The sequence below is a fragment of the Hyla sarda genome, chromosome 11 (assembly GCF_029499605.1).
Source record: "Hyla sarda isolate aHylSar1 chromosome 11, aHylSar1.hap1, whole genome shotgun sequence".
Classification (NCBI taxonomy): Eukaryota; Metazoa; Chordata; class Amphibia; order Anura; family Hylidae; genus Hyla; species Hyla sarda.
Window position 1 is genome coordinate 34,046,436 of NC_079199.1, and position 1,034,400 is coordinate 35,080,835.

The 1,034,400-nt window shown below is 41.9% G+C and overlaps 6 protein-coding genes and 5 long non-coding RNA genes across 35 annotated transcripts in view; 6 read left to right on the plus strand and 5 right to left on the minus strand.

Moving 5' to 3' along the window:
- Positions 1-26,413: 26,413 nt before the first annotated feature.
- Positions 26,414-28,726, minus strand: SSTR1 (somatostatin receptor 1). Its single transcript, XM_056546797.1, has one exon. It carries the CDS (start codon positions 28,574-28,576, stop codon positions 27,470-27,472), a length of 1,107 nt encoding a protein of 368 aa, XP_056402772.1. The 5' UTR covers positions 28,577-28,726; the 3' UTR covers positions 26,414-27,469.
- A 55,320-nt stretch (positions 28,727-84,046) lies between these two features.
- Positions 84,047-251,887, minus strand: TTC6 (tetratricopeptide repeat domain 6). Of its 8 annotated transcripts, none has more exons than XR_008848967.1 (33): positions 235,140-235,181; positions 213,406-214,494; positions 210,915-211,010; positions 208,736-208,933; positions 207,131-207,246; positions 190,895-191,101; positions 183,741-183,900; positions 181,550-181,654; positions 175,850-175,954; positions 175,495-175,569; positions 172,458-172,849; positions 171,870-172,344; positions 169,179-169,308; positions 163,599-163,774; positions 163,385-163,521; positions 161,213-161,382; positions 158,569-158,689; positions 157,505-157,655; positions 156,490-156,572; positions 149,877-149,953; positions 144,907-145,058; positions 142,733-142,864; positions 140,309-140,458; positions 138,275-138,415; positions 136,325-136,438; positions 134,544-134,663; positions 133,984-134,057; positions 129,401-129,611; positions 123,658-123,810; positions 116,344-116,514; positions 115,676-115,901; positions 107,107-107,688; positions 84,047-84,267 (listed from the first exon to the last, which is right to left on the minus strand). XR_008848967.1 is itself a non-coding variant. In XM_056546769.1 (32 exons), the coding sequence occupies exons 1-32, from the start codon at positions 235,164-235,166 to the stop codon at positions 107,549-107,551; spliced, it is 5,874 nt and encodes a 1,957-aa protein (XP_056402744.1). In that variant the 5' UTR covers positions 235,167-235,181; the 3' UTR covers positions 107,009-107,548. The 8 variants fall into 8 exon arrangements, 1 of the variants encoding a protein (XP_056402744.1); XR_008848971.1 differs by lacking the exon at positions 235,140-235,181 and adding an exon at positions 251,789-251,887 and having other exon boundaries at positions 84,121-84,267; XR_008848972.1 differs by lacking the exon at positions 235,140-235,181 and adding an exon at positions 225,094-225,198 and having other exon boundaries at positions 84,121-84,267.
- Positions 241,440-244,079, plus strand: LOC130295740 (uncharacterized). The gene is made up of 3 exons (XR_008848976.1): positions 241,440-241,629; positions 242,024-242,086; positions 243,897-244,079. It is a non-coding gene; the product is annotated as an uncharacterized LOC130295740 (long non-coding RNA).
- FOXA1 (forkhead box A1) lies at positions 251,734-271,626 on the plus strand. Of its 4 annotated transcripts, none has more exons than XR_008848975.1 (2): positions 251,734-251,801; positions 259,038-259,793. XR_008848975.1 is itself a non-coding variant. In XM_056546796.1 (2 exons), the coding sequence occupies exons 1-2, from the start codon at positions 251,793-251,795 to the stop codon at positions 271,341-271,343; spliced, it is 1,215 nt and encodes a 404-aa protein (XP_056402771.1). In that variant the 5' UTR covers positions 251,754-251,792; the 3' UTR covers positions 271,344-271,626. The 4 variants fall into 4 exon arrangements, 3 of the variants coding, with proteins under 3 accessions (XP_056402771.1, XP_056402770.1, XP_056402769.1); XM_056546796.1 differs by lacking the exon at positions 259,038-259,793 and adding an exon at positions 270,138-271,626 and having other exon boundaries at positions 251,754-251,801; XM_056546795.1 differs by lacking the exons at positions 251,734-251,801; positions 259,038-259,793 and adding exons at positions 251,871-251,990; positions 270,138-271,626.
- Positions 271,627-291,711: 20,085 nt separating this feature from the next.
- On the plus strand, positions 291,712-298,128 carry LOC130295444 (uncharacterized). The gene is made up of 3 exons (XR_008848829.1): positions 291,712-291,930; positions 296,124-296,179; positions 298,001-298,128. It is a non-coding gene; the product is annotated as an uncharacterized LOC130295444 (long non-coding RNA).
- Positions 298,129-299,475: 1,347 nt separating this feature from the next.
- Positions 299,476-399,809, plus strand: LOC130295032 (uncharacterized). Its single transcript, XR_008848676.1, has 3 exons — positions 299,476-299,612; positions 321,355-321,504; positions 399,666-399,809. It is a non-coding gene; the product is annotated as an uncharacterized LOC130295032 (long non-coding RNA).
- MIPOL1 (mirror-image polydactyly 1) lies at positions 350,022-689,656 on the minus strand. Of its 5 annotated transcripts, none has more exons than XM_056545244.1 (13): positions 689,618-689,654; positions 683,300-683,372; positions 605,995-606,073; positions 586,415-586,569; positions 583,115-583,235; positions 567,811-567,916; positions 542,419-542,548; positions 536,118-536,151; positions 527,681-527,851; positions 466,294-466,392; positions 417,408-417,502; positions 382,212-382,442; positions 350,022-350,685 (listed from the first exon to the last, which is right to left on the minus strand). In XM_056545244.1, the coding sequence occupies exons 4-13, from the start codon at positions 586,543-586,545 to the stop codon at positions 350,619-350,621; spliced, it is 1,185 nt and encodes a 394-aa protein (XP_056401219.1). In that variant the 5' UTR covers positions 586,546-586,569; positions 605,995-606,073; positions 683,300-683,372; positions 689,618-689,654; the 3' UTR covers positions 350,022-350,618. The 5 variants fall into 5 exon arrangements, with proteins under 5 accessions (XP_056401219.1, XP_056401220.1, XP_056401223.1 ...); XM_056545245.1 differs by lacking the exon at positions 689,618-689,654 and adding an exon at positions 615,138-615,362 and having other exon boundaries at positions 683,300-683,371; XM_056545248.1 differs by lacking the exon at positions 466,294-466,392 and having other exon boundaries at positions 689,618-689,656.
- Positions 432,132-477,676, plus strand: LOC130295031 (uncharacterized). Of its 2 annotated transcripts, XR_008848675.1 has the most exons (4): positions 432,132-432,178; positions 433,473-433,552; positions 476,479-476,607; positions 477,620-477,676. It is a non-coding gene; the product is annotated as an uncharacterized LOC130295031 (long non-coding RNA). The 2 variants fall into 2 exon arrangements; XR_008848674.1 differs by lacking the exons at positions 432,132-432,178; positions 433,473-433,552 and adding an exon at positions 476,182-476,389.
- Positions 689,657-692,667: 3,011 nt separating the features above from the next.
- SLC25A21 (solute carrier family 25 member 21) lies at positions 692,668-973,431 on the plus strand. 9 transcript variants are annotated; one of them, XM_056546239.1, is made up of 11 exons: positions 692,668-692,895; positions 694,989-695,109; positions 837,022-837,070; positions 890,042-890,125; positions 908,290-908,356; positions 917,624-917,683; positions 918,785-918,892; positions 928,638-928,802; positions 965,489-965,670; positions 967,974-968,026; positions 973,188-973,431. In XM_056546239.1, exons 2-11 carry the CDS (start codon positions 695,040-695,042, stop codon positions 973,247-973,249), a joined length of 900 nt encoding a protein of 299 aa, XP_056402214.1. In that variant the 5' UTR covers positions 692,668-692,895; positions 694,989-695,039; the 3' UTR covers positions 973,250-973,431. The 9 variants fall into 9 exon arrangements, with proteins under 9 accessions (XP_056402214.1, XP_056402220.1, XP_056402215.1 ...); XM_056546245.1 differs by lacking the exons at positions 692,668-692,895; positions 694,989-695,109 and adding an exon at positions 898,782-898,914 and having other exon boundaries at positions 837,053-837,070; XM_056546240.1 differs by lacking the exons at positions 692,668-692,895; positions 694,989-695,109; positions 837,022-837,070 and adding exons at positions 859,070-859,359; positions 898,782-898,914 and having other exon boundaries at positions 967,974-968,084.
- Positions 808,769-858,803, minus strand: LOC130295457 (uncharacterized). 2 transcript variants are annotated; one of them, XR_008848836.1, is made up of 3 exons: positions 858,286-858,803; positions 852,148-852,274; positions 808,769-808,958 (listed from the first exon to the last, which is right to left on the minus strand). It is a non-coding gene; the product is annotated as an uncharacterized LOC130295457 (long non-coding RNA). The 2 variants fall into 2 exon arrangements; XR_008848834.1 differs by lacking the exon at positions 858,286-858,803 and adding an exon at positions 857,033-857,256.
- A 16,869-nt stretch (positions 973,432-990,300) lies between the features above and the next one.
- The window catches only part of PAX9 (paired box 9), an 89,902-nt gene continuing 45,802 nt past the window's right edge, over positions 990,301-1,034,400 (minus strand). The window contains exons 3-6 of the mRNA XM_056545802.1: positions 1,033,231-1,033,854; positions 1,023,565-1,023,701; positions 992,869-993,094; positions 990,301-991,150 (exon numbers count right to left, since the gene is read on the minus strand). Coding sequence (XP_056401777.1) covers positions 991,053-991,150; positions 992,869-993,094; positions 1,023,565-1,023,701; positions 1,033,231-1,033,854 — 1,085 coding nt within the window. The 3' untranslated portion in view covers positions 990,301-991,052. The remainder of the gene's footprint in view (positions 991,151-992,868; positions 993,095-1,023,564; positions 1,023,702-1,033,230; positions 1,033,855-1,034,400) is intronic.

The window sequence follows — 1,034,400 nt, forward strand, 5'->3', positions numbered from 1 at the left end:
CCTTTTTAAATGCATTTCGATTATAATTACCATACATATTGTGGGAACTACAGACCTATCTTGCTTATAAATAACGATACCAAAATCTGCTCGAAAATATTAGCAGATAGGCTGAGTAAAATTATACCTAAAGTGATAGACCTGGGCCAGGTGGGTTTTTTCACTGGAAGAGAAGCAAAAGATTATACATTACATATAATAGATTATACATTACATATAATACATTACATATAATAGATTATACATTACATACCCTCTCTGATTGCATATGTCCAACCTTTCCAAAATTTCCAACCTGTCTTTTAAAAAACCAACGACCTCCAGACCAGTGGACAGTAGGGCGCTGAGGGACCAGGCAACATGCCTGATAAAGCGCACTAGCGCGAAACGCGTTGCATGTTGGGAATAAAGCTGATTGCTTCAACTGTTGCCTGGTCCCTCAGCACCCTACTATCCACTGGTCTGGAGGTCGTTGGTTTTTTAATTGCTTTTATTGTGGAGAGGTAGCAGAGGGATCGGCTTCATGCTATCATCCAAGTTGTGCTGGCATTTGCACAACTTACATTGGTAAGCGCTCAATCATTATTAGCGTTCCCACATATGTTATTTATTGCACCATGGAGCGCTCCTTTTTGTCTTTTTTGTAGTACAACCTGTCTTTTGGCTGTCGATGCAAAGAAGGCCTTCGATAGGGTCCGGTGGGAATTCATACGAGCATCTTTGGCACAGATAGACTTGGGACCTATTTTCATCAATCGGATTATGGCCTTGTACTCAGTGCCGACTGGGCGAGTTAAAGTAAAGCCTTCGGTATCAGAAATGGTATGAGACAGGGATGTCCCCTGTCTCCCTTGTTATATATATATATTAACAATGGAGCACTTGGCAACAGCTATACGAAATAATTCAGATATCAATGGGATCAAGGTGGGACACACATCATAAACTCGCGTTAAATGCCGATGATCTATTGTTGTATTTAACTTCCCCTACGGTCTCTCTTCCATCTATTATCCGCAAATTAGAGAGCTTTGGGAGACTAAGCAACTTTAAAGCCAATCTTAAAAAAAACGGAAGGACTAAATATTACTCTGCCGGAACAAGATATAGAAGGTATTAAGAAGAGCTTCTCTTTTATATGGAAAGAGCAGAGTATAACATACTTAGGCATACAGATTCCCTCTCAACTAGAGAAGCTATTTTTCTTTAAATTATCTTCCCATACAGAAAATGACGGAAACAGATTTACAGGCTTTCCATAATAAATTCTTGTCAGGGTTTGGCCGGATAAATACTATTAAAATGGATATACTTCTGAGGTTTCTATACGTCTTTCAGACAGTACCTATTTTTCTTCCGGGGCATTATTTCAGGGAAGTACTGCGAGTGTTTTCATGTTTTATTTGGCACAATGGCAAACCAAGAATCAAGATGGTATCCCTTACTAAAAGGAAAGAATGGGGAGAAGTAGGGCTTCCAGACATTAAAAAATACCAAGAAGTCGCAATTTTATCATTAGGTGAGTGGGTTCATCAGGCCAAAAAAAGGGCAACCTTGTTTTCGAACTTATCCCCAGTTATATTGGGAGCACTGCCCTGGCTGAAGAGGGAAAAGAGGGACCTTTGGTAAATGGGCCTCTTTTGGTGATTGATGCATTACGGGTCTGGGATAGGTGGGTGGATAAATATGAACTATCGAAAAGAGCAGGAGGTATGACCCCCACTTTTTTGACAATCCAGCCTTCCCACCAGGTTTGGGAGATTCAAAATACCTTCAAAACGAGCATGTATTAAGGAGAGTAGGGTAAAGGATTTGCTTGTTACTAATCAAGTAATACCAGCAGAGAGATGGGCAGAATGTTTTCCAAATTCTAAAATAACATGGTTAGAATATTCACAAATTGGGTCAGTTATTAAAATCGAAAATATATTGAAAACTGGAAACCTTCTGATATAGATAGACTGTTCCTAAATCACGATGAATGTACAATGTTACTCTTGAAGGTATATCGGATACTATTAAAAGATAAGCAATGCAGGTTTTTCTCTAATTGGGAAGAGGAAATGGGGAGGGAGCTTAGTGAGGAGGAGGCTAACAGGTCATGTCTAAGATCTATGGAGATGTCCATATCAGCTAGTGTAAAACAGAAGAACTACAAAATTATATCCAGGTGGTATATGAGCCCCAAAACATTGCATAAAATGTACCCAGAGCAAACTGACTGGTGTTGGAGGTGCAATATGAAGGAAGGAACTTTACTACATATATCTGGTGGGGTTGTCAGAGGATTAGGATTTTCTGGGATAAAATATTTAAGATTTATTCATTGTTCACAGGTAAAAAAAAAAACTAGATAACTCACCCCTGATAGCACTATTAACACTTATTCCAGAAGTAGAGGGATCGTATAAGCTGGGGGTGTTGGGATTCTTTTTAGCTGCGGCAAGATTAGTCATCCCAAGATACTGGAGGAGGGAGACAATCCCCTCGCTATTGGATTGGTTTGTGGAGTTATCGGAAATCTGAACTAATCTATGCAGACTAAAGTCAGCAACTGCCAAGCCGAGAACTTTGTGACGAAATCGAATCACTGTAATTTTGCTCATCTCTAAACCTGACTATACCAGGCTATAGTAACTCCCATAAACTGTAAGATAAGAAGGAGATAAATTGGTTATAAAATAGAGGGTTAAAGGGGTACTCCGGCCTTCATAGAGGATAAGATGTCTGATCACCGCCGTCACGTCCCCTTACAGACCTCTACATGCTTTGTAAGTAGGAAAACCTGCAAAACCTGCAGTGTATCAAATACTTGTTCTCCCCAGTGTATTTGTATGTGGACAAATGTATACAGGAACACTCTATTTTAAAAAAAAATAGCATTTTGACTATAGTAGCAGAGTAATGACTTCACAAGGGCTGTAATAATATGGCTATTTCTTAGAAATAAAAACAGACTTGGCAGACTATGTGACTAATATAGGGCCCATGGAGAGAAGGGGCCCGCATCCTGTTTTGTCCCATTTCTTTTTCTATTGGTAAGAAACCGTGTAAAATTCGGTGGTGTCCCAGCACTAAAGGCTGTACTGTGGCTTCGGACTGCTTCAGGCAGACCTGCAGCATGGGTGTTGGGCCTACTGAGGGACTTATTTCTATATTAATTATGTTTCAGCACTTTACCAAGAGTTAATCTATTTTTTATAATTATCTTATGTATATTATAAATGTGTTATTGTACCTTTAAACAGAAAGCAGTGTACTCCCATGTGACCCTGCCTGCCAATGGGAAACCCTAAATTCTAGTTCATATAGTGTAGTGGGGGGAGGAGTTGCCCCAGTTTAGTCAGTGTGGTAAAGGTGTGTTGTGTGCTCTAAGGGAAGACCCAGATCAAATCTACTTTAGCCAGCCATTCTGCAATGATCACCCGCTTGATGGAAGTTCATGCCCTGGTGGAGGAAACTACAAGACCGTGACAGAACCCTAGCTACCAAGATCAATCTTCAAGTCTCTCATGTCAGTATCAATTTATTGGGTGAAAGCACCACAAGTCCCCGCAAGGCAACAGGGCTCCCAATGAGTTACACTGCATCCTCTCACTCTGCACCATGCTGCCTGCGTTTCCTGCACGTCTAACAGCCAATTGTAAGCATATTTAGATAATAGCTCTGGCTTGGTTAGTATATGTGTTTATATATCAGCGTTTATATACATACTAAATGTGGGCATATTGCCATTACAGCACCCGGTGGTCTCCTATACTAGTTTAGAATCCAGCAGACCGTGAGTACATATCCCTAGCCCCTGACATACATCGCTGTGGGTAAGTTACAATCGGTTGCTAAGAGAGATCTCTATTTGTGTTCTTATATTCACAGGTAGTGCCAAGGATCTATGGGCGATATACGGTGGAAACACTAACTATTCTTGAGACCCTGGTATCATCACGGTGGTTATAGGTTGGAACATTATTGAGCTCACTGTATCTGTGTCTCTATACAGAGATTTCTCATTTATCATTATAATATTTGCTTGCTGCTAATAGTGAATACAGATTTAAAGTTCCCTGATGAAGTGTGGGGAATAAGACTATTTATCAGATTCCCCCATGGAAACACGTTGGGACAAGGGACTCCAGTCTCTATGTAATTAGAACCACATATTCATTACATAGGAGCATTGGTCACGACATGGTGGCATTTTGACAACTATTGTTATAATCATCTTGACCGTGTTAATGCTTGTGTGTATGAGCGCCATCTACTAATTAGGTGTTTTTATACTGCACTATTTAGACACCTGTTCCTTTGTATTGAGAATTGAGATACCAACTCTTTTTTAATAGAAATAAGTAAAAGTTATATTTTAAAAAAGGCACCTCAGTCCTATATAGGGACAAGTTCTTTTTTCTTGAATGCTGCCAGTGTAACCTGACGTTGGTGTGTTCCCCTGTGTCTGGTCCAGGAGAAGCTGTCTCCAACCTCGGACAGTGTATAGGCTAATGATGCCCTTGCATCACAAAGTGATAAAGGTATTTCCCTACACCACCCATGGCACCACAATTCCTCCCTTCAGGGGTTGCATTGTCAGCAAATCATATAGGCACTGTCATTGAAAGTGAATATAAGAAGTTTTGTTATGCATCCTATTAGATAAAAATGCTTCATTCTCCTGATGTCAAATTAAAGTCTATAGAGGGGGAGGAGGGAGCTCCACCCACCAGCTCTGGGAGAACTACAAAATAGAGATGAAGTCTGCAGAACAGAAATCTGCTGAAAAATACCATAGACAAGTTATATAATGGTCAGAAATAGTGCTGCTCTTCGTGCACACACGGGACAGCTTATTCTTAAAGGAGCACTCTGGTGGAAAAACAATTGCTTTTAAAGCAACTGGTGCGAGAAAGTTAAACAGATCTGTAAATTACTTCTATGTAAAAATCTTAATCCTTACAATACTTAGCAGCTGCTGTATGCTCCAAAGGAAGTTCTTTTCTTTTTGAATTTATTTTCTGTCTGACCACATTGCTCTTTGCTGACACCTCTGTAAATGTCTGGAACTGTCCAGAGCAGTAGAGGTTTGCTACGGGGATTTGCTCCTGCTCTGGACAGTTCCTGACAGGGATAGGTGTCAGCAGAGTAAGACAGAAAATAAATTCAAAAAGAAATAACTCCCTCTGGAGCATACAGCAGCTCATAAGAACTGGAAGGATTAAGATTCTTAAATAGAAGTAATTTACAAATCTGTTTAACTTTCTTGCACCAGATGATTTAAAAAAATAAATAAATTCCACCCGGAGAATCCACTTAAGTGTGACCTGAAATGCAAGATGGGCTTTAATGCTGAGAAGTATTAAAGGAGTACTTTGCTGAAAACATCTTATCCTCTATTCAAAAGATAGGGGATAAGAGGTTAGATCACAGGGGTCCTGCTGCTGGGGACTTTTGCGATCTCTGCTGCAGCACCCCTGTCATTTGGGGCGGAGAGCGAACTCTGCTCCGTGCTCGATTACTGGCAATGACAGCCACTATGCCCCCCTCCATTCACGTCTATGGGAGAAGGTGTGACTGCTATGTACTAGCCATCACACCCCCTCCCAAATACATGAATGGGGGTCCACAGCGGTGGGAACCCTGCGATCTAACATCCTATCCCCTATCCTTTAGATAGGGGATAAGATGTTTTCAGTAGAGTACCCCTTTAACCAACGGGATATGGAAAGCTAAGGGAAAAACACCAGACCTATGCTTCTTACATAGGTTGGAGGCAGAAACTATCCACAAATGGAACCATTTTTCTTCCCCCAAGAAACAGTCAGCCCACAGAAAACAGCTTGTATATAAATGAAGGACCCTAGCTAAAAATTGTGTAATATAATTGGAGTATATTTGTTGGTGGCATTGTGCCAAATAAACTTTTTGCTGGTAATAACAGGCCATTGGATGCAAGGAGAACATTTTTAATTTGTATAAACATCTGTGGGAGTCCAGTGTTAGATAAAAGCTAGAGTGAACACACAGGGATTATTATACAATATGCTGCATCGAGTGGTAAATAACATAACTACTGCTCAAATGGCCAAAAGCAAAGCAATTTTGCCTGCGCACGGCTGACAAGTGAATGAGATGGCTTATCCATACAGCATTTCATTTACAGTGAATCACATGAAAAAACTTGATATTTTTATGAAAGACAAGTATAAATGGTTGCATTCAGATAACGGTAACACGGGTAGCGTATTAAGGGGTTTGTTGTTGATAATAGGCTACCTCTCATTGCTGGATCTTTCTTCACTTGAGTTTGCAGCATTAGTGTCTGTTGATTGAAGAATGGAAAAAAAAATCCACTCTGTTGCATCAAAGACTAGATCAAAGGTGGACAACCTGTGTCCCATAGGTCATAGAATTTTGCTACCATGTATGGTGGGCCACATCACATGTTGATTACCGTTAGAGATCAGCGAAGTTATGGTGGTTCGATTTGTCATGAACTTCTCGGCTCGGCATTTGCTGACTTTAGTTCAGCTTTCAGGTGCTCCGGTGGGCTGGAAAAAATGGATACAGTCCTAGGAGAGAGTCTCCAGCCCACCGGAGCACCTGAAAGCTGAACTAATTTATACAGGCTAAAGCTGAGCTGAGAAGTTGGTGACGAATCGAATCACCGTAACTTCGCTGATCTCTAACGGTAATCAACATGTGATGTGGCCCACCATGCATGGTAGCAAAATAAATAACTTCGCTCATCTCTAAATTAGCGTATGTCATATGTGACCTCATATGTGAGCTGGTTTTATTTAGTGAAAACAGCCGATTATCAAGAGTTAAGAGAAGCTTTTTTTTTTTTTTTTTTTGGTCTTGGTAAGACTGGGCACTTACTGGTGCTTCTAAACCAAAAATCTATTTGTGTAAAATATTTAACCATGCTTTGATCAGTCAGTAAGTAAGATGTTAGCGTAAATGCACATTGAGGGACATGATGCAGTTACAAACCTGAATCTTTTTTTTGTGTGCGTTTTTTTACTCTTTAACCTATGTTTTTACTCTTAACCTATTCTAGAAATAGGATTTGCATGTAGCACAGTGCCATCATAAGAGATAGCCTCTGTGCCCCCATTAAACAATCAGCCTCCTCAGACCTAAACCTCACCAAATCACATCACCTTCTTACATGGCCCTATAATTTTAGCATTTTTCCTATAACCTACAATAGTATTATAGCCTGCAAAAGTGCCCCCAAAATTTAACAATTTTGCACAGTAAAATCTATGCCACACAAATATCTTATAAAGTTTAAAATGGCTGATGCTTAAATGGGTACTGCAGTGGAAAGAAAATGTCCGACATTTATCATTGTTTTTAGACTTTTTTTGTGTCTAGAAAAGGTGCAAGCAGGGTTTATATGCACCTTTTTTGCGCTTTTTGATTCACACATTTCTGCTGATTTTGAGTTGCAATCCACTGATTTTGGCAATACACATCATATGGAAGGGTTTTATGAACTGCGCAAAGCCACTGAAAAGTCTCTAAAACTACACCAGCCCAGACTTAGCTTAGCTTTTTGGTGTATGTGAAGAGAGAAATTTCAGAAAATGTGACCTGCACATAATTTATCAAATGCTCTGCGACCATTTAATACATTTGGTGCTCCTACACATTACCAGCACACAAAAAAAAAAGGTGTAGTGAAAAATGCTTCTGTTACGCCGAGCGCTCCGGGTCCCCGCTCCTCCCCGGAGCGCTCGCTACACTCTCCTCACTGCAGCGCTCCGGTCAGATCCACTGACCCGGGGCGCTGCGATACTGCCTCCAGTCGGGATGCGATTCGCGATGCGGGTAGCGCCCGCTCGCGATGCGCACCCCGGCTCCCGTACCTGACTCGCTCTCCGTCGGTCCTGTCCCGGCGCGCGCGGCCCCGCTCCTTAGGGCGCGCGCGCGCCGGGTCTTTGCGATTTAAAGGGCCACTGCGCCGCTGATTGGCGCAGTGGTTCCAATTAGTCTGATCACCTGTGCACTTCCCTATATCACCTCACTTCCCTTGCACTTCCTTGCCGGATCTTGTTGCCATCGTGCCAGTGAAAGCGTTTCCTTGTGTGTTCCTAGCCTGTGTTCCAGACCTCCTGCCGTTGCCCCTGACTACGATCCTTGCTGCCTGCCCCGACCTTCTGCTACGTCCGACCTTGCTCTTGTCTACTCCCTTGTACCGCGCCTATCTTCAGCAGCCAGAGAGGTGAGCCGTTGCTAGTGGATACGACCTGGTCACTACCGCCGCAGCAAGACCATCCCGCTTTGCGGCGGGCTCTGGTGAAAACCAGTAGTGACTTAGAACCGATCCACTAGCACGGTCCACGCCAATCCCTCTCCGGCACAGAGGATCCACTACCTGCCAGCCGGCATCGTGACAGTAGATCCGGCCATGGATCCCGCTGAAGTTCCTCTGCCAGTTGTCGCTGACCTCACCACGGTGGTCGCCCAGCAGTCACAACAGATAGCGCAACAAGGCCAACAGCTGTCTCAACTGACCGTTATGCTACAGCAGTTACTACCACAGCTTCAGCAATCATCTCCTCCGCCAGCTCCTGCACCTCCTCCGCAGCGAGTGGCCGCTCCTGGTCTACGCCTATCCTTGCCGGATAAATTTGATGGGGACTCTAAGTTTTACCGTGGCTTTCTTTCCCAATGTTCCCTGCATCTGGAGATGATGTCGGACCAGTTTCCCACTGAAAGGTCTAAGGTGGCTTTCGTAGTCAGCCTTCTGTCTGGAAAAGCCCTGTCTTGGGCCACACCGCTCTGGGACCGCAATGACCCCGTCACTGCCTCTGTACACTCCTTCTTCTCGGAAATCCGAAGTGTCTTTGAGGAACCTGCCCGAGCCTCTTCTGCTGAGACTGCCCTGTTGAACCTGGTCCAGGGTAATTCTTCCGTTGGCGAGTATGCCGTACAATTCCGTACTCTTGCTTCAGAATTATCCTGGAATAATGAGGCCCTCTGCGCGACCTTTAAAAAAGGCCTATCCAGCAACATTAAAGATGTTCTGGCCGCACGAGAAATGCCTGCTAATCTTCATGAACTTATTCACCTAGCCACTCGCATTGACATGCGTTTTTCCGAAAGGCGTCAGGAGCTCCGCCAAGATATGGACTCTGTTCGCACGAGGCGTTTCTTCTCCTCGGCTCCTCTCTCCTCTGGTCCCCTGCAATCCGTTCCTGTGCCTCCCGCCGTGGAGGCTATGCAGGTCGACCGGTCTCGCCTGACACCTCAAGAGAGGACACGACGCCGCATGGAGAACCTCTGCCTGTACTGTGCTAGTACCGAACACTTCCTGAGGGATTGTCCTATCCGTCCTCCCCGCCTGGAAAGACGTACGCTGACTCCGCACAAAGGTGAGACAGTCCTTGATGTCTACTCTGCTTCTCCACGTCTTACTGTGCCTGTGCGGATGTCTGCCTCTGCCTTCTCCTTCTCTACTATGGCCTTCTTGGACTCTGGATCTGCAGGAAATTTTATTTTGGCCTCTCTCGTCAACAGGTTCAACATCCCAGTCACCAGTCTCGCCAGACCCCTTTACATCAATTGTGTAAACAATGAAAGATTGGACTGTACCATACGTTTCCGCACGGAGCCCCTTCTAATGAGCATCGGATCTCATCACGAGAGGATTGAACTTTTGGTCCTCCCCAATTGCACTTCTGAAATTCTCCTTGGACTTCCCTGGCTTCAACTTCATTCCCCAACCCTGGATTGGTCCACTGGGGAGATCAAGAGTTGGGGGCCCTCTTGTTCCAAGGACTGTCTAAAACCGGTTCCCAGTAACCCTTGCCGTGACTCTGTGGTTCCTCCAGTAACCGGTCTCCCTAAGGCCTATATGGACTTTGCGGATGTTTTTTGCAAAAAACAAGCTGAGACTCTACCTCCTCACAGGCCTTATGATTGTCCTATCGACCTCCTCCCGGGCACTACTCCACCCCGGGGCAGAATTTATCCTCTGTCCGCCCCAGAGACTCTTGCCATGTCTGAATACGTCCAGGAAAATTTGAAAAAGGGCTTTATCCGTAAATCCTCCTCTCCTGCCGGAGCCGGATTTTTCTTTGTGTCCAAAAAAGATGGCTCCCTACGTCCTTGCATTGACTACCGCGGTCTTAATAAAATCACGGTTAAGAACCGCTACCCCCTACCCCTCATCTCTGAACTCTTTGATCGCCTCCAAGGTGCCCACATCTTTACTAAACTGGACTTAAGAGGTGCTTATAATCTCATCCGCATCAGAGAGGGGGATGAATGGAAAACGGCATTTAACACCAGAGATGGACACTTTGAGTATCTGGTCATGCCCTTTGGCCTGTGCAACGCCCCTGCCGTCTTCCAAGACTTTGTTAATGAAATTTTTCGTGATCTTTTATACTCCTGTGTTGTTGTATATCTGGACGATATCCTGATTTTTTCTGCCAATCTAGAAGAACACCGCCAGCATGTCCGTATGGTTCTTCAGAGACTTCGTGACAATCAACTCTATGCCAAAATTGAGAAATGTCTGTTTGAATGCCAATCTCTTCCTTTTCTAGGATACTTGGTCTCTGGCCAGGGACTACAAATGGATCCAGACAAACTCTCTGCCGTCTTAGATTGGCCACGCCCCTCCGGACTCCGTGCTATCCAACGCTTTTTGGGGTTCGCCAATTATTACAGGCAATTTATTCCACATTTTTCTACCGTTGTGGCCCCTATCGTGGCTTTAACCAAAAAAAATGCCGATCCCAAGTCTTGGCCTCCTCAAGCGGAAGACGCCTTTAAACGACTCAAGTCTGCCTTTTCTTCGGCTCCCGTGCTCTCCAGACCTGACCCTTCTAAACCCTTCCTATTGGAGGTTGATGCCTCCTCAGTGGGAGCTGGAGCTGTTCTTCTACAAAAAAATTCTTCCGGGCATGCTGTCACTTGTGGGTTTTTTTCTAGGACCTTCTCTCCGGCGGAGAGGAACTACTCCATCGGGGATCGAGAGCTTCTAGCCATCAAATTAGCACTTGAGGAATGGAGGCATCTGCTGGAGGGATCAAGATTTCCAGTTATTATTTACACCGATCACAAGAACCTCTCCTACCTCCAGTCTGCCCAACGGCTGAATCCTCGCCAGGCCCGGTGGTCTCTGTTCTTTGCCCGATTCAATTTTGAAATTCACTTTCGGCCTGCCGATAAGAACATTAGGGCCGATGCTCTCTCTCGTTCCTCGGATGCTTCGGAAGTTGAACTCTCTCCGCAACACATCATTCCTCCTGACTGCCTGATTTCCACTTCTCCAGCCTCCATCAGGCAAACTCCTCCAGGAAAGACCTTTGTTTCTCCACGCCAACGCCTCGGAATCCTCAAATGGGGTCACTCCTCCCATCTCGCAGGTCATGTGGGCATCAAGAAATCTGTGCAACTCATCTCCCGCTTCTATTGGTGGCCGACTCTGGAGACGGATGTTGTGGACTTTGTGCGAGCCTGCACTATCTGTGCCCGGGATAAGACTCCTCGCCAGAAGCCCGCTGGTTTTCTTCATCCCCTGCCTGTCCCCGAACAGCCTTGGTCTCTGATTGGTATGGATTTTATTACTGATTTACCCCCTTCCCGTGGCAACACTGTTATTTGGGTGGTCGTTGATCGATTCTCCAAAATGGCACATTTCATCCCTCTTCCTGGTCTTCCTTCAGCGCCTCAGTTGGCTAAACAATTTTTTGTACACATTTTTCGTCTTCACGGGTTGCCTACGCAGATCGTCTCGGATAGAGGCGTCCAATTCGTGTCTAAATTCTGGAGGGCTCTCTGTAAACAACTCAAGATTAAATTAAATTTTTCTTCTGCATATCATCCCCAATCCAATGGACAAGTAGAAAGAATTAACCAGGTCTTGGGTGATTATTTACGACATTTTGTTTCCTCCCGCCAGGATGACTGGGCAGATCTCCTTCCATGGGCCGAATTCTCGTATAACTTCAGAGTCTCTGAATCTTCCTCCAAATCCCCATTTTTCGTGGTGTACGGCCGTCACCCTCTTCCCCCCCTCCCTACCCCCTTGCCCTCTGGTCTGCCCGCTGTGGATGAAATTTCTCGTGACCTTTCCATCATATGGAGAGAGACCCAAAATTCTCTCTTACAGGCTTCATCACGCATGAAGAAGTTCGCGGATAAGAAAAGAAGAGCTCCTCCCATTTTTTCCCCTGGAGACAAGGTATGGCTCTCCGCTAAATATGTCCGCTTCCGTGTCCCTAGCTACAAGTTGGGACCACGCTATCTTGGTCCTTTCAAAATTTTGTGCCAGATTAATCCTGTCTCTTACAAACTTCTTCTTCCTCCTTCTCTTCGTATTCCTAATGCCTTTCACGTTTCTCTTCTTAAACCACTCATCATCAACCGTTTCTCTCCCAAATCTGTTCCTCCCACTCCTGTTTCCGGCTCCTCAGACATCTTCTCCGTCAAAGAGATTCTGGCATCAAAAAAGGTCAGAGGGAAAACCTTTTTTTTAGTGGATTGGGAGGATTGTGGTCCAGAAGAGAGATCCTGGGAACCTGAGGACAATATCCTAGACAAAAGTCTGCTCCTCAGGTTCTCAGGCTCTAAGAAGAGGGGGAGACCCAAGGGGGGGGGGGTACTGTTACGCCGAGCGCTCCGGGTCCCCGCTCCTCCCCGGAGCGCTCGCTACACTCTCCTCACTGCAGCGCTCCGGTCAGATCCACTGACCCGGGGCGCTGCGATACTGCCTCCAGTCGGGATGCGATTCGCGATGCGGGTAGCGCCCGCTCGCGATGCGCACCCCGTCTCCCGTACCTGACTCGCTCTCCGTCGGTCCTGTCCCGGCGCGCGCGGCCCCGCTCCTTAGGGCGCGCGCGCGCCGGGTCTTTGCGATTTAAAGGGCCACTGCGCCGCTGATTGGCGCAGTGGTTCCAATTAGTCTGATCACCTGTGCACTTCCCTATATCACCTCACTTCCCTTGCACTTCCTTGCCGGATCTTGTTGCCATTGTGCCAGTGAAAGCGTTTCCTTGTGTGTTCCTAGCCTGTGTTCCAGACCTCCTGCCGTTGCCCCTGACTACGATCCTTGCTGCCTGCCCCGACCTTCTGCTACGTCCGACCTTGCTCTTGTCTACTCCCTTGTACCGCGCCTATCTTCAGCAGCCAGAGAGGTGAGCCGTTGCTAGTGGATACGACCTGGTCACTACCGCCGCAGCAAGACCATCCCGCTTTGCGGCGGGCTCTGGTGAAAACCAGTAGTGACTTAGAACCGATCCACTAGCACGGTCCACGCCAATCCCTCTCCGGCACAGAGGATCCACTACCTGCCAGCCGGCATCGTGACAGCTTCACTTACACCTACAATGATAAAAGCCGGCCACTGTTCTTAAATCATTTGGTGCAAGAAATTAAATGTTTTTAAATCAACTAGTGCCAGAAAGCTAAACAAATTTGTAAATTACTTCTATTTAAAAATCTTAAAGGGGTACTCCAGTGGAAAACTTTTCTTTTTAAATCAACTGGTGCCAGAAAATTAAACAGATTTCTAAAAGACTTCTATTAAAAAATCTTTACCCTTCCAGTACTTTTTAGCAGCTGTATGCTACAGAGGAAATTCTATACTTTTTGAATTTCCTTTTTGTCTTGTTCACAGTGCTCTCTGCTGACACCTCTGTCCGTATCAGGAACTGTCCAGAGCAGGAGAAAATCCCCATAGCAAACCTATGCTGCTCTGGACAGTTCCTGACACGGGCAGCAGGTGTCAACAGAGAGCCCTGTGGACAAGACAAAAAAGTAGTAGCATACAGCTGCTAAAAAGTACTGGAAGGGTAAAGATTTTTTAATAGAAATCATTTACAAATCTGTTAAACTTTCTGGCACCAGTTAATAAAAAAAATAAATAAAAAAAAGTTTTCCACCGGAGTAACCTTTTAATCCTTCCAGTACTTATCAGCTGCTTTATACTCAAGAGGAAGATGTGTAGTTCTTTCCAGTCTGACCACAGTGCTCTCTGCTGACACGTTTGTCCATGTCAGGAACAGTCCAGAGCAGGAGAGGTTTACTATGGGGTATTCTCCTACTCCGGACAGCTCCTGACATGGACATGGAGGTGTCAGCATAGACCACTCTGGTTAAAATGTAAAGAACTACACAACTTCCTCTGTAGTATACAGCAGCTGATAAGTACTGGAAGGATTAAGATTTTTAAATAGAAGTAATTTACAAATCTGTTTAACTTTCTGGCACCAGTTAATTTTAAAACATTAGTCTTTTTCACTGAAGTACCCCTTTCAATAAGTTTATTCTGCCATAGAATTATCGTCACTTGCAACATTTCAATAGTTTGAATTTTGGAGGGCTATAGAATGTTTAGGTGAAAAGGGATTATTCAAATTATATATATCTCAATGCCTAGAAGTGACCTCCTCTTCTTCTGTCAATGCAGAAGTATCTAGCCTATGTATGGTATACAGTAGATGTCAATGTCAGCACTGATTGTTTTACAGATGTATTATTGGCCCTCTCTGTTGTTTAATACTCCTAAAGTCTGCATTTGCCTATACTTTATTCCTTTAAAGGACAACTGTAGTGGTCAAAAATCCCTGCCCAAATGTTCCCCAAACAAAAGTTATACAATTCAGTCAATTAGTTCTATTTACCTATATGCAGCCGTTTCTGAGATATTAGAGTTGCCAGCATAGCCCAGTAGTCCTGCGTCCGTCCCCTATTCATTACATTGCAGCCGCCATCTTGGGGACGGAGATCTCTTCCTCCCAGCAGTGTTTGTGCTCCCCCTAGCCTCTGTCAGCTCCTCCCTGCTTATGCATATGCATGAGCGGGTGCTTTCTGAGGCAGCCATAGGCTCATCCTCAGAAACGCCCCTATCTGTAAGATTCAAGCAGGGGGAGAATGAGGACGTCCACAGCTCCTCCCCCCTCCCCTGCTCTGTCTACATAGGACCTCACTTATCACCGGGAGGATTCAAGTTATCATGGGGGAAACACAGAGCAAACCACAGAGCAGGGAGGGGAGGACGTGTGTGTGGAGGAGACATATTACACTGCACGGGCTGGTGGTGTATACAGGGAATAAATATCATACTGGAGATGAGATGGGGGGGAGGGGGACTACTGAATGACACATGCTGGGAGTTGTAGTCCCTGTTATGTGTGTGTGTATGCCAGTGTTTCCCAACCAGGGAATGCTGGGAGTAGTAGTTTTGCAACATCTGGAGGCACCCTGGTTGGGAAACACTGGTGTATGAACTACAACTCCCAGGAGATTACAGAGATACAATACAGGTGTTGGTGAACTACAACTCCCAGCCAGGAGACTACAGAGATACAATAGAGGTGTTGGTGAACTACAACTCCCAGGAGACTACAGAGATACAATATAGGTGTTGGTGAACTACAACTCCCAGCCAGGAGACTACAGAGATACAATAGAGGTGTTGGTGAACTACAACTCCCAGGAGACTACAGAGATACAATAGAGGTGTTGGTGAACTACAACTCCCAGGAGACTACAGAGATACAATAGAGGTGTTGGTGAACTACAACTCCCAGGAGACTCCTGATACAATACAGGTGTTGGTGAACTACAACACCCAGGAGACTACAGAGATACAAGAGAGGTGTTGGTGAACTACAACTCCCAGGAGACTACAGAGATACAATACAGGTGTTGGTGAACTACAACTCCCAGGAGACTACAGAGATACAATAGAGGTGTTGGTGAACTACAACTCCCAGGAGACTCCTGATACAATAGAGGTGTTGGTGAACTACAACTCCCAGGAGTCTCCTGATACAGTAGAGGTGTTGGTGAACTACAACTCCCAGGAGACTACAGAGATACAATAGAGGTGTTGGTGAACTACAACTCCCAGGAGACTACAGAGATACAATAGAGGTGTTGGTGAACTACAACTCCCAGGAGACTACAGAGATACAATAGAGGTGTTGGTGAACTACAACTCCCAGGAGACTCCTGATACAATAGAGGTGTTGGTGAACTACAACTCCCAGGAGTCTCCTGATACAGTAGAGGTGTTGGTGAACTACAACTCCCAGGAGTCTCCTGATACAGTAGAGGTGTTGGTGAACTACAACTCCCAGGAGACTACAGAGATACAATAGAGGTGTTGGTGAACTACAACTCCCAGGAGACTACAGAGATACAATAGAGGTGTTGGTGAACTACAACTCCCAGGAGACTCCTGATACAATAGAGGTGTTGGTGAACTACAACTCCCAGGAGACTACAGAGATACAATAGAGGTGTTGGTGAACTACAACTCCCAGGAGTCTCCTGATACAGTAGAGGTGTTGGTGAACTACAACTCCCAGGAGTCTCCTGATACAGTAGAGGTGTTGGTGAACTACAACTCCCAGGAGACTCCTGATACAATAGAGGTGTTGGTGAACTACAACACCCAGGAGACTACAGAGATACAATAGAGGTGTTGGTGAACTACAACTCCCAGGAGTCTCCTGATACAGTAGAGGTGTTGGTGAACTACAACTCCCAGGAGTCTCCTGATACAGTAGAGGTGTTGGTGAACTACAACTCCCAGGAGTCTCCTGATACAGTAGAGGTGTTGGTGAACTACAACTCCCAGGAGTCTCCTGATACAGTAGAGGTGTTGGTGAACTACAACTCCCAGGAGTCTCCTGATACAGTAGAGGTGTTGGTGAACTACAACTCCTTTATACACTCAAACAGCAGAAAGCTGACAGGGCATGCTGGGATTTGTAGTCTTGCAACAGCTGGAGGCACCACTGGAATTCCCAGCATGCCCGAACTGCATATAAAATAACTGGTCATGCTGGGAGTTGTAGTTGTGAAAAAGATGGAGGGACCAATATCAGGACAGTTTTATAGACAAACAATTATGGTTTTTTTTTTTACCATTTTTCCTTTCACTATCCACTCTCCAGTGCCCACACTACAGTGAGCACGGAGGCAGCTGCTTCATCACTGGACAGGAGCAGCATGGGGAGGGGGAGATGAGCAGAAGGGGAGGGTGTATGCATAGGGAAGGGAGATGTGGGCGTTACAATATAATAATTTGCTCGGGGAGATAGAACAGGGGGAGGGCAGTAGCTTACAGGAAGTAAGCACAAGGCATGATGGGAGATGTAGTTTTATTTTCACTTCTCCTCCGTAATTCGTGTGCTGATAACGGGAGAAAGACTGGGCCAATTTTGATGGGGGAGAAATCGTTGGAAAGGTCTTTCAAAGACCTATTAAATGAGGTAAAAAAAAAGTTTTTTTGCCCAGCACTGCAGATGTCCTTTAATATATTTTTTTGTTTGATAAAGTATGTCTGTTTCCATTAATCATACAGTAAATTGCTGTGTCCCTATATTTACTTGAGGGTCCGGTAACGATAATGGATTCAAAATGCAGAATACAACAGATCACGTCTGCAGTGCCATCTACAGGAATGAACCAGTATTCGCAATTTTTTTTATTTAAGCTTATTTTAACCCCCAAGCATTACACAAAGCTTGCGTTTCTATGTGAATTAGGTTGACAGTTTTGCAGTTTTCTTAACTAAGGTCTCTTTTACTGCTGTACTACTGTTCAGTCTTCCTGTATTACATTGGTCCTAAATGTAATCCAAAATGTGGATAATTTCTGTAAACTGGACTTAGAGAAAATGTTGGATCTTTTGGATGTTACAATACATGTGGATAGGGTTCTAAAAACGCCATACACTGGTAACAGGAAACCCCACACAAGTTGTGGAAATATTGGTAATTGTAGCCCCTTTAAATTACCTTGGTGAAATCTTTGGCCTACCCACAGCACAATCTGCATGTGTTACATCTTGCTATAGAATAGAATTACAGTAGATTTATGTCAGTTTTTGCAGTAGAAAAAGTCCATCAGTGTGGTCTTACCTTTATTGTGTCAGAGCCTGACCTAATGGGGGCATCCTCTAGTACACTGGTGTGCCAGTCCCATTTATCACATCAATGCCAATTGTGTACACAACCACCAACCATATAGGTGCTATTTCTACACCTATAGTAAAAAGAATCAAGAGGTCACTAATAGACTTGTTTAAAGAGAGAGAGAGCCTAAGTTTCTTCCATTGGCTAAAGCTGATCTTGCATTCTAATGCATGCACAGTGGATGCAGCATTTAATGGAAATGTCTTAATTTACTGATAATAAATAAGCTTGTCCGATGATAATACCTAGGTACAACTGCCTTATAAATGAACATATATTGGTAAATGTAGTTCATTAACTATGTTTCTTTTATGCTTATTTCTGCTTCTGAGGCATACTGTCTGCTTTGTTGTGTTTGTTAGCCCCACCACTTCTCTGGCCAGGACACTCTAGCTGGGGATTCAGCCAACTCTATCTCCCTTCCACTACACCTTCCTGACTATAACTCCTCCCACACAGGGTTGGCTCAATTCCTGGCTAGATCAAAAGATTATCCATCACCCATCAAATATTTATTGTGAAAGAAAAGATAATAGTTCAAACAGATAGTATCATTATACAGCTCTAGAAGGTGGCAAGTAGTTATTTACAGATCTGTCAATGCATGGTTTCATCTACTCTCTACTTGTAGGAAGAGTTGGGAGCAATCTAAGAAGTAGAATAATAGAATGTATGCTCTGACTCCCAAAAATATTGCTTGAGATTCTACACAATGTATCACAGTAGACAATCCAGTTATTCTAAGAAGTGAAATGATGCCGGTGGGGCTCAATGGATTGTGGTGTTCCTTGCCATCAATCCATTTACTTTTTTCTTTTTTGCATGATATCAAAAATGCTTTAAGTTATACATGTCACTACCAGTGCCTCAGGCTTTTCCTTGACATGTGCATCACATATCCGTGGCAATGTACAGGAAAATATGGGTCCTTACTGTGATATTTTTTCAGAGTAATAATTTAAGAAAGGAGGACCTGCCTCTGGTAAATAGCCTATTAGTAACACTAGATCTTAAAAGGAAACCTGTCATCCTTTTCATGATGCTGAAACAACAAGTCATCAGGATGGTCCCTGGTGGCTTAGGCCTGTCATGCCGGCCTTGATTGATATCTCTCTACCTGTTTGGGTATATGGAGAGATCTATCAAGACTGTCTGGGCAGGCAAAAGCAGCCGGGGGACACGGTGAGGACTCATGGTTTAGGCACAAATAACTGGCTCAGCTGGGTTTTTGTTTGTGCTAAACGGAGACAAGAGCAAAGCCACTGCCAGACTGCTCTAGAAAAAGATTCATAATATCCAACATTTTTCCTCTGATATCATCTGTTGAAGAGAGGCCTCCGTACATATTAGTCAGCCAATACTGCCAAAATCAGCAGGTTTAGCCAACGTTTCACTTATGTGTATGGGGGACTTTATACACCTGATGTCCTTATTGTTTCTGTAGGAAGAAGTAGCTTAGACATGTTGCGCTCACTCAGGAAAATGCTGCTCCACAGGTCCACAGGAATCTACTCCCTTATTGCTTTGCATAAAGGTTGCAGTTTTCTTTATAAAGTAAGCAAGAAATTAGCTGTGTTTTTCCATTCCTGGATAACCCCCTTAAGGCAACTTCCATTTAACACTGCTAATAAAACATCTTATTTTTCCCCTACCCTGTTCTAAGAGTCAGTACAGGGAATAATTGCTAATTTTCTACAAATAAAACTTTTAATATAGTGTTCCTCATGTAACTAGCAAACACTTTCCCATTCACTTACTTTTAAAATTATCAACATAAATATGTTTAAAATGTAATAGAAAAAATTGCCATTAGGTGGCTCTGTTCTTTACCCTGCCGCAGTTAATACAGTGAGTTTGGTTTCCTCCCAGCCTGGCAGGAGACCAAACTCAGGAAGTGTTTCTCTGCCCTGAGCTTGAATGACAGCTACACAGATCCTCACTGAAAGCTGCACAGACTGAAAGCTACACACAGAGCATCACTGAAAGCTTCACAGAGCCTGAGGTCTTCGATTCATCACAGCACTTCAGCGATGTGAGGGCGGAAGTGGTCCCCCAGCAGGCTTCAGTGGTGTCATGCCTGCTGGGAAATACCTACATTTTCCTGCTGGGAGCAAAAAGAACAGTAAGATACAGAATTTTTAAAGCTCCGAATTTTTTTTAAAGGGTGGGAGAGGTATTAGGAGCAATTAGGGAACATAGCCTGAGTTAGTTTAGAAAAGTTTATTTGGCGACAGTTACTCTTTAAATGACAAAGACCTTATCTGAGGGTTCAATGCACTATAAAGCTTTACGTAAATCTCTAGTTCTAGGTAGCAAACATCAACACAGGAGACAGACTGAAGATAATGGATTAACTATTAAATAATCCTAAAATGATTATACAGTTAGCTTAAAGAGTACCTGTCACTAAATAAACTTTTCTAATCTAACTCAGGCTATGTTTCCTAACTACACCTAACACCTCCCCTGCCCTTAAAAATGTTTTAAGCACTTTAAAAAGCTCTGTATTTTACCTCTCTTCTTTCTCACATAGTGTGAGCTGCTGGCAGGAGGATGTGGGCGTACACTTTATGGGGGTAAAATGGGAAAAAAGGACATTTTACATTTTTATTGGGGGAGGGGATTTTTCTAAAAAAAATTTGTTTTTACACTTTAATAGTCCCCATAGGGGACTATTTATAGCAATCTTTTGATTGCTAATACTGTTCAGTGCTATGCATAGCACTGATCAGTGTTATCGGTCATCTTCTGCTCTGGTCTGAGATTCAGCAGACCAGAGCAGAAGACCCATGGAAGGTGGCGGAGGCAGGTGAGGGGCCCTCTGTGTGCTGCTCTGGATGATCGGATCGCTGCGGCAGCACTGCAGGCGATCCGATCCTACATATTTCTGACTGCACTGCCGCGGCATCTGAGGGGCACCATAGCGGATGTCGGCCATTACCGGCGGGTCCCTGGCTGCAATCAGCAGCCAGGACCAGCCGCGCATGATCAGAGCACATGAACAAAATCTTCTGCGTAAACTGAGGGTCCTGTTCCAATTTTTGTTTTGTCCATTCTGCAGCACCTGAAACTACGGATACTGGAAGCCTGTGCTAGCATTTCTCCTGCGGTGTATATAGTAGTATATAGCAGTGTATACAGATACTGGAAGCCTGTGCTAGCATTTCTCCTGCGGTGTTGCTATCAGTGTGTGAAGAGTGGGAGAAGAGGGTTGCATTGACAATCCAACACAATGGGCAGCACATTGAACACATTTTATAAGTGGTCAGAAACTTGTAAATAATAGTGTTGAGCGGCATAGGCCATATTCGAATTCGCGAATATTCGCGAATATATGGACGAATATTCGTAATATTCTCGTTTTATTTTTGCATATGCGAATATTCGCGGGTGCGAAAATTAACATATGCGAAAATTTGCATATACAATAAATTAACATAAGCGAAAATTCGCATATGCGAAAATTTGCATATGCAAATTTTCGCATATATACGAAAATTCGCACGCCAGTTTCACACAGTAGTATTAGAGCCTTCTTACACCACATAAACTGGAAGCAGAGAGGGATGATCACTGTGATGTGTACTGTGAAAAAAAAAAAAAAAAAAACACGAATATTCGTAATTACGAATATATAGCGCTATATTCGCGAATTCGCGAATATGCGATATTCGCGAATAAAATTCGAATTGCGAATATTCGCGAGCAACACTAGTAAATAACTCATGAAAGAATACATTAAAGTTACATTAAAACCATTATGTATTATTCTCCAGAGCTGTACTCACTATTCTGCTGGTGAGGTCACTGTGTATATGCATTACATTACTTATCCTGTACTGATCCTGAGTTATATCCTGTATTATACTCCAGAGCCGCCATTCATATAACAGAACCTGAGGAGCCTCACAAAAGTCGAATCTCAAAGTTTCCTTAGGAGACTAGGTGAGTGACCTGCTGCTTCCACCATAAGTAATGTAACGTGACCCTTCATTTATCGCAATAGTTAGATTTTGTACAATGGGTACCACACATTGTATAAGATGTCACTATTGCGGTGAATGTAGGGTCACATTACATTACTTATGTACTGATTTATATCCTGTATTATACTCCAGAGCTGTACTCACTATTCATTAGACTGTCTGGGAATGCTGGGAGTTGTAGTTTTGGACCACCTGGAGAGACACTGTTTTGAAAAAACCTCCTTAGTCAGTATTTTCCAACCTGGGCTCTTCCAGCTGTTGCAAAACTACAACTCCTAGCATTACCCGGACAGTCTTTAGCTGTCCCAGCATGCTGGGAGTTTTAGTTCTGCAACAGCTGGAGGCACTCAGGTTTGGTAGGTAGGTCCTTAGTCCATTGTTTCCCAACCTGGGTGCCTCCAGCTGTTGCAAAACTACAACTCCCAGCATGCCCAAACAGCCAAAGCTTGTTTGGAAAACACTGGACTAAGGGCCTACCCTACCAAATGTTACATGGCTACCCACCTACTAACCAAACTTATACCTGTCTACCTACCTACCTACCTAACACCAAACCTTTTACCTGCCTTCGTACCAACTGAACTTACTAACTGCCTAAATATCTTGCAAATTTACTACTTGCCTACCTACTTAGAAAGTGTTCTACCTACCTAACTAGCAAATGTACTACTTGCAAACGTACTACCCGCTTACCTAGCAAACATATTACCTGGGGGGGGGGGGGGGGGGGGGGGCAGGCATATTCTTTGCACAGGGGCCCTCTGCTGTCTGTGTCCGCCCCTGCATGTGAACATACCCTTATAGTGCCAGATTCTTTTTAAGGTCTCGTCCACATTGCTGGATCTCCGCCTGAAGATATTCAGGGCTGAGATTCTGTCTAGAGGTGGGCACCGCACAGACATTGCCATCTCCATAAAGAGATAGTAGTGTGCACAGAGTAGCAGAATCCCACTGAAAGCAATAGGAGTCTGCTGCAAGGGGAATTTTATGCTGAATTTCAGCAGTGTGGACAAGGCCTAAGCCTGTTGATGCTCGACTTCAGCCCTTTCGCATCTTTCCTAGCAATGTGGTTGCAAGCATCTGTGTGACTACACATACAGTCATGGCCGTAAATGTTGGCACTCCTGAAATTTTTCAAGAAAATGAAGTATTTCTCACAGAAAAGGATTGCAGTAACACATGTTTATTGCCTGTGTGTGTATTGGAACTAAACCAAAAGGGAGGAAAAATAAGCAAATTGGACATAATGTCACACCAAACTCCAAAAATGGGCTGGACAAACTTATTGGCATCCTTAACTTAATATTTGGTTGCACACCCTTTGGAAAAAATAACTGAAACTATAACCATCAATAAGCTTCTTACACCTCTCAGCCGGAATGTTGGACCACTCTTCCTTTGCAAACTGCTCCAGGTCTCTCTTATTGGAAGGGCGCCTTTTCCCAACAGCAATTTTAAGATCTCTCCACAGGTGTTCAATGGGATTTAGATCTGGACTCATTGCTGCCACTTCAGAACTCTCCAGCACTTTGTTGCCATCCGTTTCTGGGTGCTTTTTGATGTATGTTTGGGGTCATTGTCCTGCTGGAAGACCAAAGATTTCGGATGCAAACCCAGCTTTCTGACACTGGGCTGTACAGTGCGACCCAAAATCCATTGGTAATCCTCAGATTTCATGATACCTTGTACACATTCAAGGCACCCAGTGCCAGAGGCAGCAAAGCAACCCCAAAACATCATTGAACCTCCACCATATTTCACTGTAGGTACTGTGTTCTTTTCTTTGTAGGCCTCATCCCATTTTCGGTAAATAGTAGAATGATGTGCTTTACCAAAAAGCTCTATCTTGGTCTCATCTGTCCACAAGACGTTTTCCCAGAACGATTTTGGCTTATTCAAGTTCATTTGGTAAAATTTAGTCTTGCTTTTTTATGTCTCTGTATCAGCAGTGGGGTCCTCCTGGGTCTCCTGCCATAACGTTTCATTTAATTTAAATGTTGACGGATAGTTTGCGCTGACACTGATGCTCCCTGAGCCTGCAGGACAGCTTGAATATCTTTGGAACTTGTTTGGGGCTGCTTATCCACCATCCAGGCTATCCTGTGTTGACACATTTTTCTCTTCCGTCCACACTCAGGGAGATTAGCTACAGTGCCATGGGTTGCAAACTTCTTAATAATGTTGCGCACTGTGGACAAAGGCAAATCTAGATCCCTGGAGATGGACTTGTAACCTTGAGATTGTTGATATTTTTCCACAAATGTGGTTCTCAAGTCCTCAGACAGTTCTCTTTTCCTCTTTCTGTTGTCCATGCTTAGTGTGGCACACACAGACACACAATGTAAAGACTAACTTCTTTCCTTTTTATCTGATTTCAGGTGTGATTTTTATATTGCCCACACCTGTTACTTGCCTCAGGTGAGTTTAAAGGTGCATCACATGCTTGAAATAATCTTATTTTTCCACCCTTTTGAAAGGGTGCCAATAATTTCGTCCAGCCCATTTTTGCAGTTTGGTGTGACATTATGTCTAATTTGCTTTTTTTCCTCCCTTTTTTGGTTTAGTTCCAATACACACAAAGCGAATAAAAGCATATATAGCAAAACATGTGTTGCTGCAATCCTTTTCTGTGAGAAATACTTCATTTTACTGAAAAATTTCAGGGTTGCCAACATTTATGGCCATGACTGAACATTTCTGCAAGTAGTGAGGACGAGCTTGGTCTGACCGCCTGTAAAAACCACCAATGTCACATACAGGGAGGTTAGAGGTAGAGAGAGGTATGTTAGAGGGGATTGTTGATGATAAAAAAAGGGTCTGTTTTTTTTTTCTCAAGAAACAGTGTTACTCTCCTCCATGTGCTGTATCTAGTATTGCCCTTAATCCCCATTCAACTCAATAGAACTGAGGTGCAATACCAGACATATCTCAATAATATATGTTACACAGCACTTATTATATTTCCTAGAAAATCCTTTAAACTGAACCTGTCAAATTGAAAAAAAAAAACTGCAGGCATCATGTTATAGAGCAGGAGTAGTTGAGCAGACTGATATATAGCTTTGTGGGAAAAGTTCTTGTATAACTTGTCATTCATGCAAATGTCTGCTCAATTTGGGCTAAGTAGTCATGTGGGTGGTCCTACTCAGTGACTCACTGAGTAGGCCCACCCACTTGACGACTTGGCTGAAAATGAGCAAAAGTTACATGAATTTACATGTTATCCTGTAACTATACTACAGTATATAACAGTTAGCTTAGCTTAACATGATGCCTGCAGACTGGGCAGCATTTATAAGCCCCTTCCTGCTACAGCATGTATGCATACGTCCTTGCAGCTGATATGTTCCTGAAACAGGATGTATGCATACGTCCTACACTCTCTCTGCGGCCCGGGACACTGCAAAGGATATCGTTGACAGGACCTGGCTGTCAATCACATCCCGCCGCAACTGCCGAGATCAAGATCGAACAGTTCTTGTCAAATATTAACCCTATAGATGCATTGGTCTGTACTGACCAGGGCATCTTAAGGATTGACAGAGGAGGAGGCGATGAGATTGCGGGGTCCTTCCTAAGGGTTTCCATGGGTACAGGAGGCTAACTGATAGCCTCCTGTCTGCCAAGTAGGTTGGATCTCACAAGCTGAATGTCAGTGTAATACGGATGCTATAGTATAACAGGTAAAAAGCAATAAGTATGGAAAGAAAATGCCCCCCCGTGATTTCCCATAAGGGGACCCGGCATTACTCACTGAGGTCGACCACCCCCCCTCCCCCCCCCAGACAGCTCTATGGGAGAGGCGGGGATGCACGAACGCTGTATCACCGCCTCTCCCATAGAGATAGGGGGGCATGTCCGCCGCAGCGTCATGCTGTGGCCGATATGCCTCCTACATGTGAGAGCCATGGCAGAGGCGGGACCTCGTACATAAGAGGGCTGTGAGGGCTCTGGCATATGTACGTTGCAAGCCACTGTCCCATCACTATTCGGGGTCCCAGCGTTCGGATCACCGGCGATCAGACATTTATCCCCTATCCTGCTGATAGACACTTATCCCCTATGGCTGCAGATCTCCTTTAGGGTCTATTCACACGTACAGTATTCTGCGCAGATTTGATGCGCAGGATTAGAAGCTGTGTCCAGTCATTTGGTTTACATTGAAATCTGCAGCATAAAATCCTGCGCATAAAATCTGCACAGGATACCGTACGTGTGAATACACCCTTAAGGGGTTAATATGACAGGTCCCCATTAAACCTTGTATCCAAAGTAGTCCACCAAAAGGCATCAAAACCTGGTGTATTAGGCATCCTGCAGGGCTAACTGTAGCATTAAAATCATTCACACTGTGCTGTATTATGAAATACATTCTGATATTCCTGGGGGAAAAAAACTTGCACTATGCCTCCCCAGACCAAATAACACCTATCTCAAAGCACTAGCCGATAACACATATTTATCCGAAAAGTCCAGTTGGAAAGACCTCACACGAAATAAAATGTTAATGAATGTGTTTTATTATTCTGTGGTTCCTGAAGAAGTTGCACTACAATCCAGTGAGAGAATTTATGGCAGGATTTTTGCATAAATAAGGTTTTTCATAAATAAGGTTCCACAAAACCTCTTATGGTACCATTGGTGCAAACACTAGTAAAACACAACCACTGGGGGTGGGGGGGGGTACTTGGTTTGGCACATTGTAAGAGGCACAATAGAATCACCAACAGTGACTTTACAGACAAATACATTTTCTTCATGTTCTATTGGAAAGCACCAAAAGAAAGCAAATTGCACAAATTTGCTCAAATAGCAGCAGAATTGAAGGATTGCAGAATTGTGCATGTCTAAGTCTCGGTTTTAGAAAACCTTTTTTGTTTTGTTTTTGTAAGTTTTTTTTTTTTACCAATGTTTTACAAAATAAAGGCAGAAAATTAGAGAATGAGACCAAAGGACATCCATGGGAGATTCCAATGAAAATTGTTTGAATTGCAGGAATGATCAAAACCCCCTTTTGACACATACATAATAGAACAAAAGCAATACGGATGTGCTAAAAATACACAGTGAATGTAACCAGGAGAAACAAGAAAGTGAAATAAAAGCATCAGTATACAGTGTAAGATGAGGTTGTCATTATCAAGATACAATGGAATATAGTAGAAACACATGACCAGTCATTGATAAAAGTCATACGTTCAGCTGAAGTCATTTGGTTGCCGTCTGGCTACATTGTAATCATCAAAGTACAATCGATTGAGTTCAATCCTGCAGTTCATTGTGATGCTGACAGAATAAGGATGGGTTATTATGCCACATGGTCAGGATACCAAACATACCCCTGTAGAGCCAATGGCTTGGGAACATAATTTACAATTTCATTGTACATGGGCTTTCGACAAAAAACAACATATTAAACTATTAGTACTTCCCCATCCAAGACCATTATTCAGAATGGTCAATGTCCCAAACATTGCACAAATCCAGAAATGTAAAATATTTAGAAGTGAACCAATCTACCAAACACACAAGTTAATTCTAGTGGGTCCGAGAGCTGCAAGTTCCATTTCGATAGGTGCTGCCTGTTGTCAACATGCCATTCTGTAGATCCTCAGCACTGTATGCCCTACTTTTTAATGCAGTTGCATAATAGTCTACCGGTTCCTCTGTGGCATTTTCCATCCAGCTAAGGCATAAGACCTTCTGGAAAGACCGTCTAAAATTGTCTGACAGAACACCGTACAAGAAAGGGTTGGCACAACTGTTGGCATAGCCAAGTGCAACAGAAAGTTGGCTGACTGTTGAATCCCCCCTGCTGGCAAAAACACCCACTAGTTGTACTACATAAAAAGGCATCCAACAAACCACAAAAACTGTCACCACTACAGTCACCATGAGAGTTAGTTTACGCTCTGATCTACGTCGCTGCTGCCAACCAGCTTTAAGCGCTACAACTCTCATTTTTGTAATGATGAGAATATAGCATAGGCAGATGGCAGCCATTGGCAGAAGAAAGCCCATCAGGAAGGTGTAGAGAACAAAGACCACAACCCACCGCTGTGAGGGCTCTGGCATATGTACGTTGCAAGCCACTGTCCCATCACTATTCGGTGCAGTGCTAGAGAATATTACAATAGGCAGGATGATGAGCATTGAGAAGAGCCAGACCCCAAGATTCACCATTTTTGCCACACTCGGTCGTCGGTAGCGGGCCGCACTGATGGGATGTACCACTGCCACGTATCGGTCCAAACTGAGAACAGCCAAACAGTAGACACTGGTAAACATGTTCATGGCATCCAAGCTGAGAACCAGTCTACAAAGCAGTGAGCCAAATGGCCAGTGACGTAGAAGGGTAGAGGTCACCAGAAAAGGCACACTCAGCATAAGAAGTTCATCTGCAATGGCCAAGTTTAAAATGTAGATATTAGTAGCAGTCTTCATCTTGGCATATCGCAAAATTACATAGATGACCATAGAGTTACCGCACAATCCTACAATGCAAACTATAGAGTACACAAAGGAAATGAAGATGGCAATGCCAGGTGAGTCTGTAGAGGTGTTATTCCTAGAGTTGTTCCCCCAAATTGATTCTGCGGTACTCTCAAGGAACCCCATCATCACAGATGTGTCATTTTGCAGCATCTCTGAAATTAGTTTGAAGACTAAGATTTGTCAAAAAAAAAAAACTAAAAACTCTGATTTAGTTTCTAAGATGTAATAAAGTTGCAGATGAACATAATCCAGGAGACTTTAACAGCTGGCATTGTGGCAGGTCAGTCACTTACAGTGCAGTAGGGTCAGCAGAGATGTTTAGGCTGTCATCCTGTTGCCTCCTCTGACTGCAGTCAGCAAGGTGAAGTCAGCTGAGAGGTTGTCTCTTGTGCTCCAGCAGGTCCTCTCAGGAATGTATAGTAATGACAGAGCTCCTGTCTTCTGCTGCCAGATGCTCACAATCTCTTCTCCATCTGCAGTAAAAGAAAATCCCTGGAGGTGCAATATCTGTTCTTTTCAGACGCTAAGGAGCGAGGACTGAAGGAGGAGCAGTTTCTGAGCAATTTACTGATCTGCAAGCATCACAACAGGAGCAAAAACTCAAGGAACATAGCTGAGGGGCTCCAGCTCTGCAGACTGAGAGGAGGCAGGGGTGTAACATGCTGAAGAAGGAACAGGGAGGTTCTAGCATTGCCTAGTTGGGAGGAGAGAAATGAATAGGTTGACATCTTCACTTCAGATTGGAATTTGCCTTCTCTATCTTTATAGCTTTCTCTTTTTTGTTTAACCCTTGTCCTGCTGGACATCCTACCAAGAGCAGTGTGTCACCCAGGAGATCAATGATCTGCCCCTACTATTTGACTCATGTTGCCTGCGTTCTATTCTGGTCTCGTCTGTTGCTCACTCTTTCTCTGCGTGACTTACAGAATCTTTTTGTCATTAACATTTAGGACTGTGGTTCAGATAGCACCTAGAGCAGGCACTACAAGAGGTGCAAGGTTAATAGAGCAGTATCGGTTCATATCTCAGCATGCGTTGCTGGCTCCACTCATAGTCAGAGAGGTTTCATACGGAAAATTGGTCCAGAGTACAATGGGATTTTTATCAGTTTAAATATCGTAACCACAGCATTTCAGAATAAATTAATTTAACCCTTTCTCTCCACACTTTACGCCTCCATTATCAACTTTGCTGATGCACAGAAAATAACTGTCCTGTTAAATTCTAGGACATGATCAATGGCTATATGTATTTGTATTAAACTAAATATTTATTGTAATTACCATGATCAAGCGTTTCATCAATTTGACAGAAGAGTGGACTCTCCTACAAATAAGTCAAACTGCATAAGACTTAAAGGGGTACTCCGGTGAAAACCTTTTTTTTTTTTTTTTTTTATCAACTGGTGCCAGAAAGTTAAACAGATTTATAAATTAGAACTTGATGGAGGAAAAGAAAAGCCGGCGACTCACTGTTCTTCCAACTTCAGCACATTTATTTGTACATACTCACAGCAATCAGTACATCATGGGGGGACGCATAGATGTTATCGGGGGGTACCACTGAGAGGCGACACCGATGTTTCGAAGCACCAAGCGGTGCGAAACATCGGTGTCGCCTCTCAGTGGTACCCCCCCCCCGATAACATCTATGCTCCAAAATAAGATACTTCAAAATAGCATCTCTTAGAAAACCCTGAAACAGTTTACACACAACGGAGGTTAAACTAACAGGTCTATAATTCCCAGGGTCAGCTTTTGATCCCTTTTTAAATATTGACACCACATTTGCTATGCGCCAGTCTTGGGGAACTTTCCCTGTCACTATAGAGTCCTTGAATATTAAAAATAAGGGTCTGTCTATTACATTAGTAGGCGGCACTGTACTTCTTCCTGGGTTAGACAGGTGACCTTGTAAGCTGTAAGAACTAATATATGAATGTGCATATTAAAGGGGTATTCCCCTGGAAAACAAATGTTTTCAAATCAACTGGTGCCAAAAAAGTTATTCAGATTTGTTATGTACTTCTATTTACAAATCTTAATCCTTCCAGTACTTATCAGCTGCTGTTTGTGCCAAAGGAAGTTGTGTAGCACTTTCCAGTCTGACCACAGTGCTCTCTGCTGTCACCCCTGTCCATGTCAGGAACTGTCTGGAGAGGAGAGGTTTGCTATGGTAATTTGCTCCTGCTCTGAAAGTTCCTGACATGGTCAGAGGTGGCAGCAGAGAGCACTGTGGTTAGGCTAATAAAGAACTACACAACTTCCTGTGCAGCATACAGCAGCTGATAAGTACTGTAAGGCTTAAGATTTTTCAATAGAAGTAATGTACATATCTGTATAACTTTCTATGACCAGTTTATTTTAAAACATTTTGTTCCCACTGGAGTACCCCTTTAATAGTTATAGAGGTGTTGCTGAGAGACAGCATGCACACCTCCTCCCCCACCCCTCTCTACCCTGCATTATTGATGTACAGTGTTTGGCCTCCAAATCATGGTTTTCGTGTAAGCTTAAAAGGGGTACTCTGGAGAAAAACAAATATTTTCAAATCAACTGTTGCCAAAAAGTTATTCAGATTTGTTATTTACTTCTATTTGAAAATCGTAATACTTCCAGTACTTATCAGCTGCTGTATGCTCCAGAGGGAGGGGGGAGATTCATCAAAGCCTGTGTAGAGGAAAAGAGGTGCAGCTGCCCGTAGCAACCAGATTGCTTCATTTATTTTTTAAAGAGGCCTCTGAAAAATGAAAGAGGCAAGCTAGATGGTTGCTATAGGTTAATAAATCTCCCCCTGAGTATTTTATAGCAATCATACAGGGAAGAGAGGGAAGGGGGAGGGAGGAGGCATACATGATAGCAGCTCAGGCCGGCCTCTTCAACTAAATGCAAGCTTATAAGAAAAAGAAAAAAAGAAGATTTTATAGCTTACCAAAATAGCCATCAACTAAGAGACGGGTATCAATTGTTTTAACTTTCTATCAGCTATCTGCAGCTCTAAACACAATATAGAACTGACAAATTTCCTGCAATTTTCTGACGTTTTCTTAAAATTTTATCCAAGGCGAAGCTTAAGTGAGTTTATGTGTACAATAAATTATTAGGAAATAAATGTCTCCAGTTACCAATTGATCGGACTATGCAACTAATGAGACAAGATGCCAGAGAATGGCCTGCTTAGATTACTTTCACATCACTCTTATTGATGCGGTTTTTCAAGCCTATGTCAGGTTATAAAAGGGAGATTCTACTTCTTTTGAATTTACTTTTTTTGTTTTGGCTTCAAAAATTGCAAAAGCCCCCTCACATATAACTATTTCATATATGCAGATTTCACTACAGACGCAATCGAGCTGCACACAGTTCATTTCAGGGACATACCGTATTTTTTGCCGTATAAGACGCACTTTTTCTTCCCCAAAACTGGGGGGGAAAAGTTGGTGCGTCTTATAAGGCGAATACACACCTATCGCGGCGGTTCCTGCGGCCATCAACGGCCGGGATCCCGCGGCTAATACAGGACATCACCGATCGCGGTGATGCCCTATATTAACCCTTCAGACACAGCGATCAAAGCTGACCGCTGCGTCTGAAGCAAAAATAACACTAATCCGGCTGTTCAGTCAGGCTGTTCGGGACCGCCACAGTGTCCCGAACAGCTTACAGGACACCGGAAGGGACCTTACCTGCCTCCTCGGTGTCTGCTCCGTGCCGGGATCCTCTGCATGGCCGACGCTCTCCTTCGTCGTCATCACGTCGTCGCACACGCCGTCCCGTCATCCAATAGGAGCGGCGTGCGTAGCGGCGTGCGTAGCGGCGTCATGGCGGCGGCGGAGAGCGAGGATACCGGGCAGCAGAGACGTTCCGGAGCGACGGGGACACCCCGGGGACGTGGCGACAGCGATGGAGAGCGACATCCAGGGCAGCGGTGAGGGGTCCGGAGCGGGGTGAGTATTACCTCCTATACCAGTGGTCTTCAACCTGCGGACCTCCAGATGTTGCAAAACTACAACTCCCAGCATGCCCGGACAGCCGTTGGCTGTCCGGGCATGCTGGGAGTTGTAGTTTTGCAACATCTGAAGGTCCGCAGGTTGAAGATCACTGTCCTATACTTTACATTGTATTTGGTTCAGAATCTTTATTTTCTAGATTTTTATCCTATAAAATTAGGTGCGTCTTATATGACGAAAAATACGGTACATCATATAACTTCTAGTGTACATTGGCTGCAGTCCTGATAATGAAAAAGGTCTGTCCACAGGGCCAGTAATACCATTCAGATGTCCAAAATGTTATTTTAGACTGGACTGCGTGGCTCACTGTGACCTGATCTGTGACGGGCATGTTGGCAAATGCCATCTGTGAATTGGAGCAGGCCTAATGAGATTGCAGCAGCGGATGACATGACTTATCATTGGGACACGGTTTAGCTTCACTCACTGCAGGGATTCAATAGACTCATGACTCGTGTCCGCCAGCTCAATATAGTTCATAAGACATTTTTTTTTATTATTATTATTATTTAACCCTTAAAGGACCACAGGTTTTTCAGTTTTTGCACTTTCATTTTTTCCTCATCACCTTCTAAAAAATCATAACGCTTTCAATTTTGCACCTACAGACTCATATGAGGGCTTATTTTTTTTGCGCCACCCATTGTACTTTGTAATGACATCAATTATTTCAGAATAAAATTTACGGCGAACCCAGAATAAAAATATTTGTGGGGCAAAATTGAAAATAAACACCATTTTGTAAATTTTAGGGGCTTCTGATTCTATGTAGCGCACTTTTCAGTAATAATGACATCATAAATTTATTCTGTAGGTCCATGTGGTTACAATGATACCCTATTTGTATAGGTTTTTCTTTATTTTACTACTTTAAAAAAATTATAACTACAAGCACCAAAATTGCTAGGTTTAAAATTGTCCTCTTCTGACCCCTATAACTTTTTTATTTTTCCTTATACAGGGTGGTATGAGGGCTAACTTTTTGCGCCATGATCTGAAGTTTTCATCTGTACCATTTTTGTTTTGATGGGACTTTTGGATAGGTTTTTATAAAAAAAATTTTAGAGTATACAAAGGGTTGCATTTTTATAGTTCGGACATTTACGCACAAGGGATAAGTTGTCAGCACGGTAGTATCCCTTTAAAGTCATATGGGCAGTCCTTGGCAGCTTGTTCCTATCCTGCTGGGCTTGTTAGATTTCTCCCTATACACCAACCAGGGTGCCTCCAGGTGTAGCAAAACTACAACTCCCAGCATCCCCGGACAGCCTTTGGCTGTCTGGCCATGCTGGGACTTGTAGTTTTGCTACACTGGTTGGCTTGGAAAACAGTACTTTACTCAAATACAGAATGATCTATCATTCAAGGCTTCCAGCAGGTATAAAGGACAAAAGAGTACATCACAGCTGGTTGTAATAAGGGAGCCTGTCATCTTCTCTGCACCAAAATGGCAGGTCCCCTTTAAAGTGGAATTCCAGGCCAAAACTTTTTTTTATATATCAACTGGCTCCGGAAAGTTAAACAGATTTGTAAATTACTTCTATTAAAAAATCTTAATCCTTCCAATAGTTATTAGCTTCTGAAGTTGAGTTGTTGTTTTCTGTCTAACTGCTCTCTGATGACTCACGTCCCGGGAGCTGTGCAGTTCCTATGGGGATATTCTCCCATCATGCACAGCTCCCGGGACGTGACATCATCATTGAGCAGTTAGACAGAAAACTTCAGAAGCTAATAACTATTGGAAGGATAAAGATTTTTTAATGGAAGTCATTTACAAATCTGTTTAACTTTCCGGAGCCAGTTGATATAAATAATAAAAGGTTTTGCCTGGAATACCCCTTTAAGCTATTCTATTCTAGAAGTATTGCTTCTTGCTTGCATCTACAGTCTTAAAAAAATCTATTTTCCTGATAGGCAGGGGTCTGACTCCTAAAAACCCTGGCCAAATAGCTGCTCGAGGGTACGTTCACACACACAGATTTTTTAGCGGTTTTTCCGCTGCGTATTTGAAAGTGGGCGGGCTCTTCTCGGCTGTCCGCAGCAGATTTTCAGCAGCGGAATGCACACTGCGGAAAATCCGCCGGAAGCCCCATTGAAGTCAGTAGGGGCTGTGGCGGATTTTCCGCAGCGTAAATTTCGCCGCGGGAAATCTGCTGCGGACAGCTGAGAAGAGCCCGCCCACTTTCAAATACGCAGCGGAAAACCCGCTAAAAAATCCACGCGTGTGAACGTACCCTGAAGTGGCCACAACACTTGATCTTCAATGTTTTCTGCTGCTTGACCTTTCCATCACCATACTTTCTGTAGCAGCGGTGCAAAGTGTAAAAGTCCAGATAACCCTTTAATATTTGTTTTTTCTTACAGCTGTGATGTTGCATCCAGTCTAGACAATGGAGATTTATCAAAATCTGTGCAGAGAAAAACTTGCCCAGTTGCCCATAGCAACCAATAAGCTCGCTTCTTTCATTTCTAACAAGGCCTCTGCAAAATGAAAGAAGCGATCTGATTGGTTGCTATGGGCAACTGGTCAACTTTTCCTCTGCACAGGTTTTCCTAAATCTCCCCAATCTTCTTCTGTAAAAGTGTTTATTAGTGCAGATAACAACTGTATTGCTAACTGTGGCAGTATTAGACTAAGTTCACACCACATCAGTCGGCATTCCGACAAAAACGGGATGCCATTGTATACTGTAATGAAGAGCCATTCATTTCAATAGCCAGAGCAGGGTCAATGGGGGTAATTTATCAAAACTTCAGAGGAAAAGTTGCTGAGTTGCCCATAGCAACCAGATTGCTTCTTTAATTTTTGTTTTAAAAGGCATCTGAAAAGTAAAATAAGCAATCTGATTGGTTACTATGAACAACTAGTCAACATTTCCTCTAGACAGGTTTTGATAAATCTCCCCCATGTTCCTGACATATTCACCATTTTTATTGGACTCAAAAGTGTGGCTTGCTGCACTAGCCAATCCGCTAATAATGGCGCATATGGCCTGAAAGGTGACTCTATTCAGGCCGTATAAATGAATAACATCCATTGCTCTCTATTACAGTATACATCTGAAAGGATTCACTAACGCATTGTGAACCTAGCCTTTAGGTACTCCGCCCCTAGACATCTTATACCCTATGCAAAGGATAGGGGGGAAAATGTCTGATCGTGGGGGTCCCGCCGCTGGGGACCCCCCTTGATCTCCCTGCTGCACCCAACGTTCGTTTAGACCGTCGGGTGCAGCGCCGGAGGCTTGTGACATCACGGCCACTCCCCCTCAATGCAAGGCTATGGGAGGGGGCGTGACACTCCCTCCCATAGACTTGCATTGAGGGGCATGACCGTGACGTCACAAGCCTCCGTCCCGCAACGCCAGTCATCCGGCGAAGTTTGCTCTGTGCACCGGATGCTTGGAGTGCCGCAGCCGAGATCGCGGGAGTCCTTTGGATGGGGGATAAGATGTCTAGGGGCGGAGTACCCCTTTAAGAACTGGTCCTAAAAGCAGGTACTGGAGCAGCTAAAAAGGTTCTTGGCAAAATGTTATGATTGTACATGAGTTTAAGCCGAGTTTTCACTGCACCGTGTTCACACACAGCAGGTATGCTGCAGAAATTTCTGCGAAAACAAGTCAGTTCCATTCATCTGAATAGGGATCTTACAGATGAATAGGTCAGTTACAAAAATGTCCACAACAAACCTACTGGGCGTGAATTTCTTATAAGCTACCAGCGATGTGTAATATACATCTAGAACACTAGGGGGCTGTGTAATGATCAGATGTAAGCATCTCAGCTGTGTCAGGCATGTTCACACTAGGGCTGCTTTTACGAATGTTCTTGTGAAAACAACGGATCATAAAAGGGTCCTATACATTTATATGGGTCCAACTGCAAGCAGCCAAAGTACATTTGCTTATAGCCATTAAAATACGCACTCCAAAATGAAGTTAAGATGCTTATACTGATTTTACAGCAAGATGGGACAGATTGTCAGATGCCAAAGGCGCATACAAAATTATGCAGAACAGTTTCCATATAAATAGTCAAACATTGTTTGCATCGTACATATTAACCGCCATTATGATCCATACAACACATCAGAACATCAGCCACATTTTTGGAGACTATAGTATATAATAGCACCAACCATAAATGTGGAAATTACCAGCCGTAGCGCTCAAATAATACAAGTAAACATAACAATTTTCTCATGGTCTCTATTTAAAATGGTTTAAAGCAGCAATAATCTGATCGCACAGCAGATTATAACCACAGGCAATTCACAATGTTTACACAATGTATCATAATACACTAAAACATTCATATAGCAGATAGTTGAGCAGCTTTGCTCCCATTTACTTACAACCTCATCCTGCTGGGCTCCTTTATCTTTATATATTGAAGTGTCACTCCTAGTGGAAGCTCAGCTGCTGTTTCCTGAGTTTGTTCAGTGCTGGCTCCTGTGCAGAGCAGCCATCATAGAATCCTATGAGGACAGGATCACCTGCAGCTCTGATACCCCGCAGCTGTGTGAGACAATAGTAGGACAGCCAGTGACTTCTATAAAGCCTGTGTTCCATGCTTCTCATCGACTATTACTGAAAACTGACACTGAGGGTGTTTGCACAATGGAATTTCCGTGTGAATGTCAGCATTAGAATTCCACACGGAGATTCCGCAGCAGCAGAGTCCCATTGATATAAATGGGATTCTGCTGCGCTGCGCACACAGATGTTTCTGCTGCAGAAATCCCAATCCTAAAGTCCGTGGAAAGAATAGACATGTCTATTCTTTCTGCGGAGTATGCGTGGAAATGCATTGCCATCTATGAGACGGCACATTTCTTATCGGTCCTAGCACTGGCATGTTCTGCCAGCTGTCGGGGCAATTTCCGCATGGAACTGTTCAGTGGGGACATTGCCTGTGTGAAGCCTAAGAGTATGTGAAACTTGCAAAACTTGCAAAAGGGGTTCACACTACGGTCTCTATTAGTCTTATCAGATGGCACTCTACCAAAAATGGTATTTCTATGGCCGAACATAGTCACGTAGGGGGAGATTTATCAAAGCCTGTGCAAAGGAAAAGTTGCCCATAGCAACCAATCAGATCTCTTCTTTCATTTTGCAAAGGCCTTGTTAAAAAGGAAAGAAGCGAGCTGATTGGTTGCTATGGGCAACTGGCCAACTTTTCCTCTGGACAGGTTTATAAAAATCTCAATCATAGTGACTCTGCTCGGAAAATATGTGCTATTTTGGCGGGCTCAAAAGAGCAGCAGTCCTCGCTTTTGAGTCTGCATACGTTTCCAACAAAGCCAATAGGTGACTTAACTCGGCCATAGAAATCAATGAGGTCCACTGCTCTTGTTGGAAGTACACAGAAGGATTCTGATGGATACAACTATTAGGAGCACTAAACCAGTATGAACCTAGCCTAAGGCTATTTTTACACCCCAGAATTCCGCATGGAAAATCTCTGTGCAGACATTCTGCAGACTGCGGGCATCGGCATGACAAGCCAGTGCTAGGACAACATGGGAATGCACCGTCTCATAGGCGGCAATGCATTCCGTGCTAAATCTGCAAAAAGAATGGACATGTCCATTCTTCTTGCAGACACTGGAATCAAACGTTTCTTGCTAGAAAATTCCGCCCTGTGCACAGTGAAATCAATGGGACTCTGCTGCTGCGGAATTCCAATTCGGAAATTCTGACATGTGAACATAGCCTTAAACCTAGCCTTACGCCACATTTTAAAAAGCTAGGCTTAGCATGGATGGTTTCCTCCATTGCAGGCAAAAACTTTTTTTATATAGATCAACTGGCTCCAGAAAGTTAAACAGATTTGTAAATTACTTCTATTAAAAAATCTTAATCCTTCCAATAGTTATTAGCTTCTGAAGTTTTCTGTCTAACTGCTCTATGATGATGTCACTTCCCCATAGGAACTGCACAGCTCCCGGGACGCGAGTCATCAGAAAGCAGTTAGACAGAAAACAGCAACTCAACTTCAGAAGCTAATAACTATTGGAAGGATTAAGATTTTTTAATAGAAGTAATTTACAAATCTGTTTAACTTTCTGGAGCCAGTTGATAAATAAAAAAAATGTTTTTGCCTGGAATACCCCTTTAAAGGGGTACTCCGGTGGAAAACTTGTGGTGCACAGACCAAGCCTGGACCTCCTGTATTTTACTTGCAGATCTCTACTAAATGTAAGGCTAGGTTTATATAGCAATGAGGGCTTATGTCACAGGTATTCTGTCAAAAATGGGATGCCGATACTGTGGCAGAGAGCAGTGGATGCCATTATTTTTAGTGACCTAAATAGGTTCACTATAGCCTGATTCGCTATTTTAAAGCGGACTCAAAAGCATGGTTTGGTGCACTGTCCAGTTCATTAAAAAAAACTGTGTATATGGCCCGAACAGGTGACTCCAATCAAGCCACTAAAAATAAATGTCATCCGTTGTGTTCCATTAACGTATAAGTCGTCATCCTGTTTAATTCAGCCCTACTGTAAGTCCTAAGGGTATCTGAGTACTAGAAACAACTGTTAAAGGGGTTCTCCACTGCCCTGCATTCTGGAGCTTCGCTCACAGGATCCGGAAGTTTATTACTCCAAACGCTGTGTGCGGGCTTCTGTGTTTGAGGTTTCCCCCTCGTGACGTCACGCCCGCCCCCTCAACGAAAGTCTATGGGAAGGGGGTGCGACCGCTGTCACGCCCCCTTCCCATAGACTTTCGTTGAGGGGGCGGGCGTGACGTCACGAGGGGGAAACCTCAAACACAGAAGCCCGCACACAGCGTTTGGAGTAATAAACTTCCGGACGCTGGAAGCGGAGCTCCGGAAGGCAGGGCAGTGGAGAACCCCTTTAACATGCAAAAAAGGTGAAGTCAAGTTCTGCAATCTTGTGACCAGTCGTCATTGTTACAGATGCATATCCTCACACAGAATATTTCCTGCCCCAAAAGAAAAAAAAAGAAAAAATAATTTAAGGCAGGAAGGTTATTAGGCTAAAAGCATAGCTAGCTTAGTCAACGGTTCTATACCTATCACAGCCACAAGCGACTGGAATACATTGAATTTGCAGTCCTGTCAAGATAGATTAGCGAAGAATTGTCTAGAGAGATGAAAGTTGAAGGTGTTGATATAACAAGTCATCTGGAAATGAAATGCACTGTGACGGGAACGTGATGGAATAATTAATCCTGCTAACTTTTGTCTATAACCTGCAATTTCTGTAACCCGTGATTTAATGTATTGTGTAAACGCAAATTATATTCTGTATTTAAAGCAACATTGTAACCAAGACTATTAACAGATCGATGAGTTAGAGACAATCGTGCCCCACTTTGGTGCACATACTACATCTCAATCTCCAATCCAAATCCCAATAATGGCAGCTGCAGGGGCTAGGGTGCCATGGGTCTTAGAAGGTGAGGCGGAAAAAAACATTAGCCATTAATCAAAATTTGCTGGGTCATGAAGAGGCTAAAGAGATCACCTCCTCCTTGACTAAGCATGGTGTAGTGTCCATTTGTACCCCCATGATGGCGGCCCTGCCTGGAATCTTGATGACTAGCCCTATTTAGCCACATGCTGACAGGTCCACTTTAACCCCTTCCCCACCCGTGACATACATGTATGTCATGGGTTGGGTGTTCGAAGGTGATGCAGGCCCAGTCCGCGTCGTAACCGGGAGATGCCTTCTGCTATCAGCAGCTGACATCTGCTGGCAATAATGGATATCAGAGATCGTTCCGGTGTCCATCATTTAACTGGTTAAATATCATTTAACTGGTTAAATACCATGATCTATACAGATCTGTCTCTGAGGAGGAAAAAAATGTGTAAAAAAAATAAATAAATAAATAAATAAAAGGATTTAAATAATAAAAATATTTTTTTTTTAATTCCTCCACTAAAAAAATGTAAATCACCCACCTTTTCAATAAAACACTGTAGAAAAAATACACATTTGGTATCATCACGTGCATAATTGTCTGAACTATTAAATTATTATTTTCCATGATCCCACACGGTTTACTACATAAATGCAAAAAAAAATCCAAAAGCCAAAATTGCTGATTTTATGTTACATCACATGCCAAAATGGAGTCAAAAAGCCAGAACTACACAAAAGTGGTACCATTTAAAACTAAAACTCATGCCACAAAAAATAAACCCTAACACAGCTATATAGGTAGAAAAATAAAAAAAGTTATGTGTGGTAATGAAGTTTTTTTTTTTCAGGTTTTCAATTTTTTTTAACCATAAAACAAAACAAAAAATTAATCAAGTTTGTCATCATTGGAATCATACTGACCCATGGAATAAAGATAGCATGTCAGTTTTAACATACTGTGAACTCCCATTTCCCATTTCGACCTACATTAAAAAATGTTCTGGCTTTGTAATACATTATATGATAAAATAAAATGTATCAATGGAAAGTACAACTTGTCCCGTAAAAGATAAGCCCTAATACAACTTATATAGAAATAAAATAAACTTATATAAAAATAAAAAAAACTTATGGACCCAGATTTATAAAATTGTGTGAGAGTAAAAGTGGAGAGATTTTTTTACAGCAACCAATCACAGCTCAGCTATCGAGCTCTGGTAAAGCGAAAGCTGAGCTCTGATTGGTTGCTATCGGGAAATCTCTCCACTTTTTCTCTCACACAGTTTGATAAATCTGGGCCATGGGTCTTAGAAGCTGAGGAGGAATAAAACATTAGCCAGAAATCAAAATTCACTGGGTCATGAAGAGGTTAAAGAGATCACCTCCTCCTTGACTGAGCATGGTGTAGTGTATATTTGTGAAGCTGTGCTGTATCCGATTCTGCTTTCCTGTGTACTGACCCTTGTCCATCTTCTGGTTTCTGTCTCTGCCTGATCCATCTTGATGCCAAACCAGACTGTTAACCTAGAACCTCATGTCCCACCTGCCTTGACCTTCTTACTGTTATTAACTCTGCCTCTGCTTGATCCATGTGTACCATGCTGGATTTCCAGTGATTGATCCAAACTGCTGACTCTGCCAACTTGCCCGACCTCCTGGTGCCATGGACCAATATCATCTGGTCCATTGAACCAACCAGGCATATTTAACCAAATATATAATAATATGGTAAATGCTAATCTGTCCAGAGCATTCACCCTAATGTTTAGTTCATAAAGTTACTTTGTTTTTAATGCAGACATTAAGGGTACGTACCCTTAGTAGGAAACTGTTTTGAAGATACTTATTTTGAGAAAAGTGTATATAATCAGGACACATTCTATATAGAATGACATTTTTCCAAATTATTTTAAATTGATATTTTATTGATAAACTACAGATAGAAGTGTTCGTGTCTTGCCTGTCTTTGCAGTTATGTCTCTATTGAAGGCTGAACAGTAGGGAAAGCTAGCTACTCCCTCCTTTAGGGTATGTTCACACGACCAGATTTTTTGACGATTTTTCCTCTGCGTATTTGAAAGGGGGCGGGCTTTTCTCGGCTGTCCGCAGCAGATTTTCCGCAGCGGAATTTACGGTGTGGAAAATCCACCGCAAGCCCCATTGAAGTCAGTAGGGACTGCGGCGGATTTTCCGCAGCGTAAATTCCACGGCGTAAATTCTGCTGCGGACAGCCGAGAAGAGCCCACCTACTTTCAAATACGAAGTGGAAAACCTGCAAAAAAATTTGCTCGTGTGAACGTACCCTAAAGGAGGGAGTAGCTAGCTTTTCCTACTGTTCAGCCTTCAATAGAGACATAACTGCAAAGACAGGCAAGACATGAACACTTCTATCTGTAGTTTATCAATAAAATATCAATTTAAAATAATTTGGAAAAATGTCATTCTATATAGAATGTGTCCTGATTATATACACTTTTCTCAAAATAAGTATCTTCAAAACAGTTTCCTACTAAGGGTAACACATTTGCCGATGCTAACCATAGGGATAAATAATTTTCTGCACTCTTAACCTGTCAATTACTGTGTTTAAAAAACAACATTTGATACATCTCCCGAGGCGAGAGAGACATTTTGTGGCAAACATTCAAGGTTCCTGCTGCGTTTGATGGATTTTCATTACATGCTCTCAGCAATGATTTGTCCAGTAGTTAAACCAATTTCCTGTCAGTGCAATGCAATAAAGCGTAGGGTATGGCAATGAACAATACAAAGATTGCTCCTCTCTATTAAAAGTCTTTTGTACCATGAAATTATTATAGATAATATACTTTATCTATCCTTACCTTTAATATCAGGAAGTGTGGATCTGAAATGCTCACTTATTAAATAATCACGAATGCAATTTGTGCCTTCAAGAATGTGAGCAAAATCCTAGAGTAAAGTATCCAATGTTGAACTGTACAAACACGCACTATAGAAATATAATTGTCTACAAAAACGAAGGCTGACGATTCTACACAAGAAACACAAATGCTCTCTCTACTTTGCTACATACTGACGCAATATACTGGATTTGCTTTATGTAGCCATCACTAAAATTACTGGAAGAGGGCGGCATTGCGCTACATTCCCCAACCGGCACTCTTTAAAAACACTGATCCTCACTGTATAATTTTAAAAACCCTGCCGAGAGCCGTGAATGGCCACTCGGTGGCGGCCATTACGGGCTTCTGTGTGTGGGGGGGACATGAATATGAAGTTCTGAGTTTAAAATATACATCACCAGCCGCCCGCTCCCCTGGTTTATAAGTTATGATTGCAGCGGATCTCAGAAGTGAGACTCGATGCAATCAATCCCTCAGACCCTGTACTACTACCCCAACATGAAACAGACTCTGTTCCATGATGAGAGTAGTAGTACAGGCGCTACTGTAGTCTTCCCAGCTGCCCGTAGACTCCCGCAGCCAGGGAAACTACTACTTCCATTATGAAAAAGGGTCTGTTATATGATAGGAGTAGTAGTAGTCTTGCAGCACTGCAAGAGTCCTGGGCGGCTGGGGAGTAAATTATAAAAAAAAAAATGACAGAACCTTGTGGCCATGGTTGACCACAGTTTTGTGCATGGGAAAAGAAAGCACAAAACCATACACATACAAAAACTTTCACAACCAGATACATCAAGTTGTGTAAGTTTTTGTATGGTAGGTCAATGTATATGGTTTTCTATACGGTTGCATACGGTTTTCAAATTGAATATGGCAACCGTATAGCAAAATCATGATGTGAATGCACTAATATTGACATCTATCAGTCTGGAAAGTCATTTCTAAAGCTTTGGGACTTCAGCCATTATGCACTAATGGAGAAAAGTATGAACAGTGGTGAACCTTCCCAAAAGTGGCTGGCCTACCAAGCAAAGCCAAGACACACCCAAGAGGTCACAAAAGAAGCCACAACATCATCTAGGCCTAATTTGCCTCAGTTAATGTCAGAATTTATTACTAAACCAAAAGAAAGGTACTGGACAAAAATGGCGTTGGTGGCAAAGTTCAAAGGCACAACCACTGCTGACCAAAAAGAACAGAAAGGCTTGTCTTTTCCACAAAACATCTTGATGATCCCCAAGAATTTTGAGAAAATATTCTGTGGACTGACAAGACATAAGGTTAACTTTTTGAAAGGTGTGCATCCTGTTACATCTGGTGTAAAAGTAACACAGCATTTCAGAAAAAAAGAACATTATCCCAACAGGTAATGTGATGGTCTCAGGCTGTTTTATTGCCTCAGGATCTTGATGACTTGCTGCAATTGGTGGACCCCAAAATCTGTTCTCTACAAAAAATCCTGAAGGAGAATGTCTGGCCATCAGTTCATGACCTCAAGCTGAAGCACATCTGGGTTCTGCAGCAGGACAATGACCCAAAACACCACCAAGTCCATCACTGAATGGCTTAAAAAAAATAATTAAGGTTTTGGAGTGAGTCCAGGGGTTATTCAGTATTATAAAAACAATGCTCCTTTTTTTTTTTCCAAAACAGCACCCCTCTTGTCCACAGGCTGTGTTTGGTATAAAAGCAGCACTGAAGGGACTGAGCTGCAGTACTACACACAACCTGTGGATAGGAGTGGTGCTGTTTTTGCATAAAAAGAAGCTTTCTTTTTTTAACACTTGACAAACCCTTTAACCCCTTAAGGTCATGCACTGTAAATGAGGGGTGCTGCGGTGACTATGGCACGGCTATGACGCGAGCACCGGAGCTGCGCTCACTTCATGTACGGCGGGTCCCAGCTGCTGTCAGCAGCCGCAGACCCGCTGGTAATGGCGGACCATCAGCGATTGCGCTGATGTCTGCCAATAACCCTTCAGATGCCGTGATCAATGCAGGTCAGATCAGTCAAAATGGCGGATGGAGGTCCCCTCACCTGCCTCTCCAGGGGTCTTCTGCTCTGATCTGCTTTCCAGCAGACCAGAGAAGAAGATCACCAATAATACTGATCGGTGCTGTGCCTATGCATAGCACTGAACAGTATTAGCAATCTGATGATTGCTATAAATCTGACGATTGCTATAAATAAGTGTAGAATAAATGTAAAAAAAAGTTTAACCATCTTAAGGGATAAGATGTCTGATCGCGGGGGTCCCGCCGCTGGGATCCCCACGATCTCTCCTGCAGCAACCCTTGATGATGGGTGATACAGGGGCCGGAGTATCGTGATGTCACGCCCTGCACCTTCGTGATGTCAACCCCCGCCCCCTCAATGCAAGTCTATGGGAGGGGGCATGACAACCCTCACATGGGTCTGTGGATGGAAATATAAAAGAGTTAGATTTAGAAGGCGAGGAGGAAAAAATTAAAATGCAAAAACAAAATTGGCTGAGTCCTTAAGGCCAAAATGGGCTGTGTCCTTAAGGGGTTAAAAAGGCAGTCTATGCTGAAAACCCTCCAATATGGCTAAAACAATTCTGCATAGAAGAGTGGCTACAATTCCTCCATAGCGATGAGGTAACACAAACATTAGACTGCAGTTGTTGCTGCTGAGGGTGGCATAACCAGTTATTAGGCTTAGGGGCAATTTTTCACATAGGGCCATGAAGGTTCGGATAAGTTTCTTCCCAATAACAAATGAAATGATCACTAAACCCCTTATGGACCAAGCCCATTTTGGGGTTAAAGGGGTACTCTGGCCCTAGACATCTTATCCCCAATCGAAAGGATGTCTGATCGCAGGGGTCCTGCCGCTGGGAACCCCCACGATCTCTCCTGCAGCACCCCGTGTCATCTGCTGCATGGAGCAAACTTCGCACCATGCCTGATCATGGGCGATACAGGGGCCAGAGTATTGTGATGTTAGGCCCCGCACCCTCATGACGTCAAGTACCGCCGCCTCAATACAAGTCTATGGGAGGGGGCGTGGTGGCAGTCAAGCTCACTCACATAGACTTGTATTGAGGGGGCGGGACGTGATGTCACGAGGGGGCGGGGGGAAAATCATAATGCTTTTAATTTTGCACCTACAGACCCATATAAGGGCTTTTTTTTTTGCATAATTTTCGAAAAAAAATTGTGGGGTGAAATAAAAAAATAAAAAAATGGCACCTCATCTTTCTGTAGGTCCATACGGTTACAAGGACACCCAATTTATATAGGTTTTATTTTAATTCAACTACATGCACCAAAATTAGTATGCTTAAAAAATATTTTTGTGCCGTGATCTGTAGTTTTTATCTGTATCATTTTTTGTTTTGATGGGACTTTTTGATCACCTTTTCTTAATTTTTTAATGGTATATGAAGTGACCAAAAATGCGCAATTCTGGACTTTTGGTATTTTTTTACGTGTACGCCATCAACCGTGCGGTTTAACTAACCTTTTGCTTTTATAGTTCTGACACTTATGCATGCGGTACCACATATGATTATGTTTATTTCTTATTACATAATTTTATTTACAAAATGGGAAAAGGGGGGGGGGGGTTCAAACTTTTATTACGGAAGGGGCTAATTCACTTTTATTAACTTTCTCTTTTTTTATTTTTTCTTTACACATTTTACTTTTTTTTTAGTCTCCATGAGGGGCTATACAATGCAATCTTGCAATTGGATACACTGTTCAATGCTGAGCTTTGGCTCCGCATTGATCAGTGTTTCACCGCAATGGTCCCGATCATCTCTGTTGAGCTGCTGGTATCGTTTTTTTTTTTACATTTCAGATGCCACGATCAACTTTAATTCTGGCATTAATGCCGATTGGCGATGCCCGCCATTAACCCTGGGTCCTGGCTGCTCATAGCAGACTAACCGAGTATAAAGCGTGCTCAGCTCGTGAGCATGATTTAAACCCTGGTAACCGGACCAGGGTGTACAGGTACGTCCCTGGTCCTTAAGTACCAGGACACATGGGCGTACATGTACGCCCTTTGTCCTTAACAGGTTAAAAACTGCATTAGGTGTAATAAAATGTGATTGATGATCTGAGACATTTAACGCAAATCTGACATCTTGTTTAACAAATAAACAGGATTTTAGTGCGGGTTAACCTGATTAAAAGAGGTATAACTCACCTGGAACTGTGGTCTGGTTTCAGAGATCAAGGCTGTATTCAGACACCACTGCTAATCTCCCCTGCGCAATGGAGACGGAAGGCAGTATACAGAGCTTCCCTGCCTCCATCCCCTTCTGCTCTTATATGCCTGACCACCTCAGCGTAGGAGCAGATGGGATATGGCATACAAGAGCAGAGAGGATGGAGGCAGAGAAGCTCTGTTTACTGGTTCCACTCTCCATTGATCATGGGGATGAGCAATGAAATCAGAAAGGGGCAAATACTTTTTCACAGGACTGTATCTATGTTGATAAAAAGATTTAAAAAAAAGTTACAGCTCTCGGAAGGTGATGATTAAAAAATAAAAAAAATAGCTTGGGCATAAAAGTATGTATATCGGGAGAAAAGGTTAAACTTGTGTAGAAGATTTGCTTTAGACAGAAAGTGAGGCTCTAACTTTTAAGTATATAATATATATATATATATATATATATATATATATATATATACCATTGCAAATGAAGTGTGTTGTGGGAGATGTTTTAACCATATGCGAAAATATCGTTATCAAAATCTAGGAAAGCAAATAGGTGTCACAGGTAAAGGTAATGAAATGATAAATGTGGACTAGGTATTTCAATAGGAAAGTTATAATGAGGTGAAGAACAATACAAGCACAATGTAGGAGAGTGTAGATTTGTACGTTAGCAGTTTGAAACAATGAAGTAAAAACCTTCTTGTGACTGATATCACATGAAGAAAACAATGTGGTGCACAATTTCAATGGCTATCTAGATCCATAGAAAACAAAGAATATTGCAGTATATTTTGAAACAAATGCACTATAAATACATATCATTCTGTTATTACTGTGGCAGTGAGAGATTTCAGGTAGCAAATCCTTTTAAAGTCAGTCATGTATAAATAATTTTACACATCCCCATGGAAACCTAATGCATATCAAAATAAAAGTAAAAACCACTGTTAAAGTGTCCAGTAGTTCGGATGGCGTTATTTTTTTCTGTTGTGCTGTTCCAATGAGAGAGCAGAACAATGGATTGGATAAGACAATCAATGCTGGTGTGAATCCCGTCCACTAGCCAATCATCCCTAAGGTTGCAATCCAATCCAAGAGTCCAATAATTCTCCGCACATAACGGACCTTGTCCTTCTCTTCTCAACAAGGCAACTGTATCCACAGCAGAACACCTTTTTTTTCTACATTTCTAACATACCCAAAGTTATTAAGGATCCAGGGGTATGAGGAAATTAGTAAACAAGGTTATGAACCTTTACACTTCTAAAGCTTCTGGAAACTTTATAAGGCATCTGACAAATCCGTCTTCAGAGCAAGTCATGGAATCAGAAGTTGCTGGGAAATTTCAAATAGAAATTCTTGCTGGGGCAGACATTAAAGGTACCCTTTGAGTATATTATTTTAAAATATATATATTACATGTTTTAAAAGTATAATTTACACCAGTTAAAAACCTTCACATTTCTATAAAAATACATCCAATTTCTGTTAATACAGTTTAAAAATACATATTAATAGCAGTTTTTGATCTAACAGTGCCAGTGCTAAAACAAAGAAGAGCAGCAAACACAGGCAAAAACTGTTAACACCAAGTCTGGCTACACTTTTGCCTGTATTTATATCTGTATCATACACCACAACGTCCTATGTAAATGTAAGGCTACAATAACCCACAATATGACACTGCACAAAACAGTGAACTGAAAAAGTTTAACAACATGTCCCAAGTTGCTAGACTGGTACTGGTTACTCAAGAAATGTTACCCATAGCAAGAAGCAGAGAAGCAGTGTAAAATGATATTTGTGGAAAGTTCTCCCTTAATGTAGAAGACCAGTATAAAAAAAACTTTCTGACTGCTCGGACCTCCCACGATCTCCTTTCCGGGGCCCAGTCTCTTTGCATGAATGAAGTGAGTCGACTACGGCATGAATCTGAGACCGACATGCCCCTCCATACATCTCTATGGGAGAGCCGGAGATACGCGAACGCTGTATCTCTGTCTCGCCCATAGCGATGCTTGGAGGGGACATGGCTTGGCGCGGTGTTTGCAGGATACATTTTTTTATACTGGATAATTCATTTAACATGAAGGACCGTACTAACATGTTGGTATAGAGCGGAACAAATGGATATGGTCAAAATATTATTCGCATGTCATGTAAGACTTCTGTATTCATTTTTTAAAAATAGTAAAATAAAACAAAACCTATATCAATTGGGTATCGTTGTAATCGTTTTGGCCTACAGAATAAACATAATAATAACATAAATTGTGCTCGGGCTACAAGCATTGCATCAGTATTATTAACAAACAGACCTTACATAGCGGTTGAAATGTGCCATAAGCAGACATTGGATACATACCTGTATTACTGATAGTTGACACTACTATAGCGGTTGAAGTCTGCTATAAACTGCTTCCGAAGGCACGCCTATAGAGGGCAAAAAATGCAAACCAAGAAGAAAGGGAAACAAATTTGATAAACAAATCGCCATATTAAAACAAAGACTGAAAGCATCAAACATGTCCTTCCATAAACCGTAACTATAACTAACAAGACAGCGCAAGAATGATCAATCTGAACTCTGACCACCTGAGCAGACACCTGGCATTATGGAGCTGAGGATGCCGCGCCTATTCAAGGAAAACCTGTCGCTGGGACCAGATCACGGATGACCTCCTAACTGACATATCAACATAATTAGACAAACTTACCAGTGACAAGCTCAGTAGAAGAGGAACCGAATGTCTGTTAGACACAGGCATAACATCATTGGTATTTTGCAATAAAGGGCAAAAAAAATTACAAATACTAGGGGAAATGCATAAGAACCTAAAAATGAAAACCTGTACATACAGGGTGGGCCATTTATATGGATACAACTTAATAAAATGGGAATGGTTGGTGATATTAACGTCCTGTCTGTGGCACATTAGTATCTGTGAGGGGGGAAACTATTCAAGATGGGTGGTGACCATGGAGGCCATTTTGAAGTCGGCCATTTTGAATCCAACTTTTGTTTTTTCAATAGGAAGAGGGTCATGTGACACATCAAACTTATTGGGAATTTCACAAGAAAAACAATGATGTGCTTAGTTTAATGTAACTTTATTCTTTCATGAGTTATTTACAAGTTTCTGACCACTTATAAAATGTGTTCAATGTGCTGCCCATTGTGTTGGATTGTCAATGCAACCCTCTTCTCCCACTCTTCACACACTGATAGCAACACCGCAGGAGAAATGCTAGCACAGGCTTCCAGTATCCGTAGTTTCAGGTGCTGCACAGCATAGACAATTGCCTTCAGATGACCCCAAAGATAAAAGTCTAAGGGGGTCAGATTGGGAGACCTTGGGGGCCATTCGACTGGCCCACGACGACCAATCCACTTTCCAGGAAACTATTCATCTAGGAATGCTCGGACCTGACACCCATAATGTGGTGGTGAACCATCTTGCTGGAAAAACTCAGGGAACGTGCCAGCTTCAGTGCATAAAGAGGGAAACACATCATCATGTAGCAATTTTGCATATCCAGTGGCCTTGAGGTTTCCATTGATGAAAAATGGCCCCACTATCTTTGTACCCCATATACCACACCATACCATCAATTTTTGTGTTCCAACAGTCTTGGAGGGATCTATCCAATGTGGATTAGTGTCAGACCAATAGCGGTGGTTTTATTTGTTAACTTCACCATTCACATAAAAGTTTGCCTCATCACTGAACAAAATCTTCTGCATAAACTGAGGGTCCTGTTCTAATTTTAGTTTTGCCCATTCTCCAAATTCAGTGCGCCGATCTGGGTCTTCCTCATTAAGAAGCTGCAGTAGCTGGAGTTTGTAAGGGTGACATTTGTGAGTAGCTAATTTCCCCCGAAGGGATGTATGACTAATGCCACTCTCCAGTGACATGTGGCGAGTGCTATGCTGTGGGCTCTTGCTGAATGAAGCTAGGACAGCCACTGATGTTTCTTCATTAGTGACAGATTTCATACGTCCATATTTTGGCAAATCCAACACTGAACCATTTTCACGAAACTTAGCAAGCAGTTTGCTAACTGTAGCATGGGAGATGGGTGGTCTCGTAGGGTGTCTTGCATTAAAATCTGCTGCAATGACCCGATTACTGCGTTCACCAGACATCAACACAATTTCTATCTGCTCCTCACGTGTTAACCTTGACGACATGTCAATGGCTGTAAACAAAGAGAAACTTGTAAATAACTCATGAAAGAATAAAGTTACGTTAAAACCAAGCACATCAGTATTTTTCTTGTGAAATCCCCAATAAGTTTGATGTGTCACATGACCCTCTTCCTATTGAAAAAACAAAAGTTGGATTCAAAATGGCCGACTTCAAAATGGCCGCCATGGTCACCACCTATTTTGAAAAGTTTCCCCCCTCACATATACTAATGTGCCACAAACAGGAAGTTAATATCACCAACCATTCCCATTTTATTAAGGTGTATCCATATAAATGGCCCACCCTGTGTATATATATATATATATATATATATATATATATAAACCCCCAACCACTATAAGCGCAGAAATTATGTTGATCTGACGATGCGCCAGAGTAAATATCAGAGACACACCGACCTAAAATGTAAAAGTTTAACATAAAGCAATCTCATCTTGTTCTCCAGAAGGACATGATACTCAGTGCACCCCCCCTGCAGACATGGCAGGTATGACTGGTAAACACTGCCTATGTGTCAAACGAAGTTATTGCCCTGAAATACGTGTCAGCAAACAATAACTGGAGTAGTGAATCCCCATGCAGACGTGGCAGGTATGATGGGTATACAACTACCTATGTGTCAGTGTTATTGCTCTGAAAGTGAAAACATGCCAGTAACAATAACTACACAGTGCACCCCCCCTGCAGGCATGGCAGGTATGACGGGTACACACTGCCTATGTGTCACAAGGTTATTGCTCTGAAAAACATGTCAGCAAACAATAACTGGAGTAGTCCATCCCCCTGCAGACCTATGTGTCATAAAGTTATTGCTCTGAAAGAGTGTCAGTAACAACAACAACTACGCAGTGCATCCCCCTGCAGACATGGCAGGTAGGATGGGTATACAACCACCTGTATGTCGTAATATGGCTGTTCTGAAAGCGTGTCAGTAACAGTAAAACAGCGTAGTGCTCCCATATATGTGTGTTTATGGTACAACTCTAATATGTTACCCAAATTACATGTTACCCAAATTGCTTGTGATATATGTATGGAACAAAACCTCTGTCGAGGTTACACGGCACCAATTAATGTAGTATTAACAAAACGTGTACAAGCGTGAAATAATGTATGGACGTAATGGACCACCGTAGCATATGTATGTCAAAAACGAATCGCACTGTATTCATGGTCCAACCATGGTAGTAACAGCTTAGTGTAAACTCTATAACCCTGAATACATGTAACAAAACGCTTAGCGTATGCATGAAGAGCGTGCTAAACCTGACACAAAGCTATGAATATATACTCTGAAGAAGTCATGAAGATCCTTATGCTATAAACCAAGAAAAAACATGCATAGTACGAAAATTACCACCATGATAAATGCTATAACTGCACATATATATATTGAAACTATAAATGTAAACCCAGACAAAAACGAAGTAAGCACAGTATGCTATGAAAACGCCTGAACAGTGCAATAGCTATAAATGTATACAGGGAAAAAATGCTATGAAAACATGTACACAGGATAATGCTCTGAACCTATTCGCATTACTAATACTATGACCATATACCCACTAAGAGCTATGAACATAGCCTATTATAAATGTAATGACTGAATATACTTTAAAAACTCTGAACATATACGCAAATAAATGCTCTGAACATACACACCTTAAAAATATACTACGAATGTATACAAATACTATGACCGTATACACATCATGAAGCTACTGAACGTATACACCTTATAATACTATAACTAAATACAAAACTATGAATATATATGCATAAAAAATGCTATGACCTTATACCCATAGTAAAAGCTATAAATGAAAACATGTGCAAATGCCTGGGGAGGCCCCCTCATGTCGGCGATCACCGTAAATCGCCAATCAATTCATATCAGCAATTTGCCGCAATTACGGGTCAATCGGGTCACCAGTGACCTGGTGACCTGGAAAAAAAGGGTGATTGGTGTAGCCCGAGTTGGCACCAATCACCCTTGCCTAGCAGGAGTGAGGTGGCACCGGTGCCATCTCACGATCAGCCTGATTAGTCGGCCGGACCGGCCAACCAATCACCAGTCCTGCTGTGCGGCATTGGCAGTGGAGGGAGGGGGTGATCGGTGGTGGGGGGTGTGGGGAGGCTTACCTGGGGTCCGGTGTGGCGGCGGTCCCCAGCGGCGGCAGTCCCGGCTATCTTTGGCGAAGGGATCCAACAGCAGGAGGTAAGCGCTGTTTGCCTCCTGCTGTTGCATAGCAACAACTCCCAGCATGCACAGCCAAAGGGAATGCTGGGAGTTGTAGTTTTGTAACAGCTGAAGGCTGGGCATGCTGGGAGTTGTAGTTATGTAGTTATCAAAAATTGTGCCTCCAGCTGTTGCATAACTACAACTCCCACCATGCATGGACAGCCAAAGGCATGCTGGGAGCTGTAGTAGTGTGCCTCCAGCTGTTCCAAAACTACAATGCTCAGCATGCCCTTTGGCTGGCAATGCATGCTGAGAGTTGCAGTTTTGCAACAGCTGAAGGCACACTGGTTGATAAACACAGAGTTTGTTACCTAACTCAGTGTTTTGCAACCAGTGTGCCTCAAGCTGTAGCAAAATTACAACTCCCAACATGCATTGACAGACCGTACGTGCTGGGAGTTGTAGCTTTGAACAACTGGAGGCACACTGGTTGCGAAACACTGAGTTAAGCAACAAACTCTCAGTGTTTTGCAACCAGTGTGCCTCCAGCTGTTACATAACTACAACCCCCAGCATGCGCGGACAGCAAAAGGGCATGCTGGGAGTTGTAGTTTTGCAACAGCTGGAGGTTTGCCCCCCCCCCCCCCCCATGTGAATGTCCAGGGTACATTCACACGGGCGAGGGGTTTAAAGTGAGTTTCTCATTGCAAGTTTGAGACGCAGCTAATTTTCCGCTCCAGCTAAAACTCCAAGCGGTAAACTTGCTGTGAACCCCCGCCTGTGTGAATATACTAGTGATGTCCTAGTACAGGACATGGTCCTGTACTACCCTTAGGCCCTGTCATGTTGAGTCCCTCAGTGACCTGTGGGCTCCCCTGCAAGGTCTCCCCTGTTGGTTTTATAATGGTGTGTGTGTCACTTTAATGCCTAGACAGAATCCCTATGTATAGGTAGTATAGAGGACCTGTGGGAGGCCTCAAGGACCTGTGTAAGTCTGTCACATGTTATGTTATGCAGTCACATGATTTGTTGTCATATATTCTCCCAGAGAGCACCAGCTTAACCTATGACCCGCAATGGGCTTTAGTCCAGCCCCCCACTATATAAAGGGGCGGCCATTACAATTTCTCTCAGAACAGATTCCATCTGCTACTGAGCACAGAAACCACCAGAGAGCTCAGTGCAAGTGATCAACGTCTGGAAGACCCCAAAAGCTACAGTCAATTCAGTAAGTCTCAAGTCTATGTCAGCAGTCACTTAAACTAGTCAAGTCCTGCGCATAGTCGAGTCAAGTCTAATTTCAAGTCAAGTTAACTACAAGTATATTGGTCCAGCAAGCTGCGAGGTCCTCTGGGTCCTCCTCTCTGGGAATTCTGGCCTTAGCTGTGAAGATAATTACACCTGTCTTCTACTCAGTAAAGCCTCTGTTTGACCATAACTGGTTGTGGACTCTCATTTCACTTCTAGCAATTGGGATAGCAAAGAATCCGGGTGTGTGGTGTTCCGGAACCCCAAAACAACACTGGTGTCACGAATACTAGGGGTTAATACCATCCAGCCCCCGGGGTTAATACAATCTGATCCCACCACTCACACCGCTACACCCGTGGTCCCGCCATTTCACCCGGTGGTCCACCACATACCCTAAAAACACTACACTAACACATAGTAAAAAGTAAAGACAGGCTTTTAGAAAATAACCGGCAGGGAACTAAAAATAACAAAAAGGCTAATTTTACAAAAGCATGCGGAGGAACGTGTTTTAAGGGACGGGACCCCCTCTTCGTCAGAACCTGACGAAGAGGGGGTCCCGCCCCTCGAAACGCGTTGTTCCTCTGCATGCTTTTGTAAAATAAATGGTTTGTTATTTTTAACAAGTCCGTTCCCTGCCGGTTATTTTCTAATAGCCTGTCCTTATTAAGAAGAGAGCGTCGCCGACTGCATTACATTTCCGGGAGATCTTCTCTTCCATACTTTGGATTCTACCAGACCGTCCTCCATCAGCTGGATACGGGACTAGTGCAGGCTGTACTCCTCAACATACCACTTACTGTGGAAACAAGCAATCTGTGGTGTTGTGCTCATAGTACAACACCAAAAGGTGAGCAAACCTTTACTTATTTTTCACTGCATTTTTTTCCTTAAAAAGATAATTGCGCTTAGATGCGCATTGGTCTCTGTTTTTGTTTATTTCAAATCGCTGATAATAAAAAGTAAAAAACACTACATATACACATACCCCTCCCTACACAGTCCCCTACCCCCTCCCCAATAAAAATGAAAACGTCTGGTATGGCACTGTTTCCAAAACGGAGCATCCAGCTGTTGTAAAACAACAACTCCCAGCATTGCCGGACAGCCATGGATTGTCCAGGCATGCTGGGAGTTTTGCAACAGCTGGAGGCACCCTATTTGGGAATAACTGGCGTAGAATACCCCTATGCAAATCCCTAATTAAGGCCTCAAATGCGCATGGCGCTCTCTCACTTCAGAGCCCTGTCGTATTTCAAGGAAACAGTTTAGGGCCACATATGGGGTATTTCCGTACTCAGAAGAAATTGCCTAAAAATTTTTTTCTCCTTTCACCCCTTATGAAAAGGTAACGTTGGAGGCTACACCAGCATGTTATTGTACATTTTTTTCATTTTTTACACTAACATGCTGGTTTTGTAACACAATTTGTAACACAATTTCTCCTGAGTACGGAAATACCCCATATGTGGATATAAAACACAATAAAGCTCAGGAGTGCCAAATACATTTGAGGTGATTTGCACAGGGGTGGCTGATCGTTACAGCGGTTCTGACATAAACGTGTCATTTCATTACTGTAAGGTGCGCTGTGTAAAAACCAAACCTGTCATAATTTGCAAAATGACATGTTTTTTTCCCAAATAACTACACAACTAATTTTTTTGTCATAGATTTTGTAGTAAAATGAATGATGCCATTACAAAGTACAATTGGTCCCACATAAAACAAGGTCTCAATTGGCTCTGTAATGGTAAACTAAGAATTATGGATATTAGAAGGCAAGAAGGAAAAAAACAAAAAACAAAAATGCTGAAAAAAATAACTGGCCCAGTCATTAAAGGGTAGTATATGACAGTCAGAAGGTGCTATAAACCTTAATCTTCTCAATGAATACTGAAGCTAAAGAGAAACAAAGAAAAGTTTTGCACAGCATACAGAAGACAAGGAGAAACTAACTGCTCTGCTACAACATAGAAGCACATGGCACATTTACTGTATTATACCTTGCCTGCTTAACCCCTTAAGGACTGAGCCCTTTTTCACCTTAAGGACTCGGCCATTTTTTGCAAATCTGACCACTGTCACTTTAAACATTAATAACTCTGGAATGCTTTTAGTTATCATTCTGATTCCGAGATTGTTTTTTCGTGACATATTCTACTTTAACGTAGTGGTAACATTTTTTGGTAACTTGCATCCTTTCTTGGTGAAAAATCCCAAAATTTGATGAAAAATTTGAAAATTTTGCATTTTTCTAACTTTGAAGCTCTCTGCTTGTAAGGAAAATTGATATTCCAAATAATTTTTTTTTTATTCACATATACAATATGTCTACTTTATATTTGCATAATAAAATTGATGAGTTTTTACTTTTGGAAGACACCAGAGGGCTTCAAAGTTCCGCAGCAATTTTCCAATTTTTCACAAAATTTTGAAACTTGCTTTTTTTCAGGGACCAGTTCAGGTTTGAAGTGGATTTGAAGGGTCTTCATATTAGAAATACCCCATAAATTACCCCATTATAAAAACTGCACCCCCGAAAGTATTCAAAATGACATTCAGTAAGCGTTTTAACCCTTTACGGGTTTCACAGGAATAGCAGCAAAGTGAAGGAGAAAATTCACAATCTTCATTTTTTACACTCGCATGTTCTTGTAGACCCAATTTTTGAATTTTTGCAAGGGGTAAAAAGGAGAAAATTTTTACTTGTATTTGAAACCCAATTTCTCTCGAGTAAGCACATACCTCATATGTCTATGTTAATTGTTCGGCGGGCGCAGTAGAGGGCTCAGAAGGGAAGGAGCGTCAAATGGTTTTTGGGGGGCATGTCACCTTTAGGAAGCCCCTATGGTGCCAGAACAGCAAAAAAAAAACACATGGCATACCATTTTGGAAACTAGACCCCTCGGGGAACGTAACAAGGGGTAATATGAACCTTAATACCCCACAGGTGATTCACGACTTTTGCATATGTAAAAAAAATATATTTTTTTTTTACCTAAAATGCTTGGTTTCTCTAAAGTTTTACATTTTTAAAAAGGGTAATAGCAGAAAATACCCCCCAAAATTTGAAGCCCAATTTCTCCCGATTCAGAAAACACCCCATATGGGGGTGAAAAGTGCTCTGCTGGCGCACTACAGGTCTCAGAAGAGAAGGAGTCACATTTGGCTTTTTTGAAGGAAATTTTGCCCTGGGGGCATGCCGCATTTAGGAAGCCCCTATGGTGCCAGGACAGCAAAAAAACCCCACATGGCATACCATTTTGGAAACTAGACCCCTCGGGGAACGTAACAAGGGGTAAAGTGAACCTTAATACCCTACAGGTGTTTCACGACTTTTGCATATGTAAAAAAAAATAAAAAAATGTACCTAAAATGCTTGGTTTCCCAAAAAATTTACATTTATACAAAGGGTTAAAGCAGAAAATACCCCCCAAAATTTGAAGCCCAATTTCTCCCGATTCAGAAAACACCCCATATGGGGGTGAAAAGTGCTCTGCTGGCGCACTACAGGTCTCAGAAGAGAAGGAGTCACATTTGGCTTTTTGAAAGCAAATTTTGCTCTGGGGGCATGCCGCATTTAGGAAGCCCCTATGGTGCCAGGACCGCAAAAAACCCCCACATGGCATACCATTTTGGAAACTAGAGCCCTCGGGGAATGTAACAAGGGGTTAAGTGAACCTTAATACCCTACAGGTGTTTCACGACTTTTGCATATGTAAAAAAAAATAAAAAAATTTACCTAAAATGCTTGGTTTCCCAAAAAATTTACATTTCTACAAAGGGTTAAAGCAGAAAATACCCCCCAAAATTTGAAGCCCAATTTCTCCCGAGTACGGCGATACCCCATATGTGACCCTTAACTGTTGCCTTGAAATACGACAGGGCTCCAAAGTGAGAGCGCCATGCGCATTTGAGGCCTAAATTAGGGATTGCATAGGGGTGGACATAGGAGTATTCTACGCCAGTGATTCCCAAACAGGGTGCCTCCAGCTGTTGCAAAACTCCCAGCATTCCTGGACAGTCAACGGCTGTCCGACAATACTGGGAGTTGTTGTTTTGCAACAGCTGGAGGCTCCGTTTTGGAAACCGTGGCGTACCAGACGTTTTTCATTTTTATTGGGGAGGGGAGGGGGGCTGTATAGAGGTATGTGTATATGTAGTGTTTTTTACTTTTTATTTTATTTTTTGTGTTAGTGTAGTGTAGTGTTTTTAGGGTACAGTCACACGGGCGGGGGTTCACAGTAGTTTCTCGCTGGCAGTTTGAGCTGTTGCAGAAAATTTGCTGCAGCTCAAACTTGCAGCCCGATACCTACTGTAATCCTCCGCCCATGTGAGTGTACCCTGTACATTCACATTGGGGGGGACATCCAGCTGTTGCATAACTACAACTCCCAGCATGCGCTGAGAGACTGTACATGCTGAGAGTTTTAGTTTTGCAACAGCTGTAGGCACACTGGTTATGTATCACGGAGTTTGTGACCTTACTCAGTGTTTCAAAACCAGTGTGCCTCCAGCTGTTGCAAAACTACAACTCCCAGCATGTACGGTGCATCGTGTAAGGTGACTGCTGGGAGTTGTAGTTTGCAACAGCTGGAGGCACACCGGTCGTGAAACAATGAGTTAGGTAAAAAAAAAAAAACTAAGTTTCACAACCAGTGTGCCTTCAGCTGTTGCAAAACTACAACTCTCAGCAGTAACCGACAGCCAACGGGCATGCTGGGAGTTGTAGTTATGCAACCAGCAGATGCACCACTACAACTCCCAGCATGCACTTTAGCTGTTTGTGCAAGCTGGGAGTTGTAGTTATACAACAGCTGAAGGTACACTTTTCCATAGAAAAAATGTGCCTCCAGCTGTTGCAAAACCATAAGTCCCAGCATGCCCATAAGGGAATGCTGGGAGTTGTGGTGGTCTGCCTCCTGCTGTTGCATAACTACAGCTCCCAGCATGCCCTTTTTGCATGCTGGGAGCTGTTGCTAAGCAACAGGAGGAGGCTGTAACTCACCTCCTGCTGCTGCTCCATCGCAGGCTGTCCCACGCCGCCGCCGTCGCTCCTGGGGCCCCGATCCCAACATTAACGCCGGGGATCGGGGTCCCCAGCACCCGGGGTCGTCTTCCCGCACCCGCTCACGCCCTCCGGAAGAGGGGCGGAGCGGGTGCGGGAGTGACACCCGCAGCAGGCGCCCTGATTGGTCGGCCGGTAATCCGGCCGACGAATCAGGGCGATCGTGAGGTGGCACCAGTGCCACCTCACCCCTGCAGGCTCTGGCTGTTCGGGGCAGTCAGAGACGGCCCCGAACAGCCAGTAATTCCGGGTCACCGGGTCACTGGAGACCCGATTGACCCGGAATCGCCGCAGATCGCTGGACTGAATTGTCCAGCGATCTGCGGCGATCGCCGACATGGGGGGGCATAATGACCCCCCTGGGCGATATGCCGGGATGCCTGCTGAAAGATTTCAGCAGGCATCCGGCTCCGGTCCCCAACCGGCTAGCGGTGGGGACCGGAATTCCCACGGGCGTATGGATACGCCCTGCGTCCTTAAGGACTCGGGATGCAGGGCGTATCCATACGCCCTGCGTCCTTAAGAGGTTAAAGAGTATCTGTCATGATCTTGTTAAATGTTATAATCCTCCCAGTTCACTGCCCCCCATTATCATAAACCACCCCCTGCCTTTATTTTTATTTTTTAGCTTTTTACCTTGATATTGCTCTGTATTTGCTGCTCAGTTTCAGTCAGATTCACAGACTGGGAAGGGGCGTTACCCAGCAAGCGTGACATCATCTGAAGCCATACAGGGGAGAACTTCCTCCCTCACTCTGCTGATTTTGGAGTTCTGCCTGGCCAGCAGGAGTCCAAAGTTTGTGCAAGAGATGGGGGTAATGTGCTCTGGACACATCTTGTGGCAGCTTTTCTAAACACAAATAAAACATAGAAAACTTATTTTTTTTCAAACAAAGTACATTAGAAAGATGTTTTATTTACCATAAGGAGTGCAATAGATAAAATTAGTTTTAATGACAGTGCCCATTTAAACATTTCTTCTGAAACTGCAGCTCCCAGACAATGCCAATTATGAAAGATCTGATTTTTTTGTTATCCTCTATTTGAGATCTTCATTTCCTGACACACAAACAGCAGTTTTTCCCCTTCAAAATAGATGATTCATTTTGCATTAATCTATTGCTTGGTTACACATTTCATGAACACATATTTGTTTAGCTTTTATTGACATTGTGTAGACTAGCTTTGCCAGGAATGGCATGGACGAAGGACATCAGCCTCTGGAACATGTAAGTGCCCATTAACCAGTGTTCTTGCCCTTGTTCTCCTCAGTAGGATACTTCTCTAGCACCTGATCAATTGTCATTTGTCAAATAGCTAAGATGCATTAACAGGTTGAAATGCCTACTTATACTTCACCTGCTTAGATTTCTACAAATGTATTTCTGAATCCCTCTGTAAGAACCAGTAAGAACTCCTATCTGACCAATGCTTCATTGTCTAATGACTTTGCTTCACTAGATCAGATGCAACAATACAAAACAACAGCATATACTGACAAGAATTATGTTACTACCATAAGGAAATGTTTACTTACCTTTTTTTATTTACTTATATAATTATTTTTTCAATTATTATTCATAGCTAATACACAATTCCAAGTTATTAAAATGTAATGTCCCAGTAGAGGACATGGTCCTGTACTACCCTTAGGCCCTAAGAACAATACGATCTGTTGTTTAATTTATTTATCAATGATATAGAGGATGGTGTTAACAGCTCTGTTTCTATCTTTGCAGATGACACCAAGCTTTGTAGCACAGTACAGTCTATAGAGGATGTGCATAAGTTACAAGATGACTTGGATAGACTAAGTGTCTGGGCATCCACTTGGCAAATGAGGTTCAATGTGGATAAATGTAAAGTTATGCATCTGGGTACTAATAACCTGCACGCATCGTATGTCTTAGGGGGGATTAAACTGTCAGAGTCACTGGTAGAGAAGGATCTGGGTGACTTGTAGATCACAGACTACAGAATAGCATGCAATGTCAGGCTGCTGCTTCCAAAGCCGGCAGGATATTGTCATGTATCAAAAGAGGCATGGACTCAAGGGACAGGGACATAATACTCCCCCTTTATAAAGCATTGGTACGGCCTCATCTGGAATATGCTGTTCAGTTTTGGGCACCTGTCTATAAAAGGGACACTGCGGAGTTGGAAAGGGTGCAGAGACGCGCGACTAAACTAATATGGGGCATGGAACATCTTAGCTATGAGGAGCGATTAAAGGAGTTACAATTGTTTAGTCTTGAGAAGAGACGTTTAAGGGGGGATATGATAAACATATATAAGTATATTAATGGCCCATACAAAAAATATGGAGAAAAACTGTTCCAGGTTAAACCCCCCCAAAGGACGAGGGGGCACTCCCTCCGTCTGGAGAAGAAAAAGTTTAGTCTCAAGGGGCGACACGCCTTCTTTGCCGTGAGGACTGTGAATTTATGGAACGGTCTACCTCAGGAACTGGTCACAGCAGGAACAATTAACAGCTTTAAAACAGGATTAGATACATTCCTGGAACAAAATAAGATTAATGCTTATGAAGAAATATAAAATCTCATCCCTTCCCCAATATCGCGCCACACCCCTACCCCTTAATTCCCTGGTTGAACTTGATGGACATATGTCTTTTTTCGACCGTACTAACTATGTAACTATGTAACTATGTAACTATGTCACAGGCCGGCATAGGTTTTAAACACAGGTATGCGATCCCTGCTTTATACAGTTAAATAGAGCGATCCTCACTGTAACGAGACTCTCCTAGCTAGCGTACAGCAGCCAGTATTAGGTTGTATATTACACGGCACAGATTACTGCCGTAGGTGTATATACATCATTGCACCTGCACGGAATAAGGTTTTTAACTGTGTAAGTTCTATAGATCTACGCTAATTGCGTAAACTATGTTTATGAATGCCGTAATGAACGTAACCTTTAAGGTTGCGTACAGAATGTATTTTAACCTCCCTTGTACATTATGTTCTATGCACTTTGTCAGACGAAGGGTCCAGTCCGGACCAGAAACGCGTTGCTTTTGTGCTATTAATAAATCCTTTTTAGACACTGAGAAGAGTCTACAGTGCTTCTTTTCCACCAGGACCAGCGCCAGCAGCGGCCCCTTTTCTGCTCTTTTTCTTATCCTACTCTTAGGCCCTGTCAGGTTGAGACCTTCAGTGACCTGGGGGCTCCCCTGCAAGGTCTCCCTCTTTAATTTCCAGAATGTTGTATGCATTGCTTTAATGCCTAGACAGTCTCCTAATGTATAGGTAGTACAAAGGACCTGTGGGAGGTCTAACGCACCTGTGTAACCCCTTAACGACGCAGGACGTATATTTACGTCCTGCGCCGGCTCCCGCGATATGAAGCGGGATCGCGCCGCGATCCCGCATCATATCGCGGCGGTCCCGGCGCTAATCAACGGCCGGGACCCGCGGCTAATACCACACATCGCCGATCGCGGCGATGTGCGGTATTAACCCTTTAGAAGCGGCGGTTAAAGCTGACCGCCGCTTCTAAAGTGAAACTGAAAGTATCCCGGCTGCTCAGTCGGGCTGTTCGGGACCGCCGCGGTGAAATTTCACCGCGGCGTCCCGAACAGCTGATCGGACACCGGGAGGGCTCTTACCTGCCTCCTCAGTGTCCGATCGACGAATGACTGCTCCGTGCCTGAGATCCAGGCAGGAGCAGTCAAGCGCCGATAATGCTGATCACAGGCGTGTTAATACACGCCTGTGATCAGGATGAGAGATCAGTGTGTGCAGTGTTATAGGTCCCTATGGGACCTATAACATTGCAAAAAAAAAAGGAAAAAAAAAGTGTTAATAAAGGTAATTTAACCCCTTCCCCAACAAAAGTTTGAATCACCCCCCTTTTCCCATAAAAAAAATAAAACAGTGTAAAAAAATAAAATAAATAAACATATGTGGTATCGCCGCGTGCGTAAATGTCCGAACTATAAAAATATATCATTAATTAAGCCGTACGGTCAATGGCGTACGCGCAAAAAAATTCCAAAGTCCAAAAAAGCGTATTTTGGTCACTTTTTATAACATTAAAAAATGAATAAAAAGTTATCAAAAAGTCAGATCAAAACAAAAATCATACCGATAAAAACTTCAGATCACGGCACAAAAAATGAGTCCTCATACCGCCCCGTACGTGGAAAAATAAAAAAGTTATAGGGGTCAGAAGATGACATTTTTAAACGTATAAATTTTCCTGCATGTAGTTATGATTTTTTCCAGAAGTGCGACAAAATCAAACCTATATAAGTAGGGTATCATTTTAATCGTATGGACCTACAGAATAATGATAAGGTGTCATTTTTACCAAAATATGCACTGCGTAGAAACGGAAGCCCCCAAAAGTTACAAAATGGCGTTTTTTTTTCGATTTTGTTGCACAATGATTTTTTTTTCCGTTTCGCCGTGCATTTTTGGGTAAAATGACTAATGTCACTGCAAAATAGAATTGGCGACGCAAAAAATAAGCCATAATATGGATTTTTAGGTGGAAAATTGAAAGGGTTATGATTTTTAAAAGGTAAGGAGGAAAAAACGAAAGTGCAAAAACGGAAAAACCCTGAGTCCTTAAGGGGGTAAGGACATGTTATGTTGTGCAGTCACATGATTTGTTGTCACATGTTCTCCCAGAGAGCATCAGCTTAACCTATGGCCTGCAGCTTGACCAATGGGCTTTAGTCTAGCCCCGCACTATATAAAGGGGTGACCTTTACTGAGAACCAGCCAGTACAGATCTCAGTGCAAGTGACCAACATCTGGAAGACTCCGAAAGCTACAGTCATTCCAGTAAGCCTCAAGTCTATGTCTCCTGTCACTGAAACCAGTCAAGTCCTGCACATAGCACCAAGAGAAAAATAGGCGTATATAGATCAACCAGTTGAATTTTATTAAACATAAATGCATCAAGGACATAACATTTAAAACCACTTACAAAATGTTAGGTACGTTGTAAACAGAGACTAGTCTGCCAGATGCAGAGCAGGAGGTCTACAAAACATATAATCACATAATATGTAGGCTGAACAAGACATGCAACAAGACCTGTGAAAAATATGCCCTAAAATACTGCAGATAAATAGGTTATTATTAATACATGAAGTACAGCGATAAGGGTATACACAAGTATCACCTAGTGGGAACACAGTAGGACTTCCAGCACCACCCAATGTTTCGCTTAGTTTGCTTCTTATTAATAATAACCTATTTATCTGCAGTATTTTAGGGCATATTTTTCACACGTCTTGTTGCATGTCTTGTTCAGCCTACATATTATGCAATATATATGTTTTGTAGACCTCCTGCTCTGCATCTGGCAGACTAGTCTCTGTTTACAACGTACCTGACATTTTTTAAGTGGTTTTAAATGTTATGTCTTCGATGCATTTATGTTTAATAAAATTCAACTGTTTGATCTATATATGCCTATTTTTCTCTTGTTGCTCTATGATAATTGCGTAGGATCCAATACATTGGGCATTTTTTGTTTACAAAGTCCTGCATTTAGTCAATTCAAGTCCAATCTCAAGTCAAGTTAATTACAAGTATATTGGTCCAGCAAGCTGCAAGGTCCTTCTGGGTCCTGGCCACCTCTCTGGGAAATCTGGCCTTAGCTGTGAAGATAATGCCATTTGTCTTATACTTCTGTCTTAAAACCACACTTGCATCACGAACACTAGGGGTTAACAACATCTTGCACCCGGGGTTAATACCATCTGATCCCATCACTCACACCGCTACACCCGTGGTCCCGCCATACACCCTTGGGTCACCACAATCTTGGCGTCACAAACAGGATTAACCACTCAGCCACCCAGTCAAATCAAGTCAGGCCACCCATCAACAGTATGTGGGTGTGTGCAAAGGCAAGTTGCCGCAAGTCCTACCCCCCAAGTCTGAACTGTGTCTAACTGAAAATTGCATGCCGTTGCAAAAAAGTGTGTGCCAGCAAAGTGTACAGGACTGTGTCATTGAAATGTGTTTCTGTACTGGCACTAAAGAAGTAGAGGGGGAGGTGAAAATTACAGTATTGTTGGTGGTGAAGAAATCTGCAAAAGTTAGATTTACAATGTGCAAGATTAGAACAGAAGCCATGTTGCGCGCCGACATGTCTATTGTACCAGCAAGCGTTAAAGATGTGCTGGAAAAGTGTGCCAAAGGTTCCCGCCAGAGCCAGCATCCTGCCCCTGGGTGTGGAAACTATGTCGTGGTGTCTAGCCTAAAATGGAACTTGAAAGATCTGCCCCTTGTTGACGGGGGGGGGGGGTTGGCGGATGAAGAGGATGCACCGCTGAGTCACTGCCGGTCCCAGGCCCCGCTGATGGGGAAGCGGAGCCCGACCTCTTCAGTCTACAGGAAGTGCTGGCAGTGAGCAGCAAGATGGCGGAGTCCGAGCGATCCACATGCACCGGGAGTCCCAAGATGGAGCCGGAGGATCGGGTGATTGCCGCGGCGGCGAAGATGTTCCATGGGTTACATCTCCAGCGGAGGAGACACCAGAAGATTCCAGAGAGCCGTCGCCCCCGTGAGATTGTCACCTCACCACCGCAGCTGGGGTTCCTGGGCTGAGATCCCGACAGAGGAGTCTGATAAGAGTACCCCGGCTGAGGCCGATTTTTCTACTCCCTCCTCTTCCAGCCCTGAGCCAGTACCGCAGGCCCCACAGCCCACAGTACACGCTCAGTCACCACCGCTCCCTAAGTGGCTGTTCGGCGATAAGCCAAGTCTCATCAAGTATATGCGGGAGCATCTACTTCCCTTGCCCGGGAAGCCCTTACCCCCAGTTCCTCCGGCCCAGTCCGAAAGGGCTAAGAGAGACATAGAGCTGGCCGCCATCATGGAGGAACTGCGGGCCCAAAAGTAACAGAGGTATGGGCCTAAGCCGTTGCCCTTTGAGGAAAGGCAACTATTGCAACAGGACACAAAACAGTTAGAGGCCCTGTACATCCGCCGAGAGAGTGAGCCACCTCTCAAGAGCCGACGCGCTACAATAGTTACATTTGAAAGTGTCCGGCGATTCGGCACCATCATGGACTGTCACCATGGAGGCATTCTCCTAGTCAACAGGAGAGCTGTACAGAGAGAGACTATCTCCCCCCAGAAAAACATTCTCTAAGGAGCAGGGAGATTGTTGAATACACTCCAGTATAGAGCTTACGAGGGGAATAGGCAGCTGCTGTCACCAGACCAGAACACCCTACTCAAATCCCGTTTGCCTATTTCCCCTCCGAAGATTGGGACGCAGATCCCTTTGGTCTCCTCCCTCCCAGTGTTAAAGGAGCAGTCGTCCAGGAGGAGTATCCTGATCCACCAGTGATGGATCCCAAGTACCAAAGTCACTCAAGTCAACGTTCCAGTACAGATGTGCCCAGGCCTACTCCTATGAGTGAGGAGGTTTGGCCTGACCATCGGGCACCAACTCATGTACCCAGGCCTACTCCCGCTGTAAAGGAGGTTTGGCCTAACCAACACGTAACCACAAAGTGCCTGGGCCTGCTCCTGCAGTGGCGGAGGTTTGGCTTGAAGAGCAGGCACCAACTATTGATCCCTCTGTGGCGCAAGCCGCTGCAGTGCAGGTGGTGGTAACTGTCAGTCCCACCATCACCAATTCCAGCCTGTCCCATGTGTCTTGGGATACTCATGTTGATCCATGCAAGGGGCCATGTCTCGCAACCCTAGGTTCATCTCACATACTAGGACCCCACCTGGTAGGCGAGACTGGGAAAGAAAGAAGGTTGCTTAAGTAACTTGTGTACAGTAAAATACCGGACTTGGTCGCAAGACTGACTGTCGTGCAGTAGCACACCTTGTTGTTTCAGGTTCTACAACGGTTCAAGATTTGTGCCTGACAAGACTTTGTCAAGAAAAGCTCTTCTGTTTGCAACTGACCTTAGTAAATAATGTGCCCGACTCCGGCCGAGAGACTCCTGGGGGTAGGGGATTCTATATAAGTACATACCAGTCTTCTCAGGCCCGTACCCTGAGCTGACTGACCCATGAACTTCTGTTGTACATGGACTACTGAGCAGTACATGAACTCTTGTGTGAATATCTAAAGTAGTATATTTTGTTCAGTAAAAATGGTTACTGAGGTACACCGAGTTGTTGTGGTCCTAATGTGATGGTCTTATATTGTGTTATCAATGTCAAATAAAATGTTATTGTACACTAAAAGTCAATGTGTACAGTAATTTTTGATGTCTGGTTATCTCCTTACAGGGGTTTATCCTGATACGGTCGGGAGGAGCACATGTCACCCCTTCACCAGCATCTTGTACATGTATAAAATAGTATGTATAGTACACTAAAGTACACATAGTCATGTATACAATAAATGTACACATAGTTATGTACACAAAAGTCAAGTATACCTCAATCACATAAAGTAGAGCTGTATCACTCACATTACACAGTCTACTAACAGTCATCTGTCAAATGTATATAATGTCATGTATCATTATGTTCGTGCACAGGATACTTTCCTGGCCAGAAAGTACTCCTGATACTCACCTAAATGCACGTAGTCAATACAAGGTAACGTGAATGTCAAAATGTTATCTGTGTCAGTTATCTAGCATAAAAATGTCTAGATTAAACTTAAAAATATTGTTCTGGGGAGATGTGTTTTAAATGCCAAGGGACACCAGTAGCCAAGGCATTGGGCAGGGAGCCTCAGGCAACCCAATCCGCCAATGTGTAATTCATAGTCATAAGTCAAGTCGTGTATACAATGTCTAGTGTATAGTCTAGTCATGTACATTATATCATATATGTAGTCAAAATGTCATGTTATGTCTAGTAAACTGTTATGTAAGTCAGTAAGTGCATAGTCAAAGGTCCTTACAAGTAAAGTAAACTTATTTGCAAAATTATATGTCATCCATATCCTGTTCAACCACAAATCAGAGCGTGTATGGACAATTTATACTATGACTCTAATGTTATTCGTTATTTCACTGAAATGGATGTTTGTGTACTAAATGCCTCAGGACTACATCTGGCCTCGCGGCCACTTCGTCCCTCAACTTTGACAGCACTTACATCGAGGAAGACTTATGTTAAGTAGGGGGGTTTGTAATGTCCCAGTACAGGACATGGTCCTGTACTACCCTTAGGCCCTGTCAGGTTGAGACCCTCAGTGACCTGGGGTCTCCCCTGCAAGGTTTCCCCCTGTTGTTTCCAGAATGTTGTGTGTATTGCTTTAATGCCTAGACCGTTTCCTAATGTATAGGTAATACAAAGGACCTGTGGGAGGTCTAAAGGACCTGTGTAAGTCTGTCACATGTTATGTTATGCAGTCACATGATTTGTTGTCACATGTTCTCCCAGAGAGCACCAGCTTAACCTATGACCCGCAGCTTGACCAATGGGCTTTAGTCTATCCCCCCACTATATAAAGGGGTGGCCATTACAATTCACTCTCTTCCTTTACTGAGAACCAGCCAGTACAGATCTCAGTGCAAGTGATCAGCATCTGGAAGACCCCAAAAGCTAAGCTACATTTATTCCAGTAAGTCTTAAGTCTATGTCTGCTGTCACTGAAACTAGTCAAGTCCTGCATATAGTCAAGTCCAATTTCGATTCAAGTTAATTACAAGTATATTGGTCCAGCAAGCTGCGAGGTCCTTCTGGGTCCTGGCCACCTCTCTGGGTGTAAAGCCTCCGTTTGACCATAACTGGTTGTGGACTCTCATTTCACTAATAGCAACTTGGATAGTGGGAAAATCCGGGCGTGTGGCGTTCCGGAACCCTAAAACCACACTGGCATCACGAACACTAGGTTAACAACATCTTGCCCCCGGGGTTAACACCATCTGATCCCACCACTCACACCGCTACACCCGTGGTCCCGCCAAACACTCGTTGGTCACCACAAGAACAATGTTTAATATCTGAACGTTCTAGCTTCACGAAGCATCCCTCAAACAAATTAAAGGAAATTAGTACTGGCAGATGTTTTTTCTAGATGAATTAGAAGGAAAAAAAAATCTGGAATCACTCAATGTTGGAAAAAATATGGATTCACCTTGTAATTAGCATTTTCAAAACAAATACTGGTACAAGACTATACAAGAAAATTAATCTCCACTTAAAAGGTAATGGCCCTGATTTAATAAGAGTGGAGTGGAGTTTTCTTGTGAGTTTTAATTCCCTACAATTTTTTTCTATGGTATTTACTAAGGTTTCCCTACATTTTGCACTTTTCCCTACATTTTTCTATTTTTACACAAGCTCTGATCTGTGGGGTTTTCCTCAGCTCAAATCCACCACATTTTCTGTGAAAACCTTAGTAAATATGTTCAGTTTTTGTATAAATGCCAGAGACACGCCCTTTTTTGTGACCATGCCCTTTCCCCTGATGGCCACGCCCCCTTTTCTGATTGTTTGTGTTTTTTTCAATTCTGGCGCAGACAAAATTCGTGGCGCACAACCCGACAGAACAGGTGGGGTTTACAATAGTAAAGCAGGGCCAATGTGTTTGTCACGATGCCGGCTGGCAGGAGGTGGATCCTCTGTGCCAGAGAGGGGTTGGCGTGGACCGTGCTAGTGGACCGGTTCTAAGTCACTACAGGTTTTCACCAGAGCCCGCCGCAAAGCGGGATGGTCTTGCTGCGGCGGTAGTGACCAGGTCGTATCCACTAGCAACGGCTCAACCTCTCTGACTGCTGAAGATAGGCGCGGTACAAGGGAGTAGACAGAAGCAAGGTCGGACGTAGCAGAAGGTCGGGGCAGGCAGCAATGATCGTAGTCAGGGGCAACGGCAGGAGGTCTGGAACACAGGCTAGGAACAAACAAGGGAACGCTTTCACTAGGCACAAGGGCAACAAGATCCGGCGAGGGAGTGCAGGGGAAGTGAGGTATATATAAGGAGTGCACAGGTGAACACACTAATTAGAACCACTGCGCCAATCAGCGGCGCAGTGGCCCTTTAAATCGCAGAGACCCGGCGCGCGCGCGCCCTAGGGAGCGGGGCCGCGCGCGCCGGGACAGGACCGACGGAGAGCGAGTCAGGTACGGGAGCCGGGGTGCGCATCGCGAGCGGGCGCCACCCGCATCGCGAATCGCATCCCGGCTGGAGGCGGTACCGCAGCGCACCCGGTCAGTGGATCTGACCGGGGCGCTGCAGCAACGAGGATGAGGCGAGCGCTCCGGGGAGGAACGGGGACCCGGAGCGCTCGGCGTAACAGTGTTTACAGACCACACCAAAATGTGGACTTGACTGTTAGAAAACATGGCCCTAAAAGAAAGTATTCTGTTTTGTCAATATAGAGGATTATAAAAGTATTTTTTAGATGAAAATCCATTAAGGAGTGTGGTTAAAGAGGATGGTTGCTCCCAGTCAACTGCATGTAAGAGGAAGGTAAAAGACAGGAAAACATGCAGGTAGACTAAGGAAGATATAAAAGTATAATGATGGGAATTTAACAGTAAAATTACCTGAAAATCAACAATGCACAACAAACCAAATAAAGTGGAAACAGGTTTTGACCAAGAACAGTAAATATCAAACAACTTATATAGTAAGCAATAAATATAATTGGGGACTTAAATATACTTTTCTTGGGCTGTAGGAATAAAAAACACCAGGGGCGTAGCTAGAAACCACAGGGCACCGATTTGAAAAATTGTCCTGGGCCCCCCAACCCCCTGGCGACCCGCTTCCCCAATACCTGATGACCCCCTTACTCGGCCGCACAAAGATCTCAGTGACTACAGCACTGATGGGACACAGTCAAGAGAATACACAGTGATTTAAGTGACTTACAGGCAGGGCTGGACTGGGACCAAAAATAGGCCCAGGCCATTTTTATGGTAGTGGTCAGACTGATGGGACCCCCACCAATCACCTTGGTTCAAGTGGCTCTCCAGCTGGTGCAAAGCTGCAACTCCCATCATGTCTGAAGAGCCTCAGGAATTTTGCCGTTATGAAACAGCTGGAGAGCCACAGAATGGGGTACAGTGTCACCCATCATTACTGCAGAATTTACAAGTGACTACAGCTGATGGGACAGTCAGGAGAAAACACAATGATATCAGTGACATGAGTGATGTCTTCTCTTTTGTCTTTCCTTTCCTTATTTATTTGGTTCACATACCAGGTCTTCTTCCAGCTACATCTTCTCTGCAGAGTCTGACGCCCGGACATCATTGGTTCCTTAATTTGTCAGAAGATCCTCATCCTCTGTATAAAAAAACAATATTCATTATAACACATTGTAATTCTGCCAAATACTGTACCACCTGAATATAATACCACCATGCACTGTACCCTCTAAATATATTAGTGTAACACACTGTACCCCCTAAATATAATACTGCCACAACCTGTACCCCTGAATATAATACTGCCACACACTGTACCCCCTAAATATAATGCTGTCACAACCTGTACCCCCTGAATATAATACTGCCACACACTGTACCCCCTAAATATAATGCTGTCACAACCTGTACCCGCTGAATATAAAACTGCCACACACTGTACCCTTTAAATATATTATTGCCACATACTGTACCTCCTTAATATAATACTGCCATACACTGTACCAACTGAATATAATACTGCCACGCACTGTACCCTCTAAATATATTATTGCCACATACCATACCCCCTGAATATAATACTGCCACACACAGTACCCCTGAATATAATACTGCCATACACTGTACCCCCTGAACATAATACTGCCACACATTGTACCCTCTGAATGTAATGCTGCCACACACTGTACTCCCTGAATATCATACTGCCACACACTGTACCCCCTGCATATAATACTGCCACACACCATACATCCTGAATATAATACTGCCACACACTGTACCCAATGAACATAATACTGCCATACATTGTACCCTCTGAATATAATGCTGCTACCCACTGTACCCCCTGCATATAATACTGCCACACACTGTACCCTCTGAATATAATACTGCCACACACTCTACCCTCTGATTATAATACTGCCCCACACTGTACCCCCTGAATATAATACTGCCATACACCACATACCCCTCACCCCATCCTCTGTCTTATACACCCCCCCACCCCATGCTTGGTCAGCTTATCACCCCAATGCCCCTCCCCTCCATCCTTGGTATTCTTATCACCCCATACACCCCACGCTCAGTCTCATCATCAAACCCCCCCCCATCCTTTGCTCTCCACCCCCACACTCCATATTATTCCCCCCCAATCCTCGGTCTCATCATTGCACCTCCCCCGCACCCCATCCTCAGACTCCTCCTCATCATCATTGCACCCCCTCTGTTGCACCCTCATCCCCCCGCACACACCCTCATCCTCATTGCCTCCCCCCCATCCTGGCTCTTCTCATCACCATCATTGCACCCCTCGCCCCCACCCCATCTTCAGTCTCTTCATCATTCCACACACCCCCGCTCCCAGCACCCCCCTCATCAACATCATTGCACACACCCCCATCCTCAGTCTCCTCATCACTGCACACCCCTCATCATCATCATCATCGCACTCGCAATCCCCACCCCCACCCTGTCCTCGTTCTTCTTCTCATTAATATTACACCACCCCCAACACCCGATCCTCGATCTCATTACCTTCCTGGAGATTGGTGCTGCTGCTGTGTGAGGATGCGGGGAAGGCTGCTGCTTGTGTCAATCCCACTGCAACGCGGGGTCAGAGGCTGTGACGCGTCAGGGGCTTGGAGCAGATGTGCGTGCCTACGCGGTGCATGTCTACTCCCATTAGCCCCTGTCCGTCAGGCCCGGAAATTATTTTTAAAGAGCCCACGTCGTTTACAGGTAATTTTAAAAAGGTGCTGGCAGTGGTGGGAAATTAAAGCAAGGTATAACTAAATTAAAACCAAAGGAAGGAAGCTATGTAATAGAGAATAAAGGGCTAGCCGACTGCCTTAATGAATTTTTGTTCAGTTTTTAGAGAAGAAATAGAAGGAAAAGGACCTTCATTAGGGAGGAAGACTAATGAATTGTTTGATGCATGTGTCTTTACAGAGGAAGAGGTTCTATGTTTGCTATCTAAAGTGAAGACATATAAGTCACAGGGGCCTGATGGGATACACCCAAAATTATTAAAAGAGCTTAGTGGTGAGCTAGCAAAACCGTTAACAGATTTATTTAACCAATCACTGGTAACAGGAGTCCTCCCAGAAGATTGGAAATTAGCAAATGTTGTGGCCATTCACAAGAAAGATAGTAGGGAGGAATCAAGCAACTATAGGCCAGTAAGTCTGACATCAACAGTGGGGAAATTAATAGAAACCCGACTAAAGGATAGGATTGTAGAACATCTAAAATCCCATGGATTTCCAGATGAAAAACAACATGGGTTTACTTCAGGGATATCATGTCAAACAAATCTTATAGATTGGGTGACTAAAATAATAGATGGCGGAGGGGCAGTAGACATCGCTTATCTAAATTTTAGTAAGGCTTTTGACACTGTCCTATATAGAAGACTTATCAATAAACTACAGTCCTTGAGCTTGGACTCCCATATTGTTGAGTGGATTAGGCAGTGGCTGAGTGACAGACAACAGAGGGTTGTAGTCAATGGAGAATATTCAGAGCAAGATCTTGTTACCAGTGGGGACCTCAGGGATCTGTACTGGGACCAATATTGTTTAATATCTTCATTAGGCGATATTGCAAAAGGTCTCGATGGTAAGGTATGTCTTTTTGCTGATGACACAAAGAAATGTAACAGGGTTGATGTTCCTGGAGGGATACGCCAAATGGAAAAGGATTTAGGAAAACTAGAAGAATGGTCAGAACTCTGGCAACTGAAATTTAAAGGGGTAGTCCAGTGGTGAAAAACTTATCCCCTGTCCTAAGGATAAGGGGATAAGTTTGAGATTGCGGGGGGTCCGACCTCTGGGGCCCCCTGCGATCTCTCTGTACGGGGGCCAGGCTCTCCAGCCAGATAGCGGGTGTTGACCACCGCACGAAGCAGCAGCCGACACGCCCCCTCTGCCATAGAGTTGTATTGAGGGGGCGTGTCGGCCGCTGCTTTGTGCGGAGGTCGACACGCCCCCTTCCCGCGGGCTGTCGGGCCCCGTACAGGAGATTGCGGGGGGCCCAGCGGTCGGACCCCCTGTGATCTGCAACTTATCCCCTATCCTTAAGATAGGGGATAAGTTGTTCACAACTGGACTACTCCTTTAATGTGGATAAGTGCAAGATAATGCACCTGGGGCGTAAAAACCCTCGGGCAGAATATAGAATATTTGACACAGTCCTGACCTCAGTATCTGAGGAAAGGGATTTAGGAGTAATTATTTCAGAAGACTTAAAGGTAGGAAGACAATGTAATAGAGCAGCAGGAAACACTAGCAGAATGCTTGGATGTATAGGGAGAGGTATAAGCAGTAGAAAGTGAGAAGTGCTTATGACGATGTATAGAACACTGGTGAGACCTCACTTGGAGTACTGTGCGCAGTACTGGAGGCCGGATCTCCAGAAGGATATAAATACTCTACAGAGAGTTCAGGGAAGAGCTACTTAACTAGTACATGGATTGCAGGATAAAACTTACCAGGAAAGGTTAAAGGACCTTAACATGTATAGCTTGGAAGAAAGAAGAGACAGAGGGGATATGATAGAGACTTTTAAATACATAAAGAGAATCAACACGGTAAAGGAGGAGAGCATATTTAAAAGAAGAAAAACTACCACAAGAAGACATAGTTTTAAATTAGAGGGGCAAAGGTTTCCGCAGTAATATCAGGAAGTATTACTTTACTGAGAGAGTAGTGGATGTATGGAATAGCCTTCCTGCAGAAGTGGTCGCTGCAAATACAGTGATGGAGTTTAAACATGCATGGATTAAGCATAAGGCTATCCTTCATATAAGATAGGGCCAGGGACTATTGATAGGCTTCAGATTATTGGGCAGACTAGATTGGCCTAATGGTTCTTATCTGCCGACACATTCTATGCTTCTATGTAATGCGGCGTGGCGTGGAAGCAATCAGCCTGTGGCACTGCTGAGGGGTTATGGAAGACCAGGATGCTTCAATAGCAGCCTTCACATCTTCTGCATTGTTTGGTCTCATGTCTCTCATCTTTTTCTTGGCAATGCCCCATAGATTCTCTATGGGGTTCAGGTCAGGCGATTTTGCTGGCCAATCAAGCACAGTAATCCCATGGTCATTGAACCAGGTTTTGGTGCTTTTGGCAGTGTCGGCAGGTGCCAAGTCCTGCTGAAAAATAAAGTCAGCATCCCCAAAAAGCTTGTCTGCGGAAGGAAGCATGAAGTGCCCCAAAATCTCCTGGTAGATGGATGCGTTGACCCTGGACTTAGTGAAGCACAGTGACCAACACCATCAGATGACATGGCTCTCAAAATCAACAAGGACTGTGGAAACTTCACACTGGATTTCAAGCATCTTGCAGTGTATGCCTCTCCAGTCTTCCTCCATACTCTGCAAAACTTGCTCTCATCAGAAAAGAAGACTTTGGACCACTGAACAACAGACCAGATCTGTTTTTCTTTAGCTCAGGTAAGATGCTTCTGACGTTGTTTGTTGTTCAGTAGCGTCTTGACAAGAGGAATAAGACATTTGAAGCCCATGTCCAGGATCCGTGTGTGTGGTGGCTCTTGATGCACTAACTCCAGCCTCAGTCCACTCCTTGTGAAAGTCCCCAACACTTTTGAATGTCCTTTTCCTGACAATTCTCTCCAGGCTGCGGTCATCTCTGCTGCTTGTGCACATTTTCCTTCCACACTTTTCACGTCCAGATAACTTCATTTGCAATTACCTTTAGAGGTTTTTCCTCCTTATGGAGGGTGCCAATGATGGATTTCTGCACAACTGTCAGCAGTCTTTCCCATGATTGTGATTGCCAATGAACCTGACTGGGAGGCCATTTACAGGCTCAGGAACCCTTTGCAGGGGTAATGGCTTAATTAACTGATTAGAGTGGGACACTTTGAGCCTGGAATATTGCACCTTTTAACATTATTCTAATTTTCTAAGATTGCGCATGTGGGGTTTTCATGAGCTGTAAGCCGTAATCTTCACAATTATGACAAATCACGGCTGGAACTATCTTGCTTTGCATGTATTGAGTCTCTCTCATATATTAGTTTCATCTTTTAAGATGCATTACTGAAATAAATTAACTTTTGCATGATATTCTAATATTTCAAGTATCACCTGTATGTGGCTAAATGAGTTATCCATGATAACAAAAATATAGCTGCTTCCTTGAAAAGAACATGCCACACCTGTCCTCTGTTTGTACAGTGTATGGTATTACAATTAGGCTCCTCTCACTTCAATGAAACTGAGTTGCAATACCTCTCACAAACTGAGGAAAACAGTGGTGCTGTTACTGGAACAAAGCAGTCATATTCTTTCTAATCCTAGGGAACACCCTAAATGTTAACCAAAGCAGTTGGAAAACTCTAAATATAGTGGTGTATGGTATTACAAAACAAATGAAAAAATAAATGGCTGGATACAGTTGTCAATGTTTGTGACAAAACTTTAGTGATGAATTACCAATCTGCATTAGACAAGGGGATGATGCTGGAACTTTTGTGCAGAACCATTCTAATAACAAATTTTCCTACAGATTTTTAACATATGGGTTGTATGTCTGGTCAAGGACCAGGGGAGATGGTGATCATTACTTAAAGGCGTACTCCGGCAGAAATTTTTTTTTTTTTAAATCAACTGGTGCCAGAAAGTTAAACGGATTTATAAATTACTTCTATTAAAAAATCTTAATCCTTCCAGTACTTATTAGCTGCTAAATACTACAGAGGAAATTATATTCTTTTTGGAACACAGTCCTCTCTGCTGACATCATGAGCACAGTGCTCTCTGCTGACATTTCTGTCCATTTTAGGAACTGTCCAGAGTAGAAGAAAATCCACATAGCAAAAATATGCTGCTCTGGACAGTTCTTAAAATGGACAGAGATGTCAGCAGAGAGCACTGTGCTCGTGATTCAGCAGAGAGCTCAGTTTTCCGCTTTCCAAAAAAAAAAGAATTTCCTCTGTAGTATTCAGCAGCTAATAAGTACTGGAAGGATTAAGATTTTTTAATAAAAGTAATTTACAAATCTGTTTAACTTTCTGGCACCAGTTTCTGGCACTGGAGTACCCCTTTAATAGCCAATGGACATTTAGCCATTTTCATGAAAAGAAAACACAGTAGGCTTGGATATGATGAAGTTAATAAACAATAACATGGTTCTGAAAAAATAAATTACTATGAGTAATCAAATAAATCAATGTAAATGTAATATCAGAGCGATGAGTAATTCCTTGGCGACTTGGTACAGTGATAGATCTTAGATTTATTAAAAGACCCAATGGAATGAAAGAAACATCAAAATGCCATGCAGGCTGAAACTGTACCCTTGGAGAAATCCATGAGAAATCAGGAAACAATAGGGCCAATCCGCATCCTGGTTTCCCTATGCAATTAATGTCTATTGTGCCTAAACGTAAATTATTATAGGCCAAAATGCATGACAAAAATTCTGCAGGAGCATGGCTCTAACTATTCAAGCCTGCTCTGCTTTTACATTCCTCTCCTTCCAGGCAGAGCAGATGAAAAGAAAAAAACATATATATTTGAACATAGCCTAATAAGTCCCAAATGGTATGTATTGTTCACTCTACATAATGTTTAATATATTGTTCTTGGTTGCCAACACAACGACTGCTTGCTAACTACAGTCATTTCTCTACTGCAATCAGAGCTAATAGCTCTTACACTAAGCACTCTATTAACACAATGGTGATGTTATATCTGCAGACTGTATTATCTATTAACACTCACAATGATTAAAATATTTCTAATGTCACCCCCACCCTTCTTTCTTATTAGTTATGTCACATACAGCTCACTAGGGTTCCTCACTATGTTTCTTTGTTATTGAGTAATCATCTTGGTTGATAATGATATTGCCGCTATTATCAGATAGTTTGCAAATGATGGGGGCAGTAGAACGATCTTAATCATTGTTAGTCTTGTGTTAACAGTTGATGTAGTCTGCAAATACATCATCAATGGTGTGTTGATAGTATACTTATAATTGTATTTATATGAAACATCCTTTATAGCAAGCAATAAATATTATTGAAGACTTATAAAAAATACTTTTATTGGACTCTAGGAATAAACAACACCTTGGCATGAACCCTAGATTCTTTAGGGTGATATTATGATAATAGATTTACATGGAACCCTATAGATACTGAATGTAGATTTATGAGCTCTTAATCCTCTGTGACATACAGGTCACTATTAGTATTGCTAAAGGGGTTATGTAGGATTAAAAAACAAAACAAAAAAAAATGTAGCTGCTTCCTTCCATAGCCTGTGCATCACCTTTCCCCAGGTTATGCAAAATATTACAATATGGCTCCTTTCACTTCAATAAAACTGAGCTGCAATGCTCACAAACTGAGGACAAGAGTGGTGCATATTCTGGAAAACAGTGGCTATGTTTTTTCTAAACCTGTGTAAGCCCTTTAGGTGTTTACCAAAGAAGTTGAAAAAGCCTAAATAAAGTGGTGTGTGTGGTCATAAAGTCAGCAAGGAACTGGACTCTGGGTCATTGGACTGGACCCCAGTAGCTTCTCCCTGCTCTGCCAATGCTATATGGTCAGCCTAAGCCTTTTCCTCTACTCCTGGCTCTGTCCCTTGGCTCAATTCCTGACTACGCTGTTGTCTTGTCCTTCATCTAGTTATACCTTGACTGCTCTCCTGGTGACAACCTAAGCTCTATTTATGACTGCTGAATCATTGCTACTGCTGTTAACCTTGACTCTATGGGGATTACAACCTGGGCATCTTCCTACGGCAAAACTCATACCAAAGCCCAGGGGATCTGTAAACTCTACACCCCAGTCTAGCCAGTGCCAAGCAGATTACAGCTTAGAAAATCCACATCTCTACTACATAACCACGTTAACAGTATACAGGTCCTTTTGTATAATGAAGCAACATATTGTTAGAAGTTAAACATTCCAGATAATCTTTTTATAAATAGTAAGTAAAATAATTGATGATGGTGTAGATTTCCTGCATTATAGTAGACCACTGAGTAGTGAACTGTAGCAACAGGACTGTCCATTAATCTCCTTATCACCATACAATGGTTACTGCTATCACATCACTATTCCTTCCCCACTGACTTACTTCCTACTGCTTTTTGTCAAGCTGGTAAGATTTACATTTTATATTCCCTAATCTGTCTCTGTTGATGATTTTCTTTGCTGATCAGTGCGTGTGGGGACATCGGCAAACTGGGTAAACACGGAGCACAGTACATCTTATCAGGTTTGTTGAGCTCAGCATTGTGCAGTTAGGCTAATGACTTCCTATTCTAGGTGATGGTACTTTGTGGACTCTCACATAACACCTGGAACTGCAGGGACAGTTCAGCTGTCCTAACACACATCATAATACACATCGTTCCATCGTGGCTTTTCTTATTTTCATTCTGAACCAGTGCAAAACACTTTGTTCCTTTTCTATCTGTATGAACAGGTTCAGTGCATACACAGTGTTATTGAAGTCATGCACATATTGCTAAACTTCCTCCACCAAAACATCTATATAAACAGTATGGAAGTAGTGCTTTGCTCTCTGATAATAAAAAACACCTCTTATGCAAGGGTTTAGCTATGTTTAACAAAAAATGTATATGTATTAGGCTAGTATGTCCAGGTTTTGCCATCATAATGTGTGGTTTATGTATGTCCAAACCACTGTGGCACTACTTTGCCCTCAACAAAGTGCCAGTTCTGCTAGAGCTGAAAAACAGAGCACTTAGACATTGACCTGCACATTGACCACATTAAAGCCTTAAAAACAATCTCTGTGACCTGGTACTTAAAGGGGTACTCTGCTGCTCAGCGTTTGAAACAAACTGTTCCGAACGCTGGAGCAGGTGCTGAGAGCTTGTGATGCCATAGCACTGCCCCCTCAATGCAAGTCTATGGGACGGCCGTCATGCCCCCTCCCATAGACTTGAATTGAGGGGGCGGGGTGTGACATCATGAGGGGTGAGGCTATGACTTCAAGAGCTCCCGGCATCGGCTCCAGCATTTAGAACAGTTTGTTCCAAACACTGAGCAGCGGAGTACCTCTTTAATGCCCCAGAACATACACTGACATCCTGAGATGCATTCTGTCTATGAAGCGAGCGCAGGAGCTTCTGTATTTACTTCAATTATCCCTACCCAAAATTTTATGTACATATACTCATAGGCCCATATCTGAATAATTGTCTCTTGTGAATTATATTTATGTAAAATGAGGGGCACCCTAATCGGATATCAGGCTTGCACATCATTTGGCTATTTTTATAGGCCAATTTCATTTTTTTAAAGTAAAACTGCATAGATCAAATGCAGTGACTGGTGTGTGACAGCCTACAGGTGAATCATGATTCTTTATTTGCTTAGGTCAAATTGTCACACATTGACCAAACGTTAATAGTTACATAATGCGACATGCATTTAACTTTTCCTGTGATAATTAATAAGAATAGGTTATTTCACTATATTTTGTATTGCTATATCACATAGGCTCTACCCAGTGAGGTAATAAAAGATAGAACCTAGTAGCAAGGGAAGTAGTATACAATTAAACATTATTTAAGCTGTGAAAATTTGGTATTGAGTTCTATATGGAGTATAGGATAGGAAATAAGTAGTCTAAAGCACAAGCAAGAAAAACAGAAAATGTGCAGCAAGTAACTAGTTGCCAAGGCCCCCCCTGGGACACATGGGACCAAGCTCAGTTTCTTTGGGAATCTTCAGTAACCACACAGTGTACATGTACAATCTTTGCCCTTGCCTGGGGGACCTCTTTTGTCCAAGGCCTTCAAGAGGAAGACCAGCGACACACTTTTACTAGTCTGAGAGGTTAACAATTTGTTAAGGAACCTTTGTGAAAATTTTGAATACATGGAAGCCCAACAATTTTTTTTTGTTGTTGCGTTGCTGTAGCCCTTTGTTCCCACCCAACCCTCAGCCTCATATTTACACACCTATGACTTTGACACACAACCCCTCAGCCTAGCATTCACATCCAATTTTTAAAGACAATTTTTACCCATTTCACCATTCAGGGAAGAGTGCACATAGTTAATCAAATAGTAAAATTCATAAAACTCTGAAAGAGGGGGACATCCAAGACCACACAGAGTAGTTAGACAGTAACAAACAGCCCATAACCCTTAGCTACAGCATGTATAATATGTATCCTGCGTAACATATTCTATGAATAATACAATACAGGAACATTTTAATGTCTTCCTAGATGTGATGCACCTTGGTAAATTAATTTGCTGTAATCATCTGCTGTTTATTAATACATGATTTCTCCTGATACCATCCTGCTGCCATCTCAGTTTGTTCTTCATTACACATTAATAAAATGCAGGCATACATTTTTAACCATAACTGTGAGAAGCTTATAACACCAGAGATAAGATCCACTGATTTACAAACTAGAGATGTGCCTAGGGCTGTGCATTTTTTTGTTTTTGAAATGGGGTTAGGATGAAGGATGCAGTATAGAAGCAGTAGCTGTTTTTTTCATCAGTATTATAAAAGGAGGATTGGGGCCTAATTACAGATTGGGGCCCAACAGCTTGAAGGGGTTTTCCAGGAACATATTTTTAGTGTTCATGCTGTTCTTAAAGGGGTATTCCAGGATTTTTCTATTTATTTGACTATGCTACAGGGGCTGTAAAGTTAGTGTAGTTCATAATATAGTGTCTGTACCTGTGTGTGATGGTGGTCTCGCAATTCTTATATGATTTTCGCCCCGATATTTATTTTTAACACAATACAAAATTACTCATGTCACAGGATTTCCCAGGTTGCAGTGCGTCAAGACGTGACATCACTAGTCAGTTCTGCAAAGGGAACCAGTCCTGCTTCAATAGATGGAGCGCCAGACTGATAATTTAGCAACAGCTGTAGACACCCTGATTCTAAAACACTGATCTTTTGAGCTTATTTGTGCTACAATGGGTGGGGTGGCTGATGTGAGAGAGAGGGAATGTAACTTCACAGCATGGAACTATGGGATGTGTAGTTTAAGAGACCAAACTACAACAGGAAACTAAAATCACCTTATGGTGGATAACCCCTGTGACACTGTGGCAAGGGAAGGGTGTATTTCCCTAGCTAACCCTGGAGGAACCTCCACCTGTGGCCTAATAAATTAGGTAGCAGAAAGGGGAAGTGTGTTTAAAAGGAAGTCAAACAGAGTAGTCTGGCCTCTCCCCAGAAGACAGCAAGGTGACTGTGGGGGGGGGAGGCAGGGGTCCCGGTGAGGAACACACAGCCCGAGCTGTGAGTGGCCCCAACAGTGAAGTGTGGACGAGACACACAGCAAGACGTTGCAAACGCTGTGTGTAAAGAGTGAGTAGAAGGTTGCAGGAGGCATAAGTTTAACTGGCCAAGAAAAGCCCACCAGTTGATAGACAGGGCATGCTGGATTGTGTAGTCAGTGACTGGACCATATAGGGTTTTGTTTGTTCCTGTGTTATGTTTTTATTTATCCTGCAACCTATCTAATAAAGCTGGCGAGGGTCCGGACTTGCATAAAGTACTGTTGTTTGCCTGCTGATTGAAGTGCAAACGTGTCCTGTATGGGCTAAAAAGGATACTTGAACTCTCATACAGGCCCTGTAAGTTGAAATTTAATTGCTCTGTCTTATTCTTGTAATGTTTTGTCTTGTGTTTCTTACCATATTCTATGTGTTGTTTTGATATTTTCTTACTTATTGTAAATTTTTATCTCTAAAACTGTTTGTATAGACTGCCAAGTCATTTGACAATTAATATTATACAGGTTTGTGTATTTTTCTTCCACTTGTTAGACCAAAATTATACGTACTATTTACATTTAATATTGTAATTCAGTGCATGTTAATTTATTCATTGACATTCTTAAAGCCACAAATGTAACACAGACCATGTGATATGTTGATGGACTGAGACCACCAGAACAAATCTGCTTTTACGTAAGGGGGTTATTCCCCATTTAAAACTTCCACTTGCCCCAAAATAGTATATGGACCAATACTCCTTGTATAATGATACAGTACTTTTCTCTAGATATAGCCATTTGAAGTACAAGGTAGCAGCACTCTTCACTCGCACGCTGCTGCCACGCACTTCACCCAGCTATATCTAGAGAACAGTGGGGATCTCGGCACTGAGTCCTCGACTAATCAAAACGTTTGACATGTCCCTGTAACATTTCAGCAGTTTGTAAAATGATAGTAACACTTTAAATAATTTATGTATTCCAAGGTATTACAACGAGGTTGTCACACAGTTCTTCTGATGAGATCTGTCACCATAAAAATAAGAATGTGCTAAATATATTAAATGTTTTTGTTTAATAACTGCAACTGTGTTTTATCTAGGCTTAAATATGAAAGGTTACCCTGTCAAACTGTTGCTAAGTCGGTTTATCTCGGTTGTTAGCCAGCTGGCTAAATGATTAACCCTTTCTCTCCTGGGTATTGTTTGCACAAGCTGTCAGAGCTTATATTCTACAAGTCATAAATATCTGGCTGCCGTGACAATCGGACATTAGGTGCTGATATCACCTTTGGTGCTCCAGCCTGTAAAAACAAACAAAATATAAATTAAATTTACAGGTTTATTGTGCTATTACTAAAAATTGGTTTACTTAGTGCTGCTTATATTTTCAGTAGCCCTGTACAGTAAATGCAGCTACTGCGTTTATACATTTAATCTGTTTATTTCATCTAAGATACAGGATCTTAGTGTATGAAGATAGAATTACACATGAGGCATCTACTGGTGTGTGTGGGTAAATAGACAGATAGAAGAAAAACTAAAAAGGTGCCTTCTTCAAAACACACTACCACAATTGCCTACAGGTTATGTCTGTGCCTCATTACAACTTAGCTCTATTCACTTAAATAGGGTTGACTATCAATACCAGTCACAGCCTGTGGACAGGTTTGGTGCTGTTTTTCCACAGAGAAAAGAGGTATTTCTAATCCTACACAACCCTTTGTTGACTGTATTTTTAAAAAAAAGGTTGTCGGTGCCCATACTCCCTTGTCGGTTGTCGGTGGGCCATCTCTCTTGATACACAGGAACGCTCTTGTACAATTGTTTATATGTTTTCCGTGGAGAGAGGGAAGATCCCATAAAGTGGAGAGAGGGGTGGTATATCTCCCTGCAAACAAAACGATTGGGCAACTATAATCTAACATGCATGATTCTTCTCTCTCTAGACATAATCTGTTGGGGGAGAATTGAATTCAGCAGCCTTGTGACAGTTCTCTAATGTGTATGGGGATCTTAAAGGACTAGTGCAGTGAAAAATAACTTATCCCCTATACAAAGGAAAAGATATCCTAAACGGGATACATGGAGGGGGCGTATTGGCCGAAGCTCCATGCTGGAGTCGGCATGCCCTCTTCCAGCAGACTTCCGGGGCCCAATTCAGGAGATTGCGGGGGTCCCAGTGGTCAGACAACCCGCAATCTATAACTTATCCCCTAAGCAAAAATTAACATATCCCCTATCCACAAGATAGGGTATAAGTAGCTGATTGCGTGGGGTTCGACCACTGGAACCACTTGCAATCTCCGGGATGGGACCTGGTGCTCAGTGAGGAATGAGTGCAGCAGACGGCATGCGCTCCAATCAATTCTATGGAAGCGCCGAAAAGATCTGAGTACAGCACTTGGGCATTATCGACGCTCCCATAGAAATAAATGGAGCACATGCTGTCTACTGGTAGATGACATGTGCTCCTCACTGAGAGAGCGGGAGTCCCTTCCCGGGTCAGCTACTTATCCCCTAGCTGATGAGTTAACTTTTGCTGGAGTTCTCCTTTAACAGTTCCACTGGAATTGCAATTTAATAAGGTTTAGTTGCAATGCCAGACACAGCCCATAGACTAGAGTTGTACTTTCTTTGGGCCAAAAAAAAGAAGGTCTGTTTAAACTGTTAAACTCCATTAACCAAATTCTTTTTTTTTCCTGTGATCTAGTCTCTTATGTTTTGCTGCATTGCTTTGCATATTATTTTCTAAGAAACCTGTATTCACCTGAAATAAAATACTTTAAGTATAGAAAAACTATTGAACAGTGTACTTCCAAGACAACTTTGTTTATAACTTTTAGTGTTTTTCATATCTTCTGTAACCATAAAATGTTCTAAAACCAATGTCAAAGTGGATCTCATGGATTTTGATGTGATTTTATTGTGCAAAAAGTAGTCTCAAAGGGGGAAATTTATCAATGTTGGTGTAGGTAGAAGTTTTTTGTAAATCATTTTGGTTGGTCTAAATTTGGTTCAATTGCACCAAATTTACCATACTTGTGCAAGGCACATGATAAATTTTGAGCAAAGTTCTAAATCAGTTCTATTTGTACACCTGAGCTGCACCTCACAGGAAAAGTGGACACAGGGATTTTGTTCTAATGCTTTGAGGCTCAGATTCCTTGAGGTTTTTTGTCCACCTGCAAAAACGCCAGAAAAACTGTCACAGCTTTTTTCTTCGTTTTGTCAGTTTTTCTTGCGTTTTTGCTGGTGTGTGGAAACAGTCATTTTTGTACCCTGTGGCAATTTTTTCACTGCCTTCAGGGTACCACTCCATGAGCCAGATGCAGAGCGCCCGGCCCACGGAATGTAAGGAGGTAAGGTGTGATGTATAGCATATACGTATACAGGGTGCAGAGCATCACTACTTACCTCCACTGGCTGTAGTTTACCCATGTATACTATACAGGAGCCCAGCAAGGAAAGTGTTAACCCACGCTGCTGCTGAGCAACTCTGGGTTAAGTCTTTGGGCGCTATCCTGTATATACAACCGTCTATAGATGACTTTATATACAGGATACAGTAGGCACACGTCAACAATTGGAATCTCCCTGTTTAGGAACACACTGCAGTATGGGTGCACTCCCCAGAAACGTGAATGAGGAGAACTACGTCAGATTCGGTGGATTGCGACGATGACCAGAGTTTTTTTTATGTCAATAATAGGATTATTGAGGCCTGTGGGGGAGTATTTTTTTTTTTATAAAATTGTTTTTTACAATGTGTTTTTTATAATTGAATTTTCAGGCTTAGAAGTGGAAGCCGCATTTATAGACGGAATCCATTACTATGCAAATGCTTAGCGCAAAAACAGCTAGCGCTTACCCCCAACTATTACCCCGGTACCCACTGTCACAGGGGTGCCGGGAAGAGCCGATACCAACAGGCCCAGAGTGTCAAAAATGGTGCTCCTGGGCCTATGCGGTAACAGGCTGGCGTTATTTAGTAACATAGTTCATAAGGTTGAAAAAAGTCCATCAAGAGTCCATCAAGTTCAACCTATAACCCTAATTAGTCCCAACTGAGTTGATCCAGGGGAATGCAAAAAAAAAAAAACAATTCTCGAGGTAAAAATGTATTCCCGACTCCAAATATGGCATCCGAATAGATCCCTGGATCAACCTTCTGTCCATATAGATCTAGAATCCATAACCTGTAATGTTATTATTCTCCAAAAATGTATCCAGACCTCTTTTAAATTATTTTACAGCGTTCACCATGACCACCTCCTCTGGCAGAGAATTTCACAGTCTCACTGCTCTTACAGTAAAGAACCCCCACGTCTGTGCTGGTGTAGAAACCTTCTTTCCTCAAGACGTAGAGAATGCCCCCTTGTTATAGATACAGTCCTGGGTATAAATAGATCATGGAAGAGATCTCTGTACTGTCTCCTGATATATTTATACATAGTTATTAGGTCGCCCCTAAGCCTTCTTTTTTCTAAACTAAATAACCCTAATTCTGATAATATTTCTGGGTACTGTAGTCCTCCCATTCCCTGTATTACCCTGGTTGCCCGTCTTTGAACCCTCTCCAGCTCCACTATATCTTTCTTGTACACTGGTGCCCAGTATGGTCTGTAGTGCCCAGTATGTGTGGTCTGACTAGTGATTTGTACAGCAGTAGAATTATTTCCTTGTCGTGGGCATCTATGCCTCTATTGATGCACCCCTGATTTTATTTGCCTTGGCAGCAGCTGCCCGACCCTGGTCACTACAGCTAAATTTACTGTTAACTAAGATTCCTAAGTCCTTTTCCACATCAGTCACCCCAAGTGTTCTCCCCTTTAATACATAATTCCAGCCCAGATTTTTCTACCCCATGTGCATTACCTTACATTTACAGTGGGGATCAAAAGTTTGGGCACCCCAGGTAAAAATTTGTATTAATGTGCATAAAGAAGCCAAGGAAAGATGGAAAAATCTCTAAAAGGCATCAAATTACAGATTAGACATTCTTATAATATGTCAACAAAAGTTAGATTTTATTTCCATCATTTACACTTTCACAATAACAGAAAGCAAAAAAATGGCGTCTGCAAAAGTTTGGGCACCCTGCAGACGCCGTCCAGGATGGGAGTTATAGTCCAGGGGCTGAGGGGTAGATCGCAGAGGGTCATTCTACATAGACCGGCTGCGATCCACATATATTGAGTTAAAATGCTGGCGGCTCCAGGCAGGGAATACTGTATACGCTGTCACATTTCATAATCCCCGCCGCCGGGACAGGGGAGCTCTGATTGGTCAAATGCTATTCACCAATCAGAGCTCCCGTCTCCCCGCAGCAGGGATTATGAAATGTGACAGCTGTATACAGGAGTCGGTGGGGAGCGCAGTGGAGCCGCATGTGCCACCCGCTTGTACAGTTAATAAATATAAATCGCAGCAGGTCTCTGGAGAATGACCTGCTGCGATCTGCCCTTCAGCCCCTGGACCATAACTCCCATCATGGACAGAGTCTATCCATGATGGGAGCAGTAGTGTTAATTGTACCAAAAGAGTCCCGCAGCCAGGGGATTGGCAAGAGTAGTTGTAGTACTGCAGCACTGAGGGACGGCACTTGCACATCCCCCAGCTGCGGGCCTCTTTTGGGACAATTAGGACTACTACTCCCATCATGGACAAACTCTGTACATGATAGGAGTTATGGTCCAGGGGCTGAAGGGCAGATCACTGCAGGTCATTCTCCAGAGACCCACTGTAATCTGCATTTTTTTAACTTAACGTGGGCACGTGCGGCTCCACTGTGCTCTCCGCCGGCTCCTGTATATCACATTTCATAATCCCTGCCACTGGGAGACAAGAGCTCTGATCAGAGCTCCCTTCGGCAGGGGAATATGAAATGCGTCCCTCTGCTAGGTGAATAGCTTTTCACCAATCAGAGCTCCTGTCTCCCGGTGGTGGGGAATGCTGTATATGCTGTCACAATTCATAATCCCTGCGGATCGCAGCAGGTCTCTGGAGAATGACCCGGTGCGATCTGCCCCTCAGTCCCTGTACTATAACTCCCATCATGGGCAGTCTGTTTATGACGGTAGTAGTCCTAACAGTGCCAAAATAGTCCCGCAGTTGGGGGATGTGCAAGTGCCGTCCCTCAGTGCTGCGGTACTACAACTACTCCCATCATGGGACAGACTCAGGCCCATGATGGGAGTAGTTGTAGTTTAGCAGTGTTGTGGGATGGCTCCTGCATCCCCCGGTAGAACACTTTCCCACGTGTCCTTTTGATGGTGTATTATTCCGTAAAAAAAACATTTGTGCATTTGTGCAAAAAAATGCATCTAAACAAAAAAAAACACACATGATAAATTAGTATCCACTGCAAAATGCATTCCACAATACACAAAAAATAGACTACTTGCTTTTTGCTCTTTCAAAAAAGACGCACAAATAAGACGCAAAATAATTCACTGCGCAAAAATTTTACTACATATAGAAAAGAAAAAGCTTCCACCACGGATGATAAATTCCCCAAAAAATCCATTTGCTGCCGCTCTATTATGAAATGTTGTTTTTGACACTAAAGCAGCATTTTTCCCATCATAACAAATAAAAATGTATTTTTGCAATTGCATTCTTAACTTGAAGTTAAAGGGTCTATGGACTAAAAATGAAACAATGGATATCACATGTTGCACTCATTTTGTTCATTATCCTCTTACATTGCTAATATGCAGATCAACTGTTCTCTGCAATAGTAAATAGGTTATGTTTAATCTTCATAATGTTAAGTATTATTTGTACAGACTCTATATTGTATCGCATTATAGCATACACCGAATGTCCACTTTAGAGAACACATCTGCTCTTTCACAATTTAGGCTCCCCTGTATAAAAATTTGACAAATAACCCTGGAGTGCAACATAAATCAAGTATACAAGTTTTCTATGTATCAGTTTTAGTTTAAATCCACATTGAATTTGGAAAATTAACTGATGTGGGCAACTTAATAAAAAGGCTTGGTCATCAATACTAGACTAACCAGGGCCAAGATTTCATATATCATCAATGCACTAGAAAGATACAGCAACCGACACTGTTTGGATACAGCTGCTTTACTTCTCCTGGTTACTGTCTAAACCAGAGGGAACCAGTAAATTGTGGTGCTCTGTAACAAGTAGCAAAGTCCAATGTGGAAATGTAGAAAATGAAGAGCACTCACCGACCGGTCATGCAATATATGATTCCATTATTCCATTTCACATATAATAAACAGTGATGGACAATCCTAAAAACTACAGACATTTCATATGATTAATCACGCTTCATCAGACCTTCTGTTGGTCACTTGTGGTCGCTGTCCAACCATTTATGCAAATTATACTTTTTTTTTTGCATCTGTTTGCTTTTGATGTGATACAGGCTTTTAAAGTGGTACTCCGGCCCCAAGACATCTTATCCCCTCCCATAGACTTGCATTGCGGGGGCGGGGTGTGATGTCACACATGGGCATAGTTGTGACGTCACGATACTCCGGCCCCTTACTCATGACCCGGCAGAGTCCGAGGCTGCAGCGCTGCGTGCAGCTCCCAGAGGTGGGTGCTACATGCAAGATAGTGGGGGTCCCTAGCGGCAGGACCCCCGCAATCAGACACTCTATCCCCTATCCTTTGGATAGGGGATAAGATGTCTAGGGGCGGAGAACCCCTTTAATGTGAATACTGTTGCTTACAATTTGCTGCCTTACTAGCCTTAAATATCACAGCTTTACTGACAACTTGGAGCCCCTGGGCCTCCATGCAAATTCTGTAACAGTGCCTCCCATCTACCTATAGTTATAAACAAGACATACGTCCTTTTGTCGTTTATATAATGTTTGCTCAGGAACTTTAATTTCCTCCCGATAGCTACTTCTATTTTTGTTCTTGAATTTTGATTGTATTTTGTTCAACAAACTAGTACGCATTTCAATGCTAATATAAAACTCTAAGAAAATTCTTTGAAAAGAAAAAAAAGACATATAGAGGAAAGACAGCTCACTCAAGGAGATATGGATGAGTCAAGGGGTGAAGGAAAAGCGTGCATGAAAAAAGAGAAAGACATCAAAGCATTGTCATCAAATATCTAGAGCACACATATGTTTCTTCTATAATAAGGTATATTCTCACAACTGATTAATAGGAGAGACAGATACAAAAAAAGAGCAAACACTCATAATAATGCCAAGTTAGACAAAGTAAAGGTTTTCATTGAAAAAGGTCAATAGAAAACTAAATAAAAATATAGTTTCATAAACCACCATAGAGGAAATTGCATTGTTGTATATCCAAATATACATAAAATATATCACATTTTATGTTTCTTTTACCTACAGTACTCTTTAACCCCTTAAGGACAGAGCTGTTTTTGGCCTTGAGGACACAGCAAATTTGCATTTTTGCTTTTTATTTCTGACCTTTTAAGAGCCATAACTCTTATTTTTCCATCCACAGATTTATATGAGAGCTTGTTGTTTGCGCGACCAATTGTACTTTGTCCACAATGTGAACAAGAAGAAAGACTCCGGGCACAGCTGCAGTAATCTAGCAGCTCCCTCTCCTAGTTCAATATTTGCCTAGCTATTCTACTTCAGTGGTGTAAAGAATTATATAGGCAAAGTCTCTGGTACAACATTCACTAGCAGAAGTAAAGAATATGGCACTCACCAATCTCTTAGTTATCTTTACCTTTTTATTTTACAAGGATAACGGGTGAAACCAAAGCTGGACAATGGGTGGTAAAACAAGAGGAAGTGCCCCTAGCGGCGTGAAACGTTTGTCGTCAGTGGGCATGCTTTGAACATACCTACACAACCCATTTTCCTGCTTTTGTTCTGCCCATTTGTGAAGTAAAAAGGTTAAGATAAATACCATATTGGTTAGTGCCACATTCTTTACTTCTACAACTGTACTTTGTAAAGACACCTTTCATTCTTTCATAAAATGAATGGCACAGTGAAAAAAATATTTGTGGGGATGTGAAATTAAAAACTCTGTTTTGCTAATTTTGGGGGGTTTATGCAGTTTATGGAAAAACTGACAGTAATTTTTTTATGTGGGTCAATATGATTATACCGATATCCATATTTTCATAGCTTTTCCATCTTTTTTGGAAGTTCCATCTTTTTTGCATGATACTGTACATGAGCAACGAGATGGAGTTGAGAAAAATCACAATGCAGTCAATTACGAAATGCAACAGAAATCTATAAACCTAGAATCTAAACTGCACTATATAGATGGTAGGTAATATCATTACTAGTCCTTTTGTACCTTTAGTTACCCACGCTGCCCTGGTCCAAACTAGTGTGCTGGAGCCTATAGTAAGATATATCACATGTGTTGGCCTAGTAAATGGATAGATAGTAAAGGAAATTGGGGTTGAGTAGTCAAGTGACCCTTAATTGCCATGGTACCTCCAGTACACAGGACTGTGTCAGGGATTATTTTTTTGAGTCATGATGTGTATTTTTTTTTTATATATTTTTGTGTATGTGACTTTTTGCTTATGTCACTTTTTTTTAATTTTTTTTAATTTTAAACTTTTTAAGTCCCCCTAGGATTTAGGCATTTGTTAGATTACTATCAGTCACTTATCAGTGATTTCAGGCAGCACAGAGGTGTGTAACAGATGTCCACCAGCCATTTTAACTCACTGACCCCCAACTCCAATGAGACCCCAAACCCACCAACAACTTCAGTTAGCCTTAAGTCAAAGAGGTGTTCACCAGCTACATCACTGCTGCGGTCTGGATCCCCTCACTGCACCGTCCCTCTTCCTACTCGAATTATATGCAGTGCCTGTCATGATCACCACAAGTGTACCACCCTTTGAATCAACAGTGCAGGTGGGAGACTGGGATGCAGGGCTCAGTGCAGAAGGACTAGCCATGCATATTAATTGGGGAGGGAAAGGGAGGGGGAGGGAGTGGTGAGGCATGCCAGACTGCGACACTGATGTGGCAGGTGAACACCTCCTTGACTCGTCATGACAAGCCGTTCTGCAACAGTATACTAAATGGCACATAGTAGATAAGGGAAAATTTTATAGAATTTCCATTGGGCCAGTAATGTTAAGCCCCTGGCATTGAGTACCACTGTAAGAGGGAAGTTAATCTATAGGCAATTAGTAACAATCTCACTCATCAATGAGAAATTAGTCCCCGCATGAGGTTGTAAAGGATGTCAGTGAGATGACTTGAGCTAAGTGTACATGGACCAGTCACATGAATGTAAAACTGAACTTTCGCCTTCGAGTTTCCTAATGTATGCTCAGATTATTGCTTAGCATTCATAGCAGGTCTCCAAATTTCTGTGTTTGTGTGAAACCAAGTGTCATTCAATAAGTAGATTTTAGGTCTTTTGATATATATTAACAGTTTTTTAATTGTATTTGGGGTTGGGGGCATAGTAAAGGACATTTTGAGTTCATTCTTCTGTTCTTTTTAAACAATGCTAGTCTGCACTGAAATTTAGAGATATTTTACAGAGAAAGGAAATAATTCTCAGCTATTCCACGTACTGGTGGTGCCCTTCTGATCGTCATTTACATACCATTATGATTGAATTAGTACAAAATTTATGCAGGTCAGAAATGTATTTGATCTGATCATTATGCAAATGTAATTATTGCTACAATGTATCCTTATTAACCAGAGTTCTCTCATCGTATATATCCACTGCAACTGAATTCACTGATGTGTCACAATGCCATCACTCATTACATCCCATAAATAGAGATCGCCCTCGCCATTCTTTTGTAAGAAAACTTAAAAATACAATATGGTAGCCCATACATCTAATACAGTACTTGTATCTACCTAGGATAACATTTCAAACCAATATTTGCATAGACAAATAGTAGAAAATGGAATATTCCACTTGCATGGCTCCCAATAATGATCATCAGCATTATCATCATTGTCAAAAACTAATTTATTGGAACAATAAGTTATATTATAGGTATGGGCAGCTTTAGTTGAGACTTTAGTTGAGGCAAAATAAGCAGTTTTGTAATTTAAAGCTTATTATTATGGTCTAATATAAATTTCCAGGATGTAGCAATTTTTTTAATTCTTTGTGTTTCAATTTTTCCTGTTCCCTTTTTAATAGCCATATCTCTTTCAATTATCCACTGACAGGGCAATGTAAGGACTTGTTTTTTGTGGGACCGGTAGTACTTTGTAATGACGTAACTCATTCGACCACAAAAACCAGCCCGAAACATATATTATATAAAAGCAGCTCATCACAACAACGTCACAGGTAGTATTGCCTGAACATCAGTTTTAGCTCCAGTTACGGAGTCTCAGAAGCCGATTGGCATTTAATAGCAAGCCAGAATTCTCCCCAGAAGGGAAGAGAACCCATCTGCAGCCAGCGCTGTTTTAGGGTTTTGTCCCTCGTCAGCACAGAGCAGGGTGTTCTGGCCTGGCTGGTGAGAGGCCGGTCGCCGAGGCAAAAAGTATAAGTATGTGTGTGTGAGTGGATGTATAGACATATATTATTTTTTCATTTATTTTTATATTTTTTTAATATATATTTGGGGGGGCGGGTCAACTTAAAAAAACAACCCACAAAACTGCAATTTTTGGGGAGTTTTGTTTCTACGCATTGCACTTTACTGTAAATTAATGTTAACCCCTTCCCGCTATAGGACGTATGCATACGTCCAATCATCTGACACGTTCGCGCAATTGGACGTATGCATACGTCATAGCAATCTCCGGCACTGCCGCGGGCAGCGCAGGAGTCGCGCTGCAGCTGTCGGGGGCCGCGATCCCAGTCCCGGCAGCATTAACCCCATAGATGCTGTGATCAATCCTGATCACGGCATCTATGGTGTTGACAAGGGGAACCGCTCTCCCCCTGTTGTCCAACGGCAGTGCCGCGATACATTCACGGGTTGCTGTTGGTTGCTATGGCAGTAGGAGGTCAGATCATGACCTCCTGTATGCCTGCTACGGAAGCCTGAGAGATCCAGCCAGAGGCTGGATCGCACAGGCTGTAGTGTCTGCAGCTCATCAGGTTATACTGTGCTGCAGTACAAATGTATTGCAGCATAGTATAACCTGTAAAAAGTGTAAAAAATAAAATAAAAAGTTCTTCAATAAAAGTATGAAGTGTAAAAAAAAAAAAAAAAATGCCCCTTTCCCAATAAAAGCCCTTTATTATCACCAAAAAAGATCAAAAACACAAATCATATACATAATAGATATTGCCACGTCCGTAATGACATGCACTATAAAACTTTAATGTAAATTATCCCGCACGGTGAACGCTGTAAAAAAAAAAAAAAACTTTTTTTGGTACAAATAGCGGAATAAAAAAGATCAAAAGGTATCCCGCGGCACAAAAATTATAACAATAAAAAGTACAGCTCACCACGCAAAAAATAAGCCCTTACTCAATGGCATCGGACGTAAAATAAAAAAGTTACGGCTGTTGGAAAATGAATGGCAGAAAAATAATTTTGTTCAGAAAAGGAAAAAGAACATAGAAAGCCATATAAAATGGGTATCGCCATAATCGTACTGACCCACAGAATAAATATAACATCACTTTTACCGCACAGTGTACACCATAAAAAAAACGCCTGAAATTTTCCAGTTTTTCACAATATTTTGAAGTTTTTCACAAAAAATGCTTCATGTGTCAACAAAAATGCACCAGTTATATAAAGTACAATATGTCACGAAAAAACTCTCTCAGAATCGCTCTGCTCAGAAAAAGCGTTCTAAAGTTATTACCATTTAAATAGATACATGTCAAATTTAAAAAAAAGATCCTGGTCATAGAGGTAAAAAATGGGTCGGTCCTTAAGTGGTTAACTTTATTCTGTAGGTCAGTACAAAGATACCTAATTCATATATCGGTAGGCTTTGCTTATTTTATGACTTTTCATATTTTTTTAGCTTTTTGTAAGAAAATAAGTTTGCTTAAAATTGTCCTATTCTGCCCCCTATAATTTTCATTTTATTTTTATCTGGGGCTATATAAGGGCTCATTTTATTGTGGTGTGAATTGCATGTTTTTATTTGTAAAATTTTTGTTTAGATGAGACTTTTTGATTGCATTTTATAAAAATTTTTGGTATATGAAGTAATCAAAATCCTGGCCTCTGCTTGTCCACAGTGTTCAGAGCCCTGCTTGTCCTCAGGGTACAGAGCGCTGCTTGTCCTCAGTGTACCAGCGCCGCTTGTCCTCAGTACACGGAGCCCTGCTTGTCCTCACTGTGCAGAGCCCTGTGGGGTATGCGAGTGAGCACAGCACTCTCACTTGTCTGATTGACAGGCGGGGGGGAGGGAGCTGCGTGGAGCTCGTCACGTGCTGAGCCATTGCTCTGCGATTATGGACTCACTGCCAGGCTGGCATGAGTCCGAAATCAATGCAAAAGCTTGCGGACAGGGACTCCTAGGGAGACCCCTAGTGGCCACATTTTCAAAATGAAAACACACCTAGAAAGTTGTTCTATATACAATCAGTTAAAACATATCATATTTTTTTTTGATGAAAGGTAATCTTTAAAGATCTAATTATGCAAATTAAGTAATTTGGTACACTTGGAGTGTTCACAGGCCATTAATGCACTCTTCTGCCTGCCCAGCAACTATCACATGATGATTGATCATAATCATCCCAGGTCTGCCACATTCTCTTCTATCCTGCACTGTTGAGCTCTGCCCTCACATATACTGGTCCTATGATTGTGACATCATCACAGGTCCTACACCTCCTGCATGTAGCATTTCTGCTCCTCAGTGACTGTCCAAGCAGGACCTGCTCTGTATCTGCTAGATGCAGGACATGTGGGGGCAGAGCTCAGCAGTGCAGGATAGAAGAGAATGTTGTTGCAAGACCTCTGAAGATGATTATTATTATGTGACAGGGGTAGGTGAAGCAGATCTAGAGTCACACGTTCCCTGTATAGAATGGACATCGGGTCCATTTAAGAAGGGCTGGGCAAGCCCCCAGTGCACCAAAGCAATTTATTTGCATGTTTAGATTTGTGGGCATAGGTCATGTAGGGGAAAAAGGTAAACAGCGTTGGATTCAGCATCATCCACACTATTATCCTGTACTAGCAGCTTAGTGTGGCGATGCTGGGGAGAGATTCCCTTTAAATAAAAACAGCATGTTAAAGGGAAGCCATCACATAAAAAATGCAGTCTGGTGAGCAGGCAGATTGTTTAGAGCAGTAGGAGCTGCATAGTCTGATATATAGTTTTGTAAGAAAAGTTCCAGAATAACGTGTCATTAATTCATGCAAATCTCACGCAAATGCAAAGCTAGGTAATAATATGGGCGGTGCTACTCTGAGTTTGACAACTATTTGTGTGTCTGAATGTGCATATAGAGAGCTGTCAATCACTGAGTAAGACTGCCCACTTGACTAACCCAGAATAGGCAAAATAGTCAAGTAGTCGGTCCTACTCATGAATACTAGTGATTGACAGGTCTCTATATATGCACACTTATACACACAGGCAGCTGACAGTCTCAGGGTAGGAACACTCATATGACTAGATAACACTGGATGAGCAGAGATTACATGGGTAAATTAAAAGTTCTTCTGAAACTTTTCCCACAAACTATATATCAATCCGCTCAGTTCCTCTGCTCTATAACATTATGTCTTCAAACTGGACTGTATTTTTAGTGACAGGTTCCCTTTAAACATGGGATGTTTTTCATCTGATTCTTCAATCGCGCACCCAAAGATAGGGTACATACAGCCGAAGGTTTTTGCCTTATAACCATCTAGAGCAAGGTGCAAAAATGTGCTCTGTGCATTCAATGAATGCAGGAGCACAGCCCCTTATTGGAACACTTCTCCCGGTATACTGGGATAACAGGGATAGTAAAACTGATGGGATTTAAAAAAAAAACATGCACAAACAATATCTGAGCCCTATCCCAAAGCAGCATATGATATTTACATATATAAATAAAATCTGTATTTCTGTTTACCATCTTCCACTATTTAGGATGGTTTCCATGGCACCCAAGAGCTTGATGCAGGCCCCAGGGCTGCCAACACTTAGTTCCTATTAGGCCCTGCATAATGCATTAATATTTTTTAAACGCAATGTGATGACCCAGTACGGATGATGTGGCCCTGTACTGTCCTCCTGCCCTGTCAGGCAGAGGCCCTGCATGTCCCCAGGGCTACCCTGCAGCATACCCCCATTATGTATATAGCTTTGACTTATGTACTGTTGCTTTAATGTTTGTACCACATGAATGTTACCCAGAGGGCTCCAGTGACCAGGTGACCCCCCAAGTGACCTATGGGCTCCTTGCACAGCCCCCCTATATAACCAGGGGAGGGGCTGCAATCTCTCTCTTCTGTTGCATGCTGAGGTCCAGTTCAGTTGTCTCAGTGTCTGAGTTCAGAGCATTGGAGGCCTCAAGCCTAAAGTCCTGCAGCCACAAGTCGGTCATCAGTAAGTCAAGTCATCTTATTGTCAGTCACCATCTCTATCAAGTCAAGTCCATCTGTAGTCACCATGGCCTGCACTAAAGTCAGTCTAACTACTGCAAGTCCCAGCAAGCCTGCAAGGTCCCTCCCTGGGATATTTGGAAAAGACTAGATCCCTTATTTTGCCTCAGTAAAGCTGTCGTCATCCTTAATCTGGCGTTGGTGTCTTCATTGCCCCTGCCTAACCCAGAATCAGCGGTATTACCATCGGTTGGTTAAGGCTAAACCAGACCCTGGCATCACGACAAGAAGGGGTTAATATCATCTGCCCCTTGGGCCATAACATCTACCCTGCACCTCACACCCCGACACCACAGCAAAAAATATACATATAAACAAAATACTGTGTATATGTTGTCAGAATTAAGCTAACAGCTTTAAAATACAATAGTAGCAATAAAGAGTTCTATACTTTTGCACAAGCATTGCATGTTAGAATGCAAAAACTGGTTTATTTTAGAGTTTACAGTTTACATTTTTCTATAAAATGAAGTATTTCTCACAGAAAAGGATTGCAGTAACACATGTTTTGCTATACACATGTTTATTCCCTTTGTGTGTATTGGAACTAAACCAAAAAAGGGAGGAAAAAAAGCAAATTGGACATAATGTCACCAAACTCCAAAAATGGGATGGGAAAAAATGAATGGCACCTATACAAAATTGTGGAAAAATAAGATTGTTTCAAGCATTTGATGCTCCTTTAAACTCACCTGGGGCAAGTGACAGGTGTGGGGAATATAAAAATCACACTTGAAGGCAGATAAAAATGAGAGAAGTTCACTTAGTCTTTGTGTGTCTGTGTGTGCCAAACTAAGCATGGACAACAGAAAGGGGAGAATAGAACGGTCTTAGGACTTGAGAACCAAAATTGTGGAAAAATATGAACAATCTTAAGGTTACAAGTCCATCTCCAGAGATCTAGATTTGCCTTTGTCCACAGTTTGCAACATTATCAAGAAGTTGACAACCCATGGCAGTGTAGCTAATCTCCCTGGGCATGGACGGAAGAGAAAATTGAAGAAAGGTGTCAACGCAGGATAGTCCGGATGGTAGATAAGTACCCTCAAACAAGTTCCAAAGATATTCAAGCTGTCCTGCAGGCTCAGGGAGCATCAGTGTCAACGTGAACCATCCATTAAAATTTTTATTAAATGAAACACTATGGAAGGAAACCAAGGAGGACCCCACTGCTGACACAGACATAAAAAAGCAAGACTACATTTTGCCAAAATGAACTTTAGTAAGCCAAAATCCTTCTGGGAAAAGGTCTTGTGGACAGATGAGACCAAGATAAGAGATTTTTTGGTAAAGCCATTCTACTGTTTACTGAAAACAGAATGAGGCCTGCAAAGAAAAGAACACAGTACCTACAATGAAATATGGTGGAGGTTCAATGATGTTTTGGGGTTGTTTTGCTGCTCAAGAGTTCTGAAGTGGCAGGAATGAGTCCAGATCTAAATCCCATTAAACACCTGTGAAAAGCTCTTAAAATTGCTGTTGGGAAAAGGCGCCTTCCAATAAGAAAGACAGTTTGCAAAGGAAGAGTGGTCCAACATTCCGGCTGAGAGGTGTAAGAAGCTTATTGATCGTTATAGGAAGACTAATTTCTGACTAATTTTAGTTATTTTTTCCAAAGGGTGTGCAACCAAATATTAAGTTAAGGGTGCCAATAATTTTATCCAGCCCATTTTTGGAGTTTGGTGTAACATTATGTCCAATTTGCGTTTTTTCCCTCCCTTTTTTGGTTTAGTTCCAATACACACAAAGAGAATAAACATGTGTATAGCAAAACATGTGTTACTGCAATCCTTTTCTGTGAGAAATACTTAATTTTCTAGAAAAAGTTCAGGGGTGCCAACATTTACAGCCATGACTGTACCAAGTCAGTAACCAACAGGAAATTTCTAGTAGGACAAACATCATCTGGGACACTGAGCACAATAGTTTATTACATGGAATTCTAGGACATCAATTGGAAATAAAGAAGATAAAAACAAGGGGAGAAAATATACCACAATATGTCTGACTTGTCTAATAAAGCAACCCATACACATTAGATTAAAGGAGTACCCCTAGAAATCATATCCCCTATATTTTGGATAAGAGATAAGATGTTTAGGGGCGGAGTATCCCTTTAAAGGGGTTCTCCGGTGCTTAAGGATAGGGGATAAGATGCCTGATCGCGGGAGTCCCGCGGCTGGGGACCCCGTGATCATGCACGCGGCACCCCGTTTGTAATCAGTCCCCGGAGCGTGTCTGCTCCGGGTCTGATTAAGGGTGACTACAGGGCAGGCGGCGCGTGACGTCACGACTGTGCCGGCGTGTGACGTCACGCTCCGCCCCGCAATGCAAGCCTACGGGAGGGGGCGTGATAGCTATCATGCCCCCTCCCATAGGCTTCCATTGAGGGGCGGAGCGTGACGTCACATGCCGGCGCAGGCGTGACGTCACACGCCGCCCGCCCTGTAGTCGCCGGTAATCAGTGCCGGAGCGAACACGCTCCGGGGACTGATTACAAACGGGGTGCCGCGTGCATGATCCCGGGGGTCCCCAGCAGCGGGACTCCCGCGATCAGGCATCTTATCCCCTATCCTTTGGATAGGGGATAAGATTTTTAAGCACCGGAGAACCCCTTTAAAGTATGCCAAACCCAACAATATAGTGGTGAAATCAACTGACCTTCTATTGAGTATGGGGCCCTCTCAAATTCAGATTTCAACATGTCTGAACAAATATGACAGTTTTTATAATATGAAGTAGATATGGAAAAGTAGGAACAGAAGAGACAATGGCTCTATTTAATTGCCATAAACAGTGGTCAGAACAGAGTATAACAAAAAAAAATATTTTAAATAAAATTAAAAGCAGAAATAGCAGCAATCAACACCGCTGGATGCTTATTGTATAAAACAGCGGTTAAAGGTCGAGGATGGTATCACACTCACCTACTTGTGTTGCGCTGCAGACGCAACACTGTTTTGCGCATGAATGGAGTGAATAAAATCTTTCTCCAAAAGGTCCTCTGGCTGCCTGGCATCCAAACCCAATCGTCAGCTGTGTCGGTGTAAGCAATGGAAGAGAGTGGTCCCGGAGGAAGCTGCTCCAGCAGTTTCCAGGGTATAAAAATATGGATGCTATCCATGGTGCCTTGAGGATATGTAGCAAGGAAACAAGTATCCTGATTTTTTTTGGGCTACTTGTTTATTCAAATAAAATGAACAATGATACAAAATAAGTAAAAATAAGATAAAATAAAATGAACATGAGGGAGCAACGTGTTTCGCGGGGTGACCCCCCACTTAGTCAGGGGTGACATTAGCCTGACCCCGCAAAACGCGTTGCTCCCTCATGTTCATTTTATTATATCTTGTTTTACTTATTTTGTACCATTGTTCATTTTATTTGAATAAACAAGTAGCCCAAAAAAAATTCAGGACACTTGTTTCCTTGCTACATATCCTCAAGGCACCATGGATATCATCCATAATTTTATACCCTGGGAACTGCTGGAGCAGCTTCCTCCGGGACCACTCTCCTCCAGTTTTTATAATATGACAGTTTCAGGAAATAACAACATAGAAATTGTAGTTGGGACTAGGTCTTCAGCAGACACTCGGGCACGTTAATCTTCCATTGATCCCCTTGTGGCTTCACTCAGTATCCATGAGAAAATACTTAGTCGGTTTCTTTGCAAGCTACATGGCATCTCCTAAGAAACTGAACCAAACGAAGGACACTTAAATATAAAGCTGACTAATTTGCCTGAGTCATTTTCTCCACTAAACAGTCTGTTTCCAATTCGAGAGGATAATTACCAGACGTAAATTAGTTTTAAGAACATTTTGGAGAAATCCAGTGTGTTCAAAATGAAATGAGACAGTGACTTAAATACCAGGATATCAGGAGAAGTTAACCAGATGTTACCGCTAATTTGTATATCATATTAGCATTTCCCCTGCAGTCCGGAACCAGGAAAGCGAAACAGATGGGAAGTTTGGGTACGGATTGGTTTTTAGCACAAGAGAAACCGCTGCTTCAACCTAACAATGTCATGACATAGACAAAAGCAAATATGTTAATTGATATTTGTGCAGACATCATGGAGACAGCCATGGCTTTATCTATATTGTCGATGGTGCAAGATCTTTTATGACATGTCTAATTGACTTGCTGTAAAAGTGTCTCTTTGTATGTATCTTTATTTGTTTAGAAGTTAATAGTCACATGTCATAACTTATAGCAGTAGTCCCAAAATGGTGGTTCAGGAGCCACATGTAGCTCATGACAACTGTGTGGCTCACATACTTGTGCACACTCGGCCCATTGTGCATGTATTCTACGGGAAGGGAAGTGTCCTTTTGCCCAGGTCCAGGCCCTGAAATATAAATTAAGAGACCGAGACCAAGTTCCCCAGAGCAGTCTATCACATCACTAGATGTTTAACTATTTCCTGGAAATCACACGACTGGGGCTATCCAAGAGGCCTGGCACTTTATGAACTTTTATAAAGATGCTTTGTGGCTTGTTAGGAAATGCCTGATTATAAAATTGGAGATGTCATACCAGGACGCCGCGGGCTAGTCTGCAGCCTTTTTAGAGACCATTTACTCATGGACAGTCCGGATATCAATGAAGAAGAGAACCTACCCCCCTACCCCAACCCTGCTGTGGGTATGACCTTTAAAAAAGGGTTGTAGTGCACAGTCATGATGTATTGTGTAGGATATGTGCCTTTGCTTTATGTTGTACTTCTGTGCCACTAAGTACATGTGTAATATTTATAATACTGAGCTCCAGTTTGTGCTGTGACTTCATATCCAATGTGTTTGTAATTTGACACCTGTTTGTAAATAAGGCTATTTTCAATTTTAAAAAATTCTACATAGTCTATATTCTGCAGTGCCTTGCTTAAATATTTACCCCCATTGGACTACATTTTATCATGGCATAATCACAGATTCTAATTTATTTGTGATTTTATGTATTGGACCAATACAACACCAACACAACAAATTTGAAAGTTAGTGAAATATTACATTGATTTCAATATTATTTACAAATAAAAATCTGAAAAGTGTTGCATTTGTATGTATTAACTGCCTTTACTGTGAAACCCCTAACAAAGATCTGTTGCGACAAATTGCCATCACAGGTCACATAATTAGTAAATAGGGTCACCCGATCCGCAGTTTATTCTTAGTACAAATATACCTGTTCTGTGAAGGCCTCAGAGAGAATTATTGAAAAAACAGCAGAATTAAAACCACAAAGCTCACCAAACAAGTCAGGGATAAAGTTGTGGTTAAGTAAAAAGCAGCGTTAGTTAATCAAAAAATATCCCAAGATTTAAACATCGCACAGAGAACCATAAAATACATTATCAGAAAATGGAAACAATATGGCAGAACCACAAACCTACCCAGACAAGGCCGTTCATCAAAACTGGTAAGTAAAGCAAGCAGAAAATTAATCAGAGGAAGAACCAAAGAGGCCCATGGTAACTCTAGAGGAGCTGAAAATATCAACAGCTGAGGTGGAAGAAATCATTAGTTATGTACTTCACGAATCTGGCCTTTATGAAGGAGTGTCAAGAAGAAAGCTTTTGTTGAAAGTGAGCCAAAAATCTTGTTCAGAGTTTGCCACAGCCTGGACAATCTACTTCATTGTATAGAAGACAAAAACACAGACAGAGCAGCATATAGGTTGACACTTGACACAAAACACCAAGCAGGTGCTCACCTTTTTCAGGTCACAACATACGTGCCTATAGGGTCAATTGTAAATCAAGACTGTCATCCAAGTGGGACTGTATTGTACAGTTAATGGTGTAGTGCTAGTTTTGGAAATGCTGTTTGCTATGTGTAACATGGAAGCAGAAAAATAGAAAGATGTACCGGATAGTTCACTCATACCAATAAACAGGGTCCGCAGACATGGCAGTAAAATAATAAACAGCATTCTGTTTATTTTTTGCCCGAAATAACACAATTCAGTGAATTTATCTCCTTTCTCAGAAAAGGGATAAAATCTGAGGAAAGGGGTAAATTCCATTGACCCAGTTCTGTGGTGTGAGCACACGCTCTGGTGCATCTTCCCATTCCTCTGTGTCCACATTTACTACTATGTCCTGCATGTAATAATATATACCGTGTATATTTTTTTAAACTAGTGCAAGCAAAATAAGAATAAGAATACAGAATCTTTTCGTAGGAAGACTATAAAATCAAAGCAGTGACCTGACTGGTAGCTACCATCACCTCCTACCCTTCACAACTTCAGTATTTCTGATGTGAATAATTGCTTAAATCCTTCAATTAAAAGTGCAACTGCTTCTCTATACTGAATCTCAAATGCCCCTGATTGTCATCCTATTTCCAAGATGATAGATAAAAAATTATGAAAAGCTATTAAAAATCTCTGTAGGAAAAAGTATCTTATTCTACAGTCAAGCCGAAGCTGCAGTTTCATTAACTTCAATCAAATTGAAAAAATGTTCCTGTCGCAAGCAGCGTTCCACAAATGTCCCCAGGTATTAAGAACTTCTAAATATATATATTTATATAGTTATTTTTCTTATACCTTGAAATGTCAACTTATCATCCTTAGAAGATTTGAAAAATCAGTCTAAGGCTGGGTCCACACTACGTTTTGTCCCATACGGGAGCGCATACGGCAGGGGGGAGCTAAAAGCTCGCGCTCCCGTATGTTACCGTATGCGCTCCCATATGTCATTCATTTCAATGAGCCGACCGGAGTGAAACGTTCGGTCCGGTCGGCTCATTTTTGCGCCGTATGCGCTTTTACAACCGGACCTAAAACTGTGGTCAACCACGGTTTTAGGTCCGGTTGTAAAAGCACATACGGCGCAAAAATGAGCCGACCGGACCGAACGTTTCACTCCGGTCGGCTCATTGAAATGAATGACATACGGGAGCGCATACGGTAACATACGGGAGCGCAAGCTTTTAGCTCCCCCCTGCCGTATGCGCTCCCGTATGGGACAAAACGTAGTGTGGACCCAGCCTAACAGAGGCAAAACTAATATTATAGCTTTTACTTCAATCAGGTTAAAATACACCAAATATGTGACCCTAGAAAATCATGTACAACTCAGTGCCAATTGTACCATGTTTATATACCTGCCCAACGTGTTGCCGCTTCCTCAGGGGAACACTGACAATAGTACGATCATGTATATAGTAGATTAATGTATAGATTCCCTTAAAATGCAAAAAAAATGCAAGACGATCAGTGTCTATAACGTAACTCTGGTAGGCATCCAATGGTATGGAACTACCTAACATATACTTCTCATTCATATATATAAAAACAGTAATTGTCACATTCATAAATTGGTTCATAAATAAAGATTAGATATTATGAACTCCAATATGAGGCAGTATGGATCAGAGATACAAGTATACAGGATCACTCGGTTTCCAGGAAGGCTCGAGCGCAACCTGCATTGGAAGGGAGCCAGACAAATGGCTACTTGTCGCCAATATGTGACAATCATTATGTTTTTATATATATGATTGAGGAGTATATGTTAGGTAGTTCCATACCATTGGACACCTACCAGAGCTGAGTTATAGACAATAATTTTCTTGCATTTTATGTGTATCTATACATTAATCTACTATATACATGATTGTACCATTGTCAGTGTCTCCCTGAGGAAGTTGCTATATGCAGCAGAAACACGTTGGTCAGGTACTTAAACATGGTACAATTGGCACTGAGTTATTTAACCTGATTGAAGTAAAAGTTATGTTTTAGACGCACCTCCCTAGATTTAATTTTTTGATTTAATATTGCTGGGAATAATCTTGTATACTCTTTTTGCCTACTGTCGGGCAGATACTATACCACAGACCCTGAACAAAACTAATATAAAAAAAAAATTCACTTCCCTTATTTTAAAAAAAAATGATGAACATATATAGAATAAAAATATAAAGTATATGATGGAGATGACAGAACACCAGAATATTATATACTTTGTATATGAACAAGTTATGATATTCTAGTTCATATATAAAGTATATGTTTTTTTAATCTTTTAGAAAAAGAAATGGAAACAGAGTACAAGAGAAAGAAACACAATAGGAGAGATGTTTCATTGTTGTGTTAAGAAAGTAATATTTAATGTAATTTATGATTGCTTTGGATTTGCTTTCGCGCAACATATTTTTCATAATTTCACAGGGGTGTTGATAAATTTGGGTCATGTGAGCAAAAAATTAAAAGTGGCAGTTGCGCTAAAATTTTTTGACTTTTTGAAAGTGCTTTCCAAAGGCAATTTTGTAAGCCAGGTCTTGGCTGGTACAGATTTGCAGTATTTTGGAAGGGAATGCGACTTTTTGTGCAACAAAGTAAAAACTGAAATTGACTTTTGAAAGGTTATTTCCAGGTGCACATGTGACATCTCAAGCGCCCAGTGTAGGCAAAAAAAAAAAAAAAAAAAAAAAGCTCTAAAGACAATGATAAATCTCCCCCATAAATACAAAAGTCTCTAAAATAATTGAACTAAGACTAAAACACTAAAGAATACAGATACGTACAGGTTAATACTTATCTGATTTTATTGTTAACTTTTGCTAAATAGGGTTTATATAAATTTTCAGGGACTTACCAAGTTTTTGGAACCAGAAACCAGCAATAAATATAAAAACTGAAATACACACAATTCTTCTTCTCTCCTTAGCATTTCAGTGCATTGACTGAGCTGTGTCTAAGCTGTGTCATAAGACATGATAGAACTGTCCAATGGATAAAAAGCCAGGATGATGTTTGACCAAAATATCACAAAGTCCAGTGACAGCCAGTGAACAAAGAATTTATGAAATGTCATCTTTATGGATGCAATGTACCTGCAGCTTAGTCCTCACGTCAGAGACTGGAGACTATTAGCATGAGAAGGATCACATGCGGGTTCATAAGCTTTTTAAAAGACCTCCTAATTATTAAACTGTAACTAAAGTTTATGGGTATACAAGGAACAGCTCAAGAGGAGTATGCTAAAATGATGCCCCAGTATACCAATAGTGTCGCCAATGCCTTTCATCTTTGGAGAGTCACTGATTCTGGGAAGACTGTTGCAGTATTGTTATAGCTTGCTCATAATCCTCAATGGCTTCCTTAGCCAGTCCCATTTTTCCTCTTATGTCTGCTCTCAGCTTGTACATCAAAGGATCTCCAGGTTGAAGAATCATAGCTGTAAAAAACATAGTGTAGTGAGATCCTCATGATTACATAACTAAAACGTTTGCGGAGATAGTAAAAAAATGTAATCTGCCCAACACCAAATTCTTTAAATATTTGCAACTCAGACATTTAGTTTCGTCTATCTCTCGTAGCTTTATTTCTAGTTCCCCTCTATTTAGAATTTTTTTTCCGAATTACCCATGAGGAAGGGAGTAGCTAAAATATATAAAACCTTAATCTCAGAGCGGTCTGTCTTGATATCCCGCATGAAATTGGAGCAGGAATTAGGAAAACACTTTACTAATGAGCAATGGGAAGATGTTTATACAAGTGTATTAAAAGTATCCCACTGCACTTCCCACTTCGAGGTTCACCGGAAACTGCTGTACCGATGGTACCTCACCCCCTATAGGATGGCGTGACAGTTTCCGGGTTACTCGAATTTGTGTTGGTGCTGTAAAAAAGAAGTGGGAACGCTGCTCCACTTATGGTGGGAATGCGAGTTAATTATCCCAATCTGGATTGGGGTTAATAAATTGCTCTCCCAGATTCTGGGTTACTCCCCACCTTGGGGCCCAGAGACCGTGCTGTTGTTTTTGAAGATAGACAACCTCCCAAATTCTGATAGAGCTATTATGATAAATTTTCTTACAGTGGTTCATTTGAGTATTGCAACTAAATGGAAATCCCAGGAGATTCCGAATTTGTCTGATTTAATAAACACAGTTAGTTTGAATTGCACGCTGGAGCATTCTATAGCAGCTACAACATTTTCATTAGTAACCTTCACTTCTAACTGGGCTAAGTGGCTTAAGTTTAACCCCTTAAGGACTGAGCCCTTTTTCACCTTAAGGACTCGGCCATTTTTTGCAAATCTGACCACTGTCACTTTAAACATTAATAACTCTGGAATGCTTTTAGTTATCAATCTGATTCCGAGATTGTTTTTTCGTGACATATTCTACTTTAACGTAGTGGTAAAATTTTTTGGTAACTTGCATCCTTTCTTGGTGAAAAATCCCAAAATTTGATGAAAAATTTGAAAATTTTGCATTTTTCTAACTTTGAAGCTCTCTGCTTGTAAGGAAAATGGATATTCAAAATAATTTTTTTTTTAATTCACATATACAATATGTCTACTTTATATTTGCATCATAAAATTGATGAGTTTTTACTTTTGGAAGACACCAGAGGGCTTCAAAGTTCCACAGCAATTTTCCAATTTTTCACAAAATTTTGAAACTCGCTTTTTTTCAGGGACCAGTTCAGGTTTGAAGTGGATTTGAAGGGTCTTCATATTAGAAATACCCCATAAATGACCCCATTATAAAAACTGCACCCCCGAAAGTATTCAAAATGACATTCAGTAAGCGTTTTAACCCTTTACGGGTTTCACAGGAATAGCAGCAAAGTGAAGGAGAAAATACACAATCTTCATTTTTTACACTCGCATGTTCTTGTAGACCCAATTTTTGAATTTTTGCAAGGGGTAAAAAGGAGAAAATTTTTACTTGTATTTGAAACCCAATTTCTCTCGAGTAAGCACATACCTCATATGTCTATGTTAATTGTTCGGCGGGCGCAGTAGAGGGCTCAGAAGGGAAGGAGCGTCAAATGGTTTTTGGGGGGCATGTCACCTTTAGGAAGCCCCTATGGTGCCAGAACTGCAAAAAACCCCACATGGCATACCATTTTGGAAACTAGGCCCCTCGGGGAACGTAACAAGGGGTAATGTGAACCTTAATACCCCACAGGTGATTCACGACTTTTGCATATGTAAAAAAAAAGAAATTTTTTTTTACCTAAAATGCTTGGTTTCCCTAAAGTTTTACATTTTTAAAAAGGGTAATAGCAGAAAATACCCCCCAAAATTTGAAGCCCAATTTCTCCCGATTCAGAAAACACCCCATATGGGGGTGAAAAGTGCTCTGCTGGCGCACTACAGGTCTCAGAAGAGAAGGAGTCACATTTGGCTTTTTTGAAGGAAATTTTGCTCTGGGGGCATGCCGCATTTAGGAAGCCCCTATGGTGCCAGGACAGCAAAAAAAAAACACATGGCATACCATTTTGGAAACTAGACCCCTCGGGGAACGTAACAAGGGGTAAAGTGAACCTTAATACCCCACAGGGGTTTCACGACTTTTGCATATGTAAAAAAAAATAAAAAAATGTACCTAAAATGCTTGGTTTCCCAAAAAATTTACATTTATACAAAGGGTTAAAGCAGAAAATACCCCCCAAAATTTGAAGCCCAATTTCTCCCGATTCAGAAAACACCCCATATGGGGGTGAAAAGTGCTCTGTTGGCGCACTACAGGTCTCAGAAGAGAAGGAGTCACATTTGGCTTTTTGAAAGCAAATTTTGCTCTGGGGGCATGCCGCATTTAGGAAGCCCCTATGGTGCCAGAACCGCAAAAAAAAAAACACATGGCATACCATTTTGGAAACTAGAGCCCTCGGGGAATGTAACAAGGGGTTAAGTGAACCTTAATACCCCACAGGCGTTTCACGACTATTGCATATGTAAAAAAAATAAAAAAAAATTTACCTAAATTGCTTCTTTTCCCAAAAACTTTACATTTTTAAAAAGGGTAAAAGCAGAAAATACCCCCCAAAATTTGAAGCCCAATTTCTCCCGAGTACGGCGATACCCCATATGTGACCCTTAACTGTTGCCTTGAAATACGACAGGGCTCCAAAGTGAGAGCGCCATGCGCATTTGAGGCCTAAATTAGGGATCGCATAGGGGTGGACATAGGGGTATTCTACGCCAGTGATTCCCAAACAGGGTGCCTCCAGCTGTTGCAAAACTCCCAGCATGCCTGGACAGTCAACGGCTGTCCGACAATACTGGGAGTTGTTGTTTTGCAACAGCTGGAGGCTCCGTTTTGGAAACCGTGGCGTACCAGACGTTTTTCATTTTTATTGGGGAGGGGAGGGGGGCTGTGTAGGGGTATGTGTATATGTAGTGTTTTTTACTTTTTATTTTATTTTTTGTGGTAGTGTAGTGTAGTGTTTTTAGGGTACAGTCGCACGGGCGGGGGTTCACAGTAGTTTCTCGCTGGCAGTTTGAGCTGTTGCAGAAAATTTGCTGCAGCTCAAACTTGCAGCCCGATACTTACTGTAAGCCTCCGCCCATGTGAGTGTACCCTGTACGTTCACATTGGGGGGGACATCCAGCTGTTGCATAACTACAACTCCCAGCATGCGCTGACAGACTGTACATGCTGAGTTTTAGTTTTGCAACAGCTGTAGGCACACTGGTTATGTATCACGGAGTTTGTGACCTTACTCAGTGTTTCAAAACCAGTGTGCCTCCAGCTGTTGCAAAACTACAACTCCCAGCATGTACGGTGCATGGTGTAAGGTGACTGCTGGGAGTTGTAGTTTGCAACAGCTGGAGGCACACCGGTCGTGAAACACTGAGTTAGGTAAAAAAAACTCTAAGTTTCACAACCAGTGTGCCTTCACCTGTTGCAAAACTACAACTCTCAGCAGTCACCGACAGCCAACGGGCATGCTGGGAGTTGTAGTTATGCAACCAGCAGATGCACCACTACAACTCCCAGCATGCACTTTAGCTGTTTGTGCAAGCTGGGAGTTGTAGTTATACAACAGCTGAAGGTACACTTTTCCATAGAAAAAATGTGCCTCCAGCTGTTGCAAAACCATAAGTCCCAGCATGCCCATAAGGGAATGCTGGGAGTTGTGGTGGTCTGCCTACTGCTGTTGCATAACTACAGCTCCCAGCATGCCCTTTTTGCATGCTGGGAGCTGTTGCTAAGCAACAGCAGGAGGCTGTAACTCACCTCCTGCTGCTGCTCCATCACAGGCTGTCCCTCGTCGTCTCCGTCGCTCCTGGGGCCCCGATCCCAACAGGGGCGCCGGGGATCGGGGTCCCCAGCACCGGGGGTCGTCTTCCCGCACCCGCTCACGTCCTCCGGAAGAGGGGCGGAGCGGGTGCGGGAGTGACGCCCGCAGCAGGCGCCCTGATTGGTCGGCCGGTAATCCGGCCGACGAATCAGGGCGATCGTGAGGTGGCACCAGTGCCACCTCACCCCTGCAGGCTCTGGCTGTTCGGGGCCGTCAGAGACGGCCCCGAACAGCCAGTAATTCCGGGTCACCGGGTCACTGGAGACCCGATTGACCCGGAATCGCCGCAGATCGCTGGACTGAATTGTCCAGCGATCTGCGGCGATCGCCGACATGGGGGGGCATAATGACCCCCCTGGGCGATATGCCAGGATGCCTGCTGAACGATTTCAGCAGGCATCCGGCTCCGGTCCCCAACCGGCTAGCGGTGGGGGCCGGAATTCCCACGGGCGTATGGATACGCCCTGCGTCCTTAAGGACTCGGGATGCAGGGCGTATCCATACGCCCTGCGTCCTTAAGAGGTTAAGCCTCTAACCCATTGATGTATCCTTAATACTCTTTATAGAAATAAATTTAGGTTTTACCGTTTTGGATTAGTTATACATTAGATACTTAAAGGACATCTGCAGCGCCGAACAAGTTAAGCTCAAATGTCATTAAATTAGAAGCTATACACATTACTAATTAGTTTCCATTACCTGGATTGTCCCATTTCGCTGCTATGCCGCCACCGGAAGTCGCTCCCTTGTCCCCTAATGCACGTAGCGTCTACCTATTATTCCCTATGGGGCCGCCATCTTGGTCGACGCTATGTCACTATTACCCATAATACCCTGCACTCCCCAGCCGCTCGTCACGCCTGCCCCTCTCCTCTCATACCTATTCATAAGCTCCTTATGCTCTCAGCCCTAATTGGCTGAGCGCACAGTAGGGGCGTTTCATGGCTGCAGCCTATCTGTATAGGCTGTGAGCGCCTGCACACAGTAAACCCCCTCTATGCTGCACTGTCAAATGACAGGCTGACTGCGCATTGTACTCCAGATCCCACTACATCCCAGGAGGCGCAGGGATCCCGCCGCCTGCGCTCAGCATCAGGTACCGACCTGTGCTGCTGTCAGTGAACCCTGTGTGTGCCAGCCGCTCATTTACAGGTTTGTCACTGTGCTGTGCGTACTACAGGGCCTCTCCACACTGCCCTCATAGAAGCGAAGTATCGCCGCCCAGCCAATATTGCCACTTCCCAATGCAACTCCCAGCATAACCGGACAGTACATTGCTGACAGGGCATGCTGGGAGTTATACTATAATTTCCTTGGGGGGGGGGGAGCAGGGGGAGAGCAGCAGCTTATAGGAAGCAGGCGCAGGGAGTCATGGGAAATGTAGTCTCTATGACATGGCTACTTACTGCTTCGGGTGGCATTTACCGGAGAACGGCTGGACCGATTTGGACAAATGAGGTATCGTTCGAAAGGTCTTTCAAAGCGCTATCAAATGAGGTAAACTTTTTTTTTTTTTTAGCACTAGCACTGCAGATGTCCTTTAATACCACCAAAATATAGTGGGGATTTTTTTTTTGGTTTTTCTTTTTCTCTTTATATTTTTCTGTTTTCTTTTAATATTGTTTATCAATCAATGTATAAATATGTACTGTTTGTCTATAAACCAATAAAAAAAAAAATAACTAAAAAGTTCAAGCGTACCTGTCACTAAATAAAACTTTTTAAAATAGTGTTCCTTGTGTAATTAGCAGAAGACACTTTCCCATTCACCTGCTTTTAAAATTATCAACATAAATATGTTTAAAATGTAATAGAAAAATCGGCCTCTAGGTGCCACTGTTCTGTTCCCTGCCACAATTAATACAGTGAGTTTGGTCTTCTCCCGGTCTGGCAGGAGGCCAAACTCCAGAAAAGCTTCTCTGCACTGAGCTTGATTGACAACTGCACAGAGCCTCACTGAAAGCTGCATAGAGCCTCATTGAAAGCTGTACAGAGCTTCACTGAAAGATGTACAGAGCCAGAGGTCTTCTATTCATCACAGCTCTACAACAATGTGAGGGCGGAATTGGTCCCCCAGCTTCAGTGATGTCATGCCTGCTGGGAAACGCCCACTTTCTCCTGCTGGGAGATTGCACTATGTGAGCAAGAATAAAGGTAAGATGCAAAGCTTATAAAAGCTCTGAAATTTTTTGTTTAAGGGTGGGAGGAGTGTTGGGAGTAGTTAATGAACATAGCCTGAGTTAGTTTAGAAAAGTTTATTTGGTGAAAGGTACTTTTTAAGTATAAAACAACAGCCTCATTCCTTAGTTACAGATGGCAACCAAACCTGTGTAGAAATGACCACCTAAACAGAAAGATATACAGGGGAGAACTATGCTACTCTCCACACTCTGTGTCTACAAGATCTCGCTAGCCTCCATCCAGGTCACACAACACAGTGCCGGGAAAGAACTTACATAGCGTCTACTTTTATTGGCTCGTTCTCATTATCAGTTGGGGCTTAAACACTCAGACCAATAAAAGCTTCTGATATGTTTCTATGACATTTCAAAAGGTTTTATAAATTACAGGTACCATTTAAGTAATCTGATCTACACACTATGTACTTAACTATGTATTAATAAAGTCCTGTTAGAGATGGGCTGGGTCTTTTGTGGAACTTAAAGGTAATCTGTTTAAAGCCCCATTGGGTTTGGACCCGCTGTGCCAGTTACCGGTTTGACTTTGGGACAAACTTGGGACCGGAGCCAAAGTATTCCCATGGTTTTCCCCTTTTATCCCTCTCCAGGAAGCGGAAGCTAGACTTCATCTGCAGGGGAGATACCAGGTTGTTACAACAAGAGTAGTCTGGTTAAGTGGCAGATGGCCAGGCAGAGAACACAGGCAGGTGGGGCAAGCCCATGCTGTAGATGGTAATAGCACAGCAAACAGAGTGCAATTTAGCATAGCTGAGTTGGTGTTTGGTAGCAGAACTGAGTAGCTCAGAGGCAGCCAGGTGGTGTAAGCTAACTAAGAATACAGAGGTAAGCAAGATACAGAAGGATCAGGCAGAGACAAAGTCAGAATACACAGGAACAGGTTTGGAAGCAGGAACACAGGCAGATGGCAGACAGACACCTTCGCTGAAGAAAACTGCAATGTTGCTCAGGCACCAAGGAAAAGGTGGAGCAGGGTGGTGTCTAACACATGCACATGGTGCACATGCACAGCCCTTATGGGCTGCACCAGGAACTGTAACCACCTGTTGCCAGAAGAAAGTTGGGAACACTGACGTTACAATCCGTTAGCTTTAGATCACGCTCAGAGCACACTGTCAAAGAGGCAGTGCTGAGCTGCAACATACAAGCCTATTTTCTCCCTCACCCCTCCCAGCCTTAACTGATTGATATAGAGTGCTTATCTTTCAGCACAGAGCCCTGCACATCAATCAGTAAAGGGCAGGGTGGTGTGGGAGAGGGAGGAGGCATGCATGTTGTGGCTTGGCACTGTCTCATTGACACTGAGCTCTGAGTGTCATCTAGAGCTGATAGATTCTCTTTAGTTCACTTAATTATATCTGGTTTGGAAGTTTACATCATAGGGCCATGCATGTACTCCAATTTTTGTTAATTTTTTATTAGATCCTTTCATGTGAAAATTTAGAAGAAATTACACTCTGCTGCAATGTAAAGAAAAGCGTGTACAGCCTATATAACAGTGTTCAATTTTGCTGTCCCCTCAAAACAAAATTGCAAAGGTTTAGACATTAATAGCTGTGTTGTGTTATGTTGAGAGGACACAACATTAAAAACTGTTATACAGGCTGTGCACTAATTACTTTACATTGTAGCCAAGGAGCATTTCTTCAGCCCTGTCACATGAAAAGATTTAACAAAATATTTACAAAAATGCAAGGGGTGGACTTATGTGAGATACTGTATATCTGCTGACAGGGAAGATGTGGGGAATTTGTATTCCTCACAGTTTCTCTTTTCCACAATTCCTGCTTGTAAAAGGAATCATTTCCAGTAAAAATAAGATAAAAATTGGAGAATTGTTTTTTTTTTGTTTGTTATACAGTTTTAGGTCTATGAAATTTTGGGAAATTGCTGTTTTTATTAGGGTAGGGCAGATGAGTATTGTACCTTGAGTTATGTCACTTTCAGCTTGCTGGTATTCTTGTAAAGTGTTATGTAAGGTAGCACGATTGAAAAATGCAGCAGAAGATACTGGACAAAGGTTTATGACCCTATGGAAATCCTCAAGTGCTTCTTGCACATCTTGTAAAAGCATATTTGTGATCCCACGGTTCAGGAAGGCTGATTCATTGTCAGGATCCAGTTCAATGGCTTGAGTGTAATATTCTTTAGCCTGTGTAGTATACAGATTAATATGTCAACAAAATTAACAATAAGCGATCAAGCACTTACACTGCAACAACTATATTATTCCAATGACTCAATGAAGTTAAACAAAACAGATGTGTGTGGGCAAAGTCAAAATTAAATACTGAATTCATGATTAAAAAAAAAATTACAATATTTTTTGGAATGGTGCCTGCTAATATAATGCATAACAGCAGAAATGTATTGTAAGGATGATTTGTGTGTTTACCAGCCAGAAAAGGCTTAACACTTATTGAAAACAACAAGAAATATTCAACTAAAGCATATTAATTTTTTAAATGAAAGGGGTAAATGTGGATATAAATTTGAGCTTACAGACTGCTGAAGTCCCATACTGAATGGTAACAATGAGTAACATTACCTGGTATCTACTGGGCAAAGGAAGCTACAGAATGTTTTCTAGTTACCTGTGAGAATTGCCGGTTATGGAGATACAGGTTTGCTGCATTGAAGTAAGCCAATGAATACTTGGAATTGGCTGCAATTGCAGACTGGTAATCTCGCATTGCATTGGGTAACTTCCCCATGAACTGGTGAATGACTCCCCGATTTGTCAGTAGGTGAGCTGTCACACCAAGCTGTAGGGATAAATAAGGGGAAGAGGCATAAGAAAGACACAATAGCATGTGCATGAGATGAAAAACAGGTGTTTTATGTCAGTTTGGCTCCTGGTTTTAGCACAAGTTCTGACAAAAGTACAAATTTATCATTGTCTGTGTAAACCAAGTTCTTTTTACCCCCATATTCCTGTGTGTAAGCTATGTGTACTTTCGTCCACATTTATTAAAAAGGTGCACATTCTTCATGAATAGCAATGTAGCTTAGTTGTAGATAAGTTTTTAAGTGTGGTCTGGGTTGGTATGACATTGCACATATATTTGCGACAATTAAAAAAAAAATTGATAAATCCCTGACCACTGCAACAACTAACCATGCCACACTACAATCAAGTTTTTTTCTTGAATGAGTCCAAATGTATTACGCAAAAATTACTACCACTGTGAAGTAAAAAAGACATAAAGGCAAAAATATTAAAGCAAGCCACTTTCTAAAGAATCACATAAGTTGAAAAGTTGCAAATTGTGCATGCAAGGAAGCTATTGAGACAATTGTACACCAAACACACTCTAAACTTAATGATAAATTATCCCCATGTTTTTATAATCCTGTATAACCCCTATAACCCATTATGGGTCCTACACATTAATTTATAATTTTTTTTAATCAACTGGTGCCAGAAAGTTAAACAGATTTGTAAATTACTTCTATAAAAAATATTTACCCTTCAGTACTTTTTAGCAGCTGTATGCTAGAGAAAATTCTTTTCTTTTTGAATGACTTTTTGGTCTTGTCCACTGTGCTGTCTGCTGACTGTATGCCTGTATCAGGAACTGTCCTGAGCAGGAGAATATCCCCATTGAAAACCTATGCTGCTCTGGACAGTTTCTGACACGGACAGAGGTGTCAGCAGAGAGCACTGTGGACAAGACAAAAAAGTAATTCAAAAAGAAAATAATTTCCTTTTAGACTTTTAATAGAAGTAATTTACAAATCTGTTTACCTTTCTGGCATCAGTTCATTAAAAAAAAAAATGTTTTCCACTGGCGTACCCCTTTAATATACTGTGGCAGTAAAATACATTAATTCCACATTAGAATTCTAATCAGTGAATTTAGTAAAGATACAACAAATTTGACCCTATAAGCAAAACTGCCAATTTATTCAGCTGGACCATATTTCAGCTTAGGTAAGAGGAAAAGTAATTTCCATGTCGTAGTTTGTTCTGTATAAATCTTAAACTGGGTTTAGAGGATTAGTATTTTATTCATGCATCTTTTGGCTGTCCCCCAAGCAGTTCACCTTGAAGGAAAATATTTTCGCTTCCAAATTACATTACCAAGAGTTTATTATAATTCATGCCCATATCACGTCTGTCACATTCCTCTGCAAGGGCAACCAAATGTGAAAGGGACTAGTCTGTGTAGGGTGCATATTGGTAAGGGAAACTCTGGACATTGCTGAAATAATTTTTAAAAGGAGTAATCCAGTCCTTTAAAACGAAAGTGTCTGATTGAGGGAGGGGGTAGGAGTCCAATCCTTGAGACTCCCTGCGATCTCCAGAATGTGGCCCCGTCTCTTTTTCTGCATGGAGCAAGCATTCGCCACAAGCTCCATACACTGGAGATACACAAGAGCTCTTCTTGGATATCTCTGGCTCTCCCAAAGACATTGCACGTTCTGCCGATAGGGAATACATTTTAAACTAGTGGTATACCCCTTTAAAAGCTACAAAACAAAGCTACAAAAAAAATGTTGTTTTTCAGGATTTTTAATATATAAAATAACTAGTCTTATTGCATGCTATAATAAAAGAAGAAGTTGTAAATCATATCCCATTACTAAAATAGGCTAAAACATCTGGTCCACAACTTTTCTTCTGCAATTATATTCTAGAGCAGTGATTCCCATCCCGCCCCGGCCTGCGCGCTTATGACTGGCGGTGCAGGGGGGAAGGGAAGCCTGCGTACGCACTGCGCACACTGCATCCCCCTCCCCCTTCTACCTTGCAAGCAGTGAGCCGAAAATTGGTCCATGGGGCGGAACGATCTTCACCTGCGCCGGACTCCCGTGCCTGCCGTGGACCTGCAAGCTGCGCGGACCGGCTTGCTTAAGGTACTGTACCCTTTCCACCCCTCTGTTACCCCTTCTCAACCCTGTCCAACCCCCCCCCATCATCACCCGGGTCCACCCTATACCACCCGTCACTCATGTCCACCCCCCCTTGTCACCCATGTCCGCCCCCCCCGTCACCCATGTCCGCCCCCCCGTCACCCATGTCCGCCCCCCCCGTCACCCATGTCCGCCCCCCCTGGCACCCAAGTCCGCCCCCCCCTGTCACCCAGTCCGCCCCCCCCTGTCACCCAGTCCGCCCCCCCTGCCACCCAGTCCGCCCCCCCTGTCACCCAGTCCGCCCCCCTCCGTCACCCAGTCCGCCCCCCCTGTCACCCAGTCAGCCCCCCCCCCCCCCGTCACCCAGTCAGCCCCCCCCGTCCCCCAGTCTGCCCCCCCGTCACCCAGTCTGCCCCCCCGTCACCCAGTCTGCCCCCCCTTGTCACCCAGTCTGCCCCCGCTTTGTCACACAGTCTTCCCCCCCTTGTCACACAGTCTGCCCCCCCCTGTCACCCATGTCCACCCCCCCTGTCCACCCTCCTGTCACCCATGTCACCCATGTTCACCCTCATCCACCCTCCTGTCACCCATGTTCACCCTCCTGTCACCCATGTTCACCAACCCCGTCACCACTGTCCACCTTCCTGTCACCCCTGTCCACCCTCCTGTCACCCATGTTCACCCTCCTGTCACCCATGTTCACCCTCCTGTCATCCCTTTCACTCCCGTCCACCCCCCCTGTCACCCCTGTCCACCCCCCTGTCACCCCTGTCCACCCTCCTGTCACCCATGTTCACACCCCTGTCCACCCTCCTGTCATCCCTGTCACCCATGTTCACCCCTCCTGTCACCCATGTTCACCCCTCCTGTCACCCATGTTCACCACCCCCGTCATCCATGTCCACCCCTCCTGTCACCCCTGTCCACCCTCCTGTCACCCCTGTTCACACCCATGTTCACCCTCCTGTCATCCCTTTCACTCCCGTCCACCCCCTCCTGTCACCCATGTTCACCCCCTCCTGTGACCCATGTTCACCTCTCCTGTCACCCATGTTCACCCCTCCTGTCATCCCTTTCACTCCCGTTCACCCCCCCCGTCACCCATGTTCACCCCCCCGTCACCCCTGTCCACCCTCCTGTCATCCCTGTCACCCCCGTCCACCCTCCTGTCATCCCTCTGTCACCCATGTTCACCCTCCTGTCGACCCATGTACACTCCTCTACACCCCTTTGTCCACTCCTCTTCACCCCTCTGTCACCCATGTCCACTCCTCTACACCCCTCTGTATGCTCCTCTACACCCCTGTCACCCATGTACGCTCCTCTACACCCCTCTGTACGCTCCTCTACACCCCTGTCACCCATGTACGCTCCTCTACACCCCTCTGTACGCTCCTCTACACCCCTGTCACCCATGTACGCTCCTCTACACCCCTCTGTACACTCCTCTACACCCCTGTCACCCATATACACTCCTCTACACCCCTCTGTACACTCCTCTAAACCCCTTTGTCACCCATGTCCACCCCTCTGTCACCCATGTCCACTCTTCTAAACCCCTCTGTCACCCATGTAAAAAAAAAAAAAAGTTCGGCGCCTAATAGATTTGTTTTGCAGGTTTAACGGTGAAGAATTGTGTGTGGAAGAAATCGTGATGATGGTCCGGACCAGATGGAGAAGAGAAGGCAACATTGCAAATTAGAGAAGATGTCTTTGGTGAGTTGCTGTATAAAGCAGCACTTTAAACTACACACCCACTGATATATAGATATAATGCATTGTGTTTTTTACCATTTTCCCTTTTTTATTTTATTTTTATTTTTTTTGCTCGTCAACCTCTGTAGCGGTGCCCCGCAGAATTTTTTTTTTTTCGAGGTGTGCCCCGACCCGAAAAAGGTTGGGAAACACTGTTCTAGAGTCACAATACAGCCCCTTTTAAGTTCCTTTGGCTGTGTACTGGTTCATCGTGTAGTGCCTGGCCAGAAGCATCATTGTGCAGGGGAAAAGGTGACAACACTGAGAAGAGGTAATAGCACTTAGCTAGCTATACAGTACAGGCAGGTGCACTGATCAGTTTGCAATTGTATATATAATTTATTATTATATTTTTTTTACTTAATAATTCTTTATTAGCAATTGTTTTTGCTAATTGTATATATATATTGATGATTTTCCATTGCTTACTATGATGGGGAATTCCAATCCATTGAAGAAATCATATTGGGAGATTATTTTTAAAACTGGCTTCTCAGATGCCAGTTTTAAAGGGAGTCTGTTATCTGCAATTCACATTTCAAACTGATCACTGGCAAATAGCAAGAAGACACTTGGGCCCAGATTTATCAAAAAATGTCTACCGTAGAGCTATTTTCCCACTTTTATATGGGTGGTGGGTTTGACTAGCGTGCATCTTATTTATCAAGAAGATGCAGCAGGATGATGAATTTTGTGCAGCTCTGCTGTGGTGGGAAAAGCTCTACCACATACACTTTTTCTAGACACTTGTGAGGGAGGGAAGTAGATACTTTCCCGGGTCCTGAATTTGGCAGCTTAGGTGTTTTTACTTACTTTCACAGAGCTGCTGGGACATTTTTACTTACAAATTTGATTGCGGTGTCTAAGGGGTTAAAGTCAGGCATCACTGTGATCAGTGATGTCTGGCATTAGAGTTGGGTCCTGGTGGCAGATAGCCACCAGGACCACCCAGCTATGACCCGTGCTCAGCTCCTGAGCGCGTCATAGAAGGGGAGTGGGACGCTGTCGTCCACAAGAGGTTAAAGGTTGAACTGTGGAAGATAGAAATTATTCTCTCACCTACTGGTAGGTGGTGTAGCTTTGCGCCTAAAAAAGTACCTTTGCACACAAAATAACAACTTTTGAGAAAAGTCACAAATGATAAATACGTGACCACTGCATGGTCAAAAAGAAAAAGTTCTACGGGTAGGAAAAAAGAGTGAAACTGTCTATATCAAAAGACGCATAAAAGTCTCAAAATATGCTGCTTGCGCCTGAACTGCGCCTAAACATAGGCCGGCATTTATCATTTAAGTGTAAGTGAAGCATTTTTTTACACCTTTTTTTTTGTGTGCTGATAATGTGTAGGAGCACCAAATGTATTAAATGGTCAAAGAGCATTTGATACATTTTGTGCAGGTCACATTTTCTGAAATTTCTCTCTTCACATTTACCAAAAAGCGACACCAAATCTGGGCTGGTGTAGTTTTAGAGACTTTTCAGTGGCTTTGCGCCTTTTTTGTTCCTTTTCACAATAAAGGCGCGGTTGATAAAACCCTTCTATATCATGTGTATTGCCAAAATCAGGGGATTGCAACTCAAAATAAGCAGAAATGTGTAAACAAAAAGGCGCAAAAAACCCTGCTTGCTCCTTTTTTTTTGCCCCTTTTTAGACACAAAAAACAGTCTAAAGACAATGATAAATGTGGGCCATAGACTAAAAAATCACCCCCATGGTATCTTTCTTATAGTTGTCTGTGCTTCCATAACATAGAAAAATATTTTCATTTACCACTGGTGCAAAGAGGTGCTTCCAAGCCCCTGAAGTGCTGCCAGCTGAAACATCTCCATTCTTCTTATTACTTGCTTGACAGCCAGATGCAAGCCAAGTCCTGCTTCCAGATCTTACACCTGCGCACAATTTGCATGCACAGTATAGGAACAAGATATTGAAACATGGCTTGGCTTCCAGCTGACTGTCAATCAAGCAGGGAAAAAGCAGGGGTAACATGGAGGAGTTCCCAAGCCCTCATCACTAGGGGCTTGGAAACGCCTCTTTGACTCTTGGTACCAGGGAATAAAAGCAATTTTCTATGTAATGGAAGCATCTAACAGAGCCAGTGGTTCGGAACTTAAATGGTAGCTAACAGCCCCTTTAAAGAACAGAAGGCTGGCTTTAGATGGGCCAGAGTTTTTTTATAGGCAAGCCTCCTTAACCCCTTAAGGACACAGCTAACTTTTCTGTGCATCTTTGTCTTTTCCTCCTCGCTGTCTAAAAATCTTAACTTTTTTTTATATTTCCACCCACAGACCCATATGAGGGCTTGTTTTTTGTGTGACCCATTGTACTTTTCTATTATTAAGCTGATTTTAAATAACCTATAACTTTATAATATTTCTGTATACAGGGCTGTATGAGGGCAATTTTTTTGCGCCATGATCTCTAGTTTTTATCAATACCACTTTTGCACATATTTGACTTTTTAACCATTTTATATTCAAAAATTTTTTTTTTAAACTTACGCAGTTCACCGTATGGGATCATTAACATTATATTTTGATAGTTCAGACATTTACGCACATGCCAATACCAAATTCGTTTATTAATTCTTTTTTTTTGCTTTCAGGGTAAAAATGGGGGGGGGGGAATATTTTTTTGGAGGAGGGGCTCTATCACTTTTTTTTTTCATTTTTTATCTATAGCAATCATTAGTTTGTTAATACTGTTCAGCGCTATGCATATGCATAGCACTGATCAGTATTGTCTGCGATATTCTTCTCTGGTCTGCTCAATATCTGAGGGGTTAATGGCGGAAATCAGCGTGATCGTTGATTTCTGCCATTACTGGCGGGTTCCTGACTGCTGATAGCAGCAGGGGCTTGCCGAGCATGATGCAAGCACTGCTCCGGTGCTCGCTTCATGTACAGGACGTAAATGTACATCCTTGTGCGGTAAGTACTAGGACACGCGGACGAACATTTACATCTAATGTCGTTAAGGGGATGTCCAGTGAAAGACAAATTATCCCTTATGCCCTTAGATGCTTTAGTACAGTGCTCAGGTCTCTTCAGTGCTCTCATAGAAATGAATGAAGCGTGTTCCTTCTGCAGCACACCTCTCAGACAGCCGGGGTCTTGTTCAGGTGATCCCAGCTGTCTGACCCCCATGCCATCAGACACTTATGCTCTATCCTGTGGACAGGGAATAAGTTGCCTATATTGTTTTTAGTGAAATTGATGCATGCTGGGATTCATACATGACATTGATGCATGTTAATAATACATATAGAATTGAGACATGCTATTAGGAAGGTCACCTTTAATGCAGCATTCATGTCCTGCAGAGCTGCAAATGTGTCCCCCATCTGCAGATTTACAATAGCACGTCCCTCAAATCCCAGCATGCTTCTTGCATCAATATCCAGGGCCACGGTAAATTGGTTCCAAGCTTGCTGAAGTAGTCCTTGGGCCTGCAGAAGACAAAAAGAGCTGATAAATGCATAATATACACCAATCAGCCATAACATTATACCGACTGACAGGTAAAGTAAAAGAATATTGATTATCTGGTGACAATGGCCCCTGTCACAGGGTGGGATATACAGTATTTGCTCGATTATAACAAAAGGGTTTTTTCATAGAGAAAACTCCTGAAAAAGCAAACTTGTTGTTTTAAATTCGGGTCTAAAGGGCAGCGCCAGTAAAATGTATTACATATTTACCATGCGGCGGTCGCCAGGTCCCAGCTCGTCTTCAGAGGCGGCTTGGCGCATTTCCCAGGAGTGTCTAGAGCTGGGTGGAAGTGACATCAAGGAAAAGACCATGTTCTCTTAGTGCTAGGCACTGCTGGGAGGTGTGCACCAGAGCTGCAGAAGACGAGTACAGCAGCTGAGCCGCATGGGAGGAACAATGCCGAGGCCAGCTATATATGGAATGAGGAAGATTAAAGTTCATTCTTCCCCATTTCATATCTAATCCCATCAATTTGATAGGGGACATGAAATAAAGGAGACATGGAGACCATGAAATGTACAAGAACAATAAGAAATGATTATTTGTGGAGGGAAATTTAAAAAACTAAACAGAATTTTGCTACTTTTGTTTGTATGCAGTGCACTTTATGGGAAAACTGGCATGTTCTTTTTATTCTTTGAGTCGATACATTTAAAATCATACCCATATTAGCTGTTTATCTGTTGCTATACTATTTAAAAAAAAAAGTTTATCTTTTGTAAGAAAATGAGTATGCTGTAACATAAGTTTAGTTCATAATATAGTGTCTGTACTAGTGCTGGCGCTATGACCAAAAATGAATATCACAGTATTTTTCTAAGTTACGGCGGTTTCACTGTATTTAATGGTATTTGGGGGGGGTCCTTAGTATAGTGTCAGGTGGTCGGAGGTCCTCACCATGGTACCCAGGGTCTCTGTCAGGCCGCCCGGTAACTCTCCTCCATGTCTCCCCAGTTCTGCTCGAGCTTCCTAGTGGTCGGGGGTCCTCACCATGTTACCCGGGGTCTTGGTCAGGCTGCCTTGTAACTCTCCTCCATGTCTCCGCAGTTCTGCTCGAGTTTCCTGCGCTCGCCCAGAAGTCATGTGCCAGCCTGGAATTGTAGTCCCCTCCCAGCTCCTCACAGTCAGTTCAGTGCGGCTCGGACTACACTCCCCAGAGACGCTGTGCCGCTGGATGTTTCTCCACGCCATCACGCGTTGGAGTTGGTTGCTATGGAAATGGTATTGCGGTATGTGGAAAATTCATATCGTAAAGAAAAAACACACTGGTATTCGGTATGAACCGGTATACCACCCAAGACTAGTCTGTTCCTGTCTTTGATGGCTGGTATGGCAATTCTTAAGTTATCTTTGCCCACATGTTTATTTATAGCAGCATACAAAATGAGTGTTGTCTGAGCTTTTCCCAGGTTGAAGTGCAGCCCAAGACATTACATCACTAGTCAAAGGGGGCCTGTCTGGTGTAGCAACCACTGGGTGGGAGTAAGATCATTCTCCAAAGGGCTGCAGTGAATTGTAGTTGACATCACAGCAAAGCATGCAATGGAGCTGCAATGGGTTGGGCGGTTGATGTGTGGAAGGAAGAAAAGTGACTCGTAGTTGGAGGGCAGGAACTCCAACAGAAAATAGCCATTTCTCTAAAAGAATGTAGCAGAGTTATAGTGGACTCACAACATAGCTATTTAGTCCCAAGACAAGCATAAATCCTTCCTATGCATGTCCATTACTGTCTGGTAGGTACGGTAAGTACTAAAATCACCTTATGGTGTATAACCCCTTTAAAAATGTCCTATTCTGACCCCTGTAAATTTCTTATTTTTCCATATACACTGCTGTATGTGCGCATCTTTGCGGCATGATCTGTAGTTTTGGTCGGTACCACTTTTACATATATATGAGACTTTTTTTTCTGGGATGTGATATGACCAAAAATCTACAATTTTTGACTTTGGTATTTTTTTTTTTACATTTACTCCGCTCACTGTACGGGAACATTAACATTATATTTTAATAGTTCAGACATTTCAGCATGTGGTGATACCAAATAAATGTATTTTATTGTTTACATTTTTTTTATTTGTAAGATCGTTAAAAAAGTGATTTAATTTTTTACTCAGTTAAGGGCTTATTCACATTAAATTAAAACTTTTTACTTTTAGATTTTTAAGTCTCCAAAGGGGTATATTTATAGCAATCTTATGATTGCTAATACTTTTCAGTGCTATCTATAGGCATAGCACTGATTAAAGCCATCTGCAATCTGATGTCGGACATTACCCTGGCTGATGACATAAGCTGGGACCCTCCATGCATGAAGCAAGCGTAGCTCCTGCGCTAGCTTCGTGTACAGAATGTAAATGTATTTTCTCGTGCGTTAAGTACCAGGGCACCAGGATGTACATTTATGCCCAATGTCCTTAAGGGGTTAATGGGGTCCTCTTATAATCAGGGTTATCTTATAATCAAGTAAATTAGATATTAGGCAGAAAGTGACCAGTCAGTTCTTGAAATTGATATGTTAAAAGCAGGAAAAATAGGCAAGCAAAAGGATCTGAGTAACTCTGACAAAGGTCAAAATGTACACCACCGGGTCAGAGCATCTCTCCAAAACTGCAATCAATGGGGTGTTCCTGGGATGCCATGGTTACTAACTACCAAAAGTGGTCAAAGGAAAAGAAACTATGCACTAGAACAAGGTCATCTTCATCCATGGCATATTGATATTTGTGGGGAGTAAATGCTAGCCCATCTGGTCCGATCTTCACTGTAGGGTGAACTGATGACATGAAGATAACCAAAAAAACTCTGATTTTCCATTTTATAAAGCTAATGGTCAGTGTAAATCACTTTATAAAATTCTTTTTTTCCCCGTTTGCCCTGTAGTAAAATACAATTTCCAATTCCCTTTTGTCAGTCATTTTAAAATGAAAAGGAGATTGTTTTAACGTTCTTCAAAGGGTTTGCTGACAGAAAACCCAGAATCAGTAATTTAGCATCAGTTTAACATGGACAATAATGATAAAAATGAGGGAACATTTTCTTTAAATCGGAAGGATAGTTTTTCTTTTAATAAATGACTTTCCAAGGATTGACGGACAATACATTACCCTGGCTAGTGAATGGCTTTTAAAGATATTTATTTACAATTTATGAAACATTAACAGCTGTAATATTGTATACTGTGCAAAGAAGGAAAGTAAATGGTCCTTATCTAAACTCATTCAGAGTTTCTATGAAAAGCGTGTCAACAATTGCTATGCATTGTAATGAAATCTTTGAAGCAAAAGGTGGTGTAAATGATGTGGAAATATAAACCTATTAAGAGAAAATACCCTGAAGCTATTCAACACCACAGAAGAAAGAGTCTGCTGTCTACTGTTCCTGATACTGAGTATTGAATCAAACCTTGGTCGTTGGTACTTTAATTCACAATGAACCATCTATATCAACTTGTGGACTTATTTTCACAACATTTTATATTTTAATCTGATAGGTAGGGCTATAAAATATGTATTACAGTATGTATTAGTGTCATCAGAACAAAAATTACTAACTACAGCAACACTAGAGTCACCAATTTGAGTAGGTGAGGTATAGGGTGAATGTGTCTATTGGTATGTAAATCATTCCATCAAATTGTACCTGTTTAAAGAGGTTGGACTATGAACATTTATCACCTATCCACATAAGTGGGATCCTCACCAATCAAGATAACATATTCCTGAGTCCCATGTCTCAATAGAGTGTAAGTTGCTTGCTGCCACGCCATTTAAAGGAGTAGTCTCATGGAATAAAACTTATTTTTAGATAAGTTTTAGATTGCGGAGGTCCGAGCGCTAATATCCCCCGCAATCTCCTGTATGGAGCATGGCTCTCCCCTGGAGCACCACGCCACCTCCACATATGTCTATAGGAGAGCAGTTCAGCTATCTTCCGGGGATCCTGAGAATAGGGGATAAGTTTTATTCCATGAAATCTCCTTTAAAGCCTATGGGACTGCTGAAGAAAAGTTGAGTACAAAGCAGAGCTATCATCATCAGTTCCATGGAGTGGATCACAACATCCTCACTCACTGCTCCATGCAATTGGGGGGGGGGGGGGGGTAGTTTAATTAAAGGGAGTCCACACAATCAGACTATACCCCAGTGATTATACATTTATCTTGAAGATAGGTGACACATGTTGTTTATGGATGAACGCTTAATGTGGAGCTGTAAAAAAAAGTCTGATAATTAAATCAAATATAAAATGAGAGTAAAACATTTGTGGTAGGCTCTGTTCACACAAACATCAGAGGCTACTTTTGAAATCTTTGCTTGTAGATCCATCAGATATGACAGAAAGATGAAGCACAGCATACTGAGCTATTGTTCCCATTAAAATGAAGGACACCGCTATGGAACTCGTTGGACCTCATTATAAGTTAATGGCGTCCATCAGGCACAGATGTCCATCATTCAACAGATCTGGCACATTCATCATGGTTTCCAATGAAACAGTATAAACAGAGCCTAGGAAACATGAGAAAGCTGATATCTCTATACATACATCTGCGGTTATAATAATAGTTTATATACATATAGAGATAGATATAAATATAGGCCTGTTTCCATAGTATAGGGGATAAGCGTCAGTTTGCACGGGAGGGAGGGGGTATTTGGGGTGTTCTGGCTGATTGGATCCCCCCCACAATCTCGAGAATAAAGACCTGAGTATTTGTTTTCTCAGAGATAGCAAAGTACAACTCTCAGCTATATGCAGCTCCTATAGAGAAAGAATAGAGCAACAGAACGCATTTTCGACATGCGGCTCCATTCAAAACACTTAGGTCCCCATTCTCAAAATCTTGGGGATCCCAGCAGTCGGATCCCTTGCAATCTGACACTATATCCTAAGAATAGGGGATAAGTAATTTAGATTGGAGAATGCCAAAGTACCACACAGGGAGAAAATGCAAACTAAATGCAGATGTTGCTTTTGGTTGGGTTTGAACCTGAACTGAAAGGCAGAAAAGCTACCTACTGAAACACCAAGATGCCTATGCAATTTTTAGTAGTCTAGTGTTGTTTAGGCCAATAAGGAACAATTCTAGTGCATGTGAATGGTTTGCTAGTTAAATGGTGTATCTCTGATGATCTGGAGTGTTAAATCGTTGTGTATCTATTAGAATGGCTAGAATATGTCTATAAATGTTTTTTAGTTATAGTATATTATTCAATGATTTGATAGAGGAATTCATTATCCAGTTCTGTGTTAAGCTGGGTTCACATCAGCTTTGAAGCTCCGCTCAGGGAGCTCCATTCGCAAATTCCATTCAAATGACAAGACATGAGAGGACAAAAAAATAATGCAGATCAAGGTTTTTTTTCTGCTCAACTTCTGCAAAACAACAGACGGATCCCACTCAAAGTCAATGGGACTCCTCGGGACCTGTTTGTGTCTGTTGTGCAATGGACCAGACCAGACTGTGAACTTAGCGGTATACAACATGTTTCTGCAGATGACAAAACAGGAAACCATAGGAATATACCGGTAGATATTTCTCACCTGTAAATTGTATCCCAAACAGATCCTTGCTGCAATGCTTGTGGGTTTTAAGTGAAGAGCCTTCATGAAGTCTGCCTGAGCACGCTTAGTGCCCTCTTTATGCCCATACTCCATGTATGCATTTCCACGACCAATGTAGCCCTCAGGAGTCAGAGAGTTTATTTGTAACACTTGGCTGAATGCCAACATTGCCTCCTTATACTGCTGTAATCTGAAAAAGGGGAAATTCATGAGTCATTTACACTTAAAGGGACATCTTATCCCCTATCCAAAGGAGGGGCGGAGCCGTGACGTAACGATGCTCCGGCCCCTGTATTGCGCGTCATTACATGCAGAGCGAACTCGCTCTGTGCTGTAATGATAGCGCAGTGCCGCAGCTGGGATCCCGGGGGTCCCCAGCAGTGGCATCGCGGCGATCTGACATCTTATCCCCTATCCTTTGGATAGGGGATAAGATGTCTAGGGGCAGAGTACCCCTTTAAACACATAGTAGGATTAAATATACTTAAAATCCACGGTATATATTTATGGAATATTGAGGGAAGAGTCTGGTAAGTGTCAGAAGGATAGATACAGGAAGAAATGGGAGCAAGATATTGGACAGCTAGAGAAATCTCAGTGGAATTACATTATAGAAAATATTACACTTCTTTCAATTAATGCAAACTTTAAATTGACACAATTTAAACTGATTCACAAATTGTATGTTTCCCCCAAATAGTTGTTTAAATTAGGGTATAGAGAACACTTCAAATGCCTCAGATGTCTTTTTTAAAAATTATATAATACATTTTTTTTTTTTAAATAGCATCCTTCCCAGGAGTACTGAGATTGCATTTGTTCAGGCCATATTGGGTGGTCAAGTTGGTAAGGGTCATGATCAAATATTGTCTTAATTTATTTGTGCTAAAATTCTTATATTGAAGGTCTGGCTCTCGGACAGGGTCCTCACATTCATAACCTGGTATAATTTGGTTAAAAAAGTAAAAAAGCATTTGACTGCAAAAAAAGCTCTTAACCGTGATAAAGCACTTGTTAAGCACCATAAAGTATGCTGGAAGTGGAAGTAGAGTCTCCTTATTAAATTTCATTTTTTTTCCCTCTTCCTTCCTCCTCCGATTTCAGGTTCTGGGTGGGTTTAGGTGAGGGGTTTATCTTTACTGTATGTATTTCTGGAGCTAAGATTATATATGAAATATTAAGAAAATCTTAATCAAAATAAATAAATATAAATGTTTAGCCCCTTCTTAAATTCTCTTTTAGGATCTGTCTTTACTAGGGTTTAGTCTGTGGAGAATCCTTTCCTATAGTTTCCATCAAGTTGCCTTTCTTGTACACAATATGGATGTCCACTGGCACCTTCGTACAATTCTTGAAATGAACAGGATATGTTCCAGTTATTTGCATTGATCACAGATACAATGAATAGCAACTTTATTTAACAGGGCACGACAAATCCCAGGCGCAAGGTTGCCATGGGGAATGAGAATTTCTCCCTGGTGCTTAGGTGTTTGTCAACCATGTGACCTGTGTGTTCACAGCTGCCCGAGAGCTAGGATGAAAGCTCGAACTGATGCCGCTGTCACTATGGACAACTTTACTCATCTAGTATTCCTCATCATGGGATTCCGTCAAACATGTACGTCAACCAGTGAAAAGGTTCAGAACTGTCCGTCGCCTTTCATTGGTTCTTCACGAAGTGAGGGACAGAGGCTGAAAGCGACAGAGGAATGTCAAATGATCAGAAGGCAACCGCCTTTTTCATGGTATTGATACGGAGTCTTTCAAATTGTTGGGATGATGGGCCTAAGCTCACTGAATAATACAAAAAACAATCTCCCGGAGGTTCCGGGGTTAATAGTGTAAACACAAACTGAGGAGGAAAACCCCCAGGATAATATCCCCAAACTAAGAACCCCCCCCCCCCACATTAATATTAAAAGTAGTCTTTATTGAACTCCGTAGAATATACAACCCAAAATATTGCAAACTTATTTAAAAACACAATGTGCTTCCGATATCGTGCTACTGCACTGATTGACACATTAGAGAATGCACTTCACTCCTTTTATACATATATGACACGCTGTGTTTATATCTGTGTTGTCACAATGGTCATAGAGGAGAGGGATATGCACTCAATTTTAAGCATATGCTCTGGTGTGTATTCGGTACAGCACACTGCTAGTTAAAATAGCATAATTAGCCTCCCCGACATTTCGCCGATTAGATCGACTTTGTCAAGGACACAGAGGCTTTGTTCCGTGATCTAATGTGTTCACGTGCATGTTTTCGTACTTAGAAGAAATTTCAAGCGCACTATTGTGCATGTTCCCGACATCCAGGAACTCATGTCAACTTCTAATGCGCATGCTGCCGGACTTAGAAAAAAAGGTTGGAGAACCTTTCCGCTCTTGGTGCCATATATCGGTACGAGGTTACCTGCTATTTCCGGACTTAGAGAAAATTCTAATCGATGTTAGTGCGCATGTTATTGGACTTAGGCAAATCATGGTAGAATTTGCTCTTTCATAACAGTCTCTGATCCCATATCAGCCTCTTCTTGTATGTTATGATTTGTACTTTAAATCTAGGTACTTGTCTTTGAGCTGGATAAGTTAGTCTCATATGATCTCCCTAATTTGTTACAAATTTTTATTCTGGATTTGGGAGGAGTTGATTATCATTGTTAGTGAGGCTTAGATATTATCAAGATATGAGGCCATGGCTGTATGTGTTTGATTATCTCACATAAATTAGAGCATTTATTTTCAGCTTCCTCAATATACTGTTATAGATTTTGAGTCTTCACTTATATATTTATAATTTACGGATAATGGTAAGTGTATCAAGTTCAGTTTTACTGTATCACTTTATTGTAGACTAACTGATGTCATTTTATTTCCCAATAGTTCCATCTGATACAAGAGCCTATATCTTCTGATAATGTGGTAAGTTTGTAAACCGATGTTACTATAATATATATCTTATAGTATAACATAGTACTCATGATTTTGCCAATAGTTTTAGTTTCATATAGGGGTTAGACGCAGAGTTACTGATTTTACAAGTTATTTTTACTGAGTTATTTGAACATATTATTGTGTTGAACCTGCAGATCTTTTTCATTTGGGTAGGTAATATATAGTTTATGACAGTGTTTATTCCAGGAATGCTGAAAAAGAGAAGCCTTCATTAAGTCCGTGTGGATTTCTGCTGTTAAGCCGGTAGATCCATTTGGCTTCCTCTTTGAGCTACATTTTATCTATGTTCCCTTTTCTTGGGCCATATGTCATTTGTTTGAGGCCTCAAAACTTCAGGCTCTCAATCTTATGCTGATGTTTCAATCTCACATGTTTCGCCAGGGGGACATCTATTCCGGTTCTGATAGTGCTAATGTGTTTGCTTATGCGTTTTCTAAGTTCTTGTACTGTTTTTCCTATATATATGAGTGGGCATGAACACATTGCCACATAGATTGAATTTTTACTACTGCAATTTATGAATTGCCTAATTTCATATTGTCTACCGTCTGATGGGTTGGTAAAGATTTTGGTCTTGGACATATATTTGCAGGAGGTACAATGTCCACATGGGTATCAACCATTTAGCGGTTTTGGTAGCCATGTGTTGCTTTGTGGAGCTTCATCTTTATGGTGACTATGCACTAATAGGTCATGAATGTTGGCCCCTCTTCTGTATGTAATGTTGGGACCCCTCCCTAGTACTTCCTGCAGATCTGGATCTGATTTTAGAACATGCCAATGTGTTCTTAAAATTTGTGTGACTTTTTGATCATATCCATCATATGTACCAATGCACCTTATGATTTTATTCGACGGATTGGATATGGATTGATTGGAACTTAGTAGTTCAGACCTATTAGAATTGGCTGTTCTAAAGAATGCTTTACGCATAGACAAGGCTGCATGAGCAGAAACACCAATCACCTCCCACCACCACGAGAGGGAAACGCCCCCTTCCCCTGAGAGAATTTCTAACACTGTGAGCTGATGAAAAGCAGTATATTTATAATAAATATAGGTGATAGAGACATAAAAATTAGATGTACCTGGCCAGGATTAGGTACTGAGTAACATATATTATTTATAATTATTTTATTGGATCTCAGAGGTAGTTTTGTCATGGAGCAGTCTATAAGGCTCGTGGCTAGCAATTTCTGTAATTGATCTATGCCCATACAAATAGCAATATAAAAGGAGGTGACAGGAGCAGAGATGTAATTTGTCATGTCCTCATCCATACCACATAATTCATTTCTGTTCTTTCCTGCACAATATGTAATCAATTGGTTTCTAGTGTGCTGTCCACTATTTATAGATTTCTTCCATCCTGTTACGTCAAGAAGTTCACTGCATCCAACAAGAATCTCCTTTAGGGATATTACAGCCCCACCGTTTCTGCATCGACATATTCTTAGACATGATGCCAATGTTACACAGCACTGCTCTCAGGAAAATCAATGTTAGAAATATTTACAGGTGTCTAGAAACTGGGTGTATTATGCCAACATAGATAGCAACATTTAACCATAGCTACATATGTAGTACAGAGACTGATACCTGTGATGACAGTTCCCTATAACCTGATGGATCTTCACATCATCAGGAGTTTTTATAGCCACAGCTTTAAAATCCTGTTAAAAAATAAATACATTAGCTGGTATGAGATTAGGTATCAAACATTACAATTTTAATAGCCTCATATGCACAGGGAAAGTTGGTGCATATTGGGTTACATGTAGGCCCAATGTTGAGCACATTAGATACAACTTATGTGTGAACAAGAGGCCTGCATGTATGCCTGATTTTGCAAAGGGGTTAATAAATAGTATTATATTCCTTTCCGGTTATTAAAATTTACTGGATATACACCAAATGCTCAGAATGTATGATAATTTGGTTGCTGTTTTGTATGTTGGTGTATTCCCAATAAAACTTGCAAATATGCAACACATATTCTTAGTTTAAATTCATTCATGTGTATGTGTATAATAAGTACAGTATACAGGGATTAATGTACATCTGACCCAAAAAGCCCTATACATGTCACTAATCTATGGTGAATATACAAGAGAATGATAGTTTCTTGTATGTTCAATGGCCGATGTATACTTTCATACCTCTAGTGCATTGGCATAGTCATGTAATTCAAGGTACAGTAATCCACGATTCACAAGAACCTTAACATCCACTTCCTTCCCCCCTCCAAGGAGAAGAACAATAGCGTAATCCTTCAGTGCCTGCAAAATTATACGAGGTAAAAGGTGGAACAAACATTACACTACTTCATAAGATACTATACAAACATAAAATGGCATAATGTCTTAAAGGGGTTCTCCGGTGGGAAACAATCGTTTTCAAGTCAACTGGTGTGCCAGAAAGTTATTCAGATTTGTAAATTGCTTCTATTTAAAAATCTTAATCCTTCCAGTACATTTTAGCTGCTGTACACTACAGAGAAAGTCGTGTATTCTTTCCAGTCTGACCACAGTGCTCCGTGTGAGGAACTGTTTAGAGTAGGAGCAAATCCCCATAGTAAACCTCTCCTGTTCTGGACAGTTCCTGACATGGACAGAGGTGTCAGCAGAGAAGACTGTGTAATAACTACACAACTCTCTGTAGTATACAGCAGCTGATAAGTACTGTAAGGATTAAGATTTTTAAATAGAAGTAATTTACAAATCTGTAACTTTCTTACACCAGTTCATTTAAAAACTATTGTTTTCCCCTTTAAAGGATCTTTCCTTATGAGTAACTATGGCAGCATTCCCTAACCTGTGGATCTTCAGCTGTTGCAAAACACTTTTTTTTTTTTTTTTTATTGACTGGTGCCAGAAAGTTATACAGCTTTGTAAATTACTTCTATTTCAAAATCTTAATCCTTCACGCCCCTGCCCCCGGGTGACGTCACGCTCCGCCCCTCAATGGAAGCCTACGGGAGGGGGCGCTCCGGGGACTGATTACTAACGGGGTGCCGCGTGCATGATCGTGGGCGTCCCCAGCTGCGGGACTCCCGCGATCAGGCATCTTATCCCCTATCCTTTGGATAGGGGATAAGATGTGTTAGCACCGGAGTACCCCTTTAAGTTACAATGGTCCATTATATGCTGAAACTATTGTATGTTGAGGCCATTGTAAGTTAAGGGATCACAGTAGTCTCTTAACTTGCAGCTAAATCAAATTTCCTCATCTGGGTGAGGAATAAAAGGTTAAAACCAAGGGGCCACTTTGAATTCGCTCTCAAGTCTGGCAGAAGTTAAAGGGGTATTCCAGGCCAAAACTTTTTTTATATATATCAACTGGCTCCAGAAAGTTAAACAGATTTGTAAATTACTTCTATTAAAAAATCTTAATCCTTCCAATAATTATTAGCTTCTGAAGTTGAGTTGTTGTTTTCTGTCTAACTGCTCTCTGATGACTGTGCAGTTCCTATGGCGATATTCTCCCATCATGCACAGCTCCCGGGACATGACATCATCATTGAGCAGTTAGACAGAAAACTTCAGAAGCTAATAACTATTGGAAGGATTAAGATTTTTTAATAGAAGTAATTTACAAATCTGTTTAACTTTCTGGAGCCAGTTGATATATATATATATATAAAAAAAGGTTTTGCCTGGAATACCCCTTTAAACCATCTGCTGAGAGTACCTGATATTATAAGACAATTTCTAGTCATATCATGTGAAGTTTGTGAAGTCTGTTTCTCATACATGCATTGGAGCTTCTACACCAGTATAAATGTCTGTTTTTGTTCTGACTGCAGCTGTAACTCAAACAACCATTTTCACAATGATCAGCAATACCCCCGAGGCTGCTGCTTTCCTTCAAATAAGCCTTCTTAAATACATTCCTTGCTTAACAGTTCTGTAATCCTAGCCTTTTATCCCACATTCCCTACCTCTTCGTACATCTTGATCTGATGGAAGCAAACTCCTCTGTTATAATACACAAGAGAACAAGATGGATCCAACTCTGTGGCTTTTGTTAAGTCTTGAATTGCCAACTTATACGCCTGGAATGAACAAAATATTGATTACATCTTGTGCAATGGTATACAAAAGAAAAGGAATCAGCTCACCACATGTTGTTGTGCCGACAGAGTGCACGAGTCCGGGAGCACGGATCCAGGGAAGCCGTTCTTCCCCGTGGCAGCAATGGAGAGGAGGTGAGGTGTAGTCCAACTCCCAGGTGAAGATGGTGGTTAAAACTAAACCTTTAATAGGTCCCTTAAAAAATGAATGCAAAAAATACAAAAATATGTGACATGTCACATTAAAATTGTGAGAGAACGCCGACGCGTTTCGAGACTTAGCTCTTAATCATGGCATGACATGATTAAGAGCTAAGTCTCAAAACGCGTCGGCGTTCTCTCACAATTTTAATGTGACATGTCACATATTTTTGTATTTTTTGCATTCATTTTTAATGGACCTATTAAAGGTTAAGTTTTAACCACCATCTTCACCTGAGAGCTGGACTACACCTCACCTCCTCTCCCTTGTGCAATGGTAGCCTGTCAACATAGATAAACATGTGGCACTTGTCAAAAATGTTGTTCTTTTTTTAATTTGAAAGATTTTTTGGTTTTATGCAAAAGGCCCATAATACTGTTTAGGGGAATACAGAGTAAACAGAGGTGGGTCCAGGATCTCCATGACACCCAGAGCCCAGTTTAAGCCAGGGTTCACCCAACATTAATTGCTTCCCATTAAAGTTATTTATAGACCAGAATCATATCACCATAGTGTAGGTCTAGTTGTCTCTGTTGTGATGATGACATAATAGTGTCTGTTCATAACAATAGTTTGCACTGCATAGTCACAGGCTAAGCAGAAAATGCCTAATCATTTGGATATGCCTATTTGGTATCAGTATACTTGAGAAAAACTTGTATTTAGGCTGGGTTCACACTGCATTTTGTGTTGAGATTTAAGGTTTATGGTTTTATACTCTTTAATAGAATAGGAGCGTATACATAAATGTAAACATTGATTCTAATGGAGTAATGCAGACAAACTGAATATTTGCCAGCAATATAATGCAACTAAACTACCTACATTTCATTAAAGGGGTATTCCAGGAAAAAACTTTCTTATATATATCAACTGGCTCCAGAAAGTTAAACAGATTTGTAAATTACTTCTATTAAAAAATCTTAATCCTTTCAGTACTTATGAGCTTCTGAAGTTAAGGTTGTTCTTTTTTGTCTAAGTGCACTCTGATGACACCTGTCTCTGGAAACACCCAGTTTAGAAGAGGTTTGCTATGGGGATTTGCTTCTAAACTGGGCGTTTCCCGAGACAGGTGTCATCAGAGAGGACTTAGACAGAAAAGAACAACCTTAACTTCAGAAGCTCATAAGTACTGAAAGGATTAAGATTTTTTAATAGAAGTAATTTACAAATCTGCTTAACTTTCTGGAGCCAGTTGATATATATATATATATATATATATATATATATAAGTTTTTTCCTGGAATACCCCTTTAATAAAAATACAGCCTGTTGACTTACTTTTTTTACACCATAACTGGACTCAGATAATGATTTCTTAAATAATATAGTCTATAGCAGTGGTCTTCAACCTGCGGACCTCCAGATGTTGCAAAACTACAACTCCCAGCATGCCCGGACAGCCAACGGCTGTCCGGGCATGCTGGGAGTTGTAGTTTTGCAACATCTGGAGGTCCGCAGGTTGAAGACCACTGGTCTATAGTATATGTACTAGCAAATTGTAAAAGAAGAAAAGAAAAAGAAATAAAAGCCCTTTCAGTAACAGTTACTTACTGCGACAAGCTTCAAGCCTTTTAGAGTAGTTAAAAGGACGTTCCCGAGATAGGGCATCTCACCTTAATGTAGTACTTTAATGCTCCTCTGTAGAGATAAGCTCTTACGCCGTGTGGCTGTACCCTGATTGCAGCATTGCAATTTGTGATGGCTTTAGAATATCTCTTTCTAAATCCATAGAAAGCTGCTCTGCACAAATAAGCCTGCATTAAATGAGAAAATTATCAGGGTAGGGAGTGCTGAGTGAATGGCAAGAGCTGAGACACTTATTGGGAGATGAGCATACAGTGCAGTAATCACATCCAGAATTAATAGTAAAAACATAACAAAATATCTATACAAAAAATACAGCATTTCCAATATTAAAATGGATATGCTTAAAGGGGTATACCGGGCAAAAACATCTTATCCCCTATCGAAAGGATAGGGATAAGATGTCTGATCGCCCCGTGCAATCTCCCTTCAGCAGCCCGCATTCTACGCGTAGCTGCGTCTGCATTTTCGGAAACCGCCGGGCTGCCCGCCATCAGACATCTTATCCCCTATCCTTTCGATAGGGGATAAGATGTTTTTGCCCGGAATACCCCTTTAATAGCTTAATGGATTCTAAACACAAATGCCTATAGCTAAAGCAAACATTCAGCTTAGATTTCTATGGTGGAGTTGCTACTCATAGCACCAATAAAATTACAGATACAACAGCAATAGTCATACACATCTTAGTCAATGCAAACTCAATAACCTGACCACTATCTATTACTATCTATGTCATTTACACCATAGATTGCGCAAAGAAGTTCCAAGCTTCTCTGACGCCTGGACTCAGGTGTGACCCCAACCTCTGCACTCAATTGCACCTCTCCGGATCATTCACACCACTATTAATCATACTACCTAAAAAAAATTCTTAAAGGGATTCTCTAAGATTTTTAGAAAATTGCATGAGAGCTAGAACACAGAGAATAAAAACCCACCCCTAAATCCTCCACTACTCAAGCTCCACTGCAGCCAATCACTAGCCTCAGCAGTCTGTGCTTGCACAACACCTAAATGTTGAGACTAGTGATTGGTGTCATATGGGCAATATACCTGACATTGTCACTGCAGGTTCAGAGGAGCATGCTATAGCCCTGGCAGAAGTGGCAGAGAATTATGGGTAAAAAATACATTTTCTCTGTTTTATACTAGTTCCTGCCCAAATGAGTTCAAAACCCCATAATGAGAATGTGAAAACAAAAATTTTAAAAATATTGACAATTTTTATAATATAAAAAAAAAAAAAAAAAAAAAAAAGGAAAAAACTCACATTTTGTGAGTATGTAGGGATTAAGAACCTTTTATATGACAAATGTAGCTCTTGGGTCTCCCATTTCTCTTACACAGTTACATAGTTACATAGTTAGTACGGTCGAAAAAAGACATATGTCCATCAAGTTCAACCAGGGAATTAAGGGGTAGGGGTGTGGCGCGATATTGGGGAAGGGATGGGATTTTATATTTCTTCATAAGCATTAATGTTATTTTGTTCCAGGAATGTATCTAATCCTGTTTTAAAGCTGTTAATTGTTCCTGCTGTGACCAGTTCCTGAGGTAGACCGTTCCATAAATTCACAGTCCTCACGGTAAAGAAGGCGTGTCGCCCCTTGAGACTAAACTTTTTCTTCTCCAGACGGAGGGAGTGCCCCCTCGTCCTTTGGGGGGGTTTAACCTGGAACAGTTTTTCTCCATATTTTTTGTATGGGCCATTAATATACTTATACACGTTTATCATATCCTCCCTTAAACGTCTCTTCTCAAGACTAAACAATTGTAACTCCTTTACCTCCTCTTGACCATCTTCCTACACCTTGACCATGTTCCTACGCCTTGATTGAAAGGTCCTAAGAGCACAATGACCAGCATAATTCTACGTTTGGAACAACCAGGACTCATCTGGCAATTCTACCAATCTAAGTAATTAGGGGAGAAGGGCCTTAGGAAGAGAAGTGACCAAGAACCCAATGGTCCCTTTGGCTGAGCTTTAAAGATCCTGTGTATAGATAGGAGAAACTTCAAGAAGGTTAACCATTCTTAGCTTGAATCAATATAATTTTTACCTGGAAATGTCTTGGGTTTATCTGAAGAGCTTTGTTAAAATCCTCCACACACTTTGACTGCTGAAGACGCATGCGACAGAGTCCACGCTGATAGTAAGCATCACAATAACCAGAGCGATTCTTCACTGCACTGGTCAGAGCCTCAAAAGCCTGGAAAATATAATTTTTATGTTCATCACAAAAGATTATCCACAGATATAATGGATTTGTATAAAACACTTTTACAACAAACACTATATGAGCACTGAGCATCAATAAATGAACCTCCACACTATTTCATTGAACTCTACATAATATGAGGACACTATGCAGCTATATTATGACTGCTTTCTGAAAATATTCTGGGTGGCTCTGTGGATTAGAGTATGCTGACTGGCATGTTGCACTATATTGTCCAGTAAAGTGCTGAGTACAGTGATAGAAATCTGTGGATTCCATTAAAATCAATGGAGCCTGTTGGGCCCTACTGGTGTCTTACATACATTGGAAACAGCAAATCCATGCTTTTCTTTCATTATTCTGCTCCTATAGTGGAATAGAACAATGGAAAAATGTGTACCTAGCCTAATCCTGTGTTGTTTGTAAAACAGTGTTTTCTAATGTGCCAAATATTGTTAGCCAAGGCCACCAGCAGTGCAATACCGCAGCCATCTGTCAATACATCCTTCATTATGAAGTAAAAATCAATACTGACCCTGGCCGAATGTGTAAAAAAGTGAAAAGGAAATGTCAGCCTATTGAGTGTGCACATGTGGCCATGTGGATTTTTATTTTAATGGATAGGTATAAAGAAATAAATTAATATAAAGTGATCTTCTAAAGATACAGATTCCTTTTAAATAGGTACTCCGGCCCCCTTCCTGGTGCCCTGGCCTGTTACATGACACTGCCACTCAGCATATCACTGGCCAGTGCCGGTGTAGCGATGATTAGCTCAGCGCAATGTTACATGTTGGGTCATGATTAAGAGCAGCTGTGCTCCTGTCGGCCTTGTTTTGTATCTATGACCTAACTGTACAATAAACAATATTGTTGGATACTAACAGGAGTGCCTTTTGTCCTGGGATTATTAGATCTACTTTCTATGGATTGAGCACTATGGGTGAGACAGCGAGTGGAGATCAATGGGTGTGTAGGCTGCAGTGCACACTACCTCCTGGTACGGATGCGGCAGTGCCGACTGTGAGTTTCTGTTTCTTTATGGACAATTTAATTGAGACCCCCACATATGAGCAGCATGAGCCAGTAAAAGAGCACGCTTAAAGGAAAACTCCAAAATGTACAAATTTTTCGTAAATTTGCCCAGAATGCCGGCATATAAAAAACAAATTAGATTTATCTCCCAATGCACCCCCTGTATCCCCTTTCTGGCCTCTGCAGTAATCCTCTTCCTTCTTCTTATGGCTTCTTCTGTCACAATGCGGCTCAGCTAATTGCCGGCCACAGCAGTGTGACTTAGATATTCAGCCCTGGCACCAGGAAGACCAATGCCTGGGCCGAGTAAGTCAGACTGCACCTCAGCCAATAACTGGCCAAGGAGGGACATTGATGCAGCCGGTAATCAGCTGAGACGCATTGTGACGTAGTGTAACAGATCAACTACAAATGGAAGAGGATTGCTGCGGAGGCCGGACACCAGAGGCACAAGAGGAGCATCGGGAGGTAAGTCAAGTTTGTTCATTTAAATATTCAGCGCAAGTTTAAAAAAAGGTTTATATCTTGGAGCTCTCCTTTAAAAGCTTTACTCTCAAGCTTGCAGCGGTCTCAGTCCAGCTACTCTGGACTTACAATAGCTTGCTTATATCAGATCATTCTGCTAATCAATGGGGGATCCAGTCAGGGAGAAGCATAACTAAAATACCCCAGAGGTCATATGCCTTTAATACTTGAGCTGACCATCCACATTAGATTCAAGTTGGTTAAATTTGGTGATTTCAATGGGATTTAACATGCTTGGGAGATAAGCTGGGGCCAGTGGGGTCTGGAAGTAGCTTTCTCCCCTTCCAATCAGGAAATGTGCATGCTCGGTCAAGTTGAGTGTGTATGTCTATCTTATGTAAAGACATATTTTATTTTACACATGTATTTTCAGCATTTTTTAATGATTACAGACAAAAACCATGTAAATTAAAAAATGGAGCCTCATTTTACACTGTGGAACAGACTTAGCCTAAAATTATTATTTACATACACATAAATCTCATCACATTCCATAATCTGCCTAAAAACTGACAGTGAAAATGTAAAAAATTTTGCATTGGTTTTTAACAACTCTTGTTTGCACTGTTGATGTGTTCCAAATTAAGAGTGAAGATATAAGTGTTATGCTTCACGGTAGAAGTGTGACTTGAGCAGTTATATAACCTCAGAATAGGCTTCTTTTACAAGGAAAATACACAAGCAGAGAGTGTTATACCCACTCACCTGAAGAAACTTAAACTGCTCCATGTAGCACAGGCCCAGTAGGTAAAAAACTTCAGCCTTGTCCGTAGACGGGGACCTCTCATCTAGCTGGTTCAGTAGGTCAAGTGCCTGTCTGAAGCTTTCACTTGCTTCCTATTAAATTGTGCAAATTTGTTTTACTTTCTCTATTGTTAAACCAGAAAAAAACTAACTGTATTTTATTTTCAGAAATTTTCATTTTTCCCAGAGGGTTTTCAACTCATTGTCAACCTTGTAAAAAAAATATGTTGTAATATTGTAAACATAATTTAAAAGTGTGCACATAACCACATTCAAAAATGAAGATGATTTTCAATAAAAATCCACTGTATGTGCAGCTTCTATGGAGGTGTCCATGGTTACAGACAATACCTACATAGTCTGATTCTGCAGTCACGGTCCCTGAAATCCATTCTCTACACAGGGTTTGTTTGTAGTCTGCAACCATGGAGACACACAGGTATGCATAGGAGATTTAGACACAATGGTAGGATGCTTTCAATGCATTCCCTTCACCAACCTCTGTATACAGTATATGTTTTATATGGCCCTTTCCTTCTCTTTTCTTTTCCAATTCTTTCCTAGCTTTCTTTTCTTCTTTCTTTGTTACGGCTAGGTATTTTGAATCCCTGGTTAGTAGCAGAATTAGACCAGGTCTTTGGATAACAAAGTTGCTATTAAGAGATCAGCATTTGACTTGTTATTAACGAACCATTGTTTCCCTCTTGGTTCCTTTCTTTATGCTTACCTTCATATTCCAATTTGTTGTATTGTCATTGCTTAACTGCTCAACATCTATTGTATCAACAACTAATACACAATCGCCCCGATTTACTATTGTAAACCCGACATGTTTTGTCGGGTTGTGCACCAGAAATTCTGTCTGCCCCAGAATTTGCGCCAGAATTTAAAAAACCCGACATACTCTCCATTTTACTTTGAAAACCCGCAAAAAAGGGTGCGGTCATCGGGAAAAGGGGCATGTCCCCTCCATTTTCACAAAAACCCATGTGTTAAAAAAGCAAAATGTAGGGAAAAGTGCAAAATGTAGGGAAACCTTAGTAAATACCATGGAAAAAATTGTAGGGAATTAAAACTCACAAATAAAAATACACTCCACTCTTAGTAAATCAGGGCCAATATTTTACAGGGCAAAAAAGTCAAACAAAATCTGTGTCTAAAGGAAGCCTAAATTCAGATATCTGTGGCGGTGGTCTGCAAGCCAGGGATGTCAATAAGTAACTGGATCATGGCACTTAAAAGAATGATTCATCATACACCTGTGAATGTGCAAGTTTGGCTCTTGCACTAGTTCACATAATGGGTTCTATATATGGCCATACAGAAGTATGAAAACTGTATGACTTTACAGCAACATGGCTGGTATTGTAGTAATCTGCTGTAATCCCAGTTCCAGCCTACAGACAAGAGTGGTGAAATTTTAAGAAGAAAGAAACTGTAACTGATATAGCCCCTACTCACACATACTATCCCAAATTCCCAAAGTGCGGCAACATTTAATCTCAGGTCAAACCAGCTTAAGTGTGCGTTCCCACAGGGTGTATACGCAGTGTATTTGACGCTGCGCAAAATTTACAGCAGCAGCGGGAAATACGCTGCGTATTCCTTGCTCACTATACACACAGGGCTTTCCGGCGGCAGCCCTATGTGTGCAGTGAGTTTTGGAGGCGGAGCCGCGCATCACAGACACGCCGGCACACGGCCCCGCCTCTAAAACTCACTACACACATAGGGCTGCCGCCAGAAAGCCTTGTGTGTATAGTGAGCAAGGAATACGCAGCATATTTCCCGCTGCTGCCATAAATTTTGGCAGCATCAAATACGCTGCGTATACGCCCTGTGAGAACACACCCTAAAAGCTACAAGCCTTTACACACAAAACCAAGGTTGCTAAAATTCTGTTTCTTGAAACCACTAGTTTCTTTAATTTTGCTCAGGTCTCTTTTTTTTACCCTAAAAAAAAAAAAAAATCATCAGGCTTTTTCAGATGGTTCTTTACAGTTAAGTATTTTTTATGACATTCAGTCTATCCTAAAATATAAACCAATTTTCAGTAAGATGGACAAATGTTTTCTTACAATATTTCTTAAATTTTTTGAACATTGTAGATGTTTTATTTTATTTCAGCCCAATACCTTGTTTTTCTTAGCTTTCATTTGAATTTTTCCTAAAAGTATTATCAGAGCTGAAGATGGCTTATCCTTTATGGCAGAAACCAGACAGTCTATGGCACTGTTGTTTTGATGGAGGAAAGACTGGACAAGGGCTTGCTGCACTGGCGAGGAACCTGGGCAGAACAAAAATCATTAGAAAGCATTATGACAAGAACTTACTTTTTTACATTTTTCACATTTTGTTGTTGCGTCCTTGTGCTGAAAAAAAAAAAGGTTTTCCCTCAATATTCTGCACTCAATTCTCTATAACGACAAAGTGGAAACAGAATGTTGGATATATTTTCTCATTTATTAAGGAGGATATACTAAAATAGTGCATTAATAAAGGTATTCAGATGCTTTTTTATTTTTATAATAGTTAAAGGGGTACTCCAGTGGAAAACTTTTTTTGTTTAAATCAACTGGTGCCACAAAGTTATACAGATTTGTAAATTACGTCTATTAAAAACTCTTAATACTTCCAGTACTTATTAGCTGCTGAATACTACAGAGGAAATGATTTCCTTTTTGGAACACAGTGCTCTTTGCTGAATCACGAGCACAGTGCTCTCTACTGACATCTCTGTCCATTTTAGGAACTGTCCAGAGCAGCATATCTTTGCTATGGAGATTTTCTCCTACTCTGGACAGTTCTTAAAATGGAGAGCAGAGAGCACTGTGGTCAGGATGTCAGCAGAGAGCACTGTGCTCGTGATGTCAGCAGAGAGCTCTGTGTTACAAAAAGAAAATAATTTCCTCTGTAGTATTCAGCAGCTAATAAGTACTGGAAGGATTAAGATGTTTTAATAGAAGTAATTTACAAATCTGTTTAACTTTCTGGCATCAGTTGATTAAAAAAATAAATAAATAAAGGTGTTCCACTGGAGTACCCCTTTAAAGCACCTTTGGCAGTGGCAGCCTCCAGTCTTTTTGGGATGATGATGTCACAAGGTTTTCACACCTGGATTTTGGATTTGTCTATCAATCTTCTCTGCAGATGCTCTCAAACTCTGTCAGGTTGGATGGGGACAGTAGGTGGAAGCTATTTTTAGGTCTCTCTAGAGAAGTTCAATTGGGTTCAAGTCAGGCTTCTGGCTGGGCCACTCAAGAACATTCACTCCTATGTTGTCTTTGCTGTCTGCTTAGGGTCACTGTCTTGTTAGAAGGTGAACCTTCGGCCCAGTCTGAGGTCCAGAGCACTCTGGATCAGGTTTTTATGAAAAAATATTGCTGTACTTTGCTCCATTCTGCTTTTCCTTAACCTAATCCAGTCTCTTTGTCCCAGCCACTGAAAAAGGATAGTACTAGTCAGGTTTTGCACAGTGCCTGGTTTCTTCCATACATGACTGTTAGAAGTAAGGCCAAACACTTCAATCTTGGTTTCATCAGACCTGAGAATCTCAAATTCTGCGAGTCATTTGGGTGCTTTTTCACAAACTCTATGTTGGCTTTCATGTGTCTTTTACTGAGAAGAGGATCCTTTCTGGCCATTCTGCCATAAAACCCAGATTGTAGAGCTCTGCAGTGATGGTTGACCTTCTGGAAGTTTCTCCCATCTGCACACAGGATCTTTTTTGCTCAGTCAAAGTGTCCATTCGGTTCTTGGTCACCTCACTTACCAAGACCCTTCTCCACCAATGACTTACTTTAGTGGGGTGGGAATCTTAAAGAATATTCCTGGTTGTTGAAAACTTTTTCCACTGAAAACTTACTTTCAGTGTAGCAGAAATATTTTTGTCTCCAGACCTGAGTTTCCACACAATCCTTTTTTTCTCCCTCATGGTTTAGTTTTTGCTATGATATGAATTGCCAGATTTGAGACCTCATGTATACAGGGTGTGTCTTTCCAAAGAGTTCACAGAAAAGATCCAGCCACACCTCCTAAAACGGCAAAGGACGATGCGTCGTCTTGGTAGGGAAGTAAGAGGCGGGGCGCTGATGGGACAACACTACACTGACAAAGAAAGGTTTACACTACTTCCTGTAAGAAATATCTTAATCAAAAACATGCTGGTGCCAGTAAAATTTGCAATAACACCTTATAAGTAACTTCTATGTCTTAAGGTAATAGTTTTATTTACACCAAATACAATTTTATGATAGCAGAATATTAACTTTTACTAAATACGTCCAGTATGTCTATGAGATGGAAATTCTTTACCTTTGTTTGGAGCATTGATGTCCCATTATTGTCTTTGATGTTAGCTAGTAACCAAAGAATGGCTGAGTGTTTATGTTTTTTAACAAAGTATCGGGTTTATTAAAACACAACATGCTCAAACAGCAGACACTGGATTCCTTGAGGACTGTCAAATACATATTAGATTGTGGGTAGCTCCTACTGACATGTGCTGACAGATATTTAATGCTTTGCCCACACATTAGATGACACTGCTACTGAAGAGATGTGCTCAACAAACATGTGCCCAAGTGCTCAACCATGATTTGCTGTTCTTTTATGATCTTCCCCGATGAAATCCTCTTCTCTTATGACCTATCTTGACCCAATTCTTTGATGTATTCCTTTGATCAGAGCCTGTTCTTCTATGACATCTCTTGATCCAATATTATTTTTATATGATCTATATTGATGCAATACAGTTCTTCCATGACCTCTCTTAGCCCAATCCTGTTCTTCCATGACCTCTCTTGATCAAATCATGTTCTTCCATGGCCCCCCCTTGATCCAATCTTCTTCTTCAATGACCTTCCTTTATCCAACTCTGTTCTCCCCAATCCTTCCTTCATCTAAACCTTTTATTCTATGAATTTCTTTGATCCAGCACTGTTTTATAACAATGTCACGTTCTTTTCAAATAAACAAAATCCAAAAGTACGTTTTGCAAGACGAAATATTGTACTTTGAGTTGATTTTAGCAGAAAACTTTTTGTAATTGCATGAGGCACTCACATTGTTTGTTAGAGAACTCTATGTCTGGTGAAGATGTCAGGTAAATTTTGCATGTACTGCTAAACAAAAGCTAGCAGGGGGCAGTTCCTTAGTGGATCCAGGTAGTTTTCTGCCTACACTTGAATACAGCCCTCATCCTAGACCTGTTGATTTTGTCACATTTCATTTCTGCTTTGTAGAAAAATGGTATATTAGAGAGGGGGATGCTGTGGACACATAAAAAGCGCAAGCTGGAGAGAGTCGCGCCTTTGTATTTAAGGAGATGCTGACTACATAATGACTCAGCTAAACCAAATAAAGCCCTTGTTCTTAATTACAGAGTTTATTTCCTAAACTGCTCCCATCTGAAATGCTGACAGCAAGGATGCTAAATATGCCAGTCACAGACTGTGTGGGAAATATAATTTAGCAGACATTGTTTTTAACCCCTCAAGGACCAAGCCCAATTTCACCTTAAAGGGGTACTCCGGTGGAAAACATTTTTTTTTTAAATCAAGTGGTGCAGGAAAGTTAAACAGATTTGTGAATTACTTCTATTTAAAAATCTTTACCCTTTCAGTACTTTTTAGTAGCTGTATGCTACAGAGATAATTATTTTCTTTTTTGTCTTGTTCACAGTACTCTCTGCTGACACCTGATGCCAGTATCAGGAACTGTCCAGAGCAGGAGAAAATCCCCATTGCAAACTTATGCTGCTCTGGACAGTTCCTGATATAGGCATCAGGTGTCAGTAGAGAGCACTGTGGACAAGACAAAAAAGACATTCAAAAGGAAATGAATTTCCTCTGTAGCATACAGCTGCTAAAAAGTACTGGAAGGGTAAAGATTTTTTAATAGAAGTAATTTACAAATCTGTAAAAATTTTTGGCACCAGTTGATTTAACAAACATTTTTTTCCACCAGATTACCTCTTTAAAGGGGTACTCTCCTGGAAAACATTTTTTTTAAATCAACTGGTGCCAGAAAGTTAAACAGATATGTAAATTACTTCTATTAAAAAATCTTAATCCTTCCTGTACTTATCAGCTGTTGTATGCTCCATAGGAAGTTATTTTCTTTTTGAATTTCCTTTCAGTATGACCACAGTGCTCTCTGCTGACACCTCTGTCCATTTTAGGAACTGTCCAGAGCAGGATAGGTTTCCTATGGGGATTTGCTTCTACTCTGGACAATTCCTAAAATGGACAGAGGTGTCAGCAGAGAGGACTGTGGTCAGGCAGAAAGGATATTCAAAAGAAAAGAACTTCCTGTGGAGCATACAGCAGCTGATAAATACTGGAAGGATTAAGATTTTTTAATAGAAGTCATTTACAAATCTGTTTAACTTTCTGGCACCAGTTCATTTAAAAAAAATGGTTTTCCAGGGGAATACCTGGAATACCCCTTTAACTACAAACTGTGGCTTGAGATAATATTAACTATTGCAGCGACACTGCAGTATGTGTTGTAAAGAATGAAAATGCACCTGTCATCACATGTCTTTGGAGATCATAAACTTGTTACAACATAGTGACAGTAAAAAGGGTTACTGTCACTTTAAAAAGACATTGAAATGTCACATGGCAATGTAAAAAGTTTTGACTGGTCAGGGGCTGGGTGTTCAAACCTGTCAATTGTTAGATACAGCCGGGAGAAGTGCATGGCTCATCGATTCATTCCCCTTCTCGCTTCACTCCCCAACACGCTGCAGAAGTTGGGCTTCTATAGACTTACAATCCTGCAACGTGACAGAAAAGGCAGCAATCTGGGGAGTAAAGTGGATAACCTCAAGCTTCCTGGCTTTATTTAACAATCGGTGGGGTCTGAACACCCAGACCCCGACCGATCCAAACTTTTAACTTAAGTTTGTTTTGCTAGTTTTTTTTTTTTTCTTAACAGGGACACTTTAAGTGAAAATGAAGGAATAAATAAACATAAAACTGAGGATAAACCTATCAATTTTTTTTTTTAGTAATTAACATTGGAGACCCAAAGTTACTGAAGTTTGCCTCAGCAAACTGTGCTTGCATTATGAGGCTACTGAAGACATACTGTTCCTTACCGTGAGTCATCTCAGCTGTATGGTGAATACAGAAGCTGGCGAGGTCATACCTCTTCATCTCATAGAGATACTGTCCCCTGCAGGAAACAGACAATGTAAATCACTAATGACCAACATGACCTTTATCAGTGAATGACAACAAAGTCATTATGAAGGGTGACCTTTAGGAATTGATTATATTAGTTGAACCCTGTGGCTCCCATTATAAGGAGATACATGTACACAACAACAATTATGTTTCACATCATGCATTGCAGAATATTTGTGATATAACAGTTCTCACTTCAGCCTCATGTCTATCAGAATATTTCAGCCTATATTTTAAAATATCCAATAAATTGCATACCCATGCTTATTTACAACCATCACATACCAAGGCAGTTATTAAAAGGACAACTGCAGCAGAAAACACTTATCCCCTATCCACAGGATAGGGGATAAGTGTTTGATCGCGGGGGGGGGGGGGGGGGGGGTCCGACTGCTTGGATCTCCTAAACGGGCCTCGGCATTAGCACTCAGTGTGAGCGTTAATGCACGCAGCGTCGACCTGAGAGGTCGACAGTTGCCCTGTCCCCATACAGTTCTATGGGAGAGGCGGGGAGGCAGCCTCCCCGCCTCTCCCATAGAGTTACATGGATGAGGCGTGTCGGCCGCCGCATCAGGCTGCGGCTGGCACGCCTCCTGCATGGAAGAACCGCGGCAGAGCCGTGGCCCCGTGCAGGAGATCGCGGGGGCACCCAGCATTCGGACCCCTCGCAATCAGACACTTATCCCCTATCCTGTGGATAGGGGATAAGTGGTTTTCGCTGCAGATGTCATTTAAAGGTAATGTGTCATCAGAAAATGTCCTATTGTTTAAAGTTTTTATGTTTAACATATTTTTTAAGAATTTTTGGTGATGTTATTCTTCATTGTTCATTAAAACAACAAAACAAAACATGAATTCTTCCAGTCTTTATTCTGGCCACTAGGGTCAATATTAAGTTGCACCTTCCTGTTCTGTACAGATCACTTTCCAGAAGTGCTCTCATCATAGACAGGATTACAGTGTAAGGTGACACTAGTGTATAGATAACACAGGAGCTTCCCAATAGCTGAAACTCAGAGATTTTCTTCCCCTCCTTCCTTGTGTTATGACCTCTGCATAGGTCACAGAGCGTGTCTCTAAGCCTTTCCCATTCATATGAATAGAGTCCGCTCCAGACTGTTGAGCCAATGTCCCTGGGGCTTGCTGTAAAACATATCTCTTAATGCTTATAAAAACAGCTCAGGCAAGGATCACACTCTAAAAATAGCAAAAAAATATAAAGATCAGCTCACTCACTATTTGATAAGTCCCGGCGTCCAGCACAACCTCTCCTCGTGGAAGCTCGTGAATGGCTCTGGGGCTGGATCCCCACGTGGTATGATAGGAAAGCAAAGGAAAAGGATATCCGGCTCCCAACTCTGATAAAATCCAAGGCTTTAATTCAGTTCATATTAAAATCCAAAACAGCATTCAAGCAAAAAAGGAGGATAAAAGAACACTAACGAAACGCACCAACGCGTTTCAACTTATTAATAAGTCTTAGTCATGGCCATGACTAAGACTTATTAATAAGTCGAAACGCGTCGGTGCGTTTCGTTAGTGTTCTTTTATCCTCCTTTTTTGCTTGTATGCTGTTTTGGATTTTAATATAAACTGAATTAAAGCCTTGGATTTTATCAGAGTTGGGAGCAGGATATCCTTTTCCTTTGCTTTCCTAAGGATCACACTATCCCTATTTCTACAAGTTATACCACTAGCTATGCAGCCAAACATCCATCTTGTTTCTCTATTGTTTCTCTACTGTCTGGCTACACTGTTGCCTCATTTTGAAGCTGTCAGAAATCACTGCCCTAAACCCTTCTCTTCTGAAGTCTTCACTAACACAGAACTGCAAATACTTCACTCAGAGTATAGAGCAGTGTTTCCAGACCAGGTGCCTCCAGCTGTTGCAAAACTACAACTCACAGCATGCCCGGACAGCCGACGGCTGTCCGGGCATGCTGGGAGTTGTAGTTTTGCAACATCTGAAGGCACCCTGGTTGGAAAACACTGGTATAGTGCATTATTTTACATTTAGAAACATTGAACAGCAGTTTCCATTGTTTTGACCACTTATCTAGTTAAGCTAAATCATTTTCCATGATACAGATACCCCCAAGGAACATCAACCCTACTGCACTCTCTATCGCAAAACAGGCAAACCTTGTTTACCAAACCTTCTTCTATATAATTGCAAACACATTAAAAGGAATAAGACCCGTAACAAACCCTTGTGGCTTTACTCAGAATACACACAATTATTAACACCCCTGATATGTATGCTTCAACCAACTGGAAGCCAAATGGATTAAAGTCGAGTTTTCACTAACTATCTTATATGGCTCATAGTGTGAGATAGCTTTCTATTATGTGCATATGTGGGAGTTGTACAGAAATAGAAAAACATGGGTCCTCATTTACTATTGCAAACCTGACATGTTTTGTCGAGTTGTGCGCCAGAAATTCTGTCTGCGCTAGATTTTGCGCCAGAATTTGCGCCAGAATCGAAAAAACCCCAACTAACTCTAATTTTGCTAAGAAAACCCGGAAAAGGGGTGTGGTCGCCATGAAAAAGGGGGCATGGTCTCCGAAAAGGGGCGTGTTCCTGACATTTTCACAAAAAACAACATATTTACTAAGGTTTCCACATAAAATGTGGTGGATTTGAGCTGATGAAAACCAGACAAATCAGAGCAAGTGTAAAAAAAAGCAAAGTGTAGGGAAAAGTGGAAAATGTAGGGAAACCTTAGTAAATACCGTGGAAAAGAAATTGTAGAGAATTAAAACCCACAAAGAAACCTACACAATACTAATAATAATAAGGGCCATTGTTGTTTTCTTCTGGAAACAGTACAAAAATTGGCCATGGGTTAGGTCTAATTTTGCAGCTCAGCAAAATCGAAGTAAAAACGGAATAGGCTGCAATAGAACAAACAACCTGAGGAGACACGTGTGGTGCTGATTAGAGAAATGAGCAGCCATGTTATTCTTATCCTGGACAATTTCTTTAACTAACTATGCACATCTTGATAAAGAGCTCTGTCCAAGCTAGAAACGCGTTGAAAGTTATACTACCCTTCTTTTTATGTGTATGACAATGAAATAAAGAATACCATTATATGGGAGAAGCGCCTGCATTGGAGAATTTTATTTATCACTGAATCTACTGCCATTTGCAGACCTCCTGGGAAGATGGGGTACTCCAAGGCTGCTGACCCGCTAAAGTGACATGCTGTTTTAGATGTTATGCTCTGAGCATAACCAACTCTGGTAAGCGTAACTGCTCTCCAGTTTCCTTTTTAATTGTCAACTATAATAATACACTAGGGTTGCACTCCTCTTTCTTTTTGTCTTTTCAGTTGTACTGATCTCTTTAACAGGGTGTTTGCAAAAGCATTACCCCTTTAAATCACTGAGATCATAGGTTTCTCCAGTCCTGGCTGTGCAAACTTGTGCAAGTCAATAAAAGCTGTTCTCCCATGCCTGATAATGTAAGAATGATTTCTGTACTCTTGTGGTGCACTAGGGGTCAACAACTAACTTCTGCAGCCATAGGGCATCACTTTATCATTTGGGGGGGGGGGGGGGGGGTCTGAGGATCAGTCTTCAGCATTATGAATTCTGAAAAGTCTCTCCCTGCACAGACTTTTCCTGCAACCTGCTGTTCTCGTGAATGAAGCTGCCTGCAGTTCCCTACAGTTGTGTGAAAAGAAGCACTGCTGTGAAGGAAAACACAGTGAAGGGGCGGCAGTGCTAAACCAGAGGTGCTGTGTCCCTTCACTTTTAGAATTAAAGGGGTATTCCAGGCAAAACCTTTTTTTATATATATATATCAACTGGCTCCGGAAAGTTAAACAGATTTGTAAATTACTTCTATTAAAAAATCTTAATCCTTCCAATAGTTATTAGCTTCTGAAGTTTTCTGTCTAACTGCTCAATGATGATGTCACGTCCCGGGAGCTGTGCATGATGGGAAAATATCCCCATAGGAGATGCACAGCTCCAGGGACGTGAGTCATCAGAGAGCAGTTAGACAGAAAACAACAACCCAACTTCAGAAGCTAATAACTATTGGAAAGATTAAGATTTTTTTAATAGAAGTAATTTACCAATCTGTTTAACTTTCCGGAGCCGGTTGATATATAAAAAAAAGTTTTGGGCTGGAATACCCCTTTAAAGGCAACTTAGAAGTCAGACCCCTGTGATCATAGTGATAGCATATTGCTAGGAGTTGAACATGCCTCTTTGTTTCAATATATTTTATTATTGTTATTTTCAGGATACAATTATCGCACATATACATAAATAAGACCCAAAACAACAAAACCTCTACTTAACAACATCCTACAATCTCTCCCTCTCTCTCACCCCTCTCACCTAACTATCCTCTATGAACATGCCTCTTTAACTGGACCACACCAGTTGTTCCTTTGTGTCTGGCCTACCAGTTACCACTGGAAACACTTCAGTTGAAGTTGATGACTCACAGAGCACGTCATAAAGACTGTGCATTTGTGTGCCCTTAGTATTATTATCTGCATAGGATAGGAGTATCCAATTACCGTAAGTCTCTGTTAACATCTATGCAATGATTTTCTACCAAAGCAGAATACAGAAATATCTTTCCAATGAACAATGACAGACTTTATGATGCAGGCTGCTAAAGAGCCTTACAACTAGTGGTTTTGTGGGAAGGAAACCTGTACATGTTAAGAACATTAAGCATATTGACTAAATGTTCCAGGAGGTCTCATTTCAGTGTTCTGCTCAATTATAGTCACTAGGGTGAATTTAATAGTTAGTGTATACTTACATTAGATAGTTTTATAAGCACTTGATTTATCACTGAACAGGGCCAGTGATCAGTGGACAAACATGGAAAAGAACATTTGTCAAGTGAGCGCTTGCTTATAACCGGCAAAATAAAAAAACATCACTCGTGGCCGCACATTACCCTGTGTAATAGGGGACATGCAACTGATGAATAATAGCAGCAAAGGACTGTGGTAACAATCCAGCAACCATTCATTTGGCCCTGCCTGCATGAATAAGCTCACTAAACGAATGCTGATCTTTGAGATGGGCCCATGTATGCATCAGTCCATGTAATTGGGCCCTAAATTTAAACCACCCGTTAGGTGATATAATTTGTGTGCCAAAAAGGCACCAAAATATTGGTGTAGTCACATGTGAGCCACATCCCCTTCTCCACCAAGCTACAACCCATTCTCAAAAACCATGCACCCAACCCCCCTTGCACCATGCACCAACACCAGCCATGCACCAACTCCACAAAAATGTCTGAAACATAAAATAAATGTAATGTCTAATGGTGCTGGGATTCTGCAACATTTGCAACATCTGCCCCACTGTGTCAACCTCCTATCAATCTTTTGGAAACTAGTTTTGACTGACACGTCATAGTGACATCATTGTCATAATATAACAGCTGCATATTGGTAGTACTCTTACTAAGATAACATGCTCAGACATAGGATTTAGAAATATGTGATGTATTTAGGACATTATTTCCCCAGCATTTAGTATAGGAATGGCTAATCCCTAGGCTAAAATCTCCAATAATCTTTAAATATATTCTAGATTATGAGTGAACACCAGCTCCATTCTAAGCAGAATAGCAGATAATGGTCTTCAGCCATTTGTAAGTATATAAGAAAGGTTATGTCTATGTACAGTACTGAACACATTTATTTTATTTTAACACTTTAATTTTTCTTTAATTAAAAAACTAGGCACTTACATTTAGAATAATGTTATCATGTAGAGATAGATAGATACAGAAACAAATAATTGGTTTATATTCATTAAATAATCCCAATATGGTAGAAATAGGGTTTTGTCACCACCCAGTGGCGATTTTGCAGACAGCAGACAAAACTTTACACTGACCTCATGTGTGTAATATACTAAAAATATGACTTGGGTCTTCTTTTTTTAAATTGTAAATTTTTATTAGGTTTTTATAATAGTAAAAGAACAACACAATCCAACAGTTGACAAGGGCGTGAGAGTCCCTTATATATAACTTGGGTCTTCTATCATTCCACATTCATTATCATGTTTAACCCTAACATCCCATAGTCTTCCCTGCAAATATGACAACTCTTTCTTGAGCTGTAATAACAGGGTTATCATTTGTAATAAAGAATTTCCAACAATGAGCTTTTGGGTTTAGTTGTTGGCACTGATATATACCATAAGTTCTTATCAGTGGAGTCTGAGTGCTTGGAACCTAATCAATAACTAAAATGAAAGCACCAAACATTCTGCTGAGCTCTGTGCCCATATATTTCTGATCTTCTCTGGCCAAAGAGTTCAGCTATTATTGTACAAATTCATAATAAGTCCTATAGATGCTCATCTCTCCAAGGAAAGCCAATCAGTCACAAAAGTGCTTACCTGAGCGTTTCCTTTTTTATTTTTTTATGTTTTATTTTTTTTTAGAGATAGGGGCCTCAGCACATCGATCAAAACGTCTGATGTCATTTTTTTAGAAATGATAGATAACCTTTCAAAAGTGCTCACCTGATTATATAGGGTTCAGGAGAGTCTGGGCGCAGATGAATGGCACGTGTTATATCCTTCAAAGCACTGTGTAGATCCTTCATCTGTAAGAAGTGGGACAGGAAAAGGTCACCAATGCACTGCCAAACTAATTCTACGGTGTTACTTGGTAAGAAGGAGAATGTTGGGTCTAGTAAGCCTATAGTAATGACAGGCTAAGATGACAACCCACTGGCACTACGCCCGCCGGTCACCATCCCTGTGCCATACATTATGGGATTGTGTGATAAGTACACCTTGCCCACACTGTAAACATAATATTATAGTTACAATTGTAACTTCCCTCTAATTACCACAAATTGCTTCAAAATCTATTGAACACTACTTCTACATCTATGTCTCTAAATATTAGGACCTTTGGTAGACATGCACTGCACCTGTAGATCAATGTGACATGCTGTCACATAAGAAAAGGATTGTCCAGCGCTAGGCTTGCGGATAAAAGCTTGTTCTTTATTGGAAAATTCAGAGATCACTCGACAGAGGACAATGTTTATGCTGTCACATAGTTACATATTCATTAGGTTGAAAAAAGACCACCAAGTTCAGCTTATATCTCTATTGTGTCCCTACTGGGATGTCCACAATTGGACTATTCAAAGTCTATGGACCTGATAAAAAGTGCTGTGCTTCGCTGTTTCCATTAGTGCCTTAGACTTTAAATGGAGAGGCAGAGTACATGCACCACTCCGCCTCAATATTCTTGCTTACAGTCAGAGGTTGAACCCCAGTACAGACTTAGCCTTGTTCACACATCTAAACATTTTTTACAGTTGTATCCAGATTAGGCAGCACAAATCTATTTCTCATTTGATTTTGTTGCCAGAAAATGAACACAAGATGACAACTCAACAGCACAAATTTCTTTTTTAGTTAAGGTGCAAATGCACTATAAGCAGCTGTAAATTTTATCCAGTAGGTTACATTACAATTATTGTATCTTAACCATTTCTTCCTAAAGTAAAAGACAATATACCTGTCGGTAGGCCTGTGCCCTGCAGAGGTAGGCTCGAATATAGAGGGGGTCAACTTTTATAGCGCCAGAGAAGTGGCGCACTGCTTGAGTATACTGGTTTCTGTGAAGCAGGCAAATCAGACCCAGATTCACGTGCGCCATAGGCACAGCCCTGTAGAAATAGTAAAACATTATAAGTGGGTTATATGTCTGGAATGTTGATGGCCTTTTTAGGACTTTAAATGTCCATTTGTATTTTGAATGAAGCTGTGTCTGCCTTTGAACATTATATCACAGTTTAAAAACAGAACAAATCTACGTAAAACTTTATGTAAATGTGGAAATACATTAGGGGAAATAAGCGAGACTGGCGTTTGGTACTCCGCTGTTAAGCAGAGGCCGGCAGAGTAAGATGCTCCAAATCTGTGACTGTCCGTGTGTCACAAAAAGAAATCCACAGCAATTCTTGTATCATTTTCTTTTTTTTTTCTTTGTGACGATAATTATTTTAATATGGCTAAAAAGAAACATTAGGTAACATATGATGAAAAAAAAAAACAATACCAACACAATGCCAATACATTTACATAATCATCCACCTGCTTGATTACAAAAAATTGTAAACATTATATCTGTATTGAAGTACATAACTGTTTTATTCACTTTTTCCTTACTAATGATATGTTGTAGATTGTTAGTAAATGGAACATTTTATTATGGTCATTCCTACGTTTGCCTTAATACTTCATGTGGCTCAAGGTACCTGTAAAATTTGGATGTGTCTATATAGCAGGGGAAAACCAAGTGTGATTAAAGGTCAAAGGCCCTTTTCTAGCCAACAATTAGTTTAGAATATTATTCAAGCATAATGTACAAAAACATTTAATTAATATACTGGAATTAATGTATGGATTACAAGACCAATGACTGCAGGAGGACCTGCAGGAGGATTTGTCAGCAGGGCATTGTGTGGATCTATACTGTCATCTACATACATTTTTAAATTCTTGTCATATATTTTGTGAACATCGATGCAGATGTATGATTCTTCTGGAAGTTTTAACAATGTTTTAAGTGAAACATACTTATCTAAGGCAAGGACATGTTCAAAGTCAAATGCTGCCTCATTCCACAGGCCTAGGTCTGTGTAGAGGACTCCACGATATAGAAAGGCATTGAGGTTCTCAAATTCATCATTAAGAAGCACTGGAGCATAAAAAACAAAAAAACAATAAATACAAACCAATAAATTCTATATACATACAGTATAAGTAAAATATTTGTATGAAAAAGAAGGTTCCCTACTTCTATTAAAGGAATTAAAAGGCTTATCCAGGAATAGAAAAACAGAGCTAATTTATTTCAAAAACTGCTCCCAGTTTGTCTCCAGTTTGTGGTTCTGCAGCTCAGTTCCCTTGAAGTGAATGAAGGTAAATTTAATACCCCACCCACACCAAGTTGTAATACCACACCAAACCTGGAGACAGACGGGGAGCGTTTTTGTTGTTGTTTTTTTTTTTAAAGAATATAGCTCTGTTTTTCTATGCCTGGATAGCTCCTTTAAGTTTCTTTTAATATAAATTCAAACCTTTACAATATAGGCATCTTAATGATAATGTGCGTAATTCTTATATTAGATTTCTCAAAATAAAGCAAAATAATTGTCAGGATTCGTCATGCTGGAGGTGGATCCACTGTGCCAGAGAGGGATTGGCGTGGACAGTGTCGGTGGACCGGTTCTAAGTTGCTACTGGTTTTCACCAGAGCCCGCCGCAAAGCGGGATGGTCTTGCAGCGGCGGTAGCAACTAGGTCGTATCCACCGGCAACGGCTCAACCTCTCTGACTGCTGAGATAGGCGCGGTACAAGGGATTAGACAAGAGCAAGGTCGGACGTAGCAGAAGGTCAGGGCAGGCAGCAAGGATCGTAGTCAGGGGCAACGGCAAGAGGTCTGGAACACTGGCTTGGGATACACAAGGAACGCTTTCACTGGCACAATGGCAACAAGATCCGGCAAGGAAGTGCAGGGGAAGTGAGGTAATATAGGGAAGTGCACAGGTGAACATACTAATTAAAAGCCATGCGCCAATCAGTGGCGCACCGGCCCTTTAAATCGCAAAGAACCGGCGCGCGCCCTGGGGAGCGGGGCCACGCGCGCCGGGACAGCACAGACGGGGAGCGGGTCTGGTAAGCGTGTCGGGATGCGCATCGCGAGCGGGCGCGTCCCGCATCGCGAAACGCATCCCGGCTAGGGACATTATCGCAGCGCACCCGGTCAGCGGGTCTGACCGGGGCGCTGCGAGTAGGAGAACGCTGTGAGCGCTCCGGGGAGGAGCGGGGACCCCGAGCGCTCGGCGTAACAATAATAAACGTAGAAGCAGCAGGCTAAAGTCACTTCACAATGTAAGTTGTGCCATATAGGATAGGTAAGGTTTTAAAATCGAATTGAAAAGTATCCTGCTTACATGCCTTCCTGCTTTCAGGTAACAACATAACCTCTATCCTATGGTGAACAGATAGAAAATAGAGGGAAGATTTCTGACAGCAAGTTGCATAGAACCCTTTTTTTTTTTTATCTGGAGCTGTAGAGAACTACTAACAAGGGCATCCATCCATTACATGGTCATATGAATTTGTTCTTTGTAACATTACATGTAAAGTATGTTCATTTCTGTGGTCACCAATAATAAATCTTTATTTTTTATTTTATTTTTATTCAAAGCTTTATTGAATAAACAAAGGAAGCCAAAAGGTAAGGGATACAGAATAAAGAAAACCGGGGAAGGGCAAACAGGAACAACATAAAACTCAATAGGAAACAACACCATCAGCAACACAGTCAGTATATATCTAATCAGCAGGTTCAGTCAGAAGGACAGATAACAAATGACCAACGCAGTAAGCGATAGTGAACAACCAGGCCGCTGGGGTGGCCAAACAGGTAAAACAGTAAACAAATATGGAAACAAAGAGGAGCCAACAGGCAAAGAGTAAAAGGAAGGTGCGAGAGAAGGATGGGAAGAAGGAAAGAGGGTAGAGGGGCATCTACAATAAATCTTATTGAAGGGTGCTTTAGAATCTGGTCCCTCCAGCGATCAGCTGATCCCATCCTAATGCAGCTTCATTTTGATAAGACTGTCAAGTTGGGACAACTTCTTTGAAAATAAGTAAATTATCATTCCTTGATACAACCTCAGATACAAAAAGGAAGGTAAAGGTAAAATAGTCAGTCTTTCTATGCTGGTGATCCATACACTTGGTCCCTACACACTCCTGTTTTAGAAAGGGCAAATAACCAGAAATGTTGTGAACACAAAAAAAAGACCAGAAAGTGATTAGAAAGCACAAAACTAATCTGTACATTATCTAAAGGGGTTTCAAAGCAACAACAACCTATTCCCTGTACTGTGCTTAGCTATATTTATTGGATCCATAGAGCTAAATAAAGCTGAAGCATGCATGTCTGCCCACCGCTCCATTTAATGGCTTAGGACCCCTGTTCACGTGACCAGTGGAAGTCCCCCCCAATGATCAGTACTCCTCAACTAGTGTTGAGTTTGCTGTAACACAAGAGAAAAACCTTACATTTATCTACCATCTGATTATTCCTCTTGTTTTATCTTGACGCCATCATTATGCTTATTTGGTATCAAGAAGTAAATGTATATTATTTATTCTTTTAATTCCTCTTGGATAAAATGCTCTTAAAAAAAAATCATATTCACATTACCAGAGACACTGAAGTCTTGAAGTGCATGCTTAGGATAGCATTTACGCAACAGACATCCTCGATAATAAAATGCCATCCAATTTTTCGGATCTAAATGAATGACAGCTGAAAAATCTTCAGCCGCTTCACTATAGCGAGCAAGTTCGGTATAAGCTCTTCCACGGTACATTCTGTTCAACAAAAAGTAAATTAATACAATCAGGTTACTTATACAGAATCCTTATTTCTACAGCAGTACATACCATAAAGGCAGGTAATGTGGCTGCTGGGAGACCTTTTTGTTTGCTGGTGGGTCCCAACCCCAGGTGTGTTCTAGAAGTGGTAGAAGGGGTATTGCAGAAAAAAGCTCTTATATATACACACACATATATGTTATATATATCTCAACTGGCTCCAGAAAGTTAAACAGATTAGTATATTACTTCTATTAATAAAATCTTAACCCTTCCAATAATTATCAGCTGCTGAAGTTGAGTTGTTCTTTTCTGTCTTTCAAAAGTGCTCTCTGCTGACATCTCTGCTTGTCTCGGGAACTGCACAGAGTAGAAGAGGTTCCCAAGACATGTGTCATCAGAGAGCACTTAGACAGAAAAGAACAACTCAACTTCAGCAGCTCTTAAGTACTGAAAGGATTACGATAATTTACAAATCTTGTAACTTTCTGGACCCAGTTGATATATATAAAAAAGTTTTTTCCTGGATAACCCCTTTAAAATACCATAGGAAACTTGTGTATCCCCTCCCACAAGAATTTACAATATCTAAACTACATGGACAAAAGTATTGGAAGACATCTCTCATTCACTGAATTCAGGTGTTACATTCAGTCTCATTGCTACAGGTGTATAACTTAATTCATGGCAGAGCAGCTACATGCAAGAGCGATGGAAACATGTTCTGTGGAGTAACGTATGATGCTTCCAAATCTTGTGTCTGATAGACGGGTCGGGGTTTGGTTAATGCCAGGAGAATATTGCCTAACTGGCTGCACTGTGCCAGCTGTAAAATTTGTTTTAGGAAGAATGATGCAATAGGGTTGTTTTTCACTAGTTAGACCAGGGCTGCTTTTGTGATGTAATCCCTTTCATTGCTGTGATCCTGTTGCTGTGATCTTTTCTGCTAACATCTTGTAAAGTCAGTGCATCAATAATGATTTTCTACCCCACCATGTCATCTATAGAAGTGCACTGTAAATCATGCCCCAGCACAGTGCCAGCCTGTTCAGTTCAGTGAACTTTCTCCAGCACTATGGAAATGAATAGCAGACAGGAGTATGTGCTGTCATGTCACTGGCCAAAGAAGAAAGGGAAAGAAAGTCTATATGTGAGTACTGCTGGCAAATAGTTCCATCCCTTCACATGGAGAGAAGGAGAAATAGCTGTGCACCAAAGACTGTATCTCTCTGAGGCTCAATAACAGCAGGGAGTGAACTAAAATACCCTTGAAAACACTCTGAAGTGCTTATAGGGGTACTCCGCTGCTCAGCATTTGGAACAAACTGTTTCGAAAGCTGGAGTCGGCGCCGGGAGCTCGTGACTTCATTGTCCCGCCCCCTCATGATGTCACACCCCGCCCCCTCATTGCAAGTCTATGGGAGGGGGTGTGACAGCCTTCACGCCTCCTCCTTTAGACTTGCATTGAGGAGGTGGGGCATGACGGCAAGAGGGGGCGTGGCTATGACGTCACGAGCTCCCGGCGCTGGCTCCAGCATTTGAAACAGTTTGTTCCAAACGCTGATCAGCGGAGTACCCCTTTAGTGTTGACAAGGGGATTTTAGCTCACTCACTGCTGTTATTGAGCCTCAGAGAGTGAACCCCTTTAAGTAACCAAACCATGCAGGTTGTTAAAACTCTTTTGCAGTACAGATATGCTTTAAAATTGCTACTCTTCAGACAACGAAAAAAGTCCAGGTATGCCTTAAAATAGCTACTCATGAGGCAACCAGAAACTATACAACAGGTGGGCACTCTATTTAAATTTACAAGTGGGCAAATTGTAAACAAACAAAATGGTGCAGCAGCATCAAAATGATATGAAACAACATTGCAATGTGTAAATGTCTATCAATAAGACATGGGAAGTTGACCTTTGAAGCGATTAAAATATTGAAACAACAAAATTAAATAAAAATGAGTACTAACAACTGATTGAAATAAAACTAAAGGATCGCACCTTGCCTCTACGTTGTTAAACTCTTGTTTGATGACTGCAGTGAAATCTTGCACAGAGACGTTCCAGTTGCTGTTCTCAAAATAGTACAATCCATGCTTCATGAGCGCATCGGTGCGGCTGGGGTTATGGTAGTAACACTGTAAGGGTAGAAAAGAGAAAATGTAAAACTGAATAGCTGGATATTTCCTTCCAATGAATATATAGTTATTAATACCTGTGAATAGTCATCCATGGCTATTATCAGTTCATCCTGTGCCTCATACATCTGTGCTCGCCGGTAATATATGTCATCGTCTGTAGGTCGACATTTAAGAGCTTGTGTGTAATTTACAATGGACATGGTGTAGTCTTTCTTCTGCTTGTAGATCTCAGCTTTGGACAAGTAGGCATCTGTGTTTTATGGAACACATATTTTTATACAATTTGATCCATATACTTCTTAAAATCTTACACAGTGTTGTATACATTTAGACAGTATACTCTAGATCAGTGTTTCCCAACCATTGTGCCTCCAGCTGTTTTGAAACTATCAGCCTTTGGCTGTCTGGACATGCTGGGTGTTGTAGTTTCAAAAACAGCTGGTGGCACAATGGTTGGGAAACACTGTTCTAGATAGCTTCACATAGATCCATAGCTTTATAATAGATAGCTTTACATAGATCCATAGCTTTATAAAGACCATCATGAAATATTAGGACCTTCTAAAAAAAATAAAGCTGGACAAATACACAGCATTCTGATCAGATTTATATAGTAGGTAATACTATTTTTCTAGTTATTAAGTGGTATATACAACACTTGGAGCATTTACGTTTGCTATTATTTGAGAAATGTGTCACTGAACCTGAATATTTCCCATGACACTATACATTTTTCAAGAACCTTTTTTTAATACATTATCTGGGAGTACAAACGTCTAATGAGTACAGATGTATATATATATATATATATATATATATATATATATACATACACATACACAGTCATGGCCGTAAATGTTGGCACCCCTGAAATTGTATTGGAACTAAACCATAAAAGGGAGGAAAAAAAGCAAATTGGACATAATGTCACACCAAACCCCAAAAATGGACTGGACAAAATTATTGGCACCCTTTCAAATTTGTGGAAAAATAAGATTGTTTTATAGCATGTGATGCTTCTTTAAACTCACCCATCGGGCAAGTAACAGGTGTGGGCAATATAAAAATCACACCTGAAAGCAGATAAAAAGGAGAGAAGTTCACTCAGTCTTTGCATTGTGTGTCTGTGTGTGCTAAGCATGGACAACAGAAAGAGGAGAAGAGAACTGTCTGAGGACTTGAAAGCCAAAATTGTGGGAAAATATCAACAATCTCAAGGCTACAAGTCCATCTCCAGAGATCTAGATTTGCCTTTGTCCACAGTGCGCAACATTATCAAGAAGTTTGCAACCCATGGCACTGTAGCTAATCTCCCTGGGTGTGGATGAAAGAGATAAATTTATGAAAGGTGTCAACGCAGGATAGTCCAGATGTTGGATAAGCAGCCCCAAATAAGTTCTAAAGACATTCAAGCTGCCCTGCAGGCTCAGGGAGCATCAGTGTCAGCGTGAACTATCTGTCGACATTTAAATGTAATGAAACCCTATGGCAGGAGACTCAGGAGGACCCCACTGCTGACACAGACATAAAAAAGCAAGACTACATTTTGCCAAAATGAACTTGAGTAAGCCAAAATCCTTCTGGGAAAACGTCTTGTGGACAGATGACATTAGAGGATAAGGCTTCAATGGAACCCGACTCAACAGCGCTGATCGACCACAACAGGTGTAAGGATAAAAAGGAATTTATTGACCAGAATGTAACACGTTTCGCTGCGCATGCACAGCTTCTTCAGGCATGACAAGTGGGATACACAGCAGGTTTATATAGGTAAGAATTAACCATTTTGTTGACAGAGGCAACAGAAGGAATAAATCCCCTGTGTTTCATTATCGACCCATATTGTGAGTTGCTGGGGAAGACTCCGCAGTTGCAGGGCCCACGGCAAATCACAATATGAAGTTCACAAGGAGCAATAATATATAAAATCTCACTAGAGTTACAGGAAGATTTTTCTATACCAATATTACTACAGAAGTTTACAAAAAATAAAAATACAATATTAATAATATAATACCAGTCGGAATTAGTCACCCCTCAAAAAATATGACTTAAACAATGAAAGAAAAAGAAGGTGATAAGAACAAAATCAAAGACCAAAATAAATGTAAACATAATTTTATTACTAATTACAATTGTCAGGCAAATGAAATTAAACATATTTTAAAACGTAATTGGCCTATTCTCTGTAGTGATCCAATTTTGAAGAATATTGTACCCACCAATCCAGGTGTGACATTCCGACGATCCAGAAATTTGCAAAGTCTTATAGCCCCTAATAGGTTAAAAAATGGTAACAATGAGATCCAAACCTCTTCTAAATTGACAGTGGGTTGCTTTCTCTGCAATAGAACACGGTGTCTATGCTGCTCGATGATCGGTGCACCTAAATTTACTTTTGAGTTGGTTCAAACTAATCGAGCATTTTCTATTGAATGCAGAGTCAGTTGTGAGTTGTATCTGCTAAGTTGTAGCTGCCGGTTGCAGTACGTGGGTCGCACGATTCAAACTGTGCGATCACGTATGTGAAAACATAGATCCAACAACAAAAATAGTTTTCCATTACATAGCGTGTCTCGCCATTTTTCAACAATACATAATAATAATATTGACAGACATTTATCAAGCGATTTAGTTACATTTTTTTTACTAAAAATGTTGCACAAATGTCGCACCTGCGACTACGCGATTTTTCGTGCGACATTTTCACTGGAAAGCGAGAAAAGAAAATTTTCCAAAACTTAACTACGTAGTAATAATTTTAAAATGGACTACGGGTAGTCTGGTATTCATTAACAGCGAAAGTCGCAACTGCGCAAAAAAAAAAGTCGCAACATGGTTAAAAATTGACTAAATTTACTCCAGCTCAAACATGGAGCAGAAAAAGCTACAACCAAAGAAAAAAAGAAAAAATTGCTTACGTGAAAGAAATTTAGCAACAGGCTGAAACCAGTTGATAAATAAGTCACACATAAGCAAAAAAAAAAAAAAAAAAGTAAAGAAAAAATTACTAAAAAAAGGAATACATAAGCAAACATTGATAAATGTCCCCCATTAATGATTTACAACTTACCATTTTAGAAACCATCCCTGCAATAACTCCTAATCGCTATCAAAAACTGATCAATTAAAAATCCAATAGGATTCACAAACTGGAAACTTTAACCCCTCAGGGACTCAATGAATCAATAGAAAATGCTCGATAATTATCCATAATATTTGAAATTTCTGATAATCAGAAACGATCTGATAAGGAATTTTTTACATGACTTATTATATATTTAATCAGGTTTGAGAAATAGTTTTTCTAATTTTTAGAATGTTTATAATGATTTTTCAATGCAAGAAATGTATTTATATTCCTTGTCTTGGTATTATATATGTAAATTTTTTTATTAATTTTTATATTAATATTGGTATTATATTATTATTGTATTTTAATTTTTTGTAAACTTCTGTAGTAATATTGGTATAGAAAAATCTTCCTGTATATCTAGTGAGATTTTATATATTATTGCTCCACGTGAACTACATACAGTATTGTGATTTGCCATGGGCCCTGCAACTGCGGAGTCTCCCCCGGCAACTCACAATATGGGTCGATAATGAAACACAGGGGGTTAATTCCTTCTGTTGCCTCTGTCAACGAAATGGTTAATTCTTACCTATATAAACCAGCTGTGTATCCCACTTGTCATGCCTGAAGAAGCTGCGCATGCGCATTGAAACCCGTTGCATTCTGGTCAATAAATCCCTTTTCACCCTTACACCTGTTGTGGTCGATCAGCGCCGTTGAGTCGGGTTCCATTGAAGCCTTATCCACTAATGCCATAGATTTACCGGAGGGCAGCGGACAACCTACTATCTTATGCCTAAATGATTGTTGTGTATGAAGTTGCACAACCACCCAGGGTGAGCAATTAATTTATATACTTTTCTCACCCCGGGATTTGAACGTTACTATTTTATGGAGCGTTTGTCTTTTTATTCCTTGTGGACAGATGAGACCAAGATAGAGCTTTTTGGTAAAGCACATCATTCTACTGTTTACTGAAAACAGAATGAAGAACAGTGAAATATGATGGAGGTTCAATGATGTTTTGGGGTTGTTTTGCTGCCTCTGGCACTGGGTGCCTTGAATGTGTACAAGACATCATGAAATCTGAGGATTACCAACGGATTTTGGGTCGCACTGTACAGCCCAGTGCCAGAAAGATGGGTTTACGTCCGAGATCTTGGGTCTTCAAGCAGGACAATGACCCTAAACATATGTCAAAAAGCACCCAGAAACGGATGGCAACAAAGTGCTGGAGAGTTCTGAAGTGGCCAGCAATGAGTCCAGATCTAAATCTCATTGAACACCTGTGGAGAGATCTTAAAATTGCTGTTGGGAAAAGGCGCCTTCCAATAAGAGAGACCTGGAGCAGTTTGCAAAGGAAGAGTGGTCCAACATTCCGGCTGAGAGGTGTAAGAAGCTTATTGATTGTTTTAGGAAGCGACTGATTTCAGTTATTTTTTCCAAAGGGTGTGCAATCAAATATTAAGTTAAGGGTGCCAATAATTTTGTCCAGACCATTTTTGGAGTTTGGTGTGACGTTATGTTCAATTTGCTTTTTTTCCCTCCCTTTTTTGGTTTAGTTCCAATACACACAAAGGGAATAAACATGTGTATAGCAAAACATGTGTTACTGCAATCCTTTTCTGTGAGAAATACTTACTTTACGGCCATGACTATATAAAACAGTGGTCGGCACTACCGCATGTAGTGTGGGTTATGTGACTTCTCTGATTCGCGTAATAGCAACAGCACCAGAACTTGATAGCAGGACAACTACAGTTTTTCTTCCTGTGCTCAACCCCTCAGAAAGACAGTTCAAATCATACAACATAAGAAAGAAGAGAGGGAGCACTCATGATTAGGAAGTCATATCCAGTGGCATCTTTATTCTTGACAGTAGGTGCAGTGCAGTAACTCCATGAAGTGGGATGCCAAGGTCTGTGGACAGGACAAGTAAACTGCGGCTTTCGCGCTGAACACGCAGCGCTTCTTCAGACCCACAGGGAAGAAGAAGTGCTATGTGTTCGGCACGAAAGCGGCTGTTTACCTGTCCTGTATATATAAAATAGTAAAGTATCTAATACAACAAAAATTTTAAATCTTCGAAAGGTGAGCAGGGATTGTAAAGGTCTGTGGGATGTACACACAGGTAATATATGAACAAATATAACAAATATGAAGGACTAGTGTCTGCTATAGTTTCAGTATTTACACGTGTCTTATGATACTTGATACATGAGCCTTAGTAGGTTGATGGACAAGCACTGTTCTGAGTCATTGCCCCAAATCAGCCCTCGGATTTTCAACAATAGGAAACATATGTAAAGCATGAACACATACAGTGCTCATTCCATTGAACGATATTTATTAAAATCCAGAGATCTCATTTAAATTCAGTTGTCAATGTGCATAGCACCTAAAGAAAATGGGCAAATACACTATTCTATATCATACTAGAGCACAACCCCACAGCTTAGATATAGCCATTGATCAAAAGACAAAGGAACAGCCCTGTGCCATCCATTCTATTCTGTACCTCGTGGTATTAAACGCTGACCTGTAGGGTTAGGGTTTTTGCAAGTTTCCTATTCCTTACCTGTATGAGTTTTATTATATTTAATAATAAAGTTCAGGTCATCCAAAGCCTCGCTTGTCTTGCCTTGCAGAAGATAAATTAAATGTCTGTGCCAATATGCATCTAGCAGTTGTGGCTCATGTTTTATTACCTAAGAGAAGAGAAAGGAATGAAGATAACAGACAATACAAGTCCAATTTAAAAGGAACAGAAAACCTAGAAAATAAGGATATCCAGTATTATCCAACTGATTTCCTGAAATCCAACATGCCCAATCTTTCTCTCCTCTGATACCTAACTTTGGGGAAGAGTTTGGAGGCGCCCTTGGAATGCCTATGATTCTATTTCAGAAAATGTTTGGGGAAGAGCTCCTGCTACAGTGAGTTGCCTTACAGCAAGAGACAGGTCTTGTCTGAGTTTTGCTAAAGAAGGAAAAAATGGATTGTCTTCTGTAAGTATAGTACTCCTTAGTAAAATTCAAAACACTATGTGAAATGGGGACGACTCAGCAACAAATTAACCCCATGAATAATAATCTGAACTTTAACTAATAAAGCAGATCAGTCAACATACTATGTCCCCCTCAGCAGCTGGCTGCTGAATATTTGCATACACGTCAACCTGTCAATCATTGTGAGGAGGGTCGATGGAAGTACAGAGAAACCCCATTTATAACTGCTATCCTGGTGTATTCTGATATTTTTGTAGAATACAGCAGAGCAGACCTATCCCCTTACTATTCAGGCATTACATAGAGCGAGGTAGTCTCATCACAGATCTGATTTATAAAATGTATTGTATTGTTTTGTGGTGGCCCAGTATGGGATGGTGTGTCCTCGCACTCTTTATGTCCTTATAAAGTGTATTGTACCTTTAATAGTTTGTACCATGTGATTAAAGTTATACCATGTGATTGTTACCCAGGAAGCACTAGTGACCAGGTGACCCCCCAAGTGACCTATGGGCTCCTTGCCCAGCCCCCCCCCCCCCCCTATAAAACCAGTGCAGTCAAGATGTCTTACAGAGTGTGTCCAGAGCATTGGAGGCCTCAAGCCTAAAGTCTGCAGCCACAAGTCAGCTCCCGTACGCTAAAAGTCATCGTCATGTCAGTCACAAGTCAGTCATCAGTCAATTGTCTAGTCACCGTGGCCTGCACTAAAGTGTCTCTACATACTGCAAGTCCCAGCAAGCCTGCAAGGTCCCCCTGTGTCCCTGGTCACCTCCTTGGGATTCTGGCTGTACTGCATAGACTGTGTCATCTGTCAAACCTCAGTAAAGCTACCGTTTGTCCATAACTTGGCATCGGTGTCTTCATTGCCCCCATGCCTAGCCCAGGACCAGCGGTATTACCGTCGGGTGGTTAAGGCTGAACTACGCCCTGGCGTCACAACTGGAAGGGGTTAATAACATCTGCCCCTTGGGTTATAACATCTACCCTGCATTGCACCACGCTAACACCACAGTATATTGACAAACAACAAGGTGTATGCTGCCATAATAACTTCTGTGGTTTATATAATACGGCTCAGTAATTTACAATAGCAGAGACCATTGCTGAATTCAAAAATCTATTTAGAACAGCTACTATCAGGGACACAATATAGCCCTAAGCTTTCTACTCTTAAAACAGTTGCACACTATCATCAACAATTTAAAAGAGGTTTTCCAGGTTTTACATTGATGGCAAGACAGGCCATAACTGTCTGACACCCAGTATCCCCGCAAATCGGCTTTTTGGTAGAGTCATGGTTCTGGCATACACGAAATGAATGGGGTAGAAGCAGAAGTAAAAGTCAGCACTACCCTACACAATGAATGGAGCTATCTGCTTCCATCCCTGTTCATTGTGTACATGCCAAAGCCCCACCTGCAAATAACTAAGAAATTAATTTACTGCACTATGGATGTAAATTCCAAAATATTTTTTAGGCAAAAAAGAGAGGAAAATAACATGCACCCCTAGTGTAGTATGCTTAGAAAATGGTAGGTAAGCAAAATAGAAATCCACTTACCAAAGTGTGTTGCGCTGAGGGCACAACACCATATAACATATTAGTCAGAGATGTCACCCAGAAGTGCAAGAGACTAGCTCATCTGGCTTGATGAGCTATCCTCCCATAGTCTTGCATTGAGGAGACGGGGCGCCACATCACAAGGGGTGGAGCCGTGGCATCAAGATACTCCGGCCCCTGTATCACAAATCATCAGACATGGAGCGATCTTCACTTCGTGAGGCTCATGACAAGTGGGTGCAGCAGGAGAGATTGCGGGAGTCTCCAGCGACGGGACCCCCGCGATCAGACATCTTATCCCCTATCCTTTGGATAGGGGATAAGATGTCTAGGGCAGGAGTACCCCTTTAAGGTCATGTGTTTATACAATACATGATACTTCTTCTGGGATCCCTACTACGGCTGTGTTACTTAGTTACGTCCAATGGACAACGGAGGTTCTTTCCTGAATAGCTTCATTGACGTAACCTTTCAGTGTATGTAAAGCTAACCTATTTATACTGTGAATGTTTGTTATGTCTTGAACGCACATTACCCAAGAAAGGGCCATTTTGGGCCATTGTTATACTGTGCTCAATAAACCTGTTTTAGCAAGAATCGATGACTATAGTGGCCCTATGATTGACACAGAAACTGTGCTTGAGAAAGATGCTGTTCTCTGCTTTTTTCTTAAGATATTTTTTATACCCTTCAGTCTTACCAAGTCTAAATCTTGAATTGCCAGTGTCAAATTTCCAATCTTTCTATTGAGTGCTCCTCTTCTACAGTAGTGAAATATAGATGGTGTCTTCTGTTGTTCTATCATATTGGTTAAATCTGAAATTTCTCCCATTACATCTTGCACTGATGCTGCTGGGTCTTCCACTAGAAGAGGGGGTATTGAATCCAGTCCTATGGCCCATGATACTGCCTCCTTAGGAACTTGTTCAGAATGAATGCCATCAGTCATATCAAAATAGTTGTGTTCATCTTCAATCGATGTCTGACTTGATGGAAAAACCTCATCAAACCAATTATTCCAGATGTCTCTCACCCACTCACGAACATCCTGACCACTATAGATGCCACCATGTGTCTTCAAGAAGCTTGAGAAATCTAGCTGGCACGGAAGACTCATGCTCCGCGGACGATGAGCTGGGCTGTGTCTTACTTGGGTTCTTACAAAGGATATAGATCTATATATGAATAAAATTGTTATAATAAAAAATATGTGCAAATTCCTATTATAGAGTACATTGTATGGGTTTATAACCCATGGAAGTAAGGGTTATAAACTCCATGGGCTAACCTTTCTATGATGCGGGATGGTTGGTTCAACTTCAGTAAAATGTCCTGAAACTTTGCTGGATCTAGGAGTCTTTTTCGTTTCTTCGATTTCTTCTTAAAGGGAATAACATTTTTCAAGACATGAGTTGTCACAATTCCCACATCAGACAAGAAATCTTTGCCTTTCTCCACAAGTAAGTCTGGTCTTACAGCACTGTCTGGCAGAGGCTCAGCAGTTTGGGCTTGTTCTTCATGAAGTTCATCATGGACACCAGGAATAACAAATGGAGGCTTTGCTGCCTTGTAATTCTGCTGTTTCCACATTTCAAGCTCTTTCATACTTGTCTGAAAGTCAGCAGAAAGATGAAACAAACACGTTCTATGGGATGACAAATCCGGAGTAGAGGATGATTTCTAGACAACAAAAACAAAGAAACTAAACTTAATTCACTAGAATAAAGTCCTTTTTGTATGTTTATATAATTAATCTTTTTTTTTTCAAATCATCTAACCAATCATCACAGACATGGCCATGATCAGGGCAGTACAGGTGGCACAGCTTCCAGGAGCCTAGACAAATATTAATAATACAGCTATTATTGACGTCAATGGAAGCTTTTGAATTTATTTGCAGTGATATCCCCCCAAGTGATGGTTTCTTGCAGTTTCTTTACTAACCCCTTGCTTTTGCAATTATAGTAGTCCTGACAAGCTAGCATACTAATACAGCATAATGATCACATGGAAACAGGAGCTATGGTCATGTAATCACTTGAGTAGTGAAACCTGGCAGGTACATCTTAGTGGCCATATAGGGAGAGGGTCTCCTTTGTCATCCAATCAAAAGCCCTGTGACTTGACGCCTATCAATGATGCCTATGTCTTCTAAATATGGAAGCTTAATAGGCCCCAGTTGTACACTGACAGGCATAATACTCCATAAGCATTGCAGTGTATTATATAAGCTATGAGATGATGTTCATGTTCAAGTCCCTTAAAGGAACAAAAAAACTTAAATAAAAGTTTAACCCCTTCCCGACCCATGACATACATGTACGTCATGGGTCGGGTAAGCGGACATGATGCGGGCCCATGTCATAACCGGCAGAGGGCCCCTGCTATCAGCAGCTTACATCTGTCAGTAATGACGGACATCAGAGATCGTTAAGGTTTAATACTGTGATCTATACTCCAGCACATCTGACAAAGCCCTCCCTAAGCCTTGAAATGTGTTATGTATGGTTAATAAAGACATTTGTGAGATACACATCACTCTCTGACTTGTGAATCACGGCAAGAACTCATTTCTTTCCTCTACTGTACTCCTATACGGATCACAAACATTATGTAATTGCAAGGTGACAATGGGTTGCTAGGAAGCTAGGGGCCTTACCTCTGCTCCTCGAGCCTTCCGGGCTTCCGAGACGGGGACGTGACGTCTCGCCACGCCCCCTCAATTCATGTCTATGGGAGGGGGCATTGCGGCCGTTACGCCCCCTCCAATAGAAATGAATGGAGGGGGCGTGGTGAGACGTCACGTCCCCGTCTCGGGAGCCCGGCGGTTTCCGAAACTTCAGACGCAGCTACGCATAGAATGCGGGTTGATGCAGGGAGATTGTGGGGGTCCCAGCGGCGGGCCCCCCGCGATCAGACATCTTATCCCCTATCCTTTCGATAGGGGATAAGATGTTTTTGCCCGGAATACCCCTTTAAGTTTTATTTTTTTATTTTTTTTACCATTAAATTAAATAAAAATTATCCAAGCTTGGTATCAATGGAATCGTACTGACCAATACAATAATGTTTGCATGTCAGTTTTACCATATTGTAAAGTCCGAAAAAATGATTGCCCCACAAATTAGCATAATTTCATATTTGCTTACAAATTGGCTTTGTTATACATTAAAACATGAACCAACTGGTTGTAGGTTGCTGAGACAACCAAAATGTTTACCACCCAAATTCAATACTCAGCAACACAAAAAGGTATACGAAAGTATATAAAACTTTATTAAAGATACATAGAATAACATACTTTAAAAACAATGCATAGAAACAGTGCACAGAACTGAGTAAAAAGCAGGGGATAAAGATGCACACATTGGGAGCGTAAATGCAAACAAGTACATATGTATGCATGAATACACAAACAGAGAGTACGCTGAAAAGAGTATATATGAACCCTGACAGAGAATGGTTAGGAATGTATAAGCATACAGTGCACAAAAAATAGGAAATAATGACCATTGTAGAGCCATGTACCACCTGCACTTACCCCAACATACGTTTTGGGCTACTGCGCTTCGTCAGGGGGCGTGCATCTGTATCCCCTGCTTTTTACTCAGTTCTGTGCACTGTGTCTATTGTTATTCTATGTATCTTTAATAAAGTTTTATATACTTTCGTATACCTTTTTGTGTTGCTGAGTATTGAATTTGGGTGGTAAACATTTTGTTATACATTATATGATAAAATTAAGTTTATGAATTAAAAGTACAACTAGTCCTTCAAAAATAAGCCCTAATTCAACTTTGTCAGAGGAAAAATAAAAAAGTTGATGGGTTTTATAAGGTAAGAAAGAGAAAAACGTGAGCCAGAAATCAAAATTCACTGGGTTATGAAGGGGTTAAAAAAGTTTTAGAAAACAATAAAAAATTACACAGTATTGTGTTGGTCTCTAGTCTGCCTTCTAGTTACTGCCATATGCACTTTTATGCAAAATGAGTGTACAGATTTTACCAAAAATCTTTAATTTTCAGTTTTGATTTAATCCATATCTAAACTGAGAAAATGTATTTATACCATATAGGTCATGTATGACACAATTGTTCTCATTGTAATGCACAATTATTTGCAACATATCTTAGGAAAACAAATATTTTGTTGCATCCTAAAAGTGGAGAAAATCATGTCAGGTCTGTCCTATCTCCCTATATACATAATTGTTCTAGTTAGGTAATAAATGTTACGAGTCTTATGACATACAGCACTGCCAATTTAAATGTCTAGCAAATTTTGTAATGTAGCATAAGCCACTGAATACTAACACATTTACTTACCATCAATAGTCCAGCAGATGAAGATGACAAATGGATGTCTGACAATGATTTGCATTTTCGTGATAAAATCCGGTCCTATGAACATAAAGCAGTATATACCTGGAGGACTGTAATATACGGTAATGAACGCTACATAATTATATCTTGAACCACAAGCAGACGTATAATTGTTTCCATGTGGTGAAAAACTCGCTGCTTCTGCAATTATTATTATCCATAATGCAATGCATATTTTCATGACAGTCATCTACTATTCAAAATATTTTTGCCATACATACACAGAATGTTCTTTAGGAATAACATCACATAAAAAATAAATAAATAAATAAATAAATAAAACATATCCGGAAATTACCAGCATCGCCAGGTCTTCAGGATCTATACTTTCCTCATCTGATGACTCACTGTTAGTCTGTATTGCCGCAAATTCTTCTATTTCATCCTGCTCACCCAAGCAGCTCTAAAAGATGGAAAAGTATATCCTGACATATACTGTATATACTTGAGTATAAGCCGACCCGAATATAAGCCGAGGCCCCTAATTTTACCCCAAAAACCCAGGAAAAGTTATTGACTCAACTATAAGCCTAGGGTAGGAAATACATCATCCCCCATGTAATCATCCCCCCCCCCCTTCATCATCACCGCCTGTCAATCCCTTCATCAGTGTTCTTCAACCCGCAGACCTCCAGATGTTGCAAAACTACAACTCCCAGCATGCCCGGACAGCCATCGCCTGTCCAGGCATGCTGGGAGTTGTAGTTTTGAAACCTCTGGTGGTCCGCAGGTTGAAGACCACTGCGGCCTTCGTCATCATCCAGCCCCCCCCCCCTTTTGTTTTGTACGTACCTCCCCCCCGGCGGGAAGTTAGGGTGAGCTGGTCCGGGCCATCTATGCTGCAGGGACTGTCCGGTGGGGAGGATTAGTCGTTGCGGGCTGTCCATTTTCACCGGGGGGGGCCTCTTCTCCGCACTTTCGGCCTGGCCCTGGACTAGTGACGTTGCCTTGACGACGACGCACAGGGACGTTGCGCATGAACGTCCCTGTGTGTTGTCGTCAAGGCAACGTCACTAGTCAGGGGACGGCCCGAAGTGCGGAGAAGAGGCCCCCCCGGTGAAAATGGACAGCCCGCAACGACTAATCCTCCCCACCGGACAGTCCCTGCAGCATAGATGGCCCGGACCAGCTCACCCTAACTTCCCGCCAAGGGGAGGTACGTACAAAAGAAAAGGGGGGGGGGGGGCTGGATGATGACGAAGGCCACAGTGGTCTTCAACCTGCGGACCTCCAGAGGTTTCAAAACTACAACACCCAGCATGCCCGGACAGCCGATGGCCGTCCGGGCATGCTGGGAGTTGTAGTTTTGCAACATCTGGAAGTGCGCAGGTTGAAGACCACTGATGAAGGGATTGACAGGCGGAGAGTTCACTCAAGTATAAGCCGAGGGGGGGCGTTTTCAGCACGAAAAATCGTGCTGAAAAACTCGGCTTATACTCGAGTATACGGTAGTTGCAGGTGTGTTAAATAACATTAAGCAGAGCTGAAAATAAATGACTTTAAGAATAAAAAAACAACAAATAAAACGTGTAATTAATAACCAGTAGAATAACTCATTGTGATATCATTATGTCCCTGTCTCGGTAAACCTGCTAAAATATTTTAAAGGTGTTTTCTGCAATTTATTTTTATATCCCATTCTTAGGATATGTGAATGCAAGGAAAAGCGACCGCACACCGGCGCTTCGTGTATTACCCAAGAAAAAAAGCCACAGGGACTGATGTCTCTGATAGATGGTCCCTCACCTTAAGTGACTTTAGTTGACACTCACTGCTCAGAAGCAAGCGATGCACCTGCTTAATGCATCTGAGCGTACAGGTATGCCCTTGGTCCTTAAGTACCAGAACACAAGGGCATACCTGTCAAGGGCATACCAGAACACAAGGGCATACCTTAGCCATGCTATTCTGTTATTGAAAACCCATACCACTGGGACATATAGAAATCTATAAGTTGGAGCTAAACTACTAGTTTATGGTTTCCAACTAACCACAGGGGATATTTTTATACTGCAAACTATGTGAAATCTGGGAAACAAACATAATCATAAACATATACAGTGATCCCTCAACTTACAATGGCCTCAACATACAATAGTTTCAACATACAATGTTTTTTTCTGGACCATCGTAACTTGAAACCAGACAACAAACAATGCTACATACAGTCCAGATCTGTGATACCTGTCACAACTGGAGGAACTGACCAATCAGAATGGGCATTTTACTGGTAAATCACCTCTATTACTGAAGTGCATGCACTGACTGGCTGTCTGGTAGCGCCCCCTACATTACAGGGAGGAACTACAAGTTCTGTACTACTCCTTACCTGTGCCAGGGTTAGCTGCTCCTTTGGACACCAAGTAAGAGTGGTTCCATTTGGGACACTAAGTGTACCGTATAGGACCCTGAAGAAGCTCCTGTCCTCTACATAATCCATTGTTTCCCAACCAGGGTGCCTCCAGCTGTTGCAAAACTACAACTCCCAGCATGCCCGGACAGCCAACGGCTGTCCGGGCATGCTGGGAGTTGTAGTTTTGCAACAGCTAGAGTCACCCTGGTTGGGAAACACTGACATAGACAGTGATTTACAGCTCCCAGCAGATCTTTCTTACTTTTATGTGTAAGGATTTGCTTTATCTGTATTAGTTATCTACTTATTTTTGTTTAATTCTCACTTTTTCCTATTTTTGGATGATATTTTGGTGGCTTCAGAACCAATTACCAGGTTTCCATAGAGTTCTGGTCTCAACATACAATGGTTTCAACATACAATGGTCATCCTGGAACCAAATAATATTGTAACTTGAGGGACCACTGTATTACAAAGAAACTAGAGTTGTCTTCACATTAACATTCTTGGTTTAGAACACCATAAATATGAGTTATTGTTGAAGTCCCAGCAAACTAAAGTTTAGAACAATCATGACATCCTCTGGACATTCATGGTACTGCATTTCAAAAGACAGCACATGAGGTAAGGAAAAGTAAAAGAGTTATTTCAATTCTAGTGCTGCAGCTACATTCCAATACTGTCTGAGGAACAAATCTCAGAAAAAAAACACTGAAGCTTATTTAGAAAGCAGAATGAGACAGGTCCCTATAAATCCCATATGGCTAATATGCACAGAACAAGGAACAGAGAGAAAACTATTCAAGGAAACCCCAACACATAATTCTTAACTGATAAGATAAACAGAATCCTTATATAAAAAATAAATAAAAACAAATACATAAATAACCATCTAAAAACCACATTCAGGATCTGTCCATGTAATGTGGTCAAACCACACAGCTAATCTACTAATGTTGTTTTGAACACCTTAATAAAATGGGAATGGTTGGTGTTATTAACTGTGGCACATTAGTATATGTGAGGGGGGGGACTTTTGAAAATGGGTGGTGACCATGGCGGCCATTTTAAAATCGGCCATTTTGAATCCAACTTTTGTTTTTTCAATAGGAAGAGGGTCATGTGACACATCAAACTTATTGGGAATTTCACAAGAAAAACAATGATGTGCTTGGTGTTAACGTAACTTTATTCTTTCATGAGTTATTTACAAGTTTCTGACCACATATAAAATGTGTTCAATGTGCTGCCCATTGTGTTGGATTGTCAATGCAACCCTCTTCTCCCACTCTTCATACACTGATAGCAACACCGCAGGAGAAATGCTAGCACAGGCTTCCAGTATCCGTACACACTGCTATATACTACTATATACACCGCAGGAGAAATGCTAGCACAGGCTTCCAGCATCCGTAGTTTCAGGTGCTGCAGAATGGGCAAAACAAAAATTGCAACAGGACCCTCAGTTTATGCAGAAGATTTTGTTCAGTGATGAGGCAAACTTTTATGTGATTGGTGAAGTTAACAAACAAAACCACCGCTATTGGTCTGACACTAACTCACATTGGATACATCCCTCCAAGACTGGAACACAAACATTGATGGTATGGTGTGGTATATGGGGTACAAAGATTGTGGGGCCATTCTTCATCAATGGAAACCTCAAAGCCACATGATATGCGAAATTGCTACATGATGATGTGTTTCCCTCTTTATACACTGAAGCTGGCACGTTCCCTGAGTTTTTCCAGCAAGATGGTGACCACCACATTATGGGTGTCAGGTCCGAGCATTCCTAGATGAACAGTTTCCTGGAAAGTGGATTGGTCATTGTGGGCCAGTCGAATGGCCCCAAAGGTCTCCCGATCTGACCCCCTTAGACTTTTATCTTTGGGGTCATCTGAAGGCAATTGTCTATGCTGTGAAGATACAAGATGTGCAGCACCTGAAACTACAGATACTGGAAGCCTGTCCTAGCATTTCTCCTGCGGTGTTGCTATCAGTGTGTGAAGAGTGGGAGAAGAGGGTTGCATTGACAATCCAACACAATGGGCAGCACATTGAACACATTTTATAAGTGGTCAGAAACTTGTAAATAACTCATGAAGGAATAAAGTTATGTTAAAACCAAGCACATCATAGTTTTTCTTGTGAAATTCCCAATAAGTGTGATGTGTCACATGACCCTCTTCCTATTGAAAAAACTAAAGTTGGATTCAAAACGGCCGACTTCAAAATGGCCACCATGGTCACCACCCATCTTGAAAAGTTTCCCCCCCCCTTACATATACTAATGTGCCACAAACAGGAAGTTAATATCACCAACCATTCCCATTTTATTAAGATGTATCCATATAAATGGACACTTGGCAAAAAAAAGAAAAAAAAAACAACTAGAAAAATAAATGAAACCAAAGATGAAGTTGCAATCCCATTTATTTCCTAGAGTGAATACACCCATACAATTCACATATAATCACCCAGTTAACACATAAATAGATCCTCCTGAGGAACCTTGACATATGGCGAAACATGGGGGCTTATCCTTCTGCTAGGGATGTCCCAGTTTTTTTTAAGACCGAGTACTAGTACCGATACTTTTTTTAAAGTACTCGCCGATACCAATTACTGATACTTTTTTCTATGTCATGTGACAGGGTTTTTTTTATGGGGAAAAGGGGTGTTTTTTTGTTTTTTTTTAATTAGAAAAAGGATTGCGGCGTTCCCACCAGCAAGTACAGTACATGCTGTCCCAGGGGCTACCGATGCTGTCCCGCTGCTCCGGCGTCTTCTTCGGGATCCTCCAATGTCTTCCGCATCTTCTCCGGTGTCCGGGCCCGGACCCCAGAGAAGATGCAGAAGACACCAGAGGATCGGGAAGTGGACCCGGAGCAGCGGGGATAGGTAAGTGAACCTGTCCGGGATGCTTAAACTGCTATCCGACAGCAGCTTAAGCATTTTGTGCAGTAAATGCAGTTAATGCGATGGCCCCGACATATAAAAGCATCGTATGTCGATTTGATCATATGTCGGGGCCATCGTATGTCGGGGGGTTACTGTATTGGATTAGGTATCGGGGACATTTGCACAAGTACTCGTGCAAATGTCCAGTATCGATCCCAATAGGACATCCCTACCTTCTACAGAACTTTGTAACTTACCCTGGTGTTTTCCCTGGACACTACACAATACATCTTTGATCATTTATTAGGAATAGGAAATTTACCCTTTACTATCATATTGTAAGTGTAATTTTTTTCATTCTGGTTATTATTAAAGTACATTTTACTGTGACCATAAAACCTGACTAGAAATCCAGGCAAAATCAGCCTTCACGCTTTTTATTTCTTTTTGTCATTACTATGAGCTCTTTATCACTTCTAGTATTTTTATTTTCTTTTGAAAGAACACTCACAGCTCACAGTGACTCACAGCACAGGAGTATATTCACATGGGAAACTTGTTGCACATCTGTCCCATTTATCTGAATTGTGGTTGAAAAAATGATTGCACATGGTGCGAATTAACTGCATTCAGTTGTATAAAATTATATTGCAGTGTAGGAATATCCCCATCAAATAGTGCAAAAAATATTCACCAATAAAGCTTATCCCCTATGCATAGTAATGTCCCAGTGATAGTTACCTCATACTTAGAGAACAGAGTTTTCTGCATAAGTGATAAAGGAGCTGAGAATTTGGGGGGAGCAGGAGCCCAAAACATCTTGAGGGTCCCTGGGTTCAGAGAAGCCTGTTTATAAAAAAAATAAAAAATAAAAAGAGATATGCAGGAATTAAAGGTTTTCTAGTTTGGGGTAGGTTTTAACACTGCAAGAATTTCCGCTTTAAGATTTTCTGCAGACCTATTGAAGTCAATGGGTAGCAACATAATCCGCTTGCAGATTTTCCGCTACGAAAAGTCTGCCAGCGTAGTTGCTACAAAAGAAAGCCTGCAGCGGATTATGTATATGTGAACATAATACATTAAAATATTTAAAAATTATTAAAATAAGCACCACTAACAAAGAAAAGCTGAATCTTCTATGCTTGCAAGAAAAACACGTATACTATAGAAATCTGTACTATTAGCCTGTGAAGAAAAAAATAGGACTTTTTAATATTTAACTAAATCATGTATATTTGAAAAGTTATTTCTTACAAAAATATTTTCTTTGTTAATTATATATACTGTGCTCTAAAAATAAAGATAAGAGCATACATAGAAGAGCTACGTAGCCAGAATAGGTCCATACGACAGCAATAAGATCCAGTATCGCACAAGGATTCAAATGTTAATTACAAAGTTTCATAACACGATGGGCCCGTATATAAAAACACAATGTGTAAAAGGTATGCAACTAGTTTAAAAAAGTTTTATCAGCATACAAAACTTAGATATGCCATAAGTGTCTAAGTTAGGATGTGACCACTGTCAACTAAGGCCTAGAATGAAGGGGTTCTGGTCTTTTTTCCATTGAAAAACGTAACAACCGCATTTGTATTGCCTTTAAACTATTAAGGGAAGAGGTCTGCATTACTAATCCAACACAGTGCTTGTTTGAGAGCGGTACTCTCCCTCTAGTCATTGTCTGGGTACCAGCAGTCTGATCACTACCTGTAAAGGGTACCTTTCATCAAAAAAATGTTTTATATATTATAGATTAATGCATACAGAATACTTTTCTAATTGCATGTTATTAAAAAATATGCTTCTTTCTATTTATTTTTCCTGTTTGAAATACTGACCACTAGGGGTCTCCCTAGCAGTACCAGCCACAAGCCTTTGTATATGTTTCAGACTCATGCCGGCCTGGCATGAATTCGAAATCTCAGACTGCATCCTGGACACAGACAAGCTCAGCGCAGCTCCCTGCCTGTCAATCGGCCATCAGGAGCAGCCCTAAGTCAGTGCAGCGCTGCTCTGCATATTGAAAACATCGGGTCTGCCTATACTAACCCTACATCTGATCGCGGTCTTCCTTTGCAATGCAATAATTATATATAAAACACCCGCCATTGTGTCTTGAATTATTGCTTCAGGGCATGGCAGCTCTGTCCTCCAATCTTCCTCCTCTCTGTATGGCATGTGCAGTTCATAACAGAGAGGAGGAGACTCAGAAGCTGCCGTGCCTGCCGTCTGAGAGGGATTGCAGCATAGAGGAGGAAGGGCGAAAGTTAGCCCAGTCAGGCTTCAGCTGACGTCACAACTGCCGGGCCACTTCCCCTTCCTCTCTCACAGACAGCCAGCAGCATAAGCAGCAGAGATACCTGAAGATAAGGTATTTATCTGCTGTTTTCAGTGGGGGAAAAAGCAGGGATAGTGTCAGTGAGAGAGTCAGGGACAGTAGGGGGGGCGGGGGATTAGGTAAAGTTTAGTTGATGATAGGTACTCTTCAAGACACTGATGACCTTGATAATCATGTTAGTGTTTGGAATACCAATATATATATATATATATATATATATATATATTTTAAACTTATAATAAGGCACCAGAATTGGGCAAGGGCTACAGGGCAACATTGGTTGTGGAACAGCAAATAACATCTAATTCGAGTGACCAAAATATTCGTGTGATTTATCTGTGACAGGTCACAGTAGAAAAATCCATCAACCAAAAATCCATCAAATTTGAATCTTGGGGTGCTTGCAGTATGTGACAAATGTTATTATATTGACAGTATAGCCCTGAGTTGTCATATAGCCCTAGCCGAACTCCTCACCAATCCTTATACGACAAAGCTTTCTAACTGTTGTTTACTTATTTTATATCCATTATTTTCTTCCACTATGGACAGATCCTTTCTATGATTGCTGAATACTAAAATCCATGTTACCTGTTCTCCAACAAGCTGCATTCGTGGTCCTTCCACATAATACTCAGCGATCTTCTGCCACTGCTGTAAGCTCTGTGGACTTTGAGGAGGCAGGGTAATTACACTGCCCTTCTGATCCTGAAACTGTAGTGAAGAGGCTAGAATTCCATCTTGAAAAAGCCTGCAAAAAATGGACTGCTAGTAATTAATATATAAGGCATCATTTAAACAAGGGTGACAGTAAAACAACAAATTAAAAGAATCAAAAAACACCACCGGCATGTGATGATTTGGGGGAATTTGTAATAAAGAAATAACACTAATATCAGTTACATAAAGACATTATCTACTGCTCCCCTATACTGGAGCTATCCAGTTATCCAGGAAAAAAAACTTTTTTATATATATCAAATGGCTTCAGAAAGTTAAACAGATTTGTAAATTACTTCTATTAAAAAATCTTAATCCTTTCAGTACTTATGAGCTTCTGAAGTTGAGTTGTTCTTTTCTTAGTGCTCTCTGATGACACGTGTCTCGGGAACCGCACAGTTTAGAAGCAAATCCCCATAGCAAACCTCTTCTACTCTGTGCAGTTCCCGAGACAAGCAGAGATGTCAGCAGAGAGCACTGTTGCCAGTGATTAACTTTCTGGAGCTAGTTGATATAAAAAAAAAAAAAAAAAATCATGGAATACCTCTTTAACAGATGATGTTGGGGAAGAAAAGTTACACTGTCAGAGGAGTCTGACAGTGTCTTACCCCACTCTCTCATGAATACATGAAACTTTCAGCCATTCCAAACAGTCATGTGTATGGAGCGACCGGCAAAAATAGCTCTCAGCCTAATGAAATTTCGGCAGATTACTTTTGCATGTGTACCTTTACAAGATGGATATTTTTTTCTTTCCAATCTTTTTGTTTCTCCTCAAATGATCTAATGTGTAATAATCCAATAATAATGTGACATGGCACACGCTAAAAGTATTGAACACATGAAGAAAGAAAGGTGCAAACAACATGGAAAGCCAAGACAACAGCTGAAATCTATCAGTAATTAAAAAGCAACCCAGCCCTTTGTCAGTGCAAATTAATATCAGCTGGTTGAGTCCCAACTGATGACTACAAAAAGGTCTCATTGTCAAGGTGTCATCTCATGATGGGTAAAAGCAAAGAGCTGTCTCAAGATCTTCGCAACCTAATTGTTGCAAAACATAACAATGGTGTTGGTTACTGGTGCATTTCTAAGTTTCTGAATGTTCCAGTGAGCACTGTTTGGGGCCATAATATGGAAGTTGAAAGACAATTATTTTACCATATATTTGCTTTGACCAAGTGCTCCTTACAAGATTTAAAAGAATAATCAGAAGTGTTGTCCAAAAGCCAATGACCACTTTGTGGAAAGCTTCAAAAAGACCTGCAATTAGCAGGAACAGTTGTCTCAAAGAAACAGTATTAAAGGGATACTTTAGTGGAAATAAAATGTTTTCTAATCAAACGGTGCCAGAAAGTTAAACAGATCTGTAAATTACTTCTATTTAAAAATGTTAACCTTTCCAGAACTTATCAGCTGCTGTATGCTCCAGAGGAAGTTGTATAGTTATTTTCAGTCTGATCACAGTGCTCTCTGCTGACACCTCTGTCCATGTCATGAACTGTCCAGAGTAGAAACAAATTCCCATTAAAAACCTCTCCTGCTCTGGACAGTTCCTGACACGGAATAGAAGTAATTTACATGTAGAAGTAATTTCTAAATAGAAGTAATTTGCAAATCTGTTTAACTTTCTGGCATCAATTTATTTTAAAAAAAATTTTTTCCACCGGAGTACTCCTTTAAGTGAAAAAAATGGTGGCCCTCTGATTTGCCCCAGTTGTGTGTGCCCAGAGAGTTGGGAAGTAAAGACTGGAAGGACTGAAGTCTGGTATTAATGGGCGGCATGGCAGTAATACATTTGGCCATTGTTTGTAGAGAGGCTTCAGACATGGCAATATCTTGGTCATTAATGGGGGGGGGGCAGTGATTGAGAGCCATCAGCCCTGGTCTTGATGCTCGTCGCTGGGGTCTGGAAGTTGTGGGAAATCAGAGAAGAACTGATAGACAGTCCAGAGAAAAATGCTGCTGTCTTCTGTAGCACAAGAGAGGAGGGAAAACAGCTTTGTCACAGGAGTAGTCCCAGAAGAAGGATTGAAGTAGAGAATCTACAGAGTTGTCAGAAGCAGTGTACCTGCATAATATGCCCAGCTGTGACATAGAACACCAAAAATGTGAAGGGCTAGCCTGAGGAGAAAAACTTTCTCTATCAGTATCGTCAAATAGAAGCAGAAAAGTAGGGTGCCCAAAAAATAAAAAAGCAGCACTGTGACCGCTTGGTGGTGGTAACTCCAACAAAGCTGGTGGCACTAAATCGTCAAGGCCTGATCGATGAAGTAGTAGGGAAGTACACCAACATGGCAGACCAAAAACAATAGACCAAAGGCCTCAAGAAAACTGCAAAAAAGAATCAATCAGAACAGGTATAAGGCGAATACAGCATACAAATGCAGGTCTGTAACTTACAATTTATCTCTATCCACTCTCTCTAAGACAGGAGGGAGAGCAGATTTTTTACACCTTAGACCGTGGGAAAATTAATTGATCTGATAGAGAATGGACACACACACACATCTATCTATCTATCTATCTATCTATCTATAGAGAGAGAAAGAGAGAAAGAGAGAGAGAGAGAGAGAGAGAGAGAGAGAGAGACAGACATGTTATAACACAAAGAGTGTAATGGTGAAATGGGCACAGAAAACTGCTTTCTAAATTGTATTACATATATTGCCACCTTACAACTATCTCTTAAATAGTCAAGTCCAGTCCAGCAGATGTACAAGGGACAGTTATTTTTATTTTTTTAATAAGGTTCTTGTTTTACTCTAGTCTTTTCTTCTATTGTGATCAATAGATGGCTGAGGTTAGTAACTAGAAACCATTGTTCTGATAGTTTGGATAATATCCTTAGGTAAGACAATCAGTGTCAGCCATTTGTATTGCTCTTTATTTAAACAGTGAAACCAATGAAAGCTGCAAAGTTAAGTAAGGATCACTGCAGATAGTAATTGGAATCCATTGTTCTAGCAGTTTACACAGTGGACACAGACACTTTGGCTGATCTGCATGCACGGAGTAATTAAAACTTGCCCTTTCTGGCAGACTGCGACCTCAGATAATAGACGATAGCTCCAGCTACAATGTATTCTGAAAGTTTTCAGACCTTTTCACTTTTTTCACAATTTGTTATGCTGCAAATATAAAAAAGAATATAAACATGTTTTCCCCCATTAAATTGCACTAAATACCCCATAATGACTAAGTAAAAATGTAGTTTGTGCAAATTTTAAAAAATACAACACTAAAATTTTGCATAGAAATAAGTATTCAGACCCTATCCTATGACACTTGAATTTTATTTCTGCACCTTGACTGGAGTCACCTGTGGTAAATTCGGTTGATTGAACAGAATTTGAGACACAACCCTGTCTTTATAAGGTCTCACAGCTGACAATGCATATCAGAGCAAAAACCAAGCCATGGGGGGAAAGAACTGCCTGTAGCGCTTAGAGATGGAATTGTGTGGAGGCACAGATCAGGAAAAGGGTTAAAAAAATTAGGTGCACTAAAAGTTCCCAAGAGCACAGTAGCCTCCATAATTCTTAAATGGAAGAAGTTTGGAACAACCAAGACTCTTCCTAGAAATGCCACTCCACCAAACTAAGTAATTGGGGGAGAAGGTAACCAAAATCCAATGTTCACTCTGGCTGAGCTCCAAAAATCTTGTGTGCAGATAGGAGAAACTTTCAGGTGGTCAACCATCACAGCAGCACTTCACCAATGTGAGCTTTATGACAGATCTTCAGTAAAAGACAATTGAATGCCCAAAAATGCCCCTACAGGACTATCAGAATGTTCTCTGGTCTGATGGAACCATGACTGAATCGTTGTGTCTGGAGTAAACCAGGCACTGCTCATTGTCTGCTTAATTCCTACAGTGAAGCATAGTGGTGGCAGCATCATGCTGTGGGGGACTTTTTCAACAGCAAAGACAGGAAGACTAGTCAAGGTTGAGGAAAAGCTGAATCAAGCGGAGATATTCTTAAATGGGCACTGTCAGATAAAAAAAAACTTTTGATATGTTGTAAAGCATGCAAAACAATAGGCTTTGCAATTACTTTCATTAGAAAATTTTCAGTATTTCATACTGAAAAAGCCAGTCAACCAACTGCCCCCCCCCCTGCTTGGACACATACTAGTCCTGCTGTGTCCATGCGTCATCACCTATGTCACGGACACACTTCCTTGATTGACAGCTGTGAGCGCAGGGCTCACAGCTGGAGGAAAAATCCTCCCACTGTCAGCTTGTGTCCTGCTACTGTCAGTGAGGACAAGATGGGAGTTGTAGTTTTGCTAATGCTAGGGGAGATGTGAGCAGACAGTATACTGAGGGAGGGGGCGGAGACCTGCACAATGAGGCCACGCCCCTACCTTTCAGAGGAATTCAGACTAATGAGCTAAATTAAAAGTGTAATAAAAAAATAAATAAAGGTGATAGACACATGGTCAGAATTAGGTACTGAGTGATATATTTAAAAAAAATATTTGGGGGATCTGATGGGTACGCTTTAATGAAAACCTGATCCAGAGTGCTCTGGACCTCAGACTGAGCTTAAAGGTTCACATTTATACAAGACAATAACTCTAAACACACAGCCAAGACAACAAGAGAGTGGCTTAAGGACAACTGTAAATGTACTTGAGTGGCCTAGCCAGAGCCCTAACTTGAACCCAATTGAACATTTCCGGAGAGACCTGACGGTCCCCAATCCCGGTGTGCAAACCTTATGGTATCATCCCTAAGAAGACTGGAAGCTGTAATTGCTGCCAAAAGTGCTTCACCTAAGTACTGATGAAAGGATTTGAATATGTCAATGCATTAGTTTTTCCTTTTTAATAAATTTCCACGAATTTCTAAAATCCTGTTATTGCTTTATTTCCTTTCCGTACTTATGAGCTTGACAAGACCTCAAGACTTTAACCTTTTTTTACCATATAGGTAAGTACAGAGGTCTACAATTTCCCATGCAATAGGCCACTGCAAAAAAAAAAAAAAAAAAGTACTGTATGGTATAGGATTTTTTGCATTGCGGCCAGTGGCTGCCTAATGGCTATACAGTGACATATGTCTGGTTATACTTAGGAAGTATAAATGTATACCTGCAACGCATAGTCAGGTAATTCAATTCCCCAAAAATCTTCCCTGGCTGCAGGTTTTAGCAAACTTAAGGATTTTTCACCACTATACTGAGTGGTCTTCAATCCTGTAATTTTTGACCAGATTTCACAGGATTGAGGACAAGGCAGTTATTTTAGTACAGAGGTTGGTACCAATGGCAAAACTGCTCCTTGCAGGCAAACCCCCAATATCTCTGCATTGTGGGTCCTGAATATTTTGAAATGAGGACCAAATACATCAAAATTGTATTCACCATCCAATTCTGGTATCAAGCACTTGAATACAATGAAATAATCACATTCTAGAAATTACAAAAAAACTGATGTCAAGAAGGTGAGCCAAAATTCATTCAACCTTTCTAATTTGTTGTGAAAAATACTAAGGGTGCCAGGCTGGACACAGTGACTGGCGAATGTAAACACATATCACTCACTGGATGGGCGACAAGTGGGGGCCGGCTCGCTAAAGACGGATGGTAGATCTTGACACATTGGGAATCAAGCATCCCCTGCACACGCTTCATGTAATGGGCCCTTTGTGTAAAAGGGAGGGACTGTCATGGATAAGTGATTCCTTAAGAGAGACCACATTCCAACAGGAGAGATAATGACTGTCAGCCAATTACACCTGTCTTACGGCCTGGAATACTCTCCTCAGGGGCCCCAGCTCCATCAACAAAAAACTAGGCTAACATTAAAGGGGTTATCCAGGAAAAAACTTTTTTTTATATATCAACTGGCTCCAGAAAGTTAAACAAATTTGTAAATTACTTCTATTAAAAAATCTTAATCCTTTCAGTACTTAAGAGCTGCTGAAGTTGAGCTGTTCTTTTCTGTCCAAGTGCTCTCTGATGACACGTGTCTCGGGAATCGCCTAGTTTAGAAGCAAATCCCCATAGCAAACCTCTTCTACTCTGTGCAGTTCCCGAGACAAGCAGAGATGTCAGCAGAGAGCACTGTTGCCAGACAGAAAACAACAACTCAACTTCAGCAGCTGATAATTATTGAAAGGATTAAGATTTTTTAATAGAAGTAATTTACAAATCTGTTTAACTTTCTGGAGCCAGTTGATATAAAAACATTTTTTTCCTGGAATACCCCTTTAAAAATTGCTAGAATGCTGGATAACAGACATATAGGGAAACACAAATCAAGGCATGTGCACCTAAAAAAAAGGCACATTTTTAGAATAGCGAGGGTGTGATCATTGCATGTATGAAGCAACGTTTCGCTGGCACACATGCCGGCAAAGTGCTAGTGGGAGCGTATTTTGGGTAAAAATTGGCTAGCTTTTCACTGACATATATTTTTTTACTTTAAAGCTAGCTGCACACTGTTTACTTTAACTCCTAGAGGACACAGAATGTAAACTTAGCATACCATGACGTACATTTACATCATAAACATAAAGCATGTGCAAGAGCCCCTTACCAATAATGGCAGACCACATAGATCAGGCTGATGGGCTGCCGCAACCAAAATAACAATCATTAACTTACCTTCTGCCGCTCCCCCGGTGCCACTGGAATCGCTCTCCCGTCGCTATGCGTCAGGGTGATAAAATGGGCCCTGGTCTTGCCATCTTCATGGTGCTTGGGGGCTGGAGGATGGGATCGGGATTCCAGCAAGTTCTCCTTTATAAAAATGTTCTCAAGTACAACAGTACTTCACTTAACCCACCCCTTAAATTAAGGCAATCAAATGCAAGTCAGCAAGCCAGTGGTCCCAGGCTCTAGCAAATAACATCCACAACAGTAAGCAGACAGCATCAAGATGCTGTCAGTTTACTTGTGACATGTCAAACATTTGGTTAAATGACATTAAATACTTTAAACGTAACATTTCATAAAAACTGAAAAAAACTAAGTTGACCCATTACCAATTCAGGATGTTAAAGACATGTTTACCTAATCTCTTCTTCACAGGCTGGCAGTAAGTGATGGTTGGCATCAATTATTGTGTTCCCTTTAGGACTAATGGTAACAACTGGTTCAGTATTATGGCCTTTTCTGTCCATTGTGTGATGCACCCGTGATGATACTTGTAGGTAGCTTGGTAGAACATGATTGGGTGACAATGTGCACAGATGATGGATTGTCTGATGTTCACCAAATCTGAAGAAAAAAAAACAATATTATTATAGGATATTGATCTCAAGTTTGCAAATGGGATACAGAAATGACACAGCTCCCAACTGGTTACTGTTGGCCCGTATTTCCCATGTACCTAGAAAAACTAACAACTTTCTCCACTATAGGTTTTGCATATCGAAATCCATACATTTTGATTATTCATTAATGAATATAATGGAAATAAATACCAATCTAATTATATAACATGGAAACTTTAGGAATGCTAAAAGAATATTATGCACAATAGAATAAACAATAGACAAATGTTAAGTAGGAAAAAACAACGTTAGTACAACTTTATAAGTGACAATTTAAACTCAAAGGAAGTGCACAATCCTGGAATGTGGTTAAAAGATTCTAAAGATACAAGTAAAAAAGAGAAACTTCTGTTCTTGTAAAAAGAGAACACTGTCATTCTCCTGGGAGATAGTAAGCGGATTAGTGAAATTGAATTTGTTCATCTCACTTTCTGAATAAAAGGCATTAGAATGGTTCACCGAGCCTGTCATTGGCAGTGGAGTAGATGATTGCAAGGGTTTGTGCATGGGGGGGACCCAAAAGCTTCTTGATCACCAAAAAAAGGACTGCAGAGGTATACTGTAAATTACACAACACATAACACTTGGTGAAGAAAAGACCAGGGTTTGGTACTGTGTTAGAACCTAGGGAAATCTAACAACAGCTTTAATAATTGGCAATCGTTCACTTTTGCTTCACCACATTTGGTGTGTACTTTTAGCATTTGCCAGGCAGGTACAAAGTGGCATATGATGAGACTTAATGCTTAGCTCATATATCAAATTTACCCTGTGCATGTACAAAAAGTAGCATCATAACATCATGTTAACAGAACCTAACATTCCCAGGATAAATAAGAAATAAAGAAACATGTTACAGTAACGTCAATATTGAAGCGTTTTTCACAATTACATGAATTCTCATACCTTAATTTTTGTATACTGTGAACTCAATGTTAATGGGTTTTTCCAGGCGATCAGCCATTTGCCATACAAAGTGCACCAGAGCAGTAAGCAGACAGCTCTGTACATTGTATAGTGGCTGTTCTGGGTTACTGCAGCTTAGGTCTTACTAAGTTCAGTGAGAACAGAGCTGCAGTACCCCAACCAGGCCACTACACAATGTACAGAGCGGTCTGCATTCTGTTATGTATTACTATGTATGGCAAAGCAACGGTCTGGCAAACAGTTCTATCAGATATTGATGGCATATTCTGAGGATAGGTCACCAATACATTTTGCCTGAATAACCTCATCTATATATATAAAACTCAATGGCCCTCATTTACTATTCTAAACCCGACCTCTTTTGTCGGTTTTTTTTGTCGCATCTTTGTCTGCGCCATGTCGCAGACATCGTGCGCCAGTCTGCGACACTATGCAACATTTTTTCCCGACGGACCCGATGTGGATTCTCCCAAACCCGAAAAAGGGGCGTAACCCGACATTTCTGAGCTTTCCCACGTATTTATTAAGGTTTCCAACCCGAATTTGTTGAATTGTTGTGGATTTTTTCCCGACAGCTCAGAGGAGTTGGAAACCCAAACCTACAAAACCCACGTGCGACAAACAGGATGCAACATAATAATAAATACCAGGGGAAAAAAGCAGTCGGGTAAGAAAGCAACATAGACTTACAACCCGATTTTCTTAGTAAATGAGGGCCAATGTGTGTGTGTGTGTGTGTGTGTGTATGTATGTGTGTATGTTCCAGCATCACGTCCAAACGGCTAAAGATATTAACACGAAACTTGGCTCACATGTTACTTATATGTCTACAACAAACATAGGATAGGTGATTTAACCCTTACTCACCCCCATTTGCCAGGGGCAGGGTTTATGTTTAAAGTCCCATACAAGTCAATGGGAAATATATGTTACTGCATAACTTCCAAATGGCTGGAGATATTTCGATAATACTTGGTCACATGTTATTTATATGGCAACTTAAAATATAGGATAGTTAATTTAACCCCTAACTACCCCCATTTGTGAGGGTCGGGGTTTTTGTTTAAAGTCCCATGCAAATCAATGGGAAATGTATGTTCCCACATAACTTCCGTACGGCTGGAGATATTTCAATACCTGGTACACATATTACGGGTCGAGATGGGAGTCCGAGATAGGACAACGGGATATGAGGACGGGATAGGAGGACGGGATAGGAGGACGGGATAGGAGGTTGGGATAGGAGGTCGAGATAGGAGGCCGAGATAGGAGGACGGGATAGGTGGACGGGATAGGAGGTCGGGATAGGAGGTCGAGATAGGAGGACGGGATAGGAGGAAGGGATAGGAGGACGGGATAGGAGGACGGGATAGGAGGACGGGATAGGAGGACGGGATAGGAGGACGGGATAGGAGGTCGGGATATGGCAACAATTTATGAGGATGGGATATGAAGTCAAAAGCTTCCTCTTTTGTTTATTCTCCTCCCCAACAAGGATGAGGAAGGAAAACCGAGCAACGCCGGGTACTCAGCTAGTTAATAATAAAATCACAGTATATAACATGTAAGGTACATACCACGAATTTAATATTAACATTACTGTATGTGACATTTAGGGTATATTACATGACATTGGATCTGAAGGGGTTACCTTGAGAGTCTATCCTAAGGGTAATGTATCAAAAAGTAATCCACTACTTTGCAGTTACTGTACATTTTCTTTGAAAATCTCTGCATTGGAAACCTACAGCCAATCCATCTAGTATGTTTTTACCCTAAAAGTTGCATCGAACAATATTCATGTGCATATGTATGGAGACTTACACACAGTGAGGGTCTTTGTCTGAGAAGAGGAGAGACGTGCTGCCAGAAAAACAGCAGAGATGTTCTGCAAAAGACAGGCACCAAAGATGTTCATGGAGAAACTAGAGAGTTGGGATGTAGCAGCTAGAAGTCTATATCATGGCCTGGGCAAAATTAGAACAATCAGGAAGCAAATGACTACAATCAGAGAAAATGTCAATTATTAAAGGGGTACTCTGGGGTGCAGGATCAGCATGCACACTGTGCTTTTTCTATGAGAAAGCCAGAGATACTCGAGCGCTGTATCTCCGGAGCTCCCGTAGAGATGGGATAGGCTCCATATAGCAGGGAGATTGGGGGAAATGTTCTAAAAATAATTTAGGGTACTAAAGGTTGTACTGTGTATAGGAGATTTTTAAACGCTGGAGTGCCCCTTAAGGTCATACACATAAGATAGCTGTCAGTTGAACTCTCTCTCCAGTTAGGCCAGTCTGAAGCGTAACTAGGGGGAGACCCTCATGACAGGGTTTGTCAGGACTGGTATAGAAAGGGTTAATGGTGTTTTGTGAGTTCAGTTTGTGAGTTTTGATTAAGGGGTTGGTGTGTGGAATGAGGGGGCAGGGGGGAGCACCTAAAGGAGGAGGAAGTGGGCATTGGATGAATAAGGGGGTTGGGGTTAGGTTATATAAGGGAGTGAAAGGGTAGTTGGAGCAACCATTTTGTGGTGTTCCAGCTGGAAAGGAGAATCTGCTTACCTGTGGTACCTCATGGAATCTGTGGATGCTTTGCTGGCCCAGTTGAGATGGGAGGCAGAGGGTCGTGGTCCTGGATGGTTACAGGACCAGCTTCGCGATCTTCTGTCTGGATCCAGAGGCGAGGGGTATGGAGCTGCTCCTGCTGCTGCAGCCTCCACATCGCACTCGGCTAGGAGGACCAAGCCTCCTGAGCGAATTAGCCCTGAAGAGACCCCCGGGCCCAGTGCGGTGTTCGGAGCCCCTCCAGGGACCCTCCAAGCTCTGCTGCTGGGAGAAATTCCAGATACCGAAGGGCGCGGTCTGGGAGGAATCCGGTTGGTCGGCAGGGTCTGCAGTCAGGGGAGGCCCTCTCTCCCCCTCCGGCAGTGAGCAGTAGGGATTCCGGAGCTGAAGCGGCGAGGTCCCAGCAGGATTTGGCTGGGAGCAGAGCCCGGCATGCGGTGGGGAACTAGTCCAGTAATGAGATGGAGGAGGCCTGAGTGCTTTGCAGCCCGCAGTCGGTGGTGTGAAAGCAGGGAAGGAGTGGGCAGCAGTCGGCTCGCCCTCTCACAGGAGGCTCTGGAAGGGAGCGTGACGTCACTGGTGATGGACAGCCTTCGAGGCAAGCGCCTGTTTCTGATGCACTGGCCTCTGATGTCATCAGTGGGGGACCTGCTGCTGGGCCTAGTCGGCGCAGTGCTGCTGCCGGAGTATCTGCTGTCGGAGGATCTGCTACTGCTGGGCCAGCTGGCCCCCAGGACGGACCATTCCTCGCTGCTGCAGGTCTTGGTGCAGGCCAGATAGAGGTACGGGTTCTGGCAGGACCTAGTACAGACAAAAGGCTTCTGGGATCCAGATCTTCGGCTGCTGGGACCACAGCATCCGGGCAGCCAGGTGAGCACCCTTGGGTTTTTCCTACTTTTTTGCCAAGGGCTGGGCGGGTAGCAGGGGTAGCACAGGGGGATTAAGAGGAGAGGGGAGTGTCTGAATTTTTTGTGGGTTTGCAGGATTTAATGGCGGGGCTTGGTTCTGCTTTGGGGGATAAAGTTAGTTCGCCAGTGGAGGCGTGGGGTGGTGTGGGGTCTGCTGGTGTTGGGGTTCGGAGTGATATTGTGAGTGTGGGTTCTGGGTCTGGGGTATCGGTGTCGGTGCAAACTCTGGAACCGGGTCATTGTGGGAGTGCTCATTGTGTTGTTACTCGTTTGGTGGATGCTGCTAAAGGGGAGGCTGTGTATTTCAAAGGGCCTTTGTGGAACGCATCTTAAACAAGATGTGCGGGAGCAAATTTGGCGTGGGGAGTATGTGGAAATTTTTTCCTTGCTTCCCTTGGAAAAATGTAATCTGGATGGCAAGTGGATTGAGGAAAAGATTGAGCAGGAGGTGAAGCGGAGTATCGCTTGATTCCACGTACTTTTCCTTATTGGTTACAGGCCTTTGCAATTCTTGCTAGTCTTATTGGGGAACAGGTGACAGAGAATTGCTCTGCTTTGTTTTGCTATCTAGATTCCATTGGGGAGGCATATAGAGTTTATGGGGGAAAGGTTTGGCTCCATTATGATGAGCAATTTTGTCAGAGAAAGGCGGTGTGGCCTTCTATCAGATGAGATACCAAAGATATTAGTCTTTGATTGAAGGTGACAGGGGTTCGGGAACATCCCCTCGGCAGCCATACAAAAAGGGTTGTGTTTCCTCTTTAATTAGGGTATGTGTAAGTACAGATCGATCCAAGTGCAAGTTAAAGAATGAGTGTTTGGGCTGTGGCGGAAGTGATGGGTTGTCACAGTGTTCCCAAGGGGTGTCCCAGAGGGAGTGGGGAAGGTTTGGAAAAAGAGGGTGACACCAGTGCAAGTGGTAGAGATGGAGCCATTCCTCAATAGATATCCTGACAGGGCGGCTGCTGGTTTGTTATTCGACGGGTTTTCTTTGGGTTTTGTTATTCTGTCCGTTAGTTCAGGGGGAGTGTTGGGAACGCGGAATTTGCATTCCGCTTTGGAGCATCTGGAGGTGGTGAGGGATAAGTTGGCTAAATAAGTGTTCTTAGGCCATCTGTATAGTCCTTTTCCTGTGGCTCCGGCAGAAAATTTGAGGGTGTCCCCTTTGGGAGTAGTTCCCAAGAAGGAGCCGTTTAAGTTTCGGCTGATTCATCATCTCTCCTTTCCCCATGGGTCCTCCATTAATAATAGGATTGACCCTAGCTTATGTTCTCTGAGTTATAATTCATTTGATGTGGCAATTGGTTGAATCAGGTCCTATGGTCCTGGGGCCCTTATGGCAAAAAATTACATAGAATCGGCTTTCCGCCTTTTGCCTTTTCATCCGAATTGTATGCATTTGTTGGGATGTTTTTGGGATGGAGGTTATTTTGTAGATAGGTGTTTGCCCTTGGGTTGTTCTATTTCCTGTGCATATTTTGAAAGTTTCAGTACTTTTTTAGAATGGGTGGTCCGCGACGTGTCCGGCTGTAAGTCGCTCATCCATTATTTGGATGATTTTATATGTATCGGCTCACCGGGTTCTAATGGGTGTTCAGTCCTTTTTCACACTTTGGAGTCAGTGGCTAGGCGTTTTGGGGTCCCCTTGATGCCAGACAAGACAGAACGTCCTAGTGTTGTTCTTAGTTTTTTGGGCTTTGAAACTGATTTGGTCTTGATGGAGTGTAGATTGCCTGGGAATAAGTTGGTGGGTTTGCGGGAGGAGGTGCAGGTGGCTTGTCGGAGCAAGAAGATTAGGTTGTGGGCCCTTCAGTCTCTGCTGGGGAAACTTAACTTCACTTGTCGGATCATGCCGATGGGGAGAAATTTTCGTAGAAAGTTGTCTAGGGCTACAGCGGGGGTGGCTTCCCCGCATAATTTTGTCAGGTTGTCACGGGAATTGTGGGATGATCTTGGTGTGTGGGCCACTTTTTTGGATCAGTATAATGGGAGGTCTTTGATGACTGAGGAGGTGGTGGATGCAGCGGATTTTGAATTATATACTGATGTTGCGGGGGTTTGGTTTTGGAGGTTTTTTTTGTCAGGGGAGTTGGTGTGCTGGTCCTTGGGCGGACAAGTAGGTTGTTGAAGGAGTTTTGAAAAATGTAGTCTTGCTCGAGCTGTTTCCCATTGTGGTGGCCTTGGCCATCTGGGGAGACAGGTTCAGGAATAAAAAGATACATTTTCATTGTGACAACATGGGGGTGGTGATGGCTATTCAGAATTTGTCTGCATCTTCGCCTCCAGTGATTCGGTTGTTGCAATACTTTGTACTGTTGTGTTTATCTTTGAATGTGTGGGTGGTGGCGGTGCATATTCCTGGGGTGAAGAATTAGATTGCTTACGCCCTTTCTCGTTCACAGTGGTCATGGTTCCAGTTGCTGGTGCCCCAGGCAGATGTTCAGGGATTCCTGCGCCCGGAGGAGTTGTGGGACGTGCTATTTCAGCGGCGGAGGGTTTGATTGCAGCTTCTTTGGCTCATTCTACATGGTCTGCATACACGGCTGCATGGTGGCAGTGGGAGGAATGGTTTGGTCTGTTTGGTGCGGATTTGGGGGCAGATGTGCAACTGTTGTTGCTGGGTCATTGTAGGGAGGAGGGGTGGTCAATGTCTAAGGTTAGTAAGTTGATGGCTGGTGTTTTATTTGGCTGCCGGGCCCGGGGGTTTGGGGATGTAACTAAATACTTTTTAGTCCGGCAGGCTTTGAGGGAGTTTAAGAAGGGTTGGAGTGTGGCTGATCAGTGGATGCAAGGATCGTTTCAGCTGTTAGGGTTGTTAACTGCTAGATTGGGGGATGTGTGTTCATCTGAAGGGGAGGTTGTTCTTTTCCGGCTAGCTTTTTCTTTTGCTTTTTTTGGGGCTTTGCGCTTAGGGGAGTTAGCTAGCCCCTCTACTAGGAGGGCTGGGGGATTGTGGAATGATGATGTTGATTTGTTTGCTGATAGAGTGGAGTTTAGGTTGCTCCAAGACAGATCAGTTTGGAAGAGGAAAGTAGGTTGTGTTGTTTGCAGTTTCAGGGGCTGAAATGTGTCCGGTTGAATGTTTGGGGAGATATCCTTCAGGGTCCCCAGTTTTTGATGGCCCCTTCTTGAGGCATGGTGATGGGTCCTTTTTGTCAAGGTTCCAATTTCTGGTTGTGTTTCGGCATTGCTTGGTGGCTGAAAGTTTGGTTAGTCGAAGGTTTCGTGGGCATTCTTTTCGTATCGGGGATGCTAGCAAGGCGGCACGGTGGGGGCTGAGTGAGGACATGATTAGGCATATTGGGAGGTGGGAATCCATTCGATTTAGGTCCTATGTCCAGTTGACCGAGTAGTTTTGGGGGTTCTGTGTTGGTATTCTTGTATCTGTGTATTTGTTCTATTTGTTGTTTTGTTTTTCAGAAATTCCCTGCTTGGTGTGGATTATGGGGCACTCCTACGTCCATTGGGGGGCGCGGAGAGCTGCGGTCAGGGCGGACAGGAGGCAACTTGGATTTTTCTCGGCAGGTGGTGGTGGTGAGATGGATTGGTCAGAGGGGCATGTTGTGGAGGAGAATATTGCTGGATTTTATTAGGTTTGTCCATCTGGATAGGGTGCCCAATGTCCAGGTGCTTCATATCGGTGGCAATGATTTGGGGGCTCGCCCTTTTAGAGAGCTGGTGAGGGATATGAAATTTGATATTCTTCGCATCTGGGCTATGTATCCGTGGACTGTGGTGGTCTGGTCGGACATTGTGCCGAGAAAGATTTGGAAGCTTGCAAGGTCGGTGGATCACATAAATAAGGCCATGAAAAGGGTTAACAGGGCGATGAGTAAATTTGTGGCTCGTAAAGGCTCGGTTGCTGTACGCCATTCTGATTTGGAATGTGGGGAAGGGGCTTTTTGGAGGTGAGATGGGATTCATTTAAATACCATAGGTATTGATTTGTGGTGTTTTGCCTTGAGGGATGGCATAGAGGTGGCTTTGGGCATATGGAGGGATGCTAAAACCTAAGGGGGTCAGGTGTTTGCGTTGTGGCAGGGGGTCCTTGGAGTTGGGAGCAACAGGAAGATGTTTTAAGGTGCTGGAGGGAACCAAAGTTGGTTCTGGACTCCGGGGCAGAAGAGGTTCATGGCTGTCGGTTCTGGGAAGAGTGAACGAAGAATGGGAGGCTTAGGCCTTGGTCGGGCATGCAGGTCCATTGTTGTCATGCCTCCGTACGAGTGGGTGGATCGGCTGGAGGTAAAAGGAACCTACCCCTGACATTGTGGGTCATTAAAGGGGTACTCCGGTGCTTACACATCTTATCCCCTATCCAAAGGTAGCTATCACGCCCCCTCCCGTAGGCTTGCATTGAGGGGCGGAGCGTGACGGCACACGGGGGCGGGGGCGTGACGTCATACGCCGCCGGCCCTCCGGTCGACCATAATCAGACCCGGAGCAAACACGCTCCGGGGACTGATTACTAACGGGGTGCCGTGTGCATGATCACGGGCGTCCCCAGCAGCGGGACTCCCGTGATCAGGCATCTTATCCCCTACCCTTTGGATAGGGGATAAGATGTGTAAGCACCGGAGTACCCCTTTAAGTTGGGGCCAAAACATGTCTAATGTGTTTGAGGACCTTAAAGGGGTACTCCGGTGGAAAACTTTTTTTTAAATGAACTGGTGCCAGAAAGTTAAACAGATTTGTAAATTACTTCTATTAAAAAAATCTTTATCCTTCTTTGCTTTTTGAATTTCTTTTTTGTCTTGTCCACAGTGCTCTCTGCTGACACCTCTGTCCATGTCAGGAACTGTCCAGAGTAGCATAGGTTTGCTATGAGGATTTTCTCCTGCTCTGGACAGTTCCTGATATGGACAGAGGTGTCAGCAGAGAGCACTGTGGACAAGACAAAAAAGAAATTGAAAAAGAAAATAATTTTCTCTGTAGCATACAGCTGCTAAAAAGTGCTGGAAGGATAAAGATTTTTTAATAGAAGTAATGTACAAATCTGTATAACTTTCTGGAACCAGTTGATTTAAAAAAAAAGTTTTCTACCAGAGTACCCCTTTAAGGCTTAGTTTACATCAGCCATGCGCTCTGTTGTGAGGAGCTCCGTCCCTTAGTCAATCTAAATGACAGGACTTTAGTGAGGGGAAAAAATACTGCAAGCAGTAATTTTTCCTCTGCTAAAACAACTGACATCTGACGGGACAGACATCAAACGGAATTTAGCACAATACTGATGAGAACTTGATTGACTGTGACTAATCAGATATAAATCACAAATAACACAGGAATATTCGCTAATGCATTTAAGGTTGCACACTTACTGGGTGTGATCCAAAGTTCATTTAAGCCAGCTTACAGTAAGTCATCTATGGCAGCACATCCATGAAAAACAAGTGTCCTTTCAATCACACTTCTGCAACACCTTGGTTCAACACCTTTCTCAAGCAGACAGTTAAAAAAGATTCAAATGCACAGAAAATCAGCTCCCCCCACAAGCTCAGCTGTAGCAAGGACTGGTGCGAACAACCCCCGCGTAAAGGAGTACAGATGTCCAGCATAGCAAGGTCATGCAGACATTTTTTTATTTTTTTTTAGTCCATGAAATATGGGAAAATTATGAATAAAAAGGCATTTGCTTTCCACAGAAGTGATCCCTTGGATGACTCATTGTGACTAATCAGAACCATAGGGTGGGATTTATGATTGGTTTTACCCTGGTTATTTGGCACTGAATTGTTGCAAAGTTTTGCGCAAGGGGTGAATTGCACAAAAAGGTCCCGAATTTGACATGTATGTGCTTTTTATATATGTAGTGTGGTTGAAGTAAAAAGAGCTTTTAATCTTGCAGTGGTAGCTATCAAATCAAATGAGACAATATAAAAGTGTTGAAAAATATTGCACACTCTCACTCCAGCCCAGACCACAATTGCTTAGATCTAAGCTATTCATGAAGAACATGCACCTTTCGATAAATTTATGGGAAGTGCCTATAGAGTACACACAGGAAAATGGCAGAAAAAATTACTTGATATACACATACAATGATAAATTCCCCCTATATTCTTTTATCAATTACACCTACCAATTCAGTACTGATCATGTGTAAGCCAAGGTATAAAAAAAAAAATAAATAAATAACTTGCAGGAGAGAAATGTATCTAAATAGATACACGACACTAGTGCTACGGTATAGGGTGTGACTGTATGCATGCTGCTGCTAATACTATAGGTGCATGTCTCTGTAACCCGCACAGGTAAGTGGAAATATAATAAATAAATACAATAGGTAGTTGGGACTTGCTAAAAATAGATTAAACTAATAAATAGATGTACCTATAGTGACGTCACCCTTGACCGTCAGGAACACACGGGCAGACCTTTTACCGAGGTTATGAACGGTAGATATACCACTGGCTGGGGCAGTCTCCCGCCACCCCTTGGATCCTGATAGTGATACCGGACTTAATCCTCAGGATTCCAAATGAACCACACAAACTAGGTACTGATTTAATAACGCAACCGTGAAAAAAAAAACGCAGCTTCAATTGTGTACACACAGACATAGCGGTCCTACCCAATAGGGGTGTCAGAAAAAAATAATTTCAGTCAAATATCGCGATATTTCATTAGACAATACTGTATTGATTCAAAATATGTTCTAATCGATCTTTTATAATTCCTATCGCCCGACGCCCGGGACATACAGTTCCAGGCACCGTGCAGGAGAATTTTTCCGGCCCTTAGCCCTGCTTCTGGCAAGCAGGGCCGGACTTGACAAGTGCGGCGGCGCTCAGCAGTCTGTATGGAGCGGGCTCCGGACTCCTGCACGCTCCGTACTCTGCAGCCCCCAGCTGTTCTCTGTAGCCGGGGGCCGCTGCTAATAGCCAGCGGCTGGCTATTAGCCCTTTAGATCGCCGCTGTCAAAGCTGACAGCAGTGTCTAAAGGGCTGGTGGGCTAGTGGGGTGGATCGCCCCCCGCAGCGTGTCATCGATAGAGCCTGGCTGGACTAGGCTCTATCAATGGAGCGCAGAGCACACAGATCAATGGAGTTCAATACAACTCTATTGATCTGTATGAGGAATTTAATGATTCCTCATAAAAGTCCCCTAAGGGACTAATAAAGTGTAAGAAAAAAAATAATAATAATGTTTTAATAAAAGTTTAAAAGACACACATTAACCCCTTCCATATTAAAAGTTAAAATCACCCCCTATTCCTATATAAAAACATGTAAACATAATAAAAATTATTTGGTATCACTGCGTGCGTAATTGTACGAACTATTAAAATATAACATTATGTATCCCATATGGTATATGACGTAAATGTAAAAAAAAAGATCAAACCACAGAATTGCGAGATTTATAACATCCCAGAAAAAAAGTTAAAAGAGATTAAAAAGATCAATACCAAAATGGTACGGATACAAAAAACAGATTATGGCGCAAAAAATTAGCCCTCATACAGCCTCATGCGGAAAAAAATCTCAGTATATCGTATTTGAGACAGAATTGGGATATATATCGTATCGTCATACATATTGTATCGCCAGATTCTTGCCAATTTACACCCCTACTACCCAAGTAGTGATACATAATACTAATCTTTTTACATTGCAAATCACTATTTATTTAACTTAGCAACTTTTTAGCAAGTCCCAGAACTTTCTGAGAAAATAAAAATGGAGCTCCATCAAATGCCAAACTACAAATATAAATATTGATACAATTAACACAATGTAAAGTGCTAGTGTAATATGAGAATAGTTAATACCTGACAAGTAATAAATGCTCAAATATTAAATAAAAAATGTAAATGCAAAGCAATTGATGTGGATAATGTAGACCAGATTCATACCCAAAATGCAGCCCTAGAACAAGACCTCCAGCTCAGACTCCAATGCATGTTTTGTCACAAGACTTCTTTGTCAAGTCTGTATCCTCTAAGGCTTGGTAGACCGTCTACATGTCACTTTTTCGGGCTACTGTATTTTATCTCACTATAGCAGTATATGGTTCTGTATTTTACTCTGCTGTATGAATTGTCATTTCACGTTATTGCAAAATAATTTGGTCGCGCATGGAGACATTATTTGGCCACTGTATGGTAGCATTTTTCTTTTACTGTATGGTGCCATTATCTAGTCACTATATGGCAGCACTCTTTGTATAATGTACAATGACTATTTATCAGGGTCCCCATTAGTCACATGCATATATGGTATTGTGTCATTCCCATTTTCTATACAAATCAAGGAATTTTTTATTTATTTGTAAAGCATACTTTTTATGCGATATTTCAAGTTATAATAAATAAATTATACTGTTGTGTATGGATTGCATTATGGGGTCAAACTATTTTTGAGCTTGTGCAGCATTTGTGTTGCCTGAAGAAATCTTCTCCCTGCACAGTCAATGCCTAACACAATCTGTTTATAGAGAAGTGGTAGCTTCTGTATGGTTTTGGTTACATATAAATAATTATATATTTTATTTGGATTTTCACAAGCATAGTAGCTTTTAGGTCAGTGTATCCAAACACAGGTGCCTCCAGCTGTTGCAAACCTACAACTCCCAGCATGCCCAGACAGCCTTTGGCTGTAGTTTAGCAGCAGCTGGAGGCAACCTGGTTGGGGAACATTGTTCTAGGCTACCACATTCAGGCGAGAAACTAAACTAATCAGTAAAATACTTGGTCCTTTGCACGCAAACAAACACAATTCACTAAAACTCTATGGCCCTTAAAACATTCCACTATTGTCTAGGGATTTTACAATCCTACAAAAACGTAGCTGACCTTTGCATGATGTCACCCTATCACCTCAGCCCTTTCTCTCAATGAAAACTCTATGTTTGGCACAACTGTCCTGACAGCCGCCCGAGAAATCTTCCTCATTGGCAAACATTCCCAGAAGTCTATCAGCAGAGACAAGTTGTTTTTGGCACGTTGCAGGTAAAGAGGTGCATGTTTTTACAGCCTCACGTCTCCTCACAGCAGCGATTTATCATTCTTTATGTTGGGAGACAGCGGAGCGCTGAAGCTCCGTGTGTGGCCAATTTGAGCTTAATGCACAGTACGAAAATATTTTCTGCTTTGTGAGAGTGGAGGGGGAGAAAATGTCAGAGCAGTTCTGTGCCATTGAGAACCTGACAGTATTTATTGAAGGATTGGGAGTTCCTTTTGTCTTCTACTGCTATTTTCTCTCATACATAATCTGGCCTAGGTGAAGAAGCATCGAGGGGCTGTAGATAAGTAAGGGCGCGCATGGGGTCACCAAAATGCCAAGGTGATTGCTTTAGAAAATCAGGACCGTTTTTTTTATGAAGCTGTCTTGAAATGAAATGATAGAAGAAATATGAATTCATAAAGGTCAACAAAATATGGTTCAGATATATTATTCTTCTTCCCGTTGGGATATAGTTGCAGCTGATAAGTTACCGGGTAAGGATATAAGAACAGCAAGTAATGTCGGCATTGAGGGTCGGTTTCATTTTCCAGCTTTAACGTGTGCCTTTATTTACTTGGCCATTTTAACACTGACATTGCAAAAGGCATTTATAATACTATGGCTTGCCCACTGACATTGGTTATATATTTTTCAAATTTATGAAAGAACATGATATTATTTGTGTACATCTGTCAGGAATTTATGCAATATGCATGTTTGCCTAAATTAAGCATTAGCCAACCTAAAAAACAACTCCACTTGGAAATTCCGTGCAGCAGAGTCCTATTGTTTTTAATATGATTCTGCTGCACCATGCACATGGCAGAGTTTCTGTGGCAGATGTTATTGCCATGGACATTCTGATTCTGGTGTCTGCCAAAAGGATACAAATATTTCAGCGTAAGCCACTCTGAAATACATTACTGTCTATGGGGACTGCGGATTTCCGAGCGGTCCTAGCGACGAAATGTTCCAACCGGCGCCCTCTATTTGGATAATGTCAATCCATGTTTTCCGAGCAGACATTTAAAAAAATCTCCACCATGTGAACATGGTTTTATGGTCACAGACAAAGCCCCAAACAAGACCATGGACATAAATGCAGTGTCCCCTAGTTCAGCAGGACTTCTATCCAGCTAGCAGTTACTCCTTGCCATTTACACCAAAATGTGATAATTGGTGTGAAGTCTGGATGCAGGAAAAAGGCCACGGGTATTCGGCGCAATCCGTGCAGAAATACTCACAGTTCGTGGTATATATTAAGAAAGTCCATTTATTAAGGTGCCAATATAAACAAACACATTTTGAGACCTTTGCTAGCCTCTTTCTCAATGTTAAAAGTGGCATGTCCCCATAATTGATGTGAAAACACCTTAAACACCCAAAATGGTTGCTTACAGCATTTGTTGTTATTTTTCAGTTCCCGTGTCAGGGACCTAGTGAAGACTTGAACTGCATTGAAGTAAAACAGTCTCTTGATAATTCAGACCATGATCTGATCTGACTGTATAGGCATGATAGGTTTCTATAAATGTCCATGCAAAAATTTACATGTAAATTAACACTAAGGCTATTTTCATACTTGGTATTTTGTACCTAATTTTGAGATGTCTATTAAAAAAAAAAATCATTTTAAAAACTGCTGTCTTTTTCCCAGTGAATTGTGAAATGATTCCCCAAATATTAGACATTTTCCCTGCCATTTAACTTTTTTTAGGGGGCTACAGGAAATGCTAATATGCAACTTGTAAACCAGCTAATTTTTGAGCCAAAAACATCTCAAAAAACATTCCAAAGAATGCCTTTTTTTTCCCTTGCACTTCATTTTACTTCTGTTGAAGTTATGGCAGTAAAATGAAACATGTAAATTGACAAACATTTTTCTGTTGAAATCAATGCAAATCATAAGAAAACACGGGAAGAAGTAAGAGGAGAAGGATGTGTCCGTGCGCACAGAGGCGTCATACAGTTGAAGTGAGGGCTCGCGCTCTGTAAAGAAATGTCGGTCGGCGCTTACATATGAAAGATAAGGGGCGCATGCGCTGGGGCCTGTGTGTCAATCACACAGCAGTCCCAGCAGTGATGTACAGGGGATAGGCGTACATTGCCACGGGGCATAGCGAACCCCTGGCCATGCCTATCTGACTGTCAGTGTTTTTTTGAGCTAATAAAAGCTGTACTAAGAGGGATAAAAGCAAGGCTACAGACATATTTTACAAACCATACACACACTGTGGTTAGGTTATATGCCCCAAATGACGCTTTAAACATGACTGATGAGAAAATATCATTTTTCACTCACACAATGGGGCAGATTTACTATGATGAATATCGAAATCCAACTTCCTGATCGTTCTCACCCCTGACATCTGCCATTGTGGAAGAGTGAGAAGACCCTCATATACATTAATGGTTAACTAATCCCCCCCAAAATTGTCAAGTTCAGCCAAAATTTATCTAATGTGCATACTCAGCTTGAGAGGATTCCCAAAAGGCAACAGGAATGAGGCCACAAGCCTAATTAAATTCAATACCTGTTTAGCCACAAGCACTTATAGTGAAATCAAAACACAATGTAAACAAGTGATAATCTATCTAAAAATCCCCTAGTCTTTAACAGTGTTTTAATATTTACTTTGTTTTTGGCTTCCAGGTGGCAAGAAGAGCAGTAGAAGGGGGAGTCTTTGCAGCCGTGCGCTTCATCAGTTGCGCTGCATCTCCTTTCACATGAATGATGTCCGAGATGGAGATCTGAAGAGCAACAAAAAAAAAACAAGATAAACATTTAAGGATTTTAAAAAGGGTAAACAAGGTTTTTTTCAAACAGTAAAATTACAAACAGTTGTTCTGTCAACACCTAGTGATTTCTCACCACTGCCCCTCCCTCAGATCACAGCCAGGGAGTCGCCACCACTCACAAAAGCAACAGATCCTCAGTTCCAGCATAATAAAGACTCAGTTTACTCTAGAATGAAACTAATAGGCTAAAATCACACATGCAGTTTTTTATATGACAGTTTTTAATACTGTCATAAGGTTATTGCTGAGCATAGGCAGATAACATTTATTTCATGAATTTTATCTGTGTAGCCATAACATTCAGTTGTACTCAGAATGACAGTATATGGACAGTGACATCATTTTCAAAATTCATTCTCTGTACAGAAGCTCAATGGATCTAAAAAAAAAGGCCAACCAATGGGCACCGTCATTAAAATTATTTTTTTGCATATGATACAGCAGGTAAAATAAATAAGAGTTGTAATTTACTCCCTGTAAAAATTATTATTTTTATGTTGCTTTCATTGCCTTATAAATCTGGGAGGGTTCCCAAAATGTGCTCACCTGGGTCAGTTGTGTTTTAGACACAACCACAATATAGGCATAGAAATGGTGGTGTAGCTATCCCAGAGTCAGCTATGAAACAACCTGCCGAGCAGCGACTAATAAGACCAAGGAGTGTAGAAAAAGCCCGGTCAATCCACCAGTCGGAGGCAAGGAGTAGTAGATACAAAGACTTTGCCAAACTTAACGCATTTCGAGGCGTCAAAGCCTATTCATCAGATGTGCAGGCATACCAACACATCTGATAAATAGGCTTTGACACCTCAAAACGCATTATGTTTGGCAAATAATGACAACCATTTGGCACTGCACAACTGCGACATGCAGGGCCCTGACAGTGGTTGTTAGCTGCTGATACCAGCCACAAGGTATGAAGTGGACTCGGCTCTTAAGCCTAATCCATACATCCTTAATGGCATAACATTAAGGGGTTATAGAATGAACCAAACTGTTGATCTGGCCACTTCTCAAGCTTCTCATAGATGTATTATTTTTTTCTTTCAGCCTAATAAAGCATTTTCCCAGTTGCATTGAAATGGTGCAATTTTGGTGCACAGTGTCCCATAGCAGTGTCATGCCCCATTCTGTTAAGCCACACCCCTTTATTATGAGGCCATATCCCTTTCAGACAATAATTTGGTGCAACGCATGAGTGACATGAGTAAAATTTGCTCTAAACTTTTAAAATTTTTGGGTAGTTAAAAGATCCATGAAAAATACTCCCTGATTTTTCTTTTAGTGGGTAGATTGTAAAAAGCCTCTGCCAGGAACCACTTGTCTTATAGAGGAAAAAGGATTAGGAATGTTGAAATCTGGAATCTCAAATCTGTCTTTCCCCTGACATTTACTGTAATTTAATGTGCCAACTCCAGACTTTATTACAAGCCATACAGACCTGAGCAGATGACTTGAGAATTTCCTTGGCTTTTCCTTCTGTCATTTCTTCCACTTTTAAAGATGTTATGGATTCCTCTGCAGTCAACATGGATCCTTGGTGACTTGGTTCTTCCTCATCTTTAACCAAGGAAAAAGACAACGGAGTGGAAAGCTTGTCATCCAGCGTGATATCTGCCTTAGGAACCTGGAGCACATGCTGAATGTAATACAGAAAATTACATGATGGGCCATGTAGTCAAAAAAACATGTGTGAGTTGTAGCTTAATGTGAATCCTATAAAATGTGCATTACTTCATGTCTTACTCAATCTGTGGTTTAGACACAAATGATCATATCTAAAATGTAAAATCTAAGAAAACACTAAAATAGTTTATTTTAGTTTGTACTCCAGCTTCAAGAGCTTCGTAGAAGTTGAAGCAGAAACTAAAACAAAATATTCAGAATACGTCCCTCAACAAAATGTTTGAATGGTTTTTTTTTCAACATGTAAAGAATGTTACTTCTTAAAGTGTAGCTTTCATTCTATACAAATTTTCGTAAACCATTAGTACAATTAGATAAGACAATTTTGTTATAAATCACACTTCTGGGTTTGGCTGAAAAATTGCACTAAAAACTACACTGGATTTTATCATTCCTGTTGCCATACAATGGCCCAGATTTATGAATCTGTCAGAGACAAAAAGTGCATTGATTTGCCCATCATTAGGATTCTTATTATTATTATTTTTATATATATATATATATATATATATATATATATATGCAAAATAAGTTTCTCATCACACCACCATATAAGGTAGCGTGCCCTCTAATAAGCTCTGGCTCTGGTTATAAAGTCTCAGAAGCTGATTGGGATTAATGCCAAGTCAGAATTCTCCCCATAAGGGAAGAGAACCCATCTGCAGACAGCTTTTTCGGGGTGCTTGCCCCTCGTCAGTACAGAGCAGTGTGTTCTGGTCTGGCTAAGGATGAGAGACCTGTAGCGACTAGCTAAAGGGATGAGTATTTTCTTCAGGGAGAGGCGCCGCTTCCGGTGTAAAACAGAGATTTAAAAAGGCCTTTAGCACTCCACAGGCTTTCTGGGTAAGAAGTATGCAAAATAAGTTTCTCATCACACCCCTATATAAGGTAGCGTGCCCTCTGATCAGCTCTGGCTCTGGTTACAAAGTCTCAGAAGCTGATTGGGATTAATGCCAAGTCAGAATTCTCCCCAGAAGGGAAGAGAACCCATCTGCAGATAGCTGTTTCGGGGTGCTTGCCCCTCCTCAGTATAGAGCAGGGTGTTCTGGCTTGGCTGAGGATGAGAGACCTGTAGCAACTAACTAAAAGGGACAAGTATTTTCCTCAGGGAGAGGCACCGCTTCCGGTGTAAAACGGAGATTCAAAAAGGCCTTTAGCACTCCGCGGGCTTTCTGGGTAAGAAGAGCTGATTAGAGGGCACGCTACCTTATATGGTGGTGTGATGAGAAACTTATTTTGCATACTTCTTACCCAGAAAGCCCGTGGAGTGCTAAAGGCCTTTTTGAATCTCCATTTTACCCCGGAAGCGGTGCCTCTCCCTGAGGAAAATACTCGTCCCTTTTATATATATATAGCACCAGCAGACTCTGCAGCACTTTACAATTTTTGGGATACAAATAAAGAAAAGAATTAGACATAACAATATTATAATATTACTCATTAAAGGAGATCTCCAATCTTGAAAAACATATCCCCTATCCTAAGGATAAGGGATAAGTTTCAGATCACGGGGATCCGACCACTGGGGCCCCCCACGATCTCCAATACGGGGCCCCGACCACCGCACGATAGGGGATAATTTTTTCAGGACTGGACTACTCCTTTAAATATTCAAAAAGTAGGAGTGAGGGACCTGCTCGTGAGATATGACAGCTAAGCTGCTATTTGTTGCTATGGGGAGATCTCTCCAGTTTTTGTCTAGGACAGATTGATATATCTGGGCCAATGTGTCACTAGACAGTCTGACATTTTCAGTACTGATTAAATAGTGAATAAATAGTGTTAGAGAGTGCAGGTCACACCCCATGGAAAATAGGAATGATCAGTTGTCATTTTACTCATACATTTCGACGAGAAATAGCAAAAGAACAATACTAAGTAGCAGTCTAAGGAAAAAAGGAAACACAATTATTTGCTAAAAATGTAGACAGTACCGGCTCTGGAGGTTGAACTTCTGCAGATGATGTATTTTCCAGTTGAAGCTGCTTGGACTCTTTCTCTTGAACATCAGATTTTTCTTCTGTAGTTTCCTAAAACAATATATTCCTAATTACAAAGTGTTTCTGCTGGTTCTTCAATACACTATAAGACTATAGCATAATGTGCTTGAATGGGTTTTCCCCAGGTACTCAAATTTCTTCTCACACTTCACAAACATACTGATATCTTCAATGACTACCTCAGAAATAGATCTTAGTGTGTGTCTATGCACATCGGGGTCTGATTGTGAGCCGCTATAGTGTCATGAACTGAAGTGAGTGATGAGAAGCTATATAGAGAGTGCAGGGCTATGAAATGTGTGTGTTACTAAATGGTGTGCATGATTGATCCATCATTTTCATTGTTTAATATTGTTCCTTACTAGAAAAGTCTGCTTAAATGGTACTCTTATTAGTAATACAAATGAATATGTTATAGATTAGCCTATTTACATTAGTTTTCTAACATATATATTTTTTTAATATAACTTTGTGTTAAATTAACCCCTAAAAGTCTGGCCACCAGGGTTCCTCCTTTTGGTCCTGCTTGCAGATTGTCTCCTGTAGCAGCCTGGCAGAGACAAAAGTCAGGAAATGCAGGCGGGACCTTAGCTCAGCACAGTGTACAGAGTGTACTGTAGAGTTCAGAGAGCTGAGGGTGTGTGTGCGGATCACAGCTGATCTGCTCTGGGCTGTATGTAGCAGATTGGCGGAGGAAGTTCTCCCCAGCAGGGCTTCAGATGATGTCCTTTTGACAGTGATTAGAAAAGAGAGTCTGCCTTTTTTGCAAAAATAGCACAGCACTTGCAAGTGCTCACTCCTGATGCCTCCCAACATCTGCTGAGTCAGAGGCGAGCATTCGCAGAGGGAGTGCACATGGAGAATAGATGGAGTGCACATGGAGAATAGATGGAGTGCACATGGAGAATAGATGGAGTGCGCATGCTCTGAGGACCTGTGTGTCAATCACACAGCGGCCACAGCACTGAGCACAGAGATAGGCAGGGTGGCCCTGTGGCATTGCAAACCCTTGGCCATGCCTATCCAACTGTTGGTGACTCAACAAAAAAGCATTTTTAGCACAGTCAAGACTACTGTAAAGCCACCAAAGGTATGGCTGCATAAAACTTCTCATGAGCTTTCACACACCGGGCTTAGTTGTGGTCAATACTCAAGATAGTTGCTCTTTAAAGGAAAATGGTCAGCCTGTTCACCCACACTAAACCGAATACACTGGGTTATAATATGGGTGAACAGGAGTCCGATAAGGGGTCACTTACTAAAATACTTACCTTAGGTCCAGAGATATGTCCTCCCGAACATCCACTTCTATAATCAAGGAATTTCATGCTGGAGGCAGGGCCGCATTGGCTTAATTTACATATCCACTGACTGTGACACGTCACGTGAGCGCTCTGCTCTTTGCAGCACTTAATTGACCAGCAACTCCACGTCATTAGGACGTGGAGTCACAGACCAGGAACATGCACATTAAGCCGGCGGGGCCCCAGCTCCAGCACGTAATTTCCGGAATATAGCAGTGAATCTCTCATACCTCAACTATAAGAGACATAATGAGAAAAAAAAATCCACAAAATCACATTTTATTAGCAAATTATGATGGAAAATAAGTATTTGGTCAATAACAAAAGTTCATCTCAATACTTTGTTATATACCCTTGACAGAGGTCAAACATTTTCTGTAATTCTTCACAAGGTTTTCACACACTGTTGCTGGTATTTTGGCCCATTCCTCCATGTAGATCTCCTCTAGAGCAGGGATGTTTTGGGGCTGTCTCTGGGCAACACAGACTTTCAACTCCCTCCAAAGGTTTTCTATGGGGTTGATATCTGGAGACTGGCTAGGCGTCTCCAGGACCTTGAAATGCTTCTTATGAAGCCACTCCTTCTTTGCCCGAGTGGTGTGTTTGGGATCAAGTTCAAACAGGTGCCATTAATACAGGTAATGAGTGGAGGACAGAGGAGACTCTTAAAGAAGAAGTTACAGGTCTGTGAGAGCCAGAAATCTTGCTTGTTTGTAGGTGGATGACTATACTTATTAAATAGTGGTCTATGTAGAACCACCTCATTATATTCTACGTTCTAGTATATTGTTTATAGGTGACCAAATACTTATTTTCCACCATAATTTGCAAATACATTCTTTAAACATCAGACAATGTGATTTTATGGATTTTTTTTTCTCATTAGGTCTCTCATAGTTGAGGTATACCTATGATGAAAATTACAGGCCTCTCATCTTTTTAAAAGGGAGGACTTTGGAGAGCTTGCACAATTGGTGGCTGACTAAATACTTTTATTGCCCGACTGTAAAAATAGACTGCTACCATGACAAATCTGAGAACAGTAGTTCAGATTAGATCAGATCGGGTTATAATATTTTATGCATACAATTTATCCAGTTTGCAGAGGACCTAAGACTCACCCCTGATGTGACGTTATAGTCCAGGCCCAGTACACTCTCCATTAACTGTTTTATCATCAAGTCTGAAGCTGTATATGACTGAGGAGACCGTAGCGAGGCTATTATTTCGTCTACAGACCTGGCTGTGGTCTTGAATGGTGACACCACACTGACGTTAGCCCCTTCAATGGTTCCCATAATGTTGCTTTGATCAGTAACCACATGAGACGATTTATCTGCTATAAGAGATGAAGTGTTTGTCGGATTATCTCTACCACAATGAACTTGCTCTGATGTAGACAAGGTCTTGGACTTCTTTAAACTGTTTTTCTTTTTCTTCTTTCTACTTTTTATCCTTTTCACCGAGTCATCACTATCTTGGAAATCTGAACTTGAAGACGTACTAGTGTCATCACTGTCTTCAGATGACCTAACATCAACAGATTTTTTCGTCTTGGAAGAGGGTGCTGGTGTCACTCTTTGTTTTTTTGTCCTCTTCTTCTCTATGACTAAAGACTTTGTAGAAATATTTCCTGAGTCCTGTGGAATGTAAGACCTAGGCTTTGAGGGTGGTTCTGGTCGTGTGAAAACCATTATAGGTTTGGTTGTTCCAACCATTGATGCTATAGCGGGTCTTGTTACGTTGTGCTCAGTCTCCGGAGTCTCTTTATGAACATACAAGTGGCCATGTTGCAACTGTGTCTGGTCTTCTAGTTTTTGAGCAACATCTGTAGAAATAGAAGAAGCATCTTTTGCGAACATACAGGCTTTATTATCATCAAGCCGTATGTCTGCAGTGATAGAAACAATGGTTCGTTTTGATTCAGACGAAGTTGGTGCAGAATGACAGGCAGATGAAGATGGTTTGCTTCTAACCCCAGATCTCGGACGTGAGAGAGAATGAAATTGATTTGACTGGGGGATAGAAGGGTCCTGCATCAGAGATAGGGGTGAGCTGCTTTTGGGCCGGAGTTTCACCATATCATGTCTGATAGCCCTATGAGGAGGCTTAAGCAATCTTTCCAGCTCTTTCTTGATTCTCAACTCCTCTGCATAATTGCGTCTAAAATGCAAATAGCCCCTTCTGTCTGACATCTCTTCTGTGGTTGCCTGTATAATAAATTAACAAGAGCATTAGCTTTTTTCCACCAGCACTGCTTTTCATTTTCAGAAGCATGACTCGGTATTTGGAAATAATCTAGTGGTCGATGCTTCCTAAATACGCAATTTAATGCACTGTTAAATCTAATTTTCCTTGCAGTTACTGCTGATCATCTCATAGAAACTTGCCCTGATGGGATAATCCTATTCATCACACATTAATTCCAGTCACAGATTTCTCAATTTAGCAGGTCAATCTTATTTCACTGTTTGTGAATTATTTTAGCTGCTTATCCCTTATGTGGGTAGGCTTTTGAGATAAGATTTATCTTGGATAGGAGGCAAGCTGTATATCGGGATACTTCTCTACAACACCCCAAGAATTGCGACTTTTGAGTTTAACCCCTTAAGCAACCCCCTGGGGGGAGGGGGGGGTCATGATTCCCCCCCCCCCCCCCCCCATCAATTCAGATCGTCGATTTGTGGCGATTCCGGGTCAATCGGGTCCGGAAAAAAAGGGTGATAGTGCCGTTTGAGACGACACCTATCACCCTTCAGCTGCCGGAGCCGTTACCATCCAACAAATCAAGACTCCTGCTGTGGGGGTGTCCCTAACAGCACCCGCTCCACCCCTATTTCGGAGGGCAAGGGCGGGTGCCGGGAGTTAGAGATGAGCGAACGTACAGTAAATTCGATTCGTCACGAACTTCTCGGCTTGGCAGTTGATGACTTATCCTGCATAAATTAGTTCAGCTTTCAGGTGCTCCCGTGGGCTGGAAAAGGTGGATACAGTCCTAGGAGAGTCTTTCCTAGGACTGTATCCACCTTTTCCAGCCCACCAGAGCACCTGAAAGCTGAACTAATTTATGCAGGATAAGGCATCAACTGCCGAGCCGAGAAGTTCGTGACGAATCGAATTTACTGTAAGTTCGCTCATCTCTACCGGGAGTCCTTACATGGAACTGGGGCCCCCGAGCCCCAGGAGTGGAGACAGCGGCGGTGGCGTCAGGCAGGGTCCAGCAGAGCAGCAGCAGGAGATAAGGCCGTGCCTCCTCCTGGTGCCTAGAAACAACTCCCAGCATGCACAAAAGGGCATGCTGGGAGTTGTTGTTATGCAACAGCAGAAGGCACAGCTACAACTCCCAGCATGCCCTTTGGTAGTTTGTGCATGCTGGGGGTTGTAGTTATACAAAAGCTGAAGGCACATTTTTTCTAGTGTGCCTCCAGCTGTTGCATAACTACAAGTTCCAGCATGCCCTCCGGCTGTAAGTGCATGCTGAGAGTTGTAGTTTTGCAACAGCTGAAGGCACACTGGTTGCGAAACACAGAGTTTGTTATCTAACTCTGTGTTTCGCAACCAGTGTGCCTCCAGCTGTTGCAAGCTACAACTCCCAGTATGCACTGAAAGACTGTACATGCCAGGAGTTGTAGTTTTGCAACAGCTGGAGGCACACTGGTTGTAAAAAAAACACTGAGTTAAGTAACAAACTCTCAGTGTTTTGCAACCAGTCTGCCTCCAGCTGTTGCATAACTACAACCCCCAGCATGCGTGGACAGCCAAAGGGCAGGCTGGGAGTTGTAGTTTTGCAACAGCTTACAACAACTCCCAGTATTGCCATTGACTGTCCAGGCATGCTGGGAGTTTTCCAACCGCTGGAGGCACACTGTTTGGGAAACACTGTCGTAGGGTAATTATCGGAGGCAAGTGTCCGGGTCTGTCCCTATGCAAATCCCTAATTTAGGCCTCAAATGCGCATGGTGCTCTCTCACTTCGGAGCCCTGTCGTATTTCAAAGAAACAGTTAAGGGCCACATATGGGGTATTTCCATACTCGAGAGAAATTGCCTAACAAATTTAGGGGGGCGTTTTCTTCTTTTTACCCCTTATAAAAAGGTAAAGTTGGGGTCTACTTCAGCATGTTATTGTAAAATGTTGAATTTTTTACACTAACATGCTGGTGTTGCCCCATACTTTTCATTTTCAAAAGAGGTAAAAGGAAAAAAAGACCCGCAAAATTTGTAACACAATTTCATACAGAAATATCCCATATGTGAATGTAAAATACTCTGCAGGCGCACAACAAGGCTGTGCATTTAAGGTGATTTGCACAGGAGTGGCTGATCGTTAGTGGTTGACATAAACGGAAAAAAAAACACCCACGTGACAACATTTTGGAAACTACTCCCCTCACGAAATGTAACAAGGGGTACAGTGAGCCTTAACACCCCACAGGTGTGTGAAGAATTTTCATAAAATTTGGATGTGAAAATGAAAAATTTAAATTTTTTAACTAAAATGCTGGTGTTATCACAAATTTTTCATTTTCACAAGAGGTAATAGGAAAAAAAGCCCCCCATAATTGGTAACACCATTTCTTCTGAGTATATAAATACCCCATGTGTGGATGTAAAGTGCTCTGCTGGTGCACTACAGGGCTCAGAAGAGAAGGAGCGCCATTGGGCCTTTGGAGAGAGAATTTTGCTGGAATTGAAGGCCATGTGTGTATACAAAGCCCCCATGGTGCTAGAACAATGGACCCCCCCCCCCAAATGTGACCCCATTTTGGAAACTACACCCCTCAAGGAATGTAATAAGGGGTGCAGTGAGCATTTACGCCCCACTGGTGTCAGACAGATTTTTTGAACAGTGATCCATGAAAATGAAAAATTTTATTTTTCATTTGCACAGCCCACTGTTCCAAAAGTCTGTAAAACACCAGTGGGATGTAAATGCTCACTGCACCCCTTATTAAATTCCGTAAGGGGTGAAGTTTCCGAAATAGGGTCACATGTTGGGGGTCCATTGTTCTGGTAGCATGGGGGCTTTGTAAACACACATGGCCCCCGCCTTCCATTCCAAACAAATTCTCTCTCCAAAAATCCCTATGGCGCTCCTTCTCTTCTGAGCATTGTAGTGCACATGCAGAGCACTTTACATCCACAAATGGGGGATTTCCATACTTAGAAGAAATGTTTTTAAAAATTGTAAATTTTGGAAAAAAAAACTGCAGTTCAGTGAGAATTTTTTTCATTTATTTACACATTCGACTTAAACGAAAAGTCGTTAAACACCTGTGAGGTGTTAAGGCTCACTGTACCCCTTGAGGGGTGTAGTTTCCAAAATAGTATGCCATGTGGGTTATTTTTTTTTTTTTTTGCTGTTCTGGCACCAGAGAGGCTTCCTAAATGTGACATGCCCTCCAAAAACCATTTCAGCAAAATTTGCTTTCAAAAGGCCAAATTTGACTTCTTCTCTTCTGAGCATTGTAGTGCACTCGCAGAGCACTTAACGTCCACACATGGGATATTCCCATACTCCCATAAATGGGATTGCAACTTTTTAGTGAATGCACTGCATTTTAGTGGGAAAAAAGATTTCATTTACACAACAGATTTTAATGAAAAGTCGTCAAACACCTGTGGGGTGTTAAGGCTCACTGTACCCCTTGTTACATGCCATGAGGGGTGTAGATTCCAAAATAGTATGCCATGTGGGAGTTTTTTTTTCTGTTATGGCACCATAGGGGCTTCCTAAATGCGATATGTCCCCCAAAAACCATTTCAACAAAATTCACTCTCCAAAATCCCATTGTCGCTCCTTCGCTTCTGAGCCCTCTACTGCACTCTACGTTCACATATGAGGTATTTCCTTACACGAGAGAAATTGGGTTACACATTTTGGGGGGCTTTTTCTCCTTTTACCCCTTGTAAAAACTCAAAAAATGTCTACAAGAACATGTTAGTGTAAAAAAAATGGAGATTTTGATTTTTTTCCTTCACTTTGCTGCTCTTCCTGTGAAACACCTAACAAACTTTCTGAATGTCATTTTGAATACTTTGGGGGTGCAGTTTTTATAATGGGGTCATTTATGGGGTATTTCTAATATGAAAGCCCCTCAAATCCACTTCAAAACTGAACTGGTCCCTGAAAAATTCCGATTTTGAACATTTTGTGAAAAATTGGAAAATTGCTGCTGAACTTTGAAGCCCTCTGATGTCTTCCAAAAGTAAAAACTCATAAATTTTATGATGCAAAGATAAAGTAGACATATTGGGGGATATTTATCAAAGGATTTATACTGCTTTTTCCTGCTTTTTGTCTAAATTTGTCGCACAGAAAGTCGCAGTCTAAATAAGTGTGACTTTTCTGCGACTTTTGTTTTGGAGGATTTTTAGAACATTGATGCATTCTAGTCTATTTTATCAAAAGCGACTTTTCAACGACAAGTCGCATCGGCTGAAAGTACGCCGAAATGTCAGACCGTGCTGGAGCAGGTTTAAATATGGACTAAAGCATAGATCCCAAAGTCTATGCGCAGAATTTATCAAGAGCCGTGCGCCTTTTGATAAATTAGGTGCACAATAGACCGGCCTAACGCTCTGCAGTTTGGTCTATATTGGTGCGGGACATAGACAACTTTGATAAATATCCCCCATTGTATATGTGAGTCAATATATAATTTATTTGGGATGTCCATTTTCCTTATAAGGCTAAGTTTCCACTTGGTTTTTTTTCTGGCAGTTTTTGGATATCTGCCACTGCAGTTTTTGAGCCAAAGACAGAAATGTATTCAAAAGGAATAGGACATATAAAGGAAGGACTTATACTTCTCCTCCCTTATGGATCCACTTCTGACTTTGGCTCAAAAACTGCAGTGGCAGTTTTCCAAAAACTGCCAGAAAAAAAAACAAGTGGAAACTTAGCCTAAGCAGAGTAAAAAAAAAAATTCTAAATTTTAAAATTGTTCATAAAATTTGGGAATTTTTCACCAAGCAATTATGCAAGTATGGCCCAAAATTTCCACTAACATAAAGTAGAATATGTCATGAAAAAACAATCTCTGAATCAGAACGAAAAGTAAAAGCATCCCAGAGTTATTAATGCTTAAAGTGACAGTGGTCGGATGTGCAAAAAATGCTCGGGTCCTTAAAGGGGTACTCCGGCGCTAAGACATGTCATTCCCTATCCAAAGGATACGCCGCCGCTGGGGACCCCAGTGATCTTGCACGCAGCACCCCGTTATAATCAGTCATCAGCGAACATGCTCCAGGGACTGATAATAACAGGGTGCTGCGTGCAAGGTCACGGGGGTCCCCAGTGGCGGGACTCCCGTGATCAGGCATCTTATCCCCCATCCTTTGGATAGGGGATAAGATGTCTTAGCGCTGGAGTACCCCTTTAAGGTGAAAATGGGCTGGGTCCTTAAGGGGTTAAACATTTCTTTGGTAAAAACTCTCTAACTTAGTGAAAGTTACAGGTGAATGCCCTAAATTATATAAAAGAGGGTGGATGTAACATAAACACAAATTACAAATGATAGATATAATGAACATCATTTAAATTTAAAGAGGTACTCCAGCACTTTAAAATGTATCCTGTTCCCAAAGGATAGGGGATAAGTGTCCGACATGTGCATGGAGAGAGTATGTTGACCCGGCACTCCATGCACAGGGGGGGTGGGGTGGAGTGGGGTGGGGGGGGTCGATTGGGGGGACTGAATGGTCGGCTGGAAATACTGCAGTCTGAGCAAAGCCATATATTTTTATAGTTACATATTCCCCTACTGACCTCCAGCTAACATCTGACTGTAGAGTTTTTGCCCCCCAGAACACAATGCAGCAAATGGAGCACAGGGTTAACTAGTAGTGCGGGCTCTGAATCAATATAACCAGCTAGCACAGCGGCCGTAGCTACCTACACTGTAGTTCACACTGGAGGTTCTCCGCTGCATTGAGACCACAATAAATGTAATAATGTAAAAATATAACATTTTTCTTCTGTGTTCCTCGGAAATCCAGTGTAGTGCAACAGGCCAGGCTAGGTTCCTTTTATGAATATATATATATATATATATATATATATATATATATATATAAAAACACACACACACAAACCCCACCCCAACAACAAAAAAATTATAAATAAATAAAACACCACAAATGCAGTGTTTTGGGTGGAAAAAAATGTGAAAATAAAAAAACACTATTTTTGAAAAACTCCACAAAAGAAGAAAAAAAAAAAAAATATATATATATATTATATATATATATATATTATTTATTTATTTATTTTGGGAGTCCAAAATGAGAGGGCCGATTTTTTGTGGCTTTTTTTCTTTTTAAGCATAAAAACTGCCAGAATCCAAATGGAAACCAAGCCTAAAGGACCTTTTTGTTAAAAAATAAATAAATGAATAAAAAAGCCCCACAAATGCCATTTTTTTGGTGCTGAAGATTGTGCGGCCAGACATTATCTGCCCCCCACCCCAAATTCTCCAGTAGAAATCCTTGAGTTGCATGATGAAAGAATCACATGACTTGCAAGGAGAAAAAACGCACGGGATAAAATGCCAAATATAAAAAACCACCTATACTAATAAACACACTATTTTTGAACAAAAGGAAATGCCACAAAAGCTACATTAGACTAGGAACAGATGCAACTTTATTTAGTGGGTATTATTTATGCAAAAAAAAAAAACAGCACCCTCATTTATTTATTTTTTTACTCTCAGGGTGCGTTCACACTGAGGAATGATATATCCAAACCCCAGGGCCGAAGCCCGGGGTAAAAAAAAAAAAAAAAACCTACATCCCTAATCAACCCTAAAATATAACTTTTATTAGGTATCTTGATAAAACAACAGTTATATTTTAGGGTTGATTATCTAGGTTTTTTATCCCGGCTTTGGCCCTGGGATTCGGATATTTTGTGCCTTTGGCCCCTAACTGCTCTATTGGGTTATCTTAGTGGCACGCTGAATCTCCTCTTACGGAATTCAGCGAGCGGAGATTCAGCCCGGCAGCCGCCAACTAAATTCTTCGCAGTAGGGCCCCTCGCCATTACCATTGAGGGCTATGCAGTACTTGCGGAATTCCGCACAAAAAATGAACATGTTCATTCTCTGTGCAAAAACAAATTCAGAGGCGGAATTGTCCGCCGCTGAAATTGCTCTGTGTGAACGGGTCTCGCGGAATCCCATTTAGACTGATCTTAAAGTTCACCCCGCGTAATTCCGCTAGCGTAATTCCTCTGGAATCACGTATTGTGAACACACCCCTAAAATGCAGTTCTTTTAGGTGTTTCCCCCCCCCAAAAAAAAATAGTGTGTATTACAGTTATTTTTGGTGGGGGGGGTCATTTTATCACATGTGATTTTTATTGATTTCTAAGGATTTCTATTGGAGAACTAGGGGGGTAAACATTGGGGAAAAAAAACATCAATGTCGTTTTTTCTATGGGAGAAAAAAAGCCAAGATTTTTTGGAAGAAAAAGAAACCAAACCAAGCTTAAAGGGGTTATCCAGGAAAAAAATTTTTTTTATATATCAACTAGCTCCAGAAAGTTAAAACACTATACCCACTTGGCATCCCCCCCCCCCCCTTTTTTTTTATTATATCAACTGGCTCCAGAAAGTTAGACAGATTTGTAAATTACTTCTATTAAAAAAATCTTAATCCTTTCAGTACTTATGAGCTTCTGAAGTTAAAGGGGTAGTCCAGTGGTGAAAAACTTATCCCCTATCCTAAGGATAGGGGATAAGTTTGAGATCGCGGGGGGGTCCGACCGCTGGGGCCCCCTGCGATCTCTCTGTACGGGGCCCCGGCTCTCCGCCCAGATAGCGGGTGTCGACCCCGCACGAAGCGACGGCCGACACGTTCCCTCAATACATCTCTATGGCAGAGCCGGAGATTGCCGAAGGCAGCGCTTCGGCTCTGCCATAGACTTGTATTGAGGGGGCGTGTTGGCCGCCGCCTCGTGCGGAGGTCGACACGCCCCCTTCCCACGGGCTGTCGGGGCTCCATACAGGAGATCGCAGGGCGCCCCAGCTGTCGGACCCCCCGCGATCTGCAACTTATCCCCTATCCTTAGGATAGGGGATAAGTTGCTCACCACTGAGTCACCACTGGACTACTCCTTTAAGGTTGTTCTTTTCTGTCTAAGTGCTCTCTGATGACATGTGTCTCGGGAACCGCCCAGTTTAGAAGCAAATCCCCATAGCAAACCTCTTCTGAACTGGGCGGTTCCCGAGACACGTGTCATCAGAGAGCACTTAGACAGAAAAGAACAACCTTAACTTCAGAAACGCATAAGTACTGAAAGGATTAAGATTTTTTAATAGAAGTCATTTACAAATCTGTTTAACTTTCTGGAGCCAGTTGATATATAAAAAAAAGGGGGGGGGGAATGCCAAGTGGGTATAGTGTTTAATATTTCCCCATTGCTGGGTTTCCCAACCAGAGTGCCTCCAGCTGTTGCAAAACTACAACTCCCAGCATGCCCGGACAGCCTTTGGCTGTCCGGGCATGCTGGGAGTTGTAGTTTAGCAACAGCTGGAGGCACTCAGGTTGGGAAACACTGCCCTATTGATTTGCAGGGGGGGGGGGGCGCAATGTGTGAACACTGGACTGTGCTGACACCCATAGTTATGTCACACCACAGCAAATGATACAAACAAGCAAAACACATAACAAAATACAACAACAAACAACAATTCATAATACAAAATGTAACTCTTCACTTTGCCCATAACTTCCTTCAGGAAGACGCAGACGAGCAGAAGTCGCAGCGGTTTTCATACCGCACAGTGTGTATAGGTTTTAGTTAGTACAGCTTCCTCTGTGTACATTGCACCTAGCGCTCACCTCACCCTACACCCACCTATATCTCCGGTTCCGGGGTCCCAGGTCACACGCCACCCTGAAAGAAAAAAAAAAGCGGCGCCGTTACCTAGCAACGCTCCGGGAACTCCGGCCCCTAAAACTTCTCCACATAGCAACAATGTGGAAACTTCCCAGAGCCCCGCCTACAATTCTCACACACTTCTGACTGCGCTGGGTGCTGCACTCTAGTGGCTGAATGTGGAACTACAAGATGAAATAGCAATAGAAATCCTGCAACAGTATTGCTGACAATGGAAATGATGTACAGTGTCAATGAGATGATACAAGGTCTCCAGACATAGTATAAGCTGGAAGGCTTTTATCCAATGACTGCCTGCAGAGATCTTGCAAAAGGAAAATAAAAAATAAAAAACACATTATATTAAACGCATTGGTACGGCGTCCATTTTAGGACATCGTCAGTCATCAGCCGTAACTTGTCAGGCGAAACAGCGTCCCGCCTCCTCCCTCGGACCAATCGCCATCAGTAGTCAGCCACAACTCCATCCTCCATCAGGCGAAACAGCGTCCCGCCTCCTCCCTCACACCAATCGCCGTCATCCTTCAGCCACAACCCACGACTTATTGAAGTCAATGGTAGCGAAATCCGCTGCAGAATTTCCGCAGCAAATACACTGCGGAAAATCCGCAGGTAATCCGCCAGTGTGAACATACCGTTAGGGTGCCATGCTACGGTTTTCAGTCCGGCCACAAAACCGAGTACGGAGCAAAATGAGCGAACCAAAGTCACTGTCTGACTCCGGTCGGCTCATTCAAATGCATGACATGTGGGCTGGGTCCGGCTGGGATACGGGAGCGTCAGGTTTTGACATTTCCCAGCCGGAGCCGGTGACTGTATAAAGAAGCTGTGACTGGAAGAGATTTTATTTGTGTCAAAGTTATCAATGGCTGTAAGCCAAAATGATAGATGCCAAAAAAGTTTAAAAAAAAAAACACAGCAAAAGAAACAATCTTCACAAAGGGGGAGATTCATCAAAACCTGTGCAGAGGAAAAATTGACCAATTGCTCATAGCAACCAATCAGATCGCTTCTTTCATTTTTGAAAAAGTCTCTGAAAAATCAAGCAATCTTATTGGTTGCTATGGGCAACTGGTCAACTTTTTTGCAGCAAAGGTCTCGAGCGGCATTGCCCATATTCGAATTTGCGATATTTCCCAAAATATATAGATGAATATTCGTCCTATATTTGCGAATTTCACGTATTCGTTATATTCACATATGCGAATATTTGCATATTCGAGGAAGAAAACAGTGAGGGGGTGGACAACTTTACTATTGGTTGCTAGAGATGTTGTTGATAACCTCTGACAAGTGTATTTGCATCATTTTAGTTGACCCACAAGTGAAAAGAAGGAATATGCGAATATGCGGAAAAAAGTGAATATTCGTAATTTTGAATATATAGCGAATATATTTGCAATATTCGCGCCCAACACTAGTCTCGATTAATTTCCTCAAAATAGCTTTCCTCAATGAGAATTAATAAATACCACCACATGTCTTTGAATTAAAGGGGTACTCCGGCCCAGATACATCTTATCCCCTATCCAAAGGATAGGGGATAAGATGTCTCACCACAATCTTGTATTCGCCACCCACCTTTTTGAGCTGCATGCCATCACGCCCCCTCCCATAGACCTGCATAGGGGGGGCGGGGGTGACGTCACACAGGGGCGGAGTCGTGATGTCACGATATTCCGGCCCCGTGGTCGCCACCTGTCTGTTTGTGAGCTGGCACCGTGGCGTGCAGCTCAAACAGGTGGATGGCGAATACAAGACTGCGGGGGTCCCCAGCGGTGGATAGGGGATAAGATGTCTCAGAGCTGGAGTATCCCTTTAACTGTTGCTGGCAGCAGCTTTTAGGTTTTTGCCAGAGGAATGGTCCATGCCAGATTTTAGTTGTTGTGTGGGGGTGGTTTGTACCTGTCTAAGCTTAGTTAAGTGTTCACTCTGTGCAGGTGCTGGTGATATTGCTCCAGTTATCCAGTGTGTTTGAGGTCTCCATTATGTTTGTTGGTGCAGCCAGCACCTAGCTTGCTACCCCTGGACTGTTGGCACATGCGCCTGTGTTTAGGGCAGCACTTCTGTAAAAAATAAAAATAGAAAAAACTTTTGAAGTAGATGCTGTTGCCTTACCGTAATTTAAAGGAGAACTCCGAAATAGGAAAAGGATTGTCCATACTGCCGGCAGTAAAAAAATAAACAGGTACATACCTTCCTTCGCTCCCCCGATGCATCCGGTAACCGGCTCCGGTCTCCGCCGCGATCCTCTTTCTGGTTGCCGGTGAGTCATACTGCGCTCTGCCGACCACCAGCAACCAGGAAGAGGATCGCGGTGAGACCAGAGCCGGTTACCGGAGCGAAGGAAGTTATGTACCTGTTTATATTTTTTTACTGCCGGCAGTATGGACGATCATTTCCCTATTCCGGAGTTCTTCTTTAAATCCACATAGGTTAAAACCATATAGTTCAGATCTGCTGTGAAATTTACCATAAGATTACACACACAGCTGCTCACTATATTGTGGATTTGTGATTGATTTCACCACTTTCTGTGTATAGGGGTGAATCCATGTGAATCTACAACAAGAGCCACTGTAATTTATACAGTTTTTGCTGTGTATTTGTGAGAGAGCTGCCCGAAACAACTTTAACGCATGTGAAATCGCCCTAATGGGGTGTATTCGTGTGAGTGCCTAGGGCGGCATGAGCTGTAACTACGACCCTGATCCCACGTGAATGCTTGTTTACTTATTAGAGATGAGCGAATTTACAGTAAATTCGATTCGTCACGAACTTCTCGGCGCGGCAGTTGATTACTTATCCTGCATAAATTAGTTCAGCTTTCAGGTGTTCCGGTGGCCTGGAAAAGGTGGATACAGTGATAGGAAAGAGTCTCCTAGGACTGTATCCACCTTTTCCAGCCCACGGGAGCACCTGAAAGCTGAACTAATTTATGCAGGATAAGTCATCAACTGCCGAGCCGAGAAGTTCGTGACTAATCTAATTTACTGTAAATTCGCTCATCTCTATTACTTATCCTCCAAATTCTCTGCTTCTGTCTACGGCTTCTCAATCATTAACACCAAAAAAGAGAGAAACCAACCTACTGTAAAAAGTAAGTGGGAGTGCACTTGCTAAATAGGAACGCCGAAAACGTGTACCAAACAGTGCACACAAAAACATGAAATCATTATTAATCCATATACTTTATTAAATTCACAAAGTTAAAAACATACATAGAAAAATGCAGAATGCATAAAAAAGGCACTGAATCACTATGGAAAGGCAGGTATAAGTCATATAGCAGAGTAATCACATAAATAGATGGCAATAGGGGTTATAAATGCAAGGGAACCTCAGTATAAGACTATGACAAACATAAGTCAATTGGAAGAAAACAGAGCCCAATGCCCAATCAAGAATGCCAGACCATACCTACCAACCCCAACGATCGTTTCGCTTCTAAAGTGCTTCCTCAGGGGGTGTCGATAGGAAAGAGTCTCCTAGGACTTTATCCGCCTTTTCCAGCCCACGGGAGCACCTGAAAGCTGAACTCATTTATGCAGGATAAGTCATCAACTGCCGAGCCGAGAAGTTTGTGACGAATCGAATTTACTGTAAATTCGCTCATCTCTATTACTTATCCTCCAAATTCTATGCTTCTGTCTACGGCTTCTCAATCATCTTGCAGGTACTACTACTCCCATCTGCCACATCATCCTGGTGAGTAGTTATTTACTAGTTCTGATTTGATATGAGCTTATACTTGGTTCTTGTGCAGTTACTGGTATTTATAACAATATCTCCTGATAAAGTCAGGTGACCATCCTTTACAATAAACCCCTTAGTGACCATAACACCGTATCATCCCTACATGCATGACAACTGTATCTTCTATTCTCAAGTGTAGAGACCCCATCAGTTCCATATTGTACATTGATCAAAGATGAGACACAGGCAGTGGAGGTAATTTCTTACACAATCTTACGCATTGGAGAAATTGGTCTTTTCTATTCTAGTATTCGTTTTTCTAAATACAGTGACCCCGCGACCTACGATGGCCCCGACATACAATAATTTCAACGTGCGATGGCCTCTCAGAGGCCATCGCATGTTGAAGACAGCATCAACATACGATGCTTTTGTATGTCATCGCAGAAACGGCTATCCGGCAGCGCAGACTGCTTCAGCTGCCACCGGATAGCTGTTTACAGTGCCCCGTGTGCTCCGCTGACGATCACTTACCTGTCCTCGGGGCTCCGGCGCGTCCTCTTCGGGATCCTCTGCATCGTCGGCGCTCTCCATTGATGTCATCACGTCGCTGCGCACACCGTCCCATCATCCAACAGGAGCGGCGTGCGTAGCAGCGTGATGGCGGCGACGAAGAGCGCGGATGCCGGGGAAGCAGAGGCCTTACCGGAGCGTCGGGGACACCTCGGGGACGCGGCGACAGCGATGGACGGCGACATTCAGGGCAGCGGTGACGAGCGGTGATGGTCCGGAGGGGTAGGGACAGGAGAGTACAACTTCCTCCAACAGTGGTCTACAACCTGCGGACCTCCAGATGTTGCAAAACTACAACACCCAGACAGCCATTGGCTGTCCGGGCATGCTGGGTGTTGTAGTTTTGCAACATCTGGAGGTCCGCAGGTTGTAGACCACTGTCCTATACTTTACATTGCACGGATGCCTCAACATACAATGGTTTCAACAAACGATGGTCCATTTGGAACGGATTACCATTGTATGTTGAGGGACCACTGTAGTAATTGCTGGGGCTTCCTACCTTGCTCTACTATTAAGACCTGAAGGGCACACAAGTACTGGGATCCATTTTTAGGATCGTATGAAGGTGGCTTCTGTTGGGAATGCAGAGGTAGCAGTTGAATCAGGGCCCAAAGGCACATCTGCCCTAAAAGAGACCAGTTTTGTTAACCCCTTAAGGACTCAGGGTTTTTCCGCTTTTGCACTTTCGTTTTTACCTCCTTACCTTCCTCCTTCTTTCAATTTTGCACCTAAAAATCCATATGATGGCTTATTTTTTGCGCCACCAATTCTACTTTGTAATGACATCAGTCATTTTACCCAAAATTCTACGGCGAAATGGAAAAAAAATCATTGTGTGACAAAATTGAAGACTAATATAGGTTTGATTTTGTCGTGTGAAAAAATCATAACTACATGCACGAAAACATATACATTTAAAATTGTCATCTTCTGACCCCTATAACTTTTTTATTTTTCCGCATATGGGGCGGTATGAGGGCTCATTTTTTGCGCCTTGATCTGAAGTTTTTAAGCGGTTCCATTTTTATATTGATCGGACTTTTTGATCACTTTTTATTCACTTGTTCATGATATAAAAAGTGACCAAAAATAAGCTATTTTGGACTTTGGAATTTTTTCGCACATACGCCATTGACCGTGCGGTTTAATTAAAGATATATTTTTATAAATCAGACATTTCTGCACGCTGTGATACCACATATGCTTATTTTTATTTACACAGTTTTTTTTTTTTAAATGGGAAAAGAGGGGTGATTCAAACGTTTATTAGGGAAGGGGTTAAATGATCTTTATTAACTTTTTTTTTGTAATGTTATAGCTCCCATAGGGGGCTATAACATTGCACACACTGATCTTTTACGTTGATCATTGTTATCCCATAGGATAACTGTTACGCCGAGCGCTCCGGGTTCCCGCTCCTCCCCGGAGCGCTCGCTTCACCTCCTCCGCTGCAGCGCTCCGGTCACGTCCTCTGACCCGGGGCGCTGCGATCCTGCTGCTAGCCGGGATGCGATTCGCGATGCGGGTAGCGCCCGCTCGCGATGCGCACCCCGGCTCCCCTACCTGACTCGCTCCCCGTCTGTTCTGTCCCGGCGCGCGCGGCCCCGCTCCCTAGGGCGCGCGCGCGCCGGGTCTCTGCGATTTAAAGGGCCACTGCGCCGCTGATTGGCGCAGTGGTTCCAATTAGGGTTATCACCTGTGCACTCCCTATATTACCTCACTTCCCTTGCACTCCCTTGCCGGATCTTGTTGCCTTAGTGCCAGTGAAAGCGTTCCTTGTGTGTCCCTTGCCAGTGTTTCCAGACCTTCTGCCGTTGCCCCTGACTACGATCCTAGCTGCCTGCCCCGACCTTCTGCTACGTCCGACCTTGCTTCTGCCTACTCCCTTGTACCGCGCCTATCTTCAGCAGCCAGAGAGGTGAGCCGTTGCTAGTGGATACGACCTGGTCACTACCGCCGCAGCAAGACCATCCCGCTTTGCGGCGGGCTCTGGTGAAAACCAGTAGTGGCTTAGAACCGGTCCACTAGCACGGTCCACGCCAATCCCTCTCTGGCACAGAGGGTCCACTACCTGCCAGCCGGCATCGTGACAGTAGATCCGGCCATGGATCCCGCTGAAGTTCCTCTGCCAGTTGTCGCTGACCTCACCACGGTGGTCGCCCAGCAGTCACAACAGATTGCGCAACAAGGCCAACAGCTGTCTCAACTGACCGTTATGCTACAACAGTTGCTACCACAGCTTCAGCAGTCATCTCCTCCGCCAGCTCCTGCACCTCCTCCGCAGCGAGTGGCCGCTCCTGGGATACGCTTATCCTTGCCGGATAAATTTGATGGGGACTCTAAGTTTTGCCGTGGCTTCCTTTCCCAATGTTCCCTGCATCTGGAGATGATGTCGGACCTGTTTCCCACTGAAAGGTCTAAGGTGGCTTTCGTAGTCAGTCTTCTGTCCGGAAAAGCCCTGTCATGGGCCACACCGCTCTGGGACCGCAATGACCCCGTCACTGCCTCTGTACACTCCTTCTTCTCGGAAATCCGAAGTGTCTTTGAGGAACCTGCCCGAGCCTCTTCTGCTGAGACTGCCCTGTTGAACCTGGTCCAGGGTAATTCTTCCGTTGGCGAGTATGCCGTACAATTCCGTACACTTGCTTCAGAATTGTCCTGGAATAATGAGGCCCTCTGCGCGACCTTCAAAAAAGGCCTATCCAGCAACATTAAAGATGTTCTGGCCGCACGAGAAATTCCTGCTAATCTACATGAACTTATTCACCTAGCCACTCGCATTGACATGCGCTTTTCTGAAAGGCGTCAGGAACTCCGCCAAGATATGGACTCTGTTCGCACGAGGCGTTTCGTCTCCTCGGCTCCTCTCTCCTCTGGTCCCCTGCAATCTGTTCCTGTGCCTCCCGCCGTGGAGGCTATGCAGGTCGACCGGTCTCGCCTGACACCTCAAGAGAGGACACGACGCCGTATGGAGAACCTCTGCCTGTACTGTGCTAGTACCGAACACTTCCTGAGGGATTGTCCTATCCGTCCTCCCCGCCTGGAAAGACGTACGCTGACTCCGCACAAAGGTGAGACAGTCCTTGATGTCTACTCTGCTTCTCCACGTCTTACTGTGCCTGTGCGGATGTCTGCTTCTGCCTTCTCCTTCTCTACAGTGGCCTTCTTGGACTCTGGTTCTGCAGGAAATTTTATTTTGGCCTCTCTCGTCAACAGGTTCAGCATCCCAGTGACCAGTCTCGCCAGACCCCTCTACATCAATTGTGTAAATAATGAAAGATTGGACTGTACCATACGTTTCCGCACGGAGCCCCTTCTTATGAGCATCGGATCTCATCATGAGAGGATTGAACTTTTGGTCCTCCCCAATTGCACCTCGGAGATTCTCCTTGGACTTCCCTGGCTTCAACTTCATTCCCCAACCCTGGATTGGTCCACTGGGGAGATCAAGAGTTGGGGGTCCTCTTGTTCCAAGAACTGTCTAAAACCGGTTCCCAGTAACCCTTGCCGTAACTCTGTGGTTCCTCCAGTAACCGGTCTCCCTAAGGCCTATATGGACTTCGCGGATGTTTTCTGCAAAAAACAAGCTGAGACTCTACCTCCTCACAGGCCTTATGATTGCCCTATCGACCTCCTCCCGGGTACTACTCCACCCCGGGGCAGAATTTATCCTCTCTCTGCCCCAGAGACTCTTGCCATGTCCGAATACGTCCAGGAGAATCTAAAAAAGGGCTTTATCCGTAAATCCTCCTCTCCTGCCGGAGCCGGATTTTTCTTTGTCTCCAAAAAAGATGGCTCCCTACGTCCTTGCATTGACTACCGCGGTCTTAATAAAATCACGGTTAAGAACCGCTACCCCTTACCCCTCATCTCTGAACTCTTTGATCGCCTCCAAGGTGCCCACATCTTCACTAAATTGGACTTAAGAGGCGCCTATAACCTCATCCGCATCAGAGAGGGGGACGAGTGGAAAACGGCATTTAACACCAGAGATGGACACTTTGAGTATCTGGTCATGCCCTTTGGACTGTGCAATGCCCCTGCCGTCTTCCAAGACTTTGTCAATGAAATTTTTCGTGATCTATTATACTCCTGTGTTGTGGTATATCTGGACGATATCCTAATTTTTTCTGCCAATCTAGAAGAACACCGCCAGCATGTCCGTATGGTTCTTCAGAGACTTCGTGACAACCAACTCTATGCCAAAATTGAGAAATGTCTGTTTGAATGCCAATCTCTTCCTTTTCTAGGATATTTGGTCTCTGGCCAGGGACTACAGATGGATCCAGACAAACTCTCTGCCGTCTTAAATTGGCCACGCCCCTCCGGACTCCGTGCTATCCAACGCTTTTTGGGGTTCGCCAATTATTACAGGCAATTTATTCCACATTTTTCTACCATTGTGGCTCCTATCGTGGCCTTAACCAAAAAAAATGCTGATCCCAAGTCCTGGCCTCCTCAAGCAGAAGACTCCTTTAAACAACTCAAGTCTGCCTTTTCTTCGGCTCCCGTGCTCTCCAGACCTGACCCTTCCAAACCCTTCCTATTGGAGGTTGATGCCTCCTCAGTAGGAGCTGGAGCTGTTCTTCTACAAAAAAATCCTTCCGGGCATGCTGTCACTTGTGGTTTTTTCTCTAGGACCTTCTCTCCAGCGGAGAGGAACTACTCCATCGGGGATCGAGAGCTTCTAGCCATTAAATTAGCACTTGAGGAATGGAGGCATCTGCTGGAGGGATCAAGATTTCCTGTTATTATCTACACCGACCACAAGAACCTCTCCTACCTCCAGTCGGCCCAACGGCTGAATCCTCGCCAGGCCCGGTGGTCTCTGTTCTTTGCCCGATTTAATTTTGAGATTCACTTTCGTCCTGCCGATAAGAACATTAGAGCCGATGCTCTCTCTCGTTCCTCGGATGCCTCAGAAGTTGATCTCCCTCCGCAACACATCATTCCTCCTGACTGCCTGATCTCCACTTCTCCTGCCTCCATCAGGCAGACTCCTCCAGGAAAGACCTTTGTTTCTCCACGCCAACGCCTCGGAATCCTCAAATGGGGTCACTCCTCCCATCTCGCAGGTCATGCGGGCATCAAGAAATCTGTGCAACTCATCTCCCGCTTCTATTGGTGGCCGACTCTGGAGACGGATGTTGGGGACTTTGTGCGAGCCTGCACTATCTGTGCCCGGGATAAGACTCCTCGCCAGAAGCCCGCTGGTTTTCTTCATCCTCTGCCTGTCCCCGAACAGCCTTGGTCGCTGATTGGTATGGATTTTATTACTGATTTACCCCCTTCCCGTGGCAACACTGTTATTTGGGTGGTCGTTGATCGATTCTCCAAAATGGCACATTTCATTCCTCTTCCTGGTCTTCCTTCTGCGCCTCAGTTGGCTAAACAATTTTTTGTACACATTTTTCGTCTTCACGGGTTGCCTACGCAGATTGTCTCGGATAGAGGGGTCCAATTCGTGTCTAAATTCTGGAGAGCTCTCTGTAAACAACTCAAGATTAAATTAAATTTTTCCTCTGCATATCATCCCCAGTCCAATGGACAAGTAGAAAGAATTAACCAGATCCTGGGTGATTATTTGCGACATTTTGTTTCCTCCCGCCAGGATGACTGGGCAGATCTCCTTCCATGGGCCGAATTCTCGTATAACTTCAGGGTCTCTGAATCTTCCTCCAAATCCCCATTTTTCGTGGTGTACGGCCGTCACCCTCTTCCCCCCCTCCCTACCCCCTTGCCCTCTGGTCTGCCCGCTGTGGATGAAATTTCTCGTGACCTTTCCATTATATGGAGAGAGACCCAAAATTCTCTCTTACAGGCTTCTTCACGCATGAAGAGGTTCGCGGATAAGAAAAGAAGAGCTCCCCCCGTTTTTTCCCCTGGAGACAAGGTATGGCTCTCCGCTAAATATGTCCGCTTCCGTGTCCCTAGCTACAAGTTGGGACCACGCTATCTTGGTCCTTTCAAAATTTTGTGTCAAATTAATCCTGTCTCGTATAAACTTCTTCTTCCTCCTTCTCTTCGTATCCCTAATGCCTTTCACGTCTCTCTTCTCAAACCACTCATCCTCAACCGTTTTTCTCCCAAATCTGTTCCTCCCACTCCTGTTTCCGGCTCCTCGGACGTCTTCTCGGTCAAGGAGATTTTGGCTGCCAAAAAGGTCAGAGGGAAAAATTTTTTTTTAGTAGACTGGGAGGGTTGTGGTCCTGAAGAGAGATCCTGGGAACCTGAGGACAACATCCTTGACAAAAGTCTGCTCCTCAGGTTCTCAGGCTCCAAGAAGAGGGGGAGACCCAAGGGGGGGGGTACTGTTACGCCGAGCGCTCCGGGTTCCCGCTCCTCCCCGGAGCGCTCGCTTCACCTCCTCCGCTGCAGCGCTCCGGTCACGTCCTCTGACCCGGGGCGCTGCGATCCTGCTGCTAGCCGGGATGCGATTCGCGATGCGGGTAGCGCCCGCTCGCGATGCGCACCCCGGCTCCCCTACCTGACTCGCTCCCCGTCTGTTCTGTCCCGGCGCGCGCGGCCCCGCTCCCTAGGGCGCGCGCGCGCCGGGTCTCTGCGATTTAAAGGGCCACTGCGCCGCTGATTGGCGCAGTGGTTCCAATTAGGGTTATCACCTGTGCACTCCCTATATTACCTCACTTCCCTTGCACTCCCTTGCCGGATCTTGTTGCCTTAGTGCCAGTGAAAGCGTTCCTTGTGTGTCCCTTGCCAGTGTTTCCAGACCTTCTGCCGTTGCCCCTGACTACGATCCTAGCTGCCTGCCCCGACCTTCTGCTACGTCCGACCTTGCTTCTGCCTACTCCCTTGTACCGCGCCTATCTTCAGCAGCCAGAGAGGTGAGCCGTTGCTAGTGGATACGACCTGGTCACTACCGCCGCAGCAAGACCATCCCGCTTTGCGGCGGGCTCTGGTGAAAACCAGTAGTGGCTTAGAACCGGTCCACTAGCACGGTCCACGCCAATCCCTCTCTGGCACAGAGGGTCCACTACCTGCCAGCCGGCATCGTGACAATAACATTGATCAATGATTCTGCCGCTTGACTGCTCATGCCTGAATCTCAGGCACTGAGCAGTCATTCGGCGATTGGACATGCAGGAGGCAGGTAGGGGCCCTCCTTGTGTGTTCCAGCTGTTCGGGATGCCACAATTTCGCTGCGGCGGGCCCGAACAGCCGACTGAGCTTGCCAGGACTGGTTTACTTTCATTTTAGACGTGGCGATCAACTTTGAACGCTGTGTCTAAAGGGTTATTAGTGCGTGGCATATTGTTAGAGGCTGGGCACGACCCGGCCCTGGCCCCACGTTCTAGAATGTTTCAATGGGTGGGGTGGCTGATGTGTGGGAGGGAGGATGATGGAATTGTGGGATTTGTAGTCAAAAAAAGAAAAGTCAAACAGGAAATACAAGTTCACAAACAGCTACAATGTAATGGTAATCTCACAACATAGCCATTTAGCCCCAAGACAAGTGCAGATCCTTCCTAAGCATGTCCATTACTGTCTGCCAGGTATGTACTAAAATCACCTTATGGTGGAGAACCCCTTTAATCAAAAGCTACAAGTTAGCTATACTGCCTAGTGTACCCACTAATATCATCAAAATAGTTTTTATCTCCCCTGGATAAACAATTCGAGAGCATCTTTACTTATACAGAACTATCATCAGTTGTTTTTACCTGAACTTTATGACTAAATAGCCACATGGGTGTTACTGTCCCTGTCACCATTGATTGGATAGTGTCTGACCGTGTAGGGACATGCCCCCAACTGGTAGCAGGACACAAAAATAATAATTTAAAATGGTCAATAAGTTGTTTTTTTTTTTCTCTTAAATCAAGTGAGATTATCATCAGTCAGCACTGCCAGATATATTACGTCAATCTATGAAGCCTCCTGGGACAGTTCCTAATTATATCAAGTTCAGTAACACGGAGGGGCCCCAAGTCATCAAAGCCAACCCTATAATCAAGCTCTGGATGCCGTCAAAAATATGTTCAAGCAGCTGAATATTCTGTTCTGGGGACACTCAGTTTCCACTTTTTTACTTGTCCTCTCTCTAAGTAGAATGAAAGTCTTCTATTACTGAAAAAAATAAAACATTTGAGTTAAGAAGATCTCCCCACCTGGACAACTTATATGATGATTAGAGTCACTACGTAAAAGAGGAATTTGCAGACTTATGAGAAATATTATTTTTATAATTTCTGGCTCTTTAGATATTGAATAGGACCATTGTGTTCTTACATGCAGTAGGCACAGGGAAACATTATGAAATGACAGGATCAGGTTTAGTGTTTCCACCTGGCTGCAAATAAACAGAACTACTTCAGCCAAGCCGGGCTTTTAAAATTGGGTAGTAAGATTTAAAATTATAAACAGACTGAGCCTCTCCTTGAAACACCATTTATAGTATATGGAGGGGTCCAAGAAGGTAAAAGTCTGTCCTTCTTCAGAAACCTGCGGGCAACTGGCATCATCTCACTTGAATCAATATCTTATTTTCGAGCTTCAGAGAAACTGGACTGTGCTACTTGATGAAATAGAGTAATTTCCATCTCGTCTGGGAATAGGACCCTTGTGCTGGAGTAGTTGTTGCTTGGAACACACTTCCAGCAGATGTGGTTGGAAAATCAACAGTAAGTGAACGTAAGTATGTCTGGGATAAACATATATCTATCCTAAGATAATATGTAAATAATATAATAAACTTTTAGTTCATTACTATTTAAAAATATTTGTTTGCTGTGAATTAATGAGAATATTCTTGTTTATATTCAAAGGGGGAAAACCATGCGATGAATTCACCCAGTAGGTCAAATTGCATTTTATTGCCGCAATAACAGAAAAATAATTTTGCTACGATTTTGCGGTAGTCGCAGCAATTACCCATTTGACCATGCCGTGTGAAAAAAGCCTTTATGTGGCCTAACCTGCTCTCAGCTGAGATAAAATATGTATCCAGACTAAGAAATGATTTGTGAGTTAAAGCAGCAGCAGTTGTGTATACAGTGGTCCCTCAAGTTACGATATGAATTGGTTCCAGGACAACCATTGTATGTTGAGACCAGAACTCTATGGAAACCTGGTAATTGGTTCTGAAGCCACCAAGATGTCATCCAAAAATAGGAAAAAGTGAGGATTAAAGAAAAATAAGTAGATAACTAATATAGATAAAGCATATCCTTACATATAAAAGTAAGAAAAATCTGCTGGGAGCTGTAATCACAGTCTATGTCAGTGTTTCCTGACCAGGGTGCCTCCAGCTGTTGGAAAACTACAACTCCCAGCATGCCCGGACAGCCGAAAGCTATCCGGGGATGCTGGGAGTTGTAGTTTTGCAACAGCTGGAGGCACCCTCTTTGGGAAACACTGGTCTATGTAGAGGACAGAAGCTTCTTCAGGGTCCCGTACAGAACACGCAATGTCCTAAAAAAAAAAAAAAGTAAAATGGAGCCTCCCTTACCTGGTGTCCAAAGAAGCAGCTAACCCTGGTACAGGTAAAGAGTACAGAACATGTAATACCTCCCTGTACTCTAGGGTGCGCTACCAGACATCAGTCAGTGCATACACTTCACTAATACAGGTAAAGAGTACAGAACATGTAATACCTCCCTGTACTGTAGAGGGCGCTACCAGACACCAGTCAGTGCATGTACTTCAATAATACAGGTAAAGAGTACAGAACATGCAGTACCTCCCTGTACTGTTGGGAGGCACTACCAGACACCAGTCAGTGCATGCACTTCAGTAATACAGGTAAAGAGTACAGAACATGTAATACCTCCCTGTACTGTTGGGGGCGCTACCAGACACCAGTCAATGCATACACTTCAGTAATACAGGTAAAGCGTACAGAACATGTAATACCTCCCTGTACTGTTGGGAGGCGCTACCAGACACCAGTCAGTGCATGCACTTTAGGAATATATGGGTTTTACCAGTGAATGTCCATTCTGATTGGTTGGTTCTTCCAGCCATTGACACGTTTCGCAGATTCCATAGCATTTGTATGTTGAGTCTGGTTTCAAGTTACAATGGTCCAGAAAATACCATTGTATGTTGAAACTATTGTATGTTTGAGGCCATTGTAAGTTGAGGGATCACTGTATCTCTTTTGTTGTTTTATGTATTAGCATCAGCCCAGCCTGTTTAGCTCACAGAGCATTGGTTAGACAAAAAGAGGGAAATTTATGAAATTTGTGCAAAAAAAAAAGTGCAGCAGTTGCCCTTAGCAACCAATTTGATCACTTCTTTAATTTTTGAAAAGTCCTCTGAAAAATAAAAAGCGGGTTTTGCTTAATCACCCCCAAAATATATGTACTTCCTGGGATCCTGGGAAATGGATTCTGTAGAAGGCGTGCCAGGATGATGAGTCTTACATGCACAGTGCTCACAGGGTTGTTTTACTGTATACTCATAGACTGCAAGAATAAACAGGTTCGCACACAATAGCTAAGTGAAGAGATATAGTTACTTAATAAATATAGAATAAAACAACAAGGTGCAGAAAAATAAACCAACAAGATGCAAAAAGGACACATTTAGGCTATGTTCACACGGGTGTAAAATGTGCTGAATGTTCCACACATTTGAAAAATCCATCGGGCGCTAGGACTGTTCGGAACTACGCCTTATCATTGACGACAACGCATTTCCATGTGGACTCTGCAGAAAGTATAGACTTGTCTGTTCTTTCTGTGGACACTGGAATCAGAATTTCTGCAGCAGAAACATCTGGCGTGGAAATTCTGCCATGTGAACAGTGCAGCAGAATCCCATTGATATCAAGGGGTACTCTGCTACTGCACAATGTCTGTGCGGACATTCCGAACGAGTGAACATATTCTTAGTTGACAATTTGGGGAAGCCCTCTGTTGGATATGCAACACCCAGAATCAAAAGTGCTGCAAAAGCAGTACAGCCCCTAGAATACTTAGGGGTATTCCGGCACGAAGACATCTTATCCTCTATCCAAAGGCAGTCACGCCCCCTCCCATAGACTTGCATTGAGGGGGTGGAGCATGATGTCACATGGGGGTGGAGTTGTGTAGTCACGGTACTCCGGCCCCGTGGTCGTAACGCATCACACTCGGAGCCTCCAGCGCTACAGAGAGCTCACAAAGGTGCAGAATGACAGATTGCAGGGGGTTCCCAGTAGTGGGACCCCCGCGATCAAACATTTTATCCCCTATTCTTTGGATAGGGGATAAGATGTCTTAGGGCCGGCGTACCCTTTTAATACAAGTGCAGAAGGAAGGATGTTTACCACTTTTTTGTATTTGGAGGCACCACTGGGAATGAAAAGAATGTTGCCAGAATCCATTGCAATGTAACAAATGGGCGCAGCCAAGACCAGCAATGATCCGGAAGTGTACATGGCAAGAGATGGAGTCTCCCTCCAAGCCAGAGGGGCCACAAAGCGTATAAGATGCCAGGTAGTGTTCATCAGCCGGAGAGGAACTGCAATGTGTTAGTGACAGGTGTTGGTGGTGTCATGGAATGAAGTGTGGGACTGGAGTTTCTGCCTGAAGAACCTACAGAGTGAGACTGTGATGGCCTCTTTGATCTGTGTTTTCTTTCCAAGTTGGTCTGGAAGCTGTGAACCAGGTTCTACAGAAACAACAGAAATAAGTGCTGTATCCTGCTATAAGCCTTCGTCAATCTCTGGCTCCACCATAGCACTGTATTGAGGGGGGGTGTCACGTGGTGGACACGCGCTCTCTGGCCAGCGAGCCGTGGCCCCGTACGTGTGATTGCGGGAGGCCCCAGCGCTCGGATCCCCCCCCCCCCCAATCTGAAACTTACCCCCTATCCTTAGAATAGGGGATAAGTTGTTCTACACTGGACTACTCCTTTTAGAGGATAGGGGGACATTTATCAATGTTGGTGTAAGGTAGTAAAGATTTTATCTGTTTGCTTGATGTATTGTTTGCACAGTTGCTTAACATTTACTAAAAAGGTGCACGGGGCTTGATACATTTTGCTCAATTATAGAAACCAGTGGGCTGCAGAGATTGGTTTAAGCTTCGTGTTCTGACACATCTGACACTTTTGGTAAGTGTCCTATTAGGTGGTGTAATTTGTGCAAAAAAAAAGTAGGCATTGCGGCAAAAAACACTTCTAAATTTAATTTGCGCAAATTATACATAAAGCTCCACTGCAAAAAGTGGTGTATGTTGCACCAAACAGTACACAACTTTGAAAGATGTTCTACCACAAAAGAAGGTGGAAACAAGTAGAAAACAAATGTTTTCAAATGAACTGGTGCCAGAAAGTAAAACAGATTTGTGAATTACTTCTATTAAAAAATCTTAATCCTTCCAGTACTTATTATCTGCTGTTTAAAAAGAGAAATTTGTGTATTCAAATCCCCATAGAAAACCTCTTCTCATGCCTCACTCTATCCACCAACACCACATTGCACCACAGATTGTCCAGGAGTTGGCGGATGCTTTAGTCCAGGTCTGGGAGGACATCGCTCAGGAGACCATCCGCCACCTCATCAGGAGCATGCCCAGGCGGTGTAGGGAGGTCATACGGGCCCGTGGAGGCCACACACACTACTGAACCTCATTTTTACTTGTTTTAAGGACATTACATCAAAGCCTGTAGTGTGGTTTTCCACTTTGATTTTGAGTGTGACTCCATATCCAGACCTCCATGGGTTGATAAATTTGATTTCCATTTATCATTTTTGTATGATTTTGTTGTCAGCACATTCAGCTATGTAAAGACGAAAGTATTTCATATGATTAGTTCATTCATTCAGATCTAGGATGTGTTATCTTAGTGTTCCCTTTATTTTTTGAGCAGTATGTATCTGTAGTATACAACAGCTGATAAGTACTGGAAGGTTTAAGATTTTTTAATAGAAGTAATTTACAAATCTGTTTAACTTTCTTGCACCAGTTGATTTGAAAACATTTTTTTTTCCACAGTAGTTCCCCTTTAAACAGACAGGGGTGGTGGCAAAGAGCACTTTGGTCAGACTGGAAAGGACTAAACAACTTTCTCTGTAGTATACAGCAGCTGATAAGTACTAGAAGGATTTACATTTTTAAATAAAAGTAATTTACAAATCTGAAACTGATAGTGCCCCTTGTGGATATAAGTTGCAGGGTTCAGTAAAGTATTTTATTGTTGCAGTTACAGAGGGAAATTTGACAAACATATGGGAGAGAAAATAACCCCAATAAGTAAAAATTTGAAAAATAAACAAGCTTGGTAAATACAAATAAGTACTGTGTTATTATGCTAGCAAGTTCATGTTACAAGTGTTCTTATCTAAATGAAGCCACAAACATAGTGGCCCACATTTATCATTGTCTTTAGACAGTTTTTTGTGTCTAAAAAAGGGGCAAAAAAGGTACGAGCAGGGTTTTTTGCGCCTTTTTTTGCCCCTTTTTGTTTACACATTTCTGCTGATTTTGAGTTGCAATCCACTGATTTTGAGCTGCAATCCACTGATTTTGGCAATAGACATGATACAGAAGGGATTTATCATTGCCCCTTTTTGTAAAAAGGAGGGGAAAAAAAGGCGCAAAGCCACTGAAAAGTCTCTAAAATTACACCAGCCCAGACATGGTGTAGCATTTTGGTGTATGTGTAGACAGAAATTTCAGAAAATGTGACCTGCACAAAATTTATCAATTTATTGATTATATTTATCTTTTGCCTTTTAATAAATGTGGTGCTCCTACACATTATCAGCACACACAAAAAAAGGTGTAAAAAAATGCTTCACTTGCACTGCAATGATAAATGTGGGCCATAGAGAACACCAGACTATTTACTTTAAAGGTACTTTCCAGTGAAAACACATTGATGGCCTATTCTGAAGATTGGCAATCAATATCTGATCGGCATGGTGCCAGTACTTGTGCCAGTAAGCTGTTCAGCAGAGCCTCGATGCATGCTCTACACCAGTGATCTTCAAACTGTTGCCCTCCAGCTGTTGCAAAACTACAACTCCCAGCCTGCCCAGACAGCCGTTGGCTGTCTGGGCAGGCTGGGAGTTGTAGTTTTGCAACAGCTGGAGGGCCACAGTTTGGAGACCACCGCTCTACACAATAAACAGAGCTGGGAGCAGAAGTCGCCATACGTTGTTTACTAGCCATGCCGAGATACTGCAGCTCAGATCCCATTGAATTGCATTGGATGAGAGCGGTAATAACCCAACACAGTTACTACAGAATATACAGAGGCTTCTGCCCGTTCACTGTGTAGTGTGGGATCTTTAGCTCTGCCAACCTCCTAGATGTTGGTACCCCACCTATCAGATATTAATGATCTATCCCAAGAAAATTTAAGTTTTCCTAGATAAGATACGGTATATTACAAAGTTCTTTACATTTACTAGCACTACTTGTGACGTCCATGTACAGTCAAAGTTTAATACAGATTAAAGTTGTGTACTACACATAGTCATTAAGTACACACAAAGTCATGTACACATATATAATGTACATTAGGGCTGTAGCACTCACTACATCACAGTCCATTCAAATGTCTCTAAGTTGTTGCATGTGTCTAATGTAATTTCTTGTGTCCACGTGCTCAGGATTCTTTGTTGGCCAGAAGATATTCCCGTACCCACAAAGAAGGTAACCTAAAAAGTCAAAAGGTAACAAATGTCTAATTTTATCTAATAAATGTCTAAATAACTAGTGTTCTGGGGAGAAGTGTGTATTGCCAAGGGACCCTAGTAGCCAAGGCATTGGGCAGCCCAATACACCAGTGTTATGTTTTAGTCATATGTATAAAGTGTTGTTATATACATAGTCGAATGGTATATGCATAGTCATAGTCAACTGTCATAATATGTGTAGTCATAGTCCATAAGTCATGTTTATTCTATAGTCATAGGTATGTTGTCATTGCTATACATAGTCCTTATTCTCCAGTAATCCTAAGGTTATTCAGTTATACAATTTATCAGAGCATGTATGGATATTGATACAGAGACTCTCTTGTATTATCAGTTTTTGTCAACAACAGCCTGGAAATGGACGTTAGTTGCAATGCCCCAGGACTCGATGCCACACCACCGGCTACCCCCCCCCCCCCTAGTGTCCACTACACTACCAGTCGCTACAGCCTCAGAATTTCAGAGTGTTAAGCAGGACATTGAACAATTGACTCAGGCTGTTAAGGTGCTCACCAGTCGGGTCGCTCCACCTGACCATGAACCGTCCCTACATAGGAATTCTGTCTCTGTTTCTGCTCCCCGCCATGTTAACTCCCGCAATCCTCTGCCCAATAGGCCCCCGGGGACTCAAAGACCCTTCTGTACCTATTGCAATAAATATGGACATTGGAAAGTACAATGTTGGGATTTAAACGGATTTCCCCTGAGGTTGCGGACCGGCCCTCAGGAAAACAGGCGCCAGGTCCAAACCCAGAACGACTTAAGTCGGGACTCTCACTTTATGTCGCCCCCTGCCCATATGTAAAGGTCATTGTAGAAGGTCACCCCACACAGCTAAAAACAAGTATACCCTATAGCCAAATGGTTCGGCTCGAACTTATAAATAACGACCCCAATCTGTTGCAAACACAACTAGATGAACTTAGTTGCCAATTCCTAAACAGAGGTTATCCTAAAAAGGTGATAGATGCTGCACGGAAACGCATCGACAACACATCTAGACAATTATTATTGAAAAATTAAGTAAAAAAAACAGAACAGATATTTGCTTTTTTTTTTCATTTAAAAAGCTACCTATGAACGAACACATCAAAAGAACTATAAATAAAAATTGGTACATGATACAAAGAGATGAAGACCTTAAAACAATAGCAGAGAAGAAACCCATAATAACACATAAAAAGAACCGCACTATTTCAGATTTTTTTTAAAAAGAGAACAAAATTAAAAAACTAAACAACAAAAGAAAAATTGGATTACTGATCGCAGATTCATGTGGATCTTGCTCATTTTGTTCACTAAATGCACAAGCCATAGAAATAAATTTAGGAGGATACAGAATTAAAATCAAACAGTTCGTCACATGTAGATCTAATTTCGTAGTATACTGCCTTGTGTGATTGTGGCCACTATTATGTGGGAAAAACCATACGTCCGTTGTTCCATTGGATACGGGAACACATACGGTCATTGAAAACCGGACGCGGATCGCAGAGGTTTATAACCCACATGATGAGTGTCCACAATGGTGATCCAAAAGCTATGACATTTTCAGCCATAGAACGCATAGAACCTTCAACAGAAAGAAATGATAGACACACAAGTCTATTAGTGAAGGAATAGCGCTGGATCCTGCACACAAATGCAACCGGTCCTTTAGGTCTCAATGACCATAATGAAATGAGCATGTTCATTTAATATGGAGAAATACTTATTTGTATTTATGCATTTTGTGTGGATTCACTACAGTGTGTTTGCTTTTAACATTCCTTTTGTATTTTGTCAGTTTCCACCCCTAACCTGGTTGTCATGACCACCAGGTTAGTTTCAAAAGCACACCTATGGACCTGCTGACATAGGGCCTGAAGAAGCACAAATGCGTGAAACGGTCCTTTGCCCGAAGGTCTGCCCACAGTCCGCTCTCCCCCTTCAAATGTAATCTCTGTGGAAGTGAATAAAGAAACCTGCTGCAGTATACCAGTCAGTGCTCCATGCTTTTCTTTCTATTGAAGATGCTGCAGTCCTTGTAGAAGGAGTACCGTTGGAGACATTAATAGATACAGGATCACAAGTGTCTACTATATCCAAAGTACTGGAATGCTAATTTTGTTATGTGAACCTGACAATGTTGGTTTTGGGGTAGTAGCAGGCAACGGGAAACCAATACCCAGACATGGATATTGCGAGCCCACCATCCAGTTGGGGAAACATGTACTCAGAGGGCAGAGAGTGATTGTAAGTGATGTGTCTGACAAAGGGTCTGCGTTTATATTGGGGATGAATATCATGAAACACTGATTTGCTGAAATCGTAGATTCTTTGCATGCTTCTCTCCCATACATGTCCCCTTCAGGACAGCAAACTGTGCAGCACAACTTAAAGATTCTACAGGCGGAGCAGAAATTTGACAACCAGCAAGGTGAAATTTGCAGAGTGCAAATTCAAGACATCAGGTCGGTGACCTTACAACCCAACACAGAGACAATCATTTGGTGCCATGCACATCCTGGAGAAAGAAATAAGGACTATCAAGCCCTGCTAGAGCCTATGCAGTTTGAAGACCATCCCCTAGTCCGAGCTGCACGAAGCTTTGTCACAGTTACCAATGGGAGAGTTCCAGTCCGGTTAGTCAATCTGTCCGATGTGGCTACCTTCTTACCTAAATACACTCCGGTCACCCAGCTGTATCTTCTAGAATCAAGGGACATCTTAACAGAATGCATCGGGCCCAACAGCGGACTGCCCAAGCTACTCCGGAATGTGCTGTATGTTCTCCTGAGCCCTGGTGGGCACAACTCCAAGTGGGAGATGAAGCCACTTCGAGAGATCAAGTCAGTGAAGTCATCAATGTCACCAAGAGGCATCACAAGGCTTTCAGTAAGAACCCCACCGACTTTGGCCATACGTTCATGATCCAGCACCGGATTCTGACAGGCGACAGCCCACCTATCAAAGAGAGATACCGTCCGGTCCCGCCAGGCATGTATCAAACCATTAAGAAGATGCTGGTTGACATGAAGGACGCGGACATCATTCAAGAGAGTCAGAGTCCCTGGGCGGTGCCACTTGTCTTGGTCAAGAAGAAGGATGGGACCATCCGTTTTTGTGTCGACTACAGGAAACTGAACAATATCACACATAAGGACGCTTATCCCCTTCCAAGAATCGAAGAGTCGCTTACAGCCCTTGGGTCAGCTGCCTACTTCTCCACCTTGGACTTAACCAGTGGGTATTGGCAAGTGCCTATGCCCGTAGAAGACCAAAAGAAGACAGCCTTCGTGACACCCATGGGACTGTTCGAATTCAAGAGTATGCTGTTCGGTATGTGCAATGCCCCAGCTACTTTCCAGCATCTGATCGAGTGGTGCCTGGACCATCTAAACTTTCAGAGTGTCCTGTTGTACCTAGATGATGTCATTGTGTACTCCAAGTCCAGAGGAAGAGGAAGTGACTGTTCATGCAAAAGAGACTGTTGTACCGAAACTCTTTGGATCCGGTTTCTGGTGACTGACTTTATCAGATTCTGGTTTCCCAAAGAGACGTGGCGATGGTCCTCAACGCATTCCATGATCAGTAGGGGCACTTTGGAGTCCACAAAACGGAAGCTACTGTCAGACAAAGGTTCTTCTGGATTGGGCTGCGGAGCGACATTGAGAAATGGTGCAGTGAGTGTGTTGTCTGCAATGTAACCAAGAACGGGCGCAAGGATGCCAGAGCACCCCTCCATTCCATCCAGAGTGAAAGACCTAACCAGTTGGTCGCACTAGACCATGTCAAGTTGTCTCATCAAGTGGGTTGTCATAGTGCCTGTTAAGGACCTCACAGCCAAAACCATGGCCCAGATGTTCTACACTCATTGGGTGCAAATCCTTGGATGTCCGGAGTCTGTCCTAACGGACCGAGGAACGGCCCAACTCTTCCAGGAGCTGTGTCAGTTCTACGCCTGCAAGAAACTCCGGACTACTGCTTACCACCCTCAAGGGAACGTTCTCTGTGAGTGCATCAATCAAGTTTTTATCTACATGCCGCGAGCAGCATCTGTGTCAAAGCACAAAGAGTGGCCCCGGTTGTTGCCTGAATTGCTGGAAATTTATAATAACACAGTGCACTGTTCTACTTGATGATGGGTCGACACAGGCAGCTGCCAAAAGATTGGATGTTCGGATTTCAAGCTCCTTTCAACAATTCTCTGCAAGCTTCTATGGAATGGGTCTCTGACCACCAAAGAAGGATCCAGGAAGCAAAAGAGATTGTCAATAAAGACAACAGGAGGACTACAACCATCATGCCTCCGCCAAACCTCTCCAGTTAGGCGACAAGGTCTGGCTGCAGAAGTTCCCGAGGACCCACAAACTGGACTCAATCTGGGAAACGGAGCCTCACACGGTGACGGACGTACCCTATCCAGACTCAGATGTGTACACAATCCAGAAACCAGGGTACGAGCCGCAAGTCGTCCACCGTAACCAGATAAAGTTATGCTGTAAGGAAGACCTGCCTGAACCTCCTGTACCTCCTCCACCAGCTTTCAGACCTATATGGGAGTACGTACCTGGAGAAGGGATCCACCCATCTGCAGCAAAAATATGCATGTGTGAACTTACCCTAAAGCTGGGATGCGGTGCAGGAACCTCAAAGCTGAGTTTGTAGCTCAGGACATTCAAGTAGAAGTCAAAACTCATAGCTTCAGGTATACAGGATTTAGAAAGCAGGCAAAAGTCCAAGTTGTACACTGACCAGCCAGATAAATAACAAAAGGACAAGGTTGTACGTTCATATAGGGCAGCAACCACTGTGATTGGCGATTGAGCAAGTGCTCTAAAAATGAATCACTACCGTAGGTGTGCAAAACACAAGAGTGGTGAAACAGAACACACAAAAGGCAGAAAATTGGGAACAGGGTGTCCAAAATTCTGGCCCAGATAATGTTATTTCCTGACAAAAGTACAGAAAGCATGGCACAATTTCTACCTTTAAAAGTTGTACTCCACCCTTAGACATCTTATTCCCTATCCAAAGGATAGGGGATAAGATGTCTGATTGTGGGGGTCTGGCTGCTGGGAACCTGTGATCTCCAAGCAGGCATGGTCACACAAACCCAGCGTTCTGAACATAATGTTCAGAACGCTGGGCGGAGTATCCCTTTAAGGTTAGGATCCCACATACCACATCCATAGCATTTTTTTTGCGCTGTGAGAAATCTGCTGCGGATTCTGCTACCAGCATCTGTTACGTAAACTTGCATGCGCAAGTAAGCTTTGACCACTTGGACGGGCCCACATGTCACCGTCATTAAAGGCAGAGAGATCACTCTGGTGAGTGACGTCGGCTCACTGGGACCAGCCTCTAAATCTTACTGTGCACACAGGGTCCTGTGTGTCAATCAAACCCTGTCACATCTGGGAGAAAGGCGTGTTGACATGGCATATTTTAGATAACAGATGCTTGTAGCAGAATCCGCAGCAGTTTTCATGAGGACTTGGAAAAAAATCTTGCATTTAGTAATGTATTTTATGTTGAAAAAAAAAGGAATGTAAAATAACTGTTGTGGTGTTTTTTTTTATTTATTTATTTATTTATTTTTTGCAGCTGCTCTTTATGATACGGCGCTTTTCACTTGGCCCTGCGACTATCCTTCTACTCTAAATCTCGGATTGCGATGCGCTTGAAATATTTCACAAACGTAACAGCAAGTCCAGCACGACCGCCGCATAAACTGCTGCAGTATTCCCATAGGTGTGGAGCATGTGAGGTCGCCTTTGAATCATAAAGTGTTCATAGGACAAAAACACAGTAAGACTTCCAGCACCGTAAAATATTTCCAAACATTATTAATCCTCTTCTAAAAACATTACTGTTAAAGCTTGACCGATGATGTTTTTAGAAGATGATTAATAAAGCTTGAAAGTATTTCTTGGAGCAGGATATCTTACTATGTTTTTGTCTTGCAGTATTGGGTTGCTCTGCACTCGCCTAGCATACCCTCTAGTGCCATCAATCCCCTCCCATTTTGTAAAGTGAGGTTTTTCTCTCTCGTGGTTCGCTTTTAAAAGAAGACGACCACAAAACAATGTAATTCAAGCAGATCAAATTTACTTAGCCAGTTTAACAGTATTACAGCTGCCTTAATGCTAAGTCTTCAGATGAGACATTCAAACTAGGTGGCACTATAGCTGGAACATTTCTAAAAAGTAGAAAGTCAAAGGATAACAGCGTTCAACAATTAGACTTGCATCTACAGATCGCTCAGGGAAGCCACTCCTCTACCCCTGACACTGTCTACTGTGCATAGACTATCCCAACCTAGGCCCAAGATTGTAGGCCATTGTAGGTCTAACTATTTATGCCAATCCTCAGGCCTGTAGTGCAATCAAATGAAAATGCCTATATACCCACATCATTGTTGTCATCGTTGGCTCAGAAGTGCATGGCAGGAGACTGCTCTAACTGGCTTTGGTTACATGGGTTAAATTTTATTGTCCCAACCTGTCAGGGTACATTGCTCCCCACTGTGTGTGTGCTCCCAACACATATATCATGTGATGTCTCAATATATCTGAACATGCCATTCTGGCAATTTTGGTTATCTGACTGGTTTATAAAATTAATTCTGCAACCAGTCAGATAAATTAGATTGTAGCTCACCTCTCATATAGCACCAGGTGCACAGATGGTAGATGCTAAAATCGAGTTGTTGGAAGAAGGTCTGTTGTCCATGGTCATGTGCTGCCTGTGGTCACATGGACGTACCTATTAGGGTGCATTCCCACAGGGCGTATACGCAGCGTATTTGACGCTGCGCAAAATTTATGGCAGCAGCGGGAAATACGCTGCGTATCCCTTGCTCACTATACACACAGGGCTTTCCGGCGGCAGCCCTATGTGTGTAGTGAGTTTTGGAGGCGGAGCCATATGCCGGCGTGTCTGTGACGCGCGGCTCCGCCTCCAAAACTCACTACACACATAGGGCTGCCGCCGGAAAGCCCTGTGTGTATAGTGAGCAAGGGATACGCAGCGTATTTCCCGCTGCTGCCATAAATTTTGCGCAGCGTCAAATACGCTGCGTATACGCCCTGTGGGAACGCACCCTTAAACTGTGAGATATGGAGGGTTTGTTACAGAGTATGCTGGCGAGGATTGTAAGAATGGGGGATTCAATGAGAACAGTCATCATGTTAGTGGAGACCCATGGGGAGCATTCTATGTGAATGTGGAGACTTTGGGGGAGATTTATCAAAACTTGCTCAGAGGAAAAGTTGCCCAGTTGCTCATAGCAACCAATCAGATCGCTTCTTTCATTTTTAACAAGGCCTCTGCAAAATGAAAGAAGCAATCTGATTGGTTGCTATAGGCACCTGGGCAACATTTCCTTTGCACAGGTTTTGATAAATCTCCCCCATAGGGAGGATGCAGAGCAGTCTAAGGCCGTATTCACATCTCGTTTTTGCTATACGGTTCCCGTATCCGGTTTCAGTGTAAAAACGATATGGAACCGTATTGCAAACCGTATGTATAGACATGTCATTGAAAACTGTATGCCAAACGTAGCATCCGGTTGTGTACGTCTTGCACCATTTACGGTTTGATCCGTTTTTTTCCCGTACACAAAACCGTAGTCTACTATAGTTTTATGTCCGGGTAAAAAAAAACGGATACAACCCGTATATGTTTTTTTTTAAATGGTGGTCAATGGGAATCATACAGAACCGTATGTGCATACGGTTCCATCCGGTTTGCACAATACGGTTTTGCAGTTTGCACATGCGCAGTGCATGCCGAAAGAACAAGAAGAACTTTATTTAATTAAGGACAAACATAAAACCGTATCCCTTTTTTTTTTTTTTCAAAAAACGTATTAAACCGTATGCAACCGTTTTCAAACCGTATATGGTTTAAAACCGTACAGAGGTATATACGGTTGTACACTGTTGTATACGGTTCGGTCCGGTTTTGAGACATACGTCTTTTTACAAAGAAAAAATTACAAAAAATTGCAAAAACGAGATGTGAGAATGGGGATGGGGAAGTCTGTGGCAGAGAAGGGCAGATAAAGAGCAGTTTGTGATAGAGAGGGGGCATGGGCACAGTTTGTGGAAGAGAGGGGGCCATGGGGTGCAGTTTAGCTGAGAGGAGGCAGGAGACAACATGTGGAAGAGAGGTGGGCAGGCTGTATGAGAAAGAGGGGCCCTGAAGCACGGGGTGCAGTCTGTGGTAAAGACGGAGGCATGAAGCAAGCACTTGTTGGTAGTGTGTTCCCATGAAGGGGTAACCCTTTATTCTGCCCAACCATTACCTTCAGCCAGCAACAAGTTTCCATTCTCAGCAATGCTTATGGCAAATACAGAGCTAGAGCCCAGAGAGGCCGAGGCAGCACCACACAGCCTAGAGGAAAACACCGAAAGACATTTTTTCCCAGTTATATTGTGCTCCTGCTTCTTGCTGGGAGGTGGCACCATAGACACTTCACTGCTACAGACTAGTATACAAGGTGCCACCAGAGCAGCATGATGGGATTTTTCAGATAAATAATGCTTATTTTTGTTTATATTATTACATTCACTTTGCTCAATTTTTTTTGCAACTCGGAATACCCCTTTAATTCTATTTGAACAGTATTCATTATATGCAGTAAATAGTTTTAGACAACAGCAAAAAAAAAATGTAATGCATAATATCTGTGTCAAGCGAAATTTATGAATTGGCCTTGATAAAGTTGTTGCTCTTGATAGAGTTGTTGCATGACTGATACTACTTGAGTTTTATGAAGGAACATGAACAATGTTGCAATTTTTTTCCAAAAATTACATAATCTGACATTCTGAATTAAGGAAGGTCGCTTGAAACCGCAATTATGTGAAATCTCCTATAAAACAACTGAGAAGAGAACAACATGAAAATTCCCTGGTTTGTTACTTTATTATGCATTGAACAGGTTTCTAGTCAATCTATGTGCCCCATAAAATGTGTCTCCTGTCAGCAATTAAACAGATGTTCAGAGAGACTAAAAGCCATTTCTGTCTTATCTGATCTCACCTGGTGAAGACCTGGCCATGAACCCTTTTGTGAAGAGTCAGTCAATACTAATAGCTAAAGCCAACCCTTTACCTCCTCCACCTCCCCATTGGTTTCTTTTTGGGAAGAATTAGTTGGCATGAGCTCTAGTCACTAAGAGGGTAAGGTCACTAGCAGTTTTTAGCCTAGAAAACTTTGGGGTCTTGACATAAAACATGAATTGTTAGTCTGGTTCTACACAAACATGATATGGATGGGTTTTTGCATTCGCATTTTGGCCTCTGTTGAAGCAGGTCCTCAGACTCCACGTTAGGCCAGGACTTGTCACAATACGAATGCAGAAAATGCGTCTGTATTACAGTTGCATGGAACCGGTCTGTAGGTTACCATGGCGGAATATTATATTTTTATTTAGCCTCCATTTATGCAATTCAGACCACTGGTGGATTTTGGATTCTATAGGTATAGAGGTTATGGGGGAGATTTCCAGAGGAAAAGTTGCCCAGTTGCCCATAGCAACCAATCAGATTGCTTCTTTCATTTTTAACAAGGCCTCTGCAAAATGAAAGAAGTGATCTGATTGGTTGCTATGGGCAACTGGGCAACTTTTCCTTTGCACAGGTTTTGATAAATTTCCCTCTATGTTGCTACCTGTCAAATACTCACCTAGATGCTGCAGGTAATATTGACTAACATCTAGGAGGTTAAACTGACAGCAGGTGTCAGCTGTATTATAAAGCCTGCCACATAGTCCCTGAGCCTGCTGTACATGTCCCTACAGCATTTCTCACATATATGTACATGGGAAGTCGGAAAGAAGTTAACGTGAATATATACTGTGATGCGTTTTTTCTCCTACAGTGGGAAGGTGGGCAGTGTTTGGCCCTATTTATCCACTGTTATTTTTGTGGAATATGTATTATCTAGTGTGATGTCCCAGTACGGATGATGTGGCCCTGTACTGTCCTCCTGCCCTGTTAGGCAGAGTCCATGCATGTCCCCAGGGCTCCCCGGCAGCATACCCCCATTATTTATATAGGTTTCCTCATTTAATGTACTGTTTCTTTAATATTTGTACCACATGATTGTAATCCAGAGGGCTCAAGTGACCAGGTGACCCCCCCAAGTGACCTGTTGCCTCCTTGAACAGCCCCCCTATATAACCAGGGGAGGAGCTACAATCTCTGTTAGCATATTGCTACATCTGCTGAGGTCAAGTGCAGTCAAGTTGTTCCAGTGTCTGTGTCCAGAGCATTGGAGGCCTAAAGCCTAAAGTCCTGCAGCCATAAGTCGGTCATCAGTAAGTCAAGTCATCTTATTGTCAGTCGCCATCTCTGTCAAGTCAAGTCCATCTGTAGTCACCGTGGCCTGCACTAAAGTCAGTCTAACTACTGCAAGTCCCAGCAAGCCTGTGAGGTCCCCCTGTGTCACTGGTCACCTCCCTGGGATATTTGGCTGTACTGCAAAGACTAGATCACCTGTTCTGCCGCTATCTTCAATCTGGCGTTGGCGTCTTCATTGCCCCTGCCTAACCCAGGATCAGTGTTATTACCTTCGGGTGGTTAAGGCTAAACCACGCCCTGGTGTCACGACAAGAAGGGGTTAATACCATCTGCCCCTTGGGTCATAACCTCTACCCTGCATCTACCCTGCACCTCACACCCCGACACCACAACAGCAGTTTTCACTATATGGTTAGCAACATGGTGGTGGGGAATTACCGCAGATGGACACCATATCTAATGGATAGATGAGAATAGCTAATTTAATACAAATATTACAAGTTACAAATACGTAAATATGAATTTATACTGATCTATAACTAGTCAGATCAACCTCATGCAATTCCACAAACTTATTTATATGCTTGGAAGGGAAAGTTCTAAAAATGCAGGAAGTTGGATGCATATCACTTTTTAAAATTAGATTTGATATTTATATTCCTACTTCTCATTGGATTCTTCTCCTGCTCCAAAATTTCCAGGGTAGGTGTGTAGAAAAAAGTGTGTAGGGTTGGGTCAAAAGTAGAGCATCCACAGTGTATTTCATGCTGCGGATGCGCCGATGGCTGTCACAAGTTCTCTCACTGCGCATCTGCTACGATCAGGCACTGTGTCTACAACAGGAAATCCACTGCTACAAGGGGACACAAGAGCTACCCACCCACAGCAGAGAGCTCGCTCTTGTGACTGCCGTCTATACATCTACTACGCGTGACCCTATCCTAAGGGTGTATTTACACATACAGTATCCTGCATATATTTGATGCAGCAGATTTTAATGTAAGTCTCCAGCAGGAAATCTGCACCTTCAAATATGCAGAATTAAATATGTGCAGGATACTGTACTTGAAAATTGACCCTAAGGGTACATTCCCACATGTGTATTTTGCTGCATTGACTTCAATGGGTAGGAATATCATCAGCAGAAAATCTGCAACAAAACACGCATGTGTCAGTTGACACGTCCCTATTTTTACTGATGATTTTCTGCAGCAGATTTTGCTGCCCATTGACTGTCAATGGGCAGCAAAATCTGCCACAGCAAATCTGCAGCAAAAATAAGGACGTGTGAACTGACCCATATGATGTATTTTTAGCTCCAACACATAAGTCGGTTCACCCTACAATAAATACAACTAAGCCTCTTCTATATGCTCGGGTGAACTGCAGCACAACAAACAGTTTAGCGTCATACAACAAGCTTTTCTAAGTAAATTTACTCGAATGTATTTTGTCTTAAACTGTTTGAAGACTGTCCTTCCTAAGCATCTGTTTACCGTGTTACTATAGGAACCCCATCTGCTATGCATCTTGCTCCTCTACTGGAATCTATAAGGTAAACTACTTGCCCGCATTCCAGACGTTATCTTTTTTTGCCCCCAGAATATAACAATAGTCATGTTTTTCAGTGACCTTTTTTTCACTGTAATACACAGGTAAATGATCGTAAGACAAAAACAGATTCCTTACTAATTACCCATTGGGAACAGGGACCAATTTGAGCGTACGCTGTTAAATCTGTATGTGCTATATAAATAAAGTATTATTTATAGTCCTTAAAGGGGTTATCCAGGAAAAACTTTTTATAGATATATATATATATATATATCAACTGGCTGCAGAAAGTTAAACAGATTTGTAAATTACTTCTATTAAAAAATCTTAATCCTTTCAGTACTTATGAGCTGCTGAAGTTGAATTGTTCTTTTCAGTCTAAGTGCTCTCTGTTGACACGTGTCTCGGGAGCTGTCCAGAGTAGAAGCAAATTCCCATAGCAAACCTCTTCTACTCTGTGCAGTTCCCGAGACAAGCAGAGATGTCAGCAGAGAGCACTGTTGCCAGACAGAAAAGAACAACTCAACTTCAGCAGCTGATAATTATTGGAAGGATTAAGATTTTTTAATAGAAGTCACTTACAAATCTGTTTAACTTTCTGGAGCCAGTTGATGTAAAAAAAATAAAAGTTTTTTCCTGGAATACCCTTTTAAACAGAAAGATGCTCTGCTGTGTAGCCGTCCACTAAAACCGCTTCCGCTGCACTCTGTCAGACCTTTCTGGTGCTCACATCAGGTAAGTGTAATAGCAAGTCCACATTAAGCAAAGACGAAATGGAGCACTCACCAGGTCTTGAAGGACAGTTCAAGCTTCTTTATTTCATCTTGCTTGACAACACATAAACACGAAAGGGAGAGCGGACAGTACAAACAGGTGGGGGAGAGGCTAAGGGTGATGGTCCGTGTTCACGCGCGTAGCGCTTCGTCAGGCCCATAGGCCTGATGAAGCGCTACGCGCGCGAACACGGTTGGACATTCTTGGAGTTGTAGTTTTGCAACAGCTGGAGGAACCCAGGTTAGAAAACACTGCACTAGCCCATAATGCTATATAATCCCCTCCCAGATTAGCTGGATTTGTCTATTCGCCCCATAATATCTTCATTGTACGTTGGAGTAGAGACGGTTACTGTAACCCCTGCCTCCTTTGCTAATGTAACCCTGTACAAATGACTTGTAACTCTTATGCAATATCCTGGGGCAAGCCTATAACACCTGTATGGCTTACATCTATGGTACCAATGTCCTTGCTAGTGTGTTTGGATATAGGTTACTTTTTATGTGCCCCTTCTAAAACCAATAAATATCACAGTAAATGCTGCTTCTTAATCCATCATTTTAAATGAATAGTCTCCCCCTGAAATTTCGCTTCTGGACTTTGTATTTGCAAGCATGTCCAAATTACACTTTGAAAGGAATGCTCCCCATGCCCAGAGTAAGCCACTGCAAATATTACCATGTTGGCCCCTAATCAATGGCCTTTCATGTGTAAGTGCACTTTTGCAGATGTAGACTGGTATTACCCTTCTAGAACATTTCTGCTGGGTCTCTGTAGGTAAACAGCCTAATGACTAGACGCAGGTCCGCAAATGAAATACTATAAATATCCTATACCTCATAATAGTATTTACAGCAGTGGTCCCCAAACTGTGGCCCTCCAGATGTTGCAAAACTACAACTCCCAGCATGCCTGGACAGCCAACGGCTGTCCAGGCATGCTGGGAATTGTAGTTTTGCAACATCTGGAGGGCCACAGTTTGGGGACCACTGATTTACAGTATAAACACAAGCTAAGGCTGAATTCACACTAGATTGTGTGGTAGCAGGGGGTGGTGAGGGCAGATATTGTTACCCTAGGGGCAGATGGCATTAACCCCTTGTATTCGTGACGCCAGGGCGTGGTTTAGCCTATAACCACCTGAAGGTATACCGCTGGATCCTGGGCTAGGCACGGGGGCAATAAAGACTCTGACGCCAAGTTACGGACAACGATAGCTTTACTGAGGGTAGACAGTTGGTAAAGTCAATACAGTTCAGCCAGGGCATAAGCAGGTGACCAGTGAAGCAGAGACCTTAAGGGCTTGCTGGGACTTATAGTAGGACTGGACAATTGAATGCAGACCACGCTGACTTAACAGATGACAGGGACTGAATTGACTTGACTCGTAAAGCTGTGACTTTAGCTTACCTGACTTGATGGTGGCTGCAGGACTTGACTTTGAGGTCTCCAACACTCTGGACACACACACTAGACAAGACTGCACTGGACCTCAGCAAAGACTTGTCAGGAAAGAGAGAGAAGCTCCACCCAGGGCTTATATGGGGGAGACTAGCATGGAGCTAGGTCACTCTTGGGATCACCTGGTCACTGGTACCTCCTGGGTAACAATCACATGACATAACTCATTTTATACAACACATTTTATAATACAATACACTGCAGAACATATGTTCAGGGGGGAAACAGGTGCATGGGGCCCTGGGGGCACTGAAGGAGGATGTCTGACAGGGCAGCAAGGGTACGGGTAACATCTCCTGTACTGGGCCACCACAATTGATTTACTGAGGTGCTTAAAGGGGTAGTCCAGTGGTGAAAAACTTATCCCCTATCCTAAGGATAGGGGATAAGTTTGAGATCGCGGGGGGTCCCACCGCTGGGGTCCCCTGCGACCTCTCTGTACAGGGCCCCCGGCTCTCCGGCCAGATAGCGGGTGTCGACCCCCGCACGAAGCGGCGGCCGACACGCCCCCTCAATACATCTCAATGGCAGAGCCGGAGATTGCCGAAGGCAGCGCTTTGGCTCTGCCATAGAGTTGTATTGAGGGGGCGTGTCGGCCGCCGCATCGTGCAGAGGTCGACACGCCCCCTTCCCGCGGGCTCTCGGGCTCCGTACAGGAGATCGCAGGGGGCTCCAGCGGTCGGACCCCCCGCGATCTGCAACTTATCCCCTATCCTTAAGATAGGGGATAAGTTTTTCACCACTGAGTCACCACTGGACTACTCCTTTAATTTAAAGTCACTGGACAAAAGTGATACTTGTTTGTATGAGTTTTTCTTCATTGCAATCGCTCAACAATTATTTGCCCCTCAACATATTTTTCTGTCTTATTAGCATCAGATTGATTATGGATTGTACAAATGATTAAAGAGGTACTCCGGTGGGAAAAAAAACCATTTCAGATCAACTGGTGACATAAAGTTATACAGATTTGTGAATTTCTTATTTTTAAAATATCTTAGAGTACCTTTCATTATCTTCTTCAATGTTATGATCCTCCCAGTTCACTGCCCCCATCATGATAAACCACCCCCTGCCTTTATTTTTATTATTTTTTAGTTTTGTACCTTGATATTGCTCTATATTTTTTGCTCAGTTAAATTCACAGACTGGGAAGGGGCCTTCCCCAGCAGGCGTGACATCATCTGAAGCCATACAGGGGAGAACTTCCTCCCTCACTCTGCTACACACACAACCCAGAGCAGTTCATTGTTTGAGATGAGCTATGATTGGATAAGGCTGCACACACACCCTTCAGAATTTCCTGATTTTGGACTTCTGTCAGGCCAGCAGGAGTCCAAAGTCTGAAAGAAAAAGATGGGGAAAATGTGCTCTAGACAAGTAGAGAGACACAATGTACAACCAAGTACATTAGAAAGATTTTTTTTACTTACCATAATTAGTGCAATAGCAAAAATGAGTTTTAATGAAAGTGCCCATTTAATCCTTCCGAGACCAGGACAATGCTCTTTACTGACACCTCTGTTCATGTCAGGAATTGTACAGTGCAGGAGAGGTTTGCTATGGGGATTTGCTTCTACTCTGGTGGAAGACAAACAAGGAGTCATGGGGGAGGGAGGAAGCCTGCATGTGGGACCTCAGCACGATCTCTAGATCCCAATAACACTAAAGTCCTCGAGTGTGGCCTACAGATTAAGGATGGGGCTTTATGGGTAGGGAACATGGCTTAAATGTAAGAAACTATATGTAACTGCAGTTTTTATGGTGCACAGTAAAATTCACTCAAGTGTAAGGATGTGGCAAATTTATCAAAGAACCACAAAAAAAATGGGAAAAAACACTTCATCAAATAAGCCACTCAGAAAAATGTTGTTACATTCTTATTCGGTCTAGTTTGTTTGCAGAAGTATTAGACAGACTTAGTTAATGTGCCCTAATATACTATGCAGAGCCTATGTAGAAGTGTAATGTAATATCACCATAAAGTGGTCAAGTAACACCACAGTAACCAAATGAGCACTCTATACTTTAGGAAATTACAGTGTAAATCAATATTAAAATGCATAATATTCACATGCCTTGGCTACAAGGATATCTTTGTAGCACTCTCCCTATAGGGGTATACATAAGTTGACTTCTCTTGAAAGTATATGACAAAAAGTAAAAATACTTAATATATAGTAATGAAATATTTTCAGCAGTTTGTCACATAATCCTTCACCACTTACTGGCCCCAAAAATGTGATGTTTATACCCATTTTCCCTGCCTGCTTGGACACATACTAGTCCTGCTGTGTCCATGCGTCATCACCTATGTCATGGACACACTTCCTTGATTGACAGCTGTGAGCGCAGGGCTCAGAGCTGGAGGAAAAATCCTCCCATTGTGTCCCGCTACTGTCAGTGAGGACAAGCTGGGAGTTGTAGTTTTGCTAATGCTAGGGGAGATGTGAGCAGACAGCATACTGAGGGAGGGGGCGGAGACCTGCACAGTGAGGCCACGCCTCCTCCCTTTTAGAGGAATTCAGACTAGTGAGCTAAACTAAAAGTGTAATAAAAAAATAAATAAAGGTGCTAGACACATAAAAATTAGATGTACATGGTCAGGAATAGGTACTGAGTGATATATTTAAAAAAATATATATTTTTTTGTTGGATCTGACGGGTACGCTTTAAGAATGATATACAAAACAAATCAGTGATAAGTCGACCCCAACGTATTGTATTTTGGCAGCAATTTAATCGTATGGAAGTGAATAAGATGCACCGATTCTTTAGTTTTTCTTGTATTTTTTTGTTTTTTTTGTTTTTTTTGCACAATGGAACATATCAACAAAACGTAGAGACGAGCGCCGGTGTGAGCCGTATAACTATGACACAGGATAGATGTTGATCAGCAGGAGGCGCTGGGACTTTGCAGATATTTTATGCACACACAAAGATTTCTTCTACTGCCAAGAGTCAACAGTTCTTCAATTATATTACAGCTGAAGAGGGGGAGAAATAACCTCAGGATCTTGTAACCTCTGAGCCAGCAGTTCGATAACTGTCAGCATTGTTTGAGGGGCTTGTTTGCATTGTTTTGCATTGCAGTTTACTTTAGCCTTGGGGACACTGGTTTGCTCACATTCCAGCCCCCCCAATTACTTCCCATTATTTACATTCTGCGTTTCTCTGGCTGCATCTATCTGGAGTATTTAACCCTGGTCTATTCTAAAGCCCACTTCCATTTTGTTTGCTCTCCTGTGTGGAACAGTGACCTTTTCTATACATGACGATGGCTGTGGTAGTAGGTTATTGGAATTTCCCGGATTGCCAACTTTTAACTCTTTCCTGGCAAACAAGCACCTGCTGCAGTCCCTACCCAGGAATGCTAAAGGTTAATCACCGCTTATTGTAATAATCGAAATCGAAATGTTATAGATTTTTTTTTTTTCAGGGGACAATGTGGAAAGTTGAAACGAGTAGAATATAATGACTATGTTCACACAGCAGTTTTACAGCTCATAAAAAAAAACAGACCATAAAATAGCAAAAAAAAAAAAAAAATGCGCCAAAAAAGTGTCTGAAGCAAAAAAAAAAGGCAATAAAAAAACAAGTCAAATGGCATTTTGTATGTTTTTTTTTACGTTTTCTTGACATTGTATTTAGGCAGGTTTTTTTGAGGTTCAAAAACTGCTGAACAAACTATATGTACATACCCTTAGGCTGTCCCGGGGGTGTAGAAAGAGAAGAGAGCTGGCAGGGTATGTGTCCTGGATGTGATATGATGGTGAGACACTGTACATAAGAGCAGCATACACAATAACATTGATATTTACAAATACTTGCATCTCATTGTTCATTGTATATCAACATATTCTGCCACACAGATTGTCATCATTTACATCAGTCAATAGGACTAACATTCTACTTTCCCTATGTCAGACACATACAGTGGTCCCTCAAGTTACAATATTAATCGGTTCCAGGACGACCATTGTATGTTGAAACCATTGTATGTTGAGACCATAACTCTATGGGAACCTGGTAATTGGTTCTGAAGCCACCAAAATGTCATCCAAAAATAGGAAAAATTTGAGGATTAAAGAAAAATAAGTAGATAACTAATACAGATAAAGCAAATCCTTACATATAAAAGTAAGAAAGAGCTGCTGGAAGCTGTAAATCACTATCTGTCAGTGTTTCCCAACCAGGGTGTCTCCAGCTGTTGCAAAACTACAACTCCCAGCATGCCCGGACAGCCTTCGGCTGTCCGGGCATGCTGGGAGTTGTAGTTTTGCAACAGCTGGAGGCACCCTCGTTGGGAAATGCTGGTCTATGTAGAGGACAGGAGCTTTCGTCAGGGTTTTGCACAGAATACTCAATGTCCTAAATAAGTAACATGGAGCCGCCCTCACCTGGTGTCCAAAGGAGCAGCTAACCCTGGCACAGGTAAATAGTACAGAACATGTAATACCTCCCTGTACTGTAGGGGGCGCTACCAGCCAGTCAGTGCATGCACTTCAGTAATACAGGGGTTTTACCAGTAAAATATCCATTCTGATTGGTCAGTTCTTCCGGGTATTGACACATTTCACAGATCTGGTCTGTCCGTAGCAATGTATGTTGAGTCTGGTTTCAAGTTACAATGGTCCAGAAAAGACCATTGTATGTTGAAACTATTGTATGTTGAGGCCATTGTAAGTTGAGGGATCACTGTACACACTAGGGTCCATTTCATTGGAAGCCAGTTAACCTATCAGTATATTTTTAGGGTGTCGGAGGATACGGGAGAACCTGGAGGAAACCCATGCAAAACACGTATAAACCAAGGCTGTATATAATACGCTTTACCTTTAGAGGAAGCCATGCTACCATTCTGAATGTGTCAATTAGAGATGAGCGAACTTACAGTAAATTTGATTCGTCACAAACTTCTCGGCTCGGCAGTTGATGACTTATCCTGCATAAATTAGTTCAGCTTTCAGGTGCTCCGGTGGGCTGGAAAAGGTGGATACAGTCCTAGAAGACTCTTTCCTAGGATTGTATCCACCTTTTCCAGCCCACCGGAGCACCTGAAAGCTGAACTAATTTATGCAGGAAAAGTCATCAACTGCCGAACCGAGAAGTTCGTGACGAATCGAATTTACTGTAAGTTCGCTCATCTCTAATTACAATGTTCCAATTCCCGCTTGAGTTGGATTTGCTTTAGAATACCTATGTGCCCATGATGTTTCAAAAAAAGATAAAACGGATGTCTATGGCACAAACAAATGAAACATCTGAAAAATGTCTTTCCATCTATGCTTCAATGTGTATCATTAATAGAAAGTATCATACCACCATGATATGCCAATAGAAATATACCCACATAGAAGCTGGCAGCTAGAGATGAGCGAACTTACAGTAAATTCGATTCGTCACAAACTTCTCGGCTCGGCGGTTGCAGACTTTATCCTGCATAAATTAGTTCAGCCTTCAGGTGCTCCGGTGGGCTGGAAAAGGTGGATACAGTCCTAGGAAAGAGTCTCATAGGACTGTATCCACCTTTTCCAGCCCACGGGAGCACCGGAAAGCTGAACTCATTTATGCATGAAAAGTCATCAACTGCCGAGCCGAGAAGTTCGTGACGAATCGAATTTACTGTAAGTTCGCTCATCTCTACTGGCAGCACTTATGGATCTATAATGAAAAGAATTCTATCTAGAACACAATATAATATCTGTGTAATGTTGTTTATTGATCCTTCCCATGAACTCCTACTTCTCCATAAAGGAAAATATTATTAGAGTTGAATTATTTTTAGCATACGTTGTCTAAAGATAAATATTTGCAAACTTAGCAATTGAATTGTTGTCCACAGATCTTGAGGCAGGTTACACCTACTTGTAGAAAGAAGTTACTGCATCTGGGGGGGGGTTATAAAAAAAAAAAAAAAAAATGATTGGTTTTACATTAGATTGTTATGAAAGTTTAAAACAAAGTGCGCAAAATATTAGTTTGGGTTGATGCTACAATATGGAGGGACATTTATCAATGTTTGCTTATGTATTTTTATTTATTTTTTTAAGTAATTTTTTCCTTACTTTTTTTTCACCTAAGCAATTTTTCCTTTTTTTACTTTGGTAGTAGCTTTTTCTGCTCCATGTTTGAGCTGGAGTAAATTTAGTCAATTTTTAACCTTGTTGTGACTTTTTTTTGCGCAGTTGCGACTGTCGCAGTTGATAAATACCCGACTAAAGCAAATCCATTTTGAAAAATTTACTACGTAAGCAAGTTTGAATTTTCTTGCTTTTCTTGTTCTTCATGCAAATTGTCGCACAAAAACACACGTAGTTGCAGTTGCGACAATTATAGTAAAGAAAACCTGACTAAACCCCTTGATAAATGTCCATCATTGACATTATTTTAAAACAATGGGGGACATTTATCAATGTTTGCTTATGTATTCCGTTTTTAAGTTATTTTTTCTTTCAATTTTTTTTTGCTTATGTGCGACGTATTTATCAACTGGTTTCAGCCTGTTGATAAATTTCTTTCACATAAGCAATTTCTTTTTTCTTTTTTTTGTTGCTTTGGTAGTGGCTTTTTCTGCTCCATGTCTGAGCTGGAGTAAATTTAGTAAGTTTTTTTTATGCCATGCGACTTTTTTGCGACTTTCGCACTTGATAAATCTCTGACCACTGCAAGTCAAAACTCACTTTTTGCTTTGGTAAGTAAGATTTTTATTTTTTGCTTAGGACACTGAACATGCAAAAAGTCGAAGAAAAAAAAAGAGTAGTCGCACTTGCGACTTTTTTGCGACAATTTTAAGCAAAAAAAAAACCTACTAAATGCTTTGAGAAATGTCCCCCCCTATGTTTGAGATATATACCAACGCTATGGTGTTATTTATTTAATTTTCACTGTTTAGGAAGGGTACATGTTTATGAATTGTTTTTATTTGCATTATAACCCCTAGTTGCTTAGACATTTACAAAAACAAAAAAAATGATTGGTTTTACATTAGATTGTTATGAAAGTTTAAAACAAAGTGCGCAAAATATTAGTTTGGGTTGATGCTACAATATGGAGGGACATTTATCAATGTTTGCTTATGTATTTTTTTTTTGTAATTTTTTCCTTACTTTTTTTTCACGTAAGCAATTTTTCCTTTTTTTTACTTTGGTAGTAGCTTTTTCTGCTCCATGTTTGAGCTGGAGTACATTTAGTCAATTTTTAACCTTGTTGCGACTTTTTTTGCGCAGTTGCGACTGTCGCAGTTGATAAATACCCAACTAAAGCCAATCCATTTTGCTACGTAAATGAATTGTTTTTATTTGCATTATAACCCCTAGTTGCTTAGACATTTAGACCTAAAATACTTTAACTATTCCCAAGTTCTGTTTGCAATAACCATTGGAGTGCCAGAGCTGCACCTTAAACTCAAGTACTCCACATGCCACTTTTTGTTCCAAAATTTGATGCTGACAGATGAGCAGTGAAGGCTCCACCATGTCTTGCAGGCCCCTATGGTTCTAAGGGTGTTAGATTATCACAAATCCTGCCCAATATTCACTATTAACCCAGACACCATGACATAAAGCATATGCATACAAATAAGCAGAATTGAATATTTATCTAAACAAAAATTATTCTTACTCCTTGAGAAAGTAAGGAGAGAATGGGTTAAGGGATTTATGATGTTATCCAGTTAACATTTAACTAGGGCTTCTGCAGGCTTCTCTGATTTAAAATGCTTATTCTTAAGATCACCATCAGAGTCTTCTCTTCTCTGCTGTATTGGGAGCCTCATGAGGAAGGAAGATTACAGGGAATTCACAATCCTATTACCTGCAATACACTTGCAGGTGGAAAAAATGATGAAAGGGTTAATGTTAGGTGGCCAGGACATACTGTCCAGTGCTGTATGATACTATGAGTGTGGATGGGTGTCTGTAAAACGTCAGCCTTTGTGTCAACTCTTTATTTCACCTGAGTCAACAAACAATCAAGTGTTAGCCCTTGTGTGTGTGGTTTAGGTTTTTTTTTTTTTTCTACAAATAGGAGACTTCTTATTCCCCTGGGAAAATTATCTATCTATCTATCTATATATATATATATATATATATATATATAGTTTCATATTTTCATTTATTGCACTACAGCTGTATAGCTTTTCATGTTCTATCTATATACTCATGTTTTATCTATATACTCATGTTTTATCTGTATCTTTGTGCTAGCAGTGTGCTGCTGTATTCTCCTGTTGCTGTATATTTAGCCCAGCAGCCTGCACCTGTAAGCCAGGTCTATATAATAGTTTGGAATTAATAGTGCTGGCCAACTTATTCTTTGGTTTCATATATATATATATATATATATATATATATATATATATATATATATATATATAATTATTATTATTATTATTATTATTGTTGTTGTTTTTTTTATTATTATATTTATTTATTTATATATTTTTTTTTAATTATATTTATTTATATATATATTTTTTTACTTTTATTTTTTTTATAAAAAGTAAGTAATTAACATACAAAGCGACAACAACAATAATAATAATAATAATATGGAGAAGAAAAAAAAAAGAAAGCTAAACTATGCTAACAAAAAATATAAGGATTGGGGCCAAGTAATTTCTTTTTAACATTCCAAAAGATGCAATAAATAAATAAATAAATAAATAAAATGATATGCATGTGAATTATTCAAGTCATACATTTGATATGATTCTTAAGGTTATTCCATAATGAATATAATTATTAGGAATGCTTCTTTGTCAACACAGGGTTTAGCTTGAGAATTTTCTATTATTGTTTTATACTTTATTATCAGTGGTCTTCAAACTGTGGCCCTCCAGCTGTTGCAAAACTACAACTCCCAGCATGCCCGGACAGCCGTTGGCTGTCCGGGCATGCTGGGAATTGTAGTTTTGCAACAGCTGGAGGGCCACAGTTTGAAGACCACTGCTTTATATATTTACTGAATGAAGTTTATATATTTACTTTATATATTGCTTTATATATATTTCTTTACTTATGTTCAAAACTGTGGACACAATAGGGATTTTACATGTTTAGTGATTACATGCATGATATATATATATTTAGTGATTACATGCATGATATATATATATATATATATATATATATATATATATATATATAGGCTACTCCAATGCTAAAGTTAAATAGAAGTATATTGCCTCTTCAAATAATGTATTAAACCTATAACAGATGTCATTAAACCCTTCGCAGCTGAGACCTTCAAAATTGCAACAAAAATATGCAAATCTGGTGATGTAAGAGCTGACCTTTCCTTTTAATAAATAATGAGTTTGCATCTATTTGCATCCAATCGCTCTGTAGTGTGAATTGTGCGCTTGGCCACATAATGTGTCACCCACTGTGTGTATTTGAGGTTCATATTTGTGTTGTGGCTGTATTTTATATTTGTTTACCAGTGAGAACAGTTACAGAAAGCTGTGTGTATTGACTATGGCTATGTCCTTACTACTGCAACATTACCTGCAGAACAGCCCTGTTCTTCCTAAAACAACTGGCTTGAAAATAATAATAATAATAATAACTCCCAGGAAGAATGAGGCTTGTTCTTCCACAAAACACTGGTGGACAAACGTTTTTGTACAAGGTAAATAGAAAAGAGATTAACAAAACAGATAAATATGTGTGTGTATATATATTAAGAAGAAAGATGATATATATATATATATATATATATATATATATATATATATATATATTAAGAAGAAAGATGATGTATATATATATCTATATATATATAGATATATATTAAGAAGAAAGATGATTTTTATATATGTGTGTGTATATATATTAAGAAGAAAGATGATATATATATATATATATATTAAGAAGAAAGATGATGTATATATATATATCTATATATATATAGATATATATATTAAGAAGAAAGATGATTTTTATATATGTGTGTGTATATATATTAAGAAGAAAGATGATGTATATATATATATATATATATATATATATATTAAGAAGAAAGATGATTTATATATATATATCTATATATATATAGATATATATATTAAGAAGAAAGATTATATATATATCTATATATATATATATAGATATTAAGAAGAAAGATGATTGAGATATATATATATATATATATTAAGATGAAAGATGATATATGTATATATATATATATATATATATATATATATATATTAAGAAGAAATATGATTGATTGGCAACATCATTATTTGTAAATATATATTAAATTAATACAAAACAATAGTATGCCACATAAAGAAATTAGAACACAATAAAAGAATAATCATGATAAAACAATATACACCAGCTACATTACACATATGATAAAACAATATACACCAGCTACATTACACATATGATAAAACAATATACACCAGCTACATTACACATATGATAAAACAATATACACCAGCTACATTACACATATGATAAAACAATATACACCAGCTACATTACACATATGTGCAAGCAGTTCGATTTAACAATGGAAAACTAAATGACTAGTTTATCATTGTTAGTTTGTAATGAATAATATTTGAGTATTATTATTATTATTTTCATATGAATAATAATTATCCTTAATCATACTAACAATAATTATAATAATTATTATTACTACCATCGTCATTATTAAGTAATTCTTTTTATTATTGATTATTGTAATTATTTTACTATCATCACTATTATTGTCATTATTTATTAGAATTCACAACCCACTCCTAAAACAATTTTTTTTGTTATATATATATATATATATATTTTTTTTTTTTTTTTTTTAAACTTTGCATTATAACAAACGTGTGTATTCTCTTCTCCATGCAGCCTGGGGACTTGTCATGCAGCAGGAGGAGGGTGCTCCTCACCTCTCCTTACCATTGGTTTGTTATTAGTAGTGGGGAGGGTCACTGGGATACACATTTCTATACCTGGGGCCTCCCTTTAAGAGAACTTTGCTCAGACTGCTGTCCCATGGGTGTAAGACAGGTGTAGCTCTATGCTGTGTGCTCTAAGGTGCAGCCAGCTCATGGAGAGACGTGTGTGAGGAAGGAGGGAGTGAGGAAAGAAGAGGAGGAGAAACAAGGAAGAGGGAAGTCCTTTCTTCAGCGTAAGATCCACATCAGCTCTCACTCTGCACTTTCCCAGTTCCCCTCCTGCTGCCATTTGATTTAGGGGACACAGAGCAGAGCAGGCTGTCAATCTGCTCATCACCTCCCCTGTGGTCACCTTCCCTGTTACCTTTTCCCCCCCTCCCTCCCCTCCACTTCTTGGACTAGTGGGCTGAATGTTTCACTTAGGCACTTGGGATCCAGGATGTTAGGAATTGTAAAAATGGAAGGACATGAGACAACAGACTGGAGCAACTACTACCAGGACACTCAGGAGGTAAGAATGGGGGGGGGACTTCTTTATATTTACTGCTATATCTATGCACTGGGGAAATGTAGATCAGCTGCTGAGTCTTCTTTGAACAGAAGGAAACTCCTTCCAACTTCTGGTCGCCTTAGTTTGTATTGTTCCAGTTTTAGCGCAGGTAGGTAGAACACTGGGGTGGAACCAGTTCCTCTAGGTAAAAGCAGCGTCTCAAAGTTTGTTCCCTAAGGGAGCTATTTTTAAGAAGTGTATAATGCCTCATGGTCCCTTCAGATGTCTGGAATGTATATGTAGCCATGCTCTACTAGGTCTTTCTCTGGTTTAAAAGACCCTACACTTGAAGTTTGACCCTTATCCATTCTAGGCATTCTTATAGGTCAGTATTTCCCAACTAGGGTGCCTTCCAGCTGTTGCAAAACTACAACTCCCAGCATGCCCGGACAGCCAACGGCTGTCCGGGCATGCTGGGTGTTGTAGTTTTGCAACAGCTGGAGGCACCCTGGTTGGGAAACACTGTTGTAGGTTGATACATTTACGCCATATATGTTCTTTTTTTTTTTTTAGTATGCTCTAAAAACTTACTCTACCATGTGGTACAGTGCTGTCACCCCCTACTACCTCAATAGGTTACTAATTTGATGCCTAGAGGGAATCTTCTTACTAAAACCCAGTGTTCCCAAACCTGTGGCTCTCCAGCTGTTGTAAAACTACATTTCCCATTATTCCCAGACACATGATGGGAATTTTATATGTTTTTTTTTGCACCAGCTGGAGAGCCACAAGATGGGGAACACAGCCATAACTTTCTTATTACAATGGCATAATCTAGTGTACACTAATTATTGTTTTCTTACTATACGAGACATAATAATAGTTAATAATAATAGTTTAATGGGAGAAGACTGGGAATAAAATACCAGAAACTTTCTTTAGGAGATATTTCAGGCCCAGGTCGATATAATAACCAAAACTCTTGCCATAGTTCTAAGTTGTATTAAGAAGCGGTTGATACATTGTTGCCTCCTTTATGAAACTCTAGAACCTTGGTGAATTTTAGAACATTATCCTGTAAAGGGAGCCAGGTATTTACTTCTATTAGAACTCATTGTCACCTATAGATGACGTTAATCCCAAAAAGCTTATTGTTTAGGCTAAGTGAAACACAATAGTATATTCAATGTAACTCCAAAACTGAACAATGTCTAATGAACATTTATCGGGAGTTAGAAGATTACATTGTATCCCTGGGAATTAGGTAACAATGAAACATTCTATACCTACAAGTGAGAAAACACAAGCCAGGTGAATTGATAATCTGCAGGGGGAATCAAAACCGAGTGGGTGGTCGGGTCAGGATTTATTTGTTATGAAGAAAAAAAAAACAAAAAAACAATGTATTCTAGAAATAAGGAAACTTTTGTATTTTTTTTTTATTTTTTTTAGTATTTTTTTTTATTATCCCATTGACTCATGTATGCATTTACTATTAGGACATGTACAACGATAAGTAAAAAATGTCCTATTTTCAAAGCTTATCTGCATTAAAGGAAACTAATAAAATATAAAATAAAAAAAAATAATAAAGTTTTTGTGCCAAACTAATTTTGGCCATTGAGTGTAAGATCGGGATTTTGCACGTGTATTCTTCATAAACTGGGTTGCATGCTGCTGTTGTTATTTATTTTTGTTGTTGTTATTATTAATATTGATTATTACTATTATAATAGGTTTTTACATAGGTGGTGATTTTGTGGATTTGCATGAGAAGCATTTAGCATTTGATAGATGAGCAGATAGATTGGGGTTCGATTGGTTATTTATAATGCTAAAATTAGAATAAGAACTGAATTTTGATTCAGTTTTGATTTCGATCTAGTGCAGTGTTTCTCAAGCAGGGTGCCTCCAGCTGTTGCAAAACTACAACTCCCTGCATGCCGGGAGTTGTAGTTTTGCAACAGCTGGGGGCACCCTGCTTGGGAAACACTGTTGTAGGTTGATACATTTACGATATATATATATATATATATATATATATATATATATATATATATATATATTAGTATGCATTACAAATTCTACCATGTGGTACTTCATATGTAGTTTTGCAACAGCTGGAGGCACCCAGCTTGGGAAACACTGTTGTAGGTTGATACATTTACGCTATATATATATATATATATATATATATATATATATATATATATATCTATATATATATATATTAATATGCATTAAAAATTCTACCATGTGGTACTTCATATGCAGTTTTGCAACAGCTGGAGGCACCCTGCTTGGGAAACACTGTTGTAGGTTGATACATTTACGCCATATATGTTCTTTATTTTTTTTTTTTTATTTTAGCATGCATTAAAAACTTACTCTACCATGTGGTACTTCATATGTAGTTTTGCAACAGCTGGAGGCACCCTGCTTGGGGAAACACTGATCTAGTGTATTAGTGCCATGATAATATATTGATGCACATTGATTTTTTTTTTTATTGATTGTTTGTCTTTATTTTTTTTCTACCACCAGGCTTATTCTTCAGTCCAGGTTAACAACATGACCCAAGGATTGGCACCTATGAACACTTACATGACCATGAATAACATGAGCTCCAGCAACAACATAACCCCTGGATCTTTTAACATGTCTTATGCCAATTCAGGGCTGGCACCAGGTTTGAGTCCCAGCGGCATGTCGGGAATGGGTGCTGGATCCTCCACCGCTATGAACGGCATGGCATCTGGGGTGCCAACCATGGGCACCGCTCTTAGCCCTAGCAACATGAACGCAATGTCTGCCCAACAAGCCTCCATGAACAGTCTAAGCCCCTATTCCAGCATGAACTCAGGGATGAGCCCCATGGCTTATGCCCCTTCCAGCATTAACAGGACCAGGGACACTAAAACTTTTCGGAGAAGTTACCCCCATGCCAAGCCCCCTTACTCCTACATCTCATTGATCACCATGGCCATCCAGCAGGCCCCCAGCAAGATGTTGACCCTCAGTGAGATCTACCAGTGGATCATGGACCTCTTCCCTTATTACAGACAGAACCAGCAGAGGTGGCAGAACTCCATCAGGCACTCTCTGTCCTTCAATGATTGCTTTGTTAAGGTGGCAAGGTCCCCAGATAAACCTGGCAAAGGCTCCTACTGGACGCTGCACCCAGATTCTGGGAACATGTTTGAGAATGGCTGCTATCTCCGCCGACAGAAGAGGTTTAAATGCGAGAAGCAGATGGGGGGCAAAGGGTCACAAGATGGCAGGAAGGACCAGTCTGGTTCTTCATCCCCCTTGCATAGGGTACATGGCAAGTCCAACCAAATGGACAGTAATTCCTCCATGTCTAACCCTTCCAGCAGTCCACAGTCCCTGGAACATGGTGTTTCCAATGGAGAGATGAAGCCACAAGTGCCAGGAGGTCCCTCACCCATACCTTCTCACACCCCTCACTCTTTAGTCCATGAATCCCACCTCCACCTCAAAGGAGACCCCCATTACTCCTTCAATCACCCCTTTTCCATCAACAACCTGATGTCTTCTTCTGAACAACAGCACAAACTGGATTTCAAAGCTTACGAGCAGGCTCTGCAGTATTCCCCCTATGGTGGGGCCCTGCCAGCCATGTCCCTGAGCAGTCCTTCCATGTCTGGAAGAGGGACTATAGAACCTTCAGCACTGGAGCCTACATACTATCAAGGAGTCTACTCCAGGCCGGTCCTTAATACATCCTAATCATTATACCCCCCCCCCCCCCCTTTCATTTGTGTAGAACTGTTCTAAAGACTGTTACTATTATTAAGCTTATTGCTTCACAAACACACAAAAATAATAATAATAATAATGTTATTTGAAAGAGAAGAACTGCAGTTTTTTTGGGGGAGGGATCTGTCCATGTAACATAAAAAGCACAGAGGTCAACTAAAAAAAAAGCTGCATCTGGTTGTATTTAAAGAAACTGTCTATCCTGTATATATTGCTGAATGTCTATCGGTTTCTAGACACGTTTACACATGAGGGTTTCTGGGGTTGGTAATAATTGGAAGAAGAAGAATAAAAAAAGAAAAGAAAAAAAAAAAAAAAAAGAAGAAAATCACATTATGTTTTTTTTTTTTTATATATATATATATTTACATATATTTACTCCAAAATTGTGAAGGACATTTGTGCTGTGAAAAAAAAAAAAAAAGTTACATTTCTACTTTGCTTTAAGTCTGTGTCACTTTGGTGATCTGGGCTGAATTACATTTACATTGTTACTGGGAAAAATAACTGGATCTTGAGGCAGTGCTATATGCCAGTGTTTCCCAACCAGGGTGCCTCCAGCTGTTGCCAAACTACAACTCCCAGCATGCCCGGACAGCCTTCGGCTGTCCGGGCATGCTGGGAGTTGTAGTTTGGCAACAGCTGGAGGCACCCTGGTTGGGAAGTACTGCTATATGCCATACTGCACTGTTCACTGTTCCTCCACCTGTGAGTCTCCAGCTGTTGCCCTATCCGGACATGCTGGGAGTTGTAGTTTTGCAAAAGCTGGAGGCACCCTGTTTGGGAAGTACTGCTATATGCCATATTGCACTGTTCCCCGACCTGTGAGTCTCCAGCTGTTGCCCTATCCGGACATGCTGGTAGTTGTAGTTTGGCAACAGCTGGAGGCACCCTGGTTGGGAAGTACTGCTATATGCCATATTGCACTGTTCCCCGACCTGTGGGTCTCCAGCTGTTGCCCTATCCGGACATGCTGGGAGTTGTAGTTTGGCAACAGCTGGAGGCACCCTGGTTGGGAAGTACTGCTATATGCCATATTGCACTGTTCCCCGACCTGTGGGTCTCCAGCTGTTGCCCTATCCGGACATGCTGGGAGTTGTATTTTGGCAACAGCTGGAGGCACCCCGGTTGGGAAGTACTGCTATATGCCATACTGCACTGTTCCCCGACCTGTGAGTCTACAGCTGTTGCCCTATCCGGACATGCTGGGAGTTGTAGTTTGGCAACAGCTGGAGGCACCCTGTTTGGGAAACACTGCAATATGCCATACTGCACTGTTCCCCGACCTGTGAGTCTCCAGCTGTTGCCATATCCGGACATGCTGGGAGTTGTAGTTTGGCAACAGCTGGAGGCACCCTGTTTGGGAAGTACTGCTATATGCCATACTGCACAGTTCCCCGATCTGTGGGTCTCCAGCTGTTGCTTACTATGCCCTGTCGGGACATGCTGGGAGTTGTAGTTCTGCAACAGCTGGAGAGCCACAGGATGGAGGACACTATCATATTGTTTTTTTTAGCCTGGCAGTAAATATGTCCCACCGATGGTTTAGCTTTAGCCATAAATGATTTTGTTTCCTTTTAATGTATTTGTTTGTATTTTTATTTCTTATAGTGTTATACAAAGAAACATAGGTCACTTACATTAGAGTCTCTACTGGGGTCACCACACAGGTTATCTGGCTGTGCCCATATCTAAAAAAATATAAAAACCCACAGGTTTTATAGCCCCAAAGGGACAAACGAGAGAAGAGGGGTCTTTTCTTTTACGTTTTTTACTCGGTTTATTTTTTATGGAGATGATAATGATTCGTTTTTCCCGGATTCTAGTAATTTATTGCATGTATTTTATTTTTTTTCCCCCCTTTCCCCGCTTTGGTTTTTCTTATGAAATGGTTTTAATAATGGTTCAATAAAAAAGGAAGCAAATTTGTTCGAAATAAGTTTTAATTTTATAAATGGAATTGTAATTAAAATATTTTGATTTTTAAAAAGCAAAAACAAACAAAAACGAAATAAATAAAACAAAGATATAAATACAGACGTGAGGAATGAGTCTGTGTTCCTGGGGGGGGGGGGGGGGGGGGCAATGCGGTAACAATATTATTTGTATACAGGATATAGAGATAATTTATTTATTTTAAGTTATTTACATGTGCACGCATATCCATTTAACGTTATATCTGTACGCGCATTTATATATATATATAGTAAATTTGAGTAGCCGCATTACTCCAATAAAGAAGGTATTATAAGATACTGCAACATTTTTTAATTTGTAAATATATATATATATATATATATATATATATATATATATTCATTCATTCATTCAGTGGTAGCAGGTGAAAAGCAATAACGCGAGGGTGGAATTTAATTAAATGTAATATAAAAGATAAATGAATATACTGGCTGTAGGGCCATATACTGTACACATGATGCATACAGAGATTGTGTATGTATACATCCATACACACATACATATATATTTATCTCTAAATAGTAAATGCAAATTAATCCAAATTTATTTCCGACAATAAACGGGTATAAACTGATTCTATTATTCATATAACTATAGCTCATGGCCAAGCTATGATCAGCCCGACTATTTGGTCCCGAAAATATACGATTAAATAGGTGAACTATAAAATAATACAAAAAAAAAGAACAGGAAACAATTTTTTTTATTGAAAGATCTCAAGATAAATACAGAAATAAAAACTACAAAAAAATAGTTATTTCAGTTTCAGTTTTTTTAATTCTTTTTATTTTTTTTCCTTGTTCATTCTGTAAACGAAAGTAGGAACTTATAGGGATGTAGCAGAGCTGCCTGTTACTATTTGTCATTGTTCGATGGTGCAGTGTATAGGGACATGCAGTCCTATGTACAAACCACAATCAGTGTATAAGGACATGCAGTCCTATGTACAAACCACAATCAGTGTATAAGGACATGCAGTCCTATGTACAAACCACAATCAGTGTATAAGGACATGCAGTCCTATGTACAAACCACAATCAGTGTATAAGGACATGCAGTCCTATGTACAAACCACAATCAGTGTATAAGGACATGCAGTCCTATGTATAAACTACAGTCAGTGTATATGGACTTGCAGTCCCATGTATAAGCTACAGTCAGTGTATATGGACTTGCAGTCCTATGTATAAACTACAGTCAGTGTATAGGGACATGCAGTCCTATGTATAAACTACAGTCAGTGTATAAGGACATGCAGTCCTATGTACAAACCACAATCAGTGTATAAGGACTTGCAGTCCCATGTACAAACTACAATCAGTGTATATGGACATGCAGTCCTATGTATAAACTACAATCAGTGTACAAGGACACGCAGTCCTATGTACAAACTACAGTCAGTGTATAAGGACTTGCAGTCCCATGTATAAACTACAATCAGTGTATATGGACTTGCAGTCCTATGTATAAACTACAATCAGTGTATATGGACTTGCAGTCCTATGTATAAACTACAGTCAGTGTATAAGGACATGCAGTCCTATGTATAAACTACAGTCAGTGTATAAGGACTTGCAGTCCCATGTATAAACTACAGTCAGTGTATAAAGATATGCAGTCCTATGTATAAACTACAGTCAGTGTATAAAGATATGCAGTCCTATGTATAAACTACAGTCAGTGTATAAAGATATGCAGTCCTATATATAAACTACAGATGAGCTGTTTAAAATAAAAATAAAAACTCGTCTCAGCTACAGAAATACAAGTCATAATGTATTATAATACAATGGACACGATGTACCCTGCATGTACACAGCGGTGTGGACCCTTCATTCACTGCACCAGGGACAACAAGTGGGATTGTGCAAGGAATTCTAGAATGTGAACACATCAGTGCACTAGTGAGGATACTAGTCATTATACTAGTGAGAATACTTGTGATAATACTAGTGAGAATACTTTTGATAATACTAGTCATTATACTAGTGAGAATACTTGTGATAATACTAGTGAGAATACTTGTGATAATACTAGTCCTTATACTAGTGAGAATACTTGTGATAATACTAGTGAGGATACTAGGGAGGATACTAATGATAATAACAATGATCATACCAGTGAGAATATTAGTGATAATACTAGTGAGGATACTTGTGAGGATACTAATGATAATAATAATGATAATACCAGTGAGAATATTAGTAATAATACTAGTGATAATACTAATGAGGATACTTGTGATAATACTAGTGAGGATACTAGTGAGAATACTAGTGAGAATACTAATGATATTAATAATGATAATACCAGTGAGAATACTAATGATAATAATAATGATAATACCAGTGAGAATACTAATGATAATAATAATGATAATACCAGTGAGAATATTAGTGATAATACCAGTGAGAATATTAGTAATAATACTAGTGATAATACTAGTGAGGATACTTGTGATAATACTATTGAGGATACTAGTGAGAATACTAATGATAATAATAATAATGATAATACCAGTGAGAATATTAGTGATAATACTAGTGAGGATACTTGTGATACTACCAGTGAGGATACTAGTGAGAATACTAATGATAATAATAGTGATAATACCAGTGAGAATATTAGTGATAATACCAGTGAGAATACTAGTGAGGATAATAGTGATAATAATAGTGAGGTTACTAGTGAGAATACTAATGATAATAATAGTGATAATACCAGTGAGAATACTAGTGAGGATACTTGTGATAATACTAGTGAGAATACTAATGATAATAATAGTGATAATACCAGTGAGAATATTAGTGATAATACCAGTGAGAATACTAGTGAGGATAATAGTGATAATAATAGTGAGGTTACTAGTGAGAATACTAATGATAATAATAGTGATAATACCAGTGAGAATACTAGTGAGGATACTTGTGATAATACTAGTGAGAATACTAATGATAATAATAGTGATAATACCAGTGAGAATATTAGTGATAATACCAGTGAGAATACTAGTGAGGATAATAGTGAGGTTACTAGTGAGAATACTAATGATAATAATAGTGATAATTCCAGTGAGAATATTAGTGATAATAATAGTGAGGTTACTAGTGAGCAGGATGTTCCTTCTCGGGCAGGACAGCATAGTCTTGGTAACAATATAGTAACTTTAGATGTTATCATGTGTAACAATATATTCATTTAGTGTCAGGAACTCCAGGGAAAGTTTATCACATGTTACCTATTGAAAGCGACAAAGTGACAGATAAGTGAAGAGGCGGCCTAGGTGTAATGTACAGCGTTATGTGTGTGAACTGTGCCTGAGACCCCCTGTGTATCACCTCTCTGCAATGCGGCAACACAAATCTCTTCTCGGCTCTTAATAATTCTACATGATGATAGACAAAGATAAATTGGACAGATAAATAAATAGATAGATGGATGAATGGATGGAGAATAGATAAATTAGATCAGCGTTTCCCAACCTGGGTGCCTCCATCTGTTGCAAAACTACAACTCCCAGCATGCCCGGACAGCCAAAGGCTGTCCGGGCATGCTGGGAGTTGTAGTTTTGCAACAGCTGGAGGCACCCTGGTTGGGAAACACTGGATTAGATAGATTTGCATTCGACGCAGAAATAGGAAAGTAGACAGCACTCCAAGAGTTAACCACATAGAGAACTCCAATGGTTAAGTGATGAATTGGAAACTTTTTTTACCTACTGTATTTGTACAATGTTTCAGGTCTTTAATGTGGATGTGGAAGGGCTAAAATGTCGCACATAGAAGCCAATAATGTATCCAGCGTTTGTTCAGGTAACTTTTGGAGTGCTGCTTACTATTTCATTTCTAGATGATACTGATGATCATTTTATAGACTGAAATAGAAACACATTCATATTTACATACCTTCATTAGATTAATTAGAATGATGTGACATGTGACTGTTTCCCCTGAGAAGTCATGTGATGTTATAATGTAGATGAAGGGGATTTTCTTTAGTGTCAGCAGAATCCAGAAAATGGGATCTGGCACCAAATAGTGTAATGTTGTAGGAAATGGGACCTTTATTATCACAAAACTGAGGATTATTCCCTATATATAGCTGATAGAGGGATTTATCATAATTATCAGCATATTAACAATGCTGTCAACCCAAACTTACAGCTATAGGATGACAAATATACAGTCAGGGCCATGTAGTGTGGCCCAAAGTATAATAAAGAGGCACCCCCACCCCCTATTTACTCTCTTGGCAGCATGAACCACCTCACTCTGAAAAGTAAAAAATGTCTCTGGGTTTTCCATATAGAGGTTTGCCCCCCCCCCCCACACACACCCTTAACTCATTAGGACTGGCCTATTGTGAGGGGTTTTCCAAAAACATCACTTGATTTTTTATTTATTTATTTATTTATTTTTGCACTGTTTTTCATAGCACCATTTTGGGGTCTGAACAATGCATTAATTAAATGTTTAAAATTTTGTGGGGGTGAGAAAAATAACAATTCCAACATTGTTTTGTAGGGTTTGGCTAACATTCTTAATTTTTACATTTAAAAAATTTATTTGGGGGGGGGGGGAGTTTTTTTGAAATGTTTATTTTGGAATTTTTTTTTAAACACATTATTTAACTTTTTTTTTTTGTTATAAGTTTCATTAAGAGACAATGTGATTGTTTGGTACACCCTTATGTTCATATACTGTACCTGTCAGTATAAAATTGGGAGACAAAGGCATAGCAGCCACAAGCAACCTGAGGGAGCCCTTTCTCTCTGTCTAACCAGTTAGATGCCACGATCACTATTAAATGTGGCATGTAAGAGGTTTAATGAGATCTGACTGGCAACTATAATACATGGCTGTGGATGATGTTAAGGGGTTAAGCAGCAGTGTACCCCAGCAGTAAAGAATATCCCCTATATTATGGGGAATGCACATATGGCAGATTTGCTGCAGAAATTTCTGCGTCTTAAAGGGATTATCCAGGAAAAAACTTTTTTTTTTTTATATATCAACTGGCTCCAGAAAGTTAAACAGATTTGTAAATTACTTTTATTAAAAAATCTTAATCCTTTCAGTACTTATGAGCTTCTGAAGTTAAGGTTGTTCTTTTCTGTCTAAGTGCTCTCTGATGGGACGTGTCTTGGGAACCGCCCAGTTTAGAAGCAAATCCCCATAGCAAACCTCTTCTAAACTGGGCGGTTCCCGAGACACGTGTCATCAGAGAGCACTTAGACAGAAAAGAACAACCTTAACTTCAGAAGCGCATAAGTACTGAAAGGATTAAGATTTTTTAATAGAAGTAATTTACAAATCTGTTTAACTTTCTGGAGCCAGTTGATCTATAAAAAAAGTTTTTTCCTGGATAACCCCTTTAAAATTCATTTCATTGTTGGGCTTGGGTGGAAGTGCTTCTAGAGTAAGTATGTGCTGTTCTGGAAACCTCACTCAGTTGAATGGGACACTTCCAGGAATTGCTACAGCAAGTCCACCATGTGAGTTCATCATTGTCAATATAGAAGGGTGAATTCTGCAGACCTGGATTTAGTCTATATCAGTCCTTCAGGAGTAACTGCAGGAGGATCTTAACAATTTTGTCTAAATTATATCATTAGCCTGACCTGTTGAGAACTAATTTGGCATTTTTGTAATTAAATGCCCAAAAACACCATACTCACTGCATGGCAGTTTTTTGGGGGCCAAAAACACTGCAAACAGAACTTATCCGTGGGTCAAAAGAAAAATATGAACCACCAGACTACATGGTGTGTTTCTTTTCTTTTCTTTTCTTTTTTTTAACCCCTTTGTGGAATTTTTAGGCTTTTCGGGAGCTAAGGATGTTGAGTTTTTTTTTTTTTGTAAATCTTTATTGACTAGGAAAGGGAAAAAAAAATGTAAAAAACTCCACGTATGTATAGGTATCACATGACTTATAATGGACAATAAAACCACAGGAGATAAAATGACAATAAAAATATCATGACTGTCACACACTATTTTTTGGAAAAAAAAGGGCAAAGCTACATCTTGGAAGTAAAAAAAAATGACAACAAAATTTGTATCTCTTCCTAGCCTCAAGGGGGTTATCCCAGGATAGGAGATAAGTACTGCAGTGCCCATGCTCAGCCACTCCTGCATTCACTCTCTATGGGACTTTCTAAGACAGCCAAGTACAGTGCTTTAACAAATGCCCTACACAATGCTGTATTATTTTTCTTCATTAAAGTTTTTATACATGGGGCACATGTGGCTGTGCTGAGTTACTGCAGCTCCGCTCCCATTAAAGGGGTACTCCAGTGGAAAACAATTTATTTTTTGTGCCAGAAAGTTAAGCAGATTTGTAAATTACTTCTATTAAAAAATCTTAATCCTTCCAGTACTTATCAGCTGCTGTATGATCCACAGTGGTCACAGTGCTCTCTGCTGACACCTCTGTCCATTTAGGTAGGAGCAAATCCCCATAGAAAACCTATTCTGCTCTGGACAGTTCCTGACATGGACAGAGGTGTCAGCAGAGAGCACTGTGGTCAGACAGAAAGGAAATTCAAAAAGAAAATAACTTTCTCTGTAGTATACTACAGCTGATAAGTACTGGAAGGATTAAGATTTTAAATAGAAGTAATTTACAGATCTGTTTAACCTTCTGGCACCAGTTGATTTAAAAAAAAAAATAAAATTTTTTTTTCCAGTGCAAGAGGAATGAGCTGCAGTACCGCAGCATGGCCACTACACAATGCGTGGCGCTGTCTACTTCTGGCTCTGTTCTCTGTATACACCACAGTTTTGGCAATCAGATGATTGGCTGGGATGTATGGTGTCTAGCTCCCACCAATCAGAATTCGATTACCTTTCCTATTTATAAAAAAAAAATCCTGGAGACCATGTCGTCACTTTATTATTTCCCTGTAGGAAAAAAAAATCAGATCAATTTGAGGTTCAGTTGTAGTAATCCCATAACTTTACCTGCATTCTGTTGTTTTTTTTTTTTTTCTATATCAGAGATTTTGGTGACTTATCACTTAGGCTGGGTTCACTTATATCCTAAGTCCGGCTCAGTGAACCCAGCCCAAGGGTAGGTTCACACGGGCGGATTTATTTGCGGGTTTCCCGCTGTGTATTTGAAAGGGGGCAGGCTCTTTGCGGTTGTCTGCAGCAGATTTTCCGCTGCAGAAAATCCGCCGCAAGCCCCATTGAAGTCAGTAAGGTCCGTGGCAGATTTTCTGCAGAGGAAATTACGCAGCGGGAAATCTGATGCGGACAGCCGAGAAGAGGCCGCCCCCTTTCAAATACGCAGTGGGAAATCCACAAATAAATCTGCCCGTGTGAACGTACCCTAAAACTGTCTGCAGCTGATGCCACAACTGAAGGCAAAGTGCATCAGTTTGCAGTGGTTGTCTAGAACCCGGCGCCCATTATTTAAGGATGGACAGACCCAGTTTGGCTCCGTGCAGCTGGCGTCCACATTTAAAGGGGTATTCCAGGAAAAAACTTTTTTTTTATATATCAACTGGCTCCAGAAAGTTAAACAGATTTGTAAATTACTTCTATTTAAAAAAAAATCTTAATCCTTTCAATAATTATCAGCTGCTGAAGTTGACTTCTTGTTTTCTGTCTGGCAACAGTGCTCTCTGCTGACATCTCTGCTTGTCTCGGGAACTGCGCAGAGTAGAAGAGGTTTGCTATGGGGATTTGCTTCTAAACTGGGCGGTTACCGAGACACGTGTTCTCAGTGAGCACTTAGACAGGAAAGAACAACTCAACTTCATCAGCTCATAAGTACTGAAAGGATTAAGATTTTTTAATAGAAGTAATTTACAAATCTGTTTAACTTTCTGGAGCCAGTTGATATATATATATATATATATATATATATATATATATACCGTATATACATATATATATATATATATATATATTTATACTGTATATAATTTTTTTTCCTGTATAACCCCTTTAAGTGGCGGATAAATGTGAACTATCATATTCAAATAAATGGGATCAGTTATACACACAGTTGCCCTCCGACATGTTTCTACGGTGCTGAAGGGAAGCACAGCCGAATTGCCAATTATATGTGAAGTAGGACTAAGACATGCCACCAATACCCAATTGGTGGGGTCTTATTGATGAGATTCCGACTGATCACCCAAGCAATTTTATGTTGACTTGTCTTCTGATGTCACCATTAGGCATATACCAGGTATTTACATGTTCAACCATTGTGACCATCTGGATAAAGACACCTTAGATGCTACCTAATCAGATGTAGTGTGGAGGAGCGAGTGACATATGATGAGTGCACAGTGATGTCACCTTCCTACACTAAGCTATATACAGTGCAATTACACTTGTTCTTATATGGCATAACATTGTTGTCTGTGCGGGAAAGGGCAGTGTTTGATTTAAGACAGTGTTTCCCAACCGGGGTGCCTCCAGCTGTTGCACTGACCTAAGATCTGCAATGTGTTAGCCTAATATTTACAACTCTGCTCATCTACTATTTATATAGCAATTACATATTCCACCGCACTGTACAGATATAAATATCTAATATCAGCAATGCTATACCATAAAACATTAGCTTTTCTACACCAGAATTTGGTTATGGAAAACATTAGTTTCCTTTTTTTTTTTTTTTTTTTTCAAACTAAATTTTATTAAGCATTTCAATACAAGAACAATGTATATTAGCAACATACAATTAAGAAATAACATATATGGGAGCATATAAATACATTTTTATACATATCAAAAGTATTATATACCAATATGTGGTTTAAATTTATAGTATAATTAAGAGCTATTTTTATTATGTTACTAATAAATAAGGGAAAAATAAATAAATAAATTAAATATAGAAATAATACTAATAAAAACAACAGTAAAATAAATAAATAAATAAATAAAAAATAGCCCAGAAAATAATATCAATAAATAAAAAAATAACAAAATAAATAAATAAGTATATATACAAGCACTGCATAGAAGATTATTAAATCAGAATGTCGAATGTGGGTAACATTAAAAAAGATAATGCAAGAGACATCTCATGGGACCTTTAAAGGGGTACTCCGGTGAAAACCTTTTTTCTTTTAAATCAACTGGTGGCAGAAAGTTAAACATATTTGTAAATTACTTCTATTAAAAAATCTTAATCCTTCCAGTACTTATTAGCTGCTGAATGCTACAGAGGAAATTCCTTTCTTTTTAGAACACTGCTGACATCACGAGCACAGTGCTCTCTGCTGACATCTCTGTCCATTTTAGCAACCATGCATAGCAGATGTATGCTAAGGGCAGCATGGTGGCTCAGTGGTTAGCACTGTTGCCTTGCAACTAAGGACAACAATAAATAAAGCATTATTATTATTATTATTATTATTATTATAATAACGTCAGCAGAGAGAACTGTGCTCGTGATGTCATCAGAGAGCATTCCAAAAAGAAAAGAATTTCCTCTGTAGTATTCAGCAGCTAATAAGTACAGGAAGGATTAAGATTTTTTAATAGAAGTAATTTACAAATCTGTTTAACTTTCTGGCACCAGTTGATTTAAAAGAAAAAAGGTTTTCACCGGAGTACCCCTTTAATTTATTAAGATTATTATTAACATTAGTTTCCATTCACACATGTATTACAGAAATCACAATGGATATGACTGATTTTAAGGGGTACTCCAGAGGAAAACAAATGTTTCCTATTAACTGGTGCCAGAAAGTTAAAAAGATTTGTAAAAAGATTTCTAAATTACTTCTATTTAACACTCTTAATCCTTCCAGTACTTATCATCTGCTATAAACTTCAGTGGAAGTTGTGTAGTTCTTTCCAGTCTGACCACAGTGCTCACTGCTGACACCTCAGTCCATGTCAGGAACTGTCCAGAGCAGGAACAAATTTCCATAGTCAAACCTCTTCAGTTCCTGACATGGACAGAGGTGTCAGCAGAGAGCACTTTGGGCAGACTGGAAAGAACTACACAACTTCTTCTGGAGCATACAGCAGCTGATAAGTACTAGAAGGATTAAGATTTCTGTCTAATTGACGCATCTTTTCTCTCTCTCTCTCTCTCTCTCTCTCTCTCTCTCTATCTATATTTATAAATGTATTCTCTTTTTTTCTGAAAAAAGGCCTATAAACATTAAACATTAATTAAAAATGAAATAGAAAAATCTTTCAATAAAGTAGTGCAAACTTTACAGATCTCTGTAGGATAAAATTGTGACACTGAAGCATAATTGACTCATAAATGTATATAAAAGTAAAAGAAAACAACAACAATATTTTGGGTATAAAAACATACAGAAACTGGCAAAAAAACAATAAAATCTGCAATTATTATGGTGCAAATAATCATAATGCTGCTGATATCGGTCCAGGATTAGAAAAAGTTTCCTTTATTTTAATTCCCACAAATTGAGCCATTCTTGACTTAAACAACCTATTTCAAGAGAAAAAAAAAAGAACAATTTTTCAGTACAGTACAAATTTACAAGCCAGATGGTATGAATTATCTCAACAAAACAAAAAATCTTCTTGGGTCAGGGACTCCAGGGCTGGTTCCGCCTTTAGGCAAAATAGGCAGCTGCCTAAAGTGCCCTCTCGATGGGGGCGCTGCTCTGCCTGCTGCAAGAAAGTTAGTAGTCAGCCAGCATCCAAAGCACCTGCTGCTCATCCGAAGCACCCTCCCAGCCAGCACCACCGTCGCACCAGCTAACCAAATCTCCCCCCCCCCCCCCCCACCATAATAATCTGCATTCTTCAGCCTGCTGGAGGAGCACAGTGCCACTTCTGAGGCTGACAGGCAGGTTTTTTACAGTGTGTCACCCCAGTAGTAAGGTGATTACATGAGGAGGAGGTTTGTTACAGTGTGTCACCCCAGTAGTAAGGAGATTACATGAGGAGGAGGTTTGTTACAGTGTGTCACCCCAGTAGTAAGGAGATTACATGAGGAGGAGGTTTGTTACAGTGTGTCACACCAGTAGTAAGGTAATTACATGAGGAGGGTTGCTACAGTGTGTCACCCCAGTAGTAAGGTAATTACATGAGGAGGAGGTTTGTTACAGTGTGTCACCACAGTAGTAAGGTGATTACATGAGGAGGAGGTTTGTTACAGTGTGTCACCCCAGTAGTAAGGAGATTACATGAGGAGGAGGTTTGTTACAGTGTGTCACCCCAGTAGTAAGGAGATTACATGAGGAGGAGGTTTGTTACAGTGTGTCACACCAGTAGTAAGGTAATTACATGAGGAGGGTTGCTACAGTGTGTCACCCCAGTAGTAAGGTAATTACATGAGGAGGAGGTTTGTTACAGTGTGTCACCACAGTAGTAAGGAGATTACATGAGGAGGAGGTTTGTTACAGTGTGTCACCCCAGTAGTAAAGTGATTACATGAGGAGAGGTTGTTACAGTGTGTCACCCCAGTAGTAAGGTAATTACATGAGGAGAGTTGTTACAGTGTGTCACCCCACTAGTAAGGAGATTACATGAGGAGGAGGTTTGTTACAGTGTGTCACCCCACTAGTAAAGAGATTACATGAGGAGGAGATTTGTTACAGTGTGTCACCCCACTAGTAAAGTGATTACATGAGGAGGAGGTTGTTACAGTGTGTCACCCCAGTAGTAAGGTAATTACATGAGGAGGAGGGTTGTTACAGTGTGTAACCCCAGTAGTAAGATGATTGCATGAGGAGGAGGGTTGTTACAGTGTGTCACTCCAGTAATAAAGTAATTACATGAGGAGGAGGGTTGTTACAGTGTGTCACTCCAGTAGTAAGGTAATTATATGAGGAGGAGATTTGTTACAGTGTGTCACTCCAGTAGTAAGGTAATTACATGAGGAGGAGGGTTGTTACAGTGTGTCACTCCAGTAGTAAGGTAATTACATGAGGAGGGTTGTTACAGTGTGTCCCCCCAGTAGTAAGGTAATTACATGAGGAGGAGGGTTGTTACGGTGTGTCACCCCAGTAGTAAGGAAATTGCATGAGGAGGAGATTTGTTAAAGTGTGTCACTCCAGTAGTAAGGCAATTACATGAGGAGGAGGGTTGTTACAGTGTGTCACTGCAGTAGTAAGGTAATTACATGAGGAGGGTTGTTACAGTGTGTCACCCCAGTAGTAAAGTGATTACATGAGGAGGAGGGTTGTTACAGTGTGTCATCCCAGTAATTAGATGGGGCGTGTCAACGGGAAGGCCAATGGGAGGGGTCAAGGGCAGAAAAATTAGCTTTCGCCTAGGGTGGCAAAAATTATTTCCCCAGCCCTGTCGGGGACATACAACTCCATTGATCCGAAGCTGTCCTTAATGGGAACAAGAGATGCCATAATCTAAATTTGTTGCATCTAGCACCCTATCTGATGCTAAATAGGCTGAAATGGGGCATGGTTCGGAATATCTGGCAGAGTTATCCTTTGGGGTGTGTTTTTTTTTTTTATTGTTTTTTTTTTTTTTAATCCAGTCCCGCAATACCAGATGAGCAACTATGCCGGATCACTGGACACATGTGAGATGTTATTGAGCATTATAACCTAATTTGCTTGTATCTATAGCAGTGGTCTCCAAACTGTGGACCAAAGGCTGTCCGGGCATGCTGGGAGTTGTAGTTTTTCAACAGCTGGAGGGCCACAGTTTGTAGACCACTTATCTATAGGATCATATAGTCAAGTTGTTTTGTAAATTCTTGAGTAATTTCCTGCAGTGTCAGTATGTGTATGTCAAACTGTTAGTGAAATGTTGTAGTGTGTCCTATGTTTGGCCATGGCTGTCTGTCTATACCTGACACACCTGCAATACCTAACCCTGCCTATGGACAAAGGGTGGCGCTCTTTCTGGAGAAAAAAAATAAATATATATATATATATATATTTTTTAGTATGGTACACGTTTCACAACCATATAGTATGAATTATCTGAACAAAACAAAAATCCTCTTGGGTCAGGGACACAAGAGAAATCGACGGACATATGTGAGATGTTTTTTTTTAGCATCCTAACATAATTTGCTTGTATCTATAGCAGTGGTCTCGAAATTGCGGCTCTCCAGCTGTTTCAAAACTACAACTCCCAGCATGCCCGAACAGCCAACGGCTGGAGACCACTGATCTATAGGATTATAAAGTCAAGTTGTTTTGCAAATTATTGGGTATTTTCCTGTAGTGTCGGTGAGTGTTCACGTCAATCTAAAATTTTGTATTGTTTCCTATGTTTGTCCGTGGGCATCTGTCTGTACCTGACACACCTGCAATACCTAACCCAGCCAATGGACAAAGGGTGGCGCTCTTTCTGGAGAAAACAAAACAAAAATATATATTTTTTAGTATGATACACATTTCACAACCACATAGTATAAATTCTCTCAACAAAACAAAATATCCTCTTGGGTCAGGGACAGATAAGTCTATTGATCCGAAGCCACGGTGGATCAATGGAGTTATGTGTCCCTGACCCAAGAGGATTCGTCGGACGTATGAGAGATGTTATTTAGCATCCTAACATAATTTGCTTGCTTGTATCTATGGCAGTGTTCTCCAAACTGTGGCCCTCCAGCTGTTACAAAACTACAACTCCTAGCATGCTGGGAGCTGTAGTCTTGCAACAGCTGGAGGGCCACAGTTTGGAGACCACTGAACTATAGGATTTTCGTAAATCAAGTTTTTTTCGTAAATTATTGAGTATCTTCCTTAACTGTGAGTGTTTACGTCAATCTGTCGGGGAATTTTCTAGTGTTTCCCATGTTTGTCCATGGCCGTCTGTCTATACCTGACTGGCAGTATATGAAAATGCACGTATATGTCTTTCCCTTTCGGTGTTGGCTCACACAAGTCAGGGAGAGTTCACAGGTCTGAACTTTGCTCCCACGAAGGTCCCATCCCTCTCTTTGTCACAAAGCTTTGATCAAACAGTTCCCTAAAACATCCATCTATAAACCTGAAGAAAAAAAAAAAAAACTATTCCCTGCAGCCTGGGAGGGCAGTACTGGGAACAAGGCGGGTGCAGATAAGGGTCTAGTACAGTGTTTCTCAACTAGAATGCCTCCAGCTGTTGCAAAACTACAACTCCCAGCATGCCCAGATAGCCAAAGGCTGTCTGGGCATGTTGGGAGTTGTAGTTTTGAAACAGCTGGAGGCACCCTAGTTGGGAAAACACTGGTTAAGTATGTTTCTTGGCTTCTTTTTTTTTTGCGTGACTGCGCCAAATTTATTAAATGGTCGCAGGGCATTTAAAATTTTTTGTGGAGGATACACATTTTCTAAAATTTCACTCTTCACATACACCAAAAAGCTAAGCCATGTCTGTGCTGGTGTAGTTTTGAAACCTTTTGGTGGTTTTTGCGACTTCTTTGCCTAGGAGGGCAGTACTGGGAACAAGGCGGGTGCAGATAAGGGTCTAGTACAGTGTTTCTCAACTAGAATGCCTCCAGCTGTTGCAAAACTACAACTCCCAGCATGCCCAGACAGCCAAAGGCTGTCTGGGCATGCTGGGAGTTGTAGTCTTGAAACAGCTGGAGGCACCCTAGTTGGGAAAACACTGGTTAAGTATGTTTCTTGGCTTCTTTTTTTTTTTTGCGTGACTGCGCCAAATTTATTAAATGGTCGCAGGGCATTTAACATTTTTTGTGGAGGATACACATTTTCTAAAATTTCACTCTTCACATACACCAAAAAGCTAAGCCATGTCTGTGCTGGTGTAGTTTTGAAACCTTTTGGTGGTTTTTGTGACTTTTTTTGCCTGGGAGGGAAGTACTGGGAACAAGGCGGGTGCAGATAAGGGTCTAGTACAGTGTTTCTCAACTAGAATGCCTCCAGCTGTTGCAAAACTACAACTCCCAGCATGCCCAGACAGCCAAAGGCTGTCTGGGCATGCTGGGAGTTGTAGTTTTGAAACAGCTGGAGGCACCCTAGTTGGGAAAACACTGGTTAAGTATGTTTCTTGGCTTCTTTTTTTTTTTTTTTTTTGCGTGACTGCGCCAAATTTATTAAACGGTCGCAGGGCATTTAAAAAATTTGGTGGAGGATACACAGTTTTCTAAAATTTCACATACACCAAAAAGCTAAGCCATGTCTGTGCTGGTGTAGTTTTGAAACCTTTTGGTGGTTTTTGCGACTTTTTTGCGTCTTAAAAAAAAAAAAAAAAAAAAGTTGCAGTTGATAAATTCATTACCACTGCACAAGACAAACCTTAACAGCTGGCCTATGTACTGTTTAAAAAAAATAAAAATAAAATAGAGACAAAACTACACACAAAAACGTGAGTCACATAAACGCCATTTATCATAACCTATAGACTTTATTATGTGGTAGCATTCCTGCCCTAGAGCAGGGTGGTGGCATTCTTATCACCACCTTTGCCCTGCATCAGCGCAGTAGACATAGGCTGTCATAAAGCAGTCTGCATGGGCAGAAGGCCCTGCTCTATTATCAGCTCACCCCCAACCATAAATGGAACCACTGACATAATAAAAGTATATTAGGAATATGTATATATAACTGCAGGGGGTAATGGAATGGGACTGCTCCCCGACTAGATAGAATGTGAGTCTGCACCCATCGAGGATCACTTGTTCATTGCATGGTTGCCCATTCAGTTCAATGGGCACTGTCAGATTTAAAAACTTTTTATAGGTTGTACATCTTGGCAAAACATTAACCTTTTTTAATATACTTCATGAGAAAATTTTGTTTCCTTTTTATAGAAATCATGGCATATAAAAAACAACATTAGGGGTCCCAATGCGATCCAGAACATAATGCCGTCCGGCTGCAGGATCATCTTTGTCCAAGCACTCCTCTGTGCTCATTCCTGTCCTATCAAACTTCAACATGAAAACAGAGGAGGGGGTTACCGAGCAGCCTGCAGTGATTGGATGAAAAGACCCAGCACGGCACAGCAGACTCAGGGAGGAAGATGAGTCATGTAGAGGGAGGACATCACCCCTCCAGAGCACCGAATTACAAACCAAGTGATCAACTGAGGCAAGAAGGTTTGCTGTGTCTGTCAGCGTAGTGTCCAGAGCATGGAGGCGCTACCAGGGGACAGGCCGGTACATCAGGAGACGTGGAGGAGGCCGTAGGAGGGCAACAACCCAGCAGCAGGGCCACTACATCCGCCTTTGTGCAAGGAGGAGTACTAACAGAGCCCTGCAAAATGACCTTCAGCAGGCCACAAATGTGCATGAGTCCATGAGGGTGGTATGAGAGCCCGACATTCACAGGTGGGGGTTGTGCTTACAGTCTAACACCGTGCAGGACGTTTGGCATTTGCCAGAGAACGCCAAGATTGGCAAATGCGCCACTGGTGCCCTGTGCTCTTCACAGATGAAAGCAGGTTCACACTGAGCACATGGGACAGATGTGACAGAGTATGGAGACGCTGTGGAGAATGTTCTGCTGCCTTCAGCATCCTCCAGCATGACTGGTTTGGAGGTGGGTCAGTAATGGTGTGTGGTGGCATTTCTTTGGGGGGCGCACAGCCCTCCATGTGCTTGCCAGAGGTAGCCTGACTGCCATTAGGTACCGAGATGAGATCCTCAGACCCCTTGTGAGACCATATGCTGGTGCGGTTGGCCGTGGGTTCCTCCTATTGCAAGACAATGCTAGACCTCATGTGGCTGGAGTGTGTCTGCAGTTCCTGCAAGAGGAAGGGATTGATGCTATGGACTGGCCGCCCGTTCCCCAGACCTGAATTCTATTGAGCACATCTGGGACATCATGTCTTGCTCCATCCACCAACACCACGTTGCACCACAGACTGTCCAGGAGTTGGCGGATGCTTTAGTCCAGGTCTGGGAGGACATCCCTCAGGAGACCATCCGCCACCTCATCAGGAGCATGCCCAGGCATTGTAGGGAGGTCATACGGGCACGTGGAGGCCACACACACTACTGAGCCTCATTGTGACTTGTTTTAAGGACATTACATAAAGTTGGATCAGCCTGTATTGTGGTTTTCCCCTTTGATTTTGAGTGTGACTCCATATCCAGACCTCCATGGGTTGATAAATTTGATTTCCATTGATAATTTTTGTGTGATTTGTGCACATTCAACTATATAAAGACGAAAGTATTTCATACGATTAGTTCATTCATTCAGATCTAGGATGTGTTAGCTTAGTGTTCCCTTTATTTTTTTGAGCAGTGTCTATATACTTGGCCAGGATAAGGTACTGAGTAACATATAACATTTTTTTTTGGTAAGATGGGTAATGCTTTCATTGACTACATAAGTGATTAAACAGTTTTTTCCAACTGGCAAATCCCTATCCACAGGATAACTGTCTGATTGCAGGAGGTCTGACCGCTTAGGAATGGGGACCTGAGTCTCCCACTAGAAAGGAGCGACAGGCCTCCTCTATCCAGGAGACTGGAGTCCCCATTCGCGAAATACTGGGGGGCACCAGCAGTCAGAACCCCTGCGATTAGATAGTTATCACGTGGATAAGGGATAACTTAGAAGTGGACCTGTTTGCAGGAAACAAGTGCATGCCTAGCTAGGGCTCGCCGTCAGGATTACGGCATAATTATATATTTTTTTTATCACCATAGACCTCTCCCTCGATGGAATATAAGCCTTTTTGCTATTATGTAAATGAGGCCCAAGTACCCAGAGGGCGAATCCCATCATGACAAGAGCCCAGGTAAATCCAGACCATGTCCTCTCTATCTAGTGGCTATGGACAAATAAAAAAAAACACAACAGTGTGCGCCCCTAGTGAGGACCGCTAAGGTGTACTAAAAGGTGTAAATAACTTGGGGGCCTTACCCTTAGGTGTTGCGCTGAGGGCGCAACACCTACAGTAGCGTGTGGAAAAGAAAGTGCAGGGTAGCCGCCAAGGGGAAGACCCAGGGATGACGTCAGCCAGTCCGGTGGAAGCACAAGGACAGTGAAAATGGAAAAGGATTCCCCTGGATGAAGGCACTTGTCCTGATGGATTGATTAAAAACATTTATTGCAGGGCGTTTCAATCCGGAAATTGGATCCTCATCAGGCATACAATCCTAGTTCTGGATCAAAACGCGTTGCAATAAAAGTTCTTAATTAATCCATCGGGACAAGCACCTTCATCCAGAGGAATCCTTTTCTATTTTTACCGTTCTTGCTCTATCTAATGGCTGTCAGTTAACCCTGGTTGGTGGATGCAAGTGGGTGATGAAAAGAACATGGGTTGGACTTACCTGGGCTCTTGCCGTGCCCCTAAGAACTTGAGCCTAATTTACATAATAACCAAAAGGCTTATATCTCACCTATGGAAAGGACTTTTGGATAAAAAAAAAAAAAACAACACATACCTGGAATTCTGATGACTAGCCCTAGCTAGCCATTGGCTTATTTACATCCCTGTTTTCCTGCTGACAGGTCCACTTTAAAGGGTTTAATGCACATATGTGGCATAGTTATAATAATTTCTCTATTTTATATAGTGCCAACATATTCTGCAGCACTGTACAGAGCTTATCATCATTCACAGCCTTCATTCTAAATGAATCTATCAGTATGTTTTTGGACTTTGTGAGTGTACTGGAGTACCCATAGAAAAACCACACAACCATGAGAAGAACATCCAAAGACCTTGTAGATGGTGCCCTCAAGGTATTTTTTACAAGCTAAAGAAAAAAAGCAGACATGTCAAAAGTTTTGATCGGTCAGGGTCTTACTGCTGAGATCATCACTGATTGCTAGATATAGCTGGTTGGAGTGTGCAGCAGCGTTCTTTACTCCCCAGCTTGGCACTCATAGCAGGAGACAGGTTCCATTATAGTCTATAAAGTCAGTCACCTGCAAAGTGATGGATTAAGCGATGAGCGGGGGAGTGAAGAGCACTGCTAGGCGCTTTACCTGGTTGTATCTAAAAGTTAGTGGGGGTCTCAGTAATGAGACCCTGACCAATTAAACTTTTGACATGCCTGCATTACATGTCAAAAGATTTATTCATGACAGTAATATTAACTCCTTAAGGACCAAGCCCATTTGCACCTTAAAGGGGTAGTCCAGTGGTGAAAAACGTATCCCCTATCCTAAGGATAGGGGATAAGTTTGAGATCGCGGGGGGTCCGACCGCTGGGGCCCCCTGCGATCTCTCTGTATGGGGCCCCGGCTCTCCGCCCAGATAGCGGGTGTCGACCCCCGCACGAGGCGGCGGCCGACACGCCCCCTCAATACATCTCTACGGCAGAGCCGGAGATTGCCGAAGGCAGCGCTTCGGCTCTGCCATAGAGTTGTATTGAGGGGGCGTGTCGGCCGCCGCCTCGTGCGGAGGTCGACACGCCCCCTTCCCGCGGGCTGTCGGGGCTCCGTACAGGAGATCGTAGGGGGCCCCCAGCGGTCGGACCCCCCCGCGATCTGCAACTTATCCCCTATCCTTAGGATAGGGGATAAGTTGCTCACCACTGAGTCACCACTGGACTACCCCTTTAAGGACCAGAGCATTTTTTGCACATCTGTCACTTTAAGCATTAATAACTCTGGGATGCTTTTACTTATGATTTTGATTCCATGACATATCCTACTTTTTTCATGACATATCCTACTTTAACATAGTGTTAAATTTTGGTCGATACTTGCATCATTTCTTGGTTAAAATTTCCACAATTTCATGGAAAATTTGTAAATTTGGAATTTTTCTAACTTTGAAGGTCTCTACTTGTAAGGAAAATAGACATTCAAAATAAATTTTATATTGATTCACATATTCAATATATCTACTTTGTGTTGGCATCATAAACTTGACATGTTTTTACTTTTGGAAAACATCAGGGGGCTTCAAAGTTCCGCAGCAATTTTCTAATTTAAAAAAATTATTCAAAATCTGAATTTTTCAGGGACTAGTTAAAGGGGTATTCTAGGCAAAACCTTTTTTTATATATATCAATTGGCTCCGGAAAGTTAAACAGATTTGTAAATTACTTCTATTAAAAAATCTTAATCCTTCCAATAGTTATTAGCTTCTGAAGTTTCTGTCTAACTGCTCAATGATGATGTCACGTCCCGGGAGCTGTGCATGATGGGAGAATATCCCCATAGGAACTGCACAGCTCCCGGGACGTGAGTCATCAGAAAGCAGTTAGACAGAAAACAACAACTCAACTTCAGAAGATAATAACTATTGGAAGGATTAAGATTTTTTAATAGAAGTAATTTACAAATCTGTTTAACTTTCCGGAGCCAGTTGATATATAAAAAAAGTTTTGGCCTGGAATACCCCTTTAAGTTTTGAAGTGGATTTGAAGAGCCTTCATATTAGAAATACCACATAAATGACCCCATTATAGAAACTGCACCCCTCAAAGTATTCAAAATGACATTTAGAAAGATTGTTAACCCTTTAAGTGTTACACAGGAATAGCAGCAAAGTGAAGGAGAAAATTAAAAATCCTCATTTTTTACACTCGCATGTTCTTATAGACCCAGTTTTTGCATTGTTACAAGGAGTAATAGGAGAAAAAGCCCTCCAAAATGTGTAACCCCTTTTCTCTCAAGTAAGGAAATACCTCATATATGGATGTAAAGTGCTAAGTGGATGCACTAGAGGGCTCAGAAGGGAAGGAGCGACAATGGGAATTTGGAGAGTGAATTTTGCTGAAATGGTTTTTGGGCGGCATGTTGCATTTAGGAAGCCCCTATGGTACCATAACAGCAAAAAAAAAAAAAAAAAAAAAAAACATCATGGCATACTATTTTGGAAACTACTCCCCTCAAGGCACATAACGTAAGGGGTCCAGTGAGCCTTAACAACCCACAGTGCAGTTTGTACCCCAAATTTACAATTTTTACAAAGGGTAATGGGAGAAAATACCCCCCAAAATTTGGAACCCCCACCTCTTCTGAGTATGAAAATACCCCATGTTAGGGAATAAAATGCTCTGCGGGCGAACTACAATGCTCAGAAGAGAAAGAGTCACATTTGGCTTTTGGAAAGAAAACACAGTATACTATTTTGGAAACTACACCCCTCAAGGAACGTAACAAGGGGTACAGTGAGCCTTAACACCCCAAAGGTGTTTGACAAATTTTTGTTAAAGTCGGATGTGTAAATGAAAAAAAAAAGGTTCACTTAAATGCAGTTTTTCCTCCAAATTTAAAATTTTTCAAGGGGTAATAGGAGAAAATGCCTCCCAAAATGTGTAACCCCATTTCTTTTGAGTATGGAAATGCCCCATATGTGGATGTAAAGTGCTCTGCGGGTGAACTACAATGCTCAGAAGAGAAGGAGCACCATTGAGCTTTTGGAGAGAGAATTTGTTTGGAATGGAAGTCAGGGGCCATGTGCGTTTAGAAAGCCCCCCGTGGTGCTAGAACAGTGGACCCCCACCCCTGTGCAAATCACCAATTTAGGCCTCAAATGTACATAGTGCGCTCTCACTCCTGAGCCTTGTTGTGCACGCACAGAGCATTTTACTCCCACATATGGGGTATTTCCGTTCTCAGGAGAAATGGGGTCTTTTTTTCCTTTTATCTCTTGTGAAAATAAAAAGTATTATTTTTTTTTTACACTAACAGGCTGGTGTAGCCCCCAACTTTTCCTTTTCATAAGGGGTAAAAGGAGAAAAAGCCCCCCAAAATTTGTAGTGCAATTGTTCCTGAGTAAGGAAATACCCCATATGTGGCCCTAAACTGTTTCTTTGAAATCGGCTCCGAAATGAGAGAGCGCCATGCGCATTTGAGGACTAAATTAGGGATTTGCATAGGGGTGGACTTAAGGGTATTCTACGGCAGTGATTCCCAACAAGGGTGCCTCCAGCTGTTGCCAAACTCCCAGCATGCCTGGACAGTCAGTGGCTGTCCGTAAATGCTGGGAGTTGTTGTTTTGCAACAGCTGGAGGCTCCGTTTTGGAAACACTGCCGTAGGATACGTTTTCATTTTTATGGGGGGGACAGTGTAAGGGGGTGTATAAGTAGTGTTTAACCCTTTATTTTGTGTTAGTGTAGTGTAGTGTAGTGTTTTTAGGGTACGCCCTTGGTTCCTAAGTGGTTACAGGGGTACTCCAGTGGAAAACAAATGTTTTCATATCAACTGGTGCCAGAAAGTTAAACAGATGTGTAAATTACTTCTATAAAAAAATCTTAATCCTTCCAGTACTCATCAGCTGCTGTATACTACAGAGGAAGTTGTGTAGTTCTTTTCTGTCTGACCACTGTGCTCTCTGCTGCCACCTCTGTCCGTGTCAGGAAATGTCCAGAACAGGAGCAAATCCCCATAGCAAACTTCTCCTGCTCCGGACAGTTCCTGACATCGACAGAGGTGGCAGCAAAGAGCACTGTGGTCAGACTGAAAGGAACTACTCAACTTCCTCTGCAGCTTACAGCAGCTGATAAGTACTAGAAAGATTAAGATTTTTATATAGAAGTAATTTACAAATCTGTTCAACTTTCTGGCACCAGTTGATTTGACAAAAAAAAAAAGAAAAAAAAAGTTGTCCACTGGAGGGTACCCCTTTAAGGAAGCTTAAGACTTACTTAAATAGGATATTGTACAGGATGATAAATCTTAATTTAACATAATGTAATATTGTACTTATATCCTAAGGGTATCCCCAGTGTTCTGGATTTGTTGTGTAGACCAATAAGACCAATATTCAAAAAAATGACCAACATAATGCATGCACAGTGCAGTACAGTTCTGTACAGTAGGGACCACATGGAATATGTCAATCGGAGGTCATCTGTTACCATAGAAGCATTTTATACTTTGTTACCCACCCCTGGTGATCCGATTAAATATAGATGATGAGGTGACTGTGTATTTGTCTGTAAATATACACAATACCTTTTCATCACATGTTCAGAGAAGAAATGCAGAGTGGATATGAACATACTGGATGGAAACGTGCGGCTGAATCAGGTACATGTCTAGATCACTGTGCAACTGCATTTAGAATGTATTTATTCTATTATATTATGTTGTTACCGTATATACTCGAGTATAAGCCGAGTTTTTCAGCACGATTTTTCGTGCTGAAAACGCCCCCCTCGGCTTATACTCGAGTGAACTCTCCGCCTGTCAATCCCTTCATCAGTGGTCTTCAACCTGCGGACCTCCAGATGTTGCAAAACTACAACTCCCAGCAAGCACTCCCGGCATGCTGGGTGTTGTAGTTTTGAAACCTCTGGAGGACCGCAGGTTGAAGACCACTGCGGCCTTCGTCATCATCCAGCCCCCCCCCCCCTTTGTTTTGTACTCACCTGCCCTCGGCGGGAAGTTAGGGTGAGCTGGTCCGGGCCATCTATGCTGCAGGGACCATGTGGTGGGGATGATTAGTCGTTGCGGGCTGTCCATTTTCACCGGGGGGGGGGCCTCTTCTCCGCGCTTCGGGCCCGGCCCCGGAGTAGTGACGTTGCCTTGACGACGACACACAGGGACCTTCATGCGCAACGTCCCTGTGCGTCGTCGTCAAGGCAACGTCACTAGCCGGGGCCCCCCCGGTGAAAATGGACAGCCCGCAAGGACTAACCATCCCCACCGGACTGTCCCTGCAGCATAGATGGCCCGGACCAGCTCACCCTAACTTCCCGCCGAGGGGAGGTGAGTACAAAACAAAAGGGGGGATGGATGATGATGAAGGCCGCAGTGGTCTTCAACCTGCGGACCTCCAGAGGTTTCAAAACTACAACACCCAGCATGCCCGGACAGCCGATGGTTGTCCGGACATGCTGGGTGTTGTAGTTTTGCAACTTCTGGAGGTCCGCAGGTTGAAGACCACTGATGAAGGGATTGACAGGCGGTGATGATGAGGGGGCTGTATCCTAAACAGCCTATGTAACAGTATGGGAAACGTGACGAATCACTGCATTTTTAGGCAAATTTGCTATTTAGAAGGGGGGGAAAAAAGGTAGAGCTGGATGACAACATCTGAGATTGTTATGGCAGCCATATAGGTTGTCACCCAGCTTTCCTAAAGTATTCATAACTTGACAGGTTTTGATGAATCTCCCCCTGGGTAAACATGGCCATCTGGCAGTATTTTGAGGCCTGAGTAATACAGGAACCCTGTTTTTCAGGAACCATTCTCCATAAAACTGGTCTATTTAAAGGGGTTATCCAGGAAAAAACCTTTTTTTTTAGATATAAACTGGCTCCGGAAAGTTAAACAGATTTGTAAATGACTTCTATTAAAAAAAATCTTAATCCTTCCAGTATTTATGAACTGCTGAAGTTGAGTTCTTCTTTTCTGTCTAAGTGCTCTCTGATGACCCCTGTCTCGGGAACTGTCCAGAGTAGAAGCAAATCCCCATAGCAAAGCTCTTCTACTCTGTGCAGTTCCCGAGACAAGCAGAGATGTCAGCAGAGAGCACTGTTGCCAGACAGAAAAGAACAACTCAACTTCAGCAGCTTATAATTATTGGAAGGATTACAATTTTTTAATAGAAGTAATATACAAATCTGTTTAACTTTCTGGAGCCAGTTGATTATATATATATATATATATATATATATATAAAGTGTTTTCCTGCAATACCCCTTTAAAATAATTGATTCAATTTAGCGCTATGCAAAATTATTCACAAAGATTCAGTCATAAAAAACCCATTAGGTAAGGTGAAGTACATTAGTGATGTCATACATGTTACTTCATGTAGCGAGGGAACATTGGTCACACTTGTTAATAAGTTACAAGCAGGAGCCGGAAGCCTTCTTATGACTCTTAATCATATTTTATTGTAGAGTATAAATGGAAAAGTGAGAGGAGTCAGTGACTGTCCATAGTAAAGGCTCGGCAGTACTGACTGTGATGACTGATATGATTTCACGCATTTCCTATGAAGAAGGACAAGACGGGGATGAATATGGAGATGAGTTAGTGGCTCATAAGTAAGCAAATTAATAAATAGTTATATAAAATGTTACCACAAATTACAAAATGTACTGTATTAAAAAGAATAAGTAACAGTGTCAGGATTGTTTTGTCATTTTATCATTTATAATAATTTTCTTGTTACATTGGGTATTATTATTTCACTTCCTTTTGTACTTACATTTCCATCCTAAAGGGAACGTTCACACATGCGTATTTTCTGCCGCAGATTTGAGTCAGCAGATTTTTCCGCCCCTTAAAGGGGTACTCCGCTGCTCCGCTGGAGCAAACTGTTCCGAAAGCTGGAGCCGGCGTCGGGAGCTCGTGATGTAATAGCCCCGCCCCTCATGACGTCACACCCCGCCCCCTCAATGCAAGTCTATGGGAGGGGGCGTGACGGCCGTCACGCCCCCTCCCATAGACTTGCATTGAGGGGGCGGGGTGTGACATAATGAGGGCGGGGCTTTGACATCACGAGCTCCCAAATGCTGAGCAACGGAGTACCCCTTTAAAGTCAATAGGCAGCAAAATCTGCACCAGCAAATCTGCAGCAAAAACACGCATGTAAGAACGTTCCCTTTAGGATGGAAATACCCCTTTAATGGAGCACCCATTTAATGGGCAGAAAAATCTGCTGGCTCAAATCTGTAGCAGAAAATACGCATGTGTGAACGCACCCCTGAGGTGTGTTTACACGGGCTGATTAACTGCGAATTTACCAAGGCCCGACGTCTGAGCTCCCCCCGGTTCCATCCGCCGCCTCCCTGCTTGGACCGGTCCTAGGTCCGTGGATTATCGTATCTGTTTGGTCTGCCCGCAATGGACTGGGGAGCGCTCCGTTTCTTTTCTCTTTTTTGTGGAGCTATATGAATTGCTGTCTATATCTCAGCATGTAGTGCCAATTCCTCTATGCCGACTTGTACACCTGGGTCCGATATTTGGAGCTATTTTTGCACAGTGGACATATATATATATACACGGTGGTGTTGGCCGGTATCTTTTTTCTTTGAGATTATATTTTGTGGTCTGTATTGGCGTGGATTTGTGAAATGGCAGACCTCCTTGCATCGAAAAAATGCAACTAAAAAAGACGAAGGTAGTAAATTCATGCCCAGTGCCATAGGCCAAAACATAAGAGTTCTAAACTAGAGCACTTTCGGTTTTGCACTCAGTCAAAGGTCGAGCAATGTGTTGGCGCAAAATGTGCCTGCGGCAAACACATGCGACAAATATAGAACAAAAAAAAAGCTTCCAAAATGAATGATTAGGAGGATGAGCTGAAACAGCAGGAGATGGTGATTAGGAACTAATGTGAGGGGCTCAGCAGTGAGGGAGCACAATATGAAGCGCACAGTAGCATGGAGATTTGTACTACAGCAGTCTGGGGAATCCATTTGGAGAAAGACAGCTATTCATGTAGTAGTCCCCTACCCATATGGGCGACTGCTGACGCCATGTCTATCCTTGCTGCAGCAACTAAAGGTAGGGCCAGTGTTATACTGCTGCTTAGTGTGTCATGCCCCTGCACCCTGTTATTCGTCCAAGCTCCAGAATACCAAATGTGCACATGGGGGAGATTTTTAAAAAAAACCTGTGTAGGGGAAGAGGGGCACAGTTGCCCATAGCAACCAATTGCTGCTTTTGTTTTTCAGAGTTATTTTTAAAAAATCAGTCTGGTTGCTATGGGCAACTGTGTCACTCTTCCTCCCTAGACAAGTTTTGACAAATCTCCCTCATAGTGCAGTGTTTCCCAACCAGGGTGCCTCCAGCTGTTGCAAAACTACAACTCCCAGCATGCTGGGACAGCCTTTGGCTGTCCCAGCATGCTGGGAGTTGTAGTTTTGCAATAGCTGGAGGCACCCTGGTTGGTAAATCCTGTCATAGTGACATTTCAGTTTGGGTCTGGGTGCAAAGACCCCCCCCCCCCCCTAGATCACTAGAATATCCACTCTGCACAGGTAAAGCAAATGGTATATGGTTATAATAGAAGACTATGGTACTTAAAGAATGGCCGGTAGACTTCCATTGTAATTCATTATGCCACTTGCTGAGATGAAGGGGCACAGCTACACTCTACTACCCCCTTCATTCTAGCAATCGGTGGGGTTCTCAGCCCCTGGACCCCCACCAACGCAAACTTTTCACCTGACAAGGTGTTGTTTGGAATTATAAAAAGGGTTTGCTTCCGTGCTATTGCCTCCCGTCAAGTCAGCACAGTGATCTTCAAATTGCGTGCCTCCAGCTGTTGCAAAACTACAACTCCAGACACGCTTGGAGTTGTATTTTTGCAACAGCTGGAGGCACACTGTTTGGATTCCACTAAATTAGTGTATACCCATGATAAACAGCCTGAATGGAGTCACCAGGCAATTCTATTCGGCCCATTGAAATGAATGGAGCCCCCTGCAGCATGCTACAGTATACATTTGGCATTGATTTATTGATGGGACACAAATGGATACCTTTAGCATAGAGATGTCGCAAATTGTTCGCCGGTGAACAGTTCCCGGCGAACTTAGCATGTTCGCGTTCGCATCGCCGGGCGAACATATGTGAAGTTTGATTTGCCCCTTATACTTTAACATTGCAGTAAACTTTGACCCTGTGAGTCAGTCAGCAGACACATTACAGCCAATCAGCAGCAGTCCCTCCCTTCCAGACACTCCTACCTCCTGCACGGACGCCATTTTGCCTTCATTCGGCATGCTGCAGGCTTAGAAAGTGGAGGGACAGAGAAGCTGCTCCTGCTGTAATAGGGAAAGCGATAGCTAGGTTGCTGCTTGGTGGTGTATTTAGTGTCCAATTTACTCCTAAAGCACTAGTCTAACATCTGCTTTAAGGACAGCACCCAAAAAAGCCCTTTTTAGGGCTCAAATATCCGTCTGTGTGTCTTGCAACAGTTGGAGGCACCCTGGTTGGGAGGGGACCGCTGGTTAAAAGGGGTACTCCAGTGTAAAACTTAATTTCCTTCAAGCAACTAACTACAGTATTAAAAGGGCTATAAGTTCAGTCCGTGTGTCTTGCAACTGCTGGAGGCACCCTGGTTGGGGACCTCTGCTTAAAAGGGGAACTCCGCTGGCAACCTTTCTTGCTCATTGTCACACTAGGGCAAATCACATTTGGTGTGACAGTTGTACAAATAAAAAAATAAAAATACCTTTTTTGGCTGTGAAATAAAACCAGTGCTGCCTAAAGGGAGGCTCTAACTATGTGCTGCCTAAAGGGAGGCTCTAACTATGTGCTGCCTAAAGGGAGGCTCTAACTATGTGCTGCCTAAAGGGAGGCTCTAACTATGTGCTGCCTAAAGGGAGGCTCTAACTATGTGCTGCCTAAAGGGAGGCTCTAACTATGTGCTGCCTAAAGGGGGCTAAACATGTTATTCCAAAGAATTTAGGAATAATAGGTGATTTATGCCCTTTATGGATTAAAACCTGACTCTGCATCAACTATGTAATTTTCCATGAGAGTTTTGCCATGGATCCCCCTCCAGCACGCCACAGTCCAGGTATTAGTCCCCTTGAAACAACTTTTAAATCACTATTGTGGCCAGAAAGAGTCCCTGTGGGTTTTAAAATTCGCCTGCCCATTGAAGTCAATGGCGGTTCGCCGGTTTGTGAACATTTGCGGAAGTTCGCGTTCGCCGTTTGCGAACCGAAAATGTTATGTTCACGACATCACTACTTTAGCATACTGCAAAAATGCAGTGTGAACCCGGCCTTGGCAGAAGATTTATTGAGGCATCTCTTCCAATGCAATAAAGTTTGGGCTCACATGTGGCACGCGCTAAAATAGTCTATAATGGCTTTGGCCATCTCTCCGTTGTAGTCTATGGGGAGCTCTGTGTATGGAAGGATCACCGGACTCGATATGGGAGAGGTCCCGGACATGAGGTCCACATACACCCCACATTTTACATAGTCTGTAAATAAACCATAAACCTTTTTGTATGACCACCAAACAGTGATCATATAGGGAAGCTTGCAGAATTCTCAGAAGATAAAAAAACGATAGTTTCCAAGTCACTGGAGTCGAATACAAGTACATCATCTCGTACTTACTTTTACCTTTTTAAAAAGATTATATTTGCACCACCGAGCTCAAATAATAAAGTACTATGCCAAGAACTCATCCCACCTGTAACCCGTCCGTCAGGTTGGGTGATAATATAGGGGGCTTGTTGGAGTGGAGTCAATTGGCATAAATATCTATTGTGTTTCAAATTAAAGTATATCCAAGCCGTCTGCTTTTACAGTGGACAAATCCAAAGAAATACCGTGAAGAGATAACATTTCCTGCAATATTGGGTATCAAACAATACTAATAAAAAAATATCAGCAAACCTGGGCGCATGCGATATTGGGTGAAAATCAACGGATAAAGTACATTTGATTTGTACTGTTCTGTGAACCTGGTCTCAAACTGTGCCATGTACTAAAGCTCTTCTTATACAGGTGTGGTGTCCCAGTACAGGATATGGTCCTTCTGTCCTGTCAGGTTGAGTCCCTGTCTAGTCACCGTGACCTGCATTATAGTCAGTCTACCTACTGCAAGTCCCAGCAAGCCTGCAAGGTCTCTGTGTGTCACCGGCCACCTCTCTGGGATACTGGCTGAACTGTACAGACTGTACCACCGGTCTACCCTCAGTAAAAGCTACAGTTACCCTTAACCTGGCCTTGGACTCTTTTATTGCCCCTGCCTGACCTAGGACTAGCGGTACTACCTCCGTGCGGTTATATAGGAAAACCATGCACTGGCGTCATTAACACATACCATCTACCCCCCCCCCCCCCTTTTTTTTTTTTTTTTTTTTTTTGCAGCTGTCTTTTGCTCAGAAAAACATAATTTTTTTTCTAAAACTAAAAAAGACAGTTAAATAATACAATGTATGCGTTACCAGCTGTTTCCCCCCCCCCCCCCCCCATTGAGTTCCAAATAACTCACACTATGGGGGAGACTGTGTAGAGGAAAAGTGGTGCAGTCGCCCATAGCAACCAACCAGAGCTTTTTTCATTTTTAGAGGCCTTTAAAAAAAATTTAAAATTTTGCTTTGCACATGTTTGATAAATCTCCCACTATGTGTGAACATGACAAATGAGAGGGAATCTATTGTGCGACTTATAAAATCCCTGTTAATGATCTGATGCCCTTGCATAAACAGAATGTACAGCTGACATTGTTGAATGGTTTCACTAGTGATCATTCAGTAAAGTTTGCAATGTTGATGATCAGCCCCTACAACATATACCGTATGCTCAGGGCCGGCCCTACAATGGGTCACGCTGGATCCATTGGACCCAGGCGGCACCTTCACAGGGGTAGTGAATTGCCGCCCTGAGAAGATTTTTAACAAGATTTATAATACAGCGTTGAGCACCCCAAAGATCCCTGTGAACAAGTGCCGTGGCCCGCGACTCCTCGGAGGAGCAGAACGGAGGTCAGGCCTCCGCGATCAGCTACTTATGCCCTGTGGATAGGGGATACGTTGTTTTTTCCGCCGGAGATCTTTTTATTTTATTTTTTATTTTTTTAAGCTTAATGCTTTTGTGGTAAACCAGGAGAGTAACGGTGACTGGGGTGTTGCAGTGGTAGTGTAGGGTCTGGTGGTATTAACCCTTGAATGTCGTGACGCCAGGGGGAAATTTCCTCAATAGTAATGTTCCTACCGCCAACCGTCCCACAAACGGCAGGGAAAAATAACAATGTCCACAGCAGATATCAGGAATAAACTGAAGAAACTTTACTTGCGGAATTCATGAAACAGTCTTTAACATAAGTCTTTTCAAGAGTGAACCGGGATACAGGTTCCTCACAGGTTTGCTGGAACTTGGAGGCAATGAGCTTTTATGCAGGCTACTTATTTAGAAGATTTGAGTTGGTAGTAGTCGCACAGGATTTGATAGATGGAGCTTTGAGTAACTCACGTTTAGTGCCTGCAGGTTCTTAGGCTTTGGCCTAGATGAATTAAATCAATGCAGAGACGTTGTGCTTGCTTGATAATCCGGAACGAAGAGAGAGAATTGATTGACTACAGCCCTTTTATATAATAAGGGGCTGGACTATGCTCATGGGTCAGCAAACCTGTAAGCTATGAACCCAGTGAACTCTGGGTACATCACATGACCTCTAAGGTCCTTGAACATTCTATACATCCCAACCGTACATCATGGGACCACTAAGGTCCTGTACATATATTTTCTATACATTAAATAAATATAAACACACTTTACATGAGGCGACCAAGGGCAAGCCCTGCAGGAGAGCCCTATATGAATGGAGGGACTCTAGCTGAGGGGACTTTAGACAAGGGACAGGACAGGGTCCTGTACTGGTACACCGCACTATGCCCCCTCCTGAACTCTCCACCTGTCATGATTGCTGCTCTAGTCTAAGTTACACTAGAGCCGTAGTTGGTACAGGACAGGTGGTGAGTTCAGAAGGGGCATAGAATTAAGCTTAAAGGAAAACTGTCAGCAAGTTCACCCACACTGTCATACTTTGGGTCCTGGAGGAAGGTGCCTAAGCCCTCCCACTTAATTGCAATTGCATTTTCTTCAACTCCACGCCCCCTGAGCACTGAGACTGTCTGCAGAGCGCATGCGCTGAAGATTATATGCAGCTGTTGTGTCCTGATGTCGTGAGAGCTGTGCATCCCCGGGGAGCGCTCTGCGCAGTGCCCTCACTACAGAAGTGGGGAGTAGCGAGGGCCCGATGCATGCGCAGTTACACTGCACAGAGCGCTCCCCGGGTATGCACAACTCTCACGTCATCAGAATTGGACAGCTGCATGTAATCTTCAGTGCCTGCACACAGGGGGCGTGGAGTTGAAGAAAATGCAGATGCGATTAAGGGGGAGGGCTTAGGACCCACAGTATGACTGCTGGCGGGGGACACGCCTGCAGAGCGCATGTAAATGGGGTGAATTATGGGACTTTACAGGATGAAAACTCTGCAGCAACCCTCAAAAAAATTTAAGTGACCCCCTGTATGGATTCCTGTTCACCCACACTATAACCCAGTGTATTGAGTTTAGTGTGGGTGAACTTGCTGACAGTTTTCCTTTTAAATATAATACATTTTTATATTTGGAAATGTTTTACTGTTCCTATACCAACCCAGTGCAGCCCCCTATTACCCCTGGGGCAGTCCCATATTGCAGATTTCTCCCCTCTTGTGCAAATTACTTAATTGTGCTGCTGTGGAGCTCTGTGATACTGATATGTGGCGTGCAGAGGTGCAATGTAGGGCAGATGTTGTAACCCTTGGGGCAGATTTTAACCCCTTCTGTCGTGACGCCAGGATGTGGTTTAGCCTTAACCACCCGAAGGTAATACCGCTGGTCCTGGGCTAGGCACGGGGGGCAATGAAGACACAGACGCCAATTTATGGACAAATGGATAGACAAGTGCAGTGCAGCCAATATCCCAAGGAGGTGACCAGTGACACAGAGGGACCTTGCAGGCTTGCTGGGACTTGCAGTATGTAGAGACACTTTAGTGCAGGCCATAATGACTATATAGAATACTTGACTGACTTGACAATTGACATGAAGATGATTTTGAGATTACTTGAGCTGACTTTGTGGCTGTAGACTTTAGGCTTGAGGCCTCCAATGCTCTGGACACAGACTGAGACGACTGCACCGGACCTCAGCAGGAGCAAGAATGCTGGAAAAGAGAGATTGTAGCTCCACCCCTGGTTTTATAGGCGTGTCTAGAAAAGAGCCGATGGGTCACTTGAGGGGTCACCTGATCACTAGTGCCTCCTAGGTAACCAGCACATGGTCACAGTAATGATAGAAACATTACACTTTTAACATATATGTACATAGGGGAAAACACTGCAGGGGGCACTGGGGACATAAAGGGACTCTGCCTGACAGGGCAGGAGAAGGGTACGGAGGAAACACCATCCAGTACTGGGCCACCACAGATCTAATGGCGTATAATGGAAATTGTATTACTGTGGAGCTCTGTGATACACTGATATGATGCAGAATAATGTGTTATATTGCTGTGGAGCTCTGTGATACACTGATAAGATGCAGAATAATGTGTGTTGTATTGCTGCGGAGCTCTTGAATATGCAGTTTAATTTGATGCACCAGTACAAAAAAGGACTGTACTGGATATAGTGGTTTCAGAGACTATTTCGCCTGTGTGCTTGTGATAACCAAATTATTAAGGGGAAATGTAGCATGTTATTTGGCCTCCTGATATGCAATGGGGAGGAGGCATTTTACTCCTGGACCCAGGCACCACAATGTCTTGACTACATACATGTGAGTATGCTAACATGTTTTATTTTTGCCTCACATATAACAGTATTAAAAAGTCCTTACCCTTCTATTTTTTTTTTTTTTTTACAGCAATAGGCCAGTCCTGTAACATGGACCTCCCTCTTTACAAATTCAGCAGTATTAGTATTAAAATTGTTTTTGTTCTACAGAACACATAAATGCAAAGTTTGTCAATGAAAAAGCATTTGCGAACTGCTATCATGTAGAAACTATTCTGTAATACTGCCATAACATTAAGACTGGTAGAGGATGAACTGGGACATCTACCAGGACCAAAAATGAGGGGGCAGAAGCCCCTTTGGTTATTTCCTTGCACACCAGTAGTTATCAACCCCCCCAAATGTTCTTTATTGTTCCATTTCTTAACAAAATGTTTGTACAGAGGAACACGATTACATTGCGAAATACACAACTTTGGCCCTTGCTGGTCATTTCCAGCATCACTGATGATGAAAGACGCCCTGCATTAAAGTGATGATATTTCAGAGTTGAAGCAATCTGTCATGGAAGATTAGCAAAGAATCCAGGTGAACAGGAAGCTGTAATAAACCCAGATTCATAGCACCGAATAAAAATACTATAGTGCATTTTATAATCCATAAGAAAAACAAATAAGTCAACAATAGTGAAAGGACATCGTCTAAATACAATAGTGACATAGTAAAGTCCAAGCTATAGCCCGATCTTATACGTGTTTTTATACATTAGATTTTTATTGATGGGACCAGTCAAGTTGTTGGGGTCTGATGGCAATCTTACTCCTGTGAGGCCCGATAGACCATTGTCTGTAGATTCAGTGGAAACAAAGTATAAGCTGGGAAAAATCTGTCACATACAACCAATTGTTTTAATTGGTGACGTTTCAATATGATTCCCTATTGGCCAACTGGGCTCATAAGAATGGCTGGGTAAATCATCTTGTTGTTTTCGAATGGTTCCTCTTTTAAAACAAGACAACCGCATATCAATGTCAATCAGAAAATTTACTTGACACTTCTTCACACGTAGCAGTGCTTGATAGGTACAGTTTTCCAATGAGGCACAGAATCTTAAAGAAGTTTGCCTGCTGGTACCCCTACAATCGGATAGTTGCATGGGTGTCCTGCTGCTCTTTTTTGCTAGGAGACGTTATCGAGATTGCAGGTGGCCTAAGCAGAGGATAGGGAATAACTTAAAAACATAGGACAACCCCCTTACATTGACACTAGGTGGTACTGTTACTTGAACACACTGAAAATATGTTAACATATACTATAAGTAGTGGAGTATAACAATTGTAAGGATTCCTCCCTGGGAATAGCTCTGGGATCATCCTGGACACGTTTCCTCTCAATAAACCGGCAGACAACAGTTCATAATACAAGTCTGGCACCTTTCCAGCCTTATTTAGACAGGTTGCAGCAAAAAATAAACATAAAGCAGGAACAAAATAAAATCCTAGACCGTCTGGTCACTAACTACACAGATCAGCATGCCCCCCTGACTTATAACTGGTGAGCTACCCTCAGCCAGCTAAACATAATCCTCCTTCAACCTTCTACTCTCAGCTCACACCACTCTTTGGGCCACTCATAGCTCGGGCTGTGTGTTCCTCAGCAGGACCCGTGTCTCTCCCTTACAGACAGCCTGCTGTTTCCTAGGGGGAACCAAGACTACACTGTTTCTCTCCCTTATAAACCCTTCCCTTCTCTGCTGCCTCATTCATTAGGCCACAGGTGGAGGTTTCTTCAGGGCGAGCCAAGGAAATACATCCTTCCCCCAGTATCACACAATATTCAGTGGTATAGAAACAGTTAGGTCCCTGTTTTCTTCATAGGAACCTCTTCCAGGCCTATGTTACTTCACATCCCTATCAGCCCTATACTTCTTGCCTTCTGACTACTGACTCTCTTGTACAAACTCTGATCATAACACCACCTTTCACTATAATATGCCCTGTAGGCTATATCCTTCTATTGGCACCTGTAGGCCCTTCCTGCAACACTTGTCAAGAGGGTTTTGTTTGTCCAGGCCACACTTATGTGTGGTGAACCAGGTGAGTTGTGGTGTCTGGGGTGTTGCGGTAATGTTAGTGCAGGGTCTGGTGGTATTAACCCTTAGTTGTTGTGACGCCAGGGTGAGGTTTCCTTCATGTTAATGGTCCTACTGCCAACCGTCCCAGAAACGGTAGGGAAAATAGCAGAATGTCCACAGCAGACTTTATGAATAAACTGGAGAACTTTACTTGAAGATTTTATGCAACAGTCTTTGTACATAAGTCTCTTAAGAGTGAACTGGGATACAGGTTCCTCACAGGTTTTGCTGGGACTTTGAAGCAATGAGCTTTGATGCAGGCCACTGTGCTACTAATTATAATACTTTAGCTGGTAGTAGTCACACAGGATTTGATAGATTGAGCTTTGTAACTTACATTTTAGTGGAAATTGATATTTCTGCTGAGATAGTTGTGCTTGCTTCCATGTACAGGTCCTAAGAGCAAGAGCTAAGAGTGAATTTAGTGGCTACAGCCCTTTATATAATAAGGGGCTGGACTAAGCTCATTGGTCAGCAAACCTGTAAGTCCTGAACCCAGTGAACTCTGGGTACATCACATAACCCAGTAAGGTCCTTAAGCAATTATACATTACAACGGTACATCACATAACGCGTTAAAGGTCCTATACACTTATATTTACTATGCATTAAATAATATACTAACATAAATTGTATGAGGCGACCAGGGGTAAGCCCTACAGGAGAGCCCTATGGAAATGGAGGGACTCTGGCTGAGGGGACTTTAGACAGGAACAGGACAAGGTCCTGTACCGGGATACCACATATGGATCCACTTTACTACTACTTCCACTATTCACTAGACTAGCCTACTGCTCTCTTGACTATCCCAACCAAGCCAAACCTAAGCCACACTATCTAGGCTACAACCCAGGTCTAACTACTCTTGCCTATTTTAGCCCTCACTCCCTATGAAAAACTTTATGTATAACTATCTAGGCCACTCTCCATTACCTCCCAGGGGTTGTCCACGTCTTATCCAGCTGGTGCCAAACCTAATCCTGATAAGTGTATCCTACCCTATTTTGCTGATTTTGTTATCTATTGACTTCAATGGATAGCAAAATCTGTTGCAGAAAATCAGCAGCAAACAAAATACGTGTGTGTGTGTGCGCACCCTAAAACTTCCAAGGTTCCTTTTACTCAGCGTGGTGGGTTCAGTACATTGGCATCACCATGTCCATCTTCCATAAAACATCAGGCTCTCTGAGGGCCTATGCCAGTACTCTTTTCCTAATAGCTGACAACCCAGAAGACTAATACTTAGGGTATGTTCACATGGCGGCATTTCCGTGAGAAATCCACTGGAAAAATTTAAATTCTGCTACAAGAAACAAACTTTGTGGTGAATGGAATTTCCCCCATCCTATTCACCTGGCAAACTTTTTACTGGAGAAATTCCAGATTAACCGCCCCCCCCCCCAAAAAAAAATGAACACATCAATTCTTTTTTGTAAAATGTTGTGGCAGAGTCCAAGTCCAATTGAACTCTAAATTCAGGATTCAAGTTGTGTGTTGAGCGCAAGAAATTCTCCAAAACTGCAAAAAATCTGCTGGCAGAACAGAATCTGAGCGGATGCATGGAAATTCCACCATGTGAACAGGGGCTTACGAGTAAATAAATTATCACTGTGCAGTCTCACATACATAGCTTCCATTTAAGATGACCAGCTACTATTTACAAGAAGCATTGAGTTCCTGCATGGCAGAACATATAGTTTTCTGCCCTTACAAGCTGACAACTAACGGGTATTGCTTCCTTTACTCTAATAATGTCCTTGTAGCCAAGTTGAGGAATACGGCTCCAGGCTCAATGATCATCCCCTTCACATCAAAAGCAGTTATCAAGGAGACGTTTCTGGTCTCCCTTTCATTTGTAGGAAAAGAAAAGGCCAGTCTTGCTACACATTCCCCTATATAACACTCCAAGGGATTGAATTCATTATCTCCAGTAACACCATTGTGCCAGCCTGTGAAAAGAGCAAACTTAGCACTTGAGTCTGGGGAATGAAAGGAGAGAGGTAGAAAGTAAAATCAAGAACGGAGAAGAGAAGCCGAGGCCAAGATGAACACTGTCTGGATGAGGTAGACTTCCATGGACAAAGAAGAAACCATGAACTGAGAAAGTAATAGTAGATAGAGGACATGTTTAAAAGTTGTAAGGACAGTAAAATTGTGACCTCCTGTAATCTCTGCTTATAATATTTTGTTTGTCTCTCTTTACAATTATTCAAACTTGTAATACTTATCCCCTATCTACCAAATATGAAATAAATGTCTGATTGAGATCTCACCACCGGGACACCCATGACCTCATTAACTTGATACATTTTACAGTCACTGCAGTTCACTGCCCCCATCATGATAAACCACCCCCTGCCTTTATTTTTATAATTTTTTTTTAGTTTTCTACCTTGATACTGCTCTGTATTTTCTGCTCAGGTTCACAGACTGGGAAGGGGTGTTCCGCAGCAGTCGTGACATCATCTGAAGCCATACAGGGGAGAACTTCCTCCCTCAATCTGCAACCAAAAGCAAACGGCAGTTAAGTGTGAGAGGAGCTATGATTGGATAAGGCTGGCCCCAAGCACTTCAGGCTGCACTTCCTGTGTTTGGACAGCAGGAGTCCAAATTCTGTGCATGAGATGGGTGGGAAATGTGCTCTGGACAAGTAGGGAAACACCTAGTGGCAGCTTTTTTAACCCCTTCCATCTTTGGCGATTTTATTTGATCCATTTTTTTTTCATTTTTGCACTTTTTTTTTTCCTCTTCACCTTCTAAACATAACACTTTTTTTCGATTTTTCCACCTAAAAATCCATATGTGTTACGCCAAGCGCTCCGGGTCCCTGCTCCTCCCCGGAGCGCTCGCGGCGTTCTCCTCTATGCAGCGCCCCGGTCGGACCCGCTGACCGGGAGCGCTGCACTGACATTCATGATGGGGATGCGATTCCCGTTTTTTTTTTTCTGTGTGAGGACTCCTTTTTTGCGCCGTGATATGAAATTTTATCGGTACCATTTTTGTTTTGTTTGGACTTTTTTTTTTATCACTTTTTAAATTTTTTAAATTTTTTTTATGGTATAAAAAGTGACCAAAAATACGCTATTTTGGACTTTGGAATTTTTCTACATGTACACCATTGGACAAGCGGATAAGTAATGATATATTTTTCAGACATTTACGCACACAGCGATACCACATGTCTTTAAATAAAAAAATGAAGATTTATTTATTTTTTATGGGAAAAGGGGGTGATTCAAACTTTTATTAGGGAAGGGGTTAAATCACACTTAACATTTGCTGCAAGGGGTTAAACACAAAAAAATAGAAAACTTCATTTAAAAAAACAAAAACAAATTTTACATTAGAAAGATTTTTTTAATTTAAGAATAGGCTAGGCACCCGAGTTTCACCTTGAATACAGTACAGTGCTCTGCGATCATCACTAGAAATGAGCGAACTTACAGTAAATTCGATTCGTCATGAACTTCTCGGCTCGGCAGTTGATGATTTATTCTGCATAAATTAGTTCAGCTTTCCGGTGCTCCAGTGGCCTGGAAAAGGTGGATACAGTCCTAGGAGACTCTTTCCTAGGACTGTATCCACCTTTTCAAGCCCACCGCAGCACCTGAAAGCTGAACTTATTTATGCAGGATAAATCATCAACTGCCGAGCTGAGAAGTTTGTGACGAATTGAATTTACTGTAAGTTCGCTCATCTCTAATCATCACCAGCGACAATGAATGGAGTGGTATTGCACACCCCTCCAAAAACGTAAAAATCAGTAGCAATGCGTACTATGAATGTATCACCACTCAGTACTGTAGAAGCGCAGAGAACATGAATCTGTGCTCCAGTACTGGACCCAGGAAGTGCTCTGCTTACCCAGCATGCCACATGCAATGAGATGATGTCATCAAGCAGGGCTCTGCACAGCGCCGTGGAGAAGCAGGTTTCAAGCAGTAAATTATCATCAGGCAGACCCTTGAAGATTGTATATCCTCAGTGTGGTCTAGAGTGGAAGAGAAAGCAAAAGCACAGCACATGCTAAGCACATATATTAGATAACAAATAAAACAGGAGGAAAAAAATACATATTCAGTATGCCATAAGACATCAAATAAGCCACATTTTATAGCAATAGATAGAATGGAATAATCTACCTTCAGATAGCATAATGGTACATCAATGTTGTCAAACGCAAGATGACACAAGCAGGTTTGATGACATTGTCCATCTTTATTTCATAATGGCCCCACTGTTTGTGAAATTATTCTACATATATATAAAAGATGAGAAATGGTAATATGTGATGTCCCAGTATGGGATATAGTCCCGTACAATACTTAGGCCCTGTCAGTTTGAGTCCCTCTGTGTCTTGGGGGCTCTCCTGCAGTATCTTTCCCATAGTAATATATATTACACACCTTTTTAAGGACCTTTTGAGTTTGAGTTAGTCACATGATATGTCAACATGATGTGTTATGTTACCCAGAGAGCACCAGGTGACCTGCAGCTTGATCTATGGGCTTCTGGCTCAGCCCCCCTTTATAAGAGGGACAGCCATTACAATCTCTTAGATCCTGAGGCACAGTAAAGACCAGACGTCTCAGCCAGTGTCAGCACATTTAGAGGCCTCAAGCCTCATCTACAGCCACATGTCAGTAAGTCAAGTCATCTATGTCTGATGTCACTACCTATAGTCAAGTCTATTATAGTCTGCGTGGCTGAACTAAAGTCTATCAAAGTCACTACAAGTCCCAGAAAGCTGCGAGGTCCTTCTGTGTTACTGGTCACCTCTCTGGGATCCTGGCCTAGCTGTAAAGACTATTTCCATCTGTCTAACTCAGTAAAGCTACCATTAACCTTAACCTTGCCTTGGACTACTATTGCCCTGCCTAACACTGGGACAGCGGTACTACCGTTCGGGTGGTTACCGGGAAAACCATGCCCTGGCGTCACAAACATTTAGGGGTTGATAACACATTGACCCCGGGCTACAACATCTGCCCCCTAAACCACACCATTGCGCCCCAAGACACCCTGTGACAGTACGCCATATATATATATATATATATATATATATATATATATATATATATTACATTTCTTTCATTAAAATAACATTGAAAATGCAGATATTTAGCATATAAATATCAGGTCTTTTGCAGAATGACAGTTCCTTACAATGGTCGTAGAGGGGCTCCGCCATTGCTATTCAACATAATGATTTCAAGGTTACCTCATTCAGAGGTTCTCCTCTTTTAGCCTCTGAATTGCTCCAGTTTGTCTGATCCTTGTTTTATTGCCTTGTCTGAGAGGAGGATATTCAGCATAGTGCCTTCGACTTACTCCCCACCTCCTGCAAAATGACTGAGCAGCTTTGGTTTAATATCTCTTGGATTTCAAGATAGACTCCAGCACCCAGGGGAGACAGCAGGAAGATCGGTGGAGATCACTGTATATATATTAGTGTTTGGGTACGAATAGTGACATATCCTTATACTGCACAATATATTGACATTACATTTGTCTAATAATAAAACCTGCTTATAAAGCACATGATGATTTGTATCTTTATAATAAACAATAATGTACATGTGATAATATTGACATAAATAGATAAAATATACAAACACTTACTGTATTGGATCACTCATGATGCAAATATGGTATTTATAGGACTGGGGAAAGCACTGGGAAATACCAAGAACTAAATACATATAATAGCACTGTCAAGTTATACATGCAACAACACGCAAATGTGTATGTAAAGATGATTGTGTTGTGTTCCGATACTTGTGTTCCAGCTGCCTTGATCAAGGTAAAGCCTGCTACAAGTGAAGTCCTTTTCCAGTTTTAAGTTTCATCATCTAACACCGCTTAAGGGGGCTACATGTAAAGTGATCCTGGCATTGTACAAAGTTTGGAGGATTTTGCCCAAAAAGTCATCTACAGTCCACGCTGTAAATGTAAAGTCTTCAGCACCAAGAAGGAGTATCACCTTAGCCAGAGACGAATAAATCTGAACAAGGGTCCCTCTGCATACACTAATCTTTTCAGTCACCTACAGTTGGAGTTGGTGCAGTTTCTCAAAACACATCAAGAAGTTTTCTTTGCATGCTCTACACATAGGATATCATGCCGCAAAATCCATTAGTAAAAGGTACAAACATTTGCATTACAGCAAGCCAACCAGTATAGGCCTTGCACTGTACAGAGTACAAGCTCATGGACAGTATAATGTCTGCAACTACATCTAAATTAGTAACTGCACTTGCATGTGCGAAAAAGCACATTAGTGACTTCCATTCAGTAGGACTGTTGCTTAAAGGAGTAGTCCAGTGGGGAACAACTTATCCCCTATCCTAAGGATAGGGGATAAGTTGCAGATCGCGGGGGGTCCGACCGCTGGGGCCCCCCACGATCTCCTGTACGGGGCCCCGGCAGCCCGCGGGAAGGGGGCGTGTTGACCTCCGCACGAAGTGGTGGCCAATGCGCCCCCACAATACAACTCTATGGCAGAGCCGGAGCGCTGCCTTCGGCAATCTCCGGCTCTGCCATAGCGATGTATTGAGGGGGCGTGTCGGCCGCCGCTTCGTGCGGTGGTCGACACTCGCTATCTGGCCAGAGAGCCTGGCCTCCGTACAGAGAGATCACGGGGGGCCCCAGCGGCCGGACCCACGCAATCTCAAACTTATCCCCTATCCTTAGGATAGGGGATACGTTTTTCACCACTGGACTACATATACATATATATCCACCTGCCACACTCCACCCAGAGCTTATTCAGATGAAAACTAAATTGCAAGGTGGTGCTACAGAATGCTTAATTTCTTGGCCTTTATTTATCACAATGTATGCAGAGTGGCACTTGCCGAACTTGAGTTTGTAAGCGACAACCAGGACATACAGGATACAAAACAAGACGAGACCACCAGGAAGCGCAGTAGTGGGAAATGGTCCATCACCTTGTTTTTGTATCCTGAATGTCGGTGAGTGTCACTCGCATTCTTTTCTTGGACATTCATTTTACTAGTATTCAGAAGTCTTATTTCTGCACTTTACACCTGGAGGACAACTCAGGAATTGTTGAGCTCAAAAGGGCCCACCAGATTAGCTAAACCCTGCCACGTGACGCAACCATCTGCCTCCCTACGGGACTATTACCCTCAGCCTGCATTACAACACCCATCATTCACTTGGGTACCACAATTGCATATATTGACAAACGGTCTGATAATATACCTGCTAGACTAAATCCTAGACATGTACCTATATCATATGCAATAAAAAAAATTTATTTTTATTATGAGAGCAAATATTAGCTTTAATGAATAATCATATGCAATAGCTGTGAGACAAACAGTCTCTTACTAGGTTGCTAAGCGATGTTCTCCGGAGGACTCTGCTTAAACTAAATGTAAAATTGCTGCACTTAAGCTTTGACACAGTATTAATGGTAACAAACACCAACATTAGAGACCATAATGAATCAATATTAGTTCAAATAAAAATGTATTGAGGTACAAAATTATAAAAACACATAAAACACAATAAAGGTACAACAGAATGCTCGGACAGGAGAGTAGGGGGTGAAAGCGAAAATAATTATGTAATCATACGGGTGTATGTAAGAGCATGTATCAAGGTATATTGGGCATTATAGCATATGTTACTTGGGAACAGGGAGCATACAAATAGCAATGCATCGCCAAGTGGATATAATAGAACACAGGATTGTCACAATGTGTGTCGCAGAGGAACCTGTGGCAGAAACACTGGGGGACATGTATCAAAGATTTTACCCCTGTTTTGTGTGTATTTTTTTGTGCAAAATTTTGCTCAAGCCCAGTTTTTTGCACATTTTTTTGCGCACGTTTTGGTAGAGCATGTCCTCCAGATGTGGCTGTATCGGGGTACCTTGGAGTGACATCTATAGTACTCATGGATTTATTAACTGCGTACTTTTCCTTTACACCAAAAATGTTGCCGCTATTTTTTTTTGCGCAAATATAAGCCATCTTGGACTTAACGTAACAAGACGCTCTAAATCATCGATTCTATTTTCCAAAGAGTGGATTTAGGAGATTACTATATTTACCCGCAATTTATGAAGCTCATTGCGCTTGATTGATAAATTTAGCGCTTCTGCACATAATTTAGAATTCGGGAAAAGGGGTAAACTGCTTCTATCATACACAAATAATGATACATGTCCCCCACTGACCATACAGAAAAACAGGGTAAAACACAAATAATGCTGCAAAGTACTGGTGGAATATGTGATCAATGCACCCTATTAGAGAATACCTCTCACCTCCAAATGCAATTTCGCTACACAGCCCCCCTATATAACAAGCGGAGGAGCTGCAATCACTCTCTTGTGATTCTAGACAGTCGGAAAGAGAGACAAAAAGAAAAAACAGGGGGCGCTCCCTTGTAATGTATATCAAACAGGTGTGTGTCCTCCACCACACCCAAGTGATATACTAACCTTGTAGTTATTTCTGTGGGATGGCTACGACCCGAAGGCAAGTTGTGCTATTGGGAAGTGGGTAGAGGCGAAAGAGCTGCTGCACTCACGACCGCCACTGGTTGAACCAATAGGGTGACCAGTAATAGTGATGCAAGGAAAAGGGTAAAAAATGGCGGATGATGGAGGCGCTGCTTGTATGGCATCAAGAATCAAGAATACAGACCGGCAACGGGATATCAATAGATGTTATTTTGGTAAAAATGGACAACGCGTTTCGGCATACTTCTGATGCCTTCCTCAGGTCCAATAAATTTGCTGTGCCGTATGGGCAAAACCAGGGGCCAGTGGGGAATAACAGCAGCATTAAGTCCGGCTCACAGACTGCTCCCGGCAAGCCGTATGGGCAAAACCAGAGGCCAGTGGGCAATAACAGCAGCATTAAGTCCGGCTCACAGACTGCTCCCGTTATGCCGGGAGCAGTCTGTGAGCCGGACTTAATGCTGCTGTTATTGCCCACTGGCCCCTGGTTTTGCCCATACGGCACAGAAAATTTATTGGACCGGAGGACGGCATCAGAAGTATGCCAAAACGCGTTGTCCATTTTTACCAAAATAAAATCTATTGATATCCCGTTGCCGGTCTGCATTCTTGATTCTTGATGCCATACGAGCAGCGCCTCCATCAACCGCCATTTTTTACCCTTTTCCTTGCATCTCTTGTGATTCTGCTTCTCCTGAAGTCAAGTGTTCCAGTGTTTGTCCAGAGCATAAGAGGCCAAAAGTCCTGCAGCCACAAGTTGGTCATCAGTAAGTCAAGTCATCTTACTGTGGTGAGCCACACTGAATGGTGGGACCACGGGGTGTAGCGGTGTAGGTGGATGGGGCAGATGGTATTAACCCCAGGGGCAAGGTGTTATTAACCCCTAATGTTTGTGACGCCAGAGTGGCTTTTGGGTATCAGGAACCACCCAAACGATATCTCTGCTATCCCAATGGCTAGGCAGTGAAATGAGAGTCCACAACCAGGTTATGGTTTAACGGATGCTTTACAGAGGTCAGACAGTTGTTATAGTCTCTACAGCTCAGCCAGAATCCCAGAGAGGTGGCCAGGAACATAGAAGGACCGCGTAGCTTGCTGGGCCAAATTATACTTGTAATGGACTTTAGATGATTGACTTTAGGCTCGACTGGACTGTAGGTAGCGACAGCAGACATAGACTTGACTTACTGGAAATGACTGTAGATTTGAGGCCTTCCAGGTAGCTGGACACTAGCACTGAGACATCTGGTCTTGACTGTACCCCCAATAGAAAGCAAAGAGAAAAGAGACAAGAATTGTAATGGTCGCCCCCTTATAAAGGGGGGCTGAGCCAAAGCCCATAGGTCAAGCTGTGGGTCATGTGTTAAGCTGATGACTCTCTGGGTAACCTAAACATAACATGTGACATCTCAAAGGTCCTTTTAGACAATTACATTAGTTCTCCAAAGGTCCTTTATACTGTCTATACATTACATACTGACTATATACCTATTACAATAAATAACATGGTACCAACAGCAGGGGAGACACTGCAGGAAAGCCCCCAGGTCACTGGGGGGACTCAACCTGATAGGGCCTAAGTGTAGTACAGGACTATGTTCTGTACTGAGACATTACATTACTATCAGTCACCATCTCTACACAGTCAAGTCCAGCTGTAGTCACCGTAGCCTGCAGTAAAGTCAGTCTAACTACTGCAAGTCCCAGCAAGCCTGCAAGGTCCCCCTGTGCCACTGGTCACCTCCCTGAGATATTTGGCTGTACTACAAAGACTATATCACCTGTCTTGCCTCAGTAAAGCTGACATTATCCTTAATCTGGCGTTGGTGTCTTCATTGCCCCTGCCTAATCCAGGATCAGCGGTATTACCTTCGGGTGGTTAAGGCTAAACCACGCCCTGGCGTCACGACAAGAAGGGATTAATACCATCTGTCCCTTGGGCCATAACATCTGCCCTGCATCTACCCTGCACCTCACACCCCGTCACCACACGATAGACTAGTGTTTCTCAGCCTGGGTGCCTCTAGCTGTTGTAAAACCATAGCTTCTAGAACGCCCAGGCACATGCTGAGAATTTGCAACAGCTGGAGACACATCGGTTGGAAATACTGCTATAGACCTAGAGTTGTGCACCATGTTATAGGTTCAAGTGCAAAATTGTCTGATGGCAGAATAAGTCCACATTGTCTACTTACTCTGCACTTGTGCTCCCTGAGGACCATACTGGAGGACTCTACATGCACTACTTACTTTGACAGATCAAGTGCATGTATAAAGTACTGCAAAAATTACCCTTAGACTGAGTTGATGTTAGGCTAACTTGATTTTTTTTTCGGGCAGTTTTTGGATATCTGCCACTGCAGTTTTTGAGCCAAAGCCAGAAATGTATTCAAAAGGAATAGGACATTTAAAGGAAGGACTTACACTTCTCCTCCCTTATGGATCCACTTCTGACTTTGGCTTAAAAACTGCTGTGGCAGATATCCAAAAACTGACAGAAAAAAAAAAAAGTGGAAACTAATAGGGCAACTTTAAATATACTTGTTTTTTTAAAAGCAGTACAATAATGGAAAAGCATGTAAAGATGGCTATCATTTTAATCATATTGACCCACAGAATAAAGAAAACATGGCAGTGTTACCATAAAGTACACTGTGTAAAAATGTTACCCCCCAAAAGTTGCTAAATTGTGGTCTTCTTTTTAATTTCCCAACAAAATATTTTTTTCCATACATTTTATGGTAAAATGAAAGGTGTCATTACAAAGTACAATTGGTCACACAAAAAACAAGCCCTCACATGGGTCTGTGGATGAAAAAAAAGTTATTTTTATGGTGCGGAGGAAAAATGAAAATTCAAATATAAAACCTCACCCCCACACAATGTCTGTTACTGGTCCAACACTGGTTAGGCAGCAATATATGAGCTGTAATTGAATTGTTCCATTGACCTGCTGTGTGTATGTATGTGTGTGTATGTATATAATTTCTATGGTGTAAATGCACACTGCTCCCTATGCCCCCCCCCCCACCCCCAATGCTTTACTCTGTTACTTTTTTCTCCTATTATATGCTCATTGTACTGTGACAGCCTGGGGAATGTAGGGTATGGGGAGTATAGCTGTGCGGTAATTAAAGGGTGCTTGTTAACCCTTGATATTCGTGACGCCAGGGTGCGGGCTCCTCAGTAATGCTTGTCCTACCGTCACCCTTCCCAAGAGCGATAGGGAGGTAGATAATAATAGAATGTCCACAACCGGAGAGTTTTCTGAAACAGGTATAACTTTTACTGAAGATTTTCTGCAAGCTTCATAAACTGAACTGTCTCTATGCATACAACTGCTTTCTCTGGAGATTGACAAAGGTTGGGACTTTAGCAATTTATAGTCTTTAGGTATTAGGCGCTGTTCCACTGGATTTAGGGGATTTAGTTGCGGTCCAGTAGTCACACTAACATTAGCGGGGGTAGTTTAGAACTCACGGTTTTAGTTTCTGCTGAGGCCGGTAGGTTTTGAGGCCTAGCATGTCTTTGAAAGTTGCGCAAATCCGTCCTGCTAGTCCGGCATCCACGAGAGCAGCAACCCAAGAGAGCGATAATTGGCTACAGCTCCCTTATATGGGCAGGGGCTGGATTAGTGCTAATTGGTCCATACTGATGTCAATCACCATTACAAAGATTTGTGGGTAACACGTGACCCAAGGACCTCCAAAGGTCCTCCAACATATCATAGAGGTTAACATGGTCACATGACCGAAGGTCCTGCGACGCTAAACAAGGTAAGTACTATACATTATATTAGATATACACTATTATTAAATATATACAGTTATTAACATTAAAGAATTAGACCTAAGGAGTGGCGACTAGGGACTGTCCCACCTGAGGAACCCTACCTGAGCGTAGTTTCTCTGACTTTGGGGACCTCTACACTAGGTACGGTATGTAATACAGTACCTGGACACCACAGTACAGAGTTCATAAGTAGCAGACACAGACTTACTATGCATCTGTCAGGACCTGTGATGACTCCTTTAGGCTAGGACTGCTGATGATGTCCTCAAAGGCCCTAAAAGATCCAAAGTAAGTGTGTGCTGTATATGGGCCCTGTGCAACCCGGACAGCTTTAGGGCTATATTCTCACTACAGTATTTTGCTGCGATTTGCTTAAAATTGGGGCAAAATCACAGTGATTTTACCACAATTTAGCACAAATTGCGGCAAAATGCAGTATTGTATGGACCTAAAACTGTTCCATGAGGCCCTGGGCAACTGCCCAGTTGCCATCCCCTATCTAACGCCAGCACTACTGATCGCAGTGATCTATGAGTCACTCTAAATTGTTTTGTTTTTTGTTCTAGAGTATCCGGTAACTTTATCAAGAATGGGGCTCTGAGTCAACATTTGACTTTTTGATGATCTACACCCGGTGCTGACTTCATCCAAAACCTCCTGGTAGACGGATGCGTCGACCCTGGACTTAATGAAGCACAGTGGACCAACACCAGCAGGTAACATGGCTCCCCAAATCATAGTAATTGGGGGGGGGGGGGGCTTTCATGAGCTGTAAGCCATAATCATCACAATTATGGCAAACCATGAGTTTCACCTGTATGTGTTATAGCACCCCGAATTAATTTGGAATCCTACATTGTCTTCAGAAAAAGACCTCCTGGTCAATCCAGCCTGCTTTTATAGGATATCCTTTAGATTCTTTATCTTGGGATACACGTATAGCTTTCCCTGGAAGCTTGTTCCAAGTGTCTATTACTCCTTCAGTAAAATAATAGATTCCACTGTCGTCTTATGACATGTATTGCCTCTGGTATATGCATAAAATTAATATTTACAATGTCAGGAAGTTCAGTCCTGCAAACACCTACCCACATACACATTTTACTTGTACAGTGATCCCTCAACTTACAATGGCCTCAACATACAATAGTTTCAACATGCAATGGTCTTTTCTGGATCATTGTAACTTGAAACCAGACTCAACATACAATGTACGGACAGTCCAGATCTGTGAAACGTGTCAATGGCCGGAAGAACCGACCAATCAGAATGGACATTTACACCTGTACTACTGAAGTGTATGCACTGACTGGTGTCTGGTAGCGCCCCCTACAGTACAGGGAGGTATTACATGTTCTGTACTACTCTTTACTCTTTAGCTGCTCCCAGGTGAGGGCGGCTACATTTTGAATGTTCTGTACATGACCCTGAAGAAGCTCCTGTCCTCTATATAGACCAGTTTTTCCCAACCAGGGTGCCTCCAGCTGTTGCAAAACTACAACTCCCAGCATGCCTGGACAGCCTTTGGCTGTCCAGGCATGCTGGGAGTTGTAGTTTTGCAACATCTGGAGGCACCCTGGATGGGAAACACTGACATAGACAGTGATTTACAGCTTCCAGCAGCTCTTTCTTACTTTTATATGTAAGGACTTGCTTTATCTGTATTAGTTATCTACTTATTTTGGTTTAATCCTCCCATTTTCCTATTTTTGGATGACATTTTGGTGGCTTCAGAACCAATTACCAGGTTTCCATAGAGTTATGGTCTCAACATACAATGGTTTCAACATACAATGGTCGTCCTGGAACCGATTAATATTGTAACTTGAGGGACCACTGTAAATGTAGGCTCCTATTAGAGATGAGCGAACTTACAGTAAATTCGATTGTCACGAACTTCTCGGCTCGGCAGTTGATGTCTTATCCTGCATAATTGAGTTCAGCTTTCAGGTGCTCCGGTGGGCTGGAAAAGGTGGATACAGTCCTAGGAAAGAGTCTCCTAGGACTGTATCCACCTTTTCCAGCCCACGGGAGCACCTGAAAGCTGAACTGATTTATGCAGGATAAGCCATCAACTGCCGAGCCGAGAAGTTCGTGACGAATCGAATTTACTGTAAGTTCGCTCATCTCTAGCTCCTATATTACCGTATTACTGATAGTTTTACACTTTATAATGTCTTTCCCGTATAATCACATTTCAGCTGCATGAAGCCCTTAATACTTACGATACACAACAACCCTAAGAGTTTTAGAGGAGTCTCCTTGTGAGGCATTGCAGGTCTTAAATGATCCAATGGTCGTCTGCTTAAATTCTCAAAATTGTTAAAAAAAAAAATCTCCCTGCCTTAATCTTAATCCTAACCTAAACATGTCAGCATTAATGTAGTTATAGTTGTAAATTCGCACTAATCCTGGTAATCTCGCGTATCAGGGGAAACAATAGGCAGCTGAAGTAGAATACTTTATTATTGCTGAGAACTATTATTATTCAAAGAAATTGTTAGATTAGAAGCTCAGCCCCAGAATAACTGCTAATCCCAAATTATTCCTAAACCATTACTTCTATCTTTCCAATCATAATAATATTATAGTTGGCATCAGCTTTGATACTTTTCTTTACACATTACACTACTGGTATTTTTTGAACTGATACTGGGCCGATTCTATCTTTTCTGCTGCCCAAGGCAAAACCTTAAAAGGGTATTCCAGGAAAAAACTTTTTATATAATATATATATATATATATATATATATATATATATATATCAACTGGCTTCACAAAGTTAAACAGATTTGTAAATTACTTCTATTAAAAAATCTTAATCCTTTCAGTACTTATGAGCTTCTGAAGTTAAGGTTGTTCTTTTCTGTCTAAATCCTCTCTGATGACACCTGTCTCGGGAAACACCCAGTTTAGAAGCAAATCCCCATAGCAAATCTCTTCTAAACTGGGCGTTTCCCGAGACAGGTGTCATCAGAGAGCACTTAGACAGAAAGGAAAAACCTTAACTTCAGAAGCTCATAAGTACTGAAAGGATTAAGATTTTTTAATAGAAGTAATTTACAAATCTGTTAAATTTTCTGGAGCCAGTTGATATATATAAAAAAGTTTTTTCCTGGAATACCCCTTTAAGGCTCTTTTCACACCACGTCAGTGGAGTCCTTTTGCTGTATGTGTCCTGAAATGTCTCGGCATATACAGCCAACATACCCACAGACCCTAATGACGCGTCAGAGGCCAGAAAAGTCAAATTTTTTTGCCTCTCTTTGGGTGTTTCTGGCGGAGTTTGTTTTCTTTCTCTTGGATGGAATAGCTGAACTTTCCGACCTGGCACGTACGGTACATATACGGAGGCAGCAAAGTGATCTTCAGGACTGTCCTCACTGTCACTGCTGCTCCCCGTGACTAGTGTTGAGCGGCATAGGCCATATTCGAATTCGCGAATATTCGCGAATATATGGACGAATATTCGTCATATATTCGCGAATATTCGCATATTCGTTATATTCTCGTTTTATTTTCGCATATACGAAAATTCGCGCATGCGAAAATTGACATATGTGAATATTAGCATATACAAAATTAGCATACGCGAAAATGCGCATATGCGAATTTTCGCACGCCAGTCTCACACAGTAGTATTACAGCCTTCTTTACACCACACAAGCTGGAAGCAGAGAGGGGTGATCACTGTGATGTGTACTGTGAAAAAAAAAACAAAAAAAAAAACGAATATTCGTAATTGCGAATATATAGTGCTATATTCGCGAAATTCACGAATTCGCGAATATGCAATATTCGCGAATAATATTCGAATTGCGAATATTCGTGAGCAACACTACCCGTGACCATCATAGGCTCTTATGGTTCGGTCAGTCTTTTTCACGTTGTGGGACATGGATAAGTACCTGAACAGAAGCAGGGAGCAGAATTCCTCTCCATTACCATGCTCCCAATGGGATGACTGCAGAGCAAAGATGGCGCCCGGTACTACAAGCATTTTATGGCCACTTGCTGGATGGAATGCCTGGACCTGGGGCCCCCGCAATCTCCCTGCTATACCCGGCATTCGTTTAGGGTATCGGGTGCAGTGCCGGAGGCTCGTGACATCACAGCTGTCACGCCCCATCCCGTAGGCTTGCATTGAGGGGGCAGAGCGTGATGTCACACGGGGGCGGAGCCGTGACATCACAATGCTCCGGCCCCGTGATCAACAGTAGTCAGACCCGGAGTGAACACGCTCCGGGGACTGATTTTAACGGGGTGCAGCATGCAAGATCACGGGGGTCCTCAGCGGCTGGGCGCCCACGATCAGGCATCGTATCCCCTATCCTTTGGATAGGGGATAAGATGTCTAAGCACCAGAGTACCCCTTTAACCAGTGCTGGTTCCCTGGTTAGATCCAGGACAAGCAAATGAAATGATTATGGCAATATATTGTTAAGGTGTTTTCTGTCAATGAGACAAGCTCCTTGAGGTCTCCTTTTTGCCATACCTAAAAGGACTTAAGGGATTTTATGTGTTTAACTATGGACCGTCTATAGCAGTATTTCCCAATCAACAGCCACAGGCTGTCAGGACAAGCTGGGAGTTTTGGTTTTGCAACAACTCGAGGTGCACTGGTTGGAAAACATTGCTCTTTAGGCTGGATGTATGGATTTTTTACAAACTGTTGTGACCCTGTAGTATAGCTGTTGTTCTCAACACGTTCTTTCACTTTTTATGGAACACCTTTCTATTTGAGGTTTGGACCTCTCTTTGGCTACTGCTTTGTCTTCATTATTATGTCTGTTTTTTTCTTTCAGATTGTACAAGAGACTGGTAGTCTTTCTTTTGATTGGCATATACTGTACCGTACTCTGGGTGTCAAACTTACTAAAATAAATAAAATTACCCAGGTATACCTAACATGTGAGACTATGTATGACTAATCTCACAAAGTGGCATCTTTCATAGCTTTACAGCGGAGGTATATGCCGGACACCAGTGGTGTGTTTTTGTTTGTTTTTTGCAGATAGTCTGTAGTCTAAAACTGACTGGTTGGCAGTCCACATTTGTCTCCAGACCTTCCTTTTCGATCACTGTGTCAATGGGGCCAGTTGTATGTAACAGAAGACAGTATGACTTACAGCCAGTCCATGGAACATGCAGTTTCTCAGGGATCCTGTAATGGGCTGCATGAGGCGAGATACTTATCTTGCCTCATGATAGGATGGCTGAGCAATTTGATCCATGTCATATGCTCCTGTTATGGATGGCATTAACATAAATCATAGCTATTATGCCATTTTTACATCTGTCAGGGTGAAGTGGAATTTAAAGCAATATCACCAAACAATGGCCATAATACTATAATACTTTCATAAATAGTTCTATGCATAGTCCACATAACACTGTCACTAAGACCACTTCTATAACCCTCAGTAGTCCTCTTATCAGGATGCTCTTCTTAGTTTTAAAGGGTAATGGGATGGTAGGATAAAGTGTAGGTACCATTTAGACCTCTCCTCCTTGTGTCCAGTATGCCCTATTAGTTCTGGACAACTGGTTAAAAGGGCCAGTGGGTGGTAATAATGTGGCTCTCCTGGTACTCCTCATATACTATCTGGTCAATCGACATGGCTCAAACCATCTCCTAATATATCGTTATTTTCCGTTTTAGATTTGCGCTACTCGGTGACAAGTAGCCATACAGCGTAAGATTGTAATTTTGCAAAGTTCCAATGTAGCAGGATGACTTTACAGTTTTGTGTCATAGGAAAAAAATTGCCACATGGCCCTAGCCTAAAGGGCATCTACAGTATATACAAGGTGACAGATCATCACATGGTTATATTTCTATGTGTATCAAATAGTAATATTTGATTATTCACATCATAAGATTACATATTGACATGAAGAGGAAACTGCACAACACATCCTGTATCCTACATCAGTCAGAATAAAGTAAATTTGTTTTTAAATAATAGAGACATGAATAAGTATTATATTAATTGTAGTAAAGGTATTCAATATAAATTATAACATTATTTTAGAATTGTTATTAGTTTTAGTTTTAATGTTTTTGTATTTTTTTTTTCCTTTAGTTTGACTTTGAGTTGATAAAGACCTAAAGTAAAAACTCTAGTTGTCATGCAGAATAAATGTACTAGTCTGTCTCAAAATTTACCAAAATATTTTAAATTGAGTAACTCTTTAACATTCTGTCATCCTATAAATATTTTATAGACATAGATTTCAATGTTTTAATTTACAAATTACAAATTACACTTCTTTCCAGGTGTACAAAAGGGGCAAAATTGTCGCATTGATAGTTGTGCGACTTTTTGTCCTTATGTGATTTTTTAATACATTTTAGAAACTGTCCAGAGCAGGAGAGGTTTGCTATGGGGATTTTCTCCTACTCTGGACAGTTCTTAAAATGGACAGAGGTGTCAGCAGAGAGCACTGTGGTCAGACAGAAAGGAAATCCAAAAAGAAAAGAACTTCCTGTGGAGCAAATAGCAGCTGATAAGTACTGGAAGCATTAAGATTTTTAAATAGAAATAATTTGTAAATGATCTGTTTGACTTTCTTGCACCAGTTGATTTAAAAAAAAAAAAAAAAAGGTTTTCCAGCGGAGTACCCCTTTTAAGAACATGTGTAGTACTAGCTAAACACATACTGATAAATCTCCCCCTTTTTGTTCTTTAGATGATGTGTGTCCATTCATCACTTTTGATTTAAATTTTATTCATACGTATTTATAACCTAAAAAAGTATAGAATGTGGACGTCACTATGTGAACAGGAGGTTATACTATGAACAACTTAAAGGAGTGCTCCGGTGCGCTCAGCCGGAGGCCGTAATCATGATGTCACGGCCACACCCCCTCGTTACATCCCACCACGCCCCCTTCATATCTATGGGAGGGGGCGTGTCTGTCAACACGCCCTCTCCCATAGACATGAATGGAGGTGGCGTGACCATGACGTCACGACCACTGCCGCAAGAACCCGCCATTTGTTTAGAACGATGGGTGCTGCAGGAGATCATGGGGGGGCCCCAGCAGTGGGACTTCCATGATCAGACATCTAATCCCCCCTATCCTTTGGATAGGGGATAAGATGTCTAGCCGTGGAGTACCCTTTTTAAACATCACTTGAATTTCATGCTTAGATATTTCTTCCCTTGTGATGAAACAAAGAAATGAGGTCTTATAAAAATTTTTTTTTTTAATTATGAATAAACCAAAATGAGTGTTAACAGTTCATAACACACCCTTTCCTGACATCACTCATTATTTATTAACAAAAAGTAATGATTGGAGTTCAGTTATTTAATAATAAACAGTGCATGCTTGAATATATATGACATACAATCAATAAGTACGGTGGCTCATTACATGTGGTATGTATATAGATAGATATGTAATAAAGTTCATATTAGCTCACATGGGCATATAGCAATGCACAGCTTTGTCCTCTGATGACTGTCTGCACATACAGTGGGGCAAAAAAGTCAGCCACCAATTGTGCACGTTCTCCCACTTAAAAAGATGAGAGGCCTGTAATATTCATCATATGTATACCTCAACTATGAGAGACATAATGAGAAAAAAAATCCATAAAATCACATTGTGTGATTTTTAAAGAAATTATTTGCTAGTAACTTATTTGTTAATTACATTTGTATGAAGAAAAGAAAGGAAAAACCGTCCACTCACCATATTCGTCTTCTTGCTTTATTGCATAAAATACTCACATAAGAACATAGGGGAGAGGGAAGGAGCTTTGGTTCCGGCCAGAAGAAGCACTTCATTTAGTGCGAAACGGAGCTTGTTGCCGCTTGTTCCCCCTGCTCCTTCCCTCTCCCCTATGTTCTTAAGTGAGTATTTTATGCAATAAAGCAAGAAGACGAATATGGTAAGTGGCCGGTTTTTCTTTTCTTCATATGTGGTGTCCCGGTACCGGATTGCATCAGTTAGCTTGTGGTGAGGTCCCCAAAGTCAGAGTCCCTAGGTATCGGTGGGGTCCTCATCTATAGTTAGCCCCTAGTCACCCCTTTAGTAGTTAAAATTATTCAAATTCTAAGTGTATATATGTATGTAATGTATATTTACCTTGTTGTAGTGTCGCAGGACCTGCGGGTCACGTGCTGCGTTCCAGAACTCTATGGTTTTGTAGTTAAGGACCTTTGGAGGTAGTCAGGTGATCACCCACCATGCAATGTAACGGTGAGTGACAGCTGACATTGGACCAATCCAAAACGGCCCTTCTCCTGCCCATATAAGGGAGCGGCGGCCATTAATCGCTCTCTTGTTCCTGCGCTGCTGATGAGGACGGATCTGCGCAGCTGTCATAAGCACTTGCTAGGGCCTAAGCCTTGCAGCCGCGGCCATCTCTCAAAAACTGTGAGTTACTTCAATCCCTGTTAACTCCGCAAGATCACTGGACCTAAATACTCCATAAATCCAGCGGATCTCTGCAAGAAACCCTAATTCTAATAATTTCTGGATAACTCGATGGTCCTCAGCATCTGTCAATCACTGCCGTGCTGAATAGGGACTTTGTTAATAAGACTGTTGCTGTTATTGGATGTACCACAAATACCTAAGTAAAGTTTCACGCAAGTTCAAGTTCATCTTTGCTGTGGACATTCAGTCATTTATTCACGCACCTATTGTTTCTGGGAAGGGTGGCGATAGCCCGAAGATTTACCTCAGCGTATTAACCCTCACCCTGGCGTTACGAGTGACAAGGGTTGAATTAACCCCTCATATACCAACACAGCAACACCCCATCTACACAACACCCCAAGGCAGATTACCACACATACAAATGTACCTTGCATCTTTTTTGATACCTGAGCACAACCATCATCACACCTGCAAAGCACTTTCTTAATCCAGAGACCGGTGTTCCAATTACTCGCAGTGCCGTAGGAATATCTTTTCTATTTGGTTATTTGTTAATAATATGAACTTTATTGTTATAAAATTATATTAAAGAAGCTATAAGAATATTAAAAAAAAAAGGAGAAACTCTTTCCATTTAATTAGTTGTGAGGCTGCGGTGCAATATTATGGTCTTATGTCATGCAGACATTGCCATAAAACCCTAAGGCCATGTTCACTCAACAGAAATTCTGTGCGGAAATCCACCAGAAAATTCTGCTTGGAAATTCCACACAAATGAATTGAATGGGAATTCCACAGTCCTATTCGCACGGCTGAATTTAAGCTGTGGAAAATCTGCTTTCTGAAAAAACATTGAACAGAATACCGGACAGAATCCCATCTGAAGTCAACGGGGCTTTGAATTTTGGCAGGATTCTGTGCTTTGAGCACACAGAAATTCTGCTGAATTCCGTAAAACTGCAAATTTTGCAGCAAGATGTGCAGCAGAATCCCATTAAAAACAATGGCACTCTGCCCAAGCGGAATACTGCTGGCGGAATGTCTGCAGTGTGAACGAGCCCTTACAAGGGCCAATTATGAGGAATGGATGTTCCTAGACATGGTCTTTTTCCAGTAATCAGCCCATGTAAAGGGACCTTTAAGATGTCTGGACATTTTATTGCGAGATATATAATCTGAAATTGCACACTTTTTTTTTTTTTTAATGATTGTGCAGTTTTTGCGCTAAAGTGGATCCAGCCCCAAAAAAAAGAAAAAAGAAAAAACATTTCCTATTTATTTTGAAACCACACCTGGCTTACGCTAAAAAATGTAATTGAAAACTGCAGTGACTTTTTCCAAATAAACTCTGTGTGTGATTACACCCTAAGGGTCTATTCACACGGCAGAATTTCCGCTTGTGGAATTCCACCTCAAATTAAATCCCATAGACTTCTATGGGATTCTGCACTCCCATTCACACTTTTGAATTTCCGCGTGCGGAAATTCAAACGTGTGAATGGTAGTGCGGAATCCCAAAGAAGTCTATGGGCTTTAATTTGAGGCAAAATTCCGTAAGCGGAAATTCTGCCGTGTGAATGGGAGTGCGCGGCATCCTATAAAAAGTCTATGGGCTTTAATTTGAGGCCCATAGACTTTTGAATAGACCCTTATAACTACTTTTTGAAATGAAAATTTACAACAACCTTAAAGGAGAACTCCGGAATAGGAAAATTATTGTCCATACTGCCGGCAGTAAAAAAAATAAACAGGTACTCGCCGACCACCGTCAGGATCGCGGCTGAGACCGGAGACAGTTATCGGAGGCACCGGGGGAGGGAAGGAAGTTATGTACCTGTATATTTTTTTTTTTACTGCCGGCAGTATGGACAATAATTTTCCTATATCGAAGTTCTCCTTTTAAGTTTTAAAACCATTTAAAACAATGTTAACATTTTGGGATTTAAAAAAAAAAAAATTCTTAAGGTTTAAATAATATCTAATTATTATTTTTGTACTAATCGTATTTTTGCGGGGGCCAAAAGTGGGGACAGTTGGGGCATGTGGTTTTTGTTGTTTTGCTTTGCCAATCAAAAATTGCATCAAAAATTGCATCAAAACTGCACTTGTTTCCAAGGATAAAGTGTGAATCCTGTTCACATTTTGCTTTCTAGAAATCTTCATTTTTGGATGCACTATAATAAGGATGATCCAATTTGGAGGACATCCTCTAATCCACAGCTGAAAAATTCAATGGTGGAGTAGAATCCAATTCACGTGCATTGTACTGTACTTTTTTGCAATTTTTTTTCTTCTTATCTATCTCTCATCTAGCTATTGCTATAAAATATACAGAAAGCTAAAATACAATGCATAAAATACATAATATAATGCAAAATAGATGTCGTCTACAGTAGATCCAGCTGTAGGTTGTGGTGGGTGACCCCTCTACTGGTCCATGGTGCAGGGATTGCGTATTCCGTCTCTATGGGCCCTTTCATTCTGGAGGAGAGCGGCACAATGCAAGGATGAAAACCCTGCAAGATAAACAAAGACATAACTATAGAGCAGACTATAATCATACAGCAAGTGCCAGATAATGGGAATCAGCCCGGGAGAGAGAGAGCATTGTGCCGAGTATCAGTGACAAGGCAGACAGGAGGAGTGGATTAACAAGAAAAGGCCTGAAAGATTTGGTGTTGTTATAGCAACTCCCTCCAATAGCCCTTTTCTGCCCGGCTGCAGAAACACGACTTTAATTAAAGTACAGAACAGGGGGTTTTGTATTCAGCTCCCCAGCCATTTGGTTTAAAAAGGGGTTAATACGTTTCCTACTCCCTTTGATGCATAGAAAAGCATTCGGACACAATACGGGGATTTCCACGCCAAGAACGGCCTATGTTACCTCTCTATCAAATGTAGCATGAAATCACTGGCAGCCATTCCTTGTGCAGGCAGCAGGATCACACATCCTTTACCTAATAATTACTAATGACTCATTAATGACAACATGACAGAGGCCGACTGTGGGGGGCGCCACTCGTTAGACTCTAGGGGAACTCCCAATAACTCTGAGCAAGGGGCGCGCTTATAGGAAATCCCAGTCTAATGGCTGAATGCACGAATATCCCGCCACGCAGAGTCAAAGTGTTTATAGTTTTATGCTTCATGTGGTTTTACTTTATTATTACATGTAGTTGTCTGTAAAAGGGCAATTCCTATATATTTTATCCTGAAGTCTTGGGGCATTGTAGCAATAAGGGGAATATATTGTAATGAATCTGTAAAGTCCTAGTGATAGACTAGCAAGGACCGACCACAATATACCAGTATAAGTATACATTATTGGCCAACCTCTAGTAACTTAATGGTGTGAAGAGGTGACTCCAGCACCGCCGTTCTTATGTAGCTCCTAGTCCCTTTGCATGTGCGTTTCCGGGGTCGCGGTCTGCATGTGCAGCTGTCTGTTCAGCCAATCAGTGAATAAGGTAGGACGCCGCTGTGGTCACTCATTGATTGAGGGCGCAACTGTACATGCAGACTCTGATCCTGGAAAAGCTCCATGGGAACGGCAGCAGTGGTGGGTAGTGAAGAAAGTACAATAAGTGTGTTATGACCTGTCTGGGCATAGTTGAAAAAATTTACCCCAAAATGCCCCTTTTAAAGGAGTACTTCAACTGACCATTGGCCCCTTCTGTCCATAGGCCCTCAGGTACGCTATGGACAATCCCTACTTAGACCCCCAGCAATCGGCTGTATTCTATGGGAAAACCTAATAATAAGTGTTTGTTTGGTTTCCCGGCAGTGCCACCAGAAGAGACATTGGGGTTTATTTACTAATAGTGGGGTGTAGTTTTCTTTGTGGGTTTTGATTTCTGACATGTATTTACTAAGGTTTCCCCACAAAATTCGCACTTTTCCCTACTTTTTGCTTTTTTTAAAAACTGTTCTGATCTGTCTGTTTTTCCCAGCTCAAATCCACCACATTTTCTGTGGAAACCTTAGTAAATATGTTGGGGCCACACCCCTTTTGTCGGGGCCACACCCACTTTCTCCCCGTGTTTTTTTTGCGACGCAATTGTGTTGCAACGTGCGACACAATTTGGGTGCAAAACCCGACAAAAAAAGAGTTGGGATCACGTTAGTAAATAAACCCCAATAGGTGTTACACTGTCCTGTTCGTAGTCACCAGTCCACTATGCTTGGACCATTACACTGAATGGCTCTTCTACCAATAAATGTAGGTGTCACGCTGGGTGACGTACCGGCTAGACCCATCCTCATTCTGTAGAGGATTGTGGGAATTTAACAAATTAGAGCTACTGTCACCCATGGGGTATTTCTAGAATATTTTTAATTTGGCCAATAGTGCTCCAGAGCTGATGTGCAGAACTTGTGTCTACTAGTGAAACCTGCCCTATCAAGGCTTATGAGAAGCATATGACCCTTTTAAGACCATAACACGCCCAGTTTACCTCCATAACACTCCCTGCACACCCTGAACCAGGTTAACATCTTTATCTGAGATACTGAGAATCACAGATTCTGGCAAAAGTGCCAGACAAGTTGCAGTACTTTTGTCTGAGAAAATGTCTGTGCTGAAAACCTGACATACCCAGTTGAATTTGATGGGATCTGTTGGGCGCTGCCGGTGTCTGGCGAACACCGCAGTGTTTATTTTGAAAACTGATTTCGATTCAGTTTCAGTCTTTTGACCAAAGTGACCTTTTAGTTTTGGTCCTATTTTTGTCATTTGAATTGGTTTAGTTTTAATCAAATGTCATAAGATTTTGGTGAAATAAATCTACAACAGACTTAGTTCAATACAATTTAATGGGTTTAATTTAAGTGTAATGCAAATAAAATAAAAAAATGCTAAAACAAAACTTGTTCTATGCTCCTGAAGTAAATATCAATCAATCTATTATGCATTATTACTTACTTTTTGTCTATGAATAAGGTCGTGAGATCGAAACACGTTAGGCCTAATGTGCTGTGTATTTTTCCCCCAAAGTATGTCTTTATTTAGTTTTACAGATAAACAAGTAAATATATAAAACAGTGCCTTACATAGTCAAAAAAGGGCATGTGGTCAGGTGCTACCCCCAAGAAGACTGGGGGACGACAAGGCAAAACGGTGACAATCTCGATAGGCACATAGGTATCGCAGTGGTTAACATTAACTTCAGCTATCCCGTGAACAACTATTCGATGAACACTTTTGCATGGGCAATGGGAAACCAAAGATGAACCGTTAAGCTAGCTGGGAAGCCAGTGAGAACAGACAAGCAAATGGGGGTACCTCAATAAGAACTGAGGGGGGGGGGGCAGTCCCAGACTACAAGCCGCTGCCACCATAACTCGGGGGGAGCAGAAAACATTTACTACCAACTGACAGATAAGAAGGCTAGGAGAAAAAGGCAGTAGAAGTGCTGTGTTTTTTATGTGGTGTGGATTGCACCTGGATTTTTATAATTAGTTCTGATTTCTATTTAACAATTTAGCCTAGTTCGTCTAAATTGTCAAAAGATTTTGCAGTTTTAGTCGTCGTAACTTCTGAAAAAGTGTTGTTGACTAAAACTCTGACAAAATTTAACACCGGTGCAATCTGTTTTTTTGGAGGAAAAAAAAAACAACATGAAGATAGTCTTCCCCCTAAGTCCTTTTGCTTTATATATTTTCCTATTTCTATAAATGAGAATATATTTTCCTATTAATAAGAATAAATTTATCAAACTGGTGCATTCAAGTCACAAATAACAAGAAAAATGATATAATAAACCCAAATGTCATAACCCACAATGAAGTAATACTGCATCATCTCACCATAATGAGGCCGCCGTAGTGTCTAGTGAGATTCAGTATGACAGAAACTTATTGCGTTTTCTTGTAATTATTTAGTGATTTTATTCCGTTCCTTATACAAAGAATCCTAATGGCCTCTCTCCAGAACCAGCAGTTTACTCATTGACTTGTTAAAACCACCTCGGTGACTTCCACGGTTCAGCCCCATTGAAGACTCTTTTATGGGTAAATTAATGAGCGGGAAAGTGTAATTGAGCTTGCGGCCGATAGCGGTTGATATACATGAGGTCTGGAGATCACAGAGGTCCCTCCTTTAGAAGTGCTAATTTATTTAACAGTATCTCCGAGGCCTAGGCCTAACTGCAGGAATCCATTTGTAAAAACGTGTTTATTTGTCAGCCTCTTGGGACCTCGCGCTCCCTTGTATCCTCTCTCGGGCTCGGCCATTCCACTCTCACATATATTAGCAGCCGGCCCTTTTTATCCTGGGGGGAACAGATGGAACAATATGTTGGGGAGGCAGAAGTGGGATTAGCCGGCTACGATTTAGTACTGGGATTCAGCAGTGGATTTTCCAGAGCAGGACACCCAGGTTGTTTTGTGTTTGGGGGCATTGACTTGGGGGGATGGATTTGACAAGCAGGCGACTTTGGTAATCTCTACTCTAACCAGAGCTCCTGCCTGGCCCTACAGCCTATTGAATGGGACAAGTCTGTATTACAGCGAAAGCTGCAGGAGGTACAAGATGAAACCGAGCCTACTCATTACCGGCCACTGTGATCCCTAATGTCCAGCAGTAGTCTGTACAATAGGGAATGATGGATTACAGAATAGGCTAATTTACTGGCTGCATTACACACATGAAATACTTTCCAGCTTTAACACAAGTCCGGTTTCCTTATTTCAATAATTCTTGTGGTTTCCCATGCGATCGATTGTAATGATATGTATAATACGTATCCTATAACCCACATTCTAGTAATGATATATCTAAATGGCCAATAGCATTGTTCCCCAACTGGACTGTTGCAAAACTACAACTCCCATCATGCCCTGACAGCCGCAGGCTGTCAGGGCATGATGGGAGTTGTAGTTTTGCAACAGCTGAGAATCTCAGCTTAGAGAACAATGGCCCATAGTATAGTAATGGTGTTTCTAGTGATGTATTTGTAGCAATGCATGGTAGAGATCATAGTGAACCCCACTATATGCATATGTACATTGTGCATTCTACACCGTCATATGATGTTCACATGTTCATATGAATACATATCCATTTATTTATTTTTATAAATTTTATTTTCCTTTCAATATCAATAATTATACATTCTGTATAAAGTCACGTTTCGATTCTTCATCTAATATTAAAAACTTCTAAAGAAAAAAGATTTAAGTGGATGTGAATACACGTCCTTATTAATGTCCGCTCCAGGACTGTAGAAGGATGTATTGAAAAATTTAAGGAGTGGACATGTTAAACCCCCAATGATTCCCTTTTATTCCTCATTAGATAAAGGGACAATAGCATAAAATATACTGAACGTAAATGTATGACTGAAAATTGTGCTGCAAGTGACGTGTTATTTAACTTCGAGCACACCTGTCTTTCTTTTAAAAAAAAGATATTTTTTATATATTTTCCTTTTCTTTTTAACATAAGCCTGGTGACGAGGTGATTTTAATGCTGTTATTGAGTCTCAGAGTTTTCTACACAGTGCACCGTTATTTCTCATATTTTCTATATTTCAGGGGGTGGGACCAGGGCTTAGCTGTCTGCAGCAGTACACATCCGGGGACTTCCTTTCCCTTACTTCTTTGGCCCATCACAAAGCAGCACCAACTCATCTCTGCTATACCTTGACATAGTGCTGATGAAAGTGCCAGGACTGAACACGGTGTGCTGTGTTGGGGGATGATTTACAGTACACTATTATAGATGGCGTGTGTTGTGATAGAAGGGGTTATTGATGCACTGGCTATCTATAGTAGTAAAAGCAGAAATGAAAGAAACAGCAAGGAAGGGGTTAAACTTAGCACTAAACTGCTGCTGAAAAAAAGAGTAAAAGCCTTTTTTTTACCTATTCAAGGATAGTGAGGCTCCTCTGGAGGATAAAAAGAGGCTCACATAAGAGAGGCTTGCATATACACACCCCAGACTTTCTCCCATTCTCCTGCACATAGTAATAGTAAAGCTCCACCTCTATTTCCTGTGTTCTGTCTTTGTATCTCTGTTACTAGGGACACACTTCCTTTGACATCGATCCATGGATTGAAGAGAAGGGAAACACCTAATGACGAGCTTAGCTATAAATGGTGCAGAGGTAGCAGTCGCTCCGGGGTCCTGGTTCCCAAGGCTGCCCCAAAGCACATCTGCCCCATAAGAAACCAGTATTTTTATTGGCAAATTTTGCATCAGGACCCAGAAGCCTCTGTCTATTGACCAAAATATTAGAGCTTGTTTTCCATAGTAAAATCTTCTAACCTTTATTTCGATACATAAGAACCATTTCACAGATATAAATGAAAGGCATTATTGTGTTTCAGGCAGTCACCTGCTCATAGTCATCAGTCTGATGACTGCTTTAAACACATCCATGCCATCCATTTATGGCTGTACTATGGTTCTTGTGCATGTAAACAAAGGTGTGAAGGTTTTACCATAGCTGTGTGGGACAAGACTATATTCCTATTAGTGTGGCCCCTGTGTGACTATGGGGCTGCTGGGTAAGCTGAACAGTTGTGAATTGTATTTGGCATTTCTCTATAGGTAGCACAATATAAGCAAAAAAATAAAAATCTTAGCCGGTGTCACACATAGAAGAAAGGGAACCTCATTGCAAAAATCAAAATGGGCCTGGCATGACATATGATTTATGCCCCCCATGACAGAAAGGTCTGGTGTTTATTTCCTCTTTCTTTCCATTATCCATTGGTTAATGCCCCTCTCCGTTAGTTGCTTACAATGCAATTCCATGGAGAGAGGAGCTCTCCATAGTTTCTTACCAATAGAAAAAGAAATGGGGCCAACTAAGATAGGGGCCCATTCTCTCCAAGGCCCCATAGCAGCCGCAACGTCAGCTACTATGCTACGTATACCCTTGGTTCTAGCCCACATATCTTCTAGAAAGAAAGTGAAAGATGGGTGATCTGGTATTGGGGGGAGGCGTGATGGTGAGGACCAGAACCCCTAGCAGAAACTGCAGCCAACACACAACCTGCCTGGCCCAAAGACAATGGTACATTGAATCTTCACTGCAGCAGTATCATTACATGCCGCTGCAGTGACCCTTCTGCTAGGAGCTGCCTGTGAACAAGCTTAAGCTGATCATATACTGTATATGAAATTCCTGCTGACAATACGTGGTGTAAAAGGGGTCTCCTATACCAGGGGTTACGGTGATATGCCACTGGTTGTACCTCCTAGGGGTACGCCACTGGTTGTGCGGGGGTACGCCGATGCGCTGTCAAATACCGGCCATGCATTGGCCAGTATTTGTCAGCGCAGAGTGGGGAATGGTCACGGCAGCTCTCTGTAAAGTGCCGCAGCTACTTTATAGGAGCTGCGTGGTTGCCAGGCAGACATGTCCCCTGACGTTGCCCGGAGGTGCCGCACAGCGCAGTAGGACGTCACCCGTCAGTTTGACCCGCCGAATGGGACTCAGGGAACGGGATGTACTGTTTACCCGAGCAAGGCGGGTAATGTTAAAAAAAAGAAACGGCATTAAGATGGAGGGGGGGGGAGGGATAATGGCAAAAGGGGATCAGAGCGAAGGGGGGGAATAATGGCACGGGGGATTAAGATGGAGGGGGGAATTATTATTCCCCCCTCCCTCGGATCCCTTTTTGCCATTATCCCTCCCCTGATCCCATTTTGCCATTATCTGATAGTGGCAAAAGGGGATCAGAGGGAGGGGGGAATAATGGCACAAGGGCCATCTTAATCCCCTTGTGCCATTATCCCCCCCTCCCCCTGATCCCCTTTTGCCATTATCTCCCCCCCCCCCCCCCCCCCGGCTCTATCTTATTGCCCTTGTTCCATTATTCCCCCCTCTCTCTGATCCCATTTTGCCATATCAGATACTAATGGCACAAGGGGATTAAGATGGAGGGGGGGGAATTATTGCAAACGGGGATCAGAGGGAGGGGGGAATAATGGCCCAAGGGGATTAAGGATCGCATTAGTATAAAGGTAAGCACACGCCATTATGAAAATAAGTAAGTAATTTTATGACTTATTTTGTCCGCGGGTTCCGTGCGAGGGGTACCCGCGGACATACTTTCACCCTTTGGGGGGGGGGGGGTACAGTTGCGAAAAAGGTTGAGAACCACTGTCCTAGACACCCTCCAAGGCCCTCCTCCATGGATAAGATTGCCTATTAAGAACTTTCCCCAGATATCTGTAATGCTGCTTATATTCTTTCCAGTGACTTTCCTGCCTTCATTAGAATTGATCTACATATTAACCTCGGCTGAATGTACATTATTAATGGGGTGTCAGGGGGGATAGTTGGCCATAGGAAGTGCAATTCAAGGAACACAATGTTCAATATGACTTTACATACAGATCAGGTCTATGTGCTCCATTTACCATTACGACAAAGTGACAGGAAGCCCTGTAAGAAAATCTAAATAAATATATCCAATGTAATGGTCAGTGGATGCTGAAGCTTTTCTCAGGAATGGTCAGTCCTCCATTAGCTGTTTGCATTGTGAATCATTGAGCGGCCTTGGTGTTACTGGGGCCAGTGACATGTCTGCACTAACCTTGCCCTGTGGGACATTGTACAGAGACAACGTGTTCAGCGAGGCTGCGGGTCAGCTCGGGGACTCATTCTGCTCTTGTGTTTATACGCTGCTGACGTTCTTTTTTGGGTGTTTATAATATAGAAGCACTGTAAAGTGGACTGCTTCTATATTACTACCGACTACTTTTCTAGAACCATTTACCTTGCCTAAACGTTTTAACATAATAGAAATACTATTGTGGGTTGTGCTTAAAATAGAGTCGGACATTTGACTTAACTGTAATGTTCACACTTTTTTTTTTCCAATCCCTTTTTGAACCTCATTTAAGCCTCAAAACACATAAGATTTTAGGCAGTTTTTTTTTTTAGTCTTTTTCCTTTCTTTTGGGAGTCTTACAGCCAAAAAAAATGGGCAAAAAAAATGTATATGAATAAAGCCTACAGCTGACAGTCATATGATATCCATAGGGGGTGTTGAATTTTTTTTTACCAGAACCTAAAGCTGGCCATTGACATAAGATGTTGGATGAATGCTCCTTTGGCCAACAGCCATCTTACCTTCTTATCTCCCCCTCCCCCTTATACATGCACGCATGGCTTAGTCAATGGGAGGAGCCACTGTTGGACACCTTTTGGTAGCCGGTTCTGCCAAAATCCATTAGTTCTGCAGAAATCGGTGTTTGGCCAACATGTCTGATGTGTATGACAAGTATTAGCTGCAAAATACCTGTCTCTTTTAGATGTGGATGCTCAGTACAGCTTACTAACACTGCACTGGGGGAGGACATTGTACCTCACTGACAACACCGGTATGCCTCACTAGTACAGTCTGCTTAATTGTTTCATTAGTCAGGAACCTGTAATATAGGAGCACAGGCCTGTGAAAGTAGTCTGCTCCATACTTGGATCATGAATAGTAATGCATGCTGCACTACACACATCACGATTTGTGATACATGCTGCTCTACTGACATAAAGATCGGTGATGAATGCTGCTCTATTGACAACAAAAACAATAATGCATCACCTATCTTCTTGTCAATAATGCAGATTGTATCGACTGTCAGTAAAGTGTGGTGTGCCACGAGGGGGAGATGTGAGGTGTAGGGGCAGATGGTGTTAACCCCTAAATGTTTGTGATGCCAGGGAGTGGTTTTACCGAGAACCACCCAAACTGTAGCACGGCTAGTCCTAGTTAGGCAGGGCAAAGAAGAGTCCAAGGCCAGGTTAGGGTTAGCGGTAGCTATACTAAGGTAGACAGATGGTAACAGTTTTTACAGCTAGGCCAGGATCCCAGAGAGATGACCAGTAACACTGGGGACCTCGCAGCTTGCTGGGACTTGCAGTGACTTTGAAAGACTTTAGCACAGCCACGCTGACTATATAATAGACTTGACTTGACTGAAGATAGTGACAGCAGACATAGATGACTTAACTTACTGACTTGTGGCTGTAATTTAGGCTTGAGGCCTCCAGATGTGCTGGACACTGGCTGTGAGACGTCTGGACTAAACTTGACCTCAGCAGAAAGTGTGTAGAAAGAGAGAGATTGTAGTACCTCCCCCTCTTATAAAGGGGGGCTTAGCAAGGCCCATAGGCTAGCTGCGGGTCATCTGGTCACCTGGTGCTCTCTGGGCAACAAAACATGTGACTAACATGTGACTTTAACATGTGACAACTATTATCATTTGACTAATAAGCATGTGACCATGTCAAAGGTCCTTTACACATAATATACAATTATACAGATTAAAGGGGTACACTGCAGGTGAGCCCTGGGGACGTGCAGGGACTCAAGCTGATAGGACTGAAGGATGATATCCTGTACTGGGACATCACAAAAGCACTGCACTGGAATTGGGGGAGGACAATTGTATGTGTAAGTGTAATGCATGCTGCACTACTGACATCAAGATAAGTGAGGCATCATTGTTTTTGGTCTCATTAGTGCAGCATGCATCATGGATCTTTATGCCAATAGTGCAGCATGCATCACGGATCTTTATGCCAATAGTGCAGCATGCATCACGGATCTTTATGCCAATAGTGCAGCATGCATCACCGATCTTTATGCCAATAGTGCAGCATGCATCATTGTTTTTGCTGTCAATGCTAATAACAATTAAGCATGAATGCTCCACTATTGACAAAGGTGAGTGATACATGCTGCACTATTGGCATCAAGATCAGTAATGCATGCGTCACTTTTGGCATAAAGATTAGTAAAGCATGTGGTACTATTGACATCAAAATTAGCAATGCATGCTGCGTTATGAACATAAAGATCAGTAAGGCATGATGGATATAAAGATCAGTAAGGCATGCTGCACTATGAACATAAAGATCAGTAAGGGTGTGTTCCCACATGGCGTATACGCAGTGTATTTCACGCTGCGCAATATTTTCAGCAGCAGTGGGAAATACGCTGCGTATTCCTTGCTCACTATACACACAAGGCTTTCCAGTGGCAGACCTATGCGTGTAGTGAGTTTTAGAGGCGGGGCCGTGTGCTGGCGTGACTGTGACGCGCAGCTCCGCCTCCAAAACTTGCTGCACACATAGAGCTGCCGCCGGAAAGCCCTGTGTATAGTGAGCAAGGAACACACAGCGTATTTCCCGCTGCTGCCGTAAATTTTGCGCAGCGTGAATTATGCTGCGTATACGCCATGTGGGAACACACCCTAAGGCATGCTGCACTATTTGTGTGACTAAAGCGGGAATGGTACCCAAAGACAAACATATATCATTAGTTAATAAACCATTCGCACTATAAAGTTCCCCCTACTTTTCTTATAAAGTTGTGAAATACTGCACCTCTGAAAAAGTAGTGCTACGACTTTAAAAGTGATATTTACCATTGAAATGACACAGGAAAAAGGCATGTTAAATTAGAATCTTTACCAGTCACTTTACATTGTCCCTTGGGGGAGACTTATCCAAACCTGTGCAGAGGAGAAGTTGCTGAGGTGCCCATAGCAACCAATCAGATCGCTTCTTTCATTTTCCAGAGGCCTTTTCAAAAATGAAAGCAGTGATCTGATTGGTTGCTATGGGCACCTCAGCAACTTTTCCTCTGCGCAGGTTTGGATAAATCTCCCCCATAGCGCCTCTATACAGTAAAGACGGGGTTATCAAGCCTCTGTGAGATGTTAGAGATCCACAAAAAAAAACAAAAAAAAAACTGGAGAGCCACTGAGGTCAGAACGAAACCAAATGGACAATACTGCAAATTTTCATCCTCTTTGTCTAGGGCAGTGTTTTCCAACCAGTGTGCCTCCAGCTGTTGCAAAACTACAACTCCTAGAATTCCCGGACAGCCGAAGGGGTCAGAATAGGACAACATTTCCCATATATAATTCATTTATGTAAATTAGCATGGCCGATATTTTTTATTTCTTTTTTTGCAAGGAAGGTGGTAACCCTACTTGTAGGTCCCATCAGATTGTAATGTCATGTCTAATACACGTGTCTTGTGCAGGTTTAGAAAAAATACCTGAGATGTTTGAAGGGTATTCAGTGCCAGAGAGGAACATAATACATCGTCTTTAGAAAAGCCTCGGTTTGTTTTGGCACGGTGTAAAAAGCTGAAATATTTTAAACATTTTGTTAAGTTGGAGCTTGCACATTTCAACCTCATTGTCCTATTTCCAAATCCCTTCTTGGGTTCCTGTGCACACTCAGTGATACACACACATGCACAGACAGCACACAACGCTTGTGTACACATTGATTTATCGACACAATTTTCAGCGTGCAGTCGAATAGTCAAAACAGCAAACTGATAGTCTGTGACCTTTGTGCACCAACGAGAGGATCCACGGAACGTTCTACGCACGGAAAAGACTTCTGTGATTACAAACATTGTAGTGAGATAGAAATACGGCATCAGCAATGATCTTTTATTATCTTGGTTACTACAGTCAACAGGGCAGATTTACTATTGCAAATGTACCAGAGTTCTAGTGCAATTAAAAAAAATAAAATAAAAAAAAACAACAACAAACTGGCGTAATTCTTTGCACCTCATTTATTATGCATTTTAGATACTTTTGCAATCTGCCTGACACTGAGAGTGGCTTTGTTGAAAAGAGGTGCTGAAATAGGTTAAATGTAATATCCATTCACCAAACATTGCACTAAAAGTTTGGCATCACGGAAGCCATCTAAGGCTATGTTCACATGGCCAAAAATGTGCGGACACTCTGCACGTTTGTTTGCTCTGCCAGTGGTAGGACCATTTGGAAATGCACCATCTCCATGCACGTCAATGCATTTCCAAATGGATTCCTACAAAAGAAGTGACAAGTCAATTCACTTGGTGGAGGCCAAAATCGGGATTTCAGTGGATTCTGCTGTGCGCACGGTGAAGCAGAATCGCCGGATTGGGTGATCATGGCTTACGGCTAGGTTTTCACTTTTAAGCAGTTTTTGCTTTTTATTTTTTATATATTTTTTTTTTTAAATAGGGTGTTTGTCTTGGTGTTATGTTTTGTAGGGCTGCAAGGCTCTGTATACTGGGACAAGCGGGGCTCTGTACACTAAGGACAAGCAGGGTTCTGTACACTAAGGACAAGCAGAGCTCTGTGCACTGAGGACAAGCAGGGCTCTGTGCGCAGAGGACAAGCGGGGCTCTGTCCACGGTGGACAAGTGGGGCCCTGTCCACGGTGGACAAGCGGGGCCCTGTCCACGGTGGACAAGCGGGGCCCTGTGCACTGAGGACAAGCGGGGCCCTGTGCACTGAGGACAAGCGGGGCCCTGTGCACTGAGGACAAGCGGGGCCCTGTGCACTGAGGACAAGCGGGGCCCTGTGCACTGAGGACAAGCGGGGCCCTGTGCACTGAGGACAAGCGGGGCGCTGTGCACTGAGGCAAAGTGTATATTGTACATGTATAGCACCCTAGAAATTGATAGCACAAAAATCAATAATATTTAACACATTCATCTTTTTTGGGTTTTCAATAGCATTGCCACTTGACACTGAAAAAAATGTAAGCTACATTAACTTTAGTTGAGAATGAGGCTGAGGCTGGTATCAGCTGATGACCCTAGGGTGAGACTTGTGGGGCATTTTTTGTCTATGGGGCATTTTTTAGGGTTTATTCTGAGTTGGAAATTACATTTTCCACCAGTATAATGCAATAGAGTAGGGTAATAGATTGAACTTGATGGCTTGTCTGATTTTTATTTTTTTTCTTACAAACCTGAACTAACAAATCCAGCTTCAGGTACATAGGCTTATTCTAGGGCCCCATGCACCTGGTATATGCTGAAAGATCGTATATCTTCATTGGAAACCATAAATATGTGTACAGACCCTATATAAATGGAAAAAAGACAACAGACACAATCTATGCATTCATCTTTCTAAATTTTATTTCTAGAAAATGTATCAACATATCTTTTGACAGAAAGTTGTTTAATGAATTTGGAACATACATATGACATGAGGCAATGTGCTACTAAATAAACAGCAATATGGGATCAGGCAGTGATTATTAATGGTTAAACACAAAACTGTAATAAAGTGCTAGGAGATAAAATGAAATGCATGTGAGATTTGTTGCTTGTCTCCCATTGTGCAGCCAGTAAATGATTACTAGAACTGATACCCAATGAACGAGGTCAAGTGTCATAAGGCTTTTCCCAACAAAAGGATGATAACAGGCAGGTCTCCAAAATAATGGATGCACCTGAATAGTTAAGTGTGCTGTAAGGAGTTTTATGACTACCTCAGTAGTACGTTTAATTGCCAGACTCATTATCCTCGTGTATATATTTTGTAAAATTAATGGTGCATCCCCAAAAACCCTACCAGTGACCTATTACACTATGAGGGTCAACTGAAGACCACAACAATGTATATAGGACATATGGACTGGTGGTTTAAATGGGTCTCCTAAAAACATTACAAAATCATACAGCGCTTATTACTGCTGCTTTTGCTGCATATTGTTAGGGCTTTGGTGTTCAATGTATTGGCTGTTACAGTAGGATATCTATATTGGACTAACTATCTTGGTGGCCATATGTTTTTCAAGCCAACAAATATGTATCAGACCTAACTGTGACAACTTGAACACCAAAAGTGAGGAGGTATTTTCATTCTTCATCTATAGCAGTGTTTCCCAAACACGGTCCCCAAGTCCCCCCAACAGGTCATGTTTTCAGGATTTCCATAGTCTTTCACATAATAATAATATCACCTGTGAAAGACTAAGGGAATCCAGAAAACATGACCTTTTGGGGGTGCTTGAGGACCGCGTTTGCGAAACACTGACCTATACATAACATACGGGTGCATTAACTTTGGCAAAAAATAAATACATGGTTTTTGACACGGAAAGGAACGGAGAACAAAAGATGTCGGCAACTCACCGCTTCTTCTCAGTCTTCTTTATTGTAGAAAAATACTCACATAGACACAAATTGCGGGGAGGGACACACAACAGGGGGGGGGTGGCGAATGCAGAAGGCGACAGCAGCCGTTGTTTCGCAAGAGTTACGTACTTCGTCTGGCCGTAGCCCAAACGAAGCACGTAACTCGTCCGAAACAACGGCTGCTGTCGCCTTCTGCATTCCCCCCCGTTGTGTGTCCCTCCCCGCAATTTGTGTCTATGTGAGTATTTTTCTACAATAAGGGTGCGTTCACACTACGGAATCTCCGCTCACTGAATTCCGCGAGCCACCGTAGGTACTTCGTCACCATTGACGGCTATGCAGTGCTCGTGGAATCCGCGCAAAGAATGAACATGTTCTTTCTTTGCGCAGAACAATTTCAGACAAATTCCGCAGTATGAACGGGTCTCGCGGAGACCCATTCACACTAATGTTAAGTTCGCACCGTGGAATTCCGCGGGAATTCTGTAGTGTGAACGCACCCTAAAGAAGACTGAGAAGAAGCGGTGAGTTACAGACATCTTTTGTTCTCTGTTCCTTGCATTTATTACTTTGTTACGTCTGAGCACCTCATATTGCAACTGTAACTGACCTAACCCGCATAGTGAGATTCCATAATCACAGATAAATGCAGTGCCGGTCCTACTTCTCTTTGCCTTGTATTTTGACACACAAACCTTGCTGTGACAGAAGCTGGACCCGCTTTGAAAGAGATGATAATTTTTATTAATTAGTCGTTTTTTTTACTTTTGGGAATTATCCTGTTGATTTTATATGTGGCTGCGCCTGGATATCCCCGAGGAGGAAGTAGAGGTGGTTACCAGTTTCCCGTCAGAATGGGGCCACAGTGTACACGCACAAACGCTGCTCAATTCCGTCTGTAGACTCGGGACCCCAATCCCCCCATCCTGCAGGGGCCCCTCTTCTAGTTATCATTAACTTATTCCCTGGCCTGTGATTAATTGACCTAGGGCTTGTGGCCCTTCTCTGGCCATGGTCCTCAGACTCTGTCTAATTAACTGTCTGTTCCTAAAAAACAACTGAGTATTCTAAAAAATATATAGGAATATGTTTATTTGAACCCCCCCCAAAAAAAAACCCTCCAAAGCAAACTTTACAAAGTAATCTCTTAAAGGCAGTCTAATGGTCAGACGTTCCCTTCACATTGGTTTCTGGAATACGCTTATCCAGGTATCAAAAGGTTAGAGGGTTAAGGTCAGAACTTAAGGAGCCATAAATCTCCTAAGAATATGAAGGGTTTTAAAGAAAAGATAATAAAAAAAGGTTAACACCTCACACACCCAACCGAAAACAAGGACAATGAGCAACCTAAAAGAGTTGTTTACACACCTTAAAACAGTCTTTAAGGCTTTTATTGTTGGAGGTATTTCTAAAACTTACAATGTAGGGCACCGAAGGCTCATTGAGGTCACTATTGTCCTCTCACACGTCTTAATACTGGAGGCTACATACATGCTTGGAAATATAATAAAACACAAAGAACAAATGATACAACCGAATAACATGTGGAGCCGGACAACTCCTGGCAGAACATCCATAAAAGTTATATCAGAAGAGAGTGACAATAAATAGATGAAATGCATCATCGACACCGGCACTGATTTGACATCATATATAGTAATATACCATAATATATAATAAGACATTTGAAATGAAAATACAGTAAACTGTTATAAAAGTTTCTGCCCGTAAACATACGATTTCCTATTTATTCTGCTGTTGCAAGAAAAGGCGATTAACCCTTTGGGATTACCTGAATTTTTCCGCATTTATTTCTAATAAAAATGTCTTATTGTTACGGACCATCTCAAGTTCTCCCAAGACCAACTAGGAGAAAATTGGATTCTTTTTTATTTAGTACAAATGCCCTCATTTACTATTGTAAACCTGACATTTTTTGTCGGGTTGCGCACCAGATTCTGTGCCAGAATTTAAAAAATCCTGACTAACCCTCCATTTTACTAAGAGTACCCAAAAAAGAGGCGTGGCCGTCGGGAAAAGGGGCGTGTTTTCAACATTTTCACCAAAACACTGCATATTTACTAAGGTTTCCACAGAAAATGTGGTGGATTTCAGCTGAGAAAAACCCTACAGATCAGAGCATGTGTTTAAAAAAAAAATAATAATAAATAAAAAAAAAGCAAAATATAGGGAATGTGAAAAATATAGGGAAACCTTTAGTAAATACCATGGAAAAAATGTATTAAAATGAATTAAAATTAAAACCCACAAAGAAACCTACACTCCACTCTTAGTAAATCAGGGCCTATGTTTTTAATAACAAAACATTACAATTAGGGTGAGGCTTTAGTGTTGGGTAGTAAAGTATGGTGAAGGAAGCATAACAGTGAGCTTTGGAGTAAAACATGATAGTTTTTATCATGTTTTCCCTATGGAGAGGGGTAAGCCGCAGCCAGACAGCACTGGCACCAGCTTATCCCTCCCAGAACTAAAGGGTTGGGTGGTGAAAGTCCAACACGCCAAACTCTTCTCTTCTGTCGGCAGAGAATCACGAGGCCGCCATACACCTTAGACCAGTGTTTCCCAACCAGGGTGCCTCCAGGTGTTACAAAACTACAACTCCCAGAATGCCCGGACAGCCAAAGGCTGTCCGGGCATTCCGGGAGTTGTAGTTTTGCAATACTTGGAGGCACCCTGGTTGGGAAACACTGCCTTAGACAGCCAGTCGAATTAGTCTGTAGCAGCGGGTTCGGCCGACTTCAGTCTTAGGTGATGGGCACTTTAACCGGAAAACTTTTTTTTTTTTTTTTTTAGAAGTCATTGCTGCTAAAAGGGTTCACTTACTTTTTCTCCCTGTACTGTGGATGTTTACTTGGTGCGCTCCCTACAAGACATGCACAGATGTTTATTAGTTAGATTGTGCTTGTCTATAATAGTAATTTAGATGATCGCAACACATTTTTTAGTAATAAATGCAGAAATCCAGGTAATTCCAAAGGGTTGACTTAATTTTGGTGCATCATCTACCTCCCCTGTATTTAGTATCAGATTTGCATATACAATAGTCAAGTGTAGTTATAACTGACAATGTATATGATTTTTATGATGCACGGAATAGCTTTGCTGGACCACTTTATTATAATGCCCTCATTTGGAGCTATGATAGGAGCCATATTATGGTAATATCCCAGCGCCCTATGGCAGCTACAGTTATATGGAATTTCTAGAACTCTTGACCAAAATAAATATATTTTGGAAAGATAATTTTAGAAATGTTTTCTTTATTATACAGCTATTGGAAAAAAACACATTTAACCAAAGAATCCTCCTTAGGGTCTATTCACACATACAGTATCCTGCGCAGGGTTCGAAGCTGCAGATTTAAAGCTGTGTTCGGTCATTTAGGTTACATTGAAAACTGCAGCAGAAAATCTGTGTGTGTGAATACACCCTTAAAGGGGTACTCCGCTGCTAGACATTTTATCCCCTTTCCAAAGGATAGGGGATAAGATGTCTGATCACGGCGGTCCCTCCGCTGGGACCCCCGCGATCTCCGGGCAGCACCTAGGACCCACGCGATCAGACATCTTATCTCCTATCCTTTGGATAGGAGATAAGATGTCTAGCAGTGGAGTACCCCTTTAAGGACAAAATGAGTAATGAGGAACGTTTAACAGCACTTGATAAATGCCGTCACAAAATTCTAAATACAATGGAAGAAAAGGAAGCATAAGCCCTTTACCATAAATAACTATTACAAGTGCCTACTATAGATTGACCATATATATATTTGAGAGTACTTTACTGACTAGGGACCTTTACTAGGTAAGGATGTGGCTGGATGGGGGGTGCTGTCAGACGAATGCTTGTTTTCCTAATAGTTCGTGCTCTTAAACCCCCCCCCCCCCCCCCCCCCATATACACATACACACACACACTTGGCCAAGCATGCATGTGTTCTTAATAGGCAGAAGAATGGAGTAGGCTGCCTGACTCCTCTTGGGGCGTACAGGTAGTCAAAATCCATATGCACCATCCTTCTTTCCGCCAACATCTGCTATCAGTTGGCGAACAAGTTTGGCCAACATTAACCTTGTGTATGGCCAATTTAATGTGCATATTTAGGTACAGCAATAAAATAAACACAGATTAATAGGAGACTTCCAATGCTAATAACTTTCATAGGGCTGTGTAGGAAACGTGATTTTCAACGTGATGGGCTCTGCGAATATCTGTTCTTGGATACAAGACAAAATCTATTTGAACAGACTGTGGTCTGGCAGTGGTGTTCAGGCTCATCTTAAATGGGCATCATTTTCCTGGAATGTCCAACATTTCTCCAAAGTAGTTTGGCCCACACCAAGAAGAAATACAGCCTTTGGTTTAGAAATTAAGATTGTAGGCCAGTGAAGAAAAAAAGAGTGAATATGAGAATGAATGAAGACGTGTCAAGTAAGTTATGTCCAGTCTTTTCTCCGTACAATTGCTGTAGTCAGACTGGTCCACCGATGACAGCCTGGTTAGTCAAATCATTGTCCGAACAGATCCAGCTCCAACCTTTTTCCGTAGGACATCAACCAGGCGCTCTAGTCTATTAAGAGGGAGGGAGAAAAATATATATGTTTTTATTGTCATATGTTTTTAGCATTCAAATGTCATTATTAAAGTATATGACTGCTGCAGGTAGAGAACATAAAATCTAGAAAGTAATCAAACAATGTATAGAATGTTATATAACTTACAAACTATAGATTATCATACAGTCAATTTACAGTATTTGGTCAAAGACAACCATTGGTACTTGAAACTAGGTCTGAAAAAAAAATGATTTAATAAAATCAATAATAATCATTCATGAAAATCATTGTCAAGAATTTTTCATTATCAATAGTTTTTGTGCCTGTCCGCACTGTAATTGTAGGCAGGCAGGAAGGCAGACCCGGAGGCCATTATCAATAGTTTTTGTGCCTGTACGCACTGTAATTGTAGGCAGGCAGGAAGGCAGACCCGGAGGCCACTGTATCTGTTTAATTATTGGAGGTGGATATCCCAGTATCCTAAAACACTTTTGTGGGTTTATTACACTAATATTCCACAAGATGACCAAACCATGTGATTTGTTGGTCATTTAGTGATTGCTCATCCTTGTTCCTGCTGATCCCAGACGTCTAAGGTTCCTGCAAATGATCTGTTTTTCCCTCTCTAAGGCTATGTTAACACTTTGGAATGTCTTCACGGAAATTCCGAAGACTCTGGGCGACAGCATAATATGTCGACACTAGGACCGCAAGGGAATGCGCCGTCTCATAGGCAGCTATGCATACCGCGCAGAGTCCACAGAAAGAATGGACAGGCTCATTCTTTCTGTGGACATGGAATTCGGAGTTTCTATGCTGGAAACATCTGGCACAGAAATTCCACCGTGTACACATCGCAGCAGAATCCCATTGAATTCAACGAGACTGAGCTGCAGCAGAATCTCTGTGCAGAATTCCACACAGAAATTCCAATTTGTGAACATAGCCTAAGAGCAGGGTTGTTCATCAGCACTAAGGAGTCTTTTTTTCCATTCTACCTTGTGCAGAGACCAGACCCCCTTCTCAAAAAACAGAAGTAAACAAGATCCTCTCCTAAATAAAATGTACAAGGGTTCTAGACAGCCGCTTGGATTTCATGGACGGGACTAATAATGATGAGACTTCTCTTTTTAGCTTGTTGTCTTTGGTTTACTTGTTCCGTGGGTTACAAGACATTTGTATTATTGCTACCATGGTAGCAAGAAAAAGCAAGGCCTAATATTCTGTCATTCCTGTAATTAAAGAACCAAGGAGCTAGCAAAAAGTAAGAAAACACCATTAGTATAACAAAATAGGAATGGCATTGCCCCAACTAGCTATAAAGAAAAAAATATAACTGGAGCTGCTTCATGGTAAAGGTGACATAAACGATTAAACTGGCCATACAAATTAGGTAAAGGTTGGCCTTCCTAATGTGTATGAAGGACTCGTGACATGTTCAAAGCCCAAACCTTTTGTTCTTGAGAAGATAAGACCCCAGGAGAGATTTTGGTCAACCTCAAGGTATTCTTTTGTGTATGGCCAGCTCTAATATATCTTTATATTTTGTTTGACTGCCGCAAGAATGGTTATTCTTTACCTTTATTACACCAGCTGTACGCCAACTATGACAGAGTGGTAAGTGCAGCTAAGAGTTCAGGAGATAACTATTGTTCTTTATAAATGACCCAGTATACAATTGGGACACGATCCTTTATACTTGTGCATGGACCATTTCGTAAAGCCTAGGAATTATAGGTCTCTCTAGCAGTGAGATGTGCACTTCTCTGGTTAAGTTTGAAGTTCTGTGGTATTGACCCTCCTTGGTTCATATCTTGAGGCATGGTTATTTGGTAGTATAGGACCATTTTTTAAATTTTGTTTTTAAGCTTTGAAAGGTTTTTTTTCATGTCCTATTTTACTATGTTGCTTATCTGGAAATTTTAAATAAACTATGACTACACAGTTGTGACAGAATAAAATTTATTTGGCAATAAACTATACACAGTGGGGCAAAAAAGTATTTAGTCAGCCACCAATTGTGCAAGTTCTCTCACTTAAAAAGATGAGAGGCCTGCAATTGTCATCATAGATATACCTCAACTATGAGAAAAAAAATCCATGAAACCACATTGTCTGATTTTTAAAGAATTTATTTGCAAATTACGGTGAAAAATAAGTATGTGGTCACCTACAAACAAGCAAGATTTCTGGCTCTCACAGAACTGTAACTTCTTCTTTAAGAGTCTCCTCTGTCCTCCACTCGTTACCTGTATTAATGGCTCCTGTTTGAACTTGTTATCAGTATAAAAGATACCTGACCACAACCTCAGTCAAACTCCAAACTCCACTATGGCCAAGACCAAATAGCTGTTGAAGGACACCAGAAACAAAATTGTAGACCTGAACCAGGCTGTGGGACCAATTATTAGAAAATGGAAGACATACAATACCACTGATAATCTCCTTCAATCTGGGGCTCCATGCAAGATCTCACCCTGTGGTGTCAAAATGATCACAAGAACGGTGAGCAAAAACCCCAGAAACACATGGGGGGACCTAGTGAATGACCTGCAGAGAGCTGGGACCAAAGTAACAAAGGCTAACATCAGTAACACACTACGCCGCCAGGCACTCAAACCATGCAGTGCCAGACGTGTCACCCTGCTTAAGCCAGTACATGTTCGGGCCTGTCTGAAGTTTTCTAGAGAACATTTGGATGATCCAGAAGAGGATTGGGAGAATGTCATATGGTCAGATGAAACCAAAGTAAAACTTTTTGGTAAAAACTCGTTACATGTCATGCCAAAATGTCTGCATGGACCAACCTTTGTGTGCAGGTTCAAGCTATCTCCTCCAATCCCACTATAAGCATGTCCATATTCAGATTGGTCAGATGGACAACCTATTTCTGTGGTGGGATACACACCAATCAAATACTAACGTACAATCTCTGTTCTCCAAGACAGACTGTGGTTGACTATTCTGGTCACTATAGTCCTATAGCTATAATGTGGCTGGTGGTATATGTCTCCGTTTCCAGTGAGACATTGCTTTGGAGATGAACAATACAAGTTGCAACATTCTTAAATATCTTTTTTCTAAAAAGTAGAATGCATTATGGCTTATATAAGGCATACAGAAGATGTGCACTTGGGTATGACATTTCTCTAAAACCGGTTAAGTCACTTTCACCTGTGGTTAATGGAAATAGTTAGCATTGCCCGAGGCCATTCAGAAGAGTCCGGGATACAGGGAGGATATGCACAAAGCCATCAGCAATATGCAGATCTGCTTCTGCACATAATACCATTTGCTAAGTCAATGCCCCTTCTAGTCAATGCCAGGGGAAAGAATGACAAGTCTAATAGTTACATGAATATATTTGTGGTGCAATTGGAATGGACTCTTATGTGCTGCAGTATGCAACTTGTGTTTTTTCTTCCATGGCAACTATCTAGAAGCCCATCAGACTGACCCCGCATGTGCTGAGGGAACTATTGAGAACTTCTCTTTTAGTATTCGAGGTCCTGAGTCTGACATGAGCAAATAGAGACACATTCCGAAAATATTTGCCCTGTATCACAGACACATGTGTAAGACAGGAGCTTGGGTTCACCAAGTGATATGGAAAGACGTGCCTAAGGGATTATTTTTTTTTCTCCTTGACCATATATAATGGTCAACTAATCGTTTTTTTGTATTTCTTAATAGGGTCACTACTTCTCCAATGTTACAGATAGCAGCATGCAAATGCCAGCTCTTCAGTTCCTGTTTGTTAGGTAGAGAAGAACTGTGTAGGAAGTAAGTTTTTTGACAGTGGCGCTCTGCTTGACAATAACTAATGGTCAATTATGCCGTTTTCTATTTTTTTTAATAGGGTCACTACTTCTCCAATTCTGATCTCTTACACATAACATTTAATTGATAAATCTAAAGTTCCTGTTTTGGGTAAAGAAGAACTGTGAAGGTTATAGGTGTGTTTTTTGGCAGTGGCATTATATAAGCCAGAGTTAGAGTGGAGCAGGCCCCTGGGCAAATATTCTGGCCGGTGCCCACCAAACGTAAAAATATTGATTCAATGTAAACGTACCTCACAAAACCAGGGACATTATATACTTATCATTCTATGTAGAATGCATTTGTGGTGCACCATTTTACATTACATAGAGCACAACAAACATTCAGTCCGTGTATTTATGCATTTACACACTAATACACGTGTTATGTAAAAGTGCACAATAAATGCATTTCTAAGTAGAAAGCAGCCCCTATAGAAAGTGATAAGTGCTACTATTCTCCATGTACCACACTATTATGTAAAAACTAGTAATCTAACCAATAATAACACTCGAGATGAGCGAAGTTACAGTACTTTGATTCTTCACAAACTTCTCGGCTAGGTGGTTGCTGACTTTAGCTTGCATAAATTAGTTCAGCTTTCAGGTACTCCGGTTGGCTGGAGACTCTCTCCTAGGACTGTATCCACCTTTTCCAGCCCACCGGAGCACCTGAAAGCTCCCCTCGGCTTATACTCGAGTGAACTCTTCGTCTGTCAATCCCTCTTCGTCGTCATCCAGACCCCCCCCCCCTACTTTAGTTTTCAACTCACCTCCCCTCCGTGGGAAGGAAGGGTGAGCTGTTCCGGGCCATCTATGCGGCAGGCACCGTCTGGTGGGGAGGGTTAGTAATTCCGGGCTGTCCATCTTCACCAGGAGGCCCTCTTCTCTGCTCCGGGCCCAGCCCCGGACTAGTGATGTTGCCTTGCACATGAACTTCCCTGTGCGTCGTCGTCAAGGCAACGTCACTAGTCCGGGGCTGGGCCCAGAGTGGAGAAGAGGGCCTCCCGGGAGGGGAGGTGAGTACAAAACTAAAGGGGGGGGGGAGGGGTGTCTGGATGATGACTAAGGCCGCAGTGGTCTTCAACCTGCAGACCTCCAGGTGTTTCAAAACTACAACTCCCAGCATGCCCGGACAGCCGATGGCTGTTCGGGCATGCTGGGAGTTGTAGTTTTGCAGCATCTGGAGGTCCGCAGGTTGAAGACCACTGATGAAGGGATTGACAGGCGGTGATGATATAGGGGGGGATGATGACAGGGGTCAGGATGATGACAGGCGGTGATGATATAGGGGGGGGATGATGACGGGGGTCAGGATGATGACGGGGGTCAGGATGATGACGGGGGTCAGGATGATGACAGGCGGTGATGATGACAGGCGGTGATGATGACAGGCGGTGATGATGACAGGCGGTGATGATGACAGGCGGTGATGATGACAGGCGGTGATGATGACAGGCGGTGATGATGACAGGCGGTGATGATGACGGGGGTGTTAATGACGGGGGTCTGGATGATGACAGGGGGGGATGATGACGGGGGGGATGATGTATTTCCCACCCTAAGCATATAGTCGAGTCAATACCTTTTCCTGGGTTTTTGGGGTGAAATTAGGGGTGTCAGATCCTAATTTTGTTATCAATTGGCCCTCATGCTGAATATGACATAGACATGAACAGCCTTCAGTCTTATCACATTTACCTTCCTGCACTGTGGAGACTGGTGTATAAGCATTGGCTGTCTATAAGACAAATACATGTACAGTTCCCAGAGCATTAATCCTAGATGCCATTAACATGGGCTTCAATAGTCAATGCAAAGTACTGAGCAAACTTCCAACAGAGGCCAACCTCCCAGATCTGTTCATCTTACAGTATATCTCCCCAGACAAACCGGACTGCTATTAATTACAGGAGCCATAGGGCAAATGAATGACTAATCTTAAGGTCTAGGTTATTTCCATAGAAATTAAAGTGTAGAAGCCTCTAGCAGTAACAGTTTATACAAATATTTAGAGCAGTGCATGCAAATGACGTGACATCACTGGCGTTGTGACAGAAGTCGTCTGCCCTGGGTCTTATAAGACAGCCTGAAAGAAATAATACAATCATGCTTGTATACACAGTCTAAGGCAAAAATAACCTAGCGGGTAAACCCTTAGGTCCCACATGATTATGAATAGGATTCTAGATTGTAGTTGTTCCGGTCTTCTCAGCTGCCCTCCCATCCACTCTTGTAAGATGATAGTAAAAACCCCAAAAGAACAAACAAAAAAGATATCAGATGGATATCAGCTGTCTTAAAGGCCCCCATACACTTTACTGAAAAGTCATCTAAACCTCTGGCCAATTGGGAGCCTCCCGGCTCTCCTCCAACACAAAATGTTTATTTTCCATAGAGAAAAGCTGCCTCCAGTAGAGTCTGGCACCATCTTTCTCTCCTTTCCCAATTGAAAACACATGGCCATATAGGGGAATCAGGACACATAGCTGTCAACTAAACAACCACCTACTTAATATGAATTAGATGGTACTTAGGCCTTATCATGGATGGGTAATGGGTAGATCTATAAATCTTGTTTGGATATGACTATCTCAGACCAAAATGCATAGTCAGAAAGTATCATAGTACTAGGATAAAGTCACGAAAAGAACCCTAAGCTACAACCACATTCAGTTTTAGCATCTGTATATGGTTAAAAGGGTACTCCTGTGGAAAACTTTTTTTTTTTAATCAACTGGTGCCAGAAAGTTAAACAGATTTGTAAATTACTTCTATTAAAAAATCTTAATCCTTCCAGTAATTGTACTCCATACTGCCAGCAGTAAAAACAATAAAGAGGTACATACCTTCCTTCGCTCCCCCGGTGCCTCCGGTAACCCACTCTGGTCTCCGCCGCGATCCTCTTCCTGGCTGCCGGTGGTCGGCGAGTCACACAGCACTCGGCCGGCGATAGGCTGAGCGGCAGTGTGATGTTTTTGGCCCGGCAGCAGGTGTCGGGGAGGAAAATGTCACACTGCCGTTCAGCCTATCGCCGTCTGAGTCGGGACTTCGCTGCAGCTGGTGATTGGCTGAGTGTGGTATGACTCGCCGACCACCGGCAACCAGGAAGAGGATTGCGGCGGAAACCGGAGTGGGTTACCGGAGGCACCGGGGGAGCGAAGGAAGGTATGTACCTCTTTATTTTTTTTTTACTGCTGGCAGTATGGAGTACAATTTTCCTATTCTGGAGTACTCCTTTAATCCCAACTTGGAGAAAGCTACAGCACATCTCTGCATAGCATGCTCAGGGCTCAAGAGTCATAGAGGTGGTGCTGAGCTGCACATGCATGCCTCTTCTCTCCCCCACCCCTCCCTGTTTGGCTTCCTGCACTGAGCCCTGTACAATAATCAGTCAAGACATGGAGAGGTGGGAGAGGGAGAAGGCACATGGCTGTGTCTCAGCACTGCCCCTTGACACTTGATCCCTGAGCATGATATAGAGTTAAGATTCCTTTTTAAAGTAGGCTTTCTGATTTAGTGTAAATAAACTTTATTCTTATAATAATAATAATAATACTACAGTAGAAAGTCTAATATACTTGATCTCTGCTTGTTATCGGTGAATGGAAACACTTAATCTTTACAATGCTGAAATCCTGTCCTGATGCCATTGTCCTCTGCTGTAATGGGCAGTGCACTTGTGTCACAACAACATAAGGACAGGTTTCATTCCTCAAGAAATAAACTACAATATTACCATTCACTGCCTGCAAGCAGATCTTTAAAATAGTCATAATTAACATGCCTAGTAAATGTAAAAAAGAGGTCTTATATTTACAGTTTATAAAACTGTTCCAGCCATCTATTCCTTATCAGGGTCTATCCATATGATGTGGTTACCTTGTGTTTTTAGTTGCAATTCTTACAAAACAGAAGAATTTTGCAGTTTTTTTTTAGAAAAATGGCAGCAAAAAATACGTAAACTGACTACAATGTTTAAAGTTTAAAAAGAAAAAAAAAAAACTCAATAAGCGAAATGACTGCATTCATATAACACACTAACCATAAAAAGCTGTTATCTGAGGTTGGTATCGGCTACAATCCATTTATTATCACATTAAGAAGAGGGAACAGAAGTTTAAAAAAAAAAATTCTTGAAATAAAAAAATAAAAAAAATCTATATGACAGCTAAAACATCCTGACATTTAGCAATAAGGTTAAATTACATTTAACAAATAAAAATGCAGCAAAGATCACAGCCATCTGAGACTCCGGAGAAGTCTGCCAAGTTTTACAAACTTCCCTTCTACTTTGAGCAGATTAGTTTTCTTAAAGTCAAACTCCCATTGAAAGTTGACCAAGGGCCCACATGTCTCTGCACGTACCTGCGTTTCATGTATAGAAATAAAATAAAAAAAAGTACAAACCATTAAACCTCATTACAGCACTCGGCCCAAAAAATGTCAATTTTTTTTTCTTTTGGCTTTTGCCGTTTCTTAATCTTGGTTACGCTTCACTGCAAATTCCATCAGTGCTTTTTCTGTCCTTGTGCATTTAATCCATTTTTTCAACACACAAGGTTTTGTATATATATTATTTATTTCTTCAGCCTTTAAGTGATCTTAATTTCATATTAAGATATTGTTCAATGTGTCATTTTTCTTTCTAATAGAAATGAACTCTTGCAAAACAAAAAAATGAGTTAAAGGAATAGTCCTTGGGGTAATGTATGGGAGGTTAAATAATCCCTATGATGGATTAAATAGCATTTCACCTAAATCCCTGGCTAATACGGGCCCTTGAGCCGTTCTCTTTTGACAAATTCTGTATCCTTTTCTTAGTTACATGGTTCTGTGGAAGCTTGGTAGCAACTAATGAGGCTACTATTAAACCTCCCACAGAGGTGGTCGTCCATCGGTCTACACACGCCTCCTTATACGATAATGTATTCCCTGACTCCCATTCAGACAAATTTGGGTGCAAATTGTATTGAAAGGTGATATAGGTACCCTAGTATTGATTTTGTGATAAAGGCAAGCATGATGAAGCTTAAGATGTAATGGGGGGGACATGGTCTATGGTTTCAAAAGTCACTGGTACATTCAAATTTCAGGTAGGGAAATTGAAGTCTGGGGGCATGAGATGTAGGGAGGTCTTCTTAAAGGACTTTTACTTGTATTGGTGCTGCTGTACTGTAGGGTCCCTTTCCTTGTTCTCTGCCCTCTCCCACTGTCATCTTTTATTGGCATTGGTATAATACTCATAGGCATCAATGGAGTGAGCCACATCTTTATTTAACATTGGTCTGGGTCCCACCACTGGTAGCCACCTCACTGATACACAATGCGATCTGGCCACTTGCGCTGGCCGTGAGAGCATTGCTCCCCTCTCCCCTGCTGCCGGCGGGGCTGGGATTCGCATCGCAGGACGGGCCCACATGCGAGTCTTCGCCCGTCACCATGGTCCTCTGCCGCCTCCTCCACTGTGTCTCGGCTCTGGCGCGCATATCCCAGTCTCCTAGGGTGCGTGTGCCCTTGAGCTCTGAAATTTAAAGGGCAAGTACGCCCAGAATTATGTGTAACACCTGACACTACTCTATAAGTCCCTGCACCTCCCACACTTCCCTGCCGATTCTTCAGTGCTCCTAGCCTGAGATTAAGCGTTCCTATTCTCTGTTGCATTGCCCGTGTATTTGACCCTTCCGCTACGTTATTTGACTACGCACCTTTGTCGCCAGCCCTGACCTTCTGCTAAGTCTGATATAGATAGGAAGCAGGTACAGCGATGCTGAGCATCATCGGCGCCGCCTCCTCCACGTCTCCTGGTAGCGCCTCCATGCTCTGGACACTACGCTGACAGACACAGCAAACCTTCTTGCCACTGCTCGCATTGATGTGCCATCCTAAATGAGCTGCACTACCTGAGCCACTTGTGTGGGTTGTAGACTCCGTTTCATGCTACCACTTGACTGAAAGCACTGCCAGCATTCAAAAGTGGCCAAAACATCAGCCAGGAAGCATAGGAACTGAGAAGTGCTCTGTGGTCACACCTGCAGAACCACTCCTTTATTGGGGGTATCTTGCTAATTGCCTATAACTTCCACCTGTTGTCTGTTCCATTTGCACAGCAGCATGTGAAATTGATTGTCAATCAGTGTTGCTTCCTGAGTGGACAGTGTGATTTCACAAAAGTGTGAGTTACATTATGTTGTTTAGGTGTTCTCTTTATTTTTTTTGAGCAGTGTATATCTTTTGTGGAAGAAGATTCCATATAACTTGTAACTTACTGATTGAAATCCCATTTCCTTCTGATATTAGGAATCACTCAATGATAGGGTCACCCACTGACTATTCATACTGAATATTGTATCTTTCTGCATTGTCTGTGCTCCTGCTCTATAACATGATGCGGATAGATTAGACAGCATTTTCATGCTGATCGGTTCCCGTTAAAAAAATTGTAAATATAAAAATTAGTATACAAGCGGTATATAAAGTGATTACTAAATACCTATAGCACTGAATGCTCATATAAAGCAAAATATTATTACTCCAGGTTATAACTGTAAAGAAGATAATACAATATGGTATGTATACTATAAAATATTCAAAACCTATATTCAAAACCTAAATAAATGTACAGTAAATTATTTGCATGACTCCGTTGCAACCTACAGCAAGGTTTAAATATGATAGTGCCAAAGCTGATTTACAAGTATGGATAGACGGGTGAGAAGGAAATGGTTAAATAATACAATATTATACAAACAGCAGTGCCTAAAGGCACTTGGCAAATTTGCCAAGAAAAAGAATAAAACTCTATTGTACATCACATTAACACAGAAATACATTTCCCACTCGGAATCCCACATCTGTCACATTTACCACCCTGGGATAGCAGTGCGGTAACCACTATAGAAATCAAATATAAATCGGTAAGAAAAAAAAAAAGACGCATCTAGATCAAGCGCCATACACAGTGATGACCCAGTGTGATCCATGTGTAAAGGAACTGAATAGATCCCATTGACCTATAATGCCACTATAAAAATACAGTGGTCCCTCAACATACGATGGTAATCCGTTCCAAATGGACCATCGTTTGTTGAAACCATCGTAGGTTGAGGGATCCGTGCAATGTAAAGTATAGGACAGTGGTCTACAATCTGCGGACCTCCAGATGTTGCAAAACTACAACACCCAGCATGCCCGGACAGCCGTTGGCTGTCCGGGCATGCTGGGTGTTGTAGTTTTGCAACATCTGGAGGTCCGCAGAGTTGTAGACCACTGGTATAGGAAGTTGTACTCCCCTGTCCCTGCCGCTCCGGACCGTCACCGCTCGTCAACACTGCCCTGGATGTCGCCGTCCATCGCTGTCACCGCGTCCCCGGGGTGTCCCCGACGCTCCGGCAAGGCCTCTGCTTCCCCGGCATCCGCGCGCTCCTTCGCCGCCATCAGGTCGCTACGCATGCTGCTCCTATTTGATGACGGGACGGCGTGCGCAGCGACGTGATGACGTCGATGGAGAGCGATGACGATGCAGAGGATCCCGAAGAGGACGCGCCGGAGCCCCGAGGACAGGTAAGTGATCATCAGCAAAGGGCACGGGGCACAGTAAATGGCTATCCGGTGGCAGCTGAAGTAGTCAGCGCTGCCGGATGGCCGTTTATGCGATGGCCCCGACATACAAAACCATCGTATGTTGATGCTGCCTTCAACATGCGATGGCCTCTGAGAGGCCATCGCATGTTGATATTATCGTATGTCGGGGCCATCGTAGGTCGAGGGGTCACTGGGTATGTTATGGAAAAGAACCACCAGAAGGATGAAAAAAGTCTATCATGAAATCTGTAATGATGATCTTCATAATTGTACAATTATATAAATAAAAATAAATTTAAAAAAAACAACAACGAAGGTTTAGTCATCGAAATATAAGAATTGTGCGTGGCCCGGCCTGGGGTAGACATTGCTCCAGTTAAGAGGCTGTGGTGCTTGTGCAAGTGCCGCAGGTTCTTCAATATTTACCTGTACTCATCCTTGCATGCTCCATACTGCTTTTAGTTGTGATTCTAGGAACTGCAGCGCCATATCATTGACTTAAATCGGTACTTCACTGGAAAACTTTTTTTTTTTTTTAAATCAACTGGTGCCAGAAAGTTAAACAGATTTGTAAATTACTTCTATTAAAAATCATAATCCTTCCAGTACTTATCAGCTGCTGTATGATCCACAGGAAGTTCTTTTCTTTTTTAATTTCTTTTCATTCTGACCACAGTGCTCTCTGCTGACACCTCTGTCCATGTCAGGAACTGTCCAGAGCAGGATAGGTTTTCTATGGGGATTTTCTCCTACTCTGGACAGTTCCTGAAATGGACAGAGGTGTCAGCAGAGAGCACTGTGGTCAGACAGAAAGGAAATTCAAAAAGAAAAGAACTTCCTGTTGATCATACAGCAGCTGATAAGTACTGGAAGGGTTAAGATTTTTAACAGAAGTAATTTACAAATCTGTTTAACTTTCTGGCACCAGTTGATTTAAAAAAAAAAAATGTTTTCCAGTGGAGTACCCCTTTAAAGAGGCCTTATAAGGCCTTATCAAGCAGCTGATCAACGGGTGTACCAGGAGTTAGAGCTCCTAAGTTCTAATATCTAGGATAGTGGTATGAAACTGTGACCATCCAGATGTTGGAAAACTACAACACCCAGCAGGCCCAGACAGCCAACAGCTGTCTGGGCCTGCAGGGAGTTGTAATTCTGGGGGCCAAAATTTGGACACCACTGATCTATGCATTTATCTATGCAATTCCAAAAGACTAGATAACCTTTAAGATTCACCACTGATTTCTATTATAGTAATAATTTTGACCTGCATAGGAACGACATATAAATGTCTCAGTTAACAGCAACTTTAGCTGGGAGTCTCTTCATATTTGCCATGGGTCACATGCATTGTGTGACTCGCTGAATTCATTATGGGCACAATAAATTAATATGAAGGCTATAAAAAGCCATGCAGCTTACAAGTGAACACATTCTATAGCAATAACTGCATAATCTTTGCATAAATGGTGTCTTGTGTATCTTTTAACATGGACATACATTATAGCTATAGTATAACAGGAGTGACCATGCTTAGCCAACAAGTAGTCTATGACTTTGTTTCCACATTTATTATATAGTATGTAATGAGGTGGCACCAGTGGCATAGATAGAAGGAGGAAGTACTCCTTGCCAGTGGTCTATTTATGGCTAGGCCAACAAGGCCCAGGCCTAGGGTGGCATTTTAAGGAGGGTGGTTAAAAGAAAAAGCTGCCAGAAGAGGCAACTGGCTGAAGTCACCAAGCCCCTGGTCCTGTCTGCACACTGCTATGGTAAGGTGAACATTAACTCTTCCGGCCTAGGGCAACAGGGAACCTTTATACATAACTGCTAATTGTAACATCAATGGTTGGAGTCCGCCGATGTGCGGTGTGTCTACCGCTGCTTACCAGTACCGTGCTGTGCGTGCAGCTTCTCCACCTCGCTGTAGGCTATGGATGTACTTCTCTTCTGCACTGTCACATGTCAGATTCTGGCATGTCCCATAGGTGCCACACGCATGCACATCACTACTCTTATAGAGCCATTGAGTACTCCCGATTCCTGCTCTCCTTCAATTCCGGCCAGGTACCACATATATTAGGACACTCCTCCCTTCCTGTGGTGCCTGAGCAATATTGCAGTATCTATGAAGGTGCCTGTTCCTTGTTCCTGACTTGCATACCTTTATCTGACCTGAGCCTGATATCCTGATCCTGCTTCTACCTCTTTCCTTGTACCTGTTTGAGTGTACTGTATATGACCTGAACTGACAACCACACCTCTGACTGCTGATCAAGTCTGTTCCACCTGGCTGCATCTGAGCTCCTGAGCTCTGCAGTTCTAATAGCTCTAGCTCAGCTATAACATCAAGCTATCAGCTATTATCAGACTCTGTTGCTAAGCTATCTATATTGTCAGTTTGCCCCACCTATCTGTTTTATCCGATTGCTTGGCACTGTGGCATTCTGGCATGCCTGGCCAGCTGCCACTTAAACGGGACCACTCTTGTGGTAGCGACCTGTTCTCTCCTCTGCAGCTGAATTCCAGCTTCTGCATCCTGGAGTGGGATATGGGGTGAAAACACTGAGACTGTGCTCCCAAGTTTAGCCCAGAGCAAAACTTGTAATGGGCGTTACACTCATTGCAAATATCAGAAGAGGCAGTATGGTGATGGTTTGACCACAGAGAAGAGCTGGTGTTTTCCTTCCCCTCCAGGGCTTACCAATTCCCAAAGTCCTTTCTCTTTAACAATTAAGGGCTCGTCCACACGGCCGTCTGCCCCCGTTAATTCATGCCCGTTATGCAATTTGTTTGATACTTTTGCAAACGGGTTGCACACCGCTGTAATAGGATTCTATTGATGTCAATTGGATTTTATTTACAGTACTTTGTCACCCGTTTGCACCTGTTTGCTTCCTATTCTGTTTTTTTTTTTTTTGCTGGAGAAAAGATGCATGCAGTATTTTTTTCTCTGACAGAACAAAAACCGATATAATAAATTTACATTTAACATTGAAGTCTATGGGAAACGGATGTGCCTTTAATGCCATCCATTTGCATCATTTTTTTAAATTCATTTTTGATCCGTTTTTACTTCTGAGCATGCTCAGAATAAAAAAAAATTTTTATTAACTGAACAATATGCAAATGGATATTATCTGTTTGCATCCGTTTACTTCAGTTTCTTTATCTGTTAAAAGAAAAGTCGGTAAACCTCAATAGTGGGAGAAAAACAGGACGGAAGACAACGACTGTGTGAACCTAGCCTTATTTCCTCTTAAGAAAGTAGCACTGCACAGGTTCTAGCCAACAGAGGCAAAATGGGATAAGGCTAACCAAGGTCTAAAAGAAGCCAAATAAATAGTTTGCCTCTGTTTTATGCTTGCCTACTAGTAATTTGGTACTCAGCATTAAAGGGGTATTCAAGGCAAAAACATTTTAGCCTCTATCCAAAGGATAGGGGATAAGATGTCTGATCACGGGGGGGCCCGCTGCTGAGACCCCCCACGATCTCCTTGCAGCACCCACTTTCTATGCGGGTGCTGAATCTCCAGTTTCGGAAACCTCCAGGTTTCCGGGACTGGGGATGTGACGTCACGCCACGCCCCCTCCATTCTTGTCTATGGGAGGGGGCGTGATGACCGTAAGGCCCCCTCCCATAGACATGAATGGAGGGGGCGTGGCGTGACGTCACGTCCCCAGTCCCGGAAACCCGGAGGTTTCTGAGATTCAGCACCCGGGTGCTGCAGGGAAATCGCGGGGGGGTCTAAGCAGCGGGCCCCCCACGATCAGACATCCCCTTATTAGGGGATAAAATGTTTTTGCCCGGAATACCCGTTTAATATACTATAGATCTGTCCATCTGTCAAATCCAATGAACATACAAAAACATTGCCTTTGGAAGTCTAGCTGCCAAATATAGGACTATGGGGAAGATTTATCAAAACCAGTGTAGGGGAAAAAGTGGTGCAGTTGCCCATAGCAACCAATCAGATCGCTTCATTTTTCACAGTCCTCTTTGAAAATGAAAGAAGCAATCTGGTTGGTATGGGCAACTTTTCCTCTAGTCAGGTTTCCATAAATCTCCCTCTATGTGCCTACAGTCTGTACACTTCACTCCACTTAGCTGACACATTCAGCCTATACTTAAAACAAGCAAAATGTTTCATAAGCCAACAGGATCAGGGGTGACAAGTCGGGCCCGTGGTTAGAGTTTGCTTATAAGTCGTTTACAGCTGGAAGTTTACACATTACAACACAGTACTATTGATTTATCAGTAGCAAAATATACGGAGCATACTTGGGTAAACTCCACAGAGGGAAGCAGTCGGAAGGTGATTGTTGTGGAATATTTCAGACACAAAGCGAGTGTCTGGCAGAGGAAAATAGCTGTAAAGTCAAGACTAATATTTAGTAAAGACCGAAAGCACAAACAAATTAGGTCTAGCGATGGTAGGCTTCATCCAGAATTAAAAAAGCATATTGACATAGTATTTCAAAGTATACAACGGCCTCTCTACTGTAAACTACTCACTTACAGATTAGAAAAGGAACATGTATTCATAAAAAGCAGAAAGACTCTGCCGGGATCCGTGGCTTAAAGAAACAACAGCTTATTCTCCGAGATGTTTACTAAGCAAATGGAGATGCGGTGACAGATTTTGTTAAAAAGAAGTTACAAGGCATAATAGATTCTGTAATTTACTCACGCTGTATATTATACATCACAATGCTAGATAAAGGTGGAGCGCACGTCCAGTTTTTACAGAGATCTCTAAGCAAGATGTTTAAGACATGAATATGATGTTCTTGTTTAAACTGTATAAGCCCATCTGTCACTTCGCAGCCATTTCTAAGGTAGGTCTCTATTCTCTAAGGTCAAGCACAGTGACCACCGCAGCAATCCAGCACCTGCAGGGGTTCAGCCCACAAGCCGCACTGATCACTTTACAACACAATATACACATATTACCCTCATTTACAAAGCTCCACAGTGCTGCACCCCCTACATCCCCTCCCCACCAGCTCGGTCTACAACCCTACTAAGGATGGACATGCTGCTAAGACCATCTCTTAATTGTGCTGTCCTAAATACTGCAAGGTAATGTACACATATCACTCCCCCCCCCCCCCACAAAGCTCTACACAGTGCTGCACCTCTCTACATACCCCCCCCCACCCCCACACCATCTCTGTCTACAACCCTACCAGTGATGTTCTGTCTACTACTTCTTCTGTCCTAAATACTACAATACAAGTCCAGCTCCCCTGTAGCATATCTGCTGTTCAGGATGCTAAGAAATCCAGGATTCCTGGTCAATTTGTAATGGCTGCCATATTGGTTCTTAGCTACATTTCCCATAACGGATACCAGCTCAAAAACTTTACATTTACTTGTATGTTCTGTTATTGGGGGATCTTTAAAAATCCCCATTTAACCTAGCAGATAAAAATAACCTTTTAATCGTAAAACTGACCATACACTTATTTGGCTGACAGCTATCTTTCCCGAAATGCACACTTGGCTTTGGCAACTGTTGTTGTGTTCTCAATTGGGAAAGGAAAAAATAAGTCACTGCCAGACTCCTGGTAACTTCTTATATTCCCTGAGAACATGTCCAAGCCTTCTCTTTCCTGACACATGTTCCATGCGACCTGGTAACACCAATAGCAATGTAAAGGGGAAGAGGGAAGCAATTTAGTCCAGTGGGCCCAGCACTGCTTGACCCATCCAGTATGTTTTAAAGAGAATGTATCATCTGATAATGGCCTTTACATTTTTATGTTTCACATATTTTATATTTTTGTGATGTTTTTCCTAATTTTTCATTTTACTTATATTTTAAAATATTCCTGCAAAAAATCTTGCATCTTTTTATTCTGACTAGAGATGAGCGAACTTACAGTAAATTCGATTCGTCACGAACTTCTCGGCTCGGCAGTTGATGACTTTTCCTGCATAAATTAGTTCAGCTTTCAGGTGCTCCCGTGGGCTGGAAAAGGTGGATACAATCCTAGGAGACTCTTTCCTAGGACTGTATCCACCTTTTCCAGCCCTCCGGAGCACCTAAAAGCTGAACTAATTTATGCCGGAAAAGTCATCAACTGCCGAGCCAAGAAGTTCGTGACGAATCGAATTTACTGTAAGTTCACTCATCTCTAATTCTGACAACTCAGCCTAAAGCTAAGCTGCAACTTCCTGTTCTATAGATTACTTTCTAGCAGTGCCCTCATTAGAGCTCAGCACCCGAGGAATGACCTCTACACAGGTCATCGAGCACGGCCATAAACATCTCCCATTCATGTTAGTAGGTTAGATTCAAACTATTGTTGCCTATGTCCAAAAAAAAACACAATCACAAAATAGAAGCCAATTAGAAAGAAGAACATGATTCAGGACCTATCTTTACAACTAGTTTTTGTTATTGCATTCATTTATGGAAAAAAAAAAATTAAGTGTTTTTTGTTTTATTTGTGTTAAAAAAAAAAAAAAGCTGCCATTAGGTGTCTCCCTACTTGTCCAAACTACATTTCCCCCCCATCTCTTGCACAGACTTTGGACTCCTGCTGGCCCGGCAGAGGTCCAAAATCAGGAAATGCAGTCTGGAGTGCTGAAGGGGGGGGGGGGTGCAGCCTCAGCCAATCATCTCACACACTGAACTGCTCTGGGATGTGTGTAGCAGAGTGAGGGAGGAAGTTCTCCCCTGGATGGCTTCAGATGATGTCATGCCTGCTGGGTAACGCCCCTTCCCAGTCTCTGAATCTTACTGAGCAGAAAATACAGAGCAATATGAAGGTAGAAAACTAAAAAATAATAAAAATAAAGGCAGTGAACTGGGAGGATTATAAACTTTAACAAGATCATTAGAGGTACTCTTTAACCAGTAGAACATAATCTAGGCAACACATTTCCTTTATAGCCATTTTATATGCGCAGATGCATGTTCCTGGGAATGCTCGTTCATGATATTTGGTTAAAGGGGCAATGATCAAACAACCTTGTCGGCAGATTGAGCCCACCAGCTGTGTAATAGGGCCTTTAGGCAGCAATAGCAACATTGCAGAGTTTCTCTATATAATATACTTCAAGACATTGGCTGTTCATTGTGCTAAAAGGGAGGTTTACCGCCTGCTGTATATATAATCCAGAAGCCAAGCCCAGTTTAGCACATGAACGGTGATGTGGGAGGGAGAACATTCTGAGGGTATGTTCACACGGCGGAATGCCCAATGCGGAATTCTGCCAGAATATTCAGCACAGACAATCCGCTGTTTATTTCAATGGGACTCTATTGCACTGTTCCAATTCTGTGGAATTTCTGCAGCAGATACATCTCGTGATTCCGGTGTCTGGAAAAAGAACAGACTTGTCTATTCTTTTTGCGGATTACGCTCAGAAATGCATTTCTATAAGATGGCCTAGCAGTCCTAGCGTCCGCTGCATTATTAAAATGTGCGCCTGTGTTTTCTGGACAGACATACTGCACATTTTATGCCGTGTGAACATGGCCTTTGGGAGCACTACACTAGAAACCAGCTTTTAGCCCATCCTGAGTGTAATATGATTTTGAGCTAAGCCTATCTAATGTACAATCTATTTTGGTGGCCAGAAGATCTTAAAAGAAAAAAAAATCCCACTTGGGATCTCTTTATCCTAGATTTATATATTAAAGGGGTATTCCGGGCAAAAACATTTTTAGCACCTATCCAAAGGATTGGGGATAAGATGTCTGATCGCGGGGGGCCCGCCGCTGGGACCCCCCGCGATCTCCTTGCAGCACCCGCATACTATGCGGGAGCTGCGTCACAAGTATTGGGAAACTTCCGGGTTTCCGGGACTGGGGACGTGAAGTCACGCCACGCCCCCTCCATTCAAGTCTATGGGAGAGGGTGGGTGCTGCAGGGAGATCACGGGGGTCCCAGCGGCAGCCCCTCCCCCCCCCCGAGATCAGACATCTTATCCCCTATCCTTTGGATAGGAGATAAAATGTTTTTGCCTGCAAAATACCCCTTTAAGCAATGGACGAGCACTTGGCAAGGCTGGAGGATTTAAAATAAATAGACACCATAATACCTGGAATTTCTCTTTCCAGTTAGTGATCAATTCACTTTACCTTTTAAGTCCAAATAAACCCAATATCATCCCTACAGATCTGTCAAGACAATGAATGTTACCCGTGTAGATGTCTGTAACCACAGGAGTGCACTTATTTTAAGACTATGTTCACACAAAAAATAAGGCTTAAACGGTGTGTAAACATAGCCCAAAAAGGTTTTATATCAAAAGTAATCAGCCACTGCATTAAAACAACCTGCCTAAAATGATATATGTCCCCTCATCCCGCTAAACAATAAAACCACGGACACATAAAGTTAATAACATTTATTATCTAACAACAACTATCATGGTATAGCATATATCATATATATCATGTGAACAGTCTCTACTTTATGTTGAATGGGTTATCTAGGACTAGAAAAACAGAGCTGATTTCTGCAAAACACAGCACCAATCCTGTCCTCAGGTTGTCTATGGCAGTGGTCTTCAACCTGCAGACCTCCAGATGTAGCAGAACTACAACTCCCAGCATGCCCGGACAGCCAACGGCTGTCCGGGAATGCTGGGAGTTGTAGTTTTGCAATAGAGATGAGCGAATTTACAGTAAATTCGATTCGTCACGAACTTCTCAGCTCGGCAGTTGATGACTTTTCCTGCATAAATTTGTTCAGCTTTCCGGTGCTCCGGTTGGCTGGAAAAGGTGGATACAGACCTAGGAAAGAGTCTCCTAGGACTGTATCCACCTTTTCCAGCCCACGGGAGCACCTGAAAGCTGAACTAATTTATGCAGGATAAGACATCAACTGCCGAGTCGAGAAGTTCGTGACGAATCGAATTTACTGTAAATTCGCTCATCTCTATTTTGCAACATCTGGAGGTCTGCAGGTTGGAGACCACTGGTCTATGGTATTGCAGCTCAGTTCCATTAAAGCAAAAGCCAAGTTGTAATACAAAAAATAACCCGAGGACAGTGGTGGCACTATTTTTGGAAGAAATTATCTCTGTTTTTTTTATTCCCAGATAACCCCCTGGATATGTGTTGGAAGCAAACTGTGATGCTCTGAAAATTGACATCTCTTGTTGGGTGTTGAGCTATGTTCACACATCCGGAATGTCTGCACAAGAACGCATGGGAATGCACCGTCTCGTAGACTTCTATGTATTCCGTGCTGAGTCTGCAGAAAGAATGGGCAGGTTCATTTCTTCTGTGGACACAGAAAACTGAACTTCCGTGCCAGAGACATCTGGCACAGAAATTCCACTGTGTGCACAGCGCAGCAGAATCCCATTGAATACAATGGGACTCTGCTGCTCCAGAATCTCTGGCAGAATTCCGCACAGAAATTCCAAACATGTGAACATGGCCTTACGGTATGCATTGGTTACTACCTACCAATGTCCAAAAAAGGACCACAAAATAGTGCAAAAAGACTAGATAAATCACTTTGTTTCTGCTGTCACTATTCTACAGGTTCCCATACACATGCGATTGGCCATTAAATTGTTTAGCCCATAGGTATCTCTCCATGAAGATTTGGCTTGGCCAATCAGTCATGTTTTCTCAATTGAGAAGGAGCGGTAAACCTGTGTCAAGACTCCTTTGGCTTGTATACTTTAAAGGGGTTATCCAGGAAAAAACTTTTATATATATATATATATAATATATATAATATTAACTGGCTCCAGAAAGTTAAACAGATTTGTAAATTACTTCTATTAAAAAATCTTAATCCTCTCAGTACTTATGAGCTTCTGAAGTTAAGGTTGTTCTTTTCTGTCTAAGTGCTCTCTGATGACACGTGTCTCGGGAACCGCCCAGTTTAGAAGAGGTTTGCTATGGGGATTTGCTTTTAAACTGGACAGTTCTTGAGACAGGTGTCATCAGAGAGCACTTAGACAGAAAAGAACAACCTAAACTTCAGAAGCTCATAAGTACTGAAAAGATTAAGATTTTTTAATAGAAGTCATTTACAAATCTGTTTAACTTTCTGGAGCCAGTTGATATATATATAAAAAAAGTTTTTTTCCTGGAATACCCCTTTAAAAACAAAAGGAATCAGGCAGTTTAATCTAGGATGCTTTCTTTTGGCATCATGTGTTTGGGACAAGTTTGGCACCATACACATTCAGCCAGTGCCGGCATAATCGGCAGGTTTGGCTGACTTTTTTTCTAGTGTCTAAAATGCTAACATGCTACCTATATAGATATGCCCTGTATATGTACTGTACCACATATTCTATTCCTAGAGAAATAAAGGAAAATTTTAGTTCTTCACATAAATTATAAGGACCTTGACTTGGCAGCTGTGTAGACCCTTCAAATAATGCTCCGGGGTACATGGAGGTCCCACGTATCAATTTAGTTATCCAACTTCTCCTAAACAGACAAGAGGCACTTTCCTCTAAGTGGGAACATTGTTCCGTTCCTGCCATATTCAAGAGAGATTGATGGCGGACGAGGCAGAATGTGACTTTGCTGACTGCCGGGTGAACTGAAAAGAGTTTTGTGTACTCTCTGCTTGGCTCTATGATAATCCCGGTACTTCACAGATCCCTCAGCCCTCTCGCACCCTAGTGCTAAATTCTTTTTGCTTTCTATGAGCTTCCTACACTGATTCTTCTCAGCACCAACATACTTGTCACAGCTGTGTTAGGAAAAGGTAACCAGGTTTTTACCTGCCTCCCCCCTCTTGATGTGCATTTGCCAAGCCGTATGCACTTCACACTCGGCTGACGTGTCTCGCAGTCACTATTCTTCTGTCCTCTATTTAAGAAGCGCCCTCAAAACAGATGTTTCTGTGTGTTTGCGCATCTCTGGTCTAAAGGCATGAGTCTGGGGTATAAAAGGCAGCTACTCTTGTGTGTGTCTTACTGTCGTGTGAATATGACGGTGGGTGGGCTTTGTTTTACTGTGTGTGTTTTAGGTCCCCATAGAACGTACAATACCCTATAAGAGAAGACACTACGCTCAATGCCCTGCAGACATCTGCGCTGCTGAGTAACGTTAAACCACAGACTTGAGGTGCAAGGATTCTTTCCCAAATAGTTTCAGATTGGGAAACCTAACCATTCAGATATTTATTTATTTATTTATTTATTTTATAATTTCCTCTGCGAATGAACTATAAAGGAATAGAAACTAAAAACTTTTCTGAGACATTCGGGATGTTGTTGTCATCAAAATGTCAGCCCTTTCTCATTGAAACGAAAACCAGACACTTTTATAGTCTTTTTTTTCTTTTTCTTTAGATTTTAAGAATTGTTTTAATTTTGTTAGGCTTGTTCCAGAGCGATATTTAGTGCTGTTTCCCCTCCGCGCCTTGCTGAAGAGATCAGATTATTAGGGAGACTGTTGTTGTAGGACAATGCACACATGTATTGATATAAAGGCTATGGACACCTTGTGATATGAGAATTTCTTTTTTTTACCTAGTAATGGTATCTTGAGTTGGAAAAAGTTGCACTAAGACTTTTCTGTGCTCGTGTTGGATGTGGACCCACTGTACCACCTACACTGAGGGTGTTTCCTAGGTGGTCTCCTGGTACAAGGATCTGATCTTTGCTGCATTGGGTGACTAGATTGCTACTACCTCCAGTAGTCTGGGTACAAGATGGAGTCTGGACTGGCAGAGTACTTTTGTGATTGAAGAAAGGTAAAAGGGTCAGGGTTAGCCATACAGTTTCAAGATCAAAAATTGGCTTAGTTTAGACAAAGGAGATACAATGTGGTCACAAAAAAGCAGACAGGGTAGTAGTCATGGAGGTAAGCCCCGGCCATACACAGTAAGGCAGGCTTCACACTAAAGTATTTTAGGACTGTTTAACATGCAGGTCGATGGGTTTTCCATCAACCCATTCGCACTGCAGAATTTTTCTCGTCTGAATTTCCGACAGAAAATTCGAATCAAATAAATCTGCCAGAATATTAAAGGAAAACTGTCACTTGTTTTCTCCCGCACTATCCATAGGTACTGGTGGATAGTGCGGGAGACACTGATTAAAATTAGCCCTACCATGTCCGGATCTGCGCCGCCATTTTCCCTCAATTGTAGTTTTATTATCTGTTGAAATCTTACTGTAACTGGCACGGGCGGGGCTTCGGCGCTTAACTGGCACTGAAGTCAGCGCCGCTTAAGAATATTCATCCCCCCAGTTAGGTGCGGCAAAGAGAGGGAGAGCTGGAGGGAGGGGGGATGAATATTCATAAGCGGCGCTGACGTCAGTGCCAGTTAAGCACCGAAGCCCCGCCCGTGCCAGTTACAGGAAGATTTCAACAGATAATAAAACTACAATTGCGAGAGAATGGCGGCGCAGATCCGGACAAGGTAGGGCTCATTTTAATCAGTGTCTCCCGCACTATCCACCAGTACCTATGGATAGTGCGGGAGAAAACAAGTGACAGTTTTCCTTTAAACCTGCTCAATGTTATGGTAGAATCCGCTCCACAGACTTTGCAGTCTATGGGGACAGCAATGTCTGCGCGGTCCTAGTGCCACCTGATTTCAGTCGGCCACACTCCGTCCGGAGCTTCGCAAGTGTGAACCCAACCTTACTGGAAACACCCTCACCGGAACACAAGAAGACTAAGAATCTTATAACTCAGGCAACTATTTGACAGTGAAGCTACCTGATATAGGTGGTGCAGGATAGTGATCTAGCTGGGGACAGATTAGGGTGTGCATGCAGGACCTTTAAGAGGCAGAGAGGAGACCAGGAACTAGAAGGAACGTGTGAGCCAAAGGTAACCCCTGGATCAGCCCCCCGTATGCCAGTGTTACAGATGTGTCCCTCTCAGTAAAAACAACCTGGATGTGATTTCTGTGAGCTCTTGGTATCAGTTCAGATTCATCTCTGTGCAGATCTCTTCTCCTGCTGATAGACACTGATGCCGCAGAGTGTGATTTCCCCTTTGTCCCCTGCTGAGTCTATTGTAGATGCTCTTTTTCTACACTGATCTACAGCCTGTGCAGCCAACATTCACTGTCTGTGGTATAGCGCTCAACTTTCTTCAGCAGTCCCATATACAATGCATGAACCAGCAATGTGCACAGGCACATCAGTATTTATCAGCAGGGAGAAGACATCCCACATGGGCGAGAGAAGGAGAAATCAGTGCAGGAATAAGGCTATGTTCCCACGGCAGAATTTCCGCACGGCTTTCCACATTGAAATCCTGCATGTTTTTAAAGCCAATACACTTCAATGCAATTCTGCAGTCCTATTCACACAGCAGAATTTTAGCTGTGGATGTTCGGCAGCTAAAATTCTGCATAAATATATAAGTCATGTGTTATATTTTTCCAGGCTGTGGAAGGCCATTGAAGTCAATTCAGCTTTTTTTTCCCCTAAATGCGGATTTGGTGCAAAATCTAACTTTTGCAGTGAATTAAAGTCACTCTTTTTACAAGCACTGCAGATTCATTCCGCAAAAATTCCGCATAGATTCAACAAATGCTTGAAAGATGTGGAATTCCGGCCAAATTAATGTGGACACAGCATTCACAAATCTGTGGAATTTCTGCCGTGTGAACATAGCCTAAAGATGGCTCATACAGAGAGCCCACATGCTTGATCATTCCAACGGGAGACTTGGGGACCCCCCCATTCCAAGATTGCGGGGCCCTAAGTGTCACCGCCCCTCCGATTGCACACATATTTCCTATTCTGTGGCAAATCTGTAGGATAGAGTATTCCAAACAGTGTGACTCCAGCTGTTGCAGAACTACAACTCGCAGCATCATCAGACAACCTTTCACTGTCCGGGCATGCTGGGAATTGTAATTTTGAAACAGCTGGAGACACACTGTTTGGAAAACACTGCTGTAGAACAAGCCTTTTACCTTAGAATGTCCTACCAGAAATGGATTTGTGGTGTCCCAGCACCAAAGGCTGTCCAGTGGGCTGCAGACTTCCCCGGGCAGACCTGCCTCTTAGGTGTTGAGCCCACTAGAGGACTGGTTGCTATAGTTAGTCATGGCTGTAAATGTTGGCACCCCTGAAATTTTTTAAGAAAATGAAGTATTTCTCACAGAAAAGGATTGCAGTAACACATGTTTTGCTGTACGCATGTTTATTCCCTTTGTTTGTATTGGAACTAAACCAAAAAGGGAGGAAAAAAAGCAAATTGGACATAATGTCACCAAACTCCAAAAATGGGCTGGACAATATTATTGTCACCCTTTCAAAATTATGGATAAATAAGATTGTTTCAAGCATGTGATGCTCCTTTAAACTCACCTGGGGCAAGTAACAGGTGTGGGCAATATAAAAATCACAGCTGAAAGCAGATGAAAAGGAGAGAAGTTCACTTAGTCTTTGCATTGTGTGTCTGTGTGTGCCACACTAAGCATGGACAACAGAAAGAGGAGAAGAGAACTGTCTGAGGACTTGAGAACCAAAATTGTGGAAAAATATCAACAATCTCAAGGTTACAAGTCCCTCTCCAGAGATCTAGATTTACCTTGGTCCACAGTGCGCAACATTATAAAGAAGTTTGCTACCCGTGGCACTGTAGCTAATCTCCCTGGGCATGGACGGAAGGGGAAAATGTATGAAAGGTGTCAACGCAGGATAGACCGGATGGTGGATAAGCAGCCACAAACAAGTTCCAAAGATAGTTCGCGCTGACACTGATGCTCCCTGAGCCTGAAGGACAGCTTGAATATCCGTCAACATTTAAATGAAATGAAACGCTATGGCAGGAGACTCAGGAGGACCCCACTGCTGACACAGAGACATAAAAAATCAAGACTACATTTTACAAAAAAGACCTTGAGTAAGCCAAAATCCTTCTGAGAAAACATCTTGGGGACAGATGAGACCAAGATAGAGCTTTTTTGGTAAAGCACATCATTCTACTGTTTACCGAAAATGGAATGAGGCCTACAAAGAAAAGAACACAGTACCTACAGTGAAATATGGTGGAGGGTCAATGATGTTTTGGGGTTGTTTTGCTGCCTCTGGCACTGGGTGCCTTGAATGTGTACAAGAATAGGGAGAAAAATTGGGATGAGATCCGGCGCCTCCTCCGATATAGTAAGTTGATGATTCGGAAATGAAGATTTAACAAAACTGCCTATATTTAAAAAAGGCTGTTTTATTGGAGCACCCTCCAATAAAACAGCCTTTTTTAAATATAAGCAGTTTTGTTAAATCTTCATTTCCGAATCATCAACTTACTATATCGGAGGAGGCGCCGGATCTCATCCCAATTTTTCTCCCTATTCCTACATATTAGAACTGGACTTGCCAGTCACGGTTAGGGATGCAGAGGCAGCCACCTACCTAACGCCGCCGTACGCTAGGATCTCGGACCCGGGATACCAACGGCTTCTTGCGATCTGAAGGCTTACAAAGGTGTTGTGCCCGCAGCACAACTAACCACGGTAAGGTGCATCTAACTCGCACGTACCCGCTTTACTTCAACGGTATCACACCAGGAGCGCGCCTCTCTTTTTTCCTTTTATTTTCAGTTGAATGTGTACAAGGCATCATGAAACCTGAGGATTACCAATGGATTTTGGGTCGCACTGTACAGCCCAGTGTCAGAAAGCTGTGTTTGCGTCCAAGATCTTGGGTCTTCCAGCAGGACAATGACCCCAAACATACATCAAAAGCCCCCAGAAACGGATGGCAATAAAGTGCTGGAGAGTTCTGAAGTGGCAGCAATGAGTCCAGATCTAAATCCCATTGAACACCTGTGGAGAGATCTTAAAATTGCTGTTTGGAAAAGGCGCCTTCCAATAAGAGAGACCTGGAGCAGTTTGCAAAGGAAGAGTGGTCCAACATTCCGGCTGAGAGGTGTAAGAAGCTTATTGATGGTTATAGGAAGCGACTGATTTCAGTTATTTTTTTCCAAAGGGTGTGCAACCAAATATTAAGTTAAGGGTGCCAATAATTTTGTGCAGCCCATTTTTGGAGTTTGGTGACATTATGTCCAACTTCCTTTTTTTCCTCCCTTTTTTGGTTTAGTTCTTGAAAATTTTCTTGAAAAATTTCAATGTGCCAACATTTACGGCCGTGACTATATTATGTTTAAGCACTTTATCAAATGGTTATATATATATTTTTTCATAAGCACTATGTTATCTGTTATTTATATGTGTGTTTATACCTTTAAAAGATAAGAGCAGTGTAAGCCCATTTGACCCTGTTTGGCCAATGGGAAGCCCTAAATTGTGAGCTATATAGAGTAATGGAGGGAGGAGTTGCCCCAGTTCAGAGTTCAGTCTAAGCAGAGCACAAGTGTGGTAAAGGTGTGAGTTGTATGTGGAGAAGCTCTGAGGGAAGGCCCAGCACGAAATCTCATCTTAAGTCTTATCCAGTCATTTTGCAAGGAATCCCTCACACGGAGGAAATTCAAGCCCTGACGGAGAAAGTCACAGGACCTTGTCAGAACCTTAGCGACCTGGAACAATCTTCAGTCTCATATTAAGTCAGTATTAATATATTGGGTGAAAAAACACCATAAGTCTCAGCAAGGCATCCTCTCCACTCTGCACCATACTGTTGGCATGTAATAATAACATCTGCACCCTGCTCAGTAAAGGCAGTTATCTGTAATCCGACCGTAGGCGTGTTCCTTTACTCCCCGTGTCTGGCCCAGGAGAAGCTGTCTCCAACCTCGGACCGTGTATAGGCTAACGGTGCCCTGGCATCACAAAGTGATCAGGTATTCCTTGCTTTACATTTAAGCAATTATTATTAACACATTCTGCTCCAAAGACATGAGAGACCAAGGCACACAGGGCAGGGTCATATGTCTCATTACTAATACTAATGATGTGGGTGGAATTATCCTTCAGAGAAGTAATAAAATGTGTTACTTTGGTCAAGACAATTTGACATATTGATTGATGCCTGGAAGAGTGTGCATTTAAGTACATGATAAAATCTTTACCCAGTAGCAAGTAATGTCTACTGGAACATTGATATTTGATGGGGTAAGTCAAACAAATGTGTCGGAAAAAGAACATAATGAGAAGATTTATCAAAATCGGTGTAAGGGAAAAGTTGACCAGTTTCCCAATGCAGCCAATCAGATTACTTCTTTTATTTTTCAGAGGCCTTTAAAAAAAGGTCTGATTGATTTCTATGAGCAATTTCCAAGACTTTTTTTTTTTCTTATTCTGGGACATATATGACAGTCTTGAAAAAAAAAAAAATAATTAATCGGAGAAACTTTGCAAAAGATAGGTTATTTTATTATGGTCTACCACAATATCAGTGTAGAGTAACAGCAAAGTTATATTAGATCTTCTGATGTCTCCTTATATCATGTCATGGGTTGTGCCAATATGTATTATGTAGCATGCACAATCATGAGACATTTGGTGACATTAGCACGAAGTTACTTGGCTCAATCTTCATTTGTAAGGTGGGGTTCTTTTAAAGGGGTATTCCAGGCCAAAACTTTTTTTTTTTATATATCAACTGGCTCCGGAAAGTTAAACAGACTTGATCCAGATGAAGGAAGCCGACAGCCTTCCGAAACGCGTCGATAGGTTTGTGGACCATAGAGGATACCGTAGTGACGTCACTTAGATCCAAATCACCTCCACCTGATTCACCTAACAGCGAGCGGGCAGGTAGGTCGAGACACCACCGGCCGGGGCGCACTCCCACTGCCGCCAAACGCTCCCTTTAACTAACCGGATTACAACCAACGATTTCCCGGACTGAACTCCAACTCTACACCTGTTTATTAATCCAGGAATACCTTCATTGAGGGCCCGCAACAGTGCTGACCGCGCAACAGGTACCTGCGGGAGCTTTACCAGGTACGCCACTTAGTGATTTAATAGTAATCATCTACTTATAAAAATACTCCTATGCTTTGTGGACATTCCATTAGCTTACAATACTCTGTTGTGACTATATTATTATTATAAATTATACAGAGTTGAACGGTATAAAGGGGCTTCATTCGCATTTTTTTCAACCTCTGGAGTACCCTCAGGGAGAGCCCACAGCACCAAGCATTTTTCTCTACAATACCCATACAGAATCAGTAATACAGCTCTTGAACAGGTATAAATAAGAACGATTCTGCTGAAAGTATTCATCATTCTTTTCACCATAACCAGATTGTTTAATCCATTTTATACCATAGGAAAATCACCCCTTCAGCTTACCACATCAGCCATTCAAACCACCATCGCTCGCACCAGCGCGACCGATCATTTAAAGGTAGACCATGTTTTATAGATAGAGCTCACTCAAATTGATATGCATATCTTTATGTAATCCAGTCACTGTATTCCCATTTTTCGGTCATCAGGTGAGCACTTCCTCACACCACCTACAGTTTCTCCCATACCATCAGGATCCTTCCCTCCTCCTACAGCAGCATCAGGTTAGTCCCCACCACCTAGCTTTAATAGATATGTGTCTGAGACAGCGCTTGCCAATTCAATAATAAGATTTGTAAATTACTTCTATTAAAAAATCTTAATCCTTCCAATAGTTATTAGCTTCTGAAGTTGAGTTGTTGTTTTCTGTCTAACTGCTCTCTGATGACTCACGTCCCGGGAGCTGTGCAGTTCCTATGGGGATATTCTCCCATCATGCACAGCTCCCGGGATGTGACATCATCATTGAGCAGTTAGACAGAAAACTTCAGAAGCTAATAACTATTGGAAGGATTAAGATTTTTTAAAAGAAGTAGTTTACAAATCTGTTTAACTTTCCGGAGCCAGTTGATCTATATAAAAAAAGGTTTTGCCTGGAATACCCCTTTAACGCTATTGAGGTGTATCCAATGTACATATACTGTATATGCTACAAAGGCAGAATCTGATTATTTCATATCCAGGCAACTGCATTAAAAAAGGAGCTGCTAAAATTCTAGAGGAGGAGAGCACGCCTTACAGCACAACTGATGTCCTGAGAGAATCTTGGTTTCTCCCTTTGGGGTACACACAGATGTAAAATTCTCCTCAGTGCTAGGAACCTGTCAAACAGTACGTGTCCTTTAGGCATCTACCAAGTTACCAAGAGGGATTTTTGTATTAAACACTAAAGTAGCCAAAAATAAATACATCTACAAAGCAGAACAATGTTCCTTAAATGGTTCCAATTTATAACAAAGCATATACCTCCTAGATGACCTCTCCACCCACTTTCTCCTTAAGGCACATTTCATGGAATGATTGAGATGTGTGAATGGTTGCTTATTTTTAGGTTAAGCCTTAACAAGCATGGTCATAGAGGCCTAGTAAACATTCTGGACATGCCATATTATTTATCCTTAGTTTTAATTTTTAATTTTTTTGTAGTATGTTCTGTTGAGGCTAGGTTCGCACTGTGGATTTTCAGAGTGGAATACCACTTTGAAATTCCATTGTAGTACAATCCCATTGCTGGCAATGGATTCTGCTGCTCAGTGCACACTACAGAATTCCAGCAGTAGATGTACCGCTGCTGAAAGAATGATCCAGCTAAAATACATTGCCGTCTATGGGGACAATGTATGTGCAGTACTAACGCCGATTCAGTCTGTGCTGGCCACACTTGGAATCACCAAACTGAATTTTTCCTGCCAGATTCCATAGTGTGGACATGGCCTTAAGAGTCTCAAAGTCAAGGACCAACCAGTGTCTGTCTGGTTGTGAGATCGACTAGTGGAGGACTAGCATCTCGTAGAAGCAATGTTAGGGTCTATTCACACAGCAGAATTTCCTTGCGGAATTCCACCTCAAATTAAAGCCCATAGACGTCTATGGGATTCCGCACTCCCATTCACACTCCTGAATTTCTGCTTGCGGAAATTCAGGAGTGTGAATGGGAGTGCGGAATCCCATAGAAGTTTATGGGCTTTAAAGGGGTTTTCCAGGAATAAAAAACAGGCCTTTTTTCTTTCAAAGACCTCTTGCTGTTTGTCTCCAGTTTGGATGTGGTTCTGCAGCTCAGTTCCATTGAAGTGAATGGAGCCAAGTTGTAATACCACACCCAAAGTGGAGACAAGGAGGGCGCTATCTTTGAAAGAAAAAATGCCTGTTTTTTGATTCCTGGAATACCCCTTTAAATTGAGGCAGAATTCCGCAAGTGGAAATTCTGCCGTGTGAATAGACCCTAAGGTACTTAAAATAGTTGGACTTACTTGTGTGCCTTGTCTTCCATTTCCTTTTGACAAGCTGTTGCCTTGCGCAAGGATTCCTTTAGCTCTGAATTCTGACACTGGGCTTCACGGAGTTGACGTTCCAAGTTTTCATTCTGTTGTTGGGTTACCCTAAGGAGCTCTCCTCTGTTTTTCAAGGCATTATCATACAGGTTGAGTGCCCTGGAGTACTGCTCTTTCAGGTTTACTTCTTGAGATAAGGACTGGTGCAAGCTGAAAGGACACAAAGAAAGATGTGAGCATCATAAATCTTGCCAGATCTACGGTATATGAACCCTGATATAATATTGAAGACCCATCCTGGCCATAGGCCAACAATAAAAAAAAGAAAAAAAACCTTGACAACACATAATTAAACCATTATGCCCGACCACCATGGGAAAAAGGATGGCCACACCTTAGTGTGGGGTGTCTGACATCATACTATCGAATATACAATGACTTTCATTCTTGTATCATAGCTTCTGTGCATTTTCATGTATATAATTCCACTTTGTGTTAATGTTTACTAGTTGCTAGTAAACCTATAACTGCACAAAATGACAGGAATGTACAGGAAAAGAATGATGCTTGGTCGTTTCAGGGGGTTTCAATCCTAAATATAAGCTGTTGTATCCAGAAACAGCACCACTCTTGTTTACAGGTTGTATATGTTATTCTATCTCCGTAGTAATCCAGAGTTTCACTTCTTAAAGGGGTTATCCAGGAAAAAACTTTTTTCTCTGATGACACGTGTCTCGGGAATCGCCCAGATTAGAAGCAAATCCCCATAGCAAACCTCTTCTAAACTGGGCGGTTCCCGAGACAGGTGTCATCAGAGAGCACTTAGACAGAAAAGAACAACCTTAACTTCAGAAGCTCATAAGTACTGAAAGGATTAAGATTTTTTAATAGAAGTAATTTACAAATCTGTTTAACTTTCTGGAGCCAGTTGATATATAAAAAAAGTTTTTCCTGGATAACCCCTTTAATATAAAAATAATTTTGTTTAGTATTTGCTGTGCAAAAAAAGTCTAATTTTTCAGATATGATTGATAACAACTTTCCATGTACATGATGGACAACACAGTAATAGGATGTACATTTCTATAGGCAAACAGGGTTACAAAATTGAGTTACCTGAACTTGTAAGGGCATAAGGGAATACCAGGCCAGAAAATATATGTTTCACCATCTTTCTCAATTATCATTGCAACATAGTCCAGTGTCCAGATCTGCAGGTTTAATGATAAACTGAGTTCACATTTTTAGCCCAGATTCTGCGCTCTTAGAGACTTTTTTTTTACACTTTTGCAGGGTCCTGCAGTGGACACGTTAGACATATACCTCTGATGGATGCCGCTGTGTAGGCATGCAATCTCTCCATAATTTTCCAAGTTAGAAAGAATAATACAGCATGGTATAAATTTTAATACTAGAAGGGCATGAAAAAGTAATATAATAAAAGGGAAATTGGGTGGCTACACACTTAAAGGGGTATTCCAGGAAAAAAAAAATTCTTATATCAACTGGCTCCAGAAAGTTAAACAGATTTGTAAATTACTTCTATTAAAAAATCTTATTCCTTTCAATAATTATCAGCTGCTGAAGTTGAGTTGTTGTATTCTGTCTGGCAGCCGTGCTCTCTGCTGACACCTCTGCTTGTCTCGGGAACTGCACATAGTAGAAGAGATTTGCTATGGGGATTTGCTCCTAAATTGGGCGGTTCCCCAAACATGTGTCATCAGAGAGCACTTAGATTGAAAAGAACAACTCAACTTCATCAATGGCTAGGTATAGGTGTCCTTGGTATGGTGCTCTTTTATAATGTGCCATACTAATTGGCACTCCATTTCTGATGACTGCAATACATGGTGTGAATCCTGTTGGATAGGATTGGAAGTTATATGTTTGATATTATAGACAGTGTTTATGCTGAATGTGGCATCCTATCAATAATTGGTTGAAAACAATAGTAAGATGAATAATGATACATGGTCAAACATGCTGTGTTTATGTCAAAGGATCAGATAAAGTAAGTGAATGATATCTCCAAATGAGAGATGGAATACAAAATGTAATGAGATCAAATGAAACGAAATATCAGTAGTATTAAAGGTTAAAATTGAAATAAGAATATAAAAATATGAATAATTATCTGCTATGCATGGTTGCTAAAATGGATAGAGATGTCAGCAGAGAGCACTGTGCTCGTGATGTCATCAGTGTTCCAAAAAGAAAGGAATTTCCTCTGTAGCATTCAGCAGCTAATAAGTATGGGAAGGATTAAGATTTTTTTTAATAGAAGTAATTTACAAATATGTTTAACTTTCTGCCACCAGTTCATTTAAAAGAAAAAAGGTTTTCACCGGAGTACCCCTTTAAACAGATTTGTAAATTACTTCTGTTAAAAAAGCTTAATCCTTCCCGTACTGATTAGCTGCTGAATACTACAGTGGAAATTCTTTTTGAAACACAGAGCTCTCTGCTGACATCACGAGCACAGTGCTCTCTGCTGACATCTCTGTCCATTTTATGAACTGTCCAGAACAGCATATGTTTGCTATGGGGATTTCCTTTTACCCTGGACAGTTCCTAAAATGGACAGAGATGTCAGTGCTCATGATGTCAGCAGACAGCTCTGTGTTTCAAACGGAAAAGAATTTCCACTGTAGTATTCAGCAGCTAATAAGTACAGGAAGGATTAAGATTTTTTAATAGAAGTAATTTACAAATCTGTTTAACTTTCTGGCACCAGTTGATTTAAAAAAAAAAAAAAGTTTTTCACTGGAGTACCCCTTTAAGGTGCCATATTCTCATTCCCACATATTAATCTTGATTTATCTTTTATTTTTTTTATTTTATTTTTAAACAGTTTCTTTATCCTCTCAATATTTTATTAACCTATTATCACTGGATCTGGAGCAAGGGCCCTGCTCAGTTACCAGCTTCTGTATTTATTTATTCAATTAATTAGGCTATTTTATATGAAACCAGCTACATCGTATTTCTCTATTTATCTTAAAGGGGTATTCCAGGCCAAAACTTTTTTTTTATATATCAACTGGCTCCGGAAAGTTAAACAGATTTGTAAATTACTTCTATTAAAAAATCTTAATCCTTCCAATAGTTATTAGCTTCTGAAGTTGAGTTATTGTTTTCTGTTGAACTGCTCTCTGATTACTCACGTCCAGGGAGCTGTGCAGTTCCTATGGGGATATTCTCCCATCATGCACAGCTCCCGGGACGTGACATCATCATTGAGCAGTTAGACATAAAATTTCAGAAGCTAATAACTATTGGAAGGATTAAGATTTTTTAATAGAAAGAATTTACAAATCTGTTTAACTTTCCGGAGCCAGTTGATATATATAAAAAAAGGTTTTGCCTGGAATACCCCTTTAAGGTATTATACACCTTACTATAGTCAGTTCATTCCTTAAGGTCTGATTTCACTATGGGAAAGCATAGACTTCTGCACTATTCCATACAGCAAGAAAATAATATCCCTGACCTTTACCAAAATGACAATCTTTTGACCTTTGGTAAATGCAATCCTATAGGTATGTTTGATGTATGCTATGGCAGCTCTCCTGGCACACACAGCAGGAAGGCACTGCCAAACACAGTCTGAAAGTAACCTAAGTGCCCTTTTTACACTGAGCGTTTATCGACAAAACGGGCATATATTACAGGGCCAGCGATCAGCCAACAAACAAAGCAAACACTTGTTCCTTGGCTGATCACATTGTATTACCTTGCTAAAAAATCTTTGTTTGTTGGCTGCACATCTCCCTGTGTAATGGTGATGAATGATGGAAGCAAAGGGGGCAAGCTCTAGCGATTGTTCCTGCCGTCTTCCTGGCACAATGGTTGTGCCCTGTAATAGGCTCAGTAACAGGGCTCCGATCTACGGGTTTGGTGCTCATTTACAGCAGGCATTGGCCCATGTAATAAAGCCGTATGTGTTTTACTCCACCCTACAACATAAACATTATGGCACTATTATAGCATGCACTCCTGTCAGAAATGATTGGGGCCATGGACAACTTGTGCTTTTACTTCAGGAGAACCTACAATAACTTCAGGAAAACCTACAAGAAGCTACAGTAACTAATAGGTATTTAGGTACAAGACTTCCAAATTAGTTCCGTTATTCATCGGCCGTCACGCCCCCTCCCATTGACTTGCATTGAGGGTGTGTGGCCATGACATCACAAGGGGCGTGGCCGACCCCCGCAACACGAAAACAGCATTCGGAACATTTACGTCCGAACGCTGGCCAGTGGAGTACCCCTTTAATATCCCTTTTCCCCCCAAACTATGTTTACAGGCAATAGGCCCTTTTAATGCCCAACATGAAGCCACTGAACCCAATCTACATTTTTGTAAAGCAGTTACTGTTGCCCATGTAATTTCCTAATTACTAATGGGAGACGACTCGGTCACCTTTTCGTTCCACTTTGATGTTATGTTATTGTGAAAAGTCAAAGAAAAACATTGGCCCTCATTTACTATTGCAAACCAGACATGTTTTGTTGAGTTGTGCCCAAGATTCTGGTGCATTGCGAAATTCTGTCTGCACCAGAATTGAGAAAACCCTGACGAACTCTCCATTTTGTTAAGAAAACCCGAAAATGGGGCGTGGCTGTTGGGAAAAGGGGGTGTGGTCACCAAAAAGGGGCATGTTTGTGAAATTTTCACAAAAAAACTACATATTTACTAAGGTAAAATAAAAGTAAGACATTATGGCACTATGCAGATAATAACTCCTGTATATCTCTGGGAACAGGATGTTACCGAGCTTCCGGGGTGAGTCATGGAAAAAGTATGTAGTTTATGACCAGGAAAGTCTGCCATATAAATGCACTGTTTTACTCATAGGTGTAAAGTCATAGGTTGGAATTTATCGAACTTCACTAAACGGCACTAGTCAAAGGGTGCACAAAAATAACCAAACCACATGTAGTAAAAATCCAACGTCCAGTAATTAATATGTAGTAGGTGATGAATGCAAATTGTCTATATGGGTTCATAATGGCAGAATTTAGCTATCTCTTATAGCAGAGTACAGAGCTTGTCTAACCTTATCAGGGCCATCAGTTGAGTAAAGCATCAGTGCCTATGTCCGACGGCCACTCCATTCAACGAGAGGAACACAGGATCACGTTCTTGTGATTAGAGAGGGTCCCTGTGGTTGGAACCAAACCAATCACTTATCTACCTTTCCCTCTATGATATCCATATGTCCAAACCACATTTGGACTAGGCATGTCTTTGAGACACCCCCTTTTAAATGAACACAAAGTGGATTGCACATTTGAAAAAAAATGTCTGTACAGTATCACTCTTCATGGAAGACCGGCTCATTGACTGGTGCAGTGAAAAGGTACCTATGATTGTGGTTTCCAAAGTCAGTAAGAGCTCACAACAATGGAGGTAAACTCTAAATGTCGCTCTCATTATCTAGCAAACCACCACATATTTCCTATTCAGAGCATATCTTCTGCCAATGGTAGGCAACTCCTTCCTGTGTTGAAAATATGGTAACAACTAATTTGGAAGCCATGTAATAGCGCGGGCAATATATGGCATAAAAAGCCAGGTGCATATAGAAAAAAGATATTTGCATTTACAAGCAGTAAAGATCGCTGCCTCTGGCCTCCCTTACTTTCTTAATTTTAACATCTCATGATAAAATGTTATACTTGGTGGTACTGCACTGCTGTCGGACAGCATTATATTTTGCTTTTTGCTTACAGTATCTTCTTTGTACACAGAAAATATTACACACATAAATAACAGTTTTATTCAGTACTGGGTAATATCATTGCCTGGGTCTATGCCTTTTGATTTGTTGACCTACAAAAAGTTATGAAAGAATTTTTGTTTTTGAAGTAACTCGTCCAATTTGAAACTATTCCGAAATAGTGCAGTGTGGGCAGAGGGTCCTATGTCCGGTAATCTCTCCTTATCACAGTCACTGATTCTAGCACAGGAGTGGGCGTCCAGATATCTGATTACCTTATCACTGACCGGAGTAAACAAAACTCCAAAAAGTCCAAAGTATCATTTTGAGCTTAAAAACAAGACTACATTTTTAGGCCTATGGTCAAATGCGACTGAGAACAATGATATGGTCATATCTAATGTAACCCCTTATCTTCTAAAGCTAGATAGTAATACACTATATATACTATGCGCTACATGACAATGCTAGTACCAGAGCAGATGTGCACTCACGTTCTTTGGTCGTGCTTGAGGGTATAATCACTTGGTGGGGTGCTACCTGCACCATATTAGGTCCCGATGAGTTCCCTCTGTGTGAGGTACTGCAGAAGCTGCTCCCCGAAGTCCAAGGTGAATAAGATGCTTGACTAATGCAATCCCCACTATACTATTGATATGTAACCGTGCAGTATAACTCGATCACAGCATCTGCAGTAAGTCTAACGCTGGCCATACATATAAGATAGCTGTTGGCTGAATGCTTGTTTGGTTGGCAGCTGACTCCTCCGCCATGCACATGGGAATAGGAAAACTTTATTTTTTAAAGAAAATGGAGAAAAGTTAAAATGGATTGAATCTTATCTTATTAAAATTGGTCTTCAAACCTAAGAAATGTATAGATTATTCACAGGATGTGTGAATCCCAAAGCTAGCAGCCCGTACTCTGCTGGGAGAACAGTGGCCAAATCCATGCAACGGTTTAGAGTATGTTCACACTGCAGAATTCTATGAGCGGAATTCTGCGAGTAGAATTCCACGGTGTGAACATTATCATCTGTGTGAATGGGTCTTCCGCGAGACCCATTCACACTGCGGAATTTGAGCAGCGGACAATTCTGCCGCTGAAATTGTTCCGTGCAAAGAAAGAAAATGTTCATTCTTTGCACGGAATTCTGCAAGTACTCCATAGCCCCAATGGTGACAGCACAGTGGCCCGCGGTCCTACCGCCGAATATCTTCGCCGGCAACCGCCTAACAGGATCTTTGCTTGCAGAATTCTGCAGTGTGAACATCCCCTTAATGGAGAGGTGGATACCAATATGATTGCCCAGCTGGTTGTATGACACACACATGTAGACACCCATTGCAGAATGGGTACCAGAGGTCCTAGAGGTGCAGACACATACACCACATAAGGGGATATGTCCTACCAAACAATCAGGTCTCCTTTTAGTATTAAGTTGAGTGATATCTAAAACTAAACAATCTAAAACAAATGGGTATAGTGCCTGACAATAAACTTAAATGTGCACTGTCAGATACAAAAACTTTTTATATGTTGTACATCTTGGCAAAACATTAATCTTTCTTATAAACTTGAAGAAAAATGTATTTCCTTTTTATAAAAAATCATGGCTTATAAAAAAAAAAAAAAAAAAAAAAAAAGACCTCTAGAGGTCCCCATACCATGCAGAACACAATCCTGCCTGGATGCAGCATCATTTTTGTCCAAGCTAAAGCACAGCCTGGGACAAAGCCCAGTAAGTGAAGATAGGACTAGCATTCCTCTGTGCTCTCTCCTGTCTGATAGCATTCCTCCGTGCTCTCTCCTGTCTGATAGCACTCCTCTGTGCTCTCTCCTGTCTGATAGGACTCCTCTGTGCTCTCTCCTGTCTGATAGCACTCCTCTGTGCTCTCTCCTGTCTGATAGCACTCCTCTGTGCTCTCTCCTGTCTGATAGTACTCCTCTGTGCTCTCTCCTGTCTGATAGCGCTCCTCTGTGCTCTCTCCTGTCTGATAGCGCTCCTCTGTGCTCTCTCCTGTCTGATAGCACTCCTCTGTGCTCTCTCCTGTCTGATAGCACTCCTCTGTGCTCTCTCCTGTCCTATCAGACTGCATCAGAGAGGAGGAGTTTACAGAGCAGCCTGCAGTGATTGGATGAAAGACCCAGCACTCAGGAAAGAGGAATCATGCAGGGTGAGGACATGCCCCCTTCAAAGCACAGAATAACAAACCAAGTGAGCAACAGAAATAAAGTATTTGTTAGAGAATTATAGGTGCTAGATACATACAAATTATAAGTACATGATCAGGATTATGTACTGAGTAACATATAATTATTATTTTTTTTTTGTGGGATATGACAGGCACGTTTTGAGAAATCTATGGGTATAAAGCAGTGCAAACATTTCAACCAAAGTTTTAAAAATATCCAGCTCAATGCTGGACAGGCGCTTTCCGAGAAAGAGAAAACGATAGCCTGGCTGCATACACACTTTGGCCCAATCCTTACTGGGTAATAGTCAGATTCTTCTCTGAGTATATAGATATGTTTCTTTAATAAAATGAGAGATCTTACCAATAGTGACCGTCATGGCTGATGGGTCACCCAGTGAGATTTTAAGTATCCCAGGGATTGCAGTGGTTATTGTCTCTAAAAAAAAAAGTATTAGGATTAGAAAACTGATTTCTTAAAAAAAAAATTAAAAAAACTGCACCACATCTGTCCTCCGGTTGTGAGTGGTATTGCAGCTTGGTTCCACTAAAGTGACTGATTGGATTATATGGTCACATGGTGTAGGCACTTGCCTGAAGGGTTCTGATTTCAACCTTTACCTGTAGCTGTATTGCTTGCCTCATAGAGTTCAGAGTGTAAAGCTGTGCACAAAAGTAATACACTGCTATTAAAAAATTCTACTCAAAATAATTTTTTTTACATATTTTGAAACCCTCTCCAAGGGTGTATTCACACCTACAGTATCCTGCACATATTTGATGTGCAGAATTTGATGCTCTAAAAGTCATATGTCACTAGGGCACACTCCTATACCTTGGGTCACCTATACCAGTGGTCCCCAACCCAGTCCTCAAGGCTCACCACCATTCCGGGATTTTTATTTACTTCATTGGAATAGATGCACCCTACCAATCTGAAGAAGGGGTTGTTACACCCCGAAACTAGTTATTGTTTTATTTTTTCAATAAACAAGCTACTTTTATTTCACATCCCTGACTTGGTTGTGACATTTCCTTGGACACCTGGGTGCCTAATCCAAAGGTCATTCTTTATTTTTTTTCGCTGTCTACTGGGTTCAATGGAATAGAACAGGGGCACATTCAAATTGTGGTGGGCCTTGAGGACCACTGGTCTATAATATAAGTTGTCCTAAGAGGAAGCATCTAGGGCAGTGTTTCCCAAACAGGGGTGCCTCCAGCTGTTGCAAAACTGCAACTCCCAGCATGCCCAGACAGTTTTTGGCTGAATGAATGTTTTTCCATGCACTTTTCCAAGTTTTGGCTTCATCCATTAATTCTATAGATCCCTCTTGCTATAACATACATCTATGCAAATAAATGCAAATGTCCTATTTGTAGCCCACAGATCTACACGCCGTGACATCTGATAGGCTACTTGATGCCTTATTGTAACGACCATAATAAATGTCATAAACAAGATTCTCCAAGTCTCCTCCAGGCATCATTTACACAGTGAACAATATATATGATTGTATATTTTTACTTCCATTCTTATACATTTGATCCTTGTTTGTCCTTATTAAAAGGTGTCTACTAGTATAATCAGGAAATAAGAACAAAGATTGGCACATAAAGAACACCAAGAATACAGCCCGATTCTCGTGAAATTGGAGAGGTTGGTAGAGGTGAACATTTTTATATTTCGGATATTTGGTTGGAAGCTGAATTAAAGAACCCTAAACAATATTTTAAGCCAAGCTGGTTCCAACTTTCTCGCAGTGCGGTGACGGATCAGATTTAGGGGGTGAAGCCTTGATGTGGACACGTTTTTAAAATTTTCACCAAAAATGTTATTCTGACTGAGATCCAGATTGTTTTCTGGTCAGGTCATTGAGAAGATATGCGTTTTGTGAAGAAAAGCTTTAAACGGCCACTGTCAGATTCAAAACTTTTTATATGTTGGCAAAACATTAACCTTTCCAATATACTTCAGAAGAAAATGTTAAATGTCCACCTGTGCACTGACAAATAAGGTAACAAACACCATCTCCCTCGGTCTTTTTTCTGAAATGTAAACACATATGATAAATGATGGGCAAACGTGGTGGTTTTCTTCAGGCGGCATAATTCTATGGATACTAGCTGAGTACCGGGCACTGCCTGGTTTTTCCTACCTTTATCCTTGTGGGGAAGGAAAAGCAACAAAGGAGGAAGTGTTTGTCCTCATATCACGTTCCTTAAATCCTGACCCCATATCCGACCCCAAATCGCCTCCTAATAATCCGACCTTACATCCTGTCCTCATAGTTTATCCTCATATCTCGACCTCATATACGTCTTCATATCCCATTCCCATATCCCAACCTCAAATCCAAACCTCATATCTCGACCTCATATCCTGTCCTCCTATCTCATCCTCATATCCCATCCGTATATCTTGTAGACATGTGCAGAACCAAAAATTTCGTTTCTTTTCGTTTCGTTCGTTTTTGTTTTCCACAATTTTCGGTTCTGTGAATATTCGGAATGCTGTTAATTCGTTATATTCGGTTTTCGGATGCATAGGCAAAAATTTTTTTTGTTTTTGGATGCATTCGTTAATTCTGATCTTTCGTTATATCTGTAAAATTTGTTACATTTAGCATTCGTTACTAAACGAAATGCACATTAGTTTCCCTTGCTGATCCTCCTTTGTAATAAATGGCAGGTGTTACCTTAGGATTCTTGTTGTTTTCACCGTTTTTTGCAGTTTTCTCTGTGTAGGAAGGCAAGTTTTCCTCAGGTAAACCCAATGAAAAAAATCGAATTCATTCCTTACATTCGGTTTACTTGTAACGAATGCATTCGTTATTCGTTAACATGCATTATTTGTTATACGTTATTTAACGAATGCATTCGTTAGCTGTATATTCGTATTCTTTTTCGGAAATTTTTGATTTTTTTTTTGTGCATTCGGATTGTAACGAACACCCAAAAATGGGAAAATTCGTTAAGTTTAGTATTCGTTCCGAAACGAATTGCACATGTCTAATATCTTGTCCCCATATTTCATCTCCATATCCCGACCTCATATCCCGTCCTCAAATCATGACCCCATATCTAATCCTCATATCCCGTCCTCACGTGGGGTTGCGTTGTGGTAAAGATATTGTAAGCTGAAAATAATAGGGATGTGGCTTAAAAGGTGGGCGTGTCTTTGCAAGATGAGGCATGGCACGCAGGAAGGGTGTGGCTTGCCAGCTGGACTGACGCATTCACCAGGAGATGCAGAGTGGACCTTGTGGAGTTAGGTACCAGAAATCCTATATACTTGCATGGGACTTGAAACAAAAACCCCATCCTTCATATATGGGGGTAGGTTAGGGGTTAATTTAACGATTATATATTTTTATTTGACATATAAGTAATATGTGTACCAGGTATTATTGAAATATCTCCAGACGTAGGGAAGTTATGTAGGAACATACATTTCCCATAGATTTGTATTGGACTTTAAACAAAAACCCCGACCCTTGCAAATGAGAGTAGGCTCGGGGTTAAATTAACTATCCTATATTTTTAGTGGAAATATAAATAACATGTGACCAAGTATTATGGAAATATCTCCAGCTGTTTGGAAGTTGTACAGTACAGTATTTCCCATAGACTTGTATGGGTTTTGCAACAGCTGGAGAAGACACTGTTTGGAAAACGCTGCTTTAATGGAACATAAAAAAAATTTCTGCATTCGCAAGAACAGGTACGGATGGGGCCTAAGCCTTCACGCCACCGCGAGCGAAAAGCCTCAGTATCACTCGAATAATGCAAATGTATCGTGCGTCTGCAGTTTGCCTCCGGTTGCCTATTCAGAGTATTTACCTCCACTAACAGAAGAAAGTTTGACCTGAGCTATGAAATGAAACATGCCGTTTACCCATCATCATGAAATGTCATCAGCCGCTGCGTCCGGCGCCGGGGGAGATTAATATGCACGCGAGCGGTACAGCACACAATATTAGAAAGTAATATTCCTGTAGAATGTCACTGAATACATTACTGCCTGTAATTGCTGAGAGCACAGAGAGTAATAACCCGGCTCCTTGTTGCTACACAAACATGTGAAAGGGGTTTTCAGTAATATATTTAAAGGTGCCATCCGAAGTCAATGACTAGAGCCAGAATGGCGCAGGGGGGTCGGAGGGGGAGGAGGTTTGGTTTCAATAACCATGTGAGTGGGGGATAGTAGGCAAGCAGATGCCTGAATCTGGTATTCTATAGTATTTAAAGTTGTTATTCTTTTTTTCGACTGCACTTAAAGGGGTACTCCACTGGAACTGGCTCCCCCTCCTGGTGTTAAAGCGGTACTCCAGAGGGAAAAAAAAAAGATGTTAAAATCAACTGGTGCCAGAAAGTTTAACAGATTTGTAAATTACTTCCATTTAAAAATCTTAATCCTTTCAGTACTTTTCAGCTGCTGTATGCTACAGAGGAAGTTATGTAGTTCTTTCCAGTTAGACCACAGAGCTCTCTGCTGCCACCTCTGTCCATGTCAGGAACTGTCCAGAGTAGGAGCAAATCACCATGGCAAACCTCTCCTGCTCTGGAGAGTTACTGACACAGACAGAGGTAGCAGCAGAGAGCACTGTGGTCAGACGAAAGAACTACACAACTTCCTGTTGAGCATACAGCAGCTGATAAGTACTGGAAGGATTAAGATTTTTAAATAGAAGTAATTTACAAAACTGTTTAGCTTTCTGGCACCGGTTCATTTAACAACAGGAGCTTTTGGTGATTGTTTGCCCCGCCCTTCTTCCTTTCTTGAATTAAAAGGGCTGTCTTTCTAAGGCATGCAGTAATTTTTCCGCCACGATGTCCCGTCACTGTATCACGTCCGTAATGAATTACGGGCATATACGGGTGCAAACGGGCAGTTACAAAACCCCATAGGCTGCAATGTGATTTAGTCACGGCCGTCAGGGGTTTTGTAACGGCAGGTTTTCCCCGATATAGTGACGGAACTTGTGACGGAAGTTCCTAAACGGAACTATTTCATAGTGTGAAAGAGGCCTAAGAGTGTTTTCACATGTACAGTTTTTTACTGGTAATAACTGAATACAATGGCGGGAACAGATCTTAAATGATATATACATATAAAGGAAGGATTGAAATTCCACCTCTTTTTAAATCCAATCCTGGCTTTGTAATTTAAAAACCTGAACATGTGAACACACACTTATATTTTTTTTATCATCAACAGCTTATATGCAAATTGTTCCATAAATGAGCCAAGGAGGGTTCCCATATATACCATGATCTGGAGATGTCTTGGATGGGAATGTCTTGGATGGAGGCAGTGAGCTGGGCCCATTGAACATTGGGACTATTAATCGTATTCAGGATATTGGGCAGTCTAGATGGGCCAAATGGTTCTTATCTGCTGATACATTCTATGTTTCTATGTAACAGGGCCTAGCATGGACAACAGTGCTGGACCTATGGATGAACTGGCACACTCTAGGGGACCTTTCGTGTAGTTGCGTCATATAAAAAAACAAAGTGAGCAATTTTTCATTAATTTATTTATTTTTAACCAGGATAATATGCTGGATTACCGGACATATGCAAGCCTGGCCCAACTGTGTGCAAAGTACATGCCGCTTGTGAAAGTAAAATAGTAACACGTCTATAGGTTGAGGTTAGAGATGAGCGAACTTACAGTAAATTTGATTCGTCACAAACTTCTCGGCTCGGCAGTTGATGACTTATCCTGCATAAATTAGTTCAGCTTTCAGGTGCTCCCGTGGGCTGGAATAGGTGGATAAAGTCTTAGTAGACTCTTTCCTAGGACTGTATTCACCTTTTCCAGCCCACCGGAGCACCTGAAAGCTGAACTCATTTATGCAGGATAAGGCATCAACTGCCGAGCCGAGAAGTTCGTGACAAAACGAATTTACTGTAAGTTCGCTCATCTCTAGTTGAGGTGTATGGGTACCATTCCTAAGCAATAGTACGTACGTACGTAAGTAATAGTACGGTACCTCTGGTTCTTGATGCTTCCGATAGTAACTGTGTCCTTGACGTTGAGAAGGCAACATTTGTAGACTTGTATAATAAGCCCAAGCAAAAGCTAAGTGCAAACATGTTCATCTTTACTCTAAGCAGCTTCCACAAATAACCAAACAATTCCAGAACTGCATTAGTCTGATAAATATCTTTCGTACATATATCCTCTATGTAAATAACATCTGCTAACATCTAACTTTTGTGTATTCTCTATGGAGAGTACTGGATTTATAGTTTTGGTGGAAATTGTTTAAAACTTAAAGACCCTCAAATCTAAAGAGCCACAATAGTTATGCAGTAACATGACCAAATATATACACATCCCAATGCCATACTATGCCTAAATTATTCTGGCATACAAAGCCCATAAAGTCTTATATTAGGGCCAACTTTTCCCTTTAAATATAGTACCATATAAAGCTGTAGTCTCCCAATTGTTGACCTCCAGCTGTTTCAAAACTACAACTCCCAGCATGCCCGGACAGCCGTTGGCTGTCCGGGCATACTGGGAGTTGGAGTTTTGTTACATTTGGAGGTTCACATTTTGAGACCACTTATATCATCTATATATCATATATAATCTGTTACAGTGACTAAATCAAGGAGGGGTGAAAAAGCCAAGTGCTCATGTGCAAACATTGTGTATGGGGCCCACTATTTAAATTGGTTATCTGGAGTTTTGCCAAAATTCATATCCTGCCTGGGCTGGGAAAAACAAACAAAACAAACACTTACCTAGACCCGATCCCCTGGTGGTTCCTGTGTGAGCCAGGGATGGCCTAAGCAGGCAGGCCTAAGAAGACGGAAGATTGGGGAAGCAGTCAGAGCCAATGAGAAGCTGCGGGGGACCGGGGCTTGGTAAGTACACACACACACATTTCATTCCCTGGCCACAGCAGGATATACATTTTTCCAATAACCCCTTTTAAGTGATGCACACACAGTAACATAAATCGGGTAAGCAGCACCCACATCCAATGAGCATAATACAGACAAGCGCAGTACACACTGGACACAGTAAACAAACTGCACACCCATCGGACACATGGTAGACACACAGGTCAAAAGTCGCTCATATACTACTCAAACATGTCATTTCAATCAGAAATCAAGGAATACCTACCACATCTCAAGCAAGCACAATGTAGCATAAGCAACACTCCTCCCCTCTCAGGTAAGTTTCATCCATGAATACGGCTAAGCCAAACAGACGTGTACACATGTCAGGCCTGTCCAGCAAGCTAGTGCAATCCACATGGCTCTGCTGTAATCTATTACTTCTAACAGTAATGTATTAGGGACGCCACCCTCCTCCCTGGGCTCCTGTGCAGGCTGCATGCTTACCCAGGACTAAATAATAACCATAACACCTTCTGGTTCCTCAGCTCCCTTCTCTTTGTTCGGAGAGGCAAACAGTCGTTTATGCTCCTTGGTGGACACTGGGGTGACAGCCCCGACGGAATAAAGTAGAAATTGGGTTCTTCTTAAAGGAGAACTCCAACCAAGTGAAATTACCTTTTATATAGCTGCACATGATAAAGTTATATAACTTTGCAATGTGAAGTTTAATATTTGCTGAGCACATACCCTGTTTTTCTCCAGACAGGAAGTACAGGAGATCTGATCACACTGATGACTAGCGTCTACCGTACAGGACAGTTCACACACTTTCCTCCTCAGCTCAGAGAGCTGACAGCTTAAGAGTGCCGTGTTTGAGTGTCCCTGATTAGCTGGAAGGCAACACACCCCCCTCACTCTCATAGCAGCCCCTCCCTGCAGCTCACACAGGAAACAAGACCAGTGGGGGAGATTGATCAAAACCTGTACAGAGGAAAACTTGCCCAGTTGCCCATAGGAAACAATCAGCCTACTTTTATTTTGCAGAGGCCTTGTTAGAAATGAAAGAAGCAATCTGACTGGTTGCGATTGGCAACTGGGAAACTTTTCCTCTGGACAGGTTTTGATAAATCTCCCCCAGAGTGTGAAGTTTATATATACTGTATCTTTATATATATATATATATATATATATATATGTATGTATTTTATTTATTTATTTATTTATTTTTATACCACTTTTGGCTGGATATCTCCTCTAAGCATTGGCAAAGGGAATCCATTGATCCCATACTCTTGCAGGAGTACTGGACCATTAAGTGACAACATAAATTCACATTCAGGGGCACTCAAACGTTCCAAAGCCTCCACGTATCCTTTTGTTCTTATGATATCAGGTCATTTACGTAACAATCTTAATACATATTGAAAAAACTCTAAACATACTAGATAAAACAAAAACAAAGAGAATAACCCAGCACTGCTACTCCAGCTCTCACTCCATCAATGGCATAGGCAACAGCAGAATCTCATAAGATCCCAAATGGCAGGCCATAACACAAACAGATACAGGTGCTTCCACCCTAGGTAGTTTTGTAAGTAGTCGTTTCATTTATTTTACAATCGGGACATACATGTAAGGAAAGGCATCGAGGCGGAAGACAAAGACAACTCCCCCACCGGTGATCTCCCCCTTTCTTCTTTGTATGGCTGCCTCCCTAATGCCGTTTCTTACATGTATGTCCCTACTGTAAGATAAATGAAACGACTACTTGCAAAACTACTCCAATTTGCTTTCGCTCACTAAAGTTTGTCTGATACAAGATAAAAATATTTAACAACATTTTAATATAATATACCCCAATCAATAAAATGATCCTTTGCAATACATACATAATATACATAAAATAAATTAAAATTGTGAATTAATCTTTGGCTCAGAAAAATATATATGACCGCTGTGGAGCCCTTGCGATATTGGTCTAAATATACTGCCAAATGTTTATAGGTGAAGGGTTATAAAACTGCCTTGTGTATTACAGAATCATTTCACCACTAATGCACCTCTCACCTGTCCCTGGACCTTTAGTTTCAATTCCGCATTTTTTTTTCTCCTGAGCATTTTTTTTAAAGTATTTTCTCTGCATTTATTTTTTTATCCTCTGCCCAACCCAAAATGCCTCATTTGTGCTCCCCACAATACCCACTTTGTGCCCTCCAAAACTTGACATGGCCCCTTTGTGCATCCACTAAGTAATAACTACTTTTGACGATCACCCTCTGTGCTCCCTTCAAAGTATCAGTTACCGCTTGTATCCTGAACACAATAATTGTGTCCCGTTTTGCCTACATAAAACAGTAAAAAATATATATATATATTTACTGAAAGTTTTGACAAGTCACAGAGTGGCATGTCTTGATCAGTTGGAGTCTCAGTGGTAATTGCCCCCCCCCCCCCCCCCCGTTCAGGAGAACATGTGAGGAGAAGAAAGTAATAGAATGCTACTCTTCCTGTCTTGCAGCGATTTATATCCACAATAACTGAGAGTTGTGCAGTGAATCATTTTACCACGTACATCTTCCCACTCGTTCTAAAATTTTAACTTTTGATATGTCTCTGTCCCATGTGAAAAGTTTATTTTTCAAATGACAGGTATACTTTAAACTCTATATACGAGGCCGGAAGAAGCGCGAGCTGCGCAAAACTTTGCCGGCAGCCGCCTCCACTCTGATCGCCTTGCTGTCAGTCTGAAGTCGGATCTGTCCAAGATGCCATAGAAGTTGGTCTGCTGTTTCCTCGCGGTGAGTGTGGGGACCTTTTTGTCTTCTTATGTATGCTATTGAGTGACTTTGGGTTTCTTGGTTCCCAGCACCTCCGGAACCACAGGCATCAGGACTCCGCATTGTTACAGTGACAGATCGCTAGCCTCCACAATACATGCTGACACAATTGGTCTTTCCCCACAGCCGTGCCCTCTAGCTTGTGTTAGTTAGTATACTTTAAACTCTAGCTGCACCCTAATAACATGGATACGGATGAGTGTGTGCTCGTTCAGGATTCTGGTACTAGTGCCTTGTCTTCGGTTACCTCCTTCGTCCAGAGCTGCAGTCACAATTCTGCTTGGTGATAGTAGTAATAACTCAAACTTTCATTAGACAGACCGCAAAGAATGACGCTGAACTCCTATAAAGCAGACGCAGTGCGATGGTCTTTACTACATCAGATAACAATACAGTACCCAATACAGAGACTTAGTGTCGCAGAAAGCAAATTACCAGAGTAAACTCTGTGCAGACATGGAATGCTGGGAAATTTGGGTTCTACATAATTTTGAATGCTGCTTTAGTCTTTAACTCTAGATCAATTTAGTGTATTTGTAAAGTTCCTGTGGTTCAGGTTGCAGTGGTGCCACATCCTGACAGGGTTTTGTTCAGGGCCGCACACTGTCACATCACTTTCCTCTCAGGCAGATGGAATGAGGATCAATCCCCGGGTGAGTATTGATGGTCTGTCACACCGTGTTCTGTCTAATTAAATGTAAACACTGTACTGGGTATCAAAGTCCAAGCGTCTGACAGGAGCGAGACATTAAAGCGTACGTGCACCCCACCTCCCACCTCTTTTATATCTCGTCTGTCTTGCTCAACCATCTCCTGGTCTTTCTGACTTTTACAATGCCGCCCCTCCTATTTGGCACACATTGCTACTGTCTAACTTTCTCATTCTCCATATGTTTCTTTATCCTCATTAAAGGTTAGGTCATTCAGAGTTAATTTAGATGATAGAAAAAAAAAAACTGTTCAGAAGATTATAAGGCCGGATTCACACAAACACGATCATTATGATGCTGTCACTTCAAGTCATAAGACCTATAATGGGTGGGGCTTGCAGCCATATAACAGGGGCGTGAAAATGCTGACGTGAATCCGGTATAAAAACACAACCCTCACTGGAGAAAAAGGTAGACCTGATACTCTAAACTAAAATGACCCCAAAAGATCCTGTGATGTGCCCCAAAACTTAATAAATATGAATATCAGCTTGGCCAGCATAATAGATGTCACACTGAATGTTTGTATGGAATAGCACAGTCTACTACGTTATGCCATACCATACAAGTAAAAAAGAAAGATACAGATATAAATATTGATCCAGCTTGAGGGTGCATGCACACCATGTTTTGTGCCTCCGTGGCATGGATGTGGCAAGAGAAGCTTAAAACTGCCTGTTGACTTATTCATGCCAGACCCCATTTCATCCAATAAATCCCCCACTGTTGAGGTCATTTTTCGAATGTATCCAACTTTTGGCCCGGACCGAAAACCACAGCAGACCATGATTTTCAGTCCGGCCCAAAAGTCTGATATGGTCAGAAAATGACCTGAACGGAGGTGACACTGTTCAGGTCATTGGATTGAATGGAGTTCGGCACTGATACACTGGCAGGTGGTTCTAAGCTTTTCCTGCCGGATCTGTGCCAACATGTGCCGTGAATTCACTCTGACAATCCTTTAGAATATGTTATATCAATGCAGCTCTAAAAGCTGGCCATAAGCAGTCAGCCAAACATGCAGCTATCGCTTCCAATTCGACAATACACAACCCGCTTGACTAGCCAAATGTGCCTGTGTTCTTAATGGGAAGTGGAGAGGAAGCCATTCCTATGGCGCTAACCTACCTCTCTTAGAAATAGAGCAATGGGCGGATAAAATTCAATGTACCCGATCCTTCAGTTGTCAGGGGGGACATACACATTTGATGGTCGGTGTTTGACCAGATTAGGAATACATGTATCGTGTATTAATATGGTAACAGCGCTCTACGTAATAATAGGAATATACATACTGGAGAGAAAAGGATGGGGCACAGTTAGATTCCAACATGTCTGATCCTTTTCTTATGTTCTAAAGGGATTTGAGTGTGTGTGTGTGTGTGTGTGTGTGTGTGTGTGTGGTGGGGGGGTGTACTGACTCTAATTGAATTGAGTGGTGGTGAGACTTTTCAACTCCTGGAGAACACATGTGCTTGTTCTAAAGGGATGTAAGCTGCTACCAGTGCAGTGAAGCGGCTTACTACCTTCTCTTCATTCAGAATATATGAATGTTTAGCTGAGTTAAATGTGTGGGCTAAGAAGCGGAAGCTGTTGCCTAATTCAACTATATTGTATATGGAGAATAAAAATTGTCTAAAGGGCCTAGGCAACTCTTAGAAATGACATCACCATTAATTGACCAGAGTCCCCTTGCAGCTAGCACTCCTCTCCGGCAGCTCTTGAGAAACAAGGAGAGATATGGATTCCCGTCAAACTCATTTCAGGTCATTTTCAGGGGAGAGGAGAGACTTAAAAGGAATGTGCGCCCAAGGTGGTTACACATTAACCTGGGCCCTCTCTGATAGCTTATCAATGGCTCCACACTCAGAGCTGCGCAGCACCCGCCCTACAGCCAAGTCTTGGTAAATATTTAATGGCAGTAAAGGTGTTTTACCTGTTATCACACAGATACGCTAGAGAACTTTTTTTAAAAGCAGCTTTATCTTTCCTCTCTCCTTGTGTGCCTGTTACTAAAAGATCCCAACTGCAAATCCACCAACTGTCGCAGCTTTCCACCGCCGGTTCCCATATCTACCGGTGACATATGATACCGCAGAGTGGCTATGCTGAGCTGCAATCTGTCCACATGTACACCTTCCACCCAGTTGGGAAAAGTGTACAGAAAATGATGCAAAACTCTTATATAACTCAAATTATTTATATATTATTAAAATGATTATATATGTAGCTAAAAAATATTACAAGCACACTTTATTTCCTGTCACTTATATAGCACCAACACATACTGTACAGGGATTGTCCTCTTTTCCTTTCACTGGCTTAATGTCCTATGTCTGACACACACAATGGCTGATTTTTTAGGAAACCCAATAACCAATCACTATGTTACATGTGAAAGTATGTACAAGGACAACAATACTACAGGTAAAACTTGAAAAATTAGAATATCGTGCAAGTAATGCAACTTAAAAGGTGAAACTAATATATGAGAGAAACTCATTACATGCAAAGCAACATAGTTCAAGCCGTGATTTATCATAATTGTGATGATTATGGCTTATAGCTCATGAAAACCCCAAAGCCCCCCCCCCCAATTTCTATGATTTGGGGAGCCCTGTCATCTGCTGGTGTTGGTCCACTGTGCTTCATTAAGTCCAGGGTCAACACATCCGTCTACCGGGAGATTTTGGAGCACTTCATGCTTCCTTTCCTTTTAAAGGAAATCTGTCAGTAGTATTAGCCACACTAAACCTGATACACAGGCTTATAGTGCGGGTGATACTGATTAAAACGGTACTCAAGTTGTGTAGATTTGCCCAGCCGTTCTGCCACAAATTGCATTTTTCTATATATGCTAATGAGGGCCTTGGGGCATGGGCGGAGCTCCGATCCGAGCTTCGGGCACCCTGACGTCATCTTTACCCGGAGGCCACTGCGCCCAGCTCATCAATATTCATAAACCCCTTCCCTGCTCCTTCGGCCGTGTTATAGTACTGCCCATGCGCCGCTTACTGTGTCCTCCCGGAAGCGGCGTTCCCCTCGGCTTCACAGCTGCAGACGTCATTGCACAGTAAGCGGCGCATGCGCAGTACTATAACACGGCTGAAGGAGCAGGGAAGGGGTTTATGAATATTGATGAGCCGGGCGCAGCGACCGCCCAGTAAAGATGACGTCAGGGTGCCCGAAGCTCGGATCGGAGCTCCGCCCATGCCCCAAGGCTCTCATTAGTGGAACCAATGTGAGTACCGTTTTAATCAGCATCACCCGCACTACAGGCCTGTGTGACAGGTTCAGTCTGGGTGATACTACTGACAGATTTCCTTTAAGTTTCATTAATGAAATACAATGAACTTTTGCACAATATTCTAATTTTTCGAGTTTCACCTGTAGCTCTACAATGTGAAGTCCCCACCAAACAGCTTCACGTACCCCAATGGATGTGTTAACAGAATATTGATGCAGTACAGACATTTCTGAGTATTCAAGTTTAAGGTGGTGTTTCAATATCTGTCCCCATACACGAGTATTCATAACAACCAAGCTATCGTATGTTCTCTATAGAGATAGGAGAGGTAAGCTGCTGCCAGACTCTTCTAGCAGCAGCTTATCTTTCTGGGAACAGTAGGGCCAGGCAGCCAAAATCTAACCATACACTTTACACAGTCAACTTATCCAGTTTAGCCAACTTTTGACCATTAGGTACTCCGCCCCTAGACATCTTATCTCCTATCCTTTGGGGTCTGATCCTTTGTGTAAAATCTGAAGGATGACACATAGAGTTCTAACAAAAAATGTTCCAGAAATGGTATTATATGAAGAATTCAAGTATTTACCAAAATAAACATGTCAGGAGTGGTAAAAGACAGGTCTTCTTCAATACATATTTTATATAGATGTATATCATTATGTCAATATATTGATTGGTAAATAGCAATGGGATCACACCATAATAGATGCCATCATCTTTCCCTGACCTGGCTGTACGTTGTTTGGGTTTAACCCCTAGACCAGGTCAACCAGTATGGTGAACACAGTATTGCTGGTAGTACCCGGTCAATGACTACTGATCTCCAGAGAACATAGACCGTATCTCCGAACACTAGGAACTAGTGAATAAATGCATCACTGACCAGCAGGTACAAAAAAATATGGAATTTATCACTGACCCCCAGGGACCATATGGTAAATCTACCATCCATCAGGCAGGATAATTGTACCACATGTCACTTGTTCAATGTATGATAGACCTTATGTTAAAGCATTGTTACACAACCAGGGGGCCTACAGCTGTTGCAAAACTACAAATCCCAGCATGCCCAGACAGCCGAAGGCTGTCTGGGCATGCTGGGAGTTGTAGTTTTGCAACAGCTGGAGGCACCCTGGTTGGAAAACACTGTTATAGGGTAGTGTTTCCCAACCAGCGTGCCTCTGGCATTTTACAGTCCAGGCATGCTGGGAGTTGTAGTTTTGCAACAGCTGCAGGCACCCTGGTTAGAAAACACTGTGTTATAGGGTAGTGTTTCCCAACCAGCGTGCCTCTGGCATTTTACAGTCCGGGCATGCTGGGGGTTGTAGTTTTGCAACAGCTGGAGGCACCCTGGTTAGAAAACACTGTGTTATAGGGTAGTGTTTCCCAACCAGCGTGCCTCTGGCATTTTACAGTCCGGGCATGCTGCGAGTTGTAGTTTTGCAACAGCTGGAGGCACCCTGGTTAGAAAACACTGTGTTATAGGGTAGTGTTTCCCAACCAGTGTGCCTCCAGCATTTCACGGTCCGGGCATGCTGGAAGTTGTAGTTTTGCAACAGCTGGAGGCACCCTGGTTAGAAAACACTGTGTTATAGGGTAGTGTTTCCCAACCAGCGTGCCTCCAGCATTTCACGGTCCGGGCATGCTGGAAGTTGTAGTTTTGCAACAGCTGGAGGCCCCCTGGTTGGAAAACACTGTGTTATAGGGTAGTGTTTCCCAACCAGCGGAAGTTGTAGTTTTGCAACAGCTGGAGGCACACTGGTCAAGAAACACTGTTTTAGGGGTTGCATGGTTCTTGTTAGGTTTGTAGCTTTGAAACTCATTTTTTTTTTATTTATTTTTTTATCTACCATTAAAATAAAGGAAATACGTTTCATATCACTTGGGTGACTACACAGGGCTGTGGCTGCTGTAAGAAGGTTATGTTATAGCAGGAAGCAGGTGGAACAGTGACGCTCTCTCCACGTAGTGACAATCTGGCTGGAACCCGCTCTCACCAACAGATTACAGGCCTCCTCTTATCTCCAGGCCTGGAAGTCGGCGCATTAACTCTTCATTTGCCAGCCATTCAAATTGCACAATCCAAGGAATGTTACTTTGCCGGATAAGATGTCCCTATGAAGTAAGGACCTGACAAGTAAAACATTGGCCCGGATTTATCAATGTGTTCGAGAGAAAAAAAATGGGAATGCTTTGCCAATAGCAACCAAAGCCGAGCTGTGATTGGTTGCTGTGGCCAAATGACTCTGGGTTTTGTCTCTGACAGACTTATAAATCTGGGCCATTGGGTAAATCAGGGAGGAATAAGGCTGCATTCACACTTCGTTTTTACGTTACGGGTGCCAGATCCGGCTGGGGGAGGGGAAAACCGGGCTCTCCCGTACCCCAGCCAGACCAGCGCTGAAATCCATTTACTTTAATGAGCCAACTGGAATCAAACAGTGACTCCGGTCGGCTCATTTTTGACCCGTATGCGGTTTTCTGACCGGACCTAAAACCGTAGTATCCCATGGTTTTAGGTCCGGTCACAAAACCGGATACGGTTAAAAAATGAGCCGACCGGAGTCACTGTTTGATTCCGGTTGGCTCATTAAAGTAAATGGATTTCAGCGCTGGTCCGGCTGGGGTACGGGAGAGCCCGGTTTTCCCCTCCCCCAGCCGGATCTGGCACCCGTAACGTAAAAACGAAGTGTGAATGCAGCCTAAGACATGTTTATAGGACACAAAACATCCTATAACAAACCAACAACAACAACAAAATGCTTATTAAGAAAGAACAGAATTGGAATAGTTTCCTATGACAATCATAGACAAAGACTGGAGGCACTAAGCTCTTTGGTGAAATCATAACATTGATCATCCAATCGGCTGTACATGGAAAGAAGATATTCTAGTCCAAAACCCTCCTAATCAGGGCTCCAAGTATAGGGGTGAAGAGGAACAACGTGTATCTGGGCCCAAAAGCCCATCTGCCACATAAGACATCACTACTATAAAAAGCATATGGTAGGAAGCAAAACAAAGTATCCAGCACTCACCCACCGCTCAGCTGATGACTCGAAGCTCCTATATGGAGGACACTGGAGGACCAGGTCTGCAGGTGTGCGTGGGCGCTTAGAGCGCCCACGCACACCTGCAGACCTGGTCCTCCAGTGTCCTCCATATAGGAACTTCGAGTCATCAGCTTAGGGGTGAGTGCAGGATACTTTGTATTGCTTTGATATACTATTTACGTTCAGGTTTATCCTCTATTATGTCCTACTCTATTACTACGTTGTTCTCCTGCCGGAATATATACCGTTGGCTCACCTGTCAGCTGATTGTTTGTTGAGTGCCTATTGGTGCCATCCTACAGTCTTCTACCTCCCGTATCTATAGGCTTTATATACACTACTCGTGCCACTCTCCAACTGTTATTGATTTCAAATCAACTGGTGCCACAAAGTTAAACAGATTTGTAAATGACTTCTATTAAAAAATCTTAATCCTTCCAGTACTTATCAGCTGCTGTATACTACAGAGGAAGTTTTTTTTTCTTTTTGAATTTCTTTTCTGTCTGACCAAAGTGACTGTCCAGAGCGGGAGAAGATCCCAATAGCAAACCTCTCCCGCTCTGGACAGTTCCTGACATGGAAAGAGGTGTCAGCAGAGAGCACTGTGGTAAGACAGAAAAGAAATTCAAAAAGAAAAGAACTTCCTCTGTAGCATACAGCAGCTGATAAGTACTGGAAGGATTAAGATTTTTAAATAGAAGTCATTTACAAATCTGTTTAACTTTCCAGGCATCAGTTGATTTGAAAAAAATAGTTTTCCACCGGAGAACCAATTTCATCTGTAGGTATCTCAGAACCCAAAGGATCAAAACTTCTGATATGTCACTATGATGCATCAAAAGTTTTTTTTTTAAAGCGCAAGGTATCATTTAGGAAGGAAAAGCAGCATAACCCCACAAGCCAGTTAGCTTCTTTAGCTGCATATGGAGAATGATGCCTCAAACCACACATGGGGGAGGCAGATTGGTACAACCTGGACTGGCTGCACCCGGTCACTAACTCCTATAGTAGTTGCAGGACCTGCCTGTGCATTCTATGGCTGTCATTTATCATTGTAGGTGTAAGTGAAGCATTTATCATTGTAGGTGTAAGTGAAGCATTTTTTTACACCTTTTTTGTGTGCTGGTAATGTGTAGGAGCACCAAATTTATTAAATGGTCACAGAGCATTTGATAAATTTTGTGCAGGTCACATTTTCTGAAATTTCTGTCTTCACATACACCAAAAAGCTAAGCTAAGTCTGGGCTGGTGTAGTTTTAGAGACTTTTCAGTGGCTTTGCGCCTTTTTTACGCCTTTTCACAAAAAGGTGCAGTTCATAAAACCCTTCCATATCAAGTGTATTGCCAAAATTAGTGGATTGCAACTCAAAATCAGCAGAAATGTGTAAACCAAAAGGCGCAAAAAAAGGCGCAAATAAACCCTGCTTGCACCTTTTTAGGCCTATGGGCATAAAAAGCATCTGTAGAAAAGTAGAAAAACAAACAGTTGTATCAAAATAATTACAATACATTAATAGCACTATATCCAAAAACAAAAAAACACTGCAACACTAACTAGGCACAGGAGGTGTAACTGCAACCGGTAAAAGGAATAAATCCACCAACAGGATAAACCAGTATGTCAGGTTATAGTTATATAGAAAAAGAGATATATGCTCATTCACAGTGTTATGAGTAATAAAAAAAGACTATTGAGGAGTCCTGCCTAATTCTTACCTTAGGTGCAGCTAGCTGAACTCTATATGACCCGTCTGCCACATGCGGTGGTTTCTAAATTTGGATGAATGCCTGTCCTATTCTTTCAGTTCTTTAAGTTTACATTTCGCCTGAGCAGCCATCATTATAAAAAATGTCATGGTCACTTGTCCCCCTATAGTAATATCAATAAAACATGTAACCTTAAAGGGGTATTCCAGGTATTGTTTTTATTTGACTATGCTACAGGGGCTGTAAAGTTACTGTAGTTCATAATATAGTGTCTGCACCTGTGTGTGACTGTTTTCTCACAATTCTTCTGTGATTTTGACCCCAATATTTATTTTTACCAGCATACAAAATGACTGTTGTCTCAGATTTTTCCCAGCTTGCAATGCGGCCGAGACCTGACTCACTAGTCAGCTGATGACAGGGAGCCTGTCTGCTTCAATGGGTGGAGGGGTCAATCTGCAACTAATGCAACAAATGTAGGCACCCTGATTGAAAACCACAGGTCTGCAGCTCATTTATGTTTCAATGGGTGGGGTGGCTAATGCGTGGGAGGGAGGAAGACGCCATTGTGGGATTTGTAGACAAAATAAGAAAAGTCAAACAAGAAATGCAAGTTAACAAACATCTAGCCACAGTGTTATGGTAATATGACAACATAGCCATTTAGCCCCAAGACAAGCGCAGATCCTTCCTAAGCATGTCCATTACTGTCTCCCAGGTACGTACTAAAATCACCTTATGGTGGACAACCCCTTTAATACATTATACATTACAATCTTTTACACCTAATCATTTACTTCCAGATTTGTGCAACATCCTTCCCATTATTATATTTCTTCACTTTTGGGGGCTTTCTATCATTTACATAGGTTTACATGCCATAGCGTGCAGTGGCTACAAAGGCACATGGTAAGACAAATCTAATTCTAGAACCAAGAGCTCCTGTTAGGAATGTCTTTTGCTCTTGGGCAACCATCTTGTGCATTGTCTCCACCCAACTCTAAAAAGTGCCAAATAGGAAAATATTGCCCTGTAACAGGTCTTATTTGAATTAGTCTCCTTTAAAAGGAACCAATCATCAGATTTTACCCTATATAACGCTTGGCAAAGCGTTATATAGGGTAAAATCTTTTTTTTCACCATTTCCGGGGGACGCTCCTGCCCCCAGGGATGAAGTTATAAACTAGTCGCCGCTGCCGCCGCCGTAAGTAGTCACCTGGGCGGGGAGATCTTCTCACCTACTCCCGTTCTTCGTCCGGCAGCGATGCCCCCTCTGCTTGATTGATGGGCCCCGTCATCACTCTGCTCCGTCTGTTCAGTGAGCGGAACAATGACGCGGCCCATCAATCAAGCGGAGGGGGCGTCGCTGCCGGCCGAAGAACGGGAATAGGTGAGAGGAGCTCCCCGCCCAGGTGACTACTTACGGCGGCGGCGACTAGTTTATAACTTCATATCTTCACCATCCCTGGGGGCAGGAGTGTCCCCCGGGGATGGTGAGGACAACAATTTTACCCTATATAACGCTTTGCCAAGCATTATATAGGGTCAAATCTGATGATTGGTTCCCTTTAAGTCTTACTGTATGTTTGAGAGAGCGATTTTGTTTTTAATTAGATGTTTTTATTAACAAGATTTTTCAATAATACAAACATGCGGACCTCCAACATCCAGCCCACCAACCATTCCCACCAACCATTCCCACCAACCAAACCCTGCAACAATACAGAGAACCAAAGAAATATATACCAAACATTGAAGGATGAGCACAGACATGCACAGTCCTATGTAAATCACATAAATCTCCAATACACGCCATAAAAAGGAAAAGAGAAATAAAGGGAGAGACCCACAAAGAGCGCCGTACCCCTAGACCCTATGAGATGTAGAGGGGGGAGAAAGAGCAGAAAGACAAGAGAGCCATAAACAAGGGGATTAAATCAGTCCCAAGCGAAACCTACGCAATTCTCTGGAGGCTAGGCCATAATCATCCAGCCACACATCCCATAGCTTTTCAAACTTGTGCAGGGCATTACGCTTACGATATACACCTTTCTCAAGATTAACCAGCCAGTTGACCTTAGTGACAAATTCAGCGACCATCAGGGGGGCACTGTCCAGCAAATGTGCCGCAATGAATATGCGGACCATATACAACATCCAACCCAGGGGCGTAGCAAGAAACAACAGTGCCCCGATGCAAAAAATTGTCCTGGGCCCCACTGTCTCTAAGAAGAATAAAGCACAGGCGGGACACAGTCAGGAGAATACACAGTGATTTAGGTGACTTACAGACAGGGCCGGACTGGGACCAAAAATAGGCCCAGGCATTTTTAAATAAGCATCTAATTTTTATGGTGGGGGTCTAACTGATGGGACCCCACCAATCCCCTTGGTTCAAGTGGCTCTCCAGATGTTGGAAAGCTGCAACTCCCATCATATATTAAGAGCATCAGGATTTATGGGAATTGTAGTTTTGCAACAGCTGGAGAGCCACAGATTGGAGTACAGTGTCATCCATCATAACTACAGAACTTACAAGTGAATACAGCTCTGATGGGACAGTCAGGAGAAAACACAATGATATCAGTGACTACAGCTCTGATGGGACAGTCAGGAGAATACACAATGATATCAGTGACCTGAGTGACGTCTTCTCTGTTGTCTTTCCTTTTCTTCCTCATCTGGTCCAGACGCCAGGACTTCTTCCAGTTTCATCTTCTCTGCAGAGTCTAACGTCCAGACATCATTGGTTCCTTAGAGGGGTACTCCGGTGGAAAACTTTTTTTTTTTTTCAAATCAACTGGTGCCAGAAAGTTAAACAGATTTGTAAATTACTTCTATTAAAAAATCTTAATCCTTCCAGTAATTATTAGCTGCTGAATACTACAGAGAAAATTATTTTCTTTTTGGAACACAGTGCTCTCTGCTGAATCACGAGCACAGTGCTCTCTGCTGACATCTCTGTCCATTTGTTTGCTATGTGGATTTTCTCCTACTCTTGACAGTTCTTAAAATGGACAGAGATGAGAGCACTGTGCTTGTGATGTCAGCAGAGAGCTCTGTGTTCCAAAAAGAAAATAATTTCCTCTGTAGTATTCAGCAGCTAATAAGTACTGGAAGGATTAAGATTTTTTTAATAGAAGTAATTTACAAATCTGTTAAACTTTCTGGCACCAATTGATTAAAAAAAAAAGTTTTCCCCTGGAGTACCCCTTTAATTTGTCATCAGATCCTTATCCTGTGTATGAACACAATAATCATTATATTTCTGCCAAATATTGTACCCCCTGAATATAATATTGCCAACCACTGTACCTCCTGAATATAATACTGCCACCCACTGTTCCCCTGAATATCATACTGCCAACCACTGTAACCCCTAAATATGACCCTGCCACACATTGTACTCTAAATATATTATTGCCACACACCATACCCCCTGAATATAATACTGCCACACACTGTACCCCCTGAATATAATTCTGCCATACACTGTATCCCTGAATATATTACTGCCACACACAGTGCCCCTGAATATAATACTGCAACACACTGAACCCCCTCAATATAATACTAGCCACACACTGAACCCTCTCAATATAATACTAGCCACACACTGAACCCTCTCAATATAATACTGCCACACACTGTACCCCCTGAATATAGTCCTGCCAACAACTGTACCCCTAAATATAATACTGCCACACACTGTACCCCTGAACATAATACTGCCACATACTGTACCCTCTAAATATAATACTGGTACACACTTTACCACCTGAGTAAAATACTGCCACACACTGTAGCCTCTTAATATAACCCTGCAATACGCTGTACCCTGAATAGGATATAAATCTTTCTCCCAATTCCTTTGTTCCACCCTCTTTCCCCCTAGACTTGTAAGTCCTCTTCATGCTCCCCTGAACTCCCCCCCCCCCAACCCCTAAGTCCTTTCCCATGTAAACAACACTCACCTACCACCAACATACATTCCCATGTAAATAACATCACTCCCCTACCACCAATATACAGTCCCATGTAAATAACATCACTCCCCTACCACCAACATACATTCCCATGTAAATAACATCACTCCCCTACCACCAATATACAGACCCATGTAAATAACATCACTCCTATACCACCAATATACAGTCCCATGTAAATAACATCACGCCAATGCTTGTCTCCATTTCCACAGGAAGTTCCTGTTGCTTTTTCATGGCAAGAATAATGGGGGAGATTTATCCAACCTTGTGCAGAGGAACAATAGAGCAGTTGCCCATAGCAACCAATCACATTTCAGCTTTCATTTTTCAGAGGCCTTTTTTTTTTTTTTTGAAAGCTGGAATCTGATTGGTTGCTATGGGCGACTGCTCCAGTGTTCCTCCAGCATGCCTGGACAGCCCTTCAGCTGTTGCAAAACTACAACTCTCAGCCTTTGGCTGTCTGGGCTTGCTGGGAGTTGTAGTTTTGCAACATCTGGAGATCTGGTGTACTAGTTTGTCTCAGCATTAGAGGAAGGCATTTTGTATAGTAAAAGCCGCCCCCCCCCCCCCTGCACCCCACCCTCAGTCTCCTCATTATTACCCCCCACACATGGCCTCCTCATCATTACACACACACACCCATGTCCTCTGTCTCCTAGTCAACATTACACCACATCCCAAGTCCAACCCCGTCCTCCCCATCAACATTACACCCCCCACCAATCCCCTCCCCCATGCACCGATTCCAGCTCTACTCACCTTCCTGAAGCTAAGAAGGCTGCGGTGTGAGGCGGGAGAGTCTGCTGCTCCTGTCACTGATGGCTTCCAGGGATAGATCTCGCGGGGTCAGAGACTGTGACAGGTCACGTGCACGCCCGCGCTGATCCCACTAGCTCTCTGCCTGTCCGTCTGACCCTGCTGCAGCATATAGTATAGTGAAGTGGAAGGGCTATGGGGCCCGGTCGCGATTGCGACCCTTGCGACTTCTATAGCTACGCCACTGATCCTAGTTACTGCCACCTTATGGGTATCCTCAACATTTAAATCCATCACATAACCCAAAACACAGACCATGGGGGAGAGATCAATGGAGACCCCAATAGACCCATGAGATAATATCCACAGATTCCTTCCAGAGGGATTCCAAGGCTGTGCAAGACCACATCATATGGACAAGATCCGCATCAACAAGACACATCTAGGGCACTGAGAATCAGAGTGGAACCCAATATCAAAGTCGTATAGACTCCATGCAGAAAATAAAGGTGAGAGAAGCGATGCGCCTCACTCACAGATAGTTGTGGAGTCATTTCCATGATCTTTACCCAATGATCGTCCGCAATAAGCCCAATGGATCGTCCCCAGGAAATATCGATTTTAGATTGAAAGCAGCATCAGGGACAGGAGTGATGACCATCCCAGTGGGATAGATCAAAGGATAAAAGCTCCTGGTCCATCAAGTCTGACTGAAATTATTTCCTTTTAATCTTCGTCTTAGAATAGATATACAGCTCTGGAAAAAAATTTTCCTCGGCAAAATTTTCCCTGGTTTTACTATTCATAGGAATGTGTTTAAGTAACTGTTGTGTTTTATTCTATAAACTACTGAAAACATTACTCCAATTTCAAAATTAAAATATTATCATTTAGAGGATTTACTTGTAGAAAATAACTGGTTAAAATTTCATAGGCTTTAAAGGGGTACTCCATTGCCCCAGCGCCTGGAACACTGTGTTGGGAACGCTGGGTGCGTGCTGCGGGGTAGTGACATTACGGCCACACACCCTCAATGCAAGTCTATGGGAGGGGGCGTGGCAGCAGCCACGCCCCCTCCCATAGACTTGCATTGAGGGTGTGTGGCCGTGATGTCACGACCCCTCAGCCAGCGTTCGGTACAAAATGTTCCGGACACTGGGGCAGTGGAGTACCCCTTTAAACCATACAATTCATATAATTTTTTTCTGAAATGGAGAAAGAGTTCAGAAATCAATATTTGGTGGAATAACAGGATTTTTAATCCCAGATTTCATGCGGCATGCTCTCCACCAGTCTGTCACATTGCTGTTGGGTTAGCCGTGCACCCCTCCATGTTCACAGGAGGTTTTTTAATCTTATAGTGGATCCTGCATGTCACCCAATCAGACACTATATGCCCAGCAGAGGAGAGTAGAATAAGTGTGTTAGGGTCCCAACTGAAGTGAGGTCACCTCCGCGTGGTGAATGGGGGACACATTTTAATCCAGGTCATTCCAAATATTGATTTCGGAATTCTTAAGTAAAAAAAATTAGTATTGTGTAGTTGAACAATAATTATAAATTTGTTTTCTGTGCATTATTTGAGGTCTGAAAACAAATCTTTTTTTGGGGTTATTTGACCAGTTGTTGTTTTTTACATATAAATCCTCTAAGGCTGGGTTCACACTGCATAATTTCTGGGCAGAATTTCTGCCGGAGATCGAGCCAACGGCGCTAGGACCACGCGGACTGCATTGCTGCCCCCATAGACTGCAATGCATTTCTGGGTGGATCTTTTGGGAGAAATGCATTGCCATCTATGGGGACGGCAATGTGGTCCGCGCGGTCCTAGTGCGGCCGGCTCGATCTCCGGCAGAAATTCTGCCCAGAAATTCCACAGTGTGAACCCAGCCTAAATGACAATATTTTTATTTGGAATGTAGAAGTAATGTTGTCAGTGTGTAATAGAACTAAACTGTTCATTTTACTTGAACACATTATTATGAGTATTTAAAGGGGTACTCTGGTGGAAAAAAAATAGTTTTTTAAATCAACTGGTGCCAGAAAGTTAAAAAGATTTTGTAAATTACTTCTATTTAAACATCTTAAAGGAGTACTCCGGTGAAAAACTTTTAATTTTTTAAATCAACTGGTGCCAGAAAGTTAAACAGATTTCTAAATGACTTCTATTAAAAAATCTTAATCCTTCCCGTGCTTAATAGCTGCTGAATACTACAGCGGAAATTATTTTCTTTTTGAAACACAGAACACTGCTGACATCACAAGCACAGTGCTCTCTATGGGGATTTCCTTTTACCCTGGACAGTTCCTAAAATGGACAGAGATGTCAGCAGAGAGCACTGTGCTCATGATGTCAGCAGACAGCTCTGTGTTTCAAACGGAAAATAATTTCCACTGTAGTATTCAGCGGCTAATAAGTTCAGGAATGATTACGATTTTTTAATACAAGTAATTTACAAATCTGTTTAACTTTCTGGCACCAGTGGATTAAAAAAAAAAAAAGTTTTTCACCGGAGTACCCCTTTTAATCCTTCCAGTACTTTTCAGCTGCTGTATGCTCCAGAGGAAGTTCTTTTCTTTTTTTCATTACTTTACTGTTCTGACCACAGTGCTCTCTGCTGACACCTTTGTCCATGTCAGGAACTGTCCAGAGCAGTAGAGGTTTGCTATGGGAATTTGCTCATACTCTGGACAGTTCCTGACACGGACAGAGGTGGCAGCAGAGAGCACTGTGGTCAGACAGAAAGGAAATTCAAAAAGAAAAGAACTTTCTCTGGAGCATACATCAGCAGGTAAGTACTGGAAGGCACCAGTTAAAAAAAAATGTTTTCCACTGGAGTACCCCTTTAACATAAAAACTTGATGTAAACAATCGGTACTTTTCTAACATGTTCTAATATGTTTTATGCTCAAGACTAGAGATGAGCGAACTTACAGTAAATTCGATTCGTCACGAACTTCTCGGCTCGGCAGTTGATGACTTTTCCTGCATAAATTAGTTCAGCTTTCAGGTGCTCCGATGGGCTGGAAAAGGTGCATACAGTCCTAGGAGACTCTTTCCTAGGACTGTATCCACCTTTTCCAGCCCACCGGAGCACCTGAAGGCTGAACTAATTTACGCAGGATAAGTCATCAACTGCCGAGCCGAGAAGTTCGTGACGAATCGAATTTACTGTAAGTTCGCTCATCTCTACTCAAGACCTTCCACTGTTTTGTAGTCTGTATTCAGACCTACTAAATTTATTTGTTTATTCCCCAAAAAATTAATTTGAAAATTCTACCCAATATTGACAACCTTTGAGGGGCAATCCAATCCCCCCCCCCCCCCCTTACCTGTATGTAATCCTTGTGTAACTGATATGATAAAAAAATGATGGAATAGGAAAGTTTTCTTTTTAAGGACAACCCATACATTCTGCCATTGACATAATGTATATGAATGCAAAATGCCGAGATCTACGGCTCTGACAACTCTAAATCTGAACACTCCGGCAAAAATGACAAGAATGCAGCGATCTGTTATTTTAAGGACCTATGAATAAAGAATGCAAAAGTGGGTGGACAGTTTATTTTAACTGTCCTTTGTTTGCCACATGTAGGGATGACATACACATGAAAAAAAGTGCTGTTTTTTAAAAGCTTAAAAGAACATCCCCACGTATACATTATATCATCATTCGTTACCTTGGTGCGGAGTTTCACAACCAGGGTGCCTCCAGCTGTTGCAAAACTACAACTTCCAGCATGCCCGGACAGCCAAAGGCTGTCCGGGCATGCTGGGAGTTGTAGTTTTGCAACAGCTGGAGTCACCCTGGTTGAAAAAACACTGCCTCGGTGACTCTTAAAACACAATAGAATTTTTGTGTTAGTCCAATGCATATTCGGAAGACTCCTCATTGGGTATAGGTGTATTGCTCAATCCACCTCGGCCAGTGCATAATTGTGAGCTGCACCATTATCCTTATTTATTTATTTATTTATTTTTAATTATCAGATTTGTTTTGTCTTTTACTCACTGTACTGTAAACCTTATAAATTGTTTGTTTGCATATATCTGAATGGAGATGATGAACATTGGTTAAAAGATACCTGTAATATACATGTAGGGTCTGGATCTCTTCTTCCAGCTTTCTATAGTCCTCAATTAACTTGTCCTGATTATGTTGAAGAAAAGTCACTGGAGCCTAAAGATAAGAAAAAGACTGTGATGTGAGTAAAGTGGCTGAAGGGCCTTAAAGGGGTACTCCAGTGAATTTGTAAATTTTTTAAATTACTTCTATTTAAAAATCTTAATCCTTCCAGTACTTATCAGCTGCTGTATGCACCACAGGAAGTTCTTTTCTTTTTGTATTTCTTTTCTGTCTGACCACAATGCTGCCTGTTGACATCTTTGTCTGTCTCAGGAACTATAACAAGAAAGAATGCAAAAAAGCGAGGACAGCACGTTGTGTAATCCTGTGGGTGCAGAGAAACTTAGTGAGGGTCTGGATTATGGACTCTCACCTGGTGTAGACTTAAGGTTATGCCTATCCCCCCTGAATGCGGGGTATCCTAGGGATTGCACGCCATGTGGGAGCATGACCAGAAACCGTGGCACCGGATCCAGTAATTGACATATAAAGTAGTAGGAAAAAAAGAACTCCAAAGATGGCGCTATCCCATAAAAAGCATAGATGGCTCTCTTGATAAGAAAACCGTACTTTATTGTAAAAGACAGTCTACATGTACATCCAAGGCAAGACACATTTCGGGTATTATCCTACCCTTCATCAATTGCAGATGTGTCTTGATAAAGGGTAGGATAATACCCGAAACGCATCTTTCCTTGGATGTCATCTATGCTTTTTATGGGATAGCGCCATCTTTGGAGTTCTTTTTTCCTATTTCCTTATATGTCTCAGGAGCTGTCCAGAGCAGGAGCAAATCCCCATAGCAAACCTCTCCGGCTCTGGACAGTTCCTGACATGGACAGAGGTGGCAGCAAAGAGCACTGTGTCAGGCAGAAAAGAAATTCAAAAAGAAAAGAACTTCCTGTGGAAAATACAGCAGCTGATAAGTACTGGAAAAATTAAGATTTTTAAATAGAAGTAATTTACAAATCTGTTCAACTTTCTGGCACCAGTTGATTTAAAAACATTGTTTTTTCACCACAGTACTCCTTTAAGGTGGCACACCTAGTAGATAAAGGTAGGTTAATTGTTGAGCAGTTGATAAACAGACAAAAGTATGGTGAACAATCACTTCACAGACACAACCATACACTATCTGGTCCATATTGGTTGCCACAGTTCACACTGGCTGTACATGATAAATGACACCAATAAACTATTTTTCTGGTTATGTTCTGAAAACAATCAGAAAATAATTTTTCTGGAAAGTATGTTTGTGAGGAAAAATCTTACCGTACAGAAGATCATATTGGTTTCAAACACTGTCAACTTTCCAGACAATGACAGTCAATTGTTTTTTGTTAAATTTCCCATGGCCATTGATCATTTTGGTTGTAATTGTCAGCTTTATATATTTAAAGGGAACCTGTCACACGTTTCAAACCTAGGAGGCATGAAACAGGTACAGGTAGCGGGATCCTGGGACACTATGATATATTCTGAAACGCTCTGGGGTTTTCAGAGAAATCATAGTTTAAAAAAGCCACCAGGAACCGGGTAAAATAATTTTTCACTGTTATATCTAGAGATGATCGAACTTACAGTAAATTCGATTTGTCACAAACTTCTCGGCTCGGCATTTGATGACTTTTCCTGCATAAATTAGTTCAGCTTTCAGGTGCTCCCGTGGGCTGGAAAAGGTGGATACAGTCCTAGGAGACTCTTTCCTAGGAATGTATCCACCTTTTCCAGCCCATCGGAGCATCTGAAGGCTGAACTAATTTACGCAGGAAAAGTCATCAACTGCCGAGCCGAGAAGTTAGTGACGAATTGAATTTACTGTAAGTTCGCTCATCTCTAGTTATATCAGCACATACAGATGTACTGTATGAATGGTTCCATGCGTCTCCTTGTCTTAGCCTGATCTTGTAGTGTCAGTCATGGTCAAACTAACCACAAATACCCCAAAGGGCAATCCGGGATCTGATTAAATATGAAACACAATAACACCAAAGCACTTGGCTTGGGGTACAGATATCCCTATATGAGAAGATTCCCTAAAACATAACTTTTATTGATATGTATTAAACGAAAAAAAAAAACTGAAAAATGGTGCTCAAGGTGAGTTTTAAAATGACATGCACTTTATGCCTGTTCACATCATGTTAGCAGGTGGAAAACCACTCACTGAGATACTCATAGTGGGAAATCAGACATAGTCCCACATTAATTGGCATATATGGCATGAGCTAAAAACATAAGATGCCTCCCCTACATGTTTCGGTGAAACATCACCATCATCAGAAGGTGTGGCAACTGATGACTGTGATGTTTCACCGAAACATGTAGGGGAGGCATCTTATGTTTTTAGCTCATGCCATATATGCCAATTAATGTGGGACTATGTCTGATTTCCCACTATGAGTATCTCAGTGAGTGGTTTTCCACCTGCTAACATGATGTGAACAGGCATAAAGTGCATGTCATTTTAAAACTCACCTTGAGCTCCATTTTTCTGTTTGTTTCCGTTTAATACATATCAATAAAAGTGATGTTTTAGGGAATCTTCTCATATAGGGATATCTGTACCCCAAGCCCTGTGATTTGGTGTAATTGTCACTAATGGTCATAACCATTTTACAGCACAAAACCCATATTACATAAAAAAAAAAATTAAACTGGCAACCACTGATCTGTGTGGGGGAGGTTTACATTGTGCTGTTTCTGTTATGCCACCTGAAAGAATATAAATAATTTAATAATTGGGCATGTACATTTTTTTCATCAATAGGGTGTGTCGCTACATTTTTTACACAGCAGTGTTTGGGTGGCGCTGACCGGAACAGACACAATCCAGGTGCGGTGGCTTGAGATAAAATTCTTTATTGACCAAGATGCAACGCGTTTCACTGCGCAAGCGCAGTGAAACGCGTTGCATCTTGGTCAATAAAGAATTTTATCTCAAGCCACCGCACCTGGATTGTGTCTGTTCCGGTCAGCCCCACCCAAATTCCTGCTACCTCCGAAGTTGTGTTTTGTCTCCCAAGTTTCACCAGGAAGGCTGCAGACGGGAACCCTAATACTTCTGTTATTCACTACGTGCTGTCCATTGTTGTGTATGTCGGTACAAAACTGGAGTGGGTTAGCGACCACCTGTATCCCCCTCTGACCTTCCTTCATTACAGCAAGCGTGATCCTCCACATGGAGCGGCTTTTTTGTTTTTGTTTTAGGTTTAAAGAATCCCAGGCACTCTCTGAGTAGTTATATGACAATGTGACTCCCTTTCTTAGGTCAGAGCAGTATTCTCCCCATACTGGGCCAAAAAAAGCCTTTTATTTACTTCCATCTTTCTTTTATTTGGGCTTTGTATGTGTGTTTGTCATTGTCTGTCTATAGCGTCAAACCTTCAATTTCTGCGTCATGTCCCTCTCTAAACTTGCTGAGTTATTTTATGGCATAGTTAGTATGTTAGGCTGCGTTCACATCACGATTTCTCCATCCAACTTGAGTAAACGATTTTATAACTTGAAGGGGTTATCCAGGAAAAAACTTTTTTTTATATATATCAACTTGCTCCAGAAAGTTAAACAGATTTGTAAATGACTTCTATTAAAAAATCTTAACCCTTTCAGTACTTATGAGCTTCTGAAGTTAAGGTTGTTCTTTTCTGTCTAAGTGCTCTCTGATGAAACCTGTTTCGGGAACCGCCCAGTTTAGAAGAGGTTTGCTATGGGGATTTGCTTCTAAACTGGGCGGTTCCCGAGACAAGTGTCATCAGAGAGCACTTACACAGAAAAAACAACCTTAACTTCAGAAGCTCATAAGTACTGAAAGGATTAAGATTTTTTAATAGAAGTAATTTACAAATCTGTTTAACTTTCTGGAGCCAGTTTATATATAAAAAAAAGTTTTTTTCCTGGATAACCCCTTTAAAACCGTATGCAATCGTATATAAAGTGGGATCCATTGACCTTGATAAAAAAAATCGGACCTATTACACACATCCGATTTGATCCGCATCCGATTTCACACGATTTTTGTTCAGGTCTGAAATCGTGGTCAAACCAGATTTCAGACCCGAACAAAAATCGTGTGAAATCGGATGTGGGTCAAATCGGATCTGTGAAATGGATCCGATTTTTTAATGGAGGTCAATGGATCCGACTTTATATACGATTTCATACGATTTTAAGTTATAAAAATCATGTACTCAGGCCGGATGGAGAAATCGTGATGTGAACGCAGCCTTACTGACTCGTACATGTAAAATGTATGGGTCAGATGTAGGTAGATTTAAAAAAAAAAAAAATTTTACCATTTTTTAATAGAAAAGTATTGGTAATGATCATGGCTAGTAAAATGCGCTTCAACATCATATTTTTAGGCCCAAAATTAGAATCAGACATTTAGATTGGAAGTTATGTATTCTACAGCCATCGTCCTTCAGCGCGGTGCACGTCCTTCAGCGCGAGACAAGGAAGCGTAGGTCGGAAGAGTTATTGCAGGATTAATAATAGCGGCGCCGCATTTTCTAACGTTCTTCAGAACTAGTTGAGCAGGTATGCAGTTAAAGCATTACCCCCACTCGTATAGAGACTGTGACTTTCCTACAGACAGCAATGTGTTCTAGGCGGCAACAATTATTTCTGCTCACAGTTTGTACCTCATAACTATTTCCCTAAGTAAACACTTCTAGGCACAAACGACAAAATGTCTTCAGTCCCCAAAGTCTTTTGTTTTTATATTGTTTGGCCAATTTTATAGGGCATACTGAATAGTACATTGATCCATTGTACCAAGTACATTGTTCCTTTTATGCTGTTAAAATATTTAAAGTGAACCTGTCAGGTGATGTATGATGCCCAATCTGAAATCAACACATGAAAGGAGAAAAAAGCTGAGCTCTATGATATGTAGTTTTATATGATTTGGTGAAGGATTCCTGAGTAAATCCTTAAAGGACTCCTAGAAGAGACAGTGAGAGTCCTGCATACCCCGCCCACACAGGCCGATTTACAGCTTTCCCTGTATCGGTGTATGTACATGGAAATCTGTCAATTGCTGTGTGTGGGCGGGATAAGCAGGACTCTCACTTTCTCTCCTAGGAGTCCTGTCAGAAATCCTGCTCCAAATATAAACCTGTATATCGTAGAGCTCAGCTCCTATCATATCCTACTCTCACAGAGGGCACCATAAACCACCCAAGAGGTTCGCATGCAAGGTTTTTATTTTTCCAGCACATCTAAAATAAAAAAGAAAATTTTTTCTCTAGGAACAGGCAACACAGGAAGAGAAAATAACCAAGAATGTGAAGCACTGAAATACAGATTTGGTATCCGATTTAAGCCACTGTGAAAAATCTATACAGCATGGTTTATGTATTCACAGTACCAACATCCCTATGGCTTAATCAGGTATAACTCCCTTAGGAGACAAGTGTGAAGACAAAAGGAACAGCAAAGTAGGTGTCATAGAAAAGAAGGTCTACTGGAGGAGGTGGCAGATGTTGTATCCTGCGACATAATTTTATCAAATGTTACAAAAAAAATATTGATGCATATAATGATTGGATTTAATTTAAATGTGCACAGTCAATCTCAAAAACTTTTTAAATAATATAGATAATAACATGCGTATATTGGTAAAAAAAATGTGTATATTTTTGGGTGAAAAAATGCTGTCTTGTCTCTGCAGCTATTGCCTGTGTGTCTCTGTGCAGAGACAAAATACAAAAAGTGTGGGTGGACTTGCGGGGCTCTGTGCACTGAGGACAAGCAGGGTTCTGTTCACTGAGGACAAGCAGGGCTCTGTACACTGAGGACAAGCAGGGCTCTGTACACTGAGGACAAGCAGGGCTCTGTGCTGTGAGGACAAGCAGGGCTCTGTGCTGTGAGGACAAGCAGGGCTCTGTACACTGAGGACGAGCAGGGCTCTGTGCACTGAGGACGAGCAGGGCTCTTTACACTGAGAATGAGCGGGACTCTGTGCAGGGAGGACAAGCGGGGCTCTGTGCACTGAGGACAGCCCTTGGCAATCGAGCACAGATTTAATGGATCAATGTAATGCAATATACATTATAGTATCTGATGACAGGCCCCTAGGGGGGGGCAAAAAAAAAAGTAGTAAAAAATGTTTTTTAAAATATAAAAAAATCCCTCTCCTAATAAAAATTCAAATCACCCCCCTTTTCTCCTTTTTGTTTAAATAATACACTGTACAAACAATAAAAATTGCACATATTTGGTATTGCTGCGTGTGTAATTGTTCGAACTATGACATTATTATGTTTCTGATCCTGCGCAGTAAACTGTGTAAACGCTAAAAATTCCAAACGCCAAAATGGCTTTTTGGCTACATAACATCCCAAAAAAAACATAAACGGGATCAAAAAGCCAGAACTTACTGGCACCGTTAAAAACTACAGCTCATGGTGCAAAAAACGGCCGTCACAAGGGGGCAGAGTCACGACACTCTGGCACCGTAGTCGTGAGGCTTCAGACATGGAGCGATCATCGCTACGTGTAGCTAAGACAGGTGGGTGCTACATGAGAAATTGCGGGGGTCCCCAGCGGCGGGACCCCCACGATCAGAAATCTTATCCCTTATCCTTTGGATAGGAAATAAGATTTCTTCGGTCCGGAGTACCCCTTTAAAAGTGAGATTTAATGGAGGGAAGGGGACATAATGAAAACATTTACATATGTTACAGGAGGAAAAAAAGGAGATGATCAAGACCTTAACATACTGTACATTGTAAGGGTAAAGGACAGGATCAAAACCCTTACCCATGTAAGAAAAGAAAAGAAGGAATGTGTCTTTAAATGGGGGAATACAAGAGTTTCAAAAGATTCAGTTTTCGGTATTGGGAGGACAAAATGTTTGAGACAGCAGAGAGACAATCTGTGGTACAGTATTTTGTAGGAGTGCAGAGGTAATGTCAGAGGAAGAGGTGTCCTCAGCATAGAGATGGTACTGCAAACCTGTCCAGTGGGGGCTGTTTCGAGAGAAAATAGGAGGGGGCCCAAGACTAAACCCTCACTCCGACAGCAAGAGCGGGAGTAAAAGTAGAGCTGGAAAATGATACAAAGAATAAGCGGTCAGAGAGGTAGGAAGACAACCAGGAGAGAGTCCTTCAGACCAATGAAGTGGAGACTACAGTGTCAAATGCCACAGAGATCATGGAGAATCGGTAGAGAAAACTGCCATTAGATTTGACCCTCAGGAGATCATTAGAGACTTTAGTTAGGGCTGTTTCTGTGGAGTGTAGAGAGTGGAAACCAGAATGTAAAGTGGTCAAAAAGCGAGTTCTCAGAGAAATAGCGGATAAGAAAGGAATAGACCAAGCGTTACAGGAGTTTGGAGATGAAGGGGGGATTAGAGACAGAGACAGTGCCAAAATGATCAGGAGAGGTGATCAGGGGGTCTATAGTTGGCTGCCACTTGAGATAGGACGTGGACCTAAAAAGAGGGGAAAGGGATTGAGGGAAATGGAGGATCTGGAAAGTGCATTGTGGGGAGACAAGCACACCAACTCCTCCCCCATGCCCGTTGTCAGTGAAGATTACCATAGGTCAGAACAGCAGGGGAGGCAGTGCCAGGAGGTTGTAGCCATGTTTCTGTGACAGCTAGCAGATTTAGTGATGAATAGGTCCTGAATCTCAGTGAATTTGTTACATACAGATCAAGTATTCAGGTGCACCCAGTCAAACAGAAGGCGGCATGCAGGTAACCAGGTTTTGAGGATTAATATAGGAGGCATATTATAGAGGACCTGTGGTCACTCAAGGTAAAATTATATGTTACTATCATTGATTATTTTTTAGTGATTTATGTCCCTTTTTTCTGTGTTTTTTTCTATAATGTAAGTGTAGGGAGACTGAGGAACCTTGACGAGGGTTGCGAGCTTACGTATATTGGTCAAAATATCAACTAATACCTCATGTTTATCATATGAGTATATATATATATATATATATATCTCAATAGTATGAGCAAATAGTACGAGCGTCACTAATAGGTTGTAAGCCAGCATGGTGCACTACACGTTATCATGTTACTGCCACCCTGTATATTGCCTTATCTGTGGGCAATTTTAATACTAGGCAACTATCCCCCTCATGAATAGGAGTGTGTGATTGTTCATCAGTATTTAGGACCTGCGCAACCTCCCCCTATGTAGCAATGTGGCTGATCTGCATCATAATGGGAACAGGAGCCTAACCTACCCTTGTATCGGTAACCTTTAACCAGTAAGTGTGCCCTTTTTTCTGTGATTTTTTTTTGTGATTTATGTCCTTTTTTTCTGCATTTTATCATTGAAGGGGCCCAGTTTGCTTAATAACACAAAAAATACATACCTTCCTTGCTCCCTTGTAGCCTCCAGTATTTGTGCCTGGTCACCGCCGAACTTCCCCTTGGAGCTACAGACATGACAGCATCGCTGAGCCAGTCACTCTCCGCAATGATGTCCTGTTACAGTCAAGGACTGGCTTAGTAGTGCTATAACTTTTTAGGCAGTTTCAGTTCATATAAAAAAAATTTAAAAAATCTAATAGTTTAGGGTGCCCTGACCACACACTTTTTTCCATTATGTGGGTTTATAGTTTGCCCGACTATTCAGGGAATCAGTCAGATGGGTGTGTGACTATAATGTGATGGGAGGGATTATAAATTCAGGGGGGGTGTATTAGGCATTCACACACCTCAATGTATAACATTCACACCCCCTGACTATAATCATTAACAATTTAGTGATAGTAATGTCGTATTTGTTTTTTTTGTGTGCCCACACGTCCTCTTTAGAGGGGTACTCCGCTGCTCAGTGTTTGGAACCAACTGTTCCGAACGCTGGAGCCGGCAGCTCGTGACGTCATAGCCCCGCCCCTTCATGAAATCACGCCCGCCCCCTCAATGCAAGTCTATGGGAGGGGGCGTGACAGCCATCACACCCCTCCCATTGACCTGCATTGAGGGGGCGGGGCGTGACATAATGAGGGGGCAGGGCTATGACATCATGAGCTGCCGGCTCCAGCGTTCGGAACAGTTTGTTCCAAAAGCTGAGCAGCAGAGTACCCCTTTACACCTACAACCTTTACAAATGACCTGAGAACAACATGTTTGTTTTAGGGAATATTTGCATTCTCCATTAAATATTTATTTCTCCAAAAACATTTCCCTTCAGAACATCATCTCTTTGTTATTGTCCCTGGAAACGTATGAATAAATTAACAACTGGGTGTTACCACTTCTCTTGTCAATAGGGCGTGTCCTATGAACAGACTGAAACTGACAGCACTGATTGGACAGCGTCACTCAGTAGTGAGCAGTGATACATCCCACTGACAAAGGAAATGGTTATTGTCCAGTCATCAATTTTTTTCTGGATGAATAACAAAGGTACAACATCATGCTGAGTTGTAAAAAATAAAATAAAATTAATTTAAAAAAAAAGATGTTCTAGAATTGATATTTCATTGGAAATGCAAGTATTTACAAAAAACAGGGAGGTAATATTTACAAGTCATATAGCGGATAGAGTATTTTCTTTTGTCCCATTCTGTTACAATTATTTGGGTAAAATCTGATTTATTTTGAAGTAATGCTCAAAAAATATTCGAATTCGCGATATTTCGCGAATATATGGACGAATATTGATCATATATTCGCTAAATTCGCATATTCTTAATATTCGCATTTATTTTCGCATATGCGGGTTTTTTCTCATACGCGAATTTTCGCATATGCGAAAATAAATGCGAATATTAAGAATATGCGAATTTAGCGAATATATGATGAATATTCGTCCATATATTCGCGAAATATCGCAAATTCGAATATGGCCTATGCCGCTCAACACTAATTTTGAGCATTACTTCAAAATAAATCAGATTTTACCCAGTAGCATAAAAGTAGCATATGCAAATTTTCTCATATGCGAAAATTTGTGCGCCAGTCTCACACAGTAGTATTAGAGCCTTCTTTACACCACACAAGCTGGAAGCAGAGAGGGATGATCACTGTGATGTGTACTGTGAAAAAAAAAAAAAACAATATTCGTAATTACGAATATATAGTGCTATATTCGCGAATTCACAAATATGCGATATTCGCAAATAAAATTCACATTGCGAATATTCGCGAGCAACGCTACTCAAAATGTGCAAACTAAAGTCTCCATTAAAGTAAATGAACCACGGCAACCAACATATCCGGTTCTGGAGGGGGCTCTGCAACCTGCTGCATACATAAAACGAGAAGAAAGCTACAGAAAATGTGTCTTTTGATATTTTCATACTCTGACAATTAAGCCCCAACATTCTGTATAGGACTCACACACTTGCTGCTTGCACCATATTTCTCTGCCAAGTTAGCAGACTGTTTGAAAGAAAGAAAATCACATCCTGTTAAGCCCAAACAGCAAACATTCTCCATATGTCAAAATGAAGATCTCCAACTGGGACAAAAGCCAAAGGAGTCCACCCCCCCCCCCTCCTCCTCCTCCTCCCTAACCTTTATGGTTTTTAGTGCAGTTGACTAGTAAGATGCCTTACGTCGTCCATGCCTCAGCCCCAGACACCTGCTGGCTCATAGCTCCCTGCCAATAAAATAATAAAATGCGTACACCTAACAGGACCCTGGAATGATGCAACTGCTGTTAAGAGGGAAGGGTTGGGTTACCTGCGAAACTTACAAAGCGGAGTAAGGTACTGTGTGTTCATGAGTCTCTGCCAACTGAAACGGTATTGAAGCAAACGGTAATTATCAGGATTTGGCTTAGTGCAGGTTTGTGCCTTAAAAGGTCTTAGAAATATTCTTACAATTCCCTAGTCCAAAATTACTTTTCAAAAGAATCTATACCCAGAATTAGCCCTTATAAAGAAATCTACAAAATGGGCTCGTGCACCCAAAAAATGCCCCTTCTCACAATATGATTGTTGAGCTCCATCGTAGAAAGTATGACACAAAATTATTTTCCCACCGGTTAAAAATAGTCAAGAGTTTCACATAATGGCAATGCCACATTAATGCAGACAGTGGATATAACTTGGGATATCACGGTACAACCATAACCATTACTGTAGCACCATCAAAGTATCATATGGATGTTCTAAGCACAAATTACCAAGTACCTATCATGTAACCTTAGGGGACAGTAGTGGGGTGGCCCACTGTCTATTTGCTGAAGATCTATATATGTCTCCTGTATATAGGTGCCCATGTTGTTAAAGCAGTTTTCCATTTTATTTAAAAGAAAACAAAAAAATAAAATAAAAACAATACATATGCCCTATAAGTAAATTCTGAGTTAATAGAGCAGGGTCACCTGTTATGGACCCTTATTTCTCATCTTTAGTTTGAAGAAGGGTTACAAAGAGTGTCTTTCTTTCTGGAGGACTTGTGTTCTGCATTACATGGACCGTCCATTGATGTAAAAAGGCTCAGTGTAATGCTTCATTTCTCCTGTAGTGGTGCTGTAGGGAAACTGAACACCTACTGCCAGATTTCCTCAAAGATCACTGCTGATCGCAGTAGGAGTTTTTGCAATAAATTTGTCACGAGGACATATCTAAGCTATAGAAACTGACCAAAGCTGAGAACCCCTTTAAACATGGTGTTAAAGGGGTTATCCAGGAAAACCTGTGTATATATTACCTGGCTCCAGAAAGTTAAACAGATTTGTAAATTACTTCTATTAAAAAATCCTTTCAGTACTTATGAGCTGCTGAAGTTGAGTTATTCTTTTCTGTCTAAGTGCTCTCTGGTGACACCTGTCTCGGGAACTGTCCAGAGTAGAAGCAAATCCCCATAGCAAACCTCTTCTACTCTGTGCAGTTCCCGAGACAAGCAGAGATGTCAGCAGAGAGCACTTTTGCCAGACAGAAAAGAACAACTCAACTTCAGCAGCTGTTAATTATTGGAAGGATTAAGTTTTTTTTCCCCTTGGAAAACCCCTTTAAAATATTTGGATCAATGCTTGTCCAAATAATATATTCTCTATACTTATTTAAAAGTCTGAAACAACACTTTCCATGGCATATTAGATCACTGACTGGCAATTCCCTTTATTACACATACGGCAATGTAAATGTCTTATTATTATGTTTATTATGTAAATGTCTTATTATTAAGTTTATTATGACTTGCATATATTGTATCTGCTGTATCTATTGTATCTGCTTTAATTTTTATTAATGTCAAGTTGCGCTTAGCTTTTTTTGTTATCTGTTTGCTTTGTACACACGCAGACATGAGTGGGAGCATCAACCTTATCTATTTGCTTTTTATTTGTAACAACGTTTCTTTATTACTTGTATTATGATTAAAAAAAGAGTTATGGTTATGTTTTCCTAGGCAGATACCAACTTTTTCACACATCTTTAGAAGCTCTGTGTATGCGTTCTTTCGTTCTTTCTTTTTTTTTTCTTTCTTAATGTAGACAAATATTTGCTAGCTGGAAATACTCAATATGCTGCTGCTGACTGATCTGTTTCTCTTATTCTATATCTCTACGAAGTACTTAGAGTATACAATGTTATCCTCCTGTTAACTTTGTTTACTATTCGGCTATTCTTGTATGAATTGGCCATAAGAAATAATTAAAGGAAAGAAGATATTTTTTTTTTATACAATTAAAGGGGTACTCCAGTGGAAAATCAACTGGGGCCAGAAAGTTAAACAGATTTGTAAATTACTTCTATTTAAAAATCTTCACCCTTCCAGTACTTATCAACTGCTGTATGCTCCAAAGGAAGTTCTTTTCTTTTTGAATTTCCTTTCTGTCTTACCACAGTGCTCTCTGCTGACACCTCTGTCTACGTCAGGTACTGTCCAGAGCCGCAGAGGTATTGATATGGGGATTTGCTCCTGCTCAGCTCCTGGACAGTTCTTGACATGGACAGAGGTGTCAGCAGAGAGCACTGTGGTCAGACAGAAAAGAAATTCAAAAATAAAATAAAATTAATTTGGAGCATATGGCAGGATTTGGAGTATACTGGAAGGATTAAGATTTTTAAATAGTTTAAAGTCATTTACAAATCTGTTTAACTTTCTGGCACCAGTTGATAAAAAAAATAAAATAATTTATATATATAAAGTAAAAACAAAAGGAAAAATAGCCAGCACAACAACCTAATACACAGGTGCCCGCTGCTGTGGCAAATACAAAATGTACAAACAAGAAAGTTGCAACAGCACTCTAGGTCAAAAAATGGAGGCTCTCAGGGCACTTTTTGATCAAAATGTGTCCCCCCATCCACCACGCGGAGGTGGCCTCATATCGGATGGGACCCTAACATGATAACTCACCTCTGCTGTGCATATATATAGTTTTCAACTGGAGTACCAGTGCAATAGAAAGAAATTTCAACGCACATTATGAAGTTATTAGATTTTCACCGACCAAATAATAATTGGGGGTGGGCAGGGCTCAGGTCTTGCAGAAACTGAGTTCCTGCACTTTTTTCACAGCAGGAACACCATTTCCATTAGTAGGAGTCTTGCAGGACCAGCCCTTGAATGGGAGAGTTCCCACACCTTTTTTTTTCCCAGGACCTGACCCCTGGGGGTGGGGCAGGTTACTTGTCAAACATATATATGAAGAGAAGCATACTCTAGCTTACTGTATATTCAAAGGGTTTTAGGTTTTCTCATGGGACAGTGCTTTTTGTTGTTGACAATGTGATAGAGGCCGCACACAGAGAAAACAATGGCTGAGGTTCAACAATGCAAATACAATCATTTGATTAGGACAACATTGCACATCCGATCTACGATCATTATAAAGTGCGCCATATAAATGATAGAACAAATAAGAAATCACTTACACTCTCTCCATTTATATACTGTATATATTTCAGTAGTATAGGAGTAAATCAGTGGTCTCAAACTGTGGCCCACCAGATGTTGCAAAACTTTAACTCCCAGCATGCCCGGACAGCCAACGGCTGTCCGGGCATGCTGGGAGTTGAAGTTTTGCAACATTTGGAGGTCCACAGTTTGAGACCACTGGAGTAGAGGCTCTCAATCACATCTGGGCAAATTTGTAATTAAAGGGGTACTCCAGTGGAAAACTTATTATTTTTTTTTTTTAAATCAACTGGTGCCAGAAAGTTAAACAGATTTATAAATTACTTCTATTAAAAAAAATCTTACTCCTTCCAGTACTTATTAGCTGTTGAATACTACAGAGGAAATTATTTCCTTTTTTGGAACACAGAGCTCTCTGCTGACATCACAAGCACAGTGCTCTCTGCTCACTAGGGACTGTCCAGAGCAGCATATGTTTGCTATGGGGATTTTCTCCTACTCTGGACTATTCTTAAAATGGACAGAGATGTCAGCAGAGAGCACTGTGCTCGTGATTCAGCAGTGAGCTCTGTGTTCCAAAAAGAAAATAATTTCCTCTGCAGTATTCAGCAGCTAATAAGTACGGGAAGGATTAATATTTTTTAATAGACGCAATTTACAAATCTGTTTAACTTTCTGCCACCAGTTGATTTAAAAAAATTAAAAATAAAAAATAAAAAAAAGGTTTCTACCGGAGTACCCCTATAATTTATATTTTTGTTTATATTTTATTAATTATTTTTGATTTATTTATATTATTTTATAGCTGCCAATACGGATGTAAAAAATAGGTCTACATTTAGCTAACGTGAACCAAGAATAACGTTTAACATTGTTATCATTACAGTATTATTGCAGGAGACAGGTCTTGGAAGTGGGCAGCCTACCAGGGTTTGCACTCCTCGGTAAGAATTATGTACTAAGTGTGCCTACATTTTGAATCCTCTTAAATTACATTGTTGTGGTTGCATTTAAAGGGGTATGCCCACAAATTAAAAAAATATGGCCACCTGGTCATCTCCAGCATTTTGTGGCCAGTGGAGATGTAAACAGTAAACAGCGTAGCTCCCAATGCTAGAAACATATCAAATTTACACCCTCTGTATGGTGCCCTTAAATGTGCCTGCTCGGTGTGGCAATATGCCACCCCGAGCAGACACACTGCGATGTGCGAGTCTCCGCGCATGCGCGGTATACTCGCACACATCGCGGCCGCTTCCCCTGCTCAATGAGCTAGGCCGAGAGCAGCCGCGATGTGCGAGTATACTGCGCATGCGCACGGCGACTCGCACATCACAGTGTGTCTGCTCGTAGCGGCGTATTGCCGCTCCGAGCAAGCACATATAAAGGCAGCATATAGGAGGTCCTTCAGTGGCGGATCCGCAGCGAAGTACGCTGCGAAAATCCGCACTTCTGAACATACCCTAAAGGGGTACTCTGCCCTTAGACATCTTATCCCTTACCCAAAGGATAGGGGATAAGAAGTCTGATTGCAGGGTTTCCGCCGCTGGGAGCCCCCGTGATCTTGGCTGCGGCCCCCCAGACATCCGGTGCACGAAGCGAATTTCGCTCTGTGCTGGATGACTGGCGATGTGGGGCAGAGGCTCGTGACGTCATGATCACGCCCCACTCGTCACGACCAAACCCCCTCAATGTAAGTCTATGGGAGAGGTCGTGACGCCCCTCCCTTAGGCTTGCATTGAGTGGGCATGGCCGTGACTTCATGAGCAGGGCATGATCATTATGTCGAAAGCCTCTGGAGCTGTACCCGACGCTCTAAACGTACGCCGGGTGGAGCAGGGAGATTGCGGGGGTCCCCAGCGGTGGGACCCCTGCGATCAGACATCTTATCCCCTATCCTTTGGATATCATAACCCCTGCGATCAGACATCTTGTCCCCTATCCTTTGGAAGACATAACCTGGTGTAGTTCCTTGATGACTGGTTAAACACCATTTTATTCCAATCATTGAGTTTACAGATAAGTATAAATCTTAAAAGGAATTAATACAAAATGCCTATATTTTGTATTCGCTAGAATTCTAGAACTGACAGATCAGTTAATTCCCTAAAATGTTATGTATTGCTATAGATACATGCGTATATATTCCATTTTCGAAATACCAGTACTTGTTGACATATATGTAGGCAGTATATATATAGTGTCAAATACGTTCTAATAACTTTCTTTTTGTGTGAGGATCACGATCCATCGTCCGGCAGGAACCGCGCTCTGAATTTTCCCCTAACTCTCCTGAACAAGAAGCCAGTGTTGTGACGGTGAGTAACTCCTAGGCATGAGTCACCCAGTGTCAACTACTGCTTTGCTTATACTCGGAGCCCTATAACTGTGATACGTTTGGGAATGTGAAAAGTCTTTGACTTCCTCATTGGAAATTGACGTAAATGTGTTCGGTGGAATGAAATAGAAGCTGTTTTCTTCTGGTGTGGAGTGAGGCATGGCTGCTTTCAGCGCTGGGAATAAATGACATCAGCCTGATTACATTATAACTTGTCAATGCACAAGGAATTTGGAAAGGATCCTTTATTATGCTTTAATTTTATGTTCCCAGTTTATTATGTTATATACAATGTACATAAACCTAGATGGGAGATCCAACTATAGCTCACTATTTATTTTCACATTTGTCGACTATTGATCAATGACAACTCAATCCAAAGATTAAAGATGACATTTTTTTTTGCCAAATATTAAAAAAGTGTCTTTTTTTTTTTTTTGCATAAAATTTTTTGGCTCAAAAATGACTTAATAATCTGCAAAAGAAGGCAAAAACTTGGCAAACAATAAATCCCCCCAAGCCTAAAAGGTTTCTCTTCTTGAGCTCCCAATCAGATAAAGAAAAAGTTTATATAGATAGATAGATAGATAGATAGATAGATATGTGTGTGTGTGGTGTTGGGTGAGGGTAATGTGTGTAATTAACCTGTTTGTGACACCAGGGCGTGGTTGACCTATACACCACCCAAGGTAGACCAGCTTCTCCTCTGCCAGGCACGGGGCAAATAATTACTCCGACACAAGGTTATGGATAACTGACTTTACTGTGGTTGGAAAGATGGTACATGAAGGAGATGCACGGTGAACTTTGGGAAGCTTATCTGCTTGCTGGGACTTATAGTGGTATGATACTGTGACTGACTTGCTGTATGTAACCCACGCTGGACTCGAGTTAATTGAAAGACTAACTTGACTGACTGACTTGCTGGACTTGACTTGAATCCCCCAGACTTTAGTGCTTACCGCCAGGCTTTAATGTTCACCCAGGCGCAGGGGTTAACTGGTAGTAGATGCGTGTTGCTGGACTAGGCCTCAAGCCACCTTCAGAATGACCAGAAAGACTCCACACTTCTCTCAACTGTACCTCAGCAACTCTACTGAACTCTGAATTCTATATATATATATACACTATATAAGGGAACAACTTAGAGCCATCCCATTGGGCAGATAAGTCACATGGTTAACATCTGCATACTCCCCTAAGAACAAGGTTCATGACAACAGGTTTAAGCTTTAAAGTGACCGGTACATAGAAAAAAACAATAACTTAACCATTGCATAAGAGTTTATAATATAGAGTCCTGAGGAATGTGGGCCCAAGACTGACATTGAAGCAGCATCTGCCACACAGGATGGGCAGAAGTAAAGAAGAACATCTTATTCTTTACTGGGTCACCACATATATTTATACACACACACATACACACACACACACGTATAAAGAGAGATAGAAAGAAAGAGAGCGAGAGAGTTGACTGCGGCATCTAAAAGTAGTAAAATGTACTTGTCAATTGTTCAGGGTAGCTGATCGGGACCACTGCGGCCAAATTGCTGATCAGCTGAGAGGATGGACGTCCTGTTGCACAGCATTGTTCAATGTATACAATTGCAAGATTGCAGGTAATCTTTCCCTATAAGGGCTAAAGAATTGTGTAAAAATAAAAAAGAAATCTTTTAATAAATGTGAATTAACCCCTTCCCAAAGAAAAGTTTGAATCACCCCCCTTTCCCAAATAAAGTTATGTAAACAAATAATAACATAAAGCATATGTGGTATCGCCGTGTGCGTAAATGTCCGAACTATTAAACTATAATGTGAATTAAACCACAAGGTCATAGCGTATACGTTAAAACATCCTAAAGTCCAGAATTGTTGATTTTTTTTTGGTCACTTTATATACCAGAAAAATAAAATAATTAAGAGAGATCAAAAAGTCCCATCAAAGCAAAAATGGTACTGATAAAAACTAAAGAGCATGACGCAAAAAAAAAAAAAAAAAAAAAGCCCTCATACATCGCTGTATATGGAAAAAACGAGTTATAGGGGTCAGAAGAGGACAATTTTAAGCATTTTTAAAAGTTATAGTTTTTTAAAAGTAGTAAAATATAACAAAACCTATTAAAAATTGGGTACCATTATAATAATATGGACCTACAGAATAAAGATAACATGTCATTTTAACCGTAAAGCACATTTCTTAGAAATCTACCCCCCACCCAAAAAAAAATGTCATTAAAACATTAAAATGTACAATTGGTCACACATATAACAAGTCCTTATGGGTCTGTAGATGAAACATTTTAAGAGTTTTGGCTATTGAAAGGCAAAGAGGAGAAAACAAAGATCCAAAAATACAACATAAGGGCATATTAAGACATCAGAAATTCTGCTGAAAGATGCGCCATTCCGGTCAAATTAATCCGGTTGCGAAATTACGCATCTTTCGGCAGCTATGCGCATTTTTACACATCTATTCCCAGGAATACTCAGCGCATGGAAAAAAGGGCCTTTTATTAATTGCTTAGGTTAATTTTCGTGCGAATTCAGCACAAAATCCACATTTTGCCGACAAAAAAGCCCCATTCACTACAATGGGCTTCTGCAGCTTGAAATCCACAAAAATATAGTACATGACTTAAATTTTTGCGGAATGCGAAATTTTTGCTGCGGAACATCTGCAGAAAAAATTCTGCAGTGTGAATGGGACTGCGGAATCCCATTGAAGTTAATAAGGCTATAAACACGTGCAGAATTTCCATGTGGATTTCCATGCAGAGATTATGGCGTGTGAGCATAGCCTAAGGGTTAACTCATATTACTAAAGTGTTCAATAGTGTTCTAAATTGGGTCTAGTAAAATGAATTCTTATAATAGAGATGTATTAGGAAACTGCTGCTTTTGCTTTTCCCTCATTTATTAATTTAGGGCTTCTTTAAATTAGCAAAAACAGAGCTAAGTTAACTGGAAGAAACTATGTATAAATGAATGAATCGATGAATGAATGAATAAAGGAATAACTGTCATTACAATAAAATTGAAAAAAAGAAAATACCAGCTGGATAATAAATAGAGCGAGGGCTCGGGGCGCTGTATGATTGGCACGTGTGTCAGATAAATTAATAAGATGACGGAGAAGAATGCACAATACTAGACACAATGTCAACACGAAGAGCAATAACTGTGTTTTTACAGGTGCATAATAATGCCCTTTTAATGTCAACATATAAATATTGCCAGTGCTATCTAAGAGAGATGACAGTGCCAAAAGCACTAGATACAGCTACTGGAGGCTCTATTGACATATATATGAAAAAAAGAGGACTTATCAGCAGATCTATATACATATTAAAAGCGAGCCATGTAAAGTCAACAGTGTGAGCCGTGTCTATCTAAGCAGACCAGCATGGGCACTGCCAACCTGTTAGGAATGAGACAGGACGGTACAGTTTGTGTACTGGCGGTATACACATAAATAAACTGATCATGTTGTCTTTGCACATAATGCTGCTGGCCTGTTACTCTTATAACCTCCCTAATAAATCTTTGGCAAACGTGTTATTTGCCTAACTGCAGGAACTACCTGAGTCACGGATGTCTTATGGGGAAGCCTTGAGCAATGAACTGAAAGTTATTCATATTTCCTGCTTGCAAAGATCCTAAATAAGTTATCATGGTTATATTCACGACATAAGCCCGATGTGATATAGCGATAGAGTAAGTTCACTTTACACGACTCCATGTATGTGACAAAATCTTTACTTATATTCTCAATGATGAAGGTAGAAATAGAAGAACAACCTTCACCCCAACAATCTTTCATGGAAATGGTGAAGTGGACATTTTAGAGTTAACAGTGTCATCATAAGAAATGTTTGGCAGAACTTTATCCCTTCTCCTTTTACAGAATCATATGCACTTTGATACATGATAACTGAAATAAATAAAAATGTAAATAATTATATTTTTCTAATCCCTCTCTATTCTATTTTTAATAAAACAAATAATAATTCTACTCCACTGTCTTATTCATCCAACCCCTGCCAAACACGATGGAATCCCCAACTTTTTGCTTTGTACCTAATATACAAATATAACAAACAACTATGTTTAATGTCTTAACAACCACTAAACAAATTAAAATGAACGTAATTCATGGCATGTTTATCCATATAACAGAGGGAAAAAATTATGGAATCAATTAATGTCCATGTAAAAATGATGAAATAAAAAAATTCCAATCGGTACTTTGTTGCTTATCTTCAAGCTTTTATGACGTATGAATTATTGGGTCACAGGTTTCAATAAACAATATTCTACATCAGGCTGGTTCCAACTTTCTCAAAGAGCAATGACAGATCAGCTTTATGAGATGGAGTTTTGCAAATAATTTTCACTTCTACCTTAAATGTTTAATCTGATTGAGATCTAGGCTGTTGCTGGGCCTGGCGTTCAGTTGATTCTTTCCAAAGAAGGCTTTAAAAAGAACCTGTTGGCAGTGTAAAAATTTCTTTTTTTATATATGTTTTTATTTTAAAGCCTCGGATGTCCTGAATTTAAGGATGTTTATACTCTCTTGCTACGATAAAGGAGTTTTACTTTGTGGTTCATCTATTCATCTTTTCTCTGAACAGTCAGATGGGTGGGAACTGTATTTCTAAATAGGGAGTAAATGCTAGGCTAAGGAGGTGTGATTAGCATGCTTAGGGGCTGGACTATCATGTTTGGGGGTGGGATTATACATTCCCATCCATCTATTAAGTAAAAGGCAGAGCTAGTAAACTAAACAGTAAAACCCCTATATCTCAAGAATAGGGGAAGATAGCAAGAATTTAAAATACAGTTGTTGTTTTTTTCTGACTGACCACAGGTCCCCATTATTGTTCTTTCTTCTGTGTTAAGATGCATTATCATCCTAGTTTTTATCAATAGAATGAGAAAAGTGCCCACATTTTCTATGAATACCTGTGCTATGACTGCTGACATTATAATTGCCATCAGGGGTGTAACAAGAAAGTTCTAGGCCACATGCCCAAATTGTGAATGGGTTACCCCCCTGTGCACACTCCCAGTTACACCTCTATATTAAGCTATACTGATATAAAAACTGTCTGGTGTTGGCTCAGTCTTAAAGTCCCAGCATGTGGTTGGCTTTGCAGTCTGTAACCCTTCCCAATTTACCAGTGCGCTCTGCTAGGCTGAGGTACTTAGAGTTGAGTATTATCAAAGTTCATGTACTTGGGTGTAGGTTACTGGCTGACTAGTCCACTCCATGCTGGAGAGGAAGGCACACGTGGCAGATGTGGGAGGAAGTGAGGGCATCTTCTTGAAGACGAGTGTAACGCTGGTTAAGTCCCTTAAAGGCATCTTGTACAGCTTCCAGTTCTTGGATGACAGCTCTGTGCTTCATATACAAGAAGTCCTTTTTGGCGTTTCCCCTCTCATCGCTATGTTGTTTCTCTACCTGCCAGTATTGGGGGTGTGAAACAGTCTATGTACTTTTTGCTTTTCTATCTTTGGCTACCATAGATGAGACAAATGAAGGGCATGAAGAGCTGGAAGCACTAGAGTGCTCTGGGTAAGTGGATGTGTGGGCTGCAGGCTCATGCTAGTCTGGCCATAGTTGACAATCTAGCAGGGAGATATCGCTATTCCCCTGACCAGCAACAAGACCTGAAGAAACAGATGTAGCAGGAGTCCTGTAGGTCCCCTATACAACAGGTCCTTATAGAAACTGCAACCTCTATAGTTATACTGCTGGTTGCCATAGTCCCTGGTCCTGTACCAGTATTGTCACTGTATATAATATTAGAGCAGTGAAATTTGTTTTGGGTGATTCCTCACTAAATATCACTCTCATCCAATCCTCCACACTCCATGATTCCTTCTCTTTCCACTACAGTAGCATTGTTTTCATCTTATAAGCTTATCAGCAAATCCCATTACATTTAGACAATTTCTTGAACTTCTGTCACAACTGACTCCTCCCTAATTGTCAAGTGAATCCATTTTGTTCTCAGAGATGACAAATGCTACTATTTACTTAAATACTTTGAATAAAGTGAATTTATTTTACTTAAGTAAATTGAATAAATTAATTTCTAACACTGCTCAGGACTATCTAGTCTCTTACACAGGCTCTGGTCAGATCCAGACCTGACAGTAAGATCAAGTAGCATATTGACAAGTGTGTAGTAAACTGGACAAGAAAGAAGTTACACTCAGCCCATTATTTGTGTGTGTGTGTGTATATATATATATATATGGGATCGACCGATTATCGGTATGGCCGATATTATCGGCCGATAATCCCGATTTGGGACATTATCGGTACCGGCAATTACCGTGCCGATAAGCCGATAATGCCCCGCCCCCGCACCGTGACCGCCTATCCTAGTTATCGGCTATCGGCCCTAACCTCCACCGATTATCGGTATCGGCCCTAAAAAAACTATATCGGTCGATCCCATATATATATATATATATATATATATATATATATATATATATATACACAAACACACACTTCAGCTGCAGCATATGGAGGAGGCAATACAGGATATACTCTGTAGGTATAGTATTTATCACCAATCTCTTTGTAGATCATTCTAAAGGCATTTAGGATATTATGGACTACTGCAACTCCTACATATACAGTATGTAAAAAAACTTTTGCACAGAAGGCAGAGATAGGGTATTTCAAGGTTTTTTTTCTTTCCTTTTGTATTAAAAATTTAAAAACACAACTTAGTAGGGACTCATTAGAGATATAGGTTGAACTTGATGGACTCTGGTCTTTTTTCAACCTCATGAACGATGTTACTATGTTACAATAAAAACATTTCTGATAAAAAAATTGAGAAAATGTATCAAACCACATGTATTTCTCAAAGAGATGGAACTTCATCTCAACTTCATAAAAGGAACACTCCAGAGAAATGTTTTATACTGTTATACTTCGCACAGGGCCACAAGGACAGTCCATGACTTCTCATGAACCACCCTTATGTATCAGGTAACGCCACAGTGTTCCTTTACATATAAATCAATTAAATGATACTATATTCTTGTGGAGATAAACAAAATCAGAAAAACCAAAAATCCCTGAGTTGTCCTTTTGGTCAGGTTGTTTAAAATGTCACTTTTCTATATTTCGAGCTGTTACAATTCCTAAAGGGGTTAACACCTTTTAAAGACTCGTGAATGCTGAATGTTATATGGTAACAGTGAGGGAGATTTACGAAGCACAATGAGACAAAATTCTGGCTCCAGTTGTGCCAAAAAAACTGGCGCACATGCCATGCGACAAATTTATTATGTGTTTTAGACACTGTTCACATCTCACTAGACAGTTTTTAAAAGTGTGTAGAAAAATAGGATTGAGTTAAGTGGAGTTTTAAAGTGCACCAGATACATTAATGGAAAGAGCAGTGTAGTTGGCACAAAATATTGATGTGACGTAAGCCAGCAAGGACAAAAAAACAGAAAAAGTATCCAACATATTTATCATCACACAAGAAGAAGAAAACCATGGAGCCCTCACCAATCACAGTACTGGCAGGAGGGATCTCTTAATCCGTAGACCGCATCGGTCCCTGCCGGGAGGCGGCAGATGTGGATCCAAGGAGAATTCAGACCCCGGCCACAGACCGTATCATGCCACTAGCAACTTCAGCGGCCTGACGAAGTGCCTAGTGGCGTGATACGGTCCGTGGCCCGGCGTCTGAACTCCCCCAGGATCCATCTGCCGCCTCCCTGCAGGGACCGATGAGGTCTCCGGATTAAAGGGGTTTTGCAGGAAAAAACTTTTTATTATATATCAACTGGCTCCAGAAAGTTAAACAGATTTGTAAATTACTTCTATTAAAAAATCTTAATCCTTTCAGTACTTATAATCTGCTGAAGTTGAGTAGCTCTTTTCTGTCTAAGTGCTCTCTGATGACACCTGTCTCGGGAACTGTCCAGAGTAGAAGCAAATCCCCATAGCAAACCTATTATGCTCTGTGCAGTTCCCGAGACAGACAGAGATGTCAGCAGAGAGCACTGTGGCCAGACAGAAAAGAACAACTTCAGTCCCCCTCCCCCAATAAAAATGAAAATTGTCCTTTTTTCCCATTTTATACCCAAAAAGCGTAAAAATAATTTTTTATAAACATATTTGGTATCGCCGCATGCGTAAATGTCCGAACTATCAAAATATAATGTTAATGACCCTGTACGGTGAACGGAGTAAACGTAAAATTTTTTTTAAAAAAAGTCCAAAAATGCTGCTTTTTAGTCACATTTTATTCCCCCCAAAAAATTTATAAAAAATGATCTAAAAGTTTTATATATGCAAATGTGCTATCGATAAAGTACAGATGATGGCGCAAAAAATGAGCCCTCATACCGCCCTATATACGGAAAAATTTAAAAGAGAGTCAAAGTAGAGCGATTTTAGATTACTGATTTTGTACAAAAAGTTTTTGATTTTTTTTAAGCGGTACAAAAATATAAAAGTATCTAGTCATGGGTATCATTTTAATCATATTGATCCACAGAATAAAGAACATATGCCATTTTTACCGTAAAGTGTACAGCGTGAAAACGAAACCCTCCAAAATGTGCAAAATTGTGGTTTCATAAAAATGTCCTCTTTTGGGTTTGCCGTACATTTTATGGTAAAATTAGGTTTCATTACAAAGTACAATTGGTCACACAAAAAACAAGCCCTTATATGGGTCTGTAGATGGAAATAGAAAAGAGTTATGGATTTTAGAAGGCGAGGAGGAAAAAACAAAAATGCAAAAATAAAATTGGCCGGGTCTTTAAAGGGTAACTCTCATTAAAATTTATTTTTGCTATTGCACTCCTTATGGTGAATAAAAAATATTTCTAATATATGGTTTAAAACTGGTAAAATGGTGTCCGGTTGCATACGTTTTTTAAGAAAAAAAGTAAACATTTTTAACTTTTCACTACATTTTGAATAAAGTTTCACTTGTTTGAGTGAAATTTCAAGAAAAAAAAAACTGTGCAAGGTCAAAAACCGTATGGTGAAAACCGGTTGGAACCGTACGCACATACAGTTCTGTATGGTTCCCATTGACTCCCATGTAAAAAAAAAAAAAAAAAAAAAAAACGTATACGGTTTAATACAGTTTTTCATCCGGACCGAAAAACCTGGTAGACTATGGTTTTGGGTACGGGTAAAAAAAACGGACAAAACCGTATAGGATGCAAAATGGACTAAATCGGATGATGCGTTTGACATACGGTTTACAATGTTAAGTCAATGCATACGGTTTTCTATACAGTTCTATACGGTGTTTAACTTGAAACCGTATACGGGAACTGTATAGCAAAAACGTGGTGTGCATGCACCCTTAGTCACATTTGTCAAATAGCAATTGCACTTCTGGTCACGTTTTATCTTGTAGGGACACTATCAATATATATGCCCCAGTACAGTATGTAGAAACATGGTAACAACCTCTGAGAGAACTTTAAGGGTGATTCAATTAGTTGTTTCAGTGGAAGACTTTGTTAGAATTAAAGGGGTACTCCGGCGCTTAGACATCTTATCCCCTATCCAAAGGATAGGGGATAAGATGCCTGATCACGGGGGTCCCGCCGCTTGGGACCCCTGTGATCTTGCATGCAGCACCCAGTAAAAATCAGTCCCCGGAGCGTGTTCGCTCCGGGTCTGATTACAGGCGACCACAGGGCCGGCGGCGTGTGACGTCACGTCTCCGCCCCCGTGTGACGTCACGCCTCCGCCCATCAATGCAAGCCCCCTCCCATAGGCTTGCATTGAGGGGCGGAGCGTGACGTCGCACGGGGGCGGAGGCGTGACGTCACACGCCGGAGTACCCCTTTAAGGCCATGTTCACATGTTCATAATAAGGTTTTAGTGGGGGGGGGGGGAGCCCTGTGTTAGTAGCACTGTGTCTGCCGCAGCACTACAGTAGGCAGAAGGAAACCAGGGAATGGGTAGCCCTACAGTTCCCGACACAAACAATCATCTGATACTGGTATAGGGATCTCCTATATTTAAAAGTTAATTTTTATTTTAGGTCCTCGAAATTTCTAATATAATATGTTTTGTATCAAATCTTACCCTTCTAGCAAATAATGTTATTTGAAATGTCTTACAAATAGAGTCAATATTGTTCTAGCGCTTAAAAAAGTGAGTGTCACGCTTTATAAACGGGATAGTTACATACAACTATGCAGTGGCGAGGGACCTGGTGAATTGAGCCAAGATTCCAGCACATGAGGGGGCGGTCTAGAAGGGGTTAACACGAGCAGCGACTGGGCTTTGTTTAATTAGCAGCTAAAGGAACAGATGTGTTGACTGTCCTTCCTACACAGCATCTGGCAAAGGAGAACAATTGATGCGTCCTAAAGCCTGTGTCCAGCTGCTGCGCTGTAATTACCTGCTGTACAGGATCACAGGTGATGTGGGTGTACAGCGCCACAAACACAAATAGGATTACATTTAACTCATTCATGAAAGGACACTCAGGCATTCTTTCACATGCACTGCTAACTTTATAAAAAAAAAAAAAAAAAAAAAAAAAAAAAGAGTGCACACAATTGGAGTGGTGCCCAATGTTGGGGGAGAGAAGACGTACACAAGGTAGAGAGTGCAATAACAGGGAACACTAAGGATACGGCCATATCAGTCAAACTCCATCTTTGGAGTGCATGTAGCTGATCCTACTGATGCGCAGGTTCAAGATAAGACATAAGATGGAAAATGCTGATACATAGACACCCATTGCTAATGGATAATGGGATCACTTTTCCTTACTTCCAAATTGAATCCTCTTTAAATTATTTGGTCTTATGTATTGGGATATATAAAAAAATATATATGTTTTTTTAGAAGGTCATAAGGTGTCATTTGAAAAAAAAAATTTGATTGGTTGGGGTATATCTGGATATTCAGATCCCCACCAATTGTTCTCTCTCATTGTTGCAGGATATTGGGCCCCATTGACTTACTATAGAATCTGCCTCCTGAAGCGAGAGGGAGAGAGAAACATTCTATAGATCGGTGGAACTATGAGCGTCCAGACCTTGACTAATCAAAACTTTTGACATGTAAATTTTTTTTTCAATTGACACTTTAGGTAAATACATTTCCTTATGTATGTTTTGTAATTTCTATATTTTATATTCCTATTATAACCACTTAGTATTGACAAAAATCTAACTTTTTTGCACAGCTAAACTATAGATCCATTAGGGAATGAGATAATCACTAGCAACTTTATAACAATAAGTTTTGATAATATATTGATTAATATAGCAATTAATAAATTGCTAAGACTCTGACCAATGCCAATAGCAACTGGTCAAATTTTAGATTTCATTTTACTTCATGCAAAAAGGAAAGTTTGTGTCATGTTGGAGTAGGAAGCATTGCAGAACAAAGCTTGCCCAACTGTCCCTACCTACCCTAAACAGCAGCCCCCAACTGGGCAACAGTCACTTCACTGAATTAAGTGCATGTGGCATCTAGGAAAGTCAGAAAAGCCAGGTCAGCAAGACACAGGCAAAACAGTCGAAATCAGAATACAAGGATAAACCATAGAATATAAACCTAGAGGGCAGCACAGTACAAAATCAGAAGAAAGAGTCATGACCAGCAAGGTTAAAACCTAGAGAGTGGGCAAATATGTCCACTGTCAAAGGTAACGTCCGGTCACAAGCAGAGGTGAGGTAAGGTCACGGAAAGCACAGGTAACAGAAATAAAAATGGAGAGAAGTATTCACAATCACAGGCACAGACTAGAGTCACAGAGCAGATAAAATATGCCACTGATGAGAGCTGTGTGCCGCATCTGATTGGCATGTGAAAGAACATACTAAAGGAATCCTGAATTTCTAGAAATTCCGCAGTGAGAATGGATCAACCAAAAACCCATTTACACCAATGTTCGATTCATCCAGCGGAATTTCCAAGCAGAGATTCCATAGTGTGAACATACCCTTAGTTTCCTTTGCACTAAATTCTCGCTTTGTATTCCATCTGTTGTGTGACAAACACCAGTGCGGGTCATGCAATTATTGCAAGTGTTCTCTTCCAATTTATTTATTTATTTATTAATTTAAATGGGGAAATAACAGGTAAGACCTGAGGTAGGGTGTTCAGTTGTAAGAGCTATATTTCCTGAAATACATGTGCAGGAAATACAGTCTCACAGTGATACTTTTCAGACAGCATACTGCTTAGCCCATGTGCCAGTCTAAGTATCGGTAGATATGGCAAACGTACGTTCAACAGTCACATCCAAAGGGGTTTGCCCATGAACATTAGATATCTCCTATGCTGGTTACAGAGGATAACTATGTGATTGTGGGAGGTACTGCTGGGACCCCTCGGTAATCTCCCCTGGGAAAAGAGTGGTGGTCTCGTGTGCGCACTTCTGCTCAATTCTTTCTCTATGGGAGCTGCCAAAGGTAGTCAAATCGTACTTGGCTATCTTTGGCAGTCCCCATAGAGAATCAATGGAGTGGTGGTATCCATACACGGCCACCACTCTGTTTACTCTTCTGGAGATTGTGGGGGAATCCCAGCAGTTAGACTCCTACGATCATAAAAATATCCCCTATCCTGAAAATAATAAGTTAGGAGGAACATTACATTTATAAAAAAATTTGTTGGTAAGGGAATCACAGTTTTTAGTGTATTAAAAAAAGATGAAGTATTGTAACACTGTGGTGGATAAAAACAAAAACTATCAATTTTTGTGGCTATAGGCAATTGCCAAATCTGATTTATAATCCACATTGTTTAGATTACAGGCTGCAGAATAGACACAGTAAATACAGAGCTGGTACATGGTTTTGTGAAGCAAGGTGAAAAATGCTTACAGGAAACAAAGTAACACAGAGTTCAGTAGTGTTTGTACCTCTCATTCTAAAAAAACTGAGGGTTTAAAGATGTGGACATGCCTAAAAGTTTTCTCATATAACTCCAATAAAATAGAGAGAGATAAAGGGGGAGAGCACTAGAGATTATGGTCGCCAGCTATAATGTCCTAAAGAAATCCAGTGTGCGCCAGCAGAACAAATCAATGTAAACTAAATCAATGACTTCTGCTAGGTGCCTAACCTTAACAGGACAGATAGTCCAACATGAAATATACAATAGTGAAGAGAGTAGGTTAGCACTCACCAAAATGGATGTATAAGAATATCAGAAACCGGATCCACGAGGAGTAATACATGGGTGATAAGGAACCTCAGAGGCGACTGTCGGCCGTTTCGCACACCAACATGTGCTTCTTCCAGACGTGCTTCTTAAGGCTGGAAGAAGCACGTAGTGATGTGTGAAAACTGCCAACAATCGTGGTGTATCGTCCCTGTATGCCTCCCCGTGGATCCTTTTTCCGATACTCTTAGATGTCCGATGTGGCGAGTGCTAACCTACTCTCTTGTATATTGTATATCTTCTGAAATAAAACAAATGTTACCAAACGCACCATATAATGGTCTTGATTTTAGGTCAATCATTTAAAAGTAAAGGAGTTTCTTTGAAGGAAGAAATCTATTAAGCTACCTGCTTTAGAGCAATGTTCCTAAAGTTTAGTGAGTAAGTGTTTTGAGTTGGTGGAAGAAGCAAGTTTAACCTGGCACAAAGACTTGAGCTAACTGTTGCTGGACACGGATCTAATTTCTATGGCCAGCTTTAGACATGACTAATGGTATGACATGAAGTGCTGGCTCCACTGCACAGACAACACCTGAACCTTCCATCCATCTCAGTCTTAAAAAATAGGAAATTGATAAATACTTGGTGCAAAATGCAAAAAAAAATGTAAATTATCTTCGACATGTTTTTTTTTAAAACTTTTATAGTAACCACCATACTATACATGATAAAATTGTCAAATGGAAAATGGTTTATGGCTTTCCGTGGGGCTAGTATGTAGATGTAGATATTCCTCCTATACATGGTGTCTAAAGAGTTTTCCATTCCTGGGTAAAGTGTTGCTTAATATGTTCCTTTCCTTAAAAGAAATTTAATGGAAAATTAGAGAGGGAAGGAGCTTCTGAAATATAGTGAGGGGGGAGTAAAGTGACAAATATTTGTAGCTCTTATGACAAACATTAAAGCAAACCCGGTGATTTATGAGCTCCCTTTGACCAGAGCCCTATGACAGGTGAGATGAACCTGAACCTGTGTGACAGTGGCAGGCAATGTTCCTGGTTCTCACTGTGCAGGTCCTCCTGTGAACGGCACATTCCCTGCAGCCTGTAAACAGAGCTGACAGCCGTTGCCTCATGGAACTGATGTGGTTCCAAACACTTAAACCAGCAATTCGCATCTACAACAAAACCCAGGTCCGTAAAAGAGGCAACGCAGAAAGCAAATATTGATGAGTAAACACAGGGGATGCTGGGTAACAGGAGCTGGACACACAGTTATTGCAGGCTGGGTGGATGAGTAAAAATGGACTTACATTCCCCATACTAGGATGTAATGCGACAATGTGTTGTTACAATGAAACACTAGTAGGTACAGCAGCACATTCTGTTGGTCTTCTATCTTTTCCAAATGACAACAAATCTGTTGTGAGACCTGGAAGAACACGAGGGTCCTTGAATGGGCCATACAATAGGTCAGCCCCTTTTAGAGAAGATAAAGAAAGTGAAAGCAGCTGTAAGGATATCCCCACAAAAAGTGATTTCCCACAGTTTGTCCCTTGATCTGAGGAAGGGGTTATTCCCCGAAAGCATGGTTATCTGGACCAATAAAAGACATAAGCTGTAAATATTAAATTCAATATTTTGGAGCATGTTACTGGTGTGGCACATCTCCATTGATATCGCAGCTATATCACTCATGACATAGAATTATAGAATATGTCGGCAGATAAGAACCATTCAGCCCATCTAGGCTGCCCAATATTCTGGCCCTATCTTATATGAAGGATAGCCCTTTGTCTATCCCATGCATGCTTAACCCTTCAATGACAGATTATTTTTGCCTTAAGAACCAAGAACAATTTTTCAAATTAGCACTTATGCTAGTGCTAATAACTTTGGGATGCTTCAACTTAGGCAAATGATTCTCAGACTGTTTTTTTCATGACACAATGTAATTTATGATAATGATAAATTTGGGTAAATTCCTTCTATCATTTTTAAAAAACAAAACAAAAAAAATGAATTTTTTCGAAATTTAAAGGGGTTATCCGAGAATTTATATATATATATATACATATCTATATATATATATATATATATATATATATATATATATATATATATACATATCTATCAACTGGCTCCAGAAAGTTAAACAGATTTGAAAATTACTTCTATTAAAAAATCTTAATCCTTTCAGTACTTATGAGCTTCTGAAGTTAAAGTTGCTCTTTTCTGTCTAAGTTCTCTCTGATGACACGTGTCTCGGGAACCGCCCAGTTTAGAAGAGGTTTGCTATGGGGATTTGCTTCTAAACTGGGTGGTTCCCGAGTCACGTGTCATTAGAGAGCACATATACAGAAAAGAACAATTCAACTTCAGAAGCTCATAAGTACTGAAAGGATTAAGATTTTTTAATAGAAGTAATTTACAAATCTGTTTAACTTTCTGGAGCCAGTTGATATATATATATATATAAAAAAAAAACTTTCCTGGATAACCCCTTTAACATTCATTTCACATAAATGAGATATTAACCCCTTAAAGACCAGGCCCGATTTGACCTTAACCCCTTAACGACGCAGGACGTATATTTACGTCCTGCGCCGGCTCCCGCGATATGAAGCGGGATCGCGCCGCGATCCCGCATCATATCGTGTCGGTCCTGGCGCTAATCAATGGCCGGGACCCGCGGCTAATACCACACATCACCGATCACGGCGATGTGCGGTATTAACCCTTTAGAAGTGGCGGTCAAAGCTGACCGCCGCTTCTAAAGTGAAAGTGACCCGGCTGCTCAGTCGGGCTGTTCGGGACCGCCGTGGTGAAATTGCGGCGTCCCGAACAGCTGACCGGACACCGGGAGGGCCCTTACCTGCCTCCTCGGTGTTCGATCGGCGAATGACTGCTCCGTGCCTGAGATCCAGGCAGGAGCAGTCAAGCGCCGATAACACTGATCACAGGCGTGTTAATACACGCCTGTGATCTGTGTAAGAGATCAGTGTGTGCAGTGTTATAGGTCCCTTTGGGACCTATAACACTGCAAAAATTTTTTTAAAAAAAAGTGTTAATAAAGGTCATTTAACCTCTTCCCTAATAAAAGTTTGAATCACCCCCCTTTTCCCATAAAAAAAATAAAACAGTGTAAAAAAAATAAAAAAATAAACATATGTGGTATCGCCGCGTGCGTAAATGTCCGAACTATAAAAATATATAATTAATTAAACCGTACGGTCAATGGCGTACGCGCAAAAAAATTCCAAAGTCCAAAAAAGCGTATTTTGGTCACTTTTTATACCATTAAAAAATGAATAAAAAGTGATCAAAAAGTCCGATCAAAACAAAAATCATACTGATAAAAACTTCAGATCACGGCGCAAAAAAATTAGTCCTCATACCGCCCTGTACGTGGAAAAATAAAAAAGTTATAGGGGTCAGAAGATGACATTTTTAAACGTATAAATTTTCCTGCATGTAGTTATGATTTTTTCCAGAAGTGCGACAAAATCAAACCTATATAAGTAGGGTATCATTTTAACCGTATGGACCTACAGAATAATGATAAGGTGTAATTTTTACCGAAATATGCACTGCGTAGAAACGGAAGACCCCAAAAGTTACAAAATGGCGTTTTTTTTTCGATTTTGTCGCACAATGATTTTTTTTCTGTTTCGCCGTGCATTTTTGGGTAAAATGACTAATTTCACTGCAAAGTAGAATTGGCGACGCAAAAAATAAGCCATAATATGAATTTTTAGGTGGAAAATTGAAAGGGTTATGATTTTTAAAAGGTAAGGAGGAAAAAACGAAAGTGCAAAAACGGAAAAACCCTGAGTCCTTAAGGGGTTAAGGACCAGGCAAATTTTATTTTTGTATTTTCGTTTTTTCCTCCTCGCCTTCTAAAAATCATAACTTTTATATTTTCATCCACAAACCCATATTAGGGCCTGGTTTTTGTGTGACCAATTTTACTTTGAAATGACATCACTCTTTTTACCATAAAATGTATGGCGCAACCAAAAAAATATAATTTATGTGGGAAAAGAAACCCGCAATTTAGCAAATTTTGGAAGGTTTTGTTTTCACGCTGTACACTTTACGGTAAAAATGACATGTTTTCTTTATTCTGTTGGTCAATACGATTAAAATGATACCCATGTTATATACTTTTCTATAATTGTACCACTTTAAAAAAAAAAATTATAACTATTTTAACAAAATGAGTATGTTTGAAATTGCCCTTTTTTGCCCACGTATAACTTTACAATTTTTTTTGTATATGAGGCAGTATGAGGGCTAATTTCTTGCGCCGTGATCTGTAGTTTTTATTGGTACCACTTTTGTTTGTATTTGACTTTTTATAAATTTTTGTGGAATAAAATGTGACAAAAAAACTGCAATTTTGGAATTTATTTTGTTTTTACGTTTACGCCGTTCACCATACGGGATAGTTAACATTATATTTTAATACTTCAGACATTTACGCACGCGGTAATACTAAAGTTGTTTATTACATTTTTTTGTACGCTTTTTAGGGGTAAAATGGGAAAAGGGGACAAATTACATTTCAAAAGGGGGAAGGGATTTTTCACATTTTCTTTTACTTTTTTTTTAAAACACTTTTTATATCCCTATAGGGATATGCATATGCACAGCACTGATCAGTGTTATCAGCGATCTTCTGCTCTGGTCTGCTCGATCTCAGACCAGATCAAAAGACCCCCCTGGAGAAGGACGGAGGCAGGTGAGGAGACCTCTGTTCACCAATATGGATGATCGGATCCCCGCGGCAGCATTGCGGGTGATTCAATTATTCATTTTACCAACTGCACTGCCGCAGATGCCGTGATCTGTATTGATGGTATCGCGATCGCTGATGTCCGCCATTACTGGCGGGTCCCTGGCTGCTGATAGAAGCCGGGACCTGCCGTGCATGACGCGAGCACCGCTCCGGTGCTCGCGATCATGTTCATGATGTAAATGTATGTCATGGTGAGGGAAGTCCCACCGCATCATGACGTACATTTAAGTCAGATGTCCTTAAGGGGTTAATTCACATGCACGCTATGTCTACTTTATATTGGCATCATTTGGCAAATGGGCAAAGGGCTTAGAAGCTTTGCAGCAAATTTTTAAATGTTCAAGATTAATTCCAAAATGAGAAGCCTGGATGCTAAAACAAAAACACCATCTCAAATCAACATAAAAACTACACACCTCAAATAATTCACAAGATTTAGAAATTTTTACTTTAGGCGGTTCACAAGAATTAATGGGGGCATCCATCAATAGAAAAACAGAGCTAATTTCTTCCAAAAACAACTGTAATAGTTTTAGTTATAACTGCATAACAGAGGCTGAAATAACTGTTTTAATAGTGGTTGTGGCTGCTCACAACCTGTGTAGTTGAGCTTTAAACACCATCCATTTCTTGTACTTATATTTATCTGTGTTACCCAATGAAGAGCTTGGCCTTTATTTTAAATTTTTCTTTGCAGGTGTATGCCAGGATCCCAACATAAAGGTATGCTAGCACATACCACTACATACTGGTCGCAGGCCTATTCTGTATAATAGACCAAAAATGATCTACTATTGACTACGATCAAAGCAATATTTACTTTTTTTTGTGGCACTCAAAAGCACAGTCTACCACATTGTACCCATCATGGTATAAGTCAGCATATCTTTTTGCAGGTTTCCTGACGTACAGTGGTAAAGTACAGCAAAACCAGGTGTAACTGACCCCATGTAGACAGTCAGTGCCACCAGTTGGGTATTAGTGTTCCATAAAAAGAGGGGTATTTTATGTTTTATTTGCAAACATGAAATCAAACACAGTTGAAGACATTTACTGACAACAGGAGTTATAGAGGAAAGTCAATATCATATTTATTCTTTACAGTCTAGTCCATCCCCTTTAGGGCCCATTGACAACCAGTGAATGCAGTTTAGTATTGTACAATCTCCAGAGAAATTCATTAAGCACATATATAACCACTGTACTTCTTGGGCAAATATTCCCATACAATGTTGTATGAATATGATGTGTTGGGAGTTTCAGTAAAGGATGGAAACACCCTTGAGGATGTTCAAACAGATTACACTGCCAAGTATGCAAAAACAAAAAGATCACCTATGCAAATAGTAATTTGGCAGCATAGTCCTGACCACCCACTTCAAGAGTAAGTTTAATTTGCAGGCTTCACATGATTAACCAAACATATTTTATGAAAAATGTCAGGTTACAGAACAGTTCACATAGGGCTAACTTACTTTCTACAGTAAACATACTTAGATGGAGCCATTTCTAGCTTTAATTAACAGTTTACACAACTTTTTGGAATTATGCAACTCATTTTTTTTGGATTAGACGGTTTAGGAGAAATCACTTTAGCAACTAGGAGTTTAAAGTAGGAATTACAGCAGGACACTATCCATATGTCTGTTCTGAAGATCAACACTTTTAAGTGAACTGGCCCTCAATGTTTTAATCCAGAACAGCCTCTTTAAAAGCAATATGGACACCTTTAAAATTATTATTTTTTCATTCTTGCTTTATATTTCATAGTTCTTTTCTAAAAAATGTGCTTACTTTGTGTGAGTTTTATTCTCTATTTACACAGCCTATATGATTCTTCCTTGATTGCCTTGTATCTGCTCTCCTCTCTTTCTCCAGCCTGTGTGAGCTATTCTCCAGGATTTTTCTTATCTTTCGCTGAGTAGCAAATAAACATTAGGAAATTTCGAATGAAGATCATTTAAAAAAAATGCTTTAAATTACATTTAAGAAAAAAAAAATCAACATCGCTAAGTTGTATATAACTCTGAATTCAAATAAAATGTAATGTTTATGGTCTGGAAGTTTAAGGTATAATAGTACAGTACTGGACAAGCTTGGAAGTAACCTTTTATTTAGAGAAATCTGTGCCACCATAGGTTCCCCTGATATACTAAAAATCCTCTTCATTCACAAGTTAAAGGTGAAATTGTCATCAGTGTCACCCGCACTAACTTGTTTGTGCAGGCTTGTAGTGCGGGTGACACTGAAGAAAATTACCAGAGGTTGATCAATGACACAGTTTGCCCATTATTTGCCTTATTTGGGTGGCAGGATTTGTGTTCAGGCGCACGCTGAAGTCATGGCTGCTGCTTCCTCACTCGGCCCAGTTGTGAGCAGGCTTGAAGAAACAGCAGTCGTGACGTCAGCGTGCTCCTGGAGCGCCGCCCGTGCACCAAGCCTGCTGCCCCAACAAGGATGATAACGGGCAAACGGGGCCAAGGATTGGTATCATTTTCATCTGTTGCATCTGCACTACAAGCCTGTACCAGCAAGTTAGTGCAGGTGACACTGATGACAGATTCAATTTAATACTGTTCTCATTGATCCCATGGTGTCTAGCTAAATGGAACGGTGGTCAGACATATGTGCTGCCGTGCAATCCAACTTCATCAGCCTGTTTAAGATAGCTGAGCACTGTACTGTATTACCACTAAACATGCACTGCTTTAAAGTCCTGTTCATCCAATAGCAAGACTATGTGACATATTAGAAAGTGGTTTGGTCTTTATGGTAATTTGGTATAATTTGGAAGACTTAAAAAATTTGTAATAATGCCTATCGTGTCACCACTTTCTTATTTTTTGGACAAATATTCCTTACTGCATGTAATACTGTAACAAATACACTAATAAGAAAATTATAAAAAGTGGTTAAAGGGTGGGACTCCATTTTAGGGATTCCAGCATGTAAGGCATTTGAAAAAGGAAGGGAGCTCTATCTGTTATCCCATTACTGAATCGTAATAGGATTATGGGGTGCCGATGGTTTATCATGGCCGGCAGAGGCCTAACAAAGGTCCCGGATCTGCCATGAGCTTCTACCTATTTTTCTAGGGAAGAAAAGAAAAGATAAAGTTTAATACCTAAAAAGTCCCACCCCCAACAAAAACAATAAAAAACTATATCCATCTATTTAATCTTTAAAATTCTAAATTAAAGAAAAATTATTAACAGTTCACAGTGGGAAAAATAAATATTTGCTACAACTGCAATGATAACAAACAACCAGTAAAACAAAAGTTACTAGGTACTTATCATACAGAATTCCCCCTGCCCCCACTCAAATTAGAACCAACTACAATCCGTCCTTTTAAAAACAAGTACTCACACGGCTACGTTGACAGAACAATAAAACAGGTATAAACCACGGAATACGGCAACATAAAAATCTATTTTTTTTCTATTGTCATTATTTGTAAGAGAAAAATCAATGACAGAGAAATAAAAAAAACTATAGTTCTTTGAATTCTACAAAAAAACATATACGGTAGTTTGATCCCTAAAGAGTGTACAAAGGCTGACTTCAGGAGTTTAAGATTGGAGAGCTTACTAGAGATGGTGTCAGTGATAGGAGATAAAGCCTCCATATAGGTCATGTGGGGGGGAAAAAGGCAGGAATTGTTGGCTGTTTCTAATTTCCAGATGGATACATGGCCACAATCATATCAAAAACATATTCAATGGAAATTAAAAAAAAGCAAAAAAAAAGCAACTCTTCCTCAGGTAAGATGCACTTATCTGATGAGTCTTGTTCATACTCATGTTTTCTGAGAATTCCAATAAATTGTTATACGGTATATATTTTTTATATGACTGTACCAGTGTATCCATTTGGGAACTGTCTGGCACCAACCTGTAAGTGGAACACTTTGATCTTTGAATTGTGCTGATTTATGTGTTGGGCATTGATAAGGAGGCATCTGACCTTTAAGAATTGAGCTAACATGCCTGTTGGGGTGCTGCACCCTCAGCGCAATGCTATTTGGCGAGTGCAATATTTGCATTTGATTTATTTTTTGGTTGCGGCCTTCACTAGGGGAGCACACTCCATTTTGTTTACTTTTTCTATAGTTCCCTGTAGGTAAGAACATATTTCAATAAATAAAAAAAAATGTTCTGTTGTGACAGAAGCTTTTCACAGTTTTTATTTTTTACATGTACTATGCACAGTCTATATAACATATATATATATATATATATATATATATAAACATTATCATTTATAGTAATTGCATCTGCCTCTGTCAACTGAGCCTTGTATAGACCAGCTGACCATCACATATACACATAGCACGTCAAAAGCCACATATTGCCATAAATTCACAACATAAGCATAACTCATCTTAAACACCAATGGCATGGTATGGCTAAAGTGTATCTTAAATAACTACAGCAAACCAAAATCCACTGTATGACTTTAAATAACCAAAATTTAAGAGAAAAATGTGACTTTATTTGTAATGATTGTGATGTGGCAGAATGGATTAAAAAAAAAGTCCACCAGAATATAGAAGATTTGAAAGTTTGAAGATAACCAAAAAATTAATTTCCTGATGAATATTTTATTTAAAAAATACAGGGGCAACCTAGGGGAATGGCATTTGTTGTGGCTTCCATAGGTCCGTAGGATGGTGTGGGAACCTCAGAACATTCACGAGATGTTCGGAAACAATTTGTTAAAAAATTTCTAATAATCCAATTGCCTCATATTTTATATAATAAACCCCCAAATTGGAAGGTGTTCTTGAATATTTGTTGACTTTTCTTGTCTGAACTGTATGAACAATTTACCCACCTTGACTCTTCCTAATTCCTACAAATTGGCTCTCTCATCCCATATGTAGACCCTTCCACCCCGGTGATTGTACAGTACTAACACTTCTAACCTCCTACCATGCTTAAACTCACAAACATGCTTTCTTTTGCTTTACGCTTCCTCATCTCAATTTCCATGCAGGAAGTGGCACACTAACACTAAGTTTCCTGTAAATTCCTCCTGTCTCAACACTGCTCTTTCTCATGCCAAACACTAGTACCTCTCACTAATAAATTCCCTAACCCGCACTGTCTCTGCCAGCTCTTCTCGGTGTTTGGCTCACTCTGTAGCTTTCCCTCCTGTCACCCCATATTTTAGGAGAAATATTAATGTATAATAAAACATTGTATTTGTATGTGTGGTGCATAATTTCTGGTACTTGCTTTAGACACTTAGGCCGCATGTGCAAATATACTGAATTATTTTAAGTGATGTCTGGTGGTTTTACTTTAATTGATTGGTAATATATCTGGTAATGAGATGGTACCAATAGTAGGGTATAAAGCCACAACACCACTCACTGTAAAAGATGGCTACAATATTCTTTGGAAAGGAGGTAAAATTGTTGGTTTACAAAGACAAATTCTAAGATCTGACCCTACACCAGGACATAAAAATATCTTATTATTAATCTGTCTGGAGACCAACCATGTAAATAAATGCAACTCATACAATATGCAAGCAAACAGATACAACAAAGGTAGGCCATACACCTCTTGATCTAATGAATATGGTGGCCTCTCGACTATCTTGAAGGGAAAAGGGTGAGAGTCCTGTTGGGTTTCAATTGCCCAATCTTTTTCTTCTTCAGATTACCTGATCCCAAAGGTGCCTGGAAGCAGCTTTTACCATTCTCCATTTGGCTGTTATGCCACCTAATGAGTGTTTGGCTGACAACTATCTGAAATATATTGACAGCTATAGACATGAAGATACTAACATAGTGTGAAGTTAGCACTTTTTGTCTAAGTGGGGTGTTACGGTTCGATCTGCAGGACCTGTAGGATAGTCTATGGCATAGTGTGTCATTCTCATCACTGAGCTGAGGACCTTCTTGTCTCCCCTCTTCGAGGCAAGAATATCATTCTTATCATTGTGTTTGGGCAAAAATTTTAAGTACCTGGCCATTACAAAACAGTAAACATTAAGTGAAGCATAGTATAGCTCAATCACATGACTGATCACATGCAGAGTTTGCCACTTAAAGGGGATTTTAGTTGGTCACTTAATGGGTATTTCTGGACCAGTTTGCACCAAAAAAACTGGCTTACATGACTTGCACCAAATTTTTGTGTGTTTAAGATACTTTTTTTGCTTTGTCTGATAAAAGGTGTGGTTTAGTGAAAAGGGGATATGACGTTATCTTGATGCCATGAGCTATAAATGTGCCACATTTTGGTACATGATTCTGGTGTATAAGTAGGCCAACTAATACATTGTGTAAACTTACGCTGACCACATTGTTTTAAGCTGTTAAGAAATCATCGTCTGTCAGACAAAAATCTTCCCTTATAATAGGGAATGTTTGGCTGATTTCTGATATACAAAAAGGGCTGCATGAACCATTGTTTGGCCATCCCCACACAAAGTTCGAGCCGGGTAATAAGGCTCTGTAAAGGAGTACTGATCTGAGATCGGCATACATTTACTGCGTAGGTCCAACCATGTAACAGGGCCCTAAGACTATAGAGCCTGAGCGACTGTTATTAATCTAGCACATTCATAGACTGTCTAGTCTACACAGTCTAAGGACCTTATTAGCCGGCCTGATGCCCTGTAGTAAACAAATCTGGTAGATCAGTGCTTGTTTACAGAGCCCTTACCTGGCATGAGCATCAGTGGGGAGGGCCACATAAATGATTGTTAGATTATTTAAGTGGCTCCCACGAGTTGGGTATAAGTTACAGGCTGATTGCTGACCCTATTACACATGGTGATATTGGCCTGTTTGGCTGATAATTTCCCTGCATAATAGGGGCCTTTGAGCATTACTGTCATTAAAAGCAACTTGTTGTTGACCGCAGCAGGTCTCACTCCCTAGACTAACTGCAATCATGAGTTACTAGCTGTGGAAGTGGGTGCCATTGCTCTCCGCACCCTGGCCAGCCGAGAGTTCCGTACAGACTTCTCTATGCTGCAATGCTATCTGCTCCCCCATCTAAGAACTCACAATCGCAGCGGGTGAGACCTGGTGAGATCAACAATTTTTTTACATGTCCAACTGATGTGTCAAAAGTTTTTTTTTAATGCCAGTAACATGGCTTTAAGGCCAAGGAAATTTTTTTTTGTCCTTCATTGTGATCATATTCACCTTGGAACTCAGATATGAAAGCTTCTCCTTTTTAGGGTTTTTATTAATTTCAATGGAGACAGAAACCAGCTAAAAATTTACCCAGAGGATCTTTATAAGAGATTATATAAAGAGGAAACCTTAAATATGCTTTAATAAACTAAATATAGTGAAACTCTGTCAGACTGTAAAATATAGAAAACATTCATGTTGCAAGTTAGTTAAATATGAATCAGAGCAATAAATAAAAAGGTAAAAAAAAAAATGAATAAATAATACTTGACTTTACAACTGAACTACTTGTAATTTTATTAACATGGCACACACAACTATTGTTAAATGTCCAAAACCACACCAGATACAAGGTGTTGAAGCTGGAACCAGCTGGGAAACTGTGAGGTCTCAGGCTCAAAAATAGACCTATTTGCTTCTCACACTTAGCTTTCCCTACATTTAATTTAGTCTCGGTCTGAGATTTCTCCGATTGTGAAAATTTGCAAAACTAACACAGGTGGTGAAGTTTATTGCACAACATCTTTCTAGCCTGGCCATTAACGTGAGGTGTCCACAATCATCTATTAGGACAGACATGAGTATTTAAAGGGGTACTCCGCCCCTATCCAAAGGATAGGGAATAAGATGTCTGATCGTGGGGGTCCCGCCGCTGGGAACCCCCGATCTCTCCTGCAGCACTCGCTTGTCATTAGTTGCATGGAACAAAGATCTGATGACTCACGTTACAGGGGCCGGAGTATCATGACGTCACAGCCCTGCCCCCTCAATGCAAGCCTATGGGAGGGGGCGTGGCAGCCATCACGCCCCCTCCCATAGGCTTGCATTGAGGGGGCGGGGCGTGACATAACAAGGGGGTGGAGCCATGACATCACTATACTCCAATCCCTTTGAATAGGGGATAAGATGTCTAGGGAGAGAGTACCCCTTTAAGGCTCCTTTCACACTGCCGTTGCTCCCCGTCAAAAAAGGCTGCTAAAGCCTCTTTTTTTCCGTGTGACTTTAACGGCCATTTTCGTGATGGGGAGCAACGGGTATCAACGGGCAACTTCCATTTACTATTATGGGGGCCGCCGGGACCCGTTATTTTTTGACGTGAATAGCGGAAGAAAAAGACGGCTCTTGCAGTAATTTTTCTCCCCCTATTCTCCCCGGCTCCCCCGACGCCCGTCACACTGCCTTAGGGGTTACACAGGATTGGAGAAACAAAGTTACTTTCTTCCAGAAAAAGCACCACTCTTGTCCTCAGTTTGTAAGTGATATTGCAGCAATGTTTTATTAAAATAAATGGAGCTGAGTTGTAATGAGGAGAGTTGTGGTGCTTTTTTTGAAAGAAAGCAACTCTGTTTTTGTAATCCTAGAAATAATAGCAATATTAATGGTAGGTAGTATTTAATATTACATTTCCATGTTAGCTTTGCATATCTGTAAGCATGCTTCAAAGTTGCGATACTGAAGGTGATGAGCAGACATTAAAAAAATAAGCCATTAAAAAAATAATATATATAAACCGATGAGACTCCTTACACTACTACAAAACTAATAGGATATGTGCCTTAAAAGGGGTACTCTGCTCCTAGACATCTTATCCCCTATCCAAAGAATAGGGGATAAGATGTCAGATCGCCGGGGTCCTGCCGCTGGGGACCCTCGCAATATAGCAAGCAGCACCCACCTGTAACTGCTTCCGGAAGCGCTGGAGGCTCTCAGGCTAATTCCTCCCGACCACGGGGATGGAAGATCGTGACACCACGACTCCGCCCCGTGTGACGTCACGCCCCGCCCCCTCAATGCAAGTCTATGGGAGGGGGCGTGACGGCCTCTGCATCCAATACTATACTACCACCCAATGTACCCTCTGAATATAATATTACCACATACAATACTACCACCCAATGTACCTTCTGAATATAATATTACCACACATTGTACTCTGAGTATAATACTACCACACACTTTATCCTCTGAATATAATACTACCACACAGTGCACCCACTGAACATAATACTACCACACACTCTACCCTCTGAATATAATACTGCCAGACACTGCATCCTCTGAATATAATACTGCCAGACACTGCACCCTCTGAATATAATAATACCACACACTGTACCCTCTAAATATAATACTACCACACGCTGTACCCTCTGAATCTAATACTACCACACACTGTTGCCTCAGAATATATTACTACTATACACTGTGCACTTTAAATATACTACCACCCACTGCTAACTCTGCATATAAAACTAACACACAGTGGCACTCTTCCTTCCTGACACCAACGTCAGCCCACCGACGTCATTCAATGCGGATGGCAAATACTACCACACAATGCTACCACTGCATAAATAACTAACACACACTGGCACTCTGTCTTCAAGTCGTGGGGGTTCAGTAAGCTCCTCTGAGCTACTGCAGATTTTTACTTTCACTTTAGACGCTGTGATCGGCATTGTTCACGGCTTCTAACGGGTTAAATGATGGACAGCGGCAGGATCCTTGCTGCCTGCCATAAGCAGGGAGTGTCTGGCTACTGATGGTAGTTGACACTTAATGCTTTGAAACAAGCGCAGCTCCTGCGTTTGCTTCAAAGCCTCTTAAGGCATCAGGGTGTACAGGTACGCCCTGCATCCTTAAGTACCAGGGAATGAGGGCGTACCTGTACCTCCTGCGTCCTTAGGAGGTTAACACACATACATTAACCCCTTCCATATTAACCCCTTAAGGACTAAGCCCATTTTCACCTTAAGGACCGGGCCATTTTTCGTTTTTGCAATTTAATTTTTTCCACCTCACCTTCTAAAAATCATAACGTTTTAAACTTTGCACCTACAGACCCATATAAGTGCTTGTTATGACATCAATCAACTAATAACAAAATCTACCTTAACATCAAATAAATATATATTTGTTGGGTGAAATTGAAAAAAAAAAAAGCCAATTTGTAACTTTTGGGGTTTTCCGTTTCCACGCAATTTCTGGTAAAAATGACACCTGATCTTTAAATGGTCACTCTCATTTAAACAAATTTTTGTTATTGCACTCCTTATGTTAAATAAAAAATATTTTAATATACTTTGTTTAAGAAAAAATTCAGTTTTCTACGTTTTATTTGTCATTATAAAAGCTCAAGAGCACATTTTCCCCCACCTCATACACAGACCAAAGCCCAAACACAGGAAGTGCAGCCTGGAGTCCTGAGGGGGTGTGTCCAGCCTCATCCAATCATAGCTCCTCTCACATTTAACTGCCATATGCTGTTGGTTGGACCCCGCCCCCCTCAGCAGTCCAGGTTGCACTTCCTGTGTTTGCGCTTTGGTCCAAAGTCTGTGTATGAGATGGGGGAAAATGTGCTCTTGAGCTTTTTAAGCACAAATAAAACATAGAAAACTAATTTTTTTTTAAACAAAGTATATTAGAAATATTTTTTTATTTACCATATGGAGTGCAATAGCACTTGCTGTTGTTGCCAGTTGTTGGCAGTGGCGGTTGGCAGCGGTGGGCTGCTCTAGCAATGCCACTGCTTGGGGTCCGTTACGCCACTGCATATATCCATTATACATACACACATCATGCACACCGGATCGGTTTTAGACGAAGTGTGGCCCTTGGCAAAATTAAAAGTGGGGCCCCAAATGCTACAATATCTTACCAGCAACACAGTCACATATGATATGCTATGGTCAGTCATTATACAAAGACTAACATTACCAATAATACCATTATATAAGGCCCAAATCATACTGCCATACCAGGAACACTAACATTGCCAACAAACAGTGACTAATACCGTTATACTGTTACTGAATAAAACCACAATACCAAGATCAACCTCACCCCCATAAAGTGACCATAAAGTTGTATATACCAGCTCAACACAGAATATGTATAGCATATTAGTGATTACATACAGTTACATCAGGTGACCTCTTCTGTAATTTGAGTCATTCACTTCCCTTTCTTCTCCATTTAGCCCAGACCGTTATGACAATTTCTTCCAGCCACAACTCATCTCCACAGAATCTGCCAGACAAACATTTTAGGCTCTGCATTTCTCCTGCATCTTCCAAACTTTTTCACAACCTACACAAATTTCCCATACATAAAGCACAATGTCCAGGGTGATGTCACACACAGTATAAAAGGACCCCATTTTGTGCCCCACACAGTGAGTGTGTAGGTAGGTCACTCCATTACATACATAGGTTGTCCCCCATTAAGTAGGTAAGAAGGTTCCCCCATTAGGTATGTTTATAGGTCTTCCCCATTAAAGGGGTTATCCAGGCAGCTGTGGCACTGACGCTGCTGGTCCCCACTCATCACCGCTACTTCCTGGTTTCTGGTTATATTGCGGACACCACACAAGTGCCCATTCAGCCAATCAGTAACTAAGGCAGGACACCGCTGTGGCCAGTGATTGGATGTGCAGGCATTTCCTGTTGAGATGACACAACAGTAGTGTCGATGAGCGGGGCCTGAGGGCATCAGTGCAGCAGCTGAAGGGAATTAAAGGTAAGTATGGCTTACTTTATGCCACCCTGAGCCATATATAACATTTTTGGCCTTCATAACCCGTTTAATTAAATAGGTCTCCCTCATTAAGTAGATAAGTATGACACCCCAATAGGTCAATAGGACCCTGATAAGTAAGCCCCCCATCTGGTAGGTATGTACCATTATCAGGTAGGTATGTGTTCCCCAATAGAAAAGCTAAGTAGATAGGGCCCCTGGTAGGTATGTCCCCACAGTAGGTAGGCAGGTAGGGCTCCCAGTAGATAGATAGGGCCCCTGATAGGTATGTCCCCACAGTAGTTAGGGAGATAGGGTAGCTGGTAGGTATATTCCCGTATAAGGTAGGGAACCCCAGTAGGTATGAACCCACAGTATGTAGGCAGGTAGGGCTCCCAAATAGGTAGATAGGGCTCCTGGTAGGTATGTCCCCCCAGTAGATATTTAGATAGGGTTGCTGGTAGGTATGTCCTCATATAAGGTAGGCAAGTAGGGCTCACTATTAAAGGAAATATGTCACCAGTGTCACCTGCACTAACCTGTCGGAGCAGACATGTAGTGAAGGTGACACTGATGACAACAGGGGATCTCAGGTAATCTTCTACATTAGCTTCAGCTCCAGACCCGGCTTGGGCGGAGCTTAGTGATGTCACCGCTGCTGCTCTCTGCTGGGTCCTGCTGCTAGAGAACAGCAGCAGTGACAGCACTAAGCTCTGCCATGCCCCAAGCCGGGCCCGGAGCTGAAGCTAACGTAGAAGATTACTGGAGATTCCCTGCACGGAACGGGACAAGGCAAGAACCGTTGTCATCAGTGTCGGTATCGACAGGTTAGTGCAGGTGACACTGGTGACAGATTTCCTTTAAATAATGATATTTTCTCTGTACATAGGTAAGCCCCAGAGGGTAAGCAGAAAACACACTAATTACATCTTCTGCATCACAGCATGGACTTTTACTTGCTCTGTTCTAGCTGAGGCGAACGCTGATGAGTGATGTAATCATGCGCGCGCCTACGCCGAGACCCTGAGGTCCTGCATGGCTCCCATAATCCTATAGGCCGCAGCATACAGCTACGGTCTGTAGCTTTTGCCCCGACATAAGTGTCAGCTATATGTACAGAAAGCTGTGCATACAGGCGACAGTGGTGTCCTGTAGTCCCAGTCTAAAGTCCCATGCCCTGGGGGCCCCGCTGGGTATGTGGCCCAGGTTGCCCACCCTAATGCCGGCCCTACATACACATCACACCCACACACACACTTCATACACACACATAAACACCGCCCTGCATCCTCCATCTGCCAGTGCAGCAACGTGCCCTGTATTCCCAGGGGGCCCCATTGTGGATGTGGCCCAGGTTGCCCCCCTAATCTTGGCCCTGCATACACATCATACACACACATAAACACACACACACACCTCTCCCTCCTCCTCACCTGCATCCTCCATTTGCCAGTGCAGCAGAGTGTCCTTGATTCGCAGGGGGCCCCATTGTGGACATGGCCCAGGTTGCCCCCCTTAAAGCAGGCCTTGCATACACATAATACCCCCCTCCCCCTTTCCGTCCTCCTCCTCACCTGCATCCTCCCATCTGCCCATGAGACAGCGGGGGGGCGGGGGGTTCGCTGCGGGGCCAGTCACCCGGACAGCCCCACAGTCACATACTGCCGTGTCCACGCCACTCTGAATGAGAGGCGCATGTAACGTGCACGGCAGCGGCACTTAAGAAGTGATTTTTCAAAGAAAAAAAAGGTTTCCCTCCGTCTCTGTAGTATATGCGCCCTAAGGCAGCCGCAGCCGAGCTGCACCTTAAAAAACACGTTGCCAAGCGGGCCCCCCTGCCAATGCTGGGGGGCCCTACCAAGACAGGGCCCCCCCCCCGTACCGTGGGGGGCCTCCGCTAAGCCACTGAGTTTCCCATTTTTTAAAATCTTAATGTTAAAAATAATGCGTATTCTTAGTGTTATAAAAGCACACTATTTTCAAGATATTAGTTAGCGGTTAGTGAATGAGAACATGACTATCCATTTGGTGCGTGTTGAAAGGGTTGGAGCACAAACATTTATTACCTATTCAAAAGACCAGGATCAGGGGTTTAGAGCCCCCATTTGAATGAAATAACAGTCCATACATTTTCTTGATAACCGACAAGAAACTAAGGTCTTGCAAACAGTGAGGAATTAAAGCACAAAATACAGGGGTCCCTCAGCTTACAATGGCCTCCGGTTACAATAGTTTCAACATACAATGGTCTTTTCTGAACCATTGTAACTTAAAACCAGACTCAACATACAATGCTACAGACAGTCCAGATCTGTGAAACTTGTCAATGTCTAGAAGATCTGACTGATCAGAATGGGCATTCACTGGTAAAACACCTGTATTACTGAAGTGCATGCACTGACTGGATGTCTGGTGGCGCCTCCCTACTATACAGGAAGGTACTACATGTTCTGCATTACTTACCTGTGCCAGGGTTAGCTGCTCCTTTGGACATCAGGCAATGGCGGCTCCATTTTACTTTTTCAGGACATTGCATGAACTATACAGGACCCTGAAGAAGCTCCTGTCCGCTACATTGACAGTGATTTACAACTTCCAGCAGCTCTTTCTTACTTTTACTTTGTTTTAGTTTTTTTAATCATCACTTTTTCCTGTTTTTTAGATGCCATATTGAGGGTTCAAAACCATATACCAGGTTTCCATAGAGTTATCGTTTCAACCAACAACAGTTTCCACATACAATGGTCGTCCTGGAACCATTTCATATTGTAACTTGAGGGACCACTGTAATAGAACTTTCCATATATTCATTAATTTACATAAACCACCTTAAATGAATGCTGTTGACTTGACCAAAGGGCTGTGGGTCCACTCTGGACTTGGAACTATAGAAACGTTCTTAAAGGTCAGTCCACCATTGACTATAACAAGAAAATGTTCTTCTGACATGAAAGCAATGTAACACAAAGGTACATAGTTCTAGGATTGTCACAAACACAACAGCCCTCAATCTTAGGTGACAAAAAGTAAAAAATGTATATTTATGGAAGAAAAATAAGAAGCCTTTCCTACTAAACTGGGTAGTCATAGAAGAAGAGGTTTCTACCTTGGACGCTGGATCAAAGGTCTTCTGCGCAGTTACAATATCCGTACAGATCTGTTTGCTCTCTCTCAGTAGATGAAGCTCCTTTTCCAGATGTTTGCACTGAGGAGGGGGGATAATAGAATATCATGAAAAGAAACATTTTAGACACTTCTAAATTCATCTTAAAAAAAAAAAAGTTTCTTCTGACTTATTGGCAATGAGTGAAAAGGTGCTTTTAGGCATGCTGGCGAAAGGAATTTACAATATTATGTGTTATGAAGGGAGATAGGAAAAAAAGAGACAGGAGCTTGGGATGGATAGAAACGTTGTATGGAAACTATTTATACCCACACTGGCTGATCTCCCCCATGAAGCTATGGCTGTCATTCATTTCAGATTAACTAGATATTTCTCCTGCTCGCTGATGGAAGGACATGTTTATTTGTCAATTATGGTCTTTAGATTTTTATTACTGTAGACTTAGATTTCGGCTAAAAGTGCTACAAGTGTATTACTATACAGTCATTCAAAGAACCCATACAGATGTCCATTCTTAACAACAGCTACCAAACCAGACATGCGTCAGCATTTAGGAAAGAAAACCTTGTGATACAGAAGTTGCTAATATTACATATCACTTACATCTCTGTATATTATGTACTCGCACCAGTACCTGTACCCAATAGGATTCAGAGTCAAGAGCTGGCCAACCCATTATAGAAAGTGGTTGGCCTACAACCTAAAGCTTGGACTTTAGGCTCAGGCCATGGACTTTGGTTCTGTGACATCAAGATCGCAATGTTGCAGTCTGATATCGCACCTAATGGTTTTCAATATGGTCAAGTTGTGACTTTTGACATAACGTGGCCACAACATACCAGATGGCACAAATTGACTTTTGGATGCAGGCCAGACTTGACTTTGTCAATATTGACTTCAATACATGTCACATGCAATGTTTGTGACATATTTGTGATTTGGATATTTTTTTTTACAATCGGACCACACCTGTGCCAAAGTCACAGTCATATCACTAAAATATCTTGGTTGTGTGACTTAGAAGCTATTTGCTGTTGTGTAAGCAAAGTTGCTGTGTAGACCAAGCCTTATTCTAATGTGCATGACAATAGTGTGTCACATACATTACATACTTGCATGTATGGTGGAAGCTGACCGATCTCAACATTAATGATTTTGACTTGTTCAGGAGAAAAGCAGCAACAGAAGGGTCTGGTAGCCACTCATCCCCCTCCCTATGGTAGTAGAGGTGTATGTTTGGAAGACCCGAGCCCAAAGGCCATGTGTTATCAAGTGGTGGCCCACTGTTAGGGGCCCATGGAAAGAAAAGCTATTGAGTTGTACCAACATGAAAGATTCCACTATCCGGAGGAATGAATTTGTCAAGGATATTGTTTCTGATGGAGGCTCATTTTAATCTTTGCTTGACCCATTGTATAAACATTTGTGAGTTTGGGACATATACAGTAGCCAGATTAATATTTCCCCTATTAGACTGACACAAATAAAACACAAGGATCAATATCACAAGTGTCTAACCAACCTAATCTGTATGTATTTGGTATGTGGGAGGGAACACCAAAGACAGATGTTATGTGTCACATATCTAGCACCATGCACAAGACAGAACTAGACAGTGCATCTGTTATTCAAAGTACCTTTCAATATTGTACGCTACAGAGACAGTAGGATATTTTGGTTCTGAGGCTGTCCATACACAATCCGGTTTTGATCAGGTTTCAATTAGGATTTTTGATACAGTATTTGAAGCTAAAACAAGAAGTGGATTCATAAAAGAGGAGAATGTACAGGTCTAGACATCAATGTAGGAATCGGTGCTTACAATGGCTGCCTAGTAGGAACTCAGCACATACAATAATTTTCACATTTAATGCACCCAGTGGTGGGCAAATCTCTTGAGCAATAAAGCATAATTCACGCCTTTTAATTGAGAAAAATTAGTAAGAAATCTAATGTAAGATTTTGCATCAAATCTAGAGCTTTCAGTCCATTAATTGACCCCACTGAAATGCATTGGAATTGATGGAGAATGTATTATTCCAGATAGTGAATTAAAAAAAAAAAATATTTTTTGGAAAGAAAAAGATGATCAAAATACAAGTCCATATAGCCTTGATACGTCTGAAGATCAGGGATTCCCACTACAAGCTGGCCATAGTCTTGGTACAGTCAGTGGTCAGTAAGGTAGAAGGATAGAGGATTCCCAGCATATGCAGTGCAGTAATGATCTACAGCGTGTAGTAACAGAGAGAAGCTCAGTGCAGGACACAGACTGAGGAGTCACACAGCGCAACACAACACAAGAAGCATTGGACAAGTTCTCCCATTAACATCCTAGTTAGGCATCAGCGAGCAGAGCATCTGGGCTCCTTCCTATAAGCATTGCCAGACTTTGCTTTTCTTAACTAAAATAACCAAACTTCCTCGGCCACAGACATTCGGCTTCTTTCATCCTTAAGTTAGCCGTACACTAGACACTGAGCTGCTTATGTTCAGCCATGCCAAAGATCCCGCTGTCACTGGTTCCCAGTCAGCTCCAATGCAAACACTCCTTTTTCTTAAGGACATGTGTTTTCATTGGTCGCCTTCCTCCTGTCCCTCTGCCCACAACCACATGTCAGGCGCAGGGCTTCCTTCTTAAAACAGGTTGATAAAAATAGTTATTGAAACCGGTAGAGGAGCTAAGTGTTAGCGTAGAAAGGGAAAGTTTTCCCTCTGTGGGCCCATAAAGGCAGGTTCATTTCCTTGTTCTATACAGCTGAGGAAAAACAAGCACTGCTCATCTGTAAATTTAAGTCTTAAACACCATAAGGTTTTCCACTTCTTTCCCTTCCATTCTATTGTAGGAACCATATGGACATGATAGTAGAGATGTCCATTATGTTGGTAGGACGCAACCTAACACAATGGCTTCCTCTAGACGTCTTTACACCTCTTTGGAATACTACTGCTGTGGAGGGCTCCCGTTGATGGTGCCAAGATGGTCAATATTTGAAGGAAAATGGCATCTCAGGTTGTACTAGCTAAACTGAAGGAATTTTTATGAGAAAATAATATTTGTAAAAAGTGAAGTTTACCCTTCGGTGTTCAGCTCAATAAACAAACAAACAACAAACCAATGCAGAGCTTCTGAATTGAAGCCCTGGAGAACACCGTATAAAATATTTTGGTAGCTGCAGTAAATAGGCAATATTTAAAATGAAAACAAAAATGTGCGAAAGGGGGTTATCCCATTAACCATTTTCATACCAAAAGTTCTTAAAGTCTGTTATTAGTTGTCTTTGTAAATCTAAGTGATATACAGTGTTTCTGGTATACAAATATACCCTTCATAAATTCTTTTTGCTTTAACACACACTTTTTGGTGCTACTAGTCAGGGCTGCTGGGGACATGCTCTGGAAAGAATCAGTCTCCTTCACCTTCTGGCAATGACAGTATAGTTCCTTGTTACTTTACTACCCATCTTTCCAGTCCTAAAAACTGAGAATATTTTTTTCCCAGCTATACTGCCATGTTACTCCAGAGCTTTTAATAAAGCCATTTTATTGACTGCCCTGCCTGGAACAAATAATCACTATGCGGAGAACTGACTGGAGGAGAGTGACTGAGCATATGTGTCCTCTAGCACTATTTTTTTATACACCTTGCCCAGGGGCATAGTCTAGCAGGTAAGGGGTAACTTATTAGGGAAGGGGGCACAGCTTCAGTGCAACTACTTGTACTGAAAATTGTGCTACAATTTTAGAGTAAAAGTGGTCTAAACTTAGCTTAGATAGTCTAAAGAGGCACCAAATTTACCAAATGGGATGAGCCACTGAGATAAATCTGGAAAAATTTTCGACTCTCTAAGTATCGGAAAGCATTAGTAAATCTGTTTCAATATTATTCATGGTATACCCCTTTCATTCTAAAAAAAAAAAAGGGTCAATTGTGTATTGTATGAGGAAACCTATATAACTTTGCCATCTCTTATCTGTATCACTAGTTATTTTGCTTTTAATGGTATCATCCTAAAACCTCATAGCATTGGGATGTTTTTGTATGTATCCTGGTGTATCTATCATGTCACATTTTTTTTGCACTGTGGATCTGACTCCCTGCTCTGACCTGTTTTTAATTGTGGTTTATTTTCCTATGTACCTACTACAGTATCTCAAGGGTCTAAATAGGACTACTCTAGGATCAGGGTTGGGTTTACTGTAATACCAAAGTCCCAAAGGGATAAAAAAAAAAGGCTATTGAGGAGGTGTGATGTCATAAATGTTTTACATTTTAGAGATGAACGTTATGTCATCTTTTTGACTGGCAAATTCTACATCTTTGCATTCCATTTTGATTTAGCAATAGTAAGATTTATTTGATCAGCTATGCCATGAAATCCCATGTTAACGCCTCCACTATGGTATAAAAGTATATATATATTTTATCTTATCTAATTCATGAAGAGATTGTTCTAGCACTGTCACCTACAAATCAAATCTTCTGTTACTAGGCTGAATACTGTTGGACTGCTGCTTAACAAATGGAAAGACTAGATCTAAAAGACCCCCTAATATCATGATATACAACTTTACAATGGAACCCATGGAAAATGTTTTACCATTCTGAGAAACCCTTACTAAAAAGAATCATTCATTCCTATTCCTTTGGAAGGTAGCACACAGAAACCCATGGCATGGACAACATTAGGGTTGCCACCCAGAAAGTATTTTACCAGCATAGCCAGTATTTTAATGCCTCTGCCGGTAATTTTGTTGAAAAAATATGCAAAGGCCGGTATTTTTTAGGAATGAGCCCCCAGCCACTGCGGACAGAATCAAAATTATGCACCCTTAAAGCCACTGCCCTTGCCCTGCCTGCAGCAGCTGCCGCAGCTCACTATTATTAGGTCACGGCCCAAGCTGCAGCCACTTTAAAACAGTGTGCTGCGGTGGTGGTTGCAGGTGGCGGTGGGAGCCTGCTGAAGACATTCAGGACAGGTAAGTAAGTACAGGCAGCTGGGGCACGGAGGGGGGGGGGAAGAAATTGAAATGAGTAAAAAAGTATGGCACGGGGGGAATCAATTAAAATGGTTAAATGGTTATGGCACGAGGGGATTGGTGGGAGGGGGGGATAAATCAATTGGAATGGTTATGGCACAAGGGGATCAGTGGAAAGGAGGGGATGAATCAGTTGGAATGGTTATGATAAGTAAAAGAGTATGGCACGGGGGGGGGGAATCAACTGTAATGATTATGGCACAGGGATCAAAAAGGGGGGGGGGGTGGAATTAATGTGATGTCACGCATATATAATTAAATGAGCAAATTAGAATGGCAGGTTTTGGGCAAGAAAGGTGGCAACCCTAGACAACATACACTTTTTATAGTCCTTCCTATACTGCTGTATAACATAATACTGGGCTATTGCACGGTATCTCTTACTCCCCATCTCCCTCCACCATGCTCCATAGACTTTTATTGTTCGCAATTTGATCCATGAGTGAGCCACAGGACATAGAGTAGACATAGGATAAAACTGAGCTGATATAATGCTTAGCCCATCCCACATGAAGCATCACTGAATAAGCTGAAAATCAATCTCTGACTTGGTTACAGGAAACCCTGGATCCCAGTTAACCATGGAAAGGAACCACAGCAGTGAAAAATAATTACAGAGTTATCCTGTAAAGCAAAAATTCATTATAAAATGATCTGATATATCCCATTGACATGTCAGATGTTGGCAATGGTCATGGTCCTGGGCTGTTTAATTTCTTATGTGGCAGAGGGGCCATTTGGTCCCTTCATGTACCAAGATCCAGGTAAAACTGCTATCTCTGCACCTCTATAGCTGTTTTACAAGCTGAATTCTAAAGGTCCCAGTACACTTTAGTGAAAAGACTACCGACTCTGCCGGCAGTCTAATGTGTATGGAAGCCTCCTGACTTCTCCTCCAACAGATAAAGTCAGGGGAGAGAAGGGTCGGGCATGTTGACCCTATTGTTTGAAGAGAGAAAAAGCTGCCGCCATAGATACCTGACAATGGCTTACCTCTGGGCATCCTGCAGGTTCACGTGTATTGGGGGACAGGTGTGGACCAAATAAATGTTCGGCTGGGAGCTATTGAAGGTGTATGGACACCTTGACTCATACCTTTGCTTAAAAAGGTGGTGCAGTGTGAGAGAGTAATAACCATTTGTTTCATTACTATCATATTTGACTCTATAATGTTGAATTTTTTTTAAATTCATATTCATGTTGATGGTACAATAGCCCATAACATATGCTGTAGTCTGGAACCTGGTCTATGGACCAGATTTTCCTCCATGACTTGGCGGCCTAATACATTGAGCCTTTTTTTATGGCAGACAGTGACTTATCTATCTCTTTTTGCCCTACTTTGCCATGATACAGGAATTTTTCTGTTACCAACTTTTTACCAATGACATCAACTTTCAGAAACATAAAAAAAAAAAAATATATATATATATATATATATATATATATATATTGGGGAATATGCAAAGCAGCTCATTACACCACCTTTTCAGGTAGTGTTCCCTGGTATCAGCTTGGCTCCTGTTAAGGAATTTGAAAAGCTGATCGGGATTTATGCCAAGCAAGACTACTCCCCAAAAGGGAAGTTTCTACCCATCTGCAGACAGCTGTTTCGTGGTGTTTGCCACTCGTCAGTACAGAGCAGCCAAGCCAGATCACCCTGCTCTGTACTGACGAGTGGCAAACACCACGAAACAGCTGTCTGCAGATGGGTAGAAACTTCCCTTTTGGGGAGCAGTCTGGCTTGGCATAAATCCTGATCAGCTTTTCATATTCCTTAACAGGAGCCAAGCTGATACCAGGGAACACTACCTGAAAAGGTGGTGTAATGAGCTGCTTTGCATGTTCCCCTACCCAGAATGCCCGCAGAGTGCTAAATGGCCTTCTGAAGCTCCGTCATACCAGGAGTGGTAGCCTCTCCCTGAGGTAAATACTCATCCCCTTTAGCATATATATATATATATATATATATATATATATATATATATATATATTTATTTATATATATCATATATATTGGTAAATTAAATTATATGAAGAAAAAAACCATATAAAGCATCAAACAGACCGTGTGAAAAAAGGCCTATTGGATGTATATTAATGCATAGTAATAATATTAGTCGCATGCTCCAAGTTCTAACAAGACTCACAGGCTTCTTTAAATTCTCATGTTTGTTAGTCATTGGTTAATAGTTCATATGTACCCTCCATATATTTATGTGTGGTTTATCCAGCCATTCATTGTGGATTTACAAAATAAATATACTTGCGTAGGAGAAGTCAACAATAATGAAACACAGTGAATAAGAGGCCATTAGAGCTAAACCAGCATATGACAATATCCTTGCCTGCAAGAGCTTATACTTGACAACAGAAATGGACAGGGTACATTGCACTGCACACTTCAGATACTACAAGCTTAAATAGAAACCAACACAATGATACACCTTGAATTTATTACATTTCTTGTTATCCATTTTGTGCTAGCATTACAATGGGATGGGCCAAATAATCTAATATTCCTAATATATATTTTTGTATATTTGTAACAGGACCAGTTTCATAGTATATTTGGATGTTCCCACTGATAATAACATTATACTACATACAAAATATAGTATCAACTTTGATGCCTTCATTCTGTGTGGCAGAGCTAAAAGTGGATATTGAAATGGCCAAGGATGAGCCGCTCATATGTTGTAAATAAAAAGTTGTACTGGGCTGATAAGGTAATATATGGTGTGGAAAGTGTAGCAGCATGGAGGCTGTGGATGCACTGGTGAAGGCTTTGCTTCTGGGAACAAGGGCACATTGTAGCTTACAATCAGAGGGGTATTGTGGGGGGCTCTGGGAGGAACGATGTTTTGCAATGGGGACACTTTGGATGAAAATAGGGGGAATTTTGGATCTTAGAAGCATATGGAGGTTGTTACTGTTACTGACAATGGAAGGAATGATGTCTAGAAGTGAGAACATTGTGGTTGGCAACGTGGGCACTGTAGCTAGCGTGGGGAGGTTGGTTTTAAGGGCATACTGCGGCTATCACCACACTAAGGGACATACTCTGACAGGGTACAGTGCATACCTCAAAATGATAAAGGGTGGTTCAGAAGCACGATTTCAGGTAAAAATCCATCTTTTTTTTATTAAGTTAAGCCGTAAAAATATGAGTCAAATCCACGAAACATAAAAACATTACGCATAAGGTCTGACGCGTTTCATTCTCACAACACAAATCAGACTATGATTAGGGTCATAAGACTGAAACGCATTAGAACAGATGTGTAGTGTCTCATGCGTATTGTTTCACTCAGATACAGATGTAAAGCCCCAAGCCCTGCTGTCTCTCTATGAAGGGAGTAAATAAAGAAGACAGTTCAGTGGAGTTTGACATTGTTCCCCATGCTGTTCATCTTTTACACACTGCTTGAGAAGAGGAAGAGCAATGAGTGACTGCCCCCACACACATACAGGCCACCATACACACATACAGGCCACCTTACACACACATACAGGCCACCTTGATATATACTTGTGAGCTCTGCTCAACACTGTAAAGGGAATGCATGCCATGCCTAGGGTAATAGGGCTTATAAGAGTGTGGCAGGGGTGACAGAGGCATATGGTATAATAGAGGGAGAAAGAAAGAATGGTGATAAGAATGAGTGAGAAATGTCTAAGTCCGTCCTTTGGGTGGCCCCAAATACACTAGAATTACAGCCACATCCATTCATAGTGTTGTGGATTTATGATTGATTTCTTCCCTTACTGTGTATAGGGGTAAAATTAATGGTGAACGTAACTTTCATTTTTGCAAACTTATTTGTGACAGATTTGCACAAAAATATTGCAACACAGATGGAATCACCCTAAGGCCGCGTTCACATAATGGACATTACCTAGAGAACGGGGCTTCGACTGAATCAGTCCACATGGACTGCAATGTATTCCATGCAGTATTCTACCATTAGAATGAAAGAGCTCATTCTTTTGGCAGTTGAATTGCTGTCAATGGGATTCCACTGCACATTGCACACTACAGAATTTCAGCGGCCAAAATTCTGTAATGCCCACTGTTCAGCGGAATCCCATTACAAGCAGAATTTCAAAACTGAGTTTTGTCTTGAAAATTCCATAGTGTGAACCTAGCCTAATGGGGTAAATATATAAAATATGTATATTCATTAAAATTTTTAATTGACATCCTTAATAAACTACGGTCAATCAGAATCCTGTGACTGATTCCCTTATTCTGAAGAAGAACCAGTTTGTGATATTCAATCAGTGACCAACACTAAAAAATATAAAAATAGGTTCCATAGCAGCTAAGGTGTAAGCCATAATGTATCCCCTACTATAAACAATAAAGAATATTAGAAGTTGCCCCCCCAGCTATAAGGTCACTAAACTCCCCATTGACTTTAATATTCTGAAGAATAACCATACAGAGTATATTGTCTCATATATTAGAAAGCATTATATAAGCATAATAAAAATACTAATATGAACGTCGCCTGTGGTAGAAATAATCTTAATAAAGAGCGGCTTTCATGATGACGTTCATGTTTTATTATAGTAAAATAAGTCACTCGTATAAACTGCAGCCATGTATACCTGGATTCCTGTAAGAGAGTAAGCGGCTTTACCAAATACTTTGCAGGAGTAATTAAATGATGCTGAAGAAACTGAAGCCTCCTCAGGAAAAAACGTCCCGCCTTGGTCACGAAAGAAAAAAAAAAAGCCTGGCACTAGGATTAGAAGCAGGATCCCCTTTCTATGGTGTAGCCACCTTAATACTGTGCTACTCCTGCAGCCCATACATAAAAATAACACAAGCGGTTATTTGAGAAAGAGAAGCCATAAAGTGCAATTACGACATTTCTTGGTATCAGCACCTTCCTCCTGTGCAGCCCAAAATAAGCAACCACGGCCATAATTATTTTTGTTGGCCCGAGAAAGCAAAATGGTCCTGTCAAGGGTTAACAAGAGAGGTGCTCCTTGGAACTTTTAGCCGAGAAGGGATGAATGGAGCAACACTGTGAGCAAATCTGGCTTGGCGACTCATTCTCCAATGCCGTGGTCGCTTGCTTGGCCCTTGGAAAAATGTGTTTCTTGCTTTTCCTTTAGGAACAGACGTCTCGTTGTGCAGAGACCGGCAGTGCTGCTGAGAGAAAAATGTCTCCCCTCGGATGCTGCAGACAAAGAATAACACTGCTCCCTCCAGACCAAACACCGAGCCTTTGGTGTCAGACAGAGGTATGTGTTGTTCGGGGGTGATGTTTAGACACTCGTGGATGATGAGAGGAAACCGTCTCCTCGTTTCAGGGTATAAACATGACAGAATTAGCATTCTTGATTGCGCAGTTGCCTTCCAGTAGCTGGAGAGAAGCCGGTGAAGTTATATTATGGCAGAGGAATATTACAGTATAGAAGAAGATAGATAGATGGACTTTATGCCCTTTTTTGTGCCTGGCATTGCAGCTTATTACAACTTTATTTCATTTAAATCAGTTGTGATTACAGGAACAGCCACAACTAAATTGGGGGTGCAATATTTATTAGGCACAACATTTACTAGGGCGCTGTGACCCCTTCAGTCAGCTATTTGGCGGGAGTGCCAAGACTTAGGTCCCAACTTATCTGATATCTGAACAGTTGTAATACAAAACGTATACCCACAATGCTGTAGGACTTCAGCGGATAACAACAAGGTATTCAAAATTGTGGTCAATGTGGTCATAAATAACACTTCTATGAAAATTTCCTTGAACTGTTTCTTTACAAAAGTTTCCATCTTGGACATTCGGATGGACTGAGCGCTGAAGCTTTCAAAAGTTTTAAGAAATGACAGTAACGCTTTCAAGGTTGTCACTTCCAGGAAGAATGAATAGCACACACACAGATATATATATATATATATATATATACCCTTGTTCTCCAGTGGATATGCCATACATTTCTATGTTTAAATGTTCTGTTTAAGAGAGAAGAAAAACTAAGAAAAATTTTTCCACTTAACAATTAATAATAACAACTAATAACAATATTTCGACATAGCAATGCAGTGCCTAAAAAAAGAATAAAAAACCACCATCTAGTTATATTGTAGTCCCCTGCCCCTCTACCAATATTCAGGACTCTAGGAAAGCTTGGTGACCCTTTATTAGGAAGTACTTGTATCTCAGCTTATCTAGAAACAGGTAAGCATTTCTGAAATCAAGAGAACATACTAAAAACCTATTTTGACTGATTTTTTTTTTCATTCTAGGTGACAGATGCACCATAAGGATCTGGTAATAACCTACATGGCATACTGGCAGTACGGTATGTCAACATATACTGGGGTGTATGGCTTCCTAGTCCATTGAGTTTACTAGGCCCCATTGTAGTCTATTAGTGACTATTGTGTGTCCTTTTTTGAGAATATACTGGGTATGCCATGGTATATGTTGGCATGTCATTCCACTGGTAAGTACCAGGTAAAATGGACACATGAAAGAACAAAGTATTACTAAATAAAAAAGAAAACAAAGATACCCGAGTACTGTAATTGTATCGTCAGCACTCCCATAGAAATGAATAGAATCAGAGTCGCCTGCAGCACGCACTCCCTCTGAGAGGTGGGTCCCTGTTCTGGAGATCAAAAAGGAGTACCAGCGATCGGACCCCTACAATCAGACACTTGATCACGCGATCAGATAAGTTGTTTTTCACTGGACAACCCTTTTATGCCCTAAAATGGCAAAAGGCCACAATGGGTATAAGGGAGGACTGGAATAATTCATAATCCCTTCTACAGATATCAATTTCTTAATCTTACGCTAATGTTCCACATTGATATTAATTTCAATGACATTAATGAGTCACTCACTATACAGAGAGAGATCCAACTGAACTGGATAGTGGAGACAACAAGCCAACGAAATGCCTAGTAAACAAGCCCATAGAAACTAACACAAGAAGGAAAACTATCAAGCATATAGACAACCAACCACATAACAGAGGAAAGCAAACAAATGAAAGGATGTAGGTCATTCCAGCATTACACATCAAAAGAAGCAAACATACGCAAGCAGACATATTGCATATTCTAACATCAACAGAAAAACAAATATTAAATAATAACATAATAAACATAATTATACAATTATGGCTACTTTATTCCAAAAACAGTGCCCCACCTGTCCGCAGGCTGTGTGTGGTATTGCAGATTATCCCTTATTAATTTAGTGTAGATAAATGGAATTAAGAGGCAAAACCCAAGACAAAAGACACACAACTCTACAGAAAAACAACCCAATGAAAAGCGTAGTGCAGTTTTTGGAAGACAGCAGCCATGTTTTTCTAATATTTCACTATTCCTTTAAACACTCAATATAGTGTCAACATTTTGTGCAGTGTACCGAACCGAGCTCATGATCTAATTTTCTTATCTCACACAGACTAATCTAAGGGTGAATTTCGTAGGAACCAGATTATCCAAACCTTAGTTCCATGGAAGGTATGGGAAATTCGATGAACAGTATGACCTGGTTGAATTTTAACCTAGATCCTGGTGCTCTTTGATTCCATAGTGTAGAACAGTGTTTCGCAAACTTTTTCAGCTCTGGGAACTCCTCAGAATTTTTTTTCCCGCAGGGCACCCCTACCGAATTTGACAAGCAAAAAATAAGAAAAGGGGGGGGGGGGGGTTGAAACGGCCACAATGCACAACACATCACAACATCAATTTATCTGTTGGGTATGTAGATTACAGTGCTGCTTTATACAGCAACTCAGAAGTGACGTCTTCTAAAATCAGCATCGTTCCCTTCTCTTTCTTTTCCGGGTCATCATGACGATTTCTTCCAGGCACAATTCTTCATTGTTAAACATGCAAAACAAACCTATTAGGCTCCGCACTTTTCCTGCATCAGCCTCCAGGTTCCCCTTTTACAAGTGGAGAGGAATACAGGGGCGTTTAGATGTAAAAGGGGTAACAGAGGGGTGTAGAAGAGTGTACATGGGGGCCTATGGGGTGACAGAGGGATGTACATGGGTAACGGGTTTTGGGGGTGTAGAGGAGTGAAGATAGGTGACAGAGGGGTGCTGAGGGTGTACATGGGTGACAGATGGGTGTAGAAGAGTTTACATGGGTGACAGGGGGGCATAGGGGGTGACAGAGGAGTGTATATGGGTGTAGTAAAGTGTACATGGGTGACAGGGGGGCGTAGGGGGTGACGGGGGTGTACAAGGGTGTAGAAGAGTGTACTTGGGTGACAGAGGGGTGTTGAGGGGTGTACATGGGTGACAGGGCGGCATAGGGGGTGAAAGAGGGGTGGACAGGAATGACAAGGTGGTAACAGAGGGGTGGACAGGAGTGACAAGGAGGTAACAGAGGGGTGGACGGGGTGATGGATGCTCCTGGGGCCGGGAGGATGGATGCTCCTGGGGCCGGGAGGTTGGTCGCTCCTGGGGCCGGGAGGATGGTCGCTCCTGGGGTCGGGAGGATGGTCGCTCCTGGGGCCGGGAGGATGGTCGCTCCTGGTGCCGGGAGGATGGTCGCTCCTGGGGCCGGGAGGATGGTCCGGCGCACCATTCCCATTGCATATATCCCCTTCCCGGCCTGCGTGCCTGTGACTCACTCACGGTGCCGCAGGGTGGAGGGGGATGCTGTGTGTGCAATGCACACGTACAAGCAATGCATACACAAGCTTCCCTTCCCCCCTACACCGCCATGATTCAAAGGCGCGCAGGCAGAGGCGGGGGATTAAAAAAATAATAATAAATTGCCAGAGCGTCACTGTACCCCAGTCTGGAATCACTGGTGTAGAATATAAATACAATTGTACAGAACAACTGTGTCACTTGCAATTTTAGGTGCATGATAAAACAGGAAAACAAGCAATAACAAGGATAAGATAAAAATTTAAAAGGGATGTCCAGGATAAAAATAAAAAATAAATCAGCTTTTCTACCTAGAGATAGTGAGCAAGTCTACCCTCGTAGAAGCCTAGGAAACCTTCGGGGTACGTTCACACATACAGGATCCTGCACAGATTTGATGCGCAGGATTTGTAACTGCAGATTAGAAGCTGTGCTCAGTCATTCAGTTTAAATTGAAATCTGCAGCAAAAAAATCCTACGCATCAAATCTGCGTACGTGTGAATGTACCCTTAAGGGGTATTCTAGTTAAAAACAATTTTTTTTTTCAAATCAACTGGCTCCAGATAGTTAAACAGATTTGTAAATTACTTCTGTTCAAAAGTACTTATTAGCTGCTGAAGTTGAGTTGTTCTTTTCTGCCTGACAACAGTGCTCTCTGCTGACACCTCTGTCGGTCTCAGGAACTGTCCAGAGTAAGAGCAAATCCCCATAGAAAACCTCTCATCCTCTGGACAGTTCCTGAGACAGACAGAGGTGTCAGCAGAAAGCACTGTTTTCAGACAGAAAAGAACAACTCAACTTCAGCAGCTGATAAGTACTGGATAAAGGATTAAGATTTTTTTCATAGAATAATTTACAAACCTATTCTGTATTTTTCCTACTTAAGAAAGGGTCATGCTATTTATCAAAAGAACCCTGAAACGCGTCTAGGTTAAATTGCCGCACCTTGTTACACATCGATGGTGTGAATCTGGCACAGAGACTGGCTACATATTGGAAGCATCAATCACTGCAGCTGTAGTCCGATCTGGACTCACACCGCGATTTCTCACTAACCTGAATCTGCCGGGAAAGATCCATCTTCCACCCGCCCTGAGAAAACACCACTCTCCCGCTTCCGCTTCCACTTCCGCCCGCCCTGCAATACCATCACAGGAGCAACACGGAGGCCACTGGGGACGTTGTGCCAAACGTACCCCTGCATAATCCAAACTCTGCACAAGTGACAGCCCTGTGCAGCGCAGCCGGCGTATGGTGGACGGAGACCACATCAAGCACCAGGAGCGGGTGAGTTACACTGTGACAGCAGTATCCAACACAGACCAGTAAGCCTGTACTAGTCAATAGACTGATAAAATCGACTGCGTAGTGGATACACTACTGGTCCATCTATTCATCACTAAGATATTTTATCAGCTGCACCAGAGAAGGACTCAATACCTTTTTCAGACCGGTATATATTTTTCTATAATTTTTAATATTTTTTTTTACCAATTTTTTCCATTATATATGATTGTTAGAACAAAGTCTTCCCACTTTAGGTGATCAATACCACTAGGGCCCAGTGGATTATTCACCTATAGCCAGGATTAGAATAATTTTATACAATTTTATCAATTGTTTTATATATGTTTAATAAAATTTATATCAATTGAAATTTCTCTATACTATATTTGCATTCATTGTGTACCCTTCGGGGTAAAATCCTAGAAGGATTGGTTATATATTTTCTCTTCATATAATTTACAAATCTGTTTAACTTTCTGGAGCCAGTTGATATGAAAAAAATTTTTTTTATTTTTTTTCCTGGATTACCCCTTTAACCTGTTAAGGACCCATGATGTAACGTTACGTCATGAGTCCGCTCCCGATCTATAACGCGGGGCCACGACATGGCCCCGTGTCATAGCGGGTCGGACCTGGCCTCTAACAACGTCCGGGACCCGTGGCTAATAGCGCACAGCACTGATCGCAGTGCGGTGCGCTATTAACCCTTTAGATGCGGCGTTCAACAACTTTGTATCTAAAGTGAAAGTAAAACCATGCCGGTTAGCTCAGAGAGCTGTTCGGGATCGCCGCGGCATCCCGAATAGCTGCAGGACACAAGGAGGGTCTCCTACCTTGCCTCCTGGTGTCCGATCGCCAAATGACTGCTCAGTGCCTGAGATCCAGGCATGAGCAGTCAAGTGGCAGAATCATTGATCAATGCTTTCCTATGAGAAAGCATTGAACAATGTAAAAGATCAGTGTGTGCAGTGTTATAGTTCCCTATGGGAGCTATAACACGGCAAAAAAGAAAAGTGAAAAAAAAAAAGTGAGTAAAGATCATTCAACCCCTTCCCTATTAAAAGTTTGAATCACCCCCATTTAAAAAAAAAAAAAACTGTGTAAATAAAAATAAACATATGTGGTATCCCCGCGTGCGTAAATTTCCGAGCTATAAAAATATATCAATTAAACCGCACTGACAATGGCGTATGCGCAAAAAAATTCAAAAGTCCAAAATAGTGTATTTTTGGTCACTTTTTATATCATGTAAAAATGAATAAAAAGTGATCAATAAGTCCGATCAATACAAAAATGGTACCCCATACCTCCCCATACACCTAAAAATAAAAAACTTATAGGGGTCAGAAGATGACAATTTTAAACGTATACATTTTCCTGCATGTAGTTATGATTTTTTCCAGAAGTACGACAAAATCAAACCTATTTAAGTAGGGCATCATTTTAACCGTATGGACCTACAGAATAAAGAGTGTGTAATTTTTACCGAAAAATATACTGTGCATAAACGGAAGCCCCCAAAAGTTACAAAATGGCGTTTTTTTTTTAAATTTTGTCTCACAATGATTTTTTTTCCCGTTTCGCTGTAGATTTTTGGGTAAAATGACTGACGTCATTACAAAATAGAATTGGTGGCGCAAAAAATAAGCCATCATATGGATTTTTAGGTGCAAAATTTAAAGAGTTAGGATTTTTTAAAGGTAAGGAGCAAAAAACGAAAAATGCAAAAACGGAAAAACCCCGGGTCCTTAAGGGGTTAAGATCCTTGTGAGCTTGAAGAAAGTTGGGCATACAGAGACAGTGCTCCTCGCTATAGGGCAAAACTATCTATACCCAAATTTAAATGACAAAACGTTTGTCCGTTAATTTTCAGTATAGATAGTTTTGCCACCAAGACGCCATCTCTGGACGTCCAACTTTTGTCAGGCTCTCGAAGGCCTTATGATTCACTGAGGCTTCTCTGAGAGTTGACTTGCTAGATTTTGAACGCCCCACCGAGGAAATTGGATTGAGGAAGACATCAGCTGATCCTGGCAACTCTGCTTTTGCGTACAACTTTGGTGTAAGTCACATACTGGTGTTGTGTCCACTGCACAACATACCGTAATAATGGTAGCGTGTATTCTGCACACCTCTAACTTACAGTATATCATTTGGATGACAGCACTTAGAGTGCCTCTCTTGTGTTCTCTTTTTTCAGTTTCCTTCTTGAGCTACCAAGAAACTGTTAGATAACCTGACATAGGCCATGGGCAAGGTTGGTGTGTGTTTGCTTTTTTTTTTTTTTTTTTTAACTCTGGGCAACCTCTTACTGACCTGGCAAATTTAGTTTAGTTTTTGTTCTTTCTTTTCTTCCCTTCTCCCATTCTAAGATCAATAATATTTTGAATTTTCCATTGACAAAGTCATATGGGGGCTCCATTTATTTTACAATATGTTGTATTGTGAAAGAAATATATCTCTAGTGTTTTATGACAGGTGTGGCTCCTGTCATAAAACTCACTAGAGAGTTAAATAACCTTCGAGAGACTGATCACCAATGCCAGTGACTGACAGGGAGTGTTGGCTGCTGATAGCAGCCAACACCCACTATGTAAGGAGCCTGGCTCAGCTCCTGTGCCTACTCAGTACTTTCCCACTCGATGGCAAGTGTCAGTTATAACACACAGCCGAAAGTCACCATGTATACATTGGGCTCAGCTTCTGAGCCAACTTCATGCAACCTTCCCGACATCATGAAATCATAGTACATCATATGTCATGAAACGGTTAACCTATGTTTTCTCTATGATGTTGCATTACTTCACAGTTAAGCATAGCTGCTCCTGAGCATTAAATAAAACTAAGGAGGCACAGATCATATTAGTCACAGATATTATTAGACTACACTAATGGGGTCAGGAAGGATATTTTTCCCCATCTTGATCCAGAATCAGCCACAATTGCCTGGGTAGGGCTTATTTTGTCTTCCTGTGGGCCAAAGAGGAAGTGGTGGGAAGACCTGACAAAAAATACACACTTTCAAATTAAGTTTCCAAATCCTAAAGCAAGAATCCTACCAAATGGCAGGAGTTTATTTTCTTAGGTTATATCAGTGGATCTACAATAAACTAAAAAATTTAAGAAATAAAGGGACAAAGTCTTAAAAAGTATAAAAAATTTATGTATTTACGAAAAGGTCCCTTTAGATATCCTGCACCTTGCAGATTGATAAGGAGCTCCTTCTTCTTGGCCTCCTCCATCTTTGTCTGGAGATCAGCTGGTATCAGCAGTGTGCACCAGTATGACATCATTGCTGAAAATGAAAAGCAGTGGAGCTAAGTCCCCACTGAGTATAATGGAGTCTGTTACCTGGGAAATTATGAAAGATGTAAAGCAGGGAATCAGCTCAGCTCCATAACAAGAATTACATCTGGGACAGGTCAATTTTATGTTTGTTGTTTTAAATTTACTTTGTGTCAAGTTTGACTTGGGAACTCAAGTAGTGGACGAAATGTGTCCAAGTCAGTCCTGGTTTTTTGGTTATCAATGGCTGCAATAATAAAAGGCCACTAAATGACATAATATGGCATACAAAGAAATAAACAATAAAAGGACCAGCGCTCAGAGTGCAATTTGTACAAATAAATAAATTCACATTAGTGGCACGTAAAAAAAAAGAGTAAAACTCACTCCACAGTGGGGGGACTATAGTATACACTCTAGTATCCCCCTCCAGGAAGGCGTTTTCACAATCACTCCGGTGGTTTCCACCTTATTCCACATAAGCCTGAGGAAGGGGGAATTTGCCATATCCCCGGAAACGTGTTGCTTTGCCATTTTATTATTATTTTTTTTTTTTATATAAAAGTGGAATAAATCCTGTCTTTATAACTACTGGAACTGGATCTTTATGTGGAATTAGCTGGAAACCACCGGAGTGATGGTGAGAATGCCAACCTAGAGGGGAGTACTAGAGTCTATACTATAGTACCCCCCACTGTGGAGTGAGTTTTACCCTTTTTAACATGCCAATTTATTTATTTGTACAAATTGCACTCAGAGCGCTGGTCCTTTTATTGTTTCTTTCTTTGTATGCCATATTTATGCCTGGATGTACTGGTGATCTGATATGGGGCTTGGACTGCGCTCTCAACCGCTAAACAGAGTTGATTTTCTGAGTGGATTTAACCCTTTATTTGACACGCGATCTTGGCTCTGGGAGTGGTAACGGGAGAAATTTAGGAGACCCTTCACTCACACCAGGTGAGTCTGTACTATTCTTCTTCCTACATATTATTTTCCATCAGGATGAGCGCTGCTTTCACTTTTTTGGCGATTTTTATATTCTCTCCCACTGACATAATACGTCTAGCTTAGACAGGAAATCTAGAGTAGACAATGTATTACTTGCCCTACACAAAGGTGAAACCAATGGGATATTGGTGAAAAAGAACTTACAAGTACTAGGTGTCTGGAGGGTGAGGCGGGGGAACGCGAGTAACCGGACAGACACCTAGCACTTGTACGTTCTTGTTCACCTGTGTTCAATTTTTCACATGGCAGCTCTCTGTTTGGTGTAGCATTATGATCGATACATTTATATGGTGTTATTGGCACTGCAATTCCTCATCCATAATCTGCAAGTTTACCCATACCATATCCTCATACTTGAATACTGTGACATAGTGCAATATTATGGACACCTCCATAGGAGTTCCCTACTAATTAATTGGTTGGTCACTCCTGTTTCCCCTCCTATGTATTTTAAATGTCTTGTGTATGATATGTTTTTCTTGCAAAAGTGAGGTCTCTATTGTAGGATTATATGTTATAGTTGCTGGATCTCTCACAGTAGTTTGTTTAAAGAGAATTTTGGTTGCTATATTTGAAGGTTGACAAAATAACCACTTACTGTCAGGTGATCTCTGGGGGTCTCAGCAGGGGAAAACTTTGCGATCAACTTATTGTCAAAAGACCCTGCTAAAAAGTAACAAAGGAGGAAGCTTTTGTCCTCATATCCAGTCCTCAAATCCTGACCCCATATCCCAACCCAAAATCCCCTCCTCATATCCCAACCTCATATCCCGTCCTCATATCCGACCTCAAATGCAGACTTCATATCCCTACCTCACATCCCGTCCTCATATCCCATCTCTATATCCTGTCCTCATGTCCCGTCCTCATATCCCAAACTCATATCCTGTCCCCATATCCCAACCTCATATCCCTACCTCACATCCCGTCCCTATATCCTGTCCCCATATCAGACCTCATATCCAGACTTCATATCCCTTCCCCATATCCCGTAATCATATCCCATCCCCATATCACTACCTCAAATCCTGTCCTCCCATCCCGACCTCACATCCCGTCCCCATATCTAATCCTCAATTCGTATCCTCATATCCCGTCCTCAGGTGGGGCTGAGTTGTTGTAAAGATATTGTAAGCTTTAAAAAAGGGGGTGTGGCTTAACGGGTGAGCGTGTATGTGCAAGATAGGGTATGGCATGCTGGGAGGGTGTGGCTTGCCAGCCGGACTGGAGAATTCACCATGAGATGCAGAGCGAAGCTTGTGTGGTAAGGTACCAGAACAATCCTTCACATATGGGGGTAGGGTAGGGGTTAATTTAACTATTATATAATTTTGACATATAAGTAACATGTGACCAAGTATTATCGAAATATCTCCAGCCCTATGGAAGTTATATTGGAACATACATTTCCCATAGATTTGCTTAGGACTTTAAACAAAAACCTCTACCCTCGCAAATGAGGGTAGGTTAGGGTTCAATTAACTATCCTATATTTTTAGTATACATATAAGTAATATGTGACCGAGTATTAACAAAATATCTCCAGCCGTTTGGAAGTTATGCAGTAACACATTTTTTCTATAGACTTGTATGGGACTTTAAAAAAAAACCTGACTCTCGCAAATGGGGGTGGGTAAGGGGTTAAATTACCTATCCTATGTTTGTTGTTGACATATAAGTAACATGTGTGCCAAGTTTCATGTTAATATCTTCAGCCATTTGGACGTGATGCTGGAACATACACATACATACACACGTTGAGTTTTATATATATATATATACTAGCTGAGTACCCGGCGTTGCCCGGTTTTTCCTTCCTCATCCTTGTTGTGGAGGAAAATGAACAGAGGAAGCTTTTGACTTCATATCCCGTCCTCATATATTGTTGTCATATCCCAACCCCATACCCCGTCCTCCTATCCCGTTTTCATATCCCGTCCTCATATCCCCTCCTCATAGCCCGTCCTCCTATCTCGACCTCCTATCCCGTCCTCCTATCCCGACCTCATATCCCGTCCTCTTTTCCTGTCCTCCTATCTCAACCTCATATCCCGACCTCTATCTCGACTTCCTATCCAGTCTTCCTATCTCGACCTCCTATCCCGACCTCATATCCCGTCCCGTAATATGTGTACCAGGTATTATTGAAATATCTCCAGCCGTACAGAAGTTATGTGGGAACATACATTTCCCATTGATTTGCATGGGACGTTAAACAAAAACCCTGACCCTCACAAATGGGGGTAGTTAAGGGTTAAATTAACTATCCTATATTTTAAGTGGACATATAAGTAACATGTGACTAAGTATTATGGAAATATCTCCAGCTGTTTGGAAGTTCTGCAGTAACATATATTTCCCATAGACTTGTATGGGACTTTGAACATAACCCCCCCCCCCCCCTCTGGCAAATGGGGATGAGTAACGGTTAAATCACCTATCCTATGTTTGTTGTAGACATATAAGTAACATGTGTACCAAGTTTCATGTTAATATCTTTAGCCGTTTGGACGTGATGCTGGAACATACACACACACATTGAGTTTTATATACTGTATATAGATATGGAAATATAGAACATTTTGTAAGCACAACTATTGTGACATGGGAAACTATACTTGAACAGGCACAACAAACACATTTCAGGCGGTTCTTATCTTCTCTTGTTCTCTGTTGTGAAGGAACTGTTAGGTGACCATGGAGCTACAAGGCGTGGATGGGGGAATATATCTTACAAGACGGCTGTCTAAAGCCTTCGGCGGGGACAGTCAGAGATCTAAGCTCTACCTGTTCAACTTATAAAAGAGACTAGAGAAAGCCATTTGCTTTCATGTAAACAGATTCTAGCTGAGTGCTTGCACTGTAAGTTGATAAGGGACACCTTTTATTCATAAAGCACACTAGATGCTGCCAGGCCCTTCTTTAAGTCGGCCTTTAAAAAGACTTCCAAATGGATTTTCTCTAAATCCATCTACACACAAATCTTAAGTCTAAATATTCAATGTTGACAGTTAACGAACAAAAGGCCTGCACAAAAGGGACGCGGTCTTGCCTTGCCCTTTACTGAAATCCAATGACATTAGATAACAAGACATATTACAAGACAGAGTATGGTGTTTCTGGCACTAGCAAGAGGAACCTAAGTCAACTGGATGAGTAAGAGGGAGTCTATATATAGAAATGGGTCAGAGGCTGGAACCTTCTCATTTTCATTAAAAAATGTTACATAAATGTAACACTAAACAAAAATGAAAATGTTGCCCCATTATACCTGGGGTATTATCAACCATAATGCAGCCAAATAATAATCTGTGGAATTGTTAATGAGACTGATACCACTGTCCGATCAGGGGAATTTAAGCCTAGACTAGATAGTCTAAGACTGTGCCAGATTTTTTACAGTAGCTCAGGCAGTTTGAACATCTGGTGCATCTTTAGACTGTCTAGTCTATATAGGGGCTCTCATGTAAGAAGCCCGGGCCCCACCTTCTCCCTGCTGCCTGGGCTCCTTACATGACAGTGCCTTCAGCCTATCACCGGCCGATGCGGGACATCACTGCGGCTGGCGATACGCTGAGCACAGTATGAGTGACCATGCCCAGGAAGCAGATCAGCACCAGAGGACCAGGAATCCGATATCGGCGCAACGGGGGACTGTAGAAAGGTGAGTTAAAGGGGTACTCCTGTGGAAAGCTTTTTTTTTTTAATGAACTGGCGCCAGAAAGTTAAACAGATTTGTAAATTACTTCTATAAAAAAAATCTTAATCCTTTCAGTACTTTTTAGCAGCTGTTTGCTACAGAGGAAAATCTTTATTTTTTTAATTTCTTTTTTGTGTTGTCCACAGTGCCCTCTGCTGACACCTGATACCTGTATCAGGAACTGTCCAGAGCAGGAGAAAATCCCCATAGCTGCTCAGGACAGTTCCTGACAGACAGAGGTGTCAGCAGAGAGCACTGTGGACAACATAAAAAAAAAATTCAAAAAGTAAAGAATTTCCTCTGTAGCATACAACTGCTAAAAAGTACTAAAAGATTTTTTAATAGAAGTAATTTACAAATCTGTTTAACTTTCTGGCACCAGTTCATTTAAAAAAAAAGTTTTCCACCGGAGTACCCCTTTAAAGTCAGTTTTTTTTTTTTTTTTCGTTTTTGCAGCCTGGGCACAGGGGAAATTAAAAATGTTTCACCACAGTTCTCCTTTAAAGTGACAAATGACTGGCTTAATTCAACCAATCATTCCATTCACTTGTAGTGTTGCTGACAATGTTCAAAAAAAATCCAACCTAATAAATCATATTTTTGGCAGGCCCTAGTGTGCCGCCATCCAAAATCGCCTGTTTTGGCCAACTTTTTGAATTAGTCACTTTAGGGGTTGTCACATACAGTAGCTCTCCCAGATCCCTGACTAGACATGACTAGGGGATATTATAGCTGCTGTAACCTACCTCCCAACCAACCCCATTGTCCCCATAAAACCCCTTACCTTAAACACGACAGACACAATGTTGGTGGTAACAAGGCCACAGCAGCCCCTTTATTAAATAACACAATTAAAACGTTGTAATGCAACTATAGTATGAACATCATACATAAACATTGTATAAACATCCTTAAACATAATTTAACATAATTTAACATAAGTTAACATGTCCCTAATACAGGAGGAGGAGGACCTGAAGGCACTGTTACTGAGCCCAAACTAGAATGGGGCCTCCCTTACTCCTAGCCGTGAGCACCTGCACAGGAGCACCATTTTGTGAGGCCCCCGACCATCCTGGGACCCATGTCCCCTTGAAGAATTTCTCCATCGGGCTGGGAACCGCTCCCAGCCCACCTCCACAATGTATCCCATCACCTCCATGCCATCCACATGTACCTCCAGGTCTCTCTTCTGCCACCGCTGCCGTGACAATAAAACAAGGGCTGGCGGGTACACTTTCCTTCCTGCGTCCCGACTGACCCTAACTTCCTATTCCTTCCTTATAACCCCCGCTCAACTCCATTTAACCCTATCCCTGCTGCATAATCCCCCTGTCATGTGCCCCTCCAGTCCTATTCTATCCCTTCCAGGGCATTCTTACCTAGCTATGTAGCGACACATTCCTCAATTTTACAGTAAAGTAGCTTTGGAAATGAGAAACCTAGTGAAACTCGTTAACTGGCTCATTGCAGGGTATAATTGTGGGGTCTTTTCCTCACTGCCAAACTAAGGATTCATATAGGATGTAGATTCCGGCAGCAGTGGGTCCTCCCTTCCACAGGAGGCACCAACATTTACAACACTTTGTTCGGTGCCAAAACCACCCCAATTTGTGAACAATGTAAGATTTTGGCTTTTCTAAGAACAGACAGAATTACTACACAGAAATTTTACCAACATGAGCACCAAGAGGTAAAAAATGGGTCAACCTGCTATGTCTAATAAAGTGTCATCATGTAAATAGTGCTAAAAATCTTTTATAGTAGAAAGTGACAATTTTTAGGGAGAAAGTTCAATAACCAAGTCTTTATTTTTAAAAGTAAAAACATTCATATTTGGCGGCTATCCATTCCAGCATTCGGAAAATGTGTCATCGGAAAATTACTGTGTCTTCAGGCCATGACGTGACATTCAGTTTCCCTTGTTGGATGAGAGAAGTGCGTTACATTAAAAGGGGCAAGCCCAGAAATGGAACGCGAAAACAGGTAAAAACTAAGTAACTGGTGTCAAACTGTTGGTGTCTCCAGAGGAACCGATGATTTGTAGTGTTCTTATCTGTCTAGAGATAAGCTTGTTTGTAAACTGCACTGAAAGTGAAGGCCATTTATTCAACCATTTCCTTGATGTCACTTCTATTGTCTGCCATGATACAGTGTTGGTGATTCGTTAAGAGACGTCCAGGTTGACCAAAAGCTTCTGCACAGAACACATGCCAAGGTATGACGGGTGTGTCTCCACCTGCCCAGTCACGGTGACTGATATGCTGGTACATAGGAGCTGAACCTGGTGACCTGTTATATCACACTCGGCGGGCGAGTCAGAGAGCAGAGCTGAAACTTAACTATGAAACATATCTGCAAGTGTTCAACTCTTGCCGACTGTTGGTACTAGTGCAGAGGAGAACCAATTCTCTTCTGTTAAAAGCAGGAAGATCGCATTAACACATGGAAATTTTCCTAATGCTGACCATGCAGCATCCAAACCTTACATTACTTATGAGAGGAAAAAAACTTTTCAGCCAGGGAGTAAGATTAAAGAAAGCCTCCAGCTGAAGGGAAAAAGACTTTGGGCTGAAGGAGGATTCGCAGGTTTTGCCCACAATAAGCAGTTCTTGGAACCAAGTAATTGTTTCTAAAGATGAGCGAACTTATAGTAATTCGATTCGTCACGAACTTCTCGGCTCGGCGTTTGCAGACTTTAAATAATACAAAGAAAAATAGGCGTCCTGCACTCACCGTCCAAATTCTGATCAAACAGCTCCCATCTCGGGCTGGTCCGCCCGGCACATCAGGCAAAGATAGAGTGGGGCGATCAGAGGCGACTGCCGGCGGTTTCACGCACACAGGTGCGCTTCTTCCGGCCTCCAATATATATATATAACAGTGGGGCAAAAAAGTATTTAGTCAGCCACCAATTGTGCAAGTTCTCCCACTTAAAAAGATGAGAGAGACCTGTAATTTTCATTTAGGTATACCTCAACTATGAGAGACCTAATGGGGAAAAAAAATCCATAAAATACCATTAATACCATTACATTAACCACAGTTGTGAAACCACATTGTGATCCATAGGTGCAGGTCCTCCACTCCAACGTAGGTGCACAACTGCACTTGGAGTTGAGCACCTTGCATCACCTTAGATCACATCAATGTAAGTGTTTGTTTAAAGTCAGTCATGTTTAACGCATCCACATACACATTTACTTGTGACCGTTTGCAGGCATCCTCCATTGTATGCAATTTTTGCTGGGGCTCGCCCTTGGCAACGGTTTACAAGTGCAGGACCTCCGCCCCAGCAAAGGTGCACAACTGCACTTGGGGTTGAGTTTTCCTGCTATAACCATGTTCATGCAAATATAAGCCGTTATGTCTTTGCTTAGGGCTTATACTAATGCACCCTTTTATCTTGCTGGGTAGCATTAGGGTTTCACTTGTGAGGCCTGCTATAAATGAACCAACCAGGGTGGGGGCTTGTAGCTTGTCGACTCCCTCCCATTGTATGTATGCTTAGATTCACACTGGAGGTGACTGAGGAGCAATCTGCAAGTCGGGCCTATGGCTGCCGTCATTTGGTTCCTGGTTTTATTTATCTGGCCAGGTAGGTTAGTTGATAGGACCCGCACCATTTGAGAAACCTTGGCGTGGTGTGCGGGCTCAAGTGTGTCCTTCATATAAGGATATACTGGCTAATGTCTCAGTTTTACATCAGTTTTGAGGGTTAGCTAATGTCATTGTTTACATTAACTACAGTTGTGAAACCACATTGTGATCCATAGGTGCAGGTCCTCCACTCCAACGTAGGTGTACAACTGCACTTGGAGTTGAGCACCTTGTATCACATCAATGTAAGTGTTTCCATAAAATACCATTGTCTGATTTTTAAAGAATTTATTAGCAAATTATGGTGGAAAAAAAGTATTTGCTGAATAACAAAAGTTCATCTCAATACTTTGTTATATACCCTTTGTTGGCAATGACAGAGGTCAAACGTTTTCTGTAAGTCTTCACAAGGTTTTCACACACTGTTGCTGGTATTTTGGCCCATCCTTCCATGCAGATCTCCTCTAGAGCAGTCATGTTTTGGGGCTGTTGCTGGACAACATGGACTTTCAAGTCCCTCCAAAGGTTTTCTATAGGGTTTTAGATCTGGAGACTGGCTAGACCACTCCATGACCTTGAAATGCTTCTTACGAAGCCACTCATTCGTTGCCCCAGTGGTGTGTTTGGGATCATTGTCATGCTGAAAGACCCAGCCACGTTTCATCTTCAATGCCCTTGCTGATGGAAGGGGGTTTTCACTCAAAATCTCAAGATACATAACCCCATTCATTCTTTCCTTTACACAGATCAGTCGTCCTGGTCCCTTAGCAGAAAAACAGCCCCAAAACATGATGTTTCCACCCCCATGCTTCACAGTAGGTATGGTGTTCTTTGGATGCAATTCAGCATTCTTTCTCCTCCAAACACGACGAGTTGAGTTTTTACCAAAAAGTTCTACTTTGGGTTCATCTGACCACATGACATTCTCCCAATCCATCCAAATGCTCTCTAGCAAACTTCAGACGGGCCTGGACATGTACTGGCTTAAGCAGGGGGACACGTCTGGCACTGCATGATTTGAGTCCCTGGCAGCATAGTGTGTTACTGATGGTAGCCTTTTTTACTTTGGTCCCAGCTCTCTGCAGGTCATTCACTAGGTCCCTGTGTGGTTCTGGGATTTTTGCTGACCGTTCTTGTGATCATTTTGACACCACGGGATGAAATCTTGCGTGGAGCCCCAGATTGAGGAAGATTATCAGTGGTCTTGTATGTCTTCCATTTTCTAATAATTGCTCCCACAGTTGATTTCTTCACACCAAGCTGCTTGCCTATTGCAGATTGTCTTCTCAGCCTGGTGCAGGTATACAATTTTGTTTCTTGTGTCCTTCGGCAGCTCTTTGGTCTTGGCAATAGTGGAGTTTGGAGTGTGACTGTTTGAGGTTGTGGACAGGTGTCTTTTATACTGATAAGTTCAAACAGGTGCCATTAATTAGGGATCGACCGATATCGATTTTTTAAGGCCGATACCGATAATCAGTGGCCTTTCAGGCCAATAGCCAATAACTTATACCGATATTCCGGTATAAGTTATCGGCTATTTCTCCGACCCAATCCCCCCCCCCCCCCCCCGGCTCCGAAGAAGCTGCTGCAGATCATTTATTTAAAGCGGGCGCTTAAAATCAATGAACTGCAGCAGCTTTTGTGGGGCCAGAGACCGCCGCCGCCCGCTTCTCTCCCCCTGCCTGACCTGGGGTCCTCCTGAGTCTGACCACCACTGCCGCTGCCCCCCCCCCCCCCACCTACTATCTTCTGGCCAGAGACCGACGCCGCCCGCTTCTCTCCCCCTGCCGGTCCTTAGTCCAACCACCACCGCTGCCCCACTGCCTCCCCAATCCACGGTTTTATAATTACCTGTTCCCGGGGTCCGGAGTCCGTGCTACTTCTGGCTCCGGCAGCGTCCTGAGCTGTCACTGTGCACATTGACGGTGACGTCGCGTTGAGGACATCACTCGTCATTGCACAGCGTAACGCAGGAGCCAGAAGTAGTGCGGACCCCAGGAACAGGTAATTATAAAACCGGGGATGGGGGAGGCAATGGGGAAGCGGCGACGGTGGTTTCTGGCCGGGGCGGTGGTGGTGGTGGTGGGGGTGCGATGCGGGGGCAGTGCAGTGCGGTGGGGGGTTGGGGCGGCGCATAATCGGATTATCGGCAAGGTAATTGCCGATACCGCTAACGTCCAAAATCGTGAATATCGGCCGATAATATCGCCCAAACCGATAATCAGTCGATCCCTACCATTAATACAGGTAACGAGTAGAAGAAAAAGGAGACTCTTAAAGAAGTTACAGGTCTGTGAGAGCAAGAAATCTTGCTTGTTTTTAGGTGACCAAATACATATTTTCCACCATAACTTGCAAATAAATTCTTTAAAAATCTGATGTTATGTGATGTTATGGATTTTTTTTCTCATTATGTCTCTCATAGTTGAGGTATACCTATGATGAAAATTACAGGCCTCTCTCACTTGCACAATTGGTGGCTGACTATATACTTTTTTGCCCCAGTGTATATCGTATTTAAGTTTTTATTTTTACAACTTTTGGCCGGATATCTCCTTTATTTGAAAAAAAATAAACGCAAAGCTGCAAAAAAAAATCTTCAGATTTTGCTGTGGGTTGTGCTATGGTTTCTGCATGGATTTCAACCCAAACCTTGAACGCGTGAAACATAAATATCATTCTATAGCAGGGGTGCATGACTGCCACTCATGGCATGCGGAGTGCTTATGAGTGGCACGCGGGGCCCCGGGAGGAGAGGTGGCCTGTCTGACAGAGACGCTCACTCTGCTAATGGGGATCTGGGACACTTGTCGAGGTGAGCAAGCGCCGCTTTTAGTTGTGTGCGTACACACACACGACTAACGCCTGCTCTCTGTGTGAGCTGCAGGACCTGCGGCTCCAGTGAGAGGAGACCTGTGACCTCTGCCTCATCACTCATCAGCACCTGCACTGTAGCGGAATAGGAACGCAGCCAGCTTGTGCTGCTCAGGAGATCCCTGGGTGGGAAATATGTGAGTAAAGGTGTTTTTTTTTTTTTTTTATCACCCTGGCATCAGCAGGGGAGGGGAGGTGATGGGAGGAGGGTGCAGGTGAGAGGGAGGGGGGTGCAGGTGCGAGGGAGGAGGGTGCTGTTGAGAGGGAGGGGGGTGAAGGTGAGGGGGGGTGCAGGTGAGAGGGAGGGGGGGGTGCAAGTGAGAGGGAGGGGGGGTGCAGGTGAGAGTTAGGGGGTGCAGGTGAGAGGGAGGGGGGTGCAGGTGCGAGGGAGGAGGGTGCTGTTGAGAGGGAGGGGGGTGAAGGTGAGGGGGGGTGCAGGTGAGAGGGAGGGGGGGTGCAAGTGAGAGGGAGGGGGGGTGCAGGTGAGAGTTAGGGGGTGCAGGTGAGAGGGAGGGGGTGCAGGTAAGAGGGGGGTGTGAAGGTAAGAGGGAGGGGGTGCAGGTGAGGGAGTGATGATGTGGAGGAGCACTGGCTACTTCCCTACCTGGCTACCTACCCAATTGCCGGCCTGGCTACTTCCCTACTTGGCTACCTACCTTATTACTTTCCTGGCTACCTACCCACCTATTTAGCCACCTGGCTACCTTCCTACATAGCTTCCTACCTACGTAGCAACCTAATTATCTAGCTACCTACTTGCTACCTACCTACCTACCTCGCTACCCAGCTACCTACCTACATACATAACTACCCCCTTACTTACCTGACTACCTACCTATTAACTTACCTCCATATCTACTTACCTACCTACCTACTTGGCAACCTACCTACCGAGCTAGCTACTTATATCCAAGGAAAATCGCAGCAAACCAAAGTATAAAGTGTAGAATTCAGTTTTTTCCATTCCAAACAGTGCTACAGAAGAAGGAGATCAGAAGGAAAGGAGGACGCCAACTGTAAAAGACGTGAATTGTGAGTCCATTAATGTAACTGTATGTATATTATTGCGCAACACGACTGGGGTCTGATCATGGGGTCTTTATTATCGGGGGGAGGGTCTGTATTATGGTGGGGTCTGATTCTGAGGTCTGTATTATGGTGGGGTCTGTATTATGGTGGGGTCTGATTCTGGGGTCTGTATTATGGTGGAGTCTGATTCTGGGGTCTGTATTATGTAGGGAGGTCTGATTCTGGGGTCTGTATTATGGTGGAGTCTAATTCTGGGGTCTGTATCATGGTGGGGTCTGTTTCTCAGGTCTGTATTATGGTGGGGTCTGTATTATGGTGGAGTCTGATTCTGGGGTCTGCATTATGATGGAGTCTGATTCTGGGGTCTGTATTATGTAGGGAGGTCTGATTCTGGGGTCTGTATTATGGTCGAGTCTAATTCTGGGGTCTGTATTATGGTGGGGTCTGATTCTGAGGTCTGTATTATGGTGGGGTCTGATTCTGAGGTCTGTATTATGGTGGAGTCTGATTCTGGGGTCTGTATTATGATGGAGTCTCAATCTGGGGTCTGTATTATAATGGAGTCTGATTCTGGGGTCTGTATCATAGTGGAGTCTGATTCTGAGGTCTGTATTATGTAGGGAGGTCTGATTCTGGGGTCTGTACTATGGTGGGTGGTGATTATGGGTCTGTATTATGGTGGGGACTGATTATGTGGTCTGTATTATAAAGGTCTGAGTTAAAAGCACAGCAAGAAAAATATATAGGTACAATTCTGAAAAAAAAACTGTGACAAGCCCCACCCACAGCAGCCACACCCATGACAAGACACATACGTATTGCCGGCACACCAAGCGACATCGAAAAAAATTTGGGCACAGCACAACTTAAAGGTTGCCTACCCAAGTTCTTTAGATTGGGTTAGCAAAACCCATCCACAAGTGAATACACAACACCATTACAAGTGACTGCAGTCTTCCCTTTTGGTTTGTTTACTGTTTACAGGGGATGGCCACACTGTCCCCCAATGTCTCCCACTGGAAACAGGTAATAAGTCTGGTCATCCTTTGTTTCCATAAAATAACAGGTGTCAGGAATTTCTGAACCATTAAGCTACTTTCCTATTTACTAACGTTTTCTTTTTTTCTGGTTAACCAGTTGCTATCTAAGGAGGGAGCCTGCTCGTCCTAAGACGGGAAGCGGTGTATGGCGCGGGCTTCTGACTCAAGCCCGGTTGGCCCCCAGCTGATTCCTGCAGCTGGGGGCTGCCTTTAATAGCAGACATGCAGCGATCACCGCGGCCGGCAGCTATTAAACCTTTAGATCGCCACTGACAGCGGTGTCTAAAGGGACTTTTAACCAGTGGTGTGGATTAACGCCCCCACCCCTGCAGCGCAATCGCGGGGGGCAATCCACTTCTGAGGTAGCCGGGGGGGCTTATCTCTCCTCCAGCACTGGCTGCCGCTCTGAGATTGATAAAGCCTGGCTAGATCTGGCTCAGGCTTTATCAATCGAGCAAAGAGCACACAGATCAATGTAGTTCTATGGAACTGCATTGATCTGTATAAGGAATCTAATGATTCCTCATAAAAGTCCCCTAAGGGGACTAATAAAGTGTAAAAAAAAAGTTGAACCCCCCCCCCCCCAAAAAAAAAAACAAAAAAAAACATATTAACCCCTTCCATATTAAAAGTTTGAATCACACCCCTTTTCCCAAATTTCATATTCATAATAAAAATAAACATATGTGGTATTGTCGTGTGCGCAAATGTCCGAATTATAAAATTATAATGTTAATGAAACCACGCGGTGAATGGTGTTTACGTAAATAAATACCAACGTCCAAAATTTGCATATTTTTGGTCACTTTGTATACCCTAAAAAAAAACGGATAAAAAGCGATCAAAAAGTCCCATCAAAACAAAAATGGTACCGATAAAAACATCATATCACAGTGCTAAAATGGAGCCCTCATACATCCCCGTTTACGGAAAAATTAAAAAGTTATGGGTCAGAAGATGACAATTTTAAACATACTAATTTTGGTGCATGTAGTTATAATTTTTTTAGGTAGTAAAATAAAATAAAACTTATATTAATTGGGTATCCTTGTAACTGTATGGACCTACAGATAAGGTGTCATTTTTACAGAAAGGCGCACTGTGTAGAATCGGAAGCCCACAAAAAAGCTACAAAATGGCAAAGTTTTTTTTTCAATTTTGCCCCACAATTTTTTTTTACTGGTTTTGCCGTAGATTTTGTTGTGTTTTGATTGATTTCATTAAAAAGTAAAATTGGTGGCGCAAAAAACAAGCCCTCATAAAGGTCTGTAAGTGGAAAATTGAAAGTGTTATGATTTTTAGAAGGTGAGGAGGAAAAAGCAAAAGTGCCCAGCCCGGCTCTTAAGGGATAAACATGAGCACATCAGTTCTTAATAATTCATGACCAACACAAGCCTTACCTTTCCTATGAAATAAAGAAGGAAAAGCTTTATCAGATAATGATTTCCAATAAGTAATACAATTTCCCTCAGCGTAAACCAGCTGTTGTTTGACAAAACCCTCTACTAATCTGATTGCTGGGCTGGGTCACACTGGGGTTGGTGTTTGGTCAGCCTAACTCTTTCTTAAATATCCATAGAAAAAGAGCTACTTAAAGGGGTACTCCGGCGCTTAGACATCTTATCCCCTATCAAAAGGATAGGGGATAAGATGACTGATCGCGGGGGTCCCGCCGCTGGGGACCCCGTGATCTTGCACGCCGCACCCCATTAAAATCAGTCCCCGGAAGGGTTCGCTCCGGGTCGGATTACTGACGAACACGGTGGCCGGAGCATTGTGACGTCTCGGCTCTGTCCCCGTGTGACATCACGCTCCGCCCCCTCAATGCAAGCCTATGGGAGGGGGCGTGACTATGGGAAGGCTTAATTTACATCCCATTTGGGAGCTCAGTTACATATATATATATATATATATACACATATATATATATATATACATACACACATCCACATGACCATAGACTCTCATAGACCAAATGTAGTCAACTAGTGACTACTTTGGGATGTGTATACATCTATACCAAAGTATATAAAACATGAACAATCAAGAAATCGACCAACAACTTGTCCATGGCTGAACAACAGGTACAATATGGTATATGTCAGGTTTTCCTTTCTGCCAGTATTTCAATGTATACTGGTGATGAAGCCCCAAAACATAGTGTAAATGAGTCCTAACATAGTATGTTAAAAAAATATATAACCGTATAATGACTGATAAAAAAAAATCTGAAGCATGAACACAAAAGTTCTTCCACCAATGAGACAGATTCTTATCAGTTAGAAGCAAAATCATTTTTACTGACCCTGAAAAATCACGTGGATCGTGGTTATAGTGGTTGGTGAAAAGCCCACGGCCCTTAATGTTCTCCCACAATTAAAAGTTATCTCCTGACCTGAGGATAGGAAAAATCCGACTGCTGGGACCCTCTATGATCTGGAGAACAGGGATCTGAGTCTTCCATAAAAACATGTGCATGTGTGCTGCTGCTCCTTTTATTTTCTATAGAAGCTAATGGGAGATTTGGGTTCCTGTTGTTGAGATCCCGGAGGGTTCAGCTGCTGGGGCCTCCTGCAATCTCAAGAATAGGCACAAAAGTCTTGAGGATAATGGATAACTTGTAATTGTCGGACAACTGGCCATACATTGATGTTGGCAGATCCCAAGAGTTTTGGCAGAATTGGCTAATAATCTAATGTGTATGATGGCCTTCCTGATTGGTCAGGATTTCTATTCTATTCTAGGATCCTATAGCTCTCAAGCACCTGCAGGAGGTGTCTAGCAGCGTCTTACTTCCCTCACCCCATTCAGAATACATGCACCCTCAGCCATGTATTCGGTTAACAGCTAAAATATATAACCAACTTCAGTCTGCCCCGGGTCTATGGACACTATTGTTATTGAATTACTGTAATTCTACCTAAATGTTACTAATTTTATATTATTTTATTATGTATAAGCATATGAAGCATGTTCCCAATCGTAGCCTGCCTTATATGAGGAGGGTTTATGATAAAAAGGTAGATCCAGTTCTTTGAAACATAATGCAAAATAGCAATTGGGCAGGAGCCAGCTATTGCCCGGAGCTGTCAGGAAAGTTGTTCCTGTATAGCAGGATGTAAAGAGACGACTATAAGATCCGTTACACCATGAATCAGTTTATTACCCACAATGATGCTGTTATTAAAATGTATTTGAATGTATAGCTCTTTATAGACTATGAATAACGCCGAGTGATAACATATCCGAGACAGCAAAAGACAATGGCTATGGTGCAACGGTGGCTCAATCCAGTTACTGGACCACAGATTATCCAAAAAAAGCTAGTTTCTTTCCCCCCAGCAACTTAGATAGCACCACACAGAGGTCTGTACCGCTAGATAAAAAAAACCTTCATGGGTTAATATATGGTTTCCTCTATGTCATGTCTACATATCACAGTGGCTCAGGTGTAAAATTCAAGTATCAGGAAACCTGGGATAAGCAGTCTCAATGGACCCTACCAAATTATAGAGTTAAAGGGGTACTCCAAAGGATAGGGGATAAGATGCCTGAGCGCAGGGGTCCCGCCGCTGGGGACCCACGTGATCTTCCCGTTCTCCGCGCTCCGTTATAATCAGTGCCCGGAGCGTGTTCGCTCTGGGTCTGATTATTGGCGATCACAGGGGCCGGAGCATTGTGACGTCACGGCTCTGCCCCCTCAATGCAAGCCTATGGGAGGGGGCGTGACAGCTGTAAGGGGGTGCTGCGTGCAAGATCACGGGGGTCCCCAGCGGCGGGACCCCCACGATCAGGCATCTTATCCCCTATCCTTTGGATGTCTTAGCGCCGGAGTACCCCTTTAAAGGGGTTATTTTTTTTTTCAGCCTTTGAGCCCATGATACCCAGTTATAATACTGTGTAACACACTTCTATTACCTCTGTGCACTGTTTTGTAATATTTTCATGCATAGGACCCACACCAGCAAGTGCTGAAGTCTTCTTATTTTACTGTTGTCTTTGATCTTTCCCAGCATTCCATGCAGCCAGAGACAATCATAAATCACATAGTTTCCAAGGAGCGTGCCTATGCTGCAGTGGGTGGGCGGATATCAGGGTGGAAGGGATACTGAAGTAATGTCATCCCCCCCACCGACTACAGTATAGCCATGCTCCCCCTTGTACACCATGCCCCAGGTCATGTCAAAAAAGTTTCGTTTTTCTTTGACAGGAACACTTTAAAGTACCTATTTGTGAGAATCTTTTTCTATAACTAAAGCTATCTATATACTTTATATAATTGTCAGCTCAATGCTTGTTTAGCCAATACACATGCATGCCCGGCTTGGCTGAGGGTGCAGGTGTTTTTAATGGGTAGAGGAGGGTAAGCTGCATCCAGGCACTTCTTGTGGCAGCTTATCTCTACTGAGAGAAAAAGAATCAGCCATGGTGAAATCCAACTGCCCAATCCTTCTCCCAGATGACATATGAGGCGAATCAGGAGGACACCCATACATGTGATGAACGGCTGATTCCACTGAAATGGGTGGGTCTGACCAACAATAATCTAATGTGTATGCAAACACAGAGTGAAGCTCACTGGCAACCACTGCCCCTTCTTTGCTACATGAAGCAGTCCAATGTTGGTAAACTTTTATGGCCTCATCTAACACATGGCAAGGATTTAATGCACCTTATGTAGCATATGTAGGTGCCCTTAAAGGGGTACTCTGCCCCTAGACATCTAGCTCCGGAGAGCTGATGACTCGGGGTGCTGCAGGAGAGATCGCGGGGGTCCCCAGCAGCGGGACCCATGCGATCAGACATCTTATCCCCTATCCTTGTATAGGGGATAAGATGTCTAGGGGCAGAGTACCTCTTTAACAGGTACTCCAGAGGAAAGAAAAAATGTTTCAGATCAACTGGTGCCAGAAAGTTATACAGATTTGTAAATTACTTCTATTAAAAAATGTTATTCCTTCCAGTACTTACCAGCTGTTGTATACTACAGAGCAAGTTGTGTAGTTCTTTCCAGTCTGACCACAATGCTCTCTGCTGCCACCACTGCCAATGCTCTCTGCTGCCACTTCTGCCCATGTCAGGAACTGTCCGGACCAGTTCCTCCGGACTCTGGACAGTTCCTGACACGGACAGGTGGCAGCAGAGAGCACTGTGGTCAGACTGAAAAGAACTACACTACTTCCTCTGAAGCATACAGCAGCTGATAAGTACTGGAAGGATTAAGATTTTTAAATAAAAGTAATTTACAAATCTGTAAGTAGTAGATAAAAATTTCCGGCTGATCGGCGCAATCCGCATGACGTACAAAATACAAAGTATGCTGGTAAAAATCCAAAGGTTCTTTTATTTGCTTGCGTCAGACGCGTTTCGAGGTTTCATACCTCTTTTTCAATGACTACAGCAGTGATCACCACCCTGCTAACTCTGAATACATCAAAAGGCTCTCAAGGTTGCTGTGTGCCAAACACAACCTTACAAGGTGAGTGATCCGCCTATGCGACTCACCTGTAGTGCCAACCATACAAAACATACTGCCCAATGAGAAGCTCTGTCTTGTGTTTTATCCTACTATAGTATCATTTACAAATCTGTATAATTTTCTGACACCTGTTGATATAAAGGAAAACTCAGTTTTACCCGCACTATCCTGTTGGTACACGTGTGTAGGGCAGGTGACACTGACGACAACCATACTTATCTGTCCCGATATCTTGCTCTGTATCTTCCGTTCCGGCGGCAAGGCTTGGGGCACGGGCGGAGCTTCCTGATGTCACCGCTGCTGTTTCTATGTTGGTCCCCGCTGTGACCAGTCCTGGGGAAACAGCAGTGATGATGTCAGGGAGCTCTGCCCATGCCCCCAAGCTAGCCGCCGGAACAGAAGATATGGAGCAAGATAGCGGGACAACAGGACCACGAAACAGGGACTGGTAAGTATGGTTGTCAACAGTGTCACCTGCACTACAGATATGTACCAAAAGGTTAGTGCGGTGACACTGATGACAGCTTTCCTTTAACTTTTTTTTCCACTGAAACACCCCATTAAAAAGGGTTTTTTGCCCCCGTGCAATGACGTTGCAGTAGAAGTAACTGGAATAAGGTGATGTTGCAGTCCTTTCCCCATACCTGGTCGGGAACGGAACAATGCAAGGGACCATCTATTCTAGAGATCTGTAGGGGTTCTGTACAATACGATAGTAATCCCATACCCTAACAGTATGCTTATGCTTTCTGCAGTGGGATTGTGCCATTATTATTACTATACTTCCTCACCTAAGAACACTTGTTGCTACCAATCTGTAAGGTGCCATCTATATAGAATTCTGTAAAAAAGGAAGTAACAGCTCTCCGTGGTGTAATAAAAGAGGACTATAGGGAGTATATATAAAAGCTGTATACCCACTCACCTGAACAAGTTGTGTAGCCTCATACACAACAATGGTGAGCATCTGCAGCCCACCGGCTAGTAACAATTGCAGAAAAGAGGTAGCTTCAGCAGGAACGCCGGTTCAGCGTGGCGCTGGACACAGACAGCGGAAGGTGAGCAAAAGCAAAGGTATTTTATTTTTCCCAGAATGCAACGCGTTTCACTGCAAAGGCAGCTTCATCAGGCATCTGATGCCTGATGAAGCTGCCTTTGCAGTGAAACGCGTTGCATTCAGAGAAAAATAAAATACCTTTGCTTTTACTCACCTTCCGCTGTCTGTGCCCAGCGCCACACTGAACCGGCGTTCCTGCTGAAGCTACCTCTTTTCCACAATCTATACAGAATGGTAGCTGATAAACAGAAATAAATAAAATAAAAAAATCATAATTTGTGATTGCGCCAACTTGTTGATCATTGTAAATCCGGTGGATGAGCCTCTGGCGCACTAGGGCGCTCCCGTAGACTCAGCAGCGAGGCCTTGTTCAGCACAGGAGCTGGAATGTTCATTCTGTAATATGTACTGATGTTACACCAGTAATCGGCTGGCACCGGCTCTTCTGCGGTGTTTAAGAGAAAACATGAAGCGTTCACTTGGGGTTTTCTGGGCAACCCCCGAATTCAGATTCGGTGTTTATTTTATTTAATGTTAAATCTGGTGTGGTTTGTGAGCCATTAACAAGAAATGAGAGAACGTAAAGCTCATTCCCTTTAAGTGAGCTGCTGATGATCTTTTACCACAGTATATACCAGTGTTTCCCAGCAAGTGTGCCTCCAGCTGTTGCAAAACTACGACTCCCAGCATGCCCGGACAGCCGAAGGCTGTCCGGGCATGCTGGGAGTTGTAGTTTTGCAACAGCTGGAGACACGATAGTCGGTAAACACTGGTGTACACAGTATCTGGAACAGAAGCGATCTTTATATTTGTTGCTACAACTGCTAGTGCTGGTACACGCAAGTGTATACAAAGACATCGCTGTAGCATCTATCTATACTAACATGGTGGTAAATGAATGTATACATTAGATTGCCTGTTGCTATTTCCATACCTGGCCTCTCTGTAAAATCTGTAGAATCCTCTCCATCTATCGTGTACATACCTGCCAGTCTGAGGCTGGGTTCACACCACAGTTCCTGTATCAGGTTTTTTTTTTTTTTTTTTTAACGGATTACTCAAAACCTGACTAAACTGTATCAAAACGTGAGTACAAATTTTTATCTGTATACGGTTTGAAAAATGATCTCCGGTTGCATCCGTTTTTTAAGAAAAAAAATGTATACGTTTTGAATTTTTCACTCCCTTATGAATAAAGTTTCACTTGTTTGATTGAAATTCCAAGAAAAAAAAATGAGCAAAGACAAAACCCATATGGGGAAAACCGGATGGAACCTTACGCACATACGGTTCTGTACGGTTCCCATTGACTCCCATGTTAAAAAAAAAAAAAAAAAATGTATACAGTTTAATACAGTTTTTCATACTGGTTAGGAAACACTGCCAAGTGTAAAGCTGGCCTTGTGTTAGGCGGTGCTCTCTGCAATCCTTTAATATATTCCAATATAATAATTCCCCCACAATTCCATACAGTTGCTCTTCCAGAGCCGTCAGAACAATTCGAGCACTGTTTACATTCAATGGAAGGGACTAGTACGATGATCTGGGTACTATATAGTTACTATATAAAACTAAAGGAGTAGTGCAGCAAAAAATAAGTTATCCCCTATCCAAAGGATAGGGGATAAGTTATAGATCACGGGGATCTGAGTGCTGGGGACCCCCGCCATCTCCTGAACGGGGCCCCGGCAGTCTGTTCCGACCCCCACAGGAAGCCGCTGCCGACACACCCCCTCCATGTATCTCTATGGAATACATGGAGGGGGAGTGTCGGCAGCCACTCTGTGCGGGGATCGGCATGCCCCCTTCCAGCAGACTGCCGGGGCCCCATTCAGGAGATCACGGGGGTCCCCCCCCCCCTGTGATCTATAACTTAAGTTATTTTTCACTATAGAACTCCTTTAATAGGAATAAGTATTTCTTTTTTGTATTTTATTTTATTTTTTTGCTTGACTTCTCTTTCACAATTTTTTCTTAACACATACAGACACGTGTGCGGCTATGAAAGAGCATAACACCCATCAATCACAGATACTGATAGCAACACCAAGGCTGCTGCCGTGAGATACCTGCCACAGTGTGAAGTGGTCATGATCATTAATCAATGGCGCGCACCGCTTATAAAGTGCATACACATTGGCAGCATCTGGACAACGGAGGGAATAACCACATTGCAAATTAGCCCTGGGTTCGTAAATTGTATAAGAAGCAATAGAAACACAAACAAAATCTGCATTTGCTGTGCAAGTTCCAAGTGTAGTGTTAATAGTAAACTTTTTGTTTTTTTTTAAGAGCTTCTGAAAATATAAAACAGGGATGAAGACGATTCAAAATAAGAGAGTATTCCAGGATTTTTTTTTTATTTGACTATGGTCAGGGGCTGTAAATTTTGTGTAGTTAATAATATAGTGTCTGTACCTGGTTTGATGTGTGGTCTTGCAATTTAATGTGATCTTTGCCCTGGATGTTTATTTTTAGCAGCATACAAAATGGGTATTGTCTCTGGCTTTTCCCAGGTTGAAGTGGCCCAAGTCATTACATCACTTGTCAGGTGTTGAATGGGAGAATGTCTGCTTCAAAGCAACTGCTGGGTGGAAGGGAGATCATTCTCAAACGGCTGCAGGGAATTGTAGTTTCAAGCCCAGCATGCATGGAAGGGAGCCAAGATGTGCTGTAATAGGTAGGGTGGTTAACGTGTGGGAGGGAGAGAAGTCACCTCCCACATAGAAACAAGGGATCCTGGGGATAGTGGTAGAGGGAGGGCACAGAAACAGGAAATAGTCAATTTACAAAAACAAGTGAGCAGTGTGATGGGGGACACAGGAAATGGCCATTTACCACCAACACAAGCACAGATCCTTGATAGGCATGTCCATTATGGCTGACAGGTAAGGCCCCTTTCACACTGCCATTGGTGCCCGGCAGTGTGACAGCCACTGCAGAATAGCGGGAGAAAAATTACAGTGTGTGCCGTCTTTTTCTCCCACTATTTATAACAGCGCCCGACGGCCCCCATAATAGTAAATGGGAGCTGCCGGGACCCGTTGTTTGCCAATGCTCCCTGTTAAGATAACGACCGTTAAAATGAGAAGGAAAAAAAAAGTTACTTTGACAACCGTTCTCGACGGGGAGCAACAGCAGTGTGAAAGTAACCTAATTAGTAAAGTCCCCTTATGTTGGATAACGCCTTTTAAGGATAGGACATCAATTGCTCAATTGTGGGAACCAACCCTTGAAACCCCACAATAAGTAGAGAAGGGTATGGCCCTGTTATTGGTTATCTAGTCATAGGGCTATCCGTAGATGTGTGACTGTGCCTGGTACTGCAGCTCAGCCATCTTAAATGGGCATTTTCAGAATCAAAAACTTTTTATATGTTATACATCTTGGCAAAACATTAACCTTTGTAATATACTTTTTATATATCAACTGGTTCCAGAAAGTTAAACAGATTTCTAAATGACTTGTCTTAAAAAAATCTTAATCTTTCCAGTAGTTATCAGTTGCTGAAGTTGAGTTGTTCTTTTCTGTCTGACAACAGTGCTCTCTGCTGACACTTCTGCTTGTCTCAGGAACTGCACAGAGTAGGAGTAAATACCCATAGCAAACCTCTAATGCTTCAGACAGTTCCTGAGACAAGCAGAGGTATCAGCAGAGAGCACTGTCGTCAGAAAGAAAAGAACAACTCAACTTCATCAGCTGATAACTACTGGAAAGATTAAGATTTTTTTAATAGAAGTAATTTACAATTCTGCTTAACTTTCTGGAGCCATATATATATATATGTATATATATATATATATACACACAAACATTTTTTCCTGGAATAAACCTTTAACGTGCTTTCCACATAGGAGGAGCCAGGATGTGGATTAGCCCAATCTGCATTCAGATCCAAAGAAATAGTGAGTGAAATACACAGCAGATATCTGAAGGGAAAGCCTTGGATTTCTACTGTATATTCCACTGAGAATCTTTGACACTTGCAGCAAACATATTTCCATACATCCAATATGCTACTTTTTTAGTTACCTATATACTGCCCCTCGTGGACTAAGTAGAAACATTCTTGGCCCTAAATATAAAGAACTAATGCAAACAAAAAGTTGAACAGTTATACTAGTTAACCAGTCAGATTTTACAGTGATGTCACGGTAAATGATTAATCCACTCAGGAAAGTCACGGCCCAGGAATCATGCAAACAGTTATGTCATAGTATTAAAATACTGCACATAGCGATGTCACAGTACAAAAGTAATGCACAGTATAGACAAAAAGTAACGTTATAACCCAGAATTAATGAACATAATTTCCCGTCCCAGGAATAATGCATATATTGATGTCACAGCCCAGGAATATTGCACACAGTGATATCACAGCCAAGGAATATTACACATAATGACATCACAGCCCAAGAATAATGCACATAATGTTGTAACAGCCTGGGCATATTGCACATAGTGATGTCACAGCCTGGTAATATTGCACCTAGTGGTGTCACAGTGAAGGAATTATGCACGTAATGATGTCACGGCTACGGAGTCATTCACACAGTGATGTCACAGTGTAAAGATAATGCACATAATGATGTCACAGCCCAGGAAAAATGCCCATAATGATGTCACATTACAAAGATAATGCACTGTAAAAAAATAAAGTTATAATCCAGGATTTATGAAAATAATGATGTCACAGCCCGGGAATACGGTAATTCACATAGTGATGTCACAGTGTAGGGGTAATGCTGACTTCACAGCATATAAATAATGCAATATGATGACATATCAATGAAATAACATACATAATGTTGTCATAGTACAGGAAAAATGTGCATTATATCACAAGAGAAGAGCTATGCACACATAGTGACATCACAACACAGAGAAAATAAAAAGAGCAATGTCAAAGCACGGAAATAGTGAACAAAATTAAAGGGTACCTCTCATCAAAAAAACTTTTGATATATTATAGATTGATGTATGCAGAATAACTTCACAATTGCATGTTATTAAAAAATATGCTTCTTTCTATTTAATTTTCCACTTTGAAGAAATGACCACTAGGGGTCTCCCTACCAGTCCTGGCAACAAGCATTTCAGACTCATGCTGGAGTCCTAAACACTACGAGCTGCCAGTCTGCTTTGTTTGCAAAGGAGAACACTCAGAGCTGCCAGCCTGCTTTGTTCACAGCCTGTTTGGCTGTGAACAAAGCAGGCTGGCAGCTCTTAGTGTTTAGGACTCCAGCATGAGTCAGAAATGCTTGCTGACAGGACTGATTGGGAAAAATACAATAGAAAGAAGCATATTTTTCATTAACATGCTATTGGAAAGTTATTCAACATTCATTAATCTAAAATATATCAAAAGTTTATTTGATGAGAGGTACCCTTTAAGTCACAGTACATAGATATAACATCTAGTGACATGACAGTATGGTAAAGGTAATACATAATGGCACAGATTTATCAAACTGTGTGAGAGAAAAAAGTGGAGTGATTTCCCCACAGCGACCAATCACAGTTCAGGTTTCACTTTACCTCAGATCGTTAGCTGAGCTGTGATTGGTTGCTGTGGGAAAATCACTCCACTTTTTCTCTCACACAGTTTGATAAATCTGGGCCAATGTAACAGTAAGGGAAACTGTACAGTGATAATATAATATAGGAATAATGGAGGAGATTTATCAAAACCTGTGCAAAGGAAATGTTGTCCAGTTGCCCATAGCAACCAATCAGATTGCTTCTTTTATTTTCGCAGTGGCCTTGTTAAAAATGAAAGAAGCAATATGATTGGTTGCTATGGACAACTGGGCAACTTTTCCTCTGGACAGGTTTTGATAAATCTCCCCCAATGTCCTTCCCCTTTGTAGTCCAGTGATCTACATTCACTTTTCAAAGTATCCTCTTCATTATTCAAACTGCATCTCATCTCTTATTGGCCCATAGGATCTGCTATTCCTGCTACCTTGGGAATTATGGCCATTTCTATAATGCTGTGGTCAAGATGGGTTTAGGCTAGGATGGATATACATATCCAAAACTTGTAGATCCTAAAGAGGACATCATGGTATAAACCTCCTTTACAATAACCCCCTTAAATAAAAAAAACATAATGGCCCTCATTTACTAAGAAAATCGGGTTGTAAGTCTATGTTGCTTTCTTACCCGACTGCTTTTTTCCCCTGGTATTTATTATTATGTCGCATCCTGTTTGTCGCACGTGGGTTTTGTTGGTTTTGGTTTCCAACTCCTCTGAGCTGTCGGGAAAAAATCCACAACAATACAACAAATTCGGGTTGGAAACCTTAATAAATACGTGGGAAAGCTCAGAAATGTCGGGTAACGCCCTTTTTTCGGGTTTGGGAGAATCCACATCGGGTCCGTCGGGAAAAAATGTTGCATCGTGTCGCAGACTGGCGCACGATGTCTGCGACATGGCGCAGACAAAGATGCGACAAAAAAACCCGACAAAAGAGGTCGGGTTTAGAATAGTAAATGAGGGCCAATTTCTTTATTAGTGTCCAGTGAAAACTGTATAATAGTTCTCTCAATCAAGGTTTAAAATATACATGTCCTATAGGACCCAATATTGCCAAATATTATTCTCACTCAAAGATACTGCATGAATGCACCTGTAATGTACCCTGCATAAGAAAGCTCAGGACCTGACTTTAAAACACTGTTAGCCTCCCCTACATGTTTCACGGCACCAGCCACGTCATCAGGGGTGTCATCAGTAAGCATTAAGTAGATGTCCATATTCCATATCTATTCTTATAGTATTCCTTCCTTTATTTTTGTAATGACTGTATCTGAAAAGTCAGAATCCGTCACATCCTTGTACAGCAAATCCATTTTTTTTCTCCTGAAGCAAAACATGCCCATGTCACCGCGGCCTTTACACCCGAACAGCCCTGCAGGAAATGACTGCATAATTGCACTATAAGATGGAAATCCTTCAGATAGCGTGCCAAGGCCAGCCTGAGATGTGTGATCTTCACGATTCCGCTATATCATGGCAGTGAATACAAACATACACAGACTTTGGCAAAACGAAACCTGGATTGAGTTTTTTTTTTCCCTTTCGAAGGACGAGTGTCAATATTTATCCATCCTGTAGTAATTTGTTTTTTTATTCATCTGAAAATATGTGCTTAGAAGGAGCATCAAATATTTGAGTTTATACCTCTGTATTTGTTGATATACTGACATGCTTTCGTTTGCATATTTGTATAGTCTTTTGCTGTGACAGATCTCGGCTGAGCACTATGAGCTCGCAGCCTATCACAGGACACATGGAAGTGCTGCTGACACGGGATTACAGGGCCGAATTAACATACAGAGCAGCAAACTGCTGCCAGGTTCACACATTCAGGTAGTAATGCAGCAGAGATGCATTACTGGTTATGTTTTACATACAGCTCTTACAGTTCCATTATTCCCTATTGACCTTCATAGGGAAAATGTCCTAGAACAGTCAGGCTGTTAACCCCTTAAGGACGCAGGACGTAAATGTACGTCCTGGTGCGGTGGTACTTAACGCACCAGGACGTACATTTACGTCCTAAGCATAACCGCGGGCATCGGAGCGATGCCAGTGTCATGCGCGGCTGATCCCGGGTGCTGATCGCAGCCAGGGACCCGCCGGCAATGGCCGACGCACGCGATCTCGCGGGCGTCCGCCATTAACCCCTCAAGTGCCGGGATCAATACAGATCCCGGCATCTGCGGCAGTGCGCGATTTGAATGAATGATCGGATCGCCCGCAGCGCTGCTGCGGGGATCCGATCATTTATAACGCCGCACGGAGGTCCCCTCTCCTTCCTCCGTGCGGCTCCCGGCGTCTCCTGCTCTGGTCTGTGATCGAGCAGACCAGAGCAGACGATGACCGATAATACTGATCTGTTCTATGTCCTATACATAGAACAGATCAGTATTAGCAATCATGGTATTGCTATGAATAGTCCCCTATGGGGACTATTCAAGTGTAAAAAAAAAATGTAAAAGTAAAAGTTAAAAAAAAGTGAAAAATCCCCTCCCCCAATAAAAAAGTAAAACGTCCGTTTTTTCCTATTTTACCCCCAAAAAGCGTAAAAAAAATTTTTTATAGACATATTTGGTATCGCCGCGTGCGTAAATGTCCGAACTATTAAAATAAAATGTTAATGATCCCGTACGGTTAACGGCGTGAACGAAAAAAAAAAAAAAGTCCAAAATTCCTACTTTTTTTTAATACATTTTATTAAAAAAAATTATAAAAAATGTATTAAGTTTTTTATATGCAAATGTGGTATCAAAAAAAAGTACAGATCATGGCGCAAAAAATGAGCCCCCATACCGCCGCTTATACGGAAAAATAAAAAAGTTATAGGTCATCAAAATAAAGGGATTATAAACGTACTAATTTGGTTAAAAAGTTTGTGATTTTTTTAAGAGCAACAATAATATAAAAGTATGTAATAATGGGTATCATTTTAATCGTATTGACCCTCAGAATAAAGAACACGTCATTTTTACCGTAAATTGTACGGCGTGAAAACGAAACCTTCCAAAATTAGCAAAATTGCGTTTTTCGTTTTAATTTCCCCACAAAAATAGTGTTTTTTGGTTGCGCCATACATTTTATGGCATAATGAGTTATGTCATTACAAAGGACAACTGGTCGCGCAAAAAACAAGCCCTCATACTAGTCTGTGGATGAAAATATAAAAGAGTTATGATTTTTAGAAGGCGAGGAGGAAAAAATGAAAACGTAAAAATTAAATTGTCTGAGTCCTTAAGGCCAAAATGGGCTGAGTCCTTAAGGGGTTAAATACAATGGAGCATACATGTCCACAAGAAAAGTCAGGATGGCACCACTATATATTACAGCAGACCGTATGCCGGTTAGGACATGTGGTGCCGACAACCATAGTGAGTCCAGTGGAGGTGCTAGGAAGTAAATAAACAGTATCTTTCATGATCTTGTTAAATTTTATAATCCTCTCAGTTCACTTCCACCATCACGATAAACCAATCCCTGCCTTTATTTTTATTATTTTTTTTAGTTTTCTACCTTGATATTGCTCTGTATTTTCTACTCAGTCTCAGTCAGATTCACAGACTGGGAAGGGGCGTTACCCAGCAGGCGTGACATCATCTGAAGCCATCCGGGGAGAACTTCCTCCCTCACTCTGCTACACACATCCCAGAGCAGTTCAGTGTGTGAGATGAGCTATGATTGGCCAAGGCTGCACCCCCCCCCCCTTCCCCTCACCACTCCAGACTGCATTTCCTGATTCTGGACCTCTGCAGGCCAACAGGAGTCCAAAGTCTGTGCAAGAGATGGGGGGAAATGTTGTCTGGACAAGTAGGGAGACACCTAGTGGCAGCTTTTTTTTAAACACAAATAAAACATAGAACTTTTTTTTTTTTTTTTAAACAAAGTACATTAGAAAGATTTTTTTTTTAATTTACCATAAGGAGTGCAACAGCAAAAATGAGTTTTAATGAGATAGCCCATTTAAGGACAGATTTGAATAGCTAGTATGAAAAAACACAGCGATTAGCATTCTGGACTCACCGCTAAGTACTGAACTCGACACTCCTACATGGAGATACCCGGAGGACCAGGCTTCAGAAGGTACGTGGGCGCTCCGAAGAGCGCCCACGTACCCTCTGAAGCCTGGTCCTCCGGGTATCTCCATGTTGGAGTGTCAAGTCCAGTACCTAGCAGTGAGTGAAGAATGCTAATCGTTGTGTTTTTTTTTGACAATGGAGCATAGTTATTAATGAAAGTACACTAGCTTTCTAGCCCTATTGCACTAACAACTAAAAAAAGGTAATATATTTACAATGCTTTAAACCCTTTCCCCAGTAGATGAGCCATATATATCATCATTGTGGGTAATATAATATGCATTCAGATAATACTAGCCTGTACATTATAAATTAATCGTGTCATTTTAATCCATTTACACATCACGATCTAACATCATTTTCATTTTTATTATAATGTAAAACATGTGGAAATGGATACTAGAGAGGAGAAAAGATGAAGAATACCACTTTACGTTATCCTTCTTTTACTTCTGGATCCTTCACAGACTATCCAAAAAAAAATTAAAAACATAAAAGATCGAAGGAAAACAAATGAGCCCAGCGTAAAGTAGTATCTACTTTGACTCTACGGGGAGGTATCTCATAATGTAAGTAGCTTGGGCAGACTGCCACTCCCAATTTAATTCTGTTTTAATGACTATATGAAGGGGATGTACTAGCTGCATATTATGCTTTAAGCTGCAGACATGCTCAGAGAGGGAACAAAAGTAAGCAATACCTGTCTTAGCTGATGACTCTGTGCAAAGTTATAAAATTATGTTTTCCTTCTAAGTTTTAGAGTCGTAGAGGCTGGGCTGAGCTGTACATGCACCCCCCTCCCTCTCCCTCACTTAGCTTTCAGTACTGTGCCCTATACATCAAGCATACATAGAAGGGAGGGAGAAGGCATGTATGCTGCAGCTTAGCCCGGCATGTAGGACTTTTGACAGGCATAATTTGTTTTATCTGCTCATGTTTGCAACTTTGAGCATGATAAAGAGCAGACAAGTTCCCTATAAAAATAACTGAATAGTATTCACGGGCAGATCAACATATACCACTGCGAAACACGTTGAGGCAGATTTACTAATTCTGTTGGTTTAGCCTACACAAATATTCTGCAGCAAATTATTACCACATATTGTTGAGTTTCAAGCTGCCTTCTCTTTAAGACACCCTTTGTTTCAATCTAAGCTTTGCCCTCTTGTCTAATGGGGTGCAAAAAGTGCTTAAATGGGCACTGTGAAATACAAAAACTTTTTATATGTTGTAGATCTTGGCAAAACATTAACCTTTCTAATATACTTCATAAGAAAATGTTATTTCCTTTTTTTATAGAAATCATGGCTTTGGGCAAGGTGAAGCACAGGCATGTACAAAGTCTAGTAAGTGATGGTGGGCTAGCACTTCACTGTGCTCTCTCCTGTGTGATAGCACTCCTCTGTGCTCTCTCCTGTCTGATAGCACTTCTCTGTGCTCTCTCCTGTCTGATAGGACTCCTCTGTGCTCTCTTCTGTCTGATAGGACTCCTCTGTGCTCTCTCCTGTTTGATAGGACTCCTCTGTGCTCTCTCCTGTTTGATAGGACTCCTCTGTGCTCTCTCCTGTCTGATAGCACTTCTCTGTGCTCTCTCCTGTCTGAAAGCACTCCTCTGTGCTCTCTCCTGTCTGATAGCACTGCTCTGTGCTCTCTCCTGTCTGATAGCACTCCTCTGTGCTCTCTCCTGTCTGATAGCACTCCTCTGTGCTCTCTCCTGTCTGATAGCACTCCTCTGTGCTCTCTCCTGTCTGATAGCACTCCTCTGTGCTCTCCCGTGTCTGATAGCACTCCTCTGTGCTCTCTCCTGTCTGATAGCACTCCTCTGTGCTCTCCCGTGTCTGATAGCACTCCTCTGTGCTCTCTCCTGTCTGATAGCACTCCTCTGTGCTCTCTCCTGTCTGATAGCACTCCTCTGTGCTCTCTCCTGTCTGATAGCACTCCTCTGTGCTCTCTCCTGTCTGATAGCACTCCTCTGTGCTCTCTCCTGTCTGATAGCACTCCTCTGTGCTCTCTCCTGTCTGATAGCACTCCTAAATAATAGTACCATGTATTGTCCAATTTATACCTCTACACAGTGCTCAGATTAACATCACAATGCCCAAATAACAAACCTTTAGATTGCCCAAATAATGCCATACAGTGCCAAACATAATGTAAAAACAGTGCTATACAATACCAAGATAGTACAATATACAGATAGTCAAGACTTAGACTCTGTTTTTAATGGTGGAGAGGGGGGCATGTGTAGGCCCCAAGGCATTTGCCTCTTTTCCATATCTATTATCTAGTGCTGATTCTATGAAGAAAATGTACTGTCATCTGCATCTAACCAGATATACAGCTTTATCATGAAATATAATAGTTAACACATCAACATAATATGACATCACAGCCTGACAATGTGGAGATGTCTAGACTAGATATCTAATGGTCACCACTCCTAAGCTGTCCAAAGACATTGAAAGGCAAGATTTCCACTATTTGTAAAGCTATCAACTGAGCCGGAATCTTTCCCACCTTGTGTCTGTGGCCGACTTAAAGCCTTGTAAAGCATGAAATGGTCACAGACAGCCATCCTCATTGGCTCTGAGACAGGACATTATCAGAGCACAGGATCAGAAGCAAAATACTGGAGGAGAATTTACAGCAGGGTTTCACAACTATATTTACCTCTAGAGTTCACAAGCGCTCCCATACTGTGTGCTGATCTGTATGAGGCCACTTGGTTCAAAACTAAACCCCCCCCCCCCCCTTCTATATACACACACAGCAAATATCCCACTGTAGCTTTATTACCGGTATCTGTAGCAGATATGTCTTGTCAAACAAGAGGTGTGTTCACCCTAGATACAAGAAGCCCGATGGAATGCACCTAGGGTGCCCTCCATGGGCTCAAAGAAGGACCTGTCAAAGAAGGACCTGTCAAAGGAGGACCTGCCAGAGGAGCACCTGTCAAAGGAGGACCTGTCAAGTAGAAGGAAATGCTGCAGTCAACAGTTTTTGATCACATCTAAAGGAAACTATGACAGATCGCTGGCCCGATATTAAAGGGGTATTCCGGGCATAAACATTTTATCCCCTATCCAAAGTATATGGGATAAGATGTCGGATGGTGGGGGGCCCGCTGCTGAGACCCCCCGCGATCTCCCTGCAGCACCCGCATGAACCTCCAGTTTCGGAAACCTCCGGGTTCGAAAATCTCACCTCACACCTGGTCTGGGGACGTGACGTCATGCCACTCCCCCTCCATTCATGTCTATGGGAGGGGGCGTCGCGGCCCTCACGCCCCCTTCCATAGACATGAATGGAGGGGGCGTGGCGTGACATCACGTCCCCAGTCCCGGAGGTTTCCGAAACTGGAGATTCAGCACCCGCTGAATGGAATGCGGGTGCTGCAGGAAGATCGCGGGGGGTCTCAGCAGCAGGCCCCCCAGTGATCAGACATGTTGTTTTTGCCCGGAATACCCCTTTAAATACCCCAAATATAAAACATGGCCATTATATAGTATGACCAGTGCCTCATATGGTTATAAGCTAGCAGTGATATCCTATGATGGTGCTCTAAATGACGGAAAGAAACTGAATAATGTCTTAAGGTCCCCATACATCTTAGTCAATAGTCGGCGGGACAGGCCACCTTTCTAAAGACCTCATGACTCTCCCCGACAGGATCGGGATGTCGGATGAAGGATCGGGCATGCTGTATTTCATCTACCTAACCCTTTTGTTCTCAGAGTGAAAAGTCACTGCCATAGCTGTCTGGCAGTGGCTTACCCTTCCTCTCTTCATTTAGAAAACACACATTAATACTACTGGGAAAGCTGTTGACCAAATGAATGTACAGCTATTGAAGGTATATGGCCAGTCCAAGGTGACCTTTTCCTACCTTAGCACAGACTAAAGGTGCAACTTACAACCTCTACCAATTCCTAAAATAAAGATCTGGGTCCTGGGGGGGGGGGGGGGGGGGGGTGTCTGCTGTATATAGGAAAGACACCCCCCTCCCTCCCCCCTCTAAAGTGCCTTGAATTAGTGCTACTGAAACTGAGAAAGCTGGGTTATGTCTCAGTAATAATAAATCCTAAAACTGCTGCTAAGATTAAGAAAGCTGGGCTATAGCTCAGTGCTAAACCCTGAGATAGGGAAAGCTGATTAAGTTATATGTCCTGAGACTGGGAAAGTTGTGTTATCACTCAGTGGTTAGCCCTTGAGACAGGGATAGCTGGGTTATAGCTCAGTGATAAGTCCTGAGACTGGGAAAGCTGGGTTACCGCTCAGTGATGATAAATCCTGAGGCTAGGAAAGCTAAGTGACCGCTTAGGGAATATAACTTCTGAAACTTGGAGAGCTGGGTGATACTTCTGTGACAATATGTCCTAAGACTGGGAAAGCTGGATTAACACTCAGTTATATTAAATCCTGAGACTGGGAAACTGAGTGCCCGCTCAGTGAATATACATTTTAAGACTGGGAAAGCTGGATTACAGCTTAGTGATTACATGTCCTGAGACTGGGAAAACTGGGTTATAGCTCATTATCATATGTCCTGAGACTGCTGCTGAGACTGGAAAAGCTGGGTTATGGCTCAAAGATGATAAGTCCTGAGACTGTGCAATCCAGTGAACTTCGTAGGTGGCAGAGAATTCTATGGCGCTGACCAGGACAGAGACAATTCAGGTAAGTAGGTTCAGGTAAAAAGCTTTATTCAGCCAAGATGCAACGGGTTTCACTGCGCAAGCGCAGCTTCCTCAGGCAGGTGAGAGACCATCTTGACCCCCATCCCTGTCCGGCATTAGCACGTGTGATCCTCCACAGGGAGCACCTCTGCTTTGTGTTTTTAAGTCCTGATACTTGGAAAGTTGGGTTACCACCCAGTAAATATATGTTCTGATACTGTTCAGTTATGATATATTCTAAGACTGCTGCTGAGCCTGGGAAAGCCAGGTTAAAGTGGTATTCCATGAAAAAACATTTTTTTCATATCAACTTGCTCCAGAAAGTTAAACAGAGGTGTACAATACTTCTATTAAAACATCTTAATCCTTCCAATACTCATCAGCTGCTGAGGTTGAGTTGTTCTTTTCTGTCTGTCCACAGTACTCTCTGCTGACACATCTGTCTTTCTCAAGAACTGTCCAGAGCAGGAGAGGTTTTCTATGGGGATTTGCTGCTACTCTGGACAGTTCCTGAGACATACAGAGGTGTCAGCAGAGAGCATTGTTGTCAGACAGAAAAAAACAACTCAACTTCAGCAGCTGATAAGTACTGGAAGCATCAAGATTTTTTCATAGAAGTAATCTAAAAAACTTTAACTTTCTGGAGCCAGTTGATATGGAAAAAAAAACAAAACTTTTTTTCATGGAATACCCCTTTAAAGCCTAGTCAGATCATATGGTTCATTCTTTTTCTTGGCCAACCAAGAGAATAATTCAGCTGTCATTCATATCAATCCTCCACCCACACTAGAATGAGGTTACTTTGCAGCAGCAGTAAACTGACAATACTTTCAAGCCTGACTACTTGTATACATACTATATTTGCATAGTACAGCTGACGTGAATAAATAGATAAATAAATAAACACAATTAAATTAAATAAACTATTAAATAAATAAAAATAGCCAAAAATTCTAAACACAAAAATTCCTAGAAATATTGAGTAAAACGTACCATTTCTGACGGAAATGTCAGTTTATAAGTATAGGTGAAAGCTGACCTATACCTTTGCAGTTTAACAAAAAATATGCAGGGAATCCATCTAGTAACAAGGAATACATTATTTGGACCCGGACATTCGCTCTCCTCTAACCAGAATTGCCCTGCATGGTTAACACAGGCTTGGCAGTCTAAAAAAGTGGCCAGCATACAGGTGACTACAAGCCAACACTCAAAAGGTTAATTCACAGGCCATTTAGGCATACAAAGTAGGGTTTATTTTTAGACTGTTATTTATGGCGCTATGAAAATACGCAATGCTGGCTTTTCCTGCGTGAGACTGATATCTAAGAAGCCGCTCCCCTGAACACGGCTCGGAGCACAGAGCGGCTCTGTAGTGCTTTACGTACACAGCACTGACTACTGATGGCCTGGACTGCAGGATTAACAGGATTTCAATGTAGCACTTTATAGGTTCAAGGTTTAGCACCCTGAAACGACAAATTAATTCAAACCCGACCAGCTTAGGGCAGTATACCTGTGAATGCCTTTCTGTAGCACATTATAATTCTGCACAGCGTGAGTCTTTATACATAGATGCACTGTACGAGCATGTGTGCCAATGGACTGGCACAAGACGGCCAATAAAGATGACTAGCCACTGCTGGTAAGACCTACATGTCTGCTCTATAAACTCACGTAGAAGGCCAAATCATTCTAAACAGGGGTTGTGTGCGGGCATCTCTGCGCCAACGAAAAGCACTTGTCTGAATAAGGGATAAGCATAAGGCTATCCTTCATATAAGGTAGGGTCAGGGACTATTCATAGTATTCAGATCATTGGGCAGACTAGATGGGCCAAATGGTTCTTATCTGCTGACACATTCTATGTTTCTAATAAAGTTTTAGGCTTATCATCCGATGGATTGCTAAAGAATAGCTTAGACAAAGACACAGAATACCTTATACCAGTGTTTCCGAACCGGGGTGCCTCCAGATGTTGCAAAACTAACACTTCCAGCATGCCGGGAGTTGTAGTTTTGCAACAACTGGGGCACACTGCCTTATACAATCACTTATATAAATGTGCAAAGGGTGCAGTTACATAATAAACAATTTAGTTTGCCCTACATAAATGTGCACAGGGTGCAGTTAAATAATTAAAATAAAAACTATACTTACCCTCCTTGCTCCCCTGCTGTGCACACTATCTTCCTGTCAGTCTCCCCGCTGCAATGCATTTCCCTGTTTCTCTATCACACAGGGACCTTTCCCTTAGCCAATCAGGGCCCACAGCAATGTCTGGCGGGAAGGTCCTTATGTGAAACAAGATGTACAAGATTGGGGTCGGCACTTCGTATCCACGTGGTGCCCGTGGATATAGTAATCCAATGGAACAACAAGAACACGCACGACTTGCTGAAGAATATTCGTCAACCTTTATTCATATAGGAGATATATATATATATATATATATATATATATATATATATACACATCATCATCTATGTGAATAAAGACTTATGTGACACAGATGGCAAAGTGTAGACTGGTGGGGGACGGACACAGAGATAGCAGGCATGGCAGGGGAGCAAGGGGGGTGGTAAGTATAGTTTTTTCCTATTTAGAAAAAGATTTCTCTGAAATTCCTCCTAAAATAACAATCCAAAAAAAGTAGATTTAGTGTGTTTACATTATAGCATGGATTAATGTAGCTGTTTTAGAGGTAAAAAAATAAAATAAAATTAAAACTGCTTTGTACGTTAAATTAAGAGATATGTCCTTTTTATTTGACTGTTTTCAACTGAAAACTACATTTATTTGAGACAGTATTATAAATCTTAAAAAACTTGACAGACTGAAAATGGGCTAAAAAAGACATGTATGGACATTGCCTAAAACTTTGTAACTCATCCTTTAAGAGTAAAGGAAACTGCACGGACTCTGAATACCGAAATACTCCTTTTTGGATAATAACATAAAAATAAAAAAAAGAGTTTTTCAAACCCATTAGGGAATTCTGGGATATTAAAATGTATTTATTTTATTCATTTATAATGTGACAATACATTCCGCACCGCTGTATAGAGCTTGTCCCTATTGGCGCTCACAATGTAAATTCTAGATTTATTTATCAGAATGTATTTTGTGGAGCGTGGGAGAATATCCAAGCAAATTCTGGGAGAATAGAAAAACTTCATGCAGATGTTATCCTTGGTTCGATTTGCAAAGCAACAATATCAACCACCAGGCCTCTAGGATTCCTCTATCTAGGACCTTCATCTATTAGCCAGATCAGAAAGCATCTACGAATTGCAACTTCAGATCTGGAGGACTTGCCAAACTATATCTGGAGGACTCAACATGTCTGTGCATTACATGAGAAGTAGAAAAACAAGCGCTCCATAGAGTAATATTGTTAATCCCCAGTGTGAGATAGAAAACGATTGACTGCTCACCCTGGGTGGTTGTGTAGCTTCATACACAACAATGATAATGGCACAAGAATGGTAGGTCGTCTGCTGCCCTCCGGTAAAATGGTATATGCAGTAGAATAGAATGGCTTCAATGAAAGAATCCGGCTCACACAGCGCTGACCGACCAGGACAAAGTATGGAGGATACAAAAGGACTTTATTGACCAAGATGCAATGCGTTTCGCTGCGCATGCACAGCAAAACGCGTTGCATCTTGGTCAACAAAGTCCTTTTGTATCCTCCATTCTTTGTGCATTACATGGGCAGTCCATTGAATTAAATGACAACTGTATAAAGGCTATACAAAGAGAGAAGTCCAAAAGAGATTGCACTCACCATCAACAAGTTTATTCACAAAAGTGTAGGCATACAAAAGTAGAGGCCGGAGCAAATCGGGACAAGTTGTTTCGCGCTAGTTTGTGCTTTTACAAGCCGGAGTGAAGAAGCGCAAACTAGCGTAAAACAACTTGTCCCGATGTGCCCCTGCTTCTACTTTTGTATGCCTACACTTTTGTGAATAAACTTGTGGATGGTGAGTGCAATCTCTTTTGGACTTTTCTCTTTGTATACCTATTAGCTGCTGTGATTTGCACCGCCGATCTCCACACCTGCACCTAGTCCGCTTCGCTACCTTCCCTTGTTCCTCCACACCGCTCGCTACCTTCCCTTGTTCCTCCACTGCACCTAGTCCGCTTCGCTACCTTCCCTTGTTCCTCCACACTGCCCTAGTCCTGCATGTGCCGGATCCTTTCTACTCCAGTTGTACCACGGCTATGTTCCTACAGTATTTCAAGCATTAAATGGCCCAAAAAATTGGGTGTATGTTCCCAATGGATTTTATGGAATCCAATGAGAAAACAACTCTTTGTTCCCAGCAGTTTATGGGCGCACTTGCTAGGGCTGTAACATTTAGCATCAGAGCCTTTTTTCGCTCTCTCTCACATGCTAAAATACAGCTCATTTACTATGGCTGTATTTTTTAAGTATAATTTTTGCTGAAGTAAAAAAAAAATCTCAAATTACAGGTTGATAAAAAAAAAGTTAAAAAAGTGCTAAAAAATGGCCTAAAAGAAAAAAATACGTTTTCTAGACTTAAAAAGCCATATTTTAAAGCTCAATTAAGCCTAAATAATAGCTAGCTTCATACTTAATATTCCCTGTTATGGTACTAAATAATTTGAACACTTGCTGCCTAGTTCCCCCGCGATTCCTACTGACAATAGAGGTCCCAGTAGTGGGGGAACCAAGTGGAGACAAGCGAACAATCCCTGGATGCAACATCTTGATGGTTCCATTGTTGCGCTCAATTTAAATAACAAACAGTAGAAATAAAAACATATGTACACAGCTGGAGGATGTAACAGTCTGTATGGGAATCCAGGTCAGAGCATTTTACCTGGGACTACAGGTTGCATTTCTTGTCAGAATTGAGAAGTGATTTGATTTGACGCTTGAAGTCGAGAGCGAAATCTATCCTGACACCGAGGTAAAAGTGCAGTTTATTTCAAAGCAGTGAGATGGGTCTCATTGGAGCGGGGGATTTATTTAGGGAAGCCAATTAGATTATTTACAGAGGCTTATTTTCTGCTCTGCTGGGTGGAATCGCTCCTTTACGACTTGCTACAGACGGCTTCAGTAATTCTGCCTCCTTTTGACGACATTCAGCCTCATTTAAGCTGCCTTGCTACTGGAATTATGGAATTTGGCAGGGCCTACAGGAAGACAAGTGAATGTTTATATTGCCTTAGAAAGGGAAATCAGTTAGCTGCTAGCTGGCAACCTTTGACTACAAAATTCTAAGGTTGCTTTGTACCTGCAAGAGCATCTGTGACCCTATTTTGCAGCCTGGGAGAGTAACGGGGCCCTGTGAGCCATGGAACAGGGATGTCAATCTGAATGCGGGAATCGGAGACATTTCTGGATTAGTATAGGTAGGGGTGATGGTTTAACCCTCTGGCTGACAAAAAACAATCACAGAAAGGAAAAGCAAATGTTTGTGGTAGATGTTTTAGAAGCTCTACTTATTTCTAGGTGAGGAGAAGTGACCAAAGCTACTACAAATAGAGCGGAACGGATGAGCTTCTATTTTGTAATCCAGACAAAAGTGAAATTCCACTTGAACATGTAAGAAACACTTGCATTTTTTAAGCTTGAGGCCATGTCCACACACAATAAAAAACTAAACTTTTATAGATTCTTTTATTTACAGACTTGATTTTTAAAGAAGAGAGGCTAATTACGTTTTTGCATTATTTCAGTTTTTTTTTCTAGAACTGGCCATAAATAAAATACGTCCTTTTTTGATGGTGTGTGAACAATGCCTTAGTCTTCTCTTCAAAGCTTGGAGATCAATACAAATCCCTGCAGTGAATTCATTGAAAGTCCAGTAACCCATTCTCATAGTGTTCACCCCTGATGCCGGATTGTAGCTCCCCATTTAACAGCCACACAAAATTGAGCCTGCTCCAAAAATAGTTTCTCTCCTTTTTATTATTATAACTTTTATTATTGACTTTTGCTGCTGGCACGAGTGGTGCACCCCTCCTCCAGACCTATTCTTGCCAACAGTCTAAATTTCCATGAGAGAGTGTTATAAATGAGTAGTAAAAAAGGAGGCAAGGATTATACAAAAAGGGGTATTTCTGACACATTGATGGTATTACTGGATAAGACAGGGTTGGTCATATAAGATTTATGTTACCAAGCATGTCATACACAGCATCAAGCTGATAAGAAATAACTGTAAACTAGCAGAAGTAAGTGAGGGAGCTTATCCTTGTCTTGGTTGCCTTATGTGCATGGGTCATTTGTAAAAACTGCGTCCTTCTGGCAGTGCACAGAAGAAGGGATTTGGTTACAGAATACCCTGAACATTGGTGGAATGGAAAATCATTTACCCATCCACATTATGAACATCGGCTGAACAGCCATAGCACTGTCCAATACCGTGACACTGGCAAATCCACTTTTTTCTCTGGAATTGTCATGTGGTAGCTTCTACTCGGTAGAAAATTTTTCCTTCTACAACATAATTTAATAAACGTCAAGGAGTATAAATTTACATTTTAAGTAATATTCTATCCTAAACACAACAGGGCGGGATTTGCACTAACAACTAGTCTACATACCTTAAGCATTTCATAGTGTGCCTCATTATACAAGGCGGTATGACTTAGAAGGAACGGGGGCCTGACTTAGAAGGAACGGGGGCCTGACTTAGAAGGAACGGGGGCCTGAGTTAGAAGGAACGGGGGCCTGAGTTAGAAGGAACGGGGGCCTGAGTTAGAAGGAAAGGGGGCCTGAGTTAGAAGGAAAGGGGGCCTGAGTTAGAAGGAAAGGGGGCCTGACTTAGAAGGAAAGGGGGCCTGACTTAGAAGGAAAGGGGGCCAGACTTAGAAGGAAAGGGGGCCAGACTTAGAAGGAAAGGGGGCCAGACTTAGAAGGAAAGGGGGCCAGACTTAGAAGGAAAGGGGGCCAGACTTAGAAGGAAAGGGGGCCAGACTTAGAAGGAAAGGGGGCCAGACTTAGAAGGAAAGGGGGCCAGACTTAGAAGGAAAGGGGGCCAGACTTAGAAGGAAAGGGGGCCAGACTTAGAAGGAAAGGGGGCCTGACTTAGAAGGAAAGGGGGCCTGACTTAGAAGGAAAGGGGGCCTGACTTAGAAGGAAAGGGGGCCTGACTTAGAAGGAAAGGAGGCCTGACTTAGAAGGAAAGGGGGCCTGACTTAGAAGGAAAGGGGGCCTGACTTAGAAGGAAAGGGGGCCTGACTTAGAAGGAAAGGGGGCCTGACTTAGAAGGAAAGGGGGCCTGACTTAGAAGGAAAGGGGGCCTGACTTAGAAGGAAAGGGGGCCTGACTTAGAAGGAAAGGGGGCCTGACTTAGAAGGAAAGGGGGCCTGACTTAGAAGGAAAGGGGGCCTGACTTAGAAGGAAAGGGGGCCTGACTTAGAAGGAAAGGGGGCCTGACTTAGAAGGAAAGGGGGCCTGACTTAGAAGGAAAGGGGGCCTGACTTAGAAGGAAAGGGGGCCTGACTTAGAAGGAAAGGGGGCCAGACTTAGAAGGAAAGGGGGCCTGACTTAGAAGGAAAGGGGGCCTGACTTAGAAGGAAAGGGGGCCTGACTTAGAAGGAAAGGGGGCCTGACTTAGAAGGAAAGGGGGCCTGACTTAGAAGGAAAGGGGGCCTGACTTAGAAGGAAAGGGGGCCTGATTTAGAAGGAAAGGGGGCCTGACTTAGAAGGAAAGGGGGCCTGACTTAGAAGGAAAGGGGGCCTGACTTAGAAGGAAAGGGGGCCTGACTTAGAAGGAAAGGGGGCATGACTTAGAAGGAAAGGGGGCATGACTTAGAAGGAAAGGGGGCATGACTTAGAAGGAAAGGGGGCATGACTTAGAAGGAAAGGGGGCATGACTTAGAAGGAAAGGGGGCATGACTTAGAAGGAAAGGGGGCATGACTTAGAAGGAAAGGGGGCATGACTTAGAAGGAAAGGGGGCATGACTGCAGGAGAAGTATAACATGTAAGTGTGTCAAAATCCACAAAATTGATCATACAGCATGAGCCATTGTGATGAATTTGGAGCATCTTCAGACAGTTAGGTCTAATTTTAATATTCTTGTCATATTAAGTGCAGAGGCTGGAGATCTGCCCCAATCATGTCACATCAACATAGAGGCATGCCACCACTGATACACTGTATGGGTACGTTCACACGTACAGGATCTGCTGGATATTTTTGTTCCATATTTTCTTCAGCTGACTTTTCTACCCATTGAAGTTAATGGGTAGCAAATTCAGCTGCACAAAATATGCAGCAAAAATATGCAGCAGATCCTGTACGTGTGAATATACACCATGAAAATTACGCAAGCAGCGATTTGTCGACTGTGAAGGTGCCGCCTGGGTCCAATGATGATAGTGGGCTGTGACCATCACCTATTATCTATATACTGTTGTCACCTTTCATTGTAATCCTGTCTGTGAGGATAAGGATGACAATCTCTGCAGAACAGGAAGTCTCAGTTTTTTATTAGGCTTAGTGGTCAGAGTAAAAATTGCAGGATTTTCCAAATTATTTCAAAATACAAATAGTAACATGGAAAATGAGAAAAAAAACACCCACATTTCTAAAAAAAAAATTAATGTTTAACATAATTTTAATTAAATAACAGGCAATGGTTTTAACCAGACTTTCTATAATAATACTAATCATAATAATGACAATTTATTTATATAGAGCCAACATGCTACTGAACGACAAATCTGTCTAGTTATACCTATATCCAACTTGGCTGATTGGCTGAAAGGAATCACGTGACGACTATAAAACAGAGGCTGTGAGGACAGTTTCATGATTCCTCTCAACTAATTCACTGAGATAGATTCTCATCAAAAGGTAAAAGATCTTGTTAACATACCCCAGTGTTTCCCAACCAGGGTGCCTCTAGCTGTTCCAAAACTACAACTCCCAGCATACTCGGAGAGTCAGGGGGAACCCTGGTTGGGAAACACTGATATAGACAAAATATCTTGCAGAAAAGTCATAAATGAGGACCGACTGAATTCAATGTGACCTCTTACCTGGGCCCGGGCTGTGTCCCGTTCTATTATGACGGCACCCATTTCCTCAGCAGTGATTTGCTCTCTTCTCTCCTGACTTCTCTTAATATGATCTAAAATAAGATCCCCGTTTTGCACAATGTCTGCGCCATCTTCTGCTTCATCCAGTTTATCCAGCAGTTCTTGTAAGGTCTGCAGAAAACACTAAAAGTTAAATAAACATAAAGCTTCACAAGCAACAGCACTCTGCACTACATGCACCATTATACAATCCTAGACATCTGGGACAATTTTCACAATCACTGTTCTCACCAAACAATAATTCCTGTATCCCGTAGGGGTGCTCAATTCAGAAGTCTTTAATTCAGTGAAAAAATATGAAAAATGAATAATATGAAATAATAGAAATATGAAGGCAGTCACCACGTCCTGATAAAGTAACAAAAATCTTTTATTGTGGCGCTAGGTAAGTGGACTTAAAAGCAGTAGAGTTCAGGATGCCGTTAGCATGGGTAGGTTATTACTGTTTCCTAAACTTAGTGTATGAAACGGCTGTAACCTATCCATGCTAACAGCGTCTTGAACTCCCCTGCTTTTAAGTCTGTTTTCTCTACACCACAATAATAGATTGTTGTTTCTGCACCAAGGCATGGTGAGTGCCTTTATATTTCTCTTTTTTTATTGGATTAAATATACATATCTCCCCTGTGATGAGCATGCACCATAACCAAGCATAAAACAGGAGCTTGTACAGGTTCTTTGATTCCAGTCAATAAATTGTGTATTAGAGATTCATGTTGTCATGTCTTAATAATGAAGGCATCAAGGACTTCTAGGGATGTGTTATCAAGTTTGTCAGAATTAAGTAATAGGATAAGGAGATTTTTGTTTACTTACCGTAAAATCTCTTTCTGGAAGGATCCATTGGGGGGACACAGACCGTGGGTGTATGCTACTGTCTCTAGGAGGTGTGACACTATGGTAATAAAAGTCGGCTCCTCCCAGCAGGATATACCCACCTTCAGGCTCTGAGCTAATCAGTTTAAGTTCAAGAGCAATAGGAGGAGACCAACAGGTCAACGTAAAACCCAAAACTGTCAGAGAACCAGAAGAAAAAACATAACTGAACACACCCTCGGACAGAGAACCAAAGGAAAATCCCAAAAAGGGCGGGAGCTGTGTCCCCCAATGGATCCTTCGAGAAAGAGATTTTACGCTAAGCAAACAAAAATCTCCTTTTCTCTATCGGCTCCATTGGGGGACACAGACCGTGGGAAGTACCAAAGCCGTCCCTTGGGTGGGCAGATAAGCAGTAAGGGAGACGGCCGATCCACTGCCGCCTGCAACATTTTACGACCCAGACTAGCATCAGCCGATGCGAAAGTATGAACTCTGTAAAACCTTGAGAAAGTGTGCAAAGACGACCAGGTAGTCGCCTTGCATATCTGCGAGGCCGAAGCTCTATTCTGGAGAGCCCAGGATGCCCCAACAGAACGGGTAGAATGAGCCACAACCCTGAAAGGAGGAATCTTCCCCTTACAGTGATAGGCTTCCAAAATGGCGGCCCGAATCCACCGAGAAATGGTGGCCTTGAAAGCAGGTTGTCCCTTGCAACAACCTTCCGTAAGGACTAAAAAGGAATCACACTGACGAAACAAAGAAGTGATGGAGAGATAAGACCGAACAGCCCGAACTACATCCAGCTTGTGTAGTAAGCGCTCCTTAGGATGAGAAGGAGCAGGACAAAAGGACGGGAGGACAATGTCCTCATTGAGATGAAAGGCCGAGACCACCTTAGGCAAAAAGGAAGGATCTGGCTGGAAAACAACCTTGTCCTGGTGGATCACCAGGAACGGAGAACGGCAGGAAAGAGCTGCCAATTCAGACACCCTCTGGATGGAGGTGATAGCAACAAGAAATGCCACTTTCCAAGAAAGGAGGCGGAGAGACACCTCTCTAAGGGGCTCAAAGGGTGCACCCTGGAGGGCACTCAGAACCAAATTCAAGTCCCAAGGGGGAGAGGGTGACCGATAAGGAGGAACAGCGTGCACCACTCCTTGAAGGAAGGTCCGGACATGAGAATTAGAAGCCAGGGGCCGCTGGAAAAGAACAGCAAGGGCCGAAACCTGACCTTTAAGTGAACTGAGAGACAACCCCAGTTCCAACCCCGACTGCAAAAAGGAGAGAAGACGGTGAACCGAGAAGGTTACCGGGGAGAAGTCCTGAGCTTCACACCAACGAAAATAAGACCGCCAAGTACGGTGGTAAATTCTTGCGGAGGAGGGCTTACGAGCCTTGAGCATGGTGTGAATGACATGGGAAGAGAACCCACGGGCCCTCAAAACCGCGGTCTCAACCGTCACGCCGTCAAATGCAGCGACTGTAAATTGGGGTGGCAAAGAGGACCCTGAGAGAGCAGGTCTGGGCGGAGCGGAATGCGCAGTGGAGCGTCGTCCAGGAGCCTGACTACATTGGCGTACCACGATCTTCGGGGCCAATCTGGAGCTACCAGAATGGCGGGGACGTCCTCTGCCTTGAGCTTCCTCAGCACCCTAGGAAGGAGAGGAAGAGGAGGGAACAGATAGGGTAGGGCAAACCCCGCCCAAGGAATCACTAGGGCGTCCACATCCAGAGCCTGAGGGTCCACGTCCGGAATGTCCCAGAGGTCGCAGGGCTCGCCGGGGTCGGGTGAGGACCGACTGAGAAAGTCCGCTTCCCAGTTGAGCACTCCCGGAATGTGAATCGCCAAAATGGCCGGAACCTTGCTCTCCGCCCAGGTGAGAATCTTGGTCACCTCGGCCATGGCTGCCGAGCTGCGAGTGCCGCCCTGTCGATTTATGTACGCCACGGCCGTGGCGTTGTCCGACTGGATGCGGACAGGACAGGACTGAAGACGGGACTCCCAATGAAGGAGACATAGAAGAATCGCCTGTAATTCCAATATGTTTATCGGAAGAAAGGTCTCCTGGGGAGACCAGAGTCCCTGAACCGTCCAATCCCTGAACACGCCGCCCCAGCCCGACAGGCTGGCATCCATTGTAACAACCTGCCAGTGAAGGGGAAGAAACGACCGCCCTTGGAGACGAAAGGGGGAGCGGAGCCACCAGAGCAGAGACTGACAGACCCTGCGAGGGAGAACAATCTGACGATCGAGGGACAGAGGAGACCTGTTCCATCGAGTGAGAATCGCCAGTTGAAGGGGGCGGTAATGAAACTGGGCAAAGGGTATGGCCTCCATAGTTGCCACCATCCGAAGGGAGCGGACCCCCGACCGGAGCGTCAGACGTTTGTCCGGCGGAAGACAAATTCGGGCAGAGGCCGTGTCGAATCGAAGTCCCAGGAAGGTTAGAGACTGGGTAGGACGGAGGACTGGCGGGCTCTGGTTGGAGCCTTGATGAGAAGGTCGTCCAGATAGGGTATCACCGAGATTCCCCTCGGCCGTAACAGGCCCATCACTGGCGCAAGGATCGTTGTAAAGACCCGAGGAGCCGTGGCTAGACCGAAGGGGAGGGCTACAAATTGAAAGTGCCCCTCCGGAACAGCAAAGCGGAGGTACCGATGATGGCCTGGAAATATTGGCACATGGAGGTAGGCATCCTTGATGTCCACCGATGAAAGGAACTCCCCTTGTTCCAGAGACGCCACCACCGAACGGAGAGATTCCATTCGGAAGTGGCGGATGAGAAGGTGAGACGCTTGAGGTCTAGGATTGGTTGCACAGAACCGTCCTTCTTGGGGACCACAAAAAGATTTGAATAGAAACCCCGAAAACGTTCCCCTGGAGGAACGGGAATGATAACCCCCTGGAGAAGCAGAGACTGGAGAGCCGCTCGAAATTGCTTCGCCAGAGGAGGAGACCGGGGGGCCCGGGATCGAAAAAAGCGATCCCTCGGAAGGGAGGCGAATTAGATTCGGTAACCGTTGGACACCACGTCCCTGACCCAAGAGTCCTGAATGTGTGAGGTCCAGAAGTCTCCAAAAAGCAAGAGATGACCTCCCACCCGAGAAGAAACCGCGGGTGGGGGCCTCACTTCATGCAGAAGTGGGTTTGCGGTTGCCTGATTTGGGCGCAAAACGGCCAGACCGGTTGGAGTCCGACTTCCAAGACAGGAGTGCCCGGATCGAGGGAGCCTTCTTGTCCCGCAAGGGCGCCTGCCGGGACCCTTTGCTGCAGCCAGAGGTCCGAAAGGACCAAAAGGAAAAGGACTTCCTTTGAGAAGTAGGGCGAGCCTTATTTGAGGTAACAAGGAACTCTTACCTCCCGTTGCCTCAGAGATAATGTCATCAAGGCGTTTGTCAAAAAGACGGCCACCCGTAAAGGGAAGCTCAGTGAAAAACCTTTTGGAAGCGGCATCCGCGTTCCAAGCTTTAAGCCACATAGAGCAGCAGAGAGCCGCTAGGTGACTCACAGTAAAAGCAGAACAACGGGCTGACTGCATGGAAGCTGCGCACAGAAAATCCCCAGCTTCAGAGCATTGGAGAGCCAGAGCAGATAGATCCTCTGGGGGGGGGGGGGATCCCGCTAAGATATCCTGATGGAGCTTTTGACACCACTCCGACAGGGCCTTGGACACCCATGCCGAGGCGAAGATGGGAAGAAGAGAAGAGCCAGCTGCTTTAGAAGCAAACTTTGCTAAGGATTCTACCTTCTTGTCCGTGGGATCCTTGAAGACAGCAGCATCTGCCAGAGGCAGTGTAGTCGCCTTAGAGATCCGGGAGATTGGTAGATCCACTGAGGGAGGGGAAACCACCTTAGTGACAAAGTCCTTGTCAAATGGATAACGTTCTTGAATTGTCTTGATTCCTGGGAACCTCTTGTCTGGATGTTTCCATGCAGATTCCAGAATGTCGTCAAAGTCAGCGTGAGAGCTGAACCTTTGAGGTGCTGGCTTAGCACGATGAAAGGATACTCCTGGATTGACATCAGAAGATCCTTGGTCCTCCAAGTGAAAGGTGTCTCTTATGGCTGTCACCAATGAGTTCACCGTTGCAATTGAGTCCGAGCGGTCCTCTGAGGTCAGATGCTGACTCGGAAGCCTCGTCCACCAGGGGAATGTGAATGAGTAGAGGCAGTCCTGGAGGGGGGCGACCCTGACCGGGTACGCGGCTCTGGCGTGGCAGAGCGGCGACTCCAAGAACGTCCTCTGGAGGAGCGACGTTTGTGCCCAGATGACAGGGCCCCCCCTGTCATCTGGGCACAAATGTCGCTCCTCCAGAGGACGTTCTCGGAGTCGCTGCTCTGCCATGCCAGAGCCGCTCGGACTCAATTGCAATGGTGAACTCATCGCGGGACCCACAAGGGGAACGCTCACGTCTATCTGAAGACTCAATGGAAGAGTCAGACGAGGCACCCCTAGTACGCTTGTGAGAGCGTGAAGTATGTGGAGACGAGGAGCGGGCCCTCTCAGAGGTCCTGCGCAGGGAAGACCCTTTCAAGGCGGACACCACTTTCCGGGAGGCCTCAGCCACCGAACGGGAGACTTGGGTCAAGTCAGCCATATACTGGGTCAGGGAAGAAACCCAGGCTGGTGGAGCGGCTGAACCCACCGGGAACGAAAGGGCATCAGGGGGTACCAGAGGGTCTGGGGTAGCAGTGGAGCAGGCCGGGCAAGTGGGCTCAGCAGAGCCAGACATCTTGGTACCACAGTGCTTACAGAGATAGTAAGTCACGGAAGTTCCAGGTTTCTGTTTAGAGGGAGGAACAGCTCTGGGAACGGACATAATGTGGGAAAAAGAGACAGGAACTTTCTCACCCTAGTCTGTGTCCCTTGTCAGCTGCAGTGAGGAGAACTTGCTCCGTGCAGCTAGAGTGAATGAACAGGCCAGCCAATAGGAAGAGGGGGGCGTGCCTGAAGCAAGGCACTAACTAACTGACTCCTTCTCACTGATAATCGCGCCCACTGCGCTGATTGGAGGCTACTTCACGCCTCTGAGAGCTCCCAGCCTGGGCGGAGCTACAGACCGGCCGAGAAGAACTTTCATTGCGCCCGCTCCTTGTCCCGAGCATACATGTCAGCCGCATATATGCGCTCGTGGGAATAGAGCGGGCGGTCTAAGCGCCAGCAGAGACTGCCAGCAAAAGTGAAATTAAGACGGCGCTGAAGCGCCCGGTTCGTAGCAGCGCTGCGGCTGTCAGCCGCCAATAAGGTGCTGCCGGCAAAGCGAAAGCAAGCCGCCACTGAGAGCGCCCGGCCCGAAACAGCACCGCGGCTGACAGCCGCATATAAGGCGCTGTGGATGTAGTTGCACCAAACACACACACACATAAAGTGAAGTGCCCCATATTGGAGTCTTTAGTGAAGTCTTCAGTCAGCTTTAGTTACCTGCATCACGCCTGGCTGCTATGCGCGAGCGAGGCGAGCAGGGAAATAGGGGGACCCGGACCCATGAGGTACCAACCCAGGCGCTGACCGTTGGCGAGGGGGGGTGAACAGCGCATATACGCAATGTCTGTGCCCCCTTACTCACAATGGGGAAACAGGGAACCGGAGTCCCTGAGTCCCCACCTGAAAACAGAAAAGAAAAAGGAATAAAAAATGCACATGTCCCTATACTAGGAAAACAAAAAATCAGAAGACCTGGTCTGGAGAAATCCAGACCATGTCCACCTCCTTCAGACAATAAGCTTAAACCGATTAGCTCAGAGCCTGAAGGCGGTTGTATCCTGCTGGGAGGAGCCGACTTTTTTATTACCATAGTGTCACACCTCCTAGAGACAGCAGCATACACCCACGGTCTGTGTCCCCCAATGGAGCCGATAGAGAAAAAGGAGTGTTTTCTGGAAATAAAAGTTATGCAACTTTCTAATATACTTTGTGCTTCAGCTCTTCTGTATATTCTAGATCTCTACTTGTGGTCAGTTTTTAAAAACATTGTATTGTTTGTAGCTCGAGACTGAATCATATGAGACATATTGGGGGATTTTACTAAGACTGGCGTTTAAGACAGTGGTCTTAAAGAGGTATTCCAGTGTTGTATAAAAAATTATAAAAAAAAATGCTAGGGCCGTGGGAAAATAGAAAAAAACTATACTTACCACCCCTCCCCCATACTTATTCGGGTCCCCTGCCACTTGTCTGTTCAACCTACTTGAGAGACAAGCTCACAGTGCAATACCTGCCTACTTAGACAATCTCTGGCTGCAGAATTTTGGTCAGTGATTGGCTGAGCGGGAAGGTCCTGCTCTGAGTTCTCATCTTGAAAGCAGGAAGAATTGATGAGCAGCAATGGAAACAGAAAAATAATAATTGGAGCTAGAGAGACCGGTTGTAGGTTAGTATAGTTTTTTTTTTTCTATTTTACTGCGGCCCTAGCACTATAAAAATTTTTTTACAACACTATTTTTTTTAAACCAGTTTAAACCACTGCTGCTGTATGATCAAGTTAGTGCTTCATGTAATGGTGGCCTCTTCAGTGTCGTGGTTGACTGGCGGCCATTGAGTCAATAGATGCTTCCTACTGGGTGTCACATTATAGCACCATGGAACCACACAGTATATTCATATGACTAATTAAAATGTGCATGCACAGTAGAATTGTAGGCATTCCATAGTACTAAACATGTGCTTAAACTGTGTCGAAGACAACCTCTTTTAGAAGACCCCGACCTTATACACAACAGATTTTGTGAAGGATTTTCTCCATATATTCTGCATATTGACCTGTGTAACCTGAAAAGATTGCCCCTAAAGACCACTTTTCAATGCAATTTTGGTTGGTCTTCTCAAAGAGATTTCACTGTATGTGTCAACTGCATGCTGGGAGCTGTACTACTAAATTACTACAGCTGTGACAATAGCCATCAATGGGATAAGGTAAGAAACTGTAAAAATGACATGCCCATGTATTCATTTTGGAACCAGTACAGGCCCCATTCATTTTAATCGCACAAACATAGTCAGAAAGTAGCTACCTTTGGGTCATCTTCTGAGTGTATAAAAGTTTTGGCTCAGACTGAGAAGTATGGTTTGCAGCACTTTTTACCTCGAGATAAAACCTAAGAAATTGGCTAGTGACTACATTCAGGCATCTGAAACGAATGGGGCCCGTGCCTGTCCAACGATGGATACAACAGCGTGCCATTTTGACGGTTTCCCAACATATCCGTGCCTCGGAGGCACAAATCGTGATGTGGACCTGACCTAACAGTAGTCATTTTACACTGGTAAATGAAATGTATACAATACAACACTATGAACAAAGTGGCTTCCATGGAAGGATATTATCAGATATGCATTTTCAGTTAGAAAACCCCTAAAAATATTTTGATGCACTAACAGTATAACCCCCAAAAATTACATGACAAATTTACTTCTCATTCATATTTTATTTGAAAAAGTATATTCCCCCAGAGTAGACTGGGGGATCCTGGGCCTCCCACATTCTATGTCACTCAAACAGGGGCCTCATCCAGAAAAGGCAAAAAAGGAGTGGGAAATCTCTCTGGGAGAGCGCTTACCATGTCACTTTCTTTAGGGTTAATATCTTCCATCCTAGACAAGAGACAAGAGAGAGAAAGACAATGAGAAGTCGTGAAGAGGAGAGAGAGGGAGAAGCGCTAAGTGGCCAAAGACTTGCTCCTCAATTCCGAAGCAAAATGAATTCTCTTTCCAAATCTTTAGGAGTTGAAGTAATTTCGCTGTGAGTGTCTTCAGGGGACGCCCTGCACTCCCGACGCATTACGGCGCCAGCTGTTCTGCTGTATCTTTCAATAATGCCGAGCTCATCTCTCCTCGGCTGCAGCCTGTTAACTTATTAATGTTTACCGCAATATATGGCTACAGGGATCAGTTCTTCATATGTGCTGAGGAGGTTTAGTAAAGCAGGCTCTTCACATGTTTTTATTGATCGTTTCTCTTTTAATTAGGGTTTTCACTTCCTTCCTTTTTTTTATATTCCTGCCATACAGAAGAATCAGGGAATGATCTATATAAAGCACCGCACTGATCCTCAGAAATATTACGCACTTCATTCTGTCCTTAGTCACATGACTGATGAAACTTCCAGGATTTAAGAAGACAATAAAGTTTGCAGATTTTTTTTTGCTTGGTCGGTATATTTATGCCTCATGAAGAAGTCAAATTCAAGGATTTTTAATGCAGGCAGCTTCTTCACATAACATCACCCCTAGGACAGTGGGCTCCAAATGGCGGACCTCCAGTTGTTGCAAGACTACAACTCTCAGCATGCCCTTAGTTTTGCAACATCTGGAGGTCTACAGTTTGGAGACCACTATACTAGAAAGTACTACTGCTCATTTTCTACATCAGTGTTTCCCAAGCAGGGTGCCTCCAGCTTTTGCAAAACTACAACTCCCAGCATGCCCGGACAGCCAAAGGCTGGGAAACACTTCAAAGGCTGGGAATAGATACCGGTAGATTGTAAGCAAAAATGTTCTATACAATCAGTAAGGTGACAATTCATCATTCATTAGATTAATACAGATGCATACAGTTTGTAATGTAGATTTGGACTGCGTGCAGGGTAAGTTTAAAAAAAATACCCTAAGAGTAAAAAATGGTGCCTTTTCCATTGGATACAAAATAACTAGCTGATCCATGGAGATCAGACCACTGGGACCCCACCTAATCACAAAAACAAAGGACAATAGCCCACCAAGTGCTGAACATGGACAGTGCCACTCTATGAACTCGTAGGACACCCAGTGGTTGGCTCCCCAACAATCAGCTAGATATCCTGTGGGTAGAGAATAGTTTTAAATTTCAAGTTACCGTAAACCCCTTTAAAGGTGGCAACGATGTACAGCACATGACCTATAATTACTTAGGGGGGCGCCATTGATAAAGATGGCTTTGGCATCCTACAGCATTCCTAGGTCACAGGAATGACACTGAATAACACTAATATTATATGGTATATATATATATATATATATATATATATATATATATATATATATATATAAATACTGCACAGGGCACCAACCAACCTACATTCAACCTGAACCAAAAGTAAATTATTTCTTGCTCTCTAAAGCCTTTTTTTCACTCGTATAGTCTCAATATAGGGACAGCTTTACATTTCATGTCTCTTGTTGTATTATTGTATTCACAATTGTTATATGTAGATTTTTTTTATCCTGTCTTTTACCTGAAGTAGGGCCGACCTAAAACAAGATAATTTTCTTAGAATTTTATTTCCCAGCATTGGACATGTGTGCTAGCAGCCGGCTTGTACGCTTGGCTCCCCGCCACTGCGGGTTATACACACATCGTCAGGATTTATCCCAGATAGATGCCATAACTGTTGCGTCCGGGTCCTGTCATCTATATGCTGTATAGAGTACTAGTGCATGACATCCAGCACGCTCTTATCAGGGGTCGCTACTGTATCAGCTACCCCTGATGTTAATTACTATATGGAATGACTGTATTTCTTTATGCCTGTCAGCCCCTGATGAGGTCACATGTAACAATGTGCTGAAACGCGTTGGGCAGAGCTAGTAATTCTATTTCATTATTCATTACCAGCATACAATTTAATTAGGCTCTTGCATCTGTGGGGCAATCTCTACATATGCAATTTTAACAGCCTTGTTTGTGTCTATCTTTAGTTACAGGGCTGACATTCTTGCCCTATCACTTATTTATACATCACTTTGTTTAATCAGTGTGTTTTAATCTATACATTAAAAGCTATGTTTTATTAGCACTTCAATATTTTCTCCCCCCTACTATTTTCCTTATGCTCTTTGGGAGTTGTTTATACTAGGGAGTGGACACCAGTACCAGTCCACAAGATTATTATCTAGTATTCAATTATATAAGTAAATATTAGAAAAGTTTAGTAAAGTTCCCCTAAGAACATATAGACCACTATGGATTGTAGAACTAGATCTGTGGAAAGGAGAATGAGGGTATAGAAGGTATGACAGAGCATCCATCTCCAGTGCTGACCAGCATTGCTGATGGACATTCTGTTGTTTACCAGAATTATACTATCTTGGATAAATCAGTACTAGCACTGAGCACCACATTACTAACCAGTCCGCAGTACCAAATTTTATCTGGACTAACAGAGGGTGAGAAAGGAGACAAACTTGTTGTCAGAATCTTCTCTATGTGTCTATGTGTCTCCTTGCCCGTGTCTCACTCCTCTCCTCTCAATGGACTGCTATGGGCTGCATGTATCCGGACACTTCATCTTTCTCTAATAAAATATATTACAAAGATTCTTATATCTACTTAATTCATGCAAAGTTGATTCGAAAGGTTAGTGACTATTTACGAAAAACTCATGTTCCGGATTATATTGACTGTTAACAAATGGTATGAATATACCCAAATATTTTAACTGTGAATCAATTTTATAGACTAGGAATCGTCAACAAAAGATTGCCTTGTCAGTATGATATTGGGTTGCAATGACCAGCGTATGGATTGCTACACACCGCTATACTGCTGCTGTCATGGTATTTGTTTGTGTGTGATCTTCTTGGTCTCCTGCGCTGTCAATCTTTCATGGCCGGCATATGAATGTTTATCTGACAATGTCAGTGGTGGTAAATGTGTGTATTTTTTAGTCTGTCTGGGACATGTCAGTAAGTCTGCATCAATATTTCCATATGCTTTTATAGACCTACATGTATGAACAAAGCATTGGGTATCTTCATGCCAAAACAAGAAAAGCAAGTGATTTAGAGAGTTAAAAAACTCAAACTCACATCATATGCCTGTAAATATGATTTAGCCACTGGGACTGTAAGAAAAGTAAAGCTTTCCCCCTGCAGTAAACCTTGTGAGGTATATCATATATAACAAATGTCTTATTGATAAGACTCAACCCAATCCTGAGCACTGAGGTGCCCAGTCCCCTATTCCTGGTAAAGAGTTCACTGCATTAAAGGGGTATTCCAGGAAAAAACTTTTTTTATATATCAACTGGTTCCAGAAAGTTAAACAGATTTGTAAATTACTTCTATTAAAAAATCTTAATCCTTTCAGTACTTATGAGCTTCTGAAGTTAAGGTTGTTCTTTTCTGTCTAAGTAATCTCTGATGACACGTGTCTCGGGAAACGCCCAGTTTAGAAGCAAATTCCCATAGCAAACCTCTTCTAAACTGGGCGGTTCCCGAGACACGTGTCATCAGAGATTACTTAGACAGAAAAGAACAACCTAAACTTCAGAAGCTCATAAGTACTGAAAGGATTAAGATTTTTTAATAGACGTAATTTACAAATCTGTTTAACTTTCTGGGGCCAGTTGATATATAAAAAAAAGTTTTTTCCTGGATAACCCCTTTAAACTATTGTGTGTGAACAACTTTTTACTAGTAAAGCCACAGATTCTAAACTAGATTGATATACTGACATTGTTATTAAGATGTGTAGCTTTGGCTTTATACAGTATTTGTGGGTTGTGGTCCTGCTGAAAGATAAATCTTCCAAGCTGCAGTTCTCTTGCAAGCTGCAGCAGGTTTTTTAATTTGATATATACATCAGTGCAATATTGTGTAGATTATTATTTACATATCAAGGGTCAAGTGCAATTTCTGGGTGTTGATATCATGAATTTATGGGTTCCTCATGTTTCCCCCATCACTATGTGTTTTTAATTTATCTGCTGTATATGTGTTTTTTATGGATATTATGAGTATGTTAAAATTGTGAGTTAATAAAACTTTATTGATTATATACAAGTTTTGTATTATTATTGTAGCAGGAATTTTTTTAGGGATATATTTATAATTTAGGATTTAGGATTTATCTGTAATTTAGGATTTATCTGTTTTGTTTCATTAATTTTAAGTCCTGCTAGGAGTCCCATGTACTCTGTCTGAGGACATCACAGAATAGAGGGGGTGCAAGTGGGAATGGCAATATATTAATTTAGTTTTACATAGCTTTAAGTGTGAGAAACTAAAGGGCTAACCTGAACGCACTGATTGACTAATGCTGTACACATGCTCATATAGCAAGGTCTATAGATGCGGCTGTACCTGCCATGCCAGGCATTATAAGTAGGTGATTAAGTGGGCTGCGATATCAGGCATTCACTATAATTTGTGCCTGGGAGGACTACTGCCATATATATTAGATGAAAGGCTGCCACATATCCCACTGTGGAGGCGTATAGTAGCTGAGCTTGAGAAAGACTGCAATTGGGTAGTTGAAACGTTGTTCCTTGATGTTGGGTCAATAAGCCTCATTCACCTTTACCTACTGGAGTGCTGCAGTCTTCGTTTGTAGTAGGTGAATTAGCTACTCCCAGAAGGAAGCCCACCCAGGACCTCTGATGGTATAATTGTTCATATATGGTAAATGATAAATAAGAGGAAGGAGGCCTCTGCATCTCTGCCTTAGGAAGCTCTAGTGATAGTGTCCATAATTGACATGATGTCACTGGAGCTTCCCAAGGGAACCTGCCATCAGAGTTTACCCTATATAACTGTTGGCAACAGGTTGTATAAGATAAATGTAGTTGGTTTACCATATCTGGAAGTCTTCATGGCCAGGAGCGATTCTGGAGAAAATAAATAGTAAATATGTAGAAAATAGTCCCACTGCTTTCCAGGCTGTATACATGCCCACTTCGAGGTGACTGACAGCCCTGGCACCACCAACATTACCACTCAGCTCCCTTAAAGGGGTTATCCACCATAAGGAGATTTTAGTACCTGCCAGCACTAGCCCCTGCCAAACAGTAATTGACATGCTTAGGAAGGATCCATGCTTGTCTTGGGGCTAAATGTTGTGAGATTACCATAACGCTGCTGATTTCCTTTTGCAAAACGGCTATTTCTTGATTCACAGGGGATAGTGCTGAATCTCGGCCTGTGTGAGATTTTGTCGCAGGGCGGTGCACTTAATTTACATACCGAGTGGGACAACTTTAAAACTTTTTTTTCTCCAGAACTGCTGCCGGCCGTGAAGACTTCTAGACATGGTAAGCAAGCTGACTTTACCCTATTTAACCTGTTGCCAATTATTTTATAGGGTAAATTCTGATGACAGGTTCCCCTTAAATGGATACCTGTTACAAATGTTATGTGGATGCATTTTTTAGGGGAGGGATCCTGAAGTTTTGAATAGCTTAGTTTGCTACACTACTAAAAACATCTGGAATGACGCTTCTTCTGGCCAAAGCTCCTTGGAGTTTGGCAGGAAGAAGCGTCATTCCAGACGCGAAACTAGTTGCAGCCAGTGGTATGCTCCCTCACCTGTAGCTGCGTTTCTACAGCTCTCCTGCTCCCGCAAGAACTTTCGTTCTGTCTACATGTCCTGAACACGCTTCAATAAATACATTTTGCAAGATTTAACGGGTGAGTGCAACTGATCTTTCTATATTTTATTCTGAACAATGGAGTGTTTGACTCTAAATGCTCCTTAGCATTAGTTAATCCAGGAAAAAACCCTAATCCAACACACATCTGTGGTCACCTGATATAAGTCCACCTAAAATAGAGTCTACTTATAATCTACTGCGACTCTTCTCTAGGCACCCAATACCTACTAGAAGCCTTTTACAGGCCTGTAAAGCAAGGAGGGGCACTGCATTGTATGGACAAAACTTCATATGACAACAATACTCACATATGTACAAAGATGGTGGTTGCCCAGAAAGGACATCAGATGACTAGGCTATCTAAAGTATCTCAGATGGCAGAACTAAGTAAGAGCATCAAAAAGAGATGGAACAAGACACTCTGGCAATTTGCTTGTTTCCTGTCCTCCATAGAGTTAGAAGTAAGAAAAGCAACTAGAGCTTTTATATAAATTTACATCAACTACTGATCTTACTGTTGGATGTACTGCTGGAGCTGCTGGACACGGAGAAGAGCTTCGTCCCTCTCTTCATTCGCCAGTCTAAGCCGCGCCATTATTGCTTCATCTCTTTCACGCTGTGCGCTGTACACTTCTCTTACTAGTACTGTAAGGGAAAAAAATTATATTATTTTAGGACCCTAATATGTTACAGAAAAAATGTCATACCAATGTCAAACTTATCACACTTCCTAAGGTTACATTGGCTCATACTAAACCTTCATATAACCAAGTAATTTATTTCCCCCCTTTGAAAGATATATGGGGTGGGGGTTGAAAGGGTGGGTTATTTCCAAATTAATGATATGAATAGATGTTTTTGTATTTGTTGGTAGAAATGTACTGAAATAAAAATTATTTAAATTTAAAAAAGTTATCACATTAGTGAAGTCTATTATAATTTACTATTGTTAATATCAGGAATGTATAATATTTATAGAACATTTATGTACTTTGGATATTTATGTAAGGAATAGTGTAGGCTACCATTCTAGGCATAAAATTGAGGCCAAAAGGAAGAAATGTTTTGAGTGCATGCCAAGTGCTCTACCAGGAGACAAGACGCCAAACGTTGAATAAAAATGTGATGTTACCAGAACCATACTTTTTTTTTTTAATTGCAATAAATTTTACAATAGTCATAATTCGAATTTAAAAAATACTCATACTATGGCCAATTACCAGCCAATGGATGACAGTCAGATTATAGTCATTGAATGTGTACATTAATTACTCAATTATTTATTAATTTTTTTCTCATCTTGCACCATACTGTATTGGGATATGTAAGAGTTAGAAACAGGTAAAGGGGTTAGCCTAAATAAAACAACTTAGCACCTACTCTTATGAGCAATAGGAGTCCTCGTGGCTGAACTTCGACAAATCAGATACTTATTTCATTATTATTCAATTTAAAGGGGTACTCCGGCGCTTAGACATCTTATGCCCTATCCAAAGGTCCGGGGATAAGATGCCTGATCGCGGGGGTCCCGCTGCTGGGGACCCCCGAGATCTTCCACGCTGCACCCTGTTAGGACACGCCCCCTCCATAGGCTTGCATTGAGGGGGCGGGGCGTGACGTCACACGGGGGCGGAGCCGTGACATCACAATGCTCCGTCCCTGCGATCACTAGTAATCAGACCTGGAGCGAGCACGCTCCAGGGGCTGATTCTAACGGGGTCTGGTGTGGAAGATCAAGGGGGACCCCAGCGGCGGGACCCCCGCGATCAGACATCTTATCCCCTATCCTTTGGATTTCCTACCTGGACAATCCAGGTGACCAGACCTTATCTGTACTATTTTTCCCAGCATTTTCAATGGAACCTGCAGCACTTCCAGCACAGATATAACCTTTAGTCAAATTCACTAAAGCCAAGAGCTGCTTGAACTATTTACAGTCTTAAGAATAGTCAGGGTTCCATTACACAAAAGTAACAGTTTTTAATACAGAATAAGGGTTAACTAACCGCACGGCACACAAAGCAACACAACTAAACATAATCAAGCTAATGAGGACAATGCAAATACGACAACATCATCCCAGATTTCTTCCCCTTTCTTTGACTTGCAATAGATTTCAATATTTGCACAGTGAAGGTTCAGAGCAGTTACATTACATTCACAAATATTATCACCCGCTGTGTAAGCCAGCGAGGAAAATCCTCCCTCAGTCCATGTGGAAGAGGAGATGTTTACCATTATATTTGGATACTTCCATTTTTAAACAAGCTTATCAAATATCCGGTAATTCTTAGTCAAATGAGACGATCTCTTCGACATTTATTTATTTTTTTGGCAAATACTACGAATTTGTTTAGGGACCTAATTGTTATATAATGTAAGTAGAAAGTAAATGTTGTAAGTGGAGTAGGGAGGGAGGAAGAAGGGAACGTGTAATCTAATGGTGTGTGTACTTATCCATCTGGGCTCCCTTTATGTACAATCACAGTTTTACCAAAGTAACAGTATGTTTAACTAAGCGAGCTGTATCTACTGCATCAGACAGGGAAACATCACTGAGCTTATAAAGGGGAATGTCACCAACGAAAGGTTAGAAGGCGGCAGAGAAGAGTTCTGTGAGTTCAGATCCTTACAAATTCCTCAAATTAAATGGTCTATAACAGTGTTTCCCAACTTTTGTTCCACCAGCTGTTGCAAAACTACAACTTCCAGGATGCCAGGAGATGCCAGGAGGGTATTCCGGTGGAAAACTATTAACTTTTTTTTTTTTTTCAAATCAACTGGTGTCAGAAAGTTAAAGGACAACTGCAGCACAATATACACTTATCCCCTATCTACAAGATAGGGGATAAGTGTTCAATCGCGGGGGGTCCGACCGCTGGGACCCCCCTCGATCTCCCTAACGGGGCACCGCCATTAGCGCTCATAGTGAGCGCTGAAGGCGCATAGCATCGACCTAGAGGTCAACGGTGACGCCCCGTCTCCTCCCCGTTCCAATACAGTTCTATGGGGGAGAAGGGGAGGCAGGAACACTGCCTCCCCGCCTCTCCCATAGAGATGTATGGAGGAGGCGTGCCGGCCGCAATGTCATGCTGCGGCTGGCACGCCCCCTGCACGGGATAGCCACGGCATAGGGGATAAGTGTTAATTACGCTGCAGATGTCCTTTAAACAGATTTGTAAATTATCTCTATTAAAAAAATCTAAATGCTTCCAGTACTTATCAGTTGCTGTATACTACAGAGAAAGTTGTGTGGTTATTTTCTCTGCTGCCACCTTTCTCTGTCAGGAACTGTCCGAGGCAGGAGAGGTTTGCTATGGGTATTTGATCCTACTCTGCACAGTTCCTGACACGGACAGAGGTGGCAGCAGAGAGCACTGTGGTGAGACAGAGAAGAAAACTTCCTCTGGAGCATACAGCAGCTAATAGGTACTGGAAGGGTTAAGATTTTTTAATAGAAATAATTTACAAATCTGTTTAACTTTCTGGAGCCAGTTGATATGAAAAATAATTGTTTTCAACTGAAGTACACCTTTAAACTGATTGGTAAAACATCCCTTCGTTCCCACAAACCTAATTGTCTACTCTTTTCTTCTTGGCCATGTATGTGCCCTAAAATTGGCCTTAAAAAAAAATCTTAATTTTGGCATAAGACATTTTTTGTTTATATAAAATGTGTTTCTACCTAATCAAACAACCAAAACTTAAAAAATATATATTTGGTATCACTGTTATTGTACTATTTTAACCATATGGTAAATAGCATAAATTTAAAACAAAATAACATTTTCTTCATTATTTCCACACCAAAAATTATCTACTTTAATCAACACATTATACGAACCCCAAAATTGTCCCACAAAAAACAAGCCCTCATATGAAGAGTTATGGCTCTTGGAATGCAGCGGTAAAAAAAAATGGAAAAAGAGAAAAACTGTTTGGGCAGTAAGGCCCAAATTGGCTTGGTTACTAACAGACGTGGGTAAAACAGAAAAAAGACTTGCAGTGGCGCTGCCTTGGAGGTTGAAGATTCGAAGACGGATGCAGTAGGTATCAAGCAACATGTATTTTATTCATACATGTGGAGCAAAACGCGTTTCAAGGGTATATTCCCTCTTTTTCAATTGCATAATGATAGTGAGCAAACAGTAAGTTTACATACACAGAGGTGGATGGCACCAAAAAACATCTGGCGGGGCTTAGGGGTAAAGTGTGGGACCAGTGTCACTGGAAAATACAGTAAAATACAGTTGAGAGAATATAACAAATAGTAACAAGATCGTGTTTTCACATATGCCAAAGGCTGATAATTATTCAGTGAGAGAGCTTTAGACCAATAGATTTCGATGTTAGTGACACTGGTCACCGCCCACACTTTACCCCTAAGCCCCGCCAGACGTTTTTTGGCGCCATCCACCTCTGTGTATATAAAATCACTGTTTGCTCACTATCATTATGCAATTGAAAAAGAAGGAATATATCCTTGAAACGCGTTTTGCTCCACATGAATGAATAAAATACATGTTGCTTGATACCTACTGCATCTGTCTTCGATTCTTCAACCTCCAAGGCAGCGCCACTGCAAGTCTTTTTTTCTGTTTTACCCACGTCTGAACTTTACTGACTCCTTAAAAGAGCCCGGTCGACTCTGCAAGCTGCAGCCGAGGACCTCCACTTTGCTACCCCTAAGCCAAGGGGTTACGCGCATAAAACCAAGGTTTGCCCAAGGTGAGCAACGTACAACTTGGGGCACCTGGGACACACCAAGCCCACAGAATTACGCGAGGTGCTGCCCTCCATTTATTTCCTCTAATTTCCGTGGTTACTAACAGGTTAAACTTTGATTTGTTTAAAAGGCCACAGTGTTACAGAGTGAATCATAGACGTGTGTAATGGTGGTGGTGGTGGTGGTGGGGAGGGGGTTCTTACATCATAAAACAGAACACTGTGTAGACTGGATACAGTGTAGCAAACTCCAAACTGTAAACGCTGACAAAGAATACACCACTTGTAGTAATGGTCCTATGCTATAATATGCATGCATCTACAAAAAAGAGAAATGCGTATAACGTCTAAGGAACTGTACATCTTTATTAAGCAATGAATAAAACAATTAGATACAAGTGACATTAAAACAGTAAAAACTCAGTAAACAGTAAAAAACCAAAACAAAAAACAGTTAACCTTCTAATCATGCCCAAATTGAAAATCATGTGATGCCTACAGTAACATATATTGGATGGAGTACAAAACCATGATGTGGCAACCCTATATCCTGTATACAAACAATGGTATATAAATGAAGGTGGATAAATAAAATATAGGTCAAACCGTTATGAATAATGGACGTTATTTTGTGACGGGAGAATGAACGGAAGAAATCGTGCATGCACTATTTCTCCCATTACTATATTCCGTCACAAAATAACGTCTGTTATTAATAACGGACTATAACGGATTAAAACGGATAATGTAAAAATCCCATAGACTATAATGGGATTTTCTAATGGATGTTTAATGGCCGATTTTCAGGGTTTTCATAACGGAACATCAAACGGATCTTTAAAACGGATGAATTTTATAGTGTGAAAGCAACCTTAGATTGGGAACAGCACCCTACCCTACATTAGTCCGGAGGAATGTAGTATGTAGTACAGTGTTGCCCAACCTGGATGCCAACAGCTGTTGCAAAACTACAACTCCCAACAAGTTGGCATTCCGGACTTGCTGGGAGTTGTAGTTTTGCAAAAGCTGGAGGCATCCAGGTTGGGAAACACTGATGTAGCATGTACAATGCTATGTCGTTTTTCAACAGTTGGAGAGCCACAGGTTGGAGAACAATGGTGTGCTGAAAAGGCGCATAAATTTTCATAACTTAAAGACAGAACAACACCTTTCCAACCCAGAAAAAGGAAAATAAATGTAAAATAGAATTAAACTTTTTCCTGTACCGCTGTTTTGTAAATAGTTGTTATAAAAAATAAGATTGTATAGTTATACTTAAACAGCATTCATACAATGTGTCATCCATAGACATCATTATCAATCTTCAGGGTGTATTCACACGTACGGTATCCTGCACATATTTGATGCACAGGATTTGAAGCTGCTGATTTGATGCATTTAGTTTACATTGTAATCTGCAGCATCAAATCCGGAGCATCAAATATGCGCAGGATACTGTACGTGTGAATGCACCCTTAATAATATATTCTGAGCTTTTTCATCATATTCCTTTCTCTATCATCATCAACAGCCGACTAATTGCCATACGTGATGCGTCGGCTGCGCCAGCCGTTCTCTGAAACGGGGGATACAGTATATTAACAAAAAGAAGGAGGCGCTCTAATCCCAAAATATATGTAATGAGGTGTGTGTTACTCACCCGGTGTGAGTGGGGGTCACATATATGTGGGGGTCACATATCAAAGGGTTTTAATTGCAACGCGTTTCGGAGGTCATATGACGTCCGAAACGCGTTGCAATTAAAACCCTTTGATATGTGAGGACTTCTCCTGGTTATTACCTATATGCTTTCCTGGAGGGGGGATAGTATGTGAGACCTGGTCTTACACTCCCCCCATGTGAAGTAAGTGAACCATTTTCTGCTTCTTACGACAACCTGAAATTATTCTGCCATTTCTCCTGCTGAAACGGGGAGCGGTTTACAGCAGTGTCATGGCTTCCCAGGCATTATAAACATGATATATTGTTTCCCAATACGTATGGCTACATGCGCCGCTCTCCTAATTTCATTAGCTATGGGAGAAATGATTCGGGAACCTTAGTCTGTATTTTCTTTTTTAATTACAATGGAAACAGGTTTTCTCTTTTCCTTTCCGACCGGTGTAAGATTGGCTTTGTAGAGAAGGTTAATAAGAAATGTGTCTGCAAAAGTCAAACAGAATTAAACGCTCTAAACTGATTAATATTCCAAAGAGCTTCTTCCGTGCCTCATAATCTTCATTCCTCATCCTTATGGGGTTAATCCTACACAGAAGTAGGAAAAGAATTGAGGGACATCAGCAAGAAGGGAGAGAGTGGGGAATAGAACAAAAGAAATCGCGAAACCAGGCAATGCCTAAAAACAAGGGGCAACATACTAATAGTATAAAAGTCAACATAGTATAATATTTATATCATTGTGAAGTCTAATCTACAGTTATGTGCTGCTGAACAGTGGCTATTGGTCCCTGTTATCATCCGTGTCGTGTTTTCCATTGGGAGGTTTAACAGGATGTCCAGAAAAGTACCTGCCCCCTAAAATCTTATTTTTGCTCACACATTTATTTACATTACATATATTACAGTTCTATTTGTGTAATACCAATACATTACAGAGTAACCTATTTAGAAACAATTCAACTTTTAGGTGGTTAATAACATGTTATAGTGTCTATTTTATATATAATATATTTTAATTCAATTGTAAGCACCTGGACCACCACAAAGGCATTGTGACTTATCCATGGTGCAACCTACAGTGGGGCAAAAAAGTATTTAGTCAGCCACCAATTGTGCAAGTTCTCCCACTTAAAATGATGAGAGGCCTGTAATATTCATCATAGGTATACCTCAACTATGAGACACATAATGAGAAAAATAAATCCATAAAATCCCATTGTCTGATTTTTATAGAATTTATTTGCAAATTATAGTGGAATCTAAGTATTTGGTCACCTACAAACAAGCAAGATTTCTGGCTCTCACAGACCTGTAACTTCTTCTTTAAGAGTCTCCTCTGTCCTCCACTTGTTACCTGTATTAATGGCTCCTGTTTGAACTTGTTATCAGTATAAAAGACACCTGTCCACAACCTCAAACAGTCACACTCCAAACTCCACTATGGCCAAGACCAAAGAGATGTCGAAGGACACCAGAAACAAAATTGTAGACCTGCACCAAGCTGGGAAGACTGAATCTGCAATATGCAAGCAGCTTTTTTTTTATGAAGAAATCAACTGTGGGAGCAATTATTAGAAAATGCCATAAAAGACCATTGATAATCTCCCTGGATCTGGGGCTCCATGCAAGATTTCACCCTGTGGTGATCACAAGAACGGTGAACAAAAATCCCAGAACCACACAGGGGGACCTAGTGAATGACCTGCAGAGAGCTGGGACCAAAGTAACAAAGGCCACCATCAGTAACAAACTACGCCGCCAGGGACTCAAATCATGCAGTGCTAGGACGGTATTAATTTCTCTTGTTAACACAGTAAACTAAATCGCACCTTTAAGGCTGGCTATGCTATGTCCAGTGGTCCATCACTTGTGCAGATATGATCTGCAGTCTAGTAGAACTTATATACTAAGCCCATAGCCAGTCTGAAAGGTTCCCTGTAAATTCTGCATCAAAATCTCCACTTAAATGGGTACTCTGGTGGAAAACTTTTTTTTTTAAATCAACTGGTACCGGAACGTTAAACAGATTTGTAAATTACTTCTATTAAAAAAAATCTTAATCCTTCCAGTACTTATTAGCTGCTGAATGCTCCAGAGGAAGTTCTTTTCTTTCTGGAACACAGTGCTCTCTGCTGACATCTCTGTCCATTTTAAGAACTGTCCAGAGTAGGAGAAAATCCCCATAGCAAACATATGCTGCTCTGGACAGTTCCTAAAATGAACAGAGATGTCAGCAGAGAGCCCTGTGCTCCAAAAAGAAAACATATATTTTTTTTAATAGAAGTAATTTACAAATCTGTCTAACTTTCTGGCGCCAGTTGATAAAAAAAAAAGAATAATAATAGTTTTCCACCGGAGTACCTCTTTAACATGCTGATTTTACTGTAGAAGAAATGTGCAGAAAATCCATGTGAAAACATGCAGAAAAGTAACACCACCTCTTTTTTCCACGATTAAATATTTATGTTGCAGTTTTTAATAACCACACAGATTTTGTAGCATTGTGTAGACTTTCCCATAGAAGTCAATGGTATATGGATTTTTATGTGGAAATGCGCTTGTGGAAAAGGGAAGTCATATATATCATGTGTAGTCTTCTCATGCACATCAATAGAAACTGCATATGTTGCATAATATATGGTAATCACATTCTGAAGTCAGAAAGCTTTCTTTAGAGATGTGTAGTGTTACGTAGACTGTATGCCTCTTTCTGCATAATGTGGTATGTTACTAGAGCTGAATTAAGATTTGTTGAGGTACAGGACCCCCTACCACCTCTGGAACCCAGACACCACCTGATCCCCATCAAATTCCACATATCGAAAATGTGGTCATACATGACTGACTCTCCTGAAGACTATGACACTTAAGTTCCCCTTACACATTGGAAAAAAGTCTGGCCAACCTGCAGATTTCCATGGGACTGACAGACTATCTAATGTGTATGGGGGACCTCCCAACCCTCCCCAGAGCCTCTCAGCTATAATGGTTCATTTATATGGGATTGAGAGACCTTAAAGGGGTACTCCGCTGCTCAGCATATGGAACAAAATGTTCCAAATGCTTAGAGCTGACGCCGGGAGCTCGTGATGTCATAACCCTGCTCCTCATGATGTCACACCCCGTCCCCTCAATGCAAATCCATAGCCTTGAATTGAGGGGGTGGGGTGTGACATCATGAGGGGCAGGGCTATGAGGTCACGAGCTCCCGGCGTCGGCTCTAAGCATTTGGAACATTTTGTTCCAAACGTTTAGCAGCGGAGTGCCCCTTTAAAGGGTTATTTAGGATTAGAAAAACATAGCTGCTTTCTTCTAGAAATAGCACCACATCTGTCCCTGGTTTGTGTGGTACTGCAGCTCAGTTCCATTAAAGTGAACAGAGCCAAATTGTAACAACATGAACAACCTAAGGTCAGGTGTGGGGCTGTTTTTGGAAGGAAAAAGCTATGTAGCGCCCTCTGCACCCACTTTAATTACACCCCTGGTGCAGTGCAGTAGCTGGTTTTGAGAAGAGAAAGGGTCAAGAAGCTGGACATTGCGGGGAGCACCCCTGAGGCCACTACGAGAGGCAGAGAGAGAGCAGGAGAGAAGCCTAGGTAGAACGAGGGACCTAACGGGTGACAGAGCTGCCGTCCTTAAGGGGTTTCACATTGCAACTGCAATAAAAATACTACATCAAAATCAATGCTGATGTGAAAATAGCACTTTAACAGAAGTTTTGCTCATGTGAACTAGAGTTAATGGGTAACAAGAACTGCGGTGTTGGTGGGTACCACGCCTGCACTGGCACCTTTACATGGCCTACAAGGAAATTGGCACTTCTAGAATCACAAACCTAACATTATTTCACAACAGTCTTCCTGGAGTCACACTTCTTTGCTAGTAAATGGCTGGATTAATCATTCATATTACATACTTGTGGGTTTTGCAGAAAATAATAATAAAGTAATGATATAAATACTATAAGAAGCAGACAAAAGATAAGCTGCCAGATCTTTTCCCTCCACTCATGCATCTAAAATTGCACATGACCATTTGTGTATATAAAGGGGTTGTAACGTAAAGGTGACCTCTGCATTATTTGTTTATGGACATTATTAAAGGGATCCACTACTTGGCGACCCCACTTGATTAGCAAATAATCATTAGAGGAGCTTCAAATTTTTAGAAAAACATGGCTGCTCTCTTGTAAGAACAGTGGTGTGTGTGTGGTACTATGGCTCGTCACTATTTGTTTCAATTGAGCTGAATTACCAGATACAACCCATGAGCAGTCGTGGTGCTGTGTCTGGAAGTATGGTGCCATGTTATTTAAATCCTTTACTGGCTCTTTAATAAACAGTGTTCTGATGGCCTGGGTGACCTTAGCCTGCCCATGGCTGCCCATTCTTCCGATTTGGTGCCATGCAACACAACATTTCTTTTGCAGAGAACCGTGGGACCAGCTGAAACCGCCCTTGGCGATATCGGCCTTTTTTGCCAGAGGATTCAGAAACTGATTCAAAAGGATTATTGCAGTGTAAAAAATGATTAAAAGGGATATCCCAAGATTAATAAATATCACCTCTCCTAGGATAGATGATAAATAGCTGATCGGTGGAGGTGTTACCGCTGAGATCCGAATTTTCATAGTGTTAAGAGCCTGACCGATCAAGCAGTCAAAGAACCAAATTGCCGTACACTTCTCTCCCCGGTACGTGTCTATGTGATCAAGATGGGCCTATAGACTTACATTATGAGTCCGCCCTGATCACATGACACAGGGCTTGAAGAGAACCCGGTGAGCGCACACTTCTGCCTCATCCTACTGCTTAGTCAGGGTTTAGACCCTCAGACCCCAACAAATAAAAACTTTTGTTATGTCTCTATGACAAATCAAACTTTTTTTTATATCAACAGGTACATTAAACAAAAGTACTAAAATGAAAAAAAAAACAAGACAAACATGCTGTTCCATTACATGCTCCTCCATTGACAGCCATGCATGGACACAGGAGCTGTTGACCACAAAGGGATGAAGGTGGGGACGGACCTGCATCATTATAGAGAATGGACCTTTAGTGGAGTGACTTCATCATAATCATAATAATAATGACTTCATCATAATAATAATGACTTCATCATAATCATAATAATAATGACTTCATCATAATCATAATGACTTCATCATTATTATAGTCTGACAATAAAAAGGTGACCAAGCCTTTGAATAAATAAGTCGCTTCCATGGCTGCCGTGCACTTCAGAGTGTTTTTTTGCTTGATAAAGGTCATAACGGCACAGCATTAACCCTTTAGATCCTGTGATCAAAGTTAATATCGGGATCTAAAAATGGTAAAATACATCCCCAGGAACTTCAGAGGGGGCTGATCAATGCAAACTCGTTGTATTTATTATGAAGTGTGGTCAGGTAGAAAGTCACACCAAGCAAAGCAATGGGGCCTACAGGTGGTGCAGGAGAAAGATTTTTGCTTGGACTGTGTAAATTGTAGTAAATCTGGCTGACGTAAGATTCCACGCCCCCTTTAAATTATATGGGCACGGTCAGATTCAAAAACTTTTTATATATGTTGTGCATTTTGGCAAAGTAATAGCTTATGAAAAACACAACTTGGCATCCCCATACCATCCAGAACATAATCCTGTCCGGCTGCAGCATCATCTTTGTCCCAGCTGAAGCTGTGTTCACTCCTGTCCTATCAGACTGCAGCATGAAAAATTAGCAGGGGTTACAGAACAGCCTGCAGTCATTGGATGAAGTGACCCAGCACATCAGACTCAGGGAGGAAGCTGTGTCATGCAGAGTGTGGACACACTTACTCCAAAGCACAGAATGACAGAGCAAGTGAGTAAGGGAAAAGAGGTATTTGTGAGAAATATAGGTGCTAGACACATAAAAAATTATATGTACATGATTCGGATAAAGTAACATATAACTTTTTTGGGTGAGATATGAAAGGTATGCTTTAAAGGGGTATGGTGGAACTTTTTTCAAATCAACTGGTGCCAGAAAGTTATACAGATCTGTAAATGACTTCTATTTAAAAATCTTAATCCTTCCAGTACTTATGAGCTGCTGTATACTACAGAGGAAGTTGTGAAGTTCTTTCCAGTCTGACCACTGCTCCTATTATTTAGGTTATGGCAGTTTTTAAAACCAAATTGTTTTGGCTCAAATTTGTTTCATAAAACTGGTGTGCATGCCTTGTACACCAGTTTCAGACTGAACACACACACACACATATATATATATATAAAATATAGATGTGTTTTGCGTCCGTATTCCATCAGCACGTCCCAGCTCGACTGTGGGGCAAGAAATAAAAGCAACAAATAGAAGACCCCTATAATGTTTTCGGGGGAGGGGGGGGGGGAATTAGATCTGCCATCAGGTCTGAACTTGGCATCCTACCGGGCGCTGGGAAAAAAAATCAACTGGTGCCAGAAAGTTTAACAGATTTGTAAATGACTTCAATAAAAAAAATCTTAATCCTTCCAGTACTTATCAGCTGCTGTATGATCCACAGGAAGTTATTTTCTTTTTGAATTTCCTTCCTGACTGACCACAGTGTTCTCTGCTACCACTTCTCTGTGTGTTATGAACTGGCCAGAGTAGAAGCAAATCCCCATAGCAAACCTCTCCTGCTCTAGACAGTTCCTGACATGGACAGAGGTGTCAGCAGAGAGCACTGTGGTCAGATTGGAAAGAACTACACAACTTCCTCTGTAGCATACAGCAGCTGATAAGTACTCGTGGGGTTAAGATTTTTAAATAGAAGTAATTAACAAATCTGTTTCATTTTCTGGCACCAGTTACGGTAATTTGTTTTCCACCAGAGTACCCCTTTAAGTCCTGTGCAGTCTTTTAAACATATTTTGACTGGTATAAAAAGGCAAAAAGGTACAAATGTATGCGCAAACTGGGGGCTTCTACAAAAATGTGTGACACGGATGTTTTATAAGTTCACCCCAATGTCTTTTAAAATCTCCGCTGGTAGTATAGCAGCTCATCCACAGTGTGAATGCGCAAGAATTGTGGATTTTTACTTTGCATTGAAGTCAATGGGAAAAAAATCTGCACTAAATTCCCAGTGTTTCCGACATCTAAACTGAGATGCTATGAGTGTGAAATCTGTACCACATTTTCCAAAATCTCTTATTCACTTTTCTGCTACTTCAAGTTTTGCTGCGGAGTTCCGTTACGTACTGTACGTGTTACCCTACCCATAAGCCATATGTAAGATGTTTACTAGAAAGTCATACCTTGAAAGGGTACGTGCTCACTATGTGACACAAATGACTGCAAAATATAGCAGAGCTAAACTTGTTATTATGAAAACAATATCATAGCATAGAATAAAGAGACAATGATTGGTGCCAAATCACACACTTGGCTCTGCTGCATCTGTAACTGAAAAGTCTATGGTTATAATTGGGTTAACATGGAATGTAAACTATATATGTACATTATTGTGTTATCATTACCAAGTGCCAGCTCCGGAGGCTGTGATGCTATTGACACAGTACAGGACAGTCTGTTAGAGATGGGATCTACTCAGTATTTGCATAGACATCTTCCATTGTTTATTGTGAACAGACATTAGGGCTCCTTTAAATGTACCCCAAAAATATTGCCCATAAACCATATATAAGACTAGGCACCCCCTCATCTCTGAATCATAAGTCATATTACTTTTTTCCTCTATGGCAGTGTTCCCCGACCAGAAAGCCTCCAGCTGTCGCAAAACTACAACTCCCATCATGCCAGGACAGCCTTAGACTGTCTTCTGGATGGGCCATCAATATTAGATCGGCATCAAGGATGGAAGGACGACACTAGTTAACAATGAAGATGCTGCAGAGGTTGCACGTGTGTCACGGCCCCATCAGACAGCTGATTAGTGGGGGTGCCAGTTGTGGGACATCCTCTGATCTAACAACAAATCCTAAAAAGGAATCCTTTGGATACACCATCAATTCTAAGTCTCAAATAACCAATTTAAACACAATTGTATACAAACTTCAACTTTAAGAAGTCAGCACAATAATGTTTACCGAAATGTTCCCATTTACTATCTGTAAAGATCTTGAAAATGGTAGCAATACACGTCACCCACAGATTACACGACTTCTTAGGGACCCAGGGGCAGGAGACCCTAAATTTATTTTTAGAGGAGGTTTACAAATAGCAGTCTCAGCCAGTCATGGCATGTAGTGGTGCTCAAGTGGAACAGACTGGCATCCCCGCCAAGAAGGGCTGAGGCTGCTATTTGTAAACCTGTACCTTAAAGGGGTACTCCGGTGGAATTGTTTTTTTTTTTTTATTATTTTTAAATCAACTGGTGCCAGAAAGTTAAACAGATTTGTATATTACTTCTTTAAAAAAAACAAAATCTTAATCCTTCCAGTACTTTTGAGGGGCTGTATACTACAGAGGAAATGCTTTTCTTTTTGGATTTCTCTTCTGTCACAACCACAGTGCTCTCTGCTGACCTCTGCTGTCCATTTTAGGAACTGTCCAGAGCAGCATATGTTTGCTATGGGGATTTTCTCCTGCTCTGGACAGTTCCTAAAATGGACAGCAGAGGTCAGCAGAGAGCACCGTGGTCGTGACAGAAGAGAAATCCAAAAAGAAAAGCATTTCCTCTGTAGTATACAGTAGCTAATAAGTACTGGAAGGATTAAGATTTTTTTTAATAGAAGTAATTTACAAATCTGTTAAACTTTTTGGCACCAGTTGATTTAAAAAAAAAAATTCCACCTAAGTAGCCCTTTAAAGAGGTACGCCGCCCATAGACATCTTATCCCCTATCCAAAGGATAAGGATAAGATGTTTGATCGGGGGAGGCCTAGCGCTGGGGACCCCCAAGATCTCCCTGCTGCACCCGGCATTCATTTAGAGAGTCAGCGGGCAGCGCCGGAGGCTTGTGATGTTACGACCATGCCCCTCAATGCAAGTCTATGCCGTCACACCCCCTCCCATAGACTTGCATTGAGGGGCCTTGGCCGTGACATCACAAGCGTCCGCCCTGCATCGCCAGTCATACGGCACGCTCTGTTCGCTCTGTGCACCAGCGGCGAGACCCCTGCGACCAGACATCTTATCCCCTATCCTTTGGGGTACCACTTTAAAGACGGAATAAAGGATACAGAAATAAAGTACTGGCGATTGCCACTGTGGATGGATTTTCCTTCTATTTAAGTAGAGCACAACCAGTTTTATATCCAATGCAACAAAGTATCCGCATGCATGTAGACTGCGAAGAGGGTGGATTTTAGCTAGTAGTGCTGGCTAGCTGTATTCTTGCTCATGTTTTATTGTTAGAGAAACAATTCTTTTAAAAAAATAAAATAATTTAATGTCAAAAGAGAACAACCCCTTTAAACTGAACCTATGCTATAAAAGGAGGAATCTGACTGCTAACATTGTGAGATAGTGGCTGGTGATCGATTTCTGTACGACTAAGGAGTGTGGCATAGATGAATAATAATTTTGTAATGACACTTTCCATTTGAAATCATAAAGAGATACAATGTATAAGAGAAACAAATGAAAATAAAAACATCTCAGGAACATATTGACTAATGATTCTTCTTTCATTTAAAGGGGTATTCCAGGAAAAAACTTTTTTTTATATACCAACTGGCTCCAGAAAGTTAAACAGATTTGTAAATTACTTCTATTAAAAAATCTTAATCCTTTCAGTACTTATGAGCTTCTGAAGTTGAGTTGTTCTTTTCTGTCTAAGTGCTCTCTGATGACACCTGTCTCGGGAACTGTCCAGAGTAGAAGCAAATCTCCATAGCAAACCTCTTCTACTCTGTGCAGTTCCCGAGACAGACAGAGATGTCAGTAGAGAGCACTGTTGCCAGACAGAAAAGAACAACTCAACTTCAGCAGCAGATAATTATTGAAAGGATTAAGATTTTTCAATAGAAGTAATTTACAAATCTGTTTTACTTTCTGGAGCCAATTGAGATATATATATATATATATATATATATATATATATATATATATATATAAAGTTTTTTCCTGGAATACCCCTTTAAGATTGAAATCACCTAAAGAAATTCTTGTGTTTTCTTTCTGGATGTTAGACATTTTGGGGGTTGGCATATAGTAATTCATTTCTTACAACCTCAAGAACTGCTCTTCAAGGCCTCACGGATTCCCAGAATCTGCTCTATTGTAGCTCAGCATAAGCTAACATGGGCACAGGTATTCCCTTGTCTCCACTGATGGGACGTACGCAGGGCTCAAGTCCTGCAGGAACGCATGGGAACGGAGTTCCTGCACTTTTCCAACAGCAGAAACACTGTTCCAATTAGCAGGACCAGCCCTTGAGTGGGAATCTTGGGTGAGTTCCCACACTTTTTTTCCCAGCACTTGACCCCTGGACATACGTTCTATCATCTAATGTCTGCAGCCGCCTCTTCCATAGGAGCTCTATATGTTGAGCAGGGCGCTCATCAGACCAGGCATTTCAGGAAGATCTAATCTGCTGATTGATCCACGACCACCATCTGGAATGGACAGGCAGACAGTATGGCGTTTACCTCAGCTATGTAGGTTTTGGACTGAGGCTCAGGACTTGTGTAGAAGAAAACTGTTCTCACATAAATAGGAGCATCCCAACAGAATAATGATCCACTATTACACATCGCGGACAAACTGTATAACAATGTGCAATAAGTAAAGATGATAAAGGGCCTTAATGTGAGCTTCGTTATCAGCTCCCCACTAGGTCACCATTCAAAAAGAAATATTGTTTGCCAAAGACTAACTGTAAGGTGTTATGTACACGATACAACTATGTGTACACAACTATACAGAGGCACACAATGTCAACATCGCTCCGTATATAAGAGTCCCATACACAGTGTGCCATATTATGGTGCCTCAGAATTGCAGCTTATTATGGGCCTTTTGTATTTTATTTCTTTCAGGAAAAAAAAAACGTATATACACTGCAAGGTAGAAGCAGGGGCATGACGCTACGCTCAAGAAACACAGTATAAAGTATACGCGTCTCTGCAGGTGGTGCAGCAACTCATAGAAAGGCAGGTCCCATACAGAAACACCTAGGAGTAGAAGTGAATACTGTTGGGCTGATGATGTGCGTGTTACACGTGAAACAGCGGTTACCTATTTTGCCTCTTAGCGTCTTCTGTGCACTTCTGTCTGTACATTTCTGTATGTTCAGCTTTCATTAATAAAGAAGCTTTAAACTTATTCCTGCGCTGTGGTGAGTGCTACTCGCTTCTACACCTAGGTGTTTAAGAAACATATCTACACTCATTCGCCACTTTATTAGGTACACTTGTTCAATTACTAGTTAACACAGATAGCTAATCAGCCAATCGCATGGCAGCAACTCAATGCATTTAGGCACGTAGACGTGGTCAAGACAATTTGATAAAGTTCAAACTGAGTATCAGAATGGGGAAGGGTATATAAGTGACTTTGAAAGTGGCATGGTTGTTGGTGCTAGACGGGTTGGTCTGAGTATTTCAGAAACTGATCATCAATTGGGATTTTCACACACAACCATCTCTAGGGTTTACAGATAATGATCCAGAAAAGATTATCTATCCAATAAGCGGCAGTTGAGTGAATGGAAATACCATGTTGAGTCCAGAGCAGCTTAAGACCACGCTAGGTGCCACTCCTGTCAGCCAAAAACAGAAAACTGAAGCTACAAATCACTCAGGCTACTCAAAAAGGAACACTGCTGCCTGGTCTGATGAGTCTCAATACCAGCCGAAACATTCAGATGGCAGGATCAGAATTTGTCATTAACAACATAAAACCATGGACCCATCCTGTCTTGTATCTTGGAGGAATGTCTTCAGCACCTTATAGAAAGGATGCCATAAAGAATGAAGGCAAAGGGGGTCCAACTCAGTACTACCAAGGTGTACCTAATAAAGTGCCAGTGCGTCTATGTATATTCAGTGATCCCTCAACTTACAATGGCCTCAACATACAATAGTTTCAACATACAATGGTCTTTTCTGGACCATCGTAAGTTGAAACCAGACTCAACATACAATGTACAGACAGTCCAGATCTGTGAAAAGTGGCTGGAAGAATCGACCAATCAAAATGGGCATTCACTGGTAAAACCCCTGTATTACTGAAGCGCATGCACTGACTGGTGTCTGGTATTACATGTTCTGTACTCTTTACCTGTATCAGGGTTAGCTGCTCCTTTGGACACCAGGTGAGGGTGACTCCATTACTTTTTTGGGACACTGTGTACTGTACAGGACCCCAAAGAAGCTCCTGTCCTCTACATAGACCAGTGTTTCCCAAGCAGGGTGGCCTTAGCTGTTGCAAAACTACAACTCCCAGCATGCCCGGACAGCCTTTGGCTGTCCGGGCATTCTGGGAGTTGTAGTTTTGCAACAGCTGGAGGCTCCCTGCTTGGGAAACACTGACAGACCGTGATTTACAGCTCCCAGCAGATCTTTCTTACTTTTATATGTAAGGATTTGCTTTATCTAGATTAGTGATCTACTTATTTTTCTTTAATCCTCACTCTTTTCTATTTTTTGGATGACATTTTGGTGCCTTTAGAACCAATTACCAGGTTTCCATAGAGTTCTGGTCTCAACATACAATGGTTTCAACATACAATGGTCATCCCAGAACCAATTAATATTGTAACTTGAGGGACCACTGTATAGCAATAAGGACCAGTATTTCCCCATGTGGTTGTATGGAATGCCGAAGACTACAATGTACAAGACACTATGAAAAGTATAATTGGTAGAAGAAGAATATGCAGCCAGTGAACCCCAGTCAGTGAGTCTTAACCGGGTGTTCTTTCTGACCTACTTACCGTACTTTGCCTCATTGCTTTCTGACTTGGTAAATTTGCCTTTTGTTTTCCTTGCTATATTGTTGAATATGGCTAATAAATAAGCATATGCAAACAGAGGTATGCCAACAACAAATATCTGCCAGTGAATTGGTGTATTAGCATTTTTACCTATTAAAGGGGGACTCTACTTCAGGACTTAAAAACCAAAGTACAGCACTTGGATATCTCCGGTGCTACAATGCATGGATTGCATGCCGACCAAGGCCGGTTTTAGGCTTAGCGTGGCCCTGGGCAAAATTAAAAGTGGGGCCCCAAAAGGCGTAATAGTGCACTAACCAGATCTGCACATTTTTGGTCACTTCAAATACCATAAAAAATATCTAAAAATCAATTGAAAAGTCCCATCAAAACAAAAATGGTACCGATAAAAACTACAAATCACAGCGCAAAAAATGACCCTCATACATCCCCATGTACAGAAAAATAAAAGAGTTACAGGGATCAGAATAGTACAATTTTAAGCATGCTCATTTTTGAACAAAAACTAAAGTAGTAAAAAAAAATAAACCTATATAAATTGGGTATTGTTGTAACCGTATGGACCTAGAAAATAGAGATAGTGTGTCGTTCACTGCGTAGAAACAGATGCCCCCAACTTTTACAAAATGGTGTTGTAATATTGAGGTTCTGAACCAGTGCGTGGTATGACACGGCATTCCTGCTACCCATCACCACTATAAGCAGCCACTGCTCTATGTGGCAGAAGGCACCACCACCATCGTGCCTGATCCTAAGGTGGTGAAGGTGGTGTGATGGAGTTCCATGCGCCCCAGCCAAATTTGCATCCGCTCCTCCCCCTCAGGTCTCCGGACATTTCCAAACCGGCTCTTCAATATACATTTCTTGCCTCCGCCTCCCTACTCTGTATTACCAGCTACTGCGTGCGCTGCTGCGGCCTCTGATCCTCCCACCTGCCTGACTTCCATCATCCTGACAGTTTTCTCACTCCCATCATCCTCACACTAAGGCCCCTTACACATTGCCGTTGCTACCCGCCGAGAACAGCCATTCTAGTCTCTTTTTTTCTTTCCTGATGAACTTAACGGTCGTTTTTGTGACGGGGAGCAACAAGGTCCCGACTGCACCCATTTAATATTATGAGGGCCGCCGGGTGCCGCAATTTTTAAATGGGATTAGCTAGAGAAAAAGACGGGAACAAGCAGTAATTCTTCTCCCGTTATTTCCCCGGGCTCCCCCGGCGGCCGTCACACTGCCGTGTGCTCACAGCAGTATGAAAGAAGCCTAACCACACTCAAACACCCAGAGACATATACACATTTATATCCAAGAGTATACCTTTATAGCAATTGCATACTATACAGTGACCCCCTCGGCCTACAATCGCCCCGACATATGATCATTTCAACATACAATGGCCTCTCAGAGGCCATCGCATGTTGAAGGCATCAACATACGATGCTTTTGTATGTCGGGGCCATCGCTTAAACGGCTATCCGGCAGCACAGACTGCTTCAGCTGCCACCGGATAGCCGTTTACGGTGCCCCATGTGGTCCGCTGACGATCACTTACCTGTCCTCGGGGCTCCGGCGCGTACTCTTCGGGATCCTCTGCATCGTCGGCGCTCTCCATCGTAGTCATCACGTCGCTGCGCACGCCGTCCCGTCATCCAATAGGAGCAGCGTGCGTAGAGACGTGATGGCGGCGACGGAGAGCGCGGATGCCGGGGAAGCAGAGGCCTTGCTGGAGCGTCGGGGACACCCCGGGGACGCGGCCACAGCGATGGACGGCGACATCCCGGGCAGCGGTGACGGTCTGGAGCGGCGGGGACACGTGAGTATAACCTCCAATACCAGTGGTCTTCAACCTGCGGACCTCCAGATGTTGCAAAACTACAACACCCAGCATGCACGGACAGCCAACGGCTGTCCGGTCATGCTGGGTGTTGTAGTTTAGCAACATCTGGAGGTCCGCAGGTTGTAGACCACTGTCCTATACTTTAAATTGCACGGATCCCCCAACATGCGATGGTTTCAACAAACGATGGTCCATTTGGAACGGATTACCATCGTATGTTGAGGGACCACTGTACTTTTACACACACAGATCTTTATTTATTTGGAGATACACGAGTATAATAATGTTGATGTAATAATAATGTAAGAAATATTTTTACATGGCTATATGCATTTATATATGTACACACATATATATCAGTGTTTACCAAACATTGTATTGAAAGCTTTTTGTAAAGCTTTTTGTAAAATTACAACTCCCCGCATGCCCAGGGTTTTGCTGTCCGGCCATGCTGGGAGTTGTAGTTTTGCAACAACTAGAGACACTCTCTAAAACACTTGTATGTAAACACTAATGTACATATCTCTCTCCATATATATATATATATATATATATATATATATCAGTGTTTTCCAAACCAGTCATCCATATCCTGTAGGGCATGCTGGGAGCTGTAGTTTTACAAAAAGCTTTCAAAACATTGTTTGATAAACACTGAGATATATATCAGTGCAAAATTACAACTCCCAGCATGCCCGGACAGGATATGGATGACTGGGCATGCTGGGAGTTGTAGTTTTGAAACAGCAGGCACACACTGTTTGGAAAACACATGAAGAAAAATTATATATACATATATGCTGTTTCAAAACTACAACTCCCAGCATGCCCAGTCATCCATATCCTGTCCGAGTTTGCTGGGAGTTGTAATTTTGCTAAATCTAAATACTGTTTTGTAAACACTGATATAAATATATACACACAGTCATGGCCGTAAATGTTGGCACCCTTGAAATTTTTCAAGAAAATGAAGTATTTCTCACAGAAAAGGATTGCAGTAACACATGTTTTGCTATACACATGTTTATTCCCTTTGTGTGTATTGGAACTAAACCAAAAAAGGAGGAAAAAAAGCAAATTGAACATAATGTCACCAAACTCCTAAAATAAGCCGGACAAAATAATTGGCACCCTTTCAAAATTGTGTGAAAATAAGATTCAAGCATGTGATGCTCTTTTAAACTCACCTGGGGCAAGTAACAGGTGTGGGCAATATAAAAATCACACCTGAAAGCAGATAAAAAGGAGAGAAGTTCACTTAGTCTTTGCATTGTGTGTCTGTGTGTGCTAAGCATGGACAACAGAAAGAGGAGAAGAGAACTGTCTGAGGACTTGAGAACCAAAATTGTGGAAAAATATCAACAATCTCAAGGCTACAAGTCCATCTCCAGAGATCTAGATTTGCTTTTGTCTACAGTGCACAACATTATCAAGAAGTTCGCAACCCATGACACTGTAGCTAATCTCCCTGGGCATGGAAGAGAAAAATTGATGAAAGGTGTCAACGCAGGATAGTTCGGATGGTGGATAAGCAGCCCCAAACAAGTTCCAAAGACATTCAAGCTGTCCTGCAGGCTCAGGGAGCATCAGTGTCAGCGTGAGCCATCCATCAACATTTTAAGGAAATGAAACGCTATGACAGGAGGACCCCACTGCTGACACAGAGACATAAAAAAGCAAGACTACATTTTGCCAAAATGAACTTGAGTAAGCCAAAATCCTTCTGGGAAAACGTCTTGTGGACAGATGAGACCAAGATAGAGCTTTTTTGGTAAAGCACATCATTCTACTGTTTACCGAAAATGGAATGAGGCCTACAAAGAAAAGAACACAGTACCTACAGTGAAATATGGTGGAGGTTCAATGATGTTTTGGGGTTGTTTTGCTGCCTCTAGCACTGGGTGCCTTGAATGTGTGCAAGGTATCATGAAATCTGAGGATTACCAACGGATTTTGGGTCACACTGTACTGCCCAGTGTCAGAAAGCTGGGTTTGTGTCCAAGATCTTGGGTCTTCCAGCAGGACAATGACCCCAAACATACGTCAAAAAGCACCAAGAAATGTATGGCAACAAAGTGTTGAAGAGTTCTGAAGTGAACAGTAGAGATGAGCGAACTTACAGTAAATTCGATTCGTCACGAACTTCTCGGCTCGGCAGTTGATGACTTATCCTGCATAAATTAGTTCAGCTTTCAGGTGCTCCGGTGGGCTGGAAAAGGTGGATACATTCCTAGGAAATAGTCTCCTAGGACTGTATCCACCTTTTCCAGCCCACCGGAGCACCTGAAAGCTGAACTAATTTATGCAGGAAAAGTCATCAACTGCCGAGCCGAGAAGTTCGTGACAAATCTAATTTACTGTAAGTTCGCTCATCTCTAGTGAGCCCAGATCTAAATCCCATTGAACACCTGTGGAGATATCTTAAAATTGCTGTTGGGAAAAGGCACCTTCCAATAAGAGAGACCTAAAGCAGTTTGGAAAGGAAGAGTGGTGTAACATTCAGGCTGAGAGGTGTAAGAAGCTTATTGATGGTTATAAGAAGAGACTGATTTCAGTTATTTTTTTTCCAAAAGGTGTGCAACCAAATATTAAGTTAAGGGTGGCAATAATTTTGTCCAGATCATTTTTGGAGTTTGGTGTAACATTATGTCCAATTAGCTTTTTTCCTCCATTTTTAGTTTAGTTCCTATTCACACAAAGTGAATAAACATGTGTATAGCAAAACATGTGTTACTGCAATCCTTTTCTGTGAGTAATACTTCATTTTCTAGAAAAATTTCCGGGGTACCAACATTTACGACCATGACTATATATATATATATATATATATATAGATGCAAATCAAAAAATGTTGCAGTATCTTGTAATACCTTTTTTATTGGACTAACAAAATTTTGTAGAGACAAGCTTTCGGGATTCCTTCCTTTATCAAGTCTAAAGCAAATCTAAGCTCACAAGTAGAAGACACATGTTACATTTTACAAATTTTGACTTGATAAAGGGAGGAATCCCGAAAGCTTGTCTCTACAAAATTTTGTTAGTCCAATAAAAAAGGTATTACAAGATACTGCAACATTTTTTGATTTGCATCTATATACATATATATATATATATATATATATATATATATATATATATATATATATATAGTCATGGCCGTAAATGTTGGCACCCCAGAATTTTTTTTTTTTGTGATGCCATATATATTTGCTAATAATAAACTTTAGGAGACAATTGACACAGCCAAGATAGCCGGTGATGTGAAGCTGCGCTGTAGCACCAGCACACATACAGTAGCCAGTAATACAGATCGGGGAGGTGGAGGTAAGAAACTTATATTGAAGAGCCGGTTCGGAATTGTCCAGAGACCTGAGGGGAGGAGCGGACGGAAAATTGTTGAGGGTGCAAGGAACTTCATCACAGTGGCCCTAGAATAAATGAGGAAGGTGGGAGGGGCTGCAGTTAGGCCACCGCTATGATAAATGCGGCACTAGGTCTAAGCCCAAAAAAAAACATACATATACACGCACACACACTATAAATGCATGTAAGAGAACTAGATCAGTGTTTCCCAACCAGGGTATCTCCAGCTGTTGCAAAACTACAACTCCCAGCATGCCCGGACAGTCTCCAGCTGTCTGGGCATGCTGGGAGTTGTAGTTTTGCAATAGCTGTAGGCACCCTGGTTGTGAAACACTGCACTAGATATAAATATACTTTTACAGAAAGCTTGCTGGGGGCAGAGAATACTTTAGCAGCTAGGTGTTGATGGCCGGATTCTGTGCTTCATGGAGCCTGCAGGCTATTTCACCCATCGGCTGACAGGCAGATACACTGTGCAAATCTACCAGCAGCAGCAGGAGGGGGAGTAGGAGTTTGGGGGGGGGGGGGGGTTGTTAAAGGTGCCCGGCCTCTCCCTTCCAGCACTACATGAATGGCCTCTGCTGAGAGCTTTTAAGAAGCAGCGAGGCTCACTTCTAAATGGTGATGGCTGCACTTCCACACATTCCCCGAGCCACAAACACTGTAGCAGCCCGCAGGGGGCCCCCTGGGGGATGGAGGCCCTGGGCAATTTCCCGGTTTGCCCCGCCTTAACGCAGGCCCTGATGCTGACCCCACCACTCCATGCAGCAGGGGAAGCGGAGGCCTGTTCTGGAGATTGTGGGGGAGGGTCCAAGAGGTCAGACTCCCTGAGATCAGACACTTCCTGAGATCCCCTATCCTACTGTAAAAGAAATTCTCTGTATATAGATTTCACCATTAATGTGGGCTCCTAAACATATGTCGGATATTGCTGGCAAACATGAAATCCTGAAATGTGTGTTTCATCACTAGCAGGAAAGCTTCAGATTGTAATGCATTCTCAATGATGAATTTTATAATCCTACTCAGCTATAGACAAATCTATCTGTATGGATTCTACATTCAGCAATGAACATCTAAAGCACCGTCAGGTTCTAAAATCAATGTGACACGTATGAACCACGGTGCAGATTCCTTCCCATTCTCCACCTCTGTTTGTTCAAGACCTTCCAACTAAACAAACCAGCCGTTTGTGATGGAACTGACATGGTGCTAACAAGACGCTTAATGCCCAAATCAGCTTGAATACAGGTAGAGTTCTCCCTAATACTAATACCAGGATCTTGCACATAAGCACTCCCAAAGCGCCAAGTTCAGGGGAAAAAAAAGTTATTCCTTTCCCCTCCCTGAGCAAATATTACCTTGCATTAAGTGAGCCACGTCATGTGTACAAGTGCGTGTTTTATCCACGTAAGGCTCCAGCCTGGTCTTACCTGCAGACTTCTCAGCTATCTTGGCCTCTGTGGCTTGTTCCAGCAGCTGCACATCCACCTTCAGTGTTTCCAGGTCTCTCTCTTTGCTCATCAGAGCTTCTCGGAGCTGAGAATAAACAGGGAAAACTCAGCAATCAATGGCTGATAATAAGAACAGGCTCGGCAACCTTTTTACTTGTTTGCACATCCATCGCCAGACATCTCCGCAGCAGAAAACAATATGACTGCCGCAGTGTATTTATTTTATAGTGTAAAAGTTTAGAATTTAGAGAGAGCTACCACTTCTTAGGGAAATGTAATAATAGGATGGGAAAAACTGATGGAGGTGTGAGGCCTCCCCCTAAAATATCATGAATATTATCACCTAAATAAAAATCACCAACTGGATTACCTTTAATTAACTATAAGCCACACCCCCTTTACATACCTCTCCCCCGTTTACATATCCCATACCCTTATACATACCCTCCCCCCCATTTACATGCCGTACCCCTTTTACATATTACACAAAAACCTCCAAGAAACTCAGGATCAAGCAGGGCGCATGGAACTCAGGTGAGGTAGGAAAGGCTTATTACCCACAATGCAAAGCGTTTCGCGGAGAACTGCTTCATCAGGCAAATTTGCCTGATGAAGCGGTTCTCCGCGAAACGCATTGCATTGTGGGTAATAAACCTTTCCTACCTCACCTGAGTTCCATGCGCCCTGCTTGATCCTGAGTTTCTTGGAGGTTTTTGTGTGTTTGCTGCTTATCGCTGGATCCATGATCTACTGATCTATACATGCTTTTCCATTGTTGTGCTTGGATTAGTACAACCACCGAGGGTGAGCACCCAAATTTTGTGGTCATCTTTCACATATGCCTACGTTATCACACTATGGAGCACTTTCCTTTGTTTTAGCTCCCTTTATATATTACAGTCCTCTTACATACCACCCCCCCCCCCCCCCGTTACATGCCATACCACTGAATTTTGGTTTGTCACTTTTTTATTTAATGCCCAGCTCCAATACAGTACAATGCCCCTTTAGTGCCCCCATGACCGGTAGTATGCCCCTACAGCGCTCAAACCTTCTGCTGGATGAATCATGTGTGAGGATGCCTGAATAGGGGGATAAGGGACCCAGCACTCACCGGTAATGCTAAATCATGTGGATTTATTCATCCATAGTAGAAATCATGACATGAAGGACGCGTTTCGGCATGTTGCCTTCCTCAGCTTGCTGCCTATAGGCCCTGCTGGGTCCCTTATTCCATATACTGGTTTATTTCCACCTCGTGCACCACCACCATGGACAGAAGTGCCGACCTGCCCATTACCAGATGCCTGAATATTGAGCACAGAGCTAACTGCTCCATGTTCACCATTGTATTTATTGCTATAGGCGTCCTGAGGACATGATAGTATTGAAGATGACAAGTGGCACCATTTAAACTGAACCGGAAAAAAATCACTTATTTTTATTGTTGCCAATTTATTTTTTCCCCGCCTAATAGCCCATTCCTATCTATAAATATTGTAGTAGTTTAGAAAACCCATAATCCATTTTCAATAATGGATTCCGAGTTAAAAGGACAAATGGCACCTCTCTCTGGAGGACCCAACATGTCATTGATTTCAATGAGAACTGTGTAATGCTTCATTTCCCCTGCGGTGGTGCTGCAGGGAAATTGAACAGTTGCTGCCCAATTCCTGCACTGATTACTGCCGACTGCTGGGGTTCTAGCGGCAGAAATCTCTATCATGAGGGATTGTCTAAAGCCAATAATCCCTTTAAATTAAACAAAATGCTGTTCCGTCATTTATTATATTGCTCATATTTGTTTCTGTTTGACAACATATAAATGCAGCCAGTACAGCATCTACAAGGGTAGTCATCCAGCTTTCTTTGAGTCCTGAATTCTTTCCTTGAGACTGCAATATGGGGCTCTCCCAAAAACAGCTATCATTGATGATAGGTTTCTTCTGTAGAGTAACAAGTTTTATTTTCGGGGGGAAATGCCTTTGGAACAGTTACATCCTTCCTTATTTTAACGGCACAAATCTTTAACTAACACCTAGATTACGTAAATGCATTAAATGCATGTAAGGATTAGCACTCGAAATCCTACCCGCTGCTCCTGAATGTCTTGACGTCAGATCATAAGATGATTTGGTATGACTGCCAACCCAAACCTGACTGCTGAATCCATACCAAAAGCTAGCATTCTATTAATATTTGACATTAGATCCACAATAAAGTATGAAATATTAACAATAACACACACAGGTAAGTAAGGGTCCTGTCAGCAGGACACCAGGTTTTTCTGTGCACTTTTTGTTATTTAAATGTTTTATTATTTTTAGTGACAAAGAAACAATTTCACTAACTTTGAAACATATAGTAAAAACATGGATGTGCATTAAAACAAATAGAAAAGCAGTATAGGATGAGAGCCCCTATGGTAGGGTGAATAGGGTGAAGTACGTTAAAAGGGTACTCCAGAGGAAAGAAAAACATTTCAAATCAATGGGTGCCAGAAAGTTATACAGATTTGTAAATTACTTCTATTTTTAAATCTTAAGCCTTCCAGTACGTATCAGCTGCTGTATGCTCTAGAGGAAGTTGTGTTGTTCTTTACAGTCTGCCCACAGTGCTCTCTGCTGACACCTCTGTCCATGTCAGGAACTGTCCAGAGCAGGAGAGGTTTGCTATGGGGATTTGCTCCTGTTTTGGACAATTTCTGACACAGACAGAAGGACCTGGGAAGAGTGCATGCTATGGGACCATCTCAGAGAGAGGGGAGGGAAGTGCCCAGTACCTCGTTTGTTTTCCGGCTCATTCTAGTGATCAGTTTTTTAAGTGACATGTTGTTGTTTTTATATTTATTTCAATTGTGTTTCTTTGTTTATACTGGGATCATGTTTGACACCAGGCTAAATGATTTGTCTTACGTACTGCCAGACATTAAACTCTCATATCATCATACTGTATGTAGCAGCCAGTTTAATTCTCCATCGACACCACACATATGGAGGTCTACCTGAAAGTGCCAACATAATTTCTAATCACTAGTAGCCAGTAATATATTCACTACAGTTATACAGTACAGCTAGGAAAAGATTAATTTTAACCTAATGGCCCTGATTTACTAAGAGTGTTGTGTAGTTTTCTTTGTGGGTTTTACAACCCTACAATGTTTTTTCCACAGTATTTACTAAGGTTTCCCTACATTTTGCACTTTTCCCTAAATTTATTTATTTTTTTTTTTTTTTATTTTTTATTTTTTTTTACATATGCTCTGATCTGTCAGGTTTTCCTCCACATTCAAATCCACCACATATTCTGTGGAAACCTTAGTAAATATTTTTTTTTTTTTTTTTTTTTAAATGGCGTGGACACTTTTTGACGGCCATGCCCATTTTTCCCGATGACCAGGTCCCTTTTTCATTTTGTCGGGTTTACAATAGTAAGTCAGAGCCATAAAGGTTTTTTTTATGTTAATCCAGAATTAGGCAAAACAGAATCATTGTTAAATTGCTGCAAATTTGTCCATTTGTTACAAAAAAAAAAATATAGAAACCTACTGATAAACAAGGTATTAGCAATTGCTTACATACATACATAGGATCCCAAGATTGGTTACTGGCACATCATGTTCAACAAGAAGAACAATGGAGTGTTGATGTGCCATAACCGACATAACGTAAGAAGAGGATGTTTACGACCTCTTTGTCCCAATCACATGCATCTGTAAAACAATGCGGCTAAGGTACACTGGCTTCGGTGAGTGATATTTTAAAAACGTATGACAAGAAAAATTCCCACTTAACAAACCCTAAGAGGTATGAGACATATAGTGAGCTAACACATTGTTAACTTAAGAACATAGAAGAAGTGAACAACTACATGTCGATGGTTTGAAATTACTTAAAATGAGTTCTTGTGACTTTCAGTTCAGTGTCAGATGTAGTAATGGAAGCCCTGCTCTGCAGCCTTCATCTATAATTTGCAATTCTCCCAGAGCTAGTGAAGATCCACCCCCCATAGTCTTGTTTTGCTTATCTTGCAGACACAGGACAAAGCTGAGCTGATTTTCAGAGATTTCAGCAGTAGAGGGGAGAGGGCGCATATTGATCTATGCAAAGTTTGTTTAAATCACAGTGCCTATTTAATGCTTAAATGGGCAATGTCAGATTCAAAAACTTTTCATATGTTGTACATCTTGGCTAATATACTTCATAATAAAATTTTATTTCCTTTTATATAAATCATGGCTTAAAAAACACAACTAGGGGTCTCCATATCATCCAGAATATTATTCAGTTCGGTTCATTTTGCCCAAGTTGAAGCACAGAATGTGACAAAGTCCAGTAAGTGAGGGTGGGACTAGCACTCCTCTGTGCTCACTCCTGTCCTGTCCTATCAAACTGCAGCATGAAAACAGAAAAGGAAGGGGTTACAGAGCAGCCTGCAGTGATTGAATGAAGTGACCCTGTACTACAGCACAGCAGACTTTGGGGGGGGGGGGGGGGGGGAAGAATCAATCCTGTTTTTTTATTTTTTTTGTGGGTGTTCTGTTCTATGGGGAAGAGAGGGGTGGGCGGGGGGAAGGGGTAATATTGAAAAGGATTACATTTGGTAGATGTTACGTTATGCGCTCCGGCCGCACACGCTGGTCGTGAGCGCATAATCCCATTACCTGCTGCTGCCGGCGGGGCTGGGATTTGCATTGGGGGACGTGCATCCCGGGGCTGGGATTCGCATCGCAGGGCATGCGAATCCCTTCCAGTCACTCACTCACCTGGTGCTTCTTCTGCCCCCACCTCTCTGCTCCGGTGTGTGTGTCCCTCTCCCCTAGGGTGCGTGCACGCCAGAGCTTTAAGATTTAAAGGGCCAGTGCGCCCATTAGTGAAGAAACACCTGTGGCTCATTGATAAATTCCTCCACCTCCCACACTTCCCTGCCAGATCTTTGTTGCCCTAGTGCCTGAGAGAAAGCGTTCCTGAGAGTTGCCTTGCTGTGCATCATACCCTTTGCTCCATGACCTGACCTTACTCCTTTGCCGCCTGCCTACTGACCACTTGCTATGTTCCTGACTACGCAACTGTGCCACCAGCCCTGACCTTCTGTTATCCTGACCACGAGTTGCCTTATCCCACCTGTGCCTCAAATCTCCTCAGCCGCCTGTGAGGTCGAGCCGTGCCAGGGGTAGCGACCTGGGTGCCGCCTGCCGCAGCAAGCCCATCCTGCTTAGCGACAGGCTCTGGTGAAAACCAGCGGAACCTTAAACTCCGCTCCCTGGTACGGACCGAGTCATCTACCACACAGGTCCAGCGGATCTACTATCATCAGTGTTACAGTCTACTGAAACGTGAAATGTCTGTATATAAATGTCTGTATATAAATATAAGCTATTATACTGTATTTGTAGGTATCCACTTTTTTTCAGGAGGATTTCTGGCTTTTAACCAGAATTCTTCCTTTGCTACAAGCCCCCTCCAGAGCACAGAATGAAAAACCAAGTGAGTAACAGAGAGAAGGTATTTATGAAAGAAATATAGGTGCTAGACACATAACTATTATATGTACATGATCAGGATTATGTACTGAGTAACATAACTTTTTTGTGAGATATAACAGGTTGCCCAGTTGCCCATAGCAACCAATCAGCTTGTTTTTTTCAAAGTTGCCCATAGCAACCAATCAGCTTTTTTTTAAAATTCTTAACAAGGCCTCTGCAAAATGAAAGAAGCAATCTGATTGGTTGCTATGGGCAACTTTTCCTTTGCACAGGTTTTGCAAAATCTCCACCAGAGAGTCTTTAAATTTGTCTCGTCAGCTGAGACAAGCTTGAAAGGTCTAAAAGTGACTACTAACAGGGTCTTGTAGGAAAAAGAAGAAAGGTCCCAAAAAGGTTTGGCCTACAAAATCCATTTTTGTTCACACACTGCAATAAAATAATCCCAATTCAAAAAAGGTAATTGTTCTGGTTTTATAGCACTCTAACATTAAAGGGGTACTCCGATGAAAAACTTCTTTTTTTTTTTTTTAAATCAACTGGTGCCAGAAAGTTAAACAGATTTGTAAATTATTTCTATTTAATAATAATAACCCTTCCAGTACTTATCAGCTGCTGTATATTACAGAGAAAGTTCTTTTCTTTTTGAATTTCTTTTCTGTCTGACCACAGTGCTCTCTGCTGACACTTCTGTCTGTCTCAGGAACTGTCATGAGCAGGATAGGTTTGCTATGGGGATTTTCTCCTACTCTGGACTGTTCCTGAGACAGAGGTGTCAGCAGAGAGCACCGTGGTCAGACTGAGAAGAAGTTTTAAAAGAAAAGAACTTCCTGTGGAGCATACAGTAGCTGAAAAGTACTGGGAGGATTAAGATTTCTAAATAGAAGTAATTTACAAATCTGTTCAACGTCACGTCCCCAGTCCCGGAAACCCAGAGGTTCCCGAAACTGGAGATTCAGCACCGCGTAAAATGCGGGTGCTGCAGGGAGATTGCAGGGGGGGGGTCTCAGCAGCGGGCCCCCGCGATTAGACACCTTATCCCCAATCCTTTGGATAGGGGATAAAATGTTTTTGCCCGGAATACCCCTTTAATGCTAATAATAAAGTAAGCTTTTATTTGTTCACCCATCTTTAAAACAGCTAAAACATTAATAAAGCAAAGGATCATGGTAGGGGAGTGTACCTTTTGTCTTCGGGATTCGTCATACACTAAACTTTTTGCATAGTTGGACTTGATACTAAATCAGGTAAGTTATTCATGCTACTCAGGAAGTCATTCTTGGCGTAGGCTTTTGCTATCAGCTACTTGGCCACCGAGAGGCTACGCCATGTCACATGGCACATGTGGAACAGATAAGGGCATACGCAGCATCTAATCTGAAGGTGGGGCATTTTATGACTACTGCTGATGTTTCTACACACCCTGAGCGATAACCTACAAACCTCTACAAGGAAGACTCAAAAGTTGAAAAGCCATTATAGACAGAGCATGAGTAAGGGCAAGAAAACAATAGCTGCCTGTTATTTCTTTGTGTCAGGTTATTAGTATTGGAACAGGTTACATGCAGTGATGGCTTCTGGTCATGTCAGGGTTGCTATAATAAAAAGAATAGCTCCCTGTAAAATCAAAACATACAAAGAGCCCTTGTAAGTCTATGAGCCAAGTAAAGCATTCAGTGAGTGATCAGTCTCATCCCAAGTGGAGAAGACAACAACATTCTGGATACAACGGATATGTGGTAAGATCCGCAGAAGACAACACGTCTACCCCGTGCCTGTGGTCATGTTAGTGTCAAGTCATATTAGCGGAATGCATTATTTGAAGCATGCATGTTATTCTATTGTTTTACACCCTGGAAAACCGGAGACGTGATATATTGCACAATGAAACTTGTGAGCAATGATTTTGTAAGTTACGGTAAAAGGAAGTAAGGTTTTACAAAATATAGATTTTTACACTTCTGGCTCATGATGTAAGGTTGCCACCAGTTGGGCAAAATCTCAAGTAGAGTTTCAAAATAAAGTCGGGTGTACAACATGTGGTTATAGGCCTGAAATGATATTCTGTACCAGCCATCCCTCTCCCATACTTAAAAGGATCCAAAGGATATGGGATAAGATGTCTGATCACGGGGGTCCCGCTGCTGGGGACCCCTGCGATCTCCCTGCTGCACCTGGCATTCGTTTAGAGCTTTGGGTGCAGCGCCCTGCTCATGACGTCAAGACCACGCCCCCTCAATGCAAGTCTATGGGAGGGGGCGTGATGTCTGTCACGCCCCCTCCCATAGACTTGCATTGAGGGGGCATGGTCGTGACATCACGGGCCTCCGCCAGTCATCCAGCACGGAGAGAAGTTCGCTCCGTGCACCGGATGTCTGGGGTGCCGCAGCCGAGATCGACAGATCAGACATCTTATATCCGATCTTTTGGATAGAGGATAAGATGTCTAGGGGCGGAGTACCCCTTTAAGAACTCCTAATTGTTTGGCACTCCAAAAAGGTTTTGCATAATTATACCTTTCTCTATTGTAATTTTTGAAATTTGCTAAAAATTGTTTTATAAAATGTAGATGTATCTTCAGAGTAGAGAGCATGGCAACTTCCACTTCTCTTTGAAACACTGAACTGGAAAACCAGAAGTGGAACCCTCACATACCAGACAATTTTTTTTTTGTAACAACCAAAGTGGCTTATTTAATGTGGCTTCACATCACTGGATTTCACTGATTTATTGTTAGTGTCTGGACTAGGGCTATATAAATAAGTAAGCCATGTGGACAATGAAAATGTACCAAAATGATGCACTTACCAAGGATGGTTGTGTGGTCCAAGCACAATGTTGGTGATCGTATAAAGCTGAACCAATGGGGTCACCCTGCAGCCTTCCCATCCACAGACAGACAAGCCAATTTGAACATTGCTTGATGATACTACACACCAAGGAGCGCCTTTTGCTTTCTTTCCAGTAGACTCAAGTCCTTAAAGGGGTACTCTGCCCCAGACATCTTATCCCCTGTCTAAAGGATAGGGGATAAGACATCTGATCGCAGAGGTCCCGCCACTGGGGACCCCGTGATCTCTGCAGCAACTGGCTCTGTGCGCGATGACGGGGCGATGCAGGGGACGGAGCATCGTGACATCACAGCTCTGTCCCCTCAATGCAAGTCTACCGGAAGAGGCATGACGACCGCCACACCCCCTCCCATAGACTTGTATTGAGGGGGCGGAGCTGTAATGTCAAGATGCTCCGTCCCCTGCATCCCCCAGTCATCATGCACAGAGCCAGTGTGCTCCGTAGTGATAAAGGCAGGGCGCCGCTGCAGAGATCCTTTGGACAGTGGATAAGATGTCTGGGGCGGAGTACCCCTTTAAGTGTTCAAATTGGGTCTACTGGAACAGAGTTGTAGTGGCAGTCATAGGGTCAATGTGAATTACTTTCATGATATTAAAAGTAAACCAATTAAATATAAGGAATTAGGATAATGAGCCCTTTATGTTTGGAAAATCCCTACTAGTTAGAAAGGTCCCTTGACAATAAGCAGATCACAAAATGTTACATTGGAATCCATAGTGATCAGTGGAAATGTGGCAGTAAGTGTTCATTACAGGGGAAATGAAGAATTACACATTAAAATCAGTGGATTGTCTATCGAATCATCAAGTGTGAAAGATTCTTATCGATCTCCATTCTGGCCAAAAGCTGAAGATCCTGCTTAGAATTCCATAGAAGGGTACATAAATATGGGTTTTTGAACTTGACAACCCCTTTAGGATAGGGTTGGTTTAGACCAGAAACATGCCAAGATATATAACTTGGCATCACATTGTTTCACCATTACATCAATCAATCATTACATCCATAACCAAAGAGCAGTGTTAGGGCAGGAACACTGAATCTAGGGAAATGAATGAATGTGCACTTGGATAAAGTTAAGCAAATCTACACTAAGATTCCCAATAAAATATATTTTGTCTAGTAAAAGTCATTCAGTTTTCAAAGTGTTCCGATTCGCCAGAGAAGCTACACAGTCAGGAGTCTCATTCCAGACGTTTCAGGGAAATCAGAACACTTAAAAAGCAGAATGACTTCATGCAAGATGAAATATATTCACTGCCAATGATTAGGATTCAGGTTTGGTGAATCTTACTGCAGATTTGTTCAACTCCACAAGTGAGTTTGAATTACCCACTGCTTGATGATGTCATTGGGTGCACTGGTTGGTGTATACATAGAGGTACAGCTAGTGATGGAACATGATGAGGTTAGGGATGCTTTTCCCAATGAAAGTAGCACTGGTTGCTTTATATGAGGCCGTGGGGACCATCAGTGGAATAATGGTTGATCTCTGCATCAAGTCTACAATCAGAACAAGGGTCCATTTGCCAGATTTATATACTTTCCTACTGGATACAGAGTCAGAAATGAATGATAGGGAGCAGGTACGAGGGTGTATTGTTCATTTTATAAGAAAAAAATTCCGGGTCTCTATAAAGCTAGGGGGCCACCTGTACAGGTTCTGTAATGGTTACCATTAGTGGTTAACACCTTAGATATTCAGTACCAGATCTTAAAAGGGTACTCTGTTCCTAGATATCTTATCCCCTATCCTTTGGATAGGGGATAAGTTGTCTGATTGTGGGGGTCCCCGTGATCTCGGCTGGGCCACCCCAGACATCCGGTGCCGGATGACTGTTGATGCGGGGCCGAGGCTCGTGATGTCATGGTCACACGCCGCTCGTGACATCACGGCCATGCCCCATCAATGCAAGTCTATGGGAGGGGGCGTGATGGTCATCACGCCCCCTCCCATAGACTTGCATTGAGGGGGCATGGCCGTGATGTCGAGAGCAGGGTGTGACCGTGATGTCACGAGCCCCCAGTGCTGCACCCAACGCTCAAAGCGAATGCCGGGTGAAGCAGGGAGATCGCATGGGTCCCCAGCGGCGGGACCTCTGCGATCAGACATCTTATCCCCTATGCTTTGAATAGGGAATAAGATGTCTAGGGGCAGAGCACCCCTTTAACAACTCAGCAAGTGTTGTTTAATATTCAGGACTTTTCAAAAGGAGGCATTATAGGGTCTTATATTTCCTAGAAACTGTGTGATTTGGGGGAAATATGTTCTTAAATTTCTACCTCCTGTTCCTTTTATTAAGGATGAGAGAGTAAAACAGAGTTATACAACAGAGAACTGCAGTTGCATTTTGCCAAGATTAATTATTGATATTGAAATAAATTGTTGAAATCGGAAAAGTGACCTCGGACTGACAGACATTTCTGGTTATTATATATTGTTTCGTGTTGGCATGGAAACCAACCTTTGCTGGCTAGCAGGTTATATCAATGGTAAAATCTGCTGTTCCTTATTAAGGTATATGTTGACCTAGCTGTCATCTTTCGGATATCGACTTGCCACTCTTCTAGATTAAGTTTTTATTGCTTCCCTGGAAACGGATTGTGAATACTTGCGATATAGAGGTAATCTGGCTTTGCCCCTATACTTTCTTACTGCTAAAGCCATATTAACATTTCTGAACCAGGGAAAAGCCATTATACAGAAATCCATTTTTTTTTTCACTACTTGCCAATCCGACAGAAACAAGCAGTCTCTGATGATGTCACTGGTTGGATATCAGCTGAACGCTCGGCAGGTAGATGTGCACACGAAATGTCACGTTACATCCCTCATCATAAGGCCATGACATAAGACAGGCATCTAAAGGGGCACAGTTTTATCAATGCTCGCACCAAAAATAAAAGAGAAAGAACGTATCCAAAAAATTGTCTTAAATGGTAAAGGTAAGTATGCAATGCTACTCTTAATTGTACAACATTATTCTATCAGGGTCTATTATAGAGGAAATAAAGAATGTAAAAAAAAGTTGTAAATTAAGGTTCTTCTAGAAAAATTAGGCAATAAAACCAGGGTCTCTCAAAGCCTTTAAGTGTGCCTGTTATCAACAAAAACCTTTTATATAATGTAGATAATACCATTATATGTATATTTGTAATATACATTAGGGCTGGGCGGTATGACCAAATGTGTGTATCACGGTATTTTTGTAACTTTTGGCGGTTCCACGGTATATAATGGTATTTCCTCCTCCTCCCCTCCCCTCCCCAAATTAATTATCAGCCCAGCGCTGCCCCCATCGGGGTAAATACTCACATGTCACCCGCAAGCGCTGCCCTCCTTGTCCTGTTTGTTGCGGGCCACCGGCGCCGACACGCTATACTGTGCGGTATCCCTATGCCCGGGCTGCAAAAGGTAAACAAAATAAACTAATGCATGTTCATACGTCGGCCTTATGCTGGGGACGGGAACGTCGGACAGCCGTCAGCCTATCACTGGCCGCAGCGATGTTCCGTAAGGAGCTCTGGCCGGCTTCTTACATGACAGTGTGCTCAGCCTATCACCGGCCGAGGCAGAACATCGCTGCGGCCGGTGATAGGCTGACGGCTGTCCAACGTTCCGGCCCCCAAGAAGCGGGTGAGGCCGGTACTGGACCAATGGGAGGTGAGTTAAAGTTTATTTTGTTTATTTTTTGCAGCCCGGGCATAGGGATACCGCACAGTATAGAGCAGTGGTCTTCAACCTGCGTACCTCCAGATGTTGCAAAATTACAACTCCCAGCATGCCCGGACAGCCGTTGGCTGTCCGGGCATGCTGGGAGTTGTAGTTTTGCAACATCTGGAGGTACGCAGGTTGAAGACCACTGGTATAGAGTGTCAGCGCCGGCGGCTGCAACAAACAGGAGGAAGAGGAGGGCAGCGCTTGCGGGTGACATGTGAGTATTTACCCCGATGGGGACAGCGCTGGGCTGATAATTAATTGGGGGGGCAGAACAGCGCTCGCAGGCCACATATGATTAGTTCCCTGATGACAGTGCAGCGCTGGGCTGATTCATTCATTCATTCCCGAGGGGGGTGGAGGGCAAACCGGTATTGCGGTATGGGTTAAAATTCATATCGTGCAGCACAAAAATTTTGGTACTCGGTATGAACCGGTACACCACCCAAACCTAATATACATTGGTTAAAAAGCTGTCTCTGCAGCTACTGCCTGTGTGTCTCTATGAGGAGACCAAATACAGGAAGTGAGGGCGGGACAAGCAGGGCTCTGTGCAGGCTCCTGGCTTGTCAATCATCCTGATGTGTGAGACGGAGAGCATGTCACAGAGCCTCAGCGCAAAGAGCCCGGCTTGTCCTCAGTTTTGTAAACTTTTTACTCTTTTTATTGCAATTCATTTTCTTGTCTATATGCTTTTACTATATTGATCCTTTTAGACAGATCTATAGCTTTTCCTATACTAATTGTTCCAACTGTTTTAATATGGAGACAATGGATAAACATTCTTCAGAGATGTTTTCTAGTATGAACTCAAGTCCATACCCCTGACAAATAAATGTATAAAATCTTACAAAGCAATGCAAAATTCAATAAATATATATTAATATCAAAGATTTTCCCAAATCCGTCTTTTATTGGGTAAACTCTTATGTCGGGATCTTCAAAGTCAATTGGCTTATGCATGCTCTGGACGCCTCCAGCTGTACTGAACTGAAGCACATGCCCGACTTACATGGACACAAAATAATCAGCAGTCGATCTCACATTAATTATGGCTTTGGGTTATTATTGTCAGAGACGTTGACACGTTCAGGTATTAGTCTGTCATTATATCCTGAGGTCACATACATGCATTCCCAGCACGCAGGCACCAACCAATAATAGCGCTGCTTCTGACACAGTCAGGTAATTATGTCAAGACTCTGACAGATCTAGGAAAGCATTATGTGTTTGCTTTTACCACGGTCAAACAAGCAAGACAACCCGTTATGACATCAGTGGATTCTGGAAGTATTGTTTCCTGGCCTGTGAAACAGTCTATATTTCCACTAATGTATTGCTAAGCTGCACTTTACACTTGATTTAGAATATCTCTGCCATGCAAAAGTAATGGACAATGGCATGGCTGGCCACGACCCCAAGGACCCAATGCAAAATCTGTAACAAGGCCCCCAACTATAATGCGTCATTTAAAGTACTGGTGTCCTCACATAAGAATAGACCGTATGGGTGCCTTCATGCTCCAAGGCCTGGGTATACCCACACCCTCTGCCCTCTCTATAGGTTACACCCCTATTCATAAAGACTAGCAACTATGCAATATTCCCATTTTTTCTTTTCCCTGACAGCTGCATGCCCCCCCCCCCCCCCATACATATTAAAAGAAAACTATCATGCAGAAAAATGTATCCCCTTATCCAAAGGTTAGGGAATAAATTCTAGATTGCAGGAAGTCCAACTGCTGATACACCACGCATTCTCCTGCACCCCACCCTGATGGGGCGTGTTGATCCCTGCACGAAGTGGCGGCCGACACGTCCCCTCCATGTATCTCTAAGGGAGAGCCGGAGATACAGCCTTTGGCCATCTTCGGATCTCTCACGAAGATACATGTAGGGGTGTGTTGGCCGCCGCTTTGTCGGGACAACACGTTCTGTTCCCGGGGAGAGACGGGATATGATTAGGAGATCCCAACAAAATATTCCCAACCTTTGTCCTATGTATATGGCTACCTTAAAGGGACAAAACTCAGAAGCTTGAAGCCTTCAAAATGCTGACAGTTCTATACAGAGGACAAGGAGAGCAGTGAAAACATACTTGGGTTACAGTTGTGCAGGTTGCATGAGTGGGAAAAACTTGTCACTTTCACAAGTGTCACGGATGCAGATCCTTTATAATAAGTTTCTAGAGATCTGGGTTCTTCTCTGGCTCCTCCTCCTCAGCTCTAAGTTTCCGAACGAAGACCACAAGAACTGATACTTCATAGCTCACAGGAAGGACTGGGAAAGCGCTCGGAGCACAGAACTCTAGGCACTTAAAGGGGTACTCCGGTGGAAAACTTTTTTTTTTTTTTTTTTATCAACTGGTGCCAGAAAGTTAAGCAGATTTGTAAATTACTTCTATTAAAAAAATCTTAATCCTTCTAGTACTTATTAGCTGCTGAATATAACAGAGGAAATTATTTTCTTTTTGGAACACAGTGCTCTCTGCTGCCATCTCTGTCCAGAGTAGGAGAAAATACCCATAGCAAATATATGCTGTGCTGGACAGTTCCTAAAATGGACAGAGATGTCAGCAGAGAGCACTGTGCTCATGATGTCAGCAGAGAGCTCTGTGCTCCAAAAAGAAAATAATTTCCTCTGTAGTATTCAGCAGCTAATAAGTACTGGAAAGATTAAGATTTTGTAATTTACAAATCTGTTAATCTTTCGGGCACCAGGCCGGAAGAAGTGCTAATTAGCACGAAACCACCGGTCGTTGCCTCGTAGCCCCCCGTCTACCATCCCCTCCTCTCCATGGAGCCTCGTCTGATGCAGCGATGGACGTGGTGAGTGCAGGATTCTCTCTCTATTATTTACTGCTGTAAATTAATGTAGGCTTGGCGCTCTTCGGACCAACGGGATAAATTCAGCAAAATACATATTATACCATAGATGCATTGTATACCAATGGGAGTGCTGTATGGTTTGTTCACATTTTCTCTATATAAATTCTGCTGGTGGCTACAGAGGCAGAAACCAAAAGGAGATTTTTATGTAAAGTAATCCCAAGGAACACATTATCTCTGGGGGGGTAGTATGAAAGTCCCATAGAGAGAAGCCGAAATACAAAAGCAGTGTAAAAAAGAATTTAATACAATTGCGTTTTCCCACTTTGAACAGAAAGCTAAACCCACACATACAGACAGTGGTCATACTGTTCGAGCAAAGAATACATACTGTGACCTGTACCTTTTTATTGCTTTGTCTAAGATAATCCACCTCCTGTAACAATGCTGTCAGGTTGTGCTGCCCCCCTTCAAGGGCGCCAGAGGTTGGATGGTCGGGGTGGTGATGAGAATCCGGCCTGTCGCTGTGTGAAGAGCAGGAAAATATTTATTCAGTGTGAGCCAATCACATGACAGCTGTCTCCCTCTTATCCCAGGAAGCCATGTGCCGTCATGTTCTCTACACCTGCTTTACATATTAAGTAGGCAACTTGGGGGTAAGCCAATTGTTCCATTAGCAAAGCATGGCATTAAAGTTCACCGTAAAAAAAAAAAAAAAGAAAGTTTCACATTTAGTTTCCCTATCTTATGGCACATACATCACAAATGAGTTAGTGTTAATGCAAACCCCCAGCCGCCTGGTAAAATCAGCAAATTGTTAATGCTCCTTTATCTTAGCAATATCGTATTCTCTATATGGTTCACTATGCTAATGCCTATGAGCCAGGGTTGCCCGCAATGCGTGGATTTTCTGCTAAAGTAAGTCACTGCGAATCCTTACATGCTTTGCACTGTGCAGGGACTGACATTGAAGCTCATTTGGGATGTTGCATAGGTGATGGCCAACAGGGGGCGCAAAGGGAGGACTAACATGCTTTTATATCATATAGGAGCAGAAAACGGAGATAGGCTGGGTTCACACTACGTTTTTGCCATACTGTTTTCAATCCGTTTTTCTAAAGAAAACCGTATGGCAAAAAAATGGATGGAACAGTATGGAAAAAAGTAAACCGTATGCGTTTTTAAACAGTATACTGTTTTAAAAATTGCATACAGTTCCGTCAGTTTTTATTTAAAAAAAAAAACATATGTTTTTGAAAATGTTGTACATTTTTAATGGCAGGGGTCTTGGGTGGGGACTTTAAGATTCAAATGCGCATGTGCAAAGTAAAAACGTTTTTCCCGTATGGAACCGTATACATGTGCGTTTCCCATTGACGTCCATGTTTAAAAAAAAAAAACGCACGCGGTTGCAGTACGGTTTTTAAACCAAAGACAAAATTGTGGTCAACCACAGTTTTGACTCCGGTTTAAAAACCGTACTGCAACCGCATACGTTTTTTTTAACATGGACGTCAATGGGAAAAGCACATGTATACGGTTCCATACGGTAAAAACGTATACGTTTTTACTTTGCACATGCGCATTTGAATCCTAAAGTCCCCACCCAAGACCCCTCCCATTAAAAATGGACAAAATTTTCTAAAAACTTATGGGGTTTTTTTCTATAAAAACTGACGGAACTGTATGCACTTTTAAAAACAGTATACTGTTTAAAAACGCATACGGTTTACTTTTTTCCCCATACTGTTCCATCCGTTTTTTTGCCATACGGTTTTCTTTAGAAAAACGGATTGAAAACAGTATGGCAAAAACGTAGTGTGAACCCACCCATACAGTCCATCCATAAACTTTTGTTGAGGCTGCAGTCACATCACGTTTTTTCCCTCCGTGGCGCAGATACGGAAGGAAAATGTCAAAACAGAATGCTTATAGACAGGCACGGGCCCCATTGATTTCAATGACCCAAACATAATCAACTAGCGGCTACATTTGGGTCACTTTTATGGCATATATGAGTTTCGTCTCTGACCACGGTGCAAATATGTCCCGAAAGTAGTCACAACATCGGGCCATTTAAATCTATGAGACTGTGCATGCAAGAGTAGGTACACATCCCATCTTGACAATGTATCCGTCCCACAGAGGACACAAACCTGATGTGAATGAGCCCTCATTTCCAATTTGGGTAAAGTGGGCACCGAAATGGAATGTATTCCAATTATGTAGATATGGTCCCCTGTGTTCATGTGTTATCACATGTATTGTCTTCTGTATATTTAAAAACTACAACCACAGTGGAGGTTTGATGTTGATTCCTGTTAAATCCCATTTTATCTAGTAGCCAAATCCATTGTGACACAGTGATGGACCTCTAAGTCCTTGGAGCAGATATTAGTGCTGAGATATTGCTCCTATAGCTTCTTTCTTATGGGCTGATACACAAATACAGTGCTCCCTCAAATTACAATATTAATTGGTTCTGGGACGACCATTGTATGTTGAGACCATTGTATGTTGAGACCATAACTCTATGGAAACCTGGTAATTAGTTCTGAAGCCACCAAAATGTCATCCAAAAATAGGAAAAAGTGAGGATTAAAGAAAAATAAGAAGATAACTAATACAGATAAAGCAAATCCTTACATATAAAAGTAAGAGAGATCTGCTGGGAGCTGTAAATCACTGTCTATTTCAGTGTTTCCCAAAGAGGGTGCCTCCAGCTGTTGCAAAACTACAACTCCCAGCATGCCCGGACAGCCTTCGGCTGTCCGGGCATGCTGGGAGTTGTAGTTTTGCAACAGCTGGAGGCACCCTCTTTGGGAAACACTGGTCTATGCAGAGGAAAGAAGCTTCTTCTGGGTCCTGTACAGAACACGCAATGTCCTAAAAAAAAGTAAAATGGGAGTTGTAGTTTTGCAACAGCTGCAGGCACCCTCTTTGGGAAACACTGGTCTATGTAGAGGAAAGAAGCTTCTTCAGGGTCCTGTACAGTACACGCAATGTCCTAAAAAAAGTAAAATAGAGCCGCCCCCACCTGGTGTCCAAAGGAGCAGCTAACCCTGGCAGAGGTAAAGAGTACAGAACATGTAATACCTCCCTGTACTGTAGGGGGCGCTACCAGACACCAGTCAGTGCATGTACTTCAGTAATACAGGTAAAGAGTACAGAACATGTAATACCTCCCTGTACTGTAGGGGCTGCTACCAGACACCAGTCAGTGCATGTACTTCAGTAATACAGGTAAAGAGTACAGAACATGTAGTACCTCCCTGTACTGTAGGGGGCGCTACCAGACACCAGTCAGTGCATGCACTATAGGAATACAGGGGTTTTACCAGTGAAATGTCCATTCTGAGTGGTCGGTTCTTCCAGCCCTTGACACGATTCGCAGATTCCATAGCATTGTATGTTGAGTCTGGTTTCAAGTTACAATGGTCCAGAAAAGACCATTGTATGTTAAACTATTGTATGTTGAGGCCATTGTAAGTTGAAGGATCACTGTAACTTATTAGATGGTACTGACAATACATTCTATGTAGACAGTGCTAACAACAAAGATCAGGATGCGTGTATGAGTGAAGTTTCTGTAAAGACAGAAGGTGGGTACTCAAAATCATTGCGCCTAAGAACCCCAAATCAAAAACTACACACAAAAGAGACAATGCAATAATAACCATACATTACACAGACAGGCATTTACCTGAGCTCCCGAGTGTCTTTTTGCATTGGACTTGACATCTTCAGTGCCGATAAATTCCTTGGGCTGGGCACAGGGGTAAACTCTGACTCCGATCCTCTAGGTTTCTTTGTTTCTGGAGCTACAGATTCCATTTTTGGGTCACGTACTACATTAACCTATTAAACAACAATAATATATCATTACTAGGTCAATGGCCCCATTACATATTTCTGTGCCGCCAGGTAGTGCTCCCGTTTGTCTTTCGTCCCTCAGATGCAGCGTTTTTTTTATCTGCACTTTGTTTAAATTAAAGGGGTTATCCAGGAAAAAACTGGCTCCAGAATGTTGAATAGATTTGTAAATTATTTCTATTAAAAAATCTTAATCCTTTCAGTACATATGAGCTGCTGAAGTTGAGTTGTTCTTTTTTGTCTAAGTGCTCTCTGATGACACCTGTCTCGGGAACCGCCCAGTTTAGAAGCAAATCCCCATAGCAAACCTCTTCTACTCTGTGCAGTTCCCGAGACAAGCAGAGATGTCAGCAGAGAGCACTGTTGCCAGACAGAGAAGAACAACTCAACTTCAGCAGCTGATAATTATTGAAAGGATTAAGATTTTTTAATAGAAGTAATTTACAAATCTGTTTAACTTTCTGGAGCCAGTTGATATAAGAAAAAAAGTTTTTTCCTGGAATACCCCTTTAAAGAAGAGTGCAACATTTATTTGTTTCTTTGAGACAGAGACATATTTTTGTGCAACATAAATTTTGCTTAATTATTAGGTAAAACAAATTCAGGGATTAGTTTATTATTAATAAACAACTAATGAAACCTTCAGGAAAAGCTCCAAGATTACACCCAAGAGTTATAAGAGAATTTAGTTCAGTCAATTCTTATAATAGTTTTATTTTAAATATTGAACATTCTCACTTTATAGACAGTATTAGAAAGGTTTTAGCAAAACTTTTAGTACAAACACAGAGACAGATGAATGCTTTCTCCTACCCACTGAATCATTGAAGTATGGAGGGAGGAGGAGCCAAGATCAGGATGATCAGTATTGATCAGTCACACAGCAATTTCTACCTGACTAGTTTACTGAGCGGACGGTAACTCTCTAAGGACAGTCTAGATGCTCAGTTGATGACACATGAACAGTACAGTATAAATAGTGAGGACATCTGTAAATACCACACACATAGAAGTGAAGGCGCTTGAGATAACAAATGCAGCAGCACGAGAAACATTTACAAGTTTTCTTAAGCATTTGATCAGAAATGTAGAAAACTTCATTATTCTATACACAACCTGCTAGGGTGAGTGACACATGCCATCACCTGCATCAACCTGCACTAACACATGTTCAATCCTGCAGAATACATGGACTTTATGGGAAATACTGTAAAACTGTCACTGAACAGTAACTGTCCGTAAAATAATTACAAATGTGGATCAGAATGAAAAACTGTGTGTACAGAGGAAGGAAAGGAGAGAAAGGGGGTGGGAAGAAAGAGAAGAAAGTGAAAGTAAAAAAACAGAGGAAAGGAAGGATACAAGAAAAGGAATGGAAATAAAAAGAAAGAAAGAAGAAAGAGGAAAGTAAGAAGAGGGAAGGAAGAAAGGGAGCAAGGAAGGAAGGAAGAAAGAAAGAAAGAAAGAAAGAAAGAGAAAGAAAGGAAGGAAGGAAGGAAGGAAGGAAGAAAGGAAGGAAGAAAGGAAGGAAGGAAGGAAGAAAGAAAGAGGAAAGTAAATAGAGGGAAGAAAGGGAGGAAGGAAAATAGAAAGGAAGGACAGAAGAAAAGAAGGAAGGGAGAGAAGGTTGAAAAGAAGGAAGTGAGAGAAGGTTGAAAAGAAAAAATAGGAAAGAAACGGAAGTGATAAAAGAAGAATGGAGGGGACATGGACAGACAAGAGTAAGTAAAGGTGGAAAGACAGATATAGGAAAGAATACAAAGAACAGATGGAAGAAAGATAAAGGAGAGGAGGCTGAAAAGAAAAGGGAGAGAAGAAAGGAAGGTAATGGAAGTCAGAAAAGAATGGAAGAAATGAGAAAAGGAAGGGTAAAAAAAATAAGGAAGCATGGAAAAGAATGAGGAGGGAAAGGATTAAAGAAACAGTGGGAAGAAAGGAAAAAAGGAAGAGTGAAGAGGAATTAAGAGGGAATATAGGGGATTAGGTCTTATATTGCTGTTTCTGGAAATACTGTAAAAAGCACATTATAATCTAGGGCAACCCCTTGGAGTCATTATCTCCAGAGGCTTTTCAGTATGTTCAAGTACTAAGTCCACCATTGGCTGAACAAGTGCTAATATAGCGGCTGTCACCATCACTGTATATACTTCTGACACAGGCTGCAGAGAGCTCAGTGGGTCCTCATATTCAGCCCATGCACAAAGCATTTATTCACATATATTCACAGTTGACATCTATTCAGTAGGTGCTCAATACTGAGCATTCGCCATGGTGGATGCCTGTCTGAGAATGTGTCCTTGGATCCGTGCCATGGTATTACTGCAAGCACTTGTAAGAAAAGGCTGATAGCATATCATCAGGTGAACTACAGAGGAGAGGTTACAGATTTTCAGTGACAACTCTGTGAAATGTTAAGCTGATCTGATTTCAGCCGGTTATACAGAATCGGGTCCATTCAGGTAAAGTGTCGAGCATTAAGTAAGCTACCACTTTACTACAAGTCCTAAAAGTACAAAATACCTTGTGTTAAATAATGTGAACCAAGTTCGGCATTGCTATACCCCCATACCGGGTACTCTCTGACTGCGCAAAACTATGAGTTCTATGGGTTCGAAAAGCATGGTTACTTTCTATCCCAAAACAGCGCCACATCTGTCTGCAGGTTGTGTCTGGTATTGACATTCAACTTCATTGAATTTAATAGGGCTGATCTGTTATACCAAGCAATCTGAGGGGTGATGTGGTGCTTTTCGGAGAGATAAAATCCTACAAGACATATTTAAAATTAACAACTCTATTTCTCTTTCTCTCTCAATAGAAAAAGCTTAAAGGGGTTATCCAGGAAAAAAAAAATGTTTATATATCAACTGGCTCCAGAAAGTTATACAGATTTGTAAATTACTTCTATAAAAAAAATCTTAATCCTTTCAGTATTTATGAGCTTCTGAAGTTAAGGTTGTTCTTTTCTGTCTAAGTGCTCTCTGATGACACGTGTCTTGGGAAACGCCCAGTTTAGAAGAGGTTTGCTATGGGGATTTGCTTCTAAACTGGGCGGTTCCCGAGACAAGTGTCATCAGAGAGCACTTAGACAGAAAAGAACAACCTTGACTTCAGAAGCTCATAAGTACTGAAAGGATTAAGATTTTTTAATAGAAGTAATTTACAAATCTGTTTAACTTTCTGGAGCCAGTTGATAAAAAAAAGTTTTTTCCTGGATAGCCCCTTTAAAAGGAGTTTTTTGCCACCATATACACTTAGGGGGAGATTAATCAAAAGTTCACCAGTTGCCCATAGCAAGCAAACGGATCGCTTCTTTCATTTTTTTTATTTTTTTTTAAAAGGCCTCTGAAAAATGAAAGAAGTGATCTGATTGGTTGCTATGGCCAACCGGTCAACTCTTCCTCTGCACAGGTATTTTTTCTCCGCAGGATAGAGGATAAGTGTCTAATTTTGAGGAGTCCAACTGCAGGGACCCCCATGATCTTGATAACAGGGCTCTGAATGGAGAAGCAGTGTGCATACTCAACCACCACGTCATTCAATGTCTATGGGAGTGCTAAAAAAAGGAGAGTACAGCACTTGGCCAACTTTAACAGTCCGATAGACCAGTGTTTTCCCACCAGGATGCCTCCAGCTGTTGCAAAACTACAACTCTCAGCATGCCCGGACAGTCGTTGGCTGTCCATGTATGCTGTGAGTTGTAGCTTTGCAACAGCAAGAGACACCCTGTTTGGGAAACACTTCTATAGACAATGAATGTAGTGGGGTTGTCTATAGTGGCAAAACACCTTTAACCCCTTAAAGTGGTAGTCCAGTGGTGAAAAACTTATCCCCTATCCTAAGGATAGGGGATAAATTTGAGATCACGGGGGTCCGACCGCTGGGGCCCCCTGCGATCTCTCTGTACGGGGGCCAGGCTCTCCGGCTAGATAGCAGGTGTCGACCACCGCACAAGGTGGCGGCTGACACGCCCCCTCAATACAACGCTATGGCAGAGCCGGAGATTTCCGAAGGCAGCGCTCCGGCTCTGCCATAGAGTTGTATTGAGGGGTCGTGTCAGCGCTGCTTCGTGCGGAGGTCGACACGTCCCCTTCCCGCGGGCTGTCGGGGCCCGATACAGGAGATCACGGGGGCCCCAGCGGTCGGACCCCCCGCGATCTGAAACTTATCCCCAATCCTTAGGATAGTGGATAAGTTGTTCACCACTGGACTACTCCTTTAACCTCTTCAGGACATAGGGCGTATGGATACGCCCTGCATTCCGAGTCCTTAAGGACCGAGGGCGTATCCATACGCCCGTGGGAAATCCGGTCCCCACCGCTAGCCGGTTGGGGACTGGAGCCGGATGCCTGCTGAAATCATTCAGCAGGCACCCTGGCACGTCGCCCAGGGGGGTCCTGAGACCCCCCCCATGTCGGCGATCGGAGAAAATCGCATGTCAATTCAGACATGCGATTTTCTCCAATTCTGGGCTGATCGGGTCTCTGGAAAATAGGGCTGATCGGAGTTGTCAGCGACAGCACCGATCAGCCTAAAGGATAGGAGTGAGGTCGCAAAGCTGCGATCTCCTCCTATCCCCTGCCATTAGTCAGAACAGAGTTCTGACCAATGGCAGCGCAGGACAGGGGGTTGCCATGGCAACCCCCCGTTCTGCCCGCCCCTGGATCTCGAGGGGCTCTGGAAAGAAGATGGAGGCCGTACCTGCAGGAGAAGATGCCTGGGGACCTGGGATCTTCGCTGGAGCCTGCAGGATCCTGATCAGGTAGGGAATCGACAGTGGGGGGGGGAATTGAAAGTGAAAGTAAATCGATCTTTACTGTGGCAACCACTAGGGGGGCCAAACTGCAACTCCCAGCATGCCCAGAGAGCCAAAGGCTGTCTGGGCATGCTGGGAGTTGTAGTTTTGCAACATCTGGAGGGTCACAGTTTGGAGACCAATGTTACAGTGGTGCCCAAACAGTAGCCCTCCAGATGTTGCCAAACTACAACTCTCAGCATGCCTCGACTGCCCAGGCATGCTGGGAGTTGTAGTTCTGTAACATCTGTCCCTTCAGATTTAGCAATTTTCATGACATTTTTGAAAATTGCTGCTCTACTTTGAAGCCCTCTAATTTTTTCAAAAAGCAAAAGTATGTCCATTTTATGATGCCAACATAAAGTGGACATATTGTATTTGTGAAGCAAAATAAAATGTATTTGGAATATCCACTTTCCTTACAATTAGAGAGCTTCAAAGTTAGAAAAATGCAAAATTTTCAAAATTTTTATGAAATTTGGGGATTTTTCACCAAAAAAGGATGCAATTAACGCCGAAAATTTACCACCAAAATAAAGTAGAATATGTCACGAAAAAACAATCTCAGAATATTCGGGTTTTCGCGTTATTAATTTGTAAAGTGCCGGTGGTCATAATTGCAAAAAAGGGCTCAGTCCTTAAGGTGAAAAAGGGCTGCGTCCTTAAGGGGTTAAGGACCGAGGACCGAGCGTTTTTCCACTTCCCTACCTTTCTTCCCTACCTTTTAGAAATCATAACCCTTTCAAATTTTGCACCGAAAAATCCATATCAGGGCGTATATTTTGCACCACCAATTCTACTTTGTAATGACATCAGTCATTTTACCAAAAAAATCTACGGCGAAATGGAAAAAAAAATCATTGTGCGACAAAATAAAAAATAAAAAAAACACCCTTTTGTAACTTTTGGGGGCTTCCATTTCTACACAGTAAATTTTTTGGTAAAAAATTACACCTTTTCTTTATTCTGTAGGTCCATAAGATTAAAATGATACCCTTCTTATATAGGTTTGATTTTGTCGTACTTCTGGAAAAAATCATAACTACATGCAAGAAAATTTATGTTTAAAATTGTCATATTCTGACCCATATAACTTTTTTATTTTTCTGCATATGGGGCGGTTTGAGGGCTAATTTTTTGCACCTTGATCTGAAGTTTTTGTCGGTACCATTTTTATATTGATCAGTCTTTTTGATCACATTTTATATCATGAAAAAATGAATAAAAAGTGAACAAAAATATGCTATTTTGGACTTTGGAATTTTTTTGCACGTACGCCATTGACCGTGCGGTTTAATTAACAATGTATTTTTTATAATTCGGTCATTTCCGCATGCGGTGATACCACATGTGTTTATTTTTATTTACAGAGTTTTTTTTTTAAATGGAAAAAGGGGGGTGATTCAAACTTTTATTAGGGAAAGGGTTAAATGATCTTTATTAACTTTTTTTTTACTTTAACATAGTGGTAAATTTTCGTCGTTACTTGCATCCTTACTTGATGAAAAATCCCCAAATTTCATGAAAATTTTGAAAATTTAGCATTTTTCTAAATTTGAAACTCTCTGCTTGTAAGGAAAATGGATATTCCAAATAAAGTATATTTTTATTCACATATACAATATGTCTACTTTATGTTGGCATCATAAAGTTGACATGTTTTTACATTTGGAAGACATCAGAGGGCTTCAAAGTTCAGCAGCAATTTTCCATTTTTTCACGAAAATTTCAAAATCTGAATTTTTCAGTTCAGTTTGAAGTGGATTTGAGGGGCTTCACGAGTACAGTGCTCTCTGCTGACATCTCTTTCCATTTTAAGAACTGTCCAGAGTAGGAGAAAATCCCCATAGCAAACATATGCTGCTCTGGACAGTTCCTAAAATGGACAGAGATGTCAGCAGAGAGCACTGCGCTCGTGATGTCAGCAGAGAGCCCTGTGTTCCAAAAAGGAAAGAATTTCCTCTGTAGTACTCAGCAGCTTATAAGTACTGGAAGGATTAAGATTTTTTAATAGAAAGTTAAACAGATTTGTAAATTACTTCTGACACCAGTTGATTTAGAAAAAAAAAAAAAAGTTTTCCACTGGAGTACCCCTTTAACACCCCACAGGTGTTTGACGACTTTTCGGTAAAGTCGGATGTGTAAATGAAAAAAATGTTTTCACTAAAATGCAGTCCCCCCCCCCCCCAAATTTCACATTTTTACAAAGGGTAATAGGAGAAAATGCCCCCCCCAAAATTTGTAACCCCATTTCTTCTGAGTATGAAAATACCCCATGTGTGGATGTTAAGTGCTCTGCTGACGCACTACAATGCTCAGAAGAGAAGGAGTCACATTTGGCTTTTGGAAAGCAAATTTTGCTTAAATAGTTTTGTGGGGGACATGTCGCATTTAGGAAGCCCCTATGATGCCAGAACAGAAAAAAAAAAACATGGCACACTACTTTGGAAACTACACCCCTCGAGGGACATAACAAGGAGTACAGTGAGCCTTAACACCTCACAGGTGTTTGACGAAATTTGGATGTGTAAATGAAAAAAAAAAATTTTTTTTTTATAAAATGCTTTTTCCCCCCAAATTTTACTTTTTTACAAGGGGTAATAGGAAGAAATGCCCCACAAAATTTGTACCCCATTTCTTCTGAGTATGGAAATACCCCATGTGTGGACGTCAAGTGCTCTGCTGCCACACTATAATGCTCATAATAGAAGGAGCGCCATTAGGCTTTTGGAGAGAGAATTTGTTTGGAATGGAAGTCGGGGACAATGAGCACTTACAAAGCCCCCCGTGGTGCCAGAACAGTGGACCCCAGAACATGTGACCACTTTTTGGAAACTACACCCCTCACAGAATTTAATAAGGGGTGCAGTGAGCATTTACTCCCCACTGGCATTTGACAGATCTTTGGAACAGTGGGCTGTGCAAATGAAAAATGACATTTGTGGCGTAAATGCTCACTGCACCCCTTATAACATTCCGTGAGGGGTGTAGTTTCCAAAATGGGGTCACCTCTGGGGGGGGGGGAAAGGTCCATTGTTCTGGCACTATGGGGGCTTTGTAAACACACATGGCCTTCAATTCTGGACAAATTTTCTCTCCAAAAGCCCAATGGTGTTCGTTCTCTTCTGAGCATTGTAGTTCACCCGCAGAACACTTTACATCCACATATGGGGTATGTTCTTACTCAGAAGAAATGGGGTTACAAATTTTGGGGGGCTTTTTCCCCCTATTTTCCCCTGTGAAGATGACAAATTTAGGGTAACACCAGCATTTTAGTTAAAAAAAAAAAAAAAACTATACCCCTTGTTACGTTCCATGAGGGGTGTAGTTTCCAAAATGGGGTGACATGTGGGTATTTAATTTTTTGTGTTTATGTCAGAACCGCTGTAAAATCAGCCACCCCTGTGCAAATCACCAATTTAGACCTCAAATGTATATAGTGCGCTCTCACTCCTGAGCCTTGTGCGTCCGCAGAGGAGAAATTGTGTTACAATTTTTGGGGGTCTTTTCTTCCTTTTACTTCTTATGAAAATAAAAAGTATGGGGCAACACCAGCATGTTAGTGTAATTTTTTTTAAATTTTTTTTACACTAACAGGCTGGTGTAGACCCCAACTTTTCCATTTCATAAGGGGTAAAAGGAGAAAAAGCCCCCAAAATTTGTAGTACAATTGCTCCCGAGTACGGAAATACCCCATATGTAGCCCTAAACTGTTTCCTTGAAATACGACCAGCTAGACCGCAGAGCCGGCGGCGTGTGACGTCACGCCCCCGATTACAAACGGGGTGCTGCGTGCATGATCGCGGGCGTCCCCAGCTGCGGGACTCCCGCGATCAGGCATCTTATCCCCTATCCTTTGGATAGGGGATAAGATGTGTAAGCACCGGAGTACCCCTTTAAGGACTCTAAAACGGGGGCATATGGGTATGTCCTCAGTCTTTAAGGGGTTAAGGCTTAAAGGGGTATTTCAGTTAAAGACTTTTTTTTTTCATATCAACTGGCTCAGATTTGCAAATTACTTCTATTAAAAAAAATCTTAATCCTTCCAGTACTTATCAGCTGTTGAAGAGGAGTTCTGCTTTTCTGTCTGACAACAGTGCTCTCTGCTGACACCTCTGTCAGGAACTGTCCAGAGCAGGAGAGGTTTGCTATGGGGATTTCCTCCTACTGTAGACAGTTCCCGAGACAGACAGATGTGTCAGCAGAGAGCACTGTGGTCAGACAGAAAAGAACAACTCAACATCAACAGCTGATAAATACTGGAAGGTTTAAGATTTTTTTTTTTTTATAGAAGTAATTTACAAATCTGTTTAACTTTCTGGAGCCAGTTGATATATATGAATTTTTTTTTTTTTTACTAGAATACCCTTTTAAGTACAGAGCCTGTGTGATAGATATAGGGTCACTCCAGTTCTTTACTTATGAACTGTAGGCGCAGTCCATGCCCTTGCTGTGGTAGTTTCCTATGGCACTGCATTTTGAAGGTATTAAACCACTGATGCTATTATTATTTTAACATTTTGTGCATAGCATAAATTTGAAAACTTTCACTTCTTGTGCCGTATATCTTTAAGTGCTAAGAAAAGTGTGAGGGGCTTACTATAGGATATATACTGTGCGGTATAGCATACATCAGGTGTATGCGCTCAGGACTTTTCTATGGCTACTTCATAACGTAAGTTCCTAATAGCAACCCCCCATTTTTATATGGAGACAATATGTGTAATATGATGAAAATTTTACTGTATAGGGCACATTACAGCTAGAGGGAACAATAATATGGCCAAGGCAAGAAACCTTGTATGAAGTTCTCTTACAACAAACATTTCGGAAGTTCTTTCTGCTCTTTACAGATGAGACATCCTCAATGCCTATGCAGGGTGGCATCATGATATACTGTGCCCCTGTTATGTATGGAAATCCACAGGGTGGGCCTAACATTACCTGAAACAGACCACTATGTGGCCTTAGATCAGGTAGTGCTCTTATAACTTAAGAAAAAAGGGAACTTTATGCCTAGTATAATTTAGGGAGACATTGAATTAATTAACTTTTTTCTAAAACATATATTCTAAACACACCTCTTATAAGATCTGCGATATTCCACAGTCCATGATAAATTCACAGTAAACTTTTCCAGATTTAGTGTGTTTGGGGGGGGGGGGCAGACTAGTTCCTTTATTAGTTAAAAAAATAATAATTAACATCGAGGATATAACTGTATAGGACTTGACAGTTTCCAGTTTTTAAAATGCAAACGAATGAATCTAATAAAAAAATTATTTAGGATTTTCTTGAAGCATATACTTAAAGCCTTTAATTTCTGGTAACTTTTTTTTTTTTTATCTTTGAGAATCTTACTATGAAAATAAACAAAAATGCCAAAGCTTTGGAAAACATAAGAGACTGCTCCCTCTAGTGGCTGAGAAATATATCACAGCTTCAAAATCTATTTGCATTTCATTTGTATTAAACATTCGGTGATAAATGGTGCATTAAATGGTTGAACACCCTTGAATGTTGTCTAACATTATCTTTATTCTTCAAAAGCATGATGTTATATGGACTAGTTATAGCTATTTTTTTACCATAACTACCCCAGGTAAGTCTGGGATTCCAATTAATAACTCAACACAATTACCCCCTGGCTAAAAAGCCCAAATTACAAAATTCCCTATAATAACTGACTACCTAAAACTTAACTTTTAATGTATTGATTTAAAAATAAACCAGCCATTGTGACGGTTAAAAACATGTTTCACTATATCCTATATAATCCCTCTTTCTGGTGGGTAGCAAACCACACTATATATTCAGCGGGGACCCGTCAAGTACCACCACTAATATGACCCATTTGTATGTGCCAGGTCAATATATCAGGTATACAGTGCACACGCAGTTAAAATCAGAACTGCCTCCCTCTACATGTTTTGCTGAAACAACCCAGTCATCAGGAGGAAACAATGAGGCAACCACCCGTCAACATGCATTTGTGGAGTATTTATAAGGTAAAGTAAACTACCTCATCATTAGGCGTCATCTAGAGGACCAATCATCCTTCAAAAGGACTTGCCAATCCGAATGCTGGCCAGTGGAATACCCCTTTATACTGCAACACCACGAAGGGAAAGAAAATTTAAGAATCAATAGATATCCGATGTGGGCAGCTCCCCAATGAAGTCCCAGATGTGCTTGACAGGAGACAAGTCTGGAGACACTGTGGGCGATGGTAGCACGTCTAGGCTATGTGGACTGTATTGTCTGTTTGAAGAACGGTTCCTGCGACACTTTGGAGAAATGGACATACCACTGGTTCCACCGCCAAATCCATGTAACGCTGAGCCGTGTACCTGGTGTGAAGACCGTGTACCTGGTGCTGAAGAGGATAGACCTTCACTGCACCATTATATCCTTTGCTGGACAATGGAACACCTATAGCTAGACATCTGGCTCTTAGCCCAATGTAGTGCAGGCACCTTCTGATGGTTTATGTAGACACTGTGTGACACCTTAGGCTTGATGTCTGACTTATTTCACTGGCAGTATATAATGGATCACTACACACCATTCTTCTACTCCGTCTATATGTCCGTGCAGAGGTTCACTTTCGTACATCTATAGCAAGTAGTCCAGTTTGGCATTGGTTTTCCAACTACCAAGACACACAACGGTGACCAGCGCAGACATCTCGGCCTACAGTCATAGGCAGAGTCTACAAACAGCAGACATCGCACAACACTGTACTGACCTGAACCGATTCCTGAGGTTCCGTGTATCACTGAAGCCCCTCCACATGCCACAGATTGGAGCTCAGTGCTTGAGTTGATCTTTTACTGATCTTAACTCCTTCCTCAATTTTCATTATCTTACAGCTTGTCCTTCTTGGTACTACCATCTCAATGTTAAGGAGTGTGAAAGTCTGATGTTGGACCAGGGTCAAGTCTCCCCACAGTCTGCTATAGCCAATCTGTTTTGTATCTTTTTTATCATTGACATCGCATTTAGCTGCCTTTGGGCTGCTTCCACATCAGAACCCTGATCATTAGTTAATGACTATAAGAAACATATAGAAAATCCTTAAATTTTATCATGTCGCCACAGTGCTTCATCTCGAGTGGTTGGACAGTTCTAATATCACAGATATTTTTTGTATTTTGGTTATCCTGTCAGACACTAAAGTGTACCTGTCATATGAGAGAAACACAAAGAGGGAGATTTATCAAAACCTGTCCCGAGGAAAAGTTGCTGAGTTGCCCATAGCAACCAATCAGATCGCTTCTTTCATTTTTGAAAAGGCCTCTGAAAAATGAAAGAAGCGATCTGATTGGTTGCTATGGGCAACTCAACAACTTCTCCTCTGGACAGGTTTTGATAAATCTCCCCCATAATGCCTATATATATGTAACCAGGGCTGTGGAGTCGGAGTCGAGGAGTCGGACGAAATTTTGGGTACCTGGAGTCTAAGTCGGCAAACAATGCACCAACTTCGACTCCGAATCCTACTAAATTTAGGTTGGAATAAAAAAAAAAGCAAGTTTAAATGTCCCAATTCACAAAAAGTTATAATTAATGACTTCTCTACTGTAAGAATAAAGACCAATGCATGTAGTGCCTCACCTAACCGCAAAACGAACACATTAAGTGACCGTGAAGAAGCATGCTTTCATGTGCTTCACTATATGACATGCAACGCACAATTAGGAGCGACAATACTTATACTTTCCATAGTGTTGTGTTCTGCTGTTACAGGGAACCCATGGGTAACCTAGCCTCTCACTGATAAGGGATTAAGTAAATATTTTTTTTTGCAGGACTAAAGACACTTGTATAAGTGAAGGGAATATAGGGTCAATAGTTCAATACTGAAGCTGTAAACCATTGGAAAAACTGCTGCCATTCAGCTAAGGCTATAAAAACTTGTAAACTCCGATAGTTAGCTTAAACTTTAAACATGACTATGGGATTCTACTAGGGAAATGATGTTTTATAATAAATGCCCCTTCCTGGATCCTCCCACTGCCCTATCTTCAGGATCAGCACATTAAAAGGAGAAAGCAGCAGCTTCTGCCTAACTACCTCTCTCTGCTAGAAGAGCTTAGAAGAACTTGGTGGAACAGCTTCTTGGATTCAACTGTAAGTGTTTATAAATACATTCGCATATTAATACAGAGGAGTCGGAAGTACAAAAAACTGTGGAGTCTGAGTCGGAACATTTATCTACCGACTCCACAGCCCTGTATGTAACTCACTAGGTCATGCAGATGCTTTAAATGTCTTTTTTTGTGTGTCTAACTTCTGTATTTGGTTCATAAATCCCTCTGTTCTGCTGCTCACTCATTCTGACATCCACTGCTCAAAAAGGGGCATGTCCGAGGCAAGCACTGGGCCCACCCTCTCACCTCACACATTCCTGAGTCTGCCGTCCTGGGTCTCTTCCTCCAATCCTTGCAGGCTGCTCTGTAACCCCCTCCTCTTTGTTTTCATGCTGCAGTCTGATATAACAGGAGTGAGCACAGAGGAGTGCTATTCCCGCCCTAACTCCCTGGACTTTGTCCCAGCCTGTGCTTTACCTGAGACAAACATTATGCAGCCAGACAGGATTATGTTCTCAATGGTAGGGGGACCCCTAGTGGCTTTTTTTTATTTTGTATTTTATAAGCCATGGTTTCTAGATATAGATTAATGTTATGTAAAAGGTTAATTTCTTGCCAAGATGTACAACATATACATTTTTTTTGTTTATGTCAGTGCCCATTTAGAGCATACCTTTGAGATCCCCCCCCCCCAAAAAAAAAACAAAAAAAAACAAACTCTTATTTGTTGCTCAGTACCTCATCCCGATCAGGTACATCTAATTTGTTGGTGTCTACGACCTATATTTCTCTCTGAATTATCTTTATTTACTTGCCATCATTGCTCAGTGAAATTTCTGTCTATTCTCTTCTCCTCTGTGATGACTCCTCCCCCTCTCTCACTCTGCTCTGACTCACAGAGGGCCGGGAGCAAGCACAGCCACTCTGGAACTGTCTGCAGCCCTGTCAATCACTCATGGAGTCCATGACGTGTCCATGACCACTGGACACTGTAGGACTGGAATTTGTCCCAGGAGGCATGGGGACCCCTAGTGGCCACTTTTTTGACTGGCTTTTTCAGTATGAAATACTGAAAATTTTCTGATGAAAGCAATTGCAAAACCTATCAAACAAGAACATATCAAGAGTAATTGTATCTGACAGTACCCATTTAAGGCTAGAGAAGAAGATCCTCCAGAATAGGTGGGTGTATGCTCTCATAAGGTGTATGCCACGGAACTGACATAAGGCCGGTAGAACACAGCACAGCTATAACTACTGTTATCATTACAGAACAGGAAGCAATAAAGAAATTATTAGGTCACCTAGTAACAGGGATGTGTCCTTTGTGTCAGCACATCACTACTCTCCTATATAAAGAATGGAGGTTTCATAAGAAAGAATCATGGAAGATCTCAAATACACTGCATTGTACTTACCATATGAAGTATGAACAGAATCGATAGTCTTGGTTCAATATATTCTATAAAGGATAATAGAAAATGCCTGGTCCCCTACCCCAACACCTGTTTCTGCCGCTCAGTCCTATTTTGATTTAATAAAGCTGCAATACCAGACACTGCCCATAGACAAGAGTGGCACTCTTTTTCAACAGACTACAATGGGTCCATGCTGTTGTTTTTTTTATTAGCACTGATTCTACAGTGTATAACCGAGGCACTATACAATTGTAAATAGAACACCAACAAATGACTGCCCCATAGTTTACCCCCATGCATTGCGATACAGGTGTGTTCACACTATTATTGTAGATGCCACAATATTAGGCATGGTATGTAGTTGCCAGCCCAAGATAAAATGCACATCGCATCATTCCATAGGTCAGTGTTTCCCAACCCAGTCCTAAAGGCACACCAATAGTCTAGGATTTTAATTTTTCCCTGTTCTATTCCAATGGAGTAACTGAAAAAACCCGGGATGTTGGTGTGCCTTGAGGACCGGGTTGGGAAACATTGCCATAGGTGACTGTTTCCAAACCAGTGTGCCTCCAGCTGTTGCAAAACTACAACTCTCAGTATGCTAGGAGTTGTAGTTTTGCAACAGCTGGAGGCACATTGGTTGGAAAACACTGTCATAAATAACGAAAACAGAAGGAATCTTTCTAATACATATACTCTGTGTGTGTGTATATATATATATATATATATATATATATATATATATATATACATATACGGGAGATGTGTAAAGAAAGAAGACTAATTGTAGAAGACACAAGGCATTAGTCTACTGTACACGTGCCATTGTCCTCTAACTGAACATGGACAAAATTGTTTTACTATATCCAACAAACACACACTATATATCAACAAAAGGCGAGTATTGTGCAGTAAATGTTACACTTCTATATTCCAGCAGCTATTTTCTGCTGTTTGACTAAAGGCCTGAAGCTGTTTGAGCAGAGGCTGAGAGTCTATTTGTGCAGAGTCAATGCATTTACATATTCTAACTAAAGTAACCTCGGTGAATATTCTATGCGCCCCGGTTATGGTACATTCACACCAAGTTTGTTCATACGGTCACTGGATCTGGCTGGGGGAGTTAAAATCAGGCACTCCTGTACCCCAGTTTTGTGCCTAGCTTACAACCGCATACCACGGGTTTAGGTCCTCTTTTGGCTAAGATCAAGTGTAGTATCTGTTCTTATCAGTTTCATGCTGGTGGCAGGCGACGCCAGTATGGAGCTGGTGGGGATGGGTGGTGCATGGTAGGGAGCAGGTGTACCGGGGCGTTCCGGGGCTGGTTCTGAGGAATCAGCTCGATGGCTGCCCCGATGTGACCTGTTACCTCCGGGTCTCGCCATGAGGCTGAGAGGGTCTAGAGCCTAGGTACTTTAATGCCTTGGGGAGTGGTGACCCCGAGGTGCCGAAACACACTGGGAGTACTGGCTCACTGAGTTGAAGCACGGGCATCATGATCTCTTCACCTTTGTGGCACTCACCTCTTGATTCCCGACCTTCTGGCTAGGATCAGAGAAATTTTTATAGATCCGCCGGATGTCCGCGCAGTATATCTGAACACATTCACTTATTTCTTTTTGTCTCACTGTGTCACTTTTTGCGTGTTGTGTGTCCACAGGATTTGTCAGGATGCGGTTGCCCTTCTGAGTGTCCCTTCTGGCGGTCTAGGGGAGGTGTGTGTGGCCATTAGGTTCCGCACCTCCCTGCAAACACCCCGGGTACTCCTTCTTTGGCAGGGTACCAACCGTTATCGGCTCTGCGGGCAGATACCTTGGCTAACGCCAAGGGGGATGCCAGGAGCATTTGTGTGGGGTCCCAGAGGCGGGAACCCCCACGATCAGACATATTATCCCCTATCCTTTGGATGGGGATAAAATATTAGATCCCGGAATACCCCTTTAATTACTGTGCATGCTGGACAGGGCAATGCTGCAGGACAACTGACATATGTAAAGGGGCCTTATGATTTATGTAAGTTAACGGTGGTAACTGAGCAGCTTTTTTTCCTTTATGCCAGAAACTTGCTGTACCTGTGTGATAAATTGGTGGTTTTCATTTTTATCTGTACTTTTCAGCAGAACAACCCTGTGGCCAGACATTAGCTGGAAAGCCATAGTAAAATATAAAACAGATTACATAACATGGTTTTTTTAAACTTTTTTATTTGTGCCATTTTTCCTCACTTTGGTTGAGTTTTTTGGGGGTCAGTGACAATTTAAAAATACATCCTGCTCCAGGTGTGGTGCTTTTTTCCCCCAGTTAGTGATGTTTTCCACCCATAGACCTCCACAGTGTGTGTTGTAATTTGAGAGGCATTTTTTTTGCATTCTTCAAGAATCCTTCAAGCATCGTATGACTTGTAATAAGAAATACACCCCAGAAAACAATGCAACAAAAAAGGCATGCACTAATATATTTCAAAGTTTTAAGACCTTTTTACTTTACTTTTTCACATTTTGTTTTATTGATGCCTTGTGTTAAAATTAACATTTTTTTTTTTAAGTTTTCCACCATCATTCTGCACCCAAACAAAACAGAATGTTAGAAATCTTTAAAGCGAACAGTCAGATCCAACAGAAAAACATTGTTTTTCATATCATTCAGTACCTAATCCTGACCATGTACATACAATTTTTATGTGTCTAGCACTTTTTAGTTTTTTATTACACTTTTAATTTAGCTCACTAGTCTGAATTCCTCTCAAAGGGAGGGGGTGTGGCCTCACTGTGCAGGTCTCCGCCCCCTCCCTCAGTATGCTCTCTGCTCACATCTCCCCTAGCATTAGCAAAACTACAACTCCCAGCTTGTCCTCACTGACAGTAGTGGGACACAAGCTGAAAGTGGGAGGATTTTTCCTCCAGCTGTGAGCCCTGCTCTCATAGCTGTCAATCAAGGAAGTGTGTCCATGACATAGGTGATGACGCATGGACACAGCAGGACTAGTATGTGTCCAAGCAGGGGGGGGCAGTTGTCTGACTGGCTTTTTCAGTATGAAATAGTGAAACATTTCTAATGAAAGTAATTGCAAAACTACTGGTTATGCATGCTTTACAACATATCAAAAGTTTTTGTATCTGACAGTGCCCATTTAATAATTTATTAAAATAAAAAAGTATTCAGTTCTTACCATTTTTCTCTGCAGATCCTCTTAAAGAGTACCTCTCATGATCTTGTTAAATTTTATAATTCTCCCAGTTCACTGTCCCCATCATGATAAACCACCCCCTGCCTTTATTTTTATTATTTTTTAGTTTTCTATATTGATATTGCTCTGTATTTTCTGCCCAGACTGGGAAGGGGCATTACCCAGCAGGCGTGACATTATCTGAAGCCATACAGGGGATAACTTCCTCCCTCACTCTGCTACACACAGCCCAGGGCAGTTCAGTGTGTGAGATGAGCTATGATTGGCTAAGGCTGCATAAACCCCCTCAGCACTTCAGACTGTATTTCCTAAAATTTGGACTTCTGCCAGGCCAGCAGGAGACCAAAGTCTGTGCAAGAGATAGAGGGAAATGTGCTCTGGACAAGTAGCAAGACACTTAGTGGCAGCTTTTTCATACACAAATATAACATAGAAAACTATTTTTTTTTAAACAAAGTACATTAGAAAGATTTTTTTTATTTATCATAAAGGAGTGCAATAGCAAAAATTCCTTTTAATGAGAGAGCCCATTTAAGTTCTGTCTGGTTGGATGGGGACCGTCTGTGGAAGCCATTTTCAAGTGTCTTCAGAAATATTTGATCAGGTTCAAGTCAAGGACGTTCACAGAGTTGTCCCTAAGCCATCCCTGTGTTGTCTTGGCTCTGTACGCTGAGGCTCATTGTCTGGCGTTCTGAATATTATGTTCAGAATGCTGTGATAGGGAGGCCGTGACGTCACTTCCCATAGACATGAATGGAGGGGTCGTGTCACGACCATTGCCTCCCGAACCCAGCGCTCTGTACATAATGTTCAGAATGCCAGCTGTCTGCACGGAGATCGCATAGGGTTCGAGCGGCCAGACTTCAGCGATCAGACATCTAATCCCTTATCCTTTGGATAGGGGATAACATGTCTAGCAACATAGTACCCCTTTAAAGTGTGATATTAAATTGCTTGAATACCTAAGAACATATGAAATTTTTGTTTTTTCTTTTTAACAAAACTTGCAAAAATATAAAAATGATGTTATTATTTGTCATTATTGGCTATTTAGTACAGAACGATGGGGTAAAATCTTTTATTTTTGATTTTAGTACAAGGCCACAAAAGGTAAAAGGGTGGGAAAACTGTCCTAATGCATTGTATTTAAAAAAAAAAGAAGAAAAAAACCCCCACAAAAGTGTATAGAAATACATTAGGCTTTGAGGATTTTTTTTAAGCCTTCGAAGAGGTAAATTAGAAGGTTTCACAACTTTTAGCTGTGTGCACAAAAACTGTACAGGGGCACATGGATTTTTACATTTTATAGACTAGCACAAAAAGTTACTGGCGTTTTCAGAAATCCTCTTTAAATGGTAATTGAAGGCAGATAACTCATAAAGCTACTTTCTTGTTAACTGGCACCTTGGCATTACATGCCTCTCCCCTTGAATCAACAGCTTTTATGCCTTTTAGCCACTTGAAATATCTCTGATTCCCTCCCCTTAAATTGGACAGTCCAGTTGTATTCGGGGCCTACTGTTCATAAGTATTTGCTACATTTCCTAGGATTTTTCTACAAAGACATCATGTGTAAGAGAGATTTCTGCACTTGTAGTGTCCTTTCATGACCTACAAGGTCAGTTTTTACAGGGGTGTACCATACAAGGGTGTTTATTGGTAACATCTGAGTGTCTCAGCTATGTGAGTGCCCCTGGGTGGTCACACATCTAATCACAAAAAGGACACCGGAGGGAAGAGCAAACACTCAGCTGAGAATGGACTGTTCAACTCAGTGTTGGGGGTTAATGTAAGATTTTATATTAAGCATTTAGACAAGAGAATTTACTGCCAAATTGACATATCAAATCATTTTTGTTAGATGTGTCAAAAATAAATTACAGACATATGAAAAAAGACAGTAAATGGTCCTCTTACTTCTAAAGCATCTCCTGTAGCTTGAGGAATCTATGGACAAAAGCTGATCACAGTGTGTCCTGCTGTTGACAGCCGCAATCTGTGTTGGAACAAAGAAACAAGTGTTTAATTCCATTGGAGTGCCACCACAGGCATGAAGAAGAATCACACACCCCTTGCAGGTTTTTTTTATAAAGATGTATTGGGTCATCCAGAGTGAGAAGAAATGTTCTTTGTAGTCATTCAGATACAAAGAATTTTTGGGTTCCCCACTGATGACATTTATGTTCATCACACTACACTTCCTGGCTGGCTGGCAGATCCAACCTTTTCGCTGCATAGACTTCTATAGTAAAAAGGTCGGATTTAAAGGGGTATTCCAGGAAAAAAAAATATTTATATATCAACTGGCTCCAGAAAGTTAAACAGATTTGTAAATTACTACTATTATTAAAAAATCTTAAAGGGGTATTCCGTAAGGACACGCCCCCCCCCCCCCAAGTGACGTCACGCCCCCTCCATTCATGTCTATGGGAGGGGCGTGACGTCTCGGAAACCTGGAAGTTTCCGACACTGGAGATGCAGCCCCGCATACAATGCAGGTGCTGCAGGGAGATCGTGGGGGGGGGGGGGGGGGTCGCAGTGGCGGACCCCCTGCAATCAGACATTGTATCCTCTATCCTCTGGATAGGGGATAAAAGCTTAGATCTCGGAATACCCCTTTAATCCTTCTAATAAATATCAGCTGCTGAAGTTGAGCTGTTCTTTTCAGTTTGACAACAGTGCTCTCTCCTGACACCTCTGTCTGTCTCGGGAACTGCACAGAGTAGAAGAGGTTTGCTATGGGGATTTGCTTCTACTCTGCACAGTTCCCAAGACAGGTGTCATCAGAGAGCACTTAGACAGAAAAGAACAACTCAAATTCAGCAGCTCATAAGTACTGAAAGGATAAATATTTTTTAATAGAAGTAATTAACAAATTGGTTTAACTTTCTGGAGCTAGTTGATATATATAAAAAAAGTTTTTTCCTGGATAATCCCTTTAAGACAGAGTGAGACATGTGCTGCCGTGAACTTTCCCATCTTATAACCAGCAATTGTATCGGGTCACGTGAATGAGACCTGGTGAGAATAACATTTTTGACAAGTCATGCAAAAGTGGCACTAAAACATCTATTTAATGGAGCAAAAAACTACTGGAGGACTCAGCATTATCATGCATTACTTGGTCACCGATTTGTTTTAATGGGTGCTTTGTAATACCACAGTTGTAGGTTGATATCTCCCCACAATATCAGTGAGACTAGCCAACCATCTAATGTGCATGAAGGCCTCTGGGGTCTCTCTGTAAAGATAATGTCAGGGGAAAGGGGGATCAGACCGAACATTTATGTGTATAGAGGAATTTGGGAGAGAAGAATATGACCAAACACTTATGTCTATGGAGGAATTGAGGAAAGGATCAGGCTAATCACTTATGTGTATGGAGGAATTGGGGAGAGAAGAATCAGGCCAAGCATTTGTGTGTCAGCTATCTTATGTGTATGGCCACCTCTAAATAATGTGCCCGATTAGGGTAACATTCTCCCCCCCAAGACGCATCTCTACTAGCAAAGCAGACAGCCCCTAACAAAGAGCAACTTTCAAGGGGTTTCTGGGCATTTTATATTGACGGCTTATCCACAAGACAGGTCATCATTAGTGGCTGATCGGCAGGGTGTTCTACACAGCTGTGGCTCCAACAAATACACAATGAAGTGAATGGAAGTTGTGCTGCAGTAACCTGGTGCCACCACTACACAATGTACATAGCCAACTACTTCTAGACATTCATTGTGTCTGTGCTGGAGCGGTGGACAGGCCATCAATGTTAAAGGGGTACTCCACCCCTAGACATCTCATCCCCTATCTGGGACCCCCGCAATCTCGGCTGCGGCACCACAGACATCCGGTGTATGGAGCGAACTTAGCTCCGTGCCGAATGACTGGTGATGCGGAGGCTTGTGACGTCACGGCCACGCCCGGCTTGTGACATCCTGGCCACACACCCTCAATGCAAGTCTATGGGAGGGGGTGTGACGGCAGTCATGCCCCCTCCCTTAGACTTGCATTGAGGGGGCGTGACCTCCAGCACTACACCCGGCGCTCTAAATGAACACCGATTGCAGCAGGGAGATTGCGGGGATTCCCAGCGGTGGGACCCCCCCCCCCCCAATAAGATGTCTGGGGGGGGGAGTACCCCTTTACATGTACGGAAAACTCCTTTAAATCGAGTGCTCTTTACTTTATAAATGGTTGACATGTATTGCAAAAACACTTGAATGGAAATAAAATAACACTGTTCTTGTTCCTAGGTGACTATATTTTTGACAACCTCCTATCATAGGTAATAGATATATTAAAAAAATAAATCATGTCAGTCAGATTCCTTAAATTTTTTTTTTTTTTTGACAGCCTGAGAATAAACCGGAGTTCCCACCCAGACACTTGCAAGGTACGACCCAATGGAAGCAGTCGCCTCCCTATGCAAACCGCCTTCCCCGACTTCCACAAAGTTCTCCGCACCGAAGGCTGCAGGTGTTTGATCTGGCACTTTTTTTGACACTTGCTCCAAGACTTCACAGGTAAAATAAAGGCTGCACTGGGTTAAATAAACGTGAAATGACACAATGGAACACGCCTAGGCTTTGCATGTATTCAGCGGAGGGAATTTACAAGACAAATGGTTTTGAAAATATTTAGCCTAGGACAACAAACCGCAATGTGATTTAACAGTTCATGTTAATTTATGGGACAGTGAAAGGAGGGGCCTTGTGCCTTTTCACACTTCGAGTGTTGATCGTGTATGCCAAAAGCCGGACATGCAATAGGTTTAAATTCCTGGATTTATCTCAACGCTGATCTCGAAACATTCTCAAATATTACCACCCCTTTCATGGGAGCAAAAGTCTTTCCTTTGTGTGGCAGTTGCACTCTCATGCTTTGGTTGAGACGCGGCTGACCCGCCCGTGTAAACAGGTGCTTTTATCAGCTCGGCCTATTCATTACAGTGGATAAGGGGAACTGTTTTTTTCTAGCGTAGGTTCCATGGCCCCATTAGTCATGTGAACGCACATACATAGGAGCATATGGCTGGATTTTCCCACATAGGAACAATAAAATATCTATCAATTCATTTATTTTCAGATTACCATCAACAAGTGATTTCGTATGGAACACGTGTTCATGTACATAGGGCCTAGACATATGATATCTTCAGTGATAGCAGGAACATGTACACTGATCGTCTACTGTAATCTCTTCATTACTGGATTTAACTCTAAAGCAGATTTCAAGATTCTTTTTGTTTTATTTTATGCATCGCATCTCCTTGAAGCTAGGCGAGGGAAAGTTATGTTGCATTCTCCTTACAAAATTATATCCTGTTTTGGTCCCTAAGGGTCTATTCACACATACAGTATTATGCGAAGATTTGATGCGCAGGATTTGAAGCTGTATTCAGTCATTAGCACCAGGTGAGTGACAGGCTGGGATTTGAATGCGAGCACGTCCCGCAATGCGAATCCCAGTCCCGCCGGCAGCAGAAGGTAACGGGACCATGCACTCACGGCCAGCGTGTGCGGCCGGAGCGCATAATGTAACGTAACAAAAAAAATTATAATAATAATTATTGGTTAGACATCTCCCAAGGCATTGGAACTCGGCATACTACCCCATTCTCCTTGCTGGAGGTTTGGTTTGCATAAGTAACACATATCCAATGTAAGTAAGAATTATTGGCTGTAACCCCTAATGATGTAGACCGATACAGCTCCACATGGTGCCCCTAGCTATACTTCTGCTCCTTTACCAGGTATAGGACATTAACATGACGTATTACAATAGCTCATGTCTATATGAATAGAAGCCCATTCACTTCTCTGAGGTCTGTATAGGTGTGTCCTGGGCCACTTGTGATTTTGCTATTTTTTTTGCCATTAGCCTTCTGGTCAAAGTTCCCTCCGTGGGTGCCATTCTGCCTTTCTTGTCCCTTTCTTTTTCTTTTCTCTTTTGCCTGCCCCTTTTCCTTTTGTTTTATTATGATTTCAAAACAGTTGTTTAGTTTACCTTTTGTCAGGCCCTGCAATTTGCCTATTTTCATGTTTTATAATGTTGCCTTTCTTTGGCCTTTGGGTGTATGGCTACTCCACCCTCTTGTACTGGTGCCTTACTTGAGGACTGAATCTCTTTATTCTTTATTGCACTATTACGGTTTTACTTGATCCTCATTCTCAACTCAAGATATCATGTGTAATGTTGTATTTCTTGTGGTGTACTTTTTGGACCAGCCAGGTCTGTATGTGCCTTTTCCCATTGTATTCTGTTGCATCTTGTACTAACCTTGGATAAAAGTTCTTGACTATGAAAAATGTCCCAGTAGCCAGGAAGCTAATGTTCCTGCTGGCACCTAACTTTTAGGGTATTTTTTCACAGTAGATTCCTGCCTATAGAATAAAATTTACACACATTTACATAAAGGCCCAAAACTAAGCCAACACCCCTATTTAAGACTCTATGTCTAACACTAATGTCTACAATGCTGTCCTGAAATGCCAGTCAGTAAATTACCTTAGTACACAGGGAAGCACTCCATGACCTTCAGGTTGAGACCGGTAGACAAGGCTGATCTGAACCAGACACTTCTAGGATACTAACCCAAATAGGACTGCAAACCCTTTCCCACGAGCCAGGTACAGGTCCAATGACCATAGTATGGGGCCATTAGTATTGCCCAGTATCTCTTGCTACCATTGTCAATGATTGGATGCTAACAAGAAACCATCTTAGATCATCATTATCTATTCCTTCAATAGAAAATTAGCAGAAACAATATAAACATGTATGTCACCCATATAACACTTCTAGAAAGCGGGCACTGAGCAGTCTGCAGTTCTAGATGTCAGTGGTAACCTGGACCAAATCCACAAAAAGCCCTGGCAGATTATCCCTCATAAAGCAAGAAATGTCTTATTAGAATATTCACACTTTGACCACAGCAATGATATGTAGGTGACTTGGCAAAAAAATCAGGAACACCTTCCCTAAAAAACAGCTCAGTCTTCATCACCAGTGGCTAATAATATAAATGTAATAATAATGTAACATAATAATCATAAATTTAAAAAAATTACTGGGATATTTAGCAACCATGGTGGGAAACATGGAGGCCTTTGTGAAGCAATCTGGGTAGGACATTTTTGGAACTGAAACATAAAACACTCCTTGCCTTCTCCATCCTAGGCATAATCCCTTATAGGGTAAAAGAAAATTTCTAAAACCTCATTCCCAATAGAAATAAATTAGCAGCACTCACCAAGGACCGCAATACTTCTTATTTATTAAGTTATATACTCACATCAGGGGGAGACAAACAAATGTAGGGGAGTAGAGCTGAATAGGAGGCAACAGCCGTTTCACACATCCAAGTGCTTCATCGGGCCTGAGGCCCGATGAAGCACAAAGATGCGTGAAACAGCTATTGTCTCCTATTTCACTCTACACCCCTACATTTGGAGTAAGAAAAAAGTTCTCCCAGTAACATACTGCAAAAACATGATGTGGATAGAGTCTACAGTAAGTCAATGGGACCGGTTAAAATCAGTCAAGTTCTGCTTAATAACATATCTATTATAGCTAAACAAAGGAACCCATGACATTAGAATGAACAAAGGCTTACATGTCACATCTAGGAAGTACAAATTGAGGAATATTATTACCATAACGCACAAGTTTTTGGAGTTCCATCCTTTTTCAGTATTGGGGTGCTTCATATTTATGCATACTTAAAGGGGTACTCCCGTGGAAAAATTTTTTTTTTAATCAACTGGTGCCAAAAAGATAAACAGATTTGTAAATTACTTCTCTTAAAAAAATCTTAATCCTTCCAATACTTTTTTTTCTCCTATGTCATGACCACAGTGCTCTCTGCTGACCTCTGCTGTCCATTTTAGGAACCGTACAGAGCAGCATATGTTTGCTATGGGGATTTTCTCCTGCTCTGGACAGTTCCTAAAATGGACAGCAGGTCAGCAGAGAGCACTGTGGTCATGACATAAGAGAAATGCAGAAAGTCAAACATTTCCTCTGTAGTATACAACCCCTAAAAAGTATTGGAAGGATTAAGATTTTTTAATAGAAGTAATTTACAAATCTGTTTAACTTTCTGGCACCAGTTGATTTAAAAAAAAAAAAGTTTGCCACGGGAGTACCCCTTTAAGGCCAGAAAAGTAAAGAACGACAGGTCAAGCCAGTCATACATTGTAAAAGGCTTTTCTGTAGGGCAGTACTAGTGCTAAAGTTATCTACATCTAAGAGTCATATTTGTAGATTTGGCTCACGTCACATCTAAGACATCGTTCTGATGAAGAACTATCAACAAAATCTGTCCGCCACTTGACCAAGACCTCAGAGACTTCCTATTACTTTAATGCAGCAAAAAGAATATTCCTCACCCAATCTGCCATCATTAAGGTGCAATATGAAGTTGCTCAGGCAGTAAAACCGGCAACAAGGGGGTTAACCAGCCGATTTCCTCCCATCATTATGACACTAGTATTAGATTAATACACTTCTCTGTAATCCTGTAAAGTACGTACAGTTTGTGTCTACAGTATTGTAAATGTACATAGTGAATACGTTGCAATCTGAGAATGAATACTCCGCTGGTAGTATTTCGTAATTGGAGATTAGTTATTGTCATTTACAAGCGATTGCAAAATACCCAAAATCTCATATAGACAGAGACTTGCCAATAAAAAAAGGTCTAATGTCTTATAACCAATCACGGCCCTACGAGTCACTGCACCATATAACTGTTTATGTGCAAGCAACCAAAATCATTGACCTTAAGGTGGTAATCTGAGGACGTGTCTCGAGTCACAAAGGTGGCACCAATGTACTTCACGCTTGACACAGAGTTATATGGGATTTATATGGGGAAAAAAACAAATCCTTCACATACAGAGCAGATTGTTCAGTCTCACAGACTATGCTGGATGTGTTCACAATGTCCCCTGAAATGTTGAATGCCACCCTCTTGTCTATCATTGAATGTGGGTATATATTACGGTCAAATGTACTGGCCCAATTGTGGGTCTTATGACCTAGGCCAGTGGTCCTCCAGCTGTGGCAAAACTACAATTCCCAGTATGCCCAGACAGCGGTTGGCTGTCCGGGCATTGTGGTAGTTGTATTTTTGCAAGAGCTGGATGTCCATAGTTTGAAGATCTATGACCTATACCAGTGCTTTCCAAACTGGGTGTTGCAAAACATTAGTGTGTTGGGAGAAGTCCCCAGGGGTGACGTGGGACCGCCCGTTCCGCAGCAGCAGCCGCTGGTCACTATCCTTAAGTGGCCGTGAACCGTGCTGTCTAATTTTAAACTGGTAGCCGACGCAGCAGCCAGTTTGAATCAGTATATAGCATTGGCTTCCAGGACTTTTCACCAGGGACAAGTACTTATACCCTTGAGAGTGTGGCAGGACAAACAGGGCTCTGTGCAGGCTCCTGGCTTGTCAATCCACCTGCTGTGTGAGCCGGGGGCATTTCACAGAGCCTTACTGCACAGAGCCCTACTTGTCCTCGGTGTACAGAGCCCTGCTTGTCCTCAGTGTACAGAGCCCTGCTTGTCCTCAGTGTACAGAGCCCTGCTTGTCCTCAGTGTAAAGAGCCATGCTTGTCCTCAGTGTAAAGAGCCATGCTTGTCCTCAGTGTACAGAGCCCTGCTTGTCCTCAGTGTACAGAGCCCTGCTTGTCCTCAATGTACAGATCCCTGCTTGTCCTCAGCTCTCAGATCCCTGCTTGTCCTCAGCTCTCAGAGCCCTGCTTGTCCTCAGTGTACAGAGCCCTGCTTGTCCTCAGTGTACAGAGCCCTGCTTGTCCTCAGTGTACAGAGCCCTGCTTGTCCTCATTGTACAGAGCCCTGCTTGTCCTCAGTGCTCAGAGCCCTGCTTGTCCTCAGTGCTCAGAGCCCTGCTTGTCCTCAGTGCTCAGAGCCCTGCTTGTCCTCAGTGCTCAGAGCCCTGCTTGTCCTCAGTGCTCAGAGCCCTGCTTGTCCTCATTGTACAGATCCCCGTTTGTCCTCAGTGCTCAGAGCCCTGCTTGTCCTCAGTGTACAGAGCCCTTCTTGTCCTCACTGCACAGAGCCCTTAGGGTAGGGTGACACATTCCGTATTTTGCTGCATATTTGCTGCTGCGTATTTTCCTACCCTTTAAAGTCAATCGGTAGCAAATGCAGAAAATACGCAGCTTATACGATATGCGTGACCCAACACCAAGGCTACGTTAACACATGCATATTTTTTGCTGCAGATCTGCTGCATATTTTCTTTAGTAGGTTTTGCTGCCCATTGACTTCAAAAAGGGTAGGAAAATCTCCTGCAGCTAAAAATACGCACGTGTGAACGCACCCTAAAGGTAGGGTCATGCGTGCCCTGTTTAGCTGCTGCACATTGTGCAGAATTGTGTGCATTTTCCAATGAATGAGAACCCTTCAGGATCAATTAGCACAGTGTTTTCCAAAGAGTGCCTCTAGCTGTTGCAAAACCACAACTCCCAGCATGCCCGGACAGCCGAAGGCTGTTCGGGCATGATGGGGGTTGTCGTTTTGCAACAACTGGAGGCATCCTCTTTGGAAAACTCTGAAATAACAGAGTCAGAATTTATTTTAATGGTGCGGCTACACATCATTCCTAAAACTACCGCTAAGCAGTGGCTTACAGAACAGGGCACACCGAGTAAGCCGGCATTTCCATATTTTTTTTTTTTTTTTTTTTTTTTACTTGTTAGAGATTAGTGCCTAAACATGCCAGCATCAGCAATCCGCCCTTCCGCAGAGCGCTATCTCCCTCGCCATTTACCCAGCTAATGAATGGCAGCAATTAGTAAAATGTAATCCTATCGCACAATCATTTTAATGCTTTTAGCACTCCGAAAAGTAAACACCAAATTAATACAGCTCAAGCCAGCGCAGATCCTTGTTAGTGGCAAGCAATTATAGTTCAGCTCCTCAGGTGTAATTAAATGATTGCAATGATTTAGTTCCATAAATGCAAGTTAATTCATAAGCAAGCAACAAATATTCCGGGAGTAATTACCGGAAAAGACGCAGCAGGAGCGTCTGCGTACCTGGAGGAGCCGAGGCGGTGCCCCCTCCTGCCCCGAATCGGGAACACAGAACAGTGACCTTCTCTATCCACAAATTAACCCCGGTGAAGCTCATTGTTTTGATAGTGATTAGCGAATTAGCATTTCCGTCGTCTAATCCTTCGTCGTAAATGCCACGAGGACTTTCACGGCAGCTAACAAGTCTTCTAGGTATTTGGAGGCCACAATATGGAATATCCAGGCTGGCTGCATAATAAGTAAATAGAATCAAATATACTATAATATTAAACACACATATATAAAAAAAATTACTTTATAAATGTTGCCGGAAGTTGAGAAACCGGTTAAAACAGACATTTTTACAAGTTTTTTGGGATATAAAGTAAGGCTGTGGCTGTATACGGCTTTTGACCCTGAATTTGTATCTAATTGACCCCTCCAGTGTCTAGATATCATAGTGTAAAAAGATATTCAAATTAGGCTGGGTGTTTACTTCAGCTGCTAGATTACAGTGGAGAGGAGGGATTACAGTGCAGACTAGTGATTGTCAATCAGGGGGGTAGAGGAGGTGCCCAGCACACAGAGGGGAGGGGCCAACTGTGCTGGGCTCTACCACTGGGGAATGCCCAGTGGGCTCCCAAGCCGAATTTGTGCATATTTTTACATTTTTATATCTTGTTGCTTAAGGGGTCAATTAACTAACGATATGTATGTATGGATTGAGGGTCAACAGCCCTATACAGCCATGCTGAGATATCATAGTTTATAAAGATATGCAAATTAGACTGGGGGTTTCCCTTAGCTGCTAGATTACAGTGCAGCCTAGTGGTTGTCACTCAGGGGGGTAGAGGAGGTGACCAGAACACAGAGGGGAGGGACTAAATGTGCTGGACTCTACCTCTGGGGAATGCCCACTGGGCTCCTAAACCTTATTTGCATATATTTTAGAATGTTTATATCTTGCTGCTGGAGGGGTCAATTAGCTAATGAAATGGGTGTACGAATTCAGGGTCAAAAGCCCTATACAGCCATGACCTTTCTTTGTACACTAAAAACACGATGACAGGTCCCCTGTAATCACTGGTAATATGTGGGCAAGGCAAGCCTTTAAGAACGGTGGAATATGTAGAATTTATGCAACTTTATTACAGATCTTATTAGAACCTTTATTTAAAGGGGTACTCCGGTGTAAAACTTTTATTTTTTATTTTTATGAACTGGTGCCAGAAAGTTAACAGGTTTATAAATTACTTCTAATAAAAATCTTAATCCTTTCAGTACTTTTTAGCAGCTGTTTGTTACAGAGGAAATTCTTTATTTTTTTAAATTTCTTTTTTGTGTTGTCCACAGTGCTCTCTGCTGACACCTGATACCTGTATCAAGAACTGTCCAGAGCAGGAGAAAATCCCCATAGCAAACCTATGCTACTCTAGACAGTTCCTGACATAGACAGAGGTGTCAGAAGAGAGCACTGTGGACAAGACAAAAAAGAAATTCAATAAGTAAAGAATTTCCTCTGTAGCATACAGCTGCTAAAATGTACTAAAAGGATTAAGATTTTTTTAATATACCGTATATACTCGAGTATAAACCGAGTTTTTCAGCACGATTTTTCGTGCTGAAAACACCCCCCTCGGCTTATACACGAGTGAACTCTCCACCCGCAGTGGTCTTCAACCTGCGGACCTCCAGAGGTTTCAAAACTACAACTCCCAGCAAGCCTGGGCAGCCATCGGCTGTCCGGGCTTGCTGGGAGTTGTAGTTTTGAAACCTCTGGAGTTCCGCAGGTTGAAGACCACTGCGGCCTTCGACATCATCCAGCCCCCTCTCACCCCCTTTAGTTCTGTACAGTACTTGCCTCCGCTCGGCGCTGGTCCGGTGCTGCAGGACTGTCCGGTGAGGAGGTCGTCCGGTGGGATAGTGGTTCCGGGCTGCTATCTTCACCGGGGAGGCCTCTTCTAAGCGCTTCAAGCCCGGCCCCAGAATAGTCACGTTGCCTTGACGACGACGCAGAGGTACGTTCATTACCAACGTACTTCTGCGTCATCGTCAAGGCAACGCATCTATTCTGGGCCCGAAGCGCGGAGAAGAGGCGCCCCCGGTGAAGATAGCAGCCCGGAACCACTATCCCACCGGACGACCTCCTCACCGGACAGTCCTGCAGCACCGGACCAGCGCCGAGCGCCGAGGCGTGTACTGTATAGAACTAAAGGGGGTGAGAGGGGGCTGGATGATGTCAAAGGCCGCAGTGGTCTTCAACCTGCGGCCCTCCAGAGGTTTCAAAACTACAACTCCCAGCAAGCCCGGACAGCCGATGGCTGCCCGGGCTTGCTGGGAGTTGTAGTTTTGAAACCTCTGGAGGTCCGCAGGTTGAAGACCACTGAGGGCGGATGATGACAAGAGGATGATGAAGGGGCGGTGTGGGATGATGTCAAGGGGATGATGAAGGGGGGTGGGGATGATGACAAGGGTATGATGAAGGGGGCGTGTGGGATGATGACAAGGGGATGATGAAGGGGGGTGGGGATGATGACAAGGGTATGATGAAGGGGGGTGTGTGGGATGATGACAAGGGGATGATGAAGGGGGGTGGGGATGATGACAAGGGGATGATGAAGGGGGGGGTGTGGGATGATAACAAGGGGATGATGACAGGTGATGATGATGAGGGTCTGGATGATGACAGGGTGATGATGATGAGGATGTTAATGACAGGGGTCTGGATGATGACAGGGGGGGGATGATGTATTTCCCACCCTAGGCTTATACTCGAGTCAATAACTTTTTTTTTTTTTTTTTTTTTTTTTTTTTTAGGGTGAAATTAGGGGCCTCGGCTTATACTCGAGTATATACGGTAAGTAATTTTTACAAATATGTTTAATGTTCTGGCACCAGTTTATTTAAAAAAAAAAGTTTTCTACCGGAGTACCCTTTTAATCTTTATTGTAGTTCTTGACTACCCTCATTTGAAGCAAAAACACTTGGAAAATTTGGTACTGTAAAGTATTATTGAAATAAGATTTACGGGATCTTTTATTAATACTCCAAACTAAACCTGGGTTGTCCAACAGTTTTTGAAGGTGTATGGCCACCTTTAGGTCCCGTTCACACTACGGAATTCTCGCGGCTGAATTCCGCAAGCGGAGATTCCGCCTGGCGCCTGCCGCCGAAGATACTTCAGCGCTAGGGCCGCGGGGCACTGAGCCGTCACCATTGCCGGCTATGGTCCGCTCGTGGAATCCGCGCAAAGAATGAACATGTCCTTTCTTTGCTCGGAACACTTTCAGCGGCGGAAATGTCCGCCGCTGAAATTCCGCAGTGTGGACGGGTCTCGCGGAGACCCGTTCACACGAATGTTAAAGTTCACACTGCGGAATTGCGTCCGCGGAATTCCGCCCGGAAATTCCGCGGCAATGCCGTAGTGTGAACGGGGCCTTATAGGGACAATCTCACATCCCTGTCTCAGGCACACACCATAGGGCCAATTTCCTAACAAGCCTACTAGCCTTAGGAAAATGTTAAGAGCCTCCCTCTATCGATAGTCCTGTCAGATTTGAAAGGAGGTCGAAGTGAAGCCTGTGGTGCTTTCCTTTCCTTCAAAATGGCAGACCGATTCATAACCCTTTAGGCACTGCCATCATGGTTTTCGTTTGTACAGAGCTAGTTTTCGTTAAGTGTTTCCTGAATGCTAAACCCAGCATGTCACAGACTAGCGCAGTGATGCTCCATTGGCAGCTATCATGTGCCTGAGGTGGAGAGTAGAGTGCTCTAATGAACACTAGATAATTCTCTACTGAACGATGGAGTAGAGTGCTCAACTGAACCACAGAGTAGAGTGCTCAACTGAACCACAGAGTAGAGTGCTCAACTGAACCACAGAGTAGAGTGCTCAACTGAACCACAGAGTAGAGTGCTCTACTGAACCACAGAGTAGAGTGCTCAACTGAACCACAGAGTAGAGTGCTCAACTGAACCACAGAATAGAGTGCTCAACTGAACCACAGAGTAGAGTGCTCCACTGAACCACAGAGTGGAGTGCTCTACTGAACCATAGAGTAGAGTGTATAATTGAATCATAAAGAACAGAAGAGCTCCTGAGTTCCATGGTACCCTTAAAGCTGAGGAGCTCTTCTGTTACCTCTATATGTATTTTGCAAAAGGGAAGAACAGATGCTGTAAGCCTTTATCTCATTAAAATATATAGTTATATTAAAATATATGGAGAAACAGCAATGTAAAAGTCATATGGATTTGTATGTTCCTCACATGACAGGCACTGGCTGACTGCGATGTTCAACCCTTTAGTGAAATTGGTACTGTGTGCCCCACAATATATCAGGTTTACCACTAAAGCACTAGCCGGAAAACATTGGGTTATACTATGGTTCTTAATGCAGCTGCAGTATCACAAAGATTACATTGAGCTCACCAGATCCTGATCAGTAAGATCCACCAAACTGAGCGGTGAACAGAGGTAACACATGGGTTATAGTACTTTGACTTTTTGAACAACAAAAAAAATTGTACGCAGCACTTGAACTCCTTATAGAAAATGGACAACTTTAGTGTAGTCTACAATCCGGATCTCAAATACTCAGTACAGCTTATTTTTTCTTCAATTATACAGCATGACGACAGGAGAGATAGAAGACTAGTGCCAGATACTGCAAATCAGTCTTCATATCACATATAAGCCCACTTGGAAATGTTTATCAGCTCCATAAATATCTATAAATATATATCAAGCATTCTAACAATACAGGGTTATTAGCGTAGATTCCCAGCTCTGCTGAATCCCATCCCAGCAGTGTCTGACTGACTGTTTATAAATTCCCAGATTTTGCCAATGTAACCGGTAATGGATGTTCGTATTGTCCAAGCTGTTGTAATATGAGATCTCCTTTATAGAGTCTGAGTGATGTTATCTTCCTTCACCGTATAATAGTTGATGCTGTAGACGTAACGTGTCATCTCAGTTTCCATTGAAAACCCAAAAGAACCAGAAATAGTAAATAAAATATAAGACTAATAAAAGTTCTTCTCAACAACTAAAACACGACATGATATTTGCAGGCAAATAAATGTAAACGGCCTAGACATAACGAAAATAGATGTGCTATTACACTAAGGCAATGTACACACACTGGGGGAGATTTATCAAAACCTGTCCAGATGGAAAGTTGCTGAGTTGTCCATAGCAACCAATCAGATCGCTTCTTTCATTTTCGACAAGGTCTCTGCAAAATGAAAGAAGTGATCTGATTGGTTGCTATGGGCAACTCAGCAACTTTTCATCTGAACAGGTTTTGATAAATCTCCCCCACTGTTTCTAAGCTATTATTTTCAATGATAAAATGGCAAAAGAACAAGTGTTTTAGGGTCACACATGGTCCACATTTGTTGCCATTACATTTATTGGTACATCGTCTATTAATCCACTAAAAGGCTTGGCCACTTTATAGTAAAATTATTCAGTGTACTGTGACAGTAAGGGTTAAGCCATGTAGTCACTAACAACTGGGGATTTTTTTGGGGACATATATAGGTTTCAAAAAAAGTTTGTTTTGCAAGCAGTCTCAAATCTGCTGTAGTCCATAAATTGTCAAAAAAAAAGTAAATTTTTTTTTTAAATGGCTAGAAAAATGGTCCAAATTGTATGCAATAAAGATATTTTTGTAAAGAGAGAGAGAGAGAGAGAGAGAGAAAGAGAGAGAGAGAGAGAGAGAAAGGGAGAGAAAGAGAGAGAGAGAGAGAGAGAGAGAAAGGGAGAGAAAGGGAGAGAAAGGGAGAGAAAGAGAGAGAAAGAGAGAGAAAGAGAGAGAAAGAGAGAGAAAGAGAGAGAAAGAGAGAGAAAGAGAGAGAAAGAGAGAGAGAGAGAGAGAGAGAGAGAGAGAGAGAAGGAGGGAAAGAAAGAAAAGAAAGAAAAGAAAAGAAAGAAAAAAGAGAGAATAAAGAAAGAAAAGAAAGAAAAAAGAAAGAAAAGAAAAGAAAAAGGAAAGAAAAGGAAAGAAAAGAAAGGAAAGAAAAAGAAGGGAGTGAGAATAAAAAGAAGTAGAGAAGAAGAGATAGAATGAGATAGAAAAGCGAAGGAAACTAAAAGAGTGAAAGAAGAAAGGCAGGAATTGATCAGACTACTACTGTGTATAAATAACTTACAGAGGGGGAAAGGAAAAAAAAGCAAAAAAGAGAAAAAGTTCCCCATCGGTATCAATATGCTAAACCAATTTAATTAACGACTGAAGCGCAAAAACTAGAAATTCTTCAGACAGATGGAAATGTGCTCTTGAATCATGTCTATTCAGGCATTTGTTGATTTTATGAAAGACACCCACCCCGAGATTCCAGATTGTATTCTGTTCTGGCACAGCCACCGAGTATGATGTAACACATGTAGAAAGCAAGTCACACACGATGCTCTAACCAGTCTGCGCTAGTACCTCACTGACAAACGCCAAAAGGGATTGGGCCTTAGGTTTGGATACATATGATACATTTATATAATTTGACCATCTAAGTCAGTGGGGAGCCACTAAGAAAGGGAAGATGTTGCCTTGGTCCATCCATGTATTTGGCCCTATTTACATCATGCACGGCTATCCTGCTGAAATGTTTGTTTGATTTAATAATTATTTTTTTGGGGCACATCATTTAAATGGGCGCCGTCATTAAAACGAATTTTTGCTATTGCACTCCTTATGGTAAATAAAAACCTGTAATTGGCCAGATAGCACAAGAGAAAGTGTCTTAAAGGGGTTATCCAGTAAAAAACTTTTTTTATATATATCAACTGGCTCCAGAAAGTTAAACAGATTTGTAAATTACTTCTATTAAAAAATCTTAAAGGGGTACTCCGGTGCTAGGACATCTTATCCCCTATCCAAAGAATAGGGGATAAGATGCCCGATTGTGGGGGTCCCGCCGCTGGGGACCCCTGTGATCCTGCACGCATTGCATTGATGGGGCGGAGCGTGATGTCACACGGGGGCGGCCCCATGATCGCAAGTAATCACACCCGGAGCAAACATGCTCCGGGGACTGAATGTAACGGGGTGCTGCGTGCAAGATCACGGGGGTCCCCAGCGGCGGGACCCCCGCTATCAGGCATCTTATCCCCTATCCTTTGGATAGTACCCCTTTAATCCTTTCAGTACTTATGAGCTGCTGAAGTTGAGTTGTTCTTTTCTGTCTAAGGCTGGGTTCACAACCTCTCGCTCCCGTATGCGCTCCCGTACGTAATTAATTTAAATGAGCAAGCCGGAGTGAAACGTTCGGTCAGGTCGGCTCATTTTTGCGCCGTATGCACTTTTTCCCCGGACCTAAAACTGTGGTCAACCACGGTTTTAGGTCCGGTTGTAAAAGCGCATACGGCACAAAAATGAGCCGACCGGACCCAACGTTTCACTCTGGCCAGCTCATTGAAATTAATTACACACGGGAGCGCATACAAAGGCATACAGGAGCGCAAGGTTTTAGCTCCCCCCTGCCATATGCGCTGTATGGGAGAAAACATGATGTGAACCAGCCCTAAGTGCTCTCTGATGACACCTATCTCCGGAACTGTTCAGAGTAGAACCAAATCCCATTAGCAAACCTCTTCTACTCTGTGCAGTTCCCGAGACAAGCAGAGATGTCAGAAGAGCACTCTTGCCAGACAGAAAAGAACAACTCAACTTCAGCAGCTGATAGTTATTGGAAGGATTAAGATTTTTTTTTTAATAGAAGTAATTTACAAATCTAAAGAGGATATGTGTGCAGCTCACAACCGGGTATTCAAGGTCAATGTGGTTAAAAGATCGATCCCCACCGATCCAAAATGAATAATTCTAAAGTAAATTTCAACCACACCTCAAGAATATCACCCTACCGGGTACACAATGAAGAAATACTGAAAACAGGTGGTTTGGAAAAAATGCAGATTATTTATTAACAATTAACAATTTAAATAAATAAATATTAATAGATCTTTTTTATTTATTTTAATTGTTAATTTTTAATTGTTAATAAAAATAATCTTTAATTTTTTCAAACCACCTGTCTGCAGTATTTCTTCATTGTGAACCCGGTAGGGTGATATTCTTGAGGTGTGATTGAAATTTACTTTTTAATTTACATATCTGTTTAACTTTCTAGAGCCAGTTGATCTAAAAAAAAATAAAAATAAAAGTTTTCTGCTGGAATACCCCTTTAAATATATTTTTTTACCAAACAACCCACCCAAGCCTTCCTCTGGATCAACACAGTAGGGATACAATAGGGATATAGGTTAAACTTAATAGACTCTTGTATCTAGTCAATCACAATTTAGGCCACAGACCTTCCCCCAGTAAACCTCTTACTAGAGGCGTAACTGGCAGTTCCCTGATCCCAGTGCAAAATCTCTAACAGGGTCCCCATCCACCATATGCCATTTATATAAAACTGTTGTCTTAACTATGTGGTAGAGGTGTCTTGAGCCCTCCTCATGCACTGAAGCCCAAGTGCGACTGCTACCATTGCACCTCCTATAGTTATTGAAGCATTTCTTTACATGCCAGTAGAATGCCTAAATTTTTAAGGGTGGAGACAGTGCTAGGGTCCACATTCGGCCAAGGACAATCTCTACATGGAGTTTCTATGTTCTCCCAGTGTTTGTGCGGGTTACCTTCGACATCACCAAAATCATACTGATAGGTTTATGTGGAATTTGGCTTTTAAAGGAGATCTTATGAAAATGAACTTATCCCCTAGGGGATAAGTAGCTGATCGCGGGTGATTCCACTGGTGGGGCCCCCATGTTCACCAGGACAGAGCCTAACACTCAGTGAGGAGCGTGTGCTGCTGCCAGAACATGCTCCATTTATTTCTATGGGGCAAAGGAAGGACCAGAGTACAGCTCTCAGGTATGATCAGCGCTCCCATAGAAATGAATTGAGCGCTTGCCGTCTACCGGTAGACAACATATACTCCTCACTGAGAGCGCCGGGGTCCCATCCTGGTCATCGCGGAGGGGGGGGGGTTGGGGGGCCAGAGGTTGGAACCCCCGCGATCAGCTACTGATCCCCTATCCTGTGGATAAGTAAATTTTCACTGGAGTACTCCTTTTAGCCCCAATGAGGACTGAGACCAATGTGAAAGATGATAATCTCTGTACAGCACTCTGGAGTATGTTGGTGCAACATAAATAATTACAATGAGGCATATTTTTTAGTATGTTCTGATCCTGAACAGCTCATAAACTAAATAAAAGCAGTATAACACGGATATGTTTCTGGGCACACTGAGGGTTAAGTTTCTCCATTTGGGATGTCAGTCACATTTGCAGCATCCTTCCATGTCATTGTCTTGTTTTCTTATTCTTCTCTTGTACACCGTAAGTTTAATTACTTTGGAAGGCTGCTTATTATTCGATTTGAAGTTTGATGTGCCGATGCATGTAAATCCTGTTAAATGACCGCCCATATCCTTCGCTGCGAGTGGCCAACCAGCGGCATATCTCAAGGCAACACTACGGCTCCCTATGACACGCGCACCCCCTCCATCGCTTAACACCGCACTTCTTGCTAACTTTCTCGACTTCATTAATTTTTTAAGATGCTTTTAATAAAGCTGTGGGCTGTGAGGGAGGAGGCACATGGAGTTTTCTCTCGGTCCAAGAGAGTTCCTGCTGGCTTTATGAATATTAATGACAGTGTAATTCTGATTAAAGGGGCTTGTGGGGAAAGCTCTATGAATCCCATAGCTCAACACGACCAGATCGTAGTCCCTTTATGAATTTGGATTTAGACATTAAACTGTGGGAGGGGGACAGAAAGGATCCAGAAAAAACAGACTTAATGCCATTTCTCCTTCTTAGGAAGAAAGAAATTAGGTGGGTTAATAAATTGGGCAATTAATAATGCCAGGCCTTGAATCAACACATCTGTCTGTAAAGTTGGATACATTGATGAATGCCAAAGAAGGAGACTGGATTATAAAATCATATTACAGTGATCAGAGGACAGCTGCAGGAGAGGAGCAGAGACATTTGCCAAGATTTAGAGAAGACTAGTGCAATCATAATTAATGTAATTATTATTAACACCTTATAACAACATCACATTCTGAAGGAGGAAGGAGCCCGCAGCCCCCGTACGGTGTCTCAAGGTTATTCCGACATGCCGCCATATAACTCCTTCATAAATACACGCACGATGATCTTTACTTCACAACCAGGTATTTCTGTATTAGCAGCAATACATGAGGACTAAATGATAATTTGTACCAATGGGAATACGGCATTATGTCGTAAACAAGAGGGATAGAACTGATAAACAAATCATACAATTTATAAACAAATACAATTAATAGAACAATGCAGGAGAGCGGAACACAAAGGGTACATCCACACGACACAAATTTGCCTACAAATTTTCATAAGGCTCCGTGAAATCCCTGGCAGACTGAGATTACTACCATGGATGTGCAGTTGCCGATCAACGGGTTCGAAAAAGGATTAGATTGTGTCAAAACGGGCTAATACATGGCTTTTTTGCATGCAGAATTTTCAAGAATTAGTACTATGCTGCTTAGTCTTACTTTCTGATACAGATTAAAACCAACACCAATTTGATGTGGATTTTAGCATAGAACCATGTGAGAGTTCAAGAAACGAAAGGAAATCTGTCATCAGTGTCGCCTGCACTAACCTATGAAGACAGGTTGTGCAGGTGACACTGATGACGATACTTACCTTGTCCCTTTCCATGCTCTGGTCTCCCGCAATCTTCCTCAGTATCTTCTGTTCAGGGGCCAACTTGAAGCATGGGCAGAGCTTACGGACGTCACTGCTGCTGTTCTCTGCTAGATCTTGCTGCTAGCAAACAGCAGCAGTGACGTCACTAAGCTCCGCCCATGCTCCAAGTCGGGCCCAGAACAGAAGATACAGCGGAAGATTGCAGATGAGCCACAGTACAGAACGGGATAAGGTAAGTATCATTGTCATCAGTGCCACCTGCACTATCTGTACCGACAGGTTAGTTCAAGTTAGACTGATGACAGGTTTCCTAGTTTCAGGACATATTACAAAAACAAAAAAAAATTCTTCACAAGTTAAAAGGGATATTTTCCTCGCTTCTGATGCTCCACTTTAATCTCCCTCCTGTAGGGTGGGGGGCGGGTATGACACCGCGATCATCCTGTGAGGGCGAGAACATGCCACACAATGATTTGAAGTGAAGCACTGGGAGTATTGCTTTTTCTCCTCCTGGATAATCACTTTAATTCTCTATAGTTCTAGAATGGATCCCCTGGTGGTCCTCACTGGCCTTTATTTTCCTGCAGCAATGAGATGTTGTACAGGCAGATGACTACTGCTGTTAATCACGCACTAGAAGCGATGCTGAGGCCAGTAACTGGCAGCAGTGAACATTGACATTGTGGTACATCATTACTCTAGGAATGTTTAAAGGCCGGCAAGGACCACCAATGCTCAGCTGAGGGTGCATATTTTTTCAATGGCGAGAGAGAAATAAGCTGCTACCAAATACCTCTGGTGGCAGCTTATCTCTCGCGACTGAAAAGGATCGGGCCCATTGACGATCAACGTTAATATATTTACCAATTCTGCACCTCTCTCTCAAAAAAGGTATCTTGGAGAAGGAGAGGTTTGCTATGGGAATTTGCTGATGCTTTGGAAAGTTCCTGACATGGATAGGTGTCAGCAGAGAGCATTGTGGTTAAGACTAAAAAGAAATACACAACTCCCTTTGCAGTATACAGCAGCTGATAAGTACTGGAAGGATTAAGATTTTTAAATGGAAGTAATTTACAAATCTGTATAACTTTCTGGCACCAGGTGATATGAAAGTTTTTTTCTCTGGAGTACCCCTTTAAGGTGACCAAATAACACTGTCTACTCAATGAGCTGTAGTAAAAGTAGCTACATCTTCAGTAGGTTGGGGATTCAAACTCTGGGTACCCAAGCCATCTTGGCTACAGGCACCTAATTTACACATATAGGCTGACATTTATCATTGTCCTTAGACTGTTTTTTGTGTCTAGAAAAGGCGCAAAAAAGGCACAAGCAGGGTTTATTAGTGCCTTTTGGTTTACACATTTCTGCTGATTTTGAGTTGCAATCCACAGATTTTGGCAATACACATGATATGGAAGGGTTTTATGAAAAAAGACACAAAGCCACTGAAATGTACACCAGACCAGACTTAGCTTAGCTTTTTGGGGTATGTAAAGAAATTTCAGAAAATGTGACCTGCACAAAATTTATCAAATGTTCTGTGACCATTTAATAAATGTGGTGCTCCTACCAGCACACAAAAAAAGGTGTAGAAAACTGCTTCACTTACACTACAATGATAAATGCTTCACTTACACTACAATGATAAATGCTTCACTTACACTACAATGATAAATGCTTCACTTACACCTACAATGATAAATGCTTCACTTACACCTACAACGATAAATGCCGGCCATTGTAAGCAACTTCTACCTCTCTAAGGCTGGCCCTGTGTGAACCTACCTACAGCCTGGTGGTTCACCATGAGTAAAGTAACATTTATTACTCTCTTCCTCTAAGACCCAGAAGCTTTTCCATGTTATCACAAGCTCAAAAACAGCATAATCTCGTCTCACATCTAAACTCTGACTCCAGAAATAGATCAATTTACCTCTTTTATTGCTTCACCCTTTTCCCTCTATAGATTTAAATTTCACAATTTTTACAACTGAAAAAACTTGACGTATCTGACAAACTGGCTTCCTGGACCTTATTCGACCTCATGAAATGTCTATATTGCTCTTCAGGATTAAATGTTCATTGCCCCTACATTTCAGGGTCCAACTATAGACTGAATAGCTTATTTCCTGCACATCAGACATTTTGTAGGGAATATTTATACATAAATCCACACAAAATGTCCCACATGACTACAATCCAAACCCTGGGAGGGAAATGTAAATAAAGAGAAATCTAATTACCTTAGGGCTACTTAGACCCCTATAAAGACTCAGCCCTCCACTAACAGGACACATGGTGCGGACCCAGTTTACCACTAACATACATATCTGCACAGATCCATACAGGAAAATATCAAAAGATTACCATATTAGGTAGAGTAGAGCACGAGGGTAAGTATGCCCCATACAGAAGAACACAAATTGTAAGCAATATTATCAGAGATAAAAACAATAATAAAGAAGAATACAGATCATAGGAACTAAACTCCAACACGTGTTTCACTGAGCTCAATGAAGTATAGTCTAAAAAGGACCAGAACTGCCGTATTCTGGTGAGGTTGTTAATTCATCTGTTAAAGGAGATGTCTCATACTTAAAATTACAGTTAAACTTAATGTAAAGTTTCAGATCCCGGAGGGTTCAACTGCTGGGGCCCCCACAATCCCCTGTACGGTGCCCCAGCTCTCCCCGGGAGCGGCGTGTCACGAGCCCTGCCCGATGCGTGGGCTTGCACGCCCCCTTTATATATCTCTATGGGATATGTTCAGACTCTGCCATAAAGATATATGAAGGGGGTGTGGCACCCATGTTTCAGTCAGGGGTCGTGATGTGCCACTCCCAGGGAGAGATGGGGCTCTGTACAGGAGATCGCAGGGGTCTTAAATTAGTCCTTTCAATAATTAGAATTCAATAACTTCTCTTTATACTCACACATGGCAGATTTTTTGCAGAATTTCATTTTACCTTGCCATTTATGGGAATGGAAAAAAAAGGCCAACATCACCCAGCGATCAGTTGACGAAGAAGCATACACTTGATGATTGGCTGATCTGGTCATTTTGACCTGTCAAAAAAATCATTGCTCGTTGCCCACACATCTCCCTGTGTGACAGGGGATGAGCAGCTGCGTATGGCTATAAAGGACCGCAAGCTCAATGCTCAGGTCTTGTAATGAGGACCGGTCTATAAGTTGGGAGCTCATTTCCAGGGAGCACTGGGTCATCTAGTAGTGTCCCAGATGCCCATGTGATCCCTCTGCCCAAGAGATGTCTCGCTAACAATGGCCACCTTGCAGAGAACATGGCACTTAACTATGTGTAACGGTAATGGGAAACCCTTTATCGGATGTGTCCAAAATGAACACGACTAGCGTCTACCAAAAGCCCAAACCCCTAAAATGTAAAATAACGCTCAGTACATTCATAATCTGACAGGTTATCCCAGGCATCTATTCCTGTGATATTCTCGGTACTGTATGGGAAGGTCTGCACACAATATGTATGTAGTATTAATATATATATATATATATATATAGATAGATAGATAGATATGACAAGCCTCAGCCGGTTATAAGGGTTATGACAGCGCCATCACTTATTTACTGGTTCATGCTACATCCTTATTTGTCTTGTGAATAATGTCATTATTTGTCTATAGTAGGACACCTGATTTGACCTTCTCTTTGATGTCCATCTCTAGTCTCGTTGTGATGTTGAGCTGAAGCTATCCCTTCAGATTATAAATGCATTAAAACAATTTACTCCAATACCACTCTGTTCTGCTCTTCCCCACCTCTCTGACTATTCATCACATTACTCAGGTAGAGGATTTTATCCCTGTATTTTCCCACCATAGCCCCCATACATTGATTTGCTACATGTTCCTGGCTCTGTATCAGAGAGCCATCAGCTCCATTTTGCCATTCCTTCCTGGACCTGAGAACCATAGAGATTTGGTGTTATTAGCGTATGAACCTGATGCTCATTACTCGTTGCATGGTAAAAGTCTACTGAACTCAATAGGTTGTCCATTTAGGCCAATTAGAGGAGTGGACCTTCTCTAATAAAGTCTGCAGTTGGACAGTTGACAAGGGTTCAGGCTGTGAAGAAATTGACAGGAAAAAAAAAACTTTTTGTGGGCGCTGTCCTTGGTCTTGGTTCCAGAAATTTCAAGCCAGATGCTGAAGGATGGTTGAAGTGCTATAGGGCACTAAGTTTATTAATATATAAATAAATAAAAACCAATGATGCGTTTCGGAGGTACAATCCTCCTTCCTCAGATTGGCGATGCCAATCTGAGGAAGGAGGATTGTACCTCCGAAACGCGTCATTGGTTTTTATTTATTTATTAATAAACTTAATGCTATATACCATCCTTCAGCATCTGGCTTGAAATTTCTGGAACCAAGAACAGCGCCCGCAAAAAGTTTTTTTTTTCTTGTCAATTTCTTCATGTTCCTCATGGGAGAAGGCTCTTTCCTTCTTTCCCATTTCACCTTTGGGCCTAGCAGTTCGCTTCCACAAGACCATTGGTACCCCATTGGGGTGATATGCACATTACTTCTGTGACCAGGTGAGCGGCCATCTTGAAGAGCCGACCTTTCCTTGTCGGGACACTGGTGCCTTAGTTATTACACGAGGCGCTGTCCTCCACTTTTTACTTTTTCCCTAAAGGGTTCAGGCTGGCTGGTTGCCCTTTGGCTTGTCACCCAGAAACAATTTCTGATTATATGGTACTATTAGAGACCGTCTGAAAACAGTGGATCCAACCACGAGGGACCCGGTGCAGCCAAATGTTACATAGTCACCTATTCATTGGTACAGCTGCTGAGAAAAACCAGCATGGACCCTACAAGATAAGCATGGTCATCACTAGCCAAATGCGAAAAAAGTTAATGTTTAAATTTTCGGTTTAAACTTAAGCAATGTTATTTTCCTTTCCCTCAACAACAGGTAAGCTTAGGTATACACTAATAATACATATGATGTTTGATTTCAAGGCCAAGAGCCCAATGCACTCCTCAGAATACCTGAGATGGTGACTAGGTCACATTCCCTTCGACAAGTTTTTTTGCTTTGATCCGCTATCATGTTTCAGCACCTTTCTCTCAGTTAGTCCGTGCTGAAGCCTTAGCTGACTTTTACTATTGACTTTGTGATTTATTTTAACCTTCTGCATTTGTATAATATTTCAGATGTCTAAGCAACTTACAAACAGATACTAGATCTCCACCCTCCAGCAGGTGAATGGAAGGTGCTCAGATGGCACAGTCACCAGCACGCTGTTAACCAGATACCAGGATCTTTCAAAATATCCTGAAATGTATGGCCCCTGGCCAACGCTCACTAATTCCTCTTAATCTAGTCGGGTACAGCTATGAAAGCTTTGTTAGCTCATAGCAGAGTTTCCCCAGGGAACAAACAGCCTGTTATTTTAGTGCAGTACGAGCCGCTGCCAAGTCTGATGCGATGACACACTGCACGCTCTGGATCCAGTGTACAGCTGCTGGCCACAATCACACAGGGGAGAGACTGGGATGACACACTTATGTGTGCGGACCTGCCTAGGATCATCTTAAACTTTTAACATAATGGAAACATAGGAACTCAGAGAGGTCATGCATCAAGAAGGCATTGGTTTTCAGGCTGATAATCAGGCTAGGCTTAGGGAGTATTCCCATTCCATAAAGTGATGGCATATCATTAGGATATGCCTCAAATTTTTGATCGGTTTGGGGGGGGGGGGGGGGGGTAGGATGGGGTCTGACCTTTGGGACCCAAACTGAAAGTAAATTAGGCTGCGGGCTGCTGTGCAGAGAGAAGCAGTGCGGAGGAAGCAGTAATACACCAGCACTACATCTTCTCCATTCTTAAAGGGGTACTCCGGTGGAAAACTTTTTTTTCTAATCAACTGGTGCCAGAAAGTTATACAGATTACTAAATTACTTCTATTAAAAATATTTACCCTTCCAGTAATTTTTAGCAGCTGTATGCTAGAGGAAATGCTTTTCTTTTTTAATTTCTTTTTTGTCTTATCCACAGTGCTCTCTGCTGACACCTGTTTGCTGATTGCAAACCTATGCTGCTCAGGACAGTTCCCGACACAGACAGAGGTGTCAGCAGAGAGCACCATGGTCAAGACAAAAAAAGAAATTCAAAAAGAAAAGAATTTCCTCTGTAGCATACAGCTGCTAAAAAGTTCTGGAAGAGTAAAGATTTTTTAATAGAAGTCATTTACAAATCTGTTTAAAGGGGTACTACCGTGCTGACAACTTATCCCCTATCTAATGGATAGGGGATAAGTTGCCTGATCGCGCGGGGTTCCGCCGCTGGGGACCCCCACGATCTGGCACGCAGCACCCCGCTCTCATCAAGCCCCGGAGCGAACATCCGCTCCGGGTCTGATGACGGGGCCGGTGATAGTGACGGCACAGCTCCGCCCCCGTGTGATGTCACGCTCTGCCCCTCAATGCAAGTCTATGGCAGGGGGTGAAACAGCTGTCTCGTCCCCTGCCATAGACTTACATTGAGGGGGCGGAGCGGGACATCATATGGGGGCGGAGCCGTGATGTCACGATACTCCGGCCCCGTGATCGGCAGTCATCAGACCCGGAGCGATGTTCGCTCCGGGGCCTGATGAGAGCGGGGTGCTGCGTGCGAGATCCTTTAGATAGGGGATAAGTTGTCAGCACGGTAGTACCCCTTTAACTTTCTGGCACTAGTTGATTAAAAAATAATAATTTCCACCGGAATACCCCTTTAAATCTAAGACGTAAGAATTTCTGTAGGCTTTATGATCGGCAGGTTAATCCTTTCACCTACAGACTCTTACATTGCAGGTAACAACAACCTTTAAATGCCTGTTCCTATCTTTCAAGGTGATGGCACATCGCTAGTGTATACCATGACTTCATGACCTCTGAGTCACTACAGGTATTGGACACATATATTTTCCGGCATATACACTGACATAGGGGGAAATTTATCAAAATCTGTGCAGAGGAAAAGTTTACCAGTTAGTTGCCCATAGCAACCAATCAGATCATTTCTTTCATTTTTTAGAGGCCATTTTAAAAATGAAAGAAGCGATCTGATTGGTTGATATGGGCAATGCCTGTACTGTGACAAAATTGTGTACATTATCCCTGTACTGTGACATCACTATGTACATTATCCCTGTACTGTGACATCACTATGTACATAATTCCTGTACTATGACATCACTATGTACATTATCCCTGTACTATGATATCACTATGTACATAATTCCTGTACTGTGACATTATGTACATTATCCCTGTACTGTGACATCACTATGTACATTATCCCTGTACTGTGACTTCACTATGTACATAATTCCTGTACTGTGACATCACTATGTACATTATCCCTGTACTGTGACATCACTATGTACATAATTCCTGTACTGTGACATCATTATGTACATTATCCCTGTACTGTGACATCACTATGTACATTATCCCTGTACTATGACATCACTATGTACATAATTCCTGTACTGTGACATTATGTACATTATCCCTGCACTGTAACAACACTGTGTACATTATCTCTGTCCTGTGACATCCCTGTGTGTATTATCCCTGTACTGTATCCTCTGTCTCCTGTATTGAAGCCTGTGCATTAGGGAGGACATTAATAAGCTTTTCAGAATGTGATGCTCCAAGTGGTCATGGTGGAGTAGGACCCCATTCCAAGTGTTTCTGCAGGACCCCATGGTTATTTGTTACACATCTGAAGAAATATGACAACATTTTCTATTATTATTTGTGTGTGATTCCTGTCACAGTGCTGAGTAGACCCATACAGTGTATCAAGCCCAGTAGCTGTATAAGCAGGTCCTGGTCAGGACTAAGGCTGAAACAACTAATGGATTGTTTGACAACGTATTGATCATTAAAATAGTTGTCAATTATTTTTATAATGGGTTAATTAGTTGATTAGCGAATTTCCAGAGCTCACATATAGATAGCAATTATATATCTATCTATCTATATATATATATATATATATATATATATATATATATATATATATTTATATATATATATTATACCACTGCGATCCTCGGCTGTCTGCGTAGAGAAGAGGGGGCCCAGCACTGGTCGGATCCCCTCCCCTCATTAACTCTCTCCCACCCTTTGGTACAGATAATTCATTAACTTCCTCCCTAATATAACTTACACATAATCTTCTTTTCCACTACTGGTTTTTATCCAATAATTCGATTAATTGAAAAAGCAATCAGCCAAATAATCAATTATAGAAATAATCTTTAGTTGCAGCCCTAGTCAGGACTGAAAACTCAAAAACTGTCATACACAAAGGAACAATGAGGATGTTCATATTCATAACCCCATAAGACAGATTCTCTCTACACTATAAAGAGTGCATTATGAACGACCTTATGTAACCTTGTAACCTACTATATGGCGAGGAGGTACTACTAATCTCACCTTTTCATGATGGTTAAAGTAGATTGTCATGATTTCACGTATGAAATATTTTCACTGTTCAGATTTCAACATCACAGAAATTTTTCAAGCACAAAAAACTTTAGGCAACAGTTATTGGTTACCAGAAAATCTACTGAAGGGGTCTAATCCAGTATATTTCAATGTTACTATACCAAATACCCCTACAGCAAGGCTAGGATCATACATCACAATGACAGTGGGGTATCCCTAAGACAGGGCTTGACCAATCTCAGGCTCCAGGTCACCTGAGAATTTCATTTTGGTGCCTAGTTTTTTTTGTCACCCCTTTTTAATACGGGTTGTCCATCTTTTTTTTTTTTTAAAAGCTATTTTTACTTACCTCCGCTTCTGTTCCTGTGCTGATGTCAGGTGACCATTGCAGCCAATCAGTAGCCTCGGTGGTCACACTCGGCACACAGAAGTACACTAATGACTGACACAGGGAGAGATGAGGGACACTAATGACCGACACAGGAAGGGATAAGGGGACACAAATGACTGCACACAGGAAGAGATAAGGGGACACTGATGACTGTGACACAGGGTGAGACAAGGGGACACTAATGACCGACAGAGGAAGAGATAAGGAGACATAAATGACTGCACACAGGAAGACATAAGGGGACACTGATGACTGTGACACAGGGTGAGACAAGGGGACACTAATGACTGACACAGGGGAGAGATGAGGGGACATTAATGACTGTGACACAGGAAGAGATGATTAAACACTAATGACTGTGACACAAGGAGAGATGAGGGGACACTAATGACTGTGACACAGGGTGAGACAAGGGGACACTAATGACCGACAGAGGAAGAGATAAGGAGACACAAATGACTGCACACAGGAAGACATAAGGGGACACTGATGACTGTGACACAGGGTGAGACAAGGGGACACTAATGACTGATACAGGAAGAGATGAGGGGACACTAATGACTGTGACACAGGAAGAGATGATTAAACACCAATGACTGCGACACAAGGAGAGATGAGGGGACACTAATGACTGCGACACAAGGAGAGATGAGGGAACACTAATGACATCAGGTTGTGTGACATGCAGCATCCTTGCTCCTACATTTTTTTTCCCTGGCTTCTATAGCCATAACAAATTTGTCAGCTCCTGCCCTAAGAGACATGGGCAAGTATGTTGTAAAGTACATGTACCACAGGTCCAGTACCTACTGTCTAGAAGTAGTTTTACAAGTGACACATCCGCAGAAGTAGTTAAATGTGTGTCACTAGTTCACGGTGACATCCACTGCTCACAATAACATTGAGTATCCTATGACTTTCATTCAGTTTGTCATTCTTTGGTTATGGCTCAACGTCTAGCACACTACCGACTGTGTGAACATCATCTTAAAAAGGGGTACTCTGCCTGTCCGAAGGCCACTGGGACTGCTGCAATCTCCTGCACAGCACCCATTATTTTCAGAATGCTGAATCCGGCTGCCGTGATTATGACGTCACACCACGCCCCCTCCATTCATGTCTATGTGTCGTCACGCCCCTTCCCATAGACATGAATGTAGGGGGCGTGGTCTGACGAGGGGATGGGGTGTGGAGTGGCGTCACAACCACCAAACTCAATGTTCTGTACATAATGCACAGAAAGCCAGGGTGCCATGCAGGAGACTGCGGGGGCTCCCAGGGCTGGACCTCCACGATCAGACATCTTATCTCCTTTGGATAGAGGATAAGATGTCCAGGGGCGTAGTACCCCTTTAAGGTAAATCCAGACTAGGCAGAAATCTATGACAAATTCATCATAAATGCAATGAAAAATGTGACCTGATGACTACTTATAAGGGTAGGGTCCAATGTGGCATAAAATGCTGCAGATTTTCTACAATAAAAAATTAGCAGCATTTCCATACCAGAAACCACAGCAGAGATTTTGGTGTGAACTGCAGATTTTACTCCAATAGAAACCAATCAGATTCGGGTTTCCATACAATGGGGCAAAAACGTATTAAGTCAGCTACCAATTGTGCAAGTTCTCCCACTTAAAAAGATAAGAGAGGCCTGTAATCTTTATCATAGATAAACCTCAACTATGAGACATCATGAGAAAAAAATCCATAAAATCAGTCTGATTATTAAAGAATGTATTTGCCAATTGTGGTAGAAAATAAGTATTTGGTCAATAACAAATGTTCATGTCAATACTTTGTTATATGCCCTTTGTTGGCAATGACAGAGGTCAAATGTTTTCTGTTAGGCCCCTTTAAACACTATAAAAACACTGCCGTTATGAACGCCCGTTAGGAAATCGGCCGGTACAAAATCACTAACGGCCGTTAGAAAATCCCAGTATAGTCTATGGGATTTTTCTAACAGCCATTTTAACCCGTTATTGCCTGTTATTAATAACGGCCGTTATTTAGTGAGGGGCGATAGTAACGGGAGAATTAGGGCATGAACTATTTCTCCCGTTCATTCGCCCGTCACAAAATAACGGCCGTTTTTAATAACGGGCCATAATGGGTTAAATCGGCTATTAGAAAATCCCATTATAGTCTATGGGATTTTTCTAACGGCCGTTAGTGATTTTGTACCGGACGTATAACTGCCGATTTCCTAACGGGCGTTCATAATGGAAGTGTTTTTCTAGTGTGAAAGGGGCCTAAGTCTTCACACACTGTTGCTGGTATTTTGGCTGGTATTCCTCCATGCAGATCTCCTCTAGAGCAGTGATGTTTTGGGGCTGTCGCTGGGCAATACAGACCTTCAACTCCCTCCAAAAGGTTTTCTATGGGGTTGAGATCTGGAGACTGGCTAAGCCACTCCAGGACCTTGAAATGCTTCTTACGAAGCCACTCCTTCGTTGCCCTGGTGGTGTGTTTGGGATCATAGTCATGCTGAAAAGACCCAGCCACGTTTCATCTTCAATGTCCTTGCTGATGGAAGGAGGTTTTCACTCAAAATCTCACGATACATGGCCCCATGCATTCTTTCCTTTAAACGGATCAGTCGTCCTGCTCCCTTAGCAGAAAAACAGCCCCAAAGCATGATGTTTCCACCCCCATGCTTCACAGTAGGTATGGAATACTTTGGATGCAACTCTGCATTCTTTCTCCTCTAAACACAACGATTTGAGTTTTTTTCCAAAAAGTTCTACATTGGTTTCATCTGACCATATGACATTCTCCCAATCCTATTCCGAATCATCCAAATGCTCTCTAGTAAACTTCAGACAGGCTTGGACATGTACTGGCTTAAGCAGGGGGACACGTCTGGCACTGTATTATTTGATTCTCTGGCGGCATAGTGTGTTACTGAAGGTAGCCTTTGTTACTTTGGTCCCAGCTCTCTGCAGATCATTCACTAGGTCCCCCCGTGTGGTTCTGGGATTTTTTCTCACTGTTCATGTGATCATTTTGACACCACGAAGTGAGATCTTGCGTGGAGCCCCAGATCGAGGGGGATTATCAGTGGTCTTGTATGTATTCCATTTTCTAATAATTGCTCCCAAGCTGCTTGCCTATAGCAGATTCAGTCTTCCCAGCCTGGTGCAGGTCTACAATTTTGCTTCTGGTGTCCTTCGACAGCTCTTTGGTCTTGGCCATAGTGGAGTTTGGAGTGTGACTGTTTGAGGTTGTGGACAGGTGTCTTTTATACTGATAACAAGTTCAAACAGGAGCCATTAATACAGGTAACAAGTGGAGGACAGAGAAGACTCTTAAAGAAGAAGTTAAAGGTCTGTGAGAGTCAGAAATCTTGCTTGTTTGTAGGTGACCAAAACATTTTTTCCCCACCATAATTTGCAAATAAATTCTTCAGTAATCAGACAATGGTATTATATGGATTTTTTTTCTCATTATGTCTCTCACAGTTGAGGTATACCTAAGATGAAAATTACAGGCCTCTAAGTGGGAGAACTTGCAAAATTGGTGGCTGACTAAATACTTTTTTGCCCCACTGTATTTAAAAAGGTTCCTGTAAAATGAAATCTGATTTGATTTCTGTTTCATAAATCTCCCCCAATGTGTTTGAATATTAAAGGGGTTATGTCAGAGGAAGACAGAGCTGAATTTTTCCGAAAACAGCACCACACCTGTCTTCAGGTTGTGTGTGGTATTGCAGCTCAGTTCCATTGAAGTGAATGGAGCCAAGTAGCAATACCACACCCAAACTGAGGACAAGTGTGGTGCTTTTTTTGACATTACCTCTGTTTTTCTATTCCTGGATAACCCTAGTAACAACACACTGCTGATTTATTGTAGATTATGACTACCCCCATTGGATTCAACTGGGTTAAAGGGAACCTGTCACATGCTGCCCAAACCACGGGCAGCATGAAACAAGTGCAGTGAGCAGGGTCAGAGAACACTATGATGTACTTTGAATCTTTGTGCACTGAAACCTGGCTTAGTAGTCATAGTCCATGCCCCAACAAGTCTAGAGTGACACATCTCTCCTTATATACTGTCCCCTGTAACTATTTTTAAACTATGATTTTTTTGTATCTCAGACAGCATGAAATAGGTGACAGGTTCCTTTAAATTTACAAAAAGAAATCCACAACATAGATCAATACGCTACAGCTTTGTTGCAGATTTTTCTGCAGTGTGTGGATAACAATTTTTAAGATTTTAAGGAAAAAGTCACAAGGAAATTTATCTGCAGAAAATCTTAAAACCTTGTAATCATTTACGCTATATGTGACCAAAACTTAAGGGTCACACGAGATAAAAATGCTGTGGATTCTCTGCAGCAAATAAATCGGCAGTGTCTCCTGCCTACAATTCTCACCGGAAAATTAGTACCACATGGGAAAAAATTTTGGTGTGAATTTACCATTGTGAATTTAAATAAAAATATTAAATAATAATCAGTCGGGTAGAAATCTTCAATTTTGAATAATGGAAAAATATGTAAAAAAAAACAAACAAAAAACACCTATGTAACAATTGTAGGATTTATAAAGTATTTGGAATTCCCAAAAGACCCTCAGCAGTTAAAGAGGTAGTCATGGGAACTAAACTTATCAGGCAGACACTTATCCACAGGATAGGGGATAAATGTCTGATTTTTGGGGGGGGGGATCCGACCACTTTGACCCCCCGAGATCTCCTGTACGGGGCCATATCTACTATACTCACCTTCCTGGATGAGCGCAAGTGTCGGCCTGTTCAAACAATCACCGGCTGAGACAGGACATCACTTGCGCTCATCCCGTAAGGTAGGGGTTGGAGTACACTAAGGACAGGTAAGTAGACAGGGCCCCTGTGGATAGGGGATAAGTGACTGACAGTTCAGTTCCCTGGACTACCCCCTTTTAATGTTATAACATAAGGCTAGGTTAACAGGATATCAACCGGAAATATTCCAGGCAGACGTTCCGTCCACAGCAGACACAATTCCATAGGACAGCCTGGACATGCGCCATTTCTATAAGAGGCAATGCATTTCCAAGCAGAGTCTAGAACTTCAGCTGCAGAAAAATTCAGCAGTGTATACAGCGCAGCAGAATCCCACTGAAGACAATGCTGCTGCACCGGAATTTACATCGTGTGAATGTAGCCAAAGAGTCACACAAGAGTCTGCAACAGAAAACCCACAACATTCCAGGCACATAATCCACAATGGAAATACTTCCCAAATTTTACACCAGGGCGCAGTGCACATGGTCATTTGGTGCCGTTAGTTGACATACAGTGCACACAGTAAATAAATCCCCAATCAGGGGTTGGAGGGTCAGTTTAGGATGGTGCTCTACCACCTGCTGACATGTTTACGTGGAGCAGTGCAGATTCCCTCTGAGACAGGAGACGTACCGATAAACACCTTCCCTCCAGCACTTTGCATACGGTGATGCTGCTTGCTGGAGGGGAAAGTTCTGGGTAAGTAAATGTTTTCTATTTTATTTTTATAGCGGTGCGGTGTGTGGAGTATTTATATAGGGACAGGCAGTAGCACAGGTCTTCTTACTGGAGACTTAGAAGTAAAGGTGGGGTGTTTCTACGTCTTCAGTGATTCGGAGAATCAGTGGGTGTCTGGCACCACAAAGTGGATGGAACTGGTATTGCAGCTTAACTTTTGAACCATTGACGATTTTTAATCAGTATCAACCAAAAGATGTATAATCGATGCCCAGAGAAGTATAATATTTATTAAATCTAAAGTCACAACAAATCTGCAGCATTTCAGTCTTGTGTGGAAACACTCTAAAAACAGCAGGATCCGTCAGGCTTGGTTCACACATAGTATTTTGGTCAGTATTTGGGGGAATTTACCAATGCTGTATAAAGTCAGATGTTATATTGTCACAAATTTTTGCACCAATCTTTTGGTTGCCTAAAAATTAGCAAAATTTTTCACCAATACACTGCCCACCAATGCTCTTCACTTTTAAGTATATACTTGCATTTACGCAAGCTTTGTAAAACGCTACTTTTTCAAAAAGGCAAATATTTTATGTAAGTTAAATATTTTATGTAAGTTCATTCAGGCAAGCTTGAATGTCACCTATGTTTTCTAGTTTAGATACATAGATATAGTCCCGCATATAGTTGACATTCCCTGGACAAAGCCATTAACGAAACGACTGTATAGACTGTATAGCGTGGTCTGTATTGAGCAACCTTTCATAGCGAATACTCTTCTCCTTCTAGGGTTTATTATTTTTCACTTTTGTATTTGATTTAGACTTGTGGGTTTTTATTTTCATTTTCCCCCGTCTACTTGGATTGCACATTTTCTTAAGTTATGTAAGTTAAAGGGGTACTCCGCTGCTCAGCGTTTGGAATTGCCAGCTGAAGCCGGCAGCGTGAGCTTGTGATGTCACGCCCTGCCCCCTCATGACGTCACGCCGCGCCCCCTCAATGCAAGTCTATGGGAGGGGGCGTGACGGCTGTCACGCCCCCTCCCATAGACTTGCATTGAGGGGGCAGGGCGGGACATCACAAGCTCCTGGCAACGGCTCCAGCATTTGGAACAGTTTGTTCCAAACGCTGAGCAGCGGAGTACCCCTTTAAGTTCTTAGTAGTTGAATTGTATTCCAGGATTTTCTTGTCTTCAGGTGAGACTGGAAAACTTTCATTCGCAGATGTCTTTCATGAAGGTCTAAATGTTATGTAATTTGAATACCATGTTATAAACATATTATTTATCATTATAAAAGAACATTATTCCATAATCCACTTTTTTTAATTTTTTGGTAACTGATTTTTCCCCAATTTTTCAGGTCTTCCCATCTGTAATTGTGATAATTTATTGTGTGTCACTTAGCCTGCCCTGCCTCACCGTACATTGCTTATATATGTTTGATGACCGATAGTGAATAAAATTATTTAAAAAAAATAAAAAATAAAACACAGTGTTGTCATTTTAACAGGTGATAAAGGAAGCTTTTGCAGAACCGGAGAGTAGAGGTAAATCCACCGGTAACTGTAAAAAAAAATTCAGGGAAATCAGCAAGACAAATCCACACAAAATTTTGTGGATTTTGGTGCTACTGTGGATTCAAACAGTTTATCATCTGGAAAAGAAAAAAAAAAGCAGTACGCAATGCCAATGCTGATCTGGTTCCCTACCTGTCTCTTTTCGACAATAAGTTGACACATGACCACTAAAGTTCATTTGCTGCAGAGGTCATAGGTCAACACATCACTTCATCAATGGAGGTCAAGTGTACAGAGACAAGGTAAAAGTCAGCACAGGAACATCAGGAAACTGGTTAAGTTGAGTATACATACTACTTTACAGAATACATTAATTTATGTATTTTTTTATTTTAGACTTTTTTTCTGAAAATCTTTTTGTTCAATCGTCACCAGAATTTTGGAATCTGCATCAAATTTAATGCAGAAAATTCAGAAAGTTTGAAAATCTAATGCCCTTGCCTTTTACGCCGAGTTTACATTAGCATTGAGCTCCATTCAGAGGACCTCGGCTAGCCAAGTTCATTTAAATTACTTGAGTGGAATGAAGAAAAAATCCTGCATGTCCTAATTTTTTCTCCACTAATCTCCCCTGAAGCAACGTAACCCAGTCAGAAACCCGACGGACCCAGTCAATGGGACCTGGCAGTGTCAGTTGTGCTACAACTTGTTCAGGGTTCGTTTGGCTCAAAAATAAGCAGAATGGACCCTGAATAGGTCCGAGCACAATGGACATAGCCAGGTCCTACTGACTTTAAATGGGGTCCGACAGGTTTCCGTCTGGGGTGCAGATGCAGGTGTGGCTGGAGTTAAAAGTCAAATCTAAAGGGTCCACACTTTTTTTTTTTTTGGATGAATGACAGATCAGTAAATAGAGTGTATTCAACCCGACAGGAGGTGATTTATAGGACAAACCACAAACCATATGTTTTGGAGAACAGACCGCTAGTTATAAAAGTACAAACATTCTTACACATAAGAGGAGCTACAAGGCACGAATACAGACAGGTCCACCGGCTAGGGTGTACAAATATTACCAGGCAGGTGGGAGATGGGTGCATGAAGGGTGCCACAGGGCAAGTGCCACACACAAGGCACCACACACCAGGCAGAAAGGATAAATTGTTGCACCTGGGAAGTATTTCAGGGTGTAACTGAGAAAAAGTTTCTTTCAGGTCATGTGGCGGTCAGACATTGCAGCGTCTTTTGTTTATAATGTTTATTTTATATAAATAGCTAATCTGCCTCCACATAAAAGCTTCCATGCCTTTTAAGCATGGGAGATATACGGTTTCCAGGGCGGCAGAACAGGCGCTGGCATGTACGACCGACCCATAGCTCACACAGCTGGGATTTCTAGAAAATCTTTTACTTGGTTCTCCCAAAGTTTACAATGTAAATGAAAGTATAATGTAAACTACAATGTAGCACTTAGTAGCCTGAGATGAATGTCTCTACGGTATGTCCCCCGGTACCGCACTAAACAGTGAAGCAAACTCATTCATAAGCGTAAGAGAAGTCCGTATATAAATGAGGGGAAAACTTCAGTTTCATACCCTAATATAGTGTTTTGCAACCAGTGCGCCTCCAGCTGTTGCAAAATGACAACTCCCAGCATGCCCAGACAGCCTTTGGCTGCAGGCAGACTGGTTGCCAAACAATGAATTAAGTTATGTTCGCATGGCAGAATTTGGCGTGAATATTCAGCAAGGAAATTCTGCTGCTGTAGAGTTTAATTGATTTCAATGGCAGAATTTCCGGCAGTGTCCATAGAAAGAATAGACATTTCCAAGAAGTCCGAGGGCCCGACAGTACATTCAAATGTGCAGACTGTGCACTTACATTTTCAGGTCGGACATTCCGCACATTTTCGGTAATGTGAACATGGCCTTAGGTTATGAAACTTACAGGGTAAGCATTTATCTTGAGGAGAGTGCCAAAAAGGCATATGGAGACTTAGGGTATGTTCACACTGAGGAATTGGAGAGGAATTTACTTAAAGGAGAACTCCGGAATATAAAAATAGTCCCCCATACTGCCGGCAGTAAAAAACAATAAAGATGTACATACTTTCCTTCGGTCCCCCGTGGCCTCCGGTAACCGGCTCCGGTCTCCGCCGTGATCCTCTTCCTGGTTGCAGATGGTCGGAGAGTCATACTGCACTCAGCCAATCACCGGCCACAGCGAAGTCGCGGCTCGGCCCGCGAGAGGCTGAGCGGCAGTATGACGTTTTCGGCCCCGGCAGCAGGTGCCGGTGTAGTGAAGAATTTTGTGTCCTGAAGCATCCTCACACTGCCGCTCAGCCTATCACTGGCTGAGTCGGGACTGCACTGCGGCTGGTGATTGGCTGAGCGCAGTATGACTCACCGACCACCGGCAACCAGGAAGAGGATCGCGGTGAAGACCGGAGCTGGTTACCGGGGGCCCCGGCGGAGCGAAGGGAGGTATGTACATCTTTATTTTTTTTACTGCCAGCAGTATAAGGGACAATTTTTATATTCTGGAGTTCTCCTTTAAGTCATTTTGCGTGCTTTTGCACTCCATTTTCACCTCGAATGAAAGTCCCATTGACTTAAACGGACTTTCTGCTGCTCTGTTCACACTGAGGAATTTCTGTTAGCAGAATTCCAACGCAGAATCCTTTCTGCCTGAAGATGGAACATGCTTATTCTTCTGGCAGAATCCACAGGTAAAAGCCAATTGAAGTCAAAATCAGTTGGGGGTGGAATTGAAGTGGAATTCACTTCTCTTACCCCCAAAATGGCTGAACATCCTTCCCCACAGCTTTTTTTTATCCTTCTCCTGATTTCTACGCAAAATTTCTTCTTTAATTCTGCAGAAAGCAGAAAATGGCAGATTTCAACATTTTCCTAAATTAAATTATTACTCTTCAATTCCTCAGTGTGAACAGTATGTTCTTGCACCTCTGGAATTCTGGGAGAAAATATGCAAAGCAGCTCTCTCAAAAAAATGAAAGAGCTTCCTCTCTGTTGCCACCTATTGGAAGGTAAGACTTCTTTGAAGTCTTTATTTGAAAAATTTTAGAGCCTTAGAAAATGATTGGAGATTTTAATAGGCAAGCTTACCTATGTAATGGGGGATTGTCAAGGAACTCAATGTCAATGGGTGCCATAGGATTCCTCATACGTAAAAACTTTAGACCTTCCATATTGGTTGTGAAACACTATTATGGTATGAGGCTTAGGCTGCTTTCACACTATAAAATTCATCCGTTTTAAAGATCCTTTGATATTCCGTTATGAAAACCCTGAAAATCGGCCATTAAACGTCCGTTACAAAATCCCATACGTCCGTTAGAAAATCCCATTATAGTCTATGGGATTTTTACATTATCCGTTTTAATCCATTATAGTCCGTTATTAATAACAGATGTTATTTTGTGACAGGAGAATGAACGGAAGAAATAATGCATGCACTATTTCTCCCGTTACCATCTTCCGTAACAAAATAATGTCCGTTATTAATAACGAACTATAACGGATTAAAATGGATAATGTAAAAATCCCATAGACTATAATGGGATTTTCTAACGGATGTATGGGACTTTGTAACGGATGTTTAATGGCCAATTTTCAGGGTTTTCATAACGGAATATCAAGCGGATCTTTAAAACGGATGAATTTTATAGTGTGAAAGCAGCCTTACAGGGTAGGAATTCTTCAGAAGAGTGCCAAAAAGGCTTGTGGAGACTTATAGGCTGTTCCTGGTCCAATGGAATTTTGGGGGGAAAAAAAATATACAAAGCAGCGTATTCTCTCATTACGCCGAACGCTGTGTGCGGGCTTCCGTGTTCGCGGCCGCCGGGCGTGACGTCACGCCTGGCCCCCTCGTGACGTCACGCCCGCCCCCTCTTGCAAAGTCTATGGGAAGGGGGTGCGACCGCTGTCAAGCCCCCTTCCCATAGACTTTGGTAGAGGGGGCGGGCGTGACGTCACGAGGGGGCCGGGCGTGACGTCACGCCCGGCGGCCGCGAACACGGAAGCCCGCACACAGCGTTCGGGGTAATGAACTTCCGGACGCTGCGTGCGGAGCTCCGAAAGGCAGGGCAGCGCACAACCCCTTTAAAGAGCATTCACTGAAATATTGCCTATTGAAGAGAATATGTTTGACGTATAGTGCTGCACAAAGTGTGTTGCTATATGGCGTAAAGCTGGTCATAGACATGAGATATTTATCTGAAAATGATTGGCAGATCCGTCTTTTTGTTGTTGTTTTTTTTTTTTTTTACAGCATCTGCTGCTAGTCCCCTAGCCAACACAGACACCAGCGGATCTCCCCAAATTTATCTGGAGCTGCCAATAAATATCTCATACCAATAGCCAGCATTCAGATGGTCATACGTAATAAATGAATAATGGCCAAACCTGCAGATTTCAGTCAGTCCAGCCAACCATCCGATTGGAGTGGGCTGTTCTTACTCCCGATGGCAGATGTCAGATGAAGGAAGGACTGGGCTTTTTGCAGCGCCACTTATAATAATATAATAATATCCTATATAACTCTTCTTGTCTGCCCTTACTAAGCCCTCCTCTGCCCAGTGAAAGCCCCACCCCCACCCAGTTAAGCCCTCCTCTGCCCTAAGCTCCTCCTCCATTCATATAAGCCACCCCCTTGCCCAGCTAAGCCCTAAACCCAGGCCCCCTTTGTTGTAAGCCCCAAGCACACACGTTTTTTTAATTGCCAACTTTTAACTGGTCTCGGCCTTTTGGCTAAGATCAAGTGTAGTACCTTTCCTGTTAGTTGGCAGTGTGGAAGACCACCAAGGCAGAATGGGGAACCACACAGTGGGGCAGGTGTACAGGCATGGCTGTGGAGAGCAGCAGCTATCCCTTCTGTCCCTGCTTGATCTCGCCCTAAGGTCCGAGTAGAGTGAGAGCCAAGGTGCAAAAGCGCCCTGGGAGTGGTGACCTCAGAGTGTTGGAATTTACTTGGGAGTTCGTTGCCCCACTTGAAAGACGGCACATAGCACGCACTTTTTCTCTCACTCTTCTGGGCACTCACCATTAGTATCCGGTCCTTCTGGCTAGGATTGGGGAATTTGAATAGATCCGGCCGGATGTCCAGGCAGTATCACACTGTGCACATCAACTTATTAAATTTATTTATTTTTGTTTCACTGTGTCCACATTTTGAGTTCTTTCCGCTTACTTGGATTGGTCAGGGTGCGGTAGCCTTTCTCGGTGTCCCTCCTGCCTGTCAAGGGGAGGAGGGTTTGGCAATCATGCCCCGGTCACCTTTGCTTTGGCAGTAGTGCCAAGCCAGTTTTACTAGTTCCTAGGTGACAACCTGGCTTTTGCCCGGTTGTTTGCCAGAAGCACTCTCTGCCCCTGAGTAGCCGAAAGGGGTCACTGTACCTGGAACTTTGCAGGTGACTTTTGACCCGGAGGCGAAGGGTTTGGGTTTATTGGGGGGCTTCTCTTCTTTCAGAGAAAGACTTGCGATGGACCGCATACTCGTGCATGTTTTTTTTTGTGTGAACACATGCACTTTTTTCTTGCACTTGGGCTAATTTTATATGAAAAAAAACAAAAAACTTTTTACTGGTCTGCGCTAGGTGCAGAGTATAATAAAATGTCCCCCACAGATTATATGCTTTACCACATTTCTACACAGCTGAACTTGATAGTAAGTCTTTAACTTCGACTTTAAATGTTAATTTCTGGCTAACTTCTGACGATAACAAAGTTTAACCCCTTGCCGCAAATAGACAATCATTAAAAGGGGTATTCCAGGCCAAAACTTTTTTTTATATATCAACTGACTCCGGAAAGTTAAACAGATTTGTAAATTACTTCTATTAAAAAATCTTAATCCTTCCAATAGTTATTAGCTTCTGAAGTTGAGTTGTTGTTTTCTGTCTAACTGCTCTCTGATGACTCACGTCCCGGGAGCTGTGCAGTTCCTATGGGGATATTCTCCCATCATGCACAGCTCCCGTGACGTGACATCATCAGTGAGCAGTTAGACAGAAAACTTCAGAAGCTAATAACTATTGGAAGGATTAAGATTTTTTTAATAGAAGTAATTTACAAATCTGTTTAACTTTCCGGAGCCATTTGATATATATATAAAAAAAAGTGTGAATTCGGGTAGAAAACAGACATGGTGCGCATCTAAAATCTTGTATAATGATCTAATTGCTTCTCAGCATAATATCAAAAACTAACAGGTTGTTAGTATACATTTTTGATCAAAAAGTACAAGCCCACTCGCCACGTCAAGGCCACCTATTTAGAGTGGGTCTCTAACGTCCCTAGCATAAAATGGTGTAGCACTGGGCGGCGACCACCGCCGCCGCGACACCAGTGCCCACGGGGGGGAAACGACCCACTGGCAGAGCGGCCCAAGTGCCACTGAAACCAGTCTATGGGTCGCACCTCCTCGAAGACACGGCGCCACGGCAGCAACGGACGCCGCACAGCACCACACCAGTGTGAACAAGGTGTAATAGCTCACTTACCATGCTCTCCCAGTCAGACTGGGAGGCTACTAGGAAAGAAATGGCCCTTGTGTAGCTAACTACTACTTATAGTGGGTTGGGCTGAGGGGGTGGGGAAGAGTACAGCACATGTGTCGCAGCGGTGGTGGTCGCCGCCCAGTGCTGCGCCATTTTATGCTAGGGACGTTAGGGACCCACTCTAAATAGGTGGCCTTGACATGGCGAGTTGGCTTGTACTTTTTGATCAAAAATGTATACTAACAACCTGTTAGTTTTTGATATTATGCTGAGAAGCAATCAGATCATTATACAAGATTGTAGATGTGTCTACAATGTCTGTTTTCTACCCGAATTCATATATAAAAAAAGGTTTTGCCTGGAATACCCCTTTAATGCCAGGTGAGCGTGCATCATACCTGGTGGGTCCCGGTTGCTATAAGCAACCGGGACCCATGGTTAATGCCGGACATCGCCGATCGGGCTGATGTCCGGCATTAACCCTTTAGACGTGGCGATCAAACTTGATCGGAGAGTCTAAAACGAAAATAAACATTGCCTGTTAGCTCAGTGGTGCTGTTCACCGTGGCGTCCCGAACAGCTTGCAGGATGCGAGGAAGATCCCTACCTGTCTCCTCGCTGTCCTATCGCCGAATGACTGCTCCATGCCTGAGATCCAGGCAGGAGCAGTCGAGCGGTGTTAACAGTGATTAATGCCATGCTATTGCATGGTAGTGATAAGTGTAGGAAATCAGTGTGTGCAATGTTATAGTCCCCTATGGGGGCTATAACATTGCAAAAAAATAAATAAAATGTGAAAATAAAGTGTTAATATATGTGATTTAACCCCTTCCCAAATAAAAGTTTGAATCACACCCGTTTCCCATTTTTTAAAAAAAGTGTTTAAGTAGAAATAAACATATGTGGTATCTCCACGTGCATAAATGGCCGAACTATAAAAATATATCGTTAATTAAACCGCACAGTCAATAGCATACACGTAAAAAAAATTCCAAGTCCAAAATAGCATATTTTTGATCACCTTTTATATAATAAAAAAATGAATTAATAGTGATCAAAAAGTCAGATCAAAACTAAAATGGTACCGATAAAAACTTCAGATCACAGCACAAAAAATTTGCCCTCATACCACCCCTTATACAGAAAAATAAAAAAGTTATAGGGGTCAGAAGAGGACATTTTTCAACTTATTAATTTTGGTGCATGTAGTTATAATTTTTTTTTTAGTAGTAAAATAATATCAAACCTACATAAAATGGGTATACTTGTGACCGTATGGATCTACAGAATAAATATAAGGTTACATTTTTACCAGAAACTGCACTGCGTAGAAACGAAAACCACTAAAAATTACAAAATGGCTTTTTTCAATTTTGCTCCACAAATAATTTTTTCTGCTGTAGATTTTGTGGTGAAATTATTAATGGTATTACAAAGTAAAATTGTTGGCGCAAAGAACAAGCCCTCATATGGATATTTAGGTGGAAAATTAAAAGTGTTATTTTTAGAAGGTGAGGAGGAAAAAACATAAGTGCAAAAATGAAAAATCGTCACAGAGCGAAGGGGATAAAGTTGCGTAATAAACCACTTATGAGGTTTTATAGAATAACTTATTAGGGCCCACTCACACTATGGATTTTCCGAGCAAAATTCCGCTTGGAAAATATGGTGCAGCAGCTTCCCATAGTTCTCAAGGGGATTCTGCTGCACCATTCACACTACAGAAATTTCGAACCCCAGACTCTGCTAAAATAATGAACATGTTTATTCGTCGGAATTCGCTCTAATATGTATCATTGTCTATTAAGATGGAACATTTCAGGACGTCCTAGTGCCGCTTTCTGTTATATGCCAATTGGATGCTATTATTGTCTGTCAATGCATAATATGTGATCATTGGCTGTAGTGATAGAATATCAAATAACAAGTATAATTACACTATGGTAATTTAATTGAGTAAAAAAATTAAATTAAAAAAACACACACACATACATATTATATATATACACACACACACACACACACATGTATATATTATTTATAGTCTTTTGTGGTAATGTAATCTATATATATATATATATATATATATATGTGTGTGTGTGTTATGTGTGTGATGTGTGTGTGTGCGTGTGTTTGTTTTGTCTTTACATTGTGTATGGTGTGCTTTTATATTTGTCATTTGATATTTTTGTGGTAATGTAATATATATATGTGTGTGTGTGTGTGTGTGTGTGTGCGCGCGCGTGTGTGTGTTTGTTTTGTCTCTACATTGCGTATGGTGTGCTTCCTATTGCCACATTGGCACCCCTAGCATTTTCATACTTAGGCCCTTTGTAGGAGTTTTTAGAATATCTTATGTTTAGTGGGAAGTCTGCAACTGAGAAGATTGGAAATTATAAAGCCTGTGACAATGAAAGAAGAAGAATAAGGGACAGTTCTCCAAAAAGTAGCACTACAGAGTTTATGGCTGACGGCTGGATAATATTACGGTCTGGGTTTGCCGCTTTAATTTAGATTGTGTCATCAGCCCACAGGGTTAGGTTTCTTTTGTTGCATAATCCTTTAATTTTTTAATCCATATGATAAAATATCTTAACACAGTATACTTGAGATGTCTGTGAAAGGTGTGATGGAAGTGGGGCAGACAAATGATATTACGCACCAAATGTTTTTACAGTGCCAGTTCCCGAATCAATGGGTTTCCCCGGTATAAAAATGAGCTGCCAAACAAAAATAATATAGGAAAAATGGTAAAATGTACCAGACCGTATTGTTCCAGAGCCTAAGATGTGAGAAACTTCACATAGAAATATGATGGATTATTAAATATACTGTATATAACTGGCTGCTATTATTGAAGAAAATACTAATTAAAAGACATTTTCTAGTTTTCTATATATCTTACTAGGGCAGTGTTTTCCAAACAGTGTGTCTCCTGCTGTTGCAAAATGACAACTCCCAGCATGCCCAGACAGCCAAAGGCCCCTTGGCACAGAAAGCAATCGGGGACTGTTTAGATTAGGTGGGGACAGATTAAGAGTAAAAAAAAAAAAAATATATATATATATAATTACATAATTTTTTTTAAAAGCATATATGGTATGGTACATACTGTAGGTGTCCGCAGCACCTTTTTTCTGCGTGACCCCAGCTCTACTGGGTTGCTGCGGTCTGCCGCCACAGTTTTTTTTTTAAATAAATTTTTTGCCCTCTACGTGCTGCCTGCCCCCACCGCTGTCAGTGATTTATCACTGATCAGCATTTTTTTTTGGGTTCAGGCGGGTGCATTTTTTCGGGTTAAAATTTTTTGGTTCGGGTATTTTGTGTGGGGGTCAGTGTACGTGCCACCAGCCACTGTTCTGGGCTGAGTGGCTGGACCCCCCACTGACTTCTGCGCCCCATGCCGCCACCAAGTGCTAATCAGTGTGCACACCACTGATTAGGTAAATGCATTTTTTTTTGGGCGCAGGGCTTTTGCACTAGAAGTCAATTCTTTTTTCCTTTTTAGTTTATATATTTTCTGTTAGGGTGGGTTTAGTTAGTTAGGTTAGGGCGGGTTAGGGAGGTAATCTCGCACCACACCACACACAGCACATACACAAATAAAGTTTACCCTACACACATACACACCCATCCCCATTAGAGTAGGAAATGGCCCGCAGGGAGTTTTCAGCGGAGGAGGCATATGCCATACTTGCCTCAGACACTGAAAGCACCACAGAGGACAAGGAAGACCCCACCCTTCCTTATTTCCTCATCCTCCTTATCATCTGGTTCTGATGATGAGCCACCAAGGCGGTGTAGATGCCGCCATGCGGGACCGCAAACCTCCTCTGCTCCTGACCCTGTGCCCCATGCTAGTATGAGTACCCTGGCATTCATACTAGTCAAGCCCCCCTGCCAAGTTCACTGGTGCCCCATTCCGGAGAACTTGTCTGGACCACAAGCCCGTGATTCCTGAGTTTGTTGGCGACTCAGGAAAGATTGACATTGTCGAGTTCACTGAAGTAGACATTAGTTATTATTTCAGTGACGACTTTGTCAATCTGATGGTTGAACAGACGCATTTGTACGCCCAACAGTTCAACGCCGCAAATCCGGGCTCACTTTTGGCTAGGCCCGGTGGCTGGTTCCCAGTCGATGCAGCTGAAATGAGGACATTCTGGGGCCTCGTGCTGCATATGGGCCTAGTAAAAAAAAACAGTGTCAGGCAATATTGCAGTGGGGACGTCCTTTACCAGACCCCGCTCTACAATATGGCCATGGCACATCCTCAGTTCGAGGCCATTCGGAAAGGTTTGCATTATGCTGATAATGCAGCATGTCCGCCTCATACTGATCCCGCGTATGACATCAGGCCGGTCATAAATTTCTTATCAGCTTTAAGGGGAGACACAGCTTATAGCTCAGCAATACATCCCATCCAAGTGGGCAAGGTATGGTGTAATGATGTATAAACTTTGCGAGAGTACCTCAGGGTTCACTTGCAAGTTTATGGTGTATGAGGGACAAGATTCCAGCATTGAACCCCCAGAATGTGGGGTTCAATACTGGAATCTTGTCCCTCATACACCATAAACTTGCAAGTGTACCCTGCAAGTGTACCGGGAAAATAGTTTGGGGCCTTTTGTACCCATTGCTAGATAAAGATTACCACCTTTACATGGATAACTTTTATACTAGTATCCCTCTCTTCACATCCCTCGCTGCCAGATCCACGCTCGCTTGTGGGACAGTCCGGAAGAATCAAAGAGGCCTTCCTTCCTATCCCCTCCAAATACCTATGCCCCAGGGTGAGCCCCGTGCCCTTACCCATGAAAACCTGTTGCTGGTCAGGTATAAGGACAAGAGGGATGTCCTTATGCTCACCACAATTCGTGGGAAGGGCACCACCCCCTGTCCCTGTGCAAGGTACCGTGGGGCCGGTCCTCAAGCCAGATTGCATTCTGGACTACAATAGGTATATGGGGGGAGTTGATGTTTCTGATCAAGTCCTCAAGCCATATAATGCCATGCGGAAAACACGGGTATGGTACAAAAAAGTTGCAGTTTACATTGTAGAGGTTGCAATGTATGACTCTTTTGTACTGTCCCAGTACGCTGGCAACACAGGGACATACCTGCAGTTCCAAGAGGAAGTTCTAAAGGCCCTCAACTTTGGTGACCGCCAAAGAGCGGGTCAGAGCATCTGTGGAACTGTGGGCCCCCGGATCGGCCAACACTTGCCAGGTGAGGTCCCCCACACTGGAATGAAGGGTCGAACCCAGAAAAAATGCAGAGTGTGTCGCAAGAGGGGGATTCGGAAGGACACTACCACTCAATGCAACACTTGCCCCGATCATCCGGGCCTCTGCATTAAGGATTGCTTCAGGGAGTATCACACTTCCATGGAGTTCTAAATTTTTAATCCTATCACCTAATTTTAATTCCCCAGAATTTGAATCCAATGTACAAGTCGAGAGTGTATTGCCTTCCAAATTAAAAAAAAAAAAAACACACACACCTCTCTTACACTTCATCCATTCCTGGAAAATACATTTAGGGAACACCAGTCTGTTCCCAATCTCCACTTCACCCTTATACACCTTCCCCTGGGGGTTGCACTTGCAGTGCAACCATTGCAGTGCAAGGCACCACTTTAGGCCTCAAATCTCATCGATGCTGTCTCACTCTTAAGCCCTGATTTGCAACCGCATAGTGCTTTACCGCCATATATGGGGTATTTCCTTATTCTGGAAATACCCTGCTATGTTCCTTGAGGGGTGTAGTTTCTAAAATGGCGTCACATGTGTGGAGTTACTGCTGTTCATGCACAATGGGGGCTTTGTAAACGCACATGAACCCCCGACTAATTCCAACAAACTTTTCAGTCCAAAAGCCCAATGTCACTCCTTCTATTCTGAGCATTGCAGTGTGCCCGCAGAGCACTTTACATCCACATATGGGGTATTTTCTTTCTCAGATGAAATTGCACTACAAATTTTGGGAGCCTTTTGCCCTATTACCCTATGTGAAAATGAAACATTTGCAGTAACACTATCAATATAGTGTAAGTACTCACTGTAACCCCCGATACATTCCTGGAGGGGAGTAGTTTCCAAAATGTAGTCACATGTAGGGGGTTTCTGCTGTTCTGGCACCATGGGAGGTTTTAAATGCACATGGCCCAGATTTCAATTCCAGAAAAATTCTCTCTCCAAAAGTCCAATAGCGCTCCTTCTGTTCTTAGGCCTGTAGTGCCCCAGCAGAGCACCTACCGTCCACATATGGCATAATCGGGAGAATTGTGCTTCAAATTTTGGGGTCCATTTTCTCCTATTACACCATGTGAAAATGAAAAAAATTGGGGTAACACCATCATTTTAGTGTTAAAAATCATATTTTCCATTTTAATGTCCAAATTCAACGCTAAGTCGTCAAGCACCTGTGAGGTGTTAAGGCTCATTATACCCCTTGTTACGTTCCTTGAGGGGTGTAGTTTCCAAAATAGTATGACATGTGTTTTTTTTTTTTTTTTTTGCCATTCTGGCACCAGCAAACATGGCCCCCAAAAACCATGACAGTAAAAAATTTCTAAAAAAATCCTCTTTCCCTCTTGAGCCATGTTGTGAACCCCCAGAGCACTATGTCAACATATGAGGCATTTCCATACTCGAGAAATTGGCCTACAAATTTTGGGGGGCTTTTTCTCCTTATACCACTTTTAAAAATGAAAAAAAAAAATGGGGCTACAAGATCGTTAGTGTAAAAAATGCAGATTTTTATTTTACTCCTCCACTTTGCTACTATTCTTGTGAAACACCTAAAGAATTAAACTTTCTGAATGTAATTTTGACTACTTAGAGGGGTGTAGTTTCTATAATGGGTCATTTCTCACAGAAAGGACCCTCAAATCCACTTGAAACTTAACTGGTCCCTGAAAAATTCAGATTTTGAAATTTGTGAAAATTTTGAAAATTGCTGCTATACCTTAAAGCCCTCTAATGTCTTCAAAAAGAAAAACATGTCAACTTTATGATGCCAACATAAAGTAGACATTGTATTAGTGAATCAATATATAATTTTGAATATCCATTTTCCTTAAAAGCAGAGAATTTCACCAAGAAAGGATGTAAGTAACGAAGAAAATTTACCACTATGTTAAAGTTGAATATGTCACGAAAAAACTCTCGGAATCAGAATAATCGGTAAAAGCATCCCAGAGTTATTAATGCATAAAGTGACAGTGGTCATATTTGCAAAAAAAAAAAAAAAGGGCTGCGTCCTTAAGGTGAAAATGAGCTGCGTCCTAAGACTAAGTTTCCACTTGTTTTTTTTTTTCTGGCAGTTTTTGGAAAACTGCTACTGCTACAAGTGTATTCAAAAGGAATAGGACATAAGGACTTAAACTTCTCCTCCCTTATCGATCCACTTTTGACTTTTCCAAAAACTGCCAGTAAAACAACCAAGTGGAGACTTAGTCTTAAGGGGTTAAGTGGCTGTTTGGTACCTGCGGCTTGAAACCACCACAAATCTTAATAATAAATGGATAGCACTGGTATTACTTTAAGTATGTCACTGTTCTATTGGCACCATTGACCATAATATTGGGGGGGAAAAAAAAAGGTACCAGTCACACATTGGTCTCCAAACTGTGGCCCTCCAGATGTCGCAAAACTACAACTCCCAGTATGTCCGGACAGGCGTTGGCTGTCCGGACATGCTGGGATTTGTAGTTTTCCAACATCTGAAGAGCCAGTTTAAAGACCACTGATCTAATACATAGCTGTCCCTGTTAAGGTGAAAATTGGCTTCAAACTTCAGTAAAACCACACAAAATTGCTATGGCGAAAACAACAATACCTATTATAAAATGGCTTGTATTTCCCTTTTTTTCTTCCATTTGCAATATTTCACATTAGCGTTTTATCCCGATTCCCGAGCCACGATAATTCTAAAATCTCTCTTTTGAACAACTGGGTTACACATGCTTCAGCCGAGTTCTATTTAAGGCCCTCACAGGAGAAATAAACAAAAAAAAAAAAAAACTTTTATTAAAACCCAAAAGGTAAAGGCATCTATTCAGCTCTTTAAAAAGCATAAAATAAGTAATACTTGCCTATTTCTATTGGCAAACCCTGGAAATTTCCTTCAAATCAAGAAGCCAGCTTCAACATTTAGCAGCCAGGAAAAATAGAACCAATATAGTGCTACTGGGTAAAAGTGCAGGTTTCTTAGCCGGAGATGCTACGTTGGCAGAAGGTACCAGTCACTTAAATTTACAGGATCTGGTGTGGAACAAGGGGATTAGGGCAATTCTACTATTTTGGTCCTTCAGGAGAAGCAGTCATAAGAATATTATCCAGCTAAAAACTTCAATGTTATGGGTTAGGCTAGGATGAGAAGTGACCTGAGAATACATGAAGCTACACTAGGCTACATACCCATGAATACTGTCTAAAAACTACCCAGCGTGTGTGCGTGACACAAAGTCTCTAGGAGACTGGATACCGAGGACTTATAGGCTCCTACTGATTATTGTAGATTCGGCGCAAGGACACAATCTCCTTGCATTACTTCTATAAGACATTTGGATCAATGGTGCGGCCATATACTGTCATTAGTGATGTTGGACTTTGGATAACTAGTGGCTAAGAGTCAAAATACTTCTTCAATGGACCATGTTAATAGCAGGAAAATCCACATAACAGGTTAAAGGGGTACGCCGGTGAAAACCCTTTTTCTTTTAAATCAACTGGTGGCAGAAAGTTAAACATATTTGTAAATTACTTCTATTAAAAAAATCTTAATCCTTCCAGTACTTATTAGCTGCTGAATGCTACAGAGGAAATTCCTTTCTTTTTGGAACACTGATGACATCACGAGCACAGTGCTCTCTGCTGACATCTCTGTCCATTTTAGCAACCATGCACAGCAGATGTATAGGCGATGTATGCTAAGGGCAGCATGGTGGCTCAGTGGTTAGCACTGCTGCCTTGCAGTGCTGGGGACTTGGGTTCAAATCCCACTAAGGACAACATTAAATAAAGTGTTATTATTATTATAATAATAACGTCAGCAGAGAGAACTGTGCTCGTGATGTCATCATAGAGCATTCCAAAAAGAAAAGAATTTCCTCTGTAGTATTCAGCAGCTAATAAGTAGAGGAAGGATTAAGATTTTTTAATAGAAGTAATTTACAAATATGTTTAACTTTCTGCCACCAGTTGATTTAAAAGAAAAAAGGTTTTCACCGGAGTACCCCTTTAAAGTGTTACTCCAGTGGGATCAACTGGTGCCAGAAAGTTTAACGGATTTGTAAATTACTTCTATACAAAAAAAATCTTAACCCTTCCAGTACTTAGTTGCTGTATGATCCAGAGGAAGTTGTTTAGTTATTTCCAGTCTGACCACAGTGCTCTGCTGACACCTCTTTCCATTTTAGGAACTGTTCAGAGCAGTTCCTGACATGGACAGAGGTTTCAGCAGAGAGCACTGTGGTGAGACAAAAGAAACTCAAAAAGAAAAAAAAAACTTCCTGCGGAGCATACAGCAGATGATAAGTGCTGGAAGGATTAATATTTTTAAATAGAAGTAATTTACACATTTTTGTAAATTGCAAAACTTTCTGGCACCAGTTGATAAAAAAAATAAATTTGTTTTTCCACCAGAGTACCCCTTTAAACTTTCTTCCATATTATGTGATGCTGGAAATCTGTCTTGCCAGATTTGCTCTAAAGGGAAACAGACGGTTCACCTGCACTAGACCCAATACACAGGGTTTTTGTTCTGGTGAACCGGATAAAATGATGGATACCTCACCTGGATTGGTGCCGCCGTTCTGGAGATAAAGCCTACAGTCCTAAGACACACATACAGTCCCAATATATAAGACACATATTCAGTCCTAATATATAAGACACACATACAGTCCTAATATACACTGCTCAAAAAAATAAAGGGAACACTAAGATAACACATCCTAGATCTGAATGAACTAATCATATGAAATTCTTTCGTCTTTACATAGATGAATGTGCTGACAACAAAATCACACAAAAATTATGAATGGAAATCAAATTTATCAACCCATGGAGGTCTGGATATGGAGTCACACTCAAAATCCAAGTGGAAAACCACACTACAGGCTGATCCAACTTTGATGTAATGTCCTTAAAACAAGTCACAATGAGGCTCAGTAGTGTGTGTGACCTCCACGTGCCCGTATGACCTCCCTACAATGCCTGGGCATGCTCCTGATGAGGTGGAGGATGGTCTCCTGAGGGAAGTCCTCCCAGACCTGGACTAAAGCATCCGCCAACTCCTGGACAGTCTGTGGTGCAACGTGGCGTATGTGGATGGAGCGAAACATGATGTCCCAGATGTGCTCAATCGGATTCAGGTCCAGGGAACGGACGGGCCAGTCCATAGCATCAATGCCTTCCTCTTGCAGGAACTGCTGACACACTCCAGCCACATGAGGTCTAGCTTTGTCTTGTATTAGGAGGAACCCAGGGCCAACCGCACCAGCATATAGTCTCACAAGGGGTCTGAGGATCTCATCTCGGTACCTAATGGCAGTCAGGCTACCTCTGGCAAGCACATGGAGGGCTGTGCGGCCCCCTAAATAAATGCCACCCGTCACCATTACTGACCCACCGCCAAATTGGTCATGCTGGAGGATGTTGCAGGTAGCAGAATGTTCTCCAAGGCGTCTCCAGGCTGTCACATCTGTCACGTGCTCAGTGCAAACCTGCTTTCATCTGTGAAGAGCACAGGGCGCCAGTGGCGCATTTGCCAATCTTGGTGTTCTCTGGCAAAAGCCAAACGTCCTGCATGGTGTTGGGCTGTAAGCACAACCCCCACCTGTGGATATCTGCCCCTCATACCACCCTCATGGAGTCTGTTTCTGACCATTTTAGTGGACACATGCACATTTGTGGCCTGCTGGAGGTCATTTTGCAGGGCTCTGGCAGTGCTCCTCCTGCTCCTCCTTGCACAAAGGCGGAGGAAGCGGTCTTGCTGCTGGGTTGTTGCCCTCCTACGGCCTCCTCCACGTCTCCTGATGTACTGGCCTGTCTTCTGGTAGCGCCTCCAAGCTCTGGACACTATGCTGACAGAAACAGCAAACCTTCTTGCCACAGCTCGCATTGATGTGCCATCCTGGATGAGCTGCACTACCTGAGCCACTTGTGTGGGTTGTAGACTCCGTCTCATGCTACCACTTGAGTGAAAACACCACCAGCATTCAAAAGTGACCAAAACATCAGCCAGGAAGCATAGGAACTGAGAAATGGTCTGTGATCACCACCTGCAGAGTCCCTCCTTTATTGGGGGTGTCTTGCTAGTTGGCTATAATTTCGACCTGTTGTCTGTTCCATTTGCACAACAGCATGTGACATTGATTGTCAATCAGTGTTGCTTCCTGAGTGGACAGTGTGATTTCACAGAAGTGTCATTGACTTGGCGTTACATTGCGTTGTGCAAGTGTTCCCTTTATTTTTTGAGCAGTGTATAAGACACACATTCAGTCCTAATATATAAGACAGTTATACAGTATATCAGACACACATACAGTCCCAATATATAAGGCACATACAGTTCCAATATATAAGACACATTTTAAGTCCTAACATATATATTGGGACTGTGTGCGTGTCTTATACGTTAGGACTGAATATACAGTATGTGTCATATATTGGAACTGTATGCGTGTCTTAAAAGACACACATACAGTCCTAATATAGAAGACACACATACAGTCCCTGATTAAACCTCAAGGTTGAAATGATGTCCTTACTAACAAGTGGCAAAAATAAGACTGGAAAGGGGAATCATATTCCAGGACACAATGTAAAGGGTTATGAGAAAAAAAAAAAAGATGAAATTTTTTCGCTTTCTGTCTGGAAAACGTGTGGAGAGATATGAAAGAACAAACTTCGAGCATGAATGCAAATAATGGCCCTAAAGAGTTCTGTCTGCTGACTGATGGATCCCAGGATACATGCTAACAAACAGGATCTCAGCTAGGATGCTGGAGGCTGAAGCACGGGCCTACGCTCGCATACTGATGATATGACTCCAGGTCCTGCTCCCACCTTCACTCACACTATACTGAGTGGAACAAGTAGCTGAGGTGATCATACATCTTCAGTGTCTGATGACTGATGATTATGCTTGTCAAACAGAGGGAAAAAAAAACTCCCCTCCTCATCTGTCATCCGCCACCTGATCACACAAGACAACCTGCCCCATCAAATGGAGTCACCATATATCACTCCCCCAATACTCCTTAGTTATACTCATTCCTAAAGGGGTACTCCAGTGGAAAACTAAATCAACTGGTGCCAGAAAGTTAAACAGATTTGTAAATCACTTCTACTAAAAAACCTTAATCCTTCCAGTACTTTTTAGGGGCTGTATACTAAAGAGAAATCCAAAAAAGAAATGCATTTCCTCTGATGTCATGACCACAGTGCTCTCTGCCGACCTCTGCTGTCCATTTTAGGAACTGTCCAGAGCAGCATATGTTTGCTATGGTGATTTTCTCCTGCTCTGGACAGTTCCTAAAATGGACAGCAGAGGTCAGCAGAGAGCACTGTGGTCATGACATCAGAGGAAATGCATTTCTTTTTTGGATTTCTCTTTAGTATACAGCCCCTAAAAGGGACTGGAAGGATTAAGATATTTTTTTAAAAGAAGTGATTTACAAATCTGTTTAACTTTCTGGCACCAGTTGATTTAAAAAAAAAGTTTTCCACGGGAGTACCCCTTTAAGCCCCGTTCACACTATTCTGCACAGATTCCACCTGCAGCAGCCATCTATTCTGACTGACTGACACTTGTTTAAACTTTCGGGAAAATCTACCAGAGAAGTAAATTTTTCAATGGCATGGCACTTATGTCCATGGAACACTCCTGCGGACACAAGCGCCAATTCCAGAGCATTGTGAGCAGCGCAAAAACACTGAAAGCAAGGAAATTCCTTGATAAACATTCTTGCTATTTTAGGGTAGGGTCACATGTAGCGCATCCGCAGTGAATTTGACGCTGCGGATGCCCTACTGCCTGTCCCTAGAGCATTGTTTTCCAACAAGGGTGCCTCCGGCGGTTGCAAAACTACAACTCCCAGCATGCCCAGACAGCCTTCGGCTGTCTGGGCATGCTGGGAGTTGTAGTTTTGCAACAGCCGGAGGCACCCTGGTTGGGAAACAATGTCCTAGAATGTGCCTCCAGCTGTTTTTCCCGTGTCCTGCTCGCAGCAGCAATCCGCGGCTATGAGCAGACACAGGGAGCTGCGAGGTGCGCACGATGGGCAGCCCTCCAGATATCATGTCTATATTAGCCTAAAAAGTGCGTGTTATACGCCGATAAATATGGTATATTTCAAAAGGGCCTTGGTGACTGCGCCTGCCCCGAAACGATCAGCCGGCCCGGCGGTGCTTTTAAAGCGTACCCATCAGATCCAACAAAAACTTTATATATATATATATATATATATATATATATATCACTCAGTACCTAATCCTGACCATATACATCAAATTTTTATGTGTCTAGCGCCTTTTTTTAATTTTTTTATTACAGTTAATTTAGCTCACTAGTCTGAATTCCTCTCAAAACGAGGGGGCGTGGCCTCACTGTGCAGGACTCCGCCCCCTCCCTCAGTATGCTGTCTGCTCCCATCTTCCCTAGCATTAGCAAAACTACAACTCCCAGCTTGTCCTCACTGACAGTAGCAGGACACAAGCTGACAGCGCTCACAGCTGTCAATCAAGGAAGTGTGTCCATGACATAGGTGATGACGCATGGGCACAGCAGGATTAGTATATGTCCGAATAGGCAGGGGGGCAGTTGTTTGACTGGCTTTTTCGGTATGAAATACTGAAAATTTTCTAATGAAAGTAATTGCAAAACCTATTGGTTATACATGCTTTACAACATATCAAAAGTTTTTGTATCTGACAGTGCCCATTTAAGGATTTCTGTACCTTTGAGGAAAAAATATTATGCATACAGTTTTTCAGTCACTCTCTTTGACAAAACTCCTTTTCTACATGACATCCCAATGGGGACAAGAAGGGTTTCTAAGTGGTATTTCAATGCTTTCTTGGCCTGCCTGGTCACCAGATTTATCACCAAGAAAGCAATAAAAGGGACCAGCTGGGACACAAGAATCAGTGACTTAAGAGGGTGCAGGATCTACAGTCCTAGCTCCAACATCTGTGAGGAAATGTGCCGCAGTATTCCTTTAAAGGGTACTCCGCCCTTAGACATTTTCTCCCCTATCCAAAGGATAGGGGATAAGATGTCTGATCGCGGGGGTCACGCCGCTGGGGACCCCCATGATCTCTTCTGCTGTACATCAGCAGCCTGGAGCTAGGTTTGCTCCGTGGCTGATGACGGGCCGGGGTATCGAGATGTCACAGTGCAGTCCCCTCGTGACGTCCTCGCCCCCTCAATGCAAGCCTATGGGAGGGGGCGTGATGGCCGCCACGCCCTCTCCCATAGACTTGTATTAAGGAGGCGAGGATGTCATGAGGGGGCTGGATCGTGATGTCACTATATCCCGGTGACCTGTATAGCCCGTCATCAGCCACAGAGCAAACATAGCTCCAGGTGCAGCAAGAGAAATCGCCAGCGGCAGGACCCCCGCAATCAGACATCTTATCCCCTATCCTTTGGATAGCAGGTAAGATGTCTAAGGGCGGAGTACCCCTTTAAGCCTCCATGCCCAACTATATCTCATTCTGTATTTAGACTAGAGGCGCCCAACAGGGTACTAGAGCCTCCTTTCAATGGAACAGTTTTCCTCAATTAATGTATCCTTTTGTTCTAATATCGCATTAACTCACATAAATAGTTTTGTCAATGAGTATACACTGGATATTTTCCTATAAACATTAAAGGCGAACTCCAATACTTTTGTTCTTATCCTCTATCCTTTAAGTGTCGGATCAAGGGACCACTGGGACCCCCCTGTAATCTCCTGCCCTGGTATGATGACAATATGTACGGTAGTAAAAAAAATTACCTGCAAAGTGGTATTATTTAGCAAATGTATAACTATTATTTTGAGGTACACAGTCCACTCTCCTGGTACTGTTATACACAGGAGACTTTCTGAATCCAAACCTTCAGGCTGCTAAACAAAAATACTCATCTGTATAGATCAGTTGTCCTGATCTGTATGTGAGGTTGTTGATGCTTCTGGCCGATACATCTCTTAAAGGGGTTATCCAGGAAAAAACTTTTTTATATATATCAACTGGCCCCAGAAAGTTAAACAGATTTGTAAATTACTTCTATTAAAAAATCTTAATCCTTTCAGTACTTATGAGCTTCTGAAGTTAAGGTTGTTCTTTTCTGTCTAAGTGCTCTCTGATGACACCTGTCTCGGGAAACGCCCAGTTTAGAAGAGGTTTGCTATGGTGATTTGCTTCTAAACTGGGTGTTTCCCGAGACAGGTGTCATCAGAGAGCACTTAGACAGAAAAGAACAACCTTAACTTCAGAAGCTCATAAGTACTGAAAGGATTAAGATTTTTTAATAGAAGTAATTTACAAATCTGTTTAACTTTCTGGAGCCAGTTGATTGATATATATATATATATATATATATATATATATATGTGTAGAGGGTAGGCAGCACAACCACGTATTCTAGAAGTCTTGGGGTGCAGGCAAGGATAGCAGTCCCAATCGCAGACGGCTCGAATAATCCAAGATGCAGAAAATATAGCAGCACACCCAGTAGTAAAGTGCAAAAATTGGGATTTATTGACCCATATCAAATGCGACGTTTCGACGGCATCCCGCCATCTTTTTCAAGCATGCTTGAAAAAGATGGCGGGATGCCGTCGAAACGTTGCATTTGATATGGGTCAATAAATCCCAATTTTTGCACTTTACTACTGGGTGTGCTGCTATATTTTCTGCATATATATATATATATATTTATATTTACAAAAAGTTTTTGCCTGGAATACCCCTTTAAGTTATTCAATTTTCAATTTACTTAAAAATGTTAAAATTGGCCCAAATTATATTGCTGGACAATTTTTATTTATTTTTTTCCCGGTAAAACTCCAGTTAGATACTCAGCTAATCTTGAAGGACACAGTAACCCCATCCAATATAGGACAGCATAGATCTGAAGGGCAGTCATGTTCTTTTGGATCTTGATAAGACATGAAACACAACACAATTTTATTTGTGCAGGATCTAAAACAAATGATTTCTTTTTAATGGGTGAAGGAGGGAGATAAGGTGGTGAATTAGCGGTACCATATGTACATTCCTTGATAAGCAGCAACCAAGATCGAGCAACCTGGCAACATGTCCAAAAATGCTAAACTTTTTCTACTGCATGAATTGCGCTGCGGACACTAAAATTTGAAACAAATAACCACTGAGAGGATGTGCGGCAGACATATAAAATTATTTTCAGTTTCATAAACAAATTTCAGAAATTTCAAATTTTTTTTTGCACCGATCAGATCAGGGACCGTTTTACTCTTTTTTTGCGCCGGACAGATTCTGAAGGGATCATAGCACAACTGACACAGTCGGGTCGCAACGGATCCCATTGACTTAAATTGGGCTGTCGGGTGCCTGGTATTTTACAGGCGTTGAGCAGAGAAAAAAAGAAAAAGAAAAAAAAGGACATGCAGTATTTTTTTTCAGGGTGGGGGGGGGATATTGATTTTTGCTGTGAATGGTGGTGGATCCAGTGTCATCTCTCTACTGGTGTCACCTTTCACTGATCTGAACAGAACCCTTAAAACTTAGCTTCAGCCCTAGTGGCAAGAATAAAAACTTGAAAATGTAATGATAATTTAAAAATATAAATAGTAGAATGCAATACTGTATTAGAAAAAAAAGGATCAAAATGCTTAAAAAATATGGTTAACATAAAACTTGATCTGAATAATGGGTCAAATTTAAAGGACAACTGTAGCGGTATGACACTTATCCCCTATCCAGCCGGACAGACCTAGAGGTCGATGGCGACGCCCCGTCTCCTCCCCGTCCCCATACAGTTCTATGGGGAATGAAGGGAGGCACGAACGCTGCCTCCCCGCCTCTCCCATAGAGATGTATGGAGGAGGCGTGCCGGCTGCAACGTCATGCTGTGGCCGGCACGCCCCCTGCATGGGACAGCCGCGGCCCCGTACACCACTGGGACCCCCTGTGATCTCCTGTACGGGGCCGCGGCTGTCCCGTGCAGGGGGCGTGCCGGCCGCAGCATGACGTTGCAGCCGGCACGCCTCCTCCATACATCTCTATGGGAGAGGCGGGGAGGAAGCGTTCGTGCATCCCCGCCTCCCCATAGAACTGTATGGGGACGGGGAGGAGACGGGGAGTCACCATCGACCTCTAGGTCGACGCTACGCGCCTTAGCTCTCGCCATGAGCGCTAATGACGGCGCCCCGTTAGGGAGATCGCAGGGGGGTCCCAGCGGTCGGACCCCCCGCGATCAAACACTTATCCCCTATCCTGTGGATAGGGGATAAGTGTGAATCACGCTGCAGATGTCCTTTAATGACACATTTACCACATTTTTTTTCCCACAAAAGGCCCGTACTCTGGTAAAGTATACTTAAGTCATCATTTCCTTAATGTTTTCATTTATAATCGCATATTATTTGGCTTGAAGTTTAAACAAACTATTATTGTGATTTTTATCAAGTGTTTGCCGGTCATCAACATATGAAGGTCAATGAGAAAAAAAATTGGCAGCAAATTTACCAACTTCAGCTGACAGCTCCGAATATTTGCCTTGTTCTAAAATAAATTTCATGGTACAGAGCCTGGCAACAAAAACGCAGCAGAGAACACTGGGTAGAAGACCATGACCCTATAATCTTGACTGCATGCCTCACTATCTCCAAACACTACATGGCCCAAAGTATGTGGACCCCAACCATCAAACCTATACGGACTGGCTGCACATCTCTTTCCAAAACCATGGAGACAAATATTGAATTAGACCTTTCTTTGTGGCCACCATTTCCGAAAAAGTTTGGATTGGATCTGCTGAAATTTGTGCCTATTCTGGTGAAAGAGCTTCAGTGAGATCAGACACTGATGTAGGACGTCTGGTTGACAATCGGCATAACAATGCATGCCAACAGTGTTGACGTGGTTGAGATCAGAGCTTTATGATACAAGTAGAAAGTTATTTGTCATTTCAAAAGGAGACATGTCCACTTCTCCAGAGTTGAGTAGTGAAGTGTTTTACACCTCTGCAGTTAACCCTTGGCATTGCACATGGTGATCTTGGGCCTGACCATAAAAACCCATTTCATAAAGCATAATCAGATATTTCACAAATTGACTTGTAGCAAAAGATGGCATCATATGACAGTGCCATGTATAAGGTCACTGAGCGCTTCAGTACGACCCATATTACTAACCAGTGTTTGTCTATGGAGATTACGTGGTTGACAGTCTGATTTTATGCAACTCTCTCAATACTTACAATAGGGACTTATGGAGATATAAGAGTCTGTTCTTTGGATAGGGGATACATTTTCCTAAATGGGACTTCTCCTTTCACCTTTTACATGTCTGTGCAACAGATTACTGTAATGCTTTAAATGACTGTGTATTGCTCTTTGTCAAGATACAATGCGATGTAGAAGCAAGTCATGCACATCTCCAGCTAGAGGTACACTGTTTGGAAAACACTGGTCTAAACTCTAGAATCAGTGTTATCGGTGCTTTTTTACTACCTGCCATGGCTAGCTGCAGTATAGGAGCAACGATCGGACAGTACTGAGCACGGTAAGGGACCTCCGGCCATCCTGTCAGCTGATCGGGACACCACAATTTTGCCGTGGTTATTCAGATTAGCATCCCTGAGCTGACGGCAGTTCATTTCAGGACTTTTAGACATTTGAGGACTTTTCAACTTTGATCGTGGCATCAAAAAGGGTTATTGGCGGACATCACAGTGATCGGTGATGTTCGGCATTAGCCACAGGTGCAGGCTATGACGCGCGCTCAGATGCTAAGTGCCCTGCATAGTTCGGTAGCGTGCGCAGGGAACCTCCGTGATACCTGCTGGCACTGGTCCCGCCAGCAGATATCAGATTGGGTATCGGGGACATTTGCACGAGCACACGTACTCGTGCAAATGTCCGGTATTGGGACATCCTTAAAAATAATACTTAAATCATTCAAATAAATACATTTAAAAGGGGTTATCACAAAAGTAAAAGTTATTCCCTATCCACAGGATTGAGGACATATAGCCGATCGATGATGTCCAATCTCTTGGAGCCCGAACCTCACTGATCACAATAGTGAACGGCGCAGCAATGCACGTGCTCGGCACCGCTTTATTCACTCTCTCGGAGGAACAACAAACCTCCGTTCTCATGATTGATGGGGGTCTGACTGCTGGATAGAGAGTAACTTTTAAACTTAGGAAACAATAAAAAAAATATTTTACCCATACAAATAAAAATGTATTTGTCACTTGGCTGTCATTCACTTTGATGTGCTCTAAATTATAACCTGCTTTTTCACAATATATGTGAGCCAAAGCAAAATGTCACAAATCTAAACGAAAAGAAAGTTCAACTCCAAACGTCCGAGAGTCTTAGTTTCTATAGGTTGAAATGCAATAGCTACCCCTAGTGGTAAGATGTGGAGGTTGCAGCCTGCATCTCTGTGTCGCTCCGGACCCTCTGCATACTGCACAGTACAATGTAAATTCCCTATACTGTCACTTGAAGCGCCTAGCATCTATGTGGGCAAAGTATTGGGTTATCTCCACATTATCGGAGCTTTTAGGACATCTCATTCTAAATCCATAAGCATTAAAAGGGGATACTCCAGCAGTTTTGCCATTACCTATCCTGTGGATAGGGGATAAGGGTGTGATCATGGGGTGATCTGACATCTGGGACCCCCTGCAATCTCCTGAACAGCACCCCAGCTCTTCCTGTGCACAGAGCGGGTTTGACATGCCCCCTCCATCTCTACAAAAGCATCAGAGATACACAAACACTGTACTTGACCCCACTCCATGCACTTGGAGAGCCCAGATACCATTAAGGAGATCGCAGGGGGTCCCAGCAGTCGGACCCCACAATCAGACATGAAATAAGTGGGAAGCCTATCAGGCTGAATTTGTGGGAGGGGCTTTGGCTATTTAACATCCATCGGCCCCTCCCTCTGGGCGTATGCTGGGTTGGCGAAATTGCGGGGGTTCTTTCGTTGCGTACGCTGGGTCAGGTGTGTGGTGGTGCAGGTAAGTGCCGGGTGACCGGCAGGTTTCTTTTACTGGGGCCCTGGTCTGTTGCTATTGCTCCCCTCGTTTGGCGGGCAGGCTCCGGCACCCAGCGTGTTATGTAGGCGGCGGTCCGTCGGTGCAGCGCATGCCCGGGCTGGCCGCAGTGAACACGGCCTCTGGATCCAGCGGCAGCTGGCGGCATGGCAGGCGCGGGGAGACGCGACCCACGTGGGTCTCCCTGTGCCGGCGTCTCACGTGCAACACGGGGCTCTGAACGGGCGGAGTCACAGCATGCCAGTGAGCCGGCGGTATAGCTCCACGGATGGCCAGCAGGTGACGCTGAAAAAAAAAAAAATGTGTGTGTGTGAGGAAATGTTAGGCTTACAGAGTGTATTGGTACCATGCAGTAATAGGGGCTGGCTCATGGTGCACCGGTGTCAGGCCACAGTTCCTGACACATGCACTGTCGCAGACAAGGGGCAGCTTGTTAAGTTAATAATACGATAATCCATATTACTGTGGCTTCGGTTTAGGGGGGGGGGGTGGTCATGCATATCGGGGTACCGGGTCAGAAGCTTGGGGTAGTCAAGTAATTAGTGGGGTTGGGGTAGTTTCAGGCATAGGGGGGGGGGGGGGGGGTAAGGGGGGGTCAGCATGTATGGGTCAGAGGTGGTAGGTGGCGCGTAAACCATATAGTTAGTACACTGTTAGTTTCTCTTGCAGTTTAGGTGGGCTGTATCCAGTTAGGTGGTCGTTACGTTCCTGGTCATTGCAAATTTGGCTACGGTCAGTACCAACCGTACGGCGGTTGTTCATGTTATTTATTCTCGTTTCACGGTGGTCATCACTTTCGCTAGCAGACGCTAGTTCACGTCATTTCAGTCAAATGCTTAATACTCCTGTTACATTAGTTAATGTTACGCACTACTGCTGTTACACATAGGCCCTGAATCACTGTATATCTGACTCGACATGTCAGATAGGGTTCAAGGCGTCATTGCTACTATCACGCATACAGAGCATTTCGTTTACACGGGTAGTGGTCACTGCGATATTGACTCTTCTTCAAGGGTGATCACTTGCCTGCAGTGGTTGCTGACACGTCTTCAGAGCCATCGCTAGTTAGTTAGAAACGGTGCACACTGTAATCTTGACTCGCAGTCAGGAGGTGTTCACGGTTTAATTATTCATGACTATACGCGTCATGCACACGTTCTCGGTCAGACACACGGTCAGGCCTCGTTTCAAACTATTCAGGTGGTACTCTGGGTCGCACTGGCACTACGGTCAGCACTCTTGGGTTCGGCCACATTGCACGGGCAGTCTGCAGCTGTAAGCTAACATTAAGTATGTATTCGGTTGTTTGCAGGGTTACAGTCGATTTGCTGTTCGTTCAGACGTCTTACTGTTGTGTTACAGTGGTGGTAAGGTCAGTCAGTACTCAGCAAGGGGGGTACACGTTTCTCATATCTGGTGACTCACGATTACCGTTTTGTTTCCCCGGCACCCGTTACGGCCCGGACAGGTCATGTCTCACGTGTCAGACATAGAGGACCCGATGTCCATCCCTGATACACCAGCTAGAAGCTCCGTGCGAGGGACGCCCTCCTCTGCAGCTTACAGGGCTTGGACGATCCCCAAATTGATGGAGGAGTTGTGCAAGAGAGCAATTCCATTTCCAGCAACCGCCCGAAAAGCAGAGTTGTACAAACTCCTCATGGCGGATCAGGGGGCTGGCGACAGTCAGGAGGGGACCTCGAGCCAGTCCACCCTCTCTGAACTGCATGCAATGATGACTTCCATGTTGGGCAGGCTGGATTCTCTGGAGAGAAGGGGCATTCAGGGGCCTCCAGCTCCAGCAGCATTGCAGGCGCCAACGCCTACACAGATGTCTGCCCCTGTTCCGGTAGGCAACCCAGGTAGGCGCTCTGGGCCACCAAGGGTGTCACCAGTCCATTTTGTCCCAGCGGCCCTGAGAAAAGACATTCTGGAAGGGAAGGACATCAATTTGGCGGCCCTGTTGCTATCTGCCTTCGACGTTGAGGACACTAGAACGGTAGCATGCGCTGACTTATCTGTTGTCCTTAAGAGTAAGGACACCAGGCTGAAACGGAAGCTAAATATCCATGAGTTTGTGATTGCCTTCAGCAAATACAGGGAGGTGATATGCTCAGCCAGGCCGGAGCGCAGAGAGGAGCTCGACCTGTATTTGCTGAGGGTTACTGAATACGCATACAAATACGGTGGTACCCATTTCTACGATTATCATAGAAGTTTCTCAGCCATGGCAGCGGCGGCCTTCAGCCAAGATGGGTACCTCACGGACTGGAGCATCGAAGATTCACAGATGTTCTGCAGCCACTTCGCAAATCTCAAATTCCCCGCATGTGCCGCCTGTCAATCAATCACGCATACTACGGCGTGGTGTGTAGGGCTGGCTCAACAGGGCGCCACCAGACCGTCCACTTCCACGGACAGTTTCAGCAGGTCCGCACCTTCCGTGGATAAGTTGGGCCGTCCAGTACACTACCTCGGAGGCTCACAAATTTGTAACAACTATAACATGTCTTCGTGCAACTTCAGCAATTGCAGGTTATTACACGTCTGCTTCTACTGCTTCAGGGCACATCCGGGCTCTGCATGTAGGCAGAAAGGGCCAGCATGACTAGGCGGGGTACGTACCCCAGTCCTGGCCGCTCTGCTCGCGGATCACCCGGACCCAGATTGGGTCCAATGGTTGATCAATAGTTTTGATAGAGGCTTCCACGCCGGCATGGTCACACTGCCGCAGGCCACATTTGAATGCGACAATCTGCTGTCTGCCGTAAACGATCCCGCTGTTGTCACTGAATTAATAAATGCTGAGCTAATGAAAGGTTATATGATTGGCCCCTTGTTAGTTTCTCCATTCAGGTCTTGGAGGGTCAGTCCGGTAGGGGTGGTAACAGGCAAGTTCAATGGGAAAAAGAGACTGATATTTGACTTGTCGGCTCCTCATGGGTCACTTGTCCCCAGTATCAACTCTCTCATTCCATCCGAGGAGTTTAGCATGCATTATTCTTCCATAGACCAGGCTATTCAGGTCATCTTGGCGCTCGGCCCAGGGACTTGGATGGTGAAGGCGGATATCACTGACGCCTTCAAGTTGCTGCCATTGCACAGGGACCAGTGGCAATGGTTTGGGCTCAAATGGCAAGGGGCATATTATTTTGCTTCCAAGTTGACTTTCGGATGCAAGAGCAGCCCGTGGCTGTTTGACCAACTGGCCCAGGCATTGCACTGGCTGCTGGTTAATGTCTCTGGATGCAGCCAGGTCATCCATTACTTGGATGACTTTCTTCTGCTCAGTCGCCCGAGGAAAGAGCCGGACCAGTTGGTCAGATTGCTGAAACTGTTCACTGATATTGGGGTGCCAGTGTCTCCCAAGAAAACGATCGGTCCAACTAAGTGTCTCACCTTTCTGGGAGTAATCCTAGATTCAGTCGCAATGCAAGTCAGCTTGCCCACTGACAAACTCAACCGTATCAGAGACACTATCCACAAGTACACGGTCTCCCAGGTCACGACCAAGGGCGAGTTGCAGAGCTTGCTGGGAATGCTGGCATTTGCTATGCGAGCAGTCCCGCAGGGCAGAGCGTTCGTATCCAGAATATTGTCTTTGCTGCATGGTGTCCCTCATCAACACAGTAGGGTTTGGTTAGATTGCCAAGCCCTCGCTGACCTGAACATGTGGGATAGGTTCATGGCACAATGGAATGGGACGGCTATGTTTGTCCCGCCAGCCTCCGAGTTGTCCCCCAAGATCTGCACCGATGCGTCATCTTCCATCGGTTATGGTGCAGTGTGGGGCAGCAGGTGGATGGCGGGCCAATGGTCCAAGCAGGTATTGGCTCTGGCAGGCTTCAGCAGCACTTCGGCACTTTTTGAGGTTTTCCCCATTGTAGCAGCTGCAGTGACATGGGGCGACAAGTGGTCAGGGCAGACGGTGGAGTTTCAGTGTGACAATCAGGCGACAGTTGCCATAGTCAACAAGGGCAGTTCCAGGCATGCTACTGTCATGTCATTCATGCGCAGACTAGTCTGGGTGTCCTTACAACACAACTTCAATTTTGTAGCCAGACACATACCGGGGGTAGACAACACGGCCGCAGATGCTCTGTCCAGGGCTAATTTCCATCTCTTTTCACAGGTGGCTCCGCAAGCAGACGCAGTAGGAACACAACCCCCTTGCCTGGCACAATTAATCTTGGACTGAATTATTACACACAGGTGGCCCGGGAATTAATGTCGGACGCCTTAGCCCCCAATACCAGAAAGGCCTATCATGCAGCACACGACACCGTCAGGGCATATCTGTCGCAACATAGCATCCCCTTTTCTTACGACACCACTATCATTCTATCTTTCATCGGTTTCTGCCACTCTTCTCTGCACCTGTCTCATAGCACTATCAAATCTTACCTTTCGGGCATTCAGCATTTCATTTCTTTATCCCACCCAGACAGGCTATCTATCCTATCATCTCAGGCTGTCAAGGCTGCCCTCAGAGGGGTGGTGGCTCGTAGCACCACAGCGCCAACTCTCAGGAAACCGATCAGCGGCGAGCTGTTCCGAGCCATGTCTGACGCATTAGCCAATAACCCGTTTGGCTTCAAGCGCAGTCTGATAATCAAATCTGCCATTTATCTAGCCTTCTATGGCTTCCTCCGGCCGGGTGAATTTTCATGTGTCAGGCGGGGAGCGACACATCCACAGAAGGCTCATTTAAGGTGGCAGGGTTCTTGGTTCGAAGTTTCACTGTCTGTCACAAAAACTTGTAGGTGGGGGGCGGTGGTTAAGTATTTTCCTTCAGGCAACAACTGGTGCCCGGTGGCGGTGTTGGCACAACTGGTTGAGTTCCTCCATGATAAGCCTCCGGAGTCGCCACTGTTGCCTTTCGGTGGGGGTGCTCTTACCACTTCTCTTTTCACATCGCATGTCCGCACGCTGCTTGGTAATTTAGGACACAACCCCAGAGAGTTCTCAGGTCACTCATTCCGCATAGGAGCAGCATCGGCGGCCTCCAGGCACAAAGTGCCTGTACATGTCATCCAGAAGTTGGGGAGGTGGCGGTCTGATGCATATACCACTTATGTCCCAGATCCCTCAAGGGAAATGGCAGAGGCATTTCAATTTTTGGCACTATAAATAAATGATACTTAATTACCCTAACTGGTGGTGCATTTTTGCCCTCTATAGGTGGACGCTCGACGCGGTTTTCAGGCACACCTCAACCGCTGTTCTATGTTATAAGTAGAGTTTTGTGTTAGGTCTTGGTAAATCTAGTTTCTTGCAGGTGGCCTTGGCAGGAGATAACAGGTAAGCCCACGCACGGTTCAAAGTCCTGACCACAAGTGGGAAGCCTATCAGGCTGAATTTGTGGGAGGGGCTTTGGCTATTTAACATCCATCGGCCCCTCCCTCTGGGCATATGCTGGGTTGGCGAAACCCACCCTCCTCACCCTTTTCTTCATCACCATACATAAGGGAATGCCCTCTATAGGCGGACCCTCGACGCGGTTTTCAGGCACACCTCAACCGCTGTTCTATGTTATAAGTAGAGTTTTGTGTTAGGTCTTGGTAAATCTAGTTTCTTGCAGGTGGCCTTGGCAGGAGACAACAGGTAAGCCCACGCACGGTTCAAAGTCCTGACCACAAGTGCTTATATGCTGGCATACCCTTTTAATTTGGAGTTGATCCCTCCTTTGCAGTTTTAACAGTTTCCACTCTACTGAGAAGTCTTTCTACAAGACTTAAAGGGGTATTTCTGCCCGAAGACATCTTATCCCCTATCCAAAAGATAGGAGAGGTCTGATCGCATGGGGTCCACCGCTGGGGACCCCCGCAATCTCTCAGGCAACACCCCCTATCTTCAGCCTCACAAAGACATCACAGCTCCTCCCCCTTGTGATGTCACGCCCCGCCCCCTCAATGCAAGCATATGGGAGGGTGAGTGACGGCCGCCACGTCCCCTCCATAGACTTGCATTGAGGGGGCAGGGTGTGACGTCACAAAGGGGCGGAGCCATGACGTCACAATACTTCGGCCCCGTGATCGTGAGTCATCTGACATGGAGCGATCTTCGGAGAACCCCTTTAAATCAAACTCCTGAACCATGTCTTTGTAGAACCAGTTTACACTCGGCCCATTTCTGTTCATAAAGTTGGAAGCATACAGTTGTCCACAATGTTTTGGTTTGTTAAAGCTTACCAGATTTTCCTTCAATGAATCTAAGGCTGACCCCTGAAAAACAACCTGTGAGACCGTGACAGGAATGGTGGACAAGGATCACTATATTTTCCCAAGGTCCCTATCAAACATATCTATCAGATTTCAAGAAGTGCATGTCTTATCCAGGGAAAGCTGGGCAAGATCCAGGATAGTGTGAAATCCCTAGCAGACCATAGCTGCTAAGGGACCTTTGGCAAATTATGGTTTTTAGGCCTGGATTTTCATGGAATAAAAGGCAGGTTGGTAGCAGAGCCTTTCATTCCCATCCTGGCCAGTCCAGGTTTTTAACGTGACATATAAATCAGCACAGGTGCTGGACACAGCTGGCTAAAACAAGGTGTAACTCAGTCTACAGGCTGAGGCTGGGAAGATCCTAACCCAATGATGGGAATTCTCAGTTCTGATAGGAGCCTCAAAAGGGACATTTTACTTGTGCTTGGACAACAAGGATTTACTTTATATTTCGTACCTGAATGTAAAGGCTTTATTTTTGCTATGCTGAAAAATAAAGGCAGGAGAGGCCCTGTTTAAACGTTACTTCCGTGTCACTGTCTCTGACTGATGTTTGCCGTTATTTGCCTTGCTCTGTGGAGCTAATCTCCCATTTAGACCCACAGTATTATTCTTCCTTCGCAAACAATCAAGAGCATTCGTGCACTCACCACTACAAAGGTATCTGTGTGTCCGGAATCACGGGATCTTGCTAGAAGATGCTTCTAGCAAGATTCCGTGATCCCGGACACGCAGATACCTTTGTAGTGGTGAGTGGCTGTATACTTGATTGTTTGCTACTTTATCGACATTTTATCTAGTACATGCACCTCGCAGGTATCATTCACTATTGGATCCAGGAATTCTGTTCCCGGAATATGTTAAAGTCCCCTATTACTTGTACTAGTTACTAAATATATAAATATAACAAAGAATAAGTTGGCCAAAGGTACATATAACCCTACATATATAGTAGGTAAAGGTATGGGATTGTAATTATAACACCGAAAAGAGAACCATACCACAGAATAAACAGCAAGATAATAGAATATACAAAATCAATCTTTATTAATACAATTTAGTGATAAAAAATATATTAAAATTTGAAAAAAAGAAAATAGGCACTGGTGGACATACAAAGATATAGGACAATGGTAGGACACAAATACATCAAAATATGCAAATATAAGGAATAAATGCCACAATAGCTGGTAGGATACAAGGGTGATGCCTGCCAAAAATATGCAATAAAGGGTGCCAAACCATACCTACACCTGAACCTGAAGAATAAGTTGGCCAGCACTAATGATTCCAGACTATTATATAGACCTGGCTTACAGGTGCAAGCTGCTGGGCTAAATATACAACAACAGGAGAATACAGCAGCACGCTGCTAGCACAAAGATATAGATAAAACATGAGTATATAGATGAAACATGAGTATATAGATAAAACATGAAAAGCTATACAGCTGTAGTGCAATAAATGAAAATATTAAATTATGAAATTATGGAACTGAGGTACTTAGCTTGCAAATTTGGCGGCCAAATAGCTTGGACCGTCCCACCATGGTAAGGTGACCTCATTTTGGGATGGACTCTACACTGTGAATATGCCTCTGTGTGAACAGCTCAGCAGGCATTGCAAGATCTGAAACATCCAAGGCACCTTATATACACCTAATAGAGGTGGGTGGGGTGCAAGAGCCAAAATGGAGGTAGCCACTCCTCCATATATGTAATACAAACAAAGAATAAGTTGGCCAGCACTAATGATTCCAGACTATTATATAGACCTGGCTTATAGGTGCAGGCTGCTGGGCTAAATATACAGCAACAGGAGAATACAGCAGCACACTGCTAGCACAAAGATATAGATAAAACATAGCTAAGTACAAGTTGTAAGCTAAGTACCTCAGTTTCATAATTTCATATTTTAATTTATTGCACTACAGCTGTATAGCTTTTCATGTTTCATCTATATACTCATGCTTTATCTATATCTTTGTGCTAGCAGTGTGCTGCTGTATTCTCCTGTTTCTGTATATATACATACATATATATATATATATATATATATATATATATATATATATATATATATATATATAGTGCTCTCTTCTCCCCATTTTCTTTTTCTTACATCCCGTATTATTCTTCCTTCACCAAACTTTACAGCTGGCACAATGCTTTCAGGTAGGTTGCTTCAGATGCAAAAATACAGAAGCGCGATTCCCCAGTGCATACAACACATTTGCACTGGTGGGGCACTTTACACCACTCGGATGCTTTACATTGTGCTTATAAGTTTGTATATAATTGCTTGGCCATGGAAACCCATGCCATGAAGATCCCGACTGGGCACAGATGCAGATTTTTCCAGATAAAGTAGAGTGTTGGTGACTTTCACATTACGTACGCATTCTGTGACTCTGCACTACAACTTTACGTGGTCTCCACTTTATGGTGGAGTCACTGTGCTTTCTAAACAATTCCCTTCTCAATAATACCGCTAACAGCTCAAGGAGAGAAGAATGTTATGGAATGGCCTGTTGCATTGGAGGGGTCCTGTTACATTACCATGCTGGAACTCAATGAGCTCTTTAGGCCCGAAACCACGCGTTCACCAATGGCTGTACAATGTTGCTGGTAATCTTAATACAGTGGTCCCTCAAGTTACAATATTAATTGGTTTCAGGACAACCATTGTATGTTGAAACCATTGCATGATGAGACCATAACTCTATGGAAACCTGGTAATTGGTTCTCAACCCACCAAAATTTCATCCAAAAATAGGAAAAAGTGAGGATTAAACAAAATTAAGTAGATAACTAATATAGATGAAGCAAGTCCTAACATATAACAATAATAAAGATCTGCTGGGAGCTGTAAATCACTATTTATGTAGAGGACAGGAGCTTCTTCAGGGTCCTGTATAGAACACGCAATGTCCTTAAAAAGTAACATGGAGCCGCCCTTACCTGGTGTCCAAAGGAGCACAGGTAAAGAGTAATACAGAACATGTAATACCTCCCTGTACTGTAGAGGGCACTACCAGCCAGTGCATGCACTTTAGTAATACAGGTGTTTTACCAGTAAAATGTCCATTCTGATTGGTCAGTTCTTCCAGCCATTGACACTTTCGCAGATCGGGACTGTCTGTAGTATTGTATGTTGAGCCTGGTTTCAAGTTAAAATGGTCCAGAAAAGTCCATTGTATGGTGAAACTATTGTATGTTTAGGCCATTGTAAGTTGAGGGATCAATGTACTAATATATCTCTCTCTCTCTATACACACACTATATATATATATATATATATATATATATATATATATATATATATATATATATAGATATATATATATATATATATATATATATATATATATATATATATATATATACATATACACACAGTGATCCCTCAACTTACAATGGCCTCAACATACAATAGTTTCAACATACAATGGTCTTTTCTGGACCATTGTAAGTTGAAACCAGACTCGACATACAATGCTACAGACAGTCCAGATCTGGGAAATGTGTCAATGGCTGGAAGAACCGACCAATCAGAATGGGCATTCACTGGTAAAACCCCTGTAATACTGAAGCGTATGCACTAACTGATGTCTGGTAGCGCCCCCTACAGTACAGGAAGGTATTACATGTTTTGTACACTTTACCTGTACCAGGGTTACCTGCTCCTCTGGACACCAGGTAAGGGCGACTCCATGTTACTTTTTTAGGACACTGCGTGTACTGTACAGGACCCTGAAGAAGCTCCTGTCCTCTTCATAGACCAGTGTTTCCCAAGCAGGGTGCCCCCAGCTGTTGCAAAACTACAACTCCCAGCATGCCCGGACAGCCTTTGGCTGTCCGGGCATTCTGGGAGTTGTAGTTTTGCAACAGCTGGTGGCTCCCTGCTTGGGAAACACTGACATAGACAGTGATTTTCAGCTCCCAGCAGATCTTTCTTAATTTTATATGTAAGGATTTTCTTTATCTAGATTAGTTATCTACTTATTTTTCTTTAATTCTCACTTTTTCCTACTTTTTGGATGACATTTTAGTGCCTTTAGAACCAATTACCAGGTTTCCATAGAGTTCTGATCTTAACATGGTTTCAACATACAATGGTCATCCTGGAACCAAATAATAACTTGTAACTTGAGGGACCACTGTATATATATATATATATATATATATATATATATATATATATATATATACACACACACACACACACACACACACACACATACACCCTCAAAAGAAAAAAAAAAGCTTAGCAGCCCGAACACACTTAAGAGACTCCAGCTTCCCATGGTATATACTTCATACAGAAAGGTGTAGCTGACGTTTGTCATTGTTACATAATAGGATCTGATTCCTGCGAAGTGTCAAGAACCTATTCTACGCCAAATTGCAACCGCCGCTGGAATCAGTAACTCTTCAGATGGTCATGTTACTAAACCCTGGCGGAAGGTGCATTCTGGGCCCCGCACCTGAGCAAACAGACTGACGGATGTATCAATACACAGGGTTCAATGCACAGACATAGAAAGGGACAATGAAATACTGAGCTCATGTACATTCCTGATAGAAATAAATCTTCTGTAGATAGAAAGAAAAGACCCTTCGAATCCCACAGTTTGAGATTTAGAGGGAATGTAAGGCTTTTTTTTTCAAATTTTTGATATATAAATAAAAATATATCTCTCAATGTATGTATGTTCCAGTATAACTTCCAAATCGCTGGAGATATTTTGGTCAAACTTAAAATGTTACTTATATCTCAACTAAAAATATAATCGGGTTATATCAACCCTAATCTACCCCTTTATGTTAGGGTGGGTTTTATTTGTCTGTAGTCCCACACAAGTCTATGGGACTTCCGGTACATCTCCTGATGGAGTTTCTCTCGTGCTGCAGAGATTGCCCGGGACTTTCAAACATCCTGTCAACTATCCAGTAGGCAGGTGCAGAGAACAGTTAGGGCTGGGAACAGTATACTACAGTGTTTTCCAACCAGGGTGCCTCCAGCTGTTGCAAAACTACAACTCCCAGCATGCCCGGACAGCCTTTGGCTGTCCGGGAATGCTGGGAGTTGTAGTTTTGCAACAGCTGGAGGCACCCTGGTTGGAAAACACTGTAGTATACTAAGACAATAAATCAGGACGACATACAAGATCCGAAGATGTGAGGTCGGAATGTGAGGTCATGAGATATAAGGACAAGAGCATCATTGTTGCTTTTCCTCTAGCACAAGGTTTAGGTAGGAATACCGGGTAACGCTGGGTACTCAGATAGTATAGAACATAAAATGATTGTTTTGGGCGTGCTCTGCGGCATGGGCACAGGTCACTAAGCAAGGAGATGGAATGTACACAGCACATGCTATAAAACCAGGTCTACAAAATTAGCTCTCAGCCTATGACATATGATACACTGCAATATTTCAGATTTTTTTTATATAGAGCAGTGTTTCCCACCCGGGGTGCCTCCAGCTGTTAAAAAGCTATCTCAACCTTTTATAGTTAATAAGGATTTTAAAACAACACAGTTTGAATGAACGCTGTCAGCGAATGGGAACATTTTCTGTTCACGTCCATAGGCTAAAAACCTCTAAAGTGCTGATCACATAGGACAGTGTTTCCCAACCAGGTTGTCTCCAGCTGTTACAAAACTACAACTCCCAGCATGTCTGGACAACCAAAAATAAAGGGGGGGGGTTCATGCTCCCCTGTTTAGGTGGTTAGACATGTGAGCACTGCTGTTTCCCTTTAGAATGCCCCTTCATTCAGATAGGGGGACATGGACCCCTGTTCTCTTGATCATTGGGTGGGAAAACTCCTTTCAGGTCTGAGGAGCATAGCTCTATACAAATCTGGTGTGCACGAGCGACACGCCACTCTATTCAGAGGTGCAACCCGGGTCCCTGTTCTGGAGCATGGAGGGTCCCAGCAGTGGGACCCGAATCCACTGCACCCAATGATCTTACACTTATTAGCTGCCCTGCGGCTTTGGTGTGTGCGTCAGGCCAAAGAAGCTACTGTTAGGCTAGGTTCAGACTACAGAATTTCTGCCTGCAATTCCGCTTTGAAATTGCAAGCAGAAATTCTACTTGCTAAAATATACAAGCTAGAGAATGCGTTTTCCGTTCACCAATGCACACTTTGGAATTTTTGAAGCGGAATTTGTGAACGGAAAAAACGCTTTAAAAAGGGGTACTATTGTGGAAAACGTTTTTTTTTTTTTTATGAACTGGTGCCAGAAAGTTAAACAGATTTGTAAATGACTTCTATTAAAAAAATCTTAATCCTTCCAGTACTTTTTAGGGGCTGTACACTACAGAGAAAATGTTCATCTTTTTTGGATTTCTCTTATGTTACGACCACAGTGCTCTCTGCTGACCTCTGCTGTTCATTTTAGGAACTGGGCAGAGCAGGAGAAAATCCCCATAGCAAACATATGCTTCTCTGAACAGTTCCTAAAATGGACAGCAGAGAGCACTGTGGTCGTGACATAAGAGAAATCCAAAAAGATAAACATTTCCTCTGTAGTGTACAGCCCCTAAAATGTACTGGAAGGATTAAGATTTTTTAATAGAAGAAATTTACAAATCTGTTTAACTTTCTCCCACCAGTTGATAAAAAAAAAAAAAAAAAAAGTTTTCCACGGTAGTACCCCTTTAATATATCCGCTTGAAGAATGGTGTTGCTCATACTTCAGGCGGATATCCTTGCAGAACACATTGCAGTCTATTGGGGACTGCAATGTCCGCGTGGTCCTAGCGCCGAATGATTCGTCGCTGGCCACACTCGGAATCTCTAGATGGAAATTTTCCGTCTGGAGATTCCGCAGTCTGAACCTAACCTTAAAGGGTAGCTCCCACTATCCTATTTTTTTTTTTTTTTTTTTTTGCTAATTCTTCTTTAAGGGGAAAACGCCCACTGGATCTAGATGTATCACCCCAGGGATGACCTGGGCCATCATTTTCAAGCAAAGCTTGACGATGCAGTTCAAATACCGTAGATCATTCACTTAAGCAGCTGGCAACTTGTGGGCCATGGAGTTTCCGGCCGTGTTAAGGGTGCATTCCCACATGGCGTATTCTGCTGCGTATTTGGTGCTGCGTATTTTCCTACCCATTGACTTCAACAGGCAAAATAAAATATGCAGCAGCAAATACGCAGAAAATACGCCGTGTGGGAACGTACCCTAAACGTGTATTCCGCCCCCACATCAGCACAGATTTAAATTGTTTGTAGAAAGCAGCAGTAAAGGTATCTCACCCAGCACTCCCAACATTTCTTTTTTTTTTTTACTCTATAAATCAGCGTTTCCCAACCAGGGTGCCTCCAGCTGTTGCAAAACTACAACTCCCAGTACGCCCAGACAGCCGAAGGCTGTCTGGGCATTCTGGGAGTTGTAGTTTTGCAACAGCCGGGGGCACCCTGCTTGGGAAACACTGCTATAGATAGTAATGCAGTATCCCAGGTCCTGACGTCAAGATCCAAGGGTGTCATGATGGAATAATGACTTTGTTATAAAATCCTTATAGTAGGACCCAAAAGTATTAACAATTTGGCATGTATTATAGCTTAGGTCCTCATTGGTGGCTGTAAGGTTGGGACATAAGCCGATATCCTCTGGACATTTGCTGTTGAGGCCCCCCCCATACACATGGCATAGTATGCCATCCCCAAATCAGCATCTTTGGCCAACTTAAAGGGGTACTCCAATGGAAAAACTTTTTTTTTTTTAAATCAACTGGTGGCAGAAAGTTAAACAGATTTGTAAATTACTTCTATAAGAAAATCTTAATCCTTCTAGTACTTATTAGCTGCTGAATACTACAGAGGAAATTCTTTTCTTTTTGGAACACAGCTGTCTGCTGAATCACGAGCTCAGTGCTCTCTACTGACATCTCTGTCCATTTTAAGAACTGTCCAGAGTAGGAGAAAATCCCCATACCAAACATATGCTGCTCTGGACAGTTCCTAAAATGGACAGAGATGTCAGCAGAGAGCACTGTGCTCGTGATGTCAGCAGAGAGCGCTGTGTTCCAAAAAGAATAATTTCCGCTGTAGTATTCAGCAGCTAATAAGTACTGGAAGGATTAAGATTTTTTAATAGAAGTAATTTACAAATCTGTTTAACTTTCTGCTACCAGTTGATTTAAAAAAAAAAAAGCTGTCACCTAGAATGCTTTATAGAAAGCCATTTCTTCCAAAGAGCTTCTTTACCATGTAGAGATAAGCGAATTTACAGTACATTCGATTCATCACGAACTTCTCGGCTCGGCAGTTGATGACTTATCCTGCATAAATTAGTCCAGCTTTCAGGTGCTCCGGTGGGCTGGAAAAGGTGGATACAGTCCTAGGAAAGAGTCTCCTAGGACTGTATCCACCTTTTCCAGCCCACGGGAGCACCTGAAAGCTGCACTCATTTATGCAGGATAAGTCATCAACTGCCGAGCCGAGAAGTTCGTGACGAATCGAATTTACTGTAAATTCGCTCATCTCTATTACCATGTATTGCAGAAAAGCTGAGGCCAATTTAGCTTTTAAATGAATACAAAAGGAACAAAGTCTTGAAGCGTTCAGCCTTACCTCCTCTATCGGGGGTTAACAATCAGTCCATCTACTCAACAGTTTTCAGCCGGACATCATTCTCTTTTTATTGCTGTGAATGGTGAAAAAAAGAATAACATTGAGATAATAAAACAAACATACTCAACAAATGTAACAGCTCAGACTTAGGCTGGGTTCACACTACGTTTTGTCCCATACGGGAGCGCATACGGCAGGGGGGAGCTAAAAGCTCGCGCTCCCGTATGTGACCGTATGCGCTCCCGTATGCCATTCATTTCAATGAGCCGACCGGAGTGAAACGTTCGGTCCGGTCGGCTCATTTTTGCGCCGTATGCGCTTTTACAACCGGACCTAAAACTGTGGTCAACCACGGTTTTAGGTCCGGTTGTAAAAGCGCATACGGCGCAAAAATGAGCCGACCGGACCGAACGTTTCACTCCGGTCGGCTCATTGAAATGAATGGCATACGGGAGCGCATACAGTCACATACGGGAGCGCGAGCTTTTAGCTCCCCCCTGCCGTATGCGCTCCCGTATGGGACAAAACGTAGTGTGAACCCAGCCTTAGCAAGGTAGGAAATCTGCGTAGAGACTGAATGGAGCGCTGGCTGCACCCTGTATGTTCAAGGGAAAACTGACCTCTGTTCTTTAGATCAGTGGGGGTCCCAGTTAAACTTTATTATAACCTATTCTGTGGTTTGTGTCATGGAGGGTGGGGGGCAATCACAGCCTAGAGAAGTTCCATGACATCTAACCATCTAGATGCCACAGAACCAATTTACTGCAGCATTTAGAGGGTTAATCAGCCAGGACATCAGTAAGTATCCAGCACCCCCAGAGCTCACCTGGACCTGACATTTACTGCATATGTCAGTGTCAGGCCCAAGGCCCGCTGGACGCACACAGGATCTCTACCCAGCTCTACAGTACCATAACAAGCATTTTCTTGGGCACTGTCAGTGGACCTGAGGAAGGCATGAGTTCATGCCGAAACGCGTTGTCTCCATTATACCAATAAAAATATTTTATTGTCCTGTGCTGCTCGAGTCCTCGCTTCATGTTCTTGTGCAGCGCCTCTGCAAAACCGTATTTTTTTTCTGTCCTGTCTACCATTACTATCGTCCCCCACTACCGGGGTCCGATACCGGTAGGAGCGCAGCAGCCAACTTATGCCATCGACCCAACCCGTGCTTATCGCCGCACCAACCAATCCACGGTTGTACAAGGTGGGTATCTCACTGTGGTGTGGTGAAGGGCACACACCAGCAGATATGCTTCGCCAAGCATATCCCTGTCCTGTGACATCACTGTGTACATTATCAAAACTTGTGCAGAGGAGAAGTTGACCAGTTGCCCATAGCAGCCACTTAGATTGCTAAATAGACCTCTGAAAAATTAAAGAAGCGATCTGATTGGTTGCAATGGGCAACTGGTCAACTTTTCCTCTGCACAATTTTGATACATCTCTCCCATATCCCTGTACTGTGACATCACTGTGTACTTAATCCTTGTACTGTGACATCACTGTGTACTTAATCCTTGTACTGTGACATCACTGTGTACTTAATCCTTGTACTGTGACATCATTCTGTACATTATCCATGTATTTTGACATGACAGTGTATTATCATTGTTTTTAAAGTGAGACCAGACTAGTCATAACCTTTCCATGTTCTGAACTTGCTGTTCAGGGTGCTGATGGTGGAGAGGAGCCCCATTCTAAGTCTTGCTATGGGGTCCTTACTTAATATGCCCCTAAATGTAGTACAATTAAAAGGAGATATATCATGGGGAAAAGAGATTACTTAGCGGGTAATCTGTTTTTCATTAGCTCATCACAGAACCCCTGGAGAGGACCTCGCACCGCAAGACAGGAAACCTGGAAACATAAAAAGGGGACATGCCTCTCCATACCTCAGTTCAAAGTAAAAGTACTCCAAAGGAGCCAATAATCATAGAAAATTAATTTTCATTCTCTAAATTAATTGAACAACATAAAAAATATTGAGGGGTGCTGTCATAAACTAATGAAAAACAGATTACCCTGTAAGTAATCTATCTTTACCGAATCGCTCATGACAGCACCCCTGGAGACTTAGAATAGTAACCAATCAGGGCAGGACTACCGCCTGAAGGACTTTACGTCAAAAGGAGAGATCAGAAACAGGATTTAATTGCAACCTATAGGTGTTTTAAAAATGTTTTGAGGACCATGTAGCTGCCCTACAGATCTGGTCCAAAGAGGCTTCAGCCTTCTCTGCCCAGGAAGAAGACACTGCTCTGGTAGTGAGCTGAAAAAAAGGAAGGTGGATCCTTATTGTTTGTAGTGTAGGCTAAAGTAATTGATGCCCTGATCCATCTAATAGACGGTTTAGAAGCAGTCTTGTCTTTATTAAACTAAAAGATTTTCTGTAGAACGAAAGTCCTTAGTAGAGTCCAGATACTTTAAGAGGCATCTTCTGACATCAAGGTTATGGAACTTGACTTCACCTTCATGACTCGGCTCATCGCAAAAAGAGGGAAGAATAATCACTGCACTTTCGGCAGAAAAGATGATAAAGTTCTCATTACTACCCTGTCATCTAATATCATGGTATAAGGAGGAAAGGGAGAGAGCACTTGTAATTCTCCTACCCTCCTAGCCATTGTTATTGCCAGGAGGAAGCACATCTTGAGGGTGAGCAACTTGATGGAGATGGAATCCAGAGGTTCAAATGGTGGTCCTGATAAGACATCTAACACCAGATTCAAGTCCCAAGGGGGAACGGTAGGTCTTGATAGAGGATTTAATCTTGTAGCCCCAGAAATAAAACGTTTAACTAAGATATTGTCTGCTAACTTGCAATAAAAAAAAAAAAAGAAACTACCGTATTTTTCGCCGTATAAGACGCACTTTTTCTTACCCAAAACTGGGGGGGAAAAGTCGGTGCGTCTTATACGGCGAATACACCCCTATCGCGGCGCTCCCTGTGGCCATCAACGGCCAGGACCCGCGGCTAATACAGGACATCACCGATCGCGGTGATGCCCTGTATTAACCCTTCAGACGGGGCGATCAAAGCTGACCGCAGCGTCTGAAGGGAAAGTGACACTAACCCGGCTGTTCAGTCGGGCTGTTCGGGACCGCCGCGATTTCACCGCGGCAGTCCCGAACAGCCCGACTGAATAGCCGGGTTAGTGCTTACAGGACACCGGGAGGGACCTTACCTGCCTCCTCGGTGTCTTCTCCGTTCAGGGATCCCCTGTATGGCCGGCGCTCTCCTTCCTCGTCATCACGTCGTCGCGTACGTGCGTCGTCGTGCGTAACGACGTGATGGCGGCGACGGAGAGCGAGGATACCCGGCCGGCAGCAGAGATGTTCCGGAGCGACGGAGACGCGGCGACAGCGATGGAGCGACATACAGGGCAGTGGTGACGGGTCCGGAGCGGCGGGGACACGTGAGTATTACCTCCTATGCAGTGGTCTTCAATCTGCGGACCTCCAGATGTTGCAAAACTACAACTCCCAGCATGCCCGGACAGCCAGCGAGCCTGATCTTGTCCCCTCCCATAGACTTGCATTGAGGGGACGGGCGTGACGTCACACGGGGGCAGAGTCCTGACGTTACGGACTTCCGTCCCGGACTCGCGACTCAGAGACTCCAGCAGTTCCGGTGTAAAAAGAGGTGGGTGCCGCATGCAATAATGCGGGGGTCCCCAGCAGTGGGACCCCCGCGATCAGAAATCTTATCCCCTATCCTTTGGATAGGGGATAAGATGTCTAGGGTGGGAGTACCCCTTTAAAGTGACTAATGCTATCTATAAGGCTACCAAAGTGCAGCATGCAATAGATGTAAGCAATGTAAACACTTCAATAAAGAGGCAATTGCCAAAATATATTGCACATATCCCAAAGTGACAAAATAGATAATATATAAAATCACATGGGTATTTGTTCCACCTCTAGGCTCGGTAATCTAGAGACCTATGGGTATGGGGGGAAAGAAGTCCAGCCACATCCACACATAGGTCCGCTTGGAAGCAGAAAGAAGAATTTACCACAGCACTAAGGAGGAGCAGTTACCTGTCACAAGTCACATACCCAATGCAGCACGTCAGACCCCAACGCTGTTTCGCCGTGAAGGCTTCCTCAGGGAGTAGGTCTTTTTGTTAAAGAACTTCTTTTTTGTCCATTGGGTCAGCCAGAGTTCCTAGATACTCAATAGAGATGAGCAAAGTTACAGTGATTCGATTTGTCACAAACTTCTCGGCTCGGCAGTTGCTGACTCTCTCCTAGGACTGTATTCACTTTTTCCAGCCAACCGGAGCACCTGAAAGCTGAACTAATTTATACAGGCTAAAGGCATCAACTGCCGAGCTGAGAAGTTTGTGACGAATCGAATCACTGTAACTTCACTCATCTCTAATCCTCAAAAGGCAGATTTCTTATTCATTTTAGCCAATGGGGCATCAATTAACGGGACTCTATCCCACGACTTAGTGACTGACTCCTCAAAGGGGTACTTCTTTTTAAAGGAGTTTAGGAAAAATGTATTCTCAGAATTTTCCCATTCCTTATTATTTGATTGATTCTTTTATGCAAATTAAATGTATGGGACTTCTTGTGGCTGATCAGATCAGTATCATCTGGAGAAAAGAGCAATTTGGATTTAAACTCTTCTTGCTCTTCATCACAAGGGGGACTGGAAATAGCAGGGGTGACCACAGAGGAGGCTGAAGCACCCACATTCACGACAATTCCTAGTCCTTTAAGGGATTAACCTTTCTCCTCCCAGATCATTACTATTAGGTTGGTAGCAATTGCAGAGGACTCCTGGGCCACGATAACTTCAATACAGGCTGCACATAAAGACTTTTTATAGACAGGAACTAACAGTTTCCTACATTCTGCACAATTCTTTATTACGGGATTTAGAAGAAGACTTCGTGCTACCCAACAAAACAATAGCCTGACTTATCTAGCAGAATATGGAATGAAACTGAAATTATCTCACGCAGAAGTAGATCCACACCTCCGTAGCCGGGCTGGAACTACTCTTCTTGGAGCGTCCACGTCCCTCTGTCGAATGCTCTGACATGCTGGAGTTTTTTCAGCAAAAAACACTGCAGGGCAACCAAGAATGGTCTGCTCAGCTGCTGTGGGCTGGAACTGCTGCGGGTTTGGGCATCTGGATATTGCTGCTGTCCACGGGGTTCCGGGCGATGGGGAATCTGACAATGGAGAAAACCCACGCCCCTTTTGAATGAAGCCGGAACTGATGTGACGCTATGCTGTCGGGCTGACGTCACATCCACCGATGTTACTGCGCAAGCGACGCTCCAGCCCCAGAGACTGAAGAGCTGGCGGAAACCACACTACTACACCGCCCGCATCTTGTTAATGCTGGTGAGACCGGGGGAAAGGAAGGAGATGCAGGGCTATCGGGACCCCACCGGACCAGGACCCCCAGGCAGGCTTACAGCTGCTCCCCAGAGGAGACTTCTACCGGACAGGGAGCCCCACTAACGGAGGACCTGCAGCCCCTGGAGCAGCATGGAGACTGCTCCCAGACCTCCTACCGGAGGACAGGAAACCTGAACTGAGATGTGGAGAGGTGATTCCCATTTATATGTTCCCATGATAAGTTTTAGATTCCGGGGGGCTCCCCTGGAATGTGTGTCACGACTCCCGAACGAAGCAGGGGGCCCCACGCCCCCTCCATAAACCTCTAGAATAGAGCAGTTCAGCATGTCTGGCACTCATATAGAGGTATATGAGGGGTCGTGTTGAACCCAGCTTAGTGTGGGACCCCGTACAGGAGATAGTGGGGGTCCCAGAGGTCGGACCCCTGCAATCTAAAATTTAGCCTTTATTGTTCTGATAGGGATACGTTTTTTCCTCATGATACTTCTCCTTTAATATCTTGGCTATACTAGTGTTTGCCAATCAGGGTACCTCCAGGTGTTGCAAACTACAACTCCCAGCATGCCCGGACCAGGTTTCCTGGTTGGGAAACACAAGGTTATACATATATATATATATTTCTTTGTGTGGTCATGTGATGAAGGCTTCTTACAGTTTAGCTCTGACCTTGTGTGACCATCACCAAGACAGACTCCTCACAATAAAACATGTATATAGATCTAATGCTGTAAAACTACGATTCCCATCATGCCCTGGGTAGGAGGAAGTTTACAGCAGCTGTAGACACAGTCTGGGGACACTTCTCTCTACCTATGGAGATGATAGAATCGCACATCAGTCACTCGTCATTCACACTGTGCACATCCCTGCTGAGGCCCCAGCACAGGCGACTCCACAAACACCGACACATGTCCACTAACACAGAGTACTCACAGCTGCAACCAGAGGGCGAAGGACCTGCGATGATGTCATCACCCTATGATGAGTCACGTGTGTGGGAGGGGCCAGGTTCCTTGACGTTATGTTTGTATGTGTCAAGACGTGCAGAGCTGTGTGCGCGTGCCTGATAAGCATGCAGCAGAGTTGTGTGTGTGTGATAAGCATGCAGCAGAGTTGTGTGCGTTATATGCATGCAGCAGAGTTGTGTGTGATATGCATGCAGCAGAGTTGTGTGTTATATGCATGCAGCAGAGTTGTGTGTTATATGCATGCAGCAGAGTTGTGTGTGTGTGTGTGTGTGTGTGTGTGTGTGTGATAAGCATGCAGCAGAGTTGTGTGCGTTATATGCATGCAGCAGAGTTGTGTGTGATATGCATGCAGCAGAGTTGTGTGTGTTATATGCATGCACAGAGTTGTGTGTTATAGGCATGCAGCAGAGTTGTGTGTTATATGCATGCAGCATAGTTGTGTGTTATATGCATGCAGCAGAGTTGTGTGTTATATGCATGCATCAGAGCTGTGTGTGTGTGATAAGCATGCAGCAGAGTTGTATGTGTTATATGCATGAAGCAGCAGAGTTATGTGTGATATGCATGCAGCAGAGTTGAATGTGTTATATGCATGAAGCAGCAGAGTTGTGTGTGTGAGATAAGAATGCAGCAGAGTTGTGTGTTATATGCATGCAGAAGAGTTGTGGTTTATATTCATGCAGCAGAGTTGTGTGTTATATGCATGCAGCAGAGTTGTATGTGTTATATGCATGAAGCAGCAGAGTTGTCTGTGAGAGATAAGAATGCAGCAGAGTTGTGGTTTATATGCATGCAGAAGAGTTGTGGTTTATATTCATGCAGCAGAGTTGTGTGTTATATGCATGCAGCAGAGTTGTGTGTTATATGCATGAAGTAGCAGAGTTGTGTGTGATATGCATGAAGCAGCAGAGTTGTGTGTGATATGCATGAAGCAGCAGAGTTGTGTGTGATATGCATGCACAGAGTTGTGTGTGAGAGATAAGAATGCAGCAGAGTTGTGTGATATGCATGCACAGAGTTGTGTGTTATATGCATGCAGCAGAGTTGTGTGTTATATGCATGCAGCAGAGTTGTGTGTTATATGCATGCAGCAGAGTTGTGTGTGCTATGTGTGCAGTAGAGTTGTGTGTGATATGCATGCACAGAGTTGTGTGTTATATGCATGCAGCAGAGTTGTGTGTTATATGCATGCAGCAGAGTTGTGCGTGATATACGTGCAGCAGAGTTGTGTGTGAAAGGCATGCAGTAGAGTTGTATGTGTTATATGCATGAAGCAGCAGAGTTGTGTGTGATATGCATGCAGCAGAGTTGTGTGTGATATGCATGCAGCAGAGTTGTGTGTGATATGCATGCAGCAGAGTTGTGTGTGTGTGTGATATGCATGCAGCAGAGTTGTGTGATATATGCATGTAGCACAGCTATGTTTGTGGTATGAATGCAGTAGAGCTGATTATGTTGATATGCATGGAGCAGAGCTGTGCGTATATGTCCGATTTTCTTTTCATGTTCATTTGGCAATGTTGGTTGTGTTGATATTCCTGCAGTGGAGCTGTGTATGCAGCGTCTTTCCTCTGCTTATGTAAATCACAGATGTTTCCATGTGTTTAATTGACACCTGAAGAAAAAATGGGGAATTTACTGATGGTGGCAACTCTGCTTAAAGGGGTACTGAGCATTATGCTTAGAATGCTGGCTTCTGGCAGCCGTGGTCGTGAGATGTCACGTCACGCCCCCTCCCATAGACATGAATAGAGCGGGCATGGTGTGACATCACAGCCGCCCAAAGCGTTCAGAACGCCGCAATCAGACATCCTTTGGATAGGGGATAGGATGTCTGGAGGCGGAGTAACCCTTTAAGGCGTATGGTCCCACGTAGCCTTAACGAAGGGCATTTCACATTGCGCATTGGGAAATATGCTGCATATTCTGCGATGAGCATACACACACTGAATGTCCGGTGAGGTTTTGGGGTAGGGGCTGCAAGTCACATGGCGCTTGGCCCCACCCCCAAACTTCACTGAATGCACAGGGTTGCCGCCTGTGTGTATGCCGGCGCCATCCTACGAATCTGTAATCCTATAAACCCAGCCTTTCGTCAGATACATTTCGGATGAAATTCCTTTTGTGTGCACTGTGCAGCTGAATCCCATTGACAGTGATGGAAATCTGCCGCAGCAGAATTTCGCCATGAAATTCCGTAGTGTAAACCCAGTCTTAGGGTGCGTTCACACTATGTAATTCCACGAGCGGAATTCCGCGATGTGAACTTAACATTAGTGTGAATGGGTCTCCGCGAGACCCGTTCACACTGCGGAATTTCCGCGGCGGACAACTCCGCCACTGAAATTGTTCCACGCAAGGAAATAACATGTTCATTCTTTGCGCGGATTCCGCGAGCACTGCATAGCAGTCAATGGTGACGGCTCAGTGCCCCGCGGCCCTAGCGCCGAAGCATTTACAGCGGTGGCCGCAAGCCTGAATCTCCGCTCGCTGAATTCAGCGAGCGGAGATTCCACAGTGTGAACGCATCCTTATCGTTTTCTCTTGACAGTCGAGAACACATTGTAAAATCACATCCGCTTTGTTATTTTTCTTTGATGTTTTACTTTTACATTTTCATCGCATTTTTGGCGCAGTTTTCAACGTGCTTTTTAAATTTTTTTATTTTTTTTTTTACTACTTTTTCGTCATGCTAAGCAATTGTCTTATCGCAAAGAAAATTAGGGAAAAACATTCTATAAACTTTCTGTGGTTTTCCAGATCGGTGTCAATGGCAGAACTAAAAAAAAAAAAAAAAACGGAATTCACTACAGAGGTGTGAACAGCGCCCTAGGATACTCTCAGCAGTTCAGTTGCCATAGAGACCTAGCTGCAGCGTCATGTGACCATTACAAAACATTATTTACTGCTCACATGCTGAGCCTGGCTCCTCCCATATGGGATCACGTGGTCATGACATCATCCAAGGTCCTTTAGCCCAAGAATCAAGCGTGGAAACTACACCTAACAGCTGGAGGGAAATTTACAGCGATCCTATTGGCTGCCAGAAGGAGGCTTGGAACACAAAGCGGCCAATGACGTTGTAGAGGCTAGATCCGCCTTTTAAAGGGCCCTGTCCTGCTGTCAGCAGAGTGAGAGCCAATCAGCAGCCAGTAAAGTGAGCGTCTCCTGGAGCATTGGGGCTGCTCTCTGATCTTCTGTAAGAGTTTACTACACAGAGGAACTTCCCAGAATCACATCTAGGTACAGATCAGTGTCACACGCTGCACCATTATAATTTATTATAACCTCATGGGGTACAATCTGGTGATACCACCAATATTTCCCTCTTGTTGATATGGGTTTATTTATCAGTAGACGTGTGACATGGCACAGTAGTTTCCAAACTGTGGGCCTCCAGCTGTTGCAAAACTACAACTCCCAGCATGCCCGGACAGCCGTTGGCTGTCCGGGCATGCTGGGAGTTGTAGTTTTGCAACAGCTGGAGGTGCGCAGTTTAGCGATCACTGGTGTATACGCTTCAGCTGTTCTGTATACGCACAGTGCAGGCGCTTGTGGATTATGTTACAGGGATTTATTTATATCAATATAGACGTGGGTGGGGGTGGGGTATATTTGCCTCTTATGTATTCGAGCGTTTTAGGTTGTTTTATTGTATTTGTGAAAAAAAGAAAAATAAATATTTAAGGGTATGTAAACATGTGGCAGATACGCTGCAGATTTTCACTTCCCAATTTAAGTTAATTGGGAAAACTCACAGAAAATCTGCACCAAATCCTCCACGGGTATTTGTACCCTAAGGGTGTGTTCACATGGGGGGGGAATCTTCTACAAAACTCTGCAGAAGATTTCGATGACTTCAATGGGGTCTCCGACGGGAAACTCGCAGAAGATCTGGCCAAATGAACGTTCCCTAGAGGGGTTATTTAGGAATAGAAAACAGAGCTAATTTCTTATAAAAAAAAAAAAATAGCACCACCCCTGTCCTCAGGTTGTGTGTGGTATTACAACTTGGCTTCTATGGGGTTTGCGAAGGGAAACTCGCAGAAGATCTCGCCATCTAAACGTTCCCTAGAGGGGTTATTTAGGAATAGAAAACAGAGCTAATTTCTTACAAAAAATAGCACCACCCCTGTCCTCAGGTTGTGTGTGGTATTACAACTTGGCTTCAATGGGGTCTGCGACGGGAAACTCGCAGAAGATCTGATCAAATGAACATTCCCTAAGGGTGCGTTCACACGCTAGTAACTAGCAGCGGGTTTCCCGCTGCGAGTTACGCTACCATCTATTTGAATGGGTCTGCGGACAGTCTGCAAATCTGACACTATTGCGAACGGTCTGTGGACCCGTTTAAATCAATGGTAGCATAACTCGCAGCGGGAAACCCGTTGCTAGTAATAGCGTGTGAACGCACCCTAAAGGGGTTATTCAGGAATAGAAAACAGAGCTAATTTCTTAATAAAATAGCACCACATCTGTCCTCAGGCTGTGTGTGGTATTACAACTTGGCCCCATTCACTTCAATGAAATTGAGCTGCAATACCACACACAACCTGAGGACAAGTGTGGAACTTTTTTTTTTTTTTTTTTTGGCAGGGGGTAAATCGGCTCTGCGGAATCCCCTCATTAATGCATTTCCGTCTATAGAGACAGCGCATTTCCAAAAGGTCCTAGCGCCGGCATGTTTTGCTGCAAAAAAAATACACAGTCTGAACATGGCCTAAAAGGGGGTGGCCAGTATTAGAAAAATTGCAAATACAGCACCACTCCTGTCCTCAGGCTGTATCTGGTACTGAAGCTCAGCTCAACTGAAGTGAATGGGACTGGGCTGCAGTACCACAAACAACCTGAGGACAGGAGAGGTGCTGTTTTTGCAACGAAAAAGAAAAAACAAAAGCAGTGTTTCCTATTACTGGACAATCCTTTAAAGGGGTACTCCGGCGCTAAGATCTCTTATCTCCTATCCAAAGCATAGGGGATAAGATGCCTGATTGTGGGTGTCCCGCCGCTGGGGACCCCCGTGATCTTGCACGCAGCACCCTGTTACCATCAATCCCCGGAGCGTGTTCGCTCCGGGTCTGATGACTGGCGATCACGGGGCCTGAGCATTGTGACGTCACGCTCCACCCCCTCAATGCAAGCCTATGGGAGCGGGCGTGACAGTTGTGTGTAGGGAGAAATGAAGGGTCAGGCCTTGAGCAAGGTGCCTGATACTGTCTGTCTGCTTGTCTGGTTTCCCCCATAGCCACTAACCACCGTTCACATTGCATGAAAATAGTTAATATTTCGGCAGGTTCTATGACCCCGTCAGTAACATCATGTGTTCTCTTTTCCAGAGGCATCTGGTCAACTATACTTCAACCTTGTACCATCTGGTTCTGGCCGTCATGTCTGCCTCTCCACGGGTCAGCTTTTGGACCGAAGCTTCTCAGCAGGTCTTGGCTGGAGGATCAGCAGGTAACTATCGTATTGTTGCGGTGTGTGTGTGTGTGTGTGTGTATATATATATATATATATATATATATATATATATATACATACATACATGTACAATATATATACAATATATATATATATATATATGGAGACAGTCTCTCTGTGTCAGTGTTTCCCAACCAGGGAATGCATACTGGGAGTTGTAGTTTTGCAACACCTGGAAGCACCCTGGTTGGGAAACACTGCTCTAGGTAATATATCAGTATATTATATGTAAGATGAGTGACTAAGGGGGTGAACAGTTTGGGACTTTTATCCATCCGAAAGAGTCTCAGATTAGCTGATTCCCCTGCTTTGGGGCAAAAGGGGATACAACAGCGAGATAAAAGGGAATGTTGTTCAGGTGGTGGCCACAGACAATTACTCTCTCTTGTGAGTGCGTATTTTAGGGGTCTTCACTGGGGTGTTCCGTAGTAAACTTTGAAAAGTCTGCCTCTCCCATCTATGTTTTCTTGGATTAATCTGAGACATCACTGATCCAGAAGGCAGATTCCAGACGTTAGTGCAGCTCTTTGGACAGGCCCTCCCAGAGGATACCCAAACCTAGTTATTACTTTGCAAGAGGGCCCGTCAGCTTTGCTCTTGTCCCTAAAGCATCCACTTGTTTTGGTACTACCTCTGTAGCGGGATGCGCCAGAAAGGTTGCAGCTTGTTGCATAGACCTGCAATAATGTAGTTTGAGGCTGACTCCCGCTAAAGGTACGAGAGCTGCTGCTGGGTGAAGTCCCCTATCCAAAGCCTAACTCACTAACATGTGTTTCCCAGGGGCTGGGCTAGAGACAGGATAACCCTTAGCACTTAACTGGCTGAAGGGGGGGACATGTTACATGTTACCAGCTTTACACAGTAAAGTGAAGGATTTTGGGTACAGACAGTTAACCCCTCATGCAGAAGACATATACATGTATCTAATATACAGGTAAACTTGCACAGCCATACATTTACAGACTGAACTAGGGACCTTTGAGACAACAGCTACCCAAACAGTGTTCATGGTAGCAAAAGGTGACCCCGCGCCAGTACACCAACCATGTCGTCCAGCTCCTTCAGGATGACACATCTATGTGTGCTTGCTGTGTCTCCCAGCACAGTCTCAGAAGCATTGAGAAGATACCAGGACACAGGAAGGTTAAATGAGATGAGCTGGACAAGGACAGAGAAGGGTAACCAAGCACTAGGACTGGGATCTGCAACTTGTGAGGAGGAGCACTGGCAAAGCCCTACAAAATGATCACCAGCAGACTCCTGGTGTGCATGTTACTGACCATACTTTCAGAGGCAGCCTCCATGAGGGTGGCATTAGGGGCCAATGTCCTCTAGTAGGACATGATCTCACAGCCCAGCACTGTACAGCTCGACTAGCATACACCAGAGAACACCAAAAATGGCAGGTCCGCCATTGCCACCCTGTTGTCTTCACAGATGACAGCAGTCTCGCACTGATCATGTGTGACACTCCTAAAATATTTTGGCCACTCCGTGATTAACATTATAAAGTCTGCTGCGCGAGCCAGTTAAACCAGTATGGCTGTGGTCATTGACGGTCGAGAGAGTTACATCCTTAGAGGTTCACACAAACCTCCATATGATAACCATCGGTACCCTGCCTGCTGTTAGGTGTTAGGATGGAATCCCCAGAGTCATTGTCAGGTCTTACGATGGGGCAGTGGGCCCTGGGTTCCTCCTGGTACAGAATGATGCCCAAGATTATGTAGCCAGAGTGTTTAGACAGTTCTTGGATGATGAAGGCATTGTTGCCATTGACTGACGCCCCTTTTCCTAGGCTTGAACCCAATTATTAGCCTCTGGGATGTTGTTTTTCATGCAACAGACGCCACCAAATAGCCCCACAATGACACCATCCACCTTCTCAGCAGTTAAAGGGGTACTCTGCTGCTCAGCGTTAGAAACAAACTGTTCCGAACGCTGGAGCCGACGCAGGGAGCGTGTGACGTCATAGCCCCGCCCCCTCATGATGTCACACCCCGCCTCCTCAATGCAAGTCTATGGGAGGGGGCGTGACGACTGTCACGCCCCCTCCCAAGGACTTGCATTGAGGGTGCGGGGCGTGACGTCATGAGGGGGTGGGGCTATGAAGTCACGAGCTCCCGACTCCAGCGTTTGGAACAGTTTGTTCCAAACGCTGAGCACTGGAGTACTCCTCTTTAAAGGGGTTGTCCTTTAACCAACACTTTCTTTTTAACATCTCCTCAGAGGGGTTGTAAGTTAAAAAAAAAAAAAAAATAAAAAAAAACAACAACAACTCTGCTCCACGGGAGGTTTCTGTCCTCCCTGAACTTGCCTTGTTCATGCGCCACTGCTGGTATAATGGAGCTTTACTGTCTGGTGCTTCCAGTTTGGGGACATGATGTCACATGCTTTATCAACCAATCTCTGCGGTTGCTGATTGGATAAGCAGGCAAGTCGCCAAACTCAAAAGAGCAGGACAGGTCTTTTTTAAAATTAAAAAAAATTATTTTTTAAACTTACAACCCTCTAAGCAGATATTGAAAAGAAAGTTTTGACCAGACAACCCCTTTACCCTTTAACGACAATGGACATAAGTGTACGTCATGGTGCGGTGGTACTTAGCGCACCATGACGTACATTTACATCATGTACATGACCGCGAGCAATGGACCAGTGCTCGCATCATGCACGGCAGATCACAGCTGCTGTCAGCAGCCAGGGACCCACCGGTAATGGCGGACATCAGCGATCACGCGGATGTTCGCCATTAACCCCTCAGATGCCGTTATCTGCGGTCACTAAAATGGATGATCGGATCGTCTGCAGCGCTGCCACGGGGATCTGATCATCCAGCATGGTGGCCGGAGATCCCCTTACCTGCCTCCGCCGCCTTCCACGGTCTTCTGAGATCAGACCAGAGCAGTAGATCGCCAATAATACTGATCAGTGCTATGCCCTATGCATAGCACTGAACACTATTAGCAATGAACTGTTTGCTATAAATAGTCCCCTGTGGGGACATAAATTATTATTTTTTTTTAATGGGAAAAATACCCTGCCCCAATAAAAATGTAAATTGGTTTCCCATGTTTTTTTTCCTGTTTTTCCAATTTTACCCCCAAAAAGCATAAAAAAAATAAATGCAATAAACATATTTGGTATCACCGTGTGTGTTAATGTCCGAACTATCAAAATATAAGGTTCATTGCTGCTTTTTTGTCACATTTTATTCCCCAAAAAAATTATAAAAAGTTATTAAAATGTCAAATATAAACAAAAGTGGTACCGATAAAAACTACAGATTACGGCGCCAAAAAATAAGCCCTCATACCGCCCCGTATACTAAAAATGGAAAGATGATAAAGTTATAGTTGGGCAAAATAGGGCAATTTTAAACCTACAAATTCTGTTAAAATAGTTTTGAGATTTTGGTACAATTATAAAAAAAAAAAAGTATATAACATTGGTATCATTTTAATCGTATTGACCCACAGAATAAAGAAAACATGTCATATGTACCATTAAGTGTACAGCATGAAAAAGAAACCTTCCAAAATTTGATACATTTTGTTTTTCTTTAAAATTTCCCCATATAAATAATATTTTTTTTGGTTGCACTGTACATTTTATGCTAAAACAAGTGATTTCATTAGAAAGTAAAATTGATGGTGCAAAAGACAAGCCCTCTTACGGGACTGTGTATGAAAATATAAGAGTTATGATTTTTAGAAGGTAAGGAGGAAAAAACAAAAATGCTAAAATCAAATTGGCCTGTTCCTTAAGGCGTTAAAGGGGTTATCCAGGAACTGAAAAAAACAGACCTGATTTCTTTTAAAGACCACTGCCTGTCTGTCTCCAGGTTGGGTGTAGTATTACAACTTTGGCTCCATTCACTTCAATGGAACAGAGCGGCAGAACCACACCCAACCTGGAGACAGACAGGGAGCGGTCTGTTTTTTGATTCCTGGATAACCCTTTCAAGACCTCATTTGATCGATGACCTTGGTTTCCATTGATACATCATTTTGTTCTCAACAAATTAAACAATTGATATCAGTGAAATTTTTTAACTTGAATCAATTTTTCGTTGCGATCCCTTTGATTGGGTACTTTGGGGGAATGGTCAGACCCTTTCTAATCCTCAGAATAGAGGGCCCTTGCCTTCTGTTTCCCCCATCCTAAAGACTGTGGCTAGGAAGAAGCGCGCTCTGCTGTTTCTCTCAATAGGTCTTATGCTCGCACGTCATTCCATTCAAAATGTTTGCATCTAGTACAGTGTTTCCCACCAGAGTGCCTCCAGCTGTTGCAAAACTACAACTCCCAGCCTGCCTGGACAGCCAAAGGCTGTCCAGGCAGGCTGAGAGTTGTAGGTTTGCAACTGCTGGAAGTACTAGTTGGGAAACACTCTACTAGATGCAAACTTTTTGAATGGAGAGACTGGGGTCCACCATTGGTGCTATCCCCATGGCTCTTAGCTGTTTAACCCTCCAATTATCTATCATTTGTCACCTTTCCAATGCTTCTGACTGGAATAGCTATTTAAAGCGTACCTGTCATATCCCACCCAAAAAAAAAAGTTATATGTTGTAAATATCTTTGTGTGTGTGTGTGTGCATATGTGTATGTATATTTTTCATACATATATAATTTTTTTTTTTTTTTTTGTGTCCAGCACCTAATTATAATAATAATTCTGCATGACTCCTCTTTCTCTCTGAGTGCTGGGTCTCTTGATCCAATTACTGCCGGCTGCTCTGTAACCCCCTTCTTTGCTGCAGTCTGATAGGACAGGAGTGAGCACAGAGGAGTGCTAGACCCGCCCTCACTTCATTGACTTTGTCCCAGCCTGTGCTTCAGCTTGGAAAAAGATGATGCTGCAGCTGAACAGGATTATGGTCTGGCTGGTATGGGGACCCTTAGTGGTCCCCACACAATAGGGGCCCTTACCTTGCTGGCATTATGATCCACTATGTATTTTATGTCCTACTTGAAAATCACCAATCCCTATGTTTTATGTGCTGATTGATATATATTACAGATGAGCGAACTTACAGTAAATTCGATGCGTCACAAACTTCTCCGCTCGGCAGTTGATGACTTTTCCTGCATAAATTAGTTCAGCTTTCCGGTGCTCCGGTGGGCTGGAAAAGGTGGATACAGTCCTAGGAGACTCTTTCCTAGGACTGTATCCACCTTTTCCAGCCCACCGGAGCACCTGAAGGCTAAACTAATTTACGCAAAAGTCATCAACTGCCGAGCCGAGAAGTTCGTGACGAATCGAATTTACTGTAAGTTCGCTCATCTCTAATATAAGGTATATGGTTGGAATTAGGCATATTAAAGGGGTTCTTCACTTTTTTTTTTTTTTTTTTTTTTTTTAAATCAACTGGTGCCAGAAAGTTAAACAGATTTGTAAATTACTTCTATTTAAAAATCTTAATTTTTCCAGTACTTAGCTGCTGTATACTACAGAGGAAATTCTTTTCTTTTTCAATTTCCTTTCTGTCTGACCACAGTTCTCTCTGCTGACACCTCTGTCCATTTTAGGAACTGTCCAGGGTAGGATAGGTTTTCTATGGGGATTTGCTTCTACTCTGGACAGTTCCTAAAATGGACAGAGGTGTCAGCAGAGAGAACTGTGGTCAGACAGAAAGGAAATTCAAAAAGAAAAGAATTTCCTCTGTAGTATACAGCAGCTAAGTAGTGGAAGAATTAAGATTTTTTAATAGAAGTCATTTACAACTCTGTTTAACTTTCTGGCACCAGTTGATAAAAAAAAAAATGTTTTTCAGTGGAGTACCCCTTTAACCCACCACATACTGGTAGTCTTCCATGGACATAGTCGAATACTATATATATATATATATATAGAGTAGTTAGGAGTAGCCGTATTAGTCCAGTGATGCAAAAAGCAAAATCATCGGTAGTTGCAGTATCTTGTAATATCTTTTTTATTGGACTAACAAGATTTTGTAGAGACAAGATTTCGGGATTCCTCCCTTTATGAAGTCATAAGCATTTCTGAGCTCACAAGGGGAATATATATATATATATATATATATATATATATATATATATATATATAATATATTTTATTATTTTAATACTATATTCGACTATGTCCGTGGAAGACTACCAGTATGTGGTGGGTTAAAGGGTTCCATTGAAAAACATATTCGAATTCGCGAATATTCGCGAATATATGGATGAATATTCGTCATATATTCGCATATTCGTTATATTCTCGTTTTATTTTCGCATATGCGAAATTCGCGTATGCGAAAATTAACATATGTGAATATTAGACCATACAAAATTTGTATTCGCAAAAATTCGCATATTTGAAAATTAGCATATGCGAATTTTCGCATATGCGAATTTTCGCACACCAGTCTCTCACAGTAGTATTAGAGCCTTCTTTACACCACACAAGCTGGAAGCAGAGAGGGGTGATCACTGTGATGTGTACTGTGAAGAGAAAAAAAAAAAACAATATTCGTAATTACGAATATATAGCGCTATATTCGCGAAATTCGCGAATATGCGATATTCGCGAATAATATTGGAATTGCGAATATTCGTGAGCAACACTAATTATTAGATCACAATTGCACTATAATATGATATGGACATTTTGTTTGTATATATTCACATTGGATGTATCTGTTTATATGTATGCACAACTTGTATATTTTTATTTATTTATATACTGTATGCTCATTACTGCATTAAGTAATTATGTAATTAACTGCACATATAAGACTGCACAGGGATCTATTCAGTTGAGCTTGAGAACGGCGACGAGAGGTCGCTGAAACGTCGCTTCTTTTGTAGACTGGGATAATGCAATAAATCTCCACCTTTTTTGCACTTACTTTTCTGTGTGCTGCTGATCTCTTGCTTATTTTCTAGTACAAGTGAATCTCTCACCAAGGTCCACACCCAGCGTGCACCATTGCATTGGTTTTCTTAAATTTGTTGTGCTACTCTTCTGGAGTTTATATATATATATATATATATATATATATATATATATATATATATATTTATTTACCCTAAGGTCATTCCAGGTAAACGTACTTCAGTTCTCCTGGTTTTCATCTCTTTTTCTACTAACGTCTCCCTCCTTATTTCTGTTTCACTCTTTTCCCTCTGTTGTGTCGAACTTATATTACAAAGGAAATCTGCAGCAAATAATTCCTTTTTCCTAATGAAATTGTATTTTTTTTCTTCTATAAAACGGCATGGTCATTCCTAACAAGCTGCACATTTACACAGCACTGGGGAGGAATGTGCTGAACCAATACCTTTCCCAGTAGGTGAAATGTGAAGTTTTCTGGCTCCGTCTTGAACCGGACTTTGGAATCCAATTCTTGGTAACTTCCTCTAATGGATTTTCTGCCAATATTCCTGTTGTAAATGCCTTTTAGTGGGGAAAGAAGTATTGACCGATGCCAAGTAGTCTGATATGATGAAACCTACATGGATCTTATGCGCTAACTGGTAAAGCTTCATTCACGTGCAGATTTTTATGGGCCGATCGGGAGATTTTTGGCCTAACTGCAGTAAAACCTTATATTAAAGTATGGCGTATATCCAATAGAGGCTTAAATGGGCACTGTCCGATACAAAAACTTTTGATATATTGTAAAGCATGTATAACCAATAGTTTTTGCAATTGCTTTCATTAGAAAAATGTCAGCATTTCATACTGAAAAAGCCAATCAAACTGCCCCCCTGCCTGCTTGAACACATACTAGTCCTGCTGTGTCCATGCGTCATCACCGATGTCATGGACACACTTCCTTGATTGACAGCTGTGAGTGCAGGGCTCAGAGCTGGAGGAAAAATCCTCCCACTGTCAGCTTGTGTCCCGCTACTGTCAGTGAGGACATGCTGGGAGTTGTAGTTTTGCTAATGCTAGGGGAGATGTGAGCAGACGGCATACTGAGGGAGGGGGCGGAGACCTGCACAGTGAGGCCACGCCCCCTCCCTTTGAGAGGAATTCAGACTAGTGAGCTAAATTAAAAGTGTAATAAAAAATGTAATGTACATGGTCAGGATTAGGTACTGAGTGATAGAGATAAATGTTTTTTTTTTGTTGGATCTGACGGGTACACTTTAAAAATGATATATAAGCCTTTACCCTTTGGGTGGTATTAGAAAGAAATTATTAGAAAGCAGATATGATGAATAGATGCAGCTTAGAAGTATGGTGTAAGCCAGTGTTTACCAACCAGGGAGCCTCCAGCTGTTGCAAAACTACAACTCCCAGCATGGACAGAGGTGTCAGCAGAGGGCACTGTGGTCCGACAGAAAGGAAATTTAAAAGAAAAGAACTTCCTGTGGATCATACAGCAGCTGATAAGTACTGGAAGGGTTAATATTTTTAAATAGAAGTAATTTACAAATCTTTTTAACTTTCTGGTACCAGTTGATTTAAAATAAAATGTTTTCCAGTGGAGTACCCCTTTAACCACAAGGGAAAACAAAGATTATCTGGTGACCCTTATATATAAACTAGAACAGAGTCTGTCCAATGGCCAAGATCTGTGGACCCAGCTTGTCCATAAACTTCATAGATGACTATTCATTTTAATGGGTGTTATTTACTACTACATTTTCTGCACTGTACGGCAACTTTGCTTAGGTATAGTTTCACTGGAGGTTTTTGGAAAGCAGGCCTGACCACGTCCTATTCCGAAGAGAGACACCCCCTTTAAAGCGGACTTTGTTCTTTTAAAAGACTTTCCAGAACCTGCAGGGTTTTGTTAGAATAATCCTTTATAGTGTTGATAAGGTGATTCTTATTGTTCGGTGCTGTTCTTGAGCCCCTGAGAGTCCCTTCCATGTTGTACAGTTTTCTCCATCTAAGGGGGCAGGAACAGACCTGGGCTGTTTGCCAAAAGTACTCTCAAGGGCACTTCCTTTCATTAACTTGCTTGGCCAATCACAGCACTTAAGTCTAACTTTTATGCCATGACACAGTGCTGGAGAAATAATGCACTGTACTGAACAGGCTGAAAATATGTTGGAGGATGATATTCAGTACACTTATAGATGACATAGGCCAGTAAGCCTGATATAAATAGTGGGGAAATTAAAGTGTACCTGCCGTCAACAAATACTTTTTATATAACGTAGATAATAACATTATATGTATATTTGAAATATACATTAGTTAAAAAATGTGTATATTTTTGGGTGAAAAAAGGGCAGGACAAGCAGAGCTCTGTGCAGGCTCCTGGCTTGTCAGTCATCCTGCTGTGTGAGCCAGCAGCATGTCACAGAGCCTTACTGCACAGAGCCCTGCTTGTCCTCGGTGCGCAGAGCCCTGCTTGTCCTCGGTGCGCAGAGCCCTGCTTGTCCTCGGTGCGCAGAGCCCTGCTTGTCCTCGGTGCGCAGAGCCCTGCTTGTCCTCGGTGCGCAGAGCCCTGCTTGTCCTCGGTGCGCAGAGCCCTGCTTGTCCTCGGTGCGCAGAGCCCTGCTTGTCCTCGGTGCGCAGAGCCCTGCTTGTCCTCGGTGCGCAGAGCCCTGCTTGTCCTCGGTGCGCAGAGCCCTGCTTGTCCTCGGTGCGCAGATTACAAATATACATATAATGGTATTATCTACATGATATAAAAAGTTTTTGTTGATGACAGGTACACTTTAATGGAAACCATACTAAAGGACAGGATTGTTAAAAATTTAAAATTCTATGGATTGCAAGATGAGTAACATGGGTTTACTTCAGGGAGATCATGTCAGACTAGTGTTAAAGATTTTTTGATTGGGTGACCAAGATTATAGGTGGTGGAGGGGCAATAGACATCGCATATCTAGATTTTAGTAAGGCTTTTGACACTGTCCCACATAGAAGACTTATCAATAAACTACAGTCATTGAGCTTGGACTCCCATATTGTTGAGTGGATTAGGCAGTGGCTGAATGACAGACAACAGAGGGTTGTAGTCAATGGAGAATATTCAGAGCAAGATCTTGTTACCAGTGGGGACCTCAGGGATCTATACTGGGACCAATTTTGCTTAAGAGTAGTCCAGTGGTGACTCAGTGGTGAACAACTTATCCCCTATCTTAAGGATAGGGGATAAGTTGCAGATCGCGGGGGGTCCGACTGCTGGGGCCCCCTGCGATCTCCTGTACGGAGCCCTGAGAGCCCGCGGGAAGGGGGCATGTCGACCTCCGCACGTAGTGGCTGCCGACACGCCCCTCAATACAACTCTATGGCAGAGCCGAAGCGCTGCCTTCGGCAATCTCCGGCTCTGCCATTGAGATGTATTGAGGGGGCGTGTCGGCCGCCGCATCGTGCGGGGGTCGACACCCGCTATCTGGCCGGATAGCCGGGGCCCTGTACAGAGAGATCGCAGGGGGCCCCAGCGGTCGGACCCCCCGCGATCTCAAACTTATCCCCTATCCTTAGGATAGGGGATACGTTTTTCACCACTGGACTACCCCTTTAATATCTTTTATCAGTGTAATTGCAGAAGGCCTTGATGGTAAGGTTTTGGTCTTTTTTGCTGATGACACAAAGATATGTAACAGGGTTGATGTTCCTGGAGGGATCCGCCAAATTGAAAAGGATTTAGGAAAACTAGAAGAATTGACAGAACTCTGTCAACAAAAATTTTAATGTAAATAAGTGCAAGATAATGCACCTCGGGCATAATAAACAAAGGACAGAGGTATTAGCAGTAGAGAAAGAAATGTACATGGGTGTATAGGGAGAGGTATTAGCAGAAGATGGAAGTGCTCATGGATGTATATGGAGAAGTATTAGCAGAAGAGGGAAGTGCTCATGGATGTATAGGGAGAGGTATTAGCAGAAGAGGAATGTGCTCATGGATGTATAGGGAGAGGTATTAGCAGAAGTGGAAAGTGCTCATGGATGTATAGGGAGAGGTATTAGCACAAGTGGAATGTGCTCATGGATGTATAGGGAGAGGTATTAGCAGAAGAGGGAAGTGCTCATGGATGTATAGGGAGAAGTATTAGCAGAAGATGGAAGTGCTCATGGATGTATAGGGAGAGGTATTAGCAGTAGTGAGGGAAGTGCTCATGGATGTATAGGGAGAGGTATTAGCAGAAGAGGAATGTGCTCATGGATGTATAGGGAGAGGTATTAGCAGAAGAGGAAAGTGCTCATGCCGCTGTACAGGGAACTGGTGAGACCTTGGAGTATTGTGCGCAGTACCGGAGAATGTATCTCCAGAAGGATGTAGGTATAGTAGTACATGGGTTGCAGGATAAGACTTACCGGGAAAGGACCTTAACATGTATAGAAGAAAGGAGACAGAGGGGATAGGATAGAGACTTTTCAATACATAAAGGGAATCAACACGGTAAAGGAGGAGAGCATATTTATAAGAAGAAAAACTACCACAAGAGGACATAGTTTTATATAAGATGTGGAAAGGCCAATGCAGTAATATCAGGAAGTATTACTTTACTGAGAGAGAAGTGGATGCATGGAATAGCCTTCCTGCAGAAGTGGTAGCTGCAAATACAGTGACGTTTAAAGGGGTACTCCGATGTAAAAAAAATAAAAATAAAAAAGTTTTCTATCAACTGGTGGCAGAAAGTTAAACAGATTTATAAATTACTTCAATAAAAAATTCTTAATCCTTCCAGTACTTATTAGTGGCTGTATACTACAGAGGAAATTCTTTTCTTTTGGGATTTCTTTTCTGTCACGACCACAGTGCTCTCTACTGACACCTCTGTCCATTTTAGGAACTGTCCAGAGCAGCATATGTTTGCTATGAGGATTTTCTCCTGCTCTGGACAGTACCTGACATGGACAGCGGTGTCAGTAGAGAGCACTGTGGTCCTGACAGTAAAGAAATCCAAAAAGAAAATAATTTCCTCTGTAGTATACAGCCGCTAATAAGTACTGGAAGGATGAAGATTTTTTAATAGAAGTAATTTACAAATCCTGTTTAACTTTCTGGCACCAGTTGATAAAAAAAATAAATAAAATAAAAAAGTTTTCCAGCGGAATACCCCTTTTTAAGCCTGCATGGAATAAGCATAAGCCTATACTTCATATAAGATAGGGCCAGGGACTATTGATAGGATTCAGAATATTGGGCAGACTAGATGGGCCGAATGGTTCGCTCATGCCCAGGTAAGCATGTACTGCGCACAAATTTAGCAGGGTCAGGTTAATTTTAAAGCCAAGTAACTTCAGAGAGGACACCTATGACTGTAGAAAGGTCATACACTGTACTGTACACTTGTTTCTAATAGTTAAGTACTTTAATCCAGGACTACTCAAATGGACTTCAACCCAAACCCTGGATTACAAATAACAGTTGGAGGGCACCCTGGGTCTCCACCGCATCCAGGTTCAGAGGTGAAAGAGGGAGGAATATTTATGAAGGGGCTGTAGCACAGGGCTGGTGCACCAAGGGGCAGGGGAACATATCTTTAGGACATGTTAAAAGTTCTTTTTTTATTTTTATTTATGGGTACACTTTAAGCATGTGGTTTTATTGTTATGGCCAGTCGCTGTATATACTGTAGTGCTGTTTTCCAAACAGTGTGCTTTCCACTGTAGCAAAACTACAACTCCCAGCATGCCCGGACAGCCAAAGGCTGTCCGGGCATGATGGGAGTTGTAGTTTTGCAACAGCTGAAGGTACAGTGTAGAGATGAGCGAACTTACAGTAAATTCGATTCGTCACGAACTTCTCGGCTCGGCAGTTGATGGCTTATCCTGCATAAATTAGTTCAGCTTTCAGGTGCTCCCGTGGGCTGGAAAAGGTGGATACAGTCCTATGAGACTCTTTCCTAGGACTGTATCAATCTTTTCCAGCCCACCGGAGCGCCTGAAGGCTGAACTAATTTATGCAGGATAAGTCATCAACTGCCGAGCCGAGAAGTTTGTGACGAATCGAATTTACTGTAAGTTCGCTCATCTCTAGTACAGTGTTTGTGACTGCTGGGAGTTGTAGTTTTGCAACAGCTGGAGGCACAGTGTTTGTGACTGTAGTGACTGGTAATTTTTTTTCTGAAGAAAGCAGCTCTATAAAATGTCCACAAGATGGCAGACTAGAGCCTTGCTATTTATCTAGAAGTAGTAAAATCTGTTGTCTCTTACAATGGTAGGTGCTGTTTATGTGTATTTGCTCTTTATACTTCTAATATTAAAACTAAATATTTTTAATTTTTTTAAATAAAGAAATAATATAGATACCGGTAGATAGAATAATTTGTAACAATGTCCTGAACTGTAATGGAGAATTTTGCACAAAGATCATAGGGATGTTTTGTTAAACCACAACATTTGTGTACAAGAAGTGTAAGGAACCACCCAAACCATTTTAGAATGTTAACCTCTTCAATTTTGATTCTATGTGGTCTCACTTGGTATCAGGTCTCTGTTATGGGTAAGATATCCATATTATGGGTAAGATATCCATATTTCCTGACTGGGCAATGGAAAGCGATTTGTCCTTATATAAAACAATCCTTTTATTTAAATGGGCACAGTCAGATACAAAAACTTTTTATATTTTGTACATATTTGCAAAACATTAACCTTTCTAATATACTTCATAAGAAAACTGTATTTCCTTTTTATAGAAATCATGGCTGAAGCAGAGGCATGGACAGTCCTGTAAGTGAGTGTGGGCTAGCACTCCTCTGTGCTCTCTCCTGTCTGATAGTACTCCTCTGTGCTCTCTCCTGTCTGATAGCACTCCTCTGTGCTCTCTCCTGTCTGATAGCACTCCTCTGTGCTCTCTCCTGTCTGATAGTACTCCTCTGTGCTCTCTCCTGTCTGATAGCACTCCTCTGTGCCCTCTCCTGTCTGATAGCACTCCTCTGTGCCTTCTCCTGTCTGATAGCACTCCTCTGTGCCTTCTCCTGTCTGATAGCACTCCTCTGTGCCTTCTCCTGTCTGATAGCACTCATCCTCTGTGCTCTCTCCTGTCTGATAGCACTCATCCTCTGTGCTCTCTCCTGTCTGATGGCACTCCTCTGTGCTCTCTCCTGTCTGATGGCACTCCTCTGTGCTCTCTCCTGTCTGATGGCACTCCTCTGTGCTCTCTCCTGTCTGATGGCACTCCTCCGTGCTCTCTCCTGTCTGATAGTACTCCTCTGTGCTCTCTCCTGTCTGATAGCACTCCTCTGTGCCCTCTCCTGTCTGATAGCACTCCTCTGTGCCTTCTCCTGTCTGATAGCACTCCTCTGTGCCTTCTCCTGTCTGATAGCACTCATCCTCTGTGCTCTCTCTTTTCTGATAGCACTCATCCTCTGTGCTCTCTCCTGTCTGATAGCACTCCTCTGTGCTCTCTCCTGTCTGATGGCACTCCTCCGTGCTCTCTCCTGTCTGATAGCATTCCTCTGTGCTCTCTCCTGTCTGATAGGACTCCTCCGTGCTCTCTCCTGTCTGATAGCACTCCTCTGTGCTCTCTCTCCTGTACTATCAGACACAGAGGAGTACTAGCCCACACTCACTCACAGGACTTTGTTCATGCCTGTGCTTCAGCTTAGACAAACCATGATTTTATAAGCCATGAATTCTATAAAAATGAAATAAAATTTTCTTATGAAGTTTATTAGAAAGGGTCATGTTTTGCCAAGATCTACAACATATAAAAAGGTTTAAGGGTAGCGTATGGCTTATGCAACCCTCAGTTGCCTTGTCCTCAGGTGCCAGTTCTTCTAGTACTGTAGATCGTTCACTGGTATATTGGTATATTCTGGAGACCTGTATTTGAACTTGTTGAAGGCTACTATTACTCTGTATAGTGCTTTTTTTCATACTAGAGTATTTGTAGTGGACCCAGGAGCAGTAGTAATTGGGTGACTAGTACTAGTAGCAGTAGTGTAGTGTCCAGTGATTGTAATATTAGCACATCTGGATGGAGTAGGTGGGGGTGTTGCATACAGACAGTCTCCTTGAGGTGAGACTGTAGTATTTCAGCATTACTATAGTGCAGTGTTTCCTAACCATGGTGCCTCTAGCTGTTGCAAAACTACAACTCCCAGCATGCCCAGACCGCTTTTGGCATTTTCTCAATGTGGGGCTCAACCATCTCCTTTCTCCATAGTGCCATCTCTCTCTCTCTTTTATGGTCAGAAAAAAAATAATAAAATACACCACACATACAAACTCTTGGTTGTCTGGGCCAGGTTGAGAAGAAAACATGAGTGTCTCCGATCAGAGAAGACGTCACCTGTCATTGGATATAAATGTTTATTCTGCCTTTGACTGCATCTGATCAGCGCTATAGTCACTCAACGTCTGCTCTATGAACAATCATTATCATACTTTAGGTCATGCTGGGAGATGTAGTTGGTCACACTTTACACTTGGGTAGCGTGTTTTGCCCTGATTTTGTATATTTAATTATTAGAATAGGGATAATTTTTCACTACACTCTATACTGCTTACATTCAGAACACTATGTAGGGATTGTGCTTTGTACCCCTGTAACCCTGAACAGTGCCCGGGTCCCTACCTACCCTGATCATTCGCTACAAAGACATGTTTCATCCTTGGGCCCCAATGGTTCAGTATATGAAGGAGACCCGTGTTCCCTGATGGCTGGGATAATGTTTCCTATAGGGTCTCTAGAATAAATGCCTCCTTTATCCTCTCTGTCAGTGACTCTTATGATTGTATATTTTATTGATTGCTCCTTCGGGATTTCACAGTGGGTACAATATGGCCACTCAGGCTGGCGGTGTCATAAGTGACATCACAATAAAGATGGCCGCCTCATTAGCGCTGACACCACCTGTTATTCTGCCTGACTGACCCTGGTTTTACTTTGTCACATTGTTGATCCCCCTCTTCAAGGCTCACTAAGACCTGACTGCTGAGCTCCACTTTGCTTAGAAAAATATTGGTTTTTGCCAGAGGCTGAAATATGAATCAGGAACCAAGAACAGATTAATTCACCATATCGTCTGATTTTCTTTCTTTCTTTCTTTCTTTTTTTTTTTTTTCTGGAGTTTTCCATTGCTAGTAAAATCAATGTTAAGCCTGTCATCTAGAAGCACATAGAACACTTGTAGCTCTGCCTTGTGGTGTTTGTATTCATGTCTGTTTTTCTACTACTTTTATTTTTTAACGTTTTTGTTTTAAGTTTTAATAAACCTTTAGCTTTTTGATTGATTTTTTTAGCCTATGAATGTTTTTGTTTTGTGTATTTTTTTTTTTTTTTTTTTAGCCAAGGAAAAAGCATTGATAGTAATGCTACAGTCACAATACGGAATGTGCGCACCCAAAATCTATGTGCAGACATTTCGGAGACTGCGGGCGTTTGCATAACATGCTGGCGCTAGGAACGCAGAGGGGTGCGCTGCCTCATAGTTGGCTATGCATTCTGTGCGGAGACCACAGAAAGAATCAAGGTTCATTCTTTATGTACACACAGAATTCAGAATTTTTAAAATACTGTATTAAAATTAATTCCCCACTTTTCCCATTTTTTCCCAAATAAAAACGTAAACAATAAAAAAATAATAAACATATTTGGTATCACCATGTGCAGATTTTTTAAAACTATTAAAATATTTATTATTATTGATCCCGCACAGCGAGTGGCGTATAAAAAAAAAAAAAAAAAAAAAATCCAAATTTTGGATTTTCTTTTTGTCACATTACTACTCAGAACATAAATAACTAAATGGATAAAGTGATCAAAAAGTCTGATCTTTACCTAATTTGAAATGATAAAAGCTTAAATGGACACTGTCAGATACAAAAACTTTTGAAATGCTGTAAAGCATGCAAAACCAATTTCATACTGAAAAAGCCAGTCAAACTGTCCCCCCCCCCCCCCCCCCCCCCCTGTCTGCTTGGACACATACTAGTCCTGCTGTGTCCATGCATCATCACCTATGTCATGGACACACTTCCTTGATTGACAGCTGTGAGCGCAGGGCTCATAGCTGGAGGAAAAATCCTCCCACTTGTCAGCTTGTGTTCCGCTACTGTCAGTGAGGACAAGCTGGGAGTTGTAGTTTTGCTAATGCTAGGGGAGATGTGAGCAGACAGCATACTGGGGAAGGGGGCGGAGTCCTGCACAGTGAGGCCACACCCCCTCCCTTTGAGAGGAATTCAGACTAGTGAGCTAAATTAAAAGTGTAATAAAAAAATAAATAAAGGTGCTAGACACATAAAAATTTAGATGTACATGGTCAGGAATAGGTACTGAGTGATATATTTAAAAAAATATATATATTTTGTTGGATCTGACGGGTACACTGTAAGATCTAGGCAGAAAAATATCAGTCCCCACTTAGCTCCGTAAGGGAAAGCATAGAAAAGTTATAGGGGCCAGAACAGGGCAATTTAAGCATACAAACTTTATATAATATATATATATCATTGATAACATGCCAGTTTGATTGAAGGGTGAACAGTGTTTTAAAAAAAAGAAAATTCAAAGTTCCTATTGTGTTTTTTTTTTTTCAATTTCACCTTTATTTTATAGAAACATTAAGGCTATCAACAAAATTGTATAATTGGTCTCGCAAAAAACACACCCTCATATTGGTCTGTAGATGGAAAAGTAAAAGTTGGGCTATGAAAAGGCGAGGAAAAACTCAAAAAATGAAAATAAGCGAGGGTTAAATAACTTTTTATGTACATTGTCAAGGAACACACAGACCAGCCTGACTAACTGATGACTTTAGAGACAACCACTTTGCCAATAGGGTTTGTTTCTCAAATAACCTATTAGACTTTATAGAAAATATGTCCTGTTTGTATGATAAAATAAGTGCACGTGTGTAGTAGGGTGGGCCCTCGCAATCATTTCCTCTGGTGGGCCCATGGAGCTCCAGTCCGACACTGGTTATTTTGGTGTCGTATTGCTGGTACTACAATAAGAAGTTTCCCATGGTGCACGTGGAGCTGCTGATGTCGTCATATAGAAGTGATTGGTCGCTATGATCGTGCAGTTCAACTAATTCCTCCATGGCAGCGCCCAAATTTCTATCTACAAAGGCTCAGAGGGAACATTGGCCTTAGCTCTTTGAAGTGGCGTTATTTATTATTCTGTACAGTGTTCTTGTACAGGGTTAATTGTTGCCATAATGTACAAGAATATTTTGGGAATCTGAGACTATACGGTATATTGTAGGCTTGTTTTCGAATGTAAGAATTGGTCCCTTAGGAAGGTTCATGCTGGAGCAATACTCCATCTAGGAAACGGAGTTCTATTTCAGGACCTGCTCTCAGTATTTCCTTTAGCGCTTATCTTGGACAAAATCATTAAGCCTTTTTCTTTTTTGTCTTATGTTTTGGAAAATGGTCTAATTTCTCTATTTTATGTTGGATGGGTTATACGACTGGAAAATTTGAGCTGTGAAATCACATCTGGTACAGAAAAAGTGATGGGTTTGATGGGGCGTACGAGATACAAAAAGACTTTGTACATAGGAGGAGTATTCAGTCTTCGGCACTGCGCTGCCGGAAGCAGATACAGGTGGGTGCTGCATGCTATATTGCGGGGATCCCCAGCGGCGGGACCCCCGCGATCAGACATCTTATCCCCTATCCTTTGGATAGGGGATAAGATGTCTAGGGGTGGAGTACCCCTTTAAATGGGCTACTAGAGAAGGAAAACCATTTCACATTTTAATTTCATATTCACTCCAACTAACAAAAAACTAAAGCATAATAAAGTAATGTGAAAACTTTGGCTTTCCATGAAAAGGGTGTAAAAGGCTGTTAAGATTTGCAGCCAATCGTCACTGCCCTCCATGCATCTTAAAGAGGTACTCTGCCCCTAGACATCTTATTCCCTATCCAAAGGATAGGGGATAAGATGTCAGATCGCGGGGGTCCCGCCGCTTCGGACCCCCGGGATCTCGGCTGCAGCACCCACCTGTACGGCTTCCGGAAGCGCTGGAGGCTTCGGCTCCCGACCACGGTGACGTGAGACTGTGATTGCATGACTCCGCCCCTGTGTGATGTCACACCCCGCCCCTCAATGCAAGTCTATGGGAGGGGGCGTGACGTGATCGACAGTAATCATACCCGGAGCGAACACGCTCCGGGCACTGATTGTTAACGGGGGGCGGCGTGCAAAATCATGGCGGTCCCCAGCGGCGGGACCCCCGCGATCAGGCATCTTATCCCCTATCCTTTGGATAGGGCATATGATGTCTAAGCGCCGGAGTACCCCTTTAAAGGAAATTTGCTATGCTATTCATGAATAAAATTCTCTTGTTTTGTGTCTACATCACCTTCACAGACTTGCGTGTCTCCATGGTAACAGACTACAAACTCTGTAGTCTGATCCTTAAGCCATGCTCTCACATAAGTCACCTGCTTCTTTGTTGGGGGTTGCTGATCCTCGTGGAAGAGACGCGGTAACGTATGCAGACTTATTTAAAGGCAATGCTTCATGGGAATAAGTATGCAAATTAGTCCTGCAAAAGGAATACTGCTGTCTCATGTTAACCAAGATGGAGTCTCCTCCAAAAGATGTGTTACCTAGTGTTTTTCTAGTGGTCCGGGCATGCTGGGAGTTGTAATTTTGCAACAGCTAGAGGCACACTGGTTGGAAAATACTTTGTTTAGGAGCTGATGACGCAACGTGGGTGGAAATATATTTAAGATTATTTGGAAAGATGCTTTATTTTCATGAGATGCCTTGGGACAAAAAAATAACTCATGTAAACAGCATATATTTAATAAACATGTTTTCTGATGTGAATATTTACTTACCGTATATACTCGAGTATAAGCCGAGTTTTTCAGCACGATTTTTCGTGCTGAAAACACCCCCCTCGGCTTATACTCGAGTGAACTCCCCCACCCGCAGTGGTCTTCAACCTGCGGACCTCCAGAGGTTTCAAAACTACAACTCCCAGCAAGCCCGGGCAGCCATCGGCTGTCCGGGCTTGCTGGGAGTTGTAGTTTTGAAACCTCCGGAGGTCCGCAGGTTGAAGACCACTGCGGCCTTCAACATCATCCAGCCCCCCTCTCACCCCCTTTAGTTCTGACTACTCACCTCCGCTCGGCGCTGGTCCGGTCCTGCAGGGCTGTCCGGTGAGGAGGTGGTCCGGTGAGGAGGTGGTCCGGGCTGCTATCTTCACCGGGGAGGCCTCTTCTAAGCGCTTCGGGCCCGGCCTCAGAATAGTCACGTTGCCTTGACAACGACGCAGATACGTCGTTGTCAAGGCAACGGCTCTATTCCGGGCCGGAAGCGCGGAGAAGAGGCGCCCCCGGTGAAGATAGCAGCCCGGACCACCTCCTCACCGGACCACCTCCTTACCGGACAGCCCTGCAGGACCGGACCAGCGCCGAGCGGAGGTGAGTACTCAGAACTAAAGGGGGTGAGAGGGGGCTGGATGATGTTGAAGGCCGCAGTGGTCTTCAACCTGCGGACCTCCGGAGGTTTCAAAACTACAACTCCCAGCAAGCCCGGACAGCCGATGGCTGCCCGGGCTTGCTGGGAGTTGTAGTTTTGAAACCTCTGGAGGTCCGCATGTTGAAGGCCGCAGTGGTCTTCAACCTGCGGACCTCCGGAGGTTTCAAAACTACAACTCCCAGCAAGCCCGGACAGCCGATGGCTGCCCGGGCTTGCTGGGAGTTGTAGTTTTGAAACCTCTGGAGGTCCGCAGGTTGAAGACCACTGAGGGCGAATGATGAGAAGAGGATGATGAAGGGGGGGGGGGGGTGTGGGGATGATGAAGGGGGGTGGGGATGATGAAGGGGGGGGTGTGGGATGATTACAAGGGGATGATGAAGGGGGGATGTGTGGGATGATAAGGGGATGTGTGGGATGATGACAAGGGGATGATGAAGGGGGGATGTGTGGGATGATGACAAGGGGATGATGAAGGGGGGATGTGTGGGATAAGGGGATGTGTGGGATGATGACAAGGGGATGATGAAGGGGGGATGTGTGGGATAAGGGGATGTGTGGGATGATGACAAGGGGATGATGAAGGGGGGATGTGTGGGATGATAAGGGGATGTGTGGGATGATAAGGGGATGATGAAGGGGGATGTGTGGGATGATGACAAGGGGATGATGAAGGGGGGATGTGTGGGATAAGGGGATGTGTGGGATGATGACAAGGGGATGATGAAGGGGGGATGTGTGGGATAAGGGGATGTGTGGGATGATGACAAGGGGATGATGAAGGGGGGATGTGTGGGATAAGGGGATGTGTGGGATGATGACAAGGGGATGATGAAGGGGGGATGTGTGGGATGATAAGGGGATGTGTGGGATGATGACAAGGGGATGATGAAGGGGGGATGTGTGGGATGATGACAAGGGGATGATGAAGGGGGGATGTGTGGGATGATGACAAGGGGATGATGAGGATGTTAATGACGGGTCTGGATGATGACAGGGGGGGATGAGGTATTTCCCACCCTAGGCTTATACTCGAGTCAATAACTTTTCCTGGGATTTTGGGTTGAAATTAGGGGTCTCGGCTTATACTCGGGTCGGCTTATACTCGAGTATATACGGTATGTAGGCAAGTGGTCTCTTAAAGGGGTATTCCAATCTTATACCTTTATGGAATATCCATAGGATATACCATAATTGTCCAATAGATGAGTGTTCATCCTCCAAGAACGAGGCTCCTCACACGTCAAATTCTGATGGCACGTATGCGCCAGAGGAAGTTGTGTAGTTATTTTTAGTCTGACAACAGTGCTCTCTACTGCCACCTCTGTATGTGTCAGGAACTGTCCAGAGCAGGAGAGATTTGCTATAGGGATTTGCTCATGCTCTGGACAGTTCCTGACATGAACAGAGGTGGCAGCAGAGAGCACTTTGATCAGACTGGAAAGATCTACACAACTTCCTCTGCAGTATACAGCATCTGATAAGTACTGAAAGGATTAAGATTTTTATATACACCTAATTTATAAATCTGTATAACTTTCTGGCACCAACTGATTTAAAAATCATTTTTTCCTCTGGAGTACTCCTTTAATGAGAGTTGTGTAAGCAAAGTTGTGTTTCCCAAACTAGAGTCTAACAGTACACTACATACAATAACCTTATATAGGCGATGGGGAGCGCAATGCCGTCCATTTCCCCGGCTTATATCTCATGATCGGGAATGTGACATGTCAAAATGAGTTTTTAATGACAGTAACACTTTATAGCAGTTGTGCCATAGTTACTTCTCATCCATCCACAAAGTTAGAAGGATCAGATAGGTCAGGGTCTGAATTCTGGATCCCCTTTAATCATAAGACTGAGGGCTCTGTGGGTCCCCTATGTGAAAGAAGCATTGGTCAAGTATGTACAATGCTGTGACTGCTGAAGATAGCCGGGTACAATGATCAGCTGTCTTTGGAAGTCCATTTACAGGGTACGTTCACACGAGTGGATCCCCAGCACGTATTTCGCTGCAGATCCACTGCTGAAGGACCGCTGTATGCTGCCTTTACAGGTGCCTGCTCGGAGCGGCAATACGCCGCTATGAGCAGACACACTGCGATATGCGAGTTGCTGTGCACATGCGCAGTATACTCGCACATCGTGGCAGCTCTCTGCCTAGCTCATAGAGCAGGGGGGAGTGGCTGCGATGTGTGCGAGTACACCGTACATGCTCAGCGACTCGCGCATTGCTTCAATCTGTCTGTCGGTGTATTGCCGCTCGAGCAGGCACCTGTAAAAGCAGAATACAGCGGTCCTTCAGTGGCGGATCCGCAGGTGAATACGTGCTGGGGATTAGATCTGGGAGGTATGACCAAAAATGTGTATCACGGTATTTTTGTAACTTATGGCGGTTCCGCGGTATGTAACGGTATTTCTAATCACGTCACCAGCATGCGCTGCCTTCCTTGTCCTCCTGTTTGTTGTGGCCGCCGACGCTGACACTCTATACTGTATGTTGTATCCCTATACCCGGGCTGCAAAAGATAAACAAAATACACTTTAACTCCCCTTCCTACGTCGGTCTCACGCTCTTCCTGGGGACGGGAACGTCTGAGAGCCGTCAGCCTATCACCGGCCGCAGCGATGTTCTGTATAGTTAAAATGTTCTTCCCATTTTAAGAAATAATTTTATTTGCAAAAATAGTTTAAAGAAAAACTACCCGTATGTACTCGAGTATAAGCCGACCCGAATATAAGCTGAGGCCCCTAATTTCACCCCAGAAACCCAGGAAAAGTTATTGACTCGACTATAAGCCTAGGGTGGGAAATACATCATCCCTTCCCATGTCATTATCCAGAGCACGTCATCATCACCCTGTAATTTTCACCCCCGTCATCATCACCCTGTCATCATCCCCCCCCCTCTGTCATCATCCAGACCCCCGTCATCATCCCCCCCCTTCATCATCACCGCCTGTCAGTCCCTTCATCAGTGGTCTTCAACCTGCAGACCTCCAGATGTTTCAAAACTACAACTCCCAGCATGCCCAGACAGCCATCGGCTGTCCGGGCATGCTGGGAGTTGTAGTTTTGAAACATCTGGAGGTCCGCAGGTTGAAGACCACTGCGACCTTCGTCATCATCCAAAAACCCCTTTAGTTTTCTACTCCCCTTCCATCGGTGGGAAGGAAGGGTGAGCTGGTCCGGGCCATCTATGCTGCAGGGACCATCCGGTGGGGAGGGTTAGTCGTTCCGGGCTGTCCATCTTCACCGGGAGGCCCTCTTCTCCGCTCCAGGCCGGCCCCGGACTAGTGACGTTGCCTTGATGATGAGGCACAGGGACATTAATGCGCAGGTACGTTTGCTGCTCACTGACGTCCCTGTGTGCATCGTCAAGGCAACGTCACTAGGCCGGGGCCGGCCCAGAGCTGAGAAGAGGGCCTCCCGGTGAAGATGGACAGCCTGGAACGACTAACCCTCCCCACCGGACGGTCCCTGCAGCATCGATGGCCCGGACCAGCTCACCCTTCCTTCCCACTGATGGGAGGTGAGTAGAAAACTAAAGGGGGGGGGGGGGGGGGGGGTCTGGATGATGACGAAGGCCGAAGTGGTCTTCAACCTGCGGACCTCCAGATGTTTCAAAACTATGGCCGATGGCTGTCCGGGCATGCTGGGAGTTGTAGTTTTGCAACATCTGGAGGGCCGCATGTTGAAGACCACTGAGAAGGGATTGACAGTTGGAGAGTTCACTCGAGTATAAGCCGAGGGGGTTCGTTTTCAGCACGAAAAATCGTGCTGAAAAACTCTGCTTATATTCCAGTATAAACGGTACTTCTTTTGTTTTTATACTATATTTTTATAGTTAAAATGTTCTTCCCATTTTAAGTAATAATTTGTTTTGCAAAAATTAGTAAAAAAAATAAAAATAAACTGAAATAGTAATAGACTAATATGCATTCTCTGGAGACCTATACATAAACGAATATATTTTATCTATAATGAAATATAATATATATTTATATTTTAAATGATGAAAATGAGTTTTTACCTATTTGCTTTTCTCGGCATACTCTGTTATTAAGAACAGAATGGAGTGCAATATGCAAATCCCAATGTTCGGCTGCTTTTGTTGCACTGACCTGTGACCCACCATGAATTTCCCACTGCTATCCATGAAATTCACTACAAATTTCTGTATGTTTTTTAGAATCTCTCCCAGTTAGAGCAGAGCGAGGGAGTGAAACTCGGGCAGCAGATGGGGGATCGGATGCTCTGCGGCTTGAGGCACTTAGTAAATTGGAAAAATATTTCAGGTTTTTGGCAACCACAAAAGAAACACTCCCTCCTCAGCTACAGAGGGGCTCAAATCTGCACCTTGATCTCTCACGGAAAACTACTCCGATGAATCGACATTTTTTTTATGTCAATGATTTTTTTTTGTGCATTTTAGATGGAAGAAGTTAAAACAACTCGATGAACCACATGCCGAATATGGATAAAGAGATTTGGAACCATAAATTACGAATTCCTCTGTATTGAACTCAATTCTGCTTCATGATTTACGAACTTGTTACAAGCCATGCTGCTCCTTACGGGCCCCTAAGACTGGGCCTAGCCATGGTTGGTGGCAAGAGTGGCATAAACCTATGTGTGAACACCTTTTCCAAAGGGACTACAATATTTGCCGACATGCAAGTGGGGTATTTGCTCTCGGGTCTTAGAAGTGATTGGTGTGGGGGGTGGAAATCAAACCCTTCTGATTGGAGGCCCATTTTTGACCTTTTGCTATGAGGCCTTCCTCTTATGTTTCGATGTATACCGCTACTGTTGAGTTTAGATTTATCTGTTTTTAAAATTTCATGGGGTAAAAAATTACCCTCTTTTAGGCCGGGTTTAGATAGCGATTCATGCCTCCGAGGCACGGATACATTGGCAAAATCAGCTACTGACGTATCTGTGCTTGGTTTAAATAATTTTTATAGAATTTTTTTTGAGAAATTTACAACAAAGGAAAGATTGGCCAAAGAAAACAATGTGGCCAAGGAACAATACATAACAAATATAACACAATTATATAAATATTACTAAAGCAATCACTCAGCTGTATGTAGAAATATTAATTTGCAGAATCATGTCTTTGGATGTTGCGGATATTATAGACATATCCGGTAGATCATTATAGGTCATCTTAAAAAAATAAAAACGTCACATAAGCAGTTTTAAAGTATTTTATAGTCATACCTATAACTCTGAAGAATAGGATTTTTCATGACTACATCCCGTATCTGTGCTTGGGTTGGGACGAGCTTCATTCAGTTCAATGACCCAAATGAACTCTACTGGTGACTATGTTCCGGGCATTTTTAGAGCAGAAAATTACTAGTACTTGGTCCCTAGCTAACTACTTTCAGGTCATTGAATCAATTGGGACCTGTGCTAATCTAAGCTCAGGGACTGGCCCCTTTTTCAGAGACATGCCACTTTCCACGATAGACACATCCCTTTTTGGGTTTTGTGAGTAAAGTGGAGAGTCAGTAGGGTTTTTTTTGTTTTTTTTTCAAAAAAAATTCTCGCAGTTCTGGCGCCCCAGTAAGTTAAACAAATTTGGCAAATTACTTCTATTAAAAAAAACTACAGAGGAAGTTGTTTAGTTCTTTCCAGTCTGACCACAGTGCTCTCTGCTGACACCTCTGTCCATGCCAGGAACTGTCCAGAGTTGGAGCAAATCCGCATAGCAAACCTCTCCTGCTCTGGACAGTTCCTGATATGGACAGAAATCATTTTTTAATAGAAGTAATTTACAAATCAACACGGAGAAGCAACAAAGGGAGAGAGCACACTAAAGGGTTACTCCACCTGTAATGGGGATACTGCGTAGTATCAGTGGCCCATAATCAGTCTCCTGCGGGGTGCACATACGAAAAGTATGAAGTATCAATATCTATAACTACAAAGGCTCCTACGTGCACTCGCCGCTCAATGGAGACAGGTGAGCATGGAAGTCCGGTCCACAGAAGGCTGGATCACCGCATCGGTGCAGGTAGATGGGCACTCGGAGGCAACGCCGGCTGTTTCACACGTGTATGTGTGCTTCTTCCGGCCTCTTGAGGCCGGAAGAAGCACACATACACGTGTGATACAGCCGGCGTTGCCTCCGAGCGCCCATCTACCTGCACCGATTCTGTGAACCGGACTTCCATGCTGACCTGTCTCCGTTGAGCGCACGTACGTGCCTTTGTTGTTATAGATAATTTATAAGTCAGTTTAACTTTCTGGCACCAGTTGAAAAAATAGTTTTCCCACCAGAGTACCCCTTTAAAGAGGCCCCCATTTTGACATTTGGTATTCGTACTCTATGGCATATGATTTATACCTTCATCATAGAAAAACCTTCTTTTTTTTTTCATGGAATAATGAGTAATAAAGTGAATGAGTTGCGAACACTAATACAAGCAGCACAATATACAAGCGGAATATCAAACCAGCTGTACGTTGGAGATTTTGAGAATTCTTCTAAGTCCGTTTTCAGAAACGTCACCTTACACCGTGCAGCTCGGGATGCGTGGCACACATACAAACGTTGGTAAAAAGTGATGTTTTCCTCTATGTCATGATGGAGACACGCTCAGCGTCAGGGTCAATGGTTACCGTGACAGTGCCACATAGTCAGAGATTTATGGCTTTTGAAATCTAGCAGGGACGTGCTGATTGTTACTAATAACAAATACACTGCAAGCTGCAGAACACTTGTGCCAACAATCCGACAGCTGTCACACTTGGGACACACATCGCGATGCTTGGACTTGTCTATAGGACATAGTGTGAGATGACTCGTAAGATGAATTACAAATTTTACCTTTTATGCCTATTTCACAATATTTTTTTTCTATTAATGTAATTTATTTTCCAAGCTAATTATGCCAAGTTGGGACACATCGGGACAGATTTAGTAAACTGGACAGTTGAAGTAAGTTTTTCACAGTGGCTCATAATTTATCATGAATTTTATATTTTTTTTTTAGTTTTTCTTTATACCAACTCGGTTGGCTTGCTTTGCATAAATATTGTACATTAAAGTTTTAGTGTAATTTGACGCATTTAAGGGGTACTCCACTGCACCAGTGTTCGGAACATTTTGTTCCCAACGCTGGGTGCGGGCTGCGGGGGTTGTGACGTCACAGCCACGTCCCCTTGTGATGTCACACCACGCCCCCTCAATTTAAGTCTATAGGAGGGGGCATGGTGGCTGCCACTCCCCCTCCCATAGACAAAATGTTTCGAACGCTGATCAGTGGAGTACCCCTTTAAAGTGTACCGGTCACTTTTGACATACTTTTGACTTTTGTCAACTTTTGACATATCACAGAGACATTTTAAAAGTTTTTTTTAATCGGTCGGGGTCTCAGTCTTTATTTAGATCGATTGGGGTCTATGAAGCAGCGAGACAAAGATTGTTGAGAGCTGGAGAGTAAAGTGCGCTACCGCACACTTGTTCTCACTCGTACAATTGGGTAGGTTCCCAGCACTGAGGCCCCAAATGATTAAAACTTTTAATATATCTGTTTAAAGGGGTACTCCTGTGGAAAACAATTTTTTTTTATTTTTTATTTCAAATCAACTGGTGCCAGAAAGTTAAACAGATTTTAAAGTACTGTACTTCTATTTAAAATCTTAATCCTTCCATCACTTACCAGCTGCTGTATACTACAGAGGAAGTTGTATTTCTTTCTGGAGTTCTTTTCTGTTTGACCACAGTGCTCTCTGCTGACACCTCTGTCCGTATCAGGAACTGTCCGGAGCAGGAGAGGTTTGCTATGGGGATTTCCTTGTATTCTTCACAGTTCCTGACACGGACAGAGGGGTCAGCAGAGAGCCATATGGTCAGACTAGAAAGAACTCCAGAAAGAAATAAAACTTCCTCTGTAGTATACAACAGCTGATAAGTACTGGAAGGATTACGTTTTTTAAATAGAAGTTATTTACAAATCTGTTAAACTTTCTGGCACCAGTTGATTTGAAGAAATTTGAAAGATTATTTATTATTTATTTATTTATTTTTTTGACTATGCTACAGGGGCTGTAAAGTTAGTGTAGTTCATAATATAGTGTCTGTACCTGTGTAGGACTCTGGTCTCACAATTTTTCTATGATTATCGCCCCAATATTTATTTTTAACAGCATACAAAATTACTCAGGTCTCGGGGTTTCCCAGGTTGCAGTGCATCGCGACCTGACATCACTAGTCAAGTGATCAGAGGGAGTCAGTCCTGCTTCAATTTAGCAAAAGCTGTAGGCCCCCTGGTTAGAAAACACTGTGTTTCAATGGGTGGGGTGGCTGATGTGTAGTAGGAAGGAAAGTGACCTCATACTTGCAAGCATGGAATTGTGGGATGTGTAATTTAGAGAACAAAATGCAACAGGAAATGCCCAGTTCTGGCAGGTAAGTACTAAAATCACCTTATGGTGAATAACCCCTTTAACAGTCGGACCCCCCCGCGATCAGACACTTATACGGAATATGGATAAGATGTCCTGCATCGGAGTACCCCTTTAAGGATTTGCGCACATCCCTGATTCCAGTCCTTCTCCAATCCTTGCCAGGTGCCACCTATATAACTCTGCTCCACCCATTCCCTCATATCTGCATTGTTCCTGTTTTTCTGACTTAAGTCTGCCTGATTATTCTGTACTTAGCTGCCCTCCTGTGCACGACCTGGACTATCAACCATTCTTCTGTATTCTGTGTAAGGTAACACCACCTGGCTGCTTCAAAACTCCTGTAGAGAATGAATAAAGTGGTGGCTGAGCATGAATGCAGCTGCTCCATTCACTCAGGAGAAAGGAGATAACCATTGATCAGCTGTATTTCCCCAATCCTGTGGATAGGGCAGTGTTTTCCAACCAAGGCGGCCCCAGCTGTTGCAAAACGGTAACTCCCAGCACGCCCGGACAGCCGAAGGCTGTCCGGACATGCTGGGTGGTGTCGTTTTGCAACAGCTGGAGGTAACCTGGTTTGGAAACACTGGAATAGTGAAACAAATATTATATTTGCATCACGCAATTTTTATCCATACCATTTCTAGATAGGCTTGCACACTTGCCTGGACCGTAGAGGGTTAATGAGCGGGACCAAGTCACTTAATTGGGCACACCTGGCGGCATTAGTTAGCAGGTTGACCCCACCCTCTCCTCTTATCCCTGTCTTCCCCCCCCCCCCTTTTACAGTTAAGGCTATAGTGGAGCGGGTGAGAGGCGGAGGGGAGCTGACAACACTGACGGAAACCTGTCAGAACTCTGCTGATTACAAATTTGCTCGTTAACCCGGCCTGGAACATGTGTCTTTAATTTGGGCGGCTCGGCTCCACAGATGCCCTAAAGCGGAATATTGCCTGTGAGGCCGGGATAATGCGACTTAGTAGCAGGGTGATGTTTGTTAGGTTAGAGCTGACAGTTTGTTTATATTCTTACAGTGCTATGATGAATGGGGGACCGGTTGATACTAATTGGCCTAAATTGTTTCCCTGAGAACACCAGGCCGGCCCTAGTCTTACTCTTTTGAGCTCTGAACCATTTGCTGCATTGTGTAGGCTCCTTATTGCAGATTGATATAAATTTATATAATTCCCCCCCTCCCCCCCTTTTTTTGTTAGGTTCATGATTTCCACCTTTTGAAGGGATCATGAAGGATTATGTCGCGTCGAACGAAATGCCGACCTGCGTTAATTGCTGTGCTCGCCTTCACCAATTAATGGAGGTCGTTTAGAAAGACGAATTTTGCAGGTGCTCCGAGCAATTCAACTCACGTCATTGGGGCTTATGGCTGTTGGATTGTGACAGAAAGCGTGGGCACTTTCCAGGATAAGGGTACGTTCACACGAGCGGACCCACAATGTATTTTATGCTGCGGATCTGCCGCTGAAGGACCGCTGCATGGTGGCTTTACATGTGCCTGCTCGGAGCGGCAATACGCCACTACGAGCAGACACATTGCGATGTGCGAGTCGCAGCGCGCATGCGCAGTATACTCGCACATCGCAGCAGCTCTCGGCCTAGCTCATGGAGCAGGCGGAGCAGCCGCAATGTGTGAGAGTACACCGTGCATGCGCAGCAACTTGCACATCGCTCCATTGTGTCTGCTCGTAGCGGCATATTGCCGCTCCGAGCAGGCACATGTAAAGCCACCATGCAGCGGTCCTTTAGTGGTGGATCCACATCGTAAAATACGCCGTGGGTCCGCTCGTGTGAACGTGCCCTAAGGCTAGGTTTTCAATTTTTTTTTATTTTCATGCAAAAACAACCCCAAAAAAAGCCACAAATGCCACAAAGTGTTTTTTGGTGGAAAAAACGCAGCAGCCTGATATTAACTGAAGGTCACTTGGCGTTATTTCCTTTGGCTTTTTCCACTCATCTTTGGCGTTTTTCAGTGGCAGTATTCCACAATCACAACATGTTTTTGTAAACCAAATTCATGGCATCTCTCTCTCATAGAAGTCTAAGGGAGCAAAATAAATGTCAGAAAAAACATAAAAATTCCATAAAAATCCTTTAGTCACATGATGATAGAATCACAGGGGGAAAAATTGCAAAGAAACAGTTGCCCAGACTAAACCCTACTATTTACAAAAAAAAAAACTCCACAAAAACTGTATTTTGGGAGGCAGCAGAAACTTATGTTCACATTGCGGAATATTTGTGGAATATCTATCTGGAAAACGTGGGTGGACATTCTGCAAATAGTGGGTGCTGGTATACCATACTGGCGCTAGGACTGCTCAGGAATGTTCTTTCTCCATAGACAGCAAAGCATTTCCAAGTGGATTGAAATGTCATTTCTTTTGGCAGAATTTGAATGGCCTTTAACTGAATTATCAGATCCTTATCCCCTATCCTGTGGATAGGGGAGTGTCTGCCTGGAAAACATGGGCGGACAGTCCGCAATTAGCAGGGCCGGCAGAAAATTCAGGCGGTAGGACCACTTGGAAATGTGCCTTTTTCAGATAGCCCATGTGAACAAGGCCTTAAGGGGGACTGGTTTGCGTGAAAAGCTGCTTAGGCTGTGTTCACATATATTGGGGATGTTTTTGATCGTTGGGGGCAACCGATGGGACCTCACGCAATCACCTGTATGGGGGCCCGGCTACTTACCCCTCCTCGGCGTGCTCTGGCCCCCACTGTCCTGGACAAGAGCAATGCAGCGAAGTCCTGCCTCAGATGATGATTGGCTGAGCGGCCGTTACTTGAAGGTGGGATCTGGATCGTGCCGACGACGAGTAAGTATCTGGACAGCGCGAGGAGTTGCAGTGGTTGAACACCCCGTGATCAGACCCTAATTCCCTATCCTGTGGCTAGGGGATGAGTTCCGTTTTCTGGATTACCCCTTTAAACAGCTGTCCAGTTTAGAATGCCCCCCCCTTCACAAACAACCCATTCATTTGAATGGACATTGTGATGTAATGCTTAGTTTCTCCTGTGGTGGCACTGTATAGAAATTGAACACTAACTACCAGGTTTTTTAAAGGGGTACTCTGGTGGAAACCTTCTTTTTTTTTTTCTTTAAATCAACTGGTGCCAGAAAGTTAAACAGATTTGTAACTGACTTCTATTAAAAAATCTTAATCCTTCCAGTACTTATTAGCTGCTGAATACTACAGAGGAAATGATTTTCTATTTGGAACACAGAGCTCTCTGCTGACATCACGAGCACAGTGCTCTCTGCTGACATCTCTGTCCATTTTAAGAACTGTCCAGAGTAGGAGAAAATCCCCATAGCAAACATATGCTGTTCTGGACAGTTCCTAAAATAGACAGAGATGTCAGCAGAGAGCACTGTGCTCATGATTGACAGACCAGCAGCGGTGCAGACGCCAGACAGGATCATTTTTCAGCTCTCCCACACTGAACATCATAGCAATATGGGAATTGTTAAGTGGACCTGAGGAAGGCATCAGCAGATGCCGAAACGTGTTGTCCCAATACTTTCAATAAAAATCGTTATCCTGCACCGCCTGAGTTTCTCAGTAATTTCACCACTCGAGCAGCGCTTCCACTGTACCGGCTTTTTTCCACCATTTCTCCTCACTGTGTTCATGATGTCAGCAGACAGCTCTGTGTTCCAAAAAGAGAAGCATTTCCTCTGTAGTATTCAGCAGCAAATAAGTACTGGAATGATTAAGATTTTTTTAATAGAAGTAATTTACAAATCTGTCTAACTTTCTGGCTCCAGTTGATTTAAAAAATAAATAAAAATAAATACGTTTTCCACCGGAGTACCCCTTTAATGTTAATATGCAAATGCGATAAATGCTTTAATTTCAATATGTGGTAGTGCTAGAAGGTTTGTGAACCTTGCATACATTAGGCCTGATTGTTATAAATCCATTTAGCAAAAAAATTATAGGACTACCGTATTTTTCGCCCTATAGGACGCACCGGCGTATAAGGTGCAAAATCTAAAAAAAATTAAGATTTTGAACCCAATAGTGGTCTTCAACCTGCGGACCTCCAGATGTTGCAAAACTACAACTCCCAGCATGCTGGGAGTTGTAGTTTTGCAACATCTGGAGGTCCGCAGATTGAAGACCACTGATGAAGGGACTGACAGGCGGTGATGATGAAGGGGGGGGATGATGACAGAGGGGGGGGGGATGATGACAGGGTGATGATGACGGGGGTGAAAATGACAGGGTAATACAGTAATACTCACGTGTCCCCGCCGCTCCGGACCTGTCACCGCTGCCCTGGATGTCGCTCCATCGCTGTCGCCGTGTCCCCGTGGCTCCACGTCTCTGCTGCCGGCAGGGTATCCTCGCTCTCCGTCGCCGCCATCACGCCGTTACGCACGCCGACGCACGTACGCGACGACGTGATGACGAGGAAGGAAAGCGCCGGCCATACAGGGGATCCCTGAACGGAGAAGACACCGAGGAGGCAGGTAAGGTCCCTCCCGGTGTCCTATAAGCACTAACCCGACTATTCAGTCGGGCTGTTCGGGACCGCCGCGGTGAAATCGCGGCGGTCCCGAACAGCCCGACTAAACAGCCGGGTTAGTGTCACTTTCCCTTCAGACGCGGCGGTCAGCTTTGATCGCCGCGTCTGAAGGGTTTATACAGGGCATTACCGCGATTGGTGATGTCCTGTATTAGCCGCGGGTCCCGGCCGTTGATGGCCGCAGGGACCGCCGCGATAAGGGTGTATTCGCCGTATAAGACGCACCGACTTTTCCCCCCCAGTTTTGGGGAAGAAAAAGTGCGTCTTATACGGCGAAAAATACGTTAAATGTCAATTTATCAAATCAAAGTACCTGAAATATATGTAAAATAGGCACATAAAAAATTTATTCAGTGGTAAATAAGCATTTAGTTTCTCTAATAAATCCTAGCTCATCAAAACTGAATAGAAAAATAATTAGCGTTGGACAAATGTGTCCCTTAGCGAATATAACAAAAGATTCCAAAACGTATGCTTTACCGTGCGCATATGAGGTGAAATGTGGATTTGTGTTCTTCATTGATCTTAAAACTGGGATCACTTGACCACATTTACGTTGAAGGTGATTAATATAAACACATACGGATCAATATTCAATAGAAATGACCGCAGTCGTCTTATGTTACGTACAGATATTGTACACATGGAATTTGTGAGCTGCCAAATGAGCACGGAGAATTCTCCCAGGATAGAATCAGCCACAAATCACGTTGGGTGGGCAGAGGGTCTCCCGGTACTCGGCATTAATCAGCCTGTAGAGATTGTCTGTGCCGTCAGTATGTATTTTATTATGTGTATCAAGTATATAATGGAGAATTATACCGGTAGGGTCTACAGCAGCATGTCATTGGGGGAGGGTTGGTTATTTGAGGGGGATACATGTATTCAAACAAATTTATGGATAAATCTCAAAATAAAACCCATAGGCACAATGCAATGGCCAAGGGTGGCAGATAGCTGCTGCTGTTTTTGGTTTTTGTTTTTCTACAAATTTGAGGGTGGCTTCACGCGTTCTTTTAATGCACTTTATTATTATGCAGGTTTGATGCCAAAACTAGAAGTAAATTTAAACAAAAGGAAAAAGTAGATTATTTTCTAATTACTTTCCCTCTCTTTGGTACAGGCTTCAAAAACTGCACTAAACTGCATTAAAAAAGCATGTATGAAACCACCCTAAGGCTGCTGTTACACACTTTTTGAACAAAAACCAAAAATGAATTCAAAAGGAATTAGAAATATATAGGAAGGGCTTATACTTTCTGGCTTTTTGGCTTAAAGGGTACTCCGCTGCTCAGCGTTTGGAACAAATTGTTCCAAACGCTGGAGCCCGCGCCTTCGTGATCTCACGCCCCCTCCCATAGACTGCCGTCATGCCCCCTCCCATAGACTTGCATTGAGGGGGCGGGGCGTGACTGCATGAGGGGGCGGGGTTATGACGTCACGAGCTCCCGGCGCCAGCGTTCGGAACAGTTTGTGCCAAGCGCTGAAAAGCGGAGTACCCCTTTAAATAACGCAGTGGCAGTTTTAGGTCTCCTACACACACATGCCTATATACGTGTGTGTGTGTATATGTATGTATATGTATATATATATATATATATATATATATATATATACATATATATATATACATACACATACATACATACAGTGATCCCTCAACTTATGGCCTCAACATACAATAGTTTCAAATACAATGGTCTTTTCTGGACCATTGTAAGTTGAAACCAGACTCCACATACAATACTACAGACAGTTCAGATCTTTGAAATGTGTCAATGGCTGAAAGAACCGACCAATCAGAATGGACATTCACTGGTAAAACACCCCCTGTATTACTGAAGCGTATGCACTGACTGGTGTCTGGTAGCGCCCCCTACAGTACAGGGAGGTATTACATGTTCTGTACTCTTTACCTGTACCAGGGTTATCTGCTCCTATGGACACCAGGTCAGGGCAACTCCATGTTACTTTTTTAGGACACTGTGTACTGTACAGGACCCCGAAGAAGTTCCTTTCCTCTACATAGACCAGTGTTTCCCAAGCAGGGTGCCCCCAGCTGTTGCAAAACAACTGGAGGCACCCTGCTTGGGAAACACTAACATAGACAGTGATTACAGATCCCAGCAGATCTTTCTTACTTTTATATATAGGGACTTGCTTTTTATGTATTAGTTATCTACTTATTTTTCTTTAATCCTCACTTTTTCCTATTTTTGGATGGCATTTTGGGCCTTTAGAACCAATTACCAGGTTTCCATAGAGTTATGGTCTCAACATACAATGGTTTCAACATACAATGGTTGTCCTGGAACCAATTAATATTGTAACTTGAGGGACCACTATATATAAATATAAATATATATATATAAATATAATAAATAAATATATATAATATGAGAGAGAGGGAGAGAGATCCACACACACACAGATACGGCCTAAAAAAATGGCAGTCATCATGTAGCATAAGGTAGGGGTTCTTGTGTATGCCGTATGCTGACTTGTTTAAGCTGGTGTGGCATACACCATATTGATCCCTACTTCACTAAAATAATTTTTGCACCTGCACAATACCTACATGCCTACACTTCCTATGTATCCTCTGGCTTTGCAGAAAGAAGGGGTAAAGTCTCATCACTGCAGTTCCCCTAATGAGATCAACCTTCTCATCTGGTCATCTATTTACCTGCCAAGATTCCAGCTGCCTAACTTGCTGAATGGGTTGGTATCAGTTCACATTGATACATTTTCTTATTCAAAATGCATATTTTAGAAAAATATTGCCATGAGGTACAACTGAGGTGTTTTATACAGATTTAAAATCAAGCTTTATTTTTCTGCTTTTTTTTTTTTTTTTCTGTGATTTTCCAAAGCCGTTGTAAAAATTATGCATTTTTACTGTGATTTGTGAGAATTTCAATGCAGAAATGCAGCAAAAACTTAGTGTGAACACAAGCCTCAGGGGAGGTACATAACTACAATATATCCTGATCCCATAGAGATAGCAATAGCAGTATACAGATAGAGCGGAGTCTGGAGGGAAGGAGAGTTTACAGGTTGGCAGCTGACACAGAGCTGATACATTCCTCTGATACATTAAAGGGAAACTCAAAGCTAGTTTACCTGCTTTAAACCAATACACAGGGTTATACTGTAGGTGAACAGGATGAAAATGATATCACTCCAATCAGTGCCGCCATTCAAGAGATATAAGAAGTGTTGGGGTCTGTTGCTAATAAACACTGGAGGCGGGAGCCGGCATACAGAGCTTCCCTGTCTACTTCCCTCTGCTCCCATATGCCTGCCTACAGTGCGCTTACATGAATTAAAGGGGTACTCTACTGGTCAGCGTTGGGAACTAAATCTTCTGAATGCTGTTTTCGCGCTACGGGGGTCTGCAACAACAAGTGTGGCCGTGCACAATGCTGGCCAGTGGAGTACCATTTTAAGGGTCCTCCGTAAATATTTGAGGTTGGCTTTGCATAATTAGCAACTGACCCTAATACTACTTGTATCTCTTAAATGCCGCATTGCAATCCGGTTCACCTGCACTTTAACCCTTTCTATTGGGTTTAGTGCAGCTGAATCGGCTGTAAGTTTCCATTTTAATGCTAATTTTCTATGGCTTAGGCTGGTGACCACAAGATCCAGTTGCAGTAATGAAACCTATGAATGCAGCTGTGCTGGAATGAAACAGATGGTACTCTAGGCCTAGTGATGGGACTTTGCATGATATGGGCAAAAAAATAATAAACAAAAACAGAACCGGAGTACTTCTTTAACCCCCTAGAGGACTCGTAACGTAAATGTGCGTCACAGTGCCCTGGGACTTAGCACTTCATGCACAGGGGGTTTTAGCTTCTATCAGCAGACAGGGCCTTTTTGCTAATGGAGGACATCAGCAATCCTGCTGATGGACGTCATAAACCTTTTAGATTCTGTGATCAATGCTGATCATGGCCCCTCGAGCAGTTGCATTCTTTGTGAGACTCGTTGGACCATCCGTTGTATAATTGCGGAGGTCCATTGAGTCAAGATGGTGGCTGGAGCTCTGCTCCCCCGCTCCATGGCAGGCTCTGGCAATCCTCCTGTATGGCAAATAATAGGTTTTTATAAATATAAATAATCCTCTCCCCAAAAAATTAAAAAACCCCACTCTTTTCCCATTTTACTAATAAAAAATGTAAACTAAAGAAATAATATATTTGGCATTGCTGTGTTTGGAAATGTCTGACCTATTTAAAATCTAAAGTTAATGATCTGGGGAACAGTGTAAATGTAAAAAAAAAAAATTACAAGGTCCAAAATTACTGATTTTTGGTCCCATCACATCCCAGAAAAAAATATAATAAAAATTGTTCAAAAAGTCACATATTTTAAAGTGGCACTCCGCTGGAAAACATTTTTGTTTTAATTTTTAAAATTAACTGGTGCCAGAAAAATAAACAGATTTGTAAATTACTTCTATTAAAAAAAAAAAATGAATCCTTCTAGTACTTCTAAGCTTCTGTATTATCCACAGGAAGTTCTTTTCTTTTTGAATTTACTTTCTGTCTGACCATAGTGCTCTCTCATTTTAGGAATTGTCCAGAGTAGGAGCCAATCACCATAGCAAACCTATCCTACTCTGGACAGTTCCTGACATGGACAGAGGTGTCAGCAGAGAGCACTGTGGTTAGACAGAAAGAAAATTCAAAAAGAAAATCCCTTCTTGTGGAGCGTACAGCAGCTGATAAGTACTGGAGGGATTAAGATTTTTTTAATAGAAGTAATTTACTAATCTGTTTAACTTTCTGTCATTAGTTGATAAAAAAATAAAAATAAAATGTTTTCCAGTGGATTACCCCTTTTAAGCATGCTCCTTTTCCTACAAAAAGTGTAACTTAGTACAGTAAATGACAAACATGTAAAGATTGGTATCATTTTAATTGTATTGATCCACAGAATAAAGAGAATGTGTCCGTTGTACCGTATGGTGCACCGCGTAAGAACAATCCCTCCCCCCAAATTTACCCCTCTTCCCCAATAATACATTTTTTTTATTTATTGTGCTGTACATTTTATGGTAAAATAAAAAGGGTGTCCTTTTATAAAGTACAGTTGCGCAAATAAAAAATAAACATATCCCTCATATGGCACTGTTTATTAAAGATTAAAAGAGTTTGCCTCTAAAAAGGAAAACGTAAAAATCACAACTTGGTTAATATAATTAAAAAAAAAAAATAATAATAATAATAATAATAATTATAAAAAAGTTTTTAATAACTCTGCAGATCGGTTTGTATTGGTATCGACACGAGATCTCCCGGGTGATGTCTGATATACATTAGTTAAGCATGGCAGCCATAATGGAAGGCGTTTTGACCGTGACTGCTTCCTTTCTGTGCATGCTGGTTAGTGCGTCGCTTGCGCTCGCCTTTCAAATAAAACCTTTTCAACCTCATAAGCGTGTATTGGAAAATCTGTCTGTTTTGTGTATTTTGTACAGCCAGGGTAATTATACAGCAGCGTTCCCATGCAGCCTCCCTGTAAACAGATGAACGGATAGGCAGTAGGTAGAAGGAATAACAGATTGTAATCGCAGATCACTTTCACATGTTTGCAGGAACGCATCTCTTATTATCCAAAGGGTTAATTGTATCTGTCACTCAGTGGGCGCTCGAATCCTGTAAAACCGCACAAGGAGAGGAAGCTGGAAGATAATTACATTATATAATATTTGGTACAATGGCTGACTTCCTTCCTGCTATTCCCTTCTTTTGGCTTAATGGGAAGAACCTAAAGTAGATGAGATTGCTTATCTGTCCCAATAATGATTTTTTTCTTAGTTTGCCGGAGTCGACTTTTCTCACTGTTACTAAGGAAATGCCTTTGAGGCAGCCTACTGACGTTAGTTAAATGCAATATATACAATTTAACATAAAAAAAAAATAAAATAAAAAACATTGATAAGTTTTGCATTTTTATTCAACTAATTACAGTTTTTTTTGTTATTCTTAATATTGATAATGATTAATAATTATTGAGAATGCAGAACACCTGTGCATTTTGACATAAAGGTTTAAAGGGTCCCTCTCATCAAAAAAACTTTTGATATATTCTAGATTAATGTATGCAGAATAACTTTACAATTGCATGTTATTAAAAAATATGCTTCTTTCTATTTAATTTTCCACTTTGAAGAAATGACCACTAGGGGTCTCCCTACCAGTCCTGGCAGCAAGCATTTCAGACTCATGCTGGAGTCCTAAACACTACGAGCTGCCAGTCTGCTTTGTTCACAAAGGAGAACACTCAGAGCTGCCAGCCTGCTTTGTTCACAGCCTGTTTGGCTGTGAACAAAGCAGGCTGGCAGCTCTGAGTGTTTAGGACTCCAGCATGAGTCTGAAATGCTTGCTGACAGGACTGATCGGGAAAAATACAACAGAAAAAAGCATATTTTTCATTAACATGCTATTGGAAAGTTATTCAACATTCATTAATCTAAAATATATCAAAAGTTTATTTGATGAGAGGTACCCTTTAATGCATGTTTTAAAATGTATAATAAAAACATGTAAAGCAGCCTAAGAATTTAACCCAGGAAACCTGTCAGCATGGATCTGCTGACAGGTTCTTTTAAATTGGAATTTTCTTTATTTTAAATCAACTGGTGCCACAAAGTTAAACAGATTTGTAAATGACTTCTATTAAAAAATCTTAATCTTTCCAGTACTTATTAGCTGCTGTATGCTCCAGAGGGAATTCTTTTCTTTTTGAATTTCTTTTCTGTCTGGCCACAGTGCTCTCTGCTGACACCTATGTCCATGTCAGGAACTGTCCGGAGTAGGATAGGTTTGCTATGGGGATTTGCTCCTGCTCCAGACAGTCCCTGACATGGACAGAGGTGTCAGCAAAGAGTACTATGGTCATACAGAAAAGATTTTCAGAAAGAAATGCAACTTCCTGTGGAGCATACAGCAGCTGATAAGTACTGGAAGGTTTAAGATTTTTAAAGAAGAATTAAGAATGAATGTACACATCTGTTTTTAACTTTGTCACCAGTTGATTAAAAAAAAAATTGTTTTCCACCAGAGTACCCCTTTAAATACATTGATACAAAATAGGTGTATTGGAAGGCCATTACTAAAGTATTTGCTGGACAAAGTCATATTTTTGTGTTTTTTATATGGTTACCCAGGTAATGCTGCTTTTATGGGTCTCAGTTTATCTCTTTATTTGTTCATCTAGGGCTATGATCTCCATACTGTGGCCCAGTAGATATTGGAGCACTACAACTCCAAGCATGCCCAGATAGCCAATGGCTGTCCGGGCATCCTGGGAGTCATGGTTTTGCAACAGCTGGAGTCGCACTGGTTGGGAACCAATGATCAAGGGCAATGGTGTGGCTAACCATTATTCAGTGTGTGTGCGTGTGTGTGTGCGCATGCGCGCTTACCGTGTGTGGTATGTGTGTGTGTATGTATGTGTGTGTGTTTGTGTGTGTGTATGTATATAATATTTATATATATATATATATACGCACCCTTACTTGATCGAATAGTGTACATTGTGGTGTAGATATAAATACATGAGACAGCCGTGTTTATTACACTGATATGGCACTTGTTTTCTGATGTCCATCACTGTGTTTGGTATTGGACTGCTATTACTCTAATCCTAAAGTATTTGCACTTTTTCTTACTGTTTAGCCTTCTGAGTTCCAAAACATGTTAGACGCTAGACATGCTACATACTGTACTATAGTATACTACAGTGATCCCTCAACTTACAATAGCCTCAACATACAATAGTTTCAACATACAATGGTCTTTTCTGGACCATTGTAACTTGAAACCAGACTCCACATACAATGCTATGGAATCTGCAAAACGTGTCAATGACTGGAAGAACCGACCAATCAGAATGGATATTTCACTGGTATTCCTGTATTCCTAAAGTGCATGCACTGACTGGTGTCTGGTAGCGCCCCCTACAGTACAGGGAGGTATTACATGTTCTGTACTCTTTACCTGTACCAGGGTTAGCTTCTCCTTTGGACACCAGGTGAGGGCGGCTCCATTTTCCTTTTTTTAGGACACTACGTGTTCTGTACAGGACCCTGAAGAAGCTTCTGTCCTCTACATAGACCAGTGTTTCTTAAAGAGGGTGCCTCCAGCTGTTGCAAAACTACAACTCCCAGCATGCCCGGACAGCCGAAGGCTGTCCGGGCATGCTGGGAGTTGTAGTTTTGCAACAGGTGGAGGCACCCTCTTTGGGAAACACTGGTATAGACAGTGATTACAGCTCCCAGCAGATCTTTCTTACTTTTATATGTAAGGATTTGCTTTATCTCTATTAGTTATCTATTTATTTTTCTTTAATCCTCACTTTTTCCTATTTTTGGATGACATTTTGGCAGCTTCAGAACCAATTACCGGGTTTCCATAGAGTTCTGGTCTCAACATACAATGGTTTCAACATACAATGGTCATCCTGGAACCAATTAATATTGTAACTTGAGGGACTACTGTATACATATGGTACTGAGGCAGGGCCTTCCCACAAAATGACCTGACCTGGCCAAAGGAGCCCCTTTCTTAGGAGGGGACTAGAATGTGCATCTTTTTCTCAAATGTGTAGGTGCCCCTAGTGAATGCTGGTACCAAGCCGAGTTAGGCTGGGTTCACACTACGTTTTCTCCCATACGGGAGCGCATACGGCAGGGGGGAGCTAAAAGCTCGCGCTCCCGTATGTCACCGTATGCGCTCCCGTATGTCATTCATTTCAATGAGCCGGCCGGAGTGAAACATTCGGTCCGGTCGGCTCTTTTTTGCGCCGTATGCGCTTTTACAACCGGACCTAAAACCGCGGTCGGCTCATTGAAATGAATGACATACGGGAGCGCATACGGTGACATACGGGAGCGCGAGCTTTTAGCTCCCCCCTGCCGTATGCGCTCCCGTATGGGAGAAAACGTAGTGTGAACCCAGCCTTAGTAAAGGAAGTTGCATTATCTGCTGGTTCCTGAGGAGGTCTTTGCGCCACAATTTGTGTACACTGGTGTAACCAACCCCTGCATAGGAACCATGGCACCTGTTGGAGGTACATCAGCCCAGATATTGGTTTGAGGAGAGACACTGTCTGGCTTTGCCCATAACAACCAATCACAGCTCAGCTTTCTCGTGAAATGAAAACTGAGCTGTGATTGGTTGATATGGGGAAAACTAGACAATTTATCTCCTCCAGATCGGTAAATCTGGACCAGTGTTCCTTGTGCCAAGTTACCAAACTTCTGAGCGAGGATTACCAGAGAGCCGAACCCAGAACACGTCTGGGGAGGAGACCTAGTATGCGCCCGCTACCATGGACTACTTTCCCCTAGCTTCTGTGCAAAAAGTGTGTGTAGAGGGTCACCCTGCTCTCCGCAACAGCCTGCAAAGGGAATGTGAGTTTAAAAGGGAATTAGTTTAACCAAGGTGATATGTATACCGGACACTGGCCTAGCTGAGTAGTCATGAGTTAAAGGGGATCTCTGGTACATAAGTACTTATCCCCTATCCACAGGATAGAGGATAAGTGTCTGACTGCGGGGATCCAGCCGCTGGGACTAGAGATGACAGAACTTACAGTAAATTCGATTCGTCGCGAACTTCTCGGCTCGGCAGTTGATGACTTTTCCTGCGTAAATTAGTTCAGCTTTCAGGTGCTCCTGTGGGCTGGAAGAGACTCTGTCCTAGGACTGTATCCACCTTTTCCAGCCCACCGGAGCACATGAAGACTGAACAAATTTATGCAGGATAACTCATCAACTGCCGAGCCGAGAAGTTCGTGACGAATCGAATTTACTGTAAGTTCGCTCATCTCTAGCTGGGACCCTTGTGATCTCTTGTCTAGCACCTCTGCTTTATTCCTGCACAGAGCGGATCACTGTCCACCTCCGCAGGAAGCGGTTGCCTACATACTTCTCCATGTATCTCTATGGGAGAGCGGGAGATACACGAGCTCTGTATATTATCTGTGTAAAATCTGTATGTTGTTTCCCCCCCCCCCCCCCCAGTGTAATGTCCCGATGGATATGGACCCACTGTGCCATTTTCTGGCTTTTGGGAGTGGAGTCCCTGGTCTCCCTGGTTTTCACCCTTTATCCCGCTCCAGAATGCGAAAGCTGGACTTCAGCTGCAGGGGAGACGCCAGGTACCATGTTGTCACGGTTAAATTGACGCTATAGATGGTATTAAAGGGTTACTGCAGCGAAAAGCATTGGGGATAAGTGTCAGATCATAGGGGTCCGACTGCTGGGCCCCGGCTCTCTGAGAGGAGCATGTACTGGGGTCGGCACGCACTCTATGCTATTGAAAGTCACAAATGTGTCACACACTAACTCAGGCTAATTGCCACCAACCCTACAAAAGCTTCTAAACTGCCAGCATGATTTGGCCATGTGCCAAAGTTATGTGACATTTGATGAATTTGACGAATGCACGGCAAACTCCCTACGACACTATGTTCTAAGCCGACACAGAGAATAGACCATAAATGACAAATTTCCCTCAATATGGCTCAGTCAGGGAAGAGTGCTTTTTCATATAAGTGGTGCCTGGCAGGGATTGGAGGAGGACAAAAATATTAGCGTCTACTGTGCATTCTCTTTCAAATTTCCAATGGGTTTGTCAAAGGGAAAAATTTGTAGCGTGAACACACTAATAAAGAGAAAAGAAAATGTCCAACAACAAGATTGATAGATGCTACACTGATATTCCACTTGGAAGAATGCAGATGACTAGAAAACCAGTTTAGAGAAATACTACTCATATGGTTGCCAGGCGTCAAAATAATCTTGGCTGCCCATGTTTGTACCCTACTTGTTGCCACAGATGATGGCATATGTTATATTAAAGGGAGGCTGTTATCTGGAGTTTGAGTCTAAACCTACACTGTGTTTTGGGACTCAGAAGCAGAGTGAAGAAGAAAAATGTATCGCATTCTTCTGACGTCAGATTCAAAAACTTTTTATATGTTTTACATCTTGGCAAAACATTCACCTTTCTGATATACTTCATAAAAAAATGTTATCTCCTTTTTATAGAAATCATGGCTTATGAAAAAAGACCACTAGAGGTCCCTATGCCATGTAGAACATAATCATGTCTGGCTGCAGAATAATTTTTGTCCACAGGCATGGATGAAGTCCAGAAAGTGAGGGTGGGACTAGCACTCCTCTGTACTTTTTGTTCTATCAGACTGCAGAATGAAAAGAGAGAGGAGGGGGTTACAGAGCAGCCTGCAGCGATTGGATAAAGAGACACAGCACAGCAAACTCCAAAGCACAGACTGACAAACCAAGTGAACAACAGATAGAAGGTATTTTTGAGAGAAATATAGGTGCTAGACAAATAAAAATGATATTTTCATGATTAGGATTAGGTACTCGATAACATGTAAAACAATTTTGCTTAGATATGACAGGTACTTTTTAAGATATCTATTACTTTTCAGTTGGTGTGATTACAGTGGAGACCATATTGGAGTCTGGAGAAATGTTTCCTCTGTTATAGAACAGTGGGCATGGTCCTCAGAGGGTTTTTATTTATTTATTTATTTATTTTTTGCCTTCCTCTGGATCAACTCAGTAGGGTTTAGGTTAAACTTGATTGATTTTTTTTTTTCTTTTTTCAACCATACAAACTATGTAACTATGTTACTATTCAGACTAGCTGCTTCATTTAAATGACAAGTCTAGTTTGTGCATGGTGTACCACAGTGTGTGCAATCTGAAGATTGCATGTAATGGTTCTCTATCTAACACAGATCTTCAGGAGAACCAACTGAGATGTACCTGTTCCCGATCACACAGATCGTTATAGTTTTGCTTATTTTCGGATAACTTTTTTCTCCAGTTTTTTTTAAAACTCCAGAAAAAAAAACACAATTTTAAGAAAGCTGTAAGCAGTCACCGGGGGAACATGTAGTCATGCTTCTGTCTTCTTTCACAATGCTTATTTTATTCAGCTTTTTCAGGTTTTCCATACTGGAAAGAAGTTGTAATTCAGGGCTCTGACATTTTGAAGACATTACCGTTGCCGGCGCTCTTAATATTGGCGTGCCAAAAGAGCTAATGATTACATTGAATGGTGGAAAAATCAGCAGATGTAGGGTTTGGGAAAGTGACACTCTACCGACATATGTAGCTTTTTCATAAACAACCTTTTTTTATACATTTTTTAAAAATCAAAGTAGTTTCAACTGGGCAGATGTGTCTGAATGGTAGAGTACCTGGCATTTATTGGGTTGTTTTGGCAGGATCGTATGCTGTTTAATGAACAGCAGTGGGCAATATGGCCAATTTCAGGGATGGGGCAAGGGGTAGGCAGTTTTATAAAAAATAAAAAAATAAATACTGTTATGAAGTTTAATTTATATAATTGGGGATAGATATTACAAATAAAAGGGGTATTCATTCCTGATAAAGGGGCAACTGGGGGCAGTTAAGTGACAGCTGCAGTGCTTAACGGAAAGGACACGGGGCATTTATCATTTTGTTTGTTTGTTTTTTTAGCTGTTTTTGTGTAGATTTGTGTCACATTTGGCGCAGCGCTGTACTTCAGGCTCCTGTACGGCTCTCCTATGGAGCTGTGCTTCACGACCCCTGCCCCAAGCGGGGGGGTTTAAGAGATGTTCGTTTATCTTTGGCTCCTCCATAGAGATACGGGGCTCCATACAGGAGATCATGGGGGGCCCCAGCACATGGACCCCCCACAGATAGGGGATAAATTTGTTCCATGAGACTACTTTAATGGCTCCTTGCTGTCTTATGTTACGGCTGGCAATGGTTGGTCACTTCACTTACAATAAGGTTCATAAGACCTGATGTAACCTAGTAACATAGTTCTTAAGGTTGAAAAAAGACCAGAGTCCATCAAGTTCAACCTATATCCCTAATGAGTCCCTACTGAGTTGATCCAGAGGAAGGCAAAAAACCCTCATACTAGAGGTAAAAATTCCTTCACGACTCCAAATATGGCATCAGAATAAATCCCTGGATCCCTATAACCTGTAATGTTATTACTCTCCAAAAATACATCCAGACCTCTTTTGAACTCTCTTACAGAGTTCCCCATGACCACCTCATCTGGGAGAGAATTCCACAGTCTCACTGCTCTTACAGTAAAGAACCCCCGCCTGTGCTGGTGTAGAAACCTAGACGTAGAGGATGCCCCCTTGTTATAGATACAGTCCTGGGTATGAATAGATCATGGGCGAGATATCTGTACTGCCCCCTGATATATTTATACATAGTTATTAGGTCGCCCCTAAGCCTTCTTTTTTCTAAACTAAATAACCCCAATTCTGATAATGTTTCTGGGTACTGTAGTCCTCCCATTCCCTGTATTACTCTGGTTGCCCGTCTTTGAACCCTGCCCAGCTCCACTATATCTTTCTTGTACACTGGTGCCCAGTACTGTACACAGTATTCTATGTGTGGTCTGACTAGTGATTTGTACAGCGGTAGAATTATTTCCTTGTCGTGGGCATCTATGTCCCTATGTCTGTTCACCTTTTGCATTATTTTTTCTTTTCTTCTGGAGTTCTCATATTTTTTTGATGGCAAGAATTGTACCGTCGGCAATGTCATTCTAGCCACCACACATGCCGGAGACCCAAAGGGAACCTGCCAAGACCCAATATATTCTAAGGTGATCCATCATGATTTGTTGGCATCTTTTCGAAAGGTAAATCCAACATATCTGTGATGGCTCCATTCTGAATGGCAGCCATACAGATAATGTGAAGTCATAAAATAGTATACATAGCAATGGACCATGCCTCGTAGCGGTAGATCCGCAGTGGTGGAATATTGTCTATCTGTCCTGCTGTCTGTAATAATGCAATCAGGGCCTGTAACACGATCAGATGAAGACCATGTTGTCCTCTGATTACTGGATCCATGTATTGCAGTTTATAGAATTAGTTTTTTGTGAAGGCCAGTGACCCAGAAACCGAGAACTGAACTCCAATAAGGGTTTTTATTGTGCTTGATTAAAACAAGTTGGATATGAGAACTTTGTTTACTATACAGAAACATTACATGTCCTTTGTGTGCCTCTTCATGAAGAGCGGCTTACAGATGAACAGGTTCCATGTTGGGTTCTAATAAAGCAGATTAAAAGCACATGGATATTAAATTTGTGGATGGAATGTAGATACATGTCAGGCTATGGGTTTACCTAAATGCTGTATACACCTCATAAAGATCTTTGTTAACGTATAGGAGAATACAGTGGTCCCTCAACATACGATGGTATTCCGTTCCAAACGGACCATCGTTTGTTGAAACCATCGTATGTTGAGGGATCCGTGCAATGTAAAGTATAGGACAGTGGTCTACAACCTGCGGACCTCCAGATGTTGCAAAACTACAACACCCAGCATGCCCTGGGCATGCTGGGTGTTGAAGTTTTGCAACATCTGGAGGTCCGCAGGTTGTAGACCACTGTTAGAGAAAGTTGTACTCACCTGTCCCCGCCGCTCCGGATCATCACCGCTCATCACCGCTGCCCAGGATGTCGCTGTCCATCGCTGTCGCCGCGTCCCCGGGGTGTCCCCGACGCTCCGGCAAGGCCTCTGCTTCCCCGGCAACCGCACTCTCCGTCGCCTCCATCACGTCGCTACGCACGCCGCTCCTATTGGATGACGGGACTGCGTGCGCAGCGTCATGATGACGTCGATGGAGAGCACCGACGATGCAGGGGATCCCGAAGAGGATGGTCCGAAGCCCTGAGGACAGGTAAGAGACATCACCGGAGCTCACGGGGCACCGTAAGTGGCTATCCGTTTATGCGATGGTCCCAACATAAAAAAGCATCGTATGTTGATGCTGCCTTCAACATGCGATGGCCTCTGAGAGGCCCGTCAACGCTCATCACCGCTGCCCTGAATGTCTCCCTCCATCGCTGTCGCCGCGTCCCCAGGGTGTCCCCGACGCTCCGGCAAGGCCTCTGCTTCCCCCGCACTACGCACGCCGCTCCTATTGGATGACGCGACAGCGTGCGCAGTGACGTGATGACGACAATGGAGAGCGCCGACGATGCAGGGGATCCCGAAGAGGACATGCCGGAGCCCTGAGGACAGGTAAGTGATCATCAGCGGACCACACGGGGCACCGTAAACGACTATCCGGTGGCAGCTGAAGCAGTCAGCGCTGCCGGATAGCCGTTTATGCGATGGCCCCGACATACAAAAGCATCGTATATTGATGCTGCCTTCAACATGCGATGGCCTCTGAGAGGCCATCGTATGTTGAAATGATCGTATGTCGGGGCCATCGTAGGTCGGGGGGGTCACTGTAGTATTATCGGGGATGACTAGTGATCACTATCCCTATTCTTCCTAAAAAACCCTACAAACCCAATCCCTAAGTACACCTCACCATAGCTGTGTGGCATGTAACTAGGGCACTTGCCCTAATAAGGAGCAAGATGCAACCAGAAACTGGTAATAGGGCCAGCGATCAGCTGGATAATGAGAAAACGTTCATTTGTCAGCTTCTTTTTGACTAGTTAAAAAAAAACATAATTTGTCAACTTTATACCTCCCTGTGTAGTAAAGGATGTGCAGCCGACAGATTATGGAAGCAAAAGGTTGAATGAATAAACTAATCACAGGGGGCCCTACAGCTAGGATCACCTGTAATCTGTGGAGGAAGATGGCAGCAAGGGTTTAGTTTCCCTGCAGCACCTCCACAGGTAAAAAGTAAGCATAACACATTGAGTCCATTGAGATCAGTTATGTGAAGTGATATGTTGGGACCTCCATAGTGGGAGTTACTCTTTGTAGCCATTCTCCTTTTTTGCTCATAGGTGAAGGTACTGAATGGGGATTGTTCATTAGCCCTACGTAGTAGTGGATGTGCAGCTGGCAAATGATTGAAGCAAAGGGTCACACAAACGGTCCAGTGATTGCCTGCATGGTTGTCGAGTCTTCTAATAGGCTCTGTAATTGAGCACCGAACTACAAGTTTGCCTCTGCTGTGCATGTTGGGTTATTTAAAGGGGTACTCCGCCCATAGACATCTTATCCCCTATCTAGAGGATAGGGCATAAGATGTCTGATCGCAGGGGTCCCGCAGCCGGGAACCCCGCAATCTCTGTGTAGCACTCAGTGTTCCTTTAGAACGCTGGGTGCTGGCAGCGGGGTCGTGACATCACGATAACTCTCCCTCATGATGTCACACCACACCCCCTCAATGCAAGTCTGTGGGAGACTTCCATTGAGGGGGCGTGGTGTGACATTACGACCACCGCTGCCCGCTCCGAACTTTCGAAACAAAATGTTCCAAACGATGGGGCAGTACCCCTTTAATAGGGCCTGTAGATTGCAATTGGGACTCATGCAGGAATTGTTACCAAAAACCATGGACACTGGCCAATGAGAAAAACACAAGGCCTGAGGTTCTGCCAGTAAATTTCCTGAACTGAGACCATTTTAAAGGGGTATTCCAGGAAAAAAAAATTGTATATATATCAACTGGCTCCAGAAAGTTAAACAGATTTGTAAATTACTTCTATTAAAAAATCTTAGTCCTTTCAGTACTTATGCGCTTCTGAAGTTAAGGTTGTTCTTTTCTGTCTAAGTGCTCTCTGATGACACGTGTCTCGGGAACCGCCCACTTTAGAAGAGGTTTGCTATGGGGATTTGCTTCTAAACTGGGCGGTTCCCGAGACAAGTGTCATCAGAGAGCACTTAGACAAAAAAGAACAACCTTAACCTCAGAAGCTCCTAAGTACTGAAAGGACTAAGATGTTTTAATAGAAGTAATTTACAAATCTGTTTAACTTTCTGGAGCCAGTTGAGATATATATATATATATATAGTTTTTTCCTAGATAACCCCTTTAAGGATGTGCACACTGACTATTGAGTTGATTGGATTTTTTACTGTTTACATGTTGGTCTGGAAGTTAAAGGGGCACTCCAGTGGAAAACTTTTTGTTTTTAAATCAAAATTACCTGGTGCCTGAAAATTAAACATATTTGTAAATTACTTCTATTAAAAAATCTTAATCCTTCCAGTACTTTTTAGGGGCTGTATACTACAGAGGAAATGCTTTTCTTTTTGGATTTCTCTTCTGTCACGACCACAGTGCTCTTTGCTGTAGTATACAGCCGCTAATATACAAAAGATTTTTTTTAATAGAAGTAATTTACAAATCTGTTTAACTTTCTGGCACCAGTTGATTTAAATAAATAAATAAATAAAATAAAAGTTTTCCACTGGAGTACCCCTTTAATACCATTTTATACCATTTTTTTTTTTTTATAAGTCTGCATTCGTTTGTGCACAGATTTTTTATTTTTATTTTCCGTTGGATACATTTTCTACAGATCAGCAATTTAGCTGCCAAGCAATGTTTACTGCCTACTTCAGTCAGGATATACAAATTTATCTGTGGTTAAACAGCCATGTAATGTTTCCTCTATGTATCACAGATCAGGAATGGGCGGCTGTCATTGATGCCCATAGCAAATGGAATACCGCAGCCACTACTGTGCTCACACATTTCCATTTTGGATTTATATTCCTATATGCACAAACTTTCTTTCCCCCGTGAAATCCTTCTTATTCTTAAAATAGCTAAATATGTATACATGGGTTTAAAGGATCATTTCAGAAAAGGGATGACTATTTGGGTTTATTGTCGGCACAACCATTTTGACTCCTTTCTTGGTGTATTGTGTTATGGTTCATATATGATACACTTCATTCAAAAATAAGTTAAAGAAAAACTTGGATCAATATATATATATATATATTTTTTTTTTTTTTAAATAAAAATATATTTAATAGAAATACTGTTAAATGCCACACTGACTAATAGATTAGGACCGCTATATTAACCTAGGGCATACAATAGGAAAGACCTTGCTGACTTATTTTTCCAAATGTGCCTGGTCACCACATGCCTGGAATCTTGATCCCCGTGTACTGAATAGACTGCAGGAAAAAGCGAAGAAAATTGAACTGTTCAAAGCGCCAGACCCCGTCAAGTAGTCAGTCCAACAGAATGTGAACCGGATACATAAAATAGCGTTTATTAAGAGCACATATCAACGCGTTTCTGGCCCAGAGTGGGCCCTTCATCTGGACAGGGGGCTAATCCTAACGAAGGGCCCACTCCGCGGCCCGAAACACTTTGATATGTGCTCTTAATAAATGCTATTTTATGTATCTGGTTCACGTTCTGTTGGACTGACTACTTGACGGGGTCTGGCGCTTTGAACATTTCCATTTTCTTCGCTTTTTCCTGCAATTCCATTACCGAACCAGAAGACTCTTGGGATCGGGAGGAACCAAGCTGCAGGACCCCACTGTACTCTCTGCACGCAAATAGATATTGGCCCTCATTTACTATTCTAAACCCGACTTGTTTTGTTGGTTTTTTTTGGCGCATCTTTGTCTGTGACATGTCGCAGACCTCGTGCGCCATTCTGCGACACGATGCAGCATTTTTTCCCGACGGACCCGATGTGGATTCTCCCAAACCGGAAAAAGGGGCATAACCCGACATTTCTGAGCTTTCCCACGTATTTATAAATGTTTCCAACCCGAATTTGTTGAATTGTTGTGGATTTTTTCCCGACAACTCAGAGGAGTTGGAAACCAAAACCAACAAAACCCACGTGCGACAAACAGGATGCGACATAATAATAAATACCAGGGGAAAAAAGCAGTCGGGTAAGAAAGCAAGATAGACTTACAACCCGATTTTCTAAGTAAATGAGGGCCATTGTGCTCTCAGCGCAACATCACAGGGTGAGTGTTCCTATCCTGCAATACTACACCTGTGCCAGACATACTTCACCAGGGGCACTTTTGTGTCTCTCTCTTTTCTTTCTTTTCTCTGTACTGAATAAACTTGGCAGCTTCCAGTGGGTATAGCCTGGTTCCAGAGTTGTCCCGCAGTCTCACATCCAGTAAACACAATTCTCTTTTGGATTCCTAGCACATAAAAGCATCAGTTTGCTTATCCGTTTTAGGCAGTCCTAGTAATAATAACAGCAATATTTAAAAAAAAGGGTTTTCTAGTACACAACCTCTTGAAAATGAATTAACGTGGTATAAATGGTATTAGGAAGTAATTTTAATAACCAAAGGCACAGACGCGTTTCGAGGTGATAACCTCTTTCTCAATGTGAACGTGGCATCATGAGCAATTATTGGCCAAACAGGCTGATTATTGCCCTATGTAAAAGACCTGGTCATCAGCCTATGAAAAAGCAATTATTAATTTGTTCATTGGCTTATTGCTGGGATTGTGCAGCCTTAAAGTGTACCTGTTAACAAAAACATTTTATATAATGTAGATAATACCATTATATATGTATTGGTAATATACATTAGTTAAAAATGTGTATATTCTTGTCCCTGCAGCTATTGTCTGTGTTTCTCTGTGAGGAGTCCAAATACTCTGTACACTGAGGCTCTATGACATGCTCCCGGCTCACACAGCAGGATGATTGACAAGCCAGGAGCCTGCACAGAGCCAGCTATCGTTCATACGGTCCTGGCCATGCAGCCAGTGATGCATGTAAAAGGCTTATTAAAGGGATTTTTCGTCATCATAAAAATCTTCACATTAAGTTAGGTACTCCCTTAACCTGGTCCCCGGCAGTTCCTATTCCAGTGTGTTTCGGTTCCGAGATGAGATGTCTCAGAAGGACCTGCCCCGTCAGCCAGTCACTGAGGTCGTACACCACTGCGGCCAGTGATTGGTTGAATTAGCAGGTAATGCTGTGACATTTTGTCTTGGAAGCAGGAGCAATTGGTGATGAGTGGAGGAATGGAAAGTGTTGGAAGGGGAGTTATGGGGAATTAGGGTAAGTATTATTTATTTTTTACTGCACCCTAGATATAATAAAAAAATGTATATGAGACAACCTCTCTAAATGAGCGCAAATCTACTAGATCACCGCTTGTGTCAGGGCACGGGCCTGCCCATTCAAAAGAACATTTACATGTGACCTGCCTTTTTAAAAAATTTTTATTAATCTTTCCTATTGACTTTCTATCTTGTATTATCTGTCCTACGGTTGAAAATCCCATGGGAAGAAGTACATGAAAAATTTGTTTAAGCTGCATGTACATACAACCCTTCATAATAATATGGACGTGAGTAATGACTAATAAAAACCTCAGATTGTTGATTCACTTGAAAAATATACTTGAGCCAATGCTTCTGTTTGGTGATACATTCTCTGGTAATAAAGTGTAGTGTTAGACACATATATATATAGTGTTAGTTGCCAGACACCATCATTAAAGGGTTATGGTATATTGCCATAACTTTTGTTAACGGTGAAAGTCTGACCTCAAGGCAAAGCGGCCCTTCGATGTGGCACTGTACATGGGAAGACTCGGAGGTGGATCCAGCACTACACTAGCGCTGCACTCCTTTATTCTCATGTGTGATGGGGGACCCAGAGGTCAGACACCTACATGTTATAATTCTATGGCGCTTTAATAGTTCCTACCCCTAGAACACCCATTAGAAGTGGTTGTCCACCTGATAGTGAGCAGAAATCTATTGGGTCCAGTTGCTGGTATCAGTTTCTATTGCTGGAGAACGCTTTAGTATTGCGCCATATCCAGTAAAGTCAATGGTGACTGACATGGTTGCCTCAAGTCACTCTTTATATGCATACAGAGGGAAACACAGTCTTGGCACCGCATTCTATCTGGATGGTGTCCAGAAGCCTATTCATATGATGCGCTGATGCAGATGGATGTGGTTGGTGTCATGGGGGTGCACTTACTTAGACAAGTAGCAATACACAGAATTAAAGAGAGATTTAGTAATGCACTCACCCGATGGGGGCGTGATATAGTGGAAATACCCGCGAAACGGGACCGTCACCCACGAGCTCTCCGGAGCTCCGCTTTTCTCCTCCCTTACCCTGCTTTGGGCTTCTTTCGAGGATTATGGAATAAAAGTGCCTTCTTGCATCGACATTGGGTGAGTGCATTACTACGTCTCTCTCTCCCGATTTATATGCAGTTCTCCACTCTGACTAATAGAGGGGGGTCTTGAGTAGGTGGCTTCTCCTATAAAAACATATATAGAGAGGGTGTCATTCAATAAAAACCTTAGAGAATATTGAATAGTCTCTCCTTTACACTCCATCTCTTCTTGTTTCTGAGTGCAGTGTCTATGAAGGTCCCATACACTCTGTGTATGTTTTCAAAATGGATGAAATATGACCCTGATTAAGTTAGTGAGGATGCCGGGGGGCTCGGATGTGAGAACTGTGTGTACATTATGCGGATATCACGGCTTTTAAAATGGTTACGTTAGACTTTGCCACAATTTGTGGAGGAATTTTTGAGGGCCACCATATAATTCCTGCACTTTCCCCAGACTACAGGCATCGATCCGAACTCTCCTGAATGGTCCTCTTCATATTTTAGTAGTAATGTCCTGCTTGGTTACTATATTTATTATAGTTGTTTTTGTTGAGCTGTCATCAATGTAAATGTTTAGCTGGTAGATACACGTGTAATTCATCAGAAACTGAATCCGCATCCATTGCTTCTGGAACTTCTGGTTCCTTATGGGGCCATCAATTAAAGGTATTATATCAAACAACCAGCTATATCTGTATCTTACATTGGCCTCCTAGGAGAGCAGCTGAAATCCGAAGCAATGAACCAGAAATTGGGAGCTAGTGAGCGTTCCTTAAGGTCATCTACCGTACAATCGATAACACTGACGCCCACGACTAATTCAGCCGTTTCCTGCATACTGCAGTTCTGCCACTTGCTGCAGGTGTGTGTTAATGTTATACAGATGAGAAGTCGGAAAGTCCATAGACGTCTACGTTCCAGAAATGGGATGAGTTGGTCTATTCCTAAAGCTATAACCAATTGAACGAATATACTAACGTCACATAATAATGTAGATAATTCTGCTGCAAATCCAACCCAACATCCTGCAGGGAAACTCACAATATGAATCTGCACATCACCAACCTCTGGTTAAAGTGTACCTGTCCTTGGCAAAAACTTTTTATATAATGTAGATACTACTATTATTATTATTATTTTTATTATTATAATAATATGTATATTTGTAATATACATTGGTTAAAAAAGTGTATATTTTTGGATGAAAAAAATGCTGTACCTGTAGCTATTGAAGAACAAAAGAACGATGATCCAGCACTTGTAACGAACAGCTTTATTGAAGATCACAGGATGCAGATAAAACCAACCATATCGTCAGAGGCGTTTCGAGTGCATGCGCTCGAAACTCGTCTGATATGTTTGGTTTTATCTGCATCCTGTGATCTTCAATAAAGCTGTTCGTTTTTGCAAGTGCTGGATCATCGTTCTTTTGTTCTTCATTGGAGTGTCCTGCTGGGCCCAGATCCGAGCACTGCTACGAGGTGGTGAGCTGGAGTACTTTGTACCTGTAGCTATTGCTTGTGTAACGACCAAATACAGGAAGGATGGACAGGATAAGCAGGGCTCCGTGCAGGCTCCTGGCTTGTCAGGACCACACTTTAAAGATATGGGAAAAGTAACAACCAATGAAATGGGCAAGCTGAAAGGTAAGCACACCACTAAAGACAGTTTTGTCCTCCTTCATGTAAGTTTATTATGACAAACATGAATTCTATTAGAAATGCATTTAAAAGGCTGACACCTTGGCCATGCACCAGTTGGCTTTCATCCATAAATGTGTTTTAAAAATATATGCTGCAAACCACAAGCAGCTACTATGTGAGTGAGCACCGAGTGCAATGTATAAAATGAATTTAGACCCACAACAATCTTTAGGCAACTTTGTGTCAATCGGTGATTATAAGGGAAAAATGGAACGTGTTCTCGAAAGACAAGGGGTCAGCAGATTGCTAAAGATCAGGTACAGACAGATAAGGACCAAGTAAAATGTGTAAACCTGATGTTTGTGTTTGTAGTGTGAATGTTTGGTGTGCATGCTGGTTAATGTCTGGGTTATAGAATCAATAAATGATCTAGGTGCAGAGAGGGATGATTTTTTGATCAAGTGCTCATCTTCTCACTATTTTTCAGCAAAAATGCCCCTCCCCAATATGTTAAATTCTGAGAGCAAAACTGTCTGATCGATAAGGAAGCAAATGTTCATGTAACTGCTCTCCCTATGGTCATCTTAAAGGGGTACTCAGCCCCTAGACCTCTTATCCCCTATTCAAAGGATAGGGGATAAGATGTCTGATCACGGGGGTCCTGCCGCTGGGGACCCCCGCAATCTCCATGCTGTACCCAGTGTTCGTTTAGAGCGTCGGGTAAAGTGCCGGAGGCTTGTGCTGTCACACCCCTTCCCATAGACTTGCATTGAGGGATTGTGGCCGTGATGTCTTATCACAAACTTCACTTCGTGCCGAATAACTGGCGATGCGGGGCGGAGGCTCGTGACGTCACGAGTGGGGCAGAAGGCTCGTGGCGTCACAGCCATGCCCTCAATGTAAGTCAGTCATCAAGGCATCGCCAGTTATCCGGCACGGAGCGTAGTTCGCGATCAGACATCTTATCCCCTTTCCTTTGGATAGGACATAAAATGTTTGCGGCAGAGTACCCCTTTAAGTTACGTGAACAAGCCTCCTACTCCAAGTGACGATGACCTGATCCACTACTATATGCAGCATGGTATAAAACTCTAGTCGATGTGGAATCAGATTTTTGTTGAATAAATAACCCAGCAGTGCCAAAGTCTTTCTCTCTATAGAAATCCCTCATTGTGGAAATCAGTGGACTATAGAGTTAATAAAATACATTGATATATTAAAAAGCTGATTTGTTATAGGCTTATGTCTCTAAATGATGGTTACGATCAGATGTTGAAACATATGTTCTCCCTCTGTGACTATGTCCATCATATTGGAGCCAGGAAGCTAATCCTTGGCTCGGGCCGGTCAGTCCTGGGCAGGTCACCTAGTAATTGACTAGCACTCGGAGTTTGATGAATGAGACTCTTGCAGATGCTCTGGATACAAATTACACCTCTTTGTTAAGAATACAGATTTTTTTTACATTTCTTGACACACAAAATATGGAATATATTTTAGGAAATTCAGTCCCTCTGGTGTCATAGAGGGAATCTCGTCTGAAACACATTGATGTAGAACAATACCTTGAACAGGATACAGTTGTGCATCATCCATTCATGGGAGGTAAAATCCCATTGGCTTATAATAACATTGATTATAGGGTAATCATTATTGCTTAAGTGCTTCTATCCAAAACTACTTAAGGAAATTTCTCTGTTCACTACATCTCAGTTGTGCCCAGGAAGTTGGAGCAGAGGAAACACCAGCACGTGCAGCTTGGGATCTTTAAAAGAGAGGAGGGACAGATGTCGGCGCTAATTATTTCCTCATTGAATTAGTTTCCTTTGCGGAGTTAAATGCTCTCCTCCATCGGAAACGTGTAATGTGCCCTAATTGTACTTTCCCCTTTCTTAACCCTTCCATATTTATAAAGGCACCTGGCTCTGAAGGCGAAGGGAGGTATTCCTTAGAACTGGCTAAATAAAAACAGTTTTTGAAAATTTAAAAATGAAGTAATAATCTTATACTGCAGACGTGACTATATACTGTAGACCAGTGTTCCCCAACCGATGGCTTTCCGATAGTTGCAAAACTACTACATATGAGGTCTTGTTTTTTGTGGGACTGCTTGTACCTTGTAATACTGTCCTTCAAGTTATCATAAAATATATTGCAAAACAGAAAAAAATATTTGTGATGTGAAATTGAAAAAAAAAAATACAAATTTTGGGTGTTCCTTTTTTTTATTTTTATTTTTTTTACATTGTTCAGTGTGGTAAAATTGACATGTTATTTTTGTATCGTTACAGTGATATCTAATTTGTAGTTTCAATATTTTTTTTTTTCTGGAGTTGTATGAGGGCTATGTGGTTTTGTTAACATTATAGTTTAAAGGGGTTATCCAGCATTAGAAAAACAGAGCTTCTTTGTGCCAAAAACTGTGCTTCCCCCTGCTCAAAAGGGGTTATCCACCATAAGATGATTGTAGTAGAACGTACTTGCAAGAACTGGGTATTTCCTGTTGAATTTCATTCTCTAAACTACACATCCCATAGTTTGTAAGTATGAGGTCACTTTCCTCCCTCCCCCACATCAGCCACCCCACCCATTGAAACACACCTGTGATCCCTTCAAATCAATAAACCATTGTTTTTTGACCAAGGGGTGCCTACAGCTGTTGCAAAATGATCTCTCTCCCAACCAGCGGTTGCTCCACCCATTGAAGTTGGACAGACTCCCTCTGATCACCTGACTAATGATGTCAGGTCTCGACGCACTGCAACCTGGGAAATCCTGGGACCTGCGTAATTCTGTATGCTGTTAAAAATAGATAGAATTGAGACCACATGAAACACAAGCACAAACACTATATTATGAACCACACTAAATTTATAGCCCCTGTAGCATAGTCAAATAAAAAAAATTCCTGGAATATCTCTTTAAGTTGTGTGGTATTGTAGCTCACTTGCATTGAAGTGAATAATGCCAAGTTGTAATACCAGACACAACCTGTGGACAAGTGTGGTGCTGTTTTTTTAAAAAAAACATTGGCTCTGTTTTCTATTTCTGGGTTAATAGTTTGGGCATTTCTGCATGCAACAATATAAAAAAAAAAAAAAAAAAAAAAAAAACCTTGAACAGTTTTTATTTTTATTTTTTTAAATGGGAAAGGGGGTGATTTATGGAGAGGATTTTGATTTTAATATTTAACAAAAAAATGTTTGACTTTTTTTCAAAGTCCTTCTAAGGGACTTTAATAAGCAATCATTCAATTGCTTATAAATTCAGTTGTTATTACAAGGCATTGAATTGTTTTATGTGTGATTAGGAAGTACTGCCGGCCTATAGCAGGCTGCAAGAGCATGTCGTCAGGACAGCCACTGAGGCTTTGAAAAGGCTTCAACGGATTGGCTCCTAATGACTGATTCTGAATCCTGAACCACCAATAATATGCAGCCATACTGTTTATATGCCGCTGTCATCTAAATGAAAGATCTCCCTACCTGACTATTAGCAGGATCACTCTGAATGCAACCAGCTGCTTGGGTATGGAGCTGGGTTGAGTCCCGAGCCCGCTCCATACACTTTTGATGGCCCCAGTACGAGTATACTTGGCCTGGATTATCAAACAGTTAACTTATTGACGTTAGAGCAGAGTTTGCTGCTGACACTTCCCAAGTCCCTTGCTTCTCTAAGGCAATGCAAATAATTTAAACCCCAAAATGTTCCGAATGCTTAGAGCTGGCGCCTGGAGCTTGTGACGTCATAGCCCCACCCCTCATTACGTCACGCCCCACCCCCTCAATGCAAGTCAGTGGGAGGTGTGTGAGGGCGTGAAATGCTGAGCAGCGGAGTACCCCTTTAAACTCCAGATTTCTCAATAAAGCTAGGCCCCAGACTAAGCTTTCAAAATCATTTAGACCCCATGTCACATTTCTTAATAAATTCCGACCCCAGACATAACCTAAATAATTTCAAAACCAAGATCAGATCTCTGAATAAATCCAGACTAGACCGCTAAATTAATTCTGAACTCAAATCAGATTTCTTAATAAATTCAGACTCCAGACTAAACCCCTAAATTAATTCAGATGCCAAATCAGACTCCTAAATAAATCCAGACCCCAGACCAAACTCCGAAACAAATTCAGAACTCCTGACTGAATCTCTAAATTAAAGGGGTATTCCAGGAAAAAAACTTTCTTTTATATATCAACTGGCTCCAGAAAGTTAAACAGATTTGTAAATTACTTCTATTAAAAAAATCTTAATCCTTTCAGTACTTATGAGCTTCTGAAGTTAAGGTTGTTCTTTTCTGTCTAAGTGCTCTCTGATGACACGTGTCTTGAGAAACGCCCAGTTTAGAAGCAAATCCCCATAGCAAACCTCTTCTAAACTGGGCGTTTCCCGAGACAGGTGTCATCAGAGAGGATTTAGACACAAAAGAACAACCTTAACTTCAGAAGCTCATAAGTACTGAAAGGATTAAGATTTTTTAATAGAAGTAATTTACAAATCTGTTTAACTTTCTGGAGCTAGTTGATATATAAAAAGTTTTTTCCTGGAATACCCCTTTAATTCAGATGACAAATCAGACTCCTAAATACATTCAGACCCTAGACTAGACTCCTGACTACGCCCCTAAATTAATTCAGACCCCAGGTCAGATCCCTAAATAAATTAAATGCGGGCCGAAGACTACACCCACCACAAGGGGTACTCCGCTGGAAAACTATTTTTTTTTTAAATCAACTGTTGCCAGAAATGTAAACAGATTTGTAATTTACTTCTATTTAAAAATCTTAATCCTTCCTGTACTTATCAACTGCTGTATGCTCCACAGGAAGTTGCATAATTATTTTCTGTCTGACCACAGTGCTCTCTGCTGACACCTCTGTCGGTGTCAGGAACTGTCCGGAGCAGGAGAGGTTTGCTATGGGGATTTGCTTGTACTCTGGACAGTTCCTGACACGGACAGAGGGGTCAGCAGAGAGCACTGTGGTCAGACAGAAAATAATGTTACAACTTCCTCTGTAGTTTACAGCAGCTGATAAGAACTGGAAGGATTAATATTTTTAAATAGAAGTAATTTATACATCTGCTTATCTTTTGGCACCAGTTCATTTAAAAAAAATAAACTCTTTCTAGCGGAGTACCCCTTTAACTCTATTTAGATACAGACACATTGTCCAGGGGAGGGGACAATTACCCAATAGTTCCTGAACATTTGAGGTCTGAAGTTATTTCAGTTAAGTGTACAATGTATGGCACCCATGAAAAGCTTCTTGAAATTTAAATATAAGCGTTTACTGTCTGGTTCCACCAAAAGAGCAGGAAGCAGTAGCTAACTATAAAAGTCTGAGTATGCCGATCGAAAACATGGATGTAGAAACATATATGGTTTCACCGGTGAATTGAGAAAAAAATAATAAAGTAAAACTCTCATTAGTCATTCGTAGAATTTTCCATATATTAAGGAGGTAATGTAATACTTTCTTATCACCTGAAGGTGTCAGTATCCCTTTTCCATTGAGCTCAATTGACATTTGTATTTGTAGTATTGTCTATAGGATAGGTACATCCTTATATACTTGACTCAAAGCTAGAACAGGGAAGCTATGGGGAAACTGGATGACTTCCAATAGGTTATAGCCGTGTTTCCCAACCAGGCTGCCTCCAGCTGTTGCAAAACTCCAACTCCCAGCCAAAGGCTGTCCGGGCATGCTAGGAGTTGTAGTTTTGGAACAGCTGGAATCCCTCTGGTTGGAAAACACTGGTCTGTAGTGTCTTAATGATCTGCAAGGCTATTTGTGGGGAATTTAAAGGACACCTGTAGTGTAAAATAACTCATCCCCTATCTGTAGAATAGGGGATAAGTTATAGATCGCGGGGGGTCCGGGTCTCCTGTACGGAGCCCCAGCATTCTGCCGGAAGGGAGCACTTCGTCCCCGCATAACGCGGCGGCTGAAACACCCGCTCCATGTATGTCTATGGGATACATGGGGGGGGCTTGTGTCGGCCGCCGCATCATGCTGGGAACAGACATGCCCCCTTACAGCAGCATGCTAGGGCCCTTTACAGGAGATTGCGGGGGGTCCCAGCACCCGGACCACTTCGGATATAGGCAGTGTACAGTACAGACCAAAAGATTGGACACACCTTCTCATTCAAAGAGTTTTCTTTATTTTCATGACTATGAAAATTGTAGATTCACACTGAAGGCATCAAAACTATGAATGAACACATGTGGAATTATATACATAGCAAAAAAGTGTGAAACAACTGAAAATGTCATATTCTAGGTTCTTCAGAGTAGCCACCTTTTGCTTTGATTACTGCTTTGCACACTCTTGGCATTCTCTTGATGAGCTTCAAGAGGTAGTCACCTGAAATGGTCTTCCAACAGTCTTGAAGGAGTTCCCAGAGATGCTTAGCACTTGTTGGCCCTTTTGCCTTCATTGGGTTCAGGTCCGGTGACTATGGAGGCCAGGTCATCTGGCGCAGCACCCCATCACTCTCCTTCTTGGTCAAATAGCCCTTACACAGCCTGGAGGTGTGTTTGGGGTCATTGTCCTGTTGAAAAATTAATGATGGTCCAACTAAACGCAAACCGGATGGAATAGCATGCCGCTGCAAGATGCTGTGGTAGACATGCTGGTTCAGTATGCCTTCAATTTTGAATAAATCCCCAACAGTGTCACCAGCAAAGCACCATCACACCTCCTCCTCCATGCTTCACGGTGGGAACCAGGCATGTAGAGTCCATCCATTCACCTTTTCTGCGTCGCACAAAGACACGGTGGTTGGAACCAAAGATCTCAAATTTGGACTCATCAGACCAAAGCAAACTGGTCTAATGTCCATTCCTTGTGTTCTTTAGCCCAAACAAGTCTCTTCTGCTTGTTGCCTGTCCTTAGCAGTGGTTTCCTAGCAGATATTCTACCATGAAGGCCTCACACCGTCTCCTCTTAACCGTTGTTCTAGAGATGTGTCTGCTGCTAGAACTCTGTGTGGCATTGACCTGGTCTCTAATCTGAGCCGCTGTTAACCTGCGATTTCTGAGGCTGGTGACTCGGATGAACTTATCCTCCGCAGCAGAGGTGACTCTTGGTCTTCCTTTCCTGGGGCGCTCCGCATGTCAGCCAGTTTCTTTGTAGCTCTTGATGGTTTTTGTGACTGCACTTGGGGACACTTTCCACCTAGAATAGGACATATTTTCAGTTGTTTCACACTTTTTTGTTATGTATATATTTCCACATGTGTTAATTCATAGTTTTGATGCCTTCAGTGTGAATCTACAATATTCATAGTCATGAAAATAAAGAAAACTCTTTGAATGAGAAGGTGTGTCCAAACTTTTGGTCTGTACTGTATGTTTTATCCTTAGTATAGGGGAGAAGTTATTTTACACTACAGATGTCCTTGAATCTCCCATTAGTTTCTATTGGAGGATGACAGATGAAAGCACCAAAAACAAGAAAAAGTGTAAGAAAAGTTAGGGGGAAACTACATGTGCTACCAGTGATCCATAAATGATGAAATTAGTGAGAACTTCTTTTCCCGGCCACTTGTCTGATGTCTTACGAAAGGACATGAATAATTTAGTATACAGATATACAGTGGGGAGAACAAGTATTTGATACACTGCCGATTTTGCAGGTTTTCCTACAAAGCATGTAGAGGTCTGTAATTTTTATCATAGGTACTCTTCAACTGTGAGAGATGGAATCTAAAACAAAATCCGGAAAATCACATTGTATGATTTAAAAAAATTTGTTTGCATTTCATTGCATGATATAAGTATTTGATACATCAGAAAAGCATAACTTAGTTTGGGACAGAAAACGTTGTTTGCAATTACAGAGATTAAACGTTTCCTGTAGTTCTTGACCACGTTTGCACACACAGCAGCAGGGATTTTGGGACCTCTACTCCTTATAAACCTTCTCCAGATCCTTCAGGTTTCGGGGCTGTCGCTGTGCAATATGGACTTTCAGCTCCCTCCAAAGATTTTCTATTGGGTTCAGGTCTGGAGACTGGCTAGGCCACTACAGGACCTTAAGACACTTATGTTGGAGCCACTCAGTTGCCCTGGCTGTTTGTTTTGGGCCGTTGTCATGCTGGAAGACCCTGCTACCACCCATCTTCAATGCTTTTACTGAGTGAAGGAGGCCCATCCATCCTCCCCTCAATACGGTGCAGTCATCCTGTCCCCTATGCAGAAGAGCAGCCCCAAAGAATAATGTTTCCACCTCCATGCTTCATGGTTGGGATGGTGTTCTTGGGGTTGTACTCATCCTTCTTCTTCCTCCAAACACTGCAAATGGAGTTTAGACCAAAAAGCTTGTTTTTTTTTTTTTTGTCTCAACGGACCACATGACCTTCTCCCATTCCTCCTCTGGATCATCCAGATGGTCATTGGCAAACTTCAAATGGGCCTGGACATGCAGTGGCTTGAGCAGGGGGACCTTGCGTGCGCTGAAGGATTTTAATCCATGACGGCGTAGTATGGTACTAATGGTTTTCTTGGAGACACTGGTCCCAGCTCTCTTCAGGTCATTGACCAGGTCCTACCGTGTAGTTCTGGGCTGATCCCTCACCTTCCTCATGATCATTGATGCCCCACTAGGTGAGATCTTGCATGTAGCCCCAGACCAAGGGAGATTGACCGTCATCTTTAACTTCTTCCATTTTCGAATAATTGCGCCAACAATTGTTGCCTTCTCACCAAGCTGCTTGCCTATTGTCCTGTAGCCCATCCCAGCCTTGTGCAGGTCTACAATTTTATCCCTGATGTACTTACACGGCTCTCTGGTCTTGGCCATTGTTGAGAGGTTGGAGTCTGAGTGTGTGGACAGGTGTCTTTTATACAGGTAATGAGTTCAAACAGGTGCAGGTAATGAGTGGAGAACAGGAGGGCTTCTTAACCTCTTCAGGACGCATGGATACGCCCTGCATTCCGAGTCCTTAAGGACGCAGAGCATATCCATACGCCCGTGGGAATTCCGGTCCCCACCCCTAGCCGGTTGGGGACCGGAGCCGGATGCCTGATGAAATCGTTCAGCAGGCATCGCGGCATATCGCCCAGGGGGGTCATTATGTTCCCCCATGTCGGCGATGGCCGCAGATCGCTGGACAATTCAGCCCAGCGATCTGCGGCGATTCCAGGTCAATCGGGTCTCCAGTGACCCGAAATTACTGGCTGATCGGGGCCGTCTCTGACGGCCCCCAACAGCCATAGCCAGCAGGGGTGAGGTGGCACTGGTGCCACCTCACGATCGCCCTGATTTGTCGGCCGGTTTACCGGCCGACCAATCAGGGCACCTTCTGCGGGTGTCACTCCCGCAACCCGCTCCGCCCCTCTTCCGGAGGACGTGAGCGGGTGCGGGAAGAAGACCCCGGGAGCTGGGGACCCCGATCCCCGGCGTCCCTGTTGGGATCGGGGCCCCAGGAGCGGCGGCGGCGAGGGACTGACCTGGGGAGCAGCAGTTGGAGATGAGTTACAGCCTCCTGCTGTTGCTTAGCAACAGCTCCCAGCATGCAAAAAGGGCATGCTGGGAGCTGTAGTTATGCAACAGAAGGAGGTAGACCACCACAACTCCCAGCATTCCCTTATAGGCATGCTGGGACTAATAGTTTTGCAACAGCTGGAGGCGCATTTTTTCTATCTAAAAGTGTACCTTCAGCTGTTGTATAACTACAACTCCCAGCTTGCACAAACAGCTAAAGTGCATGCTGAGAGTTGTAGTGGTGCATCTGCTGGTTGCATAACTACAACTCCCAGCATGCCCGTTGGCTGTCGGTGACTACTGAGAGTTGTAGTTTTGCAACAGCTGAAGGCACACTGGTTGTGAAACACTGAGTTAGGTCACAAACTCAGTGATACATAACCAGTGTGCCTACAGCTGTTGCAAAACTAAAACTCTCAGCATGTACAGTCTGTCAGCGCATGATGGGAGTTGAAGTTTTGCAACAGCTGCAAAACACTACATATACACAAACGCCTACACAGCCCCCCTCCCCTCCCCAATAAAAATGAAAAACGTCTGGTACGCCACTGTTTCCAAAACGGAGCCTCCAGCTGTTGCAAAACAACTACTCCCAGTATTACCAGACAGCCACTGCCCAGGCATGCTGGGAGTTTTACAACAGCTGGAGGCACCCTGTTTGGGAATCACTGGCGTAGAATACCCCTATGTCCACCCCTATGCAAGTCCCTAATTTAGGCCTCAAATGGGCATGGCGCTCTCACTTCGGAGCCCTGTCGTATTTCAAGGCAACAGTTTAGGGTCACATATGGGGTATCGCCGTACTCGGGAGAAATTGTGTTACAAATTTTGGGGGGTATTTTCTGCTTTTACCCTTTTTAAAAATGTAAAATTTTGGGGAAAACAAGCATTTTAGGTAAAAAAAATTACCTAATTACATATGCAAAAGTCGTGAAACACCTGTGGGGTATAAAGGTTCACTTAACCCCTTGTTACGTTCCCCGAGGGGTCTAGTTTCCAAAATCCCCTTGTCGCTCCTTCCCTTCTGAGCCCTCTACTGCACCCGCCGAACACTTTACATAGACATATGAGGTATGTGCTTACTCGAGAGAAATTGGGCTACAAATACAAGTGAAAATTTTCTCCTTTTACCACTTGCAAAAATTCAAAAATTGGGTCTACAAGAACATGCGAGTGTAAAAAAATGAAGATTTTGAATTTTCTCCTTCACTTTGCTGCTATTCCTGTGAAACACCTAAAGGGTTAAAACACTGACTGAATGTCATTTTGAATACTTTGGGGGGTGTAGTTTTTATAATGGGGTCATTTATGGGGTATTTCTAATATGAAGACCCTTCAAATCCACTTCAAATCTGAACTGGTCCCTGAAAAATATCGAGTTTGAAAATTTTGTGAAAAATTGTAAAATTGCTGCTGAACTTTGAAGCCCTCTGGTGTCTTCCAAAAGTAAAAACTCATGAATTTTATTATGCAAACATAAAGTAGACATATTGTATATGTGAACAAAAAAAAAACATTATTTTGAATATCCATTTTCCTTACAAGCAGAGAGCTTCAAAGTTAGAAAAATGCTAAATTTTCATTTTTTTTCATAAAATTTGGGGATTTTTAACCAAGAAAGGATGCAAGTTACCATAAAAGTTTTACCACTATGTTAAAGTAGAATATGTCACGAAAAAACATTCTCGGAATCAGAATGATAAGTAAAAGCATTCCAGAGTTATTAATGTTTAAAGTGACAGTGGTCAGATGTGCAAAAAAACGGCCGAGTCCTTACGGTGAAAAAGGGCTAAGTCCTTAAGGGGTTAAAGAATAACAGGTCTGTATGAGCTTGAATTCTTACTGTTTGGTAGGTAATCAAATACTTGTATCATGCAATGAAATGCAAATTAATTTAAAAAAAAAAAAAAAAACATACAATGGGATTTTCTGGATTTTTGTTTTAGATTCAGTCTCTCACAGTTGAAGAGTACCTATGATAAAAATACAGACCTCTACATGCTTTGTAAGTAGGCAGTGTATCAAATACTTGTTCTCCCCACTGTAGATACTTCATACATAGCCAATCATATTATATTGCTTATAATATTGCAGAGCTAATTATTTAAATGGCATTCTGCTGCACTGTTCACACAGTGGAATTTCCGTGGTGGATGTTTTTGCAAAAAGAAACACTTGTCTAGTCTTTCTGCGATTTCGCACGGAGATGCATTGCCGTCTATGAAACGCGAAATTTCAAGCGGTTCTAGCACCGTCTGGGTGGACATTCTGCACGTTTTCGACCGTGTGATCACGGCCTTAGAAAGGGGCTGCCCCAGATGATGAATCTCTGGAACTGTGCAATAATGGCATCTACACTGGGAACTTTCCTAAGTACATGCTAAATGGACATCACAAACGTAATGTGAACAGACACTTATAGGTACAAGTAAAAAGATAAGAGATCTTGAAAGGGATTTAATGTATAGTTATCAGATATTTAATAGCTGACAAAGTTATTGTTAGGCTGCGTTCACACCACGTTTTTGCAATACAGTTCCCGTATCAGGTTTTTGATGAAAAAACAGATTCCTTGAAACCAGACTAAACTGTATCAAAACATGTGTACAAATTTTAAGCTGTATACGGTTTGAAAAATGATGTCCGGTGGCATACGTTTTTAACTTTTCACTCCATTATGAATAAAGTTTCACTTGTTTGATTGAAATTCCAAGAAAAATAATGTGCAAAGTCAAAAACCGTATGGTGCAAACTGGATGGAACCGTACACACATAGGGTTCTGTATGATTCCCATTGACTCCCATGTTAAAAAAAATAAAAATTATACAGTTTTTCACCCGGACCAAAAACCATGGTAGGCTACGGTTTTGGGTATGGGAAAAAAACTGACAAAACCGTACAAGACGCAAAATGGATGCAACCGGATGCATCTTTTGTCATACGGTTTTTCAATACAGTTCCATATGGTTTTCACATTGAAAACGTACATGGGAACTGTATGTGGTGTGAATGCACCCTAACTCTGATCACGCTCTGAAGGCAGAATATCTGTTTATGGGTGGGGTCACAGTGCATCCGCAGCACATTCACACTGCGGATGCGCTGACAGCAGTCCCAAGTGTGAGCTCCCTTCTGCAGCTGGGTAGTGCTGTGACTTGTGACCGCTTGTGACTGCCAGTCGGAAATCCCCCCCCCCCCCCCCAACTATGAGCCAACACACAAAGCTACCCAGCTACAGCTGGGGGCTCACTCTCCAGTTGCTCAGTGACTGCCAGCAGTGGCCCACAGCGTGAAATGCACTGCGGATGCGCTGTGTATCACCCCACCCTAAATCTCTTCGTAGCACGAGACTACATCGATCAGGAATTGCCTTAAGTCCCATGCAAGTGTATGAGACTTCTAGCAAATCCGATTCCTGATCACTGTAGTCTCGGGCTGAAAGTTGCTGTAGATTTAAATGGATATTTTGCCCCGGAGCGTGATCAGAGCTCCGCTTTAAATATGCGATGCAAACACAGATTAGATTCAGATAACTACTGTAATGGAAGTTGAAAGGGTTTGATAGATACAATTTGAGGTCCCTTGAGAGAGTCTCTCTGAGAAAAAATTATGATCAAACAGCAGGACAGTTAGGATGCATACCCTTCAATGTCCCCCCCCCCCCCCAATACCAGTGTCTATTTTCATGGTTGTCAGAACTTGGGTTATGCAGATCCCTTTTGCTTATGAGGACGAGCCATGTCTGATGGTAACCAGGAGGGTCCCAACACACTACTGTGCCGTAGCCAATGAACTTAGATACGCTACAGAGATAGGCAGCAAACTAAACATTTGCAGTGGGTGAAGATAAGTTTGGCTACAACTTCAACCCCTATATGTAGCCGATATCCATGTTCACGATCTTGTGGTTGTGTTTTTAGCAAGTGTATTGGAGAATATGACTTTACGGCAGAAGTTGTAGTTTCAGAGAAGTCAAAGTTTGAAGATGAGCCGGGACCAGTTTCACCCTGCCCTACTAGTGATTGACAAGTAGCTGCCTATACACACATAGGAAGACATTTAAATCAATCCCAGAGGGGAGGGAGAAAGCCGATGCAGAGCTGCTTTCATGACTTCATAGCCCATTCTTGGCTGCTCTTTAAAGCATACTTGTACTTTCAAAAGATTTTTTGAAACCTGCATGGTTTTGCAAGGTACTGCATTAGCTGTATGTAAAGAAACAGCACCACAAAGAAAGGGGTTATACTAAGCACAAAAATGCTACTAATGACAAGCCTGCAGACTAAAGGAAGAGGGGAATTACATTCAAGAGGCAGCATTGTGCACATACAGTAAAAGAAGCATTGGTATTTACCCTTTGGTTACAGGGTAAAGGGTCACGGATTACAGGCACACAGCCTGTTATTCCTATTAAGTAAAAATAAGCTCAGTAGGTGTGAAGAGGTAACCCCAATCTAATTTTTTAATCCTTTGAAACATAGAACCAAGGGAGTGTGACACCCTCTAGACATCCTCATTGACTGGACATGCTGATAATGGTAGGAGCAGCTATCAACAATAGCATATGTATATAGCTGACTTAAATGAAATATGTACATTTATCATCAGTGTTATATTCAATGCATTTAAAATGATAAAAATAAGCAATTTGGAAACAAGTTTTTTGTATTTTTTTCATCCTCATTTGGACATTTTAGTCTCTATTCACAGAAAAGGGAAATAACTTGTGAATTGTTTGGGGATCCAACCACTAGGACCTCTGCCAATCTACAGTACAAAGTAAAAGTGCAGCCTTGAATGAATGGATCAGCCCGTGCATATCTGGCCATTTCTAAATTCATTCTCTATGGGATTTCCGATTATTGCCGAGTAGATATCCTTGTGGGGATAGGTTATGAAGTGCCCTTTAATGTCTTGCTCATATATGGCAGATTAAGAAGAAGTAGGGGTGAGATGGAAGGGGTCAAGACTGCACGAACCGTCTACACATAGCATGGAGATTCATAGGTCTGCATTGGAGCTGTGGATCCAAAATAGAATAAGATTTTAACCAGTATCATCTACATTGTTACTTCATTTTTTATTTTAGCTGCATCGGAGTTAAAAAATAAAATAAAATAAATAAATGGTTTCTTAGGTGAACCTGTCCTTTTAAGTGTGTCCGACCTGTTACATATAATCCCCTTTAAATGTAAATGTTTAACATATTAATAATTCTAAAAATATAAATGTAAAGTTTTCTCAGAATAGGTGCAATAAAAAAATATGTATGTTTTACATTAAGCAGTAAAATACTAAACCGATAAAAGAGAGATGTTGCACAGAAATAATAAATATTATTAAACTATAGCTGTAAAATACATAAATAATAATAGAACAACTGAAAATATGTTTTATTTTTTTTATTAAACTCAATAATTGAATACAAGTATAATCTGAGGAAAGCTGGTGAAGAAATGGGGGGAAAAGAATAAAAACAGCAATAAAGCCATATAAGGATAATTCCCTTCAATTCTAGTGACCTGCCTAAATATTTTAGTACCGTATTTTTTTTAGTCTGTGTCGGTAGTTGTGCTTGCCTTTTGGTTACTAGATGTGGTTTGTATAAAGGGGCAGTACTTTGCTGTTATCAGGCTACATCACTTCCTGCACATACTATACATCGTATGGTGGAATAGAAGTCATTCCTGCGGGAACAGTTACTACTCATCCACCTAGTCGTGCGGCAGTCAATAAGACGTCTGTCTCTCTCTCTCTGTCTATATCTCTCTGTCTATATCTCTCTGTCTATATCTCTCTGTCTATATCTCTCTGTCTATATCTCTTTCTCTGTCTATCTCTCTTTCTCTGTCTATCTCTCTTTCTCTGTCTATTTCTCTTTCTCTCTCTCTTTCTCTCTCTCTCTCTTTCTCTCTCTCTTTCTCTCTCTCTCTCTCTCTTTCTCTCTCTCTCTCTTTCTCTTTCTCTTTCTCTCTCTCTCTCTCTCTCTCTCTCTCTCTCTTTCTCTCTCTTCTCTCTCTCTCTCTTTCTATCTATCTCTTTCTCTATCTCTTTCTCTATCTCTTTCTCTCTCTCTTTCTCTCTCTCTTTCTCTCTCTCTCTCTCTCTTTCTCTCTCTCTCTCTTTCTCTCTCTCTCTCTCTCTTTCTCTCTCTCTCTCTTTCTATCTCTCTCTTTCTCTCTCTCTTTCTCTTTCTATCTCTCTCTTTCTATCTCTCTCTCTCTTTCTCTCTCTTTCTCTCTCTCTCTTTCTATCTATCTCTCTCTTTTTCTCTCTCTTTCTCTCTCCTATCTCTTTCTCTCTCCTATCTCTTTCTCTCTCCTATCTCTTTCTTTCTTTCTCTCTTTCTCTCTCTCTATCTCTCTCTGGGCTCTTCAAGCTTTACACGCAAGCTTCCCTGACAGTATATTTTACTTTGCGGCTTTACATGACCAAAAAAAAAAAAGTATAGCTATTTATTGAAACAACCCAAATAAAAGGCCGATTCACTCTCGCTGGGACCGTCAGGCCGAGCTGTGCTCTGTGTAAAGAGAAGCAGATGTTGTAGAGTTTAGAAAATCGGGACCTTATTTTCCTGTTTGTGTTGGATTGTTCTAAACACATTATAAGCGTACTTTGAAGTTTCCCAGCCTTTGCACCCCTCATTCCCATCATACCCCTGTCTATTTCCTTGATGAAATCTTCTTTGGGACATTATTATCTAGCCAGGCGTAGCTTCCAGACATGCAGATTTTTTTTATCCCTATAAATACATTGCTTTTATATGCGACATGACGTTCTCTCCATGCAGTATAGCATTGTTATTGACTAGATAAGTGATGTATGTTTAGAATGTTATTCTGCTGCTAAGTCATGTGAGCTTTAAATGGGTTATCTACCATAAAGTAATTTTAGTACGTACCTGCCATGCAGTAATGGACATGCTTAGGAAGGATCGGTGCTTGTCTTGGAGCTAAATGGCGATGTTGCGAGATTACCATAACGCTTTGGCTATCTTTATGTCAACTGGGTATTTCCTGTTGGGAGTTCGTTCTCTCAAACTACAAATCCCATAGTTTCTTGTTTGTAAGTGTGAGGTCACTTTCCTCCCTCCCACACATCAGTCACTCCACCCATTGAAACACAAATGAGCTGCCTTCCATTCAAAAGATCAGTGTTTTCTAACCGGGGTGCCTACAGCTGTTGCAAAAATACAATTAGTTACAGAATTATCTCCCTCCCACCCAGCAGTCGCTCCACCCATTGAAGCAGGACAGGTTTCCTTTGCACATCTGACTAGTGATGTAATGTCTTGGCCACACCTCAAGCTAAAAAATCCCGAGACCTGAGTAATTTTGTATGCTGTTAAAAATAAATATTGGGGCGAAAATCACATAAGAATTGCGAGACCACCATCACACACAGGTACAGACACACCATGGGTGTCAAACATGCGGCCCACAATGAATATCTTTTTGTCCCTGCTCTGGTCAGGGCCAGATCATCATTGGCGCTCCTGGAGTGCCTGCTCCGGGCCCCGTGCCTGCAGGGGACCCCCGTCACATTCGGGGTATCCCTGTGTCTTGAAATATCTTTTCAGGACACAAGGATGCCCCGGTTACCTCTCTGCGGTCCCACGTTAAGTGGCGCCCATAGGAGAAGAGCGGAGCAGTGAGGAGGACGCGCGGGTATGGTAAGTCACCACTCACTAGCACGTCATCTTCGGTGTTCCGACCACCGCTCCTCCGGTCCCAGGTCCTACTGCTATGGCCCATAGGCCATAGCCGTAGATTGTGACCCCGGACCGGAGGAGTGGTGGTCGGAACACTGAAGTGGGGCAGTAAAAAGGCATACAGCCTCCAGCCATACACTGTATATGGTTGAAGGCTGTATGTCTGTGGGGGAACTATACTCCCCTTGTCTCCAGCTGTTGCAAAACTACAACTTCCAGCATGCCCAGACAGCCAACGGCTGTCCAGGCATGCTGCGAGTTGTAGTTTTGCAACAGCGGGAAACGCACTGTTTGGAAAACACTGGCATTAGTAAATTGTTCTACTATCCCTAAACTCTCCAGGAGATTTTATTCATTCTGTTAAAAAGTTATTTTTTTTTGTTTTGTTTTTTAGAGGTTTACCATTTTGTAATCTGCTTATTATCAAGAGATGTTTCAAATAAGTAATTATTGTCCAAAGTGGTCCCCCCACTGGGACCACCAGTCATCAGCTGTTATCTGTGGGGAAACCTGACATAAAGTGTTAAATATCCTTGCAGCGCCCCAACAGGAAAAATTAAAGGGGTATTCCAGCCCCCTAAAAACTTTTTTTTTTTTTTGTTACTAGCCACAGAATAGGGGATAAGTGTCTGATTTTGTTTGGGAGCCCCTGCAATCTCCAAAATGGGCCCCTGACACTCTCCACTGCATGGAATAATGGATTGGCAGAAGCTCCTTGTATTGCCTGTGGGAGCACCAGAGATACCAGAGCACTGTAGTTGGGTATCTCTGGCGTTCTCCTTGAAAGGATGCATGAAACTGGTGCCGACCCACCACTCCATGCAGCTGGGAGAGTCAGAGCCCCATTTTAGAGATCGAAGCAGGGGGGGGGGGAAGTTCTGGAGATTGTCCTCTGTGATCAGACACTTTTCGCCTATGTGCACTAGGGATAAGTTTTTAGGGGCTGATATACTTCTTTAAAGCATAAATGGGCTGGCTTTGCAAGGGGGAACAGGACAGGTCCTCCATAGCGAGAGACCCTCTTTGTAGCTCTATAGGAGAAGAGGTCCAGATAATAGGAGCCCCCCCTCCCCCTTTATTAAATTATCGTTTTCTTACGATAAATGATAATAGGTATAGGAATATACATTGTCATATGTATGATGTGTACGTTTATAATATATACATAGTCAATCCATGAGTCAATCTTGTAAATTTTGATAGGCTTGCTATGGGCGGTATAGTCAATGAATTACTGTCTCTTAGGATATGTTCACATGGCAGAATTTGTGCAATTCTGCAGAAATTCTGTGGCCGCATTCATTTTGCAGAATTCCGTATTTTTCTGCATTTGCAGAATCGCCAGTTCTGCAGAAATTCAAAACCCGTTGACTTCAATAGGATTCCCCTGCGGAATTCTACAAACTTGTAAGACAAGAATGATATTTTTTACAGAATGCAGAATTTCCGCAGCAGAAATTCTGCTGCGTGAACGGGAGAATCGCCAGTTCTGCAGAAATTCAAAACCCGTTGACTTCAATAGGATTCCTCTGCGGCATTCTACAAACTTGTAAGACAAGAATGATATTTTTACAGAATGCAGAATTTCCGTAGCAGAAATTCTGCTGTGTGAATGGGACAAGCGGATTCCCATTGAAGTGAATAGTCAATTCATTTCTGCAGAATTTTTCATGCAGAATTCTGCATGGAAATTCTGCTGTGTGAACATATCCTTATTGTTTCAGAGAGTAATTAGATAGGAGTCCTCCGCATATAAGATTAGTGTGTCCTCTGCTCTAAGGATTACAGAAATAGCATTTCTTTTTTTTTTGGGGGGGGGGGGGGGGGAGAGATACAGCTGAAATCCCACAAAGGTTAACTTCCATGTCTGGAAACGTGCATCATTGTAATACAATATGACACCAACATAACATGGGAGAGGGCAACAATAAGAATTGGCCAAATTTTAAATTTAATTTTAAACCAGTCCTCGGGCGCCATCATTTGCTTCATACTCATTCGGGGGCTTCTGTTTGTTTAACTAATTCAGGAAACACCCGGAGCGAGCATAAAAACAAGGAGCGGCTTATTCTCATTTGCATTCAACACACGTTTTTAATTTGTCCTTCCTTAAGTAGAAGGGACATAAAATTCTTAAAATGGATTTTGTCTAGCACCAGAAGAAGTAAAGATGGTAAAATTCCCTTTTTAAAGGGGTTATCCAGGAAAAAACTTTTTTTTTTTTTTTTTTCATCAACTGGCTCCAGAAAGTTAAACAGATTTGTAAATGATTTCTATTAAAAAAATCTTAATCCTTTCAGTACTTATGAGCTGCTGAAGTTGAGTTGTTCTTTTCTGTCTTAGTGCTCTTAGATGACACGTGTCTCGGGAACCGCCCAGTTTAGAAGCAAATCCCCATAGCAAACCTCTTCTACTCTGTGCAGTTCCCAAGACAAGCAGAGGTGTCAGCAGAGAGCACTGTTGCCAGACAGAAAAATAGAGCTCAACTTCAGCAGCTGATAATTATTGAAAGGATTAAGATTTTTTAATAGATGTAACTTACAAATCTGTTTAACTTTCTGGAGCCAGTTGAGATGTATATCTCAAGTTTTTTTCCTGGAATACCCCTTTAATTCATTTGTCCATGTCTTTTATAACTAGCAGGGGTCCTGATGGAGCTTTATTTGCTAGACAAATTGGCAAAGGGTTACTATATAGCAGTGATCTCCAACCTGCGGACCTCCAGATGTTGCAAAACTACAACTCCCAGCATGCCCGGACAGCCAACGGCTGTCCGGGCATTCTGGGAGTTGTAGTTTTGCAACATCTGGAGGTCCGCAGGTTGAAGACCACTGCTATATAGTATTACCTGTAAGGGTAAGTCCACACTAAACAGATTTTTCTGCTGCAAAATTCTATAGATTTCACTATAAATCCACAGCAAAATCCACAGGTAATATATGGATTTTGCTGTGGATTTAGCCGTCAGCATGTAAATTAATAAAATCCCATCCACTTGCTTAATATTGTAATAAATTGTATATTTTATGTGCACAAATTTGCTGGTTAAATCTGCAAGGAGGAAATGTAACCTAAGGGCCAATGAACACTACATCATTTCTGATCTGAATCTCAATGGGAAACTGCTGCTCAGTTCAGACTGTGGGATTCCTTCCTACGTTATTATCCTGGACATTTATATTAAAAGGGTTTGTCCAGGATAATAAAAATTCTGCTTCTTTTCTGCAAAAAACAGCTCCACTCCTGTCCACAGGTTGTGTGTGGTGCTGCAGCTCAGTCCCATTGATGTCAGTGGAGAAGACCTGCAATACCAGACACAACCTGTAGATAGGAGTGGTGCTGTTTTTGCTAGAAAACAGCTGCATTTTTTTCAGCGTAATTTATTCCTTGCTGGATTTCCCTAGTGTGCATGGGCCCTAAATTTGCCATGTAACACATTTTGAAATTAAAGGGGTATGCCAGGATTTTTTTTTTTATTTGACTATGCTACAGGGGCTGTAAAGTTAGTGTGGATCATAATATAGTTTCTGTACCTGTGTTTCATGGTGGTCTCACATGATTTTTGCCCCTAGATTTATTTAACAGCATACAAAATGATGTCTGAGGTTTTCCCAGGTTGCAGCGCAGCCAAGACATTACATCACTAGTCAGGTGTTCAGAGGGAGCCTGTCCTGCTTCAGTGGGTGGACCGACCACTGGGTGGGAGATCATTCTGCAAAAATTTGCAACAGCTGAAGGTACCCTGGTCTATTGAATTGGAGGCAGCACTGGTGTGTTGTGAGTGGGGTGACTGATGTGTTGGAGGGAGAAAAGTGACCACACACTTACAAACAAGGAACTATGGGATTTGTAGTTTGAGACAACGAACTCCTACAGGAAATAGCCAGTTCGCAAAAAGATAGCCACAGCGTTATGGTAATCTCACAACATAGTCATTTAGCTCCAAGAAAAGCACCTAAGCATGTCCATTACTGTCTGGCAGGTAGGTACTAATATCACTTCATGGTGAATAACCCCTTTAAAGCCAGCTGTAATTTTAAAGGGAAGTTGCTACCAACCGTACCTTTTTCCTGTTCCTGTAGTGGCCACTACAGGAGAAACATTGTATTACATGGCAAACAATCAAAGTCCGACCATAATTTAACTAGTACAAGAACTGATCTTTGTGAGACGCTTTTAGCTTTATAAAGTGAAGAATTGGGGGGGAAAAGCAAGGACTCCCCCTTTGATATTCGTATACCCTAACAGTGCATATGAAAGGAGTTCTTTGCATTAAACATCCACTTTTACTATATTTTTAGTAAAATGGTTAAATGTGGATTAAGGTGATCAATGGAAAATAAAATAAAAATACATTAAAGCAGTCAAAAATGTACATTGAGGTCCAGAAACAATAGACCTGGGTTATTTGCTTTTATACAGAAGCTTTTCCCATGTGGGATGTTTGAGCTATTAAATGTGAACATATCATCAAGAGTGTAACACAAGATGTATTAGAGAACATAAGAAAAATATGCAAACCGATCCGTGTAGCCTTGGCTTGACATGTTGTATTAAGAAGTTATGAATTTTTAATATTTGCCTTTATTAAAAACAGGTCACCTCACTTGGCTGCTAAGAGCAACTGCGGTGATGTCAGGGATCCGTTCATCCGCCGAACTAGCAGAATTGGGAAATAGCAAAAGTTATTCGTCCCCAAATTGTGGGCTAAACTTCTTGTTTAAATCAATAAAAAAATATATATAATCTTTTTTTTTTTTTTTTTTTTTTTTTTTTTTTTTTTGGGGGGGGGGGGGAATAAACTAGCGATTTCAAAGAATGGTCCATGTGGGGCATGCCCTGTTCAGACGTGGTCGCCACTTGTAAAGGCTTTTCTTCACACTTCATTTTGCAGAACGAATCTGTTTGAATAGTCTGAACTCATTCTTCCTGTGGACTCTGCACGAAATGCATAGCCTTCTATAAGAAGGTGGAATTCCCATTCCCGTGAGGTCCGTAGTCTGCAGAATGTCCGCACAAGATTTTTTGTGCCGACATTCCGAGGTGCTAACATAGCCTGAGGGTACAGACACATTTAGCAGATTCCCTCAATATTTTTTCACCAAAAAATCTGCAATGACCCAAAAATCCACAGCAGAAACTCTGCACCTGAACAGACATTCCGCTTAGGCTATGTTTACGCCTCGGAATGTCCACATGGAAAATCTCTGTGCGGAAATTCCCAAAACTGCGAGGGCCAACAAAATTTGCTGGGGCTAGGACCGCACGGGAATGTGCTGTCTCATAGACTGCTATGCATTCCGTGCGGAGTCCGCAGAAAGAATGGACGTGTTTATTCTTTCTGCGGACACGGAACGCCTGGTGCGGAAACTCCACCGTGTGCACAGCGCTGCAGAATCCTGTTGAATTCAATGCAACATCTCAATCGATCTCAATGGGAGGCTGCTGCCACATGAGTTCATGTGTCAAAAATTTCATAGCAGAACTTCCCACGAGGAACATGGTGTGTGGGGGGGGGGGGGGGGCGCAATGGGGAAGATTTATTAAAACTATCTAAAAGAAAAGAATGCCTTTGTTGCCCATAGCAACCAAACACAGCGCAGGATAGTTCTATGTTTAGAAAACTTAAATACATGAAGCCTAAAATATTTAGAAATCCTCAGTTGCTGATTTATTTATATTTCTAACACATTGAAGTCAACAGGGAAAATCTGCAATACATTTACAACCTAATATTTTTACTATATACAGTACAGTATTTTTTTTCTTGGGGGGGGGGGGGGATGAATTGAAGTCACCAATTTCTTAGTATTTTTTAGGTTCTGCTCGTACAATGAAGCGATCCCATTATTGGCTAGAAAAGTATTAATATTAATTACGGTAGATTAAAAAAAATTCTATATGTGCAAATCCCGATACATGGAATAAAAGCAGCTGGAAATCTGGAAAGGATAGAGATGAGCGAACTTACAGTAAATTCGATTCGTCGCAAACTTCTCAGCTTGGCGGTTGCTGACTTTTCCTGCATAAATTAGTTCAGCTTTCCGGTGCCCCGGTGGGCTGGAGAAGGTGGATACAGTCCTAGGAAAGAGTCTCCTAGGACTGTATCCACCTTTTCCAGCCCACGGGAGCACCTGAAAGCTGAACTAATTTATGCAGGAAAAGTCAGCAACCGCCAAGCCGAGAAGTTCGTGACAAATCGAATTTACTGTAAGTTCGCTCATCTCTAATAGCGAACTCTTATTAACAGTAAATGCTGGGAAGGAATAGACCTGGTCTTGGAATCATTGTTTGTATCGCTTGTGTGCCAGGCTGTAGTTATTACAAACTGCGTGGGGAAAAAAAGGTATATGTTTGAATTAAAATTTTATGTTTAAAGGGGTTCTCCGCTGCTCTGCGTTTTCGAACAAACTGTTACGAACCCTGGAGCCAGCGCCGGGAGCTCGTGACGTCATAGCCCCACCCCCTCAATGCAAGTCTATGGGAGGGGGCGTGGCGGCTGTCACGCCCCCTCCCATAGACTTGCATTGAGGGGGCGGGGCTATGACGTCAAGAGCTCCTAGCGCCGGCTCCAGCGTTCAGAACAGTTTGTTCCAAATGCTGAGCAGCAGAAAACCCCTTTTAACTTTTAACTTAACTGGGGCGGGGGCATCAGTCTCTTAAAGGGGTTATCCACCATAAGGTGATTTTAGTACGTACCCGGCAGACAGTAATGGACATGCATAGGAAGGATCTGCGCTTGTCTTGTGGCTAAATGGCTATGTTGTGAGATTACCATAACACTGTGGCTAGCTTTTTGTGAACTGATATTTCCTGTTTTGACTTTTCTTTTTTTGACTAAAAACCCCACAATTCCATTTTCCTCCCTTCCACACATCAGCCACCCCACCCATTGAAACACAAATGAGCTGCAGACCTGTGGTTTTCAATCAGGGTGCCTACAGCTGTTGCATTAGTTGCAGATTGATCCCTCCCCCCATTGAAGCAGACAGGCTCCCTGTCATCAGCTGATTAGTGAGTCAGGTCTTGGCCGCATTGCAAGCTGGGAAAATATTGGAGTGAAAATCACAGAAGAATTGTGAGAAAACCATCACACACAGGTACGGACACTATATTATGAACTACACTAACTATACAGCCCCTATAGCATAGTCAAATTAAAAAAAAAATCCTGGAATACCCCTTTAACTGTCTTCATGCTTTTGACACTTAAACAGCCAAAGAAACCAACCCTGCACTTAATTTTATGGCCATAAAACCACAACCATAAAATATTACTGAATGGGACTTACCAGCACTTTTTCCATTTAATTTGATAGCACTTTTAGTTTTTTGGTCCTTTTTTTTTTTTTTTTTTTTTTTTTTAACCCTATACTGGAACAGACCAACATATTGTGTATAAGCATTTAATCTATATAATGGTAGATGGTTTAAATCTCCCATCTTACAAAAATTTTATTTTGTTATATTTATTTATATAAATCTAGTAAATTATCAACCTGTCTAAAATTACATGTTGTATACGTTCAGTGCATAGTTCTGTCCTTTTACATTTACATCCTTATAAATGTACAGTAGAGATGTAAATCTCCTGTTCTTGCCATCTAAATGGAGCTAGTCAAGGGTTTGGATGACCAATATAATTACAGACCATCTCCCTATCCGTCCCGTTCAACCAAGACTATGCAAATGATGTATCTGAAGGACAAAAAAAAGAGAAATTTAATTCTGATACTTTTAGTATTAGAATTTGTGTGAATTTTAACATTTTTAAAGAAATTTATTGATATGCTATAAATAATATATGATATATATACAGCTTACTAATAAAAGTAAAAAAGAAAACTTTAAAAAGACAAAGCAAAAATTATTTTCACAGCCCAGCAAAATTAAATAGCAAAAAAAAAGTTGGGGGTCATAAAAATACCTTGTGCAAAATAAGTGTCAGGTCAGTCACGTTTAAAATACTAAGGGGTTACATTGTAGAGAAGAAAAAACATATCCTAGTACAAAAAGTAATACTATTAGTACTATAAATGTCCCAAAACAGTAAAATATGTACCGTACATATTTGGTGACCCCCAAACCGTAACAATTTAAACAAAAAAATGTTTTATTACAATTTAGTGGTTAAGGCTATTTGAATAGTTAAAATACCGTAGTTAAATATACTTGCTTGTTAAGTGCTTATAGTTTTCTAGATCTCAAAGAATAAATATGACTTTTGGTTATGTAATGGACATACAGGTGCATTGCTTGTTACAAGAAAGACCTCTGATAAGTATAATTGTAACCAGCCGAGCACCAACATAATCATTACGTGTCCAGGACAATAAACAATGAAGGCTCCTCTTGAGTAACAGCAAGCAGAGATGTTGAAAAATATATGTGGAGTTGAAAGAGAGAGTATATTAAAAACCTGTAATACTCCTCAATTGCTGAGTTATGTATACTATATATATATATATATATATATATATATATATATATATATATATATAATGTTTTGATATCTACATGCTTAGGGTAGAGGGAGAAAGTAAATTCACATTACTTGTCTTCTGCCAATGCAGTTCCGATGGTGCCTTCCCTGTTACTCAGATATCCTAATTCTCTGTCCTGACACCTAAGCAATGCCAAGCAGCCAGTCACTGCATTTCCTATGTGTCAGGACAGTGAACGATAAGCTCTGTATAGCAGAGATGGCACCATGGAAATAGCGCTTGCGATAGGGAAAGGCGTGCAGTTATTTTCTCCCATCTACTCTGTGAACATTTAGAAATATTTATGATTAGAACCCATTTAACTGGCCCCTAATCTTGCATAAATTGATAGCACAAGTGAATGTAAAAAACTTATAAGAGAAAATGCCTCTTTCTCCATTAAGGAGACAGACCATTTATGCTCTTAGGACACAGCATATTTCCTTTTTTTTTTTTTTTCGATTTTTCCTATTTGCATTTTAAGTACCATAACTCTGTTTTTTCCCATCAACAGAGCGATATAAGGGTTTATTATTTGAGCAACCAATTATATTTTGTAATGATACTTTTCATTTTACCATAAAATATATGGCGCAACCAACAAAATATTTATTTCTAAAAACCACTATTTAACAACTTTAGGGGATTTTGTTTTTACGCAGCACACTTTACGTTAAAAATGACATGTAATATTTATTCTGTGGGTTAACACAATTAAAATGATACCCATGTTTACACGCTTTATCTATTATTTGCTTTTAAGAAAAATTCTAATTTTTTAACAAAATTAGTAACATTTAAATTGCCCTAGTCTGACCCTCATAACGTTCTTATTTTTCCAAATATGGAACTGTTATGAGTGCTCATTTTTTGCTCCCTGACCTGTAATTTTTATCATTACCACTTTTGCATATATGTGACTTTTTGATCCCTTTTTTATTTCACTTTTTATGGGATGTGATGTTACATTTGCACTATTCATACAGGATCATTAGCATTATATTTTAGTAGTTCAGACATTGCATGCTGCAATACCGAAAATGTTTTATTTATTTATTTATTTATTTATTTTTTTACACACTTGATTTGTAAAATGGGAAAAACTGTCAATAAAAATTTTGTTTTTAGGGAATTGGGCTTATTTACATTTAAAAAAACAAAACAATAAAAACGTTTTTTTTTTTCGTATTTTTTTTTTACTATGTACAGAATACTATTTCTATATAAAGTCACAGCACTGATCTGCAATCTTCTTGTATAGTCTGCTTCTGTGGGGAAAACTATATAGGAAGATCCCAGAGCAGCGTGGAGCGGATGAGCAAAGCTTCGTCTGCGGTCGTGTTGCCGGTGATCCAATGAGTAAATGCAAGCACTGCAACTGCTTTAGGTTCCGTGATCAGTATTGATCAAATAATCTGAAGGGTTAATCAGCGTGATCACTGATGTCCGCCATTAGCGGCTGGGCTCCAGCTGCTTAAAGAAACCAGGACCTGCCGTCTATGGAGCAAGCGCAACTCCTGTGTCTGCTTCATAGTTGAAATGTCTCTTAGGACATAAATGTACATCCCGGAGCATTACATACCAGAGCACCAGGACATACATTTTTTTTTTTTTTTTTTATATCAACTGGCTCCAGAAAGATAAACAGATTTGTAAATTACTTCTATTAAAAATCTTAATCCTTTCAATAATTATCAGCTGCTGAAGTTGAGTTGTTGTTTTCTGTCTGGCAACAGTGTTCTCTGCTGACATCTCTGCTTGACTCGGGAACTGCACAGAGTAGAAGAGGTTTGCTATGGGGATTTGCTTCTAAACTGGGTGGTTCCCGAGACACTTGTCATCAGAGAGCACTTAGACTGAAAAGAACAACTCAACTTCATCAGCTCTTAAGTACTGAAAGGATTAAGATTTTTTTTAATAGAAGTAATTTACAAATCTGTTTAACTTTCTGGAGCCATTTGATATATAAAAAAAAAAGTTTTTTTCCTGGATAACCCCTTTAAGTTCAATGTCGATAGGGATCATCGAGAACCTGTCAGATTACAAGTGCAGTTTAATCTGCAGGCATCATATAAAGCAAGAAGAGCTTATCATATTGATAAAAAGTTTTTGGGGAAAAGTTTAACTTATTAATTATTCATGGAAGCCTATGTTCATTCTCTAAGTAGCCATGTGGTCGGTCCTAATTAGTAATTGACAGCTCTCTCTATGCATACTTAAAGAGTACCTCTCATCAAAAAAACTTTTGATATATTATAGATTAATGTAGGCAGAATAACTTTACAATTGCATGTTATTAAAAATATGCTTCTTTCTATTTCATTTTCCACTTTGAAGAAATGACCACTAGGGGTCTCCCTACCAGTCCTGGCAGCAAGCATTTCAGACTCATGCTGGAGTCCTAAACACTACGAGCTGCCAGTCTGCTTTGTTCACAAAGGAGAACACTCAGAGCTGCCAGCCTGCTTTGTTCACAGCCTGTTTGGCTGTGAACAAAGCAGGCTGGCAGCTCTGAGTGTTTAGGACTCCAGCAGGAGTCAGAAATGCTTGCTGACAGGACTGATCGGGAAAAATACAATAGAAAGAAGCATATTTTTCATTAACATGCTATTGGAAAGTTATTCAACATTCATTAATCTAAAATATATCAAAAGTTTATTTGATGAGAGGTACCCTTTAATCACAGGTAGTTGTCAATTACTAAGTATGGCCACCCCATGACTACGTAGCCCTGAATAAAGGTAGATTTACATGTTATCTCAGGTTACGATATTTTCTACATACAGTACTTTCCTGGACCATTGTAACTTTAAATCATACTAAGCGTACAATGCTAGAAATAGTCTGGATCCCTGGCACACCTGACCAATAACAGTGGGACCCTGTAGTATTGAAGTACATTCACTGGTCTGCTGTCTAGTAGCTCCTCTCTACAGTATGGTGCACATCTGTACTGCTCTTTACCTGTGCCAAGAATAGCTGCCTCTATGGACACCCAGTAATGGCAGCTGCATATTGTATCTCTGATAAACTGTGCGGACTGTACAGGACAATGAAGAAGCACCTGCGCAGTGCATGTAAAGGGATTTGTAGCTTCTAGCAGCTATTTCTGACCTTTTATATGTAAGGACTTGCTTTATATGTATTAGTTATAATTTTTTCTTAAATCTAAAACTAAATCTACATATATTTTCATAATTGAATTAATGGGTTGATTAGTTGATCAGCTAATTTGCATAGTTCACAGATGCATATTGATTAACACTATGTATATAGGCAGCTGTGGTCCCAGCACACATGATCTTCCCCTTTTTTTAAACTCCCTTTTGCAGCTGTCGGGAGTCCTCAGTGGCTCTCAGGCTCCGTATGACCAGACGATAGTTGCAAAGAGAAGATGCAGGATGTGGAAGATCAGATCAGGTGGTCTCACTCTTCACTAAACAGGCTCCTGGGGCAAAGAGGATGCCACTGAACAACCAAGTTATTTGCTGTCCTCAATCTCTGGCAACAGGTTAGAGGGAACAGACCTTATAAAGATGCAAAACAGAAAAAAAAAAAATAATGTAATGAAAAGCTACTCTTCTCAGCATCTGCAAAACTTGACCTCTAGTTTACCACACAAACACATAGTAGACCTCTGGTCGGGTCTGACCCCCTTCATTAACTTCCTCCCACCCTTTGGTACACGGTCCCCTCATTAACTTTCTCCCTAATCTAACCTAATCTAACCTTCTACTCCACTATTAAAAAAAATAATCCTACAACTAATCGGTTATGAAAATAATCATTAGTTTTAGCCTTAATTCACAGTTTAAACTGCTGATTACTGCTGCATTATGTACTATAGAGAAATAGATGGGGTAACAGGATCCCCTGTTGTGTGTATGTGCAGTATATGTGAGACAATATAGACATCAATCTCCACCTAAGTTCAGGGACAACTGGAAGTTAGAGATGGAGCCCACAGAGGGGAAAACTTGTGAAAAATGCCATATACAATTTATATAATAGACAGAGATAGTGCTACTTCTCATGAACATGCTTTTCCTGAAAGTGCAGACACGCTTTAATGTGTTTATGGGATTTTTTTCAATAACCGCCTAAACTAGGAAAACCCTTTCAACTAAGCTCCTTGCATTCTGTGCACATGCACTAGAGGGAATTAGTAAGTTTACTATCCCGTGTACCTCTGGTGGTAGTTCTCATCTCCTATTTGTTTGTCTGGTCCCTTTCCTCAGTGCTTGGCAGCTATGCGGTGGGCTAAATATGCATTTCCGCATTGTGTTGATTTTGAATGATTGGAGGGTAACGCAATTAGTTTCTCCAGAGTAGCAGGCAGCGTGTGCTGGATTGGAGCGATGCTCTGTAGGTGCATTTCTGAGATATTACGTTTCCTGCTCCCTCCCTCCCCCTTCCTATCTGTGAGCAGTGGAATGTTTGATGTTACAGTAAATTAAAAAGTTGGATGATATTTGTCTGCTCTCTGGTTTCAGTAAATGCAGAGCAATAATTAGCGAACGGAATCAGGCGTTGCTGCCAGGACGTCTGTTTCTACTTTTCTATCCAAGATCCGTTTGATTTCTCCTTCCCTCAGCCTTGTGTCGAGGCTGGTGAAAATAAATGCGTCGGTGTCGTGTTCAAAAGTGCACTTATTTTAACCCTTGTCTATCCTTTAACCTGGCAAAAAATAATTAGCTAAATGATTATTTTAAATTTCAGGATTCTTTAACCCATCAAAAAGACACTGTTTAATTTAAAGTATGTATAACAATATCCAAACGATAAAAATATTGAACTCGCCCATACGCAGCAAAAGCTTCTTTATTTCACATCAGATGTAGTTAAAAATGGTGAAGCAGGGAGACGACATACAAACAACATCATTACCTGATGGCAGTAGCCATTTTGTGCGTTAACACGCACTTCCTCTGGCAGGTACCTACATACACAGCTGTATGTATCCAAAGTAATGTCGTCGATATAACTCGTTCAGTGAGTTTCATAGAGTTTTATTAAGAAAGTGACTTTTGGTCCACACGCAAATTCCAGCGTGTATTGGCTGGTCAGACCAAAGGAACCAGAAACTGTGTCCTATCAGGAAAACAAAACTTCCAGTAAGAGGGGGTGGCAGATCAGCTGTTTGCCCTCACCATGCTTATGCTGGCAGGGGAATATGACTGTGTGCTTGAGTGGCATTTTAAGCTAGTTGTATGTATATGAAGGCTTCAAAACAGCATTGTGATGGAAGATGGTGGTGAAAAAAGATATTGTACTTTGTGGTTTTTAACTTATGCCATCATTTGTCATCACATGAGATATGCAGCTGCAAGAGGTGTTGACTTGGGTCCCTTCCCCACTTTTTTTTTTATTGCTCTCTAGTGTGACTGGCCAGCTTTAGAGGGGTGCTAAAAGTGGGCAAAACCTCTTTTAGTTCCCAAGCTTGGAAGAAGCATTAAAGGAGTCATCCTAACTTATGAAGTGACTTCATTTGGGAAGGGGGGGGGTAACTTTTGGACTTTTGGGTCCCCAACTGAACATGAGAATTAAGGGAATGCGACGGCCCGGCCTGTGCACTGAACTGCAGCACAGGCCCATTCAAGTGAACAAAACTGTTGGGTTGCCCAGGAACAGGGAAAAACCTAAAAAGGGGATGCATCACTATAGAGCACTGTGTCCCCTTCATAATCTGTTAGAGAACCAAATGTTGGACCTCCATAGGCTATAAAGTGATGGCATATCCTAGTGAACTTCTTTAAATTAGTTTCCGAAATAAGTTTTAGATTTGTGACATTATAGTATATTTCTGCCACTTGTGACTTACTATAATGTGTTTGAATCAGTGCTAAATTTTTCAGAATGAAAAACAAAAAGTCGAGATGTTTGCAACTTTTTATATACTTTAGGCACAATACTCAGTACAGCGAAGAAAAGAGACTCTCGCACTCGCCACTCTGGTCAGCTTTTTTTAAAATTCAGTACTGTGAAACGGGTACAGTGGTAAATGATGCAGGGGCGCAGCCAGACAGTATCCATTTAGCGTGATGTACAGGCTTCATCTAGCCAACACTCAGTCAGTGAGTGTTGGCTAGCCGAAGCGTGTACATCACGCGAAACGTATACCATCCCACTGCGCCCCAGCATCCTTGATGACTGTACCTGCTTCACAGTACTGAATTAAAAAAGAGCTGACCAGAGTGGTAAGTGCGTCCAGTCTCTTTTCTTCGCTGTACTGTATACATTTGGAACTTATTTTTCCTCGACTGCTTGGCACAATTAGCTGTCAGCTTTCAAGTCCCTCCTTCATTGCTGCCGTCCTCACCTTACCGGAGTTATTATATCTCCTAGAGAAGTGCCAAACATATTCTGTCTGCTCCTTCATTGAGACACAATACTCAGCTGCATATAGTTGAAGGGGCCTTTAAAATGTCTACATGAACCTATAATTGGTTGGACTTGCTCTGAAGTTGGTTTCTTGAAAATATAATTTAGCATTTGGAACACAGGACATTACATTGTTTGAAGGCCCACCTTGGAGCACATCAGAAAGTTGGATAGTGGTACACCATGTATCATTCACAGGCTGGTTCATTCTGTATATAATAGACACAGAAGATATTGGATCTTTGCTAGGATTCCTCTTTTTACAAAGAAAGTGTTCTTAAGAAATTTGAAATATAAGTATTCACTAGTAAATACTTTAAGTGGAGGACTGGAACACTGGCAACCTGTCAAAAAGAAATGGCTCTGAACAGCTCAGACTATGTTTTTTGGTCCCACAAAATGAACATTTACATTCTGAAAATTGACTGAACATATTCACTTCTTGACTCAATGGGCCAACTTTCAGAATGGCATGGTAGACCTCTGCATTCCTTTTTTTTTAAAGTTGGGGAAAATGTCTTTATTGACAAATGTTTTCTTCACTGGTGCTTTGTGTACTGCTCCGCAAACAAAGAGGAATCTGAATTTGTGCACACATATTATATCTATTTAAAGTATCCTCTAGTTGCCCTCCACCTTCTCACCCATTTAGCCACCTCCAAAAATGCAAAATCGTACATTGACTCATCCATCAATATAGCATTGGGTCTATGCTGCCTTCTTTGCCATCTCCAACATTTTTCTTCTATGATGGTATCAACACCTATTCAGTGAAAGAACATGCAGATTTTGACTTATCACCTATTCGGGTGCATCCCCTAACATACCCAAGCATTTTCTTAGAAACCTTTACATTTTAGTGAGTTTAAAAGGAATCTATTAGCTCTATATCATGCTCAGAGCTCAACTGTCAAAATGTGTTACCGAGCCGCAACATGCTGTGGCTTGACAATGGCCTCTTTAACACTTGAGCTTGAGCATTATATAGAGCTAGCAGATTCCATTTAAAGGATTTTTCCACGGAAAACCCCTTGATAGCCTAAAGTGCCGATACCCCCTGTTGATCACCACTGAGGCATCCAGATGTAAACAATGTATGAAGACAGAAGCCTTAGCTCCTTACAATGTGTAGATGTGGAACTAGGTTAGTGCAGTGTTCCTATCATAGTAGCCATAACACAGCCGATACATAATGTTGAAGGCAAGGCCTCTGGTTCCATAAATTGTGTTCCTCGGCTCACTGAAACAGCTAAATTGGTGGGGGTGCAAGGTGTCAATTCACCCACCAATCAGCTTATTATGGTCTATCCTAGGGATGAGCATCAAACGGTTTTCCTATAATTTCAATAATATAGGGGATTGCACCATCAATGGCACCTCTCCACTAAAAATGCAGCCAGGACCCTCTCATCCTGTGGATTGATGGAGCCCCTGGCAGCTGGACCCTTTTCAGATCTGGGTTATGACTAGTTATTTTTCTAATTATCTATTGGTTTAATGGAAAACTGCTTTCAATTATCATATTAATTCTTTCTTTTATATGAATTTTTCCCACCACAAGTCATTATATCCATTGGTATAGAGACCCTATGAATATTTATTCTCAATTCATGTCGACTTGTTCTCCTCAATAGATTTTGCTGGCCGGCTCTTCAAACCTGTATGAATAGCAATCCAAGTGCAGTCTCTGAGTCATTCTACATTGACAAAAACAAAGCCTTCACCATTTTCCAGGTTTTCAGAAAGTAACAATTAAATGTTCGGGAAGCCAAAGCTTGTTTGGTGGCTTGGAAATAAATTTAGCTATGCTTGTTTAAAACTGGTGAGCTGCCAGCGGAGTCTTTAATTTATCATAACCCATTCCATGTTTTCAAGGCAAAGCATGCATGGACAGATGTGTGATGATACCGTATGGGGAACATGGAAACCAGCAGTGGCGGAGCCCGTTCATACAATATTCTTGGTGGCCGCATTACCAGATGAGCCTTCTAAATCATCCTTGCTCCTAGGCATGGCCTGGCCTTTAACAGTCTGGGGGGTTAAAGTGATTCCATTCCAGCTAATTGTGGTTGTGTATTTCTTGGTGCAATTACATCTCACAACCTGTACTATTATTTCACCAATCAAAGAAAAGTTTTGCAGGATACTCTAATCCCCTCATCCTTACTAAGACTCCTCTTATACGCTGGAATGTGATCACTGCCCAAGTTGGATTGGGCCATAATAATGTAGTAAGGGGGGGCTACAGAAAGACAGATGTTTCTCAATGAACATCTGCAACAAACTAGAAAAGTTCCCCTTTTACGTTCTAAAGTCTATTCTGAAGCTAGTTGTAATGCCGACCCCCCTTCCTCGACCTGTTGAGAAGCAATCAGCGTAGTAAGATAATCTCAGATGATGTAAACCCCCTCTTCGCTGTGGCCTGCAGACCACCTCTGTAGCTGAGCGTGTCTCATCCCCGTGGTTATGAGATCAGGGTCTAATGAGAAATCCAGATTTGCCCACACATAAACACATGTGTATTGCAGGGCACAACAAAGCCAGCGTAAGAGGCCTTTAACCCATGCATAGTGTGCCTTTTATCTACTGAAAATACATGTTTGACCACAATCTACGAATGGTCAACTGTCCGTCTAAGCAGTTAGTCCACCTTGGATGGTCAGTAGAGATGAGCAAAGTTACAGTCATTCGATTCGTCACGAACCTCGCGGCTCTGGTTTTTTTTACTTTAGCCTGCATAAATAAGTTCAGCTTTCAGGTGCTCCGTTGGGACTGTATCCACCTTTTCCAGCCCACCGGAGCACCTGAAAGTTGAACTTATTTATGCAGGCTAAAGTCAGCAACTGCAGAGCCGAGAAGTTTGTGAAGAATCAAATTACTGTAACTTTGCTCATCTCTACTGGTCAGCATAGATCAGTGGTCTCAAACTGTGGCCCTTTAGATGTAGCATAACTTTAACTCCCAGCGTGCCCAATCAGCCGTTGGCTGTCCAGGCATGCTGGGAGTTGAAGTTTTGCAACATCTAAAGGGCCACAGTTTGAGACCACTGGCGTAGATGGAAGAGCGTGCATTTTTGTGTTTTGACATTAGATCGTAGGTACATGATACCTTAAAGTATGGATGCAAGCTTTTAAGACAGCTTAGGTCTCTTCCTCAGGATTTGAAAAACATTTCCTTAGGCTCTTAGTTTGAAGCCTCCGTTGGTACAGGATGATGCATTATTCTTTGTCACAATAATAAAATTTGACAGGCAGGTCCCTCCTCAATTCACTAGTTCTCTGAACTGATATATTAGTGATCCCCAAGAACGTTAACATGGTGGTCTCCACTGATCAGCTCTCAAGAATGGAGAGGCTCGAGAACTAAGCACTGGTGATCACCGCCTTGACATATAAATATCAATGCAGTTTATGGTCTGTCAAGAGGGCGGATACCACTTCTCTCTATGGGGTGTGGCCCTGTGTGCTTGCACCACTCTTGTCCTCAGGTTGTGTGTGGTATTACAGTTCAGTTCCATTGTGAATGGAGCCAAGTTGTAATACCACAACCCAAGGACTGGTGTGGTGCTGTTTTTGGAAGAGATCAGCTCTGTTTCTTTTCATGTATACCACCTTTAATAGTTTAGAGATTTTTTTTTTACATATCAAACATTGGAACTAATGGCACCAATAAATAGTCTACTTTAGTATTCTATCTATCTGGTTGCTAGATTTTTCAGAGGACATCACAGGTGCTTTTTAAGGTGGGCTTGGTGATACTTAGCCTACAAGACCCTATGCGGCCGCACATATGACATGTCTGCCCCTCGTCTGATGTATCATCTTTAAAGCGATCTGTTAGCAGGAAAACCTGGATGTCAATAAGCCTATGTATAGATAGGACTAGTCATTAGGGATCCAGATATCCCTTTTTTTTTACCTTCATAGTATTTTCTGATGCTAAATATATAAGCCTTTTTTGTTTAATAAGTAATAAATATGCGTAAATAAAGCTCAAAAGCCCAGGGGGCATTCTTCAGCAGGCAAAAGCCCAATTAAGTTCAACCCATCTGGTGGTTGGTAGGCAGATGCAAGTGGTGCAGGGGCCTGGACATGGGTTGGACTTTCCTGGGCTCTTGCTGAACTGGGAAACACCCTCTGGGCACTTGAGCCTCATTTGCATATAAAAAAAAAAGGCTTATATCTCAGTACGGGAAAGTACTACGAAGATTTTTAAAAAAAAAGTATGCCTCGGAATCCTATCCTATACAACAGGTCCACTTTACCCTAAAGCAGTGCTTCCCAACCAGTGTGCCTTTAGCTATTGCAAAACTACAACTCCTAGCATGCCCGGACAGCCTTTGGTTGGAAGCACCCTGGTTGGAAAACACTTCCCTAAACCTTGCAGCCTGAAACCTATATGACACACAGTCACTTTGGGGAGCACTTTATAATGAATGCCATGTACGTGTAAAATTGTGGTTTTAAGTTTCAGGCAGCCATTATTTTTGCAGGACTGTAAAGTTTTATTAAAAAGCCCTGAAGTATTGAATGTAGCAAGGCCTTTCAGTCGCTTTTTCCCATAAGAAGACCAATGCTAATATTTTTCTTCAGCAGATTTCAGAGCGAGCTTGACAGTAAATAAATAAAACCTTTGCTCGTATTTTAAGAGTCGTGCAGGGATGTGTTTTAACAGCACAAAAGTTTTCGTCTGATGGATTTAGGATATTTACCAGGAATTCTGTTTTTTTCTTCCTATTGACGGACGACTTGTTCCTCGCTCGTGATCATCGTCTTTTCAAGTGCCGCAGTTTGGATAAGTTCCTACTGTTGCATAAAAACTTGAATGAAAGATCTTTTTAATGTACTTGAAGCTGTTTTTCTACTGTAAATATTAGCCTGAGAAGAAAGCACAATGCCAACCACTCACTGCCAGAATCGAGACAACATTATCTTGTGCACCTGAACACGTTATGTCCTCGATGCTTCCATGATGGCCGATCCCATCATACCTTTATATTATGGAATAAATGCATTAAATATACTGGACCTTAACTATTAGTCAACTCATTAAATCAGATCTGTTCCATAGTATACACAGAAGGGGGAGGGTCCTATAGCAAAGGTCAAAGTGTATTACCCATTTTATAGGTTTTTGCCACACTGGACAAAAGTTCAGCTCGCCATGTATACCTCTGATGGATGCCATATGGGGGTTAGCCTTACGTGTGCTAAACCTGAACACAGGAAGTGCTGCACATCGGATCGGAGCTCCATGACCAGCAGTGTGGGAGCAGGGAAAGTAAAAATATTTTTTTTTTTTTTTTTTAATTCACCTCCCTGAGCCTTTTTTTTTCTATTTGCCTGAAATAAACCTTACTGTCATGTTAAAGGGGTACTCCCGTGGAAACCCTTTTTTTTTTTTTTTTTTTTTTTTTTTTTTTTTTTTTTTTTAAATAAATCAACTGGTGCAAGAAAGATAAACAGACTTGTAAATCACTTCTATAAAAAAAATCTTAATACTTCCAGGACTTTTTAGGGGCTGTATATTAAAGAGAAATCAAAAAAAGAAATGCATTTCCACTGATGTCATGACCACAGTGCTCTCTGCTGACCTCTGCTGTCCATTTTAGGAACTGTCCAGAGCAGCAAATGTTTGCTATGGGGATTTTCTCCTTCTCTGGACAGTTCCTGAAGTGGACAGCAGAGGTCAGCAGAGAGCACTGTGGTCATGACATCAGAGGAAATGCATTTCTTTTTGGGATTTCTCTTTAGTATATAGCCCCTAAAAAGTACTGGAAGGATTAAGATTTTTTTAATAGAAGTGATTTACAAGTCCGTTTAACTTTCTGGCACCAGTTGATTTAAAAAAAGAAAAAGTTTACCACAGGAGTACCCCTTTAAAGAACCCTATAAACATGCATCATGTGAAAGTTAGGAGCCTTTGCTTGCATATGTAAAAATGTCTACTTACATTGATGACGTGCTCTCTGTTCTCCTTAAAGGGGTACTCCGCTGCTCAGCATTTTGGAAAAAACAGTTCTGAGCGCTGGATCCGGCGCCGGGAGCTCGTGACGTCATAGCCCTGCCCCTTCATGACATCACGCCCTGCCCCCCTCAATGCAAGTCTATGGGAGGGGGCGTGACGGCTGTCACGCCCCCTCCCATAGACTTGCATTGAGGAGGCAGGGTGTGACACCATGAGTGGGCGTGGCTATGAAGTCACGAGCTCCCAGCACCGGAACAGATTTTTGCAAATGCTGAGTGATTGGTTTCAGTTTGCTGCAGCCAAGGCCAAATATGGGAGATCGCGAGAGGTCCCATCGGTCACACCCCCCGCGATCAGACATTTATCCCCTATCCTGCTGGTGTTTTAAAAAAAAAAAATTTTTTTAAACAATATATTTCTGCATCAATTCTTAGAATTTAGAGGCGGAAGTGAAGGGCATACAGGTGATGTCGTGTTTGTTATGCTATATAGTGTTCTCGGATCCAGTCCTTTTTTTTTTCTATACATATGGTACGTATGCGTTACATATGATCAACAACAATCATCCAACTTGAAGGCGGTTAAAGCAGTAAAACATAAGATGACAGGCACATATGTTTGTACTATGGTAAAAAGAAAGCAATTTAATACCATGTGTTATAATATTGTTATCATATGGAGCAGTGTTTTTAATTTATGGGGCAAAATAGTTTTATGGTTTTACACAGTTATGACTTTAATTCTCAAAGTGCTACATTACGCTGGTAATATATTTATTGTGTGCTAGGAATGTCAGGCAATTCATATTTGTCTCCGCATTTGTACCATAAAGATATATGGCAGCTACTAAAAGAGGAGTTTACAGTACTACATTTAGCTACTTTTCGACAATGTAATTGAGATATGATAGAATGTAGTATCAGAAGGTCTGTGAGCTGATAGAACCCCCATTGATCACTAGATAGGCTGGGCCTTTAGGGCTCTTCCAAGCGAGAATTCAATGTGGATAGGAACTTAAAGGGGTACTCCACTGCTCAGTGTTTGGAATGAACTGTTCTGAACGCTGGAGCGGGGAGCTCCTGACATCATAGCCCCGCCCGCTCATGACATCACACCCCACCCCCTCAATGCAAGTCTATGGGAGGCATCTGAGGAAGTAGGACTGTCCCTCCGAAACACGTCATTGGTTTTATGTACTTTAATAAACAGGGGTGTGGAAATTTTATAAAAAACTACTTGTCCACGGGACTGAAATGGAGCAAAATCTACTTGTACCTCATGACGATCCACTTGTCCGGCCAATTTTCGCTTCTATGCTCTGATTTTTTTCCTCCTCGCCCTATAATAGCCATAACTACCTATTATAATGATACCTTTTAATTTTTCAATAACATATTCTCCGAACCCAAAAAAATATATATATATTTAGGGAAGTGAAATTGAAATAGTAAAAGATAATTTTGCAGATTTGGTGGTTTTCTTTTATGCGCCATTTACCTTGTGGTTGAGGTAACATGTTAGTTTTATACTTTAAGCCGCCTGATACCAGATTTGTATCGTTTACGTCATGTTTTACTAATTCTGGGCTTTTTCAAATTTTTTTAATTGCCATTTTTTAACCCCTGTAGCTTTATTTTTTTTCCGCATACCAGGCTGTATGAGGGCTAATTTTTTGCACCATAATCTGTTTTTTGTATCGGCACCATTTTGGTATTGATCTGACTTTTTTTAATCGCTTTTTAACTTTTTTGGGGGGGATATTATAAAAATTGCAAATCTGTGGTTTGGTATATATTTTTTTACATTTACCGTATGGGATACATAATGTTATATTTTAATAGGTTGTACAATTACGCACGAAGCGATACCAAACATGTTTATTTTTATTATGTTTACATGTTTTTATATAGGAAAAGGGGGTGATTTGAACTTTTAACATGGAAGGGGTTAATGCAGTGGTGTTCAAACTGTGGCCCTCCAGATGTTGCAAAACTACAACTCCCAGCATGCCCGGACAGCCACCGGCTGTCCTGGCATGCTGGGAATTGTAGTTTTGCAACATCTGGAGGGCCACAGTTTGAAGACCACTGGGTTGATGTGTGTCTTTCAAACTTTTATTAAAACTTTTTTTTTTAACACTTTATTACACTTATATGACGAATCATTAGATTCCTCAGACAGATGAATAGAGTTCTATTGAACTCAATTAATCTGTGTGCTCTGTGATCCATTGATAGAGCCTAGTCCAGCCAGGATCTATCAATGACAGAGCCGGGACAGGAGGAAGCAGAGGTAAGCCCTCCGGCTACCTCTATAGTGGATCTCAGCCCCCCCCCCCCACCCCCCCACGCGATCGCGCTGCGGGGGGGGGGGGGGGGCGATCCATCCCACTAGCCCACCAGGGAGCATTCACATGTCCCTTTAGATGCCGCTGTCAGCTTTGACAGCCGCGATCTAAAGGGTTAATAGCCAGCCATGGCGATCGCCGCATGCTGGCTATTAGCGGCGGCCCCCGGCTACTGAGAACAGCCGGGGGCTGCAGAGTATGGAGCGGGCAGGAATCCTTAGCCCCCTCCATACTCCCCTGTGAGTGCCGCATGCATCTCCCCGTGCAGACGTGCGTCCACTCCTTCCCCCCAGCTCAATCTACAGCTGGGGGGAGTGAAGGCAGAGGACGCAGGTCTGCACGGGGAGCAAGAAGCCACGCCCCCTCATCTCCCCCCGCACGTCTGCAGACCAGGGGAGAGAAGACAAATACACAGCTTCTCATCTCCCCTGCTCTGCTTCGGAGGACACAGGTTTTTACAGGCGGGGGCTGCAGAGTATGGAGCGGGCAGGAGTCGGGTGCCCGCTCCATACAGACTGCAGATGTCCAGGCGACTTGTCAGGTCCGGCCCTGCTTGCCCAAAGCCGGGCTAAGGGCCGGACAAATTCACCTGCCCGGCGCCCAAAACTGCTTGTCCCGGGCGTCTGGCAATAGGAATTCCAGATCCCTGATAAGCATAGTGCTATACAGCACTTTAACCAACTTCAGCATCCTGTTTGATACTTCTGGAATTAGGAACAGCGCCCGCAGAAAAGGTTCATTTTTTTAAAATTATTCTTCAAGTTGTACATGGGAGAAGTTTCCTTCTTTCCCATTCTTATCTTGGGCCCAGCAGTTCATCTCCAGAGAATCATTGATAACCCATTGGGGTGATATGCGCAATATATCTCCAGAATCAGGTGAGTGGCCATCTTGAAGAGCCGATTTTGTGGGACATCGGTACCCTTGGTAATACACGAGGCGCTGTCCTCCCCTGTTTTTGTTTCTCTTATTAGGTTTTACATCCTCCAGCATGACCAGTTTGGCAGTGGGTTAGTAATGGTGTGGGGTGGCATTTCTTTGGGGGGCCGCACAGCCCCCTATGTGCTTGCCAGAGGTAGCCTGACTGCCATTAGGTACCGAGAGTAGATCCTCAGACCCCTTGTGAGACCAGATGCCGGTGCGGTTGGCTGGAGTGTGTCAGCAGTTCCTGCAAGAAGAAGGCATTGATGCTATGGACTGGCCGCCCGTTCCCCAGACCTGAATCCGATTGAGCACATCTGGGACATCATGTCTCGCTCCATCCACCAACGCCACGGTGCACCACAGACTGTCCAGGAGTTGGCTGATGCTTTAGTCCAGGTCTGGGAGGACATCCCTCAGGAGACCATCCGCCACCTCATCAGGAGCATGCCCAGGCGTTGTAGGGAGGTCATACGGGCACGTGGAGGCCACACACACTACTGAGCCTCATTTTGACTTGTTTTAAAGACATTACATCAAAGTCAGATCAGCCTGTAGTGTGGTTTTCCACTTTGATTTTGAGTGTGACTCCATATCCAGACCTCCATGGGTTGATAAATTTGATTTCCATTGATAATTTTTGTATGATTTTGTTGTCAGCACATTCAGCTATATAAAGGCGAAAGTATTTCATACAATTAGTTCATTTATTCGGATCTAGGATGTGTTATTTTGGTGTTCCCTTTATTTTTTTTGAACAGTGTATGTTGCAGTCTCTGTCAACAACTGCTGGGTAATGATATACTGTATTTGTGTTATGTAATATGTATATACAGTACATTAGAGTCTGCTCCTCGAAAATTACAAAAACAACTATTCCTGATGTTGTTCTTGAAGTTGATGGGTGAGCCTTTGGAGAAGACCATTTTCCAGCATTGAGCACCGCTGAGCGGTGAAATCAGCGAGGTGGCGCCTACACATGTTTTGTCGATGAGGCATCTAAAGGCAATACAGCTGCAGGGAAAGAGAAAAATAGAAGATTTGTCAGATCCAACTTCCATGTGCAATTACCATTGATGAGCCGCCTGTGGACTGATTGGTCTTCAGATGAAGAATGATGAGGTCACCGCTGCTGACTGACATCTTACGTGTTGGCTACAATTCATTCACAGTCAGTACTAGGTTTTTTTTTTGTTACATGCGTCTGGAACCACATTAGTATATTGAAATGTTCTAAAAACACCAGTGTCCATAATCCTATATAGCAACTAGAAGATTCTGAATTACATTACTCTCAAACCTCTTTTAGACATAGACTAACAAAAGGTAATATTGGTGCAGATGAGAACGGATCCTCCATTCGGCTCCATATTTCAGCTCTTATTTAGACCAGGATCCAAATCTCCATCCAAATCAGCATTTTTACTAACTACATACCAGCTTCCCATTGATTTCAGTAGTGCTCATGATGTTATATTTTTCCGCATTTTTTTTTTTAAAGTGGTGACCCTGAAAAAATGTGTATATATAGGTACCTGCACTTGGCTTATCTTAATGCTAAAATATAACATGGAAACCACATTTGAAATCCTAGAAATGTTTGCAATGTGTCTAAAAATTCGATGTGGAATAGGCACAGATGCCACCACGTGATTAATGCCAAATTGTACTGTGTCTGCCGGAGCCTGACACTTTTTGGGCACTTTACCATATGGCTTTTTCCAAGATTCTCTGATGATTAGTTGCTTTATAGCTATGGTATCTTAATAGACATTCTTCTGACGAACAGCCTCAAATCCCCTCAATATCCATAGAACTGAATGAGAATTAGCTTTTGTTGCCACCATCATAGGACCCAGCGGCTTACTCCTCCTCTCTTCATTGAGGACACCTTAATCGGAAGATAGAGCTGTCGGCCAAACATGAGGTAAAGGCCAGTTTTCCTATTTTAGGAAGAAAAATTTCTTCCCGAGAGCAAATCTGGAATAAATTCCTTGACTTGTGCCCCCATCCCCTCCAAGCCCTACTAACTATTACCTGTAATATTATTACTCTGTAAATGTATGTTGGCCCCTTTTGACTTCCTCTCACAGAGAATAATGTTTCTCCTTGAAGAGTATCATAAAAATGTTTGTAGGTCATTTATGTTCCACTGGAAATTCTGGTAAGAAGGATATGTAAATCAGATCTGATGCCAACTTTTTGGAGGTAGATTTCCATTTAAGTTTGTGTTTGACTCCAATAAGAATCCTTAAGACATGACTGGGACTGTAAGCCTAGCCCGACAACTTGCCCAGAAAGAGAGTATACCCGGCTATTTTGGGGTTATGTATACATGTTTGTTAGGTCACTCAAACTGTCTTTTTGGTTTTCTTAACTAAAAAAACCTAATTTTGATAAATGGAATGGAAGGACTACAGCATCTAACAAGATTATTATTCTGTTTTTTTTTAACCCAGTTGTCGTCTTTGTCTTTTATGTACATTGGTCCTCAAAACCGTAAAATATTTCATGTGCTGTCTAAGCAGTAATTTGTACAATGGTACAAATATTTTCTCATTTTTGTGCATGTATCCTTCTTTTGATGCACCCCATGATCTTATTTGCCTTGGCAGCAGCTGCCTGACACTGGTTGCTACAGTTGAATTTACTGTCAAATAGAATTCCTAAGTCCTTTTCAATGTCAGTTCTTCCCCATTTAGTAAATAATGTCATCATGGATTTTCCCTTCCCAACCTTACATCTATCAGTGATGGACCTCATCTGCCACTTCTCAGTCCAAGTTGATTATATTTATAAAACAGTATCCAGTAAGCTCATGAGCACCACTAATGGTCGATTTTATCATTAATGTATATATATGTCTGTGTAGGATATTTCATTTATAGAAAAATGAAGCTCTGATCGCTGTAGAGATTATACAGATATAAAAATCAGACATAATTTTACACCTATTTAGACAAAATAGTGTTGGTAAGAGTGGACATTTACTATACTTAAAGGGGTACTCCAGTGAAAACTATTTTATTTATTTTTTTAAATCAACTGGTGCCAAAAAGCTAAACAGATTTGTAAATTACTTCTATTTAAAAATCTTAATCCTTCCAGTCCTTATCATCTCCTGTATACTGCCGAGGAAGTTCTTTTCCTTTTGAATTTCTTTTCTGTCTGACCACAGTGCTCTCTGCTGACACCTCTGTCCATGTCAGGAACTTTCCAGAGCAGGATAGGTTTGCTATGAGGATTTGTTCCTACTTTGGACAGTTCCTGACATGGACAGAGGGGTCAACAGAGAGCACTGTGGTCAGACAGAAAAGAAATTCAAAAGGAATAGTAGTATACAGCAGCTGATAAGTACTGGAAGGATTAAGATTTTTAAATAGAAGTAATTTACAAATCTGTTTAACTTTCTGGCACCAGTTGATTGAATAAAAAAAATGTTTTCCACTGGAGTACCCCTTTAAGGTGTCTTATGTGGTCAATTTTTGGTCTTATTAGTTGATGTTTCTTGAAGAGATCAATAAAAATTTAGAGATGTACCTTTATGCCCGCTGGCATTGCATCCGCAGTATATCTCAAAAGAATCTCTGATTTCTACTTCCTTTTGGTTGCAGATTCCAGAATCTAATTGCACTTAAAGTATTCCAGTTAATGGCAGAGCCTTGGTGGGTTGAAGACCAACAGCGACCAATTTTTTTTTTTCTTTTCCTAACCATATCCCCTTGCCATCAATCATGCTTGACAGCATCCTCCTGCCATTTGTTTGTCATCAAAGGGTTAACATTTCCCTTCCCCTCCCCCCCCTCCCCTTTTGTATATGAGCCTAACCATAGATGCATGTGCAGAAAGGTAGAGCTGCATGCTCATGATTTTCTGGGCACGCTAGGGCAGCGCGGAGCATACGGTTGGAACCAGTAATGGGATAATTGTGGACTTGATTAAGCAGAAAAGGAAACTCTACAATTACCCTCATAGTTAAGAGGGGAAAGTTAGATTTTACAAAGAAAAGGTGTCCCCCTCCTCCAACCCAACCGGAGTTATTTAGGAGCCATATGGGAGGAAAACCACAAATATTATATTTTATTTAGATATTGTGAAGTGTTGAGTAACCACTTAGCTTTAGAGTACAAGTGATTTAGGTTTTTTGTATGGGTTTTTTAGTTATGTTCCCATCCACAGTGCCAGGAATAGAATTCTACACTATGCAGAGTCCAAGACGTGAAGTCATTTTTGTATAAATGAAAATGATGGAGCATTCCCTTACCTGCAGCAGAAGATATTATAGATCCTAGATATTATAAATGTCAAAAGAAATGTGAGCTATTAAATCCAAGAAAGCTTGTCGATTGGGGTGCCATGGGAATCACCCCGGTGATACTGGTGCCCTGTTTTATAGTTAGCTTGTAATTGCAATACTTGTCGACCCTTTATAAATGGACCTCACCGCCCCCTTGTATAATGGTCCCTTATGTAAACCAAGAACTGCTCACTGTGTTTTCTATGCTTCAGGTTAGTGTCTACATGTCCCAAAATGTGCAGATGAGTTTCTTGTGTGAAAAGCTATACATGCTGTGGGTTCTAACATTTTTGTCTTTTTATTTATTTATTTATTTATTTTATTACATTTTTGTACTCTTAATTTATTTTTTTTAATAATGCACCTAAGTAGCCTAACATGATAGCTTGACAGCTAAATGTTTGCTGTATCTTTGTGGTCTGCCATGTTCCCTTCAACTGCATTGGACAGTTGCTTTATATAAAGAACAAAAACAAAGGTAGGCGCTCCCTCGTGTAGAAACTAAGCTGTCAAGTGCCCACCACCTCACCTTAGATGTCTGCTAACCTTATATAGTTGCGTGGCAGGGTAGGCACAACTTTATAGAGATCCTATGGAAACGTCTGTATGCTGCTTTGAGGACCCAATCTGACTGCACAGTAGAAGCAGATAAGACAATGGAGTGAATAAAAATGGGTCTAGTGAGCGCTGCTGATTCTCCACACAAACAACTTCTTTGCCACAACATGACTGCGCGTTTCGGCTTTGCCTTCCTCGGTTCCACCCTTAATCACTTACTAGCGTTCTGATGTGCATCTGAAGTGAATGTCAAGCTACACACAACAGATGCCCATGCAAATTTTTGTTTGGACACCAGTAAGAAGGCACATGTTAGTGTTGAAAAGCGTTGTCCTTTTTCCTGACACAAATAAAAATTCTAGAGACAAGGAAGTAAGCGCTCCATAGAATATTTTTGGACCCAGAGAGCTGATTTAATATATAAATGAACTGCTCACCCTGGGTGGTTGTGTAGGCACATATACAACAATGGGATAGGTATGTAGAAATGATCGTCTGCTGCCCTCCGGTACATATGTGGTGGTAGATACTTGGCTTCAAAGGAACCCGGCTCACGGCGCTGGTCGATCAGCGCCGTGAGCCGGGTTCCTTTTGAAGCCAAGTATCTACCAACAAATAAAAATGGACCCTTAATTAAGGGTTTTGTTTTTGTTTTTTGCTGCAAAAAAAACAAACTACAAAATTGGACACTATTTTAAAACGTATCAAGCAGGATCATGGGGATTAATATCAGGAGGACTTTTTGCATTGACAATTTAAAAAAAATTTAAGAAAAAAGCATATGTTAGAGAGCAAAAATCTATAATATTTGATGATTTGAGGTCTTTGTTGTCCTAATCAGCAAAAAAATAAAAAAAAAACTAACAAAAAAAAAGTTTTATAATAGAAACAGAAAAACATGCTGTGAAAAGAAATAAAGCCAGGAAGGATGGGTGTTGATTCTCATTGAGGAGATCCAGCTGATGTTTTACAGATATTGCTTTATGGCAAAGTAAATATGCAATGTAGCTCTTCTCAAGAAGGAAGCATGCTTAGGGTGCGTTCACACGCTATTATTAGCTGCGGCATCCCCGCTGCGGGAAAGCAACTTACGCTACCAATTCCCGCTGCAGGAATCCTGCTGAGAGTTATGCTATTCAATGGTAGCGTAACTCGCAGCAGGATTCCTGCAGCGGGAATCCCGCTGCTAGTTATAGCGTGTGAACGCACCCTTAAAGAGAGATACTCCACTGGAAAACATTTTTATTAAATCAACTGGTGCCAGAAAGTTAAACAGATTTGTAAATTACTTCTATTAAAAAATCTTAATCCTTCCTGTACTTAATATTAGCTGCTGAATACTACAGCGGAAATTCTTTTCTTTTTGAAACACAGAGCTCTCTGCTGACATCACGAGCACAGTGCTCTCTGCTGACATCTCTGTCCATTTTAGGAACTGTCCAGAACAGCATATGTTTGCTATGGGGATTTCCTTTTACTCTGGACAGTTCCTAAAATGGACAGAGATGTCAGCAGAGAGCACTGTGCTCATGATGTCAGCAGAGAGCTCTGTGTTTTAAACGGAAAATAATTTCCACTGTAGTATTCAGCAGCTAATAAGTACAGGAAGGATTAAGATTTTTTTTTAATAGAAGTAATTTACAAATCTGTTTTAACTTTCTGGCACCAGTTGATTTAAAAAAAAAAAAATTAAATAAAGCTTTTCACCGGAGTACCCCTACAGGGCCATAAGGTCTCTGAACCACAGAAGACAAGTTACACCTCTGGACAGAAGACTTTATTTGCTTCTTACACAAAATTTTTCATACTTTTTTGCCATGAAAGATAGTGACCGATAAAGGCTGAATAAAACCTCCACCACAGTTCTACATTCCTCCATCTATCCATTCTCAGAATACAATATCTAAGGCTGAGGTTGACACCGGTGTCTTTTAAACATCACTAAACTAATTCCATGTGTCCCCACATTCTACAGAATTCTTGCAATTGTTGCCCAACTTTTACCCCATAGAAAAATATTAACGTTGTACGATGGCTGCAGTGTCCTACAAGTTTGACACTAAGGAACCACGTTGACCTTTTGTCAATGAGCGGTAGGCCGTAGAATTCGCCATCGCTGTTTTTCCACTTTTCCTCTACATTTCCTCACCTGATTTATTTCACCTCACTCTCTCTTTTTCCCGGTTGTGACTTTTCCTTTGCCCTCTTGGCCTGTTTGTTTAGCCTGCTTATTATTCAGCCTTAGGGGGCAAGAGAGAAGGGTCTCCCTCAGGAGTTCTTAGATCCGCTCTTATAATTTAGTAATTGCTGTTTGGATACGGCATATGACAAATTGACTAATGTGGTTTGTACTGTGAACTGGTGGACCTCCGCCCCAGCATATACTCCGGTCTATCTCAAGGGTTGCACTGGCTTAGAACTGGCATTTGTATAAAAATGGTAATGAGTCTTGAATTGTAGAGTTTCTATTGAACATAGGTACCCTGTTGTGGAGGTGCCCAATGCCTGGCCTCGCTGGGTACAATACTTTTCTTTGTATACACTTATTATTCATATAGCTCTTCATATTATAATGACTTCCAGTAGGCTTTATATTTCGAGCAACGATAAAGCCCTAAATGGTGTTATGCCAGTTACGTAGAATTATTTAGAGATGTTTGTAAACTTATTATTTTTTGTGTATATTATGGTACGATTGATCTTTAACAGATTCACTGTCCCTTCTTTTTCCTTAGTGCAATTTGATGTTGATGTTATTATTGTAATTGTATCCATTGGTTTGATCCTGTTTATTCTTGATTGCATAGAAATAAATACTGCAATTAATATAAGTCCAATGTTGGTTCTTATAGAGGTTTACGTGTTTTCCTCTAAATCATCCCAAATGTATATACAGTGACCCCTCGACCTACGATGTCCCCGACATACGATCATTTCAACATACGATGGCCTCTCAGAGGCAGCATCAACATACGATGCTTTTTTATGTCGGGCAGACTGCTTCAGCTGCTGCCGGATAGCCGTTTTACGGTGCCCCGTGAGCTTCGGTGATGTCTCTTACCTGTCCTCGGGGCTCCGGCGCGTCCTCTTCGGGATCCCCTCCATCGTCGTCGCTCTCCATCGACGTCATCACGTCGCTGCGCACGCCGCTCTGTCATCAAATAGGAGCGGCGTGCGTATCCAAAGGATAGGGGGATAAGAGACCTGATTGCGGGGGTCCTGCCACTCAGGACGCCCGCAATCTTTCATGCAGCTTTTTTTTAAAAAATTTATTTGGCTGTGGTCATTAAACATAGCAAAGAAACTACGGTATATTCAACTGCCTTGATCCCCTGCAGCTGCCATCCTGACGTTTCCTGGTCCCCATTCTTCACTGCTGCCTCCTATTTCATATTGATGCATTGTCCCCAGAGGAACTGTCCTCTCAGCCAATCACTGGCCGCAGTGGTGTCTTGTCTGTCAGTGATTGGACGAGCGGGCAGTTCTTTTGGGGATGATATGAAGCATAAAGAAGCAATGGGGACCAGGATTCTTTACAATAGTGGCTGTGGGGGATGAAGACAGGTTAGTATAGCGTCTTTTTTATGTTTACTTAGTCCTCAGCCAAACCTTTAAAAAAATGGACAACTCATTTAAGGTATATGCTGCTAAGGTGCTGGAAGAAAGTGACACTGCTTCTGGAGGAAAAAAAAAGTTTTGGTTTGGCTTTTCTATATAAAAATCCAATTTAATTCCCCCATTCTCATACAATTCTGCCACCATCAACGCCTGTTCCACTTATTTGGTTTTTCATTTGTTTTGTTGAGCTCTTTTTCTTTTTTCCATCGTACTTTCAATGGGCACTGTCACCAACTTTATTTTTTGATATGTTGTAGTACTTATGTACTACAACATATCTCTAATATACTTTTATTATTATTTTTTTCATTAAAAAGGTTTAATTTACATTTAAAAACCGGCTACTGAAAAAGGACTGATTTTGTAGTGGCAATCAGTCCTTTTTCAGTTAGGCTGCACTCGCTCCCTGCCTGTCAATCAGGGGAGGGGGGGGGGGGGGGGGAACGGGCTAGCAAAAAAAAAATAGGATGGTGGGAGCTACCCTTTAAAAGTTTTTCTGTTTTATTATTCTGATACTCCTCTTCCTTGCTTTACCTGTTCTAGAATGGGACCCTTTAAAGTAGTACTCCGGTGGAATTTTTTTTTTTTTTTTTTTAAATCAACTGGTGCCAGAAAGTTAAACAGATTTGTAAATTACTACTATTAAAAAAATCTTAATCCTTCCAGTACTTATCAGCTGCTGTATACTACAGAGGAAGTTCTTTTCTTTTTGAATTTCTTTTCTGTCTGATCACAGTCCTCTCTGCTGACACCTCTGTCCATGTCAGGAACTGTCCAGAGCAGGATAGGTTTGCTATGGGGAGCACAGAGAGCACTGTGGTCAGACAGAAAAAAAATTCCTCTGTAGCATACAGCATCTGATAAATACTGGAAGGATTATGATTTTTAAATAAAAGTAATTTACTAATCTGTTTAACTTTGTGGCACCAGTTGATTTAAAAAAAAAAAAAAAAAAAAAAAAAAAAAAATTCCCACTGGAAACCCTTTAAATAGTCTTGCCAGCTAGTAAACAGACCCAAACAACAGATCAGTAGTCCTGGGTTTATTGCAATACTTCACATACAGCAATAAGTTCCGCTTGTAGCATGCGGTATAACATAACCTTCCTTCACATCAGGTTCTTTCCATACTCATAAACTTCTAAGCTTCTCAGCTTGGTTCTGTCCCAAAGTAAGGATGAATTCACATCTCGTTTTTGCAATACAGTTGCCATATCAGTTTTTTTGTAAAAAAAAAAAAAAACTATGTCTCAAAGCCGGACCGAACCGTGTACAACCGTATATCCCTCTGTAAGGTTTGAAAATTGATGTCCGGTTGCATACGGTTTAATACGTTTTTTTTTTTTTTGTTTTTTTTTTAAACGGATACGGTTTTATGTTTGTCCTTAATTAAATAAAGTTCTTCTTGTTCTATTTGTGGGAATAATTTTCGGTGTGCACTGTGCATCTACAAACTGCAATACCGTATTGTGCAAACCGGATGGAACCGTATGCACATACGGTTCGGTACGGTTCCCACTGACCACCATTAAAAAAAAACGTATACGAGTTTTATCCGTTTTTTCACCCGGACATAAAACCGTAGTCGACTACGGTTTTGTGTACGGAAAAAAAAAACGGATAATACTGTAAATGGTGCAAAACGTACACAACCGGATGCTACGTTTGGCATACAGTTTTCAAGGACATGTCTATACATACGGTTTGCAATATGGTTCCATGCCGTTTTTGCACTGAAACCGGATATGGGAACCGTATAGCAAAAACGAGATGTGAATGCGGCCTTAGTCTTTTTTTGGTTCAGTGTATCCGTATCCAACATACCACAGACAAGCTGATCGGCTTCAGAGCAACTTCTCTCTGGCTCATACACGTGTAAGATCAGATTCAGGACTCCAACACACACCAGAATTGGAGTATGGGAGTGACTTTATCTTCAGAACCTTTAGTCTTTCCTAAAACCTGGACCCAAACTCCAGTCTTATGCTAATGAGGCAAGAAGCCTCCCTGATACACATCTCCCGTCCACCGTTTTACCAGCTGGTTGCTTACACCACGCGTTTCTCTTTTTATAATCTTCCCATTTTGTTTATCCTTTAACCATATTAAACACACAGCTGACTGGGAACAACCAACATCTTTTGCCACACTCTGTTAGATTTTCATTTAAAAGGAGTCATGTTATCCTTGCTGAGGGTGGTGTTTATGTTTTTTCGACCTGTGCTGGGATTTGTTTCCCAAATATAATTTAAAAGGTGATTTGCATAATTAGTAATCCCAGCATTGAGTGATTCTATATTTTTACCTCTATTTGATCTGGGGGGAAAAAAGCCCTATTTTCTCGTGTTTGAGGGATGTTTCATGAGCTATTTATCATTGTTCTGTGTCATATCTGTGATTTGCTAGAAGACTAGGTGATTCCTTCCATTGTTGTAGTGTGCATGCGGTCTTAAAGGGGTACTCCGGTGGAAAACTTTTATTTATTTATTTATTTTAAATCAACTGGTGCCAGAAAGCTAAACAAATCTGTAAATGACTTCTATTAAAAAATCTTAATCATTCCAGTACTTATTAGCTGCTGAATACTACAGAGGAAATTCTTTTCTTTTTGGAACACAGAGCTCTCTGCTGACATCACGAGCACAGTGCTCTCTGCTGACATCTCTGTCCATTTTAATAACTGTCCAGAGTAGAAGAAAATCCCCATAGAAAACATATGCTGCTCTGGACAATTCCTAAAATGGACAGAGATGTCAGCAGAGAGCACTGTGGTCATGATGTCAGCAGAGAGCTCTGTGTTCCAAAAAGAAAACCATTTCCTCTGTAGTATTCAGCAGCTGAAAAGTACTGGAAGGATGAAGATTTTTTTTAATAGAAGTAATTTACAAATCTGTTTAACTTTCTGGCACCAGTTGATTTAGAAAAAAAATAAAGTTTTCCACTGGAGTACCCCTTAAATATTTATTTACTTATCAGGATTCCTATGATGTACATCAGTGGTCTACAAATTGTGGAACTCCATGTGTTGCAAAACTACAACTCCCAGCATGCCCGGACAGCCGATGGCTGTCTGGGCATGCTGGGATTTGTAGTTTTGCACCAGCTGGAGGTCCACAGTCTGGAGACCACTGATGTAGAGTGTCTTGAAGAATCCAGAGCTCTTCTGCCAAGTGTGTGAGGTCTACAGCGCATGAGGGATTCCTCGCACCACCTGCAGATTATGAAAACATGAGAGGTTCTACTTTATGAAACAGACATGTCCTCCTAATATTAGTCTTTTCCTGCCCTCTACATACTGTATGTGCATCATCTCCCCAGCGTGCACATATGTTATGAGTGTGCAGGAACCAGACACTCATCACCACTTGTCAAACACACACAGAGCCTACACCACAACCCCAATTCTACAGAGGACAGTGCTATCTCCGTACATAAATGACATCAGGTTTTGTGTCTATCTAGAATTTAATGTTCTATTTGACTAAATGGTTTTACAACTATATGTTGTGGCTTTTTTTCCCCCCTAATAACAATCTCGAAAATGTAACCATTTTTTAAATTTTTTTTTTAGATTTTAAATATGCATCTCAATTATATCTAGTTGACATGGTTTCTTAAAGGGGTACTCCTGTGGAAAACATTTTTTTTAAATCAACTGGTGCCAGAAAGAAAGAAAGTTAAACAGATTTGTAAATGACTATTAAAAAAAAATAAAAAAAAAAAAAATTCTTTACCCTTCCTGTACTTTTTAGCAGCTGTATGCTACAGAGGAAATTCTTTTTTCTTTTTAAATTTCTTTATCTGTCTTGTCCACAGTGCTCTCTGGACAGTTCCTGATACGGGCATCAGGTGTCAGCAGAGCAGGAGAAAATCCCCATTGCAAACCTATGCTGCTCTGGACAGTTCCTGACATGGACAGAGGTGTCAGCAGAGAGCACTGTGGACAAGACAAAAAAGAAATTCAGAAAGAAAAGAATTTCCTCTGTAGCATACAGCTGCTAAAAGGTACTGGAAGGATAAAGATTTTTTAATAGAAGTAATTTACAAATCTTTAGCTTTCTGGCACCAGTTGATTTAAAAAAAAAAAAATGTTTTCCACAGGTGTACCCCTTTAAGTTTATACATACGTTACTATACGTTACATTGTTTTTACAGCTGTCATAACATATATATGTATGTGTTTGTGTATGTGTGTATATATATATATATATATATATATATATATATATGTGTGTGTATATATATAGACAGATAAAGATATATATATATATATATATATATATATATATATATATATATATATAAAATATTTTTTTTTAATAAAAACAATGCAATTCCACCATTTAGTAAAATGAACACTGGAGAGCAGGGAGTGATTTATACCCGAAAAGTTGCATATTTTTGTTCTTAATTTTTTCCCCCTATTTTTAGCAAAATGGTGCTTGCATGTATTATTTATTTTATTTATTAATGTTTAAGTCCAGAAAAAAATACTGTGGGTCAGTATTAATGCAACAATAAAGGGTCTTTTTTTTATTTTATTTTTGTATAAAAGTGTCTTTTTTTTTTGTGTCCTTGCATTCCAGAGCCATAACTTTTTTTCATATTCCATCAGAATAGCCGTATGACAGCTTGCTTTTTGTGGTTGAGTTGCAGTTATTATTGGTGCTATTTTGGCAAACATCAAATAGTTTAGCTTTTTTCCCATCTCTTAAAAAAAAAAAAAATTAAATTCTGCTCTGCTCTGATCTCCTCTGGCAGGGTATAATACACAAGCATTCATGATAAGTCTGGGGGCCTTACCCTGCAATAAACTCTGAAATCTGTTTGGGCTGAACTGTTATGGCCTTGGGCCCTTGGCCATCAACATGAGCAGGACCCATGATAAACTGCTGGGGGGGGGGGGGGGGTGTTAGTCCATGTATGCAAAATATGTCTGCTCTGAAGAGAAAGAGCTCTCTTATGCCACCCATTGAAGGTGTCTTTTCTGTTGCTTGACCCCATAAAGAACCCTAAAACATGAATAGCCATTGTCAGCCAGGCCAGAATCTACTCCAAAAGAACCCATCTGTGGGCATCGGTTTTGGAGTCCTTGCCTCTCATCAGAACAGAGCAGGGTGCTGGCTGGTAGAGAGGCTTTTGACATGGATCTAGGGAAAATGCACCCTACTCTGTAATGATGAGGGGTAAGAGCCCTCAAAACTGTCTACAGATGGGACTCCTTCCATTTGGTTGAGATTTTGGTTTGGCTGCTAATCACTACTTAAAGGGGGTACAAGGGGTAATTGAAAAACATTTTTTTTTAAGTCAACTGGAACCAGAAAGTTAAAACAGATTTGTAAATTACTTCTATTAAAAAATCTCAACCCTTCCAGTACTTATCAGCTGCTGTTTGCTCCACAGGAAGTTCTTTTCTTTTTACATTTCTTTTCTGTCTGACCATAGTGCTCTCTGCTGACACCTGTCTGTCTGTCTCTTGAACTGTCCAGAGCAGGATAAGTTTGCTATGCGGATTTGCTCCTGCTCTTGACAGTTCCCGAGACAAAGGTGTCAGCAGAGAGCACTATGCTCAAACAGAAAAGAAATTTAAAAAGAAAAGAACTTCCTGTGGAGCATACAGCAGCTGATCAGTACTGGAAGGATTAAGATTTTTAAATAGATGTTTAACCTTTTTCTTTAAATATATCTCTTACATGGTGCTGCAAATGTATTTTTTTTTTTTTACTTCTAGTTATTTGTAATGAATACTGTACTGATATACTCTATAAACATAGATATTTAGTTATGTGTTAGATACATTTTCATCTTTATTCAGCTATATAAAATATTGTACATCGTGATCTCATTTGGAACTTGATACATTATTCTGTTCTTACTTATATTGTACAATCCATGATGTATTATTTATTGCCTAATGTAATACATGTTGTAAAATTTAATAAAAATATTATATAGAAGTAATTTACAAATCTGTTTAAAGTTCTGGCAACAGTTGATTTAAAAAAAAAAATGTTTCACTGGAGTACCCCTTTAAATAATTAGGCTCTTAAAGGGGTACTCCGCTGCCCTGTGTCGGAAGCTCCGCTCCCCAGCGTCCGGAAGTTTATTGTTCCGAACGCTGTGTGCGGGTTTCCGTGTTCAGGGCCGCCCCTCGTGACGTCACGCCCGCCCCCTCAACGAAAGTCAATGCGAAGGGGGCGCGATGGCCGTCACGCCCCCTTGCCATAGACTTTCGTTGAGGGGGGCGGGCATGACGTAACGAGGGGCAGCCCTGAACACGGAAGCCCGCACACAGCGTCCGGAACAATAAACTTCCGGACGCTGGGGAGTGGAGCTTCCGACACAGGGCAGCGGAGTACCCCTTTAAAGTGGTTGAGTATTGGCTAAATAGAAGTTTATTTCAATAGGTGGCACAAGAGAGTAAACTCTTTTTTTTTTTTTTTTTTTCCCTTGTGAAGGAAAGCTACTTTTGTACAGTTTTTTCCCCCAGGAAACATAAGGTTCCCTAACGCACTTGGTTATCTTCCCAAGGAGACATATAACCCCCTTAAATCCATCATGTTTGGCAGTACAGCATTTAGGAATGCTAGAAGCAGAAAGTTCCCTTTGAAATCAATTACATAAAAAATAAGATGTAATAGTTATTTTGTGAATCGAATCCCAACAAACAGACCCTAGTAGTGGTGAGTGTTTGGCTTCATAGTCATAGTCTAAATGGGTTTGTCTTCTACGGAATCATTCGGGCCCATTATTATGCAATTCTAATGCTACTCTGTCGACCTCCTTTATATATATATATATATATATATATATATATTGTATACTGTAGTGTGGACACAATTTTAATAAAGATCCTGTTCAATGTTATATTACAAGGTGGCCATTCAAATATAATATAGGTAAAGCGCCAGTATACCAGGGTGATAGCTGCCGCTGTTTGTTACCAGCTCTCCGCTCTGGCTTATAGAGAGGGGTGCTGACTTGGTTCACCCCTTGCGATGTTCATACCCCCCCACAGTACAGACGGGACAACCCTTATAAGGGTGCGTTCACACTGAGTAATTCAAGAACAATTTACTTGAGTAATTCCTCTTGAATTCTCTGCAACAAACTAATTCACATCTCCTCTGCCCATTGACTTTAATGTTTTTTCCGCTGTCCTGTTCGCACTGCGGAAATTCTGCTAGCATGAATTCCGAAGCTGAATTCCTTTCCGCTTGAAGAAAGATCATGTTCATTCTTCAAGCGGAATCCGCGAGCAAAATCCAATAGAAGTCAATGGTAAAAAAATAATTCTCTCCGACATAATTTTCGAGCGGAATTCAAGTGGAATTCGGAAAAGTAGATTAAATAGCCTCCTCCTCCATTCCTCTTCATTTCCGAAGGGAATTCCGCTTGATGGAGAAGGCAACAAATCCCTGACCGAAATTATTCCTCGTGAATTCCTCTTGAATTACTCAGTGTGAACGCACCCTAAATGTGTGCAATAGTAGATGAATGGCACTCACCAGTCTCCAGTGGGTAAAACGAAGAGCTTTAGTCAACCAAAGTGCACACGTACGCGGTGCTCTTCGTTTTACCCGCTGGAGACTGGTGCGTGCCATTCATCTACGATTGCACACACGTTTGGACTGTTTCCTGAATTGAGCACCCGTGTAACCAGGAGGGTTCGGCTGTAGTCGGAGTGGATTATAAAGTACAGGGGAGATACCTGCCAGTCATGCAGCGCCGAGCGCTGTTCCTTGTATAGAGACATCCCTTATAAATGCTTTAGCTTCCATTCTGTCATTTAATGACTCTCTTGTGGTAATTTTATATTTATGTGAAGTCATGGAGCAGCCCGGACCTCCCGCACTCGCCTTGTCTTACTGTGAAACCACAGATGTGGGCCTCAATGTTGCCTTTCTTGTTAGGCGTCATTATAGATGTTCTCTTTCCTTCCTCTCATCCTTCACTGAGACCCATCAAAAATACACATGGCCTTTTCTCTGGGCTTCCACCACTTTATCACCAGAGAGCTACATACAAACAACCTGTGTGTCATGACACGGCCCAGACCTCACACGTGTACCTTCTCCCATCTGTCTGCTCTTGCACCCTGCATGTGTGTTGTTGGAGCGATCAGTTTTTGACTCTGGGACAGCACAGAAGCTTCTCCACGTGTGTTTGCTGAACCTAAAAGAAAAACACTGGAAGTTGAGAAATTGACTGAGCTTGACCTCTCACCTTCCTAACCCCTTGCACTTCCCATTCCAAGGAAAAGTGTTTCTCTATCTCTGCTTCTGTACCAGATGCCGTGTTGGCAATAGGGGGTTGCAATGTGGGGGGAAATGTCATGACAGTCATAGTTCTTTCATAGCACAGATGAAGATATATTTACTGAGTCAATGACAACATTGAATTGCCATATTGTTTCATAGGTGGCAGATACAGATGTGAGCTGCATATATATATACATATATATATATATATATATGGCAGTCACAATCTATTATTTAGGCTACATCTACCTGACAACGGATTTAAAATTGTAATTTCTACTTGTAATTTACCCATAAGGCAATGTTCTCCAACCTGTGAGTCTCCAGCTTTGGCCAAATAACTACCACCATGCCCTGAAAGCCTTTGGTTGGATACTAGGTAATATGATTTGCCTTGGTAAACCCAGTACAGTGACCCCTCGACCTACGATGGCCCCGACATACGATCATTTCAATGTACGATGGTCTCTCAGAGGCAGCATCAACATACGATGCTTTTGTATGTCGGGGCCATTGCATAAACGGCTATCCGGCAGCGCAGACTGCTTCAGCAGCCACCGGATAGCCGTTTACGATGCCCTGTGTGGTCCGCTGACTATCACTTACCTGTCCTCGGGGCTCCGGAGTGTCCTCTTTGGGATCCTCTGCATCGTCGGCGCTCTCCATCGACGTCATCACGTTGCTGCACACACCGTCCCGTCATCCAACAGGAGCAGCGTGCGTAGCGACGTGATGGCGGCGACGAAGCGTGCGGATGCCGGGGAAGCGGAAGCCTTACCGGAGCGTCGGGGACACCTCGGCGACAGCGATGGACGGCGACATCCCGGGCAGCGGTGACGAGCAGTGATGATCCGGAGCGGCGGGGACAGGTGAGTACAACTTCCTCTAACAGTGGTCTTCAACCTGCGGACCTCCCAGATGTTGCAAAACTACAACACCCAGCATGCCCGGACAGCCAACGGCTGTCCGGGCATGCTGGGTGTTGTAGTTTTGCAACATCTGGAGGTCCGCAGGTTGTAGACCACTGTCCTATACTTTACATTGCACGGATTCCTCAACATACGATGGTTTCAACAAATGATGGTCCGTTTGGAACGGATTACCATCGTATGTTGAGGGACCACTGTATATGGCAGTTTTCAGTAATCATTCAGTAAACCTGCAACATGTGGAGCCTGCATGGTTCTACTGGTCTCCATAGAACTCTACGTTTGCTTCAATAGTGCCAAAAAAGCTGTAAGGGCAAGTTCACACACGTTGAATATTGCAGTTGAGTTGTTGCACAGAAAATATCTGCAACATATAGATGAGATTTTATCTGTGCAAACCTGAAACAAATCTGTTTGTTATTAATTTGCCCTAAAGTAGAATGGATCTTTTTCCTGTAAACCCAGATCTTCACTTATGGATTAATTTAATTTACTAATTTTAATTGTTTATATTAATAATTTAAGATACTGATAATAATAGTTATAAAAAATAATATTATCATTATTATAACTCACAGCAATCCCTGTCCCCATTAGGGTTCACAAATTCCAAATTAATTTGTGAACTCTAATATTAGTATGTATTTGCAGTGTAGAAAGAAACAGGAATAGCCAAAACAGAGAATCTATAATTCCCATAAAATGTTGCCCTTGATCGGATTCAAACCCAAGATCCCAGCGCTGCAAGTGCAACTGTGCTGCGAAATGTGTCTGCCTATATCTATAGATAAATCCTACTATATCAAGCAGCTGCCCCCTTCCGGGCCTATATAAGCCATATTTGCCAACAATCCAGGTTACCACAGGACTGTTTTTGAAATGCAACCCCAAAAAGGATGACAATCAGAGATATGAAAAAGAAATAGAAAATAGCCATCAACCCTTCCTCCTTAGGAAAAAATGGATACCTGAAGAAGCCGGACCGGCCTTGAAACTCGTTGTGCAGTTAAAGGGTACCTCTCATCAAATAAACTTTTGATATATTTTAGATTAATGAATGTTGAATAACTTTCCAATAGCATGTTAATGAAAAATATGCTTCTTTCTATTGTATTTTTCCCGATCAGTCCTGTCAGCAAGCATTTCTGACTCATGCTGGAGTCCTAAACACTCAGAGCTGCCAGCCTGCTTTGTTCACAGCCAAACAGGCTGTGAACAAAGCAGGCTGGCAGCTCTGAGTGTTCTCCTTTGTGAACAAAGCAGGCTGGCAGCTCTGAGTGTTCTCCTTTGTGAACAAAGCAGACTGGCAGCTCGTAGTGTTTAGGACTCCGGCATGAGTCTGAAATGCTTGCTGCCAGGACTGGTAGGGAGACCCCTAGTGGTAATTTCTTCAAAGTGGAAAATTAAATAGAAAGAAGCATATTTTTTTATAACATGCAATTGTGAAGTTATTCTGCATACATTAATCTATAATATATCAAAAGTTTTTTTGATGAGAGGTACCCTTTAAATAAATACCACTTATATTTTATGAAGTAATTGGGATTTTCTAGGGGCAGAGACAATTTTTTCCTGAGGAGGAAGCGTTGGTGGCTATTTCCTATTGTCTTCTCGCCGGGAGTCTGTTTGGGGAGGAGCAGCAGCCCTACTGTGGTTCGATTGTGAACCCATGTATGCGATTATACCAGTTGTGCCAGATTTTGCACTACTCATATAGGTGAGTGGATTCTTGCATTGATGCTCTACTCACTGTTACTGAGAATTTTACTCATGGGAGCGCTTTGCTTTTGCTATCTGTTTCTATTGATATGAAAAGGGGACGTCTAGCCCTTTTAGGTGGGCCAGTGTGTACACTAAAAGCACACCCATCTGTTAGGTCGGTACTCCTTTAAGAAGCCTATTACATGGCTCGACTATCATGCAGGCAGGGCCATTCAACCGGATGCTGGACAATTTCTGTGGTCCTTTTACTTCCATTATTCATCAACACATCCCCTATTTCACAGGTAGATGTGCTGCCAATTTGTTAGCCTGCTAAAATGATGTCATCAGTTGACGAACGAGTGTTTTTTGTGCCCAATATATGGGGCAGTAGGGACGTGTTTGCCTAATAATTGTCCAGTGTAATTTACTTCCTGTTTTGGGGGCGGGATATGGGTTGGCAGGGCGTAACTATAAATATACCAGTTGTGACCAGATTACGGATTTAGAATTTGGAGCAAGGGAGCTTCATGTTACAGAGGGTCCAGCACTACGTTGCAAGCAGCTTTATTGAAGATACATCACACCATAAAAATGACAGTCAGTCAGACATGTTTCGAGCGCAAGCGCTCTTCCTCGGTGACCACCGAGGAAGAGCGCTTGCGCTCGAAACATGTCTGACTGACTGTCATTTTTATGGTGTGATGTATCTTCAATAAAGCTACTTGCAACGAAGTGCTGGACCCTCCGTACATTCTTTCTTCAATATTGGATGCCTTGCCGGGCACCGGTCCGAGCACCGTACATCAGGGAAGGTGAGCTGGATCACTCACTTGTTTGTTGCAGCTTCATGTTACACCCGAGACTAAATCTTTGAAGTTAAACGGGTTATCCAGGAAAAAACTTTTTTTCATAGATCAACTGGCTCCAGAAAGTTAAACAGATTTGTAAATAACTTCTATTAAAAAAATCTTAATCCTTTCAGTACTTATGTGCTTCTGAAGTTAAGGTTGTTCTTTTCTGTCTAAGTGCTCTCTGATGACATGTGTCTCAGGAACCGCCCAGTTTAGAAGAGGTTTGCTATGGGGATTTGCTTCTAAACTGGGCGGTTCCCGAGACACATGTCATCAGAGAGCACTTAGACAGAAAAGAACAACCTTAACTTCAGAAGCTCATAAGTACTGAAAGGATTAAGATTTTTTAATAGAAGTAATTTACAAATCTGTTTAACTTTCTGGAGCCAGTTGATATATAAAAGAACGTTTTTTTTTCCTGGATAACCCCTTTAAGTAAAATGAGATAAGACAAATATTGTAATAATGTCCTGAAGAGTCTGGGTTACAATATATGGTTCTATGTAACCAAAAAATATGGGCTCAATTGTCACTCTAAACTATTCAGGGTCCATAAATCATAAACAGAAAAATCTAACACTGAGACATATATTGCAAACGATAATCTTTATTGAACACAAAAATATAAAAACATTTTAAAAGACCAGCAACAGTCAGACTGCAGGACTTGCTGAAGCAGAAAGAATACCATGTAGATGATATATTGCACATAGATTACTACAGTGATCCCTCAACTTACAATGGCCTCAACATACAATAGTTTCAACAAACAATGGTCTTTTCTGGATCATTGTAACTTGAAACCGGACTCAACATACAATGTACAGACAGTCCAGAAGAAACGTGTCAATGGCTGGAAGAACCGACCAATCAGAATGGACATTCACTGGTAAAACCCCGTATTCCTAAAGTGCATGTACTGACTGGATGTCTGGTAGCGCCCCCTACAGTACAGGGAGGTATTACATGTTCTGTACTCTTTACCTGTGCCACAGTTAGCTGCTCCTTTGGACACCAGGTGGGGACGGCTCCATTTTACTTTTTTAGGACATTACCTGTACTGTACAGGACCCTGAAGAAGCTTCTGTCCTCTACATAGACTAGTGTTTCCCAAGCAGGGTGCCTCCAGCTTTTGCAAAACTACAACTTCCAGCATGCCCGGACAGCCGAAGGCTGTCCGGGCATGCTGGAAGTTGTAGTTTTGCAACAGCTGGAGCCACCCTGCTTGGGAAACACTGACATAGACAGTGATTTACAGCTCCCATCAGATCTTTATTACTTTTATATGTAAGGATTTGCTTTATCTATATTAGTTATCTACTTATTTTTGTTTAATCCTCATTTTTTCCTATTTTTGGATGAGATTTTGGTGGCTTCAGAACCAATTACCAGGTTTTCATAGAGTTATGGTCTCAACATACAATGGTTTCAACATACAATGGTCGTCCTGGAACCGATTAATATTGTAACTTGAGGGACTACTGTATTGCCCAAATACATATAACAATATATTGCACCTCTATAAAGAGCCCATTTTTTTTTTCTCTCCTTCTGACAAGTGGTGGGGGAGGGGGGGGGTTGTGTAATTCTATTGTATTTTTATTTTTTTTTTGAAATTTGTAATAATAATACAAATTTAGTAAAATAAAAAAATAAATAAAAAAGAGCCCATGGACGGGCAAATATATTCTAGACGAAATAAAGTGCCAGTGAGCAATAAATAAATAGATATAATAGGTGGTAAGACACAGAGACACAAATAGAAAACACAGAGTCCAGAGAGGGAGAGAGTCACGAATGTGAATAAATCCCAGCGGAATCGCAAAGCAGGCACCAAACTAACAGGTTGCCGGTCTATTTGTGTCTTACCACCTATTATATCTATTTATTTGTTGCTCACTGGCACTTTATTTCGTCTATAAGTGGACCCCATTGTATATTGAGTCCAAAACTCTTTGGAAAACTAGCGATTGGTATCGAAGCCTCAAAGATGTCATCCCAAAATAAGAAAAAAACCTTAGAGAAAATTAGGCAAATACCGTATTTATCGGCGTATAACACGCACTTTTTAGGCAAAAATTTTTAGCCTAAAGTCTATGTGCGTGTTATACGCCGATACACCCCCAGGAAAGGCAGGGGGAGAGTGGCCGTCGCTGCCCGCTTCTCTCCCCCTGCCTTTCCTGGGGTCTAGAGCGCTGCTGCCGGCCCTTCTCTCCCCCTGGCTATCGGCGCCGCTGCCCGTTCTGTCCCCCTGACTATCGGTGCCGGCGCCCCATTGCCGGCGCCGATAGCCAGGGGGAGAGAAGTGGCGCCGACAGCCAGGGGAAGAGAAGGGGCAGCGGCACCCATTGCCGGCGCCGCTGCCCCGTTGCCTCCCCCCCCATCCCCGGTGGCATAATTACCTGTTGCCGGGGTCGGGTCCGCGCTGCTGCAGGCCTCCGGCGTGCGTCCCCTGCGTCGTTGCTATGCACGGCGCGGCGCACTGACGTCATGCGCCGCACCGTGCAGCGCATAGCAACGACGCAGGGGACGCACGCCGGAGGCCTGCAGCAGCGTGGACCCTGGCAACAGGTAATTATGCCACCGGGGATGGGGGGAGGCAACGGGGCAGCGGTGCCGGCAATGGGTGCCGCTGCCCCTTCTCTCCCCCTGGCTGTCGGCACCGCTTCTCTCCCCCTGGCTATCGGCGCCGGCAATGGGGCGCCGGCACCGATAGTCAGGGGGACAGAACGGGCAGCGGCGCCGATAGCCAGGGGGAGAGAAGGGCCGGCAGCAGGGCTCTAGACCCCAGGAAAGGCAGGGGGAGAGAAGCGGGCAGCGACGGCCTCTCTCCCCCTGCCTTTCCTGGGAGTGTATCGGGGTATACACGCGCACACACGCACCCTCATTTTACCATGGATATTTGGGTAAAAAACTTTTTTTACCCAAATATCCTTGGTAAAATGAGGGTGCGTGTTATAGGCCAGTGCGTGGTATACCCCGATAAATACGGTATCTAATACAGCGACAGCACATCCTTACATATCAAAGTGATATCTAGCTGCTATGAGCTTAAAAACCCTTATACATAGATAGCAGGGGCTTCTTCAAGGTACAGTACACTAGACATGATGTACCAGAAAAACAAGATCGAACCGGCCACCCTGGTGTCCAAGGGATCAGCTTATCCTGGCACAGGTTAAGGGGGTATTCCAGGAAAAAAACTTTTTTTTAATATAGATCAACTGGCTCCAGAAAGATTTGTATATTACTTCTATAAAAAAAATCTTATTCCTTCCAGTAGTTATCAGCTGCTGAAGTTGAGTTGTTCTTTTCTGTCTGACAACAGTGCTCTCTGCTGACATCTCTGTCTGTCTCAGGAACTGTCCAAAGTAGGAGAAAATCCCCATAGGAAACCACTTCTGCTCTGGACATTTCCCGAGGCTGACAGAGGTGTCAGCAGCGAGTACTGTTGTCAGACAGAAAAGAACAACTCAACTTCGGCAGCTGATGACTAATGGAAGGATTAAGATTTTTTAATAGAAGAAATTTACAAATATGTTTAACTTTCTGCAGCCAGTTGATATTAAAAAAGTTTTTTCCTGGAATACCCCTTTAAAGGACAATATCGGAGATGTAGTACTGCATTGTACTGTAGAGAGGTGCTAGTGGGCCCTAATTAGTGCATGCATTTAAAGGGGTCCCGCCCCTAGACATCTTATACCCTATCCAAATGATAGGGGATAAGATGTCTGATCGGGAGGGTCCTACCACTGGGAACCCCCGCGATCTCCTCCATGCCACCCTGGCATTCTGAACTTTTTGTTCCAAATGCTAGGTTCGGGGCCGTGGCCGTGAATTCACGCCATTCCCCCTCCATTCAAGTCTATGGGAGGGGGGGGGGGGGGGGGTGACAGCTCATAAACATGAATGGAGGGGGTGTGACATGATGTGACGATCCCCCACCATGGGAACCCAGCGTTCTAAACATACTAATCGCTTAGATAGGGGATAAGTTGTCTTGGGGTGGAGTTCCCCTTTTCAGTATATGGGTGTTTTAGCACCAAAATAGCAGATTGGACTGGCTGTAGCATTGTATGTTGAGTATGGTTTCAAATTACATTGGTCAAGAAAAGACCGTTGTATGGTGAAAATATTGAGGCCATTGTAACTTGAGGAATCACCATATTTCTGTGAACAAATACAGCATTCCTGATCACTATGATAAGCAGTCCGGCTGTAAGAAGGAAAACCCCAGATAAAGAAGCCGACCCTTCCAGAGTCCCCGATTACTGGTGCAGAGCTCGTGGGGACATGGCCATCTGCCATTTTATTGTGTCCTCTGGCGCTCTCTTTAAACATTTTAACAGCATCTTATTTTACCAGTCTAGAGAACAAGACCAAACTTATAAAGGAAAAGAGAGAATTCACATAAAAACCCTGTGATACCCTGTTAAACTGCTTGTGGATCACTATAAGAGCAAATATAGTCTGTTTAATACGAGTATCAACTGATCCTTACGAAACCGGTCCAATTACCTCCTCGTTAACAGGTTTGTTCATTAAACTCCAGTCTATGTTCTGCACTGTAACGTGTGCCTCTAATCATTTTATGGGACACAGATGACATCAGCAGCTATGATGTCATCGTCAGGTCCGTGCATTACTCTTCTTGTATACATTTAGCTTTTGGAGTTCGGCAGTATGGACTCCTAAATATATTTGTTCCCATTAAAAAGACATTCCTACTAAAATCAGGAACCTGACCTTGAGGAAGCCCCGGAGTTATCTTACTATCAAATCTTCCAATATTATATGAAGCTGCTTCTGATTCATCAGTTATCTATATTACAGGTGCTTAAAGAGTACCTGTCACCAAACTAAACTTTTAACATATTGTTCCTTATGTAACTGTAAGACACTTTGCTATTTACTTGCTGTTAAAATTTTCAACCTTTTATATGTTTTTAATGTGATTGAAAAAATGGCCACTAGGTGTCTCTATTCTGTTCCCTGCACAAGTCTAACAGTTAGTTTGGTCTCCTCCCCGCCTGACAGGAGACCAAACTTAGGAATTGCTTGCAGGACATGGTTTTTGTGAAACTGTCTGGAACATGGCTCTTTTCTGTGACCACGCCCACTTTTCCTGACAGACACATCCCTTTTTCGTGTTTTTTCAATAAAATGGAGAGTTGGTTGGGTTTTTCATTTCTGGCGCAGACAGAACTCTGGCACAACGAAACGAATTCTGGCACACGTCGGGTTTACAATAGTAAATCAAGGCCAATGTGAGCAATGGGAAAGATATGATACAGAGCTTTTAAAAGCTCGTAAAAAAAATTTTTAAGGACTGGAGGGGTGTTGGGAGTTATATAATCTGTAAATAATCTGAGTTACTTTAGAAAATATGGTTTGATGACAGACTGCAGATCCTGAAATACATTAAAGGGGTACAACTGGTGCCAGAAAGTTAAACAGATTTGTAAATTACTTCTATTAAAAAATCTTAATCCTTCCAGTATTTATTAGCTGCTGAATACTACAGAGGAAATTATTTTCTTTTTGGAACACAGTGCTCTCTGCTGACATATCTGTCCATTTTAAGAACTGTCCAGAGTAGGAGAAAATCCCCTTAGCAAATATATGCTGCTCTGGACAGTTCCTAAAATGGACAGAGATGTCAGCAGAGAGCACTGTGCTCATGATGTCACCAGAGAGCACTGTGTTCCAAAAAGAAAATAATTTCCTCTGTAAGTATTCAGCAGCTAATAAGTACTGGAAGGATTAAGATTTTTTAATAGAAGTAATTTACAAATCTGTTTAACTTTCTTGCACCAGTTGATTTAAAAAAAAAAAAAAAGTTTTCCACCGGAGCACCCCTTTAATGTCTGCATTCATATACAATTAGAGAGGTTTAATCCTCTACCCCTAATTGAATGGGGTGGTAGCACGCATGCTTCACTACCGCTCCATTCATTCCCTATGGAACTTCTGAACATTACTAAACTCTGCTAAATTTGGAAGTTCCATAGTCTGTGAATTTAGTGGTGCTGTTCCATTCTCTCGGGGGACATATGACCTCCGTTCTCATGATCGGTGGGGAACCCATTAGTCAGACCTCCACTGATCAGCTGTTTATAGGGGATAACTTTTAATCTTGGGCTCCACCCAGCACCATCATTACTAGCGGATAACATCAGTTTCCTAACAAAGGACGCAGGTTGTGATAATTGCAAAAAATTTATCCTCAGTGACTTTTTTTCCATTAAGGTCGGGGTAATGCAATGATTTTACTGCAACATAGTTTGTAAGGTTGAAAAAAAAGACCATCGAACAGTCCATCGAGTTCAACCTAAAACCCTACTGTGTTCCAGAGGAATCCAAATGTTCCTGTGGCATACCTGCGCCTGCTACCACTCTGCTTTAGAGTCGTGATGATCCTGTAGTTTTTACAGTCTAATTGTAAATTAAAAAAGAGCAGGATGAGCAGCACTATACAGTGGGGCAAAAAAGTCAGTATTTAGTCAGCCACCAATTGTGCAAGTCCTCTCACTTGAAAATTACAGGCCTCTCTCATCTTTTTATCATAGGTATACCTCAACTATGAGAGACATAATGAGACAAAAAAAATCCATATAATCCCATTGTCTGATTTTTAAAGAATTTATTTGCAAATTATGGTGGAAAATAAGTATTTGGTCACGTACAAACAAGCAAGATTTCTGTCTCTCACAGACCTGTAACAACTTCTTTAAGAGTCTCCTCTGTCCTCCACTCGTTACCTGTATTAATGGCACCTGTTTGAACTTATCAGTATAAAAGACACCTGTCCACAACCTCAAACAGTCACACTCCAAACTCCACTATGGCCAAGACCAAAGAGCTGTCGAAGGACACCAGAACCAAAATTGTAGACCTGCACCAGGCTGGGGAGACTGAATCTGCAATAGGCAAGCAGCTTGGTGTGAAGAAATCAACTGTGGGAGCAATTATTAGAAAATGGAAGACATACAAGACCACTGATAATCTTCCTCGATCTGGGGCTTTACGCAAGAGCTCACTCTGTGGTGTCAAAATGATCACAAGAACAGTGAGCAAAAATCCAAGAAACACACGGGGGGACCTAGTGAATGACCTGCAGAGAGCTGGGACCAAAGTAACAAAAGCTGCCATCAGTAACACGCTACGTCCCCAGGGACTCAAATCATGCAGTGCCAGACGTGTGTCTCCCTGCTTAAGCCAGTACATGTTGGGGCCTGTCTGAAGTTTGCTAGAGAGCATTTGGATGATCCAGAAGAGTATTGGGAGAATGTCATATGGTCAGATGTAACCAAAGTAGAATATTTTGGTAAAAACTCAAATCATTATGTTGGAGGAGAAAGAATGCTGAGTTGCATCCAAGGAACACCATACCTACTGTGAAGCATGGGGGTGAAAACATCATGCTCTGGGGCTGTTTTTCTGCAAAGGCACCAGGACAACTGATCAGTCTAAAGGAAAGAATTAATGGGACCATGTATCGTGAGATTTTGAGTGAAAACCTCCTTCCATCAGCAAGGGCATTGAAGATGAAACGTGCCTGGGTCTTTCAGCATGACAGTGATCCCAAACACTCCACCCGGGCAAGGAGTGGCTTCGTAAGAAGCATTTCAAGGTCCTGGAGTGACCTAGCCAGTCTCCAGATCTCACCCACCTAGAAAACCTTTGGAGGGAGTTGAAAGTCTGTGTTGCCTAGCGACAGCCCCAAAACATCACTGCTCTAGAGGAGATCTACATGGAGGAATGGGCCAAAATACCAGCAACAGTGTGTGAAAACCCTATGGAGACTTACAGAAAACGTTTGACCTGTCATTGCCAACAAAGGGTATATAACAAAGTATTGAGATAAACTTTTGTAAACAAATACTTATTTTCCACCATAATTTGCAAATAAATTCTTTAAAAATCAGACAATGTGATTTTATGTATTTTTTTTCTCATTTAAGTGGGAAAACTTGCACAATTGGTGGCTGACTAAATACTTTTTTTCCCCACTATAGGTCCCTCCTATGCACCTCTCCAGTAACGCATTCTCCTAACCGGTGGGTCCGACCTCTGGGATTCCCATTGGTCAAAAACAAGTGGGCGGTGTATTTGCCCGTCGTAACAGAGAGGTGGTTGAACATGTGTGCTACCACTTCATTCACTCTCTATGGCAGTGTTTGCCAACCAGTGTGCCTCCAGCTGTATCAAAACTACAAATCCCTGTATGCCCAGACAGCCTTTGGCTGTCCGGGCATGCTGGGAAATGTAAAAAGAAATCCAAAAAAGAAATGCATTTCCTCACTATGACCACAGTGTTCTCTGCTGACCTCTGCTGTCCATTTTACGAACTGTCCAGAGCAGCATATGTTTGTTATGGGGATTTTTTTCTGCTCTGGACAGTTCATGAAATGGACAGCAGAATAGAAGTGATTTACAAATCTGTTTAACTTTCTGGCACCAGTTGATTTAAAAAAAATAAGTTTTCCACGGGAGTACCCCTTTAAGTGACACATCTGTCCCTATATATGCACACACATAACGCTGTTCCCGGCAGCTTTAAATACTATTATGTTGTTTTTTTTTCTAGTAAATCATAATTTCCCACATTACCTAACCCTGACTCTGTTTGTTGTTGCCTGTGGGTTGGGCAGCATGAAACAGCTGTATGGTTCCCTTTAAGTGACATCACTGCTTGGAATCTATGGGCGTCTCCAGTTTTTAAAAATGTAAAGAAACTACACTAAGGAATAAATAAAACCATGAATTACATATTTTCTGGTTAAATAACTCACCAGGTGTCACAATCCTATACACCATGATAACTTTGTGTAAGTTGTTTAATTGAAATTATTTATGGTGTCTACACCAGTTCCCGCTGCAGTTCTGGCCCTTCTCAGCAGGACATGTCACAGTATACCCGGACCCTTGCCGTCTTATTATTCATTCGGCATTAGTGATGACGTACAGTATTGTCATAATCTTCCTTATTTATCCACCAGGGGGTGCTGCTGCTCTACTTCCTCATGTTGCGTCCACATGTCATAGGTTGCAGTGCCTACAGTCATGTCTAGATGTCAAGAAGAACATCTTTAACCATATGTATTATTCCAGCCATGTGCTACTTACATACAGGTTCTCATTTACAGTAACTCTACAACCACATAACTGGATGGTTTTGTAATATTTATTATCAGAGGTCTGGGTCTTAGTTGTACCAATAGGGAACATAAAATGGAGAACAAATAAGACTTGAGACCACTGTTCTCCAAACTCTGGCACCACAATTTGGGGAACACTGCTGTAGGCCATGTATGTAATTATCTATCTATCTATTATCTATCTTTGTATGCATGGAATTTGTCCGCTACATATCCATCTATCTATTCATGACCTTATATATTTTATTGACCTAAGTAATTGTAAATATTTTAAGCAATTTATAATGTTAAATTTAGTTTTAATTTCCATTTTTAGGTATACCTTTAAAGGCCATCTGCGGCCGAAAACAACTTATTCCCTATCCGCAGGATAGGGGGATAAGTGTTTGATTGCGGGGGTCCGAACGCTGCGGGGGGTCTGCCGTGGCTTTCTCATGCAGGAGGCGGGCCGCCGCAGCATGACGTTGCGGCCAACACGCCTCCTCCATATAGTTCTATGGGAGAGGCGGGGAGGCTGGGTTCGTGTCTCCCCGCCTCTCCCATAGAACTGTATCGGGAGGGGGCGTGGAGGGCGCGTACTGTCAACCTCTCTAGGTCGATGCTACGTGCATTAGCGCTCTCCATGAACGCTAATGTGGGGGCCCCGTTCAGGAGATTGCGGGGGGTCCCAGCGGTCAGACCCCCTGCGATCAAACACTTATCGCCTATCTTGTGGATAGGGGATAAGTGTTAAAACACTGCAGTTGTTCTTTAAAGAGGTATTCCACGAAAATCTTTATTTGACTATGCTACAGGGGCTGTAAAGTTAGTGTAGTTCATAATACCTGTATTTTATGGTGGTCTTGCAATTCTTCTGTGATTTTCACCCCAATTTTATTTTTAAAGGTGTACTCCGGCCCTAAGACATTTTATCCCTTATCCAAAGGATCCCGCGATACTCTTGCCCCGTGGTCATAACGCTTCATACTCGGAGCCTCCAGTGCTCCGGATAACTCACAAAGGTGGGTGTGGAATGAGAGATTGCAGGGGGCCCCAGCGGCTGGACCCCCGCGATCAGACATCTTATCCCCTATCCTTTGGATAGGGAATAAGATGTCTTAGGGCCGTAGTACCCATTTAACAGCATACAAAATTATTTAGGTCTCTGGTTTTCCCAGGTGAGGTGGTAGTCTTGCCTGCTTCATTGGGTGGAGCTGGGTGGGAGAAAATTCATTATACAACAGCTGTAGGCACCCTGGTTAGAAGACACTGGTCTTTCGAATGAAATGTAGCTCATTTGTGTTTTAATTAGTGGGGTGGCTGTGAGGTCACTTTTCTCCCTCCCACACATCTCTTACAAATAAGGAACTATGGGATTTGTAGTTTGAGAATGAACTTCAACAGGAAATAGCCAGTTTACAAAAAGATATGGTAATCTCACAACATAGCCATTTAGCCCCAAGACAAGCGCAGATCCTTCCTAAGCATGTCCATTACTGTCTGCCAGGTACGTACTAAAATCACCTTATGGTGGTATGGAACCCAGGAGGATATAGGATCTAAGTTGGGAGAGGGGCACATTTACTAATCCCGTCATCCTGCCTAATATTTAAATAGTGTAAACCTAGACTAGATAAGTTTCCTCAGCCAGATTTATTTACCACATTCGCTCGTGCTGTGTAATAAATTTGGTACAGATTGATAGATATGTCAGACACCTATTGGCTGACTTGCAATAACCTGCAGAAATTTGGTGTAAAGCATGTCGAGCCATGCCCCTTTTCTTTAGGCCTCACCTCCTTTGCTGTAAGCCACAGCCTTCACCTATTGTGCAAGGTATGTACCCCTTTTGTTTTTCTGCTATGTAGCTTCGTTCATCTTCCTACTATGTTATGGTAAACTGTAGATATAAAAGGCAAGTGTGTACCATTTCACTACAGTGCCTCTACAGGTGAAGTGAAGAATTACACAGTTCACTTTAATATCAATTGGCTGCCAATTTAAAGCAATGGTCACCAAACTGTGACAACTCCCAAGCAAGCTGTGAGTTGCAGTTTTGCAGTATCTACTGGGCTACAGTCAGGGCCGGTTCTACCTATAGGCAAAATAGGGAGCTGCCTAGAGCATCCTCTTGATTGGGGCGCCGCTCTGCCCACTGCAAGAAAGTTAATTGGCAGCCAGCATCCAAAGCACCTGCCGTTCATTCGAAGCACCCGCCCAGCCAGCACCACCTTTGCACACACCCTCTATACTCCTCCCTCGTACCATAATAATCTGCATTCTTCAGCCTGCTGGAGGAGCGCAGTGCCACCTCCGAGGCCAGACAGGCAGGTCAGGTCCGACCAGCATCTTGACATCGCGCGCACCTCCATACAGCTGCCCCATGAGGAGAAGGTTTGTTACAGTGTGTCACCCCAGTAGTAAGGTGGGGCATGTCAAGGGGTGGCAAAATTAGCTTTCACCTAGGGTGGCAAAAATCCTTGCACAAGCCCTGGCTACAGTTCGGAGACCACTGCTTTAAACCATTGGCATGGGGCATTCCAAAGAGAGAGAGAGGGGGACACCATATCATTCTGCAGCTGCTTTCAACCCTGTCTTAGGCTGCATTCACACCTCGTTTTTTACATACGGGTGCCGGATCCGGCTGGGGGAGGGGAAAATTGGGGGCTCCCGTACCCCAGCCGGATCAGCCCGTGACTCCATTTACTTTAATGAGCCGATCGGAGTCAAACGGTGACTCCGGTCGGCTCAGTTTTGACCCGTATGCGGTTTCCTGACCGGACCTAAAACCGTAGTATACTACAGTTTTAGGTCTGGTCCAAAACCGGATACTGGTCAAAACTGAGCCGACCGGAGTCACCGTTTGACTCCGGTCGGCTCATTAAAGTAAATGGAGTCACGGGCTGATCCGGCTGGGGTACGGGAACGCCCGGTTTTCCCCTCCCCCAGCCCATATTACAATCAAAATGATTCCTTAGTACCTGGACAACCTCACGCTACATGATTCTGCATACACACAGTGGGGGACATAGTGAAAATAAGGGTAAGTGATAAGTTGTGTGTTGACTGTGACAGTATGGTTTCTACACTGTAACAACTTGTGGCCGTTATCACAATCTTTTGATGTTTTATAGGGGTTTCAGCAATGTAACAATTTATTCCTCTACGTTGTAGATTATTTCTTTTTGCTCGGCCATTTTTTAGAACAGGCCCTGCTGTTGTGACATTTGAAAGTTTTATTCTTCAGTGGAAAGTCTTCAGAGACACGCATTTCTTGTTCCGTCCTCCTACTTATTTAGCTATACGATTAAGAGACCTTTACTTGGAAATGAAAGAAGTGCTGACAGCTAAAGGAGCGCCGGCTTGTGTGTATATTTGGGGGGGAGGGGGTGAAGAAAAATGAATTTTAGTTATTTTTTTTTTATTTTTTTTTACCATGAATACTATCCTTCAGGCTTTGTTAAAGGTTTATTACTGGATGTGATATTGAAGTATACTGTGAAATGTCAAGTGTTTAAAGGAAAACTCCATTCACACACAACTGGCTTCACCTAACTACTGACCCCTGATGTCTTCTGGGGCTTCAACTTTTGCAGAAAGTACGATGATGTTCCTTACAGCATAGACTGGATGGGGAGATGGGACTTCCACAACCATATTAGTCCTCTCCAGCCTTTCCAAAGGAGTTTTATAGTAACACCTTACCACCAACTTTGTCATCAACAGTTAGTCCCCGACCTTCAGAAGTCCCATTGGGGATATAAACTGTTGCGAGTGCTTTGTTCAGCTCTAAAGGGATATGTTGCCACCATGTCAGTTATGCATGATACATGCTTAAAGGGGTTCCGAATGGTTGGAGCGGGGGTTTGGGGAGGGCATGGCCACGCCCTTCGTGATGTCCCATCACGCCCCCTCAATGCAAGTCTATGGGAGGGGGCGTGGCGGATGCCACGCCCCTCCTATAGACTTGCATTGAGGGGGCATGTTGTGGCGGGACATCACATGGGGTGTTGTCGAGACATCACGACCCCTGCTGCCTGCACCCAGAGTTCTAAATGATGCTGCACAGAGATTGTGGGTGTCCCAGCTTTAAGACCCCTGCAATCAGATATCTTATCCCCTATCCTTTGGATAGGGCATGAGATGTCTATTGGCGGAGTACCGCTTTTAGGGGTTATCCAGGAAAAAAACTTATATATATGTATATATGTGTGTGTGTATATATATATATATATATATATATATATATATATATATATATATATATAATCAACTGGCTCTAGAAAGTTAAACAGATTTGTAAATTACTTCTATTAAAAAATCTTAATCCTTCCAATAATTATCAGCTGCTGAAGTTGAGTTGTTTTTTTTCTGTCTGGCAACAGTGCTCTCTGCTGACATCTCTGCAAGAGGTTTGCTATGGGGATTTGCTTCTACTCTGGACAGTTCCGGAGACACGTGTCATCAGAGAGCACTTAGACAGAAAAAAACAACTTAACTTCAGCAGCTCATAAGTACTGAAAGGATTACGATTTTTTTATAGAAGTAATTTACAAATCTGTTTAACTTTCTGGAGCCAGTTGATATATTAAAAAAGTTTTTTTTTCCTGGATAATCCCTTTAAGGTTGGGTCCATTGTGGTCCATGTTGACCATCCAGTACCTGGCTAAAGGTATATAAGGGTCAAACAAAGACAACCTTTTCTTAAAAAATAATCTCATAACCATGGCTCTTGCCACCAGAAAGCATCTAATGGATGAGACTCTTACTTGGCCGCTCTCTGGTTGGTAGAGGATATCATAAGTCTCTGATACATCTGGATGTTTTAATAGGTCATGTGAATATGGATTGTCTACATTGAACCACGTCCTTACTCCGAAAAAATACTAATTTGGCTCCATTAAAGTGTACCTGTAATGCTACTCTCCTGTTCTTTAGATCAGGCCTGGAGAAATGCAAGTCTACGCTAGGCTGTTGAGTCGAACCATACAATGTCCAGCAAGTTCCATGCTCAAGTCAAGACCTATTAAAGGAGTTATCAAGCAATAAAAAAAGAAAAACTGAGCTAATTTCTTCAAAAAACAGCACCACACCTGTCCTCAGGTTATGTGTGGTATTACAACTCCATTCACTTCAAAGGGGTATTCCGGGATTTCTTTATTTGACTGTGCTACAGGGGCTGTAAAGTTAGTGTAGTTCATAATATAGTGTCTGTACCTGTGTTTCATGGTGGTCTCACAATTCTGTGATTTTTGCCCCAATGTTTATTTTTTGAAGGGCATACACATTTTTTTTCCATTCATTTAGCATTTTGTATATTTGTGACTTGTTAATTACTTTATTTTTTTTTTACTCTGTTCTTTTCTGGAATGTGATGTGGCCAAAAATCTGCAATTTTGGACTTTGATATTTTTATGCCATTCACATTCACAACTTCATGTGTGAATCAAGCAAAAGCATACTGAAGCCAGTACAACTTGTAAGAACACTAGATTAGTAAGTTAGGGTAAAAGTCGTATTAAAATAAAATTATTTTTAAAACCTGAATACCTTAATACCTGAATACCGTTAACCGTGTATGGCGCGGACTTTCGACTGTCCCCCAGCTGATTCTTGTAGCTGAGGGCTGGCGTTAATAGCCGACATGCAGCGATTGCCGCGGCCAGCTATTAACCCTTTAGATCGTCACTGTCAAAGCTGACAGCGGTGTCGAAAGGCACATTTAAACACTCCCTGGTGGTCCACTAGGGTGGATTGGCCCCCCTGCAATGCGATCACGGGGGGGGGGGGGGTCGATCCACTGGTGATTTAGCTGGAGGGCTTAACTCTCCTTCTGTGTTTGTCCTGGCTCTTGGATTGATAAAGCCTGGCAGGACTAGGCTTTAGCAATCGAGTGCAGATCACACAGATCAGTGGAGTTCTATGGAACCACATTGATCTGTATGAGGAATCTAAGGGGCTAAAAGTGTAAAAAAAAAAAAAAAAAAGTTTAATAAAAGTTTCAAAAAACACACATTAACCCCTTACTTACTTACATACATTAAAAGTTTACATCCACCCCCCTTTTCCCAAATTCCATATGAAAAATATGTAAACATAATAAAAAATAAACATATGTGGTACCGCTGTGTGAGTAAATGTCCGAACTATAAGAATATAATGTTAATTAAACTGCATGGTCAATGGCGTATACTTGAAAAGAATACCATAGTCCAAAATTGCGCATTTTTGGTCACTTCGTAAACCCTAAAAAAGTATAAAAACCAATCAAAAAGTCACATCAAAACAAAAATGGTACCAATAAAAACTTCAGTTCATGGCACAAAGAATGAGCCCTCATACATCCCTGTATATGGAAAAATGAAAAAGTTATAGGGGCCAGAAAAGGAAATTTTTAACCTACTCATTTTTGTGCATGAAGTTATAATTGTTTAACAGAAGTAAAACCAAATCAAACCTATATAAGTTGGGTATCATTTTATTTGTATGGACCTACAGACTTAGGATAAGGTGTCACTTTTACAAAAAAAGTCAGAATACCCAAAACTTACAAAATGCTGTTTTTTTGTTTCTTTTTTTTTTCCAATTTAGCCCCACAAATATTTTTTTTTCTGGTTTCGTCGTAGATTTTGTGGTGAAATGATTGATGTCGTTACAAAGTAAAATTGGTGGCGCAAAAAGCAAGCCCTCATATGGGTCTGTAGGTGGAAAATTGAAAGCGTTATGATTTTTGGAAGGTGAGGAGGAAGAAACTAAAGTGCAAAAATTGAAAAAAAACTGTGGTCCTTAAGGGGTTAAAGGGATGCTCTGGGGGAAAATTATTATTATTATTATTTTTTATCAACTGGTGCCAGAAAGTTAAACAGATTTGTAAATTAATTCTATATTAAAATCTTAATCCTTGCAGTACTTATCAGCTGCTGTATAATACAGAGGAAGTTCTTTTTGCTGAATTTCTTTCCAGTCTGCTCACAGTGCTCTCTGCTGACACCTCTGTCCATGTCCGGAATTGACCAGAGCAGGAGAGGTTTGCTATGGGGATTTGCTCTTGCTCTGGACAGTTCCTGAAATGCACAGAGGTGTCAGCAGAGAGCACTGTGGTCAGTCAAAAAGAAAAGAACTTCCTGTGGAACATATAGCAGCTGATAAGTACTGGAAGGATTAACATTTTAAAATAGAAGTAATTTACAAATCTGTTTAACTTTCTGGCACCAGTTGATTAAAAAAAATTGTTTTCCACTGGAATACCCCTTTAAGGGTTTGAAATGAAAGAGAGAACCTGATATATCTGCCGAAGCCGAAGTGACGGGTATAAATCTCCGTTGCAAAACTACAACTCCCAGCCAAGGGCTGTCCAGGCATGTTGGGAGTTGTACCTTTGACACAACTGGGGGCACCCTGCTTGGGACACACTGCTCAATGATGTCTGTATGCCTTGATAGGGCTTTAGTAATCCTGACACTTTAAAGGGGTTATTGATTTTTTTTTTTTAGACTTTGCAGGGGACATGGTTAGAATGAGTGAGTGAGGTTTTTTTTTTTTTTACTACGCCACCACTAAAATATATATAAAATAAATAAATAAAAGTTCGATATCCGATCAGATTTGTCAGAATTGTAAAATAAATGTTTTCTTCATGTAGGTTATCGTTGAGCGGTGCCTACGATGCTGCGTTGTGATGACCTTCTGCTGTGCTTTGAGGAATTGTACATTCTATTTACTTGTCCTGTCTGACCCCTCAGCGCAGTACAGGCTGCTGCATTGTCTCATAGCTCCGCAGGATGACATCCACTTGTCACGAGGTTATGACAGTCTGTCTCTTTACATGGAGGGTAATGCATTTTATTCTGGATGGTGATGATGGATTCTGTATGCAAATATGGGTAACTTGAAATTCCCCATAGTCACAGGTTATTGGGAGAACACTCCTGTGCTGTTGACTGTTTCTCTGTTTCTGATGACCGTATATATCTGGCGATTTGCTATTTCTGCACAGTAAAGTGTTTTCTGTCCACTTGGTACTAAATGATCTTCCATGGTCAGGCAGGGAGGAAATGGCAGACAGGTTGGCATAAAAGGGTGCCCTGATTGTGGCCCGAGCACAGGGCTGGTGCAAGGATCTTTGCCACCCTAGGCGAAAGCTAATTTTTCTGCCCCCTTGACCCCACCCATTGTCTCCGCCCCCTTTCACACGCCCCATTTTTACTACTGCAGTGACACACTGTAACAAACACCCTCCCAATGTAATCTCTTTACTACTGGGGTGATACACTGTAACAAACCTTTTCCTCATGTAATCTCCTTAATACTGGGGTGACACACTGTAACAAACCTCCTCCTCATGTAATCTCCTTAATACTGGGGTGACACACTGTAACAAACCTCCTCCTCATGTAATCTCCTTACTTCTGTGGTAACACACTGTAACAAACCTCCTCCTCATGTAATCTCCTTACTACTAAGGGTGACACACTGTAACAACCTCCTCCTCATGTAATCTCCTTACTACTGGGGTGAAACACTGTAACAAACCTCCTCCTCATGTAATATCCTTACTTCTGTGGTAACACACTGTAACAAACCTCCTCCTCATGTAATCTCCTAACTACTGGGGTGACACACTGTAACAAACCTCCTCCTCATTTAATCTCCTTACTACTAAGGGTGACTCACTGTAACAAACCTCCTCCTCATGTAATCTCCTAACTACTGGGGTGACATGCTGTAACAAACCTCCTCCTCATGTAATCTCCTTACCACTGGGGTGACTGACACACTGAAACAAACCCCCTGCTCATATAATCTCCTTGCAACTGGGGTGGAAGCGGTGCTGGCTGTGAGTGGTTGGTTTGAATGCTGACTGGCTACATTTCTTTTGGCAGGGAGAGCAGCGCCCCCCTCAAGAGGGCGCTCTAGGCGGCTGCCTATTCTGCCCGAGCAGCACTTGAAGAGGTTAGCCCTGTGTCAGCACTGCAAGCTTGTGATGATTTATTGGTTGGCATTCTTCTGTTATTTCAACCTCACCTTTTGTATCCCAGCCAGAAAGCCTATTAATAAATGATTAAAGCAGATTGTTAAGGAAACTGATCTGAAATATTTGGTTTGGCGGAAATCCAGCTAATTACAAGCTGCCTGTTTGCATCTGTCACTGCCGGCTCACCTGGCGGTGGGGGATGCTGTCAGTCCTGCTGACCCCCAGCTACTGCTACAGCCGGCACAGCCAGAAAAGGACCATGATAAAACATGCGCAGAAGGAAAGAAAAAGCAAAGCATGCGACGGCTTCTAGAAAAACTGATGGTAGAACTGATCCCAATCATTTCATATCCGGCGCTTTAATTTAGGCATCGGATCGCCAGACACATTGCAAGGGGTGCGGGACGGGAGAATACATCTTGCTGCATTCCCCCTGTCCAGTGTGCAGATATAATGGATGCTGAATCCTAGACAATGGATGTCACTTTGTCATCAGTGGCGGCTAAGGTTGCCACCTGGCCGGTATTTTTATACTAAAAATACCGGCTATGCAACAGTATTTATCCAAGCAATCCTGCAAATCCCGGAATGTTGCACTATAACCTATATCAGTGTTTCCCAAACTGGGGTGCCTCCAGCTGTTGCAAGACTACAACTCTCAGCATGCCCGGACAGCCGTTGGCTGTCCGGGCATGCTGGGAGTTGTAGTTTTGCAACAGCTGAAGGCACCCCAGTTTGGGAAACACTGACCTATACTATTTATACTACTATATAGTTCAACATGCTAGGAGTTGTAGTTTTTGTTTAGGCAGCTGCTGAGCCACAGGCTGTATCGGGCATGCTGGGAGTTGTAGTTAGTAACTAACTGCAACAGATCTAATATAAAAAAAAAAGCGTACAAAAAGTCATATCAAAACAAAAATGGTACTGTTGAAAACTACAGATCGGGGGAGGAAAATGAGCCCTCATACAGCCCCATATAAGGAGAAATAAAAAAAAGTTATACTGGTCAGAATTGGCAAAAAAGCAGTCATTTTTTTTTGGCAAGAGAGATGGCAACCCTAGTTGGGTCCACTGAGCCAGACATGTCCAGTTTGAACCCAGCCTAAGACATTCTGCAAGGTTCGGGTGGTCATTTTTGGTCATCGAGTCTCTTACGAACTACACAAAAATTACTTAGGGGTGTTTCATATACCAGACAAATGTGAATTGGCCAAAAACTTTTAAAAAGCACCCTTTTGTTTGTAAATTAAAAAGTTATGTAGTCTTTCCAGTAGGGATCGACCGATTATCGGTTTGGCCGATATCTGCCGATATTCACGATTTTGGACGGTACCGGCAATTACCTTACTGATATGCCGATCATGACCCGACCTATCCCCCCAACCCCCCCCCCCCCATCCCCGGTTTTATAATTACCTGTTCCCGAGTTCCGCGCTACTTCTGGCTCCTGCAGCGCCCTGCGCTATGGCTGTGCGCTGCGCAATGAAGAGTGACGTCCTCAACGCGACGTCACTGTCAGTGTGCACAGTGACAGCTCAGGATTCCGCCGGAGTCAGAAGTAGCGCGGAACCCGGGAACAGGTAACTATAAAACCGGGGATGGGGGAGGCAATGGGGAAGCAGCGGTGGTTGGACTCAGGACCGGCAGGGGGAGAGAAGCGAGCGGCGGTCTTGGGCCAGAGGATAGGTAGGGGGGGGCAGCAACAGTGGTGGTTGGACTCAATAGGACCCCAGGACAGGCAGGCGGAGAGAAGCGGGTGGCGTCAGCGTCTGTGGACCCGCAAAAGCCTCTGCAGTTCATTGATTTAAAGCGTCCGGGGGGGGGGGGGGGGAGAGAAATAGCCGATAACTTATACCGGAGGCGTGTCGGCCGTCTGCAGGAGATTGTGGGAGGTCCCATCGTTCGGACCCCCACAATCAGACACTTATCCCCTATCCTGTGGTTAAGGGGATAAATGTATTTACACTGCAGATGACCATTACTCGATTAGTTGTTTCAGCCCTAAATTCCTGTCTCTGAGCCATGATCCCAGGGCTGGTGCAAGGATTTTTGCCACCCTAGACAAAATCTAATATGGTCTCCCCCTGGACTCCACCTTTTGGCATGCCCTCCCTATTTCTGGGGTGACACTGTTACAAGCCCCCTCCTCATGTAATTAGCATACTACTGGGGTGACAATGTAACAAACAATGGGTGACAATCCTCCTCCTAATGCTCCTGGCTGAGCGAGTGGTTCGGATGCTGGTTGTCTAACTTTCTTGCAGCAGGCAGAGCGGCGCCTCCCATAAAGAGGGCACTGTAGGCGGCTGCCTATTTTGCCTATAGGCAGAGCCGGCCCTGCGTGGTCCGGCTCACCTGTTCTTGAATAGAGGCCCTTGTCTTTCTCTAGAGATGCCAACATATCTATGCATTATACATGGACCACGTGAGATAGGGATGTAAGAAAAAATCGATTACAGATTTTCCGATTATCGCGATTTTTTCATTTGGCGATACTGAATCGATTCAAAATATTTTTGAATCTATTCTTTTAGGAATGTGGAATTTGTATCTCCTGACGCCCGGAACAGCATGTCCCGGGCATCAGGAGATACAAGTTCCACATTTGTGGAGCCGGGCAGGCCGGATCTGATGCGGCGGCGCTCTGGGTGTACGGAGCGGGCTCCGACTCGTGCCCGCTCCATACTCTGCGGCCCCCAGCTGTTCTCAGTGGCGATCGCTGCGGCTGGCTATTAAAGGAGTACTCCGGCGAGCACTTTTCTCATTTTATCCCGTCCGGGCTGCAAAATAAAAGAAAACACACTTTCTCTTACCTGCCAACGAGCCCCCGGAGCTCCGGTACAGGTGTTTGGTCCCCGGGCTGTATTCTTCTTACTTCCTGTTAGCCCGACACGTCACACAGAGCTTCAGCCTATCACCGGCCGCAGCGATGTCCTACCTCGGCTGGTGATAGGCTGAAGCTCCGTGTGACGTGCCGGGCTAACAGGAAGTAAGAAGAATACAGTCCGGAGACCGAACACTTGTACCGGAGTGTACCGGAGCTACGGGGGCTCGTTGGCAGGTAAGAGAAAGTGTGTTTTCTTTTATTTTGCAGCCCGGACGGGATAAAATGAGAAACGTGCGCGTTGGACTACTAGATCGCCGCTGTCAAAGCTGACAGCGGCGTCTAAAGGGATCTGTGAATGCTCCCTGATGGGCAATGTATCGGGATATATCGTGATGTATCGTCACCTAGACAGTATCGCGATATATCGGGATATATATCGAATCGCCACACTGGTATAGCGATTCGAATCGTATCGCCAAATTCTTGGCAATTCACACCCCTAACATGAGACACTATGAAAACTGTGTAATACTTAATTTCACCTGTGGTGGCGCTGTAGGGAAATTGAATGCATACTGGTGGACTCTCCCACAGATTGTAGCTCAGTGGTCTCAATTTGTGGCAGTCCAGATGTTGCAACACTTCAACTCCCAGCATGCCCGGACAGCCAACGACTGTCTGGGCATGCTGGGAGTTGAAGTGTTGCAACATCCGGAGGGCCACAGTTTGAGACCACGGTTGTAGCTGATCGCTGTGGGTAAAACACCACGTGATATACTCTCCAACTTCAGACCTTAAAACACCATCACATTTAACCCTTATGGATTCTTGATGGGACTTTCCATTTGTGACATGTGATGATCCTTCATCATTTCTTGATGCATTGTCTTGTAGTGAAAGGAATAACAGCTGTTATCAGTTATCAGTAAGGTAATGGGATCCCGCCGAGGAAAGAATGTCGTCTGCACTGATTTACCTCTAAATGACAGCGTTTTACTTGTCTAAGGGATCATTTTTCACCCAAACAAGACTTGGATCCATAAGTGTTCAGTGCCGGGTATATTACCAGAAGAAGCTTCTGTTAAGAAAACAATGGTTTATGTGTGTGTCCTCCCCACTGGGGACAGGGACCGCCGTACGTAAAAACTTTCTATGGAGAATGCTGCCATATAGGATGGTGCTATACTACTATCGAGATATAGATTTATTTATATTCATGACTGTGGTGTCATAGTCCTAGATCCCAGTCTGATAGTCTAGACCAGGATAGCCTGGACCTTAAAGGGTTACTCCAGTGGGGAAAAAAAAATTTTTCTTTTTTTTAAATCAACTGGTGCCAGAAAGTTATACAGATATGTAAATTACTTTTATTAAAAACGCTTAATCTTTCCAGTACTTATGAGCTGCTGTATGCTCCACAGGAAGTTCTTTTCTTTTAGAATTTATTTTCTGTCTGACCACAGCTGCTCTCTGCTGACCCCTCTGTCCATGTCAGGAAAATGTCCAGAGCAGGATAGCTTTACTCCTGCTCTGGACAGTTCCTGACATGGACAGTGGTGTCAGCAGAGAGCACTGTGGTCAGACAGAAAGGAAATTCAAAAAGAAAAGAACTTACTGTGAAGCATTCAGCAGCTCATAAGAACTGGAAGGATTAAGATTTTTTTTATAGAAGTAATTTACAAATCTTAAAAATAGGATATTAGTCCTCAGCTCAATACCAAAAAAGATTAATGGGGGATGTCTGGTATCAATGATAGAGAAAAAGAGAAACACAATTGGTATATAAATGATATTTAATAGATATTAAATCATGCGTTCCCGCAGGGCCCTACGGTGGCGCACAATTGGTTAAAAAGTAATAAATATAAAAAATGCAACAAGTTATTACACTACAGAGCGAAAGGTACTCCTAATAACAAATGTATCTATTAGTATAATGATACACTGGGTGATGATGTGACATACAATGTTACTCTGATCAGAATGGTAGTAAATTCAATGTGCACAAAAAAAGAATAAATATAAAACGTTCCTCCTGGAAAGAAAATGACTTGATAGAAAAAATAATAATAAAAAATGCAAAAAAGTCTTTGCATTTTTTATTATTATTTTTTATTATTATTTTTTCTATCAAGTCATTTTCTTTCCAGGAGGAACGTTTTATATTTATTCTTTTTTTGTGCACATTGAATTTACTACCATTCTGATCAGAGTAACATTGTATGTCACATCATCACCCAGTGTATCATTATACTAATAGATACATTTGTTATTAGGAGTACCTTTCGCTCTGTAGTGTAATAACTTGTTGCATTTTTTATATTTATTACTTTTTAACCAATTGTGCGCCACCGTAGGGCCCTGCGGGAACGCATGATTTAATATCTATTAAATATCATTTATATACCAATTGTGTTTCTCTTTTTCTCTATCATTGATACCAGACATCCCCCATTAATCTTTTTTGGTATTGAGCTGAGGACTAATATCCTATTTTTATCATTTTTCTATATCTCTCTGTGGGGGAGAGCTTTTAGTTAACCTCGATCATTTTTTGCGGTTGAGCTACACATATCTACATTTCCCTAATTTACAAATCTGTTTAACTTTCTGGCACCAGTTGATCTAAAAAAAATTATTTCCACTGGAGAACCCCTTTTAAGGGTACAGTCACATTGTATTTGCTGCAGATTTGTTACAGTAAAACCTCTTTAAGGCGACCACCCAAAATTGCATAAAAAGGATCTTCTAGGGGGGGAATAGTCTTCTTAAAGAATGTATAATAAATGGTGGAATTGAAATTCATCATAAAAAATCTTTTCTGGACAAGATGGTGGTCTTCCCAAAGAGGAGGTCCACATGAAATCTGCAGCAGAAAATCTGCATATACAGTACCTGTAAATATACCCTAAAGGAGTTATCCAATTTTAGGGTAGGGTCACAAGTAGCGTATTTTGTTGCTGCGTATTATCCTGACCGTTGAAGTCAATGAGCAAAATCAACTGTGTATTTTGCAACCCATTGACTTCAATGGGTAGGAAAATACGCAGCAGCCAATGCGCAGCAAAATACGGCACTTGTGACCCTACCTGTCGAAAAACTCAGTTCTATTGAAATTAGTGGGAGCAGAGCTGCAAAACCACACACAACCTGAGGGCAGACGTGGTGCTGATTTAGGAAGACAACAGCTATATTTATCTTATTCTGGATAACCCCTGTAACAAGTCGGTCTACTTTGGACAACCCCTATCGGTGCACCCTATCGGGGAGAGCGGTGCATTACATTAAAACTCTGTTGCCGTGTAATGCTGGAGTCAAGCTGGTTACATACCCCAATGATGACCACTAATTGTGAAGGGTCTTGGCAATGAGACACCCTAAATACCCCACAATTGGCTTATCATTTAAGGCTTAATGGATCCCCGTTAATAGGAGGCACATTAAGAGTGCCTGTAATATACATGTATTGTACGTTTATACAATATGGAAACAAACCTATATACATCTTTGTTTTGTACTGATGACGTTATTTCTTAATTTTTTTTACAGGTCTGGTGGAAATTTGCCTCATGCACCCCCTAGATGTGGTAAAAACACGGTAAGTTTGGGCACGGACATTGAGATAAAAGACAATTTCCGAACCTCCTTACGGGTTGTGTACTATTTATCATGCAAAAAAAAAAAAGTGTGAATGTGGTAAAAGTCCTTCAGGTAGGGGACCTACAAGCTCAATGTTGACATATTGGGGCCCTTCTTACCAAAATTATCTAAAACTTAGAAGAGAGTATAAACTTAGACAAGCTAGTCTAAGGGTATGTTCACACTATGGAACCATCACGAATTCCGCACAGATTCCGCTGCACTAACCTACCATTGGTGTGAATGGGTCTTCCGTTGACAAACTAACATTTACCGAATTTAAAAATTCTGCTGCAGAAATTCACCCGTCGGAAAAATGAAAATGTTAATTCTTTCGGTGTGATTATGCACGCACTGTTTATTTAACTTATTTAATAGATATTATATAACTTTAAATGGCTTACCATATATACTCTAGTATAAGCCGAGTTTTTCAGCACCATTTTTCGTGCCGAAAACGTCCCCCCGGCTTATACTCGAGTGATGGGGGGGGGGGGAATCGCAGGCATCCTGGTGGGGGTGGCGAGGGGATGCGCCGGGCCATCCATTGTCGCCCATCTACTTCCAGTGGGAAGGGTGAGCACGTCCGGGCCGTCCATCTTGATGGAGAGGCCCTCTTCTCCGCTCCGGGCCGGCACTGGAATGGTGACGCTGCATTGACGCCGCTGTGCAGGGATGTCCGTGTGCAGCAGACGTCCATGACGTCAGGGGCGTCCCTACACGGTGGCATCAATGCAGCGTCACTAGTCCGGGGCCAGCCCGCAGCAGAGAAGAGGGCCTCTCGGTCAAGATGGATGGCCCGAACCGGCTCACCCTCCCCACTAGAAGTCGGGCGATCCCTGCAGCGACATTGGACGGCTGCTAGGGAAGGACCGACAGAGCTACAACTGGGGAGGTGAGTAGACAACAAGTGAGGGGGGTCTGGATGATGACAGGGGGGTATGAGGGGGATCTGGATAATGATATGGGGGGCAAGGGGGATCTGTATGATGGGGATGAGGGGGGGTCTGGATGATGACAGGGGGGTATGAGGGGGATCTGTATGATGGGGGATGAGGGGGGTCTGGATGATGATGGGGGGGTATGAGGGGGATCTGGATAATGATATGGGGGGGCAAGGGGGATCTGTATGATGGATGGAAGAGGGGGGTCTGGATGATGACAGGAGGGATGGGGGGGGTCTGGATGATGACAGTGGGAGTTGGGATGTTGACAGAGGAGGGCGGGATGATGACCGGGGGGGTGGAGGATGATGTATTTCCCACCCTAGGCTTATACTCGAGTCAATAGGTTTTCCTAGGTTTTTGGGGTGAAATTAGGTGCCTCGGCTTATATTTGGAATGGCTAATACTCGAGTATATACGATATTTTGGGATAAATGATTTAACAAGCACATCTTCATTATTGGGGTTCTCCCAATATTGAAAGTTACCCCCTTTCCATAGGATAGGAGAAAATTAACTGATTGGTTTGTGGGGTCCACTAATTGCGTAAATAGAGGTCCATGGATGTCCCACAGAGAGTTAAAGGGGTACTCCGCTGGGAAAAAAAAATTTATGAACTGCTGTCAGAAAGTTAAACAAATTTGTAAATTACTTCTATTTAAAATTCTTAATCTTTTCAGTACTTATCAGCTGCTGTATGCTCCACAGGAAGTTCTTTCCTTTTTGAATTTCTTTTCTGTCTGACCACAGTGCTCCTGCTGACACCTCTGCTCCTACTCTGGACAGTTCCTAAAATGGACAAATTACCATAGCAAACCTATCCTGCTCTGGACAGTTCCTAAAATGGACAGAGGTGTCAGCAGAGAGCACTGTGGTCAGACAGAAAAGAAATTCATAAAGAAAATAACTTCCTCTGTAGTATACAGCATCTGAAAAGTACTGGAAGGATTACGATTTTTTTTATAGAAATAATTTACAAATCTGTTTAACTTTCTGGCACCAGTTGATTTAAAAGAAAATGTTTTCAAGCGGAGTACCCCTTTGATAAAGTGGCGACCGAGCATATACACTGGCAATGTGTACCAATTAGGGTCCCTCAGGCTGTTGTACAACTACAACTCATAGCATGCCCGGACAGCCGGAGGCTGTCTGGGCATGCTACGAGTTGTAGTTTTACAACAGTTGGAGGCACCATGGTTGAGAAACGCTGCACTATAAGGACAAAGGGCTCCCATTCTTATGATTGGTGGAGGTCCCACTGTTCTGACCCCCACTGATCATGTGGTTATCACCAAGGTGATAACTTATAATCATGGAGTAACCAGTTTAGAAGTTTATAGAACAGGACCTAAACCCAGGGCTCAAGTCCGGCAGGAACGCATGGGAACTGAGTTCCTGCACTTTTTTCACAGCAGGTACACCTTTCCCATTAGCAGGACCAGCCCTTGAGGGGAAATCTTGGATGAGTTCCCTCACTTTTTTTTTTTTTTTCCAGGACTTGACCCCTGCCTAAACCTGACCATCAGGCTGGCCACATTCTACATCTAAACATAGATAAGTAAACGCCCACATTCTATGCAGTGTATGGAGGGGGGTCATCTGCTGCACCTCTGTTGTTCCGCCTGGCAGGTATTTGCATTTCCTCACCACAGGAGACCAGCTCCTCATAGGTTTTGATAGCAATGTCACTGATTCAGATTGTGGAGTGGTAAGATTACCCGGGATTAATCCTGAATTACAGTATTAAAGAACGATCAGCTCTGACTGAAGGCAGCCATAGGGGGTTATTCAGGTCTGAACTCCACCCGATTATTCTTCATCCTAAGAGGACAGCTTGGCTGAAGCTTCTGACATGTAGTGATTGATTCATGTGCTGAGGATGAAGTGAAGCAGAGGTCAGCGCTGTATGACTGGCACAATGGAGGGGGGGGGGGGAGCAGTTTAGCCGATTCATACTCGGCAATATACTTTATCCACTGTCACTTTTGACAGACTGCGCAGAATGAGGAGAGGTTGACGTTCCGTTTGTCAATAGGGTGTAACAGCCAAGTCAATGTACACACGGATGATTCATACGACTCTTGCTATTGTCATTCAGCATACACCTTCTAATATGGAAATGTAACTTTACTGGTAATTTTGTAGATATGTCGCACACAGCAATGGTCAATAAATCACACATTGTATGTTATAAGCTTTACCCACAATGTTATGGGGGCACAACTATGGATAAAGTTTACCTCACACATACTTCACATATGGCAGTAGCAAGCTTATATAAGGGCTTCTCTGAGATGACGTGTCTGATAGCCTATAGGTCATTCATTGCTGATGGGCAGGGGGCTGTCACCCATCACCTTCACAGATCAACTGTTTGGTGCTCCACACTACACATGTAGCAGTGTTACGTCACTTTTCTAATGGTTGTGGGTGCTTTAGTAGGAATCCCAATCCTTTAAAGGAAAATTGTCAGCTTACTCCTCCCGCACTAACCAGCGGTACTGGCTGATAGTGCGGGGGACGCTGATCAGTTTGATGCCTACCATGTCCAGATCCGCCCTGTCGTTCGGCCGAAATCTTCCATTTTCTGCACATGCTAATTAGGTGCTAACTGGCACAGGCGGTGTAACTGGCACTCTGACGTTAGCGCCGATCGCCCTCCGCGCCACCCAGCTTATCAATATTCATCCCCTCCCTCTTCTCCCCACTCTGTAATGAAGAGGGAGAGGTGGAGGGAGGAATATTGATGAGCTGGGCGGTGCTGCGAATGAGCGGCGCTGATGTCAGAGTGACAGTAACCCCGCCTGTGCCAGTTAGCACCTAATTAGCTGATACAGAAAATAGAAGATTTCGGCCGAATGGCGGGGCGGATCTGGGCCCGGTAGGCATGAAACTGATCAGCGTCCGCCGCACTACCAGCCAGTACCGCTGGTTAGTGCGGGGGGAGCAAGCTGACAGTTTTCCTTTTAAAGGTATGTAAGAGAAAACATGGCACACCATTTGAGGTTGAATAAGTGTAGATTTTTATTAGCAATCCAAAATATAAATGTTGTAACATTTCGGTCCACAATAGACCTTCATCAGACCAGATTGCTGCGGAGGCAGTGTTAAGGTTGAACGGCCATAAAACCGTGATAGTAGGTAAGTAGATAGGTGACCTGTAGTCGCGGGTGGAATCCCCCACACTACACAGTAACCCGACGCTCTTCATTGTATAGATGTGGCGCCGGGTAACTACAGCTCAGCTCCCACTGAAGTTAAAGGGGATATCCAGGTATAGAAAAAACAGAGCTAATTTCTTCCCATAACAGAACCACACCTGTCCCGGGGTTGTGTGTGGTATCACAACTCCATTTACTTCCAAGGGGAGCAAAATCGGCTTCAGGAAATTTGTCGCAAAATAGGCACCTGCGAACTTATCCTAAGGGAAGGGTCACATAGGGCGCATCACCAGCGTATTTCACACTGTGGATGCGCTGACAGCAGTCACAGAAGGCCTGCAGAGAGAGCTCCAAGCTGCGGGTGAGTAGCTCTGCGTGTCTACTTGTTGTGTCAGATTTCCCGTTGTAGAAATCTGCCGCTCTGAGCGGACGGCTGCAGTTGGGAGCTCTCTCTGTAGTCCCTCTGTTACTGCCATCGGTGTATCCGCAGCATGCAATGCGCTGCAGATGCGCCCAGTGTCACCCTGCCCTAAGGGAGATTTTTTTAAATTTTATAGGTGTTATGGAAACACCTGACTGAGAGCGTTTAAAGGCCCATTTAGACTACGTATTTTCAGAGCAGAATTCTGCTGCTAAAAATGTGGCGCAGCAATGGGTTTTAATAGGATTCTGCTGCACCATTTCCACTATGAAATTTCTGCAATGAACAGTCCACCACGGAAAATCCGGATCCCAGAATCCGCCAAAAAAATGAATGTTTTTTGGTGGAATCTTCTCTGTAAATGCATTGCCGTCCATGGAGATGGAGCCTTTCCGAACGATCTTAGCGCTAGCTTGTTCTGCTTTTGCCTGCTGCAGTGGGAATGAGCTCTTAAGGGTACATTCACACATACGCAGATTTGATGCACAGGATTTTCTGCTGCAAATGACTGAGCACAGCTTCTAATAGTCAGTTACAAATCCTGCGCATCAAATCTGTGTGTGAACGTACCCTAATGTTTCCATAACTTCCGTAAAGATTAAAGGGGTATTCCAGGCAAAACCTTTTTTTATATATATATCAACTGGCTCCGGAAAGTTAAACAGATATGTAAATTACTTTTATTAAAAAAAATCTTAATCCTTCCAATAGTTATTAGCTTCTGAAGTTTTCTAACTGCTCAATGATGATGTCACGTCCCGGGAGCTGTGCATGATGGGAGAATATCCCCATAGGAACTGCACAGTTCCCGGGACGGGAGTCATCAGAGAGCAGTTAGACAGAAAATAACAACTCAACTTCAGAAGCTAATAACTATTGGAAGGATTAAGATTTTTTAATAGAAGTAATTTACAAATCTCTTTAACTTCTTTCCGGAGCCAGTTGATATATAAAAAAGAAAGTTTTGGCCTGGAATACCCCTTTAAATGAAGCAACAGTGCACCTGCTTGACCATTTCTCATTAAAAGGGGTACTCCGGTGGAAAACTATTTTTTTGTTTTTTTTTTGTTTTATCAACTGGTGCCAGAAAGTTAAACAGATTTGTAAATTACTTCTATTAAAAAAATCTTTATCCTTCCAGTACTTATTAGCTGCTGAAAACTAAAGATTTTTTAATAGAAGTAATTTATAAATCTGTTCAACTTTCTGGCACCAGTTGATTTAAAAAAAAAAATAATTTAAAAATAAGTTTCCACCGGAGTACCTAAGGCTGCTGATCAAGGTTATGAAGGCAGTGGACCAGAGTCCCCCATTCTAGTGGTCTTGGGACCACTATCAGCCTTTCATTTAGCTATCTGGAATACCCTAATACTCAGGTTAAAGGGAGTACTCCAGTGGAAAACATTATTATTATTTTTTTTTTTTATCAACTGGTGCCAGAAAGTTAAACAGATTTGTAAATTACTTCTATTAAAAAATCTTTACCCTTCCAGTACTTTTTAGCAGCTGTATGCTACAGAGGAAATTCTTTTTTCTGTGGACAGAAGACAAAAAAGAAATTCAAAAAGAAAAAAAATGTCCTCTGTATCATACAGCTGCTAAAAAGTACAGGAAGGGTAAAGATTTTTTAATAGAAGTAATTTACAAATCTGTTTAACTGTCTGGCATCAGTTCATTTAAAAAAAAATAAAAAAAAGTTTCCAGCGGAGTACCCCTTTAAGGCAACAGATAGTGTAACAAAGTTTCCCAAGGTGTAGAAGTTGATCTACGCAATTGAACCAGAGCCGACTGTAATCTCCCTATCCCATCACACATGTATCATTTACCATCTCAGGTGCACTATAGGCAATATGACTGACAGGCCACATGATATGTAAAGCGTTTTCCTGCCAAGTCCTGTCAGTCTCTTACATTGGGATCACTTTTTCTTTGCTGGTTAAGTGCTGCATGGAATCATGTGAATAACCTTCTAAAGAAGCAGATCAGCCAGTGTCATTGGTGAGTTATTCCAGCACTTGCTGATGGCTCACTGTCTGAAATACAGAGACAAAAGGTGCTGTCAGTCTGCCCGAGCGAAAACCCACAGGAATGTGTCCTGATCAGAGGAAAGGTTATCCACCATAAGGTGATTTTAGTACGTACCTGGCAGACAGTAATGGACATGCTTAGGAAGGATCTGCGCTTGTCTTGGGGCTAAATGGCTATGCTGTGAGATTACCATAACACTGTGGCTAGCTTTTTGTGAACTGGTATTTCCTGTTTGACTTTTCTTTTTTTGACTACAAATCCCACAATTCCATCTTCCTCCCTCCCACACATCAGCCACCCCACCCATTGAAAACATAAATGAGCTGCATCCATTCAAAAGACCTGTGGCTTTCAATCAGGGTGCCTACAGCTGTTGCATTAGTTGCAGATTGATCTCTCTCCCACCAAGCGATCGCTCCACCCATTGAAGCAGACAGGCTCCCTGTCATCAGCTGACTAGAGAGTAACCTGGGAAAAATCTGAGACAACAGTCATTTTGTATGCTGTTAAAAAAATTAATATTGGAGTGAAAATCACATAAGAATTGTGAGAAAACCGTCACACACAGGTACAGACACTATACTATGAACTAGACTAACTTTACAGCCCCTGTAGCATAGTCAAATAAAAAAAAATCCTGGAATACCCCTTTAAGTTCGAGACCCAGAAGTTTTTAGTTTGTTAGTTTTTGTATGTTTTAATCTTACTTAAAGGAGATCTGTAGTGCAATATAACTTATCCCCTATCCGAAGGATAGGGGATAAGTTATAGATCGCGGGTGGTCCGAGCGCTGGGGCCCCCCAGGATCTCCTGGACGGGGTTGCAGCAGTATGCTGGAAAAGGGACGTTCCGTCCCCGCTTGACGTGGCGGCCGACACGCCCCTTTCATGTACCCCATAGAGATACATGGAGGGGGCGTGTCTGCCACGGCTTTCTGCTGGGGACAAAACTTCACTTCCTGCAGACTGCTGCGCCCCGTCCAGGAGATCCCGGGGGGCCCGCCGCGAGCTATAACTTATCCCCCATCCTTTGGATAGGGGATAAATTATTTTGCGCTGGAATACTCCTTTAAGTAATCGTAGATTTTGGAATTCTACTGAATGAGATTTGAAAATAAAACCAATAATCAGCTTTTTTAATCAGTGCCACCATTGTCCGTGGCTGTGTCTGATACTGCAGCTTGGGATGTGTTTAGGATCGGGACAGGCCATCAATATCTGATCGCTGGGGGTCCAACATCTGGTGTCCCCTTCAGATCAGCTGTTTGCTGGGAGTTTGCGGTATGCCGGGAGTTGAGCTGCAGTAACCCAGCACGATCACTACACAATATACCACTTTTTCCCAACAAGGGTGCCTCCAGCTGTTGCAAAACTATAACTCCCAGCATGCCCGGACAGCCAAAGGCTGTCCTGGCATGCTGGGAGTTGTAGTTTTGCAACAGCTGGAAGCACTCTGTTAGTGAATGGATCTGGAAGTAGACAGCTCTGTATATTGCAGTGTTTCTCAGTGTACTTTGGGTGCCAAGGCTCTGGAAAAGAGCGGGTGTCAGCCGTCCCTAAAAAAAAAAAAAATAATTGCAGGCAAAGCCCTTAGAATGAACCTGAGAAGTGGGGCTGTCCATCAGATTTAATTTTATGAGGTGATGTTCTCAAAGAATATGGCCACTATGCATAATATGTGGCCGACTAAAAATCCATCACACAAAATCTGATCTGGATAGGAGGATGATCTTCTCAAAGTGAGTGGTCTATTGTAGAAGTTTCACAGTTTTTTTTTTTTTATTATTTCCCCATAGAAAGATCCTTGTAAAGTTTAAGGCGATAATTAGGCGAAGCGGCAGGGCATATGCATCCGGTGTTGACGGAAAAGGGATGCCAGGCTAAATGGTTTACTTGGGCTTTCTTAACTGATAGCCGATCTTCAGGATGCACCATCAATATTAGATTAGTGGGGGACTAACTCAGAAAATGCACCTGTTTAAAGGGGTACTCCAGCCCTAAGACATCTAATCCCCTATCCAAAGGATAGGGGATAAGATGTCTGATCGCGGGGGTCCCGCGGCTGGGGACTCCCGCAAACTCTCATGCAGTACCCACCTGTGTGTGCTCCACGCAGCGCTGGAGGCTCAGAGTCTTAAGCCTCACGACCACGGGGCCGGAGTATCGTGACGTCATGACACTGCCCCCGTGTGATGTCAAGCCCCACCCCCTCAATGCAAGTCTACGGGAGGGGGCATGACTGCCATAACGCCCCCTCCCATAGACTTGCATTGAGGGGGCGGGGTGTGACGTCACACACTGCGCCCCTCATCATGCACCCCTCATCATCCACCAGCAACACCTCCCCTCCCCCCCTTCCCCCGTGTGGTAATAGCATGAGCGGACGGGTGATTGAGGTGCTACTGCTGGGGGGGAAGCATTAGGTAGGCAGCAGTTTTCCCACATTAGGAACGTAGCAGCTTCCCCACATTAGGTAGCATAGTTTCCACGCGTTGGGTAGCTGTAGTACAGATTCCCCACATTAGGTAGCTGTAGCACAGTTTCCCCACATTAGGTAGCCATAGCATAGATTCCCCGCAATAGGTAGCCATAGCGCAGTTTCCCCACATTAGGTAGCGCAGCACAGTTTCCCCACATTAGGTAGCGCAGCACAGTTTCCCCACATTAGGTAGCGCAGCACAGTTTCCTCACATTAGGTAGCGCGGCACAGATTCCCCACATTGGGTAGCGCAGCACAGATTCCCCACATTAGGTAGCACAACCCAGATTCCCCACATTAGGTAGCCTAGCACAGATTCCCCACATTAGGTAGTACAGCACAGATTCCCCACATTAGGTAGTGCAGCACAGTTTCCCCACATTAGGTAGTGCAACACAGTTTCCCCACATTGGGTAGCGCAGCACAGATTCCCCACATTAGGTAGCGCAGCACAGATTCCCCACATTAGGTAGTGCAGCACAGTTCCCCACATTAGGTAGTGCAGCACAGATTCCCCACATTAGGTAGCGCAGCACAGATTCCCCACATTAGGTAGCCTTAGTACAGTTTCCCCACATTAGGTAGCCTTAGCACAGATTTCCCATATTAGGTAGTGCAGCACAGATTCCCCACATTAGGCAGCCTTAGTATAGATTCCCCACATTAGGTAGTGCAGCACAGATTCCCCACATTAGGTAGCACAGCACAGATTCCCCACATTAGGTAGCGCAGCACAGATTCCCCACATTAGGTAGCGCAGCACTGATTCCCCATATTAGGTAGTGCAGCACAGTTCTCCACATTAGGTAGCGCAGCACAGATTCCCAACATTAGGTAGCCTTAGCACAGATTCCTCACATTTGGTAGCCTTAGCACAGATTCCGCACATTATTTAGCCGTAGCACAGATTCCCCGCATTAGATAGCCTTAGCACAGATTCCCGACATTAGGTAGCCTTAGCACAGATTCCCCACATTAGGGAGCCTTAGCACAGATTCCCCACATTAGGTAGTGCAGCACAGATTCCCCACATTAGGTAGCCTTAGCACAGATTCCCCACCTGGACTGCGCTACTTAAATCTGCCTGCGGGGACTTCCTGGTGGAGGTGTGCACTATAAGTGACCTCATCGCATGTGCTGCACAGGACGTCGGCATCCCTGCGCGGCGCTTGTGATGATGTCCCTCACCGCACGCACCTCCGCCAGGAAGTCACTGCAGGCAGATGTAAGTAGCAGTTCAGTGACGGGGCAAGACTGGTTGCCCGTTATATGTGCACTGGGTCCCATGTAGCAGTGTTTGCCAAAGTGTGTGAAGTCTTCCAGAATTTAGCCCTGCTTGCCCAAAGCAGGGCTAAATGCCTGAAGAAACCACCTGCCCGGCACCCGGTACTGCATGTCATGGGCATCGGGCGATACAAATTCCAGATCCCTGGTGTGGGTCGTTCGGGCCGGGAATTTGAGACCCCTGGCATAAACAAAAGACACAATCTAGATGTATGTTTTTCCTCCGGACATCATAGTTGACTTTTTATAGTAATATAGTATCTTACACAAGCTGCTGATATCTGATCTTACTCTGCTTGAATAAACAACTATGTATGAGTTGCCATAGATATTGAGTATTCGGGAATCTGGAAATATAGATTCATGGCAACTATTCCACTGTAATGGATGTTCATAACATGCTCGTGCATTGCGATCACATAGTGCCACACATAGCAGGGATACCACCGATATAGACCGCCGCTTACATCATCAGCATGGAAAATAAACAGCACAACTGCTGACTGAAGATCCCCAGGCACATTCATTCTGCACTTTGTGTAGAAGTTTTCTTTTTTCCTGTTTGGTTTGTTTGAGTAAACAGCCTCAGCCAGACCTGAAGAAAATTGGTTCCCTTGCGTGACAGGGCCATAGGCCCCGAGACGTGGGAGAGAGGAAGAACACAATACTCATTGATATTCATGGCTTATATGGAAGCTTGCATAGGAGAAGCTATAGCACTAAGGCCATGCATAAAGAAGAAAGACAGATTTCCATGGGAAATCTCCTCTCCTGTGTCCCTTATTTCTATAAGGCAGTGGTCAAGTCCATCAGGTTTAACCTACGGTGTTGATCCAGAGGAAGGAAAAAAACCCTATGAGGCTGAGGCCAATTGCCCCATTCTTACAGTAAAGAATCTGTCTGTGATTGTGATGAAACCTTCTTTCCTCTAGATGTAGAGGGTACGTGCCCCTTGTCATGGTTACCGGCCTAGGTATAAAAAGATCACTAGAAACATCTCTGTACTGTCCCTTCATATATTTGTACATTATGATTAAATCGCCCCAAAGACAAATTTTCTCCAAACTAAATAACTCCAAGCTTGACTTGGTACTGTAATCCTCCCATATCATTAATTTTCCCTCCTGCACCCTCTTCAGTTCAGCCATGTCCATATATACAGGGGCCCAAAATTTTACACACTATTCCATATATGGTCTAAAAAATTATATATACAGTGACAAAACTATGTCCTTGTCACTTGCCTCTATGCCTCTCATGACTTTGTTAGCCTTGGCAGCAGCTTCCTGGCACTGGTCACTAAAGTTGAGTTTACTTTCCACCCGTATCCCCAAAAGTCCTTTGTGGTAGTATTTTTACCTAATGTGTTATTTTTTAGCATGATTGTACATGTTTTTATGGCCCAAGTATATAACTTTACATTTATCCACATTAAACTTAATTTGCCATCCCTCTGTAATATTACGTTATCCTCCTCTGTGGTGATCACCTTACCCAGTTTAGTTTCATCTGGAATCATTCAGTCATTAATATTGAAAAAAAGGGCACCCAATTCTGCCCCCTGTGGTCCCCACTTGTAACTTTTACCCAGGCAGAGTAAGCTCCATTTGATACCTACCCACTGCTTTCTATCACTTAGCCGGTTGCTAACCCATTTACATATATGCTTCCCTAGACCCAGCATCGTAATTTGTACTAACCTTTTGTGTGGCCCAGTATCAAATGCCTTAGGGGGCATTAACCTCTTAAGGACGCAGGGCGTAGCTGTATGCCCTGAGTCCGCTCCCTTTCTATAACGCGGGGCCACCGCGTATCTAAAGTGAAGTTAAACTACTCCCGGCTAGTTCAGTGGGCTTTTCCGGACAGCTATCTCAGTGGGCCATCCCAAACATCTGGAACGCACAAGGAGGTCCCCTACCTTCCTCCTGTGTGTCTGATCGCCGAATGACTGCTCAGTGCTTGAGATCCAAGCATGAATAGTCAAGCGGCAGAATCATTGATCAATGTTATCCTATGGAATAACAAAGATCTATGTAAAAGATCAGTGTGTGCAGTGTTATAGCCCCCTATGGGAGCTATAACATTGCAAAAAAAAAAAAGTTAATAAAGATCATTAAACCCCTTACCTAATAAAAGTTTGAATCACTCCCATTTTCCCATTTAAAAAAAAAGTGTAAATAAAAATAAACATATGTGGTATCGCCGCCTGAGGAAATGTCCGAATTATAAAAATGTATAATTAATTAAACCGCATGTTCAATGGCGTACATGCAAAAAAATTCTAAAGTCTCAAATAGCGTATTTTTGGTAACTTTTTAAATCATGAAAAAATTTATAAAAAGTGATCAAAAAGTCTGATTAATACAAAAATGGTATCACGGTGCAAAAAAATTGCCTTTTAATACCTCCCCGTACATGGAAAAATTAAAAAGTTATAGGGTTCAGAAGATAAAAATTTTAAACGTATTAATTTTCGTGCATGTAGTTATGATTTTTTCCAGAAGTACAACAAAATCAAACCTATTGTACATAAGTAGGGTATCATTTTAATCGTATGGCCCTATAGAATAAAGAGAAGGTGTAATTGTTATCGAAAAATTTACTGCGTAGAAACGGAAGCCCCCAAAAATTACAAAATGGTGTTTTTTCTTCAATTTTCTCGCACAATTATCTTTTTTTTCCCATTTCTCCATAAATTTTTGGGTAAAATGACTGATGTCATTACAAAGTAGAATTGGTGGTGCAAAAAATAAGCAATCATATGGATTTTTAGGTGCAAAATTGAAAGAATTATGATTTTTTTTAAAGGTAAGGAGGAAAAAACTAAAGTGCAAAAAAACCGAAAAACCCCGGGTCCTTAAGGGTCCTTTAAAGGAGTACTCCTGCTCCGTCCTGTCCAGGCTGCAAAAAAAATGAAAATGAACCATCACTCACCTTCCTGGGTTCCCGCGGAGCGCCACTACAGCTGACCGGTCTGCCGGTCCATCTTCTTCATACTTCTGTGTGAACGAAGCATCACATGGCGCTCAGCCGATGCTCGGCCCCCGCGATGTTCTGCCTCGGCCCATAATAGGCTGAGCGCCATATGATGCTTCGTTCACACGGAAGTATGAAGAAGATGGCCTGGAGGACCGATCAGCTGTAGTGGCGCTACGCGGGAACCCAGGAAGGTGAGTGATGGTTCATTTTAATTTTTTTGCAGCCCGGGCAGGACGGAGCAGGAATACTCTGCACCAGAGTACTCCTTTAAGGTTTACATTTCTTATTATATATGTAGGTGAACAAAATTTTTGTTCTGCTCTTTACTTTCTGTGGCAATCATTCTCTTTGTTACAATTTTTGCTATTTTTTATTTGTCTTTAACAGAATTTTCCTTTTTTTTTTTGCCTCCCTTCATAGCCTATAGGACTGCTAAAGATAGCCAAGTCAGCTATTTGCAGCTTTCATAAAGAATTAAATGGAGCCACAGTCGGACCTCCCTCCCCCAATCGTGGGGCATCCTCCTTTTTAGCAGTGCTCCTTTTATATTAGGGGATCTAGCAGTTCGCACCTATCTAGTTTTTAGTTGATGGTTGGAGATGTCTGCTCTGAAGCCTACATAGTTGTGAATGGAGCTCTAGATTGTAATACATGCTGTAACATGGTTAAATGGGTTATACCAAGATAATAACAAATACACTGCTGCATAAGTATCTTATTAATGGAGATCCAATCACTGGGACTCCCACTGAACATGAGTATAGGGGTCTCTTGAGTGAACAGAGTGGTAACGCATATGTTTGATGCTGCTCCCTTCACTCACTATGGGACTGCTAAAGACTGCTGAGCACTGTGTTTCACTAGTCTTACAGTGAGTGAATGGTGCGATTGTCTAGCAAGCAACACTGCCACTCCATACACTTTCTAAGGGACTGGCAGAAGAAGAATACATTGCTTGGCTATCTTCATCAGTTCCATAGAGAGTGAAAGGAGCAGCAGTTAAAGGGGTATTCCAGGATCTTCTTTTATTTGACTATGCTACAGGGGCTGTAAAGTTAGTGTAGTTCATGATATAGTGTCTGTACCTGTGTGTGACGGTTTTCTCACAATTCTTATGTGATTATCACCCCAATATTTAATTTTTAACAGCATACAAAATTACTCATGTCTCGGGATTTCCCAGGTTGCAGTGCGTCGAGACCTGACATCACTAGTCAGGTGATCAGAGGGAGTCTTTCCTGCTTCAATGGGAGGAGTGACCGCTGGGTGGGAGAGAGTTAACTTTGCAATGTAGGCACCCTGATTAGGAAATACTGGTGTATTACATTGAAGGGATCACAGATGTGTTTCAATGGGTGGGGTGGCTGATGTGTGGGAGGAAGGAAAGTGACCTCACACTTACAAACTATAGAACTATGGGATGTGTAGTATAGAGAACAAAATTTAACAATAAAATGCCTAGTTCTGGCAGGTACGTACTTCTACAATCACCTTATGGTTTATAACCCCTTTAAGTGTGCCTATTGATACTCCATTCACTCAGGGAATAGGGAACCCCTGATTGTAGGGATCCCAGCTGTTGTACCTCCATTTAACAAATATGTTATTTTGAGATCATTTCTTTAGAGTACCTCTCATCAAACCACATTTCTAAACTAACTCAGATTTTATTCCCTAACTACTCCTAAAATCCCTCCTGCCCTTAAAAAAATGTTCAGAGCCTTAAAAATCTCTATCATACCTTTCCCCCTGTTCACATTGTGTGAGCTCCTGCCAGAAGAAAGTGGGCGTTCCCCAGCAGGCGTGACATCACTGAAGCTTACGAGACCTGTGCCTTGCCATTCCCCACGCTTGCTGAGTTTGGTCTCCTGCCATGAAAAATATATTCAAAGTTTAGTTTAGTGACAGATACTCTTGAAGTTTAACTCCAATGTTTATAGGTGATAAATTACAGTATAATAAATATCGTTTTTACTTCATTCAGTGGACCTTCAGAAAATGGTAAAGAGTTTAGATTATAACACCAATCACAACAATATTTTTCTACCTATCTATCTAAAACTTAAAGGGGTATTCCAGGAAAAAACTTTTTATATATATATATATATATATATATATATATATCAACTGGCTCCAGAAAGTTAAACAGATTTGTAAATTACTTCTATTAAAAAATCTTAATCCTTTCAGTACTTATGAGCTTCTGAAGTTAAGGTTGTTCTTTTCTGTCTAAATCCTCTCTGATGACACGTGTCTCGGGAACCGCCCAGTTTAGAAGCAAATCCCCATAGCAAACCTCTTTTAAACTGGGCGGTTCCCGAGACAGGTGTCATCAGAGAGCACTTAGACAGAAAAGAACAATCTTAACTTCAGAAGCTCATAAGTTCTGAAAGGATTAAGGTTTTTTAATAGAAGTAATTTACAAATCTGTTTAACTTTCTGGAGCCAGTTGATATATATAAAAAAGTTTTTTCCTGGAATACCCCTTTAAGGTATAGGTGTTTATATATGTTCCAGTATAACTTAAAAATGGCTGGAGAGATTTCAATTAAACTTAGTACACGTGTTACTTATTCAAAATTAAAATTACAGTAGAGTTCAGTGATGTCCTGATACCAACAATTGGAGATGAGCGAACTTACAGTAAATTTGATTCGTCACAAACTTCTCGGCTCGGCAGTGGATGACTTATCCTGCATAAATTAGTTCAGCTTTCCGGTGCCCCGGTGGGCTAGAAAAGGTGGATACAGTCCTAGGAAAGAGTCTCCTAAGACTGTATCCACCTTTTCCAGCCCACGGGAGCACCTGAAAGCTGAACTCATTTATGCAGGATAAATCGTCAACTGCCGAGCCGAGAAGTTTGTGACGAATCGAATTTACTGTAAGTTCGCTCATCTCTACCGAAATCTTCGCAGCCAGAGAGTAAACCAGCAGAGCCCACTCAGTTAAATCACACTTTACTATGAAGTTTGTTCCGCAGAAGAATGTTTAAAACTCCCATGCAAGTCTATGTGACTTCTGGTACATCTTCGGATCACCATACTCTCCGGCTGCGGAGATTGCCCTGGAGTTTTAAACATCCTGCTGCTGGACCAATGTCATGGTAAAGTATGATTTAGTAGTGTGGGCCCTGCTGTTTTACTCTCTGGCTGTGAAGATTGTTAATATCAGGACATCATTAAACTCTACTATAATTTTTATGTGACAGGCAGCAGACTGTACAGCAGGCAGGTGCAGAGAATAGGGCATGGAGGAGGGACTGGACGGGTGTGGGAGAGAAATTTATTGCAGATACACACATACATTGAGTCTTATATACAGGTACCGTATATATATATGTAGGTTCATATATTTTATTTATGTTTTTTTTTTCTTTTTTTTAAATGGTGTAATTTATAAACTAGGGTTGCTTTAGAATATGAATATATACAGTGATCCCTCAACTTACAATGGCCTCAACATACAATAGTTTCAACATACAATGGTCTTTTCTGGACCATTGTAACTTGAAACCAGACTCCACATACAATGTTACGGACAGTCCAGATCTGCGAAACAAGTCAATAGCTGGAAGAACCGGCCAATCAGAATGGGCATTTTACTGGTAAAACACCTGTATTACTGAAGCGTATGCAATGACTGTCTGGTACCGCCCCCTACAGTACAGGAAGGTATTACATGTTCTGTACTACTTTTTACCTGTACCAGGGTTACCTGCTCCTTTGGACACCAGGGGAGGGCGGCTCCATGTTACTTTTTTAGGACACTGTATACTGTACTGTACTGTACCCTGAAGAAGCTCCTGTCCTCTACATAGACCAGTGTTTCCCAAGCAGGGTGCCCCCAGCTGTTGCAAAACTACAACTCCCAGCATGCCCGGACAGCCTTTGGCTGTCCGGGCATGCTGGGAGTTGTAGTTTTGCAACAGCTGGAGGCTCCCTGCTTAGGAAACACTGACATAGACAGTAATTTACAGCTCCCAGCAGATCTTTCTTACTTTTATATGTAAGGACTTGCTTTTATCTGTATTAGTTATCTACTTATTTATCTTTAATCCTCACTTTTTCCTATTTTTGGATGACATTTTGGGCCTTTAGAACCAATTATCTCAACATACAATGGTTGCCCTGGAACCGATTAATATTGTAACTTGAGGGACCACTGTATATATTTTCGGAAGGCCGGGAAATGGCAGTTACTCAGCTAGTAATATATATATGTAGGGGAATATGCAAAGCAACTCGTTACACCACCTTATTCAGGTAGTGTTCCCTGGTAGCGGCTTAGCTCCTGTTAAGGAATATGAAAAGCTAATCGGGATTTATGCCAAGCCAGACTACTTCCCAAAAGGAAAGTTTCTACCCAACTGCAGACAGCTGTTTCGTAGTTTTTGCCACTCATCAGTACAAAGCAGGGTGATCTGGCTTGGCTGGGGTAAGAGGCCTGAGAGTAGCTAAAGGGGATGAGTATTTATCTCAGGGAGAGATTACATTTCCTGGTATGACAGAGCTTCATAAGGCCCTTTTGCACTCCGCGGGCATTCTGGGTAAGGGAATATGCAAAGCAGCTCATTGCACCACCTTATTCAGGTAGTGTTCCCTGGTATCAGCTTAGCTCCTGTTAAGGAATATGAAAAGCTAATCGGGATTTATGCCAAGCCAGACTACTCCCCAAAAGGAAAGTTTCCACCCATCTGCAGACAGCTATTTCGTGGTTTTTGCCACTCGTCAGTACAAAGCAGGGTGATCTGGCTTGGCTGGGGGTAAGAGTCCTGAGAGCAGCTAAAGGGGATGAGTATTTATCTCAGGAAGAGATTACCACTCCATATTATAATGTATAAAGTGTAGATTTGAATTTAGATGGTGAATTGGTCTAAGTGATAATTCTTATCCATCTGAAAAATGTATTACGTAGGGGAGTCTAGGATGCTGCTAATAATGCTGTGCTGACAGTGTAAGTGGCCCTGCATTTATATGCGGAGCTGACAGTATATGCAAAGCTTTATTTATGATTCCTGACGACAGTCTTCACAGTGATAGCCGTAACTGTGTACCGCATATCTGTGCTCTGAGCCCAGCTTTGTATGTAATGCTGACAGCCTGTGTATATATTGCTGACAGCATGCAAAAAATTCTGTTTATGTGTATAGAGCTGTGGAAGTGCAATCATTATGTGGATATATAGTCCTGACGGTGCGGGCAGTCCGGTATTTTTATGTATGCCGCTTTTGCAGTAGGAATAATAAACACTGCAACAGCCCATTGTAATTTAGTTAAACAAATATATTATTATTAATGAACATTCTAAAAAGAACATGAAAAGAAAGATCTGACGCCCTCTGTTTGGAAAGAAACCTCAGATCTTTCTTTTTTATGTTCTCTTAAATGATATATTTAATTCGTGCAGTGGGGCAATGTATTCCAGAGATGGCGTCTAAATTGCAACGAGTCCATTTAGTCCTGGGTGATTTAGGCCTTGGTGCGTCACATCTAATGGATGGCGTTTTCTTAAGGCATGATGTATTTTGTGGAATCAAGGTTGCTGCGGCTAATTCCTGACAGCCAAAATGAACAGTCCCAATTAGTCTATATGAAAGGAAACAGTCGCATAAACAAGGTATAGGTTAAGTCGTTTCTTATCTTAAACAAGAGCTGAAACGGCTGTGGGCGCAACGTGAGACTACATATGGCTCTTCAATAGGAAGCTCATTTGTTTAAGGGCACTTACATTGGTGCAGTGACATCACAAAGTCACGATGATGTCACTGATTAAAAATACAATTCTCATGAATATTTAAACGGGGGTTGTAAGAAATTGATTCTATTTCTACTTTAAGTTTTTTTTTTTTTTTTTTTATCCATTTGGCAGACCTTAGCAGTTCATTATCATTGTTTAGACCTGCCCATCATTCATCATTGTTTAGACCTGCCCACTAGACTTCTTAGGGGTTTTCTTGGGAAAATAGCCTGTCCTCAAGATAGGGCACCAGTACCAGATTGGTGGGGTGCTGTCCCCCGGTACCCCTACCAATTATTTTCATGCCAGAACTGTGGTGCTTCCATATACAGTCAAAGAGAACAGGTAGCAGAGGCTCCATTCATTGTGTTGTGGACAAACTGGGTTACTGTAGCTCAGCTACTCAGTTACCATATATACTCGAGTATAAGCCGACCCGAATATAAGCCGAGGCCCCTAATTTCACCCCAAAAACCCAGGAAAAGTTATTGACTCGACTATAAGCCATGGGTGGGAAATACATCATCCCCCTGACATCATCCCCCCTGACATCATCCCCCCTGACATCATCCCCCATCATCATCCAGACCCCCGTCATCATCCAGACCCCCGTCATCATCCAGACCCCCGTCATCATCCAGACCCCCATCATTATCACCCCCCTGTCATCATCCAGACCCCCGTCATCATCACCCCTACTTCATCATCACTGCCTCTTCAACCTGCGGACCTCTGGATGTTGCAAAACTACAACTCCCAGCATGCCCGGACAGCCATCGGCTGTCCGGGCATGCTGGGAGTTGTAGTTTTGAAACATCTGGAGGTCTGCAGGTTGAAGACCACTGCGGCCTTCGTCATCATCCAGACCCCCTCTTTAGTTTTCTACTCACCTCCCCTCGGTGGGTAGGAAAGGTGAGCTGGTCCGGGCCATCTATGCTGCAGGGACCTTCCGGTCGGGAGGGTTAGTCGTTCCGGGCTGCCAATTTTCACCGGGAGGCCCTCTTCTCCGCTCCAGGCCGGCCCCGGCCTAGTGACGTTGCCTTGACGACGACTCACAGGGACGTTCATACGCAGACCGACGGTTGTCTGGGCATGCTGGGAGTTGTAGTTTTGCAACATATGGAGGTCCGCAGGTTGAAGACCACTAATAAGGGATTGACAGTCGGAGGGTTCACACGAGTATCAGCCAAGGGGGGCGTTTTCACCTTCCTATCCGAAGGTCTGAAAACTGGGACCCTCCACGATCTCCTGCATGGAGCCGCTTCTGCTGCAGATTCCAGCTGGGGACAGCACGGCGCCGTACAGGAGATCGCAGGGTCCCAGTGGTCGGATAGGGGATAAGTTTTATATTCCACTACATTACCCCTTTGAAGTAAATGAGAGCTGAGCTGCAATATTGCAGAACGGCCACTCCTAAATGTACACAGCAACCTTCTTCCTGCTCTGTTTTATGGTTTATGTTGTTGATGACCGATCTAGAGTATAGGCCTTCGGTAAATTTTGCCGATTTAAGAATTAATATCCAGATACTCCATTGGTGAGGTCCAGTGTACCTCAGTGGGTGCCTTTTATCTAACGATAGTTTACTCACAGGTGGTATAGATAATTGTAGTATATAATCCTCTTGGGCAATCCTATTGGGACAACTTCACTTTCCACCTACCGGAGTTCTCAGGACATCCTATTCTAAACCCAAAGGCTTTTATATGGAATTGTAACAGCTTTCGCCCTTCAGTGAAGACTTTCTACAAGATTTTGGTCCGGTGGAATATTTGCCAAATTATCCACTGTATTTGTGAGATCAGACATTGATGTTTGAGGAGAGGACTGAGCTCACAATCCCCATTTTAGTTCATCCCAAAGGTGTAGGATGGGTTGAGGTCCAGGCTCCGTACGGACAGCCAAGTTCTTCCACTCCAGACTCTCCCAAGCAGGTCTTTATGTACCAGGAGAGGGCCAAACTGTTCCCACAAAGATGGAGCTATACAATTGTCCACAATGTGTTAGTGTGCTGAAGCATTAAGATTGAAAAGGAACCTAGACCAACCCCCCTGAAAAACAACCCCATAGCATTATCCCTCCTCTACCAAACTTTACAGCTGACGCAATGCAGTCAGGCAGGTAATCTTCTCCTGGCATCTACCAAACCTAGACTCCTCCATCAGACGCCAGATAGAGAAGTGTGATCCATTACTCCACAGATTACGTCTCCAGTGTCCAGTTGGGTTGGGCATTATACCATTCCATGCAACGCATGGCATTGGGCTTGATTATATACGGCTAGCATACAGCTGCTCGGCCATTGAAAACCATGAAGCTCTTGGTGAGGCACGCTTTTTGTGCTGATGTTAAAGGGGTACTCCGCCCCTAGACATCTTATCCCCTATCCAAAGGACAGGGGATAAGATGTCTGATCGCTGGGGTCCCGCCGCTGGGGACCCCTGTGATCTCGGCTGCGGCACCCCAGACATCCGGTGCATGGAGAGAACTTCGCTCCGTGCCGGATGACTGGCGATGCGGGGTGGAGACTCGTGACATCACAATCACGCCCCACTTTTGACATTACAGCCACGCCCCCTCAATGCAAGTCTATGGGAGGGGGCATGACCGTGACGTCACAAGCCTCTGGTGCAGCAGGGAGATTGCAGGGACCCCCGCGATCAGACATCTTATCCCCTATCCTTTGGATAGGGGATAAGATGTCTAGGGGTGGAGTACTCCTTTAAGGCTAGTTGAGTATTGGTCTCTGCAGGTACTGAGTCAGCAGAACATTGGTTACTTTTAGGTACAATGGGGGAGATTCATCAAGACTTGTGATGAGAAGTTGACCAGTTGCCCATAGCAACCAATCAGATCACTACTTTCATTTTTATGAGGCCTTTTTTTAAAATGAAAGAAGTGACCTGATTGGTTGCTATAGGCAACTGGTCAACTTTTCCTCAGCACAGGTCTTTATAAATCTCCCCCCTATGCCTCGTCACCCTCGGTCGACCCGCTTTGTAACTTTTTGCATCATCTCCATTTCATGGTTGAGTCTCTGTGGTTCCAAAATGCTTTCCCTTCCCAATAATACCACTCGCAACTGATGGTAGAAGATTTCGGAGGATGAAAAGTCATGAACTGACTGACCCGTTCTGTGACTATTGTTTATAAAGGAGACTACACTGGTAGGGGCTTGATGTTATATACCTGTAGCAATGGGACTGAATGACAAGAGGTGCGTTCCAAGATTTTTGTCCATATAGTGTAGGATAGAAAGGTTAGATTAGTGTTTCCCAATCCGGGTGCCTCCAGCTGTTGCAAAACTACAACTCCCAGCAGGCCCGGACAGCCTTTGGCTGTCCGGGCATGCTGGGAGTTGTAGTTTTGCAACAGCTGGTGGCACTCTGATTGGGAAACACTTGGATAGATTAATTCAACAGCTTAAAATTTTTACCAAATTTTTCACCGAATCTACTTCAAAAGGTTTGCACAGGTTCCTGCAGAGCAAATCACATGTCCTCTCAGTCCTTCCTACGCTTTACTGGTTGTAAAACATTTTATGGTACAATATACTGTGGAGCATCTTGGCATCACTACACAAATGGTCACAAATGTTGTCTCTCGCCTCAGGTTCCACTATTGCACACTTTTTGTCTTGACCTCTGACCTCTTGCGTCACTGCCTGACTTTGCTAAAATAATAGAGTGCAGTGAAACTAATGGGTGGACTAGTGGACTGCGCTGTTATTCCTGGGTGGCTTCCTTTATTCAGATTGTACATTGTGTAGTCTTGTAGATAGTGCAGAATGTTGTGTAGGATTGTACATAGTGCAGGATGTTTTGTAGTATTGTACATAGTGCAGGATGTTGTGTAGTATTGTACATAGTGCAGGATGTTGTGTAGGATTGTACATAGTGTAGGATGTATAGTGCAGAATGTTGTGTAGGATTGTACATAGTGCAGAATAGTGTGTAGGATTGTACATAGTGCAGAATGTTGTGTAGGATTGTACATAGTGCAGAATGTTGTGTAGGATTGTACATAGTGCAGAATGTTGTGTAGGATTGTACATAGTGCAGAATGTTGTGTAGGATTGTACATAGTGCAGGATGTTGTGTAGTATTGTACATAGTGCAGAATGTTGTGTAGGATTGTACATAGTGCAGGATGTTGTGTAGTATTGTACATAGTGCAGGATGTTGTGTAGTATTGTACATAGTGCAGGATGTTGTGTAGTATTGTACATAGTGCAGAATGTTGTGTAGGATTGTACATAGTGCAGGATGTTGTGTAGTATTGTACATAGTGCAGGATGTTGTGTAGTATTGTACATAGTGCAGAATGTTGTGTAGGATTGTACATAGTGCAGAATGTTGTGTAGGATTGTACATAGTGCAGAATAGTGTGTAGTATTGTACATAGTGCAGAATGTTGTGTAGGATTGTACATAGTGCAGAATGTTGTGTAGTATTGTACATAGTGCAGAATGTTGTGTAGGATTGTACATAGTGCAGGATGTTGTGTAGGATTGTACATAGTGCAGGATGTTGTGTAGGATTGTACATAGTGCAGGATGTTGTGTAGGATTGTACATAGTGCAGGATGTTGTGTAGGATTGTACATAGTGCAGGATGTTGTGTAGGATTGTACATAGTGCAGGATGTTGTGTAGTATTGTACATAGTGCAGGATGTTGTGTAGGATTGTACATAGTGCAGGATGGTGTGTAGGATTGTACATAATACAGAATGGTGTGTAGGATTGTACATAGTGCAGAATGGTGTGTAGGATTGTACATAGTGCAGAATGTTGTGTAGTATTGTACATAGTGCAGAATGGTGTGTAGTATTGTACATAGTGCAGGATGGTGTGTAGTATTGTACATAGTGCAGGATGGTGTGTAGTATTGTACATAGTGCAGGATGGTGTGTAGGATTGTACATAGTGCAGAATGGTGTGTAGGATTGTACATAGTACAGAATGTTGTGTAGGATTGTACATAGTGCAGAATGGTGTGTAGGATTGTACATAGTGCAGAATGGTGTGTAGTATTGTACATAGTGCAGGATGGTGTGTAGTATTGTACATAGTGCAGAATGGTGTGTAGGATTGTACATAGTACAGAATGTTGTGTAGGATTGTACATAGTGCAGAATGGTGTGTAGGATTGTACATAGTGCAGGATGTTGTGTAGGATTGTACATAGTGCAGGATGTTGTGTAGTATTGTACATAGTGCAGAATGTTGTGTAGGATTGTACATAGTGCAGAATGGTGTGTAGGATTGTACATAGTGCAGAATGGTGTGTAGTATTGTACATAGTGCAGAATGTTGTGTAGGATTGTACATAGTGCAGAATGTTGTGTAGGATTGTACATAGTGCAGGATGGTGTGTAGGATTGTACATAGTGCAGGATGGTGTGTAGGATTGTACATAGTGCAGAATGTTGTGTAGGATTGTACATAGTGCAGGATGTTGTGTAGGATTGTACATAGTGCAGGATGTTGTGTAGTATTGTACATAGTGCAGGATGGTGTGTAGGATTGTACATAGTGCAGAATGTTGTGTAGTTTTGTACATAGTGTAGGATGTTGTGTAGTATTGTACATAGTGCAGGATGTTGTGTAGTATTGTACATAGTGCAGAATGTTGTGTAGTATTGTACATAGTGCAGAATGTTGTGTAGGATTGTACATAGTGCAGAATGTTGTGTAGGATTGTACATAGTGCAGAATGTTGTGTAGGATTGTACATAGTGCAGGATGTTGTGTAGGATTGTACATAGTGCAGGATGTTGTGTAGTATTGTACATAGTGCAGAATGTTGTGTAGGATTGTACATAGTGCAGAATGTTGTGTAGTATTGTACATAGTGCAGAATGTTGTGTAGTTTTGTACATAGTGCAGGATGTTGTGTAGTATTGTACATAGTGCAGGATGTTGTGTAGTATTGTACATAGTGCAGAATGTTGTGTAGTATTGTACATAGTGCAGAATGTTGTGTAGGATTGTACATAGTGCAGAATGTTGTGTAGGATTGTACATAGTGCAGAATGTTGTGTAGGATTGTACATAGTGCAGGATGTTGTGTAGGATTGTACATAGTGCAGGATGTTGTGTAGGATTGTACATATTGCAGGATGTCGTGTAGTATTGTACATAGTGCAGGATGTTGTGTAGTATTGTACATAGTGTAGGATGTTGTGTAGTATTGTACATAGTGTAGGATGTTGTGTAGTATTGTACATAGTGCAGGATGGTGTGTAGTATTGTACATAGTGCAGAATGTTGTGTAGGATTGTACATAGTGCAGGATGTTGTGTAGTATTGTACATAGTGCAGGATGTTGTGTAGTATTGTACATAGTGCAGGATGTTGTGTAGTATTGTACATAGTGCAGGATGTTGTGTAGTATTGTACATAGTGCAGAATGTTGTGTAGTATTGTACATAGTGTAGGATGTTGTGTAGGATTGTACATAGTGCAGGATGTTGTGTAGTATTGTACATAGTGTAGGATGTTGTGTAGTATTGTACATAGTGCAGAATGTTGTGTAGTATTGTACATAGTGCAGAATGTTGTGTAGTATTGTACATAGTGCAGAATGTTGTGTAGTATTGTACATAGTGTAGGATGTTGTGTAGTATTGTACATAGTGCAGAATGTTGTGTAGTATTGTACATAGTGCAGGATGGAGTGTAGTATTGTACATAGTGCAGAATGTTGTGTAGTATTGTACATAGTGCAGAATGTTGTGTAGTATTGTACATAGTGCAGAATGTTGTGTAGTATTGTACATAGTGCAGGATGTTGTGTAGGATTGTACATAGTGTAGTATTGTACATAGTGCAGGATGTTGTGTAGTATTGTACATAGTGTAGGATGTTGTGTAGTATTGTACATAGTGTAGGATGTATAGTGCAGAATGTTGTGTAGGATTGTACATAGTGCAGAATAGTGTGTAGGATTGTACATAGTGCAGAATGTTGTGTAGGATTGTACATAGTGCAGAATGTTGTGTAGGATTGTACATAGTGCAGAATGTTGTGTAGGATTGTACATAGTGCAGAATGTTGTGTAGGATTGTACATAGTGCAGGATGTTGTGTAGTATTGTACATAGTGCAGAATGTTGTGTAGGATTGTACATAGTGCAGGATGTTGTGTAGTATTGTACATAGTGCAGGATGTTGTGTAGTATTGTACATAGTGCAGGATGTTGTGTAGTATTGTACATAGTGCAGGATGGTGTGTAGTATTGTAGATAGTGCAGAATGTTGTGTAGTATTGTACATAGTGCAGGATGTTGTGTAGTATTGTACATAGTGCAGGATGTTGTGTAGTATTGTACATAGTGCAGGATGTTGTGTAGTATTGTACATAGTGCAGAATGTTGTGTAGGATTGTACATAGTGCAGAATGTTGTGTAGGATTGTACATAGTGCAGAATAGTGTGTAGTATTGTACATAGTGCAGAATGTTGTGTAGGATTGTACATAGTGCAGAATGTTGTGTAGTATTGTACATAGTGCAGGATGTTGTGTAGTATTGTACATAGTGCAGAATGTTGTGTAGGATTGTACATAGTGCAGGATGTTGTGTAGGATTGTACATAGTGCAGGATGTTGTGTAGGATTGTACATAGTGCAGGATGTTGTGTAGGATTGTACATAGTGCAGGATGTTGTGTAGGATTGTACATAGTGCAGGATGTTGTGTAGTATTGTACATAGTGCAGAATGTTGTGTAGGATTGTACATAGTGCAGGATGGTGTGTAGGATTGTACATAATACAGAATGGTGTGTAGTATTGTACATAGTGCAGGATGGTGTGTAGGATTGTACATAGTGCAGAATGGTGTGTAGGATTGTACATAGTGCAGAATGTTGTGTAGTATTGTACATAGTGCAGAATGGTGTGTAGTATTGTACATAGTGCAGGATGGTGTGTAGTATTGTACATAGTGCAGGATGGTGTGTAGTATTGTACATAGTGCAGGATGGTGTGTAGGATTGTACATAGTGCAGAATGGTGTGTAGGATTGTACATAGTACAGAATGTTGTGTAGGATTGTACATAGTGCAGAATGGTGTGTAGGATTGTACATAGTGCAGAATGGTGTGTAGTATTGTACATAGTGCAGGATGGTGTGTAGTATTGTACATAGTGCAGAATGGTGTGTAGGATTGTACATAGTACAGAATGTTGTGTAGGATTGTACATAGTGCAGAATGGTGTGTAGGATTGTACATAGTGCAGGATGTTGTGTAGGATTGTACATAGTGCAGGATGTTGTGTAGTATTGTACATAGTGCAGAATGGTGTGTAGGATTGTACATAGTGCAGAATGGTGTGTAGGATTGTACATAGTGCAGAATGGTGTGTAGTATTGTACATAGTGCAGAATGGTGTGTAGTATTGTAGATAGTGCAGAATGTTGTGTAGGATTGTACATAGTGCAGAATGGTGTTTAGTATTGTACATAGAGCAGAATGGAGTGTAGTATTGTACATAGTGCAGAATGTTGTGTAGTATTGTACATAGTGCAGGATGTTGTGTAGTATTGTAGATAGTGCAGAATGTTGTGTAGTATTGTACATAGTGCAGAATGTTGTGTAGGATTGTACATAGTGCAGAATGTTGTGTAGGATTGTACATAGTGCAGAATGGTGTGTAGTATTGTACATAGAGCAGAATGGAGTGTAGTATTGTACATAGTGCAGAATGGTGTGTAGTATTGTACATAGTGCAGAATGGTGTGTAGTATTGTACATAGTGCAGAATGGTGTGTAGTATTGTACATAGTGCAGAATGGTGTGTAGGATTGTACATAGTGCAGGATGTTGTGTAGGATTGTACATAGAGCAGAATGGAGTGTAGTATTGTACATAGTGCAGAATGTTGTGTAGTATTGTACATAGTGCAGGATGTTGTGTAGTATTGTAGATAGTGCAGAATGTTGTGTAGTATTGTACATAGTGCAGAATGTTGTGTAGGATTGTAGATAGTGCAGGATGTTGTGTAGTATTGTAGATAGTGCAGAATGTTGTGTAGTATTGTACATAGTGCAGAATGTTGTGTAGGATTGTACATAGTGCAGGATGTTGTGTAGGATTGTAGATAGTGCAGAATGTTGTGTAGTATTGTACATAGTGCAGGATGTTGTGTAGTATTGTACATAGTGCAGGATGTTGTGTAGTATTGTACATAGTGCAGAATGGTGTGTAGTATTGTACATAGTGCAGAATGGTGTGTAGTATTGTACATAGTGCAGAATGGTGTGTAGTATTGTACATAGTGCAGAATGGTGTGTAGTATTGTACATAGTGCAGGATGGTGTGTAGTATTGTACATAGTGCAGGATGTTGTGTAGTATTGTACATAGTGCAGAATGTTGTGTAGTATTGTACATAGTGCAGAATGTTGTGTAGGATTGTACATAGTGCAGAATGTTGTGTAGGATTGTACATAGTGCAGAATGTTGTGTAGGATTGTACATAGTGCAGAATGTTGTGTAGGATTGTACATAGTGCAGAATGTTGTGTAGGATTGTAGATAGTGCAGAATGTTGTGTAGTATTGTACATAGTGCAGGATGTTGTGTAGTATTGTACATAGTGCAGGATGTTGTGTAGTATTGTACATAGTGCAGGATGTTGTGTAGTATTGTACATAGTGCAGAATGGTGTGTAGTATTGTACATAGTGCAGAATGTTGTGTAGTATTGTACATAGTGCAGAATGGTGTGTAGTATTGTACATAGTGCAGGATGTTGTGTAGTATTGTACATAGTGCAGGATGTTGTGTAGTATTGTACATAGTGCAGAATGTTGTGTAGGATTGTACATAGTGCAGAATGTTGTGTAGGATTGTACATAGTGCAGAATGTTGTGTAGGATTGTACATAGTGCAGAATGTTGTGTAGGATTGTACATAGTGCAGAATGTTGTGTAGGATTGTACATAGTGCAGAATGTTGTGTAGGATTGTACATAGTGCAGAATGTTGTGTAGGATTGTACATAGTGCAGAATGTTGTGTAGGATTGTACATAGTGCAGAATGTTGTGTAGGATTGTAGATAGTGCAGAATGTTGTGTAGTATTGTACATAGTGCAGGATGTTGTGTAGTATTGTACATAGTGCAGGATGTTGTGTAGTATTGTACATAGTGCAGAATGGTGTGTAGTATTGTACATAGTGCAGAATGTTGTGTAGTATTGTACATAGTGCAGAATGGTGTGTAGTATTGTACATAGTGCAGGATGTTGTGTAGTATTGTACATAGTGCAGGATGTTGTGTAGTATTGTACATAGTGCAGAATGTTGTGTAGGATTGTACATAGTGCAGAATGTTGTGTAGGATTGCACATAGTGCAGGATGTTGTGTAGTATTGTACATAGTGCAGGATGTTGTGTAGTATTGTACATAGTGCAGGATGTTGTGTAGTATTGTACATAGTGCAGGATGGTGTGTAGGATTGTACATAGTGCAGAATGGTGTGTAGGATTGTACATAGTGCAGAATGTTGTGTAGTATTGTACATAGTGCAGAATGGCGTGTAGTATTGTACATAGTGCAGAATGGTGTGTAGTATTGTACATAGTGCAGAATGGTGTGTAGGATTGTACATAGTGCAGGATGTTGTGTAGTATTGTACATAGAGCAGAATGGAGTGTAGTATTGTACATAGTGCAGAATGGTGTGTAGTATTGTACATAGTGCAGAATGGTGTGTAGTATTGTACATAGTGCAGAATGGTGTGTAGTATTGTACATAGTGCAGAATGGTGTGTAGGATTGTACATAGTGCAGGATGTTGTGTAGGATTGTACATAGAGCAGAATGGAGTGTAGTATTGTACATAGTGCAGAATGTTGTGTAGTATTGTACATAGTGCAGGATGTTGTGTAGTATTGTAGATAGTGCAGAATGTTGTGTAGTATTGTACATAGTGCAGAATGTTGTGTAGGATTGTAGATAGTGCAGGATGTTGTGTAGTATTGTAGATAGTGCAGAATGTTGTGTAGTATTGTACATAGTGCAGAATGTTGTGTAGGATTGTACATAGTGCAGGATGTTGTGTAGGATTGTAGATAGTGCAGAATGTTGTGTAGTATTGTACATAGTGCAGGATGTTGTGTAGTATTGTACATAGTGCAGGATGTTGTGTAGTATTGTACATAGTGCAGAATGGTGTGTAGTATTGTACATAGTGCAGAATGGTGTGTAGTATTGTACATAGTGCAGAATGGTGTGTAGTATTGTACATAGTGCAGAATGGTGTGTAGTATTGTACATAGTGCAGGATGGTGTGTAGTATTGTACATAGTGCAGGATGTTGTGTAGTATTGTACATAGTGCAGAATGTTGTGTAGGATTGTACATAGTGCAGAATGTTGTGTAGGATTGTACATAGTGCAGAATGTTGTGTAGGATTGTACATAGTGCAGAATGTTGTGTAGGATTGTACATAGTGCAGGATGTTGTGTAGGATTGTACATAGTGCAGGATGTTGTGTAGTATTGTACATAGTGTAGGATGTTGTGTAGTATTGTACATAGTGCAGAATGGTGTTTAGTATTGTACATAGAGCAGAATGGAGTGTAGTATTGTACATAGTGCAGAATGTTGTGTAGTATTGTACATAGTGCAGGATGTTGTGTAGTATTGTAGATAGTGCAGAATGTTGTGTAGTATTGTACATAGTGCAGAATGTTGTGTAGTATTGTACATAGTGCAGAATGTTGTGTAGTATTGTACATAGTGCAGAATGTTGTGTAGTATTGTACATAGTGTAGGATGTTGTGTAGTATTGTACATAGTGCAGAATGTTGTGTAGTATTGTACATAGTGCAGAATGTTGTGTAGGATTGTACATAGTGCAGGATGTTGTGTAGTATTGTACATAGTGCAGGATGTTGTGTAGTATTGTACATAGTGCAGGATGTTGTGTAGTATTGTACATAGTGCAGGATGTTGTGTAGTATTGTACATAGTGCAGAATGTTGTGTAGTATTGTACATAGTGTAGGATGTTGTGTAGGATTGTACATAGTGCAGGATGTTGTGTAGTATTGTACATAGTGTAGGATGTTGTGTAGTATTGTACATAGTGCAGAATGTTGTGTAGTATTGTACATAGTGCAGAATGTTGTGTAGTATTGTACATAGTGCAGAATGTTGTGTAGTATTGTACATAGTGTAGGATGTTGTGTAGTATTGTACATAGTGCAGAATGTTGTGTAGTATTGTACATAGTGCAGGATGGAGTGTAGTATTGTACATAGTGCAGAATGTTGTGTAGTATTGTACATAGTGCAGAATGTTGTGTAGTATTGTACATAGTGCAGAATGTTGTGTAGTATTGTACATAGTGCAGGATGTTGTGTAGGATTGTACATAGTGTAGTATTGTACATAGTGCAGGATGTTGTGTAGTATTGTACATAGTGTAGGATGTTGTGTAGTATTGTACATAGTGTAGGATGTATAGTGCAGAATGTTGTGTAGGATTGTACATAGTGCAGAATAGTGTGTAGGATTGTACATAGTGCAGAATGTTGTGTAGGATTGTACATAGTGCAGAATGTTGTGTAGGATTGTACATAGTGCAGAATGTTGTGTAGGATTGTACATAGTGCAGAATGTTGTGTAGGATTGTACATAGTGCAGGATGTTGTGTAGTATTGTACATAGTGCAGAATGTTGTGTAGGATTGTACATAGTGCAGGATGTTGTGTAGTATTGTACATAGTGCAGGATGTTGTGTAGTATTGTACATAGTGCAGGATGTTGTGTAGTATTGTACATAGTGCAGGATGGTGTGTAGTATTGTAGATAGTGCAGAATGTTGTGTAGTATTGTACATAGTGCAGGATGTTGTGTAGTATTGTACATAGTGCAGGATGTTGTGTAGTATTGTACATAGTGCAGAATGTTGTGTAGGATTGTACATAGTGCAGAATGTTGTGTAGGATTGTACATAGTGCAGAATAGTGTGTAGTATTGTACATAGTGCAGAATGTTGTGTAGGATTGTACATAGTGCAGAATGTTGTGTAGTATTGTACATAGTGCAGGATGTTGTGTAGTATTGTACATAGTGCAGAATGTTGTGTAGGATTGTACATAGTGCAGGATGTTGTGTAGGATTGTACATAGTGCAGGATGTTGTGTAGGATTGTACATAGTGCAGGATGTTGTGTAGGATTGTACATAGTGCAGGATGTTGTGTAGGATTGTACATAGTGCAGGATGTTGTGTAGGATTGTACATAGTGCAGGATGTTGTGTAGTATTGTACATAGTGCAGAATGTTGTGTAGGATTGTACATAGTGCAGGATGGTGTGTAGGATTGTACATAATACAGAATGGTGTGTAGTATTGTACATAGTGCAGGATGGTGTGTAGGATTGTACATAGTGCAGAATGGTGTGTAGGATTGTACATAGTGCAGAATGTTGTGTAGTATTGTACATAGTGCAGAATGGTGTGTAGTATTGTACATAGTGCAGGATGGTGTGTAGTATTGTACATAGTGCAGGATGGTGTGTAGTATTGTACATAGTGCAGGATGGTGTGTAGGATTGTACATAGTGCAGAATGGTGTGTAGGATTGTACATAGTACAGAATGTTGTGTAGGATTGTACATAGTGCAGAATGGTGTGTAGGATTGTACATAGTGCAGAATGGTGTGTAGTATTGTACATAGTGCAGGATGGTGTGTAGTATTGTACATAGTGCAGAATGGTGTGTAGGATTGTACATAGTACAGAATGTTGTGTAGGATTGTACATAGTGCAGAATGGTGTGTAGGATTGTACATAGTGCAGGATGTTGTGTAGGATTGTACATAGTGCAGGATGTTGTGTAGTATTGTACATAGTGCAGAATGGTGTGTAGGATTGTACATAGTGCAGAATGGTGTGTAGGATTGTACATAGTGCAGAATGGTGTGTAGTATTGTACATAGTGCAGAATGGTGTGTAGTATTGTAGATAGTGCAGAATGTTGTGTAGGATTGTACATAGTGCAGAATGGTGTTTAGTATTGTACATAGAGCAGAATGGAGTGTAGTATTGTACATAGTGCAGAATGTTGTGTAGTATTGTACATAGTGCAGGATGTTGTGTAGTATTGTAGATAGTGCAGAATGTTGTGTAGTATTGTACATAGTGCAGAATGTTGTGTAGGATTGTACATAGTGCAGAATGTTGTGTAGGATTGTACATAGTGCAGAATGGTGTGTAGTATTGTACATAGAGCAGAATGGAGTGTAGTATTGTACATAGTGCAGAATGGTGTGTAGTATTGTACATAGTGCAGAATGGTGTGTAGTATTGTACATAGTGCAGAATGGTGTGTAGTATTGTACATAGTGCAGAATGGTGTGTAGGATTGTACATAGTGCAGGATGTTGTGTAGGATTGTACATAGAGCAGAATGGAGTGTAGTATTGTACATAGTGCAGAATGTTGTGTAGTATTGTACATAGTGCAGGATGTTGTGTAGTATTGTAGATAGTGCAGAATGTTGTGTAGTATTGTACATAGTGCAGAATGTTGTGTAGGATTGTAGATAGTGCAGGATGTTGTGTAGTATTGTAGATAGTGCAGAATGTTGTGTAGTATTGTACATAGTGCAGAATGTTGTGTAGGATTGTACATAGTGCAGGATGTTGTGTAGGATTGTAGATAGTGCAGAATGTTGTGTAGTATTGTACATAGTGCAGGATGTTGTGTAGTATTGTACATAGTGCAGGATGTTGTGTAGTATTGTACATAGTGCAGAATGGTGTGTAGTATTGTACATAGTGCAGAATGGTGTGTAGTATTGTACATAGTGCAGAATGGTGTGTAGTATTGTACATAGTGCAGAATGGTGTGTAGTATTGTACATAGTGCAGGATGGTGTGTAGTATTGTACATAGTGCAGGATGTTGTGTAGTATTGTACATAGTGCAGAATGTTGTGTAGGATTGTACATAGTGCAGAATGTTGTGTAGGATTGTACATAGTGCAGAATGTTGTGTAGGATTGTACATAGTGCAGAATGTTGTGTAGGATTGTACATAGTGCAGAATGTTGTGTAGGATTGTACATAGTGCAGAATGTTGTGTAGTATTGTACATAGTGCAGGATGTTGTGTAGTATTGTACATAGTGCAGGATGTTGTGTAGTATTGTACATAGTGCAGAATGGTGTGTAGTATTGTACATAGTGCAGAATGTTGTGTAGTATTGTACATAGTGCAGAATGGTGTGTAGTATTGTACATAGTGCAGGATGTTGTGTAGTATTGTACATAGTGCAGGATGTTGTGTAGTATTGTACATAGTGCAGAATGTTGTGTAGGATTGTACATAGTGCAGAATGTTGTGTAGGATTGTACATAGGTCAGAATGTTGTGTAGGATTGTACATAGTGCAGAATGTTGTGTAGGATTGTACATAGTGCAGAATGTTGTGTAGGATTGTACATAGTGCAGAATGTTGTGTAGGATTGTACATAGTGCAGAATGTTGTGTAGGATTGTACATAGTGCAGAATGTTGTGTAGGATTGTACATAGTGCAGAATGTTGTGTAGGATTGCACATAGTGCAGGATGTTGTGTAGTATTGTACATAGTGCAGGATGTTGTGTAGTATTGTACATAGTGCAGGATGTTGTGTAGTATTGTACATAGTGCAGGATGGTGTGTAGGATTGTACATAGTGCAGAATGGTGTGTAGGATTGTACATAGTGCAGAATGTTGTGTAGTATTGTACATAGTGCAGAATGGCGTGTAGTATTGTACATAGTGCAGAATGGCGTGTAGTATTGTACATAGTGCAGAATGGTGTGTAGGATTGTACATAGTGCAGGATGTTGTGTAGTATTGTACATAGAGCAGAATGGAGTGTAGTATTGTACATAGTGCAGAATGTTGTGTAGTATTGTACATAGTGCAGGATGTTGTGTAGTATTGTAGATAGTGCAGAATGTTGTGTAGTATTGTACATAGTGCAGGATGTTGTGTAGTATTGTACATAGTGCAGGATGTTGTGTAGTATTGTACATAGTGCAGAATGGTGTGTAGTATTGTACATAGTGCAGAATGGTGTGTAGTATTGTACATAGTGCAGAATGGTGTGTAGTATTGTACATAGTGCAGGATGTTGTGTAGTATTGTACATAGTGCAGAATGGTGTGTAGTATTGTACATAGTGCAGAATGTTGTGTAGGATTGTACATAGTGCAGAATGTTGTGTAGGATTGTACATAGTGCAGAATGTTGTGTAGTATTGTACATAGTGCAGAATGTTGTGTAGTATTGTACATAGTGCAGAATGTTGTGTAGTATTGTACATAGTGCAGAATGTTGTGTAGTATTGTACATAGTGCAGAATGTTGTGTAGGATTGTACATAGTGCAGAATGTTGTGTAGGATTGTACATAGTGCAGAATGTTGTGTAGGATTGTACATAGTGCAGAATGTTGTGTAGGATTGTACATAGTGCAGAATGTTGTGTAGGATTGTACATAGTGCAGAATGTTGTGTAGGATTGTACATAGTGCAGAATGTTGTGTAGGATTGTACATAGTGCAGAATGTTGTGTAGGATTGTACATAGTGCAGAATGGTGTGTAGTATTGTACATAGTGCAGAATGTTGTGTAGGATTGTACATAGTGCAGAATGTTGTGTAGGATTGTACATAGTGCAGAATGTTGTGTAGGATTGTACATAGTGCAGAATGTTGTGTAGTATTGTACATAGTGCAGAATGTTGTGTAGTATTGTACATAGTGCAGAATGTTGTGTAGTATTGCACATAGTGCAGAATGTTGTGTAGTATTGTACATAGTGCAGGATGTTGTGTAGTATTGTAGATAATGCAGGATGTTGTGTAGTATTGTACATAGTGCAGGATGTTGTGTAGTATTGTACATAGTGCAGAATGTTGTGTAGTATTGTACATAGTGCAGGATGTTGTGTAGTATTGTACATAGTGCAGGATGTTGTGTAGTATTGTACATAGTGCAGGATGTTGTGTAGTATTGTACATAGTGCAGGATGTTGTGTAGTATTGTACATAGTGCAGGATGTTGTGTAGTATTGTACATAGTGCAGGATGTTGTGTAGTATTGTACATAGTGCAGGATGTTGTGTAGTATTGTACATAGTGCAGAATGTTGTGTAGTATTGTACATAGTGCAGGATGTTGTGTAGGATTGTACATAGTGCAGGATGTTGTGTAGGATTGTACATAGTGCAGGATGTTGTGTAGGATTGTACATAGTGCAGAATGTTGTGTAGTATTGTACATAGTGCAGGATGGTGTGTAGGATTGTACATAGTGCAGAATGGTGTGTAGTATTGTACATAGTGCAGAATGGTGTGTAGGATTGTACATAGTGCAGAATGTTGTGTAGGATTGTACATAGTGCAGAATGTTGTGTAGGATTGTACATAGTGCAGAATGTTGTGTAGGATTGTACATAGTGCAGAATGGTGTGTAGGATTGTACATAGTGCAGAATGTTGTGTAGTATTGTACATAGTGCAGAATGGTGTGTAGGATTGTACATAGTGCAGAATGTTGTGTAGGATTGTACATAGTGCAGAATGTTGTGTAGGATTGTACATAGTGCAGAATGTTGTGTAGGATTGTACATAGTGCAGAATGGTGTGTAGGATTGTACATAGTGCAGGATGGTGTGTAGTATTGTACATAGTGCAGGATGTTGTGTAGGATTGTACATAGTGCAGGATGGTGTGTAGTATTGTACATAGTGCAGGATGTTGTGTAGGATTGTAGATAGTGCAGAATGTTGTGTAGTATTGTACATAGTGCAGGATGTTGTGTAGGATTGTACATAGTGCAGAATGTTGTGTAGTATTGTAGATAGTGCAGAATGTTGTGTAGTATTGTACATAGTGCAGAATGTTGTGTAGGATTGTACATAGTGCAGGATGTTGTGTAGGATTGTACATAGTGCAGGATGTTGTGTAGGATTGTACATAGTGCAGGATGTTGTGTAGTATTGTACATAGTGCAGGATGTTGTGTAGGATTGTACATAGTGCAGGATGTTGTGTAGTATTGTACATAGTGCAGAATGTTGTGTAGTATTGTACATAGTGCAGGATGTTGTGTAGGATTGTACATAGTGCAGGATGTTGTGTAGGATTGTACATAGTGCAGGATGTTGTGTAGTATTGTACATAGTGCAGAATGTTGTGTAGTATTGTACATAGTGCAGGATGGTGTGTAGGATTGTACATAGTGCAGAATGGTGTGTAGTATTGTACATAGTGCAGAATGTTGTGTAGGATTGTACATAGTGCAGAATGTTGTGTAGGATTGTACATAGTGCAGAATGTTGTGTAGGATTGTACATAGTGCAGAATGGTGTGTAGGATTGTACATAGTGCAGAATGTTGTGTAGTATTGTACATAGTGCAGTATGGTGTGTAGGATTGTACATAGTGCAGAATGTTGTGTAGGATTGTACATAGTGCAGAATGTTGTGTAGGATTGTACATAGTGCAGAATGTTGTGTAGGATTGTACATAGTGCAGGATGGTGTGTAGTATTGTACATAGTGCAGGATGTTGTGTAGGATTGTACATAGTGCAGGATGGTGTGTAGTATTGTACATAGTGCAGGATGTTGTGTAGGATTGTAGATAGTGCAGAATGTTGTGTAGTATTGTACATAGTGCAGGATGTTGTGTAGGATTGTACATAGTGCAGAATGTTGTGTAGTATTGTAGATAGTGCAGAATGTTGTGTAGTATTGTACATAGTGCAGAATGTTGTGTAGGATTGTACATAGTGCAGAATGTTGTGTAGGATTGTACATAGTGCAGAATGTTGTGTAGGATTGTACATAGTGCAGAATGTTGTGTAGGATTGTACATAGTGCAGAATGGTGTGTAGGATTGTACATAGTGCAGGATGGTGTGTAGTATTGTACATAGTGCAGGATGTTGTGTAGGATTGTACATAGTGCAGGATGGTGTGTAGTATTGTACATAGTGCAGGATGTTGTGTAGGATTGTAGATAGTGCAGAATGTTGTGTAGTATTGTACATAGTGCAGGATGTTGTGTAGGATTGTACATAGTGCAGAATGTTGTGTAGTATTGTAGATAGTGCAGAATGTTGTGTAGTATTGTACATAGTGCAGAATGTTGTGTAGTATTGTAGATAGTGCAGAATGTTGTGTAGGATTGTACATAGTGCAGAATGTTGTGTAGTATTGTACATAGTGCAGAATGTTGTGTAGGATTGTACATAGTGCAGAACAAATTGTCTGTCTTCCTAACATAATAGTTGGTGGTGGGGCCGACCTCTGGCATCCATATGTATTATTTATTTAAAATGATCTAATGATTGACCCCATTATTTTCTGTGGGATTTAACCCCTTCTCATCATCTACATGTACAACAAATATCTGGGTATATGGAGCAGGCTCAAGGGACCTGCCATGGCTGCCATATTTGCGCTCCTACTACACCCCATACATGTACTTGTACTAATTCCCTGGACAGATAAAAATATAAAAGAGACACTCACAATAAAAGTTCTAAACATCCCCCTTTTACTGTAAACTTACTGTAAAAAAAAAAAAAAGAAAGAGAGAAAATGGATGAATGAATGGATGGAAACAATGGTTTTGTGTCATGCAGAAATTTTATAACCATTCTATTAAAATATAACTGTATTCACCCCCCACGGTGAATGGCATAAATTTGGGGAGGGGGAGGTTTGAAACGTTTGCTGGTTATTTTTTTTTCTTATTTTTTTTTTACTTTCTGGTTACCTCAAATCCCAAAAAACTTGAATTACGTTGTGAAAAAGTCACATCTATCCCAAAATGGCAGAGCTTGAAAAAATAACTTTATTTGGTTCAGAATATGACAATTGTATTTATTTTATTATTCTTATTCTTTAAAGCAAAACGGTCACTTATTTTCTCCCGCACTATCCATAGGTACTGGTGGATAGTGCGGGAGACACTGATTAAAATGAGCCCTACCTTGTCCGGATCTGCGCCGCCATTCACCCTCAATTGTAGTTTTATTATCTGTTGAAATCTTACTGTAACTGGCACGGGCGGGGCTTCGGCGCTTAACTGACACTGATGTCAGTGCCGCTTATGAATATTCATTCCCCCTCCCCCCTGTTAGGAGCGGCGAAGAGAGGGAGAACTGGAGGGAGGGGGGATGAATATTCATTAGTGGCGCTGACGTCAGTGCCAGTTAAGCGCCGAAGCCCCGCCCGTGCCAGTTACAGGAAGATTTCAACAGATAATAAAACTACAATTGTGGAAGAACGGCGGCGCAGATCCGGGTAAGGTAGGGCTCATTTTAATCAGCGTCTCCCGCACTATCCACCCGTACCTGTGGATAATGTGGGAGAAAACAAGTGACAGATTTCCTTTACATTTTTATGTTTACAACTTTAATTTTTTTAAAGTACCGTGTTTCTCCGAAAATAAGACCGGGTCTTATGTTAATTTTAGTCACAAAAAACACACTAGGGCTTATTTTCAGGGTAGGGCTTATTTATTCATGGGGGCTGTGGGAGTGTGGAGGATGGGGGGCTGTGGGAGTGTGGAGGATGGGGGTCTGTGGGAGTGAGGAGGATGGGGGGCTGTGGGAGGATGGGGGGCTGTAGCAGTGTGGAGGATGCCGCACCCCCCATCTTCCACACTGCTATACAGCCCCCCATCCTTCCACAGCCCCCATCCTTCACACTCCCGCAGGCCCCCCATCCTTCACACTCCTGCAGCCCACCATCCTCCACACTGCTACATTACTGGCGGCCGCGGTCCGGATCTGGACTGCAGTCCACCAGTTGAGTACCCCTGGCTCTAGGTCTTATTTTTGGGGTAGGGCTTATATTGCAGCCCACCCCGATAATCCAGCTAGGGCTTATTTTCAGGGTAGGGTGTATTTTCGGGGAAACAGGGTAGTACAATGTATCTAAACTATATAATTGTGGTATTGCTGTGAATGTGCTGACCTGCAGAATAACATTAAGGGGTACTCCGCCCTTGACATATTATCAACTATTCCACCCCCACGCTCTCCCTGCTGCCTTGGTGTTCGTTTAGAGTATCGGGTGCAGCTCCGGAGGCTCGTGACGTCATGGTCACGCCCCCTTTATGCAAGTCTATGGGCTGTCACGCCCCCTCCCATAGATTTGCATAGAGGGGGTGTAGCTGTGATTTCACGCGCGGATGTGACCGTGACCTTACAAGCCTCTGCCCCGCATCGCCAGTCATCTGACACAGAGTTCGCAGCGTGCACCGGATGTCTCTGGTGCCGCAGCCGAGATCGCGAGGGTCCCGAGCGGCGGGATCCCCGAGATCAGACGTCTGATCCCCTATCCTTTGTATAGGGGATGAGATGTCTAGGGGCAGAGTACCTCTTTAACATGTCCTTTGTTTTGCATGGCGAACCCAGAAAAAAAAAAAAAAAAAAAAACGAAACCCAGGCCAAAGTCCACAAGTGAGTTTTACATCACAGTATTTTTTTTTTGTGCTGCAAAACTTAATAAGGTAAAATATGGTATTATATGGTAAAAAAAAAATAAAAAAAAATATGCAGACAAAAAAGTGCTAATAGCTGATATTGAGCCGGTATCGGCGTTCCTTCCTTTCTCCTCGTTTTTCTAGTAATCCTGGTAACCTTGCTGTGTTGGGGTCCGGCCCTCCAGGTGACTGCAGTCTTCGGGTCCTGCGTGTGCTTCATGTCAGTCGGTGGAGATGTCTGTGTTACATCTGGAGGCCTTATGGAACTGAGGAAAGGGGAAACTGTTTGTGGGCTTCTGGGGGTCGATTCGGCTCATTAACCCTGCGAACTCTGATTTACATGGGTCAGAGGTCGTTGTATGCTCACTTGGAGGCTAAGGAAAGCATTAGACCTAGAACTGATAATCATCCAATGGTTAACCCTCTCTTCTGTGACCACCTAAAATATAATGCAAGACTTTGATGAATGTCTCAGGATAAGCTAAGATATCAATGCAGTCAATTACAGGGACCGCTATAGGCAGGACAATCGTCTGGTTTCCTCAAGGACCAAGTCAACTTCACAGCCATTAAAGAGCTTTTTTTTTCGTTATAAAGTTAGTAGTAAATATAAGTCCTGAATTCCTTCTTCTAAGATAATACAAATTCTGTTTTGGAAAGGTGCATGTTGACCATTACAGCTCATATATTGGATTTTCATTCAGTAATCTTAAAGTCCTAAGGTTAGGATCACATGGTGATCTGGATCTCTGCACGCATCACGCTAGATCCTTTGCATCCCATCCGTGGACCATTTTAGCACGATCACCCTCCGGTGTAGCTTGCCACATAAAAAAAATAAAATAAAAAGCTGCATGCAATATTTTTGATCCGGCACCTGCTATGCTAGATTAATGGACTTAATGGGCGCAGACGAGCAGTGATGATTTATCATGGTGAAACTAGACAGATATTCCATTCAGAGATCTGAGACAGCTGGGTGAGGACTCCTGTGGGAGCTTTAAAGTAGTACTCCACTGGAAAACATTATTATAATTTTTTATCAACGTGTGCCAGAAAGCTAAACAGATTTGTAAATTGCTTCTATTAAAAAATCTTAATCCTTCCAGTACTTATCAGCTGCTGTATTCTCAACAGGAAGTTATTTTCTTTTTGAATTTCCTTTCTGTTTGACCACAGTGCTCTCTGCTGACACCTCTGTCCATGTCAGGAACTGTCCAGAGTAGGAGAGATTTGCTATGGCGTTTTGCTCCAGCACTGGACAGTTCCTAAAATGGACAGAGGTGTCAGCAGAGAGCACTGTGGTCAGGCAGAAAGGACATTCAAAAAGAAAAAAAAAAAAACTTCCTGTGAAGCATAAAGCAGCTGAAAAGTACTGGAAGGATTAAGATTTTTTTTTAAATAGAATTCATTTACAAATCTGTTTAACTTTCTGGCATCAGTTGATAAAAAAAAAAAAAGTTTTCCAGTGGAGTACCCCTTTAATCATGACCAATGAATAATGGTTCTGAGGCAGCTTTCTCAGATACAGATATAAGTAAAAAAAAAAAAAAAGTCTAAAGAGAATTTAGGGGTTTGTTCACATTGTGGCGCTCTTGGTGTAGACAAGAAATGTTTTGCGTAGGATTAAATAACTTTATAACACGTTGTAGATTTTCTTCAGCAGAAGACGTGCCAAATAGAGATGAGTGAACTTACAGTAAATTCGATTCGTCACGAACTTCTCGGCTCGGCAGTTGATGACTTATCCTGCGTAAAATTAGTTCAGCCTTCAGGTGCTCCGGTGGGCTGGAAAAGGTGGATACATTCCTAGGAAAGAGTCTCCTAGGACTGTATCCACCTTTTCCAGCCCACCGGAGCACCTGAAAGCTGAACTAATTTATGCAGGAAAAGTCATCAACTGCCGAGCCGAGAAGTTCGTGACGAATCGAATTTACTGTAAGTTCGCTCATCTCTAGTGCCAAAGGCAGAAGTGTATCGGGCTGGAAAAGGAAATTAAAGGAAGGTGTTATACTGCCCCCTTGCAGCTAGATCCACTTTTAACTTTGGCAGATGTTCTGCTGCAGAAAACCTGCTGCATATCTGCAATATTTGTTCCTACCCTTAGGGTATGTTTACACAGCAGAATGTCCATGTGGAATTCCGCCGGAATATTCCGCACAGACATTCCATTGATTTCAACGAAATTCTGCTCCACTGTGCACATGGCAGAATTTCTTTGACAGAAACATCTGCTGTGGAAATTCCGCCATGTGCACAGTGGAGCGGAAGTCTATTCTTTCTGCGGCTTCCCCTCGGGAATGCACGATTTGCCGTCTGTGTGCATTTCCGAGCGGTCCTAGTGCCCGCCGGATTATTCAAATGTGCAGGCCTGCCAGAGTATTCAAATGTCCGTCCGTTTTTTCCAGGCAGACATTCCCCACGTTTTCGGATGTATGAACACGGCCTAAGGGTCTATTCACACGGCCGAATTTCCACTTGTGGAATTCTGCCTCAAATTAAAGCCCATAGACTTCTATGGGATTCCGCACTCCCATTCACACTTCTGAATTTCCGCAAGCGGAAATTCAGAAGTGTGACTGGGAGTGCGGAATCCCATAGAAGTCTATGGGCTTTAATTTGAGGCAGAATTCCACAAGTGGAAATTCGGCCGTGTGAATAGACCCTTAGGGTTTAAAGCAACAGTCCAAGAAGTCGGCCCACATTGGTGTGGTGCACGGCCAGATCCTCTAACATATGGCGCACACAATCGTATTGATCCAATAGACCGGCACTTGTTAAAAGTAAAACACTTCTTTATTAAGGATCCATAAAAACTGTGTATGACAAATGAATAAAATCACAAGAACACCCCTGGGAACACTCAGATGGAGTCTTGCTTCTTTTAGTCGTAATCACAAAGTCACAAGACTTGAAGCGCGTCCTTCTTAGCGTTCCCAGGGATGCGCTTGAAATTTTTGCCATACACTATTTCTAGGGATCCTCAATAAAGAATCATTTTACTTCCAACAAGTTCTGGCCTTTTGGATTAATATGATCATGTGTGCAAACTATTAGTCTAAGTTTTTTTTTTTTGTGCTTCCCCCCCCCCCCCCAAAAAAAAAATTTATGCCAAAACGGCAAACAGATGTCAGCTGTACATCGATGAGAAATCGCTAAATTCTTTTTCCACTTTGCTTTTTTCAGTTTGGCTTTTTTTTTTATCCTTTTGGCGTTTTTTTCCACTCTTTTTTTTTTTTTTTTGGCGCTTTTCAGCTCCTTGGCAGTTATGCAAAGTCGCAGCATGTTGAGCCTATGGCGTTTTTTTCCCCTGAAATCGTGGCATTTTTCTCCCATAGAAGTCTATGGGAGTAAAAAAAAAAATATATATATATATATATATATATATATATATATGTGGGTTTTAACTTTGGCGTTCTTGCAGGCGGTTTTCTTGGACTTTAGTGATCCAAAAAAGGAAAAATGGAGATACCTTTTTTTTAATAAAATTTCATAGGGTACCATTAAAAAAATAATTAAATAAATATACAGTAGTGGAAAAAATTGTATTTAACGAAATTTATCTTATTTATAACAATTTTTTAATTAAGTTATAAACAGGGCTCAATTTATATGGGCGGGCAGGGCACTAAAAATGTAGCCGACAATAATAAAAATGTAGCTTGTGTGTGTTTTTATCTTTTTTTATTTTACATTTTTTAGGTAGTACTACTACTCCCAGCATGGAACACACTGTTCCATGATGGGAGTAGTAGTACCTGTACTAATTGACAGATCGCCCCGGGCGATCCTTATGTATAATGTATAGATGCGGCCGGCCGCTCTTCTATGGTCCCCTGCTCTGCCGTAAATATACACCTATTCATATTTCCTGCAGAGAGCTGTGATTGGCCAGATGGTTCCAGCCAATCACAGCTCTCTGTGGGAAATATTAATAGGTTTATATATACAGTGCAGGGGACCAGAGAAGAGCGGCGGCCACCTGCATCTATACATTATACAGGAGGATCATAGCGGGTGTCAGGAGTGACATCTGCTGTGATCTGTCCTTAACTGCAGGTACTACTGCTCTCAACATGGAGCACACTCTGCTCCATGCTGGGAGCTGTAGTACCTGCATTAATACACAGATCGCAACAGGTGTCAGAAGTGACACTGGCTGCAATCTATTAATGCAGGTACTACAGCTCCCAGTTGGAAGCAGTAGTACCTGAAGTTAAGGACAGATCACAGTGGTTGTCACTCCCTGAGATGCGGAGCAGCTTTTTCCTGCGCACTCATCTCTGCTCTGTACTCTGACCGGCCACTCACTCATTCATATTTCCCTCTGAGAGCGGTGATTGGCTGCCACCAACCGGCAAATCACCACTCTGGGCGGAAAATATGAATGAGTGATGTGAATTTCTTTTCACATCACTGGCCGGCCAGAGTATAATGCAGAGGTGTGAGCGCTGTATAGAGCTGCTCCACATCTCTGCTATATTATGGATGATTGCATCGGGTGTCAGGAGTGACACCTGGGGCGATATGTCTATTAGTACATGAACTACTATTCCCATCATGGAACAGTGTGTCCCATGCTGGGAGTAGTAGTACTACCTAAAATATATTTTAAAAAAAGTAAAAAAAAAAAAAAGATAAAAACACACACACACACTACATTTTTATTATTGTCGACTACATTTTTAGTGCCCTGCCCGTACACACAAATTGATCCTTATTTAAAAATTTATAAAAATGTTGTTATAAAAAATATACATTTCGTTAAATACATTTTTTCCATCATTATTGCATCCTTTTTTTTTTTTTTGGTACCCAACAAATTTTGAAAAGACGTAAAAGGGGACAGAAATGTAATTTCCACTCAAACGCAGTTTTCTGGCATTTTTTTGGGGCCACAAAAAAACCAAGTGGAAACTTAGCCTTAGGCTGTGTTTACCCTTCGGAATGTCCGCGTGAAAAATCTCTGTGCGCACATACTGGAGACTGCGGGCGCTGGCATATTGTGCATAGACCATTATGCATTATGTGCGGAGTCTGCAGAGGTTAATTTTCTCTGCAGACACAGAATTCGGAATTTCCGTGCTGGAAACATCTGGCACGGAAATTCCGCCGTGTTCTCAGCGCAGCAGAATCCTTTTGTATTAAACGGGGAGGGTGGCAGAACAGTGCTCGCGGCTCTCACATGATTAGTTCCCCGATGTGGGGACAGCGCAGCGCCGGGCTGATAATTCATTTATTCCCGAGGAGGAGGGGCCAAACCGGTATTGCGGAATGGGTTAAAATTCATAACGTGCAGCACAAAGATTTCGGTATTCGGTATGAACCGGTATACCGCCCAGCTCGAGTTTAATATATTAATCTCTATTAGCGTTTTATTTTTATTTTTAGGTGTCCTAACTAGAGATGAGCGAACTTACAGTAAATTCGATTTGTCACGAACTTCTCGGCTCGGCAGTGGATGACTTTATCCTGCATAAATGAGTTCAGCTTTCAGGTGCTCCGGTGGGCTGGAAAAGGTGGATACAGTCCTCGGAAGGAGTCTCCAGCCCACCGGAGCACCTGAAAGCTGAACTCATTTATGCAGGATAAAGTCATCAACTGCCGAGCTGAGAAGTTCGTGACGAATCAAATTTATTGTAAGTTCGCTCATCTCTAGTCCTAACCTTCCACTGTAGTACCCTTTCAAGGTTAGGACACCCTAAAAAAATAAAACTGTAATAGAAATTAATATATTAAATAGAGATGAGCGAACTTACAGTAAATTCGATTCGTCACAAACTTCTCGGCTCGCCAGTTGATGACTTTTCCTGCATAAATTAGTTCAGCTTTCAGGTGCTCCCGTGGGCTGGAAAAGGTGGATACAGTCCTAGGAGACTCTTTCCTATCACTGTATCCACCTTTTCCAGCCCACCGGAACACCTGAAAGCTGAACTAATTTATGCAGGATAAGTCATCAACTGCCGAGCCGAGAAGTTCGTGACGAATCGAATTTACTGTAAGTTCGCTCATCTCTAATATTAAACCATATTCACACCAGGATGGCACCTAACAAAACTGCAACATATACAGCTATATCGACCTGAAATTAATAAAGTTATGGCTGTTGGAATATGACGTAGCTGTAGCAGTATATATATATATATATATATATATATATATATATATATATATATATAAAGATATAACAGCCAGTACAGTACATAACGTATAGCAGTAAATACCAGAGAGATTGCAAAATCCTTCAGCCGGCTCCAATATACATTGCATTGACTTGGTAGGGTCTGTAACTTGATCCACTTCAGTTAAACAGATCCCGACTGCCCAGTGTCTCCCCTGCGCCATATAAAAAGCTGCTTTGGTTACATGGGAACATCTTTAACACATCAGCTCTTGTTACTCCCAGGGGGCCTGTAGATGGGCCATGAATGGAGACTCCTAGTGTTTTGTGGCCACCAGATAGTCAACAGCAGAGTCACTAGATGTGATAAAAACCATGATGAGGCGTCTCGTAAACAGTCGTCTAAGGATCCTCTACACCCAAGATGACTGAAATACCATGTATCATATTAAAGGGGTACTCCGGTGAAAAACTTTTCAACTGGTGCCAGAAAGTTAAACAGATTTGTAAATTACTTCTATTAAAAAATCTTAATCCTTCCTGTACTTATTAGCTGCTGAACACTACAGAGGAAATTCTTTTCTTTTTGGAACACAGAGCTCTCTGTTGACATCATGAGCACAGTGCTCTCTGCTGACATCTCTGTCCATTTTAAGAACTGTCCAGAGTAGGAGAAAATCCCCATAGATAACATATGCTGCTCTGGACAGTTCCTGAAAGGGACAGAGATGTCAGCAGAGAGCACTGTGGTCATGATGTCAGCAGAGAGCTCTGTGTTCCAAAAAGAAAACCATTTCCTCTGTAGTATTCAGCAGCTAAAAAGTACTGGAAGGATTAAGATTTTTTAATAGAAGTAATTTACAAATCTGTTTAACTTTCTGGCATTTACAAATCTGTTTAAATTATTTTCTTTTTGAAACACAGAACTGTCTGCTGACATCACGGGCACAGTGCTCTCTGCTGACATCTCTGTCCATTTTAGGAACTGTCCAGAGCAGCATATGTTTTCTATGGGGATTTCCTTTTACTCTGGACAGTTCCTAAAATGGACAGAGATGTCAGCAGAGAGCACTGTGCTCATGATGTCAGCAGAGAGCTCTGTGTTTCAAACGGAAGAGAATTTCCACTGTAGTATTCAGCTGCTAATCAGTACAGGAAGGATTAAGATTTTTTAATAGAAGTCATTTACAAATCTGTTTAACTTTCGGGCACCAGTTGATTTAAAAAAAAAAAAGTTTTTCACCGGAGTACCCCTTTAAGAATAAGTATTCTGCCTATACCTAGCGTTACTGACTCACAGAAAAATATTCTTTGTCTTCATGTGTACTTTATGTGTGAAAAAAAATCTGGATTTCCTGCATCTTGTAGAGTAAAAGATCCTTTTGAGGTTACAAAGACTACATTGGTACTTTTAGCAACTAATTTGCAGTTCAGTGCAACTAAAACTTAAAGGGGTACTTACTCTTTTTGGATTTGTAAATGATTTCTATTTAAAAATCTTAATCCTTCCAGTACTTATCAGCTGCTGTATACTACAGAGGAATTTCTTTTCTGTCTGACCACAGGGCTCTCTGCTGACACCTCTGTCCATGTCAGGAAATGCCAGTAAATCCCTACAGCAATCCTTTTCTGCTCTGGACAGTTGCTGACATGGACAGAGGTGTCAGCAGAGAGCCCTGTGGTCAGACAGAAAGGAAATTCAAAAAGAAAAGAAATTCCTGTGGGGCATACAGCAGCTGATAAGTACTGGAAGGATTAAGATTTTTTTTTTAATTAGAAGTCATTTGCAAATCTGTTTAACTTTTTGGCATCAGTTGATTTAAATAAAAACGTTTTCCAGTGGAGTACCCCTTTAAGTCACATGTTGGCGTGACTTGCAACAATGGTACCCCAATGGGAATGGGGTCCCCGGAAATCATGTAGACTTTTCCCTATAGCTCCAGAGTCCTATTATATGGTAATATACGGTATGTTATGCACTGATACATTTTCAGCTCCCAATTTAATAAGGGTCTATTAAATTTACACTCTGAAATTAAAGCCCATAGAGCTCTATAGGATTCCGCACTCCCATTCACACTTCTGAATTTCCGCTTGCAGAATTCCGCTAGCGGAATTCTGCAAGCGGAAATTCAGAAGTGTGAATGGGAGTGCGGAATCTCATAGAAGTCTATGGGCTTTAATTTCAGGCAGAATTCGGCAAGCAGAAATTCTGCTGTGTGAATAGACCCTAAGGGTATGCTCACACGGGGGAATGTTCGTGTGGAGTTCCGCTGCAGTATTCCACACAGACATTCCGCTGCAGCAGAATCCCATTTTTTTTTTCAATTGGATTCTGTTGTACTGTGCATATGGTGAAATTTCCACGGCAGATGTTTCTGCCGTAGAAATCACAATTCTTTCTTCTGCAGAAAGAATAGACTTGTCTCATAGACAGCAATGCATTTCCGAGGGGAAGCCGGATTATTCAAATGTAATATCCACGCATGTTTTCCGTGCGGGCATTCTGGCCTAACAAGGGAAATATGAAAAGTATCTGACAACCCATGATAAAGCTCATATGTTGGACATATACATTGCCATTACTTTCCCAGGCCTTAAAGGGGTACTCCGGTGGAAAACGTATTTTTAAATAAAGTTAGAAATAATTTACAACTTTCTATTTAAAAATCTTAATCCTTCCAGTACTTATCAGCTGCTGTACACTACAGAGGAAGTTGTGTAGTTCTTTCCAGTCTGACCACAGTGTTCTCTGCTGACACCTCTGTCCGTGTCAGGAACTTTCCAGAGCATGAGTATATCCCCATAGCAAACCTCTCCTGCTCTGGACAGTTCCTGACACGGACAGAGGTGTCGGCAGAGAGCACTGTGGTCAGACAGAAAAGAATTACACAACTTCCTCTGGAGCATACAGCATCTGATAAGTACTGGAAGGATTAAGATTTTTTAATAGAAGCATTTTACAAATCTGTTTAAATTTCCGGAGTCAGTTGATATGAAAATAATAATAATAATAATAATAATAATGTTTTCCACCGGAGTACCCCTTTAATACCCTTTAAAGGAATGCCAAACAACATTTATTTTTATTTTTTTACAGGAGGATCTAAATAAAGATACATTGTTGCAAATTGTTCCGCAAGGTTTATCTGTATATTTTATGCAGAAGCCAAGCCTTTCCATGTGGCACTGACTGTATACAGCGATCCTAAAAAAGCTATCCTCATGTAGTAGAAATAATGGGGGAGAACTGACAAGATGTTTTGGAAAATAAAATGGAAACAGAAAAGTTTTCCGCTGCACAGAGATCATAAAAACGGTTTGTTCAAAGGCTAAAACAACAAAAAAAAAATGTGGACTGCACCTTTCTTCTCGTGTAAATCCCTCTACGACCATTAAACACGAAAAAACGAGAATGTCCCTGCTGCTAAATTGGAGTCCAGAGGAGTCGGAGGCAACAGGATCTGAAGATCAAAATTCCAGACATAGCAACGTGAAACCTGCCACTAACTGAGTGCATCCTGTCCCCATCCACCCTCTGCAGGGAAGCCACGGGACAGGGTGGGACTGTAGACGCAGGGAACTATCTCTTTTTTGTGCAGCAGCATTGTTATTACGGTGTTATTGCTGTCGGTGTGACATGTTAATGGTCTCACCGAGCGGTGTACCTGTTCTGGACAGAGGTACTAGTGCAATAGGCTGGACTATTCATTTATAGCCTTTACCCTGACTGTGTATGTATTGTATGCTTTTCTTTAACAGATGTGATTATATACACACACACACACACACACATATACAGTCATGGCCATAAATGTTGGCACCCCTGAAATTTTTCAAGAAAATGAAGTATTTCTCACAGAAAAGCATTGCAGTAACACATGTTTTGCTATACACATGTTTATTACCTTTGTGTGTATTGGAACTAAACCAAAAAAGGAGGGAAAAAAGCAAATTGGACATAATGTCACCAAACTCCAAAAATGGGCTGGACAAAATTATTAGCACCCTTTAAATTTTATATTTGGTTGCACACCCTTTGGAAAAAAATAACTGAAATCAGTGGCTTCCTATAACCATCAATAAGCTTCTTACACCTCTCAGCCGGAATGTTGGATCACTCTTCCTTTGTAAACTGCTCCAGGTCTCTCTTATTGGAAGGCGCCTTTCCCCAACAGCAATGTTAAGATCTCTCCACAGGTGTTCAATGGGATTTAGATCTGGACTCATTGCTGCCACTTCAGAACTCTCCAGCACTTTGTTGCCATCCATTTCTGGGGGCTTTTTGACATATGTTTGGGGTCATTGTCCTGCTGGAAGACCCAAAATCTCGGATGCAAACCCAGCTTTCTGACACTGGGCTGTACAGTGCGACCCAAAATCCATTGGTAATCCTCAGATTTCATGATTGCTTGCACAAATTCAAGGCCCCCAGTGCCAGAGGCAGCAAAACAACCCCAAAACATCATTGACCCTCCACCATATTCCACTGTAGGTACTGTGTTCTTTTCTTTGTAGGCCTCATTCCATTTTTGGTAAACAGTAGAATGATGTGCTTTACCAAAAAGCTCTATCTTGGTCTCATCTGTCTACAAGACATTTTCCCTGAAAGATTTTGGCTCAAAAAGTTAATTTTGGCAAAATGTAGTCTTGCTTTCTTATGTCTCTGTGTCAGCAGTGGGGTCCTCCTGGGTCTCCTGCCATAGCGTTTCATGTCGATGGATAGCTTACGCTGACACTGATGCTCCCTGAGCCTGCAGGGCAGCTTGAATATCTTTGGAACTTGTTTGGGGCTGCTTATTAACCATCTGGACTCTCCTGCTTTGACACCTTTCATCTATTTTTCTCTTCCGTCCACACCCAGGGAGATTAGCTACAGTGCCATGGGTTGCAAACTTCTTGATAATGTTGCGCACTGTGGACAAAGGCAAATCTAGATCTCTGGAGATGGACTTGTAACCTTGAGATTGTTGCTATTATTCCACAATTTTGGTTCTCAAGTCCTCAGACAGTTCTCTTCTCCTCTTTCTGTTGTCCATACTTAGTGTGGCACACACACAGACACACAATGCAAAGACTAAGTGAACTTCTCTCCTTTTTATCTGATTTCAGGTGTGATTTTTATATTGCCCACACCTCTTACTTGCCCCAGGTGAGTTTAAAGGAGCATCACATGCTTGAAACAATCTTATTTTTCCACAATTTTGAAAGGGTGCCAATAATTTTGTTCAGCCCATTTTTGGAGTTTGGTGACATTATGTCCAATTTGCTTTTTTTCCTCCCTTTTTTTTGTTTAGTTCCAATACACATAAAGGGAATAAACAAGTGTATAGCAAAACATGTGTTACTGCAATCCTGTTCTGTGAGAAATACATATATAAAAACACACACACACAAGAAGGTTGACTGCAGCACACCAGCATATTCAGTTGAAGATGTAGCTTTATACCTTATATACAGTGACTATGTTTCACATTTAGGAACATATTTGTTAATTATACAGCATTATTTATTTTATTAATTGATATAGCGCTGCCATACCGTGCTGTGCAGAAATGATCACACGGGACCTGTTAGACTATGTTCACACTACAGAATGTCCACACAGAAACATCTGGCACGGAAATTCTGCCTTGTGCACAGCGCAGCAGAATCCTGTTCAATTTCTGTGCAGAATTCCAAAACGGAAGTCTGCACAGACATTTTGAGGTGTGAACAGGGCCTTAGGGCTCCCAATCTGATCTTACAAACTACCCTGGTTGGATTTGAACACAGTACCTTACAACAGTATTTTCCAGACAGTGTTTCCAGCTACTGCAAAACTATAACTCCCAGCATGCCCGGACAGCCGGAGGCTGTCCGGGCATACTGGGAGTTGTAGTTTTGCAACACAGGAGGCACCCTGGTTGGAAAAAACACAAGCAAGTATCTTATTCTGGGAAAGCTGAAATCTGGGCCGGCTCTGCCAATAGGCAAAATAGGCAGCCGCCTAGAGAGCACTCTTAATGGGGGCGCCACTCTGCCTGCAGCAATAAAGTTAGCCAGCATCCAAAGCACCCGTCCATCCAGCAAAACTTTGTTTGGCCCTTATTCCAAATGTTCATGCTTTCTGTGTGGGACTCGTGGTAGACCAGGCACAGAAGGTGTGTACGTTCAGAAAATGGACCAAACGGAGTAACAATTAGACTCCATTAAAGTGGTCTAGTTCCCGTTTTGACAGCTTGTCTACGTAGAGCCCAATGGAAGTAATGAAATATTAATAACGTTATTCTCTATTCAGATTTCAGATCCAAACAAATACGTCAGATCCATCAAATTATAAGAGTTTGGGCGACTGTTTCAGGAAGATCTATCGCAGTGAAGGGTAAGTGTGCATCTTAAAAATCTTTTATAACAAGATGAAATGTTTCTGGTTTAAAAAAAAATAAAAATGTTTAAAAGACAATGTACTAACTCACAATAATACTTAAAGGGGTACTCCGGTGGAAAACATTTTGTTTTTTTAAATCAACTGGTGCCAGAGAGTTATAAAGATTTGTAAATTTCTTCTATTAAAAAATCTTAATCCTTCCTTAATCCTTATGGTCGCGCCCCCTTCCCATAGACTTTCGTTGAGGGGGCGGACGTGACATCACGAAGGGGTAGGCGTGACGTCACGAGGGGGCGGGCATGACATCACAAGGGGGCGTCCTCGAACACGGAAGCCTGCACACAGCGTTCGGAGTAATAAACTTCCGGACGCTGCGAGCGGAGCTCCGGAAGTCAGGGCAGTGGAGAACCCCTTTAAGCTCTGTAGATTGGCAACCACAAGTGCATTGACCCACGTGATAGGTCCCTAGGACTTTGCACTTTCCTCAAACAAATGCAGCAGTCTCCATAACACCCTGAAATATGGAGCCTGAACAATTTTTGTTTAAATCTCTGGAAATCGGAATTTATTGTAACGAAAACGTTCTTCTGGACACAAGATGGACATCGCCGTCATACAAGATGTTTAGTCTTGCAATTTGACACTTAAATAGCCAGTGCCAGACAAATGCATGTGGATTGCGATGTCGTGGTGTACATTTGGTGTCCAGCTGTCACATATGTGAAGCGGCCTCCATCAGGAACACACGCCTACATGCCGGTTATATAACAAAGTGCCCACATATAAGAGACGATTACTCTTGTACGGCTGTGACAGCAGAATGCCAGGCTGCTCCAAATGACTATAGTTAGGATCACTTAACAAGAGGGAACCCAGAGATTGGTGACCGCACTCAGGATTTTCATGCTTCACCTCAAGTAAATAGGAGCGAAGGTTCCTGGCATCTTCCGGGGCTGTGTTTCCTACATAGTGTCAAGTTGCAAAACCTCTGGACTGAAATAACTAGACTGGTAAGAACACTTTGAGGGAATATCCCACTGACCTTAATGGAGAGGATGCTTGTTCCTATTGTGCATCACCACATGATAAAACACAAGGTAAAACCTACAAAGGATCAAAGTTTCAAACTCTGGGGCAGATTTACTATTACAAATACACCAAATAAAAAATTAAAAAAAAAATTTAAAAAACAGGGACACATGACTTATGCCACATTTTTTTTTATAGCTTTTTTGGCACTATAAGACACTTTGCCGGAATACCCCTTTAAAGGGGGTACTCCTGTGGAAAACTTTTGTTTTTTTAAATCAACTGGTGCCATAAAGTTAAACAGATTTGTAAATGACTTCTAAAAAGAAAAAAATGTATCTTAATCCTTCCAGTACTTATTAGCTGCTGAATACTACAGAAGAAATTATTTTCTTTTTGGAACACAGAGCTCTCTGCTGACATCACGAGCACAGTGCTCTCTGCTGACATCTCTGTCCATTTTAAGAACTTTCCAAAGTAGGAGAAAATACCCATAGCAAACATATGCTGCTCTGGACAGTTCCTAAAATGGACAGAGAGGCTCTCCGGCCTCAATGAAGCTCTATGGCAGAGCTGGAGATTGCCGAATGCAGCGCATCAGCTCTACCATACTGTTATATTGAGGTGGCGTGTCAGCTGCCGCTTTGTGTCCCTTTCCTGCGGACTGCCGGGGCCCTATATGGTAGATGGCGGGGATCCCAGCGGTCAGAACCAACCACCACCCCCACTACCCTGCGGTGCCAGCTCACAAACAGCCGGGTGGTGACCACGGGGCCAGAGTATTGTGACGTCACGACTCCGCCCCGTGTGACGTCACCCCCCCGCTATGCAAGTCTATCCCATAGACTTGTATAGCGGGGGTGGTGGATGACGTCACACAGGGGCAGAGTAATGACGTCACAATACTCTGGCCCCGTGGTCGCCACCCGGCTGTTTGTGAGCTGGCACCGCGGTGTGCAGCTCAAACAGGTGGGTGGCGAATACAAGATTGCGGGTGTCCCCAGCAGCGGGACCCCCGCACTGAGACATCTTATCTCCTATCCTTTGGATAGGGGATAAGATGTCTCAGGGCCGAAGTACCCCTTTAACGGCTCGGCAGCCGCAACAGAATGAATGAAACACTGGTACTATGTACTGCTGTCCTGGCAAAGGTCTGGGGTGAGTGTCCTGTGCTGTTCTGATGTTCGTCGGCTTCGTCCTGGTGAAGGTGACGGAGTCTGCCCGCCGACAGACAGGTCACCCTCGATGGAGATGCCGTTTTTCAGAGTGGTGTCCACAGGTATCTTGTAGGAGCGCGCGCTCTAGTGATGGAAGCAGCTTCTTTTGATGACAGGGTATCTTGCCGGTATTAGTGGTCTTTGGGTATAAGTGAAGCAGATCAGATGCGTTTCGGACCCTCTAGGTCCTTCCTCAGTGATGAGTGGCTTGCAAATGCTTACGATTTATATATGGTGATGTAAGAGTGATTAGCAAAACCTGATGTACCCTGGACATGGGTAGTGGGCTGATGTCAATTTCAAAACCCGGAGTGGATTTCTGTTATATAAGAAATGTATTTTATTTCATGGAACACATTGGATATATATATGATGGATAATGTATTGATAAGTATATATAGACATTGGAGGTTTAAAGAGAGAATAAGAAGTAAAAAAACAAATAAATAAAAAACTATTAAATAAAATAAGAAGAACAATTAGGAAAAGTAGGGTATGTTTCAGTATGTATAAATATGTTGCTCAAATACGATATATAATCTATATTAATGTTATAGTGCAATGAGGTATGGTTGTAAACAGATGAGAAAAAAAATTAGTGATGTATAAAAAAATATTTTTTTTAAGTTTATCAAAAATTTTTTATATAAAAATGGATTACATAAAGTAAAATATATAAAATGTATAAAAAATTTATGTAAACATTATATTTATAATAATAATAAAAGGTGCATATAAAAATGAAAAACAAATTAAAAATGATTAAGAAAGAGAGCCAAAAATCTCCAATTCTGAATTTAGGCCATAAGGTGCCAGTGTCTGAAATTCTAAAATATTGTGACTTTTGATCCGGGACATTTTTGCTATATGGTTGCCACTACGCCAATCTTTTACTGATTGTATGGCCGCAAAAGTCATACAGGTGGGATCTTGATCATGGCATTCTTTAAAATGTGATGATAAGGAATGGTTCATGTAACCGGTTTTTATATTATATATATTTTCGCCAATTCTTGTTTTTAACCTCCTTTTAGTGCGCCAATTTACTGTTTTTGACAAGGACATGTTATTATGTAGATAACAGAAGTGCTGTCGCAGGTAAGTTGATGAGAGTTGGTGGTTGAGGATGTCATTTCTGTCTTCTTTGGGAATTTCGTTGGCAGTTCTTGCATCCTCCGCACCTAAAAAAAAACAAGTAGGGATCGACCCATTATCGGTTTGGCCGATATTATCGGCCTATATTCACTATTTTTGACATTATCGGCATCAGCAATTACCTTGCCGATATGCAGATGATGCCCCGCGACCGCCTCCGCCCCATTGCCTCCCCCATCCCCGGTTTTATAATTACCTGTTCCCGGGGTCCGCGCTACTTCTGGCTCCTACGACGTCCTGCGCTATTGTTGCGCAATGACGAGTGACGTCCTCAATGTGACATCACCGTCAGTGCACACAGTGACAGCTCAGGACGCCGCCGGAGCCAGAAGTAGCGCGGACCCCGGGAACAGGTAATGATAAAACCGGGGATGGGGGAGGCAATGGGGCAGCGGCGGCGGTGGTGGTTGGACTAGGGAGGACCCCAGGACAGGCAGTGGGAGAGTAGCGGGTGGCGGCGGCGGTCTCCGACCCGCAAGAGCCGCTGCAATTCATTGATTTAAAGCACCCGAGGGGGGGGGAATAGCCGATAACTTATACCGGAATATTGCTATAAATTATCGGCTATCTGCCTCAAAGTTCACAGGTTATCGGTATCTGCCCTAAAAAATCAATATCGGTCGATTCCTCTGATGAATATTATATATACAATATATAAAAGATAGATAAGAGAAGTTTGAATTGGTACAGCCGGTGATCTACAGAGAACTCTACAGAACCATTAATCTGACAACCGTCAAAGCAGATATTTGCTTTGTGTAAACCGGTGTTTCCCAAGCTGGGTGCCTCCAGCTGTTGCAAAACTACAATTTCCAGCATGCCCGGACAGCCGAAGGCTGTCCGGGCATGCTGGAAGTTGTTGTTTTGCAACAGCTGGAGGCACCCTGGTTAGAACACACTGGCGTAAGCATCCACAGAACAGGTGCATAACATTAGTTCATGAGAAGAGGCATCTACGTGAGCGCCTTAGGGAGGGAGAGGCCTCTCCAGGATTTTTTTCTGGCTGCAGGAGTTTTAGGGTCCGGTTCGCATTGACAGCCACAGGAAAGTTAAGCTACTCAAGGCAGTCTGTTTATGAAGGGCTGACAGCTTTATGGCTAGCATTAACAGATTGAATGTTTATTGGGGCAAATGTTTGTACGGAGGATTAGCCTCGAAACCTGGGCTCCGGCCTTTAGACATTTGCAAATACTCTCAGGGATCAGATGGTGTTAAAATTTTCCTTTCCCAGTTTCCATCAGCTTGTCCTCTACTTGCCGCCAGTGTTCTCGGCTCTCCCCATCCTTTCAGCCTTTCGATGTCACAGTAAAAAAAATAAAAGCCAATATTTCTTTACTATTTTTTACTATTTTTCACAAGCGCTGTATTTTCCCTATAGCTAAGCCAGCGTCGGCTGTACTGTATGTAGGTGTACAAGGCGGTTCTGGGGCCCCCAGGTGGCTTGGAAACCACATCTCCCTGGTTTACAGCATTATTTTTTAACAGGATCAGCCTATAACCGTACATGACACACAGAGCCTTTTTCCAATACAGTCATTTTCCAGACATTTCAGGCTTGACGTGGCTTTTGCTTATTTATGGTGGATATTCCTGGCTCACCTGTGTTGTGTTCTATCAATATAACACAAATCCTTAAAGGAGATCTGTAGTTCCATATGACTTATCCCCTATGCGAAGGATAGGGGATAAGTTATAGATCGCGGGGGGTCCGAGCGCTGGGGCTGCCCGGGATCTCCTGGACGGGGCCGCAGCAGTATGCTGGAAAGGGGCGTTCCGTCCCCGCATGACGCGGCGGCCGACACGCCCCCTCCATGTACCCCATAGAGCAGTGGTCTTCAACCACTGCCATAGAGATACATGGAGGGGGCGTGTCTGCCGCGGCTTTCTGCTGGGGACGAAACTTTACTTCCTGCAGACTCCCCCGGCCCCGTCCAGGAGATCCCGGGGGGCCTACGCTCGGACCCCCGCAATCTATAACTTATCCCCTATCCTTTGGATAGAGGATAAACTATTTTGCGCTGGAATACTACTTTGAAGGGGTACTCTGGTGAAATCTTTTTTTTTTTTGTTTTTTGTTTTTTTTTAAATCAGCTGGTTCCAGAAAGTTAAACAGATTTGTAAATTACTTCTATTTAAAAATCCTAATCCTTCCAGTACTTATCAGCTGCTGTATGCTCCACAGGAGGTTCTTTTCAAATTTATTTTCTGTCTGACCACATTGCTCTTTACTGCCACCTCTGTCTTTCTCAGGAACTGTCAAGAGCAGGATGAAATCCCCATAGCAAACCTCTCCTGCTCTGGACGGTTCCTGGCATGGACAGAGGTGTCAGCAGAGAGCACCGTGGTCTGACAGAAAAGAAATTTAAAAAGTAAAGAACTTCCTGTGGAGCATACGACATTTATATAGAAGTAATTTACAAATCTGTTAAACTTTCTGGCACCAGTTGATTTAAAAAAAATTGTTTTTCACTGGAGTCCCCCTTTAAAACTTCTATTATGGTTCATTCCTAACCAGCTTCATGTAATAGAATTTCCTATTTTTTCTGTTTTTCACAAACTATTCCTTTTTGTCTCTGTGATTCTGATATAGTGTCCTAGTAAAAATGTATAAAGGGGTTATCCACCATAAGGTGATTCAGTACTTACCTGTCAGAAAGTAATGGACATGCTTAGGAAGGATCCGTGCTTGTCTTGCAGCCAAATGGCTATGTTGTAAGATTACCACAACGCTGCTGCTACCTCTTTGTGAAATGGCTAATTCCTTGTATAAGTTCCCTCCCTCCAAAGACAAGTCCCAGATCCCCTGTTTGGAAACGTGAGGTCACTTTTCCCCCTTCAACACTTCAGACACCTCACCCATTGAAGCACACCTGAGCTGCCTTCCATGCTGTAAACAAAAGACCAGTGTTTTCTAACCAGGGTGCCTCCAGCTGTTGCAGAACTACAATTCCTTGTAGAATGATCTCCCTCCCACCCAGCGATCTCATCACGCATTGAAGCAGACAGGCTCCCTTTAAACATCTGACTAGTGATGTAATGTCTCGGGCCACCCTGCAACCTGGGAAAACCTAAGGCAACACTCTTTTTGTATGCTTTTAAAAATAAACATTGGGGCAATAATTACTTAATTGCAATTCCACCCATCAAACACAGGTACAGACTATACCTGTATACCTATATTATAAACTACACACATCGATTCCAGCCCCTGTAGCATAGTTAAATAAAAACAATTCCTGGAACACCCCTTTAACCTCAATGGACACTGTCATTTGCAAAAAAACATTTTATTTAATAAAGATAACATTATATGTATATTTTAATATACATTGGTTAAAAATTGTGTTTATTTTTGGGTGAAAAAAAATCTCCATACTGTTCTGACAAGACAAAATACAGGAAGTAAGGGCTGGACAAGCAGGGCTCTGTGCAGGCTCCTGGCTTGTAAATCAGCCTGCTGTGTGAACCAGAGACGTGTAACTGAGCCTCAGTACAGAGAGCAGCCAGTTTTAGCTCTGAGGATTGAGGGAGGACATTCCAACAGGAGATGTACTGGCAAGCAAGAAGGCACCCCCTCCTCCTGAGTAAACTGCATACAGTTCTAGCAACATAACCTGGGGAATAAAGAGCCATAAAATAATGAAAACCAGGATTTAAGCACATGGACAGGATCAGTACTAGTCAAAGAGCAAGCCCTAGAACATTCTTTTTTACCCTCATTTTAGGTACTTACTCTAGAAGAGCTCTCATGTGTATACAGTACATCAGAAGCAGCACTATTTCTGTCCATATTATAACTTGTATATGAAATTTTTCACAGGTTTCCCCCGCTGCGGGCTTCGTTTTTAAAATTCATTTGTCCCTAAACTAGTGGGTAGAGAATAGCCTATATGATTCCTGCCATACACAGTATAAACACAGAAAAGGGGATCCTGCTTCCCTATATTTTAAGATATATTTTTATTTAGTAAACCCTAAGAAGCAGCAGCATTAGCATGGAGGACATTATAGAGCAATACTGAGCAATGTAAGCTGTGAACCCAGCACTGGGGTTATATTTACTATAACCCCTGCCTTCCATCATAGACTTGCAGACTTGTATGTAACTTTTCTCTCATTGAGTTGCTGGTCCATCTTTGCTGTAAGGACAGACTTGAGTTGATTTACAGACTAAATTTGGGGGCGGGGATCAAAGGCTGTCCGGGCATGCTAGGAGGTGTAGTTTTCCAACAGCTGAGGCACACTGGTTGGGATACGCCTTATGCATGCTGCAACTTTTTTTTCCGACAGTATCAGTTTGTGAAAACATTATGAGATAACATGCATACAGAGGTATGGCAGAGACACCGTGACCTTAAAGGGGTACTCCGGTGAAAAACTTTTTTTTATTTTTTTAAATCAACTGGAAATTCTTTTCCTTTTGAAACACAGAGCTGTCTGCTGACATCTCTGTCCATTTTAGGAACTGTCCAGAGTAAAAGGAAATCCCCATAGCAAACATATGCTGTCCTGGACAGTTCCTAAAATGGACAGAGATGTCAGCAGAGAGCTCTGTGTTTCAAAAAGAAAAGAATTTCCGCTGTAGTATTCAGCAGCTAATAACTACTGGAAGGATTAAGATTTTTTTTAATAGAAGTAATTTACAAATCTGTTTAACTTTCTGGCACCAGTTGATTAAAAAAAAAAGTTTTTCACCGGAGTACCCCTTTAATAGCGGTTCTTGTATGGCTCTGCATAAACTGAAGGCCTTATTCAGCCTTGTGCAGGAGGCTTTACAGTCTTTGGATATTGAGCCATCTTTGCACATACTATACACACTAATACAAATTCCTGTTTTCGACCATGTGGTTAAACAAGTGCTTTCAGCTTGTTTGAAGTGGAATCCATATGGTCAAAAACCACATCGAAAAAAAAACCACAAAGACAGCGCCGTTCAGCTTGTGTGAAAAGCGCCATGCGGTTTGTGCAGCGTAGGAACCTATATCTCTGCCAACCCAAAATATAGACCTAGTGGTTGTAATGTTAGAATTTGATAAGATGGAGAGAGAAGAATTAACTATATCAATAATTTCCATCTAGGAGTTAATGAATCGGCTCATTTACCAAGGTATAAGGCAGCATGCCAGGACCCATATCCAGCTCTGCCCTCACAGTTCTCTTAACTGGCAGAAGAAATAAATTAGCAGGAAGCTGCCATCGCCATTGCCAAATTTTCAACAGAAGCATTTGTTTTTTTTGTTTTTTTTTAGTTCTAATGCAGGTAAAGCCGAAGAGCAAGAGATTTGTGTCAACACCGGAGAGGAGGGAGAAGAGTTACCTAATGAATTATGGGCTGTGGCTGCGGATAGATAGATGTGACATGAGGATGGAATTGTCTAGAAGGTGATAAGAAAGCCTGGGCCTTGTTATACAAGGATTGTGCCCTGCTGCCCGCAAGAGGCCAGCTTCTTAAAGGGGTAATCCAGGAAAAAAAATGTTTTATATATCAATTGGCTCCAGAAAGTTAAACAGATTTGTAAATTACTTCTATTAAAAAATCTTAAAGGGTAGCTCCCACCATCCTATTTTTTTTTTTTTGCTAGCCCTTTCCCCCTCCCCCCCCCCCCCTCTATGGCACTAGCCCGTTCCCTCCTCCCCCCCACCCCGCATACCCCGTTCCCTTATTACACTTGCAGTTACTGCAGAGTCCCGCAGCAGCGGGCGTTCAGGGAAAGCGGCGGCAACGAGGCGGCGATGTGCGGGAGGAGTGGCCTCCCAGCCAGTGGCCGGGGAGCCAATGCGCTCGCTCCCGCCTGTCTGATTGACAGGCAGGGAGCGAGTGCAGCCTAATTGAAAAAGGACTGATTGCCACTCCAAAATCAGTCCTTTTTCAGTGGCCGGTTTTTAAATGTAAATTAAACCTTTTTAATGAAAAAAATAATAATAAAAGTATATTAGAGATATGTTGTTAGACATAAGTACTACAACATATCAAAAAATAAAGTTGGTGACAGTGCCCATTTAATCTTTCTAATAATTATCAGCTGCTGAAGTTGAGTTGTTCTTTTCTGTCTAAGTGCTCTCTGATGACACCTGTCTCGGGAACCGCCCAGAGTAGAAGCAAATCCCCATAGCAAACCTCTTCTACTCTGTGCAGTTCCTGAGACAAGCAGAGATGTCAGCACAGAGTAGAAGAGGTTTGCTATGGGGATTTGCTTCTACTCTGGACAGTTCCCGAGACAGGTGTCATCAGAGAGCACTTAGACAGAAAAGAACAACTCAACTTCATCAGCTCCTAAGTACTGAAAGGATTAAGATTTTTTAATAGAAGTAATTTACAAATCAGTTTAACTTTCTGGAGCCAGTTGAGAGATATATATATATATATATATATATATATAAGTTTTTTCCTGGATAACCCCTTTAAATAGGCCATTAGTACATATTGTAGCAGTTGGTTTCACAGGGCACAGAAGAAATTTTTTTCCCCTGAATATTTCCTGTATATGTTCACGATGAGTGTAATAATCTAACAGTGTCTATACTTCCCAACCAGGGTGCCTCCAGCTGTTGCAAAACTACAACTCCTGGTACTCCACTTGTCAGCATTCTGAACATTTAGTTCTGAAAGCTATACGCGCTGTGCAGGGTTCGCCCACGCCCCCTTATCACGTCACACCCCGCCCCCTCAATGCAAGTCTATGGGAGGGGGCGCGGTGGCCGCCACCTCCCCTCCCATAGACTTGCATTGAAGGGACAGTACGTCACATCAGAAAGGGGCGTGGCCGACCTGAGCAGCGCACGCATAGCGTTCGGAACTAAGTGTTCTGAACGCTGGCCAGTGGAGTAACCCTTTAAAGTGCTTTTCCATAGTGGCATCTGAGCCTGGAGGGCAACTAACTGTGAACACAGTAAAAGAGACACGGAACATGGCAATAAAAAAATGTAATACAACTATGCACATGTTGAAAGGCATTTTTCCCTAAATGGGATGTTTTCTCCACTTGTATATTATGAAAGCCACGAGTGGCACCCAATGGACTTCATTGACTTCTAATAGGATCTGTTGGGTCCCATGATGGTGTCCTTTGTTGCGAGAGAGCTAATTTTCTGGCAGGTGGGAACATTGTCTTGAACATGGTCTTATTGTCCATTTTCTAGGGATGTTAAATCGTGGAGGGCAAGGAAATAATTGATATCTTAAAAAAAAATAAAAAAAAATAAAAAAAACACACACAACACAGTGAGGCCAGTTATACACTAGTGTAAGGCTGCATTCACATCACGTTTTTTGCAATACAGTTTCATACAATACAATACAGTTCTCCCTCTCTTTGCCGCTTCTAACTGGGGGGATGAATATTCATAAGCGGTGCTGATGTCAGTGCCAGTTAAGCACCGAAGCCCCGCCCGTGCCAATTACAGGAAGATATCAACAGATAATAAAGCTACAATTGCAGGAGAGCGGCGGCGCAGATCCGGACAAGGTAGGGCTCATTTTAATCAGTACCTGTGGATAGTGCCGGAGAAAACAAGTGACACTTTTCCTTTAAGATTTTTTAATAGAAGTAATTTACAAATCTGTTTAACTTTCTGGCACCAGTCCATTAAAAAAAAAAAAAAAATAAGTTTTTCACTGGAGTACTCCTTTAATAGCTATCAGTTTGGGCTGTAAGTATGTGTGTGTTACACTATGGTGAAACTATAGCTCTACTGTAATGTATATAAAACAAAACAAGAAATTACAATGTGAATTCAGGTAGAAGACAGACATTGTAGACACATCTACAATCTTGTATAATGATCTGATTGCTTCTCAGCATAATTTCAAAAACTAACAGGTTGTTAGTATATACGTTTTGATCAAAAAGTACAAAGCCCACTCGCCACGTCAAGGCCACCTATTTAGAGTGGGTCCCTAACGTCCCTAGCATAAAATGGCGCAGCACTGGGAGGCGACCACCACCGCCTCGACACCAGTGCCCACAGGGGGAACGACCCACTGGCAGAGCGGCCCCAATGCCACTCAAACCAGTCCATGGGTCGCACCTCCCCGCAGACACGGCGCCACGGCAGCACCAGACGTGTTGTCTGCACTCTTCCCCACCCCCTCAGCCCAACCCTATATAAGTAGTAGTTAGCTACACATGGGCCTTTTCTTTCCTGGCAGCCTCCCAGTCTGACTGGGAGAGCATGGTAAGTGTGCTGTAGCATCCTGTTCACACTGGTGTGGTGCTGTGCGGTGTCCGTTGCTGCCGTGACGCCGTGTCTGTGGGGAGGTGCGACCCATGGACTGGTTTCATTGGCATTGGGGCCGCTCTGCCAGTGGGTCGTTCCCCTGTGGGCACTGGTGTCGCGGCGGTGGTGGTCGCCGCTCAGTGCTACGCCATTTTATGCTAGAGACGTTAGGGACCCACTCTAAATAGGTGGCCTTGACGTGGCGAGTGGGCTTTGTACTTTTTGATCAAAACGTATATACTAACAACCTGTTAGTTTTTGATATTATGCTGAGAAGCAATCAGATCATTATAAAAGATTGTAGATGTGCGACCATGTCTGTCTTCTACCTGAATTCAAAACAAGAAATGAACGTGTTCATTACGTCTGGTAAGAGAAGTCTAGTAAGATAATGCAGATTTGGTGTGCGATCGTAACGCACAGCTGTGTGGGTAAGGGTTCATTTATTTCTGTGCTGTCCGGCCCCCGATGACAGATAAATGAGGGGGGCTGGGCAGTCTGAAAGGGAGAAAGGCCCTCTTCTCAGGTGTGCTGTTTGTTCAGTAATGCTCTGATGCCCGTCTTTTCTCAGATCCCATCTCTAATGGGCTTCTGCCATTTTACGGCTGCTGTTTGTGTTGGTTCAGGTTACTGGATGCTTTCTTCTTGCAGTCCAGTATCCTGTGCATTCCACCTACATTATAAAAGGGTGATGCTTTTAAGAAAATAAAGAAAATCATATATTTGGTTGTCAGGTCATAATAGAAGTGCAGCCGGCGGTTATACCACAGGTAGCCCACAGGATGCGTCACTGTCACGTGCTGTGATAAAGAGCTCTTTGTTCCTGTCAGTATTTCCGGAGATTTTCCTTTTTTTTTATGTCGAGTTATACAAATTATTCATTTTTTGAGGTTTTATTTTATGTATAACCTAGGACATACAGTAGGGCTGGTAATCTGGCTCTCGTGTGGTTACGGAATTGTGCAGTTTTATTTACTGATATATCAGGTCTTTCCTGTTCTTTTTCAGTTACCGTATAGCAGTGTTTCCCAACCAGTGTGCCTCCAGCTGTTGCAAAACTACAACTCCCAGCATGCCTGGACAGCCTTCGGCACACTGCCTTATAGATTGCAAGGAACATATATTAGAAAAAGGGGTGGAAACCACCTATACAGGGGTTGACCATAGATTTTATTTAAAGGGGTACTCAGGTGGGAAAACTTTTTTTTTTTTTTTAATCAACTGGTGCCAAAAAGTTAAACAGATTTGTAAATGACGTCTATTAAAAAAATCTTTACCCTTCCAGTACTTTTTAGCAGCTGTATGCTACAGAGGAAATTATTTTTCTTTTTGAATTTCTTTTTTTTATCTTGTCCATAGTGCTCTCTGCTGAAACCTCTGTCCGTGTCAGGAACTGTCCAGAGCAGGAGAAAATCCCCCATTGAAAACCTCAACTTTTCATGTCGAGTTATACAAATTATTCATTTTTTCAGGTTTTATTTTATGTATAACCTAGGACATACAGTAGGACTGGTAATCTGGCTCTCATGTGGTTACGGATTTGTGCAGTTTTATTTACCGATGTATCAGGTCTTTCCTGTTCTTTTTCAGTTACCGTATAGCAGTGTTTCCCAACCAGTGTGCCTCCAGCTGTTGCAATCTACAACTCCCAGCATGCCCGGACAGCCGAAGGCTGTAGTTTTGCAACAGCTGGAGGCACACTGGTTGGGAAACACTGCCTTATAGATTGCAAGGAACATATATTAGACAAAGGGGTGAAACCCACCAATACAGGGGTTGACCGCAGCTTTTATTTAAAGGGGTACTGCGGTGGAAAACATTATTATTATTATTATTATTATTATTATTCTTTTTTTTTTTTTTTTAGCAACTGGTGCCAGAAAGTTAAACAGATTTGTAAATGACTTCTATTAAAAAAAAAAAAATCTTTACCCTTCCAGTCCTTTTTAGCAGCTGTATGCTACAGAGGAAATTCTTTTTTGAATGTCTTTTTTATCTTGTGCACAGTGCTCTCTGCTGACACTCTGATGCCCATATCAAGAACTGTTCAGAGCAGGAGAAAATCCCCATTGAAAACCTCTACTGCTCTGGACAGTTCCTGACACGGACAGAGGTGTCAACAGAGAGCACTGTGGACAAGACAACAGAAAAAATTCTAAAAGAAAAGAATTTCCTCTGTTGCATATGGCTACTAAAATGTACTGGAAGGGTAAAGATTTTTTTTTTTTTAATAGAAGTAATTTACAAATCTGTTTAACATTCAGGAAGGGATACTTTCCTGCCTGATCCACCACCAATGCTGTTCCAACAATACCCAATTCCATCATCCATGCTGCTTTCTGCCTCCTGGCTTCATCTCTACGCACAGGAACTGCCTTCTCAGCTAATCAGTAGTTGGGATGGGTTACAGCTGCTGCCAATAGTTGAGTGGGCATTTCTTGCACGTTGAGAAGTCACTAGGAAGTGGGTAGCGGTAGGGACTGAGTTGGCATGGCAGAAGGCAGGGATCAGGCAAGAGGTATTACTTATTTATAAGGCAAAAACATTAGGCAAGGAGGCACTTGTGTAAATCCCAACAGTTACTTTATTTCACGGTCATGATTAAGAGGTCATGACTAAGCAAGAAGGTTTCTACACCGGCACAGACTGTGGTTCTTTACTGTAAGAGCAGGGAGACTGTGGAACTCTCTGCCAGAGGAAGTGGTCATGGTGAACTTAAAGGGGTAGTCCAGTGGTGAAAAATGTATCCCATATCCTAAGGATAGGGGATAAGTTTGAGATCGCGGGGGGTCCGACCGCTGGGGCCCCCTGCGATCTCTCTGTACGGGGCCCCGGCTCTCCGCCGAGATAGCGGGTGTCGACCCCCGCACGAGGCGGCGGCCGACACGCCCCCTCAATACATCTCTATGGCAGAGCCGGAGATTACCGAAGGCAGCGCTTCGGCTCTGCCATAGAGTTGTATTGAGGGGGCGTGTCGGCCGCCGCCTCGTGCGGAGGTCGACACGCCCCCTTCCAGCGGGCTGTCGGGGCTCCGTACAGGAGATCGCAGGGGGCCCCAGCGGTCGGACCCCCGCGATCTGCAACTTATCCCCTATCCTTAGGATAGGGGATAAGTTGCTCACCACTGAATCACCACTGGACTACCCCTTTAATAAAATCACAATGGGGTTGGATACATTTCTGGAGAGTAATAACATTACAGGTTGTGGATTCTAGATTTATAGGGACAGAATGTTGATCCAGGGATTTATTCTGACTGACGTTTTTAGAGTCGAGAAGGAATTTTTCCCCTTAGCATGGGGCAATTGGCATCAGCCTCATAGGAGTGTTTTGTCTTCCTCTGGATCAACACAGTAGGGACACAATAGGGATATAGGTTGAACTTGATGGACTCTGGTCTTTTTTTTTTAACCTTAAGAACTATGTAGCAGACCTACAATTCCCTTGACAACAGATGCATTTTATATTATAAATGTGTGTAGAAGATGTAGACACGACTTTTTGCCACAGCAGCTCCTTAGTCTTATCTTTCCTTCCCAAACCAGTTACCTTTAAAGGGGTACTCCGGTGGAAAACTTTTTTTTTTTTTTTTTTTAATCCACTGGTGCCAGAAAGTTAAACAGATTTGTAAATTAAAGATAATAAATTATAAATAGGAGTGTGCGCTGAGAAAATGGATGAAAAATGAATGGGTAGGTGGGTATAAAAACCTACCTTGAGAACACAATATACAGTTAATGCTGATATAGAATGACCGTATGATGTAGACAACTGGGTATTGGGATGAACAACCGGTAAAATGTCCTGATGAATGTATGTAGAATTGGTATTGAACATGTGGAAAAGCAATTCTTTCCCTGGTACAGTGGGCTGATTTTGCAGGTACTGCAGCGCTGTGGTCTTCTAATGTCGGTAATCTGTTCCGGTAGGTACGATGATCTTCTTGGTGGGGCAGTGAGAGAACGCTCCGGCCAGTAGTGTCTCAACCAGACCGCATCCATGCCGCTCACTGGCTCGTTGGAATGGGCCGTAGATAGTCACGTCACTATGGGAGCGTGTGAAGTCCATGGTGCTTAGTGATGACCCGTTTTGGAAGTGCTACGGGCTTCCTTCATCGGACCTCCAATGAAGGAAGCCCGTAGCACTTCTGAAACGCATGTCCGCATGTTCAATACCAATTCTACATACATTCATCATGACATTTTACCGGTTGTTCATCCCAATACCCAGTTGTCTACATCATACGGTCATTCTATATCAGCATTAACTGTATATTTTGTTCTCAAGGTAGGTTTTTAAACCCACCTACCCATTCATTTTTCATTCATTTTTCATCCATTTTCTCAGCGCACACTCCTATTTATAATGTATTATCTTCAGTTGTACCCATTAGCACGCCTTACAGGGAAGCGTACTGGAGTCGTGCAGCAGAGTTCAGTATCCACAAGTATCCTCCAGCGCTCTGTGATATCATAACACATATAGATTTATAAATTACTTCTATTAAAAAATCTTTATCCTTCCAGTACTTATTAGCTGCTGAATACTACAGAGGAATTTCTTTCCTTTTTGGAACACAGAGCTCTCTGCTGACATCTCTGTCCATTTTAGGAACTGTCCAGAGCAGCCTATGTTTTCTATGGAGATTTTCTTCTACTCTGGACAGCTCTTAAAATGGACAGAGATGTCAGCAGAGAGCACTGTGGTCATGATGTCAGCAAAGAGCTTTGTGTTCCTCTGTAGGATTCAGCAGCTAATAAATACTGGAAGGATTAAGATTTTTTAATAGAAGTAATTTACAAATCTGTTTAACTTTCTGGCACCAGTTGATTAAAAAAAAAAAAGTTTTCCACTGGAGTACCCCTTTAATAAAAGCTCAATGTGCCAAGTAATAAACAGTAAGAAGTAAAAATAAGTATGTCTTTCATCCAAGGACTCGCTTTGTATTATTTTAGTCATTACAGCTTCTAATACATAAACAGATAATAAGAATCGAATCAAGCAAAGGAGAAGATGGGCAGCTGCCAGCTCTTAAGGATAACCCCCTATTAAAACTTATGTGACTCCACATTTTTGTGGTTGTTACCGTAGAATTGTTAAACATTGGTCGATTAGTTGCTTGTACCTGAATAATTTTGTACTACCCAGAATTTTAAAAAAAGCAGATTTTCGTGCACTGACTTACTGACGGACTTACTTTACCCTGAGGGCCAATCTACATAAGCAGCGATGCAGTGTAAAGCATGGTGGAGGTGTAAAGGTGATTCCTTTACTGTTGACCGAGCAATCAGTCGTCTGACAGCTATGAATGTTAGACATGGCTGAATGTTCATGTGTCCTCCATGGGGAGGGGTAAGCCACAGTCAGATAGCTTTGGTGTTGACTTATCCCTCCCAGAACAAAATGTCTGGGTGGTAAAAATCCAGCACGCCTAAACAAAAATTTGACTGATACACTTGAGCTCTCTTGCTGGAGGACCTGTCCTTTTCTGCATTGCACAGATACTGGATTCAAATGAGAACTGTGTAATGCTTTTTTTCTCCTGTGGGGGCACTGTAGGGAAACTTAACACACACGGCAATGTCTCTTCACACCTAACAGCCGATCACTTTGTGATCAGTATATTGTCAAGTGATCCTTCCAACAAGTAGGGATTGTCCAAAGCGGGGTACCCCTTTAAGCATTATACTTTATACACACACGGCTGGATTATGTCTCATATTTGTATGAAGCTGTAGCTGTAGTGCATTTTCAAGTTTCGTACAACATTTTCACCTGCCTGTCATAGGTATGTAGGTATACTGTATTACAAAAGTGATGCCCAACCTGTGGCACTCCAACCATATTAAGACTACTACTCCCAGCATGCCCTGATAGCCGTATGCTGTGAAATGTCATGCAATCGCAGATTAAAGGGGTATTCCAGGAAAAAACTTTTTTTTATATATCAACTGGTTCCAGAAAGTTAAACAGATTTGTAAATTACTTCTATTAAAAAATCTTAATCCTTTCAGTACTTATGAGCTTCTGAAGTTAAGGTTGTTCTTTTCTGTCTAAGTAATCTCTGATGACACGTGTCTCGGGAACCACCCAGTTTAGAAGCAAATCCCCATAGCAAACCTCTTCTAAACTGGGCGGTTCCCGAGACACGTGTCACCAGAGATTACTTAGACAGAAAAAAACAACCTAAACTTCAGAAGCTCATAAGTACTGAAAGGATTAAGATTTTTTAATAGAAGTAATTTACAAATCTGTTTAGCTTTCTGGAGCCAGTTGATATATAAAACAAAGTTTTTTCCTGGATAACCCCTTTAAATACTACCAAATAAATAGTGTAGATTGGTGTTTCCCAACCAGAGTGCCTCCAGCTGTTACAAAACTACAGCTCCCAGCATGCCCGGACAGCCTTAGGCTGTCCGGGCATGCTGAGAGTTGTAGTTTTGCAACAGCTGGAGGCACACTGGTTGGGAAACCCTGGTATAGATGAAAGACAAGTATGATAGCAAGTTCATGAGTGTAATGGCTGTTCTCATTTTATAGGTTTTTAGGCTTCTATAAAGGAATACTGCCCCCTATCTTGGCCGAAACCCCGAAACGAGCAGTTAAGGTAAGTCAGTGGTTTCTAGAATTCTATCCCTGGTAACGGTCTATGGCTGTGCGGTAGGTATCCTAAATCTTTTTTTTATGTCCTATGAAAATATTAGCCACACGAATTCTAGGAACAAAGCGTGCTGCGCGCAAGACGCGAACCGGAAGTAAAGAAAGGGTTAAAAGTCTGTCCCGAGCTCCCGTCGGCTAACCGGGGACTCGACCTCTGACCGAATTCATCAGAGACGTTTGTTAAATGAAAAGGAAACTAGAAAATCGTAACCCTGTTCTGTAAAACAAATTCTCTATTTACATGTCATGCAAAGCTTTGCTTTACCTGCGTTATTTACATAACGTTGAGATTACCATGGGAAGCAAATCAGAAATTTTGGCAGCTCTGCCCCTCGACGCAGAAAGAACTAGAGGATTGTACAAACTCTTTGTCTCCGATAAAAGGGGGAAAAAATGCATTAACCTTGTGTATCCCGAGATTGCAGGTGTAAGGAAACGGCCTATTTTGGATTAAAATAGTGGTGTATATAGAAGACAGGAGGCCCCTGTACAAAAATATAAATGGTCCCTCCGTTATGGTGCCATTGTGGTATTTTTTTTTCTCCTCCTCATCATAAAGGGGGACTCTAGTACTTTAAAACTGATCCCCTATCCACAGGATAAGGAATTAAATCTCGTTGTAGGGGGGTCAGACTACTGGGACCCCCCACAATCTCCAGAACAGGACCCTGTCTCGCGCACGTGCTCCATGCAGAAGGGTAGGTTCTTTTACTTGCTATGTGAGTGCCAAAGATTACTGAGCACTGTTGTCGGCTATTAGAGATGAGCGAACTTACAGTAAATTCGATTCGTCACAAACTTCTCGGCTCGGCAGTTGATGACTTTTCCTGCATAAATTAGTTCAGCTTTCCGGTGCTCCGGTGGGCTGGAAAAGGTGGATACAGTCCTAGGAGACTCTTTCCTAGGAATGTATCCACCTTTTCCAGCCCACCGGAGCACCTGAAGGCTGAACTAATTTACGCAGGAAAAGTCATCAACTGCCGAGCCGAGAAGTTCGTGACGAATCGAATTTACTGTAAGTTCGCTCATCTCTATCAGCTATCTCTGTCAGTCTCATAGAAAATACATGAAGCATGCATGCTTAAAGGAGTACTCTGGAGGAAAAGAAAAAAAAAATTAATCAACTGGTGCCAGAAAATTATACAGATTTGTAAATGACTTCTATTTAAAAATCTTAATCCTTCCAGTACTTATCAGCTACTTTATACTACAGAGGAAGTTGTGTAGTTCCTTTCAACCTGACCACAGTGCTCTCTGCTGTCACCTCTGTCCATGTCAATGTAGTGACCCAGTACAGAATCACGTGTTCTTCCCCTGCCACCTCTGTCCATGTCAATGTAGTGACCCAGTACAGAATCACGTGTTCTTCCCCTGCCCATCCTGTGAGGTAGATGCTGCTTCAATGTCCGTCTTGGACCCACTCTCCTTAGTAATCTCCATAATGCTCTAAATAATGTAATGTTACATAAGGGTTAATGGAATGTGTTTTCTATGCTCTTGTTACCTTAAGAAACCTGTTGTTAAGGACCTTGTTGTTAAGGGGAGTATGCAGTGGTGAACATGTGACAGATGAGCACAAGCCTAGACACACACAGTTAATTTTCTTGGACAACTCCTTTAATAATGGAGATCTGTCCCATCACTTCTGGCGATAACTCGCTTGTATATGTCCCCACTGCTGCTTTACACTTAGCCGTAATAGTGCAGCGGATTAATGCATCAGTACTGCACTGCAAAAACTGCAACAAACAAATGTGTGTATCTTTGTGTTTTTTATTTTTATTTTTTTTATACAATATGAACTGTATTTAAAATAATTTTATTAAAAGGGTACTTCATGGAACTATTTATATAAAAAAATGCTCCAAAGCCACCACACTACCTGGATATGTTCCCTGTAAACCATCCTGCCTGATATGCATGGCTCCTTTGGCCCTGTGGTCTTCTCTGGCTGCTTAATATTCGTTACCATCCTTCTCTCCCCTTGCCAACATCTCCCAGCAATCTTTGCAGCTCTGCTCTGCCAGCCAGCTCACTTTCTGAGAGCGGCCCCTACCCTCCTGCTCTGAGCAGCAGAGAGAGGTTCAGTGTCTGATTGGCTAAGGCTACACACACCTCCAAGTTCTCAGGACTGCAGAGGGCATGACTCATCAGTGCAAGGCAGAAACCACATGGTCTGTGTCTCTCAGGAGGGGGGAGGCTGCTTTCAGAAAGGGATTTGGACAGAGTAAGAGTGGATGGCTGGATGATGTCATTCACACACTTCATGCATGTAAGTGACAACCAAAGAGGGGAAACTGCTCTATAAAGCTAATAAATGATATTTAGTCAATTAAATAGGTTCATGAGAGGGAAAGGATGGGCTACATAGTTACATAGTTAGTACGGTTGAAAAAAGACATGCGTCCATCAAGTTCAACCAGGAAATTGAAGGGTAGGGGTGTGGTGGGATATTGGGGGAAGGGATGGGATTTTATATTTCTTCATAAGCATTAATGTTATTTTGTTCCAGGAATGTATCTAATCCTGTTTTAAAGCTGTTAATTTTTCCTGCTGTGACCAGTTCCTGAGGTAGACCGTTCCATAAGTTCACAGTTCTCATGGTAAAGAAGGCGTGTCGCCCCTTGAGACTAATCTTTTTCTTCCCCAGACGGAGGGAGTGCCCCCTCGAATGGCTATGGCTTTAGTTTCCTGGCGTACCCATTTAATCAGACCAGGATTGACTATGGATGGGGAGGTTTACGTGTTATCCTATTATTTGGAATATTTACATACACTTACTCGATCCACATTCTTGCTTTACATTCTGGGGCACAGTTGTAAAATTAAATAGAAGTTACAAACCTAGCGCAAGTCATCTGTAGCCTTTTTTTAAAAGGAAGTGCGCCTCAGCAGGGAAAGTAGTGCATTGCAAGTGTTCCCTGGAAAATCACTGACCTATCTGTGTAAGGTGTAGATGTGTTGGGTCCAGTGCTAGAGATTAGAGATGAGCGAATTTACAGTAAATTCGATTTGTCACGAACTTCTCGGCTCGGCAGTTGATGACTTATCCTGCATAAATGAGTTCAGCTTTCAGGTGCTCCCGTGGGCTGGAAAAGGTGGATACAGTCCTAGGAGACTCTTTCCTAGGACTGTATCCACCTTTTCCAGCCCACCGGAGCACCTGAATGCTAAACTAATTTATGCAGAATAAGTCATCCACTGCCGAGTCGAGAAGTTCGTGACGAATCGAATTTACTGTAAGTTCGCTCATCTCTACAAGAGATGTTCTTTCTAGCCGCTCTGGCTAATTTATGAGGATCCTGACCAAGACACTCCCTGCCATTAGCTAAACCAGACAACCCCTTTATGAAATATAGTGGCTTTATCTGTTCAGTTTACTGTTCTGATTTCATATTGTATTTAAGTCAACACTTAATGCTGTAAAGCATGTTTGCTTTTTACAACAGCTGTATTTGCAAAGCCAGAAATGTGAGAATATTTCTTTTTTTGCTACACATACCAGCAGTTGACTCTCATGCACAGGGCCATTATACAACTCTGTCATGTACGGAGCTGTAATAGGGTTCCCATGGGTTTTGTAATTGTGGCATGATGCGTCACATTTTGTATGGAAGTGAATATATTTGTTCATACGGACCTGATGGTACCTGTTTACTTAAAGGGGTATTCCAGGAATTTTATATATATATATATATATATCTCAACTGGCTCCAGAAAGTTAAGCTGATTTGTAAATTAATAGTAACAAAGGAAAAGGTAGTAGCACCGGTACCTTAAACCTCCTGAAACCACGAGATGGAAATGACGTCCCAAAGATCTGGAAACCCAACCCTGGCAGCGGAGGTGCTAGGACAGTGAAAACAACAATCACCGAATAGTAATAAACAAAGGGCAAATGTGCCCTGCACTCACCGCTATAATCCAGGTACTCCTGCTCCCATCTCGGGTCATGGCTCTGACACGGAGGACTCGGACAGTGGAGCGCTCAGAGGCGACTGTCGGCGGTTTCACGCATAGGAATGCGCTTCATCCGGCCTCTGGCCTGATGAAGCGCATTCCTATGCGTGAAACCGCCGGCAGTCGCCTCTGAGCGCTCCACTGTCCGATGAAGCGCATTCCTATGCGTGAAACCGCCGACAGTCGCCTCTGAGCGCTCCACTGTCCGATGAAGCGCATTCCTATGCGTGAAACCGCCGGCAGTCGCCTCTGAGCGCTCTACTGTCCAATGAAGTGCATTCCTATGCGTGAAACCGCCGGCAGTCTCCTCTGAGCGCTCCACTGTCCGAGTCCTCCGTGTCAGAGCCGTGACCCGAGATGGGAGCAGGAGTACCTGGATTATAGCGGTGAGTGCAGGGCACCTTTGTCCTTTGTTTATTACTATTGGGTGATTTGTAAATTACTTCTATTAAAAAAATCTTAATCCTTCCAATAATTATCAGCTGCTGAAGTTGAGCTGTTCTTTTCTGTCTGACATCAGTGCTCTCTGCTGATATCTCTGCTTGTCTCGGGAACTGCAGAGAGTAGAAGAGGTTTGCTATGGGGATTTGCTTCTACTCTGGAAAATTCCAGAGACAGGTGCCATCAGAGAGCACTTAGACAGAAAAGAACAACTCAACTTCAGCAGCTTATAAGTACTGAAAGGATTAAGATTTTTTTTTATAGAAGTAATATACAAATCTGTTTAACTTTCTGGAGCCAGTTGATATATAAAAAAATTTTTTTTTTCCTGGATAACCCCTTTAAGAGCGACACAGCCTTTATGCACTGCCATACAGCCCCATACACAAACTTTCATAAGGGGAGAGAAGGATTGGACATGTTGAATTTCAACTGCCTGATCCTTTTGTTCTCAACTAGATAAACCACCACCAGATGAGTTTGTCAGCAACTTATCCCTCTTCTCTCTGAGACCATATGAATGTTTACCAGTATGTGAGAGGTTGTTGAGGGTGTATGACCACCTTATCACACTGACTTTATCAACCACTTTCTGTATAAGGAACTGTTCAATTTTCATGCACATATACCGTATATACTCAAGTATAAGCCGACCCGAATATAAGCCGAGGCCCCTAATTTCACTCCAAATACCCAGGAAAAGTTATTGACTCGAATACAAGCCTAGGGTGGGAAATAAATCATCCCCCCATGTAATCATCCAGACCCCCGTCATTATCCCCCTCTTCATCATCACCGCCTGTCAATCCCTTCATCAGTGGTCTTCAACCTGCGGACCTCCATATGTTGCAAAACCACAACTCCCAGCATGCCCAGACAGCCATCGGCTGTCCGGGCATGCTGGGAGTTGTAGTTTTGAAACATCTGGAGGTCCGCATGTTGAAGACCACTGTGGCCTTCGTCATCATCCAGACCCCCTCTTTTGTTTTCATGCGCGTCCCTGTGCTTCGTTGTCAAGGCAATGTTACTAGTCCGGGGCAGGCTCGGAGTGCGGAGAAGAGGGCCCCCCCGGTGAAAATTGACAGCCCGGAACGACTAACCCTCCCCACCGGACGGTCCCTGCAGCATAGATGGCCCGGACCAGCTCACCCTTCCTTCCCACTGAGGGGAGGTGAGTAGAAAACTAAAGGGGGGGACTGGATGATAGTGGTCTTCAACCTGCGGACCTCCAGAGGTTTCAAAACTACAACTCCCAGCATGCCCGGACAGCCGATGGCTGTCCGGGCATGCTGGGAGTTGTAGTTTTGCAACATCTGGAGGTCCACAGGTTGAAGACCACTGAGAAGGGATTGACAGGCGGAGAGTTCACTCGAGTATAAGCCGAGGGGGGCGTTTTCAGCACGACAAATGCTTGCAATTAAAAAAAAAAAGAATAATAATAAAAAATTTGAATAGTAAATATATAGCTGTTTTAATGTATTTCCATTTATTTTTACTTTAAATGTCTTTTTCTTTTTAAGTAAAGTTTTGTCGTTGAAAATGAAAGTTTCCTGGGGTGTGTCAGAGAAAAGGATAGCACATTTTTCTTTTTTTTCCCCTCAAGTTCCTGAAATGAGAAAATAGATACTTTACAAGTATTAGCCTTACATTTCCCATTGAGTTAAATATACAGTGTGTGTATATATATATATATATATATATATATATATATATATATATAAATGTCAGTCATTAGGTTTTAAAGGGGTACTCTGATGGAAAACTTTTAATTTTTTTTCCCCATATCAACTGGTGCCAGAAAGTTAGAGATTTGTAAATTACTTCTATTTAAAAAAAACATGATCCCTCCTGTACTTATCAGCGGCTATATGCTCCACAGGAAGTTCTTTTCTTTTTGAATTACTTTTCTGTCTGACCACAGTGCTCTCTGCTGACACCTCTGTCCAGAGTAGGAGCAAATCCCCATAGCAAACATCTCCTGCTCTGGACAGTTCCTGACATGGACAGCGGTGTCAGCAGAGAGCACTGTGGTCAGACAGAAAAGAAATTCAAAAAGAAAAGAACTTTCTCTGGAGAATACAGCAGCTAATAAATACTGGAAGGGTCAAGATATTTTAATAGAAAGAATGTACAAATCTGTTTAACTTTCTTGCACCAGTTGACTTAAAAAAAATATTGTTTTTCACCAGAGTTCCCCTTTAAAGAAGGACAGACAAGCATGGTCCGCTACGCTATTTCATTCCTCAAAATACATTGCATGTAAACCTAAAGAAAGTGTTGTGTAGTCGGAAGTATAAACTTTTGCACAATGTTTTACTAATTAAAGTCTATGGGGGAGATTTATCAAAACCTGTGCAGAGGAAGAGTGGTGCAGTTGCCCATAGCAACCAATCAGATTGCTTCTTTCATTTTCCACAGGCCTCTTTAGAGGCCTGTGGAAAAGGAAAGAAGCAATCTGATTGGTTGCTATGGGCAACTGCACCACTCTTCCTCTGTACAGGTTTTGATAAATCTCCCCCTATGGGTATATCGAGCTATGCATTTCAGTGCAGTTTCTTTGCATAAAAAAGTATTTGCTTGAAAGATATCAAAATCGTGATGTGAACAGCGCCTAAGCCGAATGCAGTTTATTGTGTTTAGGAGTCCGATAACAATGAAGCGACACTTAAGTTAGAGGCCCACTTCTACCTTCCAACGCTGGTTCAGGCCGGGGGTTGACCTCTGCATTGCTTCTTTGAGAAGAAATCTCAGTACTGTATGAGTTTTAAGTGCACAATGTTTACATACTGACATCTCGAATATTCTCTTGTATGAATATCTCAGCACTCGCAGGCACACGTGACCGCACATCACTCATCACACAGCATTATACCAAAGCAAAACAACCTTTAACAGCAAACTCAAACATTCAGCCAACTTTACATTTCCTGAGTGCTCGCTCGCTCTTTCTCTCTCTCTTTCCCTTAGTATTTGGTTAGAAGTTAATGTATTAGTGGTTAATAAACAGAAACTATGTGCCGTTTGCCATTTATCACTTTCTCGGTGCTGATTCGAGAATATAGCTTCATCGTATGTACATATTTCCAAAGCCCTGACTTCCTGTCACACGCGAAGTGAAATGTAAAATTTTAGGTTCCCCTACGTCTTCAATGGGATGTCCATTCTGGGCAGTTTTTTTTTGTTCTGATCACTGGCGATCAGCTGTAATCTCTGAGGTAACCTTGGACTTCTACAGGTGAAATAGTATTACATCTTACATCCAATAGAGAAGAAAAATAGAGCAAAACAAAATAAGGGGTAAACGGCACCGGTACAAAAGAAAACCGCACTGTGTGAGCTGAAACGCAAAATGAAACAGGTGTTGCTAATGAGCCAGACCCTGTATTGGCTAGAGGAAACCAAAAAAGACTGTCTAGAGGTGCTCTCGTTGTAAAGTTCTGTGTAAAATATAGCAAAAAGAATAAACGGAGCACTCACATTCTCGACCTGTATCCAAAGGCTGGGAAAGCAGACTTCAAACGCGGTCTTCCATAGCGGGGAGGCGGTAGATGGTACGGGGGGAGTCTAAGATGCCATGTATCACGGCCTGACGAAGCGCCAGTGGGCGTGATACGGTCCGTGGCCGGCGTCTTAGACTCCCCCCGTACCATCTACCGCCTCCCCACTATGGAAGACCGCGTTTGAAGTCTGCTTTCCCAGCCTTTGGATACAGGTCAAGAACGTGAGTGCTCCGTTTATTCTCTTATTCTTTTTGCTATTAAGTATTACGTCTTATTTATTGAAATCAATTCGATGCTTATGAAACACACAAACATCTCAGGTCCTCAATGGAGTTATCCGCCATAAGGTGATTGTTGCACTTACCTGGCAGACAGTAATGGACATGCTTAGGAAGGATCTGTGCTTGTCTTGGAGCTAAATGGCTATGTCCACTACAATATTGCTGCTATCTTTTTGTGAAATGGCTATTTCCTGTTGGAGTTCCCTCCCTCCAACTACAAGTCCCAGGATTCCTTGTTTGTAAGTGTGAGGTCACTTTTCTCCCTCCCACACATCAGCCACAGCACAGCTGAGCTCCCTTCAATGCAACAGATCAGTGTTTTCTAACCATTGCAAAACTGCAGTCCCTGCAGAATGTTCTCCCTCCCACCCAGCGGTCGCTCCACCCATTGAAGCAGACAGACTCCCTTTCATCACCTGACTAGTGATGTAATGTCTTGGCCGCACTTCAACCTGGGAAAACCTGAGACTCTCTTTGTATGCCGTTAAAAATAAACATTGTGGCAAAAATTACAGAAGAATTAAGAGACCACTGTCAAACACAGGTACAGACACTATATTATGAACAACACTAACTTTACAGCCCCTGTAGAATAGTCAGATAAAAAAATCCTGGAATACCCTTTTAAGTCAGTGACCCTCCTTGCCTAATAGTTGGAAGACTCAATCTAAGGACTATCTTTCGTTAACTTACAACGCCTTAAAACATAAGCTGTGAGCCCTGCACTGACGATTTCATAGTAATAATAGTAAATGATTGGTACACTTGTAAGAAAAACGGTTAGGTCTTGAGGCCATGTTCATACAATGTATTTTTGCTGTTATTTTGGGGACATAAAGCGCCTGTAAAACGGTCCAAAATCCTTCCTTTTTAAAAAGTGTTTGTGTGTATGTGTGTATATATATGTATATATGTGTGTGTATATATGTATATATATATATATATATATATATATATATATATATATATATATATATATATATATAGTATTTTATCATCCGAATATATGATGATATTCTTTTTTTTTTCTAGTTTTTCACCTTTGAACAATACAAAAAGCTGCTCTCTCCATTGACTTTGCCTGATGCATGGGTGAGTTGCACAATTGTCTCAATACCAGATTCTTTTATGTCTAATGGTACCTGATTCATGCAGTGCCATAATTGTCCTGTACTGTAGGGATAAGCTATGATCTGTGATCAGGACATCCACCGATGCCACATTCTCTGGTTTTCCCTTGCATAGAAGCCCAATGGCTATGCAGGGAATTGCATTTGCATTCATGTGAATGGGACAGGCTGTAGTTACTTGCAGAGCTTGGTGGATAGAGAGCAACCCCAGTAAGAAACACTGAGAAGGGGATGCAGAGCTGCCCTAGTGTTGTGTCCCCTTCCTGCTCACAGCTGGTCTGGGTTCCAGAGATCAGGCCCCCATCATTCACCAAGTAATGGCATATCCTTGTTATATGTCGTCACTTTATCAGATGGGAAAACCCCTTTATGGTCTATTCACACGTACAGTATTCGGCGCAGATTTGATGCGCAGGATTTATTGTTGCAGATTTCAATGTAAACTGAATGACTGAACACAGCATGAAATCCCGCGCATTAAATCTGCGCAGAATACTGTACATGTGAATAGACCCTTAAAGGAGTAGACCATCATTACCTAATCAATGGTGACATGACCCCCTGGAATCCCCTGCTGTTAAAGGGGTATTCCAGAGTAATATTTCTCTGTTTAAGAAATCTGCATCCTCTTTGTTTAGACAGGCACGGCACCTTGTCTGTACTGGTGGTTGTGACTGATAATACAAATCACTTCCATTCTTGTCAATTCATACATACAGAATGATGTGATGACATGTACTGTGGCAGACCTTTGCCAGAATTATTGATTTCAATGGGCCAAGTGTAGTCCAAGTAGTAACTATGTTTGGTCTATTTCCAAACATAGAATTTTTTTTTTTTGCAGGACTCAAATGTGTGGCTCCCTGTGCTTTGGAATCCTTGAAAAAAAAAATCAGGAAATACACCTAAAGTATTATTTCAGTGCAAGTACTCAGTATATGGTAGCATACTGAGACTATATTTAGATTTAGATCACGGGCACCATCATAATATAATTCTAGGAATTTGAATATTAGTTTATATTTTTCTATAATGTATTTGTACATACTGCCTCCTTTTATAGGTTTTTGCAATTGCTGGGCTTGGATCTGGATTAACAGAAGCCGTGGTAGTAAATCCTTTTGAAGTGGTAAAAGTTAGTCTACAAGCTAATCGCAATGTGTACGCTCAGGTAAGAGAGAGAGGTTGAGATTTTTATATCTGAAATACTATTTAAGATTGTGTATATGTTGGTATCAGAGGAAATGTCACATTGGGAGGGGATAAGTGTTGCCCTAAGCTCGCCCAAACCTCTGTCCCTGTCTTTTGAGGAAACAACCTCCTAAATTGGATGGTTCCATCCACGGTTCTGGTCCCTGCCCTACAAACGTGCTGGGCGTAGCAATGTCAAAGTAATGAAACAACACAGTACAAAAGTCGGGGATCAGGTCAGGACACAATGGGTTAACAACAAACTCAACAGCAAAGAGATCATACACCGAAAGCACAAAATAAATGTATAAACAATGTCAATCTAGCTGGGTCGGTAACAGAGATAGTGACACAGTACAGACACGGTAAGCAAAAAGAGTAGTCGGAGAACAAGCCAAGAATAAATGCAGTTGTAACAAGGAGGAATCGAATATTCCAGGCAAGGAACACTGGGGTAGAGTATAAATAGTCAGCCTTAGAGAGGCGTGGACACCAGGACCGAATGCTATTGGACCAGGTTCCACACCCTCTGATAGGTTTAGGAGCGTCACAGTTAAGGGGCTTTGTCAGGATAAAGAACAACTTCTTTTGGAGTTGGAAACACCGGTGGAAACGGAACTACTGGAACCCAGAAAAGGCACGAGTGTGACAGAAAGGGTCTAGATAGATTCTGGACTTAAAATGTTAATAAAAACTTGATATAAAATATTTGTGGCATTAGTGTCTCACCTTTAAAGCTCTTGAGAACATTATATATTCGGCATATCTACTGATATCTTTAACCATTCATCTCAGGTACTCCAGCTGCTTATCCAGTCCATGTTTGTTCTGTATGCTCATTCATAGTTGTGGAACTTGCCCAATTGGGATCCTTATACAGTTACCAATTGGATCTGTCATGAAAATGTTGCATTGGGATAGACAGGTCAGTTTTGCTCTAGTATGAGATTTGCTCCAAGTATATGGTAGTTCTCTCCCTGAGCTAAAGGATGGCTGTGTACATTGCCCTGCCCATGGCTACATAGTCCAAATAGCCCTTTTTCATCATCCTGAGGCTGTAGTTGTTGAAGATTCCTTTTTTACTTAAAAAGGTAAAATCACTCCAACTCAGGCCAAATGAAAAAATGCTTCGTACCCAGGCCGCACCAAGCAAAACTTAAGGATAGATCCCTGGGGAAATCACAGTGTTAAAAATGTTTTGATGCTCTTATATGAGTTGAAGTCAATGATAGCTAGTTATATATTCTCTTTACTTTATTGTTAGACAGTATTAATGTTTTAGTGTCATAACTCCAGTATAGAGGAAAATATATTTTCTTGAAGAGAGTCCAAGGGGGTTTTCTATCTGTTCCGAGTCTATTTGGTGGACCTTGTAGACTTATTCAGGGCAGACTTCAACCAGTCACATTCACTGCTGGACATGACCATATAAGGCACCATAAATGAAATTTAAAGGGGTATTCCGAGTTTATACATCTTATCCCCTATCCAAAGGATAGGGAATAAGATGTATGATTGCAGGGTTCCCGCCGCTGGGGACCCCTGCGCTCTCTGTGCAGCCCCGGCATTCTGTACCAGGCGCAGACTCCGAGACGCGGACGCGACGTCACGGCCATGCCCCCTAGTGACGTCACACCACTCCCTTTCCATTCATGTCTATGGGAGGGGGCGTGATGGCAGACACGCCCCCTCTCATAGACATAAATGAAGGGGGTGTGGCGTGACGTCACTAGGGGGCATGGCCGTGCCGTGACGTCACATCCCCGTCTCGGAGGCTGCGCCTAGCACAGAATGCTGGGGGCTGCACAGAGATCGCAGGGGTCCCCAGCAGCAGGACCCCTGCGATCATACATCTTATCCCTTATCCTTTGGATAGGGCATAAGAAGTATAAACCCGGAATACCCCTTTAATAGGATCATGGTATAATGACCCATTTACATCTTGATTTCTTTACATATTGCCAATATATGTTATAAAGTTCTCAAATAGGTTTGCTGACTTACAACATAATGGGGGAGATTTATCAAAACCTGTGCAGAGGAAGAGTGGTGTAGATGCCCATGGCAACCAATCAGATTGCTTCTTTCATTTTTGAAGAGACCTGTGAAAAATGAAAGAAGCAATCTGATTCCATTCTTTCTCTACACAGGTTTTGATAAATCCCCCCAATGTGTTCCCAACAGGCCTACATCAACTACATTTGATCAATTTTCAGAATTCATACTTTGTGTGGAAGTCAAAAGAAAAGCAGACAAGTCCCACTCATAAATTATATATGAACACAAACGAAAGAAAGACCGGGGGCATTCACGATTACGGTGATCAGGTACTGCTTCTTTATTCATACGGTGTGGTTAAAAGCATAGTTCGGCAGGCAACCTGAAGAAGTGTCCCGGGAGCGGTACGAAATACCTATTGTTGCCTCACACTCTGCCTGGCGTCCCGCTGGACTATGCTTTTAACTGCACCGTATGAATAAAGAAGCAGTACCTGATCACTGTAATCGTGAGTGCCCCCGATCTTTCTTTAGTTTGTGTTCATCTGAGATTGCCTTTTTTCTATCTGGACGGAGCACCTTCTGTACATATTGTTCATTATACATAAAGTTGTACAAATGTATAGAGGTTAGTCATGTGAACCACTGTCATGTGCACATGGGCCATGGGCACAGGAACCACAGGCTTAGCAACCACAGGCTTAGCTTTAGTCCAGACCCCTAGTATATAAGGGGCTGTAGTCTCTGTTAGCTCTCTTTTCTCTTAGTTCCTGGTTACAAAGCAAGCACAATCTCTGCACCTACTAAATTCATCTCATCTAGGCCAAAGCCTAAAGAACCTGCAGCCACTTCAAAACGTGAGTTATCAAGCTCTGTCTACAATTCGAGTGACTACTACTCAACTCAAGTATAATATTAGTAGCACACTGGCCTGCATAAATCCTCTCAATACTACAAGTCCCAGCAAGCCTGTGAGGTATCCTGCATCCCGGTTGCCTCTAGAGAAAATGCATATTTGTAAAGACTGTTTAATAAGAATTCCAAGTAAAAGTTCCAGTTATTTTCACAATTCCTGCTGTGGACATTCCTTTATTGCCTGCCTGCAGGGCCTTATACCGAAAAAACCACATCCTGGCGTCACGACTAATCAGGGGTTAAGAACACCTTACCCCACAGGGTTAATACCACCAGACCCTGCTACACCATTGCAACACCCCGGCACCACACTCATCCTGTGCACGCATCACTGCATAAAAAGACTTTTTGCTCTGTAGCTCAGCCTGTGTTATATCAGTGCCAGCAGCTATTTCTAAACATCTTTGGATAAATTATATACCGTATTTTTCGCCGTATAAGACGCACTTTTTCTTCCCCAAAACTGGGGGGGAAAAAGTCGGTGCGTCTTATACGGCGAATACACCCCTATCGCGGCGGTCCCTGCGGCCATCAACGGCAGGGACCCGCGGCTAATACAGGACATCACCAATCGCGGTGATGCCCTGTATTAACCCTTCAGACGCGGCGAAGGGAAAGTGATACTAACCCGGCTGTTCAGTCAGGCTATTTGGGACCGCCGCGATTTCACCACGGCGGTCCCGAACAGCCCGACTGAATAGCCGGGTTAGTGCTTACAGGACACCGGGAGGGATCTTACCTGCCTCCTCGGTGTCTTCTCCGTTCAGGGATCTCCTGTATGTCGGCACTCTCCTTCCTCGTCATCACGTTGTCGCGTACGTGCGTCGGCGTGCGTAACGACGTGATGGCGGCGACGGAGAGCGAGGATACCCGGCCGGCAGCAGAGACGTTCCGGAGCGACTGGGACACGGCGACAGCGATGGAGCGACATCCAGGGCAGCGGTGACGGGTCCGGAGCGGCGGGGACACGTGAGTATTACCTCCTATGCAGTGGTCTTCAATCTGCGGACCTCCCGATGTTGCAAAACTGCAACTCCCAGCATGCCCGGACAGCCAACGGCTGTCCGGGCATGCTGGGAGTTGTAGTTTTGCAACATCTGGAGGTTCGCAGGTTGAAGACCACTATTGGGTTCAAAATCTTTATTTTTTTAGATTTTGCCCCTAAAAGTTGGGTGCGTCTTATACGCCGGTGCGTCCTATAGGACGAAAAATACGGTATGTTCAGGACATGGACTGAATGTAGGGACAATCAGACTGTGTCCAATCCACTGGGAACATAATAAGGCATATGGTAAACCTGCAAAAAAGAAGAAAAAGAGGGGATTCAGCTCACCACTGTGCGGTATTGGATGCAGGAGCTCCGTAGTTGCAGGAGAGCAAGGCAGGCAGGATGCGGGCCGTGTCCCGGAGAACAATGGAAGAAAAAAAGCACACGTGCAGGGGTGGGCCTCCAGCTGCTCCAAAAAGTCCAATTAGAAAATTAAAACTTCACCTTTAATGTAGCATGTTAAAAACAGAGGATATCCATGGTAGAAAATAAAAAGAAGGAAGGGAAACCGACGCGTTTCGAGCCTGTACTGGCTCTTAGTCGTGGCAAAACATAGGTTTTGTTTTATTTTACTACTTTAAAGAAATTATAACTTTTTGGAAGAAAATAGGTGTGCCCCATATACGGTAATTTTTCCTTATATGGGGCTTTTTGAGGGATCATTTTTTACATCATGATCTTTAGTTTTTATCAGTTCCATTTTGTTTAAATTGGACTTTTTGATCACTTTTTATTTTTTTTATTTTTTTTTTATTTGGCATGTGAAGTGATTAAAAATTAGCAATTCTGGACTTTTTATGGACTTGGATATTTTAAGTTTTTTTGGACTTGGATATATATATATTTTTTTACACTTAGGCCAATCACCGTGCTAGTTTATTAACATTATATTTTGATAGTGGGGATGTTTAAACTTGTGGGGATACGACATATAATTATGTCTATTTTTGTTTACATTTTTATTTATTTATTTTTTTTGGAAAAGGGGGTGGTTCAAAATTTTATAAGGGGAGGGGCTTATTTACATTGATCAAAAAAATATTATTTTTTTAGTTTACTGCTTTTTAGCATAGCATTGATCAGCACTGCTCTTTAAATTCACCTTCAGTGTGTTCTTGGAATGTAAGAGGAAACCCACGCAAACACAGGGAAAACACACAAACTCTTTGCAGATGTTGTCCTTGGTTGGATTTAAACCACTGTGCTGCCCTATACATGAGGAATCTAAAGCTCCAACGCGTTTCAACATTGCGGTTGTATTATTGCACTTTAGTAATTTGAATGCTATTATCGAAGTGTGGACCTGTCCAATTTCCTATTTGCTTCTTAGGCTTCTTTCACACTAGCAAATTAGTTCCGTCCTAAAATCGACTGTCACCGGCAGTAACCAAATCCTATACGTCCGCTAGAAAATCTCATTATAGTCTATGGGATTATTCTAATATGTGTTTTAACCCATTATAGTCTGTTATTGATAACGGACGTTATTTTGTGACCGAAGATAGTACGGAAGAAAATAGTTCATGAATGGACTATAATGGATTAAAACGGATATTAGAAAAATCCCATAGACTATAATTGGATTTTCTAACGGACGTATAGGATTTGGTTACTGTCGGTGACAGCTGATTTTAGGACGGAACTAGCGACGGAACTTGCTAAACGGAGGAATTTGCTAGTGTGAAAGAAGCCTTAGTGTTAGGCCTGTTGCCCACCTTACTAGATTAATTTCGAATGTACAGGGATAATAATATCTGCAGTTGACCACTGAGAAACCCTCATCCTCTATATTCTATTGTCTTAACTTTTCAACTAAAAATGATCTTCATCTTTACTTCTTGACTGACAATTCTGATTCCAGCATTCTACATTCCTTCATCAGTCAATCTTTTAGATCTTCTGTCTTCTCCTGTCCTTCAAGTGTCAAGGAGGAACAGGCTTTATGTTCTAAGGAACAAACTCAACAAAGCATGTGCTGCTTGGTGTGTGTGTTCTACAGGAAAATCCATTTACTCTGTAGGGATAAGGACTGAGTATATTGTAGTCTTGGGTTAAAGGGGTACTCCTCCTTTTTTTTTTTTTTTTTTTTAATTAACTGGTGCTGGAAAGTTAAACATATTTGTATATTACTTCTATTTAAAAATCTTAATCCTTCCAGTACTTATAAGTTGCTGTATGCTCCAGAGGAAGTTCTTTTCTTTTTGAATTTCCTTTCTGTCTGACCACAGTGCTCTCTGCTGACACCTCTGCCCATGTCAGGAACTGTTTAGAGCAGGAGCAAATCCCCATAGCAAACCTATCCTGCTTCGGACAGTTCCTGAGACAGACAGACAGGTGTCAGCAGAGAGCACTGTGGTCAGAAAGAAAGAAAAGAGCTTCCTGTCAATCATACAACAGCTGATAAGTACTGAAAGGACTAAGATTTTGTAATAGAAGTAATTTACAAATCTGTTTAACTTTCTGACACCAGTTTATATATATATATATATATATATATATATATATATATGTTTTCCAGTGGAGTACCCCTTTAAGGGATTTGGGTTTTGAATACTGGTGGTTCAAGTGTTGAAACCCTCACTGATGGACAAAACTAATGGACAAAAGCATTCAGCTCAGCACCATTCCCATTTATCTCTGATTGGCTCTTTCAGAGGGCCTAATGTTTAATGCAAGGATTAATAGTCTTAAAGGGGTATTCCAGGCAAAACCTTTATTTTATACATATCAACTGGCTCCGGAAAGTTAAACAGATTTGTAAATTACTTCTATTAAAAAATCTTAATCCTTCCAATAGTTATTAGCTTCTGAAGTTTTCTGTCTAACTGCTCAATGATGATGTCACGTCCCGGGAGCTGTGCATGATGGGAGAATATCCCCATAGGAACTGCACAGCTCCCGAGACGTGAGTCATCAGAGAGCAGTTAGACAGAAAACAACAACTCAACTTCAGAAGCTAATAACTATTGGAAGGATTAAGATTTTTTAATAGAAGTCATTTACAAATCTGTTTATCTTTCCGGAGCCAGTTGATATATAAAAAAAGTTTTGACATGGAATACCCCTTTAAGGACTTTCGATCAATCCATACACAGCACACTCAGTACTGCATAGAAAGCTTAGAAGAGTCAGTAAGAAACCAAAGGGTACACTGCTCAGTTAAGTGCTTACTTAATATATTTCTATGGTGGTTGTAGCTCCATACTTCTGATGGGGAGCTCAGAACAAATATCTAGGGCCAGATCTTCTAGGAACAGCTCATTGGTATTGTATAGTTACACTGACGTTCTGTAGGCTTGTGCATTATTATAAATATAAAAAAAGATGTTCCTGCACTCACCGCAATCCACCGATCGCTATGAAAAAGCTGTCATGGAGGCTCGGGACTTGCACGGGTACTCAGAGGCTACAACCGGTAGTTTCGTGCAACAGGTGCACTTCTTCCGGCCTCCATCGGAGGCCGAAAGAAGTGCACCTGTTGCACGAAACTACCGGTTGTAGCCTCTGAGCCTCCGTTGGAGGCCGGAAAAAATGCACCTGTTGTACGAAACTACCGGTTGTAGCCTCTGAGCCTCCGTTGGAGGCCGGAAAAAATGCACCTGTTGCACGAAACTACCGGTTGTAGCCTCTGAGCCTCCGTTGGAGGCCGGAAAAAATGCACCTGTTGCACGAAACTACCGGTAATAGCCTCTTAGCCCCAGTGCAAGTCCCGAACCTCCATAACTGCTTCTTCATAGTGATCGGTGGATTGTGGTGAGTGCAGGAACATCTTTTTTACATGTATTATTTATCTTTCTATCCCTGCGCATTTCCTTGCACCACCATACCACCTCACAGATTGTATGGGAACTCGATTTCTACAGGACTATTATCTCATATGGTAGTAATTATAGCTAGGCGTTTCCTCCTGAATGGTGCCTCCATGAACTTTAGTTTACGGCACATAGTGCATTATAACCCTGTACACAGCAGGTAAGAACGCTGGTAATGGTCAAGTGCTGTCTGTTCTCCTGAAGACACTATCCTAATTTTGGCTACACACTATACTATATTGGGACCATGTGGTAAGATAGAGGGGTACTCTAAATATGTAATGAGATTGTAGCCAGGGAGAGAAGTGAGCATGGAATTGCATTATGGGATTTGTAGTAAGACACTAGAGAACTCCAGTGATGCCTTTTCTGCCCGTGCTGAGATGGACCAATAAAGGGGTATTCCAGGAAAAAAAAAAATTTTTTATATCTATCTATATATCAACTGTCTCCAGAAAGTTAAACAGATTTGTAAATTACTTCTATTATAAAAGCTTAATCCTTCCAGTAGTTATCAGCTGCTGAAGTTGAGTTTTTCTTTTCTGTCTGACAACAGTGCTCTCTGCTGACGCCTCTGCTTGTCTCAGGAACTGTCCAGAGTAGGAGCAAATCCCCATAGCAAACCTATAATGCTTCGGACAGTTCCTGAGACAAGCAGAGGTGTCAGCAGAGAGCAATGTTGTCAGAAAGAAAAGAACAACTCAACTTCAGCAGGTGATAAGTACTGGAAGGATTGAGATGTGTTAATAGAAGTCATTTACAAATCTGTTTAACTTTCTGGAGCCAGGTGATCTAAAAAAAAAAAAAAAAGTTTTTCCCTGGAATACCCCTTTAATAGGAGACCAGAAATATCCAAACTTGGAAAGCATAGGACGGCAAATGGATTTTTATGCATCATAGTTCAACCCCTCTAACCCTAATGTAATAAACATAATTGCCGCCATCTTAGAGCTCCCCCCCCCCAATTAATGGTCAGCCCAGCGGGGTACTACTCATATGTGTCACCCACTGCCCTCATCCTTTTTGTTGGGGGCCGCCGGCAATGGAACTCTATACTGTACGCCAGTGGTCTCCAACCTGCAGACCTCCAGATGTTGCCAAACTACAACTCCCAGCATGCCCGGACAGCCAACGGCTGTCCGAGCATGCTGGGAGTTGTAGTTTTGCAACAGCTGGAGGTCCGCAGGTTGGAGACCACTGCTGTACGCTGTATCCCTATGCCCGGGCTGCAAAAGATAAAGAGAATAAACTTTAACTTCCCTACGTCGGCCTTACGCTGGGGACGGGAACATCTGAGAACCGTCAGCCTATCACCTGCCGCAGCGATGTCCTGCCCCGGCCAGTGATAAGTTAAATGCACTGTCATGTAAGAAGCCGGCCAGAGCTCCTTACATGACAGTGGGCTCACTGGCGGGACATCGCTGCAGCAGGTGATAGGCCGTTTTGCAACATCTGGAGGTCCGCAGGTTGGAGACCACTGGCGTGCAGTGAGTTCCAGCGCCGGCGGCCCCCAACAAAGAGGAGGAGGGCAGTGCGGGTGACACATGTGAGTAGTACCCCGCTGGGCTGATCATTAATTGGGGGGGGAGCAGAACAGCGCTGGCGGGTCACATGATTTGGTGGGGGGGGGGAAGCAGAACAGCGCTGGCGGGTCACATGATTTGGTGGGGGGAGGGGGGGAGCAGAACAGCGCTGGCGGGTCACATATGATTAGTTCCCCGATGTGGGGACAGCGCTGCGCTGGGCTGATAATTCATTCCCAAGGGGGAGGGGCCCAACCGGTATTGCGGTATGGGAAAAATTCATATCGTGCAGCCCAAAAATTTCGGTATTCGGTATGAACCGGTATACCGCCCAGCCCTACGCCATCTTAAAACCATTTTATTTTTTAAAAGGTCTGTAATGCATTTAACAACCTTGTCTTGGATTTTAACCCCCTCTGTTATCTTCCAGCAACCATCCACTTTTGCCCAGGCTCGCCATGTGATCCAGACAGAGGGTATAGGATTGAGAGGTCTCAACAAAGGACTCACTGCCACTTTGGGTCGCCATGGAGTCTTCAATATGGTTTATTTTGGATTTTATTTCAATGTGAAGAATGCTTTTCCAGTTAATAAGGTACCATTTATAAGCCATATAACAACATAGATTATATTTTTAGTGGTCCTTATCATCTTAACATTACTATTTGGTCATGTATAATGTATTTGGCATCTGTCTACCTCCTGATTCTCATGTCACATTCAAGGCAAAACTGAACTATTCCTTTTAAAGGGTATGAGTTCCATAGGGGCCCCTACATGTAGAAAAGTAGGGAAGAAGCGGCCACATTACCCTATTCATCTATAATAGATAGGACGGGCACCCATTACCCTGGATGAGCTATAGTCGAGTGATCATGTACCGGGGGAGCTGTTATGTGCCAGTCTCTTTTATATTCTACCACGTTGTTTCTTATACTGTTTTGTGCCCCTATAACCTTCTCATAACTCACTTTTGCAAACATTTTCATTGTATTTTCGCAGCTGAGTGTTTAACTGGAGGCTAGGGGATCATTTTTGCCTTGACTTGAGAACTGTTTCTTCCTTTCCCTCATGAAAACATAACCGTTCCGTGTTGTATACATCCCATCATTGACAAGTTCTTATTAACATGACCTCCTCATGGTATAAGTCACTGCGGGTAACATTCCAGTGATAGTTCGGAAGAGGCTCACAGTAAAAAATATCTAAAAATCCATTTAACTGAACAGACAGATTGTAATCAATTGAAAGCTCACTAGAAGAAGTATATACGGTATTATAGGATTATGAGAAGGTCACATGGTGCATCAGCTGGTTAAAACCGTGTCAGAATTGGACTGGTGAAGGACTTAAAGGGGTACTCCGCTGCCCTAGTGTTCAGAGCATTTTGTTCCAAACGCTTGGAGTGGGCAGGGGGGGGGGGGGGAGTCGTGACATCACAGCCACGCCCCCTCAATGCAAGTCTATGTCCTTTTGGATAGGGGAGAAGATATCTAGGGGTGGAGTATTAAAGGAACACTCCAGAATAGCACTGTGATATACCTAGCGCAGAGCCTGAGGGATCATTGTTTGACTCAAAGAACACCAAATAAAGGAGTTAGACCTCTTCTTATCCTGTATTGTGTCAACATCAAATAACCTATAGTTTAAACCTCTTTTTATGTTAAACATAGTTTTTATGAATTTTTAGTGTTTTTACTTATTTTCACTTTACTCTCTATGTTATAAAATAATTCTTAAGGGTAGGATCACACAAGCAGACACACAACGATCTGCGAGTTGCGGTGCGCAGGCGCATTGTGCTCCCAGACATCGCAGTCGCTCCCCTTGCTCCTTTAGCTAAGCTGAGAGCGCAATGTCAGTGAGTACGCTACGCATGTGGGTGCCAACCTGCAGATCCCTGTGTGTCTGCTCGTAGTGGTGGATTGCTGCTACTAGCAGACCAAAGCAGGATGCTCGAGCACAGAAGGAGGCACACACTAGGGGGACAGTCAGTAGCTCATCCGCAGCGTCAAATACACTGCGGATGCGCTACGTGTGACCCTACCCTAAATCTTGCAGTTTTCATTCTGGCCATTAGGCATAAAACTAAACTGAGAGTTCCTGTTTTGTCTGTAATGATCAGAAGAAGGCTGCTGGAAATTGATCAGTATAGCATTACAGTTAAAGTGACATCAGGGGATAGCAAAGACAAAAGGCGCTCAGCCACCTCTCCCCTGTAGAATGACCTGCCCCATATAAAGAATAGGGTCTGGAGATGTTCATGGTGTCTATGTCCATGGGGCTTGCTGTAAAGGACATCACTAAATGCTGTTAAAAACAGCTCAGACAAGATGGCTGCCTCCATGATGAGCTAGTGAAAAGGAAATTAAAAATTACAACGAGAAAATAGAAACAAATTTTGTAGCTAAATGTGGACTGTTTTTGGCTAGTGCCAGAACACTTGGTCCTGTACTGCTAGGACTCTCTAATAAATTCATAAGCCATACGATATTATTTCAACATTTTACAATGGTTGTAACTGAAGATAAGTCTTCTCATTCCCTAAAAGTGGACATCTATCAAGTAGACATCAAGTACTATAATAGATAATCACATTTGAACAAATCATATACTTTTATTTGCCTGCCCAAGAAAGTATTAGGGGGTTGACTGATTTTGGGGGTCCCTAGAAGAGGATCTGTTCAAGACCCAAAACTATTAGCCAAGTCCAGACTGGTTATAAAGCCCACTCATTGATTTAAAGAGGTAAAAAAAAAAATCTAATTAACTGATGCCAAAAAGATAAACAGATTTTGTTGCTCCTGTTTAAAAATCTTAATCCTTCCAGTACTTATCAGCGGCTGTATACTACAGAGGAAGTTGTGTAGTTCTTTCCAGTCTGACCACTCTTTGCTGACACCTCTGTCGGGAGATGTTTGCTATGTGGATTTGGATTTGGGTTTGCTTTATTGGACCAACCATCAGTTGACGAATGAGCATACCCTCATTTGTCACCTGATCGGATCATTTTGACCCTTTAAAAAAATCATTGTCTATTGACTGCCTCCTTGTAATAGGGAATGTTTGGACAACAAATGACGGCAGCAAAGGGCCGCTTGAACGATCTTACGTTTTTTTGGGCTGTCTTAACCGAATGGTTACCGAGCCATGCTCCTTTTTACAGTGGCTTTGGCTGTCTGATAGGGCCCTAAGGAAGGATCCCTTTGGTAGCCAGTTAGTCTACAGCCTCAGAATAGTAATGGCTGTAGAAATGGATAGGATAGTTTTGTGTGTGTATTTGCTGTGCTAACTATCTTTATACAAAAGTAGTATCCGTTCTGGTATGGATCTGAATTGATAATAAATGTGGCAGAACACTATTTTTCTCCTTGCAGTCCATTGGGTGGCTTTAGGATAGATAAGAACGTTACATGAGGCAGAGCAGTGTGCACCCTTACATTTCTCTTATATGAAGTAGAAGAGTCAGATACGGAAGTGAATTGACTGTTTGCAGCTGAATCACAGAAAGAACATTTAATCCCAGGGACAATGTTTTCCTTGTCGAGTTACCTAGAACTAGTCACCCAGCATTGTTGATGTGTCTCTTTTCTGTTGGCTCCTTAAATGTGGCATGTACAACGACAGAACACGGTAGGGTTAAGTATGCTTCACATTGATTTAGGAAGATTTCCTGCTGCACTACTACGGTGTATCATGGAATCTTTGTTGAAGCCCTTATAAGAAGAATCTGACGTTAGCATGGAAATATTTGAAAAATGTCTTGTTTAGCATATCCTGGGTCTCCATGTGGGTTGTTTGTGTTGGTGTTAGCTGGTTCCTACATATTAAATTTCAGGAAATATGGAGTGAAAAAAATGAGTGAACAGGTAGGATATTGTAGTATGGGCACACTTGCCAACTTTTAAAATAGTTTTTTAGGAAGATTTGGGAAGACCGTATGCAAAGCGCGCTAACAAATCTATTTTTTTTTTTCATGATCCTATTGTGCCGGGGATGTAAAAAAGTAAAAAAAATAAATAAACTGTCACTCATCTTCTGTCGCTTCCTCTTGGCGCTGATATAGCTCTTCGGTTTTTTGGTCCCAGTCTTCTTCCTGCTTCCTTGTCAACGGATCGTCACACTGCGATCAGCGTATCGCCAGCCGCAGCGATGTCCCGCCTTGTCTGGTGATAGGCTGAGTGCAGTGTAATGTAAGGAGCATGGGCCCTGTCTTCTCCCTGCTGCCCGGGCCTGTTACATGACACTGTGCTCAGCCTATCACCGGCCAAGACGGGACATCACTGCGGCTGGCGATACGCTGATTGCAGGACCGGAGGACAGAAGAACTATATCGGTGCAACGGGGGAGTGATGGATGGTAAGTTAAAGTTTTTTGTTTTACTTTTTGCAGCCCGGGCACAATAGAATCATAAAAAAACACTATAAGTAACAAATGTTTAGTTAGTTTTTTTTTTGTTTTTTTGTTAAAGAAAAAAAAATTACTGTACTGATCTTGATTTTACAACTAAAAAGGATAAGCTAAGGATATTTGGAAACATTGTTAGCAAATGTTCTCAAAGTACCTGTTGTTCCTCCTTATGATAAGAGAAGTAGTATGATGCAATACATCCAATGGGAGGAGCTTGCTTGGCGCTTGCTACAGTATGTACATGTTCTGTGCACACCAGTCATTTAAAAACTAAGGGATTAAGCTACTGGTGGCTTCCTAAAGGGGTGTTCACATCAGGTCTTAAAGGGGTTATCCAGGAAAAAACTTTTTTTTATATATATATCAACTAGCTCCAGAAAGTTAAACAGATTTGTAAATTACTTCTATTAAATAATCTTAATTCTTTCAGTACTTATGAGCTTCTGAAGTTAAGGTTGTTCTTTTCTATCTAAGTGTTCTCTGATGACACGTGTCTCGGGAACCGCCCAGTTTAGAAGAGGTTTGCTATGGGGATTTGCTTCTAAACTGGGCGGTTCCCGACGTGTCATCAGAGAGCACTTAGACAGAAAAGAACAACCTTAACTTCAGAAGCTCATAAGTACTGAAAGGATTAAGATTTTTTAATAGAAGTAATTTACAAACCTGTTTAATTTTCTGGAGCCAGTTGATATATACAGTATAAAAAAGTTTTTTCCTGGATAACCCCTTTAAAGGGAATGTGTTATAAAAATGGCCCATTGTTTAAATCATGTTTTATGTTAACCATATTTAAGAATTTTTTATATTTTTGTTCTAATTTAGCATTTTACTAATTATAGTTTTAAATAATAATGAAATCTTGCCGTTTTCATTCTGGCCACTTGGGGCTAAGACTAAGTTGAAACTTTCTTTTCTGTATAGATCATTTCCCGGTTATGCCTTTCTCCTAGGAAGTAAATCAAAAGGTGACACCAAAAGAGAGCTTCACCCCCTCCCAATTGAATGACTACTGAAAAGGTCACAACAAATGCTGCAATTCATGTGAATGGGACAGGTCCTCTTTATTTTTGTCCATAGTCCATGGGTCCTGCTGTAAAGCACATCACTAATTGCTGTTAAAAACAGCACAGGCAAGATGGCTGCCCCGTAATAATGTACAAAAATGATAAACGAAAAAATTACAAATTACAATCGGAAAATAGATTAAAGACCTGTTACAGTATCTGTCTCCAATCAGTAAAAAAAAATATATTATATATATTATATTTAAAAAAAATTCTATTAGTGGCATTTTTTACACTTAAACTTGGAAACAGAATCTGTTTAATGGAAACATTGTGAGGTTTTTGCGAAATATTTGTTAAACAGATGCCATTACAGCCTATAGGATAACCACGTAAGGCCTCTTTTTAGCCGATGTGTAAATCATAAGCTATAATGGAATTAATTTAATGCAGTGGTCCCCAGCCCAGTCCTCAAGGCCCACCAACAGTCCAGGTTTTGTCAGTTACTCTATTGGAATAGAACAGAGAAAAAAAATCAAATCCTGGACTGTTGGTGGGGTTTGAGGACTGGTGTTATTTAAGATATATGCCATGAAAAGCTATTCAGTTTGACAGATTTCTGTGATGGATGCCCCACAGTGGAATCTGTCATCCATTGGCTAGTATGGTACAGTGGTCCCTCAACATACAATGGTAATCCGTTCTAAATGAACCATCGTTTGTTGAAACCATCGTATGTTGAGGGATCCGTGCAATGTAAAGTATAGGACAGTGGTCTCCAACCTGCGGACCTCCAGATGTTGCAAAACTACAATTCCCAGCTGGGAGTTGTAGTTTTGCAACATCTGGAGGTCCGCAGGTTGAAGACCACTGGTATTGGAGGTTATACTCACGTGTCCCCGCCGCTCCGGATCGTCACCGCTGCCCTGGATGTTGCCCTCCATCGCTGTTGCCGCGTCCCCGGGGTGTCCCCAACGCTCCGGGAAGGTCTCTGCTGCCTGGGAATGTCGCTCTCCGTTGCCGCCATCACATCACTACCCACGCCGCTCCTATTGGATGACAGGACGGCGTGCGTGGCGACGTGATGACGACGATGGAGAGCGCCGGCGATGCAGGGGATCCCGAGGAGTACGCTACGGAGCCCCGAGGACAGGTAAGTGATCATCAGCGGACCACACGGGGCACCGTAAATGGCTATCCAGTGGCAGCTGAAGCAGTCTGCGCTGCCGGATAGCCGTTTATGCGATGGCCCCGACATACAAAAGCATCGTATGTTGATGCTGCCTTCAACATGCGATGGCCTCTGAGAGGCCATCGCATGTTGAAATGATCGTATGTTGGGGCCATCGTAGGTCGGGGGGGTCACTGTATATGTTTAGTGTATTTTTATAAGGTATCTGTTGGATGGATTAGTGTAGTCTACTACATTGCTCCATACTTCAGGTTGGACCCCTATCCAACGTTCAGCATTAGCTTTCCTGATGCGTATGTTACATGCTGCCTAATTGAGCTGCCGTTACTTGTAAAGCTGAAGGACAGAGCAACTCCCATAGTCCTGCAGTCACTTGAGGATACCCACCCAAAAAGTGGTAAAATAAGTAATTAAAGATGTTAGAGCAATAACTCAAGTTTATATTTACTGTACGGACAGAGAAATCGACAACAGGGAGCCAAGTTATATTTCCAAACTTGAAATAAAGAATGGGGCTCAAGGTCAAGGATAAATGAAGTAATAATTCAATTTATTGATAATAGTATAAAATACACCCAATATTGGTTGGTGCCTGGCTGCCTGCAGGGCCCTTGCAGGTGCACAGAAACCAGATAATGATAGTTAATAAAATAATATAAAATGTATATGTCTAAAAGTATATAGCTTAAAAGATAACAAACAAACTATTACTCTGAGATCAAACAGAAATAATGATATTGGACTACTGTAGTTATAGCAGAGTTCACAGTAGTTCAACAAAGTTCATTGCTCGGGGTCATTGATAAAACGTCCAGGGGAGCCTCCACTGATAAGGCTACGAACATAAAGAATCCAGTCTTAGTCCCATAAAGAATCCAGTCTTAGTCAAGCCAGGGGCATCAAATAACCATCAATAAATCAAATCTCGGTAGTGTTAGCAGTAAGTTACTGTCTGCAACATTGGCAACAATTGTATCAGGCGGATTTAAGTCCCACTGTTCTGTATAGCATAGAATGAATGAATGTATGTGACAATTCACAGCTCTGTGTGATAGAGATAGAAGCGATACGCTCACCAGTCTGGGCGTCTGCTGGATCGTTGCGGTAACGGCTTATCCAGTTGCTGGAAGGGTATCTCCGGTAGGTGAGTGGAATCCCCGTACGGCTCCTCTGTGTGCCGGCTCTCTCAGCAAGAGAGGTTGCCGCTCGGAGACTCGGCCGTCTCCCGGTTACAGCGGTGGGAGTAGCAGTGGGCTCGGAGTCGGGGGACTACAGCTCTGCGGCTGTATCACTCAGAAGGAAGATCCGGTGATCTCCTCGTGTCTCACCAGCGCGCGCTGGAAAAGGATTTGATTGACGGGTAGTAGTCTTTTGGTTTAGGTTAGATTTAACTGATGTTGGAGGCAAAATCTCATGGTATAGTTGATCTCAAGAGTAGATATGTAGGGCTGAACAGCAGCCCGCGCTTCCCCTTTGCTGTTCTCCTGCTCCGCTCCTCGGTGCAGTGATGTCAGCCTACTATTTCCTACAAAGTGGTCCAGATTAGTAACCAGTGGCTGTGGCTGCCATTACTGATTTTTTTCAAGTACTCCCTGGAGAACTGCTAAGTACCCCTGGGAGTTCGTGTACCCCAGGTTGAGAACCACTGCATTAGCTAGTAGTAGTATAGTGATTTTACATACCTCGAATGAACAATTGCCTAGCAAATGACTGTTTCGGTGATATATGTATACACTTTTTAATCCATATTAGTAAATATAGACATTTAAACTTGGCCATACATGTTCAACAACTCCAGGCAAAGGGGAACAATCTTTTTTGGGATCTAACGAGGGCATAGGTTAAATCTCTTTTGCCTAACTAGCAGACAATACTTTCACACGTGGATAACTTCTTCCCAGATGATGTTGATCTGTTAGTTGTTACATTTGATCTTACAAATGGTTCTTATGGTGAAAATCATTCATTATCATCAACTGTAGTCTAATGTGTATGGGCATTGGACATGTGTCTATCCAACACCTTAATTTCAGTGGGAGGGGCTCAACATCTAATGTATTTAGAGGTCTCGTATCACTCCCTGATAGATGATGCCGGAAGACAGAAGTATTGGGCTTTTTTTAATTCCGACTCCCCAACATTTTGTTTTTTAAATCATTAGTCATCTCCAGAACTGTCTGGCAGTGTTTGGTTTCTATAATATTTAGTGACTTGACGATATATTCATACAGATAGCAATCATCAGATAGATTTCTCACGTTATGTAGAAAACTATGAAATTTCTTTATCAAATATGTAAGATTATGAGTGAGGGTAACTGACCTTATTTCAGGAATAACAAAATTTTCAGATTTTTTTAAAATGTTACGTTTAACTTAAAGGGTACCGCTCATCAAAAAAAACTTTTTATATATTATAGATTAATGTATGCAGAATAACTTTACAATTGCATGTTATTTCCACTTTGAAGAAATGACCACTAGGGGTCTCCCTACCAGTCCTGGCAGCAAGCATTTCAGACTCATGCTGGAGTCCTAAACACTACGAGCTGCCAGTCTGTTTTGTTCACTAAGGTGAACACTCAGAGCTGCCAGCCTGCTTTGTTCACAGCCTGTTTAGCTGTGAACAAAGCAGGCTGGCAGCTCTGAGTGTTTAGGACTCCAGCATGAGTCAGAAATGCTTGCTGACAGGACTGATCGGGAAAAATACAATAGAAAGAAGCATATTTTTCATTAACATGCTATTGGAAAGTTATTCAACATTCATTAATCTAAAATATATCAAAAGTTTATTTGATGAGAGGTACCCTTTAATCAAAAAATTGATGTGGGAGCATTTTGTGTGTTAATCAGCTGGTAATGTGAAGCTTACACAGTTGCATAAAGGTGAAGAGTTATGTGGGGTCAAGTAGAGTTTGCAGTCAGTAGTTCACAAAGTCTCCACCCTTCTGAAGAAGTGGCATGTACAGTGAGCTGCGCTTACAGCAACCTTGCTCCTCCTGCCAACGAGAGATGCCAAACTAAATGTTGAATAATTAAGCACAGCGAGCAGAGGTTGGATGTAAACCTGTTTTATTAACCATTACGGGGATCCCATTAATGCCATGTGCCGGCTGCTGAAAGAGACTTTATTCAGCTGAGCAATCATGCCCATAAAATATTAGCGACGCTTCCATCAATGCCTGCCGAAGCACCTTGGCTAGATACTTGAGGCCAGAAGTTGATCTTATATCTGGTGATCCTCCTTACTGGACAGAAATGTATAAATTAAAAGCTTTTACTTGCTGCATAATGGAAATTTCTACTTTTACTGATATATTTAACATACAAATATAATTGTAAATGTGTGGCTGATTTACAGGAAAAAAATGGCCCTAAATACATATTATATGTATTTACAACTTTGGATATAGCCAATTACAACTTTGGAGATAGCGTGTAGACCCAAGATTCCAGATTCCCTGTAGCCACTTCTAGCCACAATGAATTAGCATATACCAAACACATTTCCTTCAAGTGATGGCAGGATCTAACAGGCTCTGGGAGTCTTCTGGTAAGAACAAGTTTATTTACCCATAATGCAATGCGTCTGCGTTTCGCAGAGCTTCCACTCTAGCAAAAGGACAGGCTTCAATGAATGTAACAATGAATAAGCCTGGGCAGGTGGTCTGGGGAGGTTTGTGGTGCCCAGAAGTTGCTCAACTTTAGAAAATTCAGTAAGGACTTTGAGATCCCTAGGGATGTGGAATTTAAGAAAACAAAAATACTTCTCCAAAAGACTAAAACGGGAGCACAATCTACTTTTCCCTCATAGCAAACCAATTGTCCTGGTACACAAAATAAGGGGAGGTTTCATTTGTTCCACCTCACATTCTTATAGCTAAAAATGCTTAAGATTTTTCACTTACAGACCCATAAAAGGGCTTGTTTTTTGTGCCACCAATTGTACTTTGTAAGAACATCACAAATTTTACCACCAAATCTACAGCAAATTGGAAAAAAAAATATTTGTGGGAAGAAATTGAAAATAAAAAAGCAATTTAGCAACTTTTGGGGGCTTCTGTTTCTACACAGTGCACTTTTTGATACAAACGACACCTTATCTTTATTCTGTAAATTCATATGATTAGAACAATACCCAATTTGTGTAGGTTTAGTTTTATTTTACTACTTTTTCTACGATAATTAGTATGCTTATAATTATCCTCTTCTGACCTCCATAACTCATGGACTCATCTTTTGTACAACGGTCTTTAGTTTTTATTGATACCATATTTTTTTTTTATGGGACTTTTTGATCACTCTTTATAATTTTTTTTTGTATATGAAGCTACCAAAAGTACACAATTCTTGACTTTGGTATTTTCTTTACACTTAAGCAATTGACTATGCGGTTTAATTAGCGTTATATTTTAATAGTTCAGACATTTACACACACGGCAATACCACATATGCTTAACCCCTTAAGGACTCAGCCCCTATCCAAAGGATAGGGGATAAGGGGTCAGATCGTGGGGGTCCACTGCTGGGGTCCCCCACGATCTCTGTGCAGCCCCCCGGTAATTAGCTGCACGGAGCAAAGCTTTGCTCCGTGGCTAATGACTCATGATACAGGGGCCGTAGTATCGTGACGTTACGGCTCTGCCCCCGCGTGACCACGCTCTGCCCCCTCAATGCAAGCCTATGGGAGCAGGCATGACAACTTTTTCTTTATTCTGTAGGTCCATACGGTTACAAGGATACCCAATTTATGTAGGTTTTATTTATTTTACTACTTTAAAAAAATTATAACTACTTGCACCAAAATAAATATTTTTTAAATTGTCATTTTCTGACCCCTATAACTTTATTTTTGGTATACGGGGCTATATGAGGGCTTAATTTTTTGTTTTGCTGGGACTTTTTTATCGCTTTTTATTAATATTTTTATGGTATATGAAGTGGCCAAAAAATTTTTTACGTGTACGCCATCGACCTTGCTGTTTAGCTAACCTTATATTTTAATAGTCTGTACATTTACGCACGTGGCGGTACCACATGCTGTTTTTTTTTATTTTATTTTTTTCTTACATTATTTTATTAAAAAAATTAGAAGAGGTGGTGATTCAAACTTTTATTGAGTGGGGGGGGGGGGCTTATTCACATGTATTCTTTTTTGCATGGCTATACCATGCAATCTTCTGATAGCATACACTAATCACTGCTATGCCATGGCATAGCACTGATCAGTGTTATCGGCGCTCTGCTGCTCCAGCCTGCTTAGCAGGCTTGGAGCAGTAGATCGCTGATCGGATGATGAGGAGGCAGGTGAGGACCCTCCTGTCATCCAGTAATATGATCGGGACTTCGCAATTATGTTGCGATAGTCCCGATCAGCTCCGCTGAGCTGCCAAGATAGTTTTACTTTCACTTTAAACGGTGTGATCAACTTTGATCGCGGCGTCTAAAGAGTCAGTGCTGGGCAACGGCCCGATCGGTGGTGCCTGGCATTAGCCGTGGGTCCTGGCTGCCCATAGCAACCAGGACCCACCGGGTTTAACCCGTTCTCCGGACTCAGGACGTACAGGTACACACGGAGTCCTTAAGTACCAGTACGTCAGGGCGTACCTGTATGCCCTGCGTCCTTAAGGGGTTACATTTATTTTTGTTTACATCATCTTATTTAAAAAATGGTAAAAGGGAAGTGATTTTATTCTGATTTATCAACTTTTTTTTTCACTTCATTCACAATTGTTTTTAGTCCCCATAGGAGACTACACCTGCAATGTTCAGATTGCATACACTGAACAATGCTGCCATAGCTCAACATTGATCAGTGTTATCGGCGCTCCGTTGCTACATGCTGCAATGGCTGGCTGCAGCATAGGAGCACCGATCGTACAGCAAGGAATCAGGTAAGAGACTTCCCTAAGCTGAAGGTAGAAGAAAAAGGAATACCAAAGTGATGCAGATTTTCCGCACAGAACTGATGTCCCTTAGATAAAAGGTGCAGCAAAATTTTATCCCTTGAGGACCCCAAAAATGAGCCTTTGTGTAAGAATACAAATATATATTCGCCAACAAGGGAGTCGTATGTGAGGGAGAAGAACAGGGAAACAATCTGGAAACCACAGACCACACCCTAACCACTGTTTTTAGGGACAGCAGATCCAAACTTTCAACTGCAACCTAGAAGACCTATGGATATAATGTTATTAAGCACAGCAGCATATGCTCCATCTCAATTCACAGGATCAGTCCACAAGATTTGTAATAACGAACTAATCGGTTGGAATCTGACTGCTGGGACTCCCACCAATCCTAAGAACAGGGTTCCCATGTACCCCTCATGAATGGAGAGGCAGTGTGCATTCTAAAATGCTTCCATACTCACTCTCTGTGGACTTCTGATAATAGTGATAGTGAATGGAGTGGAGGTAAAGGACAGAAGAACTCCATTCTTAAGATCAGTAGGGGTCCCAGAGAGTGGTCAGACCCCCAGCCCAGCACCCCTCTGTAGAAAATGCACACAAGTTTTAGACAGTATTAGAATTGGACCCTTTTTTGGTGCGTATTCAACATGAGATAGTTTTAAAGGGGCACTCTGCTATTCAAAGTGTCAGATTGGGAGGGGGTGACCACTAGCACCCCCATAAAGTCCAGAATGGGGGATTAGTGTTGTAACTCAGAATACCCACAAACTCTCCATTAATGCCACCCTTAATCCCCCCTCCTCACGTCCCCCCCCCCCACCCCCACCCCACACACACAATGTTTTGTACCAAAATTTGGCAACATTTTGGTGCAGTGTGACCAACTTATCTAGCATTGGAAAAACATAGCTGCTTCCTTTTAAAAGTAACGCCACCCCTGTCCTCGGGTTGTCTGTGGTATTACTATTCTGCCCTGTTTAATTCAGTAGAACTGAGCTGCAATAATACTCACAACCTGATGACAAAAGTGGCACTGTTTTTAGAAGGAAGCAGCTATGTTTTTCCAATCCTGCGCACCTCTTTAAGCCGTCCCCTTCCCTCTCAACCTTTCCACCTTTCTAGTCACTGTACTGTCTGTTGCTAGGCTTGTACCCTAGTTTTTTGGGTGCAAACTGAGCCTGATTTCTGGCACCTTTACTCTCCCACAATGGCCCTCATTTACTAAGAAAATCGGGTTGTAAGTCTATGTTGCTTTCTTACCCGACTGCTTTTTTCCCCTGGTATTTATTATTATGTCGCATCCTGTTTGTCGCACGTGGGTTTTGTTGGTTTTGGTTTCCAACTCCTCTGAGCTGTCGGGAAAAAATCCACAACAATTCAACAAATTCGAGTTGGAAACCTTAATAAATACGTGGGAAAGCTCAGAAATGTCGGGTTACGTCCCTTTTTCGGGTTTGGGAGAATCCACATCGGGTCCGTCGGGAAAAAATGTCGCATCGTGTCGCAGACTGGCGCACGATGTCTGCGACATGGCGCAGACAAAGCTGCGCCAAAAAAAACCGACAAAAGAGGTCGGGTTTAGAATAGTAAATGAGGGCCAATATGTTTCCTTTGCAATGGAAATATTGTACACGTAGTTGGCTATTGTGATACATTTGCAAGATTCCTTCCCTGCAACACAGGGAATGTAACATGTAGAGAACGGCAAAGTAATGCTCCTGTGACATCAGGACATCCATCTTTGGAATATGACAGAGACTTATTGCATATTCTCTCCCGTACACATTGCAGTTTATAGCATTTACCCTGGGAAAGGAAGTTCAAAACCAGTGGGGACCTATAGAAGGACAGCTGTTTCTCCCTCTTGGATCCCCCGATTGCTTGGTCTTTGGCCTTATGTAATATCAATGTGCAAGATGGGAATGAGACCTCACCTGACAAAATAGAACATATTTTCTAACCTTCCAAGACCTGTTTAGGAATGCAAGAACATAGTCTGCTCTGTTCAATTGACTGTAATGTTGTTTCAACCTTCTTAATGAAATTTCATAATTGCAATGTAAATCTTTTACTGTTTTGCATTAGTTTTAGCTTATGTCCTGTTATGATTTTCATTCATGTGCATAGCTGCTTTTAATGCTTAATATTTTATTCAAATCTGGAAAATGATCAAAAAGTGATGAGTCTGAGCTGCAGTACCAGGCACAGGCAAGGGTGGCGTTGTTGTTTGTTTTCTTTAAAGGATACTTTTCATCAAAAAAACTTTTGATATATTATAGATTAATGTATGCAGAATAACTAACAAAAGTTTTTTTGATGAAAGGTACCCTTTAAATTCTTCTTTTATGTGTCGGTCATACTAATTTTGTATATCTACATATGTCATATGTTATATCTGTTATATGACATATATAGAGTTGGAAGAACTCTAGACAAATGCTAAAAATACATTGTTCGCCTCGAAGCCCCTACTAAACACTAAATATAATACTTACCTGGTCTTCACCGATCAAGAAATCTGTGGGGATTTGTGCAGAATCGCGGAATTCCACCTCAAATTAAAGCCCATAGACTTCTATGGGATTCCGCACTCCCATTCACACTTCTGAATTTCCGCTTGTGGAATTCCACTTCAAATTAAAGGGGTAATCCAGTAAAAAAAAAAAAAATTTACATATCAACTGGCTCCAGAAGGTTAAAGAGATTTGTATATTACTTCCATTAAAAAATCTTAATCCTTCCAATAATTATCAGCTGCTGACGTTGAGTTGTTCTTTTCTGTCTGACATCAGTGCTCTCTGCTGACATCTCTGCTTCTCTCGGGAACTGCACAGAGTAGAAGAGGTTTGTTATGGGGATTTGCTTCTACTCTGCACAGTTCCCGAGACAGGTGTCATCAAAGAGCACTTAGACAGAAAAGAACAACTCAACTTCAGCAGCTCAGAAGTACTGAAAGGAATAAGATTTTTTAATAGAAGTAATTTACAAATCTTTTTAACTTTCTGGAGCATATAAAGATATATATATATATATATATATATATATATATATATATATACGTTTTTTTCTGGATAACCCCTTTAAAGCCCATAGACTTCTATGGGATTCCGCACTCCTATTATCACTTCTGAATTTCCGCTTGCGGAATTCAGAAGTGTGAATGGGAGTGCGGAATACCATATAAGTCTATGGGCTTTAATTTTAGGCGGAATTCCGCAAGTGGAAATTCAGATGTGTGAATAGACCCTAAAAGAAAATTTATGTATAGTAGTAGATCAATGGAGACCAGTTCACTGTATACGGCTTTTCAACCAACTCTCTGAGCTTCACTGTGTAGATGTCAGTATCCTGCACTGTTATATATTCTCAAGCATAACATCTCTTGAACGCTACAGAAGATGTATGTAGGACTTCAGAACCTGCTTATCTGGAAAGCAACTTGTCTTCTGAACATGATATGGGGCAGGAAATGGAATCTCCTTGACCTGTAGGTAAGAGGAATATTTCTACATGCTGCAGCTTGAGAAGACTTTTAGTGGCACTTTCTATGCTACAGAACACTAAGGGATCAGATTTACATGTCTCGCTGAGAGTCTGGAGGATTCTGAGAAGTGAGAAATAAATGAAAAGCAAAATCTGTTAATCCCATATTTATCATAACCTTTATATGTGCAAGCCATCACGTTTTAAAGGGGTACTCCACTGGAAAAAAATTAAAATAAAATTAATCAACTGATGCCAGAAAGTGAAACAGATTTGTAAATTACTTATTATTAAAAATATTAATCCTTCCAGTACTTATCAGCTACTATATGCTCCCCAGAAAGTTCTTTTCTTTTTGAATTTCCTTTCTGTCTGACCACAGTGCTCTCTGCTGACACCTCTGTCCGTTTTAGGAACTGTCCAGAGCAGGAGAAAATCCCCATAGCAAACCTATCCTGCTCTGGACAGTTCCTAAAATGGACAGAGGTGTCAGCAGAGAGCAATGTTGTCAAACAGAAAGGAAATTCAAAAAGAAAAGAACTTCCTGTGGAGCATATAGCAGCTGAGTACTGGAAGGATTAAGATTTTAAAATAGAAGTAATTTACAAATCTAAAAGAAAAATAGCCAGCACAACTACCTAAAACACGTGTGCACGCTGCTGTGGCAAATACAGAGTATACAAAAAAGAAGATTGCAGCAGCACACTTGGTCAAAAAATGGAGGCTCTTGGAAACACTTTTTGATCAAAACGTGTCCCCCCATCCACCACGCGGAGGTGGCCTCATTTCGGATGGGACCCTAACACAAATTCTGAGCCTAACACTCATATCCACTCACCTCTTGCTGGGCATATAGCCTCTGACTGGGTGACATGCTGGATCCATTATCAATTTAAATTAAAATACCTCCTGTGAAAAAGGGGAGGGGTGAACGGCTACAGAGGGTGCCATTCCCCCTAAGTTGCAAAAAAACAAAAAGAAAAATATCCAGCACAAGAACCTAAAATATGGGTGCACGCTGCTGTGGCAAATACAGAGTATACAAAAAAGAAGATTGCAGCAGCACACTTGGTCAAAAAATTGAGGCTCTTAGCACACTTTTTGATCAAAACGTGTCCCCCCATCCACCACGCGGAGGTGGCCTCATTTCGGATGGGACCCTAACACACATTCTGAGCCTAACACTCCTAACACTCACCTCTTGCTGGGCATATAGCCTCTGTAATTTACAAATCTGTTTAACTTTCTGGTACCAGTTGATTTAAAAAAAAAATTTCAGCGGAGTACCCATTAAGGTCATATGTTTTATAGGCATGCCATGGTTTTTTGATTTAGTCTTGGTGTGGATAGAGAGACTGACTGACTATATGGACAAAGTATAGGGACAACTACACATTTAAAGGGGTACTCCGGTGAAAACCTTTTTTCTTTTAAATCAACTGGTGGCAGAAAGTTAAACATATTTGTAAATTACTTCTATTAAAAAATCTTAATCCTTCCTGTACTTATTAGCTGCTGAATACCACAGAGGAAATTCTTTTCTTTTTGGAATGCTCTCTGATGACCTCACGACCACAGTTCTCTCTGCTGACATTATTATAATAATAATAACGCTTTATTTATTGTTGTCCTTAGTGGTGCTAACCACTGAGCCACCATGCTGCCCTTAGCATACATCTGCTATGCACGGTTGCTAAAATGGACAGAGATGTCAGCAGAGAGCACTGTGTTCGTGATGTCATCAGTGTTCCAAAAAGAAAGGAATTTCCTCTGTAGCATTCAGCAGTTAATAAGTACTGGAAGGATTAAAAAATTTTAATAGAAGTAATTTACAATTATGTTTAACTTTCTGCCACCAGTTGATTTAAAAGAAAAAAGGTTTTCACCGGAGTACCCCTTTAATCCAACACGTCTCCACCACTCAGTGATGATGTCTTTTGAAACTCCATCTGGCGCCTGGCATTGTGCTTGGTAATGTAAGGCTGGCATGCAGCTGCTTGGCCATGGAAACCCGGGGCACTGTTTTTGTGCTGATTTTAGCAGTGGCGACTTTTATGCCCTATGCACCTCAGCACCCAGCGGACCTACTCTGTAACTTTACCTGATCTCCACTTCATGTCTAAGTTGATATGATTCCTAAACACTTCTCAGTAATACCACTCAAAACGGATGGTAGATGATGTAGGAAGAAAAAAAATCTCAAACTGATTTGGGGCCGTGGTGGCCCCTATTACAGTACCACACTAGTATCAGGGAGCTCTGTAGAATGGCCCATTCTTTCACTAATGTCTGGAAAGGTGACTGCGTCATTAGGTGCTGTATATTATTCACCTGTGCCAATGGGGTTGAATGAAATAAGAGATGTATTCCAATAATTTTGTCCATTTAGTGTAGTTAAGATAGATAGATAATTGATATTAGATAGGAAATAGGTAGGTAAAGAGATATTCCATGTTAGATCATGGATAGATTAGATTTGTAGGATGGTGCTGTTCGCATTATGTTCCTGTTTGCAGTAGCGTGTGTTCCTGTATATTAGACACTGATGAACTATGAGTAATATTTTCTTAATACAGATCCATATAAGTACATTCTAATATATTACATACAGATTTATTTTATCATCCTCCTGTGTCCTTCTGCACATTGTGATACTTTTATCAGTTAAGATAAATCACCCGTCTTACTGCATCCCAAAGAAAACCACAGATAACACATCATGAGATTACGGTGGGTTGTGCCAGATGACACTGCTTGGTTGCATTGGTAAGCCCTGTATATACATTTGATAATGGATTACATATCAGGACTTGTTAACACACGCTGTAATACTTTTCATGAGAAGTAAAAATGTTCTCTAGATCCTGAACTCTCCACTGTAGAAATGCTGGTTAGATCCTAGTTTGTGGCTTACAGAACATGGAGCATCTGTCCTCAACAACAGGGATCGATTATTTTTCATTCCTTCCATGATAATAAATTCCCATGGAATAACCCTGTGCAGGAGGGTGTGGGTGTAAGGCTTGTCAGCCCCTTGTTCACTCTTTATAGGCACAGTTCTGGATCTCAAAATAACTGATGTAATTATACTTGAAGTTTGGCTCTTATATCTGTAATGCACTGGAGGTAGGGAAAAGGTGCAGAATTTAGCTCTCCAGTTCCTAGACCAGTCTGGTTTTTCAACAAACACCTTGGATGCCTGGAACAATCCAAATGACAACAATGGGATCAGTTCTGGTATCCGCTGGAGGGAAACTAAGCCAGCTCACACACGAGTAGAAATGGGTCCTAACCAGGGTAAGCAGTCTAGGACCCACTGATTCTTTTCCATTACCCCTCATGGAATTTTTTTTATACTTTTAGGGTAGGGTCACACGTGCCGTGTTTTGTTACATATTTTCTGCAGCTGATTTTTCTACCCATTGAATTCAATAGGTAGTAAAATATGTAGCACAATAGGTCACGTGTGACCCTACCCCTGCAGTCAAGGTTTCAGCCCCTAGAGTACGAACTGCTTATGGCAGATGTGCTGCTAAAGGTGTTAGGCAGAACTGAAGAGATGATCAGAAACAGCTAGGTGTCAATACAAGAAATGAAGGCAGAAACACCAGATCCGACAAATGTCAAAGAAGTTACAAGGTATATGGTCAAAGGATCAAACCAAGGGCAAATGTGAGAACATAGTGAAGATTCCTAACCAGGATTAGATCATGTCTTACTGCAAAACCTTAAAGAGGGCTACTCTGCTGCTGTGCATGTTTCGGGACAATGTGACCCGGTCCTATGTGGTATCTGAACATCCTGGTTTTGCAGAGCTTAGCGCTAGCTGTTTGTGGCAAAACTTGCCTTTAGTTCTGGCAGGATGTTGTGTAGTTTTTCAGGTTCTCCTTTGCTGGTGACCACATTTCTTGCTCCTTTTGCGGTTATGTTGTGTTTGTGACGTGGGTGTGCATGACGCTGTCCTTGCCTTTCCCCGTGCTCCAATTCTGGTCAAACCCTCCTCTTGAATATTCATTCTAGTTCTTTAGCCCCTCCTTTTAGGGGTGCAGCCCTCGCAGCGTCTCTGTGTGTATTGGCTGAAGCATTACATGATGAGTGATGCTTCTTTGCACTGTACGCAATATCGTAGGGATAAATGACGCAGTTTCGGTTGCAGTGCAGCGTCAGCTATTGGCCAGTGCAGGGCGGCATCAGACGCTAGCAAGTTTCACAGAAAAGGTTCAAACACAATGATGCCGCCAGAAGGTCGAACAAGGGGCGGAACAAATTATTCTAAGCAGCACAAAAAGCAAAGACGAATTGCCAAGGAGGGCCGTGGAAAAGGAAGGGGAAGAAAGCAACGATAACGGGAGCAAGACCTCCTGGGAACTGTAGTTCTCCTGCCGAGCAAAACAGGAAGACTGAGAGGAAAAGCAAAACACACAGAACAAAGAGGGAGCACAAGACAAGCACTGACGACCAGGACCCCACCAATATTGCAGGGTAAGGCAAACGTGCATGAGAGCCGGCAGAGGGAAACCCACATTACCAACAGAGTACCCCTTTAAGACAGATAACTTTAGGTTTAGGCACCAACATAGCTTGGGTTGTCAGCACCAAGGGCAAGGGAAGCATTGCACCCCCTAAATCCAACCTGGAAAATGTAAAGGGAACGGTGATGCAGGATAGGTGATCTCTGGGGGTCTGACTGCCAGAACAGAACATAAATCCATTCACTCTCAATGAGACTTCCAATAATTGCCAAGTATGGCCCTGGAGACTGTATTTGTAATTGAATCTAGAATCCTAGCGATCGTCTATCCCGCGAATGGTTGATAACATGTAATCCTGAGATAATCTCTTTATAGGCAAAACGTTTTATTTAGAAAATCTATAAATGTAGTCCCATCTTTATGACACAATGCGGTTCATGCCCCATCTACAGTGCAGAAAGGGCTATATTGCATTTTCTCAGCCATTTATGTTTATAAAACATCACAGATATGATTCCGTCTTATTCCCTCGCTTTACGTTCTCACAGTATATGGATGTTTTAGCCTGGTTATCATGGAAACCCCTGCAGTCCACTTAATGTTTAACTGCTGCATGTTGTATACTGGATTCACTACTTTCACATTTCTGTATCTGTGGGGACAATTTGCAGAGAAGCAGTTCCCTGGTCTAATTTGACCCATGATGGTTTTTTTATTGGAAGTATTTACCAAAGTATTAAAAACTAAATTTTTAAGATTAGCATCGAACACAAAAACTAAGTGCTGATCGGGTCGTGCAATGGGATCGGCAACTGCTGGCTGATTGAAGCTAAGGGTCACATGATTACCAAGCCATGTAATAGGCTATGCATAAAAGCGCCAATCTAGGAGACTAATCTGATAAAAATAACTATAATGGAGAAGAAGATAATTTTGGGATGGAGTTAATGAGGGGAGGGGATTGGACTGAAGGTCTTCCGTGTGTTTTTGGATAAGGGATGCATTTTGTCTTAAAAGAGAGTTTGTGTAGTCGGCAGGATGCTGAGCTTTGCGGAGGCTAAGGGGAGGAGCTTTTTATTATATTTAAATATGCATAATAGTTATTTTAAATATAACTTTTTTTTTCTTTTCTTTTTTTACCTTGTTAGGGCCATACCAACCAATGTGTATGTGAACTTTAGAAATCGATTAGTTGCCGATTAATCGATCAGTTGTTCAGCCCTGGTCTCCATAGTCGCAGGCAGCATACAGACTGGGATATAGGATGGTGCATACCATCTGTAATTACTACATGTCAAAGGAAAACATACAATGGGATATTGGGGTAATAGACCTTTACATGAGAAGAGAGCCCCTTATTGTGATCCAAGAATGATTCATAAAAGTTTTATAGAGGAAAAAAAACAAGTATAACATCCTGGAGTAAAATATGGAAAAAAGTCGATTAAGTTAGCAAATACTTTATTTGCTTTAAAGCGAAGTATTACTAAGTCATCTAAACAGTCATGATCAATATACAAGAAACATCAAAAAATGGCACCTTACGTGGTATGCTACATCTATTTCAATATATTATTATTTTTCTTGATCCTATTATTGCTGAAGGTTAGTCACAGACCTCCCATAGCATTGGGCTCTCTGCTCTCTTGAACAAGGTTGCTCCCTTAGTGCTTCCCTTGGTGAAAGCGATTCATACCTGCCATAGAAAGGACTATAAAATGTCTGCTTCTAATGCCTTATCAAATACTTTCCCCACAGCCAACATTGCACTCTTAACTATATCTAATGTCCAGTTATTAAGTTATTTCATTATATGCTATAGTGTGCCTAGTGTAGAGCCTGAGTGAGTAGTCCATGACCAAAGTGAGAGTTATTGTGTCCTGCTCCATCCCCTTGGTTCCTGCATTCAACAGTTGCATAGTGGATACATTTTGCCTAGATGGTTCCCTTTAAAAGAGAGATCCCAAGATTAAAAGATATCCCCTATACACAGGGTAGGTGATAACTAGCTGATTAATGGGGGTCTGACTGCTGGGACCTTCAACAGATAAATGGGGCTGTAGCCTGCATGCTCTGCCTTTTTTCCATTCATTCTCTATGGGGCTTCTGAGGATAGCTGTCACTTCACCAATCAGCTAGTTATCACTTATCCTTTGATGGTACTATGTGCAAAATGTATTTGGGGATCAAAAGAAGGGGATCGGGAGTAATATATACCATGATGTTTAACATGGTTTATTTAGATCAGGCATCGGAAACCTTGGAGATTTTGGACTACATCTCCCATGATTTTTGGCAGTATTTTGGCTGTTAGAGCATTATGGGAGATGTAGTTCAAAACATCTACGGTGCTGAAGGTTGCCTAAGCCTGACTTAGATACTACTATGTCACTGGAAATGAATTCAAGAATGTAAAAAGTTGAGCAAGACTATAAACGGCTGTTTAGGCCATAAGTCACTGCATCAAAATGTCATTTCTGGGAGCAGCTAACATCTGTGGCAGAATCTGTTATGCCTTTGTGCCCATTATCACAGTAGTTGATGCACTTTGAAGTATACGTTAGTGTGTGATGTACCATTAGGAGGAGTGTGAGGCATGTAATGTATCCCACCATGTCCCTCTTCAGCATGCACATGGTTTAAATGGAGTTCTCTGCCTGGCACCCCATCAGCCGGTGACTCCAAGGAGAAAAAATGCAGAGGATATCATTTCCAAGAAGTACTTGCAGAAACTTGCATCCTGGAACTATTGCACTCCACACTTTGTGGCTGTCGTATCACAGTCTAAACTTCCAGATGTGAGAGAACCGTCTAAGCATCGAGCTGTCAGCAGCCTTAAACTGGGCATTAAATTTGCATCCCAATTAAAGCTGTTTGCAGGTCATTTTTGCCAAAAACAATAAAAGTCTTTGAGCCGGGGGGGCGTCACTGATGGGATCGGCATGTGTGACTTGGAAGTCAGCAAATACTGAATCGTTTTTCATGTGCTCGGTCGGCCTCAGCAGACCATAGAGAAGCTAAACCCTAGGCTCTGTTTACCATAAACCCTCCAGCCTCTAAAATGCCATAAAAACGGCACCGACCGCCCATCTGTCTCTGCAATCAGAGGTCTCACTAACTGTGATTAGCTTTAACCCTGACAGTACCAGTCTTGGCAGACAGTTGTAATAGCCTCTGCTCTACTGTTACTGCACTTAAATTGTTGTCCAGTATCGGTAAACAGAAGCGGGGGATCGATCTTCTGTCTAGGATTTTCAGCCACTGTCCATCCACAGTAAAGAGCAGCTACAGAAAAAAAAAACATTCTTGCTCTGGAAGACCTATCCTGTCCTGCATTACAAAGACAACCCATAGATTTGAATAGGCCGGAATGTAACTCTGTTTCCCCTGTGGTGGGAATGCTAAAAAGCTGAATACTGACTGCAAGGCTTCCCCTCAGAATACAGATGATTACTCGGGGTCCCAGCAGTAGGCAACTTTGTGATCAGCTAATGTCCTCAGGTCTTCCTAACAAGTAGTGAAAGTGCACCAGTTTAAAAAAAAAAAATTTTGCATGTCCTACAGTCAAGACAAAAATTTTGATCAATCAGGGTCTGAGTGTTCTGACCCCGACCAATCACTAGAACGGGCAGGGAGAGGAGCATGTGCTGACTGAGATAATCCCATAGACTCGAAATGTAAATTTGTTTTGTTAGCAAGTTCTTCTCCCTGCTCATTCTAGCGATTGGTCGGGGTCTCTACACTCAGACCCTGATTCATCAAAACATTTTTCTTGTCTCTACAACTTTTTTTTTTTTTGTTTGTCTCTACTTTTTTTATTTTTTTTAAGCTTGTGGTATCTATTATTTACTAAGCAATCACAAACTGTACATTGATGATAATGCATTGTAACGAGTATTGCTTTTAAAGACTTATTGATTCATGTATTCAACTGGTGATCATCTTTTGATTAGAATCATTCATGCTAACGCCTCGCTAGAGATGCATTAAATTATCACACATAATTGTGTAAATGTGTTTTTTTAGTGGTTCCTTTTAAAGCAACAGTTTCAGTCTAAAATGGATTAAAACACAAAGGCCCTCATTTACTTAGAAAATCGGGTTGTAAGTCTATCTTGCTTTCTTACCCGACTGCTTTTTTCCCCTGGTATTTATTATTATTATGTCGCATCCTGTTTGTCGCACGTGGGTTTTGTTGGTTTTGGTTTCCAACTCCTCTGAGTTGTCGGGAAAAAATCCACAACAATTCAACAAATTCGGGTTGGAAACCTTTATAAATACGTGGGAAAGCTCAGAAATGTCGGGTTACGCCCCTTTTTCGAGTTTGGGAGAATCCACATCGGGTCTGTCGGGGAAAAATGTTGCATCGTGTCGCAGACTGGCGGACGATGTCTGCGACATGTCGCAGACAAAGATGCACCAAAAAAACCCGACAAAACAAGTCAGGTTTAGAATAGTAAATGAGGGCCAATGTGTAGTCAACATACTTGATGGGTACAGCTCTTTACAGATTGTTGGCTGCAGTTCACTTTAGGTGGCGTTGTGACTGTTCCAGAACACTTTTAATAACTATTTCTGAGGTCACTGTTAACTTCACATGGGATTTTGTTTAAATATAGGTTCCTGTCATTTCAGATACATTTAGAAATGTCAAAAGTTTTGAACGGTTGGGGGCTCAGTGCTGAGATGTCATGGTATAACCACAAATTTATTTAATTAAGATTTTATGTAATAGACCAGCACAAAGTACTCCTTCATTTGGATTTGGGGGAAATATTACCTGGATTAAAAAATTATTTACAAATAAAAACTGAAAAAAGTTGTGTTAATATGTATTCACCTCCTTTACTGTGAAGTGCCTAACAAAGATCTGGTCTTGGTCTTCATGATGCGGAACAAACAGGTGCATGAAGACCAAGGAGCTCACCAAAAATGTCAGGGATACATTTGTGGAGAAGTACAAAGCAGTGTTAAGTTATTGGGAAAAAATATCCCGAACTATGAACATCTCACAGAGCAGCATAAAATCTATCATCAGAAAATGGAAAGAATATGGCACAACTTCACGCCTACCAAGACAAGGCTGTCCACCCAAACTAACAAGCCGAACAAAGAGAAAATTAAAGGGGTTATCCAGGATCTATATATTTTTACTTTTAGCCTATGTGTCCCTGATGCCAAGCTACAGCTAGCGAAAGCCCAGATAGCGAACTCATACCAGTTAGTGATGTAAATGCCAACTATTAGTAGGAAAGTACTTAAGTAGGAATATGCAAATACAGTGCAAAACAATAGCTCTAAGTGCATGTGACCAGAAGTAGTGGTAAGTTCCAGAAGTTTACCCCTTGGCGACTTAAAAAAAAAAATTTACACATGAATTGAGGGGGCGTGGTGTGACGTCACGAGGGGACATACTGTTTAAAATGCCAGGTGCTGCACAGAGACTGCGGGGGTCCCAGCAGCAGGACTCCCCGCAATCAGACATTGTGTCCCCAATCCCTTGGATAGGGAATAAGATGTCTAAGGGCAGAGTACCCCTTTAAGGTGTGTTCTAAATATGGATTCAAATAGAGAAAACAGTCATGATTGCACATCCACAATATGTACCTTGATCTAAGGCTTCTCAGCAACATTTATTAAACTAACAGGTCTTTAGTGTACTTTATGATCATGAAGTGCAAGCTACTAGCCACGTCACGGCCACCTGTAAGTAGCGGGTCCCTAACATCCCTAGCATAAAATGGGGCAGCGCTGAGTGACGACCACCACCACCGCAATACCAGTGCCCCACAGGGGGAACGACCCACTGGCAGAGCTGCCCCAAAGCCACTCAAACCAGTCCCAGGGCCGCGCCGTCCCACAGACGCGGTGCCGCAGCAGCAATGGACACCTCACAGCACCGCACCAGTGTGAACAATATGGTCCACATATGCAATGCATTTGGAAAAAGCCTTCAAACCCTTTACTCTTGTCATGTTGTGTTGCAGCCTTCTGCTTAAATAAAATAATTAAAAAAATCATGTTTACCTCCATTCTGCACACAGTACCACATAATGACAAAGTGAAAACAGAATTTTAGAAATTTTTGCTTATTTATAGAAAAAGTAATATATTGCATTGATATCAATATTCCTCCGCACATAACACTACCAGAAAGTCCAATCTGTGTTTTGTTTGCTTTTTTTTTTTTTTTTTTTTAAACTCCGGAGAGGCTTTTATGTGCCGGTTTCTGATCATTCTGCCATAAAGCCCAGATTGGGAAAATTCTGAAGTGATTGTTGACCTTCTTGACGTTTCCACCATCTGTATAAAGCATCTGTGGAGATAAACCAGATTGACCTTTGGGTTCTTGGTCACCTCTAACAAGGCCCTTCCTCCTCCCAATCACTTACTTTGTTGAGGTGGTCAGCTCTAGGAAGAGTCCTGGTTGTTCCAAACTTCTTCCATTTGAGAATTATGAAGACCACTGTGCTCCTGGGAACTTTCAGTAAAGCAGAAATAGTTTTGTACCTTCTCCACATCAGTGCCTCCACAAAATCTTGTCTCTGAGCACTCCATGCAGATCTTTCCACCTCATGGCTCGGTGTTTGCTCTGATATGCATTGTCTGTTGTTATATAGACAGGGGTGTGTCTTTCCAAATCCTGTCCAATCAACTGAGTTTACTATCGGTGACTCCAATCGAGGTGTAGAAACCTCTCAGAGATGATCAAGAGAAATAAGAGGAGCCAGAGATAAGTTACAAGTGTTATAGCAAAGGGTCTAAATACAGTGACCCCCCCCCCGACCTACGATAGCCCCGACATACGATCACTTCTCAGAGGCCATCGCATGTTGAAGGCAGCATCAACATACGATGCTTTTCTATGTTGGGGCCATCACATAAACGGCTATCCGGCAGCGCAGACTGCTTCAGCTGCCACCGGATAGCCGTTTACGGTGCCCCATGTGCGCCGTCGTCATTTATCCATCGTCGCCATCACGGCGCGCGCACGCTGCCCCGTCATCCAGTAGGAGCGACGTGCCTAACGACGTGATGGTGGCGACGGAGAGAGAAGATGCCGGGGAAGCAGAGGCCTTACTGAAGCGTCAGGGACACCCCGGGGACGCGGCGATGGAAGGCGACATCCAGGGCAGCGGTGACGGTCCGGAGCGGCGGGGACAGGTGAGTACAACTTCCTCTACCAGTGGTCTTCAACCTGCGGCTGTCCGGGCATGCTGGGTGTTGTAGTTTTGCAACATCTGGAGGTCCGCAGGTTGTAGACCACTGTCCTATACTTCACATTGCACAGATCCCTCAACATACGATGGTTTCAACAAACGATGGTCCATTTGGAACAGATTACCATCGTATGTTGAGGGACCACTGTACTTATGTCCATGCAAAATAAAAAATTTTCCTTTTTAATAAGTTTGCAAAAAAAGAGAAAATTCTTTATTCATATTCTCATTATTGGGTTTAAAGTGCAGATTGATGGACAGGACGGGACGGGACGTGAAAGTGTCTGAAGACTTTCCGTATGCATTGTATGAGAAGAACAAGTGGACTGTCCATCACGATCTATTGTTGTGTCTGCTCATTCAGTTTATGGTCTGTGCAATGATAAATGAACTTCAGAGACTCGAGCTAAGAGCACCTGGTATCACCAGGAGGTCTCACCTACCACAATGTTTTTCCAACCTAACCCTGTTTATCTTCTGTGATCAGATGGGATCGGCATTCTCAGGTTTTCATAATCCATCATTTTCAAGGAGATTCCTTTTGAAGCGTCTTTCTTTTCTCTGCCTTTCTCTCTTCTTACATTTATTTGGATTGTGGTTTTGGAATTATTTTCAAATGAAAGCTATGTGGAGTTGTTAAAAGGGGCTTCTACTACATTCTACTTTCATTCACCCCTGTTAGGATGGGAGCCTCGTTGATACATTTTCCTAATTATTCTGGAAAATATCCAAAGACCCTCTAATAAAAACACACTTTCAGAATTTGTTGAAACTTCAATTTTTAATAACCAGAGTGAAATGTAGAATAGGTGACATCAGGGTTATGCTTTAATATTAAAAGGGCTGTCTTTGTGATCAAATGTACTTTAAGAAACTAATATAGCAACAACGAAGAAATCCAAAAGGAAATTCAGCACAGTTTTCTTGCAAAAGTGTTCCTCTTTATTGGTCAATATTTAAAAACATGTTTGCAGTACAGGTAGGCCCTTGACGCATTTTGAATTTTGCAGTCTTAATCATGAACATAAACTTAGGCTTATGAATAAGAGCGTAAAGGTTCAAAACGCATCAAGGGCCTACCCCTACTGCAAACATGTTTTTAAATATTGGCCAATAAAGAGGAACACTTTTGCTAGATATTATTACCAGATTTTGTGTGGAATTGTTTGTTGTTGCAATGAAGTGGCTCTTCCCTATCAGTGCTTGGGATCATATACGACAGGTGTGCTAGTGTTTTCCAAGCTGTTATGTCAACTTTTGCTCAATAGATCATTCATACATGTTAATATTATTGCCATAATAGGGAAAATATATGGCCAAATGAAGCTTGTTGGTATAAGTGGTAAATTGAGTTTATTAAGGGTATATTCACACTACGGAATTCCCCGAACTTAACATTAGTGTGAATGGGTCTCCGCTGAAATTGTTCCGCACAAAAAAAAAAGAACATGTTCATTCTTTGCACGGAAGTCCGCGAGCACTGCATAGCCGTCAATGGTGACGGCGCAGTGCCGCGCGGTCCTTCCGCCGCCGCCGGCTGCCAGTCTGAATCTTCGTTCTCTGTAGTGTGAACAATAAAGGGGTAATCAACAGGTACCAGAAAATTATACAGATTTGAAAATTATTATATAAAATTTTTTAAGGAGTAGTCCAAAGGATAGGGGATAAGTATGAGATTGAGGGACCGCTGGGACCCCCTGCAATTCTCTGTCTGGCACTCAGGCTCTTCTCCTGCACGAAACTGTGTCAACCACCAACAAAGCTCCGTGCAGGGAAAGTCAGAGATACACAGATACAGCGCTGGGCATGAGATCGCGGGGGGTCCCAGCAGTCGGTCCTCCGCAATCTGACACTTTGGATAGGGGATACATTTTTCTAAGCTTGATAACTCCTTTAAGCCTTCCAGTACTTATTAGCTACTGCATTCTCCAGAGGAATTTGTGTAGTTCTTTCCAGTCTGACCACAGTGCTCTCTGCTGATACCTCTATCTGTGTCAGTAACTGTCCAGTGTAGGAGCAAATTACCATAGCAAACCTCTCTTAGTCCAGACAGTTCCTAACATGGACAGAGGTGGCAGCAGAGGGCACTGTGGTCAGACTAGAAAGAACTACACAACTTTCGAAATAGACATTATTTACAAATCTGTATAATTTTCTGCCACCAGTTGATTGAAAATCAGAGGCATCAAACCTATGGCTTTCCAGCCAATTTATACTACAACTCCCAGCATACCCAAACAGCTGTTGATGGTCTGGGCACACTGGTGCCCTACTATGTTATGCCCAGTGCAGGGTCTGAAGGGTTATTTCTCATGATTATCTGTTTGGTCCTCTTTGAATCCTGTATCATTCAACTCCCCCCAAACCTTCCTGCAGACTGTGCACTGGTCATAACACGGCATATCGTTTTTGTCCAGAGTGTTCGTTCAAAGACTCATATCTGTATTGTATGTATCTTAAATACTCATTAAATAATAGCCTATAGCCCCATGCTATACCTCTGTATACTTAAATGGGCACTGTCAGATACAATAACTTTTGATATGTTATAAAGCATGCAAAAACAATATGTTTTGTAATTGCTTTCATCAGAAAATTTTCAGTATTTCATACTGAAAAAGCCAGTCAAAAAAAGTGGCCACAGGTACGCTTTAAGAAACAAAAAGAATCACAGTGTGCTGCTTCACAGACAGTATTCTGCACATTATGAGGCTTATATGCCCCATATATATTAAAGGGGTATTCCAGGAATTTTTTTTATTTGACTGTGCTACAGGGGCTGTAAAGTTAGTGTAGTTCATAATATAGTGTCTGTACCTGTGTGTGACGGTTTTCTCACAATTCTTCTATGATTTTCACTCCAATATTTATTTTTACCAGCATACAAAATGACTGTTGTCTCAGATTTTTCCCAGCTTGCAATGAGGCCGAGACCTGACTCACTAGTCAGCTGATGACAAGGAGCCTGTCTGCTTCAGTGGGTGGAGAGAGCAATCTGCAAGTAATGCAACAGCTGGAGGCCCCCTGATTGAAAACCACAGGTCTGCAGCTCATTTATGTTTCAATGGGTGGGGTAGCTGATGTGTGGGAGGGAGGAAGATGGAATTGTAGAATTTGTAGTCAAAAAAAGAAAAGTCATACAGGAAATACCAGTTCACAAACAGCTAGCCAAGTATTATGGTAATCTCACAACCTAGCCATTTAACCCCAAGACAAGCGCAGATCCTTCCTAAGCATGTCCATTACTGTCTGCCAGGTACGTACTAAAATCACCTTATAGTGGATAACCCTTTTAAGTCAATACACGACTGTGCCTCCAGCTGTTGAAAAACTACAACTCCCAGCATGCTCAGACAGCCCTCGGCTGTCTGGGCATGGTGGAAGTTGTAGTTTTTCAACAGCTGTTGGCCCACTGGTTGGGAAACACTGCAATACACTATTATGGTATCAGTCCAGCAACAGCGTTGGCTTGTGGACAAATGTTTCTGGTTCCCAGACTGACCTTGTTACCCCACTTTTTACCGGTTCGATTAAATCCTCTTTGGTCATAATATTCAGATTTTGGATGGAATTCCCCCCCCCCCCTCTAGCTACATTCATATCCTCAGCAATACCACAGTGTAAATAAACAGTATGGCCATATGCCTCTGTATGGGTTTCTGTTTGTCAATGGTGAAATAAGAGAATTTAAGTATCTGTTTCCCAACCACCAAAAAACACATCCTGTGAGTTAGACGTTCCCCTAATGTGCATGTTCCTTTTCGGAATCATTAGCCGATCCTTCTAAACAGAGAATTTCCTAGTTAATGAGTTTACAAAGGAAAATCACAAAAACAATAACTTCTGTGTTTACCACTTTTACTTAGTTAAATGACTTGCCCACGGATCCGTTATAAAGTATTTTATGGGTGTATTTATTTTTATAGGATTTGTTCTGTAATATATGTTGCCTACTTGGCTGTGACCATTCCATTTTGCCGAGTTCTTATTTCATAGTTTATTTCTCTATGCAGATTTTCCATACATGCTACAAGCTCAGAGAAGCTGGGTAGGAAGCCACATTTGGTCCATAAATGGGGTTTTCAGATATTTATGGCGGACTGGTCATAGTCTTATCTGTGGGATTCCCACCAACTATAAGTACAGGGAAACCTCTCCAAAAAAACATGTGAAACTAGAGTGAAACCACGTGAAACCTTGCAAAAAGATCACTTAAAGGAGAACTGTCAGCCTGCTCACCCACACTAAACACAATACATGGGGTTTTAGTGTGGGTGAAGTGGAGTCCAATGAGGGGTCACTTGTTTAGTAGGTCCTGAGATATGTCCCTCAAAAGATCCTCTTCTATATTCAGTGAATCGCGCCCAGGGGTCGGGGCTCTACCGGCTCAATTTACATATTCATTTATCTGTGACTCCACTTCACTAGGATGTAGAGTCACAGACAACGAATATGTAAACTGAGCCAGTGAAGCCCCGCCCCCTGTGCACCATTCACTGAATTTAACCCAGTGAGAGGGGAGAGCAGTGCTGCTGCAGGAAGGATGAGCAGCCTATCACTGCTGGGGCTTCAGGAGACCGGAAAATCTGGGTGGTTACTCGGCTAGTAATATAATAAAACTAAAATTATTTAATGCAGTACTGTATATGGGATATTTCACAAATTCTACTCACTCTTACCGCTATAGACATGTAGTAGATTGTGATTATGTCGGCGCATTGTTTCTGAATGTTCCCTGCCTTTTAAACAAATAATTTCCATTCTTTTCTAAAACAGATATTCCAAAATTACCAATAATTCCACACATTATAGGTCTATTGTTTAAAACAATTGTATTGTATTTGTTAAAATTAAGCAAGTGGTCCTTTAAGTGATGATTGGATTGAGAATACCCAATGGGCTTTACGTGTAAACATTGTCATTCTTACAAACTGGAACCTAGTCAGTCTGGGCACCATAAATCATTGTACATTTACAATATGTCACAAATGCCATAATTGGTTTTGAGCTACTGCCTGAAACAATAATAGATTGCTTTTAGAAATACAGGTTTGGCGGTAAATGCTGTTATACTTGTGCTTAGGCTGCATTCACATCACGATTTCTCCAATTTCTCCATCCAACCTGAGTACACGATTTTTATAACTTAAAATAATATGAAATCGTATATAAAGTCGGATCCATTGACCTCCATAAAAAAATCGGATCCATTACACACATCCGATTTGTTCCGCATCCGATTTCACACGATTTTTGTTCAGGTCTGAAATCGTGGTCAACCCCGATTTCAGACCCGAACAAAAATCGTGTGAAATCGGATGCGGATCAAATCGGATGTGTGTAATGGATCCGATTTTTTAATGGAGGTCAATGGATCCGACTTTATATACCAGTTCATACGATTCATTCATTTGTACTCAGGCCGGATGGAGAAATCGTGATGTGAATGCTGCCTTACACTTTCATCTGTCCATGAAATCCAATAGGGCAGATTTACTAGTCCTATATAATAGAATGCACCAATAAAGTAGATCAATGCTCATTTAAAGAGCCTATGGCAATGCCGGCAGGGCCGCAGTAATAATAACTGGATGGTTTGTTCAACCCTGGACTTCCATAGTGGGTCGTACATCACCTTATACATGGTGTGGCTGGCACGCAATGGTTTTCTAAACTGCCTAAAAGACTTTTCACACAAAGTCACACCCATCTAGTAGTAAGCCGCACCTATTTTGAAGTTTAATATGAAAAGAGTCAAAAACATTTAATAAATGTGTCTACAACCAGATGTGCCAAATTTTGCGGCATTTTACAACAGGGTCTAGCCACAAACATGTTAGTAAATCTGCCCCAATGTCTTTTATCTATTTTTTTTAATTCACAATAAAAATATAACTATACATTTACATAATCGTAAATTTATTATAAAACACATAAAACACCCCTTTTCAATTGAGGTGTAAAAATCCCTCAAAAAGCATAATAATGCAACATGTCAACGTGAAGATGTGCTGAATTTTGATATACACTGCTCAAAAAAATAAAGGGAACACTTAAACAAGACAATGTAACTCCAAGTCAATGACACTTCTGTGAAATCGCACTGTCCACTCAGGAAGCAACACTGATTGACCATCAATTTCACATGCTGTTGTGCAAATAGAACAGACAACAGGTGGAAGTTATAGGTAATTAGCAAGACATCCCCAATAAAAGAGTAGTTCTGACCACTTCTCAGTTCCCATTCTTCCTGGCTGATGTTTTGGTTACTTTTGAATGCTGGCGGTGCTTTCACTCTAGTGGTAGCATGAGAAGGAGTCTTCAACCCACACAAGTGGCTCAGGTATTGCAGCTAAACCAGGATGGCACATCAATGCGAGCTGTGGCAAGAAGGTTTGCTGTGTCTGTCAGTGTAGTGTCCAGCGCATGGAGGCGCTACCAGGAGACAGGCCAGTACATCAGGAGACATGGAGGAGGCTGTAGGAGGGCAACAACCCATCAGCAGGACCGCTACCTCCGCCTATGTGCAACGAGGAGCACTGCCAGAGCCCTGTAAAATGACCTCCAGCAAGCCACAAATGTGCATGTGTCCACTCAAATAGTCAGAAACAGATTCCATGAGGGTGGTGTTTGTGCTTACAGCTCAACACTGTGCTGGATGTTTGGCATTTGCTAGAGAACACCAAGATTGGCAAATTCGCCACTGGCACCCTGTACTCTTCATAGATGAAAGCAGGTTCACACTGACCACATGTGACAGACTCTGGAGACGCTGTGGAGAACGTTCTGCTGCCTGCAACATCCTCCAGCATGACCGGTTTGGCAGTGGGTCAGTTATGGTGTGGGGTGGCATTTCTTTGGGGGGGCCGCACAGCCCTCCATGTGCTTGCCAGAGGTAGCCTGACTGCCATTAGATACCGAGATGAGATCCCTTGTGAGACCATATGCTGGTTCAGTTGGCCCAGGGTTCCACCTAATGCAAGAAAATGCTAGACCTCATGTAGCTGGAGTGTGTCAGCAGTTCCTGCAAGAGAAAGGTATTGATGCTATAGATTGGCCCACCCGGCTGGGGACTGAATCCGATTGAGCACATCTGGGACATCATGTCTCGCTGCATCCACCAACAGACTGTCCAGGAGTTGGCGGATGCTTTAGTCCAGGTCTGGGAGGACATCCCTCAGGAGACCATCCACCACCTCATCAGGAGCATGCCCAGGCATTGTAGGGAGGTAATTCGGGCACGTGGAGGCCACACACACTACTGAGCCTCATTTTGACTTGTTTTATGGACATTTTTAAGGGGCGATCCACATCTGAGGTAGCCGGAGGGTTTACCTCTGCTCCTGTGTCGGCTGCTGTGCTGTGAATGATAAAGCCTGGCAGGACCAGGCTTTATCAATCGAGCGCAGAGCACACAAATCAATGTGATTTTATGGAACCCCATTGATCTGTATGAGGCATCTAATGATTCCTCCTAAAAGCCCCTGAGGGGACTAAAAGTGTAAAAAAAATTAATAAATAAAAAAAGTTTAAAAACACATTAACTCCTTCCTTCTTAAAAGTTCAAATAACCCCACTTTTCCCAAACTCCATATAAAAAATATATAAACATAATAAAAATAAACATTTTTGCCTACAAATCCCATAATTCCATTTTCCTCCCTCCCACACATCAGCCACCCCACCCATTGAAACATAAATTAGCTGCATCCATTCAAAAGACCTGTGGTTTTCAATCAGGGTGCCTACAGCTGTTGCATTAGTTGCAAATTGATCTCTCTCTCCCACCAATTGATCCCTCCACCCATTGAAGCAGACAGGCTCCCTGTCATCAGCTGACTAGTAAGTCAGGTCTCGGCTGCATTGCGAAACCTGTGAAAAAAATTTGAGACAACAGTCATTTTGTATGCTGTTAAAAATAAATATTGTGGTGAAAATCACAGAAGAATTTTGAGAAAACCGTCACACACAGGTACAGACACTAAATTATAAACTACACTAACTTTACAGCCCCTGTAGCATAGTCAAATAAATAAAAATTCCTGTTAAGGAATTCCTATTAAGGGGTTAATATAACTCTGCATTTACTGACCATGATGTTTTATAACCAGAAACTTTATATTTTTCTTGATTTTTAGTCAGTACTTTCACCTTTTTTTTACATTTTCGTAGTGTCATTCTATCTCCCAGGAACCAAGGGCCAATATTTTTTCACGTTGAATCCTTTTAATTAAACTGTTCTATAATAATGATTGATGTCCACCTTTAAATAATTATCTGATTGTTTAAAATATTAAGCTCCGGTAACATGGCTGGGCGCTTTCATGTTCCTAGGAGTGTGACTGCTCCTTTAAACCAAATCTTAATGCCTTCAGTTGGTAAAAGCTATTTAATTCAAGGGCACGGCCCCGCAGTGCGTTACCACAGCGAGCTTGTTAGTTTAGTAGTGAGAGAACATTTCCTGCTGACAGATCTGCGACATCTGAGGCGAAATGTGGAAAAAACCTGCAGGCCAGCGACAGCCTTATATGAGCGAGTACGTGCGTGTTTTTTTTTTTTTTTTGTCGCCGTTATTTAATTTAACATTTGGGGGTCTTGCGGACGCATACATACGCTTTAGTGAGCTTCCTGGTGTAGGGGCTTGCTGTCATTTGTAAAATATTCTGGCCAATTAGCTAATAGAGTACTCAGGTTTCTTGTGTTTTGATACAGTAATACTAAGTACATTGTAAAGGCCAATTACACAAATCATCCCCATATGCCGAAACCAGAGTCTCACTATGGACTGTATTTATGAATCCTGTGTGAGGAAATGTGCCCGCAGGCGATTTGGACCATGTGCGAAAACAGAGCCAATGGGATTTTCAGGGAAGAATCTTTGCAACCCGCGGAAATCCTCCCGCATCTCTCTGCAAGGAGCCCATTGTGCTGGGTGCCAGGTTGCTGATTAAAGGCACATTACCCAGAATCCTCCTAAACCCACGTACGAAGCTCCGAGCAAATAACATCTCCCCCACCGACACAGGCAGGAAAACACAGCATTAGCAGAACACCTAAACCAGATGAAAAACTTCTTAACAGCCATATTGCTCCCAGTGGAAAGCGCTTGTTGGGGCAATGAGGATATGTGTTTTTTCTTCTCAATAAGGAGGTCAGGATTAATGTTCGGGCAAATGCGCGCTAAGCTTTAGGCCGTTTTTCTTCTAAAAGGTGTACCTCATTGTATGGTACAGGTGCAGGCAAAAATACAGTTCCCATATGAAGATTATTTATTTTTTATCGAAAGGTGTCGCACTCGCTCTGGGCAAATCTATTTTATCTCTCCGTAGTTTACCCACCTGTTCGTAGGATTTTACTAGGCATGTTTCCTTTTTGGAGCCAGTGCCATGGAAATTAGACCACTACTTAGGCGCTGGCAAGGCTCCACCCAGCTGTGGTTTCACGGTTATCTTCCTGAGCCTTTCAATCTCTCTATCACTATAATTATAGGACGCTGTTTTTGGAGGATTAAACCTGTGCCAGGATTTGTAAGGCTCAATGTAGATTTCTCATTTCTCATCGGGTTTTCTATGTGTCGTTGCTTATCTAGGATGCAAGGCTGGAGTTCTTAAGGAAGTTTACGATTGGATTGGCCTCTGGGACGCTAGCTTCCATCATTAACATCCCATTCGACGTGGCCAAGAGTCGGATTCAGGGGCCACAGCCAGAACCTGGAGTCATAAAATATCGCAGCTGCTGGAAGACAATTATTACGGTTTATAAAGAAGAAGGGTATAATGATTATTTCTCATCTTTCTTTTATTACAGAAGTTCTGGTTACTTTACTTTAATTAATTTTAATTAGCTTGTAATGTACTTTTTATTTTCTATTTGCAATAACATTTCAATAATCTGGTATGTTTGGTGTTAAAATCTCTGGAAGTTGTCCCAGTGACAGCCGTACTGCTGAAGAGGGGGTTGATTGAGGTACATTGGTCCCTTTACCAAATCATCTTGTCTGCTTGGTGGGTTAGTTGTGTAGTAGTAATAAATTCTGTTTAATAAGTTTTGGATTTTGAGAGTAGTATTGTTGTCAAGCATAACCCATCACAGGCCGCTAGAATCATGATACATGGGTTGGGTTCTCAAAGTGTATTTAAATAAGCACTGTGATTAGCGAAAAAAAAACTTTTTATATAATATAGATAATACCAGTATACAGTCATGGCCATAAATGTTGGCACCCCTGAAAATTTTAAAGAAAAGGAATTATTTCTCACAGAAAAGGATTGCAGTAACACATGTTTTGCTATACACATTTTTATTCCCTTTGTTTGTATTGGAACTAAACCAAAAAAGGGAGGAAAAAAAGCAAATTGGACATAATGCCACACCAAACTCCAAAAATGGGCTGGACAAAATTATTGGCACCCTTTCAAAATTGTGGATAAATAAGATTGTTTCAAGCATGTGATGCTCCTTTAAACTCACCTGGGGCAAGTAACAGGTGTGGGCAATATACAAATCCCACCTGAAAGCAGATAAAAAGGAGGGAAGTTCACTTTGTCTTTGCATTGTGTGCCACACTAAGCATGGACAACAGAAAGAGGAGAAGAGAACTGTCTGAGGACTTGAGAACCATAATTGTGGAAAAATATCAACAATCTCAAGGTTACAAGTCCATCTTCAGAGATCTAGATTTCCACTGCTGCTGGCTGCACTGCATGCTGGAAGAGTCTTTCCTGGTGTTATAGGTAAATCATCAGAGTAAGCCTATACAGACACTGAACCAGTAGGAATACTGGAAGAGTTTAGCCCAGGAGCCAGCAGGATTGTCATAGGACATGCAATAACTTTTAATAAATGCAAAGTGCAAAATAAATAACATACGTATAATCACATTAAAAAGTTGAGGGACTTAAAGGGGGTATTCCTGCCTTAGGCATCTCATCCCCTATCTGTGCCGGGCGCTGGTCCCGAGACCAAGATGTGTGACATCACTGCCACGCCCCTCCGATAGACGTGAATGGAGGGGGCATAGGGTGACATCACGAGGGGGCAGCACATGCTGACCCAGAGGGGAGAGTCCGAGCCTGTTCTCGAGATCTCTTTGGGTCCAAAATGTCAGACCCCCCTGTGTTCAGACACCCATTCCCTCAGTATTTTAATTAGGGCCTAGATTGTCAGCTGTGGGGTGACTACTGCTCACTTCTCAATGTGGAGAATACTCACGTTTACGCCACATTGGCAACTGAGCTGTGGCGATCACCCTTCTGACAGTCCATAGGCTTATAGACTCTCAAAAGGACGATCACCTTTGCTCAGGATGTCAAGGAGCAGAAACCTGAATACTCTTCCCATTGAGAATAGAACAGTGGTTACCCCCCAGCTGACAGTCTAGGCCCTAATTAGAATATTTTATGACAAAACTAACCACCGATTTGGAGTAAGAGAGAAGGAAAGGGGGTCTACACATGGGGAAAAAAAGGAAGAATTCGTGAAACAGCAGCTACTTGTTGTGCATCGGGACAGCTGATGAGACTACCACCTTTTTCCGTTGACGTTTTTTTATTTGAAAGTAATTTCTTCCTACATAGTCTCCATCCATATTTTACCTTCACTGCTACCCAGTGTACCCCAACTACACTGCATATATATGGAAACCCAGGAACCATGTGCTCAAATTGAGGTGAAGAATGTGACAGTGCTACCAACAATGCTGAATTTTGGATGGAGATATAGAAATAATATTATTTTTATTATTTTAGTGACCATACTTTAATGTCCATATTTAGGCTATAACAGCTGTAACCACCGCGGTTCAACTGAACTGAACCTAGATCTCCATAAAATCCTAATAACCTCTGAAAAGGCATAATTCCATGATGTAAATAAAATATAATCCTATAAGAAACCATAATTCAAGCCATCAGCGTATATTCTTTGGCTGCAAATCGAGAACCGCTGTGTGCACTAATCTTACAACGCTGCAAACACAACATTAATACTTATCTATTGCTTCCTCCCTGTATTGATTATATTATAGAGTATGTGTACTGTTATAATGTTTACCACCTGTTTTCCATGTCTTTTAGGTTCCTGGCTCTCTACAAAGGTCTTCTCCCAAAGATCATGCGGCTCGGGCCTGGTAATTCCTGTCCTAATGATCCTTGTTAGCAGTTGTATATGAAGTCATTCTAGAGTCGGTAATCCGATCTTTATTAGGTGTTATCATTATTTGCGGCACTATAATTACAATTTTCTACAAAAAAAGCTACAGGACGTTATTCTCAATTAGCCGACGGTTTATGTATCAAGCTGATTAATAGCTTCATTTAGCGTTAGTAATTTACTGTTCCATCTGTTCAGGTCTAGACCCAGAGCTAGGGCCACATTTTATGAAGGCCGAAAACTTAAAAGGGAGTCTTCATCCACGTCTCTGACTCGAGAGCCCTATTTTTAGCAGTAGGTGTTAGCAGAGGAGCCTCCACCTGTGTACACCTACTTTTTAACTTTTGTTTTTTTATTTTCCCTCCTTTTGTGCCTTGTCAAAGTCAAGAATTTCAGGTAGATTTTTTTGGCACAAATGCCATATTGCGCAAACTTGTTCACTTTGGTAACTGTCAAGAAGATTTTGGATTCTGCTCTTTATTGTCCACTAAATGCACACCTCGGGTTATTTGAGAATGGATTTATTATTTTTTTTCCTCTGTGTTTACAAGAATGTTACATAAGGAATTGAGATTTAAAACCACAGAGCTCTTGTACATTGAAATGTTTCTAATGTAATTAATACCTGGGTACTTATGTAAGGGACATGGTTGCAACCAATACCTGGGGGTAAGTGGTCTACTCTTAAAGGGGTACTCCCGTGGAAAACTTTTTTTTTTAAATCAACTGGTGCCAGAAAGTTAAACAGATTTGTAAATTACTTATTTTAAAAAATCTTAATCCTTCCAGTACTTTTTAGGGGCTGTATACTAAAGAGAAATCCAAAAAAGAAATGCATTTCCTCTGATGTCATGACCACAGTGCTCTCTGCTGACCTCTGCTGTCCATATTAGGAACGTTCCAGAGCAGCATATGTTTGCTATGGGGATTTTCTTCTGCTCTGGACAGTTCCTAAAATGGACAGCAGAGGTCAGCAGAGAGCACTGTGGTCATGACATCAGAGGAAATGCCTTTCTTTTTTGGATTTCTCTTTAGTATACAGCCCCTAAAAAGTACTGGAAGGATTAAGATTTTTTTAATAGATGTAATTTGCTAATCTGTTTAACTTTCTGGCACCAGTTGATTTAAAAAAAAAAGTTTTCCACGGGAGTACCCCTTTAATAGGATTGAATTTGATATGCACTGTACTGCCAATTGACACTCCTTGTATATGGTGCCCCAAGGGGACACAGCACACACACACACACCCAATGCCTACATGTCTCTAGTACAGAACTGTAGGGGCTCCATGTGATACTGTATAGGGGATAAGCAAGTGTCTTTAGATGTCAGATGTATCTTGTCCGTAGAGATCACCACAAATTTTAGGAGGAAGTACAGCTCATGCACACGGCCTTAAGGCTCCATGTTGCACAGAACTAGAATTAACTCATAAATTAAATTTGACATTAAGAATTCATTTTTATACCCATTGAAAAAACTAAAAATCATGGAATGCTAAATAGGTTCAAGGTATTCTTCCCTAGAAGCATTGTTTTATAAGGCACCTAACTGGACCCCACAGGTTACCACCCAGCTGACAGTCTAGGCCAGTGGTTTCCAACCTACGGACCTCCAGATGTTGCAAAACTACAACTCCCAGCATGCCCGGACAGCCGTTGGCTGTCCGGGCATGCTGGGAGTTGTAGGTTTGCAACATCTGGAGGTCCCCAGGTTGGAGACCACTGATCTAGGCCCTAAGAGAAAAAAGAAAGAATCAGTGGATCAGCAGCTACAAAGACTTTTTCATTTGAAAGCAATTCCTTCCTATGTATTCACCATCCAAATTTTGCTTTACATTAAAGGACATCAGTACACATGTTCATATATGAGACCCAGTGCACATGTTCATATATGAGACCCAGTACACATGTTCATATATGAGACCCAGTACACATGTTCATATATGAGACCCAGTACACATGTTCATATATGAGACCCAGTACACGTGTTCATATATGAGACCCAGTACACATGTTCATATATGAGACCCAGAACACATGTTCATATATGAGACCCAGTACACATGTTCATATATGAGACCCAGTACACATGTTCATATATGAGACCCAGTACACATGTTCATATATGAGACCCAGTACACATGTTCATATATGAGACCCAGTACACATGTTCATATATGAGACCCAGTACACATGTTCATATATGAGACCCAGTACACATGTTCATATATGAGACCCAGTACACATGTTCATATATGAGACCCAGTACACATGTTCATATATGAGACCCAGTACACATGTTCATATATGAGACCCAGTACAGATGTTCATATATGAGACCCAGTACACAGGTTCATATATGAGACCCAGTACACATGTTCATATATGAGACCCAGTACACATGTTCATATATGAGACCCAGTACACATGTTCATATATGAGACCCAGTACACATGTTCATATATGAGACCCAGTACACATGTTCATATATGAGACCCAGTACACATGTTCATATATGAGACCCAGTAGACATGTTCATATATGAGACCCAATGTTAAGGAGTTTGATATAAATGTCATACAAAACACAATCCAAATAAATAAAAGGGATATATTCCAAATGTAGAGTAGATTCACCTCATGGCGGTCATCAATTCTGAAGCAGCAGAAAAAACTTTATTGCAACATTGTAACATCACATAAACACATGTTTTGGCAGAAACACTTGATTTGGGTTCATAAGATGCATTTGAAGAAAACGTATTAAACTTTTGTTATTAGAAAGGGGTTGTTTTTGTCAAAATTCCCTTTTAACCACTTAGGGATATTGACTACTTCTCTGAACCAATTTTTTTATCTTTCAATTGATGTAGTCATTTTAGTGAAGTTTTTTTTAATGGCACCATTTTGGACATAGTGTATTTAATAGCTTCAATTTATTATAAAGGGGAAGGGGAAAAGTGATTCTACCTTTTTTTTTTTATTGGTTTAATGTATTTAGTTTTTCTCACATTGGGATGGGGGGGATGGGGGGGGGGGGGTTGTTATCATTCCCTGCACCAATTTTTTGTTGAAGCTCTGTTTATAGAAACAAAATTGTGCAAAAAGATCTTGCACAAAGATGGAGCTTGGGTAAAAATCTGCCCAATTATGCCACTCTGTACTGGTGCAGGGAATGATAACCACCCTTTTCTTTTTTTATTTTTACAATTGAATACAATGGAGCTGTATGGGGGTTTGTGTGCTGATGTACAGGTTATTTATTGGCTTGGGTTCATTTTGAATATATACAACATTTTAACAGCTTTTTAGGGTAGGGTCACATGTGCCATATTTTCCTGCATATTTTCCTACCCATTGAAGTCAATGGGTAGCAAAATCAGCTGCATAAAATGCGCAGCAAAATTATGCACATTTGACTCCTTCCATTAATCGTTTTTTTGGGAGGCAGGATCAATAAAAAAAAAATATGAACTAGAGCATGGATTCCCATTGAATTTAATGGAAAGTGGATTTCACATTGTTTTTGGTGCTGAATATTTATTAGAATCCACATCAAAAATACTCAGTGTGAACAATACCTTTATACTGGCTAAGCTAAAAGGGGTACTCCGGAGATAATAAAACATTTTTTAAATCAACTGGTGACAGAAAGTTAAACAGATTTGTAAATTACTTCTATTAAAAAATAAAAATAAAAAAAATGCCTTCCAGTACTTATCAGCTGCTGTATGCTGCAGAGGAAGTTGTGTAGTTAGTTATTTTCTGTCTGACCACAGTGCTCTCTGATGACACCTCTGTCTGTGTCAGGAACTGTCCAGAGTAGGGGATAATCCCCATAGCAAACCTCTCCTGCTCTGGACAGTTCCTGACATGGACAGAGGTGTCAGCAGAGAACACTGTGGTCGGACTGGAAAGAACTTTACAACTTCCTCTGGAGCATACAGCAGCTAATAAGTACTGGAAGGCATTTTTTTTATTTATTTTTTTTAATAGAAGTAATTTACAAATCTGTTTAACTTTCTGTCACCAGTTGATTAGAATTTTTTTTTCCCTCAGAACACCTCTTTAATAGGCTTATGTTTATGGCAGACTGGTGGCGGGGGGACATTGTTAGGCATGATGACGGAGTGGGGCACCAGTGGAGTGTAAAGCCTTATGCTTTTTGTACTGTCTTTTACACTATGATTCCTATAACTTAGTAGATATTTGTTATGACTTTGGATGAACCTATCCTACTTTCATACTGCCGCTGCGCCCGGTCCTTAAACGGCCCTTAGGCTCTTTCTTTAACTTTTTTTTTTTTTTTTTTTTCAGCCTTTAATGGCCATTATACAGACGGGCACTATTGGGTCCTGATGGATCACTATACTTTATATATTATATATTTATATATAAATATATATATATATATATATATATATATATATATATATTAATATATATAACATATATAATATATATATATATATATAAATAAATAAATAATATATATTTATATACTATATATTACTATAATGGGATCCTTCGGGCGCCGTTATTTTGTAGTGGGAGAAAAAGACGGCGCAAACAGTATTTCTTCTGCTATTCCCCCAATGGCCCTCACATTGCAGTGTCCTAACCGCAGTGTGAAAGAAGCCTTACCATGCAAGGGGAATTTAACACTGAAGAAACAGTCACAACCATAGAAACATATCAGGTCATACAATGTCTATGCTCAGTGTGAACCAGCATACATACACCTTAGGCTTTAGGGCAGTATTTCCCAAAAAGGGTGTCTCCAATGCTTACAAAACTACAACTCCCAGCATGCCCGGACAGCCAAAGGCATAGGGTCATACTGAAGTTGTAGTTTTGCAATAGCTGGAGGCACCCTGGTTGGGAAACACTCCATTAGGGTATTTGTGGGCAGCCCTGAAGATGTTCACAGCAATTGTGTTTTTTGTTTTACCTGAAAATAATGTCTTGACAGATATTGACCTGCCCCCATGGCCTCTTGTCTGGTATGCGTTACCTGTATTTTCTTCCTCCCCCACATTCCCATCCTAATGTAAGCAAAAAAAAAGAAAAAAAAAGCTAATGCATGCAAATAAATGCCCCAAGCCAAATTGACGTCCCTCTTGTGTTGTATTTGCAGGAGGTGCAGTGATGCTGCTAGTGTATGAATATTCCTATGCCTGGCTGCAGAAGCATTGGTGACCCAGACGGAGCTGCAATCTGCCATCCCGCAAGAACATCACGTCCTGACAATGTAGAAACTGTAGAAGGCATGAAAGTAGACCTACTGTATACAGAACTGCTGAAATTCTCAATATAGTACACAATGCAATAATGTTTAAAGGGGTACTCCCGTGGTGCCAGAAAGTTAAACAGATTTGCAAATTACTTCTGTTAAAAAATCTTAATCCTTCCAATAATTATCAGTTGCTGAAGTTGAGTTGTTCTTTTCTGTCTGGCAACAGTGTTCTCTGCTGACATCTCTGCTTGTCTCGGGAACTGCACAGAGTAGAAGAGGTTTGCTATGGGGATTTGCTTCTACTCTGGACAGTTCCCGATACAGGTGTCATCAGAGAGCACTTAGACAGAAAAGAACAACTCAACTTCAGCAGCTCATAAGTACTGAAAGGATTAAGATTTTATAATAGAAGTAATTTACAAATCTGTTTAACTTTCTGGAGCCAGTTGAGATATATATATATATATATATATATATATATATATATATATATATATATATATAAAGGTTTTTTTTCCTGGAATACCACTTTAAGTGTTGAGAACCCCTTTAACATTAAAGGGGTACTCCTGTGGAATTTTTTTTTTTTTTTTTTTTAAGTAAAAACAAAATTTGTAAATTACTTCTATTAAAAAGTCTTAATCCTTCTAGTACTAAAAAAAAACAATTTTTCCTGGATAACCCCTTTAACATGCACATATGGGGTCGGTGACTGCCTCTATTGTGGTCTTATGCTCTTCCCCATCTGTCCATGGCTGTTTTAGAAGAGAATGGAGCTGGTTCCTAGATACCCTGCGTTCATTTCGTAGACTAGGGCAGTGGTCTTTAAACTGTGTACCTCCAGCTGTTGCAAAACTGCATCTTCCAGTATGCCCGGACAGCCGCTGGCTGTCCGGGCATGTTGGAAGTTGTAGTTTTGCAACAACTGGAGGTCCACAGTTTGGAGACCATTGGTTTACTTTGGTCTTCATTGACTAAAGTTGCCATGTGGATCCACACAATTTTACACGAGTGCAATAAGTGCCTTACCTTTAGGGGTGTAGTAACTATCTCAGTAATGCAACTCAAAATAGTCCCTATATTCAGTGTTTGTGTCTATGCTAGTGCTGCTGTTTCCTTATCCATAGGATTGGCGATCGATATTTTACTGGTAACGTTTTGACCTTCCCGCACAGTAAAAGGCACCAAAACCCCTTCTGTGACCGACATGTTCCCAAAATTATTTGCACAGGCACAGCAACTTGTCTGGTACTACGACTCCTTGCAGTCCTTTCATTGTCCTGAGCAACGCAGGTGTGCGATCTGTGCTGGTGTACAGGGCATTACACTCTACTAACACAGTCCACCATGCAGAAGTTCATGAGCATGTTCCTCAGGGGAGGAGCCATTTGTGCTTACACACACATTTAGGGAGATTTATCAAAATTCCCATAGCAACCAATCAGATTGCTCCTTTCATTTTTCAGAGGCCCTTTTCAAAAATGAAAGAAGCGATCTGATTGGTTGCTATGGGCAACTCAGCAACTTTTCCTCTGGACAGGTTTTGATCAATCTCCCCCCCTACATTTTAGACGGTTCCCCTTTAAAACAGAAAGAACTCAAACACATCTCCGGATCTAAACCTCACAAACTGCCACAAATAATGGGAAAAGAATTGTGATTGTGAACTTGTAATTTTATAGAATTGATCGTTACTGTTATGATAAAGGGATTGCACAAGATGAGAAGAACATGTTTGTTTGTTTTCCCCAACAGTGCCACACTTGTCCACAGGTTGTGTTTGGTACTGCATTTCCATTTACTTGGTGCAGAGTTGCAATACCAAATATCGGGCATGGGGCTGTTTCTGGAATGGAGCGGCCATGTTTTTCTAATCTTGTACACCCCCTTAGAGATATTCCATCACGGTGATGACCTGTATTGTGACTCCTCTTTTTTTTCGTGAGGGTTGTACATTGTTTTTGTACCTCAGGAGGTCAATAAAAGGTTGGTGAGATTGTTTTTATAATTCTTGTGTGGGCTTGTGTGTCAGATCCATTTACCAGCATGTTTATGTGTCAGGCACCCTCATCTTCCTGCCCTCACTCTCATTGTGCATTCATTTACTATACCCGGGAACTGCTTGATGTGCACGTTCTTGCAGCTTTACATTTCAACTATGTATAGAGGTCTCCAAACTGTGGACCTCCAGATGTTGCAAAACTACAACTCTCAGCAGCTCCCCCTTTGAGGGCATGTTCATACAACATATGATCGTATAGAGCAGTGGTCTCCAACCTGCAGACCTCCAGATGATGCAAAACTACAACTCCCAGCATGCCCGGACAGCCAGCGGCTGTCCGGGCATGCTGGGAGTTGTAGTTTTGCAACATCTGGAGGTCTGCAGGTTGGAGACCACTGGTATAGAGGGTTATCGGAAGAGATTTATCAAAACCTGTCCAGAGGAAAAAGTTGCTGAGTTGCCCATAGCAACCAATCAGATCGCTTCTTTCATTTTTCACAGGCCTTTCCAAAAATGAAAGAAGCAATCTGGTTGCTATGGGCAACTTAGCAACGTTTCCGTCGATAAATCTCCCCCCATCGTATCCATTGTGGGCCCCAATTCTTAGACATGTAGGGATCAGACCAAAAGAAGTCAGATTTTAGTCCAGCTGTCCGTATTCCTAGTAACGGAAATGTAGATAGGGCAACACTCAATAAGGGTGCGTTCACACTGCGGAATCTCCGCTCGCTGAATTCAGCGAGGTCTGGCAGCCGCCGACGAAAATACTTCGGCGCTAGGGCCGCGGGGCCCTGAGCCGTCACAATTGACAGCTATGCAGTGCTGGCGGAATCCGCGCAAAGAATGAACATGTTCTTTCTTTGCGCGGAACAGTTTCAGCGGCGGAATTGTCTGCCGCGGAAATTCCGCAGTGTGAACGGGTCTGGCGGAGACCCATTCACACTAATGTTAAGTTCACACCGTGGAATTCCGTAGTGTGAATGTCCCCTAAGGGAGATTCATCAAGACCTGTGCTAGGGAAAAGTTGACCAGTTGCCCATAGCAACCAATCAGATCGCTTCTTTCATTTTTCAGGGGCCTTTCCAAAAATGAAAGAAACAATCTGGTTGCTATGGGCAACTTACCAATGTTTCCTTTAGACAGGTTTTGATAAATCTCCCCCATCGTGTCCATTGTGGGCCCAAATTCTTAGACATGTAGGGATCAGACCAAAAGAAGTCCGATTCTAGTCCGGCTGTCCGTATTTCTAGTAAAAAAAAATGTAGATAGGGCAAGACTCAATAAGGGAGATTCATCAAGACCTGTGCTAGGGAAAAGTTGACCAGTTGCCCAAGCAACCAATCAGATCGCTTCTTTCATTTTTCAGAGGCCTATTCCAAAATGAAAGAAGCGATCTGATTGGTCACTATGGGCAACTGTTCAACTTTTTCCTCTGCAGAAGTTTTGATGAATCTCCCCCCAATATGTCTATTGGATCGGCATCAAAGGATAAGCCGGTCGTGACATGTATGGTACTCTCTGCCCATGTCCTGTCTACTCACCCCATTCGCCTAGGACAAGATCTTTTGCTCTGTAAAACAGTGAAAAAAATGAAATCGGAGTAAAAAAAAATAATTCTACTGCAATTTAAAAAAAATTTCCACAATTTCAGAAAATTGCTGTAAAATGTGACTGTGCCGTGACAGTACTGCAAAGCCTCTGAAGCTAAACATTCCTCTAGGGCAAAGTAAGCCACACCAGATGGTACGCTCGGACCCCATTTAAAAATAAAGCTATAGGGGGAGATTTATCAAAACCTGTCCAGAGGAAAAGTTGACCAGTTGCCCATAGCAACCAATCAGATCGCTTCTTACATTTTTAACAAGGCCTCTGCAAAATGAAAGACGCGATCTGATTGGTTGCTATGGGTAACTGGGTAACTTTTCCTTTGCACAGGTTTTGATAAATCTCCTCCATATAGTTTAAAAATACTTAGTCGTATTTTGCAGTCTCAAGTGAAAAAAATGGAGAAAAAGAAAAACAAAAAACACCATATTGAACTTTCCATACCAAACTTTTTGGTGTGTACTCCTTTGAAAATTTTTTATTTTTTTTTGCATCAAGAGTTTGGCGCAAAACTGGATAACAAGTGGCATGAGAAGTTTGAATATGTCCCCATGTTTGTAGCTAGAGATCACTAAATCCATTATCAGACCTGGCATGTATAAATGGGGCTTTGAATCCACCCAAGGCCTTCATCACACAAGAAAGCACTCGGGAGCATAGCCTGAGGCTTTGGCATTTAGCCTAGGAAATCCCACTGGTCTGTTTCGGTTCAGTTGTTTTCTAATACTGATGTATAATTATTACAACATTTAAGGTTATGTTCACACCTACTACATAAACTGCAGATTTTATGCTGTGTAAATCAATATAAATAAAATAAAATCTGCAACATAAAATCCATTACATATACAGCATGTGTGACTATACCGTAACGGAACATAACATGTAACAAATCTATTATTTGCACTGTTCAAATCTATTCTGTTTGTCAAACATTTTTTTAATGGCGTGGCGGTAACAAATCATAGGCATCACTGAAATAAGGTAGTTACGTATTCTTAAAGGGGTACTCCTGTGCCCCAGCGTTTTGAACATTTTGTTCAGAACGCTTGGAGTGGGAGGCCGTGATAGTGTGACATCATGACCACGCCCCTTGTGACGTCACGCTATGCCCCTTCCAGTCAAGTCTATGGGAGGAAGCGTGTTGGTCGTGATGCCCCTCTCATAGACATGAATGGAGGGGGTGTGGTGTGACATCACAAGGGGGCATGGACGTAACGTCACGACCACTGCCGCCAGAACCCAGCGTTTGTTTAGAACACCAGGTCACGGGAGTCTCCGGCGCGGGACCCCCACGATCAGACATCTTATCCCCGAGGGATAAGATGTCTAGCTATGGAGTACCCCTTTATTGGGGTGTTCTAAATTTAGAATACATTTTAGTTTAAAGTGCCTCCACAGCAGTGTCCCACCTCAGGCAGTGATTGGGATTGAGTAAGCACTTCCTTGTTTGAAGAATAGGCCAGGTAGTAAAGTAGTAAAGAGCAGGGAACAGGCACTGCCGGATCAAGAACGACGGGGAAGTGCAGCAGGTAAGTACTGCTTTTTCTTAACTTACTGTTAAATAAATATGCATGCTCCTTGAGGAGAATTTAATAATTTATTCAACACTTTAATATACTATACTAACAAAGATATCTACAGGGTGGGCCATTTATATGGATACACCTTAATAAAATGGGAATGGTTGGTGATATTAACTTCCTGTTTGTGGCATAATAGTATATGTGAGGGGGGAAACTCTTCAAGATGGGTGGTGACCATGGTGGCCATTTTGAAGTCGGCCATTTTGAATCCAACTTTAGTTTTTTTCTATAGGAAGAGGGTCATGTGACACATCACACTTATTGGGAATTTCACAAGAAAAACAATGGTGTGCTTGGTTTTAACATAACTTTATTCTTTCATGAGTTATTTACAAGTTTCTGACCACTTATAAAATGTGTTCAATGTGCTGCCCATTGTGTTGGATTGTCAATGCAACCCTCTTCTCCCACTCTTCACACACTGATAGCAACACCGCAGGAGAAATGCTAGCACAGGCTTCCAGTATCCACATACACTGCTATATACTACTATATACACCGCAGGAGAAATGCTAGCACAGGCTTCCAGTATCCGTAGTTTCAGGTGCTGCAGAATGGGCAAAACAAAAATTGGAACAGGACCCTCAGTTTACGCAGAAGATTTTGTTCAGTGATGAGACAAACTTTTATGTGATTGGTGAAGTTAACAAACAAAACCACCGCTATTGGTCTGACACTAACCCACATTGGATACATCCCTCCAAGACTGTTGGAACACAAAAATTGATGGTATGGTGTGGTATATGGGGTACAAAGATAGTGGGGCCATTCTTCATCAATGGAAACCTCAAGGCCACTGGATATGGGAAATTGCTACATGATGATGTGTTTCCCTCTTTATACACTGAAGATGGCACGTTCCCTGAGTTTTTCCAGCAAGATGGTGACCACCACATTATGGGTGTCAGGTCCGAGCATTCCTAGATGAACAGTTTCCTGGAAAGTGGATTGGTCATCGTGGGCCAGTTGAATGGCCCCCAAGGTCTCCCGATCTGACCCCCTTAGACTTTTATCTTTGGGGTCATCTGAAGGCAATTGTCTATGCTGTGAAGATATGAGATGTGCAGCACCTGAAACTACGGATACTGGAAGCCTGTGCTAGCATTTCTCCTGCGTTGTATATAGTAGTATATAGCAGTGTGTACGGATACTGGAAGCCTGTGCTAGCATTTCTCCTGCGGTGTTGCTATCAGTGTGTGAAGAGTGGGAGAAGAGGGTTGCATTGACAATCCAACACAATGGGCAGCACATTGAACACATTTTATAAGTGGTCAGAAACTTGTAAATAACTCAGGAAAGAATAAAGTTACATTAAAACCAAGCACATCATTGTTTTTCTTGTGAAATTCCCAATAAGTTTGATGTGTCACATGACCCTCTTCCTATTGAAAAAACTAAAGTTGGATTCAAAATGGCCGACTTCAAAATGGCCACGATGGTCACCACCCATCTTGAAAAGTTTCCCAACTCACATATACTAATGTGCCACAAACAGGAAGTTAATATCACCAACCATTCCCATTTTATTAAGGTGTATCCATATAAATGGCCCACCCTGTATTACCAGTTCTTCTGCAAAGGTATCACTTTCCTTTTGGCTCCATTGTTTTGGGTCCTTATACCTAAATGAAAATCTGTGGTCAACCAAGTGATCTCAGTTAAGGTTTTGTGAAATTATGTCAGGGGGTTACATGGAAGATGGAAACAATAAATCTTGCTAAATCTCTTCAGTGGATCCACGCCATTCAAAATGGACCAATCTGCCTTGGACATAAGCAACCTCCCATTGACAATTAAAACTTTTGACATGTGAACAGAACAGCAGAATTCCCATTGAAAGCAAAGCACAGAATTGGGCAGATAGGGAATACGTATATAGGGAATAGAATTTTCTGCTGCAGATTTCAATGTAAACTGAATGACTGAACACAGCATGAAATCCTGCGCATCAAATCTGGCAGAATACTGTACGTGTGAATAGACCTTAAAGGGGCATTCAATGAAAGTTAAACAGATATGTAAATTACTTCTATTAAAATTTTCCATATTAACTGGCTTCAGAAAATTAAACAGATTTGTAAATTACTTCTATAATTTTTTTTAAGTCCTACCAGTACTTATCAGCTGCTGAAGTTGAGTTGTTCTGGTTTTTATCTGACAACAGTGCTCTCTGCTGACACATCTGTCTGTCTCAGGAACTGTACAGACTAGCAGCAAACTTCTGCTCTGGACAGTTCCCGAGACAGACAGAGGTATCAGCAGAGAGCACTGTTGTCAGACAGAAAAGAACAACTCAACTTCAGCAGCTGATAACTACTGGTACTATTATAAACATTTTATAGAAGTAATTTACAAATCTGTTTAATTTTCTGGAGCCAGTTAATATGGAATTATTTTTTTCTTTTAATGGATTACCCCTTTAAGAAAACCAGTGATGACTTATGGACTAGTGCTAAATTGTGGAGGGAAACTTTTTTTTTATTTTTTTTTTAGGGTGCCAGAAGGTATAGATATCTCAGATATTTGGGTTATACCCATAGCGTGATTCTGGTTTGCAATGTTATTTTTAGCCTCATTGATGGGTAACAATAACTCCAAGCTGTACTTTTAATATTATGTCGACACAGATTCCTAGTTAAGTATACGTCCACAATTTTAGAATTGATATGTTGACTTCTGCTAAACGATAATAACTTTTTGTCCTTTGTTGCAGCAGATAGACACTGAGCGCTATTGCTGAGTCTTTTGTCAACAAGCACTCCCATATCCATCTACAGTCATAAATTCACTAATCTAATGTCATTCAGTGAGTAAGTAGAATGTTTGTTTTTTATCCCCAAATGACCTTACCGTTGTTTACATTGTATATCATCTGCCATTTACAGTCCAATTCTCTTATTTTTAGTTTTCTCCTAATTCTCATAAAGATGACAGACACAGCTGAATGACTGTATTCATATCATAGACCTGAGCTCAGGACACTAATAACTGTACATAGAGCGCACTCTCCTTGGAACGGATAAATCGATATAATCACCCATATCACATAAAAATAAACTTTTTACTTATTTTACAAATTAATTATGATTAAATAGGTTTTTTACAATTTTACTTATAATGGAGTAAAGCAATCTTAGCTTTCGCCATTCCTTCGTTTCTAGAGCAGTGTTTCGAAGGCTGCCTGGACAGGCTAAGAGTTGCAGTTTTGCAACAGCTGGAGGCATCCTGCTTGGGTAACCCTCCTCTAGACAAAAGCAGATCGCAGTGTCCTACTGCTGGGATCAGCTGTTATCTGTAGGGAAAAGCAGTAAGGCTAGGTTCAGACTACGGAATCTCCGGGCAGAAAATTTCCGCCCGGAGATTCCGAGTTCCGCCTGCGCCGACTGAATTAGTCGACGCTAGGACCGCGCGGACACTGCAGTCTCCTATAGACTGCTATGTGTTCCGCAAGGATTTCCACCTGAAGAAAGAGCAACCCCTTTCTTCAGGCGGAAATTTTCTAGCGGATTTTTCATCCGGATTTTCCGCTTCACAAATTCCGAAGTGTGAAGGGAAAACCATTCACTACACTATACATTATAGTAAGCGGAATTTCTGCCGGAAATTTCAAAGTGAAAATTCCGGCGAAAATTCCGTAGTCTGAACCTAGCCTAAGTGTCCAGTTTCTCAACAGTGCCTCTACAGGTTAAATGAAGTATTGCACAGTGCTTATGCAAATAAATAGGTAGTCTGTGGAATGCAGGACAGGACAGGCCCTCCAGAAGGAGAGATGCTCTTCTCCACACTGAGATAAGGGGGAGATTAATCAAAACCTGTGCAGATAAATTGAACAGTTTTTTTTTTTTTTTTTTTTTTTTTTTAAGTCTCTAAAAAAATATAAGAGCAAATGGACAAAAGCGAGCTGTGCAAGAAGGTTTGCATTGTCTGTCAGCGTAGTGTCCAGAGCATGGAGACGCTACCATGAGACAGGCCAGTACATCAGGAGACTTGGAGGAGGCCGTAGGAGGGCAACAACCCAGCAGAAGGACCGCTACCTCCGCCTTTGTGCAAGGAGGAGCAGAAGGAGCACTGCCAGAGCCCTGCAACATGACCTCCATCAGGGCACAAATGTTCATGTGTCTACTCAAATGGTCAGAAACAGACTCCATGAGGGTGGTATGAGGGCCCGACATCCACAGGTGGGGATTGTGCTTACAGCCCAACACCGTGCTGGACGTTTGGCATTTGCCAGAGAACACAAAGATTGGCAAATTTGCCACTGGCGCCCTGTGCTCTTCACAGATGAAAGCAGGTTCACACTGAGCACCTGTGATAGACGTGACAGAGTCTGGAGACACCGTGGAGAATGTTCTGCTGCCTGCAACATCCTCCAGCATGACCGGTTTTGCGGTGAGTCAGTAATGGTGTGGGGTGGCATTTCTTTGGGGGGCTGCATAGCCCTCCATGTGCTTGCCAGAGGTAGCCTGACTGCTATTATGTACCGAGATGAAATCCTCAGACCCCTTGTGAGACCATATGCTGGTGCAATTGGCCCTGGGTTCCTCCTAATGCAAGACAATGCTAGACATCATGTGGCTGGAGTGTGTCAGCAGTTCCTGCAGGAGGAAGGCATTGATGCTATGGGCTGGCCCACCCATTCCCCAGACCTGAATCCGATTGAGCACATCTGGGAAATCATGTCTCGCTCCATCCACCACAGACTGTCCAGGAGTTGGCGGATGCTTTAGTCCAAGTCTGGGAGGACATCCCTCAGGAGACCATCCACCACCTCATCAGGATCATGCCCAGGCGTTGTAGGGAGGTCATACGGGCATGTGGAGACCACACACACTACTGAGCCTCATTTTGACTTGTTTTAAGGACATTACATCAAAGTTGGATCAGCCTGTAGTGTGGTTTTCCACTTTGATTTTGATTTTGAAATGTATCAACCCATATCCAGACCTCCATGGGTTGATACATTTTATGTCCATTGATGATTTTTGTGTTATTTTGTTGTCAGCACATTCATCTATGTAAAGACGAAAGTATTTCATATGATTAGTTCATTAATTCAGATCTAGGATGTGTTAGCTTAGTGTTCCCTATATTTTTTTGAGCAGTGTACTTTGTGAGGTAGGTCGTATATGAAAGACATGACATACATGTATATTGAAGATATACTGTATGAGTTGACGTGGGCATATACAGTATAGAAGATATGAGTTGAAGTGATTTCTATGTGTTATAATTCCCTGACCCATGGCTTTTATGTTTATGTTTTTATGTGATTAAAAGGAGTATTTCAGCAAACATTCCCTATCCATAGTACAGTACCCCAGCACTCTGTGAGGAGTGTGTGTGGTCCACCGGTAGACTGCATGCACTCCATTCATTTCTATGGGAGTACTTGGAGATAATGTATTCATCCCTTATCCACAGGATAGGAGATATGCAGCAGATCGCGGGGGTTCAACCGCTGAGGCCCCCCGTGATAACCAGGAGGGGTCCAGGCCCTCAGTGAGGAGCACCTGCTGCAGACAGCATGCGCTCCATTAATTTCTATGGGAGCACGGAAAAGACCCAAGTACAGCGCATGCCATCTGCAGAATGTGCTCCTCACTGAGGGCAGGGTCCCGTCCTGGTTATTGTGGGGAGCCCCAGCGGTCGGACCCCCGCGATCAGCTGCGTATCTCCTATCCTGTGGATAGCTGATAAAAACATTTTCACTGAGATCTCCTTAAATTTTTATATTAAATCCTATACATTTCTTAACTTTTGTAGTGAGTATCTTAAGGACAGGTATATGTTTGTATTAAACGTTATTTATGCTATTTGGAGATGCCAAACAGCCCCAAAGCGGGTCAGAGCACTACTAACTCCAATGGGTCCTAACATATCCCATTGAATTGAATGAAGTCTGTATGGGATCAGGTAGTTTACTGTAGTTTAGCAGAGAAAACAATAGTGCATGCAGTCCGACAGTAATGTGAACCTAGCCTAAAGAGGAACCTATTTTTTCTGTTTTTATATTTTGCCCAACGGACAATCCCGTAAGATGGGAATGCCCCTTTAAAGTGTTACTGTCATTATAAAGGCAACAAACTTTTGACACGTTACACAGATCATATCAAAAGTTTTGAACAGTGGTGGTCTCAGGCCAGAGACCCCCACCGATCTCTAGATATAGCTGGGAGAAGCACGATCATATAGTCTATAATGGAGCCTGTCTCCTGTGAGTGCCGAGCTGGAGTGTGAAAAGCGTTGCTGAACACTTCCCCCAGCTTTACTTAGGGATCGTGGGGGACTCGGCACCACAAGACTCAAGACCACAACCAATAAAATCTTTTGACATATGGGCTAGAACACATTGAGCCATAGCAATAAATTCTGGCTCTAAAGGACTTTGTGGAGGTTGAATTTTGTTAGGGAGATGGAGAGGTCACTTATTTTCCATGTGAGGAGCTGGTAATGGACATCACTGTTTGCTAACTGTATAATTCAATCCATATAACCCATAGCCTGTGATACGCATTGAATGAAGAGGTAACTTTGGAGACTTTTTGGGCCAATATTACATATTTTCACAGATCTGGAGGAGACAATGTCAGCTATATATAGATGGGAATATTCAGCTACTGCACAACACTCACATGTGGTAGATGTACAGTATATTTGTACTATCCACATGTGGTAAATGTGAGTTAAAGCTTGCACCCTACACCGCACACGTCGCCTGAACATCCCAGAGCGAGCTGAATGTGCAGATGTTAGGAAAGATTTCAGGAGACAACAGATCTGATCTTTCTTCCAGGGGTGAAGCACATGCTAACATTTGTACTGTAGGCTGATCGCATAATACAATATGAAAACATATGTGCTCTTCATTAATCCCTTTAATCCTTACAATGACAATGCCAAAAATACTCGACCCTTTCACTGGCAACCGATGGAGAAAAGGGACTATAAGCAAAGCTTGCCTGACTAATGGCTTGATCCCTGACTGGCTGCTGTGGGTTATAATGCTGCCCACAGACACCGAGATCCAACATTTCGGGCTTTTGGGATTGTTCTTTTTAAACATTTGCACAAATATCGTCAGAACAAACGAGCCTGGATTACTTGCAATGCCTTCAATGAATTCCTTTCTGCCATTAATTGTTATTTACAAAATTATATATATATTTTTTAACAGATTGCAGTCAGTCAACAATCATTGGTTTCTTTCTAGAGATGAGTATATTATCAGCACTAACTTATCAGTTTAATAGGCTAAAAGATGTAGTCCCATAATAGGGTTACAAAAAAAAAGATAAATAAGTCTAAATCAGTGATCTCCAACATGTGGCCATCCAGCTGTTCTGAAACTAAAACCATTAGCATGCCAGGCAAGTTGCTGACTGGCTAGACATGCTGGAAGTTGTAGTTTTCCTACAGTTAGAGGTCACAGATCAATCTCAACTTACTGTTATGCAATGTTGATCCAAAGGAAAATAAAAGCAAAATCATTTTAAAGTGTACCTGTCATTAGCAAAAACGTTTTATATAATGTAGATGTAATTCCATTATATGTATATTTGTTATATACATTAGTTAAAAAATGTGTATATTTTTGTTCCTGCAGTTATTGCATGTGTATCTCCGATGAGGAGACCAAATACAGGAAGTAAGGGTGGACAAGCAGGGCTCTGTGCATGGAGGACAAGCAGGGCTCTGCACTGAGGACAAGCGGGGCTCTGTACACTGAGGACAAGCAGGGTTCTGTACACTGAGGACAAGCAGGGCTCTGTGCACTGAGGACAAGAAGGGCTCTGTGCACTGAGGACAAGCAGGGCTCTGTACACTGAGGACAATCAGGGCTCTGTACACTGAGGACAATCAGGGCTCTGTACACTGAGGAAAAGCAGGGCTCTGTACACTGAGGACAATCAGGGCTCTGTACACTGAGGAAAAGCAGGGCTCTGTACACTGAGGACAATCAGGGCTCTGTACACTGAGGACAAGCAGGGCTCTGTGCACTGAGGACGAGCGGGGCTCTGTGCACTGAGGATGAGCGGGGCTCTGTGCACTGAGGATGAGCGGGGCTCTGTGCACTGAGGATGAGCGGGGCTCTGTGCACTGAGGACGAGCGGGGCTCTGTATACTGAGGACGAGCGGGGCTCTGCACACTGAGGACAATCGGGGCTCTGCACACTGAGGACAATCGGGGCTCTGCACACTGAGGACAATCGGGGCTCTGCACACTGAGGACAATCGGGGCTCTGCACACTGAGGACAAGCGGGGCTCTGCGTATGGAGGACAAGCGGGGCTCTGCGTGGAGGACAAGCGGGGCTTTGTGCATGGAGGACAAGCGGGGCTTTGTGCATGGAGGACAAGCGGGGCTCTGTGCACGGAGGACAAGCGGGGCTCTGTATACGGAGGACAAGCGGGGCTCTGTATACTGAGGACAAGCGGGGCTCTGTGCACGGAGGACAAGCGGGGCTCTGTATACTGAGGACAAGCGGGGCTCTGTATACTGAGGACAAGCGGGCTCTGTACACGGAGGACAAGCAGGGCTCTGTACACTGAGGCTTCATGACTCCCCCCTGGCTCACACAGCAGGATGATTGACAAGCCAGGAGCCTGCACAGAGCCCTGCTTGTCCTGCCCCCACTTCCTGTATTTGGACTCCTCACAGAGACACACAGGCAATAGCTGCAGTGACAGCTTTTTTTCACCCAAAGATATACAGATTTTTTTTTTAAACAGTGTATATTACAAATATACATATAATGGTATCTACACAGCATAAAAAGTTTTTGCTAACAACAGATACACTTTTAAAGGTTATCACATGGGGTATTCCAATGTTTTGAAAACCATAAGCCACAAAAGCTATACTTACCTAGTCCAGGTCCCCCACAGCTCCATCTGGTTCCCCGACCTCCTGTCTTTTTCCTGCTTCCAAGACGTGCGCTCAGTAAAATCACTTGCCAAGACAAGACACCACTGTGGTCAGTGACTGGATAAATTGACAGATCCTGCACAGAGTGCTTGTCTAGGTCGAAGTTAGATGACCGGGAGACCAGAGAAAGATCGGGCTAGGTAAGTTTCTATTAATCGCTAGCCAACTCCAGTTTAATTCAATAATTCTTCACAAAGTCATAGAGAGAGGATTTACATGGGGGTTTTCACTTTATTGCTCTCCATGGTAAGGCAATTCAGAAACATGAAAATGGAACTAGGATAATTTTTTTTATAGATTGTCCATTCAATGCATGTGAAGATAATGCAACATATTACATTTATGGACATGGGTTATGGACATTCTATAGACCATTCATAAAGTCAGGACTTAACAGATTCAATCCAATATTACCTGCCCCTGACTGGATAGGAGCTCCTCAAACACTTATTTCTGGCATTCTTGGGCAAATGCTGTGCTTCCAGTTCTTGTCTCTAAGTGCTTTATATTAACTTTTTACTTTCATGTCATTGATAGAAACAGCATTTCATATTCAGTATTGGAATATAGAAGATGTAGACAAGCCTGTAAGACCAGCAGGTTGCACATTCATGGACTGCCAATAGGTTGCGGCACATTGAATGCATATCAATAAATTAACAAAGCCAGAATACATTTAAGCTGTTATGTTGTAAATGGTAATAATTCATTAGCACCTGCACCAAGAACATTCTATGTACAAAATGTTCCTATAGATTGTGGACAATAAGACACAACAAAGAGTCTACCGCTTAAATATGGTCAGCCCTGATATAATGTTTCTCCTTAAGGTGAGGTAATAGACCATTAATGCTCCACTGGGAATTCTGGTAAGAAGGGATATGTAAAGCAACTCCCACAAGACCTTCACAGATAGCTGTCCTTAAAGCTATCACTCTAACTCAGAGTCTTAGAAATTGAAAAGGAATGTAAGACAAGCCAAAAACTTCTAAATAAGTAGAAGATACCCATCTGCAGACAGCTGTTTCAAATGAGAACTTCAGCCGTAGACAACTTATACCCTATCCGCAGAGCCGCAGCAGTTCCAGGGCCCCATGCAAGAGATCGGGCTCTGCGCGGATAATGTTTGTGAACACTGCATCTCCCCCACTCCCATAAAGATACATGGAGGGGGCATGTTGGCTGTGGCATCATGCTGCGGCCGACATGCCTTTTGCATGGGGGGAGCCGCGTCAGAGCCAGGGCACCGTACAGGAGATTGCTGGGGATCTTAGCGTTCGGACCCCCTCGATCAGACACTTATCCCCTATCTTGAGGATAGGAGATAAGTTGTATAAGGCTGCAGTACTCCTTTAAGGTTATTGCCTCTCATCCTATAGGCTTCTCACTAGCCATCCAACACCCTTCTCTGTACTGACAAGGGGCAATAACCCCAAAACAGCTGTCTGTAGATGGGGCTGTCTTCTTCTGGAGAGATTTCTGGTTTGCTTAAATTCCAAGTAAGTTTCTTAGAGTTGGAATTGAACACTCCCTTATAGGAAAGTTACCTGAAGAGGTGGTGTGAACGCTTCTTTACATATCCTTTCTTCCCAAGCTGCTTTACATATCCTTTCTTCCCAGGCTACTTTACATATCCTTTCTTGCATACTTTTTTAATATTGGATTTTTGTGGAACCTGAGGGGACCAAGATCAAATATAGGTGGTATATAGAGGACTCATCAGTAAATAACATTTAGACATACCGGGGAAGATTTATCAAAACCTGTCCAGAGGAAAAAATTGCCCAGTGGCCCATAGCAACCAATCAGCTTGCTTCTTTCATTTTGCAGAGGCCTTGTTAAAAATGAAAGAAGCGATCTGATTGGTTGCTATGGGCAACTTCTCCTCTGCACGGGTTTTGATAAATCTCCCAGACCTACTTTGTGACCTATTGGTGGATCACAGTCTACTGGTCTATGCAGACCCAGCTTGTTTTAAAGGGGTACTCCGGTAGAAAACTTTTTATTTATTTTTTTATTTTTTTATCAACTGGTGCCAGAAAGTTAAACAGATTTGTAAATGACTTCTATTAAAAATCTTAATCCTTCTAGTACTTATTAGCTTCTGAAATTATTTTCTTTTTGTAACAGAGAGCTCTCTGCTGACATCATGATCACAGTGCTCTCTGCTGACATCTCTGTCCATTTTAAGAACTGTCCAGAGTAGAAGAAAATCCCCATAGCAAACAAATGCTGCTCTGGACTGTTCCTAAAATGGACAGAGATGTCAGCAGAGAGCACTGTGTTCCAAAAAAGAAATGAATTTCCTCTGTAGCATTCATCAGCTAATAAGTACTGGAAGGATTAAGATTTTTTAATAGAAGTAATTTACAAATCTGTTTAACTTTCTGGCACCAGTTGATTTAAAAAAAAAAAAAAAAGTTTTCCACCGGAGTACCCCTTTAACCTCTTTAAGAGAAGGTTATCCTTGATGATGTGAAGAACAATAGCAGAAAGAAAAGCAAACAGATTTGGAGCCAAAACATTTTAGGTCATGCTTTGAGCTGCTATGACAAATTGTAATTTATTTTACCCAGTTTGGAGGTTACGCATCCACTTGTATGGAATCAAATATGTGAGTGAGCCCTAGCATTGTATTGTGTATGTGTGGGGTTGGTTATTTACTGGTAGACCATTGTTATTGAGCTATTTAGATATAATGGAAGATCAGCCAGTGAATGGAACATCAAACGCTCAAATCTTTTTAGTGGAGATTTCAAACCCTAACATTTAGTTGGGACCATTTGGGGTTTTTGTTTAGTTTTTTTCTTTTAAATTATCTACAAAAAAAATCTTAACTGTAAAATTAAAAGACCAAGACAAAATATTACCCCAACCCTCCCACCCATGTTGTTAAAGTTAAATTGGATCATAATAATTAAAACCTGTACAAAGGACATAAAACATTTTCACATTTCCTCATGGGTTTGGGTCGTCTACCACATATGTACATATCCTTATAGATGACATATCAAGACATACGTTATTTTACGCTAAAGAGGCTGAATCTTGAATTGAATGAATAAGTCCTCCAGATCTCATCTGGCTCGATCACTTTGAGTGACTAAATCCTTTGTGTAGATTGGGTTCATAACCCATTTTCCCCATTTTTGGCTGTTGAAGATTTGCAAAGCTCTACACAGCATGAGGTGTGAGTCCAAAGTCCCTTCATTTCCTTTTCACATTCAGTTCAGGTTTCATGACTTTTTTAAGTTTTCTTTGTGCGAGAGCTTCTAACTTTTAAAGCTACAAACCACAAGTCTTATAAAGGCAACTAGACGATGAATATATGGAAACGAAATGTTATTGTTTTAGTTCAGCTGGAAAGTGGCATGTTTTAAATTCCATAAGAAGGTGCAGAGATATGGTTCACTGAACCCGGAGAAGATTCTTTCACAGTATGTCCACCAGGTGTATGTCTTTCATGCTGACCGCATATCCAGGTGAAGGCAAGACAGCTGGTTGCTTTGCTCAAGTGGTCAGGTGTTCACGATCCGTGTGATTGGCTGATTTCTGGCAATGTTCCAGCTCTGTACGTTTCAGCTTGATAGACCTTGGAATGTTTTCCATGATACTGCTACCTTCAGAGTGGTGATCGAGTCCTTGATCTCTATGCGCTTGGCATGTGAGCTACTGTCCCATGGCGTTGGGATGTGTGGTAAGACTGCTGAGATTTGCGTGAATGGATGCTTAATTTTGTTTCTTCTGCTATGAAACCAAATAATAAAACAATGTTGTAAGATAAAATAAATACAGTTTCCCTCAATTGCTACTAGTTTACTTAAAGGGGTATTCCAACATAAAACAAAAATTAAACAAATTAACAGATTGCTGGGGCCATAGGAGGAAAAAAAGCTATACTTACCTACCCCCAGTCCCCCTGCAGCTCCTGTTTTGTTTGTTTCTGCTTCTCCTGTCTGCCGCCTGCTTTACGAGACAAGAGCTTAGAGCAGGACCTGCCGTCAAGACCATCACTGGCCGCAGCAGTGTGCTTTCTCATCCAGTGACTGGCTGAGTAGGCAGATCCTACTCTAAGCTTCTATCTCAGAAACAGGCAGAAGACAGGACGTGTAAAAGGCCTGAAACAGATGAATCGGGATCTGCAGGGGACTCAGGTAAGGTAAGCATATTTTTTTTTTATTTTTTTTAATATGTGCCAAGCAATCTATTAATTTTTAAGAAATGCTGGAATACCTCCTAAAGGAGTTAAAGGGGTATTCCAGGAAAACATTTTTTTATATATCAACTGGTTCCAGAAAGTTAAACAGATTTGTAAACTACTTCTATTAAAAAATCTTAATCCTTTCAGTACTTATGAGCTTCTGAAGTTAATGTTGTTCTTTTCTGTCTAAGTAATCTCTGATGACACCTGTCTCGGGAAAAGCCCAGTTTAGAAGCAAATTCCCATAGCAAACCTCTTCTAAACTGGGCGGTTCCCGAGACACGTGTCATCAGAGATTACTTAGACAGAAAAGAACAACCTAAACTTCAGAAGCTCATAAGTACTGAAAGGATTAAGATTTTTTAATAGAAGTTATTTACAAATCTGTATAACTTTCTGGAGCCAGTTGATATATAAAAAAAGTTTTTTCCTGGATAACCCCTTTAAAGTCCTCCGGGCCCTGGTTATATTTTTGTATCTGCATATTAAGAAGGCAAAAAATTGTGTTTTAAACATAACTGTAACTTAACATTTTGGGGGCCACACTATAAAATCTGTAACCTAGTTCTCCACCCTCTTGTACTGGTGACTTTTTATGTGGCAGAGGAGTGTTGATTTCTTGCTTTAGGTTATCTTACTAGTATTCGTAATCCAAAGCAGCTAGTTCCCATTCAGTATGAAGAGGGAAGAAGCAATGTACCCCAAATTAAGTAGTCCCTTCTCAGGGTTCCAGTTTACATTTGCTATAGTACAAATTATAAGCAGGCACATGAGGACATGATTTAGTGTAGACATTAGAATATAAGAAGTTAGTCACAAAATGTAATTTACAATATTGTCCTAAAAAGTTTAAGGGAACCCATGACACTGGACATGCAATCTGATCTGCCGGCTCTATGTTACAGAGCAGAAAGGAGCAGAAAGATTCATAGATAGATAGATAGATAGATAGATTTGTGGAAAAAATGTTTCCAATAAGTTGAATTTTATTAATTTGAATCTCTGCTTGTTCTGGGTTTGGGAGTCCAGTGGGTGGTCCTCATCCTTGATTGACAGTTATATGTTTGCGTCACTTCTAATATGAGAAACTATAGAAAAAAACTGTTCTATTAAAAAGGTATGAAGAATGTATTATCTCCCTAAATTGTCACTGAAAAGCTGAAAGAAAATTTAGGGAGGATATCAGAATTATTTTGCTGATCTTTTGATATGCTACATCCAGTGTATTGAGTGACCAGAAAATTGATTTTTAAGTGGGTCTTACCTTCTCGGGCGGTGTGCATGCCTTTGAATGCTAGAGATGCAGTAATGTCGCAGTTATGAGGCGACAATGGAGTACCCCCTGTGTGCTGCCATCCATGACTTGTCACATACCCAGTGGGGGCTGCTGTGCCATACGCCATGTAAGGGGATACTGGTGCTGAAGTGGGGTATGGAGTCATTCCTGAAGCTGCGACAAAACTACCAACTGTTGGTAAACCACTGGCTGTCTGCAAAGAATAAAAAAAATCATTGTGTAAACCAGATATATAGATTTATAAAAGTGTTGTTCACTACTTAAAAAAAATTTTTAATAATTTTTCAACTATTAAATTCTCTACCAATCCATTGCCGATGCTTTAGTGGTCCCCACCAGTCTTTTCCTGTTATCTGACATGTGATGGATGCAGCGGCCTCAGCATTAAAGAGCCATACTACTGCCAAGGATATGGCATGTGACCTCTTGGGCCAGAGTAGTCATGAACCAATGCAATCCATTACTGCTGGCAGTTTATAGCCAAAAACTGGTGGGGCTTCAACTATGCTAGTGTATGGAGTTAGGAGCTAGAATACTGTACTATTACATGAATACTCCTTTTACAAACATTTTTCCGGTAACACCACCACTGCGTCTATGGGCTCTGTCTAGTACACTGCTCAAAAAAATAAAGGGAACACTAAGATAAAACATCCTAGATCTGAATGAATGAACTAATCGTATGAAATACTTTTGTCTTTACATAGTTGAATGCGCTGAAAACAAAATCACACAAAAATTATCAATGGAAATCAAATTTATCAACCCATGGAGGTCTGGATATGGAGTCACACTCAAACCCAAAGTGGATAACCACACTGCAGACTGATCCAACTTCGATGTAATGTCCTTAAAGGGGTTGTGCGCTGCCCTGACTTTCGGAGCTCCGCTCACAGCGTCCGGAAGTCCACTACTCCAAACTCTGTGTGCGGGCTTCCGTGTTCGCGGCCACCGGACGTGACGTCACGCCCGGCCCCTTGTGACGTCTCGCCCGCCCCCTCAACGAAAGTCTATGGGAAGGGGGTGCGACCGCTGTCCCGCCCCCTTCCCATAGACTTTGGTAGAGGGGGCGGGCGTGACGTCACGCCCGGCGGCCGCGAACACTGAAGCCCGCACACAGCGTTTGGAGTAATGAACTTACGGACGCTGTGAGCGGAGCTCCGAAAGTCAGGGCAGCACACAACCCCTTTAAAACAAGTCATAAGGAGGCTCAGTAGTGTGTGTTGCCTCCCCGCTCCCCCTATGACCTCCCTACAACGCCTGGACATGCTCCTGATGAGGTGGCGGATGGTCTCCTGAGGGATGTCCTTCCAGACCTGGACTAAAGCATCCGCCAACTCCTTGGTGTAATGTGGCGTTGGTGGATGGAGCGAGACATGATGTCCCAGATGTGCTCAATCGGATTCAGGTCTGGGGAACGGGCGGCCAGTCCATAGCATCAATGCCTTCCTCTTGCAGGAACTGCTGACACACTCCAACTACATGAGGTCTAGCATTGTCTTGCGTTTGGAAGAACCCAGGGCCAAGAAATGCCACCCCACACCATTACTGACCCATCGCCAAACCGGTCATGCTGGAGGATGTTGCAGGCAGCAGAACATTCTCCACGGTGTCTCCAAACTCGTCTGTCACATCTGTCACGTGCTCAGTGTGAACCTGCTTTCATCTGTGAAGAGCACAGGGCACCAGTGGCGAATTTGCCAATCTTGGTGTTCTCTGGCAAATTCCAAACATCCTGCAAGGTGTTGGGCTGTAAGCCCATACCACCCTCATGCTTCTGACCGTTTAAGTGGACACGTACATTTGTGGCCTGCTGGAGGTCATTTTGCAGGGCTCCGGCAGTGCTCCTTCTGCTTCTCCTTGCACAAAGGCAGAGGTAACGATTCTGCTGCTGGGTTGTTGCCCTCCTACGGCCTCCTCCACATCTCCTGATGTACTTGCCTGTCTCCTGGTAGTGCCTCCATGCACTGGACACTGACAGACGCAGATAACCTTCTTGCCACGGCTCGCATTGATGTGCCATATTGCATGAGCTGCACTACCTGAGCCACTTCTGTGGGTTGTAGACTCCGTCTCATGCTACCACTAGAATGAAAGCACCGCCACCATTCAAAAGTGACAAAAACCATCAGCTAGGAACTGAGAAGTGGCCTGTGGTCACCACCTGCAGAACCACTCCTTTATTGGGTGTGTCTAGCTAATTGCTCTGTTCCATTAGCTCTGTTCCATTTGCACAACAGCATGTGAAATTGATTGTCAATCAGTGTTGCTTCCTGAGTGGACAGTGTGATTTCACAGAGGTGTCATTGACTTGGAGTTACATTGTGTTGTTTAAGTGATCCCTTTATTTTTTTGAACAGTTTATATTCAGAGAATGCAGTGTGTGGCAGTATTATATTCAGAGAATAAGGTGTGGCAGGATTGGTACGGTGTGTGGTACTATTATATTCATGTAGAATGTGTCATTCTATTATATTCAGAGTGCAGTGTGTGATAATATTATATTCAGAGGATACAGTGTCTGGCACGGTTATAATAATTATTGTTTTCATATAGAAGTTCAGAATTGACATGGGGTGACACCATTTTCTACTGCACCAGGTGACACCAACCCTAGCATCGCCACTGCTCATACTCAGTATCCTTTGGGATCTGTAAGCAACACCTGAAAAATATTCGGAAAAATACTCTGACTAGAGTCTGGATCCGCCATTGGCTTTAGGTGCACTACTCACTCCTACCCTTCTGTCACCCCTCTACATCCCTTGTTACCCCACTGTCACACCTCTACACCCTTCTGTCACACCTGTACACCCCTCTACACCCATGTTTCCCATGGGCACCCCTCTGTCACCTCTCTACACCCTTTTCACCCATATGCACCCCTCTGTTACTCCTGTACACCTCTCTGTCACCCATGTACACCCCTGGGTCACTCCTATACTCCTCTACACCTGTAAAAGAAAGGCTGGAGGCATTTTTTGTGGGTGAAGACTGGAGGCATTGTGTGTGGGTGAGGCTGGAGGCATTGGGGGAGATTTATCAATACCTGTGCAGAGGAAAAGTTGCCCAGTTGCCCATAGCAACCAATCAGATCGCTTCTTTCATTTTGCAGAGGCCTTGTTAAAAAGGAAAGAAGCGATCTGATTGGTTGCTATGGGCAACTCAGCAACTTTTCCTCTGGACAGGTTTTGATAAATCTCCCCCATTGTGTGTGTGGGAGGCTGGAGGCATTGTATGTGGGGAAGGCTGGATGCATTTGAGTGGGGCTGGAAACATTGTATGTTGTAGGGAGGCTGGTGGCATTTGTTTGGGAGAGACTGGATGCATAAGTGGAGAAAAGGGAAGGATAATGCTGGAAAAGTGCAGAGCCTAATGTGTTTGTGTTGCTGGTTCTGTGCTGAAGAGTTTTGGCTGGAAGTAATCATCATGATGTCCTGGGCAACATGGGGATGAAAAGAACAAGAGAAGGACTCCAATCAGAAAAGACAGCATTTGTGAGTCGCTGCATATAGCAGTGCTGAAAAAAAATATTCGGTAGGGGATGCCCCACAAAAATATAATTTCCGAGGGGTGCCCTGAGCCAAAATGGGGGGGCGGGGTCCGCAATCTACTGTTCTCGCCTCGGGCGCAAAGGGAGGTAGCTACAGCTCTGGACAAGAGTGGTGCAGTTACTAAGATAAGGGATGCCCCTTAGCTAAACACTTACAACATATCAGGCCACCTCTCCAATTTCTTCTTTTCGGTTCTACACATTCATTGTAGTAATAACTATATGCGTTGTATACACCATACACCATTGAAGTGCATGTTGACTAATGCCAGAAGGCTGTCCAATAAAACTGACAAACTAGAGTTGATAATGTCTGAGGAGCATTATGACATAGTGGGTATAATAGAGACTTGGCTGGATGATAACTGTGACTGGGCGGTCAACATATAGGGTTATAGTCTATTCAGGAAGGATCGGACAAAACGGAAAGGGGGAGGAGTTTGGCTTTACGTAAAGTCCAGTCTGAAGGCCGCACTGCGGGAGGATATACAGGAGGGAGACGATAATGTGGAGTCATTATGGGTAGAAATATATGGAGATAAAAAAATAATTCTGATAGGGGTTTGTTATAAGCCACCAAATATAATGGAAGAGGCAGAAGATCAATTACTGAGGCAAATAAACAAGGCAGCAAATAAGAATGAGGTGATAATAATGGGGGACTTTAACTATCCTGATATAAACTGAGAGACTGAGACCTGTGAATCTCATAAAGGAAATAGGTTTCTGACTATAGCTAAAGACAATTATCTGTCCCAAATGGTGCAGGGCCTGACCAGAGGGGGCGCCCTACTAGACTTAATATTAACCAACAGACCTGACAGAGTAACTAATGTGCAGGTAGAAGGACACCTAGGAAATAGTGATCATAATATAATACATTATAACTTGTTCTTCAATAAGGGAATCTCTCGAGGGTCCACAAAAACAATGAACTTTAGGAAGGCAGTGTTTGATCAACTCAGAGAAGCCCTTAACAATATAAAATGGGATAATGTCCTCAAAAACAAGAATACTGACACTAAATGGGAGACTTTTAAGAATATTTTAAATTCTCATTGTAAGATGTATATACCTTATGGGAATAAAAGAAAAACTATATGGATGAATAAAAATGTTAAGGGGGCAACAAATAACAATAATAAAGCATTTAAACTACTAAAACAGGATAGCAGTGAAGAAGCATTAAAAAGCTATAGAGAAAAATATAAAATGTGTATAAAACAGATAAAAGCCTCAAAAATAGAGACAGAAAGACTTATTGCCAAAGAGAGTAAAACTAACCCCAAAATGTTCTTTAACTATAAATAGCAAAAAGGTCAAAAATGAGAGTGTAGGCCCTTTAAAAAATCATGAGGAAGAAATTATAGAGGGGGATCAGGAAAAAGCAAATTTATTATACAAATTCTTCTCCACTGTATTCACCGAGGAAAATGAAATGCCAGGTGAAATACAGCGAGATAAGGTAAACTCCCCAGTACAGGTCACCTGTCTAACCTAGGAAGAAGTACAGGGCCGCCTACAAAAAATCTAAATAGACAAATCGCCAGGTCCAGATGGAATTCACCCCCGTGTTCTAAAGGAATTAAGTAATAGATGTAATAGACAGACCCCTATTTTTAATATTCAGGGACTCTACAGTGACAGGGACTGTTCCCCAGGACTGGCGCATAGCAAATGTGGTGCCAATATTTAAAAAGGGGTCAAAAGGTGACCCCAAGAATGATAGACCTGTTAGTTTATCTTCCGTTGTATGTAAATTGTTTGAGGGTTTTCTAAGAGATGCTATTTTGAAGTATCTTGATAAAAATAAATGTATGACTCCATATCAGCATGGCTTTATGAGGGATCGGTCCTGTCAAGCTAACCTGATCAGCTTTTATGAGGAGGTGAGCTCCAGACTGGACCAGGGGCAATCACCGGATATCTTATATATCTGGATTTTTCCGAAGCATTTTATACGGTGCCACATAAACGGTTGGTGCATAAAATGAGAAGGATTGGGCTGGGGGAGAATGTGTGTAAGTGGGTAAGTAACTGGCTCAGTGATAGGAAACAGAGGGTGGTTATTAATGATACTTATTCTGATTGGGTGACTGTTACTAGTGGGGTACCTCAGGGATCAGTCTTTGGTCCGGTCCTATTTAATATATTCATTAATGACCTTGTTGAGTGGTTTAATGTTAAAGTAGCAAACTTTGCAGATGATACTAAACTCTGTAAAGCGGTAAACACAATAGAGGACAGTGCACTGTTACAAAAGGATCTGGATAGGTTGGAGGTTTGGGCTGGGAAGTGGCAGATGAGGTTCAACACTGATAAATATAAGGTAATGCACATGGGGAGGAAAAATCCGGGCTGGGATTATGTATTAAATGGGAGCACACTTGGGACGACTGACGTGGAAAAGGACTTGGGAGTCTCAGTTAACAGTAAATTTAGCTGTAGTGACCAGTGTCGGGCAAATAAAATCATGGGGTTCATCAATAGGGGCATAGATGCCCACGACAAGGAAATAATTCTACCGCTGTACAAATCACTAGTCAGACCACACACAGAATACTGTGTACAGTACTGGGCACCAGTGTACAAGAAAGATATAGTGGAGCTGGAGAAGGTTCATAGACGGGCAACCAGAGTAATACGGGGAATGGGAGGACTACAGTACCCAGAAAGATTATCAGAATTAGGGTTATTTAGTTTAGAAAAAAGAAGGCTTAGGGGAGACCTAATAACTATGTATAAATATATCAGGGGACCGTACAGAGATCTTTCCCATGATCTATTTATACCCAGGACTGTATCTTTAACAAGGGGGCATCCTCTACGTTTAGAGGAAAGAAGGTTTCTATACCAGCACAGACCGGGGTTCTTTACTGTAAAAGCATTGAGACTGTGGAATTCTCTCCCGGAGGAGGTGGTCATGGTGAACTCTGTAAAAGAATTTAAAAGGGGTCTGGATGTATTTTTGGAGAATTATAACATTGATGGTTATGTATATTAGATTTATAGGGACAGAACGTTGATCCAGGGATTTATTCTGATGCCATATTTGGAGTCAGGAAGGAATTGTTACCTCTAGTATGAGGGTTTTTTGCCTTCCTCCGGATCAGCTCAGTAGGGACTTATTAGGGGTATAGGTTGAACTTCGTGGACTCTGGTCTTTTTACAACCTTATGAACTATGTTACTATGCTATTCGCATAAGACTGTATTTGTTTTTGTGATTTAGGCTGCAATGCTGTTCACATGACACATACCATTGGACAAATCCATGACAATATCACAGATGATCTTTGCATACACATGGTCTAAAATAGGTAATCGGTCCACTTTAAGTAACTAAAATGTCCAAAAAATACTTAGAACCCCATTTTGAACTACAATATGATAAAGCATATATTCCACCAATCATTGTGCCTGTGTTTTTCTATGTCAGAGATAGTCATCATAGATTGACACAAGGTAAGAAAGATAAATATCTTCAAATGGCTGACATCTTTCAACAATGTGACTTAAATTGGGTTCCTCTGTTTGTGCACTCTCCTGGTATGAGAAGGTCCCATGGATCAACTACACATCTTAAGGGTCGCAATGTCTTTCATATGAGTGTAAATCACTTAGACGGATAAACCAATTCACAGCTTATTGACTTGGGGCCTACATTTCCATTCTCTGAAACCCATAGACAAAGGCAATGTTTGCCTAGTAGTTTTGACCTTAGGATTTTGCACAAAGGATCCTTTAAACCTGAGCTACCAAGATCAACTTCTTCTATTTGTTTAGACATCACCTTGAATGATCTCAAGTAAACAGGAGGACATTTCCAGAGCCCCAAAATCTCCTGTGCAGTGGCAGGTGAGTTAAGCTTTCAATACAATCAGGTCTATGGAGATCTCCGATTTCAGGAAGAGAGACCAACTGTTTGTGGGAAGCATTATACACAAAGGTATTTTATTTGGTCTAGGAAAAACCCAAAAAGTGGTCCAAGATACTTTTTGTCCTGTTTTCTCATTGTTATCTTATCCCACTCTACCTTTAGGTAGCTAAATTGCCATCTCTTGAACATGCAAAGCCCACCAAATAGTCACCATTATAGTTTTTTGGATGATCACCTCAACAAATAAAATGTTGGAAACATTAATTTCATTAAATTGATCTTATATGACCTTTCCTCATAAAAGTGATCAATAACTATGGCATTTGTTCTGAACAAGACTTTTTTAATGCAACATCTATTGAAATTGTATTCATTGTCAAGGGCAGGGGGCGTAACTAGAATTCATGGGATTCAGAATTGGGCCCCCCTCCTGATTTTGCCATGGACCCCATTAATCAACCAACCCCTCTTCCCTAACCCCCCCCCCCCCCCCCCCGGTGCCCAAAACTCATGCACTATGCTGTCACCACAGCAAAACTCATTCTGAAGGGGTCAGAGATGAGTCTGGTGTCTGGCAGGGTAATACCGATACACCACTGGATCAAGCTGCAACACCTTCAGAGCGAGTTTTGCTGCACCGACAGCATAGTATAGGAGGTTCGCGATTGGTGACACAGAGACCCATACAGGCAGGCCACATAATCACAATTGCCCCCCCACCCCAAAAAAAATAAAAATAAACTAAAGGCCCCTACGGAGTTACGTGGTCTGCCTATATAGATGCTATGCCAGTGATCAAGAGGAATTTTGGGATCACCACGAAAGATTTCCTTCTGCTATAGGCAAAAGAGGTTGGCCAGGATTGGACAAAAATGGCTGCTGCCTTCCAGAAATGGCACCATATCTGTCCATGGATTATGTCTGGTATATGCTATACCACTATATAACATAAACTTTGTAGATTGGATTGTGCCTCCCCCCCCCCCCCCCCCCCCCCGCAATACATATTGGAGGAACCCTGCCTAGATACTCATTTAATCAGGACAAACCAATGTCTAGCAGAGTTGTTAAGAGTGCATATGGTATTAGACAGATCCTGGAAATGAATGTAAAAAAAGAATGGTATTTGGTAACTCATGAGCATAATGCTTTTGTTTTGTTGACCGACAGCTGCCATGTTGATTTATTCAATGAACCACGTCATTCTTAAAATTGTATCAGACCAAGTGTTGAGTACATTGTAAACACGGTCCTCCGTACACATAGCCATCATGCAGAAGGCATCCCCTGCCAAGCTGCAGGCGCAGAAGAGGAGAATTATACTAATGAGAGAAACAAACACAAGATGTCAAACATTGGGATTTATCTGATTGACGGGATCCCGAGGAAATGTTCACTCTAATGCCAGTAAATCTGTCTCTTCTCCATTATTATTACTTTCATTCCTCTTCATATTAATATCACATGTTCACATTTGTTTGACATAGGTGGCAGACTTCTATAGGGGATAACAAAATAGGAGTCCCTTCTACAACACTATATTGACCATTTTCACGCAGTAGTATTTTAGTCACTTAGTAGTATTTTGCACAAGTATTTTTGGACTAAAACTAGAAGTGGGTCCAAACAAATCTCCCCTTTAGAATGTTCCTCTGTGTAGGTTCTATGCCATGAAAAATACTGACCTAATCCTATTGCTCTGGTGAATTCTAGTTCACCAATAATTGGGAGCCATTAGCCAAAAACAATCACATTTGTAATGTCCCAGTACATGACATGGTTCTGTACTACCCTTAGGCCCTGTCAGGTTGAGTCCCTCAGTGACCTGGGGGCTCTCCTGCTGTTACTGTACTGTTATCTATTTTATTTTATTGATAATTAGTGTCCTAATGTATAGTCAGTAAAAAGGACCTTTGGAGGATTCCAGCAGTTGTCTAAAGGACCTGTGAAATGTCACATGTTATGTTTATGTTATCACATGATGTTACCCAGAGGGCACCAGCTTATCCTATGACCCGCAGCTCGACCAATGGGCTTTGGCTCAGCCCCCCTCTATATAAGGGGGCGGCCATTACAATTCTCTCTCCTGTACCATCAGTCTTTACTGGGACCAGCAAACACCAGATACCTCAGTGCTGGTGACCAGCACATGGAAGGCCGCAAAGCCACAGTCATTCCTGTAAGTTAAAAGTTTATGTTTGTTGTCACTACAAGGAGTCAAGTCCAGTCTAAAGTCAAGCCTCATGATAATTATCTAAAGTCTATTACAAGTCTAATTGGTCCCAGCAAGCGGCAAGGTCCTTCTGTGTTCCTGGCCACCTCTCTGGGATTCTGGCCTAGCTGTGAAGATAATACCATCTATCTAAACTCAGTAAGGCCTCTGATAAACCATAATTGGTTGTGGACTCTCCTTTCACTAACTAGCCATTGGAATAGCGGAGATACCATTCGTGTGGTTCCGGTACCCAAAAACCACTCTGGCGTCATGAACACTAGGGGTTAACAACACCTTGCCCCGGTGGTTAATACCATCTTGCCCCTCCACCTACACACCGTGGTCCTGCCATACACCGTGGGTCACCACACATTTTTCTGTTTACTGAAATACAATATGAAAGTCATTGTTTCATTTTTTATCTTTATTTAATTTGTGGTTTGTTTTTTTTAACTCCTAGTAATTACAGTCTAATTTCTCATACTTCTTAAATCCTCGAGATGGCCCTCTCCCACTCAAGTTGCCCTTTATGAACCAGAATGGACAACTCCTATACTGGAAGACTTGAGCCATCAACGTTTTCATGTAAATGGCTGTCAACTAACACTATATTTCTTTGCCAGTGTATAAGAAATTCATGGATGGCCATGGCCTTTCTTGGAAAATTCACCTGTTTGCCAGAGGTACCAGGAGCCGCACCCACATTCTCAGCTGATCACATCAGATTTTTTCTGTAGGGGGTTAACTGGTGAGACACAACCCCTTTAATCGAATGATCATCCAACTCTTAGGGTCACCATATGCTTTTGTCAAAAGTTAGCCAAACCTGCCAAAAGTGTATGTGGACCCCATCGGATGATTTAGGGGGTAGAGAAGAGGTAGGCATGCTGGATTACCTAAACCTTTTTGTTTTTAGAGACATAAGAGCTGCTTACCCCTCCTCTCTTCATTGGCATAGCTAAATGTTCAAGTGTTCATATCTCAAACGTTCATGGGTATAGGGAGATCTACAGAGATGGTCATGGGTATAGGGAGATCTACAGAGATGTTCATGGGTATAGGGAGATCTACAGAGACGTTCATGGGTATAGGGAGATCTACAGAGACGTTCATGGGTATAGGGAGATCTACAGAGACGTTCATGGGTATAGGGAGATCTACAGAGACGTTCATGGGTATAGGGAGATCTACAGAGACGTTCATGGGTATAGGGAGATCTACAGCCAAATGTTTGTTTTACAACTTTTCAAGGGGCAGGGACAACCTTCAATACTAACAAAACACAGTCTTCAAACAACCTAAAAAGTCATTAGCTTGAGCAATTTTGAGCTTTAAATAGAAAAATAGTATCAATGTACCATATCAGAGAAAATGTTAGAAAGAAGGTTGTACCGGCTCGTCAGATGTACACTCCCACACTGAAGTGCTACTCTTCGGTTTGTAAACATTTCTGGACTACGGGGGAAATTCATCAAAACTTGTGTTGAGGAAAAGCGGAACAACAGTTGCCCATAGCAACCAATCCTTTAATTTTTCCGAAGCAATGAAAGAAGCAATCTGGTTGCTATGGGAAACTGCACCCCTCTTCCTCTACACAGGTTTTTAGAAACTGTGGGGAAGATTTATCAAAACCTGTGCAGAGGAAAAGTTGCCCAGTTGCCCATAGCAACCAATCAGATCGCTTATTTCATTTTGCAGAGGCCTTGTTAAAAATGAAAGAAGCGAGCTGATTGGTTGCTATGGGCAACTGGACAACTTTTCCTTTGCACAGGTTTTAATAAATCTCCCCTGTGTTCACACGACCACTAGGGTCCGTAGTCTGCTGCATTATTTATTCCCCCTAAAATCAGACGCCACAACTAGTGTGAACAGAGCCTAAAACTTTCATGAGCAAAATGTATCTGACAAAGATATTGCAATAAAGATCTAGATCTAAGTAATAGAAAAAAGTAAATAAAACTATGTTAAAATTTATAATGCTAAATAAAATCTTATTTCCCTATGGTGATCAACAAACCGGTATAGATAGCTGCCGTTTCGGTGTCCTAAATTGTAAGTGTTGACTAGGGATGTAAGAAAAAATCGATTCCCGCGATTATCGCGATTTTTCACTTGCCGATACTGAATCGATTCAAAAATATTTTGAATCGATTCAGTATCGGCAAGTGAAAAATCGCTTTAGTGATGTGGAATTTATATCTCCTGATGCACAGAACAGCATGTCCCAGGCATCAGGAGATACAAGTTCCACATTTTGTCAGCCGGATCTGACATGGCGGCGGCGCTCTGGATGTATGGAGCGGGCTCTGACTCGTGCCCACTCCATATTCTGCGGCCCCCGGCTGATTTCAGTATCCGGGGGCCGCTGATGCATCACCGCCGCTAATAGCCAGCATGCGGTGCTCTGCAGTACGTATGGAGCGGGCTCCGGACTCGTGCCCGCTCCATACTCTGCAGCCCCCGGCTGTTCTCAGTAGCCGGGGACCGCCGCTAATAGCCAGCATGCGGCGATCGCCGTGGCTGGCTATTAACCCTTGAGATCGCCGCTGTCAAAGCTGACAGCGGCGTCTAAAGGGAGATGTGTATGCTCTCCGTGGCTCTGTCATTGATAGAGCCTGGCTGGACCAGGCTCTATCAATGGATCGCAGATAAATGGAGTTCAATAGAACTCTATTCATCTGTCTGAGGAATCTAATGATTCCTAAAAGACTAATAAAGTGTACAAAAATAAATAAATAAATAAAGTTTTAATAAAAGCGTAAAAGACATTGTTTTTTAAACAGAATCGGGATATATCGCGATGTATCGTCACCTAGACGGTATCGCGATATATCGGGATATATCGAATCGCCACACTGGTATCGCGATTCGAATCGCCAAATTCTTGGCGATTCACACCCCTAGTGTTGACTGTAATAGAAGATGTGGTCGAGCTTGTGCGGCAATCTAGGACAGTGTTTCCCAAGCAGTGTGCCTCCAGCTGTTGCAAAACGACAACTCCCAGCATGCCCGGACAGCCTTCGGCTGTCCGGGCATGCTGGGAGTTGTCGTTTTGCAACAGCTGGAGGCACACGGCTGTCCGGGCATGCTGGGAGTTGTCGTTTTGCAACAGCTGGAGGCACACTGGTTGGGAAACACTGATCTAGGACATTGTAAGGAGTAGCCGAGAACAAGGAGTCGTCTACATCCTTCTTTCTCTGCTCTGCTGGTAACAGTAGAATGTGTAAGGGAAGCGATGGCAAGAAAGAGAATTAGAGAGTACAAAAGAAAAGGCAAGGTCAAGATATTGATCTTGATTTCTGAGCAGAGATAAGATCTCCCTAAGCCCCATATTATTAGAGGCTTATTTGTCAAATGCTGGCATGTATCCAGCGCTTTAACATGTCAGTGCTGGATTCATTTATTTTCCCCCGCACAGGATTCTCTAAGACATTTCTTCTTTCTTTCTTTTTTAACAAAAAGAATCTGTATTTTATTGATGATCGGCATCACTGGTCGGATAGTTCATGCAATGGCAAGTTGGTGGGGGAGCTGGAAGGCTTTCCTTATAAAATGCAGTTTATCTAATGAGTAGACTTTAATTAGTAGACTAATAAATAGGACCATAAACTTCACCTTTAAAGGGGTACTCCGCTGGAAAACTTTTATTTGTTTTGTTTTTTAAATCAACTGGTGCCAGAAAGTTAAAGGGGGTACTCCGGTGAAAACCTTTTTTCTTTAAAATCAACGGGTGGTAGAAAGTTAAACATATTTGTAAATTACTTCTATTTTCTTTTAAATCAACTGGTGGCAGAAAGTTAAACATATTTGTAAATTACTTCTATTAAAAAATCTTAATCCTTCCAGTACTTATTAGCTGCTGAATACTACAGAGGAAATTCTTTTCTTTTTGGAATGCTCTCTGATGACATCACGAGCACAGTGCTCTCTGCCGATGTTATTATAATAATAATAACGCTTAATTTATTGTTGTCCTTAGTGGGATTTGATCCAAAGTCCCCAGCACTGCAAGGCAGCAGTGCTAACCACTGAGCCACCATGCTGCCCTTAGCATACATACCTTGCTAAAATGGACAGAGATGTCAGCAGAGAGCACTGTGCTCGTGATGTCATCAGTGTTCCAAAAAGAAAGGAATTTCCTCTGTAGCATTCAGCAGCTAATAAGTACTGGAAGGATTAAGATTTTTTAATAGAAGTAATTTACAAATATGTTTAACTTTCTGCCACCAGTTGATTTAAAAGAAAAAAGGTTTTCACCGGAGTACCCCTTTAAACAGATTTGAAAATTACTTCTAGTTAAAAATCGTAATCCTTCCAGAACTTATCAGCTGCTGTATACTACAGAGGAATTACTTTTCTTTTTGAATTTATTTTCTGTCTGACCACAATGCTCTATGCTGGCACCAGCTGTTGAAAAACTAAGACTCCCAGCATGCGCTGTCCAGGCATGTTGGGAGTTGGAGTTTAGCAACAGTTGGAGGTACTCTGATTGGGAAATACTGTATATCCACATACCTATGGTTATCCTTATTTATAACACTATGTTAGCAAGTGCAATCCCACTTCTAGGATAAAGGCTAAATTGGAGAGGGCTAATGTAGACAATGCTTATGCAAACCTAAAGGGGCAGTCAACATTAGTCAATGTCTGTTTGTTAAAAGCCCCCCCCCCCCCCCCCCCCCAAACAATACACTAGCAAAGGTTCAATTCCTCTGTAGCACCATCACAGATGGCATAAAGTAATACACCATTCTCATTAAAAGGGAACATGTCATCAAAAATGGCCCATTGTTTAAATCAAGTTTTGATGCTACCTATATTGTGAAATAATTTTTGTGATTTTTTATTTATTTATTATTTTACTATTTATTTAAAAACAATCATGAAATCTTGTTGTTTCCATTCTGACCACTAGGGCTAAAACTAAGCTGAGACTTCCTGTTCTGTACAGATTATTTCCCAGTAATGCCTTTCTTCTTAAAGCAGACAAGGAGCACAGTGAAAGGTGATACCATTAGAGGGATAACACTGGATCCACCACCATTCACAATAGAGATCAGCAATCCCCCTCCCTGTAGAATGATCTCCAAGAATGTCCAGTACCGTCTCCAATTTATGTGAATGATACAGATCCAGTCTATTGTTGTCTATGTCCATGCGTCCTGTTGTAAAGCATATTACTCAATGCTCTTAACAGCTCAGCCAAAATGGCAGCCTACACAATAATGTCCCTTCGTAAATTAGGCACAGCTCCATAAATCATGTAGTGGCACGTACCTTGGTCCTATTCACTTAATAGGTCCTGAGCTGCGGTGTAGCCCAACCACTACAAAATGTGAACACTGGCATAAAGATGTGCTGCCAGGAAGTAAATTACTTCTATTTAAAAAATGTTAACTCTTCCAGTACTTATCAGCTGCTGTATGCTCCAGAGGAAGTTGTATAGTTTTTTTTCTGTCTGACCACAGTGCATTCTGCTGACACCTCTGTCCATCTCAGGAACTGTCCAAAGCAGGGGAAGTTTACTATGGGGATTTGCTTCTGCTCTAAACCATTCCTGACATGGACACAGGTGGCAGTAGAGAGCACTGTAGTTAGACTGGAAAGAACTACTCAACTTCCTCTGGAGTATACAGCAGCTGATAAGTACTGGAAGGATAAGGATTTCTAAATAGAAGTAATTTACAAATCTGTTTAACTTTCTGGCGCCAGTTGATTTGAAGAAAAAAAAAATCCTTTGGAGTACCCCTTTAAGACTTTCTGGTTAAGTCATACAGAGTTTTGAGCTGTCTCGCCATTTCCTATCATTTGAGGGTGACGGTCATTCTGACATAGTGTTAGTCAGTAGTAAATATGTCTTTTATAAGGAGTGGAGAGCGGTTTCCAGAGCACTGACTGGTGCAGACACAAGATGACTGTAGTTTGCGGCTTACAGAACGTTTCACAGAAAGTATCCGTGATGTTGTATTAATGGCCCTAAAGACATCCTGCTCTATAAATCAATGTACAAACTTAGGGGGAAACATAGAAAGATAAGACGTTCACAAGCGGATTGAATTGAGAACACATGCCGAGATCTTATTCTAGCAGCCAAATGTAGAGAATCGTCGAGTCATTATGGATGTGATAGAACATTTCCTGCAGACCATTATCCTAGTCTGTATTAGTGTGGGAAGACTGACTGCCGGGGTGACCGGAGAACTAAATTGGTTGGTGAAGTTCTGTCTACCCTAGACTACTAAACCAGTTGTTTGCTTAACACTAAAAGCCATGTAGAGAAAGAGAATACCATTATGATCAATATTCCTATTTAGTCATAAGTAAACTGCTTTGGAAGCCAAAGTTAAAGGGGTACTCGGGCGAATATCTGTTCTTTATCTCCATATTCCCAGGTTATCGGCATTTGGATAATAATAAACCCTGTATCCCCTCCCACCATTCCCCCAATGTCGTTCTCCTTGTCCTCCGCTATGATCTTCCTACTGCTTTTGGGGCCTGACACACAACAATGCAGCTCAACTTATTGCAGTGGTGTCCCCCCCCCCCCCCCCCCCCCCCCCACCTGGGCAGCAATCTGACAGATTGGGCCTGGCCAACAGGAAGAAGACTAGGGCCGATTATCGGGCAAATGAATGTTTTTGGAAATTCTCGTTGCCAATGATGAACCCATGTAAGCGGGCAGGGAAGCAGCCAACACTAATGCTCAATCATTGGCTGATTGGATATTTTGTGTGGCCATTTATATGATCTCACGGTCGCACATTGCTCGGTGAAAACTGGTGACGTGCGGCCAATAGTGATAAATTTCAAGGGCTGCTCGATTGATCGAGCCGGGTGAAGACCTAAGCAAACAAAAACTGATCTCCAAGATCGGCATTTATTGTTTGCAGCCTGTCATCCTATGTAAAAGAGCCCTAAGGTTATAAAGAACAGCACGTTCTGCAGCATGTGAACACGACTAGAGATGAGCGAACTTACAGTAAATTCGAATCGTCACAAACTTCTCGGCTCGGCAGTTGATGACTTTTCCTGCATAAATTAGTTCAGCTTTCAGGTGCTCCCGTGGGCTGGAAAAGGTGGATACATTCCTAGGAGACTCTTTCCTAGGACTGTATCCACCTTTTCCAGCCCACCGGAGCACCGGAAAGCTGAACTAATTTATGCAGGAAAAGCCATCAACCGCCGAGCCGAGAAGTTCGTGACGAATCGAATTTACTGTAAGTTCGCTCATCTCTAAACACGACCTTCCCATTAATTTTTAATAGAAAATCTCTTTATAAGTCCATCAATATTATCTTATTTTATTTGTCTATTATACATTATTAACAGAAAACTCCAAAAGGAGTGAAATCCCAGATCCCAGCTACTTCCATAAAATATATAAGCTTTCTTCCAAATAAGATTATTGGAACTGTTAAACGACGTACAGACACCCGACACATGGCATTAACCTTTTTCTAGGTCTAATACCAGATTTTACATTATATTGATCATTAATTATCAATGTATTATTGTTGTTACATAAACAGTGTTCCACTTTTGGGCTTAGTTTTGGGAGTATAAGATAAAAATAAAAAAATAAAAATAAAAAAAAAGCTTTGTTTATAAATAAATAAAAATGATATTGTGATCTAATCTATCAACAGAGAGCATGCTGGGAGTTGTAGTTTTGCAACAACTGGAGAGCCACAGGTTGGAGTGCACTGTTCTAGTATACCAACTTTTGCAATATACAAAATATGTAGTTGTTGTAGTAATTGTGTATGTATATGTGTGTGTGCGTGTGTGTGTATATATATATATATATATATATATATATATATATATATATATATTTATTATTATTATTATTATAAAACATTTTTTTTTTAAAGTTATTATTAGAGTCATTTCCCTAGGGAAATGGCTCTATCGGAATACAAGTAATAAGGGAGTACCTTGAATTGGGATGAGGTAAAAGAAGTCAGGACCTCGAGCTGCTCAAACTACTGTATGAGTATAAATGTGTAATAAAGCATGCCGCAATAGTCATAAAATCAAGGTATGGAAAGATATAGAATGGGCTTATAGCAAGCTATGGAAGCCATCTAACAAGCCATACGATTCATAAATAAAAAAATAAAAAAAATTTAGTAACCTACATAAATAAATAAATTAAATAAATAAAACCCCTAAATCAGTGGTCTTCAACCTGTGGCCCTCCAGATGTTGCAAAACTACAACTCCCAGCATGCCCGGACAGCCAACGGCTGTCCGGGCATGCTGGGAGTTGTAGTTTTGCAACATCTGGAGGGCCACAGTTTGAAGACCGCTTCCCTAAATAACGCAGAAGCAAAAACCGCAAAACATACACTGTGATTCTGGTGGTGAAAAATGTTGTGGGATGTTCATATAAAAGGATGCACTATTTACATTAAAGAAGTAATGGTCCTAATTAGAGATGAGCGAATTTACAGTAAATTCGATTCGTCACGAACTTCTCGGCTCGGGAGTTGATGACTTATCCTGCGTAAATTGGTTCAGCTTTCAGGTGCTCCGGTGGGCTGGAAAAGGTGGATACAGTCCTAGGAGACCCTTTCCTAGGACTGTATCCACCTTTTCCAGCCCACCGGAGCACCGGAAAGCTGAACTAATTTATGCAGGATAAGTCATCAACTGCCGAGCCGAGAAGTTCGTGACGAATCGAATTTACTGTAAGTTCGCTTATCTCTAGTCCTAATAATTGAGATTTCATATTTTTTATTGTAGAGATAGAATTTGAGGGCTAGGTTTTGTATGTATAAGGGAGAGGTGCGTATTAATGCGAATAATGGTATAGAAAATTCTGTATGTAAAGAACAGGACATGGCGCTTGCATTATTTATGCTTAGATACAAATCCACTTTGTTACATCAACTCCTCTCAACCAAACGTGCCGAACACTGTTTATTTTTGACATGCGTAAATGACCAAATTCAATAGGGTGTGCGGGGGCTGAACTTCGCCGGGTTCTCTTATTTGGTTAAGACGCAGAACCTCAAACGTCAAGTGTCGAGGAAATACGGCTCCGTCAATAGAGTTTACAAAATAAGCTAAATGGGGTTAGTTTTGGGCAACCAATAGATGCTCAGCGTACCGGTTTGTAAACTTAAACATGTATCTATGTCGAGCATTCCCTAATGAGGTCTATGTGTATTTCCTTCATGGATGAATGACTTTTCAGCAACTAGGCCAGTGTTTGCCAACCAGAGTGCCTCCAGCTGTTGCAAAAATACAAACCCCAGCATGCCCGGACAGACAACAGCACTCAGCTGAGCCCTTGTCTCTCTGTCTCCTTCCTAACTGCAGGAGATGGAATCTATAGGAAGTCTATGGAGCCTGTCATCTGCAGGGCGAGGAGAGAAGAGCTCAGCTGAGAGCTTCTCCCTGCTCATTCTAGAGATCTTTAGACCTGACCAATCAGGAGTTTTGACATGCCTCTGTAATATGTCAAGAGTTTTCTTTTAAATGACAGTGACACTTAGATGTGTTATTTTCTTGACCCCTATCCTCCAATCTTCCCCTCTGTTGTTTAATTATTTAAAATTGGCCCACAAAAAGGAGTAAATTTTGACTTGCACCACTGTATGTACTCGCTGAGAGTGCGATGCTTTGTGCCAAAGGCTTTGTGCCCAGCCTCATGTATTACACATTGTGTAGTGGCCAAGTGAGCTGCAGGAGGTCTCTGTAATGACTGTAACTAATACAAGGTAACGGCTGTATATGAGAAGACTGCAGAGTAGGTTACATAGTTAAAGTGGTTGAAAAAACGACACATGCCCATCAAGTTCAACCAAGGAGGTGAAGGGAAGGGGTATGGGTGGATAAAGGGGAAGGGATGTGATTATATATTTCTCCATATGCATTAATGTCCAGGATGGATCTAACCCTGTTTGAAGACCTCAAGTGTTTTTGTTGTGAGCAGTTCCTGAGATAGACTCTTCCACAAATTAATAGTTCTTATAGTAAAGAGGCCCCTGAAGACTAAACCTTTTTTTAGCGTTATTCACTGCCTTAAAAAATCATCTCAACAGGTGACAGAAAGTTATGCAGATTTGTAAATTACTTCTATTTAAAAATCTTAACTCTTCTAGTACTTATCAGTTGCTGTATACTACAGAGGAAGTTGTGCAGTTCTTTCCAGTCTGACCCCAGTGCTCTCTGCTGACACCTCTGAGCAGGAACAAACCCCCATAGCAAACCTTTCCTGCTCTGGACAGTTCCTGACATGGACAGTGGTGGCAGCAGAGAGCACTGTTGTCAGACTGGATAGAACTACACAACTTCCCCTGGAGTATACAGCAGCTAAGTACTGGAAGGATAATGATTTTTAAATAGAAGTAATTAGCAAATCTGTTTAACTTTCTGGAGCCATTTGATATGAAAAAAAATGTCTTTCCCTCCGGAGTACCCCTTTAATAGAGACCTGGCACATGTATACAAGTGGAAGCAGATCCTGCAGTAGGTATAACATGGCCACCAAAGACTTCAAACAATATACAGTGTAACCCCTTGTCCAGTCCAGATTTAGTGTGATGGATTTTCAGTTCACCATACATTCTGCATTCTTTGAGAAGACCACCTCCCTTGAAAGACCACTCTTCAATGTAATTTTAGGGGGTCTTCTCATAGCATTTTCACTGTATATGACTGGAATTATCAGAAAGGAGAATACTGCAGATCGCCTCTTATTCAGCCATCAGAATAGTAACACTAATTGTGGAGGTCATATGGCTGCTATAGGGGTTTTTGGGGAGAAATTTGCTACTAGGTGGTAAGAACGTGTGGAGTTCTCTATAGGCAATGCAATTTTAGCAAATAAGATAGAAATCGGCAAAGATCATGGAAATGCCTGATGAAGCAGCTGTGCTGTGAAACGCGTTGCATTATGGGTGAATAAACGTTTTTGTCTTACTACCTGGTTGTTGAGCGCCCCTGTATCCCGACCACACCTTGGAGTTCTACTTTTGCTATGGAAAAGGTTAGGGCAAACAAGCACCAGACCCTTCTGTCCTGGTTGTTATTTCTTGTCACTATATATATATATATATATATATATATATATATATATATATATATATACATCATTCTAATGTTTATAGCAGTGTTTCTCAAACAGGGTGCCCCCAGCTATTGCAAAACTACAACTCCCAGCATGGCCAGACAGCCGTAGGCTGTCTGGCCATGCTGGGAGTTGTAGTTTTGCAGCAGCTGAAAGCACACTGGTTTAGAGCAATCCTTATAACAAACAAGATATCCTGGGAATATTAGCTCAAACTTGTTCTTGCATTGGAAAGCCTTTACATGGGATACATGTTGATGTAGCAGAGTTAAAGGGTACCTGTCATGATCTTGATAATTATTTTTTTTTTTAATTCTCCCAGTTCACTCCCCCCCCCCATCATGATAAACCACCCCCTGCCTTTATTTATATATTTATTTATTTTTTCCACCTTCATTTTTTTGTTTTCTACCTTGATAGTGTTCTGTATCCTCTGCTCAGTCTCAATAAGCTCCACAGACTGGGAAGGGGCCTTCCCCAGCAGGCGTGAAATCATCTGAAGCCATGCAGGGGAGAACTTCCTCCTTCACTCTGCTACATACAGCCGGGAGGAGTTCAGTGTGAGATGGGCTGTGATTGGCTGAGACCACGTTCACCCCTCTACGCTCTCAAGACTGAACTCTACAGTGTGTCAGCTCTGCCCAGCAGCTTGAAAAGGGAGCTATATAGCACAATATGCAGCAGAATGCACTGAAGGCATCATGACTCTACAGTCTAGCTCAGCTCAAAGAGAAGGGAAGCTGAAATGTTCAGCTCTATACACTGTGCTGAGCTGAGGTCCCACCTTCATTTTCTGACCTTTGTCTCTGCCAGGGTGCTACAGGATACAATATGCAGGCAGGACCAAAAAGAGGACCCTTAGGTGCTAAACCTTTAGGGTACGTTCACACGTGCGTTGTGCTGCTGAAGATTTTGCTGCCCATTGACTTCAATGTGCAGCAAAGTCTGCTACAGCAGCTCTGCAGCACGAGGGAACTTAGGGGTTAATTAAAGGGGTACTCCCGTGGAAATTATTTTTTTTTTAAATCAACTGGATACAGAAAGTTAAACATAAATGTTAAACATTTGTAAATTACTTCTATTAAAAAATCTTAATCTTTCCAGTACTTTTTAGGGTCTGTATACTACAGAGGAAATGGTATTCTTTTTGGAACACAGTGCTCTCTGCTGACATCATGACCACAGTGCTCTCTGCTGACATCTCTGTCCATTTTAGGAACTGTCCAGAGCAGCATATGTTTGCTATGGGGATTTTCTCCTACTCTGGACAGTTCTTAAAATGGACAGAGATGTCAGCAGAGAGCACTGTGGTCATGATGTCAGCAGAGAGCTCTGTGTTCCAAAAAGAAAACCATTTCCTCTGTAGCATTCAGCCGCTAATAAGTACTGGAAGGATTAAGATTTTTTAATAGAAGTAATTCACAAATCTGTTTAACTTTCTGGCACCAGTTGATTTAAAAAAAAAAAAAGTTTTCCACTGGAGTACCCCTTTAAAGACAAAATTACACTATTTAATTAAGAAGTATGTAAAAAAATGTAATTCAAATAGGCTAATCTATAACATATTAATTTAAATGACTAATGTCAGGTACCATTTGGCACTATTCTTCACACTTTTGCACACTGCAGGTTCTCTAAATAGACAAAAGTCTTATGGTAAATCCAGCTCTGCTACTTCTGCGTATGGTAAGTAGTGTTGCTCGAATTCGCGAATATAGCACTATATATTCGTAATTGCGAATATTCGTTTTCCCGCATATTCGCATATGCGAAAATATTATGCGAATATGCGAATTTAGTGAATATATGACGGATATTTGTCCATATATTCGCGAAATATCGCGAATTCGAATATGGCCTATGCCGCTCAACACTCATGGTCAGTGAAATCACTAACTGGCTCTGTACTGCTCATCCCAAAAAGAAAACAGTACTTTTTATGGGATAAAATGGGAATGGAAATGTTGGGATTGCTACACATTCCAGGAGACGTACATCAAGCTGTTAAAAAAAAAAAATGATAAAAAAATTAATTTAAAAAAAGTGTTCACGGTCTGGTCAGTCATATAGGGGTAACGTGTTATTATTAGGAGATGACGTGTTACCTGTGTGCACTGACCAGATGTACGCTGTTTTTGGAGCAAACTCTCTATAATAGAACCTGGGTTCAGTTTTTCCATTTCCTAATCGTTTCTATATAATGTTTCCAAATGTGTTAGGATTTAATGTTATAGTCATTTGGTTTTGAATGGTTGCTTTGGGCTTAAAAAAAATAAAATAAAAATAATAAAAATAAAAAGACTTGATTTATTGTTTTGTGCCCCCCCCCCCCCATTCATGTCTAATAAACTGTTTTCAAAATTCTGCTGGTTTCCCTTGGAAACAGACATGGTTATGCCCGCTCTGCCATCAAATATATTACCTACCAGTTTAGGCCAGTGTTTCCCAACCAGGGTACCTTCAGCTGTTGCAAAACTACAACTCCCAGCATGCCCGGACAGCCGTTGGCTGTCCGGGCATGCTGGGAGTTGTAGTTTTGCAACAGCTGGAGGCGCCCTGCTAGGGAAACACTGGCTTAGGCTATTCAGGAAAATTCAGAATTTATTTGTAGGGCTGAGTTCACCGACGTCCGGCAATCCGGCACAAATTCCCTCCAGCGTGGTTACACCAGATCACAAAGCATTGCATTCAGCTTCTACATTCTGGCATTTTAGGTGCTGGCACTGTGACTAGAGGTGAGCGAAACTACTTAAAGGGGTATTCCAGGCAAAAACTTTTTTTATATATATCAACTGGCTCCGGAAAGTTAAACAGATTTGTAAATCACTTCTATTAAAAAATCTTAATCCTTCCAATAGTTATTAGCTTCTGAAGTTTTCTGTCTAACTGCTCAATGATGATGTCACGTCCCGGGAGCTGTGCATGATGGGAGAATATCCCTTGCATGATGGGAAAATATCCCCATAGGAGCTGGACAGCTCCCGGGACGTGAGTCATCAGAGAGCAGTTAGACAGAAAACAGCAACTCAACTTCAGAAGCTAATAACTATTGGAAGGATTAAGATTTTTTAATAGAAGTAATTTACAAATCTGTTTAACTTTCCGGAGCCAGTTGATATATTAAAAAAAAAAGTTTTTGCCTGGAATACCCCTTTAACTGCAGACTGAATCCGAATTCGACCTTTTGGCCGTCGATTTGTTTAGTTTGTAAAAAATAAAAATAAAATAAAAAGTAGTTCCGCTTGGTGTTGTAATAACTTTAAAATCATGTAAAGTGCCCTGGAACCAAAGGTTATATATATATATATATATATATATATATATAAATAAATAAAAAAGTAGTTACGTGTTGGTGTTGTAATATCATATGTAAAGTGCCCTGGAACCAAGGTTTATATATATATATATATATATATATATATATATATATTAATTAAATAAAAAAAGTAGTTCCGCTTGGTGTTGTAATATCATATGTAAAGTACCCTCGAACCAAGGTTTCTATATAAATATATTAATTCATTAATTAATTTAATTAAATTTAAAAAAAAAGTAGTTCAGTATCATTTGAAAGTGCCCTGGAACCAAGGGTTCTATATAAATGTATTAATTAATAATAAAAAAAGTAGTTCCGTTTGGTGTTGTAATATCATATGTAAAGTGCCCTGGAACCAAGGTTTCTATATAAATATATTCATTAATAAATAAAAAAAAAGTAGTTTCGCTTGGTGCTGTAATATCATATGAAAGTGCCCTAGAACCAAGGGTTCTATATAAATTAACTAATAATAAAAAAAATAGTTCCGCTTGGTGTTGTAATATCATATGAAAGGGCCCTGGAACCAAGGGTTCTATATAAATTAATTAATAAATTTTTTTTAAAAAAGTAGTTCCGCTTGGTGTTGTAATATCGTATGAAAGTGCCCTGGAACCAAGGGTTCTATGTAAATATATTAATTCATTAATTAATAAAAAAAAAAAAAGAAGTTTCGCTTGGTTTTGTAATATCATATGTAAAGTGCCCTGGAACCAAGGTTTCTATAAAAATTAATAAATAAAAATGATAACAATAGGTGTTCAGATTGCTCTGCACACACATCTGACTGCTTGGAGGGCATTAAAAGTGGAACTTTTTTTTTTTTTTGCTTGTTTGTTTTTTACAGACTAAAGGAATCGATGGCCAAGCGGTCAGATTCGATTTTGGACCTACTGTAATTTCTTTCACCTTTAGCTGTGACCATAGGTCTGGTGACTCTTTTTAGCCAATGGGGTGCCAGAGGTGACACAGGTGCAACACTTCCAACTTGCATCCAATGTTCCCATCCAGGGTAGCCCCGGATCACCAGATATAGGTGAACAAACCTGCACTACACATCAGTTAGGCTGGGTTTACATATATACAGCCATCCGGCTCAGTGAACCCTAAAAGTGACGCAACTGATGAAAAAGTGCATCTCTGGTCTAGGATCTGCCATCCGTTATTTATGTAGGCCGGACCGGGGAGCGGCACCCATCCGGCGGAGTGTCTGACAATACGGTGTCCAAATTGAGACACTGGATAAATAAATGGGATAAGTTCTATCATCAGTATCCATCTGGGAAAAAAAAGCCTTAGTCCACGTTTTATATAGATTTTAATTGAGGAGTGTTGTCATTGGATGTGGAGTTTTTCCTTTAAGAAGTGAACTGTATGGCATCAAGGTGAATCAGTCCGCAGCCAAATCTATCAGGGGATTATAATTTGCTTTATGCATTTTTAATTCTTCTGCAAACAGCGTTCACATTCCAGGTGACCCATATGGGAAAAATTTTATTAGAATCCTTTAAAGGGGTATTCCAGGCCAAAACTTTTTTATATATATATATATATATATATCAACTGGCTCTGGAAAGTTAAACAGATTTGTAAATTACTTCTATTAAAAAATCTTAATCCTTCCAATAGTTATTAGCTTCTGAAGTTGAGTTGTTGTTTTCTGTCTAACTGCTCTCTGATGACTCACGTGCAGTTCCTATGGGGATATTCTCCCATCATGCACAGCTCCCGGGACGTGACATCATCATTGAGCAGTTAGACAGAAAGCTTCAGAAGCTAATAACTATTGGAAGGATTAAGATTTTTTAATAGAAGTAATTAACAAATCTGTTTAACTTTCCGGAGCCAGTTGATATTTATATATATATATAAAAAAAGGTTTTGCCTGGAATACCCCTTTAAGTTTGTTTAAGGGTCTATTCACACATACAGTATTATGTGCAGATTTAATGTGCTCAGTCATTTAGTGTACATTGAAATCTTCAGCTTCAAATATGAACAGGACACTGTACTTGTGAACGCACTCTAAAAGAATAATACAGTGGTCCCTCAAGTTACAATATTAATCGGTTCCAGGACGACCATTGTATGTTGAAACCATTGCATGTTGAGACCATAACTCTATGGAAACCTGGGAATTGGTTCTGAAGTCACCAAAATATCATCCAAAAATAGGAAAAAGTGAGGATTAAAGAAAAATAAGTAGATAACTAATACAGATAAAGCAAATCCTTACATATAAAAGTAAGAAAGATCTGCTGGGAGCTATAAATCACTGTCAGTGTTTCCCAACCAGGGTGCCTCCAGCTGTTGCAAAACTACAACTCCCAGCATGCCCGGACAGCCGTTGGCTGTCCGGGCATGCTGGGAGTTGTAGTTTTGCAACAGCTGGAGGCACCCTGGTTGGGAAACAATGGTTTATGTAGAGGACAGGAGCTTCTTCAGGGTCCTATACAGTGCAAACAGTGTCCCAAATGGAGCCGCCCTTACTTGGTGTCCAAAGGAGTAACTAACCCTGGCACAGGTAAGGAGTAGTACAGAACTTGTAGTTCCTCCCTGTACTGTAGGGGGCGCTGCCAGATGGCAGTCAGTGCATGCACTTCAGTAATACAGGTGATTTACCAGTAAAATGCCCATTCTGATTGGTCAGTTCCTCCAGTTGTGACACGTTTCGCAGATCTGGACTGTCCGCAGCATTGTATGTTGAGTCTGGTTTCAAGTTACAATGGTCCAGAAACAAACATTGTATGTTGAAACTATTGTATGTTGAGGCCATTGTAAGTTGAGGGATCAGTGTATATATTTCTGTCCCTGTTTATGCATATACTGTAGACTGACCTATCTGAACAAGAACTTTACACATTCATAAATCTTTGTAGATGTGTCTATAGATATTACAGGATAGCTGCGCAGACAGATAGACAGAGCCTTATATTCATGTTCAGACCAAGTCTACACAGCACAGCTCTCAAAATGTACTGTATAGAATATATTACACACAAGAAAGAAGGATATTGGAGAGAGATATAAATAGAAAAGATATTGTAGATAAAGGAGATAGATACTGTATATATATAAAAATAAATATTGTAGATAAAAAGGAGATTAGATAGATATAGAAGGATATATAGATAGATAGATTGTACACTAAATAAACACCACGTAGAGTATGATTCTACCCAAAAAATATCAATTTTTATTATTTAAAATACAAAAACAACACTTACAGGCAGGAATTGCCACTAGTTGCGATTAGGTGATATGTATACAATACCACATATACACCATGGAAATCACACAAATAACTGCATAATGTTTACCATCATGTTACACCGGGAGATATAGCTATTATTATGGCTCAGTATATATGATATGCCTAGTTTATATCCCTGACATTCTAAATACAGCATAAACAACATGTGGTCCTAGAGATGAGCGAACTTACAGTAAATTCGATTCGTCACGAACTTCTCGGCTCGGCAGTTGCTGACTTATCCTGCATAAATTAGTTCAGCTTTCAGGTGCTCTGTGGGCTGGTGGATACAGTCCTAGGTAAGAGTCTCCTAGGACTGTATCCACCTTTTCTAGCCCACGGGAGCACCTGAAAGCTGAACTAATTTATGCAGGATAAGTCATCAACTTCCGAGCCGAGAAGTTTGTGACGAATCAAATTTACTGTAAGTTCGCTTATCTCTATGTGGTCCCATGCACAGTATTAACACACATAAGGACTTCATGCATATAATAGTATCTTACCCATGTTGGATCTGTAAAAACACACCGCACTACCCCTACAGCTGTTTCGGCTCCTTCCTCAGGGGGCATGCGGAAGGAGCCGAAACAGCTGTAGGGGTAGCGCGGTGTGTTTGTACAGATCCAACATGGGTAAGATACTATTATATGCATGACGCCCTTATGGAGGGTGTCATGCATATAAGGACAGTAATAGGATGAGGAGTCACAGACTATCAATTTTGCTGTCCCAAGGAACTGATGTATTTAATTATAGATAGATAGATAGATAGATAGATAGATAGATAGATAATGTAGGAAATGATGCTGCAGCACTCCAAATCATGTGGTGAAAAAAAGTGTGGTTTATTCCATCAAACAAGTGCAACGTTTCGGTTGCCAGTTTCAGCCATTTACGCTGGCGACCGAAACGTTGCACTTGTTTGATGGAATAAACCACACTTCTTTTCACCGCATGATTTGGAGTGCTGCAGCATCATTTCCTACATTGTCTATAGTGCCTGGGAACGGGCCTTTGTCTGCTTGCACCCACCTTTTCCAACATTTTGGGAGTGCTGCTCTGCTACATTTTTGCATCTACTAGATAGATAGATGCTGGAGAGAAAGAGATAGATAGATGCTAGAGAGCGATAGATAGATATGAGATGGATAGATATGAGATGAGATAGATAGATAGATAAATTGATATTAGATATGAGATAGATATGAGATAGATAGATAGATAGATATGAGATGGATAGATATGAGATAGATAGATATGAGATAGATAGATAAATAGATATGAGATAGATAGATAAATAGATATTAGATATGAGATAGATAGATAGATATGAGATAGAAAGATAAGAGAGCTATGAGATAGAGAGATAAATAAATAGATATGAGATAGATAGATAAATAGATATGAGATAGATATATATGAGATAGATAGATAGATAGATATGGGATAGATATGACAGATAGATAGATAGATATGAGATAGATAGATAGATAGATAGATATGAGATAGATAGATAGATAGATATGAGATAGATAGATAGATAGATAGATAGATAGATATGAGATAGATAGATAGAGAGATATGAGATAGATAGATAGAGAGATAGATAGATATGAGATAGATAGATAGAGAGATAGATAGATACATAGATATGAGATAGATAGGAGATAGATAGATAGATAGATAGATAGATATGAGATAGATATATATCTATCTATCTCATATCTATCTATCTCATATCTATATATCTATGAGATAGATAGGAGATAGATATATAGATATTAGATAGATAGTTATGATATAGATAGATAGATTTGAGATAGATAGATTTGAGATAGATAGATAATAGATAGACATGAGATAGATAGATATGGGATAGATAGATGTGGGATAGATAGATAGATAGATAGATAGACATGAGATAGATAGATTGATAGATAGATATGAGATAGATAGATAGACATGAGATAGATAGATAGATAGATAGATATGAGATAGATAGATAGATAGATAGATAGATATGAGATAGACATGAGATAGATAGATAGATAGATAGATAGATAGATAGATAGATAGATAGATATGATCGATATATCAAGTTACTCCCATAAAGTACAACTCCACATAAGACAGAAGCTCAGGGAATAAAGTCAATTCACCAGAACAATACTATGGCCATATGGTAAAATGTCTCCTATAGTATACACCGTGTACTGTATGAGATAAGGCACTGACAGCATTCTGCTTATATAGTCCTCTATCTATACTGCACACAATGGAACATTTCTACATCACAACTGTCCTACAAAGTATAATTTACATATATATATTGAAGGAAGGAGCAGACGACACCATCACCATCATGCACACAACATATATATATATACACACACATACATCCCTCTTCTACTGTCCATCACTGATGTGTATAATGTTCACCACAAGCTTTGTCCCTAATAATATGACCCATTTAGTACCTGACCTATGTGATCCCATTGCAGCAGGTCCCCATTATATTCTCTCCATTACAATATTGCAAAATGGTTTTAATTAACAAAAAAATGTCAACAATCCCCAGAATTCATCCCGTGTTATTGTATCTCCTGCAGAACATATACAGAGGAGGATATTCCACCGACATACAGGGCCACCCTAGACCTTCTAGAGGAGATTCTTATTAGACCAATGTTTCCCAACCAGGGTGCCTCCAGCTGTTGTAAAACTACAACTCCCAGCATGCCCGGACAGCCGAAGGCTGTCCGGGCATGCTGGGAGTTGTAGTTTTACAACCGCTGGAGGCACCCTGGTTGGGAAACATTGTATTAGACTAAAGAAATTACTTGTAGATCAATTACAGACATCAACCCTGTGGAAACAAATACGGACGTATTTTTTATGTATGGACCTTTTTTTTGACCAACTGAAAAAGCTTCTGTTTTACCAAATACGGGACACAATATGGGTGTTTTTTTTTATTATTAATTTTTTTTTTCATTAGTGGCTTTATCGCATTTAGAATCGGGCGATTTCATCTGCGGGCAGTACCAGATTGTAGGTAAAATACGGCCGTAAATACAAAATGCGGCCGGACGGTGGGTACAAAAAATAAACCTGTGCTGCTCTACAACGATGAGAGTTATGTATATACAAATATTGTACCTATAAATATATATATATATATATAATTTCTGCATAGTAAATGCAACAATTGAACTTTATTCTACTGTTTATTTAATTGGTTAATAAATAAAAAAAAAACTTAAAATTAAAAATAATAAACAAATATATATAATCAACCAAATAAACAATCGAATACAGTTCCATAGTACCATAGACACATTTATTCGTAGTTATTGTGTGCACTTACCTGGCTGTACTTGACCTCCTGGTCTATGGAGCCTTTCTCTAGTCCATTGATCATGTGCTGTGTAGACTGGAAGCCATTCCTGCCCAGGCTGCTCCATTCCTCAATTTTGGGACTATGGTACGGTGAAGTGTCACTGACTACAAACATAGGGGGCATCAGTCAGTATTATTGGACTAATATTCTTATTATTAACCCCAAACACTATCATTCCCTCTGCAGCAATAAGTCAATGACAGATGTACATAATAACATTTCCCACATGCAGCTTGTCAGTAAATGATCCTGTAGTTATAAGGAAACCCATAGGCACCAAGGTGCACACTGCAGCCATAGAAAACCTATACAAGACATGTGTGATGGCAGATAAAGCAGAGAGGTTCCTATCGGATTAAACCACTATAAAGAAATGTAAAATAAACCATAAACATTTCCTACATTTTTACATATTCGATCTTTTGTCTCCCTAATCTCTTTCCTACAAAAAAAAAAAAAAAAAATATATATATATATATATATATATATATATATATATATATATATATATATAAAATAAAACACATGGTAAACAAAGACAAAAATATTTCTTCGTGCATTAAATGTTATATATCTCTACATATATCTGTCTGATATTTTTCTATCTATCTAATATCCATTATTTCATTCTATATACATATGGAATCTATCAGTTTTCTTCTATTATATTAATGATATCTGTCTGTTATATTAATGATATCTATCTGTTATATTAGTGATATCTATCTGTTATATTAATATATCTATCTGTTATATTAATGATATCTGTCTGTTATATTAGTGATATCTATCTGTTATATTAGTGGTATCTATCTGTTATATTAGTGATATCTATCTGTTATATTAATATATCTATCTGTTATATTAATATATCTATCTGTTATATTAGTGATATCTATCTGTTATATTAGTGATATCTATCTGTTATATTAATATATCTATCTGTTATATTAATGATATCTATCTGTTATATTAGTGATATCTATCTGTTATATTAATATATCTATCTGTTATATTAGTGATATCTATCTGTTATATTAATATATCTATCTGTTATATTAGTGATATCTATCTGTTATATTAATATATCTATCTGTTATATTAGTGATATCTATCTGTTATATTAATATATCTATCTGTTATATTAGTGATATCTATCTGTTATATTAATATATCTATCTGTTATATTAGTGATATCTATCTGTTATATTAATATATCTATCTGTTATATTAGTGATATCTATCTGTTATATTAGTGATATCTATCTGTTATATTAATATATCTATCTGTTATATTAGTGATATCTTTCTGTTCTATGTTTATCATACAGTGTTGAGTTTTACTGCAATGCTTCACTTTGTCTTATTTCTAGTTGTAGTTTATGTGAATAACTAGATACATTCTACCAATCCAGCTTTCATATCTATACATTTGCAACATAGATTATTTTCTATCCATCTATCTTTCTATCTATTTATTTATTTATCCATCCATTCATCTCTTTCCTGTCTACTATCTCTCTCTACATTAGCTCTTTCCTATCTATTTTTCTCTTAATTAAAAATAAAATGATATATTTACATGTTCGATTTCATACAATATTTATTTATAGATGAATCTTATCTATATCTATTTCTGTTTATCATCAGTTGTCATCTCCATTGATCTAATAGCTCTCTATGGATCTAATATCTATCATATATGGATCTAATCTAATCTTTATTGATTTGTAAATCTTATCTATATCTATATATTGATCTTATATATTTGTTTAACATCAGTTGTAAACTTCATTGATCTGATATCTCTCTATGGATCTAATATCTATTGTATATATGTATCTAATATTTATTTATATATGAATCTTATCTAAATCTCTTTATATAATAATCTAATATCTGTTTATCATAAGTTGATCCTATATCTCTCTATGGATCTAATATCTATTATATATGTATATAATATTTATTGATATATGAATCTTATCTCTATCTCTTTATATATTAATCTTACATATCTGTTTATCATGAGTTGATCTCATATCTATTATATGTGTATTTAATATTTATATATGAATCTTATCTATATTTATCTGTTTATCATGAGTTGATCTAATATCTCTCTATGGATCTAATATCTATTATATGTATTTAATATTTATTTGTTGAGAGATTAATATATAAAGAGATATAGATAAGATTCATATATAAATATTAGATACATATATAATAGATATTAGATCCATAGAGAGATATTAGATCAACTCATGATAAACAGATAAATATAGATAAGATTCATATATAAATATTAAATACATATATAACAGATATGAGATCAACTCATGATAAACAGATATATAAGATTAATATATAAAGAGATAGAGATAAGATTCATATATCAATAAATATTATATACATATATAATAGATATTAGATCCATAGAGAGATATGGGATCAACTCATGATAAACAGATGTATATAGATAAGATTCATATATAAATATTAAATACATATATAACAGATATGAGATCCACTCATGATAAACAGATTTATAAGATTAATATATAAAGAGATATAGATAAGATTCATATATCAATAAATAAATATTAGATACATATATAATAGATATTAGATCCATAGAGAGATATTAGATCAACTCATGATAAACAGATATATATATATATATATATATATATATATATATATATATATATATAAAGAGATATAGATAAGATTAATATATAAATATTAAATACATATATAATAGATATGAGATCAACTCATGATAAACAGATATATAAGATTAATATATAAAGAGATAGAGATAAGATTAATACAATATTCTTTTTATCCTGAGTTGATCTAATCTCTCTCTATGGATCTAATATCTATTATATATGTATATAATATTTATTTATTGATATATGAATCTTATCTCTATCTCTTTATATATTAATCTAATATATCTGTTTATCATGAGTTGTTCTGATATCTCTCTGTTGATCTAATATGTATTATATATGTATCTAATATTTATTTATAAATGAATCTTATCTATTATCTATAATAAATCTGATAATGACCAGATGTCAGGTTGGTATATGGCCCTGTCTGTCTGGCACACTTGCATCTCATTCTCTCCCCCCCACATATAATTACAGGCCCCAAAATCAGGTTCTTAAAATATTGTGGTGAGTGCAGCACTTCTGCTGAGTGTATATCTTGGCTTTCTGTATCCGCAGGCTGCTTTCCCCCCAATGTGTGAAATTCATAGATGCAAATAAAGTGGAAGTTAATATGTTTTCAGTGTAAATGGAAATGTGGCTATTTTCTGAAACCTTTCTTTTTTTTTATCCCCCCTTTAGAATTAGACTAGAACAGTGTTCCCCAGAATATGGCTCTCCAGCTGTTGCAAAACTACTGGCTAGGCATGCTGGGAGTTGTAGTTGTACAACAGCTGGAGAGGTACAGATTGGGGTGGACAGAGCACTAATGTATCCATGGAGGTCATCCATCCCATTTCCATTTTAGAAGTAAGTTGGATTTCTCTACAACAGTGGTCTCAAAACTGTGGCCCTCCAGATGTTGCAAAACTTCAACTCCCAGCATGCCCGGACAGCCTTCGGCTGTCCGGGCATGCTGGGATTTGAAGTTTTGCAACATCTGGAGGGCCACAGTTTGAGACCACTGCTCTTCAAGAAGAATAGTGGGCAGCACATAGAATTTAGGGAACTAAAGTGTTGCCTGTGTTTAAAGAAAGGATTAAATATGGAAAATACTTAGCATTCCAGAATTTGTCAGAAATGTTTATTTTACGGTAAAGGGGGGAGGGGGGGGGGGGGGTAACTTTTCAGAGTTATTCTCACAATGCAGTCAAATCTGAAAGAGCTGTCATTCCGGATTGTACAGGAGGAAGGATCTGGAAAAGTAGTGTGGAAAAGTAGTGTGACAATACAGACCTATAGGTGTCTGACCAGCCCTAGTATCCCTAATGCAGGGTTTCCCAACCAGTGTGCCTCCAGCTGTTGCAAAACTACAACTCCTAACATGCCCAAACAGCCGCAACAGCTGGAGGCACACTACTTGGGAAACACTGCCCTAATGTATACCTTCTGGAAAAGTATTGTGACAATACAGACTTACAAATGTCTGAAGAGCCCTAGTATCCCTAATGCAGTGTTTTCCAACCAGTGTGCCTCCAGCTGTTGCAAAACTACAACTCCTAGCATGCCCGGACAGCCGCAACAGCTGGAGGCACACTACTTGGGAAACACTGCCCTAATGTACACCTTCTGGAAAAGTAGTGTGACAATACAGACTTACAAATGTCTGAAGAGCCCTAGTATCCCTAATGCAGTGTTTTCCAACCAGTGTGCCTCCAGCTGTTGCAAAACTACAACTTCCAGCTTGCTGGGAGATGTAGTTTTTGCAACAACTGGAGGCACACTGATTGTGAAACACTGTCTTAATGTCTACTGTACACCTTCTAAAGAGCTGGGAAATGACCATGATATTAGATACTACTATTATTATTATTATTAATAATAATAATAATAATATAAACTATTGTATCGTTGTTATTAATAATCATATTTAATAACTTTATATTTTAAGTATATATATATATATATATATATATATATTTTTTTTTTTTTATAAAAATGACTGGTTCGAGTTACATATATATGTATACAGAATTTTTATTTTATTTTCTTACTGCCTATAAAAACAGCTTTATGTATCTCACCAATTTTTGGAGGAAATAAGTTAAGTTGCATAATTTAATTACAGTCATTATTATTCTATCATTATAATTGTTATATTTTAGGTATTTTCATTTGTTACATTAATAACGAATTGATGTTATATCAGTAACAAATATAGGTTATATCTGTAACAAAAAAATAACAAAAATATGTTACAATCAATAACAAATAGAACAATCATAAAGAACAGATTACAGGCTAATAAATGTATCACTGCAATATAGATCACTGAATTAATACAATAGGCTTATTCTATTTCTTACTTTTCATGCTGTATTATATACTTATTAGTTCCAATATTATTATATTTTATTCTTTATTTATTAAAAGATATATATATATATATATATATATATATATATATATATATATATATATATATATATAAATTTGTTCCCACATTTACAACATGCATTAACCCTTCATTGCCTGTCATGGTATATTATATACTTATTAATTCCAATATTACTATATTTTATTATTTATTTATTAAAAGATATATATATATATATATATATATATATATATATATATATACACACACACACATGAATTTGTTCCCACTTTTACAACATGCATTAACCCTTCATTGCCTGTCATGCTATATTATATACTTATTAATTCCAATATTATATTTTATTCTTTATTTATTAAAAGATATATACACATAAACTTGTTCCCACATTTACATCATGCATTAACCCCTCAATGCCTGTCATGCTTCTTGTTTGACTCTATTGACCCAGACTTTGCACCCAAATTATCCAGATGTCTGTGCAGTCTATGTAGAAAGTGCAGATGAAAAGTCCTCTCTCCGGGACCCCCTTCTCCCCCTGCAGTCACTCTGCCCTAATAATAATAACAACCAGTTCACACTTTCCCCCTTTTAGAAAGAGCTGTCCCCGTGTCAGGAACAATGCTTTTGTCCAATAAATTGCCAATTTGCTCACAAAGAACAAGCTAATGGCCTAAACATTGCAGAGCCCAGACCCCTTGTACACAGCTTTAGGAATTTTTTTTTTTTTTACTCCCCCAAAAAATTTGAGACATAGGAGGAACAACTCCAGACAGTTCCCTTGGAGGCCTGACTGCCAATGTGGTGTTAATAAGAGAGGAAACCATTAGGGTGATCTACAAACATTCCCAATTTGTAATCTAATTCTCCAATGTTAGGCCAATTCAGGAAATGGTAATCTGTGTATATATTTCTGGGGCAGTCTCTCGGTCTTTATAGGGATAGGGGGGATAAAGAATTTTGTCTCATTAAGAGGACCTGACTGCTGGAAGATTAGAGTTGGTGTAGTCGGGCTGTCGATAGAGAATGAATCCATTATAAGCAGAAAATTAGTCTCTAGATCAGTGTTTCTCCCACCTGTGTCCCTCCAGCTGTTGCAAAACTACAACTCCCATCAGGCCCTGACAGCCTTCGGCTGTCAGGGCCTGATGGGAGTTGTAGTTTTGCAACTGCTGGAGGGACACATGTAGTCGGAGCCCAGTTGTAAGTGAAGGGCAGAGTTCCCCTGTGCACACTATGCCCAGAGGTTGTTCTCTGGGCCTCAGAATGAAACCAATTATCTGACATCTGAACTTCCTGTCTGGGTAAATTTAGGCTGATTGCACAAACTAGAGAAGTGAAACTTTTCCCTAATTTCCAGCAGCAGCAGCAGCAGCAGCAGTAGGCAGTGAGCTGGTGACACAGGCCTGCACTCTGTAAAAGTGAGAAGCCAGAGGCTGCACTTCTTCACCCTTCAGCTCTATTAGACCTGATCTCCCCTATATACAGTTTTCTCAGCATGTCTACAAGTGTTAGGTGGAGAAGCTACATTGCACAGGAGCAGGGGGAGGGGGGCATGACATCTGTGTCTTCTGCAATGTGACATTATCACGTGACATTTTTATTATGTGCTTTATATTAGCGGTGATGTGAACTTAATTGGTCAATGGCTGAAGATACAAAGTATTTGTGATGTATATAGGTATGTTTGTGATGTGTCTATCTATCTATCCCATATCTATCTCATATCTATCTATCTATCTATCCCATATCTATCTATCTATCTATCTATCATCTATTTATCTATCTATCTTCTATCTATCCCATATCTATCTATCTATCTATCTATATATCTATCATCTATTTATCTATCTATCTTCTATCTATCCCATATCTATCTATCTATCTATCTATCATCTATTTATCTATCTATCTTCTATCTATCCCATATCTATCTATCTATCTATCATCTATCTATCTATCTATCTATCAATCATCTATTTATCTATCTATCTTCTATCTATCCCATATCTATCTATCTATCTATCATCTATCTATCTATCTATCTATCTTCTATCTATCTATCTATCTATCTATCTATCCATCTATCTATCTATCTATCATCTATCTATCTATCTATCTTCTATCTATCCCATATCTATCTATCTATCTATCTATCATCTATCTATCTTCTATCTATCCCATATCTATCTATTTATCTATCTATCATCTATCTTCTATCTATCTATCTATCTATCCCATATCTATCTATCTATCTATCATCTATCTATCTTCTATCTATCTATCCCATATCTATCTATCTATCTATCTATCTATCTATCCCATATCTATCTATCTATCTATCCCATATCTATATATCCCCTGTCTATCTATCTATCTATCATCTATCTATCTATCTATCTATCTATCTATCTATCTATCTATCCCCTATTTATCCCATATCTATCTATCTATCTATCCCATATCTATCTATCTATCTATCCATCCATAAATCCATCTATCTATCTATCTATCTATCTATCCCACATCTATCTATTTATCCCATGTCTATCTATCTATCTATCTCATATCTATCCCATATCTATCTATCTATCTATCCCATATCTATCTATCCATCTATCTATCATCCATGTATATTTGTCCTTAGTATTTAGAAATACTAACGAAAAATATACATGGATGATAGATATGGGATGGAAATATATGGGATAGATAGATAGAAAGATAGATAGATAGATAGCAGCAAATAGGCAGCAGTAACTCCATTAAAGTGCAAAAAGTGGCTTTTTATTCACACAATGTGAGGAGACGTTTCGGTTTTCTCACCAAACCATTTTCAAGCAAACCGAAACGTCTCCTCATGTTGTGTGAATAAAAAGCCACTTTTTGCACTTTAATGGAGTTGCTGCTGCCTATTTGCTGCTATTCTGTGGACCCCTGAACCCCTGGGCTCTATGCTGACGGCACCCGTGCACCTTACATTGGGGATGTGCTGCTCTCCTTCTGCTTAGATAGATAGATAGATAGATAGATAGATATGGGATAGATAGATAGATATGGGATAGATAGATAGATAGATAGATATGAGATAGATAGATAGATAGATATGGGATAGATAGATAGATAGATAGATATGAGATAGATATGGGATAGATAGATAGATAGATAGATATGGGATGGATAGATAGATATGGGATAGATAGATAGATAGATAGATAGATAGATATGAGATAGATATGGGATAGATAGATATGAGATGGAAATATATGGGATAGATAGATATGGGATCGATAGATAGATAGATATGAGATAGATAGATAGATAGATATGGGATAGATAGATAGATATGGGATAGATAGATATGGGATAGATAGATAGATAGATAGATAGATAGATATGGGATAGATAGATTGATTGATAGATAGATAGATATGGGATGGATAGATAGATATATAGATATGGGATAGATTGCTAGATGGATATGTGATAGATAGATAGATAGATAGATAGATAGAATATTGGCTAGATTAAATTATAGATGCAATTATAGAAACATTAAGATTCGAGATGATATTGGACAGTATTAGATAGAATTAATACTGGATAGATGAAATATAGATGCAGAAATAAAAATATTAAAGTGATAGATGATAGATAGACAGATATGAGATAGATTTATGAGATAGATTAAATGAAATAATAGATGCAATAATAGAAAAAAATCGAGATAATAGAAAGATGTATGGTATATTGACTAAATGACATTATAGATTCATTAATATTAAAATTATAGATGGAAATTAGAGATAAATGGAGGAATAGAGAACAGCTGGTAGATAAATTATACAGTGACATTTTGGAGAGAGAAATTCTAGATGGGTATTCGAGGTAGAAATGTGGCTGATAAATCGATAGATAAATAAAATAAAATAAAGATATGTGATCCATTCAATTACAGAGATGGAATACACGATTCACTATATCTGCATAGATGGTTCTAAACATTCTAGATAATTTAGTAATTCTAGACAGCTGTAATATTCCTCACATTATCTTTTTTGATTTCTGTATTGAATATGTTGTATAATAAGGTATGAGTAGTGTACAGGAATCATTTGCTTTATTGTTAAATATATCATTTTTAGGATTAATCAATAATATATATATATATATATATATATATATATATATTTTTTTTTTTTACTTTGCACTAGTTAATAGATGCCTTAGAACAGTCTGTGTCCCTATTGGGAATAGAAGAAGTGTTATGTCCTCAGCTACTATTCTATCACTTCGTTGTTACAGTTCTAGCTATGATTTTTATTCCATTATAGGCTTGAGCTTTTATACTATATATATATTTTTTTTATTATTATTAATATTTTGGTCTGAATTGTAGAGTCACTTTATCTCTCTCTCTTTTTATGAGTATATATATATATATATATATATATATATCTATATATATATATATATATATATATATGAGTTATTTGCTATCCTGGTATCAGATATATATATATATATATATATATATATATATATAATATTAGGGATATGGGGATCACTTACCTTGATCTGTGATCGACCTAATCCCAAGTATGTCCGTGACAGAATGTGATGAGGGCCATGTTCTGGGCATGCCCATGGTGCTGGCTAGTGAGGCCATGCCAGGTGGTGTGGGCACCTTGCCCCCTGCAGCCATGGGGTTGGTATAGGAATAAATGTGATTGTACTGTAAAGCAGAGGCTGTGGGGTGGTGATGCTGTTTATGGGAGTCATAGTGACTTTGCTGGGACAGATTTCCAATTTTATTTCGGAGGATCCTGCTGATAGAACTGACTGAGGGCACATTGTACTTGTCACACACCCCATCAGCCAAGAGCCTGTCCCTGATTTCCCAGGCAAATATCCCAGGGTCCCTCTGTTTATAGGTCCTGATGTGTTTGACCACAGTCGGGGTAGTCACTCGAGGTTTGCTGCCACCAATGGCCCCTGGTAGGATGGATCCAGTCTCATTGTACCTGGCCAGGATCTTGCTGACACATCCATGGGAAACCCTCAGTTGTCTGCTGATATCACAAGGCCTGATGCCCAGCTGGGCCAGCTCCACAATCCTCAGCCTGATGGCATTGGGCAGGGGTCTTCCATTCACAAACACCCCTCCTAGCTGGTTGACTTCTCCAAAGGCAGGTTCTGTGGACAGATGCATGCCAGCCTAGCATTAGTGTTGGGTGGATGACAGTCAGCAGAGCTTTTACTCACCTCCTTGGCAGCCAAAGGGTTACCCTCAAGGGTTAACTTCAGTAAACTGCAGCTGCTACAGAAAACAATGCTTTGTAATGAAACATTTACATTCAATTCTCTCTCCAGTAGTGAATACACCATTATTTCCCAACCAGGGTGCCTCCAGCTGTTGCAAAACTACAACTCCCAGCATGCCCAGACAGCCAAAGGCTGTCTGGGCATGCTGGGAGTTGTAGTTTTGCAACAGCTGGAGGCACCCTGCTTGGGAAGCACTGGTCTGGCACATATATATTTATATGTGCATATTTTATTATGTATGTATGTATATATATATATATACATAAAATATACGCATGCTGGGAGTTATATTTATATGTACATTATGTATATATATAATATAATATACGCATGGTGGGAGTTGAAGTTTTGCAACAGCTGGAGGCACCCTGGTTGGGAGGCACTGGTCTGGCATATATATATATATATATATATATA

What these genes read in the sequence shown, in the direction of transcription:
- SSTR1 (XM_056546797.1), bottom strand. Translation starts at nt 28,576, where the DNA reads ATGCTGCAAAATGACACATCTGTGATGATGGGGTTCCTTGAGAGTACC.
- TTC6 (XM_056546769.1), bottom strand. Translation starts at nt 235,166, where the DNA reads ATGTGGCTATTTAGTCATAAAGTTCAG. An exon ending in CAATTCAAGATTTAGACTTG is followed by an intron (nt 169,309 to 171,869) that starts GTAAGACTGAAG and finishes CTCTTCTCTTAG; the next exon opens with GTAATAAAACATGAGCCACA. An exon ending in ATAGGGAACTGTCATCACAG is followed by an intron (nt 129,612 to 133,983) that starts GTATCAGTCTCT and finishes CCCCTTTTTCAG; the next exon opens with ATTACAGCAGTATAAGGAGG.
- FOXA1 (XM_056546794.1), top strand. Translation starts at nt 267,543, where the DNA reads ATGTTAGGAATTGTAAAAATGGAAGGACATGAGACAACAGACTGGAGC. An exon ending in ACTACCAGGACACTCAGGAG is followed by an intron (nt 267,615 to 270,137) that starts GTAAGAATGGGG and finishes TTCTACCACCAG; the next exon opens with GCTTATTCTTCAGTCCAGGT.
- MIPOL1 (XM_056545244.1), bottom strand. Translation starts at nt 586,545, where the DNA reads ATGGAATCTGTAGCTCCAGAAACAAAGAAACCTAGAGGATCGGAGTCA. An exon ending in TTAGACAAAGCAATAAAAAG is followed by an intron (nt 567,917 to 583,114) that starts GTACAGGTCACA and finishes GTTTATTCTCAG; the next exon opens with CTCCGAGAAGCTCTGATGAG. An exon ending in CTCCAGCAGTACATCCAACA is followed by an intron (nt 536,152 to 542,418) that starts GTAAGATCAGTA and finishes TCTCTTGTCTAG; the next exon opens with GATGGAAGATATTAACCCTA.
- SLC25A21 (XM_056546238.1), top strand. An exon ending in AGGATGGAATTGTCTAGAAG is followed by an intron (nt 898,915 to 908,289) that starts GTGATAAGAAAG and finishes CTCATTTTATAG; the next exon opens with GTTTTTAGGCTTCTATAAAG. An exon ending in ATGCTTTTCCAGTTAATAAG is followed by an intron (nt 928,803 to 965,488) that starts GTACCATTTATA and finishes TTGCTTATCTAG; the next exon opens with GATGCAAGGCTGGAGTTCTT.